Source organism: Lissotriton vulgaris, unplaced genomic scaffold (assembly GCF_964263255.1).
Source record: "Lissotriton vulgaris unplaced genomic scaffold, aLisVul1.2 SCAFFOLD_269, whole genome shotgun sequence".
Lineage (NCBI taxonomy): Eukaryota > Metazoa > Chordata > Amphibia > Caudata > Salamandridae > Lissotriton > Lissotriton vulgaris.
Window position 1 is genome coordinate 7,456 of NW_028241749.1, and position 1,153,433 is coordinate 1,160,888.

The 1,153,433-nt window shown below is 44.3% G+C and overlaps 4 protein-coding genes across 9 annotated transcripts in view; 1 reads left to right on the forward strand and 3 right to left on the reverse strand.

Moving 5' to 3' along the window:
• Positions 1 to 5,724: 5,724 nt before the first annotated feature.
• LOC147669890 (A-kinase anchor protein 17A-like) lies at positions 5,725 to 15,843 on the reverse strand (the record flags this gene model as incomplete). Its single annotated transcript, XM_086948171.1, has 2 exons — positions 15,716 to 15,843; positions 5,725 to 6,498 (listed from the first exon to the last, which is right to left on the reverse strand). A coding segment is annotated over exon 2 (762 nt), but the record flags the coding sequence as incomplete, so codon positions are not given.
• Positions 15,844 to 15,875: 32 nt separating this feature from the next.
• LOC147669891 (arylsulfatase D-like) lies at positions 15,876 to 583,436 on the forward strand. 6 transcript variants are annotated; one of them, XM_086948166.1, is made up of 11 exons: positions 15,876 to 16,886; positions 115,859 to 115,919; positions 176,307 to 176,456; positions 270,960 to 271,081; positions 323,007 to 323,129; positions 370,348 to 370,771; positions 374,596 to 374,732; positions 462,573 to 462,707; positions 541,676 to 541,838; positions 556,112 to 556,233; positions 582,167 to 583,436. In XM_086948166.1, exons 2-11 carry the CDS (start codon positions 115,906 to 115,908, stop codon positions 582,514 to 582,516), a joined length of 1,740 nt encoding a protein of 579 aa, XP_086804292.1. In that variant the 5' UTR covers positions 15,876 to 16,886; positions 115,859 to 115,905; the 3' UTR covers positions 582,517 to 583,436. The 6 variants fall into 6 exon arrangements, with proteins under 6 accessions (XP_086804292.1, XP_086804294.1, XP_086804291.1 ...); XM_086948168.1 differs by having other exon boundaries at positions 15,876 to 16,065; XM_086948165.1 differs by having other exon boundaries at positions 15,877 to 16,072.
• On the reverse strand, positions 225,689 to 231,275 carry LOC147669892 (uncharacterized). Its single transcript, XM_086948164.1, has 3 exons — positions 231,257 to 231,275; positions 227,006 to 227,362; positions 225,689 to 226,730 (listed from the first exon to the last, which is right to left on the reverse strand). The coding sequence occupies exons 1-3, from the start codon at positions 231,273 to 231,275 to the stop codon at positions 225,718 to 225,720; spliced, it is 1,389 nt and encodes a 462-aa protein (XP_086804290.1). The 3' UTR covers positions 225,689 to 225,717.
• Positions 583,437 to 715,635: 132,199 nt separating the features above from the next.
• The window catches only part of LOC147669893 (arylsulfatase H-like), a 528,148-nt gene continuing 90,350 nt past the window's right edge, over positions 715,636 to 1,153,433 (reverse strand). The window contains exons 3-10 of the mRNA XM_086948172.1: positions 1,145,413 to 1,145,534; positions 1,067,514 to 1,067,636; positions 978,285 to 978,708; positions 970,941 to 971,077; positions 908,271 to 908,405; positions 867,737 to 867,899; positions 848,690 to 848,811; positions 715,636 to 716,006 (exon numbers count right to left, since the gene is read on the reverse strand). Of these exons, the coding sequence (XP_086804298.1) occupies positions 715,636 to 716,006; positions 848,690 to 848,811; positions 867,737 to 867,899; positions 908,271 to 908,405; positions 970,941 to 971,077; positions 978,285 to 978,708; positions 1,067,514 to 1,067,636; positions 1,145,413 to 1,145,534 (1,597 nt within the window). The remainder of the gene's footprint in view (positions 716,007 to 848,689; positions 848,812 to 867,736; positions 867,900 to 908,270; positions 908,406 to 970,940; positions 971,078 to 978,284; positions 978,709 to 1,067,513; positions 1,067,637 to 1,145,412; positions 1,145,535 to 1,153,433) is intronic.

Sequence of the window (1,153,433 nt, forward strand, 5' to 3'; positions counted from 1 at the left end):
CAGAAGAAGGCACTCAACTATGCTCTACGGCCAAAGGTTACTTCAACATGATCAGCTATCTTACCAGGAAAAATGCTACCACCTTCAGCAGGTCTCCAGCTACATTACGAGACTACAAGTTACCTGGTCATCAGTTATATCATCAGACTATATGCTGCCTACATAAAGTAATCGGCTATGTCACCACTCTACAGGTTGTCTGACGAAGGTGCCAGCTACGTTACCAGGATGGAGTTTACATGATATACTTGGTCTGATAACTTAGACTACAGGTCACATGAACTAGGAAGCTAGCTGTGTTACCAGGCTACAGATTACATGAAGATGTTGCCAGGTTACAGGTTGCTCGAAAAGGTTTATTGCCTATGCGCCCAAGTTACCTCAATAAAGGTAACTAGGTTACCAGGTCATGCGTTACCTGAATGTACTCATCAGTTATGCTACAGATCAGCAATTAGTTTATCAGATTATAGGACCCGGGCTCCCCAGTTTGCTCTCACCCCCGTTCCCATCCAGACCCACAAATCAGTGATTCGACAACCAGTGTTGTGGGTGAAAAAAGGCCATGCGTATTACAATAAACATTCAAATAAGCATGAGAATTCATAACTAGCAATTCAATAAGTCAACGCTTATCAAACTTTATCAAAATTTCGTCACACGTGACAACGTTGGATGACCACCCCTCTACTTTCTAGGGCTATGGACTGGTTTGACGAACTGAATATGATTTTCCCGTGCGGGGTGTCAGCCAGCAGCGCAGCCTCCCTTTGTGCAGGAGTCGCGCTGGGCCCCGAGGAGTGCACTGAACCCTAATTGTTGGCATATTTTACAGTTCAAGCAGCATTTGCTTCCTTGCACCAGCCCACGTGACACGCTGTGCATTGGTGCGGATACACTATACATTTGTGAACATTGTTCACCCTCTTGCCTTTAAGAACACCGGAGGAGTGTTACCCACGTGTGTCTGGTGCGAGCGGTGTTATTACCTCTTCATTTGTTTTAGATAAAGGAAGTGAGGCACGGGGCTATAAAGCGATTTGTCAAGGACCATAGAGCTTTTAAGTGGGGGAAGCCGGGATCGGATCTTGTTATTTGCACACGCTGCAGTTTAACCATTAGCCCGCATCTCCTCTCGACATGCCAGAGGGTGAATCAATAGCCCGGCCGGACCGGTCCGCACCCTTTAGACCAGGATTCCGGGTGAATAAGAGCCGGTGACGGAGAATGGTCCCGAGTCAGGAAGCGCAAGGGCGAGAGTCCGACATTCCACCACGGCTAAACACCGTAAGTGCTGGGAATGCCCAAGTCCACCTTCAGATCACAAACACCCCGATAATTGACGTATTCACCTCGCAATGAAGCGGGCGCAACGGAAAGCAGACGCAGGTGCAGTAACACCACGAATTCCCAAGTATACGGAAAAATGTCGGGTCAGGGGCAGTCAGCTGGAGCCAGATTCAACAAACTTAGCATGGGGGGGTGACTATTACCCACCCATGCCACAAACTAAAGATCAGACTGCACCCGGGCCTTAGTCTCCCCCAATCCTCACATTGAAAGAATCCACCACCACGCGCAGAGCATAATGAAACAGTGAACCTCTGATCGACCCAGACACCTTGGGGCCGGGTGCTCTCACGGGCGGCGGCGGGGCTCCTCTTCGACCATGGAGCCCTGCCGGTGGGTGCAGCTGCTTCTCTTTGTCCGCGCTGGGGGGGCGGGACCTACGCAACACAGGGCGGCCAGGGGCTGGAGGACTCCCGCTCCTCCCTCGAGACTGGCAAGAACTCCGGGGCTCCCCCTTCACTTGGGAGCCCAGGAAAGGACACGGCAGGCGGCAGCTTCTCCTTGCGCTGGAGCTCTTCTTCTCCGGCACTTCCGCTTGTCCCGCCCCCGGCCTGCCTGACTTCCAGGTCGCGGCCAATCGCAGCGCGGCCCTGGGGTCGGGAGGCCGGACAGCGGCGGTGTAAACACGGGACAATGCCGGGTGGGCACCGGCTTCAATTAAATTAAAATATAAAGCGAGGTGGCACTCGCTCAAAGGCGGCAATGTCCCTGGCAGGGTGGGCACCTGCCAGGGGGCTAAAAAAAAAAAAAAATCGGCAAGGGACGGGGGGCGGGTGCCGTCAATGCCGGAACAGACTCGGGGGCGTTCCTGAGAACTGGCTTTCGGCTGACGTCGCCAAAAGCCAAAAATTCTCGGGAACGCCCCCGAATCTGGTCCTGCATTGACAGACAGACGTGTCTTCCAATGGCTAGCCTCCATTTATGGAGCTAGCCAATCGAAGACGGGGCGGATTCCAAGCTCCATATACTATTCTCATTAGGTTTTTTCTAGGGAATGCTTACTTCGTAAGCATTGGCTAGTCAAAACCTAAAAAGAAGTAACAATGCCGGATAATAAGACATGGAAAATAAAGGAACTGATAAACTGCCAAAGTACCCATGTAGTATACGTGATAGAATGTCCGTGTGCATTGAAATATATCGGAAGCACCAAAAATGAATTTAAAAAAAGAATTCTGGAACATGTAAGAGCAACAGTGAATAAAGACAGAAATAATGCTGTGGCTAAGCACATGGAGAACTTTCACAATGGAGACTGGACACTGTTAAAGTTCTATGCCTTGGAAACAATCCTCCCACATGACAGAGGGGGGGGGGGGAATAGAGAAAAAACTTTAAGATGTCGAGAATCACGTCAGATATTAAATTTCAGGACAATGACCCCGATGGTTCTTAACCAAAGTGAAGAACTTTATGTACATCTTTGAGGTGACCTTTTGGTACTAACTTGGTTTTCTTCTTCAGATCAGACAGAGTTTACAATAACAACCAGTAATACAATGCAAGGTTATGGGAAATGTAAAAATGCAAAAGAGAAATTTGGGATCATACATATATAATGAACAAGTATGTTTGGGAAACACCTGGTCTAAAAATAGTACAGAAGTGTACAAATATACATTATGTCGAAGCCAAAGAACAGCTTACCCCTTATTGGCCCTCCAGTGGGCTAAATTGTGGTAACAGAAGATAATATTAGCCCACTAGAGGGCACATATGTATCCTTGATAAATATGGGTCAAGTGATATCGACAGGATAAATGGTCATATGAGATAATAACTTGAACATATGACAACAAAATGCTTGAGAATAATAATCAGTTGAATGACCTCAACTTTAATGTGAAAATCGATGTTAAAATGTTTTTGTTTTGATCACACGTAAATAGTAGTTCAAATTTGTAAATAAATTACATTTCCCATGTCACTTCCGCTCTCTGTAAACAGGAAGTGACATAGTAAAAAGTAAAAATTTTTGGCGGTTCCCCTCTAGAAATAGGAGGGGCTCAGAAATATCTGCGTATTAACCGTGAGCAAACTGTGTGTGTACAGCGAAACGTGTTGGTGTTATGTGCTGAAATACTGGATGCTAAGATAAAATAAAACGAGGGAATACGCAAGGAACTTTGTGAGTGCGTATTTAATTCTTCTAGCTGGAAGAGATGTGTGCAATAAATTAAGGCTGGGCTCGGCCGAGGAATATCGCACCGGAGAAAGAAGCGCCAGGGGTCTCGCTAAACTTGGAGCCAGACTGGAATGTATATATATATATATATATATATATATATATATATATATATATATATATATATATATATATATATATATATATATGCCATAGCTCATGAAGTACTGTTTGAAAAACCTACACTCTCAATTGTGATCTTCCAGTAGTCTCTCCTTGTTAAAAATGCAGTGTGTCTAAAGAACGTTTCAGAAGCATGAGGCCATTTTCAATATAGCTAACACTGCCTATAGTCATTAGTTCAATGCCTTGCTTAAGTTATTGGCTACGGATTATGTTAGGGAGCGCCAACAGCAGGGGTGTGGAACTTCTGTAGCCTGACGCCCAGGACTTATTGTTTGGGGTCAAGGGCAGCAAGTTTTCATGTGTATTTTTTCCTTCGGACTAGCAGGCCCAACCCTCTGCTACACAAACCCTTTGGCTGCCAGTTTACAGTACCACATTATGGATCAGGGAAGGGCATTGTCTGAAGTCAAGTTAATTTTTGTATTTATACGATAATGCTGTTTGAACTTGTATTTATGGTTCTTTAATGCAAAACCTTTATTATTAGGGTGAGGGTTGTAAGGGAAATGTAAGATCGGACTGCACTACTGACAGCGGTTCCAGTATAAACCTGTATACACACGTTTTTAAAGTTTTGCAGTACGAAGCTATGTATAATGCTCGCAGAATGCTCTCGGATTAGATGCAAATATTTGCAAAAGCTTGTAAGCGAGATGGATGATTCTTTGCTATTAAATTAAAAAAAGAAAATGTTCACACAAAAATGCAATTAGGAAAAAAAACATTTTTCTAAACTACTGTAAAATTGTAGGTACTAATTCTTTGCAACATCATTTATAAAAAGTTTTAATGCATGCTAGTATTTCCCAAAAAAATTCCTAATGGAAAAAAATTGGTGTAACCAGTTTCAACAAGATTATGGGAAACATAAAAATGAACAAGCATTGGTCAAGTCAGTAGATCTAAAATTGGTGTCATCCTTTTGGTTTTGTCATTGCCTGTCTCGTTTTGGCATGTTATTGTAAAACCTTATTGGTGTGGGAGCTGCCGGGCCCTCCCCTTCATAACAAGCATTGGCGAAAAGCAAAAAAAATGTTGGTCTTAAAAACACAAATTGCCAAATGAGTTCCAGACACTGAACAAAATTACTTTGTGTGCCAATATGCTCCTTGTCAAAAAGAGTAGAATGCTGTCACTCACAGTGAATCCAATCATTAGCAGGAGAGAATTTTAATAAACACTAATCCTCTTGGTTAACACCAGACCTAATTAGAGGCACATGTATTAAAGAAATTTCAATAGTGTACCCTTGGTACATGTCCTTGCATTAGTGCAGATTCACGGCTTTCGGGAATTCACAAAAATTTACAGAATTAGGTCAAGAAATCAAAGTCCCAGCAAATATTTGCGTACTGCATTTTAACAAGAACAAACCCGCATGTGTAGATTTGCTCATGTGAAAATCTGTTGAGCGTCTGAAAGTTCACTTTCCCTCCAACCACTTTTTCCCCCAACCCTGGAAGAAGTTTTACATCTGCCATTGTCAGGAGTACATGTCCATCCTTTCACAGTATGGGAAAAGATTAGAGAAGAGCTGGTGAAAACCCTTAAAACATGAAAGTTAGAGGGTTTGCAAACACTCAAAAGGGCATTCCAATCCTGGAATTATTGCTTAGCACTACCTTCAGCCCCAGTATGTAGATCTTCGGAAAGGTGGCAACAAAAGGGGATTGCAATTATTCAAACAAGACCCTACTATGGTATGAGGCCTGGCATAATCAGAGAGGCTATATCAGAGCTCTTATATAATGAGATTGCTGCCATAATTTTTCACCACACCACGAGCCACAAAATGGAAGATTAGATTTTGTTACAGGGCCAGTAGATTTATAAAGCACCCTACCCCACAGACAAGTAGATATTTTGTTAGATTCCACACTTTTGCAACAGAGTATCAAAACACAAACTTTGTAGGACTTACTTGGAGACGCTTTTAAGATAGAAGATTTGCACTTTAACTAAATACCTTTAAAAACAGTAGATAAACTTAGTGGCTGTTTGGGCAACTTAAGAATAAAGATTGCAAGATGAAAATAACTATTCCTAGAGCAGGATAACCTTACCTTGATGTTGCATGCCACCGCCTTCCCATCATCGCCTTTATACATCAGCTTCATTCCTCGCAGAGCATTCATGGCTTTTATAAACCCAGCATATTGCTTGTACTGAACATATGCCTCGAAGTTCAAGTGTCCTCCAAAACTAAAGGTGTGGAAATTCCTACCAGTCATTTCTTCCCTGTAAGGATCTAGCATAGGTATATCCACATTACGTATTTCCCCAAAGGTTTGAAATACTTGAATAAGCACTTCTTCGCTTGGCTTTTCAGAAAGTGAATCTTTTGCGGCAAACCATTTACAAGGCAACCCTTCTAAGTGAATAGTGTCTGGCCTCTCTCCTGGAAGATTTTCATTCATGTCCTTTGCATCACGGAAAAAGGAGTCCCAGTCGTGACGGGTGGGGAAATCAACTTTATATTCAGCAGCGCGTACTTTCAAGATATCAGAGAAACCACTGAGTTTTATTGTTTTGCCATCGAGGGCAGTGAGGAAGGCCTTTACCAAGCTCTTCTTTTCAACTTCTCCTTCAAATCGGATGAAGTCCATGGTACTTTTAGAAATCCTCAAGGTGGAAAACTGATGGTTCTGCACCATGGCTTTTAGCCTTTCCATGACTTCCCAGTTTGAGATGGACTTTCCCGGTTGCTTCAGTTGGGGAAGCGAGACACTGATTGTCATTTTTGTGATGGGTTTTAGATGTAATCCCATTGCAGGACAGAGTTCAACTGCTTCGGATGTATCGTGGACTATAGTTGCAGCTGCCATTGCAAATTCAACCTACAAAACAAAGAGCAGACTATAGTTTTAAGTTGAGCTGCATACATCAGGAATACTCAAAATACCAACGTGGATTCAAATAATAGGAAGGAGCACAACCTGCCAGTCATCTCTTTACAAGGCAAGCCCTATAATCTCCCTATCAGCACCGGATCGGGGCTAACCAGTTCGACTGAGTACTGCACTAAACTGGTGTCAGCCACAACAAAGAGGCAAGTGAGACTGTTGTGGGATGCATCCAACTTGGTCTCAAAGCCAGAAGCTTTGCCAAAGGTAGGGATTATTACTGCACCGACCTAGAGATTCCTGTCACCACCACTCTCCTGCTACTCACCAAGTTGCTGTACATGGACTGGGTCACCTTTTGCCCATAGACCGTCATCTACTCACATTAATGCTTCACTGATATTGCTTCTCCCCACCACCTGTCCTCTATTCACACTACATAGTGTGTGGAGTGGAGTTTCCTCTTCTTACTGCTCCTATTATCTCCTCTCTCACCTCACATAGGCAAAAGTAGGGAACTCTTCTGCAATTAGTGGGACATGCTATTGTTTTTCTAATCCTGTCCAGAGACGCTGGGGCATCATCTCATTGTGCGTGCCATAAGCAAACAAAATATATAGGAAAACATGTGTACTGTTTTGTTTAATCCTGTGCTAAATTGATTGATTTACAAAGCAACCCACACGTGGAGTGAATTTCTATAGACATAAATGTGCTCTGGCAACAATTTATTGAAAATCATCATCAGTAGGGAGGGAGCTTGAGGCCAGTGATTCTTTAAGTTTCTGATAAATTGTTTACTTTTAACTTTTCCACAACTGATAGAGGACTGCCTGCTATCAGGTATGTGCTTTGCAAATTAAATGCCTATTGTATGGTCAATCTTTTTTTGCTACTCGCGACCGCCCTGACACCTTTACTACTCCCCCCTAAAATATTGCTCTCAGAGGTATCAAATTACCAGTTAATTAGAATACTTTATTGCAGTTTTTGGTGCAGACCTTATAAACTCATTGGTTGACGGATTAAACAGATTACACTCCTCAGTGAAAGACTAATTCAACAAAGTTTGGTCTTTAATTGTCCAATGGAATATATAGATCGTTAAAGCAATAATCAATCCATTTCACTCGGAACAATACTCCCAAAAGCTTTCTTATGGCTTAAACATGGAAGTCTCAACTGTAACAAGACATATATAGGGCTCACTTAAATCAATGCCCCATTTGCTGAGCTAAATTCAGGCATCATAATTTTAAATTTCACAGTTCAAATGTAACTTCATGACGTTCACATTGTCGTAGCAGCTGGGTGATAAAGGTGAAAGTGATCACCAGCCCCAGGAAATAGAGTTCAGAACGACTGTGCCTACATTTGAACGCTGCCAGGCACCTCAAGGATCAGAACTCGCCATCAATCTCAAAAGAATCAAGTTCAAGGCAGCTGCAGAAAACAACATGCAGGAAATTGAAAGACAACACTTTGACTTAAGGAGAGGACAAGGAGAAGTCGAGAAATGGGAATGCTTCACCACGAACATGGAAGCATATGCACCAAGATTAAACCACCGACCCAGCAGAGATTCAGCGTCACGAAGCCCACATCACAAACTGCGAAACAAGAAATCAGGATCATTAAAAATTCCATTTATCGTCTATTGAGACAACTCCGCCACCAGCCAAACGACAAAACAAAATTGCAATCACTAAAGAGGCAAAAATGCAACTAAAAAAAACTGAAAAGGGACGCAATTAGAGACACGGAGAATGGCCTTTGGGTAAAATTGCATGACGACACCTAGCACAACAATAGTGCTAGATTTTGGAGCACCATAAATAAATGCATCCACCCCAATCACGACTGAACCTCTTCAAACATCTCAGAGGATGTTTGGGCAAATTAGCTGAGGTCTCACTTCCATTAAGCCACGGAACATAGCGCTAACGTCCTTGAACAACAAAAAACGTTGGAATCCAAAACCACCACTACGGTCTGGGCTGTAAACAACCTTATGGCACCTTGGAAATCAGGAAGAGATATACTCAAAGAGGATCCGTACGTAAACCATACTAATTCCATCAAACGGCAAATAGGAAACGGAAGGAGAGAAGGCGCTCGCGGCCCAAATAGCATCCGTCCAGTCCCCTACAAACAAGAGCCAGCTCTTTGGGCAGAAGCGCTGGAACCCTTATTTGGAGAAATAAGGGAGCTTAACATCCTACCATCCTCTTGGAGGGGTTCAATCATCTCACCAATACACAAAACAACAAAATTACCGTCTAGTTTCCCTAATAGATAATGAGGCTAAATTCTTTGCTGGTAAAATGCTAGAGGAGCTCCGGGCATGGGCCAAAGAAAAATCTGCAAAACCATTACATCAGACTGGTTTAGCGAAATCAGTTAGGACAACTACAAACATACTCAGCAGGGCAATGCTTATGGATAAGGCAGAATCTGCAAGAAGGCCCCTCTACCTATGTTTCATCGATTATAAGGGTACCTTTGACCACGTCAACCGGAATAGACTGGTTTAAACTGCAAAGGTGGGGGCTGCCACAGTCCCTACTAAATCTTCTGATAAACCTGCATACTGACACATGGGTACAGATAAAGCTAGGCAACTGGTCCTTTCTGTCATTCTGTCAATGCGGATTCCAACAAAAAAGGGGCTGAAACAAGGATGCGTTCTGGCTCCCACACTTTTCAATCTGTTTATAGCGGATCTAGTCCCATAATTAATCAGCTGTTACTCACACGCCCCAAAAATAGAAGACATATTGCTACCCTGTCTACTATATGCGGACAACATTGTCCTGATCAGTCAAACAAAAGTAGGGCTTCAACACCTTTTAAATGCTACACACAATTTCTCCAAAGCCAACAACTTACTGATGAATCTGGACAAAACCAGAACCATGATGGTTGGGAAAAAAAAGAAGACAGCCACCTGTTTGGTTCTGGGGAGAGACCAGAATCGAGGACACAACAGAATATAAATACCTGGGAGTAAAGCTAGATAAAGGTGGCTAATTTGTGGCTCAGAAACATAGCATTAGGCATAAAGGCATAGCGCTAACCATCTTCTTAAAAACGTTAAACACAAAACTAAAAAGCCCTTTAATCCTGCCTTTGGCACAGGTGGTCCGCGGAAAGCTGCTACCAACAAATCACCTATGGCAGCAAGGCACAGAAAGGAAGAGATGCCAAAACACTTGATGCCACAGTAACAACTGCATACCGGATCATCTTCGGACTACCTAAATATACATCGTCTGCACAAATTAGACTCGAGTTTGGCCTGCAGAAACAATCAATTGCAAGGCAAGGGGCTTACATCATCAACTGGGAAAAAGTGCGGAAAGCCGAACAGGGAACTCTTAATGAACAGTTATGGAAGGAGATTCAATTACACACTGCAACCCCTGCTGCGGAGTATCTCAACAGCAGTATACAGAACATGGTGCTAAATCAGCTTTGGGAAACACCCACAACAGCCATCACCTTTAAAAAAACTGGTATGGAAGAAAGTGAAACATCTTTCATGGCTGGAGGACAAGGCTGCCTTATCAACAAGCATTTGCAATGCAATAGTTCTCGCATTTACCCAAGGTTGAGCTATTGACATTGCAAATGACAATGCTTTTTATTTTTGTTTTCCTTTTTAAAACATAAATAAAAGGTTGTGTCATTTACCATGCCAATACCTTAAACACACGTAAATGCAAGACCTATTGCATGCTTGTTTTTAATTTTGTTAGACAACTACAAGAAGTCTTAATACAGCTTTACATTATACATTGAAAATGCAAATGTTTGATGTATGTAATGTACTGCTGTATTACGATAGTTATTTTTACATTGTAGCTTTAAAGTACTATAATGAGAGCGGAATAAAACTAAGAGGGTTGGACAGTTTATGGATTTCCCTGTAACTAAGCTTGCGTTTGGTACGAAATTACGGGTGTTCCGCTCTCCGTGATAAAACTTCTCTCACTTCGCTCGCAACAATAAGGATTTCCCATAAAAGCCATCTCCAAATAACAGAAAAGGACCTGTGATTCCATTCAGTATCTCTTGCCGTGTAATCTGTAAGCTTTTCAATTGTGCAAATCCCAATTCTGCAGGCTTTTATTTGTACATCCAATCCTGAGCCTGTTTCTGCGCTTCATAAAAGTCGCATGTGGAAGGCCAGTACCAGCCTCACTGGTGACTTTAAACTCTTCTGTGGTAGACAGCACCCCCGTGATTACGTGGATGCACTCAGGGCTTTAAGTAGGTCGATTCCTGCCTATGCACAGCACCGTCAGTTCTAACTATCGCAGCCAAAGTGGACAAGGCTGAAAGCGGTGCAGTAAACAAACACGCTCAGCCAAAGCAAACGGCGCTGAAAGCGGCACCATAAACAAACAAGTGCAGCCAAAGAAGACTGTGCTGAAAACTGCACCGCAAACAAACAAGCGCAACCAAAAAGGATGGCGCTGAAAATGAAAAGAAAAGAGTGCTTACTGTCTTTTAATGGAGAGCATGTAAAGCCGCCAGTAAAAAATCCAGTCTGGGTGGGCGGGCCAAAAGAGGACAGGGTGGTAACTAGGAGGGACTAAACAAACTCAGTTACGATCATAAGACACTGTTTAGAATACCCAATGACGCAAAATGACGCACACCAATTGAAATTACGGGCGGAGCCGAAACTTAACTTCTAAAAGTATATTGATTCCAGGAAGCACTCGCAGAGCAAGCAGCACATGCATGCTGCAACGCCGGGTGAGACCTAATTAGCATGCTGCATAAATGTCACCAATCTGTGGTAATTAATGTACAGATTCGGCCAATGTATCCATTGCACATAGCACTCAGATACATATATATATATAAATATATAAACATGGTGCATGTGGCGTCCATAGGTAAGGGTACAAGCCTCTGGATGGATGGATGGAGGGATGACTGTAAACTCCTACGTGAAGCCTACATCACAAAATTATTTTAACCTGGGGTACACAAAAAACATAAATATCAGCTTCATGAAATATAGGCTTGGCTTGCTACCATGTATACAGCACTTACCACCTTGGCTAAGGGAGAAAGAAGGTTCCACATGCCGCTTATGTGGATCAGCAACAGAAGACCTGCTGCATATTCTATGCTCCTGCAAAGAACTTTTAAAGGAACGGAAATAACTGTTAAAACGACAATTTAACATACAAGGGGGACGCACAAGGAGGCAAGCAGTACTGCCCCGGTTACTTACCGGTAATCTTCATTACTCCGAGTCCATGTCTTCCTCGCCACAGTAATCACATATGAGCCTCTGGCTCCACACAGAACTCCAAGTAAAAACAAAACAGCGCTCTAGTCTCCCTCTCCCTCCTCCAATATGGCCCCCAGTGGCTCCAGCCAATCCCATAAAGGGACACAGAAGCACCAACACGACCTGAAGAACCAAGCCACAGACATGAAGCCACCACCAGGGCCGGGAGGGAAGGGAAACTATACTGTGGCGAGGAAGACATGGACTCGGAGTAATGAAGATTACCGGTAAGTAACCGGGGCATTACCTCCTCGTCCAGTCTTCCTCGCCACAGTAATCACATATGAGCCGATACCAAAGCAATCAGCTTCATGTAAGGAAATAGACCACACCAGCAGTGCAGTGAAAACATATTTTAATATACAGAGGTATAGCAACAAAAAGGAAACCTCCTAAGGAACCCCCGCCGATAAAACAGAAGAGGCAAAAGAAACAGAACCCCCACCCCCAACCTGGAGGCGGTAATGGGACATGAAGGTATGCGGGGAAGACCACGTAGCAGCCCTGCAAACATCCTCCATGGACACCCCTTTGAAAGAAGCCCAGGATACAGCAACAGATCTGGTGGAACGACCCTGAACAGGAAGGGAGGGGACCTCAGAAACCGAAGCATAGGCCAACATAATGGCCTCCTTAATCCAACGACTGATCGTGGAGAGGGAGGGTTTCAGGCCCTGACGCGACAAACCAAAATTGACAAACAAGTTGTCCACTTTACAAAAGGAAGACGTGCGTGACAAATAAATCAATAAGGCACGACGAACATCCAATAAGTGCAAAAGGGATTCCTCAGCCGAGGACGGATCAGGACAAAGAACCGGAAGAACCACCTCAGCAGACCGGTGAAAATAAGAATCCACTTTAGGAACAAAGGTAGGATGAGGGCGCAAGACCACACGGTCCGACAAAACCAACAAAAAAGGTGCAGAACGAAGGAAAGCACCCAACTCACCCATACGCCTGGCAGAAGCAATCGCCACAAGAAACACCACCTTGAGTGTCAAAAATTTCAAGTCCACCAACTCCAAAGGTTCGAAAGGAGCCAACTGCAAGGAACGTAAAACCAAAGGAAGGTCCCAAGGAGGTGGACACATGATAGGACGGGGGCGTTGGAAAGAAAGAGACTTAAACAGTCTAGCAACCAATAGAGAAACAGAAACCAAAGGGAGGACATGAAAAGCCCGAATGGCTTCCCATTGAGCATGCAGAGTTGAAATGGCCAAGCCCAACACAAACCCATCATTCAGAAAATCCAGAATGCGAGCCGGATCCAAAGACTCCAACGACAGCCCCCGACCAACACACCAAGAAGCAAAATTATCCCAGTGCTTGGCGTAGGACTTAAGCGTAGAAGGCCGTCGGGACTGTTGAATGACACCAGCCACAGTCACCGAACAACCCTCTCTAATCAGGGAATCCCTCTCAAGAGCCAGGCCCGCAGACCCAGGGAACGGAACACAGGCAGAGGAAGAAGAGGACCCAGCAGAGGATAAGGAACGAAGGGCAATGCCCACCCCGGAGACACAGCCAATTCCAATAGAAGGGGAAACTAAGGGCGACGGCTCCAACAAGGAGCAACCAGAAGCACAAAGGACCCCTCCCTCTTGATCTTCCGTAACACAGCAGGGATCAGGGGAACAGGGGGAAATGCATTCAACAGACCCTTCGGCCAAAGGAACGAAAGTGTGTCCACTTTCCAGGCATCCCGGTTACTTTCCCCCAACTAGATACCAACGGACTAAGGGAACCGCTAAAGCAGGAACCCAGCCCCACTCACCTGACCAGCAGGGAACACAGCACTCGGAGAAGTGCAGAAAAAAAGAACAGGTCGTGTTGGTGCTTCTGTGTCCCTTTATGGGATTTGCTGGAGCCACTGGGGGCCATATTGGAGTAGGGAGACTAGAGCGCTGTTTTGTTTTTACTTGGAGTTCTGTGTGGAGCCAGAGGCTCATATGTGATTACTGTGGCGAGGAAGACTGGACGAGGAGGTAATGGCATGCTTCGCATTCACTGATCCACAACTGAACTGTTGCTTAGTAAAATATCTGAGGTTATACGAACAGAAAATGCCGGAATTGCAGCTATAAAAAGCGACTAAATACCCTTTAGCTTCACCCGCCGGTGTAGAGCATCACTTTTAGCAATCATTTATAAATACTAGAAATTTGATGACAGTAGTTTCATGCATGTACTCTTGTTTTTAAATTGAAATTATTTTGTACTGCAATGGTTTTAATTAACTATGCAAATAAAATCCATCGATCTATCTATCTATATCACATTGTCGTACCAGTGACAGGAGTAGTAATTTGTTTATCAATCATTATCCATTTATAATGTTCAATCGCCACATCCAAACGCAAAGCCTGGTCACTATTATACAACAACATTATATGCCAACGTTCAGACTTCTTCTCCATGTGATAACCGACCATTACAAATGACTATGTACTTTTCATTGTTTTTATTTTTTGTAACAAGTTATATCCAGCTCTTTTTAGGCCCTGCCTACTACACAGCACATGTGCTTTCTGTTGCTAGAAATATTATTAGCTTAAATTGGGCTTAAAGCCCACAGATGGCTTACTAATGGGAAGCTTCATTGCAAAGGATTTGCTTGCTTCTTACTCCTTAACTTATGTGGGCCTGCCTTCATTTTCTTGTGTTTTTCCCCCCAGAGTGCTAACGTATTACTGTGTCCTTACAGTGCTTGGTTTTTCAGTTACTACTTTTTTCTTTTTGTTTAAGCACTCCTTGAGCTTGTGTGCGTTTTCTAGCGGTCTCTATAATATGCTTCTCGCTTTTCATTTTATTTGCTGATCCACATTGGACTAGCAAATTGATAAAATAAAAATATTTAGCTGCATCATTTTGGCGGTGCATGGGCCAATAAAATGACAAAACAGGTTCTTTCTTCTTATTTAGCCATGCTGCACAACATCTGTAATCCTACCTAGCTTGGCTAAGGGGCAATGGCAAAGCTTTTAGGCTTTGCCAATGCTGGCTACATTTTGCAGACTCCATTGGTTTTCACAGCTCTTGATCAGTTTTTAAATCAAAGCCAATATTGAAAGGAATACTTCACATTATGTCATAATTAGAAATATTTCGATATGTGGCTGCCAAACACAAATGTCTCCTAAACAGAATGCCGCAGTTATACATGTGTAGATGACTGGATACACAAACGTTATGAAAAGAGAAAATTATAGAGGATTGCATAGAGAACGCGGGGAAGGCTGGGTTTATTTGATTAAATTTCGGAAGAACATCAAAATGTTATAGATGGTAATCGACTGAGTGTTTTCAGAAATCTGGCAAGCGATGAAAATAAATGTGTTGCCATTAAACGGAAGAGAAGCCACAGGAAAGCGCTTAATACACACATTTTACAATGGATATACTCATGCCATATGACAATTATTTCATGAGGTTTTATTGCAAACGTCTGATGCTCGTGCACGAACATAGTTGAATAGGTTACCATACATTTGCTTATTAACTCGTTTTAATCAAATTGATAATACTCAGGTTTCCCTATTCTATTCCAATTTCTGAAATAATTCTGGTACTTATATGCCAGATAGAGTCATTATAATTTCAGGACTACAAATAGTAGATCAAGACTACAAATAGTGGAATGAAACACTCAAACCCGGACTTAACTACTTACGAGCATCAGTATATTGCAGCTGCTATGTATGCTCGGTTTCAATGTATTTCCCTTTTGAGCACACGCAGAATGGGTCGTTACAAATCATTTGCAACCCAATATGCCACATAGCCCGTTATCTCAACATACTTTTCCATGAGTTTAAACGCATTCATAGTGTGTTCTAGCAGACGCATTTGGTAGATTAACAATTACAATATATTACCAGACCATAGCTCACTACTTACATAGATCTTCGGTAAATTCAGGATGTCTGATGTCCGCACTCGGCAATCCGCTATAGATCTTTTAGACGGATGTCATTTGTGCGTAATTATATCACTTCCGGGTCGTATAACAACCAATCCCCCAGCAAAACTTTTACCGGAAGGCGTATGTGAGCTGGAGGTACTGCTAATGCGCAAGGCGACCAAGGGATAAAACCAAACAGGCACATTATCCAATCCTAGTGCCCTAACCAGAAGTCCGAAGAGCTTATTGGCTGTGGAGCCGGCACGTGCTTTTGTCCGAGCAATCCCCCTATAGTTGGAGATTGCATCCCAGTCCAGAACAGTTGGATGTGGTTGAGACGTGCGTTGTGCGTGGTGAGTTATTCACGGAAAGAAGCGTCGGACAGGCTAAGCCGGGCTCTTACCGTCTACCTGTGGATGGGTTGGACTGCATGGCGTTGTCGTTCCATTGGCGCTAAGAGTGAGCTGTGGTTTAGCTCGCACACTTTTTTATTGACATCTGGCTGCCGAGCATGCTGTTTTGGCTGGGCTGCTATCTACTTCCTACGGCTCTGCTCTGCTCATGAAATCTTATGGGGCGTGTCTGGAACCTAGAGGGGATAACGCATGATACGGGGTGGCCAGTAAACATCATGTGACATTTGTAGCATTATTGCCACTGGATATTCAGCGTGTGAAGAGACTGTTGCGTGATTCATATCCTGCTGCTACACTGATTTTTCCATAGCATCGAACTTCGGAGGCATGAGTTTACCGGGCAGGACCTTTTTCTTAACCACCCTGTATGAGACCTAGGCGCAACGCCCTTTGGGCCAAGAGGGCGGCAGCTTGAGCGGCTGAAGGCTCGGATGGGCAGTGTCTGCAGACTTATCACCGCTACACCCAAGTTTTTTTACAGTTCTTTAAAATAGTATTTACATCCCTTTCGAACTGGCTATCCGAGTCTATGTTTCGATAACTAGTTCCGGGTTGGGTCCCCAAGCTGCCTATTCGCTATTCCTTAAATTTGTATTTAATTTTTTCTGCCACAGCCGGAGAATGCATTTAGTTTAAAGGCATCCCACAAGAAGGTGAAGCCGCATTTCCAAAATAAAAATACCAGCCATTGGTTGTTTAAAGAGTCTGCAAAGGCCTCGCCTTGAAACTAAATAGGGCTGTAAATAAAATGGTATGTATTAATTTGTAACATGACTTTTCTGTTTTTGTGTCCTTTTCATTAAACTTAAACTGTAATTATTAGTCATGGATCGGATTATTAATGTAGCCCCAGAACACATTTAAAAGAGCTTTCTATTTGCTGTTTGAAGTATGAACAGATAAGTGCTAAAAATACCGGGTTTAGGTGATTTTGCTTATTTTTGTACTGACTGGGACATCAAAATACTGGTGGTGCCGTTAGAAATCCGATCAGCTGGCAACCCCAGTCAGGATAGTGAAAGTTTGTTGCAGGATCAGCCCATTATTTATTTTCTCCACCCTCCATCCCTGATTGATGCCATCATAGCAATAGTTGAACATATCTGATACCCAATGCCAACCGTCAATACAATACTGAGTTACTCCAGTTGTCTGGGTATACATCCTGAATTCAGACAGCTCGCTTCTCATTCCCATCACTCAACCTTTACCTGTACGCTCTCCCTGCACTCGCAGCGATCACATTGCTCACCATGAACTCACGCCATTGGCCCTCCTCCCCTCCACTTGCATGAGCACATCACTCACCTTGCACGCACATGACACTCCATACACTTGTCACTTTCCCCGCTCACCCTCCACTCACAGCGATCACACTACACTCACGCTGTTACCCTACACTCACACTGTTCATCCTCCTCTTACTCTGTGCTCACACAAACTGTTCACTCATGGTGACCACACTGCACTCATTCCCATCGCCATGAACTCGCACCATTCTCCCTCCACTTAACATGTGGTCACATGAGCACACTGCTCACCCTGCACTCAGTGATCACCCTGCACTCAGACCACTCACGCTTTTCACCATCCACTTACACAAGCACCATACTCACCCTGCAATAATGTGGCATTACACTCACCTGTCACTCTCACTGCTTACTTTGCAATCTTACTCAAGCAAGCACATCACACTCCATGGATTAATTCCTCTCACTCTGGACTGTCACCCGCACCCAAACTCGTATTTCACATCACTCACGTGCAGTCACTCCTCTCAACCTACTCGCACAGTCCCATCGCTCACTGTGCACTCACTTAGCACTCCTGTCTGTCACACAGCTTACCCTTCACTCCCATCTTCACGCAAATGGGCACAGCACTCGCATCACTCAAACAAGCACAGCACTCACCCTGCACTCCCCCTTTTCACCCTGCACTCCCACGGACAAACCTCTCATATTTCATTCATACAGGCACTCTTCATCCTGCTTGCCTTCAGGACAATAGTCTGCCGAAACTCATTGGGACTCACCACTCACTCTGCACTAATTCTTTTTACCATTCCCTCTCGGAGATCACCCTTCACTCTCGCTGCTCATCTGCAGCTCACATAGGCACACCACTCACACTGCTCACACCACCCTGCACTCGCTCCTCTCATTCTGTAAGCGCACTTCACCTGACTCTCACATGAGCCTGACTCTCACATTGCATTCATCCAGCTCAGCTGACACTCATATCTGCACATTTTTACCCTACACTTGCACCACTCAAGCTGCACTCACTCACACTACTCTCCATCATCCAGCACTTACATGAGCACACCTCTTTATCTGCACATATAAAAATTACACAACTCACATAAATATACACATTTCTACAAAAGCACCCACACAATACCTGCTCTTTTTCGTGGTACTAGATGCCTACTTAATTCCATCTTCAACAACAGTGCTGGTGCAAGAAGGGAGAGTGGACTGAGAATATGGAAAGGCACAAGGAGGGAGATTAGGGCTGAGGCTTTGGGGTATGGTGTTGGATTGCGGATCATGTGACCCCTTCATTCATTCCTGGCTTTCCATTCACCACAATGCTTTATTCCAGCACACATCGTTTTTTATACATTGTACGTTGGGTCTTAAAGTACTAAAATACAAAGAGTTATTGGATGAAAGGTTGCCGAAGAAGTCAAGCATTTCGTAAGCTCAGTTGGAATGCTGTGATAGTACATGTTAGAACGTGGGTTAGTTTATTTCCACGCTCTTTAACTGCTTGATCACATGTGAAACCAAATATAATCCCTTTACAGGTATTTTAGGGAAGTGCTCTTTTCATTCACATCATACTTGTAACAAACATTGACATGCCATTATATTATTACTAGCAGCCCGCCCCAGCGTTGCCTGGGGCAGAAAGAGGCTGGGGGCAGTACACCCGCTCCTGCCCCGACCCCCTCCCGCACCGACTCCCTCCCGCCCGACTCACTCGCGCCCCCCCTCCCGCCCAGACTCACTCGCGCCCCCCCTCCCGCCCAGACTCACTCGCGCCCCCCCTCCCGCCCAGACTCACTCGCGCCCCCCCTCCCGCCCAGACTCACTCGCGCCCCCCCCTCCCGCCCAGACTCACTCGCGCCCCCCCCCCTCCCGCCCAGACTCACTCGCGCCCCCCCCCTCCCGCCCAGACTCACTCGCGCCCCCCTCCCGCCCAGACTCACTCGCGCCCCCCTCCCGCCCAGACTCACTCGCGCCCCCCTCCCGCCCAAACTCACTCGCGCCCCCTCCCGCCCAGACATTTTCATTTACTGCTGCCTCCTTCTTTCCTCCCCCTGCATCACAGTCTCACTTTCCCTTTCCTTACCTGTGCCGCCGCTCCTCACTGCACAGCCCTCCTCCTTCGTCGTCATCACACACGTCGAGGCCAGCGCTAGGTCCCGGCCGGCGCTACTTTCAGGGGACTACTTTGTTTACAAACGTATTTTTTTAAAATTTACTTTTTAAAAAAAATTTATATAGCCTATGTCCATCTACACACCCTGACATTTTCATAGATTGTTTCGGGTGTGTAGATTGGCGCTGTGGTTCCCGAGTTTACCTGGCCAAAATGCGCAAGTTCTCTCTTTATAATAGTAGTATAGATTATTGAATAGCGTGCAGAGAATATTTTTTATTAAGCTTCACTAAAAGGCAAGTATAGCAGAAGCAACAGGGCAAGCTTTTCTAACACAATAAAAACAGATTGACAAATGGTAGTATGACTGGCAGTGTGTGTGAGTGTGACAGAGTGCAAAGGTATAAAAGAGTGCAAGAGATATAGTGAGAATGTGAGTGTGCTTGTGTGTTATGTGTGCAAATGTGCTGCTGGTCTGGCATACTTTAGGTTATTCTTGCCTTATGGACAAGGTCACTAATAGTATATGAATGAGAGGTGTTACCTATGGCAAACTGCATCCCCGAAATACTATGAAGACTCTGTCATTGGCTGTGGGGACTTGAACTGCTAACTGACAAAGCCACTAACCCAGTCATACCCAACGGCAGGCCCCTCAGAACATGCACCCCCAAACCTCGCCTAAGGTCGTGACATGATGCACGTAATTCTTTGCATATGGGATGTATCCATAGCAAAATGTTGAAACTGATATTTTAGGTAACTCTTGTCATATGATTTCCTGGACTCATTTTATAGTGGGTGTCAATGGCAAAATGCTCACTCTTGTTGAACAGAGAGAATTTTTAGAGGTATCCATGACTCGCTGAAGCATCCATGGTACATTTCTGGCACGGTCATATTGAATATACTTCTTGGCATAAGGGGCTCACCCATGACAAAATTATGACCTTGGTCTAGTGGCAATTTGTGTGAAGTAACAGGCCCAGGCAAGATAGAGAAAAGGCAATGTGAGTAAAAGAAACAATTTGTGCACTGAAAGTAGAAAAAGTATTCAATTTAATAAATTCAATATAAATGATAAAAGTACTTTATGATATGTATACTTAAAAGTACATAGAATAAAACGTTTAATATATCAATAGTTTAATACAGTTTAAAGCAATATGGATGCTAATAGCCCAATTCATATGGGAAGACAAGACGGTTTCTTCTACGCGTTTCGACACAGGCGTGTCTTCATCAGGAAAATACCATCTTTAATGGTGAATCTAAAAACAAGTGAACAGTTTTAAAAATAAAATAGTATACAAGTTGTAATATAAAGTGCATATACATAGAACAATTTGTTGTACAGTACATTGCCTTCAAATTGATGAGTGAAACATAATATACCGCTATTAGCATTTTCTTCTAACAAAATGTCTACTTCTAACATTTGGTGGACCAATTGGTTTACAAAATCATGATTAATTTCTTTAAGGATAGTAAAGGGTATGTAGAGAAAAATGAAAATGAGGAAAGGATAGAAATGAGGACTAGAAGATTAGCCACACTGACACATTATTATGAGAGTAAATCAAGAATGATGAACCACGAAAAAAGGGGTATCTATAGCATGTAGGGTTGCAACAATATATATATGTTTATACTGGGACTCTATACATGGAGAGGATTGTGCATTTAAGTTGGATTTTATTGATAACCCATAAAGAGGAGACTTAAGCTAAAGACTGACTTTGTTTTGTTATTAGATAAAAAGCGTCTAAGTCGTCTATTATTGTTGTTGTTTGCTTAGTCTATCTTACCTTATTATAAATCACAAAGAGGTGGTGAATATTGATCAAAGGTAACAATATGACGACCAGTTAACTTGGAGATGGCGTCGGTATAGAAACTGGAATGAAAGTAAGAACGCTAGATGAAACTGGGGAATATTAAAAGAGTACATTAAAGAAAGCTGTGATGAGAAATGTCCAGAATGTGTGAAAGAATAGGGGGTGTATAGATACCTGTAAGCTCAGTTGGACTAGAATACTGTATAAAGCTGTAGCTGCCGGTTTAAAGGTTGCTGGTTAGAGACTATCGGTAGGCTCTAGGGCACCTGAGTTTGTGGAGCATGGATGGTTTCAGCGAGAGGCGTTACAGGCATATGGTAACATCACTTTGTGCCCTATGATATTAAGATACATAGTAAATATTCTAGATTCAGGAGCATCAGCCATGCTGGTGCTCCTGGATCTATCAGCCGCATTTGATACGGTGGATCATGGCAGCTTGCTGTCACGGCTGAAGAATATAGGTCTGAAAGATAAAGCATTGAGCTGGTTACAATCTTATCTAACAGATCGCTCCCAGAAAGTAGCGCTGGGCACCTTCACCTCAAAACCAAAACACCTTACATGTGGCGTCCCTCAGGGGTCGGCGCTCAGCCCACTACTTTTTAATGTCTATTTAGCCCCTCTCTTTACCCTGATCTCAAAATGGGGAGTCAAGGCGATTTCGTATGCAGATGATACGCAATTAGTCTTCCCCTTCTCTGACGTATCTGAAGCAGTCTTCAGCAATTTGAGGGCCTGCCTTCGGGATATTGCTAGCTGGTTGAATTCCAACAAATTAAAGTTGAACGCTGGCAAAACGGAGGTTGTCTTTTTTGGCAAACACAATCGCCCCCCCCCCTCGGACCTGTGGTGGCCTCCTGAAATGGGTCCAGCCCCTTCACTCATGCGAAGAATTTAGGCGTGGGCTGGGACGAGGGTCTCTCATTTTCGTCACACATACAACAGGTCACAACTGGTTGTCTTTTCAAACTTAGGAACCTTCGAAAGTTCCTTGCACTTCTGCCAGCAGACTGCCGAAAAATGGTGGTCCATGCAACAGTTACATCCAGATTGGACTACGCAAATGGCCTATATCTCGGCCTACCCAAATACCTGGTACATCGCCTGCAGATCGTGCAGAATGCGGCTGCGAGACTGCTAAAACACATCCCTTTCAGACAGCATGTCTCTCCGCATCTACATGATCTGCACTGGCTCCCTGTGGCTTGTAGAATAAAGTTCAAAGCTCTAACCTTGTCGTTTAGAGCACTGAAGGGGTCCTGTACCAACTATTTAAAACTCAGACTCCCCAGATATCACCAGGAGAGGTGCCTGCGCTCCAATTCTCGACTTCAGCTCCTTGTTCCACGCGCCAAAAAAGCTAGACTTGGAGGCAGGTCTTTCTCTGTTGACACGGCCTTACTTTGGAATGCCCTGCCTACTACCATCCAAGCTGCCTCTACAGAATCTAGTTTCAAGAAACTACTAAAGACTTGGCTCTTTGCCCAGAATAGATAAGCACTCTCCCTCCTTTTTTGTGCTCTCCTCTTGAACAAGTTCTGCATTTTTAGCGCCTGGACACCTCCTAGTGAGGTAGCTGTTCGCGCTCTATAAATATCAGTATTACTTGCGAACAGTGATTATTGTACATTGTAGGACCATAAAATGATCCGACGGACATGACTGTCATTTAGGTTTCGTGCTCCAGTAGATTGACAGTATAACATGCATTAAATACCTGGATAGGAATAGCACATATGGTAAAGTGCGGTTGAGCAGCGTGTTATGTCGAATCTTCCCCTTTCCATTCGAGACAATTGTGAATAGGCGAAGATTCACTGTTGAAATAATAATATGCCCCGATAATTTTAAGGAAGGGGCCCGGGGGCATGTGTATCATTCAAATGACACGGGTTGGTAGTTCAAAATGCAATAGATATAGTGAATACCTTGATTAAAGTGACGCATATGGTAAGGTGCGGTCCATAGGGTGGCGCGTTGTGTCGAATATTCCTCTCTCAGTTCGGGACAATTATGAGTAGGAGGAATCTCGCTGTTAAAATAATGATACACGCCGGTAATTGTAAAGAATGAACCCGGGAACATGTATATCATTTAAGTGACACGCCCCTAATAATTAGCAGTTCAAAATGTAATTGTACATAATATCTGTGCTAAAATTGCGTGCATGATGAAATGCAGTTCATGAGGCGGCGCGTTTTGTCGAATGTTCCGCTCTCGATTCAAGGCGTATTATTAATGAGCAGGCTCTTTCTGTTAAAGTAATAGTACATAACCCGAGTCAATTAAAGTCAGGCAAATGGTCACATTTGACTCCGAATGGAGCGACGAAAGCTAGCGGTAAGGGTACATACCTGAATACAGGGCCGTTGGGTTCTCGCAAAGTAATCTGTAATTTCTCCAACCGGCAGCAACGGATGTAAGGTGGCTGTTGGTTGGTTTATATATGCAGCAAGGTAATAGGACGGGTTTGTATGTCCCGCCTATCCTTAAAGTGAGAGGTGCCTGAGCTTGAGGTTGAGCAGAAAGGGGCTACGATCAAAATCAACAGAATGGTATAACTGCAGAATCTCCTATATGTAGCATAATGTATGAAAACTGGAGCTGATGATTGACCTGGTGAATATGGGATAAATTGGATTATCTATCAACATAGTAACAAGTCTTAAACAAAATTGAGACGTACATCTAGAATAGAACCTAAACAGGCAGGAGTGGCAATCTTTCTTGTGAATGAGCAGTTATATGATGGCGTTCTCCCATGGCCGTTCGTTATTGAGACCGTGATGAAAGGTGTCAAGAGAAAATATCCAGAACACCTTCTTTTTTTTTTTTTTTTTTTTTTTTTTTTTTTACGAACTAGGTCCCCGCCATTGTCAGCGGAGTTGTGGATCTTTTCTAGAATGCGCCATTTGATGTCCATGGGTTAATGTTTAAACTCTAGGAAATGACTGACTAGAGGTGCTGAGTGTTTCCCTGTTTTAATAGCTGACCTGTGTTCTGTGAGTCGGGTTTTGATGGTGCGGGAGGTTTCTCCCACATATCCCAGGTTACATGGACATGTAATTAAGTAGATGACATTACGTGTATTACATGTCCATAGTTCTTGTGCACAGATTTTATAGCTGTTAAACAACTGAGTTTCTCCAGTGAGTATGCTGTTACAAGATAAACAGGCTGCGCAGCGAGTAGTACCTCTAACTGGATTAGTGCCATCAATGGATTTCTGGATGGATGGTTGGTTAGTAACTGTAGCAGTGTATCTGGATCGTACTATCATGTCTTTAAGATTCGTATTGAGACAGTGAGCAAAAAGGGGCTTAGGTATCTTTTTTTGGGTTTGATCTACATTTAGCAGATGCCAGGTGGAGTTGATTACTTGTTTAATAGAAGAATCTAGTGTGGAATGTTTGGTTATGCATACAAGTTGGGAGTCTTGCTTTGGTTTTATAGCATTGAACAAAGAATCTCTATCCTAGAACCGTGCCCTCTTGTAGGCTTCTCTAACTAGTCGATGAGGGTATCCACGGTCCAGAAATGTCTTCTTCATAGCTACTGCTTGGATGTCATAGTCTTTTAAGTTCGTACAATTGCGCCTGACTCTAAGGATTTGTGAAAAGGGAATTTTTTGGTTTCTCGGGTGGTAACTTTGGAAGTGGAGGAGGGTGTTTCTTGCTGTTGGTTTGGTATATAAATCTACCTCCAGTTTCCCATCTTTGTGTCTAATTTAAATATCTAAAAATTCTACTTGTTGACAGTCAGTGTGGGCTGAAAAGCGTAGATTGACATTGGTCAGATTTAACCAAGTCAAAAATTCCTTCAGAGTCTGTTCCACTTCGGTCCATATAAAAAAGATCTCATCAATATATCGATACCAATGGTCTAGTGGCAGTCATTTTTTTATTTTAACTCCTTGCGTGCTCACGACGATGTCAGCTCGTCATGAGGCACGGTGGACGTGTGCTGATGACGAGCTGAGCTCTTCATGACACTCGCGGCGCTCACACGTGGGGCTAATTCCCCGGCTGTGCAGAGCGCTCTGAAAAACGGGCGTGGTCATGCACAGCGCCACCGTGCAGCGTAACGAGCCGAGCTCGTCACAAGCACTGTGGCGTTGCGCGTGCCCCCCATTCTCCCCCCAGCGCCGCAGGGGTATTAGCCCAGCGGCGAAGGTGTTAAACATTTGAATAAAATGTGATCTACTCCTAGGAAAGACCAGGCTTCCCTGTTGTGCCACAAAAGTACTGGAATATTTCATTAATGCCCTACAAGGGTCTGGAAGGTTTTAGAAATTCCCAGGGGAGTCGTCTACTCTCCCTTGAAACATCTATAGAAATCTTTTACATTTTTTTGCTTGCTCGAATTTGGGGGAAGTATCACCCCCCCACCCCTTGCCTAGATTTTTTTCCTCATTAAGTAGCTATGTGGTTAGCTCTGACCCCCATTCCTGGAAATCTTTGTCCTGCCTGATTCCTGGCAGCAGGACTGGCTTTAGTTTGGTGTCACCGGTGCAGCTGCACCTGGTGTTGACTTTGATGGGGGGCGCTCTATTAAAAAAATCTTTGTGTTTAAAAGCACAAGAACTTCTTGTGCCTCAGGCAGTTTTCAGGCAAGTCTAGAGATTAATATTCCTACTAGTGAGGGTTCGGAATTTTGTATAGTGGTACTTTTGGCTCATCGTAGAGTAGCACACCGTGTTAATGTGCCTGCTGCAAAGAACATGTACCTTGCAGATCACATAACTGAGTGTGAGTAAACTATATATATATATTTTTTTAGAGTTTTATATAGCGCGAACTTGAACCGATTAGGTTATCAGAGCACTTTACATAGCACCAGTTCCGTTACATGTTATCAAAGCACTTTACATAGAATCAGTTATGTTACATAAGGAACACATTTCTTTTTGTTCTAGTGAATAGGGTTATCTCTTCACACGGGGGAAGGGATACACCTGGCTATACTCCAACAGTCACACAGGCGACTAGTCGTTAAAGCTATATCTCTAAACACAGGGAGGGGATACACATGGATATAATCTAAAAATCACATAGGATACTAGTCAATAGAGTTATCTTCTATCTACACAGGAGGGATATGACTGGAAATACTCTAAGGGTCACATAGGAGTGGTAGAGAGTACAAAGGTCCACTGCAAACACTAGTGATAAGAGTCAACTACCTACACATAGGAAGGGAAATGACTGGTTAAACTCTAAGAGACGCATAGGGGTGGTATATGGTGTAAGGACTTCAGCGAATACCAAAGCTTAGCATTTTTGCAATAGGTCAAAGATGCAGTCACAGCATAGAGGAAGGGTGGGTGGGATCCAAGGTATGGAGGGAAGGGCTAGAGTCCAGCGAAAACTGTCCGAAAACAGCAGCAAAGTGTCATTCAGGATAGCACGCATGTCGAGAAGTCCAGGAGAGAAGGTGGGAGCCCAGGAGGCGCATCGCCATCTTGGAGAGCTATGAGCTATGAGTAGCACAATTTAAAAAAAAATAAAAAATGAAATTTACATCATAGAGAGGCTGCGGAGAGATAAGGTGCACTGTTGGAGAGTGATAATGAGGGAATTCACGGAGAAGGAGTTTATGGGGAGGGGAGCGCCAAAAAGAGAATGTTATAAAGACAGCTGCCAGCGCTCAAGCTGACCCTGGCTGGTAGTCCTAGCCCCCCACCCCCGAAGTTCGGGTCTAGTTTTGCCCCTGATGACACAGTTGTACAGGTCGCATTCTGCATTGCACCCATGCTCTCAAGCATTTGAGACACTTTAATATGAGATCATTCCGTTATGATGTTCTTTTTGTAGGTTGATTGTCTCATCTGGTAAAAGAAATACCTTTTCCATGAATGTTGTTTTGGCATTTGAGCACAATAGCCTCTAGTCTTCATTTTGACTTGTGGTAAATCGCGACTTTTAATAAACAATTGTGAAGGCCACACATCATTAAGTAGACAGACACATTCCTTGTAGAACATATGAACAGGTGTGGGTTGCAGTAAATGGTTTTAACAAAAGAAAAATGTGGAGGTGAAAAAACAGACCAAGACTATCATGGGGACAACTTGTTAATACAATGCAACACAGAGCATTCCAGTGCTTTGTGCATATAACATATGTATTCATGTCCACAACCCGCTGACTTGACAGATATATCATATGGCTGCTCTGCGATTTCTTGTTAGATAGTACTGCAGCTGCAAAACTTCAGTTTTAACTTTCATAGAGTAGGTTTAATACAACTTGTTGATTTCTCTTAGGTATTAACTGAAGTGTTGAATCATATATGGTAGCCAACTTCACTAATGTTGACCGTAGACTACTAGTGTCCTACTCTGCAGTAAAGAACGTTGCTGCTGTCAGGATATTTTGTTTTATGGTACAGATTACCTCCAACAAAGGAGCAGGATTCTACAGTGACCATCATTATCATCTGCAAAATCTACGTGGCTGGTGACGACAAATGGTTTAACGCCACAATATATTACAAACCAATCACTCCTAACAAAAACACCTTACCATATCAACGAGTGAGCTTTTTGGCACTTTACTCTTATAGCTCTTTAATTTTAGAGCAAACGTTCGCAGTATATTTGCCTCCTGTCACATCACGTGCAGTTCTATTGACATGAATTTCCATAAGTGTTTTTCATTTTCTCACTTCTCTATAATTCCTGCATATACCTGTTGCCAATGCTACTCTCCTTTTTAGGTCTCGCTGTAGCCAATGCGCTTGCGCATTGCTTCTGCGAGAAATTATGTAGGGGCTCCAGGAAAGCCTAATAAGACGGCTTTGGAATGTGGATTATGGCCAGTTCATGTGAGGCATTCAAGGGCGAAGCTGGCATCTGGATTGCTTTCGCGCTTGGCCTCACTTCCTGCTCCCCCTCTTACTTTCGTTATCGCTCACACCCCATATGCTCGTTCCCTCCCACCCTTCCTTTGATGCCAAAGGGCTTTGGAATGCGGATTATGGCCAGTGCATGTGCCTCACCATTTGCTCCCCCGCCATTCCCCCTATCAGACTTCAAAGGCTGCCGCTCCCCCTACCCCGCCATCAGACTTGAAAGGAATGCACTCCCCGCTATCTTATTCTTTTAGCCCTACACTCGCCATGCATTAGCTAAAGCTCACCAGTGGGCCTTTTGCCCCTCACTAAAAGCTCCTCTCCTCATGTCTCTTTCTCGCACCCACGCTCTTTCTGTTACTCCTTGCTCTCTTTATCTCCATTCCTCCCCTGTAGTACTCTCTCATTCTCGCCCTCTCCCCGTAACATCCCTCTTGCTAACCTCCTTTCCCTTTCAATGCTGAATATGGAAAAATATAAGCAGTCGCCAGGTGTTTTTAACTCCAATTTTTTTCCCTTTCTACGTGCGCACCACTCGTGTTTTTTTTTTTCTCCTCCTACCCCTCTCTCTACGTCTTTCTCGCTCTCGCACCCATGCTCTTTCTGTTACTCCTTGCTCTCCCTCCAACTCCTCCCTCCAACTCCACCCTCCCACTCCACTCCACCCTCCCACTCCACTCCACCCTCCCACTCCACCCTCCCACTCCACCCTCCCACTCCACCATCCAACTCCACCCTCCATCACTCAGGAACACCACCACATCACTCAGGGACACCACTCGGGGGCACCACCACATTACTCGGGGGGGGGGGCACCACATTACTCGGGGGGGGCCACCACATTACTCGGGGGGGGGGGGCACCACATTACTCGGGGGGGCACCACATTACTCTGGGGCACCACCACATTACTTTGGGGCACCACCACATTACTTTGGGGCACCACCACATTACTCTGGGGGCACCACTACATTACTCTGGGGGCACCACCACATTACTCTGGGGCCACCACCACATTACTCTGGGGGCACCACCACATTACTCTGGGGGCACCACCACATTACTCTGGGGGCACCACCACATTACTCTGGGGGCACCACCACATTACTCTGGGGGCACCACCACATTACTCTGGGGGCACCACCACATTACTCTGGGGGCACCACCACATCACTCTGGGACATCACTCTAATACACCACCACATCACTCAGCCCAACCACATCATCACTCAGCACCAAAACAGCACTGTCCTTGCTTGCTACCAACAAGCATTGCCATAACCAATAGGACTCTCGTTAGGAAAGTGTAAGCTATTGGCTTGGTGAATAACAATGCTAATAATTTAAATATTTTTTAGGTTTCTCTTGTGAAATCTCTTGTACTTAAGAAAAGAAATATCTTAAAAGATGCTTGCAAACCACCCATTACCATCCGCAAGCTTTGCGGTCACTCAGTTTCTTGTTTCTCAGTGGTTGGCAGCATCCGGGTCACCTCATCAGATTTCACTTCCTCTTTCCTCAGTTGTTCCCTGGAACTTGGACCAAGTATAATTTCTGGCAGTCTCCTCCTACTGGCCGCTTTCTCCTTTAGTTTCTCTTCCTTTCTCCTTTTAGTTTCCTTTCCTTTTTCCTTTCTCCTTTATTTTCTCTTTTGCTTTCCTTTCTCCTTTATTTTCTCTTTTGCTTTCCTTTGCCCTTTTGCTTTCCCCTTTGTACTTTTCTTTTACGGTTGCCTTTCTCTTTTACTTTTACTTTGTCCTTTACTTTATCTTCCTTTACTTTTTTTCTTTGTGTGTTGGTTAATATTATTTAAACTGATTTTAACTACTCCATATTAATTTAGTCTTCTAATTGTTTGGCGCCAATATGTTGCATTTGGAGACACTTCAGTGCCACGTAAATCGTTAATTGGTCTCAGTTAAAACCTTACGTGCCTGCACAAAATATTTACAAGCAGTGACGGCTCCTCTATAGGAGCGCTTGGGCGCCGCCCCCCTGCTTTCTCGCAGTGCGAGAAGGCAGAAACATAAATGGTAATAATTACCTTTATTTCTGCCTTCTCGCATGGCGAGAAAGCTGAAGTTCCTGGTTGGGAGTGGGCGGTATTTCTCGAGTGCAGGGGGGAGTGGCTTGCCCACTGTTGTACATAATGACTGTTTGGGCAGCGTGAGGCTGTCCAAACAGGCAGTATCGTACAACAGTGGGCAAGCCACTCCCCCCTGCGCTCGAGAAACACCGACCACTCCCCCTGTTCTGTCTGTATGCTGCAGCATATAGTAAGAAAATGACGCGTGTGGGGCAGCGACCTGACCTATCACAGCGCTGCCATTGCAGCGTTGTGATTGGTGGAGGGGAGGGAGGCTGCCTGCAGCCTTCCTGGTGACGAGCTGCAGAATTCAACGAGCAGGACGTCGGGAGTTTCGGGAAAAGCGAGACGGGGACGGTAAGTTTAACTTGTCCAGTTCAGTCATGCAACCTTCACTGCAAAGAAAAAGCCCCTGAGGCACAGAGATCACTGCATACCTCCAAGGTAGACTGCACCATTGGCCCACGTGCAGCGCTCTCATTTTGTCTGTCTGCTGTGAATGGCTGCACACCCAACACTAGTATTACTATTTCTACTGGTACATTCGTTTTTTGCTCTGTAAAAGTAGGGCTACAAATAACAGAATACAAAGCAAAAACAAGTATTGCCAAAGCCAATAGGTCTAGTCTTGCATATCCTATTAGACATTTGATTCCCAAGCCCTCTAATAAATATCTAGAAAACATTTGAAAAAGTTAAATATATTAAAACAAAACATTTCATTGGGCGGATTGTACAAAGCATTTAAAAAGGAGCTCGCCGACAAGAGACCCAATTTTAAACATATATGTCTAAACCGCTTTCTATGTGATGTCCGCAAGGTTGGGCATATAAAGAGAACATGTACAATATCCTGGGTAAACATATTGCAAAGATGACAAATTGCAGGGGACCCATACCATCTAGATCAGAGGTCTTCAAACTTTTGGATGCCGAGACCCCCCTGTCAACATTTTCAAGCGTAAGGACCCCCTCCTGACAAAAATTTCAAAACCTCTAGGTTATGAGGAAGGTGAGGACCAAATTATGCGACAGGCTTGACTAAATTGTGTGAGTAGAAAATGTAAATAATGTTCTGTGATGCTGCATATTTTGGGGTAGCATTGCTTTATTATTTAGAATTTTTTTATACACAGTAATACTGAGGAAAGATTTCACCCCATCAGTACCAGTTTATAACCAAAATACAACAATTAATATCAGAAAGATGTCTAGTAAACCTCTGTGAAGGGCCTCCCAATCTGCAAGAATACGCGCTGCCACATTAGAAGCTCACCTGGCCATGGCCGGGAGCAGCAAGGGTGAGTGCATGGTGATTGGTGTGAGTGCCTGGTGATCAGTGTGAGTGCCTGGTGATCAGTGTGAGTGCCTGGTGATCAGTGTGAGTGCCTGGTGATCAGTGCGAGTGCCTGGTGATCAGTGCGAGTGCCTGGTGATCAGTGCGAGTGCCTGGTGATCAGTGCGAGTGCCTGGTGATCAGTGCGAGCGCCTGGTGATCAGTGCGAGCGCCTGGTGATCAGTGCGAGCGCCTGGTGATCAGTGCGAGCGCCTGGTGATCAGTGCGAGTGCCTGGTGATCAGTGTGAGTGCCTGGTGATCAGTGTGAGTGCCTGGTGATCAGTGTGAGTGCCTGGTGATCAGTGTGAGTGCCTGGGGATCAGTGTGAGTGCCTGGGGATCAGTGTGAGTGCGTTGTGATCAGTGCAAGTGCGTTGTGATCAGTGCGAGTGCATTGTGATCGCTGTGAGTGCAGGGTTAACGTGAAAGTTAAGGCGAGAATGAGAAGTGAGTAGTCTGAAAGCAGGGTGCATTCCCAAAAACTTGAAGCGTAGGGTTTCAGATATAAGTTAAATTATTGCTATAATGGCATTAATCGGGGTTCGAGGGTGGAGGAAATAAATAATGAGCTGATCCTGCTACAAACTTCCAGTCTAATGATTAGGGTTACCAGCTCATTATGTTGATGGCCCAAAAAGAAGCAGTCACCTACAGCTGTATTTTTTGCACTTATCTGTGAATACTTAGAACAGCAAATATAAATAGAAAGCACTTTTAATTGTGTTCTAGTGATGCCTTAATGACCCATGACTAATAATTAAAGAGAATAAAGACAGAAAAGTCACATACCTAATTAATACATACTTTTTGATTTATAACTCAATTTAGTGTCAGGATCTTTAAACAACACATAGCAGGCACGTTTCTTTTGGCAACCCAGCTTTATAATTTTTTTCATTAAATGCATTCTCACACTACAGCAGTAAGTGCAGAAATACAAATATAAGAAATAGGCAGAGTGGGGGCCCAGGGGGTCCTGGAACCATAAAAAAAGAATCTTTGGTAATCGGTTAACAAAGGCATGTAAATATGCTAATGGTCTTTAAAGACCTGTGAAAACTCGGCCGGAGATAAGACTCCAGACACTGCCCAGCCGAGGCCCCAGAAATGCGAGCTGCACTGCAGCAGCCCGGGCTGAGACAGGATGGGGGAGGAGGGGGGCTGAAGCCCTGGAGGCAGAAGTGACACTGTGAAGGCGCGACCCCCTTTGCATCATTCCACGGCCCCCCTGGGGGTCGCGCCCCACAGTTTGAAGATCCCTGATCTAGATGTTAAATTATTTAAAGGAAGGAGGTCCTACCTCAAGACGAACCAAAGACGCCGTATACTGTGGGGTATATTCCATGACACGTACGGTTGCATTTTCTTATATAGGCAGGAGTCAATAAATGGTGAGGTGCCTTTTTGTGCTAGAATTGCTTCCCTGTCTAGGCTAAAACTCAGTTTCCAAGTGGCCAGTTTTAAAACAGCCTTCAACTGGCCTGGGGACAATGTAAATAAAATTGATTCATCTAATTGAAGGTATTCAACCGCCTTTCTAAAATTCGTCACAATACTAGAGTGTTCTTTTAAGGATCCCAACAATTCTTTTTTCATTGGTGGAGGGGAGGGAGGCTGCCTGCAGCCTTCCTGGTGACGAGCTGCAGAATTCAACGAGCAGGACGTCGGGAGTTTCGGGAAAAGCGAGACGGGGACGGTAAGTTTAACTTGTATTTTATTATATATATGTTTTCCCTCCCGCACGCCCCCCCCCCATCCCCTCCGCGGCGCAACAATCCCATTTCCACCCCCCCTCCACCCGCCCATAATGCCAGCCGTGACTGAGAGGGCCCGTTTCCTCAAAGGCTTTTGCCGTGGCTCAAGAGCCTTTGCTAAATCATTAATACGCGTTCTCTGCTTTTACACGTATTGTTTGAAAAGCCACTGCGCGCATTACTGCTGAAGTGGCATTTGTTAGAAGTATTTGGATGTTTGCAGCTTCATTCTGGCGTGATGCACTTCCTCCCAGCAGCAGCCCTCATTCTTTTTGTTGTTCGTGCAACAACACACCTTTAGTCATCTCATTACATCACATCACATGCTGCGCTAGATTGCTCTCCTGATTGGAAAGAGGGAATCTGTGGGAATTTAAGCAATAGTACAGTGGAAACATAATTTCACCAAAATCACGTTGTAGGCCGGAAATGACATCCATCCTTTGTCCCTTCACCCTAGGATATAGGCCACCTTTCTTCTGTAAGCTGTTTTTTGAAGACTGTCGACTACAGAGTGTTAATACATATAGAGTGATAGCGTGTTCAACCAGACAGTTGCTAAATCCAGATAAATGGCATATTTGTTTTTTAAAGGGTGGGAATCAGATCGGTTAAATATTTAGTGTTGGAAAGCAGTCTAGAGGGGTTGCACGAGCCCACGTGGGGCAGTCATTTCTACTCCTATCTGCATTTAAAAGTCATATCTGAAAAGCTGCGAACCGATTGCGAGCAGAGCATACCGAACGCCTCAAAGTGTGTGTGTGGGTGCTTCTGAGGGATGGGAGGAAGGGAGTGTTCTTGTGCGTGCCCGCCCAACTACTCATCGACATTACGAGCCGCCACTGTTTACAAGCAGTGGGTCTTAAGTCTACCATATTAAAATATTGAATTATTTGAGTGCTTGAGTTCTTGACGTGTGCCATGGAAGCCCGGCCATGAATGCTTCGGTTCGACAACTATTTACACTTCGCTGGTAATGTTTGAAATGTATCCACACGTTATGCCCAAGTTACGGTTACACAGGCTGTGAACGGAGTGTGCTGTGCAAATCTTGTGTTAGTTATATACAGCAGGCAATTCTGGCATTTTAGCCTGCTTTTAATCACGCTCATCCACATCGGCGTACTCCAAGTGTTGCTTGATTGGGTTGAGACCAAGTGTTAGAAAGTCCAGTTCAGTCATGCAACCTTCACTGCAAAGAAAAAGCCCCTGAGGCACAGAGATCACTGCATACCTCCAAGGTAGACTGCTCCATTGGCCCACGTGCAGCGCTCTCATTTTGTCTGTCTGCTGTGAATGGCTGCACACCCAACACTAGTATTACTATTTCTACTGGTACATTCGTTTTTTGCTCTGTAAAAGTAGGGCTACAAATAACAGAATACAAAGCAAAAACAAGTATTGCCAAAGCCAATAGGTCTAGTCTTGGCCTACTAATGCAATGGTAATATTTCATTTATTTTAAGCACGTGGCACAAAAAGAAAAAGAAAATATGCCCCATCTAAACTTGGGCTGCCATATGCTTGCATTAAAAATTCTTAATGTAGAAAAGAATCCACGTGTGACTATTTTACTAGTGATGTTTTTTTTTAAGTAACGACCCGTTCAGTTGATGTATATTATTTGGGAGAAGAATACATCACCACATAACAGGCAGCTAAACTGTTAAAATTATCATAGTGACTACTTTAAAAAGGAGACTGAAAATAAATCCCCATGTACCTGGACACCATAAGTGCAGACAGAGTACCCAGTCTCGGGGAAGGAAAACATCTCAAAAGGGTCTCACAGCTGCTCATTACATTCCCTTCGTAAGCTTTGCTTTCGCTCTCATTTTCTTGCTGCTCATTGGTCAGCTACATGAGGGTCACGTCATCAGCTTTCACTTCCTCTATCCTCGGCTGTTCCCTGGAGCTTGGAGCAATTACAGATTTTGGCTGGCGGCCAGTGTCCTTCCGCTGGCCTCGCACTACAGAGGTACTTTTTTTACTTTCTTCACCGCAGTCAATAAAAGTACATGTGTTTGTACTCCGTTGTGTTCCTGCACCACAATGCCATTTACTTTATAGGCGCATTTATGTAGCACAAAGTCGACACAAAGGGATTGGAGTGGTTTAAATGAGCAGCACCACGTACATTACACAGGGACACTAGGCCAACCAGTCTATGAGAGCGCATCTTCAACCATCTCATCTCCCCCAATCCATGTTTACCCACCACTGCCATTGTTTTGAATAAACCTCCTTGTCTTTTAGCCCAACATGTCCTCCTACATGCTCTTTGTTTTACCCGCCCCCGCTTCAGCCACCTCCTGTGACCGCCCTAGTGTCCACCACCCTCCTCCCTCGTGTCCACCACCTTCCTTCTTCATGCCCTATTATTCTCCATCCAGGTCCATTTATTTATTTATTTATTTTAATTTGGGGGGGGGGGGGGGGGGCGGGGGCGCTACTATGTAGCGCAAACTCGGCCCCAGGGTATTGGATTGCTTTAAATGAGCACCACTTAATTAGACAATTACACTTTAATTTTTTAATATTTTATTGGGAGATTAAGTGATTTTCTCAGAATCACAGGATGTTGAGTAGACGGCAAGACTTGAACTGGTTCTCAAGTTGCAAGGCCCGCAGCTTTGACCCTAGTACCACATCCTCTCAATGTTTACTTGAAGCCATGTTGGACAGCAGCCTGCGCTTCTGTACAACATGTCAGAAAAACATTGACCAAGACAATAATCTCGCACAGATGAAAGCTTTTGGATTTGCTAATAATGCTTGTTTGTTACTTATTCAACAACTTTCCTTCCTCATCTTCTGTTTGTCTCCATAGGAGCCTAACTCATTTACTATATTTTTGATTGGCTGACCTGTATCCAATTTCAATTCAATTTCGTTATTTATGTTTTGGAACTCCTAAGAGATCCACATAAAAGAAAGACCACACATATTTGTAAATACACATACTTTACATGACAAAGTAAAAAAGCATATCCTATTAGACATTTGATTCCCAAGCCCTCTAATAAATATCTAGAAAACATTTGAAAAAGTTAAATATATTAAAACAAAACATTTCATTGGGCGGATTGTACAAAGCATTTAAAAAGGAGCTCGCCGACAAGAGACCCAATTTTAAACATATATGTCTAAACCGCTTTCTATGTGATGTCCGCAAGGTTGGGCATATAAAGAGAACATGTACAATATCCTGGGTAAACATATTGCAAAGATGACAAATTGCAGGGGACCCATACCATCTAGATGTTAAATTATTTAAAGGAAGGAGGTCCTGCCTCAAGAGGAACCAAAGACGCCGTATACTGTGGGGTATATTCCATGACACGTACGGTTGCATTTTCTTATATAGGCAGGAGTCAATAAATGGTGAGGTGCCTTTTTGTGCTAGAATTGCTTCCCTGTCTAGGCTAAAACTCAGTTTCCAAGTGGCCAGTTTTAAAACAGCCTTCAACTGGCCTGGGGACAATGTAAATAAAATTGATTCATCTAATTGAAGGTATTCAACCGCCTTTCTAAAATTCGTCACAATACTAGAGTGTTCTTTTAAGGATCCCAACAATTCTTTTTTCATGAGACTCCGCATGGTCCCGGGTTCCCCCCGAGCCATGCACAACACCCAGCCTACAATCCCTGCTAAAGCCTGCACCCAACTACTACGGATTCCAAACTCTAATCTAAGAGCGGCCGTTGTACAGGCAGTATTAACTGAGGCTAATTGTCAGAGGATTTTTCCCTCTACAGTATGCAGAAAACTCCATTGCCCCAGATCAATTAATTCAACACCATAGAGCAGGGATGCTGAAATCTTTGCGCGAAAGACCTCTAGTAAATAAGGGAAATGTCTTTTCCCAGTTGCGCAATATAAAGCACTCAGACTTTTACCCTGAGCCAGAGCCTTTCGAGAATTGTTAGCAACATGGTCCTTATCGCTCAAATTGGCAGATATTATCTTTCCTAAGAACACATAGGAATTCACCACCTCCAACCTGTCTCCTCCCACCATCCACCTAAAGTTCTCATATTTCGCCTTTCTCCTACCTGCAATACACATGATTTTACTTTTTGCTACGTTTATTTTCAGGGGATGATATTCTGCATATATGTGAAGTGCTTGTAGACGATTATTCAAACCTTTTGGTGTTAAATCCAATATCAGAATATCGTTCGCATATAGCATACAAACAATTGGAGAGCCCCCTAGTACTGGGGCGTTACCATCACTTGAAGACAAAAACGAAGGTACGTCCGAGATGTAGAGAGAAAATAATAATGGCGCTAGTAGACATCCTTGTTTCAATCCATTTGCAGTGGGTATCGCCTGGGATAGCCCTCTTTCGCCACCCAATAAAACCCTGCACCAGGTATCGGTATGGAGATCCCTAACTAAATCTAAGAGCAGTGAGGGCATTCCGAGAGAAGATAGCTTTCTCCACAGCAGGGGGCGATCAACTTTGTCGAATGCTGTGGAGAAATCTATAAACGCAGCATAAACTCTTCCGCCGCGAGCCCCTATATATTTATCCAAAATTATCTGCAAGGCGGATAAATTATCCATTGTGCTGTGACGCTTACGGAACCCCGTTTGCTCCAATGGCAGCAACTGACCCCCATCTACCCAGTCAGATATTAATGTTAAAAGACATTTCGCAAATACTTTCCCTATAGCATCAAGCAAAGCTATTTGTTGAAAATTTTGGGGCATATTCCTATCCCCCTTCTTAAACAGGGGTACCAGAATACTCCCCCTCCAAGAGGGAAGGACAGTTCTATGTTGGAAGCAAAATCTATATACTGGAAATAAGATTTTGCTCCATGATTCGGCATCCTGTTTTAACACCGAAATTGGGAGCTCATCGGGGCCCATGGCGCCGGACGAACGCAAGTCCTTTATGGCTAATTCGATGATCTTTTCAGAGGGCGGCTCAAACAACGGTCCGACATCGCCCACCCTTCTGTCATCCTCAACAGGCCCATTACCAGCATATAATTGCGTAACAAAACCCACCCAAACTTTCTCGGAAATGGGAGGGGGAAGGGACCTGATTCTTGTTCCACAACCCTCACCAATAAGAGACCAAAATAGTCGTGCATTCCCTCTGTTTACAGCCTCCCTTAACTTTATCCATAAGGAATCTTCCCTCTTTTAAAATTTTTAACCTTACTCTCCTTCTCCTTAGTAAGGTTATTTTGCGAGACCTTTCTATGGACCTATTCAAGTATTGCTCCCTAACCAGTGTGTTTATTTCTTTATTAAGCAGGCGTAAGGAACTGGGGACAGGACGCATATTTCTGTGCGAATTCGATTTACTTGCGACCAGAACTAACTCCTTCATAAACCCCACAAAATACAAAATTTCCGACCCTTTCCAACTAGGGAGTTCTTTTACAGTTTTATCAAGTAAAATGGACAAGCCCCTTAGGGCCCTTGTATTCCAGAAACATCTCCCTGTTTTACCATTAAAACTAACCAGATCACCATCAAGCGACCATGGATCCGTTTTAGGTGGATTTATATTAACAGTTAGGGATATCACATTGTGATCGCTGTTTAGGGTTTTAGTGACGATCAGATCTTTTAGGAGATAAAAGGAAAATAGACTCACCCCGATTGGTTTTGTGAGTAAAACTTGCTGCAGTGTCAGAGGGAAGCCTACCATTTACGATAATCCCCTCCAATTCAGCCAGTTCTTCCAGAAACAATTTCCCTCTCTTATCTGTTTTGATGTTACCAGGGAATAGAGCCTGTGGGATCTTTAATGATTCCTCTTTATATTTGTTTCTGAACAGAGCTAGACTCGTATTAGAGACCTTACAATTAAAGTCGCCCACTAAAATTATGTGGGTTGCAGGTGCTTTGGCCTTAATACTCTTTATGTAAGAAAAGACCTGTTTCACAATTACATTGTAGCAAGCATCTGGGGGGATGTAAACATTTATCAGCGTGATAGAGTTGGCCGCCTCAACCTCAGCATTACCAAACAATGTTACCGCCTGAAGGAGGTTACTGGAATCCAAATAATGGGTGAAGTTCCACTTGATCCGATTAGATAAGAGACAAGCAATGCCCCCTTTGGCATGACCTCTCCTGGACGGAATGGCTCCACCTTCCAAGGAAATATAGCCCCCTCCAGCAGGAGTTCTATCCACACACCAAGTCTCTTGGAGACAAATCACGCTAGCATCAAAAGAATGAAGGAACTGAAGTTTATCTGGACTGTTTTTTATACCTGCAGCATTCCACGATAATATCTTCAAGACACAACTAAAGATGAGAAAGGGAAATCATGTTATCTGTTGTCCTACTAGAAAGGACACCTGGTAACCAATTCCATTGGGCACTCTCCTCAACTATATCTCCGCGAGAGATAACAGGAGGTGAATTTACACTAGAGACAAAACGTGTATTTTTAGAGACACAGATGTTTAGGTCATCAAAGCCAGCCAGACCACCCAGTCGACTGAGGGGAGGAAAAATGCTTTCCCCTGCTAATAAACCATTCCTTGGGCCCCCCAGGATGGGAATAACATCGATCCCACGACTTTGAAAGAACTCAGACTGCTTCACAACGAGATTGGCAATGAGCTTGGAATAGAATTTCACCCTAGTCAATATTCCAATTTCCAATCTCCGGATTGATACCAGGTCAATGTCATTTGAATTAATCAATTTCAAGCATTCTAACTCTTCAAAGCTTTTAAGAAGACGGGCCCTATTTAAAATCAAATCAGTATCAAACAACGGGAGGAAATCCAAAATAACTGTGTCGACGCTTTTCTCTTCAATTGTAGCTTGGGAACTTTTAGAAGCCTCATCCCTTCCCGCCATACCGGGGCATTTTTTTATACAAGGGACAAAATCGGTAGGGACACCAGAGACCGGTTTAATTGATTCCAAGATAGGGGCCGACATACTAGGCTTCACCTCATCAGCATTAGGGACTCCCAAATTGGAAACCGCACATCTAGATGAAAGATCGCCATGCTCTACCGGTATCTCCCTATCCAACACCGAGGGAGTTTTTTCCTCAAGTGAAAAAATTTCTTCATGATTCCCTTCCGAATTGGACGAGGAGATTTCACCTCTAACATCCTGCTTCTCAAAGTGAATTCTTCTGTGCCTCTTTCTTCCAATTCTACGAGTAGGTTTCCTCTTTTCACCTTTGATCTTTTTTGGGACGCCCAATTTTCCATTTTTTTCCTTATCCTCCATCTCCAAGGTAAAAATACGAAAGAATTCTTTATCTACCCTTGATTGGGGCTGAATTACGATTTCCTTATCTGGGGCCGAAGGTACCAGAACAGAGGACCTGTATCCATCCACTGCTTAAATTTAGGGAGATAATTTTTCTTTCAGTAGCATTTCATGCAAGTGCATGTGTTTTCTTGCTGTCTCGTTTATGTGCTACTTTGCCAGTACCACATCCTAACTGTTGCTCCTTCACTTCATCTGTTGATTCTCCACGAACAAAACCTTCACATTTGCTCTCTGTGTGGCATCTCCTGTTTTTTTCTTTCTACCATCCCTGTTGGATTTCTTGATTTAAGTGTATTTATTTTTTAATTTCCCCCATCCAACACCTATATTCTCTGTAGCCCACTCCTTTACCCCAGTTTATTTAACACCTTTGATCAACCCACTCCACCTTTGCTCTTTTGCTGCATCTCAATTTCTTGATTACATTTTTTTTTTGTGTGGCAGCAATTTCCTATCTGACTGCTGCTTTCCAGAAGGAATGCTCTGTGAACTACTTTTTATTTACTGCTTCAGTAAGGGTGTCTGCCGTCTTGGAACAGGGAGTAAAAATAATTAAAATGGCCTCCGTGTCTTGATGCATGTGTGATGACACTAGGGCTAAGGTAGCATCATGACTCATGCGTAATAACGCATAAATAGGATTTTTTTTTTAGGTTTCGCCTACAGCGTGCATGCGCTATTAGCAAAAGCTATAGTAAATAAAAGAAAAAGCTTTACACCGGGCTTAGAGCCCACCTCGTACTCACTCTCCTGCTACTTCCACTTTCTCTACGCTTCTTGCTGACCTCCAGTCCTCCATGGAACTTGGACCAAGTATAATTTTTTTGTCTCTGCGGGCTGTGTGCCTCCACTGGCTGACGACACTTAAGAGTTCTTCTGTTTGCAGCCCCGTTCTACTCTTCCCCATTTTACATTGTCGTCAGGTTTTTTCCACTTACGTGACCGTTTCTCTGCTACAGAAAATTGCACTATTGCCCAGCCCATGTGCTATATCTTAAAGAGTCTGAAACTTTTGCTGCAACACTGATCTATTTTCCTTGGCTATGTTTATGCTATGCTTTGAGTCGTTTCTAAATCCTAAGCAACATTCATTTAATATGGCAAACTTTGCTACTCAATGTATCAAGCATAAGAGACCCTTTTTAAGTTTCGCCTGGGGCCGGAGCTCCTAGCTCCGCCCAGGAGAAATCTTATGTTCCTACAGTGTGAGGCTTAGTCCCGCCCTCTGTTCCATTGGCTAGCTCCATAAATGGAGGCTAGCCATTGGAACAGAGATCTGTCTGTCATGGCCGGACCAGATTCGTGGGCGTTCATGCAATTTTTTCCCTCTCCGCCCCTCTGTGCTCGTCATCTCGGCGGTGGGCGTGTTTTTTTTTAAATGTTTCTTTTCTTCATTCCAGGCCGAACGCCGCCGGAAGAAGTCCAGGTGAGTGCCCGTTCCTGCCCCCCCCCCTTCCCGCTGTCCGTGTGCCGTTCCCGCCCTCCCCCCCTTCCCCCCCCTTCCCGCTGTCCGGGTGCCGTTCCCGCCCCCCCCCTCCCGTTGACTGTGTGCCATTCCCGCCCCCTCCCTCCCGCTGTCCGTGCCTTTCCTGCCCCCCTGTAGTCTTTGCCTCTGCGACCCTTTGTTCCCCCTGGCACGCCTGGCATTCTCAGAGCCCAGCCTGACTACCCACACGTCGAGATGTTAAAGATGGGTTTTCGGGCATTATGCGCAGCATTGTGGGGGCCACAAAAAGCGCCGAGTGCACACACAGTTGAGCCGGCCCCTGCCCTGATGCCTTCACGTCGGCTGCAGCGCCTAAAAGTCAGTTTATTATACATAACATTTTGTAAATTAAAAAAAAATGTTTGGGCTAATACCTGACCGAAAAATTAAAAGGTATTATCTGACGCCAGACCTAAAAATCAAACGGCCTTGACAAAAGGCCAGACCTAAAAACGTATTCAAACCAATAGTTGTTTTAAAACATTTTTAAAATTGAATTCTGGGGAGTGTAGTTTCAATTTCCCTATAATGTAGCAGACTCGGAAAATCACGACACCCTGGGTGGAACTGGTCTTTGAATTCGACTGTGTCATTGTATGTGCTGAAAACTGCAAGTACTAGACTGCCTCACGATGTGACGTAAAGCCCAGAGTTATCTGACATGTAAATAACGCCAGGCTAGGCATCTAACGTGCACCGTCTGCAACGAGGATATGTGTCCCTTATCTGGAAAATGCTTCTTACATTCTGGATCGCGTCTAACAGCAAAATATCACAAATAGCAGCTCCCCGGTTCAAATCTCCGGAATTCGCTTTGCCAGATACACACCGACTGCCTCAAATGTCCGTCTTCAACTCAAGCAGGACTCGTTTACCAGCGCTATGGATGCGGTGGGACCCACCGCCACCACCAGACACCGTTACCCTCTTAAGGCGGAGTTCTTGTTTGGGTTTGAATGCAGGGGGTGGCAGGTACTTAGTGTGTGTCATGTGGGGGGTGTCAAGCATTCCTCAGCAAGCCTAGACTGAAGATTCCACAGTAAGGTTGGGCAGGGGTGTCCCCGAAATGGGTTGCTCGGTCCGGACCACACAAATGGAGTGTACATTAACGGGTAGGGGGGCTGCTCTCGATGACGATAAGGAGCACATTTATTATCGAGTATGACGGAAGCGGTGCAGTGTGCCATCATGCATATAGCGCTTAATGTACGGGTTCTAAACGCAGCACTAACAAGTGTATGTGTCACTGATCTCGATTGAGCACATGGTATCTACCTAAGAAGGGGAGGAGCATCGCCTTGGGGGGTCCTAGCCTTTGATCTGCAGTTTGTACACAGACATACTTTTAAGTAGAGAACTGCGCCTTCCACGGAGAATCGATATGTTTGCATACAGGAGCAGCTTGACACCACGGTAGGACAGAGGCAGAAAAATTGGACCGGGTCCTAGAATAAAAGTGGCCTCTATTCGCACGTAGTTTAAGAAATTGGCTCACATTTGAAAATTCGGGGCAGTTTTGAACTTGTAAATACACGCTGCCCAGGTGTTTTGCAAGGTGTGGAAGACTGCATGTGTCTGTGCTTGCTACAGGAAAGGTTGGTGGTAATAGGGAAACCCACATTAAAATTGAATCACAGACCATAAAACAAGCCCAAAAAGTGGCCCACACACTGTCATTTCAGATCAGCCCTCCGGCCGGATTCCCACACAGCCCTGCCCGACACTGTCTCACCTGAGTGCATTGTGTTCTAGGATGTGATAAGTATACCTCCCTTGAGGCTTCAGGGATGGCGTGTCTCCTCTCTAGCATAAGAGCATGGCAAATGTGAAGATGGCATTCCGTCACGAGGAACTAAACCCGGATGCACAAAGGCATAAAAGCAGCAGGGGTCTGATCGTGAACTACGTGTTATAAAGTCTCCGTGACCTCCCAGGAGGTGGGGGCTCCTGGGATATCGGCGCAGACAGACTCGTTAGCCCTGATTTCACCTGAGCCTCTCGGGTAGGCCGTTAGTCCAGAGCTCCGTCTTCCTGAACTCTCACGAGCCTCACTGCTTGGCAGAAAGATCCATGTCTCTTCCCTATTGGCACAGTCCGTCCAGATCGGTACACAGTCAGTCCTCCCTGATTAGTTACTATTGCCCAAACCTCAATGGATAGACGTCGGCAGGATGAAATGCTGAGTTGTGGTGCGGTTTGAGCCTGTCACTGCAGGTAGTTTACAGATTTCAACAGAGATCGTTCAGTTCACAATGTTTCTTCAAATACCATATTGACGTCTATTACTCGATTTTCTGCAGAGCAATTGAATGTTCTGCTGTTTTAATTGAATGTTCTGCTGTTTTTAAACAAAAAGCCTGGTCTACCATAAGAATTTCTGTATCTTTACCATAGCAAAAGTTATCCCGATAGAAGAACAAGCTACTATTAATATGTGTCTTTCCTGCGTGTCTTTTCAACCGGGTCGAATGTTTCTTTAATGCATTCTTATAATGTGCGGACTTTACCCGAAGGTGTCAGTCCGTGTGCAGTCCCCCCTCCTGCTGTCCGTGTGCCGTCCCCCCCTGCTGTCCGTGTGCCGCCCCCCCCCTGCTGTCCGTGTGCCGCCCCCCCGCTGTCCGTGTGCCGCCCCCCCCCCGCTGTCCGTGTGCCGCCCCCCCGCTGTCCGTGTGCCGCCCCCCCCGCTGTCCGTGTGCCGTTCCCCCCCTGTCCGTGTGCCGTTCCCCCCCTGTCCGTGTGCCGTCCCCCCCGCTGTCCATGTGCCGTCCCCCCCGCTGTCCGTGTGCCGTCCCCCCCGCTGTCCGTGTGCCGTCCCCCCCGCTGTCCGTGTGCCGTCCCCCCCGCTGTCCGTGTGCCGTCCCCCCCCGCTGTCCGTGTGCCGTCCCCCCCCCCGCTGTCCGTGTGCCGTCCCCCCCGCTGTCCGTGTGCTGTCCCCCCCCCACTGTCCGTGTGCTGTCCCCCCCGCTGTCCGTGTGCCGTCCCCCCCCGCTGTCCGTGTGCCGTCCCCCCCCGCTGTCCGTGTGCCGTCCCCCCCGCTGTCCGTGTGCCATCCCCCCCGCTGTCCGTGTGCCGTCCCCCCCGCTGTCCGTGTGCCGTCCCCCCCGCTGTCCGTGTGCCGTCCCCCCCGCTGTCCGTGTGCCGTCCCCCCCCGCTGTCCGTGTGCCGTCCCCCCCCCCGCTGTCCGTGTGCCGTCCCCCCCCCGCTGTCCGTGTGCCGTCCCCCCTCCCGCTGTCCGTGTGCCGTCCCCCCTCCCGCTGTCCGTGTGCCGTCCCCCCTCCCGCTGTCCGTGTGCCGTCCCCCCTCCCGCTGTCCGTGTGCCGTCCCCCCTCCCGCTGTCCGTGTGCCGTCCCCCCTCCCGCTGTCCGTGTGCCGTCCCCCCTCCCGCTGTCCGTGTGCCGTCCCCCCTCCCGCTGTCCGTGTGCCGTCCCCCCTCCCGCTGTCCGTGTGCCGTCCCCCCTCCCGCTGTCCGTGTGCCGTCCCCCTTCCCGCTGTCCGTGTGCCGTCCCCCTTCCCGCTGTCCGTGTGCCCGTTGCTGTGGTGAGCTGTGCGTTTCCTTCAGCTTCTGGGGCGACTGTGGTGTTCTGGCATAATCATTACTTGGAAGACGTGAGGAAAGTTTTTGTGAAATCTCTCTGCGTGGTTAGTGCACTAGTGTGAGCTTAGTAGCTGGAGGTACAAACCCACCCTGCTTGTAATCCAGGTTATTGTGCACACCTTGTGCCTGTGGGCGTCGATCAACATCTTGCTCTGTGTCTTTCTGGGAGTTTGCTTGGGCTGTGGTCTGTGATTGAGGTTATGTAGATAGATCGCTTTATTATTTTGTTAGGCAAAGGACTGCCCACAGTCTGTTCAGGATGGGCTGTGGTGGAATCCGGACTAGTCTGGGCTCTGCGCGGAGGTGGCAGGGTTTAGCTGGTTTCTGATGTTTGCATCTTGCCATGTCACCATAGCTGAACACCTTCCATATGAGATATCTTAAAAAAAGCCAATTTAGACGAACATATGGTTGTCACATTTTAGCTCTCTGAATTGACCTAGGTGATGTTTCGGTGATTTACAAAACTGTATGGGTAGCACATTGATAGAACATGTGGACAACTGAAGTGCGTCACTAGAGTGGAACCGGGTGTAAGTTGAGATCCCAGACACTTCGGACCCCCGGTCACATGGGCTGGAACGGAGTTAGTCAGTCACGTGTCATGCAGTGCTTGACATGAATCACTCAGCCTAAGCCCGACTTTATTCTGCGGCGCTGGCATGTCATGCGGCGTGGGAAGTGACGGGCCGGGTGGGGACATCGAGGGGGTCCGATTTGCTCTTCTATCCATTCTGCCGTTGCTTTTTTTTCTCAGCTCATTATCGCCTTGTCATTATCACCATGTGATGAACACTTGGTGTTTGGGGCCAGTTTTCATTTTTCGCTTGCAAAGCCACATAATTCGCCCGAGGCCACCACTACAAATGTCATCACTTATGAATGCGGCCAAAAATGTCAGCTCGGTCAAAAACAGCGTGTACCCTGCTGGTAGTTAATAGAATCGAGGTTCTTCCAGGAAATTGACTAATGCGTGCTGTGATTTCCAGTAACACTATATTTACTTCCAGCGTGTCCGTGTCTTTTCCAAACCACTGTTGTGACTGCAGCTGAGTGTCTCAGCTTGATGAGTGGCATTTGCCAGAGATTAAACTATTGGCATTGTAAATGACAATGCCATTTATTTATCTGTTTTCAAAAGCAACACATAAATACAAATGTTGTCATTCACAATGCCAATAGCTCTAACTTTTCAAAAGGTGAAACCATTGCATTGTAAATGCTTGTTGTATTCAAGTGGAGAACATTAAATCCCATTGTCTTGCCGGGGGGCAGGAACAGCGTTTGGCATATCCATTTCTCAATGCATTAAGTCTCCTATCTAATTTATTTTCTATGTGATCATTACTTTGTTAATAACTAGTTTCTGCTTCAGCGTCATCAGGAAATGAACCTTTGACTTGCTTTGTTACCGTGCACAAGGGCATGAACTCAGTGTTGGGTATCATGTGCCAAGCATGCACAGAGGGGATTCCTTGAAGCATGCTTTGTGACTGGCCCTCCCGGCAAAAGCGGGTGACCCATCAACGCTTTGCGCTGCAGGCCTCAGTGAGCTCAGTTAACAAAGCTCCCATTATACACTAGTAGCTGCTGCTCTTAAGCTCTACAGCACTGTAAGTTTACACATTAGTGTCCCTTTGCAGAAGGAAGAGGAAGGTGACCCGACGGTTGCTGTAAGTTCCCGTTTACTTTTTTCCTCTGGCTTTATTCTCCAGCTTCTGCCTTGTTTACTTTTTATCTGTAATCTTCATGTTTGCTGTCGAATAAGGGCGGCTGTTTGCTTGGTGCATTTCACTTTCTTTTTAGGTTTCACCAAGCGTGCTTAAGCTGTCAGCGAAAACTATTGCAAATAAAAGTAAGCACAGACAAAGCCAATAGCTTTCGACTCTGCAAAATCTAGTGGTTTTGTCAGGACTTTAAGTGGGATGAAAACTGAGGAGGTGGGGGGGGGGGTCTCATGGATGCGTGGTAGATGTAATTAAGGATGTGGCTTAAAAACCCTTAAGCTAAAATTCTGTGCTTAGCAATGTATGCCTCCTGACTGGCATTTTGTTGCTTCTTTCATTGCCTTCAGATATAAAATACAAGTAACATTACACCTACAACAAGCCAAGACTACTGGCTTTGTCAATGGTTGTTAGTTGCATATGATATATAAGCCCCAATTAGGACCTCGTTTTATATAACATTGAAAATGCTTCAGTTCGGACAAGAAACTATTGAAAGAATTATTCACCAGAGGCAGTGAAGGTGAGGGGGAATGCTGCAGAGTTAAGATTTTCTTTTTCACCCTGAGGGTGAGGGCAAAAATGGAGAGCTCGATAGGGACCCATCTTGACACGTGTTTTTTAGAACTGCTGGTGCTGAACACTGGCAGGACCCGTCCCACTAAAAGCCCTGGGTTTGTCAATGTGTTTTTGACGTGTTGCACAGCAGCACAAGCTGCTGTGCAACATGGCTTGAAGTTAAAAAGCAAAGCGCTATGAAGGGCCAGCTTTGACCACTTCACAGCACTTTTTTTTTCTTTTAAGGCAAACTGCACTGCTTTAATCTTTAACGTTAAGCCATGTTACACAGCAGCTCGTGCTGCAGTGGAACTTGTCTAAAAATGCAAAACATAGATTTCACAGAGGCGAAACTTTTTGCCTTTGCAACGGCTTGTTTTTAAATGTTATTCAGCATTGGCAATAACATTTTTTTGTTGTTTTTGCCAGTGCTGAAACGGTATCAGGAAAAAAAAGCATTGACCAAGGCAAAGCCTTTTGGTTTTGCCAGTACTTGTTTATTCTTCTTATTATCCAGATGTGACCTCCAAATTCTTCTGCAGCATACGGGCAGCTTGGAGGAATCCACAAATAATTCTGGGGCATGCTTAGGGACAGCCATGCTTCAATGGTAGTGTGAAACCTAGTTGTGAAGACTTGAGTGAATGTACAACTCGTTTGTGATGACGTGCTGTACCGACCAGATTTTTGGACCAGATGGAATCCGCTCCTAGGAGCCCCTCTAATCCAGCCGGAACGTAAACAACTCCCTCCTTAGAACGTATTTACAATGGGTATAGGCATATGTATAACATTTCGTACCTAAGGATGGGAAAAATAGCAATAAACAAGCATTGGTTCTACAACATCCTATTCACACCTATTAGTCTCGCGGCCACATAAGCCCAGACTAGTCTACCCTGGGGCAGGTCTGATAATGTACCATTTCGCACTTTATTCACTTGACACGCAATCCGGCGCGTCTACACACGTGGGCCTGCAGTCCCAGTGCTCTCCTTTATACCCGATCTGCAATCCAGCAGACCTACACACCCCTCAATCTTGGGTGCTCTCACTTACACACGACCTACAATCTGGCAGGCCTCTGCACCGTATCCCCCCGGTGCTCTCATTTACACACGGTCTACAATCCAGCAGACCTACACACCTATCCTTAGGTGCTCTCATTTACACACGGTCTACAATCCAGCAGACCTACACACCTATCCTTAGGTGCTCTCATTAACGCAGTGTACCAACGACGATCACTTTCCTATGAATCCTCAGGGATGAAATCTGCAATTATCTATTCAGGGTAAAACTACGGCAATGGAAATTAGTGTAGTGTTCGAATCACAAGGTGTGCCTTCTGCTCTTGACATCAACTGTTTTCTGACTCCCTACTTGTTCAGTCATTCCTTACCTGACCGGGATCCACATCCGTTCATGCAAACAACATCTGACTAGAAGAACTAGATCACAACGATTGAACAAGAATACAAGGCACATGTCGGTTCACCAAAAATGGGGGCATTTATTACAATATAAAGAATAAACACAATACTACACGATATATATATATATATGCTGCAAAGAAAAGATAGAGGTTAAGATGCGCGCTTCGCAAGGGAAGGGGCAGATATCACCTGGTTAATATGAAGTTTGGACTCGGCAGTCATCTAGGTTCTCGTCTCGTCTCTCTCTGTGTCTTGGCTCGTCTCGGGGGTCCACCTCAGCCGTCACAAATACACGTCTGCACCGCTAGGCTCAACCTTCTCTGCTTCCCTCCAAGGCACTGGAACCTTGTTCGTTATTAACTACCGTCTCTCTCTCTCTCTCTCTCTCTAGCTCTCAGAGAGTCTCGGCTTTTCTCAGACTTCAAAATGGCGATTGTCTGCCGCAGAAATAATTAATGGCAGAGATGCTAACGGCTAGCTGCCGCCTACGGACTGACTGACTCAGTGCCTAACACTTTCACTAATATGGAAGCTGTCCCTTCATGGAAAGTTACGGCCAGTAACCTGCCGCCCACCAAATTCTTGTACCTCCCCGTACCAAGGACACGTTCCCAGCCGGCCGGCCTGAAGTTGTGTCTTCGGAGTGGAGAAAAATACAGTCCTTCGATAAGGGCCAGCCTGAACCGGTTCTCTCCAAGCTAACAACACCTTGAAACTAAAACATTACATTTAACCTAGAAAGCCTCTCCAGCTACCGGGCAGAGGGCAAGATGGAGTCTGTCCCGTTTAAGGCCTGCAAGGCCCAAAATATGCGTGACTCCATAGAAAATGTACTAATACTCTTACAAAAGGACGGATCATCCCTAATACTTATATATCTATCCCCTAGCTTTAGCTTTTAAGCCCTGATCTAAAGAAAAGGGTACGAAAATGCACTACTGTGCCTTATGGATAGGTCCTACTTATAGTCCTAATCCCTATACCATAGGGGATAATAGGCTGGAGTCATCATTCATCATCCTCCTTCTAAAAAGGGACGGAAAAGTCGGTTATTACATTTCACCCTTGACTCCAGTCTATTAGCCAGATTCTATATCGAACTAACATCCGTGGAGGAATAATAAGAAACAAAATTAACTGATCTATGCTTTCTACCAAGTCTACAAAATTGCAATAAAGAGGGAATGCACTGGATAAAGCAGCAAATAGCTACTAAAATACAAATAAAAATTATAATACCCCCTAAAATCTGTCGTAAAGAATGTAAGTCTGGCAACCAATTAAAGAGCCAGTCGAACCAGCCCTGATCACGATGTTGTCTAACTTCCGTAGTCAAATCGTGGAGTTTGTCAATATGGGCCTGGATTGATTTAGAATGGTCAGACAAATTAAAACAGCAGAGGCCCTCAAAGTCAGAACAGTCATGTCCATGTTTCAGCAACAAATAATCAATCGCAGCGCGATTTTGTAAAATGGCTCGTCTTTCACCCTGGGCATCTAATAATAAATCAGATAATACAGTCGAGGTTTGATTAATGGATTTAACCATCCAGCATGCCATCTTGCCAATAGTTTTAGCATTGTAAACAGCCAATGCTGGGACACCAATAATAGAAAAAGCTAAACTAAGATACTCCGATTTAGAGTAAAGGTGAACGGAGGAATCACAGTCTTCTTGTAATGTCATAGAGTCTCGTACCACACGGGAATGGGAACCAGGGTGTGAGGAAAACATTAGTAAACTCAATCTAGTGATAGCACACGGACCTCCGGTAACATTAGCAGGAATATAGGGCCAAGAAGTATTCCCACATGAAAAGAGCCAGCCATTAGGCAACAACATAGGACGATAATAGCTAGGAACAACTAATAAACTTTTACATGTCATATTATTTTTAACAGAAGTACATGAATTCGGAAGTCTTCGTAAACAAAGCAATCGTTGGTGAGCAGAAAAAGTCGTGGCAGCTCGTAATTTTAAACGTAGGCATTCCGAAATCGCCTTAGGATCACAAGTGAAAATGAAACATAAATCGCCCTGTGTAATGTTATATGTAGTAATCTGGGAAGGAATCGGAAGGGCAGAATCAGAAAGGGTAGAACATAAAGGGCAAAATTTATGGGCGGGAAAATCGCCCAAAATAATATTAGGACGGCACTCGAAATATTGAAAATGTGCCGCAAAGTCTCAGTGGAAGCAGGGACAGCAACCAAGCAGGTCGCTAAAATATCAGTCACGGATCTCATAGGGGTAAGACAGAAATGTGGAGAGTTCGTAACCCTTTTCGCAAGGGTTATCCAGAAATTGGACGAGGTATCCCACGCAGCGAAGGAACGCGGAACTCGGGTTCTCCAATCAACCGAAGTCGGTGTGTTCTCTTCTCTCCCGGCGTAGCAGACCAAAAGGAGTCCAACGCCGGCACATCCTGCAGCAGCAGTCCAGAGAATGATCTGAAAGAATACAAACACAGGCCTTAATCACTCTCGCAAATAACATTTGTCAGCTGGGACAGCTTCCCAGCTATCTTTCCCTGGCTTCATCACCAAAATGGTGTTATCATGACCGGTCGCAATAATTTCAGCCTGTTCAGGACGATTTTTAGGCGATTGCACCCAAATTTTGGCACCAGGGTTGTCCGAAGAACCAAACCCTTTTTGACCTCGTATCGTTAGCAAAGTCGGGGCAGAGCCTTTCTTAATCTCACCACTGAAAACAGGCATAATCAGCAACTGAGCAACACGGTCAGATTTCTTGATCGATAAGTCAAGCTCACTGCTATTAAGCAGGAGAACCTTAATCTCTCCCTGATAATCGCTGTCAATTACTCCTCCAAGAACCTGAACACCTTTTAAGGCAAGGCCCGATCTAGGGGCAATCAGTCCAAAGCTACCGGCAGGTATACAGACACCAATGCCAGTTTCAACAATGATTCGGTCTCTACTTTTCAAAAGTGCATCATTCATAGCATGCAGGTCCAAGCCTGCGGAACCTGGGGTCGCTCTGCATGGAGCCAAAGCTCCGGGGGTAATTTCCCAATAGAGAACAGTATGAGACATCGAATTAGGTTTTGCATCAACAGCAGGAGGAAACAAACGCATTAAAGGAGATTCAGCATGCAACAAAGGACGATTATTTAAGATCAATAATGCCTGAAGTAAAAAAATCTTTCCAATTCGTATAATGGTCATTAGTCAATTTACGCAACTGTTCTTTCAACAAGCCATTCATGCTTTCAATGAGGCCTGAGGCCTGCGGATAATATGGAATATGAAAAATCCATTCAATGTTATTTTCCACACAGAATTCCTGCACCAATCTTCCACGGAAGTGGGATGCGTTATCAGATTGAATTTGGAATGGGGCACCATAGTACAGTATGAGTAATTCAAGAGTTTTAATGGTATTAACTTGGGTAGCTTGTTTACAAGGGAAAGCGACCAACAGGCCACTAAAAGTATCAACAGCTGTGCAAATATACTGGCAGCTTCTGCTCATAGGGAGTGGACCAATATAATCAATTTGCCAAATTTGAGCAGGCATTTTTCCTCGATGCAAATGGGCTTTAACAATATGGGGCACTGATCGTTAATTAGCATGTTGACAGATAGGACAATGCAGAATGACATCTTTAATCAAATTTAAGGGAATATGAATTCCTCGATCGGAAGCCCACCTGCTAGTGGCTCTCTCTCCAAAATGTCCTGCTTTTTGGTGGGCCCACTTCGCCAATCCTGCCAAATCAGAGTCTTGCATGTCCACCACTGCCTCAGAAATTTTAGACTTTTCATCTGCAATGTTATGAAAGAATTTGTCAAGGGAGTCGATCGGGGTATGAGCATCCACATGAAAGATTGTCACGGTACTCTGTGGGAGCAGTTCCCAAATTTCTTGCCATAATTCCTTTCCCCACAGTTCTTTTGAATGCAATTCCCAATTATGAGAATGCCAAGTTGGTAACCATATCGCCAGTCCATTAGCAGTGGACCAGGAATCAGTGAAAATGTGACATGTGCCAGGTAATTCTTGTTTCAAAACTTGGTAAACTGCGTATAACTCAGCATATTGACTGCTCTTTCCTTCACCAGTTGTACTCAATAACTTTTGTGTGATCGGATTGTAAGAAACTGATTTCCAGTGCCGTTTTTCACCAATGAATTTCGCTGAACCATCTGTAAACCACACATGTTTTCTGTCCTCCGCGGACAAATCATCAAACGGCTTACCCCACCTGACAGGAGATTCCTGAACCACAGGCACAGAACATTCATCAGCAGTGTCATTCGAGGGCGCCTGCGCCACTCGTTCATGCAATACAGCCACACCTTTCGGTCCCACACGCGCTCTGTCCTGGATGTACCATTTCCATTTGATCACACTAGCCTCTTGAGCATGTCCAATTCGATGGGATTTCGGCGAACTCAACACCCACTGCATGATAGGAATTTCAGGTCTCAAAATCACAGTATGACCCAGAGTCAATTGCTCGGTATCCACCAGAGCCCAGTAACATGCAAGCAACTGTTTCTCAAAGGGTGTATAACGCTCACCAGCCTCGGGTAACTTTTTAGTCCAAAAACCCAACGGCACTTTTTGTCTGCCTTGCTTTTGCCATAAACTCCAATTGGCATACAGACCATCCACAGAAACATTCAAATCAACATCACCCTCGCTCACAGGCCACAAATCCAAGGCATACTGAATTGCTTCTTTCGCCAAATTAAAAGCATTCTGTTGTGGTTCACCCCATTCAAACGCATTCTTTTTACGGGTGACTCGATACAATGGGGCCAAAATCTGGCTCAAATGGGGAATATGCTGACGCCAAAAACCAAATAGGCCAATGAAACATTGAGCCTCCTTTCTGTTCCTCGGAACAGCAAAATCCAAAATTTTACGCTTCACCTGCGGGATCACCTCTCTGTGACCTTCATGCCAATTAATTCCTAAAAATTTAACATTCTGGGAAGGGCCCTGCAATTTATCGGCATTAATCTCCCAACCTTTAGCACGTAAACAGTCGAGAATCTGGTCTAAATGGGATTGAACCTGGTCTTGCGTCTCACCTTGAATCAAAATGTCATCAATATAGTGACACACCTGGATTTGGGGATGAACAGGTACTTCAGATAAATGCTCCGCCACCAGCCGGTGACAGATCGTAGGACTATGTACATAACCTTGAGGAAGACTCCGGAACGTCATTTGACGTCCATTCCAGATAAAACTGAATTGTTCCTGACACTCGGGGGCAATCGGGATTGAAAAGAAAGCATTAGCAATATCAATGGACGCATACCATGTACCTGGATGCTTTTGAATTCTCTGAATCAAAGTAACCATGTCTGGCACTGCAACAGCCAAATGTGGAGTGTGTTTATTCAATTCTCGATAATCAACAGTCATGCGCCAAGAATTATCACTTTTGCGCACGGGCCAAACGGGATTATTCCAAGCCGAAGTAATTGGAGTTATAACCCCAGCATCAACCAAATCTTGAATAGTGGCAGTGATTTCCTCATGACCACCAGGAATACGGTATTGCTTTTGAGAAACCACTTTCGTAGCCAGGGGAATGTGAATGGGGGGCATTCGCAAACGACCAACCCGTACGGGTCTGGACGAGATGTAATGTTATGTTCCAAATTGATAACAACCATCATCTAAATGCAAGGTCATTCCTTTCAAAATGTCAATTCCAATTATGTATTCTAGAAGTGGCACAACTAGTACAGAATATTCTTTGCGGGGAAGTCTGCCAATTCTCATGTCGAGAGTAGTTTGCACCGCGGGGGTCTCTTTTCCACCTAAACCAGTAATCGTGAAAAATTGTCCTTTAAATTTCTTAGACTTACCATGAATTAAAGTGGCCTCCGCCCCAGTATCCACCAATGCTCGGGCCCTTTGGATATTACGATGTTTCCAAAAAATTTCGATATCTACATAGGGTCTATTGTCTCTGTGAGCCCACCTGCGTACTGGAGCTTGACCTATTTCCTAGTCATTTTTACTGTGGTCCGCCAACCACGATAAATCGGGATAAATGCTTTCAACTTTCTTCGGGATCAGAGCGTCCTGTTCATATCCATCTCTATTACGAAATGGATTATTGTCATGTTCAAAAAACTGAGAATTGCGGTCAGAAAGCCTGTGGCGATCATCCCGTCGTCTAACATCAGGGGAACAACTCCTGTCATCTCTGCGTCTACTAGAGACACGATCATCTCTCCCTCTGTCTCTCACCCTTGTATTACATTTACATTTACATTATTATCGCGGCGGGGAGAAGCATGACGTTCATAGCGCCGGTCATCACGGCGATCAGCATCCACACGACGTCTCTCATCACCACTGTCATCAGAACCACGATCACAATCATTCTTTCGTACTCGACGGGCACCCTCCTTCCGATCCAAACCACGCTTACGAAACATTTCCCACAAGCGATTATTAGGTTCACCATCGATGTCCTCTCTTTTCACACCATCATCCAAAAGTGCAAGAAACATGTCACGCCTAGAGAATTTATAATCCCCAGCGGTACGACCCTCGGGTCGAGATTGCCTTTCAGGTTTAAACCATTCACCCAACTCACCAAGCTGACGAACAGATTCAAGCACCATAGACAAAGGATTGCCAGTTTGATTGATTAACAAAGTCATCATAACCTGCTTATAAGCAACAGGCGAAGAACGGATAATGCGATTACGCACAGAAGATGTTAAAAGACCGTCCAACAATCTGTCAGAAGTACTGAGAAAAATCGCAGTTTTCATCACTTCCTCTTTCAAACGTTGCGACGCATCGCGCAAAGTGTACCATGGCTTGTCATTGACAGGCCAATCAGACTCAGTAGGGTATTTATGGTTACAGCCATCATTCGCAAGCTGGAGCAAAGTAATCTGGCCAGCACCATTATAATTCCGAAAATGATCTTGAACAGTAGAATCGGAACTCAGAGAGCAAAAACGTAAACAATCACCAGCATCAAGCATAATACCGACAGCACCTAGTTCATAAAGGCGCACCATCCATGTGAGCAAAGTTTCACCGGGCCGTTGACGAAATCGTTGTAAAATGTCACTAACCTCCTGTTGAGTAAAATCTTCAATACTATCCATTTGAATACCATTCGGCATACCAGGAGTCTGTTGTAATTTGCGTCGAAACACAGGGTGAGCAGAAACCTCCGGAAGAGCTTCCGAGGAAGCCCGGTCCTTAGATTTAGAAGCACAATCAGGGCGTGATACGTCATCAGAACGGGTAGAGCGACAACCATTGCCAGAAATGTCATCTTTGTCACAAGAAGCAGACTTACAATCCCGTCCGGAGCGAGAAGACTCGCGCTTGTCACCCTCCTCAGCCGAGGAGCCAGAATCATTCGAATCCCAGATATTACCATCCCACTCGTCGGGGTTCCAGTCCAGTCCAGCTTTCGCCACGACCAGACGCACTTTCCGCGTAGACACACGACCACGACGGTGTCTGTATTTATATTTCGCAATGCGTACTGCAGCCCTTTCAGCTATAGTTTGATAAGTTTCAAGTTTATCGGCAAGCAATTTATTTTGACATCGCAAGAGAGTGTGCACATTTTGCACTTCAATAAACTTTTCTGCCATGTCAACAAACCGCTTCTGCAATTTAGTAAACTTCTCATGCAGAATTCTGTACGCAGTCAACACAATCCAACCTCTGCGTCCTAAAATAGGAAGCTCATCACCCTTCACTACTGGCGCTTTTTGCAAGCAAGAAGCCACATCAGCGGGCTCCGCCTGCTCCAAACAAGAAGTCCAATTCTCACTCAAACCAGTAGAATCGGCCCACTCACGGGCCAGAGCCTCATAAGGCGTTGACTCCCAGCCGGGAATATCAACAGGCAACTTAAAAGTAGATTTTGATTTCTTTTTCGAAAACATTGTAACACACAAAAAATATATATACAAATATCAACAAATATACGTACGAGCCGAGCGCAAACCAACAAGATAAAAACAATACAGCGCACACAGGCTTCGTAAACAGTTCGTGACGCCAGATGTACCGACCAAATTTTTGGACCAGATGGAATCCGCTCCTAGGAGCCCCTCTAATCCAGCCGGAACGTAAACAACTCCCTCCTTAGAACGTATTTACAATGGGTATAGGCATATGTATAACATTTCGTACCTAAGGATGGGAAAAATAGCAATAAACAAGCATTGGTTCTACAACATCCTATTCACACCTATTAGTCTCGCGGCCACATAAGCCCAGACTAGTCTACCCTGGGGCAGGTCTGATAATGTACCATTTCGCACTTTATTCACTTGACACGCAATCCGGCGCGTCTACACACGTGGGCCTGCAGTCCCAGTGCTCTCCTTTATACCCTATCTGCAATCCAGCAGACCTACACACCCCTCAATCTTGGGTGCTCTCACTTACACACGACCTACAATCTGGCAGGCCTCTGCACCGTATCCCCCCGGTGCTCTCATTTACACACGGTCTACAATCCAGCAGACCTACACACCTATCCTTAGGTGCTCTCATTTACACACGGTCTACAATCCAGCAGACCTACACACCTATCCTTAGGTGCTCTCATTAACGCCGTGTACCAACGACGATCACTTTCCTATGAATCCTCAGGGATGAAATCTGCAATTATCTATTCAGGGTAAAACTACGGCAATGGAAATTAGTGTAGTGTTCGAATCACAAGGTGTGCCTTCTGCTCTTGACATCAACTGTTTTCTGCCTCCCTACTTGTTCAGTCATTCCTTACCTGACCGGGATCCACATCCGTTCATGCAAACAACATCTGACTAGAAGAACTAGATCACAACGATTGAACAAGAATACAAGGCACATGTCGGTTCACCAAAAATGGGGGCATTTATTACAATATAAAGAATAAACACAATACTACACGATATATATATATATATATGCTGCAAAGAAAAGATAGAGGTTAAGATGCGCGCTTCGCAAGGGAAGGGGCAGATATCACCTGGTTAATATGAAGTTTGGACTCGGCAGTCATCTAGGTTCTCGTCTCGTCTCTCTCTGTGTCTTGGCTCGTCTCGGGGGTCCACCTCAGCTGTCACAAGTACACGTCTGCACCGCTAGGCTCAACCTTCTCTGCTTCCCTCCAAGGCACTGGAACCTTGTTCGTTATTAACTACCGTCTCTCTCTCTCTCTCTCTCTCTCTCTCTCTCTAGCTCTCAGAGAGTCTCGGCTTTTCTCAGACTTCAAAATGGCGATTGTCTGCCGCAGAAATAATTAATGGCAGAGATGCTAACGGCTAGCTGCCACCTACGGACTGACTGACTCAGTGCCTAACACTTTCACTAATATGGAAGCTGTCCCTTCATGGAAAGTTACGGCCAGTAACCTGCCGCCCACCAAATTCTTGTACCTCCCCGTACCAAGGACACGTTCCCAGCCGGCCGGCCTGAAGTTGTGTCTTCGGAGTGGAGAAAAATACAGTCCTTCGATAAGGGCCAGCCTGAACCGGTTCTCTCCAAGCGAACAACACCTTGAAACTAAAACATTACATTTAACCTAGAAAGCCTCTCCAGCTACCGGGCAGAGGGCAAGATGGAGTCTGTCCCGTTTAAGGCCTGCAAGGCCCAAAATATGCGTGACTCCATAGAAAATGTACTAATACTCTTACAAAAGGACGGATCATCCCTAATACTTATATATCTATCCCCTAGCTTTAGCTTATAAGCCCTGATCTAAAGAAAAGGGTACGAAAATGCACTACTGTGCCTTATGGATAGGTCCTACTTATAGTCCTAATCCCTATACCATAGGGGATAATAGGCTGGAGTCATCATTCTTCATCCTCCTTCTAAAAAGGGTCGGAAAAGTCGGTTATTACACGTGCCTGCCAGTTTTCATGGTGCTGGCCATGCTCCTAGCCATGGGTTGAAGAATCTGTAAGTTCTCCTGGACTGTGAACAGAATTCATAACCATTAAGCAGGTAGCACCAAAATGCAGTTTGTTTTGGTCAACGATTGGTGGCGGAAATATCACACTCATAGTGTGCATCATTCCTATTGCATCCAGGATCTGCTACTCCATTCTTTGTTCTGTGTGCTCCAAAGGGTCCATGATAGTCTCATATTATTTGGCCATCCAACCAGGACCTCAGAAAGGTGAAACAAATATTCTGTTTGACTGTATGGGAAGGACGGTATTGGTTATTCGTAGACTGCACTACCGCCAAAGTTTCTTGTCACTAACGAAACCATTGTACAATACTTTGACCACACAGCTGCACTATAGGGAGAGGAGCCAGGTTTTTAGTTGATTCCTAAAAAAACAACAAAAAAACAAAAAGCAGCACTGACTAGGAGCGTGGTTGGAATTTAAGGGAATTTCAGAGTCTGGCTGCTGCTGTAGAAAAAGCCCGGTCTCTTGGTCTGTAAATGGCAAACCCAATTGTTGTGCATAAAGTCAACTCTGAAGTCGAGAGAGACTCGGGGAAATATGTTTCTACATTTATTATCCTTTGACTAGTCAGGTTGCTGTATTTAAAAAAGTTGAAGATGTGTTAGTATTGTTTCTGTTGCACATAGTTAGACACTATTGGTCTAATCCATTCTCCGTTGGATAGTTGCGTTGACCACTGGAATATGATATTTCGGATCGAGAAGTGGTGAAATGCTACGCAGAATCTTCTGATCAACAAAGCAAAAGCTCATAACGGACTACTTGGAGCTCTAAGGAATGAAGTTTGTCCATAACACCTATGTTTTGAACTGTTTTAGAAGGTAGTAGGCAAGTTCCTGTGGAGAGAGAAAATGCAGCATTTCTGGGTTAAGGGTGTGCTGAATGTCAATAGTGGTTGTCTTTGTGGGACCTTGCTCCGGAAAGTGTTGAGATCACCTCTGGGCCCTAAACGAGTTCTTCAATCCTCAGCTTTTCAGGATAAGAGCAAGTGAATTGAAAGTGTAGGATTATTCAGAGCTTTTGCAATTTTCCCTGGGGTGCTTAAAGTGTTTATGACCGCTTTCTTTAATTCTTGCATTGTTGCAGTTATTTCTTCTAGCAGTTGCATTCAGTAGCTTATGTAAGTATGTTTTTCGGATGAAAAATATGGTACTGATATTGCATGCTCCTGGAGTCTTCGCTTTCATTTGCCAGACCTATTATATCACCAAGCTGTGTTGCTTCCCTCTCCTACTTCTCACCTGCATTGCTTCCAGTACCTTCACTGCACAGGCTGGCATAACGCATGACTCGATCCTGGGAGCTCCATGGTTACCTCCATAATGGAGGAAAAGAGCATGTAGTTACTGAAACTATCATTGTTTTCAGAGGCACTGAAAGCACACCCGACGCCAGGGCAGGGCGTGCTTTTTAAATCCTTCTGTGTTTCCTTCCCTAAACTACAAGCTTGTGAGAGCAGATGTGGGATTTGGAAATTTTTGGGGGCATTCCTCTTTTCCCTGCTTAATTTGGGTTTTATCCTATGTATTGCTCAAACACGTGGTTGGAATTTAATTGTATTTGTGCAATATGCCTGCTGATATGGCTTGCTCCTCCTATTTGTAATCTCGTACGAGCATTGCCGGGGTCCTCTGGTGCTTATGTAGGACTTTTTTGTTTGCACTTTTATTGGCATTTAGTACAAACAAACAATACAACAATGTGCTTCAATATGCTGCTCATGTTACCTTGACCCACTTCCCATCCCACGTTGCTCTACCGTAGTAATCAGTGCACAGGGTGCAGATTAATTACAGATTCCATCCAGGGGAGTGTGGAAAAAGAGCAATCCCCCCTGCCCGACGACCTGGACCCCGTAGCAGGGACGTCACACCACCACCACTTGACCCATCCCGTTCTCATTCTCCCCAGTACCTCCTCCAAATAATCCTAATTCTATCCATTGAGCACCACTCTCTTACAGTCTTCAAAGTGGTCGACCATCTGGTGGCTCAAGTAGCTCAGTTAAGATTGCTGCCCACGCCCGCAGATCATCTGTCAGTTTGTTGTCCATTTGAGTCTATTGAATATGACTTTCTTCTTCCACCACCCATTCTGCCATATCCCTTAGCCATGCCTCCACCCACAGAGGGCTTAACAGAAATCCAATGGATAGCCACTCTTCGCTTGGCTAGCACCAACCCCAGCATTACAAATTTTCTGCTAAGGTATTTCTTCTTTTTAACCGGGACTATTCTCAGCAAGCTTTTCCTAACCTCCTTGAGGGAGGTGTACCCCGTAGCGACACTCTCGCAGTTACCGTCTCCAGAACACTTCTATGTCGGGGCAACCCTACAACATGTGCATAAAGTCAACCCCAACGTATGGAGCGCGGGCAGCAGGACGACCGCCCGAGTAGATTGCATTAAAGGTATTCGGTGTGGGGTAAACCTCGTGCTCTACATTATATACATTTCATTCTTGCATTGGTAGAGACCTTCCTAACCCCTTCATGTACACCTTCCCACTCTTTATCTATGAGAGGTTCACTCAGTATCTCATGCCATCTGCCTTGATCTGGAAGGATGCCCGCCGGGAGATCATCCCACAACACCCTATAGTAGAGGAAATCCGTCTTAGACCTCCCACCCTATCAAGTATTGTCACCAGGGTCTGCGATTCTCGGTGCACAACCGGTAAGGTTGTCCAGATCCCCCTCGCTGTAGCCATCATTTTGGAATAGTGGAGAAATTAACCCGGCCAAAGGCTGCCACAGCACCGGTCAGGGTACAGGTCCCGAAGAGTATCTCATCCCTTGGTCCCGCCACTTGTCAGAAGACATTGTCCGTGGAATCTGTGCGAACAGATGAAGTAACCAAATATTTAAGCTGCAGCACCTTCCGAACCACCCTCTGCCATGCTCGACACACCTACCCGACTACATAGGGAACTGTGTCCTGAGCTCTAGCATCTAGCATCAGGAGCTCCGTAAGGGGTCACCACCGCATGTGCCCCCCAGAAGCCTCTTCTCCCAGTTACCTTCCGCATCAAGCTAATGTATTGCATGCTGCAACTGGGTTGCCAGGTAGTAGAGCTCCAGGTTTGGGAGTCCAGCCATTTGTGAGGGCAGTCCCCGTAAGCATGGCTAGGCTCACTCTTTCTCCTCCATGCCCACAACAGTTCCACTACTCTCTTATCCAGTTCATGAAGTGCTTTCTGGGATATCAAACATGTCCCCCTGAAAACCATACAGACAGCGAAGTTCCTACGTGGGAACCTCCCCCAGTACACCCAGAGAGAACGTTTAGATTTGGCTTGGCTTATTTGGAGCCTGGATACCTCTGCACTCTGCCTAGGAGGCCACCAAAATGGAAACAGAGTATTCCAGTTGGCGCAAATATACCACGGCATCATCTGCATATAGGGAGACGACGTGTGTAAGATTCCAATGGTGATGCCCCACCCATGTAGGTCCGATCACAATCTACACACCTTCCTCATTGATTCACGCAACTGACCTCATTCATACACTTCATTATACACCTCTAGCAGGCGGTCTGCAAAGGTACCCACCCTTCGCTGGTTCTGTTCAGCTAGGATGCCTTCTCCTCCTTGGGTCTTTGCTGTCTTCAAAGCCCTAATCACTGCCAGAATCTCCACTTTAGCTATGGGCTTGTCTATCCTATCTCTGTCCTCGCCCAATAGGCAGGTCATTTTCAGACCGTTTAGATATGTCTTCCGAGCGCTCTGTGCAAAATCTGCAGGTGCTGCGTATTTTTCCTCAGGTGTGCCACAAAGACCTCTGTTATGTCCTGCTGCTCATGCACCTCTCGACCCTGTGCATCTCTCACCCCAACCACTGCAATTCTCCGGGCCTCCCCGTGGAGAAGGGGTTGCCAACATCCTACTCGCCTTTTCCCCCTTTGCGTAGAGCCGTTGCCTATAGATGGTGTACACAAATTTATCTAGCCTGTTCCAGGTCTCCATCAGCTCTCTCCTACTTTCCTTCCACTCTACCAATCGCTGTGGCTGCATAGCCAAACACCCTTCCAGTGCGCCTAAGCATTTCTTCTGTAAATCCAATGACCATGTTTGCTGCTTTCTTACCCATACTTCATTTTCATACATTACCAGCGAAGACTACCTTCCCATTCTTTGGCTTTAGTAGTCGTGTTGCTCCAGTTGTCCTTAAAATAATGATTATCTACTTCCGAAATCGAATGCGCAAAAACTGGGTCTGCCAGGGCCGCTACCCTCTGCCTCCTAAGTGGGACCAGAGGAGCCGGTCCACCAGCATTGTAGGTGACCAACAAGAGGGCGTGATCCGAGAGGTAGCATGCCAGATACGACGCATCCACTGCATTTTGAACCATACTGCTGGATTCCAAACAATAATCTAAACCACTATGTGTTCCTGTTGTGTAGCATGAATATACACAGTCTAGGGAATGTCTCATCCTCCACATGACATGCAGTCCTAGCCCTCCAATCACCTCCCGAAGTGACCCAGTCATGGCGGCTTAGTATCAAGTTTGGGGGGGTTGGGGGGAGGTCTGGTACAATGAGCCATCCAACACAGTTCAAATCCCAGGCTCCCACTACTTCTGGGCCTAGACACTCAACATCAGCCCCCAGCACCCTCCCATAGAAGTGTGGGGATGTGAAGGGTCGCAATTCCCAAACACATAGCATATGTGTATGTTGCCTAGTACATGTAATGCATCCAGGGTAGCATTCAACATCACAACGTAATGACAGCATCTAAAATACACTCAGCCGCCATTCTAACCTAGCACAGAATGTATACAAAATCCACATAGGAAGCAGCCAATGTTCTTAACTGCGGTGAGCGGCACCGGAAACCTTCTCAAGTGCAGGACCCTTAACAACTCTCAAAAGAATATGGCATGCCCAGTCAAATATATGTAATCAGTGCATAGCTTGACTTCCTGTCAAACCACCCCGCCGCAATGATATGCTGCTCCCACCACACAAATCTAACTTTCTTGCGAGAAGAAGAAATGCTGTAGATTTTTCACCCATGTCGTTTTGCCTCCGCTCTATTCATGGGCATCGATTCATTGGGAGTTTCCATACCCTATTCACACACACAGTACAGGGTTACCTTGAAAATGCTGCTCCACACTCGATGTGCCCATCGGCTGCTCACCAGAACAGCTTGAAGGTGCTGTCAATAAATAAAATAAGTTGACGATGAGGAGCGCTACAGCAGCATTCCAATAACAAGCATTTACAATGGTCTCGGCATTATTAAAGGTAGAGTTATTGGCATTGCTCATGACTTTTTTTTTAAAATCATAAATAAATGGCATTGTCATTTACATTGCCAATAGCTTAATTGCTCGCAAATGCATGACCTATTGCATTTACACCCACACAGAGCCACACACACAAAGCCACCCACACACACATACAGAGCCCCCACACAGAGCCACACACACAGAGCCCCCGCACACACACAGAGCCCCCCACACACACACAGCCCCCCACACACACACAGCCCCCCACACACACACAGACCCCCACACACAGAGCCCCACACACACTCACACACAGAGCCCCACACACACAGAGCCCCCCCACACACACACAGAGAGCCCCCCACACACACAAAGCTACACACACAGAGCTCCCCACACACACGCACAGAGCCCCCCCACACACACAGCCCCCCCACACACACAGCCCCCCACACACACACAGCCCCCCACACACACAGAGCAACAGACACAGAGCCACACACACACACACACCCAGAGCCACACACACACACCCAGAGCCACACACACACACACCCAGAGCCACACACACACACCCAGAGCACCACACACACACACACAGAGCCACACACACACACACCCAGAGCCACGCACACACCCCCAGAGCCACACACACCCCCAGAGCCACACACACCCAGAGCCACACACACACACCCAGAGCCACACACACACACACCCAGAGCCACACACACACACACACCCAGAGCCACGCACACACACACACCCAGAGCCACACACACAGCCAGAGCCACACACACACAGCCAGAGCCACACACAGCCAGAGCCACACACACACCCAGAGCCACACACACACCCAGAGCCACACACACACCCAGAGCCACACACACACCCACAGAGCCACACACACACCCACAGAGCCACACACACACACCCAGAGCCACACACACCCAGAGCCACACACACACACCCAGAGCCACACACACACACCCAGAGCCACGCACACACACACACCCAGAGCCACGCACACACACACACCCAGAGCCACGCACACACACACACCCCCAGAGCCACGCACACATACCCAGAGCCACACACACACCCAGAGCCACACACACACACACCCAGAGCCACACACACCCAGAGCCACAGACACACACACACACACAGCCCCCCACACACACACACACAGCCCCCCACACACACACAGCCCCCCCACACACACAGCCCCCCACACACACACAGCCCCCCACACACACAGAGCAACAGACACAGAGCCACACACACACCCAGAGCCACACACACACACACAGAGCCACACACACACACACAGAGCCACACACACACACCCAGAGCCACACACACACACACCCAGAGCCACACACACACACACCCAGAGCCACGCACGCACACACACCCAGAGCCACACACACACCCAGAGCCACACACACACCCAGAGCCACACACACAGCCAGAGCCACACACAGCCAGAGCCACACACACACCCAGAGCCACACACACACCCAGAGCCACACACACACCCAGAGCCACACACACACCCAGAGCCACACACACACCCAGAGCCACACACACACACCCAGAGCCACGCACACACACACACCCAGAGCCACGCACACACACACACCCCCAGAGCCACGCACACATACCCAGAGCCACACACACACCCAGAGCCACACACACATACCCAGAGCCACACACACACCCAGAGCCACACACACACACCCAGAGCCACACACACACACACACCCAGAGCCACACACACACACACACACACCCAGAGCCACACACACACACCCAGAGCCACACACACACCCACAGAGCCACACACACAGAGCCACACACACACCCAGAGCCACACACACACCCAGAGCCACACACACACACCCAGAGCCACGCACGCACACACACCCAGAGCCACGCACACACACACACCCCCAGAGCCACGCACACATACCCAGAGCCACACACACACCCAGAGCCACACACACATACCCAGAGCCACACACACACCCAGAGCCACACACACACACCCAGAGCCACACACACACACACACCCAGAGCCACACACACACACACACACACACCCAGAGCCACACACACACACCCAGAGCCACACACACACCCTAGCCACATAATTAATTAATTAATTAATTAATTGCAAGTTTATATAGCGCTAGGATCGACTCCCGGAGGAGCATCTCCGCGCTTCGACCGCTGCGAAACCCTTCCTAGCTTCCCTGAGAGATGGTCCCTTAATGGGTATCTCCAGGGTGAGACCAGGCATCCCCGGCGGTCTGGTGGGGCCGTTAGTGAAGATGAGGCAAGCTAGTGCCCAGAGTTGCCGAGTGCGATCGCTGATCAGAGTGGGCACCGAGGCGAGAGAATTATCGAGTCCGCTGACCCTGGTCCAGAAACCTGCCGCGTTGGGAATCGAACCCTGGTCCCGGGCCGTCCTCTGCTCTCGGGTCTGCCGCCTCTAACCAGTGAGCCACACTACTTCACATACACACACAGGAGAGCAAGCACAACGAGGGGGCAGAGGAGCAAGCACAGCGAGGGGGCAGGGGAGCAAGCACAGCGAGGGGGCAGGGGAGCAAGCACAGCGAGGGGGCAGGGGAGCAAGCACAGCGAGGGGGCAGGGGAGCAAGCACAGCGAGGGGGCAGGGGAGCAAGCACAGCGAGGGGGCAGGGGAGCAAGCACAGCGAGGGGTCAGGGGAGTAAGCACAGCGAGGGGGCATGGGAGCAAACACAGCGAGGGGGCACGGGAGCAAACACAGCGAGGGGGCAGGGGAGCAAGCACAGCCAGGGGGCAGGGAAGCAAGCACAGCCAGGGGGCAGGGAAGCAAGCACAGTGAGGGGGCAGAGGAGCAAGCACAGCAAGGGGGCAGGGGAGCAAGCACAGCCAGGGGGCAGGGAAGCAAGCACAGCCAGGGGGCAGGGAAGCAAGCACAGCCAGGGGGCAGGGGAGCAAGCACAGCCAGGAGGCAGGGGAGCAAGCACAGCCAGGGGGCAGGGGAGCAAGCACAGCCAGTGGGCAGGGGAGCAAGCACAGCCAGGGGGCAGGGGAGCAAGCACAGCCAGGGGGCAGGGGAGCAAGCACAGCCAGGGGGCAGGGGAGCAAGCACAGCCAGGGGGCAGGGGAGCAACCACAGCCAGGGGGCAGGGGAGCAAGCACACCCAGGGGGCAGGGGAGCAAGCACAGCCAGGGGAGCAAACACAGCCAGGGGGCAGGGAAGCAAGCACAGCCAGGGGGCAGGGAAGCAAGCACAGCCAGGGGGCAGGGAAGCAAGCACAGCGAGGGGGCAGGGAAGCAAGCACAGCGAGGGGGCAGGGGAACCAGGGGGCAGGGGAGCAAGCACAGCAAGGGGGCAGGGGAGCAAGCACAGCCAGGGGGCAGGGGAGCAAGCACAGCCAGGGGGCAGGGGAGCAAGCACAGCCAGGGGGCAGGGAAGCAAGCACAGCGAGGGGCAGGGGAGCAAGGGGTCAGGGGATCCACGGGGCAGGGGAGCAAGCACAACCAGGGGGCTGCTCAATTGCCAAGAAGAGGTGTATTTCACTCACCGTCAGGTGCTCCGGTGCGCATCGGGGGCTGTAAGAAGTTGCATGACTCTCAGTCAAATACACATCTAAAGTGGAATAACATCCAATTAGAAATGAAAATGTTTATTTTGAGTGCTTACTTATGCGGTACTCTTGATGAGTCCGGTCTGTGCTTCGCTGTCCGTGTGAGATGGGTTGGGGGGGCACTAGTGAGGGCTGATTTGTGGCGTTGCAGTGTTTAACACAGTTCCTATGTATTTAGCGCTCCCATCTGCCCAACACCATTTTGTTTTGAGTTCCCCAGTGCGGTTTCAGTTTCGCTTCCACCCGCTTTCCCAGCGGATAATGTGTTGCTTCTCTTCTTTACCCTGAGTGTCCGGGCGCCCCATCCGCAGCAGAATCACTCTTTCCCGCAACACATTATATGTTGTCGTGTCCCCTTGGCTTGCCTTTCCTTACAGGGCACTACTGGTGGAGGGAGCTGTATTGCGGTATTGCAGGCGTAACACTCTTCAAAGCCCCCCCTCAGCGCTGCATTACACGGGTCCCCCTCCCCACTGGGTTGAGCGCCGCTTAGCAGTGTACCTCGATGTCTGGGCACTTGTCTGTCGGGGGTATTTCTCTTTGTCTCCGGTCTCTCCAATACCTGCTCATCGCTGAGTTTCAGTTTCGAATCTTTGTGCTGCCATCTTCGACCCGGAATTAGTGCTATTGCGAACTACTGTCGACCTTAAAAGATCAATGACGGACAACGGAAGTTGGGCTGATTTTATGGATTGTCTCCGCTAGTAGCGGAAGGTGGAGTCTTTATGTATAAGTGAGTGCTTTTGTTTTGTGGTATCATTTTGTTTTGCGGTATCATACCGTTTTTCTTAGTGCACAGCTTTAGTATTCGAAATTTGATGTGTGCTTAACGTTGTGGCAGGATACATTGGAATTCTGAAAGAAAAAGCTAACAAAGATAGGAGGATGTGAATTGGGTCTTTGTTACTGATACGTATGACGGTACACCGCAAAGGTCCGAAATGTTCAAAGTCTGAGGGGCGTTTTTTTGCGTTCTGAGTGATGGATGGCATCACAGGGCGAAAGAACGCAGAAAACACGCCCCCGAATCCGAAAAAGACGGGGCTTCAACCGAGTGACGCCCCTCTCCTCCAATGGCTGGCCTCCATTTAGGAAGCCAGCCAATGGAGAAGAGGGGCGGGTTCAAGCCCCCCTAACTCAAAAACATAATATCTTCGGACTCCGCCCACTGCTTCGCAGTGCGACGGTCCCCGACCTAAAAAGGAATAAGCGGTGACTCATTTTAAGGTGGGGCCTATACTGCACATGATGATGCCTCAGTCGCTTGACAGAAGATGGCGTCAGAAGTCACTTCTTTCAGACTCTGGACACCGCCATGGAGGCACAGCAAGATCTGCACGCTCAACTGCACGGACTCAGGCCACACACTCTGGAACCTCCATGCTCATGCTTTACGGTCCAAGGAATCTCGATGCTTGAGGCAATGCACTCAAGCAGCGGTAATAATCATTGCAGGCAACATAAACTCAGGCAGACCCGGTAATGGTCTCGAAACAATGGCAAAGGTTATCTCTTAAAAGTTCTCTGAAATGGAATCATAGAAACACTATTCAGAAAATCACAATTTTTGCTGCTGGCTATGTGCCATAGTTTGATGTGTGAGCCAACTTCAATATTTTTAACTGATTCCCCCAATTACGCCGGCTCCCTCCAACTTAACACTGTCAAATCATTCCCCTCTGGCATGACTAGCCAAACGATGAACAACTGCTAGGGCTAAACGCAGTCCACTGGTCACTTTACAAAGGTTTGTATAAACTCTTGGACTGGATGCTGTTCAGTTGTAGAGGCATCCACAATCCAGTCGGAGGCACAGCAATCCGCTTGGCAATCACTTTAAATCCACACGGAGATCTTAGAAGCATTAATTGAGGCAGTCTTTCACTCCACATCAGTGTTTCTCATATATGTAAAATAGGTAGCCTTCTGCTTTCACGCTAGCCTGTGAAGGTTCCCTGGACGGTATACTGTCCGTTGTAATTGACACCCTCTTCACAGTCTTTAATGTCTTTTTCTCTGTAATCTTCTCTATTTCTTTCTGTGATACTTTACATCTTTTCTGTTCCAGTATTAAACTTCCCTTCACTCTTGGGTCTTCTCCACTCATTGCCAGTGTTAAAACGAAGTGTGTCACGTAGAAAGGTCATGTAGAATAAGGTTATATGTTTATTCTTCAAGTTGTATCTTCAGTTACAGGTTACAGGAAGATGGTAATTTCCATGTAATGCCCCACCAGGAGCAGCCTCCTTGCTGCTCATCCCATACACTCCAACTGATCCTTCTTCATGCACAGACACTCTCAGCATTCGAGTGACCTCACCACTGGCTGAGCAGCAAGCCAGAGAACAACAATGGGGAGAATGCATTATATTAGCAAACGGATTACTGCACTTAGCCACAACCTCCCCTTGGCAACTTGCAGAGGGCTCAGCACCCCACAGAGAATATCGAGACCAAAGGCACCCCAACCTTCCCTCCCCAGGGGAACGTAGCTATCCTAGGCTACTCCCTAGCCAGTACCCAAAGTTCCATAGACCAGTATAAGATACAAAAATATACTCCTTCTAATACTTAAATGAATAAATCCCACTGCAACCAGTTACCTTTGTATATTTAACCCCCCTCCCACACCCCCTGGAATGCAATATAATAATGTAAAATCATTGGTAACAAGAATCAAACTTGCCAGCGGATGTAGCATGCCTTCCCAACTGCAGTGCTCAACGGGTCAACTGCTTATGAAGCACCTTGTCACATCTAAACATAGCAATATTTTCTTTAAAGGCATGCACAACATTTTTATTATATTAAATTGCTGTAGTTTTCTCTAGATATGTTATTCTTCATTTTGTTTTGGCATCACATAGACAATGGGTTGCTTGTGTTTCTGTTTAAGTGAGGACCTGTCCTGCCAGCTCGGGCTGTTTTGTTCCTTTTGCTCTAGGTACTAGACTGATTCGCATATGGCTGTGTCCAAAGTGAGGTGTCTAAAATGTTGATTGAATGGGATGTGCCCCAAAAAAATACCAGTTGCTGAGTTTAATTCAAGCATCACATCATCACTTTTTTGCATTCTTCAGTGCTATGCCCTAAGTGCTACTGGTATACTCATATGTTGGTCCCGTGCTCACTGTGCCACTGAAACCAAGCCAAACCAGACGGATGAGCCCCAATCAGGACAAAACTGGTCTTGGGTTGCTTGTGTTGCAGTTAAGGGAGGACCTGGCTTGGAAGTTCTGGCTAGATTGTTCTACGATGTGCAAAATAACAATGGACTGGGCTGGGGCCCTAAGTAATTACGAGTGGCTGATAACAATTCATTGATTCCACCCATCACTTTTTTGTATATTTGAATAGTTGTTCTCTAGATAGGTCATTCATCACATGCTTTTTGGCATCACCCAGCTATATTCTGGTGCTGCTGTGGAGGTAAAATACTCACCACAGCAGAGGGGTTGAGGATGCTGGGATTATTTTTCTCCAATCATTTTTGACATAGTATGAGTGTATCACTTTGTTTTACTTCTTGTTTGTAGTAGCTGCTATTTAATTTCAGCTGCCAAATGCTATTGTGACAGTTCTGTCTCCATGTGCTTATTTCACTGTCTTCCTACATGCGCTACACTTTCTTTTCCCCAATCTACAAATGTGCTCCTAACATTCACTTTTAAGACACTTGGTAGTCAGATTTGTTTTATGTTCTTCTTTTTGGGTCGATGAACTGCTGAAAGGATTTTTTTTCCATATACAATAAGGAAGTGCTGTGCTTTCTCTAGAACAGTGTCAAATAGAAATAAGAATCTTTATTACATAGCGTATATATGTATATTTCTTTGATGGCCTGAAAATGCTTAAGTAATTTTTTCTCTAAGACAGTTGAACGTCCATTTGTTCATCTCTTGTCCTTCCCATTGTGTTGCATCCTAATTATAATTTCAGTGGTGTTACCAAATTTTGTTCTTATCATTTGATATCATAATAGATGTAGAACTTTAGTCTGTCCAAAATCGTTTTAGTGAAAGGATGCCTAGAAGTTTAAGGTTGTCAGCCCCATTTAACTATGGATATTATATTTCAATTTTATAGTAGTGTGTTTTAGTTGGAATTTGCTACAATTGTAATACTCCCATCACTTTTCCAAAATTACTTTCTGAAGGTGTTGTATTAAGCAGGCTGTGGCTTGCCTTTGTGTGCAGAAAGCGAGCTGAGCCGTGGGAAGGCACCATTTGAGAGTGAAACTGGTCAACACTGATTTGTTGAATATATCTGATCATCAACACTGCTCATGTAGGTAGGAGTCATGCCATGTCATTGCAAGGGAGAACTGCTGCACCAGGAGCCCTTTTGTTGTTGTTGTTGTTGTAAAGCTTTTATTCGACAATTTGTCATAAAGCCAAAACATAAAATACATTCATATACAAATTTTTTTAAAAACAAATACATCTTTACAAAAAAAGTGCAATATGTGCATAGTTTAAATCCCAAGACAATATCACAGGATATTTGCGATTTCTAGGGGGATACATTGCTTTTTCATTGCTTTTTCATTGTTTATAGTTTACCATGCAAAGAACAATATTCTTGCAGTTTGAAATTAATTACAAGACCGAGTAAATATAAAAAAAGACTATGTACATTGTATAAATAAATAAAATGCCAGTAGTTAAAAAGACTTGTTATCTTATGTTTTGAGTCAGAGTTTCTTTCTAATCAAGCAGACACTATGGAGGTACCTACTAACTCCAAAGGTTACCAACTGAGAGGACGAAGTATCCTTTCTGCCTCTTTGAACGATCTTATGCCCAGGTTTTTGCACAGAGGTTTAATCCATTTCATTCGTGGAAGTTTGTATAACGGACAAAAGAATAGGATATGGGCCTCGTCTTCCTTTTGGTTGAGTTCACACAATTTGCAATGTGAATCAATCCCCTTGTAGTTCCTCCACCGACTGGTGTTTGCGTTTATTTGTAACACCCCATATCTGTATTGTAAATATACAGTTTTGGCCATTGGTGGCTCAACTTCATCCATAAATTGTTCAAACATAGGAGTATCCTTAAATTGTAAAAACTTCTGGGCCAATGAGCCAGTACCACATACATAGGAATGTGCATTATTAATAACATAACACCAGAAAGCAGTTTTTACCTGATCTTTACAGTTAGTTTGCAAAGCAGCTGGATTAGTCCAAAAATGTGAAAGGCCTATTTTTGCGAACCAAATGGATATATGTCTCAGCCATTTAATTGAGTTGAATATGTCGAGTTCCCTAATTTCCATTAAACTAGTTCTGTAGTCAGCGAGTTCCGGGGTGACCATATCCTTACCCAATAAAGAAGTGGCCTCAACCAACACAGCCCTTTTGTAAACTGTAGCCTATTGTCAACTTGAGCTGTTCTCATATGAATAGAGAGCCACCCATCAAGGAGTCTTCTAACAGCCTTCACTCCTTCCCACAGAGTCACTGTAAGTGATGTTCTGCTGTATAGTAAATGTGTCTGAATGCCCCCTGTACAAGTGAATGGTGGGCCAGCTTGAGAAAGGTGAGTGATTTATTGGTATAAAAGGCGCAGCCTCTAGATTCTCCAATTTTTTGAGGAACACTTTGCACTAATGCAAAGCAAATAACTATTTCTAATGCACACATCCACATAACATGAATAGATTAAAACGAAGCCCTTTTGTATCAGCTCAAGACTATTCTGTACAAACGCAAAACATAATAAGCATGGATGTATGTATAAAAGTTGGAATAATTAAATAGTGAACATTTATGAAAATATAGCAACAGGAATAATATGTGTTAAACTCATTTCAACACTAAATCTAATACCCAGAATGTGTTTTCCACATTCATCCTCCATTTGTACTTGCTCGTGCCTCACCCTCCTGACTAGGACCAACATCACCAGTTAAGCCTGATGCTTCAGGCACTGGACATGATTCAAATTCTTTGTTCATTGGCACCACATTCCTCCTAACTTGCACAATCTTGCTTGTATAAGAGAACTGTACATTCCTTTCCTGCCCAACCAATTTGTCTTCATGCACATCCAATCTCCACACCCACTCGTTTTCCAGACACACCTCTTACCATCATACATGGTTTTATATTTTTGCTTTGTGTTAAATTCTTCTCACTCTTCTCCTGGTCTACTTTAAAGCCACCCTCCATCATCCCTTTCAACCTTGAAGCAGAACATTTTAACTTGCCACCCTTCTTGTTAAATAATCAAAAGGCCATTTGAAATAGGGCAATTCATGCAGAGCAGACCTCACTATTCTTCCTTGTATTTTTGCTGTTTGTACACAAGCCGTGATCATTAAATTGATTTTCTCTACTAGTCCATTGTCTTGTGGAGAATGTTGCACAGCTGTACTCTTTAAAACATTCACACGTCTTAAGAAACACACTGTACACATTTATCAGTGACAATAGTCTGGGAAAGCTCTCCCTTGCTTGCAAACTCCTCCTTCAGAAAGTCAATGACTTTTGCCATATTGACAATCCCAATATTTTTCATCTACATTCACTTAAAATAGTAATCCGCCAACAATAAATGATACTGTTTGCTATCTGGAAAAAAATCGATGGCAGGCCATTGATCTTCATCTTTGTTTTACTCTGAAGAATCTCTGACATTTCAACTGGTGACAAAAGCAATTCATGTGTTATCTCATATGTGGCACTAGCAGTGCTCTGATGGCAGTATTTCACAAACTGCTCCACCATGGCACCCATCTTGGGCCCCCAATACATTTCTTTCACCTTCATTTTGTTTTGATTCTTCACTAAATGTCCTTCATTGATAAGTTTTTCAAACCTTTCTCTTGTTAAAACCTGTGGATTAATTCTCTCTTCCCACTCTCTCGCTGTTCCCTGACTCCCCCTCGCAGTCGCATTCATTTCTTGTATCACTCTCCAAAATTCCTACCTCACACATCTACAAATTCTTCCAGGATGGCTAGCTTACTATCAAATCAAATTCTGGAATACAGCCCGAAGTAATATGGCCTGTTCTTGTGACTCTCTAGTCATAAGTAATGCTCTCTCTGAACCTTGTCTGTGTTACAGTACAGCTTCAATTGCATTCAGTACCACACTTTTGTTCAAGTAAACGCTGCCTAATTATGTAATATGGTCTGGTGGCACAGAACCAGGGACGGCTGTTTCTTGAATAGGCCTTCGCTTCTACACATACACCAGGTGTGCTTCTTGGGTCTGCATTTATTTCGCTTGATGGCTTTTAGCCCCCAACCTCCACAACAGTGCAATTCCGGATTCAACTCCACTGTCAGTTCTTTCTGTCAGAGAATATCTGTGTAAAATTCCAGCATACAATATTTTTTTTTTTACAGCCAACGGCAACGGGTCTCGCACATTGCAGTCCCCATTTTGAGATAGCAATGTCGCACTCTAAAACTGTTTTTACAGTGCCTGTGCCTCATTCTCTACGTTAATTCCAGTGGTCTCAGTCATGCAGCGGTACTCTTTCCCATGGATTTTGTTTCCCATGGATATTGTTACCAAAATCCACCTAATTTCTCCCACCAAAAACCCTTGAACCACATGCCCCAACTGCGCTTACAGAGCTGATGGACTATTTATTTACATTGCAAACATTTGCATTACATAATACCCCAATTTGTGACCCGCTGCGCCTGTGAGTGTACAGACAGTCAGACACCATGATGTAGCGCGATTAGGTCGGATTCGGAGACCGTCGGACTGTATTGCAAAGCAGCAAATGCAATTTCATGATATTAATTATTCAAAGCAACTGCAAGTCTAGAAGAGCCGCTGCGCTGCCAGTGACTGCCTACTATGTATGAAGAAGAAACAATCATGCTCCAGCGCCATGTTTGAAACAATAAAACAGAACTGAGACCTGACTGTGTACAGTACAGTTGACAATTAAAAAATAAAAACTTACGTAGTCACTAACTCCCTGACTCAACAGCACAGAGAGATTGAAGAAGACTCTGACACACACGACACCAGGTGGCACGAGGTCTCGAGACCTCGACTCTGACTGAGTGACTCTCACTACTCGTGTGGTTGGCACAGCGCGCCAGACGCGGTGACGTGCCGACAGTGCAGAGAAATGGCCAATCACCACTGCATGGCTCGTATAAGCCACCGTGTGATTGGCCATACAAGTGCGTTCACTGGGCAAATGCCACCACCAATGCGCGGCGCCATCCAGCAGGCTGCCTGGCTGAGCAGTGACTGCTCTCAGCCATTTCTGGTGCTGCATTAGCAGCGCCACGGCGCCAGGATTGGCTAAGAGCAGGGTTACTGCCTGCCCATATTCAGACCCGGAGGCCCGGGTAACTCGCACTCTGAGTCGCAATAGAGGAGGGAGTAGGGAAGGTACTGTACCGTGTTGGCATGCGCGGGCCAGTACTAAAAATACCTAGCCCAAAAATTGACATGCGCACACTGCAGCTAGCGCTGTTTGTGCTGCGCTGTTAATCACTGCCGCAGCCCCGCCCCACACCTTCCGCGATGTCGGGCTTGTCCCGAAGCTCTCTGAGTTGCCGCAGACAGTGCGCTCAGATTAGACTCGAGATTTTTATTATTTTGATGAATTCTATTCCTGCCTGAATGTTAGCGTGACTGTCGTCCATGGCTAGTGGGGCAACGCCCCCAATGGACGCACTGCCACTGCTACTTAAACCAGCTCTTTTCTTTATCAACCTTAATGGAAGACTAGATATTGACAAAATCTCTCTACAAGGCTCAAAATTGTTTGTGCCTGCTCTTCAGTTTAAGATATGAAACACAAAAGAGCAAACCAATATTTTCCTGTGGGCTTGGGTAATTGTAATGAAGTAGGTAACTGTGCCCACAGGTGATTCACTTGAAAACAATGTTACTACAAAAATTATCGTTACTTTATGATGTCTGTAAATGACATCTCACATAAATTGCGTCTTTAGCCACATGACTTACTTTTGCAAGAAAGAGAAATCAATCGTATATGCAGGTGTATTCGTTTCTCAACTTTGTATTCGATTCACACAAAAAAATAAAGTAAATACAGGGGTTCAAAACAAATAATGCTTCATGATACATTGCCAATGTCTGATATAATGTTATCCGAGTTTGTTTTATGACATATGACAATGTAACTTGTACCCTTGCTTTCTGACATATGACAACGTACTTTGTACCCAGGTTCTACAGACATCTATAGAATGTTTGTCTTCCGATTAAAATGACAAAATCTTGTAGGTGTTATAAATTGTCTAAATGAAAGCTGGGTTGAACATCGACGTTACGGTCTCACTGTGTAAAGTGTCAAAGATATAACTTTATTAAAGTCTTGTATTATATTTCTATGATGTTCTGTGTCAAAAATGAGTTTAGTGGGAAAAGATTGTGGTATATACACACAGATATAGCTACCCCAAAGTTGTAGTCACTTTCTTCACGTTACCGTATCCCTAATAGAACTACTTGATAGGAGTGCAGGGAATGTCAAAAATTGTGAAGGGCTGTCCTCACACACCACCAGGTGTCATGCTTCATCATAGGCAGCACTCGCTCTAAAACCCGGTTTGATAGAGAGCGGGCCTACACCTGAAGACAGGGAGGCACTTCTCTTCATTAAAGTGGGGCCCCCGAAAATTGTGAGTTAAAAACAAATGTAGTACCCCAAATTGCATTTAATCATAGGGTATATTACTTGGTATTAAAATTCTGGTATTGGGGGCTTAGGGAAGTTATTACCCCATCATCACTGTTTCAGTTGTCGACATGTTTCTGCCCATGGCTCTGAGTCTGACATTCTTCAGGACGAAAGACGGGTTTTGCAATAAGACACTAGATGTTGCCTCCTTGTTAGGGCGACTTATGTCTACTCTACTCATTTTCATTTCATGAAGCTTTATTCGATTCATATTATACAAATGACCATAAAAGCATACAGGCAAAAACATATAATTAGGTGGCGGTATACAGGTAAAAACGAGATACAAAATTTAAAATATCATACTTTTCCTGAAATGGATAGATTTACATAGAAAAGTAGCAGTTAAAAAACACTTATCAGGAGAATTCACATTACAAATCACCTTCATAGCCTCATCAACATTTTAGATACCATATTTTATAAACATTGGTTTCAGGTAGGCCACCCTAAAATTCATGAAAAGGGTACAGATTAACATAAATTGCAATGTGCTTTGTTTCGAATGTCAATCACATGGACAAGATTAACAGGGTGCTTCTTAAGATGGAGAAAATTCACCAAATGGTGAGCCAGTCCAAATCTAAGTCTCGTAAGAACAAACCTGTGGGCTGGTCTAGTTACCTGGCTCAAGTATAGTTGAAAGCCTTCACAATCAATGTATTTGTTATAGAGGTTAAGTGTAGTCAGGTGGCCATTAGTAACTAAACGCTTTTGGGCTCTATACAACATGAATTTGTTTTTAATCTCCTGCTTAGAGAGATCTCCTGCAGCGTAGGGGTCCACTGTTATATTAACACCATAAATTGCCTGAAAACTGTCTACAATGTACTTTAGCCAGGGGATCTTAGAATAATTAACCAGGTCAAGGCAATCCTTAATAGCGTGTTGGTTAAAAGCTGTCTCTTCCTTGTGCCAAATGGAGCGCCAAATCATTTATGGCCTTAAAGATTTGAGATCACATAAATAGGCGCCCCCACTTCCCTATGGATTAGATCGGTTGGAGCAGAGGTTAGTAGGCAGAGGAGTTTTTTAGCCCCTTTGAGCTCGTCATGAGGCACAGTGAAGCTGTGCTCATGACGAGCTGAGCTCGTCATGAACAATGGGAGTTCTTCACTAACAGCACAGTAGGAGAATACCATCAGCAGCGATGGTGTTAAGGAAGGTATTTTCTTCCGTTTGCAGACAGCCTACGTTAGAATATCCCCACAACCCAGCCCCATATAATGCAATCGAGACACTCCTTGCCTTATAAATCTGCATCATGTCAACGATTCGTCTAGCGCCAATTTTATAGGCGAATCTAAATATTCCATATTCCATCTACTCTACTCTAACGTTGTGGTTCTTAGATACCTCAACATAGGGTCTTTAATGCCCCATGGGAGGAGGGTTCAGGGACCCCTGTAGTGACATTGCCTCAAGGTGCATCCCTCGAGGTGCCCCTAAGTACGCCTGCTCCTTCTCTCCGACGATGAAAGGATTATGGTAGCCAGAGCTATATAGGACATGGGCAGTGCAGAGTTTAATCTTTGCCTTCCAGTCCATGATTGTGCAGGGTTTGAACTGGAAGAGGTATGAGCTGTGCAGGATGCAACTATGCAGGATTAGAGGTGTGCAATGGGAAATAAGCAGGAAAGGCTGTGACCTGCATGCTGCTGAACCAGTGTGGGACAGGAGCTGTGCAGAATATGAGCCACATAGTATATAGCCCACAATAGATATCCGGCTGTTGACTGGATGCAGGGCTTATACATCCTCTGTACTTACCTTCTGCATCTGCCAGTATAATTTCTCTTCTCTGAAAAAGTACTTTTGGGGGAGCCCCACTACACATTAGCTGATATCTAGCCTATCTTCTAGATTGATTCATTTTCATGTACTGTCACGTTTTTCCTTTAAACAACAAATTGTGGGATAAGCATGCTTTAAACCAGTCTAACTGTTTCAATTAACTAATTTATGTGTGTTTATACAGAATTGTTGTACATTACCTGCTTTTCAAGTGACTCTGACTGTACACGAGTTGAACATGTTTTTTAAAATATTATTTGTATGGGCAATTCAATGCAAATAGGTTCCTTAGCAACGCAATTTGTTGTTAATGTCCCATGCTTGACCTGTTCCAGGCTGTGTTCCTGTACCGTTGACCCTTTTATGTAGTATTAACATGGGACATTCTTTACTTGATTCCTGATCGTGACAATTGTTCTGTTTGTCTCCATATCTGCTTTTGCTATGAAGTGTACACAAAGCGTTGGGGCCTGTTGGGTTCACTATAGATTCCCTCATCCAAACCTCAAAAGTAAGGACCCTGCATCTATTTTTAGGGTAAATCCGTGTGTCCACTGGGATACTATTAAAGTTTTTATTCTTTTTAAATCTTCATTATCACAGGTAGACGGTACAAATAAGGAAGAATAAATATTTCCTCTGCATAATTACATCATTCTGTTAAAAGCTTGTATCATAGATATATTTCATAACATCAAAGCAACAACTTCCTTGTACCAAATTTCGAACTACGATCCTCCTACTCTATTTCACAGCCCAACAGATCATTAATATGATGCCTTTCGCCTTCTCCCCAAACTAATAGTCGTTCCTTTTGGTTGTTCGGGCTAATCCCCATTGTCTGTTTTAGTCACGGATGGTTTCTAGTCTACACCCAAAAGTTTATGGAATTTTTTTGCAGCACCGACTTTTAGAGAGAACTGTTTTTCTTTGTTTAACTTGATCCATGTGGCTATAAACTGGTGGTTCAGACATTTTCCACTTTTGTAAAATAAGGCATTTGGCCACTAGAGTAGCAAAAAATACAAACCTTTTTTGCCGAATTGTTAAATTGGAATTAGCAATTCCGAATAGGGCAACCAGTGGATCAGAAAGTATACCTGTTGACAGTTTTGTGTTTAACCACTGAAATATCTGGTTCCAATATTCTGTTAAGAAAGGACAAGTACAACAAACATGAATCCAGTCTCCAATCTCATAGTTGCATTTGGTACATTGTCCTGACTTCAATCAAAACATTTTTTGTAGGCGCATTGGAGTACAATGTCGCTGCTACTTTCAGAATAATCACACACCTTTGTAATTGGCCCCTCTTATGGCCTTAAATGACCATTCACTGTATGCTTTCATCAGAGGTGCTTCTATTCTGCATCCTGTGGATACCTGTCTCTTTTGAAGGGTACTAGGAATTATCTGTTTATAGAGTTGTCGCTGAAGAATTCGGTACCAGTTCCCTACCCCTATGTTTCCCTCACATAAAATGCTTTGCTGATTGCTTTTGGAAGCACACCGTCTGGGAGTTGTACATTTTTTACTAGATTTCGTAGCTGAATAAAAGTAGAAAAATAACTAGGGGTGGGGTGAGTTCTGATCTTCCCATTTTTAATTGGTCCCAGGTCTTCAGTGTCCCCTCAATAGGTAATATCCTATCCTTATATTCTGTGCACCCAACAGGAGACCTAACGCCTCACAATGTTTCTGGATATTAGGGGGTAATGGGGTAAATTGATATGTTTCCTTCATTTGTGTAAACCTGTGAAGAATCGTGTGCACGACCATTTATCATATATGGGTAATTTGGAAATTTTTATAAATGGTACTAGCTGGATATTATTTTCTAGTACCATTTGTCGAAGATAAACATTTCCCTAGGGAGCTACTGCCAGTCCACACCAAACCATAAATGTAGCTTAGAAATATTTCTTGATGTGGGGTAAACTACGACCATCATACTCAACTGAAAAGTTTCTAATTTGGTGCAAGGCTTCCTGCCTGACCATATGAATTTGCGCAACATCTGAACTATTTCTAAAAAAAATAGCTTTGAGAAACGTTAACACACTTATAAAAAGAAAACAAAATAACAGGAGTATCATTTTTATTAGTGCAGTTCCCCCAATTATGGAGAGCGGTTGCAACTGCAAGTTATTTAAAATATTCTTAGCTTTGGCTAGTGTCGATACATAATTGAGTAGAAAAGTTGTGAGAAATCATGCGGCATAAAAATGCCCAGATATTGAATTTTGGCAGATCTGGAAGCCTGCATTCGCAGGTAGATTGGCAAAACCTGATTGGAGCAGTTAAACAATAAGATTTCCGACTTTGCATGATTAATTTAATCGTTCCCTAAATCCGAAAAGCTTCTAATTTCATCGAAAGTTCGGGTGATATTTTAAGTCTGCCGCCAATACAAAATGGGATCATCTGCAAACAGCTTAAGCTTTGGAGCCCCCGAGAAGGGTGCCTTATATATCCTGTCCCATCTGAGAAGCTAATGGTTCGATAAATAATGCGATTAGCACTGAGGACATAGGGCACCCTTGACGAGTGCCAAGTTGAATTTTTACTGAGCCCGCCTATGAGTATTAATTATAATTTTTGCTCTTGTCTTTGTTATGTCATTTCTGTAGCATATTGATGAAGTGCAAATGAAACTAAAATTGCAATAAAATAGCAAACAAAATATCCCAGTGATCTAAATCAAAAGCTTTTGCAGCATCAATCTTAATAATTGACACTTTTATGTAATTATTTGAAAAATAATTGATGCCATGGATTAAGAAGTTTGTATTATTAGCAGTGGTCCTCCCTAGAAAACCACACTGGTCTTCTTTCACCAATTCTTGAGCCAACTGGGATATTTTGGCTGCCATCATTTTGGAGAATAATTTGTAATCTTTATTAAGCAGAGTATTTGGACGTTATGATCCTGGATTATCTGGTGCTTTTCCTTTTTTCAAAAAACGAATTATAATTGCTTCAAAGAAGGTTTTAGGGATCTGACTCCCCTTTAAGATTGCATTAAAAAATAATACCAACAGTATTGGTAGTCTATCGCTGCCACAGCTTTTCTGCTAGGGGTGATTTTAATATTGTGCTGGACTTCCTTTTCCTAAACGAATTCCTTCATCTGAATCTGCTGTACAAGGCTTAATGTGGGTAAATCAGTAGAGCTCTCATCGTTTTCGACAATCTCTACGACTATGGAGGATGGAGAGGTGGAAAGCTTACTATAATGTGCCAAAAAGGTCCTTTCAATTTCTGCCATTTGATCTACTATTTGGCCCCTATCCTCGTCAAAAATAGACTTAATGGCAGCTGCACGTTTGCGTCTTTTTTTCCCCCCAATCGGGCCAAGAATTTGCCTGCTTGTTCGCTTTCCTCATGGAGTTGTTGAAGGCAAGGCGAGTTGTTGGCTATTGACCAAGCCCTAATGGTTTTTGATAGCCTGTCTAGCTTTTCTTAGTCTAGATTCAGTGACCTGCGAATAGTGTTTTAGGTGTAGCTGGCTTGCCTGATTTAGATCCGGTTGTAATTCAGTAATTTCAGTAAGAAGAGTTTGCATGTTCGTGACCCAGCCATCATCCTTTAAAGTTTTATCTAGCGTTCACTGAGGACGCTCACCTGAGTTTGCCTTAATTTTAATTTCAGTCACTGGGACAGAATGATCAGAAAAGGGTTTTGGAAGAATTAATGACTAAAACTTCTTCCATTGGTGGGAAATTAAAAAGAAATCTATTCTTTGAAGTGGCATTATATCTTTTCGAAAAGCATGTGTATTCTCTGGATAACGGATGTTGAGTTCTCCAGGGGTCAAGATCTTGAGTAATTTGTACCATTCGTTTATGAGAATAAGGTTTTTTTGTGCCCTGTTTTTGCAAGTAGAATGTAGCCTTAAGCTCTGAATAATATTAAAATCCCCTGCTATGATTAGTAAACCAGGTAGTAGATACAGTGCACTTCCTAGTTCATCCAGAGCACCCATCTCGTCCTCTATGGATTCATTATAACTAACTATCTGAAAGATCTGATCACCAGTTTTCAGGATTACAATTACCCATCATGCTCCGGGATCCCTCTTAATTCATGAGGACTCCCCCCCCCCCCCCCCCCCCCCACCCTGGAAATGGTGTGCAGGTAAAACCACAACTCCTCTTAACTGCTGCACACGCCAATGCCAGAAAATCTTGAGAGATACAACTCTGCCATCTAGGTGGGGTGGAAGTGCTTTAAAATGGGTCTCCTGGAGCAAAATAAAGTGTCTGTTTTATCATGAGCCACTGGAGTGTAGATTTCAGTTTGGTTTGATTTTTTTTTTTCCTTTGATATTACACGAGGTTATTCGCATGATTGTCTACCATTTATGAATACTTTTTCTACTTGATTTCGCTTTTTTGCTTTCTCTCCCATTTTGTCCATCTGGTTCACTTAAAGTGCTTAATTTGGATGTGAATTAGCCTATACCATGAAATTCAAAAATTCTTCCCGTCCCATCTACCTGAGATTGTTTTCCTTTTTTTACCCCTCCACCTCTCAGTGCCCCTGTGACATCCCTCCTCCCCACACTCTGAGCTGCACCCTTCGTGGGCTCACTTCTGACCCGTGTGTTGTCCCACCATCCATGCCATCCCCCTTCACCCTAAGGAAGTACCTTGAATGGTACTCGAGAGCTCTTCTAGGGACGTAAGGCAAGCAGGCCTTAGACCTCATAGTGGCTTGTTCTCATGATATACATCATTATATTGCTACACTCAAGTTTAAATTAAACAGTTTCATTAACTATCTATATTCCTTACATACCTCGTAACATTTTATCTTTGATAATTGCTATCTCGTAGTCCCCCCCTTCCTCCTTGTTTGTATGTAAAAAGTCTTTAGCATGAACAACTGACTGGAATATGTGAGATCAACCCTTGAAAAAAGCTTTTCGTTTGCATTGTTGGATTATATCAGCTAGGGCACCATTTTGTTTAAATTCATCTATCAGTCCAACAAACTCTTGTGCCTTCGTGCTGCTAATATCGACATTTCCAAGTATATTCGAAATGAAAAGTTGTCCGGTGCAGAAAAATATTTCTTCTTGATCACATGAGTCAGAATTTGTTCTTTGTTTGGGACATCTCCGAAGTTAACCAGAATTGTTCATTGGCACTTTGCATTCATAGATCGGATCGCCGGTTCTCTGTGTGCTCTAACAATGGTAGATGCCTTCGTCCATTGTTTCAGGAAGAAAAACTTTGCAAATCAGATGTGCTATCAATTTTATGGGTGCATGCCTTGCTTTGAGATCCTCTGGTATACCCACGACCCTTAAGTTGGTACACCGAGTTTGATGTTCCACATCATCTCGTTTTAGCTGAAGGTCTTCGTATTCGGTATGTAGTTGTCAAGTTTTTCACTTGTATCCTCAAAAGAGGATACCCTCAATTCTACCTTAGTCATACGAGTGGCGAGCTGTTGAAGATTTTTATTAATCTGCCCAAGCTAGAGATGTGCGGATTCTTGTGAAAGCTTCATTTTGTGGAGTTTTCTTTGATTCAGCGACAGCATTGGGAGTAACTTTCGCTAAAAATCCCAACATGCAGAAACACATCAGCAGCGCAACAAACGGAGAAAACTTTCAAATGCACACCCTAAGAAGACTAAAACCCTTCCTACCTATAATTGACTTCAAACTTGCAGTTCAAGTTCCAGTACTCCCTAGAATTGAATATGGGAGTGCTGCCCTTTGCGGGCTTCGCAGAATGACGACTGCACCTCTAAGAGCCTTCATCAACTCAGCTCCTAGATTCATCACGGGCTCCAAAAGAAACTGCCACATCTCCCCCGACCTTAAGAGCCCTCAACTGGCTACCCTTCGAAGCCAGAGATCAACATAAAATCGCCTGCATGACGCACAAGGTCATACATCACAATACACCAACCTATCTGGCACCAAAATTGGTACTTTCGTGTGGCAACAGACCCTCCAGAAGCGCCAGTAACATACTGAAACCACAATGTTTCTCGAAGAAGAAAACATACAACCGAGCCTTCTCCAGGATTGCTCCCAGAATCTGGAACTTTCTACCTCCTGAAACCAGACTGATTCCCTCTATTATATTGTTAAAAAAAGAAGTGAAATCCTTTCTCTTATCCAAATTCACATGAACCACAGGTACGAATAGTAATAATTGTATGATATGCTCTGAACATAACTATTTCTTGTAATTCTGGTACTGTTTACTATATCTGCTTGTAAACCGCTCTGATACCCGCAAGGGTCTTGTACGTGCTATATAAAACCTTTAAAATAAAAATAAATAAATAGTATCTGATTTAATGTGGTCTATATCGGGGAGGGCTGTGCTGTTTGCATTGTTGCGAGAACCTGATCTCCCAGTTGGCTTGGGGCATTAACTGCCCTGTTTTTTTTCTCCAAAACAATAGCTGTAATGGAATCAGTTTGTGTGGCCATTCTAACATTGCCTGGGTCATATATATTTTCCTTTTGGCCTCTCCTTAGAGCCCCCCAACATGAATAGTGGATATGTCTGCTTCCCCTTTTTCTTACATTTCTTACCTAGGCGTGTGATCGCCTGGCTTGGGGGATCCATTTCTGTTTCTGCTACTGCGAATGGAGAAACAGTGTTGTTCTCAGGACTTTGAGTGGATTCCATCCTGTCAATTATTTCCAATGAGAGGTTGAGCCAACGTCTATCGGGAGATTGAGCCGATTGGTTCAGTGTCTAAGGTTGGCTCTGTCCAGTTTGTTTTTTTGCATGTAGATTTTTCATAGTCAGAAGCGTTTTCATCGGCCAATATCTTAATATAACTTTCATTAAGATTTTTTGATGTACAGCACTGTATATAGTGAAGTATTGTAGCTGTCTGGAATCAGCTGGTAGGCTGGGGGATGCCAGAGTTGTCACAAGTTAGCGGCATTCGTGCTTCACAGACCGCGTCTGCAACTTTCCCACCCTTCCTTTTGAGAGGGCGCCTAGAGCTCTACCCGAAGCTGCTTCTACCTCTCACATATCCTGTTTGCTGGGAATAGTGAAGATTATGTCTGAGTTCGATCTGATCCAAGTGAGTCTACTGAATTTGTCTTTGCAGGTCTCTCTCAGCCTTGGTTAGTTGCTTACTTATTGCTTTTTTGAACATGTCCTCCGTTTCATATATTTTAATTCATGTCTCACAGTCCAGTGAGGTCAAACACCACCACTATAAAGGAGGACCCCCACCCGCCTGGAGGCCTCAACTGCTGAAGACAGATGACCAATGTAGAGGGCCGTCGTGCTATTATTCATCTGGCATCAAGATCTGAGAGGCAGGGTTGTTGCACACATGATCTTGTGCACACTGGCTGTGGCACTGACTGTGCGACAATAAAGGGTGCACTACCTATCTCTACACCAGATTGCATCCAAGAGAACAGATAACTCAAAGCCTTAATCCAGAAACTGGAAGATTGTATGGGATTTGGGAAGATAATTCAGCACGTTAGATAGATTGATTGCCATTGGGAACTCGTTTTACTCAGTATACAATATAAAAAATGAACTAATGGTTACTGAACAGAGTAGTTGCGCTCAAAGTCCAATTATGAGCTCGTACCTGTGCCTGATTCTTCGTAATGATCTTTTTCATTATTTTTAGAACGCTAAAGTCTTGTTGAAGATTGCTATAGAATTTTGTCGCTAGTTGTTTTATAAATCCCTGTAACTGTAAAGTGTGTAGTATTTCATTTTGCTATGAGATTAAAGTACTTTTCTTTTTAATAAGACACACTGGACAGGACAGTGAATATTTGGTCGGTTGGACTGCTTTAGTTCCGAGTTTATTCCTCCGTGAGAAACCTTTGACTGCTTGCTGCGCTGCATCTAACCTGTGAGGAAAGTGCAGAAGGCATAATAGGACTGACCCACAAGAGGCAAATGAGCCCAACCACTATAGCTTTCGCCCAGTAGTCCCTGCTTTCCCTCTGGCCTTCCAAGCGGGTTCTGAAAAAGAGCAGTCTAGGCACCTGCCGACCTATTCTTTTGATGCCCTCAGGATATCCCTCACATTGACTCTCAAGCACAATGCAAAATCAAGTTTGTACATGATTGTAAATGCTCATTTTGTTAATCTTTTTTGTCTAGAAACTCAGTAGGTCATAGTAAATATTCTGTAAACAGAAAAGCATATGTATGCCATACCATAAAGAAAGTAGTTACTTACCGAGCAAAATTTCTAGATTGCAGACCATCAAGGTAGTTTAATTTTACTCTTAAAGTTACTGGAGAAGGGGCCCCAAGTCTACTAACTTGCATGCATTATGAGTTTCTCCAACTTGTCTCTAAAACTTTTCCCGTATATAGAAAGTTGAAAATTTACTCCGGATAAGTGCCGGAGTAAAACTTCTTCCAGGGTTTAGGGAAAAAAAGTGGCTGGTGGAAATGTGAACTTGTTGCCGCTCAACAGATTTTTGAATGAGTAAATTTACACATGCACATTTCTTCGTGCTGAAATGCAGTTTACTAATATTTTGTAGAAGAAAGATTTCCTGACCTTCTTTTGTGAATTCATGAAAGCCATAAATCTGCTCTAATGCATGGGTGCACTTTAGTGACTTTCTTTAAGAATTGGCCCCCTGTTTAGGTCTGGCCTTAACCAAGACCTTTTGTTCTTTTTAAAAGTCTATATCGCTCTCTTTAACTACAGGCTGGCTTCTCTGTGAGTGATAGCAGTCTGCTCTTTCACAAAAGCATCATATCAGCATGCAAAGTAGTTTTTTTCCAGTGCCAGGAACTACTGTTGCAATGTGTGGTTTTGGACTAGATATATTTTTTCTTTTGCCAAGGTTTGTTATAATGATTGGCTCAGCAGCTCACACCAGTTTCTTTACTGTCGCGTTTCCTATACTTTAGTTAAAAGTGGGTACACTGATTTACCATCATAAATATGTTTTGGAAATACTAGTATGCATCAACACATTTGACGAAATGATGATTCAAAGAAATGGTACCTAAAATTTCACCTTGGTTGAGGGGAAACATTTGTTTCCTAGTTGCTTTTTTTAAAATTAAATCAACATTTTATTTTGAAAGCAAAAAATACTCAAGCTTGAGTTCAGGCTTTTGCATATATTTGCAGCTAATCAAAGCACATTCTGGGAGCAATATTCATAGCCTCATATTGGTAATCTTTGCCAACGTCTGTGCACATTTCTATACTTGAACCACTGCCAGTAGTGCAGTCTGAATGTATATTTCGTTAGTGCTTACCCTAATAATGAAAGCGTTCTATGTATGAACCATGAATAAAAGTTCGAACAACTTTAGCATATGGACACAAATATTAAACTACAGACAATGCCCTTCCATGATCCATAATGTAGTACTGTAATTTGGCAGCCAAAGGGTTTGTGCTGCCAGGGGTTGGGCCTTCTTGTCCCAAGAACAAAAGAAACATGAAAGCTTGTTGTCCTTGACCCCAAACAATATGTACTGGAAGTCGGGCTATAGGAATTCCATACCCCTGCTGCCAGTGTGTGTAGTGACCAGAAGCAGGTTGACATTCACTCTCACTCACTCACTCTCTCTCACCCACTCTCTCTCCCACCGTTCACACATACTGCCAACCAGGCGCCAGTTCAGACACAGCAATCACACCAGCTGGCAAAATGTGTCTGTATTTGTCTGGTCACTTGCTGCTGGTCACTACACACACTGGCGGATAAATGTCCTTACACATCGCCAGCCACACACAATGCCAGCCAAATGCTATTCAGACGTCACCATAAAGCTCCACACATAAAGCATTCATTTCTAAAACTCTCCCACAATGAACCCATTACAAAGTCTAAGCACAGATAAGGAAAAAAATAAAACATTCACCTAAAAAGAGCAGGTTTTTAAACATTTAACCAACCTACTACACAACAGGTGTAACTAAGCACAGCAAACCACTGCCAGCCATCCATCTAAACAAAAATATATAGCAATGCAGACCACTACCTGTTCCCTTTTACTGTCATTGTTGCTCCCAATAATTGAGTTGTGTATGCCACCATTTAAAACATGTGGGCACATATAAGCCAGGATTAGAAGGCCACTCTGGGCAGTACATATAACACTCCTTTCGTTTGTCTCTTTGGACACAGGCTCTACATCTCTGAAAAGTCTATTGTGGGTGTTGGGGCAATGTTTTCAGGAAAGTAGTGATCTTTCAATCTAGCCACATCCTCTATCACTCCGACTCTGGAAACAATTGCCTGCTCAACTGCAACAAGGCGATCTATTACAGACTGCTGAAACTGCGCAAACATCATCTTGGATTCTGGAAAACGTTTTTTTTTAAAACCAGGCAAGCATTGAAGGATGCTAAATGAAATAGATGAACAGCCAATTTCTTCTACCAGATATAGGACTTAAGGCTCCAACCTTTGATCTACTCTAGCTACACCTCCCATGTGCTTGTTGTAGTCTAGAATGGACACTGGTTTGCGAAACCTGACCCCAAACACTTACAGGTGCAGTACTTCCATCATGAATAGTTATCAGCATGTGGACATCTCTTCTGTCTGACAATTTCACAGCAAGAAGTTAATTACTAGCCGGGTTTTAAAAAAAATTAAAAACATTTATACACCAGCTGTTTAGGGTAACTTTACGTTTAGAGTGAATTGTGCCACATTACCTACTCTAAACAATTTGAATAATTCAACACCTGTGTAGAAATTATCCACGTATAAATGGTGACCTTTGTGAAAAAAAGATCTGGCAATTTACCACTCAACTTTCTCACGGACTCCAAAAGTGGAAGGTCAACCAGGGGAGTCAATTGAAGAATCCCTACCACTATACACCCTGAAATTATAAACATATCCAGTTGCATTTTCATGCAGTATATACAGCTTAATACCATAATATGCTCTTTTGCTGGGAATGCATTGTCTGAAAACCAAGCGCCCCTTGAAGAAGTCCTGAGACTCCGCCACAGAAATATCTTTTCCATGAACCTAGATCTCTGAGAAACAATCTACTAAATGATCAAGCACAGGCCGAAACTTGAAGAGATGGTCACAGTCAGGGCAATCTTGTAGCAATGCTATAGCATTATCCACAAAATGCAGCATTCGCTGCAGAAGCAAATTTCGATCTCAACTCGGTTACCAGAAATATACCAGTTGCTATGATGGGACCAGTAGACCAATATAAAGACAGTGATGGCTTCCTTATGAATCACTTTAGGAAAGTTAAACCCCAGAACTGCTTAATCTCATGGAGATTTGTGGGAGTCCCCTAGGTAGCTCTGGAGTGGGTCTCAAGTGGGACCCATTTGTCCCTCAAAAACTGTTCTGCATATAAATTAGCCTGCTCAACGATGTCACCCAACACTCATCATTGATAAACAGTTGGAAGAACTGGTGGAACACCATGAAACCACACTAAAGGCAGGCAAAACAGGCTGCACAGGCCTTGAAAAAGCATAAAAATGTTACTAGACATGCAGGTCTAGTGACTTAAATAACCTACTTGACCTAATTGTAATGCTCTTGACCAATAAAATGGTTTCAAATGATATGATCCTGGGAAAATATTTTAATCGACTGAGCTTCCATCTCCATTATCACATATGAGAGCAACTTCAAATATATGAGTTCAGCATGTCTGCTGTATGAAAAACTATTTTCTTTGATTTAATAGACTAAACTTGTGCTCCTTATAGAATACAAATCTAGCCACATAAAGAATACATATGAACTCCTGCTTGCCTCTTTGTTCATTAACCGCATTGCCACTAGGGCAGGGGCAGGCATGTTTCTCAAATCATGTTTAGTACTTATCACTTTTAATAAATACATATATAAAGCATAAAGTGGTATCACACTGCCATTTGCAATCAGATTTTACAATGAAATGGCCCCAAAATTTCTCACTGGCATGTGGTCTTACTGATAAAACTTTATAGTGTGCAAACAATGTTTGGGAATGGGGTTTTAGTAAATATTTGTTATTTGCACATCAAGTAAAGTGTTCTGATTTGTTTTGCTTCAATTTAAATCTTTGTTTGCATCACACTACTCAGTTACAAAAAAGTGTTTGTGTGTAGTAAGAGAAAATAAACTCTGTTTTATAAGCAGCGATTATTAGGAAGACAAGGTGACATTTGCCCCCCTTTCTTGAACATATAGAAAATGTGTGAAGATAAAAATATAATTTAAAGGCATCTTTATTGCTCATTTGCTTTCTGAATGAACAGAAGACGTTCCTTTTCAGGTTATGTTCACTCACCAGCCAGAAAGGACCATTAGGTGCTAAAAATAGCTTGACCTAATAAAATCTGATTTGCCATTGTGAGTGAATTTTCTTTAGGCTTGCTACACCATGCTAGGGACAACCCAGGGTTCAGCACTTGCAATAGGAAGCCTTCCAGTCCCTGGTTGCAGTCCAGGTTGCTCTTGCTGCTCTACCGGCATATCAACTTTCCTCTAAAAGAGACAATTCATAAGCACTAATTCATCATCATAGGATTCCTTTTGAACAGAAAATTCGCTGCCAGAATCTTCAACTTGTTCCTCCGCTTCTTATGCAGAGTCCATCTCAGAGACAGGTTCAAAGGTAGATTCAAAAAGCAAACCTACAACCTGCTGGGTGGTTAGCTTGGGGGCAGCCGTAATGCTTACTTATGAAACAAACAAGACCCCACTAAAAACATTGTGCCAAATTAGAGGTTGACAAGCTCTGCTGTATCAAAGAGTTAATATAACTATTAACCTATAATGATCCTGAGGAAACAATAGATACAATCCACACAATGAACTTGATACTCTGAAATGATACCTCTCACTTGCCTTAGACAGCTAGGCTGAGGATCAACTGCACCTATTCTGCACAGACACAGGAAGGACCAACAATATCGCACTTGAAAGGAAAAACAAAAAGAAATCACAAGATAACCCAGTATAGATCTTGCATAAATTCAAATGTGAATTTGAAAAAATAAATAAGCTAAATGTGCTAGTGTTATTTGATCTGTTAAAAAACATTCAGGCTGGGCAATGATACCCATTTGAAGTAAATATTACAAAAATATTTCCCTACCAAACACATGCGACTGCACAATCTGAAGATCTATCAGTGCTGAAACTTCAAGCAGGAGTTACAACCAAGGAATCCAAAAGCTTTGCTCTAGAATAAAAAGGAGAAACAAAACATTAAGAACACAAATGCAAATGATAACCAGAAATAAAACAGTTAACATTATAAAATACTGAACTCTGCCCCTGGAGGTCGATAAGTATCACAACCGTCCAGTGTCAAATGCAAGAATTTGACACCGTAGAGAGGAGTGCCCCTTACCCCAACCAAACAGTTCAATCACACCGTCATCCAAACGCCAGCAACACACATTGCCATCCAGAAGCCAGTGCACACACACCCAAAGTAAAATCCCCATTTAAAACACACCATCAGCCAAACAGCCACATGCCAGCTCACACACGCCGCCAGCCGAATGCCAGTACATGCAGCCTGCTATCCAAGCTCTTGTTCATACACACAAATGTATTTGTTGGTGTCTAGTGGTTTTCCATTCCCCTTTGGGGGCAGATCAGCCACAAAATTGGCAGATCTGCTCCACAGGTGGGGCAGAAAGCAGCCAAAACATGTAGTGATGTATTTGGGCAGCAACCCATGCCGAAGGGGCCACTCCCAAAACATGTATTTATATAAGTACATGGTGTCCAGTGGTTTTCTGCCCCCCCCCCCCACCCCCCCAGTGCAGATTGGCCTAAACATATGGCTTCTCTGCTTCTCCGGGGGGAAGGGGGGCGGGGGGGGGAGAAAACTGCCACAACATTTGCCACGTAATTGTGTGCAACTTTTTACCAAGGGACTGCTCGCTGACATGAAAATAAATGAATCGCTGGTGTCTAGTGATTTTCTTCCCCCTTTGGGGCAGATCAGCCTAAATATATGGCTGTTGTGCCTCGGAAGTAGGGACTTTTGTTCAAAAAACTGCCAAAATATTTACCCAATAATGGGGCGTGACCCTTGCCCAAGAGGCCACTCACTACAGCAAATGAAAATCCATACTGCCTAGTGGGTGCATTCCTGCCTGCTGCATGATCACAATCCTGCAGCAGGAATGCACTGCAAAGAGACACAGGTGGGAAACTCTACTTTCTTTCAGTGCCTCTCTGGAGGAAAAAAACCTTGCCTCCTTCCTGATGTACTGAAAGCTAGTGGTTACCAGCTCGTCCCTGGCTTGTTTTGATGACGATGCACCATATAGTTAGATTCCTGTCCTAATTATTTTAGTCTCAACTGCTGAACCTGGGATTTTAATCGCCCATCGGCATTTGATTTTGTAGTTCTTTTGCATTCATTTTTTTCCCCTGATAATTGGAGACTTTCAGTGCTCAATTTCAATCTAGATGTATCAATTGCAAAGAAAGCCTTTTGAAGACATTTTGTCTCACCAGGAAAAATGGGCTTGATCCTCTTTTCTCGCCGCAAGCAGATTGTAATCTACAACATAGATATTTATCAGTAGTGATGATTCCAGCAAGGGGAACGTTAACTTTTGTCCACTTTTGTTGAGATGCTAACGTTTAATTTTTAGTGTGACCTGTGCTTTGATAATCGTTTGTAATGATTCTGCATAGACTTTTTCTGCAATAGAGAAGATTAGAATAAAGTTAATGAAACATGGCTTGAAAGTCAAGAATTTAGCCTGTGCTGAGGACACCATCATTCTGTTTTTCAGCTGCAGAAAAAAGTCAATGTAGGTATTCTTCCAGCAAACTGTATTCCCCATATCTTACATAATTGTGTTAAAAGAGTAGAGGTGTGGTGCAGCGGCCAGTGCAGCTGCCAGTGAAGCTGCCTATGGAGCACAGGGTTCACGGTTCGATCCCCGGCTCCAGCAGCAGCTCAGCACCATGTAAATCTGGCCAATACCTCACTTAATTGACGGCCCCCAGCCCCTTGAGACCCGTAAGGGTGAGTAGCTCGCGCTTTACAAATACAGATTTACATTTAAACTATGGATTCTCGCAAACATTTCCCATGGGCCATAAAATATGGTCTTTGGTGTGTCCCAGGGCCACGTTGATGCCAACTGGGAAGGAGTGAGAATTTGCTGTGGAGTTGTGTGTGTGTGTGGGGGGGGGGTAGAGTTAAGGTGGGTGGTGGGGAAGCAAAGCATGTACATAGTCTAGTCAGTGAGTCATTGGGCTATTTTGAGGGTTTCATTCCATCCTACCCTGTTAAATAATTCTCTAGTCTTTAGAAGAGTCATAGATTTCACAATTCTGTGTTATGCTCAATCTGAATTGCTATCCTTCTACCGCACCTAAGGGTAAGCCTTCTCTAGTTGCTATCACTACCTCAGGGGAGTCCAGTATAAAAAAGAAGTGACTTTGTTATTAATGGGAAGGAAGTAGAATTGCACAAGGACAAACCGGAAAATCTAGAACCAATCCCATTTTCCATACCTGTCCAAATTGTATGATCCTTAACCATTGTTTTATTTGACTTTGTTTCCTTTTTCTTCATTATCACATGTAGGAGCGCCTTGAAATACAGGCATTGAGGATATGCACTGTACAAAAACTTCTCTTGCGTTTGATTGAATAAACTTTAATGTTGTCCATGTATGCCAACATCCCAGGCCTCCCACAGGGTTCAGTGTGACAACTGACTTGCCTTTTAGATCACTATTGGCATTGTTGGGGTGAGAGGAGGCATGAATGTTTCTTCATTCATTTAGAAGGCTGTTACTTTTGAAAAATACTTCTCAAACCACCCATATAATCTGATTTACCAAGGTCAAACACTTCTGAATGTTAATGACAAACTTTTTTTAAATTTTGGTGGGAATTTGTCGTATTTTTAAACGTTTGTTGCAACAAGTCTTGAAAAATGAATGTGTTTCTAAAGGTATGTATTGCGGAATACCTTAATTGCTCATTTTCTTTAAATAAACAGGTCTTCCCCTAGCACTCGTACAATCATTAGTATAGTGTCAATCTGAAGTCACATTCAATCGAGTATTGTTCAGTTGGTACAGTTAGTCCAAAAAATCTGTATCCTGTATCCACATAAAAGTCAATTCATATAGTCTTCCAAAATAATGATTTTATTGTTCCAAGATCCAAAGAAAAAGCAGCCAACACGTGTTTCTTCGTGCCCAATCCTAGCACATCTGACTTCTTTAGGGCTGCAATCCAAAGTAACCATGCATAAGAATATTATTATATATGAATATTTATAAATCATCCCATACTGTATACCTATATAACACCTACTGATATAATAGGGAAAGTGCCAACGTAACTAATACCCAGTGTGATCAAAAAGAGAGAGGAAAGAGCCAAGTCCACACTCCAGTTACACTCAAAAAATATGACATTCTGTAGTTACTTTTAAACTAAGAAAGACAGCAATAACAAAAAAACTAAAAACCCACCTCAAATAAACTATAGCTATTTAGTATATGGTCTGCTCCACGTATCAAATCAACAATGGTCCACATATACTCCTTATAACCCAAAACATACTCAAGAAATATATAGAAATCTGTATATATCACAGCTTCTACAGTCATTATTACATCCACGGCCCCAACACCAGTACAATATCTACGTAAACATTAACCTCCTAAGGATTCACAATAAAGGCGTCTGAATACATTAATATCTATTATCTACACAAAAATAAATATCTCTTGATCAAACAAAATAGTCCCATTGCTCAAATATGCTGAGCCTCACTCAGTAAGGTATTGGGGCTACACCCAGAAACAGTCCAAGGACCTGGGTGTCAATGGGGTATAGAAAACAAGAGTGGTCCCAGACATAATTTAAACCAAACATTGAATGTGAATAATTTATGATTCATATGCGGTTCAATCCTGCAAGAGAAAAAAGAAGAGGAAGCAAGCCAAATGCATGTGTAATTACACAGTACACAAAAATGACTTTGTACACAATTAAGTCGGGACATATTTTGCAGTTTATTTACATCAATATTTAAAGTTAAGTAAAAACTGGGGGTTACTGCCAGGTGTAGTGAAGAATGGTGCATAGATAAGTGCTCATGTGAGAGGGGAAAGAAAGGATTTAGAAAAGTCAAAATACGAATTTGCTAGATTATAATATGCAAAGGTCCCAAACTTCTTAGCAAAATCAAAGGCCTGCCCCAAACATTATTTCCAAAATAAATTGCTGCAGTTGTTTGATACAGTGACACAGCATCTGTGCAGATGGTTAAAGGGTGGGGGTCAGAAGCAGGTGTGCAGGCCCCAGTTGGGGGGGCCTCGTCGACGTTTCGACCCTGGCGCCGTAGGGGTGAGTCAACACCTCAGCAATGGGTCTTCCTCAGGATGGGTTGTGGTGGGGACCTGGGGGGTAACCATATCAGTCAAAGTCCACTCTTAAATAGACTTAAAAGGCCAACTAAAAAACCTTGGGGTTTGGGTACATTACCTAGGTTGAAGGAACACACCCCCCCCCCAGCAGTAGGGTGAGCAACCTAGAATAGAAGAGCATAAGGCTTAGTGCCCGCATCACTCGGGGGTCAAGACAGAGAATACACCATCGCATGTGTACTGCACAAAAGGCACTGACCAGTGGATGTCGTGCCAAAATGCTCCAATGAGCCTATTTCTAATGGAACTTAATGAAGAAGCTCCTGATTGGAAAAGATTCCAAAGGTTTCTAAAAACAAGCATACAACAAACATAAGTGCAAGGTCCAACTAATAAACATTACATCAATTGTAACACAAGCAACATGGCGCAAGATAGTGAGAAATATCCACTCACCCGATCAATTTAGCGGGATGAGAGAGCCAAGCCAAAGCGGGATAATCTAAGCATGGGCGGAAAATCCGTTCCGCTCGCGGATTTTGCGGATTTTCGGGAAATTCGCAATCCGCGAGATTCGCGAATCTCCCGCAAAATCCGCAAATCCGCGAGCAGCGGATTTTGCTCGCACTGTTCGCGTGAGTTCGCGCCCCGCGAATAAGTGCAAAATTGCAGAAATACGATTTTAGCAAAACTGAAAGTAACTACTTACCAGGTTCAAAAGTTCAGGCTCATCATTAGTAGCCATTTCCTGTAGTGCTTCCTGAGGGGCCCCTCCAGAGTTCAGTTGCCAGTTGAAACTATTATGTGACCCTGCTCTGAACCTCAGAATAGTTACACATATGCCACAAAGGTCCTGAATTACAGCTAAGGGAGACAAGCAGGAGCCAGGCTGGAAGTTAAAATCCATTAATCAGCCCCTAATTCATTATTGTCAGTTGGGGCAGGGCAGGTGTTGTAACTAATTTTGCAACAATGAAAGCACTTAGCAAGTGCAAAAGATCACTAATCAGGGCGCACTAAGGAAGCAGGTGCCAGCTAAAAAAATATTCTGTGACACATTAATCAGCCCCAAATTAATTCAGGTCACTTGAGGCAGGGAAGGTGTGCTTTGCTTTGCCGAAAATAATGTACACTGGACAACCAGAGGGTGTGGTGATGAAACAGAGGGTGGCATGGGTGGGCCAGAGGGTGGCATGAGTAGTCAGAGAGTGGCAGTGGTGACAGAGAGTGGCAGTGATGAAGAAGAGTGTCCCAAACAGGCTGGACACGTAGAAACAACAAGTTCGCAAAACTTGCGACCCGACAGGTAAGTTCGCAAATTGCGAAATTGTAAAAACCCTCGCGAACTGGCAGAAACACGGGCGAACACAAAAAAAAAAAATCCGCAAATTCGCGGGAATTCGCGGATTTTGCGGATTGCGAATCCGCAAAATTCGCGAACGCGAGATCCGCAAAATTCGCCCATGCTTAGGATAATCTCAATTCACTGCCAGCCAGCCAAAAGCAGTTACCGATACTGCAGGGAGACAAATGGAGCCAAGAGCGCTATAAGTTAAAAGGCTTAAAATCATGTATGAGTGCCTGTATGATTTTAAGGGAAAGAAAACACGTGAATTGGGTAGAAACATATGGGCTCCTGTCAGAAAATGGAGGGAATCTAGGCACTGAAAAAACAAGCTGAACTGTGTATAAGATTGGATGTTTTTGATGTCTACCCAAGCCTATTCCAGTGTTTTTTAATCCTGCCTTTTACTTCTTGTATTTTCTATTTATTGTTGCCAATGTATTATTTATTCTGATTGTGTAATGAACTGTGTAATGAATTGATATATGTAATTAATTTTTTACCTCCATATACCGAAACATCTCGAAAAAATAAATGAAAAAAAAAAAAGTTAAAAGACTACGCTAAGGAGCGGACGTAATCTAATGTCTAACAAACTAAGTCCACACTAACCTGTCCAAGTACGCTGTGCCGGTCTCCATGAGTTCCGTCTGAATGACAACCTGATGTAGGACCCGCTTCAAAATTAAATAACCGACGCATAACGTGCATGCTTGTTAGAGAGCCCCGTTACCAACGTACCGCATTCTCCGCTCGTATGGAGAGTGAGGAGATACTACGGGCACTTCAAATTAATAGAAGAAAGTATAGCAACAAAGTAGACGGATACGAAGGGTGACATCATAAGTACATTAACATTATTTACAAAAATGAATGTCCAGCAGTACATGTAAGGCATACAATGTTAACAGCTGGACTCTCAAAGAATGCCAGTTATGGTCTCACCAAAGCATCGTATTGACAATGGCGAAACCTCACAATATTAAACTCCAAAAGGCAGAACTTATAGTTGGTTACATGTAAGAGTAACTTATACTAGGGATGTGTTGTAAATTAAGGGATACATGATCCATCGTATTGGAGAATATGTATACATTTCAGTGAGAATTGATGGTGTAATCCATACACATAAAGAAAGCAATATATTGGTCACAGTACAGCATGACTTCACCTGGCCAATCTCCAGGAGGCTATAGGAGGCTATAGAAGGTACAACACTTTCTCTAACTCATCTGTAAGTAGTGCATCTGACACCGAGACACAAGGCACTAGTGGCCCAATCCAGTCAGAATACCAGACTGATTTTCTAGAGCAAGATCCATGATTGGAACAACGAGGCAGGGGCCGTCCCTGGGGGAGATCCAGGGGTCGGGGCCAACCCAACTGGAATCAGGGCAGAGGGAGAGCGAGGAAGCAGGCCCAATTCCACCAGGAAGCACACGGGGACATCCAGACACGCAGACAGCACTACAGATGGTGAATCCACAACAAATTGTGAGATCAGGGAGCCCCTTGATCAACCTTTCTAGCCATAACCTTACATCTGATGAGGAAAAAATATTGGAAAAGGGACTCTCATTTGTACTTACCAACTTGCCTAACACATTCAACCTGAAGATTGAATTACACCAGTTTTTTCAAAAAGTTCGTTTGAAGCATTATTTCAACAAAATTCCTCATCAACCTGTTTTTAGTAGTACCGGACTCCGACAGCCCTCTACATATACACCTCCATCACACATGATGACAAATAGGGTGTTGGTCTTTGAACAAGTGGTGATAAGAGATGTGAACAAATAACTGGCCGAGAGAAAATATACCAAGTATAACATCACAAGACAAGAACGCCAGGCACTCAAATCATTGAGAACCAACAATGAAATAGTGATCAAACCCACCGACAAAGGGGGAGGGATCGTAATTCAAAACAGGTAAGATTATAAATCTGAGATCCCCTCTCAGTTAGCCATTGAAGGGAACTACAAAAAATGGCAAACTGACCCAACCAAAGAGATTTCAGCCTCAATTAAAAATGTTACTGATGCTGCTGCACTTGAGGGATACATAAGTAAACATGAATATGAGGACTTGAACAACAGTTACCCCATTCTACCGCCCATTTATACATTACCCAAAGTGCACAAGCTGCTCAACAATCCCCCGGGTAGACCAATTATATCTGGCTGTGGCTCTATACCTGAACCACTGTGTAAATTTATTGACATATTTATCAAACCTACTGCAGAGAGCACCATGAGCTACCTGAAGGACACAATGCAGGCAATACAATTAGTGGATGGACAACTATTTGACCATGAACAAGATCTTTTGGTCACAATGGATATAACATCCCTTTATACTAACATCCCCCAGGAGGCGCCCTTGGAGTAATAAGGAAAGTCCTGGAGGAAAGACCGAGGCCACACAGGGTGCCCACAAGCTTCATAATAGATCTCCTTGAAATCGCCATAAGGAAACACTTTTTCTATTTTAAGGGTGATTACTCTGTCCAAACCAATGGTGTAGCCATGGGGGCAAGTTTTTTTCCCTGATATGGCTATAATCTATATGGATGTATACGAGCAGGACTTTGTCCTTAGCCACTGCAACCCATACAGGGACTGTATCAATCTCTGGCCTCAATATATCGACGATGTGCTGCTAATATGGAATGCCACTGATCTAAATCTTAAGAATTTTCACATATGGTTGAACAATAGGAGTAAGAATATTCAATTTTCACTCGATTACAGTAACAATGCTGTTAACTTCCTAGATATCACCATCAAAGAGGGGGGAGGTAAACTACACACCACGCTGTTTAGAAAGCCTAGCGAAAGGAACACGCTACTGAGGTATTCAAGCCACCACCCTCGCATCCTCAGGGACAACCTTCCTTCAAGTCAATTCCTGAGGTTGCAGAGGAATTGTAGCTGCAAGATCGGTTACTTTTCTGTCAGCCATATTGATGGAACGATTGTTGGACAGGGGATACCCTAGGAGCCTCCTTAAGAAATCATGTAATAGAGCGTGGTTCTGTCATAGGGAACACCTGCTAGAACCCAAACCAGACAAACTTATTGAAATGGACAGGATGACCTGTGTCACAACTTATAACACTTGCAGCACAGAGATAAAGGAGGTTATCAATAACCACTTGCATTTAGTTGCAGATACGATTGGTATACCTCAACCTCCGATGCATGCCTTTCGAAAAGGAAGGAGTGTAAGGGACTTTGTGGTCCATTCACTTCTTCCAAAAAGGAATCTGGAGACCCAGACCACATTGTGGAATATCCCTCCGATAATGGGCCACATAAAGTGTTGCTCATGTAAGGCATGTACGATGACAGTTGAACTTAAACAATGCACATTCAATGACCGCACCCACATCTTACAACATCACACCAACTGCAACTCGATGGGAATAAAATACGCCATCATTTGCCCATGTGGATTCATGTATGTAGGCCAGACTGTACAAAAAGTTAAGGCCCGGATAATGCAGCACTGTAGCAGAATCCGCTGCAGAGTTCAAGGGGCACCACTTGTAGAACATTTTGACAGGTTTGGCCACCCACCAGAAAGCCTTAGATGGTGGGTGATCGAAAAGGTGATAAAAAACCCACGAGGGGGAACTTTGCGAGCACTCTAAACATTATGCACATTTTTGATACAGTCAATAGGCGCCGGAATGAGTGTGAGGAGGACACGAGACAAATGGCCTCTCTGTATAATGGCTAAATATAGGAGTCTGGTCTCGTTAGTTTAGTCTCTAGCCTACTACAGCCATGAGCTGTTCCACTGTCATATCTATACACATAGTTCTTTGTATGACAATCTGTGAGCTCTTTTTACGGGATTAACTGACATTGACCAACATACTGTATATATATTTATGTACACATGCAACTGTGCATATCACAGTCCCACATTGGTATATGTTTTCTGACACCAAGCCTATGTTGGTGCTTCAATCACGCTTTGATCCGCCCCTTGTAATTAGTTTGGCCAGGTGAGGTCATGTTGTATTGTGACCAATATATTGCATTCTTTATGTGTATGGATTAAACCATCAATGCTCACTGAAATTTATATATATTCTCCAATACGATGGATCATGTATCTCTTAATTCAAAACGCGTCCCTTGTATAAGTAACTCTTACATGTAACCAACTGTAGGTTCCGCCTTTTGGAGTTTAACATTGTTACATTTCGCCATTGTCAATACAATGCTTTGTTGAGACTATAACTGGCATTCTTTGTGAATCTAACTGTTAACGTTGTATGCCTTACATGTACTGCTGGACATTCATTTTTGTAAATAATGTTAATGTACTTATGATGACACCCTTCATATCTGTCTACTTTGTTGCTATACTTTCTTCTATTAATTTGAAGTGCCCGTAGTATTTGGCTTGCTTCCTCTTCTTTTTTCTCTTGCAGGATTGAACCGCATATAAATCGTAAATTATTCACATTCAATGTTTGGTTGAAATTATGTCTAGGACCACTATTGTTTTCTGAGCCTCACTCCGTATCTTAACCAAAATTAGCAAAGTGTACCGTTATACAGTGTCATCCGTCGTATAGTCCTTAGTTCTAATCCCAGTATCTCTTTTCCGTAGTTAATAAGTCTTGTCTCACTTGTTTTGTAATCAAAAATTATACCCACAGTCCAAATGTGTATAAACATCACAACTCGTAATTCGCAACCCATAAAACTAAAATTAGTACAACCTGAACTCACCAAATCAATACATAATCCGCATTCAAGATATACGTCCTCCCTTTCAATCGAGAGTATTCAAAAAGGCACCCCTCACGAGTATGTGATCTGTGAATATTATAACAAATGAAAAAAACGATTGAAAGAACCTACAGCATTCTGCTCAATCATACAATTATTTGAATGTTTCTCATCACACAACGTAGCTAGCCCTAGAGACTCACCGCATGTCCCGACAAAAGCGTCCTGTATTTAATCGGCAACCGGCATTCTACTCAAGCGCCATTATGGTCTACCTCTTTATACGTTCTCTACTCAGGCGCCATCTTGAAATAACCAAGTATTCACCACCTGCAGTTCCCAATCGTCCCCGTTTTTGCATACAGTCACGATTACTAGTTATAATCACTCGATATTCATCCCATACCTAAGAATATATTTGTACTCCACTTACATTATAGACGAAAGAGTATATATAAATATAAGTTTAATTATTTGACACCAGCCCCGTCATCTCGCAAACCTGGTACTAATTCTTCCTCGTCGTTATCAACAGTTCTCGTACATGTCAAATAAGTAGTGCCATGTAAAAGTATCCCACGCGTCCACCATCTTTAAATACATAGTAATGCCTGCATGATAATGTATGCATGGTACTATCAGATTATAGTACTGTGTTACATTCTATATCAACAAACAGAATCAACGCAATAACAAAAACGTTCACGCTTGTGCGATTACCGATCATAAAAACAAAAACGGGACCGAACATATCCTCAAAACAGTATTACAATAATGCCTATGTAAACAAAAATAAAATAAAAATTAACATGTTCTAATAGCTACCAGCACAAATAGTGATCATAAAAACAAGAACCAGACCGAACGTATACTCTAATCTGTAGTGCAATAGAGCCTATGTAAATGAAAAGAATATAGATACTAACGTGTTCTAATAGCTACCATCACACATTATAATATTACTGATGCAACCCTATCAAGTTAAGAGCTGACTATGTCATAAATGCTGCAATTTAGTGGTGTAGTATCACCCTTCCAATATACGAAAGCTTAATAGTAGATCTCACAGCCAGAAAAGAGAAGAATTGTCCCCAGTAGTTAACTAGTAACCTGTGTACATACTGAATCATTGTAGGACAAGTGGAGAAAGGAAAAGAGAGAATAGAGGAAACAAGAGCACTATAAGAGCACAAATATCTAATTACATTTAAAATCCTCGTACACTTCTGCATACTTATCAACTGTAAATTGTAAATACATATCGGTAATGCCCTAGTGTTAGACACGTAGTTTCCAAAGGTTACCCGTAGTCGAGGTACAATCGGATTCATAAAAAGTACATTCTCATCTCTCCATGTTGTACAAAATTTGGAGAAAATCCTACAGACAATATTATTCCAAAAACACAAGGGGGGTTATTGCTTATTCTTACAGATGTTAACATATACATCACATCCCCATATCGAATATTCTAACCCAGTAACATTCTCATACGGTAATGTACTGAATAACACTTCATGAGTAATCAACTACTCCTGCCCTAAAAAGTATTGAAATTCATTGTCAATATTCATGCCAAATTCAACCGCTTTGAGTTTCATCATCCAAAGCACCTCTCTCCATCTCAATTTCAGTTGTCTGTTGCCCCCTCGTATATCCTGCTTAACATGGTCTATGCCATGAAAACTAAAGACTTGTTTATCTATGCACTCAAATTTTCGTATTGCATGGACAGCAATTGGGTATTGTGCATCACCAGTCTTCCATGCTCTAAAGTGTTCCAACATCCTGTCGTAGTCTTGTAATTGTGCTACCCACATATATCATTTAACATGAACAAACTATTATATAAAATACATAAGTGGTATCACAATTTATGAACATATTAACCGTATGAGTCCCTGTATTATTGTAGTAAAAGGTTGTAACTTTGTTCTTAGCTCATCTACAGGAACTACATCTGCCACATTTATAAAAACCTTTCAACCGATTCTCCAACCAAGTCATTTGTTGACGTTTTCCTGGATAACTGGGGCTTACAGTATTCGCCAATGTCATTCCTCTTCTAAATGTCAAGCTGGGTTTATCACATACAAAGGCCAATATATCTTTATCAGCCTTAAGTAAGTGCCAGTGTTTATTAAGAATTGAGTAAAGTTTATGACTTTCTGTACTAAAATGTGTGATTAGTCGTACTTTGTCCCCCTCCCTGCTGTTTTCCCCAATCGTGCTGAGCGCCCGCTTTTATTACTTGTTACCAGCCATCAAGGGTTAGCTTCTTTTCTTTTACTTCAGTTAGCTTGTTAAAAACCACTTGCCAGTCTATTCAACACATTTCTGAACGTTAATGCAGGGCACCGCATGTGAAAGTCAGGAGGGCTGCACTTGTTAAAACATTTTCTTTGAACATATATAATCAATTGTCTCAAACACCTACAATTGACCTTTTTGTATACTTCAAATAACAACCTTTGTTCTGGCTTATACCAATTTATTAGCTGTCCTTTTGTTTCCTCCTCAGCTTTCTGCAATAGAAAACAAAGACTCTTTTTTTTTCTTCTATTTCATGGTGTCCTACGGCCAAATCTGCTATCTTTCCAACAATAACTAATGAAACAATGATTAAAAATGCAATAGGTCTTGCATTTGTTGGAGATGGACTTATTGGCATTATAAACTCCAATGCAATGGGACCTTTTTGGCCACATATGGTACTTCACCCTGCAAAGTTGGAGGCATTGAGATTATGAATTGCAGTGTTTTTTACCCATCCCTGTTGCAGGGTTTAGTACCATATGTGGACAAAAGAGATCCTTTGGGACCTCTTTTGGCCACATATGGTACTGCACCCTGCAACATGGCTAGGTAAAAACATTGGCATTTATAATCCCAATAACTCCAACAAATGTGAGACCTATTGCATTTGCAATGCTTGTTAATTCCTGTATTGAAGAACTGGAGTTTAGAGAAATGCAGACCAGCACTTTACTTTCTTTAAATGTTAAAAAGTGTAAAAGGTTTGCTAATCTGTGGGATGTTTTTCAAAATCTGCAGTTAGTTTGCATAAATCAACGTTTTTAATAATATGTATTGTATTTATTTAGCCACTTTATAAAATTAAATTGTGTATGTATTTTATACTGCTCTGTTATGATTATTTGTTTAATACACAAAGATTGACTTAATTAAATTGGCAACCCGGCGTAAACAATAGTTAATGTAAAGTTGTTCACACGCTTAGCTACAAAAAGTTATCTGCAGTTTTTTGAGCCTCTTGCGCTGCGTGGAACTACAACAGACCACCAACAGCATTGAGAGTGCCAGCGTTGTCACCTTACCTCAACTAACGATCAAGGATGATGGCAGCCAATGCCAAGTACATCTGCTAGCCGGTTGTGCAATGAAGGAGAGCATAAATGATATGCAAGCGCTTTGGAACCTTCTTCTTTGAGTGAAAGTTGTTAACCTGGACGCAAGCAGAGTCCAGCTGTGTGAAGAGAAGCCAAGTGACTTCAGTAGTCAGCATTGAACACAAAAGCAACGGCCTGTGCATCATCTGAAGTGACCGGGACAACAACTTTGTTTGGTTTTCAATTCAGGGCATAAAAATACAACCATACCTGGGGGTTCTCTCTAGCACTTCAGCTCTCACTGCTGCATTCTGGTGCTGGCCAGCTCGGTGTACACCGCAGCTATTGGTGCGGCATTATTATTTGTAACACCAATAGCTTACGTTTTTGGTAATGCAAGACCTATTGCATTGCAAATGGGCATGGTGGCTGCAATAGTTGAAGTTGTATGACAAAATAGAGTTTGGCAAGCAGCGCCCAAGAAAAGAAAGGCACGGCTAACCAAACTTAGGGGCCCATTAGTATGGTGGGCAGATCCCCCTCCCGTCGGGCCGGCAGTAGTCAATGCTGCCCCGGCAGGGGTGATCTGCCTGCCATCCACACTTCAAAGACCCCCCGCCATATTAGGATGGCTGGGGGGTCCCCGGCAGACGGAAAGACCGTTCACCGCTTTTCCGCCTGTCGAATCTTCGACCGGGCAGAAAACATGGTTAATATGGCTATCCATATTAGGATTACAGCGGAGATCAGCCTTTCCACGGTGGTGTTGCCACCATGGAATGGCATGCAGTCTTTGCCTTTGGGGGCCCGTAGTGGCCCCGAGGATGTTAGGGGGATGGGGAGTGCCCAAGGAGAGTACCTATGGTACCCCCCTGCATTGGTATGGACAAAGTGGCAGGCACCGCGCGGTGCCTGTCACCTTGTGCATGCCAATGCACAACGTGCATGCCCAGCATTGTGGTGGGCGGTGCTGTGAGCACTGCCCGCCACAATGCTCGGAATAGGGGATGCCGCCGCCACAGTGGCAGGGGCATCCTAATTGCAGGTGCGGGACCGTCACACCCCTTGCGGACAGTCCTGCATTCCATTACGGTGATGGGTGGACTTTGTCAGCCTGCTATCGTAATGATGCCCTTAATTCTTTCAATATTGTAAGTATTTTGTAAGCAGCGCAGCATGCTGCCTGTACAGTACTGAAGCATGAGCACAATGCCACTACTGCTGGTGCCATAATTTATTCATCATGTGAGGCTAGGGCCCACAATATAACAGCTATGCAGGAAAGTCAAGTCGAAAAACACTAAAATTCAGAGCCTACATGTCAAGCATACTTGAGTGCTGGGTGGAGACTGAGGCCTGAAATGTGTTACTAAGCAACAACGTAGGTCTTCGTACAATTTGAAACATTGAAAAGATCCAACTGTGCTCTGTGCTCAGCAACTGACCGGACCTGTTACTAAAACAGCGAGGAATAGACCATGCCTGTTCCTCTATTTCTGTTGCTTTATTTGCCACCTCTAAGGCCAGGGGGTCGCGAGGGGCAGCATGCAACCGTTGGACACCCCTTAATGACGTCCATTATTAAAGTACATTTTTAAACTATGTGTGGTCAGTATCCTTGCTATCTGGTGGACTCTAGACAGGTGTTTTAAATCATTGCTAGTAATGTAAATGTTGTCAATATAAGATTGTGCCTCTGAGTCTTCTTTTAAGATCTCCATAATGCACACTGAAAATAAACCAGGGCTATTCTTGTAGCCCATTGGCAAGCATTTAAAACAGAATTGAAATCTGTTAAAGGAAAAAGTAGTCAAGTACTCACTTTCCGGTGCTATCAATTTTTCCGCACCAGAATCGCCATCAGTCCAGTGCTATGCCATTTTTGAAAACATAAGCGTGGGTGTGAATTTGTTTCTGTAATTTAATGGTACTCTATATGAGCCATCAGGCTTTAAAACTGAGAAAAGAAGGGTACTCATACAAGAACTACAAGACACTATAATGTCTTGATATTGCAGCTGATCTAAGCTAGCTTTTATGTTACGTTTTGCTTCTGGCTTCACATGATTTTAACCCAGTATTTGGGGTCTGTAAAGGAATGACGCAGGATAGAATTTTTATCCCACCACGTATGGTTTCTATATGATGCTGGAGCCTGTTTTAAAGTCCACTCACATGCATATTTCCCCCCAAGGTCTTCAGGTACTAAGGAGGAAAACTCAAACATAACTTCCTCTCCTGAGCGTGCAACCCTGGTAAAGACTGGAGGCCAGTCATCCTCTGCAAGAATGATTTCGTGTGCATCTGATGAATATGGCCAGATTATTGCTTTAGTTTTGCATGGTATTTTCCCCTTAATCTGGATTTTAACATTATAAATGTTGGAGGGTTTACACGACCATCTGTAGTATCAACCTGTATAAATTCTTCAGTTGGATTCGCCACCAGAAGCTCTCAGAGAGTCTGGTGTACAAATGTCACTTCCGCTGCACTGTCATGCATGGCATGTGAGTGAACGTCAAACTCTGTTTCAACCTGGCAAGCTGGTTTTGCAGACACCATCTGTGAGAAGTTGGCCTGATATATGATGTTTCCAATTCTGGAACCACCTTGTATCAGTCCAAACAATCCCTTATGGCGTCTGGTTGTAAGTCAATCTTATTAGACAAGCTATCTTAAGGGTAGAATAGACTAAGCAGCCTTAAAGGCTTAACTCAAGAGGTCGTGTTAAGCGAGCTTTTTTACCAATCACAGTCCTGTAATATCAAATGAAAGGACACCACACAAGTATATATTATAAAAATATATGTATTTATTTCTAAATTAATCCCCAGTACTCTTTATGAGCAAAGGGGCACAAGCGTTAAATCAAAAGCACAGTATAACATACAAAGTTGCACAGTTATGGATGAGGGCGGGTGGCCACTCAAACCATATATTAAAATAGTGGTATAAGAGATACCAATTGAACAGTGGTTAGGCCTAGGGAATCGCTGGGAGCAGTCGGGACTAGCAATGCTGAAGTCAGGAAAAGCCCGCTGGATTCGGGTGCAGCACTTGAAGTGCGGCTTGCACCAATGCAAAGTCAATGGTGCGTAAAAGTTACACAAATAGAGTTTAAGGACACTTCCGCTGAACCTAGAGGAACCAAACTTTAGACACAGACCCTAGAGGTGTGTACCAGTGTGGGAACACCGGCGTTGCAATGTTACCTCACCCACAGGAAGCGGGTGCATAGGGTCGAAGTGGCGTCGGGTTTTGACACGCAGGCTCTTGGTGCTTGGAGCTGAAGATGCTGCAGACGATGTGAAGGAGAAGTGTCCGGTGCAATCCAAGGGTGGATCAGAGTAGAAAAGTACCTGAAAGCAGAGGGGACAGAGTCTGGGTCACTCAGCAGTGACCAGGGTGGAACCAGGACGGAACCAGGCAATGTCGGGCACAATCAGGTGGTTGTCGAGGAGCTTCTTTCCACTGTCACGTGGGCTCTGGGGCATCTGCGATGTCCAGGAGCGGGTCACTTTCTGTCCCACGCAGGCTCTCACCGTTGGCGCAGTCGGCTTCAAGATTGGAGCAAACAACACTTGGCAAGAGCAATCCAAGCAGGACCGGAAGATTGCTTCTCACTCGGACCAGGAGGGTCAGAGCAGGTGCTCCTCTTCAGAGGAGCTAGTGCAAGACTGGAGCAACCATAATCGCAAGTCGGTTTTAGGTTTTCGTTGGCACACTGGCCACAAGCCAGCTGGCAAGTGACCGGGCCAACTCGTCAAGCCAAAGCAAGCAGAAGGGCCCCACGCAGCACTCGTCGAGTGTAGAGGGGTGAGGTTCGGTGCAAGAGTGGCTCAGGGTTGGGGATTCTCAAACCCCGGTGTACAGCTTCGAAGGTCACTCGTGGGCTGCACGGTCAGCGTCTCGTGGTCTTTTCAAGATGGCATGCCCCACGCTTCCGATCGCCTCCATGGGTCTCAGCTCTGCAGGGACTGTGGATCGGGCTGTAAGAAGGCAGGCAAGCTTGATCTCGTTGATCTCTGTCGCTCGAGTTCCGGCGGGAACTGCAACAAAGCAGACGTCGAGGTGCTGGATGGTGCCTGTTTGCACAGGGTGGTCACTCCTTGACCACAAGGGAGATTCTTCAGTCTTCTACGTTGAGTAGGATGTCGAAGGGTCCAGAGTTTCGTTTCAAATGTTTCATCAGGATAATCTAAGTGCGTTGGCACTGCTCCCATTCTTATACCAATCTAGGGGGCTGGATTACCTGCTAGGTCCCCTCCTACGGGTGGGACCCAGGAAGGGGGTGGATACACCCCTTTCCTTTGATCCAGGCCGTGCTGGGACAGGGGCTGGTGTGCCGCAGAACCGGTTTGGCCGGATTATGCAAGGGGCAGCCTTGTGCTCCCCAGGTAGTGTCTGGTTTCTTTCAAACCTCCCTGCTACAATCCACTATCTCCTGTCTGGGGTGGTGTGACACCTCCCTGTGACAGGAAAGCCTTTGTCCAGGCCTCCTGTGCTGAGTTTCGGTCGGCAGCAGGAGGTCAGACTTGTGTCTGTGGCAGAAGCATCCATTTTGTGGATCTGAGGATCTTTTAAAATCAACCGCATTTTAGCAAAGTAACATGTCGTCTCCCTCTAGAGGGGTGGAATGCTACCCCCGTCACCAGGACTGGTGAGGGGGTAGTATTCCAAATCGTATGACACCTTACACGACATGTTTTGAGAAAGCCAAACCAAAGTTGACATATAACCGCGAGGATTATAATGCACTTAAGAGTATATGGTTTGGCATTATCCCGGAACAGCTTAGGGAATTAGTCCCGACAGCTGCAGACTGGCTCAGCTCATGCTAGAGCACTATCTCACATAAAACCAAGCACTCTGCCTCCAGGATTGTTAAGGCCTGCCATAGGAGTGACTGATAGGTATATATGTGTCCAGTTAGGTTTAGGTATAGGCATACTATATCTAAGCAAGGGGTGATTACACCACCTTGCCCCAGCTGAGTGATCAGCCAGTTGTGTCAATTTTAGATAGCCAGCCAGGGTTGGCAAAAGATATGCTGCAGCCCCTGGTAGGCCTTGGATGCACCTATGCCCTGGGCACCTATAGTGCTCTGTACAGGGGCTGATAAGGTAACCCAAGCCAATCTAGTTATGCACCTAGGGTACATGGAATCCATTTTACAGAGAGAGCAGATAGCCTGGGGCCCTGATTAATAGGGGACCAGGCCAACTAACAAGGCAAAAAAATCTGGGGTAACCATAGTCAGGTAGCCACCTTCCTACACCAGCATCTTTCTTGCCTAAAGCTGTGGCGCCATTCCACATTGGTCAAAATATCACCCTACCTACAAACTTTCTGTGCTCCTGCTCACCTGTCAAGGAGGAGTAGAAACACCACTGTTTGCACCCCAAGAGAGCGCTATGTTTTTGTATTGATCATACCAAATAACACTGAGTGGACAATAAGCTCTTTGTGGGGTTCTCATTAGCTAAAAAATGCAATGCTGTCTGGAAAAAAAAACTCCTGCTGGATCGTGCTCTGCATTAAGATCTGCTACTCATAGGCAAACAAGCAGCCCCAGAGGGATTGCATGCTCTTTCTACCAGTGCCAAATCTAGTACCACTGTGCTGGCATGTGGAGCCTCTGTCCTGTATATTTGCCAGACAGCTACATGGGCATCCCTCCATACGTTCACGAAGCATTATTGTCTGAACAGTCCGGTTCGTCGAAAGGGGATTTGACCTACCTGGTCCTTCACAACAATCTAGTTTGAGTCCTTCCACAGTTTCTCCTCCCAATGCGGACGATACACAATTGGTGTTCTCCTTGCAACAACTGAAAAAAATAACACCCCATCTCTACGTTCGGGGCTACATAACATGGCGAAGTGAATGCACTCCAGGAAATTAAAATTAAATGGCGATAAAACTGAACTATTGATTTTCGGAGAAGAAAAAGAGCTTTGGGGACCAACACTCTGGCCCACAGAAATGTGCCCTCCACCAGTAGCAGTCCCATCAGCCAGAAATCTAGGAATAATAATTGATAACAAATTGACTATGCGCGATCATGCGGCCAAAACAGCTTCAGTCTGCTTCGCTATTCTAAAATGGCTAAGAAAAATTCTGTGGCAACTTCCTGAAGGGGCGCAAAGAACTGTAGTGCAGGCCTTGATTGGCTCGAGGCTGGACTATGGGAACATTCTTCTCCTCGGTGCCAATAGAGAGATCTCGCGACGACTACAGGTCGTACAAAATGCGGCTGCGAGGGTGCTTTTACGGTTACCAAGGAGGGCACATATCTCCGAACATTTACGCAATTTACATTGGCTCAAAATGGCCAATAGAACCAAGTTTAAAGCATTATGTTATATGTTCAAAATAAATACAGGAGAAGAACCAAAGTACCTGCATAAATTGGTTCATAAATACATGCAAGTTCGCTATCTTAGATCAACACATCTGGCGAAATTTGTTGTTCCAAGATTTAAACGAGCACGAATGGGCGGCCGCTCCTTCGGATATATGGCGTCTGTTTTATGGAATTCTATTCCATTAAAACTACGCCTGGAAACAAACTATATAACATTCCGGAAAGGTATCAAGACATGGCTTTTCAACCAAAACTAAGAATTATGGATGACTCCCCCTGGTTCTGTTTCGATCCAAGGCGCCGGGAAACCCTCAGGGTAGCTGTTGCGCCATATAAATGGAATAAATGAATAAATAAACAATAGGTACTGCTTTGAGATGTATTCAAACGGCGAGAGCTCTGCAGCTAGATGTCTGCCAGAAGAACAAGTTACTTGCCTTCGGTAATCCTCTTTCTGGTAGAGACTCTTTCTGCCTGCAGACTTCTCCCCAACACTCCCATCCTTCCTGTTCTGTGGTTGACTCTCTCATAAGATCGCAGGTCTAGGAATCCACTCAGTGATCACACCAATTTGCTTTTAGGGCTCTGCGTCTGGGGGCGCAGACACTCAAAAGCAATTGACGTCAGCATATAGAGTGGTACCTAACTAGGCTTCGGGCATCATTTCTGGAGCGAGCCAGGGTCTGTGCCAAGCTGCACAGCGCCACCTACTGGCAATCAGGCAGAGGTACTGCTGAAAAGCTTCTGCATCCAGTCTGATGCCTGTGACCGCATTCAAAAGGTGAGGAACCTGCAGCTAAATTGAGTTTCTACTAGAAAGAGTGTTACAGAAGGTAAGTAACTTGTTCTTCAGTCCAATGCTCTGAATTTGTTCCTTTCATGGGCAGTGTGTTCGAATAACATTGAACCTATAAGATATGACAAGTTGTTCATGCATTAGGAGAATTTTGTATGGTGTCTGGTTGTGTTTACATTTGTTAGTGTTTCTTTTTATAGTTAACTTTTCTTATGTATGGTATTTGAAAGGTATCAGAGTAAATTAGTCTGGTTCATTTTGAAGCAAATTACATTGATTTACTTCTGATTGTAATTTATAAGTGTTTTCATAGTATTAAACATGTTTTGTATTGTGAGTCAAGCCATCTGTCTTCAATTGTTGTTAATTACCCTTTAACTTGTTGCCGTTGTTGGCCTGTCAAAAAGCACAGGGAACTCATGTTGCCATGCTTTAATGGAACACACCTGCCCATTCGAACTGTAGCTGGTGACCACAGTAAGTCCTTTGATTTGCTAGAGGAACCCAATAATAAGTGGACGTTAACGGGAAGCGTATTGTATGGTATTTAATCACATACCACCACGGCAAGGTGTTATGGATGTGGTATGATGTAATGCAAAAATTGTTGTCGGTGTTTGAAGATTATGTGCAGTGGAAGGAAATTTAACGTGTTTAGATGGGTTTATACATACGTTGAAAAACAAAGCGGCAGGACCATATAACCCTTCATGCCAAGTGATTTTATCCATGAACTTACTATGATGAATGAAGTGGGGCTTTGAAATTTTTGTCCAGGTCTTGGCTGATTTTGCTTGTAACTTTTGCTTGGCATTACGAGGGATAATGTGTTCACTAGTGCTGCTAGTTTTTTCATTTTCCATTTTTATGTTTTGTACTTGGTATGGTTGCTAATAAGATTTTAAGATTGTGTTTTTTATTGTAATGATTTTATTACAATAAACATTGAGTGATTGTGGTGGTAAGTGTTGGGGCATGCTGGGCATGGGTTTTTGTTCTTTAGTGTATAGTACTTATGAGCATTGTGTTCTTGATATTTTGTGGTATGGTGTGATATTTGTATGTTGTGTCCGTGTTGAACCATGTTCCGTTTGGTGTTGAATACATTGTCAGATAGGTAGTCATGTTTGGTGTTGAGTGGCGATGCACGATATAAGATGGTAGGTAGTGAGAAGTCTCCTTGATATTTTAGACCAGTGGAGTACAACGGGTGAGACATAGTGTGTCGGGGGGTGATATATTGCCATATGTTTTATTAAGGGTTATTAAAAAAAATTCAATATAACAAGCAAAAAGAAAATTAATCAAATAGACAACCTTTTTTTTCTGTTTGATGAATTTTCTGGGTTGAGTTATTGTAATAATGGAATGGTTTTGACTAACCATCAGTAAAGATTAGGCGTCTTTATAGTATGTGTGTTGTGTCTGTGACGATTTGGCCGGAAGTGCAATGGTGTTGGCTTGCAGTTTATCATGTAAGTGACAGAAATAATTTTAGCCATTACAATTAAGTACTCACAGTTTTTTTCAGTCTTTATAATTATGCAGTTGTGCAGTTCTTTAGTTCTAAACGTGTTCATAACTGTGTAGTTATAGACTGCTGTGGTGAATCATGCTATGTCTTTAGGGGTCACTCACTACTATTTAAAAGGCCGGATTAGGCCTGTTAAGGGTGATTTTAACAGGTTGAAATGACAGTTGTAATACTGCCCTTCAAGGCTGCAGTGGCAGGCCTAGCCTCACTCATGTTTTCACTTATCACTGTATTCATTGCACACTAAGTCCTACAGTCCACATTTAATTCCCAGGCCCTGTGTATTCAGGGTAACCTATACGACGGATTTACAGATAAATGAAACAGGCCAATCCGGGATTAACCAACTGCACGCATGTTTTAGGGGTCAGAACACATTCAGTTGGACCTGGTTTTCAGAGCTCCAGTTCAGCAAAGTCTAAAAAAACAGCAGTGTCACAAAAATTGGGTCATGATCATGCAAAAAGAGACATGTTCTTACAATTCCCTAAACAATGTACACCCCTACGATGTATTGACACAAACCGTTGAGCTCTCTGTACAAAGTCTGCCTTGAGAGAGTTTTATTTGCATTGTTAATGTTTTACAGCGAGGTGGCTGGAGGAAGCTGTACAAAAACACCACATTCGGAGGAAAATGCAAGGTTGCACGTAAGTTTTTCATATAGAAGCCTTTTATCGGGGATCTGTTGTAATTTTATAAATGCCTTGGCTCTCGTATTGTTTTTGTTTCCACAATTACTTTATTTTACAAACTGTAATATGCATGTGCTTGCAGAGAGAAAGACTAAGGCTCACATACGAATCCCGATTACCATCAAACGCGAATCTGAATAGAGATCATAACTGTTGGAAAATTCCCCCACCTGACTTTTTCTGTCCTTCACAATTTCAAGAGCTGAATTCTGCTTGTTTCCTTGAATCAATTTAGCCAAACATTCTTATTTCAAGACCTGCTAATTGTTTCTTTTAAATAAATCTAGGTCTTTCTTGAAGAGGGTGTCTGTTTCTGTGTAAAGTGTGTAATAGACGTGGCAATTGTGCCAGCAAATAAATAGGGTTGCCAAACCACAGGCTAGCCTAAGGATCTGGCTTCACTCGAAGAGCCTGCAGGATCCGAGCGACCAACATACTTGCCATGCAATTGTGTAAAAATGTCCTGTAAAATATGATAAGGAGTCTTCATTGTTCAAAAATGTGTTCTTCTTTATTACGTGGAAGGGTTTCACTTTAGTACATTAGATGATATCGCTCCATTGAGTTGCATTTGTTAGACGTTATCCTTTCGTATCACAAAATTAGAAGCATTCATGAGTCACTCAACCGCTCATTAGTGAACCAAAAGGCAAGTCTTCTGCCCACCGTATTTGGTCTATGTTGTTATTATAGATAACGCTATTGTGTAGCCAGTTACATGGACAGATACTGTCCTGTACTGACTACCTACATCAATGCAAATCATTTCATGGGAGAGTGCTGGCAATGCTCGGTAGGTACTATAAAGAGTGAATACCTGTACTTCAATATTTCCATCAAGTACTGGTTAAACAATGTACAAAGGAGATTTTTGCACAGCTCACATCCTAAGTCTTGTATTTCAAGGTGCCTCCAGAAGTGGTGATCAAGGAAAGAGAAAGTTAAGTAGTGTGGTGCCTAGGATCACACAGTTTGGTCAGGTGAGGAAGCTGGTAATTGGCTTTGTGTTAAATAACCTTTGGCACGCAAGTAGACGAACTGTAGCACTCTGGAACAGTGGGCGTGGCCAGACAACATGCTAAAAAGGAATGCTTGTAAGCCACAAACTGATGAAAATACAGTTTAGATGAAAGGTTGTGCACACAAGGTACAGTATTTTTTTATTTGAAGCTGGGATTGAGCCCATGTTTCGTGGCCACCTTCGTGCAATACGTCAATAGACGGGCATCTCATTCGCTCTCTCTCCTGCTTTATACCAAAGATCAATGTATTGTGTTAAATTCTTCAAGGAGCTAAATTAGTGCACTGTTAAATACATGGTTTACATTTTGCAGCGATGTCTGATGTTGTATCAAGCTGGCACACAAAGTCATTCGACAGAAAAGTACAATGTTAAGAGAAGTCATGGCACTAGTTTTGTGTACCTAATACTAATTTCTCCTGCCTGATGCTAAACATCTCATTAAAGGTAATTACACTTATTAGTAAAACAATGAAGTCTCAGAAGAGATACCTACAGTTGCGCCTCTCCTCTCAGACAACATTGAAGTGTAGAACTTGGTGCAGACTTTTTTACATCGAGCTCACAAGGTCGTAAATCTGAGTATGCTTTTTTGCTCGGGTCAGATGGGCTGATTGTGCAAATGATGTATGTATGATACTGTGAAAGGGCTCAGTGAGGAACACAATGCTGGTGATGTTTCAAAATGGACAATCACAACCGAGATTGTTCTAACACTTACTTAAACACCTCTCTGAGCATATTTACTGCTCTCCACACTCTTATCAATCTAAAAAATATTTTCCCAAAAAAGATACATCCATTCATCCAAAGAATTATATATCTATTGAACAAGGATTTATCGATATTTTCAAAAAGGTTAATTGGCCCCCAACCCGCCAAATGCACAAATAATAATAATAATAATAATAATCTAATCCCCGAACAAGAGGAGTGTAGCAGACAATCCCAATCCTACACCTTTTCCAACCAACTCATTTTTATGTTGGATTTGAACACAGGAAAAAGAATGTGGAAGGGAAAGGACGCCAGGGATATTGCTTCTAAAGGGCATCCACATCTACCAGGATCATGTCAGAAGCACTGGTCGGATATCTTGAACAAAAAAAAACACTGAGTACAATGTGAGCCTCATACAATACAAAACCTCAAGCCCCAAGATATGCAATTCGAATGGCATAATAGCACACCTCTTTTTCATTGACAAAAAAACTATCACAAGCATCTTGTCCTACCTGAAATCAGATATACAGCCAAACAGTTCAGGAGAGGCTCCTGGACCCTTCAGATGGTGGAAGGCCGCTCACCGGAGAAGCAAACCTATATGTGTTGTACTTGCTGAAAAATGTAGCACTCCAATGTAGATGCTTTCAAGATGGTGGGTGGTAGCACCTGTAGCAAAGCTGTAAGCACAAGAAGAGTGTAGCAAGCAAATGAAGGGGCATATTATCATGAATGGCGTTAATTCTATTGCCGCTTTAACGTCAGGAAACTGCAGCTAAAGCAGGGATAATGGGCTTGATAATATGCCCTTGAAAATTCCAATAGAAGCTCAGGTTCCCACCTGAACATGGACTTCTATGGGAATTCTCAAGGGCATATTATCAAGCCCATTATTGCCGCTAAAGCGGCAGTTTCCTACCGCTAATGCAGTGATAATTTTAAGTATTCAGAGGATAATCATGGATTATTGTGTGGAGAAAGGACAACGATGGGACAAAACAGAAAAGGTAAGGAAAGCCAATTAGCAAATTGCATGGAAGCGAAGGAGATGAAACAGCTGAAGATGTTGCCAGGCACTGAACTCATGGGCCCGATATGCAAACTACCCTTTTTTGTAGGTTTACCTGTACTGCAATATGCTACACGCAAACCTATGAGTGCAGGACCTTGCCTCTTCTCTCTAATATGTGGGTAGGTCTCTGCCTCAGTTATGGAGGTCCCCTGCACATGTAGGTCTACATTTTAGAAGTAAATGTGGGAGTAACGTGTGGAGTGGAAGGAAAATGAAGAATACCTCAAACTAAACTGGGAGGGTATTAGGGAGAGGTAAGGAGGGGCTTAGGAAAGCATAAGAAAGGGGTTATGGAAGGACATAAAGATACAAACACCAACCCACAAAAGTTAAGCCGATTGCTATTCTTAAACTGCAATTTTTAAGTTACTATAGCCAACAAGGTCACAAAACCGTTGTAAATGTACTCCAGCCCAGCCCTGAAATAAGTCCAGTACTACAGATGGCCACTCAAAGTACTGCAGCACACTTCCATAGGACACAATGAAGGCCTCAAAATAACTCGCGTAGTAAACATTGTTAAATAAAATAAGTTATCCTGAATTTGAATATTAAATGTTTTGAATTTTAAATCAAATATACTAATGTGTGTGCGTGTGTGTGTATATATATATATATATATATATATATATATATATATATATATATATATATATATATATATTCACTGAAAAAACCATAGGTTAGAGACCATATATAGTTAGCTGGACATTTTATTGATATAAAACCAATGAAATTCCATATATAGTTAGTTGCACTAACTATATATTTCGCGCATCAGCAATCCAATGCTGATGATGTCACATATTACATCATTCATGACATGGTCAGTGACATCACTGATGACATCACTGATGACATCTCAAATGACATCACTGATGACAACATCCAGTGACTGTATGTTTCTGTAAAGTTAAAATATGTCTTACATATTGAAGAATGAGTGGATGTATAAGTGTCTGGATGAAGGATTTAGTAGGTGCATGACTGACTGTATGAATGAGTGATTAAATGTGTCTCACTGAGTGCATGGGTTAGTGACTAAACTGTCTTAATTTGTGCATCATTATGTCTGTTGTTCTGTAAACTGCTGCATGTGTTGATCAGTAGCTATATGAGTAACTATATGGGTTATTGATTGGTTGCCAAAGTATTTGTATGGGAGACTGAGTGTGTGTGTGAGTGGCTGGGAGGTGTATGACTCTGTGAATAGATGTGTGAGCAGTTGATTCACTAGATGTATGGGTTCAAAAGTGCATGTGGAAACAGCTGTATGGGCGGTTGACGATGTGCATGAGTGTATTGGTGAGTGAATGGATATCTCAGTGCTACATGTCAAAGTAAGTACATATGTAAAACACAGTACATGTGAGAGTTGACATATATAAATAACTGTGCATAAGAGCCAGTGAATGTGTGAGTGGCTGTATGGATCATTGTGAACTTGTATCAGGGATTGTATAAGAGAGTAAATATGTGTTAGTATATGTTTGAATAAGTAAGGTGTGTATAACTGTATAGTTGAGGAAATGGAGGTGTGATTGATTCTTTGCATGACTGACTAGGTGTGGAAGTAACTCCACGGATGAGTGACAGTCTGTGAGTGTCTGTTTACACTGAGTGTATCTAAGGTTATATTAGAGTCTGAAGGGGTTCATTGTATAATCACATGAATGATGTCATCAGTGATGTGATCAGTAATGTCAAATGAGATGTCATCAGTGATGTCATCAGTGATGTCATTTGAGATGTCATCAGTGATGTCATCAGTGATGTCATTTGAGATGTCATCAGTGATGTCATCAGTGATGCCATTTGTGATGTCATCAGTGATGTCTTCAGTGATGTCACTGACCATGTCATGAATGATGTAATATGTGACATCATCAGCATTGGATTGCGGATGCTCAAAATATACAGTTAGTGCAACTAACTATATATGGAATTTCATTGGTTTTATATCAATAAAATGTCTAGCTAACTATATATGGTCTCTAACCTATGTTTTTTTCAGTGAATTTTCAAGGTTTTGTAAATGCTAATTCCTAACTATATATGGTCTATAACCTATGGTTTTTTCAGTGAATTTCATTGGTTTTTTAAAAGCTAATATCTATAGCTGTAAAATATATTCTTTATTACGTGACGTATCACGTAGCCACTTGAGACGCCTCATGACGCGTCGCATAACCGTGACGTATCGGCTCTGCAGCGCAAACAAAACCCGTAACGTAAGCGCGCCGGAGCACGCTTACAGATATATATATTTTTTTTAACCTTAATTAAACAAAATCCACACGTGCACATATCTTGAGGCCTTGCAAAGGCACATCATACAAACAGTCCCTACAATTTTGCCAAGTTTGTTGGAAATCTATTCCGTTAAATTTTATTTTACTGTTTCTCTTGGTTTTCCCCTTGTTACGCTTACCGGAACGCTACCCGGTACGCGAACCGGACGCTCCAAAAACACAAGATGGCGGACTCCTGTTACGCTGCCGGTTAGCTGCCCGGTTCGCGTACCGGGAAGCGCCTCTACCGGAAAAATCGCAAATTTTTAATTTTTTTTATTTTTTGCCCCGCGAGGCACTTTAATATCCCCCTCATCAATCCTAGGGGGTCAGGAGGGGTCTACCTTGCCCCCTTTCCTTCATTTCCCCCTTTGTTTTTCTCCACCTCTTGTCTCTCGATCCTACCGAGAGACAAGATGGCGGCCGTTCTGGACTGTTTAGAATGTTGACAGACACCGGAGAGCCAATCAGCTTCGCGAAGTTCCGTTACGCGTCCGGTACGCGAACCGGGGCGCTAACCGGAGCGCTGTCACAGATATATCTGTTTTTTAAAACGTTAATTTCTCAAAATCCACTGGAGCACATATATTGAGACATAGCAAAGGCACGTCGGGCAAACCATATCTACAATTTTGCCAAGTTTCGTGTAAATCCATTCAGCCGTTCGAGCTAAAAGTGATTCCAACCGCCCTATGGAAAAATGAATGGGAAAAACGCGTTTTGGGACCCCCCTTTTTTCTTGGCCCCCCCTTGACGAAACCCCCCCAAATTTTCAGGGGCTGCTCAGAAACAAAATGTGCCATTTTCCTGAAAATTTCATCCAATTCCGTCCACAAACGCCAAAGTTATTCGACATAGAATTTTCAGAAATCCCATAGGAAAAAAATCCTAACTATATATACCTACTGGCGACCGCCAGTAGGTAATATATATATATTGCCTACTGGCGGTCGCCAGTAGGTAGTTATAGTTAGGACCTAGTTTCCATAGGAAATCCGCAATATTCTATTTGGAATAACTTTGGCGCCGGTCAACTAATACACACGAAATTCTCCAAGAAAATGGCCTGCTCAGCTCCTTCTCTGAAAGTTTGGGGGTGATTCATGAAGTGGAGGCTGAGAAAAAAGGGGGGGTTGTTCCTAAAAGATGAAAGGGATGGTCACTAAGGTGCAAGGGGTAGTACTCAAGGGAGCTAACCCTGGGTATCCATTGTGTTGGATATAATGGCCTCACACACCCTTGCGAGTGTCATACTTCATCATAGGCAATGCTCCTCGTTGGGCAGGCGGTGCAATACCCAACGGGCACACCTCAAAGAGGGGCTCTTTATCGGAGATCTTTTATCCAACTGCCTATAGGTGAAGTGTGGGTGAGGGGCCAGAACAGAGTAGATGGTGTGGGTGAGAATAAAATGAGGCACAAGGTACCCAAATTTTTTTTATTCTGGTGGTCCTCTGCCGCAAATAAAATCAAGAATAGTCTGTATTCGCTGGAACTTACGTTTCCAGGAGCGATACAGTACTAAGAAGAGAAGGGTGTGGTCAACATGTTTCTCGCTTAAAGTTCATTGACTGCGATTCTTCAGGACCTAATAAATCAAAACTACTATCTACAGAAACATGACCTGCAACAGTGTCAGTTTACAAAAAGCACACAAGTTGTACTACCTGTTCAACACCTGCTCTTGCCTAAATTGGGAGACAAAAGAGACCGTTACCACAGGTAAGTGACAATCTGTGATCCCTGTAGGGACCGTGAGCATACAGTGACATTGTGACATACTAGTGAAAGGTGTAGCTAAAAACCAAAAGTGGCAAATCCAAACTTGGATGTGTAAAAAGCAATAAAAACAATTGATTACAGCAGCATTCAAATCTGGCAGAGTATCCAAAGGAGTAGGGGCAATTTACTCACCTAATAGTTAGAGTAAATAGGTGTCAACAGTACCTGGTAGGTCTGACATCAGGGGAGAAGCCATTGTGAATGAGGCTGGGAAGGGGTATAAAGGAATAAGGGTGTTAGGGTATGAGGTAGCCTCCCAGGTCGCGCCAAAAGCGTTAGTGTATATGGCTTTCATTGTGAATAGCAGGTAGTCAAATGGGTTGCCAGTCTTTAAAAACAATGTACCCGGTCTCTGAGAAAAACTGTATTTGTCTCCAATCTGAGGGCATCAATAAGTCTGGCAATTACCCTCAATATGATAACTATGCCGATGGGGGTCATCTCAAACCAGACGCTCGGTGTTTTGTGCCTGGATACTAGTCAACATAGTCCCAAATGCGGTAAGAACAAACTCTAAGGTCCAGACAAACCCCCCCCCCCCTGGCAGTATAGGGTCTACTCAACAGCAAGCCTAACCAGCTGTGTCGGGCTGAAGGTGGGTTGATGTTGTGCCCATTATTATGCACATGTCCCCATTGCTATGACTATATTTATAGATGAGGACGAAATCGTCCTAGGGGTGGACAGGAACTAGGTTAACATTGTGCTTGTTCCTATGTTAAGCACGTGCCTGATTTAGTATACATATTATTAACTGAAAAGTGGAAACTGCATGTGGATTATCGCTGGCAGCGGGGTCCGCCCGTATGACACCAGAAAGGCATGATCGTTACCTGAACCGGACTTAGTAAGTCCTAGATGTCGGGTTCTCACAACAATGGGTACACGGAATCCATACATTCAACTAAAGTTTCGAGGGTTTCAATGCCAGCCATACAATTGTAACAAACATCCAAGTGACTTACTTTCTACTGCCTAAGTCAGCGTGGATCCCGCCTACCCATCTCTACCGGGTCCGGATTGTGGAGAGCCGGTCTGGCGTTTGAGAATAAATAACAAGGTGGGCGTAGCTTGGTTCTCAAACCGGAAACGCCTAATGCTGGTAGGTCATGTGATTACAAAGGTAAATGGGGCGGCCATGATGGAGTGTAGGGGGTACAGTTTGAAGCGGGTACAAAAACAAAAAAGTTGGCCCCCATGTTGGATTTCTCGGGCAGCGTCATTACCGGAAACGATGTGTTGTTGTGAATAGTCATGAGTACCAGCCTATCGTCAACATAAATGGCGTGACATAGTAACTTAAGATCGCCAATATTGTGTTGTCACAAGGTATTACTATACCATGGTGTACAGGACAGTTTCATACCGTAATTAGATTGCATATATGGTACAGGCAATGATGGAGTGGGTACTGTTGTGCTCACATCCAAGTGTGCAGATCAAAGCGGAGTAAGTGTTCCTAGGGTGAGTTAATGCATGGTGTTAATAGGTGAAAGGATCATCCATAACGACCCGCAAATTCAAATCATGGGCAAAGGAGCATTTAATGTAACGACAAGGCGAATAAGCCTAGTGACTGACTTATTCAATTTAGTATCCGGTATAAGAAGAGAGAGTGTAAAAGACACAGACAGCTTGCACTAAGTGGTGGATTGGTACATTGTGTAATTACATGGAGTTAAAAGTCATAAGCAAGGTAGGTGGAACTGGGTTATTGTGATTCATCAACCATCCACACTATCTGCCTAAAACCCTTTTTGTGATACTTGGTTAGCAGCGTTCGGTACATAGAGGGAGCGTCTAGCATTATGGAAAAAGGACCAGTGTGGTGTGTTCACAGTGCACTCCATGGAATGTCCTCGTTGAGTCCGCGGCTGTCGGTGGCCAAACGGTGTATACACCTCTGTTCCTTCAGGAATAGATTGTGTTTAGATTTGTGTGAGGTGGCTTCAAGAATTAGCCACGAGAGTGAGTCAGCCGTGTGGTTCTGTTCCACATAGTGTCTGCACATCTTGGTATTTGCTTTCTTGCAACGGAAGTTGCTTCTGTGTTCAGAGATGCGGGTTTTTATGGGGCGAGAGGTCATGCCCACATATTGCAGTCCACATGGGCACCTCAGTAGATATATGCAGTATGAAGTATTGCAATTAGTGTGCCCTCGTAGTTCCCACGTAAAGGTATTTGTCAGGATGATCGTCTTATGTATGGACGTGAAAGGGCACGCGCTGCAGGAGACACATGGGCAGTGTCCCCGTACAGGTGGTAATTGCCATAGAGTGGTTTGTTTGCTTGTTTCCACCTTTTTAGGTCTCGTGTGGACCAAGATGTCTTTAATATTCCTTGACCTCTTAAAGGCAAATCTGGGTACTTCAAGGTTCATATTACCTGTGTTAAGGATCTGCCAGTGCCGTTTGATAATCTTCTTAATTTCACTGGGAGCTGGCGAGAATGTAGTAACACAGGTTATAAGGTCTGTGTCCTGCGTGGTAGGAGTTTTGTACTCAAGGAGGGCCCCCCTATGGTTGTTTTGTGCACGTTTGCGTGCCTTGTAGATCTCCCTGGTGGGATAGCCCCTATCTGTCAAATTTCTGGATAGTATGGTAGATTCTGTTTTGTAGTCTGTCAGGTTGGAGCAATGATGCCTGACCCTCAGGAATTGCCCAAAAGGAAGATTCAGTCTCAGCGCCTTTGGGTGGTGGCTCATGAAGTGGAGCAAACTATTCCGGTCAGTGGGTTTCCGATACATGGTGGTATCAATTTTACCTCCCACTAGCCTAATGGTAAGGTCCAAAAAGGCAATGTTAGTGGCAGAGGCCGTTATGGTGAAGTTGAGATATTCATTCAGCATGTTAAGCCAATTGAAGAACTCTTTGTATAAGTCTGCAGTCCCTGCCCAGAGTATCAGGATATCATCAATGAATCTCCTCCACAATTTGATGTTGAGATGGTAGGGATTCACTGGACCATTGATGTATCTTTCCTCAAAGTCAGCCATGTATAGACAGGGCACCGAAGGAGAAAACGTGCTTCCCATGGAGGTACCCTGAGTTTGGTGGTAATGTTGCCCTTTAAATTCAAAGTAATTTTTCTGTGAGGGCTTGAGTGGCACACTCCATAATGAACGAAGGTGGTGTAGGGGAGGTCCATTCCTCGGCACTAAGGATCCTCTCTATCACCCCTAGTGTGGCCCTCTGGGGGATGTTAGTGTAGAGGGCCTCCACATCTAGGGTGATGAGGAAATCTACCTGGATACCGTCCTGTAGATTGTCCAAGAGGCGTTGGACATCACTGGTGTGCTGGACATAGGAAGGGATTCGTTTGACCAATGGCTGTAGGAAGTGATCACAGAACTGTGACAGGGGCTCCAGTACAGAATCGATGCCTGATACTATTGGGCGTCCTGGTACAGCGGTAGTCTCTTTGTGGATTTTCGGGAGGATATAAAAGTAGGGGACCCTGGGTTCTTTTTTGATCAGGAATTCCGCCTCCTTTTTACTAATCCACTCCTGGCATTCAGCAGATTCGACCATACCAGTGATGGTTCTTTTCAGGCGCTCAGTGGGGTTGGATGAGATGGGGGTATAGTATCGCCTATCCCCTAATTGCCTGAGGCATTCAGTGTCATTATCAGTGGTATTCATGAGGACGGTTGCCCCGCCTTTGTCTGCCTGTTTAATCGTTATGGACTGATCATTCGCTAAGGAATCCAGCATCTGAATCTCAGAAATGGCGATATTTAGATGTTTCTTGCTCGGTCTCATGGCTCCAATGTCCTTAAGCACAGCCTGCTCATATGTTAAAATCTCATTGGGAACCATCCCACTATGTGGGGTAAAATTAGAGGGATTGTGGAGACCTGAGTCATCAGGAGTTTCTTGTAGTCTTCTGTCAAAGAAGGCCCTCAACCTGATCTTGCGGAAAAGTTTTTGAATTTCACAAGTCTGTTGGAAATGGTCAATCTTTGGTGTCGGAACAAAACCGAGCATTTCTGCAGAACTTTTTCTTCACCTTCCGTGAGTTGGCGTGAAGATAAGTTCACCACCAAACTCACTTGCGTGCTGTCTTGCTCCTGGTATCCATCCCTTGAGTTTGTGTGTCCTCCCACTGTACTCTCTTGTCCGGCCCGTTTCCTCACTTGCGCCCGCGCCCTCTGCCCCAACCTCTGTCTAAACAAGCATTTGCAATGCAATAGGTCTCGCAGCATTAAAGTTTGAGTTACTGGCATTGTAAATGACAATGCTTTGCATAAATTTTTTTTCTTTAATTTGCAATTGGTATATAAACATTGTTTGTGAATGGTTAGCTGTTGCTTTTGCTAAGCAAAGTTGCCAGTAATATAGAGTGCTAGTCTTGCTTGTTATAAGCGTGCTGATTTAAAGCGATCTGATACCCGCGGGTTAGAGGGATGCAAATACATTTCATACCTCTCTCAAAAATGAGCTTAAATTTTATGTGGCTTCGAGTAGCATCTAGGGGGTATTAATACATTTAAAACGCACATTAAAATGATGTTTCAGGTGTTTTCCAGAATCGCGGACCTGTGTGTCTGGGCTTGAGAGGGTGGGATGCAAAATATGTTCTTATAATTCTTACTCACCAGTAAGTATATTTTACAGACTACCTCTAGAGAGAGGGAAGTGTCAGACGTTACAACGAAGCTATAGTTGTTGCTTCTTTATCCTATGCATATAACAACCATTGGCAAAGCAAAAAATCCTGGATTGTTATAAGTGTACTGAAACTTATTGTATTATATATCTGGATGCAATAACGGAAGCAGCAAATTACCAGTCGGGCGAACACCCCCTCCCCCCTCCTCCTCCCCCCAGTTTTTTCATTCGACTTAAAGACCTATTGGCTTTGCCAATGCGTGTATATTTATATTTCGCTCAAAGTGGCATCTATCACCTTGAAATAGTAAATACTGTAGCACTAAAAGAGCACTATCTAAGGCAGTTCACCTGGCTGGGATCATGTAGCTGTGACATATCACTGCAGGAGGGGGCTACCCCTGCAGAATGACCGCAGCACTGGCAGCTACAATTGCAGAATTACCGCAGTATTGAAATAAATGTAGATCCTCATCAAAAATGGAAGATTCTTCTATATCATGTAGTCCTATATCTGTTTCATACAAGACAACAATAGCGTGGTACATGCTAATACATTGGTAATACTTCTTTTTTTGGTGCCTGTTTCAACAAATTGTGTTTACAATAACACATGCCCTTGCTCGTGGTCCTGCATAAGCGAAACCACTTTTTGGCAGCTATCGTCATCGCCTTATAAAACTAGCAATGCAGCATATTAGCCTGGGTGCTGGAACATGTACTGTTCTTTAATATGGAGGGAAATTAAGCACCAAACTGTGTGACACTTCAGGTATGGGAACACATGGAGAGAAATATTGCCTTTTAGCGGGAAATGCTATAGTCCAAAGCTGTGTTTTTAATATAGAATCAGGGCCTTCGTGGTCATATCACTCAAAATACAAGATTTGAAAAAAATAATATTATTTATGGGTGCGCATGTAAGACAATTTCTATGGACCAATCTCTGTGTGGGCAGAAGGACATGGAGGAGGTAGGTAGTATGGGTGGCAGGCAGTGTGTGGAAAGCTAGACACAGGAGACCTTAATAGCACTTAACATTAATTAATGTACCTTACAACAGGATCCTTCTAGTTGGGTACCAGCCATAGACAAAGCAAATAGTCCTGGCGTGTTGTAGGTGTAATGTTACTTGTTGTATGATATATATGGATGCTGACAGAAGCAGCAAAATAGCAGTAGTGTGGCACACTATGCTAAGCACAGGTTTTTAGCTTACGTGTTTAAAACCACGCCCTTTATTAGATTGGCCATGCCCCTTTGACAGGCCTCCCCCCAGTTTCATCATCTCACTAGTCAGAAGTGGGCAGAACATCTGAGCAGGAGGGAGCAGTGCCCAACACAAAAACACAGCACAGAAGTGGCCAGAACAGGGCAGCGCAAAACTGGACAGAACAGAACAGTGCCCAACAGAAAAAAACGGCACAGAAGTGGGCAGGGCAGCACAGAACAATGCATAATAGAGCAGGGCAGCAGATAATAGTGCACAACAGAACAGGGCAGCACATAACTGGACAGAACAGAACAAAGCAAAACAAAACAGGGCAGAACAGTGCACAGCTGAACAGAGTAGTGCAGCCACAGAAGAGGGCCAACAGAACAGACTCCAACAAAACAGAGCAGAAGGGAACAGGGCAGCACAGAACTGGTCAGAACAGGGAATAGCAGAACAGGGAAACACAATTATGAGCAGCAGAGAGCAGAGCGGAATCGAACAACCAACAAACGGCAGAGCTAACATTTGGAACAGAAAGTAGGAAATGTGCTGCATAAAGAAAAAGATAAAAAGCGCATTGGGAAAAGTGAAGGACAGAGACAGGAGAATAAAGAAGGGAGAGGAAGGGAAGGGGAATGGGTGAAGACAGGGTATGCAGTAGAAAGGCAGAAGAGACTGGGTGGTGAAAAGGAAGGGCGCATTTTAAAGAGAGGGGCACAAAGGGGGCTCTAGAAGAGAATGGAAGAGGAGGGAAGTGAGCAAGAGGAAAACAGAGAGAGGAAACGAAAACGTATATGACAAGGATTAAGGAGAAAGACATGAATTTGTGGGTGCAGAGGAGCCTGCAGGTGGGCGAGGGCTGGGACGGGACACTGCAGTACCTGACCGATTGTTGGGAAAGCAAAACTTCACTTCCTGCCCAGTCGAGCCTGTTGGACGAGTCCCGGGGGTTGATCCGCGCTGACATCCGTCCCGTCCAGCAGCAGCACCCGGCAACAGTAGAAGGATCGGCTGTCCCCGGCAGCCGGGATGTAGACGGTGGCACTACCGTTCACCACGGGCGACTGCAACAGTGAGGAAGCCGAAGCGGCTGGCACTGGCGACACCCCGCGGGCTGCGGCCGGGGCTGCACGAAGCCCATCCGGCCACCCCTGTCTGCAGGAGCCGGAGCATTACCTCCTCCTCCAGTCCGGATCCACCGCCACCCCGGGACCGCAGAAGGGTCGTAAACAGGGAGAAAAGTACCAGGAAACTGCGGCCACACAGAGCTCCAACCCTCACCGAGAAGGGATGATAAAATCAAAAGCACCCAGGAGGGCTCATCCCCTGTAGACAGAGCCCCCTGCAGAGGAAGGGCAGCGCATCACAGCGCCAACAAGCCACGCTTGGTGCAGGTCTGGATCCAAGGGGCTGTGTGAAGCCAGAGGGAGTCCGCTGGGCTCTCCCTTACGGCGCTGCGGGGGGAACTGCAATCTGTTGCAGAACAGGGAGGGTTGTGACTCGCGGTCACCAAATGCACCACCATTGCCCATGAGCTGGGAGACAACAGACAGTGGAAGGGGGCGGGAACAAAATGAACTTGGACATCAGAAGGGAGGCAGGAACAAGAAAGTAAACAGAGCAGCGCTAGCATGCTGCTTATGGAGAAATCGAGGATTCTTTACCATGTGCCAGTCAAAATGACTGCGCATTACTTGAAAACAAACATTTTCAATGCAATACGACTCACATTTACGCGAAATATATTGCATTAAAAATGTGAGTGCGGGTGTGAAAGAAGACAGAAACGGGAGTGGGGGGTAAGGGGTTGGCAAAAAATCACGGGCTGCATAAGGGGGCAGGGGGGACACAGGCAAACAAATAATTTTGAGTAAAGGGGTCAATAAACTCGGATGTATACGAATTACCCCATGGACGTTAGGAGGAGGGACTAACAAGGGAAAACAAATCAGAAAGTAGCATTTAGGATGGCAGCCAAACAAAAACCAGGAGTTTCTTCAAGTTCCCGCCGGGCCGCCGCGCTGCCTGCGACGACCCGGAAGCGGTTGGGCAGGCGGCCAATCGCAGCGCGGCCCCAATCTGAAGTCCCGCCCCCATCGCGGCGCGAGAGGGAAGCCACTGTCCGAGGAGCCCCGAGGGCTCCTGATCGAGTCCCGGTCCCGAGATGGGGGACCGGGTGAAGAGCGGCCGGGCGCATGGGGAAGGCGGGGCTCTCATGTGGGGAGAGAGCCCCGCAAAGCACTACCGCCGCCCGAGAGGCAGAACCGCCGCCGAGCACCGCCAGAACAGGTGAGTGTGTTGAGGGAGAGGAGGGGTGAGTGGGGGTGGGGTGTGCGCGTGTGTCTGTTGTAGTGTGTCTGTGCGTGCGTGTGTCTGTACATGCGTGTGTCTGTCTGTGCGTGTGTCTTGTTTAACAGGGGGTGCGTGTGTGTGTGTGTATGCAGTGTGTGTATGTGCGCATGCGTGCGTGAGCCTTTCTTTAAGGGGGGTGCGTGTGTGTGTGTGTGTATGCAGTGTTTGTATGTGCGCATGAGTGCGGGATCCGACGCGACGTGCACGCTCACGAGCTACAATCTCCAGGAGGACAAGCTCGTCACAGTCTGCAGTCCACATTCCCCGGAAAGCGGCAACATTAGTTGTCTCCCTAGACAGCAAAGCTTCGCTTTGCTTTCGTCTAGGCGAGACCTAAAAAGGCGGCTGATTGGTACCATGTGGGGCAAATTGAGGTGGGTATTGGGGTGCAAACGGTGGCATTGGATGCGGGAATTGGGGGTATTGCCAAAATAGTGGGCCCTGAAAGGGATCGTGTGGGTAGAATTGTTGGCCACGACTCCCCCTTCTCCTCCCCCGTCGGGGTTGTGAATGCCAATCATCACCACTCGAGTTGCTGTCACTGTTAGATCCTCTTCTAGAGGAAGTCGCACTAGAGTCTGAGAGGTAACCTGTCCCGGGTGGGACATAGTCGTCTTTTAAATATGGGTAGACCTTTTCCATAGAGAAGCGCTGAATGTCTTTCTGTAACTTAGTTACCTTCTGTTTCATCAGAAATTCTTTATGTTCTGAGATTTCCTTATTTAATTCAGTCAGCTTAGTTTTAAAGCCTGGGTTCTGCCCAGCACTTTTGAGAGCACTCTCTGCAATCTGGATTTTGCGAAGTAATTCGTCAGCCAGTCGTTTGGCTGTGTTGACCAGCAAGATTAGGAGGTCGTGGGTGCATTTCCATGAGATTAATGACCATTCGATCTTGAATTGGCCATCCTCCCAGAATAATCTAGGGAAGTTCTTTACAATGAGGCCGTTCGGTGCTATTTTAGCCTTAAAATACTCAGCCATGAGTGCTCCATGAAGGGTAATCCTAACCCATTCTCTCTTCATATTAGAGAGGGATTTCCAATCTGCTGAATTGCTCCCTGTGGCTGCTTCAGTATCAATGCCAAGGATTGATGGTATCCTGTGAATGGCGGCTACGTCATCGTCACCGAAACTCAACCCTTGTCCGTCGATCTTGTGGTGGTCGGGGAATGAGAGGTGTGATGATGGTGTCAAATTAAGTGAAGAAGGAGGTAGTTTGTACGAGCGCCCGTTTGAAGTAGAGGTGCCCGAGACTCTCTCAGTGTTTGACTGAGGGTAGAAAAGTTGGGGGAATGAACTAATCTTACCCACCAAACAGAGAAATCCCCACGGTGGTTAGCCGTGCAAGAGATATAACAAAAGGGAGGGGAGGAGGAGGATCAGTTGTGATCCAGTAGGGCTTAGATTACCACTCAAGGAGATTGAGTGGAAGGTCCAGCCACAGTTGCATCCCTGGACAATGTGGACAACAAAAGAAGGTTGGGCTGTTCCTAAAAGAAGAAAGGGATGGTCACTAAGGTGCAAGGGGTAGTACTCAAGGGAGCTAACCCTGGGTATCCATTGTGTTGGATATAATGGCCTCACACACCCTTGCGAGTGTCATGCTTCATCATAGGCAATGCTCCTCGTTGGGCAGGAGGTGCAATACCCAACGGGCACACCTCAAAGAGGGGCTCTTTATCGGAGATCTTGTATCCAACTGCCTATAGGTGAAGTGTGGGTGAGGGGACAGAACTGAGTAGATGGTGTGGGTGAGAATAAAATGAGGCACAAGGTACCGGAAAACAATTTTATTCTGGTGGTTCTCTGCCGCAAATAAAATCAAGAATAGTCTGTATTCGCTGGAACTTAAGTTTCCAGGAGCGATACAGTACTAAGAAGTGAAGGGTGTGGTCAACATGTTTCTCGCTTAAAAGTTCATTGACTGCGATTCTTCAGGACCTAATAAATCAAAACTACTATCTACAGAAACATGACCTGCAACAGTGTCAGTTTACAAAAAGCACACAAGTTGTACTACCTGTTCAACACCTACTCTTGCCTAAATTGGGAGACAAAAGAGACCGTTACCACAGGTAAGTGACAATCTGTGATCCCTGTAGGGACCAGGAGCACACAGTGACATTGTGACATACTAGTGAAAGGTGTAGCTAGTATGTGGCTAAAAACCAAAAGTGGCAAATCCAAACTTGGATGTGTTAAAAGCAATAAAAACAATTGATTATAGCAGTATTCAAATCTGGCAGAGTATCCAAAGCAGTAGGGGCAGTTTACTCACCTAATAGTTAGAGTAAATAGGTGTCAACAGTACCCGGTAGGTCTGACATCCGGGGAGAAGCCATTGTGAATGAGGCTGGGAAAGGGTCATTGTGAATAGCAGGTAGTCAAATGGGTTGCCAGTCGCTAAAAACAATGTACCCGATCTCTGAGAAAAACTGTATTTGGCTCCAATCTGAGGGCATCAATAAGTCTGGCAATTACCCTCTATAGCATAACTATGCCGATGGGGGTCATCTCAAACCAGACGCCCGGTGTTTTGTGCCTGGGTACTAGTCAACATAGTTCCAAATGCGGTAAGAACAAACTGTAAGGTCCATACAAAACCCTCCCTGGCAATATAGGGTCTACTCATCTCAAGGCTAACCAGCTGTGTCGGGCTGAAGGTGGGTTGATGTTGCGCCCATTATTATGTACATGTCCCCATTGCTATGACTATATTTATAGATAAGGACGAAATCGTCCTAGGGGTGGACAGGAACTAGGTTAACATTGTGCTCGTTCCTATGTTAAGCACGTGCCTGGTTTAGTATACATATTATTAACTGAAAAGTGGAAACGGCACGTGGATTATCGCTGGCAGCGGGGTCCACCCGTTTGACACCAGAAAGGCAGGATCGTAACCTGAACCGGACTTAGTAAGTCCTCGATGTCGGGTTCTCACAACAATGGGTACACGGAATCCATACATTCAACAAAAGTTTAGAGGGTTTCGACGCCAGCCATAGAATTGTAACAAACATCTAAGTGACTTACTTTCTACTGCCTAAGTCAGCGTGGATCACGCACAAGAAAGCAGTGAAACAAACATGCAAAACATGCAAAGGGGGCAGGGTAGAAACACCCTGACCCCTAGGCCTGCTCAGGGGGTCCCACAAGGACCCCCAAGGCCCCCAATATATATATATATATTTTTTTAAATCGGGGGGTACGAAGTACAGTACTCTGTACCTTTCCCAAGCGTATACTGGAGGTTCCTAGTGGGCTAGTTGGACCCCAGGGACCTCCAGTATGCAAGGGGAATTAGTTCCCCCTCTGCAAACGTGCCAGGGGGCTGCGTTGCAGAGAGGTGTAAAAAGGGGCGTGGCCTCATTACACCTCTCTGCAATACAGCCCCCTGGCGCATACTGGAGGTTCCTGGTGGGCTATTTGGCCCCCAGGGACCCCCAGTATGCAAGGGGAGTTAGTTCATCCTCTGCAAATGTGCCAGGGGGCTGCGTTGCAGGGAGGTGTAAAAAGGGGTGTGGCCTCATTACACCTCTCTGCAATGCAGCCCCCTGGCGCATACTGGAGGTTCCTGGTGGGCTAGTTGGCCCCCAGAGGCCCCCAGTATGCAAGGGGAATTAGTTCCCCCTGTGCAAATGCGCCAGGGGGCTGCATTGCAGAGAGGTGTAAAAAGGGGCGTGGCCTCATTACACTTCTCTGCAACACAGCCCCTGGCGCATACTGGAGGTTCCTGTTGGGCTAGTTGGGCTATGTGTGACACCTATTTTTTTTCAGTGAATTTCTAAGGTTTTTTATATGCTAACTCCTAACTATAACGTGACTGAAACCTATGGTGTTTTCAGTGAATATATATATATATATATATATGTGTGTGTGTGTGTGTGTGTATATATGGTATAGAGTTAGGACCTGTTTTCCATAGGAAATCCGCAACATTCTATTTGAAATAACTTTGGCGCCGGTTGACAAATCTTCTCAAAATTTTCAAAACTAATGGCCAGGTCCGCTCCGCTCATATCCTGAAAGTCTCAGGGTGATTTGTGAAGCGGGGGCGAGAAAAAAAGGGGGGTGCCAAAACATGTTTTCCTCATGCAATTTTCCATAGGGACCTTTAGCCGCAGCTACAGCCCGAACTGCTAAACTGAATTACACCAAATTACTCAAAGAGGTATTCCTCAGTTCAGACTCGTGCCTTTTGCTTAAATGGTGTCAATCTGTTCAGTAGTCTTTTAAAGGAAAAAAAGATATATATATTTGGGCGGAGTCTAATGACACATCTCATTGTGAGATCTGATTGGCTGTCAGCACTTTATCCAAGAAGTGTTGGCAGCCATCTTGGGATCAATATACATGGTAGCACCTCATTAAAAAGCATTGCAGTTAATAGAAGGTTTTAAGACTTTAGTTACATTATAAATCATTTGTTGATGGTACCCTACTCATTTTAGGAATTGTGGTGTGTTCTAAGGTGATTTTACCATGTGAAAAAGCCTTCTGCTGGGATATCATGAATCATGTTTGAGAGAAATCTAATTTCTCATGCTTGTCCCATAAAGTTTTGGAAGGTGCTCCAGAAGCTAAAATGAGAGCATATTTTCTGTAAATTCACATTATCTTTCTCAGTCATGTGATAATGAAGTCTGACATTCTCAGTAAAACATTTACATCCAACAAGGGCGGAGCCTGTAAGTTGATTGTTTTGTGTTCTACTGCAGCTTCCCAGAGTGTTCTAAAGAACAACTGGAGCGCTAACAGCCTTACTGATGACAAAAGTACGGCACACCTGAAGCCATCTTGATTGGAATACACTGGTAACACTTAAAACATTTAATTTAAAAAGGAATAAAATTAGGGGGTTCATTTTGTCCTAGAAATTATGATTAGTGCTGTAGGAAGAAAAATTAGGACATGTTTTAAGTGAGATCTCAAATATCTTCCTGTTAAATTTCAACAGAAGCAGTCTGGCAGTTGATTCCTTTGTGTCCTACTGCAGCTACCCAGAGTGTTCTAAAGAACAACTAGAGCGCTAGCAGTTTTATGACAACATTATGGCACATCGAAAGCCATCATGATTGGAATAAACTGGTAACACTTAAAACATTTAATTGAAAGAGGAACAAAATAAGGGGGTTCATTTTGTCATAGAAATTATGGTTAGTGCTGTTGAAAGAAAAATTAGGACATGTTTTAAGTGAGATCTCAAATATCTTCCCTCTTATATTTCAACAGGAGCAACCTGGCAGTTGATTCCTTTGTGTTCTACTGCACCTACCCAGAGCGTTCTAGAGAACAACTAGAGTGCGAACAGACTTACTTATGACAAAATTATGGCACACCTGAAGCCATCTTGATTGGAATAAACTGGTAACACTTAAAACATTTAATTTAAAAAGGAACAAAATGAGGGGGGTCATTTTGTCATAGAAATTATGATTAGTCTTCTAGAAAGAAAAATGAGGGCATGTTTTAAGAGAGATCTCTAATCCTCTTCTATTTAATTTGAAAATTCTGACATGCAGACTGAACAATCACTTTCAATACCAGCAGTAGACTTCCAGTTGACTCCCTGGTGAGCACTACCCCACACTACTCAAACACCACTCACTACCCTAAACCCTAAAACACTACCGCCTACAGGAGACGAACACCACTGTTCTTCCCTGAACTCAAAAACACTACCCCCAACAGGACCCCCTTTACTACCCAAACACCACTGCACTACCCTAAACCCTAAATCTGCCCCAGCACGACCCCCTACACTACCCAAAAACCACTGCAGTACACTAAACCCTAAAACACTACATCCAGCACAACCCCCTACACTACACATTTACCACTGCACTACCCTAAACCAAAAAATACTACCCCCTACACTACACAATTACCACTGCACTACCCTGAAACACTACCTCCAGCATGACCCCCCACACTACACAAACACCACTGCACTACCCTTAACCCTAAAACACTACATCCAGCACAACCCCCTACACTACACATTTACCACTGCACTACCCTAAACCAAAAAATACTACCCCCTACACTACACAATTACCACTGCACTACCCTGAAACACTACCTCCAGCATGACCCCCCACACTACACAAACACCACTGTACTACCCTAAACCCTAAAACACTACCCCAGCACAAACCCACAAACACAATACAATCACCACTGCACTACCCTGAAGCGTAAATCTACCCCCAGCACGACCCCCAACACTACCCAAACACCACTGCACTACCCTAACAACTGAATCTACCCCCACCACGACCCCTCCATTACACAAACACCACTGCACTACCCTAAACACTAAATCTACCCCTAGCATGACCCCCTACACTACACAAACACCGCTGCACTACCCTAAACCCTAAAACACAACCCCCAGCATGACCCCTACACTACACAAACACCACTGCATTACCCTAAAACACTATCCCAGCACAACCCCCTACAGTACCCAAACACCACTGCACCACCCTAAACCCTAAATCTACCCCATCATGAACCCCTACACTACCCAAACACCACTGCACTACCATAAACCCTAAAACACTACCCAATACACTACACAAACACCACGGCACTACCCTAAATCCTAAAACACTACCCCAGCACGACTCCCTACACTACACAAACACCACTGCACTACACTAAACTCTAATTCTACCCCCAGCACGGCCCCCCACACTACACAAACACCACTGCACTACCCTAAACCACTACCCCCAGCATGACCCCTACACTTCACAAACACCACTGCATGACCCTAAAAGACTACCCCCAGCACAACTCCCTACACTACCCAAACACCACTGTGCTACCCTAAACCCACCCCCAGCACGAACCCCTACACTACCCAAACACCACTGCATTACCATAAACCCTAAAACACTACCCCATACACTACACAAACACCACTGCACTACCCTAAACCCTAAATAAAACACCAGCATGAACCCTACACTACCCAAACACCGCTGCACTACCCTAAACCGCTACCCCATACACCACACAAACACCACTGCACTACCCTAAAACACTACCGCCAGCACGACCCCCTACACTACACAAACACCACTGCACTACCCTAAACCCTAAATCTACCCCCAGCACGACCCCCTACACTATCCATTCACCCCCTGCACTACCCTAAACCCTAACACACTACCCCAGCACGACTCCCTACACTACCCAAACACCATTGCACTACCCTAAATCTTAAATCTACCACAGCACGACCCCCTGCACTACCCTAAAACACTACCCAAGCACGACCCCCTACACTACCCAAACACCACTGCACTACCCTAAAACACTACCCCAGCACAACCACTACACCACCCCTACACCACTGCACTACCCGAAACTCTAAATCTACCCCCAGCACGACCTCCTACACTACATAAACACCACTTCTCTACCCTAAACCCTAAATCTACCCCTGCACGACCCCCTACACTACACAAACAACATTGCACTACCCTAAACCCTAAAGCACAACCCCCAGCACGACCCCTACATTACAAAAACAGCACTGCACTTCCCTAAACCCTAAAACACTACCCCCAGCACGACCCCTTACACTACCCAAACACCACTGCACTACCCTAACAACTGAATCTACCCCCACCACGACCCCTCCACTACACAAACACCACTGCACTACCCTAAACACTAAATCTACCCCTAGCATGACCCCCTACACTACACAAACACCGCTGCACTACCCTAAACCCTAAAACACAACCCCCAGCATGACCCCTACACTACACAAACACCACTGCATTACCCTAAAACACTATCCCAGCACAACCCCCTACAGTACCCAAACACCACTGCACCACCCTAAACCCTAAATCTACCCCATCATGAACCCCTACACTACCCAAACACCACTGCACTACCATAAACCCTAAAACACTACCCAATACACTACACAAACACCACTGCACTACCCTAAATCCTAAAACACTACCCCAGCACGACTCCCTACACTACACAAACACCACTGCACTACACTAAACTCTAATTCTACCCCCAGCACGGCCCCCCACACTACACAAACACCACTGCACTACCCTAAACCACTACCCCCAGCATGATCCCTACACTTCACAAACACCACTGCATGACCCTAAAAGACTACCCCCAGCACAACTCCCTACACTACCCAAACACCACTGCACTACCCTAAACCCTAATTCTACCCCCAGCACGGCCCCCCACACTACACAAACACCACTGCACTACCCTAAACCACTACCCCCAGCATGACCCCTACACTTCACAAACACCACTGCATGACCCTAAAAGACTGCCCCCAGCACAACTCCCTACACTACCCAAACACCACTGCACTACCCTAAACCACTACCCCCAGCACGAACCTGCAAACACTACATAAACACCACAGCACTACCCTAAACACTAAATCTACCCCCAGCATGACCCCTACCTTACCCAAACACCACTGCACTACCCTAAACCCTAAATCAACCCCCAGCACGAACCCCTACACTACCCAAACACCACTGCACTACCCTTAACCCTAAATCAACCCCCAGCACGAACCCCTACACTACCCAAACACCACTGCACTACCATAAACCCTAAAACACTACCCCATACACTACACAAACACCACAGCACTACCCTAAACCCTAAAACACTACCCCCAACACGACCCCCTACACTACACAACCACGGCACTACCCCAAACCCTAAATCTACCCCCAGCACGACCCCCTACACTACCCATTCACCACTGCACTACCCAAAACCCTAAAACACTACCCCAGCACGACCCCCTACACTACCCAAGCACCATTGCGCTACCCTAAACCTTGAATCTACCCCAACACGACCCCTTACACTACACAAACAGCACTGCACTACCCTAAACCACTACCCCCAGCACGAACCCGCCTACACTACACAAACACCAATACACTACCCTAAACTTGAAATCTACCACCAGCACGACCCCCTACACTACTTTAAAACTACTGCACTACCCTAAACACTAAATCTACCCCCAGCACGACCACCTACACTACAAAAACAACATTGCACTATCCTAAACCCTAAAACACAACCCCCAGCGCACCCCTACACTTCACAAACACCACTGCACTTCCCCAAACCCTAAAATACTACCCCAGCATGACCCTCTACACTACCCAAACACCCCTGCACTACCCTAAAACACTACCCCAAAACACTACCCCAGCACAACCCCTACACTACACAAACACCATTGCACTACCCTAAACTCTAAATCTACCCCCAGCATGACCCCCTACACTTCATAAACACCACTTCACTTCCCTAAACCCTAAAACACTACCCCCTGCACGACGCCCCACACTACCAAAACACCACTGCACTAACCTAAACCCTAAAACACTACCCCCAGCACGACCCCTTACACTACACAAACACTGTACTACCCTAAACCCTAAAACACTACCCCCAGCACGAACCCGCAAATACTACATAAACACCACAGCTCTACCCTGAACCCTAAATCTACCCCAGCACGACCCCCTACACTACCCAAACACCACTGTACTCGCCTAAAAGACTACCTCAGCACGACCCCCTACACTACACAAACACCACTGCACTACCCTAAACTCTAAATCTACCCCAGAACGACCTCCTACACTACATAAAAACCACTGCACTACCCTAAACACTAAATCTACCCCCAGCACAACCACCTACACTACACATACACCATTGCACTACCATAAACCCTAAAAAACAACCCCCATCGCACCCCTACATTACACAATCACCACTGCACTTCCCAAAACCCTAAAATACTACCCCCAGCATGACTCCCTACACTACCCAAACACCACTGCACTACCCTAAACCCTAAAACACTACCTGGCATGACCCCATACACTACACAAACACCACTGCCCTACCCTAAACCCAAAATCTACCCCCAGCACGACCACCTATACTACCCATTCACCACTGCGCTACCCTAAAACACTACCCCTGGCACAACCCCCTACACTACCCAAACACCACTGTGCTACCCTAAACCCTAAAACACTAACCCTGGCACAACCCCCTACACTACCCAAACACCACTGTGCTGCCCTAAAACACTACCCCCGGCACAAACCCCTACACTACCCAAACACCACTGCGCTACCCTAAAACACTACCCCCAGCACGACCCCCTACACTACACAACCACGGCACTACCCCAAACCCTAAATCTACCCCCAGCACGACCCCCTACACTACCCATTCACCACTGCACTACCCAAAACCCTAAAACACTACCCCAGCACGACCCCCTACACTACCCAAGCACCATTGCGCTACCCTAAACCTTGAATCTACCCCAACACGACCCCTTACACTACACAAACACCACTGCACTACCCTAAACCACTACCCCCAGCACGAACCCGCCTACACTACACAAACACCAATACACTACCCTAAACTTGAAATCTACCACCAGCACGACCCCCTACACTACTTTAAAACTACTGCACTACCCTAAACACTAAATCTACCCCCAGCACGACCACCTACACTACAAAAACAACATTGCACTATCCTAAACCCTAAAACACAACCCCCAGCGCACCCCTACACTTCACAAACACCACTGCACTTCCCCAAACCCTAAAATACTACCCCAGCATGACCCTCTACACTACCCAAACACCCCTGCACTACCCTAAAACACTACCCCAGCACAACCCCTACACTACACAAACACCATTGCACTACCCTAAACTCTAAATCTACCCCCAGCATGACCCCCTACACTTCATAAACACCACTTCACTTCCCTAAACCCTAAAACACTACCCCCTGCACGACGCCCCACAGTACCAAAACACCACTGCACTAACCTAAACCCTAAAACACTACCCCCAGCACGACCCCTTACACTACACAAACACTGTACTACCCTAAACCCTAAAACACTACCCCCAGCACGAACCCGCAAATACTACATAAACACCACAGCTCTACCCTGAACCCTAAATCTACCCCAGCACGACCCCCTACACTACCCAAACACCACTGTACTCGCCTAAAAGACTACCTCAGCACGACCCCCTACACTACACAAACACCACTGCACTACCCTAAACTCTAAATCTACCCCAGAACGACCTCCTACACTACATAAAAACCACTGCACTACCCTAAACACTAAATCTACCCCCAGCACAACCACCTACACTACACATACACCATTGCACTACCATAAACCCTAAAAAACAACCCCCATCGCACCCCTACATTACACAAACACCACTGCACTTCCCAAAACCCTAAAATACTACCCCCAGCATGACTCCCTACACTACCCAAACACCACTGCACTACCCTAAACCCTAAAACACTACCTGGCATGACCCCATACACTACACAAACACCACTGCCCTACCCTAAACCCAAAATCTACCCCCAGCACGACCACCTATACTACCCATTCACCACTGCGCTACCCTAAAACACTACCCCTGGCACAACCCCCTACACTACCCAAACACCACTGTGCTACCCTAAACCCTAAAACACTAACCCTGGCACAACCCCCTACACTACCCAAACACCACTGTGCTGCCCTAAAACACTACCCCCGGCACAAACCCCTACACTACCCAAACACCACTGCGCTACCCTAAAACACTACCCCCAGCACGACCCCCTACACTACCCAAACACCACTGCCCTGTGTTGCGTTTTAAGTTGAGGAATTAATTCCTCTTCAATCTTAAGGGTCCCTGGGGGCCAATGAGCCCACCAGGTACCTACAGTATGTGCCAGGGAGCTGCGTTGCAGAGAGGCGTTCTGAGGCCACGCCCCTTTTTACACCTCTCTGCAACGCAGCTCTGTGGCGCTTACTGGAGGTAGCTGGTTGGATAGTTGCACCCCAGGGACCCTCAGTACTCAACTTAAAACGCACCATGGGGCGCGTTTGCACAGTGGTGAAGGGGGGGGGCGGGGCCTGAGTTCACATGTGTGCAAACATCCTGTGGCTTGGTTTAAGTTGGGGAATTAATTTGTGGTCAATCCTGAGGGTCCCTGGGGGCCAACTAGCCCACAAGGTACCTCCAGGAAGCGCCACGGAGCTGCGTTGCAGAATGTTGTAAAAAGGGGTGTGGCCTCTGAACACCTCTGCAACGCAGTCTCCTGGTGCATACTGGAGGTACCTGGTGGGAATTAATTCTCTAACTTAAAACGCGCCACAGGGCGTGTTTGCAGAAATATCACCTCAGGCCACGCCCCCTTCCTTCACCACTGTGCAAACTTGCCGTGTGGCACGTTTTAAGTTGGGGAATTAATTCTCTTTCAATACTGAGGGTCCCTGAGGGCCAAATAGCCCAACAGGTATCTCCAGTGTGCGCCAGAGAGCTATGTTGCAGACAGGTGTTCAGAGGCCATGCCCCTTTTTACACTTCTCTGCAACGCAGCTCTGTGGCGCTTACTGGAGTTACCTAGTGGGCTAGTTTGACCGTAGGGACCCTTAGGATTGAAAGGGACTTAACCCCTCAGCTTAGAACGGTGACAGGGTTTGTTTACACAATGGTGAAGGGAGGTGACGGGGCCTGGCGTGATGTGTGCAAACACGCACTGCGGCGCGTTTTAAGTTGCGGAAAAAGATTCCACTTCATACCTGAGGGACCGTGGAGGCCAAGTAGCCCACCAGGTGCTTCCAGGAAGCGCCACTGCGCTGCATTGCAGAGAGGTGGTGCAGGACGTGTCCCTTTTTACATCTCTCTGCTACTCAGCTCTGTGGCGCTTACTGGATGTACTACAAATTCCGATTTTCTTACCTGTTATCAGGAGAGACCTCAGTGCTGCATCTTTGAGCCCAGTACTGATCCTGAAAAGTAATTCTAACCATACTTACCGGTAACTTGAATTTCCTTCCATAGGCTAACATTGACTTGTTTCACTTGGAAATTCTTGTAAGTGTGGAGTTTTCGAACTTTAAAATATTCACCTAAAATCATCCGAACAACGAATTCCGATGTACTCACCTGTTATCAGGAGAGAACCCAGTGCTGCATCTTTTAGCCCAGCACGGAACCTTGAAAGTAATTCTAACTGTACTTACCAGTAACTTGTATTTCATTCCATAGGAATCCATTGTCTGGTTTTCACCAGAAAAGTTTCTAAGTGTTGATCTTTACAAACTACAAATATTCCTTAAAATTCGCCTGTATGACTTAAATGCATTCTTTCAATTGTGTACAGGAGATGCATCAGTGCTGGATCTAGGATCCACCACTGATTAAGAAAAAGTAACTATAACACTACTTACCTGTTAAGTGAATTTCCTCCCATAGGATAACTTTGGTAATTCTATGTGAAAATGTTTCTAAGTGTCAACTTTTAAAATACAATCATATTCCTTCAAAATCACTACGGTAGCCAAAACACTTTTACTCAACTGTTTACAGGAGATTTCCAAGGACTGAATCTAGGATCCAGTCCTGTGGTTAGAAAAATAATCCATAAAGTAACTAACTGCATTTAACTAGAAGTTTTCATTGAGCTCAATGTTGCATTGTATTTGAAATTGTGTTGCCCATTGCAACAACTGTAAGTACTGTACTTTAAAGTCTATTGCCAATTTCCAAAGTATTTAAACTAAAGTAATTCATTCTGAGAAGGTATATTTTGTAATATAATGTATAGTGTAATTATAATGTCATTTAAAAAATAAAATATCTAAAAATAGATAGTGTAAAAAATGTAGTAAATCAGTATTAAAAAAATAAATATAACAATTAATACAGTTAAAATTAGTCATTTACAAAACCTTTGAAATTCACTGAAAAAAACATAGGTTTCAGACATGTTATAGTTAGGAATTAGCATTATAAAAACCTTCGAAATTCACTGAAAAAAACCATAGGTTTGAGGCCTGATGTAGTTTTGAATTAGCATTTAAAAACCTTTGAAATTCACTGAAAAAAACATGGGTTTTAGGGGTGTTATAGTTAGGAATTAGCATTTAAAAAACCTTTGAAATTCACTGAAAAAACTAAAGAGTTTAGGGGTGTTATAGTTAGCTGGACATTTCACTCGTACAAAACCATTGAAATTTCTCCGATATAGTTAGTTGTACTGACTATAACTCGCGTGCCCGCAATCCACTGCTGATGATGTCACATATTACATCATTCATGACATGGTCAGTGACATCACTGATTACATAATCCACGTGACAATCTGATACATCTCATCATACACAAGTATAACCTTTCAACACTCATTATAAAATATGGAGTACCATATTTGAAACCATTGTCACATCAATACAAGTTTCTAAAAACCCACTCAGTGATTACTATAGATACACACATCTAAACACTTTCCTACAGATTCACTCATACATGCTCAAAGATTAATAGAACACTATCAAATATACTTATACACCTACATTGACATCACACACCAGCACACATCATATTGACTTATGCAGTCATCCTTCTCACTTATGCAAATAATTGATCATACTTACATTTACTCAGCTACACACTTATACAAACACCACTTGAATTATTCATATAGTAACTCATACTTAGTGTGTTATAAAATCACTATTGTATGTATAAAGTTTTCGATACAGTCACTCATACAATCACAGAGTCTTATGTATACTTATTTATATACAACAACCTTCACATACACTTCCTTTTATATTTCTAGTTTGTTGGACATGTATCATTGAGAAATATATTTACTCATCACCACACCCATAAAGACATTCACTCATCCAAACAACTGTTTCCACATACAGTCATAACCTCATACTAAATCAACTATTTACACATCTTTGGACAGTCACAAACCTCCCACCCAACTACACACACATTCACTATCCCATACAAATACTCACTTACCAAATTAATAAGTAATATAGACTTTCAAATAGCTGGTAACCAACTAATGTACTAGTTTACGCAACAAGAGATAGAGTGATATAGATATTCACACTGTTTAATCACTCCCATATATTTAGAGAAACACTTTAAATTAGTCACTTAGACAGTCAATCACAGTGCTACTAAATACTCTATCCAGACACGTATACATCCATTCAGTCTTCAATACACATTTCTATATATATAATACTTATTTAGATATCAAACCAAACCACATTCACTGGACGATGTCATCAGTGATTTCATCAGTGATGTCATTTGAGATGTCATCAGTGATGTCACTGACCATGTCATGCATGATGTAATATGTGACATCATCAGCAGTGGATTGTGGAGGCGCGAGTTATAGTTAGTACAACTAACTATATCGGAGGAATTTCAATGGTTTTGTATGAGTGAAATGTCCAGCTAACTATAACACCACTAAAACCTATGTATATATATATATATATAACCGTCACACGGATTAGGGGTCTGCGGTGCTCCCGGGGACTGGACTCCGGTATCCGGCCCCCAGTCAATCCGAAAGGTGGACTGACACCGGGGGAACCGGCATCATAACATCGTCGCAGAGGTTTAAAAGTGGCTCGCCACAACGGGACAATTATCCACCACCCACTGAAGGGTTTTTTAAAAAACAGTTGCAAATTACGCTGACTACACTACAGGTACCAGAATCCTGTTAAACAACGGAAGTGATTCCTAATGGGTGGAGCTTGTTGGAGCTAAGTTAAAATTGAAAATCTCTACCTGTGGTAAATCAGCGAACTGAATTGATGGCAGGCGTAACGTCTTGAAAAAGTTTCCAGCAGAAACGAAACATGTCGACAAAAACGCATTGTCCTGTTACCCTGCACGAATAAATGGTTAAAGGCAAGGTTTGTGGCGACTCATCCTTCTCCCGTGGGAAATATCCGGTTGTAACAAATACCAGCGTGGTTCACCTGAAGAGGTACGCACACCGGAAAAAAGCGTAAGGCAAGGTTGCAGCGATTCATCTTTCCCTAGTTGGAGATACCTTGTTGAAATAGATATATATATATATATATAATATTCACAAAAAAAAACATAGGTTTCACATCAGTTATAGTTAGCTGGAAATTTTACTGTCATAAAACCATTGAAATTCCACGTTATAGTTAGTTGGACTCACTATGACTTGCGCGTGTAATGCACTGCTGATGACGTCACATATTACATCACTCATGACATGGTCAGTGACATCACTCATGACATCACTGATGACACCATCCAGTGAATGTGTGTCTTTCTGAAAAATAATTTTTTTTTTATATATGTATTTGTAAAGGACGATGGAAGAATAAATGGTTAAATAAGTGTGTAAATGGATGTTTTTTTTAAAAAGAATTCATTGGTTAACTGCCTTATTAAGTGTATTTTAGTGAATACATATATTAGCAAGTAACTTTTAAATATTGTAATATATGTATCAGGGTTTCACTTTGTGTATAAGTGGCTGCATGGGTTGGTGACTGACTCACTGTTTGTATGTGTTTTGAAGACAGCATATGTGTCGGAATGTATGGGTGGATGAGTGTGTATATGTATGTGTTAGTAAGTGAATGACTGTCTCACTAGTGTCTTTATCAGTAACTACATATGTTTTAATCTAGTATATGTGAGTATTGATGTATATAAGTGAGTATATGTGAGAGTGAGAGATTGAAAGAGTTCTTGTTTTAATAAGTATGTGTTTCTATAAGTGATTGTTTAAGAGAGTAAGTATGTGTAAGTTTCCTTAGAAGTAAGGTTGTAGTGTGTGTATACTTGTATATGCAAATAAATGGATGTTTATTAGTTTATTTGCATATGTGAGTATATGTGTGAGTAACGTTTTGATGACTGTCGGTGTGTAACAGGATGAATAGGTGTATCACTACATATGATGAGTGAGTATATGTATGAGTGACTATATGGAACTGTTGATGAATGTGTAAATGTGTATATAGATGGTGGAATTATTGAATTGGTTGTTGTAACTGGTATGGGTATCTCCATTTTTTAAAATGTTTTAATTGATATTTTTCAATATGTTTTTCATGGGTTACATTACAGTGAAAGGAGGTCTGTCACTCTGTCACAAGGATGATGTCATCAGTGATGTCACTGACCATGTCATGAGTGATGTAATATGTGACGTCATCAGCAGTGCATTACACGCGCAAGTTATAGTGAGTCCAACTAACTATAACGTGGAATTTCAATGGTTTTATGACAGTAACATTTCCAGCTAACTATAACTGATGTGAAACCTATGTTTTTTTTAGTGAATTTAATAGGTTTTTTAAATGCTAATCCCTAACTATAACTGGTGTGAAACCTATGGTTTTTTCAGTGAATTTCAAAGGTTTTGTAAATGTAATTCCTAAATTTAACTGGTGTGAAACATATGGTTTTTTCAGTGAATTTTATAGGTTTTTTTAATACTAATTCCTAACTATAAATCTCACTTTATAAGTAAGACTGTTAGTGCTCTAGTTGTTTAGAACACTCTGGTACATTCTGTCATTGGGCTACAGTTTGGCTACATCTGGCTGATATTTGGGATATATTTTTTTGTCTCTGGTGGCCATCTTTGGGCTACATTGGGCTGCATTGGGCTACATTTGGGCTACATTTTGGCTCTAACATATATTAAAGAATAAGAATAATAAAAGCTATCAATTAGCTCTTGGTCTTGAATGTGATTTCAAGTACTGTATTGAATATTATGCATATGACTTTTCTGTTATCAGTACTGGCAATCTTCTTTTGTTATTTCATATTACGGCTCAGCCATACTGATTAGAGCTAACCCTTAGTTGTTCCCTGGTTATTATAGCGGGCGCTGGCTCGCGAGGCTTTCGTTCTTGTCCATTAATTTTTGGACCAAAGGTTGACTAGGTGCCACCTTTCACATTTTTTCTTGTGATTCTTCACTTTGTTTCCTGTTTTGTCCAAGTTTTGTTATTACATGTTGTAAAATTCTTCCTCTTTTTTCCTTTTCTATTTCATTTCATAAGCCATATCGTTGTCTGCAAGAGTGATAAGCGCTAATGTCAAAAATTTCCATTGCTTGTCCCTAGTTTGTGTACATTACCTTTTTCCAAAGACATTTGATTTTGATGTTGGAATGTACCCCATGTTGGATTAATGATTAAGTGATAATATTGTTAAGTGCCCCGCAGACCTTGGCTTTTCTTATATACTTTTGCCCGGTATTACACTGTAAATATTGTAATTTCATGTAAGTTTTGTAAATACTTTCAGTTATTGCACCCCCTCACCCTCGTGAATGGCTGTCTTTTGTATGACTGTGATATGTTTGATATGGTGAATGAGTTCCAAATTTGACCTCCTGTCGAACATGTTTTTTATGTCTGTTTTTGGAATATGAATCTGCTAAAAAATATGATCTTTTTGTTGATAAAATCTTAAAGAATAATAAAAGCTATCAATTAGCTCTTGGTCTTGAATGTGATTTCAAGCACTGTATTGAATATTATGCATATGACTTTTCTGTTATCAGTACTGGCAATCTTCTTTTGTTATTTCATATTACGGCTCAGCCATACTGATTAGAGCTAACCCTTAGTTGTTCCCTGGTTATTATAGCGGGCGCTGGCTCGCGAGGCTTTCGTTCTTGTCCATTAATTTTTGGACCAAAGGTTGACTAGGTGCCACCTTTCACATTTTTTCTTGTGATTCTTCACTTTGTTTCCTGTTTTGTCCAAGTTTTGTTATTACATGTTGTAAAATTCTTCCTCTTTTTTCCTTTTCTATTTCATTTCATAAGCCATATCGTTGTCTGCAAGAGTGATAAGCGCTAATGTCAAAAATTTCCATTGCTTGTCCCTAGTTTGTGTACATTACCTTTTTCCAAAGACATTTGATTTTGATGTTGGAAGGTACCCCATGTTGGATTAATGATTAAGTGATAATATTGTTAAGTGCCCCGCAGACCTTGGCTTTTCTTATATACTTTTGCCCGGTATTACACTGTAAATATTGTAATTTCATGTAAGTTTTGTAAATACTTTCAGTTATTGCACCCCCTCCCCCTCTTGAATGGCTGTCTTTTGTATGACTGTGATATGTTTGATATGGTGAATGAGTTCCAAATTTGACCTCCTGTCGAACATGTTTTTTATGTCTGTTTTTGGAATATGAATCTGCTAAAAAATATGATCTTTTTGTTGATAAAATCTTAAAGAATAATAAAAGCTATCAATTAGCTCTTGGTCTTGAATGTGATTTCAAGTACTGTATTGAATATTATGCATATGACTTTTCTGTTATCAGTACAGGCAATCTTCTTTTGTTATTTCATATTACGGCTCAGCCATACTGATTAGAGCTAACCCTTAGTTGTTCCCTGGCTAACATATATTAAGCCCAATGTAGCACAATACATATTTTTCAAAAGTTAATTTTTTTAAAAACCACTTCAGAATAGGGCTACCTGTCCCTACAATTTTCCCTTTTTTTTTTTTGGAGCGCTCCCGGAGCGCGCCCCGGGGAGCGCCCCGGAGAGCGTACTTCTATAAAGCGCCCCGGGGCGCGCTCCGGGGAGCGTCCCGTGAGCGCCAATATCGCAAACGAAAACATGATCGTGACGTATCGCGTAGCCGCGTCCGCGTGATACGCACGGCGTAAGCGCACCCGGAAGTACTCGAGCGAATACGATCGCGCAACGTAAACATCCGTCACGCTACGCTACGCGACCCGGAGCGCGCCCGGGGCGCGTAGCGTAAGCGCGTTGGTCATCTGACCTGAAAATAACACTTTTCATTGGTTCATAACAGTTTTGGTTTCATAATGATGAAGCCCCTGGTCTTGTGACCTGAAAATAACACTTCTCATTGGTTCAGGACAGTTTTTTTTCCAAATGATGAAAGACCCCACCTTTTTTCCTTATTCTGACTTTGTCCTTTGACTGAGGAAGACCTGTTTGTACATCTCTGTACCTTTTTGATCTTAATAATGGCTTCAGTAGCAGCAGCAGCTGGTGCATCTGCCCCACCACCACCACCACCAACAGGACCAGCTCCAGTTTATATTGGTGGTCAAGAAGAGGAGGAGGAGGAAGAGGAAGAGGAGGAGGGGAGGAGAAGATGGCTTCCTGAAGAAAATACCCCATACAAGCCCAAGCCACACATTGTATGGGAGTTTTTTTCAATCCCAGAGGGGAAGAAAAAAGTCAATGCGGCCAAGGTAACTTGCCTAATCTGCAATGAAGAACTTTCAAGGGGCAACCCAAACAAAAAATATTCATTTGGTAACTATACCATGATTCGTCATATGACCAGAAAGCACCCTAACAACGATTCTCGTGCAGAGCTCAGGGAACTGGCCAGTAACCTTCCCCATTCTTCAAGGACCACCTCCCAAAGAAACAAACCCTCTTCATCAGGACCAGAAACATCAGAGATGATGCCTTGTATTCAGCCAAGATTTTCTGATTTTAAAATCACTTGTACTGCATGTGGCAAGCTTATCGCCTATGGTGAACAGAGCGTAAAGCTAATCGTCCTTGCAGGTGACAACCACAAGTGCCCCAAAAAGAACTAATTTTTGGGGTTTTTTGTTTTTTTGCTCCAGTTGAGCCAGTTTCAATTCCCTTTTTTTTGTTTCTCCCCCTAAAAAAATACAAAAAAAATATAAAACTGTTTTGAAAAGACAAAAAAAGTACAAAATGTTCAAAAAACACAAAAAAAATATAAAACAACAAAAAGAAGAAAAAAAAAGTTCTTTTTAGAACTACCTCCAATTTCTAAAATATGCCTTTCTTTTTTAAAAACTCTGTCATTCTTTTTTCCTCATAGTGCGCTCCCCGGTACGCGCACCGGGAAGCGCACCGAGCGCTTCCCCCGCGAAAAACAAAAAAAATATATATTTTAAATGCCCCGCTGGTCCCTTTTATTGCCCCCACATCAAACCTAGGGGGTCAGAGGGGGTCTATCCCTGACGCCTTATGGTCATTTCCCCCTTTGTTTTAGCCACCTCTTGTGTCTCGATTTTACCGAGACACAAGATGGCGGCCGCTCCGGACTGTTTCGAATGTTTACAGACACCCGAGAACCAATCAGCTTTCCGTGCGCACCTCACGTAGCGCGTCCGGAGCGCTCCCCGGGGCGCGTACCGGGGCGCGCCTATAGATATATATATATTTTTTTAACCTAAATTACTCAAAATCTACAGGAGCACATATCTCGAGACATAGCAAAGGCACATCGGGCTACCAGTCCCTACAATTTTGCCAAATTTGGTGAAAATCCATTCAGCCGTTCGGGCTAAAAGTGAAATCGACCGCCCTATGGAAATTAACATGGAGAAAACGCGTTTTGGGACCCCCCTTTTATCTCGGCCCCCGCTTGACGAATCCCCCCCAAACTTTCAGGGAAGGACCGGGGTGCCGCGAGGCCATTTTCAGGAAATTTTCTGGCAGATTCGTCAACCGGTGCTAAAGTTATTCCAAATAGAATTTTGAGAATTAACATTGAAAAAAATCCTAACTATAACTACCTACTGGCGACCGCCAGTAGGTAATATATAGGAAAAGCTCTTTTTTGACTTGCCTATAACTGTGGCGCCATTTGACGATTTATCACAAATTCTTCCAGAAGAAGTGTCCTCCTGATTTTGGTTGTGAATGTAGAGTTCCGAGGTGATCTGTCAAGCGGGGGCTAAGAAAAAGTGGGGGTTAAAAAATGTATGTTTCTCATGTTAATTGCCATAGGAATTTTAAACACAATTACAGCCTGAACTGCTGGACAGAATTACACAAAATTTGGCAGAAAAGTACCTCTTGGGCAAGAAAAAGCCTTTTTTTGTGATATTCAGTAGTCTTTGAGCCATTAATGGGAAAATAAATTTGTGTATCTAGAAGTGTGAAGCCTTATAAATAATTTACAACTTTTTCAAATACATGTGCCAACTGAAATGCTGTTAATGTCTGCTGCCGCCTGTATAGAACGTTGCAACTGCCATTTTATTCAATTGTACACGTTCCCGGGAGCTCAAAATAAGGATTGGAAGTTATATAAGGGTTCAGAGTAGAGGTACCTGAACTCATGGGTGTGATGAAAGGATCTTTGTAGGACCCCTTATGTGTACAACTCGTTCCCATGTCCGATATTCGCAAATATATTGTGACGCTCAGCGCGGCCCACGTGTAACATTGCGAATCATTTGCCAATATTGCTGATTTTTTTTTTAAACATAAATAAACTCAAATACTCATTCAGACAATAATGTACTCACTCAGAACCCGCTCTGTTGTACCTACTCTCACAGCCGCTCAGACTCATGCACTCACTAATAGATCCACTCAGACCCTCATGCACCCATTCACAGACATACTCAGACATTCATGTAGCCACTCACAGACACTCAGACAATCATGTGCCCACTCAGACCTACACAGAGACTCATGTACCCACTCACAGACACCCCTCAGACATTCACTTGCCCACTCACAGACCAACTCAGATTCACACACCCATTTGCAGTTTTACTCATGCACCTAATCACATCAATTCAGGCACTAATGCACCCACACACGCATTCACAGACCTACTCAGACACCCACCCACTCAGAGGCCCATCAGACACTCACTCACAGATCCACTCATGCCCACACCCACTCAAAGATCCCTGCAAACACTCATGCATCCACTCAAAGACCCACTGAGAGACTTGCACCTTCTCACTGACCTACTTAGATACTCATGCACCTACTCCTAGACCCTTTCAGTGACTCGTGCACTCACTCTCAGACCTACTCGATCCACTTGGGCATTAATGCAACCACTCACAGACCCACTCAGACTCACATACCCACAGACCCATTCAGACTCAGGTGTCCACTCACAGACCCACTTAGACTCACTCACCCACTCACATGCCCACTCAGACACTCACAGACCCACTCAAAGTCCCTCATGCATTTATTCTCTGACACACTAGGAGGCTCTTGCACCCACTCAGACACTTGTGCACCCATCCACGGACCCTTTCAGAGACTTATACCCACTCATAGACTAATTCAGACTCTCACACACTCACTCACAGACCCATTCAGGCACTTGTGCACCCACTACCAAATTCACTCAAAGACTCATGTAGCCACTCACAGACCCACTCAGACACATACCCACTCAGACATACTCGGAGACTCATGCACCCACCCACTCACTCAGACACACACCCACTGAGATAGCTATTCTGACACACATATCTACTCACAGACCCACTGAGTCTCATGTACCCACTCACAGACCCAAGCAGAGACTCACACAACCACTTATAGAGCCAGTCAGACACTAATGCACCCACTCAGATTCTTTCAGGTGCTCACAACCCACTCATAGACCCAGAGACTCACACCCACTTACAAACCTGCTTAAACTCTTATGCACTTATTCACAGACCTTTTTGCACCCACTAATAAACCCTCTCGCACTGCCACTCAGACTAACCCATCCACTGATAGACACACTCAGACACTAATGCACCCACTCACACTCTGGTACACCCACTCACAGACCCACTCAGATTCCCATAGCCACTCATAGACACACTCAGAGACTCTTCTACCCACTCACTGACCCACTCAAGACACTCCTGCACCCACTCAAGACACTCATGCACCTACTCATAGGCCCATTAAGTGACTCATTCAACAACTCACAGACCCACCCAGGTGCTCACAAACACTGACAGACCCACTAAGAGACTCACCCACTCACAGACCCGTTCAGACACTCCCACATTCTCTCACAGACCCACTTAGAGACTCGCTCAAAGACTTGCTCAGACACTCCCACATTATTTCACAGCCCTACTCATACATTCATGCAACCACTCACGGACCCATTCAGACACTCATGCATCCACTCACAGACCTACTGACAGACGCATGCACCCACTCACATACCCACACAGACTCACACACCCAATTACAGACCCATTCAGACACTCATGTACCCACTCACAAACCTACTTACTCACAGGTCAATTGAGGTACTTAGGCTCTCACTCACAGATCCACTCAGATTCACACACCCATTCATAGACCTATTCAGATACTCTCACAACCACTAGCAGACCCAGTCAAACACTCAGGCACCTACTCACAGACCCACTCGGAAATTCACATGCCCACTCAAAGAACCACTCAGAGACTCGTACCCCTCACAGACCACTCAGACACTCGCACTCACTCAAACACAAACACCTACTCACATACCCAGAGGCTTATGCACCCATTCACAGACCCACTCAGATACGCTTACACCCACTTACAAACCTAATCAGAGACTTAAACACCCACTCACAGATTGATTCAGGCACTCATGCACTGACTCAGACACACACACCTACTCACAGACCCAGAGGCTTATGCACCCATTCACAGACCCACTTAGATACTCTTACACCCACTCACAGATCTATTCAGGCACTCACGCACCCACTCAGACCAAGAGACTCATGCACACACTCACTAAGACACTCGTCTACCCACATAGATACTCACAGATTCACTCCGAGATTCGCACCAACTCAGATTTATACACCCACTCAGAAAACCACTCAGATACTCCCATACCCACTCACTGACCCAGTCAAGCACTCACCAACCCAGTCAGACACTAATACACCTATTCATGGACCCACTCGGAAACCCACACACCCAGATTTACACCCACTCAGACCCCCTCAGACACTCATGTACCAATTCACAGACCAATTCAGATTTACACATGCCCTCCCAGACTTTTTCACTTACTCACAGCCCCAATCAGACACTCACGCACCTACTCAGACCCACACCGCCATTCACAGACCCACTCAAGACATTCATGCATCTACTCACAGACACATTCAGAAACTTATACACCCACTCACAGATCCAATCAGGCACTCACAGACCCACTCAGAGATTCATACACCCTTTCACAGACCTACTCGAACACTCACACAACTATTCATGGACCCAGTCAGACACTCATGGACCTATTTTCAGATCTACTCAGAAATGCATGTACCCACTCAAAGACCGCTCAGAGACTCCTACCCACTCAGAGGCTGCTCAGGCACTCACACAGACTCACAGGCCCAATCAGACACTCCCACTCATACACCCAGTCAAGCACTCACTGACCCAGACAGACTCATGCACCCACTTGAAGATCCACTCAGAGATTGACGCACTCACCCAGAGACCCACTCAGACAGGCACCCACTCACAGGCCCACTCAGACACTTGTGCCTCCTTACAAAGCCACTCATACACTCACATACCCACTCACAGACCCAGAGGCTCACACTGCCATTCACAGACCCTCTTAGCCACTCACATACCCATTTACTGATTTACCTAGAGTCTCACACACCCATTCTCAGACCCACTCAGAGACACACACCCACTTACAGACCTACTCAGTCACTCATGCACCCAATCACTGACCCCTCAGATCTCATGTGCCCACTCACAGACCAACGCAGACTCACAAACCCACTCAAAGACTTGCACTCACTCACAGACCCACTTGCAGATCTACTTAGACAGTCACACACCCACTCACAGATCAATCCAGGCACTAATATTTCTACTTACATTCACATTCCCACTCAGCGACTCACACACCTACTCACAGATCTACTCAAACCCATGGACCCTCTCTAAGACTCAGTCAGATATACATACCTATTCACAGGCCCACTCACTCACACAGCTACTCACAGACCCTCAAATGGACTCATGCACCAACTCACTGACCCACTCAGACACTTAGCACCTACTCATAGACCCATTCAGTGATTCATGCATCCACTCGCAGATCCATTCTGGCACTTGTGTACCCATTCACAATCCCACTCATGCATTTATAAACCCAGTCAGAGGCTCACACACTCACTCATAGACCCACTCAGACTCATACAACCACTCGTAGAACTACTCATGCACCCACTCACAGACCAACTCAGATACTCATGCACCCACTCAGAGACCCAGTCAGACATTTACAAACCTACTCATACTCATGCTTCCACTCACAGACCCATTCAGAAACGCACGTACCTACTTTCAGACCCACTCACTCATGCACCCACTCAGAGACCCAATCATATACTCCTACACCCACTCACATATCCACTCAGATATTCTGGGACCCACTCAGAAACACATGCACCCACTCAAACTTATGTATACACTCTCACACTGACTTACAGACCTACTCAGATACTCATGCACCCACTCATATACCCACTCACTCAATATCCACTCAAAGACCCATTCAGACACTCACCTACCCACTCACAGACCTAGTCAGACACAGAGACCTACTCAAATACTCCTCTACCCAGTCACAGACCTACTCAGACTCTCACAGAACCAGAGGCTCAAGAGCCCACTCACAGACCTACTCAAAGACTCACACTCAGATACTCCCACACCCACTCACAGACCCAGTCAGACACCCAGACCCAGTCAGATTCTCATGCACCCACTCACAGATCCACTCAATTCTGTACCCACTCACTGAACCACTCAAATACTCACATGGCACACACAGACCCAGAGGCTCACACACAAACTCACAGACCCGCTCACACTCACATACCCACTCACAGACCCCCTCAGACTCATGCACCCACATACAGACCCATTCCGACACACCTACTCACAGATCCACTCAAACACATGCACCCACTCAGATATGTAAATCCACTCACAAACACACTCACATATACACTTTTACCCACATACACTTACACCCACTCGCAGGCCCACTCAGTCATGCACCCACAGACCACTCAAGTCTCATGCACCCACTCAAAGACCCTTTCCGACCCTCGCGTACCCATCCACTCACTCAGAGTCCCACTCAGACATTCCTGCATCTACTCACAGACCCAGTCAGATACACAAAGACCCACTCAGACTCATGCATCCACCCACAGACCCACTCAGAAACTCACACACATATTCCTAGACCCACACAGACACTCAAACATCCACTCATTCAGTCCCACTCACATACCCACTTAGAGACCTACTCAAACAGTCTTACACTTACAGACCCTTTGAGACACTAACACATCCAGTCAGATGCACAGTCACTTACATAATTGTAATTTTTTTTCAAATATATCTCAGCAACATGAATTGCAATTCAAGGTAAACACACTTTTTTGTTTCATACAAGTGGGCTTACCTGCTCCGGAATGCTATAGAAAAAGGACTTAGGGGAGGGAAAAGGGTAGGGGGTGAAGGAATGGGGAGAAATTGAGAGAAAACCAGGAGCAATACTGCTCAGTGCAGTGCACACTCTACATTATGCAAATAATCGACAGCGCCCCAAAAGTGGAGCAAACACAACATCAGCAAAGGTCAGTCTGGCTAATAGGTGAGGCATAATTGAGAAGGTGAGAGGGCAGACAAAAGGGTTGCCAATGAGGAGTCTTCAGGGTCGCACATGCTCTCGGTCAACTCTTCCTGTGTCGAAGATAATTAGTCAGGGGGCCTCAGATGCCTCTAGGATGGAGCGAGCAGGCATCAGTTCCCAGTATGCATCCAACTGCACCTGGCATACCGCTGTATCATGCAACCAGCTGCTCCTATTGGGAGACCGCTGCCTACACCAGTGCATTGCCACTCTACGCTTTACTAACAGTAGTAGTATTGCATTCAGTCGTCAGACCTCGAAGGGAATCCTCTTTACAAAGCCCATCAGGGTAACAAGGGTGTGGGGTTGGGAGAGTAGCCAGTAGTGTCAGCAATGCTACCAAGCACCTCAGCCCAGAAGTAGCAGATCTCAGAACAGTCCCACGCTAGGTGAAGAAAGGCAGCACGTGGTGCAGTGCACATCTTCTACAAGGCCCATTTGTTACAGTTGCATGGGCATGTGATAAATTCTTTGTAAAAACTAGAATGGATAACGTGCAGCCTGCATTGTGGAGATAAAGCCTTAGATTTTGTGCAGCAATATGTCCATTGCTCCGCCAGTGTCATCTCACCAAGTCTGTCAGGCCCAAGCAACGCAAATTCGCACTGTTCACTGCATGCTAGCATAGATGCGTGCAATCGGTCTACGGGGTGAGGAATTGGTTTGCTTCTCTTCAAGTACTAAAAGTTAAGAAGGTTCTATTGGAAATGTGGAAAGTAGCCCAAGCATGTACTCGGGGAGCTGATAATAGGTCAGTAGGAACAAAACTGGGTCTTGGCTCCTCAACAGTAAGGCTAAGCCTAATTAAACTCCCAAAACAACACAACTGCCAGTACTGGAAAAAGTTTATTTGTTGTTAACCTAACAAAGGCTGCTATGAATAAAACATGGCAGTCTAATATCACTTTTGTTGCTGATTTATTATAGCCATTTTATCAATCACAAAGCTTTTTCATTTTTTCAAAGGCATTTCTGTGCATATACGAATATAAATATACAAAATATACAAATTTATACAAAATTTACAAAGAACAGGTGAAAGACAAATTCTTATTCCATTGACAACACAACCACACTAAAACCTTTCTCACTACAGTCACTCTATTCACATTCACACACTTAAACAAAAACAAAAACAAAAAACAATGCCTCTGAGGTATAGGTCAATGTCAACGCAAAATATTTACAATACAAACGGTTAGCAAGATTGAATAAATCCTAGATTTACAAAGGTTCTAACAGTTAGAGTAATTATACTCAGTTTGAATCCAGTCCTTCTAATTTATTCATATTGTTGACAGTTGACCATAAAAGATCGACGCGTTTCAAACCCCCTGACAAACAAACTAACAAAATATATGCGATATATAGACGATGTTTTCTTTATATGGTCAGAATCACATGAAAAGTTAAATGAATTTATGACATGGCTCAATATGAGAACTGAAGATATCAAATTCAGCCATATTGCCAGCAATACATCAATCAACTTCTTAGATGTCCAAATATATGCAACTGAAGGCACTTTAGGTACAACCCTATTCCGAAAGCCTACGGATAGGAACAAAGCCCTGCACTACACAAGTCACCACCGAAGAAGCCTTAAACAGAACCTGCCATTCGGACAGTTTTTAAGAATAAGAAGGAAATGTTCGAACAAAGAGGAGTATTTTATACATGTCAATGCACTCATAGATCGGTTACTTGTTAGAGGCTACCCCAAGAAACTTCTCAAACATTCATTGAGAAGAGCTTGGTGGGTCCCAAGGGAAACATTGTTAAAAAAGAAAACACGTGAGGAACAAAAAAGGATTGGTTGCGTCACCACCTTCAGCCCCAATACACATCAACTACGCAAGATGGTAATGCAAAATTGGCATCTAGTAAAATATTTACATTTTGAATTTCATGAACCACCTCTGTTTGCATTCAAAAAAGAAAAAAGTGTGGCAAACCATATTGTCAGAGCAGCTTTACCCAGGGAACCAAAATCAACGCTAAGAGGGATGTTGGGACTACCCCCAGTAGTTGGACACCACAAATGCGGTAACTGTATCTGCTGCTCATCGACAGAGGAAGGGTCTGTATTCACTTTTGAGAGAAAACATTGGAAACATCTAACCTTCACAAACTGTTTGACAAAGAACATAATATACGGAATCTGGTGTCCATGCCCAAAACTGTACATTGGGAAAACTACACAGGAGGCACAGCAGCGAATAACTCAACAAAAATCAAGAATAAGACGCCAGTTCCTTAATGCACCATTAGTTCAACATTGGACCTCTCATGGACATAACGAAGACTATCTTCGGTGGACAATTATTTCGAAAATTGAGAATGATACACGAGGAGGAAATTTAGATTCAAGATTGGCACAACGGGAGGCTTTCCTCATAATGAAATTCAACACTGCCACCTCAGGGTTGCATGAAATTTCAGAAATCTTTAGAGGAAATCCCTGAATAGGAACTCTTTTGGTTTTCTCTTCCCTGTAAATGATGCGCCTCAGTGTATGCTTCAGTGTCTTCTTCTGAGCATCTTTGATTGCCAATCGCCACACCACAAAATGATTCTCCTGATGAGAATGAGATAGCCCCCAAATTTAGCTGTTGAATCTAGACAAACAACTGACCTGCAATAGCGCCTTCTGCTTAGTGAAATCCCAATGCATGCTGCAGTTCAAGTTCCTTCTAAAAGACAAACCCTAATATTTACATAGGTCAACTTCGTCCACCTCCTGTGTATCTAGGTGCCAGGTGAACTTTTTAACTTTTTTCCCAAAAACCAGAATCTTGGTCATCTTCAGATTATTCTGAAGCTGGTTCTACTTACTATATGTTGCTAGAACGCTTAATTTCCTCTGCAGACCAATTGGGGTACAGTCCGATAATACCAGATCATCTGCATTAAGCAGACAATCGATGTGCTGTTTCCCAACTTAGGGGGGGAAAGACTTTCATTGGGATATAAAGGTGGGAAGGTCGGCTAGAAATAGAATGGAGAGTAAGGGTGCTATAAGGGTGCTAGGATGCACCTCTGCCTAAGGCCATTCCCAATGGAAATTCTTTGAGATAGTGGGTCCGATTTATCAAACACCACCTGAGCCCAGTTGTCAGAGTGAAGGATTGGATTACACTAAGGAGGTTTGAAGGGAGCTCCCAGGCAGCAAGTTTTCCCAAATAATGTCTGATTTACTGCCAGGGCTTCTGGATAACGGCCCATAATGCAAAGCAGTGATCAGTGATGGAGTATCCCTCCGGAAAGCCCCCCTGCTGTAATGGGATTATCATGGATTCGGTAGCCAAGTCTTCGGCTTTCCTGTTTTCAGTTTCTGGTAAATTATGGTGGTGTTTTTTCAATGTTTTCCGGTGATGTCCATACCTCACAAAAACAGTGCTTTTCAGTGTTTACTCATTTTCGCGCCATAAAAAACAATTGAAACGGTGTTTTGCCTGTGTTTATCGAACGCTTTGCTATCAAAAGAAACCTTCTCCCTTATTTGCACAGCCTCCGAACCCAGAGCTGCAGCACCAGGACCCGGTCAAAGTGTGTGGTGAGAGGCAGCGCAACACCTTCATTACACCATCTACCACAATCCCATCAGACTTGGTGCTACAAAAAGAAACTTTACCCCTCATTTGCACAGCCTCCGAACACAGAGTTGCAGGGCTGTGTAGTGCGCCGCGCCCAACATGCAAGATTAAAAAAAATAAAAAGTGGTGAAATAACGTGCGGTGTCCCTGAAGTGGACGCCGCATTCTTCTAAAAAGATATATTTAAGCAAGCTTTGCCATAAAAAAAAAAGCTTTGCCATAGAGTGCTGTGGGCTCTATACTAAAAGTGGTGGGCACGCTGCAAATACAAACAATAAACTGCAACGATTGCAATTGTCAATACTTACACTGATGACACGCCTCTTGCACATGTTTTCAGCAGGTGCAGCCATGCGTGACCCCCACAATAAAATCAGACGAGGTGTTATTATTGAATCCCCCGTGAAAGAACAACAAAGCCTCGTTAAGTGTCAAAACAGGGGTGTAACGCACACCTCTGCACCTCCTGTGGCGTATGTAGCCAGTTCCTCCTCAGGGCACAGACACTGGCGGTGAGTCACTGCACTGAGATTAAAAGACTCTGACGCTCGGGGTTTAACTTAAGCCCCAGGGGAGACATAAACTACAGCGGGGAGGGACACAGAGCCATCGCCAAATGCAAAGCGCAGCGCCCGTTTCAAGAGAAAGTAAAAGTGTGTTTGAAGGCCATGAACAGTGAGAGGAGGGTGAAATGGTGCATCGAATTACAGATGCCTAGCTCGGATGTTAAGTTTGTACTGCTTTGGCTCCCTCAAGTGGCCAAAAGGTGCAAATGGCCAAGTGGTGAATCAAATGTGTAAAATTCTGCGATACTCGGTTTAAACCGGGTCAGCTGATTTGCAGTCGGTAGGGTAATATCAGGAAGATTCGGTTTTAACCGAATTCCGAATCTAAGGCTTAGATAACATTTTGGAGAATATCTTTAGCAAGATATCCAGAAGTCTAATACGCAGTCTGAGCTGTTCCCTTTTTAAAAAATGGGTTTTACTATGGACACTTTACGTGATGGGGGAGAAAGCTAGATCAGGCAATCCAACTGAACAAAGATGAATAAACAGTGGCCCACCAAACACCATTTGATTTAATTATAACTGTGGGAATGTGATCTGTGCCTGCAGCTTGGGAAAGCTTCATTCTCTGCTCTTATTTTCTTTATTGAAAACCAGAGGGGGGGGGGGGGGGGGAGTTTTTGCCCAAGAGTTCCCTGGGGTCTAGTTGGATCTAAAGTTCTCCTATATAAATATATCAAATAGGTACCAACTGATCTTCCGGAATCATACATACAAGGGTTCCCCTATTTAAATCACTGGGCTCATTGACCTTAGCACAGACCTTTTGTTGATCCTTGAAGAGGATAATTTCCTGCATCTCATCCCGCTTACTGTGGTACAATGAGGCTTTTTTGCCTTCACTAGAGATTTAAATTATAGCTTAAGCTTGGTCAGCTCTGGGGAGGCTACGATACCTAGGTGTCACCTGGTGCTCCTGGCTCTCTGTCTCTCCAATCACTTAAGCTCTTGACAAGCCAAATCAAACCAGCCACCCCCTTAGTACAAGGATCTACTCCAGGTCCCTTCTCACTAATGTTTACTGTTTTACAGCCTAGAACTTGATGTACAATTTTGTTGTACCACTTAATAGTACAAGAGGTCTAGCAAGAACAAAGTGACATCCCACAACTTTGACCTCGGCCTAATAGTAGCTAAGCGCCTGCTCACGAGGTGGTGGGAAACACAGGAGGTTCCCCCACTGAAATCCTGGTACCAATCGTTAATATGCTGTGCGCAGGCTGAAAGTATAGCGCTGGGGCGAGAGGACGCGATAGACATATGAAAGCAGCCGATGGCAGCAGAGTGGGATGTAATCCTGTTGGATTTCCATGCCCTATGGCAAAGTGCCTCTGAGGACTCCGACATCGCATCTGAATATAGAAAGATAATAGAAACCAGCATTTTAAATCCAAGAACCTGTGTCGCTGATATGAATTGCTCTAGAGTTAGACTAAATGCATTGGGTGGGCAGTTAGATCTGGCATGCCAAGACCATATGTAGTGCTCTGGTTAGTTGCCGATCAGCCGTGCCTGCCCCAACCAAATGTTTTCATGTCTGTGTTTGTACCACCTATTGCTGTTCAGGGCCCTCTTCTGGATCGGTCTTAAGTGTGCACATGAGATTCATCCCATGCTGCCGCTATGGGATCCTTATGTAGGCCACAGGCCAATTCCGACCACAATGCTGCTCATTTCACCCCTACCTACTTAATAAGTTCTGCTTGCCAAAGGGGGACCCCTGAGAGCATTGCTGCCTTCCACTTCAATGCAATCCCTGCACCTAGCCAGCAACAATGTCACATCAATGAAATGGATAATGGCTCCCTTGGCTCTTCCTCTTCCATAAAGACCCAGGACACAACTGCCCTATTATTAAAGTTCTGTAGCCTGTGACAAGCAGCAGTACCTTGCAAACCTCACCCCAGAAGTTGCGTGCCATTGGGCACACCAAGAGCACGTGTATTATCTCGGCTTGAGGAGCATGACAGCAAGGGAAGGCAGGCGAAGCCATAGAATTACGGGAGACTTTACATGGCTAGACAACCGTTATTTGTCATTCCTTGGGAGTCTGGGACCACCCCAAATCTCACTCCCACTGCTGGTGCAAGGCATCCAAAGTATCAACTGTTCTATCCGGAATGGTCAGGGAGATCCAGAAAATAAACTGCCTTCAATTGCCAAATGTGAATAGTATTTGTATTAGTGGGTTAGTGGGGGGGGGGGGTGGTTTTGTGGCCACAGTAGCCCAGAGGCGTTAGAGTTGAAAGACCATAAACCTTTGGGTGAGAAAGTGTACCACCAGGAGGCCTGTCTGGTCTGACTGGAGGTTGAAGGGAACCAAGTTGCCCTCCTGGAATAGATCCCCTGTTGTGGTTGACCACAGAGAGTCCCACAGTTCTGTGCTCTCTGTCCCTCACTGCCCAGAAAGCAGCCAGGGATGGTAGGGCACCATTCCAGGCAACACTTGTAGGGCTCGCGCATAGCTGGATATTGCTACACAAAGCCATGCCTCGGGGAGGCCAGTAGAGGTGCCTTTGGGAGAAACTGTTCCTCTACCTTCTGTAATGTGTCTCCATCACACACGGATGATATGTCGGCCAGGTTGCGCGCAGCTAGCCAACGGTTGCCCACTGCAACTCAGCTGCTAGATAGCAATGCTCTAAATTAGGCACCCCCAGTCTGCCACGCTCGTTGGGTAATTGGAGTTTTGAAAGAGTATTCTCTATCAACCGGTGGTCCAGACCTAATTGCCCAGTATTCCATCTAGTATATGGTACACTCTGCGAAGAACTGTAATGGGCAAGTTCGCAAAATAGTAAAGTAGCTTTGGGAGCATCACCATTTTGCACAGTCAAACCTGACCATATATGGTAAGGGGAAACTTAGGACAGGGGGATGGCGATTGCTCTCATTAAGTTGTCCTCCAGCAGGTCGGTGGCAGACTAATATATGTTAATACTCAATAGCAGAATGTGTGGGCTTCCCACCTAATCTGGTGTTCATCTACAGTGAGGGAGCATGGGGGGGCAGACCCATAGTAGCTGGATTGGGCAAGTCTTTGCCCTATTAGCCCCTAGGCCTGAGACTCTCTTGATTTCTTATAGCTCGCGACTACCATCCAGTATCCCCTTGCATATGTCCCAGACATAAACAAGGATGTCATCAGCAAACAGCGACATAACATTAATCTCTTTTCTAATGGGGATATCCCAGATCCTGCCAAAGGCTTTCAGACGCTTCGCAAATGGCTCCATAGCCAGAGCGAACAGCAGTGTGTACAGAGAGCAACCCTGATGCGTTCCAATGCCAACTGGGAATGGGGATGATATTAACAGACTCATTTTTACTTTGGCCAGGGGAACTGTTTATAACAATGTCTTTACCACTCTATTGCGAGTCCTGGAACCACCGGCGGACCTTTTGCTCCGGATTGAACTGTTGGGTATTATGGAGGTGTTTGGGGGGGTTGTGAAGAGCGTACCTGGTTGAGATCGAAGCCTTGATTACTAAGACCAATATTGTAATTTACTGGAGATTAAGCAGAATTAACCTATATACCTTGCAAGGGGACGGCCCCCAGAAGCATATGAACATTTGGGGGAAGTGGTGGGCTTACATTACCTTGGTCTATTGTGTCTGAAAAATTATATGGTGTGTGGTGCCAGGGGCACTGTGTATGTTAATATATTCATACAAATCTACTAAAAATGTGATTATAAAAAGAAAAATCAAAGTTTGCTGGAGTAAGTAGTGGTCTGAGAACACTGCCAAATCCCAAACAAAAGAAAGTAAACTTTTTAAACACAGACACATTCCGTTTTAGGAAAACTGGGTGAGTTTTTTAAGAACTTTATAGAAAGGCAATCACAGAAATGGTGGCCTGCTGACACCAGCTTTCCACTATCCCTGTGATGGCCTCCCATTAGGGGTTATCACAGTTTGTGAGAGAAGGGTGACATTCTACAGCACCAGACCCCTGCACTTTGGAGCAGAGTTATGGGGCCAATGCAGCATTTTATGCATAGCATAGCATATCTATGTTAAGTGGATTTCATAAACTGCTAGTTGAGCTAACCCTCCAGTCCCACAACAATACCTCTGTTTTGGATCTTGAGATGATGGGCATCTCCTCACTTGCTAAGTTAAGACTTCTCTGGTTTTAGATTGTGAGGGACACCCAAGCTAGGCTACTATAGGGAGTCTGATACCTGCTTTGTAGCCGTTTCTAGGTGGGTTCTGGCATGTTCATGCTATTAGGACAGATAGATCTGTTAGATTTGTTAGATCTTTGGTCTTTCCTCAAGTCTACTATCCTAGGGATGGCTCTGCAAGGCAAAATCTACATAGAAAGCATGGCTTCAGGGGCGATGCACTCAGATTCCCTCAAGGGCGCCTAACTAAAGTTTTGTAACCCGCAAATGTGTACCCACTTACATGGATGAGGTGGAGCTAGTGTTGTTTGTTTTACATTTTAAGCTTTTGATTGGTATCTTACCATTCAATCATTTTACTTGTCATTATGATGTTGCTCATGGCCAAACAAGATAATGTTGCAAGAGCCCAAGACATACTTTTCTCCTCAGTCCGATGTGTGGAAATATGGGAGCAAAATGCATTAAATAGTTGCTAAGAAACAAGAACATCCAGAGCATGAGGTCTGCAATGGACTTGATAAAAACCAATGCCTCAACCTGTGGTCACTCTCTCTCAATTTCTGTCTGCTACCTGGAAAACTAGGCAACATAAGTTTCTGAATAATTTAGATGTTCTTGTATAAATTGCCGGCAACAGCTTTTTCCAAAGAATCTGTTTTAGCGCTTTTAAACCTTAACGGGCCTATACTTTAATGTTTACTGTCGATGAATTAGTGTGATGTTTTATCTCATTGTATACAGTGTGTTTGAAAAAAAAATCTGTCTTCTAGTTGTTGAGGTGTTTGGGCTTTGGCCTAACATAAACTTGATAAACATAAATCTTGAAACACTCGTCCTGAAATATAATTATTCTAACCAAAAGATAATCAGTAAGTGCATTGAAGAAATAATACACCAATCCAAATAAACATTTTTTGGGGGGGAGGACACGTATGTATATGAATGATCCATCCCAAAAATCCATTTATCTACCTAAACAAATGATGCATTCATCTACCCTAAAATGAACCACACATCGAAAAAAGATTATCCAATCCGCTGAAAAGTATTACCTTTCTACCTTAAACATTAACCATCTATCCAGAAAATGAACTATCCATCCACACTTATCCGCGATTAAATTAACCTAAAAGCTATATATGTATCTGAACAATATTCACCTATCCATGGAATGATCCATCATTGCATTGTTTGCCTATATATATTTATATAATTTAAAAGATTCTAGGAAGTAATGTAGCTAAAACCGAAAAAAATAAGCTATCCATAAAAACAAACAAATAAATAATCCATTTATGTATCCATCTTTAATACATACATCTAAAAAAACGAGTGCCCATTTATGCGGAAGTTTTCTATGTATGCCAAACATGATCAATGTTAATTCCACCAATTTAAAACTGATCTATCATTCACTACAAAAATGGATCTACACATTGATCTAAAACAAAAAATGTTTGGTCTTCCATTGTCCGTGTAATGGTCCATCTTCAAAGTAATCATCCATCTCAAATACTCACCCATCATTTAAAAAAAGATCTGTCCATTTCCCAAACATGATACACCAACCCACAAAGTGATCCATACATCTAGCCCTCCAAAAAAATGTCACAAAATGAACACTCTTTCCATCAAAAGATAAATAAATACTTTCCCTATCTATAAAACTGATTCCTCAATCCATCAAAAAGTTTTCTCGGCCTTCCAAAGAATTTATACATAAAAAATAATAATAATAATTGACCCAAAGTTTATCCATCTCAAAAAAGGATTCATCATCCTTTAAATGTTCAACTACTTATCAATAAATGATCTCTCTATTTAAAAATTGATCTGTCATCATATGTTCCAAAAAGGATCATTCTGTTATCTAAAAATATTTCAGTTCATCCAAATAAGAAATCAAATAAAACAGTTATGTTTACCAATTAATAATTCAGCTGTTCAAACATTGATGGTCCCCTCTTCCAATTAAGGAAGGCCCTTCTGTTTATTCAGACATTGGTATTATTATTATTGAGTTGTTGTTCATCGCATGACTCCCCAGTGGGTTTCCCAGCACTTAAGGCAGGCTAGAAAGCATAGAGAGGGAGCTCAAAATAATAAGGTGTTCAACCTCTTGCGGAAGGTAAGTAAAGAGATACAGCATCTCAAAGACTCTGGAAGAGTGTTCCGCACCTTAGTTCTCACAAATGCAAAGGAGTGGCCGTCCGTCAGGGTGCGCCTAATTCTAGGAACGATATAGAGAGCTTTTAATGCTAGAACGCAGAGTGTGTGGGTGTAGGGAATGGTGGTAGGCAGAAGCTAGGTTTTGCAAGTACTGCGATCTGGAGCATGAGTAAATTTTATACATATAGAAGAGAGCCTTAAAAGAAATATGCTTCTCCACAGTGAGGCAGTGGAAATGGTGAAGGAGTCCAGACACAGAAGAATGTTTAGGAAGCCTGAACATGAGCCTGACAACAGAGTTCTGAATGACATGGAGGTGCCTGATCACAGACTTGTCTGTTCCAAGATATAAGATGGTACTGTAATCTAACCTGGAAAGAATCAGGGCCTGGATAACGGTTCTTTCAGCATACATACAGACATCTCCATACCAAGGAAATATTCTTCCACCCAAAGTGTTATTACTTCTTGCACTTGAAACCTGAGCCATTCAAAAAAGAGCTACCCACCCATCCAGCTGTAAAAATGATCCATCTATCCTACCACTTAGTTATCTGTCCCTGTGGCTGCATCTGACCATAGACAAAACGCAGAAAAGGGAGTAAAAAGAAAGTAAAGCATGACTTGGAGAACTATACAGCAAGCTGCACAGGAATAGGGCACAGTCTCTGGCTGAAGCAAAGAATGAAATGGTCAGGAAAACAAGCAACAAAATATTTGGTACACAGAGGAGCAAACTCCCATGCACAAACAAGGAGCTTGTGGCAATGGCAGTTTATAAGCAGTTCCAGGCAGCAGTAAGCCCAGGGTGGAGTCACAGGGCTGCACAAGACTAGCACAAGTATGTCCTATTCCCACCTCTCACATGTCCTGAAAGAAAGAATCCAGTGCAGCAGGAACAGCAGGACTACTTTCAGAGAAAGTATTGCATTTTGAATGTCTGGACTCTGAGTACTTGCTAGCGCATTTTGGGATCGGTAGTCCATGGCAGCAAAGATGGATTTTCCAATTATTTCAAGACTGAAATGGGAAGCAGACGGATATCATACAGGAACTTTGGAGGAGTCTTAGTGGTGATTTTCAGGCTGCAGTTGGTCCATGTACAGTGTCCCCCAGGGACGGAGCGAAGGGATCATAAAAGACAGTGCAGGAAACCTCAGGCCTGTGACCTTTGCCTGATCTCCCTTCCCCATCCAAGCACCAAAAGAGGGACAACTGATTTGGTGTCTACATGGAAGGAAAGAAGAGGCGATAGACAGCAGCACCACTGCCTCCAGATTCCTGTGAACACAGCGGAGCATTCCAATGGCAGACTACAGGGGAACAGGGGAAGAGACCGAGGGGAGGGGAATATAGGAAACACATATATGCATCTACCATAGCGTTAGCTAAATGAAGAGACTGAACGAGAGTATCGAATTACAATATTACAACATGCTATGTCTGCGTGGGTATAGAAACTCACAACAGAATGGTTAAGCTGGGCTTAGCCAGCAACTAAGGAAACCCTGGAGGCACTGGAAACAATATTAGACTCTGTACCGGGGGGGGGGGGGCAAAAAGCCCACTAGACGCCAGGGATTTTTTTGCGGGCAAATTTGAATTTAGATGGGCTGCCCAAAACGGGCATGCCTATGCCCCCACCCCCTCCCCCACAAAAATACCATCCTTCCTGCCCCCCTGGGGGCTGATGGTGCAGTAGCCTCCAATCTGCCCCCCCTGGGGGGGCAAAAGCCCACTAGACACCAGGGATTTTGTTAGGCACATTTTTATTTGGGTGGGGGCATTGGCATGCCCGTCTTGGGCAGACATCACCCTAATCAAAATTTTGCCCCAAAATCTCCCTGGAGTCTAGTGGACTTTCTGACCCCCTGGGGGTAGATGGGGCATTACCCCCCAATCTGCCCTGCCGGGGGGGGGGGGGGGCAAAAAGCCCACTAGACGCCAGGGATTTTTGTTGGGGGGCAAATTTGAAATAGGGTGGGGCGGCCCAAAACAGGCATGCCCATGCCCCACCCCCACTAAAATTACAGCCTTCCTGCCCCTCCCGGGGACAGATGGGGCAGAAAACCCACCAGACACACAGGATTTTTGGGCACATTTTTCTTAGGTTGGGGGCTGCCCAAAACGGGCATGCCAATGCCCCCACCCCCCACCCGCAACAATGACAGCCTTTCTGCCCCCCTGGAGGGAGGATGGGGGCAGTAGCCCCGAAACTGCTCCCGGATGGGCAAAAAGCCCACTTGACGCCAACGATTACGCGGGCCTTTTTATGTGTGGGGGTGGTGCTGCCCGGAATGGGCATACCAATGCCCCCACCCCCCAAAAAATATAGCCACAATGTTTCTACCCATCTTGGGGGCATATCGGGGAAACCCCAGCCCCAAAATCTTCCCCCAGGGCAGCAGAAAGCCGACTAGGCACAGGTTTGTTTTTAGCAATATGCCTACCTGTGGATTGTGGGCCCTAGCGCAGCTCCCACATAAGGAAACCTAGTAAACCTGTACATTTTTAAAGCTAGACACCCAGGGGAATTCAGGATGGGGTGACACAACTGTCTCCCACCAGGTTCTGTTACCCAGAATCCCTTGCAAACCTTAAAAATTGACATAAAAAACGAATTTTCCTCACATTTGTGTGGTGGCAAGTTCTGGAATCTGCGTGGATCAACAAATTTCCACCCACCCCGCGTTCCCCCAGGTCTCCTGGAAAAAATTGTACCTCACTTGCTTGGGTAGGCATAGTGGCTGCAACAGGAAAAGGTCCAAATCGTATGGTGAAGAATTTAAAATAACCTATAGCAAAACTACCTTCATTTTTGGTGGGGGCACCTGAGTTTTTGGCCCAGGGCTCGGCGGAAAACTTGTGAAACTACCAAACCCAAAAAGTTCTGAATACTAGACACCCGGGGGAGTCCAGGGAGGTATGGCATGCATGGGTCTCCCAATGTTTTCCTACCCAGAACACCTTGCAAACCTTAAATTTAGGTAAAAAATCACTTTTCCAAACTTTTTTGTGTGGGATCTCCGTGCCGGCACAAATGTCCTACCGCCCAGCGTTCCCCTTGTTCTCCCGAGTAAAATGATACCTCGTTTGTGTGGGTGGGCCAAAGGCCTGTGACTAAGGTGAGGTGCTTAATTTGTCAATCCCAAACAGTACAATTATTTTAAATTCATTTTTAGCCTGTTCTGCTTTGGGGCACCCACACAAGTGAGGTATCATTGTACTCGGGAGAACAAGGGGAACACTGGGCTGTAGGATATTTGTGCCGGCACGGAGATCCCATGCAAAAATTTATGAAAAAGTGTTTTCTTAACCTAATTTTAAGGTGTGTAAGGAATTCTGGGTAGGTATACTTTGGGGGACCCACGCATGCCATACCTCGCTGTATTCCCCCGGGTGTCTAGTTTCCAGAAATGTGTGGGTTAGGTAGGTTTTCCTAGATGGCCGCCGAGCCCCGGGCCAAAAACTCAGGTGACCCCCCCAAAAAAAAGGTAGTTTTGCTAAAGGTAATTTTTAAGTCTCCACCGTACGAATTGGGCCTTTTCCTGTCGCAGCCACTATGCCTACCCACGCAAGTGAGGTACCATTTTTATCGGGAGACCTTGGGGAACGCTGGGTGGGAGGAAATTTGTGTGAGCCCAGTGATGCCACGCTTTCCCACACAAAAAAGTGTGGGTGGGCCAAAGGCCTGTGACTAGGATGACCCTAAAACAGTAGAATTCTATGTGCTTAATTTGACAGCCCCAAAAACTACAATTTCTTAAAACTACATTTTTGGCCTGTTCCGCTTTGGCCCACCCACACAAGTGTGGTATCATTTTACTCTGGGGAACAAGGGGAACGCATGGTGGTAGGATATTTGTGTCGGCACGGAGATCCCACCAAAAAATATATGGAAAAGTGTTGTTTTTACCAAATTTTCAGGTTTGCAAGGAATTCTGGGTAGGAAAACTTTGGGGGAGCCACGCATGCCATACCTCCCTGGACTCCCCCGGGTGTCTAGTTTGCAAAACTGTTTGGGTTTGGCAGTTTCTAAAGATGGCCGCCGAGCCCCAGGCCAAAAACTCAGGTCCCCCCCCCCCCCCCCCCAAAAACAAGATAGTTTTGCTAAAGGTAATATTTAAGTCTCCACCATATGATTTGGGCCTTTTCCTCTTGAAGCCACTATGCCTACCTACGCAAGTAAGGTACCATTTTTATCGGGAGACCTGGGGGAACGCTGGATGGGTGGAAATTTGTTGATCCACGCAGATTCCAGAACTTTCCACCACAGAAATGTGAGGAAAATGCATTTTGTTTGTCAATTGTTTAGATTTGCAAGGGATTCTGGGTAACATAACCTGGTGGGAGGCAGTCGGTTAACCCCATCCTGAATTCCCCTGGGTGTGTAGTTTTCGAAAATATATAGGTTTGCTAGGTTTCCCTAGGTGCCGGCAGAGCTAGGGTTCAAAAACGAATATTTAAGTCTCCATCATATGCTTTGGGCCTTTTCCTGTCGCAGGCACTAGGCAGACCCAGGCAAGTGAGGTACCATTTTTTTCAGGAGACCTGGGGGGACGCAGGGTGGGTGGAAATCTGTTGATCCACGCAGATTCCAGAACTTTCCATCACAGAAATGTGAGGAAAATGCTTTTTTTTGTCAATTTTTTAGCTTTGCAAGGGATTCTGGGTAACAGAACCTGGTGGTAGGCAGTTGAATCACCCCATCCAGAATTCCCCTGGGTGTGTAGTTTTCAAAAATGTATAGGTTTCCTAGGTTTTCTTAGGTGCCGGCAGAGCTAGGTTCAAAAACGAAAAGGTAGGCTCTTTGCCAAAAAGGACATGTTTTCACTGCAAAATTGAGGTGCAACCATGTTGCGTTTTGCGCTGTATCCTGTCACAGACACTAGGCAGATCCAGGCAAGTAAGGTACCATTGTTTTCGGGAGACCTGGGGAAACGCTGGGTGGGTGGAAATTTGTTGATCCACGCAGATTCCAGAACTTTCCACCACAGAAATGTGAGGAAAATGCGTTTTTTTTGTCAATTTTTTAGCTTTGCAAGGGATTCTGGGTAACAGAACCAGGTGGGAGGCAGTCGAGTCACCCCATCCTGAATTTCCCTGGGTGTGTAGTTGTCAAAAATGTATAGGTTTGCTAGGTTTCCCTAGGTGCAGGCAGAGCTAGTGTGCAAAAACTACAGCTAGGCACTTTGCCATAAAAGGGTAAATTTTTAACTGCAAAATTGAGGTGTGACCACGTTGCATTTTGTGCCGTTTCCTGTCGCAGGCACAAGACCGACCCACACAAGTGAGGTACCGTTTTTATCGGGAGACTTAGGCTAATTCAGATTTGTAAATGAACTGTTATTACCTATTGAGTTTTCATGCATTTCTCCCTTCCCAATGAAAGACATTGTGTAAAAAAAATATATTTTTGAAAAATGACCAATAATTCTCATGCTAGTATGAGTATTCCCAATTTTGAAAATTTGCAAATATATACTGTTTCTAAACTCTAAACTCTATAATTTGTACCCAATTCAGAAATACATAGGTGTCTTTCATACCGATGTTTCCATGTATACATTTTCCAAGAATAAGTGCTCTATACCCAGTAAATAATAAAATACCATTGCAAGTTGCTGCTCAGTTTTTGGCTCTTGGTTCGTCGGGTTCTTGGTGAAACTACAAGTCCTATATATCCCCACAACCAGGAAGGTCAATCGGATGTAACGGTATATTGCTTTCCAAGAGCTGTCAAAATTACAAGAAGTTATAGGTGAAAACGTTGAGACAAAAGGCTGTTTTTTTCAACAAATTTTCAATTATTTAACTGTTCGTTTCTATAAAGAAACCTTCATGGATTTAGACAAATGACCCCTTTCTGAATTCAGAATTTTGTCTACTTTTCGAAAATGTATAGCTTTCCAGGATCCTTTAATGCCTTCAAACTCATTTCTACCATTAACTGGAAGGAGGTTTAAAGCTCTAAAAATAGCAAAAATAGGGTTTGTCCCAGAAAAATGCCAAAACTGTGTGAAAAATGTTGGTTCTCTGACAAAAGACTGTCATTCCCTAAAAGCTGAGAAAATTGAGATTTCAGCCCCACAAACCCTTTTTTGATAAAATTTGCAGGGAAAAAACAGAGGCTTTCATTTGCAGCCCGTTTTTCCCATTTTTCTGAAAAAAACTAAAATTATCCTGTATTTTGCTTAATTTCTGGGACCCCTCCAAGGGAATCCACAAACCCTGGGCACCTTTAGAATCCACATGATGTTGGAAGAAAAGGACGCAAATTTGGCGTGGATACCTTATGTGGTCAAAAAGTAAAGGGGCCTAAGCGCGCACTACCCCAAATCGCCAAAAAATGGCTTAACACAGGAGGGGAAAAGGCCTAGCAGCGAAGGGGTTAAATCACACAAACTAAAGCAAAATATCAAATCGATCGCAGCGGCGAAAAAGATAGCGGGTCGGAAATCTGATCACATTGACCTGTTGTGCCAGCGATGAGGCAATTGATTTACCTTAAACAGTGGCACGTGCTTAAAGAATCCCTCTCAATAAAGCATAAACAATTGAGAATTAACAATAGTAAGGTACTAGAAATCACACTTATTAAAAGGTTGATGGAGCAGCAAAGAAAGAGGAAGGACAAAGGGGACAGCCGGTTTTATAGCCCATCCCAGTCCCCGATTGGTGGATGGTAGATGGTGGATGATGCAATGGGGCTGTTCATGGTAAATTAGGTTTTTTGTAGTTTACTGAAATGTCTATTGTAATTTAATTGGCTGCTGTGTGTTGCAGTAAAGTGAGAGATGCATAATCTGAAGCCTCAGGGACTGACATAGAATTTCGTATGTGCTTTTGTAATCTGTGCCGTACTCTCTTCTCATCTTCGCATGTAACAGCAAACAAAATATTTAATTTGTTAAATAAAAATAGGGGCAGCGATAGCAAAGCCACCTCGCGTCATTCCAATGAAAAAGCACCATGGACAAACCAGTTAACATCCAGTGAACCCTCAAGGTTTAATGAATTATGGGTCTACCGGCATTGCAGAACCACACCATATGGATACTGAATTGAAGTACATTTTCTTTTGCTAGAAGAAAAATAATTTGAAGATGGCAGCTGTTTCTGTGTATGTTCGGACAGTGGCCATCTGGGTAAAATCATGCATTGGCAAAGTCAGTAGGTGGCTTTGCGGTACTTGTTTATATCATGTTCCCTTATTTAAAAATCGAGGTTTCACATTGTTGTCATCATTTATATATTGTTAATAATGAGGTTAGTTTATTGTGGCTATGAACGTCTTTTAATTTATAAGAGAAAGCTGTATTGTTTTGTTAGCTTTTATGCATCAAATTTGATCCTCAATGTAAACTATTTTCTCTCTTTCACATTTTAGGATTTTTAAGCGTTACTTAATAGTCACTTTCCTACTTCGACAGAATGATTGGTCATATGCAGTCTCCTCTATCAAACCCAATATTGTGATAATAATGGCAGATGATCTTGGCATTGGTGACGTAGGTTGCTATGGCAATGATACAATAAGGTAAGGAAATATGATGTTCATTATCCCACTTTGTTGCATAAAAATTGAAATAATGAGAACTAACCTAACGCCCAAATCTCAGAAACTTCACAATCTGTGTTAGTGTTTTAAGAAAAATAGTTGCACAGATATCTGAATGGCTAGGCCTCTTAGTTCAATTAGGATAATAAACAAAGAGAAAGCGAATTTCCTTTTTGATTTTGGAATGTTGGCAATGTGATGGTATACTTGAAATTTATGATGAGTTTGCTTCATCTAATAAAAGACAGCAGTCCCAAATAAGTTGGGTGAAGAGAGATCACCATACTAGTATTTTCTTATGCACCTGTCCTAGATGTGGACCTTTATGAATTTATAAGGGAATGAAGGAAGGAAAGCCTTAAAAGCAGAAGTTGCATCTGTTTGTTACTCTATTACACAGTGGCGGCTGCCTCTGAATGGGGATGGTGAGGCGCAGGCTAGCGGGTGGTGGGGTGGGATGAAAACAATAATAATTAAACTTACCTGCTTTGCCACAGCATCTGCTGCATGTCTCTCCTCATCTTATTTTCTTCTTCACGGGTGCTGCCTGCAGCCTCCACCGGAAGCAGCCAGGCTTTCGACTCTGCCAACCAATCACGACAATGCAGGCAGAGGTTGTCATTGGTCTGATTGGCCTGTTAGCCCGGTTACGCAGTTCCTTTGGAGGCTGGGCATTTTCTCCATGGGGCTGTGCAACACAGCCCCATGACGAACATGCCAACTTGGAATGACTGTTTGGCTGGCCCTGGAGGGCCAGTCAAAGCGTCATGTGCATGTAGGGAAGATGTGCAAGCCACACCTGTTCCCTCTGCTTCATCCAGCCCCACCCCGCACGGAGTCGAAAAGGAAAATAAAATGATAATAACTTCTTGTTATTATCATTTTATTTTTATTTTCTACTGCTCAACGAGCAGTGAGTTGATGCTCCTCCGCCTTAGCAAAGGAGCCGCCACTGCTATAAAAGCTCCAAGTTTATAAAAGCTTGGTACAGTATCAGGTGACTTTCTGCATTGATAAAAGTCATTTTGAGATAACATTGTTAGATTTGGGGGTCTCTAGTTGGCACAGGTAGGTACTTGTGACAAATAGGGACCCTCGCCTCTAGTCAGGATTAGGGGATTACACTCCTAAAATAACCCCTGCTCGCCCCCTTGGTAGCTTGGCACGAGCAGTCAAGGCTTATCTCAGAGGTGTTGTTTGTTAAGCATTTGTGACCACATACAGTGAAAATACTACAAATGGACACCACACAGGTTTTATATAAAAAAAAAGTATACTTTTATATAGAGTTACCACAAGACCATAAACAACCAAAATACACAATACTGTTAGTTTAAGATGGTAGATTAAGCTTAGTTAGGTTCAGTTCGTAGATGCAACACTTAGCGTCAATGTACCTTAGGTTGCATTGCCCTTCCACGACAAGCAAATTTCGCAGCGATGGAAATACGGCAAAGTTTAGGTGCAAAGAAATAAAGACGTGAAGATCTTCCAGATGCGGCATGCTTCTCGGGGATGCGAGAAGTTCTCAGTTTGATGCGTGGACTACAGCAGCAACATCCAAGATGCGACGGCAGCAGCTCCAGTGGCGACGCTCTTCTCCCACGATGTGTGAAGCTTCTGCACGATGCGAAAACTACAGTGGCGACATCCAAGATGCGATGGCAGCAGCTCCGACGGCGGCTCGCTTCTCGGGGATGCGAGGTGCTCTTCTTCTATGCAGTGCAGTGCGACAGTTCCAGTGGTGACACCCTCCTTTGGAGTTGCGACGGCAGGCACAGCGACGGCGACACGCTCCGACTTTGTTGCAAGATTCTTCTCCTGATGCAGTGCAGTGCGATAGCTCCAGCGGCAACACCCTCCTTCCAAGTTGCGATGGCAGCAGCAGCGATGGCGACACGCTTCCTCTTCGTTGCGGCACGCTTCTCTCCGATGCGGTGCAGTGCGACAGTTCCAGCGGCGACACCCTCCTTCGGATTTGCGCCGACAGACCCAGCGACGGCGACACGCTTCTTCTCGTTGAGTCGCGCTTCCAGCTCCTTGCGACACGCAGTTCCTCAGAAGGCCCAAAACAGCAGCAGGCGCTTCCAAAAGAACTCTGGGGAGCTGGGGGTTGAAGTCTGTTGTCCCTGAGACTTCAGCAGGAGGCCAGCTCTTTTCCAAGCCCTTGGAGATCCTTCACAAGTTGAAAGCAAAGTACACAAAGTTCCTTTCTCCTTCCTTTGGCAGTAAGGCAACCACTGCAGGTCAATCCCCCAAGTAGCACTTCAGCTTGGGAATAGTCTCTCCTCAGTTTCTTCAGGTTCCTCTCCTCAGTAAAGGTTTCTTCTTGTAGTCCAAAAGTGATGTAATTTAATTGGATCAGGGTCCCAATATTTATACCCCAAAATCCTTTGTTCTCTGAGGGGAGAGGGGCCTTTGCCAGTTCTAAAGCACTCTGTTTACCAGACTTCTCCTTTTCTTTCACAGTGCAGGGCAGGCACATCAGTCGCCCCACAGAAGGTGGAGCCAGCATTGTGGAAGGCAAGTACAGTCCTGGAGCACTTTGGTTACAGGACTTCTTCTCTTCTTTCATGTGCAGGGCAGAGACATCAGCTGCTCCCCAGGGGGTGGAGCAATCATTGTGGAAGACAGGCACAGCCCTATTCAAGGTTCAGGTGCAACTCCTCCCTCCCATCTAGATGTAGATCTCTCTATTCACCATTGGGTGACTCAGCCTGTCTCTTGGAATCCCCCTGCCCTGTCACTCACAAAACCAGACAAAGGAATACACAACCTAGCATAGGCAGGTTTGAATGGTTAGACAAGCAAATACCTACTTTCTAAAAGTGGTATTTGCAAACACAGAATGTTAAAACCAACTTCAATAAAACATGAATGTTATCATTCTGAGTACAGGCATACTACATTTGAATTCCTACAATGTTCTCTGAGACAGTTAGGATTATAAAATGTAATAACTCTAACAGCCCATTCTGGCCTATGGAGAACAGGTAGCCTTGCAATAGTGAAAAACGAAAATGGCTGTAATTTACTATTATGACATGCCACACACACCAGGGCTTGTCCTACCTTATACTTACAATGCACCCTGCCCTTGGGCCTACCAGAGGGGTGACTGATATGAAGAGAGGGAAAGGTTTAGGGACTGGCAAGTGGGTGCACTTCCCCAGTCAGCATGACAGTATCAGACTGCAAGCAGGCTCTGCAATGGCAGACTTTAGACACATGTTACAAGGCTGCTTCTGTGGGTGGCATAACCAGTGCTGCAGGCCCACCAGCAGCATTTGGATTACACACCTTGGGCACACTCAGTGCACTGTACTAGGGTCTGACAAGTAAACCAAACATCCAATCATGGAATCACTAATCCATACATCTATTTACAACAGGGAGCACTTGCACTGTGGCACTGGACAGCAGTGGCACAGTGCCCAAAGCATCTAACACCAGCACAAATACATGAGGCAACAGCAAAAAAATGGAAGGGAGACTCACCCCAATTGGGCCAGGTCTAACAAACATGAATCCCGAGTTGCCTGAAAAGATCATCATGAATTGCCACGCCCATTTACCAGCGCCTTGAGACCCTCTGGGTGAGTAGTGCGCTATATAAATGCGGTGATTGATTGATTGATTGATTGACTATACATTGAGAGTTTTCAGTACCACTTTCCAGTAGGATTTATATCGAAGTCCTCCATTTCTACGTTTTGGGCGAGTTCTGAGTAGTAGAAAGTGTAAACCAATTTGTCTTCCTCACCCATGCATGTTTCCAGGTCAGTCCTTTTATCACTATTAGGAAAGGTTTCATTTTTGTGGCTAAAGTAGGATGTTTGGACGTAAACAATGAAGTAGGGAATCTTGCATATGTAAAACTTAAGCACTTTTAGTTGTAGATTACGTACTAATTGTAGTCACCAAAGGTTTGTGTTATCAACTGTGGATAATGCAGTTTAGTTTGTTGTTGCCTTTCAACCCTATTGAAACAATATACTGAAATCGTACATAATGACACCCAGAATACCCCTCTCCAGTCCTCTCCCATATGCACGCCCACATGAATCCTCCCTTCACCATGCTCCTAAGATTAGTTGTAATATTGTGCTTGTAAACAACAAAATGTTGCTACACCACTGGAGTCAAGCTATCCAGGCTGATGAAGGCTGATAGCCAGAAACCGGTCCTTGGATGCTTGATTCCGGTCTGGGAAAGACATGGCTTGGTAGTTCGGACTGGACTATTCCCATGAGGCACAGGTTCAGAGCTGATTTGCATATAGCCATTGTCTAACCCAGGGTGGTATGGAGTGCAAAAAAACGATGGATTTAGGCCCAGATCCTTTTACTGAGGTGAATGTATGACATTGTTCTACATTCTGTCCATCAACTGTGTTTTTTGCAATTTTCACCCCAAGTGTGCTGGGTATACTCAGACGTGAGTCCCAGGCTCTCCACACCACTGGAGTAAAGCTATCCAGGCTGATGAAGGCTGATAGCCAGAAACCGGTCCTTGGATGCTTGATTCCGGTCTGGGAAAAACATGGCTTGGTAGTTCGGACTGGACTGTTCCCATGAGGCACAGGGTCAGAGCTGATTTGCATATAGCCAGTGTATAACCCAGAGTGGTGTGGAGTGCAAAAAACGATGGATTTAGGCCCAGATCCTTGTACTGGGGTGAATGTATGACATTGTTCTACATTCTGTCCATCAACTTTGTTTTTTGCTAAATTTTTTGCAACATAGCTTCTTTAGTTTATCCAGCACATAAAAGGTTAACCTTGGTGGTGCTTTATAAATGTACTAGCTACGCAAAAATTAAAAAGTGTTGATGTCACCACAATTTCTGACTGCGTATACACCCCACCTCCTTCGAGTGATGGATAGTGTGTATAGAGTCCACAGACCCCAGAGGTATAACAGAGGTTAAAGTCAGATCTGACCTTACTCTCTGAAGTGGTAGCTTGGTCGAGGAGTAAGGCAGTACAAGAGGACAGTGTAAAGCATTTGTTGTACACAATCAGTCAGCAAAAGGTTTCACACACTCAATAACTGAACTCTAGGCCAATTGTTTTTATATCCAAAGATATAGTTGTTTTAGTTTTAGAACCAGCAGGTATCAAAATATACTTTTTTCAATAAGAGTACTCTCAGGTAATGACTTTGCAAAGAAGCAATAAACTTTGTAAACACAATAGGTACAGGGGTTGCAATAGGCAACACAATTCTAAACACAATTTAGCATTGAGCTCAATGGGTTTTTCTACATAAATGCAGCTGATTACTTTATAGATTACTTGGGTATCTCAGGGACTGGATCCTAGATTCAGTCCTTAGGTCCAAGCTGAAAACAGTTTAGTAAAAACGTTTTAGTTACTGCAATGATTTTTAAAGAATAAAAAGGTATTTTAAAAGTTGACAGAAACTTCTCAGTGAAAAACTAGCAATGTTATCCAATTGACGGAAATTCAAGTCACAGGTAAAGTAGGTTCTCGTTACTTTTGTAATCCAGGACTGGACTCCTAGGTTCAGTACTGGGGTCTCTACCTAAGACAGGTAAGTATTTACGATTCAGTAGTTGGTACGATTTTTAAGCAATATTTGTAATTTTCAAAAGTAGACAAAAAAAAATTCAGAGTAAAACAGTCAATGGTTTCCTATGGGAGAAAATTCAGGTTATGGGTAAGTACGGTTAAAATTACTTTTGCGGTTTAGTCCTGGGCAAAAATGTACCGTACTGGCTCCACTCCTGATTCCAGGTGCGTAATTCGAAATTTGTTACTCAGCTTATTTTAAAGGAATATGTCAGAGTTTCAAAACTGGTCACTTACTCAGGGCAAGTGGGGAAGTAGAGTAGGGTAGTAGTTGCACTTCCAGCGGCACTCGGGCAGCTGGGTGCAGGGTGCTTTTAAACCTTCGGGCGCTCAATGTTATTCAATGGAAAAGGTAAAAAGGGAACAAAGGCTGCAGACTCGGGGACGGAGATTCTTAAGGTGTGACCACCACTTCGAGAGGTAAGTTGGGATCTTGGAGAAGAGGTGAGTACCCCAAAGGAGGGCACATGGGACCATGGGGCGCCGGGTGCAGGGGTGTCTTTGGGTGTCAGGAATTCTTACCCTCGGCTGGTCGCAGTTGGAGGGGTCCTGGGTTCTGAGGCGGCATGTGTCTCCTTGGTCGTCGAGGAGGGTCTTTGGGCACTCGACTTCGGGTCCCAGTCGCCGGGAGGACGTCCTCATGGTCTTGGATCACTCGGGCACAGGCCGGGCATGGCGGGAGCAGAGTGGGCTGGATTTGCGGTTCCTGGCTGGCACCAGGGGGTTGCGGTTTCTCATGGGAGTCCCAGTCTGTTTAGAGGGTTAAGGCAGGGAGGTCCTCCGGGTTGTCCAAGGTTGCTGTCCGCAGGAGTTGCTGGGATTTAGCAGGATCAGTTTCCAGGGTCAACAGGCTGGTAGGGCTGGGGCCAAGACAGTGGGTGTCGTCCAGTTGTTAGCAGCTGCACTGTGGGTCTTCTTCTTCTTGATCCTCTTTCTTCTTTTCATATCGGGATCTCAGGAAGGAAGGTTCAGGGAGCTCCTAAATACTGAATTTAGGGGCGTTACAGGTAGGGCAAAGGCAGGGACCAATAGGTCCCTGTCCTGGGGTGGGTACACCCCCTAGTCTGCTCCTCTCGGGTGGGAGGGGGCAGGAGCCTAGCTGTGATTGGGCAGGGCTCCCCATCTTCAAGATGGCCGGAGCCCGGGGTCATGCTTCACCTCACCTCTCCCACCAGAGGGGTGGGGTTGGCACAGGCTGGCACACACCCCTTCCTGACGTAGGGTTTCCCACCAGTCTTCCCGCCAGAGTGGGGGTCAGAACTGGTGGGGGCCAGTTGCTGGATACAGCAAATGGTCTGGAGAAGCTTACAGAGGCGACAGGCCTTTGAAGCTTCCCCCTGCCCATCCTGGGGGAGGAGACCTAGCGCCTCACCCAGGATGTGCAGGGGCCCAGCAACATGTCTGCTGTGTGGCAGCCATACAGCCTCTCAGTCCAGATGTGGATTGCAGGTTTAGGTTTCAGGGGCATCTCTAGGATGCCCTCTGGTGCATTTTCCATTAAATATCATACTGGCATCAGTGCAGGTTTAATGTGCTGAGAAGTTTGATAACAAACCTCTCAGTCTTCAGTGAAGCCATCATGGTGCTTTGGTGTTCATAATGACGACCTCCCAGCACCATATACTCTTAATGTCAGCACTGCACTTACAGTGCCCAGGAATGGCCATGGGTACTGTAGGGGCACAGGGCTCATGCACCTGTGCCCACACCACTTGCATAGAACACCCAGCTAGAGGGATGACTGATGTATGCCAGGGCAGTGGGTTTGTGGGCATGGCACACAGGGATGTGGGCCATGTCGACTCTCTGTTTAGTTCTGCACTTAGACACTCAGCCTGCAATGGCAGTGTGTGGGTCTCAGGGTACAGGGCCCCTAAGGATGACACAATAAGTGCTGCAGCCCTTAGGGGTCTTCTCTGGTCACCATGCCCTGGGTAACATTTACTTGGGGCTGACAGGTGGCCAGAGATGCCAATTGGGTTTTAGTTTCAACACAGTTTTAGGGAAGGAACACAGGCCCTGGGCACCTAGTTAGCAGGAGTCCAGGGCACACTCAGTCAAAGCACAGCAGCAGTTCAGATAAAAGTGGGGGCATACCAATGCAAGAAAGATGGCACTTTCTCACACATCGCCAATGGCAAAAAAAGAAAATCACCAATAGCCCCCCTTCCAGAGCGCCCTCTCCTTGTTTGATAAATATAACTGTCAGCCACCCAGGACACCCCACATTGACACTGATTGATAAAGATACACCTGATGTGTATGTACCGTCAGTATTGCCATTGGCCTTGTGCCTATGGTATTGCTCAGTGGACGGTTGCTATTTGTGAAATTCACAAAACTTAAGTTTAAAATCAGTACATTGATGAAATATGCCTGATATCCTTTTTTATTTATTTATAGGTTTTATCACAGGGGAAAAAAACAGAAAGCGTTTCGGTAACAATCCAATATGACACTTGCAGACAAAATCACATTAATAAACTATCTAAGAAACAAACTCAGTGGAGTCACTAAAACCTAGCCGTGAGGTATATCTCCAACCTAAAAATATGCCTGATATCATTTGGTGCAGCTCAACCAGTTGTTGAGATTGTCCAATTATGAAACTGTATTTACTTCAAAAACCCTATCTTCACGAAAGGCAACTTGCAGGATCCTAAATGTTACCGGCCCATCTCGCTCCTCGACTCCACTGCCAAGGTCATTGGAAGAATCACGTTGGACCAGTTATCATTGTGGTTATCTGAGAGTAATATTCTTTCTCCATCCCAATATGGCTTCCAGAAAGGAGTCTGCACAATTGAACAATGCCTGAACTTCCATCTTCTTGTGTTGAAGTATAAATTTGCAAAAGGCGCTTAACTGCAAATAGCCTTCATGGATTTATTGAGTGCTTTTGACTGCTTAATCAGATCTAAACTGTGGGTAATTTAACCTCTTTGGGTCTTGATGCTGACTTGGTTGCACTTTGAAGACATCTTCATTGGGACCTGTCAGCATCAGTAAGATTTGGGGATCAGGGAGAGGACACCTTCTCCTTTCTTGTTAAACGAGTTGTGCGCCAGGGTTATATATTAGCCCCAATTGTATTCTTGCTGTATGTCAATGACCTTGATGTTGATTTGGTGAATGCCAGAGCCGATGTACCTTATGTGAATTGAAAATCCCTGTCCGCACTCCTCTAGGCCGACGATGCCATGTTGCTTGCCAGGACTGCCAACGGGCTTAGATTATCAATCTCCCGTTTAGTCAATTTTATGAAAAAAGTTGGTCTGAAAACAAATTTTTCTGAAACGTCTTCCATGGTGTGTGGTCCTAAAAGCACTAAGACTCGTCATATAGCTTTCGAGGTAAGGATAGTAGAAAAGTTAACCAGTTTCCCAATTTAGGTATAATGTTTGACAATGCATGTAATTGGGCCCGTTGTGTTAGGAATTGAACTAAACTCTTTAAGCTGGCTGTAGGAACTATTTTCTCATTGGCACATTCCAAAGAGAAAAACCTATGTGTACCAAAGTAGGTCATAACGTGTAGTGAAGATCAGCAGGTAGATCTTTATTTCAAGTTAGAATCTACAAGGAGAAACGTCCTATCCACGCAGCAACTGATATGTAGGAGTTCTACAACAGCTCAAACCGTATGAAGACTCTCGAATAGAGAATCTTGGCACACACAATGTAATCGAGAACATGCTGGTCATGGTCACAAAGTGAAACTTAACAAGTTTGTTAGTACACAACTTTCCCCTTTACATAAAGCAAATAAAAGAAACATAAGAACAGGAACACTAGTGTAAAACATAGTCACAAAACAACACTGGAACCTTCTTAGTGTGAGGACTTCTGCGCAACACAGGTGCACTCTTGGATGAACCTTCTGGAACTGCTCTAGAAAGATCATTAGTATGCAAAGGACCAATCCTACTCAATCTAAATTCATCCATCATTTAATTTCACAGCATTTTGAAACAGTTTTTTAACCACAAACAGTGAGGAAAACTTAGAAAGACCCCCAGACTTCTGGGGCAAGCAAACTCTCACCTTGTCACCCACTCTTACCTGTGTGTGTGAAACAGCATGCCTGGCATCAAAGTAACTCTTCCTCTCCAAGGACTTCAACTTTAATGATTCTTTCCAGGCCACTGCACCAGAAATCATACCTAAATCTGCACATGAACACTTGTTCCTCATCCATGATTGGAACATGCGAGTGTTGGGACCACGTCCCCTAAACAGTTCAAAGGAACCTTATTCGTGGTGGAGTGGGGTGTGAGGCGGTAAACCATCACACGCTCCACAATATCTGACTTCCAATCCTTGACTTGGACTTTAGCTAGTCGGATGGATTCTTTCAGGACTCTATTGAACCTCTCTACCATCCTGTTTGTTTGGGGATGATAGAGAGAACAATGTGTGTGCCTAATACCCCTTTTCAACCAATACTCTTTCATCTCTCTCAAGACCAGCTGAACCCCATTGTCCGTCAAGAGGCAATCAGGGAGTCCCTCTCTGAAGAAGTCATCGTCCAGGAACTTGACAACATCTTTAGTTTCGTTGCTTCCTGTAATCTGGATCTCCGGCCATCCAGAAAACATGTTTCTCAGTACCAAGACTGACCAGAACTACATGTACTAGGTCCCAGGAGGTCTAAGGCTACCTCCTGCCAACAGCGGGTGGGAGCGCCAATTACAACCATGGTTTGGACTATAATCTTAAACGTTTTGTCACACATATTACATTCCGTGCAATGCCTCATCATATGCTCAACCAGAAGATCAATACCAGGCCACCAGAAGTGTAAGTGAATCCTCTCCTTGGATTTTGAAATGCCCTGATGTCCCTGATGAGCTTGTAGGACAATTCTCAACCTGACAGAAGACGGGAACTAATCTCGTACCCTTCCACAGTAAGCTAGAGCTAATGGACAATTAATCACGTACATTCCAGACCTTACAGGCTTCTCACTCAGGCCTTTTATCCCTTTACACCCAGGGCAGTATCACTTCCCATTGAAGTCTTCCATTCTTCCTCGCTCAAAACATCCATTATGACCTCACACACCTTGTAATCGCAATCTTCCCATAGGTCTTCCAAGCCATCAGGGGTAACCTTTGAATTAGCTTGAACTAGGCAAGAAAGACCATCTGAAACTTTGTTCTCAGCACCAGGAATAGAGTTTAAAACAAAGTCATAGTCTTGAAGTGCGACTATCCACTTACAAATTCTTGAGGAGACGGCATCTAAACTATTCATAGTGAACAAGTCTTTCAATGGTTTATGGTCAGAGCGCACTACAAACAAGCTTCCCCAAAGAAACTTTTGGAGCTTCCTAATAGCCCAGGATACACAAGGATTCTTTCTCTATGACCGGGTACTGTACTTCCGGTCCTACTGGTGCTCTTGAGAGAAACGTAATTGTCATGTCCTTCCTGTCACTTGTTTGAGGATGGCACCCAGACCTTTAGAACTTGCATCTGTAAGCAAAATGGAATGAGCCGTAGTGTCAAAACTTTGGAGAGATGGGACACAACTCAAGGCACTTTTTATATAATCAAATTCTACTTGGCACTGAGCCGACCATAAAAATGTAACACCTTTCTTTAAAAGTGACCTTAGGGTAAACGTGCGCGAGGCAAACTGAGACAAATTTATTATAGTATTCGGCCATGCCAAGAAAGGTGACCAAATCATCCCTAGATTGAGGCATAGGGAGACTCTCAATGGTTTTTACCAGATGATCTGTAGATTTAACCCCTTCCTTCATCAACTTATGTCCCAAGTAATCAATCTCCGAGAGGTTGAATCTGCACTTATTTTCAGGTAAGGTCAAGCTGCGAAACCTTAACCTCTCTAAAACTGCCCGAGCCTCTCATTATGAACTTTTTGTGAGGAACCATGTACCAGGACATCGTCTTCGTATATATCTTAACACCAGACAACCCATGTAAGACATTCTCCATAGCTCAGTGGAAGACAGAGGCTGTAGAATGAGACCAAAGGCAAGATGTGAAAATGTGTATGTATTAGACGGAGTGATGAAGGCTGTCAAATTCATTGAATCACTATCAATCCTAATCTGATGGTATGCGGCTCTTAGATCTAAGATAGAAAAAACCTCAGCCCTTTCTAATTGGGTCAGCTTTTCCTTAATATTAGGGAGAGTGTACGTGTCAGCAATAATAGCACGATTTAGACCGCAAAGTTCTACACACAGCCCACCTCACCAGAAGCCTGTGGGCGAGAACAACAGGAGCCAACCAATATCTAGCCTTCTTTCTTCAACTTCTCTAGCTCACTGCGCATAGGCTCCCTCAGCGCCAAAGGCACACTGCGCACTTTACAAGAGTAGCATCCGCCCTAAGAGTGATTCTGTGTGTATAGTCTGATAGATTACCCATTCTTTTCACTGAAGACCTTTTCGAACTCACTACGTAAGTCACCCACTTGAACAATTTTAATGGGCTCAGGGTTATTGCCACCACTAGGGGATGACAGAGGGAAACTGTCCTTTAGACCAATGCATGGATCGCTGCCAGGACTCAACATCACCCCGAGATCGGCTTGATGGAGCCAGCTCATGTTACTGTCGCCCCTGGACGAGATATAGATCTTTCCGGCAGTAAGTCTACCTTTGTACTCAATATCACCCACAAAATAACCAAACAATTTTATAGGTTGTCAACCATATGCAAGCAGTTTGATATCAGGTTTGAAAACCTTCCCCTTGTTGAATAAAGTAGTGTAATAAAAACTTTTCGGGATCAATGTAACTTTCGCCCCAGAGTCAAAGAGCATCTTGACAGTGTGACCATTCACTTGAACACTATCAACAGGACTCTTAGAACTCTTACCAATACACTGGACAACCTGAACCAAGACCTTACCACAGTGTAGTTTGTCGGTGTCTGAATCAGATTCATTCTGAATACAGACTTCTTTCACCTGCTTGTTTTTCTTGTATTTCTGTGCTCTACAAGCTTTCGCCACATGACCTACTTTCCCACAATTATGGCACTTAGAGGTTAAAGCAGGACAAGACTTATCATTAACCTAGTAGCCAATCATGTCATAGCGATAACACTTTAATTTACAGGTCAAAGCCAGTTTTCGTAGGTGTGTAACATATACTTCAACAGACTCTTGTGCCAATTGTATACGTTTTCCATAGTGATATCTCTCTAAAACGGTACTCCCTTTAGGAAGGTAATGTTTGTCTAGTTTCTTTAAACAGATCTCAAACTCATTGAGGTTATTTGATTCGTCATCAGTCAGTTCCGGTAAGTGTTCAAAAACTTCTTGGCCCTCGGAGCCCAGACAGTGTAAGAGCAAAGCGAACTTCCTCTCGGCACTCCATGAAACTCCACATACTCTTGCATAATTGAGAAAAACCTTCGTCCACTTTGACCAGCGAATGGAAGGTTCACCTGGATTGGAGAGAAAGAAAGTAGGCAAAGTGACATTCTGCATTGTAAGAGCAACCTTTGAAAGGGAGGATAATAGATCTGAAATTTAGAAAGTGTGTGAGAACACTGTGAAACAAGGTGTGCCAATCACTGTAGAACAGTAAAATAGTAAGACGGAGAAAGCAGTTTAAATAGTTGTGTGCGTATCATTGTAGTAGAAATCACTTGAAATGTAGTGTGCTCACCACTGTAGTAGAGTTGAAAGGTGAGCCTATCACCGTAGAATTGTAAAATAGTAAGGTTGTGAAAGCACTGTAAAAAAACAGTTGGTTTATCACTGTAGTAGGCAGCACTTGAAAAGAAGAGTGTTTATCACTGCAGTATTGTTGAAAAATGTGCCCATCACAGTATAAGAGTAAAATAGCCGGGTGGTGAAATCACTTTTAAAAAGCATTGTGCTTACCACTGTAGTAGAGTTGAAAGGTGAGCCTATCAGAGTAGAATTGTAAAATAGCAAGGTTGTGAAAGCACTTGCAATGTGCAAAGCAGGGGTGCTGTTCATCCCTGCACCCTGTGGCCGAACCCCAAGGTGCCTGCCACCGGGTGCAGGGATCCACAGAGGGGCACCCATGAGGGCCCTACTGGGGGCCCCCAAAGACAGTTTCCGACTGCCTTTTCGTGCCGGAAAAATCAGCACAAAAAGGCAGTGAAAAACTGCCATCGTACTCCCTCGGTTGCAAAAAGGCAGCAGGGGGAGTACTGAGGGATTTCGGGATGGTAGAAAGGCTCTCTGAGCCTGTCGTCCGCAATCTGGAATTCCGAGTCGGATTCCTTTCCGACCGAGCCCATCAGAATCGCTCGGTCGGGAATTAATCTATGCAACACGTTACGGTTCAGTCGGAAGGGCTCCCTCCAAACATCGTTCGGAGCCCTTCCGACCGAAATCGGAATAAGCCCCTTAGTCTGATATATGCATCTGCCCTTATGACGAGGGATTCCCCCAGACCCTCTTACATCCTAAGCTCTTTTGCAAACTTTATCTGCCTCTGAACAGGCGTTTTTCATTACATATTTTACACAAAATTGAATTCAGCAAATGTAGAGTGACTCTGCTTTTTCTAAAACAGCTGGCGACTGTGCCACATGCAAATGTGTTGCCAGTTTTTTTAAAAGTGACATTTTTTTGCATGAAGCCATGAACTTTTAATGAATCTATTTCTGAGATATTAATGCTCTATGCTTTTTATATAACTTATCCATTTCTTAAAATGATTGTTTCTTTTTTCTTTTTAGGATTCTAAATCATTTTTTTATTATTGTACCTTGTATTTTAATTTTGTCAAACTTTTTTTATGATCTTCCATTGCGAGATCGAATAAAGATTTCTTTGACTTCGACTTTACTTCAAAAACTCATAAAATAAAACAGTTGTGCTTTCAAGGAGCTTAGTAAGATTAATTACTTGGGAATAGGGTAGATGGAAAGGATAGTACCTGGTTCAAGTTTGAACTCTAAATTGTTTGCTGCGGATCTTTCAAGGGAAGTTAGATTGCTGACACAAAACTAAACCATTATGAAGTCTAGGGGGCCAATTCACAGAACTATCTTAAGACAAAATTCTAAACTTACTACTTTTGGTATTTACAGAAGTTAGAATTTGTCTTAAGTTTGTCTTAAGACAGACTTAAGACAGACTTAAGACAGACTTAAGACAGACTTAAGACAGACTTAAGACAGACTTAAGACAGACTTACGACAAAATCCTACCTTAAGTCTGTCTTAAGTTTGCCTTAAGACAAACTTAAGATAAAATCCTAACTTCTGTGAATACCAAAAGTAGTAAGTTTAGGATTTTGTCTTAATTTAGTTCTGTGAATCGGCACTAGGACAGCTGTAGACACACCTTTAAAACTAGACTTGGAATTATCTTTTAAGTACAAGTAGTATCAATGTTTATTAAATGTGACAGTCGTTCGCCCCACCATATTATTGTTGTGTCTGTTTATCACAACAAAGAGGGTGCCAGACCTAAGGTTATCACAAGCCCCAAAAAGCTAAAAGTACATGCTTAGCCCAAACAAAACCTCCGGGCAAGAAAAGAAAATCAGTGAACAGCCTCGGCCTCCCTAACAAAAAACAGACTATGGGTATGAATCATCTTATCCTTCATGAGCTGCTTTGACCTCTACCGGCCCCGGAGAAAGTGTTTGCCCAAGTCCTCCATCAGCACCAACCACTGCTCCGTTAGTCCCCTCAATTATTACCGACCAGTATAGAGTCCCTGGGCTTCCACAATGTATAGGTAATTCCCCTAATGCTATTGTTACCTTGGTTACTAGTGGAAAGCCTGTTGAAAATACACCTTTGCAGTTTCCTCCTGGTGGGTTGGCACCTCCAAATAGGAAGTGTAATAATGGCCAGCAACAGGAGCCTTCGATCCCTGAACATGTCACATCTAATTTTGATCGCCCAGCATTAAGTAAAGAGCTAGCTATTCAACCGAGAATGGCCCAAGTGCAACAGAGGGCAGATAGAGGGGGTCTTATCGTCCCAGGCACATTCCATTTGCTGTCAGAAGCTAATCCATTAACTGTAGTCCTAGTAAATGTTCCCATACTACGCCAAGGGGAATTTGAGAACTGGTCAACTTTGCATAATAGATCTCTTCATTTTCTATCTGGGAGGACGGGCCTGTCAAACAAGCTTTTTTCCCATTTTAAGATGGCCCGTAGGATAAACTGGGTGGGTGGCTCTGTAAAATCTTTGAAGGGGCCGCTGCTGGTTCGTACAATTCTCAGTAGGGTGGCTTTTCTTCCAATAAAGTAGCAGGGGGTCAACATAGTACCTCTGGGTTTTTTCTATAGACCTGATAGAGTTCCATAATCATGTGTGAGGGTGCCTGATCGTCTTTTGTCACATTCTGGATATTCTATACCAGTTAGAAACTTTTACGAGCCACTTTGTAATCTAGATGCGGTTGACTGACTGTCTACTCCCAATCCTACACATTGTGATATCATGGTTGTCACTAGAAATAACTTGTGTGTGGGACCCCGAGGGTCAAATTGACAGTTTGGAGCTTCATCCTGAAGCTTCTAATATAGTTTCTAATTGTCCCTCAGGTCCAACTCATGGTAGTCTAGATACTATTTTTAACTAAAGGGGGGGATTGTTACCATCAGATTGTTCAATTCTCAGTAACAAGCACAAAAAGAATCCTTATGGTGAACTTTTATAATAATGTTCCTGTGGAGAATCTAGGGGCTGAGTTCTCTCGTATTAATGAGACCCTGGATGCTATTTGTACCCTGACTACTGTGGACTCTACTATTTTATGGCATGGGGACTTTAATTGTGCATTATGTAGACCATTGAGTTAAAAAAAATTGTGGGAACCCGATGGATCAGAGAGTCTCTAATTGTCATTTTACACATTCTAAGCTGGTCGACCATCTTAATGATCTGATGTCTCATTATGATTTGGGTCTCGCCAATGACTTAGTTCCTTCTCCTGTTCCTATGTCTGCTACTTTTAATGGAAGAGGTTTATCCTCTATTATTGATTTCATTTTGGTTTCATTTACATTTGCCCCAAGTCTGCTATTTTTTGATATAGGGACTGTGGTTTTGAGTGATCATTACCTGCTTTGCCTTAAGTTCCTAATGCAAGCTTTTGGGCCCGTGAGGAATAAAACTGTTAAAAGTATGGCAGGCACACTGTAATTGAATAGAACTAATGGATACACTATTCGCTGGTCGAATGTTGAACCCGAGGTATTGACCAAATGGCTAATCTCTACCCATAAAACTGCTTTTGATATCTGCCTCAGTGAGTCCTCTTATCCGGAAGAAATCAACTCCTCTTTTAATGAGATAACTAATGAGGTCAAAAAGCTATTGTACGTCCATCGTGGTTCTGCCCCTATAACAACTGGTTTGTTTGATAGCGCTTGTTCTAAAGCATATTCCAGTCTTAAACTGGAACTTCATAAACAACCCAGATCACAACGGGAGGTAATGTGGGCAAGAGCCACTTACAAGAAGGCAATAGCAGATAGAAAGAGATCACTGAGGGAAGAAGCGTGGGGGGAGCTACATGAGGCCGCTCAAAAAAAGGATTATGCGGCCTTCTGGAAAATCCTAAGAACTCCAACCTTGATAGGGGATGGGAGACCTACCATTGAATTGGCCATTCCAGAAAAGGACTGGATAACCCATTACTCTGTTCTATATAATGGTCCATATTTTAATGAGTATCCACTTCCGCAGTTGCCGTCTACATACAAGGGCAACCTTCACGTTACTCTGGAGGAAACAATGTTAGTCCTTGAGCGCAGAAAGGGGGGTAAGGCCGCTGGTTCCGAAGGGGGTTCCAGTTGATCTGTTTAAGTCAAATGTAAAGTTATGGGCCCCTTTATTAACACAGCTGATTAATGCCAGTGACGGCTCCACTTTCTTTAAGACTTTGTCTCAATCAATCATCGTGCCAATCTTCAAAAAGGGAGATCGTCAAGATCCTGTTTGTTACAGACCGATCTCCCTTCTTGACTCTATGGTAAAGGTGATTGGTCGATTCATCCTTCAATGGTTACAGGACTGGGCAACTGAATCCAACGTTTTATCTGATCTGCAGTTTGGGTTCCGGGAGGGCCTGGGTACCCCTGAACAAAGTCTTAAATTGGCTATGATAGTCGGGAAATACACACAAGCGAAAAATGGGAAATTATACCTAGTTTTCGTTGACCTGACTGCAGCTTTCGATTCTGTTGTCCAAGCGAGGCTTTGGGAGATCCTTGTTGATCTTGGGGTGAATCATGGTCTAATCGCATTCCTGCACCGTTTTTATGAGAGAGCTTCAGCTAGCGTTAGAATTGGGACGAAGGGGCAATGCACTTCAGGATTTCCTGTTAGAAGAGGGGTGCGCCAGGGCTGCGTGCTGGCCCCCTTTCTTTTTAACCTATATATAAATGGTCTGGCCAACGCACTTCTTAAGGGGGGGCTCAGATTTTACGCAAGGGGGTGGGAGAGGAATTCCTGCTCTCCTCTACTCTGACGATGCGGTCCTCATAGGGCGCACAAGCAATGGCCTACAAAAAAGCCCAGACCAGTTTTAGTGCTTTTATGTGTGACCTGGGATTAAAAATAAATCTCTCTAAGATCTTTACAATGAATTGTGTATATGGGTCCCGGAGCACTACTGGTCGAGACATTTTTCTGGAGGGAAGCAAAATCGCTAATACAAGGACCTTCTCATATCTTGGTGTCCTCTTTAGCTACAACAATACTTGGACCCAAGCAATCGCCCAGAAAAAATTGTCTTTTAAAAGGTCCATTAGTGCCTTGACCACCTTTACCAAAAGATTAGGGAGGAAACCCCACCAGGGAGCTTATACACATATACAAGGCTCAGTGTGTATCGGCTGCGGTATATGGGGCTGGGGTTTGACCATTTCAAATCCCACTTCCCTGCAAACAGTAGAAAATCTCTATCTTCGATATATTCTTGGTGTTCCACCTGGTACGTCTTCTTTTGTTTGCCATGAGGAGTTGGGTCTTTCATACATTATGGACCTTATTAAACTTGAGCCCATACTCCTTTGGCACAGGATTTGGTCTAGCGAACAGACCCACTTAAATCGTGAGATCTTGTACGATTGCATGAAGCTAGATGGAGCATTGAAAATTCCTTGGCTCAAGTACATATTCCAGTTTGCCAAGGATCTTGGTCATCCTGAGTATTATTTAAAACCAAACTCAATCACCCAAATGTCAAGGAATTCCCTGAAGAAAGATTGTTTGAATATATTGGGATCTGCGAGATTAGCGGTTGAAGCGCCAAAACCCTCAGGCATTTACCATCAGCTAAGGCTTACATCCTTCGACATGGAACCATACTTAAATTTTGTTTCCAAAGACCATGATAGAATGTTATTAATGAGATTCCGATTAGGAATAGTCCACAGAATCTTGACTATCCCGCTAATGAATGAATGGTCAAGAGAACACCCTCGGTGTATGTGTGACTTTACATCAGAACAGTCTACCATTCACTTACTCTTCTTCTGTAACATTTTTAATGAATTAAGGAAATTCTGGATACTTCCTATTTTAAGTTCCTTCGACCTAAGACAATGTCTCCCAGGCCTCGTGCGATTGCAATATTTAGAGAATGAATTTGTGGCTTGGAGGGTTTCTAGCTTTTTGAAAAAGCTGTGTGGCTGAGGAAAGGTATGTTTTTTTATCCCTGACTGGCTTTTTCCCTTTTTAACCCTTGTACAAATATTTTAAAATGTACAGTTTTATCATTCTCTCGAGATCTGTATTTTTATATTGTGATTTATCTTTTCTATAGTCTTTGATGTTTGCTTTTATGATTATATGTATATGATCGAATAAAGCTTGATTTGATTGATTTGATTGATGATCAGCTGACTATGAAACAGCAAATAGCAAAGAACACTTCGATTTGCTTTACGATTCTTAAATGGCTCCGTAAGATACTATGGATGCTGCCTGAATCTACTCAAAGAATGGTTATCCAGGCCCTAATCATGTGTAGGTTTGATTATGACAACATCCTTTATCTAGGAGCAAATAGGGAGCTAGTGCGCAAGCTGCAGGTGGTGCAGAATTCTGTGGCCAGGTTACTTCGTCATGAACCGAAAACATCCTCCATCACAGGCACTTTTTGTGATCTCCACTGGCTCAGGATTAAGCACCGGACGAAATTTAAAGCCTTATGCTATATGCATAAGATTAAGCTAGGTACAGCACCCCATTACCTATGCTCCCTAGCCCAAACATATCTTCCGACCCGTTTACTTCGCTCCTCATCCCAAGCCAACTTCATAGTCCCTAGATTCAAACTTTCACATATGGGCGGTCGTTCATTCTCGTATCTGACCCCAGTCTTGTGGAACTCACTCACTTCTCTACTCCGCGTCGAGGTTTGTCATAAAAGCTTCTGCGAAGGCCTCAAGACCTGGCTATTCAACCAGTAAAAAGCTGTCTGCAATCTGTCCTCCGCACCGGGAAACCTCCGTGTAGCTGTGCTCCTTATAAATTTAATATAATAATAATAATGTCTAGTATGACAACAATATTCTTGTACAAGATGGTCAAAAATGTGTCCTGCAAAACATCCTTCTTCAAGTGAAAGTGAATGACAGTGACAGTACTTTCACATTCTGTGTATGAGAACTCCTTTATATCTAAAACATTGATGACGGTGGGTGGCTTAATCATCATAATAGTGTTCATTGAGCACCATATATGGGCATAGAAAATGGCCGCCCAGGAACAGTGGATGGCTTCCAGATTGTGTGTGTCCAGGTTTTTGGTGTATCACAAGAATAGAAAGTGGTTCACATCTTTTGATAATCTCCAGGTCTTAATAGAAAAACCGTAGCCCCTTCCTTTTGAACAGGCATTGCTGCCTGCTTCGTCATCATCTCACATAATGTTGGTTTACTGTGCCAACAATTGCATTATGGCAGCCAAGTTTAGGATCTTGTGGAGGAAGGTGGTTTGATAATATCAGCTCTTTTGGACGACAGCTGTGTTGGAAAACTAATATAATGTAGCATTGGGTGTTCTGTTGTTCAGAATTTACTTTGTTGAGCAAGATAAATAAGAGACCTATACTGTGAATTTTATTAGCTTTGCCTTTACTTTTGATTTTCTTGTTTGTAAGGGAGGTTTTGGGCTTACAGGGACCAGCTCATCAAAGATAGCTATATAGTTGTCTGCAAACCACAACTATATAAGACCTACCAGTTCAAGCATGTACTCTCCAATCATGACATGAACCAATCTGTTGCAGGGATTCTGCTCATGCACAAAACTAAGTACAGGAAACCAGTACCTCAGTGAATCGTAGTGTACCAAAAAACTCATCTCAGTACCCAGAACCCCTAACCAACTAGCATCAGTGTCTCATTAGCTCTCCGTCCTACAGCGAAGCTACCAATGATTAGACAACCCAGAACATGCGACTTAGGGTACTCTCAGGAATGGTGGGAATCAAGAACACTCTTTCATTTTTATTCTCATACCAGTCCACAACGTGAGTAATCAGAGACACAGAAAAGTTATTTTTAACGACGTGCTCTAAGATGCAGTATTTTGGCTAACATAACAAGGCATATGATAAGAAATAAAACAATTAGCATTGTTACAATTTCATAAAACACAAAGGGAGAAATCATGTTACAATGATAGTGGAAACAGGTTTTATAGCACCTTGTGAACCACCCTCCCCTAGTAGAAACTAGGTTTTATAATAATAATAGAAGGTCTCTTAGGCTGGAATGGGGAACCCCATACTTGCAAGATCAACAGAGGTGAATCACATCTCAGGATCAGCAAAGCTCTATTAAAGGCACCTGAATTTCACTTGGTTGCAACTGTGTGCGTGTTATGTCTAGAGCGTGGGTTGATCAACCTGAAAAACCACATACATTGTTATTATGACCTTGAATGCTTCTGCACGCAGTGTACAGACTAAGGTTGGGATGTGAAAAACATACCGTTCTCATGCAAAGAAAATAAAGCAGTTTAACTTACAACATCAGTTACATGTAGTGTTGTGTGCAAAAGCTGCAAAGTGGCAACATGGTGTTTAAACTTCTTCTAATACACTTATGCTAAGATAACAATGTGTGCAAGCAAAACCCTGACTTCACTACACCCTCCCTGATGGGACCACGTACAAGAAGGGAAGGAATTTAGAAACGCAGAGTTCAAGTTCGAGTGAGACAGAACCAAGTTAAAAATTTGCCAAACTGGATAATTGGAAGTGATAAGTTCAAAGTAGTAAGAAAAAAGTAAAAAACTGGGAAAGGGCAGTCTACTGCCCATCAAGTGGAGAAAAAAGAGTAAAACATTTTTTATTGAGTACTGTACGCTGAGATGATGGAAGTGTGCCAATTTAATCCATCAGCGTATAGGCACAGTATGTTGCAACAGCCTCTAAGAGGAAGTCTTTGTTATCATCAGAAAATAATTCAGCCATCAAATTTAATAAATTGAAGGAACATACATGTTCTTCGATAGCTGAGCCTCTAGCATCATCAGAGGACAACTTGCGTGTTCTTCGATGTAACTTTGTGCCAGGAAGTCATGTGCAGCCGCACATATATTCCAATTCCCCAGAACTCCATGCGCCGCTGCTCAGGCCATAATCCCAACACCAGAACAGTCCAACTCATGTGCCACTAAGGTTGAACGCAAATAAAGTATGAAAACCGGAAGGATAATCCATAGGCTACACTCAAAGTGGCTAGAGGTAGTGTTCCATAGTACTCAAGCATCAGGTTGCAAAGCTGGGACATACAGGGCAGGCTGTCTTGTAACACAGATTGTGCAGCCATTTCGTAGCACACAAATCAACAGCAGCACACCGGAAGCCAAGGCGAGAATTAATGGTAACCCGCCGAAGATGCTGGAAAAAATAGAATGAAAAAATGCCGGTATCACACCAAATACTGTTTGTAATAAGGTCACAAGGCCGGAGCTCACAACTCAAAAAAAATGTGCCAAGCCAGTTGTTGGCGAGGCATTGAATGTAGTGTGAATCAAAGCACCGAAATGTAGGAGGAGATCAGTATTTAAAAGTGCAGGCAACTTAGTGCGGGTGTTAGCCACGTGAAGGACAAATGTTTCATGGGAAGAAGTAAGGGCGACCTCTTTCTGGGACAATAGAGCCCTTATTCTGCTCATCTTGTTGAACTTTCAAGGTCGGAATGAAAGGCCAGATAGACACATCGAGCCTCCCATGCGGGGGCGGGAAAAGCACATTTTTACAGCAAACTACATGTTGGGAGACGGTTACAATGTGCGGAATCCCAGCCAACATACCCCAGCAATCTTCATTATTTAAAAGTAAATAGCTACCTTTAGCTAGTAGCATAAACGTTGGTAGTATTGCTGGCACTGGATTACCCGAAAAATTGCAAACTAAATTTGGTGCTTGAGTGTTACATGAGCCGTGCAACTGTATGTTCTTACACACTAGTGAGTGATCAGGTGGAGAAGTTCATTCCTCGCCCTTCAAATACACTTCTTTACTCTCTCTCAGGCACCTATATGTGAATGGCAGAGACCAAACTTCATGGAGATAGGCGCTTCCCAATGGTTCAAATCTACCTATGGCATAATGTTTCATACATGAACTAAATTTACAAAAGGGGAAGGGCAGTGTTATTAACCCATGAATGAGCCATACAACCGAGTTAATTTCAGCAACAGAAAATGGTAAAGGATCCAATTTTTCAATATGGTAAAGCAAATATGTTGCCTCCTTCATGGACATGAACTGTTGTTTTACAGTCCAATTAAACGGTAAAAACAGAGATGAGGTATTCATGTAGTCCCAAGGCACTTTCCCAGACTTTAAGGTTTGTAAAGTCCAAGCAAACAGCATTATAGATCGTAACTGATTTTGACCATGGTACAAAACAGACACTTCATCCTGAATAGCCACAACAGATGACACAATATTATCTAAATTGAAAATTCTGGAAGAAAGAGTAGTAATGCTATTATCAACGACAGCAAGCACCTTTTCTAAATTAGCTTGATCAATTGCTCTTAATCTAGAAGCAGCTTCAATTTGGGACAATTTCCAGACTTCGTTGTAAACAGCATATATCCATCTTTTGGACCTGCCTCCTATAGGGCCTTTAACAAAGTCATTCAAATCAACATCGCCAGTCAATTGGAACAAATAAAGTTTAACTGACGCCAAAGTGGAATGTTTAAGCCAGTTCTGAAATAATTTGCGTACTAAATAGGTAGTAAAAGAATGGGCATTTTTTTAAATGGGGGTCTACCCTAACCTGAGTATAGCCTGGGGCCAGACCCAGAAAAAAATGTTGGCATGAATCTGAACTTTTCTGCCATAATAACCAACCTTGAGGATCCAAGCTGGAAATATTAAAGGAGGGATTGGTTATTAGGGACTGAAATTCATCAAGGGACCTATCGCTAAGATTATACTATGTGGGATAAGCACCCAATTCTGGAATGAAGGGGCATTTAATTTTTGAGATGTAGACAATCCAAAGCAAGTAGCTTGTGAAATCATAGAGTTCAGAAACAACATGTGGTTCAGGATAAGACATGCGCGATGCAAAGCTTCAGTGCATCACACTTTCCAGCACCCCAAACAGATTTAGGATCAATTGTATCTTTACACAGTTCATAGCCCCCTATATCTAACTGATCGATAAAGGACTTTGAATACAGTAATTTAGTGTAGGTGAGTCTAACTTTGGAAGAGAACTTTGCAGTCATTTTAAAATAAAATGATTCGGGATTGGTTTGATTATAATCAGTAAAATAAGTAAACTTTTTCAAGAGAGTTTTCGAGCTGCCTTCAATGGGAACTGGGCAAGGTTCCCATTGTGTTTAATTAACCACATTTCTAAACGTGTTTGCTTTATGCAGGAAATGATTGCCATAGTGCTTGTAATAGAATAAGTCTGTATAATTTGCAGAGTCTAAGTACAAATCTTCAGCATAAAACGCAGCATAATATTTCAAATCAGAAAAAAAGCCTTTACGGCTTGGACATCCCAATCATCAGAGCGTATGATTTGTTTCACAGCATCCCCCATATAAACACGAAGTACTTTGGGAACATTAATATCCTCTCTAGGGCGATGAATTTGAAATCTTACAGCATCCCATACAATCCCGTCTAACACAGGCCAGGCCGTGATGTTGACAAGAGTCTGCTCCCTCTTCATGATGTGTGATGAGGAGGGGGGTTCCAAAGTTCCATCAATTAACCTAATTGTAGATCTTTCTTTAACATAATGTCCATTCACTAGACGAAAAAATACACCTACAAATCTAATTGACATGAATAAAAAAATGAGAAAAGTACCAGCCAAATGTAAGTCCAAGGGGGTATCAAAAAATGTCTTTTAAACCAAACAGCAAAAATGGAAATTTTCAATGGGAAACTCGATGTTTTAGAGTTAGTGTCAAATGAAAAACGTGACTGGTCAACTGCACTTGTTTGCACACCAGGCACACCAAGGGATTCATGACCCTGCTAGGTAGGTCCCCCCTTCCGCACAGCACGGCCTGTGTGTCTGCCCCAGCTGCCGCTGCTGAGGAAGTTCATGGTCCTCCTCCACCCGCAGGCTACCACCTGCGCCTCATCCCTGGTGGCCATTGGTAGGTCGTAGGTTTGTATAATCCTCTGTATCTTTATTGTATTGCCTTATTGTTATTTTAATGTCTGTAAGTGCTGTTGTCTGTTTTCCTCCAGTGACTGTATTTGGTCTGTTCCCCTCGCTGTCCCCGTGTTTCTCTGCCCTTTTTTGCCTTCTGTTCCCTTTGTTGCCCCAGGTTTCTCTGCCCGTTTTTGCCTTCTGTTCCCTTCGTTGCCCCGTGTTTCTCTTCCTGTTTTTGCCTTCTGTTCCCTTGTTGCCCTCATAATTCTGTGCAAATTTTTGCCTTCTGTTCCCTTGTTGCCCCCGTAATTCGGTGCCCTTCTGTCTCCTGCTCCCTTTGCCGCCCCTCACCGCTCCCGCTCCAGCCGCTGCATCCCCTGCCTCCCGCCCCCTGACCGCCCATTCGCTGCCCCTGCCCTGCGCCTCGCCTCCCAGCTGCTCCTCCCTCCCACCTCCCCATATATGGCGGCCGCTGTGCAGTGAGGAGAGCGACCCTTGACCCTGCTAGGTAGGTCACTCACCCCTCCGCACAGCACCGCCTGTGTGTCATTGCCCCAGCTACCGCTGCTGAGGAAGTTCAAGACCCTCTTCCACCCGCAGGCTACCACCTGCACCTCATCCCTGGTACCCAGTGGTAGTCCATAGGTTTGTATCATCATCTGTAACTTTATTGAATTGCCTTATTGTTATTTTGGTGTCTGAGACTGCTGTTCTCCGTTTTCCCCCAGTGCCTGCATTTGGTCTGTGCCCTCTCTTCCCCTCGCTATCTCCGTGTTTCGCTGCCCATTTTGCCTTCTGTTCCCTTCGTTGCCCCCGTGTTTCTCTGCCCGTTTTTGCCTTCTGCTCCTTTCATTGCCCCCGTGTTTCTCCGCCCGTTTTTGCCTTCTGTTCCCTTGTTGCCCCGTAATTCTGTGCCCATTTTTGCCTTCTGTTCCCTTGTTGCCCCTGTAATTCGGTGCCCTTCTGCCTTCTGCTCTCTTCGTGTCCCCTCACCACTCCCGCTCTAGCTGCTGCGGCCCGCACCCCTGAATGCCCATTCGCTGCCCCTGCCCTGCCTCCCATCTCCCAGCTGCTCCTCCCTCCCACCTCCTCTTATATGGCGGCCGCTGCGCTGCCGCACTGCTGGCGCACCAGAAGCTCACCTACGGCAAGCCCGTTTGCGCCCGTCCACACCAGGACTGCGCCCAGCACCAGAACGCCTGGTCCCCGCGCCCACCACAACGACCGCCGCCGCTACGATGCCAGTACTCTCCACGCTCTCAACTTTGGACAGACCCACACCTCTATCAAAGCCGCCCCGAAACGCACACAGGGCCCCTTCATCTGCCAGAACTCCAGCTACACCAGCCTCCGAGCCGCCGAACCACCCGCCAAGAAAGGCCACAATCACCTCCGATGTATCCTACTGAACAACCGCTCCGCACGCAAACATGCTATCGAGCTCTGGGACCTGCTAGACACTTCATCCCTGGACGTCGCCTTCCTGACAGAGACCTGGCCGAGCAACTCCTCCGCACCCGACATCGCCATTGCCATCCCAGACGGCTACAAGATCACCTGCAGAGACTGCACCAACGGAGTCAGAGGAGGAATCGCCATCGTCCACCAAAACAGCATCAGGGTCTCGGACAGCACTGAAGACACTCTCAGCACCGCCGAACACATGCATTTCAAGATCCACACTGACCATAACTCCACCCTCAGAAGCACCCTTGTCTACAGACCCCCCGGATCCCAACCCCAGTTCAGCGACTCCATCGCCGACTTCATCAGCACGCACGCCCTGGCCTCTACTAATTACATCCTCCTCGGAGACATGAACTTTCACCTTGAGAACAACAACAGCAACTCCAGCACCCTGATCCATAACCTCACCAACCTCAGACTGAGGCAACTCGTCACAACGCCTACCCACTCCGCCAGCCACACGCTCGACCCCGTCTTCTCCTCAAGCTCCCACGTCTCCTTTAATCACACCAAGAACTCCTCTGGACCGACCACCGCTGCATCCACTTCACCTTCCAGAAACCCACCACACAGCACTGCACCCAACAGATCCCCCACCGCTGCTGGAGCAAAATCACCGAAGACCAACTACATGCATACCTTGCTCTCAGCCCACCCACCGAACCCTCCAACACCGACAACTCTGCCCACAGCCTCAGACGCTGGATTGACGACTACGCCAACACCCTCGCCCCGCTGAAGAAACCCTCCTACAGACACACCAGCAAGAGGGCCAACTGGTTCACCCCAGAACTCCTAGCTTCCATGCGAGCCTGCCGGAAACTAAAGAAGAAATGGCACAGTGAACAGACTCCGGACAGCCATGCAGCCCACAAGGACGACATCCACAACCATCATCACCTCATCAGGACTGCCTCGACAAAAACGCACACAACAGCAAGGAGCTCTTCAACATGGTGAAGGAACTCTCCAACCCCAGCTCCAACACCAACGACATCCCGCTTTTGCAAGCCCTGTGCGACTCCCACACCACTTTTTTCCACCGCAAGATAGTAGACATCCACGACAGCTTCAACGCCCAGACAGCCCCAACAGACAGCAACACAACAGACTCTCCGCACACCATCGACCAATACCCCCTCCTAGCCTGGGCCAATGTGAGCATGGAGGACACCATCAAGACCATGATCACAATCCACTCCGGCTCCCAGTCAGACCCATTCCCGCACCACATCTTCAACAAAGCCAGCAGCTCCATCGCACCTAATCTGCGCAACGTCATCAATCTCTGCCTCGAGACTGTGACCTTTCCAGAGACCTGGAAACACTCCCAGATCAATGCCCTACTCAAAAAACCCAAGGCGGAACCAAGAGACCTAAAGAACTACCGGCCCATCTCTCTGCTTCCGTTCCCAGCCAAGGTCATCGAGAAGATCATCAACAGACAGCTAACCCGATACCTTGAAGAAAACAGAATCCTGGACCCTTCACAGTCAGGGTCCCGCAGCAACCAACTGCCCTCAACACCGCCAAAGATGACATCAGGACCCTGCTGGACAACAGTGAGACCATGGCCCTCATCCTCCTACACCTCTCCGCCACCTTCGACACCGTCTACGACTGCACACTACGCACACGCCTCCACACCGTAGGGATCCGAGACAAGGCTCTGGAATGGAACACCTCCTTCCTCTCTGGCAGAACCCAGTGCGTCCGCCTCCCCCCATTCCAATCCTAAGCCTACGAGATCATCTGCAGCGTGCCCCAGGGATCTTCCCTCAGCCCGACACTGTTCAAAACCTACATGGCCCCGCTTGCACATGTCGCCCGACAGCACGACCTCAACATAATCTCCTATGCCGACGACACTCAACTGATACTCTCCCTCACCAAGGACCCCATCACCGCCAAATCTAACCTCCATGAAGGAATGAAGGCTGTCACCGACTGGATGAAGATCAGCCGACTGAAGTTGAACACGGACAAGATGGAGGTCCTCATCCTCGGCTCCAACCCTTCAGCCTGGGACAACTCCTGGTGGCCGACAGCACAGGGGGCAGCCCCGACACCCACCGACCACGCACTCAACCTGGAAATCATCCTCGACTCAACACTCTCCATGACCAAGCAAGTCAACGCCGTCTCCTCCTCCTGCTTCAACACCCTCCGCATGCTCCACAAGATCTACCAGTGGATACCGACAGATACAAGAACAGTCACCCAGGCCCTCATCAGCAGCAGACTTGACTACGGAAAATTCCTCTACGCGGGAGCCCTGACCAAGCTCATCAAACGACTGCAACGCATCCAAAACACCTCTGCACGACTGATCCTCGACATACCACGCCACAGCCACATCACCCCCACCTGAAACACCTGCACTGTCTTCCCGTCAACAAGAGGATATCCTTCAAGCACCTCATCCACACACACAAGGCACTCCACAAGACCGGACCAGCCTACCTCAAGAGACGACTTTCCTTCTACATCCCCAACCGCCAGCTCCGCTCCGCCAACCCCGCACTCGCCACCATCCCTCACATCCGAAGAACAACCACCGGCAGGAGGTCCTTCTCCCACCTCGCCGCCAAGACCTGGAACACCCTCCCACTGAGCCTATGACAGACCCAAGACCTGTTCACCTTCAGGAGGCTACTCAAGACCTGGTTGTTTGACCAGTAGCGGCCCCCCCGTCCCAGCACCTTGAAACCCTCATGGGTATGTAGTGCGCTCTACAAATGACTAATTGATTGATTGATCTGTGGGATAAGTATACTCAGTATCTTCATTGGGATCACCAGCCAGTGGATTCAACAATGGATTACTAACTGTATGCATCTTGATAGCAATGTCAGGTCTGATGGTATTTGCAGAGGCCAAAACAGAATTTCTCAGCATCGCTGGACAAGAGACCATTGGAGTTATACTAAAAAGAATCTGTCACTCGTCGTAATTTTACATTGTCAATGGAGATGTACCTGTTATCCTTGCGACTAGGAATTGGAGGTAAAATTACTGTTCTTGTACCCTGCACGCCAAGCACTGGAACTGGTGCGTGATAAGAGGGGCCAACTCCTTCTTGTTCTCCACCTTCTCATGGACCAGGTCACCGACTGGAGGTAGCCAGCCAACTACCGGAATCTGAAGCACAGCATCAGTTGTGTAGGGTAAGTGTTCCTTTGCAAGACTGTCTCGAGTCTCTTGTAGGTTCTGTAATACGCAGAATGATCATCTGTGTCAAAGGGTGCGGGCGAAGGCTGCCATGTCTAGACCCTCAAGGTCCGGGACATACCTCTTTATGCCAAAGAGTATTTTGAATGGGGTCCGCCCACCCAGTGACCTTCTAGGGAGTTATTAAGTGCACGTCAAACGCTATACAGATGGGCCAGTCAGTTTTTGCACGTACCTAAAACCCTAGCTGTCAATGATTGCTTTAAGTTATGGTTCATCCGCTCCACAACCAAATTGCCCTCAGGCCTGTATGGAGATGAAAATTTGACCTGCACCCCCATAGACCTCATGGCTTCCTTGTATGCCTTAGAGGCGAACGCCGCACTTCCGAATGGAGGGTGTCACATGCAAAAATTCCCACAAAGACACGCAAATCCCTGATGACAGTTCGAGCAGCAGCGCTGCATTGTGGCCAGACCCATAAAAAGTGTGTGCACGGATCCACTGCAACTAAGATAAACTTATACGCAGTATCAGAAGAGAAAGGACCACAGTGATCTAGATAAACCCACCCAAGTGGTTTATTAGATATGTACAGCTGTGTTTGTGGTGGATGTGCAGCAGTCAAAGATTTAATCAGCTGGCAGTTCTCACAATTCAGGACATATTCACAAGTCTGTTTGTACAATCCGCGCCACCAGTAATGTTACTTTTGGAATGTGTAACTGCTGCTAATACATAAGTGTGCCACTGCTGTCTTTGCTGCTTCGTCAGCAAGACAGTTACCAACAGCATGTACTCCTACATGCTGTTGACCAAGAGTTTGAATTACATTCACGAGAGGCAGACGTTCTTTAAGTTGTGCGACTTGAACCCAAAGTATTTTGTGTTTGATTGTGCTACCTTTAGAATCACGATACTCATTCTGAGTCCAAAAGAATAAATTATCATTGAAAGACTGAACACAGTAGTAAGAGTCACAATAAGAGTAGTCACACGAGGATCAGCAAACTCTAGTGCAAGCACCAGAGCACGCAGCTCTGCCAACTGGGCGGTACAGTCCCCTAATGTCTGCGTGTGCACGACATCGGACATGAATTCGCCATTCACCATGGTACCAACCACTATTGCACTATGATGCAATGGTAATCCTCAAGCGGGAGCAAGGTCAAAGGAGCAGGATGAACAAATTCATATTGTAAATACTCCTGAGTTTGCAATGGGGAATCAAAGATAAACGTGACATCCGGAGACGTCAAGGAAGTGACCCATTGTATCCAACGTGGATGCAAAGCTTTAGGATTTGGTACACTGGCTCTCGTCACCGCCTCAAGGACAGGATACGGTGTAACAACAAACAATCCGTTTCCCCTGCGACAGTGCCCTTTCTTAAAGAATCGCCCTCTGTACTGCAGTCAAAACTTTTTCAACAGAAGAAAAACGCATTTCAGCCGAAGTGTACAAGTGTGTCTTGTAAGCAATTGGGACTGTGTTTCCTTCATTAAAGGTCAAGTATGTGAAACCCACCACGCCTGGCACAATTCTTATTACCAGGTTTGTGTGGTTATCACGTGTCAGTAAGTATTTAGATTCAAGAAGATCAAACTGCAAAGATTGCAGTATTGCTGAATCTTCTGGCAGCCAGCAAGATTTAGTACAAGTAGCTTGTATCAAGGCATATAGCCGCTTGATACGCTGGGCATAATCGGGAATGTAAGTATGCCCGAAATTTCAAAAGAACAATAAAGATTGTAGTTTTTTCAGAGTTGTCGGAGCACACAACAGTGCGCACTTCTCCAGGAAGTGATGAGCTAAACCTCGACCATCGTTGTTTAGCTCGTAGCCCAGAAACAACACTGTGTACTCTGCAATGTGTGATTTTGAAAAGATAAATTTGTAACCGAAGTCCGCAAACATGACAATGATGCGGTCAACACGACACAGATGCGGCCATAATTCGTCGTCTGTGAGATAAATATTGTCAACATACAAGTACGCATCAGGGTCGATGCTCTCCAACAGAGAGACAACACGTGCGGCAAAGACGCCTGGGCTGTTTTTATAGCCCATGGCTAATCTTTTGAACTGTCTTTGTTTGCCACCACAAGTAAACGCTGTCCATTGACTACTAATAGAGGACAGGTTATGACAGAAAAATCCATTGTAAATGTCAAGTGTGGTCTAAAACCTTTTTCTAACAAGACTATCAACCATGACTGAACTTTGGGTATTCTGCACCACGCACGTCCGACAATGAGAGTTCAAATGCCGATAATCCAAAACCAAAACTAGGCGGTATGTCCCATCAGGTTTGTTTACAGTGAAAAGAGGATTATTCATGGGTGACACACATGTTTCAATTCCACCTTGATATTCCAATTGTTCAAGAATTTCTGCAACGGGAGCTTTCGCTTCTCGACGCATGGGATATTGGGGTTCAGGCTGTGGCATAGACCGTAATGGAATCTCTTGTCAGGGCGAAAGTTTATCCCATCCGACTTGAGTACGGTACAAAGCTAGTGTAAGCACCTGAGCCCACTCTTCTGCTAAATTCTGCACCTGCTCCTTTGGCACAGTGTATGCGAAACTAGGGAGGATTACCTCCTCCCCTCTCGGAACTGCCAAAATGAAAGGTGGGGCCAGTCTGCCTCCACTAATAAAGTTTTATATGTAGAGGTCAGATTTTCTGAAAAAAGTCCCTTAAATTTTAAGTTGTATGTCACCCTCAATCAAAAGGACTATGTCATATAGTCAGTCAGGAGGAGACACTCTAGTGTAAGCAGTTTCCACTGTGTTTAACGTGTCAGTTGCTGTCGCCTTCAGATACGGGCACAGTGCTTGCCGCACTATTTTAACCTCCCCTGCGCTGTCTAGCAGCGCTAGTGCCTATGTCAGGTTCCGAAGCTGTGTTCTCACTATCTGTGGCATACCTTGCGGTTAAAGCGGCAACTTTCTTTTTCTGAAACTGAGGGCATTGACGTTGAAAGTCGTCCTGCTTGCCTTAACCTTCTGTTGAGCGGGGTTGCTCACGTCCTTGCGGGGTACCGCGGCCTCTGCAGCGTTCTCCTCCACCGGTTTGTGAGACCGATGTTTCCTGCAAAGAACGAGGAGACCGTTGATCAGGAACCTGAAATCTATCAGGAGACTTAATACTCGCGCAGTCGCACAAATCATATGTGCGCTCAGTAGTCACAGATATTGGTGATGCAGGACGTGACCCTTGTTTCTTTTGCTGCTTCCCCTGTTTTTTTATTTTTCCAATTCTGTTTATGAAAAACTGGACGGTAATCTTTATTAGACTTAGCCGTCTGAATTTGCGGTTGAGCTGCTGATTTAGCAAAATGCTTATCACCCAAACTAATGCGGCCAATGGTCTTATAAGCCTCCGCAATAATTTTGAGCAACTGCGTGGTTTATCAGCTTCAGGGACAGCTCGAAAGCATTAGACACCTGGAAATTAACCACATCTCCCTTGACATTAACAAGGATGAGATCTGAAAATACGTCAAACACTCCGACAAGTCTCATTCCCAATCGACAGCCGCCTCTGGACCGTGTTGATCCTGAAAACGCTTGATCACGGAGGGTAGGACTGTCATAGACGGTGTGCCGAAGCAGTTCGCCTCAAATTCTTTACCCCAGGTCTCACAATCGGTCGCCTCAGGCACCAAGTCTTTCTGCAAACTAATGGTTAGAATCCAGTGTTTCTCCACAGGAGTTGCATTAGGAAATACTGCTTCCAGTTGGTCATATTTCTCGGAAGGCCAAAAAGGCATTTCGTCTTATCTGGGGGGCGCTTGCCCATAACCGAATTAACCATGACAGTACTGATTTTTATCCCGACCGGTCCTACTGGTTGCACCCCAGCACCAGTTGCCGCCACCTGGATTTTGCGGGAAACGTATTGTACTAAAGCCCTATGTACCCCTTACGATGGAGGCATAGAGTAATCGTTACCCAGCTATAGGGACTGTTTGATAAAGTAGATGCGGTGTGAACCTGGCCAAGAGTGGCCAAGTGGCCCCAGGAATAGACAAGGGACCTAACCGAACCGTAGATACTGTGTGGTGAAGTGCGCCATTGAACCAAACTTGATGCTGCCAAGCAGAAATTGGAATCTCCTGTGTCCTGAATGGGGCATAGGCCGCAGGCACCACTGAGTGAGTGTACTTATGGAATGTACCATCATCCGCATTCACAGCAGGAAACATAACCCAAGAGAAGAAAAGCTCAAACGGGAACGCTGCATCGGCACTCACCACAAAGATCACCGCCATACCATCAGCGCTTACCCCGTACTGCGTCAAATGATTCCGGAGTGGTACGCGACTACGCTGAGCAGCATCAATATCACCTATAATGACACAATACAGAAAAAAAATCTAAAAGAATTGTAGAATAAAAAGGGTAATAATTCAAACATGAACCTTTTTTTAAATCTCAAGCTTGAATGAGCACATTCGTATAGGTAGGTTAATCAGTCACTTCAGTTATCCAGAAACAGTAGTGAGGATATTGTGGACTGATATAAGCACTATTCGAGCATCTCGAATATAAGACCAAATGTTATGTGTGCCATGTTGTGTGGATTCTGCCCTTGCACAGAACTATGCACAGGAAACCAGGACCTCAGTGAATTGTGGTGTACCAAAAAACTCACCTCAGTACCCAGAACCCCTAACCAACTAGGATCAGTGTCTCATTAGCTCTCCGTCCTACAGCGAAGCTACCAGTGATTATTCAACCCAGAACATGCGACTTAGGGTACTCTCAGGAATGGTAGGAATCAAGAACACTCTTTCGTTTTTATTCTCATACCAGTCCACAATGTGAGTAATCAGAGACACGGAAAAGTTTAAAATGTTTATTTTTAACGACGTGCTCTAAGATGCAGTATTTTGGCTAACATAAGCAGGCATATGTTTAGAAATAAAACAATCAGCATTGTTACAATTCCATAAAACACAAATGGAGAAATCATGTTACAATGATAGTGGAAACAGGTCTTATAGCACCTTGTGAACCACCCTCCCCTGCTAGGAAATAGGTTTTATAATAATAATAGAAGGCCTCTTAACCTTGAATGGGGAACCCCATACCTACAAGATCAGCAGAGGTGAATCACATCTCAGGATCAGCAAAGCTCTCTGCCTCTGGAAAGGTTTTTACACCAAGTGCCCAAATCATGCATGCAGTGTGATATTAAAGGCACCGGAATTTCAGTTCAAGTCAAGTCAAAAGAAACTTTATTTCGATTGAGTTTACAATCATAAAAAGTACATTAGAAACAAATATTTACAACAATTTATAAAAAGTTTTCGTTTACACATTATTGACTGAAGGAAACGTGACACTATGAATCAATGCATTAAGAGATCGTTAGAATTCGTCTAAACAGTATCGCTCTGTGCAGGGATGAGATAGCAAGTTATTCACATGAACAAAATAGAGTCTTATGGTGCAGTAACCAATAATTGGGAATGGATTTTCAAGCAAGCTTTGAGGTAGCAGGCTACAGATTTGGCAGCAAACGGGGTATCTAGGTACTGAAGTGCCAAAAGAGCAGGTCTGCATCTTCTCAGTCCTAATTGACGGAGAAGTGGGACCAACCAGCGTTTACGCGGGGTCTCATAAAAGCTGCAAAAAAAAGTTACATGCAAGGTAGACTGGCGAGTACATCCATCACAGGGACAACTAGCTAATTCACGTGACCAATCAGAGGGCACAGGAAGTGAAACAAGACGATAAAATAAATCAAACCGAAATCTAGTTAAAACATATCTATCATAATTTGACAGGAAAAAAGACAGATAAGGTTGGATGCCATAGGAGGATTGTATCGTCGTTAAATGAACGTTTAACTGTTTGCCAAGTTCTGAACACATACGTAAGTCTCTTAAATGGGCGACACACAGATTCTTCAAAGTTTTTCTTGGTATAGCCATTAATGAGAAAGGGTCAGTGAAAAATGCTGGACAATTCAAATCATTCAAGAATTTAAAAACATAAAAGCCAGCGAATCTTTTTCCAGTGGGTCAATGTAAGACAATCAGATATTAATGACCTAGTAAGGAGACATTGCTCCTGGGTCCATATACGATGCCAAAGGAGAATCGGTTGGTATCTGATGATGTCTGTTAGATACTCCCAACCGAGCTCCATATGGGTACCGTAAGTAGAAGCACTTCGGGGAAGGGCTAATATATATTTCAGAAAATCGTTTTCAATTATTTGAAGCTCGTTAGCGGGCGTGTAGCCCCATACACCTGCTCCATAGGTAGCCACACTCATACATTTAGCTTGGTAAATTTTCAAAATTACGGCAGGGGCAGGCTTGCCCAGCTTCCTTGAGAACGAAGTCAACGCCGATGTTGTGCGCTGAAACTGCAGTTTCTTACTGGAAGTGGCAGGTTTCCAGGACAGATGGTTATCAATAAGGATCCCTAGATATGGATATGTTTTAGCAGTTTCTAATCTAGTCTTCCCAATAAAAAGAGATTCGCATTTCTGGGCTTTCTTGCCAATATTCATAACAAAAGTCTTGGACTTATTTACTTTAAGTCCAAGAGAGAGCATGTATTGGCAGTACTTGTCCAGTTGAATCTGGAGCTGATTGGGTGTCCTTGCTAAAATAACAGAATCGTCTGCATATAGTAATGCAGGGATTGGCCGGGTGTTTATGCAGGGGAGATCTTTATTGTCAGCTAGCATCGCTTGCTCCAACCCGTTTGTATAGATGTTAAATAAGAATGGAGCAAGGACGCACCCCTGTCTAACGCCTTTTGCAATGTCAAATGATTCCGAAAGCTCTCCATTGATGCCATACCTCACACAAGCTTTTGCATCCGAGTATAGCTCTCGGAGAAATTTCAGGAGTGCAGGATCTACGCCCAGTTTACTCAGGATCTCCCACAGCTTGGAATGAATTACACAGTCAAATGCGGAACTCAAGTCCACATAGACTAAATAGAGATTACCGCCTTTGGCCCAGGCGTATTTGCCCATGAGCAAAGTCAGATTTAAGGCCTGTTCAACAGTGCCCAATCCCTCCTGGAAACCAAACTGTAAGTCCGTTATGATCTTATTCTCTGAGGCCCAGTCCCGGAGACGCTCCAGAATTAGTCTACCGGCGACCTTGCCCAGAGAATCCAAGAGGGAAATGGGCCTGTAGCAGGCTGGATTATCGCGTTCTCCCTTTTTAAATATGGGTAGAAGCACAGAAGTGGACCAAGAATCAATAAGGCCAATCTGAGTAGCTGCGGACATGACTTGCGTAACAATTGGGGACCATAGGTCTAAATTACTCACAAAGATGTCTAGTGGGACACCATCGGGGCCGGGGGCTTTACCGGTCTTTGAGGAGGTCAGCGCGGCAGTCACCTCCACTAGATCGAAGTGGAGGTCAATGGGATAGATATTATTGCTTGTAGAGGCTGCCTCCTCTAATCTAGAAGCCTCAGTTATTAAAGTGGGGTCCCCAAAATCTGTGAGTAGTGAGCTACCCCTTTTTCAGCGGGTACTGCCACATCTAGATGCCGTACAGCAGTCGCATCAGCTAAAAAGGGGGCCTTAACTGTACGCCAAAACAGGGTACTGTCCTTATTTAATGTGCTCTGATGTAGTTGGGCCCAAAGGTTGTTTTTTATTTCCCGTTTGCGGGATTTTTGTGCCAACTTGTAGTTTTTTCTTAGAGAGGCAATTAAGGGCACTTTTTAGTGCGCGTAGGGCTTTACGGCAGTGGGAATCAAACCACCCCCTGGAGTCCTTATCATGAATCTTATGTTGGCGTGTAAGCTCTAGTCGGATAGCTTCTAAGATTTTGACAAAACTAGAGAGGATCAGCTGAGGGGATGATGACTTCTCCAAACAGTGATAAATTAGGGGAAGGGTTTTTTGGATAATCTTGCTGGTGACCTCTGAGGGATTGATCTTTGACCATTTTACAGTACAGCCATTGATTTTACTCATCTCCAGGGAATACTGCGTTAAAAGGCTTGTTTTCAAACAAACTGGGGAGGGTATATTTAGTACTATAGTAATGCTATTGGAATAGTGGTCGCTGGAGGGATCAGTACCAGTTATAACATTTTTAGTCGATTATTTAAAGATTGAGAGCACAGAATAAAATCAATAATAGTAGAATAACCTCTACCATGAAAAGTCGGCTTAAACTCGACAGCAGGACTCACTAATTCATTCGCATATTCGAGTTCTAATGCAAAAAAACAGTTATTTAAGGCGGCCCCAATACTACAGTGAGCAAAGTGGGCCAAGGGGACATCGTGCTCATCTTGGAGCCCGCAGATACCTTTTTTGTAGTTGTTACATAAATAAACATTGAAATCCCCACCCCACACAACATGACATTGTAGCTGCAGGTTCTTAGCTTTCTGGTCTTGCAAATATGATGAGGTTTCTAACAGAGATTTTACACAGTCAACAGGCGTGGAATTATTATACATGTTGATGAAATAATAGCAGGAACTTTTGTCTGGAACTAGTTTGAGGATTTGGAAAATTGGAGATACTAGCGGGACTTCCACGATCGTGAATGGGATTTGGTTGGAAATGTAGATAGCTAAGACGCCCTTAGGTCTTCCATGAGCAGACTGTGTGGCCGGAAAATGAAATGTTTTAAAGCCCTGAATGTGGATAGGGTCTATTGCCCAGGTTTCCTGAAGGCAGATTAACTTGTACTTATTAATCAAATCGAGCCAAGACTGGAGGTGAGTTTTGGATCTAAGACCTGCTACATTCCAGTATAGGACTGGAAGATCCCAGGTTAATGGCAAAATAGAGTTTGAAATCTGCGATTCGTCAGAAGGACATGGGGGTTGAGACTGGGACTGGACAATTGGGACAGGAAGGGAGGAAGTACGTTTTGGGTCACAGAGTTGAGGGGTGATCTATTGTTGACTCGGGTTTGAGTACTAGGGGAGTTGGCTGGGTGTAAGAAGGATCATGATAGATAGGAAGTGACGGCTGTTGAGTCAAGGTTTGCTGGAGAGTACAAGACTCAGTATGGGTACCAGACAGGGATGGCAAAGTAGAACCAGCCATCCGAGTGTTCTTAAAGATAAGTTTGGGGTTAATCAATACATCGTTGGGACCATTGTCTAAAGTAGGTGGGATTGGTGGTCAGTCTACCATATCCAAGCAATCGTATCTATTGGATAATGGTGGGCCTCTCCAGTTGGTAAAGTGGCCGGGTGGTGGATTGCTAAAGCCGTAACCTGACCAATGGTCTCGATCTCTATTTCCACCCCAGTTCCCCGCCCTAGTCCAGGACCACGGAGTACAGGCGTTACGTCGTGTGGTTGGGGGGTAGAAATACGACAAATTATGAGTGGCTATCCCTTCAGTGGAGGTATGATCTCCCCAGGAGCAGAAATGCTCAACTGTGTTAGGATCTGCAAAATTTACTATAACGCAGTCGCCCTGGGTGTTTTTCGGTTCATTACCTAGCCAGGGCACTCTGCGCACAGTGGTGACTCTGTTGTCCATAAAGATTGGTAAAGGTCTATTGTTGGACAACCAGTATATTACTTTATTTTTTAGTGACCAAACTGGTTCATCCTGGTTTGGGGAGAGTTCCGGGACACCTGTCAATATTACTACGTATGGGGATGCCTCAGGTGGGAGATGGATAGGGTGGCCCCTTCTCTTTCGATTTTTCGGAATGGTGTTAAATCCAGTAGAGCTTTTGGGATGGGTAGGGGCAGGGGTAGGTCGGACAGAAAGTGGGTTTGATTGGGTAGATAATATTGGCTTAGGATTGGTTACAGGTTGGGGCGGTATGGGATTAGAGGATTTAGGAAGTGGTTGTGGCTTGGTTGTAAGTAGTAATGATTGTTTTTGAATAGGCTTCTCTGGGGCCTTTTGTTTGTTAGTATTGGGATTCTGTGCAGAAGTTCCAGGCTTTGATGTATTTGTGTTATGAATGGTGGGCCTACCTTGAGCCAAGTTGGGCTCCTTCTTATTACCCTTACTTGGGTTTAGGCCTAAAGACAGTTGGGTTAGTTGAGTCTGGACCGAGTGCAGAGCCTTTTCTATTGGTTCTAAATAGGATTTAAATAGGTCACCAATTCTGCTAAGCAGTAAACTGTCGTTACTACAAGTATTAGTTGTAAGGTTACCATTTTCCATATCTCCTCCACTGTCATAGCTACTAGAGCTGGTACAACTAACGTTCAGATTAACCGAGTTAAGATCCACTGTTTGTACGCATGACAGGGAAGGAGGTTGGTAAGGGGTTGTGGGAGGGTTAAAGGTTTGTGGGGGAAGATGAGAAACAGAAGGAGTTGCAGGGATAGTTGTAGGGGGAGAAATAGTAATGTGGTGAGACTTAGTAGTTGCCTTCTTCTTCAATTTTTTGGGAACTGCTCCTTCGCGTACACCCCTGGCTATAGAGGAGGAGGGGGTAACGTCTGTTTGGGTTGCAAAAATGACTGGAGATTTTTCAAGAGAAAGATGGGATTCGGAAAGATCTAGGGACGCAGATAGGTCCACTGTGCGGGGGACAGTGTGCATCTCTGCGTGTACTGTCAGGGGAGGGGGTAGCTCAACAGGACGCTGTTTTTTTTTTGCAGTGGCCAGTAAGCCCATTGAAGAGCGTCTGGCAATCATCAGGTCCTGTGAGACCCTCCGTTCCAGTAAGATGATACCTTGCTCAATTGCGTCATTGGCTTTAGTTATGAATTGGTCTATTGGCCCAATAACCTCAGTAGCAGTTTGGGCCTGCTTCTTAACGGTATTCCTAGTAGTTCTCGGAGACATAATGCAATAAAAGTCGTTGCAATGCAGAGGTACAGTGAGTCTAATAAGGCTAAAACGAACTACAAGGACCTGTTTAGGAGTATAATCAATATCAGTGAGGAAAATAAAGGCAAATTTAAATAGGGTGGCCCAGTCCAGTCCTGCCCGGTCTTGAACGGGCTTAAACGGGCCCGCCCTTGGCCCGGGCTTCGCCTCGCGCTTCGTCCCGCGCGCGTACCGCGTTGCGTGAGGGACTGTTCAGTTTATTGTGATCGTACTGGGGTTGTGGCCGCCGGGCGAAGAGGCACCAGCTGTAAGGTGTAGAGGCTGCTGGTCCTCGCAGTCCCCCGGTGAAGGCAACAGGTAGCTTGAAGGTCCAGTGCACGTTGGGAGCGTGCAGGCTGTCCGCCGAATGCGGAGAAGCTCCCACCAGCGGCGCGACCTTACCAGAACTGCTTGGATGTTACAATGCACCCTCCGTGTGCGGCGATAAGGTTTCCTCCTCAATGGCAAAAGGAGATTTGGTCAAAATGAGCGGCACCCGCGGAGCGGGTGTCACGAAAAGTAAATAGGGCGGATGGGAGGCGTGACCGCCGGGGGAAGAGGCACCAGCTGTAAGGTGTAGAGGCTGCTGGTCCTCGCAGTCCCCCGGTGAAGGCAACAGGTAGCTTGAAGGTCCAGTGCACGCTGGGAGCGTGAAGGCTGTCCGCCGAATGCGGAGAAGCTCCCACCAGCGGCGCGACCTTACCAGAACTGCTTGGATGTTACAATGCACCCTCCGTGTGCGGCGATAAGGTTTCCTCCTCAATGGCAAAAGCAGGTTTGGTCAAAATGAGCGGCAATTTCAGTTGGTTGAAGCTGTGTGTGTGTTGTGAGCATGGGTCGATCAACCTGAATAACAGCATACATTGTTATTATGAACTTGAAGGCTTCTGCACACAGTGTACAGACTAAGATTGCGGTGTAAGTCTAAGGATGTGAAAAACAGACCATTCTCATGTGAAGAAAGTTGCACAATGTGGATGAGCCTTAGGGGCCACCTAAACCATATACTAAGAAAGTGGTATAAGAGATACCAATAGGAAAGGGAACAGGCCTAGGGCCTTGGGAATCGCTGGAGCTATTCGAGACTAGCAGTGACTAAGTCGGGAAAGGCCCGCGGGACTCGGGTGCAGTGTTCAAAGTGCACGCACTTTCCAATGTAAAGTCCATGGTGCGTAAAAAGTACAAAGTTAGAGAGTTAGGAACCTTCCGAGTGACCTAGAACGCTGAAACGTAAGACACAGGCCCTTGAGATGTGTACCAGTGTAGGAACACCGGCGGAGCTGAGTTACCTCACCCACAGGAAGCGGGTGCACAGGGTCGAAGTAGTGTCGGGTTTCGTCACGCTGGTCGATGGTGCTTGGAGCTGAAGATGCTGCAGGCGGCTCGATGTGAAGAGTTCCGGTGGATCCAAGGGTGGATCTGATGATGTGAAGACCTGAAAGCAGAGGGGACAATGTTCAAAGTCACTAGCCAGTGACTACCGTGGAACCAGATTGGAACCAGGCGATGTCGGGTGCAAACAGGCATTGTCGGGTAGCTTCTCTCTGTAGCCACGTGGACACCGGGGGTCGAGGACGTCCAGGAGTCGGTCACGAGCTGTCCCACGCAGGCTTCTCGCTGTTGGCGGTGTCGGCGACCTGATCGGAGCAAACAGGCCTTGGCTAATGCAAGCCACACAGGAATCGAAAGATGCTTAACACTCGGACCAGCAAGGTCAGAGCGAGTGCTCCTTTTCACAATAGCTTGGGTGAGTCTGGAGCAACCAGACCCGCTGTGTAGTTCGTCATTTTTGTTGCCAAGATGGCCGCTGACCACGTGGCTAGTGGCCGGGATGGTGCGTCGAGTGGCACAATGCAAAAGGGCCCCACGCAGATCGTGGAGATGCTGGGGGGCTGAACTTCGGTGCAAGGGCTGCTCGATGGTGGGGGTTCTCAGTCCCCAAAGCACAACGTCGAGGATACCTCAGAAGCTGCGCAGTCAGCTTTTCGAGTGTCTTCCAAGAGGTCCGGTCCCACGTCACTCGGTGCCTCAACGGGTCCCTTCTTTGCAGGGACTGTGGATCGGGCTCTGAGAGGTCTGGGAGTCTGGTTCTTGTCGGGCTCTGGGCTCGGGCTCCGGCGGGAGGCGGCGGCAAAGCAGACGTCGAGTTGCTGGTTGGTACCTGTGTTCACAGGGTGGCCACTCCTAGGCCACAAGGGAGATTCTCTTCAGTCTTCTGAGCAGCAGAATGTCGAAGTCCAGTCTTCTTCTTTGTTTAAAGTTGATTCAGGATGATCTGCTGTGCAATGGCACTGCTCCCACTCTTATTCCCAATCTGAGGGGTGGATCACCTACTAGGTCCCTCCCCTGGGAGGAACCAGGAAGGGGGGCGGTTACACCCCCTTTCCTTTGTCCAGCTCCTCGCCAGGCCTGGGACTGGAAAGTCCCAGGAACGGTTTGGACTGGCTTATGCACGGGGACACCTTGTGTGCCCCGGGCATGTCTGATTCTATTCAGCCCTGTCCTACCCAATACACAAAACCCTGTCTGGGGTGGTGCTCGCACCTCCCAAGGCAGGAAACCCTTTGTCCAGGCCACCATCTGCCGAGTTTCGGTCAGCAGCAGGAGGCCAGACTTGTGTCTGTGGTGGAAGCATCCATTTTGTGATGCTGAGGCTCTGGTTAACTTTAACTGGGGTTAAGGCTACACACATGTCGTGTCCCTCTAGAAGGGTGGAATGCTATCCCCGTCGACAGAACTGTCAAGGGGATAGTATTCCAATTCGTATGACACCTTACTCGACATGTTTTGATAAAGCCAAACCAAAGATAGCATTTAACCGCGAGGATTATAATGCACTTTAGAGTATATGGTATGGCAATATCCTGGAACAGCTTAGGGAGTGGTTCCCGACAGCTGCAGACAGGCTCAGCTCATGCTAGAGCACCATCTCACATATTTTCAAGCACTCTGCCTCCAGGATTGATAAGGCCTTCCATAGGAGTGGCTGATAGGAACATATGTGTCCAGTTTAGGGTTAGGCACAGGCATACTGTACCTAAGTAAGAGGTGATTACACCAACTTACCCCAGCTGAGTGATCAGCCAGTTGTGTCAAATATGGAGGCCAGGCCAGGGGTGGCACAATACGTGCTGCAGCCCCTGGTAGGCCTTGGAAACACCTATGCCCTGGGTACCTAGGGTACACTGTTACAGGGGCCAATAAGGTGAACCAGTTCCAATTCGTAATGCACCTAAAGTGCATTGGCAGTAATTTAGAGAGAGAACAGCAGGCTGTGGGTCTGATTAGCAGGCCCACAGCCACATTAAGTCATAAACCAGTGAAGCAAAAAACAAAAATTTGGGGTGACCATAGGATAGCAGACCCTACTCTCCTACACAACCCCCCCCCCCCCCAACGCAGGAACATTAGACTAACCTTGACCAGTTGTGTCTTCATGTTCTAAGTGGAAGTACCTGGAGAGACCATCTGCGTTGCCATGGTCAGTCCCTGGGCGGTGCTCCACTGTAAAGTCCATCTCCTGTAGGGAAATGGACCACCTGAGTAGTTTGGGGTTTTCACCCTTCATCTGATTAAGCCATAAGAGGGGCTTATGGTCGGTCTGAATCTTGAAGTGAGTGCCAAATAAGTATGGTCTCAACTTCTTCAGGGCCCACACCACAGCAAAGGCCTCCCTCTCTATAGCTGACCAACGTTTCTCTCTGGGGGTCAGCCTTCTGCTAATAAAAGCAATGGGCTGGTCCTGGCCATCTACATTAAGCTGTGAAAGCACTGCTCCCACTCCCAACTCAGAAGCATCTGTTTGGACAATGAACTCTCTTGAGTAGTCAATACTCTTAAGGATAGGTGCAGAGCACATGGCCTTCTTCAGGTCATCAAATGCCTTTTGACAGATTTCTGTCCACTGAACCTTTTTGGGCATCTTCTTGGATGTCAGATCATTAAGAGGAGTCACAATGGACCCATAGTTCTTAACAAACTTCCTGTAGTACCCAGTCAGGCCCAAGAAAGCTCTGACCTGAGTCTGGGTAGTTGGAGGGGACCAGTCCTTTATGGTCTGGATCTTACTCTCCAGTGGTTGAACTTGGCCTCCACCTACAAGGTGGCCCAGGTATACAACCTTGCTCTGCCCTATCTGGCACTTTGTTGCCTTGATAGTGAGGCCTGCCTTTTTCAGAGCCTCAAGCACTTCCTTCAGGTGGACCAGGTGATCCTCCCAGGTGGAGCTAAAGACAGCAATATCATCTAGATAAGCTGCACAAAAGTCATCCAACCCAGTAAGGACTTGATTCACCAACCTTTGGAAGGTGGCAGGTGCATTTTTCAAACCAAAGGGCATCACCACAAATTGATAATGCCCACTAGGGGTAGAAAATGCTGTCTTGGCTTTAGACTCCTCAGCTAACCTGATTTGCCAGTAGCCAGCTGTCAAGTCAAATGTGCTCAAATATTTGGCAGAAGCCAACTTGTCAATGAGCTCATCTGCCCTTGGAATAGGGTGTGCATCTGTCCTGGTGACAGCATTGAGTCCTCTGTAATCCACACAGAACCTCATCTCTCTCTTGCCATCTTTGGTGTGAGGTTTGGAGACCAGAACCACTGGGCTAGCCCAGGGGCTCTCTGAAGGCTCAATGACACCTAATTCCAGCATCTTTTGCACCTCAGTCTTTATACAGTCCCTGATGTGGTCAGGTTGCCTGTAAATCTTGCTCTTTACAGGAAGACTGTCACCAGTGTCCACCACATGTGTACACCAGTTAGTCTGACCGGGTGTCAATGAGAACATATGCCTGTATGCCTGTAGAACTTGTCTGCAGTCATGTTGCTGATGTTCAGTGAGGCTGCCACCTAAGGCCACACCATCAACTGAGCCATCCTCAGGGTTCTGAGTGAGCAGGTCTGGGAGAGGGTCACTCTCTTCCTCCTGTCCCTCATCTGTAGCCATGAGCAAGCCCATGTCTTCCCTGCTGACATATGCCTTCAATCTGTTAACATGGAGCACCCTGTGGGGGCTCCTGGGAGTTCCTAGGTCCACCAAGTAGGTAACCTCTCCCTTCTTTTCCAGAATTGTATGGGGTCCAGATCATTTGTCTTGGAGTGCTGCTGGGGCCACTGGCTGCAACACCCATACCTTCTGTCCAGGCTGAAACTCAACAAGGACAGCCTTTTGGTCATGCCAAGCTTTCTGTAACTCTTGGCTAGCCTCAAGGTTTTTGGATGCCTTTTCCATGTACTCTGCCATCCTGGAGCGGAGACCAAGTACATAGTCCACTATGTCTTGCTTAGGCTTTTTGAGAGGTAACTCCCATCCTTCCTTCACCAGACATAGGGGTCCTCTTACAGGGTGCCCAAACAACAATTCAAAGGGGCTGAAGCCAACCCCCTTTTGAGGGACCTCTCTGTAAGCAAACAAAAGGCAGGGCAGTAGGATGGCCCATCTTCGCCTGAGCTTTTCAGGTAATCCTTTGATCATGCCCTTTAGGGTCTTGTTAAATCTCTCAACAAGCCCATTACATTGTGGATGATAAGGAGTGGTGAACTTGTAGTTAACACCACATTCCTTCCACATAGCTGTCAAATATCCTGACATGAAGTTGGCAACTCTATCACATATTACCTCCTTAGGAAACCCCACTCTGGAGAAAACTCCAAGTAAGGCCCTGACCACAACAGGAGCTGTTGTGGTCCTAAGTGGAATTGCCTCTGGGTACCTGGTGGCATGATCCACTACCACCAGTATGAATCTGTGCCCAGATGCTGTAGGGGGATCCATTGGACCTACAATATCAATCCCCACTCTTTCAAAGGGAACCCCCACCACAGGTAGTGGTATCAGGGGGGCCTTTGTTGTTCCACCTGCTTTACCACTGGCTTGGCAGGTTTCACAGGAGCGACAAAACTCCTTGGTGTCTTCAGACATGTGAGGCCAGTGAAAGTGAGGGACAAGCCTGTCCCAGGTCTTATTCTGGCCTAAGTGTCCTGCTAAAGGAATATCATGGGCTAAGGTAAGAAGGAAACCCCTAAATTGCAGAGGTATAACCAACCTCCTGGTTGCACCAGGCTTGGGGTCTCTACCCTCTGTGTAAAGGAGTCCTTCGTCCCAATAAACTTTATGGGTACCTTGAGCATTCCCAGCAGCCTCAGCAGCAGCCTGCTGTCTGAGGGGTTCAAGAGAAGGACAGGTTAACTGAGCCTGCCCCAAGTCTGCCCTAGAAGGTCCCCCTGTCCCCAGAAACTCAACCTGATCAGGTTCAAGTTCTTCAGAGACAGTTCCTTCAGGGGTCTCAAGACCAACTTCCTGTGAAGCTTGATCCTCACTTGCAGGCAGTTGGGAAGGCACAGCCTTAACCTTCCTGTTCTTCTTCTTGGAAGGTGCTTGGTCCATTGTTCCAGGATCCAAGACCTGAGGTTCAGAGAGGCACTTTTTGGCCTGTGACCTGGTCACAGCAAGGACATGTGATGATATCCCTAACATCTCTGCATGAGTCCTGTACTCAACTTCTGGCCATAGAGAGTTCTCCAGGTCATTGCCCAACAAACATTCTACTGGGAGATCAGCACTAACCACAACTCTTTTTAGGCCAGTTACCCCTCCCCAGGAAAAGTTAACAAGTGCCACACTATGGGCCCGATGTAGGTAGGGCTTTACCGATCGGTATCGGCCGAAAATACCGATTTTTGGCCCTTACCGATCGGTAAACAGCCATCGAGATGTAGGGACCCAAAAACAGAACGAATCGGATAGAAAACCGATTCGGAATGTGTACCGAATGTGAAAGAATCCGATACGTACATACCGAAAATCGGATATGTAACGAATCGGAAAAACACCGATTCGGTTACAAAGACCGAATCGGTCCATGTACCGATTCGTTAGTGACACCGAATCGGAAAATCACCGATTCGGTCCTACTACCGATTCGTTAGTGACACCGATTCGGAAAATCACCGATTCGGTCCTACTACCGATTCGTTAGTGACACCGATTCGGAAAATCACCGATTCGGTCCTACTACCGATTCGTTAGTGACACCGAATCGGAAAATCACCGATTCGGTCCATGTACCGAATCGGAAAAAATACCGATTCGGACATGATCCGAATCGGAAAACATGCCGATTCGTATGAATCTCCGATCGGGAAATTCCCCGATTCCGACAGTTGGGGAGATGTAGGGAGGCACAGAAACACCGAAATCGGCTCAAAATCGGTAGAATTCACTCGGTATTTACCATGGATTGCAATCAGGTGGTAACCAACTCCAACCCATATAAACAGTCCCAAAATGCATTGCAACTTGCAGGATGGCAGCTTTCTATGTCATTGCGAGGCGGCTACGGCTACAGCAGGAAGGACAGAGGGAATGGCTAAGAAATGAACAGGTCTACAGACAGAGGATAACCCTGTTCATGCTCACTGAGGCTGAGATCCTACAGAGATACAGGCTGGACTCTGACACCATACTTGAGCTCATCAGGGACCTTAAGCCATACTTGGACCACCACACCCCAAGGGCACACGCCATCCCTGCGCACGTCCAGGTGCTATGCAGCCTACACCTGGTAGCGTCTGGCAGCTATCAAAGTGGAGTAGCAGCAGCAGGAGGGGTGAGCCAGAGCAGCCTGTCAAGGTTCTTCCACATATTCCTTGACGCCATGATAGACAGGATGGACCAATACATCTCATTCCCTGCAACCCACGCAGAACTGCTACAAACCAAAGCGGACTTCTACCAGATGGCACACTTTCCCCAAGTCATCGGTTGCATAGATGGCATGCATATTCCGATTTGCCCACCAGCGGACACCGAATACATATACCGCAATCGGAAATCTACACACACCATCAACGTGCAGGTGATCTGCAATGCCAAGTGCACCATCACAGACCTGGTAGCAAAATTTCCAGGAAGTACCCATGACTCATATATATTCCAACAGAGCGGCATATATGCACGGCTGATGGCTGGCGATTTTGGAGAAGGATACCTCCTAGGTGAGCCACATCATCAGACCCCCATAACACATAGTAGGTAGGTGTAATACATGTATGCATGTGTCTAATGTGACCCCTTTCTCTTCCAGGCGACAGTGCATATGCCCTCCGCTCATTCATACTCACCCCCTACCTCAACCCCTCCACACCCAGCCAAAGGAGGTATAACCGGGCCCACATACGCACCAGGAATGTTGTTGAACGGACCTTTGGCATCTGGAAAAGTAGATTCAGATGCCTGCACAAGAGTGGAGGTGCAAGGCAGTATACCCCCATCACCTGCTGCAAGATCATAGCTGTATGTGCAATGTTACACAACCTTGCGGTCAAGAAGGGCACTGAGGTGGAGTTGTCTGACTACGAGGACTATGACGACGACGAAGCTGTGCCACTGACACAGCCAGCTGGGGTGTGTACGCCATGTGATGGCAGATACAGACGTGAGGAGATCACTGAGAACTATTTCTGACTGAGTACAGATGCAAAGACAGCTAAATGTTGCTTGGAAAAAAAAAGTTTTAATAATGATGCACCACAGTTACAGCACTTATGTGCATCAAATAATGGAGATTGTTAACGAAAATAAAGTCCAGGGTTCTGGTGTGCTCATCCCCCCTTGCCAGCCTATTTTTTGGCCCGCTTTCCAGACCCACTGGGGTGTCCCTCGGCCCCCTCCGAATGGCCAGCAGCATCAGCGGATCGCCTGGTGCTCCTCCTTGGCTCTGAAGCAGCGCTGGCCGGGCTGCTGCGGCTGCTGCTGTCTCCAGCATCACCCAGGTCCAGGGCAGGATTGGAGGCGGCGTTTGATATTAACATGGCCTCCATGGCCGTGGTGATCCTGGCCATCCCCCTAGTCAGCTCAGCTGTATGCTGACTGAGTGCCGATTCCTGATTTGAGCTGCGATGGCACAGCTGTGCGGTCGCCGCTGCAAGGCGGGCCATGGCCCGGTTGAGCACCCGGGCATCCCTCCTGCGCGCAACCTCATGCTCCTCCTGCCTGGCAGAGGAGTGGGTGATGGCAGTGGTCAGCCTGCCCAACCCTGCTGCCACCTCCTTGTTGCTGTCCACAACAGCCTGGAACCCCTTCACCAACTCCCCCATCTGCAGGTTGTGCTGCAGGAGCTGGCGTTGGCAGGCCATGGTGGATTTGGCCTGTTGGCGCTGGATTTTTACCATCTGGCCCTCCAGGCCCAGGAACACACTGCCCTCCCGTGCTGGTGCAGCAGTGGTGGTGGTGGTGGCACGGCGTCTGGCACTGCTGCCTCCGGCCTGCTGAGTGGGCTGGGGTGCCACTGGTGGTGGTGTGGTGCTGGCCGGTCCCGGAGCCCCTGCTCCCACGACAGGTTGGACGGGTGGCAAGGCCACGGTTGTGGCAGGAGCTGTTGTCGGCGGAATGGTCTGCCTTGTAGGGGAGTTGTATGGTGAAAATTGCAAGGGGGGTGAGCTGGGCAGTACTGGGGAGTGCACTGCCTGGAAATCAATCACCAGGACTCCCTCCATTCCAAGCCCTGGGGTGTCTCCTTCCTCATCCTCATCCTCCTCCTCCTGGCCAGGCTGGCTGGTGCTCGGCCCTGCCACTGCAGTATTTGAAGTCGAAGCTCCCTCTGCTGCCACAGTGGTGCTGCCTGATGGTGCCCCTAGGTACAAAGAAGCATTTGTAAACTGAGTGCCGATGTATTACAGTCAGTACAATTATGGCATTCCACATGTCCTTGCATCTCCTTACACCGTGTCACACTGTTTCCTGTCTTGTGATTCTGCACTGACATATTTGGCTAACTTCTGCTGACTACATGTACCATGATGCTTGTCTCTTGTATGTTGGTGACAGTACAGTGCTGGTGTTTGCCTATGCATTGTGTCTAATGGGGAGGTGTCTGGTAGGGTGTGTCATGATGCGCATGCTTCTTACCTGTAGCTGTGGCCATCGCAGTGCTGTCCAGGGTCCCGATCCCTACGATGCTCTCCCTCTCGATGGTGCTGGAGACAATTTCCTCCAGCTCGGTGAGGGGTGGCGCCGGGTTCTTGCCTCCTCCGGTGTGTCCAGCCTGCCTTTGGAGGTCGGCCAGCTTCCTCTTCGTGAGGCTGCGGAGGTCATAAAACCTTTTCTTAAGTTCCTCAATGGACCTGGGGGTGACTCCAGCAGCATTGACCTTCTGGGCGATGTCGGCCCACAATCTCCTCTTGGTGCTGTCTGGCACGTTGAGGGACAGCTTGCCAAAGAGCTGGCGGTGCACCCTCACCACCTCCTCAACCAGCACCCGAAGTTCTGTGGTGGTGAATTTGGGCTTCCTCTTTTGGGAGGACTTCTGGCTTCCTGCCTGATCTGCCATATTCTCCTGCTCCTGCTCAGTCTGCAACCTCCTTCTCCCACTGCTGCTAACTGTGTGTTGGGCTCAGGCAGGCTTTCCAGAAGCTTCTAGAAACTTCTTAATTGGCTGCACCTGCCAGGGTTGCCACTCCCTGTTTGGGTGGGGGAGGGGGAGCCACCTCATTGGCTGAATCGCCTATTGCCGATTCGGCTTTTACCGATTCGGTGAAATCCGAATCGGTAAAATCCGAATCGGTATTATCCGATTCGGTAAAAGCCGAATCGGTTCATGCAATGCATTCCTATGGGCTTTTTCGCCATGGGTCTATGATTGCCGATTCGGTTTTTACCGAATCGGCTTTTACCGAATCGGTATTCGCCGAATCGGAAATATCCGATTCGGTGGTAGCCGATTCGGTGTTTTCCGATTCGTTGTTGGCCGATTCTGTAATTTCCGATTCGGACCGAGCTGAATCGGAACGTACCGAATCTCATTACCGATGCCGACCGAATCGGTTTTAAATCGGTATTTTTTTCCTACATCTCGTTTTCCGATTTCAGAATACCGATTCGGCCCGCCTCGGTATTTTGAAATCGGAAAATCGCGTTTACCTACATCGGGCCCTATGTGTAGTAGTGACATTGCTGGCATTGGTCACCAGGTAATTATCACTTGGCATGTATTGTCCAGGGTCCACAAAGTTAGGTGTCACCATTGTGACACTGGCACATGTGTCCCTGTAAGCTTGAGCCACTTTGTTATTGATCAAAGGCGTATGTCTGTATTTGCCCAGGTTACTGGGACTTATGTCAGGGGTCAAATCTATGTCCCCTTCACAAATCAGAACAGCCTGTGTAAGGGTTCTGACTAGGTCAGAATCTCCTTCAGTTCCCAAGGTGATACCCCCTACCCCCTTGGTTTGTGGACCAGCACTGCTAGCTGTACTAGTGGGCGCAGTTGCCTTAGGGGCTGCAGTGCTGGGGGCTCCACCCTTTTTACACTCACTTGTCCAGTGAGAGGTGTTTTTACAAGTTTTACACCAGGGTTTCTTCTGACCTTCTTTCTTCTTCTTCTTGGAAGTTTGGGACCCACCCTCTGTATCATTTTGGGGCCCTGTTGAAGACTTCTGGTCTTTAGCTTTCTGCTCCCCACCCTTCTGGTCTGTTTTCTTCTGGTCACCACCCTGGTTCTGGTTCTGGTTCTTTTGCTTAACTCTGGTTCTTACCCATTTATCTGCCCTCTTTCCCAATTCTTGGGGAGAGGTCAAATCTGAGTCAACCAAATGTTGATGCAACTGCTGGTTCTGACAATTATTTAAAATTTGTTCTCTCATCAGCAAATTATACAATCCTTCATAGTCTGTAACCTTGCTTCCCAGCAACCATCCCTCCAGAGCCTTAGTGGCACACTCAACAAATTCAGACCAGTCCTGAGTCTGTGTCTTCTGGGTATCTCTGAACATTAACCTGTACTGTTCAGTGGTTAAGCCTAACCCATCAATCAGAGCACTCTTCAGGACCAGGTAGTTTCTAGAATCCCCATCACTAACTGTGAGGAGTCTGTCTCGGCCTCTACCTTCAAAGGAGAGCCACAAGATTGCTGCCCACTGCTCCTGAGGGATCTGCTGTACTCTGCAGGCTCTCTCCATTGCAGTGATCCATTTATGGATATCATCCCCAGCTTTGTAGGGGGGCACAATCTTACTCAGGTTTCTATTATCAAAAGACCTGTCTTTATCCTTGTGGATATTGCTGCCACCAGTGGGTTCTATTACCCCACTCTCTCTAGGCTGTCTTGCTCTAGCAAGTTTCTCTTGGGCCAGGGCAACTTCTAATTCTTGTCTCTGGATCCTAAGCTCAGCCTCTCTCATTTTGGCCTCATGTTCCCTTCTCTGAGGCCTAGTCATCTCCTTTCTGGAGTGACCATGAGAACCTCTAGAAGCATGGGAGTTGTTAGAGTCACCTGAGTGAGTCCTTCTAGTTAAGGCTTCTGGTTAAGTCCACCTGGGGGTCTGAATGGGTTGTTACCTGATTCAGTCCCAAATAGGCTTAAGTTAGCCTGGTTCAGTCTACTGACCAGCACCTGACTATTTCTGTCATCATCTGACTCACTGCCCCCCCCCCCTCTTCTGTCTCTTCTTCCTCCTCCTCATCTACCTGAGGAGCTCCAGTGATGGGGGCTTCCTCATCTACCAGGATGATAGGGACAGGGGTGTCTACAGTGTCATCCTCTGAAGGATGGCCTCCTTCAGCATCCCCTGTGGGGTTTTCCTTAGAGGGCTTTAGAGCCTCAGACTGGTCTAAGAGCTCTCTTAGGTGGTCTGTAGTAGGGGAAGGCCCTGTCTTCAGACCCCTTAAGACACAAAGCTGTCTTAATTCCTTAAAGGAAAAAATAGCAAATTTGGATGGTGCCCTTGGAGGGTCACTCTCAACAGAGACATTCCCAGTGGAACCCTCTGCTCCAGACATTGCTCTAGTGTGGGTGGATGTGTTGCAATCTACCTACACTGGTGTTTTCCTACTAAACCTATCTAGTAGTTGTAGTCAGGGTGTGCTACTCCCTTTGCTCTACAACAACTAAGTTCAGTAGAACTTAAGTATACTAGTCTTGTTTTTATATGTACCTAGCAGGTACCTGTATGATCTTTCAGATGATAATCTCAAAGATTGTAATGGTAAAACAACAGCAAGCTCAGATCCCAATCCGCTGCTCACCAATGTGAGAAGTTGGCCTGGTATATAATGCTCACTAATTCTAGTGATCACTTTGTACCATGCCAAGCAACCCTTATGATGATTGGTTGTAATTCAACCTTGTAGACCAGTTATCCTAGTGGTAACGTGGACAAAGCAGTCTTAGGCTAAACTCTGAAAGGCATGTGAAGCCAGCTGTATTACCATACACAACCCCCTTGAATACCAAATGAAAGGGACACCACACAGATATATATTGAAAATATATATTGATTTATTAACTATAAAATCCCCTGGACTCTTTATGAGCACAGAAGCACAAGCGTTAAATCACAAGACAGTTTAAAATACACAAAAGTTGCACAATGTGGATGAGCCCTAGGGGCCACCTAAACCATATACTAAGAAAGTGGTATAAGAGATACCAATAGGAAAGGGAACAGGCCTAGGGCCTTGGGAATGGCTGGAGCTATTCGAGACTAGCAGTGACTAAGTCGGGAAAGGCCCGCGGGACTCGGGTGCAGTGTTCAAAGTGCACGCACTTTCCAATGTAAAGTCTATGGTGCGTAAAAAGTACAAAGTTAGAGAGTTAGGAACCTTCCGAGTGACCTAGAACGCTGAAACTTAAGACACAGGCCCTTGAGATGTGTACCAGTGTAGGAACACCGGCGGAGCTGAGTTACCTCACCCACAGGAAGCGGGTGCACAGGGTCGAAGTAGTGTCGGGTTTCGTCACGCTGGTCGATGGTGCTTGGAGCTGAAGATGCTGCAGGCGGCTCGATGTGAAGAGTTCCGGTGGATCCAAGGGTGGATCTGATGATGTGAAGACCTGAAAGCAGAGGGGACAATGTTCAAAGTCACTAGCCAGTCACTACCGTGGAACCAGATTGGAACCAGGCGATGTCGGGTGCAAACAGGCGTTGTCGGGTAGCTTCTCTCTGCAGCCACGTAGACACCGGGGGTCGAGGACGTCCAGGAGTCGGTCACGAGCTGTCCCACGCAGGCTTCTCGCTGTTGGCGGTGTCGGCGACCTGATCGGAGCAAACAGGCCTTGGCTAATGCAAGCCACGCAGGAATCGAAAGATGCTTAACACTCGGACCAGCAAGGTGCGAGTGCTCCTTTTCACAGGAGCTTGGGAGAGTCTGGAGCAACCAGACCCGCTGTGTAGTCCGTCATTTTCGTCACCAAGATGGCCGCTGACCACATGGCTAGTGGCCGGGATGGCGCGTCGAGTGGCACAATGCAAAAGGGCCCCACGCAGATCGTGGAGATGCTGGGGGGCTGAACTTCGGTGCAAGGGCTGCTCGATGGTGGGGGTTCTCAGTCCCCAAAGCACAACGTCGAGGATACCTCAGAAGCTGCGCAGTCAGCTTTTCGAGTGTCTTCCAAGAGGTCCGGTCCCACGTCACTCGGTGCCTCCACGGGTCCCTTCTTTGCAGGGACTGTGGATCGGGCTCTGAGAGGTCTGGGAGTCTGGTTCTTGTCGGGCTCTGGGCTCGGGCTCCGGCGGGAGGCGGCGGCAAAGCAGACGTCGAGTTGCTGGTTGGTACCTGTGTTCACAGGGTGGTCACTCCTAGGCCACAAGGGAGATTCTCTTCAGTCTTCTGAGCAGCAGAATGTCGAAGTCCAGTCTTCTTCTTTGTTTAAAGTTGATTCAGGATGATCTGCTGTGCAATGGCACTGCTCCCACTCTTATTCCCAATCTGAGGAGTGGATCACCTACTAGGTCCCTCCTCTGGGAAAAACCAGGAAGGGGGGCGGTTACACCCCCTTTCCTTTGTCCAGCTCCTCGCCAGGCCTGGGACTGGAAAGTCCCAGGACCGGTTTGGACTGGCTTATGCACGGGGACACCTTGTGTGCCCCGGGCATGTCTGATTCTATTCAGCCCTGTCCTACCCAATACACAAAACCCTGTCTGGGGTGGTGCTCGCACCTCCCAAGGCAGGAAACCCTTTGTCCAGGCCACCATCTGCCAAGTTTCGGTCAGCAGCAGGAGGCCAGACTTGTGTCTGTGGTGGCAGCATCCATTTTGTGATGCTGAGGCTCTGGTTAACTTTAACCGGGGTTAAGGCTACACACATGTCGTGTCCCTCTAGAAGGGTGGAATGCTATCCCCGTCGACAGAACTGTCGAGACGATAGTATTCCAATTCGTATGACACCTTACTCGACATGTTTTGATAAAGCCAAACCAAAGATAGCATTTAACCGCGAGGATTATAATGCACTTAAGAGTATATGGTATGGCAATATCCTGGAACAGCTTAGGGAGTGGTTCCCGACAGCTGCAGACAGGCTCAGCTCATGCTAGAGCACCATCTCACATATTTCCAAGCACTCTGCCTCCAGGATTGATGAGGCCTTCCATAGGAGTGGCTGATAGGAACATATGTGTCCAGTTTAGGGTTAGGCACAGGCATACTGTACCTAAGTAAGAGGTGATTACACCAACTTACCCCAGCTGAGTGATCAGCCAGTTGTGTCAAATATGGAGGCCAGGCCAGGGGTGGCACAATACGTGCTGCAGCCCCTGGTAGGCCTTGGAAACACCTATGCCCTGGGTACCTAGGGTACACTGTTACAGGGGCCAATAAGGTGAACCAGTTCCAATTCGTAATGCACCTAAAGTGCATTGGCAGTAATTTAGAGAGAGAACAGCAGGCTGTGGGTCTGATTAGCAGGCCCACAGCCACATTAAGTCATAAACCAGTGAAGCAAAAAGCAAAAATTTGGGGTGACCATAGGATAGCAGACCCTACTCTCTTACAGCCCCCATTTTGAAGGTGCCCGCAGTGCCACTCAAAATACCTGTCCAACGACCTACACCTGGTCTGCAATTTTTGTCTCTCTCCAGAACACGACGACCAGGGCTCTGTGGCGTGTGAACTGTTTAAGTCTAAAAAGACTTCATGATTCCATTGGGCATGCCACTTTGCCCATAGCATGGAGAACACCACCAAACAGGAGGTGTTGGAGGGGGTCATTGGTGCAAAAGAAAGCGAGTATGAGGAAAATGACTTGGCAGTAGTCCGGCTCAATGTAGCAACTGGAGACTCCGACATCAGCACCGGAGCCATAGATGAAGAAGGGCAGCTATCTTTCTCCATTTGAGGGATCCATGATGTCGAGCTGGAGATATTCACAGACAGATGACTACGTCATGGGTTGTCAGTACTGATACCATTTCAGTCCGATTCATAAAGCATGGCAGCAAGAATTTTCAGTTCCATGCCCCAGATGGATCAGCCCAGCAGTCCATTCAAAGACACAAATCTTGGTGCTTCATGACCTAGTGGTTTCAGTTGACACCATGAGAAGGCTTCAGACCTGAGAAATGGCGAGAGGCCTCTCTATCCTCATCTAACCCCTAGCTATAAACTCAAAAATGGTGTAGAGGAACTGAAGCCTTTGATCTCCAGACCCCACGGTTTCGGCTGAAAGACATTGCAGCGCCGAAGTCAATGCCCTACCACGCAAGACTGTTTATTCGAGAAAGGGGAAGGCCCTATCCTCGAGAGACTTAAACAGGTCCCTGATTTGCACCAGTCAACAATATATCTACATACTTGCAAACTCACTGCCCAAAAAAAGAGGAGGCTAGAGTTTGTGGAACCTTTCATACATACACCATCAAAGTAACCCATAGACCACAAAGGCACTAGCTTAACACCACCACCAAGACAACACACCTCACCTGCATATTCTCTCCCATCACAGCCACTTACACATTCAGCCACTGGGAATGTAGAATGTTATTCTCCAGGGGATCACTTGAAAGGGCCTTCGTACTACCCACAGAGCCTTGACAACCCATGGGAACGTTAACCCACAGGATGATCCAGGCCTTGAGCCAATCTGTATTAAATCATTCCTCATAGACGACATGACCAGTTATTACACTGTTATACAGAGGACTGCAGCATACTACATAGTAGACACATATGTCACAATTGAGGAGGAGGACTTCCTGGTGGAGACTTGATCTAGAGCATAAAAGTCTGTCCAGTACCTACCAATGATAAAATCAATGCTTAAACATATGTAGATACTTTCAAGGACCCTGTAAAAAAAGTAGGATACCTTCACCTAGGGTAGGAAGAAAGTATAAGGCTTCCCCTTCAGACCCACTCTACATTGGGGGGCATTCATCCCTAGATTCTCTAGTAGTGGCTACCACACAGAAACACATGACAGCAGAAGTGACGGGAAATGCACCTTCTCATGACAAGTAGAGTAAACAGATCGAGGTTGCAGGGAAGAGGGTGGCTGTAGGTAACGCCAACCATTGGCGCATTACAAAATCCATAGGGCGGCTTTCCAGATAGTTCCAAGCCCAATGGGATGAGAAGGAAGATCTTCTCCTGCACCTCTAAGATGAAAATAAAAAGAAAAGGGGAAACTTAGTCGCAGAAGAGAAACATATCTTAAGCTACCTTTAGATGTGCACCAGATGCATCTGACACTTCAGCGAGGGGTAATAATTCTACTATCCTTTTAAGCAGACATGCATGGCTGGGTACATCAGGATTCAAACCTGAGGTGCAACAACACCTTCTAAATGTGCCCTATGATGGTGGACACCTCTTTGACCCAAAGCTTCATGAGGTGTTAGTGAAAATTAGAAAGGACACAGCCGACAAAAGCAATGGGTGCGCTATAAACACCCACCTCAAGTCAGTCCTTTCTGAAGTAACAGGGCAGGGGTGGACAGACAGCATCCACCAAAGATCAGGAACAATCCTACCAGAGACATCAGTAGGCCTACCACCAATAGGGTAAAAAAGGTTTTGGTAGGGGAATCATACAGAGGCAATGAAAACAGGGGAAAAGGTAAATGTGTGCCAACTAAAGCTGCAGACTCCACCACAAAGCATTGGCTCCATTCGCGTCCCCCACCAACCACACAATGCCTGCCGGGGGAAGACTTTTGGGGTTCCAGACACAGTGGGCACACATTATGTCTCAACAGTCGGTAATGTCATTAGTACAACATGTTATTGTCTAGAACTCCTAGCAACCCCAACAAACATTCCTCCATGTAGACATATCCTCAGCCCTCAACACTTACATCTTCTCAAGGAAGAAGTAAAGGTGCTCCTTGCCAAAGGAACCATCAAACCAATTCCAAAAGGAGTGTATTCACTACACTCCTTAATCCCCCCAAAAGACGGCACATTGCAGCCTATTCTAGATCTTGTGTGACTCAACCATACATCACATCGGAAAATTTTCAGATGATGACCTTTCAGGATATAATCCCACTTTTGAAGGAAGGCGAGTTCATGCCATCCCTCGAACTCAAAGATACATATTTCTACATTCCCATCCACCCAAATCACCACAAATTTCTGAGGTTTGTGGTCCAAATTATCAATGCAAAGTTCTCCATTTGGAGTAACAACAGTACCAAGGGTATTCACAAAATGTCTGGCAATAGTAGCTGAGTATCTGCAAACACAAGGTATATGTGTTTTCCCTTTTTCTAGACAATTGACTGATAAAGACTGCGGACAGAGTCAGATGTGGATAGAATACACAAGCTACTATCTCCCTGCTGCACAGATTGGGTTTCACCAGAAATGCGAGAGCCTCATTTAGAACCTCTTCAGATCCAGCTGTACTTGGGGGATATTATCAACACTGTTGCATACAAAGCTGTAAGATTTGGGGGTCTCTAGTTGGCATGGTAGGTACCTGTGACAAATAGGGACCCTTGAGTCTAGTCAGGGTAAGGGGCTACACTCCTAAAATAACCCCTGCTCACCCCCTTGGTAGCTTAGCACGAGCAGGCAGGCTTATCTCAGAGCCAGTGTGTAAAGCATTTGTGCACACATACAGTATTACAGTGACAACACTACAAATGGACAAATGGACAACACACAGGTTGTATTATAAAAATAGGTATTTTTATATAGACTTAACACAAGACCAAACGGCAAAAATCCACAATACTGTTCTCAAAAATAGTCTCTAAAAGGTGATAAAATAGCTCAGTTCTCTCAAAGTGCAAATGCAAAACTTTACTCCCAATGTACCTTAAATGCGCAACACAAGGAAAACAAAAGGGTTGCAGGGAAGTTAATGCGTCGGTTCCTTACATGCAGGGGAGTGGATGTGTCGGTCCTTACTGCTGCGTAGGTGAGTTGATGCTCGTTTCCTTACTGTGTGGGGAGTTGATGCATCGGATTCTTACTGCTCTCCGGTGCGATGCGACAAGATGGCATCTAGATGCGATACTCTCCTCTGGTGCGATGTGACATAATGGTGTCTTGGTTGCAATATGACAACGTTGGTGTGATGCGTGCATGCCCAACGGCCGTGCTGTGACTCAATGATCTCTGGAGCCACGACAGGCCCTGCGACACGCTTCTCCGGTGATGCAGCGATGTCCTCTTTGGCAGCGTCCCGCTTCTCCGGTGATGTGTCGCGCTTCGGCGATGCGATGATGACAGCGGCAGTGGCGGCAACACACTTCTTGTTGTTGCATCACGCTTCCAGCTTCCAGCTCCCAGCGACGTGCAGTCTCTCAGAAGGCCTAGCACCCAGCAGACCCTACAATTCCCAGCAAGGGAATTCAGGGGGGAGCTGGTTGGTGTAGTCTTGTATCCCTGAGACTTCAGGCAGGAGGCAAGCTCTAGTTCATACCCTTGGAGATTCTTCTTCAAGTTGATAGAAAACACACTCAGTCCTTTTCTCCTCTCTTTGGCAATGAAGCAACCACTGCAGGCCAACCCCCCCACACACACAGCACATGGGTAGTTTCCTCCTTCAGCTTCCTGGTTCTTCTCCTCAGCAAAGGTTCATCTTAATTCCCAGAAGAGATCTAAAGTTCTTGGGTCTGGGTCCCAATATTTATACTACGTTTCTCTTTGTTCTCTGCAGGCAGAGAGGCCTTTGCCTAGTCCAAATTAGTTCTTGTTAGTCCTGGAGCACTTTATTGACAAGACTCCTGCTTTCCTTTCAGTGTGTAGGCCAGGGACATCAGACACACCACAGGATGTGGAGCCAGCATTGTGGAGGAAAGGCATAGCCCTATTCAGGTCCCAGGTGCAACTCCTCCCTCCCATCTGCATGAAGATCTCTCTATTCAGCCCTGTGCTGACTCACCCTGTCTCCTGGAATACCCCAGCCCCTGTCACTCAAACTCCAGACAAGAAATACACAACCTAGCAGAGGCAGGCTTGGATAGTTAGATGAGAAAATACCTACTTTCTAAAAGTGGTATATTCAATCACAGAATGTTAAAACCAACTTCACTAAAAGATGTATTTCATCATTCTGAGTTCAGGCATACTAAACTCGAATTTCCACCTAGTTCCCTGAGTCAGTCAGGATTATAAGATGTAATAATCTAACTGTCCATTCTGGCCTATGGGGAATTAATAGCCTTGCAATAGTGTAAAACGAAAATGGCTGTAATTCACTATTAGGACATGCCACACACATCAGGGTATGTCCTACCTTTTTCCTACAATGCACCCTACCCTTGGGCCTACCATAGAGGTGACTGCTATGTATAAAAAGGAAGGTTTAGGGACTGGCAAGTGGGTGCCAGTCAACATGGCAGTACCAGACTGCACACAGGCTCTGCAGTGGTAGACCTGAAACAAACTTTACAAGCTGCTCTGGTGGGTGGCACAATCAGTGCTGCAAGCCCCCCGGCAGCATTGGTTACAAACCCTGGGACACGCAGTGCACTGTACTAGGGTCTGACAAGTAAGCCAATCATGGAGTCACTAATCTGTACATCAATTTGCCATAGGGAGCACTTGCACTGTGGCACTGAACAGCAGTGGCACAGTGCCCAAAAGCATCTAAAACCAGCAAAAATATAAGAGGCAACAGCAAAAAGTGGAAGGGAGACCCACGTAAATGGTGCCAGGACTAACAAAAGCTTATCGCAAACCTCAGAGAGTTTTTAATTTCCAGAACCAACTGACTCTAATTGAGCCACATTATCGCCTGCCAGTCAGGACGACAATGCGTCTCCTGGGTATGAAGGCTTATTGCATGGTTATTGTGCCCTATCCAAGACTGCACATGCACACCTTACAGGAGTGCTTAGCAATGGTCACAACTGGAAGGTAGCTTGGAGGATCTAGTGTTCATTCAGTTCACAGTTCAATCGTTCTCTGCAATGGAGGGAAGGTGACAATTTGCTGCAGGGAAGGGCCTTCAGGGACCTCCTTCCGCAAGTGGCCATTACCACAGATGCTTCACTCATGAGATGGGAGGCGCACTTGTTAGAAATGACATTACAAAGAGAATGGACTGCTGAACAAAGAACTCATCCAGAGCTCCTTGCAGTTCAGTTAACGCTGAAGACCTTCCTATCATATATTCTTCATAAGGTAGCCATTATAAAAATTGACACTATGACAGTGATGTATTACATAAAAAAACAAGGAGACCCTCACTCTCTACCCCTGTCTCAGCACAGAACATATGGAGATGAGCATTACATCACCACATTCTACTCCTGACAGAATATCTCCCAGCAGTAGACAACCAGTTTGCGTACCTTCTAAGCAGGACTCAGCAAGAAGTTGACAAGTAGACCCTCCATCCACAAGCCCTTCAACCATTCTTCTGAAAACTAGGGTATCCCAAACCTAGACTTGTTCGAAACAGTGGAAAATTGAAAATTCCAGTGCTTCGCCTCCAGGTATCATCTTCCACAGTCAGTCGACAAAACACTATGGAAGAACAGGTCATAGATATTTACCTACGATTTTCCCCTCTTCCCTGCTTCCATATGTAGTGAGGAAGCTCAGGCAAATCTCCCTCACTCTGATTCTAGAAGCTCTTACATTGGCACGGCAACCATGGTGCCCACCATAACTGGAATTGTCGATGAAGCCTCACAAGAAGTTCTCCAATTGGCAGGATCTTCTCACACAAAACAATGGGCTAGTCACACACCCCAGTGCCAAACAGCTCAATCTAGCCTTCTGGCTCCTGAAGTCGGAGAGTTTGGCCACCTAAGTATGCCATCAGAATCTATGGACATTCTTAAAGAAGTGAAATCCCTTATCACAGGAACTTGCTCTGCAGCTAGGTAGAAAAGATTTGAATGTCACTGCTTCGTTCAACACATTGACCCTATTAAGCATTAACCCTTTGACAGATCATGACTAGCCAGCAGACGTCAGTGACTAGACCTGCTCTTCCAGCACAGAAACATGCCGGCTTCCCCTGATGCCAGCAGCATGCAGTGAGAGTGCGTCATGTGTACTGCATTTTCTTTTCTCTGAGCTTAACGCTTCCCGCAAGCAATGCTCGGCCACACTGCGATACTTCTTGCTTGGTCCTTGCAATGTTTGGAGATGTGTGCGGCCCTTTTGTTTGAAGGTGGTTGTTCTGTCATATTTGCCACACTTGAGCTAGAGCTTTTGGCAAGTTAAAACGTGCATTTGTGCTGGGCTAGCAGGACTAGCTACCCGAGGCTGTGGAGTGGTCGTGGAAACCCTTGCCACCTAGTGTGACCCTACTGTGAAATTTGACGTTGGGACGGCTGCTGTAACCAGCAGTTGGTAGTAAGACTCGATCCTCCTCTGCAATGTATAATGTAAGAACCTGATACCTTAGACCTTAACACAGCTACATCCACTACCAGTGCAGTGCCAGGCAGGGCTGTGTAGGGGACTAGGTACCACAACTGTGTCTCTCTACCCTGTGGAGTTGGGGTGGGCTCAACGGGTGGCAGTAAGGTGATTGGGGTCACTTTCACCACAGGCCTGCTGTACGCAGTGAGTGGGAGGAATCCGGTGCTCTGTAAAAAAGGACTGTATGCTTGAGGTCTTGAAATGCAAAAAACACAGTTGATGGACAGAATGTAGAACAATGTCATACATTCACCCCAGTACAGAGAGAGCTTGATTCCGGTCCAGGGAAGACATGGCTTGGCAGTTCGGGCTGAACTGTTCCCATGAGTCACAGGGTCAGACTTATTTGCATATAGCCAGGCCTGAACTGGGATGGCAGAGTGGGCTAAAGAACGGTAATGGATTAAACCCAGATCTATTGACTGGGTGTGAGTGTTTGATTGATTCAGATGCTCCGTCCATCACCACCCCCTTGTACCGCTTGAGGTCTTGAAATGGGCAACTTTGACTGGGAACTTAATATCCTTTTGTGAAACTGGTGTCTTCTGCTTGGCAAGAATAGGTAAGAATTGTCAAAAAAATCCCTGGACCATTGCAATTACAATGTTTTAATGCTTGAAATACGCATGGACTGATATAAAGAGAATTAGCTGAGATCCTGTGGTGAATTTGGTGGCATTAGAAGAGAGTTGGCTATAATCAAAGGCCGTCCTGTGCATTTTGAGAACCACAAGAATTAAGAAGCTAACAAACCTCACCGAACTCTCTTTGGGACTTTCACATCACCCTTTAAGAGAATATGTAATGGATCTTCCTAATTAAGGTGGTTAAGTCCCATGATAAAAGGGCTCGTCTAGAGCTCATGTGAAGGTGGTGGTTTGGTGAGGTGGTGTTTTGTGGATAGAAAGAGGCTAAACGCCTCATCATGTAAATAGCTCTAAAAGGGAAAATGCCTTTGAGTAAGCCTGGAAGGCTGGGAAGGCCATCAACCCTATGTAATCGGAATGAAAAAGGGATGAACACTGATATTGGCCCACTGCCCCCCAGAAAATCCCTGTGTGAGTAATGCAGAGGGTGGAAAGTACGAGATATCCTGCAAGCCTAACCTAGGAGTCATTGACGAAGTCGGGGTAACTAAGGCCTCACCATTGGTAAAATCTATAAAGGACTTGCTGGAAAAGCATTTTACTAACAGAGTAGAGAGGAATGAAAGTTAAAGAATTTCAAGAACGTGCTGAGAACAGTTCAGGCCTGTCATAATAAGTCAGAACATGAGATACAAGATGCAGTGGGTTTGAGGATACAAAGATTGGAACCTAAACTGTCATCTTCCCCCTGTATATTTAGGGAAAGCTCTTAAGATAACACTTCCAGTAGCAATGCCAACAGGAAAGAAATGGATTTTTTACAGGAGAAATTCAAGCTGGACCTTGGTCAAGATGATAATCTTCTTAACAGCAGTCTTATGTCTCATACCCTTCCAGACTGCCAAAACTGTAATCGAGGAAGCCCAAGGAATATGACCAATGGGAATGAATTGTGTACAAGACTTTCCCTTATCCTGGGATATGGATATGTCCCCCACTTCATCTTCCTCCATTCTGGACATAAAGGTGTTGATGCAAAAGACTTTACAAGACGTTGTTGAGGCTACTTTTAAATCACATCAAATCTACCTCCATAATATAGCCATTTAATTGCAAGAAATCAATGCCTGTATGGTCTCTCTTGTAAAGCCAGTGGAAAGAGTTGAGGGTGCTGTTGGGCGGGAAGAAAGGGGTCACGAAGGTGGTAGTATCACCAGAATAATCAGCCCCTCTGTATATGTTTCAGAACATCCGATGTCAATAAAAGACAGAGATACTTCTCACCTTTCCAAAGTAGATCTCACAGAAACTGAGGCAGAGAAGTAGAATAACAGGAATGGAAAGAAAACGGGTAAAAAGAATAGGCTAGACTAAGGAAAGTAAGGAAAATTCTACATCCCTCAAGGCAAAAAAAAGAAGGATTAAAGATGACATTGTAAGAGGCCAGCTAGAGGATAACAAAGGTTTAACGAGTTGTGCACAAACAAGCACTAACGTATAGCAAATAAGTAAGTGTGCGGCCCTTGCAGAAAAATGATAAGAGAAACTGAAATTGATCAATCTGGGATTGGCCCAACTGTAGTAAAAATAATTGAGACACCCTGAAAAGTAAGGGTTGAGATGATAGAATTTGGACAAAGGGAGATCCTTGAAGTCCCCCCCCCCCCCCCCTCCCCAAATATAAAAGTCCAGAAGGGGAAGCAGGGCTAGCCATGATAGCAAAGTTTAATTCAGTAAAGGTGGAACCCCTAGCAAGGAATATGGGAGGTAATAAGGGAGATGTGATGTGTAGGGATAATGCAAAAACTATGAGTAAGGGGGTAAATGACATGTACATATTTATGGCATCAGGCCAAAAGGGAAAGCAGGGTAAACGGAAGAGGAAATGAAATACTTTATATAGGTGCACCCTTCACCAGGGCTTTTTAAAATGCCCAGGACTTTGCCTATTTACATCAAATGATTTACAGCAAGTGGGCCTTGTTTCAAGTAATTCAGGGAGTGAGGTGACACAGATCTTATTGTTCTCCCATCTAGTCAGATATACCTCACTAAAAGCAGAAAGTAAATTACATTGCCAAGGAATAAGGCTTATATATGAAGAAGAATTCTAAAGTAAGAAGGCCCCTGGAAAGTGATTTGGGCTTAGTACCAATCAAGTAAAACAGCACTTTCAAGGGGACTATCAAGGTACAAGACATACAAAAAATGGGAGGTAAAGTGCACTAAGGATTGCTTTACCTGATGAAGATAGAAGTATTAAAGAAAGGGCGGTTTTAGGTCCAAATCGCTATGCCCATCTGAGCTTCAGACAAGGAGATAAAGAGGGCCTGGACTTATTCAGTGATGTGTACTAGGGAAGAAAATCTGCACACAGAATTACATTACTCTCCTGGAATATACATGGAATAAAAAATCTGATGAAACAAGAGATTTACAAACACTTAACTGGTTCATATGAGATCTTGTGTTTCCAAGAGACATGGCTGTGCGCAGATCGCCATCAAATTGATGGCTTTCTACAGGTCTTTCAGAGACTGGTTCAGAATACCTCAGGATGCCGCTCCGGTGGCATCCTAACACTAATATCCACCTCAATGACCTCAAGGATATGATAAATGAGTACAAAGTCTGTATGGATTTTATTATTTGGTATTCTATTATGCAATGTACAGACAGCTTTTGATGGTATTGTTATGAATATCTATCTACAAACTGGGGATTATGCTGACCACAATGCCCAGTTGGTTTTTTTTAAGGATGATTTGATTGGGATTTTCTTGAGGTTTCAACTATATCTAATGGTTGTTCTGGGATATTTTAATCACAGACTAGTTTCTTTCACAACTGATCTATTGTATGAAGAAATGGTGTCTTCATATACTTTGCACTATACTGTGAGAAAGCCCTGTCACACGAGGGATTTATCATTGTTAACTCCTCTTTCAATGTTCTAATTAGGTTAAATGGTTGCACACCTATGGATATTCTGGAAAGGAAAACATTTATATATGGTACTCAAAACTGTCCAATTGATTATGCCTCATGTACTCCTGGGCCCAAAAGTACGTAGATCAAGTTGAAGTTCTTCAAACGAGGGTAGTGATCACCTTCTGCTACATCTAGCGTTAACACTGGGAACAGAGCAGCAAAAAGAGCAGGTTCTCCCACAAGAAATGGTTTATCCCAGATGCCTAACAACAAAAATAAATGGGAAGCATTTAACCTTGCTAAAAGATTATCAGCAACATTATACGGTAAGTGGTAACAGAAGATGAGGTACCTATAGATTTTTTATGCTGGTATGAGAAAATAATTAAGCAGGTGGTAGCATATTTGAGCGATTATCTAACCAGGGAAAATAATAAGGGAAAGATAATCATGCTTGAAAAAGGTATTGTAATTTGTGGTTTGATGAAGATGTAGGACCCTTAAAAGCTAGATAAGAAAAATAAAAAAATAAAACAAGACTCCCCTGGAACATTGAGACCAAAGCCCTAATTACTGACCTATAAGAAAATATAAAGGGTTAATTGGGTATAAGAAAAGGATCCACCAAGAAAAATGTTGAAAGGTCATAATAGCTTAAAATACTTATAGATTTGGGGATTTGGTCCAGATTGAGCTTGGTGAGACGTGCAAAGTAGAGGTGGTAGGTAGGAGAAGATGCTTTGATACAAATTCTGGAGGAATTTTACAAAAGGGAGACTTCAAACATTGCATGTCCTTGTAGAGTTAATGTAGAAAATGACACAAGGAAGCAGTTCTCGTTGAGGACAGCCAAAGCAACCATATCAGGACTAAAATTGACAATCTACCTGCAATAATTGTACAAATAAGTATTGATTAGTCAACCAGCTTGTTATATCAAATCAGGAAGGACGATGTGGGGAAGATCAGCAGCAGCATGCAATTAAAATTACGGAAGACAAAAGTAGTAATGACACCGAAGCGTTCAATCCGTTTTAACAGGTCCGAGCCCAGTCAGATAATAATGCTTACACTCTACCACAAACATCTCCCAGAACCCCAGTGATTGAACCATAACATTCTCCAGAACGTGATCTTCCATGAGCACAGTAATGCTCGTGGAAGACACAGTACAATGTAACATATATACAACACATCTTCCCCCTTTATTTTTATTTTTTTAACCCATGATGTAATCTTTGAATCTTTAAGGAACGTAATGCTCCCTCCTCTTCCTAGAAGTATCATCATTCCCATGGGAACACCCAGGGTTTTGTTCTAGAGAGACATCAATATGTGCATCATCTCTTAATTTATTCCCACTGGTATTCTTGGATGAATTGTCAATGTCTTTGTACAATGAAATCCTACTGAAATTCCAAACACTTCCCCCTTCAATTCTTACTGCATTGTTAAACACTTCAATGACCTTCTTAAGGTCTGACCAACATTGAAACCCTTTAGAAACATTTTCTCTTTTTTTTAAATGGACTAGATCATCAATAACAATGTTTTGTTTACTTCCACAACCTCTTTTCTTATCCATGACAAACTTCATTTTACCCTTGTACTTCTCAAACCTTTGTTTAACAATGTCATAGTCAATTGCAGACAACTTGTCATCATTTGAATTTTTTTTTTAACCACCATGGTACTAAGCTTGTGCTTGGCTTACGCCCCCTTAAAAGTTCAAATGGACTAGCCAAGGTGACAGAATTAGGAGACGTTCTGTAAGCTATTAACATAGACTGCATTGCGCCAATTCAACCCTCCTTTAATAGATAATTGGATAGCTTCCTTCACCACACCATTAAAGCGTTCCACCTGGCCATTGGCCTCAGGATGGAACACAGCTATTCTCCTATGGGTTATGCCACATTTACTAATAAAAACACTCCATATCCTTACTAATAAACTGGGGACCATTGTCCGTAACAATTTCCTGTGGAATCCCTTCTCTACAAAAAATATTGTCCAAAAACTCTATCACCTTTTGTTACGTAACTTCTTTAACCATTTTGACTTCCGGCCATTTCGAAAAGTAATCAATTAAAACAATACCAAAACATGCGTCTTTAGGTAGAATGTGAAATGGGCCAATTATGTCAAGACCTAATTTCCTCCATGGTCCAACTGGAAAACTAATAGGATGAGATTCAGCCTGTAAAGGAACTGCAGATTTGTCACTATTTGAACACTCGCTGCAACGCCGTACAAAATGCTCAATAGAAGAATCTATTCCAGGCCACCAAAAGGCTCCCTAATACGTCTTCGAGTGAAAGAGATCCCAAGATGTCCTTCATGACCAATTTCCATAATGGTATTTCTCAAACCAAAAGGGGGAGTTATTTTATCCTCTCTCATAAATAAATCATTTTCAATTGTGAATTCGCCATGAATCTTAGCAAAGCTCATCAAATCCCCAGACAGTTTCCTTGATTCTGGCCAACCTTCTACAATGTTTTTACAGTATTTAATTCAATGTCCTTTACGATTTCTGATACCCAAACATCTTCACGCAAAAATAATTTTTCACCATGTAGTAAATTCACATCACAAAAGGTGAACGCTACTTCGCAATCATCATCTTGAAAAATCCCATCATCAACAATAGGTAATCTAGACATGCAAACAGCGTGTATATTGGCCTTCCCCTAAAAATATTCAATACTGAACTAAAAATATTGCAATCTTGAAGATAGTCTTGCTAGGCATGCAGACATAGACCTACCTCCACCCGGAGACATTAAAACACAAGTGGCGTATGGTCTATTTTGATTACTAACTCAGTCCCTCATAGAACTCCTAAAATGTTCTGCACCCCATACACAAGCAAGCAATTCCCTTTCAATGACTGAATAATTTTTCTCAGCTTCCCTTAAGGTTCTCGAAGCATAAGCCACAACACATTTGTTACAATTGTCCCTTTGTAAAAGAACACCACCAAGACCCGGATTGCTGGCATCAACCATTACTATACATTTTTTTCCTGGAATAAATAGTTTCAAACAAGGTGCATTGACAATAAATTCCTTTAAGTTATTAAATGCTTCAGACATTTCATTGGTCCACGTAAACTTGGAATTTTTTCTTAAGTAAACATCTAAAAGGATCAACTTTGGCTGAATAATTTGGGATAAACTTTGAGTAGAATTCAGTCAGTTCCAAAAACGCAACCAACTGTTCTTTAGAGGAAGGTAAGGGCGCAATCACAATGCTTTGTATGGGTTTTTGTTTTTGTTTAATGCCATCCCCACTGATCATGTGCCCCAGATATTCAACCTCTTTAGCTTTTATGTTGCATTTATCCAACCTAAGGGTAAGGCCCTTCTTGGACAAAGCTGCTATGACATTGTGTAAATTACGATCATGCTCCTCATCGTTCTTTCCATATACTAGAATGTTGTCCTGGAAGGCAATGGCACCAGATAAACCTTCCAGAGTTTCCTTCATCAACCTCTGGAAAACTGATGCAGCACTGGCCAATCCGAACGGCATTCGGCAATATCGGAAAAGTCCCTCAGGAGTGATAAATGCAGTCAAATATTTAGAATCTTCGGACAGGGCAACTTGGTGATACGCACTTGCTAAGTCGATGCACGAAAAAACTTGCGCGTCTGCCAAAGTAGATACCATTTCATGCAAATTAGGAAGAGGGTGTGCATCAACCCAAATAGTGCGATTTAGGCTGCGTAGATCCACACATAACCTAAGTTCACCAGAAGATTTTACCGAAATCACAATGGGAGAAACCCATAGGGAGGACTTAATGGGTTCTATAATGCCCTCATTGCAATGGATTTTTAACATGTCTTTCAGCTTCCCCCGATAGGACAGAGGGACATTCCTTACCCTATGGCGAATAGGAGTAGTGTTCTCGTGTAATTTAATTACGTGTTCAAATCCTTGGTATTTACCCAGTTTCCCACTGAAAACTACTGGAAATTCCCTTTTTAATTTATCAACAGACATAGACCCATAATGAGGAAAGGAATCTATGGAGAAGACAGGTGGATTAGCTCTAGCGTCAAGTCTAATGCCTAAATCATGTTGATGTGGCCATCCAAGAAGAGACTTGCCTGGTTTTGCCATATAAACCTTACTAGAGACATGGTTGCCAGAAAATTCCAGCTCAGCTGAAATGTAACCTATTAAATCGATCTTATGTCCAGTGTATCCTCCAGGGGACACATCAGGAGCACATAGAAGCTTATTGGGACAATTCTTATTGAAGATCTTCGAAGAAATAATGGAATACCAAGCACATGAATCGACAAAAAATTTCAAACTAATTCCATCAACATAGATGAAACAGGAAGGAAACCTCGAAACACCATCTTCACTACACCATTAATAACAGTGTTGATTTCATTCTCATCATTATCATAAGGACAGTCATCATCACTTGGGTTATGTATGTAGTTGATCTTCCTTGGTATAGACTTACAAAACATAGCAAATACAGCTGATACCAAAGCTGGTTACTAATAATGCGTAGAAAAAAATTGCTAATGATGGGGACACACGGTGTGTGTATCACCAATGAATTTCTATAAAGTACCCTTATTTGATACACGGTGTGTGTATCACCGATGAATTCCTATTCGTGAAGGAAAAAAATAAAATAAATAAATGGCTCTCTTAATTGATTAAAGTGCCTTATGAACACACGGTGTGTGTGTCACCAATGTATTTCCTTGGGCAATACTGCATAAGCGAGTAACAGTTCCTCGATAGCAGCGGTCACCTGATGTAGAAACACGCAAGGTTAAAGGTGAACACAGCGTGATATTATCGCGATGCAATCACCCTTCCAAGTGCGCATGCGGGCTGTGATGCGAAATAGTGACTCAATACGCGTTGCTGTAGATGCGTGTTGCACGCATGCATGCAGTCACACGTAATGATGAATGGAGATGGGAAAGTTCTTGAGTTGGGCTCCTATGGTTCAAATGGATTCCTGTGGTTTGAATCTCCATGAAGGTAGGCGCACAACTTGAACACTTTAAAAACAAGCATTTACAATGCAATGGTTTCGCATTTGGAAAAGTTAGAGCTATTGGCAATGTAAATGACAAAATTTGTATTTATGTGTTGGTTTTGAAAATAGATAAATAAATGGCATTGTCATTTACATTGCCATTAGCTTAATCTCTCGCAAATGTGAGACCTATTGTACCCTACGGACGAGCTCAGCAGACAGCAATTACTACCACACACACACACAACCAGAGCCACACACACACAACCAGAGCCAGCCACACACACACACACCCAGAGCCAGCCAAACACACCCAGAGCCAGCCACACACACACACACCCAGAGCCAGCCACACACACACACACACAGAGCCACACACACCCAGAACCACACACACACACACACCCAGAGCCACACACACACCCAGAGCCACACACACCACCCCCAGAGCCACAGACGGCTTTTTTAGCGTCGGCACAACTGAAATCACAAGGGTGCACTGTATTCTTGCGAATATGATGTGTCCCTGCTTTTTTTAAATGATGCATCACAGCGCTGCTAAATTGCTTGCAGCGCCTAGCTGCGTCATTTCTTTGTGAATATGCCCCTATATTTTACATCACAAAAAAGCAGCACAAAAAACACAACAGCACACATTATCACAAGACGCCACACAACAAATATGCACAAACACTGTAAAACACAACACCTTCAGAATCCTATTTTCATAATATGGTGGTGAAAGATGTTTGGAACAAGCAATGTTTTAACTTATCAACAAGGACACGAAAAAGCGCCAGTCAACAATATTTTGGGATCATCTGACCCCTCGTCCTCCTAACCGTGCCATAGGCGGCCACTAACCCTAAAGTGCTCTCGTCACGACATGTGGCATTCTAACAAAATCCAAAATACAATTTTAAAAAACACACGAGTCCCAGAGAGAATTGCGAAAGGGTAGAGGAGTGAGTACTTACCGCCATTCGGACATCCCGTAGAATGGAGCCGAGGCTTTTAGAGGGTGCCAAAGGTTTTTACCGAACAGGAGTATGATGCGTGAATTCCCCTGCGATTGCGATGGGCAGCTCCATTCCAGCTCCCTAAAGCAGCCTCAAAAGGCGCGTGCTCCGACAGGACAATCAGTGACCTAGTAACACTGCACCTGTTCCTCTGCGCCCACCTCTCTTCAGAAAAGATATTTTCGTCTCTTTGTTCCTCCTGTAAGGAGTGAGTGTGAGTAGGGTCGAATAAATTACTGAAGTTTTGACCTGAGCAGAACACTGATGCCCAGGGGAACCGTTGTGCCCAGGGAGGGCCGCTTTGATGAATGAGGTAAAGGGTCGAGGCTCCGATGTCGAAAGTGTCCGGCTCCAGGACCCTGAAAGCACTGCGCAGGACTTTGAGAATATTGGTTCGCTTTAGAATTTGTAAAAACTATGCTTCCGCTAGGCACCGTTTTTACTGCGTACTAACACATAAAAAAAACACATTCTAATTCATTTTTGATATTAAAGTTTCATCTCAGAAGAAATGCGACAAAAAACCAATTTCCTAGCTTTGCTTTTTTCCAGTTTTATATAGCGCGAACTCGACCCGAAGGTATCAGAGCGCTTTACTTGAGCACACGTTGCATTGCAGACGGGCATATTCATTTCTAGGCGCTGGAAGATTAAATGATTTGGCCAGATCAAAGAATATTTGAGCGTCCCTGCCTCGGCTCGACCCCGGTGCCCAAGCTGCAAGGTCGGCCGCTCTAGTCGTTTTGCCACATCCTCTTACAAGACAGACCCTTTCAACTCACCTCCCATTTGGCAGGTGTCCAGTGTTGGTCTGGTCATTCGACCAGTCTATCACTGCCTGATGGGCCATTTTGAAAGAGCCAGTGTGTGAGCTGTGCACCACAGCTGAATAGGGAAATGGGAATCTCCTGCGGCTGGAGTGGTTTCATACTCACCCTCCAAGCAGGGCTCTAGTTTCCCATAACAATGCGTCATTCACCCAGTCCTCGGGTTGTACTTTGCATTCTGGGACCTGTAGTCCTGATTTTCTATTAAGATTAAACAAGTCTACATGTACCGAAGGTAAAGCAAAATTCTGGTGTGACATATTTACAGGTGGGAATGGGAAATGTGTGAGCTTGCTTTCAGGGGGCACCCAGATTAATTAATTCAGCGGATGTATCTTTGGCAACTTTGAGGGGCGGTGGGGGCTTTCCCTGAATTGTGCAAAACCAGTCACAACCCTAGCGCCCCCGCCGAGGAGCTGGGCATGCAGAGGCCGTGGAGAACCGGCTTGGGGCTGTCAGACAGACAGACAGATACCTTCAGTGTGCTACCGTAGATGAGGGAGGGAAGGAACGGCACGAGACAGGGACAGGAAGCCATGGAGGGAGGAGAGAGTGTGGGAGGAGGAGTCAAGGAGGGGGAGGGCTGTGGGAGACTGTCATGAATGGGTGGAGAGAGGGAGGGTCTGAGAGACCGGCTCAGGGACAAAGAGGAGAGGAAAAGACAGCCGCCGCCGCCGGGTGCACACGAGGCGGAGAGACATACAGGAGTGAAGCACGGAGAGCTATCAGCAGCAGAGATATACGAAGGCTGTGCAGGAGGGACGGCAAAAGACAACCCGTGCCAAAATTCAAGAGTGCAACACTGTCTGCAGGAAATACCCAGACACTACAATAGACAGCCAAAAGAAGATACTCTCCGAAAAGGCAAGAGACACAGGGAACTCACAGGGCACACAGCCCCAGCAAGATCCAACCAGCAGGAAAATAAGACGGCACTGCAGAGCTTCTCAAGTAAGCTACTGCCCGGCCGCCATCTTCGAAGAAATGACCAAAACAAACATTAAAAAAAATAAAATAAACCACCGCCCACCACCGCAATGACGATCGCAAGGAGGCAGAGAGGGAAAAAATGTACAAAACACCCACGAATCGCCTGGGACAATGACGGACGCCTCTCTCTTCCAATGGCTAGCCTCCATTTGTGGAGCTAGCCATTGGAAGAGAGAGGCGGGACAAAGCCACATACACTGTTCTCAAAAGATTTCGCCCGCGCGAATCCTGCTGCTCAGCGGATCGCCAGGCGAAACCTAAAAATGCACAAAAGGTAGAAGGTTTACTGCTCGATGTTTCGGAATAATATCTGTGCCGATTTTCACCTTTGTGTCAAGGTTAGGAATCACGCAAATTCCGGACCTCCTTTACTGAGACATCAATCGAGAACTTCCTTTACTGAAACAGCTGTAAATAAATGCTGAAAGACGCTCCTGAATCCATTAAAAGTTGAATGTAAAGAATTCCACACAAATTGATCTCCGTAAACTAAACTTGATTGACGGAACGGTTCCAAAGTCTTAGATAAAATTAAAAACGTCTTAAAAATGTAATGACGAAAATGTATAGAAATTATTCCTCACGGTTTTGTAATGAAAGGCAGAGTCCGTGCCCCCTCGTCGCCAGTGTGGGGAAGATCAGCAGCAGCATGCAATTCAAATTACGAAAAACAAAAGTAGTAGTAACAGAAGCGTTTAATCCGTCTTAACAGGTCCAAGTCCAGTCAGATAATAATGCTTACACTCTACCACAACGATCTCCCAGAACCCCAGTGAATGAACCATAACATTCTCCAGAACGTGATCTTCCACGAGCACAGTAATGCTCGTGGAAGACACGGTAAAATGTAACATATATACAACAGACGACATAAGAATGACAAGCAGCGATCTCAGAGAGGTGGAAGGGACACACAAGCGGTGTTGTGGGAGGATTGACGGGGTGGGCGTAGACTGCATAGGGCATTGCAGAAAGACGCATGCATCTTATTCTTTACCAATAAAGCAATGCCAGCAATGACGTGCTAGTGTGTGCAAGAAACATCAAGGAATATATTTGCTTATTTGTCTTTTGAAATATATTCTTTTAATGGAATGTAACCATGTCATTCCTTGCACCTGCAGTGCTACCACGTTTTTGCTTACACTGTTATGTTAACAAAGGAAGACTCGAATAAGGTTACCCAGAGGGAGAGGATGTGGCGCAGGGCTCAGAGGAGAGGACTCGGGAGCTGGGGATCTGTGTTTGAGTTTCAGCGTCAGCTCAACATCCTGTGTTTCTTTGCAAGACACTTAATCTCCCACAAGGACCGGATATCTACTAGTGAAATGTAAATAAAGCAAACGAAATAATAATCAAGCGTCTGAAGTTTATCTTGTGCCTGACGCTGCAAATATTAGATGTTATTATTTCACATGTGCTTATTTATTGCATTTATAATGTGCCTCATCACTCGTAAGATAGAGTCAATAGGAACATGTGAAAAATTCATACTTAATTTTTCTAGAGGGTGACCGAGTCAGTGTTATGTAGAGGTCTAGCCGCTACAAATACCATGACCACTCACTTCCTGGCCTGGAAGGGTCCCCACACTTTGTATCACTCTCTGGCAAGGCGTGGCCAGAGAGTTTAAATAAACGGGCGGAGGTCACTCGTGACTTCCGGCCCAGAGTGTCTAAGAGTGTGGCTCTATGATCATTTAGCTCCTGCAGTACTTAACTGTGCCTGTGGCGTGGATCCACTTTACACTGGCGACGAGGGTGCCTCACAGTTCTCAACCCACCTGACATTCCCTCTTCAACCCCCATCCGGCATATCCAGGGCAGGACAACACGGCAGTGAGAAACCAGCACCAGGTGCGCGTTCTGGTCCGATCAACATGGTGCAGCGTCTATCAAACATGCTACATCACCTCTACAGCAGACTCAAAAGGTACTGCATCACCACCGGGGCCCGCACCACTCCCGCAGCCATCGTCCATGCCGCTGAGTCTGCGAGAAGGCCCATGTGCACCAGAACTTGTGCGCGATCTGGGACAGCGCGCACATGCGCTCTGTGGGCCCACGTTATTAGCCCATCACTCACTCTGCAGACACAGCGCTGTGCACTCCGCTCTCTGCCATCAGCTTGTCTGCATGCCAACTGTGGGAAGCCAAGGCTACACTCCAGGCAATGAAGGACTCTGCATCTTTTGAGCCAGATAAAGCTGGCACCTGAAACCCAAAAAAGGAAATACAATTAGGAAGAAAATTATACAAATAACAAACCGTTATAAGGGACAATACGCACTCAAGGCACAAGCAAGGAAAAGCTTCAGCAGTAAAAAACTGTGTTCTATGAGTGGACTGCGAACCACCACAATGCCAAACAAACTCAGAACACAACCATGTCGGATCCATTAGCACAGGCGGCTCAACAAAATGCACCACCGATGCAACAAGCAGTTCAACCTGCGCCACAGCATTCCCAGATTAATGTGCTGCCTCCATTCAGCGAGTCAATAGGCCCTGCCACCGCATCCCCCAGATGGACTATTCTACTGCAACACGTGAAACGGATGGCGTAGTCAAGAGATCTCTACTGTTACACTTCGCAGGGGAGGAGATATACAAGTTGTTTGCTCATCTACCAGATACAGGGGCACCCAACGATTACGACGCGGCGGTCAGGGCTCTGAACACCCATTTTGATCCTCAACGAAACCCCGATCATGAATGGTTCAAGCTCCGACAAGCACGCCAGAGAGAGGGGGAATCAATGGATGCGCTCCACCCGCGACTATGAGAGCTGGCCAGCTCGTGCATGGATGACGTCCAGAACAAGGAGGGAAGAGCCCACGTCATCCAAGGCCGCCGAAACAAGATCCTTCGGACCCTCATTCTGCGACAACCAGGGATCACTCTCGAAAACATCCTCATCATGGCACGATCGCATGCCAGGGCAACAGCGATGGGCGTCGCAATGATCCAAAAAGCATCGAAGCCAGTGGTGATCAAGAATGAAAGAGCAAACATAGTGTGCACACAAAACAGAGGCGCCCGGGGGCGATGGCTAAACAGGAACACACGAGGGTCATGCTGCGGTTTCTGCAGAAAGAAAGAGCACTCCCAAAATGATTGCCCTGTACAAGGAAGGATGTGCTCCAAATGTGGCACCCCTAACCACTTTGCAAGCATGTGCAGAGGAGGACCACGGAACCGAGGAACCAGGGGAAGATGACCACCATCAAAAACAGTAAAACACCTGTCACTTAAAGATTCTGAACACTCGAAAGCGCTCAAACCACCAGTACGACATAGACAGTACCTAAAGGATTCTTCCACGGAAGAGAAAGGTGAATGCTACCTCATCTCCTTTGCCAGTGACCTAAAGCGAAGGCGGCACCACAACACACGTGCGCCCTCGAAATTGCCGGATCCCACATCATCCCTGCGAGTCTCCAGGAGTGAGCCACGATACTAGCCCACGTCGGATATCAAGGGACCATGAGGATGAAGTCAAGGATAAGAGAGAAAGTGTGGTTCCCTTGCCTTGAGGGAGCTGTGGACATACTAGTGAGGAGTTGCAGAGCCTGTCAACTCACTAGCAGCCAAGAAGCACCTGCGCCTGTGATCACTGAAGAGCCCGCACCATCCCCATGGTCGTGGGTAACACTGGACTTCTCCAATTTTTATGACGGGTGTGTGACTGCCATCCTGATCGACGGCTATACAAAATACCCAGTAGTTGAAGGGATATCGTCCACATCTTTCGCCCAACTACAACCAGACCTAGAAAAAACATTTGCACTGTTTGGGTTACCATACGTCATCAAAACTGACAACGAGCCACCGTTTAAAGGGAGAGAGTTCAAAAACCTGTTAGCACTACATGAAGTTCACCACCATTGCATCACTCCACAGTGGCCGTAGGCCAATGGTGATGCTGACTCTGAGCACTTCATGTGGACCCTGAACAAAATCCTCCGAACAGTAGTGGCAGAACAGTCCGATCCTGAAGTGATGCTTCAAAGGTTTTAACGAGAATATCGTAGCACCCCGCATTGCACGACTCTGAGGTCACCCATGTCCCTGATGCTAGCTGGATCCCTTTGAGATACTATCCCTGTGGTGGACAACTGGGACCCGGAACGGTACAATCCACACCCAAGCACGGCGAACATTGAGAGGGCCAGTGGGCAAAGAAGTGCAAAGGCTTGCGTTATTGCACTGGGATGCATGATGCTAGTACGGAATCTCTGCAGTGGGGGAAAATTCTGCACCACGTATGAACCTGGGCGGTGGAATGTGATGAAGCTCAATGGAACTGCCCTTACAGCCCGAGGAGTAAGTAAGTAACTTTATTGTACAGTTAGTTAAAACTCACAATTTTTTTAATTCAGAACTTAACAAGAAGTGAAGATCAAGAGATAAAAGTGATTATCAAAGATTAAAATTCATCGATCGCCATATTTTGCGATAGTAAATAAAATTCATGTTTCCAATTGCTTTTTAATGTTGTTTGAGTGAACTACAGACCCAGAATTGTGCTTTAGAGCGCTGTCTGCATGTTAGTCTGCTTCCTCATTTTGCTTATTCTTGAGTCTTTCCGTCACTGTATCAAAGAATGTTGAGAGACAGCAGTTTAATTGGGTCTCCTGCAGGTTAAAACATAATTTGACTGCCTGTCTGCAGGTTCTGATACCCATCTGGTTCCATATAGCGCGTAGTAAAGATCTCCTTTTATCCGTTAAGCCTGGGCAAATGCATATTATATGGGTTAAATCTTCAAGTCCAACTCCACAAAGATGACAAGTCTGATCATCTTGATTCCTTTTCCATGGAGCTAGATGAGGGAGGATTGGTAAGATACCGAGCCGCAGCTTTAGAAATTTTTCTTTTATCTTCTGTTCGAATCCATGGTCCAAATAAGCTTGAGGTTTGAGTGTTTTTTAGTCGTTTAGGACTGTCCATCCATGTGCCCTCTTTGCTAAAGCTTCTTTGTCTTCTGTTAACGATATTATTTTTGTTACTTTGGTTACTACCTTTTTGAAACTCTTATGATCTACTAGTGAGTCCCAGAGATCAGTCAGTTCAAGTATTTCTAATTATTCCATCAGATACTCTCTGGCAAGTGATCGTTCTCGTCGTTGCAGCTCAATCCAAAGGTGAGAACTTAAGGTACCTTGCTGAGCGTTTCTGATCTTGTGCCAGCATTTTATGTAGCTGCCCCTTCTTTCCACCGTTTGCTTTTGGAGACCGAATTCGAGGCGTATTTGGGCTGGAGATACATAGCTGGGTAGCTGAAAGATGGATCTGTAGGTTTTGCTGATCACTTTATCGAGGATCAGCGCATCTTTTCCAAGAATTGATTCGCTCCCATATGTCAGCATAGGTGGAAGACGAGCTCTTATTACTTGTAAGAGCGGGTCGAGAGTACAATCAGGCAGGACTTTCTTCAGGGGCTTCATCGTAAGATAACTCATGGTGCCTTTTCGATGCAGTGTCTCTAATTGAGATTTAAACGAGCCTCTGCTGTCTAATAGGACCCGAAGGTGCTTGTTGCATGGTCTAATTTCTGCCCATCCAAGTACCAACTGTTTTTCCTAGCCTTCTTGTAATTCACAGTCATAGTTCTTGTTTTTGTTAAATTAATGATTAGTCCATTACGCTGTGAGAATGAGCTGGTAGTATTTAGAAGGTGCTGGAGACCAATTGGAGTCCAGCTTATTAGGACCAGGTCGTCAGTGTATAGGAGATTGGACAGCGTGATTTCTCCTAATCGTGGGGCATGCGATTTGATGCTGTCCAATTCCCCTGGTAGGTCTGCTAGGAAAAGATTAAACAGTGTAGGTGCTAGGACGCACCCTTGTTTCAGGACTTTAAAGGTGTTGATCCGCCTAGAGAGGTGCGTCCCGTTTCCCAGCTTGATCTTGACCCAGGTATTGGTGTAGAGTAAAATCAGCTGCTTCAGAAGGGGCTGTGGTATCCCCCATTTTTCCAACTTTTGCCATAGTTTGCCCCAGTCCACGTGGTCAAATGCTGAGCTGTAATCTATAAAACATAGAAATAGTGAGTTCTTTCCTGCTTTAGCCGTGTCTGCCAGCAGAGTTAATGCAATGACATTGGTGGTGGTTCCCTGTCCTCTACAGAATCCTATTTGGTTTACCGGGATTATTTGCTTTGATGCTGCCCAGGATGTCAATTCCTCTAATAATATGCCAGCATAGTACTTTGCCTCTATGTCTGTTAGGGCAATCAACCGGTAGTTGCGAGGATTACTCCTATCGCCCTGCTTATAAATTGGGCTTATGCTCGATCCTTTCCAGGATTCCGGGCTGCTTTCTAGCTCTTGTATTCCCATGAAGACTGGTACTAGTGTGTTGCTCCAGAATTCTATGTCGTGTTTAAATGTTATTGGAGGTATACCATTTGGGCCTGGAGCTCCTTCCGATTTTCCATTTTGTATTTGTGTTTTTATCCGAGCAGCTGTTATGGTAATTTTATTTTCATTGCTGCTTGATATTGTACTAATGTTGCTTGTTCCTTCTTTTGATTGCATTTTCCCACTATGCTTTTGTTGTGATTTCTGGACCCTTTTTTGGTCTTTCCTCTATCGTTGTCCTCCTGATTACTCTCCATTTTCTGTAATTTCACTTCAGTGGAGTTGCCCTCTTTGATTTTATTAAAGTGATTATACAGATAGTTTGCCCAATCTGCCTCTGATATATATGAGCTTATTCCATGGTGCCCTGGCCGCTGCAGGCTATGAATTGTTTGCCAAAATTTGGTGCTGTTTTGTAGTTTCGAGTCGTGCTTTATTTTTGCCCAGAATTCATTTTTCGCCTGTCTTTTTTTCCCCCTGATTGCCCTTTTTAAACTTGCTTTTAAACCGCGTAGGGCTTCTTGCAGTGACTGTTTTTTAGGCTGTGCGCGCAGTTGTTTTAGAACTTGTTTTATTTTCCGTTTAAGTCTTTTTGTCTCCAGTGTACTTATCTTTCCAGGTGTAGGTTTCTGGGGTGTACCTTTAAGCGTCTTTGGTTTTGTTACGTGTTTGATCCCGAGGGCCTTCGTATACTCCTCCCAGGCTTCAATTGGGTTTGTGGCCAGCTTGCCCTGATGAAGTAGATCCTTCGCATTTGTAGATAGTTATTCAATCTTGTCTGGTTTATATATTGTTCGTTTGAAGTCTGATGTATATTCAGACTCAACGCTCACCCTGGCTTCCCTAGAAATCTCTCCGGTTATGCTTAGGTCAATTTCTTGCAGCAGATGGTCGCTTTGATTGTTGACACCCAGCTTAAATGTTTTGATGATATCAAACAGAGGGAGAGTTGCATGTGCATAGTCTAGGTGGGAGGAGATTGTTGCCGAATGATAGGTTGAAGCTGGAGGGGTATACTCTTTGAACCGGCCATTCAGCACCCTTAGGTTTAATGGCTCTAATTCCTTTAAAAATTGATTTGAGCACTTGGTTTGTTCAATTGGAAGTGCTTGTGCTTGATTTGGAATACCCCAGGCTCTGTTAAGCTCCTGTGCTAGTTCATCGTCTGGTCTGTTTCCAAAGAGAAAAAGATTAAAGTCTCCTGCCAGGATCAAGTTCTCAGCTTCCCCCTCTTCTATAATTCTTGCTGTTTCCTTGACCAGCTCTCTTGCGCCTTTCCATCTGTGCTTCGGATGTATATAGGAATTAATTATAACAAGAGGGTAGTCCGACTTTCTGGTGTTAATTGTTATGGCAATAGCCTGTATAGCATTTGGGGCTTTGGTTTTAATCTTTATCTCCTTCATTGCTCCTATTGTAAGGATTGAGGCAAAAATCATCAATCCACCTGAGCTGTGACCAAAGGATGAGGTCCTAGTAGCCGGGACAATTTGCGTCATGTATCCTTCCAGGACTATCTCGCGATCTTCGCAGGTTTCTTGTAGTAATATCAGGTCAAATGACCTTAAATATTTTAATGTTTCCCAGTCGTCCAGTTTGTCAGTCAAGCCATTGATGTTCCAGATACATACCCTAAGATTGTTCCGTGTAGTGTGTGATAAAGACTGGGCAGGAGTCCCTTGTCATTGCCCGCCCCTGTTTGTTATTGTTCGCTGTATTTTGTCTAGATTAGGCATTGATGATTTTGTTATCGTTTTAGTATATAGGAGCCTCCCTTGGGGGCCTGGTGACTGGCTAAGAGCTCCTTTTAGAATTGATGTTGCTTTATGAAAGTGTTCTTTTTTACTCTCCTCTAAGAACGGTGTTGGGTAGGCTGACCTCCTTCCTCGTTCCAGCTTTATTCCCCACTGAGAGAATTTGTTTATTTCTCCTAGGATTCGATCAACCAGATCATTAGATGACCATGTTGTCTTTGTCGTTTCTGGTTTATACGGGTCACGTGTGGGTTGGAATTCAATTTGAAGCAGATCAGTTGAAACAATGTCTTCCAGTCCCTTAATTGAGTTGACTAATTTTATTATGTTTCCTCTATTTTGGGTATCCATTCTGCCTCTAGATTTATACTCTGGAACAAATAGTAATACATCTGTCTCATTAGATGGTATGGCTCTGGTTTCTTGGGCTGAGGGTACTTCGAGGTGTGTGACCCAGTTGGGGAGTTGGTCATTGTTGTTTTTAAATATGGCAGCAGTTTCCCTTATTTTGAGTTGTTCCAATTCCTGCTCTAGGGCCGGCTGTTCCTTATTTTGTGGCCTATCCCTTAGCTGACTCTCTGTATAGCTCCTTACTGAGCTACGTCGGTCAATTTCTTGCTCAGATCTTTCCCATTGTTGTAAGTGTTGTGCCTTTCTGTCCTCCTATTACCTGGGCTGTTCAATTGCCGTCTCTAATAATTCTTTTGACGTTAGAGTTTTCAGTTTGTTAGGAATCCTTGCAGTTTCCTGTTTCTTGCCCAGAGACGGAGTCTGCTCAACCAGGGTACAAAGTACCGCTATCTCTTCTTCTTCAGCTTAGTCCTGGGATTCCGCCGACTGCCCCTCCTCTTTATGAACACCGGCTGTCATTTTCCTGTTCCTACCCTTCCTTTTTTGTTTCCGTCTGATTCGTGAGTTTGTAGGAGCCTCTGTACTAACTCTTTCATGTGATGAGGCATTTAAGATGGAGTTCTCCGGGGGTTTGCTGGATTTGGGAGAACAGTTCTTCTCATTTTGAGTCGACTTGTTTTTTCTGCTTCTTTTGTGATTCCATTTGTTTGGGTGTCCCAAGTTTCATTTCCCTTGTTGACTATGTCTATCGGGTCAGATGCTGCGCTTGGTTTCAGATTCTCTAGCATTGTTGGTAGCGTTGATAGCTTATTTATTATTGGGGAACAATCACATTCTGTTCTTGCTAGCGCAGAAAGTTCTGCTGCTTCCTGTCCCCTTTTTATGAGGCCATTTAAATCTCCTAGTTTCCTCTCAATCCCTGAAGTGAACTCCGCTAATGTTTGCAATACTGTTAGCTGCATGTTAAACTTATCAGATTGGTATTGTAATGCTGTTGCTGATAGTTGAATTGTGTTTAATAGATTTGTCCAGAAGCTTACACTCTCTTCTCTGCACGAGCTAGGGATTTTCCCATCTTAGGGGTTATGGTAGGTTTTAGGTTGTATGCGGCCACTAGATCTTGCCACTCTTGTGTTGCGAGGAAGGTCATATTGCTATCTATGGTATATGAGTTCTCCCGTTGCAGATTTTGAGGTGAATTTGGTCGGCCCGTTTCTCCCTGCTCTTTTGAGGACATTTGGGAGCCTTCTTGTGTGCTCGTCAGCTTTGGAGAGAAACTACTGTTTGACTGAAGTGTTACTGTCCTTTCATCCGGTACACTCTGGGTTTTTTGCCGTAGCAGTGGGGTTGATTGGTCGCCCCAATCTTGTGAATCCTAATGCTCTAAAACGATGGAAGCATCTAATGTTCTGTCTGATCTTAACCCACTGAGAGATGTTTCCTTGCCTTGGGGACATTCCGTTTTAGACCTGCTGGGAGGTGTCTTCTTGCCTTGAGGGCTTTTTTTGTTGGATGTCTAGTGGCCTACTGATCTCCACTGGCCATTCTGTTGTTTTACTTTCTACTCCATCTTCTTCAGTTTTGTTTTTTTGCCAGCTTTCGATTGGCGCCATGCGATTATTGACGGCATGAATTTCCGCTACTGTAACCTTTAAAGTTTTTTCAGTTTCAAGTGTTTTTTGTATTTGTAGTAGGGGATATTCTATTTACCCGGGCTCCAATGGGGTCGGTAAGCCTTTTATGTTCACGTTTTTTGTGAAAATTGCTGTTCCAAGTTCTTTTAGAAATGCAAATTTCGTGTAGATTTTTGGTTGATAGGAGTTTGAGATTTTTCTAGCCGGCTCTCCTTCTATAGTTATGAGCTCTTCGATTCTGTCTCTTTTCTCTCCTTTAGGTGGATTATTCGTTTGTTTTATGTTGTTTGGGCCCTTAGTGGTTACTAAATTGTTGTCTTTGCTGGCGTCCCTGCCTATGATCCAGAGGGAGCCCATATCTTTACTGCTTTTTTTGTTGATGTTGGTGTCTTTAATGTTATCCTTTTCCTTAATGATTATTATTTTGCTGGGATCTTTGTCTGAAGATGGTGAGGGAGCTCCGACATCTTTTACTGCCCCATTTTTGCGTTTTGATGTTGGTTTTGTGATGGACCTTCTCACTCTTCCTGACCTCATAGCTAACCAGGTAAAGAGTTAGAGTGATAACTAATAGTTGGTTGATAATTCTTGAAAATTGCTAGTGCTGTTTGTATCAAGATCGGGCAGTTTACAAGGTCCTGTGACTCACGGCAGATGTAGCTACTCCCACTGGTTGCTGTTCTTAGACACTGCTCCTAATCACTGCTCTTGTGCAGTCGCAGGGGACTCCGTCACAGACCACCTGGAAATGCATATAGAGTAAGAACTCTTTTGATAGGATGTTATTTGTTTAAGGTTTGGGCGTCTGGTTTGTACAAACTTAATCCAGGAGATTTCCTAGAAAATGGGAGGGCGGGTAGGGTCTGCCCTGATACAGTGCACAAAACCACTAGACCCCCACCGAATCAGCCAGCAGCACTCGGCACTCAGCCCTCCTTACGGGCTGCTCTTCACTCTTCTACCCCTTTTACTCTCTGTGCCTGCTCCACTAGGTTGCCCTCGGCTCTTTGCCCCTCCCCCCTCCAGAGGCTCTTCAGTGGTGACGGAGCAGGGCAAGGGGGGTCAGAGGGGGTCAGTAGGCACAACTCAACACAACTGAGAGGCTCACAGGACTTCGAGGCGGGGAATCGGCGGGGGATCGGCAGAAACCGAAAACGGAACTGAGGCGGAGAGACGCCCAAGGGAGCCTTGCCTGGGCGCCTGGACTATGGTCTCTCCTCTCACCTCTCTCCCCTCGGTCGCTTCACTCGCTCTGCTTGCTCTGCTTACTCGCTCCTCACCAGGACAGCGCTGGTCGGCCGCGGAAGCTGCAAATGCTCTCCCAACTCTCTACAGCCCGACGAGGAGAAGAAACTATCACCAGAAATATTTCTTGGTTCAAGAGAGTACGAGAGCCAGATGAAGAGAGGAGATCTCCTGGAACCGCAGGGATCTCACCCCACGCCCGGGGGAAGACCAAGCCAAAGACCACCTGCTTTCAATCCAATCCGCAGAGGTTGAACAAAGCACCATCTTGGAGACCTCGTCGTCTGGCAGTCCAACGAGAAGTCAGGGAGAACTGGTAATCATGTAAAGTGCTCCAATAACTTCAGTCCAGTTATGTAAAAATAAAAAAAGCAAATAACATTTATTTCCAGGATGAGAGGAAAAAATATTAAACTCCCACGTGGAAAAAAAGCCTGAAGGACGAAGAGAGTGTTCACAGCTGTTTAAAACTAACAGATTGACAACCAGACTGAACCCTGAGGCTGTGATGAACAGACTGAGGAAGGAGCCATCACGCGCTGTGCAGGAGGAAGCATTAACTTGTTGCAATGGCCATCAAAACAAGCATTTGCAATGCAATAGGTCTTGCATTATAAAAGTTTGAGCTATTGGCATTGCTCATAATAATGCAACACCAGTAGCTCAAACATTCAGTAATGCAAGACCTATTGCATTGCAAATGTTTTTTTTATATATATATAGCGCGAACATGACCCAAAGGCGTGCATTTATGTGGCATTGAGTTCAGTGCAATTATGTGGTATGTTAATATGTGGCACGGAGTGGTATTATGCGGAGTGTATTTATGTTGCATCAAGTAGAGAGTAATTATGTGGTGTGTAATTATGTAGTACTGAGTGGTATGTGCAGTGTATTTATGTTGCATTGAATACAGTGTAATTATGTGGTACTGGTATTATACGGTATGTAACTATGTCACACTGAGTGGTATTATCTGGAGTGCATGTATGTTGCATTGAGTAAAGTGTAATTATGTGGCATGTAATTATGTGGCACAGTGTTATGTAGAGTGTATTTACATGGCACTGTGTAGAGTGTAATTACGTGGTGTGTAAATATTTGGCACTGAGTGATATTATGTGGATTGTATTTATGTTGCATTGGATAGAATGTAATTATGTAGCATATAAGTATGTGGAACTGAGTGGTATTGTGTGGAGTGTATGTTGCATTGAGTAGAGTGTAATTATGTGGTGTAGTTATGTGGCACTGAGTGGTAATATGTGAAGTGTATTTATGTTGCATTGAGTAGAGTGTAAGTATATGGCGTGTAATTATGTGGCACAGTGGTATTTGGAGTGTATGTTGCATTGAGTGCAGTGTAAATATGTGGTGTGTAATTATGTGGCACTGAGTGGTGTTTGGAGTGTATGTTGCATTGTGTGCAGTGTAATTATGTGGCACTGAGTGGTATTTGGAGTAGTGTATGTTGCATTGAGTGCAGTGTAATTATGTCGCATATAAGTATGTGGCACTGAGTGGTATTGTGTGGAGTGTATGTTGCATTGAGTAGAGTGTAATTATGTGGTGTAGTTATGTGGCACTGAGTGGTATTATGTGAAGTGTATTTATGTTGCATTGAGTAGAGTGTAAGTATGTGGCATGCAATTATGTGGTACTGGGTGGTATTATGTGGAGTGTATTTTTGTTGCATTGAGTGCTGTGTAATTATGTGGTGTGTAATTATGCAGCACTGAGTGGTATTTGGAGTATATGTTGCATTGAGTGCAGTGTAAGTTTGTGGCACTGAGTGGTATTTGGAGTGTATGTTGCATTGAGTGCAGTGTAATTATGTGGCGTGTAATTATGTGGCACTGATTGGTATTTGGAGTGTATGTTGCATTGACTGCAGTGTAATTATGTTGCAAATAATGATGTGGCACTGAGTGGTATTTGGAGTGTATGTTGCATTGAGTGCAGTGTAATTATGTGGCGTGTAATTATGTGGCACTGAGTGGTATTTGGAGTGTATGTTGCATTAAGTGCAGTGTAATTATGTTGCAAATAATGATGTGGCACTGAGTGGTATTGTGTGAAGTGTATGTTGCATTGAGTAGAGTAATTATGTGGTGTAGTTATATGGCACTGAGTGGTAGTATCTGAAGTGTATTTATGTTGCATTGAGTAGAGTGTAAGTATATGGCGTGTAATTATGTGGTACTGAGTGGTATTATGTGGAGTGTATTTATGTTGCATTGAGAGAAGTGTAATTATGTGGCTTGTAATTATGTGGCACTGAGTGGTATTTGGAGTGTATGTTGCATTGAGTGCAGTGTAATTATGTGGCACTGAGTGGTTTTTGGAGTGTATGTTGCATTGAGTGCAGTGTAATTATGTGGCGTGTAATTATGTGGCACTGAGTGGTATTTGGAGTGTATGTTGCATTGAGTGCAGTGTAATTATGTGGCATGTAATTATGTGGCACTGAGTGGTATTTGGAGTGTATGTTGCATTGAGTGCAGTGTAATTATGTGGCATGTAATTATGTGGCACTGAGTGGTATTTGGAGTGTATGTTGCATTGAGTGCAGTGTAATTATGTTGCAAATAATGATGTGGCACTGCGGCAGAATGAGGCAGAGTGGGTAATGCTGTTACACAGCTGAGCCCATGTACAGAATCTGGGGCACAATAAGGTGGAATGAGGCAGCGTAAGGAACAGTGCGGTGGAGTGAGGCGGAATGAGGCAGAGTGGGGGATGCTGTTTCACAGCTGACCTGGGTCACTGGTCTCTGGGATGTCATTCATGCGTGGACGATTGCTCCATATGGACCTGGTCAAAGATGCAACATACCAAAATGTCTCTGGTTGGATACATATAAAAACGTATTGTTGATAAAACGTTCTAGAATGATGAACAGCACAGTTTCCCTGTGTTTTTTTGGGGGCATGGGAAGGAGACCGGAAATTGTGAGAAGTTTGCAAACTGTGTATGGACGCTTTTTAACAATATATGATATAGGAAAGTGAAAGAGCGATGTTTATTTTGACTCAGACCGCGGGCGAGTCTTCTCCAGTTACTGATGCAGTTAAAACTCGCAGAGCGGAGTGGTTGAACACGAGAAAGCTCCTCATTCTTTGGCGTCTCACCTTATACGCTGCAACCCAATCCCCGAGAAGAAAAACAACTAAAGTCTGGTTACTCTAGCCTTGGGTTCTCTAGTAGTGCAAAGCAGGCCTTCTAGCGCTTCAAAGTCTAGTCAACACTAGACATACAATTATAAAACAAGTAACAAAAATGCCCCCTTTTGGCAGTTGCTGGCGTAGCAATAAATGGCAATTTTCAGGATCCATTGAGCCCTTCAGCTCTCTGTGTCCTGGTGCCACTGTGCCTGCTGGACCATTGGGAGCTAAGCCCCTGAGTCTGAGGGATCCGACCACATGGGACGACTCTGACACTTGTGTGCAGCTGGCTGCCCTGCTCTCGCCTTTGTTAGGAAACACAACAGAGACTCGTTTTGTCAGCAGGCTAGGCTGGCAAACACCAAAGGGTGCCCGGGAGGCAGTGCTGCAGCGTGCCAATAGAGCTGCTTCGCGAAGCCTCTCTCAGGAGCAGGGCGAGTAAGAAGAAACGGCACCAGACACTGTAAAGCACATCATAGTTGTGAACTCTTCCTACAGTCACAATACCCCGAGCCACAAAGCAACACAAAAGAGGCATTAGGGCCATATATGAATACATGACTCAGTATGAAGAGGATGGAAACTAGAAAGACAGGACGCACAAGGTGCCTCGGCAGGACAAAGCCATTCGAACAGAAATATCAATGATCAAAGTAGTAATTCATGTTATCTTCTAAAATACTTTGATTTATGTAGTACAGAAATCCAGGATCCCCAATATATTCATTTGTTCACGTCTTCAGTAGTACCAAATGGATTAAAATACACTAAAATTAAGACTACATCATGTCGCCTGGGGTACAATGTTACTTTTTGGGGCTTTCATTTACCAGCACAGTGCATTGTGGTGCTTGTAGTGTTTATTCATTTCAGCTAAATCAATTGGACTAACCCAACAGAAAGCAATGAATAGTGAAAGGTGGATATAGGACAGTAACCCAGAGCACCTGATGACATAAAACCGTCTGAGAACATGAACTAAAATGGTGCCCAAACAATCAACATGCAATATGTGAGACTTTTGCTGTGGTTAACTTAATAGAAAAGCACGTGCAGTTGAGTTTTTAATCTGACAATACGTTTTCCAAACCCTGCCAGGTTAACACCATAACTGATAAAGTGACTTTTACACAGGATGCATATCGAATGCATGAGAGAATGCTTCAGAATGCTGCGCCTGTTCCTGAAAACTTGGAGCCCAGAAACTATTATTTAAGAGGTTTCTTTTTCTAACTATGAAGTAAGGAACGTGCTTGCAACACATTGTTACACTGAAGTCTTCCCTGTTATTCTGCACTCGTCCAATTTGAAGATGGCATGTCAGGTTTATAGAAATTAAGAAATTGCACGTCTAATTTTAGGGTAAAGATTCATACACTCAAATACGAGCCTTTGCAGAATGTTAACTCCGTCAATTGCAACAGTCTTTTCAGCTGATCGTTAATTTCCTCATTGCTGTTACCAAACGATGTCTGCAGGAATAAGACATAGAAAACAAGCGAAGGCCTAGAGCGAGAACACCATTTCATTGCGGCTTTTAAGTAAAATGACTTTTATGACCGCTCTAGGAAAGCAGGCGAGATAAGCCTGTTAATATGGGGAAAGAGAAGGATGTAAGCGCGAGCAGCATCCTTAGAAGTCTAATGCGATGATGAGAGGCACAGACAAATGGTGGTTGTGACATGGCTGGTATGGCGGGGGAGCGGGAGGCATTCCTTTGAAGTCTGATGTTGGGGAGCAAATGGCAAGGGCGCGCACAGCCACATGCACTGTCCATAGTCTGCCTGCCAAAACCCTCTTGGTAAGCGTTCCTGGTGCACCTCTATATCTCTCGCCATAGCGATTGCTTAACAGCAATAGCTAGGCGAGACCTAAAAAAGAACTACTCTGTGAAAATGCCTGGGAGGGAACCAAGCAGCCAAACGAGGAACAATTACAATGAATGCATCAATAAAAAGGCAGCATTTCTGAATGGCATAACAAATAACGAATGACAATGATAGGTGTGCCAAAAGCCCACAGAGGAGAAAAATGTCTTGCAGACAGCACTGTAGACTCGACCTAAAAAGATGATGCAAGTGCCCATAAAAATTATAGGCAAATACATCTGTTAGATGTGGGAGGGAAAACCTTCTTGAAAATACTCTTGGGGATGTTGAAAGAATGGCCCGAGACCAAATGTATAATCTCCATGGAGTAAGGTGGCTTCAAGGAGGGGAACTCGTGTATTGACCACTGCTTCAGCTTATAGGCTATATTGCAAAAAGCCATGCAACAAAGAGGAAGTTTGTACTGTTGAGTCAGGGATTTTTCACTCGGCGTTTGATATGGTTGACTGGCAATTACTATGAGAAATAATGAGAACGTATGAACAACCAAGTGTTTTGCTTTTAATCTTACAAGAAATTCATGCTATTTTCATTTTTTTTTGGCACAGATCTACCCAAAGTTCTAGAAATAATAAATATTTTCAGTCCAAAGATGCACGGTACCCAGTCTTCTTTATGCAGGTGATTTGGTCATTATGGACCTAACAGAAATTGGTTTACAGCAAAAACTCGATGTGTTCTTTAAATATTGCAAAAAGAAAGAATTGCTAATCAACCTGGATACAACTAAAGTGCCCCTGTTTGGAAAAAAAGATCTCTAAGTACAAATGGTTGCTCGATGGAACAGAAATAGAGGTGATAACTGATAAATTGACATAGGAAGACCACATTGAAGTATTACAGGTGAAAACACTTTCAAATGTAAGTAGCCTTAAGAACTTTAGTAAATCATATGGAGGGTCTTTCTTAAGAGCAGACCTGACTGCCTTTCAAGCTATGATTCAGCCCCAACTCCAGTACGGAGTGGAACGGCTTAGCTTGACTGGAAAAACTAATTGGGACTTGGAGGAAGGTAGGTGCTTGAAATGTCTTTTGACTCTGCCACCCTCCTCGAGGATTCGGGCTATTCGGATGGAGACTGACCTAACAGCTTGGAATTATTTAGTTTACGCAAGTGTTATTAGATTTTGGAACAGGAAGGCCCAGAGTAATTCATTCAAAATCTCAATTATACATCAAATTGAGATTAATAATAGTGAATTAATATGGGCAATCTCAGGCTCTATAATATAGGTAAAAGATTGGCAATAAAACTAAATGTACAGCAAGATTTAGGAATTAGCATAGGCGAGCTATGATGATTGACAATATATATGGCTAGATTACAAGATTCGAAATATTTTTATGGACACAACATCTGTACGCCACTTGAGAGCTTCTCGGATGCAAGAAACAACTTTTTCACACCTAAAACAGCTGCCCAATGAACATATAAGACAAGAATTGTTAAGGATTATGTGCAGGAGCAATCCAGTTTTAACCTTGCCTGCAAAGAAGTTTCTTATAGAAGATAACGACATTTGTAAGTGCAGGTTAAAAACTTAATGTGATCTGTCACACATTCTTTTAGATTGTTTCTTGTTTTTACATCAGAGGAAAATATTATTGAGACCTAGTCTAAGGAAATGCGATGTGAGGGAGAGGGGACAAGCAGTAACGTTCCTGATGGTCTTGAGGTACCTGGATATAACATGTGCATTACGGAGTGTTGTCACTTCTATAAAGAAAAGTGTGAGCGAGGTAAAATACAATTTATGAAATGTGCTAATTCCATAATGAATAAATTACATCATTGTTTTTATAGGTTAGTAGAATTTTATATTCATGGGGCACTTATTTCAAATTGTTTTTATGACATATTTCAGGAGACATAGAATACCTATAAAGGAAGTGTTAGTAAGGTTATATTTATGAAATAGGCTGATGCCATTATGAAGGTTCATGAATTTGTCCTAGGTTTTTTTATGTGACTTTTAAATTATGGAGTATTTATTGTATGTTTAGTGTTTTTATGATGTAATAATTTAAAGACTATAGTCTGTAAAAAACAGAATTTTGAGTGACTGAATCCTACAGTACAAAATGTATTATGCCACCTATTACACCTCCAAAGGTCAGATCTAGCTTACATATCCATACATATTCACCTTGCAGTTATTAATGCGTATTTACAAAAAAGAGAACAGTGTTTACTGTTTAAATTACCTTTTGTCAAAGGATTCAAGGAAGGTCGGAAAAGGATAATACTTCCAAGAACCACAGGCTCCAACTTGGAATCTCAATGTGGTACTAACTAGACTCCTGGGGCTTCCTTTTGAGTCCTTACATTCCTATCCATTTCAGTATATTTCTTGGAAAGTGGAATTTTTGGGGAAGAGTTAGTAAAATAAATGTTTTCACTTTAGAGGAGCTGTTCTTTCCATTGCATCAGGACTGAGTAGTCCTAACACCTAATCTAACATTTGTGCCTTAAAATTCTGTTGTCCTTTCATCTTCATCAAACTAATAAACTCCCAGTTTTCTTTCCCAGTCCACATTCGCTACCTGAAAGAGTGCTTAAGATGTTGAAAGAGCACTACTATACTACATTAACACTACAAAATAATTTAGGAAAACAGAACAGCTGTTTGTACCTTTCTCTAAGCCCAGGCAGGATTATACTATATCCAAAGCAGGTATTGCTAGACGGATAGTCAAATGCATTCAAACTTGTATATCAAGGCTATGAGCAACTTACTGGCCCCCCCACAGGCACATTCTACTAGAAAGAAGGAGCTTTCATAGGTAACATTTCAAAAGCTGCTACTTGGTCAACTCCACACACTTTTACCAAACAGTTCTGTGTGGATGTCCTTGAGTGCCAACAGGCATGTTTAGGACAAGCAGTACCGAGAACGTTCTTCCAAGCACCTACAACACCCAGTGGCTAGCCACTGCATGAGGAGAAGTGCTTAACAGTCCATGTGCAGCATGTGTATCTACAGTCACACATGCTATGAATGGATTATGTTACTTACATTGTAATATCTGTTTGTCGCATGTAGTGTCGTAGATTCACATGTGCCCTCCCACCTCTTCGGAAGTCATTGGTTGGTCCAGATAATGTACACATATTGTAGATATTCTCCTTCATGATTCATGGCCATCGCTATGAACATTATCTAGCTCCGCTACACCAACATCTGATGTCTAAAAACAATCTGAAGATGGAGCTGAAGGCCATGCGCATTGGTCTTGAAGAGGAGGAGTCACTGCATCCCATGACTCGAAAGGCTTGGAGGCAAAACAAGTTATAAAAGTCTGAGCTTACCGCTAGATGGCAGGTGTGTTCAGAACATGTGAATCTACAGCACTGCATGTGATTTAATAGATGCTTACAAGATAAGTAACATTATCCTTATTTCTCCGGTGCCCTCTTTTACCAGGGTTTTAGGGTGATAGTGGCAATGGTTTTGAAACTTAATGTTTATTTTGCATTCCAGGACCCCTAACATTGACCGACTAGCAAAGGAAGGAGTGAAACTAACACATCATATAGCCGCTGCACCACTTTGCACCCCGAGCAGAGCAGCCTTTATAACTGGCCGATATCCACTGAGATCAGGTTTGAGACACTACATGGTTCCACTTGAGATGTTCACAAACAATCAAAGATCGACTGTGCATGGAGTGTGATTTAACGGGAATAGCTTGCCCTTTTCTATATTGTGATGTTCTGATAGAATGTTTACATTGAATCATGTCATTCCTGTCTCTATTTCATTGGTATATGGTTATTTTTTAAGCAACTATTGATAAAACTAGAGTGGTAAATGTATGATTTTTAAAACTGTAAGCATGTCCATAGAGCTCTTTTCCCATAGATACAACTTGTGCTTCTCTTCAAGTTATTACCCAGGAAATCAGAAAACAAGCATTGGCATAGCCAATAGGGCTCGCCTCTGGGACCTTATAAGTGTTTAGCCATGCAACAGTTGATGTTGTTGCACCAAGGATATTGTGCTGCATAACTTAATACTTATACGGCCCCTAAAGCGAGACCCATTGGCTATGACAATGCTTGTTTCCATTTGTTACTGTTTTCACCTCCTTCTCTTCTTCCGTCTTTTCTCCTTTTCTGTCATTCTCTAGATTTCTCCAGGTCCTGGTCTAAAGTCACGGTCCCCAAAAAGAGTTTGGATGGCCGTTTCAAACTAGAAACCAAAACCAGCCGTAAGAAATGTTCAAACCAGACCCATACTTGTAAAAGGCCTGAGATGGAGCATGGGCCTGAAAGACCTGCCTTTCTTGGGGATAAGAAAGTACAGGGAGTATAACTCTGTGTTATGGTGGTGCGGCGGGAGAGGCTCTATAGCTCCTTTCAGCAGCAGTGCATTCACCTGCTACTGGAGGAGAAGGTAGTGAACACTCCGGAGGGAGTATTTGGAGGGGGGTGTTTGGTGGTAGGCACTGAGCTGCAGGCAATAGCCGTGTTGCATGATGGACAGAACCCATTGGTCAGAAGTGATCTGTTGCCATTGGGTGAGGAACCGCCTGCATGCGTCCCCAGACAGGTGCTCTGTGATCGGAGGGGAAGGAAGAGGGGAGTAACCGCTTGGCGGGAGCAGCTCCCTTAGCCGCACAACCTCTAACCCTATCCGGTGAGTTATCACCCCTGCAGGCACCCCTAAAATAACCACAGGAGACGCTGCTGGTGTTGCCTCTGCTAGAAGGGGGAGGCCTTAGGAGATATGTTCTTGGTGCCACCCCAAAATTGCATGGCAATGGGGTCTAGAGGGCCCTCATCACCTTGGCAGTATCCACATTTTTCTTGGTTTTCTCAAGCATCTGATCAACTTGAAGCCCAAACAGGTGGTCCCCTTCAAAGGGCATGTTGATCAGATGCTGTTGAACTTCTGGCTTAAAGCCAGAGACACAGAGTCATGCTGGGGGATTAGGATGCTGTAGTCAATACCCCTGGCGGGGATGTCCGCTGCATCTAGGGAACACCTGATGGTGGTGTTGGAGATGGTCTGGGTCTCGGCCCCAAGCTCCTGAGACCTTTGCTTATATTGGTCCTGGAGATGTTGGATGAGTTTTCCCATTTCATCTCACTGAGCTCTGACAGTGGAACTGAGGATCATATGCAATACAAGTCATAGGAGGAGTCACAATACCTTGCGACTAAAAAGACTTCTACGACGAAAAACAAGTTGTACACGTCCGAGCTCAACACTAGATGGCAGCAGTATGCAGAGCATACGTATCTACAGCTACACATGCGATAAGCATACAGTTACAGCAGAGTATAGTATTTAGTTGGTGTCAAATTTTCTGGCTCACAATGAGTCACAACATGCACCATCTGTGTTTGTACACCCACTTAGGGCATGCTTTGCCTCTTTTTAAGCAGTTTTCTTTCTCTTTCACATCGTATATGGTTTTCTGATGGACTGCAAAGGGGTAAGTTTCATAAAGGCGCTAACTGCATCCATCTCAGAATTGTGATCTAGGAGCCAACTCTAATTTGGGACCAAATGGGGATTTATGCGTATCCTAGAATGAGAGCCAAAGAATGAACTGAAATATAGAAACAGGAATTCCACGAGAGCGAGCACTGACATACATGCAGTAACACAACAGTGTTTGATGTTTAAAGCTCTTTTGCAGTCATATGCAATGCAGGTCTCAAAATCACACCCTTTACGGTTTGGAAATAGGAAGAGGTGTGAAAAAGACATCTTTCTCCTAGTTGCCAATTGGAAAGGGCTGCATTAATGCTTTCTGAATGCAACTATTCACATTCCACTGATCAGTTACCAACTCCCAATTTGGGGTGGTAATTGTTTGAAAGGTATAAGCAGCTCCAGGGAGCCACTTCCCTCTTTGGGAATCGTGTGGGTGGCAGCAGCGCCCACTGGACCATTGCCTGCTATACCAATTCCTTCCCAAACGAGAATTGTATTTTTATATTTAAGTAGCACATTTGGCCCAGAGTCTTGCCCTTAAGTTATAAGATATTTTAGAACCACATAAAAAAAAGAATGGCAAAATGTACCCTAGAGGAGAACCACATGTTAATCCGGAGATTTATTTGGCTGTTCTGCGCGTTTAATTAAATTATTTTGTACCTAGGTCTTTTGAACCTCAAAATAGCTCGGTGTCATTGTATTTTTCACACTGCCAAAGGGAAATTCATTAAAAGTGTATCTTACAAGAGTCCTGGGCAGCAATAGCGGAAGTGCATCGACCTCTCTTTGAACTAAACTTCGCTCTGAACTAGCTCTCCAGAAAATTACCTTGTCTGTCAGCAATCTGAAGTGACGCCAATGCGTCAGCGTAAAGCGAAATTATCCCGCTGTCTGCCTGGTCGTGACCCCGCAAAATTAGTAGAATGGTCGGGCCCAGTCATCTGGGCTCCATGTTTACAGACAGTGACTGATGCTAATGGGCCGCAGGCCGTTGTAATGAAGTGATTAAGCGATAACTTCTGACTCTTAAAAGCACACGTTTGACATTAAATGTGCACAAAAGCTTCCATTAGGTATGAAGAAGGCAACAAACGCTCGGGTGTCAGGGACTACCAGGTTGGCGGCAACAGGGATACATTTTTGCGGAGATGAATTTAGTATGCCAGAAAATGTCTACAAAGAACAAACCCGCTGGGCCACAGCAATCACGTTCATTGTGGCACCCATCCTACGAAGACAGCCAACTGTTCTTTCTGTAAGTTAAGATGGGGAGCCAGTTAATTATTTCCACCCTACGAAGACAGCCAACCGTTCTTTCTGTACGTTAGAAGGGGGAGCCAGTTAATTATTTCAATATGCGTAGCTTGATGTGTGATATTTTCATACACAAGACATTACAAACGATTCACTAACAAAAATCGATGAGAGAAAAAAAGAATCTACATTTCGCTTCTTCACACTGTATTTATGCCAGTTCCAAGCACTGTCAATAACGGGGCAATACAATAAAGAGAAACATGTGCTTTTCCTATGACCTGTGCATATAAACACAAGTAAAAAGCAGATTTCTAAAAGAACAAGCATTTACCGCACGGCTGTAAGTAACGCTGTGCGGCTGCGAAATGAAATTACAAACGATTCATCGATGAGAGATAAAAAAGAATCTACATTTCGCTTCTTCACACTGTATTTATGCCAGTTCCAAGCACTACAGGGCGGTACACCAAATAGAAACATGTGCTTTTCCTATGACCTGTGCATATAAACACAAGTAAAAAGCAGATTTCTAAAAGATCAAGTATTGGCCGCGCGGCGGTAAAAGTGACCCAGCGCGGCCGCGAAATGAAATAAAACATTTTTTAAAACGCGAGTGGTGATGCGAGTTGTGCTCACGCACGCGCGCGACGAGAAAAAGTGCTGTGCACGTCGCACGCGCGCTTGTTCGCATAATAGCAAGCTGGTGGCCGGCCTGGGTAGCACTTTTAAAACCCCTATTAAATTCCTCGCAAGACAGCGCATGCGCTGACTCTAGTGAGACCTAAAAAGAGTGAGCAAAGACAGCGCTTGCTGGGCATCTACAGTGGAGGTTGTACTAATTTTGATTTTGCAATCATAAAGGAACCTTCCGACATGGTATCTCTCCTTCTCATCTGTAAGCAGGGCTTTCAAACAAGCAAGTAGGGTCACAGCTGAAAGCAGAGTGTGATACAGGCCACTGGATCCACTGTTCTATCTCTGCTTAGCAGCAACCCAGGCCATACGGCATCCTCACCATCCAGTAGCAAGCAAGGGCACATCAGAACACACAGTATTCCACTCTCCTATTGGAAGTTTATAAAAAAACGGACTTACTCATTTCTGGTGGATTCGTTTGGTCCAGCAGGATCTCTGGGTACAAAGTAGAACCGCTCTTTTCAGCTTCGTCATCCAAGGAGGTAGGAAATATCTTTATTATTCAAAAAGCCTACTGCAAAGATTATGGCCCCAGTTGGCCATTTAACAAGCAAAAGAGTAAACTGTTTTGGAAAAATTGCCAAGTCCCTGAAACATCAATCATAATGCTTCCCCGTCATGGCCTCTGTTTGCTACAGAGTATTCTCTCTGTCTATTGCTTCCAGTTTCTTTTCACCACTACAAAGTAAGGGTCACGTCGAGGCAATTGAACTAACTTACTGTTCTGCTCCCTATAAAATAAAATTGCCTTACAATTTCGGCAAAACCGATTCTGTTTGATCGTCCTCTGCTGGTGCCAGTGTTGCTTTCCCACCCAAGCTGGCTCATCAACATATGTATGGATGTTCAGACATTTGTGTATTCAGCTGCAGCTACTTAACCACTGAATTAAAGGCAACTGTACATCAACTCAATAAAAAAACATTTATAATTGGGGTCCTTCCAAACAAATACCAGATTAATTAAATGCATCATCAGTTACATAAACCTTTACATTTATTTGGTAGCAAAAGCTTCTCCTGTGTAGGAGACTGGAATGTAGTTACTGGTATATAGTATATGGCTAATAATGCAATCAAAAATCAAACCCAACTAAAATGTTCTTCGTTTTACCTTATCTCTTAATCTCAGAGCTTTATTTCTCCATCTGGGTTCTTTTGCAAACTTCAAAGCTGAATCCTCTCTGTAGGAAAGTTCAAGATGGCTTTTCTTCATGCTCGTTTAAAAAAATTAATTGGCAACAGTTTATTTGACTTTAGATCTCTGTATCTGGCTCTTCTTCTTCAGACACAGACCCAAGATATGCCCATTCACGTGAAGTGTATTTCCAGTTTGGAATTCTCTGTCTTGCTGGTCTTTTCATCTCATTGTTTTCTGAATCGATTTCTTGTTCTTCCTTTAAAGATTCCACCCTTTCATTTTTACAGTCCTGTGTCTTGCAAGTTCTTTTCACTACCTTGGGTGTTACGAACCTTAATACTTCACTTGTGACTGCTGCTGTGTCGTCTTCACTCGCTGATGAACTTGTGCTTGGATCAGCCCCCACTGACTGTGAACTGCTTTCTACATTTTGGTGTTTTTGTGAGACACATTTTCAACTAGACCCTTTCACTTGGCAGGTCAGAGACAATTCTTCTTGCTGCTCATACCATTTTAACAGCTCTTCACTCTGACTCTTGAATTGAAACTGGCTGCTCGTACCTTCACCAGGAAGCAGCTTTTGTCACTAGTAACCTCACCAGTTTCAACTTTTTCTTCACCCCCTCTGTGGATCCACACAGTAAACTTGACTCTGTGAATCAGTGGTTGTTCTCTCTTCTTCCTCATTCGCCGTCTTCACTCTTCCTCTGTGAGCGGCTTGGATCCACTGCGAGATCTAACGCTGCTGTGAAGTGTACCAGTTACAAGCACAACTTGGTAAGGATCTTCCCAACGTTCTTCAATACAGGTTTTGCTAGCATACTTTTCCCCCAGAATCCAGTCACTTCATTGCAGGGGATGACACTGACTTTCTTTTGACGGTGCTGTTGCCAGAAACAGTTTTCACCGCATCAGCCAGATCTTGGCAGTAATCTAAAACGATGTAATCATTTATTGATTCAAGTGTTGCTGAGGGACTGTAGGCAAATCTCATGGCTCTGCTTAATATTACTTAAGGGGGCGAGAGGCCAGAGTTTTTGTGTGGGGTACTTTTAATGATGCTCATTAGAACAAGAGAAAGAGCATCAGGCCATTTCAGATGAGTGGAAATACATACTGTACCCAGCTTGATTTGGTTATGGTATTTTATGTTATATCCATTTATAACGCGCTCAAATACTTGTGAGAGTCCCGGCGCGATGCCAAAGTGGTGCTGAAAGAGGCTATCATGCAAAGAGATGTTAAGTATCCTTTTCAACACAGCTGGATCCTGGATAGCCAACAAGGCAAGAGGGAGGGGGTTCCAGGCCGCACTAGCCTTCACCGCAAAAGAACTTCCCCCAAGCCTCTGAAGCTTAAACCGCGGCTCCCGGACAAAGCGAAGGGACATGGATCGAAGAGCTCGTGAAGGAACATAGAAAGAAAAACGCCTCTGAAGATAAAGGGGGCAACACCCATGAAGAGCACGATGGGCCAGAACCAGAGATTTAAACTTGACCCTATCCACCACGGGGAGCCAATGAAGAGAGCGCAGTTGGTGAACCACACTAGTCCTTGACGAAATGCCCAATAGCAGTCTGGCCGCCGTATTCTGAACCATTTAAAGCCTTTTGAGCTGGTAGCCAGGGGCACCAACGAAAAGTGCATTGGCATAATCTAAACGAGACAGAATCAAAATGCACGTAACAGTTTCTTTAGATGCCTGTGGGAAAAAATTCATGAGAGTCTTGAGAAGGCCGAAGCAACAGCCGGCCAGTTTCTTAATGAGTGTTGAGAAGGAATGACTTCCATTGAACCAAACGCCCAGTTTTTTGCGGGCTGACCTGTAAGAGGGGCAGTGGAGAATCAGTCGGCCACAGTTGCTCTCTAAAGTCAGAGGGGAACTTGCCAAAAAGCAAGATTTCCGACTTCTGTTCATTGCACTTAAGCTGTGCATCCGCCAACCATTTAAAAATGGAGGCAAGGCAGTATTGTGCAGCTGAAACAGAGTCTTTAGTTTTATCCCAGGTAAATAACAACTGTGTATTGTCAGCATGGGCCATCACCTCAGCCCCAAGCTCCTCTGCCAGATAGATCAATGGCATAACATAAATGGTAAAGAGGAGAGGGCTAAGGGGGGAACCCTGCAGGACTCCAGTAGTGACCAATTGAGGGGAGGAGGAGAAAGGAGGGAGCCATATCTGATCAACACGACCCTCCAGAAAATGTAAATGTAAATGTAAATGTATTTGAGCTTGTAAAGCGCACTGCTACCGGTCCATAGGTCTCCTGGCGCTGTATTACTCTGGGGAACCCGTCCTGGCTTTCCCTGTGGGATGGTCCCTGCTGGGAGTCCCCAAGGTGGAGCCAGGCATCCCCGGAATTGATGGGGCCATTGTGGAGATTAGGCAAGCTAATGCCCAGAGTTGCCGAGTGGAACCCCTGATTAGAGTAAGCACCGAAGCGAGAATTATCGAGTCCACTGACACAGGTCCACAACCCTGCCGCATCGGGAATTGAACCCTGGTCCTGGGCCGACTTCGGCTCTCGGGTCTGCCGCCTCTAACCAGTGAGCCGCACCACTCCACTAAGAAAAGATTTAAGCCAGCCCCAAACAGCTCCCGACACACCAATCGCTGCTAGTCGGGCCAAGAGAAGAGCATGAGGTACCGATCGAATGCCGCTGAGAGATCCAGCCAAATGAATGCCGCTCTCCCGCCGGCATCGAGACACTCCTGAATGGCCTCAGACACCTCAACTGAAACAGTCTCAGTGCTGTGAGAGGCTCGAAACCCTGATTGAGCTGGGTGAAGAAGTGCCTTACTCTCCACATACTCTGTAAGCTGTTTATTGACCATCTTCTCACATACCTTGGCCATAGCCGAAGGAGGGAGATAGACCGATAATTCCCTGGATTATGGGGATCCAAAGAAGGTTTTTTAAGGAGCGGCAGGATCTTAGCTTGCTTCCACAACAGAGGAACGGCTGCCGTCTGAAGAGACAGATTTATGATAAAGTTCACTTCTATATTTACACTCTTAGCCCCCTCTGCCAGAAGCCTGGCCGAGCAGGAGTCAACCGCTCTAAATGCTGACAGAGAGCAGGTAGAGGCAGCAGGTTGCCCTGCCAAGAACCCCTCCCAACTGCCATTGTCAATAGGAAATGTAGCCTGGATGGCCTGAATTTTATCTCTAAAACAGCAGGAGAGCGTGTTACACCAGCCCAGGCAAGAAGGAATCACACTTGATTGGGCCAGCGGAGATGTGAAGCTCTGCACTATAGCGAAAATTTCTTTAGAGTTATTCCTAGCAGAGTCAATATGGGCTCCACATTATTGCCCTTTAGCCAAGGCAATAGCATCATAATAAACCTTTTGCATTGCTTTTGATGGTATTAATCATCTTCTCCACTATGCCGGATGATTGAGGAGGATAACTGTTAGATCTGGGGGTCTCTAGTTGGCAGAGGTAAGTACCTTTGTCCAAATAGGGACCCTTACTTGCAGTCAGGGTAAGGAAGATACACACTGTTGATAACCTCTGCTCACCCCCTTTGTAGTTTTGCAGGAGCAGATAGGTTTATCCCCAAGGCAATGTGTAAATTATTTGTACCAACCTTCACAGTAATATAGTGAAACACCACAAATGGACGTTACACAAGTTGTTAATAAAAATATAAATCACTTTATATAGATTAGGCAGATGAAAACGACATTAAAAAATTCACATACACTATTAATCTCTTAAAAATGTTCGCTTGTGAAAGAGTTCACTTAGTAATGTTCTCTTTGTCGATATGCTCCTTATAAAGCGTATTTCTCTCTGTGAGCTCTTCTTTCTAGTTTGTGGAAATTCACAAAAGGCAAGTAAGATGCTCCAAAATAATGACGCTCCTGGCGTAGGGAGTATCACTGTGAAAATGGTGTCCTTAGCGATATAACACCCCTGTTGTAGCAGGGACTGTGCTTGTTTGCTTGCTCAATTTCACTGTGAGAAATCACCCTTTGCACAAGCGCGGGCGTGCCAGTCATAAAAAGGACACTGCTTTTAAATATCTCTCTCGCCATCTTTCAAATTACCAGAAGGACGCTGTCCTTAATATTACCCCCGCTGTATGGACAATCACCAGAGCAACATTTGTCCTGAATATTGCCCCCGCTGTACTCTCAGCCAATGCTGCGCGCTAACTCAGTCCTTCTCAGCCCCCCGCTGGCTCTTCACCCTCTCTCGGCCTCTCACAGACAAAGCGCGGCTGGGAGCCTTTACCTGGGGAGTTCAGGGGGGTGACATTTCCTTCATTACTGGCCTCTGCCGAGACTAGAACCCTTCTTCTCCGGTACGGCCTTGGCGAAGACGGCCTCGTGCGGCGCGGTGTCAGTGGAGCCGAGACTTCCTTCCTATGCTCTGCGTCACGAAGACGAGGTGGTGGGAGTCCCGGTTGCCAGACAACCCTCCGGCTTTGTTCGGGCTGCAAAGCGGCTTTCTCAGATTACGGACCTGGCCTTGGGCAGGCCGCGGCGGTGATTTACCAAGTGCCACACAATAATCTTGGAGATCGTGGCCGGTGGTGACACAATACCGGCCCTCAGTACTGCACTTTTGATCATGGGCCGGCTGCAGTGATTTTGGCCTCTTTTTAGGTCTTGACTATTATATCCCGCAGAGATTATTAGGCGAGTGTATAGTAGTTGAAACAAACTCTTTGACCAAGTGGATTCCAAGCGGATTACGTGCAGTTCATGTGATCCAGTCGTGTGAGACGCGCATCCAGGTCAAGCCCATCAGCCTCGCAGCACCAGACTTCAATGGAATGCCTCCCAAGCTGCTCCCCCACCCGTGACGCTTCACCAGCGCGCGCTTGACCTCACTCACACCTCATATGCGCGTTCCCTCCCACTCGCTCGCTCCCCCGCCTCCATCTAAGCGCCCACCCCCATCCGACTTGTATTACAATGAGTTTCGCTCTGGGCAAGCTGCGGCAGTCAGCGGATTCTGACAGGATCCCCTCTCTCTTGTTCCCCAGCACATACATGCAATATTTCTGCTGCTCCCAGGCGGGATTTATAGAATAGCCTGTGGCTAGGTGCTACCAGAATACTTTAGGAAGTGACAAAACCTGCTCCATCGCCCCCCATCCCCATTCGCCTCGCACACCACCATGCCCCTTACCTCCCACTCGCTCGCTCCTCCGCCCCCCACCTCCCGCTCCCCCCTGTCTGTGCCTTGCATCATCTCATCAGGCCCCATTCATTGCAGTCAACACGTGATAACATAACATAGACATCTATGACTCATGGGATGTACTTCTCCCTTAACTTAGCTGTGATTTCCAATACTTGACGGCGGGCAGCGATGAAAGGGTAGTGATACGTTTCAGGGTGTAAAGTTCTTTGTCACATATCAAATGGTGCATCTTATTTGCTAATTTGTAGCACCCGGGCTGAATATTTCGCTCTGGAGTTTCGCAATAGTGGGAATCCTGTTAAAACCATCTTTAAGGCCCTTAAAGACCTTGTGGCAAGGAAGCCGGCCGGTAACTCCATCAGCTCCAATACTCATTGTGAAGCGCTGGCGGCTTTCTTCCTGGAGAAGGCCCAGACCATATATAGGGGCCTTCCCCTCCTCCACTGCACAAACCAGTATGGGGCCTCCCATCCGGTTGGATCAGGTGGTGCTAGACTCTCTCCCCTCTCTCTCTTTGGAGTCTTACACGGCCTTGGCTCTCCGAGTTAAGTCGGGGTCGCCGGACGACCCGCTCAAGCCACCTATGTTCAGAGACCAGGTTTTTGCTCGCCCGGTTTGCGACTTAATCAACACGTCGCTATCATCAGGCCAGGTGCCTTTGAAATGGAAGCATGCGGTAGTAATGCCCATTTTGAAAAAACCATCTCTGGACCCTACAAAATCGGAGAACTACCGCCCGATTTCGCTTCTCCCGTGGCCAGCCAAACTCGCGGAGGCGCATGTCAACACCGCCCTCACTGGTCATCTGTCGCGTGCCAACATTCTGGACGACACCCAGAATGGTTTTCGGGCTGGCCACAGTACGGAGACAGCACTGTTATCTATGGTCGAGCACCTTCGGGTAGTTCTGGATGCAGGTCAAACAGCGGCGCTTGTTTTGTTAGACCTAAGCGCCGCCTTTGACACGGTCTCCCATGACATTCTCCTGCAACGTCTTGAGGAGATAGGGGTGATCGGCACTGCACACCAGTGGTTCCGTTCGTTTCTCAGGGATCGTTCCTTTTGTGTGGCGTCCCCGCCCTACCAGTCCAAATGTCATCCTCTGTCTCTTGGGGTCCCACAGGGTTCCTCACTGAGCCCCACGTTGTTTAACATCTACGTGAGGCCGCTGGCTGAGGTTGTGAAGCTCTGTGGTATGACCATGGTGTCGTACGCAGATGACACCCAGCTAGCGGTCACGATCAGCGGGGACTCTGGGGTGGATGCCCTAAGATTCAGAGAAGGACTCAGGGCGGTGGCTGGTTGGATGACGTCCAACTGTCTCCAACTAAACGCCAAAAAAAAGGAGGTGATGATCTTCGGGAAGCGGACGGACCTATGGGGAGATACTTGGTGGCCCTCTGAGCTGGGGCCGACCCCCACTCCGGTTGCGGAGATCAAAAACCTTGGTGTTTGGCTGGACCCTTCCCTCAACTTTGTTGGCCACACCAAAAGGACGGCGGCTTGCTGCTTCGGCATCCTGCGCAATCTGCGCCCTGCCCTTAAATACTTCGATGCCGCAACTCGTCAATTGGTGGTGCAAGCAACGGTTTTGGCGCGGTTGGACTATGCCAGCTCCCTTTTTATAGGATTAAACCAGGCTGAGTTAACCCGTCTTCAAAGAGTGCAGAACGCTGCGGCCAGAGCGATCGTAGGTCTTCCTAGGTTTTGCTCGGCCGGTCCATCTTTGCGAGCCTTGCATTGGTTACCCGTTAGGCAGCGGATCCACTTTAAAGTTCTGTGCCTTTCCTTCAAAATTCTGAAAGGCCTATCACCTCCCTTACTGCACCAACTCTTGCGCCCTTACATCCCGGGCCGCACTCTGCGCTCGCTAGACCAAGAATTAGCGGTAGCCCCTCGGTTCAAACTCAGTCGGGTGGAGGGTCGCTCTTTTAAGGTGCGGGCAGCCGCACTCTGGAACGCTCTCCCTTTGAAACTCCGGACCTTTGGTGACCTGCTCTCCTTCCGCAAGGCCGCTAAAACTCATTTATTTTCTGAGCTTTGTGAAATCCTTCACTCCCCATTTTCTTAATAATTATTTCTGTTCCCCAGTTGTGTTGTGTTCGCCACCTTGTCAGTGCGCCGGGACGCTCCTTCGCTGGAGCAGCCGTGCGCAATACAAATAGCACTAACAATAACAATTTAGCCTGGTAAGTTAATGTGAGGATTCTTTAGTTCATAGCCACAGATAACTGAACTATTTTTACATTCTAACTGGGTCAGTTTAATCAAAGCTGCTCAACAACACGGACACGTTTATTTCAGTACCATGAAATTACTTAATAGTAATTATTCACACAGACAACCGATCAACATTTTGAAAATTACTTGCACCAGAACCAATATGAACTATTTCTTAAATATCCGTACATAAATAATTGACACTCCACTGACTTTGAAAGTCTTCGGTATTATACATTGAAACCACATAAATTGTATGATATTCATATTTGCAAGGAATATTTTGGCTTCCCAAAATGCAAAAATACATTAGTCGCCCAACGGCTGCTTTGCAAGGATGCCAAATACTAGAATCACCTGGTCATCAACAAAAGTTAAGACCGCGATTATCCTTATTAGGGGCTTGCTTGTAAACGTACATATAATTGTTTAAATGTTATGTTACAGACGTTATGAGCCTCCCAAGCTGCTCCCCCACCCCCGCCATCCCACAAAGCAAGCCAAGAACATCAAAGCGACCGGACGCTTTGAGTCCATTTGCCACCATCCACTTCACGCGCTCCACAGGTCACAAACAGGACCATCTGCTCGTGAATCGGGATGCTGGCATGGTTGCCCAGCCCCCATCCCAGCGCTGCCTTTCCTCTGCCGGCTTGTTTTACAGTGGCATTTTGTATGCTATGATATGTAGGTCCACAGTTTATAACGTGAAAATAGAACTTCAAATGCCAATATTCTGTGTTTGTTTGACTGTAAAGTTGAGGCTGCACCATTCGTTGCAGTAACATAGACATTTAGGACTCATGGCTCGCTCGCTCCCCTGCTCCTCCACCCACCATCCCCATCCGCCTTGCCCACCACCATGCTCCTTCCCTCCCACTCGCTCGCTCCCCCGCCTCCCACTCCCCCCAGTCTGTGCCTCGCATCATCGCATCAGGCCCCATTCATTGCAGTCAAGACATGAAAACATAACATAGACATCTATGACTCATGGGATGTACTTCTCCGTTAACTTAGCTGTGATTTCCAATACTTGACAGGGGGAAGCGATGAAAGTGTAGTGATACGTTTCAGGGTGTAGAGTTCTTTGTCACATATCAAATGGTGCATCTTATTTGCTAATTTAGCCTGGTAAGTTAATGTGAGGCTTCTTTAGTTCGTAGCCACAGATAACTGAACTATTTTTACATTCCAACTGGGTCAGATGTCTTTGGCCCGGAGCATCACTGTCTGTACCAGACATAGGTGCACATAACTATCCCCGATACGTGTTCCATTTCCCCTATATTTTAGTCCATTTGTTCGGACAACTCTTACTCTTATAGATTACCACGCCACAGAATCACTCAACACCACTGAATGCCACAGCACCCCTCAATGCCACAACACTACTCAATGCCACAGCACCATTCAATGCCACATCACATTCAACACCACAGCACCACTCAGCGCACAGCATCCCTCAACGCCACAGCATCACTCAACACAACAGCATCACTCAATGCCACAGCATCACTCAACGCAACAGCATTACTCAGCACCACTGAATGCTCAGCACCACTGAATGCCACAGCACCACTCAATGCCACAGAACCACTCAGCACCACTCAACACCACCGCACCACTCAGCACACAGCATTCCTCAATATACAGCATCACTCAACGCCACAGCATCACGCAATGCCACAGCATCACTCAGCACCACAGAATCACTCAGCACCACTGAATGCCACAGCACCCCTCAATGCCACAGCACCACTCAACGCCACAGCACCACTCAATGCCACAGCATCCCTCAATGCCACAGCATCCCTCAACGCCACAGCATCCTCAACACAACAGCATCCCTCAAAGCCACAGCATTACTCAATGCCACAGCATCACTCAATGCCACAGCATCACTCAATGTCACAGCACCACTCAACACCACAACATCACTCAGCACCACTCAACGCCACAGAACCACTCAATGCCACAGCACCACTCAATGCCACAGCATCACTCAACGCCACAGCATCACTCAACGCCACAGCATCACTCAGCACCACAGAATCACTCAACGCCACTGAATGCCACAGCACCCCTCAATGCCACAGCACCACTCAATGCCACAGCACCACTCAATGCCACAGCACCACTCAATGCCACAACACCACTCAACGCCACAGCACCACTCAGTGCACAGCATCACTCAATGCCACAGCACCACTCCACGCCACAGTACCACTCCACGCCACAGTACCACTCCACGCCACAGCACCACTCCACGCCACATCATCACTCCACACCACCGCATCACTCAGCGCCACAGCATCACTCAGCACCACTGAACGCCACAGCATCACTCAGCACCACTGAATGCCACAGCATTACACAGCACCACCGAACGCCACAGCATCACTCTGTGCAACCATTCAACAACTGGTTCTAATATGTTCTCTCAATGTTTCAAGCTTTATTACAAATGTCACAAAAAAATGTTAATATTTCACTTCTGTTCTTGGATTCTCATCACAATAAAATACACTGAACATAATCTTCTGAAAAGTTATTTACAAAAGTTTAAGCTATTGCCATTATAAATTACAATAACTTTTATTTAAGTATTAATTATTTTAAAAAATAAAAGCCATTGTTATTTTAAATATTAATACATCTAAGTCATGTAAATACAACACATATTGCATTACAAATGCTATAGGTGTCATGTTTGCGAAAGTTAAAACTATTGGCATTGTAAATGACAAAGCTATTAATTTCGCTATTTTCAAAACCAACACATGAATAAAAAATGTGTCATTTACAATACCAATAGCTCAAACTTTCCTAATGCAAGACCTATTGCATTGCAAATGCTTGTTAGGTTTGAGACAGTCCCTCTGAAGATTCGCACCTCACACAGAGCCCCCGCTGTGTGCCAATAGGCACACCGAGTCCAGAGCACACGGGCAGGTAGGGCAAAGTTCAGGAGGCCACAGTCAATGCGCAGAGACACACACTCAGCTTTAATAAAAATGGTTTCTTCTGTAAACCTTTGTGTCCCTGAGTTTACAACAGGAAGCCAGCTCTTCCCAGGCCCTCGGAGATAGCAGGGGCATCCGCAGAAATTTTTCCAGGTGGGGGGCAACATTTTGACTTCATCACAATCTTCCGACATGATTGAGCACAATTATTAAATAAATAAATACAAAATCTAATAAGCCAAAGAGCTTACATATACAAAGAAACCCATGGGTGGGGAGGGGAGAAAAATTGTGTGAGGCTCCACAGCAGATGACCTGGCAACTACAATGAATCAGAGAAAAAAAAAAAACGAGCACTGGCATAGCCAATAGGTCTCGCATTTGGGACCTTAAGTGTTTAGCCATGCAACACTTGATGTTGTTGCACCAAAGTTATTGTACTGGGCAACTAAAAAATTATAAGGTCCCAAAGGGGAGACCTATTGGCTATGTCAATGCTGTTTTTTATTTAAAGGACAAGCAGTGCTATAGGGCTCCCGCTGCCACTTAGTCCACCACATCCCACGTAGATGTGCAGCCATCTTTGAATGGTTTTAAAGCCAATTCAAAAGCTGTCACCAGTGTATGTGAATCCCTATCTTAAATGTGAGACTGTTCTCCCGCTTCCTAATTCTATTAAATACAAATTTTGTAAAATGAACATCCCTTTCTGAGCTGCATGGCTCATCCTACCCACGTTTCATGCGCAGATTTGAAATACTGATGGTTTGGGCTTCCCGGAATTCAACTGGTTGAGAGGTGGAGAGGTGTAGAGAGGTGGAGAGGTGTAGAGAGGGAGAGAGAGGTAAAGAGAGAGAGGTAGAGAGAGGTAGAGAGAGAGAGAGAGGTAGAGGTAGGTAGAGAGGGGTAGAGGTAGGTAGAGAGAGGTAGAGGTAGGTAGAGAGAGGTAGAGGTAGAGAGAGAGGTAGAGAGAGAGGTAGAGGTAGAGGTAGAGGGAGGTATAGAGGTAGAGAGAGGTAGAGAGGTAGAGATAGGTAGAGAGGTAGAGAGAGGTAGAGAGAGGTAGAGCGGTAGAGAGAGGTAGAGAGAGAGGTAGGTAGAGAGGTAGGTCGAGAGAGAGGTAGAGAGAGAGGTAGAGAGAGGGAGGTAGAGAGAGGGAGGTAGAGAGAGGGAGGTAGAGAAAGAGCCTCCTCCTTCCTGCCTCCGAACCAACACCGCACCCGCCAAGCCGAGCACCAGCAACAACCACCTCAAGTGCATCCTGCTCAACACCCGCTCCATCCACAGGCACGCCGTGGAACTCTGGAACCTCCTCGACACAACCTCACCAGACATCGCCTTCCTCACGGAAACCTGGATGAACGCCTCCTCAGCCCCCGACATCGCCATAGCCATCCCGGACGGCTACAAGATCACCCTGAGGGACCGCATCAACCAAACCGGAGGAAGCATCGCCATCGTCCACAGAAACACCATCCGCATCACGACCAACTCTCACGACACCCACACCGCTGCCGAACACCTTCACTTCCAGATCCACACGACCCCAAGACCACCCTCAGAGGCACTCTCATCTACAGACCCCCGGGACCACGAACACAATTCAGCGAAGCCATCGCAGGCTTTGTCAGCCTGCACGCCCTTCACCTCCTCTGACTACATCCTCCTAGGGGACCTCAACTTCCACCTGGAGAACAACAAGGACTGCAACACCGCTGCCCTGCTGGACAACCTCGCCAACCTCGGACTCAAGCAACTGGTGAACAACCCCACCCACTACGCCGGCCACACGCTTGACCCCATCTTCCCCTCCAGCAAGCACATCTCCTTCAGCCACTCCACCGGACAGACCACAGCTGCGTCCACTTCAACTTCAGGAGAACCACGACCCACCACCACCCACAATAGGCTCCCCGCAGAAGCTGATCCAAGATCACCGCCGACCAGCTCACCACCGCCCTCAGCCAGAACCCACCCACCAACACAACGGACCCCGATGAAGCAACCCGCAACCTCACACAGTAGCTCACCGACTGCGCCGACGAACTCGCACCACTGAAGAACCCTCCCAGCAGACCCGGCAGCAGGAAAGCCTCGTGGTTTACCACCGACCTCAAAAACTCCAAGAAAACCTGCCGCACCCTCGAGAAAGCCTGGCGCCATGACCAGACAACAGAAAACCTGACAGCCCTCAAGAACGCCACCCGCAAACACCATCAGCTGATCCGCACCACCAAGAAGACAGCGTTCACAGAAAGCCTGGACAACAACACCCACAACAGCAAGGAGCTCTTCAGCATCGTCAAAGAGCTCTCAAATCCCAGCGCCTGCAACACCAACATCACTCCCTCGGAAGACCTCTGCGACTCTCTCACCTTGTTCTTCCACCGCAAGATCGCCGACATTCACAACAGCTTTGGCGCACAAACTCCGCACCCAACCTCCGAACCAGCGCCCCCAACCGCTACCCTCTGCACCTGGACCCCTGTCAGCACCAAAGACACCACCCACATGATGAACACCATCCACTCTGGCTCCCCCACCGACCCCTGCCCACACAACATCTTCAACCAAGCCGACTCCATCATGGCACCCCAACTCTGGAACATCGTCAACAGCTCCTTCACAACTGTCACCTTCCCGGAGAGCTGGAAACATGCCGAGCTGAGCGCCCTCCTCAAGAAACCCACCGCGGACCCCACGGACCTGAAGAACTTCCGCCCCATCTAGTTTCTCCCCTTTCCAGCCAAAGTCATCGAAAAGACCGTCAACAGACAACTCTCCGCCTTCCTCGAGACCAACGGATCCATCGACCCCTCACAGTCCGGCTTCTGAGCAAACCACAGCACCGAGACCGCCCTCATCGAAGCCACTGACGATATCAGGTCCCTGCTCGACAACGGGGAATCGGCTGCCCTCCTCCTCCTGGACCTCTACGCAGCCTTCGATACCGTCTACCACCACACCCTGATACACCGCCTCAGCAACATCAGAATCCAAGAAGCGGCCCTGGAGTGGATCATCTCGTTCCACGCCGGAAGAACCCAGAGAGTCCGCCTTCCCCCGTTCCGTTCCGCGGCCACCGAAGTCATCTGCGGTGTTCGGCAAGGATCCTCACTCAGCCCCACCCTCTTCAACGTCTACATGAGCCCTCTCGCAGCCATCGCACGCCAACACAACCTCAACATCATCTCCTACGCCAACGACACCCAACTGATCCTCTCCCTCACCAACGACCCCGCCACCGCCAAAGCCAACCTCCAGGAAGGTATGAAAGACGTTGGAATGGATGAAGATCAGCCGTCTGAAACTGAACTCAGACAAGATGAAAGTCCTCATCCTCGGACCATCTCCCCCCGCGTGGGACGACTCCTGGTGGCCCCCTGCCCTGGGCAGCGTGCCCAAACCAACGGACCATGCATGCAACCTGGGCTTCATCCTGGACTCCTCCCTCACAATGACCAAGCAAGTGAACGCAGTCTTATCATCCTGCTTCAACACCCTGCGCATGCTCCGAAAGACCTTCTGATGGATCCCCACAGAAACCAGGAAGACGGTCACCCAGGCCCTCGTCACCAGCCGCCTGGACTACGGGAACACCCTCTATGCTGGAACCACAGCCAAACTCCAGAAAATACTCCAGCGAATTCAGAACGCCTCAGCACGACTCATCCTGGACATCCCTCGCCGCAGCCACATCTCTGCCCACCTGAAAGACTTGCACTGGCTCCCCGTTAACAAGAGGATCACGTTCAGACTCCTCACCCACGCACACAAGGCTCTCCACGACATGGGCCCAAAGTACCTCAACAGCCGCCTCACTTTCTACACACCCACCCGCCAGCTCCGATCCGCCAGCCTCGACCTCGCCTCCGTCCCACGAATTTGGAATTCCACCATCTGAGGAAGATCCTTCTCCTACCTGGCAGCCAAGACATGGAACTCCCTCCCCACTCACCTACGGCTGACCCTGGATCACCTCTCCTTCAGGAAACCACTCAAGACCTGGCTGTTCGAGCAGTAGCAAACACCCCCTTCAGCGCCTTGAGACCCTCACGGGTGAGTAGCACGCTATGCAAATTCTGTGATTGATTGATTGATTGATCTTCAAATTGCAATTTACAGTGACAAGTATCAATGGTTTTCAAACGCAATGGCAATTGCAAACCATGGATCTGATACCAACACTGAGCTGCAGTTGGTACATGATTCAGAAAAGAAAAATTGTCTCTGTGGGACAGCTTTCCCTTCGGGAATCATGTCAGGCGACAGTGAGTACAGACATTGGTCCAGGGGCTACACTTGATGCTGCAATGAATATGAGGGACTGCCCCTTTGGAGCTCAAGGCGTAAACTCTTTAATCAATTTCATTGCAGACCCTTCTGTAATACTAGTACTTATGGTGCAAAAAACACCCATTGCATCTCTGAGCGAATTGTGTAAATTGGTGCCGGGTCTTCTGCCTTCATTAGTATGGAATGGGGGATGGCTGCTCATAGGAAACAGCATTGCTATTGACATGAACAGTATTCTAAAACTAATTCAATAAAGAGTAGACGGTGCAACGAGTGTGGAGCTGTGGAAGAAGATTGTGGAGAAGTGAGAAAGGATTGTGAAGAAGTGGGAGAAACTCCTAACAGTACTAACAGAGATTCCATTGTATGTGGCAGCCCGGGATGAGACAGTTCCCTGGCACACACACAGCTGAGTACCGAGTACTTCACAGGTCTTCTAAAGACCTTTTGCTAATGAAGCTTTGATGATTTTCACCCCTTCCTAGGGCCCCTACAGCTCCACTCTGCCTTTAACTTGGTTCTGCAGGCAAACACCACTGTGGGGGCTGTCAATAGTGACGGACCGGTGATCCGGGGGGACAAGTGCGCCCCCTTGCCCTCCCCTGCGGACGCCCATGGGAGATAGGTAGGATTCAGAGGTGGGCAAAGCACACAGCACAGTTCCTCTTCAAGCAATGGGGACACAGCACACAACAGACAGTCCCTTGGTCCTCTTCCTCAGCAATCACAGCAACTGCAGGTCATCTCCCAGACACTCAGCAATGGCAGTACTTTTCCTTAGTCTTCCTGACTGTTCTTCTTTGGCAGGGATTCCTTCTTGATCAAAACGACTTTCCTAATCTAATTTTACAGGGTTCTCAGCTCTACATTTATACCCCAAAGGTCTTTGTTCTTCCTGTGTGAAGGGTCCTGGATCCAGTCCAAACCAGTTCTGGGTGCACTCTGCCAGTGCACATCTTCTTCCTTTGTGAGTGTGGGCCAGGGTCATCAGACACACCACAGGAGGTGGAGCAAGCATTGTGGAAGGCACGCACAGCCCTATTCCGTCCCAGATGCTACTCCTCCCACCACTTTACCTACAAGTAGGTCTATTTAGTCTAGTGCTGACTCGCACAGTCTCCTGGAGCCACCCCAGCCCCTGTCACTCACAAACCAGACAGTCAATCCACAAACAGGCAGAGGCACACAGAAAGCCTGAACAAGAAAATAGCCCCTTTCTAAAAGTGCCATTTCCAAACTTAGAATTTAAAAACCATCTTCCTTAAAAGATGTGTTAATAAATTCTGAGTTCAAGGATACCAGATTCCATATGTCTGTCTTGCCACTATGGGAAGATATGCAGGTAAACATGTTACACAGCATTCCACATGTTATCCTATGGGCAAGATAGGCTTTCAATAGTGAAAAACGAAATTAGCAGTATTTCACTATCAGGACATGTTAACCACACTAGAACATGTCCTACCTTTCACATACACTGCACCATGCCCAGGGGGATACCTTGGGCCTACCATAGAATGTCCAAGGTGTATGAAAAGGGAAGGGTCATGACAGGCAAGTGTATACACTCGCCAGGACAACATGGCAGTTAACAAACTGCGCACAGGCCCTGCGGAGGCAGGCCTGTGATCAGCGCTACTCATGTGGGTGGCACAATCGGTGCTGCAAGCCCACTAGTAGCATTTGAATTACCTGCCCTGTCACACTCCGTGCACTTAACTAGGGACCTACTGGCAAAACAAATATACCAATCATGGATAACCAATCACCATAACAATTTGCACAGAGAGCATATGCACTTTAGCACTGATCAGCAGTGGTAAAGTACTCAGAGTCTTATAGTCAACAACCACAGGTCAGGAAAAATAAAGGAGGAAGAAGCAAAAAGTTTTGGGATAACCCTGCAAAAAGGGCCATTTCCAACAATAACTACAATGGAATCTTTGGCCAATCTGAAAAACTGTACAAATTAATTGAATTTTCATTTTTAAAATGAATTTCACGCTTTCAGGATCCATTCAAATAGAAGTTGGCCTGACAAACCATGGTATCAATTATCTTAACAGCAAAATGGAAACTATCATGTTGTCTGATGTAAGGGTAGGGTAGGCCTTAACCCATTAAGAAAACAAGCAGTCAATCACGGGAATATTGAACAATCCAGAGCACCACAGAAAAAAAGTATTCGAGATCCTGCAATGTTGCGGATGCAATTTTAATTGCTTTGAACACTTCAAAGCAGCACAATTTTATACAAAGCCCATATTTATAAAGTATTGACAGCCAGAATACTGTTGACATGCAGATCAAAAGATGATGCACACAGCCACATGTGTTTCCTCTTGTTGATGACTTTTTCAAGGCTTGCAAATAGTAAAAATCGCCCCATATATTCTTCTGAGGGTTTCAGTTTGTCAGTACTTCCCTTGTAGTAAAAGGGTAAGTGGGAAATCCAATCCTTTGATATCTCGAGACCTAAATGGACTGGATATTACAACTACTCAGGATCTCCGGTACGGTAGCCAGTACTCGCATAACTCTTATAATTTCACTACTCAGTTGGAATGCAAATTTTAAACACCGGCATGGGCTTTTTTTTGGCCCATAACCAGTAGGGCAGCTGCTCTACTCTACACTGTGCAGAGATACTTCATGCTGTGTGCGTCATCTTCTGACCTGCATGTCAACAGTATTCTGGCTGTCAATACTTTATAAATATGGACTTTGTATAAAATTGTGCTGATTTGAAGCGTTCAAACTATTTAAGATTGGATCCGCAACATTGCAGGATCACGAATACTTTATTTCTGTAGTGCTCTGTATTGTTCAATATCTGTATAAATGTGAAAATCCTTTTTGCACATATGAACTTACACTACTAGGATGGCATAGTGTTTATTCAGTTGAGCATACTATATTTGAATTCTGTGTTCTTAACAAGAAATTTGACAGAGGTGCTGGCAGTCTGTAATCGCCATTGCCATCTTGTTCTTTCTTCAATCATGGGAATATATTTATGGCCATTGTAAATGGACATGTCATTGAAGTCTTTCTTGAGTCTCATAAATGGACCGTCCCATTTGCCAATGCGACTCCATCACAGTACTCTTTCCCTGATTATTCTCCTAACAAACATCTCTGACACAGATCTTCTGCCACATTTCTGATTTTGGGGTTGAACCAGTTCTTATTATAATCCTGGTCATAGCATCCCGTCCCTCATGAGTCTGGCCATGCAAATAGTGAGCCATGCTATGAAACATTGAATTCGGAAAAACATATTTGTATTCAGGAGTGATTCACACAGTTTGGAAACTCTTTTTTAAAACCTTATATTTTACATCTTCATCTCTCATCACCTGATACTTCTTTCCAGAGATGCCTCAATTCACTAAATCAAGTCTGCAATGAGTACAACAAGACACAATTTACATTGCTTACACTTCCAACAGAATTTTCACACAATTCATTTTGTTTAGTCTCTTTAACTGTGATTTGCTAATTTAATCCCACAGTTGCCTTCTCAAGTGTGCAGTATCTTGCCACCTGGTTAGCGTATTTGTTTCCCAGCATGACCAAATCATCTACAGCTGTATGAGCAGCACACACTTGGCCACAGCATTTCTTTTCCTTGTGATATCGCTTCCAACAAATCAAGAATATAGAAGCCATTTCTGATGGGAGTACCAGAGGATGTCATAAAACCCTTGAGTGTCCACAACTGCCTTAAATCATGTACCACTCCAAATCCCTACTGCCTGTCTGCATGAATCTAGATATTGAAATTATTGCCAATGCAATTAGTTTTGCCTCATATGCTGAAGTTACATTAGGCTTGTATTATGCTTCAATAATTTCAGAAATTAAACATATTTCATAGGCGACATTCATTGCTCTATGATGGTCTCTCTGTTTGGAACTATCCAATAACAAAATCAGATCAGCTGTTTCAACAGGAATTTCTTTGATGTCTTGTCCTGGTTTTGTACATAATTCTATGACATTTACGCAATCATGTTAGGGTTCTTCATCATAGTATTTGTCTTCATTGCTGTCTGAAGCAGGATGTAGTATTGCAGGATTCAGAAAATTAATCTTCTGATAGAGATATGTTTAGTTGCCAGTGTGACTTGCTCTTGCCTATGAAGGTCGCAGTTTATCATATACTGAGTCCTGGTACAGGTCAGTGGAATCTGATCTGATGGGGAACAAAAACAATGTTCATATATTTCCCTTCATAATCCTGCCACTTTCTCAACTTGCAATGCTAACAGTTGCAATTGCCTTCAGACAACTAGGAAGAGCTACAGCTACTGGATCCAACACCGCAGGAAGATAGGCCTTGGGCCTCATGATCCTTACCCCAGCTCGGCTAAAGTATCTTAGAACGACAACCATCATAATGCTAGCCCAAACTTATTTAAACAAAATTGCTAGGGCACATGCCACTTCTAAAAATTCTATATTCACAAAAAATACAAGTGTTTTGTTACAATGCTTTATATTATATTATATTTTACAAAAAGCGGTTTTGATGTCAGAATATGAATCCTGTAAAAACGACGACAGTCTATTAAAAAATGAACAATTAAAATTTGGTAACCTTAATGCACACATGCACACATGCACACATCCAAAAGTGCATCAAATTTCTCAGGCACCAAATATTCAAAACAACCCAGAATTGTAATGAAAATAGTCCTCCCTGAGCATCTGGGAGTGTAGATATGTATGGGAACACCTTCTGATTTCCCCAAGATTCCATCATACAATTTGCTGCGGGCTTCCTCCTTACATACTCTACATCACACAAACATGATGCTCTTCTTTTAACCACATCGATGCTAGCGTTATTTTCCTCCCTTGCTGGACATTTGATTTTCCCATTGTTCATGACGAGCTCAGCTCGTCATGAGTGTATGGTGGTGTACACCATGACGAGCTGAGCTCGTCATGAGTGTCCAAGGAGTTAATTCACTTTTCGAAAGGTGAGTGGCCTCAGTCAACTTAAATGTGATTTTCTCTAATCTGTTTCTTACCTACACTGCCCATTTGAGCTCGCTGTTATTTCATTAGCACAAAGGACTGATATCTTCTGAACCTCTGAGGACCAGAATTTTTCCCAGAACCACAGGGTTGATTTGTAGGCCTGGAAATTCCAGGCCCGCACAGCACCTTGGCCCATTGCACTTTTTTGGAAGCCTAACAGCTACTTCAAGCATTTACCCTTGTTTTTCTCCCAGCATGCCTCCATACTTAGAGACAATATCTCAGCCCCTTATTGGCATTGCATTATAAGCAGCTAAAAGGGGGCTCCAAGATGGACCGCCAAAGATGTTCTTAAAACGTACTTGGCCTCCTGTAGTTGAAACTGCCTGCGTTGTCACTAATTCTTTGTGTAGTACCAAGTTCAATTTTTTAGAGAACATCATTCCTAGATATTTGTTTGAGGATATCACCTCCGCCATCCTATTACCTAGATGCCATTTAAAAGCTTTCAAACTTTTTTCCAAAGGCAATTATTTTTGTTTTTTCCAGATTAACATTGAGTTAATTTTCCTCACAATAGCTATTAAATCTATTCTGGTTTCTCTGTAGGCCTGCTTGAGTCACATCTGAAATAGCCAGATCGTCTGCATGAAGGATTCATGATAAGTGTCTACTCCCAATTTTTGGAGAATAAGAATTGGTGGGGACAAGCACTACAGGGAGGTCTGAGCGGAACAAGGAAATTAAGGTGGGTGCCAGGGTGCAGCCCTGCCTTAACCCATTTTCTAAGGGTATTCTTTTTGATAAAGCCTCATTTAAATCAAGCTCAGCTTGGGTCCAATTCTGTGAGTATGATTCCCGCAAGATTGCGAAAAAGCTGAAAGGTATTGCCAGTAGACGTAACTTTGCCCATAAGATCCTTCAATCCACAAGATTGAAGACCGAGCTAAAGTCGACGAAACAACAGAACAAATTCCCTGTTGTTTCAATCGTCTTTTGCCCTAGGAACCACAGGCTGAGACAGCTGTTGAATGCCCTTGCTTGAAGCCTCCTTGTTCCATTAGGACCAAGTTATTGCACTCAGCCCATTCTTAAGAGAGATGCAAATTACCTTAGAGTACAGTTTTGCACCAGCGTCAAGCAGGCTTATCAAACGGAAATTACCTGGAACATCCATCTCCCTTTTTATGTGTATTGGTTTGATTATTGCACCCTTCCAACTTGTCAGGAATATAGCAGACTTAATTCTGGATACAAAGACTTTGGAAAAGAAGGTTGCCCACCACATAGGGGTTGACTTTATTACAAATACAGGATATTGTAATATTGCATCTTTGTGGGAGACACCATGTGATCATTGGTAGTTTAATGATTCGGAAGTGCAATAGTGCCCAGTTTACAACCATCTTTTGTCTGATGCAACAAGATATAAAGATTTTGCACCAGGACTGAATTGTAGGGCAACTTCAGATTTTCCAAATATTTCTTTATTATCTGACTAAAAGTCGAATGACTTTTAGTATACCCTTTTGAAATTCAACACCATACGAAGACTTTATTTTGGAGCTGGAATGTGAAAAGGAATTACCTTACCTCATGCAGAGGAATGTAGAAGAATGTTTGGCATAAGTTAATGCGTGTATACCATGGGTACTCACAAACATTTGCCCAGGGGCCGCAAAGTGCAGTTCATGGTGTGACCAAAGGCCGCACTGATGCCAGCAGGGTGGCGATAGGGGTCTCAGTGGGTCAGGATTTGTGTATGGAGGTGTAAAAATATGTTAAATAAGCAGGCAAGCAGGTTAATAAATGCTTGCCTGTTTATTAAAAAAAAAAATCGGAATATTATTGCTCAGCCACTAAACCGCAGCTTTTACTGCTGTTCACCACGGGGGCACATGTAAAGGTCAAGAGGGCCACTTGACTTTGAGTATCACTGGTGTATACTATTGTGCATCTTCAGGAATCTGGAACAATATTACTGCAGGGCTTGATAACACCCATCAACATGAGATCACACATTTATTAATTTTTCTTAAATCCTGCACTATTCCCATTTACCACTCGTTTAATGCCCATCACAGGAGAGTTGCAAGAACTACCAAGCACCTCCCAAAGAATACCTTGTTCTATAATTGTCTCTATGACAAACTTCAGTCCCTCTTCTTCTAGTCTGTATTGTCTATTTCTAGGAAAACCGCATTGGGTTTGGCATTCACTCTGACACTTTTTGCACTTTTTATCAATTTATTTATTTCAGAGTTTTTATAGAACATATCATTCATCCCCAGGGGGATATCGCATCTCTATAAAGCTCACTATTATTTGTCTAGGCGAGAACCCCATAGTAGCCTCTCTAAAAGCTGCAAGAACACTAGCCGTAAACAGTCAAGTTTTCAATTTCTTTCTTAAATGAAGATGGTTATCCATAAGGCGAATATCCAGGGGTAGGGAGTTTCACTGGACTGCTGCTAGATGCAAGAATGAGCGTCCTCTTGTTCTTGTTTTCCATATTCTTTTAGGATACGCTAGGGTCAAATTGCAAGAACTCAAATTCTGTGCCAGCTTATAAAATTCCATTCTGGTCTGTAGGATCTCGGGGCCAGTGATGTACAGAGCCTTGTGAGCATGGCACAAGACTTTAAAGCTGGCTCTTTTCTGAACTGGAAGCCATTGTAGGGCTGTTAGAAAAGCTGATGTCGAGCCAAAGCTATCCATTTTGCAAATTAGATTGGCCACTGCATTATTATTGCATATCTGAATTCTTGAAAAGAGGTAATCTGGCATGCCTATAAAGAGGGCATTACCACAATCCATCCGACTAGTAATCAAGGCCTGGACTATGGTTTTCCACCAATCAAACAGAATCCACCAGAACAGTCTTCTCAGTAATTTGAGAATGCCAATGCATTTGCCACAGGTGGCCTTAACATGATCTACAGTGAAAGAGAATCGTCCACAATCATCCAAGGTTTTTGGCAGACTTCTTAGGGGTGGGCATAGCCCCCAACCTAATAGATGGGCCCCCAAAATAGCTGAATTTCAGCCTTCTCTGTGTTTAACTTCAGACAATGGCTGGTCATCCATCCTGCTATTTTAGTGAGGCATTCCCGGAGCTTGCCACAAATATCCTCATGTTTCTCACCCAGCAATATAATTAGCTGGGTCGCATCGGCATAGAAGTAGCCATCAAAACCACAATTCTTCATGTTTTGTGCCAGTGGAGCAACGTAAATGTTAAATAAGGTCAGGCTCAAAGATGAGCCCTGTGGGACTCCACAGTTTTATGGATATTGGATCCCGAAGTGCCAAGCTGCACTATCCTATCTCTTTACCTATGAAATCCCATACCTCTTCTTTGACAGTATGTCTTCAATCCAAGGCAAATCATCTTTAGTAAGAACTGGGAACAACTAAACTTTTGAGCCTTGATTTTGAACACTGAGGGGTCTATTACGATGGCGGGAGGACAAAGTCAGCCTATCACCGCAACGGCAAAAGGGACCGCCTGCCATTGGTACGGCAGTCCAGCCATTCAAATTAGGATGCGCCTGCCACACTGGTGGGCGCAACTCACATTTTTTACATTGCGATGGGCATTGCTGTAAGCAACACCCGCCGCAATGTAAAAAATGCATGTTGTCCATTTGCATGCTCAATGTGACAGGCATCGTGTGGTGCCTGCCACCTTTTGCATGCAAATGCAGGAGGGTACTATAGGTACCCCCCCCCCCATGTACATCCCCCACCTTCCCAACATCCTTGGGGCCTGCAACAGGCCCCCAACAGCGAAAACCGCATGCCTTTCCATGGCTTGCCACCATGGAAAGGCTGCTCTCGGCCTGCATCGTGATATAGATGGCATATCATGCCCCTTTTCTGCCCGGTCGATGAGTCAACCGGCGGAAAAGAGGCAGACGGTCTTTCTGTCCACCGTGGACTGCCCAGCCATACTAATATGGCTGGCGGTCTTTAAGGTATGGATGGCGAGCGGATTGCCCCGCCGGGCCAGTGGTGGCTACCACAGGCCCGGCGGGGGTGTTCTACCCGCCATCGTAATAGGCCCCTGAGTCTTCATCTTATGTTTCAATTGCGACACCATCCAGTGTGCATTAATCACACCGTTCATTTTGCAAAGCAAGACTGTCAAGTAAATTAACAGGATTGGAATCACACAATATGGACTGATAATTATTCTCTGTGGATCCTATTTGAACAGGACAATACTAATGCTAACAGCATAGACTTCTCTTCTCGAGAGGGGTAGGTGTGGAACTTTCACAGAAATAATTGTAGAGTAGGTAGCTCCAGTATCTATTTGAAATGATATGTGGTGGCCCTTCACCTCACCATCTACATATGGGCCAATCTGATCTACCTCCAGGACTCGACTAAGCACTCAATCCATCCCCCTCCCATGCACCATCATTGGGAATTATGCTCTAGTGAAAACAGGAACATTCTTATTCAGGATTATTGGATTCTGTTGGTACCCTGACTTTCAAGGCATTTTATTTTGTCATGTTTTGTTGCATTACCAGAGCTACAGGCATATTTGTTTAGAGCTGCTCTTGATTTTGCACATTCTGCACAGAAGCTGGTTGTGCTGGGGTTACCAACTATAATAGTATTTGATTTGGATTTATCTGAATCTAAGGAACAAAATCATTCTGGATTTAGTCTTGATTCTACCTACACTGGCGCTTCCAGTGGCGGATTTTGCCATAAAAATTACATGCAGTGCACTTCCTCAGTAAATAAATAAATGCATCCACTCCAGTAATGTTGGCAGTTCGGGCTGGACAGTTCCTTGAGGAGCACGGTCAAGACTGATTTTAATATGGCTGGGTCCAAACTGAGGTGGCATAGTGAGCAAAAGAATGATGGATTCAAGCCAGATCTCTTGACTGGGCATGAGCTGTTGTAAAGTTTCAGCACGCAGTCCATCATCTTGTTGTATTTGCTATGTTCGCCTTAAGTGGCCAAGGATGCATTGCGTGGGGTAAGTTACAGTTAGCTCAGGTAAATATAACTACTCATTTTCACTGGTTTTGTTTGAGTGAAATCTAAGCCTAACTATAATGTCCCTGTAACCTTTGCTTTTTTCAATGAATTTATTTTTTTACTTTTGAATTTTATTTTCTAACTATAACGTCCTTGTAACCTTTGTTTTTTATCCAGTGAATGAAAGCATTTTTTAACATATTATTTGATAACTGTATCGTTTTTTTTTCTAGGCCTGGGCTCAAAATTTCACATTGCTTGCAAAGTTTGCAGAATTTGGCAACTCTGCATTCCATGGAGCATGCTGAGTTACCAATAAATTCCACACTCCAGAAGGGAGTGTTTTTTCTTTCCCTTGATGCACTCATCGCGTCATTCGCATGTACAGGGAGCACAATGAGACTTGTCGGGCGCTGACCTGCATCCGGGCAAGCCTCCGCAGAGAAGGGAAGTTTTTCCCCCAACCAGTAGTGCACCAGGAGGCCCCTCAGCAGAGTTGTTCAGAAAAGGGGTGGCCCTCCCCCAAGGTCTTAGCAGTCCCGCTGTGGGGGACTTACTTGTGACAATAACAGCGTTTTTTGGCTCCTAACTACCCTCAGCAGCCATGGGGAGTTCATCCCCAACCAGTAGTATGCCAGGAGGCCCTGTGCAGAGTGGGTGAGAAAGGGGGCTGGGCCTCCGATGCCGCCTCTGCAATCCAGATGTAGGGGAATTACTTATTGCAACAGTAGGGGGTTTGTCCCCTAAGGACCCTAAGCAGCCAAGGCTAGTTCATCCCCCAACCTGCAGTATGCCAGGACTCCTGTGCAGAGTGGTTGAGAATGGGGGCGAGGCTCCGATGATGTCCCAGCAATCCGCTATGGGGTACTTAGTTATCACAGCAATAGTTTTTTTTTACCTCCAACGACCCTCAGCAGCCTAGCGGAGTACATCATGTGAAAGGAGGAGGGGTCTCAGTGGAGGTCTCAGCAATTCTCAGAAAGTTTGTTTCTAACCTTTATTTTACTTCTTTCTGGTTGTTTCTGACCATCATCCTGCCTCTTGCTGCTCGTTTCTGATCTCAATTTTGCCACTTTCTGCTCATTTCTGGCCTTCATTCTGCCTCTTTCTGCTCGTGTTTGACCTTTATCCTGCCTCCTGATGCTTGTTTCTGATCTCTATTTTGCCTCTTTCTGTTAGTTTCTTATCTTTAGTCTGCCTCTTTATGCTAGTTTCTGACCTCTATTGTGCCTCTTTCTGCTGACCGTTATTCTGCTCTCTCTGCTAGTTTATGACCTCTATTCTGCCTCTTGCTGTTAGTTTCTGACCATTATTCTGTCTTTTTCTGCTTGTTTCTGACCTCTATTATGCCTCTTTCTTGTTTCCAACCTCTATTCTGCCTCTTGCAGCTAATTTCTGAATTTTATTCTGCCTTTTCCTTCTCCATTTTCACCTAATTTCTGCCTCTTGATGCTTTTTGTTAACTTTTGTCCCGCCATTTTGTGCTTGTTTCTTACTTCTATTTTACCTCTTGCTGCTCATTTGTCACTTTATTTAGCTTTTTTTCTGCTCATTGCTGAACTTTATTCTCCCTCTATCTGTTCATTTCTGTCCTTTTTTCTGCTTCTTTTTTTCTCTTTACTCACCTTTATTCTGCCTCTTGCTGCTCATTTTCCGAGCTTTATTCTGCCTCTAGCTGCTCATTTCTCAGCTCTATTTAGCCTCTTTCTGCTCATTTCTATCCTTTATTCTCCCTCTTTCTGCTAGTTTCTGACCTGTATTTCGCCTGTAGCTGCTCATTTCTGGCCTCTATTCTCTCTCTTATTGCTAGTTTCTATTTTTTATTCTGCCTTTTTCTGCTTGTCTCGGACATGTATTCTGCCTCTTGCTGCTCGTTTCTGACCTCTATTCTGCTTCTTTCCGTTCATTTCTGTCCTCTATTCTGCCCCTTCTGCTCATTTATCACCTTTATTTAGCCTCTATCTGCTCATTGCTGACCTTTCGTCTGCCTCTTTCTGCTCATATCTCACTTTAATCTTTCCTCATTCTGACCTTTATTCTGCCTTTTTTGCTCATTTCTGACCCTTATTTAGCCTCATTCTCTTTTACCCCATAAGTCTCAAGGCCCCACTGGTCCCAGCAGCTCCCCGCCCACTGCAGGAGCCAGAATTGCTGTGACAGACAGGTTGCAGCTGAATGGCAGCCCCCTGTCTGTCTGAGCAGGGTTTTCATCTGTTTCTCTGCATGCATATTTCTGTGCAGAGAAACAGATGAAAACTCTGCTTTCAGTATGCAGGAGATGTTTGGCAGCTCTGGCTTGCAGAAAGCAGAGTTATGTTTGCTTTAGCTGGTGGGAGCTGTTAGATCCCACCAAGCACAAGCAAACATCTATCTCTCGAGGGTGGGAACCTCAGGCAGAGCAGGAGCCAGGCCTGGTGGGAGGCGGGCCAGGGCCATAAATGGCTCCATGAGGCACCCCTCCATCTTGTATTTGGAGATGGTGGTCCCAGGGGCTGGGAGGGCTGCAACAGACTCCATACTTTTCATAGTGGCCCAGAGAGTTGATGGTCCCTGAGGTGGCGGGGGCCACGTAGGCCCCCGCACATTAACTTCACTATAGATCCCTCGGGAAGTGGCCCCCCACGGTCTGTGAGGAGGATGCGTGGCCCGCCATTAACATAACAATACTTGCCCCAGGAAAGGTGGCGGTCACCGGGGCTGCGGGGGTGTTGGGCAGGCCCCCTCACATTCAATTAACTAAATTGCCTTGGGGAGGTGTTGGTCCCTAAGGTTGCTGGTGGGCCACACTGGCCCCCTGGTATTAACTTTACAGCCGTTGTTTCGGGACGGTGGCGGACCTCGGAGCATGGGTGGGCCCAGTGGGGTCACCTCACACATTTATGAAAGTGTCCTGGGGAGGTGGCAGTCTCCAGGGCTTATGTAAGCCATAGGAGGAGGGCCCGTGCACCCAGGACCGGGCCCACCCGGGGGCCTATAAGAAACGAAGTGCAAGAGCCCACATTAAAAAAAAAATACATTTTGACAGGAGTTGCGGATCGAATGCTGCTCCTGCCGAATTATTTTTTTTTAATGTTTTTGTGGCCCTGCGGGGTCCATGTGGGAACCCCCCCCATCCCCTAAGAGGTCTAGGGAGTCAGGGTATTTCTACCCTGTCCCCTTTTCTTTTTTTAAAATGTTTTTCTTGGGGCTCTGCTCAAGCCAAGTCCTAAGATGTCTGCCACTACTTCCTGGTTTGAAGTCTAGCCAACCAACCAGATCTCAGTGCCAGATCGGCAGAGGTCGCGGAACCTCTGCGTCCATATACATACAGCATTACAATATTTTAATAACTACTCCACTGCTAAACGGATTTACACCAAATCACAAAAGGCACTACCCTGGACCAACACTTGAATTTCTGCCAAATTTGGTGTAACTCCATTCGGCAGTTCGGGCTGTAGCCGTATCTAAATTTCCTATGGCAATTAACATGGTGAATCCGCTTGATGGCTCACCCCGAAACTTTCGAAAGACTTTTCAAGAAGGCTACGTAACCCTTATACCAGTGCAATCTCAGTATGCCAGCACTGAAACACACAATTTTGTAACAATGGAAGCTCATGAAAGATTTTCACTTCTTCTTAGCAGAGCATTTAGGGCTCATTGTGCAATACAGAGCAATCAGTGCTGGCATAACCTGCAGTATAGAACTGCAAATAAACTTTCATCTCCACTATTAAGTATAAGGGAAAAACTTAAATATTGTATACTAGGGACATTTATAAAAAGACCCAGAAAAGAAAACTGGTTGTGCATTTAAACTAAAGGACGGTAAAGGATTTTGGCATATTGTTGCCAATGGAGAAAGCTACAATTATATTAAACCAGAGGGCCATATACATCTGCACAAATAGGTTACACATTCCATTGATCTCTATGGTCAAATATGGCTGAATTTGTCTGCTCTATCTTTTAATTTTTTTGAACTTAATGACCAAGACCCCTTTTTGTCAGTAAACTTTTCAATGACTAATACACTCAAGGCAAAAAATACCCAAAATACAGGGAAAGCACCTGGCTTGGACAGAATGCCTGGGAATGTATTCGATTCTGAGCCTATTGTATGGGGTCCTTACATAATCAACGTTTCTAACACTATAGCATCTGCATCCCTAATACCAGATACAAGGCAGGGTGCTGCAATTATCCCCATACACAAAAAGGCATCACATTCTATCCCAAGCAACTACCACTCCATTAGTTTGTTGATAATCTGCAAAAGATTTTGGAAAGCAGGTCTTAAACAAACTCAACACATGGAAAGAAAAGAACTAGATACTCTCCCTTTTTCAAGCAGGCTTTAGAGCAAGAGTAAGTAGAGTTTGTCAACTATTTCACTTCCTTCTGGTCAAATGGAAACTTTTGACTTCATGCTTGGCAACCGTTATGTTATTTTTGTTGACCTGAAAGCAGAGTTTGACCTTCTCACATAGATAAAACTGTGAAAAGTGTAGTGAAAGGAGGGAGTCCCCTTTGGCCTATTAACATTGTTAACTCATTTGCATACAAATAACTATGCCCAAGTTTGTTGGGGCCACATGGTGAATTAACTGAGAAAATTGATTTTAACAGAGAGGTATGGCCAGAACGTGTACTCTTCCCAAACCTATTTACTGCTGTATATTAATGAATGTATAAATCATCTGCTAGATTGTAAGAATGATTATTCGTGTCTTGCAGGCCTTAAAGTCTCTGGTCTTTTATGCGCAAAAAATACTTTATTGTTGTCTGAGACTCCACTGAGATCTACTCTGAAAAATTCAACTTCTTTTGTGTTGAACATGGTTGGAAATCAATGTTAACAAATCCAGTTAATTGTTATTAATCTTCATAAGTCTTTTAAAGACAAGATTTTAACTAATTTGATTACCTGGGACCAGCCTTTCATATTCAAATATTTGGAGCCCTCAACTACAAAAATCCAGCTCAATTTAAATCATAGATCAACAGCCCTGCTACAACTTGCTAAAAAGTCACCTCACTATATGGTTTCCCTGGAAGTAGAGACACGTAGAGCTAAGGTAATGAGTGCAGCACTGTAAGGGGCTGAATTATGTGCGTATTGAAAAGTTGATCTGTTATATTAAAGTGAAAATAAATGGATCACGTCATTATTGATTGCCCTAAAGAATCCTCCTACTTTATCAATTCAACTATATCTTACCTTAACACCAATTAGCTATTTAGTGAATTTAAAACCTTTAATTTATTGGTTGCATGTATGGGTTGTTGAAGAACTATAATCTTACATAACAGAGCAGCCTTGCAATATATAATCCATAGACATGGTGCTCTAAAACTGTCTTGTATCTTTTGCATTTAAATGTGGTGTGAAATGCTAGGTCTGAGCATTTTTTGGGAGAATCCAACTAGAATCCCTTGCAATGACCATCTTAAGGGTAAGATACTGGCAATGTGTCACAGTTATCCAACCTTTTAAGAATGGTGGGAGTTTAATAAATGATGTTTTATTATTCAAAATTTTAAGTTGGAGGACCTTCTAGATAATATCACACTGGTCACTACTGGAGCACTTTACATTAAATACAAGCTATGCTTCTTACCCGTGGCCGTTTTTTCAGAAAGATGGTCTGGCACGACATCCAAGTCTGCTAAGTGGCCAGTTTGCAACTTTTGGCCAGAAAATGAGGAACATCTGCTATTATTTGTAGTTTATATTGTAAATCAAGGTCTAAGCTCATTGATCCTCTATGTAAACTCCTAGGAATGAGTGATCTTAGAAGTGCTTTAAGAATCTGTAAAACAGATTCTAGCCATGTCTTATTTTTGTCTCAGTGACCAAATTATTTGAATCTGCAAGGTGAACTAGAAGAACGTTTATACTCTAGTGTTTTTATTCCTGATGATCTTAATTTTATTCTGTGTTTAATTGTCATATATGGAATGTATTGCATGCTTATTGTATTAAGTTGTATTTAATAGATGGATCATATGATCTGACTGAACAACAAAAAAAGAATAAAGAATGTATGTTTTACTATTTCTGTTTTAACAATTACTAATTGCTCTAAGACATGTCAATAACCAATGTTTGACAAAGTGTTATATCCACACGCCTGGCACCTAAAATAGAGATGCAATACGAAGAAATTTTGAACATCACAGATCAACGAGCGGAGACATTCGCCTTTTCAGCTGATGAGGCAACCCGAATTTATTCTTTGATTCATGAGGATACATCAGAGACTACATCGCATAGAAACAAGGAACAAAACGTTAGACTACTCCTTTACCTCTCGAAAAGGGCAATAAACCAGAGGCTGCATGCGAGCACATTGGTAAAATACCATCGAGCACTGCGAATCCCGAGGGGCTTAAAGATTGCCCTCAAGCCCTCACTTTGTAAAAATTTGTTGAAGTTCAAAGAGAAGTGGTTCGCTATCCTAAATAAATGTTCTTTGGACCTCATCCGTCTAATTATAGAGGAATTATCAGCCATTTTAGAAGAACTACAAAAAGAGATTGATACAGTAAGCGAAGAACTAACAAAAAGTACTCCACCTGAAGATTGGGCAAAGATCTTGGAAGATATTAATATCCAATTAGCCAAGCACACCCAGGAGGTCAATGAGAGAAAAATAAGGAAACTACGACGAGACACTGTTGACTACAAACTCGGGGAGGTATATACCTGGGCAGAGGTATATGCCCGCCGTAGACAAAATAAACCTTACACACAAAGTACGGATACCTCTTCAACAGACAGTGACCAAACTTCAAGACCGAAAACCATTGGAAGACCTCGACAACAATTACAGACAGGTGTTGAACAACATCTGGAAAGTTCTGGATCTCGTCAAAACCCAACTCTAAGAAGAGAGGAGCCTTTTTTAGAGGAGGGCCAACAAGAAAAAGAAGACCCAGGAGGGGCAAAGGGAAAAGAAAAAGATCCACCGATTACTCGGAGTACAGCAGCAGAAAAGAAGAAGGACAAACCGAAGAAAGGCACGACCTAAAAAACCTAGTCATTAACATCTCTGACATAACAATGGATCGTATTTCTATCGAGACATTACAGAATGGAATGTCTTTTGTCCCAACTACTGAAACAGATAGACTTGAACTGGAAGTTAGTTTTTACAAACTAATGAGGAAACTACGCCTCAGGCACTTCTTTGATAATATTGTGACTGACAAAAGTGATACCAAAGAGGACCAACTATTGGGATTATCACCACACAGCACCTATGTGGCACCAATATCACTTAAAACGTTGAATACGTTTGAAAATCTGGTGAAATTAGAGTTATCCAAATTGAGTTTCAAGAAAAAATCCCGACGACATAACCTCACACAAAAACAGATTGATGCTCTTCGAAAAATAGCCAACAACCCAAACATCATATGTCAGAAAGCCAATAAAGGAGGTGCTATGGTAATAATGAACACTTCACATTATGAACAAGAGGTGGAAAAACATCTAGGGGACAAACAAGTTTATCTACCCATGGATTATAATCCAACAGAACAATTTTCTAAAACTCTGGAGAACATTATCAACAAAGCATATAATGATGGAGTAATCAATGAAAGAACTAAGAAATTCTTGACTACAAACTATCCCAAAAGTCCCACAATACATATGCTACCTAAGATACATAAGGATTTGAACAATCCTCCCTTTCGACCCATAGTATCAACAATTGGAAGCATACACCAATCCATAGGTCAACTACTGGACAAGCATTTACAACCCAGCGTGATGAGGATGAAAACATTTGTGAAGGACACGACCCACTTTCTGGAGAAACTAAAAACAGTGGAAATAACAAAGGATGAACAGATACTATTATCCTGCATGGATGTTAAATCCTTATATACATCCATACCACATCAAGATGGAATTGAAGCTATTGAGCACGCACTATTAAACACAGAACTTGATTTAAACTTCAAAGTTTTTCTGATGGAATTATTATATTTCACCCTTTTCCATAGCTACTTCAAATGGAATGACCAATACTACTTACAACAAACCGGAACTGCCATGGGAAATTCGGCAGCTCCTGTCTATGCAAATTTGTATATGGAACAATTTGAAACAGAGCACATTCTAACTCAAGAACCATGGAAGACTGACACCAAGCTGATATTAAGATACATAGACGATATGTTCATTATATGGACTGGCACAGAAGCAAAACTCAAGGAGGCTATTATAGAGCCTAACACACGTGATGAACGCATCCAATTCACATCGGAGATTAATGACACTAAACTAACATTTTTAGATGTGCAAGTTCATAGGGAAGGTTCTCGGTTGGAGACTGATATCTATCGTAAACCAACTGACAGGAACAACCTGTTACATTACAACAGTTTCCATAACAATTCTTTGAAGAAACATTTACCGTACTCGCAAATGTTAAGAGTCAAAAGAATAGCATCAATACCAGAGACATCTGAAATCAGAATAAAAGAGATGGAATTGAGATTCAGGATAGAGGATATCCTCAAAATGTATTGGATGATGCAAAACAGAGATGTGCCCAAAAAGACAGAAAAGACTTAATAACAAAAACGACCAAAAAAGAGAACACAAGAGTGGTGATAGTATCAAAATATTCAACCAAAAGCAAAGCGTTCAAAAGCATCATCAAGAGAAACTGGAAAATACTATCCCAGGAGACCGAGTTCAATAACATTTTTTGTGAGTTACCTTTATTCGCCTATCAAAGGGCACAGAATTTGGGAAACATGATCAAACCCAAAAAGATGGAAATGAATGAAACCTTCCATAGCACACTACCATGTCATAACTGCAGTCACTGCAATAATATTATAAAAGGGAACATCATCACTCACCCCAGCAAGGGACATAATATCAAATTACGTGTGTCAGCCACTTGCGATTCAATGAATGTTATCTATTTGCTGAAATGCCCCTGCGGACGCGGGTACGTGGGGAAAACAGAGAGAAAAATGAAAACCAGACTGAATGAGCATAAATCGAACATTCGTAACAAACAAATGAAATCTACAGTAGCAGCTCACTTTTGTGAGGCGTCTCACAACATCAGTCAATTGAGATTTGCCATCTTAGAGATCGTGGTCAAACAGGAAGGGGTTGATAATAACAAGAACATGCTACAACGAGAGAACTTTTGGATTTTTAAATTGGAAACTTTGAAACCCTTTGGGATGAATGATCGCACAGAATTTAGTTGTTACCTATAATATTGCTATGATATATTTGATGTACATGTGATGCGCATGTTGTCTCTTACATTGCCTTGATATGTCTTTAACAGTTTGCTCCAATACTTTGCTCTAATATCAGATTGATCGTTTATATTTAGATTGTTTTTCATGTTCACTCCGATACTTGAATTAGTTTCATGTTACACCTATTCAAGATGGCGACCACGGATCCTCCAGGTTTTGCCTGGAGTCCGTCTTCTCTGTCCACTAACCCCACGGCGTTTTATGTATCCCAAGCACGCTAACCCTGTGAATAACATTTCCCCCGACCGGCGGTAACAAGCGTCCGTTATTCTTGGCTCCTAAAGTAAGTGCATGGGACTTTTTGGTTATAATTTGAGAATTGGGTACGCGTTAGTCAACGTGCACATGTTCACGATAACTACGATCCTTTAACTAATCACAACTGGAGATTGTTTGTTTGTTTTTTCACGATGCTTGATGCAACCACTTTTCGGCGTTCACACCAAATCTCCTTTGAATGTTGGGTTTCACTAGAACGGTTTTTACCAATGCACCCGGACTCTGTTGACTTTTATGACGATATATTTATTTTCGGTGTTCTCATTAACTTTGGGTTGCACTAGACTGATTTCCATCACTCTACTCGGATACGTGTATAATTACGTTAATCCACCCGATTATTCCTTTTCTCGCATCACCTGATATGACTAACAAAGATCACCTTACTTCTATGACATTAGTATGAATATACATACACATGCTCTGAGATATCCTCATACATGATCGTAATTTTTGATTTTTTAGAACCCTGTCCCTGATGAAGGCTATCTCATAGCCGAAATGCATTGGACAATGTAACATGGGATCTAAGGCTGGATGCCAATGATGTTTCTTTTCAAATTAATCTAAAGATCTGAATAAGAAAACAAAGATAAAGAATAAAGAAATCTTGAAATAGAAACTCTTTGAATGTGTTTTGAAAGACTAGCGATGTGAACTTTACAACCCGATGATTGGGACTCGGCTGTGACCAGGAGACGTCACCCAAATCAGGGTCACGCCAATTTTCTAATAACTAATGTTTCACAGCTTGGTACATTGGACAATATTGAACATCTATAATGTAATTGATATTTTAAATTGCTATATACGTTACTTATATAGATGCTATTCACCAATGACTCTAAAGATGTCCTATCCTTTTCAAGGTCGATTTGCTTACACTTTGATGTGTCGGGTCACTTTATGTTCTAAACACCTTTGCTTCGATTGTAGCTCTAGCTTCTGCATGATTTCCCACCTCTACCACTCATGTTCAGAGTTCTCAAGAACATCAAGAAGGGCTGGCCCCAAGTCATCCTATCCTAGTAACCCTGGACTGGATGAGGAGAGTGTGGTACTTTGAATTACTGGTCATAAGCATCTGTCCTCCACTCCACCTGCCCTTTCGAGAGGACCTCATGTGGCAGCAGCAGAGCTGGGCCCTGCATCTGAACCTGCACAAACTACACCTTTATGCATGGCGGTGGAGCAGCTACAATTAACTGCCTTTTGACCTTCTTCCTAGATAGGGAACGTAATTTTTTTAGCCTGGCATCCTCCCACCAAAATAATATTTGGAGTACGGTGGGAGAAGTTCAGTGTTTGGTTTTCTTCTAGGCATATTCAATACTTACAAGCCCAATTGTCTGATGCTCTTCTTTTTCTCTCTATCTTTAGCACAGAAATGTCTTGTTTAGGCTACTGTTAAAGGTTATCTGTCAACTTTTTCAGCTTTTTTATGATTGGCTGATCAGGTATCTCTGTTTAAATCGCCTGTTGTGATGCATTTAATAAAAGGGCTGACCCACATGTTTCCTCCAACGCCTTTTCTAATGCCTCAGTGAGACCTGAGTTTCTGATGTGCACCCCATTTGAGGTAGTGCATATCTGCTCTCTAAGGTTATTAATCCTGAAGGCAGGGTTCCTCTTAGCGATCACACAGCTCACATGAGTGATCTGCAAGCACTCTCGTACCAGCAACTGTATACCACCTTTTCCAGGAGAAACTGGTGCTAACGACTAAAGCAGCGTTCCTATCAGAAGTTGTGACGCTTTTTCACATTGAGCAGTCTGTTACCCTGCTGGCACTCTTTGCCCCACCACATCCATGCAAGCCACAATAAAGGCTCCATCTCTTTGACCCAAAGAGATCCCAGAGTTTCTAGATCAGTCGTATATGGGAACATCTGGTGGGCGATGAGCTCTTTGTGGCGTTCTCTGGGACAAAGAAGGGAAAAGGGGCGTGAAAAAGACCACGTCTTGATGGATTGTGCTTTGCATAGAGATCTGCTAAGGATTGGCCAAGAAACAGCCTCAAAAAGGCATGCAGTCTCGTTCAACTATAGCCAAGGCTGCTACCACGGCACTGGCACATGGAGTATCTGTTTTGGACATCTTCCAGGCTGCTACGTGGGTGTCCATTGACATGTTCACGAAGTACTACTGACTGGATAGCGAAGTCCGAATGGAGGGACATTATGCCGGTTTGGTCCTGGAGGATTCTTTGTTTTGAGCCATAACACCTCTTGGGGAGCTACTGCTTAAGTAGATATTCACAAGGTGAGTAATCTGTAGTTTGAAATATTCCTTCAGAAGATGTTACTCTTTCAGGTGCATACTCTATCCAACCCTAGTTTCCTCAACAGGCCCTCCCTCCTCCCCATTTCGTGGAATAGACTTATTTTTCTCCATCTTAAAAAGGTTCCAATTAGGGATCTGCACACAGTCAAATCTGACTAATATGGGCTTCAAGGCCGACAGTGTGCACAGATATCAGAAAGAGAATGACATTGACGCACGGAGTGGGTGGATTTTATGTATCTCCAATATTACTTCTGTGGTTATATGAATCTGACGCAATGCCACACATGGAAAATGCTAAGAAAGTCTCCTGATCCAGTCTGATGCCTGGGGGTATTCACAAGGTGAAGAATTGGCGGTTAGATAGGGTATCCACCAGAAAGCGTGCTACCGAAGGTAAGTATATTGTTCTTCTGATGAAGACTTCGAACTGCAGATTGTTCAACATGCTAAGTACCATCTATTGAAATCCTAGGCAGCCTACTGTGAAAATTGGTATTAGGGGACCTTAAATACAGCTTAGCTCACAAAGCTGCAATCAGTGATAAGCGCAACAATTGAACCCTATAACTGTATGCAGAGCTGCATAAAATAGTGAATATGCACTAAGGGAAAGACATTTCCATATAAGTCCTTGACATGTCTATTTGTGAGATATTTGTTGAGGATGCTGTGATTAATACAGCAAAAGGAAGAATCAATTTCTCATAAGAGGCTTCCTCAAGGCAAGAAGAATAGGCTTAATTGTAATGATGTGAGGTAGGGAAATCCTGCTAATAAACGTTCCATGGCCTTCTATGGTTAATTTGTTGTGCTTCTCGTTGATTCCAAATCGTCACTTGGCCATTATAAGACAAACATCATAGGAAGGATCATGGCCTGGTTTAACAGAAGTAATGTATGAAGGATAAGCACAAGAAAGTTCCAAGACCCAAAGGACCAACCCAGCGGAGGTGTGTGTTAATAATGCAACACTATTAAATACCTACTCCACTGCTATATAAACCAGCCTACATGCAGCCTAGATGTTCAAGAATATTACAGAATCACCTCTAATGTTCTCCCCACAATACCTAACACTTGCTTCATGGGTGGCACAACAAACCTACAAAATGATTTCAGTGAAGAAAATTTTAATACCCAGTTGTTTAGAATGTCCACAGTTTAAGACAGTTGATGAAATGGGTAGGTCACACTTTACCCATCAGTACTAGGAAATGCACTTTGTGTATTATATGCAGTAATTCTAGTTGTGTGTTATATGGTGCAATAAAGTACTTTTCTTTTGATAAGCCAAAGTATTAGCTGGACAATGATCTATTAAGCGTTGTTGAGTTCTTAGTCTGTAATGACATACCACTCGCTGGATGAACCTTGGACTATTCATCTATGCTCCACTAAGTCAAAGCTAACAGGATGTCCTTGGCACTCAGTTATGAGCCCAGTAGTGCAGCTAAGCCTCGGCACTCCAGTGGTAACCAGCCCTAAACCTGATGATTGGAGCCCAGTAACCTCTGGGACTCCTGAAAAATTTCCCACAAATTTGATACCAGGCATTTGGGAGTTTAGTATGTTTGTAATGGCTAATTGCTGAAGTCTTTCACATTCTCATGGGGCCTGAGTGGATGTCTGTTTGACATAATCTAGTGATTCCAACAGTGACAAGTGAGGGTGGCCTTTTCTAGCTGGATAATAGGGCCTGAATTTAGGAGCATTCCCTAATGAGGACCCAGTTTAATATTTCACTGAACTGCAAAATGTGGTTAGCCTTAGCGGAAGTCGTTCTTTAAATATGTACAATTGAGAAATTGGTTGCTCATCAATCTGGACTTACTGAGAGGCATATTGGGAGCAAGCGGACAAAGAAATGCCTGTTTAAATGGAAGCCAGCAAACAGCAGACTCATGAAACCAGGTTAAACTGCAGGCACATTAGCACCACCATTATCCAGTGCTATGCTCCAACAAATGATGCAGAGAAAACAATCATTTCATTTTAAATCTTTATTTCGACCAATAAGATCATAAAAGATATACAGACAATCAGTCATGTGAGATTTACACAATCCGGTAAAACAATGATTATAAAAGTTAATACATTAAATATGATTCAGATTGTCCTGAGTTTTGCTTAAGACCAGGTAACGAGCTAAAATTTGTTAAAAGAATTAAAGGACCAAATTCGCCTTCAATAAGCGAGAGCGTGCGTGCCACATTGCCGTTAGATACTTTGCCCCTGCAAACACTATCAGGGGGGACAGATCAGTTTTTATAATTCTGTACGCAGGAAGAAAGTGTCTAAAGCCCATGTTTTTGAGAAGTGGGATGAGCCAGTATTTCCTGATTTTTCGGTAGGGTTTGCAGAAAAATACCACATGTGAGTCATTTTCTTGGAAATGGTTGCATGCCGGGCAACGCTCAGTAGTTGGGGGCGAAGACCAGGAACTTGTAAATGACCCTGGAGGTAGTGTACCATACCGCCACTGCAGAAAAAGCTTCCTGGTTAACACAGGAGTCATACCCTCCAAAACAGATTCAAGGGGATAATAGTCTTTACTTTGGATGAATAGGTTTGTTAAAGAACCCACCACTTCACATCCAAGGCAACAGTGAGTTTTAGGTCGTGGTAAGCCTTTGACAATACTTTACGTGAGATCCTAGTGCTTGCATTTGCCGGTTCAGTCCAAAGTTCTGATAGGCCTAGGGTCTCAAGTGACCTTTTTATATAGCTTAGCCATGGGATATGGATAACATTTGGTGCATTCAAAAACTCTTGCAGCTCAGTCCTGTAGTTAATGAGTTCTTTGCTGCTTCACAGTCGTCGCCAAAAAGTTAATGGCTTAAGTCCCAATTCATCTGCGATTGGCCTGATACTCAAGTCCAGTCTCAGAGGAGACAGCGGCGTACTTGAGGGGAGGGCTACCAACTGCCTAATAAATTTATTTTTTGTGAGCGTCAGCTTTTGGGCAGAGGTGTGTCCCCACAGTTTACCCCCGTATGTAACTGCCCCCCGGGCCTGTGATTTATAGATTTGGATAACGGGACCAAGTGGATGGTATATAGAGTTCTTCAGCATCCTTGAAATACCACCCACTAACTGCACCAATTTCATGTTGGCTTTGGTCTTATGTGTTACCCAGGTCATTTCCTCGTTTAGAGTTACCCCCAGGTACTCGAACGTGGAGACCCTTTCTAATCGGACTGAACCAAGCAAGAGGTTAGGGCGTGTTGAGGGAGTGGGGTTTAAGATCATATATTTTGTTTTTGAGGCGTTGATCTCAAGTCCCCTTTCCATACAAAATTCCAAAAAAACATCCAATACCCTTTGGATTCCCATAAGGGATTTCGACAGCAGCAGGGTGTCATCCACAAACATAATAGTGAGCACCCTGCTGCCATCCAATTTAGGGGCGTCGATGTCACCAATCGTGATCAGGTGGGCGATTACCCCGTTCACAAAGAGGCAGAACAGGGTCGGTGCGAGCACACAGCCCTGTCTCATCCCTCTGTCAACGGTGAATCTATCTGTAAGATCCCCATTGCTGCCACACCTGACACGTGCAAAATTATTCTGATGTAATTTCATCAAGATGGATACAATATCTTCTGGGACACCCATATCTACCAGGATGCTCCATAGTTTTGATCTTGGCACCAAATCGAAGGCGGCTCACAAGTCCACAAACACAGTGTACAAGCTGCCCCCCTCGATTAGTGCGGTCCTCCAATATATGAGGTTTAGACAGAATATCTGGTCAATTGTAGATACCCCCCTTCTAAAACCCGCCTGGTATGGACTCAGAGTGGCACTTTCCTCAAGCCAATTCGGAAGCCGGTCTAATATAAGCCTCCCAAAAAGCTTCTGAGACACGTCTATGAGACTGATGGGCCTGTAGTTGGCTGGGAGCAGTGGCGAACCCTTCTTAAATATAGGAACAACCTCTGCTCCCAGCCAAGTGCAAGGCACATCCATGCCCTTCAGAACCGCGTTGAACAATACCAATAGATAGGGGGCCCATACATCAGGCTCCTGTTTTAAACAGGTCGCCTGGAAGGCCGTCCAACTCCAATCGCAACCCTGACCTCCTTTTCTGTAAAGAGGTTCCCCTCTAGATAGTTAGCTACACATGGGGATGAATGACATTTGGCCCCATTTTCCTCTGTATAGAGGGACTGAAAGTGAGCTTGCCATACGCTTGGTGCGATGTTGGGTTCTATTGCTATTGCTAAGTCCTCAGACCCCGTGTTGACAATACGCCAGAACTTGCGGGAGTCCCTGACGGCTAGAGAGCTAGAGAGTTCCTCCCATTTATTCTGATCCCATTCCATCTTAGCATTATGGACCACTTTCTTATACACCCGTCTTCTGGTCTGTATCTCTAGTCTGCTTTTGCCCTCCTTAATAGAAGAGAGGAGATCCCCCTTTGCCTTGCGACATGTGGCGTTATACCATGTGGAACGGTGAGAGCCAGCACCTTTACTATGAGTCTTGGAGAAAAAATCTGTCGCCAAGGTCCTAACGAGTTCCTCATGTGCCAACCACAATAATTTGTGGGTTTCCTGTGAGCTGGGTTCCTCGCTAAAGGAACCGACTTTTTCTAATATTGGAATGAGTCTCGTATAAAGGCTGGATAATTTTTCTCTACTGGTAGCCAATTTTTCCCACCTTACTCTCTTTCTATTATTTTCAAGGAGGAGGGCTGAATTTGCCTCCACCGTGGCATGGTCTTTACCCTCCTTACCAGGGAGAGCGTAATCCAGTTCCAGAGCGTTATGGTCACTATCTACTCTATCTAACACCCTAAAATCAATAATACACTGCCACGAGGACAGTTGGACTAGGACATAGTCTATTCTTGACTCCCTGCCCACTCTATTGAAGGTGTATTTGCTGGGATGATCCGATTTGGTGCGACCATTACACGCCCTGAGTCCATGTTTAAGGGTCAGAGTGGTAATCTGTAAAGCAAGTGGGGTCCATGCTCTAGGGGGGGGGTGCTACTGTTGAGGGAACAAGCCATCTAGCATCCACCTCTGAGGAGGACCCATCCAGGAGGCCTGCGAGAGGCTCAAAGTATGAGTTCAGATCCCCACCCACCACAATTGGGATCCCCGTTGGTAATTCATTGAGGAAAGTTGACAATTCCTCAATAGTAGGTGATTCTCGTGATATGTTTACTGGTCTGGAATATACATTTATCAAGGCAAGTCTATGGGAGTTTGTCCATTCAAGCAACACAGCTAGTATGTCTTCTGAAGCCAGGGGGAGTCGTGTGGCCTGGCAACCCAGATGGGTTGCCACCCATACTGCGAGTCCTCCAGACGGACGTCCCCTGCCACCCCATTTCGCAGGAATGGAAAATGTCGCAAAACCAAGGGGAGAGTGCTTGTCCCTCGCCCAGGTTTCTTGAAAAAGACATATGTCTTTAGAATCAATAAAAGAGGTCCGGTCCTGATGATCCAGCTTATTTCCCAGGCCTGCCACATTCCATGAAATTATTTTCAAGAATGGTGGCCTTGGATTTAAGGGTGGAATGGAAAAAGGGGCCTGATCATTTATATTACCCAGGGGCATAGTTGTTGTGGTCAAAACTCCTAGTGCTTCTCCTGCTTCCCTGCTGCTGTTGGATAGTCCAGTTGTGGTTTTGTAGGCCTCCCTATTGTGACTCAGTTCATCAGACTGCCCTGTCTCTATCAACGATTCGCTTGTGGATCTAGAGGGTGTGGTAATTATCTCGACACCCTCTCTGTGGCAATGGTAATACTCCTTGCCATTGCACCCACCTGAGCTGTCAATACACCCTCTCTAATTCGCTATACCTGTTGAATGTGGGAAAGTATGTGGGGTGGTGGACTCTGGGACGATAATCTCCACTATTTCTTCCCCCCCAAGCGCCTCCCCTCCCATGATAAGCTTCCCAGCCCTCATCCTCCAGATTTGTTGAAAAGGTCGCTTGGCATTGGGTTCTAGGATAATTAGAATTTCCTCTCCCTCTAAAATCCCACCCGCCCCCATTCTCTGGGAAACTGCCCCATCTCTCCACGTCCCTTTCACAGTTCAACGGGGATAAAAGAAGGAAAGGGGTAGGGACTTGATATTGCTCCCTCAGTCATCAGGCAGCCATCCACAGATGTAGGAGACAGTCCTGGGATCTCTAAAGTTAATCAGGACACAATCTCCGTAGATGGATTTCTTTGAGCTGCCTACCCATGGAACCCTTCTAACCATAAGATCTTCACTGGTTATACCTTGCGGAAGAGGTCTATAGATAGATAACCAGCTAACCACCTTATTCTTTAAAGAGGCAGTAGATTCCTTGAAGGTGGTTTTCAACTCAGGAACCCCTACTAGAATTATTGTGTAAGGACTCTCCTCCGGAGGCAAGTACACTGTTCTAAACTTCTTGGGATTCCCAGGTGCCTCATCTGTTGGTAATGTTAATTTCTGAGGCTCGTTGGAAGGATGAGTGTTATCCTTAGTCTGGCTGGGCTTAGACTGAGATGGGGGGTGCGATACTTGTTGATTTGCGGGTTGATTGGGATTAGCTACCTTGACCTTAGGTTGCTTGATCGTACTTTGGGGGGGGTTGGTTTAGCCCTTTGGGCCGCAGGGGCTGCCCTATTGTCCGTTCTGGTGGTAGGGAGATCCCTCTTATTCTTTGTTTATGCCCCCCCTCTGCCACCCTCACTGTCTGCTTTTAAGCTATCGGCTAGCAGTACGGTCGTTTTCTCTATGGACACTAGCCTGGCTTCCATCTTAATTAACCTTGCTTGTAAAGGACTTAGTAGGGACCTCATAAGAGCACCTATGCCTGCAAGCGTAATATCCTCACTGGTGATGTCGAGTGGGTTCATGTTATTATGTTCTATTGCCTCTGTGCGCATTACCTCGAAAGGTGTTATCTCAATTGTGTCAGTGGGCCTGTTCTTTGTGAAAGTTAGGCCAGATCTATTAACCTCAGGGATGGGATTTAACTTGGGGATTTTTGCCTTCCTTTTCCCTTTGTTTCGGACTTCTCTTTTCCTTTTGGGAATAGCTCCTTCCCTTGCCCCCTGCAATTGGTTATTATCTAAGCCTTTGTCGATATTTACGTCAGGAGCAAGGGCTACTGTGGGGGGTGGGATGGGGTGGGGTTGAATCGGTGGCAGGTTTAACATGCTCAAGTCAACATATTCACTAAGGTCCTTTGCAATGCTAAGTGAGGTCGAATTCAATGTGTCTATGTTCGCGGGGGAATGGCCAACACCAGATGTCTCATTGTTAGCCTCACTGTTTTCAATAATCAGTATATGGTAATCTCTTTTGGCAGGAAATTTAGCGTGTGCCAGAGGGCCCATGGAAGATCTCCTCGCCTAGTCTAATTCTTGTGAAATGTGCCTCTCTAGGACCGTAATTTTATCGATCAATTGTGACCCTGCTTTGGCGAAATAATTTTCCAGGGTACCTTTGGCAGCTCCTGCTGCTGCCAGGGTGCTTTTACTCCTTGTCTCCCTCGTGGTCATCTTCACCCAATATGATAGTTCCAATCTTTGCAAATCAAAAAAAAGGGGGGCCGATCCCGGTCTCGACCGTTCTCGACGGCCTCAAACGGCCCGCCCTTTACCCGGGCTTCGCCCCATGCCCAGTCCCGCGCGCGTCCCGCGTGCGCCTCTCTGGGCACTCCTATATGCAAAGGGGGGCGCGGGAAGAGTCGCAGGTGCGCCTGTTGGATTCGGCACGCCCGCTGGTCGGTGGTTAGCAGAGTCAGTCACTCCACAGTAAATATGCCCAATCGATATGAAGATCCTTGCTGGCTCAGAAGTAAGCGTTCTCCTCCTCGGTGTTAGGAAATTGTCTCACTACAGGACGGCTGCGAGCGGCTCCCGCAAAGCGGGGGCCGCGAGCCGTTATCAGCTGCAGAGGGGGGGGGGGGGCGGGAAGAGTTACAGGTGTGCCTGTTGGATTCGGTGCTCCGCCTGCTGGGACTCGCAGTCCCGCGCCCGCTGGTCGGTGGTTAGCAGAGTCAGTCACTCCACAGTAAATATGCACAATCGATATGAAGATCCTTGCTGGCTCAGGAGTAAGCGTTCTCCTCCTCGGTGTCAGGAAATTGTCTCACTACAGGACGGCTGCAAGCGGCACCCAAACAATCAAAGACATATTCTATAAACATTTGCATGCTGAGCTTGAAGCCATGCCGAACCATGACCTGAAGAATGTGATGGGAGTCTTTTTAAAACATTTTTTAAAGAGATTTATTTAGCGCAAACTAGACCCACAGATATCAGAGGGCTTTACATTAGCACCAGTTTTGTTACACAAGCACACATTCATTTTTCAGGCACGGGGATATAAAGTGATTTGCCCAGAATCACAGGATGTTGAGCGTCGTTGCCAAGACTCGAACCCAGGTCCCCAGCTTCGAGGTCAACCACTCTAGCCATAAGGCTACATCCTCTCCCTTGAATTCTGCAGGGAGATTTAAATGCTAAAGTGTGAAATGACAATATGAAACATGACAGAGCCTTGGGAAAGGAATGTTGTGGAACAATGAACAACAATGAAGAAAGACTGATTTTTTGCCACAAATGAACTGGTCATATTGTGATATTCATAAACTGACATAGTGCTTTCGCATGGCAGAGACAGCTTGATCACCTGTTGTTAAGTGGCATGTGGGGATGCCCACTGCAAGATGCAGAGGGTGGAGGTAAAAGTATGTCAGCCTTGATCACCTTCTAGTGGCCGCTCTTGTGAAGCTGAGGCTCAGAAAATTAGAATGAAAACTTCAAAACAACAGCATTTTGATGTGGCAAAATGATAGGACACCAAAGATCGAAAAGGTGTTACAAATCAAAATCCATGACCAAATCCTGGCAGACACGTACGATCTGTCTGAGCTAGCTGCAGATGCAGTCAACAAGAAACAGATAACTTCGATATATATGATGAGTAGTGAAACATGCCTGGGAACCAAGACAAGGAAGAGGAAAGAATTGATAAGGCAAGACACATGGTAAGCTATTGAAGACAGGAGGGCAGCAAAAAATACTCATGTAGGCCAAATTTGAGAGGTTGCAGAAGAAGTGAAAACAGCAGTACATAGAAGTAAACAGAGCAGTCAAATGATTGGCACTAGCGGACAAGAGGTTGTACATGCATAACTTGCCAGCCAAGCAGAGGAGACAGGCAGTGTAGGAGAAGGGGGAGGTCTTAAAGATCACAAAGGTAGTGGTAAATATTGTGCAACATATAATTGCCCCCATCATGGACAAACAATCCTCACACTTATACAACACACTCAAAATCCACTTTCAGCCTCCTCCTGGAGGAGAATACCCAGTGTGGTCAGCCTGGAGCCCCACTTACTAGTAGGTTCAGGCATCATCATACATATGCAACCCCATTTCGGCAGAAGAGTTATTCTGAGTTCACACTTAGAGATTGTGCTAGGGAATGCTGAAGGCAGAATATCAAAGCACCACAATATTGCGACTCCACATCTCCATACCTTGAAGATATATATCTCCAAGATACATATATTTTGAGTTTGGCTTAGAAAATGTATACATATCTATCTTTCATTATTTTGATCATCACTCTTCTGGTTGCATTATTGTGACCCTCCAATATTCTCGACCCACACTGCCAATAGATTATATTATTCAGGAAGGCTTTGTCAGAGTTCACATGGGTAGAGCTATAATACTTTTTCTGCAATACTCCACCCTGTGCCAGCTTGGGAAATCCACCACAAATGTGTGCACATCCTTGGCTTTCATCTTTGACTGGGTTTGCAATGGTCGTTTTTGAATGCATTTTGTTATGTTTCAACATACCCCATTCAAAGACGCCAACCGTAGATGCGCATACCTCCATAGCAGCAAGCTTTGACTCCTTTTTTCTTACTTTAACGCATCTCGTTCAAAGATGGTGGTAGTGGGTGTGCCCATATCCGCTGTGGCCATCTATGAACAGGATTTGTCAGAATGAAACAAAAGACATCCGCAGATGCCCACCACACATGTATCACCACGTAGCCATCTTAGAAAATCAGCAGAAAAAAATGAGCACGGAGGCAGGTGGTCTAAAACGATGCTAGGTGGGGGATTGTGGCAGTGGAGGTTAAGGAGATTTGGATGGCAGAGGAGAGGGAGAGGAAATACACCCTCACGGCAACTGCAAAGTAAGGTCTGACACCAGCAGGGGAAGAATACATTATCCAGTCAAAACACTGAGACCGAGATGTTCCTGCGGGGGGGGGGGGGAGGGGGGGGGGGAAAGCACAAGAATAAGGATGAAATGACCAAATCAATTCAGGAAGAGAAAATTAGATAGATTAGAAATAAATTGAATCTAGAGCATGGCGCTCTCCCTTGCCTACTCTAAGTCTAATATTAAACAGTTATCTGTCCAAAATTATTAACGATCAACTGTTTTCTTGAAGTTTTCCCATAGTGTTGCTGGTAACTCCGCTGGATACATGTCTTGTCTTTATTTATACCAGTATGATTAATTGTTTCTAGGCATGGATTGCGGCGACGGTTGCCGTGTACTCCGTTGGACTGGCTCATCCGGAGGACTGCCACCAAATGAAACCACTTTTGCCAAGATTCTACAAAAGCAGGGATACACAACAGGATTAATAGGTATACAAAATGTGTTATTACCATAATATCAACCGCACGAGAATAACAGGTATGCCTTGAGTAATTGAATTTCGCTGCATATAGTTCAAGGTTGTGTTGAATACAAATGCATTCTTTGTGTGTACATAGAAATATCTCCTTATATAACATTCCACTAGTATTAAAACGCTCCATGTATTGTATAATTTTTATGATGTTTGCTAACCCTACGTGTGGGGTGCTGAAATGCTTACCCATTGGGATAGCATGCTACAAAATATAGGGTTCATGGATTAGGAGATATGCCAACTTTAGTGGCTAAATTGCAATCAACGTATATTGAGGTATGTGTAATTAGAGTTTTCATACACCTAAACAAAAAGTTACACTTGTAGAACTCAAGCTGTTTATTTGTGGATTAAGGAGGATTTACGCTGCTGTTCAACTCAACCACATTGCTGATCTGGCGAACTTCGTCATAGATCACGGTCCATGAAACTTGCAGCTAGCAGTTGTTTTTTTTAGGGATGGGTGGAACTCCGCAGAGTACATGCCGATTTTTTGTGCCGTGAGCTTGTTCCACGTTGTAAAATAACCGCGAATGGCACCACACAGGGTGCCAGAGAGCGCTGCTTCTTTCTGCCACTAGAGTAGATTTTCTACTGAAGCTAGGGGAGGCAAATTCTCGCTTGCCAGCTTAAAATTGGCGAGCCGCGTGTGAGAAAAAATATCTGCCACGCAGTAGTTGGCGAAGTATTGCCAGAACTCTGCATTACAAGCGTAACACGGAGTGAGCAAAACTCTGCGAATTCCAACTGCGGAGCTGAGTTTATCGTCCGCCCCTATTTTTTTGTGTTTTTTTTTTTGATAATGGATATTCTAAGCTTCTCTGTGTCAACGAAACAATGTGCCGGTCAGTACAAAAATAAGCAAAATCACCCAGTATTTTTAGTCCCTACCTATACATACTTCAAAGATCAAATATATTTAGAAAACACTTTTAAATGTATTCTAGAGCTACATTAATGATCCCTGACTAATGAATAAAGTAAACACAAACAGAAAAGTCATATTACAAAATAAATACTTTCAAGTTTCTTTATTATCCTATTTAGTATCATGTCTGAGCCTTTGCATACTCTGAAAACTACAACAAATGGGCAGCATTTTTCTTTTGGTAAGGTGGCAACCTTAAGTGGATTGGACTTACGTCTGTATTTCTGAAGAAAGTGTTCCTCTTTCAATCCTTCCTAAAGTTGGGGACCATCTCTGAATAACTTTATCGAAGGCATGCAAAGTTACACAATGCATTTCTGTTTCCCAAACCAAAAATCAAATCAAAACAAAGATTTTAATGACATGAAAACAAACCAATACATTTACGTTTGTAATGTGCAAATGATAAATATGCCTAGAAATACAATGAAGCAAAAACAGGAGTAGACCAGTTAACCCAGGTGAGACCGGACAAAGGTTTGTAAGAAACAACAATGTCTCATCTGGAAATCATTAAAACAGTGATATAAATCACTTTGGGTGGAGGAAAAAGAAGGGAGACCACAATGGAAAGGGTAAGATGATTTTTTTTTATTTGTAATTAGTTATAACATCACTACAGTACAATTCAATATACAAGTGACCACACCACTCAAGTGAGCACTGGACGTGCTCATGATAGTGAACGTCGCAGTGACACAGGGGTGAAAAACAGCATGCATGAACAGTAGTATGAAAGGTGACAATGTGGTCAAAAATAAGAAACCAGTTATATACAATGTTGGTATTTTGAATTTAAAACAAATAAATTGACCACAACAGCGCCAAAGTTCTATGCTGGGGAGTCGACTACGTTTCAACCTGATTGATTTCAGGTCATTATCAGGACAATGGTCTCTAATTTAAAAAAAAGTGCTCTAAAGCAGAAGGGAGAAAAAGGTCGGGTAAGTGAACAAAGTGGCCCAAGACAAGACAAAAAGAAAGGGAGGGTCCAGGTAGTGGACAATTACCTGAATTTAGCACAAGACAGGTCAAGCGTCCAGGCAAGATAGATCAATCCGAAGGTTTTGTAAGGACAGATGAGGCTAAGTGTCAGGCAAGCGTGAAATTACTGCTAAGGGGACAAGGACTGTGTTAATCAGGTGCCATGATGAACATCAGTGGAAAGTAAGGCTTGCGCGCGGTGGTACCCCTGAGTATTTACCTATTTAGGTAGAAGAACCAGCGTGGGAAGATGGTGGGGTGCTGATTCGGGAGGGGTCCGTAAGGAACCATAATGAGTCCAAGTTGCGGGATAATTGAAAATATAAGTAAATGCGGAGCATCAGGGAAAAAGAGCTGATCTATAGGAAGTGTGTGGGCATCTAGAAGCTGGGACATACTTGATTTGGACGATCCAATTACCAAGGAAACCAGAATGGAGCTGGCAGTGGGGCGGATAGATCCGTGGTCGAGGGAATATGGGCGAGGAAGCAATCCTCTGGGTGGCAGGGAAAGCTCGGGACGAGTGAAGCGTCCGGGAGCTTGGGTGAATAATTGTAGCGGCAATAAGAAACGAAATGGGGGATCATGTGACTGGTCATTTGGAGCTCGAAGGGCTAGGCCGGGAACAGAGGAACCTAGTCAAGGGACCCTGGGGGTACTAGTGGGAGCAACAAATCAAAATGGTTGAGAAAGAGAACCACCAAGAGTGAAGGGTTCAAGGCTGTAGTCAGCAAAGTTTTTTCAGCATAGTTAAAAGAATTCATGAAAATGTAGTGATTACAATAATAAAACATTTACTGCATGGTATAGGCAAAAACCAAATTAAACAAGTCAAAAATAATATTCACATTTGTATTTCTCTTGGACAATGGCAAGAAAAAGACTAAGTGGTGTCTGAGGTTCCAACAGACCATAATTGGCAATGCAGTAACTACATTTTTTGGGTGGTTTGGTCAGGATGATCAAAAGTCAAATCATGATGTCGTTCAAGCATTGTGTTTTAAGTTCATCTTCGGCAGGATTCGACCGAGTGGGGTATCAGAGTGAAAAAACAATTGCACAACAGTGAATTCAACAATAAAACAAGTGGGAGACAAATTAATGACATAATTTAAGTCAACATTGTTGGTTCCACATGGTAACTTATCGGAAAAGGAGAACAACCATAGGTCAAGTACTCTGTGAAAGAAAAAAGCAGTGAATTGCTAATAATTGTCTAATCAGCAGGTACCCCAGGTGGTGTTCAGTTTATATAATTCTCGTAAACGAATAATATTGTACTCCGATATGTAAAATAAACATTTATTTATTTATTTATTTATTTCCACGGTTTTATATAGCGCTACTGGACCCTGGGGTATCAGAGCGCTTTACAAGATAGGTAAACAATTACAATAAAGTAAAACAATGTGGATTAAAACAGGATTTACATAAAATAGGGTAATAGAATGTGCTGGGTGTTTAACGGTGATGGAGATCAATAGAGGGTGGGGGTGTCGAAGTTCAGAGGGAGAAGGGAGAGAAGAAAAGGGGAGAGGCAGAATGAGAGCTGGGGAAGGGGTTGAGGAGGAGTCGAGAATCAGGGAGCAAGGAGTGTAGAGAGTCAGACATCAGTGCGGTTAGGTTCCCCAATATTTGTTGTGAAGGAGTATTTTCAGTCTTTTTTTGAAGAGAGGGTAGGAGGGGTTGCATCGAAGATCTTTGGGGACAGAGTTCCAAATCGTGGGGGCGTTCCCAGAAAAAGCACGAGATTGGGTTTTTTGCACTTGAGTCTGGGAGGGATTAGGACAAGGGAGTTGGTACTCCTCAGGGATCTGGAGCATCCAGCTTTTTGCAGTTTCTCAGCCAGGTAGGAGGCGGTGCTTAGATGAAGGGCTTTGTGCGTGATACATGCAATCTTGTAGGTGGATTTACCTTCTATTGGGAGCTAATTGAGGTTTTTAAGGACCGGAGAGATGTGGTCGAATATTTTACAATCGGAGATAAGTCTGGCGGCAAGGTTGAGGACAGATTTGACCGGTGCTAGGTGGGCTTTAGGGGTGCAAACGAGTGTGGCGTTACCATAGTCAATACGGGAAAGGACAAGCGATTGGATAACGGTTTTAAAATCGTCTGCTGGTATGAAAGGTTTGAGTTTTTTGAGGTGGTGGAGGGTGAAGAGGGCACCCTTGGCGGCATTTTTGATGTGTGATATGAGATTCATGTTATGGTCAATGCTGAAGCCTAGGGATTTGACAGTATTCGAGGGAGAGAGGGGGCAGTTGAGAGCTGTAATATCCTTGATCCAGAGGTGAATGGGTAGGGAGTTGTTTTTAGGAGTGAAAACGATGATTTCAGTTTTTTTGGGGTTTACTTTGAGATGATTAAGATGGAACCAGGCTTGGATTTTAATCAGGGTCTTGTTGCAGTGAAGGATGTAATTGTGAGATTTAATCCTGTAGTATAGCTGGGTGTCATCCACATAGAGCTGGTAGCATATTTCAGCTTGTTTAAGGATGAGGGTAAGAGGTTCCATGAATAGGTTAAATAAGGTAGGGAAGAGGATGGAGCCTTGCGGAACACCAAGTGAGACAGGTTGGGGCTTGGAGAGACAGTGGCTGAGCTTAATTTGTTGGGATCTATTTTGAAGGAATGAGGAGAACCATTTGAGTACGGTGCCCTCCAGACCGAAGCGAACTTCGAGGGTGTTAAGAAGGGTGGGATGATGGACAGTATCAAAGGCAGCCGAGAGGTCAAGGAGGATTAGTAGCGAGGATTCACCTTTGTCTAAGGAGCGATGGATGTCATCTGTAATATTGAGCATGGCTGTTTCAGTACTGCATCCATTTCTGAAACCAGATTGGAATATGTCTAGGAGATTGAATGAGGTGATATGGTTATCTAATTGGGTCAGGACACATGTTTCCAGGGCTTTTGAAAGAAAAGGTAGGTTAGAGATGGGACGTAGGTTGTTAAGGTCGTTAGGGTCAGCGGAAGTGTTTTTGACGATGGGTGAGATTTGGCCTAGCTGAAGGGAAGCGGGAACACAGCCCGAGGAGAGAGAGGAATTGATGATGTTGGTCCAGACTGGTGCAATGACATGTTTAAGTTCTTGGACCAGGTGTGCGGGAAGAGGATCTTTAGTGTGAGAGGAGGGTTTGAGCTTAGAGATGATATTGGTGACTGCGGGTTCAGAAACAGGGGCGAATTCGCTCCAGGAGGCATGGTTTTTAGCCTGGTGGTGCGTGACAGTGGAGACCATTTAGGGGGTGACCATTTAGGGAATTAGGGGGACTTTGCAGCAGGGAGGAAGAGGATGAACTAGTGTTGGTGATGTTGATGGGGGAATTGATTGAGGGGAGGTTGGGGAGGAAGAGCAGTGGAGGTGAAGGAGAGTTCAATTGAGCATTGTCTGAGTAGGGAAGGGTAGCCAAAAAGAACTGAGGGTATAAAGACAAAGAACGGTCAGATGGGTCAAGGTGCAGTGATGACTGTGTTCCACTCATCTAATGTATTTAACTCTTGGTTGACAGAGTCACATTGTGAAATCCATCTGCACTCGCACTTGTTCAGCAGGAGTTGTAAGTTCCCACCCCGGAGTGGAAATTCCTGGCGATCGATCACTTGCCAAGTTAAGTCTGTTTCTGATTTTTTTTTTTCTTTGAAATGTACGACAAGAGGCGCAGCCTCAACATTACATCTTATGCGAATTTGGAGCTGAAAAATCCGCTGCTTTGCCATCTGTGTGATTTGTCCAATATATAGAAGATTGCAGGGGCAACGTATAGCTCAAATTGCATTGGTTGTGCGGCAGTTGGAGAAGTTTTTGAATTGGTAAGTATGTCCTGTAGCTACAAATCCCTTGTTACTGTAGGTGAGGTTGCATGCTGAGCAGGTTTGGCATTTGTAATGGCCTATGATCTGTGGAAGACCCCACAGGGTGGTCACAGTTTGAGCTTTCTTTTCCTTTTTGGGTCAGGTGATGGCATGGACCAGTTTGTCAGATAGTTTGTTGCCCCTCTTATATGAAAAGAGGGGTTGTTCCTTGAAGAAGGCATGGGTGCGTAATATGGGCCAGTTTCATTTTATCACCCTACTAACTAAATTGCTTGAGGGACAGTAAGTACACACAAATGGGATTCGCAAGTTGGTCCTTTTAGGCGAGGGGGAGAGAAGTACATCCTTGTGGCAGTATCATGCCTGTTTGGAAGCACGGGAGACAATTCGTTTAGGGTAGCCCCTATTGATCAATTTTTTGGAGAGATTGGCTACTTCTCTAAAGTAGTCCTTGCGCCACTCGCAGTTTCTCCGGCTGCAAAGAAACTGACCGTAGTGTAGGCCATCCTTCAGGCCTCTGGGATGATATCTGGAGTACATTAAGGGGGTGTTATGTTCTGTAGGTTTGCGGTATAGGCTGGTGCCTATAGCTCCTTCCTCTGCATGAAGGGTGAGGTCGAGGAAGGGGAGGTTGTTGCTTCTAACATCAGCAGTGAATGTGAGATGATTTTGGCAGGTGTTCAGCCAAGATATAAATGATGCCAAATCTTTGTGTGTGCCATGCCACAGTAGGAGAATATCGTCGATGTAACAACGCCAGAGATTGATGTTGTTTAGAAAAGGGTTTTGTGGGGATCAGAAGTGAGTGGTTTCGAGATGGTGGCCATACAGGATGGCAAAGTTGGGAGCAAAGCAGGCACCCATGGAGACACCTTTGACCTGTTGCAAAAAGGTGTGTCTGTAGAGGAAATAGTTGTTCGTGAGAGCAATGCGTAGAAGGTCCATGAGAAAATCAGAGGGCATGCAGACTGGTCTGGGGTGTGTGTCCAGGAATTGTTTTATGATAGTGAGGCCATCTGAGTGGGGATGTTGGTGTACAGTGATTCGATGTCTCGGCCTAACATTAGCTTGTTATCACTGTCAAATTGTCTTTCTTCAGTGATGTTGATGAGGTGTGTGCTGTCCCTAACAAAGGCGTCAGCCAGAGGGACAAATTCCTTCTGAAAGGAATCAATGTATTTACCTAGTGGCTCCAGTATGGAACCACACCCAAATACTGTGGGTCGTCCCGGTGGGTTAATGGAGTCTTTGTGTATTTTAGGCAGTACATAAATGACTGGAGTTCGAGGGCGTGGGTTATTTAAGAAAGCGTGTTCTTTTTCTGAGACGATGTCCGAGTGCAAGGCTTGGGTGGTGACTGTTTGAGAATGTCCGGGAGAGGGTCTGTAGATAAAGGACGGTAGTAGGAAATGTTGTTGAGTAGGCGTAGGACTTCGGTGTCATATTTGTCCATGACCTCTATGCCACCACCCTTGTCTGCGGGTTTGATAACTATGTGTGGTTTATCACTCAGGTTATCTAGGGCTTTCTTCTCACTGATACCATTATGCACCCATGCTCTTGTATTCTTCAATCATCCCACATTTTTCCTGCCACCCAGAGGATTGGTTCCTTGCCCATTTTCCGCCGGATCTCTCGACCATGGATCTATCCACCCGCTGCAGGGTCCATTCCGGTTTCCTTGGTAATTGGATTGTCCAAACCAGGTATGTCCTGGCTTCTAGATGCCTACACACTTCCTATAGATCAGCTCCTTTTCCCTGATGCTCTTCGTTTACTTATATTTTCAATTATCCCAGCCACATAGAACTCTACTGATTGCCCGTCTCTTGGACTCTTTACGGTGTCATAAGGACCCCTCCCGAATCAGCATCCCTCCATCTTACCACACCGGTTCTTCTACTTAAATAGGTACTTACTCAGGGGTACCACTGCGCGCAAGCCCTTACGTACCACTGATGTTCTTCATGGCACCTGATTAACACGGTCCTTGTCCCCTGTTCCCTTGGCAGTGATTTCACACTTGCCTGATGCTTTGCCCCATCTGTCCTGACAAAACCTTCTGATTGATCTATCTTGCCTGGACGCTTGACCTATCCTGTGCTAAGTTCAGGTAATTGTCCACTACCTGGACCCACTCTTTTTGTCTTGTCTTGGGCCACTTTCTTCACTTACCCGATCATTTCCTCCCTTCCCCTTTACAGCACTTTTTTGAAATTAGTGACCATTGTGCTGATAATGACCTGAAATCAATCAGGTTGAAACGCCGTTGACTCCCAGCATAGAACTTTGGCACTGTTGTGGTAAATTTATTAGTTTCAAATTCAAAATACCAACATTGTATATAATCATACTACTTTCCCCTTCACACTGTTTTTCACCCCTGTGTCACTGCACTGTTCACTATCATGTGCACACCGAGGGCTCACTTGAGTGGTATGGTCGCTTGTATATTGAATTGTACTGTAGTGCTGTTATAACTACTTACGAATATATTCTTTCCATTTTACCCCTTCCATTGTGTTCTCCCTTCTTTTCCCCCCACCCCATGTGATTTATATCACTGTTTTAAATTGCTCCAGAAATAAAATATCAGCATTTTACTCTTTGCGTGCTACATAGTTTTAGCAGTGTAGCTGTACAACCTATGCACATTTAGTGGCCATTTGAAGAGGCCACTTCAGGCCATGGAAGATGTCCTCTATGTAAAAGGCAGTACCCTAACATACCATGCTTGATTAATTTATTTAGGAAAATGGGATCCAAAATACACCACTGGAAATCCACTTTGCCCACCAGCTCCTTTTGCTACTTTTAGTGTAGCACTTGGATTTTTCACAACCCCTATGACCTTCACTCTGAAAATTGTTCCAGCACCACTGCGTTTACCAAATCCGAGTGACCTTCCATCCGTACCAGCCTAGAAGAACAGATTGAGCAGAAGAAGGGGCTTGTCGTGTCCATCTTCGAGCACCAGTGAGGCACGCAATACATGCATGTTTTGGTTTAGCCACCCACCGTGCAATAAAGGCACTGGACGGAGTTGCACTGGCAGTCATTCACTAGCTGGCAAACTATTTGCGGTATGTCCGAGTCTCTTTTGATGCAGCATATGCAGCGTGCCCTACAAGGCCTGTGGACCACTCTTAGATCTGTTGGGATGAACTACAAAACATCTCTACATTGGCAAGGAGGTGTGTAACGGTGCTCACCTCTCTTCGACGTTGCCTGACTCCTCCCTGGTCAGCCTGCGTGGCAGCTGCCCAGCGCTCCATCGTCCGCGGTGCTCGTGTCAAATGGAGCGCGATGCTAGGCAGCGCCCCCTACAGTGCCCGCACCCCTACTGCCTCCTGTTAAGCAATAAAACAAAAAAATGAGGGGGGACTGCGCTTTGAGACTCTATCAGTGACACATGTGGATTTAGGGTGTATTCCCCACTTGAGTGACTGCCCCCAGTTTGCATCTCGACCGTGGGGTATCAAGTCTGCCCTGCAAGGTGGCCCTCCTGCTTTAACATCTCTGCAGGTGGTGCTCATGCCACAGGAGCCTAGCTAGCCAATGCCCCCCTCCTCTGTAGTGGAGGTGGTCCAATGCTACTCGCCGACCAGTGCCAACTTGGGTCACAGTGCTTCACCATTGGGTGCCATGGATCACAAGCCCTCACCTAAGCCCTTTGTCATTGAAGATGCCCCATCTTCACAGGCAACCAGATGGAGGGAAAGGGTGGAGTGCCTTGAGCTCTACTTCAAGGCCATGAATGTGCCTGATGAAAGATGACAAGACTAGCTGCTCCATTTAAGGGGCAAAAACCTTCCACAAAACATATAAAACTATTAGGGAAGGGGCACCCAGAACTTACGCCACACTCATGGCTGCCCTGAATGCACACTTCAAACCCATGCCTATCAGGAACTATGAGTGTTTCATATTTCACCTGGCTTGTCAGGAGCCTGAGGAGTCCATTGGTGAATTTTATGACAGGCTGAAGGAGCTCACCAGAACATATGGTTTCAACGACGAGCAGGAAGAGATCAGAGGACAGATAATTCAAGGTTGCGCCTCGCTGAAGCTGCACAAGAAAATCCTTCAGGAGTCTTGGGGCCCTACAAGACATTCTTACTCTTGGCAGGTCGAAGAAACTATCCAAAGCAAGGGCTTCACATATGGAGGTGGTGCTCCACAGGGCAGTTAAGGCACAGTCAGTAAATACAGTCCAGCCACAACAGACACAAGAAGAAAGTTGTTTGCATTCAAACGACAGTGCGGCTACTGCAGAGGTCCATCCCACAGACCAGCTGATTGCCCGGTTTAAGGTAGAAGATGTATCACCTGTAACAAATATAATCATTTAGCAAAAGTGTGCCAGTCTTCCACGTCACAGAAGCCCAAAGAGACAGTCAATGCCCTTTCCAACTTTGAACAGGCAGGTGAGGACATGGGCGATGATGTTCCCAAGTACTCTGTGCACTCAATGTTTTCCATAGGCAACACTGCAACCTCTTGCAGACTGCTACCCCATTGTCAGCTGCTCATTGGCCACCACCCGGTCAGAGCCACTATAGACACTGGAGCGTCTATCAACATCATATCAGTGGACATGTACAAGCACATTACAGAGCCTCCATGGCTAGTCAAGGTGAAGGTTAGGGTCTTCGCCAATGGCCAATCTCAACCCTTGCCCATGCCAGGAACCTTTGAGTAACAAATCTCACATGGAGACACGTGTAATAGCACAACCATATACGTGGTCAAGGAAGGTCAGGGCATGCTAATCATCTGCAGTATAACTGAAACTTTGGGGTTGATTACATTCTCCCTTGGAGGGCAAACTGAGACTATTTTCCACATCCTTGTAGAGTTTGACAGCCTATTCAAAGGCATAGGGTGCATGAAATACAAGGTGGTACGGCTGCACATTGATAAGTCTATACAGCCAGTAGCGCTGCAGCATTTAGAAATAACTTTCCACCTGTGACCCAAGGTCGAGAGGGAACTAAAGTAGCTTGCGAAGGCTGGAATAATCAAAAAGGTTACTGACCCCACCCAATGGGTGTCCCCTATTGTGGTGGCTAAGAAGCAGAAACGACCCGAAGAAGTTCAAACATGAGCCTGCCGAACATTGCAGTACGGCACGAGCGCCACATCGCCCCCACCTAAGACAACCTCATGGGAGACCTTAACTGATCCAAATGGTTCTCCAAGGCAGGCATGCAATCAGGTTATCTACAACTGCAGCTACACTGTGAATCGAGATACATTATGACGTTCTTGACACACGCCGGACTCAGGAGGTACTGCCATCTGAACTTGGAATATCAAGTGCAGCAGAGGCATTTCAAAACACAATCCAGTAACTCCTAATAGTACTGCAAACAATTTTCAATGTCAGTGACAACATTCTTATATTTGCAAACTTCATCGTGGAGCACCATACATGACTTCGGTAAGTGCTATCCAGGTAGCAGGGCTGACCTTCCACAGTGAGAAGTGTGACTTCCAGAAACAGCATATCAGCTTCTTTGGGTACACCTTCTCAGTGGCTGGCTGTTGGACCCGGCCCTTTTGGCAGGTTCACCCCCAGACTTTCTGCTTATTCCTAGCCTGTTTCTGTGACCTGGTGTTGGTGATTTTAGGCCTCTGCGCACGTTTTCACTGTGGTACAGTGTAAAGTGCGTGAGCTCTCTGTATGTGTGGTGAGTGACCTGCCATCCCATAGGAATGCATGGGGAATATGTACGACCATGATAGTTCCTGATGTGTGGGGAGTGCAGGGTCGAGTTTGGTATGTGCGAACTCGTGAGATTGAATGCTGCGCAATGATATATGCGGCATGATTGTGTCTAGTGTAGAAGTGCCACTTTTAGAAGTTGGCATATTTGTGTCTGGCATGTGATTGGCTAGTGAGCCTGGCTCCAAGAGTCTGGGAGGGTCTGCCCCGGTGGTGAGTGGAGAGATTAGCATGCTGATGTGTGGGGAGGGGTGCACCTGGGCCTGAATAGGGCTGGGTTTGCCCTTGACAATGCTGGCTCCACCCCCTGTGGTGCGTCTGATGTCCCTAGCCTGGCTAGTGAAAGGAGTTCCCTATAACCAGTTGTAGCTGGATCTCACATTACCTGCACCCTGCTAGACAAAGTATTTTGCTGTATAAAAAGGGGCTGTGTCCCCTTACAAAATGTTCTTGTTTCTGACTTGAATCCTGCCAGGGGCGTGCTGCTGCTTGGGCCCAGGGGAAGGCTTGCCTCCCTGGGCCCTGCCTAGCCCCTGGATACCTGATGGACCTGGATGCCTGGAGGATCTCTGTTTGCCTGGTGTCCTCTTTTGCTTCACTTTGCCCCCAGGACCTTTTTCTTTGAACCCTGTGCATTTGCTTAGGACTGCTGGGACCCTCCTTGCTAATGGGGTCATTTCTGAGGGGCCTGGCACTGTCTGAGCCCCCAGCGCCTTGAGAGCGCTTTATTTTACTTACTGGGCAGAGTGCTGTCGTTTTCCCTTGGAGGGAAGCGCTCCTGCCCCTTTTGATGCTTATTTGCATATTTTTATGGACGGGTGCCACCCCGTTTATTTAATTATCTAGCGCACGGGTACTCATAGTACGGCCCGCGGGCCAGGGGCGGCCCGGCAAGCCTTCCCTGGCGGCCCGCGGAACGTGCAGACATCGTACCCGTGTTTTTTTTTTTTTTTTAAAGAATCTCAGCAAACACCCCTGCGGCAGCGCGATGCAGAGACTCTCTGAGAGGGCGGGCGATTTCCGTCAGAGTGGGGCTGCAGGGGCCTAAGAGCTGAACAAAGCTCATTAGCATGCGAATGGTCTCTTAAAGAGGTGTGAAGTGCTCGGGTGCGGCTGGCTGGCTGAGTGTGTGTGTGCCCAGAAGCTGTGTCAGCCCGGGCACACACAGGCATGGTGAGATGAAGAGGGAGAGGGGGGGAGGAAGGAGACAGAGAAAGAGACAGACAGACAGAGGGTCACCCCTGCGCCGCACGGCCACCAGCTGTGTGTGTGCCCCTCGCTGCTGCTCGCAGCCTCGCTGTTCCATGTGCCCGCTGCCCTAGCTGCCTGCCTCGCTGTTCGTTGCCCCCGCAGCTCCGCCGGTTTTTCATAGTATTTTGTTGTTGTTTTGCCTTGTTAGATTGTATTGCCTCCTGTTCAATTTGTATTGTATTGCCCTCTGTTTAATTTGTATTTCATTGCCTTGTGTTAATCTTGGTCGTTTTCCCCCCTGTGCCTTCCCCGCCCCGCTCCCCGCTTCCTGCCGCCGTCCACGTGGCCACGCCCCCTTTGTGTTCTGTGTCCTCCCCGCTCCCGCCTCCCAGCTGCTCCTCCCTCCCACTTGTCCTTAAATGGCGACCGCGCAGCGCAGGTGAGTGTGACCTGTTCTCAGGACACCCCCGCGCCGCACGGCCACCAGCTGTGTGTGTGCCCCTCGCTGCTGCTCGCAGCCTCGCTGTTCCGTGTGCCCGCCGCCCTAGCTGCCTGCCTCGCTGTTCGTTGCCCCAGCAGCTCCGCCGGTTTTTCATAGTATTTTGTTGTTGTTTTGCCTTGTTAGATTGTATTGCCTCCTGTTCAATTTGTATTGTATTGCCCTCTGTTTAATTTGTATTTCATTGCCTTGTGTTAATCTTGGTCGCTTTCCCCCCTGTGCCTTCCCCGCCCCGCTCCCCGCCGCCGTCCACGCGTCCACGCCCCCTTTGTGTTCTGTGTCCTCCCCACTCCCGCCTCCCAGCTGCTCCTCCCTCCCACTTAGCCTTAAATGGCGGCCGCGCAGCGGTCACGCGCAGGGGGCGCGCCGATTGTGCGCCGAAGGTACGCCAAAGGCAAGCCCGTCTGCGCCTGGACCGCACCCAGCGCCAGGACCCCTGGCCCCCGCCGATGCAAGACGACCCGACGGACCTACGATGCCGCCACCCTCAACGCACTCAACACCGGCCGGAACCCTGCCTGCTACCGAGCCACCCCGAGACTCACCCACGGACCCTTCGCCTGCCAAGCCTGCCAATTCACCTGCCACCGGACCTGCACCACCCCCGCCAAGTCAAGCACCAGCAACAACTACCTGAAGTGCATCCTGCTGCACACCCGCTCCGCCCACAGGCACGCCGTAGAACTCTGGGACCTGCTCGACGCGACAGCACCGGACGTCGCCTTCCTCACCGAAACCTGGATGAACGCATCCTCAGCGCCCGACATCGCCATAGCCATCCGGGACGGATACAAGATCACCCGGAGGGATCGCGTCAACCTGACGGGAGGAGGCATCGCCATCATACACAAAAACACCATCCGCATCTCGACTAACTCCGACGATACCTTCACCGCCGCCGAACACCTTCACTTCCAGATACACACGGACCCCAAGACCACCCTCCGAGGCACCCTCATCTACAGACCACCGGGACCACGCACACAATTCAGCGAAGACATCGCAGACTTCATCAGCCCACACGCCCTGCCCTCCGCCGACTACATCCTCCTAGGGGACTTCAACTTCCACCTGGAAAACAACAACGACAGAAACACCACCACCCTGCTGGACAACCTCGCCAACCTTGGACTCAAGCAACGGGTGAACACTCCCACCCACTACGCCGGCCACACGCTTGACCCCGTGTTCTCATCCAGCAAGCACATCTCCTTCAGCCACGCCACCGGACTCCACTGGACCGACCACAGCTGCATCCACTTCAGCTTCAGGAAAACAGCGACCCACCACCACCCGCAACAGGTTCCCCGCCGATGCTGGAGCAAGATCACCGCCGAGCAGCTCTCCGCCTCCCTCAGCCAGAACACACCCACCAACACAGCGGACACAAACGAAGCAGCCAGCAACCTCGCCAAGTGGCTGACCGCCTGCGCCGACGACCTCGCACCACTAAAGAACCCTCCCAGCAGAACCGGTAGCAAGAAAACCCCCTGGTTCACCAACGAACTCAAGGAATCCAAGAAGAACTGCCGCACCCTTGAGAAAGCCTGCGGGCTCGACGGGACCACAGTCAACAGGACCGCCCTCAAGCACGCCACCCGCAAACACCACCAGCTGATCCGCGCCACCAAGAAGTCGGCACTCAAAGAACGACTGAACAACGCCCACGACAGCAAGGAACTCTTCAGCATCGTCAAAGAGTTCTCCAACCCCAGCGCCGGAAACAACGACATCACTCCCTCGCAAGACCTCTGCGACTCACTCGCCTCATTCTTCCACAGCAAGATCACAGACATACACAACAGCTTCGATGCACAGACCACGCACCCGACTGCCGAACCAACGCCTGCCACCTCCACCCTCTGCAACTGGACCCCGATCAACACCGAAGACACCACCCGCACGATGAACTCCATCCACTCCGGATCACCAACCGACCCCCTGCCCACACCACGTCTTCAACAAGGCCGACGCCATCATCGCACCCATCTCCGGGACATTATCAACTCCTCCTTCCACACCGCCACCTTCCCGGAGAGCTGGAAGCACGCTGAGCTTACCGCCCTCCTGAAGAAACCAACGGCGGACCCCACCGACCTCAAAAACTACCGTCCCATCTCGCTCCTTCCTTTTCCGGCCAAAGTCATCGAGAAGACCGTCAACAGACAGCTTGCCGCCTTCCTCGAGACGAACGGATCCTTCGACCGCTCGCAGTCCGGGTTTCGGGCCAACCACAGCACCGAGACCGCCCTAATCGCAGCCACCGACGACATCAGAACCCTGATCGACAACGGGGAAACAGCGGCCCTCATCCTCTTGGACCTCTCTGCGGCGTTCGACACAGTCTGCCACCGCACCCTAGTGAAGCGCCTCAGCAACATCGGAATCCGAGAGAAAGCACTGGAATGGATCATCTCGTTCCTCGCCGGAAGAACCCAGAGAGTCCGCCTCCCCCCGTTCAGATCCGAGGCCACCGAAGTCATCTGCTGCGTTCCACAAGGATCTTCACTTAGTCCAACCCTCTTCAACATCTACATGAGCCCCCTCGCAGCCATCGCACGCCAACACAACCTCAACATCATCTCCTACGCTGACGACACCCAGCTAATCCTCTCCCTCACCAACGACCCCACCACCGCCATGGCCAACCTACACGAAGGGATGAAAGACGTCGCCGACTGGATGAGAGCAGCTGCCTTAAACTGAACTCAGACAAGACGGAAGTCCTAATCTTGGGATCATCACCCTCCGCCTGGGACGACTCCTGGTGGCCCCCGGCCCTGGGCACCGCTCCCAAACCAACGGACCACGCACGCAACCTGGGCTTCATCCTGGACTCCTCCCTGTTGATGACCAGACAAGTCAACTCCGTCTCATGTTCGTGCTTCAACACCATGCGCATGCTCCGCAAGATCTTCAGATGGATCCCCACCGAAACCAGGAAGACCGTCACCCAGGCACTCGTCACCAGCCGACTTGACTACGGGAACACCCTCTACGCCGGAACCACAGCCAAACTTCAAAAAAGACTCCAGCGCATCCAGAACGCCTCCGCACGACTCATCCTGGACATCCCCCTACACAGCCACATCACCGGACACCTGAGAGACCTGCACTGGCTCCCCATCAGCAAGAGAATCACGTTCAGACTCCTGACCCACACACACAAGGCTCTCCACGACCTGGGCCCCAAGTACCTCAACGACCGCATGTCCTTCTACACGCCCACCCGCCAGCTTCGATCAACCAGCCACGCCCTCGCCACCGTACCTCGCATCCGCAAAGCCACCGCTGGAGGAAGATCCTTCTCCTACCTGGCAGCCAAGACCTGGAACTCCCTCCCCACCCACCTTCGGCGAACCCAGGACCATCTCTCCTTCAGGAAGCAGCTCAAGACCTGGCTGTTCGAGCAGTAACTTACCCCCCCCCCCCCAGCGCCTTGAGACCCTCCCGGGTGAGTAGCGCAATTTATAAATGCCGTGATTGATTGATTGATTGAGGGAGAGCGAGGGAGGGAGACAGGCAGACAGAGGGGGAGCGAGGGAGGGAGACAGAGGCAGACAGAGGGAGAGCGAGGGAGGCAGCGCGAGGGAGAGCGAGGGAGACTGCGGCAGACAGGGAGAGCTAGGGAGAGTGAGGGAGGGAGAGATGCAGACAGAGGGAGAGTGAGGGAGGCAGAGTGAGGGAGAGCGAGGGAGACAGAGGGAGAGCGAGGGAGGCAGAGTGAGAGAGAGTGAGGGAGACAGAGGAAGAGCGAGGGAGGTATAGCGAGGGAGACATAGGGAGAGCAAGGGAGACAGAGGCAGCTAGAAGGAGAGCGAGGGAGACAGGCAGACAGAGGGAGAGCGAGGGCGGGAGACAGGCAGACAGAGGGAGAGCGAGGGAGGGAGACAGAGGCAGACAGAGGGAGAGCGAGGGAGACAGAGGGAGAGCGAGGGAGACAGAGGGAGAGCGAGGGAGGCAGAGTGAGGGAGAGCGAGGGAGACAGAGGGATAGTGAGGGAGGCATAGCGAGGGAGAGCGAGGGAGACATAGGGAGAGCGAGGGAAACCGAGGCAGACAGAGGGAGAGCGAGGGAGGGAGTCAGGCAGACAGAGGGAGAGCAAGAGAGGGAGACAGGCAGACAGAGAGAGAGCGAGGGAGGGAGACGGAGGCAGACGGAGGGAGAGCGAGGGAGACAGAGCGAGGGAGACAGAGGCAGACAGAGGGAGAGCGAGGGAGGGAGACAGGCAGACAGAGGGAGAGCGAGGGAAAGAAAGAGCGAGGGAGGGAGACAGAGTGAGTGAGGGAGACCTCAGAGTGAGTGAGGGAGACCTCAGAGTGAGTGAGGGAGACCTCAGAGTGAGTGAGGGAGACCTCAGAGTGAGGGAGACCTCAGAGTGAGGGAGACCTCAGAGTGAGGGAGACATCAGAGTGAGGGAGACATCAGAGTGAGGGAGACATCAGAGTGAGGGAGACATCAGAGTGAGGGAGACATCAGAGTGAGGGAGACATCAGAGTAAGGGAGACATCAGAGTGAGGGAGACCTCGTTGTGAGGGAGGGGGAAGGAGAGAGAGGGAGACAGAGAGGGAAGGAGAGGGAGGGAGGGAGAGGGAAGGAGGGTGAGGGAAAGAGAGGGAAGGAGGAAGAGGTAAGGATAGAGAGGGAGAGAGAAATAGAGGAAGGTAGAGGGAAACAGAGAGAGGGAGAGGGAAACAGAGAGAGAGAAGGAGACAGAGAGAGAGAGTGAGACAGTCAGAGTGAGTGAGACAGAGGGACACAGAGAGACAGAGGTAGAGAGAGGTAGAGAGAGGGAGAGAGGGCGGGAGAGAGAGAGGGAGAGAGAGAGGGAGGGAGAGAGAGAGGGAGGGAGGGAGACAGAGAGGGAGAGAGTGACAGAGAAAGAATGAGAGAGAGAGAGAGAGAGAGAGAGAGATGTGTGTATGCCGGGTCTGGTGGCTCAGTGGACGAAGGCGTCCGCTGCAGGGACCTGTGATCAACCTCATGGTCGATTTTTTTTTTCCTCTAGCCCCGCCCCCTCCCCCACTGACCACGCTCCCACCAGTGCAGCCCTCGGACACAAACCACACTGTAAATTTGGCCCCCGAGAAAAAGTTTGTGAGTACCCATGATCTAGCGAGTGCCCACCTCGCTTTCTACTTTTATTTTTATTCTCGAGCGTGCCCACCTCTCATTTTGCCACTGTGAAATCAGCGCAGCGGCCCGGGTACCGGGATCGCGACAAAAACCGGAAGTCCGGCCCGCGCCCGCCTGACTGTGGGCGCGGCCGAGATGGGCTCACTTCCGCTTCCCCCTGCCTGGGGAAAGCCGTGGCGTGGTTGCCGGTCTCCCTTAGGGAGAGGGAGACCGGAGATGATGGCTGCCCCCCCCTCTCCGCGACGAGAAGAGGAGTGTTGCGGCCTGTTGCGGGGCTCCCCTGTGCCGAAAGAGCCCCGCGGTGTCCGGTGAAGTCGGGACCGACGCACACAAGCCGAGAGAGGAGGAGGCAGCGTGGAGCTGCTGCACCGCCGTACGTCAGAGAGCCCGCGAGGAGCCCCGCCAGAGCAGCCAGTGAGTGAGACAGGCTGGGGCGAGCTCCGTATGCTACTGCTGGTGCGGGAGGACGGAGTACCTTTAGGGCGTCCCCGGATGGCAGCGGGCCGCCCCACCGTTGCAGGGAAAATGTTCCCAGAGCCTTCGTGGCTCCCAGCCCGCATTAGTGTTTCTTGAGCCTGAGAGGCTCTTGGGGGCATAGGTTACTGAGTCCCCCGAGAGGAGCTCCAACGTTTGGGGCATCTGTGATTCTTGCAGGAGCCAAGTAAGAGATAATTCTGTACTCAGCTATGCAAATCGGATCAGCCCCACACAGAAACAGAAATTGAGAAAAAAACACTAAGCCCCGCAATTGGGGAGTTATGACCCTGGGTCGCAATGTGACTGCACCTGCTGCACTAATGGTAGCTGCAGCCCTAAGAAGCATACTGTCTTCTCTGCCTCTTTCACTCCTTCCCCTCATGCCTGGTCACTACTTCTTTATCAGACTCTCTGTCTCTGAGAAAAAAGAGCTACCATATGTTGCTCCCACTTTGCAACAAGGGTGCCCTAACACTAACAAGAAAAATGAACTGCATGCCCCTATTGTAAAGGTAGACTGTCATAAATGTGATGCAGTCAGACCCTCACAGTCCTGGGCCCCAGTACCACTGCTCCTGCTTCACTAATGATAGCTACTGCCTTGCAAAGCAGACAGTCTCCTCTTTCCTTTGCTAAAAATCTGTACCCCCATCTTGCCTACCTCCTTTCTGCCACATCTCAGGGAACCCAACTGAGATATCTCCTCAGCTTCACATCTCACCTCCGTTGAGCCATTGGTCCGAGGCCCAAAGCAACATTGAGATAGCAAACGTGTACTGGGCCCTAATGAAAGCAAACATAATACAATAGCTATAACATGGGTTTAGTTGGCCCATCACCCCCCTGAGTTTGGTGCCACAGCATCTGCCGCACCAATGATAAACCTAGCCTTACGAAGCAGGTTGTGTCCTTTGCCCACTCCGCTGGGCTATTACTCTCAGGCCTGAGGCCCAAAGCAGGCTGTCTGCCTCTTTCTATACAACAAATGAGGGGAAAATGTCCCATCCTTTCCCTGTTCTGCTTGGATCCTGTTTCCTGACCACATGGGTGACCTGGTGTCCTCCTTGTGACCCCCTCCACTCAACTTTAGGGATATCTGCATATTAACAGTGGTTAAAGTGGACTGAATCTATGGGGAGTCACATGCTCATGCTTTTAATTTTACAAAAGCAGTTCCCATACTTTTTGTTAAAAACAACATTCCCTCAATAGCTACTGTGGCCCTTGAGATGCCTCTGTGTGAAAGTGAAAGGAGGGCAGGGGTGAGGTTGTTGGGGGGGGGGGGGGGGCGTTCCTTTAATGTGAAGCCGGGTGCATAGAGAACTAAGGCAGAAACACAACAGTGCCTACAAAATTACACAATAGTTTTTTGCTGCGCAGCACGACTAAAGGGTATTGGCAAAGCCAAGAGGTCCTAAAGGTGAGGCCTATTGGCTTTTCCAGTCCTTGTATTGACAAGTTACAGGTATGAGAAAGCAGTTATCACTGTCAAATTGAAGAAAATCCATAAGCAATTTCTTTCAGGTGGTTGACACCCATCCTGCCATTTCAGACTCAGTCTGGAGCTCATACTCAAAACACTTTCCCTCAGGGAGCACTCATGCATATTCTTGCTAGTGTCTAAATGAACACTTGGTGTTGACTGCTTGACCAGGGTGATACCTTCTGCCCATATGCTACCATTTAGTCTGGCCTGCACCAACTAACTTCCACAGCTACCCTGTCTTGGTTCCTGTGACTTCCCTTGACTGGATCACCTTTAGGTCTAAGGGAAATGTAAGGCAGGAAATGTTTATGGATTGATAGATCAGTGCCCATCCAAGACTTAGGTAGGGAAACACAGATGCCCATAGCCACACTCAGGATTGGTGGCCCTATGTGATGACCCAGCATATTTGTCCATTAATTTTCTGATCTTGGATTTCAAGGCCCCATCTGTGCAGCACCACTACATGCATTTGAGTGATTTGCAGGAGTAGAGAGCCCCCAGAGAACATCATCCAACAGTTCAGAATGGGTCTAGGGCCCAAATGTCCTATTCTCTAACTACCCTTCGTTGATGTCCCTTCCACTGTTGGAGATTCTTCCATGCTAAACCATCAGAAGGAGTACACATCTGGGATGAATGCACAAACCTCATCAGAGGCTTTCTTGCCATCAGGCTTTCTCTGACTACTCCCAACTGCCTGACACATACTTCCAGAGCATTGTCTCAAAAGGAAGAATTCAGTCATACCGATCCATAGTTGTTGTAAATATAAGCCTGGAGCCGGGTATAATTTAGGTTGTTTTATTCAAGATAGATTTCAGGTCATGTCATCAACATGGTAATAATAAAAGACCCACCAGGAGTGACCTGCTTGCCACTCAGCCTGCCTGGTTCCAACTGCCAGTTGTCACCAGGCTAAGCCCCCAACACTCCATGATGTCACCATAGGTTCTAGTGGTGACATCATGTGAATGACAATGAAATCCCGCAGGCAGAAAAGAGACAGGCTAAATACAACACATCTCCTTTCTTTAGGGAAATCAAAAAGATAAAATTAGAATAGGTAAAATTAGCTTCGATGTACCCCTCCATATAAAAGTACACAGTACACTAAAAGTACACAGTACATTCTAAAAGATAGATCATTGAGACTAGAGTACACATGGATTGTAAAAGTACATAACACACATTCTAAAGATAGAGTTACTAACACATCCCAAACAGTTACTAACACATCCCAAACACAACTCGTCCCAAACACAACTAGTCCCAAGTCCCATCCCCTTTCCTTGGGAAACACAAACACAAATTGATTTTGTGGCAAAAATGGAGCCCACTTTGCTCCGTAATGGAGTACTTCTCTCCCCGTGAAACACACCTTGGAGTAGCCATTGCTCCGCTCCCAATTTTCTAATGGGCTATTCACCGGGGTACAACTCTTCCCGTGAACCACACCTTGGAGTAACCATTGCTCCGCCCCCAATTTTGTAATGGGGTACTCACCACCCTTAAATCTTAATAAAAAACATTCTACACCGTAACGGGGTACAACTCTCCCCGTGAATTCACCCTGGAGTAGCCATTGATCCGCCCCCAATTTCCTAATGGGGTACTCACCACCCTTAAATCTTAATAAAAAAACACTCTATACTGTAACGGGGTACAACTCTCCCCGCAAACCACACCTTGGAGTAGCCATTGCTCCGCCCCCAATTTTCTAATGGGGTACTCACCATCCTTAAATAAAAAAAAAACCACTTAACCAGGACACATATAGTCCCAAACACTAGGACACATATAGTCCCAAGGACCTCACCTTGTGAACTTCAAAAATAACCTCCATCTAGAAAAGAAAATCAAGTAAAAATGCAACAGGGTAACACACTGAATTATAGCCAACTATGCCTCCCCAAAAACACAATATTTTGTCACTCACCACACACTTGCCATTCACCACACGTAAAGAAAAAACCTGCAAGGGCACTCACCACCCCAAAATTAGATTCACCATTAACCCTACACGAACCACGGGACAAACATCACAATGACCAGCATAGTAATGCAAGAGAAAGTCTCGTGCTCCGGTGAGCGGTCTCTCACCCGAGGCTATCTTCTACTTTGAATGTAAAATTGTTCTCCAAATGCCAGCTGCATTATCCGATGTAGCATCAGCGTTGAGAAGTACCTCTTCAGTGTGCATTAACCCATGTTGCACTAGTATTGTAATGTACCTTTACTTTTCACGCCCCTACTATCTCCACTCTTCGCGACTTTTCACAGCAGACAATTTCTCCAACGGTCCCGTTCATCCCACGAAGTCACGTCTCAATGGTCTTTCTCCCTCCAAGGCTCCTCCGTAAAATGATATCAGCCCAAGATGGCGGCACGCATACCGCGTCCCACTGGGTGGCTCTGGGCACGCCTCTGCTGCCAAGCGTGCAAGCGCAGCCCAATAAGGAATCACAACGTCACAAGGAGCTGAAAAGGGAAGGTAGGCCTCTCATGTTCCTCGCGCAGCTCTCTTTCAAACATGAAGATGACAGTTAAATATTTGTGGCGCACTTGGCATTGCGCAGTGAAATTATGTTGGTTTCCTTAAAATAATCATGAGAGCAGTCACTTGCTCTCCGCATGTCTTTGCGCAGCTTTTGAAACACATCTGCTGCGTACTGTTCTTTTTCAACTCTCCAAGGCTCACGATCTTGACAGTTTTTAACAAATGCACTCGGATGCTTGTCTTCCAGCATACTCTGACGGTGCCTTGTTCTCTTCAAACTCTGTCTCAGCCACTCGATCACAGTCAGCGATCCCAGCCTTGAATAGCAGTCAAAAGCACAAGCTGAGTTAACAGCACCACATCCTCTCAATTACTTTTGCACACAGTATCGATGTGTTAATTCAGTAAATCTTTCCTCTACTGCTGCATATCTTCACACAATGTTAAACTCATGTACATCAACACCCTGGGTTTGCAGGCCGTCCTGATAACGAAGGACACTGGTGGGACTTACCAGGGTGCTTGTCTTGTCTTATTTTAAGTTTCAAACTTTCTCTAATTTTACTTAAAGTTCTTTTAACACACAGGCCCTTCTACTTTAATAAGTTCCTTAATACTTGCTTTTCCTTTACGCTGTAGGTTCTTTATTTCTTATTCCCGTCGTCTGCACACTGTAAATCCGCTCCAAATTGCTCCAAAGTCGCCAAAAATGTTGTAAATAGAAGCCTGGAGCCGGGTATAATTTAGGTTGTTTTATTCAAGATAGATTTCAGGTCATGTCATCAAGATGGTAATATTAAAAGACACACCAGGAGTGACCTGCTTGTCACTCAGCCTGCCTGGTTCCAACTGCCAGTTGTCACCAGGCTAAGCCCCCTACACTCCATGATGTCACCAAAGGTTCTAGTGGTGACATCATGTGAATGACAATGAAATCCCACAGGCAGAAAAGAAACAGGCTAAATACAAATATAGTACTGTTCAGTCACATACTACCCTGTGTTCAAGGGCAACCTGGTGTTGTCCACACATACCTTCAACCTGCCCTGATGTTATAAGAGGACAACTGATGTTTCCTGCCCCAACTAGGGGGTATCAGTATTATCTCACTAGCGAACTATGCAGGTGGAAACATCACACTCCTATCCCTAGAAATATCTTGCTAGTATTTCACAGAGCCTGCAATGCTTATTAACTTGTTGGAACCAAGTTCAATATCAGCTGACCGAAATCCTTGCATAGGAATCTTACGACCAGAATAGCTACCAGGATTAGCATCCAGTTCACATGGCATCCTGCCTGCCTACAATCTGTCAAACATATTTTCCCCCATGATGGTATACCATGCATGTGAATACACCACAGTTTCATCTCGTTCAACATCAATACATTTTGCACAACTAGGCAATCTCATAGCCTGCCGACTTCCGCATGCACACTCAATGCCAAACTCTGTAAAATCCCTTTCCCATCTGAAACATCCTCCACAATTTGGTTTACATTTTGCCCATATTCTTGCACACTCAACTGAAGTGACAAGTGCTGCATACCTTGTTCAATGCTGAGCACATTTTAAAATAAGCCAAATGGCTACTCGAAGTACATCTGAAACATAAAAAGCCCTTTGCTCGACGTACGTCCCCCTTCATTAGTCTTTGCTCCACCAGTTTTATTATTTAATGCCCCGTTTTTTATCTTCTCTCCAGTTTTATCCTTGTATCCAGCATCCTTCTCTAAGCTGACGGCACTTACTTGAGTATTTCTGCCACCCTCACTTCTTACTGTTTTAATGCATTTTTCTGATACTGCAATACTCCTGTCAGCATCAACAGCTGCTTTTAATGTTATCGAGCATCGAGACCATCACTTTTATTTAATTTTGTAGATTTGATCTTCATGGGAATTTGGTCCCATAGGACCTGGTCATACAACATGTCAGGCTCCTCCTTCCAGAATCCTCAGAGTGGTATAGATGCTCTATGGGGGCCCACCTCTCGATAATCCCAAGTCTGGAATGAGAAACTCACAGCCTGCTGGAATCATCAAACGGGTCAAGGAAAGGGAAGGAACAGCTGAGAGGGAGATCTCAGGATGACACAGGAAACACAATAAGGAATATAATTCAATAGTCCCAGACAGTATTACCAAGATACGTTTCCTTATTCCAATTCTCATATATATATCTCACACACCCTACCTAAAATAATAAGGAAGTGAGGGAATGATGCCAGGAGAGAGCAGGATGATTACATGTTCCTCAACCTGAAACTATTGAAAAGGAAAAAAAGGAGAGCAGACAATGTAAACACTTCTCTCTAATTGATACCAATTTTTTGTATGCAAAAAATAACAAACAAATCACCTACCCATAGATTCATGTAGTTTTGGCCATGAGTGAACAACAGTGAAAACCGCACCCCCTTCGTTGAACTCTCTCTCATGGACATAGAACCTCAGTTAACTTGTTTTCCTGATTGAAACCCGACTGGTTTCTGCACACAGAATTTAGAACTGGCCAAATTATGCCCCCAAAAGTCTGGAAGCAATCCTCAGTAAGGGACTGTATCTAGCCTGTCCCCGCCAACAAAGGAAAGCACTTTCCAACAGGTAAATCCCTGCGTCCGATAGCCTCCTCCGCAAGAGTCCAAACAGCCGGAGTCGTCCAACATAGGAGGAGATGCAGGGGAGAGTGACGAGGCACGTAACGCTCTGCCTCTCACTCAGGAGACATGCGGTACCACAATGTGTGCAAAATGCATTCTTACCGCCTTGATAGATGTTCGTAGAATTCTGTATTCACCGCAGGCTTCAGGATAATCTACAGCGTCTTCCTTCAGCCGCCCCCATTTACCCTGCCTCTGACCCTGCCTCTGACGTCATCCCGCGGTAACGTGGGGCGTGACCGCATGCCGGGGACTGTAGTCTCCCGACCCCTGCACTTCCTGGTTCGCGCTGGAGGTGCAGCCAGCGCGCAACCGGTTCACATTCTGACACAACATATGCTCAAAATCACAAGTTACTGCTAAGCCTCTAAGAGCAGCTACAAACTGGTCAATAGTCTCATCTTCTTTCTGTGCACTTGAATAGAATTTATACCGTTCCATGACCACATTAATCTTTATACCAAATCTTTACTGCATTTGTTTATTAGCACATTGGTAAACTCCTATGTCACCAGCATTCTCTATCATGAGTACTTTTTTATTCTATCAATCATGTAGCTATCTACGTTTCAATAATCATGAATGTCTTCGCTCTGAACACTCTTCCTTGTTATGCCGCGGGCCATGACCCGACCCGTGGCTCCTCCTGCCTCACTGCTGCGGGCGTGAATCGACCGCTGCTCTTCTCAGGTCACTGCCGCGGGCCATGAATCAACCCGCGGCTCCTTCCACCTCACTGCTGCGGGCCATGAATCGACCCACAACATCTCCCACCTCACTGCCGTGGGCTGTGAATCGACTCGCGGCACCTAGTCCCGGACACAGGGTACGCCGCAGCTCAGCTTTTTTGGGTACAAAGACGCACCTTGCAGCAGTTATCTCCTTTGGCACACAATGTCAATGTAGACGGCTACCTGCCAATGGCCAATCTACACTTACCTGAAATCCTTCATTAGTTGCCTGCATTCTTGTTCAAGGGCCATCTTGTTTTCATGTTCTTTTTTCCATGTTCCTCTGCCTGGTTCCTAGAATGCCTTAGGTGTGGTTTCTTCACCATTTCAAGATGGTGATTTTTCTACCTTTTTCCTTTTCCTATCCCAAAACCAAGATGGTAGTTCTCCTTTCTGTTACATTACTTCCTTTCCTAGTGTATTTAAGGGGCTGGAATCCTCATCCTTCTTGCGTAGCAACACTCTTCGATCCTGTTGGTGTCTCTTTGCTCCCGTTGGTGATTCTTCGCTCTTGCTTTTTATCTCTTCGCCCCTGTTTACTTCTATTTGGTTCTGTTGGTGATACTTGCTCCAGTTTGGTATTCATTCCAGTGGTCTCCTTCTTCCTCAGTTCTCTCTTTCTCAGGTCTGTGGCCGCCTTGTTGTCTACCATCGTTGATGTGTCCAGTTGTCTGGATTCTGGAGTCACCGCTTCCATCAGAGGTTTTTCTCTTTGGGTTTTTTCTTCCCGGAGACTCCTTTGGGAAAGCACTGTCTGCCCTGACGTTGAATTGTCAACAGCACTGTGGCTGCCAGAAGGGGTCGCCCCTACCTTGGACAGATCAGAACCCTCAAGACCCATAACCAAGAATTATTTTCACGTCTAAAGGTCAGAAGAAAAAGTTCTGAACCTGACATCCGTCCTCTAGAACGTCCTCTAGAACTTCCACATATGCTTCAAACATATCTAGCCATAAATCCCATGTTATAGGTGGCTCTCCGGGCTCAGGCCAAAAAAAATGGAGGGGTGAATACTCGCCATACTACACACATTCCAGTGATACTAAAAATTAGGTAGGACAATGATAAACGTAATGATACTCATAAATGTCCCCCTAATAACAATAGATTTTGCAAACAACAGCTGCCAGAATACTAGACGCATTCCACAGTAGAAGTTACTAGTAAAGTTGTGCCAATCACCAGAATAAAACAGCTATTGTAATTGTACTGTGATGTGCTAATTACTGGAGTAATAACAACAGATATAATTCTTAGTAAAATAATACTAGCAGATATCGTAATTGGCCGCATCATAATATGTCCTTGGTGGGAGAATCACCAGAGTAATGTTAAAAAATATCACACTCAGTCATAATAATAAATGTACCTGGTTCACTATGTGCCAGTCGCTGGGTAAAGTTGCATACTACCTCAAAACAGCTTGCATAACAAGCACACTGTGTGACAGTCACTGAAGGTTTCCTCACTGCCTCAGTAATGTTCCCAGGTGATGTCACACCACCACAGTATCACTGCTGTATGGAACTGCATAGACTATAATGGTGACGATTCTCCACTGTGATCACAATGAAGGAAATAGCAGCAATGAAGTAACTGGATGATGCGTCATGGTATCCACTAGGATGGTAACAATCACAAAGACATTCCACATAAAAAAAATGGCTGCCGGCATGTGCTTGTAACATCGCTAACGTTGACACACTACTAGTGCAAAAAAAGAAATGGCCGCCGGCGTAAACGTCACTACCCCGTAATGCCTATCTTCTTCCAGTGTACCCAATATGGCTGACACCTCCCAAAACAACTTGAACGACCAGCCGCGTGATGCACCATAGGCTACTCCTGAACGACCAGCCGCGTGATGCACCATAGGCTACTCCTTAAATATCCAATCATTTATAGACTCCTGGGATTTACACAGCCGACAGACCTTTCTGGAAATACTCATGGCTTATTGTGGCACATTCACAGCATGATGAACGCCAACACTTGATGTGTTTGACACTATTGATGGTACCAGCTTCAGAAGGCTGACAGTCAACACACATCCCAAAACCTCTCAGATACTCCAAACAGATTCCTCAGATGCTAATAGCGCTTCATCCCATCCTCGTCACTATTGTTGGAAAGCAAGAGGCTCTTCATCATATTAAGGATGATTGTAGTATATTTATTTATTTCAAACACAAAAAGAGTGACTATTTGTAGCCAAAGGGGCGGGGTAGGTTATACCATAAACAGGGGATTCCCTTTTGTTTGAACCTATTCAATGCATGAACCCAAATTTATATCCCAATAGTCCAGTAAGGATGCAATAAATACTATATTACATTAATGTTGATAACGCATAAACATATATAACACTTTGTCTCCTTGTTGAAATATTTATATGTATATTTTTCATTGTTGTCATAGAAAACAAATACAATCATCTTCTTTTGTTTACATTCAGTGTAATACACAATTTAAAACTTTAAAAACATCATACATATACATATATTGCGCATAGCTCTTAAAACCAACACCCACATGCATCAACCTATTTAGGAAGTGCAAACGGTGCGAATCGGTAAATTCGGCCGTTTGCACTTCCTAAATAAGTTTTTGGGATGCATCATGCATTTTTGTGAAATTCGCTATTTTTAGCGATTTCCAAAAATGTGATTGCTCTTAGGAATCGCAAATTTGCGATTCCTTAAAAGCAATGCATGATTGTTTTTCTAATTGCGAATGAGCAATTAGGAGGTGCAAATTACCACGAGGTTGAACCTTGTGGTAATTTGCGAAAAGTTTTGAAAATGCTCAAAAATGCGTTTTTTAAACTTTCATGTTTCAGACACACATGTCCTTAGGACATGTGTGTGTGAAACATGCACTACAAATTACATTTCTAGGGTGCAGGGGGGGGGGGGGGGGGTCCTTGGGACCCCCCTCTGCACCCTTGGAATGCATTAACAAATTGCGATTTTCAAAAAGAAAATCGCAATTTGTTAAAGCCTTCCCATTGATCCCTATGGGCCTCTTGGCCCATAGGAATCAATAGGAATTGCGAATTCGCACTTTGGAATTCGCATAATATTTGCGATTGGGTAAAAATTTCGATTTTTACCGAATCGCAAATATTTTGCGAAAATATACATGCGTCCCATTTTGCGAATTCCAAATTGCGATTCCCTATTTTTTGCAATTTGGAATTCGCAAAAGGCCGGGATGATGCATGTGGCCGCTAGTGTATACTATGTATGTCATATAACAATGATTCTCCAAAAACATTACATTAATGAGCACAATGCTTTTCATACACTCTTACAATTCAACAAAACCCACAACAATAAAAACTCATTACTTAAAATAAAATCACCCTCATAGTCATTCCTGAAGATATTTTTCTGCCAACGCAGCGTTTTGGCAGCTCTTATTATAGACTCTCTGCCTTCTTCAGGACTAATTTCTTTAAAGGCTTTTTTCATACAATAAAACAATTCTGTTCAAGGAGACTAGAAAACATAACAGCCCAATCAATATACAATCTATATTTTTTCACTAAAAACATTACTTAATACATCCATGTTCTAGTGCATACTACTGGCCAAGGATATAACCACCCCATTATTATTGGGAGTCTATTCAAAACCAATGGAGACCGAACCTATATGGCCCCTATTTACAGCCTTGCACACTTTTTAGTCTTCATATAGAGGCATCCTAAATACCCAATCAAATAAAAAAGATATATTTAGGGGGTCTTTCAGACCACCCCAATCAGACCTTCCATTTAATTCTACTGTATGTTAAACCCAGTACTCCTCCTTTCTTTATCTGGGGTACACAAAATATGCGTATTCCAGTAGATAGACCCAATACCTCCAGAGGTTTATTTAACCAATAACATATATAATTTCATTAAAAACCATTCTGAAGTATTGTCCCAGAGATTGAGTGACCCATTCCCAAATTACTCACTTAATGTTTTTGTATATGCCTCTGAAACTTTTTTATAGGTCCTAATCATTATTCCAACATGGGGGTCTATTATGATGCCATTGCCCCAGGAAATGGGACCGTCCGCTAAGGGTGTGGTGGTACCGCATGGACAATTAGGATGCGCCCGCCAAACTGGCGGGCGCATTCTGCATTTTTTGCATTGCGGCGAGGGTTGCTGTCAGCAGTACCCGCCGCAATACAAAAAAGGCATGTGTGCATTTGAATGCACAACGTGGCAGGCACCGTGCGGTGCCTGCCACGTCATCCATGCAAATGCAGAGGGGTACCATAGGTACCACCCATGTGCCTCCCCGCACTTTCCCAGCATCCTGGGGGCCCGCAACAGGCCCCCAACTTAGGAAACTGCAAGCCTTTCTGCCTCCATGGAAAGGCTACTTCCCGCTGCCATAATAATATGGATGGCGATGTCTAGCAGACACCTCCACCATATTCAACCCTTTTCCACCCGCTCGACTCGTTGACCAGGCGTAAAAGCAGCGGACGGTCTTCCCGTCTGCCGCGGTACCCCCCACCTTCATAATATGGCAGGGGGAAATGGGAGGTAGGCGGGGGATGATGTTGGGTGGATCGCCACCACCATGAGGGTGGTGGCGATCCGCCTGACATCATAATAGACCCCCTGGTGTCTGTACTAGTATAATACTTTAATATACATATATGCACTCTTATTACATATAATTTTATCTAATTGATAATGATGCTTCTAATTTGTATAGTTGTAACCAATTCTTACTTACCCAATTATTTCCAATAATGTTCCTCCCTTCTGTGAGCAAATTTACACAGGGGCATTCCAACTGGTAAGGAGTCTTTATCTTTTGTGACTTTTTACATTACGATCCCACTGGTCACTTATGATCCAATGTGTACTAAAAATAAATCAAAGCAAGGGTTGAAATATTCTAAGAGTATATTCATATCCCAATGCTTCTTTCTATCATCTTAGGCCTAATTTTTAGGCCATTACTCATGCTTGCTTGCCCTCTCCCTTCTTTAACTTCAGGGCTTAGTTAACCACATAAACAGGTCGTACAAAAAATGCCCAAGCTCAATTAAAAAAATGCTCACCATGTTCTAAATATATAAAGCACTGATCTCCTCCTGTATCCATTTAGAGATATTTCCCCTCATGCGGTCACTACTTCGTACACTGCATAACTTGTGCCTCTACTACAAAAATGTCTCATGCTTTCTATTATAAAACACTGGCTTTATTTCAAAGTTTAACACCGCAGCTAATTATTTCTTCAACACTGCGTGTCTTGCTGTTGCACGTGTTTACACAGGGCTACATTATATGTCAAAAGGTCCTGTGCATTTTCACAGCCTCCACCTGTCCCTCACAACTATTGCGGTACCTCTATATCTGCCACTGAAATGTGAACCGCATACCACATAATCCAACCTCGGCATATCTTACTGTCCACTAAATTTTACCCAGACCATGGTGTACACCACTAACCTAATATATTCCTATCTCCTCAACCTATATTGCTTCCCATTCCTGAATAGACCAAAATACCAGAGAAACTCAACGTGGCTGCTCGAAGTCCTGTCATCAGAATTTCGTAAAAGTTGACCATTTAGGATATTTGACCTCTAATTATATTCACTACCTGTACAGGTAATATTATCGCATGCGCACTGCAGTCACGTACTTGTGTGTCGGACATGTTAAGATCAGGTCCCATTTAAATATACCTCTATTTATATTCATTACCAGTGCAAGTTTTTATTACTGCATGCCCACTGAGGCGACATCCTTGTGTGTCGGACATGTTAAGATCAAGCCCCATTTAAACATAACTGTTTATATATTCACTACAAGTGCAAGTATTATTACCACATGGGCACTACAGTCACATCCTTGAGTGTCTGGCATATTAAGGTCAGGCCTCATTTAAATGTTAGTTAGTTTGCCAGATTATAGGCCAAAGACTTCTGAAGGAATGGGAAAGTGGGTGTTAGACCTGGCATGTTTAGCATATTTCCCCTGTTTTTTTGATTTCTTGCCTCCTGTTTTCAATGATATGGTGGACCTCATTTTGCTGGTTTAGTGCCTCTGCACACTTTCTCTCTACTGTTCAGTGTTGAAGTGCAAGTGCTCCTATGGTAAATGATGGTTATGAATTGGTGTTTGCATGTTTGGCTTATTTGATTTCCTTCTTATTCCCTAGTATAGTGCACTGTGTGTGCCCAGGGCCTGTAAATCAAATGCTGCTAGTGGGCCTGCAGCACTGGTTGTGCCACCCACACAAGCAGCCTTTCAAAGGTGTCTCAGACCTGCCACTGCAGAGTCTGCACGCAGTTTTTACTGCCATGTCGACCGACAAGTGCACCCACTTGCCAGGCCCTGAGCTTCCCTTTTCTTACATGTAAGGCACCCCTCAGATAGGCCCAAGGTACTTCAATGGGCAGGGTGCAGTGTATATGATAGGTAGGACATGTCCTGGTGTAAGTGTGGCTTGTCCTGATAGTGAAAAACTGCCAATTTAGTGTTCACTATTGAAAGGCTATCTGCCCGATAGGCTAACATGAGAGTTGCTCTGTAACATCCTACAAACCTAACTTTCCATTGGGAAAAGATGGAGAAATCGAGTTTAGTATCCCTGAGCTCAGGATTTAAAAAGCCATGTTTTAGTAAAGATGATTTTTATATTATGTTTTGAAAATACTACTTTTAGAAAGTGGGTATTTTCATGCCTAACCATTCTGGGTGTCTCTGCTGGTTTGTGTATTGACTGTCTAGTTTTGGAGTGACAGGGGCTGGGGATGTGCATTCACTGTAGAGAGCCACAAGGGAGGTTGAGGTGTTTCCTGCCTTTCCTGGGTGACTCATAGTGGAGCTGAATAGACCTGGGATTAGGCCCTGTCTCCTGTGCACAATGCTGTCTCCACCTCCTGCCAGGAAGCTGGACGAGAGAGGACAGAACTGGTTTTGATTAAGCTGAGAGACTTTTGCCACAAAAGAACAAAGGAGAATGTGGTATAAATATTGGGGCCCAGACTCCGGAACTTGAGAACTCTTTTGGACCAAGGAACCTGCCAAGAAGAAGAGCTGAAGAAGCTATGAGAAGGATCTACCACTTTGCTGTATGCTTTTCTGTTTTGGCCTGCAGTGGCTGATTCTGTCTTAGGCAGAGAAAAGACTGGACTGATTTTTCTGCAACTTATTTTGTTTGTATTTCTTCAAGGGCTTGAGGTAGAACTTTCCCCCTGTTCAAGGCGTCTCAGGAACAGCAAAGAACTTAAGTTCATCAGCTACCAGCAGTGAGAACTGTGTGTTTTAGGCTGCAACAGAAGAAAAAGCAACCCAACGCCGTCAACAATGCTGCTGCCTCTCGGTGTCATGAAGGCACTGCAGAGGGCACCGCCAATCTTCGCACCGCAACCCTGATGTCAACAACACAGAGCGACTGCTTGCACTGTGACCTGTCAGCATCCCACTTCGTACCGCCTTGCTTTACGCCGGTGCCCTTGTATCACTGAAGCCACCGTTCCACGCCGACATCAATGCCGCTGCTTGCACTGTGGTTTGAGGGCACTGCTGGCAAGTTACATGACTCACCTCCCCATCCTCCACCACAGCCTTGGCCTACTGACACCAGCGCCATCAACTCCAGTTCATCAGCAGACAGCAGCGATTCAGCACAGATAATGCTGCTGCTGCACCGTTACCTGCTAGCACTGCAACAAGCACCACCCCACTTCGCACCACAGCCCTAGTCTCACCGATGCCGCTGGAAGGCATCACTGAGCCTCTGCCTGCACCGCGACCTGAGGGTACCGCATGCCGCACCACTGCACTCCGCACCGCAGCCCCGACAACCACCAACGCCAGCGCTCCTAACTTTAACCGCACAGAGGGCGATCTGCAACGTGTGTGGCGTCAAGGGCCCTACGACTCCTGCACCGACCTCTGGAACTGACCTGTACAAACGCCGACTCTTTGGAGCTCACTGCGAGGTCCCCGACACGCTACATTTCTAAAGGTATTGTCTTGCAGGTCTTCCCGACACCGTAGCTGGCCTGCGACACCGCGTTTAGCCAGAACTGTTTAAATTTGCTGTTCACGATGCTGTGATAGCCCCAGATGGAGCTATTGACTTCAAGGAACTATATTTTAAGTCTATTTTTGCTTATTGATATTCCTAAGAAGTGTATGGCGGATTTGTTTGATAGTGTTGGTCTTGTTTTGCACAGATAAAATATTGGATATTCTTCTAAAACTAGTGTGGTGCCCTTTTGTAGTGTTGTCCCTGTATTACTGCTGGTTATGTGCAAATGCTTCACACTGCCTCTGAGATAAGACTGACTGCTCGTGCCTAGCTACAAAGGGGGTGAGCAGGGTTTATTTTAGAAGTGTATCCCTCTTATCCTGACTAGGAAGAAGGGTCCCTACAAGAACAGGGTAACAACCTGCCAACTAGGGACCCCCATTTCTAACAGTGGTCAGCGGTGAGGATAGGACTTGCATTTGCACTTGACTTACAGTGATTGGTGTACACTGCTACCATATTTCAGACCATTACGTACCACATACAGCTTTCTTTTTGGTCTATTTTAGTGTTCCCATCTTTTTTAAATTAAACTTCCTATTGCATCATGCCTGATTCAGCAGCAGCATCAGTTGCATCCTTGTAGAAGGCTGGAAGACATCTCACAGGAAAACTCCGCAGGTAGTATTTAGCTACATGCTGGCCTTCAGGAACCAAGCTACGCACTTCAGGAAATTAATTCAGGCGAACCTAGAAACCAGCCATGAGGAGATGAAATGCTGGTATGACCAGAATGCAACTCTGGTAGAAAGTGTGGGTCAAGGCCCCAGTCGAGCCTTGTGCTCTTCAGAACAAGTGGACGGAGCCTTTGAGGTGGTGGAGTACAAAAGTGATGTCACCTATATGGTGAATTTGAAGACTACCAGGAGCTCTTTGAGGGTCCTCCATGTGAACTGCCTGAAACCTCACTTTGAGAGGACTGAAGTAAGCATGCTCTTAGTGACAGATGATGGGGTGGAAGAGGAGAGTGAACCTCTTCCTGGCCTCCTGTCTACCAAGGAGCATGATGGGTCAGTGTAAGGTGTGAACCTCTCTCCTACACTGACCCTAGAGCAGCATAGTCACTATCGCCAGTTGTTGGGGCAGTTTGCCACCCAGTTCTTCCTGACCCCAGTGGTTGCCCATTGGTGTACCCAGGATATGGACACTGGGGACAGACCTCCCGTGAAAAATAAAAATTACAAGCTGACTGACAGGGTCAGAGCCAGGATCAAAGAAGAGGTTTCTTAGATGTTGGCTTTAGGGGTGATTGAGCACACCAATAGTCCTTGGCCAGCCCAGTGGTCTTGGTCCCAAATGCTGCTGCACCCAGTGCCACTCCTGAAATTCGGTTCTGAATGGACTACCATGGGCTCAATGCCATCACCAGGTCTGACGCACAAACCATCCCTAGAGCTGTTGAGCTTTTAGATCAGTTTGGAGTTCCTCAGTTCTTTGATTTAACGTCTAGGTACTGGCAGATTACCTTGACCGTGGGTGTCAAATTGAAGTCTGCATTCTCAACCCCAGAGGGTACTACCAGTTCCGGGTGATGCCCTTTGGGTTGCAGAATGCCCCTGCCACCTTTCAGAGGTTGGTCAACAAGGTGTGGGTTGGACTAGAGGATTTCAGTGCTGCCTACCTGGGCGACATCGCAGTGTTCAGTTCCAGCTGGGAAGGTCACTTGCATCACCTCTGGCAAGTGTTGAAGGCTCTACAGACGGCAGGCCTCACGATCAAGATCACTAAGTGCCAGATTGGGCAGGGCTCTGTGGTGTACTTAGGGCACCGGGTAGGAAGTGGCCAAGTGGCGCATCTACAAGCTAAGGTTGACACCATTCTAGCATGGGAGCCCCCAAGACCCAGAAAGAGGCAAGGGCCTTCTTATGTCTCACCAGGTATTATAGGAGGTTTGTCATGGGATATGGCACCATTGTTGACCCCTTGACCGAGCTGACTTCCAGGACGCATCCAGAAAGGTGATCTGGACTGATGCCTGCCAGACAGCTTTTGATGCCCGGAAGGCAACCATGTGCAAAGCGTCAGTTCTCAAGGCACCCAATGTCTCCAAGGGATTCATAGTGCACACTGACGCTTCTGAGCGTGATTTGAGAGCGGTGCCCTCACAAATTAATGAAGAGGGCCTAGACCAGCCTGTAGACTTACTTAACAGGAGACTACTACCCAGGGAACAGCGGTGGAGTGTGATAGAGCAAGATGCTTTCGCTCTGGTCTGAGCACCGAAGAAGCTAGAACCTTACCTGTTTGGGGCTGACTTTCGAGTTCAGACAGACCACAGGAGCCCGGATGGTTAATACAGATGAGGGGCGAGAACCCAAAACTGTTGAGGAGGTCTATCTCCCTACAGGGAATGGACTTTATCGTGGAACACTGCCCTGTCACAGGACCCGCCAACACTAATGGTCTGTCCAGGTTCTTTTGCCTTAGTGAAGAGAACTCCCAGGTGGTTAGGTAGTTCTCCCTATTTTTAGCTGGAGGGGACATGTGTTGTTAGACTTGTCATCTTTTGGTGTATTTCCCCTGTCTATTTACCTTCTGGTCTCCTGCTTTCAATGGTATGTTGGACCTCGTTTTGCTGGTTTAGTGCCTCTGCGCACTTTCTCACTGCTGTTCAGTGTTAAGTGCAAGTGCTCTTATGGTTACGAATTGGTGTTTCCATGTTTGTCTTATTTGATTTACTGCTAAGCCCCCGGTATAGTGCACTGTGGGTGCCCAGGGCCTGTAAATCAATTGCTGCTAGTGGGCCTGCAGCACTGGTTGTGCCACCCACACAAGCAGCCTTTCAAATGTGTCTCAGACCTGCCACTGCAGAGTCTGCACACAGTTTTTACTGCCATGTTGACCGGCAAGTGCACCCTCTCGCCCGGCCCTGAGCTTCCCTTTTCTTACATGTAAGGCACCCCTCAGATAGGCCCAAGGTACTCCAATGGGCGGGGTGCAGTGTATGTGACAGGTAGGACATGTCCTGGTGTGTGTGGCATGTCGTGATAGTGAAATACTGCCAATTTAGTGTTCACTATTGACAGGCTATCTGACCGATAGGCTAACATGGGAGTTGCTTTGTAACATCCTACAAACGTAACTTTCCATTTGGAAAAGATAGAAAAATCAGTTTAGTATGCCTGAACTCAGGATTTAAAAAGACAGCTTTTAGTAAAGATGATTTTTATTTTATGTGTTTGAAAATACCACTTTTAGAAATTGGGTAATTTCTTGCCTAATCATTCTGGGTGCCTCTGCTGGTTTGTGTATTGATTGTGTGGTTTTGGAGTGACAGGGGTAGGGGATGTGCATTCACTGTAGACAACTACAAGGGGGTTAAGGCGTGTCCTGCCTTTCCTGGGTTACTTATAGTAGAGCTGAATAGATCTGGGTTGTGTTTAGAAGATTTGGGAGGAGTTTTCCTTTCACCTTAATAGGCCCAGTCTCAGGTGCACCATGCTCTCTCCACCTCTTGCCAGGAAGCTGGAACGGAGAAGACCGAACTAGTTTGGACGAAGCTGAGAGACATTTGCAACAAAAGGAAAATGTGGTATACATATTGGGGCCCAGACTCCAGAACTTCAGAACTCTTTAGGACCAAGGAACCTGCCAAGTAGAAGAGCTTGAGAAGCTTTGAGAAGGAACTACCACTTTTCTGTGTGCTTTGCTGTGTTGGCCTGCAGTGGCGTCTTCTGTCTGGGGCAGAGAAAGGACAGGACTGAACTTTCTGCAACTTCGTTTGTTTGAGTTTCTCCAAGGGCTTGAGGTAGAGCTTGCCCCATGTTCAAGGAGTCTCAGGAACAGCAAAGACCTCAAGTTCATCTGCAACCAGCACTAGGAACTGGATGTTTTGTGCTGCAACAGAAGAAAAAGATACCTGATGCAGTCCACAGTACCGCTGCCGGCTCCGTGTCCTGAAGTCACAGCAAAGGAAACCGCCACACTTTGCACCGCAACTCTGGTCTCACCAACGCCACGTCTGATGCCGCCACCCAGACGCTGCTTGCACTGAGGCGTATGGGCACCGCACTTCACACCGCCTCGCATCACGCTGCTGCCCTGGTATCCACAACGACGACACTCCATGCCGACATTGAAGTGGCTGCTTCCACCTTGGTTTGAGGGCACCCCTCATAAGTTACACAACACACCACCCTGTCCCACACCGCAGCCTTGGCCTACTGATGCCAGCGAAATCAACTCTGGTTCATCTGCCGACTGTAGCGCTTCAGCAACTAGAATGCTGCTGCTTGCACTGTGACCCGCCAGTACAGTGACGAGTAACGCTCCACTTCGTACCTTAGCCCTGGTCTCACCGAAGCTGCTGGACACCATCACCAGGCCACTGCCTGCACCATGACCTGAGGATATCACATGCTGCAGCGCTGCACTTCACACCGTGGCCCCAACGCCTGCCTACGCCAGCACCAGCGCCCCTGACTTCAACCGCACAGAGTTCGATCTACAACGCCTGTGACTTCAAGGGCCCTACGACACCTGCATCAACCTCTGGAACTGACGCCTGCAGACACCGCCTCTGCGGATCTCATTGCGAGGTCCCCTGCACACCACATTTCTAAAGGTACTGTTTGCAGGACTTCCCGACATCCTAGCTGGCCCGCGGAGTCGTGGTCAGCCAGAACTGTTTGGATTTGTTGTTCACCACGCTATTGCCTTCAAGAAATTGTATTTTAAGTCTATTTTTGCCCATTGATATTCCTAAGAACTGTATAGTGGATTTTAATCATTCTTGGTCATGATTTGCACAGATAAAATATTGGATATATTTCTAAAATGGGTGTGGTTTTCTTTTGAAGTATTTTTACTGTATTACTACTGGTTATGTGGAAATGCTTTACACACTGCCTCTGAGATAAGCCTGACTGCTCGTGCCAAGCGACCAAGGGGTTGAGCAGGAGTTATTTTAGAAGTCTATCCCACTTAACCTGATTAGGAGTAAGTGTCCCTACTTGGACAGGGTAACAACCTGTCAACTAGAGATCCCCATTTCTAACAGTGGACAATTGCCTAGGGCCCCACCTTCCAATGGCCCCTTAGGAAAGTACACTTTTACTCTCTTTGACCTCTGTGTATTGTATTTCTCTACTTAAACCTCTCTCCCTCTCTGCTTACCTTTACTTCTCTGGCCAGTGGCGGGGGTTCTGTGCAAAGCATTTTTCAACTATTTTGTGTGACCCTGTTAAGGTTTAACATATAATTTACTATTGCTGGGCATCATGAAAGTTTGAATGAGCAGAGAAAGGGTAAACAAATTAAAATTTGTTCTGTTTAGGGGTCCCCATATTATGTCTTGCCCGGGCACCCAAAATCCGTTAGATGAGTTTAATATAGGCTTTCCTGTTAATATTCTTAGGCTAGCCTTCTAGTCACTGGGTATGGTGTACTTTATCACGTCCCTTGCAGAAATGTTCTTCGTGGTAGAGAGAGAAGTCTACTTTTTGAACCTTCCGATGTTAATTTCCTTTGACATGAGGGAAATATCACTTTTCAAACCTTTCAGTGTTAGGTCTACTTGAAAGATGGATGAATGTGTTTTAGAAATGTCCTTATTAGTTGTTCTTGAACGACTGCAAATTCTGAACCTTTAGCTGCTGTGAATGACACAGGAATCTACCTTTCTAGCAAAAATATGCCGCTCAATTCCTCTTCCTACTAGACCAGGTTTTCTGTCCCAGCACCATTCTTGCTGTCACTTTATTTCTGAAATGGTGCTGTGAATACCACAGCCACTTCATATCCAGTGCCAAGGTCCTACTCCTCTAAATGACCAAACGTTTTTCTGCCTTTACAATATTTTGCACCACTCCTCCCCTCGTTGTCTGTGCAGGCATTTTCCTTTCAGGTCCCTTCCCTTTTCCCTGTCCAAGCACACAATGTCCTGTGGTTCTTATTTTTTCCCCCTTCTGTTACCTGAGATGTCCTGGGCTGTGAATGGTGGATGGTGTAAACCCCCTAACACTTGTCAGTTCTACTTACTCGTCACCCTTTTTAGAGGGTATATCAAAACTCTCTCCAAGGGTCTCATAAATAACTTGAAGATGTCAATATTTTGCATAATTCACTACAGTCAGGATGTATGCACTTTAGGGTGCCTTGACTCAATTTATGCTGTCTTTAAAATTCCCTTTATATACCTGACTCTTTGGCAGCAAATTTCCTTGATGCAGAGAAGGTATTTCATTCTATCGAATTACTTTTTCTGGTTGACGTTCGTTAGAAGTTTTGGCCCCTTCTTCTGTCTTGGATTATCGCTTGTTACACCATGCCTACTGCGGCAATGTAGGTGAATGGAATAATATCTGACGTGTTTAAAGATTACAAGATAATGGTGCCCCTTTCCCAGTTTTGTTTGCTTTAACAAGGAAGAAGGGTTTGCAGGATTAGGCAAGACTAAATGATCCTGCTTAATCCTTTCTATTGTAAGGACAGTTGTGAGGCTAGTCCATCTATGTATCCTTACAACATAATTTTTTTACTGCTGACCAATGATTTACAGTTTTCAGACTCCTCTCGCCAGTCAAGGTCTTTGAATAGCACTTATGGAAATCTATAAACTTTACCAAATGCAACCTCATTCCAGTTTAAGAATATTCATTTGGATTCCTTGCGTGTATTTATCGTCTTTCTATTGATTACATGAAAGTTCTGACACATTCACCCCCAGATCTGTGACTGGGGTGGATGTTTTGCCAATGTGCAACATTCGGTTCATCATCTTGTATGTTTTGCTGTTCACCCTATGTGGGAAGGGAGTCGTGGGTCCCGTGCTCACTACACCACTGGAGTCAAGCTATCCTGGCTGAAGACGGCTGATTGTCAGAAACCGGTCCTAGGATGCTTGATTCCGGTCCAGGGGAGATATGGCTTGGCAGTTCGATCTGGATTGTGAATCAAGAGACAACCAAGTCGCACAAGCACCCTCTACAAAGTCAATTCTCAAAGGAGCGAGCTATTCCAGATATAGGTTCCACCTTTGTGCCTTCAGAATATTAGGCCCCACGTAGAGTATTATAAGACATAGGGACAGTTGTAGAGATATGCCTTGGTAGGGTAGTACGACTCGCTGCGTGGAGATGAATCTTATCTTACTGAGGTAAAGGTTCCTTGAAGACCTTGATAAGTCTTTACGTTCGTTCTCACCGGCGCCGAGTCTCCAGTGCCGGGCACTGGAGACTCGGCGCCGGTGAGAACGAACGTAAAGACTACGTGGGGCCTAATATTCTGAAGGCACAAAGGTGGAACCTATATCTGGAATAGCTCGCTGTGATCACCACACCTAATAGGATTTTTAATATCGACGCTTCATACTTGTATCCTTTTGAAACATAGACCTCTCCGACGCCAGACCAGTATAGACTAACAAAGATAGCCTTGAAAAAGCCCTGGTGAGGGCGAAACATGTGTCGGCAGTGTAAAGCTGGAAAACTTTTAATATGTTTGACTAATAAAGAACTTGAAGTACAACATTTGTTTTTGGATCCATATTTTGAAGCTCCTATTGAATCTACGGTTTAAGTCGGTGTAACAACCTTGAAAAAATACCATTATCCTACAGAAATGCTCCTTTGAGAATTGACTTTGTAGAGGGTGCTTGTGCGACTTGGTTGTCTCTTGATTCGTGGTACTTGCATTAAGTTGCATTGTTCAAACACCCCTGGTGGTGGTTGTTTTATCAAGTTCGCAGTGCACCTCTTTCTGATACTTCATGCATAATATGTTCAGTGAGAATAATCTTTACAGAAGGTGCAGACGTTCTCTCTGAGTGAGGAACACTACCACCAAGTTTGTTGTATCGATCTGGATTGTTTCCATGAGGCACAGGGTCTAGACTGATTTGCATATGGCCATGCCTGAACTGGGGTGGCGTGGTGAGCAAAATAACCATGGATTAAACCCAGATCTGTGAATGTTTTGCCAATGTGCAACATTCCTTCCATCACCTTGTGTGTTTTACAACGCTCTGTTAGCCAGAATAATGATTGCTTGCAATACTTTAGAACTTTTTGCACTTTTTTGTATGCTTAGTAATTTTTTAGAATGTTATTAAGGAAGTTTATCCTTTCAGCGAACTCTTGTTTGGTTTGGTCGAGATTTTAAACTCAAAAATGCATCTTTCTATTGCGATATCCCACCCTTAGTTTTGGCGCCTTAGGCCCCTCTTATGTAATGCTCAATTTTTCTATCAGTGCAATACTGGGTATAGTTTAGGCCGATGGTTTGTTGACCACTTGAACCAAAAAACAGTGTGCTAATGGCGTGAATGCCATCCTCGACCTGTCCGGCTGTCACCTGATTCAGTACTATAGACCTCAGCTAAGGATGCAATTGCTTACTCGAGGTAGCAGTTACATGAATTATGGTCTACGCTTTACGAGCTATGTTTGCTACATAAAATAGGATGGATCTTTACTCAGGCCTGAATTCATTCAGTAGTTGGATTTACCCTATGTTGGCAAGACAGATACCATTTAGTGGGCTCTTTTAAAGACTGATAAGTCGAATTTCATTAATTATTCAGCCACAGCTCTCTTTTATCAGTATAATCTCCAAAATTTCTTTATAACTGAAACTTGTTAAATCCATCATAGTACCTCGATCTTAGACGAACTGGTTCTGCAGGGCTGTAAAAACATACATGCAGATCAAGTGGGTAAAAGGTACTGAGTAATAGCATGTATACCTCAAGATACCCTATCGCTAATGCAGAGCATTTCTAGGAATATTCGACATGTGACAATCTTGTCCTAAAATTGATCACTAAATTCCTTCAAGTTAGGTTTATTTTAGTTTATCTTCCTCCTCATTCTCCATCCGCCACAGTGGATCTGTTATTTGAAGACATTAGCAATTTCTGCTTACGAAAAGAAAATCTTGTGTTTGTAGATCATGGTCTAGGATTGGAAATACCTACTGCTCACACCTTACGTTTTTTCAGAAAATCTGGGCATTTTTAAACCTCAACTTTTATCCAGTCAGCTAATCCATTCGAGTGGTCACACTCTTGACCTAATTTTAGCTGCATTTCAGGATCTAATCATTCATAAGCCAACCCTTCGATGAGGTCAGATCATTTTGACATTCACTTTATTCTCCCTCTTCTTGTGATAAAGACAATAACCCCTAGAAGGTTAGGAATGAAGTGCTTCCTTGGAAATTGTCTTTGTCTAAAGATAGTGAGGATATAAGCTCCTACTAACTGGATTTACATTTTCTACTTAATTTACAGACCATCTTACTACCTTATTAATACATTTAGTGAAAGGATACGTTTTATCTATAAGAAGACGTTCCCTTATCATTAAAAGTCTATCCCATTTAGAAGGAAAAATAATCCATGGTTACCCCGGATCTAACCAAATGTAAATTCGAGTTATGGCCGTTACAATGCCACAAGTGTAAAGACTACTTCTTGTATTCAAAACATATATATTCTACCAAGACAAAAATATATTCCTGAAAAATCAAAGGAGCAAATTAAAACCTCACAACTTGTCTAAGCTAATAACACTTTAACGGAATAATTTTTTCCCATTGTAAAGTAATTGGAACATTTTAATGTTGCTCAACACGATATACCATCTTTGGCTGAACTATGTGATAAATTATCCAGGCTCTTTATCGACAAAATGACCTCTATGAGGAAGCATATGAACGCATAGACTCATTCATAAACCACCACAAGTAACTCACTCTGCTCCCCAGATATTTTTGAGGCACCCTTAGAAGAATTGTAACTATTACAGAATCACACTTCATTGAGATGGCATCTAATGGTAGCCTTTCAGGGTCCCCATTAGCTATGGTTATTCTGAAATACATGCAGGACTTGACAGTTGTTAAGTCCAAAGATTGTTTAAATATTGAATTGCTCCGTAAAGTCTAATTCCATTCCTCAGGTTACCGGTACTGTTTTAGGTGTGCTGACGCTACAGATCGCATCAGGGTCATGAATTAAGTTTTTTTTATTTTCTTTTTATTTCCAAGTTTTACTGCTTCCCTTTATTGACTGGCTCGTGTAATGTGTCAATCCTGAGGAAAGCATCTGTCCTGCACTTGCTGGGAGTTGCACATGTCGGAACATGCACTTCAAGGTAACTGACATAAGAAGGGGGTGGCTTTGGTTTATCCATGCTGTAGGTCTCCATTTGTAGGTTCAATTTTTTTTGTACAATAAGCATGGGCGAAATTTTTGAATTCGCGGATTTCACCGCGAATTCGCAGATTTTTCCGCGAAATCGCAGATTTTTTTGCGGTTTGCCCTGCAGTACTTTCTACTGGCTAATCCAGTAAGTGCGCCCTCATTGGGTAAATGTATAGTGCTTTTACTACACTGCAGCTGCGTAAAGGGCCAGAAGATGTGTCTCCAGTGACCATGTGTGCCTGTAACACAGGCACACATGGTCACTGGAGACACATCTTCTGGCCCTTTATGCAGCTACAGTGTAGTAAAAGCACTATAGGGCAGATTTACAAGCCGGTTGCGCCTCTTTTGCGTCGCAGTTGTGTCACTTTTGTGACGCAGCGGCAGCACAAAAGATGTGCCATGGTGCTGGGTATTAACAATGTGACGCATCTGAGAGATGCGTCACGTTGTAAAGCCCTGCGCCATCAGGAGGCGTTCTGGCGCAGGGGAGGGTGTTCCTGCGCAGGAACGCCTCCTAAAAGTGGCTGAGTAAAATCTACAAGATTTCACTCAGTCACTTTTAGGCCAATGCTGCGTCAAAACCCTGCGCCTGCTTGAAGCAGGCGCAAGGCTTGCCGCAGCATTGGGGAGATAGGGCCCCCCAGAGCATTGCTGGAGCTGCGTCGCGCTTGCAAAGCAGCTCCGGCAAGGCGCTGCTTTTACGCCACAGACGCGTGACGCATCTGTGCCGTTTTTGCTACATGGTGCGCCGCATTGTAAATGCGGCGCACCATGGGTGGCGGAGCTGCGGCGCACTATAACTGGCGCATCCCTGGGGATGTGCCAGTTATTGTAAATCTGCCCCTATACATTTAGCCAACGAGGGAGCACTTACTGACAGTAGAAAGTACTCCAGTTGAGTAGAGGTATTGCACAAAAAGGTGGCATCTTGGTGGACAAACCAGGGCAGTGCGGGACTTATTATGCCCCCTGTTAGACTCGTTTTTTGTGCCCTTCTGCCCTCTGTTAGACTCGTTTTCCCTTGTTTTTTGTGCCCTTCTGCCCTCTGTTAGACGCGTTTTTCCCTTGTTTTTCTGCCCTTCTGCCCTCTCTTAAACTCGTTTTTTGTGCCCTTCTGCCCTCTGTTATTCCCTTGTTTTTGTGCCCTTCTGCCCTCTGTTATTCCCTTGTTTTGTGCCCTTCTGCCCTCTGTTAGACTCGTTTTGTGTGCCCTTCTGCCCTCTGTTAGACTTGTTTTTGTGCCTTTCTGCCCCCTGTTAGGTTCGTTTTTTGTGCCCTTCTGCCCTCTGTTAGACTCGTTTTTCCCTTGTTTTTCTGCCCTTCTGTCCTCTGTTAGACTGTTTATTTGTGCCCTTCTGCCCTCTGTTAGAGTCGTTTTTCCCTTGTTTTTCTGCCCTTCTGCCCTTTGTTAGACTGCTTTTTGTGCCTTTCTGCCCTCTGCATCACCACATCATCACTCAGCGCTACCCCAGCATCACTCAGCACCACCACATTATCACTCAGCGCCACCACGTTATCACTCAGCACCACCACAGCACCACTCAGCACCACCACAGCATCACTCAGCACCACCACAGCATCACTCAGCACCATCACAGCATCACTCAGCACCACCACAGCATCACTCAGCACCACCACAGCATCACTCAGCACCACTCAGCATCACTCAGCACCACCACATTATCACTCAGCACCACTCAGCACCACCACAGCACCACTCAGCACCACCACAGCACCACTCCACAGCACCACAGCATCACTCAGCGCCACCACAGCATCACTCAGCGCCACCACATTATCACTCAGCACCACCACAGCACCACTCTGCACCACCACAGCACCACTCAGCACCGCCACAGCACCACTCAGCACCACCACAGCACCACTCAGCGCCACCCCAGCATCAATCTGCGCAACCATTCAACAACAACTGGTTCAAATATGTTCTCTCAATGTTTCAAGCTTTATTACAAATGTCACAAAAAGATGTTAATATTTCACATCTGTTATTGGATTTTCGTCACAAAAAAATACACTGAACATAATCTTCACAAAAGTTATTTACAAAAGTTTAAGCTATTGCCATTATAAATTAAAATCACTTTTATTTAAGTATTAATTATTTAAAAAAATTAAAAGCCATTGTAATTTGTAATATCAATACATCTAAGTCACGTAAATACAAAACATGTTGCATTACAAATGCTATAGGTGTCACATTTGCGAAAGTTATAACTATTGGCATTGTAAATGACAAAGCTATTAATTTAGCTATTTTCAAAACCAACACATAAAGAAAAAAAAATTCATTTACAAGACCAATAGCTCAAACTTTCCTAATGCGAGACCTATTGCATGGCAAAAGCTTGTTTTTATATGGCAGTGCTTCCTGTTGAGGTTCAATTTTCGTGACAGGCGTAACTATTCTCTGACCCTGCTTCAAGGGTCAGAGCAGGGTCAGAGAATAGTTGCAAATAAGCAAGGAGGCTCCAGGAAGCACTTACAGGCTTACAGCAGCAGGTGCCCAATTTGAAGTTAATTTCTTTGTAACCCTTTTGTAAAAGGTTACAAAAAATTAGCTCCAACTTTTGCACCTGCTGCTGTAACCCTGTAAGTGCTTGGCTGATTTGCGGATTTTACCGCGATTTCGCAAGATTCGCGGATCGCGAAATCGCGGACAATCCGCAAATTCCACGAGCGGAGCGAATTTTCAGCTTTAGTGTACAACATGCGATTGCAAACTATAAAATCAATAAAGAGCAATTAAATTTTTTTTTAGCATGGTTGCTGTGTTTTTTAATTCTTACTTTTGTACGCAGGAAAATGGCACCTTGGTGTGAACTGTGAATCTGCAAGCGACCACTGTCATCACCCTCTTAACCACGGCTTTGATTATTTTTTTGGCATGCCTCTTACACTTCTGAACGATTGTAAAATCAAGATGCCTTCAGAACTACATTCCGCTTTTAAAGACAAACTCCGGTTTTACACTCAAGCCATCAGCCTTGCTGTCATTACCCTGGTAGTTGGAAGACTCACTGGTTTGTTGCCAGTTAGCTGGAAAGCGATCACCGGCTTTGCCTTTTGCGGCCTCCTCTTATTCATTTCTTGGTACTCCTCTTATGGATTCATCCGCTATTGGAACTGCTTGCTAATGAGGAACTACGAAATCACCGAACAGCCGATGGATCTAGAAAGGACAGCCTCTCTTGTGGTGAAGGAAGCTCGTGGGTTCATTAAAAGGTAAGTATAATGAGGCATGTACTCAATTCAGTTCAATAAATCTTTATTCTGTAATCCAAATCACCGTAAAAGAATAAAAGTGAAAAAAATAATAACAAATTCATACGTAATGAAAATAGACAATAAAATTACTCATAAAAACAAGAATATTAAGATAATTTCGACTCCATGGATACCCAAACACATTGTAAAAAAGATAAAACTGTAAAAATCACCCAGTCAGTGAGAAACACCTGAAGGTACATCAGGGCAGGCCTAACTTGATTAAAATTCAAAGATTTCAGCAAAACCCTTCCTCGGCCAGCTAAAGTATGGGCAAAACATTATAAAATGGAGCATATCCTGCGGAGACAGACCGTCGCTGCCTCAGGGTACCCTTTCCTCAACCCGCCTCACCCACATGGGGATGCCAGCATGTGATGCAATTAATTAAGTCCGACCCTGGTCAATAAGAACCTATCATGCTGTGAGGCATGTACTCAATCCAATTCAATATTTGCTTTATTCGATTCAAGTATTAAATCATCAAAGCACAAGAAGTATCTTTCAACATTTAAAAATAAGCATTCATAATTTAAAAGTTTATCAAACTGATTAAACTCCATTACAATTACCATAGATATGAAATAACAGACAGATTTCAAAGTGTGAGCCGCATGCTCAGGAGGTAACAAAATCATCATGTGAATCAATTAGTTTCAACAAAAGTTGGACCTTGCATCAATTACCTTGTTCTGACCACCCAGTCAGATATTTTGCAATATGACTAGTGACATTTTCATCAGCTAGAGATTGAAGCCTTATAAATGCGGGTCAACATTGCCTCAAGCCTAGCATCTTTAAATAAGGCACAATCCATCTTCTCCTAAGTACAGTATAAAATTTACAAAAAAACATAATGTGGATTGTCGACTGATTAGATACAGAGTCACAAGGACAGGGGCAGGTGGAACGTGACCAGTCGTTTATTTGGGGAAATGTAACCTGGTTGTGAAAGTTGCCTAAGCGTAGGCGCGTCAGTAAGAACCTATCATAATTACTTGGGGTATATAATAAATAAATTTTTATCCCTGTTTGAATCAAGAGTAATTGATTGTCTCTGACTGTCTGTTTCATAATGATAGAAGACAGCCTGATCGTCTCCAGATGATTTAAACATAAAGTTTTTAGGTCCTTCCTCGAGATATGAAGCATGGAATCAGGATTGTCAAACAACTCAATATGGTCAGGGTCACCCAAATTTTTTTAAATATATGCGAGCCAGTCGATGTAATTTACCTGCTGCAGTTTCAAAGAATCTAAAATCACTTCCCGATTTAGGCCTGTAGATATACCTGTCCAGACCTTATGCCATAATAAAATCGGCTGGGTTTTAATAAGGTCAGACAGGTATGGCAGGCCCAGTTCAGCATGGCAGATGTCAGTAGCTGTGCTATCATGGACAGCCAAGAGGTATCTTAGAAAACTATTTTCAACTTGTTGGAGTGGCTCCACATTTACTTGGCCCCAAATGCCAGCCCCATACAAGGCAACAGAGATACATTTGGCTTAATATATTACCAGGAGGTCATCAAATGGGCGCTTGCCCAACCTCCTTGCAAAATGAATCAGAGCACCTGTAGCTTCAGCAAAAAGTAATTTTCTGCAATTGACAGCTTTTGCCCACAAACCCCTATTGTCAACAAAAAAACCCGAGATATGAAAAATGATCTACAAAATCAAGTTTCCCGCTATGTATGAAAATATTGCGGCTCTTTACACTGGGCTTATTACATTTCATGACAAAGGTTTTTGAGGCATGTACTCATAAAACAATTATTCAGCATTAATGCATCTCCTGATGTTAGGCCCATGCCTTAAGTAGTGGAGCAGAAGAGTTTACTTTTATAATAGAAATACAGCCGATTTTTTGTATTTCAGAAATCAAAATGGAAAAATAAACACAGAGCTCCAATGTATAAGTACTGATACAGTACAAATATTCCATAAACATTTCAAAATATATAAAAATCAAGAGAACATAATCCTATTGATTGGTAATTTAAGTCAAGTGACGCATTCTTGTTTTCTAGGCCTCGTTTTCAGGTATGGCATAACATTTTCTTCCATTTTTATTCTCTATTTTTCAATATTTGGTCGTTGTATAGGCATAAAATTACAATACCTGGTACATTCAGGGAAAACTTGAATTAAGTTGATGTTACCTACCCACTCTGATAGACAAATAAATTGATCAGTGCATAAGACAACTTACGTTTGCAGGAAATAACAATTATGCAACCAACGAAAGTGCGAAAGCCTGATATTACAAAAGTAATAGTCCAATGGTTGAGCCAAGTGCTTTAAGTGGGCTGAAAAATATTTGTATTGGGAAGAGGGGAGATTGGTGGCCTCTACCTAGTGTCACACATTTTAGGTGTAACTAACGTAAATTAGTCATTGTCCCTGCATATTTGCATTGAGACCTTGTTGCCAATCAATTAGGAGCTCCTTTGAGCGCATCTGCAATCTCACACACCATGTGCTGGTCCATGTTGGCATGTGTTAAATGATTCTCAACCAAGGGTGCCTGCACAGCCAGCATTTAGGTGCTAGTGGTATATTCAGTCTCCAGTGTCGAGAAGAGTTCATTGTCAGAATAACGGGCAGTACCTCACCTGCCCTGCTGTATCATCAATTCTCAACCAAGCCCTCAGCCTACCTCTGTATGTATAATTGGGGATCTGGTTGCCGAGACATGATATAGGACTGTCCTCCATCTTGGGACTTGGAGCCAGTGCCAAAGAGATCTCTTCACACACTGACAGTGCACCTGTGGTGCACCGTGAACAAAAAGTAATTTTACAGGGCCACACAGCAAAAGCCAGCATGTGAACTTCAGCTTCCCACAGTCTAAATCCTCATGACTGGCTCACCTTCCAGCTGCCTTCCCCTGCAGGCTGAGACAATCCCGGAGATCCGTGATGATGCAGGGTCAGTAAGTCACTCAATCACTGTACCTCCAGGGTTGGGAGTTCAGAGGGTTAAAGAAGAGGATAGGAGTGGGAAATGAAAGGGGAGATGTGTTTCAGGCTAGATCAAGCTAGACTAGGTGTTCTGGGTTTGGTAACATCAGGTGGGCAAAGTGATGCGAGCTGGCCCGAGACCTCCTGCTCTGTCCTGGGCTGTGTTTACACAAAATACCCATAAGTATGAATGTCAATAGGCTGGGCAGAGGTGGAACAGAATTGAAGTGCAGTGATAGGATGTGGCCCAGCAAGCCTCATTTCTGTATCACTGATAAACAGCAAATTGTATAACAAAGAGTAGAAAGGACCCTACTGCAGGACATATGTGGTACACTGGGTCCCTATATTTCAGATAGGCCCAGGATCCACATGGCTCTCCTGGTGTTTGTAGACCCCAGGCCCATTTACTGTAGCCATTGCACATGGTCATTGAGAGGAAGTTGGGTTGTTCAGCAAAGTTGATGGTTGCAGGTCATTCTGAGTCATAAAAGTAGTGTGTCTCTGGTTTTCAGAAATGCCTAGGTCTGATAGAGCTCCCTAGGTGCAGGAGGACCAATGCCCCAAATACTACTTCCAACCCCTATGTCAATTGAGAGGAAATTCTGTGTTTTTATCCAGGAATTGACATTTGCAGGGCATTCTGGGCCAGAAAACCTTGTTAGAAGTTAAGAAAGTTTAAGAGCGAATTGCTCCAATTGTCCCAAAAAAGCATAGCGTTCTGGGGGACAAAAGGCTTAGCAGCAAAGCGGTTAATTGTGTTGTTGACAAACATATCTGTTTGTCCATTTCTAATGATGACTGTTATTCCTTTTTCAGAAACCAAATGGGGCCTTTCCTTCTCTTTGTTTCCTTCCTGCATGTGCACACTCCGCTCGTTACCACTGCAAGGTTTCTTGGCAAGAGCAAACATGGACTGTATGGAGACAATGTGGAGGAGATGGACTGGATGGTTGGTAAGTTTGATTTTATGAGTAGGCTTGCAGGTGCAGCTTTCACAGAGACTACTATTACATTCCTCACCCAATTAATAAAGGTTTTCACAAATAATATCTCGGTCTTCACTCACTTTCTTTGCAAGTGCTCTCAACCAGATGCAGACAAAGTAAAACTCGCTTGTCTCATCATTACATTAATTTATAACTCTAACCCTTCAGAGGAGCACCACCTTGTTATCCATGAAACAGGCAGTAGAAATGGAAGTCCGCCATTTGGAGACACCTTAACCAAATGTATTAATCAAACACTTATTTAAGAAATCACAGTTTGACACGCCAAGCCATAAAACCAAATTCACTGTACCTGCTAGTTTTTTTGACATTGACACACCTCTTCCCACACTGAATGGTACTCTCCACATCTTTGAGGATGCATATGCTCCTTGTGGTTTGAAAAGATCAAACCAAACCCCTATGCAAAATGGAATGCTGATTCTCCGGAACAACACCTCCTTGTGGAACGACTCCTGGTGGCCTTCGGAACTAGGACCAACGTCCACTCCGACAGACCATACATGCAACCTTGGCATTATCCTGGACAGCAGGCTCATCATGAAACACCAGATCAATACTTTCTCTTCCACCTGCTTCCTCACACTTCGCTTGTTGTGTAGGATTTCTAAATGGCTCCCTATTAACACCAGACGAACCATTACTCAAGCCCTAGTAATCTATGTAGGAATCACGATGCACCGCCTGAGGAGACTACGGACCATACAGAACTCAGCAGCCAGACTCATCCTCTACCTCCCCAGATGAACCTTCACTGCACCAGCTCATTATCCCGCTTACACTCGCCGCTGCCTCGAATACAGGGGCATGTGCATGGCCTCACCGAGACTGGGGGTGACTAGCTCTGTTTCCGGACGGCTCTGAGTCACTGGGGAGCTGTGCAGACCAAGTGAGGTGGATGCAGAGGAGCCGACCTGGAGTCCCCCAAGATGGCACCAATCGCTACTCCGGAGAGCTCGCAGCGGAGGGCGTGAGGTGGACCCAGCTGATACAGACGTCGGCAGGCTTGCACTTGATGTGCTGAGTCCTCAACCGCGGACTCGGCGCCAACACCGAGAGCGACACAGGCAGAGCACCAGTAACTTTCACTTTTCCCGACATGGGGAGCTGGGTGCTATGGCGGGGTCCGTTACCGCCGTGTTGGTTTAAGGGGTATGGAAGGGGGGCCCCCTCGAAATCACAGCCTGCAGGGCATCTGCTGCCAATCGGACCGACTGGGATCACCGCCATTTCCTTGACTACCGCAGCGAGTGCCGTCCGTCTAGTGGAGAGCTACTAGACTCCCTGATCCCGGCCCTGGAAGTGGCGAGGGCGCCTCCTGGTAACGGTGGCGAACTGGATCAGGGTTGAGACTGGGTGCCCTGTCTAGGGGTGTGCTACTGTGCCCACTGAAGGTGAGAGACTTGTGCTTGGGACTGCTTTCCCCTTGGGGCCCTCCGTCTTGCCCCGTGGTGGGGGACCTCATCTGTGGGGACCTCCGGACTGTGACCCCATACGATGTGGTGGAAAAAGGCTGGGCCCTGTGAGATACTTCTGAACTGATGGTCCTGTGCGAATGCTCGGGCCCCAAGACTCTTGGTGTGCAGCACTGCTCACTGAGCTAGCGTTGGGGTACGTGCCCTTGCAGGCCCTGGAAAAACTGCTATTGGGGTTGCAGGGGGTGGCGGAACGGGTAAGCTGGAACCCGCAGCACTGCAGGAACACTCAATATGAGCAAAGGCTGAACTTTATCCCCATCTCGGAGTCTGATAAGGTGACTCTCGTCTGACTCCGGAGCTGGTGACGCTGCGCCCCTGGTACTATGAGGAAACCGAGAGGGAAACAGATGGGGGCACCCCCAGACCCTGAAGACTCGGCGTCGGACCGCAGATGGCAGGATTCCCCTGAGCCCCCGGCTGAGAATCTGGTCCAGCAACAGTTAGCCCAGATTTGGCAGGTGATAGCGGACACTAAGGACACTCTCCACCAGGACATTGTGAATTTAGCGGTGGGGCTGGGGCTCCTCCGCGTGGAACTCACTAAACTCGCTGATCGGGTGAAGCAGACAGAGGTGTCCCTAGAGAGCATGGTGCTGGCTCAGCAGTTCATCACTGCTCAGATGGGGGACATCACCCACTGGGTTCAAGTTTCTGGCACAGCTGCACATAGTCTTAGATGGCAAGACTCACTTTTGCGAGGACCCCAAGGAAGCGTGGGACTAGATTGAATCCTACAAAACTGGCTGCGATCCAGCGGGGCAGCGAAATGAACCAGGCATGAAGAAACATCGCTTGCACCGATCGAGGTGCACAAGGCGTCAATGCACTGTCTTGCAGGCATCAACTGCATCCCAGACGGAAAAGGAGAGGTCGGCTGCATTGCAGGTGGTTTTACAACTGTTTCAAGATCGCCAACGAATGTCTGTAGTAGGCACTGGGTCAAAGAAGAGGTCAGATGGATCAGCGTCTGAAGAGTCTAATGCTGACAGTGTTACAATGCCGCATGTTACTCAGGGAACAGCCAATGAGTCAGAGTCAGAGTCAAAAACACTTTATTCGATTGTTTTAAAATCATAAAAGTATGCTACAGAACCACTTGCAATCATACAAACAAGTTATTAAAATCGGATGTATGACATTACAATGCATGCTTTTACCACGCATGCCTTTACATCGCAAGCTTTACAACGTATGCTTTTACAACGCATAGTTTCGAGGGGTGCTGGATAGTGAATAGTTTAATTTACTATTCCAACTCCAGTCCCCGTGGATAGTAGGGAAGGTGTTGGATAGTAAATTAAATCTATTCCCTATCCTAGAGCGCCCCCCAGTGCAATGCGTTGTAATGGCATGCGTTGTAATAGTTGCGTCGTAAAGGCTCTGCGAGGTAAAAGTTGCGTTGTAAAGGATGTTCCCCATTAAAATCATGCTGAAAGTTAATATTAAAAAGAAAAGAATATATATAAAAACATCATTACCTTCATATTAACAATAATATCAATCTTATAAGGCCTTAACTGTATACAAAGTTTAAGATATTAGCAAACAAGAATATCTATACAGTTCTATGTACAAAGTGCTAGCAGCCTGGGGAAAAAGTGCAAAACGTGCGGATCATGAGTTCATATTTAACACGGGTCAGAATTACAGAAGACATTGACCTATTATTTAGTTCCAGCAATCATTCAACTTTAATTATTCAAACGTAATCTTTTTTGTTTGATCGGATTGACAATGTCAGGAAGTTGGCTACCCCATACATTACTACTGTAGTTTCCATGAGCTGCAAATACAGTAAGGCTGGTTTAACTTGCATAAAATCTTGACCTCTCAGAATTGGTTTAATGTATCTTTCCCTCCCATCCTTATAAAAGGGGCAGAAGAATACAAAATGTAATAAATCCTGATCTGAGAAGTGATCACATTTGCAGGGGGCACATTCATCGGGCTTACACAATTTTTCATAATCTCCTAGCAGAAGGTGAGCTTGGTTAAATCGGAATTTTGTGAGGACCCACCTATGAAAAGGTTTGTTTACTATCGTCAGATAAGGTTGAGTTGTTAACGAAGTAATCATCATATAGTGGGCCCTGACAGTTGGTTTTAAAATTTCGCTAGCCTCTCTCTCTGCTTCCTTCTTCCCTATGAAGTTTTTCTTCACCCAGTCGGTGTCCTCTCTCATCAGACTCTCGGGGTTTGTATATAGCTCTGGTCGGCCTAAGTATACTGCTATGGTTTTAATGTAATGTAGCCAACCAATCTTAGCCACATTTTCCCTCCCCATACAATCCCTAATGATCACATGATTTAAAATTAAAGCTGGATTAAGCCATGTCCTAATCCATGACAGTAGTGGGGCCAAAGACAATGAGTCTTCAATGTACCCTATCCCCAATTCCATGTGTACGGAAAAAGCTGGGGTGGATTTAGGAAGGCCCAGTAGGGATCGCAAAAATAAGTTCTCCTCTCTTTGTATATGGGCCAGATTTTTATAACCCCATATCGCTGCCCCATACCTCGCAATGGACAGGGTTTTGGCTCTATAAATTGCTAATATTGCCTCAGCTGGTTTGCCTCCCAACCTTTTTGCAAAGCCTAGAATGGCGGCAGCCGATCTTTTTACTGCCGCTGCTTTGCTTGTAATTTGTGGTGCCCATGTCCCCTTCTCATCGAACACCACACCCAAGTAAGTAAAAACTTTGACTTTGGATAACACTGAGCCATTACAGGTAAGGGTTTTAATGCTGTTCTTACGTTTACCTACTGCCATAACATGGGATTTCTCAATGTTAACTAATAAATCCAAGCTTTGCATAAAAGCCCCAAAAGAATTTAAAAGACGTTGTAGACCATTAGGGGTTCTTTACAACAGTACCGTATCGTCGGCATATAATAAAACCGGCGTTAAAGAGCCACCCATACGTGGTACATCAATGGAGGCCGTCTCCAGAGTCTTTCCCAGTGAATTAATATAAAGCGAGAATAGCATTGGTGCCAGAATGCACCCTTGGCGCACCCCCCTTCCTGATTTGAAAAAGGCAGTACAATTTCCCTCTTGTGACATGCGTATAGTCGCCCTCAGATCGCTATGAATTCGAGCCAGAAAATTCACTAGTGCTTGGTCTAAACCCAGTTCCAAAAGTATTGTCCACAGCCTTGACCTATTAACTAGGTCAAAAGCTGTGGACAAATCCATAAAAGCCAAATATATCATCCCCTTTGATGCTACTGTGTATTTGCCCAGGATGAGATGTAAGTTTAGGCATTGATCCTCTGTGCCTCTCCCGGCTCGAAAGCCATACTGAGCTTCACACAGGATATGATTATTTGTTGCCCAAGTTGAGATTCTTTCCAGTATGACCTTACCCAGTATTTTGAAGGAAGAATCTAACAAGGATATGGGCCTGTAGCATCTAGGGTCTCCCCTTTGGCCCTTCTTAAAAATGGGGATTATAACGGACTGTGACCATGATGTTGGGGCTTTTGTCTTTTCCTGGCTAATCACATTAAAGACATTAGTGAGGACCACTGTCCACGTGCCCAGGTTTGATTTAAACATGTCGGCCGGTACGCCGTCTGGGCCAGGGGCCTTCTTTCCTGCTGTGTCCTCAATTGCCTTCTGCACCTCTTTAATAGTGAAGCTGGATAAAACCTCTTCTGTTTCAGTCATCGGTTGATCTAGGGGGTCTGCAATGAGATTGCTACCATAGATGTTTTGAAAATGATGCAGCCAGTCTCATTCTGGAATATTTACTTCTAGTGGTGCATTTTCAATCCCGTTAAATAACGGGATATTACCAATTTTCCCAAATTTAGCACTGTCCCTCAATGTGGCCTTCTCGTATAGGTCTTCCCATGCCTGTCTTTTTATTTCATTTTTCCGCCTTAGGGTATTTGCCTTGTACCTTTGCCTTAAGCTGGCCACTTCCTGTTTATCCCGTGGTATCTTTTTTAATGCTTTATATAGTTCACAATGGGATTTGGAGCATTCTTTGTCAAACCACCCCATAGCCCTTTTCTCTTTCTTTTTCGTATTACTTTTTAAATCGTCCGATACTTGGCTGCAAATCATTTCAAAGGACTGAACTATATTCCCTTCAAATCTAGTTGGGTCCATACAGATGTTGATTTCTTTGCCCATCTTTAAGTTTAGTGTATAGAGAAAGTCCTCAGGGATGATATTGCTCCATTTGATCCGCCTCCCCTGGTCCTTAACGGTCAATTCTTTATAACCTGCTATATTTGAATCTATGTTTGTTCCTTTTGTAAATAAACACAAATTGTTATCATCTACTTCTAGTATTACAGGATTGTGGTCGCTGAATGTCGTCTGTACAGCATTATAAAACAATACATTCTGTAACAGTCCCGGTGAGATAAATATATAGTCAATTATTGTATTGCTGTCCCTAGCACTATAAGTTGGCACCCGCTCTTTTCTATCGAAGAACTCTGGTTCATATAAGTCATTCTCTAAGAGGAGTTCTTCTAGGGCAGACCCCTTTTCTGAGTGCTCAAAGTGTGGTAACTGTAACATATCAGTGTTAATGGTATCTATGACGTGGCAGTTCTGCATACATAAATGAGTGTTAAAATCTCCCATCAGGAAAAAATATACAAAAGTGGTTTGACCCTCCCTATGTTTACATAAAAACTCCATCAATGAGTTAATGTTTGCATTTGGCACTATACTTTGTATGGTATTATAAAAGTTAATGTAAACACATTTATAACTATTAGGCATTGTAACCTCCAAAACTAAATAGTTTTGGGATGATGTGTTTAATACCTTCACAGTGCCCTTCACATTTACAGATATTAAAAACAACAAGCCCCCTTTATTTCGGCCTGAGCTTGATGTCTGAGCAGCTAAAAAATAAGAGGTATATCCATCTAGCCAAAAATCACAGTCCCTATCCCAGGTTTCCTGCAGGGCCACCACATCACATTTTTTTAGCAGGTCCAACCATCTTATATCGCCCCTTTTGGAGCGTAATCCTGCAATGTTCCAGCTCATCATTTTCACTCTACTACCCTTGTCGGTGATTTGCGGCTGAGTGTGTTGAGATGGAGGGAGGGCATTATCATGGATGGTCATCGGATTTACTGTGTGACCCTTTTCAATTACAGTTGGGGAGGGGGGTTGTGGCTGATTTGTGGTACTACCTGGGGAGGTTAGTCAATCATTTTCCTCTAGGTTGGAGAGGGCAGCAAACCTATTTGTTAGCACAAGACCATTTCTGGCTTCATCTCCCTGTATATGACTAGTTTTTGGTAACATGCCTGTTTTCTGTGTGGCCCAGGAACTTAGACAGGGAGTGTGTCTAGGTATTGCCCTAGTGAAGTAGTGTGGCTCACTGGTTGGAGGCGGCAGACCCGAGAGCAGAGGACGGCCTGGGACCAGGGTTCGATTCCCGACGCGGCAGGTTTCTGGACCAGGGTCAGCGGACTCGATAATTCTCTCGCCTCGGTGCCCACTCTGATCAGCGATCACACTCGGCAACTCTGGGCATTAGCTTGCCTCATCTTCACTAACGGCCCCACCAGACCGCCGGGAATGCCTGGTCTCACCCTGGAGATACCCACTAAGGGACCATCTCTCAGGGAAGCCAGGAAGGGTTTCGCAGCGGTCGAAGCGCGGAGATACTCCTCCGGGAGTCGATCCTAGCGCTATATAAACCTGCAATTAATTAATTAATTAATTTAATGACCCTCCCAGATTGGAACTTATGTATTGTAGGTCGAGGATAAAAGAAGCCTAGCGGTACCGCTCTAATCGCGTCTTCCCGTACTTCGGTAGCATCCCAGAATAACCGTTGGGCCTCATGGGGTCTATTAAAATTGACAATCATGCAATCACCTTCAAGTTTCTTGGGTGTATAACCCACCCAATCGACCCTTCTGCCTGTTTGAATGTACTCCAAGATATTGTTGGGGCCAGTACAGTTTGCGTCGCACCACATCTTAATATTGTTTAACTGTGCAATATCTGACTCACATTCCCCATTTTTCAGTACTGGTACATTCACCAGAATAGCAACAAAAGGTGTTGCTTCCGGAGGAAGGTGTACCGGTGGTCTTGTACGTCGGGTTCTAGGCCCTGGTAAGTTTGAATTTACCGTTACTGGTACTCTAGGTGTAATTTGAGCAGGGCAGGTTTTACTTGACAACTGCCCCCTAGCTATACTGGTGTCAGTTTGAGGCTTAGCATTACCCTCAGATACTTGGAGCGGGGCAGTCGGTATTGGGAGTTGTTGTACTTCATTTCCTAGTTCCATAGGGGATTGTGTTTGTATATTTGGTTTAGAAGATGCCGTGGTGCATTATTTGTAGTGCATGTACACGGTCTACTAAGATTAGAAGACAAAAATGTATTAATCCTTTCACATTTCCCAAGTATATCTGACACACAATCCTTTAAGGTTTCTATTATGTCATTAGAAATCTGCACAAGTGTCGCTTCAATTTTGTCCACAAGTACCTTCTCCACCATGTCTTGCAATGAGGATTCAATAACAGTTAACGGATGAGAGACCTTTTTCCGTGAATATAATCCTTGTTTGTTCGGTCTTTGAATTACCCGTTTAGTACGTTTAGCAACGTGGGGTGTTTGTACCTGAGTGCAGATAATTTCGGGTTGTTGGATGTCCGGGTTCGTGTTATTTGGACCCTCTTGTGCAGTGATATTTGTTGGACCTTGTAGACCATTTCCAGACCGATTTTCAACAACTATTACTGGCTCCAGTGGGACTGGAAGATTATTTAAACTATTTACTGTAGGGGATAATTGGCTGTCCAGAATTATCTGTTCTAGACCCAATTCACGTTCTTTCGCAGCGATTTCCTTGTTCAGTTTACCCACAGCGGTAGTTAAATAAGACATAATGCTGGCTGATGCAATGGTTTTGCGTGCTACTTTGGCTTTCACTGGTCCCCCGTTGGAAGAGGTTTGTAGTTTGTGCTTACCCATTTTGTGTACCGTTTCGAAAGGGGGGGGCCCGTCCCGTCCCTCGTTGTCACTAGACGGCCTAAGACGGCCCGCCCTCTGCCCGGGCTCCGCCCGGCGCCGCCCGCGCGTGTCCGCGGCGCGGAGGAAGCTGTCTCCTTATGTGCGCCTCCTGGCGCTGAGAGCAGGAAGTGGGCGTTGTTTCAACCAGGCAGGCTGGGAGTTGTGGTCCGCCACGCTCTGCGGTCGTGCGATGGTGCTGCACGGCGGCGGGGGCGACCACAACGTCAGGAACCCAGCGGCGCTGTGAGGCTTTAGCAGGTAAGTCCGGCGTGCTGCGGAGCGCTGCGACCCCTCCTGGAGCCGGTGTTAGCTTGTTATTGTCCCCCGCTCCACTGTGGGAGCTGTCTCCTTATGTGCGCCTCCTGGCGCTGAGAGCAGGAAGTGGGCGTTGTTTCAACCAGGCAGGCTTGGAGTTATGGTCCGCCCCGCTCTGCGGTCGTGCGATGGTGCTGCACGGGGGGGGGGGCGACCACAACATCAGGAACCCAGCGGCGCTGTGAGGCTTTAGCAGGTAAGTCCGGCGTGCTGCGGAGCGCTGCGACCCCTCCTGGAGCCGGTGTTAGCTTGTTATTGTCCCCCGCTCCACTGTGGGAGCTGTCTCCTTATGTGCGCCTCCTGGCGCTGAGAGCAGGAAGTGGGCGTTATTTCAACCAGGCAGGCTGGGAGTTGTGGTCCGCCCCGCTCTGCGGTCGTGCGATGGTGCTGCACGGAGGCGGGGGCGACCACAACGTCAGGAACCCAGCGGCGCTGTGAGGCTTTAGCAGGTAAGTCCGGCGTGCTGCGGAGCGCTGCGACCCCTCCTGGAGCCGGTGTTAGCTTGTTATTGTCCCCCCCCAATGAAATTGTCTGACTGTCTTGTGGCCTTGCGATGATTCTGTTTTGCTTCTTTTCTCCCTCCTTTTCTGCTAACTGCCCGAAACCTTAACATGCTGATGTTATATTGCCCTTATTGCAATACTGGGCTAGAGGAGGGGTGGGGCGTTTTTATCTCAGGTGTGGTTCGCCCTCGAATGTGGGGCATTGTCTTCTGTTTGGGGCATGGCACTGATCTGTTAACAGAAACTTAGCGAGCTACCGTCGGTTCACAACCGCTTCCCCTATTGGTCCTCTGTAGCTACTAGAGGGTTTGTGTGTTCAGTTAGTTTATTTTATTTTTATTTTGCGTGTTTATAGAGCGCTTGAATAGACTCCCAGGGGAGTATCTCCGCGCTTTATGACTGCCAAACCTACCGGAGAACAAGTTACATGACTGTAATCCAATTCTGAGACTTGTAAAGCTAGACCTGAAAATGAAACGTCTTCAGCTTTTTCCTGAAGGCCAGATGATTTTCAAGCTGCCTAAGCTGGAGGGGGAGGCCATTCCAAATCTTCGGTCCCCTTACCGACAGAGCTTTACCCCCTTGCCTTGCCCGCTTGATCCTAGGAATCATAAGAAGCAATTGATCACTGGACCGTAGAGCACGGGAAGGGACATACGGCACAAACTTGTCTGCGAGATAAGAGGGACCCAAACCATGAAGACCTTTATGTACCGTACAACAGATCTTAAAGGTGACTCTCTGCCGGATGGAGAGCCAATGAAGCCTGGCAAGAAGAGGTTTTGATGGTGTTCTGGGAGGAGCATTTACCACCAGCCTAGCTGCAGTGTTCTGCACAACCTGCAACCTGTCCAGATCCTCCTCATTAGCTGACAACAAGAGGCCATTACAATAGTCGAGACGACTGATAACAAGCGCCTGGACCAGGGTCTTTCTAATAGTGTCTGGAAGCAGTGGAAAAACTCGGCGTAGTAGTCCTATAGTTCGAAAACAGGACCCCACAATGTTGGTAACATGCTGCTTCAGGCTGAGTTCTTGTTCCAGACGGACCCCTAGGTTCTTGACTATCTGCTTAGGCTCAGGGACTGGGCCTAGGTCTGGAGGCCACCAGTCAGGAGCCCAGCAGATTTTAGCCTCACCAAAGAGCATAACCTCTGTCTTTGAAACGTTGCACTGCAACTTGTTCAAAGACATCCATTGGGAAACTGCTCTCATCCCCTCAGAGAAAGAGTGTAATACCTCTGGAGTTAGATGGTCAAAGGGAAAGAGCAGCTGAGTATCGTCAGCATATGACACTGGGCAAAAGCCAAAGGCTCTCAGGATATTCGCCAGGGGGGCCACATAGATGTTGAATAATGTAGGGCTCAAACAAGAGCCCTGTGGCACCCCCTTAGTAATCCTGGTCTCCTTGGATCGAAAGTCTCCCATGGTGACACATTGGGTTCGATCCAGAAGAAAGCTCTTTAGCCAAGCCAGTGCCATGCCCCCTAGTCCAGTCTCAGTCAGGCGCTCAACCAAAATTTCATAAGAGATGGTATCAAAAGCTGCCGATAGATCTAGCAGCACCAGGACAGCTGATGTTCCTTTGTCCTGGAGCATGCGTAGATCATCGGTAATTGACAGCAATGCTGTTTCCGTGCTGTATTTTGGTCTAAAGCCCGACTGAGATGGATCTAGTGCACCAGTGTGTTCCAGGTGATTAGACAAGTGCTTGTTGACATACTTTTCTATGAGCTTTCCCAAGAATGGTAAGAGGGAAATGGGTCTCAAATTGGTCATGTCAGCCCACGCAGTGGCGGTATTCTTGCGGATGGGTCGCACTTGGGCTCTCTTCCACTCTAAAGGGACACAGCCTGTGTCCAAAGAGAGGTTGACCAAACTTTGGATTTCTGGTGCCAATATGCTCCTCACTGAGATTATCACTCTCGGTGGAAGCTGATCCATGGGACTCCCACTTTTTATAGTTGTAATGAGTCCCTCCACTTCATCCACAGTGATGTTAGGAAAATTAGTGAAGGTGGGGGCGAGGACCTTTTTACTCGCTGGGACCACAGTGGGAAAGATAACATGTCCAATGGATGCTATGGAGACATGAATCTTTTCATAGATGGTATCAATCTTATTCGTGAGGAAGCTGGCAGTATCGTCACAAAGTTGTTGAGATGAAGTGTCAACACTCTCACATGCTGCCGGCTTCAGGAAGGAGTTCAGTATCTGGTAGAGTGTCCTTGGCGCATTTCCTACCGCCTCTAATTGTGAGGAGATATGTTGTTTACGGGCAGTTCGGATAGCTTTATGATATGATTTTAGCGCCGTCTGATACTCCCCTTTATCTGACTCCAAATGGGATGTACGCCAGATTTTCTCTAGTTTCCTAGTCCTCCGTTTCATGGACCTTAAATCCTCTGAGAACCACACCTCCTGATTTTTCGTCGGGCGGGTCTTAAAGGTTTTCATTGGAGCTATATGCTCAATGGCAATGGTTACTGCCTTTTCATAATTTTCTAGCGCCACATCGATATCGTTCGTTGTGACATGATCTTGAATAGAGAAGGCATCCCTCAGAGATTCGTTAGTTATCTTGTGCCATTGTCTCCGTTTAATAGGAATCTGAGTGGATCTTTTAGGAATAGGTCCTATCTCAGGAATAGAGAATTCTAACGTAAAATGGTCAGTCCATACATTTACGATAGGGGCAGAGCACTCAATTCCAGGAAACCTGGACAAGATGAGGTCCAGAGTATGTCCGGCCCTATGGGTAGGTCCTGTAGTTTGGATGGGGACTAGTGTTCTAGTACCTGTTCTGGGGGGCAGTTGGGCTTTTTCTGATGTTTGTTTTGGGGTGTTAAGGGGCCCCAGGGTGTCCCTTTTGAGAGTCCTATTTGGGAGTTGTCTTGTATTGTATAATGGGGTCATTACTTGAATTGAAATGTTTATCATGGAATGTCAGGGGCATACATACAATGGTATGTGGTGGTTGCGGGCCACCTGAATGGTAGAGATGTGGTCCTGAGTAGCATTTATGCGCCCAATATGGATCAATCAATCAATTGTCTTGAAAACTGGCATCTTATTTGACCGGCTCAGTTATTATGGGCTGGGATTTTAACTCTGTTCTTGATATTTCCTTGGACAGGTCACATCTGCCTCTCCCTGATGCGCCTATCCATAAAACCTCTAAAGCCAGACGGGACTGGCATCTTCGGTGGGGATTAGTTGACACCTAGCGGGCACTTCACCCGGGGGAGCGAGATTATTCTTTCCTCTCAGCACTAGACGAGCTCCATGTTAGATTAGATGCGATACTCTGTACCCCGACAAACATGCTGTAGTTAGAAATAGTGAATATCTCACTAGAACATTGTCAGATCATAATCCACTACTCCTAAGATTTCAATGGTCCCAGGCATGCCCCCTGATCCCAACTTGGTGCTTACAGTGTAGTGTAGTTCCTATTTTCCCAATAGGCTCTGCGCATTGGAATAACATAAACAGCAGTGTAGACGTAGGACTAGGTCTCTACTGACTATGTTAAACTTAATTTAGGTTTGCGCCAGCTAGCTCAGAGGTCAGTGGAAACTTTCTTGAATGAATAGGGAGGGATGAACTTCCCTGGCTGAGACAAGAAGGGATTCAGTTTCCGACAACTGCATAAACATGACAACTTTGCTCCCTCAGAATAAGAGTGTATCTCTAGAGTAGTGTGAAAACAATAGGCAGCTATTTCACTCAATCAACCGTGCATACTTAGTTTCACCAGAGTGCAGAGAAATAGAGAGACGGGCGTTTTCAATAAAAAGGTGTTATTTATTGAGCAGTCTTCTTTCTCATGCAAGAGAAATGAATTGCCACAATTACTTATCATAAAGTAAAGTGCGTACAGTAAAAGTAGTATTATGAAATAATACTGTAAAAGCATTGATATGGTTTCTTAGCCATATGATACTTTAAAATGGATAAAATATATACATACATAAATACATTGACTAACGTACTCAACTGGTGCTTCAAACTAAGCCTACCCCGGTGTACCTGACCTAAGCCTAATACTTGGGAAGGAGTGAGTAAGGAGCAGTTTAATTTAAGTTGGTTAAGATAGTTTTGCCAAGAATCTGCATCAAGAATGCTCTTAAGGATTTAGTCAGCTCCATACCTTGGTAATAGAATGTGGGAGGTCTTGTATCTCTTTCCTCAGGACTCGATCTCCCAGCAACCCGCAAGGGCAGGCTGGAAACACCGGAGCTGGATTTTCTCGGCTGGAGAAAAAGACAGAGTCTCTCTCAGTGCGTCAAACGGGAGGGGCGGCTTCCGTGGGCTCTCGCATCAGCTGGGCTCCCGGGCAAGTAGATGGCCGCTCTGCTCCAAACCACTGTGTGTTTGCTTAAGGCAACTGTTGGTATTTTATACCAGGAAGGTGCCGGGTTTGACGTAAGGTTGGACATAAGACGTCACTAAGAACTAACAGCTCTTTCTGGACTTCAGTAGTTCTTGTTTAAAGCAAAACAAAAGCAGGGGGGATTTCCCGGGCTGCTGGAGGCTTGGTTTGTTTAAAGAACGCGTTGCGCTTTCTAGGCGTCGATGGGAGTAGCCGTGCTGTGCTTTTGACTGCATGGGCTATTACTGAATATGGATCTAATTCTTATGCCTTTATCAGGATATTATTGATTATAACCTCACAAGGGCATAAATCGAGAATATCGAATTAGGGTCCTAGATAGAAACACAACAACAGCTGGATGTATGACGATACAACGAGGGCCATTTCAACGCGATCTGTTAGATCGCGGTTTTCACAACGCAAGTGGTTACTTCGACTTGCGCTGGAGGAGCGCTGGACTTAGGAATAGTGTGAATTACTATTCCAACTCCAGTCTACGTACAGTAGGGAAGGTGTTGGAAACAGTAATTTACACTATTCCTTAGTCAACAGCGCCCTCCAGTGCAAGTCGGTGTAACGACTTGCGTAGTGAAAACCACGTTTTAATAGTACCACGTTGAAATGGATGCGTGGTAAACGATGTCTCCCTTACAGCCAAAGCTCTAGAGGATCAGGTTTTTCGTAAGGTGGTGGGAGCTGGTATTACTCATTAGTTCCTCGAGAATGCGGGCAGGGCAGCCTGTAGTGCCCCCAGCACCCACCCGCCCCGCTTCCCGCCGCCGTGAGAGCGGACACGCCCTCTTTTCCTTCTGTGCCCTCTCCGCTCCCGCCTCCCAGCTGCTCCTCCCTCCCTCGCACTTCGCCATAAATGGCGACCGTGCGCAGGCTCAGCGTTGACGCGCAGCGGGCGCGCCGATTGTGCGCTGAAGACGCGCCAAAGGTAAGCCCGTCTGCGCCCTTCGGCCTCTGGACCGCGCCCAGTGCCAGACCCCTGGCCCCCGCAGACACCAGCCCACCCGCCGGACCTACGATGCCACCGAACTCTATGCACTCAACGCCGGTCAAATGCCCGGATGCTACCGAGCCACCCCGAGATGCACCCACGGACCCTTCAGCTGCCACTCCTGCAAGTTCTCCTGCATCCGGTCCTGCACTGCACCGCACCCACCAAGCCGAGCACCAGCAGCAACCACCTGAAGTCTATCCTGCTCAACACCCGCTCCGTCCACAGACACGCCGTAGAACTCTGGAACCTACTCGACACAACATCATCAGACGTCGCCTTCCTCACGGAAACATGGATGAACCGCGACAATCAGACCGGAGGAGGCATCGCCATCATCCACAGGAACACAATCCGCATCACAACCAACTCCGATGACACCCCCACCCTCCCAACCGCCGAACACCTGCACTTCCAGATCCACACCGACCCCAAGACCACCCTCAGAGGCACCCTCATCTACAGACCCCCGGGGACCACGCACACAACTCAGCGAAGACATTGCTGATTTCATCAGCCCGCACGCCCTCCCCTCCGCTGACTACATCCTCCTCGGGGACCTCAACTTCCACCTGGAGAACAACAACGACCGCAACACCACCACCCTGCTGGACAACCTCGCCAACCTCGGTCTCAAGCAGCTGGTGACCACCCCCACCCACTACGCCGGACGCACACTCGACCCCGTCTTCTCATCCAGCAAGGACATCGACTTCAACCACGCCACCGGACTCCACTGGACGGACCACAGCTGCATCCACTTCAGCTTCAAAAAGAACACGATCCACCACCACCAGCAACAGGTTGCACGCAGAAGCTGGAACAGGATCACAGCCAACCAGCTCGCTGCATCCCTGAGCCAGGACCCCGCCGCCAGCTCAGCGAACCCCAGCCAGGCCGCCAACAACCTCACGAAGTGGATCAGCAACTGTGCAGACGACCTCGCCCCCCTGAGGACCCTATCAGCAGACCCGGCAGTAAGAAAGCACCATGGTTCACCGACGAACTCAAGAGCTCCAAGAAGAACTGCCGAGCCCTCGAGAGAGCCTGGCGCAGAGACCCAACACCAGACAACATGACCACCCTCAAGCTCGCCACTCGAAAACACCACCAACTGATCCACACCACCAAGAAAACCGCATTCAAGGCACGACTGGACAACAACGCACACAACAGCAAGGAACTCTTCAACATCATCAAAGAGCTCTCCAACCCCAACGCTTGAAACAACGACATCACCCCATCACAAGACCTCTGCAACTCCCTTGCCTCCTAATTCCACAACAAGATCGCAGACAACAGCTTCATCACACAGCCAACGCACCCCACGACCCCACCTGCACCCCCCGCCACCACCCTCCGCGCCTGGACCCCGATCAACACCGAAGAAACCCGTCTCACGATGAACTCCATCCACTCCGGATCTCCAACCGACCCCTGCCCGCACCACGTCTTCAACAAGGCAGACGCTGTCATCGCACCCCACCTACGGCACATCATCAACACCTCCTTCGACACCGCCACCTTCCTGGAGAGCTGGAAGCACGCTGAACTCAGCGCTCTAGAAACCATCAGCCGACCCCACCGAACTCAAAAACTACCGCCCCATCTCGCTCTTCCCGTTTCCGGCCAAAGTCATCGAGAAGACCGTCAACAAGCAGCTGGCCGCCTTCCTCGAGACGAACGGATCCCTCGACCGCTCGCAGTCTGGCTTCCAGGCCAACCACAGCACCGAGACCGCCCTCATCGCCGCCACTGATGACTTCCGAACCCTGCTCAACAACGGGGAAACAGCGGCCCTCATCCTCTTGGACCTCTCCGCGGCATTCGACACTGTCTGCCACCGCACCCTAGTGCAGCGCCTCTGCAGTGTCGGAATCCAGGAGATGGCTCTAGAATGGATCATCTCCTTCCTCGCCGGAAGAACTCATAGAGTCCACCTCCCCCCGTTCAGATCAGAAGCCACCGAAGTCATCGGCGGCGTTCCTCAAGGCTCCTCGCTCATCCCCACCCTCTTCAATGTCTACATGAGCCCCCTTGCGGCCATCGCACACCAACACAACCTCAACATCATCTCTTATGCCGACAACACCCAGCTGATCCTCTCCCTCACCAACGACCCCGCCAGAGCCAACCTACACGAAGGGATGACAGACGTAGCCGAGTGGATGATGAACAGCCGCCTGAAGCTGAACCCGGACAAGACGGAGGTCCTCATCCTGGGCTCCTCGCCCTCCGCCTGGGACGACTCCTGGTGGCCCCCTGCCCTGGGCAGCGCACCCAAAACGACAGACCACGCACGCAACCTGGGCTTCATCCTGGACTCCTCCCTCTCCATGACCAGACAAGTCAAAACCGTCTCCTCGTCGTGCTTCAACATCCTGCGCATGCTACTTAAGATCTTCCGGTGGATCCCCACCGAGACCAGAAAGACGGTTACCCAGGCCCTCGTCACCAGCCGACTGGACTACGGCAGCTCCCTCTACGCCGGAACCACTGCCAAACTCCAGAAGAGACTCCAGCGGATCCAGAACGCCTCAGCGAGACTCATCCTCGACATCCCCCGACACAGCCACATCTCTGGACACCTGAGAGACCTGCACTGGCTCCCGGTCAACAAGAGAATCACCTTCTGTCTCCTCACCCACGCACACAAAGCCCTACACAACCAAGGCCCAAGATACCTCAACACCCACACGTCAGCTTCGATCGACGAGCCATGCCCTCGCCGCCGTCCCCCGCATCCGAAGAGTCAACACAGGAGGAAGGTCCTTCTCCTACCTGGCCGCCAAGACTTGGAACTCCCTACCGACCCACCTCCGCCTGACCCAAGACCACCTTGCCTTCAGGAAGCAACTCAAGACCTGGCTGTTCGAGCAGTAGCGGACCTCCCTCCCCAAGCGCTTTGAGACCCTCCGGGTGAGTAGTGCGCTATATAAAATGCTTGATTGATTGATTGAGTGGAGTGGGATGTTTTTAAGGGTGTACTGAGGGGTCGCTGTATTGCTAATATGATAGGGGTGCGTAAGACGCTTCTGCAGGATATAGAAACTGCAGATCAGCGCTTTCGCACAGCGGAATGGACCAGACCTGAACAACCTACCGGGCAGCAGGACTTTCTGGACACTAGGGAGGCAGGTTGAAAGATTGCGCTGCTTTGATTATAAAAAGTATTTAGAGCGTGCAAATACAGAACGTGACAAGGCTGGCCTGGTTGGCCAACCCTGCCCAACGGGGGACAGTTATTTTGGAATTGTGAAGCCCGATGGGGGAACCTTTTTATACCCAATAAGGGATTAATGATCAGTTTCTTGCCTATTATACGGAGCTCTACCAAAGTAAGATGGCGTCAAGAGACGTTGCTCTGGGGGGTTTTTAGTTCAGGCTGAACTTCCACACCTGGATAAACCGCAGGCCAATCGTCTGGGGCAGGATATAACATTGGAAGAAGTTATAGGAGTGATAAAACATATGGCGTGAAAAAAGACGCCTTGAGCCGATGGTTTGCCGATCGAGTTTTATCTGACCTATAATGATCTTTTGGCTCCTAAATTAGTGACTCTTTACAGTGAGACAAATGGTGTGGGAGTGTAGCGTACTTCTACCCGCGAGGCCATAATTATTCCGTTGCTGAAACCAGGAAAATCTCCGTCTGACAGGACTGAATATCGCCCACTGTCTATGCTTACAACTGATTATAAAATATTGAGCCGGATATTGGCGTCTCGATTGCTCCTGCATATGGTGCACTTAGTGCACAAAGATCAGGCGGGTTTCATACCGACATGGAACACTGCCATCAATGTGAGGTGAATACTTCACATTCTGGACGATGATTCCAACCCGTCAGAATCTGCTACCATTTTATCGGTTGTCATTGAAAAATCATTTGACAGTCTGTAGTGGCCGTACTTGTTCCAAGTCATGCACAGTTTTGGCCTAGGCGATACCTTTGTGACTTAGACAACGTTACTATACAACTCTTCCACAGATCGGGTTAAGACAGGTGGCTTGATTTCGGCCGCTTGTGCTGTGGGCCGCGAAACGCGACAAGGTTGTCCACTCTCCCCTCTGCTGTTTGCCTTGGCCATAGAGCCCTTAATGGTCCAGGCCCGGATGAGGCGGTGCTACTCTTAATGTGCGTTGCTCTATTCAATACATTGCGCTCTATGCTGATGATCTGCTTATGTTTCTATCAAATACGACTGACGCTCTGTCGGAGCGAAGCATTTACTTCGGGATCTTGAGGCGGTCTCCGGCCTCAAAGTGAATTGGGTGAAGACTTGCCTGTTCCCTGCTGCCCCATTGGATGGGGGCCCTTTGTTTTCTGATGGAATGCAGTGGGAGTATCGATGCTTGTCATATCTTGGGACCCACATTTAGCATCAGCCAGCTGACTTGCTCGACGGTAATATAGGGAGAGCTATTCGGAGTCTCAGGGGCAGCATGGAGTTCTGGGGGACCTTACCTCTTTCAGTAGCATGACGAGTGGCTCTTCTTAAAATGGTGGCTCTTCCTCAGTTAATGTACTTCTTTCGAACATTGCCAATCTCGATTCCTGCGTCGATCTTTAAACAAATTCAATCAATGGTCACTGGATTCATTTGGGCAGCTGGCAGGCGACAGGTAGCGCTGAAATCTTTAATGTGACGGAAAGCGGATGGAGGGCTGGCGGTCCCTGATTTTGAAACATATTATTTGGAAGCTCAATTACAGTGGCTTACTCAGGCAGTGGCGCTGGAATTTCGGGGTCTGGGTGAGCGAGATGGGGGTGCGGATATCGGGGCAGGTGTTGTTGTCTATTATTTTACAATTGGCTTTGCGGCTCTGGACGTTTCCTAATGACGTAGACGTTTCGGCTTTGTTGGTACCGGACTTAACGATGAGCCCTGATTGAGCGGCCTTATGCCCCGGAGATCCCATTAGCCATGTGTACTGCTTTCCCACACGGGGGCAATTGGACTGCATTGACTGACAGGGGAGAGAAGGGTTTGCATATGTTGGGTGATTTGTACCAAAATGGTACCCTCCTCACGTTTGATACACTACGGGACAGGTACGACCTCCCCCATGGAGACTTTCTGTTCCATTCAGCACTGATATCGATCAACCAAAAACACTGGCGGGAGGGATTATTAGAACCACGGACTTCCATGGCTTGTCAATACGTTGTAATGGCGGCGGGGACCTTTAAAGCTGTTCCTTCTTTATATTGACGTATGTCGTGTGAGGCACTGACCCCGCTTCGGGAACTGCAGTGGAAATGGGAAGAAGACCTAGGCACAGATATACCAGAGAAAGTTTGGGCTGAATTTGTTGAGAGGACATGGAAAAGTACTAGAAATGCTTATTTTCAATTAGTGCACTTCTTTATTCTGCATAGGGGGTACCTCACCCGGCTAAGATTAACACATATTTTGATACGGACACAGCAAAATGCCCAAGATGCTACACAGAGGGTGCGGATCTCTGACACATGTTGTGGGACTGCCCACAGCTGGGGACATACTGAGAGGAGGTGATTGGACTACTGAGTGGTATTACTGAAAGGGAGATAGGGTCCGATAGAGGCACATGCCTGCTCCACTGGTTTCCCCATACATCTTACACCAAAATCACTAGTAACTTTTTGAACATTGGGTCTACTCCTGGCCAAAAGGTATATTACGGCACATTGGAAGTCTAAGCGGGGTCCTCGCGTTTAGAGGTGGCGGGCTGAACTTCTTAAATGGGCGGAATGCGAGGGTACCGTTAGATTACAGCTGGCCAATCCGAGCGAACAATGACAAAGTGTTGGAGGTGTAGTGTAGTTCCTATTTTCCCAATAGGCCCTGCGCATTGGAATAACATAAACAGTAGTATCGACGTAGAAGTGCGGATCTTCCAGGCCTCCACTGACTATGCTAAACTTAATTGGGTTTGTTACCAACTAGCTCAGAGGTCACTGGAAACTTTCTTCTCTGAATAGGAAGTGATCAGCTTCCCTGGTACAGACAAGAAGGGATTCAGTTTTCCAACAACCGTGCAACATGACAACTTTGCTCCTCAGATAAGAGTCAATCTCTAGAGTCGTGTGAACAATAGACAGTTATTTTACTCAGTCAGTGGTTGTGCAGATTACTTTCACAATATGTAGAGAATAGAGAGACGGGCATTTTCAATAAAGGGTAACATTTATTGAACAGTCTTTCTTCTCGTACAAGAGAAATGAATTGCCACAATTGCAAGACTTGTTATTATAAAAAGTACGTACAGTAAGATGAGTATTGCGAAATAATACTGTAAAAGCATTGATATGGTTTCTTAGCCATACAATGGTTTAAAATGAATAAAACATATATACATTCATATATACATTAGGCTAAAATACTCAACTGGTGCTTCTAACTACGCCTACCCCAGTGTACCTGACCTAAGCCTAATACTTGGGAGGAGAGTAAGTAAGTAGCTTTAAGTTAAGTACGTTTTGCCAAGGTTTGCTTCAAGAATTCTCTCTAAGGGTTTAGTCAACACCATACCTCTGGAATAGAATGATGGAGGTCTGGTATCTCCTTCTGGGGCTCGATATCCCAGTCACCCGCAAGGGTAGGCTTGAAACGCCGGAGCTGGATTTCTCTGCAGGAGAAAAGACAGCGTCTCTCTCAGCGCGTCGAGGAGGAGGAGGGGCAGCGTCCGCGGGCAGCTTGCATCTGCTGGGCTCTTGCAGGGGACGGCTGTTCAGCTCCTAAGTTCACCACACCATCGTTCGCTCGTTAGCAGCGATAGCAGTAGTGATAGCAGCGATGCTATCATCAGCGTAACAGCAGCAATTTCAGCGAAAACAGCAGCGAGACAGCGTTTGCTTAAGGCAACGTTGGTAATATTTATACCTGAAAGGTGCCTTGTTTGACGTAAGTTTTTGGACATAAGACGTCAATAAAGATGTCACTAGGAAGTGATCGTCTATCAGTGCTCATTAGAGTTCTATTACTAATCAAAACATAGCAAGCGGGGCTTTCCCAGGTTGCTGAGTTTTTATCTTGTTGAAGAACTCGGAGTGTTAATCTAGAAATCTTAGATAGTAACTTCTGCTATGTCATTGCACTAATTAGCTGCAAAGGAAGTGGCAGAGGAAGCGATTCTGAAATGTGGCTCTGTTCGTGTGAGGCCAGAGACGAGTTTCTGAATATTGCATTTGATCGGTTATGCCAATATAGGGAATACATGGATTTATAGCCGTATAGGGGCATAAGGTCACAGTATCAATCAGGGTCTTAGATTAGAACGCTACACCCACTCCACAAATTCATTTCCATCAAATTACTAAAACTAGAGCAATAAGATGCATGTGTAACATTGCCCACCCCAAAATACATATATGCATTTGAAATAGGCGTATTTGAAATACGTGAAAATGTAGGTACTGTACGTTTTTGAAGCATAGAAATCATTCAAAATTATAGCATATGCAATCAATGAACGATTTTGCAAAAAGAATTACACATGAAATATCTCTGAATACAGAAAGGAAGGGCGAGATAATTTCATCACGTATAAATGCATTGCAGTAAAATGTGCTAGAGGCTGGTGTAAAATTATTATGTCTCTAGATGTATTTAAAAAATAGAAGTAGAAGCTTCTCTTCTCTATGAATAGTTCTACCTTAAGCAAAGAATTTTTCGTGCCAGAAAAAGGTGAATATTACAAAGTGTTCAATTCAAAAGAATTAGTGCTTGAACGGGGAAAATAGAGTTCCAACGCTTTTAGCAGTTTTTGTTGTTCAAAACTGAAGGCCGAATTCAGAGTTCATGGGAACGCTGTGTGTCGGAATGCTTCTCCAAAGTTATTGTTTCTGTTCGGGTGAGAACATCATATCAGACAGGCTCTCAAAGAATGGTTCTACAAAATCAGGTGACAGTTCAACCAAATTCGATAGTGCTGTAACTTGTAAGGTGTGAGAATGATTGCTGTCATCAAAGGCTGGATCAGCAATGCTCACAGAAGGTCGTACCTGGGTGATGTTGCTTTTGTCACTCGCTCCACAGTTACCACCTAGTCGTAGCACAGGAGTCTCAACGAATGCCGTCATCAGGATTGGTAGCCGCTGGGGACAACACAATGCGTGAGCCGTTATCGGACTTAGCAAAGTATCGATATCCATTGGTACTGCTGATGGAAGTGAAAGACAGGTGTCCAATACAAACTCATCTCCGCATAGCATACATTGAAGTACAGGTAAGATGCAGTTTTGCCATATCGGTCTGAATGAAAGGAACCAGGTCATGTTTAGATCTCTCAGCCTGGCCAATCCAAGGACTCTAGTTATTCTGTATCGGTAGCGGATTGCTAGGATTGTTTCTTCCATTCCCATAGGAGTCATGTCTGAGCTGTGGCTTGGCATATCGGAGCAGGAGGGTCAAAAATAAAATCCCTGCTACAAGTCCCAAAAATAGGGGTATGCCGCCAAAAACAGAGTGGACAAATTTTGGAACGATTCCCAGAATTGCTTTGAATGGTGTTAGCAGTTCTGTAAAAATCGTCTTAAATATGCCTGGGATGCCTGTGGCACTAGACATGTTAAGGAGTTGGCTCAACATTTCTACGAAATGCACGGGGCAATTTGTTGATAAAAGGTCATGAACCTCCGTAGCTGTCCTTGCAACTAGGAGATCATACGTCTCTTTTGATGACGTGATGGGCACTGTTGTCTGCAAAAGCACAAACTTCATTTTGCTTAAAGTATCAATTCGTATAGCAGAGAAATGCAGACGAGGCCAGATGGGAGTCTCTATGTCTCCGGGCCCGCTCGGGAACAATGCTTGCATACAGCATTTGACCATGGAAGTTACGCTTACGAGATACGCTTTTCCTGGCAAAAGGCCACAACATCTGTGATCCGTTCTTAGAATGTAACTCCCATTCACGAGTTGCATAAAGAAAGGCTCTATCTGCGTTGCAGGTGTGACAAGCTGGTGGCATGAAAGGTTGTTAGAATTACCTTCACAGGCTCTGTGTAAATTAATACCCTGGCACAAAAGTATACCGCTTAGTGAACGTTTACAGTTTTCACCACTAAGAAATACATTTTTGTCGCTGTCACTATAGCATGAATGTGTGTATGGTAATTTCCATGCTGACTTAACATATCCTTTACCCAATCGTTCATACTGGCCAGTAGGTATGTATTCAAGGCACTTTTTAAATCGGAAAGTTGTTATCGGAATAGTGATAATTCCGTGTATTATCCATTCAATGACAGGACTTTCTGACATTGTCAATCGTAATCTCTCAAGTGTTTCGATGCTCAGGATTGTATAGTCTGCTCCTTTCTGTGCCAAGCTGATTTGTTTATCAGTAAGGTTAAAGATGGAAAACAATGACGTTGTGTTGATTAAACACCAAGGCACATAGCCTGAACGAAGATTTTGCAGCGTCCAGCCTAATTGTACAATAGAACGTAATTGCGACTGGCCATGCTGTAACATTAGCAAGTCTCTGTCTATTATATCAAAGGCAGAGGATACACTATTGTCCAACGAATATATTCTGGAGGACAGAGTCATTAACCCATTGTCCACTACAGAAAGTGATTTTTCCAGATCAATTTCTCGTATTTTTTCTGCTGTTTCAATTTGTGTGACTTTCCAAGCCTCGTTGTATGCAGCATAGATGCTGGCCGCTATGAAACACTTTTGACGCTGTTTGCGTGGTCCCATAATAAAATCGTGCAAATCAGCACCATCTTTAAGTAAAGATAAGTGTTGCTTAATTTCAGCCAGTGTGGATGATCCTAGCCATTCGAGGCAGAGTTTCCCTACACTGTATGTTGTTACTATCCCTGGATGTTGTCTCTGGGAGTATCTAGGGTCTTGTCTGGTCATTTTTAACCCCTGTGTTTTGTTCAGGAATCTATCTTGACAGTTGTTTGTGTCAGTAGGCCAGATTAACCACTTTTTCCAATCAGGATGTGTTCTGTTAAAATGTAAAATTTTAGTTACGTCTATCTCAATATCTGTTGTTGCATTCTCAGGTATTGGCTTTGGAATAGACGGTTTGTTAAGGTCTTTGATCTTAGCTAGGCCAAGACAGGATGTTTGATGAATTGTGTCATTTAAAAACATCATTTGTTCTGGTATCATGCAGGTTCTGAATAATGCTTCTAAGCCTTGTACCTGCCAATCTTTCGTACCCCAAATGGTTTTTGTTTCAATGTTATTTTTCCAATAATCAAAACCAAATGTCATCATTTTTTCATAAAATGCTTCTGAATATATCAATTTAGTGTTTGTCAGCATTGTTTTCAATCCTGCTTTATCTAACAGTTTGTAATAAAACGTTTCTGCATCACTGGTGTTAAACCCTGAGAAGCACTGTTCCCACTAGGCCGCGGGCGCCCGCGCACCTTCCCTGACGTCAGAGCGCACCACCTAGCGTGGAGCGCGCACACAGGCCGTCGCAAGAGATTCGCGCCGCCCGCCGCTTTTACAAAGCGAGCGGCGCGAACATGACATGAGGCACTTTTTACAGTGGTGACGGCGGTGCGGGTGTGAGGAGTTGCAGGTAAGGAGCGGGAGGCGGGAGGCGGGAGGCGGGAGGCGGGAGGCGGGGGGCGGGAGGCGGGAGGCGGGGGGAACTGGTGGTTATTGGGAGGCTTCGAGGAAAATTCCCTACATCAACACACAGAGGAAAGGGTTCTGCCTAATGACAGCCTTTATCAAGTGGTACTCTTTTTCGGGCCCCTGCCAACTTGATGGCTCATACTGGCAAAATGTCCTAAAGCAGCATTTGACAGGGTGGAGCAGAGTAGAAAAATCCAGCCAGGCATAATTTTGAGTTCAGGCACTTCAAGGAAGTAATATGGGCAGTAAATCGGGCAGAGCTCTCTTGGAAGAGTGGGACTCTAAATGTTGCTTCATAATTCTGTACTGAGCATTTACGAACAACGTGTTTCTTGTTCAAACTTTGAACCTACTGCCTTTTTCACCATTACTGACTCAGCTTATTATCTTGTTGGCTCATAAACTGCACCTTTTTCCGGGGGATTCGCATCAGTTATACTCTACAGAAAAAACGTACAATAGGCATATTGCAATCAGTTGGAGGAAAGAAAACACTACTGTTCACAAAACCAATAGGCCTAGAGCTAACTGCCAGTCTTTTTGGTCCGTCAATGCTTGTTTTGTTTTACAATGGATTTACTAAAACTTTCGTGTTGAAGCAAATATATATTAGCAAGAATCAAAATTTGGTTTAGTCTCGAAAAGCACTTAGCTGTCGTAGCAGCTGGAAGTGAAGGCAGCTACTTTGTATTTAAATGTGCTCCTTGTGAGAGCAGCATACCATTGACTGAGGGTGAAGGTTTGAATCATTCAGCATTCCGTCCATCATTTGTTTTTAGAATTAATGTACAAATTCATTGTCGTGCAATCTAGGGTACCCTTATCATATTTGAATTTGAAACGTGTCCAATGAGATTGTATGAAGTTAAACATCATACAACTGTACAGACAACAAACAAGTCCGATGCTACTTCTTTAAAAATTCAATTAAATACTGCAACGATTGTCTAATCCTGCCTCTCTGCCCTGCCGTTTGCCTCGGTCTGCTACAGCTCCCCATCTGGGAGGCAAGATGGTGTACCACCTCAATTTCAGACCCACAATGTTGTCCTACCTTGTAGTTCGATCCTAGTCTTCGGTTCACTACAAATTCGGATTTGCATTATTTCGGATGGTTAAAAATCAGATAGATAAGTATATATGTATGGTATTAAGTTTAGAGTTTTAATAGTTAGGGGATAAGCTGTAGGTTCAATATTAGTCTCTCTGAATAACACGCTTGGCGTTGGCATTCTGAAATACAAATTAGTGAGAGCTAATGAATGCTGTTAAGATGAGAGATGCCATCAAGGCTTCGAGATGTTAGAACAACGATAAGTTGAGCATGAGCAGGACGCTGTTTGCAGGGCACAACGACTGAAATTCTAACCCCAGACTACTTGGGGGCCACAGGAGGAGATTACAGCACCTGGCATTTGTTAGGGCTTAAATCGCATTAGAAAAGTTGGAGCTATTGGTCTTGTAAATGACAAATATTTTATTTATGTGTTGGTTTTTAAAATAGCTAAATGGATAGCTTTGTCATTTACAATGCTAATAGTTATAACTTTCGCGAATGTGACACCTATAGCATTTGGAATGCAACATGTTTTGTATTTACGTGACTTAGATGGCAGTTCTGGTCGTTAGGCCACATCTCTAGAGAGCACAAGAGTGCAGCGGGGGAGAGAAGCACAGAGAGGGAGCAGAGAGTGCAGCAAGGAAGAAGCACGGAGAGGGAGCCCAAGAGTGAAGCAAGGGTGAGATGCCCGGACAGGGAGCCTGAGAGTGCAGCAGGGTACAGAAGCATGGAGAGGGAGACAGAGTGTATCAGGGGCGAGAAGTACGGACAGGGAGCCCAAGAGCGAAGCAAGAGAGAGAAGCAGGAGAGGGAGTCTGAGATTATAGAAAGGGAGAGAGTTGAGCATAGAAAGGGAGAAGATGAGTTTGGGAGAGAGGCATGAGAGGTGGAAGGCAGAGCAATGGAGATAAACCTGGGAAAGGAGTAACCATGGGGAGATGAAGATGAGAGCAACAGGGAAAAACTAGTGGTGTTGACTTATGCCGAAATGGAATAAATGATGCTGTGTTAGTGCTCATTGACAATCGCGTGTACCTTGAGGAGAGATGGGAGAGGGGAGGAGAAAGAAGGGAGATTGAGGAAAGAGGGGAGAAAGGGAGGAGAGTGTGGGGATAGAGGGTAGAGGAGAGAGAAGGAAGAGTGTGGTGGGAGATGGTAGAGGGGAGGGGAGAGTGCTTATCCAATTTTGCAAACTGCCCTTAAGACCCTTATTGTTGCGCTGTATGTATGAAAATGCACTTTTTAAAGTAAAATTTTGGAGTGCCATTTGGCGCCGCAGACACGCGTGGTTTGGTTCCTGGCGCACATAGCCATGGTTGCAGCGCACAGAGACCCTCCATTGCCGCACACAGAGGAAAAAAATTAGAGGAAACATTGCTGAGAAGTACTTGAATTTCTCAAAGAATGTTTTAGAACTGCTTTTAGGTGGTGTAGCACAATGTTCCCATTGATTATACTTAAAAACATTTCTAGGCTGTGCAGATTTATGCAAATAATGATCGCCATAATGTGTAAAACAGAACATCTGTTCATAACTAGACGAATCTTGTAAATAATCATGTTCTGTGAATCTAGCTGACATTACTAAATCAGACATCATATTATTAGTACTGTCAAAGTCCCAATCATCAGAGAATGTACTAGGTTTTACAAAGTCACTTAAGGAAACCTTCAGTTGATGAGTATACTTCAGGATCTCGACTGGACCATAGATCTCATAGTCAGTTTTCTCCCATACTACCCCACCGGGTATTGGAATGGCTGTGACATTTACTGTTGACAGTTCTCTTTTCTTCACGTGGGATGATCTGTGTGGTTTGAGGACTAAGTTGATGTTCTGACTTGCTGTGTCCATTGTACTATATTTTCCCTCAATTAATTTTCCCAAACAAAGTACCATGATGAGCCAAAGCAGGAGGAAAAATACACCTAGACCGAACCAGAACTCTAACCAAGGGGAAATAAGGTAGATTTCCTTCAGTTCATGAAAGAGTTCCGTTGCTTTTTCTTTAAAAGTCTTTTTTGTTTCTGTCATCACTTCGGGGTTGCTTTGATCCTCGGAAAAGTTGTCGAAGTCCATGAAATAACCAGAGGCAGTTCTGTCAATTGTTGGGATTGATCTTTCAATCTGTCTTTCGGTAGCACTTTCTGATGCCACATTATTGTAGACTGGTGTTTCCTGACGAACTGTTTCAATTTGTGTCTCAAGAGGCACAAGTTCCATGGCATTATTGCATAGTCCTTCTCTGTGCACTGCAGGCTGATCGAATGTGATTAGTCTTTCAGTTTGAACCTCTTGGATTGTTGCAAGTTTGGGTATTCTGTTGTTTCTTGGGAGTCCACTGGGCCTACTGTTGATTATAGGCCACATGCTTGTGGTTTTACCAGGTCGATAGATACAACTCTGTTCTCCTTTTTACCAGCAAGGGGCGGTAGTACTACTGATCTTGTTCCGGTGACTGCCAAGACAGGTACTGCTTTTCTGTAAGAAGGCCCAAATTCCTTCTTCACCGCTATTTTTTCTCTGACTAGATCCCCAATCTTTGGAATCCAGACAGGCCTTGCTGGGGCTGTTGCTTGTGGTGCCTCGTCAGTTGTAGGTGGCTGTTGCTTTAACTTTATGTTGCTTAAGGATTTTCGTGTTTCATTCAAGTCTTGTAAAACAGCCAAATGATCTTTGATGTCAAAGTCTGTTTTCTTATCTTGTACCACTGATACTTGACTATCTAAGTCCTGAACTCTCATTCTAGTTCCGAACAATAGTTCGTATGGGCTGAAACCTTTTAGAGAATTTCTTGGCAAATTATTAAGACTGATTTGAACACTTATTAGATGTTTGACCCACCCAGCACTTGAACATAATACCTTCGCTGTTATACATCGCTTTATTTCCCGGTTTTTTCTTTTTACCACACTATTCCCTTCGGGGTGTGACGGACAAGAATACCTCAACCCAACTCCCATGCTGGCCATGGCCTCCTTATAAGCTCGAGAGCTAAAAGCAGGACCCTGGTCAGAATGGAACATGGCAATTGCGTATGTGCCGATAAAGACTCGCAGATCTTTTATAACCGTTCTGGCGTCAGCCGAGCGCTGGAGGCCACATTTTTTAAGTGTGTTTATCCTTAATGATGTACAATGGGACACGTTTCTCTTTTTTGATAGCGCGAATAGATTGCCTAATGCTTTCTATTAGGGCTTTTGACACTACACTGGCCGGTTCTCCACTGCGATCTCTGTTGCAGTCTTCACAGTTTTTTGCAAACTCATGAATACCTTCACTCATTGCCGGCCACCAGTACTCTGATTCTAATTCTCTCAGAGAGTCCCTGATTGTTTGGTGTCTCAGACCCAACCCCATATGTGCTTCCTGTGTGAGGAAGCCCCTTCGGTCCCTGTTTGGATTTACCCTATCCCCCACTCCAGGAATTCGAGCAAAAGGAATGGAGTTTGCATTGATTACGTATGCATAATTGAGTGGATAGTTCACGGGTAGTGCTGCACAGTCGCCTTTTATGGTCGTTTTTACTGCCAGCATAGTTTCCCCGTCTATGTATTTTTCTGCACGCTTTTTTATGGCTACGGAAGCCGGTTTAGTTGCTTCCGCTGTGGTTGTGTTGGCCAATGAATTCCCTGCAACGTGAACACCATCACGTTGAAGACTCTGTGCGTGTATCACGTGAGTCTTTTGTAGTTCTTTCTGTAAAAGAGCTACCTGGTTCCAGAGCAATTTATGCTTTATTGTGGCACCTGTGTCATCTTTGTAATCGGTTTCAATCCACCTCTGCAACTTATTATTGTAAGAGTTGACGCAAAAATTAGAATCGCACACGATTAGTGTGGGGAATTCACGTTCTGCATTTTCGAGCGCCATCTTTAAAGATCTGATTTCAGCTCTCTGAGCAGAACAGTACTTCACTGATTCAGTTTTTGTTATTTTCGGTCCTAATTTACTGCAAAGCCAACAACCTTTAACTATCGCACAGGCTGCATCGTAGGATTTGTTCTCTACGTTGAAATGCTGTACAAATCTATCTGTATAGATTATACAGGCGTACTGTGGGAGAGGCAGAAGTTCGATTGGCAGAGGATATTCTTCTTCATATTCTAAATCATTCAGTTCTTCGAATTGTGGGGCGAAATAGTATTTCACATCCTCCGCTCCTAGAGAATCTACACACTGTATCCATTTCGGATCAAGTGACACTGTAAGCAGGTTTACTGGGCTGAATAGTGCCTCGAAGGCGGATTCCGCTGTGAGGATATTAATCCTTTTGCCGTGTGCTAGTTCTCGTTCATTGGCTAATGCAATTTGCACTGCTTTCACAGTATTTTCTGTGTGACTGAATGTTTTTTCTGCTTGTGTGTACAAGTGAGATTTAATTGAAATTGGTACCTTTTCTCCCTCATTAGAGGTCGGGTACGTGAATCTGCATCTTCCTGGGATGACTCGGATTACATGATTGCGTGTGTTGTCACGTGTATCTAATTTTGTTTTTGCTAACATGTCTGTTTGCAGTGATCTCAAAATTTCTGTGTGTTTTTGAGTCCAATTGATTTGTTTAAAATCAGGTTTTATTAGTTCGTAGAGAGGTTTAACCCTCTCTGCGTAATTTAGAATGCAAGTTCTTCCGAAATTCAGAAAACCTAGTATGGATTGTAAATTCTTCAGCGTTTTTGGAGCTTGGAGTACAGCGCACTTCTCTAAGAAGTTGTCCTCTAGGCTTTTCCCTTCACTTGATAATTCGTATCCTAAAAATAATACTGTCAGATGGGCAATTCGAGACTTTTTAAAGGTGAATTTGTAACCCTCTGCTGCGAACCCAAGTATAATGGTGTTCACTCTTTTCAAGTGAGTATCCAAGTCGTCGTCTGTGAGATAGATATCATCTACGTAAGATAATGCCTCATCATCATATATTTGTAGTAACTCTGTTACTCTAGCTGAGAATAGTCCTGGGCTGTTCTTGAACCCCTGTGGGAGCCTACAGAAATTTGCTGAGACCCCATTACGGAGAAAGCGGTCAAATACCTGCTTTCTGGTGCAATGTTTTGACAAAAGAAACCATTAGATATGTCTAATGTCGTTTTATATTTTTTCCTAACTATGTTGTTCATTAGTGCAGCACTATGCGAGTTTTGTACTGCAAATGTTTTGCAACATGCATTAAGGTGTCTGTAGTCCAAAACTAGACGATATGAATTGTCTGGCTTGGAGACAGGAAACAAAGGATTGTTCATTTGAGAGGTGCATGTTTCAATCACCCCCTGGTATTCAAGTTGATCTAAGATCTCCCTGACTTGTTTTTTAGCTTCTTGCTTAATGGGATACTGCCTTTGTGCAGTTGGTTCACTTTTTAATTGGATTTTGTGAGGAGGTGAGTCTTCATCCCATCCTACATGATTTTTATATAATGCCAGTGCCTGGGCTACTGCCCATTTCCTTGCATAAGTATATTTTTTGTGAATCGGAATGTGATTCGAGAAGGCAGGCATAATCATTTCTTTGCCACGAGGGCACTCCCTGACAAACTCTGGGGGCCAATCTTTTTCAGCTAACAGAATATCATAGCCTTTTGAGAGTTTATCCCAAAATAGACCCCTTATTTTCCTAGTCTTATCACCCTCTATACGCAATGTTATTTCGTATATCTTATGGGGTTCGCTAAGTCTGGTGTCGGCAGTTTCAACCTGAATGTATTCATTTGTGTCCACTGTCTCCAGATGACTCATCAAGATCTTGCGGGCTATAGTGATTTCTGCTGCACTGTCTAACATTGCCTGTGCCCACTCCCCGTTTTTCAACTGTGTCCTCAGTATTCTCGGCATGGTTGATTACTCTAATACTGGTTACCTTCTTTTTTGGAAATTGAGATTTTTTACTCTGAGCAGGTTCCTTGTCTTTGGACTTGTTGTGCTCTCCTGGGTCTGACCGTCCTCTTCTTTCCGATTTCTGCGAAAAAGATCGAGAGGGACGTGTATCAATACTTTGATATCTATCAGGTTTTTTCAAATTATCCCTATTTCTAAGGTTATATCTTTTCTCAGAGGGCTCCCTCTGGGGAGACTGGTGTTCTCGAGTCGGAGTTCTTTCCCTTCGTCGAGGAGACCTTCCTCTGGACTGGAAAACTTTTTCCTTGGGAGTGGATTGTTTATTTCCATCCCAGCTCTTTTTAGGAGTGTTTGAATAATTTTTAATAAATAATTTTACTAACTCTCTATATGCTCTTGTTAATTCTCTTATGTTAACTAAGAGTTCTTCTTTTGACATTTTTTCAATGTCCGGATGTGGTGTGTAGCTGGCTAGAACTGGCCACGTTGCTCCTGGTCTACCTAGTGGACCGAGCCTGGTAATATGATCATTATGTTTTAGGGCGCCTTTAAACCAAAGTAAGTGTTCTTGGTATTTTAGTGGTATTTCAGTCTCCTCGAAAGGAGCGTACTCATCCGGTGGTTTCTCTATTTTGTAATAGTGAAACTCTTTTGTTCTAGCGTTTGCCGCTGGAAAGTTTATCCATGAATAGAATACCTCTGTCTGCCGATATTCGTGTGCCTCTATCACGAAAATCACTGTACCACCTTGTGGTGTCAGTCCGTTTTCTATAAGTTTTAAAGTTATAGACTTCCTTAAATTGACCGGGATGATTATTGCATCCGGTCAATAGTCCCGTCGGGACCCTGCTGAGTCGCATCTGCTGCGGCATCAGTTCCGTTGTTTTCTACTGACATTTTATAAATGCAGGTTTTGCAGAGTAGGTCTCCAAGGAGACAAAGATTAGGTGCACAATATTTTGGAACACTGTATCCTTCAACGTTGAATAAACCAGAGCTTTACATAGGAATCTCTTCCTACTAAGGTCGGGCGGATTTTAACCTTTCACCCACTCCAGACGTCTATTGGAGTATTTACGGGAGAAAGGGGTCTGTGTGAAAAATGCACGACTGAGTTACTCTAACGTCTTGCGTTAGTTTATCGCCTTACCAAACGTTGGGCGCCATGTAGTGTAGTTCCTATTTTCCCAATAGGCCCTGCGCATTGGAATAACATAAACAGTAGTATCGATGTAGAAGTGCGGATCTTCCAGGCCTCCACTGACTATGCTAAACTTAATTGGGTTTGTTACCAACTAGCTCAGAGGTCACTGGAAACTTTCTTCTATGAATAGGAAGTGATCAGCTTCCCTGGTACAGACAAGAAGGGATTCAGTTTTCCAACAACCGTGCAACATGACAACTTTGCTCCTCAGATAAGAGTCAATCTCTAGAGTCGTGTGAACAATAGACAGTTATTTTACTCAGTCAGTGGTTGTGCAGATTACTTTCACAATATGTAGAGAATAGAGAAAGGCGTTTTCAATAAAGGGTAACATTTATTGAACAGTCTTTCTTCTCGTACAAGAGAAATGAATTGCCACAATTGCAAGACTTGTTATTATAAAAAGTACGTAGAGTAAGATGAGTATTGCGAAATAATACTGTAAAAGCATTGATATGGTTTCTTAGCCATACAATGGTTTAAAAGGAATAAAACATATATACATTCATATATACATTAGGCTAAAATACTCAACTGGTGCTTCTAACTACGCCTACCCCAGTGTACCTGACCTAAGCCTAATACTTGGGAGGGGAGTAAGTAAGTAGCTTTAAGTTAAATTGGTTTTACCAAGGTTTGCTTCAAGAATTCTCTCTAAGGGTTTAGTCAACACCATACCTCTGGAATAGAATGATGGAGGTCTGGTATCTCCTTCAGGGGCTCGATATCCCAGTCACCCGCAAGGGTAGGCTGGAAACGCCGGAGCTGGATTTCTCTGCAGGAGAAAAGACAGCGTCTCTCTCAGTGCGTCGAGGAGGAGGAGGAGGGGCAGCGTCCGCGGGCAGCTTGCATCTGCTGGGCTCTTGCAGGGGACGGCTGTTCAGCTCCTAAGTTCACCACACCATAGTTCGCTCGTTAGCAGCGATAGCAGTAGTGATAGCAGCGATGCTATCATCAGCATAACAGCAGCAACTTCAGCGAAAACAGCAGCGAGACAGCGTTTGCTTAAGGTAACGTTGGTAATATTTATACCTGAAAGGTGCCTTGTTTGACGTAAGTTTTTGGGCATAAGACGTCAATAAAGATGTCACTAGGAAGTGATCGTCTATCAGTGCTCATTAGAGTTCTATTACTAATCAAAACATTGCAAGCGGGGCTTTCCTAGGTTGCTGAGTTTTTTTCTTGTTGAAGAACTCGGAGTGTTAATCTAGGAATCTTAGATAGTAACTTCTGCTATGTCATTGCACTAATTAGCTGCAAAGGAAGTGGCAGAGGAAGCGATTCTGAAATGTGGCTCTGTTCGTGTGAGGCCAGAGACGAGTTTCTGAATATTGCATTTGATCGGTTATGCCAATATAGGGAATAAATGGATTTATAGCCGTATAGGAGCATAAGGTCACAGTATCGATCAGGGTCCTAGATTAGAACGCTACAGAGGCAGCAAGGGCCTGGGAGGCACTGGTGGTTTTATTGAAAACCCCAGATGCTGTATTGGAGGAGGGTTCTACAGCAAGCACCCCGGTCGTTTCACCCTGATTAATCTATATTTCATGCCTGGTTGCATATATTTGTCATATTTAGAATTATACCACTCACTGGGGGAGTAAAGCCCCTTTGATGTCCATATCATGATTTCGCTTTTGAGACGATTGTGCCCTATCTGATACTCTTGCAATGTTTGTCCTGTGTGACATGCCGGGGAGGGGGTGGGATAAGAGGGTGGGGGGATTAGCGTTAGTTTAGTTATTTTTTTGTTTTCCTTTGTTTGGTGGCTACGGAAATGTGTCCATGTCTCTTATTACTCATTGCTTATTATTGCAAAGTGTATTCCTTCTTTATTTGATTACGTATGGTGCTCTGTCCTTGGGATTGCGGCATACACCTTTTCTTTGTGTATATACAATTTGCGTTTGGTCATGCTAAGAGACTATTATCGCTCAGGGAACAACTGCTAGCCTTTGCATTCTGTGAATGTTTAGATGTCTTTGTTTGGAAAAAACGAATAAAATATATATATTAAAAAAAAAGAAGGTCCACTGGCTCCCCTTTCTGAAGAGGTGTCAATTCAAGGTTCTGATCCACACCAAGGAGGCCATGCACACCCAAAGACCAGCATACAGAAACCAACGCCATAACTTCCACCAACCCTCCAGGCACCTGAGTTCTACCTTCCTGAAACTTGCACATACTTCCTGCATCCGCCGAAGCAACAACAGAGGACGCTCCTTCTCCTACCTAGCGGCAACATTTTGAAATGACCTCAACCTTCATCCATGGACCTCATCTTATGGAATTCATGAAAGGACTCGAGACCTGGCTATTTAACCAAGACTCTTGGCAGCATGTTCTCAGCATCTGAATACCCTTTCGGTTGATTAGCCCCACACTATAAATCTGATTTATTGGATATGTCAACAAAGCTTTATTTTGATATTTGATATCATAAAAGCACAGATCAAGATTAAAAACACAATTCATAATAAATACATTAAAAAAGGAATTTCATCAAAAGGCTTTTTACAGCGGGTTAATAAAAGATATATTAAACATTAGCAGCTTTGCGAATGATTAAAAACAGTTAATTACACAAATTCTTTATAAAACCTTTCGTCTGATTAACCATGCCCAGCTTATGAATTTAGCCACCCCACAGGCTAGAGTTGTACTAGGATCAGCCTTAAGTATTCTTAGTGCAACAGAGTGGTCCCTAGTTTCTAGCTGCTGGCACACAGGTTTAAGCCATTTCAGTCTGGGTTTTGTATAGGCTGGGCAGACAAAGAAGAAGTGAGGGATATTTTCAGCGACTCCTGCACAATTTGAACAGTCTGCATGCGTTTGGTGCGGGGGCTTCCATTTTGTGGTACGATCACAAAGAGGAAGGGTACCCATTCCAAACTGAATAAAAAGAGTCCTATCTCTCGGCTTTGTAAGGAAGTCCAGATAGGGCTCCAGACGAGGTGTATGCTTGTGTTGACGAAATACCTCTGTCAGCCTGCCTTGGTTTGGGTCCCTCTGCTCTTGATCGTCAACCCATTCCCAGAAGGCTCTCTTGGTTTATACCTTTGATAATACTGCCCCAGACTCCCAAGCAGTTAAGAGGCCCGTGGCCAAGAGGAGCTTCCTAATGTTAGTTAACCATGTGATCTTGTATATGCACTTCATGCCCATGAACTGAATGCTAACGAAACAAATACCTGCAAACTTTAAAAGACACATTGTATACCCAAATGGCCATCTGACCTTGTCACTTTCTAAATTGCAGTAATCATATAAAACGTTCATGCAACCAAAGTTGATTACTATCTAGCACCTTTCTTCAGCACTGCTAACAAAGTGGTCAAACATAGGTCCAACACACTCCCAACCCAGTCCCAGCCACCGTTATGCCATATTGAAGCCCCTCATTGTAAGAAAGTGGTTTAATAGATAGGATGAAATGAAGTCCTCCACAAGTAATAAAGGCATTATATTGTTAGGTTGAGTAAAAGGTTTCAGTAATTTTACCCTGAGCTTAACTCTTGGTAGCTATGACACAGAGCAGCAATGCTTAACCTAGAGCAAATGTGTAAAGCATTGATGAATACCAAAACAATTAAAAAGTCAACAACACAACACAATAAATACCCCACTTCAATTTATAAAAATATAGAATAATTTAATGAGCAAAATGACAGCAATACAACAAAAATCCAATAAAGGAAATAAGAGATATGAATTTTTAAAAATGTAAGTAATAATAGCACCAAAAAGCGCAATGCACCAATGGTAGTCAATGGTCACAGTAGCCCAGAACCTAGACATAATTTCAGACCGACTGAGATGGAGCGTGGGTTGTATATACCAACAAGGTTCAACCTAGACAGAGGTTTTCCTTTGTGACTTAGCGGCTGATGTAGAAGTTGGCAGACAATTCTTACTCCATTAGGGCACAGAGTAAATTACTCCATGGCCCTGACGGAGTAACTTCCTGCCAGATTTCGAAATGTCCATCAGACCGACAGACATTTTAATCCATGACAGGAACCGCATTCCAGGCTGCACCTGCGTATGCATTGGGACTTTGCAGTTCAACTCCATCAAACCTGAAGGATCCGTACACCAGTTTCAAAAGTTTATTTTTATTTACAAAAAAAACCCTAAAAGTGGGTTTTTGATCTTGAAAATTTAAAAGAAAACAGCGCCCCCTCACTGTGGAAGTCGTCTCCCGTCTCCTATGACGAGGGGGCATTTTTAGTTTTTCACTGCCCCGTACCGGCAGGGTTTTCCTGGTAGTGACTGGCAGTAAAGAACAGCTATATATCTGCCCATCTCAATTGGGTGGGTGGACATATAGCAATTTCTCTGACAGCCTTTACTACATTAGGCTGTTGAAGAAGTATGACCACCACAGAGAAGGAGTGGACTTTGCTGTTGCAAAGTATGAAATCACTGAAATCTAAATTCGGCAGATGGACCATTATGTTGGTGGTATGCATACTCCTTTGCAATCTTAATCCATCAGTGGGGCAAGGAAATAAAGCCTGTTACTCTCTCAGGGGATCTTCATTGATAATGATAAGCACTGAATTGTCCCACTCATTTGCCGGACACCAGAGCAGTTTTTTCAAAGGCATTTTTTGCAGTATGTTTGCATTACTTTGGAAAGGCTAGGAGGTGCATGAGGCAAAAGTGTAACATTTGCAGCCTTAAGACAGGCTATATAGCCAGTTCTATTAATTAAGAAGAGGCATACAGCCTTTAAAAGATGCTAAAAATAAGTAATAGTGACCACTTCACCAACTATTTTTACTTTATTGTAAAGTGAATGAAAGGGTAGGATATGGCAATGTAACTGTGTATAGGCTGCTGCATTAAAAAACAACTAGAATAGAGTACTATGCCATTAAAGGCTTTCTGACCTCCAGTGTCCCATCATGCCCTGCAGGTGGCAGTTTAGCCAGGTCTTTTTTCTGGCTCCTGCTGACAGTGTCCTAGAGCCTAGCTCTACATTTTAAGGCTTTTTCATAGAGAGTATGCTAACTAAAACCTTTTTAAAACTGGTTCACTTTAAGGTGAAGTTTATTTTCTAGTTTATTTTCTAGTATTTTCTTGACAGTAAGAAAGGTTTTCAGCACTTCATGTGTCACTATGAAGGTTGTCAGAATGTCTGCCCTTCTTGGAAGATATTGACAGGTCACTTTGGGACTGTATTCCGCAATTCATAGAAGTCTTTTCCATACACAGACATCGAGACTTTCTAGAAATTGTCAACAAAGCCATGATGGTGTCTAATCACTTAACCAGTGTTGTAGCTAAAACCTCCACACTAGCAGCACATGAAATCTGTCATGGTCTAGCGCTACGTCGCTCATCCTGGCTCAGATTCACAGCCCAGCACTGTATTTTAAACCTCCTTTTTTCAGGGAACAATTTATTTGGTTGTCATTCTGATGATTAAATGTCTCACATGAAGACTGAATTAGTCACTCAAAGGGCATGTTGGACTGGAGAAGGAGAAAGAATACAGGGGACATTCCTATAGGCACTTTGATGGCCAATACATCTATCAGAGAATTCAAATCCCTTATTGGCTTCAAAGGGATAAACATTAACAGCCAAAGAGACATCAACATGCCGACGTCAGTCATTGGGCAAAGTAGGCCAGCAAACATCTGCCAAAGCCACTAAATGCACAATTGGTGGCAATCAATGAGTGCATTCTTCCCACTCCACTAGGGGGAAGTATAACATCCTGTCTGGTAGAGTGGAGAATTATGCCCATAACAAATGGGTCTTAAAATTGTAGAAAATTGATACTGTCTCAGATTCCAGTATTCTCTACCAGCCATCCCACTAAAGAAATCATCCAGGTCTTTTGGGAAGAACTACAACAAGAAGTCTCCACCCTCTTGCAAAACATGCAGTGGAAAAGGTCACTACTCCTCTCAAAGGAATGGGAATGTATTCCTCTTATGTCTTTCTGAAGAAAAAAGACGAAACATGAGTATAGACCCATTTTAGATTAAAAAAAAGCAAACAAGTAGGTTTGTAAGGAAAAGTTCAGTATGTTGGCTCTCCATCAAATGTACCTTAAACTCTATCAGGGGGACTGGTTTTGCCCAACTGATTTGCAAGATGTCTATTTTAACATCCCAATAGCCAAGAAATAATGGAAATCCCTGAGGTTCAAGGTAGGAAGAGACCAATAAAAAATTCTGCCTTTCAGTCTCAAATCTGCACCGCTGACTTTCTCCTAATGCATGGCAGTCATTGCAGCTCACCTCAGGAAAATTAGAATTTTCATCTGCCCATATCTAGAAGACTGGCTCATCAAGATGTCTTCTAGCCTACAAGTGTGCCAACATTATGAAATTACTGTTTTGACCCTCAATCGTCAGGGACTGTATGTAAATTATAAAAAAATATTTCCGTGCCAGTTCAATTCCTTCACTATCTGGGAGCAGTCCTAGTTATAGTGCACACAAGAGTGTTTCCTTTGGAGAATAGATGATTATCTATCTTTATAATTGTTGCAATCTGAAGAAAACAGCCTGTCCAACGGCAAGACAATATCCTCTCTGCTAGGATCAATGTCATCATTTATTTTTCTATTCCAGAAGGCATGTCTGTACATGAGGCCGCTGCAAAAGAATCTGGAGGACCAATGCAATCAACTCTTAGTAATATGGGAGGACAAAATGATCCTAACTAATGTAAAACAATCACCTTGACTGGTGTGTCACTCAGAGAACCTTTTTGAAATGCATGAATTTCAATTAAGACATCTCAACTCAAACCATAGTGACGGATGTTTCCCTCTTGGGTTGGGATGCTCACATGGACCACATTTAACTTCAAGGCATATGGTCCCCAGAAGAACTGCCCTACCTACTGGAGTTGAGAGCAGTATACTTAGCCTTGAAGGCTTTTCTCCCTTACTTCAGGATGATTTACCTCCTTGTTCAAACAGACAATACAAGGACTCTGCATTATCTGAACCAGCAGGACGAAACTAGATCCTGACCTCTGTCTCTGAAAGCACAAACAATGTGGAAATAGTTAAAATCCAGGATTCTTAGGATCACAGCTGTCCATCTTCCAGGAATCCAGAATGTTCAAGCGGATCTCACTAGAACCATTCAGGAGAATCACAACTTTGTATTAAACAACTTTGTCCCTCAAGACATCATTTGAGACAGGGATTTTCCTCAAATATAACTTTTCTCAGACAAAGAAAAAAAATTCAGGCTTTGGCTTGAGGTTTTCTAAGCTAGACATGTTGGGGAATGCCCTATGGATCGAGTGGTCATGAAAATCTCTATACTCCTTTCTCCAATTTCCTTGCTGCCAACTGTGGTCATCAAGCTGTCTCACTGAAAGGTCAGAATGATTCTCATTAGTCCGGAGTGGCCATGACTGTGGTGGTTCACAGATCTCGTTCATTTCTTAGAGCCTCCACACTGGTGGCTTTCTTGCAAGCTAGACCTTCTTCACAAGTTTAGAGGTCTGATAGAACACCCCAAACTTTAAACTTTGCACCTGGCATTTTGGTTTCTTAACCCATACAATATGGTCACCTGAGCCTCCATCAGGAGTGCATGAATGTTTTGAGTGATGCTAGAAGACTTTCTATCAGAACTTCCTATTCTTTTAAATGCAAAAGATTCTGCATCTGGTGTGCTCAGAGCAATTTGAATCTTCTCACTTGCCCAGAAGATGTGTATCTTACATACCTCCTTTATTTGGCCAGGGCACAGCTGCCATTTTTTCTATGAAAGTACATCTTGCAGCAGTCATGATCTATTGAAAATATCTTTAACAAATGTTCTTTTTCAAAATGATTGTGGTCAGGGATTTCCTGGAGGTCATTTCGAAGATCTATCTGCCCATCGAAAAACTTTCTCCCCTGTGAAAGTTAAATAATGTCCTTTCTCCCCTTATGGATCCTCCCTTTGAGCCTTTATATAAAACCTCCTTTCAACACCTATCCTGGAAGGCTTCCTTCTTGATCGCTATAACCTTGGCACATAGAGTTAGTGAGATACAGGCCCTATGTTGCCACAAAACTTGCACAGTATTTCATAGTAATAGGGTAGTGATGAGGATCCATCCTAAATTCCTCCCTAAATTTATGTCTGATTTTCTTGTCAACCAGACTATCTCCTTACCTAACTGTTTTTAAAAAAATCCCTAATTTCATCAATAGATCTCCATACTTAAATGTTCAGAAGTTGTTGAAATGTTATCTGGATAAGATTAAACCTTTGAGGAACTCGGGGTGCTTGGCCAAGATGGTGACCAAAACAGATGCATTTGTCTCTTCGCAAGGTCGCATGATAATGCCTGCACCATCCAGATAACTGCCACCAGTCACCCCGTACCACACATTCCGGGAGTGACCCCTGTGGAGTGTTCCCAGTAAACTGAAGTTGATGGTGTCCCTGGGTCTCAGCCAATCAATGTGCCAAAGAAGCAAGATGTCACTAGTTCAAGGGAATGTGCCACAGCCAAATGTTGAAGGTGGTGGTTGTTAGGGGCACAGTGGTGTTTGTGCAGTAACTGAGAAGCAGAAGAGTGGAGCCCTGAGGACCAAAAGGCAGGCAGTGCTTTAGCCTTGGAGGTGCCCCAGGGTCAAAAGGGGCCCCAGCAGCTGGGCCTCAGAAGACTGGAGAATGCACTAGTTGGGGACAGGGATGCACTTACCGTATCCTACCTGGGAGCTGAGTTAGGAACCCTGAGGCACAGGTATGTAACACCAGTGCTCACGGACTGGAGCCTGTAGATGCCTTGCAGGAAATACTTTGCAACAGTGCACCGGAGTGGCTCCTTGCCCGGCCCAAAGGCTGATCGCTCTTGACAGCGACACAACTGCTACTGAGAGGGCCTCCAGTGGGAGCGCACTGTCCTCTCCTGAACTGTATTACTGGGGCTGATACCCCGGCCAATTATATCAAAACCCAATAAAAGAAGAAGCTCAGGCATGGAGGGACTGCCTCTTGAGTAAGATAGGGCTCCTTTTCCCGGTGTTCCTTGTATATTTGACATTCTTGAAACCGCATTGGACTCAGACCACCATGCCCTCCTCCTCAAGTTCTTCTCAATCAAAAGGGTGCACCGAATCACATGTTGGCCCACACCACTGGGTTCGGCCCAACACCCGTTTATTACCACACTGATTAATTGCAGAGAATGGGACCTCTTCCTGCAACCTTTTTGAACCAAAGCCCCATTGGTCTATGAACGTGCGGTCATCACAGCTTATTCTGACTGCACTGTCATGAAAGAAAAGCAATGGAATCCTTATATGGCTGTCAAGCAACAATTGTTCCTCGTGAGCCTGAAATATGTCTTTTTATATATAGCTAAACTATGAGTGATGGAAGGTGATGTGGTACACTTCTTTCAATCTACGGAATAGAACTGGTCCTGGCTGCAATCATAAGGTGCGAAGGATCGAACGTGGATAGGAATGTCAGAGGAAGCGACTGGGACGGAAATCCCAAAGTTGCCCCACCGATTGTCAAACAGCCATTTAGAGGGCACAGGTTGTAGTGGACAGTCTGCAGCACAGCAAAAATCTTTTTGAAGCACTTCTGTCAGATCATGGATTGGACTCTGACACTGGAATCATCAGCTCCAGTGTCTCTGGAGATATGCTGCCCTGGGGACCACACTTGACCCACATGCTGTTGGATGATATAGGCTGATATACAGGAACTGTCTTTAACTATTTGAGGGATAACTGGTCTGCACCTACAGGATGGACACTCTTAACAGGCATGACACCAAATCAGTAGGTTTGTGAGTCATGAATGGGCCTTATGCACAGGTGCAATGATATTGCAACAACATGCTCCCAGTCTCCAAATTGGGAATGGGTAGGTTTCTCCTAGTTGTAACTCGATGTACATACTTATCATACTTGGTTGGCTGGGTGTACGAAACACACTGTGCCAGGGAAGGGGAAGTAGAAATGATTGCCGTTTACATTGTTTCTGTTTTAAATGTGGTACACCAGGAGTGACTGTCATATATCTACCTTCCTTAACAACAAGCCAAAATATTCAAGACCATAGAGGGGAGTGCATGGTGAACCTCGGATAGGCAGTGGACCATATCTGAAGAAGTCCGGCCCCCTTGGCTTCCTAGCAAATGCTTCATTGCTGACCTGGGATGTACAGAGTCACATGATGTCAGAGCTCACAATGGATATTTCCCCAAAATACAACTTTCTGACATTGAGCATATGGGGTGTGACCACAACCAGAAAACAACATATAATTTGCACATACCTCAAACAGTGACACACCCACATGACATATTTGCCGAAAGACACCTGACTGGATCAGAACTCTTGAAGGTGCAAAAACCTTGGAGGGGCCAGATCTATGGCACAGCTTTATTCAGCATTTTCTTATGGTGTGCTGCTTTGAGTTGCACCAAGGGTCCTGTTTGTGGCAGATGGAAGCAGTGTAGACCAAGAGGGCAGGTATATAGTGGTGGATGACCAATTAGACTGGACCATTAACCTTGATATCGATATACACACTGAAAAATGACCAATTAGGTTTCTTATATTGTTAATGTCAGCTCTTACACACAATCCTCTGGCACGGAGCATAAATGGAGGAGATTTTAATTAAGTCCCTGATGTTGACTTAGACAGATCTACCCCACCCATATTTGGCGCCGATTGCCACAGCTCAACATAACATTTCCAGTGCTGGATGGATGGATGGAGAGCAGGCGGGTGCATGAATGATGAGCCGCCGCCATAGTACTACTTCTACTCCCTGGTGCACTAACCCCACACTCGAGTAGACCTGGTTCTCTGTAACAAAACAATGTACGCACGGATCAAAGACTCAGTGTACCTGGCCTGTACTACATCAAATCAATGCTGGTTGAAAATGGTGCTTCAATTGGGTGCAGTCTTGGAGAGGATACCAACTTGAAGACTGTGCTTGGAGAGGCTATATGATCTGACATTCTGAGAGGCCAGCAGTACACACATCACACATTACTTTAACGAGAATGAGGGCTCGACCATTCTTCTGGGTTGGCAGAATGGTGGGCCTTGAAAGTGGTTGAAAAGGGTCTTTGTATTACCAGAAGGTGGGGAATCTAACAGGCCTTGCTCAATGATATCCTGGACACCAAAAGGGACATGCAAAACACTGAAGCTGCCACGCCCACACAGATCAAGGAAATTGCACAGCTCCATGCACATTGACAGAAATATGCAGAATTAACCAACAGGTTGGGGAAACTAGACTACAAGGTATATATAGCTCAACAGCATGAAGAACGGAGAGGGGGACAGAGCTGGCAGGTTGCTGGTATGACTACTAAAAGGTGAAGCAGTGCACATCCCCATAGGATTTGGTACACTCCCCCAGAGATTAAATGATTAGTTCACAAGAGGGCATAAATGCAGCCTTTGTTAACTACTACAGGGCTCCCTATGTAGAACGCCCCACAATGAACAATGATGAAATAGCCAAACATGTTAAAGGGATACTTATGCCTCAAGTCTCAGATTGATTCCATGAAAGACAGTGAGTTGGAGGAGCCACTGCAGGTGGAAAAGATATCCACAGCAATAGCTCAAATACCGGCTAATGAAAGAAAATCTGAGTTATAGACGATCTTTTCATTGAATTGTACTCCACATAAGTGTTAATAGAATGCAAAATTTGCATCAAGTGTACAAAGAATCAAGAGTGGCAGAAATGCTCCTGGAATCCCTTAGGAAAATGCTGATAGTGGTGCTACCCAAACCAGGGCATGACCCTGCAGACGTGCGATCCTACTGACCCCTGTCCCTACTTAACCTTGGCTATAAGATATTAGAGAAAATACTAGTGAATTAATTGTTACCAAGTATTGGTTCATTGGTCTACTCACATCAAAATTGTTTCATAACAGACAGGAATTTTTTTTAAAATATCTTCTGTCTATTAAGCCTGATGGCAGAAAATAAAGCAGCAAATGAAAAGTGCCTGGCAGCATCTCTAGATATTGAGAAGGCGTTTGATACTCTTAGCTGGTCTTACCTTCTGGTTGTTCTCAAGAGAATAGGCATAGGCCATATTTTTTCTTAGCTAGATACAACCATTGTATAGCTGCCCCATGGCAAGAGTCAAGATGGACCAAACCATCCCGGACCACATTGACATATGCATGGGTACTCTGCAGGGTTGTCCCCTCGCCCAAGTAATTTTTGAGTTAGCCATAGAGCTACTGGTATACATGCTATGCACAAAGTTCTTAGACTGGGGAATAGAGGCATGCAGAAGATTTCATTTGTTATGCTTGTATGCAGACGATGCCTTGATTTACCTACCGAATGCATGCGAGTCTCTCACAAGTCTCATGGAGCTCCTGGAGAAATTTGTCGAAACATCAGGTCTTAAAAACAACTTGACTAAATCCTGCCTGTTCCCTCTGGGATTAGTACCTGACAATTGCAGGGACAGAACCCTACAGACCAGGCTGGAATGGTGCTTGACATGATTCAGTACTTGGGAGTGTGTATATACCACTCAAATGAGGGCAATCTTTGCAGGGCTCTCGCATCAATCAGATGATTCCCTTTCATTCTGGACTGCCCTCCCACTCTCCCCAATGGGTCAAGTGGCAATCGCTAAAATGCCTATAGTGCTGTCACCATTATATTATTGTGCAGCCTTGCAGTATTCCTCCCCTGCTCCTTCCTTAAGGATCTTCATAGTTTACTATCAAACCTAATATGTTGTAAGGGTAGAAAAAGGTTTGCACTGCAAAAGCTACAGCGCCTGTTACTTGATGGGAAATAGGTGCCCCCAATTATGAATTATACTATGCAGTGGCAGAACTGCAATGACCAGCATGCTGGTTGGGGGTATGCACCTGCGTGGAGAGATCCGAGTTGACACTAGGCTTGTAATTGTAAGTAATGTGCCCATACTTACCTGGATCATGAACCCTTCCAGGACGAAGCCCAACAAAATCGACCTGATGATGGTGGTGAGAACATGCGAGCATAAATGCATACATAATTGCACCCTCCCACCATACCTCGCATAGTTACCAAAATGAGAGCTGTCTAAGATGCAGGATATCACACTTACACATGACGTTCAACTCTAGAGAGAAGCCGTTGTGATACTACTCAGCCATCTCTACACAGAAGGTGGTTTGCGCACATTCCAGCAGATGTGAGATTTATACTGTTAGAAATGTAGGTCTCTAGTTGGCAGTGGCCTACACCCTGTCCAAGTAGGGACCCTTATTCTAGTCAGGGCAAGGGAGTTACACACCCAAGATAACCCCTGCTCACCCCCTGGATAGCTTGGCTTATCTCAGAGGCAACGTGTAAAGCACTTGTACAAATGCACATGGTAGCACAGTGAAAACACTACAAATGGACTCAACAACAAAAACTATTACATTACAGCCAGGAAGAATTTGCCAGCATTGCAAGAACAAAAAAACTAGTAGACATTTTTTATGTTATTCTTTTTTTAATACAACACTTTTCTACCATAACTTTTCAACATGCTGCACAGCAGCCACATTGCTCTACACCATAGCTTAAAGACATTGGCAAAGCCAATAGCTCTGGCTTACAACACTTTTTTATTATAACTTTTCAACATGCTGCACAGCAGCCACACTGCTCTACATCATAGCTTAAAGACATTGGCAAAGCCAATAGCTCTGGCTAAACACTTATAAGGTCCCAAAGGCGAGAACTATTGGCTATGCCAATGCTAATTAACGTTGATTTTTCTGATATAACCACAAACATTGCCTGCAGCAAGCTTAAATCCATGCAGTTTTATTTCCCTTGCAAAGCACGTATACAGTATGTTTTTACAAGTTAAAAAATGTCCGATTTGGAAACATGGGTCACTTTTTAGGTTTGGGCAACGCATTCGCTGTCATTTGCAAGTCTATTGGTTCTTTAAGAAAAAGCCTAAAAGGGGCTTAGACCCCACTGTAGCGTCCTCTCAGCCTGGGTACTCGCCATCCAATTACTGCGCCACACAGGGAGCTTAGTATAACACACCGTTATTCTTCTGCGTGTATCTGCAAACTCAACATTCTAAACATGCTCCCCTTATATACACTGCTGGGTTATGACAGGGAGATTCCGAAGACCTGTAGGTGCCTTTTTGCCTTGGGTTTGGTGCTTGAAAGGTGCAGTATAGCGATGCCAAGGGCCTGTTTCTGACACTACAAGAATGGCATTTGGCTATGGCATTTTGTAACACTCAGTCTGACGCTTATCATGAACTCATGCCAATTTGCAACAGCCCTACAGATATTTGGGAACCCTACCAGGCCTTTTTTGCTAGATCTGGTGACGATGGAGTGATTGAAGAAGTGAGGCCTTAGGTAACGACATACACTTGACAACAAATGCTCCTCAAATGAATGGACACATACATTTTACGCCTTGTGTGGCAATCCCAAGCACTGTTGGTAGCATTGAGATGTCATAAAGTATTGAAATAACTGCTATGGGACCAGCTGCAGGGCCCTCTCGGGGGTGGAATTTGCGGATACCTGGTATTCAATGTTGGGACTGTTGAGTTTATTTTGGCAATGTGTAACATCCTGCACTCTTGGACCTTCCCTGACAACTGCCATGCTAACTGGGCACATGTATGGATTACACTTGTTAACTGTGTACCACACCAGAGACTACAGTGTCATCCTATGCTGTATGGTTGTTGAAAATGTAAATATTGTTTTAAAAAAAACATTCTAAACCTGATTTCAATTTACTATGCTCTAATGCTTACGTGACAGTTCTACTGCATTCGTCAGGAGCCACAAAGATCCCGTCATTACATACTCACACGACACTCCATCTCCTCCTTCGTAAAAAAAATCTATTTTTTACATATATATGTATACAATTTGATCTCTTCAATGAGTCTTCATAGTGCATGGATCACAAGACCTGACTATGTCTTCGGAAACTGGGGACAGGCAGTAAAAAAGTCCATGATAGGTGTTGGTGATGGAGAAACAGCAGCAGTTAGGGGTTCTTCTCTTATCCTTTTAGAGTCAGTCCCTACAATGACATCAGTGATTGAGGATCAATGAGCCACATATCATTAATGTGAGGAATCTCATGTAATGAACTTCCCAGGACGCAACGCAGTCACCATTTGTTGTTTGCTGGTCCCAACATGAAATGGTTCAGCATCGAAAGTAGCGTCAGACTTAGATTTGTATGCTAACGAACAAGAACTCGATCTCCTCTAATGAAGGTGAAACTTTTTGCATGTCAATGCTTTTCTGCTTAGGCTTTCAGTTTCCTCTTATGATCCAATCTTTCATATGTGTTTCTTTCTCAATATTTGCTCTTCTGTTGGTCCATTATGGTAACTTGATCGTCATGGCTCTCCCTACCATCAAGATTACAGGGCTTTGACCTGTGGCCTAATGATGGGTCAAACGGTAACCTTGAAAGGTGGAATTTAAGACAGCTTTAAGGTCAAGCTTTTCTAGTACAGCACGCTGGACAGCTTTCTTTAAAGTACGCATGGAACGTTTGACAAGGCCATTGGCCTGTGGTTAAAAGGGCTGCTCCTCTAATACTTCACATTAAGATGACTGAAAAAGTCTTTGAATCACCAGCCAGCTCTAGCCAATCACGTGCCAGCACACTCACTACACACCCATGTCTAGAAGTGGCACTTCCACACTAGACACATTCAGGCCGCACACATCATCGCGCAGCATTCAATTGTCGTGTTTATATCTAGGACCCTGATTCTATATTCCCGATTTATGCCCTTGTGCGGTTATAATCAATAATATCCTGATAAAGGCATAAGAATCAGATCCATATTCAGTAATAGCCCATGCAATCCAAAGCACAGCACTGCTACTCCCATCAACTCCTAGAAAGCACAACGCATTCTTTAAACAAACCAAGCCTCCAGCAGCCCGGGAAATCCCCCCTGCTTTTGTTTTGATTTGAACAAGAACTCCTGCCGTCCAGAAAGAACTGTTAGTTCTTAGTGACGTCTTATGTCCAACCTTACGTCAAACCCGGCAGCTTTCAGGTATAAATATACCAACAGTTGCCTTAGCAAGCACACGGTGGTTTGGAGCAGAGCGGCCATCTACTTGCCCGAGAGCCCAGCTGATGCGAGAGCCCACGGAAGCCGCCCCTCCTGTTTGACGCACTGAGAGAGACGCTGTCTTTTTCTCCAGCCGAGAAAATCCAGCTCTGGTATTTCCAGCCTACCCTTGCAGGTTGCTGGGATATCGAGTCCTGAGGAAAGAGATACAAGACCTCCCACATTCTATTACCAAGGTGCGGAGATGACTGAACCCTTAAGAGAATTCTTGATGCAGATTCTTGGCAAAATAATCTTAATCAACTTAAATTAAACTGCTCCTTACTCATCCCTTCCCACGTATTAGGCTTAGGTCAGGTACACCGGGGTAGGCTTAGTTAGAAGCACCAGTTGAGTACGTTAGTCAATGTATTTATGTATGTATATATTTTATCCATTTTAAAGTATCATATGGCTAAGAAACCATATCAATGCTTTTACAGTATTAGTTCATAATACTACTTTTACTGTACGCACTTTACTTTAAGTATTGCAATTGTGGCAATTCATTTCTCTTGCATGAGAAAGAAGACTGCTCAATAAATAACACCTTTTTATTGAAAACGCCCGTCTCTCTATTTCTCTGCACTCTGGTATGCACTGCTGACTGAGTGAAATAGCTGTCTATTGTTTTCACACGACTTTAGAGATATACTCTTATTCTGAGGGAGCAAAGTTGTCATGTTTATGCGATTGTCGGAAACTGAATCCCTTCTTGTCTGAGCCAGGGGAGCTTGTCCCTCCCTATTCATTCAAGAAAGTTTCCAGTGACCTCTGAGCTAGCTGGTGCAAACCTAAATTAAGTTAAACATAGTCAGTAGAAACCTAGATGACCTCAGTCCTACGTCTACACTGCTGTTTATGTTATTCCAATGCGCAGAGCCTATTGGGATAATAGGAACTACACTACACAATCTCACGAGTTCGCGCATACCAAACTCGACCTTGCACTCCCCACACATCAGGAACTACCATGGTCACACATATTCCCCATGCATTCCTATGGGGGGGCAGGTCAATCTCACCACACACACAGAGAGCGCACGCACTTTACACTGGACCACAGTGAAAAAGTGCGCAGAGACCTAAAATTACCAACACCAGGTTACAGAAACAGGCTAGGCAAAAGCAAAAAGTTTCGGGGTGAACCTGCCTAAAAGGGCCAGGTCCAACACCTCTAATTTTCTTTCAACCCTCTACAAGATGTGGAAACCAGACTTGGTCTCGGAGAGCTTGTTTGGTGGCAATAATGCCATGACGTCCTTCATGAGCCACTTCAATTATCTGTTGTTGCAGACTTTCCGGCGTGAGAATTCTCGGCCCTCTTAGAATAATACCTTCCTGTGTAATGGACAGTTCATCTTTAAAATTCTTAAACTTTTGATATACACTGGCAGTGGTAGTAGGTTGAGGATGCTGGTACCAAGACTGATGTGTAATAGTGTATTTCAGTGTCAGCATGTTTATGTCTTGACTTGTGGCAGTAACAATTTGTTCCAGGATTAAGCTATTATACCAGTCGCCGGTGGCAAAAGTGCTCATTAATGGCCATACATCCCAAACGTTCCAAATTACCAGGGGTACGCAGCATGGGTGCCCGCTCTCCCCGCTGCTTTTTGCCATTGCGGTAGAACAGCTGGCGGCGAAACTGCAGCAACATCATAATGACAAGGCCTTGTGTTGTAATATGCCACAAATACTTATATTGTTATATGCTGATGATATCACCTTATACGTCCCAGACCCGCAGCAAAATCTGAACCCGATCCTTAGGGAATTTATAGTTTTTGGGAAGCTGTCTGGGATTCAGATTAACTGGGGAAAATCTAGTATTTTTCCGTTGACAGATGCTACGAGTTGTTTCCCCCTGGACTTTCCCTTAGAGTGGTGCGCGGATGAATTGAGATACCTGGGAATACGGGTGACCAAGGATAGAGGGGAACTCATGCGATTAAACCCGCATAGAGGATTGAGTCAACCGTTGGATTGCATTGCCTTTGTCCATAGCTGGGCGAGCATCCTTAATACAGTGATAAATGGTGTTACTTCCCCAATTACTTTATCTCTTCTTAAATATTCCATATTCCATATTATTCCATATTATCCGGGGACGTTCTTCTTCAAAACACTTCGATCTGCACTAACGAGACTTGTATGTGGTGGGAAACAGCCGAGGCTGCAATGGAATGTCCTTATTAGGCCTTTTTCACAGGGAGGGTTCGGAATACCGAATTTCGAGTTGTACTATCTCAGTGCCCAGGCTCATTATGCCTGATTCTGGGTGTCGCAGCCACGTTATATGCCACAGGTTGCGGCTGAGCACTGGCTGGCACACCCAATCCCCATTGACGGCGCTCTATGTGAACCACCTGGAGTCAGGGAAAGGACGCCAAATAGCATCACATGCACAGCTATGGCTTGGCAACGCATAAGACACATGCTGAATGTAGATATACTATATTCACCGCTTCTGCCGCTCACGTATCACCCTAGCATGCCTCTTCTCCAAGAAACACTCTTTCATAAATTTCGGGAACGTACCCACCTGAGCACTTGGGGGACCTATATCATGAGGGCCGCTTCCACACTGCAGAACAACTGTTTCAGGGTATGCAGCTCACCCTGCTTGACACGTTTCTCTATGTCCGCCTTAGACAAGGGATTCGGTCTCTCACCCTGGCCTTCCCTGAGGAACCAGAAATTTTAGAACCATTACAATCAATGCTGAAATGCACGACTGCTCAACGCCTTGTCTCCCAAATATATAGAACCGTACATACACTGAGAGGGCTGCCGGACACACAGTCCCGCATACAATGGAGCGAGGAGCTGGGTTTTGAGCTAACTGATGACCATTGGGAGTTCAGCTGCCTTCAAATGGAGCGGGTATCGGCCAGCAGCAGTCTTCGTATAACACACTATAAATTCCTACACAAACTATATTATACTCCTGCCAGGCTGCACAGGTACCGGCTCAGAGAATCGGACAGGTGTGACAGGTGTCAATCTCCCGGTGCGGACTTCCTACATCTGGCGTGGGAATGCCCAGGAGTGAACGACTATTGGGTACAAATATTTGAAGCTCTGACACTAATGTTAAGCACGCACTTTGAACCCACCCCACTGATGGCCTACTCGGTTATGTTAAACCACTGCGGGCGAAACACCACAAATATGCTGCTTTAGCGTTGCTTATGGCCAAGAGGCGGGTGGCCTACTGATGGGGTAGAGGACGGGCATCCAAATTTAAGGTCTGGATTGCAGATGTAATACCTTGCCAAGAGCGACTTACCACATATGCCAAATTACTACCTGTTGCCTCCAGACCAAGGGATATCTGGGCCCCCTTGACATGCTATTTAATAGCACGCCCTTATGTTCCTCCGTGAGCCGCTGCAAAGTCCCCTAGGCAGTTTGCTTTCTGCACACTGCATGTTGCATGGAGGGCCATATAGTGGATGAGAGGTGTAGTTCAGATACAATGGGTGTGTGCTGGGTCCTGACTGAGAGGGGGTTTGTCACTTAAATGTGGCGTAACATGGTGCTGTTGCAATGCCTCATGGGGGTGTGTGGTGAGATGAAACTCCTAAACCAAGTTTTGGATACATTGCTAATGCCATTAAACATCTTCATGTATCATATGGAGATCCTTTTTTTGTAGTGACTACTATATGAATACGGAAATAATATGTCTGTACCTGCTGTTATCTGTGGAAAGATGCTGATGCTTAATGTATGTTTAAAAACCAAATAAAAAGAACTTTGTTCCAACGAAATGGCAGATGGAGTGCTCGATTTCATTATGACATTTATGTACGCTTCTGCCATCTTAGAATGGGGGCCAAGGCTTTGTAGAAGCTATTGTGAGAAGTAGTCAGCAGGGTTTTGATCTTGTTCTGGACAATGCACAATGGTGTAGTTGTAATCTTGTAATCGCAGATCCCAACGTTCAATGTAAAGAGGCATTTTTGCCTTTGGATTTCCACAGATAGTCAACAATCTAGATTCTAGATGATCGATCACAAGCTTGAAAGGCTTCTCATACCAGAATATGTGGAAATGTTCACAAGACCACACCACTGCTAAGCTTTCTTTCTCAGGTTGTGAAGAGGCACGTTCAGTTTGGGACAAACTTCGGCTGGCATATGCTACAATACGTCTTCGAGCATTTGCGAGTCCGTTGTGCTGTGTAAGGATGGCTCCCAACGTGACAGGGCTGGCATCAACAACAACCTCAGTATGAAGCTTTGGATCAAAATATGCCATTTCTGTAGCTTTCTCAATAGCTTATGTTGATTTTCTGGAAGCTTTGCTCGCATTCATGTGACCAAAAAAAGAAAAAATATTTTTTGTCAAGTCTCTTAATGGCGCTCTGACAGTGGCAAAGTCTTGTACGTGTCTAGAGCAATAGCTGGCCATTCCAAGGATGGAATATAACATGGAACCATCGTGTGGGGGGGTGGCAGTTGACAGTGCTTGCACTTTAGCAGTATCAGGAGTCACGCCCCATCAGAAAAGATATGGTCAAAGAATTTTAACTTTGTCTTATGGAACTCACAATTCTGGGCATGCAAAGTCAAAGCGGCATCAGTTAGCAACTGACAGACTTGCTTGAGACCTTTGCCATGTTCCTTCTGGGTAGCTCTGAAAACCAATCTATTATCAGTGTATATGAAAGCATTTGTGAAAGGCTGTATGATGCATCAAATTACATCTTGGCATAGCTTTGCAGCTGATGACAAACCAAAACGTAGTCTCTCGTAACGGAACAAATCAAGATGTGCAGAAAAGGTTGTACTGTACCTGCAATTCTATTTGAGTTCCAACTGATAATATCCTTCATTCAGATACAAGCAAGAGAATACCTTTACACCACGTAATTTTCTTATCATGTGAGCAATGTGCAAACCTAGATGTTGTTCTCTTTCAATTGTCTTGTTTGCTTGATGCATATCCATGCACATGTGTACAGCTCCTTCACTGTCCTTTTTGGGTGCTACCACTATGGGAGCAACCTGTGGAGCTGGGCCAGTGAAACGCTCAACGATATCATGTTTGAGTAAATATTTAAATTCTTTTTCAACAACTTCCTGTAAGTAAAAGACTATTTGTCTGTGTCTTTGAGCAATGGGACAGACATCCTCATTAATGTGTATTTGGACTTTCATAGTCTTTAGTTTTCCCAACTCATGAAACAACAAAGGGAATCGACTTAATATTTCATGATGAGTATTCATGTAGTAATTCACAGATATTAGTCCCATATCAGTGGCTGTGCTTAAGCTGATAAAACATCCATTCATGTACAACAGTACATGAATGGGTGCTTGTACTTTTGTTTTTCTCATGTTTCATCGTTGCTACAAATGAACTTTTACTTTTTAGTAGTGTTGATGCAGACCACATAAACACTTTAGTTTTTGATGGCGTAAATCGGGGCACTCAGTGCTGCCTTAACGCATGGGCACGCTGCACAGTTACCCGTGGGCCCCACAAGCATAGGGGCCCCATACAGACCAGAATTTAACACTAATAGTCTGTTAAACATTTTTATTCCTGAGAGAGGTTGTGTAGGTAGGGCCCACTGCACTGCTTTGGTCAGGGACCTATAATGCTGTTAAGACATCGAGTCTGAAACATTTGGGCGGCCATTTTGTCTTGACGTGACGCATCTACTTTTTCCTGCACCTCGCACACCATCATAAAATGTTTTGCCTTTGCACATCCTTTCCAGTTCTGTCCAATAGCGGAACATTTCCCTTTGTGTAGAAATGAAAATGCACACCTGGCGCACATCTTTTTTTTCTTTGAAGAATGCACTCTTTGTCCCTCAGCCATGTGCGTTGGCTCATTTCTCACACCATCGACCTCTATTCCAGCAGCTTCTCAATCAGCATGCTCTTTAGCTCTGGTAGCCATGAGAACTTGCTCCAGACTAGGAGTTTCTCTCAGCGTTCATCGTCTGTGCGAATCTGACAAGCATCATTCAATCATTGTGAAGCATATAGCTTCCTTATCATCAAATACATAGAACTTATAGTGTTAGATGAGTGTAGCCAGTCTCAACTAATTCATCGATGGCCTCACCAGCTTTCTGTCGTTCTTGACTGAAGATGTACCTTTCGTAGTCTCCATTTGGCAGTGGATTGAACTTGAGAACCAAGGCTGCTTTGATGTGACTGTATATAATTTCATCAGCTCACAGCATTTTCTTTATGACTATGTTTACACCTTCACCAGCAAGACTCTTAAGGTACTCGATAATCTCCTTGTTATTTGCTTTTTCAATTCCATCAATGAAATCATCAAATGGTTCTATCCAGGCAGTCCATCTGTTGCCAATATTCAACTTTTTGGCGGTATTGAATGGTGGTGGTGGTTTCAAGAAGGTGGCGGCATTGTAACCATTTGTATGATTTTCCCACACTGAGGGTGAGTGCTTTAACTCCGTCTGCTGGTCATTTGGACCTGCTTGATCTATACCATCTCTAAGGCCCTGTGCTGTTCTGGCCTCTGGATCATCTTGGATAGACCATGGAGTCTTAACCTCTCTCTTGGTCTCCATGGGAATCCTTTCCTTTTAGAAGACCTCTGGAGTTGTTCTGAGCTGCCACCTGGTTGCTTTGATGGTGTGCTGCTTCGGGTATTGATAGCTTCGTAAACACAACCCAGGGCACTTCTTCTGGGGCCATTCTACCAGGTTCTCTTTACTCAGTTCTGGTAAGCAGATTGCTGTTTCTGATATTTGGAGTGCTTATCTTGGAAGTGTATCTTTGCACTGCCTGACACCTGGTTGAACCCTCCTTGCAGCATTTCTGCTAGCAGTGTCATCTTGCACTTTGTTGATATTTTAAAACCTTTTTGCATCCGCCTATAGCGTTCGCATTCCATATGAATGTATGGCTTTGAATTGCGCAGTTCTTCCTTGTTAAGCCTTCCCTTCAGGTACTCGGCCACTGATGTGCAGACTTCTCAATGAAGCTTTTTATTAACTTTAAATGCTTCACAAAGAACTGGGGCTGTGATTTGACTCTACATATGCCAAATGTCAATCCCGCATTTCGACAAAGGCACACATGGCATCTACGAAGAGTTTGCTCGACCTCCGGAAACTCTCTGTGAGAGCACTGTTGACCTTCGGCCAGTTTATCTCCATCTCGTCACCAGTTGTAGTGTCCTCCCAAGCACAGGTACTCGCCAATGACTGTGCCACCCACAGAGCTTAGTATAACACATCTTTATTCCTTTGCATGTAACTGTGAACTCAACATTCTAAACATGTACTCAATTCACTACGCTCCAATGCTTACGTCACAGTTCTAAGGAGTCCATCAGAGCCACAAAGGTTCCGTCATTACATACACAACACTACACCCATCTGTTGGACTTGTCAGCCCTAGAGTGATCTTCCCACCAACTTTTTTTTGCCTTCCTCCTCCAGGTTTCCTGATTTTTTTTGCTGGCTTTAGGACTCTGAGCACTTTACCACTGCTAACCAGTGTTAAAGTGCATGTGCTCTCTCGTCTAAACATGCTAATATTGGCTTATACCAAATTAGTATATTTAATTTATGTATAAGTCCTTAGTAAAGTGGTACTATATGTACCCAGGGCCGGTACATGAAATGCTACTAGTGGGCCTGCAGCACTGATTGTGCCACCCACTTAAGAAGGCCTTTAAACATTTCTAAGGCCTGCCATTGCAGAGCCTGTGAGTGCAATTTTATGCTGCCCTGTCGATGTGGCAAGATAAACCCTTTGCCAGCCTTAAACCTTCCTTTTTAATACATTCAATTCCCCCCTATGGTAGGCCCTGTACAGCCCAGGGGGCAGGGTGAAATGTGTGTAAGTAGTTGGCTTTGTACATTTAAGTTTTGCATGTCCTGGTTGTGAAGTACTCTTACATTCATTTTTCACTACTTATCAGCCTATCTCTCCCATAGGATAACGTTGGAGTTCCCTTATTCCTTTTTGTAAGTGTAATTTCCAAATGGGATGAGATAACTGGTTCATGCTTGGTGTCTCTGGAATACCAATTTAAAATCTTAACTTATGGTGAAATCAGATTTTAAATTGCAATTCTGAAAATACCACTTTTAGAAAGTGGCAATTTCTTGCCTTAGCCATTTGGTCCCTGCAGCCAGGCTGTAGTCACACGGCTGTGTGTAGTTGGCAGATGGGCTTTGTATATTCCTCCCAGACAATTAAGCTTAATGGGAGCTTAAGTGTGACTGGATGAGACATCACTTGCAGGATGGGAGTGAGGAGCTGAACCCAGCCTCACTTACACCTGAAAGGGCAGTGTTCAGTCTTCACACAAAGGGCTGCATACCCCTTGTAGTTAGTCTGGAGCCCGGGCCAGTAAGGCAGGGCATCTGTGCCCATCAAAGGCATGCCTCTAGATGCTTCTTCCCACTAAAAAGACACAACTGTGTCTAAAAGAAGGATCTCAGACATCACCACTTCAGTACACTTCTGGACCTGTGGCTACTCTGCCTGGAAGAAGAACTGCCACTCTGCTGGACTGCTGCTGTAAAGGAACTGCTGCTCTCCTTTGCTGACATGCTCCACTCCTGCCAGGAGAAAAAGAAATGGAACTGGAACTTCATCTAGTACAGAGGACCCCAGAGTGTCTCCAAGGGCTAGCATGCTGGCCTCCTGATATGAGCCACTGGAACATAAAAGACTCCCCAAACAGCACCTCAACCTGTCTTCTGCAAATTCCTGACCCCTGAGTGGTATCTCTCAGGTCATGGAACCTTGGTGTGGCTCTCAAGCTCTTGAAATCGGGTGCTTTGGCGCTCGTGTCTACACTACCGAAATCACAGAAAAGCATAATCGAATAAACAACTTGAACATGGTTCCCCAGCTATGAGGTCAACCACTCTAACCATTAGGCTAGAGGTTGTATTGTGACCTTAAATGCAATAACATTTGTTTCCAAAGGAGAGCTCTAGCATGCTCCAATCTACTGCCATCCTAGGTGGCTTTACAAATCTTGCTCGTTCTTAATGGGAAGATCACTGACTTGTGCCAGTTAATGTTCAGTCCAGAAAAATGGCTAAATCTGAGTATTTCTCTGATAAGTGGTTCTAATTTTTCCTGAGGGTCTCGAACATAGAGGATAGTGTTGTCTGCATATAGTGAGACTAATAAGGGGCCAGTGTTTAATTGTAAGCCTCTGTGTAAATGATAATCTTGACAATGGTGAATCAAAGGATCCATGACCAAAATCAACAAAAGGGAGGACAGGGGGTAGCCCTGCCAGGTGCCACGAGACAATGAAAAGGATCAGGATAGAGTGCCGTTCAATCGGAGTCTTGCCAAGGGTCGACAGTATAGTGGTGCTGTGGTGGCTATAAAGCCCACAGGCATGCCCATGCAGTGCATGACCGAAAGAAAGATAGGCCATGCCAAGGAATCAAAAGCTTTTTCCGCATACAAAAGGATAGCAGCAGCTGGTACTTTTGGGTCAATTCTATGTATTACCGCAAATAATGTTTTGAGATTTAAGGAAGTGGATCAATGGAGGACGAATCCCGATTGGGCTGGGGATATGATAAATTCCATTAATTGGGATAGACGATTAGCGATAATTTTTCTGTACGGGGGATGGAGCATTTGTGCCAGCATCCTTCCGGGTCACTCAGCTTCTGCATACCATCTGGCAGACATGTATTTGCCCAAGTATAATAGCTCCCAGTCCACAGTCTCACGAAATTCAACAAGTAGAAACAACCGTTGGCCTAGGCATCTAGTTCGCCTTCGATGCGCGCAAGTGTGTTCCGCAGGTCTTTAAGTACTCCGGAATGTTTGGTGATTCAAACGCCCCTTATGTACGCCTTATGGCCACCCATAGGACCGCCCATGTGTCTACTGAGCCGGTGTTAATGGAGAAGTAGTCTTCAATGGCTTCGCGCACTCCTACATTAAAAAGATCATCATGGAGGGCGCGGACATCGCCACTGTCGCTCGAAACCTTCCGGACGGGGGACAGTTAGGTGAAGCTGCACCGGAGCGTGGTCAGAATACGTTTGTGGCAGTGTCACCAGTGATCGGAACGAGCTAGCAACTCCTGGGGATACTAGCCAAAAATTGATCCTGGTCCAAGTGTTATGCTGGCCTGGGTAGTGGGTATATTCCGTGAATGCAGGGTTACGTTTGTTCCAAATGTCTAGCAAGGAGAGTTGCTCACAGACATATAGCAGAGCACGACGTGCACGTGGCTTGTTGTCCGGGGAAGTGGAAGTGCTGTCCAGGCTTGGGTTCAGTAGTAAGTTGAAATCCCCCCAACCAGGATAAAGCTAGGTTCCAACCTCGCTAACTGTGAATGTAAGGAGTGAAAAAAATTAGGTGAGTCAGTATTAGGGCCACAAACACACACCAAAGCCGTATAATGTCCCATGAGTGTGCCTGTGATGATGATGAATCGCCCCTGACTATCCCCTATCATTGAGCTGAGGGAACTCTGTTGTGGATAATGATGGCCATGTCCCTGGCGTAATTACTGTAATTCGAAAAAGATCTGTTTGCTCCCCAACTGGCAGCAAAGCGGGCCGTGTTTGCTTTAGGCAAATGTGCTTCCTGCAAATAAGCAATGTCCACATTGTGTTGCATCAAATAGTTGATAACCTGTTGTTGTTTGCTGTTGTTGTTCAGTCTCCTGACATTCCAGGACATTAAGGACAAGCTAAAGGTACCTTCAGTGTTACCTAACTGTGCCAGAAGGAAGTACAAATCAAACATAGCATGGTGAAATAGCAGATAAAACAAAAAATTTGTTACAGTGACCATCGCTGTACACAACTAGAAACATTTAAGCAATGTGAAGTTGTCCCCCCTCCCACCACCCAGCCTCGCCTCCACCCAAGCGAGGCAGTACCATGACAAAGCGCAAACCTTGAAGTACCAATTAACTTTACATTTAAATGAAGAACCCGAGAAGGGCACTTTCGCAAAAACATGTACAAACCCAAGGTGTACACCTTGAGAGGTGGCGACACCACGTCAGTCGGCCAACTAACTGAAATAGTGCAGAAGTATAATGTACATTATCCCCAGTCCATTTAACAATCAGGATGAAGAGTCATTGCCGCTATGTTACCCAGTATCAGAACTGGAGAATAGCTCAACACTTGCGTCAGAGCTGCTGTGCAGAGGGGAGGGCCCCCCACTCCTCGACCTTGTCCTAGTGTTGTTTTTTTGTAGGTATGACAGAATTCCTGTGCCTTCGTAGGAGTGTCAAAGATGCGAGCACAGCCACCTATTTCTACCTTCAGTCAGGCAGGTACAACATACCATACTTTAAACCCAAATTTCCAAGGGTGGCCTTCACCCCCTTAAATTTCTGGCCAGCATATTGCACCATTACAGTGAGGTCTGGGTACAAGGATAGTTTAGAGCCCTGCCATGTGGTGTCTCCCCGTTCCTTGGAAAGGCGTAATATTGAATCCCAGTTTCGGAAGTCCATGACTCGCGCAATGATGGGTCTTGGGGGGCAGCCAGGATTAGGCCGGTCCCCTAGGGACCAATGTGCTCCCTCTATCACAAACCCCGGGGTGAAGGACTCCCTTCCAAAAATGTCCGGCAACAAGGTCTCTACAAATAAATCCATGGGACCCATAGTTGCAGTCTCAGGGACACCCAAAATGTGAATGTTATTGCGCCTGCTGCGCGCCTTGAGGTCTTTGTTCTTTATAGCCACCTCCTTAAGTATGCATCCGACATGCTTCAGACGCTTCGGAGACTACGCTGTGCCATCCTCGATGTGTGAGAAGCTAGCTTCATCAACATCCAGGCGTCGGTCATCTGCTTGGATTTTGGCCTCCATGTCCGCCAGGCTCTTGTCTAATGTATCAAACCGCCCGTCCAGGGCTCTGAAACCTGCCCTCATTTCCTGAAGCATCGATGCTGATAGCTCGGCTCTCTGCACACTCTCCACCATTGTAGGGGCCTCCTCAGCAGTCCTGTCAGTGAGCTTTTCAAAGGGCAGGGTCGTCTGTTTAGGGTCTTTGTGGCCCATGCCGCGGTGACGCGTCGTGGTGAAACCGCATATTAGCCAAGCAACACTCTACCTTATTCGCAGCCCAAGGCAGTTCCCTAAAGTTAAGCCAGCTACCCGCAGCATATCTTAAGAAGCAAGCATGTCAACGGCGTAAGCCACAGCTGGCCCAGTGTACTGGCAAGAGAATGATACCAGGTGTGAGGGTAACCTTAGTGCAGCAGGTGACTGGGGTAGGTCCTGTAGGCAGGTCCCAATGACCCCCCTGTGTCTACACGCCCCCGTCCCAGGTCAGAGGGCAGGTTGCTGTTGATGGGGCCTCAATCTGATGGTCTAGCAGCCAAGGAGCCAACAGATGGGCCATGCACCACAGCGCGCGCCAGAGAGCCAGACCAGACCCAACACCCTGGTTGGGGGATGATCATTTGCCTGATGAGGTCCAGTAGCCAGCTGCAATTGGAGGGGCAGGTGTGTCCATTGCAGCGGGTGCCAGGAGCAGGTATGGAGCGCCCTCAGCACCTCTTTGTGGTAGGGAACAGCAGCAGGTGAATTCAGGCCCCTCACTCTTCAGGGAACCATATGATGAGTCAGGTCACCAGCAGTTGGGTAGCTGGCTAGCGGGGGAGAAAGGACCACATCACCGGGTGGCCGGCCGCAACGTACCCATGGCTATCACAGAGACGCCCCTCCCCCCAACTGTCTTTTACACATTTACACCCTCAGATGGGTGTTATTGAGGATCACAGCGGGCCCTGTCCCCAACGTGGCCTTAAAAACATGGCGGTGCGTGCGCTTCTGAATGGGCACGGCAGTTGTCTCCTCATCCTAGCCCAGTTATCGGCGTACGCCCCCTTTTAAAAATGATTTTTAAGAGGTAGAAGCAGGAAGAAATCAACTGATTTGTCTGATCTTTAAAAGTTAATTTTGAATTGAAAAGCACTTTCGAATGTTTTACTTTGGTGGCTGGGTTTGGTGGCAAGTGTGGAAGGACACCAATAGGGATTCCAAAAAGACCAGTCTGACCCAAAGAGAAGCACCTCTGTGATGTCGTAGTTCATTTTTAGGCATCAGCTTTCCATCCAGTTGATAATATCTGACATACAGTTCTTGAATTTCATAGCTACCTCGTTTATGTTTATGTGAATGGAAACAACAATTTGCAAGTCATCCGCATATGATATTGTGTTGAATACAAAAGATCTAATCAAGTCGATAAGTGGATCAACAAAAATGTTGAATAATGCTGTGCTTAGTGAGGACCCATGCGGGACCCCACATGGCAGAGAGAAGGCGCTGAAAGTAAAGTCTCCAAATGAAACAGACTGAGTTCTGTTAGTGAGGAAGGAAGTCAAGAGATTAAGGGCATTATTCTGAATTCCGATCTCCATGAGTCGGTGTTTCAAAACTTGATGACTTCCACTGCTTTTGTGCTCTTATTGAGTTTGAACAGGCCCGATCACATCAGAACCGGGCCCCGAAAATCAAGTTGAGGCACCCCCAACCCGTCTCCTTGCACAGCAGCATCGCCAGCCTGTGAGAAACAGCCAGGGTGGTGCTTCAGTTGACTCATCCATGACACCCAGCCTTCTCTTTGCACCACGCTGACCACAGCTAGTGACTCTGACTCTAGTGCAAATAGCTCGAATAATAATGTTTGGTTCATTCTGAATACTAACAAAGTGCAAAATTCTAATTTCAATTAGTGATTTCCTTTAAAATCCAGCATAAGATTCATTGGGAGATTACCACCACAAGTTATTTTTAAAAAGAGGTTAGATACCATTTTAAAATTGTTTCCCAAAGTGCATCAGTAAGCATAGTTTACTTCGCAAGTAACTTTAGCAGCATCATTTAACAGTATTTTTTTTGTAAGATTGGGCTCAGGCTATAAGTTGGTTCGGTGCCTCACACAAGATTTTAAAAACCTTGCCACATTTATAACCATAACCTCTGATTCTAGCCTTTGGAGAACCAGAAGGGCTGGACAACCGTGGCGCAGACCCATGATTTTTAACACTGGGGTCAGCCAGTGTTTTCTGGGTTCAGCATAGAATTTACAAAATAGTGTCACATGGAGGAGGGATTGGGTAGAGGTACCATCACAGGGGCATTGAATTAGCTGCTTAGACCAATCGTTTATTGAGGGGAAAGTTACAAGGCGATGGAAGATGTTTAGTCTGAATCTGGTCATTAGAAAGGTATCAAAGGTAGATAACTTCAAGGTTAGATAGGGCTGGATTATGTCTGTCGTTTGAATTAACATTGAGTGCTGTGTGGATGATTTGTTGACTTCAATGGAGAGCTTGAGATCCGCTAGATGGTTTAAGTATTCATTCCTTAGCTCCTTTCTAGAGATCCCAGCCAGATCTAAAGGATTAGGATATTAATTCTGATGCCCAGATCATGTAGGAACTTATTTACATACTGTAACCATGAGATCTTATGAACATGTTCTAACTTTACACAATCTGACACTATTGCCTGGGTAAGTGTTAATTTGCTAGATGTCCAAATGCGGTGCCATAACAGGACTGGTTGCATCCGGATGATATCCGAGATATAGGGGATACCCAGTTCGATGTGGCAGCTGAATGTTGAGGCGCTTTGTGGTACCGCAAGTAGAAAACGTAGGAAACTGTTTTCGACCTTTTGGATAGTTTCGTGGTGCATGTGTCCCCAGCCCCGTAGATGGCGGTACTAACAATATTTAGCACAATAAATTTGGAGCATCTCTTTAGGTGATCTTTTTCCAAGCTTCTGCGTGAACCCAACTAGGGCCATTGTAGCTTTCATAAATTGAAGTTTTCTAACCTCTATTGCCCGTTTCCAGGTGCCCTTTTCCTCTATGACCACTCCCAGGTATGGGTAAGTTGGAGTGTGTTCAATTCTGCAGCTGGTTAGATAGATATAATTTCCCTTTCGGATCTTTTTTCCAGATGTCATTATAAAAGTCTTTTTTATGTTAATTTTTAAATCTAGGTGTGACATGAATAGGGTATAACGGTTTAGGGAGCGTTGTAATTCGCAGGCGATGATAACCGCGTCGTCCGCGTATAAAAGTGTGGGGATACGGCGGTTCTGAATTAGTGGAAGGTCCTGGCTCCCTTCAGCATGGCGGTTTCCAGGCCGTTTGTATATAGTGTAAAAAGGAAGGGAGCCAGGACGCAGCCCTGCCTTACTCCGTGCTCTACTTTAAAGGGTGAAGACAGCTGGCCCCCCTCACCGTATCTCACCTTTGCGGAAGCATTGGAATACATTTCTCACAAATAATTAACCAAAGACTTGTCAATCCCCATTTCTGTGAGAATGTCCCAAAGTTTCGCGTGACACACGCAGTCAAATGCTACGGACAGATCAACATATGCCATATACAGTCTGCCACCTTTTGCTTATACATATTTGTCTCTCATCAATATAAGGTTTAAAACTTGTTAGGTGGTACCGAGGCCTTCCCTGCAGCCGTACTGGAGGTCAGATATGATGTTGTTATCTTCCGTCCAGCACTGCAAACGGTCTAATAGGATTCGGCCCACCACCTTTCCCAGTGAATCGAGTAAAGAAATAGGGCGGTAACACGTTGGACTGTTACGACTGCCCTTTTTAAAAACTGGGACCATAATGGACTTCGACCAAGTGTCCAGAAGTCCAACTTTTCCTGTAGCTTGTAGAACTTTCAGTAATAAAGGGGCCCATAAGTCCATTTTAAATTTGTATATGCTACAATTTTTAAAGAACCTACAATTATTTCTGACCATAATGCACTAACCCTCACAGTCAATTTCACATCCACTAAGAGGGAACGCAGAAACTGGACATAGGATAGGAAGCTTCTAGCTAACAAGGAATAGATTACTCACATTACTAGGTGGGCTCAAGAGTTTTTTGATATGAATAGATATAGCGCCTCTAGGATTGTTGTGTGGGACTGCTTTAAAGCATCTCTAAGAGGTGAAACAACAAGCTACCAAGCTATAATATGGAAACAAAATAGTGTGGGGTATCATCGGAAAACTAGTTGATCTGGCCAGAGCCGAGGAAGAATACATTGCGCAAATTGCGTGTGGTGAAAATGGGAAGTTAGCTATGTACCACCTGCTGGTTTTAAAAACCAAACTTAATTCGGGCCTGACTAAGAAAGCTGCTGAGACGTATAAAACACATCGGAAAGAAGTGTACGAGAATGGGGAAAATGTTGGTAAACAACTTGCATTACATACACGCCAGCAATTCTCCCATAATGCCATTACAAATATACAATCAGGAGGGCAGACGCTTACACAAACATCTGATATAATTAGCGCTTTTCAACAATACTATTAGATCCTCTATCAGGTTGATAATATGACCAGTAGGGCAGATTCAGACCTGTTTTTGAATAATCTTCTTGAACATTCAGAGGACAATAAGACCTTAGACAAAAACATCAGAGAAGACCTTGAGAAAGAAATCACACTTATAGAAGTTCAGCTCAGCCTGTCCACACTGGCCTCTGGGAAAGCGGTGGACCCGGATAAAATTCCCCTTGAATTATATAAAATCCTTAGTCATATCCTAGCTCCACTTATGTATGATTTATTTTTAGGGATTCAATGGAGCGGTACTCCACCTACATCATGGAGAGAAACAAATATAATTATCTTTCCAAAAAAGGGCAAACCTCCGGATCAGCTATCATCCTATCGTCCAATTTCCTTCATCAATTCTGACTCCAAATTATTTGCCAAAATAATGGCCTTCCGGCTCGGTCGGGTCATCGAACATTTGGTCTCCCCATGGCAGCATGGGTTCATCCCCGGCAAAAGAAACGACCGACCACACTCGGAGAGTTATCTCCCTGTTTGATATAATGTCTGTAACGGGGGGCCAGATGTTGATAATTCTACTGGATGCCGAGAATGCCATCGACCGGGTGTCTTGGAATTTTTTATGGGCCGCATTGACCCGGTACAATTTCGGCCCAAAATTTGTCAAATCCATAATGGCTATGTATATCGAACCGAAAGCAAAATTACAAATAATGGTTTCTGAATCGAGTATAATTAAAGTATCCAGAGGTACACGAAAGGCTGTCCCTGTTCTCCAATAATATTTGCACTTTATATAAATCCTTTAATTTTGAAACTTTTAGAGAACCCACTAATCACACCTATAGTGGTTAACCAATTTGAAACTAAAGTATTGGCTTATGCCGATGACATTGCGGTATTAACACCCAATCCCTCTGAGGCAATGTCTGAAATAGAGGCAGTAACACAAGCTTTTGGCCTCTACTCCGGATATTCACTAAATAAGGAAAAAACTATTGTGCTGTGCACGGATAATGTCTTCTGCAACGACGTTAGGAAAACCGATAAAGCTACATACCTAGGTGTCAGCATAAGCCCCGATGTCACGCAAATCCCGAAATTCAACTACGAGCCCCTACTAGACACTATAAGGAGAGACTTAGACCGGGTAAATAGCTTACAGCTATCACTAATCGGCAGAGGCAACTTTTTAAAGATGAATATCCTCCCTAGGGTGCTTTATCTGATTCGAGCTATCCCTTTAATTCCTGATGAGAAGTTTCTCAAAATACTAGAATCTTTTATGTCTAAATTTATGTGGCAACAGGGCAAAATTAGAAGATCCCTGAAGCTTCTGTCACTACCTCAGAACAAAGGAGGATTAGCAGCACCAAACATTCTGTTTTACCTCTGGGCTTAATTTCTCCTACAGATGGCCCTGCTTCTTTATGCCAACTCTAGTCCAGAGATTCTCGAGACTGCACCGCTCCCATCTATTTACGAGCTGTCCCTAGGTGAAGAAGCTAAAGGTCTCTTTTTGAGGCAAGTGGAGAGAAGCTATTACAAAAAGAATAAATTCAAGGTCATTGCCAGCGCTTGGAAAATCTGGCTAACAACAACCAAATACATGCACATTCCAAAACTTAATAGATATTCTCCCCTATGGCACTCTAACCTATTCTCCGAGCTAGGAAATCATGCCATCTCAAAGAAATGGCAATCCGTAGGAATTACCTCAGTTGGCGACCTTTTGGGGGCGAACCAGGCTTCTACCTTTGCAGACTTACAACAAAAATGTCACCTTCAAAATGGTCTCTACCTCAAATTCATACAGATATACACTATTCTTAAACGTAAAGCCCCCAACATCAACTTGGAGAGAATTGAAATTATTGATACCATAGCCAAAAAGACTACAAGAATAGGTACAATCTATGATCAACTGCTGGATAAATTACAAGATGATCTAGAACATACAGAAACTGTTTGGGCAGACAAACTTGACAACCCAAACGTAGACATTGATATGAGCCTATGCCTATCATCACGATTACTTATGTCAGCTAGTTTAAAAGCCCAGACTTATAAAACTATATATAATTTATATTTTACCCCGGCTAAATGATATGCCTGGGGCAAAAGAGAGAATGATCACTGTCCCAGATGTCTTAAAGGCCCGCAACATTAATACACATGTTCAGTGACTGTGACCAACTAACACTAATTAAAGGAATGATTCGTGAATTTTGGGAAGAAGTGTTTGGCCATAAAATAGCCGATTCCTCCACCCTATATCTGCTAGGTACTGATAATACCCTTGGCCTGAATAGGGATGAAGAGGACATGCTCTTTACTGGCTCTGCCGTCCTCAGGGTAATACTAGCAGCATGGTGGAAAGATTCAGATCCACCGAGCTTTCCAATGTGGTTAGCCCGCCTTCTCTGTGTTTTCAATCAGGAAAGCGCCATTTATGCCACTAAAGGGCTCAAATCCGCAATGTGCGGCAAGGAAATTTGGCAACCTATCACCAATTGGAAGAGGGGGCTGCGCTTGGTGTAATGATGAATTATCGTAATCTGCTTATTTGTATAGGTCCATGGGGACCCCGTCCGGACCTGGGGCCTTCCCTCCTCTACTTAGCTTCAGAGCTTGAACAACTTCAGGCAGGGTGAAATCTATGGCCAGAATAGTAGGAGAAACACAAGGAATGACAGACCCTGTCCGAGAGTTCCCAGGTGTTTGCAAAATAGGGTCAGCGGATCTAAACATCTGGGAGAAGTAAACTGCCCATTCGGTTTCGGTAATGGTTACTTCTATTTTGTTGTTCTCTCTTGTTCCTGAGAGGAAAGGGGAATTGATAACCTCTTAGAATGCTATCATATCATTTGTTTTACAGCTTTTATGTAGGGCAGTCCAGTGTTCCTCTTTAAGTTGGTTCCTTCTCTGTCGGAGCGTATTATTATATAGTTTTCTTAGGTGGGTAACCTCAGCCCTCCCTATCTCTTGGGGATTTTTTGAGGGCTACTTTAAGCAGAGAGTGGGCTTTAGAGCAAGATGAATTAAACCAGGAGGACTTGGTTTGGGAAAGGCAGTTAGGGCTTCCTTTACTGATTTAGTAATCAGTTGGAAACTATCTATAATCTCCTGGGGAGATGAACTATCTGCCAGACATGAGGTAACTGCTTTATTGGCCCCCTAATGACCTTTTCGGTTACTGTTTCATGGTTAGTACGGTTCCTGTGTGTAACTGACAGAGATTGTGAATTCCTCTCAGACAGTCACACGATAGAGAGATTAATGGTGCTTTAATGGGCCATCTGATGGCAGGATGAGGGGTTGGAGCATAGCACAGCCCCACTTGCAACTGAATAGGGAGTGCTCTGCCCTCACACAAGGGACTAATACCTCTACAGGGGAGTCAGGAAGTTTAATGCACCTCAAATACACTGTCTAGAAGCTTCTTCCACCTTCCAGAAGGAGGGCACCAGAGTATAAAAAGGATGACCTCAGACACCAAATTTTTAGTACGCATCTGTACTTGTGTATATTTTGCCAAGAAGGACACTGTGCTGCTAAAAGGACTGCCGCAGTGCTGGACTGCTGACCTGCTGCTGCCTTGCTAAATTGCTGCCTTTTTTCCCTATTGCCCTATGCCCTCTTGCCCGGAGAAGAAGAACTGGACCTGCAGCTTCATCTTAAACTCTGGTTTACCTAACTGACTCCAAGGGCTAGTCTGCTGGCGTCCTGATCAGCCTCAGGAACATAAAAGGCTCTCCAATATCCTGCACCAACATGACCCGGCTGAAGAGTTACCTACCCCCAAGTGATGAGCTTAAGGTCCTGGACCCTTGGTGTGGCCTCACAGAGTTGTATTGTTGTTTTTGGGCTATTCCTGACCTCAAACAGGCCCATTCACACCAAGACCTTGTCGCACACACTGCGATTCAATGCAAAGCTCCTGCAGTTGCCTCTTCGTGCTACAGCATCACCCGCTCATGAAGACCGGTAACACGAAGCTCAAGCAATACCTGTCTGCAACACCTTGCCTGATCTTCTCGCTACTCAGCCAGCCTCCTGTGATGCTTTTTCTGCTGCTTTTGCCCCCCCACCACGAACGTAACTCTTGTCACTGATTGAAGAAGGTAAAATTCAGCAGGACTAATCAGATGATTGTAGCCCGACCAGCGCTCCATCGAAATCGACATGAACTTGGGACTTTATCCAAAGTTCAGTCCTGTGAATTGTGCCAAAGTTGGAGTTCCATGGTTTCCTCTGTAGATGTGAGTGGAACTATCTGGTCCCCAGTCCCTCACTCTGTTAAAATCGCCCGAACACCTAGAGCCCAAGCAGAACCTGTATCCCTAGCACACTCAGTGTATTGAGGAAGTCAAGTGTAAGTAGTGGGGGACATATACGCCAGCATATACACTGGCCACAGCAATTGGACAACTGTAGGGTAGACCCAAAGGTGCCACGCATCACCCCAGGGTGTCATGCCATAGTTTCTGGACTGTCACTGGCAATTAATTATGAATCTAGATGGCCACCCCTCAGGAGCCCCTGACACAGTGCATATGAAACACCTGTGAATAGCCCATAAGATAAAGGACCAGGCACATGGTACAGATCAAGTGCAGTTCCTGGCTAAGAAGTATGTCTGCTTTGTAGCGTTTGGCTGCCTTTAGCATTGTACTCGCTTTAACAGGGTCTAGAAGCCCATTAACAGTCCAGGTCAGGAGGTAAACTGTGCCTTTAGCATTACTGTGGATGGGTTGGTCATGAAACAGGTCTACATCTGAGTAGGGCATCAGTGAGGCAGACACACGGCACGTGCACATAGCCGCATTGGTGTGGAATGGCATTAAGCTGGTATAAGCATGAGTTATGAAGTGAAGTAGTGTGGCTCACTGGTTAGAGGCGGCAGACCCGAGAGCAGAGGACGGCCCGGGACCAGGGTTCGATTCCCGACGCGGCAGGTTTCTGGACCAGGGTCAGCGGACTCGATAATTCTCTCGCCTCGGTGCCCACTCTGATCAGCGATCACACTCGGCAACTCAGGGCATTAGCTTGCCTCATCTTCACTAACGGCCCCACCAGACCGCCGGGGATGCCTGGTCTCACCCTGGAGATACCCACTAAGGGACCATCTCTCAGGGAAGCCAGGAAGGGTTTCGCAGCGGTCGAAGCGCGGAGATACTCCTCCGGGAGTCGATCCTAGCGCTATATAAACCTGCAATTAATGAATTAATTAATTAATATGAGAGAGCAGCTGTTCCAATAGGTAGAAACCCGAAACTCCCCACCTTCTCTTGCCCCCTACTTCAAAAACGTGAAGTATCTGTCATGGAAAAAATTCGGAACTGTGGTCAAGTGGACAACCAAACCCCAACTGGGTCCCCATGTACCCTACCTAATACCCCTACCCAGAACATAATCCCAAAAAACGAAAGATTACATTTTCGGACGGTCTATGGAATTTCTCTCTGCTGCTTTTTCAAGACCAGTGTGTCCAGAGGTAAACTCTTAAGATCTGGAGTGAGATCTAATGCGGTCTACCGGAGTTCCGGATCCAGGGATGGCGAGAGTCTTGGTATGGGACTAGCAGCATAGCATTCTGCAGAGCGGCATCTCCGCCATGTGCGGCGCAACCATGTTGGCAGTTGCATCAATCCTCAGTGTTTCGTGGGGATGTCTCAGCACACAGGCGAGCACTTTGCTGGTTGTCGATGGTCATGTCTCTCCTTCAGACACTCCCAGACAACCTCCGGAGGGTCGAAGAAAAGCATATTGCTTTGGTGGAGGACTTTTTATCGTGATGGGAAGAGGAGTATCTCTCAGTTTCAATTTTTGTTTAACTTCTCAGTTTTTGTTTAACTTCTAAAAAGGTGCTTCGCTGCTGTTGTACCTTTACCAAATAGTATGGGAAGACCATCACTTTAGTTGCGTTACAAAGCAGAATGTCTTGTTTCCGGAAGGTTTACAGTCAGATTGTCACAGACTGTGTAGAAGTCCCCTCCACCCCTTCTAGGACTCCCATGATCCTGATGTTATTTCTGTGAGAGCAATCCTCCGCATAACCCGCTTGCATTTCGAGGTGATGGATCGATTTCTGGAGGCCAGTGATCATAGTTTGCAAGGTGTGTAGTGTGTCTTTGGCCTGGGAGATGTGGCTTTCATGTTCTGTGTTGTGCAAATCTTGGCGCAGAAGGGACATGCCCAACTTCAGGTCGTCTATCCTCCCTTCAAGGAAGGATGGGGATACTTGGATTGCGTGCATGATCAAGTTCGTCGTGTCTGGGGCCGATGGATTTTCTGGCTGCAGGGGGATCCACAGGTTGGTGTCATTGCGGGCCTTTTGTATTTGTCAATGCATCCCAGAGAGGCCTGTGGAATAGCTTGTTAATCTTTCCCATTATGTGGAACAAGGGGACACTAAGTAAAGAAAGCCGAGCCCCCAGGCATGGATAGATGGGATCTCAGGCAGGCCTTTAGCCTGCCTCCAGTAGCTAAAGGTGCTGGGCTGTGTGGAGGGAGTGAGCTACACTCATCTAGTTCATGCCAGCCTCCGATGTTCTCTGCTTGCAGGCCTTGCGGTCTCCAGTCTGAAGGGCCTGTGTCTTGTAGGCGGGCCCATATCTAGTCACCTCGTAGCTGCTCATGGGTCCCCGGCTGCAGTGGCTAAGTTAGAGCATGAGGGAGAAATTCATGTGCAGGAGTAAACTGTGAAGAAAACGAAGGCCCCTCCTGGCTGTGGCCTGTATCAAGGGGGGGGGGCAATCACAGGGGTGGTGGCATTGCAGAGAAGCAGCTGCATATTCTTTATGCTCGGAAGCAGGTTGGTTGCTGTTTGGCCCACTTTCTGCCCACCGACTGGCCAGAGCTGCAAGTCCAAGCCCTTATTGTGTGTCCAGGCATTGTTGTTGGTTTGCGCCTAGGCCCGTCGCTGTGTGGGTGAAGAAGTTCAGGGGCTCCTGTTGCTGCATATGCCGCTCCTATGGCATGTCCGTCCGCTGCTTCCTCCATGGCCTCTGGTTCTGGCCCTTTCCCCTGGCCCCAGACCTTGAGGGGGAGACCGGCATCCCCCCTATAACTATTCCACTCTACTATAACTAATTCTCCTAGAAAGGGAGAAAAGCCAGGCCTAAATATTGAGTAGTAGGCTTCCGGATTTAGGCGAGAAGTATGGTGCAAGACAAGCCCGATATGTACCAGTGAAGCATATTGAATGTTAATATCATAAGCCTTCAGCCATGATCAATATATTAAGTATACACAGTCATGGACTGATGATCAGTCACTTAGGTGATTACGTGCTGCAATTTATTTGCCAATTTTTAATTATTTCTATTCTGCTCCAGAATTCTCGCTGCATACCCCATAATTGTAAATTTGTTTCTGTATTCCCTCCAGGAATAGATGTTTTATGCAAATTTCTTGGACGCTCAGCTATTACTTTGTCCTGATGATGACCGTGTATTTTAACAATGGTCGAAACGTCGTTGATGCACAAATGTGTCCGCAATTGAAGGAGGACAGATTGTTTTGCTTTGTGTGGTTTCAGTTTTGTCCTGAACTCCCTGTGTTTGTATAATTCCTTCCATCATCCACCTGTCCGGTTACACATTGTATTGTTAATATATTCTTTGTTCCCAGTGTACTGTTTTGAGCGCCACTGTCTTATATGTTATATATTTAATGAATTGAATACATTTGTCAACATTTTATAATTATTTGTTCATAGGTTTCTGCCCTTTTTTCCCATCTTTCCTCTTTTTCTCTTATCCCTTTTCACTAACGTTTCAGTTGGTAAATGTGTGGTTTGCAATTATGTTTGTTGTACTTAGTTATGTCATGCACCCTTGTTAGGATTCAGTAAATATTGAGTAGGCCATGCCTTGACCCACTGGACTCCCCTACCGTGAGGAACATGCCTGGCCTGGCGGTGCACTGACACCATACACTGTTGCAAAAGCCCGGCCCGGGTCATTCACAGGTGTGTCTTTCCTCAGGCAGGTGTCCGTAGGACCCAAAGAGCCCTCTAGATTGGCCAGGATGCGAGACTTGGGCAGAGAGTCAGCGGAGCTCAGTAATGAGCAGCTGCTTTGCTTGGCATCATAGCCCCCCTATTTTTTGCCTTTTACAAATTCTCTTTTTGTTGTGCTTGCAGCATTTATTAAGAGTGTGTGTTTGTAGCTTGTCTTCCATTTGGTATTGTTTCATGTTTTTGCTTTATTCCACTGTACTTTGTCAATGTTTGCTTTTCTTAATGTGAATTTCATTTGTGTTTGCAGTATTTATTAACATTGTGTATGTTTCTTCCTTGCCTTCTTTTTGGTTGCGTTGTGTGTTTTTGCTTTTACCCGCTTCCCTACCTTGTTGTTTGCTTTGCTGGTTTTTTAAAAATACAACAATGCCTTTATTCTATAGATATTAATTGATCTCTTTTTATATCTTGCCTAAACAGCGTGCATGTGCTGTTGGTGCAAGGGGTATTGTATACAGTAAGGGGCTTGGAGCCCCATAATCATTTCCTATTTTTTAGGATTGCTTGTCAGTCATTGTAGCTGGCTTGTAATAGGGCACTATACCCATTACTAATAGAACAAGCATTTGCAATGTAGTAGGTCTCGCATTTATGCAAGTTTGATCTATTCACATTTCAAATAACAATGCCTTTTTTTTTTTTTCGTTTTTAAAACTTAAATAAAAGGCATACTCATTTACAATGCCAATAGCTTAAACTCACGTAAATGCGAGACCTATTGTGTAGCATGCGTGCGTGATTGTGATAAAATCAGATTGCACTGTCATCAACTCATAGATGAAATATCTGACCTTCTAGCCAGCAAGGTGCAGCATAGCTAGAGTGAGGCAAGGCCATTGCCATGCCCTAGAAACACGACTTACTAGAACTGCACTTTAACCACAGTCTCTTTATAACACTGCTTGTCCACTGATTAGAATAGTGGCCCATCCACCCACGAGGGTGCCCTAACAATAAAAGTAAACAACAAAACAGGGGTGCCAATACTGATACTCTATTTGATATCTTATTTTGTCAACCAAAAGAAGTTGCCTGATCAAAAATGGGAGATGCTATTCAATAGCTGTTTTATTATACAAAATGACATTTAGAAAGTAAATTTATTTTAACTTTAAATTTGTACTGTCAAAGGACAGAGCATTTTCTATACAAAATGAAGAGAGAAATGAAGAAATAGGACACAAAACAAGGCAATAAAGTCAACCATACATTCATAAGTCAATCATATCACAGTCACAGTATGGATGTAAAACCTGCCATATTTACCTGCTAGTGAGTAAAAGAAGAAGCTGTGAGAATAGACTCACCCCACTTATACCTATCTGAGTGCTCTATGGTGTTGGAAGTGGCACTCCCCCTGCTGCCATCCTCAGAGGGATAATGTGGGAGTGGTATTCACGCTACACTCTCAACTAGTGAGTGGAGATTAGTTTGTCAATGGCACCTGCCCGTCAGATGAGTGGGAAATTATGAGGAGGCGGCGGGCCTGAATTTGTTGAGACCGGCCCCACACAAACGTTAAGGTCACAAGAAAAATCTGAATTCTGTTGGGGTGGGGGAGGTGGTGGGTGTTGTTCATTCTTCCTGAAGAGCTACATTGAAAACACTGCAAGCTTCTCATGAAAAGGTGCACTTTCATGTGCATCACACACCGCAATTGCACAATATACAAGGTGCCATATGCTCACAGACAAATGCTATTGCTGTACATATTCCATGTACATGCATGTTGGGGTCCACAAGAAACGGATTAAGAAGAAGAAATATCCAAGCCTTGCCACCCTGAGGCAGGTGCACTAATGAATATCCACCCAAGCATATAGAAGTTTGACTGCAAATACCTTCTGCATTTTTCAATCAATCTGGTTCAAGAAATGTGACCTTTTAAGAAGTTGGTGAAGCAGTTCAGCCGCAACACACAGCAAAAATCCCCACGCTTGTTTAGGAATGTAATGATTAAAAACACAACAAATGTGCCAACTAACCCTGCAAACTGCTGGGTAAGAACGTAAGGCCACAAAATCGAAAAAAAGTCAAATCAGCACTTTGATGGATGTAACTGTAAACATGAAATACATTATAAGTACTGCGTTTAGGTCTCACCTTAGGAACCTCTCAGGTCGGGCACTGGCTACCTTAAGGCTCTATAGGCACTTCAGCAGCACGTTTTCGTTTTGCTGCACTGCCATCCTTAAGAAATAGAAACACACATGTGAAGCAATGGAGAGACTCTGGCGTGGAGTTGTGTATATCCAGTCCGGCCGGAAACACGGAACTCAGAATAGTTCCGCAACAAGCAGAAGTTGGTGGTGAACAGACAGCTCACTATTCCAATAAGGAAAAAGAGTATTGACAAATTTTCTGTACTACTTAAAAAAACTGAAAGCCGTCGAACACTATGCTACTAGATTGGCACAGCAGCAGTAAAAAGTATCGAGATTTCGCATGCAGCGGCTTGCTGAAAACATGTATATTATTTATCATAAATTCATTTAGGGGAACTTTCCATTCATTTACAAACAGATTCCAAAGAGAGACGTCTCCTGTAAATCAATTCAACGCCGCGTCAGGGGTAGTATGCGCTATATAATACACACATTAAGAGCCATTGCACTGATTGAAGAAAACTGGCAGCCGTCCTAAAATCAACAAATTCATTCTCCTTTCAACATTAGCTTACAAGCGAAATTTATGCTACGTTTGAAAATAAATGCTCTGATATGTCCCGCATCATTTCAAATATAAACGTGGCATAGCAAGGGAAAATACGAAGTCCATTCACAATTAAGACAACCTATATGAATTCTGCGCTAATTTAAAAGCATTGTTTGCAGTTCCTACCTCCGTTACAATTCTGCTAAAAATGTGTTCATTCGTAATATTTCTCTATATTATCCAGGCGGCTGTTTTATTTAACGACATTCACACCCTCCAGCCCGTGCTTCACCTTTAAATGGATAAAAAAAGAATGAGTGGTGTGCGCATGCCACAGGAGACGTGACTGCCTGAAGCCACGTGACGGCCTATTGATGTCTTTTACGTGCACCAAGTGCGTAATAGACACCAATAGGCCGTGGGCGGAGTAACGCGCCCGCCTTTGGCCAATTGCGTGCAGACTTTTATAAAAAGACGCACGCAAAGGCCAATGGGGTAGCACAAAAGGAATTGCACACGCACGAGCGTTTGCGATTCCTTGGTGAATGCTAAAACCCCATGTTTGATTACAAAATGCCTCGTGCTGCGAAGCACTGCTTCGCAGTGCAACACAGGTCGCGAGACCTAAGAACTCCCTCCCACTCATTCACTGACTCATACCGTACATTCAATATAACTTCTATTGTAAAGGTACAATAGTTGTTTTTATTTTATTATGTGAATTATTTACTGTTATTGCTTGTAAGAATAAGCAGAAGAAGTGATTTAGAAAAAAAAATTGAATTTATGTTTTCTGATATCCAGTACAATCCAATAGTGTATATATCATATTGTAACTCTAAAATAATAAATGTGTAATAAATTAGACGTGTCTACATAATGCAGTGTTTGGTGTTTAATGATAATATATGAATGCTAATTGGCAAGAAAGATCAAACCTTTACAATAGAAGTTATTTTGAATGGATGGGTTGAGTCAGTGAATGAGTGTTAAGAAAAGGGAGCTTTTCTATTAGTGAATTCACTTTGAGCCCCTGTCCCTTTTTCAATTACCAGGGCACCTCTCCCATTTGTGCAGAGACTATACATGTTACATCACTTCCTTTTAATGTTTTAGAGCATAGACAAAGTACTAATTAATTGTATTTTATTTGTGTCTTTCCGCTACTTTAGCTGTGCTTACGAGAACCTCTTTTTTCTGAAACATATTTTTTTGGTTTCGTATCGACAGTTGACATTTTTTCTTTTGTTTCTGATCGGCATGTGTTTTTGTTATGGTATTGGATCGATATTAACAATTTTTTTCCGTTTCATCCCTTGTTTCTGATCGGCAGGTTATTTTGTTTCGGCATTACATTGGCATTTTTGTATTTTGTTTCGATTGCCATGTATCTTTTAGTTAGCTGTGCGTATTAAAACAATAGGCCACTCTTATCAGACCGCTTTAGATATACAAGAAATAAAGCACAAAGAACACAGGTGTATATACCCACACCCAATATGGTGGATGAGCACCTGTCCAACATTTGTACAATGTCATGCTCTTAAAAATGTAATCGTAGAGGCTTCTGCAGTATTTCCCCTAACCCAATTACACAAATTCATTTCTGAGATTGATACCTTAGAGGGGATATTTGGAATGGAGCCAGGCGGCGGAGAATCCACATGACACGGTAGAGGTTATATGTAGGCTTTCCATGCATGCCTCATGAATCTCTTTCACTGATCACAAGTTATGCCTTCTATTGCAATGTGTTGATATTAAAGGCAAGCACTTTTGCTGCACACTGCGCATGGGGGCTGCAAGGACCACTGGAAAATGTGCTTTTGTCCATTATACTCACAAAGACTGGCAACGCGGACTGGCATGGGCACATGCGCTCTCTGAGCAGTGGCCATGTTTGGGCCAGGCCCATTAAATCAAGCAGAAAGTTTGCATCTTCAAGATAATTAGGATCAAGTGCAAGGCACAAGTCAGGGAGGTGTTCCAGGGTGTAGGAGTCCCAACCTCCGCTAATTTTAGAAAGAGGGTGCTGTCACCCTTTGCCTCAGGCCAAAGACGCTCAGCGGAGTTTCCGTTTGTTGTCGAACAGCACTCTCATATCTTTAGTGCCTTGATTTTCTTTTTTATTTCTTTACTTTTCTAGTGCCTCTTCTGATGGGGCTCCCCTACAGAATGTGAGGATGGTGACAGATTGACATTAGAGCCCTATTCGATGACTGAACAATTTAACTTCAAGCCAGTTTAAAATTAATAAAGGATTCAATGTCCTGATGAAGATCTCAATACAACAAACACCCTTCCACAGATTTTGAAACCCTACGTGTCACAAAAAGAGAGGAAAATTGAATATATGACGTTACATCGCGGTCTTCACACATCAATAAGTTTGCAACGCAGGCATTACAACGTAAGTCGTTGCACTTGAGGGCACTGGACTTAGGAATAGTATGATTTACTATTCCAACTTCAGCAGATGTAACAGTAGGGAAGGTGTTGGAATAGTAAATAATACTATTCCTTAGTGTATAGCCCCATCCAGGTTGTAATGCCTGCATTGTAAACATATCGCGGTGTGAAGACCACCATGTAACGGATGTCTCCCATGAAAATCATATTTTGAGAAGTTTTTTCTTGAATCAGGAGATAGTAAAATCTCATAGAATCACTTCAAATACACATAAAAAAGAAACAGACTGTTCTAAAGAGTGATACTTTCCTATATCCCCAGGGGGGTTGATTGACTGACAACACATCTGTAAATATTGTGTTATCTAAATATGTTGTCACTGGAACATCTCAGTAATATTTGCTGTAATCTTATTTGTTTGATATGTCCCCGATATACATAATGTAAGGCTTGTAAATGAGTGGTGTTCTTATGTACGGTTGATGAGTCCTGTGCTGGTAAAAAAGAAAGGATAAGAGTGTCAGGGGATTTTGTTTAAACTGAAACAATTGAGAATCCATAGTTAACCAGGGGAGTTTATTTTCTTTGTGGCCATAGCAGAGGGCCATCCCCCAAGATATCTTCTTTAAGACACAGATGTATGAACCCCAAATCAAACAAGATCACAGTGTTTGACTGTTCCATCGAGAAGAGGAACTCATAACAACACTAGAGGGGATTTTTGTCATGGAGGAATATTTTTTTTTGGCGGGGATGGTTGAGGGTGTGGGGGCCTGTTCACTTACCCTGCTGCTAATAGCTGTGAAGCTGTTATATATGCTATCAAGACGGGTCACTACTGCCACCCATTCCCCTGAAAGAGTTGTACGCCTTTTTGGGAGAATGTAGTCTCAGGACTAGGAGGGTATCCCTATGGTGCAAAGGAGGAGTTCTAGCTTTGTTGGGGTGGGGGGGGGGGGCTCGCTGGGGAATGCTTATAGAAACATTATAAGATGGGCTGGTGGGTTTAAGAGTTGTGGGCCGGTAACTTAAAGAAACCTGACCCGAGAGGGCAGTGTCTGGCATTTCCTTTATTGCCACTGTGAGTCAGAACTGCTTCTAAAGCAGTGGGACTTTCCATTTCCACTCAGACGTGAATTTATATATGTATGTATAAGTTAAAAAGAGGCCATGCGTAACATAAACACTTTCCCACATGCCTAAATCATTACGTCCGCTGCAACAGAATGTGCACACCTGCCCATACTCAGATCGGCCTATTTGGAGAGAAATCATTAGCAAGTCAATTATTTCAGTTCCAATTAACTATGACTCATAAGAATCACAGACTCCCAATTAGATGTAGTTCGTTTATTGTACAAAGCCAAGAATAACTGGACATACAGACACCTCAAGGTGAGGGTGTAGAAAAGCATCGGAACTAATACAAAACTAAATCTACAAATGAGGTTAAGGCAGTGCAACCTGCTCAACAAAATTAGTTCCAGAATCAGGATACAGAAGATTATCACACAGGCATCTAGATTCCCATTCACTGGAAGTTTGTGGGTACAGGGCATTAATCTATCCCTACACAAACACTAGCATGATATCACTACAACGCATTTCCCAAGGCAGGATCAGTTAAGGTGTCAGCGTGTGAAGTCTTCTTAAGAAGTCTCTTCACATCAGTTGGGTCGAGTAGCACAAAGCTACAGAGCTCATTCTAAGATGCTATCTCTCTCAAGGCAAGCAGAAGTCCCTGGACACTTTCCCTAGTTACGATACATCAATACCACAGGTAGTATCCCAAGATTCTTTGCAGATCAAGCCATCCAGTCAGGCCAACTCCTCATAGGTAACTTTCAATTAGGCAGCAATGCTCCCAAGCTTTGGCAAGATGACCTTGATTCCCAGCCTTGCTCTACAACAGTTCTCCATTATCAGTATCAACGCTAAATGCATCCTCTTCTCCCTAAGCCTAACTCCGAAAACAAATACATTATTTTAACTAACAAGGAAGAGTAATTCACATGCAACAGAAATGTGAGAAAGAACAAATCCAACATGCACATGAAATTGAGCTATTAAATCAAATGCGAGAGTTTCCAGGGAAAATGCACTTTCGGCCTACAGAAATCGGCCAACATAAGAGAATAGCACACAAGCCTTATGAAATTACCCATAAATTAACACTTTTACTAAACACTTCTAAATTAACACGATTCATAAGCATGTCAAATACTTAATTGTCAACAGCATGTACAAATTCTACACGTTAATGTCTTCAGCTAAACACGTGTGTTCAACGTCAATCTTTGTACGTTTACTTTAAAATATACCTAACACACCACATATCACATTATTACAATTTATGTTTTAATGTCACATGTTAATACTAAGAAGGAATATATGCGGGTGTGTACTATTTGTGATTATGATGCACACCTACAGTTAAAAGAGCGAAATTTGCGCTACATCACATCCTTTCATAGGACTATTTCCCTCACCCACCAGTTACGCGACCGGGTTCAAACTAGCGTGGCTGATACAGTATGATACCTCAAACCCGGTCACAGGATCTTGTTTTTCAGTCCAGCGAGAACCTGATCTGGCAGTTCAGGCAGGACTGTTCCATGGGGAGCAAGGTCAATACTGATTTGCATATGGCTGGGTCCAAACTGGAATGGCATGGCGAGCAGAAAAACAATAGGTGTAGGTCCAGATCTGTGACTTGGGGTGAATGTTTGACAGTGTTCAGCATTTCCATCATCTTTTGTGCAGTTTTATAAAGTACCAAAACCACCTGAAGGTATCGGAGCTATTTAAATTAGCACCAGTTATTTTTTTTTTGCAGTTTTATATAGTGCCAACACCAACCGAAGGTATTGGAACACTTTACATTTGCAATATTTACTTTACACAAGTACACATTCATTTTTGTAGTCATGGCGAGACTAAGTGATTTGGCCAAAATCAAGGACGTTAAGCTGGCGCCTAAACACAAACCGAATTTACCAGCTCCATAGTCGGCAGCTCTGGCCCTTACACCACATCCTCTCCTGAAAGGAGGCCATATCATCTCCCTGGCCTCTGCCTCAGTTCCACATTTTGTGGTTATGGATAATCACTTGATTTCCCAATTTCTAAACAAAACAAGCATTGGCAAAGGCAGTAGGTTTCGCCAGTGCAAAATGTATTGTTTTTAGGTCTTGGCTAGACAGCACATGTAATGTCTTGGAGAGACCTGTTGTGTTCCATCTGTGGGCTTACAGGCCGCCCATCTCCTACCATTGGTAACCTTCAGCTTTGCTCTAATTTTCATTGACACCATTCATCACAGCATGTGAGCATCATGCCCTCTCTTTGTGTTTGGTCCTTCCATAGTGCAGGGACAAAGTACATGTCTCCTCACACTGCTCCTGGTTTGTGCAGCAATTTTGTTTTTGTTTTCAGGCCATCTCCCTTGTGTACATACACGCATACCACTAAAATGTATGTGTATGTACAAAAACAAATGCATCGCCTAAAGAGTTTGTTAATACAGAAACCAAACTTTTTTTTGCACGATCTGATGGTATTGAAATGCTCACTCAGTCTTACCATAGTGCGAACACGAGCTGATGGTACTGTATCGCTTTAAGTGCTCACCAGTTACGTTCCACAATGATGCATTGATTTTTGTCACTGATCCCACTTCAAGTGAGGCATTTCTTTTACCCCTTCTTTGTTGCTTCCTCCCACCCTCTCCTGTTGTTTCGTGCCTACGTCCCCATCCCCTCCTGATTCCCTGATTGACCCATCACCCCACTGCCTCCATCATCGCTGCTGATTTTAACTAGAATTTTTTGTATGATCCAATGGTATTGGAGCACTTGTTCCGTCTCGGTCTTGCCATAGTCTCCCTTGTACACATATACACAAACCACTAAAATGCATGAGGGTGTACATAAACAAATACATTTCTTAAAAAGTTGTTAAAACATGAACAGCACTTGTTTGTTTTTTTTGCACGATCCAATGGTATTGGAGCGATTGCTCTGTCCTCCGTCTTGCCAGAATGCAAATATGAGCCAATGATATTGGATTGCCTTAAGTGCTCACCAGTTACATTCCATAATGACACACTAAGCTTTGTCGCTGATCTTGCTTCAGTTAAGGTATTTTACGCACTTTATTGTTACTTCCTCCCGCCCTCTCCTGTCATTGCTTGCCCATTTCCCCATCCACTCCTGCTTACCTCCTTGAACCATCCCCCCACTACCTTCCTCATCGCTGCTGCCTTTATTTTAATGTTATTTTCCCCAATCCTATGGTATTAGAGCACTTGCTCCATTCTCCAAATTGCCATATTGCAAACACCAGCCAATGGTATTGGATCATTTTAAGTGCTCCCCAGTTCCATCACAAAATGACACATTCATTCTCATATGTAGGGTAAAGTATAAGTGATTTGTCCAGAATCACAAACAACTCAGTCGAACCTGAGATTGGAACCTGGCTCCCCAGTTCCCCTGTGGCCAGCTCTGGCTGTTGCGCCACGTCCTCACTTCACTTCAAAAACTGTTTGTCGCTTCCACATTTGTTCAGCAAGACCCCGTCAAAACTGAACAAGCATTGGCGAAGCCAATAGGTCTCCGCATTTTCCGAGCTATTGACCATGTCAAGGTGCATGTGTTTTAGTCATGTTATCTAGCAGGCACATCTGCTGTACCATGGCTGAAAGTCACTGAAAAAGCGCTATGAGGCAGCCAGCGCAGGCCACATCATAGCAATTCTTTGTGTTAGGAGGGACAAGGCAATAAACTCAACTTGGGAGGAAGAGTAACGGCTCAACATCCTGTGATTTTGGGCTTTCAGCGTCTATCAGCCATGCTGAGCAGTGTATGTGCTGCTAGGCAACAAAGCTAAAAGACATTCACATTGACAAGACCAATAGCTCAGGCATTGCTGAGACCAGTTGGCTGTGCCAATGCTTTTTAACATGCTTTTGGCTGTTTCTAGGACCTTGCCCTTCTCAGAAGTTAGATTCAGTTTGGACTGTTTATTCTTCAAAACCTTAATACTAATACACTACTATGCCTTGGGAAATATCATTTTTACTTGAGAATTTTTTTTTTTTTACTAGGCCCTCAGGCTTGTTAATGTTCAAGCAACATGATAATATATTAAAATCAGAATGAGTAATAAAGCTCTTAGATGCAAAACAATATGTAAGAGCCTACATCTGTTTTTAATGTGGAATTTTGGAAACACCATATTAAATATTAGGGCCTGATCACAGCTTTGGGGGTCTGGGAGTGGTCGGCCACGCCAGTGCCCTGCTCTCAGGCCGCCAAAGTCGACCGCTGCACACCAGATTATGAGTTTCCTCATTGTCTGGCGTGCAGGCAGTGCACCTAAGGCCATTCTTTCACTGCACGAACTGTGCAGTCCATGCCGTGCAGGAAAGGGGGTGCATGCAGACAGGGGGGCACAACAAGTGCCCCCTTGCATGCATCCCTATGCACAGGGGCAAAAGGAGGCCCTATAGGACCCACTTTGTTTCCCCACCACCAGCCTTTTCAATGCGGGCGCACCGCCATGTAAATGCTGGGGCTGGGGAAACTTGTGATATGATGGGCAGTGCTGTAGCGGCAATGCCAACCATATTGCTTCCCAAAGCTTTGTCATAACTGTGAGATAAAAACAAAGTAGCTGTTGAATGCCATGCATGAATGGTTATATTCTCATATTAACATTAGATGCCCAAAGCCTACTTAACTCAATTCTCACTCATGCTAAAGTATCAAATATGCTGTTTCGTTTTGAGCAGGTAGAAGCGAAAGATATAATCCCTGCTTGTAAGAGTCATCAACAATTCTAAGCTGCTGCATATATGGGTATAAATGCGAGTCATTAACTCACATTTTATGCACACATCCAGCACTTTTAGTACAGAGAAGGAAGCTGTGCAACCCTGCTTTTGTACAACAGCAAGTGTGCACTAGCAGGCAAGCTGCAATTGGTTGGCTTAGCGAAGACTGTAATGCCCCTGCTGCCAGGTGACTAAATGCATGTGGCAGGTGCAAAAATGACTCCACAATCCCATGCAATCACAACTGTTCGAAAATGCTCTCATTAAGTCGGGCTCATCTCTTGATCCCTACCCTCCCTCAGTGTTTGGCAAATTTGAATCATCCTCAATGGACCTTCTAACACTGCTTCTTAATGCCTCACAATCAAGCGTATAGTCCTAGGGTATGTAAGGCAATGGTCAGGCCCTTACTCAGAAAAATAAATCTGGACTCCTGAATCTGGGCCAACTACAGACCGATTTTCCTCTTGCCCACACTGGCTAAAGTCCTAGAAAAACATGTGAACAAGCAACTAACGATATACCCAGATCTCAGTGGCTGGCTCCACCCCTTACAATCAGGCTTTAGAGCTGGCCATAGTACAGAGTCTGCCTTGCTGGTCATAACAGAATATCCAAGGCACCACCACACTAATTCTGCTGGATCACATTGTGGCTTTCGACAAAGTGAACCACAACATTCTTTTCCAAAGGCCAGAGGTTGTAGGGGTGCACGACATGGATCTGTGCTGGCTGAACTTATTCCTAAGGGATTGTGTCTTTCAACTTCACACCCACCAGCATCAATCTTTTCACACCATTTACCATCTGGGATCCATGAGGGTTTCACTCTAAGCCTAACTCACTTCAATTTGTACGTAAGGCCGCTAGCAGACATTGTAGAAACATGTAGCCTCACTCTCCAGCCTTACACCCACGATAGCCAGATCTTTATCTCCCTGTCTTCCCAGGAGAACCACAGTGCATATGCACTGAATAGCTACCTCAAGCAAGTCTGCACCTGGATGAACACAAACTCATTGAAGCAAAACGGAGAAAAAGGAGGTTCTATTGCTGGGTAACCTTCCCCATTTATGACATTTGCATCTGGCTCCAGTAGTCAAGAATCTTGTAGTCTGGTTGTACGATAATCTAAACATGAGCCTTCAAATCCCTACAGTGCCTGCCATCTGCTTTGGAATCTTGAGATGGCTTAGAAAAATTCTAGGATGTCTCCTGTCCTCAGCCCAGCGAACAGTCATCCAGGCCCTGGCCATCTCAAATCTTGAGTACAGAGACATTCTTTACCTAGGGTCTGAAAGTACCTTCTTATGTGACTCCAGGTAGTACAGAACACAGCAGCTAGACTCGTACTTTGCCCCCCACCCCCAATTTTCATCCTACTGCCATCTTGCTCCGTGAGCTGCACTGGCTCAAATTCAGGGCACTGTGCTACATATACAAATGTTTTCAAACTCTGGCCCCTCATACATCAAGATCATTGATGGTACCCTACACACTCAACCCATCCTTGTGTTTGAGTAACCTGGATCTAGCTGCAGGTTCCAGAGTTAGGAGATACAGACAAGGAGGCTGAGTCTTCTACTATCTAGGCCCAAAGCTGTGAAACTCTCTTCCTCACAATCTGAGAACCTGCAGCTCGCTTTCCATCTTCCGTTATTATATGGCTGTTAGGGTCATTCTCGACATTGCTAGGGTAGCATGAGCTCTGCGGTCATAATGCTGCTTTTGTGCACGTTACTACATAACTTTATTTTGCAAAACTGTTTTTGCCTTTCACACGAGAACTGTCTGCTGTCTGCATTCTCTGCTGCTCCTGGAGTTTAGTCTGAACACGATGTGCAAGGTCGATAAACATGCCCCTTGTTAATGTGTTCTGGTCAGTCACTAGCACCTAGACAAAACATGCTACACAGAGCTGCACTGCTGTAGAGCTCATGCTTTGATATTACGGGGATGCATGCTGTTCACACACACTTGGAGGGAAACCTTTCCTTGGAGAAGAGCTATGCTGTTCCTATGACGTAGGCTCTAAGGTTTGGGGTCTGCTAACAAAGCCCAGAGATCTTCCTTTATATAATAAACCTAAACTTACCAAGGGGAGGGTGGTTAGGCCTTATAGTCCTTTTCCACTGTCTGTATATGATGACATCCCCTTCGTATTCTATAGTATTGTAACAATGCTAACTGTTCTAGGTTTATGCATTTTGCTGCTGGTAGTGGCTCCTATACTGCATTATAGAGCATGATCGTTAAAATAAACATTTTGAACGATACAGTGGCTCTGACAAACCTTATTGTGGACAGGTAAGAGTGAGTGAGTGAAAGGGTATGTCTTGCTACCGCGATTCCTGAGACAGTCGGGAGTGTTGTGTTCTGGGTTGTCTAATCATTTTTTGCTTCGGGATTATGAAGGAGAAAGAATGAGACACTATTGCTAGTCGGTTTTGGGATTTTGAGTACTAAGGTGGTAGGAAGGTACAACCCCTATACACCAAGGACATTTTTTCCTAAACATAGTTTTGTGTGTGTGCAGAATCCCCACAACACCGTAAGAGGCTGTTTTAATTATTAACCTCAGGAGCAGCCCACAGGATGTCTCTGGGTACCTATCCCATGATGTAGCACTGGGAAACCTTGGTTAGGTAGCCATGACCTCTACAAATCTGATTAATAATAACAATAATAATAATCCAATAAGGGCCACGAGAAAATCTTTCCTTGATACCTAAACGCTAAAGACTGTTAGAGATCGTCTGAGTACTCTAGCACTTTAACAAACATCATCAGAAACTCAGTAATGCAGGATTTTATGCTCAACAGACATTAGGCCTGCACAATTTCAATGTGATATTGGTCCCATAAATTGATACAGTCAATGCACTTGTATATTGGCTTTCACATTCTTTTAATAGCTGTTGGCTTTTAGTTTTAGAAACTTTAAACCAATTTGTACACCAATTTTTTTAAATCATGTACTTTGATGACCTTGAAATTAAAATTATTTTATTTATTCAATCAATAAAGTATTACCTTCCTTGTACACACAACTGTTCCATTTCCTAATTTCAGGAGAAATTCTTGATGCATTGCATGAAGGAGAATTGAAGAACAACACGCTGATTCATTTCACATCTGACCACGGGGGCTTTCTGGAAGCCCGTTATGACAATATGCAAATGGGAGGCTGGAATGGAATATATAAAGGTAAAAAATAGATAGTCCATGTCTGAATACATTAATGATTGTTCTAGCTTGCGTACCATGATTAACTGATGTTCAATTCCAGTTCTCAGGAAGTCACCACAAAATGTATTTAAAATATTCAATGAACTTTTTTTTTGCAGTTCTTGTACAATTGTGAGCACTGTTACAGGAGAATTGTCTTCATTCCCCACTGGAGAGTGTCGACAAAAGGGCATGGCAGTAGCTGCAAGTTACCATTTCTGCCTCTAGAGCTGTATGTTTTAATTTGGTTTGTCAAAAAGCTAAATGTTTTATTTTAAGAAGCAACGGCTGAACAGTTATAAGAATCGGGCTGTTATTACTGGTCCTTCACTGCTGAGCAAGCAAAATACCAAATCCAGCCGTAGTGTCACTGCTGCATACCATAAACTGTAACAAGAGCCCAGAACTCCAGTTACCATTTCACCTGTGGCCAGGCACATCTACTTTAGTGTGAAGGCTGGTGGAAGCAGAAAAACGGCCATGGCTTTAGAGGTGGAAGTTTGGCATAATGCAAGAAAGGCCGGCCTCCGTCTCATTTTTTTTAATATCCCTGGCATCCAGTGGCTTTCTGCTCCATCTAGAGGTAAAGTGGGGGCAAACCCCTAATCTCCACCCCCTAGAGGACAGAGTGGGCCTTAGGATTAAGGAGTGAGGGGTTTCCTCAATGTAGGCTGGCCCCCACCACTTACAAAAAAAAATGCTAGGGTCTTTTGGGCTTTCTGCCCTCCAAGGATAGCAGAAATACTGGGGTTTTGGAGTTGGGGATAGGCCTGATGCCTTGGTTGAACACCACCCAATTTTCTTTTAACCACTTTATCACTGGTGTCTAATAGGCCTTCTCCCGCCCTCTCGCCCTCTCTCCTGCGGGGTCAGATTGGGGTGAATACTCCCAATCGGTCCCCAGGGGGGCGGAAATATTGTTGTACTGTTCTGATCTGGGGTAATGGCCTGATGTCTGGGTGAAAATTGCAAACAAAACAGGTGATGGACCGAATGTGGATCAATGTCACACATTCATCCCAGTCCTAAGATCTGGGCCCAAATCGATCGTTTTTTGCACTCCACACCACCCTGGGTTAGACAATGGCGATATGCAAATCAGCTCTGACCCTGTGCCCCATGGGAACAGTCCAGTCCGAACTACAAAAGCCATGTCCTTCCCAGAACGGAATCAAGCATCCGAGGACCGGACCGGTTTCGAGGTAACACCTCTCATCAGCCCGGCTAGCTTGACTCCAGTGGTGTGGAGTGCCTGGGACCCACGTCTGGGCATCCCCACCGCACTTAGGGCGGAATATGCAAAAACAACAGGTGATGGACCGAATGTGGATCAATGTCACACACTCACCCCAGTCCAAAGATCTGGGCCCAAATCCATCGTTTTTTTGCACTCCACACCACCCTGGGTTAGACAATGGCGATATGCAAATCAGCTCTGACCCTGTGCCCCATGGGAACAGTCCAGTCCGAACTACAAAAGCCATGTCCTTCCCAGAACGGAATCAAGCATCCGAGGACCGGACCGGTTTCGAGGTAACACCTCTCATCAGCCCGGCTAGCTTGACTCCAGTGGTGTGGAGTGCCTGGGACCCACGTCTGGGCATCCCCAGCGCACTTATGGCGGTAACTGCAAACAAAACAGGTGATGGACCGAATGTGGATCAATGTCACACATTCATCCCAGTCCAAAGATCTGGGCCCAAATCCATAGTTTTGATGTCTGGGTGAGCCAACCAAATCCTTCTTTTGCTGACAATATTTGCCTGCTGTCTAGTGGGATGTGTGTACCACCCCCATATGCCCCTGGAGGGGCAGAACGACTGGTGTGAGATAATGGCCCAATGCCTTGGTGGGGCAACCATATCCCTTCTTTGCATTTTTTTACCATTTTCCCTTGGTGTCTAGTGGACTTTCTGGTCCCTTGAAGGAGCAGATTGAGTGTAAACCTCATCCCCCAGCTGGGACAGTAAGACTGTTGTGCCTGGCTGGGTACCACTTACTCATGCTCATTGGTCTGCTCCCCCTTTAATCGTTTTCCTTGCTGTCTAGTAGGGTGGATCCCTCTTTGGGGATCACCCTTTGAGTGCAATCCTCAATCAGGTATCCACCAGGGAAAGAGAGAGTGCTGGAAAGGGGATATTGTACATCCTTCTTGTTGAATAAGCCTGACGCATCACTCTTACATTCTAATCTCTTACAAATCTTTTAGAGCTTTCAGGCCTCTCCCGTCTGCCCCCTCGGGCTAAACCACAGAATCTTGTCAACTGTGAATGAGAGTTGAAAGACCGGGAGGGGTGAGGTAATAGAAATTTTCAGGTAGCTAATGTGTCCCCCACTCGCACCCCATCCATACACACGTGTCCCATGTATGTCATGTAATTCCTTTTCCGTGCCTGTTAGACAGACGCAATATGCATTTGCGTCCAACGTTAACATGTCAGTTATACAGTCCTCCAAGAAAATCACGTTAATTAGGCTTCTAGGCCTATGGTGCCAACGTCTTTACATGGTGCACTTTTGAATAAAGCACACGTTTTCTCCATGTTTTCTGGCTCGGTCGAGCCAGGCCCTTAATCGAGGCTCCGAGTTCTTTTCTGTCTCTGAAAGCTACAGTTTAGGTATGCATCCCTGACCTCTACCTTACATCCTGCCCAGACGAGCGGTGCCCGGCTCGGCCTGGCCTGCCTGCCAAGACGATATTTTGCCTACAGTTATCTGCTCAGCCTCCACGAAAACACATTCCAGTCTAGTGAAATAGGTAAACATATTCCCGGCTGCAGAGCAAAGGGCCCTGCCTTTCTGTCTCCATGCAAGTAATTTACTGCACCCGTTACCATGGTAGGCCCATGGCCCCCGCACTTTACATTAAGATCCATATGCACGCACTAGCATTCAGTGATGAACGGCCTCTGCCCGAGAGACCTTTTACTTCAGACACTACATCCTCTAAACATAAGATACCAGATATGCTATAGGTGCAGGTCGTTCTGACATCCCAGACATTAGTCTCCTCTACTAGTGCAAAAGTCAAAGCCCCCAGCTCTCCCCAGTTACGCGTCATGCTCAGTTGCGCGCGCATGTAGGCCAAAGGTTTCTGCTGATCCTGCAAACTTTCTCTAAGCATCCACCCACTTGTGACGTTACTTGTGACCATTTTCTGACATGCCCAGTACACGCCTACGTGTACGCCTTCTTACACGCCTCCTGTTACGCACATGTGTTCTTATCTCTCTCTTTTCACCTGTTACGCCTACTGTATTCACTTGATTATATGCTTTTACTATATATAATGTGTGATGTTAATAAAATGTTGAATGTCCCTTCCTGAACCTTAGTGGTGATGGAACCCGATGTCCCATGCCTCGAGGCATTTCATTAAAGCCTGTATGACTCAGATACCACGGACTCTGCCTCTCATTTGATTGAGCTATCCTTATTGTCATTTAATGTATAGAAAAATAGTCCGGTAATATTATTTACCACATAATCTGGCGCCCGAATAGGGACCCCCCCCACCCTTCCCCACTCGCCGGCGATGTAACGCAGGCCCTTGACCCCTTCTACAGCCGTGACGGATCCAGTGCACACCTGCGGGTTTTCCTGCTATCTCCCTCAGGCCCACGGAGGAGACGGAGACTGCGACCCGGCATCCAGACGAGGCGGTGAGGAATGCGGAGGATCCCGACCAGAGCCCAAAGTCGAGAGAGCAAGGTCCGAGGTATCCGGAGGCCCACCTGTTCCGAAGCGCATGCGTAGGAGAAATCGTAGCCCGACGCAGTCCAGTCCAGTCCAGTTTCCGAGGCCTTCAGTTTCTGCTTCCCGGTGAGTACCGTTGTTGGGAACGCATATAGACGGGTTCATTAATTTGTGCCCGGTCAAGACAGGTCTGGGTACACAGACCTGGTCCAGACGTGTTCACTTAGGTGGATACGGTATGACGTGTCTCTTTATGGGACCTGTATGTCTGTACTGTTCTAGCAGTGCATCTAGTAATTCAGTATTCTAGAATCTCGAGAATTCTTCAGAATTGTGTTTTCATGTACTAGGTAGCATCTGTTCGAAAATGTTTTAATGTGTTTCATGTCGTGGTATGAATGATTGTTTCAATCCATTACTGTGTTTATTGTGTTCGCGTTCAAGTCAGTCCAAACATGCCGCTGTTCTCGAAATTACGTCAGATAGGAACCAGGAAAGGGATACTCGAAGAAGCAGTTCCCGTCCCACCTAGGGACACTCCCGGACATTTTATGTACCAAAAGCATGGCTTAGATGCCATACTGTACAGACTTATGGGTGGACTATACAAAAGATCTGGAAGAAAAGTTTAGGTGGCTTGTCTCAGGGACATGGGATGCTGATTGCATCATGAGAGTAGAAGAAGCATTATGGAAAAAGAAAGCCAGACAATCCCAGAAAGATGCCATAGAATTATGGCGTAAAGAAGCGCATAGAAGAACAGAGAAAGAAATTAGGAAAGCAGAAAGAAGTTGAGAAGAATCCGAAAAAGCTAGAGAAAAAGAGTTACTAGAAGAAGGAGAACGAGTCAGAATAGAACAACAAGACAGACAAAGAAATGCCCTTATTACAGGTCTGTATCCTGTTATTGCCGAGGGCCTGCCCAAGGCGACCCCGGAAGTACCCCGTAGCTTGCCACCACCATTGGTCCTGACTAAACTCCGTCATAAACAGACCGCAGTGGACATTTTCCTTTCTTCCTATTTAGATGATGTTGCTCCAGAATATACCAATGTACGCGTACCACCTGTGGCCAATAATATACATCAGCCTATTCAGTCTGTTCAAGACACGACACCCCCACCTCCCCAAGACTCGACTCCCGCACCCATTGTCACTTCCCCTACTGTCTCTGCTACTGTCCCTCCTGCTATTGGTCCTACCAACCCTTTTTCTACACTTACAACCCAGAGTCTGCCTACATTACCTACACCTACTTTACAAGCTATGACACCAGTAGTATCAACACAGCCAGTTGATGTTTACACTTCCGCTTCAGGAGGCGCAGTAGGAGGTCAACCTGTTACCCCGCCTCAAGTAAAACGAATGACGCTTAGAGAAGTAGCATTACAACGCACACCCAAAGCGGCGACATTCACAGCCCTTAGACAGTACCTTACAGATTGCAGATATGATCCAGTACCAGGTGAAGACGAGATGATGCTATACTCAATACGTTTACGACGAGTCACAAACTATTTGACTATTCTACCAAATATGAGACAACATTTAGATAACATATATAATTTTATTAGAACAGGGGAGAGACCAGAATGCATTCACGAGGCCATCGCACACAATAAGGTTGAGACACAAAGAATGATCTTACAGTTTTTGATAAATTGTTTGATAAGGGAACGAGATCGGCCAGGTACAAGCAAAGAAGAAATGGATATCCTGATAAATTGGAGTAACAATATAGCTGATGGTAAACATAATAAACAAGGTTGTATAGAATCCATGTACAGAAAGATCCGTAATGAAATTGTAGTAATACACGAAAGGGAAAAAGCAGCTAGGGAAGCCGAGAAAGAGGAGAATGAAACCACAGAGGATGAAGATATAGATGATACAGAAGACCCAGATAGAATAGCGTACGTAGGTAGAGCAAGACCTTTTGACAGACCCATACGCCTAGAAAGCAAGAAACGTTTTCTTTCTCCCATACCAGAACAATGTTCTCTTGAACATTTATTCCAAGCCACTGATAAAGTACTGAAACAACGAATAGGTTACAGTGAACTTAGTACCATGCGTGAACAAGAACTAGCACGATCAGCAGTACAGTGGGCTGGAAATAACAGCGTATATAAAGATGATTCAGTAGCGCAAACATTTTTGCATCTTTCCCCAACCGAACAGCGCTTAGCTGGTATGTACATGATCCAGCATCTCATTACACTATATGAGAGTCAGCATTCTGATCCAAGTCCCCTATATAATATTTTGGACGAGTTACTCCTAGGTAGATGGAGAGGCCTAGGTACCGATTTGATTAATACTATTCTAGAACAACGACACAAATACAGAACTTTCCTGACTCCACATTTCGTTCCTGTTCCACCCCCAGTAAGGAAAACATTTTACATTGACAGACAGAATCCCTTACGAGAAGTTCATCCCATCCAGACCGCAGGGGGTGAGCTTCAACGCGTATTCGTATACACACCCCTGACTAAAATGGAATTATTGGAAATGAAAAAGTTAGTGCCTTGTCATGATAAAGATCCAGCAGGGTTCCACCGTGAATTAAAAGACATGCTACTCATGGGGGATTATACATATCCCGATATTCTTAAAATGTTAAAGGTATTGTTGCCCGCCGGCATTTACGAAAAACTTAAAGAAAAAGAATGGGAGGTGGGAGATACAAAGATTATCTGGACTGAATTAGAAACAGAAGAAAATGGACGAGTCCCAGGTACCGGTCTTGGGGACAAAGCTAAAGCATTACCAGGATTATTAGTACAGGTCTTGCCGCGGTTATTGGCTATAAAAAAGGAAGACTGGGATGCAATCTCAGCCTGCAAACAGAAACAAGACAAAGACACTAGTGATTTTTATTCCAGATTCGAGAAATGTTTCATTATTATTAGCGGCCTGAAAACAAGTAGTGAATCGTACCCACATCTTTTTGTGACCAAATTAGTAGAGAATTCCTTACCACAAGTCAAAAACAGAGTTCTGAAAGTCGAGAGCACATGGCAAGCAAATTCCCCTTCTCAAATGTTACAAATGTTACAGTACCACCAGAACCGAATTAGAGAAGAACACGATCATGAACAGAGGCGTATGAAAGATACGAAAATGAAAGTACTGGTAGCTCAGTCTGTTCCAGCTGACGGTCAGAAAAAGGGTACAGCACCGCCAGGTCATTCTGCAGCTCCCGTTAAAGGGAATTGCAACTATTGTAAACAGCCAGGTCACTATATAAACGAATGTGCCGTTCTGAAATACAATATTGCTACAGGCAGGACGAAAGAAAGACCGCGTCTTCCTAGACAAGAACATGTTCCACAGCATATTACACAGAATACGCAACCTCCACAGAATACACAACAGACAGTAGCTGTACCCCAACCCCAACCCATTGCTGCCACACAACATGTCGCGCAACAAATGTACCAGTATGCACAGTCAGATTACCCCGATTACCAGCAGTACTCATGAAACAGCCTAGAGAGGGAGGTTGGCTTGCCTCTTATTGAGGTTCCTGTAAATCAAGAGGGTCCCTATGTACATAGTCAGGTATTAGGGAAAGACAGAAAAATTTTGATTGACACAGGGGCGAGCAGAACTACCATCAGTCATGACGAGGTTCCAGGGGCACCCCTCTCAGGCTCACAGAATGTTTCCCTGGGTTTTTCAGGAAAGCCTATTGTTAACGATGTGTCAAAGCCAGTTTCCCTAGAAGTTGGTCCATTGTCCCGTACTACAGACTTGTTACTTACGAAAGCATGTCCTGAAAATCTGCTTGGTATTAAAACGTTGAAAGGACTAGGAGCAGTAATATGTTGTTCTCCGGAAGGAGTGAGATTGTTTTTACGAGATTTTAAAGGTCATTATGTGTTGAGAGATTTTGATCCAAGATTGCAAAACGTACCACAGCATTTATGGGCACAAGGTCCAACTGATGTAGGTTGTATGCACATTACACCATACCGTGTTACTCTCAAGCAAGGAGTTGTACTACCCCGAATCCGACAATACAAATTGCCCCCCGAGGCCGTAGCAGCCTTACTGAAAATTATTGACGAACTGATTGCCCAAGGAGTAGTTATAGAAACTGACTCCAATGTATGTAATTCTCCAATCATTCCGATTCTTAAACGAACTGACCCAAATGCACCACCAGTCTACAGATTGGTGATCGACCTTCGAGAATTAAATAAATGCATCATTCCCCAGTACCCAGTAGTGCCAGACATTTCTTCCTTATTGACTGCTATTGATTCCGAAGCAGCGTTCTTTACTGTAATCGATCTCAAGAACGCCTTCTTTAGTGTCCCCATTCATCCGGAAAGCCAGTATCTCTTCGGATTCCGTTTAAATGGGCGAAGCTTCAAATTTGCACGTGCACCTCAAGGGTTCACGGAAAGTCCTAGTATTTACAGTCAAGCCCTGAAACGACAACTAGACAGTATTCACATGCCTACTGACACTGCCCTGCTCCAATATGTTGATGACTTGTTAATAACAGCACGAACCGAACGTGACTGCGAGCGCGCGTCACTGACTGTCTTGTATTTCTTGGCCGAAAACGGGCATAAAGTGTCCCCTTCGAAGCTACAATTCTGTGCCCAGCAAGTGGTATACCTTGGGCACTTGCTGTCCAAGTGGGGGAGACAGTTGACACCAGACCGCATCCAGTTAATTGCACATCTGCCACAACCCAAGACACAAAAGGAGGTACGGGCCTTCATTGGCCTCACTTCTTACTGCAGACAATGGATCCCTCAGTATGCATATCTAGCCAAACCACTCATACAGTTGACAACACAGGAGGCAGCGACTTCGACTGTCCTCCCTTGGACTCAGGAACATACACAAGCTTTTGACGAATTAAAGAAAGCCCTATGTCAAGCACCTGTTTTAGCGACACCATGTTACAGCAAACCTTTTACACTTTTTGTCACTGAACGCGATGGCACAGCATTATCTGTGCTCACACAAGATCAAGCAGGAAAACACAAGCCTTGCGCTTATTTTTCTTGTACATTAGATCCAGTGGCCCAGGCTCTGCCTGCGTGCCTCAAATCAGTTGCAGGGTAAAATTGCCTTCAAGGGACTTATTCAGTCTATATTTGTTAGTTGAAATTATTCTAGAAAGGATCAATGGATCATCCTTGGGGTGAATTAATCAAAACTGATCAATTTATATTATCAACATATAACATATAAACAAAGACACAAGGTGTATACGAAAAGGTTTTTATCAAATAGTTCATTAAATCAACTTCATATACAGATAAATAAACAAATAAGATTTTAGGACTGTGGGTACACATATAAATAAATTGCTAAGTGACTCAACAGAACCTAAAAAACACCTATCCCAAAACACATTGAGTAAAACAAAGAGGGGGATGAGATGTATTGTCGACGTTTCGGTTTCTTAATAATGATTTGATGAAACCATCCTCAGGACCATTATCAGTGCTGATCTGTATAGAAATATTGTAATCTAGTGGATGTGGAAAGCACTCATCAAGGCTGGATATGAAGTCAAATCTTCACTCCCATGCATGTATATTATAACGCAGAAATCGCCCGGTGTCACTCGTGCGGAGTCTTATCTGCTTTTTAGACACAGTCTGAAGTAATTGTGACCAGTATGAATTTTAAACAGGTCAGTAAACAGTCATTTGTCCTGCAGCGCCTAGGATTGGCGAATCCTAGGCGCTGCAGGACAAATGACTGTTTACTGACCTGTTTAAAATTCATACTGGTCACAATTACTTCAGACTGTGTCTAAAAAGCAGATAAGACTCCGCACGAGTGACACCGGGCGATTTCTGCGTTATAATATACATGCATGGGAGTGAAGATTTGACTTCATATCCAGCCTTGATGAGTGCTTTCCACATCCACTAGATTACAATATTTCTATACAGATCAGCACTGATAATGGTCCTGAGGATGGTTTCATCAAATCATTATTAAGAAACCGAAACGTCGACAATACATCTCATCCCCCTCTTTGTTTTACTCAATGTGTTTTGGGATAGGTGTTTTTTAGGTTCTGTTGAGTCACTTAGCAATTTATTTATATGTGTACCCACAGTCCTAAAATCTTATTTGTTTATTTATCTGTATATGAAGTTGATTTAATGAACTATTTGATAAAAACCTTTTCGTATACACCTTGTGTCTTTGTTTATATGTTATATGTTGATAATATAAATTGATCAGTTTTGATTAATTCACCCCAAGGATGATCCATTGATCCTTTCTAGAATATTTTCAACTAACAAATATAGACTGAATAAGTCCCTTGAAGGCAATTTTACCCTTCTACTTTCATTACCCAAGCCCTCAAGGGTATTCCGGGTTGCTCACTTCCTTGATTATCAAATCAGTTGCAGCAACAGCTCTAGCAATCAGACAAAGCGACTCAATAGTGTTAGGACATCCCCTGAAAGTACAAGTTCCACACTCCGTGGAAGTTCTTCTGAACCGAACCCAGACTCAACACTTGACCATAGCAAGACTGACAGGATATGAATTAACATTGTTTCAGCCACACATAGAGATCAGACGTTGCAATACCTTAAACCCTGCCACATTGTTACCCTCGAGCACAATTGACCCGACACGACATGACTGCGTAGAAGTCATCAATACTGTAACAAAACCCAGACAAGACTTGACAGACATTGCATTACCCGATCCAGACCTGACACTTTATGTGGATGGTTCATGTATGAGAACAAGCACAGGAGAGTTAGTGGCCGCATATGCAGTGACCACTGAAACTGAAGTCATAGAAACACATCGTATTGACACATTGTCTGCCCAAGCAGCAGAGCTCATCGCTCTGACCCAAGCCTGCATCCGAGCCAAGAACCTGAAAGTAAACATATACGCAGATTCACAGTACGCATTCGGAGTTGTTCACGACTTCGGTATCCTCTGGCAAGAAAGAGGTTTTTTAACTTCTCATGGCGCCAAGATACAGCATGGTCCTCTTATTCAAGCTCTGTTAGAAGCAATACACTTACCTACATCCATTGCTATCATCAAGTGCAAAGCACATACGAAAGTCACTGACACCATTTCCCAGGGTAACGACCTGGCAGACCGAACAGCTAAACTCACAGCTCAGACTCAAACAGACATACCGACAGATACAACAAAGACTGAAGTACCAACACAGACACATTGTATGACAGTGAAGGATCCCACTCTAGATGTACTCGACATACAGACACATGCCACTCCAGACGAAATCAAGAAATGGACAGCACAAGGAGGGATCCAGACAGATCAGGGATGGATGACGAAGGGAAGAGCTACATGGTTCCTCCCCGACTCTATGGTTCAAGTTATCATTAATACAGCACATAGTCCAGCACACTTAGGAGAAAAAGCCATGTTAGACAGCATTCAGAATCTATGGTTCAACAAGCATTTACGTGCAGCAGCAAAACAGAAAGTGCGTACCTGCATGATCTGTTGTCAGTTCAATCCAGGCAAAGGCATTCCCGTGGAACAAGGTGGATTCCATCCTCCTGACCATCCTTTTGAAGTCCTCCAGATGGATTATATCCAGATGGACAGATGTAGAGGATTCAAATATGTCCTCGTAGTTGTATGTGCCCTCTCCAGATGGACAGAAGCATATCCAGTCCCAGATTACACTGCCGCGACCACTGCCAAGCAGTTGGTTCGTGATTTTTTCCCGCGATACGGCTTGCCCCGTGTCGTGTACTCAGATAATGGACAGCCATTCTCGTCCGAACTTATGAAACAGGTATCACTCCTGTTAGGTTACCAATGGAAATTTCACTGTGTACGACACCCCGAAGCAGCTGGTTTAGTCGAGCGACATAATCAGACTCTGAAAACACTATTAGCGAAGGTCTGTGCAGAAAAAGGTGTAGATTGGATAGTAGCCCTGCCAGTTGCCCTCTTTTATATGCGCATGGTAGCTCATTCCAGAACCGGACTATCTCCCTATGAGGTAGTCTTCGGCAGACCTCCCAATATGTGGGGTACGCCTATGCCTCGTAAGATCACGGATGTCGACAGTAATATGCTGACAGATTACCTAGCTTCCTTGATGTCTGCACTACTATCTTGTCGTTCACAGGTCGCGGCTACTTCCCGGACAACACCCAAGTAAAACCGCATGAAATCGTTCCAGGGGATTATGTCTACGTCCGCAACTTCGACCGCACAAGCCCTCTGGAACCCAGATGGAAGCAGCCAAAGCTGGTGTTGATGACCACGAGGACCGCGGTGAAACTGGAAGGAAGAAAAGGGTGGCTCCATTCCAGCCACATAAAACGCTTTCATGGACTGTGTCCAGAGACTGTAATCAAAGACTGCCCCCTTTCAGACACTGACTCTAAACTCCCCCTGCTAGAAAAGACTCCGCAACAGGAGTACAGAGCTAAGCTGAGGTCTAGTAAGTCAGACAGCGTTTAATTGTTTAAGTCCCCCTCGGGTGAAGCGGTTAGACAGGTTTCTGACATGTATAAGATAGACCCAAGTAGTCAGAGAGATAGGCGAATCGAAAAGAGAGAAAAATATTGCAAAAACTTGCATATCAGATGCATCATAACGTTAATTTTCATGTTTATTCTGAGCATTTCGATTATATGTATAAGCTTCATGTTACATGTTTTCTTTCCTCCTTTTAATTCACATGTACATACTTTCTCTAATGACTCTGTAGAGCACACTTTCAGCGACCTGCCCCCTCATGAGCTGTCTTATCGATTAGCAATGCGCAACAATACATTCATTCGTATGTTACACCATACTCACCAGACCAGCAATGCCACCAATTGCTGGGTATGTGGCCGACTCCCACCTTATCAGAAATACAAGGGAGCTCTGCCTCTTTCCCTACCCGTTTACACATAATGGTTCATGTGGAGCATGGTTTGCTTTAATGTCTTCCTTAGACAGTAAGTCCCAGGTTTCCCAAGGCAATTGGATATGGGGGAACCTGAATACAGTCATGAACAAAGCATGTTACCCAGACGCAGACGGTCTTCCCCAAAGGAGAGGGACCGACCTAGAAAATGAAGTGTACGAATTAGGTAACTTTTCCCTCAATCTCATGATCCTGAACGTTCAGTCCGAGACTAATTCGAACTTGCCCTTTATAACAGTTTTACCAGTGAAAGGCGAATTATGCATTAGAAAGAATGGTTCAGTACATCTAGGACACAGTGATTGTAATACTCTGGTCGAATTCAGCGATAAAGGAAAGTCTACTTTCAAAGCCTCTCGCCATTCCTATTTTATTTGTGGTCAGACAGTTTATGTACATCTGCCCCTTGATTGGGATGGGACGTGTTATATTGCGTTCCTACTACCACCTGTTTTCCTAGCCCCACCTGATTATCATCGAAATTCACGCCTTGTACATGTAAGACATAGAAGGGAGATCAAGTCCCCAATTGTCGATCAGACTGAGACAACGTGGGAACAATATACAGATTTCAATAAAGGATTCTTTTTCTTTGTAGGTCCTGTCCAAAACAGTAAATTGATACGCAAATTAACTAGAACTTTGGAAGCAGTAGTGAACGAAACTACTTCTGCTTTAGGTAACCTGACCGAAGAGCAATCCGCTATGAGACTTGTTGTTCTTCAAAATCGCCTTGTCCTTGACGTCATCCTGGCCGATAGGGGCGGGGCTTGTAGAGTGATCGGATCCAGTTGTTGCGTGTTTATTCCTAATAACGCGCCATCCGTGTATAAGGCCATAACAAGGCTTCACGAAATTGCTCACCTGATACACCAGAATCCAGGCACCTGGACTTGGTCCGGTTGGCTCTGGAGTGTGATGTCCGCCTGGGGATGGAAATTGTTATCATTCCTAGGAATAATACTGCTTATTCTATTTAGTTGTTGTCTCTGTCTGCAATGTGGGCCAGCGATTTGCGGCTTGTGCGCCACAGCTTGTATTCCCCGTCCAAGTTCACGTTCCCGTTCCCGAATAAAGAAAGAAGAGCAAATGATGTTATATGAACAGATAGATGGTCTCATGAAAATAGACATATCCTAAAGGGTGAAGTAGGGGCCAAGGAGGGAATGAGGTAATAGAAATTTTCAGGTAGCTAATGTGTCCCCCACTCGCACCCCATCCATACACACGTGTCCCATGTATGTCATGTAATTCCTTTTCCGTGCCTGTTAGACAGACGCAATATGCATTTGCGTCCAACGTTAACATGTCAGTTATACAGTCCTCCAAGAAAATCACGTTAATTAGGCTTCTAGGCCTATGGTGCCAACGTCTTTACATGGTGCACTTTTGAATAAAGCACACGTTTTCTCCATGTTTTCTGGCTCGGTCGAGCCAGGCCCTTAATCGAGGCTCCGAGTTCTTTTCTGTCTCTGAAAGCTACAGTTTAGGTATGCATCCCTGACCTCTACCTTACATCCTGCCCAGACGAGCGGTGCCCGGCTCGGCCTGGCCTGCCTGCCAAGACGATATTTTGCCTACAGTTATCTGCTCAGCCTCCACGAAAACACATTCCAGTCTAGTGAAATAGGTAAACATATTCCCGGCTGCAGAGCAAAGGGCCCTGCCTTTCTGTCTCCATGCAAGTAATTTACTGCACCCGTTACCATGGTAGGCCCATGGCCCCCGCACTTTACATTAAGATCCATATGCACGCACTAGCATTCAGTGATGAACGGCCTCTGCCCGAGAGACCTTTTACTTCAGACACTACATCCTCTAAACATAAGATACCAGATATGCTATAGGTGCAGGTCGTTCTGACATCCCAGACATTAGTCTCCTCTACTAGTGCAAAAGTCAAAGCCCCCAGCTCTCCCCAGTTACGCGTCATGCTCAGTTGCGCGCGCATGTAGGCCAAAGGTTTCTGCTGATCCTGCAAACTTTCTCTAAGCATCCACCCACTTGTGACGTTACTTGTGACGATTTTCTGACATGCCCAGTACACGCCTACGTGTACGCCTTCTTACACGCCTCCTGTTACGCACATGTGTTCTTATCTCTCTCTTTTCACCTGTTACGCCTACTGTATTCACTTGATTATATGCTTTTACTATATATAATGTGTGATGTTAATAAAATGTTGAATGTCCCTTCCTGAACCTTAGTGGTGATGGAACCCGATGTCCCATGCCTCGAGGCATTTCATTAAAGCCCGTATGACTCAAATACCACAGACTCTGCCTCTCATTTGATTGAGCTATCCTTATTGTCATTTAATGTATAGAAAAATAGTCCGGTAATTTTATTTACCACAGGGGGGTCACCATTCTTTTCAAAGACAGCATTCAAGTTCCTGTCATAGACTCCTTGCATCAGCCACCTTGTTTTCAAAACCTGTAATATGCCTGCCTCTGAATTTTTTTTGTTCTCCTATCACATAGGAACAAGCTCTCTCAGCAGTCTCAGCACATACTCATTCTTGCTTGTCATTCTGTTCACCACATACACAACAACGTGGCTATTGATCATAAATGTCAATTTCTTGTTGCTCAATTATTGGCCTCCAGCAACTTCGATAACGCTCAAAGAAGTCAATGCTATGATGTTTCACCAACTACTCTTTGGGCCACCTTTTGGTGCCCCATTTTCCCTCCCAGTACACCCCACTGCTGCTGGCTGCTGATTTGTCTGAAATAATCCCCACCATCAATGTCAGTCTGTCATCATGAAATAATAATGAGAAACCAATGTAGTGATCCAAAAACTACAGCCACATCCTCAGATCCTGCTTTATTCTCTCCGTCATTCAAACTCTATGGTGCAATTATGTCACCCCTTTCATTACATATGTCATTTTCGTGGAAGGTCATTCATTCTTTCCATCGGCCAAAGGTAAGTCAGATGTCTCCGTAACCCTCCCCCAAGTCTATATCTGTTGTTTGCATTCACCTGCCACCCCTTTCCTGCCAACCATCAAAAAATCAACAAGATAGTGCAGTATCCACAGAGACCTTGCCATCCTTCATATCACCCAATCCATAAAGGTGCTGAACTTCTCAAACATAATAGAGCCCACCAAGCAACCCATGGCCATATCCAAATAATTTGCTGCATGGAACTGTATCCACCGGAGCTACAAATACTGTGGTTGTACCGGCAGTAGCCCAAATGCCAATTTGATGTCTGCCTTTTTATATCTACGTCCCCACCAGATCGCTTCAGCAAATGTATGACCATATTTATTACTGGTATAAGTCACTATATATTTTCTGGCGAGTCTGTAAAGTCATTCACTGAGGAACCATTGGACCATGAGAGGAGATGAATTAAGAATGGGGATTCTGCAAATGGCTCTGCTGTTCATCTAATTGCCACTTCCTTGCCCAATATTTCATTAACCACCAAGGGGTGTTCCCAGCATGATCTTAAATTCTCAGTCCATCTGCCTGAGCACGGTCCCCTGTAGGGTATCCAGAGGCCCTTTGTAGTCCCACCCACAGCCTAGCCACTGCCCCATCCAGGTACTTCAAAAGCCAAGGGAGCATGGCTCCTCATTTAACTGGCGTAATTGCTTTTTCCTACAGACCCTCTTTTGTCACACCTGCCCATAGCCCCCTTTGTATTGCAGAACAAAATGCCATCCCCCCAATGAAATTTGAAGCAATTATGCCTGAATCAGCAAGGAAGTCTATGGCAGACACCAGTGTTAAAGTTCCAGCAGGTGCCTCCTTGTTTTTTTGCACCTCCCTTCATCTCCCCCTTCCCGTGGTGGGATGCCTGTGAAACAGCACTTAATGCAAGGGCAACCCACGTGCTGTATGAGCCATTTGTAAAGGTTTAGCAGAGGTCATGTATTGTAAACACAATTCATTATCTATTGCACCCCAAGATTTGGTGGTACGCACACTTTTCCCTAATCCAAACTTTTCATCATTAACAAATACAGGCCAAAACCCTAGAGCTGATGATGACCTTCCTGATGACATCAATATACTTCCACAGGATCACACTGCACTCTGGAGCCCTTTCACATATGATGCTGCTGTATGTGTTAAAGGTCGCTTTTCATATATCATTATTAATCAAGACCAGCTACTGTTCTTCTGCTTTTGATCCCTCTTTGAATTTTGTCTCAATGCGGAGTAGCTTGAATACATTCAAATACTCATTCACCGTTATTTTCTCTTTGGTGGCTGACAATAGATGCCTTCCAAGCAGGTCAGCTATCTCAATGTTGGGCAGTTTAGCTGGATGATCCTTGTCACCCACCTTCTGCCCTGTGAAGTCCACCCTCTTTTCTACATTCCTTCTCCTCCTGTACCTTGGATTTCTGACATTGTCATGTCCCCCGACACCTCACTGACACCCTCCTTTGACTTGTTATTGGTCAGTTCAGCTCCTTGCCCCAACTCCCTGGATATATGTCCTTCCCTAGGACTTTCCACACCTTCCGTCTGTGGTGCAGAATACATTGTGCACCACCATGTCAACAAACTGTCCCACGATTCCGACCATAGCCTCTGCATGTGCACAAATTCTCCCTCCCCTTTGCATACCAGGCACTCCTTGCATCTCTCTTCACAATCTCTCTCATAACCCAAACCAACTTCTCTACCCCCTTTATCCAAAACCTTATGCCTTCTGAGGTGAGCTGTAATGATGAGAAATAACTATTTCTTCTAGTTTTGCAGCACCCATTAAAAGAGGAAAGCCCCTTTGTGGATTGTTTTTGTGCAGAAAGGTGCCACTCCTTCCGCAAAAACAATCCTGCTGACAACACAGGTATGCTTGTACCAAGGTGTAAGGGTGCCTGCATTGGCTCTAGATTGCCGAAACAGCACGAGCAATTGGGGACATGTCAGGAATACATTGTATTAGATAAATACTGTGCATTTATGCCCTTTCACTTTGGCGCAGGGCAGTGCAGCAAGGTAAGTTGCTGCACTGCCCTATGTCAAATCCCCATAAATGAGGCCCCTGGTGTACAGCACCCATTGTAATCAGTGGAATCAAAGAATTCCAGGTTTTCGGCTACAAAAACAAACACATATGACAGAGCCGCCGGTGGTTTCCCATATATATTTATCTACTGCTCTGCCGGGGAGAGCCTATTTAGCCCTATGCTCAACCGAACGCACAGCGGGCGCACCAAAGGCGCCCTAATGGCAAGCCAGTCTGCGCCCGTACGCGCCAGTCCCATGCCAAGTGCCACACCCCCTGGACTTGTTTCAAAAATTACCTTTTCCCATGACAAACTACTAGAACTAAACACTGGAACTTGTGTAAAACCCACAATTATGCTCGATCACTGTGCCATCAACCCCAGTGGCTGCCCTTCCTGTGGCTTCCTGCTGAAAACCCCAGCTGTTTCTCCGAGAGATGATATTCAGCATTTCAATATCAGGGGCTATAAGACTAACCACACCACCCAGAATTTAGCATACACTTGCTACAACACAAATGCAGCCAAGGGCCCGACTGTCGGCAATCATAAAACGATAAAAAGTATTCTGCTAAATGTCAGATCCATGTCCAAACACAAATATGAGCTGGAAACCTTAATAACAGGTAGCGCGGCGACCTTATTTTCCTTACGGAAACTTGGGCATCTGATTCGTCAGGACCAGACTGGAACGTAGCTGTCCCTACTGGCTACTCAGTAGCACAGGTTGACAGAACGGGAGCAATGGGGGGCGGAATTGCGCTAATTTACCGCTCCTATCTAAAAGTCAACGTCCTCCCACAATCAGGTCTGGAAGCTGAGGCGATGAAATTCAACATTAAGGACAAAAATCAAGAAATTCTATCAGGCTTACTGGTATATAGGCCCCCTGGACCCAGAGCCCCTTTCACAAGAGCGCTCCAAACCTTCCTAGAATCCTGCCTTGATACAGTCACGTTCACGGTTCTAGGAGATTTTAACTTTTACCTAGAGGCTAATAACGATACCGAGGCAGCTACCCTCACTGACAATTTTCAAGGGTTTGGGTTGGAACAGATAGTCTCACATTCCACCCACCGAGCGGGTCACACGCTCGATGGTATCTTTACTAACAACAACCATATTAGATTAATCTCGATCATGCCACTCCCTTAGTCGGACCATGCAGCCATATTTTTTTATCTAAAAACTAATTTCCCTATTACTCGTCAAAGGGACCACTTGCTTCCAGTCAAAACGCACTCCTGGAAGAGTATTCAAGCAAACCAACTTACTAAAACTCTATCAGGAAATGTCCCCTTGGTCAAAGAAATTAATACTGGCGCGATTAACCTCAATGCATGGATTAGCCAGGCAATAGATGAACTGGCTCCCGAAGAAATAAAGAAATCTAGAAGACGACAAGCTACCTCACTATGGTATACTGTGGACGTAAAACGAATAAAACTTAAATGCCGACACCACGAGCGGATCTGGAGATCCAATTACAGCATACCTCATAGGAAAGAATATACCAAGGTCCTGCTTGAACACAAAATAAAGATAAAACAGGCCAAGTCGGCCTTTTTTACTAAGAAAATCCAAGAGGCGTCAAACTCCTCCAAGGAGCTATTTAAATCTGTAAAAAATCTGGCAAAGTGTCCTCGAGACGTAGTCTTTGCCCCGACCAAACTTTCGTGGACAATATGGCTCTGTTCTTTCAAAATAAAGTACAAGCGGTCTATGACGATCTCCACAATATGTCAACTACAACAGCAACTGACCTTAAGGAACTGACGGAACCTACTGTACATTGCCTTCCCCATTTCACTCCCCCAAACGAAAACCAAGTCACTAATTTGCTAATTCACACCAAATCAGGCTCACCACAGGACCCCTGCCCTCGGCACATACTACACCTGGCCCCAGAGGTAATCAGTTCAGCCCTGACCCCGCAGCCCTGACCCCGCTACTGAATGTGATAATAAAGTCCTCAAAGCAGGAAAAAGGCCTGTATAAGGCCCATCCTGAAAAAGGAATCTCTAGATCCATTGGAACCCAAACACTATCGCCCAATATCGTGCCTCCCTCTACCGGCCAAGATACTTGAAAAAGCAATGAACCAGGAACTAATGGAATTTATAGACAAAAATAACATCTTAGACTCAACTCAGCATGGCTTTAGGTCCTGTCACTCCACCGAATCTGCGTTAATCATGGCCACTGAGGAAATTCGAAGAACTATGGACGAAGGGGGTAGAGCTGCTCTGATACTGTTGGACCTGACGGTGGCATTCAACACCATCAATCACGGGGTCCTATTGGATAGGCTCGGAACAGTAGGCATCACAGATATTGCCTTAGTCCTGCTCAGATCCTTCCTGGAAGCTCGAGTACAGCAAATCCACTGGGAGGGCCTACAATCAGGAGAGATTTCTCTTCCTTGTGGGGTCCCCCAAGGGTCAGCGCTCTTCCCCCACCCTGTTCAATGTGTATGTCATCCCCCTGGCAAACCTCATAAAGTCTGTGTCTAGTGTCTTACGCTGACGACGCACAGATAGTGGTGTCACTTCTCCAGGCGGTGGAGGACACTGCGGAGCGCTTTCGCAATTGTCTCCTAGACGTAAAGAGTTGGATGACTAGGAATTTTCTCAAACTCAACACAGAAAAAACAGAGGTGATCGAGTTTGGTCAAAAACCCTCCATCTGGAGTCACCTCTGGTGGCCTCCAGAAGCTGGAACATGCCATGTCCCAGCAAATAAGGTGAGAAACTTGGGTTTCGTGGTTGATAAAGAACTCACCTGTACTGCCCAAATCAGTCAAGTAAAATCGGCCTGCTTCTTTACAATCAAGGTGCTCCGAAAAATCCTGTCATATATTTCATTTACACTGAGGAAAACAGTGGTCAGAGCCCTGGTGCTGTCCCGTATAGATTATTGTAATGCCCTATACCTTGGCACAGGGGAGAAACAACTTGCAAAATTACAATCAATCCAAAATGCGGCAGCCAGAGTCCTGCTACGACATCCCACCTCGCACGCTATACGGCAGCTCCACTGGCTCCCTGTTAGGCGCAGAGTGCAATTCAAGGCACCACAAGTCCCTCAATGGAAGAGGTGCGAAGGATATAACAAAACTCTTCCCTCGCTATACGCCCTCCCAGACATTAAGATCTAGCAGTCTGGACTTGATTTGTATGCCTAGAATCAGTAGAGCCCGTTGGGGCGGAAAGTCCTTCTCCTACCAGGCAGCAAAGTTATGGAACACCATGCCGCTTGTACTACAATCTGATACAAATCGAACTAGCTTTAGGAAAGCCTTAAAAACCTGGCTTTTCTCAATGGTCTAACAGGCAGTTCCGTTCATCCTCCTTCTATAGCGCCAAGACGCCTCGGCATAAGTGCGTTTAATAAATAATTCAGTCAGTCAGTCAATGCAATCGTGAAACCCTTCCCCAAATTAATTCACACTTCCATGGTTTTTTAATGGATGAATATCTCAAATGTTTAAGGGGGTTATCAGTACTTTTGATAAATGTCTACCTAATTGTAAATGCTGTCCTTTCAAACTGATATAGAAAAGATTATATGGATATGGACTAGTAAGTCATTATGGTGTGTGATTTCAATTTTTATATGATGAGCACCTATATAGTTCATCTGTATTTAATAGACTCAATATGGGGAATACATGAAATGTGAGCTGTAGAGCCAGAAAGGGACACAGAAGGGGACTGAAATATTGGCACTTGACACACATTTAATGTGGGAGCTATTAATGGAAGAACGTTTTCCTATAACCTGTGTCATCATAAGTTTATCTCATGAGCTAGATACATGATAATGGATCTTGAAATAGCTGCTAGGCTGGACAGTGATCATGTTCCATTGGTTTCACAATTCAGGAGAGTTAGACCCGAGATTCATCGGGTGGTATTCCCCAGACTTTGTTTCCTTATTTTTTTGCCCAACTCGTTTTTGCTGGCTTTATGATTTTGCACATTTCCCGTGTTCACCAGGGGTAAAGTGTTTGTGCTATCTCTTAAACCTGGTAAAATTTGTATACTCCAATCGGAACATTACATTTACCTATAAGTCCCTAGTAAATGGTATTACATGTTCCAAGGCCTGCAAATTAAATGCTGCAAGTGGGCTTTACCAGTGCTTAATTTGTAAAATTTGAAGTGTAGGTGCTCAAATGTTTGTTGAAAGCCACACCTTCTGTTCTATGGCTCCACCCACTGCCTCCACTGGCTCCCCCCACTTACTCTATTAGCACCATCCACAATTGGCACTGCGAAAAGTCAGATGTTAAACCCAATCTGAATTTCAGCAAGGGAGCCTTAAAATAGTAAGGTTTTGATAGGTTCCCCGGCCCTGTGAACATTTTTAAAAAGATTAAATCAAACGTGCATTTAAAGCATAATTTTGGAATAAATGAGCTAAAATCACTAATGCATTAAAAAGGGACAATTCCAGTGCTATATGTGCTGATTTGGGGAAAGGACAATACAGGGGTAAGACATTTTTAACAAAGCCCGGCGTGCCACCCTCACAATTTTGTATATATCCCTAACCCCGTGAAGCATATTGAAAATATGAAATATTGTTACAAGGAGCTAATTAAAATGGTGAAGAGAAAAAGATGAATAACAAAGAGAAATGTATTTTCTGCTAGAGCAGCAAAGAAGCGAAGTTGTCTCTCGTATTCACAACTATTTATCCAAGGACAGTGATGCCATAGAACCCTCTGTGATATGTGATTTTGAACGCCTAAGGGCCGATTCACAAAGGGCCTCAGAATTCCCGGCAGTCTTGGTAGAGGGGCACACTCGTGGCGGGACCTCCCCACTGCAGTTACTCATTGAGGAAGTCTCACGACGTGTGCAGAGGCCCCCACCATGAGTGCAGGCACTGTTGACACAACTGCGGGGCCTCTGCCACGAGTGTGAAGGCCCTTTGTGAATCGGTCCTCTAGTAAGTTAACTTTACTGAGGTATTGACCTTCTCATGTTTTGATGAATTTCTTAGTTTAAATATGCTTGTGAAATGTTGCTGCTAGAATTTAATGAAATGAAGAACCAGAAGTAATTCAGCCTCCAGTCTTGTAATGAAATCATTTTGGACTGTAGGTCCACATATGAAACAAAAGATAATCATTATCACAGAACCTGGGCAAAGGACAGCCTTCACAATCAAACTAGGAAAGCTAGAGTGTAACACTTGAATTGTGGGGAAAAATCCACTCTGTTAGGATAACTGTGCTAGCTGAGTTCACATCAGCAATTGAAAGGAGCTTGTGAGAAACGACATTGAAAGCCCTGCACCAGCTTTTTTTAGGTCTACAGCCAATTTCCTACCGTCCATTCACCCACTCATCACCCAAGAAGAGGTATGGTATAACTGTTGTATTTGATTTTTAATTTATTCTGTCCTCTTCTGAAGGCACTATCCAAAGTGTTCATTTATTATACATATCAGGTTTTGAACTATGAACGTCTTGTGCAGATGCACTGTCACCTTCCTTCAAGGCACACATTTGGAGAATACTAAAAAAATTACTATTACCTTTAGCTTGGGCTGAGGTGCCTTATCTGTAAATTCCTCTTCTGTTTCCACTTTCCAAACGAGAGGTTAAGCTGAGTATAAAACCTCTGCTCCCTCTCTAGCGTTAGTTTTAAGAGTGCCCATTTAAGCCTGAGTTTTACTCAGTCATTTGAGCTGTTGGTTTCCAGTTGCTCAGCACCAGCACTTAGGGCCATGTGTATCAAGCAAAATTGCATTCGCAAATTTCGGCGTTTGCGAATGCAATTTTGCCAAATGGAATGTATTAAGGTAAAATAAGGAATCGCAAAATTTGCGATTCCTTATTTTGAGATTGCATTTAAGGAATCGCAAATTTTGTGATACCATAAATGCAATGTAAGAAGCATTAAAAAAATGCAAATTGGCCTTAAGGAATCGCAAATTACCACTAACTTCAAGTTGGTGGTAATTTGCATTTTTTTCAAAGTGCAGTGTGAAGCACATACATGCCCTTAGGGCATGTATGTTCGCCACATGTGCACCCATGCTAATTTCAGGGGTGCAACAGGGTGTCCTTTGGATACCCCTGCACCCTTGAAATTATTCTCAAATTGCGAATCGCAAATTGAGAATAACTTCCCATTTATTTCTATGGGCCTCCTGGCCCATAGAAATTAATGGGAAAGTATTCCCTAATTGCGATTCCCAATTTGCGAATCACAATTAAGGAATACTAAGAAATCGCAAAAAAATTGCGATTATGTACATACATCCCTATTTGTGATTCTCAAACAACGATTTCTTAAAAATCGCTATTTGAGAATCGCAAATCAGGTTGTTGATACATATGGCCCTTAATCACCAACATGCCACTTAATCATTAACATTGGAGCTTTTCATGAGCACCAGTTAAGGACACATTAATTTACGGGGAGATTAAGTGATTTGTCCAGAATCACATGATGTTGAGCTGACTGAGGAGACTTGAGCCTGGTTCCCCAGCTCCGAAGTCTGCAGCACTGGCCATTAAGCAACATTCTCTGCCCACTTTCATGGTTAGCAGTTGCTTCTGTTTTAGGTGGCGCTAGCAGGTGAAATTGGCTGGTGCAAGCTGCCTCCTGACAAGAGCCCTGGCTCTTCTTTTTTTTTACAAATTAACCACTGATTTTATTAGAGGTGGGCGAGCCAAAAATTAACAGGGAGAGCCGAGCCAGAGCCGAGCGACTGGTCTGGCTCAGATCTCAAAGCCTGCGCACGAACTGAGCCCTGGAAAACATTTGCTATGTAAATCATGAAACAAACATTATGTAAACTATTTTAAGGTCTCTTCAAAATTCAAAAAAGTGTATTTCTTTACCATGTGGAAGCTTTGCCATTGATAGTCAGATTATAGAACTGCACTGAGAAGTACTTATTAAAAGTGATAGTTTCTAAACACAAACCATTAGTGAACTAAGAGACAAGACAAATGACATGTAAACTCTGTACATAACCCAGATTATTTTAGAGCAGCATTAGAGTTTTATTAAATCAAACACAATAGGTTGTTGTAAAACTGGTATCCTGAACTCCACATTTGAAAGGGCTTTCATGCACGGTTATGAAGAAAAAAAGTGTTTTGGTAAAATAAAATATTTGCCTATGGTCACACAATTTAAGCTGGTAGCTTAAATTTACCAAGGTTTTCCGGTTTTATTTTGTACAAATCAGGCAGTAAATGGGTATCCATTTGTCTTTCCTATATTAAGGCTTTGTTTTCACCTTTCTACAGCTTTTATATTGCGCGAATTTGGCACACTTTACATGAGCCAGACTCCAACGTGGTTCTCCAGCTGAAAAGTTAGCACATCCTGGGTAGAGGAGGGTAAGCAGAAGCCACATGAAAAAGCTTGGCTCGAGGTTCCAACAGGACCTCGAGTTGAGACAGAGCCAGGCTTCAGGCTCGACCTTGGCTCGAGCTTAGAGTGGCTCGTCCACCTCTACATTATTTACTCATCACTTCAAAGGCAGACCTGTTCTAAGTCAACTAGCAGCATTCCCACGCTTGTGGGATATGTTCCCAAGGCACTGGTAAAACCTCTTATCTGAGGTATAATCAGTTCATTCGAAAGATGTGTAAATCAAATTCACAAGCACCATTCTTTGAAATGTTATTTTATCTTTTGAATTCTTCTCAGTTAGTTTCTGTGAGTAGTTCAAGCACTACATGTCCCAACAAACATTTTGTTAATCCCAAAAGCATTTCGGCTTACCTGGCCTTCGTCTGGGGACAGTTTGTGTTCGGTGAGGTAGTGATTTGAATCGCATCCGTTCGGGTGATGTTTGCAAACATGAATGGATTATACCTCACATTAGAGGTTTTACAGTGCCTTGTGGGCATATCTCACAAGCGTGGGAATGCTGCCAGTTGTCATTTAACCACTCTAATTCAGGGAGTGATACCCAGGGAGCACGGAACACTTTGACAACATTTCAATAAATATACAGTTAGTGCACGTACTAGCCCCATTAGACCTGTTCTAAGTGTCTGCATTAGGGCCCAAGGAACCCAACCCATGCTGCGTCACAGGGCCAAATTGTGAACACTACATTAGCTGCCATCCACGCAGCCGTAGAAGTAGAACCAAATAATCTATGACTGCATGGGTGGGTATTATGAATGCGCAAATAAATTCATCTGTTTTGTGAGTCCCCAGAGTTCTTCAATCTGTGGGGCGGGGGCGCAACACCATCTCAGGGGGCGGCGCACGCTCCACACTGGCAACTTCCCTTACAAAGTCTTTTTACTGTCCCGAGGCCTGCAAGTCTTCACCCCTTTGAAATGTTTATTTGTGAGCTCCAGTGACTGAGAGCTGCAGGAGGGGGGAGGGAGGGGAAATAGATAAGGCAAGACTTGCAGCTTTTGTTATGTACATAGCAAACAGTTAACCTTCCCAGGAGGGGGTTAATTGGTTGAGCTGGGCTGCTTCAGCTACAGTGGGAGGAAGGGTATCTGCTAAAAACGAAAGCAAATGAACAGAGAGTCCTGTTCCTTTGTGTTCGATTTCATAGCAGAGGAGACTCCTTGCCTCCCACTGCAGCTGAAAGGATGGTCTTTCCTTGCTTTCAGTTTTAGCAAAGGAGAAATCCTGCCTCCCAAAGCAGCTGAAGCATTTCAGCTCTACCAGTTTAACCCTGTCATATGAGGAAGCTATTAGCAGAAAGGAGACAAAGTTTCTTTTAAATTTACACAGGGCTTCAAGGTACCAAAAGAAAAATGCCAGCCAGCCATGTGTTTTTTTAAACAGCCTGCACACACACACTGATCACAATGCACACACACTGATCACAATGCACTCACACAGGTCAACCATGCACACACACTGATCACACTGCACACACACTGATCACAATGCACTCACACTGATCACAATGCACTCACACTGATCACAATGCACTCACACTGATCACAATGCACTCACACTGATCACAATGCACACACACTGGTCACAATGCACTCACAATGCACACACACTGATCACAATGCACACACACTGATCACCATGCACTCACACTGATCACCATGCACTCACTCTGATCACCAAGCACTCACTCTGATCACAATGCACTCACTCTGATCACCAAGCACTCACACTGATCACCAAGCACTCACACTGATCACCAAGCACTCACACTGATCACCAAGCCCTCACACTGATCAGCAAACACTCACACTAATCACCATGCACTCACACTAATCACCATGCACTCACACTAATCACAATGCACTCACACTAATCACAATGCACTCACACTAATCACCAAGCACTCACACTGATCACCAAGCACTCACACTGATCACAATGCACTCACACTGATCAGCAAGCACTCACACTGATCAGCAAGCACTCACACTGATCAGCAAGCACTCACACTGATCAGCAAGCACTCACACTGATAGCCATGCACTCACACTAATCACCATGCACTCACACAAATCACCATGCACTCACACAAATCACCATGCACTCACACAAATCACCATGCACTCACACTGATCACCATGCACTCACTCTGATCACCATGCACTCACTCTGATCACCATGCACTCACTCTGATCTGACGCTGATCACCATGCACTCACTCTGATCACCATGCACTCACTCTGATCACCATGCACTCACTCTGATTACCATGCACTCACTCTGATCACAATGCACTCACTCTGATCACAATGCACTCACTCTGATCACCATGCACTCACTCTGATCACCATGCACTCACTCTGATCACCATGCACTCACTCTGATTACCATGCACTCACTCTGATCACCATGCACTCACACAGTGCAGAGGTTTAATGTGCCTGCTACAAAGAATGTGTACCATGCAGATCAAAGAACTGAGTGTGGGTAATCTATGAGTAGCACTATAAAAAAATGAAATGTTTGCCAGAAAGGTGCTATAGAGAGATGGGGTGCATTGTTGGTGAGTGGTAGTGAGGAAATTCATGGAGAAGGAGGAAATGGGGGAGGGACGCCAAAACAGATTCTTGTAAATATTGTTTTGCAGAGAAATGTTTTAGTTTCATGCAATTTTAGATCAAAACGGGTCCACACATTGATGTTGGTGGTGTTATTACTAACCTAGGTCATGTCTAAAACAAAGCATCCTAGTAAAAAGAATTTGCGCACATTTTATCTTGGAAAATTGTGTTTTGAGCTGTGTAATAGGCCTCTGTCATTTCACCACACCCATTCACAAACCTGCAGTTTACTAAACACTCTTATTGTGTTAAACATTATTTGCCGAATATGGCCCGTGATATGCACATGGCAGACGATTATGTAGTGTACCAGATTCCAGAAATTTCTGTCAGGTGGTGGGGGGCCCAACATCTAAAAAAATACAACTGGGGGGGCTCAACCTACAAAAGTTTGAAGACCTCTGCTTTAACACTATCCCTCAACAACACTAATGTGAACGTTGTACACTGCAAAATATCGCTGCTTTCCAGTTATCAATTGTTACCCGTCAGTCTCATTGGGAATATTCCACCTTCTGTTTAGTGCTGATTGTATCCTGTACATTTTCCACTGGGGATAATGTGTAATTCCCAATAGTGCAGCAGCACACGCCCAAAGGTCGAATAGGACACACAAGTTCAAGGAGCTTGAAGAGTACTCCTGCTCCCAGTAATAGACAGCCGCGGCCCACGTTTGTTTCACGTACCTCAGCTTATCTCTGCCCAGATGTGAGCAACCGGTAAAGGTTCGGACTGTGGAGACAGGCGGTCTGAGTTTACACACCTCGGCTTTCATGCTGTGTGGGATGAAGGGCGCATCACTTGGCCCCGTATCTGCCAGCAGCAGAACAATGCTTAAACTAGGTTACATTCCCTACCTACCCTGTGTATGTACTGTATGATAACTGCACATGCACGTGTTTGTGTCTGGGCAGGGCGTCTTGAGCTCAATCCTGTTCACACATCCCAAGTGCTCAGAGACGAGTATGTTCAGGGGCTTATTTCTACCTTTTCTGTGAATCTTTTCAAACAGGCTCATTTCAAGCAAGTAAACAGGGAGTATATTTTAATTGTTCTTGCTGATCTCATAATACAAACACGGCAGTCGCTGAGTTCTCGCGCTGGGACTGCAAACTTGCGTACAAGAAGAGTTATGAAACGAATGTGCTGCAGCCCAAGTACCCTAGGGTCCTAGCCACGCTTCTTATAGTCAGGGACTCTAAGTACAACCCTCCCCTCTCTCCACTGTTTAACCTGAGGTTAGGTAGTAAAATACAACAATGTTGGAATTCAACGGGTTCTCGCCCCAGGGGCCTCTTAGCCCCGGTGCTACTGCACCTGCTGCACCACTGATCTCCACATCCCTTGATCATATGTACACTGTTCAGAATTAGGAAGGACGTACCCAGGGCCGGTCCTAGAAATTCTGGGGCCCCGGGCGAAATGGAAGATGTGAGGCCCCTCTAATTTGCATGTAACATCCAGTCGTGGCCGGCATGACTCGCGGGTGGGGGGTCTCGCTGGGTTCTTGCGGGAGGGTACGCGGGGGGGAGGGTTATTATAAAACTAAACTTCCCTTCCCGGGTCTGGCGCCGTCTCTGCGCCTGACCTGCTCTCCTGCAGCCTCCTTCCCCTTCCCTAAGCTAATTACAAAGCTGAAATGACAGCGTTGTTATTGGTCGGGACGGTGACCAGCCAGACGAGAAAGGCCAGAGTGCACATGACAGGCCTCAGTCAGAGCCCTTAGCAGTGTGCAAGCCACTCCTCCCTTGCCTAGAGCAGAACGCCCCCAACCAAACACTTCTGCTTTCTCGCAGTGCGAGAAGCAGAAACATAAAATTTTAGTTTTAGCATTTTATGTTTCTGCTTCTCGCTCTGTGAGAAAGCAGTGGGGTGATGCTCCTCCACCCTAGTGGAGGAGCCATCCTTGGTACCATCACAAGAAGTGACATCACTGAAAGTGACATCGCAGGACTATTGATCTTATTTGGTATTACTGAAGAGATCTAATGTGGATATCAGTAACATGGACAAAGAGATAGATATACAAATGAAATAAGTTCATATATTTTAATACTGTATTAAATGGATTCCATTTGTCGCATTGGATGGAAAAGCTAGGTGCAGGTCTCACAAAAATTGATATTTTTTTACTCATGTTAACTGATAGTTTCCAGATGAATGCATGATAAACATTCAAGTTCTGTCTCATAAAGGGGGGAGATCCTGTTGAGGTAATGAGGGGTGGGATCATTCAAAATATAAAATTACACAAGAGAAAAACCCTCACTTCATGGATATAATCGCAAATTTCAAAAGGCTCCCTTGTCTTCCTGTGCCATTATTGTGCTAACTTAGGATGACATTAATACTTAGTAATTTGTTTTTACGTAAATCCTCTCACCAGTATCCCAGAGTCATAGGACAATCTTTTTTGTGTGTGGGCTCTTTACTCGGCAGAATTATGTTAAGTGTAAAAACACAACACATATAATACAAATTACAAGACACATTGCAAACAAATAAAGACTGTACATAAATACAAAAAGACTTAAAACAACCGAGACCACTGCTAAATCATACATTGACTTCAAGGTATGCTTCAGATTGAAGGGGTTTTCAAATCAACGTTTTTGATTTGGTGTTAGAACTGTAGGAAGTAGAAGTGGTTGGCTTTAGCGCTGGTGGAGCCCTGTGAGACATAGTTTGTTGCCCCCCCCATGACTCGCTCTGCCACGGATTCCCTCACTACCACCCTTTAACAGTGTCCCTCAAGTCTCCGTAATCAAATTCTTGCTCAGATGCATTCAATTTGATTTACAGCGCCACTGACATCAGTGTAGGGTGTCAGAGAACTTTATATCACACGCACTACACAGAGACAATCAATCATACGTGTGTAAATCACAAAAGGTAATGTTACATAAGACAAAGAACTACAAGGTGTAGGAGTCACATGACAATCCTACTAGTAGGCAGTATAGTTTAATAGCGATTTATCTGGAGAAACACAAACCCTGAATTTAGAACGTAATACCATGTTTGGGGATTAATCCACTGGCCGATTTACATCATGTTGACTTTGTGATCTGCACGGTACATGTTCTTTGCAGCAGGCACATTAACCCTCTGCTCTACCGTTTCAAGAGTCAAAACTTCCACCTACGAAACTCTATCCCTCTCTAGGAAGAAACATTCATAACCGGAGATATCATGACATTTTTATTGTTGCCGAAAATTGCTGGAGGCCAGAAAGGAAAAACAACAGTTGATGGACAGGATGCAGAACAATGTCATACATTCACCCCAGTACAGAGATCTGGGCCTAAATCCATCGTTTTTTTTGCACTCCACACCACCCTGGGTTAGACACTGGCTATATGCAAATCAGCCTTGACCCTGTGCCTCATGGGAACAGTCCAGCCTGAACTGCCAAGCCATGTCTTCCCTGGACCGGAATCAAGCATCCTAGGACCGGTTTCTGGATATCAGCCGTCATCAGCCAGGATAGCTTGACTCCAGTGGTGTGGAGAGCAGGGGACTCACGTCTGAGCATACCTGTCCTGAGCAAAAAAACGATGGATTTAGGCCCAGATCTCTGTACTGGGGTGAATGTATGACATTGTTCTGCATTCTGTCCATCAACTGTTGTTTTTGAGGCCGGAAAGGAGGCAGCAAGTGCTTTTAAAAACAAAATATACTCAAAAACATGACGCCCCCACCTGCACTCACTGGTCGCACCACCCTAGAGCCTCCCTGTTCAAGGGTCCTGTGACCTCAGTGACAGTGTCACTGTTGCTCTAGGGTGTTCTGCTTCGTAGACCTGCCTGCAAAACTGGAAGTGGCTTCAATAGGGGTTGTAGTGGACAGGCCTTCAAGGTTAACCCACACTTGCCACCTCTATGGTCCACCTGCTGGTGCTCAGACACCATTCTTCTAAGGTCTTTTGGGGCCTTCTAAGGTCTAGCATGGAAATGTGCTCTCTCGGGAGAGTGGTCTGGTGCACTGGTCATGAAGGCTGAACCTGGATCCAAAGTTCCAAATTCGACAGCTCTGGCCATAGTGCCACATCCTCTCCCCCACTGTCCACCATACTGCCCCACTGAGAGAAACTCGCACTGCCTTCACCTAAAACGCAATTGCGCCCCCCAATAAACACCTCGATGCGACACAATTCAAATTACGCAGTAGACAAGAACAATATGCTGCCTAAAAAAAAGTAACATACTGGAAAAAGCAAACACACATAGGGAATGTAAGATCAAGTAAAGCATGTGAAATGTAAGCATGAACAACATGCTAACCTCAACGCTTTTACACTCACTGTTCAGAATCTGTGAGTGAGTGCTTTTGCATGAAAAGGTAAGGACATGACTACAGGACCAGAAGGGACCCTTTTCAATGTCCATTGCTTAGATCCTTACAAAATGTAAGCAGCATGGTTTAAAAAGACCACATTCGTAAATACAGAGCAGTGGTATGCATTTTGTTTTCCTATCCCCGTATCAAGCGGGAATTGCACAGTACCTCCAGGAATGGTATGCTTCCCCCCCAAAAATGCTGTTCAGAGAACTACAAGGAAACAAAAGTAGTGCTGCACTGGCAAACACTGAAAAGTGGCAATAAAGTGTTTTGGATGTGAATAAAATCAAGCTGGCTACTTTTCCGTCCCGAGGCTGCACTATGGAAGTGAAAAATCTTACAAAGAGACTACCTTCCCAGAAAGTGTTTCTTTTTTTGGATACCATTCACAGGTGTACAAATAACAGAAAGAGGGAGTAATGGCTACAAAGCCCAGGGAAGCGGGCCCCCACATCTGGACCTTGCAGCTTGCTCTAGCAGTCTAGTGCTTAGAGGCCCAGGGAAAGGGGCCCCCTCCCCTGCCCCTTCGAAGCAGTGACAAGACATTTCACAAAACACTGCTCTACCATAGCAGTCATACATGCATTTTAAATTCATATTCTAATCAAAAAAATGGGTGATGCAAAAGTTTTAAAAAGCCAGTGATCTGGCTGCTCCCACCTCCCCGCACCCACTTCTCCTTACCTGTGTCAGGCTGTTCCTGGAAACAAATGGGCATTCTGTAGCCTAGGAACAAAATGCAGAAAGGGAATGGGCGGTACTTAACAGAGGTGCTGCCCCGCCCCTGACACTGTGAGCCAACATAATTGCAGTCCTCACTCTGTTTGTCCTTCCCCCCACCCTTGTACCCCCAGGAATTTCACAGCGCCCGGACCAGCAAGGCCGAGACATCTCTGATGTGTATTGTGATTGTGTGGGAAGGGAGCACTGGAGGAGCAGGTGGACTAACTGTGAAAGCGTGGTCTTTCACAGTGAAGTGGCGGCCCCCTGTTTTCAAGCTGAGCGCGAGGCCCTGGGCAGCTGCACACACTGCCCATGCCTAGCGCCGACCCAGGACGTACCTGTTACTAGAGCACTCTGATTCTGGCCTTCTAGTGTGTGGGCAGGGGCCAGCTGTGCTAGAGGTCAAAGGTAAGCTCTTTGCTGCACTCACACCTTACCGTCAACCTCTTATACTCGGTGCACCAGCTGCGTTAAATAGAGGGTGGAGGGTGGGGATCATATCTGTGTCCTGTCTTCTTTTTTCCCTTTTCCGCTCTTGGATTTCACACCTGAGTTGTGAGAGAGGCAGCACAGTAGGAAAGAAAGTTTCATCTTACCTCGCCACCGAAGCCCATCGGCGTGCTCTGGCGCAGGCAGCGAGGTCAGAAGCCCTGTCAGGGGATAGCCGAGTGCTGGGGAAACTGTTGAAATATGCCTGTGGATAAATCAGTTGAAGGCAAGCAGGCAGCTGCCTGGATGAGACAATATTTATGATATCAGCTGCTATCCAGCCCCGGGCACATGTGCGTTTCCAGTGGCGCATTCAGCAGGTGCCCTCACTATACATGAGTGGTTCCATTCAGCGGGCCTGGTGCTGCTGCTAATAACTGTTGAACAGATGATTCGCGGTGGGGTGCGTGCTTGCGGGTATGCTGGGGCGTGGCAAATTGAAAAGAATCTGCGCACGCTGCCTGCTGCCACACAGCCCCTGCCCCAGGGCCCGGAAGAACCAAAATTCAGCACGATGAATCAGTGTGCTGCGGCCCGCCCACCAGGCACCGGCGGCAACACTCAACTAAAGGCCGCCATCAATAAACATTTAATGATTTTTCACTTGGGACTGGAGATGGTCATGAGAACAACACTCTGCTGCTGCTCTGAGGAAAACTTAATGAAACACATCAATGCAATATGCATTATGTCTCCACCAAGTGCAGCAGATGGGTGTAGAGTGTAAACCCGGCCCTGATAAGAAAGTCACAAATTAAGCACTGATTACGCCACCCACTAAAGTAGCACTGTCAAATATGCCTAAGCCCGCCATTGAAGCCTGTAGTACAGTTGTAAACTGGCAAAAAAAAAAGCTTTTATCTACAGAAAGGTACACAGGAACTGTGCACCCAAAACAATGCACACAACTCGGGGCCCTTGTGGTTCAAACAATCTTAAACACATTTTATCAAACTCAATAATTGAATCTAGCATTTATTTGTGCTTAATTTACAATAAAAATTACTCTTAACTTGCTTCTCAGTTACAGTTCAAAATAATCGACCTTCATTGAAGTCTTTTTTTCGTGACAATGCATACAAAAACAGTATTACAACATTATCATTGTTTCATGTAGTGACAAAATTTCTGTAGAATTCTTGTTTCATTTCCAATACATTTTGGGTATGTACCCTTCTACACTTATTTTAGAGTCAACCAGGAAAAAAATGCTTGCAAAATTGGCTTGAGAACATAACCAACTAGTGTTCAAAAGGAGCTAAAAGTAATAGTCATGCTGGTGCACCCAATGTAAAAATCAAACCTGACATTATCAGGAGTCCCGTGAATTACATCTTATCCCATGTGTGTGTTGCTCAATTAAAACCAAAATATCTCCAAACATGATAAATAACACAAAGTAACAAGAATCCGACAACAGAATCGTGCCAAAAAATGCATGCCATAACCATGCGTAACCATACTAAACCCCTGATCTTTAGACACTACATTCTGCCACCACGTGTGTTGTCAGTGCTTCTAAAGTTCTATGTCATACCGAGGCATAAGGAACAATTCATGAATTTCCAATCAAAAAATCAAAGTTCGCGAATTAGTGCTGTATGCGGTGACCCTATAACAAATGGAGAGTCCTTCTGTAAGTACACTGGCTCAAAATACCACCATTTGTGATTATTAGACCCAGGATCCCTGGTTGGCTGAGGTAGGTACCTTAGGCCACCTAGGGACCCACGTTTCCACATCAGGGAAAGGAAGAACACCTTCTGAGATAGCCCCGACTCACCCCCTTGGTAGCTTGGCATGAGCAGCCAGGCTTATCTTCAAGGCAAATGTGTAAAGTATCTGCAACCACGCTCACAGCACCCAATGATGACACCTAATGATGACACCACAAGTAGACTCCACACGAGTTTCATAAAAACAAGTATACATTTATGTAAAATATATAGCATAAGACCACACAATATAAATTCAACATATGCATATTTGTAATATTCCTCCTGGCCGGTTATTAGGTCAGCCAGCCCTTGTCAGTTCTGACGCTATTAAAGAGCACATCTAAACATTCCACCGCAGTCCTAATACAATGCTATGCAGTTCATAATGCTAGAGTCAGGCACTTTGCAAGGTAACAATAATGCAACTCGTAATGCTGGGGGAGGAGTTGGCCTAATGGCTAGGGAAGTCGCCCTCGAGTCTGGGGAACCCGGTTCGAGTCTGGGCAATGACGCTGAACATCCTGTGATTCTGGGCAAATCACTTAATCTCCCTGTGCCTAACAAAAAAAAAATGTGTTTTCATGTAATGCAACTGGTGCTATGTAAAGCGCTTTGATACCCGATTCGGGTCAAGTTCGCGCTATTTAAAAACTCTGTAAAATATATATATATTTTTTAAAATGCTTGAATCAGGCACTTTGCAATGTAAAAATAATGCAATGCAGGATACGCTAATCAGGTAGTTTGGTATGCAGAAACAATGCAATGCTTAATATGCTCCAGCACCGATCACAGTGACTCAGGCGGTCTCTCTGCCACTGGTACTACTCTCCTTCAGCCTATGCCAACAATTGCCCCCACATGGGTATGATGTGAACAAAGAGTACAGCTCCGCCCTCCAGCCCCGGTAGTGCCACACCTCTGGCAAGTATGGGCCATGATACGAGCCGAAGCAGAAGTTCACACTGCAGGAAGAATAGAGACCGAGAGTGCCTCCCTCCCAGTAAGCACCCCACCCAAGGTGTCCACACGTTGCCTGGGGGGTGCGACCTCGCTCTCCTCTCCTCTTCCCATGACTTGGGCCTCCAATGCAATCTTCGTAATCTCCGGGCAGTGGGACTAGGGCCCTTCCTCAACGAGGTTGGCTCGTGGTCCCTCTTTGACAACGGCAGGCTCGGGCTGGCGACTCAGCTCCTCCTGGGCTGCCGGTCCTGGCTACTGACACCACGAAGATCTCAGGCTGCAACAGGGCACACGCACACAGCATCGCTGAGACTCTCATTAACTTCGGGTGCACAATCACAGGGCACTCCTCACAACAGTCTCAGGCTGAACGAAGCACGCACCCACAGCGTCGCTGAGACTCACTTGGATTACGGTGCACGAAAACAAGGCAATCCTCACAAAGGTCTCACCCTGCACAAAACACACGCACACAGTGTCGTTGAGACTCACTTGGATTCCGGTGCACGATAACAAGGCAATCCTCACGAAGGTCTCACGCTGCACAAAGCACACGCACACAGCGTCATTGACACTCAGTCAGATTCAGGTACACACAATGACAGGACAATCCTCACGAAGGGCTCAGGCTGCAAAAAGCACACGCACGCAGCATCGCTGATCCTCGCTTGGACTCCAGGTACCCACGATCACAGGGCACTTCAGGCCAGCCCCAGAACACACAAAAAGGGTCAGTTCTTTCCTTAAGTCTCTTCAGTTGTTTCTTCCTTAGCAAAGGTTCTTCTTGACCACAAAGTAGCTTCAGTCTTGTTCACTCTTGTTCAAGCCATCATTCAAATGTTCAGTGGCTTCAGCTCTCATAGTTATACCCCTAAATGTCTTTGAAGTGTCCATGAAGGCACTGACCCATGTTCAAAGTAGTTCTGGATGCCTCCCTGCCAGTGACACCTTCTTCCTTTGATTAGTGGGGGTCTGGATTCTCGATCACAGCAGGAGATGGGACAATTGTTTAATGGCAACAACCCAGGTCTCCTCACCTCTAGGGTCTACTCCTCCCCCTACACCCCAGATGCAGGTCAGCCTGTTGCTGTCTCACCTCCTCCCTTGGGTCAAGACATTCCCCAGATCCTATTGCTTTCAAATCCAGACAGTCAATCCACAACCAGGCTGAAACACTCCGAACTGTTAGAGCACAAAGATCCAGACACTTCTTAAAGAGTGGCTTCTAAACACACAATGCAAAAAACACCTTCATAAAAAGATGTCTTATTACATTGTGAGTTCAGGCACACTAAACTTCACCTCTCCATCTTAAGCCTTTGGGAAGATAGGCTGGCAAACGTAGTACACAGCCTTCCCATTCTATCCTTTGGGCAAGATGGCCTTTCAACAGTGAAAAACCAAACTGACATTATTTCACTGTCAGGGCATGGTACACACATCAGCACATGTCCTACCTTTCACATGCACTGCACCCTGCCCAGGGGTACCTTGCACCTACCATAGGGGTGTCTGATGTGCATAGAAAGGGAAGGGTAAGGTCCGGCAAGGGGGTGCACTTGTAAGAACAACATGGCAGTTTAACAAACTGTGCACAGGCACTGCAAAGGCAGGCCTGAGTTCCCTTTTTAAGGCTACTGATGTGTGTGGCACAATTAGTGCTGCAGGCCCACCAGTAGCATTTGCATTAGCAGCCCTGGCACACGTAGTGCACTTTATTAGGGACTTTACTAGTAAGGCAAAAATACCAATCCTGGACAACCAATTACCATTATACTTTATACCGGGAGCACTTGCACTTTGACACTGTATAGCAGTGGTACAGTGCTCAAAGCATCTAAGTTGTCAACACCATGTCAGAAAGAGGTCTAGGGGGAAAGCAAAAGGTTTAGGGACCATTAGCCAAAAAGGGCCAAGTCCAACAGTGATCCACGTCGTAACCCTGTCTACTTACTACAAGATGGTGTGTGCAAGATACCTGCTCAAACGCATTTCCTCCATTAGCGTCCAATGATATAAGGTGCCTTACTCGGGGTCTGTAACAATGCACATATTGGACTTAGTAATCTATCCTCACAAACTCAAAAGTTTTAAAGTTTACTGCTTTGATAATCTGGCTAAACTTTACCTTTGAATTGAAGCTTTTCTGTCCAATGCGAACCGTAACCTGTTATGTAGCTTATTTACCAGCATGCAGAGTTGCGAATGTATGATGTGCCCTCATTCATAAAACTAAAGAACAGACTTGGAACGCAAATGGAAACACAAATAGAACGCTGTAGTGAAAATGAATACCCAACCCTTTCCTCGTGTAAAGAATATTGTGTTACAGATTGTGCCGAGTACCCACAGTGTCTACTCTTATTTCCTTAACTACGACTGAGAAGGGCCCTGCCTAACAAATATGCCTAAAGAACTACGTCTGCAAAACTGTGCTGTGAAAACTTTGACTGTGAGTTTGAAATGCCTTATATGAGATCAATAGGATGAGACTCAACAAAGTAATATGAGGCCCAATATCCCAACATTGTTACAGTTGAACGTGAACAATGCCCTTTCACGCAATACATACAATAAAGCTTTTGCCATGCCTAAACCTTGCTTTTAAACACCTATAAGTTACCCCTAAGGTAGGCCCTAAAGGCTCATATGCCAGAGTATCTGCTATTTAAAAAGTAGGACATGTGTGTTTACGTTTTTGCATGTTTTGACAGTATATACAACTCCTAAAGTTGTTTTTACCTGTAACAGGGCTGTCTCTCTCATAGACTAACACTGGGTAACCTTATTACTTCTAATAAATGATAACTTCAGTTGGGAAACAAATAGATAAATACTTCTTAAACTTAGTTGGAATTTATTATTATTATTATTTTTAATTCTTTATTTCATTTTATACCAGGACAATATACAAAATGTCCCACCCCCCACCAAACAGACATTTGCCCTTGAGTTAGCAAATTCATACAATATTTGATTAAAGGGAAAAGAACAAAGGAAAAGGACTAGAAGAAAGATAACAGGTATCTTTCACAGCAGACGACCCTGCCTACATCAACACATCTGAGTATGCTCACCAGTCCTAGTGGTGTTTTGTGATTCCCAGTTGCTAAAAGAAGCCAAGCTCTAGACATTTTTCCCAGACTTTCTTTTTCTTCCGGGAATACGCAGCCCTTTCAAGGTAATAAATCGAAATTAGACGTGCAAACCATTGATGGAACACAGGGGGAAAGGGTGGAGCCATACAGTAGTCCGACAGATCTGATAAAACCGCCATAGCTACAAACATGAAAGGTTCAACATTGAATAGAACTAGTTCATCATGGACCCCTACAAGGGTCCACCTAGGAAACATATTAATGTCTATCCCCATCAACCAGCTGTGAGACCTGGCTCTCCACTTGAGTCTGTAGCGTGTATGTAATCGGCTCGACGGCCAGTGTCTAACTTTCCAAAGTCGCCAGCCTCTCTGTCATTTCTGAGCAGCATTTATTAACCTTACGGACAGCCCCTGAATTTTTTTAGCAGCCAGATCAGCCTTACGAGTCTCCGCTCGAGCTGCACCCTGTAGCTGTTTTAGCATAGAATATATCAGACCCATAGTGGGAGCTTCTGGTGACGCCCGCGAGAGCAGCTTGGGCTACTGTATCTTTGTAGAACTTTTGGGTCGCGTAGTAATCCCATGTTAGTTGAGAGGGAGCAGCCATGGCTACATGATTGGTGTCAGTAAGTGAAGGGCTTTTACTGGGAAGGCTACTCCTGGTCTTCTTCCATTTTGTAAGGTGCTGTTGAGTAGTTAGAGCGAAAAGGCCATCGGGTGTGCTACTGTTAGAACCACCAAGACAGCCCCATCTTCAGAGAGATCCTCTGTGATGGCCGAACCATCCGAATCATCAGTAAGTGCGAAAAACATACCCCCTTGATCTGGGAAGGCCAGAGTCCTCAAGTTAAGGCTGTCTATTATGGCAAAAGCAATACTGAGGCAGATTTGTTTACCAGGGGTTCTGTACGGCAGAGCCGGGTCAGGGGGGTTGTAGAGGTGCTAATATTATCTATAGGCAAATGAGCCATAGCCAACAATCCCCCAGCAGCACCTAGGGCCCCATTTATCATTTGCCACCTGCATGTTCTCAAATCTTTACCACTGCGGTAGAATCGGAAATGCCTCCTCCTCAAGGCCAATAACAGCAGTAATGACACTTGCCCCAGTACTCACAGGCAGGCAATCAGCAGTGACCTGGTGACCTCCTCCCTCTCCTGCTCCTGCATTTTCTTCAACGTGAACTGAGCAATGAGTAGAGGAGCTGAAAATTGAGGGAATGACAAATTGTTTCCTTTCAGCCTGCATGAGTCTACCCTCTGTGACCAGGAAATCTTTTGCTGGCCTAGAGGTCTCTGCCACCCCCTTTTGTACCGCGTGGGCTAGCAGTATGGGCACCGGCTTTCGCTTTCACTCTGCTGTCTGCTTCAATCTCATCCCCCTTCTTCGTATCCGTAACACGGCTAGCTGTAGATGTGGGAGGCGGGGCACTTCCCTTCGTTCCTTCTCCTTAGCTGGCTTGGTACGTGGAGGCATCGTAGAATCCTGGGTTACAGCGATGTTCCGAGTCGGAAGCCCAGCCAGCCAAGCGAGTAGAAATGCAACCGCTCTCCTTGTATGCACAAGAAGCCCCAATGACAAGCACAAACTGCCTCTGGGGGACTGTGGCATATCCGATCACTCCTCTCCTGCCATCAACAGAAGAACCACATCACGGGAGCAAGACCCAGGTGAGTGCAGCGGCGTTATAAGTAGCTGCCATCTTGCTCCCTCCCATGTGTGATTTCCTTCCTCATATGTGTGATATTTAGTTGAAATTTAGATGCCTCTATCATAGGAAAGTCAGATTTTAAATTACTATTTGGAAAAGGCCACTTCTAGAAAGTTTAAATACAAAATGTGATGGATGGATGCTTGAATTAATCTCAGCCACTGATAATTACTTGGGCTGCATCCCAGTCCATAGTTATGTTGCACATCATGCCACCTCAGCTGGGGCCCAGCTATTTGCAAATCATTCTCTACCCTGCTCCAGTGAGAGCATCCCAGACAAAACTGCAAAGCCAGGACCTTGCCCGACTGGAACAGAAGCAACCCAGGACGGGTTTTCCCTTTGAAAGACTAAGATTAATTTAAGCATTCGTCCATCACTTTTTGTATACTTTAGTATGTCGCCCTAAATTAGAGGGTTTTGCCTAGACATAGGTCCTGTGCACACTGGATCACTGGAACTAAGCTATAGCTGGCTGATGAGCCCATAACAAAGGTGAAACTGGTCATGGGATGTTTGTGTTCCAGTTCAGGGAAGACCTGGCTTGGTAGTTTGGTCTGGACTGTTCCCATTGGAGCAGGTTCAAGACAGATTAGCATATAGCTGGGTCCAAACTGAGGAGGCATGGTGTACAAAATAACAATGGGCTGGTATGCGGTCCAAGTAATTACCAGTAGCTGGGATTAATTCAAACATTCCGTCCATCACTTTTAGTATACTTTAGTATTCTGCCTAAGTGGGACACGAATGCCCAGACGTGGGTACCTTGAACACTGTGTCACTGGAACTAAGTTATACCCTGCTGATGAAGCCATAACAAGGGTGACACTGGCCCTGGGTTGCTTGTGTTCCTGTTCCAGGAGAACCTGTCTTGGCAGTTTGGTCTTGATTGTACCCATTGGAGCAGGGTCAAGACTGATTTGCACTTAGGTGGGTCGAACCGGGGGTGGTATGGTGTGCCAGAATAACACTAGACTGGGATGCGGCCTGAATAATCACCAGTGGCTGAGATTAATTGAAGTAGTCCATCCATTACTTTTGGAATACTTTAGTACTTTTAGAAAGCTGCCATTTTTCTACCTAATATAAATGTGCCTTCCTGTCAGTGTCCAGGGTCACTTAACAATGAATACCTCTCCTGTAGTGTTTTGTGTATGCCTTCAAAACATGGGAACAAAAGGGCAGTGGATGTCGGACAGGATGGCCCTGTCCTGAGCTGGAAGTCCTGGGGGTTATACTCGGCCATTCTAGTCAAAGGGAAGCCTCTAGGTTATGCCTACTCCTTACTGGCATTTAAGGGCTGCCTGCTACTGAAAAATACCACTTACCCTAGGCTGGTCTGCCTGTGTCCCCCTAGACAGATTGGAGCCAGAGGCAGGAAAGGGGGAAGTTCGACAAAGGGGGTGTCCCCCACCCACAGGATATCCAACTGGACCTGCCTGAGCCCTGCTGCTGGAATGTGTCCTGATCCCCAAAGGGTGCCACATCCCCAGGTCATGGACTCTTGACTGACATCGGAGTATGATGCTCTTGCCTCAAAACAGAACTCATGGCAAAAATCCAGATATTTTGCCTCCTCGTGACTGCAAGATAATTCTTCGCACCAAGGAACCATTTGTAATACCAGCCAATGTGAAGCTCCAGTGATGACCTGCTCTTTGCGTCAGCTACAACCGTACACATCAGCAACAATCGCTCTGTCTCCCAATAATGCAAAGCCCCAGAAATAACCGACTCTTCCTGCTAAACAGTGATGCCTGTATCGACTGCCAAAGCGAAGCTCCACAGCGACCTGCACCTTGTGGCGACAACGGACTCTTCATGGGTCCCACTAATGCCAAGCTCCTACTGATATTTACAACAAGGGGTGGTGAGGGACAGAGTCTCTGAATTAAACAGAATACTCTCACCCAGTCAAGAGATCAGGGCTAGATCCAACACCGTTTTTTAGCTCACTGCACCATCCCAGTTTCAGAACCTGGCTGTATGCAAATTAGTCTGTTCCTGTCCCAGTGCATGATGGGAACAGGGCAAACCAAACTACAAAAGCCAATTCTTACACTGGGAAGGAAACAAGCTACCGGGGACCGGTTTCTGGCATTTCAGCCTCTTCGGCCCGGCTTGCTTGAATCCTGATGGTGCAATGAGCAAGGGACTCACATCTGAGCATACCCTTCCACGCTTAGGGTGGACAAAAATATTTACAACAAGGGGTGGTGAGGGACAGAGTCTCTGAATTAAACAGAATACTCTCACCCAGTCAAGAGATCAGGGCTAGATCCAACACCGTTTTTTAGCTCACTGCACCATCCCAGTTTCAGAACCTGGCTGTATGCAAATTAGTCTGTTCCTGTCCCAGTGCATGATGGGAACAGGGCAAACCAAACTACAAAAGCCAATTCTTACACTGGGAAGGAAACAAGCTACCGGGGACCGGTTTCTGGCATTTCAGCCTCTTCGGCCCGGCTTGCTTGAATCCTGATGGTGCAATGAGCAAGGGACTCACATCTGAGCATACCCTTCCACGCTTAGGGTGGACAAAAATATTTACAACAAGGGGTGGTGAGGGACAGAGTCTCTGAATTAAACAGAATACTCTCACCCAGTCAAGAGATCAGGGCTAGATCCAACACCGTTTTTTAGCTCACTGCACCATCCCAGTTTCAGAACCTGGCTGTATGCAAATTAGTCTGTTCCTGTCCCAGTGCATGATGGGAACAGGGCAAACCAAACTACAAAAGCCAATTCTTACACTGGGAAGGAAACAAGCTACCGGGGACCGGTTTCTGGCATTTCAGCCTCTTCGGCCCGGCTTGCTTGAATCCTGATGGTGCAATGAGCAAGGGACTCACATCTGAGCATACCCTTCCACGCTTAGGGTGGACAAAAATATTTACAACAAGGGGTGGTGAGGGACAGAGTCTCTGAATTAAACAGAATACTCTCACCCAGTCAAGAGATCAGGGCTAGATCCAACACCGTTTTTTAGCTCACTGCACCATCCCAGTTTTAGAACCTGGCTGTATGCAAATTAGTCTGTTCCTGTCCCAGTGCATGATGGGAACAGGGCAAACCAAACTACAAAAGCCAATTCTTACACTGGGAAGGAAACAAGCTACCGGGGACCGGTTTCTGGCATTTCAGCCTCTTCGGCCCGGCTTGCTTGAATCCTGATGGTGCAATGAGCAAGGGACTCACATCTGAGCATACCCTTCCACGCTTAGGGTGGACAAAAATATTTACAACAAGGGGTGGTGAGGGACAGAGTCTCTGAATTAAACAGAATACTCTCACCCAGTCAAGAGATCAGGGCTAGATCCAACACCGTTTTTTAGCTCACTGCACCATCCCAGTTTCAGAACCTGGCTGTATGCAAATTAGTCTGTTCCTGTCCCAGTGCATGATGGGAACAGGGCAAACCAAACTACAAAAGCCAATTCTTACACTGGGAAGGAAACAAGCTACCGGGGACCGGTTTCTGGCATTTCAGCCTCTTCGGCCCGGCTTGCTTGAATCCTGATGGTGCAATGAGCAAGGGACTCACATCTGAGCATACCCTTCCACGCTTAGGGTGGACAAAAATATTTACAACAAGGGGTGGTGAGGGACAGAGTCTCTGAATTAAACAGAATACTCTCACCCAGTCAAGAGATTAGGGCTAGATCCAACACCGTTTTTTAGCTCACTGCACCATCCCAGTTTCAGAACCTGGCTGTATGCAAATTAGTCTGTTCCTGTCCCAGTGCATGATGGGAACAGGGCAAACCAAACTACAAAAGCCAATTCTTACACTGGGAAGGAAACAAGCTACCGGGGACCGGTTTCTGGCATTTCAGCCTCTTCGGCCCGGCTTGCTTGAATCCTGATGGTGCAATGAGCAAGGGACTCACATCTGAGCATACCCTTCCACGCTTAGGGTGGACAAAAATATTTACAACAAGGGGTGGTGAGGGACAGAGTCTCTGAATTAAACAGAATACTCTCACCCAGTCAAGAGATCAGGGCTAGATCCAACACCGTTTTTTAGCTCACTGCACCATCCCAGTTTCAGAACCTGGCTGTATGCAAATTAGTCTGTTCCTTTCTGGTAAAGAATTGGCTTGGTAGTTTAGTCTGCCCTGTTCCCATGATGCACTGGGCCAGGGACAGACTGATTTGCATATAGCCAGGTTCTGAGCTGGGATGGGGCAGTGAGATAAATAACGGTGATGGATCAAGCCCTGATCTTTGGACTGGGTAAGAGTGGTCTGCTCAATTCAGACACTCTGTTCATCACCACCCCCTTTTGTAAAGCTCCTACTGAGGCTCTATGCTTGGAGATGTGATAAACAAAGCTCTTCACAAAGGCAAATTTGTTCCCTGTTCTCAACGTGCTCTCCATTGTGGTTGACCTGCAATTGTGACTTTATCCCGGTCCATGACAACCGTACACCCATGAATTACTGATTCGTTTATGTCAGTTTGTTGATATTTTATTCATTCACATTTACTCTATTTGTTTATGTTGGTTTTGGGTTTTTCTTGCGTTTTGTTTCAGCTTTATTACTGTTTGAGTTCTGTATAAATACTTTACACATTTGCTTCTAAGTTAAGCCTTACAGCTTTTGCGCAAAGCTACCATAGGGTTAAGCACAGGTTTATTTAGAGACTGGTTTATTTAGGTCCCCCCTCACAAGAGTTGTATTTATTTTGGAGTGGGGCTTCTATCCTTTTTGACTAAAACCCCAATTTCTTACAGTGGTGTTCAGAGGTGGGATCGCATACTTGTGACTATGCAGTGGTACTTTGTAGAAAATAAGAAGTATTGATGTACATAAGCAACGTTCATTTCCCTTTTCCCACTCCCCTCCCTGCACGCACCATGAATATTGTAAAGCATTGACTGCATCCCTCCGCCCGCAAAGGCCTGTACCCATGTGTACATGACAGCCATTTTAGGCACCTTGGCCTCTTGCCCACTCATTAGAATCACTGGCTTCCCTCCTGCGCGCATTTGAGCACCCCCCTCCCCCTCTCACATGCATAGACCATGAAACCCAGCACTCTGCGCGACCCTGCTATGAAAGGCAACCATCCTGCTTGACCCAGGCACCCCCCCCATTTCCCTCTTGAAGAAGCATCCTTCGCCTCAGCTGACATAGCCCCCCCCAGCTGTATCTGACTGCCCCTGTTCTCTCATGTACGGGTCATAAGACCTCTCTCTCTCTCTGTGCGACTCTGACCCTGCGCGCACCCTGACCCCCTCCTTCTCCCTCACATGGACAAGTCATAAACCTTCTCCTTCTGCAAAACCCTGTCCTTGGGAGTCACGGCCGCGCCTGACCAGCACCTCCTTTCCTTCCATGAATGCCCCTCTGTTGACAAGCCTTCCCTCCACGCTCGATTGTCCACACTGCATGAATACCACCTCTTTGATGACCCCTTCCCCCGAGTCCGACTGACCACACATGTCCGAGGCCATCGCCTAAGCCAGGAGATACCATTTACTGACCCTTATTGTATGAAGTCACTCCTTTTCAAAGAACCCACTATTGATCCTGGCCACCCCACCCCCTGGGCTATGATCAGGCGCACACATTCTAAACAGTTGACGGAACACACAGCTGCGTGATTGCCCTCCCCTCTTATCAGCAGGTCAAGGGTCCTTATTGTGAACACATGTGGGGTAGGATTTACACGAGGATTATGAGGATGTCTTTTCTTTGTTTTACAATGCTGTGACTGTAACGCCAAGTGTTCTGTAAAGTATAAAAGACAGAGACTCAGCTCACTTGTTAGAGCACCTCCCGATGGCACCTTGTTTCGTGTCTGACATGACAGGCTCTCCTCATGAGAATTAAACTCTGTTCTTGATTCCTGCTTCCAGCGCCCGTCTCTTTATTTGGTAATTATTCAACATGGGAACTAAGAGGCGGTTTGCGCCAGCGGCCTGGGCATCGATAGCAATGCGGGCTCATTTTCCACAATTGGCGTCCCAACGCGGGGTCCATCAGTGACATACGGTCCAGTAAGAGAGATCCAGACGATGAGGTGAACATCTAAAATGATCGGAGTATACCTGCCTTGAGAGGGCCCTCGTCCGGCTGCCGATTGAATGAACTTCACCTATTCTGAACGGACCTCTCTTGAGTGACCTACTGTCCTGACTGGAATCCCACAGGACTGCTGCGGTAAAATCATGGAGTAAGAGAACGATCGGGCGCTGGAAGGAGGAAGGCGAAGAACTGCCCACACGGTCCGGTCCGGGTAAGGTCGCGTAAATGCGACAAATTGTGAAATGATTGTTTGTTGGATAATACTAGTATTACGCTTTGTTGAAACCCTCTGGAGATTCACCGTCTGCAAACGGAGAAAACAACAGGCTCTCTCTTTGCAAGCAGTGAAGGATAGGTAACGCAGACTTTTGTCCCCATTGTAATCCGTCGTGCCTATCTTCCTCCCCCACTGTTTCCCGAACTGTCGTTCGTGGATTATTGTCTGGAGATTCTTTGTCTGCAAACAGGGAAGAACAAGGTCTCGCTTTGCAGGTAGAGAAAGAGTGGGTAGCGATAACTTTTCGTGCCCACTTATTCTCCCCACTGAATTGTTTGATTGGCCGATTATTCGGTATTGGTTCGTTTGAGGTATTCACCGCCGCCAAACAACGGAGAATAAAAATATTCTGCCTAGTCTTTGCCCGCTGTGATAAGATAGGTAATGCAGACTTTTGTCCCCGTTGTAATCCGTCATGCCTATCTTCTCCCCACTGGTTGGTAGCCTGTTTTAGCCCGGACCGCTTATTAGAGTTGAACTATCCAGCTCCACTGGAGGGCACACCTAATAAGGACCTGTTCATTAAGTGTGGACTAGTCGCTATGGCTCATAATAGGTTATGGCATAAAAATACAAGAAAAGGAGTTGGGCGAAATCAGTAGGCCACTGAGGAGTTATCAACTTCGTTAAAAATAAAATAAAAAACGTTAGAAATAACTAGCAATAAGAAACATAAAAATGGCGAGGGAAGACAAGCCTGACACCAAGGCAGCCACGAGGTAGCTAGGTTCCGTTGCCTATTTCTGCCCTAAACATGTCTGCCTCATTGCCCACCACGCCCAAATAACGGTCATATGAAATAGAAACAATTCAATAGGTACCTACCCCCATTCCGGAAGCTCCCGAAGTGCAACAGGTTCGCGGTTACGCCCATCCGGAAGGCGAGGCCTCGAGGCACGAGGGGCTCGCCTGGCCACGGTCAGGAGGAGATGATGTTGGGCAGGCGGTCCAAAGAATGACAGAGACCTCTCCTTCTCTCCTCTTCTGCTGCCCTGCAGGCCACAGGGGGGGGGCTGTCTTGCCTCAGCCACCGACCCCCCCCCCTTCTGTCTCTCGCCTGGTCCGACCCACGAAGAAGGCCGAAGCCAAAAGCGAGAATGGCGGCGCTTGCAAGTAGTCCCGCCACATGTCGACGCCTGGACAGTTCCAGGTAGTCCCGCCACACGTCAAGAGAAAAGGGGGGGGCTGTCTTGCCTCAGCCGCCGACCACCCCCCCCATCTTCAATGGCTGGCACGGCCAATATCGAAGCGACGGAGCCGAGGAACGGCGCAGGGTCGCTGGAAGGGGGAGGCGGCGCGAACGAGCCTCCCCCACCTCCCTCCAGGTGGAGGCTTCCAGCGACACCCCAATGCTCTTACTTAAAGAGGGTCAACATCAAAAAGCGGTCTTCTGCCCAGGACGGGCACACGCTCCATGCCTTCTCTCCTCAACCTTGAAGATTCTATGAGAGCCGGGGGGGCACCCCGATCCCTCCTCATGGGCGCCCCCGCCCCCTCACTGGGAACCACGACATCGGTGCAACTCCTGCCGGCGCCAGCCTCGGATTAGAAATGGCTAAAATGCAGCCACGGCACAGACTTGTTCAGTTCCGGAGGAACACCAGGGTGACCCGGCAGGAAAATTGTTGCCGCCCTCCCCACTCTTTGACTAATGGTCCATATTGTTAGACTGTTACCACATTGCACAAAAACTTTTTGAACTGCCAACGGAAGGTTCTGGTCCAACCATGAGTCATTGGAGACATTCTGACTATACCGGAACCTGCCTAACCTCGCCCAAAATGGCGCCGATACACAAACGAAACTTTCGAACTCCCTGTTCACCCGGATTGCTCGAATATTGATGCTCTGAGATGTGTATGCATTTTTGGACAATGAAAGTCGATAAGATGGATAGTGATTATGTGCTTAGAGAAGAAAAGCAATACCGATATTGATCATGTGTTTGGACAATGAACTGATTTAGGGTGGGTACCAATTATGAATGGGAACAATGAATTGGTGTAATTTAAACAGTGAACGAGCATCTGGATAATGAATTAATGAATTAATTGAAAAACTGAATTCTTGATATGCATCATGCCTGCTCTGTAGTAAAGTTCGACACGATTTTATTGCACTGCCGCACTTTATGCAATGAACTGCCATCAACTTCTTTTTCCTATGTACAGTTCCAATCTGCTCCGTGGCTGGTCCACTGGGTTGTAGGCCTGTATTTTATACATCAACACTTTTTATTAAAAGTATTTTGAAAAAGAAAGCATGGTTGTAGCAGTTGCATTAATGAGTTTTGGATGTTTTGCTACGATGAGCGAAGAATAAGTATGATGAAAGCTGAAGGTTAAAAAGGACCAGATATTTAGCAAACTGCATTATGTGTCACAGGCAGCTGGAAAAATGTTTTAGACGCACTTAAATCGACACCACAGAAATGCCACCTGACCGCCACCCTTGCACCCAACAAAAGGGGTTGCGACCAGGTAACTCATGTAGATACGCAGATCGTAAATGATTATATATCTGACATTACTGGTACCTCTGGGCTTAAACGCCGAGATGGTAAAGAAATGCACTACGTGGAGATAGGTCGAGTATGTGGTAGGTAAAAACATTTTCGGATTTATGCGCGCTGATGTGTTTTGAATGCTGCACCCCCCCCCCCCCCCTTTTTTCTTCTCCTCCCTTCTGCAGGTCCCGTCGGAACGTCGGCTGAAGTATGGAAAAGCGACGATCAAGCGACTGACAAAAGGAGAAAAAGGGGATCTGAGCATAGTACTTGTGCTAACAAACTTTGACAGACATAGACGTAGATATGACTGTTCCGCCGTTAGAGCCTGACGACTGGGAGGATGGACTGACATAGAAACTTGACGGGTACTGTATGACAGAAATTGACTCGAATTTAGCACGCTAGATAATGCGATTATGACGTTTTATTAGATAGGGAAGGACTAGGGAAAGTCCTGAGGTAAGGGTACCCAGGCACCACCCGTCTGGGAAGTTAAGAAATGTTGCTGATGTTCAAGATGCTCTGCCCCCCTTTCTCACACTCTCATAGATATAGCCAAGCTGTCCGACTGTTCTCCCGATCAATACTTGCCGTTGCCTCAGCCTGGAGAACTTCCCACCAAAGGAAGAAACTGAAAAATGATTTAAGATCCAACCATGGGTAAATAGCGCGACCAGGTTAATTTCTGATCAACTAATCGAGGTGTAAGTATTGGCAAATGAGAAGGCTCGAAGAAATAACAAACGAAAAGGAAAATGAGAGGAAAAGGAGGAAAAGGTAAAAAGAGCTCAGCACGTAGATAAATAGAATACTAAAGATGCGCAGCATGCAGAAGTTCTGTTTGGCCAATAACTGTTTTATGTTTTGTCGTGAACTCTTTTGTATGTAACACATGTACTGTCTTCCCTTGTCTGAGTTTGTGTGTATGTAATGTACGGGTTTATGTCTTCCCTCTGTCTGCGTTTGCGTGTTACCTGACCTCTGTCGTTCTGCGTTGTGAGCACACTAAATGACCTATTTTTGTACACGTCTCTCTCTCTCTCTCTCACTCTCTCTCTCTCTCTCTCTCTCCCTCTCTCTACATGTCATACGTGTACCGAATGGCTCGTTTAGGTTGCGGACGACTCTCACTCCCTACGAGAGTCCCCCTGTCCCATCCTTTTTGTATGGTAATATTGTGCCTCGTCGGCACCAGTTTGATTGGATAACTTATTGAACGCGAAGGTGTTCAGCGAAATTGACCGAAACAAAAATGATTGTATCTCGCCATATTACTACCTCTCCTTTCTACAAAATGAATGAACCTGAAATTGGCTGAGAAGGAAAGGACAGGTAAGACGACTAAGGTCCCCCAATTTGGCCTTTTATAGGGGAACTATATGTCAATGGCATCCTAATTTTTATTGTTAGAGACAAGCGCCAAGGTCCAGATTGACCCCCAATGCCCAGATTGCCCCACCCCCTTTGCACCCAAGCGCGAATGCCCGAAGCGTCCCCGCCCCACTTGATCGACCCCAGCTACTGTCCCCGATATATATATATGATGACCATGAGTAACTGCCGCCCCTCGAGAAAAACCTGTTTGACCCTGTCTTTCAATGATTGCACCCCCGCTCTGTTTGAAAGAGTTAGCCAGCTCTAAAGGGAAATGTAAGACTGTTAAGGCTCGAATTAGAAGGACGAGTCTCCCCTGAATGTTGTCAATCTTGGGGTTTTTGTTGAAATACGCAGGTGATAAGAGTCCGACCTCTGTCCATATATGTCATGAACGAACGCCGATTAGACTTGGTGCGAACGCAGTAGAAATACCCACCTACTTACTTCATGGTAATAGACTTCTGACTATGACCAATGAGCATAACGCCAGGTGCTAGGATTGCGAGTGGAATTCAAATGTAAAAATCTCTTCTCCTGCCAGTTCTCTAAAATTTGTTTTTACCCATTTAAAGATACTCAATCACCGGAGGAGAAGGGCCGGACGTGACGCACAGCGTGGCTGCAGATCATGAGACACATGCGACCTTAACCAAAGGTGGAGCCGCAGCACAACAAGAAACGGGACGAGGCAGCACTCTCAAAGGCGGTAAAGGAAAGAATGAAGGGCTGTCCTGAAGCTCTCTGTCCGCCAACCCACGTGTGCCTGGAGCCTCCGTCCCTCTTTTCAAGCCCGATTGATGGGCCTGCTTGCTTGTTATCCATTGCTCCCTTGGTCCCTTTGGTGTGTCCCGGGAAATCTGCCCCCACTCCGCCCTCTCACTCCCATCGACTAACGAAACCGCACACCCTCTTTTCCATGCGACTCTCTGCTGAAAGGAAGAACAGCATCTAGATGGAAATGGGGTTACGCCACGGAAATATAGGTGCCAAGCTTAAGGCGCCACTCAAAGGATTGGTTAGGGAACAGGACTGTGGTCTAACAGCAGAGGACTGACCGCACCCTGCAACGCGTAAGGATAGAACCGAGCTGGACCTATAGCTCCACCGCCGGTGCTCAACAGCGCCAACGAAAGGACACGGACTAGAGCCTACCAGTGATGGCTCACTGATAAAAAGACACTGTGACGAAGAGATCTTGCGTATTGAACTGAATTCCTCCCTTAACTACTTGGTCAAAATGTTCATTGGTCACATTTTTAAGTCAGAAACATTTATGCTATGTAGTGATTTGAAATGATAGGAACTCGACAAATGCCATCCCCTATGTGCTGCGTTCTGCCAAACACATCAACTGTCCATGATTATATGCCATATGTTAGTATTGACAAATGCAAATTCTTCGATCGCACCTGTTTATATGTACCTTCATCGACTGCAAAAATGAACTTTGCTATGTAAAAAGGGGCGACTGTAGAAAATAAGAAGTATTGATGTACATAAGCAACGTTCATTTCCCTTTTCCCACTCCCCTCCCTGCACGCACCATGAATATTGTAAAGCATTGACTGCATCCCTCCGCCCGCAAAGGCCTGTACCCATGTGTACATGACAGCCATTTTAGGCACCTTGGCCTCTTGCCCACTCATTAGAATCACTGGCTTCCCTCCTGCGCGCATTTGAGCACCCCCCCTCCCCCTCTCACATGCATAGACCATGAAACCCAGCACTCTGCGCGACCCTGCTATGAAAGGCAACCATCCTGCTTGACCCAGGCACCCCCCCCATTTCCCTCTTGAAGAAGCATCCTTCGCCTCAGCTGACATAGCCCCCCCCAGCTGTATCTGACTGCCCCTGTTCTCTCATGTACGGGTCATAAGACCTCTCTCTCTCTCTGTGCGACTCTGACCCTGCGCGCACCCTGACCCCCTCCTTCTCCCTCACATGGACAAGTCATAAACCTTCTCCTTCTGCAAAACCCTGTCCTTGGGAGTCACGGCCGCGCCTGACCAGCACCTCCTTTCCTTCCATGAATGCCCCTCTGTTGACAAGCCTTCCCTCCACGCTCGATTGTCCACACTGCATGAATACCACCTCTTTGATGACCCCTTCCCCCGAGTCCGACTGACCACACATGTCCGAGGCCATCGCCTAAGCCAGGAGATACCATTTACTGACCCTTATTGTATGAAGTCACTCCTTTTCAAAGAACCCACTATTGATCCTGGCCACCCCACCCCCTGGGCTATGATCAGGCGCACACATTCTAAACAGTTGACGGAACACACAGCTGCGTGATTGCCCTCCCCTCTTATCAGCAGGTCAAGGGTCCTTATTGTGAACACATGTGGGGTAGGATTTACACGAGGATTATGAGGATGGCTTTTCTTTGTTTTACAATGCTGTGACTGTAACGCCAAGTGTTCTGTAAAGTATAAAAGACAGAGACTCAGCTCACTTGTTAGAGCACCTCCCGATGGCACCTTGTTTCGTGTCTGACATGACAGGCTCTCCTCATGAGAATTAAACTCTGTTCTTGATTCCTGCTTCCAGCGCCCGTCTCTTTATTTGGTAATTATTCAACATGGGAACTAAGAGGCGGTTTGCGCCAGCGGCCTGGGCATCGATAGCAATGCGGGCTCATTTTCCACAACTTAGGGATTTGAGTAAAACCAAAAATCACTTGTTATAATCTGACATCAGAATCACTTTTATTCAAACGCTGGTCGATTTTCAATTGCCCTTTTTCTGATTTTTCATCCCTCTCTCATTTGTGTTGCACATGGGATTTTGCTAATATGGATTTGGAGCTCAGCATCATTGATAGCCTCAAGGTTGCAGAATTGAGGAAGCTTTTCGAGGAGCGAAGGCTAACCTTGGGACGGGGGACCTCAGAAGTGGACTTTCAAATAGCCCGCAGAACCTTTGAGTAGGTCCGCATGATTCAGGCTGCACTCATAGAACAGGAGAGTGATGCCTGAAGATAGAGAGGTGAATGAGGAAGATGAAAGAGACGGTTTTGCCACAGGCCCAGAGCTACAGCAAGAGGAGGAGGAAATGTCCACAGGAGCCAGGACCCTTGTCACAACCAGTGTGTCCTAGACCAACCTGTTCCCTTTAGAGTACAGGAGAGCAGAAAGAGAGCTGAAACTACATCTGGTCAAGCTGAATTGGCTGCAGAGGAAAGGAAAGGGCTGAGGCAGTGAGGCCCCTCCCAACAAAAGGCTAAGGCAGAAGGGCCCTGGTGAAAGAAAACTTTCTCTCAAGAGGAGAATAAAATCTTGCTGGCTCACAAATGATTCAGACAGAACTAGACTTGAAGGCTATAAGGCTCACAGAGTCCAATGAAGATGGTGGCAGTGACACAGAGATGCCTAGAGAAAGCCAAAGGGCTCCCATTCCCAAAGATCTGGTGTCTAGCTGTGTAGTGGGGGATGATATTGATAACTGGTTTGCAGTGTAGGAGGTAGTCCTGAATATACACAGGGTCCCAGAGGAGGATCGGGGGGGGGCTAGTTTGTGGAAGCACATGCTAGTTTTTAAGAGAGATACCCTGCTGGCTCTAAAGGTAGCATACCTAAAACCCAATTCAAGTTTCGTTCCACTTAGAGATGTTAGGATTGTTTAAGTGGGTGTGCCTCACCTTGCGGTCTATGATAGCATGCATGGGACAGTCCAAAGAACCTGGAGTCTGAAACAATGGCCCAGGTACCTGCCAAGTAGAAGAGGGGAAGGGAACATGGGAAACCCAATCCAGATGTTTTCACGGTCCAAGAGGAGGGCGATGCCGAGTGTGACGCCCAATAACCTACAGGGGAGGATATTGCTGCCCTGGGAGACCTATTGAACTAGTCAGATGGCAAGCTGAAGTAGGCCCCTCCCAGGCAGAGTTCTGTAAGGTGCAGAAAGAGTGCACAAGTCTTAAGGGCTTAAGATGGCAGACCAAGGCCCAGGTAAATGGAGATACCTCTGGTGATCAACTCATCTATTGGGAGAATGGTGCCCTATATATCGAGCTTAGCCTGGGGCAACTTGTGTGTTGGTAGTCCTCCAGTGATAGCAGACCTTCCTCCTCAAGCTCAGTCATGATGTACCCGTAGCAGGACAACTGGGGCAGCCCAATACATTTGGAAGGATGGTTACCCGCTTTTATTGTCCCTCAATTGAAGTGATCTCAGATGCACTCTATATTTAGGTTCTGCATTACCAAATGTGCCAGTGGGTAGCAAGGGGTAAAGCAGAAGACTGCCCTTCTTTGCCATGGAAAGCTCCTTTGAGGTAGTGAGAAGCAACATTGTGTGGCCTATGGCCCCCTAGACAGCCCTGGGCTATAGGTTTATCCCAGTTGTGGTGGACCATGCCACCTGGTATCCGGAGGCCATATATCTGAGGACAGTGACTGCACCCACAGTGGCCAGGGCTTTGAAGAGTATATTTAGCCTGATGGGTATCCCCAATGAGGTTGTGTCTGACCTGGGCACCAGTTTCACGCTGTTAGAGAGCATCTCAGTCTTGTGAAGAAGGGGTGGGAGCAAGCTCCTAAGAAACCTCCCCATAGTACGCTACAGGTTGGCTCTCCATGCTCAGTTGAAGTGCTTTTGAAATAAGGCTACTTAGAACCTAGAGGAAAGCCAGGAAGTCATGATGCTGTGGCATGACCAGAAGTCCAGTCTTTCAACCTGGCAAAAAAAGTGTGGGTGAAGGAGCCAGGGGAGTCCTGGGTCTTGAAGAACCGGTGGACAGGGCACCATGATGTCAAAGAACACAAGGGTGAGGTCACCTATTTGGTGGAATACGAGAATGCATATAGGTGATAATACGACTTGACAAAGCCAGATTCTCAGCTTTAGGTTTTTCACCCGCCTTCCTCTCCTTATCCCATGCCCTCATCTCGTTCCAAGTGCCACCCAAACTCCATTACATGGTCCTGCGTATGTACCTGCCGCCAAATATAAACAGGCACTAAGGGCCAGAAAAACATCTCAATATCGGCTAAAGTCATAACTGACGAGGAGGCGGCCTCTGTTATCTCATCATAATACACTGTAGGGTTCTTCCTAACATCCTGTAACAGATTCTTAAGAGCTAGCACCTCACTTCTCTTCCACAAGGTATAGACCCACTGTTCCGTAAAGTGAGCCTCTACCCGCTGTTGGACCAAATCACCTCTCTGGTTACGCTGCTCTGGGATCTCATGATGATAAATAGCATGCACCTCCCTCATCGGAAATTGGGACACACCAGGCGGAGTACGGTGATGTAATCTTTCTCGATAACCGAGAAGTGTCCCAACATTACTGAGAACTTCTGCAGGTGCCATACCAGCGGAATATACATGATCTTGAATGTCATAAATAATTTGAGGAGCTGTGCCACCAATACACTGTTCCCACAAGTCAATTAATGTAGTCAACATATGTTGAAGGGCATGCTGCTGCACAAATGGCTCGAAATCTCTCATCACACTCCATATATCCTCCACACTATAAATCAAACTCCGAGACCATTGCGCCGCCTAATTTGCAACCATCTTTTTCTCCTCTTCACCCACATCAGATCGAATCAATACCCGCTCCAGTCGCTCCTATGCTGCTGCCCAATTCCTTCCTTCTGACCCACACACCAGTGTCCTAACACTACACAACACTGGGGATGACATGTCCAGGGAAGGCACTAGAGATAAAGAGGCAGGTGACAATGTTAGCAAGGACTGCGTTGTAGGTGTAAGAGAATGAGGAGAATCATGAGCAGAAATAGCAGATACTGCTCGGGTGCCTGCCATCATAACACTCGCAGCTTGTGAAACCACAGGGGAGGAAAGCAGGGCTGGAGCCAAGGCAGGCTAGCCCACAGAGGAAGGCAACGATGTAATGGGGGACTGAGACTTCAGAACAATGGGATATATTCTCTGCAGTGCATAAGGAGGTGGGGGACGAGTGTCCGATAAATCCTCCACAAAGGGATCCTCATCCTCTCGAACAACATAGGACATTGTAATCAAAACTTCCTATCTGCACACTAAATACCTTTCTCGGTTTGTTCCCTATCATAAATAATCTACAGCTTTCTGAAGCACTGTCACATAATAGGGTGAATACCATGCTCCACATACATCACAAAATTTGGAGTGCCTTCTGGAGATGCAGGAGGCCTTTCCTCCAGCCCCTGCTCAGCAGAACAACAACACCCCAAGCACCATACTTTACTAAAACCAGGCATCCTAGCATCAGACACATTCACTTATTCACTAAATCAACACGCACGCACACACAATAAAGACACACCCAAATGAAGTGCTCTCAAAAACAGTCCTCAGACTGCACCAAGACAAGATAGGCTCTAGCCCAAGGCCTTTTCAAGAATAAGCCAAATTCAACAAGTGGCCTGGCAGAACGCTCAAAAACGCTCTGTATCACAAGGGTCAGCAGACCTACCAAGTTAATCAAGACAGCGCTGCATTTACCAAGAATCAAGACAAACTCACCTGGTGCACACAGGTCAAACGAGTATTCTCCACTGCCGACTCTTTGGACCAAACCATCAGATCCAAGGGTTTCGCCTTTTCAGGTCCCCAGCCGAGGTAACCTCTAGACGAGGAGCCGCCCGATTAGACTAGCGGGCAGCCATGAGAATCAAGCTCTATCATAATGTGTCCCCGATCCGCCCATCCGACCAGAAGCAACGCCGACCCCACAACCTGACTACGGGCGGAATGGGTCACCTGGTAGAGTTCCTGTTCGGACGCCAACTGAAGGAAGTGATCCACTAGGGTCACCAGGGTCACTCTCGACCTCCACTAGCCTTCCAAAAAAATGAAGAGTCGATGATGCAGTAGAGAATGCAATCTAACTAGTTTACTCACAAAGTACACTGCAGTGGAATCCAGTCTGACCAGCCTCCTATAATGGCTGACAAAGGACTGAAAATAACAAGCATACAGTTACATTATGTATATTGCAGAGCCCACGAAGACCCGCCTATCATGGAAAACTAGATGCCGTAATATAATAGGGGTAAAGAGCATAAGCTTCGATTCTGCAGCCTGGCACAAACTATCAACTTCCCAAGGCTTATCCTCCCTACTAGGCAGGTGGGAGAGGGCCTCTACGCAGAGAGATAGGCATACGTTAACCAGCAAGATTCAACATCTGGGAAACGAAACTCACCAAAGACCATTCCTAGTAAATAAAACAGTAATAGTTTCAATTATAATACAAGACGGTGTCTACTAGAGGAAAATGGTGGCACATATGTCAGCCTAACTTACATGACTGCCAATTGCATATGCATCCAGCAAGAATATATTATAAGATAGCTAAATAAGTGCTTACGTAATCATGTAAAATACGAGTACTATGACAGTAATACATTTCAATTCTAACACCGTAGCTACCCTAGTACCCACGTTACCTACTCCAGGGAAGCCAAGTGCATGCGTCTGAAGTAGTGTCAGAAACCGCTGTCAAACCTAATGGAGGACTTCAGGAAAGCGCTGCTGCTGGAAGAGGGTAAAGTGTCCGGGGGAATCCAAATGTGGATTTTTGAAGAGGAATACCTGAAAGCAGAGGGGATAGAGTCGATGTCACTCAGGGGTGACCAGGAGACTTTGAAGACGAATGCCCTCCTGTCGAGTGCTTCAGGATGGATGACGAGGACCTTGACTCAGCAGCTGTGAGGACAAGGCGATGCTGAGAAAGACCAGGACCTAGATACGAGCTGTCCCATGAAGGATGTCGAGTGCTGAGGGGTTGGTGTCCAGCAGGAGCAGCCTCACAGGAATCAAAGAAGGAGCAACGTTGGGACCACCAAGGTCCAGGGGACTCACCAAAGGCAGGGGAGTCAGGGTAGGCCCAGCGCAATCAGGTAGCCCAAAAGAAACAAGTTTGACCCTCAAATGGACCCACAGGCCGGAGGCACTGGAGTCGCGCAAGAACGTCAAGCAGCTCACCAAAAGATGCAGGCCACGATGCACAAAATGCGGTGTGGCTGAAGATTCTGGTCAAAGGGGATGCTTGAGGTTGGGGCTACTTGGAGCCTAAAGATATTCTTGCAAAGAAGCCAACAAGCCTTTGCAACTGCAAGTTGGACGTGGTACACAGGGGTTCGGTTATGTTGGCACAATTGCTTCTAAAACGAAAAATCTTTTTGATGTATATTTGATAAACTAATAAGAAGTTTTCGAGTACCCTGTGAATAAAACATGGTACCTTGATTTGTTCTTTGTCTGTTAATTTGTGTTTGTGTTTGGTTCTATGGTAAAAAAAAAATCCTCTCCTCAGTCTGGGACCCCTCTGTCCATATCATTAAGAAATGTCTGCAACTTCTCCCCCAGGACTCCAGGAAGACAGTGGTTCAGGTTCTGATCACATCCAGACTATGCTAATGCCCTCCATCTGGGTTTGCCGGACTACCTGCTACAGCGTCTCCAGGTAGCACAAAATGCAGCAGCAAGAGCAATTCTTAAGCTCAAACCAAGATCACATATTACCCCTCATCTGAAGTTCGTACATTGGCTCCCAGTTAGGGAATGAATACAATTTGAGGGTCTGGTTATTTTTTTCAAAGACTTCCATGGAACAGGGGCCGTCTATCTCAGAAAACGAGTCAGCTGATATGTGCCCACCAGGACACTTTGATCGTCCAATGCCGACCTTGCTTGCATCCCCAAAGCTGGTCTGGCACGCAGAGGCGCCAGATCTTTTGGATTTTTGGGAGCCCACATCTGGAATAAACTACCTGCAGCTCCCAGATCTTTAACAGTGATGCTCTCCCACTTAAAAAAACAGCTGAAGACTTGGCTATTTAAATACTAAGCTGCGTAAGGTATGCACTTGTTTATTTGCCAGCGCTGGAAAACTCCGGAAGGAGTAGCTGTGCGCTTTACAAATACGGGTCATTCATTCATTCATTCATGGAGTCCGGAGGAGCTCAGGATTTACAGACCAGTCGACTCAGTTGCGGTTCCTGGAAATGCAGGAGAGTGACTCCTTCACTCCAAGGGAGATTACCTCAGGTGTCTTTGATGCTTCACAGGCCTTGGAAGTTCCTGTATGATGCACAGGCACAAACGATGCAGCAGACTGGAAGGGAGACAGAGTCAAGCCCAAACTAAGTCCAGCAAAGTCCAGGGTGCCCAGACGATAGAAGTGCAGTGGTGTCTGATCTGGATCTTATCCTAGAACGAATCTAGGGACCTACACCCAGGTAATCCCTTAAGTACCCTAGGGAAAGGGTTGGGAAGATTCAGGGGACCCTCCCAGGGGAGGGTCTGGACAGGGGGGAGGTTAGTCCCATGTCCTTTGTCCAGTTTCCTGCCAGAGTGGGAGCCAACGGCTTCCAGAATGGGTTTGAACTGAACTATGCACAGGGACACCAAATGTGCCCCTCCTGCAGACTTTCAGATGCTGGCAAGTGCACCCAAAATGTCCCAATTCACTAAATCCTGTCTGGGAGGTGGTCACACCTACCTGTGACAGGATGCCTATTGTTCCACCTTCCTTCGCTTGAGCTTGGCTCAGCAGTAGCTGGGCAGGAATGTGTCTCTTGTTGGCAGCAACCATTAGGTGCTGTCCGGTACTAGAAGGTTGGCACCAGGAAGACTGAGAGCCCAACGGATGGCTCTTCCAGTGCTTGGAATCATACCTCCAACACTGTTCACGGTGTGTGGCTATGACTCAAACATGTTTGATACCAAACATGAAAGGATTAGTTGCAGCCATTTTCGAGATGGTCATTGCGTAATGACGCGGTGCCCCTCTATATAGTATATGGCTGTTTCACTGACAACCCAGAAGAATGGACTCCATAGGTTGCAGCGGTGTCCTGCTCATGCAGGAGCACTCCCTTCACTTAGAACCAAGCACTGGGGTTCTGATTAATAGGATCCCAGTCAGACTAGTCAAAACACAGCTTGGCACCAGTCAAAAAGTAGGGGTAACCATGCTGAAGGATCCTACTTTCCTACACCTCCCCACCCAGCAGTGGTGAAGGCCAAACAGCCTGGCAGCTTGTGCCCCTCAGTGGTCTGACCAAAGTGGATGGGGTTAGGTGGTGCTAGTCCTGGATTCTGCCTGGTTCTTCAGCCTCCATGCACTATGCCATTGCCTTTCTCCTCCCATCTCGTTTCCGCAAAGCTTGGAATGACCTTCCCAAGTGGAATCGTTGGAATCGTCACCGTAGAGGCCGGGGCCCTGCTTCTTGCTCAGACTGCACCTTGAACCGCCTCTCCCTTCTGTCTGTATTGGTATCCTTATGCTTTTTAAGCTTCAGCACCCAGCATGTCCATGTCCCCAGTGATAAACCTTTGAATGGACTGTTAATTGAACATGAAAGTCTCAATAGGCCCTTAACCAATGACGCACACAAAGTTACATGTATTGTTCTGGTAAAAAGTGCATCCACATTTACAATTCCATTTAAGGAACCCATTTCCTTCAGCTTCCAAAAAGTGCAAGTTATACAAGGTGGAAATGGTGAGTGAGTAGGACTGATGCACCACACTGCCTTGTTTGCGACATTTGGAGACCACTGAGCCTGATTTACTACTATTCCATTCATAAAAAATGGTTGTGAATTGTCTCCCAACTTTTTGCAAATGAGATCTGTTAGAAATTGAGGTTTCTAGTTGACAGAGTATAAACTCTGTCCAAGCAGGAGCTGCAATCCTAATCAGGGCACGTCAGATACGCCCCCCTATATTAACCTGTGTTCACCCTGTGGTAGTTTGGCTGCAGAACCCATGTAGTGTCCGCTGAAAAAGTACCTTGTATGGAGTAAAGCATTAACTTCGAGAGAATGATGCGTCTGTCTTTTTGACACAGTCGGTCCAAAGTGTTGCAGTCTGTTAGAAGCATTGGAGTTGAGCCTTGCAGACGGTGTTGAAGGATCGGAGCTGCAAAGTCATTGAGCCTTGTAGACTGTGTTGAAGGATAAGCGCCGTGCCATCGTCAAGCCTCACAGATGGTATTAAAGGATCAGCGCTGCATTGTCCTTGAACCTCACAGTCGGGACTTCCATCATCGTCATATCGACACTCCGTTGGTGAAGGAGAACACTGTGTCGGTTCCGATTGGCGCACAGGGGCCACTGCAACGATGTTTGAAGAAAACATACGCAGAACCCACTTCTGAGGCTCAGGACTGGAGGGGAAACCTCCGACAAGGGTAGAAATCACAGATGGCAGAGTCTAGCAGCACCGGCAGAGTTACAAGAGGTCTTTTGTGTCCCTAAGACTTGAGAAAACAGGAGGCAAGCAAGCCCTTGGAGAGTCTTAGATGCAAGAATGTAGAGAGCGGGTCCAGTCCTCCTCACTCCCAAGCAAAAAGCAGCAGGCCAACACAGCAGAGCAGGTAGCAAAGGGCCCATCCCTCCTACAGCATAGCAATCAGCAGGCAACTGTTCAACATAGTAATGCATTTAGCAAAGGGGCAGTCGCTCCTACAGCACAGCAGCTCTTCGTCCAGACAGAATGTCCTTGGTTCCAGCAGAATTCTGATCAGGGGGTGTCACTGGTCCAGTACGTATACCCAAATGTGCCTTTAAAGTGTGCAAGACATCAAAGAGGCCATTGAAAAGACATGAAAGAGGCTATTGAAGATCACAAGGTCCCTTCTTTTCCTGCCGTGGCACCGGACACACTACAGGGGGGTATGCAGCTCTTTGTGTGAGGACAGGCACAGCCCTAATTAGATGCAAGAGTCAGCTCCTCCCAACCAATCTACCTCAGGAAGACCCTTCAGCCAGGTGTGTGACTGTCTAGAGGGAATGCACAGAGCCTAGCTGTCACCCACCTCAGACGTGTATTCAGAGACAGGCACAGGCACAGAATGGTAAAAGTAAGAAAGTGCCAACTTACTTAAAAAGCGGCATTTTCAGACTTAGATTTTAAAATCCATATTCACCACAAGTTGTGATTTTAAATTGTGAGTCCATAAACACCAAACTCCAAATTTCTTTCTGCTACTAATTGTAAATTACACTTAAAAGATGTTTAAGGCAATCCCAATGTTAGCCTTAGAGCAGGGGTACCCAAAGTACGGCCCACGGGCCCCCAGCGACCAGGCAAGCCTTCCTTGGCGGCCCGCTAACCTTTCCAACATCTTACCTGTGTTTTTTTTTTTAATTGAAGAGTGTCCGCAAACACTGCGGTTGCAACAGCACTCTATGGGGGCCGGGCGATTCCAGCGAAGGTCAGAGTGATGCAGGGGCGCTAAGATGAGGCGAAATACAACAAAGCCTCATTAACAAGTAAGTGGTCTTATAAAGACCTGTGAAGTACTCAGGAGCGGCCGGCAAGCTGTCTCAGCCCCGGCTGACACACATGCATGCCGGGTGAGGTGACAGAGGGAGGGAGACAAAGTGGAAGGGAGGGGAGAGGAAGGGAGAGGGAGTCAGAGGGAGGGAGGGAGGGAGACAGAGTTACTAGTGAATGTGGGTCTTCAAAACTGCCCAGCAGCGCTGGCCGTGTTTGTGCGAAGTTTATTTAAAGCAAATTATTGCTCAATGTGATTAGGGGTCAAAAAGTAGTTTGTTGTGTCAGTGCTTAAGAGATTTCTTTTATTCTCTGCCATATGACTGCTGAGGAACGGCCCCGTCTGGCACTGAGTGAGGAAATACTCTTGGTGTATGTGTTAAATGCCTTACAGGTGACCAGGCGTGCTGAATGAATGAAAGAACACTAGGTCTTTCTAGATTCCAGTTGCTTCTAACCTCTGCTGTGCCAATGATTCCAGCAAGGAATTCATTTGAAAATGAGCATTTAGAGCCAATGCGATGCATGCCACCAGCATTACAATTAAGTTTCTTACTTTTCTCACTGTTAGAGGCTGTGACATGTAGTAAAGAAACAACCATAGTTGCTCGATTTAAGAGTAAACCTTTTCCATAATTAAATTGAGAGTTGCATCCAGAAAATTCTGTATTTGCTAGGAATGCAGATGTGACTTTTTGACCGTGGTATTAAAACGAAGATTGAGTAGCAAAGTTTTTGAGCCAGTAAATGGCATTTTTGAGCTGTGATCTCCTACACCAGCCATCTAATTATGGACTTATGATATCCATGAGCACTTTCATAGTGTAAATGTGCCGCAACCCCTGCCAAACAATTTGTACACATCCATGTAGTTGACATTATTGTGCAACGCAAGGCTAAATTGGGAACATGTTTGCTTGCCACAAAAGAAGATAAAACTGAGAAATGAATGCACTGCAATGTGAAAATATGCATCATTTAAATCAGTGGTGGTCGTGAAGTCCCTCTCCTTTCTCCTTCAATACAGGATCACTTCCTGAAGGGCTATCATTTAGAAGTGTACTGTCTTTACATAAAGGTTTACCAGACAGAAGTCTATAAATGGAGACAGAAATGGAGGGAGACAGAGCGGGAGGGAGACAGACAGAGGGAGACGGAGGGAGACAGACGGAGGGAGGGGGAGACAGAGGAAGGGAGGGGGAGACAGAGGGAGGGAACAGAGCGAGGGAGATGGGGGAGGGAAACAGAGGGAGGGAGACAAAGGGAAGGAGACAGAGGGAGGGAAACAGAAGGAGGGAAACAGAGGGAGGGAAACAGAGGGAGACAGAGGGAGAGGGAGACAGAGGGGGGGGGAGACAGAGGGAGAGGGAGACAGAGGGAGGGAGATAGAGGGAGGGAGACAGAGGGAGGGAGTCAGAGGGAAGGAGACAGAGAGAGGGAAGATGACAGAGAGGGAAGGAGACAGAGAGAGGGAAGGAAAAAGAGAGTGGGAGACAGGGAGGGAGACAGAGGGAGGTTGAAAGAGGGTGACAGTGGGAGACAGAGAGAGGGAGGGAAACAGAGAGAGGGAGGGAGACAGAGGGAGGGAGAGGGAGAGAGAGAGAGGGAGTGAGACAGGGAGAGAGAGACAGTCAGAGTGAGGGTTACAGCGGGTGAGAGAGAGAGAGAGAGAGAGAGAGAGAGAGAGAGAGTGAGAGAGTGAGAGAGTGAGAGAGAGAGGTGTGTGTGTGTGTGACCCGGCGGCAGGTGGCTCAGTGGACGAAGGTGTCCGCTGCAGAGACCTGTGTTCAACCTCATCGTCACAGTTTTTATTTTTCTCTACACCCGCCACCCTCCCCCATTGACACCGCCCCCACCAGTGCGGCCCTCGGCCAAAAACCACACTGTAAATGCCTTATAGAGATAGGCCTTGCAGTAGTAAAACACACATTTAGCATTTTCTCTTTACCAGGGCATGGAAAACTCAAAAGTACATGTCCTGCTTGTAAATACACTGCACCATGCCCATAGGGCTGCCCAAGACCTATTTTAGGGGTGATGTGTATGTAATAAAAAGGAAGGTTTGACCCTGGCAAGTAGGTTACCTTGCCGGGTCAAAATGGCAGTTTAAAACTGCACACACAGGATCAGCAGTGGCAGGCCAGATACATGTTTAAAGGCATACTGAGTTGGGTGGCACAATCAGTGCTGCAGGCCCGCTGGCAGCATTTACTTTACAGGCCCTGGGCACATATAGTGCACTCTACTAGGGTCTTATAAGTAATTAAATTTGCCAATTATGGATAAGCCAATGTTACCACATTTTAAGTACAGAGCATGTGCACTTCATCACTGGCTAGTAAGTGCCCAGAGTCCTAAAGTCAACAAAAATGAGGTCAGAAAAAAGGGAGGAGGAAGGCAAAAAGTTTGGGTGCAACCCCCCAGGTCTAACGGGATCGTATTTTGAGAAAATCGACCTAAGCATTAATAGGCCAGTTCATAAACTACCTGCATAAAAATACTCATTAGGTAGGTCATAATTTGTAACCCTGCTCAATTTGCTGCAATCACAGGGATGGTGGCCTGCAAGGGAAAGCAACACCATCCTTATAATGATATTCCAAATGAATATTTTTCTAAGCAGTCTCTGTTCCATAACCCCTTCGCTGCGGCGGCTATTCCGCCGCAGCGCTAAGGGGGTGGGGCGGCCGCGCGGCGGTTCAGTGCTTGTGACGGAGCCGCTCCGTCACGGCTCGGGGGTGAGCTGTGCTTGTGACGGAACGGTTCCGTCACGAATCCGCCCACCCATTAAATCGTCAGCGCAGGCGCGGAATTCGCACCGCGCAGGCGCGGCGAGCGGGCCGTGAGGGAACCGTTCCGTCACAAGCACAGCTCACCCGAGGCTTGTGACGGAACGGTTCCGTTACAAGCATGCAAGGGGTTAAAAGAACCATTGCTCCTGTAAAAATAAAAAAATATATATGTTTTTCGTTTTGGAAATCTTGAGATGGAAGCAGACAGTGATTCCATAGCCTGCTGCCTTTTTTCTGCTGAGTCTGCGAACATGATTCTCAAAGGGCAAATAAGTACTCCTTCCCCTTTGCGAATCAGTTATGACTGAACTCGGGTGTCGGTAACTCATCAGTAATATGGTACTGCAATTACTGTCGTAATCTATTCTTGCATTCCATCCTGAATGAGAGTAGTGTGGGAATGCTTCTTTCATGCTTCCCTCGTATTTGCAATTCAATAATGATTTCAAAGTCCTTTTATGAGTCGGAAATAATTTTCTGACTCATAAATGTGCTTTTGTACTTTTGCATCCGCTAACCCAGTGATTTTGCAAATCTCAGGGTTTGCAATCACAAAAGGGTTTCGTACATAAGGCCCCTGGTTTCTTCAGTGAAGTCACCTAGACATACTGTTGGCATTCTTGGCACCATTGGTATTCGCTTAGTTTCTTGGTGTAATAACTAGACCTATTTGCTTTACCAGTGCTTGTTTTATACTATATATCGTTGAGAGATTTGAAGGAGGTTGATTTTACATGCTTGGGCTGGATGTAATGCAAGAAACATTTGATTAAGGAGGTGAAGCTTCTGCCCTAATAGCATGAATGCCATTTAGGGCCAGCAAGAGGTAGCAGCCACTACCTGTACTTTGCTATTTGATCCCTAGCAGTGTTCCTGCTACAGCTAGTCTTTGGGGATCATGAAAGCAGAAATGTACTTTCGGTAGCAGGCTAAGTGAAGGACTTTGATGTCAACCATGCATTATGTGATTTCAACTCCCCCTGGCATTTTAGTGAATTAAAGATGATGCACAATAAGCATGGTGTACCAAACCCAGACCATTTGGAGTCAATGCAGAGAACATGTAGCCTGCGCTATAACCCTGGTGCATTTGGCCACAAAGGAGCCTTGCAACTACATTCTGCAGCCTATGCACAAGATGTTGACTTCATTCGAAGTGAAGCTATAAGTAAAAAAATTGCTGTCTTCATATAGGCAATCCAAAGACCAGCGTAATTTATTTTTTATTTAAATTAAAAGCTGCACAGACCTATCTTTAAGTTGTCATTCAGTCATTTTTGTATGTAAAGCTGAAAATCGGCGGTATTTTGGATTAATTTGGGTGGCAACAACCTTCACCCTTTCTGCCTTCTCGTAGTTTGGCATTAGCACAAAATTGGGAGCTTGGGTGCCGAGGGGTGTGCCTGTCAACGGCGCAGCGCCTGATCCCAGCGAACTTTGATTATTACTGCATTTACTAAATTACTATTTGTCAGGGGCCCTTTTTTTCTTGTACCATGACAGACTTACTATGCCATTTTGGGCCCCCACTATATGTGGGCAGTGAGAAAAAGAACTGTGAGGAAAGAGTGTAGAATGGCAAGCAAATATAGTGAAGTGAGGTAAGTGAAAAACCCTGAAAAGACACACTCGTTGGAGTCTCACGGAAAATGCATGTAAACACAGCCCTGCCCCCTTAGCACCCAGGTCCTGCAAGTTCCTGTAAGTTGTCATTTATTTCTCTGGCAATTTTTACTAATTTCACCTGCTTGAGGAAGTGTGCACACACTACCAAACTTCATTCAATAGTAGTGCATCCCTAAATTGCACCTTACGGTTGTTCTCATGCACATGTTGCATGGTTTATGAGGTGGAGAACTACCTTCCAATGTAATGATGACAGCTGGTAAGGCAGCAGTGCAGGATAGGCAGTGAGTGCAGGCAGGCAGGTGGAGGCAAAACTGGTGCTCAGCCTCCAGCAATATTATTGGAAAGTAGAAAAATAACATTGGCTACAGTGATGCCCCTAAACCGGCCTCAGGATGCTTGTTTCCGGTCCGGGGAGGACATGGCTTGGCAGTTCCGGCTTGACTGTTCCCATGAGGCACAGGGTCAAGACTGATTTGCAAATGGATTTAATCCAGATCTATTGACTGGCAGTGAATGTTTGATTTGCTCTGCATTCCGCGCATCATCTGTGTGTCTTTTACAGTCACGTATGCCCATTGTCAGCAGGGCACAAGTCCTAAAACAAGCATTTACAATGCAATGGTCTCGCCTTTGCAAAAGTTAGAGCTATTGGCATTGTAAATGACAACATTTTTGTTTGTGTTGGTTTTGAAAATAGATAAATAAATGGTATTGTCATTTACAATGCCAATAGAATAATCTCTCGCAAATGCAAATGAGTAGTAGAGAGGGAATAGAGAGTACTAGAGAGTAGTAGAGAGGAGTAGAGTGTGAGTATCAGAAAGTAGTAGTAATAGAGAGTGAGTAGTAAAGAGTTAGTTGAGTGTACTAGAGAGTAGTAGAGAGTGAGTAATAGAGAGTATTAGAGTGAGTAGTAATGAGTGAGTAGTAGAGAGCAGTACAGAGTGAGTAGAATAGAGTTGTATTAGAGTTAGTAGTAGAGAGTGAGTAGTATAGTGATTTGGGAGTAGAGAGTAGTAGAGAGAGAGTAGTAGAGAGTGAACATACAGCGTGATAGACTGGAGTCAAATACCAGTATTAAGCACTACGGGATTTAAAAATAAATAAAAACAATTAAAAAGCAGAAGTTGGTGTAAGAATATCAAAAGGTAATTGGTGCAAGGGCAGCCGCCCAACTTTCCGTTTACAATGCACTATAATAACGAAACCCACAAAGTGGAAAATGGCTGAACCAAATAATAAAATAGATGTTACTCAAGTTTTTGCTTTGAAGACAATAAAAACAAGACATTACAGGGACAAGCTAGTAAACTGCCTCGCTGGACATTTGTGGTATTTTTCAAATTACACTGATAGGGAAGACTTGTCTGCATCTCCTTAGAGTACCACCCTCCTTACTCAATGAATCGCCTTACCAAGTAAGGCGACACCTCCATGCCCCCCAGGTAGATACCCATATACACACACGCTTCCCTCAAACCTAAAGCACACAGCAACTAGAGATCAGCACAATCTACAGGTTTCAACAGTGGCCTATTGTACATAAAACGTTACCCACCATAAAATCTATTATGTCAACAGATACTCTCTCTTGTGTCACGTGGTAAAATTGACGGGCTCGTCCCTATAGAATTTACATATCCTGGGAAATAGAAAATGTTAATTTGAAAATGAATCCCTGTTAAAATCTTGCCCAGTTCACCATCGAATGAAATGAAGAAAGATGTCTCACTCTCAACACAAAGTCTAATAACTTGTCCACCTCTGCAACCTACATATTAATCTACACGAGTCCTGGTTCCCTTTTATACCCAACTAAACAGAACCTCAAAAACAAATGGTCCACACAGTACCACTTACAGCACACCTCTTAAGATCAATTTGTCCAATATATTGTGAATATTCAAGGCAGCTCGTGCCGTTCTTCCTCACAGCAATCTTAACGCCAGACAACCCTAAAGAGCCCATCCCATGATGCAAATGGGAGCAGGGTAGGTCAGTCCTGTGGCTACAGCTGCCGACAATGGGACACGAGGAAGGAACCAGGTTCGAATTTTGTCTCAAATTCCTTTTATTAGAGGAAAATTACTTAATCGCCGTGCACCCAAAAATGCCCTATGAACTTATTCCATTGTAAAGTGGTGTAATGCCCTGGGCCAGGTTCACACGATTGAAAAACCTGCAAAAACTACCCAAACAAATCCTATCAGTTAACCCCGGGGATTCTGCTGCCATGATAGCCATAGTACCAGCCTACAACATGCCTAGGTGTTCCATACAACATTTCTAAATATATACAGTAGGTCTCTGCTCCCATACTATCCCTGGTTGTCCAGTTTAATTTGTAGTCTCTGTGTACAGCGTACTATGGTTATACTTTGGGGTCTCTCTATTCACAGTACTTTGGTGTAACTCAATTGAATATCTGCCTTGAGATACATCCATTGACACAGCATTTCTAGAAGACATGACAATTTACTAGCCTTTTACCGGCATCCCCAGCATTTGAGAAAGACTGGAGTTTCTTGAGGGCTTGAATTCTTCTTAGCTGGGGGTAAGAGCACCGCTCCGGGTCGCTACCACCCAGCACCACCTCTTCTTCCATTGCATCGTGCTCTTCCAGCATGTCCTCCAGGGACAGAACTTCATCCTCTAGGTCCAGTGCCCGCTCCTGCCCAGCCTGCTCTGCCGCCATACTTTCCAAGGCACTGTGCGCACTAGGCAGACAGCAGGACCACAGAGCGGGAGAGTGAGCCCAATGCAAGCACAAAGCAGGGGGCACAGATTAGATTCAGGAGAATTAGCAACAGTCAAAGAAACTCTTGTCACCAACTGGAAGCCAGAGAAACGTTCTGATTATTAGTAGCAATTTTTTTTGCGGATGGTTTCGACTTACAGCACATAATTTATTAGGCAATAATATCTACACCCTCCTAAACGCAATGGTATGCGCCACATGCTTTATTCCCACGCTGAGCATTGTTAAGGACGTAAAAAAGCAGCAATTACATAAGGAGCAGATTGGCTAAAGCGTAGACACAGTAAACATACATAAGCGTAGGGCCGTGCTCCGTGAAGGCTAAAACTGTGAGAATCATTTATTCCGTTCTTTGGACAGTCTGGACGCCATGTTGGATTGTTAAAGTCACAATAAGATAGGGTGAGAATGTACTCGACACGGCTCGTAATTGTACGTAGAGCATAGAGTTTTCCCGAATTTAACAGGCAAAACATAACGTAATTCTTATCACTAAACCCAAGGTATAATTTTGCCTAGTTGCTTGGAAACCAAGTATAAGCATGATGATACTGGCCCTTAATGATTTAATGATTAGCTCTTTTGAACTTTTTAGATATGGCGTTCAATGACAGAAAAGAGAGGGTGTTGTCATTTTGGAATAAAGACGTTTGATAACAAGCAGTCGCCGTGCCTTTTGTCTGTAAGCCCCGTCCTTTTCAGACTGGGCGCCTGGACTTCCTGCTTACTTAAAAGGTTTCTTATCTTCTTTATGGGGCCATCTGGACCCATAAAGAAGATAAGGAACCTTTTACTTCAGCAGGAAAACACACCCCCCAGTCTGAAAAGGACGGGGCTTAGATAGAAAGAATTTGAAAGGAGAAGGTCACTAGGACCTCTTCTCCAATGGCTGGCCACCGTTTAGGAGGCCAGCCAATGGAGAAGAGGGGCGGCGCTTAAGCTCGCTAGTGATGTTCTCTCTATCCCATTATGTCTCGCCAGCGAGACTGCGTATGTGCGCAGTCTTTCGCAGGCCGAGACCTAAAAAGAAGTGGGGGGACTCTCCAATTTAGGTGGTGTCACGGGAAGTGACATCATGGCAGGAAGTGACATCATGGCAGGAAGTGACATCACGGCAGGAAGTGACATCACGGCAGGAAGTGACATCACATGTGAGGCAGATCTATCATTTGCACATATTGCAAGATTTAACAATTGAAGCTGCTCAGTACTTAAGCCTGTGACTTAAGGTCCCTGTGCATGGGAATTAACAGTCCAAATATGGATGAAGTTTGGCTTTCAACTACATGCATGGCGATGAGCACTTAATCACCTGGTGACATATGGCATTGGATTCCAAAGAGGCAGTGGAGGGCCCATGAGGTTTATGGACATTAATGAGGAAAGACGTCCGAAACCAATGAAGTTTTGTATGGGTGACATTATCAAGTTCATTATGCTGAAACCCCTTACGCAGTCACTTGAAGTCACAGGAAGTGTATTTACAGCCATCAAAACAGGTTGCAGTTGCTCCGGAATCTCATTACCACCATTATCAACATAGTCTCTGAAGCCTTCAGATATGCCTTTATAATTAAGAGTAAATCTCCTACACAGGTTTTGTAGTTTCTCCTCACCTTCATACCATGGGCTCTCAATGCCGTTTGGCCACTTCTGTGGGTTAATTACATCTATCTCTGATGTAAGAGCTAAAAATTCATCTGTCCGAGATGATGTGGCTGACCTATTGCTTGCAGACTGTGCATACAACCTGGAGCGCAAGTTATCTGCCAGATTTTGATAAAACTGGGGAAGGTTTATTTTTACCTGCCCACGTGAATCCTCCCAGCTGATTGGCACTCCTCTAAATAAGCCACTCTCAATAGCTTGTTCAGCCTCCTCCCTGTGTGTCCCTGGAAACTCCTTAAGCTTTTCAATTGCCCTTACTGTACGATTGATGAGCTGGTAAGCTCGTGGCGGAGTTACTTCATCCCTTTGAAGTGCTTCTGACTGTGTTCCAATTTTATGAACCGCATCCTAAACACCGGCGAGATTCAGCAAAAAATCAGAAGATGTCAGGATTTTATTCAGCCCGCGGAAAGTAGCCCGGTGTTTGGCATCATGAGAAGTACTCAAGCTGGACTGAACAAAATGCTGGTGAAGGGGGGTATGACTCCCACACTGCTCGTATTGCCTTTTTGCTAGAAGCAATTTCTAACTCTTTCGCACATGCAGAGAGTTCTCGCTGATTTTTGGGAGACTGGTGGTACACGGCATACAGTTTTTCGAAAAATTATGCATGGTGCTTAAGGCCAGCCACTGTATCAACCGTGTCTGCTACACTGAGCTCAAGCAGGTGGCATAGACAGTGCCATTTTACAAGGCGAGGGTATTTACAACATAGCCTCTCCAAACACCAGAGCTTCTCCCAAGCATTACACTGGCACCATCACTGCACACCCCTATCCAATTGTCTGCAAGGAACTTGTTGTAAAACCCATGTTTTTCAAGACTTTTCAACAGTGAGGACTCAATGCACTCTGCATCGTCCCTAGGCAACTTAAGCAAGTCAAGAAAGGGGCTCTTTCCCATTGATTGCAGCACGCATATAAATAATTAAAACAGTCATGGAAGAATGGGTTGTTGACTCATCAATATAAACAGATATTTTTGGAGCCTGTTCAACGATGCCGATGCAAAGCTTACTCCACATTTCCTTAGCAATGCAATCAGTTATCTGTGCTGCAGTGAAATCGCTGTGTAGAATCGAGCCCATATCTGACTCATTACAAACCTGCAAGGCTACTAGACCTGGAAAGTCTGAAAAGGGGCGATTATTTTTTGCACAAAAGTAAAGCGTGTGAAACACCTTTACCGTTGAAGCATGACAATGCCTCTGCTGCTCCAGGATCGTTGACGGCAGTACCTCCTTCTTGGATGCAGCTCGGATATCACATGCGTTACAAGGTGCTTCTGAAATTTTATGCTGATGTATTTTTTTTCCGCAGTGAGCCTAACTGGCTCGCTTTTGATGGGCCAGATGCAGCAATGCTCGGAGTGACACTTTCTCTAGCCATAGCCACACCCTGTGTTGCTCCAAGAAGCTTAACCTCACTGCATATGTTGCAGCCAAGGCAGCCATTTTCACTGGTTAGCCATGGATACTTTTCTTTAAATTGAGCCCACTGATTGTGGTTCCAACACTCTGGCAGGCTGGTATCCCTTTCAAAACTGGCGCCCGCATCCAGGATCTTTGTTGAAGAGTCTTCCAGTGGAGAAGGTTGAATCGATCCTTGGCTTGGCATCATACTCTCCGTATGTTGTGCAGGTACATCTTTCAAGCACGCACTGGGCTGTACTAGGCTACTTTCCAAATCGAACCAAGATCTCTTGTTCGCATTTGCAAAGAAATCCATGATGCTGGATTTGCGTTTGCTTATTTCTGTAGAAAGCAGAAAGCATTGTGTCAGCTATATTTTTTGCATTGGTCACTCTCATATTCACTGATGGTTGGTGAGGAGAAAAAATTGCAAAATTGCTTGGCAAAAACATTTTTCGTATTACTTTTGGCACTTAAGAAAATGCTTGTGTTCCAATGAGCCACCCATCCCAGTTTGTGGTGGTATTACAATAAAAAAAATGAGAAAGTCACACAATGCCCTTTTAAAAAAGAAAAATTCTCTCAATTAGCAAGTGATGATCTTCAATTTTACCTGTGTGCTATTGCTCATTTCGTTTCCATAAAAATTGTCAAAAAACACATTTTTCTCACATTTCTGTGGTGGAAAGTTCTGGAATCTGTATGAACATTAAATAAAATGATTTGTGGTCATAAAAGAACCAAACGTTATCCGGCAAGGAGTACCAGCGCTTTTTACCTCTGTTGGCTACCACTGTTGCAGCCTCCGTGCTAGGGGTAGAAGGTAAAGTTTCCGGTCTGGCAGCAGCTGGCTGTGCGACTTCCCGGTGATCTGTGTTGTATCTTGGGTGAGCATGGGACCCAACGTGGCCCTGCAGTGTTGCATGATGGACCATTGCAGGTGTGAGCAGGACAAATGCAAGGCAGGGAGATCTGTTGAATAGGATGGCTCCCAAGATACTGTAAGCTGTAGTGCAAATAAAATATTCCACATTAGGCAACTCTAAGCATTTTCATAGTTGAAGGAATGGTGGCATCCTGGTGCCATGGTCATTCATTCCTTGAAAAGGTTCTGAGGCATTCCATAGATTTCAATCAATCTTGAGCACCCAAATATTAATATTTGAAGAGGTTAAAGCGCTTTTGGATGTTGGCGGCACAGCAGGTTGCCTTTATTGACTGCATTGCGACCTTTCAAAAGAGATCATTGTTAACCCTAAACTTAGAAACCTCCATGCTTCCTTGCCCTAACAACAATTCCACTAGGGAACTAAGAGGAAAGTCAATTCGAAAGGTCATGCATGTTTTGTGGAGGAGAATTGGTCAAGAGCAAATCAAAAGATGCAGTCCCTCAAGCTATGTTACCGGCTTGTAAAGTGCAGCTGCACAAAATGGGTTGAAATGATTCCGATGCAAGGTAGGTATGGTGCACTTCAGTTAGGCTGGCCTTCCATGTCACAAAGTAATGGGATAATAGTGCATAACTCGAATTAATACAAATAGCTGCCAAGTTTTCAGGATGCTTATGTGTAAGGCTCCCCGTGTTCAGTTTAAGGATTTTTCACTGATAAATACAGACAGAAAACAATGTGATTTCTGCCTGCATTTATTTTTAAAAGTGGATAAATACAGAAAATTGCCCTACTTTAAGTGACTCTCTGTGCTGTCTTTCATGAATTATAGGCCAGCTGCTGGACAGCGTGGGAATTAAAAAACAGGATGACATTTCTTTGAACAATGGCATATGTCAACATACATTAATGGTATCATGCTGAATTACAGTGGATTGATTGTTATGTAATAATTGCCAGCTTAAATAGCTAAAACTCGACAGACAGAATTATATGAGTGCGCATCAATCAGTGAAATAAATATGGAAATGTACAGTTTGAAAACCTCATTCATGTGCAAAGCCCAAAATAATTATGAATAAATACAGATAAAATGGCCAAAAGATAAATATGGGTAAGTACAGAGGGAAAATGTTAAAAAAATAAATACCATAAAACGGGGAGCCCTACTTATGTGTGACATTTCCATGATTTCAGTGTGTATGTGTGACACTTAGAGTGACACTTTCCACTCAGTGAAATCCAAGCTACAAAGTGCAAAGTAATAGATATCCATTATTGCACCCTATTCAGCAATGAGAAGCAATAAAGAACCTGCCTCAAAGTGATACAATAGACCTATTCCATAGGATTACACAGAGTCCGAAAAAGAGGTGGAGAGTAGGCACTAATGTTCTGTTAGCCACAGCTACCTGAGAGTCACTGCCAAAAAAGCAACAGTCAAGGGAAATTAACAAAAAGACTTCTGTTGCAGAGAAGGGAGAACGGTGGGTCAAAGGAAAACAGAAGTTTAAAAGTTCTATGTGCAGTGTTTTATTGTTCTATCCAAGACATCATTAGAATGCTCTTTTCAAGTATTTTCAGGAAGGACTGAAAAATCCATGCAGCCAGCTCCCTCCTCAATTATCATTCTGTTCGTTATAACACATTTATTTCTAGAATAGCAACCCCCTAAATTCGATGTTGATGGTAGGAGGAAAGCCACCAGGCATCTTATGCTTTACAAAAGTCATTTTCAAAAAAGGTCATGTAGGGAGCTAAGCAGGTACCATAAATCTGTTCAACAGGCTGTAGGCCTCTGTTTTACTCAGAGGCTTAACTCGCTCATTCAGTAAGTGCAAATCTGCAAATTTAAGATGCGCTCAGTGAAGACAAAGGGTTGTAAAAAGTTCTTACGGCAGAGCGCCAAGGAATCTCCGTTGATAAGATTCGAACAATCCAAAAGCCAGTAACTGCTAACATGCCAAGAGCTACACACAAATAAACAATAAAAAACAAAGACCATGCTCAAAATAAATAACCTACGCTTATAGCAGTGAGAGCCTTGCAAGGCTTGTAAATAGTTGCTAAAACCCTGCTATCCAGTAGCATCTAGGCGCTAGCCAAACTGCTGTAATTAATTTATACTTTGTATGGCATTTTTTTGTCTTTACATAATTATATTTACATTTGGCATTAAATACGAAAATATTTGCGTTGTATAAAAATGTACACTCGAAAAACAGAGTTCTACAAACACTGGTAGAGCTAAAACTTGTTTTTATTTTGTTTTCAGTGCTCCAGTGAAGTGCATGTTACATTGCTCTCTCTCTCCTTGCTTATCCTCTACTTCCCCTTCTACTTTCATCCCCTCTACCATGCTCCATGATGTTCTCCAATCCAACATGTCTTGTTTCTACTCCTCATTTTAATTGTTTTACAGTTATTTGTTTAACAAGGACCTGGCACTTGCAAAGAGCTCGCTTCGTTTATGTGCTACGAAAACACGTATTTTTCACTTGAAAAATGTTTTAATTTACCTTTCTAACATATTGTTTGCAATGCTAGAGTAGTAATTTAAAAAGAACTACAACGCATCAGAATTTACGCAGACTCGTGTGAGTATCAGTGGCCATTTTGAAATGGGATTTCTTTAATAAAAAATCAGTTGAAAGATTGTCGACCATGCGTTCACATGTATTGTGACAAAAAAACACAGGCATGGCTGGTGGTCTTTTAGAGCTGACTTTTTTTTAGCTCTATCAGTGCTGGTTAAAGATCCAGGCAGTTTGGTATCTGAGATTCTGCGAGTGTGGGGTGGAGGGGACAAACACCCTTATATCCATACTACAGTTCATTTTATGCATGTTTAATGTGAAAACCATTGCTTGTCAATCATCATCTCCACTAGTACTAATTCAATTATATTCTCAATCATGTGTAAATATCATCTTGCCCTCACGCATGAACCACTCTTAACATTCAAATTCCCACCTGTTAAAAGTGGCAGACTAACCCTCCTAACATATGTTAATATTTTATTCGTGATAAACCAGTCTGAGAAATAAGGGCCTAAAAAACATTCATGACTCATTGCAAATTTCCTTATGCGTCCCATTAAGACCTAGGCATTCAGTGTTCATGGTAAGTCCTGTTTATATCATTGATTAGTTTGGTACTCACATGGCAATCCGAGAACATCGACATTTCATTTTCCATATGTAAGAGTCTTATTTCTATTTAATACGTACTTTCGATTCTTCTTCATACTCATAGTTTGTATTACATTCTACGAGTAAAGTTGATACATCGGCATCGTAGTCAAAATACAATTTCCATTACTCATTTATAAAGGTCTTGTAACGTGGTTTCCGTGTCAAACATTGTTTGCGCAGCCATTAAACTCTCTTCTTCACTCAAACCTGCCATGGTCAACATATGCAGAATAGTTGAAAGTTTCACGGGCAGTGTACTTCGTACAGGAATAATGACCGTTGGAAAATTGCTCTGCTGCTGTGCTCAAAGAGGTTCCAAACACGTCTATTCTTAAAGTTATGTGTTAAGAAGGGGTGGGGCAGGTTTAAAGAGCAAGAGCTGCTATAGGCTTAGTTAACCTAACCCTAGGTGCAGGGGCGTGGTGATCGGCAGTCTTAGGCTTCACCCGGAAATGCGTGGTTTGGTCGGTGCGCGTTGTGCGCGCTTTATCGCATTTCGAAGGAGCAGGCCAGCGCAGGGTGGACGGCGTTTTAATAAGCAGGGGGGACGGCGTCCACCCTGGAAAGTTAGTGGGCGGACGCGTGGTACCCCGACTCGAGCCCTGATTGTCAGGCATGAGTGTCTTAAATAATATGAAGTAGCAACTGGAGTCCATGATGCATGTTGATTTACAGGCAATTAAACGAAAAAAAAGAAAATGATGACTACGTTGTAGAGAACAAAATAGCCTACCCATCCCGAAGCCACTATATATTTCTCTGGAATGAAGTGAAGTGCCTCATGTAGCAACTGCATAGTGAGGCCCTTCCGTGCTCATTAGCATAAATGGCCAATCAATTCAGTTGAAGTTTACAAAACAGTTGCCAAATTGAATATTAGAGGATTAAAATGTTGGATCTCAAATTTTCTCCAGGAAATATTCTTAGCTGTGTTTTTAGTTTTCACACCAGATACTCAAGCTGCTTTCAGAGTGATCCATATTGATAAACCATAACACTGTACTTTGAATATGATTTCATGCTATGTGTTCATTATCTTTGGTATCATATGATTGTGTTACTTTAAACGTTCACGGTTTGCGTGTTATCGACCATGTATACAGCAGTGCTTATTTTGTAAATAAATAAGTGCCAGGGGCCTCATGAAGAGGCTATTACAGCATGAACCACCCACTGCCCCTGACAGTACCAACTCGACTACTAACCATTGCACTCTTACAAGGCTGACAAATCAGACTATTCCAGGCCCCCAAAGCTATAAGAATGGTTTGGGGGAAGGCATTAGTATTTTTTAATGTATATTAAAGTTGTTTCGCTCTTCTCTAAATTTGACAAACAGCCCCACCATGTGGCAGACTGTCATTAGTGCTGGTGTTGACAATTAACTGCTGGTGCCAAGAACCGGATACAACCGGCTCAAATTAAGCACTGGTGTACAAGCAATGTATCCATTCTAACAGAGTTATCGTTTATCGTCTTTAGGTGGCAAAGGCATGGCTGGCTGGGAAGGTGGTATCCGTGTACCAGGAATATTCACATGGCTGGGTGTGTTACCTGCTAACACAGAGATTGATGAACCTACAAGTCTTATGGATGTTTATCCTACAGTGGTGCATCTTGCAGGAGGAACATTGCCGCAAGACAGGTACACACACTTCTCAGCTAATTAGAGAGAGAGAGAGAGAGAATTCAGGATGGAATGTGGGAATTCTGGATGGTAAGACTTTCGAAATCGGGTGCATGTTAATGAGTTTTTTTGTCCCATGTGTGGATATTGACTTTTGTACTCCCATACTTTGACAATTTGAATTTGAGTGGTATAGGAAAATCAGATATGGATTCTGATAAGTCTTGCGCTGAAAACATTTTTTATGATTTACCCTTTCAGATGGAACATTTTCAAACCTAACATAGGCAAGTCATAAAACGGCCCATGAAATATATTTATCCATGCACATTCATTTGAAGTTGAATGCTAATTCTTTAACTGACTGTTCAGACTCCATTAAAAAAAAAAAAGTCCTGTGTACTCCGAAATGAAGGAAGTCAGAATGCACAAGCCTCACTGGGGACAGAAACACAAAGTCCCCCCACCCCCCTCCCCCCCCCCCTTGCCGACTACAAACCCTACATTTTCAATATCAATGACTTTTCCCTGTTTCAGGAATGCATCCAGCCACGTGTCAACCTTTCTGCCTTGCAACATCCGCCAAAATAGATGGAGTGGCGGTTGGTGCTTCTACAGCAGTGTGACAGATAATAATGAAAAACACAAAGCCAAGGAAGGGCATCAGTCTTTCAGTTGTAGTCTGATGATAGACACCATATGAATTTACACTTCCAAATGAATGAGGTGGACAGCCAACTTCTTGTATTAAATGCATGTTTTACATCGTATGGTTGAACAAACTGGCCAGTTATTTTAACTCCACCCCTGTTTTGGTATAATTAAGCAGACAGTTTGGTGTATGCACTTTCAAATTACCCAAACCATTACAGAAAAGTCCTCTCATCATGAATTGTAATGAGAACCTGTACTTACCGCCTCCGATGAGTTTCATAGCTAGCTGTACATTGCAACACAAGACACTGTGCTGGTCTTTTTAGTACTTTTTGTAAACAAGTTCCTGCAGGAATCCAATGTGGTCCCTTCAAATTGTCCACCGTGCCACAGTAATGGCATTGTACGGTTGGTTGAACAGTTGTGTTCTTGTAAATAAATTGTCTGTGTAAAGGTTATAACCTTTATGAAAGAGATTCAGCAAGATCCCACATAATCTTTTGTGTCCTCATATGACAACAGACTCAATGTGCCACAACCTAAGGGGTCAGTTGACCATCCTCCATTATGACTGTGAATCTCAGAAGTGGATGAGAACAAAGAATGGGAAGTGGGTGCCCTTGTACACCACCTCAAATCTGCATGTTGGGCTTAATCATAGGACCAGCGGAAAATCAGGGTTGTTCTTTCTCCATAAAATGTACGCCACCCAGATATCTTCCATCTTTCCACTACTGTTACAACCCAGATCCAATTTACAGACTCTGCCCACTGATTTCACCCAGCTCCCAAGAGCAGGCAGGGTGGGTTTCAGGCAGTTTATACAGATCTCCTTCATTGCCAAAAAAATGAGATAGAAAAGCAGGCATTATTGCCTGTCCGATGTGCACCAATACAGTTGAACATTCAGCCCAAACAGGATCAGGAGGGGGGCACACTGTGATCTGTTCTCCAAACATCACTCTCAACACACTGTCCCAAAAGATGCTCAAACTGGGGCAAGACACAAACATTTTCATATCATTTGTGTTCCCGCATCCATTACAATGGAAGGGGGTGGGGGAGGGGGCAGCATCTACAGCAAATTTTGCCCCAGTTATATGGCTTCTGTGCCAGGTAAAATGATGATTTTTCCTCAGCAGTGCTGATCTGACAGTAGAGAACATGAGGCGTAAAGAGTTTTGACAAATGTTGGGATGTTCGTCTACCGGTTGATATCCAACCCAAGGTTGGACAGGTATTTTGCATCTCTCTATATCTGCCTTAAGCAGCCTCCAATACCAGACAAAGATTTCCTTTTTTATCAGCTTGGGGTCCTGTAACCTGTCCTCCATTGCCCATCTCTCCCTGCCATCCAATTCATGCCCAAGCCCCCATGAAGCCAATTGAAAGCATTTATACTGTGACTGTGTGCCCTTAATTTATGCCCTTAGCGCCTCCCATAACGTTACCCCGATGCCTTCCCATAATTACCCCCATCGATTAATACCCACTTTAATCAACGGGATACTCGGCTTCTCCTGCAAAAAAGAAGGTGTTGTGTGGCGTTTTAGGCTCCGAGTGAATTTTCCCGATTCATGCCCTTATATAGGTACAATTTACATTGCCCTTATATAGGCATAGAAATCAAGCCCTTATTTAGGCATAGCCCATGCTAACCAAATACAGGCATGGCTACTTCTACCCGTACCAAACGTCACAACGATTTCTTGGAAAATCGGTTTAAGCAGTCAGGGAAGTTCCCCTTATGCCAGACTTAACGTCAAACTATGGCATTCCTAAACACCTTCAAGGTATAAATATACCTTCACTTGCTCTAGCAAGATACAGTGGTTCGGAGCAGTTCGACTATCTACTTGCCCGACGCAGCTCGCTACAGCAAGTACAGAAGGAAGCCAACTCTCCAGCTGACGCACTGATCAGGAAGCTGCCCTTCTCCTGCCGAGAATTCAGCACCAGTGTTTCCAGCTCCCCTTGCGGGGTGTTGGGAAATCGAGTCCCGAGACAGAGATATCAGACCTCCTTCATTCTAACTAAGGTATCGACCTGATTAGAACCCTAGAGAAACATTTGGCAGATTCTTGGCAAAAATAACTAAACCTTTGCTACACAATACTTACTTCTTCCCGCGTACTAGACTTAGGTTATGTACATTGGGGTAGGCGAATTTTAGAAGCACCAGTTGAGCATTTTAGTCTGTTATTTACGTATGTATTTTTATTGGGCTCAGAAACCATACAATGCTCTTACAGTATTATTTTATAATATTGTTCTCGCTGTACGCATTATACTTTGCAGTTTGCATAACGATTGTAGCAGTTCACTTCTCTTGCATGAGAAAGAAGACTGTTCAATAAACCCTTTTTATTAGGTCTCGCCTCTCAATGCACATGCGCATTGAGCAGAGCGAGACTAAAGCGACTTAAACAGACTTTACCCAACTAGTATCCCAACTGGCGATTTGGTGCTGTGCCCGTGCGCTTTTAGGTCAATGCGCAAGCGCATTGACCTAAAATGCGCGTGCACATCATCAAATCGCCATCTGTTCCCCAGCAGCACTCCTCCCACACCTTTGAAGTGAAGCAAGCGCGGAGATGCCCCAGGGTAAGTCATGCGCTATATAAGCTTCATACATTTACATTTACATTTACATTTACATTTACTTGTGTAACGCAGGAACATTTATTATTTCTATCCAACACAATTATTAATGCAAGTTGGTAGATTTATGTAATCTATAATTCCTGAATGTAAGAGGTTTATACTGTAGCATGGCCAGCGCATGTGAACGCTAAGCCTTTACTGTTATACTTAATAAGGCTCGCTGTTACTATTCTATTCTGTAGTTACTTAATACCAGCAATTAATGTTACCTAGGTTTGTCAAATGTTGTCCATCTGACTGAACAATAAATTATTCAGGTGATAGTACTTTGCTAAATCACAGACTCCAGTCTGCATTATGCGTGTTACTCAAACAACACTTACTTCCGCCATAATGTATCCAAAGAGTGCACCCTAATGTGGCAGGAATTAATTTGCCGACAATCCCTGTGAAAGCATGGCCCACGCATGTATAGCATTTACTGGATCAAGATTACATCCAGCTAGCAGGAATGGAGGCAATTTCTGAAATATAAATCACCTATGTTCAAACACTGATTATTTCATGCATTTGACTAGCCTCCATTGTGCCGTTTAAAACACAATATTTTTTCAAATCAAGGAATGATTTGGTTAGCTTCCTAGCATTAACTCACTCTATCTATCTATCTATCTATCTATCTATCTATCTATCTATCTATCTATCTATCTATCTATCTATCTATCTATCTATCTATCTATCTATCTATCTATCTATCTATCTATCGCCACTCACTCTATCTATCTATCACCCTCACAGCATCACTCTGTGCAACCATTCAACAACAACTGGTTTAAATATGTTCTCTCAATGTTTCAAGCTTTATTACAATTGTCACAAAAATATGTTAATATTTCAACTCTGTTCTTGGATTTTCGTCACAATAAAATACACTGAACATATTCTTCACAAAAGTTATTTACAATACTTTAAGCTATTGCTATTATAAATTACAAGAAATTTTATTTAAGTATTAATTCTTTAAAAAAATTTAAAGCCATTTGTATTTGTAATATGAATACATCTAAGTCACGTACATACAAAACATGTTGCATTACAAATGCTATAGGTGTCACATTTACAAAAGTTAAAAGTATTGGCATTGTAAATGACAAAGCTATTAATTTTGCTATTTTCAAGACCAACACATAAAAAAAATTACAAAACCAATAGATCCAACTTTTCTAATGCGAGACCTATTGCATTTCCAATGCTTGTTGAAAACACCTGTCTCTCTATTTCTCTGCAACTCTGTAGAAAACGAAGCATGCACGATTGACTGAGTGAAATACTTATCTATTGTTTCCGCGACTCTAGAGATACATTTCTTATTCTTGGGAAACAAAGTTGTCATGTTTATGTGGTTGTCAGAAACTAACAGAACAGTCAGTCCTGGAGAGAGGTCTGGGCTTTGTGCCAACAAATGAAGGAGATCCGTTCCTTTTGAGAACGGAACTTGAAAAGTTTTTCTGTAAAGTTCGTCTTCATTTTTTCTTTAAAGACAGAACTGAAGACTCACAATCAGGAGATGGTATAGGTAACAACACAGGACTACGTCCTCCCTCTACCTTCACCCCTTTGAGTCACCAAGTTCCTTCCCTTGTTACCACCTTCGAACAGGCAGTTAGACATGATATCTCACAGCTGCACAACACTGAACGGAGAACGTTCCACAATTTTTCCAAACTAGAACAACAGGCGGTTAAAAATCTCTCGCAAGATCCGTCCATTATCATAAAACCTGCGGATAAAGGGGGAGCCACTGTCATCATGGACTCGGAACAGTACCGTCAGGAATGTCTCAGACAGCTTGGTAATGACAAGTTTTACCAACGTCTAACTACAGATCCCACCCGGAGTTTACTTATTGAAATCAAAACTTTGTTGACCGAAGGTAACACCGAAGGGTGGATTACACCCCAGGAAGCAAGATTCCTTGTTACAGAGAAACCTATCATTCCAGGCTTTTATTGCCTTCCCAAGATCCACAAAGCCACTAGACCACCAACAGGCCGTCCCATCATTTCAGGGATTGGTTCTCTTCTGGAACCACTTTCCACTTTTGTGGATCATTTTCTCAGACCTTTAGTTAAGAAAATGCCTACGTACCTAGAGGACACAGCTGATGTCCTTAGACTACTACCAACTATACAATTCAATGTGGATACTGACCTCATGGTCAGTTTTGATGTAGAATCACTCTACACCTGCATTCCGCAACAGGATACGCTAGATGTAATTAGAGGTCTGTTATCAATGGAAGATCTTGACAGTATAACCCCAGTCAACTTTATTCTATCTCTTGCAGAACTGGCAATGAAGAAAAATTACTTTAAATTTGAAGAACAACTATTTCTACAGATCTCCGGGACCTCCATGGGGAGTGTCTTTGCCCCGAGCCTAGCCAACCTTTATGTACACCAACTGGAACAGAATCATATCCTCAACCATAGCAACCCATTCTTTGACCACCTGGTGCTATGGAAGAGGTATATAGATGATGTTCTGGTAGTGTGGAGAGGTTCTATACTTGAAGTACAGGCTTTTCACATATGGCTCAATGGATGCAATCCTTACCTCAAATTCACACTTGAGTACAGCCATGTAAAACTTCCCTTCCTAGACTTATCTATCTTTCCTGAAGATGGGAGTCTTCAGAGTGAGTTGTTCACCAAACCTATGGCGAGAAACTCACTCTTGTCATTCAACAGTCACCACCCACGTTCCCTTAGGGAGAACCTTCCTGTGGGCCAGTTCCTCCGAGTTAAGAGGAACTGTTCATCTAAAGAATTATTCAAAAAACATGCAACCGTACTAGCCACCCACTTAGAGGAACGCCACTACCCTAAGCACCTTGTGAACAAAGCATGGAAGCGTGCCTCGAATAATAACCGCGAGGCACTAATTGAAAGACGTCCACCTAAACCACCAACTGAACGTCTGACATTTGTCAGTACATTCAACACAATGTCCAACTCTGTACAAAAACGATTTTGAACAGCACTGATGCGAATCTTCCTTTACCATTGTTCGCATTTAAAAGGGCACCTAGCTTGCGTGATACCCTTGTCCACACAAGACCTAGGACAACCAGGACTGACAGTTCAACAACCTTGTGGAGCCTCCCTCCGGTCACTGGCCATCACCCCTGTGGGTCATGTAGTGTTTGCCCCCAGACTGAGAAAACGACTACAGTCGACATAGGGACAGGTAAGACATGGTTACTCAAGAAACACACAAATTGTAACACTGACAACGTCATTTACATGATAACCTGTCCCTGCTCCTTACGATATGTCGGCTACACCACCCGCAAGATCAAAATAAGAATAGGGGAACATAAAAGCACTATTAGATGTCGTAAACAGGCCACCAAATTAACAAATCATTTTTTAGATCACAGACATACTGCCGATGAGATGAAATGGGTTATACTCGAACGGCCATTTATTCCAGCACACATTAGTGACGTGTCCAAGTTCCTGTTCAAGAAGGAACAGAAGTGGGTCTTCCTTTTGAAGAGTCACATTGTAGGCTTGAACGATGATATACCCTGGACATCGCTATAAATCTATGATTTCGGGACCATCTCATCACATGAATTCAATTTAATTGGGATCCTGAACTGTACAAATCCCATACCACATTTTGGTGCCTCTCTATGAACCTGGTACACTATTCCGTATTCCGGCCCCTGGTGCTACACTGTACTAATATAGAATTAATAAACAAACATTCATGTATATTGAATGTTGTTCTAGTTCTTACATTATAGTACATAAGTGTGCAAGGGTCTGCATTATTGACAGCAACCCGACATCAACATATGTGCTGCTTTTTCATTTAAATTAGATCTCATACCACACGTGGAATGGGACATACTTCCACTTGATTATATCTTGGTTCATTTAACCTGACATTGTGCTGCAAATTACAGCCCTTTGGGTGGCGCTATATATACACGCTATATATACATATATATATATATGCTTTGGTCCTCTTTGTGGCGTTATACAAATAGGTGCTTTGCCCGCACACTGAGTCTCTTTCTTAGATATACAACATACAGTAGTGTACATCGATTAGCAACTGAGCATTAGCGCAAGCGCAGTTCAGCGAATCGGTTTATGTAGCACATGCGCGTTTCGACATTAAAGATCCTCAAGACGACGCATGCGCAATACACTTGAGATACCTAGCGCATGCCCAGATCTGTCGCAGTGCTTTATCCGGGCGGCGATCCAATCGAACGGCCCACACAACTACAACTTACTAGCGCTTTCGCGCAAGCCCATTCCTTTTGATTACAACAGCGCATGCGCGATTCGAAGCCATTTTTCTTCGACGCATGCGCAGTCTAACCAAGATACACAGCGCACGCGCATATCCACTGTAGTGCTTCATTAGCGCGGCGATTTGACAATCCCCTACACAGCTGGGGCTAATGAGCCTATTAACGCGGACATAAATAGACATGCGCGCCCACGACCCTGCTACCTCCACTCCCTCTCGGACGCTGGTGTAGAGGTACCGACGGAAAGGTAGGGCAATACATCCTGCTGCCCCTCATGTTAGTGGGAACCAACTTTTAGCCATCTTAACGCCATTTAAGAGCTCTTTGAGTTGGGGTTTTAATCTGAGACTCTTGTTAACTTCCTTCCTGCATAGTATTGGCCATGAGCTGTAAATGAGGTTGAGTCTTTTTTCTTGACAACTAGGTTTTGTTAGGAGACTACTGGGAATGCAAATAAAATTGAGTATAAGTCCCTCTGCTATTTTTCTGAGGTTCTGTTTCACATTTCCATCCTAACTAGAGCGGGGCCTCCTTCTTCCCGAGTGGGTGCCGGGTGAGGTGAGGCGTACTCCCACACAATGCTGGGTAAGTCATTACGCTTTTTACACATAGCCGTGATTGTTTACACGTATTAATATAGACAGGATTAGATTGTCTGTTCTGTTAGCGGTGAGTGATTCTCTCACCGCAGTGTTTGTGTGCTTAGTTACTTGTTCTAGTTTCCTTAATTCCGTTACACACTATATCTTCTGATGCACGCTTATCCTCCTCTTTTTATAGGAGATACTGAAAGATCTGGATTCCCTCCAGTACACATCTGGGCTCAGAGGAACTGGTAGGATCTATCCAGTGTATATAGCTTGCACAGTCACATAGTTTTGTTGTTTATAGTTGCAGTCGCAGTTTCCCAATGGTCCTGAAGAAAGCTTAGACCAATAGTCAATTTAGCTGAAACATGTCGACCTCCACTCACTTTGCCTATGTATAGTTATTTTTTCAAACTATTTGGGCATTTTTAATATTGACCCTAGTACCATACTGATTAAACTTAATTTTGGTCCTTTGAGTCAATTTTATTTTCACTGTTCACTTTAATTTTTCCACTTGCACTGCACCCCATTAGCATCACCAGTGAAGCCCAGTGGTCTGGATTTACATCATGATAATCCATCTCCGCACCATCACTAGGTGCACTGTCTGAGATTTGGATTGATGACATCTCCCACATGACGACACTCCACCAAATGGGTGGGCTGATGGGATTTTCTTTACCAGCCCAGGGTTATCACTTCTAGTGTTACTAATGGTTTGGGGACTCTAGTTCAGTTACGGCACACGTACAATTTTTCTGGACCAGACCACTTTCTTGGTTGTTGATGTCAGAAACTAATCCCTTCATGTGATTTCGAGAAAGTTTCTAGTGACCTCTGAGCTAGCTGGCACTCACAATTAAGTTTAGTATATTCGATAGAGACCTAGTCGACCTCAGTCCTACGTCTAATCTATACAATATATTATTCCAATGCGCGGAGCCTATTGGGAATATAGGAACTACACTACAAAGGTGTACCTGGGGAATTCCAAACTGTGGCAAACTCTGAGTAATATGAAATTCCAAAGATTTTCCTTGTGTGATACCAAACATCAAGAAAGCCCCGCAAATCTTTCAGCCAAACCTTCTTAAAGTCCTTCTGGTCCCCAAACTTATACAGGAAACCATCCTGCCCGATTAGATTCAACAATCCTGCATAGATTCTGCCCCAGCTAAAGTAATCTGCACTCCCCAGGAGCACTCTACAGTTCTTAAATTGAAAGGAAAGTTAATATGGGAAAACATCCGGCATTGCCCCTCCGCCCTTAGACATTTTATTCTGTAGTTTCTTCCAACTAAGTCTAGGACTTTTAGAGACCCTTATAAAACACACTATCATCCTTGAATCTTATCTAGACTGCTTTTGGAAAAGGAGAGTGTGATATTGTCAAGAGTCAACTTGGGGAGGATTGTCATCTTCACAAAATTTGCTCTACCATAAAGGTCAAATAGAAGATGACCCCAGCTAGATAGGAATGCTTCAATTTCCTTCCTCACCCTCCTCAAATTATACTCTGGTACTTCTTCCAATTTATACAAAACTGAGATATGCAAATACCTGATCAGCCTGGAATTGCCCGCCCCCCAGCAGTACTTGCTATATTCCATACAATCACTTCCCTCTTATTTAGGGAATAGCCCCAGAAGGCCCCAAATGCTTTTGTTATGACCTCCATACGCTCCACTGTTTCCTGTGGATTGCTCATATACAAAATGAGATAATCTGCCTAAAGGCCCAGTTTGAGCTTCTACTACTGTGATTCAAAAGGCACAATTTCCGCTTCTGCCCTAAAAACCTGCACCGACAACTCTATATACAATTCAAAAGTAGTGGAGGCAGTAGGCAGCCCTGACGTATCCCCCTCAAGATCTTAACCTTCCTTGTCAGTCTCCCAATAACCAAAATCTAAGCTGACAGAGCCTGGTAGAGGGTTTTAACAAGTCGTAGTATTAGGAAACTTTATTGTTTGGTCAATAAAAACTGTAATAACTGTGCAAGAAGCAGCTAAATATTCAATTAACAAGAATAGAGTTGTCTTTGTCCCATTTTCCTTTTGTGTATGACAGAGTCAATTTACTGATCTATTTCCTCACAACTTTAATGGGGGTGTTAATGCATTGTTCAACAAAAAGGGATGATTTGTTTTCTGAAAGGCAGATGGATTTACATATGCGCTCTCTGGTGAGACTTAATCTCAAAAGCATTAGTAAAATGCAAGGAATCAGTTTAAAATGTTAAAATAGCAGCCTACAACACCATTGTCCTTATTGACGGATTAGATCCCTAAGCAGATTTAATATGTGCAACCCACTTTTGATGTCCCAGACTTGGATTAAAAATACTGTGCACTGTCTCATTCCCTATTTAGATCTCTCTGTCAGCCCTGGGACTGCGGGCCAGTCTGGCACAGGTGAAATAGTGCTTTAACTACAGCTACAAAACCTAAGTCCAAATACCTCTACGATCTCACAAATAAGCCCAACACACCCTATTGAACTCCTTTGTGGCGTCAATGGTAACAATAGTCAATGGGTCTGAATTTGCTGTTGCCCTGGACACTGCATGGTAACATTGGATTTGCAGGATACACACTTCTGCATTCCCATCCTGCCTGCCCTGAAGTATTATCTGCGGTTCATGGTGGGCCAAGAGCGCTTTCCAGTTTGCTTTGCTCCCTTTCAGCCTCATCAGCGCCCAAGGGTGTTCATGAAAGTGATGGCGGTGCTTGCAGAACATCTGTGAAGTTCAGGGGTTCCTGTCTTCCTCCACTGTGATGATTGCCTGTTGAAGGCAGACTCAACCCTGGCAGTCGCCTCCCACCTCACAACTATGGTGGAGCTGCTGCATAACTGCACACTGTGGTTGATAACCATAAAAACAGCTTTACTAGAGGCCATAACATCGGCAAGGAGGGTCAGCGAACTGCAGCCACTGTGTGTGCACCTTTTGTTAATACCACCTCTTGGCAGTCCTTCAAACATGTGCCTTTTTCATTCCAAAGTAGTGACAACCTTTCATGTAGGTTAAACCATCTAAAGAAGAGGAGAGATTCCACTGCCTGGACCCAAAAAGAGCATTGTCATTCTACCTTGATCGTACCAATGAATTCCCTGTGGACGATCAACTTTTTATAGGATTTGGTTGGCGCTAAGAAGGTAAGGTCGTGCAGAAATGGACCATCTCATGAAGGATAGTGCACTTCATAAATATCTTTTACACACTTGCCAAAAAGCAACACATTCTCGGGGCTTGCATGCTCATTCTACTAGAGCCAAAGCTGCAACCACTCTGTTATCCCGTAGAGTCCCTGTTCTGGACATCTACCAGGCAGCCATGTAGGCATCTCTGCACGCATTTACTAAACACTACTGCATTGACAGCCATGTTTGTAGTGTTGGGCACGTTGCCAGTCGGTCCTGCAGGACTTTTTGGTCGGAATCGGTTTTGCAGACCTAGCTATGGGGAGACATTGCCTGGGTATCCATTCTAAGGTAAGTAATCTGCAGCTACAAGTCTCTATCAGATGAACAAGTTGCTTATCTTTGGTAGCACCTTATCTGATATAGACTTCATCTAGATGCAGATTCTTTACTGACCCTACCATCCTCCCTGCTCTGTGAACTGATTACAATGTGAGGGCCGCTCTTCTAAGGGCCTTCGAAATTCACACCAATTGTCAGTGTTCTTCGTGGCTCCACGCTCCTGGTGTGAAAAGTCATGAAAAGAAGCTGTCGTCAGCTCGCTGGGTGGTGCCTATATATGCACCCCACACATCATTTACGGCACAGACACTGCCATCAACAGGGAGTAAACAGCACCACCTACCCGCATGCATGGTTGCTGCTCAAACATTTCTGATTCAGTCTGTTGTTTGTGGAATTTCCTAAGGTAAGAAATCTGCGGCTAGATGAAGTCTTTACCAGAAAAGGTGTCACCTAAAGTAAATAACTTGTTCAATTATGTTATAGCATTGTCCTTTCAGAAAACAAAAACTAGTAACTAATTAATTGTGAAACTCAGTGTTTAGCTCCCTATGGGCCGGATTCACAGAACTAACTTAAGACAAAATCCTAAACTTACTACCATTTTGGTATTCACAGAAGGCACTTACTCATTTTGGTATTTACAGAAGGCACTTACTCATTTCGGTATTCACAGAAGTTATGAGTCCTAACTTTAGGACTCCTAAATGCCTTCTGTGAATACCGAAAGTCTTAAAGTTAGGATATTTCTCAATTTAGGAGAGGTAAAGTTAGGACTCCTAACTTTAGGACTCCTTTAGGATAATCATTGTTGCAATGCAGGTACCCTTGCACCATGGTACAAAGGTGCCTACAATGTCGCACAGCAGCCCATTGTGTGTCAGCGCAGGGGACAAAGACAGGAACCCCGTATCTGAAGGATATGACACATTCGTGCCCTTTTCTGTTGCCTTCGGGCAGCGCAGCAGGAAGGCCTGCTGTGCTGCCCTATGGAAAAACCTCATAAATGAGGCCGGAGGAGCACAGTGGTCACTCCTATTCTTTAGAAACACTCTCCCAGTCCAAACAACCCAAATAAATGTTGTCACATAATATCCTTTTCTGCAGCTTTCCAGATTCAGAAGAGCAGGATGATGGCTCAGCACAATGATATCTGGCGGACTCTTTGATTTAAATTGCAACCCTGTGTAGTCCCTGCGGAGGGAGATAAGCTGTGTGGATCTCTGTATCCCACGACTTTATGGATTATAGTTGATGCTGCTGATGCCTCTGCCCTTATATTCACTGAGGTTTAGAAACCCATTAACATGGTTGATCATAAAACTAGCTTAGCTGCCTTCTGGAAGGCGAAACAGTGGGACTGGCACAGCCTTGGATCAGATCCTCTTTAGCCAAATATCTCACTCAACCCCCCACACATCTCTGAATTTTGGTCTATTCCTAATGAGGTTCCATGCTCTGCCCTCCTCCCTTGCCTTTGTAAAAATCACCTCTATCTCTGTTACATTGCTCGTGCATGTAAAATCAGTTCAGCCAAAGGCATATACATGACTGCTAACTGAACTAGTAAGGAGTCTAGTCTGAGCAGTAAATCTGCTTGCTTAGCATCTAATCTGAGAGATAGCTATATTTTCCATGTCTTGTATTGTGAAATGGTGTACATTTTTGGTTACCCGTCCTGCAACTTCCAAGGTAGATTGTACGTAATGGGGTCAGAAACTTGTTAACTTAGGCTAGAAGGGGAAGTGAATGGAAGTGGTTGGTATATGTGAAGGAAGACACTATGAACATTTTGAAAAACGATAGTGTTAAATTGCATATCCAAGTTATTTTGACCGCATGTAAAACATACGTCTTTTGAGACATATTTCGAAATAGAGCAGTAAAGTGCAGCATATGGTGTGTAATCCTAAATTGGGACTTACTCTGGGGATTCTGACCGATCTAGAAACAAGAAAAAAATGCCTACATTTTTCAGCTCCTCAAACTGATCAGGTCTTCAGTTCATCTAACATCCCATTCCTACATTACATACATAACATTCTAGTATGGAATACCATCTTGCTAAGCAATACATGAGATAAGAACACAACAGTTGTACAACGATTTGTGAATCGCAGTTTGTTTACTGTAAATTTACATGGCTCTAAATTAACTTAGTATTTTTTATGTACGACCATTATCTGTGCTTCTGCAGGAAGCTTTGTCCGTGATGTTTGCTTGTTACTTGTACGTGCATTCCTAAAATCAGCCTATATCTGCTGTTAAGATTTCTTTGCATAGGTAGTGCTGTGAAAAATCTGTGCATCAGCTAGGTGTGATGATGTTCATTCTTTGATTTCTTGTGCAACTTTGTTTCACTTTAACTTGAACTGCAAATGTTTGCCCCTCCTTAATTTTTGTATATTTGTTACTTGAGTGCTAGTGTATATGACGTTTAGCATGTTACATACCCAACAGTTAAAGACATAACTGGAAATTTATATCACTTATCTGATTAAAAATACCCTATTTTTATAAAGTAAAGAGGTTTATAAAATGTTCTTGTGTACAGTAGCTGAAACATATACATTGTTTTTCCAACATATTTAAATTCAGTGATGCATATTATTTCTGTTAACTTAGAGTCATTGATGGACGGAACCTTATGGACTTACTCCAAGGAAACACTGTCCACTCAGGACATGAGTTTATGTTTCACTATTGTGGGGAACACCTTCATGCAGTACGCTGGCACCAACGGGAAAGTGAGTATCAAGGTGACATTACTCATATTTAGAAAGATATTGTTTAAAGTAAAAAAAAAATGTATAATTGTGCTCCTGTCAATATTTGATTTGTATATCAGTTTAATGTCACGGAGAGGCACGCAATCTTTGTTGAAGCCTTTTAAGCCAAAAATGTTTTATTGAGTGCTGATGCTAATTTACTCCCACTTCAGGCAGCAACAAAACAGTAATGGAAAACACACTTAGGCCAATGACTGAGCTGTCTAAGATCTGAGTCTATAAACTGTGTAACAGTCAGCTCTATTGGATCAATTATTCAATTATAGCAAAGGAGATGTTAGCCACTATTTAGAATTTGGTAATACATGATCCTGACTCCAGAAACTGAACCTTCCTTTTGCACACCATAAGAGCAATCAAAGGTCACTCCAAATTTAGAGTCCGAATGAAGTCTTGAAAAATAGAGTGACAAACTGAAGTAATGATGTGATTACCCTCCAATAATTGCATTACTCATAGTCCCTCGTCCTTACTTCTGTGTTCTGTCTCATTAGATGAGGTGGCTGTCCGAGACAGGCACATCGTTACTTAAATACTATTTCAAGACAGACTATCTCATACATCATTACATGAAAGTTCAAGGCTGTCCGAAGCACATCAGTCTTCTAGAAGAGAAAGTGGGCATCAGGTCTTAAATAGGGAAGAGGGAATTTGAGAAAGTAGTTAATAGTATCTAAACAGGGCATTACTTCTTCATCCTTTTCCTCATCCTTCCTTTTTGTGAATATATCACATAACAAGCTGGATGTTCTTGCTACAACCAAGCATAAAGAAGACACCCCAACACTTGAGATCATGAAACAATCATGCCCCAAAATGATTAGTCTATAAGGGAATCCTTAGTTCTGGCCCAGTAGGAAGTTGTGATGCCCTCCCTTGCTCTCACATGGGTCAAGTCTTTCCTGTGGGGACTAGAAGAAACCCTGATTTCAACATCTAAGTAAGGTCTCCAAAAAGAAGATCTAGTTTTGGGGGCACCACATCTCCACAGTACTGTCCCAAAGACAGCAGACCCTATATTGGTTAGTCCATTAATCCCTTGCAGATCCACATCAGAGCCGCCAGCAGTAAGACAAATTTGAGTGTTGACCAACTACAGAGACAAAGTGATCCAGTGCCTCCAAAGGAGGATGAGAAACAAGGGTGGTAGCACTATTTAAAATTATATTAAAACAAAAAACCTGCAATTCTAAAAAGGGACAATAGATTTGTCCCACCTTAGGTGGAGAGTGTTCAAAACAAAACACCTTAATAATTCGCCATCAGCGCTTTAAAGTACTTGCTCAAATGTTTGACATAGAATAAGATGTGGGGATCCTACATACTTATATGGAATGAGTGATGAATTACTATGAGAGTAAAACAATGTTTACCTTGCTGATTGGCAAGGCACCACCCAGTTCTCCTGTTGTGGAGTCAGTCCGAATGTGAAGGTTTGTGTGTGTCACAGAGCAGGTAGCCCAAAAGTAATACAGGCTTCCTAATACAAGACAAGTGATAGAAGTTAGAGTTATTTTAGGTTAACGAGGATTATCTGCCAACTCTGAGTATTAGCTCTCCATGAGAGGTTAAATGGCCACAAGATTTTAATGAGGGTAGAACCCTGTATGCTAGAACCATACATGGACAACCAACATTTGCAGCTCTCCACTCCAAAACCTGTGTCTGCAGGATGGACTCAAACAAAATGCTGAAAAGTCACGTAAATCCTTCACCAACAAAGAGGGGTAATGGGACCAGGGCTGACATAGCCAGCAACATACATGCATAGCCATGTCCCTCATTCTACCTCTAAAAATGAGGCAAACCACATAGGGAACAGCAAATATAGGAAAGGAGGAACTGTACTGTGGAAATGAAAGAACGCTTAGGCAGCACCTACACAAACAGAAGCGGGTAATAAACTAAGGCAAGAAAGGTTAGAAATTCACCAGATTCAATCATAATTTAGTTTCTCCTATTACAACAGATATTGGACTCCACTCTGTAAGATTAAGGGAGCAGAGTGGATCAGCATGTGTTTTAATGTAGGATCATGTCAGGAAACTACTCCAAGTAAAAGATGTCATTCCGAACAACTGTGTAAGGTAAAGTGTCAATGATGTGATAGCACTATGCCACCCTGCTCCTCATTTCTCAAGTTCTGACTTATAAAGCGTGTTTGCTGCACAGGAATTCTCACCCTAACTTCCCTATGAGCTGTTCCACAAAATATTTATAAATTGCTGTTCAGCACACTACCTGTCTCTTCTAGAGACAGTAGCCACCCAAAGCAGGTATTCCTTTTAACATGGTTGACTACCATGACAAGGCCATGGCATGACTGAGCTCCATACACAGTGAGTTCTGTCTGGCCAAAGATCACAGAATCCAGGCAACAAGTACAGGATTGGATAAAGAACGGAGTTAAATCCATATGCGTTGGTGCTTTGAGGGAATGCCCGCCATGGGACAAATCCCTGGACTCATGCATCTGCATTTATTTGCTCACTATTCGTTATCTCCATATCAGAGTAGATCTATCCTAGAGTCAATACAATTCTTCTCAGAATGGACATGTATTCAGTTTCTCACTTTATATACCCCTCGGTGCACATCTTACAATTTCAGAAGTCTGAGTGTCTGGCTTTTCCCTGCCTCTATATTTGATTTGTCCTGTCATAGTGTAAACATCTTGCTGTCTTCCTCTCTCACAAAAACTATCAAAAATATCCTGGGTCTGGGAAAGTTTTTCAAAAGGGGCTGGGACATGCACAAATTGTACCCAGTGCAGCAAACCTACTGTTTCGTTTTCTTTTCTCTGGTTTGGGAATAATCTCAAGCAGGTGTTTTGTAACTGTAAGTGTGGGTATTCCTCTCATAATAGCATGCAGTCTGGTCTATACCTCGGTCTAGAATGGTTCAATCATAGGTCATATGAATTATGAAGGAAGAAGCCCCTCGGATACATTGTGGTTCATGGGTAAATCCAACCTAAATTTAGAAAGGGTAGGTATGTCCCGTGAAGGCGATTAAACAACACATATTTTAATCTAGTGTTTGTTCAGATTTTCTCCTAAGGAGGTAATTTCTCATTTCTTTTCTGGAATGGGCATTGGGACAATCCTTATTCAACTGTTCCTCCTTCCTTTATCCATTAAAAATATTTGTATTGCCATTTTGATATTGAAATTGGTGTTGAACAGCCTACAAAGCATATTGTTCAGTATGAACATTACAGATGGCATAACGCATTACCGTACAATGCAGCAATATGAACGACTGATGGTTATAAACAAATGCACCACTAGAACCTAAGTGAGTGTGCCTAGCCATAGGCGATGTTAACATGTGCCAAGCATACAATAAAACAGAACTGTTTGCAACTAAGATGAACGTAACATGCCTCCATCCTACGTGTGACAGTTAACAATGTGACAACTGAGTGCAGTCAAGGATGTACCGTGAACTGCTTGTATGGAATATGAAGGTCAGACAGGAGTCCTGGTCAGTATCAGAGGTTGTAATGTATCTGGGGAACAGCAAGTAAGGTGCTCTAAGGGGGTTGTACCTCAGTTTGCAAACCCTTCTGTTTGCTCTCCAGTAGAGTGTCCCAGCTATTAGAGATGGGGTATTTGCATGGACCTTGTGTTTACTCTCTATGTGATGCTTTACTTTCTGCCAGTGCCCAGGCTACCATCGAGAGTGTCCCAGGACAAAGTTGTAGGAGGGGTTGCTAATTTCCATTTACGGGTGATCAGGCCCTTGGCTAGGATAAGGGCCAGGTCTATGAAACATGCCACAGCTTTATTTGACTTGGAGGACGTATTAGACCCAGCAGGCACACTTCCTAGGTGCATAATGTGGGAAGGCCCCTCCACTACACTAAGTGTGCCGTAATGTCCAGCCAGTACCAGGTAAGAGATGGACAGGTCCAAAACATGTACAAAAGATCTGCATCTGAGGCAACGCACCCTGGGCAGACAGAACCTGTGTGATGAAAGTATCGATTGATTTTGTGGTGGGTTAAATAATCTATATGCAGTATGTGAAATTGTATTCATTTGAAGCGGGCATTGTGGGCTATCAACGGAGGGTAAGCTAACATTCCCTGTCACTTTCTATCAGAGCAAGGATGCCCAAGTCCGTGTCCCAGTGTGGGTGCAGTGCAGTTAGGGGAATAACAGCGTGATTACACGTGTCAAGTGACAGTCCCTTCCTATTACGTGTAGGTATTGGATTGTGAGGTGTAGGGGTGGTTCCCTGCTGCATGTCTCCCCATTGCATCACCAGTGACTGTACAAAGGAAGGGTGTAATAGGCACTGCCCTGGTAGGAGATCAGTGTGTGTGACAAGCTCCTCCATAGGTATAAGGGCCCCATCATGGTATAAATCACCTACACTGTGGAGCCCCTCACGTGCCACGGACCCATTACCCTTTGGGAAGTTGCTACATCCCCCTTCTCCATGCCAAGTAGTGGTAAGTTGGGGGGGTGGGGCTGGGCAAGATGGCTGCCTAGACGGCCTTCCCCGGAGCCTCCGCCGGCACTGATAATATCCGACAAAATCCTGCATTTCTACTGGGCGCACTGTCACGTAAGGTGCCCAGTTTAACCCCTGGCGTACTCCTACTGACACTGGTATATTTAGAGGCCTCTGAATCCTTTCGCCGCATGAGCCAGCTGGAGAAGGATGAACGGGCGTGCCCTGCTGGGCTTTGCGGCCCGCCCTGAGTTCAAGGCAGCAATGGAGTAGTGCAGCGTGGTCATGGTGCCTTTGATGTGGTGCCCCTGCAGCGACACCCTACTCGGGCCTTAAGGAATCTGTAGCCCCAAAGAGCAGCCGCCCAAGTAAAAGCTGAGCTGTGTCAAATATGGAGAGGTGGATCCCACGTTGGCAAACGGCGGCAGCCGCTCTCTCTTATTGCCTCCCCATTACTGCCTGGCTGGCGGACCCTGGGGGACTCTGTATGGCCTGGTCAAAGGTGAGGTGGCATTTCATAACTATGAATAACTGTGTATAGCAATAGAACATCACATCAGAAAATAACAGCACTTAATCAAATCAAACAATCAAATTTGTATAGTGCAGCACTGTCACCCGTAGGGGTATCTGGGCGCTGTGGTTGCGACGTCTCTGCTGAAGAGCAAGATCTTGAGTTTCTTTCTGAAGCCTTTCAGGGAGGGTGCTGTCCAAAGATGGAGGGGCAGTTCGTTCCAGGTCTTGACAGTAATGTAGGAGAAGGAGCCTCTGCGACAGATGCGGGGCTGTGCACAACTGCTAGTGAGGAGTGCAGGTGTTGAGCAAATAGATGGAAGTTTAGTCGGTGGTTGATGTAGGCCGGTCCTTGATCATGTCCTTGTGGGCATGCATGAGGATCTTGAACTGACATCTTTTCTGGATGGGGAGCCAGTTGAGTTCCCTGAGGTGGGGGGTGATCTGAGCCTGTTTGCTGAGGTCCAGGATGAGTCTGGCTGCAGCATTCTGTATGGTCTGGAGTCTTCCGAGGGGCTGGGTGGAGATACCGGCATAGAAAGTTTTGCCGTAGTCGAGGCAATGGGTGACGAGTGCCTGGGTGACGGTCTTTCTGGTGTTTCCAGCAACCAGACAGTGAATACAAAAGGATTGTTTTAGCATCCTGAACGATGCTCTTCAATAAGTTATATGTAAACCCAGTTGACCTGTCAAGCAGGCTTTGACGTGGTAATGTTGAAAAGGATGCTCACAGGCCCCATCCTGTTTATTCTAGAAGGTTACGGGTTGTCATCTCTGCCACTTCAGGTCAGCCTTTTGTTTGCTCCTGGGAGACATTTTACACCTCTTAAAATGCTAATCCCTGGCTGTTAGAAGTAGGAGAGCAAATGCAAATTAGCCTCTAGGAACTTCAGGCAGGGAAAAGGTAAATAAAATCACATTTTCTAAATATTTGTGACAAATCAGACTTCACCATTGAATAGTTGATTCATTATTTTTTTAGATAGTCCCATTCCCAAGATACTGCACTAGGATTTTAACCTCTAATTGGTCTTCTACCTAGCACAGCTGGCCTGCCACAATGAAAAATAGTTTTTGGGTGCTAATCATTGTAAGGACATGCTAGCATTAAATTCCTACAGGACCTACTTTTTAAGACCATTCATCTGCTTTGTGGACTCCAAAGCCTATAGGGTAGCTTATTAATATTTACAAGGGAGATTTTGACCTTTCAAATTTGTTTATTGACAGGTTGAATTGCAGTCTTTAAATCGCCGCAGTCAGGCTGCAATGTTAGGCTTGAAGCCACGTTTAAAATTTCACTATACCGGACGGCACAACAGTCGCTGCAGTTCTTTAGTGTGATTTTACTGATCAGCCCTGCGTACAAATTTGAACCATTTACTAGGGACTGACATCTATGTTAAATATACCAATTAAGAATATGCCATTTTGACCATGACTAAGGGGGGAGCTAGGCACTTAACCACTGGTTAGCAGGGATAAATTGCACAGAATTCTAAAACCAGCATAAATATAGAGTCCAGTAAGAAGAGAAGAATCCAGGGTGACCAGGCAGAAAAGGCAGATTTCCTACACAACCCATGAATGAAGAAGTGAATGTAGCTTTACGGCTAGAGCGGTCGACCTCGAAGCTGGGAAACCGAGTTTGAGTCTCGGCAATGACGCTCAACGTCCTGTGATTCTTGGCAAATCACTCAATCTCCCTGTGCTTAACAAAAATGAATGTGTCCATCTGTAACGAAACTGGTGCTCATGTAAAGCGCTCTGACACCTGATTTCTCTGGTCTAGTTAGCGCTATATAAAACTCTGAAAAATAAAAGTAAAAAAAAGAAGAAACTACACTATCTTTAAAAGGCCCATCATCAACCTACTTCTGCTAGGCCAATGGAATCCAACATTTTCTGTAGCAGTATATCCCCCAAGCCTGTCTGAAGCTCCCGAAGGCAGACTAGCATCAGTCAGTCGAGCACTAGTTGTGTTGTGATTTACACCCTAACCAGACTGGCAACCTGCACATTTGAGGCTAAGAGACAAAGCACTTGGTTGGTTGATTCACTGACAGTGCAACAGCAGATCAATGTGCCTCACATCACTCCTCTGTCATCTGCCCTCCATACAAGCCTAATACTTTTCTTACATCCCAGAGAACCTTGCTGTTCATGTGTAATCAAGAAGGTAATCTAATCAAATTGTTGAATTTCCTCCCAAGCAAATTACACCTTCATTATTAGTAGGAAAAATACATTTCAGGCTAAAGAAGAGACAAGATGGTGAAAGGAGATTTTCTCTGCTTCCATTGATTCGGCTAGGACTGCTACATGGCACAGTTTTGGTAGTTCTCATTTTCTTTAGTCTTAGCCCAGCTCTTCTCTGACAAGTGAGTCTTGCAGATAACTTCTATGTATGTTTCCATAAGTTAACTTCCCTTCTGTACTCACTTCTCATTCTCTCCCTCCTCCATTATCAACCCTGCTCTCTTCTCTAGCAAAAGGCCTTTCATCTGAGAAAGTAGTAGCAAATATCAGCCAGTTCCTGTCCTAGACAACCCTAATTCTATTTTTCCGAATGCTGGTTCCAGCCAGCCGAGAGACTGCAGTTCAGGTCTGCCCTCGGAGAGCAGAGCCTATGCTTGCCTTGTCAATCCACAAACTCTGAGCCCTGTAAACACATTTTAGAGAAAACTGAAACTTTCCCTTACTATTTTAAAGCTAGTTGATATGTCTTAAGCTAGCCTTGCAAAATCCGGGACACCTGGTCTCAACCTCTAGACACTTTGCATTTCAAAGAGGCAATCTGCCTTTAGTGGCATTAGATGATTAAAGTACGCAGAACCCCACCAGACTGGAAAAAAACCTGCCAATTACCACTTCAAAGCTGGTTGCAATGTCTTTTTGCATCCTTCTGATCCTTCCTATTACAGAGATATGATTGCAATCTGCCTTTATTGGCATTAGAAGATGAATGTAGATCGATCCCTGCCAGCCCAGAAAAATCAGACCAACCCTGACCACTTTAAAGCTGGTCACAATTGCTGATTCGTGGGCACTTAGTCAATTCTCACTGACCCTCAGCATAGCAGAGAAGTCCAGCACTACCTGCATTTGAAGAAGAAATACATTGAGTCCTGCCTAGTAGTAACTTTACACACTCCTAATTTTGACCATATATGTCTCAGCAAAATGAGTGTTACTTGGTGCATTTGTGGGAGCTTTGCAGCCCTAATCTGTCCATTAAGAGAAGCCGCTCACTTCTAGTATTTTATTGTATTGTAGAATTTATGTAGTGCTCACTGCTGGAATTTGGGGCACTAAAGTGCTTACTCAAACAGATAGTATTCTACAACATGTATTGTTTGTGTTTAGAAATGTGCAGTTTTGGAGAAAATGTGGGAAATGTTTTCATGTTGTGCATGATGACCACCGAGGTGCAGTTATCATGTTATTGGACGCAGGGTTTGGCAGTGTGATGAATGAGGGTATGTAAGAGATATACAAGCAAAATATAATTCTAATAAGGACTAAATAATAAAGGCAACTACACAGAAACTGCCTAACCGTAGGGACAGCAAGGTGCTCAGTAGGCTAGAAACATTGTAGACCACATTGGGACTAGGAGCATTATGAACCATATATTGTGTTTAATAAAGCTCAGATTTAGAGGTTTAAGTGGCTCCAGCACATACAAGTAAGGTGTGTTCCTCCAACCCATTGTACTGCATTCTACATAACATTGCGTTAATAGGTTCTTAGACATGCCAAAAGGTTCACGAACACTGATGAGTAGGAAAATAGCAACAGGCAAGAGTAACATATATGGATGGGGATTTAGGATGTGTCCCAGAAGCAGAGGTCTTTGTCAATGTTTTACTTTGGACAGATTACATGAGAAGGCACATGCATGATCGGAAATATAGACTGTAAGCGGTGGGGGCTAAAAATAATGAAATTCCCAATTGCAGCCACTCTTACTCAGATAGTTGCAGGTATACATATCATGCCTCACAAATATATAGGTTTAATAATTTTCTCCATTTACAATGTATCTTCCAGTTTGTGTAATTCTGAAGATGGCCCAGGGCTCACATCCTTTCCTGTCTCTTTCCTGGAGAACAGTGTTCCCTAATGTAATACTTTAGAAGAACTAGAGCTGAACCACTACAAGGTATTATTAATGCCGTAACTACTCTTTCGATACCTCGCACATTATATCGTGAGTCAGGGACTCAGGTTATGGCCGCCATTGCAGAGTCCTCTTCCTGTAAGAGTGGGAACACAACTCAACATTATCAACCACGAAGTTGAGAAATAGAGTCTTGCCAGTTTGGACATGCAAAGCTGTTCTTTATATGACAAGCCACCATGGGCAGGAATGTTGACATTCAGGCAATCAGCCCACTTCACTCACTGTAAAGTATGCTCTCTCCTCTCCCAGAACAGGACATGAGCTTCAATGTCTCCACAGTAGAGGAATCCTACGTTTATTATTTAGGAGATTGTTTCTCTGCTTCATCCGTAGTGCTGCTGCTGCACGTTTTACCCTTGTGCTGGACAAGACCCATGGTAATGGCCTTAGGTAACGTAGAAAAGTGCTTTTTACACTACCTATTAGCTTTTCAGATCCTGGTGGAAAGACTCGCCGATATAAAGCAATCATTCTGATGGATACATGTACCTGCAGATTTCTCACCTTTTGAATATCCCAGGTACCAGTCTGAATCCATAATAATTTCTCCAATACTTCTCTTATGCCTGGAGGGCATGGCACTTAATGACTTTGTATGATAATTGCACTTTATTTTTAGTTGAAAATGTTTATTTGTAATAGGAGCCTTTTATTGGTCACTGCATTGCCAACCTTCCAGCCCTGCTATCAGAGGTCAATAAATGTAATGTAAGTGTAGAGCTTACATAGTACCTATTACTGGGAATGGCATTTTTGATATGTTTCTAATTTTGGCAGATAAGGAAAAGAGACACTGAGAGATAAATATATTGGCCCAGTACACCACCAAATGGCCAAGTTGTGAGCATGTCAACAACATTACAATTAAACCACTTCTCCTTCATGAGTTCAATCCAGACTGGACTAGTCCAAAAGACTTATTACCATAGAAGAGAGAGATATCATCAAGGGGAACCAATATACATCACAGCATGTCTCATGCGGAAGGCACCACATTTCTATGCTACATCGCTGATTCAATTGGCAGAAGAAATCAACTTGCTTTACTGAAACTTGAAAGCATGCCTTGAGGACAGTTGTGCTCTTGTTAAGTTGCTGTTCTGCATCCAACGTGAGTCAACATGACAAGCTTGCTTGCTGACTTCAATCACATCTGCCTCCTATAGAATGACGACCCCCTTGCTGGATTTTAGATGATTCCTTTTATCAAACTACTGGGTAGTGACATAGAAGAGACTCAGAGGTTCATGTTTCCTACCCCCTCCTTCTAATTCAGTTCTCTGTCTAACCTGTTCCTTAACAATGACAGAGATGATCTTATCACGTGTTCTTCTCTCATAATTTCTGTGCTCCTTGCCTCACACCCTCAACCCATGCTGTTGCACATTTCACCATCTACTCTCTTTTATCCATGATCATACTCCTCATGCCTATCCTTTTTCTGCCTAGAGGACCTTCATTAGCATTGGCTATTTGTTTGTAATTGATACTATTATTTGCCACACATAGGTAGAAATGTGCCTAGAGTAAACCAGAGCATTAAATGCAGAGGAAAGACAATGGCTCACTCCCTCAAGTTGACCTGCTGTGGGCTGGTGGTATGTGGTCTGTTTAATAGCTTAGTTTTAAGAACTTTGTAAACTTAAATTTACTTTTTTTTATCCAGAATGCCAATTTAGTACCATTCTTGAGCTTTCAGGAGCTACCAGTATATAACAACCCACTTTATATTTTTTCACTGTGGAATCCGGAGATTGCAGGAGCTATCAACATACAAAAACCTACTTTGGATTTCTTCACCCTAGGACCCAATTCCTGATTGGTTCTGTGGCACCTAGCTATATAAACAGGTGAAAACTAAACAAAAGGCTCTTCAGCTAGACTGCTTGTTTGTCTAAGAAACTTTATACGCCAGACTCAGCACCTTATACTTTTGTGCAATGATTTTCCTTAGTTTCAGCATGTTATGTTGCTGATATGGACCTTGCAAGTGTGATAGATGTGATTGAATAATGCAGCGCACAGGTGAGTACCTGTGGTGTAATGTTCAAACCAGCTGTAAACGATGATCAGTGGACTGTCCACCTTTAATGTCTGCTCCTTAAAGGACAATATGTTATTGAATCAACACCCACAGACTTAACTGCTGGTAGTATCCTGACCATCACCCTATGGTCATTAGTATATGGATGAAAGTCAAGATTCAATTCTCAGATTTACTCCAGAAAAAACTTTAGAGCATTTCACAGGTAGCAAAACATCTGAGTTTAAAGTGGGATAAATGCCTAGGTTACAACCACATGGCCCTGAAAAGGTCCTTCCTTTCCCTGCCAAGGCTCTAAAAAGTTGAAGTTTAGGGTGACAGAAGACTAGTGTTAGATTTCTTTGTATGTGCTAGAGATAATCCCTATTGAAGTTCAAGTGGGGCAAGGAACAGCTCCACACCCACTCATCTCGACAACACCTTAGCCCTTTTGCCTCACTGTCTGGGAGGAATACACAAAGCCCTACAGCAGGGTCTTGTTTCCCAAGCTACAGGCTGCAGGCACCAAAGGGATAGGACAAGAAAATGTTATTTTTCTAAATCTGGTATTTTCAGAATTGTGACTTGATATCTGACTTTACCATTAAAGAGCGTTTTAAATTACAATTCTGTAGAGACCACACTCGACATTACTCCCTACTCCCAATCAAAAGTTATTACTTATTAAATGTAATAAGGTTATCCTGTGGGAGAGGAGGCTTTGCAGTAGGGAAAACAAATATAAGAGTTTTCTACTACCAGGACATTTTAAATATAACAGTACATGTCCATCTTTTTAAAAATACTGAACCTTTCCCAATGGGCTGTTTAGGGCCTACCCCAGAGGTGACTTATCTGTATAAAAAAGGGAGGTTTTGTCCTAGCAAATGATTATTTTGCCAGGCCGAAATGGCCTTTTGAAAAATGCACACACAAGCTGCAATGGCAGGCCTGAGGCATGTTTAAAGGGCTACTTAAGTGGGTGGCTCAATGAGTACTGCAGGCTCACTAGTAGCTTTTAATTTACAGACCCTGGGTTCATGTAGTACCATCTGAATAGTGCCCTCCTACAGCTTTGTATTGTTCTTACCGCCCAGTTGCTGCGTTTGATCCTGCCCGTGGGAGACTCCTGCCTGCTTTGACTACACCAGCACCCTGCATTGCTCCCGCCAGAACCGCGGACCGCGCACTGCCCGGACTACATCACCCATAGCGCACTGCTCTCTCGCATGAGACGGGGAGCTTCCTGTTCCGACCTTGGGCCATTTGTTACATCGTGTGCTCTCGCGGCGCAGGACGCGCGCGTGCTCGCCCGAGCAAAGCCCGGGCCATGGGCGGGTCCGTCCGTGCCCGTCGGGGACCGGAGGAGGCTGGGCTGGGCCCCCCTCTGAGAACTGATCCCCGAAATACATCTTAAGAGAGTGGACCTTTTTGTGAGTACTTTGAGAGTGTGGTATAGTACATAACCCCATTATTGTATTTTAAAGATGTCTAAACGCAAATTGAGTAATGTAACATCCAAGCTGAATGAGGCAGGGCAGAAATCACTTTTGACCTACCTCACAGGGGCTAGGGGAGCTATCGAAGAACAAATCCACATGGTGGAAGAAACATTAACAAAGGGGGGGGGGGAGAGACACATGTAGTGGAGAAAGGGGATACTACTAGTCCTATAGTGAATCAAAAGGCTGGTAATCGTAGGAGCCCGCAGAATGGATGTATACAGATTGTGGATGATCAAACAATTTTAAGTGATCATAATGAGACGGGAGAGGACTCACACCCTCCCTCAAAACGTAGTAAGATATCTGCACGTTTGAAGGGATGCCAGGCAACTGAAGTATCTGACCCAGAATTGATCTCTGGCCACACTGAAAAGGGCGCCAAAAAGAGAAAAAGCACTAAGAAACAAACTGCTCGTAAAACCTATACGAAGAAAAATCAACATAGTGTGGGTGATAACTCTATTGCCGCAATACTGGAGGGCCAGAAAAGGATAATGGACGGCCTCCAGAATACCATGGACTCCTTAAAATCATACATTACACAGGCCCTGGGGTTACTATTAGACAAGGTGACTAATATAGAAACTATTATACGTGGTATTACAGGTAATCATAAAGAGGGGATGCATAGCAATACTGGGGGCTTGCAGGATCCCAGCATAAATACTCCTGTTATTATAATTAATACCACAGCTGTGGCTAGAGACCCTAATAATATTATCCCAGTGCAGAGATTGAGTAGAGTAGGTGAACAAGGGAAGAATGACAGGGAACAGAGGAAACCCACTGACAGCAATACAGGTACAGGTGTGATTGTACCTCGAGGGGACCAAAGACCAGACCAATTTATGAGAGGGCAAATCTGCCTTGATCTACCCCCAGCAGCTACCCCTTATGTGGTTATTTTAGCAAATTTCCCAGAACTGGAGCACTCGGTCCAAGAAATATGGAGGGAGCTGCGTAATAAATCATTACATTGGCTGGGAAAGCGGACCAGCCTTTGTGATCCTTTATTTAAGTATTTTAAAATGGCCAGACGAGTTCCATGGGTGGGGAAAGGGCGAAAAGAGCTTAAGGGGGACTGCATAGTCTTGACTTTTAGCGATCCCAGATAACCAGGGAGATCTTGAATAGGGCAGGGATCAATCGTTATGATTATTATGATATTAACATATTGCCTTTAGGATTTATTTACCCACCAGCCCAGACAAGCACAAACTTTGAATTGAGACGTCCTGTTAATGTATTTTCTGGTAGGAGATCAGCTAGGGATTTTCAAGATGCACAACTCACAAGCACAAACTGGTCACATCCAAATCGTTTTGAATCCTTGACACGGTTGGATGACCAGGATTGACAGTTTGATACACATGCTAGGAAGGAAACTCATGGGAACTCTGCTATGTCCTCAGGGACGGAGGATAGCACGGGAAATAGTGAGATGAATATTGGTAACAACTTATGTATCAAAGAGACTATTCCCATGTGGGTGAAAAATAGTAGCCAGCCTGATAATGTTTCCACCGATCGACCCCCAAGTACCATGGAAAAGATAAATATTATTGGTCAGATAAGTACCCCACAGGAAACATCTGAAAATGTAAAAGAGATAGGGGACGAAGTGAGCTCCTGTAAAATCCTGATCTGGAACATTGCAGGCCTAGCGGCCAAAGTACATGATCCTGAGTGGCTGTCATTTGTGGACAAGTACGATATACTATGTTTCTAAGAAACATGGTTAGAGAAGGAAACCCATATTCAGGGCTTTAGTACATTTCACACTCCAGCAATTGTCACCAATCACGGCTGCAACAAGGGGGGGTGTACTTATATCTCAGTAGAGGCTGGGGTATCAAATGCTAAGATCAAATACTGGTCTGAGTTCCTTCAAATCTTGAACCCGAAGTTAAGAGGGCATAAGGAAGTGGTTTTAGTGAATTTTTATAACAACGTCCCAACAGATCGAAAAGAGACTGTTTTGGGGGAATTAGGTAATGTCTTAAAAACCATAGAGGAAAATATGACAGGAGATATGCCTCTAATATGGGTAGGGGACTTTAATTGTTCACTCTGCGCGCACAGTGAACATAGTATTTGCGGCCTAGGCGAAGATAAAGAGGACATTTCTTCACACTTTACTCATAATAAAAGTGGGGAGTTGCTTAATGACATATTTCATCAATTTGACCTGGGTTTTGCAAATGAGTTGTGTTCTAATCCTATACCGTTCCATACAACTTTTAATGGGAGAGGCTGCAACTCTAATATTGACTTTGTTATAGTGCCCAAGAGATATATATGCCTCTAGCGTCTTGGAGTGTATAACAGAGGTAAACTCAATGAGTGATCACTACCCAATTAGCTTAAAGCTTCTCGCTTTGAAAAACTATAAAAATAGGAAGAGGCAGGATCCTTATGAGTATAGGGTGCAGCTCGCCACCGCTAATGGTTATTCCCTAAAATAGGATAGAGTTGACTCTGCGGCTTTTTTGCGTAATTTAATTAGTAAAACCCAGTCTGAAATAGAAATATGTCTTTCACAGGAGAGTGCTACTGAGGACATTTATTTTGCCTTTTTAAAGATATCGGAGGAGGCTTATAGACTCCTAAGGAGGGAAAATAGATGGGGAAGACCTAAAGTGAAGGGTTGGTTTGATAGAGATTGCTCCAGAGCCCACACCCACCTCAAAAGTATGCTGCATACTTTTCCAAAATCTAAGGAGGACATTAGACAGGCAAGGATTGCTTATCGCCTTACTCTGAAGAAGCGCAAAAGTCAGTTAAAGAAGGAAGCCTGGGAAGCCTTACATCAGGCATGTGTAATGAAGGACAACAGCGGTTTTTGGAAAGCCGTAAATGCCCCTTTTTACCAAGATAGAGAGGTAGATACCATAGATGTGGCTATCACGGGAGAAAGGTGGGTGGATTTCTTTGGGGATCTCTACAAATCCAAGGGAGCTGCCGCGGATAAGCAAGTAGCGAGTGGGCAGGGAGTTTTCCCCCTTGACTTGAACATCACCTTAGAGGAGGTGACAAGGGCCATTAGGGAGAGTGTGGCAGGAAAAGCACCAGGCCCGGACGGGGTTCCAGTGGACGTCTAAAAATCGAATATAGATCTATGGGCCCCACTGTTAATGATGGTACTAAATAGTAGCACCAATTCTGAAGCTATCCCTACCTGGTCAGATGCGATAGTGGTACCTATCTTTAAGAAGGGAAATAGGAACAACCCTAGTTGCTATCGGCCCATTTCCCTCTTGAACGCTTTAATGAAAATCGCTGGGAGAAAAATTTTAAACAGACTTCAAATTTGGGCGGCTGAGGTGGGTTTCTTAACAAAATTCCAATATGGTTTTCGTTCAGGCATGGGAACTATAAAGCAGGGAATGAATCTGGCTTTGATTATAGATAAATACACTAAGGCAAAGAGGGGGAAACTTTTTCTAACTTTTGTAGATTTGAGTTCAGCGTTTGATTGTGTTGATCATGGCATGCTATGGAACATTTTAGAAGATCTTAAGGTGGACCAGGTTTTAATATTGTTTATAAGGGAAATGTATAAGAATGCAGAGGCGAGGGTGCGTTACGGGAAGATGGGGAAGTGTTCTGCCAAATTCCCAATCGAAAAGGGCGTCAGACAGGGGTGTATATTGGCCCCATTTCTTTTTACACTTTACATTAATAGTTTGGGCCAACACCTCACTAGAGATCAAAATGACTACCCGACCATTAGGGGCGCCCCGTCCCTGTTCTACTTTACGCCGACGATGCAGTGATTATGTCAAGGACTCAACGAGGCCTTCTAAGGGCAGTTAGCAGTTTTGTTATTTATATGAAAGAGAGGGGCTTAAGAGTGAACATAACTAAGACATTTACCATGGGTTGTGACAAGAATAGAGGCATAACATGTAATGTTTTTATTGACAATAGAAAGGTTGAAAACACTGGTACCTTTTCTTATTTAGGTTTTACTTTTGATAAGAAAGGAACGTGGAAATCGGCAATTAAGGCCAGAAAACTGAATTTTAGCAGAGCTGTGGGGGCAGTCACAAATTTTGCTAAAAGGATAGGAGGGAGACCTGTAAAAAAGCTGCTGGAAGTTTATAAGTCAAAATGTATTTCCACTGGGCTATATGGGGCAGGTCTATGGGGCATCGAAGGATCGTATATAATACAAACTTGCGAAAATGTCTTTATTCGCTACCTCCTGGGTGTCCCTACCTCTTCTGCCATTTACAGTTGCCATCAGGAACTGGGACTTTCTTACATATCAGACACCATCAAGATAGCGCTGTTACTATTGTGGCATAAGGTCTGGGCAACAGACGAAACAGGCTTTAATAGGGATGTAATCCGGGACTGCCTTAAACTAGATGGTGTCAAAGATATGGTGTGGCTCAATTATATAAAAAAGACAACTAACGCCATTGGTCATCCCGAATATTTTATGGATCCCAGCACCTTGGAAGAAATCTCCAGAAAAGATCTGAAAGCTCGTTGCCTGAAATATTTTGAGGATCAAAGATGGTGCAAAGAGAGTGTAAAGCATACAGTAATGGCAAATCAATTGATTATGAGTGGCGAGGGCATTCAACAATATTTGTTGACAGTACAAAACAGCTTCAGCCGTATGCTCGTGGCCCGTTTTCGATTTGGTTCCTTCTTTAGAATGGTTTTATTCCCGGTGGCAAATGTTTGGGCAACTCATTCACTTGTATGCCCCTGTAATGATGTTTCATTACAATCAACCCTGCACTGCACTTTATTCTGTAATTATTTTTTGGTACCTAGAAAGATATACCTTAGACCGATTCTTAGAAGCTGGAATATTAGATATTGTAGGGTAGCATTTCTAAGATTACAGTTGTTAGAAACACCAGCGACTATTCTGGCTGTAATAACCTACTTAAAGGTGATTCTTAGGTCTCGGGCCACAATGTAATGTTCTTCACATAGGTTTATTTCTCCTGTTTTTACCATTTGATTATGGGGATTTATTAATACTTTTTGCCAAGATTGGTATTATTTCAATTTCAAATAAGCTTTATTCGATAGCAAGTATCATAAAAGCATTTCACAATCATTTAAAAGTTATACAATTAACAATCCATATATTATTACAAATTTTAAAACTTTGCTATACCATCCACCCTAAAATTAGGCTTCCTATCTTGAACGATATTCTACCATTAGATTTAAAATTAAAGATTAGCGAAGACAGATGACCCACACAAAACAGCAATTATTCTTCAGTGCTTCATAAATCATTCTTATATATAATTTAGCTTTCAGATCCCCAGATTAGATGGTATTTATTTGGACATTCTTCTTTATTTGTACTTTTGTACGGATAATCCACGCACATCCCAGGTACTTGGCAACCCCACATACTAGCGAGGACCTAGTGGAGCCCGTTCTCAGGATTCGTAGAGCATCAAGATGGTTTCTAGTGCCCAATAAAGTGCATATAGGCTTGAGCCATTTGGCCCTTGCTTGCTTATAGGCTGGGCAAGCAAAGAATAGATGGGCTACAGTTTCTTGTTGTGCATCACAGCAAGGGCAGTTGGCTGAGATGGAGGTTATTGGGTCCCGTTTTGCCAGTGTGGTATTTAGCAATAGGGATCCAAATCTAAACTGCATATATAGTGCCCTATCTCTAGGTGTCTTGATGAGATCTAGATAAGGTTCCAGAAATCCAACTGGTTTGTGCTGGAAAAACTCGTCAGATAGTCTGCCACACCTTGGGTTATGTAAGACCTGGTTGTTAACCCAATTCCAATAGATCTTTTTTATCTCACTCTTTGTCGGAGGGACCTGCTTGGCCCAAGCTTCGGCTAAGCCTAGCTTGCTCAGTAAGTCCCTCAGATCTCTGAGCTACTTAACCCTTTTGTTGGTATCCAGGGGAATGAGCTCAGAAAGACCCATCGCATAACTATGTAGTTCTGGGGTGCATCTTAGTCTTACCCAGTACAGAAGAGGGCGAAGTCTAGCCACCTCGCTAAAAGGACGTCTGCCCATGTCGGAGAATAGGGGCTTAAGTGGTGTATTGGTAGGGACAGATACCAGGTCTCTAAGATATTTACTCTCTGATCGTCCGATCTCATCTGTTTTTTCGAGACCCCAAAGTTCAGCGCCATACATAGCTGAGCTCACAGCTTTACCTTCATAGACTACTAGAGCTGGAGCTACCATTCTAGTTGACGTTGACCGTTGGTCCCTACCGATGGCACCCGCCACCCGCTTGTGGTTCAGTAACATTTTATTCAGGTGAATCCCCTAATGCATTTTATCAGATAGCCTAATACCCAGATAGTCAAAGGAATGGACTCTCTCTAAGGGGGAACCATTGAGAGTAAGATTGTTTCTGAAGTGTTTCCCCGAATTGAAAGCCATGAACTTTGTCTTTGTGATGTTTATCGTTAGGCCCCTTTGTGTACAGAACACTTGAAAACGGGTGAGGAGTTTCTGGAGGCCCATCAGGGTTTTTGAGATTAAAAGAGTATCATCGGCAAACAGGAGGGTAGGGATTTTTTCCCTTGCCAGGGTTGGGGCATCTGCTGGGAATTGGCTCAAAAAACTGATCACTCCATTCACATAAAGTGAAAAGAGGGTGGGAGCCATCACACAACCCTGGCAAACCCCCCTGTTGACCTGTATCTTGTCTGTGGTTTGCCCCTGATCCCCACATCCAACTCGGGCATAGGTTTTGTCGTGAAGACGTATTAAAAGATTTAAAAGGTAAGGAGGTAAGCCCATTTCCTGGAGCACTGTCCATAACTTCTCGCGTGGCACTAAATCAAATGCGGTTTTAAGATCATTAAATGCAAGGTAAAGACTTCCCTTACCAATTATGACTACTTTCCAATAGAGAAGAAGTAATCTAAACACTTGGTCCACTGTACTGGTAGCTTTCCTAAAACCTGCTTGATAGATGGAAAGAACATCTTCCTCCTCCATCCAATTTTGGATCCTTTTTAGAAGGGCTCTGCCAACCACTTTCTGCATGGTATCTAATAGGCTGATAGGCCTATAGTTGGCGGGGTCCTGATGGTCTCCCTTTTTATATATATGTATGACCTCTGCTTCTTTCCAAGATATAGGGACTGCTCCTTTCATTATGTTGTTGGTTAAAAGCAAAATACATTCAGCCCACTTCTGTGGTTCTGATAAGAGCAAATCGCCCGGGATGCCATCTGGGCCTGCCGCCTTTGCAGGGATAATACAATTAATTACAATCTCAATCTCTTTCATTTGGAAGAGATTGGTATCTTCAGGTGTGAGTGGAGCCTGAATTCTCTGCAAGTGAGAGGTGGATAGGGTCTCGGGTTCCTCCGCATACAATTGGGAAAAGTGATCCCACCAGGCCTGGTCACCAATATGTGTTTCGGGATAGGGATATTGTCCCTCCTATCTCTCATCTTGATTAGAGACCAAAAGGAGGCAGAATCCCTATTATTACTGAGGTAATATAAATTTTATGATCGATTGTGTCCCCTATCTTAGACCCCACCGACTCCATGTACTAGCTTGAAGTGCATGTAACTTCCCTCCTGTGCCAGCTATGAAGACGCAAATACATTTGCGTCCAACGTAAACATGTTCTCTTTCAGATCCGCCATGAACGGATTGAATATTCAGTTTCTAAATATGCTATGCCAACGTCTTTTTGTGGTATACTTCACATGTTTTTCAGCTCTGGCGAAGTAGGCCTGAATTCTGCCATCGAGCCTCTTTTTCCTGCCTTCTGACTTTGAAAGCCTCAGCCCAGACTGCCTTTGTACAAGTGACCCCTGCCTTACTTCTTGCGCGGCTAACGGTGCTCGGCTCAGCCCGTTGCCTGCCAAGACTGTATTCAACCTTCGAATTATCTGCTCCACTCCTTGAAAATACATTCCTGTCTGGTAGATTCATGTCAACATCCTTCCAGCTGCAGAGCAAAGGGTTAGGCCTCACTGTCTCTATGCAAGTAATTCATGGCTCTGTTTCCATGGTAGGCCCATGCCCTCCCTCGCACCCCTCGCGTCTCATGCAGACACATAGACGCTCATACACGCACTCATAGCCAGTATAGAATAGCCTCTTGTCCGAGAGACCTTTTCCCTCCAGATAATACAGTTCCTTAAACATGAGATATTAGATACGATTTGGGATTAGGTTGATCTGACATCCAGACATCCGTCTACACTTGTAGGGCTAAATGTCAAGTCCCCCTTCACCCCTCAAGTTACACGTACATTACACGTCATACTGCTGCGCGCGCATCTCTGCCATGTATTTTTGCTGACACTGCCGGATTCACTCATGGATCCGCCTATCTGTAACATCATGTTCAATGACGTTCTTGTTCACGCCTTCATGCACGCCTATTGTAACGCCTTTTGTATTACGTACACGCATTCTTATCTCTCTTCTCAGCTGTTACGCCTCCTGCATATGCCTTTACTGTAATGCATTGACTATATATATGAATGCCTGTCAATAATGTATTGTCGCATACTTGCATATTCGCATATTACCATTGACTCTGTCTGTCAGTCCCTTCCCGAACCTATGTGGTGACGGAATGGTATGCCACCTTGGCTCGAGCCAATATGCTAATCACCCAATTCCTTTTATAGGAATAAAACCCTTTTGAGAAACCTCAAATATCACGGATTTTGCCTCTTATTTATTATGAGTTATTCTTATTGATTTTACCGCATAGAAATTAAGCATCGGTAATTAGAATTTACCACATTACTAGCAACTTTCAAGTCCTCCCAATGGGCCTCTTCCCAATCACGTTTTGCTTTCTTTAGGGATAGGTTGTACTCCATCCTCGCTATTTTGACTATAGTGGGATTTTTCCCCTTTACCGCTGAGATTAGTACTTGCCTTTTCTCCCTGCAAGACTCAGTGTACCATGAATTGGAGGTTTTGGACTGTCTCCTAGTATGGCCACTGCGTCGTCTTTCAAGGAAGTGGGCACCAATCTGAGCAATTGTCTCGTGGTGTATTATGGGGATCATCGCTCGCCCCTGGACATTATCTAAAACTGCCCCAAGTTCGGCTGTCTTTGACACTAGTATTGAGGAGATGTCCATTCATTTTTGGTCCTCCCCTGCAACCTTGGACCATCTTAGATGCCTGCCACAATTAGAGAGAGTTAACTCCTTTGTGGAGACGAGGGAATTCCCAATGGTATTTGATTTTTTATTGAGAGGGGCCAATCGATTCTTTATTTTTAACAGTAGGGGATTGTGATCACTGTCAATGGTTTGGCCCACTTCCATATCAATGACATCTACCCAAAGGCGTAAGTCCACAAAGATATAATCAATACGGAGGGGCATGCAAGTTTGTTATAGGTATTTTGCCCCTTGATGTCCGATAGGGTTCTGCCATTTGTAGCTCTTAGGCCATAGTCTAGAGTTATAGCATTGACTTGGATTACAATTTCAGACCAACTTTTTACTGGTGGCAAATCTAGATGGGGCACTTCCCATTTGCTATCCTCTTCAGTTGTCCCTAGGAGATCTTCACTGCTTAGTGGCTCGAATGTGCAGTTGAAGTCGCCGGCCACAATGATTTTGGCAGAGGGAGGGCACATATTTATTTGATTTTCTAGCTGTGTTAGGATCGTCGAGGACTTGCCATTTACTGTCCCTCTTATATAAACGTTAAAGAGCTCCAATTGATCTCCTCCCTTCGGACCTTTTATTGTTAACCACATAATATTGGAACTTCTGGTGTCATTCAGGAGGGTCAAACAGCCCAGGTCTAGTCTGATCCAAGCTGTTAGTCCTCCTGAAGGCCTACCCTTTCCCGTAAACCCTGCCGGGATTTGTATTATGATTATACTGTGATATTTTTTTTATAAATTTTAGATTTTGTTTTTAAATAATAGAACTTGGCATTCTATTAATGAACTTTGGCCTTTTCTATGAAATGTTTTTTGCGTAATTCCATGAGCATTGTCCCTCCTCCCAGATACATACCGTGTATTTGTCTATTGGTTTTCTTCATGATTATATATTTGACTGTTTTTTATGTGTTTATATATCTTTTTCGTGTACTTTTATGATTTCTCATGCAATGACATCGAATAAAGTTTTTTTATTAATAATAATGACTTACAATTAAATGGGCTGTACTATGTAAGCCAATTTCACTATGTTTAAAGAAGGGAGAACAAGCACTTTACCACTAGTTATCAGTGGCAAAGTGCATAGAGTCCTAAAAGCCAACATAAACTGGTACAGAGAACAAGAGGCAAAACCTTTGGGGATAACCCGCCAGAGAGGGCCGAGTCCAACACCCTGACAAGGATTGCGGTTGTTTTCGGAGTAGGGTTTCCACCTTCTCCACCAATAACCTAAGTTATCTTCCGTATATCCATGAGGCACTGATAATATACAATATTAAAAGCAGGTGGCAGGTCCAATAAAATACTAACCTGCCAATTCATGGATTTATAAGAGTTTTTGAAGTCATAAATCAGTACTGTTTGAGTACTGTGAAATGTAAAGAAACCTGACTGTCTCCTGTCCCACAGCTCCCCTACCTCCATAAATGCTTGAAGTTGATTGAGGATCGTCACCTTTAATACATTGTAAATCTGAGTGATTTTACATTTTGGCTCAAAATTTGTTTGGTTTATACTCTGAAAAGGTGAGCTTTTTGAAGAGCTGTATGATATTCATGCTTTTACAATTAAGCAGGTAACACACATCCTGAACAGATTGATCAGAAAAAGCTGTCATAGTCCATACAATATTTGAAGTTCTTTGTTCCCTTATGAAAGTTGGGCACTTGTCCATAGGTGATGAGGGTTTCTCTTATTAAGTAAGGCTCTTGCATATTTCATGTACGATGACTTTCTTGAAGGAATTCACATTTAAGGGCCGATTACAATGTTGGTCGGAAAGCATTCCGACCCAATCGGTGTCGGAATTGTTTCCTCCTAAATCGGATTCGGGGAGTCCGGCCGACCGATTACGATGGTTCTGAACATCATTCGGTCAGACTCTTATTGACTTCAATGGGAGCCTGTGTTCCGACCGAATACACAGGCTCCCATTGAAGGAAAGGGTGGGTGGGGAAAATCGTGCACCCTGTGACAGGCACCCCATGGTGCCTGCCAAACTGTGCATGGTCTGAGAGAGGAGACCCATGGGTACCCCCACTGGCTTCTTTCAGAAATCCCCGGATGAAGGGGGCCTCCTAAGTCAGATTCCGACAGCCAATCAGTGTCGGAACAACCGATTAGGAAAGGCTGTCCGAATCTGACATTGTAATACGTCGGTCAGAAATGTGATTCGTAGACCTGTACGAGTCTACTCCGAAGGACTCAGTTTCACAGAATGCTGTTCCGAACCGAGTTGGATCTGAGATGGGAAGTTCAAATGCTTTCCGACTATCGTAATCGGTTGGTCAGAAGGTTTTCCAAATCGGTCGGAAAGACGGGTTCCGAATCGGATTAAGCCATCCCAAATGCCATTCTGAGCCTTTCTGACCAACATCGTAATTGGCTCCTAAGAGAGAACTCGATGAGCCTCTTTTACAGTGAGATCTCAGATCTGGGCTGAGTTAATTTTATCATCATAAGTAAATGACGTTGGTGTCATTTTGCAGGAAGGTCTCAAGAAATTCAAAATGTTTAAGCCTCTACACATTCTGCACAAAGAGCTGCAGATTTTATAAACAGAAGAAACCTTGTTTCTGATAAAAAGTAGTCCACATAAATATATGCTTCTTTTTAATACTGCTAGATTTGTCTGCAATAGACTATCAAAACGACCAAAGAAAGTTTCTCCTTTCTGGATCTCAAGCCAGTGCCTTCCTCAAATTGACACTTTTCATTGCCAAACACTTTTTTAGCTAAGAATTTCTTCTTCGCTGACCCAAAATTGTGGAACTGGTTTGGGATTCTGATTGAGTGAAATCTTTGATGATGCCTGCTGTTGAACCCCACTTTGTAGTCCCCACAAACTTGTATCAGCTTCTCCTGGTACTTTTATTCGCCTGGAGCTTTTTTCACATGGCCAAACCTTCTTTTTGGAGTGCTCCTAATAGCCCACGCTGAGTTGCAGAACCATTGTCCGACATCAAGCATGAGCAGATTGACCTCCTCACATAAGAGCTACCCTTTCATTACTTGAGTTCTGCATCAAACTGAAGACCTGGCTCTTCAACTAGACTCAGCCTGGACACAGCACATGTAGCATCTGCCTATTAGCCCTAGAATATCCCCTGGCCCCAACTCTCTGAGTGTCTGAAAAGTTTCAACGCTCCGTCCATCATCTCCATGTATTTGTGATGCCAATGATAGCCACATTTTTTTTCGCTACGTTTTACGTTTATAAGTATAGTATGTCCGATTCACTTATAACTTTGTTTGCTTTGTCTACTCTTGTTTTCTACATCTGACATGTAAAGCGCTCTGATACCGCAAGGGTCTTGTTCGCGCTATATAAAACGTCCAAATAAACAAATAAATAAACAGGTGCCAACCCTATCTTCAGGCAATTTAGGTGCACTTGCTCCTCGTCCTGTTTATTATTCCTGATTCCGCTCAAAAAGCACATTAAATGAATTAGAAATGTTTTTAAACATTTGACCACTCTCTGAAAGATATCCAAGAATTTCAATACAAAGCCTATATAACAGTTCCTAAAAAAAAACAAAGCCTTTTGGGAGCGTGAGGGGATTGGAATCCCCTCAGGTTCCCTGAAGCCTTTGTTCACAGCCAGAGCTGTGAACAAAGAAACATTGGAATGTTGGGGCTCCAAACTTATACCAGCCATTATAAGCCCAGAGCACTCCATTGTTTTCAATGGAGCTCCCAACATTCCAATGTTCTAATAAACAGTAAAGTATTTTAATGCAGTTCTGTTTATTGATACCTGTGTTTCTTAGAACCTAGCAGAGTTAAGCTTTGAATCTACCATGTGCTCCTACTGTTGAGCTAGGGGTCCTGTGATCTGTCTCTGTTTGCAGAGTACTTGATCTTGATTTGGGCATTTTAGTGGCTTTGCAAATGCTCGAGTAAACTTACAGCCACTCACACGCCCTCCCTCCCTAGCCAATTTCATGTAGGTTTTATCCTTGCTCAGAGTTCTCCATGTTGTTGGTGACCTTTTCCCACTATGGTGTTATTGTTATCTACTAGTCAAGTTTGAAATTTGGCATTTATATTTATTTTTATATATTTTTCTTTACTAGGTGGCACTGTGTGGAAGATTCACTATATGACTCCAAACTTCTCTCCAGAAGGCAGTATCGGCTGTTATGCAACAGGCCTGTGCCATTGCTCTGGACAAGATGTGATCCTTCATGATCCCCCATTGCTATTTGACCTTTCCAGAGATCCGTCTGAGGAACATCCATTGTTGCCTGATGCTATGTTTCTAAGTGTTATAGACTTAGCAGTGAGCCAACATAGGAGCACACTAACACCAGTTCCACAGCAGCTGTATGGTTTCAAGAATGTATGGAAACCATGGCTACAGCCATGCTGTGGGGTATTTCCTATGTGTTGGTGCGACAAAGAGTATCATAATTCAAACAACTAAATGAGCATTTGTAAATCTTATTTGTTTTCAACAAAAACTGTGCACTCCATGGTGTGTCATAAACAATCAGTATTCATTGTATTTACCCAGGCACATTATCATGTTTATGATTAACTTTTCGGTTTTTTTCCCTTCTTTCGCCCTTTCCAATCTGGCTGCATTTTTACAAACCATGAAATACGTGTCCGTTACTCTTCTTAACATAACTGCTTCCTCTGATTTCTCTCAATTATGTACATTCCATTATTCCATTATTTACCTTGCTATTTCAGACTCTCATGCCACCTTTAAAAATGCTTGTAATATTTAATGTACGTTTATCAATCTACTGAAATTATGTTGGCTTTGTCTCTCAAGCATTCATTTTTTCTACATATCCATTCATAGCCAGATCCACTCAAACGAATTACTTTAATTGAGCTGTTAGTGTGTATGACCAGTCACATCAAGGCAATCCAAGTTGTTTGCAAACGTAATTTCAGTATATTTGTTTTTCTTTTTTGGATATTGTTCCATGCTCTATTGGCTTTTTACATCTGATTTAGTCGAGTGCCTCAAATTCTTACCCAATTTATGAATTGGCAGAGGGTGGGGGAACATGCCTAATATCGTTCTACATCTATTCAAGTTTCTGTTACAAGCTAAATATGAATATTATACATTAAAAAAAAAGTAAAACAGCTTGGATCATGGACACTGGTTTAGAAAAAAATCCATTAGTAGCATAGGAGTACCATGTGGCGTTTGAGCCAGATCCCACCCCAGTAATTGATCCTGTTACTTTAGGTATTGATGACGTTCAATAAAGTGTTTATGTTGCCTTTTTCCATAGTGGCCTTACAGAATGTGATACAGTTGAAGAAAAAAACCTTAAGAAAAATATACAATATTTGCGTGATTAATAAAATATCAAAAGAAAAGCTACTGAAGTACGTAATATCTCAACTTATACATGTACTAATATGCTGACATGATATGGTATGAGTGCTGCAAGACATTGGATTATTGGTTGAGAGGGGCGGAAGCCCCACTGAGGTAACAATCACAAACCTTGTCAGGGTAAACCACAAAAGTCACTAAATTAACATGTGCTTAACTCCCTAGTAGCTTGACACAACAGCAGTCAGACCTAACTTGTAGGCAATGTGTAAAGTATTTATGCAGCACACAAACAATCAGAGCCGGCTTTAACACTGGTGTCCCCCTATGCGACAATGTCTGTTGGCGCTTCCCCAAAGACAACCTCTGCCCCGTATTCCCTCACTAACACCCTTTCACAGTGCCCCTCAAGTCTCCATAACCACTGTCTCTCAGATCCATTTAGTTTTATAACACCACTCATACCAGTGTAAGATGTCAAAGCACTTTACATCAAACACAAATTGCACAGAGACAATCATATGTGTGTAAATCAGTGTATTGGAAATGTTACATCAGACAGGACTACAAGGTGTAGTGTAGGAGTAAGATGTCATCGATACTAGTAGGCAATTTAGTTTAAGAATCCTTATTCTGGAAAAGCACAAATTCTGGATCTAAAATGTAACACCCTTGTTGGGGGTTCTCCTTAATAAGAAAAAAATGTTTCTATCCAAATGAACCCTTTTGGCAAGATTAGGATAATGAAAAACTCTGCAAAATACATATAGCTCCAACATATACCTTGCAGTTTACATGCAGCTCTTTGATGACAGTTAATAGCTGGATGTTCTATATTAGGATTTTGACTTCCAAACAACACATAACAAAAGGAGCTCTCTTACAGAAGCAGTAACTCACTGGCCTGTTTACATTATATGCACTTTGTTATCTTCATGGTACACATTCTTAGCAGCAGGCCTTTTAACCCTCCTCTTTACCTTTGGATGAGTCAAAACTACCACTAGACAAACCTCCTTCTCATTCTAGGCCAGACAGTTAATCACCAGAGTTATCTTGACATTTTAATTTATGCCTGAAAATTGCTGGAGGCCAGGAATGCAGCATCAGTTGCTTTTTAAATGATAATAAACTTGCAAAAAGGTCCCCCCACCCCAAGTCAGCGCCCGGTGTGGTGGCACTGATCGCACCGCCCTAGAGTCAGCCCTGCAAACAATGATAAAGTGAAAACAACGTGAGAAAACTATTAAACCAATTTAGACAGAGTACATTTTAATAAATACAATTATACTAGAACCTGAAATATTCAGTATTAAGGTTTTTAGAAAATATGACACCTAAAAGCACAAAGCCACACTTTCAGTCATGCTAGACCAGTGGAGAGTCACAAGTTCAGGCTGACCTTGGTGGAGCACGCGTCGGTTACAATGACCAGGTTAGCCTCATTGAAAAGTTGTCTCCTAAATCCGGCATGAAGCATTCCATTCACGTTGTAGGAGGCTATAAGGAGCAGGCTTAACGTCACAGGCTGTTGTTTCTGTGGCACAAACTTCAGATCTGGCATTGCCGTTCATCAGTGGTGTTCGCAGTTGATACGAACAGCAGGTCTTTGTATTGGTGGTTGTCACATGAGGCAGAGTCTTCGTAAGATCAGGCCCATGCATGGTTACAAAGAGCCGAAACTTCATGATTTTCACCTGGTTCAAGCCTGGTGTCAGATTCCTTTCTGTGTGTAGGAGGCAATAGCCCCCGAAGTGTAAGTGGGGCTTTGCACAGCCACCTCCTTAGCCATTGTGTTAGGATTGTCGATCTGTCCACACCTAAGCTCTCTTTGTGTTACTTTCTGGAAGTAATACACAAACCCCAACAGCAGAGCCTTTCACAGGTATGTGTCCAGGACACTGGCAGAAGCACAAATGGTTGAGACTGGAAAATGCCAACTTTCTTTATGCAGAATTTTCAGAATTGTATCTTAAAATCCGACTTCACCATTAAAGAGGTTTTTACATTACAATTAATTTGAGTGAAAACAGCATATCTCTTTCTGCTTCTGATATAAAGTCAACACTTACTAAATGTATTACAGTAACGCCGTGTTAGTCCATGGAATAACTAGGCCTTACAACAGTGAAAGACTTTGAGTCGCGCACTGTCAGGACATGTAAAACTTAGAAACCTATGTCTCACGTTTAACATACAATGCCCCCTGCCATGTGAGCCTTTAGGGCCTATCTTAGGGTTGACTTAAAGTATTACAAGTTAAGGTTTAGGTCTGGCAAAATGTTTATTTTGCCAGGCAGAAATGGCAGTTTAAAACAGCGCAACAGACTGCAATGGCAGGCCTGAGACATGTTTTAAAGGTCTACTTAGTGAGTGGCATAATGAGTGCTGCAGGCCCACTTGTAACATTTAATTTAAAGGCCCTGGATAATGTAGTGCCATCTACTTGGGACTTACAAATAAATTACATGTGACAATTAGCTGTAGGCCAATTTTCCCATGTTTGAAGGAGAGAGCACAAACACTTTAGCACTGGTTCGCAGTGGTAAGGTGCACAATGCCAACAAAAATGATTTCAGCAACAGAAGGTGAAAAGCTGAGGGTGACCCTGCAAAAAGAGTCAGATCCAACAGTTGCATACAGCATGGTATAAGCCATCGAATAAACAGATATACCCTCATATGTCCAACTGCGGTCCTAAATGCAAAGTCAGAACATGACATGCTGAAGGGTAACCCTCAAATTGCAATTCCTAACCATCATGTACCCAGACCCATCACTCTTGTGAAACACAAGCTGAAATAATCTCCCTTTTCTTGTGCTAACCTATAATGTTTAAAACGAATTTAGGGCCAGAGGTACAAAGGGTTTTAGTGTTCTCAAACCCTCTGATTTGATAAATCAGAGGATTTGCAAATGCTAAAACCCACCTCAAAGGATGTGGTAAACCATTTGCAAACGTGCCCTGTTTTCCTTTAAGGAGCTGCATTTTCAAAAAATGGTTGCCTTATTTTAAAGCAACCACAGACCTGTAGGTGTGCTGATCCCATTAGGCCAACATACGTGTGATGGCAACAAATCGTAATGGATTGCAGTTTGTGACCTTCCTCATTATTATTGATAAGGTAGGTCAAACTGCAAATCACTACAATTCGGTATTTTGTGAACCAACATTTAAGTACATAGGTCAGTTCAGAAAATACCAATGCATCAGCAAAAGCCATTACACAGCTTGTGACCCTTTTTACCAAATGCATTGTACGCACATCAGGCAAAAGTCTTCTGTGTTGACTTGTTTGTAATCAAGTAGTTACAGCCAAGTACCCATAATGGACATGTAGGTTTTCAGGTGCCCATTGCAACCTCTTTATATACATGTAATCCATCAAATGTCTGATGTAGTCTCTCTGTGCACATATATACATGCAGAGCTTCAAATGGCCATTGCCACCTATCCATGCACATGTAGGGTGTCACATACCTAGGGCATCCACCCCACCTGCTTGCTGGTGTGTGTTGTTTGGGGCTTTTGCTCCTTCCCCTCCTACTTGTTAGCCCTTGTCCCTGAAAATCTCGGGGCCAGGACAATGTTTTTCTTTACAGTTGGGGTCTGTTGTAGCCAAACATGACCCTCAACCTCTCCTTCTTGCGCATCTGCAGGGGCAGACAAGCCTTGCAATCCGCAAGTGACACACCCCTGCATAATATTGCACAGATTTAGTCAAACTTTCTATTCATGGGTTTCTTTTTTGTTGCACAATTTGTCATATGTAGCCATTTTTATTCTTCATACTTCATTAAAAAAGAGGCACTAACTGAAGAGGAGCACTTGATGACATTGTCAAAAGACAGTTCTATTGAAATGATCAATCTAATACTAGTAAATAATCTCATATTGCATTCATACAGAGGGTACCTGGATTTCTGCTGCTATAGTTCACTTAAAAATCACTTAAAATACGTGTATCTGTAGACCAGCCTCTGAGCCTCGTTGGTTGGTTAGTTAGAAGAGAATGCGAAATGTGAACATTATGTGCAACACATTTTACAGATCTTTACTTTGTGATTTCCCCTCACTGTAACATGCCAATTGGATACAGATTCTTATTACTCTTTATCATTTGAGTGTAGTATACCAAACCTGCATAGATGTGTTTAGTAGTAAGAGGCTCAGTTACTGGTGAAACAGACTTAACATATCTTATGCTCCTTTCCTAGTCAAGCTTAAAGACTGTACGTAGAAATGCAGCAGAACTCTAATATGTTGATTTTATATGTCCTCAAACATCCAGAAGTGGCTGCTGGACTTCCCTGCTCGAGAAAAGCGAGATAGAAGACTAATACAAAAATGGAATTATCTCCATTTATGTATAATTCTCATGGAGGAATTTGCCCCACGTTGGCTGTGGGAGAGATCACAGTCTTAATGCAAGCAATGACTCGGCTCCCGATTTGCCAAGAGGGGATTCCTCATAGGTAAAGGTGTTTCATAAAATGTACCCTTAGCCATCTTTGGTAAGAATGTGTGTGGTTTTTGTGCAATAAGCCACCATATAATTGTTTAACATACAACCCAAGAAACTTGCAGTGTTCACACCATATTAAGGTTCAATATTTAATAAGAAACATGACACACAAAGAAGGCAATTGGATAAAGCAATCAAAATGTATTTTAAAAATTCTAATTTAACTGTAAATAAAATATTGGGGTTTAAAATAGCCTTTGTTCACAGTAACACAGTCAAGAATTAGTCTTAATGAGTCCTCTGAAGTTGCAAACTATCAGTCTAAATGCAGTTAGGACGTTCAGAAGTTGTTGTGATGTATTGTAGTTGATTTTCTGCAGAACTGGTTCCACTACACCAGCTCAGTGACAATTGTTTTAATGTGTGTCCCTTCTTGGATCTTGTACTGTATATTATCTCAATAAGCCAGTTGACAGACTCATGAAGATGCCTACTGGAATCCCTGCGGCAATCTGTGTTTGACTTCAAGAGCAACTTCTGCTAAGGATCTTCTTGAGTCCCACCGATTTTGGCTCTTCCAAGGATACATTTCCCCCAACAACTGACAACGGTTATCTTCAGACTGTATATGTGCTTGTGAAATCAGTCTGGGATTTTATGCTTCCAATTCTGGAGACATCTATATATCAGGCAATCATCTGGAGCAGTGTTTTCCAAACTGGGTCAGTCGCAAAGTGTAAGCAATAAATAAAGATGCCTTAGATTCTGTATTTATCTTTAAACATATGCTGCATTCCAAAGACAAAGGCCGAATGTCAGCTATGTCTTCAGACAAATTGTTGAATGTATTTCAACATGAGTATTGGTTTTCACGAAGTCCACTCACTATACAGTCAGAGAAAGAAAAGCCAAGTATTTTGTTACAGTCTTGCTGGAGTATAAGGTGTGTGAAAGGAAAGGGTGAAGGATGTTATTTTGTGTGCCACACAACAAAATAAGCTGTACACATTCAGTAGTTAGGAAAGCAAAAATGATTGCCATTTTGTTGTAATTCTGAATTGTGATGTGAACAAATATTTGAATAGGATCAAAACAAATCAAGACACATTATTTGGTGATGCACAAATGATAATGATTTACTGAAACCCAGTTTCCACACATTATCATTTGTGTGCATTGTAGTTTTATTAGTAAAACTGCATGTCTGTAGAAATATAGTGGCCATTTCAACGGAAAATGTGCTGTCTTTAAATGAGTATGCTACCTCATGATGCTTTAGTTACATTAAAAAACTGCCTGTCTCATGTCCATTAAAGTTAGGTGGGCCACTAACGTTTGTCGTTATAAAGATTGGGTTGTGGTTCTAATACGCTTAGGAACCTCAGTGGTATACTCTCCCTCTGTGCCCCTACCCTTTTTGAGGGTTTACCCATATAGAAAACCCAAGTTTCCATATGCGTGGGTATTGCCATGACATCAGAGAATGGGAAAATGGAAGGACAGTTATGCATCATGGGATCTTTGTTGATTGCCCTGTGTGGGGGGGCTGTCACTAGGTCAATTTACCGTATTTCAAGTGTTTTCCGAGCTCCATTTAATTATTTAAAGCAATAGAACAAGGAAATAAAACGAATAGAAAAGAAAACCTCTTTACCACAATAAGTCTGCCTGCTGCATTGAAATAACAGTAAAAACATGAAGAAATACAGTGATACAGGCAGAAGACCAGGGGGCATATTACCAACAAGTAGCAATATTTATCGCTAAATAGGCTTAGCAATGATTTTTTTATCGCTGCCTATCGCTGGATATGTTAGCGAAGAAAACATGCTATTAGCAACGTTTTTCTCCATTGTTTTAAAATATCCAGCGATAGCGGCGAAATGCGTGAATATCGCTTAGAATACAGCGATATTCACACATTAGCGACAAAATGCTCTTAGCCATGTTATCCACCTCCCATTGGATAACATGGCTAAGAACTGGTCTGGGCAGGTGTTAGTATTTGGAGATATTCACACTTAGCGCGAATATTTCCAACGCTACGCCTGCCTTGCTAATAGGCGATAGCGATGTTAGCTACTGCTTTCAGTCACTAACTGGTTGGGTACACCCACTTTGCATGTCATTAGCGAAAAATATCACTGACAAGCAAAGCGGGCCCCAAACCGCTCACTATCGCCTACACTACAAGCTGTCGCTAACATCAGTTAGCGATAGCTTGCTAATAGGGCGATAAAAATATCGGCCGCTAAATCTGCGATAATTGCCTATCGCCCCCCTTGGTAATATGCCCCCAGAAGACTTAAGGAATAAGTAAACAGTCCCTTTAAAAATCTAACAACCTTTCCTATCCCATCTTCTGGTGGGGCTCTAAACATTTGTTTCTATTCCTGTGATGTTTTGTTCAATGTCTTCTGAGTGCATCCTGACAGAAATATTCCTTTTCCAGTCCTTTTTTGACAAGAAGATGCCATCTCTTTGGGTCAACGTGTCCAAGCCGTAGAACAATAAATGCAGCATATGACACACAAGGCTCCTGAGTTCCCCTACTGTGGTGGATGGCTCCGTCTGCCGGAAAATGTCCATTTGCACCCTGAAAGATTGTAAAATCTTTCACATCAGAGATAAGTTGGTGGATTACCTAAGAAGCAGAAGATTAGGGAAGCCAATGACTGCCACAAAGCAGCCAATGAATGGGCTCCTTCTATTGTGCCTTAATTCTCAGTTACAAAGGGCTCTCCAAGGGTGAATCCAGGAAAAGGAATAGGGATAGTAGACCCACATATCAACATCAAAAGGAATAGTCTCTAACAGGATTTACCATTCCACAGAATCTCCTCAGAGGTATCTGATTCTAGCTATCATTGTTCTGTTCTCTGAAAATCCCAATTCTACTAAAACCTTCACCTGTACTATACAAGTAAGGCGGTTTGTTTTCTTAAAAAGGTTATTGTACCTCCGGCTAGAGCTATAACACCATCTCTGCCTCCGTCATACTTGCCAATGTCACTGCATTAAGGAAATGACATCTCCAAGATATAAAGAATTTTTTTAGGCTCTTTTTCAGTCACAGACTCTGCATTGTACGTTCTGATATCACCACCTGCCTCCCCATATATAGTCTCTCCAGTGAATGTTGTTTCCAATTTCTAAGAAATATTGTTGAGGGGTGAAGTTGAATATTCCTGGGGAGGCACCTCAGATATCAGTCTTAATGTTCTTTGATATTCTGCAATGCAGGCCTGTATCGGGCCTTTACTTCTCTGGTGCCTGGGTTTGTCGAGCTTGCAAATGAAAAGTTATTGTGTCAGATGGCATCTAAATTGGCACAGTAATTAGTAAAGAAATGTAATCCTCCAGGACAAGATTAGGTGTTTTTAGGATCTGACTCCAAACCGGTCTCAGTTGCTGTGAGCAACAGTCATGTTTGACCCCTCGCAACACCTATGCCCCGGAGAGGAAGAGCAAAAAGCAAAATGTTTTGGGCAGAAAAATGTACACTCCAGTTGGCATGGTCTAAAAATCGGCTAATGCAACTGCCTTGCTATACAGCTATAAAATGGTCTTCTGTAAGTCCATGAAGGTGTATGTGGATGACTTGAATGACAAGAGGAAATGTTTTCTGGAATTCCTTCATGACTTAATGGTGTCAAACCAAGTGATGATAGCATCTTTTGACTCAGCAATTATTGCTTTTGTGGAATTTTGCCAAGGTGTTACATTAAGTAGGTCCTCCTGGCCCTATCTCACCTCATTACAAAATGATGCACAACAAAATATCTTATAAACCTTTCATTCTCAGACAAACAGATGAGAAGATGCAGAGGATGAAGGTGGATTCAGAGACCTTAAAGGGTTTGGTCTGAAAGATCAGAAGAAGTTTTTCAGATCTCAATACAAACACCCATATCCACTTCAGAGGACTGACACTCCTTTCTGGCACCCACAAGTCCAGCAGTAGCACCAACAGCCCCCACAGAGGTAGCAGTACCACAAAAGTAATCTACCTTTCTCCGGCCAAATGTAACAATTTGTTCCCAGGTGCTGGAGCCATGTTCCATTGCTGTCAGACAACAGGCACTGATTTTATACACAATTTATGAGCCTGCTTGTCCCTGTCACGGTACTGGTCATCCTTTACCACCCAGCTGAGCCAGACCACCGGTTTGGCCGCATTGTACTGGGAGTTTAGCTCATTAGGGTTTTACGCATGTATGACCAAGGGCTGAGCAAGGGTATACTTCCTCGACTTGCAATTTCTACTGGCTAAGCACATAGAGGCATATTTATGAGAGGCTTGCATCACGTTTGCACGCCGCAAAGTAGTACATGTGTGACACAAGCCTCTAAGTTAGATTTATTACAACCACGCAAAGTGTGGCTTTGAATGGCTTTAAAAATTTGGAGTAAGGCAACGCAGTACAAATCAGTGCTTTGCCTTACTCTGCGCAAAGGGGTTGTTCCATGGGCGTTGCGGTGGGTGTTCCCACGCAACTCTAATGGTTTTTGACACATTCCCAGATTTACAAGGACTTGCAAACCTGGGAATGCGCCAAAATCTTATGCCTGCCCAGGTGAGGCATAATGAGGAGAAATATCAATCTTCACAGAAAGAGGAAAAAGCCTCTCAGGGTTGTTTTTATGCAGGAACGTGCCCCAATCCTGAATGCAAAGAAGGCATGCTTGCACCATGGTGCAAGGGTGCCTGCATTGGTCCTGGGCTACCAAAACGGCACCAGCACAAGAGGAAAGGACAGGAATGTGTTGTATCGGATTAATAGGATGCATTCCTGCCCTTTTCCACTGATGCAGGGCAGTACAGCAAGGTGACTTGCTGTGCTTTCCTACACCACTAATACATATGCCCCAGAGTTACCTGCCAATGGAAGGACCCTCACCCTCCTCCAGTGAAGGCATGGCACGGTACACTTATGGTTTGGGCTAAGACGGAAACCACGGCTCTGAGGAAATTGAAGACTTATGAGGTTTTTGCAAGTATCCCATCTCCCAGAGCTGAGACAAGCGGTTGTTCACCTTCCAGTTGGTGTCTGTAAATGTGTCACACCCTCTCTCACCCAAGGGCTCCTCACGCATTGCGTCAACTGCTACTGAATAACCCCCCTCAAGACAGACAACACGAAGGATCACTCAAAACCGGCTGTATTCCCATCCCTGCTTATAAATAGGAACCACTGACAGATTTAAACCCTCTTCACCATGCGCAGCTCTCCTGCCCAACACCGTATCTGCATATATGCATGCTCCCTCTAGATCAAGACCTGGAGCTCCTAAGCCAACTGATGCATCACACATCTAATGCTAGGGACAATGTTCATCTCCCCATATCCAGCAGCACTTTATTTCTAACAACAACTGTCTGCTTAATAATTGTGATTTTCAATTGTTCCTTTTCTTCTTTTTTTCTTGATACACTTGATCGCTTTTATTTCTTCTGATGTAGCGGTGCCCCTCTAAATTGCCGTTGAACAAGCAATAAATATTGTTGAATATGACACTGGCAAGAGTGGACTATTCGCTGTGTAATGCTTTGTTTATAACAAAATCAATAAAGACATTAGAAATAAAACAACAACAAAGTAATCATGGAGTCAAGATTCACAGCATGAATTGGAGTCTGGCAGAGAATTACAAAATAGGAGACAATGACTAGCCCACTTGTCTTTCGCTGTACATAATTCAAGGGGTGGGGGGTCCCTGAGCTGCAGGAGGGCCCCCATAGCACAGTAGTCGGGCCAGAGTGCTTTTGATTCAATCCAGAGCAGGGCCCCTCCATGTAAAATGCAGGGGGGCCCTCTCAACTTTCGTTACACCAGTGGCTGCATTTTGTGCAACATGGTTATGCTCTTCTTTTCAAGGTACCTCCTTCTTTTGTAACACTGAAGAAGCCACCAGTTTTTCAATTACATTTTTGAAAAATGGAACATAGATTCTTCAGCAAAAGAGAGCCATACCACCACTGCCAACAACCCAAAAACTAAAAAACACCTACGTGTGTTTCCTCTTTCATAATACTGAATGGTTTCTGGATCAAAGAAGGCAAAAAAGTGAATTAGTAAAGAAAAATGTTGGATGCTGTCTTTCCTTCGAATCATTCCCCAGCTAAGGCTAGGAATAACATTGATGGACAATGTAGGAAGGTAGGATCCTTCTGCATGGTTACCCCCACTTTTTGCTTGGTGCTAAGCTATTTTTGACTAGTCTGATTGGGATCTTGCTAATCAGGACCCAAGTCTATCTGCTTTCTCCCTAAAGAGTTATGTTCAGTACTTAGGTACATCCCCGATTGGATACTGGATTTCACTTTTAAGTCCCTAGTATATGGTACTAAGGTACCCAGGGCATAGGTACCCTAGAGGTCCGCTATGGGCTGAAGCATGCATGATGCCACCCATAGGAGACCATGCAAAATGGAACCACAGGCCTGCCATTGCAGCCTGTATAAGCTGGTGCTAGCACCACTTACAAAAGATTAGATTTCCTATATCTAGGGCCACTGCTCTTAAAACCTATAATTCACCTTTATAGCAGGCCTTTGCAATGCAGACAATAGGGTGCTTGGTTCTGAGTGAGTGGGTGCCCCTGCATGAGCAGGACACTTCCGCAGCCTAGGGAGTCTATTTTCCTGGGTTGTCAGTGAAGCAACCATATAGAGGAGCACCCCGTAAATATGCGATGACCATCTCAAAACTGGCTGCAACGAATCCTATCATGTTTGGTATCAAACATGTTGGAATCATACCCTCACACGATAAATGGTGTGAGAGATATGATTCCAAGCACTGTAAGAGCCCTTCATTGTGCTCTCCATGTCCCCGGTACCAGTCTTCCAGACACGGACAGGACAAAACGGTTGCTGTCAACCAGAGACATGATTTTGTCCTCCTGTTGCTGAGCCAAGCTCGAACAGGGGAAGATAGAACAATAGGCATCTTGTCACAGGAAGGTGGGACTGTTGTAATTTGGCAGCAATTAGGTTAAGCATTAGCAGAAGACCTCCTGTATTTAGAGGCTATCTTGTCCATTTTGTGGAATCCATTTTGTATTTCTGTCAGCCATTTTGTTTGCCATGTGCTACCATGTGCTCTGTCCTACCTTCCTGTTAACTACTCTTGAAATCTACCTAGAGACGAGATATATTTAACCTTTTCTGCTTCGCACATGCTCAGTTGAGCTTGCAGCTGTCCCCAGTCTGTAACTGTCAGGATGTGTCCACCAACATTAGCAAACTGTTAGCTCCTCCGACTTGTTGCCTGTACACTTTCTGTATGACCTTATATGTACCTACAACCAGCATTTTGTACTTGTACCACCTTCATTTGAGCCCCTGTGTGGGTATAAAAGGACCAAGCTCCTTCCATTCAGTGTGCTACGTCATACATTACCGAATGGTGTTGTGTGAATGTAGTTCCACCTCATGAGGTTTAATAAACTCTGTATTTTCTATTCCAGTTTCTGTGCCAACTTCTTCCTATTGGTCTGAGGACTCTGTGCAGAGAAGGACGTATCCCTTGCACTGGTAGGCCTTGTTGAGGCTCACCACCACAAATTGGCGCATCCAACGCGGGGCTCATCGGCGACTTGGATGCCTGATGGAGTGGTTGAGACGAAGGATTGGAATCTCGTTTTGGACGCGATCGCTGCCTGAGGAGACCAGAGTCTTGGCAATCACTGCGTTTTTCCTTTCTTTCTGATCTGACCATCCAGGTGGCGCCGGTCCTGGACTGAGATCTCTTCTGTTGATTCGCCGTGCAGTGACCATTTGGTCGATTATAGAACTTGGCAGTTGGAACATGGACACCATTGGATTGATAAGAGCCGTTCTACGGCGCTTCCTGTTGGTTTTTTGATGCCTTTGATTGGTAAGGTAGTTTAGTAACACTTAATGAGGCTTTTGTTTGTAAGATTGGCCAATATTAGTATTTGTTTTATAATTATATATGCATTGCAATTCATATAGGCAGGTAATGAGGAGATTTTTCTCTATTTGAATTTGTTTGAACGACGCAATGTAAGAAGAGTACCTTAAGCGCTACTTTGATTATAATACTGCATATTCTGCACTATTTTTGGCATGCCTGTTTCCAGCACACTTCGTAGGATGTGTTGCTTTTATAGTGGTACCAGTTTGAAACTCAACGAAGCACAACGGCCCCCCCCCCGGAGTAAGTATGGGCGAATTTTGCAAATCAGCGGTTCGCAAATTCGCAAAAAAATTTCCCTGCGAAATTGCGGATTATTTTGCGATTTTGCACCACCCCTAGTGTGTGTGGGGGGGGGCAAACGGGGGGGCTTCTATGCGAGTTCACATGCCTCTTGTGTGTATAAAAGGACAGGCACCGATCAGAGCAGCAGATCCGATGAGAAAGAAGCTCGTGGTCACAGGAACTGCACGGGGATAAAGCTCGTGAAAGTCAAGGATGCAAAGGCATCCATCAAGCATCATAGCTAATTTTCGACGGTAGATACTGGGAGAACACACACCTGCCCAGCCTCGACAAAACGCACATTTTTTTGGGGCTGATTAAGGAGTTACTGAATTTGACCTTCAACTCAGGCACCTGCTTTATCTATATCTGTAAGTGCTTCCTGCAGGAGCCTCGTTGTCTACTTGTAACTATTCTCTGACCCTGCTTCGAGGGTCAGAGAATAGTTGCAAGTAGGCAAGGAGGCGCTGCTCAGGAAGCAGTTACAGGGTTACAGCAGGTGCCCAAGTTGAAGTTAATTTCTTTGTATCCATTTTGTAAATGGTTTCAAAGAAATTAGCTTCAACTTGGGTACCTGCTGTAACCCTGTAAGTGCTTCCTGAGCAAAATTCGTCCCGCTCGGAAAATCCGCAAGTTCACGAGCGGAACAAATTTTCCGCCCATACTTACCCCGGAGGGGACGCCTAATAGGGACATGTATATTAAGTATGGTATTTCTTTCATAATGTACAGCACGTTATGGAACAAATACACTCGTACGGATCCGGAGTTGCATTGGCCTATGCATGGGTCATTTGATTTGCGAAAGATTCAGTATGTGGGGCAACGAATGTTTACGCGAAAGACTAGGCAAGATATGTTTGACTGTGTGCGAATGTGGGAGAAAGAAGTGCGTGAGCGAATGAAGTGTGAACAAGCATTGATTGAAAAAGAACAACATAAGAGCATTCATGCGAAAGCATTGGAAATGAAAAATAGAGAAATTAAAGAAAGGGAAGATAGGGAGCGTCATTTACAGGTAAATGGCCAATACGCTGTTTGTAGACCTCTTTATCCTATTCTTAATAAACCCCAAGATGACTCTCTCCTATTAGATTGTTGTCCAACTCCGTATACTCTTCCTTCTGCTCCTTATGAGTCAGATCAGGACTCTTCTACAGACCAGGACAAAGCTCGAGAAACTCGCTCAATGTTATCTGCTGAACGTGCGTCTGAGATTAGATCTGCTGCGCATAAAGCCGTTCGTAGTACTGCCACTGCTTCTGAACTTTTAGATAGTATAAAAGGTTGGCAGGAAAGGGATCAAATATATTTTACCGATACATTTGCCGCAGAGGTTATTGAACGATTTAGGAAACATTCGGTAGAAATAGAGCCCGATGATGTAGCAGCTGATTGTAAAAAACTACGTGAAGGTCTTTTTGTCTTCTCCCAGGTGGCTGACACAATCAGACACTTGGTTAAACTGCGTGTTGAAGCAGCCCATTTGCGATAGGAGAAAAAGGCAGCAGATGCAGCTGCACAAACATCCAGAATCAACATGGCACGAACTTCTACTCCTGAAACAGATAAGAATGTTGTAATTAATGTGAAACCCATGCGGGAAGCTGCACCTTTGTATGTTCCTCCTAAAGGAACGGGTACAAATGATGATAAGACTTCCACAGATGCAAAAGGGTATTTTATTTATAAATGGGTTTACACTCCTTGGAATAGAGCAGATGTTATGACCCTTAACCCCTTAAGTGCTGCCTCGGTGCATTGGCCGACGGCAGCACTACCTCCCCAGTGCTGCGCACGACCATTGGACGTCCATTCAGCACTAGTTCCAATGGACAGTGCAGCACTGGGGAGGAATGTTTAATAGCATCTATGAGGTTAAAAATGCATAGCCTGATCTGCGAAAGAATCCAGCAGCCTTTTATGAGGAAGTTGAGGGTGCCATTAGCTCTTGTACTATGACTTGGCCTGATATTGATTTGTTTTTTGGACTAATATTACCGCCTGATATGTGGGAAACTTTGCGTAAAATTGATGATCGTGCGATATTTGGAGCATTGTGGAAAGATTTAGTGCAGTTAGATGAAGATCGAGAACCTGCACAGAAACCTTGTCAGTTAATTTTAAATCTTCCAGCAGCTATATTCGTTAAGTTAAGGACAATTATTCCCCCTAAAAAGATAGATTGGACATTGTTAGCGTCTTGTAAACAAAAGGTAGATGAATCAATTTCTGACTTCTTCACACGCTTTGAAGAAGCCTTTCACGATTGCAGTGGCCTGTAATTGACAGATGACACGGGTAGGCATCTGTTTGTCAATAAATATGTCGCAAACCTTTTGCCAGGAATAGCTAGTCGCCTGAAGGCCAGTGAGAGTTCATGGACTACCTCTTCTCCGGTTTCGGTCCTAACTATGGCTCAGTATTATGAGCAAGAAGAATTATAATCTAAAAGTAATGAGGATAAAAAGTCTAAAGAGTTGAAAACAAAGGTTATGTTAGCTCAAGCTTATGGCCCACCTTCTAGAGGTAATGATAGAGGCGGACATGGATCTTATGGTTTGTCCTTTCCTTCTTATACTTGTTCGAATTTGTCTGTTGACCAGTGTGCGTACTGCAAGAAATTTGGAAATTGGCTTTCTGATTGTCCAGTACTGCGTGCTCAGCAGTGTCCACGTGGTCGGGGACAAATGAGAAATCGCTCAGGATATTCAGGGCCTAGAGGAAGCACGAATGATCACGCTAGGTTTAATGCAAGTACACATGGGCAGGATGGGTTTAACACTTTTGATAGAAGGAATCAATATTAAATGTTCGACTATGTGCCGTCTGATTTTCAAGATTCTGCTTATGCATAGGATTGCCTAGGATAGGGTAAGGAATCAGTTGAAGTTCCAGTAGATCAGAGGGGTCCCTATGTTACAGCACATGTTTTGGGTTCTACTGATCAGTTTCTGGTTGATACAAGAGCTATTCGTAGCGCCTTATCTAAACAACTGGTTCCAAGGGCTTCCCTGTGTGGCTTAATGATTACATCGATAGGTTTCGATGGAACACCTTCCCTTAGCCCATTATCACAACCACTCGCATTCCATGTTGATAAGTTTACTGCTCCATGTCCGTTTTTGCTTTCTCTGAACACACTAGACAATATTGTGGGTCTTGATATGCTCAAATAATTCAGGGCTACGATACGATGTTCTCCGGAAGGAGTACGGGTTATTTTGAATGACAACTACCCTGTGATTGAAAGATCTTGTATTGTTGAAGAGGACATTGCATTAGCTTCACTCCCTAGTACTTTGTGGGCTACTTCAGACACCGATGTAGGGCAAATGGTTATTCCGCCAGTGCATATTAGTGTCAAGGAGGGTGCTGCATTACCAAGATTGCCTCAGTATAAGAATTCTTGAGAAGGAGAAGAAGCACTCACACGCATTGTACATGATTTTATCAAAGTAGGGGTTGTGGAAGAAGTTCCTTACAATGTTTGCAATAGTCCGATTCTTCCCATTTTGAAAAAGATACTGACACTAAGATTTACATTGACTTGAGAGAAGTAAACAAGATTGTAGTACCGCTGTACCCTGTGGTTTCTGACATAACGACACTACTTACTTTGGTTCCTCCGACAGCAACTACATTCTCTGTTATAGACTTGAAGAATGCTTTCTTTTCGATCCCTATTCATCCTGAAAGCCGATATTTGTTCGGTTTCACTTTGAATAATCGATCGTATAGATTTTGTGGAGTTCCTCAAGGCTATACTGAGAGTCCTAGTATTTACAGTCAAGCAATGAAGAGACAGCTTGATTCCTTTACTTTGCCTGAAGGTGTGGCTCTCATACAATATGTTGATGACATCTTGTTGGCAGCTGATACGCCTGAACTATGTAAAGAGTGTACTTTGTCTTTGCTTTCTTTTCTTGCTACACACCACCATAAAGTGTCACAAAAGAAATTGCAATATTGTAGACCGAAGGTAACCTACTTAGGTCACCTTCTGTCTAAGGAGGGCGGTGCACTGACACCAGATCTCATTCAAGCAATTTTAGACACCCCAGTACCTTCCACACAGAAATATGTCCTTGCATTTATTGGTTTGACTTTGTTTTGTAGGCAATGGATATTGGGATTTTCACACATTGTTAAACCCCTGCTAGCGCTTCTGACTAAAAACACTCCGATCCCCCTTCCATGGACAGAGGAATGTCAAAACGCTTTTCGTCAGTTAAGACAAGCTCTTTGCTCTGCTCCTGTGTTAGGCACACCAGATTACACGAAAGCTTTTACACTCTATGTACACGAGAAAGATGGGTGTGCATTGTCAGTTTTAGTACAAATACATTGTGATAAGCAGCGTCCCTGTGCATATGTTTCTGCAGTTCTTGATCCTGTTGCTTGTGCATTGCCTGGGTGTTTTCGTTCAGTTGCAGCGACAGCTGTGTCCATACGTCAGAGTGAAGGGATAGTGTTATCACGCAAACTGTTGCTGCTAGTACCCCATGCAGTAGATGACCTTTTGAATCAGACTAAGACACAACACTTAACTAGTGCTCATCTGACAGGATATGAATTGACACTGTTAGCACCTCATATCAGCTTGAAGAGGTGTGCGACACTGAACCCAGCCCCTTCCTGTGACTCAGTCCTAGTCAAAGGAACCTCACGATTGTATATTCCTTAATAAGGAACAGACAAAGGGTCACATCGATTGCAAGATATGCCCCTTCCAGATGTAGATGGGGAACTGTGGGTTGATGGGTCCTGTTTGAAGTTACCAGATGGCACAACTTCAGCTGCCTATGCAATTACCACGCTTGAGACAGTAGTGGAAACAGCACGCATACCTCAGAAGTCAGCTCAAGCAGCTGAACTAATAGCTTTGACACTAGCGTGTGAACTTAGCACTGACTTGTGTGTGAACATTTACACGGATAGCCGCTATGCTTTTGGAGTGTTTCATGATTTTGGCCTACTCTGGAAGGAAAGAGGCGTGCTTACATCACACAGGATGCAGATAATGCACAGAGAATTAGTACATAATCTCTTGACTGCACTTACATACCCAAAGAAAGTTGCCATTATGAAGTGTAGCGCACACAAGAAAATCATTGACAAAATAGGACAAGGCAATGCCTTTGTAGATCGCGTAGCTCGTGAGACTGTGAGGCAGCGAAGCACTACTTCCATGTTTGTAGTGAAGTCTCAAGCTGAGCGTTGGCATGACGCTAGAGAGGAAGTATTGGATATACAGAGATCTGCCTCTGTGGAAGAGCTTGAGCAATGGTCTAAAGAAGGAATGTTAGACGATGAGGGCTGTTGGGGTAACAAAGAAATTAATAAATGGAAATTGCCTGCAGCCTATTTACAACCTATGGTTCAAATGGCACATGGGCTGGCACATGTTGGAGCTCTAGCAATAACTAAATTGCTTTACCAAGTTTGGGAGCATCCTGAAATTGCCAGCACAGCTAAAAGAGTGGTACAGTCCTGTTTGATCTGTTGGCAGTATAATCCTGGAAAAGGGACACAGACTCCTACAGGAGGGTTTGCTACACCGACCGCACCTTTTGAAGTTTTGTAGAAGGATTACATCCAACTTCTACGCTGCAATAATCTGAAATATGTCCTAGTGGTGGTATGTGCCTTCAGTAAATGGATAGAGGCATACCGAACGAAGGATAATACTGCTCTCACCACAGCAAAGGTGCTTCTAAAGGAGTTTTTCCCTAGATATGGTGTTTGTAAATTTTTGTGGAGTGACAACGGACCTAATTTTATTGGGCACGTTGTTGAGTATGTTCTGAAAGAATTAGGGATCAAACTGAAGTTCCATACGGTCTTCCACCCGCAATCAGCATGATTAGTGGAAAGATACAATGCTACTTTAAAATTGAACTTGGCGAAAATACTGGCTTCCACGTCTTTAAAATGGCCAGATGCACTACCTTTGGCATTATTGTCCATAAGATCGGTGCCACACTTACGATCTGGGCTTACACCGTATGAGATAGTATTTGGGACACCCATGAACATTTGGGGAGTTCCTAAGCCATGCCCCATACATGATGTTCCTTTTGTTCTGATGAATGATTATTTGACACAGTTAACCGACAGTTTGATCTCTATTCATCAACAGGTTTGAGAAGCGCTTCCTGACAGATCTTCAGGTGAGGCCAACGAACTCCGTCCTGGCGACTATGTGATGGTCAAGGTCTTCAACAGATCGAACAGCCTGGAGCCGAGGTGGCGAGGACCAGAGCAAGTGCTCCTTGTGACAAGGACAGCCGTTTGAGTGACGAACAAGAAGAACTGGGTCCATAGCACACACTGCAAACGTGTGTCGCCTGCCTTGGTGGAACCTGCTGTGCTGACCGACCATCGAAAGATTCTGGAGACGGAGAAAGGTCAAGCTATCTCACCTGATGGATCTGCGGAAGTCTTCCCGGACCACATGATTCCTGGAGCATCGCGATACCACTTGAGACCGAGGAAAGAATCTGCAGTGCTGAAAAAGACTGGTTGAGCTACCGCCCTGGGTTAGTGAAACGGAGAGCGGATGTGGCAAGGGGGGCGATCAGCCCTGCGTAGTGTAGTGACACCCGTCTTGGCCCATGGTGAAGAAATCAACGGCTGCCCAGGGATAAGAGCTCCAACAATTGTTTTCAATGAGCGATAATCACATGGTTTGTTGGGAAAGTGGCTCCTGCTCGACAGCTTTTCGTTGCCACTACTCCAGCTCCAGTGGAACATCACTATTTTACGCTTCCCTACCATGAGCAGAAGCATCGACAATCTTACTTAAATAACACATTCATCCAGATGTTGCATCATACACACAATGCTACGAATGCTACCAACTGTTGGGTGTGTGGAATGATACCTGCACACCAAAAGAAAGGAGGAACACCTTTTATTCCTCTACCGTTTTCCCATAATGGATCATGTCAAGCTTGGTATGCTCTTTTGTTTGCTTTCGGAAAGCCCTCAGTAGGAGGAATTTTCTTTCGTCTGAATAAAGTATGCTATCAAGATAAAGATGGTTATCCTCAAGCTAAAGGGACTAAATGGGAATGGGAAGAGTACCAACCGGACAATATTTCGACACCATATGTCTTCACAAATATGAGGAACATCAAAGACAATGGACCTTTTGTAATTTCTGTGACCAGAGCTAAAGGAGAATTGTATATAGGTTGTGTTGGGAGAATTCCAGTAGGACGGAGTGAATGTATTTTGACATTGACTATTGAAGGAGCTAATAACAGTAGTTTCACATAGTCGCACAATACTTATTTTGTATGTGGTAATAAAGGATACTATCAATTACCTGTTGGGTGGTCCGGGGGATGTTACATATCATTTTTGTTACCACCTGTGTACTTGGCCCCTCCATCGTATCACCGAAATTTAAAGTTGTATAATGACATTTCCAAGAATAGATACAAACGAACAATAAGTACAGATGAGGTTGATCAGACTGATACCATTTCAATTTGGGCTTGTTCTTCTTTGTGGGTGCTGCATTGAATAGCAGAAAGATAAGGCGATTGACTCGTGTTTTGGAAGCTGTCACCAATCAAACAGCCATTGCACTTGGGAACATTAAAGAGGAACTGCAAATTGCAAGGATTGTAGCACTCCTGAACAGAATGGTGCTTGATGTGATTTTGGCTGATCGAGGTGGTGCATGTCGCATCATCGGTAGCAGTTGCTGTGTGTTTATACCAGATCACTCACCTTCAGTATGTGATGCAATCTCAAAACTGCATAAGATTGCTGCAGAAATTCACACAGAGACTGGCACATGGACATTTTCGAACTGGATATGGACACTCTTTATTACTTGGGGCTGAAAGCTACTGACTATTCTATGTATACTACTGGTGATACTATTTATATGCTGTACTTGTATACAATGTGGTCCTATGCTTTGCTCCAGGTATATTACTGCTTGTACACCTGCCAAAAGAAATATTGCAGAAATAAGAGCACAACAAATGTTAAATAAAGAAATCACTGAGATGATGAGCATCAATGTACAGGATGCGTATCTAGATTACCCCAGATAAACGAATGTCTTCAGCTAATGCTGAAAGGGTTGTCTGTTGTGATTTGGCAGCAATTAGGTTAAGCATTAGCAGAAGACATCCTGTATTTAGAGACTATCTTGTCCGTTTTGTGGAATCCATTTTGTATTTCTGTCAGCCATTTTGTTTGCCATGTGCTCGCCATGCGCTCTGTCCTACCTTCCTGTTAACTGCTCTTGAAATCTGCTTAGAGACAAGATATATTTAGCCTTTTCTGCTTCGCACATGCTCAGTTGAGCTTGCAGCTGTCCCCAGTCTGTAACTGTCAGGATGTGTCCACCAGAATTAGCAAACTGTTAGCTCCTCCCACTTGTTGCCTGTACACTTTCTGTATGACCTTATATGTACCTACAACCAGCATTTTGTACTTGTACCGCCTTCATTTGAGCCCCTGTGTGGGTATAAAAGGACCAAGCTGCTTCCATTCAGTGTGCTACGTCATGCATTACCGAAGGGTGTTGTGTGAATGTAGTTCCACCTCATGAGGTTTAATAAACTCCGTATTTTCTATTCCAGTTTCTGTGCCAACTTCTTCCTATTGGTCTGAGGACTCTGCGCAGAGAAGGGCAAATCCCTTGCACTGGTAGGCCTTGCTGAGGCTTACCACCACAGGACCACCTCTCAGACAGGATTTAGTGTATTGGGGCAGGGTGGGTGCGCTTGCCAGCACCACTCAGTCTGTATGAGGGTCTCATATGGTGTCCCCATCCATAGTCCAGTTCAAACCAGTCCTGGGAGACGTTGGCTCCTGCTCTGGCGCAAAACTGGGCAAAAACATGGGAGTAACCTCCCCACTGATTTGTAAAGAATGGGCCCCTGAATCTTGGTTAAGTTGCCATGACAGGGAAATACAATTTGTTTGAAAAAATCACTTGGCAAAGTGGATCACAACATAACATAGGCACATTCTGTAACAGTTCAACTTTTCTTAAACATGTCCTTTATTATAAATTTTACTATTGGCGATCATATAAGTATATTGTTTCCACCATAAGACAACCTTATATCAAAAATATATTTATTTTTCTTTTTTTTTTAAATTCATATTCAGAACACTTTTTCACTGTATATACTTTAGTTCATAATTTCCATTCATAAAAATGATACACAATTTTCATACAGACAGATATCTGTTCTGCTCAGCAAAATTTTTTCTTTGTATATAAAAAAGAACCGGTTGTCTTCATACACATACTTTTGGGACATACAGTGGTCAATACATTTCCATGTGTATTTTGTCCTAGCAAAATCTCTCTTAATACATATTCGTTTTCTTCTCTGAAACTGCTGAAATCTGGCGGTTTGTGTTCTGGCTACGCATGTTTTGGCTTGCGCCTTCCTCAGGACTCCGTCACAAAGTCTGTTCGCTGTGGCTCGTGATTGCCCAGTCTTATTATTCTTATATTTTTGCAATCTATTTGTCTTGTCTTCTATTTTTACTTTTACAAGGATCTGTTCTTATTATCTTTCTGTACTCTGTGGGGATAGGGTTTCCTTTCCCAAGAAACTGCTTCTTTTTTTTAGTTCTGTGGTGTGGTTATATTCTCTTGCCAATAGATTGGCCTAATGACCAGCTGGTGTGACAGACAAGAGACGAGGATGCTAATAACATGACAGATTGAAATAAATAATTACGAAGCAAACATCTGGTATAAATTGTTCTTTCATTTGAAAAACAAGCACTCCATCTGTCACCGTTTTTTCATACGAAGCTAGGCACTTCCCAAGCTGATGAAAAGGCAATCTTTGCATAACAAAAAGAACATGCCATTAAGCCGATCTATTGGCAAGAGAATATAACCACACCACAGAACTAAAAAAAGAAGCAGTTCCATGGGAAAGGAAACCCTGTCCCCACTGAGTACAGAAAGATAATAAGAAAAACAGATATTTATAGAAGTAAAAATAGAAGACAAGACAAATAGATTGCAAAAATATAAGAAAAATAAGACTGGGCAATCACGAGCCACAACAAACAGACTTTGTGACGGAGTCCTGAGGAAGGCACAAGCCGAAATGCACATAGCCAGAACACAAACCGCTAGATTTCAGTAGTTTAAGGGAACAAAATGAATATGTATTAAGATAGATTTTGCTAGGACAAAATACATATGGAAATGTATTGACCAATGTATGTCCCAAAAGTATGTGTATGAAGACAACCGGTTCTTTTTTATATACAAAGAAATAATGTTGTTGAGCAGAACAGATATCTGTCTGTATGAAAATCATGTATCATTTTTATGAATGAAAATTATGAACTAAGTATATACAGTGAAAAAAAATTCTGATAAGAATAAAAAAGAAAAATAAATATATTTTTGATATAAGGTTGTCTTGTGGTAGAAACAATATACTTATATGATCGCCGATAGTAAATGTATAATATAGAACATGTTTAAGAAAAGTTGAACTATTATAGAATGTATCTATGTTATCTTGTGATCCACTTTGCCAAGTGATTTTTTCAAACAAATTGTAACCTCCCCACTGTCCAGACCCTCCCCTGGGTGGGTACCCTGAATCATCCCAATCCTTTCCCTAAGGTACTTAAGGGCTTACCTGGGTGTAGGTCCCTAGATTCCTCATGAAATAAGATTCAGATCAGATACCACTTCTTCTGTCTGGGCACTCTGGACTTCGTTTGGGCTCACCTACGTCTCCCTTCCAGTCTGCTGCATCATCTGTGCCTGTGCACCATACAATAACCTTCCAAGGCCTGTGGGCATCCAAGACACCTGAAGGAGTCACTCCCCTGCATTTGATGGCACCGCAACTAAGCCAACTGGTCTGCTGAACCTGAGCTCCTCCGGACTCCGAAAGGTTCTGCATCACAGGTGGCCTTCCCTGCCCTCAAACCAAGTTTGAGGCCAGTATCCCTTGTAGGGATTGCAATAACCGAACCCCTGTGCACCGCGTCAACTTGCAGTTACAAATGGTTGTTGGGTTCCTTCCAAGAAGATCTTCGGGCTCCAAGTAGCCCCAACCTCGAGCTGCTTATGTGACCAGAATCTTCAGCAACACCACATTGTGTGCCTCATGGCCTGCATCTTTTGGTGAGCTGCTTGAGGTCCTCTTGCGACTCCAGTGCCTCTGGCCTGTGCATCCATTTGAGGATCACCTTTGCTTCTCTTGGGCTCCCCTGATTGCTCGGGCCTGCTCTGACTCCCCTGCTTGTGGTGAGTCCCCTGAACCTACTTGGTCCCGACATTGCTCCTTCTTCAGCTCCTGCATTTGTTGCATTTGCCAAGGCGTTTTGGTGCTCCCGCCAGACACAAACCCCTCAGCATTTGATATCCTTTGTGGGACATCTCATGCTTGGCTCCTGGATGTCCTCAGTGTTGCCTGGTCCTCACAGCTGCAGAGTCAAGGTCCTCGTCATCTCTCCTGCAACACCCGACATCGGAGGGCATTCGTCGCCCAAGTCTCCTGGTCACTTCTGAGTGACAATGACTCTGTCCCCTCTGCTTGCAGGTACCTCTCAACTTGAATCCACCTTTGGATTCCACTGCACACCTTCTCCTTCTTTAGCAGCAGCACTTTCCTGAAGTCCTCCATTGGGTCGAACGGCGGTTTCCGACACGACTTCACATGGATGCACCCGGCTTCCCTGTTGTATGTAACATGGGTACAAGGGTATCCACAGGTGGGGTGGCTATCCAACGATCTATCTTCTACGAGGTTTCTTCAGGGTCCACTGGGAAGGGTCTTTAATCTTTAAAAATCAAACCACTACTTACACGTAGACTTGTACGTAGCACCTAGTCGTGTTTCCACACTGCACACACTCTCCGTGGGGTTCCTAATCACTCATCTTTGGTGGTTGCTTGGGTCCCCAGCACTTCTAACCAGAGTCGTGGTTCTTATACCACTTTCTTAGTATTTGGTTTGTTCCCCCCTGGGGTCCACCGTGTATTACCTGCTATCTACTGTGTTTTTATGCAAAGTATTGTGTGCATTGTGCATATCTCCAGGTAGGAGATATGTGTATGTGTTAGAGAGGATTATATAATGAATACATATTTTTCAAAATAGCTTGTGTGGTTGTTTTTCACTTAATCAATACTATAAGATTGCATTCTGGTAAAACAAGCTGCTTTACATTTCTTCTGGAAGAAGCCTGTAGGCTGCTCTCCACTGCTACCAATTAGCGAGCTTTTTAAGGTGGTCTAAGACCTCCTAAATCATAATAAAGGTTGTGTGGACTGGTGCAAGGTGTCCACTTACATAAGTGTACATCATATACCAGGCCAGCTTCTCACAGACAAGCTATATCATATCAGTAAGCTAGAGGTCAGAGCTATCCATCTGAACAAACACAGGTGCAACATATCAGACACTACCTCGAAAGAGAATAAAAAAAGATCTGGAAATGGCTGAATCCTAGTGAATCGTCACTAATTATGGTCCAGCACCCCGGAGAACAAAATACCTAAGCGAATGAACTGAGCAGAATCTGTGAAGAAAATCATGAATATGTCCTGCACAACACAGTGCTCAGAGATATATTTGAAGAAAAGGGGATGGGGATGTTTAATTAGATATTTTTGCCAAAGCGCAACATGTGAATTGCTAAAACTAAGCCTATGGATACCCGGAACAGCACACTCTGAAGATTGCCTTTTGATCAACTGATAAAAATATTCTATGTAAATTTTTCCATGAAACTGCTCCTGACGACTTTGATTTTCAAACTTAAGAAACTGAGCTTGAGCCTCATTGCCCCAAACTGTCCAGGGCAGTGATGGTACACTTTGGTAATTCACCTCTCTGAAGTACCTCACAAGAGCCTTTAAAGTAAGCCCAATCTGCTGCCCAGATTCCAAAAATGAGTATTCCATTCTAGTCTTACATCCGTGAACCTGGCTGTCTGGCTCCTGAATTGAAATTTTAACTTGTCAAAATACTGCATGGGCATTCTTGAAGAATCTAAGATCCATAACTTAAAGGTGTCACATGCTGTCATATAGAACGTTTTCTTTCTAAGGTGTCAATAGAAGAGCGTAGACTTTACCTCATATGAAGAAAAGGTCATTCTTCCACACCCCCTGTATTTACTAAATAGGCCTACAGCATTAATCAGTTAAAGTGCATTTAGCCACCATCAATGCCCTATAGAAAGTGCTGTTCTCAGATTTGGTTTTACCATTCCTGTTATTTAGGATTTCTTAGAGTGGTTAAAAAACCATTTTCTTTCTATTCAATAACACCTTCTCCTTGGGAGCTTAAAGTAGTTTTATCATGATTTCTGGCTCCTCTATTCGAGTTGTTGTGCAAATCCTGTTTACAAAATGTTTGTGGAAAATAGATTTTCTGATTGCTATCACTTCAGTTCTTGGGGTGAATGAAATCCAAGCTCTTCCAATTCAATACGTTTACATGGTTTTCCACTCAGAGAGATTTTAAGGACTACTCCATCTTTTCTTCCTGCAATGTATGTGAAAGATCGTTTAAGTCACTGTCCCTGCTTGCTACTATCTGCTTGCTCTCTTTTCTTTTTCTTGACACACAACCAATGAAGTAGACTGCCCCCTTAGTATTGTTTTGTATGCTTCCTGGATTTTTAAACTAGAATCTACTGTGCCAATACTTTCCTTAAACAAGCATTTGCAATGCAATCAGTCTCGCCTTTGGGACGGTATATGTATTTAGCAATGTAGCACATTAGGGTGCTGAAACATCTACTGTTCTTTAACACTGAGGAAAGTAAGCACAAAACTGCTTGACAAGCCAGGTATGGGAAATCATAGATAGAAATCTTGCTTTTCAGCAGGAAATGGTATAGTCCAAAGCTGTGTTTTTATGGTAAAATCAGGGCCTTCTGTGGTCATATCACTGAAAATACAAGATTTGAAAAAAATATTATTGTCTACGGGTGCTTGTGGAAGACAGTTTCTATGGGCTGGAATCTAGAGAATGCTAAAGTGATTCTGGTATTTTACTGACCTCTGCTCTTCGTTTTCTATCAAGAAAGATAAACAGAGGCAGTTGCCAGAAAAATAAAAAATAGAAAGTCTCTAAGAAGAATGCAATAACAGAATTTTACTGACATCTACTGGGCGTTTTCTATCAAGACAGTTAAATAGAGACAGTTGAACAAGCAGAAAGCAATTCTGGTATTTCACTGACCTCTACTGGTCGTTTTCTATCATGACAGTTAAATAGAGGCAGTTGATCAGAAAGAAAAGTCCCTAAGTGGAAGCAGACAAGTCCTAGGGTTGATCTCCGGAGCCAATAAAACACATATAAGTATGTAATAAAGTATATACAAGGGATCTCGAATGCTCGACCTAAAAACGGAGCCATGGCCTTTTTAATCTTAGTCGGTAGGTATTTGTTCTTAAAGTACCATGGATCCAATGACCAGCCTTTCTTAGTCCTTCCATCCAGCCCTAGAAACACCTCCCACATTGGAGAATGGTCTGAAATTTCTCTACCAAGTATTCTGGCCCTGCAGAAGTGATCCACATGTACATGGTGCATGAGAAAGCGTCTGTATGTGAAAAGTTGTTGTGTGCACCAGAATAGAAGGTGCAATGTCTGTCTGATGGGTTTTGTGTTCTCCTTCCATCGGAATCCAGCAAGGGGTACAGTCACCGTACTAACTCTCTGTGGAGTTCTCCTATCCATTCCCTCAATCAAGATTAATTTAATAATACCACCCAGTACAAACACTTCCATCTGTAGTTGCAACAACAAAGAACCATGGGGCAGATTACAAGAAACTAACGCAGCGTGGTGCCGCAAGTAATTTTGCTGCCATGCTTTGCATTAGTTTCAAAGCAGAGGGATTGCGACATCTTTTCAACAATATGTCGCATCTCTGTGCTTCCCTCTAATCTGGCACACAGACTGCTGCCATGCGCCAGTGCAGACACCCTTGCACTATGGTGCAAGGATGCTTGCGTCATGGGTTGATTGTTTTGTGCAGGACGGGGCCCCTTCCTGCACAAAAACAATCAATTGAGGTGATTTCTTCTTCCAATGAGTTCCGTAAATGCAGCACGCATTGAAAGAGGGGAAAAAAAGGAGAAATTAAAACATTTCTCCTTGTTGGACCTCGCCACACCACCCCTAGGATGGCGTAGCATTCTGACGGATTTCCAGATTTACGATTGCTGGTAAATCTGGAAATGCATCAATGGACATGGGTGTTGTGTGGGAACACAGTAACACCCATGTCACGCTCATAAGACGCAAAGTGTTGCTTCAAAGGGGTGATATTGACAAGCACAGGTAAAACCACGCGGGGTGGCTTTATATGTGCTTGTTAATATCACGCGGTACAAAAGGGGGTGGTGATGGACGAAGCATCTGAATCAATCAAACACTCACACCCAGTCAAAAGATCTGGGTTTAATCCATCACCGTTCTTTAGCCCACTCTGCCACCCCAGTTCAGACATGGCTATATGCAAATCAGTCTGACCCTGTGCCTCATGGGAACAGTCCAGCCCGAACTGCCAAGCCATGTCTTCCCTGGACCGGAAACAAGCTTCCGAGGACCGGTTTCTGTCATTCCAGCAGTCTTCAGTCCGGCTTGTTGAATCCAGTGGCAAAGTGAGCAAGGGACTCACGTCTGAGCATACCCTGCCACACTTATGGCGGCCAAAAGCGGTACAAAAGGGGGTGGTGATGGACGGAGCATCTGAATCAATCAAACACTCACACTAAGTCAAATGATCTGGGTTTAATCCATCACTGTTCTTTAGCCCACTCTGCCACCCCAGTTCAGACATGACTATATGCAAATCAGTCTGACCCTGTGCCTCATGGGAACAGTCCAGCCCGAACTGCCAAGCCATGTCTTCCCTGGACCGGAAACAAGCTTCCGAGGACCGGTTTCTAGCATTCCAGCCGTTTGTCAGCCCGGCTTGCTTGAATCCAGTGGCAAAGTTAGCAAGGGACTCACGTCTGAGCATACCCTGCCACACTTATGGCGGCCAAAAGCGGTACAAAAGGGGGTGGTGATGGACGGAGCATCTGAATCAATCAAAATTCTCACACCCAGTCAAAAGATCTGGGTTTAATCCATCACCGTTCTTTAGCCCACTCTGCCACCCCAGTTCAGACATGGCTATATGCAAATCTGTCTGACCCTGTGCCTCATGGGAACAGTCGAGCCCGAACTGCCAAGCCATGTCTTCCCTGGACCGGAAACAAGCTTCCGAGGACCGGTTTCTGGCATTCCAGCCATCTTGAGCCCGGCTTGCTTGAATCCCGTGGCAAAGTGAGCAAGGGACTCATGTCTGAGCATACCCTGCCACACTTATGGCGGCCAAAAGCGGTACAAAAGGGGGTGGTGATGGACGGAGCATCTGAATCAATCAAACACTCACACCCAGTCAAAAGATCTGGGTTTAATCCATCACAGTTCTTTAGCCCACTCTGCCACCCCAATTCAGATATGGCTTTATGCAAATCAGTCTGACCCTGTGCCTCATGGGAACAGTCCAGCCCGAACTGCCAAGCCATGTCTTCCCTGGACCGGAAACAAGCTTCCGAGGACCGGTTTCTGGCATTCCAGCCGTCTTCAGCCCGGCTTGCTTGAATCCAGTGGCAAAGTGAGCAAGGGACTCACGTCTGAGCATACCCTGCCACACTTATGGCGGCCAAAAGCGGTACAAAAGGGGGTGGTGATTGACGGAGCATCTGAATCAATCAAACACTCACACCCAGTCAAAAGATCTGGGTTTAATCCATCACCGTTCTTTAGCCCACTCTGCCACCCGAGTTCAGACATGGCTATATGCAAATCAGTCTGACCCTGTGCCTCATGGGAACAGTCCAGCCCGAACTGCCAAGCCATGTCTTCCCTGGACCGGAAACAAGCTTCCGAGGACCGGTTTCTGGCATTCCAGCCGCCTTCAGCCCGGCTTGCTTGAATCCAGTGGCAAAGTGAGCAAGGGACTCACGTCTGAGCATACCCTGCAACAGTTATGGCGGCCAAAAGCGGTACAAAAGGGGGTGGTGATGGACGGAGCATCTGAATCAATCAAACACTCACACCCAGTCAAAAGATCTGGGTTTAATCCATCACCGTTCTTTAGCCCACTCTGCCACCCCAGTTCAGACATGGCTATATGCAAATCAGTCTGACCCTGTGCCTCATGGGAACAGTCCAGCCCGAACTGCCAAGCCATCTCTTCCCTGGACCGGAAATAAGCTTCCGAGGACCGGTTTCTGGCATTCCAGCCGTCTTCAGCCCGGCTTGCTTGAATCCAGTGGCAAAGTGAGCAAGGGACTCACGTCTGAGCATACCCTGCCAAACTTATGGCGGCCAAAAGCGATACAAAATGGGGTGGTGATGGACGGAGCATCTGAATCAATCAAAATTCTCACACCCAGTCAAAAGATCTGGGTTTAATCCATCACGTTCTTTAGCCCACTCTGCCACCCAAGTTCAGACATGACTATATGCAAATCAGTCTGACCCTGTGCCTCATGGGAACAGTCCAGCCCGAACTGCCAAGCCATGTCTTCCCTGGACCGGAAACAAGCTTCCGAGGACCGGTTTCTAGCATTCCAGCCGTTTGTCAGCCCGGCTTGCTTGAATCCAGTGGCAAAGTTAGCAAGGGACTCACGTCTGAGCATACCCTGCCACACTTATGGCGGCCAAAAGCGGTACAAAAAGGGGTGGTGATGGACGGAGCATCTGAATCAATCAAAATTCTCACACCCAGTCAAAAGATCTGGGTTTAATCCATCACGTTCTTTAGCCCACTCTGCCACCCAAGTTCAGACATGGCTATATGCAAATCAGTCTGACCCTGTGCCTCATGGGAACAGTCCAGCCTGAAATGCCAAGCTATGTCTTCCCTGGACCGGAAACAAGCTTCTGAGGACCGGTTTCTGGCATTCCAGCCCTCTTCAGCCCGGCTTGCTTGAATCCAGTGGCAAAGTGAGCAAGAGACTCACGTCTGAGCATACCCTGCCACACTTTTGGTGGCCAAAAACGGTACAAAAGGGGGTGGTGATGGATGGAGCATCTGAATCAATCAAACACTCACACCCAGTCAAAAGATCTGGGTTTAATCCATCACCGTTCTTTAGCCAACTCTGCCACCCCAGTTCAGACATGGCTATATGCAAATCAGTCTGACCCTGTGCCTCATGGGAACAGTCCAGCCCGAACTGCCAAGCCATGTCTTCCCTGGACCGGAAACAAGCTTCAGAGGACCGGTTTCTGGCATTCCAGCCGTCTTCAGCCCGGCTTGCTTGAATCCAGTGGCAAAGTGAGCAAGGGACTCACGTCTGACCATACCCTGCCACACTTATGGCGGCCAAAAGCGGTACAAAAGGGGGTGGTGATGGACGGAGCATCTGAATCATTCAAACACTTGCACCCAGTCAAAAGATCTGGGTTTAATCCATCACCGTTCTTTAGCCCACTCTGCCACCCCAGTTCAGACATGGCTATATGCAAATCAGTCTGACTCTGTGCCTCATGGGAACAGTCCAGCCCGAACTGCCAAGCCATGTCTTCCCTGGACCGGAAACAAGCTTCCGAGGACCGGATTCTGGCATTCCAGCCGTCTTCAGCTCGGCTTGCTTGAATCCAGTGGCAAAGTGAGCAAGGGACTCACGTCTGAGCATACCCTGCCACACTTATGGCGGCCAAAAGCGGTACAAAAGGGGGTGGTGATGGACGGAGTATCTGAATCAATCAAACACTCACACCCAGTCAAAAGATCTGGGTTTAATCCATCACCGTTCTTTAGCCCACTCTGCCACCCCAGTTCAGACATGGCTATATGCAAATCAGTCTGACCCTGTGCCTCATGGGAACAGTCCAGCCCGAACTGCCAAGCCATGTCTTCCCTGGACCGGAAACAAGCTTCTGAGGACCGGTTTCTGGCATTCCAGCCGTCTTCAGCCCGGCTTGCTTGAATCCAGTGGCAAAGTGAGCAAGGGACTCACGTCTGAGCATACCCTGCCACACTTATGGCAGCCAAAAGCGGTACAAAAGGGGGTGGTGATGGACGGAGCATCTGAATCAATCAAACACTCACACCCGGTCAAAAGATCTGGGTTTAATTCATCACCGTTCTTTAGCCCACTCTGCCACCCGAGTTCAGACATGGCTAAATGCAAATCAGTCTGACCCTGTGCCTCATGGGAACAGTTCAGCCCGAACTGCCAAGCCATGTCTTCCCTGGACCGGAAACAAGCTTCCGAGGACCGGTTTCTGGCATTCCAGCCGCCTTCAGCCTGGCTTGCTTGAATCCAGTGGCAAAGTGAGCAAGGGACTCACGTCTGAGCATACCCTGCAACAGTTATGGCGGCCAAAAGCGGTACAAAAGGGGGTGGTGATGGACGGAGCATCTGAATCAATCAAACACTCACACCCAGTCAAAAGATCTGGGTTTAATCCATCACCGTTCTTTAGCCCACTCTGCCACCCCAGTTCAGACATGGCTATATGCAAATCAGTCTGACCCTGTGCCTCATGGGAACAGTCCAGCCCGAACTGCCAAGCCATGTCTTCCCTGGACCGGAAACAAGCTTCCGAGGACCGGTTTCTGGCATTCCAGCCGTCTTCAGCCGGCTTGCTTGAATCCAGTGTCAAAGTGAGCAAGGGACTCACATCTGAGCATACCCTGCCACACGAATGGCGGCCAAAAGCGGTACAAAAGGGTAATATCACGCAGCAGGTTGCTGTTGGAAGCCGGAGTCCCCGTCCCGCACTACTGTCACCAAGTGCCTGACTTGGGGCTGCCCACTCAACGTTATGTCAAGTAAGGACACCATTTGAGATAGCCCTGCTCACTCCCTTAGTAGCTTGACACGAGCAGCCAGGCCCATCTCCAAGGCACGAGTGTTCTGTATGTGCAACCACGCCCACAGCAACCCCCTGGTGACACCACAAGTGGACTCCACACGAGTTTGATCAAAACAAGTATAAACTTTATACAAAAAGATATACACTCACACCATACAATACATAACCAACATAGAATAAAGGGTAATATGCGTTCCGGCTGGCTGGTAGGTTCAAATCCCAACCACCTCTTTCAAAATGCTATGCTGGTCGCAATGCTAGAATCACATATGTTGCAAAAGACAAACGATAGTGCTCTGCGTAACGATATAATCCTGTGCTATGCAAAGGAGATATAATACAATGCGCAATGATACACCCAGGTACCTGCAATGGGAGAAACAATGCAATGCGTACCGCTACTTGTATGTACTGCGCAATGAAGGAATAATGCAATGCGTCACACCCCAATCATGTATGCTGCAATAAAGAAACAATGCAATGCGGGCCGCTACAATCATGTACTTTGCAATTAAGTAATAATCCAATGCGTAGCGACAATCATGTACTTTGCAATTACGAAATAATGCAATGTGGGCCGCTACACAATCATGTACTTGGCAAGGGAGAATTAATGCAATGCGTAGCGCTAAAATCGTGTACTTCGTTAGGCAATAAAATAAAATTGGCAGTGTGTTTTGCGACAATCAGCCTCTTCGATAACAGTTGCACCCCACACGGTTCAACGATGACACAGAGTACAGCTTATTACTCTGGCCCCTGTACTGCCTCTCCTTTTGCTAGTACAGGCCTCACTCTGAGCCGAAGCAAAAGGCTCACGTCGTTAGAAGGACTGAGAGGCTGAGAGAATGTCCCTCCGAACGCGCACCCTGCCCAGGTAGTAATCCACATTCCCTGGGGGCGCGACCCCACTCACCTCTCCTCCTTCCTTGAACTAGGCCTGCCCTGCAGAGCTCTGTCGATGGGTCTCCGCGGCTCGACCTGGCAGCTCAGCTCTTCCGTGGCTGCCGGTCTGGGCTGCGACTGTTAGGAAGGTCTCAGGCGGCTGTAGGGCACACATACCCACCTCTGATGCACACACCGACCAGGCGCTCTTCACTAACGTAAGGAGAGTTCCTTGCGGTCTCACTAGGCACCAAGACACCCTCATCGTGCTGCAGAGACTCACTTTCTTCCGGTGAACACAATGATCAGCCAATCACCTCCACAGTCCCAGGTTGCACCAAAGCACACAAGCTGCTTCACTGAGGCTTACTCCAACTCCGGTGCCCCGATATCCAGGCGCTCTTCACCAACACCTTCAACTGCACCTCAACACGCTCACCGTGTCCGAGCCTCACTTCTCCTCCAGTGCACTCGATCACCAGGCGCTCTTCACCAACACCTTCGATGCACCCTGACAAGCACCCTGAGCATCTGAGGCTCACTCCACTTCCAATGCACATGTTGGTCAGGCGCTCCTCACCAACGTCTCCTATGCACCACGACATGCACCCTGCACATCTGAGACTCACTCCACCTCCGATGCACAAGCCGACCAGATGCTCCTCACCAGCACCTGCTGTGCACCATGACACTCACCCTGCGCATCCAAGACTCACTCCAGCTTCGGTGCACATGCTGACCAGCGCTCTTCACTAACGCCAGGGGTGCACCACGACACAACACACACCAAGCACATCAGAGACTCACTTCAGCTTCAGTGCACACATTGACCAGGCACTCTTCACTAATTCCTCCTGTGCACCACAACATACACCAGGCATGTCTAAGTCTCCCTTCTCCTCTGTGTGTCCAAGATCACAGGGCACACCTTCCGAGGGTCTCAAGCTGCCACAACACGTGCCCACCGCATCGCTAGAAACTTCTCCGGAAACTTTTATGTTCCTGTGTTTCCAAACAGGGAGCCAGCTCACCTTGCGCCCTTGGGGTTACAAGACACAACACAAAGCACAGTCTTTGTCAAGCAAGGGGACCCAGCGCCTCCAAGCACTGTCCCAACAGCCTCTTTCTTAGTTAGAGCAGCAACCTGCAGACCCGCCCCAGATCACGAAGCAAGGATTGGTCTTACCCCAACAGTCTCTTCAGTTACTCCTTCTTTAGCAGAGGTTCCTCTTGACCACATAAACGGGTCCAAGCCTTTTCATTATCAATCAATTTCTGTTTCATTCCAACGTTCAGGGGTTTCAGCTCCCCTAGTGATACTCCTCAATGTCTTTGAAGTTTGTTGAGCTCAGGGGACCCTGACCCCCTCCCTAAATCAGTTCTGGGTGTCTCCCTCCTAGTGTCATCTTTCTACCTTTGATACTTGTTCTAGAAGGTTTACATAAAGTTGACTGTTTAATAGTAAATGGGAGGCTTCCATCCGACACCCCGGCAGCCTTTACGCATAGATCAAATAAGGGAAAATCTATTATTGACTTTGTTATGGTAGATTATGCTTTTTTTTCTCAATTGAAAGATATGAAAGTCATTGAGTCTAACCTTAGTGACCATAATGCGTTGATGCTGTCAGTTTCCGTCAGTCTCCCGAAAGTGGATTCCTGGAGTTTGGATACAGATTTGGTGAATTTTGATTTCAACTCAGGGAAATGTTTTTGGAATTCTCGTTCCTTCGAAAGTTTGGTGCCCCTTTTGTATCTAACTGTTGAGAATTTACCATTCTGGGTAGGGAGAGAGCTGTTGGGATTTGCTAATTTCTTAGAATCTGTATCTTCCATAGCGAAAAAGAAATCATGTGTGAAACAATCTTTTGCAGTCCCTCATCCCCTACGGGCTATAAATATAGAAATAAATAAAGTTATAAGGGGGCAATTTTTATGTTTTACCCAAGAAGCCAAACATAAGTTGTCAATTTTAAAAAGAAGGAGAGTTAGGCTTAAGGCCCGTTTAAAACGCACCAAGGAAGATGTTCTTTGGGTACAACTGAGGGAAGCTTCTTACAACGGCCAAGCCAAGACTTTCTGGTCTTTAATCGGCAAGGGTTGTGGTACCAGAGCCAGTCCCACTCCTATTGCCATTGAGGAACAGGTGTGGGTTCAATACATTGAAAATTTGTACAGTAACAATAAGTCACAAGTATACAAAGTGGAATTTAATAACGTCTCATGTGTATTTGATTGTCCAACGGAAAAGGAAATTGAATTTGCTATTAAGAATATGCGTTCCTCTGGTGCGATGGGTCCAGATAAAGTCCCAATTTCGGTATTAAAACAACAGAGTGAATTCTGGAGCAAAATTCTCTTTCCAGTGTTTAAATTTTGCTTTTCCAGTGGAACAGTCCCCCCCTCCTGGAAAGGAAGTATCATTGTTCCTTTATATAAAAAAGGGGCAAGAGATCTTCCACAAAATTATCGTCAAATCGCTTTACTTGATGCCATAGGTAAGGTCTTCGCAAAATGTATTCTTATTTTAATGAATCAATGGGTAACAGAATCTAAAATCCTCCCCATTGAACAAACAGGTTTCAGACAAAATCACGGAACCCTTGATAACTTGACGGCACTGCAAGTTATCACGGAAAAATATGTGAAAGTCCGTGGTGGGCAGGTATATGGCGCTTTTATTGACTTCTCCACCGCATTTGACAAAGTGGATAGAATATTGCTGTGGAGAAAGTTATTTGGTTTAGGTATGCCCCCCTTTCTTATTAAGTTAATCCGCGCCCTATACTCAGATACCTGGTGTAGAGTTTTACTGGGCGGTGAACGTGGTTTATCTAAAATAATTTCTACTTCTAATGGGTTGAAGCAGGGTTGCCTTCTGGCTCCCTTGCTATTTTCCCTGTATACAGTTGATTTACCCGTTGCCCTCTCAGCCTGCTCCGGTATTGCCCCGTCTTTGGGTGGAGTTCCAATTGCATGCCTTATGTATGCAGATGACATCTTGATTTTGGATCTCACCCCGAAGAGCTTGAACAATCGGTTGCAAGCGCTTTCTGAATACGCTGAAGACCATTACCTATTGATAAATACGGCAAAAAGTAAAGTGATGTGCTTCTCTGGTAGAAAGAAACCCAAATTTCCTAATTATCCTTGGGCTGTGGGGGGTCAAAAATTGGAAATTGTGAAATCCTACACCTTCCTTGGCAAAATTGTCACAAATAACCTAAGTGACAAAGCACATATAGACAATAACTCTCGAAAGGCTATTTCACAGGGAAAGAGCCTAGTTTCCTTGTATAAAACCACAGGTAGAAGACATTTTTCTATTCTTTTAGATGTTTTTAGAGCGAAAGTTCCTGCCTCCCTGTTATACGGAATAGAGTTAATTGGTCGAAAAAAGTGGAGTTTTTTAAACTCAGCGGAAGGGAAAATTTTGCGTAGTTTAATGTCTGTTGGTACAGCAAATTCGATTGCTTCCCTGAGACAGGAACTTGGTATACGCAGTAGCTGGGTTCAAGGTTTGGCCAGTATTATACGTTGGGTAGTAGGTTTATCTAAAAGTGAGTCTAATACCTTAAGACATCTTATAAAAAATGAATTACTGGGAACCTTTAATGACTTTTCCTTGATTGTAAAAATTTTTAGATTTGCCGTGGCACAATTGAAATTGGATGAAGAAATTTTATTTTCTTTATCCTCTTATCAATTAAAAACCATCTTGAAGTCTGCCACATGGGAACTGGGGTTTAGTCAGGATAAAGATTCCCGAATGTTGAAAAAAGGTTGTACTCCAGTTATTGAGTCTTGTATTTTGCGGAAAGCTCAGCCTTATATGTACTGGAACATCTCTCATGGCGTTAGACGCTTAGTGTACTTAATAAGACAAAATTTGCTTCCGTTGAAAGTTCTTTGTGCCAGATGGTATGGCCATTCGGCACTCTGTGATCTTTGTCAATTGTATGACCAGGACTTAGATCATGTTATTTTTGTTTGCCCTGCCCTGATGCCTTTCAGGCGTAGATGGTTAAGACCAATTTGCCTACAACTCAACATTTTATCAGCTTCTTCATTTAAGGCGGCCATGATTAACCCACCTAATGAAATGTTTTGTTTTAAACTGTACAATTTTTTTAAATGTTTCTTGGAACTGTATTAAGATGTTCTCTTTCATTGTTGTTAAATGATATCCTATGTGCTTCTTGTTTTGTATGCATATCCTTGTTTTTATGTGGACCTCATGAAGAGTTCCTTTATCATAATAAAATAAACTTGAAACTTGAAAACTACTGGGGGTCCGGATCCTTACTCAATCAGCAGGAGATGGGTCAATTGGTTTATAGCACCAGCCCAGGCCTTTTCACCTCCCAGGCTTCTCTTCCCCCTACTCTCCAGATGCAGGGTAGCCTTTCGCCATCTCAACCCCTCCCTGGGTCAAGACCTCTACCAGCTCCTCACACCTCTCAGATCCAGACAGCCAATCCACATTCAACAGAGACACACAGAAATGCTTAAAGCACAAAACTCAGCCACTTTCTAAAAGAGTGGTTTCTGAAAACACTGTGACAAAATCACCTTCATAAAAAGATGTGTTATGCATTGTGGGTTCATACATACTAAACTTGACCTCTCCAATATAAACTTACGGGAAACTAGGCTAACAAAATGCAATACCCAGCCGCCCCCATTCTGTCCTGTGGGCAGAACAAACTTTCACCAGTGAAAACAAAATGGAGTGTTTTTCACTATTAGGACATAACACACACCTCAGTATATGTCCTGTCTTTTACTTACATTGCACCCTGCCCAGGGGTTACTTGGGACCTACCACAGGGGTGCCCAGGGTGAATGCAAAAGGGAAAGTAAGGCCTGACAAGTGCATAAACTTGTCAGGACATCCTGCTAACTTAGCACTCTGCGCACAGGCCCTAGACTGAAGGCCTGAGTTCCCTTCTCTGCACACCTCTGATTTCTAGCCCTTGCACCCACTATGCACAACACTAGGGACTTTACTAGTAAGGCAAACAAACGAAACATGACCAGCCAATTACCTTTACACTTTACATAGGGAACACGTGTACTTTGACACTGATCATCAGTGGCAAAGTACCCAAAGCATCTAAATTAGCAACTCTATAACAGGAGAACGGTCTAGAGAGAAAGCAAAAAGTTTAGGGAACTTTAGCCAAAATGGCCAAGTCCTACAGTTGCGCCGCAGGTGCGTTACGCAACATGATGCACCGGCAGAGCAAGGGGCTTGTAAATGTGCCCCCCAGTGCTTCGGGTCTTGGGGAATGTAATTTAGGAGTGATATACACAGAACAGAGATTCAACCTCATTTCATCCCAAAGTTCTGCCAGTAACATGTATCTTCCATTGGTGTCTATCCATGTCTGCTGTGGAAAATCAGATGTTATCTTCCTTATCAATAGGCTGACACATTGTGAATCTGAGGTATAACCTAAGTCGGTCAGACCCTTGTATCCTTCCCTCTCGAGTGCCTCACAACTATTTCTTCGAAATGTCCTGGAGCATTATCATATCCAGTCCATGCCTCTTAAGATATTTTGTGACAATCCCTTTCTATATGTTACTACCCCATCCATTGACATTCCAGCATATTACTTTCAGGTTAGAGCTACTAAATATCTCTGACTGTATTGGGTTATCTGGAGGATCCAATTATCCTTCTCCCTCCCCCGAGTCCCGCCATTTCTCGTAATGGTCATTTAGGTCTATGTCAGAGTTTCAGAGATGTGATTCCCAGTTGTAACCCTGAATGTCCTCCTCCCTGCTGCCCTTATTTGCAAATTTAGAACTACCTGTCCCCCCCCAATGTTCTGAGTGCCTATTGCCCCAGGTAAAACATAGAAACCAGTTCTATCTCCTGTGATCTTGCTACCTTTCCAGTGCCTCCCCCACCACAGTGTATGCATAGTATGTGCACTTCCACTAATCAGTTACCGATTATATTGATATATTTATTTATCAGTTTTCGGCCGTTAGCTACAATTGCCCAAGATTCTTGTTTGCACTCATATTAGGCGTTGACAGCAGAGACGGCTGTCCACATCCCCCAATCAGAGAGTGAGACCTTATTGCCAATCATCTATCTCTCTTTTTCCCCCAGATTTCAGGCCCTACCCGGGCCATTTCTACCATTAGGCAAGACTAGGCGGCCGCCTAAGGCGGCAAAAGGGGCAATTTTTTCTTTATTTGATCCTACGAACGTAAAGCTAGGCGGCCGTCTAGTCTTGCCTAATGGTAAAAAAGGCCCTGCTTCTGAGGACCCTTCTGGGGGGCACACTGTCTCTCGCCGGATCCAGCCAGAGAGGGCGACGTGTGCCAAATCCCCACCCCGGGGCCTTTGTCTCTTTCCAATGCGTACAAAAAGTGCTGGAATCCCCAGGGCTTTAAGTGGGCCGGGTCTCAAGGGGACTGAGCACTGGCAGTTGTTTAAAGGGGAACATCCAAACGGGTCTCTAACAGGCTCTGTTTTGAGCCGTGGCACAGGCGGTCCGTTTTTTTCCAGACTGCAGTGACAGCAGTTTTCTGTCACTGCAGTCCGGAAAAGGTGCCAGGGCGCAAAACAGCCTGATTGAGACCCTTTTTGAGATAGCAAGCACATCGATGTGTGCTGCCCACACTGCTCACTTTTCACTAGTGGAGAAGTTACGGCATGACGTCATGCCAGGTGAGCTTTGTGGGGGAATGAAAATCCTTTGAAGAGTAATTTTCTTTCTGGATTTCCCTTCTCTTTCTGAAATGCAAGAGCAGCAACATTGTGATAGGGTCACCAGGGCTTTAATTGGAAGCTTTTTCAATATTATATGTAACACGCCATAGTTGCAGCTTATTTATCTCATGCAACTAATAACCATTGACAAAGACAATAGTCCTTACTTGTTGTAGGTATGTTGTTACTTGTTGTATCACATATGTGGATGCAATGACAGAAACAGCAAAATACAAGTCGGGCGGCACACTATGCTAAACACAGATTTTTAGCATACGTATTTAAAAGCCACGCCTCTAACTACACTGGTTACACCCCTTTGAGAGACCCGCCCCCCGTTTTTTCATCCCACTTAAAGCCCTGGGAATCCCAAACAAGCAGCGTCTCAGCCAGTAATAGAGAAAGGTCTGGCAGTGCAGGGAATGTAGACTGTTTTAAACTGCTCGCCACAGCTTTTCTAAACACCGAGGGGCAGATTTATGAGGCCCTTGCGCCACGTTTACGCCGCTGTTGCGTCACGCAAGGTGGCGTAAACGTGGCGCATCCTTACGAACGATTTACAACGTGACGCATCTTGGCAGATGCGTCACGTTGTAAAGCCCTGCGCCGCTTGTGGGCGTTCCGGCGCAGGGTGGGCGTTCCGGGGCAGGTGCGCCTCGCAAAAGTGGCTCAGTGAAATCTATGAGATTTCACTCAGTCACTTTTAAGCCAATGCTGCGTCAAAAGCCTGCGCCTGCTTGAAGCAGGCGTAGGTCTTGACGCAGCATTGTTAAAATGGGGCACCCCCGAGCCTTGCTGGAGCTGCGTCGCGCTTGCGACGCAACTCCAGCAATGGGACACATTTCCGGCACAGATGCGTCACGCATCTGTGCCATTTTTGCACCATGGTGCGCCGCATTATAAATGCGGCGCACCATGGCTGGCGGAGCTGTGGCGCACTGTGGCGCATGCTAACTGGCGCATCCCTGGGGATGCGCCAGTTAACATAAATCTGCCCCGAGAGTTCAAAGAGAGAGGTGTAGTGAGAACTGATTTTAGTGCTTTGAGGCGTCCTTATGACATCACAGGCGCTGTACAAATAATATGCAACGTAATGCAATATGTAAGCGGATAGCCCTCTACTTGAAAGGGGGCCATCCTCTGCAACTTCAAGGCACCCCCACTCTGGGGCTGTGCGTCTTCAGCACCAGCTGCAGAACACCTGTGCGCAGTCTGCACACCGTGCACAGAGCTGCACAGACCCTGCAGACCGTGTTTACTCATTTCTCATCACAGAATCAAATACCCTTCATATGATTCCTGTTGGCATAATGCACACCCGAGGACGCACAATTGTCTAAGGCTGCAATAGCAGTGTAGGTGCTCACTCCCTGGCAATTGTCAACACAGGACATGTGACGCACCACGAGGTTGGATGTCAACAGACTTACAAATGGAGGTCTAGACCCCAATGTCTCTCATTTTTTTTCAATAAAAATGTAAATTTTGTCTCATTTGACCGTCATAAAAAATTCTTTTTTTTTTAACTGCTCAGTATCGTTTTGAAGACATTGATGGAATGTTGAGCAGAGTCACTGCGTGGCGATTGCCTCTTATCCTGTAAGTATCACATATATCCTTTACGGATTTCATTACTGGTAACTGGTTAATAACTTAACTCCTGAATGATTAGAGATGTGCACTCAAATTTGCTACATCTTCAACATGCCTTGAACTATTAAAAATGGTTATTGTTCTCTTTCGGAATTCTGGGCTGAAATATTGGCTGCTCAGTGAACTTTGCGCCTGTTGTTATAATGATAGGCTGTTCGTGCCTAATAAAAATGAATGTGTCCTCATGATGTAACATAACTTGTGCTCATGTAAAGCGCTCTGATACCCGATACGCTCTATATAAAACTCAGTTAAAAAAAAGAACTGACCACTAGCCAAGCGTAATGTCCGATACGTCATCCGGTAGAGACTGTTTAGGCCAATGTCAATGTCCACGCTGGGATTTTTGAGCCAGTGCTTACCCTGTTAAAAGTAAGACTACAAATCCCAGAATGCAACGCACAGGTGGCTGCAAACTCAGGACTGGTTGAAGGTGTTCCACAACATGGAACCACTTGTCAACTATGGTGAAGTATGCATTCTGCCTTGCCCCGGCTGAAATTCTGGTCAGGATTACTCTTATAGCTGTAACATGCATGCGCTTGTAAATAACGTCTATTCACAGCGCCAAGAAGCAGTTCATTCTGTGTTGTATGCCAAACTTTATTGACGTCTTGCCATAGTCTCTGATTAGTGCAGATTTGAGCATCATGAACTATAATCTCCCTGACGTGGAAATCTTTTAATTGTTGTGATCAGCCTCTATTAAATGGATACAATGGAGATGATAACAATTTCAGGTGCCTCAGTGAAAAAAAACAAGCGCTGACAAAACCACTAGGTCCGGCCTTTGAAGATGGTGCAAATTACTATTTTTGTTGTTTCTGGTTTTGAAAACGAGGTGTGCGGACGACTCGGTGGTATTTAAACACAAGGCACTAATGGGTATCCGTGTACATAGTTCTGCGAGTGTATGGCTACTGTAACGGTCTGGCCTGGGCCTTTCATTGAGGCCGTTTGAAGGACTGACTGTTGTGATCGTGTTTCCTGATAGTAAATGAAAGTAACATAGAAGGGTTCGGCAGTAGAGAGTGTGCCTTTCTAGCCTGGATGACAGGGGGAGAGAGTGATGGTAGTAAAAGGGAGGGGGCGGAATTTTTCAATTCTCGCCTAAGGCGGCAAAACACCTAGAACGGTCCTGGGCCCTACTGCCCTCTTGCTGATTCTGTCCACTGGGTTCTTATTCCCATGGAGTTTTCCCCCCTCCCCCAATAATATCAAGGTTTTTCTGGAGCACCATCGACCTGATCGGTGATTGGTCTCCTTGAATCACTCTCTTTTTTTCTTGCCACTGCACACCTCCTTCCATCTCATCTCCATCCATCCATACTTTCCCAGGCTTCTTCTGGCATCAAAAGTTCCATCTTTTACCCTTAGCTAAAATCTGCAGCTTAGTTGGAAATAGCATTATGTATTTGATGTCTCTTTCTCTCAGTATGTGTTTGACTTTGTCGTTGTCTCGAAATGTTTAGGGTAAAGTTTGTGAAGATCCTTTTTTCTGGATTTTGATATTGTAGATGTCATGCAGTTTGATTGCATGGAGGATGGCTTTGCTATCTCGATTATTCAACATCCACACTATTATTTTTTGCGGGTGAGGGCTGGTCTCCCTGGTTGCAACGGGGCTCTGTGGGCCTATTCAATTGCAAAAATGTATGAGAGGCTCTTTGGTTTGAGTGTTTGTATGATGAAGTCCTCTAAATATAGTTCAAAGTTGGGTCCTTACACAAGATAGTATAATTATATTATATCTTGTGAACATCCTTCAGAGTCCTCCAGTCTTGCCTGAGCAATGTCAGTCAGTCAGTTGATCATGACCCAGAGGCCCTTTGCTTCTTTTATGAAGGCAATATATTTTTCTACCTGTGAGACTGTATCACTCTTCTTTCTGATATCTCCTCTCAGAGGAGGTTAACTTAATAGCCACTGAGTCTATTTTAGGCTGCAGTTATTGCTTAAATGTGTGTATTACTGACTTAATATCCTTTAGGGAGGATTCCATTTCTTCTGCACCCTCCTCTGCATCTCCTTGAGGCGAGGCCACTGCCATCAATGGGGCACTACGACTGCCAGTTTGCAGCAGAGCAGATCTGTCCATCTTATTCTGTTGGCCATTCTTACTTCCCCAGTGGTAGCCCATTTTGCTTCCCGACAACTGCAGGCAGGCTGTACAGCAGTTTAATTAAAAACAAACCCATTCAGTTTTAGTGGAGGGGGAACTAACTCAAGAAAAAGCGGAGCTCACCTTTGCCTACCTGGGATGGGTGGGAGAATGGGTGATGCACTTTCTCCATGTTAAAGTGGTGGCGCTCATTCTGGGACCCACCCAATCACTGCCTTTATTAGAACAGCACAACCAGGCTGCTGCACTATGCGCCCTCCAATAGACAAGTGCCCATAGGTTTGCTGGCTGCAAAAGGTGGACAGATGGCTATGTGGGAAGATCCATGTGAAAATATGGACAGCAGGCTGGTGGCTACACTGGTAGTAAGTATGCTGTTTTTGACAAAAGATGCTTTTTCTTCTCATTTTAGCACCCTTTCTGTTTCAGGACTTAAAGTCCCAGGAGCGGCAGCCATCTTAGGTGAGGTCTGGGCTTATAAGAAGTAGCCCCGTCCAGGCTCACGTGATCACTATTGATGAACTTCCTGACAACCATTTTCTCTTTGTCTACGGCAGTGTCCTAGGCAATGCTGTCGCATTGCAAACTCTGGATGTAGTCCTCCCCATTTCGGGATTCTTTAGCCTCACAGCCTTAACAAAACCAGTCTTGTAAGTAAAAACTACATTTTGAGCTATTGTGTCAAGAACTTTCAAATCTATTAACACCTTCGCTGCTAAGGCAATTCCCCTCCTGTGCTGGAAATTGCTATTTTCCTTATTTTATGACGAGCTGGGCTCGTCATCAGCACACGACCACTGTGCACCATGACGAGCCCAGCTCGTCATCAGCATCGAAAGGGTTAAAGACATGGAGGAGAGGATTAGGCTTCTCTTTCTTTACTTAAGCATTACAGCGGCCATTGAAAACTTTAAACTACAAAACCCAATAGTCTTTTCCACTTCTTCTCCCCACCAATCACAGGTCACCCCATAGGGTATACATATAACAGTGTCACCATAGTCCCTGTTCTTTCTTTGCCACCCAACAATTCAAGTCCATGAACATCGAACCCATAGAAACAGAACTCTGCCAGCCATCGGACATTGTTCACAAACCAGCTGCCATGAACGAAGATGAAACTCCTGCATTATAATCAGGTACAGCAGCAGCCGCACTTTAAGACCCTCCAGGTCACTTTGGTCTCAGAGCCTGAAAAGAGAACAAAAGCCATAATATCCCACATCCAGGAACTATATTACAAACACTGGGGGGGGGAAGCATATCAAATCACAACAATCATATTGTTAATATAACAAAACATGTATCCAATGTACACACATGAACAACAGTCAAAATTATGACAAATCATATCCTAGGGTGGGATAATCCCCGCTTCCATGTCCTTACTAGAATTGAAAATTCTTGACACAAAAGCTAGACATTTGTTTATTCCATGTCAGGAACAGAGGCTTCAAGTTATGCGAGTTTTAAGTTAAACCACCACATCAGAATCAACATCACCAGTTGGCTTATGATTAAATACTTTAAATGTTGAATCAGAGAACCAATCCGCTGCAGCCATAATGTCCTCCAAGCGAGAACCAGTAACACAACCTTTTGAGGCCTTAGGTTCCCTCACTGAATGAGTCCCAATGATGGAGATATCAATACCAGCTTCAGACAATAACTACTTAACCCATCGGGCCAAGTTCGCTGAAGAGACTGGGCGAAAAGGTTTCTGCAAAGAAATCAACAAATAACCTGCCACATCATTTTTTAATTCATGAGTACAATCCTCATAACATTTTCAACATTTTACAACACAGTTTCTCATGATGTTGAAAAGCAGGATAACTCTGGAAATTTTCTTAGTGCGCTTAGAGATTGCAAAAGAGAACCCCGAAAGGGTAAATACTCAACCTGCCAAATCCAAGACCTTACATCAGAGACCCGTCTGCAAGGAAATTCTGCTCAACCGCAAAGTGAGTTTCAACAAAAATTGTTTGTGCGAAAGACCTTAATTTCCAGGCCAATCCCTGAGAAAACAGAGTGTGATATCAACAACCCGCACTATGGAATACCTTGGTTTTGGTGGACAAACCAACCTAATCCCCTCAAGAGTTTACAAACAAGAGGGTGCTCTCCCACAGGCTTACCAACCAGATGAGGACGACCAGCCCATACAGCTAAACCGAAGTGATTAACCATCCTATATGCCTGCCCCTGACTTGCCAAATAAGTTAGAAAATTAGCAATCATATGGATGCCTGATCCCAGGGGATCTACCTCTCATTCACCACATCAACAAGCCCACCTATGCCAAGCTGATTTGTAACGCTTGTGTGTAGAGGGAGCCCAAGATTGGGACATGAAAAACATTGCATCCTGAGAAACTCCCGGCACTTGCCAGCATCGCCGGAAAGACTCCAGGCCATGAGGGACAACTGCCTCTGCCTCACTAGTGGGTGTGGTAATCCAATTGGATCCCAAAGAAGTTCCAGGAATGAGAAAAGTCACACCAGAGATGTACATGACAGGGTTAACGTCACTAGAAACCATACATGCCTTCCAATAGGGGGAGATCAACATAATCTCTGGTCATTGATGGCGAATTTGTGCCAGCACTCGATAAATCATGGCTAATGGGGGAAACACATAAAGTTTGCCCATTGACCAGGATTGGGATTCAACCTCTAGCTGTAAAATAGGGGTTGTTGCACATTCAATTGGGACACAAAGAGATCCATTATGCACTGACCAAATTTCAAGTCCAGTTGTTGAAACACCCTGGGGTGAAGTCCCCAGTCGCTGTAAGCCCAAAGAAAATGAGAGTTCCAGTTTGCCACCACATTGGAACTGCCCAGAATGTATTCCACTGTCACCGATATGTGATGTTGCAGACAATAATGCCAGAAGTCTTTGGCTATCTCTGCCAGGAGACAGGACTTTGTGACCCAAAAATGATTAATGTACTTTAAAACCAACACACTGTCCATACGCAATAGGATGCAACAACTTGTTTTCCTCAGGGACAGAGTCCGAAAAGCAAAGGAACCTGCTTGGAGTTTCAGGCAATGAAGGTAATGTTTTTCTGGGGACCCACTGCTCCCTGTCTCCGCTAAGCCACAACCGGCTCCCCAGCCCCATCGACTGGCATCCAATTCCATCCCTACCTACAGGACTGATGCAAAAATGGCTTTGCCGTTCCATGCATTCATGTGATCTAGCCACCAGGACATTTCCATCCTGGCTTTCATGGACAATACAGTCTGTTCTGTGTAAGCTAAACCCTGCGAAGATGTAATATCTTAAACAGCTGCAACCCCCAATAATGCAGCGGGCCCGGAAATATCGCCTGAATCGAAGAGGCCAAAAGACACACCGTGTGAGCCAGAATCCTCAAGGAGATAGTTAGAAAGGCAAGTGCTCTCCTCAACTCCTCCTTGATCAAAATCCATTTTTTTAACAGAAGCAACAGTTGTGTCAAAATTGAGTCCACTCGGAACCCCAAAAACTCCATAGTTTGGGATGGTATGATGACAGACTTGTGTGAAATGATGACGAGCGCCAGATCCTGAAGGGGCTGAGTCATCCAAAACAGGTGGAGTAAGACCAAGTCCACACTCTCTGGCATGACTAGGATTCATCTAAGTAAAACATTCAGACAAACACACCTTTCCTGGAGATACTCTACCACCAGTCTGAGCAACTTGGTGAAGCACCAAGGAACGGAGGAAAGGCCGAAGAGCCTAGTAATAAACTCGAACCATCGATAGTGCCATTGAAATTGCAGACACCTCATATGAGGCGGAAAAATAAGAACCACTACATAAGTGTCCTTGAGGTCGAGACGTACCATCAAGTCTCCCTCCAATAACAGATCTCTCAACAAGGGTATGTCCTCCATATTGTAATGTAGATACATAAACCAGGAGTTGAATTCCAGAGATTTAAAACAAGACTGAACCCTTGCTCCTTTTTAAAAACCAGAAAAATTGTGTTGATAAACCCATGAGGGTGTGGACTTGATTTGGTTATCGCGCCTTTCTGCAACAACAATGAAACCTCGTCATCTATAAAAGTGATCTCTGTTAGGGAAAAATGGAGAGGGCTCTGCCTCAGTCTTTGAGACGGGGAGGAGCAGAATTCCAGGTAAAATGCCTGAACAGTCTGAAGTACCATGGATCTTGAGTAAGCACCTCCCAATTGTGGTAAAATATGCTTTCCGAAGACGGATCTTTATCTGAATGAGGTGCCACCAGAGTTGTTTCCTCCCTTGTATCGTCCACGGTTTTGTCTACCTCTACCACCTCAATTGCGGGTGGGGTAGAAACTGGCCCAGGGGCTCCACCATGTCCTTTGGGCGTATATCCTCTTGAGGCCTGATTGAATCCTCGGCTAGGCACCCGACCCCTAACGTGTCTGGCCATGATAAAAAGGGCACTATAAAAAACCTTTTTGAGTTAAGTTTGGGCTTTGTCTAGGGCAGAAAAATTGGACATATATTTTCCCAGGTCTTTAACAAATCTATTGCCAAACAAAAGACCATAGGCCAGAGTGCCCACCTCCGTGGAGGCCAAATCCAGCAACTGAGGATTCATCCACAGAAGAAAAGATTTTTATCACTCTGTGGACAAGGCACAGTTAGCATTCCCTAAAAAGCACTGTGCTCTTTGTACCCATTCAAGGACTTCCGTTGGGTCAAGATGGGTGTTTGGAATCTTTAGCCTGGACAGCCAGGTCTAAGATCTTGGTGAAGGGTCCAGACACATCTAGAAGCTTGTCTTGACATCCTCTCCAAGCTCTGTCAAGCAGCTTCTTCGGGTCCTGAGCAATCTTCCTAAAAAATGTGGACATGTTGGGATCTAAGTTTGGGGTCTCGGTTACTTTGCCCAGAAGGGTAGGTCGAAGGCACTCTGATTTGAAGGTATTGCGCACCTCACACTCAAAACCCTGCCTCGTTCTCCTGCACATGGTGTGTGATCTCTATGTAGGGCACCCATTCTGTAGATCTCGGGTGTACAATATTTTTGGGGTCATGTAAAAGGTGTTTGTTGGCCCGAATCTCTGATCCCATACAATGCGTCTTTCATTTACGCTTAAATGCTGGGCGCAGTGAGTCCTGCACCTCCTTGGAATCTGAAGTATCAGGTGAGGAAGGAGAGGACACATCAGCCACCTATGCGTTGGAAATCGAGTAGGTACACAAATTACCCTGAACAAATGATTTTCCATTTCCACCGTCTTTAAGGACCGAAAATGCCATCTGTGACAGCACTTCTGCGCAGGAATAATTTATTGAAGGCACTTCCCAGGCAAAGCCCTGATCACCCAACTTCACTTCTTCGACTGAGGATTCTCCTATAGGACCTCCCAACACACATCTACCTATAGTTCTATAAATCCAAGCCTTGAATCAATGCTCTACTCACTGAGTGTTGTACGTGTGAATCCAGAGTTCCCAAAAGCTTTTCCTCCATATGGTGCTCGTAAGGCACCTCTTCAAATTCAGCATATTCAGTATAGTCATCTCCCTCCTCTGCTTACTATGCCATTGTTGTAATGGAGGGGTGGGAGAAGTTCAGGGGGAGAATATGCCCAGGTCTGATCAAATTCTGGACTGTCACAGGCTTAGAGCCTCAAGCCAGCAAGTCTGGAAACATAATATTGAGAAACTGCACCCAGACTGGTAACTATTTTTATTGAGTGCGCAGTACCCTTGACCACCCGTTTACTTGCCCCTTTGGGTGTTCCAGGGACTGGAGAGTAGTCCGTTCAGTGTAGCACAGGGCGAGGAACCGATCGGACTGTAATTATCTACGATTGGCTGCTCGCGAATGCGCAAACCAGGTACCACGAAAAATAGGGCTTCCCTTGTATAACATGCAATGCGAATCTGTCCTGCTCCCACTCCACAGATATGTATGGGTGTCAACAAGCCTAATTCATGCGTGTAAGCGCAGTACCCTTATGGAAAATGTTGATAAGCAAAGCGCTTAAGCGAATACAAGTAACACATGTACAGTAAATTAATCTTAAGAAATAAATGTACTTAACTGGCTGCTGCAGCAACAAAAAAAGAGGACGGAGTTTGGTGCCACTGTTATATATACACCCTATGGGTTGACTTGTGATTGGTGGAGAGAAGGAGTGGCAAAGCTTACTGGGTTATGTAGTTTAAAGTTTTTATTGGCTGTTGCTTAAGTAAAGAAAGAGAAGCATAAGCTGAAGCCTCTGTTCCTGACCTAGAATTTGAAGACAGGTCTAGTCTTCGGTGGTAAGCTTGTTTTTGCCAGTGGTAATGGTCTCAGGCTGAAATTCAGGTTGGGCAGGCATTCTCATTTTCTCCCTGTTTGTTGTAAGGTACTATGCCAATTCTCTGTCTGGAGTCAAGCTAATTAGGCGACTCGCAGTGGTTAACGCGCATTGGTCAAAGTATATGAGATTTTATGCATACTGAAAAGATTTCATTGTGCGCTATATGTGATTAGTCTATGGTGCTTTTAACAAGGAGAGTGCCTTTAGAGATTGTGCAACAGTCAAAGAAAGTGTAGTTAACTCTGAGGTTATCCCTCATTCATATAGTGACACAAGAGAGTAAAACTGGGCTGATGCAATGTGCAACTGTCAATCGAAACCAGATGTGGATTCCCCAGGCAGACAGAGGCACAGGATGGTAAAGCAAAAAAATGCCCACTTTCTAAAAGTGATAAGTTATCCACGCCAGGTGCAGCCCCACTCCCCAGAACCTGGGGCAAATAAATATAACAGCTACACTGGTTCAGGGGGAAACGTATATGAGAAATGTGTAACTAACCACCCCAGAAGAGTTTGTCAGAAAATATCACAATGAAGAATACAAACAATATATAGAAAAGTATAAATTAAAAAGGACAGACAGACCAAATAGTTTTTTGGAAAAAAGCTTTCTGTTACTGAGATAACTTTTTATAAAGCATAAACTATATAAAAAAAGTAATACAAATTTACAAATGGTGCTCATAAAGTTGCTCATAACAATATAATACAAATTACAGTCTAAAAAGAAAACAAACACAATGGAAGGTGAAAAATATAACAAAAAGTATTTGATACATCTAGCTGGTTGACTAATGCAATAAATACGTCCTCATAGTTGCCAGAGAAAATGTCAACAACGTTTTAACCTTATCAATTTAATAGGTCATAATCAGGACACAAGGGGAAGATTTTGAAAGCAACCATCAGAAAACTTTAGTGATACAATAAATGTTTACATCAAAAATCCAAGTTCATTTAGATGCCTCAACTTGATTGTAGGACTCTAGAAACCGTAGCCTAAAGTTATATCATAAATAAGGAATTTGGGGGTATATTAGCTAGAACCTCGTTAAAACTATAGCTGTTAAAACGGCGATAATGGGCTTGCTAATATGCGTTATAGAATTCCAATAGAAGCCCAGGTTAGATGTGCAGGACATCTAACCTTGGCTTCTATTGGAATTCTGTAACGCATATTAGCAAGCCCATTATCGCCGTTTTAGCGGCAGTGTCCTGCCTCTAAAACGGCGATAATTTTAACTAGGTTCTTGCTAATATGCCCCTCAGTTCCAAGCTCAAATTAACGATATTCGCAGGACCACATCCAAAAACAGCAGTGATTCACCGTGGACGGAGAGCACAGCAAACTAACTAGCAAGTTGAATTATCGCTTGGTGAGTTTTCAAAGTCCCCAACATTGAAACGCATTGGCACATTATAAATTTTGAGAAGCTGATCACAATCAATGTGTTTGTATTGATAAAATCGATGTCAATATGCACAAGATACACTTGCATACACAAACAAAATCTCATCACTTTAGCAAATTTGCTAGACGTAAACTCTCTATCAACACAGACTCAGAAGTACGTGGTCAGGCAGGCTCCGACATCTAGGCCTTGGGTTACTGATTTACAGGTGACAGGTGGGGTGGTACGTAGCCAGCAGACAAACACACAAACAGGAAACTCTACTCAATCCCAGAGGCAAGCACAGTGACACCACAATGTTCTAGGTAGATTGGTCACGATAAAGCACACATAGCTAGAGGGGTGCACGAGTTTTCAAAACACCATAAAGTCAGATACCACATGAAGTTAGGAGCACAGAGACAATCAGGAAACAGCATACAAAGTACACGCAGTGATCATGAGCATCTCATGCCGGACATTTGATCATGTTACCCACTGGCCTCAATTGTATCCACGCAAGGTCAAGGCCCACCTGCATTTGTTATCAGGGGCCTAATTTACAACTCCACAGACAATGCTCGCAGTCTTTTACCAAATAAGGTTCATTGGAAGCACTTTACGATACCCAGAGTAGTATATAAAAATACATTCAAATTGATTGTACTTTGAGACAGTCCTCAGACCCACTTCTGTAACTGTGCTATCGGCCAAAGGGTTTAATTAAACCAACTGTTCCAATCTTGCCAAACACCTCTTGGGCCCGATGTAGGTGGCCAATACCGGTCGGAAACGGCCGAATTCGGCCGTTTCCGACCGGTATTTGGCCTTTTGAGATGTAGGGGACCTTTTTTTGTACGATTCGGTATTTTACCAATTCGGTAAAATTACCGAATTTGAAAAATACCGAATCGGTAAGTTTACCAAATTTTAAAATTCGGGATGTAGGTGGGACTCTTCTGAGTCCCACAGGCCATTCAGATTCGGTATTTTAACACCCAATCCAATTGGGTGTTAAAATACCGAATCCAGGTGTGCATGCACACCTATGCCATGTGACAGACAGACATGCCCTTAGGGCATGTCTGTGTGCCACATGGCACACAAGCCAGTATTGGGGGTGCTAGAGGGTGTCAAAGTGACACCCCCTGCACCCTTGCAGAAATCGGTAATTACCGAATCGGTAAATACCGATTCGGTAATGCACATTGATTCCTATGGGCTTCAAGGCCCATAGGAATCAATGGGGGATACCGATTCGGTATTTACAGAATCGGTAAATACCGAAACTTACAGATTCGGTATTTACCGGTTCTGAAATACCCACATCTCCCCCCCTCCAATTTACCACTTCTTAAATACCGAATCGGTATGATTCGGTATTTAAGAAGTGGTAAATTGGAGTTTACCTACATCGGGCCCTTAGGGCCGGATGTAGGTGGCCTTTCCCGGTCGGTAACGGCCGATTTCGGCCGTTACCGACCGGTAAATGGGTCAATGAGATGTAGGGGGACCTTGTTTACCGATTCGGTATATTTACCGAATCCGTAAAGTTACCGAATCTGTAAAATACCGAATCGGTATTCATACCGATTCGGTATTTTACATATGTAGGTGGGACTCTTCTGAGTCCCAGAGGCCTTACAGAATCGGTATTTTACCATGAAATAAAACCTCATGGTAAAATACCGATCCGGTGTGCATGCACATGTGTGCATGCACACCTATGCCATGTGACAGGCAGACATGCCCTTAGGGCATGTATGCCTGCCACATGGCACCCACGCCTGTATTGGGGGTGCCAGAGGGTGTCAAAGTGACACCCCCTGCACCCTTGATGGATTCGGTATTTACCGATTCGGAAAATACCGAATCGGTAATGCCCATTGATTCCTATCAGCTTCAAAGCCCATAGGAAGCAATGGGCATTACCGATTCGGTAATTACCGAATCGGTAAATACCGATTTTTACCGAATCGGTAATCAAAACATCTGGATTACCTACATTTCCCCCCCTCCAATTTACCACTTCTTAAATACCGAATCGGTATGATTCGGTATTTAAGAAGTGGTAAAGTGGAGTTTACCTACATCGGGCCCTTAGTCTTTTATTTTTTTCAAGGTAAATTCATATTCAAGCAACATATGGACTTTAACCTAATATAAATTCAGCAGGAAATAAGACAAAGAAGTACATTGTCCTCATTACGGACCACATGAACTATATTTTTATATTCTTATATTGTAAAAGAAGCAATTCTCTGCATTACTAATAACGAGGAGCATGAACATATTGGATGAACTCTAAACCTGTTGCAAATTTAGCAGGGAATGGCGTTTATGACAAGGAAGTACATTTCCTTTATTAGGGACCACAAGAACTTTATTTCTATGTTCTCATACTAGGAATGAAGCAATTCTCAGTATTTTTATTCACAAGATTTCTGTGGATGAACTCAGTAAGAGTCAATATTTGTGACTGTTGTATGTTATGTTCGTATATATTTTAAAGAGATGATAGATCAAAAATCTATCATCTCTATGAAATTGTTTTTCAGTCACATATTAGCTAACATAGGATGAATGCATAAAAATAGGACAGTATAAAAAAGCTTCGGAGTTAATGCATAGAATAAAGTCCATGTGTTACAACAACCAAATTGTTAAAGAGGTTATGACCTGGTAAGGTTACTGTTTGTGTATGCATTTATACTTCCCTGTCAAAGCCCAGCACACCGGATGCGTGTGGATCAACAGATTGTCATGGATTTGGAGAGGTGGGTGGTTAAGGAGAGGAGCAGTACACTCAAGCTTCTAGCAAGCCGCCATCCTGAATGGAAGTCGATACTCTATTTTTATCTAGTTCACACCAAACTTGGATCTGTTACTAATAGCATATAGTAGGCGCTTTCTCATCGTGTCTTCAAACTTAAAAGTATTGTGTTAACATAATTATATGCCTTATGGGTATGTTCCCTCTTGGGGAAGGAGAGAGATGACAGTCTCTTGGGAGCAGGAAAAAAGTGCCAAGGTCTATGCATGGAATGAGAGTGGATTTGGAGTTGTGTGGGGGGTATTAGAGTAAAGCTTCAGGTATGTGCAGGTCAGTGTATGGAACTGGGGGCTGTGAGGTGTATGAGGCTGGAGCCTAAGGTCTGTGCATGACTGGGGAGTAGTTTGGTATGTGTATAGAGCAGGAACGTTGAGTGGGTTCTGCAAGTGTTAGGCTAGCAGGCACATGGTACAGTGGAATCTTGGTAGGGTAGGAGCTGGGCTGTTACTTGGTAGGAGAGCTGAGCAGGGACTCTGTGCGAGGTGGATAGACAGGGCTAGGGCCCAGTGAAGTCTGAGCAAGGCAGATGAGTGGGTCCGGGGATCAAAGCTCATGCAGGCTGACCCCATCCAATGGCAGAACCGGACGTCCAGAGGTGAATTCATAGCAACATTGACAACTGTTTAGCCTTTTGTTTAGTTGTAAGCAATACCTTCTCTTAGGCCCAGAGAGGCTTTGGCCACTGACAGTGTTAGATGCCCCTAGCCATGCCAAGTATCTTAGCCAGGAGAAGAACTTTCACAGCCAATGGCTGCACCTGAAACTGCTGTCCATGTGTGGGGCAGAGCATGCCCAGGGACCTGGGCTCACTGTGCAACTGGATTCAAGCTAGCCTGGCTGATGAAGGATGATATCCCAAAACAGGCCCTGGTATGCTTGTTTCTGGTCCAGGGAGAACCTGGCTTGGCAGTTCAGGCTAGACTGTTCTCATGAGGAGGGTCAAGACTGCTTTGCATATCACTATCTCTAAACTGAGGTGGCATGGTGAGCAAAAGAATGATGGAATTAACACAGAACTCTTGACTGGGTGTGAATGTTTGATTTGTTCCACATTCACTCTATCATTGTATGTCTCACTTTCTAAAAGTGGCATTTTTAAATTAGTAATGTTAAATCCAACTTTACCATTAAAGATGATTTATCATTACAATTCTAAAGATATAAAACATGATGAGGCTCCTCCTTTCTGACCAGAAATTACGGTTTAAAAGTTTTTTAAGCAATTCCCAACGAGAGGAGTAGGCCTCACATTAGTGAAAACAAATGTAGATGTTTATCACTACTAGGACATGCAAAACCTATTAGTACATGTCTTTTACTTACAGAGCACCCTGCCCTTAGGGCTACCTAGCACCTACCTCAGAAGTTATATTAGTGTAATAAATAGGGTGTTTAAGTCTTGGCAAGTAGTTTTAAAGGCCAAGCTGAAGTAACATCAAGCCACATGCACAGGCCATGCAATGGCGGGCCTTAGACAGGTTTTAAAGGCTACTTGTTTGGGTTTCTCCCCCTGAGAATGCAGATCCGCAGACCCTTAGTAAAAGGCCCCTTACTTTCACACAGGCGTCCACGGAGGAGACCGCTGACATCACTAGAAAATATCACGCTCCCCATTACCCCCCCCTATACCTCGGCCCCCTTTCTGCAGCCTACAACCATTTTTTGACAACAATGCACCCTCCCATCAATGATAGCGTACATGGCCATAAAATGCTGTACGCCTGTCCTACCTACACATCATCACACACCGACCACATGTCCCCACACTCATGTGAACAAACATGGCTCCAAATAAGCCTACCATCATCACTATCGCTCCCATCACATGTTATATATTCCAAGTGGTAGCCTAGTTGTCACTGAGGTCAATGGTAATGCTGTGCATTTATTTGTCCCAGTTAATTCAATATCCAGAAAAAACAGGGAATTCTGAAAATAGATTAAAAAGGGGCTTCAATAGGTGCTTTGATCCAGAGAGTGTTACCAGGATGCCATCTGCATAAAACGGGATTTAGGCTTACCTCCCAGGTTCGATATTCCTTAATCATATGATGATACTGTATTGCTGTGGCTAAGGGCTGCAGTGCAATACTAAAAAGCAGAGGAGAAAGAGGGTAACCCTGAATAGTTTTTCTAATAATATTGAACATCGGAGATGTAAAAACCATTACATGCCACTACAGCTGCAGGATTAGAGTACAGCCATTTGAACTTGCTGATAAATCCATCCCCCAGTCCTACACTTGCTAGCTCCTGGAACAACTATTCCCACTTAACCCAACGGAATGGTTTTTCAGTATCCAAGGATAAGGCTACCTTTTCATCTCAATAAACCAGAGGTCTATGAGTGGTGGGGGACAAAGCCTACCTGGGTGGGGTGTATCAATAGTGAATCTTATTGCCCGCATTAATTAATAAGATCATCCTGTTGCTCCCACACTGCACAGGGTCTTTATCTGACGGTGGAGAAGAGAAATGCATGCAGTATTTAATTCTGGGAGGCAGTTACATTTTACCAAATAGGCAAAGTTGGCCCGGCCTATGGGCCCCACTCCTTTTAGGGACCCATTGAAAAGGGATCAAAATCATTTTGATTTGATCTTGAAAGAAAATTACAATCAAGCTTTCCTAAATTGTTTCCAATTAGTTTTTGTTTAATAACATTAATAATAGTTAATGTTTCGTTTTGTGTAATAAAATTGGTTTATTAAAATTGTTGATTGGTAAAATTAAAAATGTATTAGGAAATAATTTGTGGGAGAGGGGGAGGAGATGAAATTTCAACTGCCAAGGGGCCTCCCTGGTGTTTAATCCGGTATGGCTGGGAGGGGTTGGGGAGCTAGGGGTGATTTCTGAAGAGTTTTGGTAAAGGGGGCACAACTCTGATTTTGCACATTTCATAAAATTCCATAAGATACCTGTATGGGCCCGGGGGTTGACCTGATGGCATTGCGTCAGTAGTATTTGCTATTTCTTCTTCTGATATTTAGTCTTGTAGTTGTAGGGGGTCAGGCCTCCTTTTGTGGCCTGTCCCTTGTATGCAGGAAGGCCTAGCAGAAGCAGTGTACAAAATACACATCACACAGATGTACTGCGTGCGGGCGATGATCCAGAGCGGTCTCCAGACCCATTATTTAACAAGCCAGAGGAGTGTTGAAGGGTGCAAGAGTGTCGTGAAGAGGCCGATTGTCTTTCCTCATGCCACCTTTCCTTGAGTGGCTACATCCCACTCAGCTGCCGCTCTGGAAGCAGGAAACACACAAAGTCTCGCTCACTGACTGTGGGCAGGATTCAGCCGCAGACCACATGTCTGGCTCCAGGAGCTGGGGTTGCATCCTGCTCCTGCCGGGCACTGGAGAGGGTACCACTTCCAGGGGCTTCGTACAATGGGGTTTCAACTGGAGTCGCTCCATCGACCCTCACTGGCATAAGGCACTCTCCAGCAAGGGAGGGCGCTAGATCAGGGGCTTTGTCTACTTCTACCTCAGGATTAAGGTTCCACTCACTTCCTGGCCGAGATCAGATCACTTATTTGAATCAGGACACGTTACTGATCACCACTTGTGCCCCCCTCCATGGAGAGACCATAGTCCCATTGGTAGTGATGATCTTCCAGACCTCGGGCTCGTTTAGCATCTGGAAATTCCACCCTGGGTACCGGACATTGATGACAACGTAGTCACCCACCTTTTGATTGGTAGCTTCTTTGCTGGCCTGGGTTGCTTAGCTGTCAAACTCTGCAGGGTGCTAGGCAGGGTCTGCAGGGATGTTGTCATGCAGGGTCTGTCGGAACAGCAGATGAGATAGGCCACAGCCAGTGGTGCTAGGCGCGGTTTGCCACTAGCCGTTTAGAAATTGGTGGAGACAGCTTTCAGCATCTGCTCCTTTTTTAACTTCAATCCGCAGCGCCCGTTTGAGGGTCAGCATAAAGAACTCCACCTCACCATTTGCCTGTGGCCATCGCAGTGTGATCTTCCTGTGCTGTACGGCAAGAACCTCCCTCTCAATTTGGGTGTACCTCCTCTCGGTCTCTGAAACCGCTCTGCTAGCATACACCATGGGTAACCAGTCCTTGCTTGCGTTTTCCTGTAGGAGGACAGCTCAAAGGCCTACTGGGCTTGCATACACGACCAAATATATGCTCTTCCCTGGGTTAAAGTAGGCCATGACTGTCTTGTCCATCAGAGCATTCTTGATATCATAGAAAGCTGCGTTTGCTTGTGCGGTCCAATCCAAGGCCTCTATGTGTGAGGGCTCTCAGAGGTCCAGACAGAGAGGCAACTTTTGGTATGAAGTGACCACAGTAGGTAGCTATCCACAGAAAGCTGTGGACTTCAGTCGGGGTGGTGGGTATCTGCACAGTCTGGATGGAGACAGCTTTCTTCAAATCTACTTGGAGCCCATCGCGCGAGAAGATATGTCCGAAGAAGTACACTGACTGTTGGTAAAACAAGCATTTTGTTTTGTTCAGGGAGTGTCTCTCGCAGATGCACATGATGTTCCTCTAGGCTGCAGGAGAATATTAGAATGTCATTGCTGAGGTGCAGGATGCCCTGCAGGCCTTACAGGGGCTCCCGGATGGCATTTTGAAACACTTTAGCAGCCAACAACAACCCAAAGCTCAGCCATTTGTATTGTCTCAAGCCCACGTCAGTAGAGAAGGTGGTAATGTACTGGCTCTCAGGGGCAAGTTTGAGCTGGTGGTACCCTGAGTTAAGGTTGAGCTTGGAGAACCCTTTCATCCTGTTAAGATCAGCTAAGATATCGTCCATGGTGGGTGTCAGGTGGCGTTCCCTCTTCACAGCCTGGTTAGGAAGGTGCATGTCACAGCAGAACGCAGATCCTGATAGCTCCTGGCTGCTTGGGCTTTGGGGAGATGACCAGGGGTGACACTCATGGGATCGGAGCTGTGACCTTCTCAATAATGCACAAACCCTCCAGTTTCCAAAGCTCTTCCTATACCTGTGGACGAGGATGGACGGGAACCCTTCGGTGTCTCAGCACTGTCGGCTGTATCCAGGTGTTAATGTGCAGCTTGAATTGTTTGTCTTTGAGCTTGCAGAGACCCTCAACAGCTGCAGAAATTTGTGCAGGATGGAGTCTGCATGCGAGTCGTAAATTAGGTAGGCAAAAGATACCAGCCCCAGGTCTTCCGCATTTTGGCAGCTGAGAGGAGTGCCTTTCTGTCCGTTCGTCATGTGAAATCTGGCCCGGTGATATGTTTCTCACTTGCCACCTCCTCTTCTAGCACCCCTTGCAGAGGGAGGGGCGCTATCCCACCATAGGTGTAGATCTTCACCATGGTGGGGGCGAGAGGGGGCAGGGTGGGAGGTGCTCACACTGCTTTGATGGTCCTAGGATGCTTGATTGCGTTCCAGGGAAGACATGGCTTGGCAGTTCGGGATGGACTGTTCCCATGAGGCACAGGGTCAGACTGATTTGCATATGGCCATGTCTGAACAGGGGTGGCAGAGTGGGCTAAAGAACGGTGATGGATTAAACCCAGATCTGTTGACTGGGTGTGAGTGTTTGATTGGTTCAGATGCTCCGGCCATCACCACCCCCTTTTGTACTGCTTTGTTTGCCATAAGTTGGTAGGGTATGCTCAGACGCGAGTCCCTTGCTCACTTTGCCACTGGATTCAAGCAAGCGGGCTGAAGACGGCTGAAATGCCAGAAACCGGTCTGCGGAAGGTTGTTTCCGTTCCAGGGAAGGCATGGCTTGGCAGTTCGGGCAGGACTGTTCACATGAGGCACAGGGTCAGACTGATTTGCATATGGCCATGTCTGAACTGGGGTGGCAGAGTGAGCTAAAGAACGGTGATGGATTAAACCCAGATCTGTTGACTGGGTGTGAGTGTTTGATTGGTTCAGATGCTCCGTCCATCACCACCCCCTTTTGTACCGCTTAGTTTGCCATAAGTTGGCAGGGTATGCTCAGACGTGAGTCCCTTGCTCACTTTGCAAATGGATTCAAGCAAGCCGGGCTGAAGACGGCTGAAATGCCAGAAAACGGTCCTCGGAAGCTTGTTTCCGGTGCAGGGAAGGCATGGCGTGGCAGTTCGGGCTGGACTGTTCCCATGAGGCACAGGGTCAGACTGATTTGCATATGGCCATGTCTGAACTGGGGTGGCAGAGTTGGCTAAAGAACGGTGATGAATTAAACCCAGATCTGTTGACTGGGTGTGAGTGTTTGATTGGTTCAGATGCTCCGTCCATCACCACCCCCTTTTGTACAGCTTTGTTCGCCATAAGTTGGCAGGGTATGCTCAGACGTGAGTCCCTTGCTCACTTTGCCACTGGATTCAAGCAAGCCTGGCTGAAGACAGCTGAAATGCCAGAAACCAGTCCTCAGAAGCTTGTTTCCGGTCCAGGGAAGGCATGGCTTGGCAGTTCAGCTGGACTGTTCCCATGAGGCACAGGGTCAGACTGATTTGCATATGGCCATGTCTGAACTGGGGTGGCAGAGTGGGCTAAAGAACGGTGATGGATTAAACCCAGATCTGTTGACTGGGTGTGAGTGTTTGATTGGTTCAGATGCTCCGTCCATCACCACCCCCTTTTGTACCGCTTTGTTCGCCATAAGTTGGCAGGGTATGCTCAGACGTGAGTCCCTTGCTCACTTTTCCACTGGATTTAAGCAAGCCTGGCTGAAGACAGCTGAAATGCCAGAAACCGGTCCTCGGAAGCTTGTTTCCGGTCCAGGGAAGGCATGGCTTGGCAGTTCCGGCTGGACTGTTCCCATGAGGCACAGGGTCAGACTGATTTGCATATGGCCATGTCTGAACTGGGGTGGCAGAGTGGGCTAAAGAACGGTGATGGATTAAACCCAGATCTGTTGACTGGGTGTGAGTGTTTGATTGGTTCAGATGCTCCGTCCATCACCACCCCCTTTTGTACCGCTTTGTTCGCCATAAGTTGTCAGGGTATGCTCAGACATGAGTCCCTTGCTCACTTTGCCACTGGATTCAAGCAAGCCGGGCTGAAGACGGCTGAAAGGCCAGAAACCGGTCCTCGGAAGCTTGTTTCCGGTCCAGGGAAGGCACGGCTTGGCAGTTCGGGCTGGACTGTTCCCATGAGGCACACGGTCAGACTGATTTGCATATGGCCATGTCTGAACTGGGGTGGCAGAGTGGGCTAAAGAACGGTGATGGATTAAACCCAGATCTGTTGACTGGGTGTGAGTGTTTGATTGGTTCAGATGCTCCGTCCATCACCACCCCTTTTGTACCTCTTTGAGTCCATGACATTCACGGATGCTCCGGTGTCAATGAGGGCTTTTACCGTGGAGCCTGAAACTTCGAGGCGTACATGGGAGGCTGCCGCTGAAGCCGGTTGGTGCGGCTGGCAAAAGACACCATGAACACGTTGTCTACGTCCCCTTCCACTTTGGACCCACCTCATGGGGTGACGTCTTCCTGCCCGATTGAGTCTTTGAGCAAAAGTTGCTTTAGATTGGCTGGCATTCCACGCAACCTGCCAAAGATGGCTTTGGATCTTCCACTCTGGCAGACCCTTGCAAAGTGGTTTGCCGCACCTGGAGCAGACCTTCCCTCTTAAGTTACATTGACCGTACGAGAAGTGCTCAGCACCACATTTTCTGCAGAGCTCACCCGTAGGCAACTGTGGGGCAGCGCAGGCAGGGCCTGGGCACTTCTGGATGGCACCCACCCTTTCTTCCTCGAATGTGGGCCAGTATGGAGGCGCTGGTTGTGGCCTGGTGCCTGTTGAGGGCCATTTTCATCTCTTCGGCTTGAGAATTCGATACCTAATGGATTGAGCTAATATAGGGATGTCATCAAGTGATATTCCTGGCTGTCTGAGGATTAGCCATCATAGAATCACTGACTAGCACCCTTGTATGAGTTGGGCCCGTATTGCCTCCTGCTGGTCATGGAAGGTGCAAATGCTTGCAAGTTTTCTCAGGCATTCGTAGAAGACGTCAACAGATTCTGTATCTGACTGTTTTGCTTGGTGTGGTTTGAAATGCTAGACACCTGCGTTGGTCTGGGGGTCAAAATGCCTGTTTAGCGCATTCACTGTGGCTTCAAAATTGTCATCACCTGTGTCTTGGAGAGTCTCAAACAGATCATACAGGTCCCTGATGCCATAGTGCATGAGCAGTGACCTCTTGACGGCTCCATCCGACTCTCTTGTGCCTCTGAAGTAGTGATTGAGGCATGCAATTCATTATCTCCAGCAGGGGGCACTGTTGTGGGTCGGAAAGCTCACTGAATGGCTGGAGGGGGGTCACTGCCAAGTGGCTGTGGTGTTTCGGTGGCGGCAGCATCCTTCGGCGGTCTGGCTTTGCTGGCTTGTGCTCGTGTGCTCATGGTGCAAGAGCTGGTCCTGTGAGCATTTGAGGCTGTGGTGAAAGATTACTGGGGATGGGCCTGACCCAAGGCTGGCAAACCATTGTTTGTGTCTCTGGCCACTCTCCCCTGGTGTGTTGCCTGGCACCTCCTGTGGTCTTGAGTGTTGTGGCCTTTGCGCCAGGATATCCCTTGAATTAGTAATCCCTTTTCATTTTTCATGCAGTGTCGGTGCCTGATGTGATTTCCTGTATGTACGTATTTTTTTCATTTTTTGGTTCGTTTTTTTTTCTTTAATGTCCTGGCGTGCTGCCATACTCTCAACCGGATGCTGGACCGTCCTCACGCTCTCGCCGGTTTTCAATGTGCCACATGGCTGCTGGGGGCCTATGCTGCAGGTGCGTGGTCTTCAGGAGGGTGGGGCTGGGCCTGCAGAGACAGTATCAGCATTGGTACGCTGGGCAGAGTGAGTCATGGTGGGCCACAATCACCACGGTTCAGCAGCACACTAGGGCGAGAGTTAGACCGGCAGCTTAGCTCTCACTTGGTGGAAGAAATGACCGGGCATCAGTGTTCTGTAAAGGGGCCTCCGGTGGTCAACACAGGCACAGAAGGGGCCAGACGTGGAGCAGTGGATGGGCTGCCGCTGGCTTGGTGCAACAGGATCGCTGCACAGCGACTATGGCCAGTAATACCAGGAACGATAACCGCGTGTAGAGTGCTAAGTGTTGTGCGTTCTGCTCACATGCACGCGAGTTTAGTTCTTGTAGTCGCGCATCTCTTGAGGAAAGTTTATCTTCAAGAGATGCATTTCTCGAGGCGTCTTCATCCAGTAGCTTCCAACTGTGGCTTTAGGCATTCATACAGTTGGAGGTTGCTGTGTGCAGACGAGCTCCTGTAGATACGCTGTCTTAATTGGAATAAATCTTCTTTTACAACAAGTTCGACTTCAGAGTGTTCCTGCTTGCGTACTAACTACTCTACTTCACATTTTGGCGACGAAGGACTATTTTTAACAAAAAACAGCGTATCACCTACTTTGCACGATATTGAATTAACTTCATTCTTCGCTTCAAGGCTTCTATGATTCTTCACTTCCCGAAAATCTGTATTCAATTGGCTTCTTCGGTGAGAAAGCGGATATTTTAAACCTTTTTGAGGATTAACGAGCTCATTGGTGGTTCCTCTGTGACGTGAGCGAGATCGTAGTCTTGTCTCGAACATACGTCATCATGCGCATGCGTGCAGGAACGTCATTACTCATCGGAGGCCATCTTGCTTTGTCCAAAGGAGTTACCATGGTAACGATTTACCGATCGGAAAGAAAATAACCAATCGTGAAGAGAAAGAGCCTTACTGGTGAGCGTTTTAAAAAGGATTTAATTAAATCAAAGCGGATTACTCACAATTTTATTCCGTTTTGAGAGACTTAAGAGATTTAAGTATTTTGAAGTGTTTAAATTTAAAAAGTTTCAAAATATTTTACGTGTTTTGCTGTCCTAAGTTTAAAAGGACTTTAACTGCTTCTTAAAAAAAAAAGGAGAATGGCTACAAATCAGCAGATTGTGAATTTGAATTACTTTTTACCAGTTCCTGGGAAACCAAAAGAACCTTGGAGACTCTGGTTTAAAAATTTTGAAAGCTATTTGGTTGCCATAGGAGCAGATGAATACTCTGCAAAGAGAAAAATGGCAATTCTTTACAGTAATTTGGGCAAAGAAGGAAGGCAATTTTTTGACAATTTACCTAATCCACTGTCAGCTTCTGGTAGTGGTGATGAAATGAATGAATATGCTGCTGCAATATTGAAATTGAATAGGAAGTTCCTTGAACAGCCCAGTGTAATACTTGAAAGGTATAATTTTATGAAAAGACGTCAGGAGCAGGATGAGACTGTAGAGGAGTTCATTTCTGCACTAAGGAATCTTGCGGCAGAGTGCAATTTTGGCGCATACTTGGACACGGTTTTAAGAGACCAATTTGTGTACAAATGCTGCCACAAAAAAATACAAGAAAGAATATTGAGCTGCAGAGACCCTTCCTTGTCTGAGGTTTTAGAAATAGCTAAAGGGATTGAGAGGTCAATTGTATCTTCAAAGTGCATTACTGAAAACATTTCACCTTTTCATCAAACTGACTTGAGTGTGAATGCGGTATATTCCAAAAATAGGTAATTTCAGAGACCATTTCAGAGAAGGTCAAGTGCATTTTGTTTTCGGTGTGGATCCAAGACACACCTTGGTAATAGTCCTGTATGTCCAGCTCAAGGAAAAAAATGTACCTTTTGTCAAAGAAATGGGCACTTTCAATCTGTTTGTCGAAACGGTTTTCAAATCAATAATATTTCTTCCTTTACAGGTGAAGATTCGGATATTCAGATTATTGACTCTGAAAGGAAAAATACAACTATTAGTTCTGTTGACATTGATGCTTCTCAAGGGGGTCAACAGAGAAGTTTAGTAAAAAAGGAAATTCTTTCTATTCACTTAGTTTCCATTTTAATGCTTGATTCCATTGGTATGGAACGAGTGAAGGATCCTACTTGTGAGGTAATTGTTGATCACATAGTAATTGATATGATGGCAGATTCAGGCGCACCCATGACAATTATATCAGATGTCTTATTTAATACACACTGGTCTTGCAAGGTTACATTTGAACCTTTGGATGTCATACCAAAGGGATATGGGGGAAAAGTGATTGATATGTGGGGTTTCTTCATAAAAAGTGTGACTTGTTTGGGCAGGAGTATTTATACAAAAGTTTATGTGGCTACTGATGGGAAATGCATCGTGGGTTGGCAGGATCTTGCCAAGATGGGCCTCAAGCTGGTTCCTGGATCCGAATTTCCTGTACAGATAAACGAAGAAAGTAACTTTTGCTCTGTTAATTCTATTGATGTAGGAATTGTAAACAAAATTGTTTCTGAGTTTCCAGAAGTTTTTAATGATTCTGTGGGCATGATCAAAAATTATGAACATCGCATTCGCCTTAAACCCAATGCGGTCCCTGTTATACATAAGTTGAGGAATGTACCTCTTAGTGTGAGAGATGATTTGAAGAAAGTTTTAAAGAAGATGGTAGAAGAAGGAATAATTGAAGCTGTGGACTCATCTTTGTGGGTCAGTCCGATTGTGGTCGTTAAAAAAAGGACTCTACCATTCGTTTGTGTGCTGACCTTAGGTCGTTAAACCAAAACATCTTAATTGACTGCCATCCTTTGCCAAGGATACAGGAGCTTCTCACTGGAATTGCGGAGTCTAAATTGTTTTCTCTTTTGGATTTGAGGAGTGCATAACACCAAATCCCTTTGACAAAGTGCTCAACGGAGCTCACCACATTTATAACCCCTTTTGGGGCCTTCAAATACTTGAGGCTTCCTTTAGGATTGGCGAGCGCTGCGAGTGTATTTCAAAAATTTATGGACAGTGTTTTGTGTGATGTTAAGGGTGTCCAGGCGTATCAGGACGATGTCTTGATACATTCAAAGAGTGTGGATGAGCATATAAGGGATCTGCGAGTTGTTTTGACACGTTTCAGAGATGTTGGTATTACTCTTGGTGAAAAGAAATGTAAATTTTTTGTAGAGGAATTGGACTATTTGGGTCATTCGATTTCTACCATGGGTATTAAACCTAAACTTTCACTTACCCAAGCTATCTCAAATGTGCCTGTACCAAGTAATAAGGATGCTTTGAGGTCCTTTCTCGGTCTCACTGAGTATTATTCTAGGTTCGTCATGAACTATTCCCAATTGGTTCAACCCCTTAGAATGTTAATTAAAAAGGATATTGCATTTTTGTGGAATGCAGAAGCAGAGATAGCCTTCAATAACATCAAGAAGGTAATTGTGAATTAGCCTGCGTTATCATCTTTTACTCCAGGTTTGAAATGTGGCATTTATGTGGATGCAAGTCAGAAGGGTCTTGGTGCTATTCTCTGTCAGTGGAATGGTTCTGTGGAACATATTATTGGGTTTGCATCTAGGTCACTTAACAGTGCTGAGTGCAACTATAGCACCATTGAAAAAGAGGCTCTTGGTTGTGCGTGGGCGGTTGAAAAGTTTAAGGTCTACATTGGGGGTTCTCACTTTTTGCTTTATACTGATCATACGCCCTTGTTACATCTTTTGAACGGAAATGGCACTGGAAAAGCCTCTTCGAGGTTAGTGAGAATCCTTTCCAAGTTACATGAATTTAACTTTAGTATTCACCACATTGCTGGAGGTAAGAACATGAGAGCTGATGCTCTTTCAAGGCTGCCTTTAGATAATAATGATGATGTGCTGGAGGATGATGTTGAGTGTGTTGTGGCCACCTTAGAAGACTTAGTGTTTTCTCCACTGTCTATTTCAGAGGAGGATTGGTTTAAATGCTATTCGGATGATGATGTTCTTTTGGCCGTCAAGAATTTGATAGTATCAGGTTGGCCCAGAATACGTTCCCTTCCTGCCTCTTTGAAGTCTTTTGCGCAGGTATCTGGGGATTTAACAATAATTAATGGAGTTATTTTTAGGGGAGATCGATGTGTTCCTCCTTTAGCCTTGCGTAAGAAGTTATTTTTAGCAGCTCACCAAGGTCATTTAGGTGTTGGTGGGACTTCACGTAAGTTGAAGGAACATTTCTGGTGGCCTGCCATGGAGAGAAATGTAAATGAATGGATTGACGCTTGTAGTACTTGTTTGGTCTCAGATAAACACTGGAAGTTACAGAATTTACCACTGCACAATGTTCCAGTTCCTGAAGAGGCCTGGGACAAGCTGGCCATTGATTTTTCTGGTCCGTTTGAGATTCTTTCGCAATCTCAGCGTTACATAGTTTCAATTGTGGATTATCATTCAAAGTGGTTTGATTTTGATTTTTGTGCAAATCCAGATTCAGTTTCAGCAATACGTTTCTTGAAACGAGTTTTTAGGTCAGAGGGTCCTCCAAGGGAAATTGTTAGTGACAATGGTTCTCACTTCTGTTCTGGTGTCATGGAGGAGCTTTTAAAGGGGTTTGACGTGAAACACTTAAGAGTTGCTCTTTATTCTCCCTCGTCAAATGGTTTGATTGAGCGTTTGAACAGGTTTTTGAAAGAGGGTATTCAGACTGCAACTTCATGTAGTATGGATGTTGAGAATTTTTTAAGGGAAAAAGTTTGGGCATACTTAGTTACTCCTCATTCTACTACAGGCATATCCCCTTTCAGGCTGTTAAAAAAGAGGAATCCACATGGTATTGTCTGTCCCTCCTGGATTAAGGATTTAGCTTCAGGAAAGACTAAATGTATAGCCTGTTCAGACAAATTAGTTGTTAAAAGTAATGTTGCAAGACAACAGGAAGTGCAGAAGCGGAACTTTGATTCTAAAGTAATTTCAATTCCAGAGTCATTTGTAGTAGGTGATTGGGTTATAGTGAAGACTGTTGATAGAGTGAAGAAGGGTTTGTCAAAGTTTTTACTTCCAACTCAGGTCCTCAAAGTATCTAAAGGATCACTGTTTTTGGATAAAAGAGGGTGGCGTAACAAACGTGCTGTTGTAAAGTTAACATCTGAACAGGCTAGGAAGGTTCTTAGAACAAAGCATGGTAATGAGAGTCCCTCCTGTTCCTTTTATGATTTTACAACTCAGCTTGAAGCTCCAGTTTTAAATGATGTTCCTTTACCTACTCAAGATATCTTGAGTGATGTTACCTTTCCTTCTCAAGATATTTTAGGAAATGCTGAAGCTTCTTGTTCTTCCTCCCCCTCTTCCTCTTCTGATTTACCATCTAGGTCTCATAGAAATTGTTCTTTTCCTTCACGCTTTAGAGATTTCTATTTAAGTTAAGTTTTCTTGTAATTTCTTTATTTCTTTATTTTGTGGGGAGGGAGGAGATGTAGAGTGCTAAGTGTTAAGCGTTCTGCTCACTTGCACGTGAGTTTAGTTCTTGTGGTCGCGCATCTCTTGAGGAAAGTTTATCTTCAAGAGATGCATTTCTCGAGGCGTCTTCATCCAGTAGCTTCCAACTGTGGCTTTAGGCATTCATACAGTTGGAGGTTGCTGTGTGCAGACGTGCTCCTGTGGATACGCTGTCTTAATTGGAATAAATCTTCTTTTACAACAAGTTCGACTTCAGAGTGTTCCTGCTTGCGTACTAACTACTCTACTTCACACCGCGGCCAGGTGAGTCCCATCAGGGATGAAGCTCATGCGGTCTGCTGTACAGGGCAGCCGACACATGACCTGGAGAGTGCTGGTGAGTACCGGCCTCGTAGCTAGTGTATAGGGCCAGGCCTTCTTCCGTGGACGGTCTCTTGTGTGCAGGAAGGCCTAGCTGAAGCAGAGTACAAAAGACACCACACAGATCTATTGGGTGCAGGCGAAGACACCGAGCAATCTCCAGCCCCTTTATTCATCACCTCTCGGCAAGCCTGTTCCGAGGAGTGTTACAGGGTGCAACATTGTCATGCAGAGGCCGGGTGGCTCTCTACAGTATTGACTGTGCTAAGTCAGAAGATATTGTCTTTCAGGCGAAGACGTGAAAAGTGTCTTCCTGTGATTGAGAGCCATTAGTGTCAATTGTATACAGTGATTGATATTAGTCTTTCAAAGTTAGCATAACAAAAGTGTGTCATTAATTTACCTCGTCTGTTAAGGATTGCTACAATAGCATATTGAACTTCTTCTTGATTGAAATGGAAAGCTAAGAGGCATCCTGCCTTTTCCCTCCTTCAATATTAAGAGTGACTTCTCTGCTTATGACATCAATCAGTAAGGAATTTAGTTCATGTTTTGCACTAAAAGAAGTTTGAGCATTGTCATACAACAGTCAAATATGTACCCATCTGATAGTTCAATAACCTTTTTTTTATAGAGCATGTGTTGGGTAGGCATTTTTTTCTTTCTTAATGGTGACTCATAAGATCTCTGATGTGGGCTTTCCCTGCTGCCCAGAGCAATGGAGAGGAGGTGACTGTACCCTTATTATCTGATAGGTATGTTGTCAGTAGTCTTGAATGCATGACGTATCTTTTAACTTGTAGTAGAACATGTTTAATGTCTATTGCCTATGTGCTGGTTTCTGTAGTCCTAGATCTAAATGAATTTGTAATATCAGAGGACCAGATCCTTGGTAGTATGGCAACGTATGTTAGAAAAAAGTCAATTTGAATGCGAGTGCAACTGTTACAAGATATAAATGTATAGTTACTTCCCATGGGATGAGAAATACACCAGGGGTCTGTTAGTGAAAAGTTCTGGCTCAGGTATTTAGAAAGATGCAACAATCTAGGGTGTGCTATTTTACAGTGATCGGTTTTATCTAAATATGGGTCCAGTAAGTAGTTCCAGTCATGGCATACCAGTTTTTTTACTTCAGGACATGAACAATGATAGTCTTGAGAGCTCTCTAAAAAAGGCACTATTTTCCCCACTGGGGTTTATATGGATCCCGGAATCTTTGTCTGTTGATGTATGGGTAATTTGATGAAAATAATGTGGCCAGCAGGGTCATACATGACTTGCATGTGGAGCCTCTTCTGCACTAGAATTGCTACCTCTCTTTCCTGTATGCTTTGGAGGAAACACCTGTTGGGTCCAACTCTGGGGGTTTGCATGAAAGAACACCCTTGCACACCCATTTTCTCTTTGATTTATTGCTTTCCTGTGGGGAAAGGTGTGCCTGTTGTAGGAGAACTATATCAGGTGATAGTGACTTCAGGTACGTGAATGTTTTTTCCTTTTAATGTAGTGTATTAAAAAGTTAATGCTCAATAGCAATCAACAGAACATGTTTATCAGTCATAGATATTTAGGGTTTGCAGATAATACAGTTTACAGGACTCAGCAACTTACCACTCCTTTTGAGGAGACAAATGTATGATAAGCACTAAATATAGGAAGCTGGCTCGGTAAATACTATACCAAAGTAAAGTATAGTGTTCACAGAGTCCAGTGGCTCCCCAAAGGCTTACAGAGGTACTAGTAGATAATACCATACTCTATTTGTGGTAGTGTGGGCGAGCGGTAGGCTTACCAGACTGTAGTGTTAAGCATTTATTGTACACACTCAGACAAGAAATGATGTCACACATTCAAAGACTGAACTGAGACCAATTGTTCCTATCAAAAATATTTCTTTAGTTGTATTTTTTTTAAATGTTTATTTATAACATTTTGTCATACAAAATAAATGGGCACTAAGCAAGGCATTTCATCGTTACAGCATGTGCTAGGAAAATCAATACAGTGGGGTGGCGTTTGGAGGGACAATCCCATACATGTAGAGTCAGGAAGTAGGGTATTATTAAACCAGTGAATTATGTAGTCTTCATATATAACACCAGCATACATTTAACAGGGTGACAATCCAGCAGTATCATGAAACATTTGGTACAACATGGCGAGACGGTAGTCTTCCTCCACAGTTTAAGATGACAATGTTATCCAACAACAGATTCAGGTCTATCGTGCATCATCTCCTTCCCCATGCCCCTCCTGTGTTCCTACATCGTGTTGATCCCCGCCGCCCTCCCTGTCTGCCTCTTGTTGTAATGTGCATGCCTGAAGCGGTCCCCAGATATCTGTTGGTCTACATTTTATAGGTTGCATTTCAGCATATATTGCGTGTTGGTCCTGACTATGCAACATGTCCTGGAGCCACTCCTTGAATTTTGGGGCTCTTCCCCTCCCCCATCTACACGCCAATCTCCATTTAGCCAATAGAAGGGCTGTATCAATAAAATTCTTGTGTGGTCTGGGTATGTGGGAAGTGTGTCCCAATAGAAACAGCAGTGGGTCTCTGGTCACCTTGATAGGTACCATATTTTCCAAAGCCTCGTGTATCTGTTCCCAGTAAGCTGCAACCTGTGGGCATAGCCAAGCGAGGTGGAAGAAATCGGCCCCTGGTTGCCCGCATCTCTCACATCTATCAGATTCTGTCAGGCGAAACCGATATTTCCTGGCAGGTGTATAGTAAATGCGTTGGAGAAATTTTTAATGGATGATTTTAAATCTGCAGCTAGAGGTGATGCGGCCTGTCAGTGTACAACAGTACTCCCATGTATCATCGGGTATAGCCTCCCCAAGGTCTTGTTCCCAGTAGCTGCGTGCCCTCCCACCATCCGCCTAGGAGTGTGTCCGTAGACTGCCATATAAGCCAGAGACCATATGTGCGCCCTCTGAGCTATTAAGCAGTATGAGCAGCGGAGGAACAGCCTCAGTTTCATTTGGGTATTCTGTTAATAGCTTTCTCATCCCTTCTCGAAGCCGTACATACTAGAAAACCTCCAAGGGGGTTGGGTCATTGTCACCGAAAAACTGTTCCTTAGTGTTTGGTTCTCTTTTATTTCTTGCTCTAGAGTAGAAATCTCAGTTAGTTTTTGTTGTGAAAGTCGTTGTGCTGTCTCAATGATCAAGACCATTAATAGTAATACATACTTTTCTTATAAATACTCTCTAACCCGTCTGTTCTGGTCTTTTTCTTCTTTCTTTGTCCCCTTCCCCAGTTTTTGTTCCATTGATGTAATATCCCTATGTTGTATGTGAACTTTGTTTGGAACCTCAGCTTGCCCTATTGTTGTTTATTTAGTATACATTTTTTGTCTTTTCAGTGTCTAGTGCTGTCTAAAACATTTGTATAAATACTATATGGAATATATGTTATGTATGTGATGTCATTTATTTGTATGTGATGTAATTTTCTGTGGTCTATGAAAAATTGATTAATAGAATATTGTGCAAACAAACAAGATTGCTTGAAAAAACTGGATCGCAAAATAAAATAAATAAATCAGTTTGCTTTCCAATCACGATGAGTTTCATGTGTGATATGAGGAAGTAGATTTTTGATCTTCTATCAGTATTGGCATGAGTGTTATTAGCTATATAAATTGGCCTAACCTTACTGAATATGGTCCAGAACCCTCGATTGTTAATCATAGTGTAGCTGGGGCCAGCTTGCGAGGTTCTTCTACTCTATTTTGAATTTTGGAGGTCAAACTAAATAGTCTTTCTTCTCTAAATCATTTTCTTTGTGGTACACTTTTGCACCGCTTCGGTCTGCACCTAACCATGACATAACAAGACACTTTTGCTTACACTGAAGACCACATACAAAAATGTTTAACCACACCATCCCTATTTGCTTCCATTGCCTTTAGCACTACGGCTAAACAATAAAACAAATCTAAAAAACTCATCAGACTCAAGAAGAAGCAAATTAGGATGGATTTACATGGTTATTTTGTACTTGAACATTTGAAAGCAGGCACAATCTCGGCAGCATTGCAAATACTGATCATTCCGGTACTTTTACTGAAGATCCCATGTACAAAAAAGGCTACAGCTTCATTGAGACTAAATGCAACAGGGACCTAATGGTCTTGACCATTGAGACAGCACAACGACTTTCACAACAACTATCTGAAATTTCTACTCTAGAGCAAGAGATAAAGGACAACCAAACAATTACAGATGCAAAGACTCTGTTGGCTAAAGTGGAAAAAGAGATTGCTGAATTCAAGGATTTCACAATAAACCAAAAAAGATATAAATAAAAAAAAACAAAAAAAAACTTCACTGGAAACAACATATCCTTATCTGCACCCAGATTTTTACTCTCGTCATTATTCGAGAAGATACCTCTCTGATTTCCAAGGAGGTCAAGGAATAAGTTAATTTCATTTTTCAGATACATCATCCTCCTTTGGTGGTATAACGGACACCACAGAAGGAAATTAACAGGGAATCTGTTGTACTAATAACCAACAACAGCAATCAGGGTCATTTTTAGGAAGAGGCCAAAAGAGGCCACAGGGATGAAACAGGTACCAAAACCAACCACGAGAAATGACAACCAGATGGCAATACTACAAGACATAGTTCCTTCTCCCATTTTGAATTTACCTAATCGCCCTCTCACAGAGGCTGAAGAAACCGTTTTGCGAAAAGGTCTTTCATTTGTTCCCACAAAAACAACCAATTTCTCAAAATGAATACAGAGGTAATTGAGTTCTGTAGAAAATTAGATAGAAGTCCTTCTTTTCAGAAAATGACACTCCAATTACCATGGAACCCACTGAGCTGAGAAATAAATCGACTCTCTGTCCTTCATCCAACAAAGTTCTGAAGGAGATATTAACCTTTGAACGTTTTTTCTGCAATAACTCAAACGAAAGGTAAAAAAAACGTTGTTAAACATAATATCTTAAAAGTAGAAAAAGATGCTATATCTACATTGAAGACTGATCCAGCCATAACAATCAAGCTGGCAGACAAGGGGGGCTCTATAGTAATTATGGAAACCTCAGAATATTGGGCAGAAGTTGTCAAACAGATGCAGGACATACAATGTTACCGCAAAATCAAAAAAGATCCCAAACCTGCAATTCAGGGAGAACTATTGATATTTCTCAAGGATGGTTTAGACCAAGGAATAATTGGACAAAAAGAATGGGCTTTTAAACAAAAAACCTCAACGGATTCCTATGATGTATATTCTGCCGAAAATACACCAAAGTGAAACCCATCCCCCAGGTCAACACATTATTTCTTGTTGTGGGTCAGCCTTAGAGCCCATATGAAAATACGTTGATTTCTTTTTAAAGCCATTCCTACAAAAGGTACAATCTTACCTCCAGGACAACACAGATTTTACAAATAGTTGGTTGGTTGATATGCTTTATTTCGATACATAAAAATATCTTAAAAGCAATACATACAATAAGTATTAAAAAGGATATACAGCAAATGTACATGAGAATACATCCAAGAGATTAAAAAGACAATAAAACATTAAGATATATACAGTTAAAAAAGAGTTGAATTGGTATGTGCAATTAAAAAAAAGGATTAAATTGATACAGAAAGCCTATTCGATCAGATCAACCAAGACCATTTTAAAAATTTTGAGACGCCACAAACTACAAGGGGGGAAGTGTCTGTTAGTAAAATGCGTAGGGCCACTGAATATTGGCGAGTGCCAAATGATCTACACACAGGTTTGAGCCAGCGTTTTTTTGGATTACAATAGTCTGGACATTCAAAAAGGATGTGGGCAACCGTCTCCACCCTCGAAGAACATAAGGCACAATAGGGGGAGTGCTGGGAGGTCAATTTCCATCTCGATATCAAATGTCCTACTGGTAGGGTACCCACCCTAAACCTAAAGTACAAAGCCCTATCAAATGCGATGGAAACCAAATCAAGATAGGGTTCGTAAGCCACCACATCTTTGATTCGTAAGAAAGCTGCAGTGGAATTACAGTGTCGTGGGTTACTAATGAGTTTAGAAGAGACCCAGTCCCAGTACAGTTTCTTCAGGGTGGCTTTGGGTGGGGCGGAGTGAGTAACCCATGCTTCGCCCAATCCCAACTCCCCCAAAAGGCTTTTGACATTCCTCAGCCACTTTATCCTGTGCCAACCCCCCATGGCCATCACCTCGGACAGGCCCTCAGCGTATGAGGCGAGTTCTGGGACCCTCCACAAACGAGCCCACAGCAACAGGGGCCGTAATCGTGCCTGATCCGCGATCGATCTGCATCCCAGGTCCAGTAGTACAGGGACTGTGGGTGTGCTCAAAGGGAGAGCCATTAGGTCTTTCAAAAATTTGCTCTCCACTTTGGCTAATACCTCCAAATTACAAGTACCCCACAGCTCAGCCCCATATAGTGCAGCGGTGACCCCTCTAGCTTTTAAATGTCAATAACAGGGGCCATACAATGTTTGGGGGAAGAACAGTGTTCCCTAAGTAACGCACAACCCACCCTTTTGTGGCTGAGCAACATTTTGTTAATATGTGGGGACCAGCTCATGGAGTCACTAAGCCGGATTCCGAGGAAGTCAAACTCTGCTACCTTCTCCAATGGACAGTTATTCAGGACCGGTGGACGCCCTAATTTCCTGGGGGGATTCATGACCAGATATTTGGTCTTATCAATATTGATCACCAATCCCCTCAGGGAGCGGAATTCCTGGAAACGGTTGAGAAGCTTTTGCAGACCTTGGGGGGTCTTTGAGATGAGGAGGGTATCATCCGCAAAGAGCAGAGTAGGGATCCGGATGCCCGCCAGGGAGGGTGCATCAGCTGGTTCTTGTTGCAAGTGCTCCACCACCCCATTCACACACAAGGAGAATAGGGTGGGGGCTAGCACACATCCCTGGCGGACTCCCCTACACACCGGGATCCTATCAGTCTTTTCCCCCCCTTATGCCCCACCGCACCTGTGCATAGTTCCCTGAATGTAGTTTAGTTAGGAGCGACAAAAGGTAGGGGGGCAACCCCATATTCTGCAGGACCCTCCACAATTCCTCCCTAGGTACCAGGTCAAAGGCAGTCTTCAGGTCTAAAAAAGGCCAAATAAAGACTGCCCTTGCCCAGCACCACCACCTTCCAGTGCAGGAGCATTAATCTGAAGGCCTGCTTGATGGTTCCAGTTCCCGACCGGAAACCCGCCTGAAGGTCTGACAGGATCTTATTATCATCTACCCAGTGGAGAAGCCTCCCAGAATCGCCTTCCCTGCCACCTTCTGGGAGGAGTCTATGAGGCTTATGGGCCTATAGTTGGCAGGGCTGTCCCGACACCCCTTTTTGAATATCGGGACAACCTCCGCCCCTTTCCAGGAATCAGGTACTGACCTCCCCCCAGAATTGCGTTCAGTAGGGAGGCAACCAACTTGCCCCATTCTTTGGGGAAGGCTCGTAGCAGGTCACCAGGAATCCCATCTGGTCCTGCAGCTTTTAGTGGGACCAGAGTCTTTATTACATCTTCAACCTCATTAGCGGTGAAGGCATCGGGGAGACCAACCACTGCCTCGGCCACCGGGGATAGAGTATCGCTATTGGCCCCGCCAGGTGTGGAATAGAGGGCCTCAAAGTGGCTGAACCAACTCTAAGCTGGAATATTACATGTGACCAACGTGGCTACCGGCCTATCCCTATTCCTGACCAGGCTCCAAAAACCCCTGGCATCCCTTCCTATACTAGCTGCCAAAAGGTCCGCCCAAAACTTTTCCTCCCACTCCTTTTTCACTACCTTCAGTGTTCGATAATAATCCTTTCTAGCAAGCCTGGTAGCTACTTGGGATTTAGATTTAACTGCTCCCACCAAGGCTTTTTTCATGGCCCTACATTTTTTAGTATACCAACCCTGTTTAGTAGGTGGTCTCTCCCTAGTATGAGCTCCCAGACTCCTACCAGGAAGAATAAATAAATTGCTTAATTCCCTAGTTAGGTTGCAGAAGGTCAACGAGACCTCTTCAAACACTTGGGAAGACAGATCTAGTTTGTTAGAAGCTGCAAGCAGGAGACTCCCTACGGCTGCCACTTTCTCTGGGGATAAGGTAAATTTAGCCCACTTCAACCGACGACCACAGTTAGAAATAGTGACTGCCTGGGGGTTGAGGGCCATATGGGGGAGGGGATTCTCCCTTCCCTTGAGCCACTAGGGAGAGAGAACAAGAGAGAAGAGATTGTGATCACTCTCAATGGTCGAAATGATCTGCATATCCCTTAAATCACACCATAAGCGAACATCAAGAAGGATATAATCAATTCTTGATGTATGATTTGGCCTATTATAAGTATGGGCCCCTTTCAGGTCTGATTTGGACCTCCCATTGACTGCCCTCAAGTCAAATTCCATGTTAAGGGAGTTAATCTGTAGAGCCACTTGAGTCCACCTCTTGATGGGGGGCAAGGTCAGAGCGGGGATCCCCCACTTTGAATCCTCCTCGTCTATGCCTAATACATCATCCATATCAAGGGGCTCGAACGTGCAATTGAGGTCACCCGCCACCAAGATGTGGGATTTAGGGGCGCGCTGCCTAAGCAGGTCTCCCAGAAGAGCAATGGTGGCCGATTGTGTACCACCCTTCGTTCCTCTAGCGTAGATGTTAAAAATGTCCAAAAGCAGGACACCCCTAGAGTCCTTTAGGGTGATATTAAGGAGATCTGGAGAGTTAGTACGATGCTCCTTCACCTTACACTCTAGAGAAGTCTCAACCCAGATAAGGAGACCGCCCGAAGGGCGTCCCTTCCCTGCCACCGGGGGAACAGCTGGAACAAAGTGGGTTGAGTATCCCACCTTGTGACAAGGCTCCCTGCACCAGGTTTCCTGAAAAATACAGATGGAATAACCCTCCACGAGGGTATTCCAATCCGGCAAACCCAACTTCCTATCAATACCCGCGACGTTCCAGCTGCAAATCCTAAGGACTGGGTCCACCACAGCTCTCTCGCCGCGGAATACGGGACCTTCTCCACCCTCCATCTGATCCAGGGTTCCTAATCCGCTGCCCCTACTTGATATCCCACTGGACGCGTTATCTCCAAGTACAATAATAGGTGACATTGGGCTGTCGACCAGGATGTTGCCCACTATTGATGCATTAAGGGCTGTGCCAACTATACCCATACTCTGTGCCCAGGTAGCCTCCCCGTTGTAGACATCGGTTCAGTATCCTGGAGGGCTCCAGTCAAACCCAGGCCATGTAACACATGGGTGGAACTGGGGGCCAACTGGATTATCAAGATATGATGGACCACTACTTCAGCCCCTACCAGGATATGGGCAAATGGAGATTACAGCAGGCCTTGGGTAAAAAAAGGTCAAATCTACTACACCAATGCTGGGACCCCCATTTGTGTCCCTGTGATTACAAATAACTTGAGCTACTCTACTGTCTTTGAAGTTGACTATCACACAGTCTCCTTCAAATTGCTTTTTGCCATAACCCACCCACCCTACTCTTCTTACTCCCAGGATCTGCCCATCAACACCCCTGGGAAGTGGTCTATTGGTTTTTAACCAGTGTAAGGTTTTATTTTTTAGTGTTTGGTGAGATTCGTATTGTCCCTCCTTCAAGATTGGTACATTTGTAAGGATGGCGACATAGGGATGGCAATCAGGGGGCAGATTTACCGGGGGCACTTTGGGACAGTTTTTAGCACAGGAACTTCCAATTGAGTGGTCCCGGATATACTGGTGGAGATTGGGACAGGTCGTGCCCGATCTGGACCCTTGCTAGAACCCTTCCCCTTCGATGTGCTCGTGACGTTGCCAGAGCCCTTCCCTCCCGGTGGCTTGGCTATACTAGACTTCGTCGCCTGAGCTTCAGGGGGTTTGGGGATAGTCATGGGTGCATTGGCAATCAGGGTAGTGCTCACTGGGGTATCCACAACGCATGCTGCAGGAGCATTTTCAGACGCCTATAAAGTTACTGTATTTGCTGTGGATGCTTTGGATGTTGTTGTGAGAATTGGCTGCGGAGAATCCTGGGTCACCCAGTTTCCAGCTACCCCTCCCTGACCGTCCTCCCTCATCCTAGAGTGCAATTTGATGAGGGATTTCAAGGAAAAGAAGTTATCCAGGGTTGTCTGTTCGAACCTGTCCACCCTTTCCCCTAGCCCCCTTATACTATCAGCTATCGGGGACAGTAGTGTTTTCATCATATTTTCAATTTGTGCCAGTGTTATCGGATCATGGCTGGCAGCCAGTTGACAATTTGGAGGGGGGGCTACACATGCTTCCTTAGCTTTGGTACCGGGATGGTGGCCCCTGTTTTCACTAACATTATTATCCGTAGCTAAAGCCTCCACCATTATGTTTCCTGTACCCCTACTTCCAAGCTTCTTCGGTCTCTTATATAATTTAAAGAAGCTACCTTTACGCGGGCTAGCAATCCTTTTCCTTTTGGCGCGAGAAAAATTCTTAGTTTCCAACACTGAGGATTCTTAGTTTCCAACACTGGTAAAGCCAGTGGAGAACCAGAGCCACTAGGAGAGGATGCCGGGCATGGTGAGGGGGCAGGAACATCCTGGGAACACAAGCCCAGTCCACTACCAACTACTGGAGTGGGGATGGGTTGCGCTACCAGGTTCTCCAGCCTATCAATACTATCCCTCAGAGAAGCATTTCGTAGCTGGTCAGATGTGGGCGGGGTGGGGTTGGGGGGACCAGAGCTGCATACTGGTGACTTGACCTGGGATAATGAGCCCAGAGAAGAGCGCTTTGGTGGAAGCTGTTCTAGGGAAAGGCGCCGCTCTGTCTTTCCAATCTCTTTCTCGATGACTGCAGCTACCCGTGTAATGAACTGGTCCATAGTTCCTATAATAGTACTAGGCCCCACCTCTCCCCCTCCCCTCAGGATTTTCCCCGAGCGTGTGGACATTGGTAGTAGCAATGGGGGTATAGCAACACACTATACCTGCCAAAGTCGAACACTTACAGCCGGGAGTAGCAGATGTCAGGGCGGTGTACCAACCCAGCCTTGGCCAGCCCCGGACTGCCACAGACTGCCCGCCCTTTGCTCGGGCTTCGCTCGGCGTCCCGCTCGCGTCCCACGAGGCGTTAGACGAGCTGTTGAAGTAAGGGGCATTGCAGGCAGGGGGCGTGGCTACCAGGGGGCGCAGCCGCAATGTTCCTGGTTGTGCAGGGACTCCTGGGAAACAGAGTCCCTGCCGCGCACCACCCCTGAGGCTACTGCTGTGCTCCCCCTCTCCACAAAGTCCGCTGCCACAAGTTCTCAGTTCCGCCCTCTGACCTCAGCGCGAAGCGGCACCCGCAAAGCGGGTGCGGCGAGCAGCAGCGCCGACTTCAGAGACCCACACAGAAAGACAACCAGAAGGGTCCAAAGTCAATATCCCAGCTGTGTCGTTAAGTTAAGTTAGAGAAAAGGTATAAAACTTGGCCCCTTGGGAGGAGCTAAGTTGGCTCGTTCCTGTGACCTGATGAGCGTAAGATGCTGACGGACTTTTGACTCACGTAAGATTATATTGAACTAATGTCTTTTTCTTTAGGTTTCTACTAAGTTAGTTAGGGAAATAGAATTTAGGGAATGAGGCACATTCTGCTTAAAAACTTATAATACTGATGCTGATTTTAAGTGACAGTCTAATGTGCCTTTACTTAATTAATAAAGATGCTTTTGAAATTTTAATAAAGATTTTTTGCTTAAAATGCTCCTATTCTGAAAATAAAGTTAATAAAATAGATTTTGAAATGACAAGCTGGTCTTGTTTGTTTTAAGTCTGGTTACCATCAGTTAATCCGTCGCCCAGGTGACTTAATTTAATGTTTCCGTTATATTTTTAATAAATATGTTAGTGTTTTACTGCAGTTGTATATAATATGTGAATTGTTTCTGAATAGTTCTGATTAATTAGGTCGCACGATTCAATTGACCAATATTTGTCTCAGTAAATGATGGGCCATGTGAGAGACTTATGATTAATGGCGAGGATTATGGTATTGGGTAGTGAGGTTGAGACAGATTTTCCATAGGGCCGCTGGATCAATTCTCTGGTAGCAGAGTTATGGTTACTATGGTAACCGACATGCTTCATGGTAGTTACATAGGATCCATGTCTAAAACATATTAAGTTTGTTCACTTGTTACATGTAGTCGAAAGGTCTTTTCCAGTAGTGAGAACATTCTTAGTGTAGTGTACCGGTACAGAGTAGTGTGACAAGAGAAGTTACACAGTACATTTGTTCTGTTTCAAATTAGTGATATTAATATATCACTAGTGTTGTGGACGTACAGCACAAGTTTAGGGACCTTAGGTATGTTTGGTTGAATGTGTAGTGAGGATTGCCTATGAAATCGTAGCTTTCGAGTATAGGGACTACTGTCCTGTTTTAAAACTTATTGTGAAGAGAGTAATAGGATTTATCTAAGCTTGTGTGAAGGGTAAGGAAGCGTCGTCTATTCTTACTGGCGAGTGAGGATTTCTATTGGTTGGTTAAAGTCCTGCCGAGATTTCACGTGTACATGGTTAGGGTTTTCTGTTTCAGTGTGTATAAATGATTTTGTGAATATAGCGTCGTCTATTTCACATGAAAGAAATTCTCGAATGATTGTAAAACCTATCTCTTTATTTAGCGAAACAGACAAATGGTTTGTTTTTCTGTAGTTACTAATTGAATTAATTGAAAAGAATTGTTTCTATAATTGCGCTGTGAAAATATTTTGTAAAGGAGGGGTGAGTTTTACGGAGGGGAGACAGCGGAGCTGCAGCGGCAGTATACGTCACAGGGTTCGCGCTGTGATTGGTTAACATACGTCACAGCAAACGTACTGATTGGTTCACGTGACTAAAACGAGCTGTTTGCTGATTGGTCCTTTCTGAAAACAGTACTTTCATTGGTTGAGCAAGGTGGTGACGAGGCTTAACCTGATTGGCTTGTTGGTGAGTTTCGCGCACGGATTGGCTAGAATAGCGGAACAACAGGAAATACTTACGATCTTTTCTGAACTAAGCGGAATAGTTTTAAAACATGAGTAATTGGTACGGAAAGGAGAAAAAGAAGCTTTCATGGTTTCAGAAATTAAAAAATGTATTCAGCCCTGACAAGAAAATTGAAACGCATGGTGGAAAATTACTTCATAATTATAAAACACCTGCAGCATATATGGAAGGTGAATATGGTTACCATACAGTTCTTTAGTTTGACAATTGGATGCAATATACCAAAGATGATGGTGTATTAGCGTGGCCGGAAGATGGGTCATTTAATATGAAAGTTTTGAAAAACAAGAGAGAAAAAATGATGGCTCTTGTGCCAAAGCCTAGACCTACTCAATTTGAAGCTTTAGTTGAATGGGAAGTTGAAATGATGGAACTTGATCGAGAAACTAGAGGTTTAACAAGAGGCCCTAGATCAAACGTAAATAGGGATACTCACGAAGATAAAGTTCGTCGTTGGAGAAAAGTAGATATGTATGATGGTTTATACCCAGTAACAGTAATGATTACAGAAACACCAGGTCAAAAGAATACCCGAAAGAAAGGTCATCGGTTTTAGAAGAAATTTATACTACAAATCGCAACCCGCCACCCTATCATGCAGATTCACAGTCTACCCCGAGAGTTTCTTCAGGAACCTCTCCAAGTGCACCTCCTAGAGAATCTAATGAAAATTCACCTAGATTTTTAAGATTACCTGAAAGAGTAGGGACAAGAAGTAATTCTATCACTCCAAAAGGAAATAGAAATTATCCTGAGATTCCAGAACTGAGAAATGAATTCCCAGCGAATGTTAAAAGAACAGAGAAACCTGGGGATATACCAGAAATTTCAAAATATTTAAAAGCAAAAGAAGAATGAATACACAAGAGATGGAAGCAGTTACAGTACCAGTAACAATTCGTCCTGTCGTACCGGTTTTTGACCAAGGTGGAAATAGACATTCAGATCTGACTGTTCCATTAAATGCGGTAAAAATTCAGAAAGTGGCTGAAAATTTTTATTCAGAATTATCAGAAATACATCGAGAGAAAACAATGCCAGATATAACTTTTAATCAAAGTTTGTCAAGTATTCAGACACCACCATCTGTTGCAGGTTCTGATTCTGGTTCTCCAGAAAAGAGCATAAATAAAACAGTTTTAACTCAGACTCCACAAATTTCACAAGTTCCTGAATTTAAACAACTTGATGTTGCAAAATTAAAAGCAGATTTAGAAGAATTGATTATTGGCACAATTGGAACTGACAGTTTAAAGCAGTATCAGGATGATGAATTACTATTCATATGTAAAAGCATTCAATGGAAAACGAAAAATAAATATGATCAATTAGAAGAAATGGCTGCTGAACTGGAAATAGATTTATCTAGACCGAAACAATTGCAAAAACATTATAGAGTAGATTTTTCTGAAAAAGATATTGAAAATATGAATACTACAGGTAGGATAACACATGTAAAAGATGTAATCGTGTTCCTGAAAAGATTAGATGAATTAAGTAAATGGAGAGTGAAATGGACTAAAAGAAAGGAAGAAGAAAAAAGAGAAAAAGGGGAAGTTGCTAGTGAATTTCCAATGAGGGAAATAGCTGGTGGAGGTTATGTCCATGTCCCTTGGACAAGGCAGGACATTTTACTGTTTACAAATTATTTTCCTCGGCTGAGAGAAAAGCCAGTAGAATGGTAGCGTCAGGTAGACAGATTCATTAAGGTTTCAAAAGTTCTGTGGATTGATCTTGATGGATTCTTTGACATTGTTGTCCCGTCAGATCTTTGGACAGAATGTAAAATTTCTATAAGTTGGCCAAAAGAAGAACCAGCTCGAGATAAAATAACAGGTGCCCCTTCGGCAGATGTCATTGATTTTTATGACAAGGTAATTGTTTGGTTGAAAAACAAAATTGCCCCGAAAGAAGTAGATTGGGTTAAAATTGATAGAACAAATCAAGAACCAAAAGAGTCAGTACATTAATTTTATGAAAGATTACTGCTGGTTTTCAAGCAATACAGTGGCTATGAAAAATTAAGTGAAAAGGATATGAGCCACTTTATATACAGGTGTGTTTATGGCTTGAGACCTGAAATTGGTGAAATGATTAGAAACGGAATTGTGGGCTGGCAATCACTTACCGTCGATGACATTCTGAGAAAAGCAAAATACTGCAGTGATGAGATAGATGCTAAGCAGAAAAAGCTTAAGGAAAAAGCAATGTGGGCACAAGTGAAGGTAGCTGAACAGCAAATAGCGACCTTAGAAAATAAAAATGTTTTCCAGAATCAAGGCAAATTTAAAGGGAACATGAACAAGCCAAAATGAAATGTTAATATTGAAGAGTTAAAGCCAAAAGCTCCCATGTTTTAATTGCGGCGAAATTGGACACTGGAAGCGTGAATGTAAGAATCCACCCAGAAATTTAAAAAATCAATCATTAAATCCACAGATGCAGAGTGAGATAAATCAGCAACAACAGCTACAGCGACAGTCAAATGAAATAAGTCAGCAGCGACAGCTACAGCGACAGGTAGTGAATCAGCAGAGCCAATTGAATCAGCAGAGCCAAATTCCACAACCGCCTATCCCAAATTGTATGAATGCACAGAGATTCAGTCCTGAAACAGGATTCTGCGGTGATCAGGTAAATCGATCGCAAAGAGTGAATGTGTCAAATGCTTCTCAACAATTTTTGTTAAAAGAAAATGAGGGGAGTGATTATGATGATTACTCATGACGGTGCCTGAGAGAGGAGGAAGAGTGCGTACTTGGAGCCAATCTTGAGGTAGATCAGTCAGGTCCATTTGTTAATGGTAAAGTGAATGATGTAGAAATCACTTTTCTTGTGGACACTGGTGCTACCTGTTCTACTGTTAGATCAGTGGAAATAGAAAACCTACCTCTCTCTAGTGAGACTATCCAAGTAGTTGGTGTAACAAATCAGCAGATTAAAACATACTTAACAGAACCAGTCAAAATTGAGATTGGAAATTTTAAAGATAAACACAGATTTGTAGTCTGTAACAGCAGTCCTGTAAACCTGTTAGGGAGGGACATTTTGTGTAAAATGAACTGCAAAATATATTGCTCACCGGATGGTATTGAGCTGCAAACTTTAGAAGAAGATGGTCTGTATAAATTAACAATGCTGATGGTTGAAGAGGAAAATAAATTGTTTCCTGCTTTTGATAAAAATAATTTACCTGAAGAATTGAAAGAAACAGTTAATGCAAAAATTTGGGATTTAACAGGAGACGAAATGGGTTTGATGAAACATGTAGACCCAGTGCAAATCACTGTAAAGCAAGGAATAGATTTCCCAAACATTCCTCAGTATAAAATGAAAGCTGAAACTATTGAGGGTGTCATTCCTGTGATTGAGAAATTCATAAAACAAGGTGTTTTAAAAGAAATTGAGAGCAGCCCATGTAATTCACCGATTATGGGAATTAAAAAGCCAAACGGAACTTACAGAATAGTTCCGGACCTGAGAAAGGTTAATCAGATAGTTGTTCCATGTTGCCCAGTTGTACCAAACCCAGCGGTAATTCTATATCAGATTCCGCACGATGCAGAATGGTACACTGTCATAGACCTGTGTAATGCTTTCTTTACAGTTCCCCTGCATCCAGAGAGCCAACTAATTTTTGCGTTCAGATTCCAAGACCGTATTTTAGCATGGTGTCGTATTTCTCAAGGGTATACTGAGAGTCCATCTACCTTTAATCAGTTGCTTAAAAAATCTTTGGAAGATTTAGTTTTACCTGGTAAGTCAACATTGGTGCAGTACATTGATGACCTTCTGGTGGCTGCAAAAACACAAGAAAATTGTGTAACAGACACCATTACCCTTTTGAATCGTCTGGCAGATGAGGGACATAAAGTTTCACCTGCAAAATTACAGTTTTGCAAACAAGAAGTAAAATATCTTGGTCACAGAATTGCAATAGGAATCAGACAAGTGACAGTTGAGAGAATAAAAATGATTCGAGCGATACAACCTCCAACAACACAGAGACAGGTCATAATGTTTCTAGAAATGGTAGGTTATTGTCGTCAATGGATTAGTGGGTTTTCAGTAATTGCGAAACCACTAAGGAGACTGACAAAAGCAGACATAAAAGACCCGATTACCCTGACAGAAAGTGAATTAGATGCTTTTGAGCAGTTAAAAAAGAGTTTGTGTGAAGCTCCAGCATTGGGAATGCCGGATTATGAAAAGGAATTTGAGCTGTACTGCAGTGAAAGGGAAGGTTGTGCATTATCAGTTCTGATTCAGAGACATGGAAAACTGAGAAAGCCAATTGCTTACTTCTCAGCTGTTCTTGATCCTGTTGCAAAAGCATTGCCAGGTTGCTTAAAAGCAGTGGCTGCAACAAGCGTAAGCCTTGAGCAGAGTGAAGGAATCATAATGGGGTTCCCTGTAAAAGTATATGTACCTCATTCAGTTGAAACTCTTCTTACCAGAAGCAAGACACTGCACCTATCAAGTAGCAGACTAACAAAATATGAAAAGGTTATTCTGGGATCAGATAACGTTTCAATTGCAAGATGTGTGAACCTTAATCCTTCCACATTATTGCCTGATGGTGCTATTACTGAAATCATAAATGAAACTGACATTGACCATGAGTGTTTGGATGTTTTGGATTATTGCACCAAACCTAGGAAAGACATAAAAGATGTGCCTCTTCCTGAATCTGATTTTGTGTATTTCGTTGATGGCTCTTGTTTAAGAACAGATGAGGGCATTCTGAGAGCAGCATATTCAGTCTGCACAGTTTCTGGAGTAGTTGAGGGTTCCTCTCTTGAAGGAATTCGTTCAGCTCAAGTGGCAGAATTAATTGCTCTAAGTCGTGCATGTGAAAGAGCAAAAGGGAAAAAGATTACCATAGTGACTGATAGTCAGTATGGATATGGCGTAGTCCATGACTATGGCCAGATTTGGTCTCAAAGAGGTTATTTAACTTCTGAGGGAACACCAATCAGGAATGCAAAATTGATCAAGAGATTGATTGATGGCATTCAGTTACCAGAGAAAATTGCTGTTGTAAAATGCAAAAACAACAAGTGATGGACTGAATGTGGATCAATGTCACACACTCCCCCAGTCAAAAGATCTGGGCCCAAATCCATCGTTTTTTTGCACTCTACACCACCCTGGGTTAGACAATGGCGATATGCAAATCAGCTCTGACCCTGTTGCCCCATGGGAACAGTCCAGTCCGAACTACAAAAGCCATGTCCTTCCCAGAACGGAATCAAGCATCCGAGGACCGGACCGGTTTCGAGGTAACACCTCTCATCAGCCCGGCTAGCTTGACTCCAAGTGGTGTGGAGTGCCTGGGACCCACGTCTGGGCATCCCCAGCGCACTTAGGCCGGCAATTGCAAGAACAACAAGTGATGGACTGAATGTGGATCAATGTCACACACTGCCCTAATCAAAAGATCTGGGCCCAAATCCATCGTTTTTTTGCACTCCACACCACCCTGGGTTAGACAATGGCGATATGCAAATCAGCTCTGACCCTGTTGCCCCATGGGAACAGTCCAGTCCGAACTACAAAAGCCATGTCCTTCCCAGAACGGAATCAAGCATCCGAGGACCGGACCTGTTTCGAGGTAACACCTCTCATCAGCCCGGCTAGCTTGACTCCAAGTGGTGTGGAGTGCCTGGGACCCACGTCTGGGCATCCCCAGCGCACTTAGGGCGGCAATTGTAAAAACAACAAGTGATGGACTGAATGTGGATCAATGTCACACACTCCCCCAGTCAAAAGATCTGGGCCCAAATCCATCGTTTTTTTGCACTCCACACCACCCTGGGTTAGACAATGGCGATATGCAAATCAGCTCTGACCCTGTTGCCCCATGGGAACAGTCCAGTCCGAACTACAAAAGCCATGTCCTTCCCAGAACGGAATCAAGCATCCGAGGACCGGACCGGTTTCGAGGTAACACCTCTCATCAGCCCGGCTAGCTTGACTCCAAGTGGTGACACCACTTGGAGTCAAGCTAACCGGGCTGATGAGAGGTGTTACCTCGAAACCGGTCCGGTCTTCGGATGCTTGATTCCGTTCTGGGAAGGACATGGCTTTTGTAGTTCGGACTGGACTGTTCCCATGGGGCAACAGGGTCAGAGCTGATTTGCATATCGCCATTGTCTAACCCAGGGTGGTGTGGAGTGCAAAAAAACGATGGATTTGGGCCCAGATCTTTTGACTGGGGGAATGTGTGATATTGATCCACATTCGGTCCATCACTTGTTGTTTTTGCAATTGCCGGCCTAAGTGTGCTGGGGATGCCCAGACGTGGGTCCCAGGCACTCCACAACACTTGGAGTCAAGCTAGCCGGGCTGATGAGAGGTGTTACCTCGAAACCGGTCCGGTCCTCGGATGCTTGATTCCGTTCTGGGAAGGACATGGCTTTTGTAGTTCGGACTGGACTGTTCCCATGGGGCAACAGGGTCAGAGCTGATTTGCATATCGCCATTGTCTAACCCATGGTGGTGTGGAGTGCAAAAAAAAGGATGGATTTGGGCCCAGATCTTTTGACTGGGGGAGTGTGTGACATTGATCCACATTCGGTCCATCACTTGTTGTTTTTGCAATTGCCGGCCTAAGTGCGCTGGGGATGCCCAGATGTGGGTCCCAGGCACTCCACACCACTTGGAGTCAAGCTAGCCGGGCTGATGAGAGGTGTTACCTCGAAACCGGTCCGGTCCTCGGATGCTTGATTCCGTTCTGGGAAGGACATGGCTTTTGTAGTTCGGACTGGACTGTTCCCATGGGGCAACAGGGTCAGAGCTGATTTGCATATCGCCATTGTCTAACCCAGGGTGGTGTGGAGTGCAAAAAAACGATGGATTTGGGCCCAGATCTTTTGACTGGGGGAATATGTGACATTGATCCACATTCGGTCCATCACTTGTTGTTTTTGCAATTGCCGGCCTAAGTGCGCTGGGGATGCCCAGACGTGGGTCCCAGGCACTCCACACCACTTGGAGTCAAGCTAGCCGGGCTGATGAGAGGTGTTACCTCGAAACCGGTCCGGTCCTCGGATGCTTGATTCCGTTCTGGGAAGGACATGGCTTTTGTAGTTCGGACTGGACTGTTCCCATGGGGCAACAGGGTCAGAGCTGATTTGCATATCGCCATTGTCTAACCCAGGGTGGTGTGGAGTGCAAAAAAACGATGGATTTGGGCCCAGATCTTTTGACTGGGGGAATGTGTGACATTGATCCACATTCGGTCCATCACTTGTTGTTTTTGCAATTGACGGCCTAAGTGCGCTGGGGATGCCCAGACGTGGGTCCCAGGCACTCCACACCACTTGGAGTCAAGCTAGCCGGGCTGATGAGAGGTGTTACCTCGAAACCGGTCCGGTCCTCGGATGCTTGATTCCGGTCTGGGAAGGACATGGCTTTTGTAGTTCGGACTGGACTGTTCCCATGGGGCAACAGGGTCAGAGCTGATTTGCATATCGCCATTGTCTAACCCAGGGTGGTGTGGAGTGCAAAAAAACGATGGATTTGGGCCCAGATCTTTTGACTGGGGGAATGTGTGACATTGATCCACATTCGGTCCATCACTTGTTGTTTTTGCAATTGCCAGCCTAAGTGCGCTGGGGATGCCCAGACGTGGGTCCCAGGCACTCCACACCACTTGGAGTCAAGCTAGCCGGGCTGATGAGAGGTGTTACCTCGAAACCGGTCCGGTCCTCGGATGCTTGATTCCGTTCTGGGAAGGACATGGCTTTTGTAGTTCGGACTGGACTGTTCCCATGGGGCAACAGGGTCAGAGCTGATTTGCATATCGCCATTGTCTAACCCAGGGTGGTGTGGAGTGCAAAAAAACGATGGATTTGGGCCCAGATCTTTTGACTGGGGGAATGTGTGACATTGATCCACATTCGGTCCATCACTTGTTGTTTTTGCAATTGCCAGCCTAAGTGCGCTGGGGATGCCCAGACGTGGGTCCCAGGCACTCCACACCACTTGGAGTCAAGCTAGCCGGGCTGATGAGAGGTGTTACCTCGAAACCGGTCCGGTCCTCGGATGCTTGATTCCGTTCTGGGAAGGACATGGCTTTTGTAGTTCGGACTGGACTGTTCCCATGGGGCAACAGGGTCAGAGCTGATTTGCATATCGCCATTGTCTAACCCAGGGTGGTGTGGAGTGCAAAAAAACGATGGATTTGGGCCCAGATCTTTTGACTGGGGGAATGTGTGACATTGATCCACATTCGGTCCATCACTTGTTGTTTTTGCAATTGCCAGCCTAAGTGCGCTGGGGATGCCCAGACGTGGGTCCCAGGCACTCCACACCACTTGGAGTCAAGCTAGCCGGGCTGATGAAAGGTGTTACCTCGAAACCGGTCCGGTCCTCGGATGCTTGATTCCGTTCTGGGAAGGACATGGCTTTTGTAGTTCGGACTGGACTGTTCCCATGGGGCAACAGGGTCAGAGCTGATTTGCATATCGCCATTGTCTAACCCAGGGTGGTGTGGAGTGCAAAAAAACGATGGATTTGGGCCCAGATCTTTTGACTGGGGGAATGTGTGACATTGATCCACATTCGGTCCATCACTTGTTGTTTTTGCAGTTGTAAAATGTGCAGCACATTAAAAGGGCGAGGACTATATTACTAAAGGTAATTCCTTTGCTGATGAGATTGCACAATACTGTGCGAAAAACAATTTTTCAATTAATCGTGAAAAAGACAATGATCATGTTTTAAACTCTCTCATGCTTATATCTGTAGTGGAAACATGGCAAGGAGTAAAAGACCTACAAGATGAGGCAGATGATGAGGAAAAAGACACAAGGTTAAAAGCAGGTTGCGGACAGTGAGAAGAAGATGAAGTTTGGGTTTACAAAGATGACAGACCTGTATTACCAAATATCATGATTGCTGACATGGCACGGATGTACCATGGTCCAGGACATTTAGGAAGAGACTCCATGATCAGGTTGTTTAGCCAAACCTGGTTTAATCCAAAATTTAGGATTATTGCAGAATCACTTTGCCAAAGATGTTTGACCTGCCAGCAAATCAATCCAAACAGAAAAACTGTTGTGAGCATGGGAACCATAGGACAGGAGGGTGGTCCTTTTACAAGGTTGCAAATGGATTTCATTGACATGCCACCACACAATAAATTAAGGTACGTTCCTGTGATTGTCTGTCTGTTTTCAAGGTGGGTTGAAGCGTTCTCAACACGTCACATTGACTCAGTTACTGTGGCAAAATTGCTTTTAAGGGAGATCATACCGAGGTATGGATTTCCAGTTTCGGTTGAAAGTGATCGTGGAACACATTTTGAAAACAGATTGATACAATTGATTTGTGAAGCCTTAAACATTAAGCAAAAGCTACACTGTGCATACAGGCCAGAAGCATCAGGAGTTGTCGAGCAAATTAATGGCACAATAAAAAACAGAATAGCCAAACTGTGTCTGGCTACAGGAATAAAGTGGACAGATGCACTCCCACTTGTTCTAATGTCTTTGAGAAGTACACCAGATAAGAAAACTGGTTTAAGTCCTCATGATATACTTATGGGTAGAGTAATGAGACAGGCATTTATTCCAGTTGGAAAGATACTTAGCATAAATGATAGTGCTATTATGGAATACTGTGAGAACCTTTCTGATGTGGTGACTTCTGAATTCCATCAGGTGGGAACTGATGTGATTTCAAAAGAAAAGGAACAAGCTCATGATCTGTTACCAGGAGACTGGGTGAGAACAAAAGTTCATCGAAGAAGAAACTGTTTAGTACCCAGATGGCAAAAAGCAAGACAGGTGATATTCGTTACAACAAATGCAGTTAAATGCAAAGGTTTGAAAAGGTGGGTGCATGCGAGTCATACCATTCGTGTACCACCTCCTGATAATCCTGATGAGGATAGTGACACAACAACTGATTCAGATTCTGAAGTAGAACCTGAAGAGAATCCAGATTCTGAAGATCGACCCTCTAGTCGACATGTGGAAGATTCAGATGAGAATCAGCCATCGAATAAAAAGATCTAAGGATTGTGATTCTAGATTCAGAAAATGATGAAGATCTGCTAGAAAAAGAAGCAGATATAGAGTCTGAAAAAGAAAAGAATCAAGATCAGAAGAGTATTGAAAACAGATTGGAGGCTCTGAAAGCAGGAACAAGAATTCTGAAACTGGGAAGTTAGAAGTGATTACAGAAGAAGAAGAATTACCGAGTACCAGCTATAAGGATGATGTTCCTAACGGAGTGAAGCTGCCGAGTAAAGAAGATTCTTGTCGTAAATTCGAAATCTCTGAGACAGATTCGGATGAAAGTGATGAAGATTCCCAAGTGAGAAAATTCAGAAAAAGAACTTGGAAAACTGAATGTAACCAAACTGAACCAAAGAAGAAATTCATAAGAAAAGGAGATAATTGGCCAAAAGATAATTTAAAATTCTAATTGGTGAAAAAGTCAAAAGAGCAGGTGAATGAGATATCAAGTCAAAAAGGTATCACTGAGAAAAATCAAGCAGGAAAGAAAATTGAAGTGATTAGCAGAAGGGGAAAAAGACCATTAAAGCCAAATCAAAAGTACAAGTCTCCTGAGTGAACCTACATTATTATTCCACCAGTAGTGGAAATCAGTAGCAGTAGTCAGGAAGATTTAGAAGAGACAAACAGTGACAATGATTGAGATTGTTCACTTTTCTTGTTGAGGTTTATTTTTGGCATAAGGCTGAAGAAATTGTGTTAGGTGACACAAGGTCGACGAAATTGTGTTAGCTGGAAAAACACATTGATGTAAGACGCAAGGTCAAAGAAAAGTGTTAGAGGGTTTCTAATCTAAAAAAAAAAAATTAAAAAGGGAGGGTGTATATAGAAAGATTTTCAAATTTTTGTTTTTGATTTAAGTAAAAACTCTTGTAAAAAAAAAAGATGCCTAATACTGACAATTCAAGGTGTGCTATTATTAGAAGATGCTGTAAAATGTCTTCTATTTGTGTGATTCTAATAATTTTGGTTTGGTTAATTTTAGCAGTTATCTTTCCTTTTGGCATAGACAAAGAGGATTACAAAGCTAACATGACAAGCAAAGTTGAAACTAAACAAGCGGTTCATGATGTAGCAGGCAAAACTAATAGAGTTATTGAGAACAAACCAGAGATACATCAAGATAGATCTGTTGGTGATTTTTCTACTAATTCCTTTTCTAGATTATTGTCAGAATATGTTAAAGTTATGGATGTGAAAGACTGCTATGTTTGTGTGAAGCTACCTGCTTCAGTTTCAGAGGGGGTTAAATATAATATGTTACCCCTTACTTATGGCATTACATGCAGTGTTATAGCTAGTCTGCTTTATCAAACAGGTCGTCTAGAGTTTTATTACTCAGACCATGATGAGATTTTTGCTAACCTAAAAGTTGTAAATAGCTTGAACAAAGTAAGACCTGCTAAACAAATGAGGGAATTCTTTTTAGTAACTAATGAGCTGACATATGAGTATGCTTACAAAAACAATTTAACCTGTAAAGTGAGCGGAAGAGTAATCTTTTCTAAATTTGGTTGAGGAGAGAAGGGCGATTTATAAAAGAAATGAGATGCTGAAGCAGACTAAATCCAAATTTTGGCAGATAGAGGATGAGAAGCTTAATGGTAGAAATATTTATGCTGCTATTCACATAGATGAACCTGTTAGTGGAAAATTCTGTATTAGGAGAGACAACACATTATACGACAATTATTTTGTGGGTGCAAGTCAATGTGAAGATACCTATCGTATTGTAGGGGGATGGGGATTTAAAGGTGGCAAAGACCCAATTTTCCCTGGAATTTATTTTGTTTGTGGGAACAAAGCCTATTTTAGTCTCCCAGACCATTGGTATGGGACATGCTATCTTGGTTTAGTTTCTCCAAAAATCTTTCATGTGGACAGAAATACAGAAGGTTCGTTCGAAATTGGCAAAAACCTGAATAGGTTCAGGAGGGAAAGTTTTTCAGAAATCATGGGTGACATTTTTGGTGCAATAATTCCTATGGTGGGAATTACCCTGAATGCAGTTAAAATCAGAAAGGTTTCCACAATTGTAGATAGATTGTCCACAGATACTGCAAGTGGGTTCCAATTAGTAAACACAGAACTTGTTGCCACAAGAAGCATGGTTATGCAGAACCGTCTTGCTTTAGACAGACTGCTAGCAAAAGAAGGAGGAGTGTGTGGGATCTTGCATGTTCAGCATTGCTGTACATACATCCCAGATAAGAGCCAGAATATAGAGATGCTTATCAAGAATATTACTGAATTTCACTCTGAAATAGAACCCCTGGAAGATGATAATTTTTCGGAACGTTTAAGCAAAAGATTTGCAGCAATTGGAGAGTGGTTTCAGAAAATTGGCAGTTCAGTCATTGGCAAAGTACTTTATCCTGTAATAATCATAGTCATAGTGATTCTTATGTTAAAAATTAGTTGCATGATTCACAAGAGGAAGAAGCATGTGAGGGAAAAGAAAAGGATTTACAAACTCAGAAAGGAACAGGAGAAGGAGATAGAGTTGGAAGAGTTTCGTAGAGCACAATATGAGAGTTCCAGACAAACTGCTGAGACAGGAGTTTAGATATACTAACACAGTAAGTGTTTAAGACATGATCTCGTCACAAATTAAAATTTGGTAAAATTTTTGGTATATTTTGGTGATTTTTAAATCACCAGATGAGGGAGTTGATGAAGCGAGCTTCAGAAATATATTTAGTTAATGTCTCGCAGAGTTAATCTCCCATAATAATTTAATTGTATTAATGAGTGTATGCACGATTTTACTAATCAACCTAGAATAAACTGCACACATGACATAAGGGTCTAATATTATGTGCTCTTAGTTGCACTTGCAAGTTTGTTAATTAATAAATTAACTTTATCTTTACGTTTTGTCATCATTAATTGCGGCTGTTTAAATAATGGCATGTGCTTATTGTTGTATGTGCTTTTGTCTATGTCGTGTCTTTTATGTGGCAAAGGCTTGTGGAGAATCCTGAGGCTCGTGTGAAGAAGGTCTTTATAAATGCGCTACCTGTGCTTAAAAGCTAGATAACATAAACTAATGGGTTAACATTAGTAAAGGGGGTGGGTAACAGAATATTCTTCATTACTCAAATTAATTAATGTTTTGTGTTTTCTTGCATACTAGTTTTCGTAAAGAGGCTTGAGGCCTAGCTTTTGAAAGGATGTTTTGGAATCCTGTTCTGTTGAGCCGCGCACAGCTGAATGACGTGGAAGTTTGCCACAAAGTTGATGTCCGACAGAAAAATAAATTAATGGAACTGTGCAAGATGTGCTACGTGTTATTTCCAAGGACAGGAAGCGGCAGAAATGCCAAGCTGAGGAAGCGAATGAACTGTTGTCTAATATATATTGCAACATCTTCGGAAGCTTATGTCGCTCGAGGACAATAGTGTATTTGAAAGGCACAAGTTTGGATCGAAAGGAGCTATGAGCTAATGTGGCCTGACGGCTGTCAGCCAATCGTCATGTTGAATGTCACTAAAAAAGTATTCTTTTAGTTAGATTAAGTTAGAGAAACGGTATAAAACTTGGCCCCTTGGGAGGAGCTAAGTTGGCTTGTTCCTGTGACCTGATGAGCGTGAGATGCTGACGGACTTTTGACTCACGTAAGATTATATTGAACTAATGTCTTTTTCTTTAGGTTTCTACTAAGTTAGTTAGGTAAATAGAATTTAGGGAATGAGGCCCATTCTGCTTAAAAACTTATAATACTGATGCTGATTTGAAGTGACAGTCTAATGTGCCTTTACTTAATTAATAAAGATGCTTTTGAAATTTTAATAAAGATTTCTTGCTTAAAATGCTCCTATTCTGAAAATAAAGTTAATAAAATAGATTTTGAAATGACAAGCTGGTCTTGTTTGTTTTAAGTCTGGTTACCATCAGTTAATCCGTCGCCCAGGTGACTTAATTTAATGTTTCTGTTATATTTTTAATAAATATGTTAGTGATTTACTGCAGTTGTATATAATATGTAAATTGTTTCTGAATAGTTCTGATTAATTAGGTCACACGATTTAGTTGCCCAATATTTGTATCGGTAAATTATGGGCCTTGTGAAAGACTTATGATTAATGGTGAGTATTATGGTATTGGGTAGTGAGGTTGAGACAGATTTTCCATAGGGCCGCTGGATCAGTCGGTAGATTGAAGCTAAACTTTAAAGCAAACCGCAAATTGAAAAACTCTGCTTTGCACTGCAAGCTTTGGGAGGACATTCAAATAATGCACTTGGGCATGGGTTTGAGTCTACATTAATGTGGCTTTAAATCCTATGAGCATAGATCACGTGGCAAGCTCCTTCCTGCATGCTTTTCACACTGTTATCACTTAGCCAAAAGCGTGCCAAATTGAACAACTACAATACACAAATCTTCACAACTTAACATGCAGTGCTCCTTTAAGAACTGGTCCTTTCACATCAAACGTATTGAACTTGTTTCACACACGAACATCTTGACAAAAAATTGGATCACAAATTTCCTTTGGAAACTCAAGAATAAATAAATCAGTTTTCTTTCGAATCACAATGAGTGTCAAGTATGATATGAGGAAGTAGATTGTTGATCTTCTATCCGTATTGGCATGTGTGTTGTTGTAAGCTATATAAATTGGGCTAGCCTTACTGAATATGGAGCAGAAGCCTCTGTTGTTGATCATAGATATCACACTGGGACATTTCCTAGATAAAGGGAAGGAAACCAGTTTTTCAATAAAACACAGTTGCTTAGGTTTCCATAAAAACACAACTCAAGACTTTTTCAGAGGAAAACATTCAATGCAATACTATGGAGAAAAATTACATTGGTTTACAGGTAAGCAATTCGTCTTTGGGGTTGAGATTCTTGGGTTAGATGAGTTCCCCTAGGGTCAAGTAAGCGGTCAAAAAGCACATTCAGCAGCACTAGGTCGGCGGGGTGCAGAGTGCTGTTGTCCAATGTTAGCCTTTGGGCTGGAGGGCCGTCGGTTGGTGGCTGCTCTCGAGCCAGGCACTGGGTTGAGGGAGCTAAACTTCTAGGGTTAAGCTTAGGGCAAAGAGGGATCCGAGTTAGCACACAGGGTGTGCCCACAGTGGTGGTGGCGTGCAGGGTGCTGATTTGGCGTCAGGTGCCCCGTTGTTTTCAGTGGGAGTTGCCAGTTTGGGGTTTTGGCTGCAGGCTCAATCCAGGAAGTCTTCCGGGAGGAACCAATAGCAGGGCTGGTAAGTTGGATGGCTTGGGGATATAGGTGCGCCTCAGGTCCTTTTTTCCAGGTCGCAGGGCAGCTGGATGCAGGGGTGCCTTTTGAGGTCGGATTTCACCATACCGCACCATCGCAGTTGAGAGGGGAGTCTCCATGCAGAGGCTGCAGGTGACGGGGTCATCGCTGGGAGTGGTAGGCCACTCTGACTTGGGCCATAGGCTACTGGTGCAGTGGTGGCTGCAGGCCTCTGGTTTCTTTGTCTTCAGCAGATTCGCAGTCCTTCTTTAGAGATTCCTTTGAACAGAGCTGGTGTTCACAGAGGATCCGGTCTTACTTGAAGGCAGTCAGTCCTCCCAGAGGTTCTGGAGGTTGCTGGCTGCAGAACAAGGTGACGTTTGGTGCAGGATCTCTGGAAACTGCAGTTGGGCCGTTTGGGTCAGTTCTTCTCTGCAATCGGATGTATGACGTTACAACGCATACTTTTACCAGGCATGCCTTTACAACGCGGTTTTTACATCGCAAACCTTTACAACGCATAGCGCTTTGGGGTGCTGGATAGTGAATAGTTTAATTTACTATTCCAACTCCAGTCCCCGTGGACACTAGGGAAGGTGTTGGATAGTAAATTAAACTTATTCCCTATCCTAGAGCGCCCCCAGCGCAATGCGTTGTAATGGTTTTTGTTGTAAATACCGTGTTGTAAAGGCACTGCGTTGTAAAAGTTTCGTTGTAAAGGTTGTTCACCCTGCAATCTCCTCTGCGTTGTGTCTTCTTTTGTCCTTCGTAAGGAGCGGGAATCTGCCTTCTTGTTTCAGGGCTGCCCCCTAAATACTACATTTAAGGGCGTTTTAGGGGTCTCAAGGTAGTAGCCAATGGGCTACTGACCTTAGAGCATAGGTCTTCAAACTGTGGGATGCGCCCCCCCGGGGGGGGCAGCATCCCTCCAGGGGGAAAATTACAAAAAACAATTGGATGGAAAGAATGTAGATCAATGTCTTACATTCACCCCAGTACAAGGATCTTGGCCTAAATCCATCGTTTTTTGCACTCCACACCACCCTGGGTCAGATAATGGCTTTATGCAAATCAGCTCTGACCCTGTGCCCCATGGGAACAGTCCAGTCCGAACTACAACAGCCATATCTTTCCCAGACCGGAATCAAGCATCCGAGGACTGGACCGGTTTCGAGATAACACCTCTCATCAGCCCGGCTAGCTTGACTCCAGTGATGTGGAGGCTCTGGGACCCACGTCTGAGCTACCCCAGTACACTCAGGGAGAAAATTACAAAAAACTATTTGATGGACAGAATGTAGATCAATGTCTTACATTCACCCCAGTACAAAGATCTGGGCCTAAATCCATCGTTTTTTGCACTCCACACCACCCTGGGTCAGATAATGGCTTTATGCAAATCAGCTCTGACCCTGTGCCCCATGGGAACAGTCCAGTCCGAACTACAACAGCCATATCTTTCCCAGACCGGAATCAAGCATCCGAGGACCGGACCGGTTTCGAGGTAACACCTCTCATCAGCCCAGCTAGCTTGACTCCAGTGGTGTGGAGGCTCTGGGACCCACGTCTGAGCTACCCCAGTACACTCAGGGAGAAAATTACAAAAAACAATTTGATGGACAGAATGTAGATCAATGTCTTACATTCACCCCAGTACAAGGATCTGGGCCTAAATCCATCGTTTTTTGCACTCCACACCACCCTGGGTCAGATAATGGCTTTATGCAAATCAGCTCTGACCCTGTGCCCCATGGGAACAGTCCAGTCCGAACTACAACAGCCATATCTTTCCCAGACCGGAATCAAGCATCCGAGGACCGGACCGGTTTCGAGGTAACACCTCTCATCAGCCCGGCTAGCTTGACTCCAGTGGTGTGGAGGCTCTGGGACCCACGTCTGAGCTATCCCAGTACACTCAGGGAGAAAATTACAAAAAACAATTTGATGGACAGAATGTAGATCAATGTCTTACATTCACCCCAGTACAAGGATCTGGGCCTAAATCCATCGTTTTTGCACTCCACACCACCCTGGGTCAGATATTGGCTTTATGCAAATCAGCTCTGACCCTGTGCCCCATGGGAACAGTCCAGTCCGAACTACAACAGCCATATCTTTCCCAGACCGGAATCAAGCATCCGAGGACCGGACCGGTTTCGAGGTAACACCTCTCATCAGCTCGGCTAGCTTGACTCCAGTGGTGTGGAGGCTCTGGCACCCACGTCTGAGCTACCCCAGTACACTCAGGGAGAAAATTACAAAAAACAATTTGATGGACAGAATGTAGATCAATGTCTTACATTCACCCCAGTACAAGGATTTGGGCCTAAATCCATAGTTTTTTGCACTCCACACCACCCTGGGTCAGATAATGGCTTTATGCAAATCACCTCTGACCCTGTGCCCCATGGGAACAGTCCAGTCCGAACTACAACAGCCATATCTTTCCCAGACCGGAATCAAGCATCCGAGGACCGGACCGGTTTCGAGGTAACACCTCTCATCAGCCCGGCTAGCTTGACTCCAGTGGTGTGGAGGCTCTGGGACCCACGTCTGAGCTACCCCAGTACACTCAGGGAGAAAATTACAAAAAACAATTTGATGGACAGAATGTAGATCAATGTCTTACATTCACCCCAGTACAAGGATCTGGGCCTAAATCCATCGTTTTTTGTTTGCACTCCACACCACCCTGGGTCAGATAATGGCTTTATGCAAATCAGCTCTGACCCTGTGCCCCATGGGAACAGTCCAGTCCAAACTACAACAGCCATATCTTTCCCAGACCGGAATCAAGCATCCGAGGACCGGACCGGTTTCGAGGTAACACCTCTCATCAGCCCGGCTAGCTTGACTCCAGTGGTGTGGAGGCTCTGGGACCCACGTCTGAGCTACCCCAGTACACTCAGGGAGAAAATTACAAAAAACAATTTGATGGACAGAATGTAGATCAATGTCTTACATTCACCCCAGTACAAGGATTTGGGCCTAAATCCATCGTTTTTTGCACTCCACACCACCCTGGGTCAGATAATGGCTTTATGCAAATCACCTTTGACCCTGTGCCCCATGGGAACAGTCCAGTCCGAACTACAACAGCCATATCTTTCCCAGACCGGAATCAAGCATCCGAGGACCGGACCGGTTTCGAGGTAACACCTCTCATCAGCCCGGCTAGCTTGACTCCAGTGGTGTGGAGGCTCTGGGACCCACGTCTGAGCTATCCCAGTACACTCAGGGAGAAAATTACAAAAAACAATTTGATGGACAGAATGTAGATCAATGTCTTACATTCACCCCAGTACAAGGATCTGGGCCTAAATCCATCGTTTTTTGCACTCCACACCACCCTGGGTCAGATATTGGCTTTATGCAAATCAGCTCTGACCCTGTGCCCCATGGGAACAGTCCAGTCCGAACTACAACAGCCATATCTTTCCCAGACCGGAATCAAGCATCCGAGGACCGGACCGGTTTCGAGGTAACACCTCTCATCAGCTCGGCTAGCTTGACTCCAGTGGTGTGGAGGCTCTGGGACCCACGTCTGAGCTACCCCAGTACACTCAGGGAGAAAATTACAAAAAACAATTTGATGGACAGAATGTAGATCAATGTCTTACATTCACCCCAGTACAAGGATTTGGGCCTAAATCCATCGTTTTTTGCACTCCACACCACCCTGGGTCAGATATTGGCTTTATGCAAATCAGCTCTGACCCTGTGCCCCATGGGAACAGTCCAGTCCGAACTACAACAGCCATATCTTTCCCAGACCGGAATCAAGCATCCGAGGACCGGACCGGTTTCGAGGTAACACCTCTCATCAGCCCGGCTAGCTTGACTCCAGTGGTGTGGAGGCTCTGGGACCCACGTCTGAGCTATCCCAGTACACTCAGGGAGAAAATTACAAAAAACAATTTGATGGACAGAATGTAGATCAATGTCTTACATTCACCCCAGTACAAGGATTTGGGCCTAAATCCATCGTTTTTTGCACTCCACACCACCCTGGGTCAGATAATGGCTTTATGCAAATCACCTCTGACCCTGTGCCCCATGGGAACAGTCCAGTCCGAACTACAACAGCCATATCTTTCCCAGACCGGAATCAAGCATCCGAGGACCGGACCGGTTTCGAGGTAACACCTCTCATCAGCCCGGCTAGCTTGACTCCAGTGGTGTGGAGGCTCTGGGACCCACGTCTGAGCTACCCCAGTACACTCAGGGAGAAAATTACAAAAAACTATTTGATGGACAGAATGTAGATCAATGTCTTACATTCACCCCAGTACAAGGATCTGGGCCTAAATCCATCGTTTTTTGTTTGCACTCCACACCACCCTGGGTCAGATAATGGCTTTATGCAAATCAGCTCTGACCCTGTGCCCCATGGGAACAGTCCAGTCCAAACTACAACAGCCATATCTTTCCCAGACCGGAATCAAGCATCCGAGGACCGGACCGGTTTCGAGGTAACACCTCTCATCAGCCCGGCTAGCTTGACTCCAGTGGTGTGGAGGCTCTGGGACCCACGTCTGAGCTACCCCAGTACACTCAGGGAGAAAATTACAAAAAACAATTTGATGGACAGAATGTAGATCAATGTCTTACATTCACCCCAGTACAAGGATTTGGGCCTAAATCCATCGTTTTTTGCACTCCACACCACCCTGGGTCAGATAATGGCTTTATGCAAATCACCTTTGACCCTGTGCCCCATGGGAACAGTCCAGTCCGAACTACAACAGCCATATCTTTCCCAGACCGGAATCAAGCATCCGAGGACCGGACCGGTTTCGAGGTAACACCTCTCATCAGCCCGGCTAGCTTGACTCCAGTGGTGTGGAGGCTCTGGGACCCACGTCTGAGCTATCCCAGTACACTCAGGGAGAAAATTACAAAAAACAATTTGATGGACAGAATGTAGATCAATGTCTTACATTCACCCCAGTACAAGGATCTGGGCCTAAATCCATCGTTTTTTGCACTCCACACCACCCTGGGTCAGATATTGGCTTTATGCAAATCAGCTCTGACCCTGTGCCCCATGGGAACAGTCCAGTCCGAACTACAACAGCCATATCTTTCCCAGACCGGAATCAAGCATCCGAGGACCGGACCGGTTTCGAGGTAACACCTCTCATCAGCTCGGCTAGCTTGACTCCAGTGGTGTGGAGGCTCTGGGACCCACGTCTGAGCTACCCCAGTACACTCAGGGAGAAAATTACAAAAAACAATTTGATGGACAGAATGTAGATCAATGTCTTACATTCACCCCAGTACAAGGATTTGGGCCTAAATCCATCGTTTTTTGCACTCCACACCACCCTGGGTCAGATATTGGCTTTATGCAAATCAGCTCTGACCCTGTGCCCCATGGGAACAGTCCAGTCCGAACTACAACAGCCATATCTTTCCCAGACCGGAATCAAGCATCCGAGGACCGGACCGGTTTCGAGGTAACACCTCTCATCAGCCCGGCTAGCTTGACTCCAGTGGTGTGGAGGCTCTGGGACCCACGTCTGAGCTATCCCAGTACACTCAGGGAGAAAATTACAAAAAACAATTTGATGGACAGAATGTAGATCAATGTCTTACATTCACCCCAGTACAAGGATCTGGGCCTAAATCCATCGTTTTTTGCACTCCACACCACCCTGGGTCAGATAATGGCTTTATGCAAATCAGCTCTGACCCTGTGCCCCATGGGAACAGTCCAGTCCGAACTACAACAGCCATATCTTTCCCAGACCGGAATCAAGCATCCGAGGACCGGACCGGTTTCGAGGTAACACCTCTCATCAGCCCGGCTAGCTTGACTCCAGTGGTGTGGAGGCTCTGGGACCCACGTCTGAGCTACCCCAGTACACTCAGTGAGAAAATTACAAAAAACAATTTGATGGACAGAATGTAGATCAATGTCTTACATTCACCCCAGTACAAGGATTTGGGCCTAAATCCATCGTTTTTTGCACTCCACACCACCCTGGGTCAGATAATGGCTTTATGCAAATCACCTCTGACCCTGTGCCCCATGGGAACAGTCCAGTCCGAACTACAACAGCCATATCTTTCCCAGACCGGAATCAAGCATCCGAGGACCGGACCGGTTTCGAGGTAACACCTCTCATCAGCCCGGCTAGCTTGACTCCAGTGGTGTGGAGGCTCTGGGACCCACGTCTGAGCTACCCCAGTACACTCAGGGAGAAAATTACAAAAAACAATTTGATGGACAGAACGTAGATCAATGTCTTACATTCACCCCAGTACAAGGATCTGGGCCTAAATCCATCGTTTTTTGTTTGCACTCCACACCACCCTGGGTCAGATAATGGCTTTATGCAAATCAGCTCTGAACCTGTGCCCCATGGGAACAGTCCAGTCCAAACTACAACAGCCATATCTTTCCCAGACCGGAATCAAGCATCCGAGGACCGGACCGGTTTCGAGGTAACACCTCTCATCAGCCCGGCTAGCTTGACTCCAGTGGTGTGGAGGCTCTGGGACCCACGTCTGAGCTACCCCAGTACACTCAGGGAGAAAATTACAAAAAACAATTTGATGGACAGAATGTAGATCAATGTCTTACATTCACCCCAGTACAAGGATTTGGGCCTAAATCCATCGTTTTTTGCACTCCACACCACCCTGGGTCAGATAATGGCTTTATGCAATTCACCTTTGTCCCTGTGACCCATGGGAACAGTCCAGTCCGAACTACAACAGCCATATCTTTCCCAGACCGGAATCAAGCATCCGAGGACCGGACCGGTTTCGAGGTAACACCTCTCATCAGCCCGGCTAGCTTGACTCCAGTGGTGTGGAGGCTCTGGGACCCACGTCTGAGCTACCCCAGTACACTCAGGGAGAAAATTACAAAAAACAATTTGATGGACAGAATGTAGATCAATGTCTTACATTCACCCTAGTACAAGGATCTGGGCCTAAATCCATCGTTTTTTGCACTCCACACCACCCTGGGTCAGATAAAGGCTTTATGCAAATCAGCTCTGACCCTGTGCCCCATGGGAACAGTCCAGTCCGAACTACAACAGCCATATCTTTCCCAGACCGGAATCAAGCATCCGAGGACCGGACCGGTTTTGAGGTAACACCTCTCATCAGCCTGGCTAGCTTGACTCCAGTGGTGTGGAGGCTTTGGGACCCACGTCTGAGCTACCCCAGTACACTCAGGGAGAAAATTACAAAAAACAATTTGATGGACAGAATGTAGATCAATGTCTTACATTCACCCCAGTACAAGGATCTGGGCCTAAATCCATCGTTTTTTGCACTCCACACCACCCTGGGTCAGATAATGGCTTTATGCAAATCAGCTCTGACCCTGTGCCCCATGGGAACAGTCCAGTCCGAACTACAACAGCCATATCTTTCCCAGACCGGAATCAAGCATCCGAGGACAGGACCGGACCGGTTTCGAGGTAACACCTCTCATCAGCCCGGCTAGCTTGACTCCAGTGGTGTGGAGGCTCTGGGACCCACGTCTGAGCTACCCCAGTACACTCAGGGAGAAAATTACAAAAAACAATTTGATGGACAGAATGTAGATCAATGTCTTACATTCACCCCAGTACAAGGATCTGGGCCTAAATCCATCGTTTTTTGCACTCCACACCACCCTGGGTCAGATAATGGCTTTATGCAAATCAGCTCTGACCCTGTGCCCCATGGGAACAGTCCAGTCCGAACTACAACAGCCATATCTTTCCCAGACCGGAATCAAGCATCCGAGGACCGGACCGGTTTCGAGGTAACACCTCTCATCAGCCCGGCTAGCTTGACTCCAGTGGTGTGGAGGCTCTGGGACCCACGTCTGAGCTACTCCAGTACACTCAGGGAGAAAATTACAAAAAACAATTTGATGGACAGAATGTAGATCAATGTCTTACATTCACCCCAGTACAAGGATCTGGGCCTAAATCCATCGTTTTTTGCACTCCACACCACCCTGGGTCAGATAATGGCTTTATGCAAATCACCTCTGACCCTGTGCCCCATGGGAACAGTCCAGTCCGAACTACAACAGCCATATCTTACCCAGACCGGAATCAAGCATCCGAGGACCGGACCGGTTTCGAGGTAACACCTCTCATCAGCCCGGCTAGCTTGACTCCAGTGGTGTGGAGGCTCTGGGACCCACGTCTGAGCTACCCCAGTACACTCAGGGAGAAAATTACAAAAAACAATTTGATGGACAGAATGTAGATCAATGTCTTACATTCACCCCAGTACAAGGATCTGGGCCTAAATCCATCGTTTTTTGCACTCCACACCACCCTGGGTCAGATAATGGCTTTATGCAAATCAGCTCTGACCCTGTGCCCCATGGGAACAGTCCAGTCCGAACTACAACAGCCATATCTTTCCCAGACCGGAATCAAGCATCCGAGGACCGGACCGGTTTCGAGGTAACACCTCTCATTAGCCCGGCTAGCTTGACTCCAGTGGTGTGGAGGCTCTGGGACCCACGTCTGAGCTACCCCAGTACACTCAGGGAGAAAATTACAAAAAACAATTTGATGGACAGAATGTAGATCAATTTCTTACATTCACCCCAGTACAAGGATCTGGGCCTAAATCCATCGTTTTTTGCACTCCACACCACCCTGGGTCAGATAAAGGCTTTATGCAAATCAGCTCTGACCCTGTGCCCCATGGGAACAGTCCAGTCCGAACTACAACAGCCATATCTTTCCCAGACCGGAATCAAGCATCCGAGGACCGGACCGGTTTCGAGGTAACACCTCTCATCAGCCTGGCTAGCTTGACTCCAGTGGTGTGGAGGCTTTGGGACCCACGTCTGAGCTACCCCAGTACACTCAGGGAGAAAATTACAAAAAACAATTTGATGGACAGAATGTAGATCAATGTCTTACATTCACCCCAGTACAAGGATCTGGGCCTAAATCCATCGTTTTTTGCACTCCACACCACCCTGGGTCAGATAATGGCTTTATGCAAATCAGCTCTGACCCTGTGCCCCATGGGAACAGTCCAGTCCGAACTACAACAGCCATATCTTTCCCAGACCGGAATCAAGCATCCGAGGACAGGACCGGACCGGTTTCGAGGTAACACCTCTCATCAGCCCGGCTAGCTTGACTCCAGTGGTGTGGAGGCTCTGGGACCCACGTCTGAGCTACCCCAGTACACTCAGGGAGAAAATTACAAAAAACAATTTGATGGACAGAATGTAGATCAATGTCTTACATTCACCCCAGTACAAGGATCTGGGCCTAAATCCATCGTTTTTTGCACTCCACACCACCCTGGGTCAGATAATGGCTTTATGCAAATCAGCTCTGACCCTGTGCCCCATGGGAACAGTCCAGTCCGAACTACAACAGCCATATCTTTTCCAGACCGGAATCAAGCATCCGAGGACCGGACCGGTTTCGAGGTAACACCTCTCATCAGCCCGACTAGCTTGACTCCAGTGGTGTGGAGGCTCTGGGACCCACGTCTGAGCTACTCCAGTACACTCAGGGAGAAAATTACAAAAAACAATTTGATGGACAGAATGTAGATCAATGTCTTACATTCACCCCAGTACAAGGATCTGGGCCTAAATCCATCGTTTTTTGCACTCCACACCACCCTGGGTCAGATAATGGCTTTATGCAAATCACCTCTGACCCTGTGCCCCATGGGAACAGTCCAGTCCGAACTACAACAGCCATATCTTTCCCAGACCGGAATCAAGCATCCGAGGACCGGACCGGTTTCGAGGTAACACCTCTCATCAGCCCGGCTAGCTTGACTCCAGTGGTGTGGAGGCTCTGGGACCCACGTCTGAGCTACCCCAGTACACTCAGGGAGAAAATTACAAAAAACAATTTGATGGACAGAATGTAGATCAATTTCTTACATTCACCCCAGTACAAGGATCTGGGCCTAAATCCATCGTTTTTTGCACTCCACACCACCCTGGGTCAGATAATGGCTTTATGCAAATCAGCTCTGACCCTGTGCCCCATGGGAACAGTCCAGTCCGAACTACAACAGCCATATCTTACCCAGACCGGAATCAAGCATCCGAGGACCGGACCGGTTTCGAGGTAACACCTCTCATCAGCCCGGCTAGCTTGACTCCAGTGGTGTGGAGGCTCTGGGACCCACGTCCGAGCTATCCCAGTACACTCAGGGAGAAAATTACAAAAAACAATTTGATGGACAGAATGTAGATCAATGTCTTACATTCACCCCAGTACAAGGATCTGGGCCTAAATCCATCGTTTTTTGAACTCCACACCACCCTGGGTCAGATAATGGCTTTATGCAAATCAGCTCTGACCCTGTGCCCCATGGGAACAGTCCAGTCCGAGCTACAACAGCCATATCTTTCCCAGACTGGAATCAAGCATCCGAGGACCGGACCGGTTTCGAGGTAACACCTCTCATCAGCCCGGCTAGCTTGACTCCAGTGGTGTGGAGGCTCTGGGACCCACGTCTGAGCTACCCCAGTACACTCAGGGAGAAAATTACAAAAAACAATTTGATGGACAGAATGTAGATCAATGTCTTACATTCACCCCAGTACAAGGATTTGGGCCTAAATCCATCGTTTTTTGCACTCCACACCACCCTGGGTCAGATAATGGCTTTATGCAAATCACCTCTGACCCTGTGCCCCATGGGAACAGTCCAGTCCGAACTACAACAGCCATATCTTTCCCAGACCGGAATCAAGCATCCGAGGACCGGACCGGTTTCGAGGTAACACCTCTCATCAGCCCGGCTAGCTTGACTCCAGTGGTGTGGAGGCTCTGGGACCCACGTCTGAGCTACCCCAGTACACTCAGGGAGAAAATTACAAAAAACAATTTGATGGACAGAATGTAGATCAATGTCTTACATTCACCCCAGTACAAGGATCTGGGCCTAAATCCATCGTTTTTTGTTTGCACTCCACACCACCCTGGGTCAGATAATGGCTTTATGCAAATCAGCTCTGACCCTGTGCCCCATGGGAACAGTCCAGTCCAAACTACAACAGCCATATCTTTCCCAGACCGGAATCAAGCATCCGAGGACCGGACCGGTTTCGAGGTAACACCTCTCATCAGCCCGGCTAGCTTGACTCCAGTGGTGTGGAGGCTCTGGGACCCACGTCTGAGCTACCCCAGTACACTCAGGGAGAAAATTACAAAAAACAATTTGATGGACAGAATGTAGATCAATGTCTTACATTCACCCCAGTACAAGGATTTGGGCCTAAATCCATCGTTTTTGCACTCCACACCACCCTGGGTCAGATAATGGCTTTATGCAAATCACCTTTGACCCTGTGCCCCATGGGAACAGTCCAGTCCGAACTACAACAGCCATATCTTTCCCAGACAGGAATCAAGCATCCGAGGACCGGACCGGTTTCGAGGTAACACCTCTCATCAGCCCGGCTAGCTTGACTCCAGTGGTGTGGAGGCTCTGGGACCCACGTCTGAGCTACCCCAGTACACTCAGGGAGAAAATTACAAAAAACAATTTGATGGAGAGAATGTAGATCAATTTCTTACATTCACCCCAGTACAAGGATCTGGGCCTAAATCCATCATTTTTTGCACTCCACACCACCCTGGGTTAGATAAAGGCTTTATGCAAATCAGCTCTGACCCTGTGCCCCATGGGAACAGTCCAGTCCGAACTACAACAGCCATATCTTTCCCAGACCGGAATCAAGCATCCGTGGACCGGACCGGTTTCGAGGTAACACCTCTCATCAGCCTGGCTAGCTTGACTCCAGTGGTGTGGAGGCTCTGGGACCCACGTCTGAGCTACCCCAGTACACTCAGGGAGAAAATTACAAAAAACAATTTGATGGACAGAATGTAGATCAATGTCTTACATTCACCCCAGTACAAGGATCTGGGCCTAAATCCATCGTTTTTTGCACTCCACACCACCCTGGGTCAGATAATGGCTTTATGCAAATCAGCTCTGACCCTGTGCCCCATGGGAACAGTCCAGTCCGAACTACAACAGCCATATCTTTTCCAGACCGGAATCAAGCATCCGAGGACCGGACCGGTTTCGAGGTAACACCTCTCATCAGCCCGACTAGCTTGACTCCAGTGGTGTGGAGGCTCTGGGACCCACGTCTGAGCTACTCCAGTACACTCAGGGAGAAAATTACAAAAAACAATTTGATGGACAGAATGTAGATCAATGTCTTACATTCACCCCAGTACAAGGATCTGGGCCTAAATCCATCGTTTTTTGCACTCCACACCACCCTGGGTCAGATAATGGCTTTATGCAAATCACCTCTGACCCTGTGCCCCATGGGAACAGTCCAGTCCGAACTACAACAGCCATATCTTTCCCAGACCGGAATCAAGCATCCGAGGACCGGACCGGTTTCGAGGTAACACCTCTCATCAGCCCGGCTAGCTTGACTCCAGTGGTGTGGAGGCTCTGGGACCCACGTCTGAGCTACCCCAGTACACTCAGGGAGAAAATTACAAAAAACAATTTGATGGACAGAATGTAGATCAATTTCTTACATTCACCCCAGTACAAGGATCTGGGCCTAAATCCATCGTTTTTTGCACTCCACACCACCCTGGGTCAGATAATGGCTTTATGCAAATCAGCTCTGACCCTGTGCCCCATGGGAACAGTCCAGTCCGAACTACAACAGCCATATCTTACCCAGACCGGAATCAAGCATCCGAGGACCGGACCGGTTTCGAGGTAACACCTCTCATCAGCCCGGCTAGCTTGACTCCAGTGGTGTGGAGGCTCTGGGACCCACGTCCGAGCTATCCCAGTACACTCAGGGAGAAAATTACAAAAAACAATTTGATGGACAGAATGTAGATCAATGTCTTACATTCACCCCAGTACAAGGATCTGGGCCTAAATCCATCGTTTTTTGAACTCCACACCACCCTGGGTCAGATAATGGCTTTATGCAAATCAGCTCTGACCCTGTGCCCCATGGGAACAGTCCAGTCCGAGCTACAACAGCCATATCTTTCCCAGACTGGAATCAAGCATCCGAGGACCGGACCGGTTTCGAGGTAACACCTCTCATCAGCCCGGCTAGCTTGACTCCAGTGGTGTGGAGGCTCTGGGACCCACGTCTGAGCTACCCCAGTACACTCAGGGAGAAAATTACAAAAAACAATTTGATGGACAGAATGTAGATCAATGTCTTACATTCACCCCAGTACAAGGATTTGGGCCTAAATCCATCGTTTTTTGCACTCCACACCACCCTGGGTCAGATAATGGCTTTATGCAAATCACCTCTGACCCTGTGCCCCATGGGAACAGTCCAGTCCGAACTACAACAGCCATATCTTTCCCAGACCGGAATCAAGCATCCGAGGACCGGACCGGTTTCGAGGTAACACCTCTCATCAGCCCGGCTAGCTTGACTCCAGTGGTGTGGAGGCTCTGGGACCCACGTCTGAGCTACCCCAGTACACTCAGGGAGAAAATTACAAAAAACAATTTGATGGACAGAATGTAGATCAATGTCTTACATTCACCCCAGTACAAGGATCTGGGCCTAAATCCATCGTTTTTTGTTTGCACTCCACACCACCCTGGGTCAGATAATGGCTTTATGCAAATCAGCTCTGACCCTGTGCCCCATGGGAACAGTCCAGTCCAAACTACAACAGCCATATCTTTCCCAGACCGGAATCAAGCATCCGAGGACCGGACCGGTTTCGAGGTAACACCTCTCATCAGCCCGGCTAGCTTGACTCCAGTGGTGTGGAGGCTCTGGGACCCACGTCTGAGCTACCCCAGTACACTCAGGGAGAAAATTACAAAAAACAATTTGATGGACAGAATGTAGATCAATGTCTTACATTCACCCCAGTACAAGGATTTGGGCCTAAATCCATCGTTTTTGCACTCCACACCACCCTGGGTCAGATAATGGCTTTATGCAAATCACCTTTGACCCTGTGCCCCATGGGAACAGTCCAGTCCGAACTACAACAGCCATATCTTTCCCAGACAGGAATCAAGCATCCGAGGACCGGACCGGTTTCGAGGTAACACCTCTCATCAGCCCGGCTAGCTTGACTCCAGTGGTGTGGAGGCTCTGGGACCCACGTCTGAGCTACCCCAGTACACTCAGGGAGAAAATTACAAAAAACAATTTGATGGAGAGAATGTAGATCAATTTCTTACATTCACCCCAGTACAAGGATCTGGGCCTAAATCCATCATTTTTTGCACTCCACACCACCCTGGGTTAGATAAAGGCTTTATGCAAATCAGCTCTGACCCTGTGCCCCATGGGAACAGTCCAGTCCGAACTACAACAGCCATATCTTTCCCAGACCGGAATCAAGCATCCGTGGACCGGACCGGTTTCGAGGTAACACCTCTCATCAGCCTGGCTAGCTTGACTCCAGTGGTGTGGAGGCTTTGGGACCCACGTCTGAGCTACCCCAGTACACTCAGGGAGAAAATTACAAAAAACAATTTGATGGACAGAATGTAGATCAATGTCTTACATTCACCCCAGTACAGGGATCTGGGCCTAAATCCATCGTTTTTTGCACTCCACACCACCCTGGGTCAGATAATGGCTTTATGCAAATCAGCTCTGACCCTGTGCCCCATGGGAACAGTCCAGTCCGAACTACAACAGCCATATCTTTCCCAGACCGGAATCAAGCATCCGAGGACCGGACCGGTTTCGAGGTAACACCTCTCATCAGCCCGGCTAGCTTGACTCCAGTGGTGTGGAGGCTCTGGGACCCACGTCTGAGCTACTCCAGTACACTCAGGGAGAAAATTACAAAAAACAATTTGATGGACAGAATGTAGATCAATGTCTTACATTCACCCCAGTACAAGGATCTGGGCCTAAATCCATCGTTTTTTGCACTCCACACCACCCTGGGTCAGATAATGGCTTTATGCAAATCACCTCTGACCCTGTGCCCCATGGGAACAGTCCAGTCCGAACTACAACAGCCATATCTTTCCCAGACCGGAATCAAGCATCCGAGGACCGGACCGGTTTTGAGGTAACACCTCTCATCAGCCTGGCTAGCTTGACTCCAGTGGTGTGGAGGCTTTGGGACCCACGTCTGAGCTACCCCAGTACACTCAGGGAGAAAATTACAAAAAACAATTTGATGGACAGAATGTAGATCAATGTCTTACATTCACCCCAGTACAAGGATCTGGGCCTAAATCCATCGTTTTTTGCACTCCACACCACCCTGGGTCAGATAATGGCTTTATGCAAATCAGCTCTGACCCTGTGCCCCATGGGAACAGTCCAGTCCGAACTACAACAGCCATATCTTTCCCAGACCGGAATCAAGCATCCGAGGACCGGACGGGTTTCGAGGTAACACCTCTCATCAGCCCGGCTAGCTTGACTCCAGTGGTGTGGAGGCTCTGGGACCCACGTCTGAGCTACCCCAGTACACTCAGGGAGAAAATTACAAAAAACAATTTGATGGACAGAATGTAGATCAATGTCTTACATTCACCCCAGTACAAGGATCTGGGCCTAAATCCATCGTTTTTTGCACTCCACACCACCCTGGGTCAGATAATGGCTTTATGCAAATCAGCTCTGACCCTGTGCCCCATGGGAACAGTCCAGTCCGAACTACAACAGCCATATCTTTCCCAGACCGGAATCAAGCATCCGAGGACCGGACCGGTTTCGAGGTAACACCTCTCATCAGCCCGGCTAGCTTGACTCCAGTGGTGTGGAGGCTCTGGGACCCACGTCTGAGCTACCCCAGTACACTCAGGGAGAAAATTACAAAAAACAATTTGATGGACAGAATGTAGATCAATGTCTTACATTCACCCCAATCCAAGAATCTGGGCCTAAATCCATCGTTTTTTGCACTCCACACCACCCTGGGTCAGACAATGGCTTTATGCAAATCAGCTCTGACCCTGTGCCCCATGGGAACAGTCCAGTCCGAACTACAACAGCCATATCTTTCCCAGACCGGAATCAAGCATCCGAGGACCGGACCGGTTTCGAGGTAACACCTCTCATCAGCCCGGCTAGCTTGACTCCAGTGGTGTGGAGGCTCTGGGACCCACGTCTGAGCTACCCCAGTACATTCAGGGAGAAAATTACAAAAAACAATTTGATGGATAGAATGTAGATCAATGTCTTACATTCACCCCAGTACAAGGATCTGGGCCTAAATCCATTGTTTTTTGCACTCCACACCACCCTGGGTCAGATAATGACTTTATGCAAATCAGGTCTGACCCTGTGCCCCATGGGAACAGTCCAGTCCGAACTACAACAGCCATATCTTTCCCAGACCGGAATCAAGCATCCGAGGACCGGACCGGTTTCGAGGTAACACCTCTCATCAGCCCGGCTAGCTTGACTCCAGTGGTGTGGAGGCTCTGGGACCCACGTCTGAGCTACCCCAGTACACTCAGGGAGAAAATTACAAAAAACAATTTGATGGACAGAATGTAGATCAATGTCTTACATTCACCCCAGTACAAGGATCTGGGCCTAAATCCATCGTTTTTTGCACTCCACACCACCCTGGGTCAGATAATGGCTTTATGCAAATCAGCTCTGACCCTGTGCCCCATGGGAACAGTCCAGTCCGAACTACAACAGCCATATCTTTCCCAGACCGGAATCAAGCATCCGAGGACCGGACCGGTTTCGAGGTAACACCTCTCATCAGCCCGGCTAGCTTGACTCCAGTGGTGTGGAGGCTCTGGGACCCACGTCTGAGCTACCCCAGTACACTCAGGGAGAAAATTACAAAAAACAATTTGATGGACAGAATGTAGATCAATGTCTTACATTCACCCCAATCCAAGAATCTGGGCCTAAATCCATCGTTTTTTGCACTCCACACCACCCTGGGTCAGATAATGGCTTTATGCAAATCAGCTCTGACCCTGTGCCCCATGGGAACAGTCCAGTCCGAACTACAACAGCCATATCTTTCCCAGACCGGAATCAAGCATCCGAGGACCGGACCGGTTTCGAGGTAAAACCTCTCATCAGCCCGGCTAGCTTGACTCCAGTGGTGTGGAGGCTCTGGGACCCACGTCTGAGCTACCCCAGTACACTCAGGGAGAAAATTACAAAAAACAATTTGATGGATAGAATGTAGATCAATGTCTTACATTCACCCCAGTACAAGGATCTGGGCCTAAATCCATCGTTTTTTGCCCTCCACACCACCCTGGGTCAGATAATGGCTTTATGCAAATCAGCTCTGACCCTGTGCCCCATGGGAACAGTCCAGTCCGAACTACAACAGCCATATCTTTCCCAGACCGGAATCAAGCATCCGAGGACCGGACCGGTTTTGAGGTAACACCTCTCATCAGCCCGGCTAGCTTGACTCCAGTGGTGTGGAGGCTCTGGGACCCAAGTCTGAGCTATCCCAGTACACTCAGTGAGAAAATTACAAAAAACAATTTGATGGACAGAATGTAGATCAATGTCTTACATTCACCCCAGTACAAGGATCTGGGCCTAAATCCATCGTTTTTTGCACTCCACACCACCCTGGGTCAGATAATGACTGTATGCAAATCAGCTCTGACCCTGTGCCCCATGGGAACAGTCCAGTCCGAACTACAACAGCCATATCTTTCCCAGACCGGAATCAAGCATCCGAGGACCGGACCGGTTTCGAGGTAACAACTCTCATCAGCCCGGCTAGCTTGACTCCAGTGGTGTGGAGGCTCTGGGACCCACGTCTGAGCTACCCCAGTACACTCAGGGAGAAAATTACAAAAAACAATTTGATGGACAGAATGTAGATCAATGTCTTACATCCACCCCAGTACAAGGATCTGGGCCTAAATCCATCGTTTTTTGCACTCCACACCACCCTGGGTCAGATAATGGATTTATGCAAATCAGCTCTGACCCTGTGCCCCATGGGAACAGTCCAGTCCGAACTACAACAGCCATATCTTTCCCAGACCGGAATCAAGCATCCGAGGACCGGACCGGTTTCGAGGTAACACCTCTCATCAGCCCGGCTAGCTTGACTCCAGTGGTGTGGAGGCTCTGGGACCCACGTCTGAGCTACCCCAGTACACTCCATTTGTTTGCAATTGCCGCCCTAAGTGCGCTGGGGATGCCCAGACGTGGGTCCCAGGCACTCCACACCACTGGAGTCAAGCTAGCCGGGCTGATGAGAGGTGTTACCTCGAAACCGGTCCGGTCCTCGGATGCTTAATTCCGTTCTGGGAAGGACATGGCTTTTGTAGTTTGGACTGGACTGTTCCCATGGGGCACAGGGTCAGAGCTGATTTGCATATCGCCATTGTCTAACCCAGGGTGGTGTGGAGTGCAAAAAAACGATGGATTTGGGCCCAGATCTTTGGACTGGGGTGAATGTGTGACATTGATCCACATTCGGTCCATCACCTGTTTTGTTTGCAAGCATCCCTCCAGGGGGGGCGCGCACTTCACCTTTTATTGTTGCTTTCAGGCGCCAGTCGTGTATCTCAGCCCCAGCAGCTGGGGGCTGGGCTGAGAGTGCCTGGAGTCACAGGTTTTTAGAGGCCAGAGGCACAACGATTTCAAAGGTGGTGGGGAGTGGGAGGGGGGCTAATTCTTCCAGCAATAGGAAGAGTGGAGATTCAGGGGCTCTAAGAACGGGTGAAAAACAAAGCCTCATTAATGAGTACATGGTCTTTTAAATACCTGTAAAGTGCTTGTCAGTATACAAAGTGGAAAAGAAATGCTCACATTCTTTGGCTATCTGATCATCCTAATACCCTCGGGCCCCCAGCAAACCCACAATCTCGGAAACCCGTTGCTGATTGTCTGAGCTGGGAGCCACTGAGCAAGGAGCCGGCCTGATTTATTTCCCCAGCATAACATTTCTGTCCAGTGTGTAGGAGTGATATTCGGCTGCATCCATATCATATGCTCTATGTAATTTATGAGATGCTGTACGTTGGAGTCTTGCTTTGTGAGAGCCAGTGCATAAATGAACTCCTTCCAGTTCCCTAATTTCCCTTTACAATTACTCGCATTTGTCCCACCTGTCTTTATTAAGCCCAGACGACATGTCACTAACCAATGTCGGAATAAGCTTAATCCTCCATTGAAATCAAAACTTGCAACTGGAAAGCTAGAAAACAATAGCCACTATACGACAGGTATGAGGTAGTTCAAAATAATGGGGCCAATAAACTTGCTAGGGTGTACGCAATGCTCAGTGTCCTAAGGGAAGCCAAGGAGTCCTGATAGCAACAGAACAGGTATGTGCATAAGTATAAAATGAAAAAAGAGGGGGAAGAAAAAACAAGAAGAAGCTGCCCAGTTCTCTGAAGCTCTGAAAGCCTACTCTTGCACAATGTATTGTGGTACAGTCCAGGGTAATAATGAGAGAAAGCTGTAACTCCCAGGAGGCTTGCTGCACTGCCTCTGCTAGAATGCTCACAACACCAGCTCCTCCTGTCTAATATGCACCTCCAAAGGAATGTGGCCTAATGCCTGGGCCCAAAAAACGTCTGTATCTTGGCTTGTAAAAACCAGTCCAGGTGAGGCTGTTATTGCCTATGCCCTGGCAAGAGCCAATCATCCAGTGGCCATGCAACATTTGGTTGGAGGTTTTCCATTCTGCAAGAAAGCTGATTGGTCACGAATACTGATAAAGCCTAACCAGCCTTACAAGTACAATATTCAGGATTCCCTTTGGAGCAAGGGCTGAGCTGTGTGCCAGTAAAATTGGGAGGGACTACATTCCAGGACACAGCATGCTGCAAATGCTGCATGCATATGGACCAGGCCTGAGTCAGGGCCATGAATTCTTGTCCACTACTTCTTGCAGTACTGCTGGATGGTTTTACAAGGAGAAAGGCATTGCCTTAATGAAACTGAACAGTGTACACACCCCACAGAAGAGTGCATAATGTAAAATATGCTCCTGTAAAGCGCTCCAATACCTTTGGTTCATGTTTGCGCTATATAAAACTGAAAAAAATATATTACAAAATGTTGTGAGCACTCTCAGGCACTGCTCAAGACTGGAAGTGGAGCACAACCTAAGGATGGCAGAAGCAAGAATCCATCCATACATTGTCTCTGTGGAGAAAAACATGCACTACCACACCTGTGTTTTGGGAGTGTTTTTGCTAATCTATCCTAAATGTTGTGTTTTATGAGAAAAATAAAGCACCAATTACATTTTTTGCGCTAATTGTTTTCTTTTCATTGGAACTTTAGAATAAGCACATGCACTACAGAAACGTCAGGTTACTAAACACTCTTACTTTATTTAATACATAATTTGCTCTATAAAACATGGGCTCTGCAGGAGGAAATGGCCATCAATGATACAGAGTACCAGCTTCCAGAACTTTTTTATCAGGTGGTGGTGGCGGTGGGGGGCTCTACGTGTAAAAAGGTTTAGATGGGAGGGCTCAGCCAACAAAAGTTTGAAGACCTCTGCCTTAGAGTGACTACACCCTTGGTGTGCTCACCCCACGTGGGGGAATGTGCACAATCCTTTATCCTGATTTGAGAGTGCCTGCCTTCTGCAAAATGGCGGGCACTGAAGAGTGGGCTTCACCTTGCCTCCCCTACCTGAGGGGTGGGGTTGGCAGAGGTGGGCACACCTACTGGGTTACTATAATTTTTTCCCACCTAAAAGGGGGTGAGACAGGAAGGGGGGCTGCTCCTGATAGCAAGAGAAGCTGGTGGTCGCGTTACAAAGGTGCAAGGCCTTTCAAGTTGGCCTGACACAGATGGCTCTTCCAGACCTGGGGAAGGTGTGAACACCTCCACCCAGGAAAAGCTTTGTGTATGGGCCCAGGGACCGATGGCTCCCACCCCAGGGATCCAGAAACTTGTCTCATGGTGGCAGGCTGGTGTCTACCAGTCAGGGAACCCACCAGAGGCTGGTTGTTTTTTAGGGGGCATCTCTGAGATGTCCTCAGAGTGCATTGTATAATAAATCCCACACTGGCATCATTGTGGGTTTATTACGCTGAGAAGTTTGCTACCAAACTTCCCAGGACTCAGTAAAGCCATTAAGGTGCTGTGGAGTTCATAATGGCAAACTCTCAGACATATACTCTTTATGGCTTTACTGCACTTACAATGTCTAAGAATGGACTAAGACACTGTAGGGGTACAGTGCTAATGCAACTGTACCCTCACCAGTGGTATAGTGCACCCAGCTAGAGGGATGTCTTGCCTATACCATAGGCAGTGGGTTGCACACATGTGTGTGTGCCATGTCAACTCTTCACTTTTCTCTGCACCAACGCACACAGCCTGCAATGGCAGTGTGTGTGTCTGTTAAGTTACAGGACTTCTAAGGGTGGCACAATATTTGCTGCAGCCTTTAGAGGCCTTGCCTGTTCACAGCGTCCTTAGTGCCCATGGTACCTTTCACAAGGGACTTACATGTGTCCAGAGAGGTGCCAATTGAGGGTACAAAGGTGCAGAACCTGATTGACAGGGACCCAGGGCACATCAAGTTAAAGTGCATCAGAAATCTGGCAAAAAAGTGTGTGTGTGGGGGGTGTTATTGCAAAAGAAACCCACTTTCCTATGCAAAATATATGCAGAGGAGGACTCCTACTTTTATTAAAAAATGGTGTATGGTTCTGCTAACCCCATGATTTTAGGGAAGAGGAAGGTGTGGACTTCCCTATGTATGCAGTGATATTTGGAGAGAGATATATGAACCTGAGGATAATTCTTAAAGAGCATCTTACCTAGACAGAGCCCCTTAAGTGTATGTATTTTGGACAAACAGCTTGAAAATAATACAGTGTTTTACAGGAGTACCAAGCGAAGGGACTGGCCCTGGCATGTGGATTCAAACTATATTGTCATGAGGATGGAGCTTGCTTTCTATTTTGGCGGTCATCGTGAGGATGACTGATGGAGGCAGTAAGATGACCGAGGTCGAATCAGTGGCTTCCAATATTACAGGCCAACCAATGTATTTGAGGGTTCTATTCAATGAAGTTATATAATCTTTACCAACATAAACAAAAAGGGGGCACCGTATGTCTTATATACCACTAAGGAGAATTGCACCGGTTAAGAACTATAACAATCATACTTCCCCCTCACAGTATTGTCCCCTGTACCATATTGCCCAGAAATCTGGTCAATCAGTGAGTCCCTCCTGACATCAGTGGTGCATATCCCGTTTGTATAGTTTGTGCGATGCATACATGAGGGAGTCAACGATAATCCGGTATCAATATGTCAGCACTGCTTTGTAAAGTCTACCCAGTTCCACTAACTTGTATCAATCTTCGTGTATGGGAATGCTGATGAAAATGTTCATATGTTTCCCCTGTTGCCCACTGCGTTGTGTGCATGCGGTCTGTCGAGCCCACTGGGGAAGTACATTAAGTTGGCGCCTGACTGTTGTATCCATATCTGTTGGCGTCCCTGAATCCAAGAAGCGTTCAAGCTTGTCTTTGTCATGGGATTCCATTGTCTAAACATCGCAAGTGATCAGCATATTAGCCAGCTCCAAGAGGCCAAAACGCATCTCCATCTTCTTCAGCCTTACTCATTGCACCTTTACGCCTCCGTTCTTGAAGTATCTGGCACCCTTGTTGATATTGGACGAAGCACAGTATCATTTGTCTCAGGCTAGTAGGTTTACAAGTGGCTCGAGTGTGGATTATATGAGCATGCTGCAACTTGAGCAAGGAATCAAACATTTTTTAAGTAGAATGCATTAGAGGAAGGCGATCATGTCACCCTTTTTCTGGTACCCCAAACCACAGAAATACATATTTAGAAGAAGTGAGGTTCTAATTACAGCACACCAATTGATTTAAATTCTTTCAGTCTTTGTTTGCGTATTGCACAAATGAAAACTCTAGCTGTTGTAACCAGTAGAGTTTACAGAAAAACACAACATTCAAGCAGAATAAGGGTTTAGTTAGTAATCCAATGTAGAGTCAAAAAGAGTCCTCTTCAGATATCGCTATTTATGTTTTCTCCTTCATTCAAATTTCATAAAAAGCAGGTTCTCCCAGCATAAACATCGCCAACACGTGTTTCGTCTCCCACAGAGACTTCATCAAGGCTGGAATAATTAAATAATACATATATATTACAATCCATACATAAATAAACATTAAATATTAACATAACAAAACATTTTATACAAAACACATAGAAAAGCAGAATTACATTCCATAAAATACAATATACGTGCGATAACACAACCTGTTGCACTTATAATAAACAGAAAGTTATATATGCAAAGTCCTAGTACAAAGAAGTATCTATTAATGGGAGTCTAAACTTCTATGAGAATACATTGGAACTGAGTAAATCAGAAACCCGTTGTAGGGTCCTGTAAAAAGCAACAGGACTGAAAGTCAATACATTATTACTACAGTTAAAAAGGAACACCCACCATGAAAAATAATAGGAGGATGTCTAGTATTCCGCCCAGGAAGTGAGGACACAACGTGATGTATTATTAGCGGGATACCTAGAGGGATAGAAGAGATAGTAAATATGTACAATTGAAATCCTATGTACAGAGAAGAGATCCAAGAGGTATCAGGAATCAGATACAAATATACAGGAGACCCAAGCTCTGTATTTCACATAAAAACCAGGAAGTCCTACACACAACTAATGCAATTAATTGGTGGCACTACCGACTTTACTGAATCCTGATGTGCCTCCTTTTCATACATCTTCTTTCTCTAGACTGCAACTTATTATGGATGCGAACGCGGACCTCTGCTAAACTGCCGGGAGTTTGTTTGATTTACTCTTGAACTTTTTATACATTGGATACATACTCTATGGGACTTTTTATAAACTTTGGATATTGATTGCAGGAGTCTGCATCTGTTCTGGCCTAGGTGAGCCCTTATGTTATCTACATATTATGTTGTGTTCGGTGGGTATTAGTCAACCATGCCTGTCTTTTTTGTACTGAGAATAAGCTGCTTTTCTCATAATCGACATTCTAATATTTATATATACCCCTGCATTATAATAAATGAGATGGGGTATACTATATCCTCAAGTGCATTAGTTGTGTGCAGGACTTCCTGGTTTTTATGTGAAATACAGAGCGTGGGTCTCCTGTATATTTATATCTACACCTATTTACTTCAATATACTTGGTTGCTTACTAGAGGAATACACTTTTATTTTGTATAGTTTTGCCTGAGATTATGAATTCCATGTGGGTTTTCACGTATTTTACAATATCGTATTATGTTACCCACTAGAAAATTAATGTAATATTATAGGCATGAGACTGTTATTTAGACAATAACAGAAAATAGATTGCTTATATTTCTTCTTCTTTGTGTCTAATTACATCTTTTTATCAATGATAGAAGATACGACTACATTATTAATCATGCTGACCTACATGTTGAAGTGATCACAGCTTTGTGCCTTACCCATTTTTTCAATCTTTGGGGTGAGTTATATTTTCTCCCACCACCAGTTTGTTGCAACTATTTGCTCTGCTCATATAATCCTGTGTCTGCAGCAATTATTCTCTAATATTTGTATATAATAGTCAGCACCCCTGTCATATGATCTGTCCAGTCTATAATTGGATCCAGCTATTCCCTCTATTATGGGAATATCTTTTACATGTACCTTAACTTGTCGTGAACGGCTCCATATTGATGAAATATCTCCTCTGAAATATCTCCTCTCAAATTAAATTTTGTCTCAGGTTTTACTCATTGTGTGTGAGACTAATTTTTGAATTCCTGATACCTCTTGGATCTCTTCTCTGTACATAGGATTTCAATTGTATATATTTACTATCTCTTCTATCCCTCTAGGTATCCCGCTAATAATACATCACGTTGTGTTCTCACTTCCTGGGCGGAATACTAGACATCCTTCTATATATTTTTCATGGTGGGTGTTTCTTTTTAACTGTAGTAATAATGTATTGACTTTCAGTCCTTTTGTTTTTACAGGACCCTACAACGAGTTTCTGATTTACTCAGTTCCAATGTATTCTCATAGAAGTTTAGACTCCAATTAATAGATACTTTTTTGTACTAGGACTTTGCATATATAACTTTCTGTTTATTATAATTGCAACAGGTTGTGTTATCGCACGTATACTGTATTTTATGGAATGCAATTCTGCTTTTCTATGTGTTTTGTATAAAATGTTTTGTATTGTTAATGTTTATTTATGTATGGATTGTAATATATATGTATTATTTAATTATTCCAGCCTTGATGAAGTCTCTGTGGGAGACGAAACACGTGTTGGAGATGTTTATGCTGGGAGAACCTGCTTTTTATGAAATTTGAATAAAGGAGAAAACATAAATAACGATATCTGAAGAAGACTCTTTTTGACTCTACATTGGATTACTAACTAAACCCTTATTCTGCTTGAATGTTGTGTTTTTCTGTAAACTCTACTGGTTACAACAGCTAGAGTTTTCATTTGTGCAATACGCAAACAAAGACTGAAAGAATTTAAATCAATTGGTGTGCTGTAATTAGAACCTCACTTCCTCTAAGTATCATTTCCGGTTGTACATTCTGTGCACCGATATAGCACCTTGAGGTAGTAGGTGCCTTGAGTTTCTGGAGCACCCATTATACACAAATCTACAACTGAATTGTTTCTATCTATAACGCATATTACTTGTTTGTACTATAAAAAATATTTTTCTTGATGAAAGTTGCGGACTTTTCCATTTTGGACACTACTACCTTCTCTAGTTGAATCACAGAAATACATATATTGTTTCTGAGATCCCTCCCCTCCAGCTCAATAAGCTTTGTTTGTATGCCAGTGATCTTGCTCCGAAGCAATTGCTTTAGTAATCGTTTGCTCCACCTTCATCGCCCTCTCCCATGTCGCCATCAGGCAGGTGTTGAGCACTGCGATGTCTGTTCTAAGTGGCGTTATTTCTTAACGGGTCCTTGCTGTGTTTCCACCAATAGGGAATACCGACATTTTGAGTGCAGCGACCTCCTTAAAATGCTTCTAGGGCAGTGTCTTTTGAAATGCTGTCCAGTGTTGTCGTTGTTTTGGCAGTGGTTTTGCCCACAAACTGTCTCAGCAAACATCAACTGCCATTCATGTTTCAATATGAGGGGGGGGGGGTTGTATTGACAACAGTAATGTCTTTCTGTGCTTCCCTCCGGCTATTGGCTTCATTTGCCTAAGTTTTAGAGGTTGTTTTGCAGTATTCAGTTGGGCTTCATAAAACAGTCGCCTTCAAATGAGAAGCACTATAAGACGCAGCCTTAATAAAAGCAGATAGGCTTATGGTGCGTCCATGGGGACTTACACTAGTTCTCTACTGTAATAAATAGCGTTTAACACTATAATATCTTTGTATACCAATTGTAAGGATGCCGGAATTATGGTTTCCTATTTCTTAGGGCTGGGCAATGTGTCTGCCTGTAAATTTGCATTGACAATATTCAGCATTGAAGATGATGCCCGGGTACTGAGATTCAGAGACTGTGTATTCATTGCAGGTTGGTCTTTTCAAATGGCCATTACATCATGAGCCGGTCGTCTACAATATGGAGTGTGGTGACCTTTCAGAAAATGCACCATGTTGATAACACCAGTGAAACTCTGTTCCCAATATGGTTGCTGCCTGTACCTGGCCCCTTTCTGCCCCTAAAGCTGCCTACCAACACCCCTGCTTTCCTGCTAGTGGTTGCAATTCACCTCTGTCAGCTGGTAGGTCAAATAGCTGGCCCCCTCAAGGTCACTCTGAAGTTTGGTCGAGGCCCAAGTCATGCTCCTTACTGCTCACAAGGGTTTAAGGGATTCTCTATGTCATAGCCAGTCAGGGTTTCAAGGCATTAAACCTCAGGCAGACGTCTGTTTCTGCCTTCTAAATATGCCTCACAAGCACGGGTCCCTTGTAAATGTTATGTGATGTTAAAATGATTTCTAAAGCGCACGGCTGCCCCAGAAGGGGCCTTCCTATGCTAGTCAATGGAGAGATCATCAACCTAACTGGAAAACAGCCAGATTTTCATCTGGTTCCAGAAATGTAGGTGTCTTGAATCTGCCTAAAGTTGGGTGGCATGGAAGTCCATAGGGTTGGAGCTAAGACACGAAAGGAGCAGCCTCCCATTCTGGCACTGATGTGGGACAGTTGTATATCGGCTTTCACAGCATCTAAATGTGCATCATGAGAGCTAGGCTAGGTGCACCTTGCTTATAACGGATTTTGTGGGAGATGCATATGGCCTTGAACTCAGTGCATTTGCTGATGGGAACTCAATGAACCTTGGACAAAAGATGGGAAGTGGAGCTGAATTTAAGAAGGGATAAAAGTAGTTTAGCGGTGGCGACCGGCAATTGGTTCAGATCACACTGTATTGTGCCCAGATGCAGGATGTTGCAGTAGTCAAGATGTGAGATGACCAGGAATTGTATAATAAATTGGTATACTTGCTAGGAGATGAGTCCGAAAATTGGCTCAAGGTTCCTAAGGATGCCAAAACAATGACCTGGTAACATCTTAACTTGGGGTTCAAAGGATAAAGAATTAGCCATCCATACCCCAAGATTTTTCACCCATGCCTTTGGTTTGGGTGGAGGGGCATAGTATTTCTTACCACCATTGATCACTCCAGAGATGGGTGTGCCTGCCCAACAGGAGGATCACCGTTTTATTGGCATTGAGTTTTAAGCAATTTTCATGCATCCATCCCACGACCGCTGTTAAGCAGTTTTGAAAGTTGACGCAGCTGCTGGTTGATTCTGCTGACAAGGAGATAATCAGTTGAGTGTCGTCAACATGACATTCAAAGGACTTCACTAGTGCAGCCAGGGGTCTGATATAAATGTTAAAAAGGGTGGGGCAAAGAGCTAATCCCTGGGGACGCCATTTGTCAGCTCTCTTTGGAATGAAGCTAACGAGGGGATACAACTTGAAAAGACCACTCTTTTAAAAAGGAGGTAAACCAAGTCAGCACTTGTGCCCTGTACTTCCAGTTAAGTGAGTCGAGATAGTAGAATCACATGAGAGACAGTGACAAAGGCCACACTTAAATCTAAGAATATCAGAGCCTGGGTTATGCAATCATCTGTCGACCTGCAAAGGGCTTCAGTGAATGTTAGAAGAGCGGTTTCAGTGCTGGTGATGGTCAAACCCAGTTCTAATATTTGATTTTGATTTAGAATTTTTTTTATGATGTTGCTTACATGCATCTCCATAACCTTGAATAAAAATTGCAGGAGGGAGATTGAACAATACTTTACTGAGTGTGTGGCATTTAGCAAAGGATTTTTTAAAAGAGGGATAACCTTGGCATTTTTCCATTATATTGGTACTATTGTAATACTCAGCTAGATATTGGGTACTTCCAGAAAGATAGGTGTAATACAATCTTGAAATTTTAAAATGCAGTCAGGTTTCGATAGCTCTCTGGATATCCAGATTGTACTTGATGCATTAAGGTCAAAATAGTGTCCACGTCAAGCAGGACCAGTAGATCCAAGGGTGGCCATTGCATGTGGGTGGGCCTTGTGTCAGGGGAGGGAGGCAAAACTGCTTCCTCTTCCTTGTTGAAATGAAGAAAGATATAGTTGACCTTATTGATAAAGTAATCAGCAAGTTCTTCACAGTGACTCTTTGAAGCTGCCGCTAATTCGGGGGTGGTTGCAAGTTTAGTCAGGCTATTAACAATAGAAAAGATTTCCCAGGAGGGATTACAGCTTTTTTTAAAAAAAATTCTGTCTGCAAAATAGTCAGCAGGCACTCTTTTAATCAATTTCTGGTAGCATTTGATTGCTCTCATATATTGAGTTTATGAGACTGTATCATAAGATGTGCGCCACTCACGCTCTAGTTTTTGCAGTGCTTCTTTCCCATGAGCAGTATTTTGTTGAACCAGGCAACTGAGGGCTGTTTCCTAATTTTGTAGGACTTGGCCGGGATAAAATGATCTAAGAGAGTGATGAGTCATGCTTTGGTGCAAGACTCTGACCGATCTAGTCTAGTTATGGGACCTACTATCAATGAAACTTGAAAAGGTAGATGGGTCCAATTTATGCCATTGCAACGCAGAAGTGCTAGTATTGATATTCATAGTGCTAGGAAGGTCTAGGGTCATAAGCACTATGTAGTGGTCTGACAAGGTCACCGGGATAGGGACATTTGGTAGAAGGAAAGACATATTACAAAAAACAGGGTCCAACAGACGGCCGGCCAAATGAGTGGCCTCTTTTACTAACTGGGCTACCTGCTGGGTAGCAAGGTCATTGGTAATATTTTGGATTTCTTTGTCATTGATTAAATCAAGGTGCAAATGTAAGTCTCTGATGATGTTTACGTTAGACAGTGGGAGGGAGAATGAGAAATTCCCTGAACTGTTTAGAAGGGCCAGGAGGTCTCAAAATCAGAAGGCCTGAGAAGGTGATATTTTTATTATCGGATAGTTTAAATAGCATAATTCACAGTTCTCGATAAGTCCAGGTGACAGAGTGCACTCAATATTGGTTCTATGAATAATAGCAATGCCACACCCACTGCTTATAGGCCTGTCGCATCTTTGAATGTGGTAGGCCACAGCAGGTTCAGCATATGTGGAGTGGGTGAGCCATGTTTCCGTGAGAAATAGAACACCAAGCTTTTGACCCAAAACTAGGTCAAATATAGCAGCATAGTGCCCGACCAGCGAGCAACAGTTTTTGCTGTGCATTTTTTAAGTTAGTGACATAGATTTAGATATAGTTATTTACTCATGCCTCGGCTAAGCTAATGCAGAGCGCAAAAAGGGTCCATCTGCCACCTTCCTTTGGCACCAGGTTTCTCCCCCTTTTGTTTTTCAACTTTGGCTGGAAAGGCCAGGTCAGCCTTTTAGTCCTTAGGTTCTTTCAGGTTCTGTACTCTTTGTATGAGGTCAGTTAATTATAGTAATGACTATTTTTAGTCATATGTAGCTTTCTGACATGTTTTCCTGACAATGTAATTTGTACACCTTAACCTAGAAATCTGGAAGTTTCCTGGAAATCTGGAACTGTTTTCTCTCTTCCTATCTTCAGTGGATCACCTTCTTCTGGACCTGCTCTGGGAGAGAATAGTTGTTCAAGGATCTGGCGGTATGGCCGTCTTGAATGTTTTTTTCTATGATCCAGTTGGTTCTGTTCGGTTGTAGAGTGTTTGGATCACCTTGATGTTTGATTTCTTGCTCTGGGTCTCTTATTGGGCCACCTCCTGCTCATATAGGGTAGAGCTACACAGCTCCCTCGAAGGGGGGAGGAGGTTCTCTCTTGCTACTTAATCCCTCTGTTTTTTTATTTCACTGACCATGCTTATTCACTTTTTGTCCAGATGTTTGGCATTACTTTTTTCTTCCCCTGCTGTTTCTGGGATCCTGCTACTGTCTGATTACGTACTGAGGTGGCCATGAAATCATGTAGCTCCTTGTGTGGACCAGAGTGGATATTTTTCCAAGAGGAACTGCATGAACTTGTTTGCCTTCAGTGTCTTTTGGATTTTAGTACACATTCAGTTGGACATCTAATGTCTAATCCCCTCCTTTCATTTCAAGGCAGGTTTTTCCCACCAGTTCTACAACTTGGTGTCTCTGAATTTGCTCCATCTGCTCGTGAGAGTTGCCTATGGTTTTGTATACTTCTGATCCTTGGTAGTAACAGAATCTTTGGTTTGCTTGGAGAAATGGGGTCTTTCTCAGGATGATGCTTTTAAATGCAGGTCCTCCTCAGGGAGACCTGTAGGGTTTGGCATGTTTGAGAATGGTTCTTTACACTCATCAAGAATTTGATTCACCCCTGTTTCATCAGTGGTCTGGTATGGATGGTGCACTCAGTACCGTTGGTTGTGCTTTGTCCAAAGGAACAGGAGGCTGTGGGATCCTGAACTTTGGGTGTATTTTGTGTCACATATTTCTGCACAGTGTTCTTTTATCTACCTGTGTCTCTGCTCAATGTAGTTTTCCATCATCAGTGCTGGTGAGTAACTACTCTAGCTGTTGGGGCTCTACTGCTCAGATGTCTAGGGGATACATTTCCCATCTTCTCTCCTGCTAACAGGCTAATGTAAGAGGATGTTCCAGTTCAACAGCAGAATACAGTTGTCATCACAACAGGTGATAAAGGGCACAGTTGGGTGGCCACCTGCAGGTCCTTTTGAGCTTCATTCGCCTGGCTCAAGATGGAGTGTCATTACTCTTTTTTGGAGTTGTAGTTTTAGCTGCCTTTTGATCGGTGGTAGTTGCAGCCTCATCTCATACATTGTTGGTCACTGCTACTTCCCAGCTTCCTTTCCCCTCTCTAAAGTGGTTTAAGCTTATAAGAATTTCATTGTGTATGTCTTATGCTGAACTGGCAGAATTCCCCTTCTCTCTCGACAACACAATTGCATGTGCTAGCCATCAAGCAGCCAGTTGCCCTCTGCTGAGTTTTTCTCCCATCTCTCTGCCCATCTGTTTTTTTAGTCTTTCTTCAAATGTTCTGTGTGACATGAGTGCAGGTTAGTGCTGGCTGTATTGAACCTTTGGCACTTTGTACATCATTTGTTTTGCATATAAAGGTTGAAAAGATTCTTGCTATTCTACCTTGAGATTTTAGTGGTAGGCAATCGGAGAGGTCTGAGGTTGATTTGAAGGGACTGGCACTTTGTGCTCTGTAGCTTCTCTGTGGTTGATCTGTGACATGGCTCCTGCCCAGAGCTCATGTTCTTCACTGGGATATATTTCTGATTGAGAGTGCTCCGCATTTCTCTTCTTTGGAACTTTGAGATTTTCCTTGAAAAGGATACTCTAATGGGTCAATTTGTCTCAGCCATCATGGCTGCTGTGCTGGAGTATTTTGCAGACACGTTAGCTAAGTTAGTCTGTTCTTCCCATCAGTTCCCTTGGGCAAGTTGTGAGCTAGGTTTTTGCTCTTCCTTCTTTCTGTCACAACCAATTAGGGTTGTTTTTCCCTATCTATGTACAGGGTGATTGGCGTCTCTCTGTTGGAGTGACAGGGTATAATCCTGGTATTTGTCAAGTATGGGTGTGCTTCAAAGCATTTAAGCAGATGGTATGTTCTGTCATCTGATGGTTCAAGTCTGTGAATTTTTCAGCCTACTGTCTGTGTTTTTGTTTAGCCTCTTAGGGGAGATGGTGCATAAACTGGAGTTGAAATTTGGTTCCTAGGTGTTCTCCTCTGTATCTTTAGGTTGATTCTTTGTTGTGTTCCGCTGCAGTGCAAATTTCACACATACTTGTAATTATTTGGTATTTCAAGGAAAGTCTCCATGTCCAGTGTGTGGCATTGGCTTGGGACATCCTCGCACTGTAAAGGAGGAGACACCGCATTAGCCCCAGGATGTAATTTTCTATTTACTGCTAATCTTAAATACTACTGGAACTATCTTTCTTGGCCTATTCCTTAAATACCCTTCCCTCTTCCTTAATGAGTCTTGCCTTTCATCCAGAACTTTTGGCTTTGACCTGGTTTCAACGCCTAGTGTTGCAGTGGCTGTTTGTTCTCCACCCATCAATGGACTCGGTTTCTTCTCGTTATTATCCACATTGTAATGTCCTGATTACTTAGCAATAATTTCACTGCTATGAGTCTAAGCTCTTCTGGGTGGCAGAAATCATGTTCAGTCCCACCATGGCAGGCGACCTACTACCTATGTAGAGATCTTCGGCTCTCGGATTGAACTCTTTTTGCCAAGAAGGGAGCTATTTCCACAGTGGATTTGTTTAAAGCGCTGCTGCGTAGGTACAAGGAGTTTTCTCCCTGCTAATGGGAGTTTTTCTGCATTTTCTCTGCCTGTGTCTGCCATGCTAGACATTGGCAAGGAAAAAGAGTGACAGTAGTACCACCCTCAGTGAGGTGATACAACCTTCACTGTGATCTGGTGGTCCCTTGATGGTTGGGTCACCAGTACAGAGGTTTACACCGGCAGAGGCTCCGCTGATATAAACCTTGTGCGTACCACAACTCTTACTGAGTATTAGGTGCAACATTCCTAAACTAGGAAGGGAGAATATTGTTTTGGGAATAAATAAATAAAACATTTCGGATTTTTTTTATAAAAAACATGCAAGGCTGTGCGGCAAAAACACTTCTCAAAGAATTGAGGCTGTGACAAGAAAAGTGTGGTCTTCAAGTAATGAAGATTACCTTTTAGTATTCTAGATTTTTTTCTTATGTCAAACATCAACATGCAAAGTTCTGTTGCTCTTGTGCTTAGATTAGACAAGGAAGAGGATTTGTGAATTGGGTTACTAATGGGGAACCCCTGAAGATAGCAAAGGATTTCACTACACCAGTGAAACTCAAAGTGAAACTCAAAGTACCGCCCTTTACAATACGGGCTCCTGTTCATTAACAGCATTGTGATGCTGTTTATTTGACTGTTCCATAAGCTATTCACATGAAGCTTAGGTTAACTGGCTTCATTAAGCTTAATTCAAATTATTTGAATATACAACACAAGTAATCTTCTTTATAAATGTCTTGAGAAAAGAATCACATGTGTAACAAAACAACAGTATCAGGCATTGAACACTATGTCATACAAAACTCATAATGACATGAAACATAACAAATTGGTAAGGAAGATCTACTACACAAATCATTACATGAACACAACATATACACATATGTATCAACTAAACCAGTCCTAGATTACCGTTATACACTAGGAGGACAATATCTTGTTGCAAGCTAAGCCTGCCGTCCTGCCTGTGAAAATGAGCCAGGGGTTAAAATTCATTGGAGTTCGAGTCTGCTAAGGGGGACTATATTGGCATATCTCGTCATGCATGACAGAGCTGCACTGACGATTTTCATTGGAGTGTGAGCCTGCTAAGAATTTAAAGCAACGGAGGGTTGGCAGTCATTCAAACAGATTCTGCACTCACAAGCTTTCGACAGCACATCACATACGGAGGATTGCGCACCATCTCTTCACAGATAACGGACGTGTTTCACGCCGTCTGTGAAGAACTAAAGACCATGTCCAAGTCCTGAGGAGAACCCTCAAACAATTAGGGTTTGAAACGCGTTGACTACCAAGCAAAGGGGATTATCCAGGTGTTGTGCCGCAAGGAATTGGACAAATGTAGTTTCCTACTTTCAGGCAACACCCATAGAAGTTTAACCCCTGGCTCATTACCACAGGTAGGACGGTAGGCACAATGCACATCCTCAACTCATGTATTTCAAGGGCCACTTATATGTGATCATGAAGAAAAAATAGACAGTTGAAAAAGCAGTTGCCTAGGATCAGACAATTTGGTAAAGTGAGAAAGCCAGGATTGATCCCAGTTTTTTGGGGTTTCACATTATGGAATTCAGCCACTAGATATACGTGCTTTGCTTCCTTTACGCCCATCTTACACCCCCCCTAAACATCCTGGCCCGACCACCAACCTGCTGACAGACAGACCAAAGGCCATGATTTGTGGCCCCTGGAAAAATGTTTGCTTGTGCCCATGCCCTAAACTCAAGTGATGATAATAATAAAGAGACTTTGACGAGGAATTTCCCAGACAATTTGCAACAAAATGGGACAGTTTTATTGGATGATTATTAGGGGACGACAAAAATGAGTGTTGCCTACTGTGGATTCAGGAGAGCTGTTTTCCAATCTCGGTTTACAAACAAAAATTATGGTTTGCACTTTTGCTCCCCTCACCCCCTGGAAAATCATCTCAAATAAGGAATATGTTCCAATTTATTGTAAACTTTGCAATGTATGAGAATTGTACAGTCAACACCAGCTCTATCCGAGTTTAAAAAAAAAAATTCATACTAGCCACCTGAACTATTTGGATTTCCTGAACATTTGCTATAGTGTTCTAACTACCAATGAAACTGGTTGAGGTCTCTTATTTTTCTGTGAATATTAGCAGAGGGCAATACATAGCCTAGTTTAAAAACTCAACCATAGCGTTTATTGTAAACAGTTTCTGGATTCAGGCTCAGCTGGAGCATGTGTAACTTAACATAGAATTTGACAAATGCAATTATGTAAATTCACATACTTTATGTGGACACTAGAAAAAGACAGTTTCCTTCATTAAGCAATAGTCTGATCAAGGTCACCTTCAGCATCACACCAACAAAATGGAAATATACCACAGCATGGCTGCAACCAGGGCTTCCACATAGCATTATACATAGAGAGCTGCTGAGGAATGGGCGTTATGGTCTTCTGATGGTCTGCTACGGCCTGGTCAATTCTTGTTATCAGCTCGAGGAAACGGGGCTCAGTATCTTCAGAAATGGGTTTAGCCTCAGAGGGATCTTTGGACAGGTCATAGAGCAATGGAGGGTAGTGATGGGCTACAAAGGGACCATCACATTGGCAAAACATTACATTAAAACAGCCAACGCCCCCTTCTGGGTGAAATTTTGGAGTGATATAATGAGCCTTCCATATTGCACCACCTGTGAAAAAAAATAGAACTATTGAATCTTTTAAAAATGGTGTTCATCTCTATCTCACAAGATAACCATTACAAAGCAAGATAGTGAACACATTGGCTCCAGTCTATTCATCATCATGATAATACTTTCATTCGGTTTATTAGAAAATGAACCATACAGAAGCAATAAATATACATCACAGCAATACATATCATATAATAGTGCCAAATACACTGATTAGAACCACTAGAAGAATACATACAAAATAATTAATACAGAACTCCAAATTAGGAGTGGTAACAATTCATTAATAATCTCAATTTAATGGGCTCTTTCAGAAAAGCCATCCCCAGAACAGCAAATATGCTCTGTAGATAATTGTCAAAGTAAAAAGGTGTAAAGTATAACATGAACCCCTTAAATGTGGAACTATAAATTTGGCCCCCTAAAAGCTTAACATCTACAAAAAATGTACAAAGTTCATAGTGTCCAATGCTACGTTGAATCACTCCCACACAATGGCAGTCTGTCAACCTTATGCCATCGTCCAAGTAGCAAGCAAGCCGTATACCATGCCTAACCTAAATCTAGTCAAGAGATATTTAGCGTTTATACTGTTCACCGTGGCCAGATATGGCTCCTTCTATGGGGTGGATTTCACCAGAGCATGCGCAGGAACTGTAGGTTTAACTAATTGCTTCAGCTCCCTCATGTCTTTACTGTAAGCATAGAAACTAAATTAAGTTAATGTCATATGTGCTCTAGTAATGCTATAAGGGTCATTATATAGATTTGGTCTCTCAAGAGCACAGAACATCGATTTGACATCTATTTAATCCTGTGAGCCGCATCCAACTGAAAGCAATCTCTTATAATAAACTTATTGATGGATGATCCACTCGTGACCCAACATATAACCACCTAGAAGGGGGCCATGACATTGGAAATACATCCCACACAGAGTTCCTGGTGAGCTATATATGTCAGAGTGTCTGGGTAGGAACAGGCGTCGCCTAAAAAAGGAGTTCTCCACTATTTGTAAATAGATGGATCCTCATATTTCCAAATATCGCTCTCATCAGAGGCAGAAAGACACTTTACTTGATAAATTGTAATCTTGGTGGGAAGTGGCTATTGCCCTGCCTGGAGGTGAAGTCGCAGATTGCTGAGATGGTCCTAATCAGTGAGAATTTAATGGGCCATGATCCGTCTATTGCTTTTAAACGGACAAATGTTTATAGGCCTCAATTCTAATGCAAAATGGATGATTATTAAATCCTCTTTTGAGAATAATCCTGCACTCGATATGTGTAACCTACTAGTACTTTGGGTGTTAGTAGTCTAAGTAACTAAAGAAGGTGATTCTTTCATGTATGCATTGGGCGTGAATAGAATGTCTTTGAATTGAGCCTGGTAGTAGGTACCGCTCTTTTTTTGCCTGTTTGCACACCTGTGTGGCAGATCTTTTTTTTTGTTAAACAGCGATAGGTTATTCAAGCACATGTGCTTCTTTGGTATCTTTGCACACCTATACAAGCTATAAGTTTCCCCCACCACATTCTGGTTATGTATTGGCGCAAACCCACACCATTATCCTATTAAAACATGAACAACTAACACAAAAGTGGAGATATTTTATTTTAATTTTCAATGTACTTTTTCTCAATAATTTATCGCATATGAAACCCTGCTTAGGGTACCTGTCTTTTTTGTAGTTATGGCCCTTGCTATGTCTGGAATCATACCACACCCATATATCATCTAAGCATCCTAAGGTTTGTAGAACCTGGGGCCATAACTTTCTCACTGATTTGTTGGCAAGGAGATTGCTTTGAAAAGGACATGATTTGTAGCATTTGTTTTTAAATTGATTGCTTTCCCAGCCAGTTTTCCTTCCACTGGAACACAACTTGCCAAGGCTTGACCCATATCTGTGTTCCCCTGATTTTCCATGGGTGGAGGTATTAGAAAGTAACTTTGAATCAATATCCCAACACTGGACATCAGGTAATGTTTTAGAAGGAAAGGCTTTCATAGGTGTTTCTGCAGTATTTGAGCCCATGTTGACTACCAACCCTAGATATTTGTCATAAAGTAGCTACAGAGGGAAATCTGGGATGATGCAGCTTGTATGATCCCCAGCTCGTTTGATTAACAGGAATGCACTGAAAATGTCAAAGTGTAGGTACAAAGGGGCACATGCATCATTGCACCCGTTTGGGATTCCTAAATTGCGAAAATTAAGGAATCGCAATTTAGAAATCGCAAACGGCAATGCATGATTAAATCGCAAATATTTTTGCGAATTCTTAATTTTCCTTAATTTCGATTCACATTTTGCGAATCGCAATTAAGGAAAACTTTCCCATTGATTCCTACGGGCCAAAAGGCATTAACATTTTGCGATTTTCATTTTGCGAATCGCAATTTGTTAATGCTTTTCAAGGGTGCTGAGGGGGGTCCAAAGGATCTCCCCTGCACCCTTGAAATACTATTTTAAGTGCAAGTTTCACACACACATGTCCAAAGGACATGTGTGTGTGTAACATGACACTTTCAAAAATGCTTTTTTGAGCATATTTGAAAGATTTCGCAAATTAACACGAGGTTCACCCTCGTGTTAATTTGCTCCCCCTATTTGCGAATTCGCATTTTTTAAAACATTCATGCATTGCATTTAAGGAATCGCAAAAATGCGATTCCTTAAATGCAATCGCATTTTTAGAAATCGCTAAAAATTGCGATTTCTAAAAAATTGTTTAATGCAAAAAGTGATTTTGGAATCGCAAACGGCCGAATTTTGCGATTTGCACCGTTTGCGACTCCAAAATCACTTGATGCATGTGCCCCTTAAATCTTAATTTCTTCACGTTCCCCTGACAGAAAACTGCAGAAATTCCAGTGAAAGCCCCACCATTCAATATTTCCACGCTTCTCCTGATAGAAAAAGTACCCTTCCTGTCAGTAGACCCACTGCATTGGATAGGAATAGGCCAAAACTTTAACAATATGAAAATACCATTGACAATACACGGATTTCACTCAGTGAAAGTTTTTGCCAGTATCTTTTCATTATGGAATGCCCACCCATGCACGTGAGATTTAAAAAAAAATCGTTTTATTGATTTTAATCACAGGTAGAGTGCATTGATCTAACAGCAAATTTGCATTCAACAATACATCAAACAGGGATATTCCCCAATTTAGGGGGTCGGCCAAGTAGTTGTAGACATCAAAGACTTTTAAACAATCACATACATGGGGAAGCATTATGCGAGCAGTTCCACCACTTACTTACATTCCACTATGTAAGACTGCACAAATGACCTTCAGGCATTCCACTATGCAAGATCCAGCAGTTTCTTCAATAGTTTTCACTACCACCTTCGAAAATGACCACACCAGGCTAGGCCTTAACATTTGTGCAGGTGTCCATAGCTCTACACATTTTCTCCAAACCAAGATGCCTGCCCGGGTGTCCCCAGTTTTGCCTGTGTATAGTGCCAGATCTTAAAAAGAGCCTCTTTTCCCTCATATTTCCTGTGAAGGGGTTGACTTTTGTAAGAATGTCATCTCACTGTTCTCGGTCAAGGATTTTCCACAATTCCCTCTACAGGCCCTCTGGAACCAAAATATTTCTCCTGATTTCAGGGTATTCAGTAAACAAATGCAGGAAATTCAATATCCCTCATCATTGTAGTCAACAAAGAGTTTCTCAAAACGGTGGAGAGCGGTTTGTGATCTGTTTTTTTTTCTTTTTTAAATGTATTTATTTGTTTTTGTCATAATGTCAAAATACATAAATAAACATATTTACATTTTGCACTCATGACCCCCCCCCCTTCCCCTTGGTCAGGCAGAATTTACAAAAAAAGAAAAAAAGAAGGAATTATTTCCTACAGAATCAAATTATACAATGACCTAATTCATCCATTAAATCGATATTCCAACCAATTCTAGATTACCAAACGACAAACGTCACATAACATAGATTTCTGTATTTCATAGATTGTTACCTTGAAATTGACACCATTCCAGCAGCGGGCCCATATTTTCAACCCTTGGTTACGTTTCCTTCTACCCTTCCCTTTATAGATTGCAATTTCAAGTCCATAGGTCGCTAATAACCTTGCAAGCCATTGTTGAAATGATGGTGCTAGCTCTTCTAGCCATGCGGATGCAATACAAATCCTTAGGACAGCCATCGTTATAAACAAAAATTCAGCCCCTTGCTCTCTCAGATTGGGATCTGTGGCCCCTAAAAGGATCATTTCCTCTGTCAGCTCGATAGGTTTTTTCAACACACAGGAAACAAAACTCTCAATCTCTTGTTTCAATTGCATTAGACCGTCACAGGTGGCGAATATATGTGCACAGTCCGCATTGAAGATCTGGCATCTAGGGCAGCATGTTCCTTTGCCCGAACCCCACTTAGCAATTTTATCAGGAGTATAATATAGCATGAAACAAGTTTTGTAAAATTGCGCCTGCAATTTAGTAGACATAAGACATGCTTGAGACATGTCATAGGTTCTGGTAAAGTCTTCGGGGGATATACCAATTTTATCATGCCACTTAAGGGCAATTTTTCCTAAATCATCAGAGAAAATAGTGTTTAAAAGAGTATAGATTTCACTAATAGAATTTAGCTTTAGGGAGGACAGTTTCTCAAATAGATCAAACTTTTGAGCAGTGATTCCTCCCAAGTTTCTTCTATTGATATTGTCTCGAATTTGTAGATATTTAAAGAAATCCCGACAGTCAATTTGGAATTTCTCTCCAAGTTCTTTGAATGAGAGAAGCCCAGTGGAAGATCCCAAGTAGCCAAAGTGTGTTATTCCAGCTGGTTCCCATTTCTTCATACAAGTGTCCCGAAATATTTCCGGTAGATCGAGGTTATCTTTAAAGAGTGTGTAATATGAGACGCGCCCAATGCCCTGCATTTTCCTAATCATTTTAGCAATCTTATATTCATTTAGTAGAGTCTTAAATTTCACTTTTTTGTGATAACTATCATACAGATGGCGCCAAAGGTACCCTGTGCTTTTGTCTCCTATCATTAGATCGTAAATAGTTGGCTGGCCTTCCCGAGGTCTCTCCTCGTCCCCATCAATTTGAAGCAATTCCTGGCTTTTGAGTAATACAACAGCCCAGTAATAAGCTCTCAAATTTGGAAGAGCGAGTCCACCCCGTTCTTTTGGAAGGGTGAGGAATTTATAAGCACGTCGGGGTTGGGAGTAAGCCCAGATGAATCTAGAGAAAGTGCTTTCCATGGATTTTAGACAGTGATCGGGAAATTCTAAGCAAATGGCTCTAAATAAATAGAGGAGTTTTGGGAAAAAGACCATCTTTATGGCATTAACTCTACCTATCAACGATAGATGTAAATTATCTAGTTTGTGAAGATCATTCTGCATAGTCTTCAATATCGGGTTTACGTTAATTTCCACCAAGTCTTCTAGTTTAGCTGTGATTGAAATCCCTAGGTAGGTTGTATTATTTTTAACTCTAGAGTCTGTAAATTTGGTTCTTTCATTAATCACAATTTGCGTTTTTCCCTGATTAAGAGCATATCCCGAGATTATACCAAATTCTATTGCCTCGCTTGTAATAGCAGCCATAGTTGTTTCTGGATTGGTGGTAACAATGGCAATATTATCTGCGTAGGCAAGTGCTTTAGTAGAAAGATCTCGTGATATAATAGGTTCTATCTCCCTGTTTTTTTCCAGCCTCTGTATAAAAGAGTCGAGATACTGAGCAAAAAGCAGGGGAGAGTATGGGCAGCCCTGTCTGGTTGCCCTGGTTATAATGAATTCCTTAGTGAGGCTGCCGTTGACCAGTACCATAGCCACCGCGTTGACATATAGTTGTTGTATGGCTTTGGTATAGCTCATGGGAATATCAACCTGAGTCATGGCCGACCACAAGAACTGCCAGGAGACCCTATCAAAGGCTTTCTCGGCGTCTAGGAGCACCAAAGCCATAGGGTCTTCTGAAACCCTTGACTGATCAAATAACGTGATCACTCTATGCGCATGATCAGCCGTTGATCTTCTTGGCACAAAGCCATGTTGATAATTAGCAATGACTTTATGGATGATTGGAGCTATACGATTTGCGAGCAATTTCGAGTATATTTTCGAGTCTGCATTGATAAGGGTAATCGGTCTGTAAGACCCTAATTGCTCCGGAGGTTTGTCTTTTTTGGGAAATATTATTATTTTTGTACTAGACCAAGACATACGTGGGTGTCCCCCTTTAAAGATATGTCTAAATAGCTTCAGTAACATTTCTTTTAGTTCATCTAGAAAGGTTAAAAAAAATTCTGAAGGTAAGCTGTCCAACCCTGTTGCTTTGCCCTTTGGTAGGTTTTTAATTATAGTAACTATCTCTTCTATGTTGGGGTCTTCTTCCAGCATGGCTTGATCCAATTCACAAAACCTAGATGAACTGACATTGTCTAGATACTCCTTTGTTTTTTTTTACTTGTCTCACCCATCATCTTTATAGAGAGTGCTATAAAATTGAAAAAAGGCGTCTCTAATTGATTCTAGGTCAGTAACTGAGCCTTTTGTTGGGTCTATTATCTCTTGAATTAAATTGACGGACACCTGTTGGCGCATACGAACGGCCAATTGATGGCCAACTAGTTCATTCACCTCATAGACCATCTCTTGATTTGCTGTGGCTTTCTTTACTGCTTTAGCGGTTATGATATCCATAATAGCTGCCCTAGCGATCGCAACTTGATTTTGTTTTCTCTCGATCGCTTCTGTCCCACAGTGCCCCTTGGTAGCCATTATTAATCCTTCTTCCGCCTGTCTAAGGTCTTCTTGTAGGTTCTTCATTTTTTTTAGCTATGCTGGTTGCCTTCAATGAGTAATGCAGTGTTTCCCCCCCGGATCCCAGGCTTTAGTGCATCCCATACCACATTGATTCTGGCACTACCAAGATTATCTTGTAAAAAATTAGGGATCCATTCCCGCATGTGTGTACAATACCTCGGGTCAAGTAGTAGGGATTTCTCAAAGGTCCATATTCTAGGCGCAGCCGGGCTTTGACCCATATCCACTGTGCATAGTAAGGGGTTATGGTCTGAAAAGACTCTAGGCAATTTATTGATTTTGCTTTGGGAATTTAGAGAGTTGGACAGAAAAAATAAATCTATTCTGGCGTGTGTGCGATGTGGGTTAGAAAAAAAGGTATAGCCCAGATCATTAGGATGAGAATTTTGCCATCCGTCTATAAGCCTGTGCATGCTATATAGTTCTTTTATTGCCTTAAACACCTTGGGTTTACGACCTTTATAGATCCAGCTATCTTTCATGGACCAGTCGCAGGGGAGATTAATATTGAAATATACACAGATCACCACTGGTAGTGGCCAATGTGCAAGTTCATTAGAGATTTCATTAAAGATGGAGGGGTCATCATCATTGCTACCATATATGGCGCAGATCGTCATTTTCCTCCCCTCCATATCCTGGTGCTCTGTAATTGCCCATCGCCCGTTTTTATCTGTTTTATTTCTAGTGAATATATGTCCTTGACCCTTGGCCAGGATAGCCACCCCCCTTATCCGAGCCCCTTGGGTCGTTGCGCATACCAGCTTAAAACCCAAAGATTTTAACATATGTGTGTGTGAGGCCTCAATATTGGTTTCCAGCAGACATTATATTCGCCCCCATTGAATGTAACCATATAGATACATTTTGCCGCTTTCTTATATCATTTAATCCACATATATTTATTGATGCAATTTTTAATGGCGTCATAGTTTAGTTTTTAGGTGGTCTTTCCTGTCATCTTTGAGTATTTCTATGGCCAATTTACTTATCATCTGTTTGTGACATTTCCGTTGGCATGGGTGTTCCTGCGTAAGCTGAGCTACCTTCATGTCTGGATTAGTATTGGACGCATGCCTGACCGTCCCCCCTTCCCCGCCCTTCCCCACCTCCCCCCCCACCATCCCCCACCTGAGTCTTCCCTCCCCCCTCTTACCACCCATTGAGGCGTCCCCGGTCCAGTGGGATCCAGGTGTGGGCATCCGTGTGGTCAGTGCGCCTCGGTGCACTCCCCTTCCCTGGCCCTGCGTGACTTCAAGTGATAAAATATAAAATATAGGGAGAGAGTCCTCTATATAAGTAAATGTTTCTCTGTAGTTACAAACATAATCATATATTACATCATATTTGATTAGAATTCCTTAATATTCCCCTCCCCTTTCCCATTTTTTAGCCTGTAGCCCCATACTGTTCATGTATGACACTTATAGTCGGGTCCCCATCGTAGTGGTGAATTTCACTGTTATTGATGTTTATCGGTTTTTCCTTTTTGCAGTCTCTGTGATATCTTTCAAATAAGTTTCAGCCTGAATTTCACTTGTGAAGCTGCGTGTTATTCCCCTAAAAACTATTTTCAGTCGAGCTGGGTTTTGTAAAAAATCTGTTGCGCCAATTTGCTCGAAGGGAGTAAATAGCTGCCGCATTCTCCACCTTCGTTCAACAGTAGCATGGGCAAAGCCTGGTCTAACAAAGAATAAGAAGCCATTATGTTCCCTCTTGCTTGTAGGCCGGGCAAGGTCATAGATAGTTTCCCGTAGAAGAAAGTTCCCAAAGTACACCAGCATTGCCCTAGGGTATTTAGGTGAATTCTGAGTTCGTTTGGGCTGGGTTAGGGGAAAGCGGTGGGCGCGCTGTATTTCTCTATCTATTTCCCAGGATTGCAGTTCAGGGAGGGCTGATTTAAGGAGATTAGTCATGTAACCCCTTGTGTCGTTACCCTCTGCGCCTTCCGGAATGCCCAGAAAGCGCAGGTTATTTCTTCTTGCTCTGTTCTCTTGGTCTTCGACCTTCATCATTAAATCCTTTATGATTCCTGCTTGTGCTTTGTCCTTGCTTTGAAGAGAGGCGGCGTCCTTCTCTAGATGGTCAGTGAGCGTTTTTACTGACACCATCCTTTCCGATATCTCTAGGCAAGTACTCACCACTTTTTTAACAGCTCCTTGTAGCTTTTGGATGGCGGCATGGTTCCTTTGGCTGTCCATTTTGACATCTTTGTGGAATTTTCTTATGGAGCTTAGTACATCTTTCAAAGATGGCTCTGCAGCCTTACTGTTCCGTTTGAATTTCCATGTTGCTGCGAGCCGCTCCCATTCGATTCCTCCCCATATACTGATCAAGTTCTGCTTCATTTAGCCTTTTTGGAGTTGAGCTTTTTCTTGTATTTCTAATTAGTTCCGAATTACTTCCTTGATCTGTGGTTTCTTCATAAGTCGATTTGTTTAGTCTTTTATTCCTTATCCTCCTTTTCTCAAGTTTTTTCCTTGGGGTGATGCCTTGCCCAGGATCGCTCAGTTTCCTTACATCTGTGGAGTCTGATACTTCCGGGGTTGATGCAACTTGGTCTTGGCAAATACTAGCGTTGCTTGCCCCACTCGAAGTGGAGATGCCAGTTTCGTAAATATCTGCATCTGAGTCCTCTGAGTGCAATTCAATTTCTGATTGTAGCATTTTTTAAAGGGAGGCGTTTTGTGTTTTAGGAACGTTCGGATCCATGTTTTTGAGCTGAAGCATTTGGGTGGTCACTATTTGCCGTTGTGGTTTTAGCTACGCTAGCCCTTATTTTCCCCAGTTTGACGTGTGCAGCCTGACTTCCGAGATCCGGGGTTCGAGCAGAACTTTCTCCCATAACTGGCTCAGCCTCTACTACAGCATCTTGTTCAGCGCGTCTAGTTCCACTGTCTTCCCCACCCTGTGCCAATTGGTCCTGCATAGGTTCCCGTCGGTATGTAGCTTTATTCACACCTTCCTTGGGTAATGGACTAAAAATATTAGAAATACTAGGCTGGGTTGCTGCTATCTGACCAGTGGTTTTAGCATTTGCTTTCAGATTTTTAATGGTTTGTAATCGCTTTGCTTTTTTTGCCATTAGTTTCACCTCATCGGTGTCTTCAATATCCTTCTCCTTACCCTTCCCTTTCACTTTCTCCTTTTCCATGCCTTTATCTTTGTCTTTGCTCTTATCTTTCTTAGATTTTTCATTATCTTCATTTTTCTCATAATTACTCATGCTTTTGTCTTTGTTTTTATCTTTATCTTTGTCTTTCTCTTTATCTAGACCCTTTTTCCCTTCTCCTTATCTTTCTCTTTCTCCTTCTCTTTTTCTCTGTCTTGCTCTTGATCTTTGTTTTTGATTTCCTTAGCTTTAGCTCCCCTGGTCTCAGGTTGTCGCTGTGATGTCTTTATACTCTGTGCACTGTGCAAATCTTGTGGGCCTTGTGCACTCTCGTTGAGTTCAGTGTCTTGAAAACATTGGGTGCCTTGCGTGTCTAGGGGGGGTAGGGACTGAGGTAAGCTCTGCTCATTCAGCTCATTCAGCCCATTTTGTGCTCCCCCTCCTGTTCCCACGTCCTCCATTTCTTGTCCCTTCTCTCGTTCTTCACTCCGTCCTTCACTCTGCCAAGTTGGAGCTGTTGGGGTTAGTGATACTGATACTGCAATCGTTCCTGTATTGGCCACTCTTATTGTTTTCAGCGCTGTCTGCTGTTCGCGCGCTGGTACATATGTATGTGGCTTAAGTCCGAGGTTACCGTCTTTGGTAGCACTTTTGATAGTACTTCTGGTCACCCCCTCTTCCTGCTGTCCGCCAGAGATGTTAGTTGATACGTTTGATATGTTAGTCCTATCAGCGGCGTTCGACACAGTCTCCCACCGCACCCTAATACGCAGACTCTACGATGCAGGAATCCAGGACAAGGCCCTCGACTGGATCTGCTCCTTCCTCTCCGGCAGGACGCAGCGGGTCAGACTCCCCCCTTTCCTCTCAAACCCCACACCTACCACCTGCGGAGTCCCCCAGGGCTCCTCCCTCAGCCCGACGCTCTTCAACGTCTACATGGCTCCACTTGCCCCCATCGTCAGAAACTACGGACTCAACATCGTGTCATACGCAGACGACACCCAGCTCATCCTCTCCCTATCCAACGAGCCCAACACCGCCAGACGCAACTTTCGAGAAGGCATGGAAGCCGTCGCCAAATGGATGAAAAACAGCTGCCTACAACTAAACACCAACAAAACAGAAGTTCTCATCATGGGCCCAAACCCCGACGCCTGGAGCGACACCTGGTGGCCCACCGCCCTCGGAAACCCGCCAACCCCCACAGACCACGCACGCAACCTGGGAATCATCCTGGACTCCGAGCTCAAAATGGACCGCCAGATCAACTCTGTCTCATCTTCCTGCTTCCACACCCTCCGCCTCCTTCGTAAGACCTTCAAATGGATCCCCCTCGAACACCGAAAGACAGTCACTCACGCCCTGGTCACCAGCAGACTCGACTACGGCAACGCACTCTACGCCGACTCAAATTCCACGCATCCCAAAGGACCCTACGATCAGCCCAGCTTTCCTACGCCGTGGTCCCTCGCACCAGAAAGACCAGATCGGGAGGCCGTTCCTTCTCCTTCCTCGCTGCCAAAGCATGGAACGCCCTTCCGCTCCACCTCAGACAGACAACATCGCTCCCCATCTTCGCAAGAAACCTCAAAACCTGGCTCTTCGACAGACCCCCTCCTTGATGGAATGGAACCTGCACCCCCCCTCCCCCCCCACCCCTAGCGCCTTGAGACCCTCACGGGTGAGTAGTCGCGCTTTAAAAAACTCCTGATTGATTGATTGATTAGTTGTATATGCAGTGCAAGAGAGATAGATCTCGATCGTGGCCCCCACCAACAGTCTCTTTTTAAACGTGCTTAGACTCCGCATAAAATTTTCTCCGGTTGTCCACTGAGACCCTGCTCTCATTGCAGACCATTCTTTTGGACAAGAAAATCTCGGGGTTTTCTTTTTTCCCCCCTTTAGGGATGTATAAGGCCTCCAGAACCCCGCTGGCCGCGCTTCTTAGCTAGGAACCTGGGAAGCCTTTCCCAGCTGGTGGACCTCCAATCTTTCAGTCTCCCACCGAAAATTGTGGCGGGCCGTGACAGGCCGTGACAGGCCGTGGCAGGCCATGATTTAAGTGTCTGACTAAATATCAGGCTAGGTATCCAGGTATCCAGGTATACAGGTATCCAGGAGAAGGCCAACCAACCGAGCAGCCGAGTATCAGGCTAGGTGCCCAGAAGGCGGCCAACCGAGCAGCCGAGCGGCAGGGTGTTTAAGGATCTGCCGCGTTTTCAGAGCGAGTGATGATGGAGATCCAGGCTTTTGGCAGACCTGACAGCAGGAGAAGAGCAGGGAAAGAGCAGTAAAGGAGCCGTGGTGTTCGGTGCCAGAACAGAGCAGAGTAGAGCTGCGTAATTAGTAGTAAGTAAATATATCACCGGGTTTACTGACAACAGAGGCACTTGAAGTAGCGTACCCCCCAATGACACTTGCACACGCTTTAAAACTGTAAAAATTGTAAAGCTGTAAGGCCGTAAAGCTGATCCGGGCCGGATCGTCTATCCCGCGCCGAGGGAGAGCTTGAACCTGAAGCCAGTGGCATCGGGTGGCCGATCCTCTCGGCTCTCCTTACTGCTTTCTACAGATCTTAGAGTTCTTTTGCCACACCCGCACTCCACGAGCTAGCGTCAGGCGTCAGCTTTATTCCATCACACCATTGCGCCACTCCACTATTGTAGCTCCACTATCACAGTGATGACACGCCGGAGACACGGTGATTCTGTGTGAATCTTGCCGCAGGATTATCAGTTACCGCGGCGACGGCTGTGACAGTGATGTGGCAGTGAAGAAGGACGGAGGAGGGTAGAGGAGAGTTGCGGGTGGCAGTTGGCGGGTGGTAGTTTTTCGTGGTATTACAAACGGCAGCAATAAGCAATAAGCGTAGAAAAGAAAAGAGCTAAGACTGAAGCCCCTTAGTGCTCGCTGAGCACCTCGCCCCCACCACGCCTCACCTCTCCTCCTAGTTGATCACAGATCATGGGTTACAGACGCAGGTTACAGATGCAGGTTGCGGGTAGTAGTAGGCAGGCGGCAGATCGCAGATCGATGGACGACGGATCAAGTTTTCAGAGTCTTTGAGTTATAGTTATAGTCTATAGTCTATAGGTCGTCTGTAGACTGTAGACTGCAGGCACTGCTTCACCACAGCTTCTCCATAGGGTCTCCTTTTTGCAAGCAGGATCGGCCGGGCTAGGCTAGGCTAGGCATGGTTCTCGTCATGCAAGGCTCAGGGATCAACGGAGCGAACCTTCAGCGACCGCTCAGCCCGACGCCATCTTGCCTCTGATTGTGCTAAAAATCTCTGATTGTGCTAAAAATCTTGTAATCTGTTTTTAACCAGAAGCTGTTCAAACTAGTGCAGGACTTGAAAATATCTTAATTGCTCAGGTTTTGACAGGTTAAAGTCCCCTTTGGCGATATTAGAAGGGTTTAGCCTTCTCTCACAAAGCCTGCCCACAATGGTGTATAGCCCCCCCCCATCTTTCCATGTTTGAATGTTTGCCTATCAACACCAGGTGTTAATTTCCCATTTCCCCACAGTGGTGTGAAAGGAAACGCATATGTTTGTAAGCCTCTTCCTAGACATACACCACCAACAATCTCTGGGTGGCTCCTGCAAAGGAGGTGATGCATAGTTTGGGGCTCTGTGTGCTTTCATGATCCATTAGACCTCATAAAGTGACTGCTTGGTGTGTGACCAATCATACACCGTCCATTATCTGTTTCCATTCTAGTCTACTCAATTAAGTAGCAAAGGTGTAATATTTATCAAACTTGGCACACCTAGTCCATCCTGTCTTGTCCCCATTTTGGTTTGTTCAGTCTAGCTAATTCTCGCTCTTTTTTTCCTGCCATATAGACAAACATACTTTGCAGATTAGGTATGTATTTCCTGTTTATGCACTGCACTACTATTTAAAAGATAAACAAGATTTTAGGAATGATAGTCATTTTAAGGACTGCAATTTGCCCGGTCCGGAGACAGGTTTGTTCCTCTATCTCCGATTTCAGTGATTTTTGCGTACTCCATAAATTCTAAGTTTCTGTCCCTAGATTTTGCTAGGGATTTGATCACCAAACAGGAAACAATCCCACTAAGGTCTTGAATGTTGTGTTTGGAGATTGAGAAATTTGTCCCATCTGATTAGCATTAGCGGAAGCAGCGAGCTAACAGGGTCAGTTAAAGAAAGCAGTATGTCATCCGCAAGCACAGTTAGTTTAAACTTGTAGCCCCCCAGCTTGACACACTTTGTTTGACCGGCCCCTAATCCACTGTGCTTTTGGTTCAAAGTTGAGTGTAAATATGAGTGAGTAAAGTGTGAACCTCTGTCCTCTTACTTTTTCTAGCCATTGGGATAGCATGTTATTCAGTGTAATTAAAGCCCTGGAGGAACGGTAATCTATCAACACCTGGTTCACAAATCTTACCCTACAGTCTATCTTGCCAAGTGTATTCTACAAAAAGTCCCTATCTACCCAGTCAAGGGCTTTTTCAGCAGTCAGGAAGACCAGCATACGTTTCCTATTCTTAATATCCTTGAGATTCAACATAATATGCCTTCCAGGGGTAATACCTTCCCTGTCTGGGTGCACTAAGTTCCTTATAATGGCTTGCATGCGGAGTCATTATATTGGTTAGGATTTTTGCATCTATATCAAGTAAAATATTTTGTCTATATGAAGCACTGTTAGTGGTCAGTTTGTTTAGGTATAAGAGAGATGATGGACTGTTAGGTTTACCTTTCAAGCGCTTACTGCCACTGAAAAAAAACTTCCCCATCTCTAAATTTTTTAATATAGCAATAAGCTTGTTTTGTCATAAATAAATTCATTAGAGGTAGACCTGGCTTATTTTCTGATTCAAAGTACAACATATCTAGCTTGGCTAAGAGGCAATCCACTATTTACAACACGCTTATCTACCCCCTTATCCCAATCATCTTCCTGTATATTTTTGGGATTGTGTTCATTTGTGGATCACCTCCTCTTCTCTCAATTTGCTCCTCTATTTTACTAAGAAGGCTCACCTAATGTTTTCAGCTGTGCTGCCTTCACTTTGAAGTTGCCCCTCAGTACTGCCTTCATAGTATCTCATAGGTTTGGTGCACTAAGTTCTCTATTGTTGCTAAGTCTAATATACTCCTTCATGCTTTGGCTAATGTTATTCACAAGCACTGGGTCACTAAACAGGGCGTAGATAAGGAATTATATATCTTCTGCCTCTTTCTGGGGGGGGGCATGGGTCTTTCAAATTACACTAAAGTGGTCCATGATCCAACAAAGTTATGGGTCTCTCTGGGTGCCTCCTCTAACTCACACAGCAACATTTTACCTAGGGGTATATGCTCTATACAGCCAACTCAACTCAACAATGAGATGCTGGTAATGAGTAAAATCAATCACCTGCATGTGTCTGAACGACCATATGTCCTCTAAACCAAATTTCTATAATAAATTACTTGGTGGCTGAAATTACCACAGTTTCCCCACACTGGTTAAGTGTCTTATTAACCTTCCCATTCATTATTATGTTTAGATAACACCTGATTGCAATGGGTCTAACTTCCTACCTCCACTAAGAAATGGGGTCTCTACCTGATTAGGGCTGTAGATTGCTGTGAGGGTCAGCGGTCTGCCACAATGTGTGCCTCTAACTGCCAACCATCTCTGTACCCAATCTTTCAATTGCACTATTACTTAGAAGGTGGATGTGCAGTACATCAGTATGCCTACTCCTATTGCTTTCATAGCAGATGAGAAGGACTGGTGTGGAAATTCTTTGGATCTAAGGCGGCTCTGATCGGTTGCCAGGAGATGGGTCTCCAGAAGGAACCCAATATCCATAACTAATAGAGAGTTCATGCAGTATTCTACCTGTTCTAGCATCTGACAATATATGTTGTAATAGTAGGTCTAAGCCTATGCTTTACCTATACAAGAATGTTCTATGATATGATGCTTTATGTTCCATCGTGTCATTTACTGTATCAATAGCCCCAGCGGTATAGTAGAGTAGTCTGACTTTCCCCTAAAGTATAGTAGCCTCTCCTTAATCAAGTCATGACTCAGAATTTTAACAGTTCGCAATTCTCTAATGTCATTTGTGCTAAAGATGATGACTGTCTCAAAGTTATGCACTATAATAAAAGAGTGGATATACTTGTGTTGGCCCCAGTTGGCCTGTCCTGCTACAGGGTTTATTCTTAGCAATGTAAGATTCGCTCACCTCTTAACCTCCCTTTATTTAATTATTTTTATATACCAGCTCAAGCATCTAAATGTTCCTGTTCTGGTAGGCCTTGTCTCTGTCCACCTTCAGAGTCTGGCGCATATACCGAGGCCCTGGGCAGTTCTGAGTTGACTTTCTTAGGCTGTTTTATTGCTGGTTAATAAAATTGCCATGTCTGTCTCATCCTGGGGCCCGGCTGTGTTGATCCTAACATCTTTACTCGATTCTGGTTTCTGACCGGTCTCGCCACTAGTTTCACTCATATCCCTCTTTCATTGGGCTTATTTTCTAGATGGTGCAGGATTCTGTGAGAAATGTTCTTGCCCATTGCCTTCCCTTGCTAGCCAAAGATGATGCTGAAAGGGTTCCCCTATGTTTATCTGACTAAATCATGGCTTTTCAGGAATTATTTCACAGGTCTAAAGCGCTCAGGTTTTGTAGTGTGACTACCAGGCTGTCATTCTGAACTATATTTTGCTCCTTTGTAGGATATTGAACTCTTTCACAGCTCCCTGCAAAAACATACTCTATGTCATTGAAATGGTGTGCCCATGCTAGGAGGTCCAGCAGTCTCACTATCCAGAGCTTTTCTATACCATCCTGTGAACTCTGAATTTGGATGAGCAATCCCTTGACGTCTCCAAGAAGGTCTCAAGAAAGCTCTGCAACTTCTTTGTGTATTTGCCCTCCATCCTTTTGGAAACTCCTCTGATGCAAAGATTGATTGGTCTGGAGCAGTTTTCTAAGTCTACTTGTAACTCTTTTAAGAGGATGACATGAGCATCCAGCATCATTATATGTGCTTTCTAATCTCCAAGTTCATAAGTTCTTTCGTCCATCATGATCTCCACTATGTTGACCTGTTTATTAGTTCCTCTGTAAACCTCCTCACCTACTTCAGGGCTTCTTTCAAAAGGATTTTTACTGCCAAATGTAGCTCTTGAAAGAACTCTTTTATGAAGCTTTTGGTTATAGTTTCATCCTCTTTATGGTTTAGATCTTTCAAATCATTTGTCTCTCTGTCCGTCTGCTTGAAGAGGCAGGATCGTCCTTCAAATATTTTAGGTGTTCCTTGTTGGAGCAGGATTTTGATATTTTGATATCAACTTCCACTCGATTCTGCATGTAGAGAGGCAAGGGCCCATGATGCACGAGGCTATCTGACTAAGTCACTGCAACTGGGGGCCACATCTATACCTGACAATGGTCTGTCCGTGACAGATCAGAATTCTGGCATGTGCCTTTCTTTCTGTGGCAGTCTTAAGTCACTTATAAGTGCAGGCTGCCCCCCACCACATCAAAAGGCTCTTGCAATGTTCACTTCTGCTCCTTCAATCTGGATGCAAGAACAGTTCTCTGTCCTTGTCCTTTCAACCTTAAACATAGTCAATTTCCATACTATCCTTTGCTGGATATCATGGGATTCCAATCCAGGACTATGGGGTTCATTTATGAAGGACTATCCCTCACCTCTGCACCCCGCTCCCTTTTATCTGTCCTTGCTTATATTTAGGGAGACAGTCCTTTATAATGTGGTCGACCTGTTACAATGCATACTGTTCTGCTCATTATTACTTGTTATTTTCAATTAAGGGCCCAGCTCCCTGTGCACACAGATCTCCAATCATTTAAATCTGAGTGCCCTTTACCTGCCCTTTTATTTTGTCAACAGAGTGTCTGGCCCAGGTTTTGGCTCATCGAGACCGGTCTATAGTTTTTGGTAGTGACAGGGGCTCCATCTAAGTTTGTGGGAGCTGCCGTCCTGTGCCTCCACTACGGGCTGCTCTCAGTCTCTCCTCAGAGATTTATTTTTGCGTGCACTTCTTAGGAGGATGTCCAATCCCCAATTTCAGCCAGTCTCTAATAATTATTTCAGGATGGGCTGTAAATGCTAGCCAAGTCAGCTAGTTATTTGCTTCTCAACCCTACTGGTGATGTCTTTGTCCTAGCTTTTGCCCCCACATGCATGCTGGTTCACCACTCTGCTGCCTAATCCCTTTCACAGGTGCCAGTGAATCCCACTAGCCTGCATCCTTAAGGGGTAGCACTCCTGCATGTCTGCCGGGGGCCTCTCTCACATGCATTCCAGAAGGTTATGCATTTCACTGAGGGCCGCAACGCTCTTTCATGCTGTCTGCCTAGCTCCTCCGTATGCAACATACACAAAGTTGAGCTGTATCTGGTGCTCTTTTCTCCTGTGTCACTTCACCTGAGTCCCAACTCTGAATCCACCCATGGGAGTCCCTTCTAGGGCCTTAATCAGGTTCAGCTAACCTAAGGGAATCATTATCAGGTGGGAAGTTGCTTCATAAATAATAATAAATGAGTTTCTAAAGCACATGGTATTCTATTCAGTATGTCCCCATGCTGCAACTAATTACCCGTCCCATATCAGATCACGCAGGCTTAAAACCGAATCTTACAGAGGACTTATATGTCGAAGAGCCATGTTTTTAATTCTTTTCGGAAGATCCCTTCCGATGGTTCAGTCCTGAGTGACTGTGGAAGGCTTGGAGGGCATGGAGTACTTGGGCCATGCAGTCATCAATCACACTAGACTGAATCCCAAAGACTGAATTAAGGTTTTGAACCACATTTGAATTCTGCAGGACTTTATGGTTAAGAAAGAATGGTGGCATCCTCACAAGCCTCCCAGGACTCCCCAGATGTGCAGTTCTTATACCCGTTATGCATATTATGACTTTGAAGACAACAATTGAGTATTACTGATCATTACAAGTGTGTAGAAATAAGCTGCTTGCAGGATTCCAAAATACAATCGAAGGGTACATTGAAAATGCTTTTTGGCAAAAATCTGTTGACAGAGGAAGAATAAGAATGTTCGTACTTCACGAACACCACTTATTTTATTTTCTCCAAAGATACACATCGTCGGTAAATCCCACCTGAAGACCTACTATTTTTGGGTTGGGGTCACATACAAAAAGAGTTTCAGAATATGTTGACATCTTTTTGAGTCCCATGGTTTCCACTTTACCTTATTTTATTAGAGATACTAAGGACTTACTGAATCAGATCTTGGGTGTATCTTTGGAAAAGGTCTTTTTCCTTCAAACAATGTATGTATCTAATTTATATACCATAATAGATCATTGTAAAGGACTAGAAGCTCTTAGAATTTTTCTGTTTATGAAATCCTCTAGCAATATTCAGCATTCAAGAACGATATTGGATTTGATGAAATTTGAGATTGAGAATAACCTTTTCCTATATCAGGATGAACTGTACCACTGGGAATGTAGAACAGCAATAATGATTAGGTTTACTCTCTTATGCAAATCTATACATGGGTTTGTATGAAAGGAAGCATGCCTGGAGTAGCAATGTATACTGCCCCAACAAAGTGATAATTTGGGGCAGATACAATGATATTTAAAATACAAAGGGAAGTTACAACAGGATGTTATTGACACTTACGCGTAGGTAACTTTCACAACACGGTTAGATTTCTAAACATAAACGATTGGTCACGCCCCGTAGACCCTTGCCCATGTATCGATATATCCTCACAGACCACGATTCACATTGTTTTTCTGCAATGTTTATACATTGTTAAGGAAAAGAGGGATTTTGCCAATTTTAAAAGAGCTAGGACTGAGAAAATGCCGTCCCGCATTTATTAAATTGCAACTCTTAGAAAATGAAATTTTGAATGATTGTAAAGCTAAATAAATGAAAGGGGTTGTTAGATTTAGAAAAACAATGTAATATCTCATCCTCTCATTGCGATCAACCAGATGCCATTTCTAACCCATGCACATGTTGGACGATGAAGTACGAGGCTGAATCTTTAAAATAACGTTTTTTAAAGGCTTTTAAATCATTTTGTAGAAGTGATGTATGTTCTTCTTGTACCATGCTTTTATGGTTTAATACTTGAATCGAATAAAGTGAATTTTGATTTGATTTGATACGGAAGATGGGCAGAGGATGAACATAAATATCATAATATCTTTAATGTGACTAAGTTTGGAATATCGTAAAATTAATTTACTCTTTTTGGATGTAGAACTCTATATAGGAAATCATCAGTTACTAACATGAATGTTCCACAAACCAACATCTGTGAAAACATTGTTGTATGCTAGGTCAGCCAATCCTGTAGAATAGAAAGATAATATACCCACGACGAGTTCCTGTGCTCACTAAACGCATTTAACATCACCGCACACAACTTCAGTTTTATGAACAAGCACTGGCTCTAGTGGTTTATTGGATTAATGCATTCCCTCCAGGGATCTGCATTTAAATGTATTAGAGCACTTTGAATCTGGGAAGGTCCACTCCGCCTTTCATCATTCTGAGGTTAACAAAATGATTAATGTAGAGCTGGGTAACAACACATATCCAAGAAACTCCTCAGGCTGAATTTGCACTTTATATGTACACATTATGTTATCTATAAATCATTGGAACGTACTGTCCCACAATGTGCAGCCAGGCCATCACAAAGTGTTCTGCAGCTAACACTATACATCAACTTCCGTGACTGAAAAATGAATACCAATAAGGTAATGTTGACAAATGTAGAATGTCGTAGCTTTCCTCAGCGCAGCAAGTGTAGTGGCATCAGGGCCCAGGCATGAGAGGGATCCACTGCACCAAAATATACCTATCTTTTAATGCCCAGCAAGGAATTTGGAGGCTAATTTCCATTGCTTCTACTATGCCCATGACACCCTTGCTACGCTAAAGGTGAACTTGAACAGGAAATTACCTGATCATGCCCCCTAACTATTCCAAACATCTGCCACTAACCAACTAAAAATATCAAGAATCAAAAAACAATTCTAAGAGAAGAGGGGAAGCCCCTAACTGCCAAATTTAAAGTATCTTGCAGCTTTAAGTGAAAAGTCTTGCTACCCTATCGAGTGAAAGGGATGCCTTTTTGGGAAACAGTTTGGCCTGTCAATACTAATGTTTCAAGCAGGGATTAATGCACAATATTTCACATAATAGGACACCATAGCAAATGTCATGTTTTCCACTGGAGGAGCACTTGAACGATCTATCAGTCGGGGCTCTTCGGGGTCATCATAAAAGTATTTTGAAATAGCTTAGCTGGAAAATGACAACGTTTAAACACTGTTAAATTCAGAACTAAAACCTTAAGGTGGATTATGGTTTCACAACACATTATGTTCGCTAAGGAGGATCATCCTTTCTTATGCATTATATTATCATTTTTCATTTTGTAGCCATCTCATTAAGACCGTGCTTGACTCTAGCACGTCTAGACAATGGATTATACCACTGTAAGGACTTTTTAAATTGCTTTCACAAAACCTTTTAAACCAGTTTACAAACATCTGATGCAGCCATAAAAAAACCTTATGACTGACCCTTCCCAACAATGTATCTGACTAGTCCTTGGGTAAAAACGTGCACATTCAATTTCCCAGAGAAACATGTCTGCATTTCCTAGTTTCTCGCACAATTTACAAATGACATGTCACACATCTGCCCTCATGTTTACTACAGACATTAAAACAATTATGTTGATGCTTCATATAGTGCAATGCAACGTCTTGTAGTTAGTTCAGAAACATACCGCACATTGTTGCTAATTTAGAGTCCTATAGCAAGTTGTAAATAAGTGGTCATAAGTTGTGCAATCAGTCTTTAATTTTGCAATATGATCTGTTTATTAAATTAATTTCCAATTAAGTTTGTGACAGTAAAATGGCTTTGCACATCTTGTCCATAGTTCCGTCGTATCTAAGATAGAGTTCTGTCATGCCTGAAAGCTTATTAAACACACATATATAACAATGAACTGTTACATGTTTTGGTTCAACCTCTAAGTGGAACTCTTTAAGGCGCCATTCGCCAATCATACTCAAATTTACTTGACAGCCTCCTCCGCTCCTCTGCCTGCACTTCATTCATATGTAGATGTCCAGAACCTACCTGAAGCTTGATCCCACCAAGACAGATTTTATATTATTTTCCAGCAACAACAAGCAAGAAATAATATGAACTTTCCTCAATGACATGAACCCTGGCCACTTCAAACCCAATCTTCCACCCAATGATAAATCACTTGGATTCACCATGGATACCAACCTCACCACCAAGGAATAGATTGCTGAGAAAACGAAGACAACCTGGTACAGGCTCGCACTTCTGTAAAAACGGAGACTATTTCTCCTAGGAAGCAGCTTCACGACTGCTGTTCAAACCATTATACTCACATGTATGTACGATAAAAAAAACTCCTTTCTCACTGTCTACCCAAGCTCCACACTGGTCCCCCTCAAAGGAATCCTACAAGCACGGCATGCCCGATTGACGGCCTATAAAACATTGGATCACATCGCCATCATCCTGATGGAACTCCACTGACTTCCAGCCCCCACCATCTTCAGAACCAGGTAAATCATTTACAAATCCATCACAATCTGCACTCCTACCTATCTGGCGACAACCCCACCTTCTTTAGAGCCTCTCCTGCAGGAAAGAGACCATTAGATTAGAGACAAAGAAGTGTAAATAAATTGACTGGCGCTTTCCATCTACACATCCATGATCAGTATCACCACAACCATTAGGACCACCCTAATCCTGCTACAAGTCAGGGAAACATTCAAGATGCAGTCTCTTTAGAAACAGTACATCATGATGTAGTACTATTCCACAAGCCAGCTCCTCTCAAACTACTTTTTTAATGTGTACTTACCTTTGACTCTGCGCAATGCTTAACTGCCTTAGGCTAGATTTGGGCTAAATGAATATGACACACGTACAAGTATGCATACAAAAGTTATCATCATTTTTAAAGAGATTTGTTAAAACTGAGAGAAATAGTGTTGGTGCAAAGCTATTTGTAAGACAGAACTGGTCTGGGACACTGCTGTAGTGTGATAAAAATAGTATTTAGCAGATGTCTTTTCTCTGTTTTATTACATGTTGTACAATATGTTGTAAACTTACTTAGGGCTTTCACCTGAGATTGCTCATTACTTATATTTTGGATTTGTCTACATTCCTGCAAATATATAAGAAGATCTAGCTTGAAGAGCAGCTGGTGTGCATGGTGATTTTGAGCCCCGATGTGTACACACTCTTTCCCTTAGCAACAAGTTCATTTTGGAGGCCATTTGATCTATTCTGGTTACCGATTGTCCCCATCTGTGATAGCTATGTAAGGCAGCTGACTACGGTGGTCTTTCTTTAGCACTGGTCCTGCCTAGAAGATGAGGATACTAAAACTGTTACAGAAGAAGCTAAAAAGAAAAAAACTATTTTTTTTCATCATTCCTCTTCAAAATTTGGAAATATAGATCGAAACGGCTATTCACACAGAAATATCCAATTGTCGAACCTTAGATACTGTATGCAAGAACCTTCTGTTAAGTAATTTGGCCCATATTTGTGACTGGTTTGTGTTCCTATTGATATTTATGTCCAAAGGCAAATCAGGATTGGCATGGAAAAGTTGGCCGAAGCAAATCAAAGTAACACTACGCCGTAAAAAACTTGCTACTTTGTGACAAGGAGGCATTCTAAAGGTGGCACATAGGAGTTCCCATGCAGCCACTAATGTGTTTTGCTGCAAATCCCTATCTACTAACATTGATAGACCTGTTTATGCACCAAAACCTTAAGCCTTCTCAAGGCAGGTGTAACAGAGACATTTTTTTTTATTTCTCAACTGTTTTCAAACTTTACAATGCAGCACAAATACAAAGTATGTTAAGTATAAAACAAGCACAGTTTTTGTACGCTAATGCTCTCCTTCCAATACAAGCCTGTGCTTGACAGAACATATACACCCTTACACTATGGTGCCAGGATGCACACATTGGAGCATGCAAGCCGAAAGTGTGCCAGCACTGCAGATAGACAAATAGTGCCATACCCGATTAGATATGGCACTGTTTTTCGCTCTCCCTTTCACACAACGCAGCACAGCAACTTTTCGCTGCATCACATTTTAGTACATTTCCGCCGAAAGAACACTGCTTATTATCTTCTGATATGGGCAAATAAGAGGTATTTTTTTCAGAAATTCTCCAGTCATCTAATTTTTTTACCTATTTGACTAGAGCCATGTTCATTGTTTACCACTTTCACCAGATGAATGGCTACCAGACATGACAAAAATCAAGCAATCTTTGACTTTTCTCACATCATTTACAAAAAAGTTGATGTCTTTTCGCACTGGGTATTTTTCTGATATTTCATTAGTTGCCAAAGTTAAAACTAGCTCAAGCTATACTAAGCTTCTGCCATAAGTGTTGATTCAACTAAATGCCAAGAGAAGTGGAAGTGCCATCACATGCCCTTTGGCTCTGATGACAGCACAGAATATGGCATCACACATTCTTTTACACTGATGACATTACATGTCATTTGTTCAAGTACAATAAATGCTAGATCACTACCTCTGAGACATCAAAAGGATTCTTATAATGCATCTCATTCCTGACATGCATGACGCACTAGTTCAACAGTGCCAAGACATCCGCAGAACTCTTGCAATGCATCCATCTGGGTTTGGACTGTCCTTTGGTTTCAAACTGGTTAATGTAATCGCGGCATTACAAAGTTTATGCATTTGTGTGCTATGAACATGCCAATTTCAGCAGTAGACACATAAAAGGACGCAACAATGGTATATATTGGTAAGGTTTATTCACACTAACAGCACCGGCCTCCTGGTTACCGCAAACCGCATCCCTCATATCCCGCTTCCAACCACACCCCAATGCCGGTAACCAAGGAATCGGAAAGTGATTCAAAGACCCAACATATCTCCCTTTCTTACAAAAATCAATGACTAAACAAAAGTAATGTGGATACAGCTGCCAGGAAAAAATTAATAATCACAATTACAAAATAGGCATGAAACGGACCTTGGAATCTGTACAGAAAATGCAAGAGCGCAAGTAAACACACTGTTAAACCATGTAACAATGAACAATAGACCAAACACAAATGCCAAAGATTATGAAATGGAGACTAAAAATGAGCTCAATGCCATGGTGAAAACATTAACAACAACCATCACATCATGTAATCGTCATACTTGTGTGGAACACGCTTTATCTGCCCTGAAGTTGGGCGACCTTCAGGAGCACACGCAGACTCCACGGAATCTTAACACCTTGAAGTAGGGCAACCTTCAGGAGCACACTGAGACACCACAGAACCTTGAGGCAACCCCATACCCATTCTTTCACACACAAACTTAGCCTTGGATTTGGACACCACCACCAATTTGCTCTTGATCTACACTTTTTCGTTTTCCAAAACCACAACCTGTTCTCTCGCTTCCTTTACCCAAAATGGTGAGGAAAACCTTCACTGTCCCTTATGAACACGCCTGGGATTTACTATCCCCACAAAATCACCCAGTTGAACTTTGCATTTCCTACACTTGTTCCCTTTGGAAGCATACTTCTCCTAAGCGCATTTCCGCACATCCAGAACTCCACACATCTTCTCGACGTCTAATTCTTTTCTATTCATCCACTCCCTGTTCATCCGTGAACCCGCCACTCTGCCTCTCAGAGAAAAAGGAGTTATACCAGTACTAACATGTGGGGTGGTTCTAATAGCCCATAGCATATCCCTCACGGCATCTTTCCAATTTATGCCAATAACTAAGGCTAACTGAAGCTGATCTTTCACCACGCGATTCACCCTCTCCAAAGAGGGGATGGTACAGTGCTGTTCGTATATGTTTGATACCACAGCACTGCAGAAAACTACACATTTGTCTTGACACTAAGTGACTGTCATTGCGTCGGTCACTAATTCTTCCAGAAAACCCTCTCTCAAGAACGTGTTCCAAAAGATTTGAATGACTACTCTAGAACTGACACTATTGACGAATTTAAATTCAGTTCACTTAGACGTATAGTCAATCAATAACAACGCATATTTGGGCGAACTGCCTAAAACCCCAAAAGGACTAGACGGAGGTACGTCGTTACAATGCATGCTTTTACAACGCATGCCTTTATTACGTAACTTTTACAACGCAAGTCGTTAAAACGACTTGCGTTGGGGGCGCTGGATAGTGAATAGTTTAATTTACTATTCCAACTCCAGTCCCCGTGGATAGTAGGGAAGGTGTTGGATAGTAAATTAAAACTATTCCCTATCCTAGAGCGCCCCCCAGCGCTAGTCGTGGTAATGACTTGCGCTGTAAGGGTTGCGCCGAAAAAGCTACTGCGTTGTAAAAGTTGCGTTGTAAACGCTGTTCCCCGGACTAGACACATCAAAAACCACCTTGTGCCAAGGTATTCAACTACTGACAATAGGAACAAAAGGAGATGGCAAAGTAACTTGTGTCTTATCACTCAAAACACATACTCCACACTCCCTCACACAATGTTCCACAGGCCTGTCCATTCCTGGCCACCAGAAACCATGTCTCACGTGGCATTTCATGGCACGCATCCCCATATGACCTTCATGTGTTAATTCCGGCACTCTCAACCTCATTGCCCTCAAAACCACCAATCTGTCACATCTCAATCAGACCCTACCAACAATGGACAATTCATATGCATTACTCCAATACGGAATCAAATCCTCCCTCATATCTCGTGCCCTATGCCAACTGTTCATAACACACTTAATTACCTCTTGTAAGTCTTCATCTTCTGAGGCTGCAGCTTGCCATTCTTTTTCACTCAGCACACCCGGGGTAACTATACTCACTGCACACACAAATTTCACATCCTCATCATCACCCTTGTAGCTGTCCTCATCCTAAACCACAGGTAACCTTGAAAGACAATCTGCTGCAAAATTCCGTACACCAGGCACATACTGCAATTTCTGCTGGTACTTTTGCATTCTGTACTGCCATTTGGCAATACATGGCGTAGCTCTACCACCATTGACAGTACAAAACATATCAATGAGAGGCTTATGGTCAGTGTGCAGCACAAACTGGCTTCCTCAAACAAAGTTTCTGAAATACTGCACACCCCACCATAAACCAAGAGCCTCTTTCTCTATCATAGAATAAGTTAGCTCCACACTCACATGTGCTCTCGATGCAAACCCCACAACTTCTTCTTTGCAACACTCCCTTTTTCGCATCAGGACCACACTCAAACTGTGATTGCTGGCATCAGTAGTGATAATGCACTGATCACAAATGTTAAATGGTTTAAAGGGTTGGGCAGACACAATGTCCTTCTTTCTTTTTTTTTTTTAAAGACCTTTATTGTATTGTTTCACATTACACAGCTTCCGGCCTACAACCCTTCGTACCGGCCGCAACGTTACTTCAAGTTATGCATTATTTCCTAGAGTACACAGCCCCCTTACCGTCAACCCGGGGGTACGGCGGCGTTATAAATAGCGTATGCATGTGGTTCACATTTAGAAGGCAAATTAGTGAAGGTCTGGTTTTGTATTTTATATCTGTAAACATAATTCCCGTTGCAAAGTCTTTTTAGTTTAAAAATAAACAGAACAAAGGAAACAAACCCCTCCTAACACGGTCATCAAGTTAGAACAAAATCGAGTCTACTGCGGTCCCGATGATACTTTGACAGCACAGCGTGTTCCAAGTGTATAGAGTCGTTGAGAAGTTAAAGTTATTCTATATCTTCTGAGCTAGTCTGGGTGGTATGCGGAGGTTCGCAGATGTTTCCCCTATAGTCATTCCATCTTGTCCATATTTCTACCCATTTCCGAGGGCACCCTCTTGCTACATACACGGTCTTTTCTTGCAGCATACACCAGTCCATGTCGCTTTGCCAGTCTATCAGTTTTGGTGGATTAGGGTTACCCCACAGTCTAGCAATGTTCCTTTTTGCCACCATCTGTCCAAGCGTCACCCACATTTTCCCCTTTGGTGACAGGTCTGTAGGCTCCCAAATATTCAGGAGACACCTCTTGGCCTCTGGACGAACCTCCACCTCCCACACCTCTTGCATACACTGCACCACCCCTCTCCAGTACCTTTGCACCTTTGGGCAACCCCATAGTATATGAAAAAAGCTACCTGTTCCACCACACCCCCTCCTGCAGAGTCCCTCACCACCCCTCCCCATCATTTGCAATCTCGTACATGAAATATATATTCTATGTAATATCATCAGTTGGATTAGTCGTAATCGGGCTGATATCGCCACCTCCCGTGCGGAGGCAAGAGCATATAACCATTCTTCTTCTATTTCCAACCCGTCAGCGACCCATTTCTATTTTAGGGGAAGGAGCATGTCTGGGGGGTTATTGATTAATTTTTTATATGTGAGAGAGATGGCGTGTTCTGTCATGTGTCCATCAAGTAATCTGTCCTCGAGCGGAGAGATTTGTGGTAATTTAGTCTCTGGTGGAATATTCGCCTGCAGGGAGTGTCGCACCTGCATGTATCTAAAGTATTCGGTTTGTGCCAGTTCGTACGTGTCTTGTAAGTGGGCGAATGTGTGGATCCCCTTAGGGCCACAAATATCTTTGATTTGGCAGATTCCGATGAGGTCCCAGTTCCGGAACCCCTTAGTGTGCCCCAAGTTACCCAGTTTTTCAGAGGCCCAAAGTGGTGTGGCCATTGTGAGGACGTCCGACCATCCGAGTTTCCTCTGCGCAATATGCCATATCTGTACAGAGTGTTGTGTAGGCCCAGTGAGTCGGTGTGTGCCCGGTTTAGAGTAGAGTGCAACCTCATAATTCCCCCCAGGGAGCAGCCATCTGTCCATCCCGTAGGTGGGATCATTGCCGTCACCATACGTCCCCTGGTTAATCACTGAGAGGTGGGCTGCCCAGTAATATTTACGGATGTCCGGGAGGGCTATTCCACCGTCATACCACCCAAGTGTGAGTTTTCTCAGTGCGATTCGCGGCGTTCCGGCCCATAGGAGGTCGCGCTGCACCGCCTCAATTGCTGTAAAGTAAGTGTTAGACACCAGGTCTGGGTAATTCTGTAAGGCATAGAGAAACCGTGGTAGCGCCATCATTTTAAATAAGGCTGCTCGGCCCAGCAGTGATAATGGAAGGTGCTGCCAGGATTTGTCCTCGCTTTGAAGCCGGCTTAATGGTGGTTTAAGGTTTCGTTCATACATCAGGGCCTTATCTGTGGTAATGAATACTCCCAGGTATTTGAACCCGTCCTCTGCCACTGTTATGCGGCACGTGGCGGGGAGCCTAGGGGGGTCGCCACGGAGGACGTAGAGGTATGATTTACTCCGATTGACACGAAAGCCGGAGTTACGTCTGAAGCTTGCGAAAATGTCAAGTGCCGCCAGTATCGACCTTCGCGGCTTGGAGAGGTACAGAAGGATGTCGTCGGCGTAGAGGGATATTTTTTCTTCCCATCCTTCCGCCCATGCTATACCTTTCAAGTAAACATCCTGCCTGATCCAGGCGGCGAGCGGTTAAAGGGAAAGCGTGAATAGAAGGGGAGAGAGGGGGCAGCCTTGTCTGGTCCCTCTCTCTAAGGTGAAAACCTCAGATACCTTGTTGTTCACCAGTACCTGTGACAGCGGTTACGCATATAGAAGACGGACCCAAGTTATAAAATGAGGTCCAAAGCCCAACTTACGTAGGATTGCGATCATGTAGGGCCACTCTAAGGTGTCGAACGCCATGGTGGCGTCTAGGGAGACCACCACCGCGTCTTCCTGCAGCCTATGGCGTTGCCCCAGTACCACATTTAATCGTCGAATGTTAAGCGCTGTGTTGCGATGGGGCATGAACCCTGATTGGTCAGGGTGGACCAGTGTAGTCAGTACCGATTGGAGCCTATTGGCGAGTGTTTTTGCTAGTATTTTTGGCTCCGCATTGAGTAGCGAAATTGGTCTATATGAGGCGCAGGATTCTTTGGGTTTCCCCTCTTTAGGTATCGTCACTATGGTCGCTATGCGTTGATCTCGCGGCAGCAATCCCGCCTCCCTGCTCCTTTCGAACATGAGTTTAAGGTGTTTACTGATGACGTCTGGTTTTAGCTTGTAGAGCTCTATTGGGAGGCCGTTGGGCCCTAGGGCTTTGCCCGGGCGAAGTTCTGCTATAGCGTGCTGTATTTCGGCATCAGTAAGCGGGCTATCAAGGGCTTCCCGGTCGTCATCCGATAGGCAAGGCATTCGGATATCCGTAAGGAGGGCTATCGAGTCCTCCTCTGGACGGTCCGACTCTCGACTGTAAACCTGTTTGTAGTGTCTTGCAAACTCCTCCACTATCTCTCGGGGCTCAGTAACTACAGTCCCAGATGCCGTGTGTATTTCCCGCACTACCTTCCTGGCCCGCTGCTTTTTATCGAGCCATGCTATGAGTTTTCCGGCTTTGTCGCCCTGATCGTATAGCCTACCCATCTTGTGCCTAGCCACCGTTTGGGCTTCCTGAGTAACCAGCTCTTTATACTCTGCTATCTTAATCTGCAGTTTGTGTCGCACCTCCTTGGCCCCGTTGTCTCGCGCCTCCCTCTCAAGTTCCTCAAGATCTGCCTCAACTTATGCGACCTGGCTTTGTTTTTCTTTCCGCTTGCCCGAGATGGCTGATAGCGCCTCCCCTCTAACCACTGTTTTAAAGGCCTCCCATAGGGTGACAGGGGAGTCCACTGATCCAACATTGTTGTCGAAGTATTGGGTAATTGATTGGGATACCTTCCTCCTAGTGTCTTCGTTTTTTAAATGCCAGGCGTTTATTGCCGCTACGCAGCCCTCACGTCTGGTTCCGAATGTTATGTGCGTAAAGACTGGTGAGTGATCCGATATGCCACGAGTTAGGTGTGTTGCTTCTTGTACGGTAGTGTCGTGTTGCAGCAAGGTAAGGATGTAGTCAAGGCGTGAGAATGAATGATGTGGCCCAGAGAAGAAGGTGAAGTGGCTATCTGTGGGATGGAGCAGGCGCCATACGTCTGTGAGCCCGAAGGCCTCAAGAAAGTCCGCAGCCATTTCTGCCCTTGAGGTAGTTCTCTGGGGGGCCGTCTGTCAAGGGTCCCCGATACCACTGCGTTATAGTCTCCTCCAAGAACCAACTGACCGTCGGGAAGGGAGAGTAACAATTTGCCCAGGTCTGTGTAGGCCCGAGTTTGGAGGCCAGGCGGAACATAGACAGAGAGTAGGTTCAGTGTGTAGCCCTCCCATCTTCCAGATATTACAGCAAAGCGGCCCTGCGGATCAGTTTCAGTGCGATCTATATGAAGGGGCAGTGAGCGACGCAGCAGGATCCCCACCCCCTCGAGCCGGAGGTGAAGCCGGAGTGAGCTGCAAGAGTGTAGCCCCATCTATTGAGGGCCTGACATGCATTTCCCATAAGGTGCGTTTCTTGCAGCAGTACTGCGTCCGGCTGGTGCCGTTTAATGAATCGTAGGACTATGGTGCGTTTCAGTCTGTCACCCAACCCGTTAACATTCCAGCACAGAATTTTCAGACTCTTCTCCCATCTCCTAGCCATATCCGTTACTTTGCGAGGTGTCCTGTCTCTGCACCCCGGGATCATCATCGACTCTATGAACACGTGCTCTACATGACCGTAAAACCTTCCCAACTCCCCGTCCCTCCCTGGTTCCCACCCAGCAATTGTATGCAGTGCAAGCTTTCCTCGTTATCTCAAACAAGTGGCTCCCCCCTCCCCCCCTCAACTGTGCACCACATCCCTTCCCTCCTCTGCAAAAACAAGCCCCCCCTCCCTGCTCCCTGCTCTGTGGGTTCCAAACTACCCACCACCCCAATTAGCAGAGCGCCTGTCGCCCAACCCTACCCCGGGGAGTGAGACCCCCACTGAGGAAACTTACTTGGGAACAATGTGGGCCAGCCCCGTCCCTGGCCGCCCCGTCCGTAGTGCCCCAATAAATTAGACCCCTCAGGTCAACAGTGCAATTGAAAAACAGTTAGCAAGTTCTCAGAGACCCTGGGCCGACATGTATGCCACCCCTCTGAAGCGGCTCAGTCTTATATTAAGCTCTATGTATACATTACTGTTCGCTGGCTTCTGATGCGAATGTTCATGCCCTTATCTTGCGGTGTTGTCTCTGGCTGAGTCCCAGTGGGGACTATTCAACTTCGAACGCCAGGATCGTTGGCTTTGCTCATCTCCTTCCGATCTTCCCATGGCAGACCCTGGGGAGGGGCCCTCGGTTTCCTACCATTGTCCGCCATCTTGCATCGCTTGGGCCTCCAGCTCCGTTGTGTCCAGCCATTCCTCTATGGCTGCTGGCGAAGTGAAGAAGTGGGATTTACCTCCAGAGATAATTTTCAGCTTTGCTGGGAAAAACATCATGTACCGAAGTCCGCGTTCTCTGAGCGTCGCCTTAACCCCTTGGAATGAGCGTCTCTCCTGTTGGACCTGCAGCGTGAAGTCCGGGAAGAAGCGAACTGTATTCCCCTCGTATTGTAGATCACCTTGTTGCCTAGCGGCCTGGAGGATTGCATCACGATCCCGATAGTTAAGTATTTTCGCAATAATTGTTCTCGGTGAGGCCCCGGGTTTGGGTTTCGGGATCGGAGCTCCGTGTGCCCGTTCAATGGTGAAGATCTTTGATAGTGTCTTGGGCTTTAGGTGGCGGAGGATCAGATCTTCAAGGAAGAGCTCCATACAATCCCCCTCAAGTCCTTCCGATACACCTACCACGCGTATGTTGCTCCTCTGGGTCCTTCCTTCCTGGTCCTCGAGCCGCAAGGCCATCTGCCTGTGTTGGTGGACGAGCTTGTTCACCCTGCCCTCGAGGCGTTTTTCAGATGCCTGCAGTGCTTTAATGTCCACTTCGTTGGATTTGGATCTGTCTGTGGTTTTTCCCAGGTCAGCGCGTAGTAGATTCACCTGGATCGTGATTTTGTCCATTTTCGTCTCAAGGCTGGTGCCAAGGGTCTGGATTGCAGCCATTATGGAGGTCAGGGAGGGTTCCGCCTGGTCTTTGCCATTCTTTGCCGCTCCACCGGGCTGCGGCTGCGTTCTGGGCACTGCGTAGTTGTCCAGTTTATTGGTTTGGGTCACTAGTCCCCCTTTGGGCCGCATGGTGGATCGGGTGCTCCTGAGTCCGGATATAGCTCCGCCCGCACTTATCTGTGAAAGTCCGCGGGTCCGCGTCGACTTGGGCCTCCCCCCGTAGTCCGGCCCGCAGCGGCCAGCGTCAGCTGTCTCTCCCAGGATCGCACTTGGGGCTGAGGTCCGCCAGAGGAGTTCCTGCGGTGTTCGCCGTAATGTACCAGCCGTATGTAGCGACGTATTTGGGCCTGTGATCGCCACTCACTACTGTTGTTTTTCCCCTGCTGCACCAGCGAGTCCTCTGATTCCCAAACGGCCGCTGTTGCTGTGCTCAGGTGTCGTCCAACGGGCCGGGCGTCCAGGCCTCGCTGTCAAGGCCGCAGCAGCCAGCCCACCCCAGGGGGATGCCGCAGCGCACCACGTCCCTTCTTCGCGCTTACGCGACGGTTGCCCGGGGAGATGGTCACTCACTCCTGCGCTCCCGCTGGGATGTCGTCGGATCACGCCCATTCAGGTGGGTTTGCAGGCCCTCCGCATCTGTCCGCGCCTGTGGCCAGCACTGCTACACCAGCGTCGTCCAGGCCCCGGTCCTTTTCAGCGTTGTGGGTGTGGCCACGCCCTCCGTCGACTTCGCGCCACACAGGCCGCGTTAGCGTTGTAGGCCCTAGACCGGGGCCTCGAGTTGAGCGGCCGGCGGCTCCGGGGCCCCAGGCAGCAGCTGCCGGTCAGCCGCCGAGAACTGCGATCTCGGTGTGGCGCTTCCCGTGGGTCTCCCGACTCCGCTCCAACGCGCCGATTTAGCACTGTGCCTGAGGGAGCTGGGGCATCTAGGGCAAAGCCTCCCAGCTAGGATATTTGGCCGGATTTGCAGGGAACAACAGCGGTCCCGGCGGAGCTCGGGCTCTAGGCGGCCATTTTCGACGGCGCCTGGCCACGCCCCTCCCACAATGTCCTTCTTAATAGACTTAAAAACAGTGTCATGCACCTCATCCCATATGTACTTTGTAGTTTTTTTTAACAGATCCGGTAAATTGGCCATTTTAGATGCTAAATTCTTATCAAATTTTGAATAATACTCAATCAATCCTAAAAAAGACCTGAGCTGATCTTTGCTGCTGGGTGCAGGTGCTTGCTCAATTGCTCTCAAAATCTTCATCTTGGGTTCAGCACGTTTGCTAGACACATAGTGATCTAAATAATCCAAACCATTAAGTGAAAACCTGCACTTGTCTTTCTTTAAGGTTGAGCCTGACCACTTGAAAATGTCCAACACCTTCTTGCATCAGTGCTCATCCATAGTTTTCCCCTAATTCAACACATCGTCCTGGAAAAATGCTACACCAGATACATCTACAGACAAATTGTTCATCAACCTTTGAAAAACTGAAGATGCCAAGGCAAGTCCAAATGGAATGCGCTTCTATTGGTATGATCCCTCAGGGGATCACAAATTAAGTTAAATGTCTTGACTCATCACACAACTCTATCTGATGATTTGCTGCCGACATGTCAAGCGTTGTAAACATTACAGCGCCATTTAAAGTGGATAACAGCTCATTGATGTTGGAGAGTGGTTGCCAGTCTACCCAGATATTCCAATTCAGATCGCGGATATCCACACATAAACGCAATGACTTATCTGATTTGCACGCCAATACAACTGGGGCCAACTACTCTGAACTCTCAATGGGTAGAATAACGTCCAAATCACACAGTTTCTTTAACTCCACCTTAAGTTCCTCCTCAAATTTTTGGGAGTGTGCCCAACCTTGGGCACTCTTGGCTTTGCCTTATCATTCAAAATTATGCGGTATTTGAAACCTTTCAAACAACCAAGTAATTCTGTAAACACCTCAGGATAGGCAGTAGTCCACTTATTCTCAACCAAATTGCACACGTCACCACTGCATACTGCTTCCAGCCATTGTCTCAATAATACTAACTCCGGATGAATGGGATTGAGAATTATATCCAGATCCCCTTGCTCATTCCAGTTTAAAAGATTGAACCATTATTTGGCCACATACACAGTGCCGCCTGCAACATTGTTCTCAAAACCTAAGCTTGCATCAAATTTTTAAATTCCTCCACCCTTTTCCCTCCATAAGCAAAACTCCTAGAGATGAGCAATATTCAAATTTGTCAAACTCTGATTTGCCAATCAAAGTAAAAGGTGAGCCCGAATCTGCCATTACTCTTATTTTAGATCCATTAATAGTAATATCGCACAAGGGCAGTTTTCTCCTCTGGCTCTCACACACAAACTCCATGTGATTAGCAACTACATCCACAATTTGGTCAGACAATATTAATATTACATTTTCATCTTCTTCAGACGTGTCTACTTCGATAGACTTCACCACTGGGGCATGAAAATTCTCCCTAAATGATCTGCAATTTCTAGAAAAATTACCCTTTTTTCCACACCTGAAACACTTCTGACTGGCAGCTGGGCAGTTTTTGTACGAGCTTACATGCAACCTATTCACACACCTAAAACATGACTCCTCGGTTTTGCCACTTTGGTGACTGCCACCACTGCGATACCCACTTTAAAAAGTTTTTGTCCATTGGGGGTTTGCTGGCCTTCTTGACAACTTCTTTACTTGTTGCTTTGACTTCCTGCTCTGAAACACCTTTGCTCATCTCCTTCTTGCAGTGCTCAGACTGCTCAATGCTTCTAGCAATAGTTAACGCGGCTTCCAAACTAGGATCTTCAGTGGACAGCAGTCTTTCCCGGATCTTGCGATTATTTGTTTTCTTGATTAACTGGTCCCTAATTATCTCATCTTTGAGATCTCGATAATTGCACATCACTGCCAACTTGCGTTAAGCTGGCACAAAATCATCTATGGGTTCATCTGGTGCTTGCGCACATTGTAGAAACTTATGAATATCCATAACCAGATTTTTCCTCTTTTTTAACGTATATAACAGAAGCATATTCATCCATCACTCCATTATGACCATCTTCCCCAGATCCTACTTGCACCATAACAACTTCCAACAGAAGATTCTTAAGAACGTTCCTACCTTCGGTTCCGAAATTGTAAAGTAAAAGAGCCTTCCTTTTCTTTGACATGAGCGATTTGTCATCTATTACTTCTAGATAGGATTCAAAAGTCTCATGCCACTGCTCCCAACAAATTGGAGGTGTACCTGGGGATACCAAAAATAGTGGAGATGCAACCACTCTATCCATGACTGCTGTAGTAGTCTGGCCCAAATTCAAAGTAAACACTTGCTATTTGTTCCTTCCGTAAAATTAAGTATCTTTTGATCCTTCAAATATATTAGATGACTTCCACTTACAAAACCTGTGCTTGTACTTCACACTGCCTTTGCCACTCAAACATGGCTGCTGTGGACGATTCCCCCGTTACAATTAGAGGGTGTACCTGTCTCAGATTGGTCTACAGGCAAATGCGCAACTCTCAAAATGGCCTCCGCTACCACATTAGGAAAAATGCTTAGTGTTATAGCTTACACGGCCACTAGAGTTAACGTTGGCTCTGCGATACACACATCAGACACTGCTGCTCAACAGACGGCACACCGCCCCCAAACCTAATGATGCACTCACTTGCTGCCTACCCCCTGCAGCTTTGATCGTTGATCAGCTGAGACTCACACTGCTCGAAGCCTGCTAAGCTGCCAGCACTTTCCTACAAAGCACAGCTCATGGCAGGCTCAGAGTAAACCTCTGCATGCTGGATCCTCCTGGTGCTAATAGTTGCTCGTCGCCAGTAAAAGGATGTGTGCGGGCGGGATTTTGATCACTATCTTATTACTCTAGATCTAAAACCCCGTTCTGGTCGACTGAACCTTTATTGCCTGTCATTGAGGGAAGAAAGTGCATCTCTTACCAGGTTAGTTCAATCAAAATGGACTCGGCTCGGAAAAACCACAGACTACTTCTAAGTTTAAAGATTTATTACAAAGTCAGGGTCAACTGCAAGTACAGGCATCTCAAAATGAGATTCAAAAGGTATACGGGCACCACTACATACATGTGCTCCCTAAAAGCCCTCAGGCGAGCAAAGAACACTACAAGGACTAATTCCAAAATCAAAAGGGCTGCAAGCATAGACACGTATTGTGATCTCTCCGTCATTTACAGCAGGAGGGAAAGGTTCAGGTTAGGCTGTCCCTACCCTGCTCTGGATGGTATCCCTACTTAACAGAAACCCAACCTATCAAAAGGTGTCAGCTGTGAATGACTTCCTAGGAAGATCACCCACTCTTAGTCTCTAGGTGAAAACCTATGATCTCCAGTCATGACCCCTCTCTGCCTACCCATCCGCTCTCTAAAGGGTCCTCAGGCATCTGCTCTAACTCCACCCAGGGGTGCTGTCCCTAATACAAAACCCCAATTACAGTTGGAACGCCCCTCTCGAGACGCCCCTCACGTGGTGTCGATTCTGGCTTTTTCCATGATGATCTTCCTTTGGGCCTCGTGCGTTAGATGACCTTGCTTCTCAGACTCTTCTCCGGCCCGCCGATACCCTTTAAACATTCCTGAACCCTCCTCCATGTCTGTACCAGTCTCTTGAACAGAACTCTATTCATCCAATTCTTAATTGGATCCCCCTCGCACCCGCAGACAGACATCCGCAGCTTGGATCCCAATTCTCATAGACTTCTAACAGAAGTTTGCAACTTATTTCTCGGTACAGCTCGACTTGTACCAGGCACGTGCAATTCAGAAACCCTTTGATCATTTCAGGCCTACAACAATTCTAGCAAAGGTTAAACTAAAATAACATGTTAGCATCTTATTCTTGGATATAATAAGAAAACACATCTATGGAATATAAATCTAACTAATAAACGAAATCATTATAACATTTAGTGCAATCCATGTATATGCAAATGAATACCTTTCCCAAACCCTTTCAGCTCTGACCATGGGCCTATTCCGTTTTGTGCCTTGCAGCATGACATTCTTCCATTAGCAGCTACATAACATGGATCAGGATTAATCACGTCTAATAAGGTTATACATTTCCACACATTTCCGCATTAGTTCCACTTCTATATGAAATCTCTAGCTTAACTACACATTTCCAAGTATAGATGAATATATTTTCAGCACTTATAGCATCTCTCTTATGAATTGTGCGTACTACTTGTAATTTTGGTGCACTCATGCATTTTGTTCAGTTTGCGCTCTCTCAGTTCCCCCCTTTGATGACCTCTCGGGGTCATCACCAAAATTTAAACTGAACTAATTGCGATCGCCCCACGTTTCTGCGTTTCTAGGGCCCTCAGACTCCTGTACTGATTGTCTTGTATTGCAGCTAATCTCTGTAGCTGTTCTCTCCTGGATCTCTCCAATCTCCTTGATCTATACCATTGGTATGACCTCACCAATCCCGACAACATGATCACACAGATCACTATTATGATGATAGGTTTCAGCACATACCACACAAAGCTCTTCCCTAGGTTGGCGAACCAACCTCCAACTTCGCCCATTCCATGGCCCACCTTTTCCCAAACATTTTCTTTAGTCAGGTCTTCGATCTCTTTGTGAATGTTAGTTATGTTCATGATAACTTTCTCAAGAGGTTTTGAATTGTCTGGAATGTAAGTGCAACATTCCTGGACCTTCAAAGCCTTACAGACTCTGCCCTCTTTTGCTAGCAGGACGTCTAACGCAAGACGGTTCTGAAGCACCATGGCCCTTATGGATTGCATCTCTCCTTCCACCAGCATTAGGGATCTAGCAGTGCTGGCAGACAATCTGTCTACGACTGTTGCCAGTCTCCTAATTTTAACATCGTTGAGGATCAGTCCTAAAAGAGGAAATGCAGCTCCAAATACATCTCCAACCATTTCTGCATCTCCCAAGTCTCTTCTCCCCCTTGCTGAGGCCTTGCCCTCTATAATCTCTAAGTCTTGGGCATGGTATATTTTGGGGAAGACAATTGCCAAGTAACATGATCCATACCAGTTATCAGGTAGTCTCACGTAGGCATTTCTTCCGCACACAAAATATACATTTGGAATCACTTGCATTCCTTTCAAGAAATCCTTAGTGTAATATTCTAATCTAAAAGCATGTTCACAACTGACTTCCCCTACGAATACATTTTCGTAGTACGTTTTGCTTCTGTGAAGGCATAACTTCCCTCTCTGTGTGTGATCCAAAGCTATAGGACCACTACTACCCTTCCTCTTGTGTGCCTTCTCCTCCTCGGTCCAATCTGTTTTCCACTGTCCTGATTTTTTCAAAATCTTTTGTCTTCTGTATCGATCATCTACTTGCCCTATAAACTTCTTCTCGACTTCTGACACTTTGCATGTCAGGTTATTTCTGCGGGCATGTGACGTATCTAAAGTATCCCAAGGAATGAAGAACTTTGCCAATCTGTCTTCACTCTTCCAGTAGTCCCATTTGTTCATTTGCTTGTAATTTGGGACTTCTGGTAACACTGAGTCATAATTAGAGAAATAGTATTCAAAACTATCTCTCCCATAAAATATGCTAAGCAATAAGCTACATGTAATGCCATAAGTCAGCAGGAGGTGATGATATCTAATGCCTTCATCTACAGACGCAGGTAGTTGCATGCAGACGTAACAGTCCTTAACCTCCATGGCAACCACGTATTCATACAAAAGTTTGGCATAAGCATTTGACCTATAGTCGCCTTGGGACTCATCCATGTGTAACCTACGGGCTTCTGCTGCTAATAACGCCTTTTCCTGTGTGGTTTCCCCCTCCTTACCAGCAACAGTGGGTTTTGGTGTCACTACAGATTTTTCGTCTGTTACCCTTGCCTCACTCTCATGTCCCATTACATATGATACAGTAACAACTAAAGCTATAAGAAGTATTACTCCTACTATTAGTGTGCCTATTATACATTTGGCTCTACGATTCGGACTACCGGCCTCCATTTCTTCAGACAGTATGATTCTTTCCTTTAATTTCAACACAAAGTTCTTTTCTCTTCGTTCCTTTACAGTCTCTCTTAATCTTTCAGTCTTTAGAACCACACATTTGGAAGCTGGCCATCTCCTTTGCAAAGTCTTTTTGAGCTTTAACACAGACAACCCTAGCCCTTCTCCGTCAACTTATAGGAAAGGTCCCTAAGTTTCTCTGCTTCCTAGGCGCTAGGTAATCTTCTTTTTCTCGTGTATTTACAAAGTCTTTAAGCATCTACGATGAGGCTTGGGCCTGCGGCTTGAACAGCATAATTCAATATTTCCAAATGAAGAATGTGCTCTTCATGGCCTGTTATCTTTGTTCCAAAATCAGGGAATTGCAATTCAGTGAAAAACATGTGCTTTAACTTACTTAGGCGGGGAGGGTTGGGGAGTGTGAACGTTAGTGACCCTTCTGCTTCGACCCCGGGCACTAACAGCTGTACTTCCACCGTGATGATGGGTTCAGAGCTGGACACCAGCACCGCTCTGATCCTCCCTGTCGCTCGTTCCCAAGACATCTGTCGCTAGATATGTCCACTCAGGAGTGGCGTATCTTCTGTTAGGCACACATACTCTTCTTGACCTTCTTAGATCTGGTGCTTCAGAGCCCTGAGCACCGTCTTCCGGGTCTGAGTCTTCAGATATCGGAGCAAGGGTTCTCTCTGGAGTTGACCTCAGGCTTGAACTCCTTCTTTGCGGCCAGCTGGCTTCTCCACGCCTTACCCTTCTGCTCCTCGACCTTCTGCTTTGCTCTCGCTCTCTTTCAGCTTGGTCAGGGTCTGATTCGTACTCCCAGCTACTTTCTCCTTCTGTAGCGTCGTCTGTTTCGCTGTTGTACTAACCGTCCTCAGCCTGGTCAGACACGTTCCCAGCTTCTTCTGGCACCTCTACAGCTTGGCTGGCCCCCTCTATGGCTTCTCCGTCCGCAGCTGGACTTACATCCGAGAGAGGAGCTGTTTCTTCCAGAGGCGCTGGAACCCTCCGCGTATGAGACGCGTGGATCCAGTTGGGCAGGCCTCCCACCTTCACAGCAGTGTTCGTGATCAGGATGATCTGGTAGGGCCCACGCCAACGAACATCTAGGCAGCTTCTTCTTACGTGCTTCTTCACAAGCACCCAATCTCCAGGACACAGGTCATGACACAAGTCCTGGCACGGCGGGACCTCGGCAGCCTGCACCTGAAGGGACACAGAATGAATGGCGTCAGACAGACCCTTACAATAGTCCAGGATCATATCATCTGTGATATTTAATAGTGCAGCAGTTGGTACTGATGGCAATCTCATTGCCCTCCCCATTAACACCTCGTGCGGTGACAGTCTAGTTCTTCTGTCTGGTGTACTACGGATGCTCATAAGGACCAATGGCAGAGCGTCAGGCCAACTCAGAGACGTTGATGAACACATTTTGGCAATTCGCATTTGATGGTGCTGTTTATCTGCTCTACAATTCCTGAGGCTTCTGGTCGGTAACTACAATGCAACTTCTGGTCTATGTTCAGGGCCGCACAAATCATCTTTACAAGCTCGCTGTTGAAATGCGTTCCCCTATCCGATTCCAAAGAGGCCGGTACCCCGAACCGCGGAATGAGCTCCCTAAGCAATAACTTGGCTACTGTGAGGGTGTCACACCTGCGTGTAGGGTATGCCTCGACCCATCTGGAAAATATGCAAACAACCACCAGGACATAACGAAGGCGGTTGCACCTTGGCATTTCAATGAAGTCGATTTGTATCCTATTAAATGGACCTCCTGACCTCCCTATGTGACTCAATGCAACTGGTGTTCTTTTTCCTACGTTCAGCTGCTGACAGGTCACACAACGCTGGCACACTGCTTCTGCTGCTACTCTGAACTTAGGGTTGTACCAGGTTTGTCTGAATACTCTCAACATAGCGTCTCTCCCTAGATGTACTGGACCATGGATTTGTCTAGCCATTGGGCTCACTATCTCATTTGGTAACACTGCCCTTCCGTCTGCTGAAACCCAAAAATGCGCCTCGCCTATCACACATCCTGCAGTTTCCCATGTCTGTTTTTCAAAATCGGGTGCATTCTCTTGCATGCATTTCAATTCGTCCCAACTGTCTACAGTTTCTAATATCATAGCTAATTCCGTTCTGACATTTATTCCGCCCACCTCCACCTCCGTGAAAGAGTACCCTTGTTCTGCGCAATATCTTGCGACTTCGTCGGCATATCTATTGCCTTGTGACACGAAGTCCATGTTCCTAGTGTGGGCGGTACATTTTACAACTGCAATACCTGCTGGACATTGCAAAGCTTCTAACAGTAGACGCACAAACTCTCCATTACGAATGGGTGAACCTGAAGAAGTCATATAACCTCTCTGAGACCATAATTGCCCGTAATCATGAACTACCCCGTAACCGTATTGGCTGTCGGTGTATATGGTGACTCGAATTTGGTTGCTTGCCAGGCAGGCACGCGTCAATGCAATAATCTCGGCTACCTGAGCGGAGTGTACTCCTTCCAGGCATCCAGCTTCCACAACTCCAGTAATTGTACAAACAGCATAAGCTGCTCTCAACTGCCCAACTTCGTCTCTTACACATGAGCCATCAACAAAGAAAACTTCATCGGGGTCAGTCAGTGGCTCATCAACAATGTCAGGTCTCGGTTTGGTGCATAGTTCAGTCACATCAAGGCAATCGTGGTCTGTACATACATTATCATCAATATCCCCTGGGAGTGGCATCAAGGTAGCAGGGTTCAAAACAGAGCATCTCTTGAGGGTCACGTTCTCTGCAGCAAGAATGACTTGCTCATAGCGCGTGAGCCTGCTATTGGTCAGATGCTGTGTTTTGGTCCTGGTCATTAACAGTTCAACAGAATGTGGCACGTACACCTCTAACTGGTGTCCCATAACGATATTCTCGCAACGCTCGATGCTGACAGCCGTTGCGGCAACGGATTTGAGACATCCGGGCAACGCTGCGGCTACTGGATCTAAGGTAGCCGAAAAGTAGGCAACTGGTCTACGGGCATTCCCGTGGATTTGGACCAAGACAGACAAAGCACAACCCTCTCTTTCACAACAGTAAAGCAAGAATATTTTATCGTAATCTGGCATTCCCAGAGCAGGAGCACGACACAGGTCCTCTCTCAGCTGCAGGAACGCCATCAAACAGTCTTTGTCCCATGGTACCGGATCACTCACCTCCTTGTGCGTCAGTTTTTGCAAGGGTTTTGCTTTCAGTGAGAAGTTTGCTATCCACTGTCGGCAATACCCCACCATCCCTAGGAACATCCTGACCTCTCTCTGTGTTTTGGGCGCATTCATCTTCATGATCGCCTCTATTCTGTCTGGTGACACCTTCCGCTTTCCTTTTTCAATTCTGTGTCCCAAGTACTGCACTTCTGTCAGGCAGTACTGCAATTTGCCCGGGGACACTTTGTGCCCATTTGCAGCTAAGTGATTTAGCAAAGCAATGGAGTCCTCCCTGCAAGCTTCTTCAGTTTCTGACGCCACAAGTAGGTCGTCTATGTACTGGACCAGAACTGACTTCTGGGGCAGCACTAGACTTTCAAGATTTTTCTTCAAAAGCTGGTTAAAGATCGATGGGCTCTCTGTATACCCCTGTGGGATACGACACCATGTTAATACGCGACCTTCCAGCTTAAAAGCGAAAAGGAAATGGCTATCCTCGTCCAATGGGATCGAAAAGAAGGCCTGGCACAGGTCTATCACCGTGAACCATTCAGCTTGGAACGGTATCTGAAACAATATCACTGAAGGATTCGGTACCACTGGACAACATGAAACGACTATGTTATTAATTTTCCGAAGGTCCTGCACTATTCTGAATTTCCCAACCGGTTTCTGTAAACCCATAATCGGGGAGTTACATGGACTACCCACGATTTCTTTCAGTATTCCCTGCTTAATCATGGACTCTATCACGGGTTTGATACCTGCAATCGTTTCTGGAGTCAATTTATATTGGGGTGTTCTTGGAAACTCAGCATGCGGTTTCACTATGATTTTCACTGGGTCCACTCCCTTGACTAGTCCAATCTCTTCCCCAGTGAAATCCCACACTTCTGGGGCCACTGTCTCTCTTAGGTCCCATGGGAGCTCATCCACTGTCAAAGTGGGATACAGCTCCACACATATTCTCGAGTTTGCGACTTTGAAGTCTGCGTCATCATCATTTGTCAATACCTCCACTCCCTGCGGGGTGCAGTATATTGTACAATTTAACTTGCACAAAAGGTCTCTTCCCAACAGACATACAGGGCTAGAATCGCAAACCACAAACTGATGTTCATCGCTGTATTTCCCTATTTTCACTTGCACTGGCTCTGTCAATGGGCTGGTCATTCTCCTGTTTGCGACCCCCACTACTTGGATTGTCTCCCCCGACATTGGCAGACCTGGAACTGCAGCTGATCTTATTGTGGATCGAGTGGCTCCTGTGTCTACTAGGAATGTCGTGGGGCACCCTGCTACTTCGGCCTCAACGTAGGGTCCCCTTTGATCCACATCTAAGGCTGCCCTGAGGGTACAGTCTTCTCTCTCCACTCTCTGTCCTGTTAGGGGATCAACATAGTAACACTCCTCTCCTCCTACAAAAAGAGGCATTTGTCTATAGGTCTTTCCCGTTGTCCCTATTCTGGGTGGCTGAGGGAACTGGGCTCGTGGAGCTGGGGTCCCCCCTTTGACCACCCTTCCTTGGTATGGCGTTACCCCTCTTCCTGGAGTGCTTTGTACTTCTTCCTCCTCTACTTCCTGCTCTCCTATTTCAACATTGTAGGGACACTCGCGTTTCCAATGCCCCACCTCGTTACACTGGTGGCACCGAGTCGTCTTTTTCAATGCTGCTATGTCTATCCTAGGTCTAAAGTTGGAGTTCTCCTCGTTGCCCTTATTCTGGTTATTCTGTTTCCTGCCCCCGGTCCCTGTTCCCTGTTGCTGTTGTTGCTGTCCACCCTTACCGGCTGACTGCATCTGCACCACCATCAGCTTTTCTTTTAGCTTCTTTGCCTTTGAGTCTATCTCATCACAGCAGTACCTAGCATATCTCAGAATTTCATCCAAAGGTTTATTTTGCCAACAAATCAAGTGTTGCTGAATCATTAAACTAATATCCGGTCTTAAGCCCAAAACAAATTTAGACACAAACTGCCCTATGTCTTTAGGATCCATTACGTCCAACCCGCTATATTGTTTAAACGCCTTCAGCAATCTCTCGTAATATTCATGAACTGTCTCTTCGGGTTCTTGTCTAGTTCGATCTATTTTGACCCAGTCTATGTCCTGCATTGGCACCTTATCTTTTAGCCAGGTCATCACTCTCTCATATTTTGCCATTACTGTCTCGGACGGTCCATTGGTCCGCGCATCTCTCTCTGGTTCTGATGTGGGCCACTCAGCACTAACCTTACATGCTGTCCACAAGTCTCCTGGTACCACAATGTCAAACAGAGTGTTCAGGTCTATCCATAGTACCTTGGATATTTTTACAAACCTCTCCACCTGCTTATACCATTCGACTGGATTCTCCCTCAATTTAGGGAAGGAGTTGGTAAAGGCTGCTAAATCCCCCCTACTCCATGGCACATGTACATAGTTTCCGTTTGCAACCTCACGCAAAGGGTATGCCTCTATTCTCTGCAGTCCTCCCTCTGGGGACATCCCAAGCATGCTTCTCCAAACGGTCCCTTTCTTGGACCACCTTTCTTCCCATTTATCCAGCGCCCTCCACGTCCTTATTCCAGTGATCAGCTCCCTTATGTGTGTTTTCAATCCTATTGTTCTCCTCTCATCTAGGTCCTGGTCTGAATAATGTAGCCTATGGTTACCCTGTAATGCTTTGGTCCTTGACAGGTCTACCATATATTTGTCTGCTAGTTCAACTAACTTCTCATGTACTGCTCGCGCTTTTCGAGTGATGTCCTTTGCCATGAACAGTATTTCATCCTGCTCGTACATCTCCATTCTTTCTAGAGGCAAGGTACCATCCACCATGTCATCCAGATCTGACTTTAAGCTGGCGACATCGAGTCTCTTAGCTTTTATCTCGGCTCTCAGTATGTCTTTCTTAGGGGGTTCACTGGTCTCTCTTCCGTCCCAGCTCCGAGTCCTACGCTTGGGCTCAGGGGAGTTAAGGAGAGTCCTCCCTTGCTCCCATCTCTCTAAGTCCCATGCTCGACCATCCTGTCTTGGAAGATGATGAAACACGGGCCTGTTTCCCCCAATCTCATTTTGTCCATTCTCTCTGTCCTCCCTCGCTCCATGGTAGGATTCCCTGTTGTTCTCCCTCCTGTCGCTACTCTCTCGTTGTCTAGTGTCACTCAGTATTCTGTAAGTTCCCTCTCGGCTCCCCATCTCCCCAGAACTGCGTTCTTGTCCGTAGTCACTGGGGTTATGGCGAGACCTCTCGCAACTCTCTTTCTGTCCACTATTGCCAGACTCATGGTGGGTGCACTTAAAACTGTTTCTGTACTCTTGCGTTCTCCTATCTCCTTCACTGTGTATTGGGCGGGACACCCCCCCACACTCAGGGCTCCTGTTTTCTAGGTCTGCTCTACCTCCACTCCTGGTATGGCGAGTGTCTCCGCTGTTGTCCTGACCCTTCCCGTCCCACTCCGGACTGCTTTCATCAGCCCCGCAGTGAGTCCGGGTCCTGCTATCCTGGCTTTCCCTTCCAGCTTCTGCTGCTATGATGCTCTTGTGAGCCTCCACTGCCTCATCCCATTTCTTCATGTACTCGCTTAACTCCTGGAAGGATTTCCGTCCTGATCCCCTCAGATCCATTGGCCATCTAGGGCCTCCCGGATCTCCTGTTGGATCTGCTGCTGTATGTACTGGGGTGCTCCAATCTCTTGGTCCTGGCAACTGACTTGGGGAATTGATTGTATCATTCCTCCTTGCCATTTCTGTTCTCTCTCTGTCTATCCGTACCTGTTACTCCCCTCGAGCTCTCTCCGGGTCATAAATCGATACTATAGGGCCTATAGTAACAGGTACTTGCAGGGCATCTGGTAGTGCGTAGGATGTGGCACGCTCCGTTTCTGGCACCCTTTGTACCACAAACCTTCCGACTACCTGCTGTACCGGACTAGGTTGGGACAGTTCCTTCTTTGCAGTGGGATCCCAATCTGTAATGGGAAGCGGTCCATACTCCCCTATGCTAGGCCCCCCTTCTCTGTTGGGCTCATCTTTTCCCGTCTCTTTGTTGTACGGGGGTGGCCTATCTGTCAGTAACCTATTTATCAGGCTGTCCTCTGTCTCGCTCTCCTCATCTTCTTCAAATGGGTTTTTGTTTGCTGCTACCTCTAATACTGGGTACAGTTTATTTACTTCAAGGTTATGCACTCTCCATCTTTTAGCATCCGCATCCCATTTGGCATCCTGCACTGCTCTTACCGATCGTTTCACCCTTTCTTGGTGTCTATTCAGGTTCCTCTCGTGCGCTGCCCTAATCCATGCATTGAGAGCTTCAAACTGGGTCGGTCTAGGCATAGGTCTCATTGAGGTCATGACTGCTTTTAATCGGTGTAGCACCTCTAATCTGAATGTCCCATACTTTGGAAACGTCAGTTCCTCATTCCCTTCTGTAATCTTACTCCACTCTGAAATCCACAATATAGTGTGCAACCCAACATTTGTCCCCATATAATTAGCCGGCGTACCCTCCGGCGGGGCTTCTTCCCCATCATATGATCTCCGCCTCTCTCTCTTAAACGCCGCTCTTAACCATTTAAAGCATTTCATGATTAAACGTACAATTTCCAGCCTCGCTATTCTGTTTACTTCCTGATGACAATCCACCAATCCTAGCGCGGCTTTGCTAGCTGGCCTATCACAGCGCGGTCTTGCTCTGGCCGGCCAATCCCAGCGCGGCACTCTCTGACGTCACTCGTCTCCCCTTCGCAGCAGCTCCCCTCCTTTTTCAGCTCGTCTCCCGGTCATGCATGCGTCCCATTCATACACCGAAAAATGACTACTTCCGACCAAGCGGTCACTTCCCTCGACTGTACGTCCACAGTCTATCTGTAATTGTCACCACAACTGACGAAATGTCTATCGTCTCTCTGATAGGTTGCTTACACCCCGTAACTTCTGACCAGCGTCCGTTACTCACGCACTCACTCTTACGTTCCCCCTATCTCGGTCCTGCGGGCGATCAATGGTACCTCATGACCCCCTTCACACTGGTTGACAATTACTCTGGATGTCCGATACACCCGAACCACTTAAGCTTCTCTTTGAACTTAAGATTTGCACCGGTTGCGCGCGCTCACAACCTGTTCCACAGTCACTCTACAGGCATTCAACTCCGCTGGACATTACAACATATATACAACACAAAAACACCGCAATCTAACACGCATGACCCTTTATACTCAGTCTCGACCGCTACTGCTGCTTTTCTTTCTCACGTCATCCGGGCCCTCTTCGGTGGGCGGTTCTTCCGATCATCGATCTCTAGGGGCCTTGGGGTAATCTAACCTGGCCTAAATCACCTTCCTCAAGAAGGCAACCATCCTCTATAGCTACCAACTGCGGGGGCGGGATTTTGATCACTATCTTATCACTCTAGATCTAAAACCCCGGTCTGGTCGACTGAACCTTTATTGCCTGTCATTGAGGGAAGAAAGTGCATCTCTTACCAGGTTAGTTCAATCAAAATGGACTCGGCTTGGAAAAACCACAGACTACTTCTAAGTTTAAAGATTTATTACAAAGTCAGGGTCAACTGCAAGTACAGGCATCTCAAAATGAGATTCAAAAGGTATACGGGCACCACTACATACATGTGCTCCCTAAAAGCCCTCAGGTGAGCAAAGAACACTACAAGGACTAATTCCAAAATCAAAAGGGCTGCAAGCATAGACACGTATTGTGATCTCTCCGTCATTTACAGCAGGAGGGAAAGGTTCAGGTTAGGCTGTCCCTACCCTGCTCTGGATGGTATCCCTACTTAACGGAATCCCAACCTATCAAAAGGTGTCAGCTGTGAATGACTTCCTAGGAAGATCACCCACTCTTAGTCTCTAGGTTAAAACCTATGATCTCCAGTCATGACCCCTCTCTGCCTACCCATCCGCTCTCTAAAGGGTCCTCAGGCATCTGCTCTAACTCCACCCAGGGGTGCTGTCCCTAATACAAAACCCCAATTACAGTTGGAACGCCCCTCTCGAGACGCCCCTCACGTGGTGTCGATTCTGGCTTTTTCCATAATGATCTTCCTTTGGGCCTCGTGCGTTAGAGATGACCTTGCTTCTCAGACTCTTCTCCGGCCCGCCGATACCCCTTAAACATTCCTGAACCCTCCTCCATGTCTGTACCAGTCTCTTGAACAGAACTCTATTCAACCAATTCTTAATTGGATCCCCCTCGCACCCGCAGACAGACATCCGCAGCTTGGATCCCAATTCTCATAGACTTCTAACAGAAGTTTGCAACTTATTTCTCGGTACAGCTCGACTTGTACCAGGCACGTGCAATTCAGAAACCCTTTGATCATTTCAGGCCTACAACAATTCTAGCAAAGGTTAAACTAAAATAACATGTTAGCATCTTATTCTTGGATATAATAAGAAAACACATCTATGGAATATAAATCTAACTAATAAACGAAATCATTATAACATTTAGTGCAATCCATGTATATGCAAATGAATACCTTTCCCAAACACTTTCAGCTCTGGCCAAGGGCCTATTCCGTTTTGTGCCTTGCAGCATGACATTCTTCCATTAGCAGCTACATAACATGGATCAGGATTAATCACGTCTAATAAGGTTATACATTTCCACACATTTCCGCATTAGTTCCACTTCTATATGAAATCTCTAGCTTAACTACACATTTCCAAGTATAGATGAATATATTTTCAGCACTTATAGCATCTCTCTTATGAATTGTGCGTACTACTTGTAATTTTGGTGCACTCATGCATTTTGTTCAGTTTGCGCTCTCTCAGACGCAACACTGGTATATATTGGTAAGGGTTATTCACACTAACAGCACCGGCCTCTTGGTCACTGCAACCCGCCATCCCTCGAATCAAGCTTCCCAAATGCTGGTAACCGAGGCATCGGAACGTGACACAAACACCAAACTACACATTAACCACACAAGCTGATCCACTCTTATTGCATCCTCTCACATGCAGATTTCACACAGTTCCGTTTTTCAATCATTTTTTTGTTCTTTTTGCTTCTATTTCTACATTTTTTGTATTTACCCCTTTCTCTCTCTTATTAGTTTCTTTCCCCTATTTTCTTTCTAATCTGCTTTACATCATCTTTATGTTTCAACTCCTGCGTTTTCTGTTTTTCTCCAGTAGTTCTCCCCCGCTTTTCTTTATTTCATTCTACTCTTCCTTTCCCAGTCTCTGTAATTCTTTTCCCTTTCATTCTTTCCCACTCCCTTTCATTCTTTCCCTATCTTCTGTTGTTGCTTTTTTTGTCAGCCTCTTTCTTGCATTGCCGCGTTCTTCCTTCTTTCAGTACTTTTAACCAGAGTTCTTTCACTCCCATCTTGGTGAGTTCTTTGCTGATCTTTATTCCCTGGTCTCTAAGCATTGCCTGTTCAGTCTCTCTAGCAAGTTGTAAGCATGTAACTGTTGAAGATGGCCCATGTCAATCAATTGTCCACTTGCAACAGAATGCAAAAGCAAAGGCAACAAAAGAGCAGGTTTCCTCTTTAGGAAATACATTAACACAGCAAACAGAAGCTCAAGTTTCACTCTTGGGCACAAAAGGTTCTGCGCAGGCAGCAACATGGCAAATTTCACGTAAGTACAAAACGGTTGCAACAAGGGCAGGTCCAGTATTGCCTCACATAAATGCATCAGTACTGCAAGCTTTTATTACAAAGGACAGATCCAGCTGGTACAGCAAGGCTCTAGCAGTACACGAGTTACGACAAAGAGCAGTTACAGGAGCAGCAGTGCAGGTTTCCATCAAATGGAACACAAACCAGCATTGCAACTTTTCCATACACCAGAAGGCACAGCGGAGGCTGCAACTGCACATTTCCTCCATAAAGAGAAATGGCACAGCACAGGAAACACCAATGTCATCTTTTCTGAGGAACAGAAGATATAGCTTGGGCAGAAACTGTGAAAGCCATTTTTACATATGACTGGTTTAGACTCAAAAGTAATGTCTTTCTCTGAAAACAGAGCTACAACATGGGAAACAGTAGTAACGGCCCCCCTCAAATAATACAGGTAGAATATGAACAGCAGCAGAGCAGATATAATTCACAAAACAGGCACTGCATAAGGAGAAGGAGTGCAAGCCTCAGTCACAAAAGCACTATCATTAGGGTTCACTGACAACTTTGTAAAAATATTGTTGAAAAAACATATTGTGTCAAAAATATCATTTACCACAATATTGGGCTCCTATACTTATAATGGTAAGTACCAAAATATCAGAAAAAACTGTAATATCATCAAAAGATATACAAAAATATTGATTTTGTAATATAGAGTTGAAAGTAGCAAATGTTTAAATCGGATAATATATAAAGTTATGATAATGTAAGTTGAATTAATTCCACTATTTAATACTATATATGAATGTATGCTTATATATACACACAAACATTATATATATATATATATATATATATATATATATATATATATATATATATATATATATATATATATATATATATATATATATATATATATATATAAGAATCCACAATCCTGCAGTGCAAGCCACCAGAGAACAGCTCCAACACAAAATCAGGTACAGACCACAACCAGGGTTCGTAGTGAAAATAAAGTGCTTTTATTCCATCGATGGGAACGGCAACATGACGCGTTTCGTCTGGGGAACCCCGACTTGATCACATGACAATCCCAGAGACACATGTGGTTAAATACTAACAGTCACTACATTTGACTCCTCCCATAAAAACAAGGACATAGAAAAAATACTATTCACAGCACAATCGGCTGGTAAAAATATAAGGATAAAATCCCATACTTATGTGTTTATAACATCACTATGTTAGAGAAATTAATAGTCAAGGAACAAAGTTTAAAAACCATAATAATTTCCAAGACTATCTCCATAAATACAATGATGAAACAATGATAGAATTTAGGCTGAAAATATATGGCAAGTGCCCAAAATCATAGCCCCAAAAACATTAGAAAAAATATTCATAGATGCATCTTGTCCCAGGAGGTCAAACGGACATAATCCAGTAAAACCGATTAAAAACCACATAATATAATGAAAGTGCAAAAACTAGTGCAACAATTTAAGCCCATAAAATGGACCAGAGCAAGATAATTTCCAAAATTAAAAATTATCCACAGCCAAGACAAAAAATTCATTAGTGTAAAAGTGCAAAGTGCAATAAAGTGCAAATAACCGGCTAATGTAACAAATTCAGCAGAAAATACATACACTGTAAAAACATGTGCAAAATGTCATCAATTTTTTAAGGAAAGACAAACCATTGATTTTAGAAAACATCAAATATGTTGAACAAGAAAAGGTAACACTGCATCAAAAAATTCAAGGAAAATTTCATGGAATATATACAACAAGTCACTAGAATATTGCATAGGAAAGCCCAATAAATTAGCAATAAGTCATCCAATATATAAATAGGTAAAACCATAAATATGGGTAAAACCATTAAAATACTGTGCACATAATGAAATGAGCTAAAATATTTACAGAAAATTATGAAGATCTTCGCCCATATTCAAGCCATTAGGAATCTTACTGTTAAGGAGGACTATATAATGGCTTTCCAATTGTCTTAATTTCTTCTCTCTGTCACCCCCTCTCTTGATTAAAGGGACAGCGTCAATCACAAAATATTGTAGTTCATTCAGATTGTTATTATGAACTAATTTAAAATGACGTGCCACAGGGTAATTGAGGTCAGAATTAACTATGGCCCGAAGATGCTGTAAAATGCGGTTATATACTTGTAATTTGGTGCTACCAATATAAAGTAGCTCGCAAGTACACTTTAAAACATAAACCGCATAATCAGTTTTGCAGGTGTAAAGACTATTAATCTTGATAATAGTGTTGGTAACTCCTTCAGAATATTCAGTAGTGTTAACTCCAAATTTACATGCCCTGCATGAGCTACATTTACGGAACCCAGTTCTATTGGAAAGCCAGTTGGATTTAATGTTAACCTCCGGACTAGTTTTTACCAGAGCATCCCTCATAGAGGGTGCTCTACGAAAAGTAATGCCTGGCCAAGAGGGGGGCTAATGGGATATCTGGTTTTAAAATAGGCCAATTGGATTTTAGTATCTGTTTGATTTTCCTCTCTTGGTTGTTAAAAGTAGTGATTAAACGAATAGTAGATTTATCAGTTTGAATGGGCACTGACTCAGGTGTATCAGTAACAGTAACCCCAGTATCAGGAATGGAATCCGTTTGATTAGATATCACTTTCTTTAGGGAACTAGTAAGTGCATCTTTATCATATCCCCTACATAAAAACCTCTGAAAGGAACCATCAAGACATCTAGCCAGATCAATTTCATTATTAAAAATGCACTTGATCCTTAAAAATTCCACATACAGAATACTCTTAATAAGATGGCGAGGATGATTACTTTGGGCATGTAAAATAGAATTTCCAGCCGTGGATTTTCTATGCATCCTAGTCATGATCTTATTTCCCATAATGTAAACCTCTGCATCTAAGAAGTCTACACTCACATTATTCATGTTAGCTGTGAATTCCAGGTTTAACGAGTTAATATTGATATTACTTACAAATTCTTCCGCAGAAGATTTACAACCTTGCCAGATTATAAATACGTCGTCAATAAAATGCCACATTTTAACAATGCCAGTCTCAGAGTCCCCCAAACAATCACGGAGCCCACCAAGAATATTTATACATATATTTCGCAATTCTCTGCTCGTTCTGTTTTCTTGTTGAAAGTGAAAGTATGTTTATGTATACACACAAACATTATATATATATATATTCACTGAAATAACCATAGGTTTCACACCAGTTATAGTTAGCTGGAAATTTTACTGACATAAAACCAATGAAATTCCACGTTATAGTTAGTTGGACTCACTATAACTTGCGCGCCTGCAATGCACTGCTGATGACGTCACATATTACATCACTCATGACATGGTCAGTGACATCACTCATGACATCACTGATGACACCATCCAGTGAATGTTTGTCTTTCTGAAAAATAAATATGTTTTATATATGTATATGTAAAGGTCAATGGAAAAAATAAATGTTTAAATAAGTGTCTTAATGTATGTTTTTTTTTTTTAAAGTTGATTGGTAAACTGGCTTTTTAAGTGTATCTTAGTGAATACATATATTGGCGACTAATTTTTAAATATTTAAATATATGTATCAGTGTTTCACTTTGTGTATAAGTGGCTGCATGGGTTGGTGACTGACTCACTGTTTGTATGTGTTTTGAAGACAGCATATGTGCAGGACTGTATGGGTGGATGAGTGTGTATATGTGTGTGTTAGTGAGTAAACAACTGTCTCACTATTGTCTTTATCAGTAACGACATATGTTTTAATCTAGTATATGTGAGTATTGATATATATAAGTGAGTATATGTGAGAGTGAGAGATTGTAAGAGTTCCTGTTTAAATAAGTATGTGTTTCTATAAGTGATTGTTTAAGAGAGTAAGTATGTGTAAGTTTCCTTAGAAGTAAGGTGGTAGTGTGTGTATATCTGTATATGTAAATAAATGAATGTTTATTAGTTTATTTGCATGTGTGAGTATGTGTGTGAGTAACTTTTTGATGACTGTCGGTGTGTAACAGGATGTATAGGTGTATCACTACATATGATGAGTGAGTATATGTATGAGTGACTATATAGAACTGTTGGTGAATGAGTGAATGTGTATATAGATGGTGGAATTACTGAATTGGTTGTTGTAACTGTTATGGGTATATCCACTTTTTTGAAAATGTTAGTTTCTATTTTTGAATATGTGTTTCAAGGGTTACATTACACTGAAAGGAGGTCTGTCATTCTATCACAAGGATGGTGTCATCAGTGATGTCATGAGTGATGTCACTGACCATGTCATGAGTGATGTAATATGTGACGTCATCAGCAGTACATTGCAGGCGCGCAAGTTATAGTGAGTCCAACTAACTATACCGTGGAATTTCATTGGTTTTATGTCAGTAAAATTTCCAGCTAACTATAACTGGTGTGAAACCTATGGTTTTTTCAGTGAATTTAATAGGTTTTTTAAATGCTAATTCCTAACTATAACTGGTGTGAAACCTATGTTTTTTTCAGTGAATTTCAAAGGTTTTTTAAATGCTAATTCCTAACTATAACTGGTGTGAAACCTATGGTTTTTTCAGTGAATTTCAAAGGTTTTTTAAATGCTAATTCCTAACTATAAGTCTCACTTTATAAGTAAGACTGTTAGCGCTCTAGTTGTTCTTTAGAACACTCTGGTTCATTCTGTCATTGGGCTACAGTTGGGCTACATCTGGCTGATATTTGGGCTACATTTGTTTTTTTTTATCTCTGGTGGCCATCTTTGGGCTACATTGGGCTACATTGGGCTACATTGGCTACATTTGGGCTACATTTGGGCTCTAACATATATATAGCCCAATGTAGCCCAATATATATTTTTTCAAAGTTAATTTTCGTAAAAACCACTTGAGCATATATCTTGAGACATAGCAAAGGCACATCGGGCTACCAGTCCCTACAATTTTGCCCAATTTTTTTTTTGAATATTTAAAAAAAAAAAAACATTTTTGCCTTGGAGCGCTCCCGGTGCGCGCCCCGGTGAGCGCCCCGGAAAGCGTAGTTTTATGAAGCGCCCCGGGGCGCGCACCGGGAAGCGTCCCGTAAGCGCCAATATCGCGAATGAAAACATGATTGTGACGTATCGCGTAGCCGCGTCCGCGTGATACGGATGGCGTAAGCGCACCCGGAAGCACTCGAGCGAATACGATCGCGCAACGTAGGCGTCCGACGCGCTTACGCGACGCGCCCCTAGGCGCGCCCCGGGACGCGCCCCGGGGCGCGTAGCGTAAGCGCGTCGGGTCATGTGACCTGAAAATAACACTTTTCATTGGTTCATAACAGTTTTGGTTTCATAATGATGAAGCCCCTGGTCATGTGACCTAAAAATAATACTTTTCATTGGTTCAATAAATTTTTTTTTCAAAAGGATGAAAGACCCCACCTTTTTTCCTTATTCTGACTTTGTCCTTTGACTTAGGAAGACCTGTGTGTACCTCTCTGTACCTTTTTGATCAATATAATGGCTTCAGTAGTAGCAGCAGCTGGTGCATCTGCACCACCACCACGACCACCAAGAGGACCACCTCAAGATATCATTGGTGGTCAACAAGAAGAGGAAGAGGAGGAGGAGGAGGAGGGGAGTTCAAGATGGCTTCAAGAACAAAATACCCCATACCAGCCAAGACCACACATTATTTGGGAGTTTTTTTCTATCCCAGAGGGGAAGAAAAAAGTAAATGCAGCCAAGGTGACTTGCAGAATCTGTGGCGTGGAACTTTCCAGGGGAAACCCGAATAAGAAATATTCATTTGGGAACAACACGATGATACGCCACATGCAGCGCAAGCATCCAATATATTATTCTGCTGCAGAGATGAGGGAACTGGCCAGTAACCCTCCCCAATCCACAAGCACCACCTCAAAAAGGAAGCAACCCACTCCGTCGGCACCAGAGGAAAGTGAGACGATGCCTTGCATTCAGCCACGATTTGCAGATTTCAGAATTATCTGTAAATATTGTGGGAAGACCATCTCCTACGGAGAACAGAGCGTAAAGCTCATCGTCCTTGCTGGGGACAACCACAAATGCCCCAATCAACCCTAATTATTTCTTTCTTTTTTTTTTGCTCCAGTTGAGCCATTTTCAATTCCCTGTTTTTTCGTTTCTCCCCATGAAAAATATAAAAAAATATAAAACTGTTCAGAAAACCCCAAAAAACTACAAAATGTTCAAAAAAACAATAAAAAAAATATAAAACAACAAAAAGAAGAAAAAAAACAGTTCTTTTTAGAACTACCTCCAATTTATAAAAAAAGGCTTCATTTTTGGAAAAGTCTGTCATTCTTTTTTCCCCATGGTACGCCCCCCGGTCCGCTCCCCGGTGCGCGTACCGGGCGCTTCCCACGCGCAAATCAATAGGACCTTTAAGACGGGCTACAGCCCGAACTGCTGAACGGAATTACACCAAATTTGGCAAAAAGGTAGAGTTCGGTTCGCAGATTACGCTTTTTGTTAAATGGTGTAAATCCGTTCAGTAGTTCCTGAGAAAATCATAGATATATCTATAGACGAAGTACCGTACGCATACGGTAAGTGTACCATAAAACGTACGATTACGAGCACGAGCTGCATGCTGATTGGCTGTCAACTGTCTGTCAACACTCCAAACCAGGAAGTGTTGGCAGCCATCTTCTGTGTCGGTAGAACCGAGGCACAAGAAAGCAGCAGACTTTGCACCGTACGTCGTACGTACGTGCATGGTACGCGTACTCTAAATCTACCGTAAAAAAAAATAGCATTTATCACACATTTTTTATACTCCCCGGGGACCCCATCCCCCAGGGCTAGTTTTTTATTTTATTTTGTTTTCTATTTATTGGGGGGGGGGCTTAAGCCCCCCCACATGCCCCGGGGACCGCACCTCCCCGGGGCTCTAATACAGAAAATAGGGGGGGTCCATGATGGACCCCCCAGCCCCGGGGACCACCATCCCCGGGGCTTTTGAATGTTGGGAGGGGGGCCGCGCGGCCCCCCTCCTGGATCCTTTGATGGCCCTGGGGACCACCACCGCCCAGGGCCAGCTCCTGCAGCATCCCGGGCTCCCCCGCGGTCCCCAATGTTATATTTCAGCCCCGGGGGATGGGGTCCCGGGATTATAAAAAATTAGTGATAGAGGCTATTTTTTTTTACGGTAGATTTAGCGTACGTGTACCATGCACGTACGTACGACGTTCGGTGCGAAGTCTGTAAGTCGTCCCGTAAGCGTACCTAAGCAATAAAAATCTATTAAAAATATATATTTTATAGATATCTATCAAGTTTATGTGTTTATATATTGGTTGGTTCTAATGAGACCTTTTCTCTTTATTGGTACTTATAAGTATGTACCTACGCAGAGTCTAAAGTTGTTGAGGAGGAGTGTTTTACAGTGTGCTGAACTTTTGACCTCTGTTGACAGTTGACTATTGCATGATCTGTTGGGGTAGAGTGGAAAGTTATGTCAGTTGGAAAGGGTTGAAATATTGAACCTATAGCAATGTGTGTGTGGTTTTGAATTAATGTGTGAAGGAGTTTGATTTGTTATTAATGTGTATATATGTGTAAATTGAGTGGGAAAATGTGCCATTCTTTGGTTCTGCTGCAAGCACTGAAGTGGAGAGATTATATATAAGACTATCTGCTGTGTGAGTGGCATTCTTCTTAATCTACCAATCTGTTTGAGAGCGGAGTTGATAACTTGTAAGGGAATGTATGTGGTGCATTTTATTTTTAGTAAGAGTAATATGTTTATCCTTCCAAAGTTTGTAGAATCATATTCTGAGTTTGTCTGCATTTGGATAACTATTGTGATAAAATCATGTGGTAAGTTAATATGTTTAGTGAGTCACTTTGTGCAATAAAGTGCAGTACTAAAAATGTAGAATGTGTGCAGTCACTTTTTTAGTTGTAGAGTAGTTAATAGTGAAGGAGTTCACGACCCCTAGTTCCCAATCGCCCCCTCTAGTTTCTTCAGATACGTGGGCAGGTGATCTGGCCGGCTTCTTCACTAATAAGATCAAGGCGATTCAGGCCTCCTTTGTGGAAGAACCGGAGGATGGAAGCGGCGTCACCGGGGCTGGGTGCGGATTTCCGCACACACCGACGGCGGTGCTGTCTGATTTTCCTGCTGTTTCCAGCGATGTGTCCAGGCAGCTGTTGGCCAATTTGAAATCTGGCTCGCCACTTGACCCCTGCCCCGCCAAATTTTTGGCTGGGATGGCGGAGGTGGTGAATCCGCTGGTTAATCCCATCCTCAACGCCTCGCTGAGGGAGGGGAGGGTCCCCAGCTCTTGGAAGAGAGCAATGGTGATCCCCCTCCTAAAGAAACCGGGTCTCGACGTCGAGGTTCTGGCCAATTATAGGCCAATTTCACTTCTTCCGGCCCTCACGAAGATCACGGAAAAACACGTCCACGGTGTCCTGTCGCGCTTTCTGGAAGCTAACAATCTGCTCCATCCATCTCAATCCGGTTTCCGTCCTAATTTTAGTACGGAAACGGCATTGCTAGAGGTCACTGAGATCATCAGGGAGACTCTTGATGTCGGCGGGAGGGTGATGCTGGTCATGTTAGATCTATCGGCGGCCTTCGACACCGTCCCCCACAGGGCGCTCTTAGCGAGGCTTTATGACATCGGCCTTAGGGGGACGGCGCTCAGGTGGTTTACATCCTTCCTTGAAGGCCGCCGCCAGACGGTCTGGGTTTCCCAGAGCTCTGCCGAGATGCCGCCATTGGGAGTTGGGGTTCCACAGGGATCTGTGTTGAGCCCCACGTTGTTTAACATCTTTATGTCCCCTTTGGCGGCCTTGGTGGAAGCATATGGGGCCCAGATCATCTCTTACGCCGACGACACGCAACTCCTCTTCACATGCGGGAAAGACCAGGAGTTTGATGAAGGGAGAATTCGGGACTGTCTTACATTGGTCTTTGACTGTTTCCAACGGAACAGTCTAAGGGCCAACTCGAGCAAGTCCGAGGTTCTGTTTTTTGGTTGCGGTGTCGATCCGGAGTGGCAGCATTGGTGGCCGTCCGACATGAGCCCTCCTGCACAGTCTTCCTTGGTGGCTAAAAACCTGGGTGTCAAGCTGGACAACCAGCTATCGCTGCGAACACACATTCTGGGTCTGGCTGGCACCTGTTATGGAATTTTGAAAATGCTCCGTAAATTCCTGCCCCTGCTGTCTGAGGAGCACAGGCGTATTACTGTGCAGGCTCTCGTCGGTTCGAGGCTTGATTATGCTAATGCCCTCTTCCTTGGCCTCCCTGATTACCTAGTTCAGCGCCTACAGGTGGCACAGAACTCTGCCGCCCGGGCTATCTTTGGCCTGCGTAGACGAGCCCGAGCTTCCGGGCTGCTTCAGGCGCTACATTGGCTGCCTGTCCGGAAGCGGATCCAGTTTAAATCCCTGACTCTGATGCACAAAGCTCTATTTGGATCAGGGGCTGGATACCTGCGGCGGAGACTAGCCTTCTATCGACCAGTCCGCTCCTTGCGCTCGGAATCCCTTTACAAAGCGGTGGTCCCTCGGGTGAGGAAGGCCCGCACGGGAGGGCGCTCTTTCAGCTGCAAAGCCCCACAGCTGTGGAACTCGCTTCCTCTTTCGCTGCGCAGCACTGTCAATTTGTTCCAATTCAGGAAGAGCCTGAAGACCTGGCTTTTTAATCTTTAGGCTGTTCTTATTGCTTCAGTTTCAGTTCTTTTTCTCATTCTTTTACTGTGTTGTGTTATTTTTATTCTGAGATGCAGGTGGAAAGCGCCGGGACACTCTTTTCGAGTAGCCGTGCGCTATAAAAGAACGCTGTAACATAACATAACATAGTGTTGCTTGCTTAGAATTAGACTTGTGTTCTAAATCTACAATGTTGTAGTCAGTATACATACACTGCTGAATACACTCTTGGGCAGATTTACAAGCTCCTTGCGCCTCTTCGTTGTTCTATTGTGTCACATTTTTGATGTAATGTTTGCAAAAATAATGCAGCAAATTGGAAATGTATTTGCAAAATGAGTCAGGGTTGTCCACTGAAATGTAGTAGTTCTCATGTTTTTTGTCTAGAATCACACTGAGCGTTTGTGTACATTAAGGAATTATACTTGCCCCTTTTTCCATAATCTCCCCCTCTCTCCTCACACTCAACCTCTCTCTGCTTATACTGTCTCCTCTCTTTTGATATTCCCCCTCTTTCCTTATTCTCACTTCTCTCTCCTCATAGTGCCCCTTGTCCTCATAGTCCCCCTGTCCTCATATTCCCCCTCTGTCCTCATTGTCTCCTCTGTCTCCTAATACTCTCCCTTCTTTTTATACTCCCTCCTCTGTCCTCTTACTCCTCCCTCTGTCATCATCCCTCCCTCTTAACAATTCCCCAGTCAGTATACATACACTGCTGAATACACTCTTGGGCAGATTTATAAGCCCCTTGCGCCTCTTTGTTGTTCTATTGTGTCACATTTTTGGATGTAATGTTGGCAACAATAATGCAGCAAATTGGAAATGTATTTGCAAAATGAGTCAGGGTTGTCCACTGAAATGTAGTAGTTATATACTTGGAATGTGTGCAGTCACTTAAACATTTTAGTGTAGTAAATGTGTTTTGGAAAAATGCATGGTCTCATTTATTTTGCCTAGAATCACACTAAGCATCACAGTCTCCCTCTCCCTACTTATACTGTCCATTCTCTCCAGATATTTCCCCTCTTTCCTTATTCTCACTTTTCTCTCCTCATAGTACTCCTTGTTCTCATACTCCCTCCTGTCCTCATATTCCCCTCTCTGTCCTGTTACTCCTCGCTTTGTGCTCATATTCCCCCTTCTACTCATATTCTCCACTGTTCTCATAGTCTCCCTCTCTGTGCTAATACTCTATCCTCTCTCCTTATATTCCTCCTCTCTCTTCATTCTTCCCTCTCTCCCCTTATACTCCTCCCTGTCTTATACTGTCCTCTCTCTCCTCTTACTTCCATCTCTCTCCTTATAATCCCTTTTGTCCTCATATTTCCTCTGTCTTCATACTCCTCCTCTCTGTGTTCATACTTCTCTATTTTTTTTCATATTCCTCCTCTTTCCTTATTGTGTCCCGTCTCGTAATACTCCCCCTTATTTTTATACTTTCTCCTGTCTCCTTTTACTCCTCCCTCTCTCCTCATACCTCCCTATTAGAAATTTCCCAGTCAGTATACATACACTGCTGCATAAACTGTTGTGTAGATTTACAAGCCCCTTGTGCCTCTTTGTTGTTCTATTGTGTCACTTTTTGGATGTAATGTTCACAAAAATAATGTAGCAAATTGCATATATATTTGCAAAATGAGTCAGGGTTGTGCGCTGAAATGTAGAAGTTATATTAATGGAATGTGTGCAATCACTTTACCGTTTTAGAGTAGTAAATGTGTTTTGGTAAAATGCATGGTCTCATATTTTTTGTCTAGAATCCCACTGAGCGTCTGTGTACATTAAGGAATTATACTCGCTTTTTTTGCATATTTTCCCCCCTCTCTACTCAGTCTACCTCTCTCTCCTTATACTGTCCCGTCTCTTCTGATATTACCCCTCTTTCCTTATTCTCACTTCTCTCTCCTCATAGTGCTCCTTGTCTTCATAGTCCCCCTTGTCCTCATATGTTCCTCTCTGTCCTGTTACTCCTCCCTTTCTACTCATATTCCCCATTGTCCTTATAGTCCCCCTGTCTGTGCTCATACCTGCCTCTTTTTGCATATTATCCCCTATCTCTCTTCACACTCTCTCACTCTCTCCTCATACCCCCCTTTATTTCCTGTTACTCCACCCTCTCTGCTCATTTGTCCCCCTTTCCTCATACTCCTTCCTCTCATTATACTCTCCTGTATTTTCTGATACTTCTCCCTCTTTCCTCATACACATCCCTGTCTACTTATACACATCTGTGTGTTTTTTATACTCCTCTCTATTTCTTCATTCTCACTTTTCTCTCTTCATATTCTTCCCTGTTTCCTCATACTGTTTGTGTGTTGTCATACGCTGAAGCACTTATAAATTCAGTCAGGCACTCTCCTTACAGAAGTGTAATCTTTTAGTCAGTACTCAAGTATTGATGCAGTGAAATAGGGCTTAGCAGATGAACTGCTTAATTTATTTTTATAATGTTGTATATATTTTTTATAACAGATTTTATTTATCAACAGTAAAAGAAATTCATCATGCCTTCAAAAAGTGAAAAGAGGAAACAACGTAATAAAGGTTATTATTTAAAGAGAAGTCATCCACAATATTTATCTGAACAGCAATGTGTGAACAAAAAGAAAGAAAGTTCTGGTAAGAGAACGAAGATTTTCTTGAAGAACTTATCAAATACAAGGAGTAGTGTGCACATGGTTAAAAATACAAATTGTGTATCTGCAACTAAAAATAAAAGCAAGAGAAAAGAGAACAACCATGGGAATTCATCATGTAAAAAAGCAGTGTATAGTAAAAGGAGGAAGAATCAGCTTCCGGAAATTAGAATAATAATGTTTTATAATAGAGTTTTGTCGAATTTCATCAAGGAAGTTAAGAAATGTAAAAAAAAACAGCATTTTATAAGAAGAAGAAACGTATAGAAAATGTAGTTGAGAAAGCTTTGGAATTGAAAAAAAAATTGTTTGTTTTAGTAATAAATAAAATTCGATCACTTGATAAGCCAATCCATTTAATGAAGGCCAAAAGTAAGTGGAGAACAGTCAGTAACAGAAGTAAATTTTTTGAGTTTTTTTTGGGTGAATTGAAACATAGTTCAAGTTCCGAGCCTTTTTTAATGAGGAGAGTTATCTTCAGAGTAATGATTTGTTGCATGCAGTTGACACCAGTGGTCGTGCTTATGAGGTTACAAATGGTTGTCCTATTGAGAAAGAGAAATTTGTTCCTAGAAAGGCATTAGAGGTGTTAGCTGATGAAGTTTTAGGGAGATGTCCTAAAGCTCCCGTGTACACTTGGAATTGCAGTAGTATTTGTAGTGTACGGCAGAAATCTATTGATTTTTTTACGCAATTTCTTACGTAACTATACTAAGAAAAGTGTTAAACAAAAGATTAAGATGTTGCAAGGACTAGACCCTTGCAGAGTGAGACAAAATACTGGTTTGCAAGGTCATTCTCTGGCTTGTCTTTCTAAAAAAGTATGTCGAAGTGTTTTTCACCATTTCAGGATGTTAGCAGTACATCATACTGAAATGAGGAATTTAGTCAGAAGATTGTATTATGCAAAAAGTCCAGCACTAATGCTAAAAAAGTTAAACAGTGCTCTTTTGCGTGGATCTGTATCAGATGTAATTAACGTTTGTGATGAAATTCAGGTTAGTTACCTTGGTCCTGAGGAAGAGAGTGCAGACATTGATACATTAATAGAAGGAAATGTAGAAGAGAATGTACAACATTGTAGTACAGAAAGTTTTGAGCAAGAAATTACAAAGTTTAAGGTGATTTCAGGTAAAAGCTAAATTATTCTTGTATTTTTTGTCGACGAACTTATTATAAAAATCCGACCAGGACTGTTGATCTGTATTTAAAAAGTGAAAAGGAAAATAATAATGAGTGGATGGAATTTGCAACTTATTTGTTGGTAGAGAATTGTATTGATTTGAGTTCTGATCAGCGTATTTGTAAATATTGTTATAACAAATTAGATGAGAACAAAATCCCTGCTAGAGCTGTGCATAATAATCTTGAGTTGGCAAATATTCCTTCTGAACTGATGGATTTAAATACTTATGAGTCTATTCTTATTCAATGTGTGCATCCATTTCAGGCTATTGTTCGTATGGAGCCTAAGACAGGAAAATTGCCTCCTTCAGATTTACAGAGAGGATTAAAGGGAAGAGTTGTATATTTGCCTCTAGATTTAAAGAAAAATATTGAAACAATTGGTGTAGAAAATGTAGAAGATGAACCTTTAGTTATTCTTGTTAATGGCGTTCCTACTAAGAGTAAGAAAAACGGGCAAGAATTAGTGGATGTTAGGAAAGTGAAAAAGGCAACATTGTTTCTGGTAAAAAATAATCAATATTATAAAAATGTGTATGTGAGAGAAGAAGAAAAAACTGTAGAAGACGATAGTGACTTGCCATCTGGACAAATTGAAAAAGTGGATGTGTCTAGAACTGAAGAAATCTACTAACATTACAGTGTTCATCCACTTCATTCTAAAGAAGTGATGGGGAATACTATGGAGTTATTCCAAATGAAAGAAGCAAAGGGAAGTCCCATTAGTGTATGGGAAAAAAGCTTGGAAACTCATTGTTTCCCTCAGTTGTTTCCCACAGGAAAAGGAGGACGATATGATGACCGACCTGTGCAGATTCCTGCATCTGAATACCGGACATCAAGATTGTATGCAGAAGATTCAAGATTTCGACAATGTATTCCGTATTTGTTTCATCTTTTGTTTGAGAGTGATTTGTCTGGACTTTTTTATGCAGTAAACCATATATTGAAAACAGGTGTACATCTGCAAAATGTGTCGGCAAAGGAATTTATGGCTAAAGTACTACAGAAAAATAATGTTTTGGAATCTCAGCTAATTAATCTCATGGCATGTCAGCGTGGTACTAATGAGTACTGGTACCGTCGTCATGGAGAACTTAAATGTATGCTAAGGAACTTAGGAACTCCTACATGTTTCCTTACTCTAAGCTGTGCTGAATTTGCTTGGGATGATTTACTTAAATTTCAAAGAGAGGCAAATCCAAATATACTAAATATTGAATACAAGATACCTGGAGAATTGTGCTCTTTGGATCCAGTTCATGTATGCAGGTAATTCAATCATAGATTTGAAGCTATGATGTCTTTTATCACCAATAAAAAAATCCTCCTCTTGGAGAGGTTCTGGATTTCTTTTGGAGAAAGGAGTATCAAGCAAGAGGTGCTCCTCACATACATATGCTAATATGGATCAAAGATTCTCCCAAATTTGGAACAGACTCAGATGATACTGTGTTGTCTTTTATTGAAGAATATGCTACATATGATATATCCAAAAGTACACTAGATAAGGACTTAAGACAACAAGTCTTACGATTCCAAAGCCATCGTTGTGGGAAATACTGTTGTCGAAAGTACAAATCTAAGGACAAATTCTACACCAAATGTCGTTTTGGATTTCCAGGTCCTGTAATATCGAAAGGAAGAGTGAACAGTTTGATGTCATCTTTGCGACATACTATCACAAGAAAGTCTCCAAAAAATACTACAACTGAAGAAGAAATGATTCAAAATACATAAAGGACTACAACCCAGTCATTTTGTCCATGTGGAATGCTAACATGGATATTCAATACGTTGCGGACAATTCCATTGCTGTTGCTCGTTATGTAACATCCTACATAACCAAATCAGAAAAGACAGAATTGAAGGAAATGTGGGAAGAGATTTCCCACGAGAAGAGTCTAAGTTGGAAATTATATAGTTACAGTTTGAAGATGTTATCTCATCGAGAAATTGGAGCGTATGAATGTTCGTATTGCTTATCATCTGCAAGTCTATACTCCAAATCTAGAAGAATCATTTCGGTGAGTCTAGGTCTTGCTGCAACACGAAATAGAGTACTTAAATCTGTACAAGAAATTGAATATTTAGCAGAAAAAGATCCAGAAAGTACAGATATTGTGAAAACAAATATGTTGGATACATATTATCCAAATAGAAGTCATCATCTTGAGAACAAGCGTCTCTATGAAGTGCTGCAAAACTATATATTTTAAACGGAATATTACCGAAAACATCAAAAATGGTATAAATGCCGTGATTAGTTCTGAAGGATGTTTGGTGAAACAAAGAAAAGGACATTTGATAGACTCCGCAGTTAAAATCATGGGACGTGTTATCCTGCACAGACTGACTGAGTGGTTGGAAGATAGAGGGATCTTGTCAAATGTCCAATATGGTTTTAGAGCAAAAAGGAGTACACTTGACCAATGTCTCAATTTACAAATTTTAATCAGTAAATACACCATAGCCAAGGAGGGGTCGTTGTATATGGGGTTTATGGACCTCTCCTCTGCATTTGACCTGGTGAACAGGTCAAAGCTGTGGCAAACTTTATTAGACATGGGTATTGACCCGTCCCTAGTTAATGTTTTTGCTGACCTTCATTGTGGGCTCTTAGATTCTGTTAGGGTTACCTCCGAAGGGCGTTGCACGAGTCACTTCAGGTCAGAGAGGGGGTCATACAGGGGTGAATTATGGCCCCTCTTCTCGTTACGCTATAATTAACGCTCTAGAGCCAGCCCTAAGGTAGTCGCCCCTGGACGTACCGCGTATAAGAGATATGGTTATTCTAGTTCTCCTCTATGCGGACGACGCGGTCCTTATCGCTCGCTCGGGGGTAGGTCTACAAAGGCTGCTAGATTCTTTTGGCAGCTTTATGGAGACCCTGGACCTGAAAATAAACACAAAAATATCCCAAGTCATTATTGTAGGGGAATGTAGCAGAAAGAAAAAAGTGAAAACTTTCTTCTGTGGAGCTGAAGAAGTCAGAAGGATCCCTATTTTTACTTTTTTAGAGGTCCTTTTCGAAGATAGAGGGAACTGGGGCCAGCAAAAAAATAATAGAAGTAATGCGTTTGCTAGATCCATCGCTGCACTCCTGGGATTTATAAAAAAACTGGGGGCTAGACCAGTTTAGGCAATATTGAAGGTGTATAAAGCTAAATGTCTAGCAGTGGCCACTTATGGCTCCTCGATATGGGGCTATTCCCCCAAGACAGAATTCAGGTTATTGAAAATAAATTTCTAAGGTCAGTCTTAACAGTGCCACAATCTACTCCCACTTATACCATTCACACAGAGTTGGGGGTGGAGTATGTTACAGACTTAATAAAAATTGCCCCCCTGACCTGTTGGCTGAAGACCTGGCTTAACCATGACATTTCCCTGAATCATATGATCCTTAAAGATTGCCTTTCATTGGATAAAGCCAGTAGGATACCATGGCTGGCGTACATTAAATCAAGCTGTCTTAAAATAGGGCTACCTGAGCTTTTTTCTTCTCCAGAGACTATTACAAGAGAGGATATTTTACAGACAAAAAATGCTTTGTTGAATTTGTTGTCGCTGGAGAGGGAGGAGGTGGAAATGAGGAAACCTACTGTTAGAGCGAATTATGTTTTAGCTAGCTCCCCTGGACTTGAGCCCTATCTTACTATTGTGAATCGGCCCTTTCATCGGTATCTGTTAACTAGATTTAGTTTTAACCTGATTCATTTGACACTAGGCTGTTTTCCCTCGTGGGGCTCTCCAGAAAATTCTAGCCCTTGTAAATGTGATAACTTCTCGGCACAGGACACTTTGCACTTTATTATGTTTTGCGAATATTACTTGGACATCAGGAAGAAGTTCTTGCTTCCCATTTTGCGGGAGGCGGTGTTCTTAGGCCAGCCCTCCTGTATTTACAATTGTTAAATAGTCCTCGTATTATATTCCATGTTGCAAGTTTTTTAGTACCTGGCGTCCGGATTAAGAACAAGAGCATCTGTGCCCCATCTATTTGAGATGGAATTTGATTGGAATGAATACATTTTAGACTTACAGCACTAATGTAGTATTATATTGTAATTGAGATGTTTTGTACTTTACTAGTGATGAATTTTTATCAAATTTTATCGGATCTTTTTAATTAATTTATAATTATTATTGTTGTATATGTCAGCTGAATATAAATAGTCCTCTGTCTTTTTATGATATTAATTTATTGAATAAAAGTAATTTGACTGACTGACTGACTGATTAATCACTGTAAACTGAGTTGCGAAACTCCTGACAAAAGGGAATTTTACTATTTAGCTCTTTTGCAACTTTTCAAGCCGTGGCGTTCAGAATTGGAATTACTTGGAGATTTTGAGAGCTATGAAGATTCATTCAACGCAAGTAAAGATACTATGAAATGTCCTGTTTTTGCTAATTATGTGAAAATGTTGAACGATGAAATTGAGCAAGAAGCTACAATTGCAGCTGAGATTGCTAGAGACAGTTCTCAAGACAGTCAAACTTCTGCTCCGTTGAGTCAGGATCCACTAGGAGGACCAATTGTTCAAAATGAAGCAGCAACTGCTATGGAAGAGCTGGAAACAGAAATGTATCAAGCTCAAAAAGATGTAATAAACTTAGGAAACTTGGAACAACAACTAAATGTTGAGCAGAAACAAATATATGAGCAAGTGAGAGAACAGATTGACCATGGATTACTTCATGAGAAGAAAGAGTGCTCTTGCTCATCATTTCAACCTATCCGAATGTACGTGAGTGTACAAACTGGAACATGCAAAAGTTTTTTAATTAAAGTAATCACAACTTTTCTACAGAAAACAACTGAGTCGAATTTGTCTTGTGTTGTCACTGCTCCAACTGGATTGGCAGCACACAATATTAAAGGAATTACTTTACATCTTTATTAATGCTACCAGTAAAGCATGAAAACAAATTGGAATACCACAAGCTATCTGGAGAAGCATGTTGTGAAGTTTCAACAGTCTTGAAGAAAATGAAACTTCTCATTATTGATGAGGTAAGCATGGTATCAAACTTAATGCTTGCATTTGTGCATTTAAGAATGCAGCAAATTTTAAAACAGAGTATGACATATTATTTGGAGGAATACACGTCATCGTTTTTGGAGATCTACTACAACTTACTCCTGTAAAAGGACAACCACTGTTTAAAACAATGGCGCATGAAGATACCAGAAAGTCTTTGGGGAGCATTAGAAATGTTAAGATTTGGTCATATTTTGAGTATAAGGAACTTATTACAAACAGGCGACAGGCAAATGATGCTGATTATGGAACTATTCTTCAAGATATAAGAATTGGAAAAGTGACTAAACATGGCAAAGAAGCTATACAGAGACGATTACTTTCCAATTTGTTTCCAAATGAAAATATTGTTCCGGAGAAAATATATATGAGAATTGCAGAAAACAAATCTGTAATCTGCTTAATGCCAACACTGCGTGAATTTTCTATAATAGAAATTATAAAATTGAAAGCTATTGATGAACAGAACATGAAGGAATTGCTAATATTTTGACTGAAAAGTTGAAGAGGAAATTGGATTCTTTAGAGAAATCGATAAGTAAAACTGCTGCTTTAGAAAATAATGTATATGCATGTGTAAACTGTAGGGTAATTTTACGATATAATTTGAATGTGGAAAAAGATTTAGTAAATGGAGCAATGGGTAAAATTGTTGATTTCGTTAATTATGTAAATAGAGATGGTATTGAATTTTTGAAAATCAAATTTGATGAAATTGCAGAAGTACAGCAATTTAGTCATTGTTCAGCTCGGTTTTTGCTTGTAAAAGATTTCTATGTATGCAGAAAACAGTTTCCTATTTCTTTGGTGTATGCGGTGAACATTCATAAATCTCAAGGTTTAAGTGTAGATAGTGCTTTAGTGAATATTGGAAGTACCGTGTTTAAAGAGTGTATGGCATATGTTGCTTTGTCTCGAGTGAGAACTTTATCTGGATTGTACTTGATTGATTTTGATGAGACAAAAGTTAGTGCAGATGCAAATTGTGTGAAAGAGTATAATAGGTTAAGAAGAGAATATGCACCCAATTTAGGTCAATATCCAGTATTTGCAAGGTGTGTGGTAGGTAGAAAAAGAAGATTTGTGAATATCTGTAGTGAAACTGTAGAGAAAGAAAAAAAACAAGATGAAGTTGTGATTGCAAGCAAAAAGAAAAAGGACAGTGTTGAAGAGAATGTTGGTTATCAGTTTGAAAATAGTTCTGGTGTCAACTGCTATGCTAATGTAGTTGTTAATGGTGTTTTTTTTTCTTGAAAGTTTGCAACAGTAAATTGTTGAAAATCGGGAACAAAGATTCTGTTTGTTGTTGTATTCTGTTTATGAGAAATGTAGTAGTGATAAAAGTAAAATACAAAGTGTTTCTGATATTCGAAATGTTTTGGACATATGTTCTGGTTCTACTCAATTTACGCAGAATATTCAGCAAGATTGTCAGGAATTTTAAATGTTTATGCTTGTTGTATTGGAAGATGAAGGTATAGATATTGAAAACCTTTTTGGCCTTTCTTATAAATGGCAACATGACTGTGAAAATTGTTTGTTTACATGTAGCACTAACATAGACACTGAAAGATTCATATATTTGACTTTACCTGACTGTGAATCAGTGTCTTTTAACAATCTAGTTAGAGGAGCAAGTCAAAACATGGAGTGCAGCCAATGTAAATCAGAAATGTCATCAACATTATTTATACAAAGATGTGGACAGTATGTAAAATTTAATGCTGCAAAATTGTAGAGCTGATGGAAGAAAATTGGAAACTTTAATTAAAAATGTTGTAGCTACTCAAGTATCAATATCAGGAAGATTTTTTGTAGCTGTTGCAATTATTTTTCATGATTAACCTTCTACAACAACTCGACATTACACTGTTTATTTAAAATGTCTGAAAGGTTGGATACATTGTAATGATAGTCAATTGGTTTTTAAACAACGTTTGCCTAAAGCGTTACCAAATTCTTACCTAATATTTTTAAAGCCAAAATTTTAGGAACAAAATTTTGCCTTTCAGGATTACTGCTGTTAAGGTAGGTTGGTCTGGTGTTGTAGCATACTTTGTAAGTGAGGGTGAGGAGCTTGAAGGTAATCCTCTTGTTAACGTGAAGCCAGTGTAGATCTCTCAGGTGGTGGGTGATGTGGCTGCGGCAGGGGATATTGATGATCAGTCGGGCGGAAGTGTTTTGGACTCGTTGTAGTCGTTGTTGGTGTTTGTCCGAGTTGAGATTTAGAGAGTTGATCCTTATACAGTTGGTGACATCTTTTGGTGGTATGTGGCTCCTTGGTGGGGGAGAAGATGAGTTGGGTGTCGTTGTCTTAGCAGATAATGTTCAGGTTGTGATGGTGGTCCACTTGTGTGAGGGTGCCATGTAGATGTTGAATAACGTCAAGTTGAGGGATGAGCCCTGTGGGACGTTCCAAATGATATCGCTGTTTTTTTATCAGGACTGCATCTTGCCTTTATTAAAAGCCTCATTGGAGGCAAGAGTAGTACCTAATTCCTTCAAGGAGGCTGTCCTTGTGCCCTTACTGAAGAAGCCTGGAGCTGACCCGGACGACCTTGCCAACTATCGGCCTATCTCTCTCTTGCCCTACCTATCCAAACTCCTGGAGGCACATGTTACTAGCTGCCTATCTGAATTCATTGAGCGTTCCAACTTTCTCGAACCTAATCAGGCTGGGTTCAGACCAGCCCATTCCACGGATGCTGTGATCCTAACAGTTATGGATACGCTTAGGGCTAATGCCGATAAAGGGGCATCACAGGCGCTTGTCTTATTGGATCTGTCGGCTGCGTTTGACACGGTGGACCACAACATTCTTATCCACCGTGCCGAGCAGGCCGGCATCCGAGGCCTGGCTTCTGCCTGGCTCAAATCTTTCTTGTCGGGCAGAATGCAGGCGGTCCGGCTTGGTCCCTTCACAGCCGCACAGGTCCCATCCATCTGCGGAGTGCCTCATGGATCGTCCCTGTCCCCTCTGCTTTTTAATCTTTATCTTCAGCCGCTTATTTTCTCTTTGAAGAGGTGAAATATCACCGTATTCAACTATGCAGATGATCTGCAAATCATTTTTCCGCTTAACACCCCCAATGCAGCCCTCGATTGTCAAGCAGTGATGCTACACATCCAACATTGGATGAACTCCCACCAGCTTAAATTGAACCCGGGGAAGACCGAGTTAATCCTTCCAGGAAACAGTCTCACTCACTGGGGCCCACAGTTCTGGCCAACTGAGCTTGGCTCTCCGCCCGTCCCGGCTAAGTCAGCAAAGAGCCTCGGGGTCATAATTGACTCGGAGCTCTCTCTTAAGCCTCAGGTTGGTGCGGTTGTGTCCTCATGTATGTTCCAGCTCAGAAAAATCAGGAAAGTTTCCCATCTCCTGACACCAGAGGCCCTGATACAAGTCCTGATCGCCCTGGTGCTCTCCCGCCTGGATTTTTCAAACTCCCTGTACCACGGCCTACCTAAATTCCTCCTTAATAGGCTCCAGATTGTACTGAACCAAGCGGCAAGGCTGGCCTTTAAAACCCCGAAGTGGCAATCCGTGAGATCACTGCGTTACAGACTCCACTGGTTGCCGGTGGAGCAGAGGATTGCATTCAAGATCGGCTGTTTGACCTTCAAAGCTGTGTTCGGGACCTCCCCTGCCTTCCTCAAATCACTGGTCTTTCCTTACCCTCCGGTACGTAATCTTTGTTCCTCCCATCGCCTTTTGCTAGCTGTCCCTGCTACCTTACTAAAAAAAAACGGCAGTCGTAGATTTGCCTACCTTGCCCCCGCCTTCTGGAACCAGTTACCTCTCCCTCTTTAATCTGCCAATTCCCTTCTGGCGTTTAGAAAACTCCTGAAAACTCACCTCTTCACAGAGACTGGCTAGACCCCTGTCTCTCCATCTCATTGGCACTCAGCCAGCACCAGGAAACCTCTCGGTGTCAGTGCGCTATACAAGAATCCCCTAAGATAAGATAAGATAAGAAGGTGGGAGACGGATGCTGAGGATTAGTATTGAAGAACTTCCAAGCAAGGAAAATTTAGATATACTATTTGGCCATGAGGAAAAGTATATAAAACCATTAAGGACTATCTGTTGTATATTTTGTCAGCATATATTTGCCGTGTATGAAAATTATTGCTAGTGTTTTGTTATTTTAAGATTGTTTGACATATCTCATAGTTACGTAAGAAATTGCTGTTAGAAAAAAACATTTAACATATGTTTTATTTCTATTTTTTAGATTGTTATTGAGAATGTTGAATGTTTTTTTTTAAGATAATCTTGTTGATTGTCTTTTTCTTTGCCCGCTGTTATGTGATGAGTACTATTGAACTCACTGTTTCTAGTGAAATTCAATATAGTCTGAGAACAGCAATAAAGGCAAATGAAATGCTTTACAAATTATTTTGTGTTGTAAAAGATATATTGTAAATGTATTTTTTTTTGTCTTCCACAGATGCTAATTGTATAATATTTTTTTTATTATTTATTATGTTTAAGGTAAGTATAAGTAACTGTTAAAAATGGTCGATGGAAGGTGCTTCTACAGAGCTGAAGTAACAAAACATGGATGGAGTACATAAGTGTGTAAAGATGGTTTATATCTTTTAAAGACATTTCAAAAAATATACATATATATATACTGAGTGTACCAGTATTCTTTACAGTTTACTACTAGTTTAGAACAGGTAAGATGATTAGACATATTGTACTTTTTTTAGTACTGCATGTTATTATAGCAACCTGAGTTTTTTCCTATAGTGATAAGGAGTGAGTGGTTTGAAAATATAAGAAAATTTTAAAACTGAACATTCATATAAATAATTATATTTATATAATCTTATTAAGTAGTTGAGAATGGTATTTGTATAATATTTTTTAAAGGGCAAAATAGTTGATAAAGCTAGTTTTGTGTTATGTATTAGGAAAAATGATAAAATGAAGTGTTTATGTTTTTGTACAAGGATCTACAACATAAGAAATTCACTATATAAAAACAACAGAACAATATGGAAGAAGATTTCGAAATTAGTAGGAGTCTCATAGAAGAGCTAAACAAACCTTTCACGGGCAGCAAGAATGAAGAGGAAGAAATTAGTGCTGCAGATATCAGCTGTGATTTCCTAGACGAAACCTTGGATGCTGATTTTGTGGAAGCATTAGATGACATTGAGTTTGATCATATAACTTTTGAAATTGATAACCAGCAAAATGAAATACCTGATGAAAATATTTTATAAGCTTTATTAAATTATGAGATGTTACAAGAATACATTTATTATTATATAATAATAATGGTTTGAGTATTATGAATTAAAACATTCACTGTAATAAAAGTGTAGCACTAATAGATTCTCTTATGCATTTTTTAAATTCTTTGCCCAGTCTGTATCCTCTACACTTCCTTCGAACACTCTGTTACTGTTGTTTTAGTATTGTAGTGAGCCATTTAGCAGAATGTCCTTATCTATGCACTGTGCTAAAAATGAAGCTCTTTTAAATTCAGTCAGACACTCTCCTTGCAGAACTGTAATTATCCAGTCAGTACCCAAGTAATCATGGAGCAAAGTAGACCTTAGGCCATGGACTGCTTTAAACCCCTAACATACTTGTTTTTTATACCTTCAATTTCTTAGTCTGTATCGTTAGACTTTCACCAAACACTGTCACACTACTGTTTCAATATTGTAGTGAGCCATTTAGCAGTATTTGCTTATCTATGTACTGTGGTAACACTGAAGCTGTTATAAATTCAGTCAGGCACTTTCCTTACAGAAGTGTAATCATCCACTCAGTACCTAAGTACTCATGCTTTAAAATAGGCCTTAGGCCATAGAGTGCTTCAAACTCCTATAGACTATGCATGCAGTCTTTTATGCACCTGCAAACTTTGTTTTATACCTTCTATTCCCCAGTCTGTATACTTACACTTTCATGAAACACTCTGTCATTGCTGATTCAGTATTGTACTGAGCTATTCAGCAGAATGTCCTTATCAATGCACTGTGCTAAAAATGAAGCTCTTTTAAATTCAGTTAGTCACTCTCCTTGTAGAATTGTAATCATCCAGTCAGTACCCAAGTAATTATGGAGCGAAGTAGACCTTAGGACATGGACTGCTTCAAACCCCTATAGACTATGCATGTAGTCTTCTATGCACCTGCAAACTTGTCTTTTATACCTTCAATTCCACAGTCTGCATTCTTACACTTCCAGCAAACACTATCATACTACTGTTTCAGTATTATAGTGAGCCATACAGCACTATATGCTTATCTATACACTGTTCTAAAAGTGAAGCTGCTATACATTCAGCCCGACAGTCTCCTTGCAGAATTGCCAGTACCCAAGTACTCATGGGGCAAAGTGGCCCTTAGGGCATGGACTGCTTCAAATCCCTATAGACTATGCATGCACTGTTCTATGCACCGACAAACTTGTCTTTTATACCTTCAATTCCCCAGTCTCTAGCCTTACACTTTCACCAAACACTCTGTCACTCCTGTTATAGTTTTGTAGTGACTCATTGATCAGTGTGTATTAATCCATTCACTACATTCAAACACTAATCAGCAGATGTACAATAAGTGGTACATCCCCAGAGATATGCCAGTTATTGTGCACTGTGACATCACCACCATGGATGCACCGTATTTACAATGTGGTGTATTATGGGGCAAAAACGGCACAGATATGTGATGTATTTGTGTTGTGAAGGCGGCACATTGCTTGACTTGCATTGCAAGCGCAACGCAGCTCCAGCAATGCTCTTGGGGCCCTATGCTCACCATGCTGTGTCAATCCTTACACCTGTTTCAAGCAGGTGCAGGGTTTTGACACAGCATAAGCCCAAAAGTGACTGAATGAAATCTTATAGATTTCACTCAGTCTCTTTTAGGAGGCGTTCCTGCACCAGAACACCCCCCGCCTGCGCAGGAAATTGTCCTTCTGGTGCAGGGCTTTACCATGTGAAGCACCTTCCATATGCGTCACATTGGAAATACCACACACCATGGCACATCTTTTACACCACCGCTGCGTCACAAAAGTGACGCAACAGCTGTGTAAAAGAGGCACAAGGGGGTTGTAAATCCACCCCTAACACATACAAATTCACCCAGGCAGTTTCACGCAGCAGTGCAAATTGAAGCATAGACTTGTAACATATTTATGTGCATATGTTACATTCAAGTGCTTCGGAGGTACTATAGTACACTATAGGTAAACACCTTATAGATTTATGCTGTAGCACTTCCTTATAGTTCTGCACTTTCACATTCACCATACACTACTAATGTATTCATTCATTTATTTATGCACTACACATTCATTCTGACAAACATTTATACACTAATATAGAAATATAGTTCTTTCTTTGACCAGTGAAGGTAGTTCTAAAAATAACTGGGTTTTATTGTCTTTTTAGTTTTCTATTTGTTTTGTATTTTTTCAACAAGTTTTTAGTTTTTTTTTTAAAACCAAAAAAATGGAACTGGAAACAATAAAACTGTGGAACAGGAACAAAAAAGAAAAACAATTATTGTCTTGGACAACTGTGCTCTTCTTTAATCTTCACAATGAGGTCAATAGACTGCTCACCGTAACAAAGGAGTTCTCTGCAAAATTTGCAATGAATTGTAAGATCCGCAAACTATGGCACAATATTAGGATGTGGACTGCTCGGAGGAGGTGGTGGTGCAGTTGAGTTAGAAGGAACTGCAGGTTGAGGATTCTCCTGCAACCTTTGTGTTGCCACCCTTGCATAATTATTTGGATGCAAATTTTTGACATGGAGAACCATGGTGGCTGTCCCGAAAGAGTACTTTTTAGTGGGGTCACCTCTGGAAAGAGTAACCTCGCAGATTTTGCACGTTACTTTCGGCGTATTCAACTTTTTCTGTCCCTCCGGATATAAAAAAAAAACTTCCAAATCAAAGCTTCTTTTCTCTTTTTCTCAGGTGGCTCAGCAACAAACTCTTCCTCAGAGGAATGTTCTGATGAAGTCTGAACAAGAGCAGCCATTGTAGAGTTTGGTTCTAAAGGACTACTGTTCCACAGAATAGATGTTTCTCCTGGGAAAGTTCAAGTAGAATGATCAAAATGGGAGGGGTTTTTTAACAGTTGGAATAGGAAGTATTATGAACCAATCAAAACTCTCCTTTTATGGTCACATGGCTTTGCGTACACGTACAGTGCTCTTACGGTGCTCTTACTGTGCGAGTACAGTGCGAGTACGTACGACGTACCGTTGCGATTTTCGTAATTGCTTTCCGAAGTAATATACACTTATTAAAAGTAAAAAAAAACTATTTTCATGATTGTACCAGATAATGTCTACCCTTAAAATTGACATAAAATACATAGATATATTGTTTTAAACATTATAAAACCTTTGTGGGGTATGCGTACAGGGCGCCGTACAAGCGTACATGACGTCACGCGGAAGCGCTGATGCGCAGCGTAATGTCAAAACATATTTGTGACGTACGATTAACCGTACAAAGGACGGTGCGATCACCGTACGCGTATGGTACGATTATCCCCCAAAAAACAATGAAAAAGGAATTATATAGAATTTAATTTTAATATAATGAAAAAAAATAAAAATTTTGGAAATTAGTATAAAAAGAAAGAAATATAATAATTAATACATTTAAAAATTATCATTTACAAAACCTTTGAAATTCACTGAAAAAAACATAGGTTTTACACATGTTATAGGTAGCTGAACATTCACTCATACAAAACCATTGAAATTCCCCCGTTATAGTTAGTTCAGCTAATTATAACTCGCGCGCCCGCAATGCACTGCTGATGACGTCACATACTACATCACTCATGACATGGTCAGTGACGTCACTCATGACATCACTGATGACATCTCAAATGACATCACTGATGACATCACTGATGACATCATCCTTGTGAAAGAGTGGCCCACCTCCTCTCACCCTAATATAACCTTTGATACACACATTGAAAAATAAAAACTAACATTTTCAAAACAATGGAGATACCAATACTAGTTAGAACAACCTATTCAGTAATTCCAAAATCTACATACACATCCACTCATTCAACAACAGTTCTATGTAGTCACTCATACATGTACTCACTCATCTTATGTACTCATACACCTATACATCCTGTTACACACCCACACTCCTACATAGTTACTCACACACATACTCACACATGCAAATAAACTTTCAAAAATCCATTTGCTTGCATATATAGCTATTGTTGGAACCTAATGTTGTCAGGTCACCTAGGGTAGCCTGGCCTAGGGTAAGACAATATCAACAGAGGCACATGTGTGAAGGTTGCAAGTCACCCAGCAGTAATTAAATGCACATCCACACAAAAATGACGCTACACCAATCCTTTGTGGAAAACTACTAATTGTTTTATAAAAATAGTTTGGTTCTTCTCTATATCACTTTTCTTTCTACATCAATATTTCTCCTTATTTCTTTCTCACTTTACTTATCAGATTACACTTACAATTTTCATTTCACATTTCTTTTGCCAAATTTTCATCAGACTTCGGCCTCCTACACATCTATTAACAGAACTACACAGTTGATGAGAGATGGGAAGGGTTAAAAGAGACCAATATTCATAGTATTTTCAGAAGCACAATAATATACCAATGAGTGGTAAGCTTCCACTCCTTAACACTGCTCCTAGCAATTACAATCAATGCTAGCGTTTTAAAGGTAACACCCTGTAGGTTTCTTCAACCTCCTCCCACTTATAATGCCCAGTAGAAAATTGGGCCCGATCTCACTCCCTTCACACACCCACCCTCCGTGTTAACTGGGGGTTCAGGCAGGTTTACTGACTGGGAGGGCTCCAGGGGCTATTAGAGGAATCAGAGGTTAATCATTCCCAATCCACTGGTAGACTCTCCCTTCTCACCAGGGAGGTTTCAGCGATCTTGGTGGTCACCTTACTCTTGTGGCGTCCCTCCCGAGTCCCCACTTCCCCAGCTTACGTGAGATGAATGTCTTGTGGCCACCGGGTGGTTTACCGTCCTTTTTCCCCCCCTTTCGTGTGGCAGGCGCAGACTGTAAACCAGCTCCCGGCGCGAAGAGCCTTTCCTTCCGCCTCCGCTGGCGATACAATGTACTTCACTATAGGAGAACCAGCCTGTAAGCTGGTCGGCGGTCCTCAGGCCCGAGAGAGGCTTCCACCGGACGCAGTCGAACCTCTGCTCCCTTCCGATGCCGCGCTGATGAGGAGACACTACTCCCCAGCCCCTGCTTCACGGAGGATGCGCGGCAGCCCGTCCACTGCAGCGCGACGCCGCCCTCTTCCACAAGGAGGCTTCACCTGCTTCCTGACATGCGCGGCCAGAGGAACACTTCCCTCAGGCGGCGGTCACGTTACCAAACTCCTCATGCGGCCGGCACAGCGTTGGACTAACCCACTGGTCTCCGCCTGCGTCTCCCTGACTTCGGTCAGCTCCGCCGGGAACCTCCTCACCAGCTGCCCTGGCACCACGCAGGAGACGTCAGGTTTAGGGGATGCTCAATGCCCAAAGACTCCGCTACAATCTCACGGTAAGGCTGGAACCCCGATTGGGTCCGCTTCTCCGTTACCTTCCTCAGAACCACCAAACTAGTTCACCACACTGCAGGTCGTCTGTGGGACTTCCCTCACGACGAGTCTCCCTCGTCAGTGCCACAGCGCTCAGGAATTACTTGGGGGTAATTTCTCAGGAGTCGCCAGTCATTAACTCCTCACGAGCCCAAATGGGTGGTTCAAGTTGGAATACAGCTCACAGGTAGGGCTTGGTCAGAAGTTGGAGGGTCACATCAGACAAGGATCGCCGCTGGCCCGCAAGTCAATCAGGCTCCCTACAGTGTCTACCTCCCCACACTAGCGCCTCACTCCTCCTGTTCTCTGGTCACTTAATTACAAAATGGCTCCCAGGCCTCTGTCCTATTTATAGGCTGGCCACACAGGGTCCAGCAGGATCCAGAAGATTCTAGAAGGCCTCAATGCTATCCTATGGGAGTTCCCTCAGGGGTTGGCAGTTGTGGCAGTTGGTAGCCACCATTTTGTAGACCTCTGGGAATTCCTGTCAGGAAAGGCACCTAGGACTGAGGTGAAGGATTATGAAGGTAAAAGAGCACCTATCCCCTAGACCAACACCTTGAAAATCTAGTGGACACAAAAAGAAAAAATAAAGGCATGAGGGGCAAAAAGGGGACAAAATAAATAATAAATTGGAGGGACTACGCATAAGGCCAGACAGGTCTAACACGCGCCCCCCCCCCCAGCTGAAAGTGGGGAGAACTACCCAACCCCTTGGGAGTCCTCATCACTAAGGCGGAAATACCTAGAGAGACCGTCTGCATTGGCGTGGTCTACTCCGGGCCGATGTTCCACCCGGAAGTCCATTCCCTGTAGGGAGATGGACCATCTCAACAGCTTGGGATTCTCCCCCTTCATCTGCATCAGCCAACGAAGGGGTCGGTGGTCAGTCTGAACCAGGAAGTGCGAGCCAAACAGGTATGGCCGCAGCTTCTTCAGAGCCCTCACCACCGCGAAAGCTTCCCTCTCAATTGCACTCCACCTCTGTTCCCGGGGAAGCAGTCTCCTGGATAGGAAAACCACAGGCTGATCCAGGCCCTCTTCATTCAGTTGCGATAACACTGCCCCAATGCCATGTTCTGATGCATCTGTCTGGACAATTAACTCCTTGGAGAAGTCTGGGGCCCTCAGGACCGGTGCTGCACACATTGCCTGCTTCAGTTTTTCAAAAGCTTGCTGACAAGCCTCCGTCCAAACTACCCGTCGAGGTTGTTTCTTTGAGGTGAGCTCTGTGAGGGGCGCTACAATAGTGCCATACCCCTTCACAAAGCGACGGTAGTAGCCTGTGAGGCCCAGGAAAGCTCGGACCTCAGTCTGTGTCTTGTGGGGTTCTCAGGCCATGATTGCCTCAATCTTTGCCTGCAGGGGCTGCACTGTCCCCCTACCCACCAAGTGTCCAAGGTACACAACCGACCCCTGCCCAATCTGACATTTGGTGGCCTTGATTGTCAATCCAGCTTGTTTCAGGGCCTGGAGAACTGCTTGCAAATGTTGCAAATGGTCCTCCCAACTGCTACTGAAGACAGCAATGTCATCCAGATAAGCAGCGGAGAAACCCTCCATTCCGGAGAGGACCTGATTCACCAGCCGCTGAAAAGTGGCAGGGGCATTTTTGAGCCCGAAGGGCATCACGCAAAATTGGAAGTGTCCCTCAGGCGTGGAGAAGGCTGACCTTTCCTTTGCTCCATCTGTCAAGGAGATCTGCCAGTACCCTGAAGTGAGGTCAAAGGTACTTAGGTATTGGGCAGCTCCTAGCCGGCCAATTAACTCATCCGCCCTAGGGATCGGATGGGCATCAGTTTTTGTTACTGAGTTCAGTCCCCGGTAATCCACACAGAACCTCAGTTCTGGAGTGGTGCCCGGTGGAGCGGCTTTTGGCACTAGAACCACCGGACTGGACCAGGGGCTGTTGGAAGGTTCTATAACTCCCAGCTCTAGCATCTTGGCAACCTCTCCATGGATGCTAGCCTTCACCTTGTCAGACAGTCGGTAGGTCTGTGACTTCACTGGTGGGCTGTCCCCCGTGTCCACATCATGGGTGCACAGGTGAGTCCTTCCCGGGACAAGGGAGAACAACGTAGAGTACTGCTCCAGTATCTGGCAACAGTCTTCCCGCTGTTCAGGAGTTAGGGTGGGAGAGAGAATCACTCCCGCTACTGACCCATCCTTTTCTTGAGACGAGAACAAGTCTGGAAGAGGTTCGCTTTCCGCTTCCTCTCCCCCATCAGTCACCATCATTAAGATGACCTCAGGCCTCTCATGGTGGGGTTTGAGTCGGTTGGCATGAAGCACCCGCAGGGGCTGTCGTGGGGTCTTAAGGTCCACCAGGTATGTGGCCTTACCCTTCTTCTCCAACACTTCAAAGGGGCCTGTCCAGCGATCCTGGAGGGCACTAAGCTCTCCAGGCTCCATCACCCACACTTTCTGGCCAGGCTCCAACTCCACCTGGTGAGCGTTGTGGTCATACCACTCCTTCATGACTGCCTGGCTGGCCTCCAAGTTGTCAGAAGCTTGCTTCCACAACTTCGCCATTTGGCTCCTGAAGGCCAGCATGTAGCTCACCACATCCTGGGGGGGGGTTTCCTGGGAGACTTTTCCCATCCATCCTTCACCAGGCTGAGAGGACCGCGTACAGGGTGCCCATACAGAAGCTCGAAGGGGCTGAAGCCCACTCCCTTCTGTGGCACTTCCCTGTAGGAAAATAGCAAACAGGGTAGGAGGACGTCCCATTTCCTCCGCAGGCTTTCAGGCAGACTTCTGATCATGCCCTTCAAGGTCTTGTTGAACCTTTCCACCAGTCCATTTGACTGGGGGTGATAAGGAGTGGTGAACCGGTAGGTCACTCCACACTCCTTCTACATTGCCCGCATGTAGGCTGACATAAAGTTGGCCCTCCTGTCAGACACAACTTCCTTGGGGAAACCCACTCGGGTAAAGATCCCCATTAGGGCCTTAGCCACCACAGGTGCAGTGACAGTCCTCAGAGGAATTGCCTCTGGGTACCGTGTGGCATGATCCACCAGAACCAGGATGAACCTGTGACGAGCTGTTGTTGGTGGATCCAAGGGCCCTACAATGTCGATGCCCACCCTTTCAAAGGGGGTGCTAACGACTGGAAGTGGTTCCAGGGGAGCTTTCAGCTTCACCCCTGTTTTCCCACTGGCCTGGCAGGATACACATGTCCGACAGTAAGTGTTGGACGTCACTTTCATCTGAGGCCAGTAAAAGTGGGGGACAAGCCGAGCAAAGGTCTTGTCCTGACCTAAGTGTCCTGCCAAGGGTATTGCATGAGCCAATTCCAGCAGAAAAGCTCGGTATCGTTGCGGGACTACCAAGGCCCTTGATGAACCAGGTAAGGGTACCTTGGGTTCACTGTAGAGGAGTCCATCCTCCCAGTAAATATGGTAGTGTCTCGCAACGTCCCCTGCTGCCTGGGCTTCAGCCTGTCGCCTCAGTCCCTCAAGGGTAGGGCACTCCTTCTGGCCCTTACAGAACTCCTCTCTGGTAGGCCCTCCCTCCACATGCCACTCAGCAGGGATGGGTAGGTCCTCCAGAGAGACTACTTCCCCCTCCACGGACTCCTGGTCCACCACCGCAGGTGGCCGATCTGTCACATGGGATGTGGAAGCCGAAGCAGGCTCTTCCTGACTTCGGATCTGTCCCTTTTTGGCAGCGGGTTGGGCCATTGTTCCAGTCTCCAACCCAGGTGAACTCCCTCTCCGGGCAGTCGCAGACCTTGTGCTTACACAGGCCCAGTCAGGTGTACCCAGCATCGCAGAGTGCGTCCGGTATTCCACCTCTCTCCAAGCGTTGTGCTCCATATCATTCCCCAGCAGACAATCAACTGGCACGGCAGGGCTTACGGCAACTCGAAGTGAACCTGCAACCCCTTCCCACTCAAAGGGAACCTCAGCCACGGGATAGTGGCCCATTCTGCCGTCAGCCATCGCGGCGGGGTGGAGTACATTGGGAACCACCTGCTCTGGAGACACCAGTTGACTTCTCACCATAGTCATACTGGCTCCTGTATCTCTCAGAGCCTCCCCTCTCTGGCCATTGATGGTGATCCATTGCCCATACTTCGCGGTATTTGGGGGCACCTGGATCTTAGGAACCATCTCCCGTTCTCCCAGGGACACTAAGGTGACACCCGCCCACTCACCCCCCTTATCTAAGGGCAACTCCTCCACGAGCGCTACACTAGCTACTCCCGGGGGTTTTCCTCCGGTGGGAGGGGGTGGTCTCTTTGTGCATCTGACATCTCCCTTATAATGTCCAACACCACCACACTCAAAACAGTAGAGAACCCTTGGCTGCTGGCTTTGGCCAGGATTAGGGTTTCTGGGCGGGTTAGCCTTAGGGGTGGAACCTGTTCCCTTTCCCTAGAAATTGTTTTGGGGACCTTTAGAGAACTCCCGCTTTTTATCTCCCCCCCTCCTTCTTCTGCGGGGCGCCCTGTCCGGCCTTTTGGGAATCCCCTCCAGTCCCCTTTGAGGACACCCGGGTACTTGCCCAGATGTCCGCCTCCTCTGCAAGCTTCCGGGGATTGGTCAGCTTGCTGTCCACCAGGTGTTGGCGCAGCTCGGGAAAGCATTTCTCGAGTAGATGCTCTTTCAAAAATAGATCATACAACCCCTCATAATCCTTCACCTCACTGCCCTTTACCCAGCCCTCCAATGCCTTCCGTGCATAATCTAGGAAGTCTACCCAGTTCTGGGTGCTTAACTTGTGGCTCCCCCTGAACTTCTGGCGATATTTCTCTGGGGTTAACCCAAACTTCCTGATTAATGCTAGCTTCATGGTGGGGTAGTTGGTCTGCTCCTCTGGTTCCAAGGCTAGCAAGGTGTCCCGACCAGTAGGAGGCATGTACTTGTACAACCCACCCCCCCAGTGCTTCTCCTGCACCCCATGGGCTCTTAAGGAGACCTCATAGGCAGCCAACCATTTGGCTATGTCATACCCTTGACTATAGCTAGCAATTAGGTCTTTGGGCAAGTAGGGTCTGGGCTCCCTGGCTGGTTCTCTAAATTCGCTGCCACCATTTAGTGTAGGAGAGGGTCCCCGTTGCAGGGCCTGGAGTTCTAACTCTTTCAACTTGAATTCATGAGCCATCCTCCGCTCTTCCCTCTCCTGTTCTAGCCTGGCCAGCTCCCATTTTAGTTGCCTCTTTTCCCTCCTGTCAGTGAGTTCCGCTTCGGTCAAGCTTCCCCCGGAGACACTACTACCCCTCCTGGAGTAGGTCCTTGGTCCTGGGAGTAGGTTTCCCATTTCTGGTTGGAACAACCCCTCCACCCCTATGACTGTGTCCCGGTCTGTCCCTTCCTCCTCTTCCTTCCCTTCTCTGTGTGCTTTCACCCAGGCCCTTAAACTGGTCTGAAGTTCCCCCTTCCTAGCACCATGCTTAAAAAACACCCCCATTTGTTGGCAGAAATCTTTTAGCTGGGCCACAGAATAAGTGTCCAGTTCTTCCAGCGCAAATTCCATTTTGCAAAAGGCAATACAAGGTTAAACACACAAAAAGAATAGAGTCACAAGGACAACCTGAAGCTACCTCCACCCCACCACCAGGAACAAATTTGGAAAAAGTAAAAATTATGAGGGCCGCAGGGAGAAAACTCCAGGTGTAGGTTAGTGGATTACACTCAATTACTGCAGAGTAGTTGCAACCACAGTCAAGATCCCACCGCTAGACACCAATTGTTGGAACCTAATGTTGTCAGGTCACCTAGGGTAGCCTGGCCTAGGGTAAGACAATATCAACAGAGGCACATGTGTGAAGGTTGCAAGTCACCCAGCAGTAATTAAATGCATATCCACACAAAAATGACGCTACACCAATCCTTTGTGGAAAACTACGAATTGTTTTATAAAAATAGTTTGGTTCTTCTCTATATCACTTTTCTTTCTACATCAATATTTCTCCTTATTTCTTTCTCACTTTACTTATCAGATTACACTTACAATTTTCATTTCACATTTCTTTTGCCAAATTTTCAACAGACTTCGGCCTCCTACACATCTATTAACAGAACTACACAGTTGATGAGAGATGGGAAGGGTTAAAAGAGACCAATATTCATAGTATTGTCAGAAGCAAATTAATATACCAATGAGTGGTAAGCTTCCACTCCTTAACACTGCTCCTAGCAATTACAATCAATGCTAGCGTTTTAAAGGTAACACCCTGTAGGTTTCTTCAACCTCCTCCCACTTATAATGCCCAGTAGAAAATTGGGCCCGATCTCACTCCCTTCACACACCCACCCTCCGTGTTAACTGGGGGTTCAGGCAGGTTTACTGACTGGGAGAGCTCCAGGGGCTATTAGAGGACTCAGAGGTTAATCATTCCCAATCCACTGGTAGACTCTCCCTTCTCACCAGGGAGGTTTCAGCGATCTCGGTGGTCACCTTACTCTTGTGGCGTCCCTCCCGAGTCCCCACTTCCCCAGCTTACGTGAGATGAATGTCTTGTGGCCACCGGGTGGTTTACCGTCCTTTTTCCCCCCCTTTCGTGTGGCAGGCGCAGACTGTAAACCAGCTCCCGGCGCGAAGAGCCTTTCCTTCCGCCTCCGCTGGCGATACAATGTACTTCACTATAGGAGAACCAGCCTGTAAGCTGGTCGGCGGTCCTCAGGCCCGAGAGAGGCTTCCGCCGGACGCAGTCGAACCTCTGCTCCCTTCCGATGCCGCGCTGATGAGGAGACACTACTCCCCAGCCCCTGCTTCACGGAGGATGCGCGGCAGCCCGTCCACTGCAGCGCGACGCCGCCCTCTTCCACAAGGAGGCTTCACCTGCTTCCGGACATGCGCGGCCAGAGGAACACTTCCCTCAGGCGGCGGTCACGTTACCAAACTCCTCATGCGGCCGGCACAGCGTTGGACTAACCCACTGGTCTCCGCCTGCGTCTCCCTGACTTCGGTCAGCTCCGCCGGGAACCTCCTCACCAGCTGCCCTGGCACCACGCAGGAGACGTCAGGTTTAGGGGATGCTCAATGCCCAAAGACTCCGCTACAATCTCACGGTAAGGCTGGAACCCCGATTGGGTCCGCTTCTCCGTTACCTTCCTCAGAACCACCAAACTAGTTCACCACACTGCAGGTCGTCTGTGGGACTTCCCTCACGACGAGTCTCCCTCGTCAGTGCCACAGCGCTCAGGAATTACTTGGGGGTAATTTCTCAGGAGTCGCCAGTCATTAACTCCTCACGAGCCCAAGTGGGTGGTTCAAGTTGGAATACAGCTCACAGGTAGGGCTTGGTCAGAAGTTGGAGGGTCACATCAGACAAGGATCGCCGCTGGCCCGCAAGTCAATCAGGCTCCCTACAGTGTCTACCTCCCCACACTAGCACCTCACTCCTCCTGTTCTCTGGTCACTTAATTACAAAATGGCTCCCAGGCCCCTGTCCTATTTATAGGCTGGCCACACAGGGTCCAGCAGGATTCAGAAGATTCTAGAAGGCCTCAATGCTATCCTATGAGAGTTCCCTCAGGGGTTGGCAGTTGTGGCAGTTGGTAGCCACCATTTTGTAGACCTCTGGGAATTCCTGTCAGGAAAGGCACCTAGGACTGAGGTGAAGGATTATGAAGGTAAAAGAGCACCTATCCCGTAGACCAACACCTTGAAAAATCTAGTGGACACAAAAAAAAATAAAGGCATGAGGGGCAAAAAGGGGACAAAATAAATAATAAATTGGAGGGACTACGCATAAGGCCAGACAGGTCTAACAGCTATACACACACCACTACACTTATTTCTACAGAAACATACACATACTTACTCTCTTAAACAATCACTTATAGAAACACATACTTATTTATACAGGACATTTTCCAATATCTCACTCTCATATATACTCACTTATATACATCAATACTCACATATACTAGTTTAAAACATATGTACTTACTCATGAAGACACTATTGAGACAGTCATTCACTCACTAACACACTTATACACACACACTAATCCACCCATACAGTCCTGCACACATGCTGTCTTCAAAACACATACAAACAGTGAATCTCTCATTCATGCATCTATGCGCTAAGTAATATCCCCCACCAAACCATATAGACACTCAGACACTCATACTGATACTCAAAAAACAACTAATAACCTATATAGACACTCATGTAGCTACTCAACAACCCATGCAGCCACTTATTCAAAAAATGTGTGAGACTGATACAGATATTTACATATTTCAACATTACTTACTAACCCATGTATTCACTAAGATACAATTAATCAGTCAGTTATACAATCAATTTTACAAAAAAATCATCCATTTAGACACTTATATACCCATTTATTCTTCTATCGACCTTGAGATATACATATATAAAACATATTTAAATTTCAGAAAAACACACATTCACTGGATGATGTCAGGAGTGATGTCATTTGAGATGTCATCAGTGATGTCATGAGTGATGTCACTGACCATGCCATGAGTGATGTAGTATGTGACCTCATCATCAGTGCATTGCGGGCGCCGAGTTATAGTTAGCTGAACTAACTATAACGGGGGAATTTCAATGGTTTTGTATGAGTGAACTGTCCAACTATAACATGTGTGAAACCTATGGTTTTCTCAGTGAATATATATTACCTACTGGCGGTCGCCCGTAGGTATATATAGTTAGGATTTTTTTGAATAGGGATTTCTGCAAATTCTATGTTGAATAACTTTGGCGTTGATGGACGGAATTGGCTGAAATTTTCAGGAAAATGGCACATTTTGTTTCTGAGCGTCCCCTGAAAGTTTGGGGGGATTTCGTGAAGTGGGGGCAGAGAAAAGAGGAGGGTCCCAAAACGTGTTTTTAACATTGAGTTTTCCATAGGGCGGTTGGAGTCACTTTTAGCTCGAACGGCTGAATGGATTTCTATGAAACTTGGCAAAATTGTAGAGACTGTTTGCCCGATGTGCCTTTGCTAGGTCTCAAGATATGTGCTCTAGTGGATTTTGAGTAATTTAGGTTAAAAAAAATATATATATCTGTAAGCGCGCCCCGGTACGCGCACGGGGGAGCGCACCGGGCGTGCCACGCGACTTGCGCACGGAAAGCTGATTGGCTCTCGGGTGTCTGTAAACATTTTAAACAGTCCGGAGCGGCCGCCATCTTGTGTCTCGGTAGGATCGAGACACAAGAGGTGGCTAAAACAAAGGGGGAAATGACTATAAGGGGGCGTAGATCCTCCCTGACCCCCTAGGTTTGATGTGGGGGCTTTAAAAGGGCCCCGCGGGGCAAAAAAAAATATATATTTTTTTCGGTTTTTTTTGTGGGGGGAGCGCCCGGTACGCGCATCGGGAAGCGGACCGGGGAGCGTACTATGGGGAAAAAAGAATGATAGACATTTCAAATATTGTATGTTTATTGATTGTTCTTTTTGTTGTTTTTTTTGTTTTTTTTAATTTAAGTAGCAACATGTAGGTACCAATGCAGAATCTAAAATTTAATATAAACCGTCTCCTTTGTAGATATCTTGCATGTTGTTTCAGAAGTTATTGTGGTATATGGAATTCATACCATAGTCTGTCAGGAAAGCAGAAACAATATGGAGGCAGGAGATGATAAAGAGATATTAAGTACACATTGGAGATAATATAGTTGGAGAAAGGAAGTAACTATGAGCAAACTTACTATGTAACACAAAAAAGTTGCACAGTATATTTTAAGTCTCACTTTATATTATATATTTTTGGGTACTATTTCATAATTTTCATATAAAAAAGAATAATGTCTCAAAGAATTTTAACTTATTAAATTTAAATTTATTGTTCCGATTTTTCAAAATCTAAAAGAATTTGCAACATTAGTTCATCTGGTATGTCCTCCTTTTCATTCCATTCTTCAATTTCATCAACACATTTAATTAATTCTTGGTCTACAGTGTCATCCAAAAAGTCTATTTCTTCTTTGACTTCATTAGGATTGTTATCCATATTTATTTCAAATGAAATATTATTTTCCTTTTGTTGTGCTTCCATTTTCTTGCTGTAAATTGCATAAAAAATAAATATATCAGTAGAGATAGGGCACTGTTGGGTTTAAGTTCCGACAGGTACTTGTGAGTTTTTAATAGTGAAGTTATCTTTGGGCAGTGTATGGTTTCAGGCAGGAAGTAGAACTATTAAAAAGTGCCTGTGATGAAGCCTAAGTAAATTCATAATTATTCCACAGAAGCCTAACTCAATCAATAATTTAAATAAATAAGCCTTTCTCAATGTCTAACTCTTATAGAGGGACAGTATATAACTATCTGAAAACGTTTTCCCAAATTAACTTAAAGTGCATAACATAGTTCTCCTTTCAAATTAACAACTTACCTTCTTTAAAGTAGTTGAAGTTTTCTGTCAAATTCTTTTACAGATGTACCTTAGGTAGTGTTAGTCAAAATGGCTGTGTTTCTCTGTCATTTTTTTTTATATATTCATGTACTTAACCAATCAAATGTCAGCACATAAAAGTACAAAATGTAAGTAACATTTTAATTGGTTAAAAATTCAAACAGTTTCCTATGTGTTTTTGTCATGTAATTTACCTCAGGATATTTAGACAGGTCTACAGCCCAAATGGCTCAATGGAAAACCACCAAATTTGGGTAAATGGAAGGGACTGCTATGTAGTAGGGCCTATTCTATATTTGATGAAAGTGTCTCCAGTGGTTTTTCTGTAAATTACTTTCCCACCTTTTTTTAGCGAGCGCTTACCGGTGCGCGCCCCGGTACGCGTACCGGCAGAGTTATGGGAGTCCTCCATTTTGTGTTTCGGTAGAGTCGAGACACAAGATGGAGGGCAAACAATGTTGGGAATGGGTAGAAGGGGGCACGGAAGACACTTCCTGACCCTCTAGGTTTTCTGAGGGGGGCTTAGGACGCTCATATAGGCAAAAAATAAAAAATAAAAAAAATAAAAAAATCGCGCGGGGGGGGGGGAGCGCCCGGTACGCTCACCGGTAAGCGTACCGGGGAGCGTACTTTGGTGAAAAATAGTGAAAAAAGATAGAAAAAGATAAACGTTTTGAATGATCAGAGGTAGGGTAGCTCTGAAAAGAGCTTTTGGGTTCTGTGGCTGATTTAGGTACCTACAAGTAGGTTCCAATGCACAGTCTGAAATTCAGGAGGAATATTCTATTCCCCTCATCTGAGAAGTGCACACCATCTCCTCTGTAGATGTCTTGCATGTTGTAACGCATGTTGGAAACAATTGGTGACATCCAATCTTCTCTGGCCAATCCAGTTCATTTCCACATTTTGTAAATTGAGATTGTGTACATTTCTGTTATCAGCATACCTGTGAGCCCAGTGGATATAAGTATAAAAAACTGTATACATAAAAAAATTATATTAAATACATATAAAATATATTTTTCCTTTAAAAGAAGAATACATTTTACAGTTTTTGATATTTGCTATTAAAAAACCATTGAAATTCACTGAAAAAACCATAGGTTATATACCATATATAGTTAGGAATTAGCATTTACAAAACCTTGAAAATTCACTGAAAAAACCATAGGTAATAGACCATATATAGTTGGGAATTAGCATTTACAAAACCTTGAAAATTCACTGAAAAAACCATAGGTTATAGACCATATATAGTTAGGAATTAGCATTTACAAAACCTTATTTTACTCACACAAAACCATTGAAATTCGCAGATATAGTTAGTTGCACTAACTATATATCGCGCACCCGCAATCCACTGCTGATGAGGTCACATATTACATCATTCATGACATGGTCAGTGATATCACTGATGACATCACTGATGATAACTCAAATGACATCACTGATGACAACATCCAGTTACTGTATGTTTCTGTAAAGTTAAAATATGTCTTACATATTGAAGAATGAGTGGATGTATAAGTGTCTGGATGAAGGATTTAGTAGGTGCATGACTGACTGTATGAGAGAGTGATTAAATGTGTCTCACTGAGTGCATGGGTTAGTGACTAAACTGTCTTAATTTGTGCATCATTATATCTGTTGTTCTGTAAACTGCTGCATGTGTTGATCAGTAGCTATATGATTAACTATATGGGTTATTGATTGGTTGCTCCAGTATTTGTATGGGAGAGTGACTGTGTGTGTGGGTGGCTGGGAGGTGTGTGACTATGTGCATAGATGTGTGAGCAGTTGATTCACTAGATGTATGGGTTCAAAACTGCATGTGGAAACAGCTGTATGGGTGGTTGACTGTGTGCATGTGTGTATTGGTGAGTGAATGGATATCTCAGTGCTACATGTCAAAGTAAGTACAAATGTAAAACACAGTACATGTGAGAGTTGACATATATAAATAACTGTGTATAAGAGCCAGTGAATGTGTGAGTGGCTGTATGGTTCATTGTAAACTTGTATCAGTGATTGTTTAAGAGAGTAAATATATGTTAGACTATGTTTGAATAAGTAAGGTGTGTATAACTGTATAGTTGAGGAAATGGAGGTGTGATTGATTCTTTGCATGACTGACTAGGTGTATGAGTAACTCCATGGATGAGTGACAGTCTGTGAGTGTCTGTTTACACTGAGTGTATCTAAGGTTATATTAGAGTCTAAAGATGTTCATCGTATTATCACACGAATGATGTCATCAGTGATAGTATGGGATATGTAATATGCCCCGAATTTGTGACCCTACTTTACATGCTGTTTGGAGAATTTTCAGTCTCACCTTTTAAAAATATTTCGGGTCTCCGAATTTAAAGAGAAAAAAATTGGATTGATTGGAAGGGCCGAAAGTAAGGGCTTGAAATAATGGTGAAAGATTAGCGGTATCCTTTAACAATTGGCTGAAATTTTTTAGATGGAAGGCTCTCTGATATTGGAGAAGATCTAAACTTGCGATACCTCCATTTTCCTTTTTTTCCCTGAGCTTCCGCAAAGCTATTTTAGGTCTTTTTTCCCCAGGGCTTGAACTTTCTTTATCCATTCCTTCTTAAGCTCCAGTGGAATCACATTGAATAAGAAGGTATATTTGGGTAAAATTGGACTTGCCTAGGAAGGATAAAGGGAGAGATTCCCTATGTTGCAGTTGTTTTTTGACCTTATAGGTAACCTTGTCAAAATTTGTTTTGGCTAAGGATTCGAGATTCTGGACCACCTCAATCCCTAGATATCTGATGTTTTGTCAAACTGAATCACTATAGTTTGTGTTCCATTGCATAATCTCTGTCATTGCTGGGTTGATGGCATATCCAGATAGTTCACCAAACCTTTCCAGCAATTCTCATATGACTGCAATTGACTCGTATAGCTGACCAGTAAATATCATCAGGTCGTCTGCATGAAGCCCAATTTTCTTTTCCCACCAGTTACAGGAAAATTGTATAATGTCCCTGCATGCCCTTAATTTAATGGCGAGTGGTTCAATATAGAAGTTGAATAATATGGGGGAAAGAGGGTAACACTGCCTTGGCCCCTACCTATTTTAACCTGCTTCGATAAATGGCCATTTCCTAAAATTCGGGCGGATGGGTTTTCATATAAAGCCTTAATTGCTGAGACAAAGGTATGACACAAATTGAACGTTGAATTACCTCTTGAAAAAAAGGCCAACTGACTCTGTCAAAAGCTTTGGCAGCGTTGCATGTCATCATGGTCAGGGGGCTGGCACTTTCCATTGCTAAATCTATTGCGCAAATTAATTCATGAGTCAAATCATGTAAATGCCTGCCCTTCATAAAACCTTTTTGGTCACTGTGAATCAAGAGGCCAACCATTCGATCCAACCTTATCATTTTATCTGTGTGTACAATTTATAATCACTATTAAGAAGAGAGATCGGCCTGTATGATTCACATACCCTTGGATTTTTATTGGGTTTTAGCTAGATGACTATCGTGGGTAATTCCCAGGATGAGGGAAGATCATGGTTTATAATATAGGCCGAATTAAACAGGTTAAGCAAGATCGGGGCCAACTCTTCTTTTAGGTGGGAGTAGATTTCATTAGGAAGGGCATCAGGCCCTGCAGCCTTGCCCTTTTTTTTTAATTTTTTATTGAATTGAACATAAGGGGAAACAATACATTGACAAACATAATCACGCTTGGCTGCAAACAGTGCTTTAGATAGTACAACGCTAATCCTACCCACTTCCTCATAGAAAATACATGTTACTCGTGACTCGTGCCCGAACCCCTGGGGAAAACAATCAAATCAAGGGGACACATCATCCCTTTCAACTTCAGGTGGGTCACAGATATAACCTCGGAACTTATTCCATGCTCCCCACACCCTCTCCCATTTACGGGGACATCCACGGTGTACAAAGACCGACTTCTCAGCTACCATCGCCCCGTCCATATCTGTACACCATTTCTGGAGTGTAGGCGTATCACCTGAACCCCACAGCATAGCAATATTGAGTTTAGCAAAGGTCATACCAAGCATGGCCCAATCCTGTTCCTGATGAGTGAGATCATTGGGCTCCCACACGTTTAGCAAACAGCGTCTTGGTTCAGGCAATAGGGAGACCTCCACAGCTTGAGAGATAGTGTGCATCACCTTGACCCAGTATGCAGCCACAAGGGGACACTCCCACAGTGTATGATAGAATGTACCCTCCTCCCCACAATTCCGTAAGCAGTATTTATGCTGGGCTTTCCCTATGGCACATAGTGTCGTTCTGTTGTAGTAGGTGCAGTGTAACACTTTAAGTTGGACCAATCTGAGCCGCGCAGGTATGGCCGTCTCCCGCGGGAATGACAGTGCCTCCTGCCATTCTGAATCGTCGAAATCACCTACATCCAGGGCCCATTTTTGTCGGAGCTTAAGTGTCGGGTCTGGCAGGTTATTAATTAACTTACGATATGTACAGGACGTCGCCCTTTCAACCATATGTTCCGTAAGGAGTCTTTCCTCTAGTGGGTTGGCCTTTGGTATGTCCGTGCCCAGTGCAAGTATTGCCTGTAGTGTGTGTCTGATTTGCATGTACCTGAACTGTTCCATCTGCACCATGTCGTAGTGTGTCTCCAGATGGGAGAAGTCCACCACGGCACCCTTTCTCCACAGATCCCCAACCGTGGAAATACCAATGTTGTCCCAATTGGTGAATCCCTTGCTAGTACGTAGTCGCCCCAGTCTGTGGGAGTCTCAGAGTGGTGTCATTTGCGTGATGTTCCCCAAACACTGCAAGCGCACCTGTGCCCGGTATCATATGTGGATCGTGTGTGCAGTAGGGCCGATCAAGGAGGGAGGCCTACGTTTGCTATAAAGTGCTGTCATTAATCCATTCTCCCTGAGCTCGTGCCTGTCCGCCCGATATGCTGGTTGATCCTGCGGTGTGTGTAGCCAATAGTTAATTATTTTAAGGTGGGCCGCCCAGTAGTACATCTGCACATTCGGAAGAGCTATCCCCCCATCGTACCAGCTACGCACCAGCTTGTCTTGGTTTGTTCCCCCATAGCAAGCCAGAGGCTTCAGCCGCTATAGCCTTAAAATAGGCCTGTGGAATGGGAATGGGGTGTTCTCAAGGACATATAGGAACCGGGAGAGTGTCATAATTTTGTAAAGTGCCGCCCTACCCAGCAGTGTGAGGGGGAGGCCACGCCAAACCAGTGCATCACGTTTGAAACATTCTAGTGGGGGTCTCAAGTTCTTCACATAGAAGTCCCCGGGGTCAGGTGTTGCGTCGATGCCGAGGTATTTGAAGCCTTCATCTGTAATTCACAATGGGCATTCCGGGGGTAGTAGTGGTGGTGGTGGGCCTTTCAACACGTATAGCACAGATTTTGACCAATTAATAGTGTATCCAGACACCCGACCGAATTTTTTGCATATGTTCAGGAGTTCTAAAATTGATTTTCTAGGGGTGGCAAAATATAAGAGCACATCATATGCGTAAAGCGATATGCGATCCTCCCAAGTATCATTCCAGCGCACTCCACAAATGGAGGGTTCCTACCTTATCCATCCTGCCAATGGTTCCAAGGCCAACGCAAATAATAGGGAGGATAATGGACATCCCTGTCGCGTTCTGCGGGACAATGGAAAATTTCGCGAAATGTGTCCGTTGGCCACCACTTGCGCCATCAGTTTAGTATATAGCAGACGGACCCAAGCACAATTTCGGTCCGAAGCCCAAATGGCGCAGAGCAGCAAATAAATATGGCCACTCTACCACGTCAAACGCCATACTTGCGTCTAATGAGAGGATCACCGCAGGTTCTTGAATAGAGGATCTCCGGGCCAGAACCACCTGCAACCGCCTGAGGTTAAAGGCTGTGCTCCTCTGGGGCATGAACCCAGACTGGTCAGGGTGTATCAATGACGATAGATGGGGGGTTAGGCGTAGCGCCAAAAGTTTGGCAAGAATTTTAGCTTCAGCGTTGATTAGTGAGATCGGGCGATAGGAACTACAATTCTCAGGAGGTTTTCCGGGCTTAAGGATCGCTATTATGGTGGCCAACCGTTGATCTTGTGGTAGTTCTCCAGTCTCAAGACTGTCCCGAAACATACTCAAAAGATAGGGGGCCGTCAAATCTATTGTTTTTTTATAGAATTCTATAAACTTTTTATTGCACTATAAACTTCTTCGATTGAAAAGGGGGCAGATAGTTCTTCTGAGTTCCTCACTAAGGAGAGGGAGATTCGGGTCCTGAAAGAAGGCCGCCGATTGATCCTTATCTGGATTTAGATCCTCTGTGTGAAGTTCTTGAAAAAATTGAGCAAATGCCTGTTCAATCTCTCCATCGTCAGTGATACTGTTGCCGGTAGATTGACATTTTAGTTCTTTAATGGCATTTCAGTCTGGTCAGCTTTAACCTTCCAGGCCAAAAGTTTACCGCAGCCTTCCCCAGATGTGTCGGGGAACATGGCGGCCGCTATGCAGTAATGGTCACAGGCTCTCCTACACCGATGGCGGCCCTGAGAGTCTAGAGGCGTTTTTTTTGTGCTTACCGAAAGGATCCGGCAATGCAGCCCTTTAGTGAAAGTAGAGAAGGGGTGATTTTTCTCTTTTCGAGGTTTCAGACGGCATTTGTTTCTCTGCCATCTTGGCAGTGCAGCGACATGGTGAAGCAGTGGAGGTATCACCGGTGAGACGCTGGGAGGCGAGTGGGCGGAGGCAAGCACAGAGAGCAGTTCAGGATCAGAAAAACGGCACTGGGAAGCACATGAATAAGGCTGCACCTTCAATTCTAAAGCAGAAGGACCAGGAAAATGCGGATAGTGCAACAGCGATGACACCACTAAGGAGGTTGGAGCAGATTTCACCAGAGGAGGGTGAATCTGGGCGAGGGACTGGAAAAGGGATAAAAAAGTCTGGAGGTTCCGAAAGCGCTGGGCAAACCACAGATACTGCAGAGAGTAAGGAGAAAAAAGATAAGAGAAAGGAGGGTAAGGCCGCAGCAAGCAATAGCAGCAACATAAATCGATACACATTAAGGAGCAGAGGGGTTTGGGGAAAAGAGGATCTCACCCTAAGTACAGATGGGGTTAAACCTAAAATCCAAGTGATTTTCCTGACATTGAAGCACAAGTTGCTTGCCGAGACCTTAACTCCATTGGGTTCAAGTAGAAGGCCTGAAAGGAAAAAAGGACATAGTCAACTGAAACAACCTAATCAATTAAGTAAGGGAAAGCCTAGAAAGGTCAAATTTATCCACTCTTTGCGCTTCTATTTTAAGGTACAGACGGAAATCCTCCATACCAAAACAAAAGAGACCCTCAGTCCACAGCAACCCCTAAAGGCTATATTAACTAGCCAAAGGAAAGAAAATATGGCTACGGGTAATAAGTGATCAACCATAATTGAAATATCGACAAAGGGTCAGCTGTTTGTTGACGGTTTTTTCAATGACCTTCGCCGGGAACGGGAGCAGGGAGATGGGTCGGAAGTTCTTGAGGTCCCTTGGGACTGCCTTGGGTTTCTTGAGCAAGGCGTTGATCTCGGCGTGCTTCCAGCTCTCCGGGAATGTTGCGGTCTCGAAGGAGATGTTGATGGCCTTGCGGAGATGGGGTGAGATGGTGGTGCTGGCTTTTTTGAAGATGTGGTGTGGGCACGGGTCTGACGGCGAGCCAGAGTGGATGGTGTTCATGATTTTGATGGTGTTGTCTATGATGTTAGTCCAGGTGAGCAGGTGGTCGTTGTGGGTAGTCGTTGTGGCGTTTGAGGTGTCGTAGGGTGACATGGTGGTCTGGTTGTTGAAGCTGTTGTGGATGTCTGCGATCTTGCGATGGAAGAAGGAGGCAAGGGGGTTGCACAGGTCTTGCGATGGTGGGATGTCATTGGTGTTGGAGCTGGTATTGGAGAGTTCCTTCACAATGTTGAAGAGCTCTTTGCTGTTGTGCACGTTGTTGTCGAGGCGGTCCTTAAGGAGGTCTTTTTGGTGGATCTGATGAGGTTATGGTATTGGCGCATGCCGTTCTTGTGGGCTGCGTGGTTCTCCTGTGTCTGTTCGTGGCACCATTTCTTCTCTAGTTTTCGGCAGGTTTGTTTAGAGGTCTGGAGGTCTGCAGAGAACCAGCTGGCATTCTTGTTGGTGGGTCTGTTGGAGGATTTCTTGATCAGGGCGAGGGTGTTGGGGCAGTCATCGATCCAACGCCTGAGGTTGCTGGCGGCGGCGTCCGGGTCGTTGGGGTCTGTGGGTGGGCTTCAGGTGGTGTTTAACTGGTCTTCTGTGATTTTGTTCCAGCTGCGGTGGGTGATCTGTTGGGTGCGGTGGTCAGTCAGGGGAGTTCGGTGGTGTGGCTGAAGAAGACGCTGGAGCTTGCAAAGAAGATGAGGTCAAGTATGTGGCTGGCGGAGTGGGTGGGTGTTGTGACAAGCTGTCTGAGTCCGAGGTTGGGGAGGTTGTCGATCAGGATGGTGGAATTGGTGTTGTTGTTCTCGAGGTGGAAGTTCAGGTCTCCGAGAAGGATGTAGTCTGTGGAGGCGAGTGCGTCTGTGCTGATGAAGTCGGCGATGGAGTTGTTGAACTGAGGCCGGGGTCCGGGGGGACTGTAGATCAGAGTTCCTCTGAGGGTGGTGTTGGGATCAGTGTGGATCTGGAAGTGCAGGTGTTTGGCGGAGCTTAGGGTGTCGTCGAAGCTGGTCGAGACCTTGAGGATGGACTTGTGAATGATGGCGATTCCACCTCCTACTCCGTTGGTGAGGTCTCTGTGGGTGATCTTGTAGCCATCCGGGATGGCTACGGCGATGTAAGGTGGCGAGGAGTCGTTCATCCAGGTCTCTGTCAGGGTAGGATGTGTCGAGTAGGTTCCAGAGTTCGATGGCATGTTTGAGTGTGGAGCGGGTGTTCAGGAGTATGCACCTGAGGTGGTTGCGTCCTTTCCTGGTGGGTGGGGTGCCGGGTTGGATGCTGGTGAAACTGTAGTTCCGGCAGGAGAAGGGTCCTTGTGTGCGCTTCGGGCGGCCAGGAAGCAGGTGTGAGATCGTCCGGCGCTGAGTGCGTCGAGGGTGTTGGCATCGTAGCAGAGATGGGTGTCGTGTCATTTGTGGGGGCCAGGGCATCTGGCGCTGGGCGTGGTCCTGGCGCAAACTGGCGCAGATGGGCTTGCCTTAGGTGCGCCTTCGGCATGCCAGCACTGCGGCCACGCATCGGCCGCCATATAAGGGGATGTGGGAAGGAGGAGCAGCTGGGAGGCGGGGCAGCAAATAGGCGAGCAGGGGGGCGTGGCAGGGACGCAGCGGCAGGAAAAACGGGTGAGGAACGGCAGAGGGAATAGAAGGCAAACAGGGCAAAGACAATCACAGGAGGGAGAAAGGGAATACGAGCAAATACCAGATAACAAAACAGCCAAAAGAATACAGATACGAAAACAAACAAACAAGGGAATAAAAGTAAATACCAGATAAGAAAACAGCCAAAGACAATCCAGATACCAAAGCAGAGGGCAACCTCGAACTCGTGTCAGGCAGCAGCAGCGAGCTGGGGGCGGTCACAGCAGGTGGAGCTGTTGCGGCGGTGTGGGGAGCGACCTGCCTGAGAGCAGGGTCAAGGGTCGCTCCTATCACCGCGCATCGGCCGCCGTGTAAGGGGATGTGGGAGGGAGGAGCAGCTGGGAGGTGGGAGCGGGGCGGTGAATGGCAAGCCGGGTGGGTGGGTGGGCCACAGAGACGCAGTGGCAGGAAAAATGGGCGAGGAACGGCGGAGGGAACAGAAGGCAAACAGGGCACAGACAATCACAGGAGGAAAAAAGGGAATAAGAGCAAATACCAGATAACAAAACAGTCAAATTCAATCCAGATACCAAATCAGAGGGCAACCTCAAACACGCGTCAGGCAGCAGCAGCGAGCTGGGGGGGCGGTCACAGCAGGTGGAGCTGTTGTGGCGGTGTTGGGAGTGGCCTGTGTGAGAGCAGGGTCAAGGGTCGGTACTAATGGCCAATTTCTCCCAACTATATTTTTCAATAGTTTCTCTTGTTTGTTGTATGTGACAATTAGCCCGGTTTGCTGATCTTCTTTTTGTGCCCGTGTAGAGTTCAAGGTTGCATCACTGTTGGCCCTTGTAAGCAGGATCTTGGATCTCTCATATGATTGTGTTTTGGTGACTGCTGCATTAATCTTTTGTTACAGTATCCCTGTGCCGAAAATCTTAATCTGCTATCCTGCTGAGCCTCCTTTAGATCAGTGTCATTGCTGCATATTCTTTTGATCCAAAGCATTCTGACTTAGTGAATGCTCTGAATCAAATGCTTAGGATGGAAACTGGTGCATTAAGTATAAAGTTACCAGCAGTTTCTTTATGATGCAATTTTGTCTCAATCTTTTTATTGACTATACTGACCTATACATTGGAAAAATTAACTGTTCTAGTGCTCAACATTGCTGTTAAATTAAGGTTGACATTGTTGTTGTTGATTGTTGATACAAACTCAAGTGCACTTTCCTCTGTACCCCTTCACACCCCAAAAAGGTTGTCTATGAACCTCAATCACAACATTACATGTGCATCCAATATGTCTCCATGGTTTGCCCTGAGGACCAGCTCCTCCCACCAGCCCATGTGTAAACATGCATAGTTGGGAGAGAAGCTTGCCCCCATAGCAACACCTCAAACGTGTTGAAAAATGTGATTATGAAACATGAAAAAATTGTTTTCTAGACAAAATAAAGTCATATTTATCAACATTTTGCTATGTTAATAGAACCATATTGCTCTATTGCCCAAAAAGTAGTCTAGTGCTCTAATGCCATCTCTGTGTTTTAAACTTGTGTAACATCCAAAGTCATTAAAAGATAGTTTATCTTGCCATTCAAATGATTAATTTACTGCAAAAAGTCACTGGTGTCCTGAATATAAGAAGGCAGTCCCTGAACATGCTCTTGTAGGAAGTAGTCTATACAGCGTGAAGTATTCTCCAACAGGCTGTGGTGGGCGGAAATGATTGGCCTTCCAGGGGGTTTAGATGTATTTTTATGAATCTTCGGTGTAAAATAAATTACCGGCATAACGGAATATTAATTTTTTAGGTATTTATATTCTTTTTTTTATTTCAATAAGTTTTTATTGTTTTTACACACACATAAAACATACAGTCATCGTGGACATCTGGTTTTAGGGTTTCAGCCCAGGATCGCCGTTATTTGTGGTGCCCTTTGTCGATTTTCCCTCCTAGGCTGACCTCCCTATCCAATTGTCCCCCTTAGAGGGTAGGTGGGGGGTGTGAGAAGGAGAAAAGAAAGAAATAAAGAAAAGAAAGGAGAAGAAAAACTACAAGGAGTTTGCTATTCTTGCTGCTGGCTCGGCCTCTGGGTGGGGTTATGTCGTGCTCAGGCTGGTACTGCTTAGGGCGGGTCTAATGCATTCAGATAGGTTACCTTAGAGGTGTATTTCCATTTGGTGAGGACTATTTTTACCACCGCTGTCAATAGCAGGTCCAATAGGTCTCTTTCTTGTTGTGAGACTAGCTCTGTAGTTAGGAATGCAGTTGTGAGGGAGGCAAATACTGGTTTGAGTGTACATCCTAGTGTTTTGTTTATAAACGTGAAGATCATATCCCAGAATTTTCTGACCTTGGGGCATTTGTCTTAAGATGTTCGAGGTCCCCCCTTCCATTGTCGCAATTCCAGCAAAGGTAATTTTCTGAGCCCTAAAGTTGCCAGACGAGCTGATGTCCAATAGGTCTTGTGCAGTAGCCAGAATGTTGCCTGTGTTGGTACTGGGGAGATTTTGTTCTGTGTAGAAGCTCAAAAGTCGTCCACTCTTCCATGCTAACAAGTTAGAATAACATTCATTTCTTACTGTACATATTGTCTGGGCATTACTTTTTTTGTAAAAGTCACGGCCGTTTAGTTGGTTAAAAGCTTCCTCCAAGCAATGTGCTTTGGGCCAGATAACAATGCTGCCTCCTTTATTTGTGTTTCGTATAACGATTTGGATATTTATTTGTAGTTTGATAATCAACTGACCATGATTGCTTATTTATGAATTGGATCTTTGAATGAAGTGGTTCAATTTTCTTGACATGTTCTATCACTTGCTTGTTAAATACATCGATGGGGTCATGTAGCATATTTGGGGGGAATGTCGACTTAGGTCGAAATGGTGTACAGACATTCATAGATGTTTTTAACTGACTGTGTGATGTCACTGTCGGCTGATTAAGGACCTCACCTGAAGAGATGTGTTTGCCACTTTCCTCCTGTAGGTATTGTAGATCCCTTAGTATTTGCATTTCACCAATTACCATATTAGTAGGGTTTGGAGAAGACATTTCCACTGGCAGAGCATTTGTATTTTCTTTCGCTTTCCTTAAAAGATGGTATTTTTTAAGATTAAGTTTGCGTAGAAATTTGTAGACATCCATCCTAGCTATTGCGTAATCAAAGTTGCTTTCAGGACAGAAGGATAAGCCCAATGATAACAGCTGTATTTCTGCCTAATCCAAACCAATTTGAGCCAGATTAATTGTAGTTTTGGCGTCCGATGATGTTTGATTCATTTGCGTCTCCATCTGCCTGTCATTTGCTTTTTTTATTGGCATATTTTTCTCAGTTCACGCCGCTTTTCGTTTCTACCCTGCCTGTTGTTTGGTGTTCTTGGGCGTAATGTCTGCCTTCTGTCCTGACGTAAAAAATCAAGTTCCTCTACCAAAGAGAGTTTTTGTGTCTGTTGGATCGTTTTAGGTCTAGTTGTTTCTGATTCTGACTCGTTTCAATGGCAGCACTTAAATCCGATGATGACGTGGTACCTTGCAGCTCAATGTTTGAACTTGATGGTTGCATGCTGTTATATCTTGCACCTGCAACAGGAGTAGAATCATACTTCCTGGAAAATTTGAATATTTGACCATTCTTTTAGTCAGCGATGCCACGTTGGAATTTATTGGCTTTTCTGTTTTACATTTTTTCCTCTTCTTTGCGCAATCTTATCATTTCTTCACACATTTTAGTTGAGATATCTGTTAGTTCCATTTTGTTAATTTTCTCTTCTTTAAAGCATCTATTTGTTTCTGGAGCTCAATTCTGTTCGACTCCGCATATTTCACTAGGATTTGTAGCAGATTTTTAGACGATTCAAGGTTGAATTTAACCCATTCCTTCGAATATTGGAATTAGGGTTCTCATAACTTGGAGCAATCATTATCCTTAGGCCTCGGGGGACTCTTTTTTTTTAAATGCTCAGTATTCCGAACTCTTGGTGGTCGATTGCTATTGACTGCAGAGTTGTTTTAAACCTTTTTTGGACACTTGTTTAAACAACATGGATTGAAATATTTTCCATTGCGCTCCTTTATTCTTGAAAAGTTGATTGCGCTTAAAGGTTTTTGGGTGCTTCTCCACAAACCACTTGGCTCTCTTTATAATTCTTCTTAAATCAATTAGAAAGGCCTGTAAGGAATTTGAGTAAAATATGCATAGAATTCCGTGATTATCAAACAGGCTACACAGTGAGAGCTATTAGACATAATGATGTTACTGTAATTTAATGTCCATACAGTGGGTTATGGTGTCTACACCTTAAAAGTAATGGTTTTTATATCATGCAATAAGTACAAAACTTTAAAACAGAGTGCTTTTCTATGTATACATATATCCTGTGTTTTTTGTTCTGTTTATCTTTCCTTACAGACTTAAATCCCTCACATAAAGGAGGAGAAACACTTGGACGTTCCAGTGTCTCGATTACACATAAGGTCCTAATCTTTTTTAGATATTTTGTCTACCTCAGGTGGCAGTGAAGCCTTAGCGTGCTTTACCCACGTGAAGTAGTTATGTATGGTCCTGATGAAGCCCTGCGCATGGAGGAAAGCTGTGTGAGCGCTATTCCAGTGCGCGCCCACACAAACACAGTTTGCAACTACAAAGCTGCGTGCCAGAGGAGCTGGAGGCCCCCTCAACCCACTGGGGCATGAACAGTGCTTACTGGCAACAGAACTCGCTTACCCACTTGGGAATTACTAAATGGACTACAACGCCCAAAAGGCCGTAGTTACGGCCACGCCCCCGCATAGGGGCAGGCGTTTTTCCGAATTCTTTAAACTTAGCGAGATCGCTTGCTTTCACTGAACACCACCGAAGAAGGGAGATGGTGATTCCGAAACGCGTTTGGCTACAAACACATTTTGAGGCTGCAACCAGTTGTGATGTCACGAGCAAGTTGTGAATAAACCCAGTGTTTCCTCAAAGAAGCTTCTTTGTGGTCCACTTCACTGTTTGGGAATCTGGTAATTGACAGATGTTAGCGGCCGTTTCGGTCGCGAAGAGGACCCTCGCATTCACTCGCGGCCTGCAGCTCCACCTGGAGCCCTGCGCATGGAGGAAAGCTGTGTGAGCGATATTCCAGTGCGCGCCCACACAAACACAGTTTGCAACTACAAAGCTGCGTGCCAGAGGAGCTGGAGGCCCCCTCCACCCACTGGGGCATGAACAGTGCTTACTGGCAACAGAACTCGCTTACCCACTTGGGAATTACGGTCTGGACTACAACGCCCAAAAGGCCGTAGTTACGGCCACGCCCCCGCATAGGGGCAGGCGTTTTTCCAAATTATATAAACTTAGCGAGCTCGCTTGCTTTCACTGAACACCACGGAAGAAGGGAGATGGTGATCCCGAAACGCGTTTGGCTTCGAACACATTTTGAGGCTGCAACCAGTTGTGATGTCACAAGCAAGTTGTAAATAAACCCAGTGTTTTCTCAAAGAAGCTTCTTTGTGGTCCACTTCTCTGTTTGGGAATCTGGTAATTGACTGATGTAAGCGGCCGTTCCGGTCGCGAAGAGGACCCCCGCATTCACTTGCGGCCTGCTGCTCCACCTGGAGCCCTGCGCATGGAGGAAAGCTGTGTGAGCGCTATTCCAGTGCGCGCCCACAGAAACACAGTTTGCAACTACAAAGCTGCGTGCCAGAGGAGCTGGAGGCCCCCTCAACCCACTGGGGCATGAACAGTGCTTACTGGCAACAGAACTGGCTTACCCACTTGGGAATTACTGAATGGACTACAACGCCCAAAAGGCCGTAGTTACGGCCACGCCCCCGCATAGGGGCAGGCGTTTTTCCGAATTATATAAACTTAGCGAGATCGCTTGCTTTCACTGAACACCACGGAAGAAGGGAGATGGTGATCCCGAAACGCGTTTGGCTTCGAACACATTTTGAGGCTGCAACCAGTTGTGATGTCACGAGCAAGTTGTAAATAAACCCAGTGTTTTCTCAAAGAAGCTTCTTTGTGGTCCACTTCACTGTTTGGGAATCTGGTAATTGACTGATGTTAGCGGCCGTTCCGGTCGCGAAGAGGACCCCCGCATTCACTTGCGGCCTGCAGCTCCACCTGGAGCCCTGCGCATGGAGGAAAGCTTTGTGAGTGCTATTCCAGTGCGCGCCCTCACAAACACAGTTTGCAACTACAAAGCTGCGTACCAGAGGAGCTGGAGGCCCCCTCAACCCACTGGGGCATGAACAGTGCTTACTGGCAACAGAACTCGCTTACCCACTTGGGAATTACTGAATGGACTACAACGCCCAAAAGGCCGTAGTTACGGCCACGCCCCCGCATAGGGGCTGGCATTTTTCCGAATTATATAAACTTAGCGAGATCGCTTGCTTTCACTGAACGCCACCGAAGAAGGGAGATGGTGATCCTGAAACGCGTTTGGCTACGAACACATTCAGAGGCTGCAACCAGTTGTGATGTCACGAGCAAGTTGTGAATAAACCCAGTGTTTTCTCAAAGAAGCTTCTTTGTGGTCCACTTCACTGTTTGGGAATTTGGTAATTGACTGATGTTAGCGGCCGTTCCGGTCGCAAAGTGGACCCCCGCATTCACTTGCAGCCTGCAGCTCCACCTGGAGCCCTGCGCATGGAGGAAAGCTGTGTGAGCGCTATTCCAGTGCGTGCCCACACAAACACAGTTTGCAACTACAAAGCTGCGTGCCAGAGGAGCTGGAGGCCCCCTCAACCCACTGGGGCATAAACAGTGCTTACTGGCAACAGAACTGGCTTACCCACTTGGGAATTACTGAATGGACTACAACGCCCAAAAGGCCGTAGTTACGGCCACGCCCCCGCATAGGGGCAGGCGTTTTTCCGAATTATATAAACTTAGCCAGATCGCTTGCTTTCACTGAACGCCACCGAAGAAGGGAGATGGAGATCCTGAAACGCGTTTGGCTACGAACACATTCTGAGGCTGCAACCAGTTGTGAAATCACAAGCAAGTTGTGAATAAACCCAGTGTTTTCTCAAAGAAGCTTCTTTGTGGTCCACTTCACTGTTTGGGAATCTGGTAATTGACTGATGTTAGTGGCCGTTCCGGTCGCGAAGAGGACCCCGCATTTACTTGCGGCCTGCAGCTCCACCTGGAGCCCTGTGCATGGAGGAAAGCTGTGTGAGCGCTATTCCAGTGCGCGCCCACACAAACACAGTTTGCAACTACAAAGCTGCGTGCCAGAGGAGCTGGAGGCCCCCTCAACCCACTGGGGCATGAACAGTGCTTACTGGCAACAGAACTGGCTTACCCACTTGGGAATTACTGAATGGACTACAACGCCCAAAAGGCCGTAGTTTCAGCCACGCCCCGCATAGGGGCAGGCGTTTTTCCGAATTATATAAACTTAGCGAGATCGCTTGCTTTCACTGAACGCCACCGAAGAAGGGAGATGGTGATTCCGAAACGCGTTTGGCTACGAACACATTTTGGGGCTGCAACCAGTTGTGATGTCACGAGCAAGTTGTGAATAAACCCAGTGTTTTCTCAAAGAAGCTTCTTTGTGGTCCACTTTACTGTTTGGGAATCCGTTAATTGACTGATGTTAGCGGCCGTTTCGGTCGCGAAGAGGACTCCCGCATTCACTTGCGGCCTGCAGCTCCACCTGGAGCCCTGCGCATGGAGGAAAGCTGTGTGAGCGCTATTCCAGTGCCTGCCCACACAAACACAGTTTGCAACTACAAAGCTGCGTGCCAGAGGAGCTGGCGGCCCCCTCAACCCACTGGGGCATGAACAGTGCTTACTGGCAACAGAACTCGCTTACCCACTTGGGAATTACTGAATGGACTACAACGCCCAAAAGGCCGTAGTTACGGCCACGCCCCTACATAGGGGGGGGGGCAGGCGTTTTTCCGAATTATATAAACTTGGCGAGATCGCTTGCTTTCACTGAACGCCACAGGAGCTGGAGGGCCCCTCAACCCACTGGGGCATGAACAGTGCTTACTGGCAACAGAACTGGCTTACCCACTTGGGAATTACTGAATGGACTACAACGCCCAAAAGGCCGTAGTTGCGGCACCGCCCCCCCCATAGGGGCAGGCGTTTTTCCGAATTTTATAAACTTGGCGAGATCGCTTGCTTTCCCTGAACGCCACCGAAGAAGGGAGATGGAGATCCTGAAACGCGTTTGGCTACGAACACATTCTGAGACTGCAACCAGTTGTGATGTCACGAGCAAGTTGTGAATAAACCCAGTGTTTTCTCAAAGAAGCTTCTTTGTGGTCCACTTCACTGTTTGGGAATCTGGTAATTGACTGATGTTAGCGGCCGTTCCGGTCGCGAAGAGGACCCCCGAACTTACTTGCGGCCTGCAGCTCCACCTGGAGCCCTGCGCATGGAGGAGAGCTGTGTGAGCGCTATTCCAGTGCGCGCCCACACAAACACAGTTTGCAACTACAAAGCTGCGTGCCAGAGGAGCTGGAGGCCCCCTCAACCCACTGGGGCATGAACAGTGCTTACTGGCAACAGAACTCGCTTACCCACTTGGGAACTACTGAATGGACTACAACGCCCAAAAGGCCGTAGTTACTGCCACGCCCCCGCATAGGGGCAGGCGTTTTTCCAAATTATATAAACTTAGCGAGATCGCTTGCTTTCACTGACCGCCACCGAAGAAGGGAGATGGAGATCCCGATACACGTTTGGCTACGAACACATTCTGAGGCTGCAACCAGTTGTGATGTCACGAGCAAGTTGTGAATAAACCCAGTGTTTTCTCAAAGAAGCTTCTTTGTGGTCCACTTCACTGTTTGGGAATCTGGTAATTGACTGATATATATATATAAATAAGCAGAGAACTCTGGGTTGTTCTCAAGTTTAGGTGGAAAGCAGCTCCAATATACAGCAATCTCAACACCAGTGACACTCTAAATTTGCTCACCTCAAATGTCTGCTTATCTATCAAAGCCTTTAAGCATAGGATTAGCACAATCCACGCCGAGACAGAAAGGGACAAAGTCTTTTGCCATTTCTACAGAAAAGTCTTTAAGCATAGGACTAGCACAGTGCTATCCATGCTGAGCTGTAAAATGCCTAAAGCCTGAAAGGGTATTGATTTGACTTATACTGGATGCTCCCTTGTGTCTGGACAACGCTATACCTCTCTGAAGAGATCTAATGAGAGCAAAATACGTGTCAGGGGTTGCTTTTATTCATTTCAGGTTGGCTTGGATGGTATTTTACCAGTCCAAAGCTGGAATACTATACCTGGAGTGGTAAAAGGCTTTGAAACAATTTTTGGTTTCACATTATCCTTCGATTTTATCAAATTTTTTAATGGTGTTCCCAATGCATTTTGTGCCACCCTGGGCACTTCATCGGGGGAATCTAAATGAAAGCAAGGTTAACTAAATGAGGGTCCACACCCTAAAAATGCATATATGTTAACATATTCACTAATAATGTGCTGCGGTGACAATAAATCAAGCTCTGTGCTATTGTGTTCTAAATACAAGTATTCATGTTTCAGAAGTCAGAGATCAGTGTTCTATGTGCAATTATAGTCTCATGCTTTGTAACGTGCTATTCGTTTAAAATAAACAAAAAGGTGTAGATCGAAAAAGTGAACTCACGAGTTGAGCATAGAAAATAATATTGTGTAAGGCGCAGTTGTCATTTGTCTTATTGACTACTCTTGAAACAGTGCTATTAAAAACATGAGTGTCAGACGTGACGGGAAGTCTTCCGCTAAATACTTAGCAGTGATTGGCTGTAAACCGGCAAAACAAGGTAACCATGTGTACTGGGCTGCTCGTGAGGTTAAGTAAAGCATTGTGATAGTCAGGTGCTCAAAATTACGTGCCAGCGTACAATAACCAGTTTGGTGCTGGCTCGGAAAGCAAGGAGATTAAACATGGCGAATTAAAAATGTATCTTGCATGCAACGTAAGACATAAAAATGTCGCGCTACGGCTGGTAACTCGGTAAATCATACTGTTCATCGTTGTTACAGATCGGGGTCTTAACTCCCAATAGACGTAAACACGCAGTGGCAGTGTGTTACAGGATTCAAGTAATACGCCATTCAAATAATACGCCATTCAAATCTGGCGTCTTTTAAGGAAATAGACGACGGATTACTGACCACGTGATCTATTACCCAGGCATACGTTTGAGCGCCATCTTTTAGTGGGTAGCTGATTATAGCATCGATTGAGAGTTCTCAGTGTGTCTGATTCAAATCGTTCATGCACATAAACATAAACTGTGCAAAAGAATGAAAAAAGCGGCTGTGGCAACATAAATCTTATCCAAAAGAGTTAAAACGTCGAAGTGTAATATTGTGAACTTAGGTGATGAATGATGTGCGTTGTAAGCGCCATTGAGGAACATGGTGCTTTCAATAGTACATATCTGTGTAAAAAAAGGGGGCAATGTGTCAACTTCAAGAGGTTATAGATATCATACATTTCCAAAACATAAATAGCACGTTTCTGAAATAAGAATATGAAGTCAATTGCAGGAGACTAACAGGCGTCTATAAAACGTGATTATCAATCTGTGAGTGACAGATTCTTAGTTCATAATAACTTTATCACAGATAACACGCAAATTCCAAACGGTCATTGAGTTCCTTGGGCTTCATTGAATCTAGCCTGTAGATCCAATTGTTCTCCCTCTGTAAGAGAACTTTGTTGTTATCTTTACCTTCAGTTTTCATCACAACTTCCAAGATGGTAAATTTTAGTAGTGCGATGTTGTGTTTTCTCTCATTGAAGTGAGTCGCAACTGTTGATTTGGTGTTTTTTGTCCTGATGTAACTTTTATGTTCTAGTATGCAAGTCTTTATTTTTCTGTTAGTTTTCCCAACATAAACTAGGCCACACGGGCATTTTAACAGATAAATGACATTTGAAGTGTCACAAGTGGCTGTGACATTCAATTTGATTGGTATGCCTTTCAACGGGTGCGTGATGGTATTGCCTTTAATTATACTGTGGCAGTTGCTGCAGTTATGACAGGGAGTGGTCCCTTTGTAAGAGTCTGAATCTGATTTGGCTGTGGGTTTCAAAAGTTTTTGGATGTTTCCTAGTATAAGCGAACATTGGTTTATTCTCGATAGTACTGTGCTAATCCTATGCTTAAAGACTTCGCTGAAGAAATACCAAAAGACTTTGTCCCTTTCTATCGCAGCATGGATGGGACTGTGCTAATCCTACGTTTAAAGACTTTAATAGAAAAGCAGACATTTATGGTGAGCAAATTTAGAGTGTTGCCGGTGTTGAGATTGCTCTATACTGGAGCTGCTTACCAGCTATACTTGAGAACTACCCAGAGTTCTCTGCTTTTTGGCTTAATTTATGTGTCACTCTATGCCTGAAAGGGTATTATGTTGACGTATACTGGGTGCTCCCTTGTGTCTGGACAAAGCTTAACCTCTCTGAAGAGCTCTAACAAGAGCAAAACACGTGTCAGGGGGTACTTTTATTCATTTCAAGTTGGCTTGTATGGTATTTTACCAGTCCTAAGCTGTAAAACTGAACCTGGAGTGGTAAAAGGCTTTGACCGACATTGTAATGAGGCCATAAATGCTTTGACTATTTAGTTACGGCTATCAGGAAATTTTGGAGGCAATACAGCACAAGATCAATTAATCAGCCATGTACAATGTTGTAATCGATGAACCAAATAATTTCAGATGTCAGTCATGTCATCAATGTCATAGAACATATTGTGAGTAATGTAATATGTTAGCTCGTATGCAGTGCATGGCAAGGGGGGAGGTATAGTTACTTCAGTTAACCATAACTTATTGAATTTCAGTGGTTTGTTGGAGTTTAAAATGTGATGCTTCAACTGACATTTTCACCTAATTATAACTTCACATTTTTTAAATGTAAAGTAATATTTTATTACCATGTGTAACTATGCCAACCTCTGCTGAGAACGGTCTTTGGTTGTGAGTGGCATGAAGTTGGCTGCAGGCCCTAGCCTGTGGCTAGGTCCTGTGGCTAATACTTAGTGGGTGGAAAACGTTCAAGGAAGGAGCTGAGGCGGTGAGGTTTGTTAGGGAGAGTTTCATGAAAATTTGTCAAACGGGGCCATAGCTCACTGATTCCTGACACACCAGGAGGGCAACGGCTCTTACCTCGTTGACACCGCCATGAGGGAAACGGCATTCTCCATCAGCACGCTCCGCCTAGCTCCGTGAGAGCTACAGCCGGGATAAACCACATCTCCCAGCTGCCCCAGGTACCGCCGCTGCAGTGACATCATCGGCGTGCCCGGAGGCTCCTTAAGGGAAGGGAGTGCAAACCTCCTGGGGACCGTAGCTCACTGATTCCTGACACGCCGTGAGGGCAACGGCTCTTACCTCGTTGACACCGCCGTGAGGGAAACGGCATTCTCCATCAGCACACTCCGCCTAGCGCTGTGAGGGCAACGGCCAGGATAAACCACATCTCCCATCTGCCCCAGGTACTGGCTCTGCAGTGACATTATCGGCGCCTTAAGGGAAGGGTGCGTCAAATGCTCCTGGGGGCCATAGCTCACTGATTCCTGACACGCCATGAGGGCAACGGCTCTTACCTCATTAACACCGCCGTGAGGGAAACGGCAGTCTCCATCAGCACGCTCCGCCTAGCGCCATGAGGGCAACGGCCGGGATAAACCACATCTCCCAGCTGCCCCAGGTACCGGCGCTGCAGTGACATCATCGGCTCGCCCGGAGGCGCCTTAAGGGATGCGCGCGGGAGAAGCCCCGGACAAGGGCGGGAACGTCTGTGGCCGTCCGGGGCTGCAGGAGGCCGGGCCTGGCCCAGTCCCTTAACAACTGTGGACTTGGAAGTGACTGGTGAATATTTCTGGACATCCTTTCTGGTTAGTACAAGGAGGGATCTTGTTTATTGTATTGATGGGCGATTCTGTGACTTTCCACTGGGACTAGAGGCGCTTGGGAGTGGCAGTGGGCGGTTGCGATTGTTGGACCCCTATTGGGCACAGTGTTTTGGTATCCGGGCCCCCTCCTGTTTTTCCACCTGTTAAATCTGATTAGTAAGTGAGATATACAGACCTGCTGTCTGTAACAGTAATGGCTAGTGCGGTTCAAACTAGGGCCTCCAAGCACCCCAAGTGCACCCCCCCCCGGATCCATCAAGAAGTAGCAAACCTAAAGGAATCATGCCCTCTACTCGGGATAAACCAACTGCTATTGATAGAATGTTGCGCAAAGCTCTAGGGGAGGTAGCAAACGAGATCGAGCGTACAGAGAGACGTTACTCATTAACCCCCCAGCTTGATTTAACACCTCAGCAACAGGATTTAGAAGCTCAAGCATCCCCATTACTCACCCACTAGATCTCGGGATATTTGACATCCCCTGTGCCCAAGAGGGGACCTCACTTGTACAGGAGACAATAATTAGGGGGGAAACACCACAAACGGGTAAGACTAGGAAAACTAATGGTAAAAAAACCAGGCGAAAGCGGGTTACCCCAAATAAGGTCCTGTTTGACAACTCTCTCACAGAAGTAACGGTTCATGGAGGGGACGGATTAAACATACAAGTACCCCCAATGTGGGTAGCCCAAATAATATCTGACTTACAGAACCACCTAGAGCAACTTATCGCCAACCAAACCAAATTAATCCTTAGTAGGCTGGATAAAGTAGTAACTCTGGTGAAAACAAAGGGGCCGGTTGGTGGTGCCAATCCCCCTCCCCGTGTAACATCTTAGTGGGGGAGTGCACTAGCATCAGCCCAGACACGCTACCTATAAGCCTTCAATGAAACGAACAAAGCACCACTACCATACACCCCCTGATCCTTTTGAGCACACAATCATCAGGCTCAATACAGCCCCCCCCCCGAGTCTCCTCGCCACTATTAGGGAAGTTACCCGGGAAGCGCCAAAAGTCATCCATAAAGCTATGGTCCACAGACAAGCTGCACCTCCACCTGTGACTCGGTGTCAATCAGAAAAATCTACCATCAGGGCGCATTCCATCACATCAGTAACCCTTAATTTACCCCCTGATGCAGCCCCTTATGTAATCATCCTCACAGGCGTTCCGGAGCTGAGACCAGATCAGATAGAGCCCTATGGTGAGCTAAAAAATAAAACCATGTTCTGGTTACATAAGTGTAGGCCCCTAGTAGGCAATGAACAGGGGGAAATACTAATGGTACGAAGGGTGAACATGGTGGGAAGTAGGCCTAAGGACCACACCGGGGTTTGTTTGGTGGTGAATTTTCGAAATAAGCAGGTTGTTGACCAGATACTAAGGTGGGGCCCAACCACAGACTCAAGCAACATCAGATCTATGCCCCTGAGCTTCTTCTATCCCAGGGGGATTTATAACTGGGGGTGGGCCCTGGATGGTCAAAGCTGCAGGGAGTGGAACCTGGTTGGCTACAGTCGTAGACCCCAACACGTAGCCATGAGGAACCGGGGAGTGATTGATCTCCAGAGCAGATTTGACCCCTTGTCGCCCTTAGAAGAACTGGACTGACTATGGATAGATACAACCCCCCCCAGCAGAGTCAAGACTGGACAAGAGCTCTGAACAAGATAAGGCACCTCTGACTCACCCACCCTGGTGCGAGTCATCGCAGAGAGTGGACGACCAGCGGGTAACTATAGTAGAGAGCCCACAAGCTAGGTCCAGAGTAGAAATAGAAATAACGGGGCCGGACAGTAGTGCTGTATGTACCCAATTAACAAAATCACTTAGCCTAGCGGACCTAAATGAAACCCTGGTAACTGATGGGAATGTAAGTAATAATCCCATCATAACCAGTGTAAGGAGACCCGACTGATATCCTGGAACATAGCAGGACTCGCAGCAAAATACGAGGAGCAGGAATGGAGGCAATATATTACCAGGTTTCATGTTATATGTCTCCAGGAGACCTGGGCGATTGACTGAAACCCTTTTTTTCTGGAGGGGTTTAAGTGCTTCTCAGTCCCTGCCCAAAAGTCAGTATCAGGGAGAGCTATGGGAGGGCTGACCATATATGTGGATCTTCAGATAAAAGAGGTGTGGTCCAACCTCAATTGACCATCACACAATATGCAGGCTTTGGGCTTCCACTCAAAAGGTTTAAACATCACCCTGATTAATTGGTATAATGCGGTGGGAGTCAATGGGAAGGGCAATACAATAATGGAATTAGACTCTCGCCTAAATGCCCAGCTGGCGGTTGCGAAGTCAGCAGCAGCACCGTCCTTAGTCCTAGTAGGTGATTTTAACTGTCACTTGTGCGCGAACCTAAGACCTCTTAATAAGGATTGGTCCCGCTGCACAGTGGAGAAAGGGCCGTACTTTCTACATTCACCGGAAGGGATAGACTTAGACAGGGTGTTGAAAGGTCACAATTTGGTCCACACCATGGATCTGGTAGAACTGGGTAGCGGTGGGGAGCTTAATCCCACCTTCAAGGGTAGAGGTTGTCGCTCTTATATTGATTATATTATGGTCTCTTGTATACTTAAAGTTTGGGTCAAAAGGGCAGATGTAGAGTGGAGCATATATAGCGACCATAATCCCCTTGTGTTAGATCTAAAAGGCCCGACCATTAAAAATGTGTCACGAGGGGTAGGTTCTGAAGAGAACGTAACAGACCAGGGGAGGAGACTTAGATGGTCCAAAATAGATGGGGACACCTTTTATAAAACTCTAATAACTACAGGGGCAGACGCATTTAATGTATGCCTCGACCCCACTATTGAGGGGGCTGCTGTTGTAAATGCATTTGAAGAGATGGCGCACCTCATTGAAGGACTACTAAAGACCACTAAGAACGGGAGATTAACTACAACCCCCAGATGGTTTGATAAAGACTGTTCACAGGAACATAAAGAGCTGAAAGCTAGCCTAAAATCACTACCTAGGGATAAGTTATACATTGCCCAATGCAGGCTGGCATATAAGAACGCATTAAAAAAACGTAAATCTAGCCTCCAAACGCAAGCCTGGGAGGACCTAAGGGAGGCGGCGGACAGAAGAGACTCGACTGAGTTCTGGAAAATCATAAATAAACCGTGTTTCCAGGACACAAATGCCCCACAGATTTCAAGCACCATTTTGCCAGAGCAATGGTATTCCCATTTTAAAAATGTATATAACCACACGGGCAAAACCAACAATGACGAGGGGCATGGGCTAAGGTGGACCGCAAGGTTAGAGATCACCCTGGCAGAAGTAGAAGGGGCCATCCTGGGACTAACCAAAAATATACCTCCCGATCTCTACCTTAGCAAGGTGGAGTTGTGGGCCCCCATTCTCATGAGGGTCCTAAACGCGGCAGTGGAAACTGGTCTGCCGCGTTCTTGGTCCTCTGCAACAATAGTTCTGATATATAAAAAAGGGAATAGGGATGACCCCCAATGCTATCGCCCAATATCCTTGATTGATGTCACGGCGAAGGTGTTGGGTCGTGTTGTCCTAAATCGCCTTACAGAATGGGCGGACACCCACCAGATAATAACGGACACACAATATGGGTTCAGGGAGGGAAGGTCAACTACGGACCAATGCTTGAACCTCTACTTGTTGGTCGCTAAGTACACCATAGCGAGCAAGGAGGCGGTTTACTTGGGGTTTATGGATCTCTCTGTGGCTTTCGATCATGTGAACAGAGAGAAGCTATGGGCCCTGATGATAGGCCTAGGGGTGGACCAGGACTTAGTCAACATCCTCAAAGCCTTGCACTGGAATACCACTGCCTCTGTCCGTTTTAACCCAGACGGATGCAAGACTTCACCATTCCCATGCAACAGTGGTGTGCGGCAGGGCTGCATTTTAGCCCCTTTTTTATTTTCACTTTACATTAATAATTTAGATAGTGAATTAAGTAAACTAGGAGTAGACTCTCCTCAAGTAGGCACCCGCCCGGCCCCCGTCCTGCTTTACGCGGACGACGCAGTGCTGTTAGCTCGGACCCCTAGAGGGCTACAGAGGCTGATCGATGGATTTGTAAGCTTTATGAACATACTTGACTTATCAGCAAATTTGGACAAATCCTATGTCATGCTGGCGGGGGCCAGACCAGACAAGAAGTTTTCCTATAAGATAGGCACCCATAAAATAGGACACGTTCAGTCCTATTTAGGTTTATTATTTGATGGGTTGTTAAAGTTTAGACTTCTTGTGGATAAACACCGTTCAAAACTGGTGGCCTCAACCGGGGAAATAATGAATTATGGTCGTAGGCTGGGAAGATGGTCCCCTGAGCAAGTCATGAATTTGTACAGATCAATTTGCTGCGCCAAAGTAGCCCACGGGGCAGAAGTTTGGGGCTTCGTAAACACTCACCAGGTACAGGCAGAGGAAAATAAATTCTTTAGAAGGACACTTAAAATCCCACAGAGTATCCCTGCCTACATCACACATGAAGAACTGGGAGAAGCCTACATTGAAGACCAAATCAAGGTCAGGCCACTTTTGGCCTGGGTGAAGATCTGGTCTAACCCGGAGGCAGTCCTACGTAGACAAATTATTACAGACTGTCTGAAAAGAGATAAAGGGAGATTTATCCCCTGGCTAAAATATGTAAAGTGTACTTTAGAGGACATTGGCTGCAAGAATCTTTTTACTAATCCTGAAGCCATTACTCCCCAGGATAAAATGAGAGTCAAGAAAATGTTTGGGGAATGGATAATTGCAAGCAGGGTGGCCACTGAAGAACGCAAACCCACAGTTGTTGCTTATAGACTATTGAAAATTGAGAGTGGAATGGAACCCTATCTCTCACTGACCCACAATGCACAGGACAGATTTTTTTATGACCCATTTTAGGTTCAACCTTTTGCATCACTTACTGGCCGACTCCCTAGGTTTTACTTCAACGGTTGAGCAGAAGGGTACCTGCGGCTGCGACAATAGGTCTCCGCAGGATACCCTTCATTTTCTTTTACTATGCTCATTTTATACACTACCTAGGCGCAAGTTCCTTGTGGGAATCCTGAAAAGAGCCAAGTTTAAACATGCCAAGGTAGCTTTATCTTTCTTGCAAAAGGCTAATGACGCAAATACTCTGTTTTGTATTACGAATTTTATTAAGATGGCGGTGAGGATAAGGAACTCGAGAGGGAGGAGCTGATTGTAATGTCCGTTAACCGAGAGACCCTTGACAAATGAAACGCTATGAATTGAATTGTTTTTTTTAATGTTTTTAATTGTTTTTATGCACTTTTATGGTATTTTTTAAATGCCGAATAAAGAAATATTTGATTTAATTTGATTTGAATTCAATGGGTTTTCAACATATCAATACAGTTGATTACTTTGTCAATTACTTTGGTAGTTCTAGGACTGGATTCTAGATTCAGTTCTGGGGTCTAAGCTGAAACCAATTTAGTAAAAATGTTTTAGTTATTACAGTGATTTTTCAGAAATATAAAGCTGTTTTAAAAGTTCACACTTAAAAACTTTTCAATGAAAATCTGGCAATGTTATCTATTGGGAGAAAATTCAGGTTGCAGGTAAAGTACGATCTGTTACTTTTGTAATCAAGTACTGGGTTTCTAGGCCTAGCACTGGGGTCTCAACTTAAAACAGGTAGGTAATTGCGTTTCAGTATTTCGTATGATTTTTAAAGAATATTTCAAGTTTAGAAAAGTAGACAGAAGAAATTTCATAGAAAAACAGACAATGGATTCCTATGGAGAAAATACAAATTGCTAGTAAACCCGTCAAGGATTACTTTTACGGTTCAGTACTGGGCTACAAGGTACAGTACCGGCTTCTCGCCTGATCACAGGTGAGACTTCGGAATTCAGGTGATTTTATATGAATATTGTTAGTTTCCAAAACGTCACACTTTGAAATTTTTTCGAGTGAAGCCAGTCAATGTTATGGCAGGTAAGTGAGTTACCGGTTTCCAGCTGAGTTCTCGACTGGTGAAGTTATGGTTCTAGGCATAGACTCCGGGGTCTCCTAGGGTCAGGTAGGTACAGTTGGTTCACCCACAGCGGCACAGGGGCGGCCGGGTGCAGAGGGAGTTAGGCCCAATGTTATCCAATGCGGGTCAGGGGGCCTCCAGTTTATGGCTGCTGGTTAGCAGGCCACGTGGCTGTGGGAGCTGGGCTCCTGGTCACTTGCTCAGGGCAAAGGGGGAAGTAGTATAGGGCAAAGGTGGCACAGTCAGCGACACTCGGGTGGCTGGGTGCAGGGTGCTTTTGAGCTGTCGGGTGCTCAATGTTATCCAAAGGGAAAGGTCAAAAAGGAACAAAGGCTGCAGGCTCAGGGATGGAGACTCTCCAGGGGCGACCAGCACTTCGAGAGGTAAGTTGGGATCTTGTAGCGCAGGTAGGTACCCCAAAGGAAGGCACAGGGACATGTAGGGCGCCGGGTGCAGGGGTGTCTTTGGGTGTCGGAAAAGCTTACCCTCAGCTGGTCGTTGTTGGGGGGACCCTGGTTCTGAGTCTGCAGGTGTCGTCTGGTTCATCGAGGAGGGTCTTTGGGCACTAAGCTTCGGGTCCCAGTTGCCGGGGGGATGTCCTCGTGGTCTTGGTTCACTCTGACACGGGCCAGGCTCGGCGGGTGCAGTGTGGACTGGTTCGGAGCTTCCTGGCTGGCACCAGGGGGTTTGTTGCAGCAGAGCCTGTGCTGATGGGATTCCCAATCTTGAGGAGGGTCAAGGCAGGCAGGTCCTCTGGGTGTCCCAAGGTTGCCGTCCGCAGGAGTCGCCGGGGATAGGCAGGAGCAGGTTCCAGGGTCGACAGGCCGGTAGGGCTGGGCCCAAGTCAGTTGTTGTCCTCCTGTTGTTAGCTGCTGCACGGTGGGTCCTCTTCCTCTTGATCTTCTTTCTTCTATTCTTATCGGGATCTGAGGAAGGAGGGTTCAGGGAGCCCCTAAATACTGAATTTAGGGGCGTTACAGGTAGGGCAAGGGCAGGGACCAATAGGTCCCTGTCCTTGGGTGGGTACACGCCCTAGCCTGCTCCTCTCCTGTGGGAGGGGGGCAGGAGCCTAGCTGTGATTGGGCAGGGCTCCCCATCTTCAAGATGTTCAGAGCCCGGGGCGTGCTTCACCTCGTCTCCCCCACCTGAGGGGTGGGGTTGGCACAGGCTGGCACACCCCCCTTCCTGACGTAGTTTGTCCCGCCAGTCTTCCCCACAGAGTGGGGTTCAGAACTGGTGGGGGCCAGTTGCTGGGTACAGCAAATGGTCTGGAGAAGCTCACAGAGGCAGCATGCCTTTTAAGCTTCCCCCTGCCCATCCTGGGGGAGGAGACCTAGCACATCGCCCAGGATGTGCATTGTTGCAGGTCCAGGAGAGCGAGGGCTCTCCACTCAGGGTCCAGCAACATGTCTGCTGTGTGGCAGCCTCTGCAGCCACTCAGCCCAGATGTGGATTGTAGGTTAGGTTTTCTGGTGCATTTTACATTAAATCCCACACTGGCATCAGTGCGGGTTTAATGTGCTGAGAAGTTTGGTACCAAACTTGTCAGTCTTCAGTGTAGCCATTATGGTGCTGTCGAGTTCGTAATGACAACCTCCTGGCACCATATCCTTTTAATGGCATCACTGCACTTACAGTGCCCCGGAATGGCCCTGGGTACTGTAGGGGCACAGGGCTCATGGACCTGTGCCCACACCTCTGGCATAGGGCACCCAGCTAGAGGGGTGACTGAAGTATGCCAGGGCAGTGGGTACTCTGGGCATGGCACACAGGGATGTGTGCCATGTCGACTCCTTGTTTAGTTCTGTACCTAGACACTCAGCCTGCAAAGGCGGTGTGTGGGTGTCAGTACAGGGCCTCTGAGGGTGGCACAATCTGTGCTGCAGTCCTCAGGGGTCTTCTCTGGTCACCATGCCCTGGGTACCATTTACTAGGGGCTGATAGGTGGCCAGAGATGCCAATTGGGTTTTAGTTTCGACACAGTTTTAGGGAAGGAACACAGTCCCTGGGTACCTGGTTGGCAGGAACCCAGGGCACACACAGTCAAAGCACATCAGCAGTTCAGAAAAAAGTGGGGGCATACCAATGCAACAAAGATGGCACTTTTTCACACTTACCGCCTATACTTGAGAACTACCCTGAGTTTGCTGCTTTTTGGCATAATTTATGTGTCACTCTATGCCTGAAAGGGTATTATGTTGACTTTTACTGGGTGCTCCCTTGTGTCTGGACAAAGCTTAACCTCTCTGAAGAGCTCTAACAAGAGCAAAACACGTGTCAGGGGGTACTTTTATTCATTTCAAGTTGGCTTGTATGGTATTTTACCAGTCCTAAGCTGTAAAACTGAGCCTGGAGTGGTAAAATGCTTTGACCGACATTGTAATGAGGCCATAAATGCTTTAACTATTTAGTTAAGGCTATCAGGATATTTTGGAGGCAATACAGCACAAGATCAATTAATCAGCCATGTACAATGTTGTAATCGATGAACCAAATAATTTCAGATGTAAGTCATGTCATCAATGTCATAGAACATATCTCGAGTAATGTAATATGTTAGCTCGTACGCAGTGCATGGCAAGGGCGGAGGTATATTTACTTCAGTTAACCATAACTTATTGAATTTCAGTGGTCTGTTGGAGTTTAAAATGTGATGCTTCAACTGACATTTTCACCTAATTATAACTTCATGTTTTTTAAATGTAAAGTAATATTTTATTACCATTTGTAACTATGCCAACCTCAGCTGAGAACGGCCTTTGGTTGTGAGTGGCATGAAGTTGGCTGCAGGCCCTAGCCTGTGGCCAGGTCCTGCTGCTAATACTTAGTGGGTGGAAAACGTTCAAGGAAGGAGCTGAGGTGGATGAGGTTTGTTAAGGAGAGTTTCATGAAAATTTGTCAAACCGTGCAATGTTATTAGCAAACAAAAAAATACATTTCTTATGATAACTAGGTCCTAATTGTAAATATACAATGGTGACCACCCCTGTGAAATATATATACAATAGATGGGATTTCACAATGCTGTTGTTAGAACCAGCATGCCAGAGGAAAGGAAGGTCAAGTCACGGAAAATAATTAAAACAGAGGTTTAAGGAACAAATGTAACATTGCTTTTTTTTCTTCAGCTCAGTTTTCTAGCCGAACAGAGACTAGCAGAAAGAAGACATTTACTGCAACATTTTTATGTTTTTGCTCTCCTTAGGTAATTATAGAAAATTTAGAAAGGTTACAATATTGTATATTTCTACACATTCTGAGATCCTGCACCTTTTGTTTCTTAAACTGACTTGTATTAAACAGATTCTAATATCTTTTTGCAACAAATATCTAAAAGCTTTTTTGATGAGGTTTATTTTCCACTAAAATTCCTCCCCCTAAAGTAACTATAACTTGTGCCTCCACCATGCACAGTGTTGTCATCAATGAGGTCATTTCAGATGTTGCCGTGAAATTATCAATCTTGTCCTTGTACAAGCCATGACTGATGTAATATTGGAAGTAATTAGCAGTGCATGGGGGGGTGAGTTATAGAAACTTTAGTGCACAAGTTATTGTTACTTGAGATAACTAAAACTAATTTCACTGATTTTATTAGTTTAAAATGATGTGTCTTCCTTTACATTTTCACCTAACTATAGCGTCCCATTATTCTTTATTTTTTCAAATTTTTTTTTTTAATGGAGAGCAATATTTTACCGTACGTATGCCAACCCCTCAAAGTGCACTTCCATTGCAGCCAGGCCCTGTGTCCAGCCACCGGGAGCAGTCAACCCCCATACCAAGCATGGCCCGCTCAGTGTAGAGATTGCCCCAGGGCCACATGAGCACCAAGTCTGGCATGTCTATATGTTTCTTCATTTGAAAATAAACACATCTTCAATGAATTAGCCCCTTTTCACAAGAATGTATCCAAATGATCCCGCTATATAGATGACATTTTCCTTTCATGGCAGGGACCGCGAGAATTCTTGGAAGCATTTATTCAGTGGCTCAATTTGGGTGATGAAAATCTCAAGTTCACTTCATCAAAAGTTAACAACAGCTGTGATTTCATGAACATTAGAATTAAAAATAACAGTAGCACCTTGAAAGTTGAGCTTTACACTAAACCAAGGTATAGGACTAGAATGCTTCACTATGACAGCAATCACCCTATAAGTCAAAAAGACAACATCCCGTTCGGCCAATTTTTAAGGGTCCGCCGGAATTGTATCAACTTGGGAGATTATGAGTTCTATACCAAAAAGGTAATACAAAAATTTACTGATAGGAGTTACCCTAAGAAATTGGTAAAAAGAGAGTATAAGTGAGCCAAATACTATAATAGAGACTCTTTTTTTGAACCCAAAATAAGAAATACGGAAACTAAGAAACAACAAATTAATTTGCTACTAATTTCAGCAATATATGTAATAAAATAAAAAATCTAATTACCAGAAACTGGCAAATTTTAAATGGCAGAAATATAGCTACTTTAAATAAACCGATCTTTTCATACAGAATAAACCGAACCATCAGAAATTGCTTAGTGCACACCTACAGAACAAATACAAAGAGCAGACAACTTACTATAACAGATGGTATGGTACTTAAGGGCAACTTCCCATGTAGTACCTGTAACAACTGCCTAAGTCTTCCTTTCTACTCAATCTGATTAGAACTAGTATATTAATCATAGCAGCTGTTTAATCTATTTTTATATCCGGAGTATTGACATCAACGCAAAAAATGTTTTTAATTGAGTGATAACGATCTCTGTATCCCTAGCCAGATTTCATGTAATATAATGGCTGGGTGATAGTTTTAGATACGATGTATTAGTCATTGTAGACCGTGTGAAGACAACTATAGTCATCAAAATTAAACACGGTATTCTTTCCCTCTAGGCATTATGTTGAATGACTATTATAAAATGGCCGCCATCTTTTGCAGGATATATACTAATACATCATAGTCAGTACTTTTAGTTGCAAAAAGGTTAGAAAAACACTTCTCCATAGGTTTTGGCATAGCCCCCCAATATATAGCTGATATAACTAGTTCAGTAGAACAAGTGGTTTTGATGTGTCTAATATCGTTCATTGAGAAACTAGGTCTGGCCAGTGATAACAATAAATACCATTTTAAGATGGGTGACATCAGTCCGGTAATACCTCCAATATGGCAGCCGAGTAACTCCACAGCATCTCTTACCCAATGCAGTATAGTGGATCGGTTCATTTACAGTCAACCTGCCGGTTTCCTGTTGTAAAAGGAAGCAGCTCCGGGCAGAGTGGTTTGGAACATCGGGAATTTGAGAATAGAGATGTAGGGCCGGTGTAGCTGTGATATGGTGAGTCTTGGCGAATCCAAAATATTAGTATGTAGTTCATTTTTTCGTTAGTTTTATGTTTGGTAAACGGCAATTAGAGGAATGGTCATTGCTGTTTTAAAATAGTTAATCTCAAACCTTGAATTCAAGTTTTCCATCCTTCCTCTTTTTTCTCATAAACGACAAAGTCACACACCTTTGGATGGGTACTACGAAATTCGGGGTAATATTCTATATAGGAATACAGAGAATGTAATGTCTTATGGCCACTTTCAATAGAAACATAAGCAACTCAATGCTATCACTATATCTGTTTGCACTTGCATGACCTCTCTTATACACGAAATCAGAGCATGATCACTCTAACTTTACTATTCGTTTTTCTGTTGTGAACGATGCAGGACTACTGATATATTTCACCGTAGTCGAAGTTTTAATGGATATCAATGCGAGATTTTCAGATGAATGATTCAGAGTTATTTTATTCATTCAGCATATATTTTAACCTTACGATATTCATCTACTACACGCTCATAATGTGAACTCAATGTCAAGATTTTATATTTAGATTAGGCACAGACCACGACATATAGTGTTTCTTCTTTTCGCACAATCTAGTGGCCGATAATATTTGAGTCAGCAGTCTAGCGGTACGAGACTTAGTTGCTGAGCAACCTGTGATCACTATTTAACCCACGTCACTCCCGGGTCACATGTCCGATATCAGGAACACTGTGACCCGGGAGTTTTGTACTTTGTCGCGCACTTCGCGTCCTTCGGTAAGTTTTTATTTCCAGATGAGGAACAACTACCTTTACGGCCACGCCGATAGCAATTCTAAACTTAAAATCTAGACGTAGGACCATCTATCTTTGAGTTCGTGCGTCTCATTTTGATACGCTCTCCTCCTCATTTCTTTTAGTTTTTACCGCGTCTTCTACACGAGAATTGGGGATTCTCCCATATAAAGTAAGAAGACGGACGGACATGACTCACAATATTTGGTGAGCTTTAGACCGTGTGAATATGCATAAAATGATCGTGGTTTATGTCGTGGAATTGATTGCTAATACCCATATATTTCATTACAGACAGTGGGTTCACGTTTCCGTATTTGACATCCCTATCGTCACCACCTTTAAGCTCTTATTAGTCCTGTCCAATTCTACTCAGTCGGCAGGTAAGAGTCTTGTTTATTATATGTCTAAATACGCAGTGAATTATTAAGTGTCTTCAATAGTAAGATTAATGATTTTTTAGTCTTGTTTCGGTGGAGATGATTAGGATTCGAGACAAGACTGGTGCGTACTGGTTCCGTAGTTATGTACCGCTCACGACATCTTGATATTTCGTCAGCTGATGAAATAGATAATTGACACCTTCTATCCACCGTTTTAACTCTAACTATGACGTTTTCAGCAGATTGGACAGTCTGTAATAGTATCTGTTCCAATCCTAATAGACATTTGGAGCACAGATTTTCTTTGTTCCATAGAGTACATTCCCATTGTGAATAAAATGCTTTAAACGAGATCTTTGAAATTGTCCTATCTGATGTGTATTTCCACTTTGTTCTGATAGAAGTTAGGATGTTTTTTATTCATTTCTTCCTTTTCTTTTATTGGAATTTTAGAGACCTTCCTCATAATTTTGCTATCACTCATATTTGTCAAGGGCCCCACTGGGTCGGAAGTATCACCGGCAGAGCAGTGAGCATTGCTTAGTCCATATACCCGAAATACAAGTATATGGATTTGTGATTTGCAATCTAACAAATATCTAATCTACGTCACTCTCGATTCTCTTCACTTTTTTTGCTTCCTTTGTCCTTCTTCCTTTTCCCAACTCCATGATTTTGTACCCTCAGACCTCCTTGCATATACAGTAGCGTCCGAGGTATGTGTCAGACAATTTCACAGGCCTGAGGTGGCACTCATTCTGAATGTACCATTCTCTTTTTTATCACGTGAATGTTCCTATTTAAACACCATGCCTCTCATTTAAACCCACTCATTCGGCGGGTCATTTATTAGATCCGATTTTTACAAATTTTGATTGTATAGTCTGTAAATCCGCCTACCCCATTTTATGGTCCGATCACTTTCTTACACATTTTAAAATGTGGGTTCCTAGTACCAAAGACCTGGTTAGATCAGAAGTATGGTACAGGACATGGCAAAAACTTAGTATAGATGATCTTAACGCACAACTAATCTATTCTAGCCCTGATATTGTTCCTAATGAGCTTAAAATTAGTGACCACAAATCCATTAATACCTGGCTAGCTACTGCTGTGCAGACTATAGCCCTGCTTACTTTGAGTAAACGTACATCTTGTAATTCCCCTGCCCCATGGTTTACCGAAAAATTAAGAGAAGAAAAAAGTGACTGTAAAAAATTAGAGAGGCTATGGAGAAGAGATTATAACCTTGCCAATAAGGAAACTTATAAACTAGTGCTTAATGCCTATCATTTGTCCTGCAAAATAGCTAAGGGAAATCATACTAAAGATTCCATTTTAGCTACACAGAGCAACCCTGGCACCCTTTTTAAAGTTTTAAAAAATTTGGCAGGAGCCGCTCATCAACCTGAACCCCCGACTCTTTCTGTTACACAATGCAATCACATAGCTAACTTTTTTAATGAGAAACTAACTAAGATTTATTCCCATTTTAGCAAAAATGATGAGGACACAGTTTCTGAAGCTACCACATCTCTCCTGAGGGAGAAAGTGGATTGGGCTAATTCCCCAGAGAATGTACTAACTAGTTGGCAATCTATGGACAATGCGACTTTTATAGAAATACTCAACAGCATTAGGTCAGGCTCATCTCAGGATCCAATTCCTGCGTCCATTTTAAAGCAGCTGGATTCTACTATTCTGGGTGTAATTAGATCTTTACTCAACGCTTCGTTAGAGGAAGCTGTGGTACCTGATGACTGGAAGCGTGCGATTGTAGTCCCTTTGCTGAAAAAGGTTGATGGCGACCCAGAGATTTTTTCTAATTTTCGCCCAATATCATTACTACCAATCTTTTGGAAAATCCTGGAAAAGCACGTAAATAAACAACTATCTGATTTTATTAATGATAACAATCTGTTGCTCTACTCACAGTCGGGGTTTTGAAAGGGCCACTCCACAGAGTCGACCCTGTTAGGGGTCACTGAAGCGATCCGAAAGGAAATGGATGGAGGGGGCACGGCAGCACTCATTCTTTTAGATTTGAGTGCCGCTTTTGACACCATCTCCCACAATACCTTGATTCAGACGTTGCAGGACATAGGAGTAAGAGGGAAAGCACTAAGATGGTTGGAACAATTACTTTTACACCGGACCTTTCAGGTCTTTTCTAAAAATAACTCCTCTGACATTCTGAACTCTCTTTATGGGGTACCTCAGGGCTCTATTTCGAGTCCATTATTATTTAATATTTATGTTACCCCCCTTACTAAAATTGCTGAAGAAATGGGTCTTACTATTTATTCCTATGCGGACGATACTCAAGTAGTGTTCTCTCTAGCAACGACAGACAAGACCAATATCTCCCCTCTCCGCTCTGGACTCCTGAGAATGGCCGATTGGCTTCACTCTAAAAAATTAAAACTGAACGGGGAAAAAACAGAGCTACTTATTTTTGGTGACCATAAGGATCTCTGGGGCTCCGCTCATTGGCCGGCTGAAATGGGCCCGATCCCGGTTGCGGTACAATCTGCTCGCAACCTTGGAATAATAATTGACGATAAGTTGTCCATGCGTGCACATACCGCGAAAACGGCCTCAACTTGCTTTGCAATCCTTAAATGGTTAAGGAAAATATTGTGGCAACTCCCGGAACGGGCGCAGAGGACAGTATTACAGGCCTTAATAGGATCTCAATTAGATTATGGTAACATCCTCTATTTAGGATCTAATAAAGATACTATTAACCGTCTTCAAGTTATACAAAACGCTGCAGCTAGGTTGCTCCTTCATCTCCCAGGGCGCACTAGCATGTCAGACCATCTCAAGAAATTGCATTGGCTGAAAATCGCCAATAGAGTGAAATTCAAAGCACTCTGCTACATGTTTAGGATTAATGTGAAGGAGGCACCTATCTATTTGTATAGCTTGGCTCAGAAATACTTGCCCTCTCGCGCTCTTCAGTCCATGTCAGAAGCGAAATTTGTTGTCCCCAGATTTAAGCGCGTACGTTTGGGTGGACACCCTTTCTCCCATTTGGCCTCAGTCCTGTGGAATTCTCTTCCACTCAAACTGCGTCTGGAACCAAACTACCTCCAATTCCGGAGGGGAGTCAAGGCTTGGCTTTTTAATCAGTAGCATCCACAATATTTTAAATCTTTCTAGTTCAGTCAAATAGATCCAAGGCGCCGGGAAACCCTCAGGGTAGCTGTTGCGCTATATAAATGTAATAAATAAATAAATAAATAAATAAATAGGGCAATCCTTAACTTGGCTCTTTACAATCACCTCTGTCACTCTTGCTGTATTTCATCTATCATAGGAGCACATATACCTACTAGTGTGGTATGTAGTAACTGTTATTCCCACTCTCTATTCTTTATTAAACTAACACCACACGGCTGCTATTTTTAGGCATTTAATTTCAGATCAATCATGGTGACCTATGGCACACTGGCTAATCACGATAATTCACCGCCTATCTGTGAGAATCACCATAAAAATGAACTTGTCAATAATTTGGTGACTTTGCTACTGGCTGCACGACCAATGTGTATGTTATGTAGACACTCCATATTGTAAGTGATTTTTTTGTAAGTGATTTTTCTGTTATTCCCAGCCCTGAAGATTCGCGCGAGCGATGAAACACGTGTCGGCTGGCTGCTGTTTTTCTGTCATGGAAATAAAGAACTGAAGATTTCTGTCCACATAAGATTCAGTCGACTCTGTGCCACCTTACCTTTTGTGATTTTTTATTCATCTAATGATATGACTACTGCTTGTATTCTCTATTGTGTGTGCATAGGGTAATTGTTTTATTTAGTTTGGGTCTCACCGGCTCGCTGGTCTGACCACAAAGTGGTTTCAAAGGTTTTCCATTCACCCAGTTGCACCACTAATCTATTGTTGCTAGTTTACATACTCATGCGCTTTTGATCTCTAGCTGTGCGCCCATTTTTTACTGACACCAAAACCTTTTCTTGCATTAGCACCTTTGGATGTGTGATACGCAATATAACTGGTGATTTGCTCCTTATGAATAGTGAAAATTCACCTTTGCATTTCGGTTTAGTAATTGTACTAACCGGATTGTAGATAAAACTCTGATATAAAATGAGATCTTTAATAGCAAATATATTGCTTTATGCTTCTGCTGGATTACCATACACTCATAGAAATTTCTATTTTTAAATAACAGTGATTTCTCAACCTCTATAACCAAGCCATATAGCAATATACAAAAGCAAGGTGGCAGTTTGGCCATACCGATTGGGTTGCCAGGTAAGAAGTTGCTCCAGCAGATAATAATGCATATTTAATGATTTGAGTTTTTGTATTGTAAAAATGTTATCTTTATTTAGGGAGGGCCAATTTTGAGGAATACTCCTGCAACTCCAACGCAGGCAACACTATAATAAATAAGTTGTCTTTGTGACTCCTTTTATCATAGGTGAGTCCTTGTTTTTATGAGAGGAGCATGTGTGAACAGCATGTTCATTGTGTTTGGGCAAATATTTAAAATTTGTGCCTTTGCCTTGTAGATACTCTCTACTTCATACATTTGGTTGACTGTATATTGTGAGAAATTAATCAATGACGTTAAAGTGTGTGTCATGTATCATTTATAGATTACCACATAGATTGGTGTATTCTTAAATTTTACATTTTGTGAAAGTGTGCTAATATTTAGGCAATAACTCAATTTCTCTCTATCTTCCGATAGATTCCCATGACATAGTTCTCTTCCATTGCTATTATTGCTATTTCAAACAAGAGACAACTTCTTTTGGGTCTCACTATAATTTGATTTGGTAAGGTTTTTTCAGTTAGTCCTCTTATTTAGAGGTTACTATTGGGTAAACAAGTAAATAGACAACCATAAGGATCATGTGATATATGCACATAAAAAAATTCTGAAAATGATATTCAATAAATTTGGGTTAGGAAGTATTATGTATAGCTGCTGTTATAGGTTGATTAATTCAGTAGCAGGGGATTGACATAAAAGTGACCTCAAAAGAACAGTTAATGTTGCTTTTCTAGAGAATGTTTTATGTACTCATAGTTTTGATCATTAATGTTTCTTATTGTTATTTAAATAAATTGAAATAATTTCTATCATGAAGAAGGCGAAGAACGATTAAACTTTTTGCCAAAATGCTGCATCGACAAGCTCTCTGTTTTTAATGTGACATTTTTAAAATCTGTGATCATCTATCTGTTTTTAATGTGAAATTTTTAAAAACTGATTTGTTTTTGTTTTTTGAAATAATGAAATGATACCAATGTGCTTAGGAAATCACTGTTTTGAAATATACTGGTGACCATATGAATTTGTACTTTATGAATTTGCACTTAAAGAATTTCAAAACAATTTGTTTATGTTTTCAGAATGAATTTAAATAAATAATTACAATTTGAATATATTATTGATTCTTGAGCAATGATTGTTACACAACTCAGCAACTTGTAAATTAATTTGTTTTTTTCTGTATGTTATAAGATTAGGAAGTTCTGTTTGTGATACAACCAGTACCTATACCACATGAACCAAATTGTAGGTGGGTTTTAATATCTACTCGTATATCCATCTTGTTTATGTTCGAACAAATGTTTCCTTTGTGTTTCGCAGATTGGTCCCTTTTCCAAGCATCAGGGTACCTCCCTTATGTCGTTGAAAATTCCCAGGGCAAATCCTACACCCAACCCACCACTGGCAGCTAACCCAGTCAACCCATCACTGTGTGTGGCCTTTGGCTGCACCCTGTGTGGGGTTGGCTGCAGGGCTTAGCCTGGGGCCAAGCCTTGTACCCCACCTGCCGCTGGTGAGGGTTGGGAGGTTGGGCAGAGGGGCTTGCACCGGGCGCATACAGCTAACACAGATGTTACAATATAAAATATACAATCTACAAGGTGCTATTTTAAGTAAGGTAGACCTACAGACTTTCTCATAGGGTCAGAACACTACATTTAAAAAATGCACCTATTGGTTTTCTGAAGGGGTCAACATATTAAAAAACAAAGCACACCTACTGTCTTTGTCCAATAATTACCAAACATTATAATCAAATGTATATTTCAATATTGCACACACTGCAATGTTCAATAAAAGTGAGAGTTAAATATAGCTCCCCATCTCAGAAGCATAGAGCCCCAGTTAGGAGTGCTTTAAAAAAAATATGGTAAGCTCTCCCGGGGTCATGGATTTAACGACCCAGGAGACATTTTTTCTGGGCTCTGAAAGGGGGCCAATGCACCCCCTCACTTGTAAATTACTATCCTAGGGATGAGGTCACCAGGTCTTCTGGAAGGCCCACAGAGAGAGGGCACTCGCTCCCCTCCCCTTTTTCAAATTACCAGCCAAGGGGAATGTGGCACACCAGGTCTGTTTAAGGCTCAAGAGGCGGGTTGCACGCTCTTTTGCTTTAAAAATAAATCCGGGCTGTGGCATGGGGTCCCCATGTAAAAGGTTAAATGATGACTGCACATCCCACTCTTCTCCATAATATTAGCTAGGGCTCCCTGGTGGATCACATACCCAAGCCCTATTGAAGACTCAATTAGGCTATCCACATGTCCCCCTCCCCATCTTTCATTCATATAGGCCAACCTCGGGCTCTGACCCACCCCAGGCGAGTTGTTTTTTTAGCACAGGATCCCATGTTTTTTTTCTAAGTTTGCTGCGTATCCACTGCAAATTTGTGTCAAATTTAAACAAAATATGTTTTTGGCTTGGGTGGGTCCTTCTGGGACCCAATCACCAGGCCTAATGGGGTATGGTATACTTACCCTTTCCTCATATCTTTTTTGAGGTTTTTTCAAGGCCAGGGACTAAGTACTGATTCCTAAGATGGCTGCTGCCATATTGTTTTTTATAGTCTTGAAGTCTGCCAAACCCCCGGATCCCTCACAGTGTAAACTATACCAAGTTTTTGAGGCTTAATATCTCAAAAACTGCTGAACGAATTTATACCAAATAACAAAAACCAGACTTTCTGGGCCCTTTTTCTCGGCCCAGCTTGATGGCTCACCCCAAAACTTTTCAAGACGGAGCTCAACTGGATTAGTATTTTTTTCAAGTTTTGTGAAGAATCATCAATAGGCACCAAAGTTATTAGCAAACCAAACAATGCATTTTTTTATGGAAACGTGGTTCTAAATATAACTACCCATGTGAATGCACCCTTATTGTTGACAATTTGATGGAATTATAATGTCCATGGTCATTCATTAACCTACCGTAATGGTTACTCAATTGATGATAAATGAAGGCACCCCTTGATTGTTATAGTATTTAAGTACCACTCAAGCATTTGCTCCTCACATACATAGGATAATTTAAGTCTAACTAAGGCCATTCAAATCATTTACTGTCTCACGTTGGTTATTTTTTTAATGTTGTGATGATGATATGTGTTGCATTTCATCCAACAAAATCAATATTTCATGTTATTTAAGATGAATTGGCAATAGCTGATCCATAGAAGAGTCGCAGATTGATTTTGGTGCAGGAATTAGATTTTCTGCAAACAAAACTCATTATTGCTATTAACCTATTTACATCTGATACATTATGCAAGATAGGATGATTGAAGAGTGTATTCAGGCATGATATTTTCACAATTAAATACTATTTATTAAAGTACTTTTCAGTTCTTCGTTTGAAATACTAATACTTTCATGACCACATTCCTTATCTAACTAGTATATAAAAAGAATGAAAAAACATGCTGGATTACTTACTGTCCTTTTGATGCCAACGCACTGCATGCAAATGTATCCCACAGAAGTGAAACAGGAACTCATGCTCTGAATGAGGAACATGACCTTGAAGTAAAGGCATGAGGTTTTTTCCATCAATTATCCTGGTTCAACAGAAGTAGACAATGGTTATGGTGGAGTCATTGTTATAGATACACTTTACAAATGATCACTACTGCAGTTTAAAATAAGCTTTGCTATTTAGAACATGCATTCTTCAAAGTTCACTCCAGGAACCAGGCTTTTCAAAATGTATTAAAGCCTTGTACCCAATTCCATGTATTCAGTCTCCTTAGTGTAATGGAATATCAATATACAAACATTATTAAAATTGTATGTAGGAAAGTAGGATCTGCTTTCATGGTTACCCCCAGTTTTTGCGGGTGTTATTCTGTTTTATGACTAATATGGCGGGGATAGTGCTAATCAGTACCCCTGTCACAGTACTATCTCCCTAAATTTGACTATGGTAATTACTTTGGTACCTTCCCAATTGGCTATTGGTGTACCCTTCCAAGTCCCTAGTATGTGGTACTAAGGTACCCAGGGCGTAGGTACACCAGGGGTCTCCTATGAGCTGCAGCGTGTATTATGCCACACATGAGAGACCACTCAAACTGTAACTACAGGCCTGCAATTGCTGATATACAGATATAAGTTTTCTTTTATCTGAAGTCACTGCCCTTAAAACCGTTAAGTCACCTCTAAGGCAGGCCTTCCAATCCTGAAAGCAGGGTGCTAGGTTATAAGTGTAAGGGTACCCAGCATGAGCAGGACACCCCCCCTACAACAAACCCCGGGGTTGATTCTCCAGGCTTTTAAGTGCAGGCAGCCTTTTTATGCATGTAGTGGACATCAGGCCAATTATGAGCTGTCTAACTATATATTGGCTGCACTGTGTTGACTTGCCAATGCCAAGGCTTGTTGACTCTCTTCACCAGAGATCTTCAGGCTACAAGAAGCTCCAGTCTCCAGCATTTCTTTCTGCCAAGATCTTCGTCCTCACTGCATCCTCTGCACTGTGGGCCTGCAGCTTTAGTGAGCTGGTCAAGGTCCTTCTAGGACTCCTGTGTCTTTGGCCTGTGAGTCCTCTTGAGCGTCTTCTTTAGCTTCAGTGGGATCCCCTGCTTGCTCGGGCCTGCTCTGACTCTCCTGCATTTGTGGAGTCCCCTGGACCTTTCTGGTCCAGACACTGCACCTTCTTCTTTCACCAGGTATGTTGCTGCTGCCAAGGCTTGTTGATGCTGGTGCTGGACACCGACCCCCTGGTTCTCAACTCCCGACATCTCATGAACATCTCGTGGTCTTAAAAAGTATCACCTGGTCCTCAAAGCTGCAGCAACAAGGTCACCATCAACTCTCTTGCATCTTCCGTCATCAGTGGTCATTCAACTTCCATGCCTCCTGGTCACTCCACAGTGGCACAGGCGCTGTACTCTCTGCTTGCAGGTACTTCTTTTCAAGAATCCATCCTTGGATTCCACTGAACTTTTTCACCTTCTCCAGCGGCATCTTCACTGAAGTCCTCCATTGTGGTGTACAGCAGTTTCAGACATCACTTCGCACCAATGCACCCGGCTTTTCTGGTGTAGGTATCCTAGTTCCTAGAGTAGGCACGGGTGGGGTGACTCTAACCTTCCATCTTTTACAGGGTTTTTTCAGGGTCCTCCGGGAAAGGTCCTTGTTCAAACCGGCAACAACCATTTCCTCATTTACTTGCATTGAGAATGCAGCTGTATTACCACTCTGCACACAGCCTCCGTAGGTTGCTGGGTACATACCTAGGGTCCCCAGCTCTTCTGACTTTTCTGGGTCAAGTCTCAACTTCTGTCGCAGTTTGAATTCCTCTTCGTTAGTATATGGTTTGGTCTCCCCTTGGAGACCGGTGTGTATTTGTGCTTACTTCTTTCCTTTTGGAATATTGTGTGTATTGTGTTCATACTCTGGGTATCAAAACTACAAATTTGTCAGTGAGCGTGTTTAATAAATATAACTATTTTTATAACTAGACTGTGTGGTTCTTTTTCGTTTAACCTACACTATGATTAGTTCTGGTAAAACAAGCTGCTTAACACTTCTTTTGGACTAAGACTGAAGGCTGCTCTTCACAATAACCACTTAGAGATTAGTGGAGGGCGTTTCCCTTAAATATGTAAGAACCATATACTAAGCCAGCCTCCTACATTGGTGTGCAGACGTTTGGATTTAAACCTCCACTGTTTTACCAGCTAATCAAGGTATGGGTTAAATGAAAAACCATCACTAGCATTAGGCACATATACAAATATTTTTTTAGGCAAGTAACTTCTACTGCACTTTTAGATTGATTGTTAAGGGCCTAGCACACCCCTTTCTCCAATCTTTGATGGTTAGTTTTCACTAGGGTAGGTAGGAGCAACATCAGACTACACCGAGTCACCATGTTCTTAATTATGGAACCCAGTGGGTCCCAACCCTATAGATACAGTGGTCCTAAGTTCAAGGAACTGAGAACCCTGTGTACCTCTAGAAAGTTAAAGACAGGAAGTAACCCACCACTTAGCTCCTCTTATAGATGCTTATCCTAGATGGCCTCCAGAACCCTGATCGGTCAGAAGAGCAGGACAAAGTGGGTGGGGATGCTCCAGAAGATGGGTCAAGAGGGGTGGCCCTTAGTTACCTTAATTCTGAGCATGATCAGGAGGAGTCTGATGACTCCACCCTGGTAAACTTTGATCCCCAGGGAATAATATGGATAGTACAGAGGGTGTCCCTAGAGGTAGGTCCACCTTTGTTCTTCCTATGAGGGTACAGAGGATGCAGGGGTGGTCTAGGCCCTCCTTTACTCATTTGTCATTTCACTGCTTCTGGTATTTCCATTTGGTCCTCCATCTTCAGCAGGAGGATGGTGGACTCTTTAGAAGGGGAATACCACCTGACCAAACTTGGGGGAGTTAGACTCCAGCTCAAGCTAGAATAGTTGGCCCTTGGTAAAGAGACCCTGGAGGTTCAGAGGGCTAGAATGAATTTGGGACTAGAGTCCCATGGTGGCAACACTAGTGTACCTAGAGTCAGGGAATCATCCTTAGATACTAGGAACCTGAGCAGGATAGTCCCAACTTACCAGGAGGGGGGTGATATCCATAAATGGATCACTGCTTTAGAGAGGGCCTGTAAAGTACAGAAGGTCCCTCAAGGGCAGTGGGCAGCTATCCTGTGGCTCTCCTTTTCTGACAAAGGTAGAGACAAGCTCCTCACTGTTAGAGAAGAGGATGCTGATAATTACTCAGTCTTAAAGAGTGCCGTCATAGATGGGTTTAGTTTAACTACTGCACAGAACCGAGTTAAATTTAGGGACACACAGAAGGCACACACTCAAGACTGGGTGGGTTTATAGACAATGCTATTAAGGCCATGAAAGCAAGGTACAGGACTATGCGGAATTGTGCAATTTGTTGATGAAATAGCACATCCTTAATAATTGATCCGAATCAACAACTGCACCAGTACCTGGTGAGCTCTGATGTTACCTCTCCCAAAGAATTGGGAAGGAAGGTAGACAAATGGGTCCGCACCAGAGTTAAGCAGAAAAACCATGGTGGTGGAGGTGACTAGAAGAAGCAAGATGCTTCTAATGCCCCAGAGAAGGATGGGTAGAAGGGTAAAGATAACAAGGAGTCTTCCCAAGGTCTGCAAAAACCTGCCTCTGGGGGTGATTCCCTAAACTCCACAAAAAAAAAAGAAACCTTAGTGCTACCTGTGTAAGGAGAAAGGCCATAGGCCAAGGGATGCTTATTGTCCTAAGGCTAGTACCAAGGAAGCTACTACCACTGCCCCTAAGGCAACAAGTCCCCTGGCACCAGTACAAGAGTAGTACGACTCCTAAGGGATTGGTAGGGTTATCCTAGTACGACTCCTAAGGGATTGGTAGGGTTAACCTTGGGTTTTGAAGTAGGTTCTGGCGTAGTCAGAACACCCACTCAGGCGATTCTTGCCTGTGACAGTGGCATGGATCTTGCCACTATACTTGTAAGTCCCACTAACTTTGGCAAGTAAACGCAAGAGGCTTTAATTAATGGAAAAGAAGCAAGGCTTACAGGGACACTGGTAAGTGTCACAATGATGACAGAAACACTTGTGGCCCCTGAACAGATCACACTTAGTCAGCTGTACCAAGTGATCAGCACCAGCAATGTCAGGACTTATCACTCCTTGGCAGTTGTGAATCTCGGTTGGGGGAGGGGTAACTGGCCCTGAAAGAGTTGCGGTTTCTCCAGACCTACCAGTAGATTGCCAGTTGGGCAATGATTTAAAAACGCCAGCCTGGTCTGAAGTAGAGTTCAGAACACATGCACAGATTATGGGAATCTCTGCCTCTGCAATTGCTGTCAGCAGGTCTCAGGCCAAACAGCTAAGCATTGAGGGAGCACCGGATCCTGAAGAAATGGACCAGCTGGCTCCTAAGAGAAGGTGCAGGAAGGGTAAAGTTGTATCCTCCTCCCAAACTCCCAGTGAGAGTCAGTATTGTGAGGGAGCTGATCTCTGTCCCTGTGAAGGAAATGCCACAGAGGAACTTGACTTTACCAGGCAGAGTTCTTGGGGGCAGTGGGCCCTTCCAGGGCTGATTCGACTTTGGAGCAGAAATCCTGCCCCTCTCTTGAACAGCTCAGACAGCAAGCTGCTGCTGAGGAAGCAGGGGATGTCAGTGGGTCCCAGATAATTTATTGGGAAGATGGGCTCCTGTTCATTGAGTGTAGAGACCCAAAACCTGATGCCACAAGAAGTTTGGTAATACCTCAGAGGTTCAGGGGTTTTCTTCTATCCCTTGCACATGACATTCCCTTGTAGGACATCTTGGGCAAAGCAATACTTGGGACAGCTCGTCCCTCATTTTCACCTGCCCCATATGTCTGAAGACACCAAGGAGTTTTGCCATTCCTGTGTCACTTGCCATGCTAATGGTAAGTCAAATGGAACTACAAAGGCCCCCTTAATTCCACTTCCAGTGGTTGGAGTTCTCTTTGAGAGGGTAGGAATAGACATTGTTGGTCCCTTAAATCCTTCAACAGCATCTGGACACAGTTACATCCTAGTGGGGGTGGACCATGCCACTGGGTATCCAGAGGCTATTCTCCTTAGGACCACTGCCACTTCTGTAGTAACTGGGGCCCTTCTGGGAGTCTTTTCCAGAGTGGGTTTCCCTAAGGAGGTCTTAACAGACAGAGGTACAAACTTCATGGCTAGTTATATTACTGCAATGTGTAAAGTATGTGGAGTAAACTACATGTTTACCACACTCTACCAATCACAGTGCAATGGGCTTGTCAAAAGGTTCAACAAGTCCCTCAAGGGTATGATCATGGGGCTCCCAGAAAAGCCCTGGCGAAAATCGGATGTCTAACTACCCTGCCTTCTCTTTGCTTACAGAGAGGCTCCACAGAAGGGGTTTGGCTACAGCCCATTAGAACTTTTGTTTGGACATTGAGTTAGGGGTCCATTGTGTCTGGTTACAGAGGGCTGAGAGCAGCCTCTCAAACCTCCTAAACAGGATATTGTGGACTATGTCCTTGGCCTGCGTTCACGTATGGCTAAGTACATGAAGAAGGCCAGCAAAGTTCAGCCAGGAGCTTCAGAAAGCGTGGCATGACCAAAAGACTGCACTGACTGTTTACCAGCAAGGAAATAAAGTATAGGTGTTGGAGCCTGTGGCCCCGGCATCTCTTTAGGACAAGTGGAGTAGCCCCCACACCATTCTTGAGAAAAATGGTGAGGTCACCTATTTGGTTTACCTAGGTACTCTTAGAAGTCCCCACAGGGTACTTTGTGTACTGCCTAAAGCATTTTTGTTTTTCCTGACATGAGCTTCCTCATGTCCACTGTTGAGGCACAGGAGCAAGAGAGTGACCCTTTCCCTGATCCCCTGTCTCATGACCCTGTTGATGGGTCAGCCGATGGAGTAGCCTTAGCAGACAGCCTCCCTGACCAGCAGTAACCTCATTGCAGGAAAGTCCTCAATCAGTTTACCACATATTTTCTCTGACTCTTAGTCAAACCACCTTGTGTACCCATCAAGTGGACAGATGTGACAGTGTGCCCGTGAAGAATAACATTTCCAGACAGCCTGACCATGTCAGAGATTGCATCAGGACTGAGGTCCAAAAGATGTGGAGTTGGGGGTCATTGAGCCTTCAGATAGCCCTTGGGCTAGTCCAGTAGTCCTTGTGCCAAAACTTCACATTAAAGATGATAAGAGAGATACAAGGTTTTGTGTAGACTACAGAGGCATCAATGCAGTCACATGGACTGATGCCCATCCAATTCCAAGGGCAGACAAGCGTATTGATACTTTGGCCTCACCAAGTATCTTAGTACATTTGACCTGACAGCTGGCTACTGGCAAATCAGACTCTGAGGATGCCTAGCCAAAAACAGCATTTCAACCCCAGTGGGTATTATCAATTTATTGTAATACCTTTTGGTCTGAAAAATGTACCTGCTTCATTTTAGAGGTTGGTGAACAAAGTTCTCACCGGTCCGGAAGCCTGTAGTGCAGCATGATTAGATGATATTGCTGTCTTTAGTTCCACCTTGAAGGATCACCTGGTCCACCTCAGAAAAGGTCTGGAGGGCTTGCAAAAGGCAAGCCTTACTATCAAGGCCACAAAGTGGAAGATAGGGCAGAGCAAGGTTGTATACTTGGGTTACCGGATAGGTCGATGCCCTGTTCAACCATTGGAGAGCAAAATCCAGACCATAATGGACTGGGTTGCTCTCCCACTACTTAGACTCGGGTCATGGCTTTCTTGGGCCTGACTGGGTACTACAGGAAGTTTGTTAAGGGATATGGGTACATTGTGACTTCCCTTAATGATCTCACCTCCAAAAGAATGCCTAAGAAAGTTCAGTGAACAGTGAGCTGTCAGGAGGCATTTGATGACTTGAAGCAGCCATGTGGACAGATCCCATTCTGCATATATCTGATTACTTCAAAACCTTCATTCTCCAGGCAGATGCTTCTGAGATAGGGGTAGAAGCTGTTTTGTCAAAACTTAATGCACTGGGCCAGGATCATGCAGTAGCTTTTATAAGCAGAAGGTTGACCTCCAGGCAGAAATGTTGGTCAGCTATTGAGAGGGAGGACTTTGCTGTGGTCTGGGCCTTGAAGACGTTTTGGCCACACATGTTCAGACAGACCATAAGCCCCTCTTTTGGATTAAACAAATCAAGGGTGAAAATCCCAAACATTTGAGGTGGTCAATTTCCCTACAGGAGATGGACTTTTCTGTGGACACAGACCTGGGAGTAACCATGCCAACGCAGATGGACTCTCTAGATATTTCCACTTACAAAATGGAGATTCAATTTTGCAAGGTCAGTCTTATCTCCTTTCTTTTGGAAGGTGTGGGTTGTGTAGGAATCTTGGATTTGCTTTCATGGGAACCCCCACTTTTTACTGGCGTTATTCTGTTTTTTTACTAGTGTGACAGGGATCCTGCTAATCAGGACCCGTCACTGTGCTCTCTCCCTAAATGTGGTTATGGTAAGCACTTTGGAACCTTCCCAATTGGTTTCTGGTGTACCCTTCTAAGTTCCCAGTGTATGGTACAAAGGTACCCAGGGCATAGGTAAACCAGGGGTCTCCTGTGGGCTGCAACATGTATTATGCCACCTATGAGAGACCACTCAAACTGTGACTACAGGCCGGCCCTTGCAGCCTGTATGAGCTGGTGCTAGCGCCACTCACAACAGATATAGGTTTTCTTACATCTGAGGTCACTGCACTTAAAACCTATGAGTCACCCCTAAGACAGAACTTTCAATCCTGAATGCAGGATGCTAGGTTCTAAGTGTGAGGGTGCCCTGCATGAGCAGGGCACCCCCTACAAACCCCAGAGTCAATTCTCCAGGCATGTAAGTGCGGTCATCCTATCCCAACACTGATTCCAGTTTTGGATTTAGGTCCCATGTACTGGGGGCTACCCTAGGGACCCCCCTGGTATTCCAGTACCAGCATTTCAGGGTCTAACAGCAAGCTAATGCTGCTGCTGACCACAGATGTGTTTCTGCCCTCCTTCTGCTGAGCTGAGCTCGGGGAGGAGAAGGTAGAACAATACATTTCCTGTCACAGGGAGGTGTGACCACCTCTCAGACTGGACTTAGTGTATTGGGCTGGGGGTGGGGGCACTCACCAGCACCATCAGACTGCTTTGAAGGGCACATTTGGTGCCCTCCCTGCATACCTCAGTTTAGAAACAGTTTAGGGAGCTGTTGGCTCCCACTCTGGTGCAATACTGGACAAAGGGCATGGGAGTATCCTCCCCTCTTTCCAGCCCCTCCTCTGGGAGAGATCCCTGAATCATCCCAACCCTTACCCTACGGTACTCAAGGGCTTACATGTGTGTGGCTCTTCAGATTCGTAGTAGGACAGGATTCAGGACAGAAACCACTTCTACTTCTACCATCTGGGCCCTTTAGACTTCACTTTCGGAACCAAGACTCCATCAAGGAAGAATCCTGGTCTTGCCATCCTGCCAGTCTTCTGCGTCGTCTGTGCCTGTACTTTATCCAGGTTCTTCTCCAGGCCTGTGGGCTTCAAGGGCACTCAGAGTATTCTCCCTTGGAGTGAAGGAGTCACTTTCCTGCATCTGCTGCTCCTGACGTCCCACAGACTTTGAACGGCAATACAGGTGATAGTTCTGCAACTCCCTCGAGACCTACACTGTCTTCTCAGAAAGTTTGAAGCTGGTATCCCTCGTTGGAACAGCTGGAACAGCATCCCTGTGCACCAGGTTGACTTGCCATTGCTATGGCTTGTTGACTCTGTCCTTTATGAATCTTTGGGCTACAAGAAGCTCCAGCCTTCAACATCTCTTCCTACCAAGATGTTTGCCCTCACAACATCCTCTGCACTATGGGACTGCATCATTGGTGAGCTGCTCGAGGTCTTTGTGTGACTCCTGTGCCTTGGGCATATGGGTTGTTTTGAGTGTCTTCTTTGGCTTTAGTGGGCTCCCCTGCTTGGGGGCTGCTCTGACTCTCCTGCATTTGTGGAGTCCCCTGGACCTTGCTGGTCCCGACACAGCACCTTCTTTGTGTTACCACATCTATTGCTGCTGTAAAGGCTTGCTGATGCTCCTGCCAGACACAACCCCCAGGTTCTCGACTTCTGATGTGGCAAAGCTCCTGGTCTTCCATAGCATCACCTGGTCCACATTTACACTTTTACAGCTATAGCGATAAGGGCACCGTTAACTCTCCTGCATCTTCTGTCATGATGGTCATTGGTCTGCTGTGCCTCCTGTTTACTCCCAAGTGACATAGACTCTGTCCTCTCTGCTTGCAGGTACTTCTCTTGAAGAATCCATCCTTGGATTTCACCACACTCTTTCACCTTTTTTTTCTGTTTTATATAGTGCGAACTAGACCCGAAGAGATTGGGTATCAGAACGCTTTACATAGCAGCAGTTTCGTTACACAAGGACACATTAATTTTTTGTTAGGAACAGGGAGATTAAGTGATTTGCCTAGAATCACAGGATATTGAGTGTTGTTGCAGAGATGCACCTGGTTCCCCAGCTTCGACGTCATCCGCTCTAGCCCTCAGGCTACATGCTCTCCACCTTCTTCACCGGTCGCATCAACACTGAAGTCCTCCATTGTGGTGTACTGCGGTTTTCAATTTCACTTTGAACCTATTGACATGGCTTCCCTGTTGTAAGTATCCTGGTTCCTGGGGTATCCACGGGTGGGATGACTCGGCAACCTTCTATTTACCACGGGGTTCCTTCAGGGTACCCTGGGAAGTGCCCTTCTTCAAAACTGCAACTGCGACTTCCCCAGTGACTTGCTTTGAGCACGCAGCTGTGTTTCCACTCTGCACATAGCCTCCGTTGGGATCCTGGGTACTTACCTTGAATGATTCCTTGGGTCCCCAGCTCTTCTGAATCAAGTCTCAACGTCTGTCGCAGTTTGTATTCCCCTTCTTTAGTATATGGTTTGGTCTTCTCCGGAGACCACTGTGTTCTTTTGCTTACTTATGCGTTTCCTTTTGAAATATTGTGTGTATCATGTTCATATCGCCGGGTAAACCAATATGTTAGTGAGTGTGTAATGAAGATAACTATTTTTATACCTGGACTATGTGTTTCTTTTTTATTTAACCTACATCAAATTTTTTCTGGTAAAACAAGCTACTTAGCACTGAACTAAGCCTGAAGGCTGCTCTCCACAGCTACCACATAGAGAGCTTTCTATGGTTGTGTAAGACCACAAGTGTTGTCTGGATTAGTGCAGAATGCTTCACTTAAAAATGTTTGCCCCACATACTAAGCCAGCCTCCTGCATTGTAGAGCAGCTTAAACATGATTTTAAAACTAATTATATTTTTCTGAGGAAAAAAAGAGATGTAGAGGTACTTTGCCCTCAATGGAAGGTTGCCATTTATCAATATTTAGGTTCTGGTTCTGGAATACCACCCTAGGTATCCTGAGTCAGAAACTTAACATGCTCTTTTTTGGTTACATCTTAAAACATATCTCTTCTTAATACCCACGAAAATAGTACACCATTTAACTAAATACAAAAAATGATGTGAATAAAAAGTAGGAATTCAATTAAAACATAAAAATAAGTCCACGTGTTTAGAATGAGATCCATAAGTAAGAGGGGAATTAATTAATAAAAATGCAAGTCCATGTGGAAAGTAAAAATTCAAAATGTCCTATTGTTGCACATTTAGCTTAATTAAAGCCCCTTTTAGGGTAAACAACAAGTGAACAAAATCAGCCTAAGCAAGGAATGGGATGGATGAAGTATTCTACCTTTGGGTTTAACCTTTAACAAAAGGAGTCCAGTGGGATAAGGTTGAAAGTGATGTCCAAACAAGATTCCAAAGCTTCAAATAGCCTTAGATGGAGTGGGTGGTGAAGAAGATTACATTTTATGCAGAAGAAATTATCCTTTGGCTCTCAGTTGTAGAAGTCAGGATTACAGATTCAGTTTGAGCTTTTTTGCTACTGGGTCTTCTTCAGATTCTCTGGATCTCAATTTTACCCAGCAGGCAGTGCTGATGGGTAAAAGCTGAACAGTGGTCAACAAGTGAGACTGTAGTTGCTGAAGCTTGCATTGGATGGCACTTCAATTTCCTTTGAACTGGTCATGTTTATGTTACGTTGGTGCATTTTATCTTTGCAACACTTTTTCTCTGGATCAGTTCTCTACTCAGTAGTTTTTAAGCAATAACAGAAGTACGTCCTAAATGAGCTTTTGAGGTTGTTCAGACAAATGGAACAAAATTAAACATTAGTAACCATAGGCTAGCAAAACCCTCCTCTCAACAAAGCCTAAGGTGAATGCTGAGAGGACATAGCTCTTGGTATCAAGGAGTTACTTTGTGTATGTTACTGACCCCAATGTTTTCGAAGACCTTGCAACAGCCAGGCAGGTACACAAACTAAAAGAACGTAGGTGCCAAACAACCAGGCAAGCAGAGAAACTGAATAAATTATCAAAGGGGCTGATGTAGCTCTGGTAATAATTTCTCTGTAGATGGAAAGGCACAAGGTATAGGAAACAGCTAACTATCATCTTAACCAGAAATCCAGTATCATCTTTCTCCAAAGCTTTCAGAAAATGTTGACACTCACTTTTCATTTTTGTTGCAAGTCTCAAGTCCTAATAGACTGAGTCTAATGTAGCCATGGCGTAGTAGGGCACTAGTACTGCACAGCACCAAACTCATCCCTCATGAAACGACCTTCCTGCTGCCACTGGGTCAGCTCAAGCAGGTTCCCCAGTTCGGCCACTTCTTGCCCTGTAGGTTCCGCAGCGCCCTCTCAGGTTCATCCTCCACTGGAACGTGGGATATTTAGGAACAGGTTTCCAGCACTCCTTAACTCTCCTATTTTTGACAGACATCTGAGCCAATGTTTCAGGCTCCAGATCCTTCTGATCACATTGGGCTGCCATGGACCGTGTGGTAAAGCATGCCCACTCAGGCACCCACAACATCTCCAAGTGAGACCTGTATTTCATCTCCCTTCAGTTACTGTATTCCAGGTTGTTACCTGGCAGACAATCCACAGTCATGGACAGGCTCACAGCTATTTTCAAAGGATGTGAGGACCCCCCCCCCCCCCACTCAAAGGGAACCTGAGCCACTTTGAACAAGCGCTCACTGTTGTCTACTGACACAACTTGGTGAAGTACATTAGGGACTACTTCCTCTTCAGACACCAGGTGACACCTGATAGTAGTCTCACTGGCTCCTGTGTCTCTCATTGAGGGTCACCGACTTCCTGTATTTCTTAGTTTTATCATGCAGGAAGGTTCTCTGGACCATCTCACTGTCTCCTAGAGAGACCCGAATCATCTCAGCTGGGTCCCAACACCCATATGGGATCAACTTCTCCTCAAGTGCTATACTGGCCATCTCTAGTGTCTACCCATCAGCGGGGGTCTGTGCCCACCTGATCACAAGCAAAACATTTCTGGGATACCTTCTCTGCAGGTTTATTGGAAGAGAAACATGGTTTCCTATTGCATGGGTGGTGGGAATACTTATCGTGGGAACTAAATCTGGGCCCTTTAGAGACCTCATTCTTACTTCCTACACTTCTCACCTCCCCTCTGCTGTTTGGGATCCTGCCCACCTTTGGAGAGGTCTCCTCCATTCACTTTCCTGTAGACCCTGGTACTCACCCAGCAGTGTACCTCTAGAGCAAGCTTCCTGGGGTCAGTCAGCTTGCTGTGCATCAGGTTCTTGCACAGCTCTGCAAAACGGAGTCCAGACAAATGCTCCCACACAATCAAATTGTACAGCCCCTGGTAATCTGTAACATTAGTGCCCTTCAACCACCCATCCAATGCTGTACAAAAGGAATTCACACACTCCAGTCATGTCTGGGTATCAACTTTCGTACTAGGTCTAAACAAATCCCTGCATTTCTCAGGGTAATATTATATCAGGTAAGGAGGGTTGTCTTCATCTCTTGGTAGGAGAGTGCATGTGCATCCACTAAGGCTAGCAATGTATCCCTCCCCTCCACTGTGGAATGATTCCATATGCCTGCCCCCCAGCATCTCTCAGGCACCACATTCATGTGAAGTGCTGCCTCATAGCCCTGAAACCATCTCTGGATGTCATCCCCTTTGGCATACTCTTTTCCTACATGCTTTGGCAAGTGCAGTACTTTCTCAGTTTGCATGGATAAAATGCTGCCACCATCTGTGTTGGGAATTAGCTTTCAAGTCCAACTCATTTAACCTCATTTCTTGGGCTAACATTATTTTTTTCTTCTCTACTGCCAATTGAACCTTTTGGAGATCCCTCGCATGCTATCTCGGAGCCTTTCCAGCTCAAATAATGTCTCCTGGTATCCCACCTGTCCGCCAGCTAAATGTGGGAAAAGTGTGTGTTTTTAGCCAAAGTTTGCAGTTTACAAAAGCTTCTGTGTAAGAAACCGTTGTAGGAACCACACTAGTCACACCACCGCGAATACTGCCAGGTGCCTAGTTGTCAGAAGTGCCTGGGAATGATAGATTTCCCTGGGTGATGGCTAAGCTAAGGCCCAAAATCCACAGTTGGATAAATTGTAAAAAATGCTGTATGAAATATCTCTCCAGGTTGAGCTTTATGTAGCAGGTGCTAGGCCCAGCCACACAAGTGGGCGCCATTGCACAACATCGTTCATGTGTTTCCAGCTTCAGGATGTCACCTATTGATGTGCTGCTGGTTGGATATCTTTGATCAAGGAGTACTCCATCCCTAATGATTACTGAGTTTTTTCTGTGTTCCAATCTTTTGTGATGCATCAGTAACAAATGTGGCCAGGCTTTTTTGCGTACTCCAAACATCTATAGCTGTATAGTAAATGATACGTACTTTTCTGGATGTTAACCCAAGTATTACCTTTCCATGGGTTTCTGCTCCCTCTTGTTGGGTTCCAGACGTAAAATGATTTTATAACCATGTTTGTTATCCTTAGGTACTTCTGGTATGTTTTTTTTATCCCATGTGCTACATAAGTTTTGGAAGTACCACTCGGACACTCCTGTGAGCTTGTTTTCCAGGTTTTGATGCCGGAGAACCTTAGGTGCTTCCATTCTTTCTGCCAATAATTGTACTGATTAATCTGTGCTTATCATTATTCCTGAATTTTTCTGAAATGGTCTTGGATATGTTGGCTTAGTTCCCATTGTGAACTTCACACAAATACCACTTGACAGGAGTACAGCACATGTATGTAAACTCCTCCAATCAACAATAATTACACCAAAGAGAAAGAGTTCTTCGAATTTTAGTCTACACATCTGTGGAGTCCCTGATGTGTAAGAGTAGGTCCTGCAGAATGAGACTGATGTGTGTCTACGTGCTCCAATGTCTTGAGGGGTGAGGCATACTGTTGGTGGGGTACTTGTGTATGTTGGGAAGAGTATAGAAGTCTGGTATCCTAAGATGTGACTCTCTGTTAAGTAAAACTAGAATGCATGAGGGCAGAAGATGCTTCTCATTTTACTACTTATTAAATTGCCAGGATCACTCTTAGGTCATTTGTTGTATACCACTACATTGCCACTTTTGTCTCAAATTGTTTGGTAAGTACTTTTCCTTGAACTTTACAGGGCCGATGAATCGGCCCCAAAGTGTTTAGGGCTCGCCCCTACCGATGCAGTTCGCAGCACTGCTCGCGCAGGCGAGAGCCCCTTTGTGGAGGGTTCCAAATCGGACCCTGGAATCGCACACGCTTGTGCGTGTGCGATTCCTTTCTGTCCACGGTATTGGCGTTTGTGGTCGTCTTTTTTAGAAAGACAGCACGCAATAGGCCATGGCGGTCGTATTGCTCCACCCATGGCCTATTGGTGTCTTTTACCCGCATGCCGACATCTCTTTTCAATTATCGTGCCCAGACACGATAATTGAAAACAGATCGCTCGATGTGGCGCGCGCGCACCACTCGCAGGATTGGTATTCTTTTGAAGCATGCGTGCGGGGGGCGCGGGGGCAACTTTGGGAATGTAGAGCTTATGTCCAACTCCGTATCTCACTATTCCAATGAATTATCTTTGCAGGATCCGCAAAAACTTCCCAATATGCCAGTCCTGCTTATGAAATACGGGTTGCCAGTGTGTGTGTTTCAAGGCTTCGGCCTTGACTCGTGTCCTAATCCCACTGTCCAATATGACTAAAATGTGTCCCCCCCTGCCTCCAAATCTGCAGGAGTGTGAATAATTTAGAGATCGGCCAAGCACCAGTGGGGAAAAGCATAAGCAGCAAAATATGTCTGGGCGACAGTCGGCATATTGCCCAGCTCGGTGCAAAACTGTGTAGCGCACAGAAACACGCCACTGACCCCCCTTCGCTGCGCTGCCTCTACCTGCCCCTGCTTCATTCACTGCAGAGCTCTTGTTTACTGACCTCTGCTTCTTTCAAATGCGGACTGCCGCTTGCACCCGTCGCATCTTGTAAACAATGCAGGGAGGAGCCTAGAAGGGGCTATGGGGCTGAATTTCTGCTGATTCGGCAGATCTGGTGGGACAGCGGGGGTGATGTCCTAACGTTTGCGTAACTCTTCACTTTCGTAACAGATGTCGCAGGATGTATTGAGGGGTCTGAGACCAGCGCGTCACCTCAAATCTGGTACGATAGTACAAAGTGTTAAAATACCCGGAGCTGGCTTCCTTTGCAATTTGCCGAATTCAGTCACATGGGGAGACTCAATTTTTGTCCACTCGAGATTGACAAAGCGAGCAAACATCCCAGTCTTGACTCTGGGACGGAGCCAGCGTTTCACTTTGTCTTTCTGTGTGCCCTCCTGCCGGCACACGATCTTGGATGGCAAAAGTGCAGTCCAAACCCTGGGCCAGTCTCATCGCAGGACTGGCCAGATGGTCAAAGGTCTTCTGTGCCCATGTCTGTTAGGGAATACAACCCGAAGGCATGCAGTGCTGTGTAACTCAGCTCTTTTTTACGTAGTTTTACATGACACGAACTCTCACTCTCTTTTCACAAGTACCACTACCATTGGGCAGTGCCCTTGTAATGTGCAAACCCTACGCCATGCACTGTGCCCGTTGTTAAGCATTCTGTAAACTCCACTCACTGCTGCCAGCTTACAGTGCAGCTTGGAGGCCGCCCAGTCTTTCGTGATGAAATGGGAAATTGTGTGAAGTGTGAGCCACACTTATGACTTACATCATAGGACGTGACAATTATAGCAGGCAGCGGCCGGTGAGATTAAACTGTACTTTGCAGATATATGACAGCAGGACTCTTGTACCCCCTGTGCTCAACGGGTCTTTCATCAAAGAACACGACAATTATAGCAGGTGGCAGACACCCTGCCATTAAACCCTATTTTGCAGTGATGTGCGGGTAGGGAATATTGTGTGCAGTTCTGCATGTCTTCCATTGCCTTGCGAGGGCATGGGATGCGTTGCGCCGCAGAGCCCACTCTGTGCAGCCTAAGTGTGGTGGCTTACAATCAGTCCATCAGTTGGTTTGTGGAGCGCTTCTTGTCGCCCGTGAGGGTATCGAGGCGCAGGCAGGGTCAAGTTGGTTAGCCAAATGGCCAGGTCTGCAGGTCTTACCTCTGTGGGATGGAGTTTAAGCTGATGTCGAGGTGCTCGGGGAATACGTCAGGGAGAAAGGTGGCCTCTTCTGCCACTTTGGAGCCACCCCTCTGTCCGGCAAGCTTTCAAGGAGCCCCCTTTCAACGCGAGGCCAATGTATATCTGTGTAATTGTGCAGACTCCGGGGCCCCTCGTCATTGCTGCTTGGGGTTGGGGTTTTTTCATTTTGTGTTACGTCTTTTCTATACATGTGTAGTAAGTCTTGCACTCCACTTTTTAAGTGTTTAGACATGAATGCAAGTACTGGGCTTTGCCCTTTAAGGTCCTGAATTTCCAAGCGAGTGGACAGGCCTTATAATATTCAAATGTGTACAATGTCTGAGGTAGCGTTAACTAACCAACTGGGGGTGACCTGCAGTTTACGTTGTTCGAATCCCGGCAGGGCAAGCTCAGCCTTTCAAACCAAGGTTGATAAGCTGAATGCCTTTGAATGGGTCAATAGTTATATCTGCTATTGATCGTTCTTGGAAGTGATTCGCGGTAAGGGTGGCGGTGTAGTGTGTTTTATTTTTCAAAGTAGAGTGGTTTTCTTCATTTCACCTCAAACAGTTTAGCACTGTCCAGAGGTGTTTACAACTAGAAGCTATATATGTGTAAATTAATAAACCTGCTGACAAATGGCGTGATATGAAATGCTATATAAAAAGCTCGTCCTTGTTGTTGTTCTTTTTCTCCCCTCATGACGTACTCCTGTTACATTCTGTCATTGACCTGATGATTGGTGGTCGGTTGCCTCAACGTGCATTTTGCGCTCTAGATACCTGCGCTGGGGTCGCTGTGCTTCATTCACCTCCTTCACAGCTAAGGTCACAGACCTGCCCTGGCCCCTGTAAGGTCACTACCCTCACCCACCCTGTCCCCAACACTGCTCCGAAGTAACAGAAATGTATTGGACTTTTTTTCTCAAAATTTGGCAGATAATCTGTTGTGTTTTACCACAGAAGAGTATCACGTTGCATAGAAAACAAGTACCTACATCCCGCCGGAAATACATTGTAAAAATATCATTCAGAATGTGATTTGTTCATTGACACATGCTGTTAAGTTTTCCGTTTAAGCGCTATAATGCCCATGACATGTACTTAACATGTCTACTCTTCTAAAAGGAGCACACTGGCCGCGTGCTTTCCAGGACGACTGCTGGCACTCGCACGGGCTGCGTTACTGTCCGCTTCAGTGAACATGTAAGGCTACATCAAGACAAACAAGCAATTGCAATACAATAGGTCTCGCATTATTAAAGTTTGAGTCATTGGTGTTGCATTATTTAGCAATGCCAATTGCTCAAACTTTAATAATGCAAGACCTATTGCATTGCAAATGCTTGTTTTCTAGGTAACAGGTATCATGTTGAAGGTCACACTTAAAAAATGCCATCTAAGGAGCATCAAAAAACCTAAGGAGATTGAAATCCGATGTAGGGTAGCGATGCTGGGCCTACTGCTGGTGAAGCAATTTAAAGCCATACAGATTTTGACCTTGGGGTTCTAAAGAACTTGACTGCCAAATGGATGTAATTGAATAGGCATGGGCTGAAGAATTACGGCTTAAGGTGACCAGACGCTATGAAAAAGTGAGCATTTGGCAGTGTGGGGGAATATGTCACATATAATGGTGAGCGAGAACGAAAATGATTAACGGGAAGCAGTTCATTGAATACAGCCTGTGGAAGATGCACAGGCACGAAGTACCTAGGGAGCAACATATGTGAGTATGAACCATCTCACAGTAAACTGAAAAGCAAATACTTGATATAAGGACTGGGTAGTATTTTATTGGCATATACATGTATTTGTTTACAAATCTATTATAATGGAGTTGTGTTTATTAGCTGTGTGGCTCAAGATGTTGAAATACTGTATGTTCGTAAGAGTGATAAATACAATAACAAAAAAGTAAAATTATGATACCTTGCATACAACACGAAGTGAAGGATTTAATGCGTAGAGAGCAGAGTGTTTCAACTTCCAGTTTGTTGGTACCAAAATTAAACTGACATTAATTAAGACTGATCTGTGTATCAACAGGCATCTTACTGACAGAGGAAGCTGAACATTCCCAAGAGCACATATTTCGCAGTATATTAGATAAGTAATCAGGATTTGGTCCAAACATCGACGCATAGCATCATTTAAACACAGTTAAGAAATTAAGGAATATATATTGATTGAACTCAAAGTAAATCCTGCATTTACTTTAGCAACAACATTTGTCGTTGATGCCTTGGTATTCATATGTAATTCACTTTCCATATGGATGATGACATCTTTTTTATGCAACTCATCTGAGCCCTTCCTTCACTCCAGGCTGTGTGTTGTTGCTTCACTGAGGTCCACGATGTGAGTAGCTACCACGCATTGTAGTCTGCTTTTATAAAAATGTACTAGGGACAGAATAATGGGATGGCGTTGAATATCGTACCTGTCGTCTGGTAGTTCACCACCTCCTAGATGAATTACTGTAGGAAAGATGTCCATTAGGCTTGTAGGTTCATCAATCTCAGTCCCAGCAGGTAAGACGCCTGGCCATCGCAAAATGCCTGGTACACGGATGCCACCTTCCCAACCTGCCATCGCCTTTCCACCTGCAGACAATCATTAAGACAACACATTTATATAAAGTTGTCCGGGGCACCAGTAAATGCGTTTCCACAGAAAACATAGTACCACGGGAGCTAATTTTGAATATTTTATTGTATATTTTTATGTAGTTCAGTACGAACAATATGGTATCAGTGTGCTTTACTATTAACCAAACAGATGAAAGCAAAAGAATCTCACTTACTTAGTCATGATAACAACCGGAAGGCTAAACAGGGAATAAATAAAATGCCACTGGGAATCCATATAGCTGTGTGTATTACTTTGCCTTCATTTTATGCATGGGAGGCAAGCTCAGTGCGGTTTACTATGAATGAACCAAACAAATGAGAGCACTAGAACTATTGTGAACCATATGAACAGCAACAAATCCAAACAAGGAGGGAATCAAATATATCAATTTCAATTAGAGATCATAAGCAATTTGTAAATTGGTACTCTGTAACAAGGGCTTGTTGGAATTCTTCTAATGAACAAGAGAAAAGCTTGGAAGTGCAAGGGAATTGGAAGGTAAGTCTGGGCGGTGAACCCTGCTCTCTTCACGGAGTTTGCGTAGATTTCCACACTTCGCGTTACGCGGAGGTCGCAGAGGTTTTTTTCCTCGCCCGCGTTGGTCAATGTCAATTTGGCAAGTGCAAGCAAGGAAAATCCACCTCCTGCAAGCTTTTCCCTCATTCGCGATCGTCAGCATCAAGTTGGCGAGCGTGGAAAATCAACCTCTCGGTGAGATTTCTCAATGCAGGTGGTCAGATTTCTCATTGCGAGTGGTCGCACATGCTTGCGACTGCTTGCTTTGACAAACTGTCCGTTCGGTTTGAGAAAGCTGCCACTGGAGTAAAAATCTACTCGAGTGGCAGAAAGGAAGAAGGGCCTGCTTGCGCTGTGCATGGTGCCATTCTCGATGATTGCACAGTGTAGACAAGCACCTGGCACAGAAAATCACCGCAAACAGAATTTATCCATAGCACTATGTAACATGGTGGATTTTTTTTTGCACTTCGCAGAGTTCTGCGTAGTAGAAATCCGCAAACTATGCCAAGGCTTATTGGAAGGGTAACATTAGAGCATTAAAAGAGCAACGTGTGAAGAACAAAGGAGAAAAGAAAGGAGAAAATTGTGTGTGGTAGAGTGAATTTACATTATTTCACAACTACAAAGGAAAAGCGATTCAATAAAATGCAATGGTGAACTACACTTACATTCGTGGTGAAGAAAGTACAAAAATCAATATTGGAAGACACAGAGAGAACAGAGGACAAATGAATGCTTGTCTGTTTCATGAGTGGAAATATTAGCACTTTCAGACTGACTAGTCTTAAAAAGGTACCATAGGGAAAAAGGAAGAGAGTATTTTTATGCTGAATACATGACAACCGCAATATGGAAATCAAATAAGGTTTGTGTGATTGCCGCTGTGGGAGTGTTTGTATAATTAGAATTGAGGACTGAAACAGACCTGTGATGTCAATACAGCCAGAGCCGCTAAATATTTCACAACTTGGCCGGAGCCGCTAAAACATTTAACACCGCGGCCGGAGCCGCTAAACATTTTCCTCGCGGCGTAGCCGCCAAAGTAGTTCTCAACACGGCCAAAGCCTCCAATCATTTATTCTCGCGGCCGGAGCCGCCAAATATTTCTCAAACGCGGCCGGAACCGCCAAACATCTCTTCTAGCGGCTGAAGCCGCGCGCTGACATACAACGTGGCCAGAGGCGTTAAAACATTTCTTCTTGCGGCTGGAGCCACGCGCTGCCACTCAACGCGGACGGAGCACCTGAGCAGTCATGAGTTTTTTTTTGGGTTTTTTTTTTGGTTACTCACCTCACCCTTCTATTGATAACCTTACACCCTGGTGGGAACTCCATGTACCAGGGTGCAACTGGAACATTCCCAAGTGTTACGAGGGGGTGGCATTGATCCAACTCTGCGCATAACGCGCGCGCAGCCTTTTCCTCCACCGCGTGGGCCCAGACCACGGCAAGTCTGTCTGAGCCCGTCAGTGTGGTTGGGCTTCTCCCCTGAGAATCAATTCCCCACGAGGCGCAACTGGAACACTCACATCGAGTGGAAAGGCATTAAACTGCAGACAGGGTATCAAGTTGGAAATTGGGAATCTTTTAAGATTCTGTTGTGTGTGTTTTTTTTTCTTTTTTCTTTTTCCTTTTTTGTGTCTTTTTGGACTTTTTGAAATTGTAATATGAGATTTGGACGTGTGAGAGGTCAAGTGTAATCGTCCTTTTAAGAACAGCTCAAAAAAGGCGAACAGCAGCTAGGAAAAAACGAACCCATTCTAAAAAAAGTAATCCCCAAGAGATGATTGATATAGGAGATGAGAGTGTACCAGAAAGAACTGTGCTGAGCTCAAACTTAAGCCCGGGGGCCCCTGTGAAGGGTCTGGGGCTAAACAGTACCCCATCCTCTATTGGAGGAGGGCCTAACTATTCTCAGCTTAGCATTAAGGATTTCTTTAGGCAGAAAGGTGTTGCCAAGCATGAGAATAATGGTGATCTCAACTTATCCCTCAATCTACCCCACGTACTGGAAACTGTGAATAAAGCCCAAGCAGAATTCAAGGGCTGAGTGTTAGTGGGCATAAAGAACTTAGCCCTATTCAATCAACACTACAAGTTCAAGTATGCCAAGGTGCATCTGAGGCAACAAAAATCAACGCATAAAATGGGAGTTACTGCCCAAGTCCATGCTGTTCCAACCAAATGTTCATAAAGGAGGGGTTTCATTTGAAGATGTGGCTTGGTGAAAAGGCTGATCAATCAGTGGTTACTTCTTTGGACGTATTAAGCTGTACTATGCCCCTGAATGCCAGTGATGCATCTGTTATCTGTATGGGGGATGTGCAGGTTAACAAAGAGTGCCAAGACCTTTTGACAACTGGGATGCCCATGTCTGGGGCTGATAATAAGGGTGAGTTCTTAGGAATGCCGATTTTAGAGATAACAAATGATAAGAATATGTTACGTTTATTTGGTGTAGAGAAATGTGGCGATGATCCGGTACTGGTCCAGTTATTGGATGACCGGGCAATTTTAACTTCGGTAAAAATGGATAATAAATTCAACCCTCAGAGCGTTCAGATTCAAGATCAAGCATATTTTTTTTTTATTGAATACTGTAAATCCAAATACTAGTCAGCTTGATAACTCACTGAGCCCTGCTGATCTTTCGTTTTTGGATAAATATGAAGTCTCAACTAATGCAGATGGTCATGTTACAAATAACAAAAATACTGCTGACATGGGTGTATGGAAAAATTTGCTCAATACCGTGAATGTTATAATGGGTGCACTTGACTTTCATTCAAATAAATTTGAAATTCAGGTTGATCTATTAAACACTTTAGCGGTTTATGAGGCCGGTATTGACTCGAAATTACAAAACCTGATAGGTTTGGTGGTTAAAGCCCAGGCTGAGGTTAATGATCAACTGATAAGATGTACATGTTCTCACATGTTGGCCAAAATGGCTGAGCTCCCAGAAATCTTAGGCACTCTAATGAAAGAAGTTAAAAAAAACAGCAGGGAAATCAGTTCTGGATAAAAATCTGGTCTGTACAAAGGAAGGGGATGATAGCTTATATTTTAAAAGCAAGAAGTCTCAAGATGTTGAAGTGAATGTGGAGTGTGACAATTGGAGTAAGCAGAAGGAGGCTGACGGGGAGGCCGTGGTCAGAAAGTGTGTAGATGTAAATGTACAGGATGGTGAGATCTCTAATGGACCTAAGAAAGGCAAGCCAATATCCATAGCTAAACCCCGAGTATAAGCCCAGGAGATGGTTTAAATAATTGTCCTCAGCTATCTAAACCTAAACGGTCAATGAAAAGGCTGCGGAAAGAGCGAAACAAGGCCAGAAGTGCAGTTGCGCTAGCACCTATTGCAGTAAAGTGCAGGGATTATTATCCCATATTTAAACCGGCTGTTAAGAAATGCCCACTACAGGTCACAGTAGTAGTTGGTGGAGATCCTTCTGTTGCTCTGCCATTTCCTATAAGGGTCTGCGACCAGGGACCAATGAATGGTAAAAACATTGATGTTCTTAAACCAAATTATATAATAAAAACGGATTTGGAAAATAGAGAATGTGTGACGAAACTGGTTAATGAACCCCAGGGGTTAAGTCCTTAGCTTAAAGATGATGCTGTGGATATTCGGAATCGGTTAAGTAAGGTAGAAACGCTAGAACCTATCATTGGCCAATGTCAACCCCCAGCACAATTGTTTCCTGAATCTATTGTATCTAAAGAAATTAACTCAGGTTTACTAAGCCCCTTATGTGGCAGACAGGAGCATTGTAATAATAATGGGGACACCAAACTAGTAATGCACCCGCTGTATGGAATCTCAGGGAACCAATGACAGCCTTAACCAAGGTTTACTATTGAAAATTATTTCAACCATGCCTGACTTAGCATTTATTAAATCTTCTGATTTGGTGTCAATCCAATTTAGACAGGTTCAGCCCAATACTCCTCGTGAGTCTACTATTACCACTTGGTCATCAAATGATATTGTTACTAAGATTCTGGGATCCAGGTTGAATTTTATGGACTGAGGAATCAAGGTCGAGATTTGGAACTGTGTACAATATCCCCCGCTCTTGAAGGTATTGGCCCTTAAGATGGATATGGGTTGTAAAATTAATGAAGGTACCAGATCAAATTAGGTTCAACAAATATTCAATCTTCCAGTTCTGGTTTGTTGATTACCAATCCTCAGTCAGGGGGTCGTCTTTGCGAGTGGTTACCCAAAAACAATATGGGAATGGAAGATTGGTCTTGGTTGCCAGCATCACTGGCAAAGGTGCCCCGAATAGATTGGAATTGAGCAACCGGTGTTATTGAAGATAAAATAAATGAAATTGGTCTATGCTCCTGGAATGTTCACGGTTTGCATCATTTATTGTCTGATCCAGATACAATATCTTTTTTAAACTCATTTCAATTTTTATTATTCCAAGAAACATGGTGTGAACAAATGAGCGCTTTGTCCCGATTTCATGAATATAGTATTCCGGCAGTAAAATCCAATAAATTTGGCCGAGCAAAATGTGGATTGTTGTGTTATAACGTGGCTAATTTAAACCTTACTGTGGAAGCAGTAGACTTTAATATGGGTTGGTTGCAATGCCTTGTGTTAAATACCTTGGATTTCATGTTAGTTTTTCTTAACATATATCTGAGTGCAAGTAAAGATAAGGCTGCTCAGCTGCACATCCTCCGGAATATACTGAGTGTTTTAATACTTCAATACCTGGATGCTGGTCTAATAGTATCGGGTGATTTTTATTTGCAACTATTTCGGTACTCAGAATATAACTTTAATTCTGAAGGTTTAGCTAAGGATTGTTCTGATATTATGTCAGAGGCTGGAACCAGCCAGTTAAAAGTAAAATCTGGACCAATTTCCACTTTTAAGAACTCTAAAAAAGGTTCAATCATCGATTATACATTTATTTTGAACAATATGAGACTTTATCTGTCTGAATATAAGGCAATCGGCAGGCCAGAAAGTGACCATAACCCCCAGGTGGTAAAATTTAATTTTGTGGTAGAAAGTCTTTTAAAATCTACGGATCTTCCCAATTAGGCGTGTTCGGCATACAACCTGAGGAGGCTGGTTTGGAATCTAGCCAAAAAGGATGATATTATGCAAACGGCTGAGGCATTAATCAAGGTAAGTGATCAGGGCTCCCAGGGTGATATGAATATGATTATTGAATGGAATTTTATCACAGAGTCTATCGTGTGGAAATTTTCTACTGGTAAGATCAGGAAAATTAATACCAATCTAAATATACATAAAAAATGGTTTTCCCCAAAAATATTAACGTTAAAGAAAGTACCCAATAGAGCTGTTCATGAGGCATATGCCCGTAGACTTTGTCAGACCTACACAGTGTATAAAGAAAACCTGAAGGACCTTAAGAAGACCTCTAAACAAGAAATATGGAAAGCAAAACTTAAATATCAAACGGGGACCTGGAATAGCTTATTATCTGTCACTAAGCAAAATAACGCAAAAAAAAATTTGGGGGGTTATTAATAACCTCGAAAGGGGTGGCAGTAGGGCTTTTTCTGTAAATATACCCAAACCGAGTTGGGTAATGTTTATATCCAATTTGTATGGTGTATCGGCTGGAGTGGGAAAACATTCAGATAGGTTGGCTTCAGGTGACGTAAATAATATATCATCAATTTATGCGGGCAATGAAGAGTGACCCGATCTGAACCCTAATGATCATGCTATTGATTCTAGTCCTGATCTAAAACTTGATTTAGAAATTCCGAGCTATAATCAAGTACATACCGTGTTATGAGGGCTGCGAGCAAATGGTGCCCCAGGACCTAATGGGTTACCGAATGCCCTGTTTCGTGTTAATAGTAATCTGTGGGCAGGCTTTTTGCATAATCTATTTAGGGATGTTCTGAAATTGGGGGTTTGTCAGGGTTCCGTGCTTCACAGTCACAGGAGCAGAATGTCGCAAGTTCCCAATGTCCCTCAGCGACTTCCAGCACCATGCACTTTAAAATACACAAGCGCTGAGAAATCTCATGGGGTAAAAGGGGATGAGACAGAGAAGAGACTGCAGGCTACGTCTGACTCTTTCTTCAGCTTCAGACGTCTTTCAATTCTTGTCTTGCTGCAATACTGGTGAACTGCAAAATAATTAACAATATTAAATATCTACTCTATTCTGAAGCTATATCTTTTCTATTCTCTTTTCCCTTGACTACACCTACCCAGTATTGATGTGCTACCCTTGCCTCTCTTCTGTCAGCTGTATACTTGATTGTCTTAGATTTCCTGTAATTGCAAGCATATACTTTTAGTCTCTTTTACTTCTCTAATGTTTCTAAACTCTTTTTATCTTTCTATTTATTATAGGTGCCTCACCAAGTATATGCAGCTGTTGTTTTTAAACTGGATTCCTTTTTAGGTAAGTCTTTTCCTCATGGACTTTGTTTTTCTCCTTTTAAAACGAATTATTTTCTGCCATGTTGTTTACTGATTCTGAACGGTAAGTATATATTGCCTTATAGCCTGTGTATCTCTCCAAGCTATTCTTCTTATAGTTTTGTGGAAAACTGTCTCAAAACGTGAACGAAACTAGAAGTTCTGTCACTTCATTAACGCAACTGAAAAAGGGCTCTTATTTCTGCCTTGCCCTCTTCATAACTTGAAAAAATGACTGTAACACAGTTTACGCTAGTTTTCTCATCTACTGGCTCCTCAAGGAATGCGAACTAAAGACTAACACCTCAGAAACTACGTGGCTTAATCTTCAAAACGGAACAGTCTTACTTTCACGAAACTTCCACCTCCTCAACGATTCTCTGAATGTATTCTCCAAGTGCAAATTGGAGCTCAGCGAAGGTCCGAGAACACGACCTACGCCTCGCTCGATTCAGGCAGCCATTCTCCGTCGTGATTCAGGTGAAGTGCGTCGTTGCGCGGGCTTCAACACCTGAACTCTCCTGATTGGGTTATAACCTAGAGCGCTAACCTTCTGCTTGAAGTAACGCTTTCCGGCAGCCATTTTATACATACACCTCCCTCGTCTTTTGGTGTACAATTGGTTTCCTCTCCTCTCGTACCCTGAACCTTGAGTCACTGCACCTTGTGACTGTCCTTTTCTTTGGGGAGGACTAGAGATCCTGACAGTGTTGTTCCAGAGTCGTGGCAAGGTACCATAGTGCAACCAATTTATAAAAGTGGTACGGTTTCAAACCCCGCTAATTATCGTTTAATCTCATTGACTGATGTCGATGCAAAAGTGTTTGCTTCCTGTGTTCTAATAGACCTGGAAGACTGGCTACGATGGGGAGTATTATTCCATTCAATCAGACTGGTTTTCAGAAAGGTCAATCCACTATCACCAATTTGTTGGCCCTAACATTGCTTGCAGAGAAGGCTGTCTTGAATAAGCAAAATCGATATATTGCTTTTATTGATCTTAAGGCAGCCTTCGATTCTGTGCATCGAAACTTGTTATGGAAAAAACGGTCAGATCTGGGAATTCCAATGAAATTGTTGAAAGCTATTATGCTTCTGTATGCTAACACTTGGGTTCAAGTTAAGATTGCGGAGGGTAACTGCTTATCAAGGAGGATCAGAACATATAATGGCCTAAAGAGGGCTGTGTTCTTGTAAAGTTTAAAAGTTTGTTTCTAGTGCTACGTATGGGTATAAACCCAACAAAGGAGGGCACTCGTTCTTGGATTAAACAGTGGCCGGACTCTAATTGTAGATTCTGCGGTTGGCCACAGGAAACTCTTGTACGTATAGTATGTGTATGCCCGAGGTTGACTAATCTTAGACGTTTTTTTCTGAGACCTTATTTTCTGATGAGTGGTGTGGGATCTGCTCGACAGGCATTAATCATGTCATTGTCTGAAGAATAGGTTCCACTCTTATGTCAATTGGTAAACTTTGTAATGGCAGTAGATAAATGTTTAATTAGGGTAGATCCCCTCTAATTTTATGACCTTGGTGCTATTGATTCTAATGATTTATAATCTTGATTAAATTCATATTTTTTGTAACAATGGTATTAGTTTGAAATGTAATATCAGTGGGGTTACCATTGCAGCAAACTGATGCACTTTTTGCACATTAGATCATTCGAAAGGATGTGAATGTTTATTGGTCGATAATATTTCCTTGTGATATCTATGGAAAAGTATGTAAAGCACACCGTCACTTCAATCTGTATTATATAATTTAAGATGTAAGGTGGCTAGATTTGAGCTTATTAACAAGGTTTTAAACTGTATATATGGAATTGTTTTTTGTATCATGTGAAGAGAAGATCTCTTGTTTTAAAATGTAATTGTGTTTTTCTTGGTGAATTATGATGCTGTGATTGCAATGATTTTAAGTTATCAAGCAATAAAGATTACATATATATAAAAAAAAACAGCAATCAGATTCATATCAATATAGCCAAAATGAGCACGACCAATTCCCACAAACAACATGGAACTATATTGGGGAAACTGTTACTGTAAAGATGGTTGCAAGTGTCAGTTCTGCAGCCTCAGCCATGGTATACTTAGTCATACAGACAGGTGACCTATCACTAGTAGTGTCAACAACTGAGATATCTGAAGTTACCCTTCTAACTAACCAAGCCATTGCAATATTTGAAGGGCGATCTCGCCCCAAGTTAAATCCGAGCACATAAATGATCAAGTATGCCCCCATACTTGATTGCATGTCCCCCACAGGGGGTCGGCCACTGATCAGAAGGACCAACCCCCTGTCAATATCAGTACCATTTTTCAACTTAAAAAAAAAATTGAGAATCGGGAAGTCACTTCCGCCTCAGCTCCAGACCACCACCTCCTCCCAGGCACTCAAATCTGACCTCAAAATTCTCCTCCTTCGAAGACACTTCCAAATTCAATTCACGCCCTCTCTTTTATCTGAAAATTCTATTCTCCATGACTATGTAAGTGCCTCCTGTGTATTCTTGTGGTTTGAGTGTCTGCCATTTATTGCAGAATTATCCTTCTACTTGTGTTTGGTACTCTTTTGTAACATGCACACATCACTTTTCTGTTGTTACACAGTTTTCTACTCTTACATTTTGTTTGCTTTAGATAATTGCACAAGTGCCACCATGTCCTACGTAACGTTTGATCTTGTGTTTGAGAATCTCCCATTTATTGCAGTATTATACCTCTACTTGTACTTTGTATGCTTCTGTAACCTGCTCACATATCACCTTTTCCATCCTGTAATAAACTGTTTGCTACCTCTTGCATGTGTTTGCTCACAATTGTCACTTATGCCTCATGTACCCTATTGTTTGCTTTTGTAAATTGATCAGTTACAATTTTCACATCATGTATCAGTACTGATCCGGTTGTGAAGCTCTCTGACTTTTGTAACATGCACATGTCACTTTTTTCAAATCTAACATTTTGTTTGCTTTTGATACTTGCTCAAGTGCCACCATTGCCTATGTAACGTTTGATCTTGAGTTAGAGGTATAAAAAACTCAGCAGCTGCTCAACAAGCCATTTGCTCAAGGTTATTGCAGCAAAATTCTTGCCATCCATATCGTACGGATCTGAAATGATAAATGCAAAGGACTCTAACGTTGTAAACGTAGCACAATCTTGTGTCTTCAAGAAATTGTTTTTAATTCCACACCACAATTCACAAGCACAGATAAGACTAGAATATTGTTTAAAAAAACAGATACCTGCAAGACAAGGAGCCTTAGTTAAATACTATTGGAGGATGAGGGCAGCTGAAGCTAACACCCTAGCACATTACTGTTGCCGGAGCTCGAAAAACTATCCAGGTTAAGCAAATCTATATTCACAGTCCTAAAGGAATCGCTTCTGCATTACAGTTAGACATGGTTTGGTACACATTATTGACATACTCTGAGCTTAAAAATGCAGCGAACAAAGCAATCAAGCATCACTCATTGCTAATAGACAAAGCCGCCTTGGCCCAGAAACACCAGGCATGGGCCATGACGCAATCTTACAAAATGCTGAAACCCCAACCGTACCTGGCAGAACACTTTTCATATAAAAAAAAGCAGAACCTACCCCTACTAAGGCTGAGATAATTTCCTTCAAAAGTTCTCAATCCAAAATGGAAACAGACGTGGATGACAAAAGCATGCCGCCTTTGCATACATGGAGACGAGCCACTTTTACACTTTTTATGTATTTGTCCTGTGCTACTAGACATTCGGAAAACACTGCTTCAAGAAATACTGAGGAGAGAACAAATAAGGATCTGCAGAGCAGCGGCAATAAAATATCTTGGAGGCTTGTCAGTTCAAAAGTCCTGCAAAGGACTTGACAAGAAGGAAGGCTGAACCTAACTGTATAAGTGGGGACTACTTTGCATGTTCACTATTTTTATCTTGTCGTTTATACTTTCTTAGCGCTTGCAGCACATTACATCCTGTCGAAGCAAGCAAGTCAGTTCTTAACTTACCTATTTAGAATGTTTGTCCTCCTCCACACACATGAAGCGTTTATACCTTTTAATGCCTTTTTATTGGACCAATCGCTTTGACATCTTATGTATGCTGGTGGCTGTTTCCACTCTTATGATTTAAAAAATTTCTAATAAAAGTATTTTCTACAACTGAGAACAATTCCCCAATATATGATTCAGTGTGTTATTCGAAATAATTTTCTCATTAAGTTGAGTCAAATCCAGCTACATTCAAAATAATGTCTTCCCTCAAAGAGCACAACAACCAGCACAAAGAAGACAACTGTGCAAACCAGTTTAGTATTATATACTCCACAACGCAACTATTTTAATACTGCAGGTCTAAAAGCCATCCGATGAATGGTTGAAAGTGGTGAATCTGAAGTTGAGCAGGAAATCAGGGACACAGCAAGGATTTTGTTTTAGAGTTTTATATAGCGGGAACTCAACCCGAAGTTCTCAAGTATCAGAGCGCTTTACATGAGCACCAGTTTCGTTACAGACGGACACATTCATCTTTGTTAGGCACAGGGAGATCTAGGGCCAGATGTAGGTAAATCATATTTACCGACTCTGAAATACCGAATTTTACCGATTCGGTATTTCATAGTCGGTAAATATGAAGGGGGGAGATGTAGGTATTTCCAGATGTGGAAAAACCGAATCGTTTGAATTCGGTATTTACCGATTCGGTAATTACCGAATCGGTATTCCCTATTGATTCCTATGGGCTGTGACATGCCCTAAGGGCATGTCTGTCTGTCACATGGCTAGGTCTGCATGCACACAAGTGCATGCACACCTGAATTCGGTATTTTAACACCCAATTGGATTGGGTGTTAAAATACCGAATTTGTAGGGCCTTTGGGACTCAGAAGAGTCCCACCTACATCTGAGATTTACCGAATCGGTAAAAATACCGATTCGGTATTTTACAGAATCGGTAAATTTACCGATTCTGTAAAATAATGCCCCTACATACCATTTCTGATATACCGGCCGGTAACGGCCGAAAATACCGATTTTCGGCCGTTACCGACCGACCTACATCTAGCCCTTGGTGATTTGCCCAGAATCACAGGATGTTGAGCGTCCCTGCCGAGACTCGAACCCGGTTCCCCAGCTTCGAGATAGACCCTGCCAAGACTTGAACCTGGTTCCCCAGCTTCAAGATCGATGCTCTAGCCCTAAGGCTACATCCTCTCCCCTACGTTAAAACATGATCAGTCCTGCTTTTAAACCAACATTTGCATCTGTTCACCCCACCTCAGTCTCAATAGAGAAGATCCCAAAGAGGACCAGTAACAGCGGATTGCAAATAGTAAAACTTTCACAAAGGAGGAAACTAAATTTAAGAGAGTAAAGTCTTTCAGTACACTCCCGTCGCACTGCCGAGTAAACTTCGATGTGCTCAAGCCATGAAGACCTAGGTTGCATCTACTGTTGCGACATTTGAATTCTCCTGATGGAGCATCTAATTGACCGCTCTTGTGCTGAGTGAGCTAACAGCGCAGGGCACCAGAATAATCAGTACACCTATCAACTTGTTGACTGGATCACCAAGGGATACCAATAGAGTCACCACAGCGCATCTGCACCATTTGGATGAGTATTTTGTAAGCGCCTCTGGTGGTGTAAGACACATTGATGCTGGCAGACTTTGGAGTTCATGATAGCACCCTTCCAATTCAGAAGTGCACACAAGTAACATTCAGGACTATGGCGTGGAGCAGATTGAAAATGTAAACAAAACATCATGGAGACAAGCATTATGTTTTATTTATTTACTGATTTCTACCGTTCTGCAGCACCAAGACTCAGAGGGCATATATCAATGCATTGAAAAATAGAATTTTTGACAATGGTTTGAGATAAAATCATAAAAGCATATCAACAACGTTGTAATTATTACAAGATGAAACTAAGAAGACGGCAGCATCACCGCCAATTTAACTGGCTGTAAAAGATATGCGTTTTTAACAGTTTTTTGTTAGTTGGAAATGCAGATTGACAAATAGTGAACTTTTTTCCTGCACCTGTGAAACCATGATTTCATGCTTGTAAGAGTTGAAATCTTACAGTTTATGAGAGAGACATTTCTTGCTCAAGATGTCAAGAAGTCCGCTAGGCATACTTACCAGGATGAAGAGTGATATTGGTTTGTTCAGTGGAATTGCTTTGCAAGCAGTACACATATTTTTAATATAATCCTTGACTCAAAACCAGAGTAATTGTATTCATATTGGGGAAGTATGAACAAAATGTTCCTGTTGAAGAGATAAGTCTAGGTAGGCTGTGAATAGAGAACTGCTTTGAGTGGAAGAAGACATTATTGAATGGCACCCACCATACTGGTTTTTCTATATTCCTTACAAGATAAAACCAAAACAGGAGCAGAAGGTTTTACTTGGGTAGGCACCAGGACAAAAGTCCTAAAAAAAGAAGTGGGGGGACTGACCTAGTTTAGCAGTATGTAAGTGACATCACGGTGTGCGACAACACAGCGTGTGACATCATGGTGCATGACAACACAGCACGTGACAACACGGTGTGCAACATCACGGCGCATGACATCACGGCGCACGACATCACGGCGCACAACATCACACATGGCATCACAGACATTGACATCATAGAAAGTGGCATCACAAGCCACGACTTTACAGCAAGTGGCATCACAAGAAGTGACATCAGATCTGAAACCCTCACATATATGTTTAGCAGGTCTATCAAGTGTACGATTGAGCACATTGCGGGGGTAATAGCAGCGAATTGCGAGGGTAATAGCACAGTGAGCTATGAAGATGATATGCAGGTTCTACACCTTGCAAATCCTCAGTTATATATACACACCCTGTACATTCATTTATGAAAATTATATATTTTATTGTACATGTAATATGTACATGTTGATGTAAAGCGCTCTGACACCCTGCATTGGAATGAGTAAAGCTATAGAAGAAAAACGAGTGGTACTTAAATAATTTCAACACCTCCTCATGGGCAGTAAGCTCTAGATAAATGCAAATTGCTATGTGTAAATACTCGGAAAGAACAACACATCTGATATTCTTACAGTGCATGCATATCTCCTAAATAGGGACTGAACAAAGTGAAAAGCTGCCTCTCTTAAGTATGTGTGAAGTGCTAACAAGGTGTGAGATTTTGTTTCACCTCCTCTTCATTTGCATCAGGTGTGAGGCTCCTGACTGCTCCCAACCAAGACTGGAACAAAAGGAGGCTTGATGACCCCTCAAATTCAACCTTTGTTATGGACCCAGCAGGAGTCTTAAATAAGAAAGCCCCATCCCCACTTTGTTGCTTGTTTCAGATGGAAAGTAGACAATTTGTGGGTGCTGCTGAAAGTGTCCAAGGGTCTGGAAATTACACCGGGACAAGTTCAGTACATTATTCAGTGGGGCTTAAGTTCTTGGCAGGGTTGATAGTGTTTAACCTGTGAAAAAAGTGGGTGGACACCGTCCACCCAGGTGTGCCCCCGACTCGTGCCCTGGTGGGCGCTAAAGGGTGGTTGATTTGCTTTCGAATTAATATGGAAAAAGGGAGAGCGGTCTAGTTTGTTGATGTGGGGATCGAGAGAGGTAAGAAAAAAACATGTTGGTGTTTGGAAATGACAAGGCAAAATCATTTTGGGAGAATTTAGCTTTAACGTGTAATCTTTGTAGGCATGAGCAAAGAGTACATTAACAACGATGTTTCAGGTCAGAATATTGATTAATGGATTTTTCCTAACCAGTCTAAAATTAAAGGGGGTGGTTCGAGAGTTGGGTAGACAGTGCAACCGCAGACTACCTGAGCCCACTGCAAACAAGAGAAAGCACACATTTAACAATAAAAAAATGTGTGAACCATAACAACCTCAGTCAAAATGAATGCTTCAATTTTAGGAGTGGGCAGCAACAGCCTAGTGAGTAGTAACAACGGCAGGACTCAGCTGCACAGCTTTCTACAATAAGTCAGCATTGAAATAAGAGCTGATGGTCATCAAGGTAGGTTTCCACCAGAGTTGATGGAACATAAATTACCTTAGAAATCTGGCATTGCAAGTAATCCTTGAACAGACACACCCATCACATGGTTTGAGATTCTACACTGCAAGACACTGCAAGACAAATGAAGTTGAAGAGAAAAACCGGCAGAGGTAGATTTTAGGATCTTACTTTTGAGGATTTGCTGAGCATAGGGCTGCCAAACTACGCATCTGCTTGCGCCACATTGAAAAGCTTGGGGTCTCATAGATTGTTGGCATCCGCTTGTCAAAAGGCAGAGAACAAAGTTAAGGTGGGGAGTTTAAAAACAACAGGAAAAAGTGTTTTCCTTTTTAGCTCCTCTCGGAAATTGTGCTCATGCCTACAGCCTTAAACCACTGAAAATACTAACACAAACATTTTTTTTAGGTTTGGTGTAAATTTAATCAGCAACTTTTTATAATATTAGCATTTACAAAAGGTGAGTAGTGGTATTTAAAGGGTTAACACTTAAGCACATCTCTGCCACTTTAATTCTGAGTCATTAATTGTAATTTCTTTTGAGCACCTGAAGTTTTGAAGAAAAATGATGGCTGGATAAGGGCCCTGAAATACTTTTTCTTTTGATCTTGAAACTCTCAAGCAAGTTGTGACTTTAGAGTTTGCTAATGTGCAAAAAATGCATTTGCGCAGCCATGGGGCCAAATCTAAGTGAGGCCTACCACCAATGGATACAAAGGGTATCTGAGGGTGAGTAAAACTCAAGTCTCAAAACAAAATTTGTGCGTGACTCTAGAGTCATAAAAGATTTGAAAGTCATATGACCGGCCATCCTAGGTATTGAACCAACTGCTATTTTGCGGTTGACTTCCAAATCACTTCTCACTCAAGAAATTCATGACCAAAGGCAAACGTGCGCCTACAGTCAGAGTCCACGCACTGGAGCTCAATCCCTCCTACAAGCAGGGGAGAGGGCATATGGCTTATTTTTAGGTCCTTGCACTCAACACCTGCAGTGCATGACCGGGGCTGTGCACAGCTGGAGTTAACTGACCGAGGATGTGGGGCACAAAGCCTGGCCACACTCAGTACCAAACTCCAACTGCACCCGGCCAAAGGACATGTGCAGTGGTAGCTGGCTGACAGCAGCGGGTTGGGAGGAGGTCTGGCTACAAGCCAGGCCCTCCTCCTAGCTCCTAACCTTGCACCCAATCCCTGCTATAAGTGGGCATGCACTGTGAGGGTTACAGTCAGTGGTGGGTTAGTCCAGTGACAAAACCCCAATGTACATGAATGAAGGCCTTGCTCAGCAAGGGTTGGCTTACAGAAAAAAGGTGAGCAGTTTCACTTGCCACAGGCCAGGCTCTCTGGCTGCAGGCTGCTGAAGGTCGTGCATCATTGCTGTTGTGTGGCGGCAATGTTTTATGTGATGGGAGTGATCACAGTCCTCGTACTATAACTAGTTCCTGCAGTGCACTGCTGATGGGAGTTTTCAGCAGGGGCTGGAAATTATTTCATTGTAGTTCACTGAAAAAAGCAAACTGTTCAGCTTCAAAATGGCAAGTCACTTAAATTCGCCCTTTACTGCTACTAACCCAAAGAACACATGCCATAAATTGTGCTGATCGCCATATTCAAATCACCAATTTACAAATAATCCAGAAACAAAGGGAAGAGCAAAAAAAGAGAACAACAAGGTGGGTGATGCAAGTCATGGCGTATGTTGTGTGTGGGTTTGGTAACCGTAACTGGAGATTTATATTTATTTGTTGCATTTGAGCCAGAAATACGACTCTGTTTTTAACGGTTTGTTACAGTGAATCAATATAGGATAGCCAAAAGCCTTGATCCCTGTTGGTCTGGCAGCAACAAACAATATGATGGTGTCAAGAGTCTATCAAGAAGTTTTAGAAAACTTCCCAGGAGCAGAATAAATCATTTTCCCAATTTCTCTCCAAGATCCTCTCCACACCCTTTAATAGAAATAAGAGGGGGTGAAGGATTTCCCTGGGGAAACGGGATGGGGAAAGAGAAGAGCCTGCCTCCTCTTCTTCTTAAGGAGTCCTCCAGTTCTACCGCTACTTCTAGAGCTTCATAGCGTTAATATTTTTATGAACACTGTAAAACAAATTCACATACTCAATTTGGCTCTTGTTTTATTCGGAGAGAACGGTATAGTTAGTAAGTGGCTGAAGAGCCCGCATAGAGGGCTGTTATTCTATCTGATCCTGATTACCCCAAGGGAAATTTGTATAAAATGGAGGGTCCCCCTGTCCCTGAAGGTGGAAGATTGGGCTAAGGCAGCCATTAAAATAACTGGTTTAGACCAGGCAGAGGTGAAGGAGACTAACCCCGACATTTGACCTAACTTTTTGACATGGAGCAGATCCTTGGGTCTTGAATATCATTCTTTAGTCCAATGATTATACCATAACACCAACAAAGGTGTTGGTCTGGTAAGGTTTGCAGACCGAAGCGAATGCAGTGGCCGCAGAGCGTACAGTTTATTGGGTGACTTCATAAGTATTGAAGACGCTTTTTCTGGTGATATGAGGATTAAAACATTTTTTTTTTTAAGAACTGTGTACCACGATCAGAAATGAGAACCTTCGGAATCCCATGTATCTTTCCTGAATGCCAGTTAAACTTTTTAGCCAGTTCTTTTGTACTAGGAATGTTCTTTAATGGGACAAAGTGAGGCATTTTTGTGAAGGCATCTACCATAAGTAATATTGTGTGGAAACCCTGTCTAGATGGCAGGTCTACATTCAAGTCTATTGTCACAGTGTGCCAAGGATGAGGGGAAATTGGCAATGGCTGTAGCAAACCCTGAGGGGACTGCCAAATTGATTTTCACTGAGCACAGATCCCACAGTCCAATACATATTGTTCAACATCATTGGTCATTTTGGGCCACCAAAATTGTCTCTTGATCAGCTCTTCAGTCTTATTGATTCCTTTGTGTCCGGCCAATGAATGATCATGACAATCTTACAAGACTCTCTCCTGTAGCTCAGAAGTGAGTATGAACAAGCCCCCACCGCAGCATGGTAGACCATTTCAGATTTCCCTAGAAGGTACTTCCTTGACCCTTAGTTGCATTTCTCCTTGTGGCAAGGCCTATTTGATCTTCTCAACCAAAATGTTGCTGGCTATAACCCCCACTGTTTTGGATTTATGATTATTTTTTTTAATTCAATAACACCCTTATGCCCTCCAGTATCAATTCTGGACAAGGCATCTGCTTTTCCACTTTTGTTTTCTGGTCAGTAAGTAATTACAAAATTGTAATCTGCAAAGTAGAGGGACCACCTGAATTGTCGAGGTGTAAGAGTTCTCACCGACTTAAGAAACTGCAGATTTTTATGGTCTATAAATACTGGTCTAGCTCCCATCAGATAGTATCTCCACTCTTTGAAGGCACCGTTTATGGCTAGTAACTCCTTTTCAGTGATGGTATAGTTGGATTCTGCTGGAAGCAATTTCCGGGACCAGTAGGCAACTGGATACAATTGGCCAGTTACCTTGTGTCTTTGGAACAGAACCCCACCAATAGCCTAATAATAAGCATCCGTTTCCAAATAAACGGGCTCTGCCGGATCTGCATGAAGCAGAATTGGTACTGAAGTAAAACTCTCTTTTAGGGACTAGAAGGCTGCTTCAGCTTCTATTGACCAAACAAATGGAACTCCTTTCTTTAACAAATGAGTTATTGGGATCACTTTTTGAGAGAATTCTTTTATAAATCTCCTATAGAACTTAGGAATCTAATGAAACTTTGTATTTCTTTGATGGTTGTAGGAGAAGGCCATTCCAGAACTGCCTTTATATTTCTTTCATCCATGGTTATTCCTTCCGGAGATAGGATGAAACCAAGGAAATCCACTGTGTGAACATGAAAGCACACTTCTCAAGTCTCATGTATTAGCTGTTTTCCCGCAGCATTTCCAAGACTCCTTTTACATGTTCTTGGTGTTCCTCTTTTGACGCTGAGTAAATTAGTATATCATCAATATGACTGATGGCACATCTCTCTATATATTGGCTCAGGACATCGTTTATGAAGTGCTGAAAGGTATCTGTATCTGGGGTGTTGCACAGACCATAAGGCATGACCTGATATTCTTATAGACCAAACTTAGTTCTAAAACTGGTCTTCCATTAATCTCCTTCTCTGATTCGGACAAGATGATATGCCCCTCTGATATCCAGCTTTGTGTAAATCCGTGCTCCTTTGAATTGATCCACTAGCACGGAGATCAGCGGTAAAGGGTACGTGTTCCTAATGGTTCTTCTAAGAAAATTGAAGTTGTATTTGTGTGCTTTAAATATTATGATGTGTACGAAATGATGTTTTATTTGTATTTTATGTGGAATTCCTTGGAATTCCAAATCATAATAAAATAATTGAATAATGGTTCTTCGAATCAGAGCTCGGTAATCTTTACAAAGCCTTAATTCTCCCTCTACCTTCTTGGGTACGAAAAACAATGGAGAAGAAACTGGGGACTGGGATGGTCTGATAAACCCTTTCTTTTAATATTTTAGAATGTATTCCTTCAGGAATCAAACTTACTTTTCTGTTAGGGCATACATTCTGCTGCAAGGTAGATTCGCCCCAGGTTGCAACTTTATATTACAATCGTAGGATCAATGAGGGGGAAGCTTCCCAGCCTCAACTTCACTGAAGACATCCTGGTAATCCTGGTACATCTCTAGAATCTCTTTGTTTGTATAACACACACTGAAACCCTGGTCTCACACAAGCAGGTGGCCAAACTAGATTCTTTCAATTGATTCTCAGTGTGATAATAGAACTTCTTACAATATTAAGAATTAATCTTGTTTTACCTTTTTTCCCAATAAATCCGAGGTTATGTTGTGTCAGCCACGGGAGACCTAGAATTAACTTAAACTGTGGTGCATTGATTAGATTAAACTGCAAGAATTCTTCATAACCATCTGGTAAAATAAGTTCTACCTTTTCAGTGTGACTCACGATAGGACCTCAAGAAAGGTTTGTGCCATCTATATCTCCAACCGCCTCACTTTTGTACTGCGGAATAGCTTTTAATCAAATTTTTGTAGTGAACTTCAGAACACAAAATGTTTCCTGTGGCTCCCGAATCAATCATCACTGGTATGTCTGGTTGTACAGAGGTTCTGAATTTTAATTTAACTGGTACGGTTAAGTGTGGAGCCAAAGATTGTAGAGTATGTGCCAATAAATGCGAATCTGGAGTTGATGCTTCCTTAGCACTCACCAATGTAACCCCTCCTACTGGTGGTGCCACAGGTTTTCCTTTGACAAGGTCTTTGGTTTCTTGGGACAGATTTTAACAAAATGGCCACTGACTCAACAATATAAACCGGGATTATTTAGCCTCCTCTTCTCTTTTTCTTTGTTTAAAAGAGAACCTCGCACTACTCCGATTTGCATTGGTTCCATAGATTGATTATTTTCCACTGTTCTTATACCTTCTGGTCTCATCCAGTTATAACTGGGCACGCTTGAGAGAAATTCCCACCTTTTTTCTCTTTCCGTCTGTCGATAATCTAATTGCAGGACTAAATCAATAAGAGCTGAAACTTCGGATTGTCTATTTGGTATCTGCAACAAGGCATCTTTCAGTCCATCTTTTAGACCTCTGTAAAATAATGATGTCCTCTTATTTTCTGGCCAATAAATGTCTACGATCAAATTGTTGAATTGAGCAAGGTACACAACTAGCTCCTTGTTTCCCTGTCTTAACTCCAACAACTCATTGTCTGTGGCCTGTGGCTTGTGTAACCCTTCTCCTATCAAATATTCTCAAAAACTCCTTCTTGAATTCATCCAAGTCATACAGGATAGCTGAGACCTTGGAAACCAGTGTTAAAGACCAGGCGGCATCCTCCCGACTTAGATAGGACAAGATAAAGGCTGCCGGGTCTGTGCATCAGGGAAAGTTGCTGGCTGGCACATGAAATGAAGAGATCACTGAATTAGAAAATGTTGGACTTTTTGAGGGTCCACACTAAAACGTTCCGGAGGAGCTAACGGAATAACTGGTGACAAGGAGTGAACAACCTGAGTGGTGCTTCTAGGGTGGAGAAATGGGGTGGAACTGGAAGCCTGAGACTGAGGAGATAATGCTGCAAAACTGGTTCTGGAGAAATAACCGTCCATTTTACTAGCTAAATGTGTAGTTTCTCTTTTAGAAGCCAACAAGTCTTGCATCATACTACTGTTCTCTTCCCTAATGGCTAACAACTCTTTTTGAATGGCTTCTAAAATCCCGCCTACATTTTTTAGATTACATGCTTCTGCCATTCTGGTCAGGAGAGTAATTAAATCATGGGCACTTCACTCTGTCGAAAGTCTATCAAGAAGTTTCCCAACAATTCACAGGAGCAAAATAAAGCCTTTTCCCAATGCCTCTCAGTGATCCTCTCCACACCCCTTAATAGAACTAAAAGGGGGTGAAGGATTTCCATGGGGGGAAGGGGATGGGAATAAATAAGAGACTGCCTCGCCTTCTTCTTAAGGTGTACTCAACTTCTACCACTACTTCTAGAGCTTTTTAGTGTTAATATGTTTTTGAACACAGTAAAAACAAATGAACAGATTACTTCATGCTAGAATATGCTCTAAATACACTATGCTTTTGAATTTGTTTCTCTTAAAGAAGATACCCTTAATAAGACTGGCTATTGCTCCTCTTCTGATTATATTTCTTTTGTTTTGGATTGACTATTCTTTTCTCATATGTCATTTAGTTAAGTTCAATAAAAACCCTAATTGCTAATGTGAGAAAATACTTTTCTGAAAATAGTTATTCTGCAACACACAGAACTTGTACAAATTACACTTTTCAATCAGTTCTAGTTAATATTCCTTTTTCTTGGCTTGAACTGAAGTTATGTTCTGAAAACATATTCTATTAATTCCTTTTCTATATATTTCTCATATAGGTACTTGCGTGAACCGGTACTGGGTGATGCTGATGAAATAAGGTAAGTGACAGCCTTCAGCCTTGGACTCTCTGGGGAAAAGCAATACGCTATTGAAAGCCTCTTCTGTCATTTTCTTTTTTTCTTTTTAGACTCCTACTTGAACCTGGAACAAAACCTGATGAGAGACGCAACACTATCTCTAACAACGAGTTTAGGCAATGCAGAACTAAACTACACTATACTATTCTCTAATACGCAGGAAAATAAACTCCACTACTCTCCTGATTAAACTCGATGGAGTGCGCCTTTGGGAGAGTGGGCCTGTGCTTTACAGTTATCTGTGATCCTAGTGCTCCCAGCTGGGAGCGCTAGGATCAGTTGTTTGCTCCGAAACACTTCCCCCACCATTACTAGGTCTTGTTTAGCATTTGTCCGGGATTCCTGACAGATGGGCCATAACACTCTTCTAGACCACCTTGAAGATGGGCCAGAGTCTTGGGCTCAGGTGTAAAGTTGTTTGATGTTGCATCATACTAAAGCCAACAAATCGGAATTGATCTTACAATATTACCATTCAAACAGGTCAACTATGGTGCCCCCCCAATGACTCTTGTTATCACCTTTAATGTTTACATGCAACCCATGACTAAAGTCATCGCATCTCCAAGTAAAATTCCAGAAGTGTGAAAATGACACACGTCACATTCGATTTGGGAACAATCTAGCACATTGGAGAAATTTCACTAACTGTCTTTAACACTTACTGTTGAATGAAATACAATCACTTAAATGATGGCAGAACCAAGCTCAAACTGGCCATGATCCTTACAGAACGCCCTCCCATTCCAAAAGCACCAAGAAATAGGTGCACAACCAGCCCCAACAATGAAGATTAATACAATGTGAACCTAGTTTGACCCAGACTTCTCTTTCTCACAGAAGGTCACAAATGTGAAACAGAAGATAAGTTGATCACAATGATGAAGGGTCAGCCAAAGTTAACTTCATATCACACCAGTGGTGGAGCTTGTAGGGGACATATGCCCCCCCCCCCGGCTTCCTTCTAAAGTCTTAGTGCTCCCCTAAGACTGCCTCGTAAAAAGATACAAAAATATGTGTTTTTTTACCACAATTATTGGAGCAACTGTGGTGTCTTCTGCATAGCCTCTAGGTTTCAATGTGTTTACCTGTGTGGCAGGCCCCAAACAAAGGTTTTTTTATTATTACTTTTAAAGTAAAGGTACAAAAAGAAATATATAAGCAGGCAGAGTGACATTAATGGCAGGGTATTCAAGGGTGCAACCAGCAACAATCATCAGGGGTAAAATATAGTTGAACAATCATACCAAATCTCAATGTATAATATAGAGGTCTTCAGGGTTAGGTACATCATGTGGAGTCAGAGTCCGGGCGAGGTCCCCTGCATGTGTGGTGCAGTTTAGCACAGCTGGAATTGTAATGGGGTCAGTGAGGGAGAAGAGATAGTGGACTGAGGGTGTCATATGTCAGTTGGGCACGTGCATAATGGCATTAGCTCCCAAGAGAGGGTTAGTTGTTTGTGCACTATCCCAGATGGCGCAGGCAAATATTAGGCTTAGTGGACTGGTGGTGTTACCAATGCATCGCAACTTTGCACTTAGCTAAAAGCAGCAGCATTGCAGTAAGATGCCTTACATCATTAGGAACCTCCTTCACATAGCCAAATAGGGTCACCAGGGAAGTCCTACAGGGGCTAATGGTGATGGCATTGTAGAAAGTGGTCCAAAAATGGTCTACCAACGAGCAGTACCATGCTAAGTTAAGAATGGAGTCATTGTGTGCTCCACATCTACATCCCCACACATATTCAGAGAGGCCCATGTGGTATAGATGGGCAGGGGTTCAGTGCATCTGGTGTAGAAAGCAAATATGCAGCAAGCACAGTCTATTATGGGAGAGAGGACAATACCTGGGAAAGTCAAGACAAGAAGTATTGTCTTCTTCTCCACTATATTAACCCCTTCAGTGCTGATGACAAAGCCAGCTCGTCATGGGTGTTACCTGCCCTGTGCTTATGACGAGCTGGCTTTGTCATGAACAATGGGATCTCAAAGAGTTCAGCACCCAGCGGGAAAACCCATAGCAGCCAAGGTGTTAAATAAACAAATAAAATATCAACCCAGCCTTTCAGTGTTTCCTTTATGGGACCTTGAATCGTTCTCTTCATGGAAAAATTGATTTGTTGGCTTACAGAAACCACCAATATAATACCTTCATACGTTAACACTATTAATGTTAGTATGGAAATCTTTAGCAAATGGAGTGGCTTCAGCTTTCAATTGTCTTCATTTGACTTGGTCAGCAATGCAGGTCCCAATACTGCATAGCCGGGGCAAGCAAGTATCCAGCTCTGCAGATGATAAAACCACTTTGTGGAGTAATAATAGAAAGTCAGAACGTATCATTCTCGTCATATATTAACAAAGGGCATCTGGGCTCTACAAATAAGCCTGTTGGTTGCATAGAGGTGAACATTAAAAGGAACTGTGTGATGCATTTCAGAAGAACCCAAATATGCAGCAGTGTTACATTTCATAATGTAGTCCCATGGGCAGTAAATGATAGGCCTACTCTGCACAATAATTCAAACCAGGGTATGGACTGCTGGACATTGCTTTCCAAGAGGAGAGGCCTGGGACAGCTCAGGGGGATCTTGTTGATTGCTGAAAAATATTCTTATCTAGCTCATCAACCATTGAAGTGGACATTTACTCTCTAAGTCATGGCTGTGCATACTTACCTATGTGACAGCAGCCATTAACTCTGTTTTCTTCGTGAGGAGTTGCAGTCCAACACCTATGGGTGATGATGTCTATTCAAGCACACATATTTCAATAGGAGGATTCTACTAGGAAAAATCAAAACCCACTAGTTTATTGTTTTCTTAGAATGCAGAGGGATTAACTTGACTGCATTGGTAAATATGAAACATTGATGGAACAGTGGAGTACACTGGTATGGGTAACAAAGTTTGATCGAAACATTGCCAAAAAACAGGTTATTAGGAATTCTTGAATTTCTTGCAGAAGTGGAAAGAAATTTTCACATGTAGAACTGGATTTCGTATAAAAGTTACAAAGAGATCTGCAGTCAGGAGTAAAGGCACATGTAAAGAAGATGGTATAATGGAGAAATATAGCAGCATATTGCTGTTGCTTACAGATATCAGCAGTAAAATATGATATTTGGTTTTCAAAATAATAGTCAGTCAGTCAAAATACTTTATTTCGAAAAATCAATATCAAAAAAGGCGCGGTACAATAAATATACAATATCAATAATTCATACAAAACACACATCATTCACGATTTAAAATATACTTCAGTGTTTTTTTTTAAAAAAGACAATCATATTAAAAACAAGAGAAGGAATAAACTTTAAAAATACATCACTAGATTCATAAAATCAACATTTATCACAATATAAAATTAATCTCTCCTCCATTGTCTTTACTCCCAATACACGGTATCCTTTGTAAAACAAGATGCAAACTTCATGAGGATATGGTCAATCTCGCGTTTCTCATAAGCCTGTTCTTTGAACGCACAGCACCCACCAAATAACTGGCTACGTGGAAGATGACACTAGGGTTATTTAGTAGCTGCAGTTAGAGGAGTGCTGGCCTAACTTGCAAAAACCCTGCCTTTTTGAGGACAGGCACAAGAAACTTTCTCCTCTCCTCTATAAAATGACCACAAAACATCATGAAATGCATAGTATCCTGCGAAGAAAAATTATCGCAGGAACAAGGTAATGATTGTTCAGGCTTACACCATGTTGGATATTGACCTAATATCAGATGTATCATGTTTAGACGGAAGCGAGTTAAAAGGAACCTATGAAAGGGGCGGTTAACCAAGGTAAGATAAAATTCAGGACCAGGGAGATTGGCAACCAAAAGGTTAGCTCTTACAGTTGGTTTTATGAGCTCCTTTTCCTCTCTTACTGAGGCCAACCTCGTATGCATATCCCTTTTTGGTTATGGCAATGTCTTTATGTGTAATTATTTCCGGTGAGGAAAAGAGCTCAGATCTCCCCAGTACGTTGAACCCATTTTTTACATAAGTCAGCCACTTAATTTTATGTACATTATCAAGTGAAAGACAATCTTTGAAGATAGACCGATTAAGGGACAGTTCATCGTTCAGCCAAGTCTTAAGCCACATAATTAAAGGAGCCACTCTGATTGTGTCTGTTATAAAACCTGCCCCCAACTCCGAATGGATAGAGTAAGATGGCGTAGAATGGGGTACAGACAAGACTGATCTAAAAAATGTATTCTCTGTCACTTGAAGAGAGTCTGTTGGACCATAGCCCCATAGTGAACAGCCATAGGTGGCAACAGACAGGCACTTAGATTTATAAATATTCATGAGGGCTGAGATTGGCCTTGCCCCCAATCTTCTGCTAAAGCCCATAATGGCCGACGATGTTCTTACAAGGGCGCTGTTTCTACTTTTCATTTGTGGACCCCAGCTTCCTTTATCCTCAAAAATTATCCCCAAGTATGGAAATGTGGACACTCTGCATAGTTCTTCCTTACAACAATAAAAAGTTTTCACTCTCTTACACCGTGAGCCACCTCCCGAGATCATTATTTGTGATTTTTTAGCGTTTATTTTAAGGTCTAGAGAATTCATGAATAGACCAAAGGTGTCTAATAACCGTTGGAGCCCGACCCCTGTACGTGACAAAAGCAGAGCGTCATCCGCGTACATGAGGACCGGTACACAGGTCTCCCCTATGCGCGGTATATCAGGGGTCGCTTCCTTAAGCACTGGTTCAAGGGCATTAATGTAAACTGTGAATAGCATAGGGGCCAAAATGCACCCCTGCCTCACCCCTCTTTTAGATTTAAAATGGCTGGTGCGTCGGCCGTCTGAACTAACCCTGACTGAAGCCAAAAGGCCTGAGTGAAGGTCCGCCAACAGTTTCACAAGAGCACGGTCAAGCCCTAGATCAACCAGGATGTGCCAAAGTTTAGTACGGTTCACGAGGTCGAAGGCCAAAGATAGGTCCATAAACCCCAAGTACATCGAACCATCTTTGGCCCTGGTGTATTTGTTCACTAGTAACTGCAGGTTTAGGCACTGGTCCAAGGTACACGCTTAGATCTGAAGCCGTATTGCATATTGGATAGAACCCCTCTATCATCAAGCCACGTCTGTAATCTATAGAGAATGACCCGCCCCAGGATTTTCACTGATGAATCAATAAGGGATATCGGGCGATAACAGGCTGGGTCAACCCTACTACCCTTCTTAAAGACTGGGATGAATACAGACTCCTTCCAGGAGGCAGGGATGCTGTTCTGGCTTAGAACATTGAAGACCCTGCACAGAACCCTAGACCACAGTTTTGGATCACTTTTAAAGAAGTCCGCTGGGACTCCATCTGGGCCAGGGGCCTTGTTTTTTAGTGTCTGTTCAATTGCCCTCTCAACTTCAGAGACCTCAAAAACTACACCGGGGACCTCCAGAGTGTAAAGGGATGAACTTTGCATGTCCTCAATGAGTGCGCTAGAGTATATCTTTTCAAAATGATGAATCCAATCATCATCCGGGATGTTGGATTCGAGGGAAGAAATATCCTCGTTTGAAAAGAATGGCTGATTAACTACCTTCCAAAACTCAGCGCTATTTTTAATAACCTCAGGGTCAAGTAGTTGCAACCAAGCATTGTCTTTTATCTCCTTTTTCCTGGTTAGTATGGCTGTCTTATAAATAGATCTTAGTATGGATATTAGTGGGCGATCTTTTGGGGTGGCTTTAAGGGCCTTAAGCAGATCAGCATGTGCCCTAGAACATGCACGATCAAACCATTTTCTCCCTGTAGTCCTAGACAATTTTTTGCTAGATGTAAGGCTACTGTTAATATGTTTACAAATATTGTCAAAGGCAGTTACTACTTGGAGGTTTGATGCCCTTAATTCTAAACAGGTAATCACATTGCTTTCTGCTCTATCCATGACAGACTGTGAAACATCCTCTGGGACAACACTTGACAATTTCAATCTACGGCCCTGATCCTTTACGACCACATCTTGACCTCCAATCACCCTTATCTCTCTGCGAGTTAAAATAACCGTAGACAGCACCTCTGCTACTACTGGATTGTGGTCACTAAATACTGAGACCACAGTGCTGTAGCTAACCACCTTAGCTAAAATTTGACATGTCATAAAAATATAGTCAATTACAGTACCGTCGCCATTTCCCTTAAAAGTAGAAGTTCTACTTCCAACCTCCCCACAACTTGAATCATATAAGTTCCATGCTTCCAAGTAATTTTCAAGTGCCTCCCCCCTATCAGAATGCTCAAAGTGCATTGCTGTCGAGTGAGGTGGCCCCTCTTCTAAGAAACTGGTGCATGGCTCGTTGCAGGGATGGATATTGAAATCGCCTAAAATAATTATTTCTAAATTATTTGCTTTAGTTCTATAGTCTGACAAAAAAGATTCAATCATATCCAAATTATGCCTAGTACATTCATTAGGACTAGAATTATAAAAATGTATAAATAAATTTTTTGAAAAAGAAAGAGGATTCAATTCAACGATCATACAGTTTGGGGACCCTACATTATACTGTGTTAGCACACCTTTTAGGTCAGTTTTAAACAAAGTTAATAAGCCCCCCTTTGGTCTTCCTGCCCCACCGCTAGTAGCAGGGATAAAAAAATGTCTGTACCCATCCAAGGAAAAACTGTTCGATAAGTCCCACATTTCCTGGAATGCGAGAATGTCAAAGGTTTTCAGCAATTTAATCCATTTGTCATTCCCAGCCTTAGCCCTAATGCCTGCAATATTCAAAGTCACGATGCGGCATGGGTGGCCTGTTGTCCCTGGGTTTTTAGACAGTCAATCATTTTCTCCTAATGATGATAACGAGAAAACCGAATAAACAGTGGCAAGATAGGTTCAGGTTGTGGATTAGGCCTACACAAATTATAACAATATGCATCCGTAGGCATAGGAAGTTGGAGATCGTGTTGTGCCCTAGGGAAAAAAACCTGCCTGTGTATGGGATATGAAGGAGTCTGATGACCAGCATGGGGACTAGGAGTCATACTAAGATGGTTGTAAAAGAATCCTAACGGGCGCACACATATATTGTCTTCTGTAGCAGGTAAGGAGGCGGCCCTTAACAATACAGTGGCGACGTGCTGAGGGTGCTTAAAGTTCACAATAACGCAGTCTCCTCTGCATGCTTTTCTCGATGTACCAATCCAGTCAACTCTACGCACTGACAATATGTCATTACAAAAAGCAGTGGGGAAGCCGCAATATTTATTTAGCCATGCTAATACTTTGTTGCTTAAAGAATTTGACACTTCCTCCCGTGCTTCAAATGAGTTTGGGTCGACTATTGAGACATTAGTCAAAACCACTGTATACGGTGCACAATCAGGGGGTAAATGAACTATTAGTCTTTTTTTCCCAGGGAACCGCCCGAGTTATTTTCAACTGCCCTGCTGGCTGAGCTATTGTTCCTCAAAGTCGAAGCAGTAGTATCAGACTTTGACACAGACTGAGCTGATCTTACAGATGACACCAATTGTGTCACTTTTTCCCCCCTACCATTAGAGCTTGGGGCTATTATAGATGCAGATATTCCAGCGCTAGCGTTCTCAGGAAGCTTAGCCTGGGACAGGTGTGAGGATAGAAGACCCCCAAGTCTAGGTACCTCCTTAGAGACCTGGTCTAGTTTGTCCCTGACCCCCTTGCTATCAACAGCAGCACCTTTATGAATTGCATCACTCGTGTTAACGTTAGTGCTCTTCTTTCCAATTACAGCAGCTGGGGGGGATAGGAGGGTACTTAATCTAGCTACCTCTTTGGATACTAAGTCAATGTGAAAGGTCCGCGGTCCCTACCTCGTTGGAAGCGCAGAGTAGGTGGGGAAGCCACACCCCCACCCCGGGAGGAACATCGTCCCATTGTCACCGGGCTCCCTCTCTTCACCCACAGGATCCGCAAACCTCCGAAGACCCGGAACCAGAACAGGATACCGGAAACAGAACTCCCGACGACGACCCGGAAACCAACCAGACCGGAACCGGAAGTACAACCACGGCAGTCAGCCGGGACACTAGAAAAGACGGCAGGAGCGAGGAGACAGTGTTCAGCCCAGCGGACTCGTGGCAGGAGACAGCGAACGGCGCGGAACCCCCGACGGAGAGAGGAAGGAAGGAGGAGAGCGGAGAGGAGGCGGAGATCGGAGAAGAGAACGAGGAAGAAGACCTGTGGACGGAGGATTGGTGGCGACCTCCGGAGGTGGCGGGAGAGCGGCCGTAACTCGGATGAGAGTTACGGCGGGGCACGTGAGTACACTCTATCCTTCTCCGTGTTTCCCTAGTATAAATATTGTACCTAACTGTAAGATATTGTATATAGAGCCCCCACGAGCACTCCGCACCAGTCTTAGTACTTAGAAGTAACATCACGAGCACTGTATTCATAGTCCCCACACTTATCCCGAACACTCCCAGCACAAACCCCTCCTGCTTGCCGAGTGATCTTATCCTTACCTACCCTTCCCTCCTTCCCCCATGTTCATAACCTGGCCATTCACTTACCGGTGACGGTGGTAGTACTCAGCAGTCCTTACTGGACGGGACTAACCCCTATACTCTCTCTTACTTATCTCCGAGGAGACCCATCGACCGGCCACAACCTGACGACAACAGCCCAGCAGCGGACCACATCCAGGATATCCACATACCATCGAGATTCCCTCCCGGCTGGGAGCTTCTTGGCAGAACTATTCTTCCCTACGAACTCTTTATTCCGGACTTTGTATTCAGTTTCCATCAATAAATCCGTGACCATAGCACACTACATCCGGCCTCCCCGCTTGTTATTCCGGCCCGCCCAGCCCACAGTCTCACAGGTGGTGTCAGAAGTGGGATCAGCCGGAAGCATGGAGGCCGCCGTCAAGCAGCTAGCTGAGAGCCAAGAGCAGCTTGGCAAGATGATGGAACGCTTCCTGAAAACTGCCGAAGATGATCGTGGACAACTCCATGACGTCCTTAAGGGACAGGGGACCGCTCAGGATCAAGCCCTTGAAAAACTAACTACTGTCATGGGGCAACCAAGACCCACAACCTCCTTGCCCTCCGTAGTTCTCCAGAAATATGTCTCGGGTGAAGACCCCGATTATTTCTTTACCAACTTTGAGCGTCTGGCTCAAGCAGCAGCATGGCCTGAAGATCGCTGGGGCCACTATCTAGGTCCCCTCTTGACTGGTGAACTGCAGGCAGCATATCAGCAGGCCAATATCCAGGGTCAGACTCCCTACCAGGACATAAAAACATGTATTCTCGAGAGGCTGGGAATAGACGACGAAACCTACAGGGTACGTCTGAGACAGGCAAAAGAGGGGCCCCAAGAAACGCCCCGGGCTCTCGCATTCCGAATACAGGACTTGGCAAACAGGTGGTTGAAACCCGCCACAGCCACCAAAGACCAGATTCTCGCAAAAATATATCTGGAACAGTATCTGGCCTCCCTACACCCGGCCACACAAAAATGGGTGAGACAACACGCCCGCCTGACTTTGGACAGTGCAGTGGAGATAGCCAGTGCTTATAGCAGAGCCCAAGAGTCGCAACGGGTCCGAGAGGAACCACATCCACGAATTCCTCATGGAAGCCACACTCGTCCCCAAAGACCCCCACCGACGGCCAGAAAACCAGATCCTACTCCCTTGATGCCCTACCCCGTCATGCCTCGTCCTACCCCACCTGGTCCTCAGTGCTATCACTGCGGAGGGTATGGCCACATAGCTCGGGTGTGTCCCCAAAAAGAGGAACCAATGGACATTGGAATGGCCCGAAATTACGTTTGCCTGACTAACGAAGTAACCCCTCCGCCGTTCCGATGTCCCGTGAGAGTCGAGGGACACCGGAGGATGGCATTGGCCGACACGGGGTGTAGACATAGCGTTCTCCGACCCCAGGAACTACCCCACCCCATTGGGCCCCTGACCGGAACAGTAGCAATCAAGTGTGTCCACGGAGACACTCGGAGTTACCCGACAGCTCAAGTGCGGGTACAACAACAGGCAGATGGAGGCAGAATGTTAACCGTCGGGTTGGTCCCTAACCTTCCTGAACAAGTCATACTAGGAAGCGACTACAGTGGTCTTCCCCACCTCCTGAAAGACACTACGGACTCCCTAAAGAGGTGGTGGGCAGAGGCCCCGTTTCCCCAGGATTCCCCCGCAGCCGAATCACCCTCAAAACCAGAGAAGTCCAAGAAACAAAAGAAGAGGGAGAAAAGGACCTTTACTGGCGCTTATCCGGCTCAGGTCGAGGCCCATCCCTGGGAAACCGACCGCGAATTCAGAGCCACCCAGCAAGAAGACCCCGTATTGCAGGAAGCCTGGAATCGTGCCCTGGACAATGAGGATCCACTACACGTAGGTCCTTACTTTTTCCGAAAAAATGGTCTCCTCTATAGAAAAGGTGGACCACAGCTACCGGCCCAGTTGGTTATCCCAGGATTGTTTCGGGACAAAGTCCTATATCTGGCCCACAGTCACTTGCTAGGTGGCCACTTCAGTGACGAAAAGACTGGCCACACCATCTTAGAAAAATTCTACTGGCCGGGCGTACACGGTCAAATAAAGCAGTACTGTAGGGAGTGCCCAGTCTGCCAAAAAAACAGTAGTTACCGGCCCCCTCGAGTCCCGCTCCAGCCCCTTCCCCTTATTGAAGTGCCTTTTTCCCGAGTTGGGATGGACCTGATAGGACCCATGTTGCCCTCTAGAACGGGGTGTAGATACGCCCTAGTATTGGTAGATTATGCCACCCGGTTCCCAGAGGCCGTCCCGTTGAAACAACCCACTACCCAAAATATTGCCAAGGCTCTAATCTCCATTTTTAGTAGAGTAGGGTTTCCTAGGGAGATCTTAACAGATCAAGGCACGCCTTTTGTGTCCTCCCTCATGCGGCAAGTCTGTGCCCATCTAGGTGTTAAACAGATACGAACCTCGGCGTATCACCCACAGACCGATGGGTTGGTAGAACGCTATAACGCCACCCTAAAGACCACGCTAAAAAAACTGTTAGGCCTTGAGAGTAAAAGGTGGGAGGAGATGCTTCCTCTAGCTCTTTTCGCGATCCGGTGTAAGGTGCAAAGTAGCACCGGGTATTCCCCCTATGAGTTATTGTATGGCCGAGCCCCCAGGACACTACTGGACATGGCCCGCGAGGCCTGGGAAGCTGAACCCGACCGAACCCGGCCCCTCCCGGAATATGTGGATAATCTTCGAACCCATTTAACACAAATCCGAGAAATAGTGAGACAAAACATGGTAGCCGCACAGGTCTCTCAGACACAACAGTACAACAAGGGAACCAAGGCCCGTACATTTAACGCTGGAGACCTGGTATTGTTGCTTCTACCCTCCTCCGACCATAAACTATTGGGACAATGGCAGGGCCCCTTCCCTATCCTAAGGCAGGTGACCCCTGTTACCTACGAGCTTGATATTGATGCCACCAGAGGGGTCACCCAAATATATCATGTTAACCTATTGAAGAAATGGGTGGGACCCCTCCCTGTAATGACAACCAATCCCTCTCTACCCTTTGAGAGCTGTATCGATCCTGACCTCCCGGAAAAGAACAAACAGAACCTGAGACAGGTCTTGTCCTCTGTACAAACAGTTTTTTCCCCCATGCCCGGGCACTCCACCATTGTGGAACACGCCATTCACACTGAAGCAGGGAAAACAGTGCGACAGAGACCCTATCGGATCCCTGAAGCGCGAAGGGCGGTCATAAAGGACGAAACGACCCAGATGTTAAGGATGGGTATAATCGAACCCTCCTGCAGCAGTTGGAATTCCCCAATCGTTCTCGTTCCTAAACCTGATGGTTCTACTCGTTTCTGTATAGACTTCCGGGAGGTGAATAAAATCTCTGCCTTTGATTCATACCCCCTACCTCGAGTGGACGAGATGGTGGAGCGTATCGGCAAAGCCAAGTACATCAGTACCCTAGACTTGTGCAAAGGGTACTGGCAGATCCCTTTAAAAGCGGAGGACAGACCGAAAACGGCCTTCTCAACCCCTGAGGGTCTGTTCCAGTTCAGGGTAATGCCCTTCGGGCTCCACGGGGCCCCGGCTACCTTCCAAAGGGCCATGAACCTGGTCTTACGACCCCATACCAGCTATGCCGGGGCCTACCTCGATGACATAGTCATTCATAGTGACAGCTGGGAACAACACCTTCAACACTTGCAAGCGGTAGTACAATCCCTGGGTAAACACGGTTTTACCATCAACCCGGCCAAAACCACCTTGGCGGCCCAAAGTGTGAAGTATCTGGGGTATCTATTGGGCGAGGGGGTCATTCGCCCTCAACACAATAAAATACAGGCCATTCACTCCATACCCTTCCCTCATACCAAGAAGGAACTCCGAGCATTCCTCGGGTTGCTGGGGTATTACCGGAGGTTTATCCCCAACTTTTCCCAAATGGCCGCCCCCTTGACCGACCTATTGAGAAAAGCCTCCAGAACCGAAGAGAAGTTGCAGCAACCCTCTCCCCAATTGCTGAAAGCCTTCGACCTCCTTAAACAGTCCCTGTTGTCTGAACCCGTGTTAGTCAGTCCTGACTATTCCCGTCCCTTTATCCTGCAAACAGACGCCTCCGATCAGGGTTTGGGGGCTGTCCTGTCCCAACAAGATGAAAGAGGGGTCGAAAGACCGATACTGTACCTCAGCCGAAAACTCTTTCCGCGAGAACAAAATTATGCTGTGGTAGAAAAAGAGGCTCTAGCGATTAAATGGGCAGTAGACAGTCTCCGGTACTATCTGGAGGGTCGGGAGTTCCTCCTGTATACGGACCATGCCCCACTGGAATGGATGTCCCGGAACCGCGGCCACAACGACAGGGTACTCAGGTGGTTCCTGTCCCTACAACCCTTTCGGTTCAAGACACTACACCGAAAGGGACTAGATCAAGGCAATGCAGATTACCTCTCACGTTATCCCACTACTGATACCCCTACTAGTAGGACAGCTAGGGAAAGGGGATGTGAAAGGTCCGCGGTCCCTACCTCGTTGGAAGCGCAGAGTAGGTGGGGAAGCCACACCCCCACCCCGGGAGGAACATCGTCCCATTGTCACCGGGCTCCCTCTCTTCACCCACAGGATCCGCAAACCTCCGAAGACCCGGAACCAGAACAGGATACCGGAAACAGAACTCCCGCCGACGACCCGGAAACCAACCAGACCGGAACCGGAAGTACAACCACGGCAGTCAGCCGGGACACTAGAAAAGACGGCAGGAGCGAGGAGACAGTGTTCAGCCCAGCGGACTCGTGGCAGGAGACAGCGAACGGCGCGGAACCCCCGACGGAGAGAGGAAGGAAGGAGGAGAGCGGAGAGGAGGCGGAGATCGGAGAAGAGAACGAGGAAGAAGACCTGTGGACGGAGGATTGGTGGCGACCTCCGGAGGTGGCGGGAGAGCGGCCGTAACTCGGATGAGAGTTACGGCGGGGCACGTGAGTACACTCTATCCTTCTCCGTGTTTCCCTAGTATAAATATTGTACCTAACTGTAAGATATTGTATATAGAGCCCCCACGAGCACTCCGCACCAGTCTTAGTACTTAGAAGTAACATCACAAGCACTGTATTCATAGTCCCCACACTTATCCCGAACACTCCCAGCACAAACCCCTCCTGCTTGCCGAGTGATCTTATCCTTACCTACCCTTCCCTCCTTCCCCCACGTTCATAACCTGGCCATTCACTTACCGGTGACGGTGGTAGTACTCAGCAGTCCTTACTGGACGGGACTAACCCCTATACTCTCTCTTACTTATCTCCGAGGAGACCCATCGACCGGCCACAACCTGACGACAACAGCCCAGCAGCGGACCACATCCAGGATATCCACATACCATCGAGATTCCCTCCCGGCTGGGAGCTTCTTGGCAGAACTATTCTTCCCTACGAACTCTTTATTCCGGACTTTGTATTCAGTTTCCATCAATAAATCCGTGACCATAGCACACTACATCCGGCCTCCCCGCTTGTTATTCCGGCCCGCCCAGCCCACAGTCTCACAGTCAACTTTTACCATTAAGGGTTTAATCAAAAGTTCCATTTTGGTGGTCAACATATTAACAAGGAGCTGGATGTGGTCGCCATTTAAGGTGTTCATATCTGCCTCATTTATAGTAGCATTAGTAAGCTCTTTAGTGAGCTCAGGTTGTTTAGGTGGAGAAATAACTTTCTTAGTTCTTCTATGCTCTCCCCGCTTGTTTATCAGCCTTCTGCATGCCCTCACTGGTCTGTGGGGCGGTGATGGCACCGCCGTAGGAGTCAAGGGGATGTGAGATGTTGATGGCAGCGGACTGTCCAATAAAACCATATTGGCTGGGAGGTTAGCAGAAATTGAAACAGTATCTAAGTCCATCTCCACTGAAGTCAAAGCAACCTGAATAGCCCCAATAGTGTCATCAAGGTTATCGGAGGTATAAGGTACATTAGTAGGTGAAACAGGGGGGCTGATCCTACTAAGTGAAAGGCGTCAATCAGAGTTGATGTTACTGACCACCTTGACCATATAGTTATCCATGGTGCGGGATATCGTTTTTACAGAGTGCAATTTAGCCATTTATGCTGATTTAAACACAGTATATTAAACACTCACAATGAGGAGCGGAGTCCTAGATCTCAGCAGGAAGGATAAGGGTCCGTGTCCCAGCCCAGCCTCTTCCTGCCCCGGACGGCCACAGACGGCCCGCCCTCTGCCCGGGCTCAGCCCAGTACTGCCCGTGTGCATCTCGCGACGCGGGAGGTGTTCCGCGCTGTTAAGCTCTTGCGGGCGCTGCAGGAGCGTCACAGGAGCGCCGGGGTGCCGGGGCTGCTGGGGAGTGTAGTTCTGCTGTGGCCGTTCCCCTCACGGCAATGGAGTGCTGTATGCTGGCCGTTCCCCTCACGGCTGATGGTCCTGGGCGTCGGCCGTTCCCCTCACAGCAAGACAGGTAAGGCTGAATGAGGTCCCCGCACCCCGCTCGGTGCTCCGCGCTGTTAGGCGCTTGCGGGCGCTGCAGGAGCGTCACAGGAGCGCCGGGGTGCCGGGGCTGCTGGGGAGTGTAGTTCTGCTGTGGTAACTTAGAGTATCTGCCGGGTATATTAAGGTTTTTGCCTGATACTCTATATTTTCTGAGGTAAAACTTAGTTTACTTTATATTCCAGTGCTCCCCTTTCCTGCCTCGCAAAATCAATGTTTCCATTTATTGAAAAAGGGACCATGGCAGACTGCAGCTGTTTTCGAAAATGTAAAAGTCCTCTTAAGTTCAGTAACATTCATTACCATCTTCTTAAAGACGTGTAAATGACATGATACCACTGGACTATCAAGTTAAAAATATTATGTACTAAAACACCATGGCCTACATTTTTACATCGAAAATATTGTGAAGGTAGGTATATGGCTACGTGCAGATGCACTATTCTTAACTGCAGATGTATCTCGCTTAACACTATATATATCTGGAAGGTACATAAACGTGGATCTAAGAATACTACATCTATCCGTGGGTGTATGCACTTATCTTCAAGATAATTTGCTTCTTGATATTTAGGGCACAATATTCTGCCACCTCAAAATTTTTGTACTCAGTATTCTGACATCCAACTGTAAATCAGAAAAGCTGTCTCTTGATCCCCATGAGCAACCAGTAACTGAATGAATGAATGAATGAATGACTGAATGAATGAATGAAAAATGTATTGTTCAGTTACTAAAAACTTACTATTAATACAACATTATACAATTCTTATTACATTTCATACATTATTAAGATCACATAATTAAAAGAAACTTTTCCTCAATATATAAAACCAAACATGAATACAACCATCCTCATTTTCCACAGTTAAGCAATTTCTTCTCCACTATTTCCATAAACTTCAAAAGTCGACCCGTAAATTGCAAACTTTCTCCTTGTAAACTGGCTATGACTGCTTGTTGGCATGTTCGTATAATTTTACTATTAAAGTCCGACCTTAACAGCCTCCTACGTTCATCTATTAGTGCAGGGCAGCTACAGATTATATGACAAATATCTTCCCTCTTGTAGTAACAGAGGCGACACACCCTCTCACTACTCATCAATTTCCATGTAGGGGCGTCTCCAAGAAATTGGCTATTTCCAAATCGGAGATTCATCAGCTTCAGCTTTGCCCTTTGGCTATTTAGGTCTCCTAAATATCTTTGGGGTTTTAGCATACCATACGAAGCAATAACTGACCATGCATGGGTTCTTTTTGCCAGAACTGCTTTATCCCATAAAGACGACAATTTTTTGCTGCACCAATTTATAACTTTATTAAAAGCGCCCTGTAAGAGAGGCAATGCTCATAGTTGTTCCGCCTTGAACGTATCTATCGCCAGTTTAAAATATTCATGAGCCTACTTATGTTTATTGTCGCATATTGCCTCCCAAACCACTGTCATAAGTGTGGAATTATTATCCCTTCTAAATTTGTTGCAGAATTTAAATAAGATCCTAAGCTACTTAGGTTCTGTCTTTTAAGTCCAAACTCAAGTTGGATTTGTGCTGGTGAAGAATGTCGCGGAAGATTAAAGAGGCGTCGGTAGGTCCCTGTCACTAGCTTATCGATGGTGTTGTCAGCACACCTCTTAAGGTCTCTACTCCATATGCAAGAGTTGGCACATGTTTAACTGACATAATTTGTAATAGTTGGTTAAGGGGAAGCCCTTTTAAGTTATTATGAAGTATGGAAAATGCAGCAATTAATGAGTTTTTTTCTTCTCTGTAGTGCAGCACACTGGTTTTTACCCGTGCCCCTAGCATCTATTATAACACCAGGATATCTATATTCAGTGACCGATTCTAATACAGTACCTTCCATTCTCAATTTTGATCTTACAGCCAACCCTCTAGTCACCAGCATTGTTTTTGTCTTTTTCAAGTTAATCTTTAGGCCATGTTTGGAGGCATACTGTGCACTTTCATTAATTAATCTCAGCAGACCCACCTTGGTATAGCTTATTAAAACAATATCATCGGCATAAAGTAAATGTGAAACTTTAAAACCTGCAACAGTCGGAGAGTGAGAAATAATTTCACTAAGCCTTGATGAAATCCCAGCTAAATACAAGTTAAATAAGGTTGGAGCCAAAATACACCCCTGCTTCACCCCGTCCCTTATAACCATTTTTTTGGACAAAACTGTGCCTTGGCCCAACCTTACTCTCGTCCAAGTGTTAGTATATAGCAATTGTATCGCTCTCAACAAACTCGGAGAGATTCCCATTTTTGTTAACTTATTCCAAAGAATATATCTGTGTCGAAAGCTGAGCTAAAATCAATAAAACATAAATGATGGTTCATCTTACGGCTTCTGGCCATTTCCATTATAAGAACTAGCATTTGAATATTAATAATCGTCCCCATGCCTTTAATAAACCCTGTTTGGTTTTTTGGGAGTAAATTACTGGCAGCAACCCAATCCGTCAGTTCTGTTAGCAGACACTTAGCAGAAAACTTTGCTTCACAATCCATTAAAGCTATTAGTCTATAATTAGCAGGATCCGAGACTTGACCAGCTTTGTAAATCGGAGCCAAAATTGAGACCCTCCACTTGTCTGGGACTTCTTCCTTCCATAAAACATTATTGAACAAGTTTGACAAGGTCTTTGCCCAACCAACCAGTAACTGCAATATGTATTGAACAGCCATAGTTCTTTGTCAGCCTCCTTATTTCTTAGCATGGTCAATAAAACATTTGCTGAGGTTTCTAGTATTCCTCAAGGGTTGAATACCATGGCAGCGGGAGACCTTGGAGGCCAGTTGGAAGTGAGCAAACCAAAGAGGAAAAAACAAAAATAAAACATATGTTTTTTTTTGTAACATTTGTAAATTATACCCGAGTGAAAAGTTATTTTTTTTGAACTGTGCCCCACAAAGATACTTTCAAAAAATACACATTAGTATTTTCTTGTGTGGTTGTATGTTTATTCTATCACATTTGTGCAGAGATTGATTTTCCTATGAGTGTGTCCTTTGAGCTTCTGAGAGGGAGTTTCAGTCGTCTCCCATGCTAAACCAATCACTTACACTATATTGGTGTGTGGTCAGAGCAATTACCCCCTTTTTCTCTCACTAGACATGCTCAGTGACGTTCCCTTTTTTCAGTAAGATAATCTACATATCCTTGACACGTACTGCAGTAATGACACATTTCAATCGCATTTTAGCATTTTGCAGTTTAGAAATGACAAATGAGAGAGAAGATTTTTTATGTTTTCGTGGTTATCTCCATCACTAATAAGTGTGCTTAATGGCTTTGCGCTATTGTTTTGTTTTCTTTTGTTCAAAAAATGTTTCACCAGACTACTTGTTAAAGTCACCTCTCACCTTTGTATATTCCATTCCAGCCACCAACTTGAACAATTCCTTTTCTGTCCTCTAAATGCGCTCCATGGTCAGAGGCAAAGTAGACCAGCGTATTGTTCTTCAGTCCTTTTTCGTCTAGAGAATTGAGAATTTTCCCTGTTTGAAAAAATGCAATTTACATGTTAGATTGAAGGTGCAGCCAAAATAAGCATCTGAATTTTGCATGAAATGCAAAAAATACCCTCGAACAATTCTTCATGATAACCAATGGAATGAATCATCTTATGTAACTTGCCCTCTAAAAAGACATCTGTACCAAGCTTGTACTAAACCACAATCATTCTTTCAAGAGGTGTTATAGATCAAGTGCTCTGTCTACAAAGTGATTAAAACTGCGCACCATCGTTTTGTGACCAGTAAATTATTCTCAGCCCACCTATGCGTCAATAGGCCAGTTCATAAAATAAGGGCATCGTAGTGGGTTGCAGACCAATCTGCATAATGAATATGAATTACAGAAATGTATGACCCAGTACGATTGGCTGCAATCACAGGGATGATGATCTGCAATGGTGAGCAAAGCACCATGCCTGTGATTAATTTAAAAAAACAAAAAAACTGTTTTTTGTTTTTAATGCAGCTCGATTTCTATAAAGGAAACAGGGCCTCATTTAAAAAATGAAGTTTTGTTTTCCTAGAAGTTTCAAAGAGAGTTGATACTGATCCCCTGACCCGCTTCCTATTTCCCCAAAACATTGACACTGCAAAAGCCATTATTAATGTTCTTAAAAAGAACAGGGAACCCTGCAGTCTTTGCCAGAATTCTGCTCTCTGCTCCCTAGTAGAAGATCTGCACTGGAGAGTTGGGGATGAGAACTACTTCCCCGCAGCTCATAATGTAGGCTGGTGCAAGGGCATTTACAAGGCCCATGGCAGCGGATCGCCATCACATTTAGACCCCAGAGGGTGTGGCTTGGCCTGCTATTAAGATCAAGGCCTTTATTGTGGCAGTCCTGCCTATGCCAGATTCTGAACCAGGGAGCCTTGATACTGTGCTATCTGTAGTGCCGTGGTCTACCTGGGCTGCTGATGTCCATCTGATTTTGATGTAGCTCTGGATCACATTATTGGAGGCATGTGGCCAGCCCAGCGGCCAGTCAGCTGCTTGCCCGCACCTCCAGGTACCATAGGGGAGTTTGAACGCATAGGGAAAAAAAAGAGACACGAAATGGCTGACCATGTTCTCCGAGGCCCATCACACAACCAGTCTACTTCATGTTACTGTCTACGAAATGTCATTGAGACAATAAATCACTCTTGTTGTCCTCTGTTTATTCCCTGCTGGGATTAGAGGCAAGACATTGGCAGATGGGGTGTGGGAAACTGGGACAGCCTCTTGACTCACTGGCTCTTACCATCCTAGTCAACTAGAGATCACCCATGAAACAGATTACAGAGAGAAGGACTATACTGGCTTCCATTTACATTTCTTAATGATCTCCTTCCATTTATGAGGCGAAGAACCGGTGCACCAATGACCTGACAGAACACCACTGGCCCCTTTGACTGACCTTGATCGGAGTGTAGATCCACCACCTTGTGTTCTTAAGATAAAGAGCTGAGCAATTTCACTCACTGCAAGCACAGGAACATTGGGGAAAGACAAATCAGATGACCAAGCACAGCAGGCCAAGACTGATATATATGTCAAGTCATCCCAGGGAACCACTCAGCAGAAGGTCACACTTAGTTGAAATGGTTGTGGATGGCTCAAGCTACACTGCCTCAGCAAATGCAATCCTGAATGTGTCCTAATACCTGTGCCTCTCTGTAGGGGAACTGGTCAAGGGGACTTGATAGCTCTCTCCTTTGTAAGGATCTTTGTAATGTGGATGATTGTGTCACAGAATCAGGAGCCTGCATTCCACTAACAGAAGACACTGTCACTACATTACGGTATAAAGTGACTCGCCATCAGTCTCATCTTCTACAACACCATGTGCCTTGAAGAGAGAACTGAAGATTCAGAGGGGGAGAGAGCACAAGTAACAGCCTCAGAATTGCTGGTATGTCACGGGAGTGGAAGGATCCGGCCTGAACAATCTCGCCTCTCGTAGCTCAGAACTGGGGTCCCACCAGAAACCCCAACCCCATTCTTTATTATAAAAAATGCATGAGGCACTACTCCGGAGCCCTTCCATCCATCTAGAATGCCACCTAGATGAAGAATAGTGAGAATTCTCAACTTTATGGAATATAATGCTATCTTACGGTATTCCTGCCACAAAGGAGAGATATTTTCCAAATCTACCCATGTCATACTATTCCCAGACTATGAAAGACTAGTCCAGCCCCAATGTAGAGCTGAGAAAAGATCTCCAGGGAGTGGCCAGCAAACTCAAGGCATAGACACAATAGGGAAGCACTCTGGAACCCCAATGCCTTGATAGGGCATCGTCAGGAAAAAAGTGTTGTCAACATACCAGAGGAGTTTAGTTTAATCAATTGGAATATGAGCATCTTATATATAGAGAAAGGCCAAGATGAAGGATGTAATTCAAAACTGGTGAGCCTCCCCATCGTTAATGCAAAGAACACTCTTAAAACATGACAGTTAATTGTCTGTTTATAACACCTTTTTCTTGATGAACCTTCATGCTGCCACTACCCAGTCTGCTCTCTGACCAGTAAATATTAATTTCTGCTCATGTCATATTTGCTACCTACTCTCTTTCTGTTGTTGTTCAACAAGATCACTGATTAACAATAGTCAATTTACAGCTATTCCATGTCTTAATAGTAGGCCTGGGAGAAATGTAAATGATGCTGGTGCAATTTACGTATATTCAGGAATCATGTGACACACATATTATCCACAATTCCTGAAGAAATGCCTCGTCATGTAATTACGTTGCATGTGTGGAAAACCATAGCCCTGGAATGCAGGAAAATGAACGGACCAAGTGTTGTTCGCAGCACACGTTATGTTCATGCTGATTTTAAAGTAAAATGCATCCTTGTGTTCATAACAGATACAAGGACACATTCAAGCTAAAATATAGCACTAAATGCCAGATTTGCATTTTGCATAATTATATGCAATTTTGCGTAATTTTCCTGATATCACATCATTATGTGAAAGACAATTATATGAATATTGTACTGATTAATAGGGGTCTCTCCTCAATGTCAACTGTACGTAGGCTTAGAATATAAGTTACATGAGAAGCATGTCACTTTCCACCTGCCATACCATTGCTGGGATGGACTTGGTTTAGTAATACACTTAGTAATACACTTTAGTATATGTACAACAGTGGTCTATCCTTGCTTTTTTGATGCACAGCACTGATGCCTCCTTGAAAGTAAATGATAGCTATTAAACCACTGGACACTTGGATAATATTGGGAAGTCTGATACAGGGTCTAGACTGGGAGATAAGGTACAAGTCGGATCTCGAGGAACATGGCGGCAATAAGGTAAACGGGCGTGGACTACCGGAGTGAGGTGAAAGTGTTTTGACCAAGGAAACTCCGTACTGAGTGCTAATCCCCCCCCCCCCCATACACACACTGCTGCTAGAACGTGCCTTATACCTCGCTGGAGGAAATCCCGGTTCAGAGGTATGAAGCTTACTGAGTTGTGGAGCCTTTTGAGGGTCTCGTCTATGCTGTTGTTTCCATTCTCCCTGGCACGGCATGGAGGCCCTCAGGATGTCGGTTGCCTGGGGGCGCCGCTTCAACGTGGAGCAGAGCAGCAGCTGACCTGAGGCGTGCGTGGGCGGTTCGTGTATTCGCACGCAGAGGCAGAGGCAGAGGCAGCACAAGTTGGTCAGTGAATGCGGAGAATAGCAACTCTGACTTGCAAGACGGCTGGATTTTGGAGGTACAGAGGGTGAAGAGTTTATCGGATGGGAGAGGGGGCACTTATCCGAACGCAGTATTGAAAGAGAAGCCAAAGGTCAGTGATTTAAAGGGCCGGGGTTACGTTAGGGTGACCAACTGGCATGGGTGCAAATTCAGGACAGTGAGTCTAAAAATTCAGGACAAAGGGTCAAAATTCAGGACAAAAATTCAGGACAGAAGGTCAGAATTCAGGACAAAAATTTGGGACAAAAGGTAAATTTTACCGACACATCAGAGTAGGTCGCGCAATATTACATAAGTAAACAGACGACCAACACAAGTACAAATCCAAATACATTTATATTAGATTGAGAGAACCCAGTGGTGTAACGAAACTTGAGGGGGCCCCCCTGCAAAACACATGGAGGGGGCTCCTCCTGCCCGGCCCACCACCTACCACTTTGCCCTACCTCCCAGAAATCTAGTACATTTTGATTTGAAACCTCCAACATTTATATGAAATGCCTCTATATTGTCTTTCTCAAAGTTCTAATGAGAAAGTGGGAAACCCTCTTAACACACAATCTACGCCATTTGTAACAAAACCGTCAAAAGCAGATTATTTAACTGAGGCAGCAATCAGAACACTGCCAAGAAGCGATCCTAATGTCTCAGGAACTGCCTATGCCTGAAGAATAAAGAACAACTATGAAGGGTCTGAAATAGAATTGACATTAATGGACAATAACTTGAAACTTTGAAAGACAAACCCAAACCTGCAATTCCATAAAAACTCGACTGACAATATACATGAGAAGTAAACAAGATATAACTCAGTATGCTATGAAAGGCAAGAGATATAGACTGGTGAATTATAGGCATGCCACACACTAGCGACTGTCAAAGGTTGTGTATGATAATAACGTGAACTGAGGAAGCAATTTCAATTTCTACCATCATGTCTTTATTAGTAAGCATTACAAAACGGGCAGGCAGGCAAACAAGGCTGAGGAAGAAAACTGTTTCGATGCTTCAGAACATTGATGCAGATGTTTGTCTGATTTAATTTATCATTTCTGTAGAGAAAACAATGCTAAATACAAGACTTAAGGCACACATATTACAGACCAGTGCAGGCAACATCATAAACAACTCCACATAAACTCACAGCGAATCATACATTTTGTCATGTTTTGGGCCTAGAGTGTTGCTGATTATTCAGGGTGCATTACATTTTTGAAGAGCACTCCAATGTAATTTTACTAAAAAAACACCTAAAAAGGTTCCTTTTAGCATTTTTGAGACTCTGGGCCTCTTTCCGAATGCCCATGGTATTCTGAATGTTTATTAACCCCACCAGGTAAACACCAATTCTTACCCGTATTACCCTTCCCTCCTGAGTACTGCAAGTCAGAATAAGGAATAACATGCGTATATGTGTTTATCTACCAACATACTGCATGTTTTTTCTGTTTCCAACCATATTTCTTGAGCTAAATCTCGTGAAGTTTTATCTGATCTAGTGTGTTTATGAAAAAAAATGCACGTGCAGTAATTGATACAAAACTCTGAATCTTGCTTCTAGCACAAACTTCTGTTTGTGCCTGAATTTCTGCGGAATGATGCGTGACCTCCATCATGAATATCGCTGAAGAGGATGTGGCATAACAGTCAAAGCTGCCGACTTTGGAACTGGGGAACCATGTTTGGGCGTCAGCTCAACATCCTGTGATTCTGGGCAAATCATTAAATCTCCCCTTCCCTACCAAAAAGTTAATGTATCCTTGTGTAGCGTAGCTGGTTTTCATGCAAAACGCTCCAATACCTTCGACGAGTTTGCGTTACATAAAAAAAAATTGCAACCACTCCAAGTCGTAATTTTGGGAGCTGACCTTATACTGCATAAGTTGGTTCACAAAATTCCTTGTCATTTGCAAAAACTTGGTGTGCAATTTGCAACCACTTTTTACGTATGGTAATTTCATGTATCAGTCCCTCAGATTGTAATTCCACCCCTCATTAACCTAAAATCTACCAATCGGAATCTTCTATGCACACTATACAGCATCGTGCTTCGAGTTCCTTTACCATCTTGGACCCTTCTGCTGGAACTCACTTCGACCAGCTTAACAAGCAAGCCCCATTTTAGAGGATATGAAGCATGCCACTGACAAGAGTGGGTGAGGGTTTTCAAAAGAGAACATAGTAGTTCTTCCACAGGCCATACCACCAGCATTCGGATTTAAAAACCACAGTTGTTGATGCGTATAGGATAGCTTGGTGTGTTGATGTGAAGAAGTGAGGAGATAACATCCTTATATCCACAGAAAATGTATCTCTCTCTCTCTTTCGATCATATTTTATCAGTCTGGGGAAATATGGTGTGCAGGAGAGGATTTTAAAGACAGTTCTAAAGAATCATCTACTTCATGAAAGCAGAAACTGAACCTGATCTCACACAACTCACAAATTTGTAAATGTGTGAATATATCAGCATGTTTCCAATATTTTATAGAAATATAGTAAGCTATACATCTGTCATTACTGTTCAATTTCCTACATAACTGTGCTGTTCATCCATATCACAATCACTCACTTAGGATTATTTTAACCATCTCATCTGTCTATTATTATGCTAGGTACCAATTATATTCTAATACACATTAATTCTCAGTATGGGATTGCCAGCATCAATTAATGAAGACAAATATTTATTTATGAAGCTCTATATAGTTGTTGAAAAGCAGCATCAATGAGAATAAACCGAGGGGCCCTCTGCAGTGCATGGAAAGAGGAGTACATTTTGAGGGTTCAATGAGATGAATTGAGTGCACTTTAATAGCACTGCACAAAAAAGCGACTTCATATGCAGGTCATCTTATTACTGGTAAATCCAGCTGGCGAGGGAGTAGACATTTTTGATTTGTCACAAGATGGATCTGGCCTGAGGCTCTGTAATGAGTTCAAGATGCCTAAAATCATAAATGCAGACATTTGCTTAATGAACTGTAAACACCCAAAGAGAGATGGAAGGGGTTGTGGCATCCATGCATACATATGAAAGAGCGTGGCCATTTATCTGTAGGTGTTAGATTTACAGGCTTGTGTGCTTGATTGGTTTTCAATACAGACTCAGTATAGGTTTTTATTGCTCTAGCAGTATAGCTACATTTTCTCAATCCTTTGACAGGACTGATTCTGCATTTTGGGGAGACTTTCAGATTGTCCTCTAACTAGATGTATGTATTTTGGAAGACAGCACTCAGCACTGAAAACAACATTAAAAGAGAGGTTGGAGAAGGGATTCCACTCTGGAAAAGTGGTGTAAAATTGTATAATTTAGTGAGATTGTAATGTATAAACAACATTTTTAGTGATTTTTGGTTGTATTAGTTTACGCTCAAGTATTTTTGGGGGAAAATGCATTATTTAAAGCACAACCAGCTAGTAAAAGTAGTTGAAATCTGATTGGATTTTCCAGGGTGGTTGTTTCAATGGCATTCTGGGAAATGTGTCTGAAGCGGTACATTTGCAAGCACACTTGACTAGCTATTTCCGGTCAAACTCAGGACATTTTGGGAAAATTAGGGAACTGGTATGACCAAAAATACATTAACCCCCAGATGCATCAACAAACCAAATTGCGATTCCTTAAAAGTGAAAAATACCGATTCGCTAGTAAGGAATTGCAAAATTGAATGCATCAAGAAATCTCTTAAAAAATAGCGATTTCTTAGAACTCCTTAATTGCGCCTTGCAAATTGCGAGTCGCAGTTAAGGAATACCTCCCCATTCATTCCTATGGGCCTAGAGGCCCATAGGAAAGAATGGGAAGACAATCTCAATTTGTGAATCGCAATTAGCGATTCGCAAATTGAGATTGCGATTTCAAGGGTGCAGGGGTGTCCAAAGGACACCCTGTTGCACCCCTGAAATTGATATGTGCACATATGTTGCGCACACACATGCCCTTAGGGCATGTGTGTGCGCAAAATGGAACTGTGAAAAATGCACTTTATTGCATTTTTCAAAGTTTTTGCAAATTACCACAAAGTTGTACTTCATGATAATTTGCGTGCCCTATTTGCGAATTTGCTATTTTAAACACTTTCATGAATTGCATTTAAGAATTCTAAAATTGAGATTCCTTAAATGCAAATAATCGCAATTTAGCAATTTCTAAAATTGCGATTTTTGCATTTGGGATGATGCATCCCAAATGCAAAAATACCGCTCATAAAGGGCCAGATTCTCAGATTCTGGCCCTTTGCGAGTGGATTTTTGTTTGATGAATCTGGCCCCTAGTTTGCTACCTTTGTGAAAACTGAACAGAACTTAGCTGCACTTTTACAGCAGGGTGTAAGAGCTTTCTATGAGAACATTTTAGGGAATGAAAGTGTCAGATAGTACATTTTACAGGACATAGGGACAACAACATTTGTCAAAGCTGAGAATCACGTAGCGTAAATACAATTTCACAGGAGCTTGATGGGTGTCCCTCGGAAATTTCAAAGAAAATATGTGGCAAAAGGTGAAATTCTAACCTCACTTTGCCAAAATTAACCGTGGATAATACCATCTGCAGAAGATGGCTCTACCACCAATGAAAGGAAAAATCCATACTCTTCTCCACATGCTGTAGGCCCAGCGTGCGATCCTTTTCTAGTGAAGACCTCTAGGCAGGTTTATCTACTTTCTATGAAACACACTAAATGCAATGGAGTTATGCATACTTTTCCTACACCCTTTTTGCTGCCAGTGCCAAAACTGTTCATGGTAAGTGTCAATAACATCTAATAGGATAGCACCAACATCTCTCAGCATTGATGACAAAAGTTTAAACGGACACAAGCTGCACTAATTAGCAGGGCTGCCACGCCTTAAACAGGGTGGTATCAACACTTTTTAGGATAGCTACTAGACTTTTATGGATAGAGCACAAGACCTACTAACTTTTCACAGTAGGAATTTGGTGTCCTAATTGGGATGCACCAAAATTTCACATCAAGGATGATAGCTGGGTTAAAGTTTCAAGATTTTCAAGCAAATAATGGGGGAGAAGGAAAACTGGACAAAATAGATTTAAAAAATCGATGTAAAGGGGGATTTCGTAGTTCTCTTCCAAAGAAGGTTTTATCCCGCCACCAAGGAGCAAACAGCCTCTGCTCCTGTGTCTTTTAACTCTCAGCTCTAAGATATTCATCCTTCTACTGCCATTAACCCTTTAACCTATGGCCTGGAAGTAGACACTAACCTGCCTATGAGCCTCACATTATTTACACCTCTGGACCGCTTCCAGCCCCTTCACATAAAATTTCTAGCACTTTGTTAGAGTGCCTAGCAAAGAGGGGCACATTTCATCAGCACCTCTATAGTGCCCGAAGGCTCTGGACTTCACAACGCCTGCAAAGTCAACAAGGTTTTCAGCAATATTTACTCTATCCAATTAATAAGGTAAATACATACATATGCACCATGTAGATTCCTCTAAAAACTAATTCAAACCAACATGACTCACTAACATCACTTCTCACCATTTTTAAAGGGATTACCGAACTGAAGTCCATAATGTTTATTTCTTCAAATAATTATGATATTCATGTATACATTCGCCACAGAAAGTCCAAAGGCCTTCGCTTTACCACTGCTTGTTACATTCCTTAAAATGCTGCAAAATCTCCTAATATACTTGGTTGTACCCTCCTCTAATACTTGGGTCATGGTCCCTCTAATGCAAGATTTCTTCTGGTTTTAGGTATGTTGGAAAATGTAGGAATCTTAGACGTTTTTGTGAATTTGGGAGCCACAAACAGTTGATGGGCCTCTCTGCTCCAAGGAGCAGCTCATAATGTAAACTTTGTCACCACATACAGGCGTTGCACATTAGCTGCACCAAAAAGGAATGGGACAGGCCTTCTGTTTTATTATTTAAAAATAAGTTGTAACAGATCAGCTGGGTCCCAAAATGGACAGGGCCGGAGGTAAAAAGACCTAGGTCCCTTATGACAACACTGAGTAATGTGGAATCCATGGAGCTATTGAAAAGAATCACACACAATACATAAACAGAGACACACACAAACATATGCACACATATAACCACTGCATGTATGCGTACACACATGCACAGCATTCAGGCACAAAGGAACATAAACCCCCAAACAAAACATACACACACACATTTATAGAATCATGTATATTATGGAGATTAAAGGTTATTTTGCTACTCAGACTTTATTTTTTGTTTACAATAGGCTCTTGATTACTCCTGCCCGATTACACACTATTGATTCATCTATCCCTTCTACATGTTGGTCCTGCTCCAACCCATGTGCAGATCTCAAACATATGCTTTTCACTTGTCCACTCATTCATTTATTTTGGTCTAAAGTATGGCAGCAAATTAATTCAATTTTTTTCACACATTTCCCTTATTCTATAACTCATATTTTCCTAGGTAGCTTGTCGGACGTATGGTCTTCTCTGACCATAAATACCTCTATTATCAACCTGCTCTTAGCGGTGGCTTTTCAGCAGATCACTAAATCTTGGAAGGATACATCAAACGTCTCTTTTCAAGCTTGGTGGTATGGTGTCTGCTATAATCACAGATTGGAAAGAGCTTATGTCTCCCCCCTATCTCTTGCTATTAAATGTGACCTTTTATGGTTACCAATTACTAATTTTCTGGATGTTTCTGCTTCTTCCCGTTCCTTACATACTCCTGCTATTGAGGAAGTCCCCAAACCTCCATGATGTTGATATTGTTTTCATAGAAATGCATGTTTTGTATTATATAAGCATGTTTCTCGTTATTTACAGTGAAGAATTTTACTTAACAACGTTTATCTCTTTAGATATATCTTAAGCAGTTTGCATAATGATCCGTTTTTGTTTTCCTGCCCCTTCCCATTTCTTTCTTTTTCTCTTTCTTTCTTTCTTACTTTTATTTTTTCTTTCTTTCTTACCTCCCTTCCCTTTCCCCTCCTTAATATTGAAATCTATTACTTTATATTTGATTGCTGTTTACTTTGTACTATGATTATGTTGTCTATTTTCTGCTTGCAATCTTTTATTGAAATAAACTTCCTTTAAACTTAAAGGTTATTTTGCTCAGTAAAACCATAACATGCCTAGTGATAGCCAGCTGGTTTGACTCAATGAAGCTGCAAATAGGGGTCGCAAGGGTTCTAGAGCACCAAGTCACAAAATGCGGTGGGGGTTCCATGAAGAAATCCATCCAGCAATTAGCCAGCCCCCAAGCTCCCAGATCCAGGCTTCGTGGATTGAACTAAAAGTTATTTCTATAAATCTTTGGCCCGTCTATAGCTGGATTGAAAATTGTCAGTATAGACACTAGAAAGACTCCCAAACTCCTTACGTTCTCCTTTTCCTATCACACATGGCACCAGAGCGTAAAATACCCCTTTGTATCGGATGCTCCAGAAATTAACAGGGAAAACGCATGAATTTTGTAGCAGGGAGAACAAGAACCAATCAGCAAACCACACATATCGGACCAAAAAACATGCCCTTATGGGAAAGGCCTGTCACCCAAGAATAGAGGGGCGAGGGCAGGAAGGAATGTCCAGAGGACAGGGCAGACAGAAAGAGCAGGCATGAGTTAAACACATTTATTGAAAGTTCCGACAGAGTAACCTGCGGCAGAAGACTGGGAAAGAAGACTGCAAGGCACTGTCGTCTCTGGCCTCTATGATGCCTCGCCTCACCTCAACGGTCACGTGGCACGAGCGTTTTCACCGGACCAGCCCCACCCTAGGGGTAAAGACCGCGCAGAAGTGGACGAGGGGACATCTGCGCGACTGCACCAATATGAAGATGCTACAGTGAGGTGCTGGTGCAAGGAATGACGAAAATGTGCGTAACATTTTAATTACCAAATTCCTAAGATCTGTGGTGCTTGCAGAGGGGGCCCTGGAGTGCGAGAGGCCCCCCGCAATGCGGGGGCCTGTGTTACACCCCTGAGAGAACCTTGCACTGCATCTGTTGTGTGCCGGAGTGAAACTTAAATACCTGCGTTTGCATATTGGATGCACGTGGGTAATATTAGCCAAAATGAAACCATCACCCTCCAGAGCTTGGCCCCAGGTGAGGTGACAGGAGTCCATAAACAAAAACAGTTTGCCATGCCCTAGGCTAACGTCATTAGGAGCTGTGGTGGTGATCCGGGGGGGGGGGGGGGAGGGAGGTTGGGGCAGGGGGGTTCTTACCTAAGAAAAGTTTGCAAAAAGAATGGGCGAATGGTGCCTTTCTAAGATTATTTGAGAAAGCAAGAAGGTTAATAAAGCAATTGTGAAAGTGTAGGTATTACATCAATAAGGAGATTTCACGTAGCGAACCGCTTATTTAGTATAACCACATAGCTGTTAGCTTGTCTGACATGGCTGCCCATCTCTCTCTGCCCTGGCTCCTCTCGAGCCCCAGCCTCTATCTTCCCTCCTGCCAGGCCCTACTGTTTTTGTGCTCTTCCTTATCTCTACCTAGTTCCTAGACAGTCAACCCCTTGTGTTACCAGTGTTCCCTCGGTTCCAGCACATTGTTTGTTTGCTAGTAGTCTCTTGTGCTATCGTTTGACACCTTTACAATGCTCGTATGCTCCCTTTCCACCTGATGCTCTTTCTGGGCCATCAGCCTCCTGTGACTACACATAGGCATGCATCCACCTATCCCGGCCATGGGCCCACCATTCGCCGTCTCTCCGGGTCATATCCACCACCAACATCCATGCATTCACCTGTACACCCACACCAAATCTGCATGTATCAGTCCAACAATACAACTGCTTCAATCTCCCCACAACACTGTAGACACCCACAGCTTTGAACTGCCTACTCACCCTTCTTTACACAGTAATCAATCCACACATTCATCCAGCTGTCGTATAAATAGGACTGTATGGGCACTTATATGTGTTGTTTGACTGAATGCATATCTAAATACATTTCTCTGTGTGTTTCTGAGTGTATATGTGCATCTTGGTATTGTCTGTTGCATATGGGGAGCTTAGATGTGTTTTTTCTGTTCATGCAGTATACAACCATGTTACTGAAGAACATTCAACACATAAACCTAAACAAGCCGTACCTATTGGCTTTGCCAGTTTTTATTGGTAGTGTGGCATAAGCAGTAACCCACCCTCTCTTGTGATGTGTGGTGTTTTGTAAGAAAGCAACCAAACAACAATGCTGTTAAAAATAAAAAGAATTAAAGGAATACATTCATTTTAATAAAATGGGGAAGGAATGGAAAGTGACAAAAATCACAGGGATAATGCTAAAATATAGCTACCTACACAAAAAGCAAACATGTTGCAGGTTACCAGTATGTTTTCTAGTAGATTCATGAGAAGAGTTGGATATTGCTCCCTGCAGTTGGTACGGGAATTATTCCAAGAAGCACACACACTGGTTTAAGATGTCTCCTGTTCTGGCAGAGTGCCAACCTTACATCTGAGGAAATCTCCCAGAAGTCATTGTAAGCAAAATATAACGTGGCCAAAGTCATCATTATCGAGACAGAGCACTTCACAATGTTGCCGTCTCCCAAGTACAAAGGAATTCCAGTGCCTTCTATAACTGATCCAAACAGGGCATACCACAGACAAAAAGCATGTGCAATGCAATAGGTTTCGCATTTACGCCTATTTGAACTATTCACATTGTAAATAACAATGCCTTTTCTTTTTGTTTTCATTTTAAAACATAAATATAAGGCATTGTCATTTACAATGCCAATAGCTTAAACTCGCGTAAATGCGAGACCTATTGCATTGCAAATGCTTGTTATTCATACCTCTGCTCTTCCAGTTGGCCACTGAGTAGTAGTTCCACTACACCCTAACAAAGCTGAGCGAGTAGCTGGCACAGCATAAACAGGACTATATAAAGCTTCACTGGCCCCTGATTAACTGAAGCCAGTAATGGAACCCCTTAACCTTAAAGATGAAAGTGGCGTTGCTGTGGCAGCTGGTAACACTCACTGAGCAATGCACACACAATCGATCCTTGAGAAAAGCAGTCAGTGAAAGAGGAGGCCCAGCAAATGCTGTCACTGGCCCATTATCACTCTGTATGTGATAATTAGGCCAACATACAGAATGATAATGGGCCAGATAGCAGCCAGCAGAAGGCCACTGTTCACAGCAGGAGCATGAGCTGGCCCCTGCTGTGACATGCACAGGACTCTCAGACTGCTTGCAGGGGGCGGCTGAAATTACGGACAAAAGGCGTCTGTGAAAGAATCCTTCACGGACAACGGACAAGAGGCCCAAATTACGGGAAGTCCATGAAATGTACGGACGGTTCGTCACTCTAGGTTACATTGGTGTGCAGGGGGAGGTCTGTATGGAGGAGTGCCCGGGCCACTGGATAAAACAAACACCCTACCTGAGAGAGTTTCTAGATACACGTTGTGCCCGTGGACTGTGGGAAAACCCAGAGTGAGTTCGGAACTGTTTACTCCTGCAGTAACAGAGACCCAAATTACTAAAAAAGTAGTGCAGCACACAACTCTAAAATCTGGAAAGTTGGTCAAACAGTCAGGGAAGACCCGCCGAGGCAGGGGGGAGAAAATATCACCCCCCCTCCCCCCCCCCCCCCCCCCCCCCGGTCAGAGTTACTCCCTCCCTTAAAACCTTGTATAAGGTCATGTCCCACTCAACCTCGCTTCTTACCACAATGGGGTGGGAAAAGAGACCCTTGGGAGTAAGACTCAGGAGAGACCAGAAGGGCAGGGAAACGCGAGCAATCCCCTCGAGAAGTCTACTTCAATATCAGCAATACCAGTAAGCGTTGGAGAGAGGGAAGTAGGTAATTCCTCAGAAGAGACCATTGGAAGTAACTTCCAGTTGTTGACACAGAATAGGTACGCCGCTCTTGAGATAGGAGGGGAAGCCGAAGATGTAAAAGTGGATGTGGATACAGACGGGAGCTCTGCACAAGAGGGTTATCCTCAGGTAACACCAGCTCCAGTCACATTAGCCACATCGACTACACAAGTTGAACCAGACGCTTTAGCTACATCAAGCACCAGTCTTGAGTCCGAAGTCGGGCCCAGACATGGGTCCGGGAATTTAAGTACTTGTAATGAAACTGACCTGGCTTCCATATTAATAGGATTGAAGGAAGAGATCAGCTCCAGATTTAAAAAGTCGGAAGCAAATCAAGCTGATATACAAGCCTCCTGTACCTTTTTAGCAGAAAAACTGGATGAAGATGCAGTACGTACTAAAGTGTTGGCGGACGAGATAGAGGTATTGAGACATGATATTTCTAAAAACTCTGAGGGAGTGGAAAAGCTAACTAATGAAAATATAGGACTCAGGGCGGACCTGGAGAGAATCGAGAACCATACTCGAAGAAACAACCTGAGACTTATAAATATCCCCGAGGCATAAGAAGGAGGGTCGGATATCAAGGCCTTTATAATTAAAATGCTCTGCGAAATGGCACTAAAAGATAGGCCAGATATTATTTCAGATTGTGAAATACAGCGTGTCCACCGCGATCCCTTCAGATGGAACCCTCAGAGGCAGAAGCCAAGGAAAATTCTTATAAACTTCCTAACATATTCTGTTAAAGAGCTAATATTATCAGCAGTCCTCAGAAGTGGCACGTACTCATTCCAAAAATTTTCTTTTAGCATTAGGTTGGATGTTTGCCACGCCACAGACTTGAAACAACGGGAACTTGGCAAAAGAATGGATTAACTCAATAAACTTGGGGCCAAGGCCCAACTAAAGTTCCCGGCAATGCTCAGAGTAATGTGGGAAAATCAAATGCGGAACTTTAGGTCAGTTGAAGAGGCAGACGATCTAATAGCCACCATAAAAAGGAAGGGCAAACTTTGAAACAAAAAAAACTTGATAGGAAGGTGCGTATAATGGTTTAAAATATCACAAACTATATGAATAGATTATAGGATAGTATCGATAGAGAAACACTTTAGTTATGGGGGGGAGGGGGAAGCACTTTCTATATTTTTACTTCTTTTTTGTTTCTTCCTTAATTTTCTCAGTCCCTTTTCCCACATCGTTTGGGGAAAATCCTCACTCCTGAGGCCCAAATAGGCATTTGTATGCCTGAAGAGCAAGGGAGGGTTCCCAAGGGTAGCGGGGGGGGGGAGGAGAGGAGTGGTGGTGGTGGCGGGCACAGGGTGGGGAGCATTTGGTAAAAAAATATAAAAATAGATCCTCATGGAAGATTGTTTGGTCTGTTAGGTTTAAACAAGGACATATCCATAAATCCATGTAAAGATGAGTGGGTATGAGACCACCTTACAGGTGTTAACCTGGAATGTAAATGGTATCAGATCCAAGGCTAGACAGAGATTAGTCTTGAATTACCTGCAGGAGTCTAAAGCACAAGTTATTATGCTGCAAGAAACCCATATAACGGCAAGGGAAAGTAGAGAGCTATGTGCTAAGATAAAATGGATTGAGGACTATACAGTCTCAGATCAAGCTGAGTACTGTAAGGGGGTAGCTATATTGATTAGGGGGGGTTCTGGTATCAGCTTAATAGCCCATAAAACGGACAGTACTGGAAGGTGGGTTGTAGCAACTTTAAGATGTGCCAGCACGGTATTTACTTGGGTAGCTCATTATGGGCCAAATGTAGACGACCCCCAGTACATAATTTGCATTTGCTATTAGCTGGAGTCGCAACTCCCACTATCATTGGTGGAGAATTCAACACTCCATCATTAGATAGATCCAATTATAGGGCCAGCGGACACACTCAGGCAACTAAAACAAGGCAAGCCCTGAAGCATATGATTTATGAGATCGGGCTTGTGGATGTATAGAGACAGGTAAAAGGGCAAAAACAAGGGTATAACCTTCACAGCAAAAAGTATTCCCATTTTTCTAGATTAGATTACTTATTAGTAGATCGAGTATGGGTGGGGAAAGTAAAAGATAGAAGTGTTCTACCAATCCACATCTCCGACCATGCCCGGGTTAGCTCTACATTAGCGGGGGTGAGAACAGCCTTAACTACAAGATGGACTTTAAAAAGATCAATTCTACTAAAGGCTGAGGTCTCCAGTATTGTGAGGGAAAAGACTAAGGAGTTTTTTAGGAAGAATGCCCGTTCCGCCTCTTTAAGCATAATATGGGACGCCTTCAAGTCATATATGCGAGGGTTACTACAAAATCAAGTATCATACCTAAATAAATGCGATAAAGTCAAATTGAAACATCTGGAAGGAGGAGTTGGGGAATTGGAATTAATGGTGCAATCCCCTAAGCCCTCTCAGCATGTTGAGTCCCTAATTAAACAACTGGAAGAGGCAAGATTGGATTATAGGATGGCTTTAGAGGCCAAGTGCCGGGAGAAATGGGTGATCGATAATATGGATCTATTTGAGTATGGGGAGAAAGCAGGTGCATTTCTAGCCTGGAAGGCTAGGGCCTATAGGTCCCGGAACTATATCCGAGAACTAGTTATCAACGTCCAGGGGTACACTTCAAACAATGAGGATGGAATCAAGACCTGTCTGGTCTCCCTCTTTTCGGAACTATATACTGAAGAAATTTGACCAGAAGAAGCTATAGTAAAGAACTGGTTGGATAAACTAGATCTACCGGTCCTCTCAAGAGACGGTAGAGAGATAATGGAAGCAGAAATAACTGAAGGTGAAATTAGAGAACAAATTAAACATTTAAAAAAAAGGAAAGTAGCAGGCCTGGACTTCTTGCCAGGAGAAGTATATAAACGAATTGCGGAGGAAATAACCCCAGAAATGGTAGTATTGTTTACCTCAATCTATAGGGGGGAGGAAGAAGTCCCAGTTTCATGGAAAGATACCATAGTTACGTTTATCCTTAAACCCACAAAAGATCCAAAGAGTGCGGATTCGTACCGGCCCATCTCCCTGCTAAATGTTGCCTATAAAATCTATGCAGCGTTTTGGTAGGGAGATTGGCCAAGGTAGCTCCTCAGCTAATTCATATAGATCAAAAGGGATTCGTTCCTAGGAGACAGATCCAAGAATTGACTCTGTCTGTGATAGCGATCATCGATTTAGCAACTGTACGATCATTTCCCTTGGCCAAGGCATTCGATCATGTATGTTGGACATTCCTATGGGAGGTGTTGGAATCGATGGGCATCAGTATGGGATTTATTAAGGCCATAAAAATGTATACCAAAGCCCTCCAGCCAAGATACTGGTAAATGGAATGTTGACTGCACTTGTCAAGATTACTAGAGGCACGAGGCAGGGCTACCCATTGTCCCATTGTCCCACTTCTTTTTTGATTTTTACATTGAACCGCTAGCTCAGCAACTGCGGAAGGATGATCAGATAGACCCCATTTATTCACTAGGTTTTTGTAGCAAAATAGCCCTATTTGCAGATGATCTTATAATATATACCTCTGACCCAGATAAAACAATACCAAGGATGGAACAGCTAACTAAAGAATTTGGGGGAATGTTAGGGTATTTAGTAAATACCACTAAAACGGAGGTGATGGTGTGGAACTTGGATGGATGGGAAGATAGAAGTTGTATGGAGATTAAATATCTGGGGATCAATATAATGAAACATGTCAAGGATATTCCGGTCAGGAACCTAATTATAGTGGGAAAAGAGATACATGGAACTTTGGCTAGATGGAAAAACCTCCCTCTTACTATTTATGGTAGGGTGAATCTAATAAAAATTTAAATTCTCCCCAAATTAACGTATATATTCAACTGTATCCCGAAAAAATTCCCCAAGGAAATGATAAGCAAAATTCAGGAGAAGTTAACTAGTATTATCTGGGCCTCTCAGGGAGTACGCCTTACATGGAAGAAACTAAGAAGGCGAATGCATGGGGTGGCTTAGCGTTACCAGACCTTAAGATCTACTGCATGGCATTCCAATTTAAAAACTTTCGAATGCTTATAGAGGAACCCGATTCAACTACATGGTGGCTAATACTGTAGGAAATGACAAAGGAGTACGGAGTAGCCTTTCTGTATACATTTGGGGCCCAGAAGTTTTTCAAAAAGGTGAGATTAAAAGTTTTGATGGCATTTCTAAATCTTTGGCTCACAATGAGAAGGATGCTAAACATAGGATACTTCTCGGAGTTTGCCCCTATTTGGGACTCGCCCGGTATTCCGGAATGCTTAAAAGATGGTTTGGCATTACCACTGAAGCATGCTGGGTTAATGAAGTGGGGCGTACTAGTATTTGAAGGTAAACTGGTTTCTTGGGTAGTATTAAAAATCCGAACCGAAAATAAATTATCAAAATTGAAATGTATGCAGCTGAGCTCATGGCTTTCCACAAATTCCCAAGAGATAGCATCATTCTGTGACTTTGAGAATGATATCCAAGACATAAGGGCAAAAAATAAAGAAGTCTCCAAGTGTTATAAGCATTTGGGGGAAGAAGAAGATGGGAAACTAGACCCCCATATACTATATATACTGAAGACTTACTTCAGGAAGAAGATATCTTGATAACCTGGAAGAGCTCTTTAAAAATGCTATATTCTCTGGTCACACCAGCAAATTTTAAAAGGCATCATTTCTTTACAATAAATAGATTGCATTGGACACGTATAAATTAGCCAAGTTTGTACTGCACCCAATTCCCAGCTGCAATAGATGCAAATCACCAAAAGCCAATGATATACATATTTTCTTTACATGCCCTGAAATAGAACGGTATTGGAAAGTGGTAGAATCTACCCTCTGTGACATCTTGAGGACACCACTAACACTGTAAGCAATGCTTGTGCTTTTTGGGGTACACTGTGATTTGGGCACAACGCTTGATAAGACTTCAAGAGAATTGCTTTTTTATTTGATATTGTTGGCTCGACGAGAGATATGCAAACTTTGGAAAGATATTGTACCTCCTCACCCTAGTGGTTGGCTGGCAGCGGCCAGGTGGATATGTAAAACATCAATAAGTGTCCATCTACCGCGAATAAGGGAATTGTGGAAAACCTTTGCTGAATGGTCGAGCTAGATGGATGTCTCTTTGTCTCTTTTCTTCTTGCCTTTTTTTCTGGTGTCCTATGATCACAGCACTAAAGTTGGAAGGTGTGTATCCTCTGAGATAAAAGAACCTTCATCAAGGGTCTGGCTGAGAAGAGGCAAGGGTCCATATGATAAAAAGGGCACCAGGATATGGTCCTTGACTTGTAAGATGCCATGCTGACATAAGGAAAAAAATAAAAAACAGGGTCTAGACTGGGGTGGAGGGAAAGACAACATTATGTCATTATGAGCAGACAACCTGCTCCTATATGCCATATTCCTCAGATGGACATGCCAGATGCTTAATAAAAACCTTTGAATTTTGGTATGGCCTAGAGCCTACAAGTGGGAGAAGTTGGTTATCTACCCATTACAGGGAAGAGACCTAGAAGTAAATTGACAACCCAGAATAGAAATAGCCCAAGAAAGCTTTCAGTACTCTTGAATGAACCACATCAATGACCCACAATGAGTGTTGGACTTAAACCTAATACCCCTACAGAGGTCTACCTGAGATGACCTAATCAATGGAAACTCCCTTCCTATTTCAATTGTGGGAAGAGTAGCCCAACTTAAATTGGACTCCCTCCCAAACTGTTATACGTCCAGTGGAATTAGCCCTTTGTAAATCCACAGAGTTTTTTCCACAAGGTGCATGAATACTCCCCAAGCTTCCTATGGGCCCATTGACACACAGACTGATATTTGAAAAATTTGAACAATCATGCTACGGTGGAGCATTGGTGATGGCAGACATGCAGTTGAACTACTGGGTGGCTTCGTTGATGGTGCTCAATGAGTGGGTATTTGGTCAACAAGATGACCCGGCCGCATGGGTGGGGTTGGTGGGATGGATGGATCAAGTCATACTTTCTGCCATCTATAGAGGGCAGGTGCCACTGACTCTCCCCAAACCACACAGGTGGCCTTTGATTGCTAGGCTACTTTGATTACTTGGGACAGTCGAGTGAACATGAACAAGAGATGCCACAGGACATTGAGATGTATAAGAATACTTAGTGTAGGTGATGTTTGGGACCATGATCACATGATGCCCATCCTAGAAATATCCAAAGAATTTGAGATGAATGAGTCGCACTTTTAGAAACAGCTCCAATTATGACATGCACTAGTGTGTATCAAAGGGTGCCGATTGATCCCCTAGAGTGCAACCCAGTCAAAGAAAAATTAACACTTGGACTACTGGATGGAAGAAAATCTCTTAGATGCATGACAGTCTGGCATGTAATCCTCTTGACAAGATACTTGAAGTGAAACAAAAAGGGAGACAGATGTAGGTCGATTAAACAGTAGTGATTGGCAAGAAACTTATATGGCAACCCCAGATAATGATTTCAGCAAAGCTCTGATTTAATTTCTATACATGCAAAGAGTATATATTTTTTCAGAGCACATTTGGAAGAGAAGTAGAATTCGCTTGCCATAACGTTTAGATGCCATACTGTGGAAGGGGATTTTTTTCCATGTGACCTTGATATGCAAATTGATGAAAAAATACTAGACTTCTATATGCTAAATACTGACATGAGTCCTCCAACTACCTATAGCTTTGTCCTCCAAATCAGCACCATAGACAATCAATAGGAAAGGAAGGTTTCCAACTGTGTGCCAGGACTCTCATTGGTCTTGGGTTTCTTTTAGCCATATGGGTAATTGCTAAATATTGGATATGCTACACTGTCCCCCCTATTTATGAGTGGTTCCATGAAAAGGGCAAGGATAGAATAATGGAAAACCTATACAGCAAGCAAAAGTCCACCCCTTCAAACATGCCAATATTTGGGGCCCCTGGATGACTCTCTTTAGCATTGCGCCGAGATGCCCATGGGCCATTGTTCGCGCTCTAGAAATATCACTGATAATAATAATAATAATCATCAATGTTTTAAGCTGAGAATGTAACCTTTGTGAGTTTTGTGCGGAGTGGTTTGTTTGGCATTTGTGCCAGCCGCCATGTCAAACAAGCAGTGGGTGTTGTTATACCACAGCACATTTACACTAGCTTTCATGAAAATATCAATAGTAAGAGTTATAAAATGAAGAGGGCATTATTGGATAAATCAGTTAGAAACACTACTTCTGTGTGGACTGAATGAATTGTGGGACTTGGAGTTTTACTTATAAATCAAAAACTCTTTAGTAAGTAGATAAGAGATACTGTTGGAGGTCCAATAGAGAGCATAAAGAGACTTTGCAGAAAATTACACGTGGTAGGTCAGATCCTGGTTACAAAAAAGAACCGTATGAAGAAGAAAGGAACTAATTTGATCAATAGAGTGCATGGCATTGGAGAATATATTGGTTGAACCAACAAGTTTGATTTACTGTTTTGTTGGCATAGCCAAGATGAGGAATTTCAGGACTTGTTACAACGGAATCACTGATTTGTTATTTTATTTTACTTACAAGCATCTTCTGATGAGAATTGTTTAGGAGAACTGAAAAGTGAAATGTTGTCCCTGATCTATATTGAGATTGTACCCATCACAAATAATGATGGAGTAACATAGTTTAATTCATAATTGATTAAAAGTTTGCAAAAATTCCATTTTATAAACTCAAATGGAACAATAAAAAATCCAATACTTGATCAGCAATGATGGAATAAAATCCTATACTAAATATTTCCAAATCGTTATAGTCTTTTTTGTGGAATAGAAAATATGCATGCCTTACACCCATCAAACTGATGGGTGTTTGACATGTTTGAGAAGACTCATGGACCGGTCACCTTCAGAGCATAACAATATAGTACAAATAATTGTGCGCATTTTAAAAATAGATAGAATGAAGGTGCGGTGTACAGAAAAGTTTCTCTGACCATTGCTTTTTGGCATCTGGTCCAGCTGTCCCCTTTCCCTCTTTAAAAAAAATAATTTTATAAAATTGTTCATTTAAATATCAGAATTTAGACATCAGAAATTATCAGATAACAAACAACTTCCACTTTGGAATTCACAGAAGAAGCACTTGAGATAGGTACTTCAATTTAACAAACAGTAACCAATTCCAAAGAAAACTAGGAGACCAGAAAAGCATGAAAAAGGTGAAAAAATTTTTGGCAAAGAAATACTATTGCCTACACTCTAATACATTATTCAAATACTACATAGTAAAATGAATACTGGTTTCCTTTAGAATAGGTCTGAAACTGACTTGGTGTCAATATCACAACACATTTTTAGACAAGCGGTACACAACACTAAACAAATGTAGCTTAGATATGATGTCACTTACTATTGAACAGCTTTCAAGCATTTGGAAGAACATTGAAGTGACCATTTTACAACTGAAAACCACATTACAAACCCAAATTCATGACAGCCATTAGTACAAAAGTTTGTAAGAAATCAATATTAAAACGTATTCCTGCAAGAATGTAATCAATGAAATAAGACATTATGTATTGAAGGAACACTTACAATCACTTAAAAGAAGAAGTTAATAGCGGGGTAGAAGTATTAATGAATAAACAACAAATGTCATCAGAATCAAGCAACGCATATAACGTTCAAAGTTCAACGCCAGATATATATATGTAGGAAGCACTTAAAATGTTGAAACAAATATAAAACCAGATAGGTGTACAGGTAGCAAACTACTCAAATATTCAAAAGTCCTTTTTCAGAGGTATGTTACACAAACATGGGAACACCGAGGGGACACCATAAATAGACTATTTTGTATTCCAACAAAAACATTAATATTTTAAAGCATAACTGCTCACCAAAGAGACAATAGTGCTTTGTAGGGGAACTTTATTTGTTTTGATTCATTCCAGCACAATATTAGAAATAGAAGCCTAAGCATTACTTTCTGCTCTCGCAAGACAACACCCAAAACTGGGTCTAAATATAAGGAGTTTGACTCTAGTAGTAAATGTATGCCTCCAATGAATCAAAATTGTTGACGTATTTATAACTGCAGTGTTGAATGAGCTAAGGATTGAAAATTTTGGTAAAGGTAAATATTCCAACTTGAGTAATAAAGAAAAAGCTGCCATTGAGAGGCTCAGTAAGAATCCAAAAATGGTCTAAAAAATAGCAGACAACAGCAGTGTAATTGTACTTATACACAGTGTTGTTTAAATGCCCCTCACACACCAACAGGCCCCTTGGTGTCATGCTTCATCATCGGGGCCTTCGCACCCCTCTACGGGATGCGGCGTGCTGCGACTCACGACTACGTAGGAGCACTAAGCAGTGAACCACCTTACTCACATGTAAATGTAAAAGTGTTAAAGGAAATTACAAAAATGTGTAATGTACCTAACAATGTTTTGTATAGGTGAGTTCAGTTGCACCCAATAGGCGTTGGAGAGAACTTATTGTTCTCAGTCTGATAACCTCATGAGCCTATGCGTGGTATTGGGGGCATCCTTCCATACTGCTCAGTAAAGCAACGATTCATCGGAGCGGCGTTGAGGGGAAGGCAGCTCATGAGGGATGGTGGGGATACGTGCTTATCCTTGTCCTGAAGAAGGAGCCCCTGCGCTCCGAAACATGTTGACACTCTAAGTGGTTGTAATACCTTAATACGTATACCTACAACCCCACTCTGCACCTTTTTAATAATACCAGCCGAGGACTTAATAAATTATTATGTTTTTCCCTACGAGCCAGGTATTTTTTAAGTAACTCACTTTTTTCACCTCACTTCACTCACACTTTCCTTTAGAAACACACTCCCTCACATAGTTCACTGCTTAGTGCTCCTACGTAGTCGTGAGTCGCAGCACGCCGCATCCCGTAGAGGGGTGCGAAGGCCCCGATGATGAAGCATGACACCAAGGGGCCTGTTGGTGTGTGAGGGGCATTTAAACAACACTGTGTGTTCCCCATCACTTTAGGGACCACCACCACTCTCTGAGTGGATTCCACTTTGCTTAATCGCATTGCCAAGGGAGACTGAATCCACTGACTCTCTCTCTCCCCCCTCTGGTTATATCTTAATTGTACTTATAGACAGGGATTTTTATTAGAGAAAAATTGAAGAACACTTTTATGATGACAGTAAAGAAGACGTTTCTCTGAACAACTGATACAACTTCAACAGAGCAATTCAAATAATTGTTAGACACAATCTTGAAAAATGCAGTGGTTTTGATTTCGATTACTGTTATGACAAAATGCCTGATATACATTTTGGGGCATAGGGCATTCACTCCACCATGGCAAGGGCACTCCACACACCAAATTTAGGGAAAACTGTCCACTTTGTGGCTGTATCTGTACACTGAAAGTAACTGCAGTTACAGTGGGCTGCTTTCAATGTACCAAAAGTTTGCTGTATGGCTGCCATCAGCTTTGACAGGCATTCTGAAACTATTAAAATGTTTTGTCTTTGAAAAACAGACTCCCAAAGTGTGAGTTTTAACAGATGATGTTGGATACCCACTCGCTAGAGACTATAGGTACCTTCAGCTAATGCTACTTTGTTGAAAATAGCTATGCTGCCTTGAGTAAAGCTCTTGCAATGGATGCCTTCAAGGTAAGTTGTATGTCACCTCTGTATAGACAATACTTGGGGCACCCGACTAGCATTGATCAGGAGCATTATGGAGACGAAAAGGAAGATTTGTGAAGCTGGAAAGCTGTTGGGTTTGTCACAAGGAGCTTAAAGAGATGCAGAAACTGCACTGGGAATAATGCAAAGTCTGGGGCGTGTGGACTATAGGGTATATATGAACCAGTGACATGGAGAGGGAGATAGACCGAGGCATATATTGTTGTGGTTGGAGATGCCTAGGTCTGTGATGGGAGCCAAGAAGACACAAGGTGGATTGATGCTTAGCACTCAGGTTTAGATCAATGGTGCCTTTACAGATTACTATCGCTCATTGTACTCTGCTCCGCTGGAGCCAGACCATGCTCGGTTAAGGGCTTAAGTACGTTTAAATCCTCTTCCTCACATAGACTGGCTGCAATTCCAGGAACTAGAAGTACTCTTGCGGCTAGAAGAAATTCAGGCTTCTATGTTCTACATGGCATGGAATACAACACTGGGGCTTCATGGGTTTTACACCGTGCAGAAAGTGTTAGATATGTACCATGCTTCTAGACACATGGACCGTCCACCGGAGCCTCTGCAAAGCAGGGACGGCTTCCCATGGAGGTGCACTCTTACTGCCTTCTGTCTGCATTAAACACAGATTATATAATCCTTGACACAATACTTGTGAATCGTTTGATACCGATTGTCAAGAAATTGATCCAGCCAGATCAAAATGAGTTTATAATGGGAAGGCGCACATTTTACAACATTTGGTGTCATTTCTGTCTGATGGGCGCAGCTGCAATGTAGCAGGGTCCCATGACATAGAAAAAGCATTTGATACCCTTGGTTGGTCTTTCCTTATGTCAAGGCTAGAGACCACGGGGCTGGGACCTGCAATACCCCGCTGGATTTAACTACTGTTTTCTGATAGGCTGGCTAGAGTTAAAACCGGTAAAGGGATCTCAGCATGTCTTTTACTGAGAATAGGAGCACAAGGCAGCCTGTTCCCCTGTCCATCCTTATCTTTGAGCTTACCATGGAAACTTTGGTGTACTTGCTGTATTCCAGGTTCCCGGCAAGCGGTATTCTTTTGCACAAAGTCTGGTATATCATTTTGCTTTATGCCGATTATTCGCATATCTTCATTTGGAAACATTATAGGGTACTCCTGTTTGCTTCCCTTCAGTTACTGGGCTACTGACATCCAAAGTGGGTTAACATCACAAGGAGGGACAGGGGCTTGGGAGGTCCAGCACACTGGCCCCATGCAACTGTGGAAAAACAGAAAGAGTATGCTTTTCCTATGAGGGAGATAAGGGAGAAGGAGAAAGTGGAGAGGTGGGGATGGGGGGGGGGGGGTTTACAAACAGGTGTTGGAAGAAGAGAATGCGTAGTTGCACTAGGATAGCTCCAATAAGGAGCAAGGGCCCTCACACACCCGAAGGGTGTCATGCTTTATCATAGGGCAGCTCCCCACAAGGGGGCTCTTTGTCGGATGTTTTCTCTGGTTGCCGCCGTGAAGCTAAGAGTATTGGGAGAACCCTTGTGTAATGAGTAGAGGTGGGATGAAGTGAGTGTCATTTTAAAAATAGCTACAAGGATCTCCAAGTGTAGTTTATTCACTGGGATCTTGTGTTATGAGTTAAAACACTGATTGGTAAGTCTTGGACTGACTGAGGAAAACTATACCCACTTCTGTTCAAAGGATTGTGTAAGGTGTGCAGGGGGTTGACATATTTCATGCCCTATACTGTCCAAACTGATCTAGGCATTTCATCAGGACCTAAATATCATCTCCTAATCAGAAGGGATGGCTTTGACCAAGTAAAACTCTAAAAGAAAGTCACGTCCCCTAAAGTCTGGACTCTGAAGTCGTCCTGTTAAGTGGTGAAAGAAAGAGGTGAATTGTATACCTTCTGGGAAAAAGGCACCTCTTTAGTGGAATTGATTTCCCCCAACCGTGTCTGGCCAGGGTAATCGCTAATTTAGCGATTGAGGGAAACTCGAGTTGAGTTACTCATCTGAGGGGGACCTACCTGCATCTGGCCTTCACAGGACTACTATTTTTACAAACGATATTAAACACTTCCATATTTTTTACATCAATATTACTTACCTAAAATCAATATTCTTGACCACAATATTTTGTCTGATGATATTTCTGACCCACGATTTTTTTACCTCGATATTTGTGTAAGTCGATATTTTTACATCAATATTCTTACTCTGCACCTTTGGAAGGGGCTCGTTAAGGGCCTCCTTTCCAAATACTGATGCCTTAACGTATGTATTCATGTTTTGCGACTGAAATCTGGTCGCAAAATACTATTTTGCCACATCTTCAAATGAAGTGATAAGACATTCACTATCTAGAAGGGGTCCTCTTATGCCTGTCATGCTTAAAGCGGTCTTCTCCTAAACAGCTTGCCTGATTGCCTCCAATTTTGCCTAATTCTTTTTGTTGGTCCTAGGACTCTGAGCCCTTTATCACTGACAACCAGCGGTAAAGTGCAAGTGCTCTCTCCTCTAAACATGGTTTAATCAGCTTATCCACAATTGGCATATTTAATTTACTTACATGCCTCTAGTAGAGTACACTTCACCTGCACAGGGCCTGTAAATGAAATGCTACTAGTGGGCCTACAACACTGATTGTGCTGCCCACACAAGTAGCCCATTAAACATGTCCCAGGCATCCCACTGCAGAGCCGGTGTGTGCAGGTTACACTGTCATGCCGACTTGGCTTTTAAAACACCTTGCAAAGCTTTAAACAGCCCTACAGTAGACTCTTGGTAGCACATAGGGCAGGGTGCTGTGTAATCAAAAAGTAGGACATGAATTTTTAGGTTTTGTATGTCCGGGTAGCGATAAACACACAAATTCATTTTCACTACTGTGAGGCCTAACCCCTCTGGTAGGTTACATTGGAAATTCCTTATTACACTTTATAAGCTGTAATTCCTGATTGAGAAGGAGTGGATCTGTCATGTTTCATATCATTGGAATGGTAATGGTAAATCATATTTACTGGTAAAGTCAAATTTATCATTACCTTTTTAAAAATGTCACTTTTAGAAAGATGGCATTTTTCTGCTCTTAGCCCTGTGTGCCTGAAACCTGTCTGCAAAACATATCTGGGGAGGGTGACAGCTGGAGTTTGTGTATTCCCTCTAAACAGCCTCACACAAAAGGTGCTTAGGCGTGACAGAGTGGCCATCCACACCCAGATGGGCAATCTTGAGCAGGATGGGAGGGAAGAGCTGACACAGCTGAATAGGCGGTGTCCTGTCCCCACCCAAAGGTCTCCACTGTAGTGAGTCTGGAGCCAGAGATGGGAGAGAGTATCTCTGTGCACTTGAAAGCCCTTCTTTGAAGTCACTCTCACTTCAAATGCAGCACTGGGTATAACAACTGGACATCTGATGTACCACTTCAGTGCACAAATGGACCTGTGAAGAACTCTGCCCGGTGGAAGAGCTACTGTGCTTCTACAAGGACTGACACTCTTCTGGGGTGCAACTTCAGAAGAACTCTTTTCTGCTGTGCTGCCCTGATGACTGTCACCCTCTGCTGGAGCCATCTCACTTGAACCCAGAGTGCCTCCAAGGGCATGCTGGCTTACATCCTGTTTCAAGTCTTAGGGACATCAAAGACATCAACTCATCCGGCAACAGCAACTGGACTTTGCTTACGGCAAGTCTTGCCGTACCAAGTGCTGCCAATCCAGTCCCGGGCCCTTGGATGTGGGTATAAAGTGCTGCTACAACCAGAACTCACGCATCAATGCCACTGCGCTAATTGAAAACTGCACATCTCTCTCAATGCATCAATGCTGCTGCGAGGACCATGGACACCACAATGCCAACAGCGCAGCACATCTTCTCAAGTCTCTGATGCATCTCTGTCTTTGTGCGTCTGGGTGCCGACGCATCGACTAATATATATATATATTTTTCTTTTTCACTCGCACCGCTATCTTGGTGGGTCCCGAGAGTTCCCTTCCCGCTGCTTTAAAATAAAGGGCCCTGTTATAGTCCCCACCCGGTAACAAGTACCAGGGACAACATCAAACGTATTCTGGAGCGCGTATAGAAATCGCGGTAAGGAAATCATTTTAAAAAGAGCTCCGCGCCCAAGTGGTGAAAGCGGTAGCCTGAGAAAGCCCACAACATCAGATTTTAACCTCTGAAGTGGAGGGAGCAGATTAAGATCGTAACAAGCCACAGGATCTAAAGTTATGAATATCCCGAAGTACTTAAATCCCGTCTGCGACACCTGGATGGGACACCGGCGCGGTAGAGGGGGAGTATCAACCGAAAGCACATACACACAGGATTTGGTCCAATTGATTACAAGGCCAGAATTCCTTCCAAACGAGGTGAGCACATCAAACAGTACATTCAACGACTTTTGAGGGGACGTGAGGTACAACAAAATGTCGTCTGCATAGAGCGATATGCAATCCTCGAATTCCGGAGTCCTCTGAAAACCCTTCATCGAAGGCTCCCATCGTAGCCAGGCAGCCAAAGGCTCCAGGGCAAGGGTGAAAAGGAGTGGGGAAAACGGACAGCCCTGCCGCGTACCCCTCCCAAGAGTGAAAGGCATAGACACTCGACCATTCACTACCACCTGCGCCAATCGCTCCTCATACAAAAGTTTCACCCAACCAATGAACCCAGGACCAAAACCAAATTTCGCAAGAGCGGCCCAGAGGTACGGCCACTCCACCATATCAAAAGCCATCGTAGCGTGCAAGGAAGTCAAAATGGCCGGCTCACTCAGCAACGACACACTCGCGAGAACACCGTGCAGGCGCCTCAGGTTAAGTGCTGTATTGCGGTGTGGGATGAAACCGGACTGGTCTGGGTGAATCAAGTCACTAATTACTTTTATCAAGCGGTTTGCCAGCAACTTAGCGAGAATCTTTGGTTCGGCGTTTAAAAGCAAAATGAGCCTGTAGGATGCACAGCGATCCTGCGGCTTCCCCTCCTTGTGAATCACCATGATGGTTGCAAGACGCTGATCACGAGGAAGGGAGACGATGTCTCGCGACTCAAGGAACATATCACGGAGATACGGTGCCATCTTGTCAGGACGCAACTTGTAAAGTTCGATGCGAAGTCCATTAGGGCCCATGGCTTTGCCCGAACGCACAGAGCGAATAGCGAGGGCTACCTCGTCAGCTGAGAATGCAGCGTACATTAGGTCCCTATCTGAATCCGACAGGCGAGGCAAAGCAATGTCCCGCAGCAACAGGTGGAAGTCTTCCTCCGGTCTATTGGAGACTGAGGAATACACATTTCGGAAATGTTCCGCGAAACACTCGACAATCTCATTCGGGTCAGTCGCACACATTCCATGAAGTTTCTCAATCACAGGAACCACACGACTCGCCCTCTCCTTTTTATCAAGCCAAGCAATCAGTTTCCCTGCCTTATCTCCCACATCATACAGTCTGCCCTGCTGCTCTCTACTCAAGACTTTAGCGGCGTCTGTCACTAGGGCCCTATAATCCAGTTGTTTGAGGCTAAGGGCATGAAGCTTGTTACGAGTCACACCTAGTTCCAAGTCCCTTTCTAGCTCAGTTATTTCAGTCTCTAAACAGACCCCCTCCTCATTCTTACTTTTCTTAGTGCCAGCAATTAACAATAACGCCTGTCCTCGGATGACCGTTTTAGATGCCTCCCTCAGTGACACAGAAGAGTGCACAGATCCCTCGTTCTCAGCAAACTACAGATCCAGGGACTTAATCAACTCAGCACAAGTTTTGGGGTTGCGAAGATACCAGGGATTAATCCTGGCAACCCGTCCCTCGGTACCCATACTAGTGTCGATCTGGAGCCACAGTGGGGAGTGATCCGATATACCTCGGGCCAGATGCCTAATCTCCCTGACAGAGGAGGCCTGCGCCGCCGGCATCAAAACATAGTCAAGTCTAGAGAGACTACCGTGGGCCCCAGAGTGAAAGGTGAATTGTACCTGCCCCGGATACATCAACCTCCAACAATCTACCAAACCCAGTGTCTCCAAAAACTCACTTAACCAAGACTGTGACCTAGTGAGTTCTCTGGGGGGTAGCGATCTACATTACCGGAGACAACCGAGTTGAAATCTCCGCCCATCACCAGGAGACCATCCGGAAGCCCCAGTACCACATGTAAAAGGTCAGCAAAAGTCGAGGTCTGTAGACCAGGTGGGACATATACCGAATTCAGCGAAACAATCCTCCCCTCCCACCTCCCTGTGAGAGCAGCGTAGCGCCCCCTATCATCAAGGATCATGTTGTCTATTTCCAAGGGGAGAGAGTTCTTGACTAGGATACCGGCACCCCTAGAACCAGTAGTGAGCCCAGAGTGTACCGCAAGACTATATCTTCGCCGATTCATGGCGTGACAAGTGTTTCCAATCAAGTGTGTCTCCTGCAACAACACAACATCAGGGGAGAGGCGTCTCAGCAGTTGCAACACTACACCCCGCTTTATCCTATCCCCCAACCCATTGACATTCCAACACAGTAGTTTCAAAACACTACCCCCCATCCCGGAAATGAATGCAGACTCCACCCCATAGCGAACACAGTACCCAAATCCAGGGATCACTAAATATGTTGCCTTGAGAAAAAATAAAACATTCCCGAACTCCTCCCTCCACCCCCAACATAGACCTGTTACAATTCCCCCCACCTTGCACCCCTGCGTTAGACTCAAAAGCCACCCCAACTTGCAGTGTGCCTGTCGCCCTAACATTAAACTAGTCTACAAAAAGAAACCCAGAGGAGGAAAGAGTCCCACTCCCCCCGTCACCCCCGGGTGAGCCACCATAAATCACGTAAGTATAAAATACATCAAACCGAGCTGTATGGTATGTTAATTGTTCGGAAATCGGGAACCACAATGTCATTGTCATTATTGCTCTGGCACACCACCCTCCGCTCCACCCGAGTGTTCCGTTCGATTGCTCCGCATTGGTAATGTATCCAGCCAGTCGCTCACTCTTTCGGGACGATCAAAGAAAAACGTCCGGTCCTCATATTCGACGCAGAGCCTGGTTGGAAATAGCATCACAATTTCAAATGCATGTCTCTCAACCGTCGCTTCACCCCCTGAAACCCCATCCTCTGCCTCTGGACGAACTGAGTAAAATCCGGGTAGAAGCTCACCCTTGTGTTTTCAAACTTCACGGGGCCGCCCACCCTCGATGCCTGCAGGATAGCGTCTCTGTCTCTAAAATTGAAAATCCTGGCAATAATGACCTCGGAGGGGCACCCAGCTTCGGCTTCCCACCCGGCACTCGGTGCGCACGTTCCACAGCGAAGAATTTACTTAGGACTTTGGGGGCGAGGTGATTTAAGATGAGATCCTCTACAAGGAGATCTGCAGCGGAATTATACGATTTTTCAGGGACCCCAATAATACGTACGTTGTTGCGTCTGGCCCTAATTTCATAATCCTCCAGTTGACGAGCCATGAGATCATTGGAGGATTGCAGATTGCCAATCTCCGTCTGTAAGTCGGACACGTCGGTCGTGAGGCTGGAGGTCTTCAGATCTAAGGATTTGACCTTCTCATTAGTCTTTGATAAGTCCGCTCTAATCAAGTTGACGTCAATGGCTACAGTGTCGAGCTTAAGGGCGAGAGCCTCATATTGCTGGCCTATGGAAGTCTTAATACCGGCGATGGTGCCCATGACATCCTGTAGAGTCAACTCGAGTGACGCAGCAGGGTCTTCCTTTGCCTCTTCCGTGGTTCTACTCGGACCACCTGGGGACCCCTTGGGCTGGGTATAACGATCCATGACATTTGTTTGAATAGTTCCCCCCAGAAGAGGCATCTTGGTTTTTCGCTTCTCGTTCTCGGGCCTGCCCACCATGTTGGGCAGTGTGCACCCGAGGGGCCCTTCAGACCTGGTGAAAATGGCCCTTCGCGGTCAACCCACCGAAGCCTTCAGAAGCAGGCGCCAGCAGCAAGCACACAGACGCTCGCGACCGCTGGCACACAGTGGATTCACAGAGTTCGGCTAGACCTCGGGCAACCAGATCGATCTTGAGATAGATAAAGCCAAAGACCCAAAAGCGAAACTGAAAGTTAACTCCAAGGCAATGAGCAGAGCCCCGAGGGCCATTGTTGTTCAACTACTGCCTGGGCGTCTGAACGACTCAAGCCCCGGGTGTCGCCTTGGGGTGGGCCGCAAAAGTTCAAGTCGTCGTAGTAGCGGTTCCCGAAGTCCGAATCAGTTTTTGAAAGCAGGCAATTTATCAGCTGAGCTTCATCTCCAATCACCCGTCTTCGTAATCAGGATACCATTCAGGATATATGCAGGAGGCGGCAAGTGTCTCGGGAGCCCTGTGCTCACGCGGCCATCACGGATGCGCGCAAAGCTCCTCCTCCCGCATCGACTAATAATGTGCTTTGATAACAACACATTGCCTATTGCTTCTGCATCTCAGCTCCGTTGATGGCACATCTAAGGTACTTTTCAATGGGCCAACACTGGTGTCTATATCTGACCCATGCTCCATGATGGTCAGCCTGAAAATTTTGATCTACCCTGATCTAACTCAACCAGATAGCCCTGGTTGACGATTTAAGTCTCTAAGCTCTACCATTTCATTTAATCTTTAAAAAAATTCATCCTTCCGGCTATACTGAATTTGTAATTTTGGTCTTATTTTGTTCATAAAAATATACATTTTCTAAACTGGTGTGGAGTCTTTTTCTGGTGTTTTCATTGCGTTACTGTTTGAAGTGTTGCACAAAGACTTTACACATTGCCTCTCACGTTAAGCCTGACTGCTCTGTGCCGAACTACCAGAGGGTGAGCACAGGCTAATTTATGGTGTGTATCTGACTTACCATGACTGGGATTATGGTTTCTGCAGGGATAGGGTGCATTGCTACGGCAACCTAAAACCCAATTTCTAAAAAGTCCACAAAGGACCACTTACCTTTTGTGAATGTTTCTATTGACCACTGCCTGCTCCTAATCAATATATGTATATTTTTTTAACACATCGCGTTCTCCATTAGGGATAAATAGATTGCTTTATTTACAAGCAATCATAGACTTGGCGGTCTTTTGACATCAGCAGGCCACCATGGCAGTATATTTAGCCAATCATATTTGGTCATTATTTGCCACCTACCTTATGCATAATAATGAGGTAGGCTGAATTGTGAAACACTGCAAATCAGTATTTTGTGAACCTACCTCTTAAAACCTATGTCGGTTCATAAAATGCCAATGGATTCGGTAGAAGCTGGTGCGCAAATTGCGTCCACCATTATCAAATCCATTTTTGTACATTCCGTTAAAGAAATTGCAAATTGCCAATCGCTATTTGTTGCGATTTAGGATTTTTGGGTTGGAATCTTTGTACATGAGGGCCTTAGTGTCAAAATTAACGCCTAGCTGTAGTTTTCAGAAACCGGGGGGGGGGGAGGGGCGATGTCCCAGAGAAACCAAGGCATTGCAAATGAGTTGCAAAGATTTAGAAAAGGGGGTGGTGATGAACAGAGTGTCTGAGTTAAACAGACCACTCTTACCCAGTCCAAAGATCAGGGCTTGATCCATCACCGTTATTTATCTCACTGCCCCATCCCAGCTCAGAACCTGGCTATATGCAAATCAGTCTGTCCCTGGCCCAGTGCATCATGGGAACAGGGCAGACTAAACTACCAAGCCAATTCTTCACCAGAAAGGAGACAAGCTACCGGGGACCGGTTTCTGGCATTTCAGCCTTCTTCGGCCCGGCTTGCTTGAATCCTGATGGAGCAGTGAGAAAGGGACTCATGTCTGAGTATACCCTGCCACACCTATAGTGGCCAAAAACGATTTAGAAAAGGGGGTGGTGATGAACAGAGTGTCTGAGTTAAACAGACCACTCTTACCCAGTCCAAAGATCAGGGCTTGATCCATCACCGTTATTTATCTCACTGCCCCATCCCAGCTCAGAACCTGGCTATATGCAAATCAGTCTGTCCCTGGCCCAGTGCATCATGGGAACAGGGCAGACTAAACTACCAAGCCAATTCTTCACCAGAAAGGAGACAAGCTACCGGGGACCGGTTTCTGGCATTTCAGCCTTCTTCGGCCCGGCTTGCTTGAATCCTGATGGAGCAGTGAGAAAGGGACTCATGTCTGAGTATACCCTGCCACACCTATAGTGGCCAAAAACGATTTAGAAAAGGGGGTGGTGATGAACAGAGTGTCTGAGTTAAACAGACCACTCTTACCCAGTCCAAAGATCAGGGCTTGATCCATCACCGTTATTTATCTCACTGCCCCATCCCAGCTCAGAACCTGGCTATATGCAAATCAGTCTGTCCCTGGCCCAGTGCATCATGGGAACAGGGCAGACTAAACTACCAAGCCAATTCTTCACCAGAAAGGAGACAAGCTACCGGGGACCGGTTTCTGGCATTTCAGCCTTCTTCGGCCCGGCTTGCTTGAATCCTGATGGAGCAGTGAGAAAGGGACTCATGTCTGAGTATACCCTGCCACACCTATAGTGGCCAAAAACGATTTAGAAAAGGGGGTGGTGATGAACAGAGTGTCTGAGTTAAACAGACCACTCTTACCCAGTCCAAAGATCGGGGCTTGATCCATCACCGTTATTTATCTCACTGCCCCATCCCAGCTCAGAACCTGGCTATATGCAAATCAGTCTGTCTCTGGCCCAGTGCATCATGGGAACAGGGCAGACTAAACTACCAAGCCAATTCTTCACCAGAAAGGAGACAAGCTACCGGGGAGCACAGCACACATTCCAATGGATACAATTCTTCTGTGATTGTGTATGCATAGGAATTGCACCGGGGTATGCTGCCACTACAAATCCAATGTTGGACAGCACAGCACACATTGACCTGGGCGCAATTTGTTTTTAAGAACACTTTATTAGTATTCTTCAATTTTTATAATACTACATTTAGTATTACTTTATGACCTATAATTGCCATGCCTACTCCTTCCTGTACCCCACATTATTTATCTTGAGTTACATTTGTGGAATTTATATAGTTGTGTATTTTTCGTATTTTGGTCAACATTTCTTGTTGCATTCAAGCATGTTGATGCATTCTCCAAACCCCAGTAGGAAAACATTTTGTTTTTGTTTCCCCTGGAGAGTAGCCCGCATTCATTCGTTAAAACTAACAGCCCTAATGATTGTAGAGTCGTATGAGTCTCTAATACCCCCTTCTAATTCTGGCTGCATTCTTTTATGTATTTATCACACATATACTGGATGGAACTTTTGGGTGCCATTCATTGCTACTTGTTTCTGTCTCCCATGGGCCAAGAGTGATATTCTTTCCTTGTGTGTGACATATGGGTCTACAGATCTATTGTGATTTTTGTCTGGCTATTTTCTTGTGCACTACATTTATATGAGTTGGTATTCCTATGACCTAGGGTGGTCTATCGTTATTTCGTACACTTTATGTAATTGAACAACTCAATTTGAGTTTCCGGCGATAGGATCTTTGTTCATCCCTCTTCTTCCCTTTATGAAGCGTTCTACTTTCTATTTGGCCTAGGCTCCATTGTGCGAGGCTGTGTCTGGTGCAAGGCTCGCTGTTTGTGCAGGAGCACAGGTGAGGACACCAGCAGTAGTCCAATTATAGGTGCTATTGCTCTGCACTGTGTTTTCTTTCCCCTTGCAGCAACACATGCAGCATGTCATTTTTGCTATGCTGTGGTTTATGAAAATTAAATACATGAGGGCCTTTTTTTCCCCGATTATGGATTCCATATCTGCCTCCTGCTGGCTTACGCTCTTAAACGTAGCAACATGCACTGGTTGAGGGGTAACAGCAGATATCAAAGCCTTAGTCCCGGTCAGACTGGGCCAAACGGCAATGAGGGAGTGCCCGCTGGGCTGGTCTGACAGATCAGTGTGTGGGCAATTTTAAGCAGTTTGTTGGCCTGCTTTATGGCCAGGTGGGCCAGTTATTTTCTGTGTATTTCCTTGATAATACAACAAACATTGCCTGCAGCAAACACAAATGTAGTAAGTGTACCATACTTTGGAAAATATCCATACAGCGTTTCTTTACACGTTCAAAACTGGCCTGAGTTGCTAATGATGGTCACTTTTATTTTGGTGCCCTTGCCGATTTTTTTGTCCCAGTCTGACCCTGGCATTCGTACGCGTGCTTTGCAAATTCAATTATCATGGTTAGGGAACCATTGCACTCCACAGTTCTGTGTGGCACTGTGGGTCTGATTCACAATGGGCCTCTGCACACGTGGAGCAGTTGTGGGGGGCTTGCACTTGTGGCAGGATCCCTACATGCATGGCGGGACTTCTTCAGTGTAGTTTCTTATTACCTAGGTCCCGCCACCATTCCAGGGCCCCCGCCCTTGACTGCTGGGCCTCTTCCACAGTTCACAGTGGGGCATGGGTAGGCCCAATTGCAGAGGAGCCTCTTCATCCTTGAAGTTTGATTTGGTCATGTGACCCAGGTCTCTGCCTTCCTCTTCACAGGTGTACAGAGATATTCCAAGTCAAAAGGTGAGATTCCTGTCCTTTTCCCTGTGCCAGCGCACAATGGGCTGCCTGCGCCAACGCAGGCACCTTTGCACCACGGTTCAAGGATGCCTGCGATGCGGGGACGATTATTTTGGTACAGGAAGGGAAACCTTTTGTAGTATTCTGAGTATTGTGCCTCTCAGGCACTTGTAGTAGGAATCCTGTGTTGTGGGCATTCCATGCTCTGTGTTGGGATGTAGGCATTCTGGCAGTTGATGCTGGTTCTGCCTGATGTCGTTGTTATTCTCTTGAGCAGAATAAATCTAATTTCAAGCATTAAGACTGAGCGTTTTAATGAGAAATTCACTACATTATTTTGGCGACGATGCTCAAGAGACAATAAAAAACCCATCTTACCTCGACCAACCTCGTAAATCAACATCGAAATCGGCATCGAAGTGTGAGCGCTGTGGGGCGAACTAAGAAACGCTGTTATCTACGCAACAGGAAAAAGCAGATAAGTCACACTTGATTCTGGTAGCGTTTCGCTAGAGCTGTATGCTTGCTGGAAAAACGGAAGCTGAAATTTATCAAAATTAATGAGCAGCGCGAGTCGTGGTTGGCAAAAGGAGTCGCGTGTGGTTGGCAGCGCAGTACATCGAACGAGCGCGTTGAAGTCGGCCATTTTAGAAAATGTATGCGCATTGAGAAGTTGCCATAGTAACGTTGTCTAGGCAACATGAAGGCGCTCGTACGAGACGCGGTGCAGAGCGCAAGAAGCTGAGCTGGCTGACTAAGCCGCGTGAACTAAGGCGAGAAAGAATTTAAAGCTGATAAATATGTGCAGTTTCTGAGTTTTTAATCCAACCAGCGCATATTAATGTATACGCAGAAGCTAACCTGGCTTGACAAAGTAATGCGAAGGATTTTGAAAGTAAAGAAGAAAAGTCAATAATAAAAGTAAACACGCAGAACTAAGCTGGCACTAAATTTAATAACCAAGTAAAATTATTATCTAAAATAAAAGACTGGTTCATTACGTATGAGACAACTAATGTGTAGTGCTTAACATTTGAAACAACTGTTTCCCAGTTTTAACAGCCTTATTTGCATATTCTTAGTGTTGCTTATCCTATTTTTCTATCTTATGAGAACAGCGACAAGTCTAAGAGCATTAGGAAAGTTATATGAAATAAATACTTGAGGAAGTAAAGTCCTGCGGAAAAGTATTTACTTTCAAGCAAGATGCGATCAGTTTCACCGCCACCACCCTTTATGGAAACGCCAGGAAATCCACCAATAGTTTGGAAGAAATGGTTCAATGCGTTTGAAACCTATTTGGGTGCAATAGGTGCGTCAAGATATCGCGCAGAAAGGACGAAATGTTTATTATTGCTCTCATTAGGGTTTGAAGGCAGGGAAATCTTTAAACATTTACCTCCTTTAGTAAGAGACAACGCAGAAGAAGATATAGATGAATATACAGAGACAAGAAGGAAATTGGAGTTGAGGTTTGATATTAAACCTAGCCTTGTTGTGATGAGACATACATTTTTCAAAAGAGAACAGTTACCGGGAGAAGATGTCGAGACATATGTGTCAAGTCTAAGGCAGTTAAGTGCAGAATGTGAATTTGAGGGCTTCAGAGAACAATTGATTAGAGATCAGTATAAATGTAAATGTACTGACAAGTCAATTCAACAAAAACTGCTTACTTTGGGTAATCCAACACTTGAAGAGACTATTCGTACGGCTAAAAGCATTGAATTGTCAAAGAAAGAAGTCAAGCAACTCGAAAAGAAGAATGAAGATTCAGTTTCTGTGGTTAGGCCTAAGGAAAATAAGGCAGCGTCAGGACAACAACGTTTTGAAAAGAACAACTTTCCTAGTTCACAACGTTATGACAGAAATACCTATTCTAGTCAGAGTGACATTTGTTATAGATGTGGTAATCTTTCACACAATAAGGGTAACAAGTTCTGTCCTGCAAGGAACTCTACATGCCGACATTTTGGGAAATATGGTCATTTTGCAAAGATATGCCAAAATAATAGACAGGGAAATTCAGTTTTCATGAACAAATCTCAAGGTCAGGGTAATGTAAGTGGGGTAGGAAATGTTTCAGAGTTTAATGAAAATGCAGGTAAGGAATCTGATTCTATTAACAGTATCCAAGACGACCTTAGGGAGATGGTTGTGGTGGTACGGGAAGATGGAGTCATCATTGGAGACCCTTCAGAATGTGTCGATCCTTATGAAGAATTTGGTGTGGGTGATAAAGTGCTTACCTTGTTAGTCGATTCAGGCGCAAGGATAATGATGATTACTCAAGAGTTGTTTGATGAAACTTGGCCTGAAAGAAAGTTCGAGCCACCTGATAGGGCCCCTGTTTCTTATGAGGGGCGCAAAATAGTTTTGGCTGGATTTTTTGAAGATGTCCTGCAGTTCAAAGGTAGAAAGATACTTGGGAAGATCTATGTTGCGATAAAGGGGTTAAATATTTTGGGATGGTTCCACCACGGTCTGTTTCAGTTGGTTCTCAGACCAGGTACAAAGGAACAAGTAAGTGTGATAGAATCAAACGACTACACAGAAAAATTGGTCTTCACATATCCTACAGTTTTTGGAAAGGGTCTTGGAATGGTTAAAGGCTTTACCCACGAGATAAGAGTGAAAGATGGAGCTATACCCGTAAAGCATAAGGTGAGTAGTGTCCCTTTTAGCGTAAGAGATAGTCTAGAAAAAGAGTTGAATGAGTTGTGCAAGAAAGGGATCATAGAACCAATAGAGTTATCCTTGTGGTTGTCCCCACTTGTTGTCGCCAGGAAAAGGAATGGAGATTTGCGCGGTTGTGTTGATTTGCGCAGTCTCAACAAAAACATCTGGATTGACTCACACCCTTTGCCAAAAATTACAGATTTGTTGTCACTCACAAAAGGTGCAAGATGGTTTACTAAGTTGGATTTAGCCTCCGCTTACCATCAGGTGGTGTTGAGTCAATCCTCTAGGCATTTGACGGTGTTTGTCTCTCCTTTCGGTAGTTTTCAGTACTGCAGGATGCCGTTCGGCCTCGCGTCGGCGGCAGCAGTTTTCCAGAGACTAATGAGTCAAATGTTTAAAGACACTCCTGGAGTCATTGTCTTCCAGGATGATGTTTTGATTTTTGGCGAGAACAAAGGTGATCATGACAAATCATTGAATCAAGTTTTGGAGATTATGCAGGACAAGGGAATTGCGCTTAAGAGTGAGAAATTTGTTTTTCTCAAAGAAAAAATGGAATTTCTTGGACATGTTGTTTCGCAGGATGGTGTGGAACCTCATCCTGGGTTGGTAAAAGCCAATGTAGATGCATGTCCTCCTGTTGATAAATCTGGATTGAAGTCATTCATTGGTCTCAGTGAATTTTATTCAAGATTTATCAAAGATTATGCATCAAGAGTTCAACCATTAACAAACATGTTAAAGAAAAATGTGCCATTTATATGGGATAAGAATTGTCAAGAAATTTTCAAATGGATTAAGTTACAATTAGTAAGTGACAGAATCCTTAAGCTTTTTGATCCAAATAAGAAATGTATTGTGACTGTGGATGCAAGTGGTTTTGGTCTTGGAGCTGTGCTTACTCAAGAAAATGGCCAAGTTGATAACACCATAGCATATGCTTCAAGGGTATTACGAGGTGCTGAAATGAATTTCTCTGTCATAGAGAAAGAGATATTAGCTTGTTGGTGGGCGGTCAGGAAGTTCAATCCTTTTCTCTGGGGAAGTCATTTTGTGATACGAACAGGTCATAGTCCCTTAGTCTCTATTTTAACAGGTGAGAAGATTAAAGAGCACACACCAAGGATTGCTAGGTTGTCAACTAAATTACTTCAGTATAATTTTGACATTGTCTACTTACCTGGAATGAAGAATGTAAGGGCAGATTATCTATCGCGTTTTCCAATTACTGGTAATTGTTCGGATTTTGAGAAGGAAGATGATCAGGAGGATTGCTTTGTTGCTGCTTTGGATGTTGAGGGAATGTGTGCTATAAATGAGGCTGAGTGGAAAAGGGAATTGATGAAAGATGAGGTACTTGTTCAAGTCATTAAATATTTGAAATCAGGTTGGCTAAGAGAGAAGAATGTACCTTGCCAGTTTCAGACTTTTGTAAAAATTGCAGATGAGCTTACTGTAGAGGACGGTATCCTTTTGAGGTGTGGAAGACTTATACCCCCAGAGAGTTTGAGGAAACATCTAATTGATGGTGCACATGAAGGACATTTAGGGAAAACTTTCACGAAGCGTAGGTTGAGAGATGTGTTCTGGTGGCCGCAAATGGATGTTTGTGTTGACACGTTGGTTGATAACTGTGTAATTTGTAAATCCTCTGACAAAGGTCACAAGGTAAGGACACCCCCTTTGGTGCCAATTGAATTTCCGGAGTGAGCGTGGGAGAGAATTGGAGTTGATTTGGTTGGTCCATTTAATCTTTTACCATCTTCGCCACGTTTTGCTATTGTTGCCATAGATTATTATTCCAAATGGCCGGAGGTTCGTTTAATCAATGAGCCAACCTCAGCTAATGTGATTCTCTTTTTAAAAAAAAAAAAATTCTGAGGGAAGGTTTTCCTTCTAATGTTATGACGGACAATGGTGTACAGTTCGTGAGTTCAGAATTTGACGTTTTTTTAAAACAAGGTGGTGTTACACATAAGAGGAGTTCTTTCTATCATCCTCAGGCAAATGGCCTTGTTGAAAGGATGAATCGGGTACTCAATAATTGTGTGCAGTGGACTATTGCTAGCAAGTGTGTGGTGGAGAATGCGGTGCGTTCCATGCTATGGTTTTATCGCACTACATCGCATTCGTCGACTGGAGTGTCTCCTTTTGAACTTCTGAGAGGTAGGAAACCTTATACGAAAATATGTCCTGGTTGGATGTCAAAATGGGTGAAAATGGATGTTATGGATGGTATTGATGGATTTGTGAGGGACAGCTCAAGTAAGACAGAAGGTTTATTTTGATGAAAGAGAGAAGGTTTTAACACAAAACATTTGTGTTGGAGATGTTGTTCGTATCAAAAATCCTGTTCATGTTACCAAGGGAAGGAGTAAATTCTCTGAACCTTTAGTTGTGGATAAAGTATGTGGTAATGCTGTGCGGGTCAATAATAAGAATTGGTTGAACATTTGTAATGATTCTAGTTCTAATGCCAAGAATGTAAATGAAAAGTGTAATGATGTAAACTTTGTGCCAGAACCTCGCAGGAGTTTGTAAAATTCCAGTCAGGTTCAGGTAATCTTCTCTGTTTTTTTTCCGCAGTTTTTCCTTGTAGTTTTCTTTGTTCTTTTATTTGCAGTTTTCCTTTTGAACATTCTTTCTTTGTTCTTTCTTTCTTTCTTTCTTTCTTATTTTTTCTCTTCTTGTTTTCCTTTCTTTGTTTTGGGAGTAAAGGGGATAGTGTAGTATTCTGAGTATTATGCCTCTCAGGCACTTGTAGTAGGAATCCTGTTGTGTGGGCATTCCATGCTCTGTGTTGAAATGTAGGCATTCTGGCAGTTGATGCTGGTTCTGCCTGATGTCGCTGTTATTCTCTTGAGCAGAATAAATCTACTTTCAAGCGTTAAGACTGAGCGTTTTAATGAGAAATTCACTACACCTTTCTGTACAAAAATAATCACAAGAGGCTTTTCCTCTTTCTATGTGTGCTGCAGAATGCAGCACACATGGAAAAAGGAAAAACGAGGAGAAATAAAGATATTTCTCCAAGTTGCTCCTCGCTTATGCCTCCCCTTGGCAGGCGTAAGCTTTTGGCACTGCCTCAGATTTATGATTTCTCGTAAATCTGGAGCAGTGTCACGCCCCACTGTACGCCCCTTTAATGCAGAACACTGCGTTAAAGGGACTGACATTTATCTGGCAGCATTAATCCAAAAAAGTGGCTTAGTGCTGCACTGATAAATATTGCGCAGGCTTCTGCGCCACGGAACGTCACAAAAAATGACGTTGTGATGGGGCAAGAGGCCTCATAGTCCTTCGCAGGGATGGACAGAACAGAAAGGGGTAGTAGCCCTATACATAAAGACTCCTTGGGCATCAAAATCCTAAATGAGCTCAACTCCTAACAGTCAGTGCCTCAAAACTGAATTTAAAAACTAAATGAAACATCAATTTTATGCAATAATGTTTACCAAAGTCACAAGAAGAACTTCCTTGGAGGTAGACGCTCTCAAAGAAGTTAGCAGACTCCAAAATCATGTTTTTAGCAGAATTTAACGTTTGCTTCGGTAACAGAACCAACTCTGGGGCATTTTACCAATGGCCATTATTGCCGCTTTAGCAGGACTTTTTCCCGCTAATGCGGCGATAATTTTATCGCCCTATTACCAAGCTGTCGCTAACACCAGTTAGCGACAGCTTGTAGGCGATAGCGGGCATTTAGGGTCCCATTTTGCATGTCAGCGATAATTATCGCTAATGACATGCAAAGTGGGCGTGCCAAAATGTCAGCGATTGAAAACAGTCGCTGCAATCGCTATTGCCTATGATCAACACAGGCGTAATTTTGGAAATAGTCGCGCTAAGCGCGAATATCTCCAAAAGCTAATGCCTGCCCTGACCAGTTCTTAGCCATGTTATCCAATGAGAGGTGGATAACATGGCTAAGAGCATTGTCACGGTAATGCCTGAATATCGCTGTATTGACAGCGATAATAACGCATTTCGCCTGTTTTTTATCGCTCCTGAGATAAACCTTGCTAATAGCAAGGTATCTCAGCGATAAAAACAGGTGAAGGGCGGCGATAATAATATTCACGCTAAGGCAACACAGCGATAATTATCGCTAGTTGTTGGTAATATGCCTCTCTGTCCCTTAAAATGTTGCTTTCGTCTTTTAAGAAAGTAATTTAATAAAATCATCATCATTGTTAGTTTATTTCGGCAAAAAAAATCCATAAAACCACAATAAAACAGTCAGGATATTTCTACCATATGTAGTCGCAGCAGTAAAATCACACAAAAAGAGAAAAAGAAAAGTAATATTGTATAAAATGCAAGCATAAAAACATAAACCATATTCAAAGTGTATACAGTATTGAAGACTAAGTAGCAGTCTTGGTAAACAAGTATCAATTCCATTTCAAGAAAATATCACATTGAGGTCTTTGATTATCAAAAAGTGCCAATCCCGAGTGCATATTAAATAATAACCTTTTGCAAAAACTTCTAAATATACTTTGGTGGTCACCAACCCCTGGGATGACAGCATCCGAGTGCTCACCTCTACCACATTCCCTTCAAAACCATAGGAGCCTTGCTGCATGAATGTATTTAGATGCTGCAATGACAACTATTTCACTGGTGTCTGTGTGCAGAATTTGAGTACAGTGGTATACTGTCTAAAGGGCAGGAGCTTACATAATGGCTTAAGACATTTGCCACAATGGCGGGCATATGCACTAGAGAAAAAGGCAAAGTGGTGAAGAGTTACCTCTTCCTGATTGCACGAGGGGCACTTATCAAGGGACCAGTTCGCGGTGAAGCTTTTAACAGGGAGTATACCATATCTCCACTTCAAAAATAGATGATTAGCATGGCACTCCAGGTTGACGACAATTAATTATTCTTATGCAGGAGCAGGTTTAAAATCTAAAATTACATAAGTCAGGCTACCGGGGTTGATTTCCATCATCTCTCACTCCCAGAGATTTTCCTTATAGTGATCCTTCATTAATGTGTGGCAGACTAACTTAGATTCATCTGGATTCTCCCACAATTCTGCTAAGCCTATCTCCTGGAACACAGACCTCATAAAAACAGACCATGGTATCTTCTCCCATACCTTTTTGCTAAGAAGCAGTTTGATCAACTATCTACAGGATTCAAACATCTTGGACAGTCTATGCCAAAATAGCAGGGAACTGAGCAAAAAGGTAAAATTGATTGGAAAAATGCAAATATCAAGCCAAGGAGCTGGGGATGGAGAGGGGTGCTCTGTGGGATATTTAGAAGGTTCCTAATAAAATTATTTTCAGCTTTGAAAGAGCCTCAGTTCTCTCGTGCCACCATAACTCTGATCCATACATAGCTGCACTTTTAACTTTTGTATTTGGTACTAGAGGACTAGCTTGGGTTTTCTTCTGCATCTTCATGACAGCACCAGGCTCTGGCTGAAATTTCAGGGTACTCCTATTAATCTGCATTGCCCAGCTAAGTTTGTTTGATAAACAGATCCCCAAATAAACAAATTCCTGGACTTGCTCAAGCAGAGACTCTCTAACCAGAATGTTTACCCTCACCTTTTTATATGGGTTAAAAATCATAAATTTAGTCGGATCAACACTCAGCTCCAATCCCCTATCACTGCAGAATTGCAAAAACCTATCCATTATGGCCTGCAGACTACACACAGTTTTTGATATTAAGAGAGTGTTGTCTGCGAATAGCAGGATGGAAATCTTATGGCTACGCAATTTAGGGGCATAATTCCCAGGGATGTCCAGTGCTTTAACCAAATCATTAAAATAAAGCGTGAACAGGGTTGGATCCAAAACACACCCCTGCCTCACACCGGTCTAAATCACAAAAGGGTCTTTCAATTCACCTTTATTTCCAAATCTAACTTGTGCCTAATTTGCAGCATGTAGTTTTGTAAGAATCACCAGAAAATCCTCAGGGACAACAATCTGCTTCAGCACCTCCCAAAGTTTCGCCCCAGGAATAGAGTTCAATGCTGATCTAAGATCAACAAATTCCACATACATATGGCCCTGGTCCAACAATACAGTTTTCCAATAGAGACAGGAGAAATCTAAAATGTGTTCTTTTGTACTTATATTTTTCCTATGGCCTGCCTGATAATCGAAGTATATAATTTACTTGTGCCTACTTTAACAGTTCGGCAAGTATAAGGCCGCAAAAAACATTTTGTGACATCAATTAGGCTGATCAGTCTATAATTACTATGGTCATCTCTTAAGCCTGTTTTAAAATTGGGACTAATTTGGCATTCTGCCATGACCTAGGCATAGGGCCACCTCCCAAAATAGATTTAAAAAGTGCATGGAAATTGGGCCCCCAAACAAAACCGGACACCTAATCGGGACCTGGCGCTTTATTAGGGCAGATGGTCTTGACTGCCTCCACAACATCGATGAGTGTAAAATAAAGCTAATGTTAAATGTCGTCGTATACTTGTAAAGCGCACAGCTGCCCCAGCAAAGGGGCGTCCCGGTGCTGTATACCGCTGGGGAACCCATCCTGGCTTTCCCTGTGAGATGGTCCCTCCTGGGCATCTCCAAGGTGAAGACAAGCATATCCGGCGCTGATGGGGCCGTTAGTAGAGATTAAGCAAGCTATTGCCCAGAATTGCTGAGTGGGACCCATGGTTGGAGTAGGTACCGAGGCGAGAAATATCGAGTCCGCTGACCATGGCCCAAGACCCTGCCGCGTCGGGAATCGAACCCTGGTCCCGGGCCGACCTCTGCTTCGGGTTTGCCGCCTCTAACCAGTGAGCCACACCACTCCACTCCACTAATCAGCAGTCTTAATCAAAGGTACAAGCCCAACTGGGGAAATGTTTGGGGCAGTAGCACCCCTGGCTGCATAATCTTCTCTAAACTGGTGCACCCAAGTCTGTGGCTGCAGTTAAAAATCAGTGCAGGCTGCATCACGTTGACAACCATGTGCCAATGTGCCCCAGAAAAGTTTTTCTCCCACCATGACTGCTTCAACCAGAGCCTCACACACTCCCAGTTCACACTGTGTTTCCACTGTGGACAGAGTAGATTTATAATCCTTGCTATCGGTGGAAGTTTGCAATCTATTATCAGCCTTCAATGCCCTATTCAAGTTGAGCCTATTTGCCCTACACTGGCTATTAAACCAGGCACCCTGGGGTTGCAGCTTACTTGTTTTACCTAGATCTTTAGTTAGTAGCACCTGGAGATCTTTATAAAACTGATCTTAAATGTTATTTACAAAACGATCAAGAAAATCAGGGGAAGTGGAAGGTTGTATATCCAGCTCTATACACCAGGTTCTTACACCAGGTTTCTTGGAGACAAATGTCAAAATTGTCCTTAATTGTCCCCCAATCAGGATCAGCTACATTCGTTTTCAGGCCAGCAACATTACATGAGATAAAATGCAAGTTTGTAGATTGCAGCTTGGAAGATATAAACCGCAAGGAAGGATTCCCTACTGATTGGACAAGTCATTCTTTTAGGGCTAACATTACCTCCTGTGGCTCCAGGGTAGATTCTGGCCCCTCGTTAGCCTGGGGTGGTTTGGACTTTAGGAGGATTAAGGTTTCTGATGAACATGAAAAATGTAGTTGCAAGCCTATAATGTTACTTACTGGCTAATTTATGGGAAACTAGTTTGACCTCCAGACAGTCAAAATCATCCTCCAAGTAGGTGAAATACTTCACCCCCTGACGTCTTCTCAAATTAATATGGGGCACTTCCTGATGTTAGGCATCCAGTAAGTCACTTTATTGACAGTGACTCATTGCCTTTATTTGCTCTTGGTGGGAGTCTTGGGACCTTATGCACGTAGATTGTATCTCTTCTACTGCCGCCCACCAACCTTTGCTCCCAAAAAGGCTGGGATGTTGGAATACCGGAACCTAGGCCATGGTAGAACAACCCCCTTGTGGTTGGAGAAGCAATAATACCCTGGATGCTACTCACAGGCCCCAGGCCCCCTGGATCAGATCTCATTGATGTAGAAGGGTAAAGACTGGAAGAAAGTGCTGCTGATCCTCAAGAACGGATTCTTCCCGCCCGCGCCGACGCAGATGCAAATTAGTCAGGAGAATTTGTTTCAATGTTTTTGTGATAATGGGCAAGGGTAACTTCAAGTTCATCTGAATGGAGGGAGCCTCTGGGATGAGGAGCACACGTGGCAACCCCACGGGATGCACAATGCTCAGTAACATTTGCCACAGAGTTACTTGACTCTGAAAGTTGGTCAGAAGTGCAAGTTGGGCTCTCCATTTTACTACCAAGTCTGTAACAGCTTTAAGGAGAGCTCATGTCAAATCGGAGGGGTGGGGAGGATTGGCTCATCAGCTTTTCAGCCCCCCCCATGGTATTGGCACAGTCTCTTTAGCACTGTCCAAAGTGGCAAGAGGGGCTAAGTGGTTGCTACATGACCATTAGGCATGATAGTAACCACACTTAATACTGTGTCCAAAAGGGCTTCTGGTGCTGGCATAGTGTCTAGAGGAGCACTCACAACATAGCCATTGTTTGATCTCAAGAGTTTTCCAGTGCTTGGCCGCATAAGTGGGACCATTTGCCACCATTTGTTTTGTAAAGATTTCCACCAGAGATCTCCTAAGCTCCCCTGCACTATGAGACTGAGCCAGTTAAGTGGCCAACTTAGGTTTATGACACCTCAATATCAATTCTACTTCTTCTATTAGCGTGTCTATTTAGGCTAACGTATTTTTACTTTATGCCGCACTCGACTTTTTCTTTTTGCTGAATGCCTCCATGGATTTCTCCAATAATCTCCTCTTCTTCCCCATGCTTGTCTGCCAGGTACCACGCAGAAGGACTACCTAAAACCTCTGGCCAATCTACAAGTAAGTTAATGGGGATTTAAATTCCTACCTTCCTGAAGTTGAAGATGTCAGTGGGGTGACCCTGCCCTGCCCTGCCTCTTCCCCACTGCAGGAGTTGATGGCATGCTTTAAGCACAAGCAATGGTGGTGGCACCACCTGGTGAGGTGATGTCTGGGGCCTGAAGTCCTCCCAAATGGTCCCTGCAGCAGTTCAGCAGCGTCCCGCACTGTCGGAGTTGATGGCATACTTTAAACGGAAGGAATGTGGGTAGCGCCTCCAGATGCAATGATGTCTGGGGTCTGAAGTCCCCCCAAAGAGCACCCAACAGCAGTTCAGCAACATCCTACACTGCAGGAGTTGGTGTGCTTTAAGCACAAGGGATGTGGGTGGTGCAATGTCGTCTGCAGCCTGAATCCCCTCAAATGGCCCCCAGGAGCTGTTCAGCAGTGTCCCAGGCTGCAGGAGTCGATTGTGCTCTTTAAGCGTGAGGAATGCGGGTGGCTCTTCCTTGCACAATGATGTCTGGGGCCTGAAGTCCCCCCAGAAATGACCCCCAGCAGCAATCAGAACCATCTCATAAAATAATAAGACAAATCACGCTTAGCAAACGGTCTACTCTTGATTTGTTATACGTTAAAAAAAGACCAAATAATAATTAAAACCCTATTTCGATTGAGTAGACAAACTATTTGAAAATTCTGATCAACACGCCTTTCTCCAGGACAAGTATAAAAGAACAAGCCAAATTTCCCTTGAATTTGAATTTGAATTTTAAGGGGATTTATAGAGCGCATGGCTGCCCGAGAGCGTCCCAGCGCTAACTGAATCCAGGGGTATGGTCAGGCGGGGTGAGGAAGAGGTCAGGGGAACAGCCATGTCTTCAAGGATTTGCGGAATGAAAGGAGATTAGGTTGGGCCCGAAGGTCCGGTGGGAGAGTGTTCCACATCTTGGACGCCTGAAATGAGAACTGTCGACCTCCAAAGCGTGTTCTCTTGATCCTGGGTATTTGAGTCAGATGAGCATTAGTAGAGCGTAAGGTTCTATTTGTCGTATATGGTGTCACGAGATCTTTCAGGACCGGCGGGGCTCTTCCATGCAGGATTTTGTGAGTTAGGCACATGGCCTTGAATTGCACCCTTTGCTCCACCGGGAGCCAGTGGAGTTCTTTAAGTGCAGGTTTAGCAGAGCAGCGTTTTTTAGTGCCTGTGAGGATTCGGGCGGCCGCATTTTGCACCACCTGCAGCCTAGAGATGACTTTTTTTGGTGAACCGAGGTATAAGGCGTTGCCATAGTCAAGTCTAGACAATATTAGACCCTGTACTAGTAGTTTCCTTGACTGAAATGGGAGCAATGGGAGGATCTTACGGATGGAACGTAGTAGGCCAAAGCAAGTGCCAGCGGTTTTCCTGGCCTGCGTGTTAAGGGTTAGTTTGTCATCCAGCCAAATCCCCAAGCTTTTAATATCAGTTTTGGGGATTGGGGGTGGGCCCATGCTGGGAGGCCATAGAGACTCCGGGCGGAAGTGGGACTGGTTGCCCAGTACCATTAGCTCGGTTTTGTCCCCGTTGAGCTTTAAGTGGGACTTGCTCATCCAGCTGACTATATCCTCCAGGCAGGAGTACAGATTGATGGTGGGGGGTTCTGCCTGGCTGAGGGAGACGACCAGCTGGGTGTCGTCTGCATAGGTCAGGAGTTTGATGCCATAGGGGACGATAATTTGATCAAGTGGTGCCATGTATACGTTGAAGAGTGTAGGGCTCAAAGATGAGCCCTGGGGCACTCCGCAACGTATCGCGGTTTCCCTGGAAATACAGTCTCCCTCCGTCACCTGAAAGGAGCGGTTGTGGAGGAAGGATTTTAGCCAGTCGAGGGCCGTCCCAGTGATGCCCAGGTTTTCCAGGCACTGGGCCAGGATGCTATGGTTGACGGTGTCGAATGCTGCGCTGAGGTCCAGGAGGATCACTGCCACTGATCCTCCTACATCGATGATTTTCCTAGCTTCTTCGACAACCGCTACCATCGCTGTTTCTGTCCCTTGGCCCGGGCGGAAACCGGTTTGGGAGGTTTTTAGCAGCTCGTTGAACTCCAAATAATGAGAAAGCTGGGAGTTGATGTATTTTTCCGCCAGTTTGCTAATGCCGGGGAGGAGTGATATCGGCCTGAAGTTAGCCAGGTTGTCCGGGTCAAGGTTAGGTTTTTTTATAAGTGCCTTCACTACCGCTTTTTTCCAACTTGTGGGAACAGTTCCGGATTGACTAAAGAGTTATGGGCAAGAACACTGCAAAATAATTACTCACAACCAGATGGAAAGAAGTAAATCGCAAAGCAATACGCTATAACAACATTGCAGTATCAACTAACTACACGGTGCCTCTAACCACCTTAAAAGCGAAATGGAGACATGAAATCAATTAGTTAAATGGACGAGATATAGAAAAACATTTTACATCCAATTTTAAAAGCCCTAACATCAGCCAAGAAACCTTACAGAAAACATTATACTTTGAACCAACTTGTCAATTTTCCACAAACTATGTCAAATAGAGAAAACAGACCCAAATAACTACTTGAAATTATTTTAAAAAAATCAGTGAAGCCCCTTCCACTCCTTATGCTAGACTCTTCTAAATTTAAATACAGTTCACAAAGTTCTTAAAAGATGCAGAAGGTGAGGGACATATTTTTGTTGACACGAGATTTCACTCCTTCAAAATAGATGTGCAATTATATAGCTGAATAAGACTCAGTTGAATCCTTCTTAAACTATACCCTTGAAAATAACATAAAACTCCATGACCACCCTCTTACAACGAAGACCTGATTTCCTCCTCTTTAAGCTAAAAATGGCATCTCACATCTTTCCATGTTGAGTCAAAATCAATAAATACTCCTTGGATGATAAAAGATTTTGCAGCTGCCTAAAATGGTAACATCAACCCCCTAAAAAAATGCCCTCAACAGAGATAGAAGAACTCACCAGTTTCACACTGATTAAAAGCCATCAAGCACAGTCAGCTAACAGTTGAAAGAACACATTAATAAAAACAAGACGTTTATTGGCAGTTGATGACACACTAAAGATCTCAGAAAGAGCAGAATCTTACACATAGTCTCTCTCAACTTCACAGCAGATGTTGAACTTGTTGACAAGTAGACCCTCCTTGGAACCCAGAATAAGGATGGCAATTGGAGGCATTTGCATCCTACTCAGTAAAAAAGACATCTGATCATCAGAACTTTCTATGTTACTATGTGGAATGCCACATTAATCCTTTCCAGTTTATCACTTTTTAATTTGTGTGAACAACTAGCTAATGCAATGATCAGGGGAACACGCCTAAATATGCATCAATATGTTGATAGCACAGAGTTGCTCTACTTAAACATGAACTCTGAACTGTTCACAGTAGATCTACATAAAGACCTAGATCTATCTCAGTAGGATCAATCCAAACACTTCCTAAAACTGACTAGATTTTTTTGATCAAACTGAGTGACAACCTAACATATTAGGATTAATACAACCAGCAATCTCTAGCAAAGCAAAGACTCCTGTTTTTATAGTGGACAGCAAACTAGCTGTAAAAAACACTCACAATATAACATAACATGCTCATTGGCAACGGAATATCATTCACAATCTCAAATAAGTGTTCTCTGGACTGAACAAAGGAACGCCCTGAGCAGCATTCCTTCGTAAAGCTAGTGTGGCTCCTGTAAAGCTTTCCTATTCTCAGCAGCAAAGGCAAAATATTAGCACAAAAAGACATACAAAAGCATACTTAGGACAGCCTACATATGTTATAAACACCTTACATCATAACAGTATTACTTACTTAGCCATGAAGCTCAAAATCCTACGAGAAAACAGAAAATCCAGATGGACAGATTGGCTAATGCTAGAAATACAAAAATCTAATAAGCACACTATATTCAACTAATCTTTTCTGGGGCAGCACCTAATATTTACATGAAAATTGCTCCAGAACATACTGATGCTCCCTGATACATTTTTTCTAAGAGGAGGGTGAAATAACTAATAAGGAAGCAACATTATAACCTAACATACAATATAACACAGCATCACAATTTCAGAGTTCTTCGGACTTACATTACAATGCGACTAGAATGATTTTCTTCTGAACTATGAACCTGATTTAGAATTTGGCAGACAAAGTGCTCCATCACTAATGAATGCTTTTGTTTTTGTCTCACGAAGTCCCCCGGAATCATCAATAGACTGAGCAGTGGGGGGGCAATGCACTTTTGATGTCCTTTGGTTCAGCAGCTCCAGTGTCATCAGGAAAGTCAATCTACATGAGGAAGGGGATACTTCTTCTATTTATTTATTTATACAATTTCTAAAGCGCACTACCACCTAACAGGCATCTTGGCGATAGTAACTCAGAGACCATTTCAACACAAAAGGGGGCTAAAGCACAGGCCTAGTTCTTAGGGAATAACCAAGTTGTAAGGTTCTTTCTGAACACAAGAAGATCCTTGTGTTGTCTCAGTTCAGTAGGTAAAGTGTTCCACAGCCTGGCCGCAGCCACCCCAAATGATCTGCCACCAGCTCTAACTTTTTTAAAACTAAAACGTGGGACTTTAATTAACTTGCCTCCCGAGAAGCGGAGCGTATCTGCCCGGAACGTACCATTCAAATTTTTTCTGAAAAGAGACAGGTCCTTTACCATGTAGGGCTTTAAATACTAGACACAGGGATTTAAATGTAATTCTCTGTGTCACGGGGAGCCAGTGCAGCTCCGCCAGTGCTCCAGAGGCGGAGGACCTCCTTGACCATCCTAGTCCCTATTTAGCAGTGGCAGATTGCATCCGCTGTAGCCTGTCTAGCAGGAATTTGGGGGACTCAAGGAGCAGGGCTTTACAATAGTCCGCCCGACTAAGAATCGTGCTCCGTGCTATTAGGACGCGGGCTTGATGGGGTAAAAGAGGAAAAATCTTCCTCAAAGAGTGAATAATCACCAGGCAGCAACTCACCACCTTCCCCACGTGCGCCTCCAGGGAGAGGTTATGTCAAATGTTACCCCCAAATTGCGGACTGTTTTGACCGGCTGACCAGGGTTGGGAAACTCTGGGGGCCACAAGTTCATGGGCAGCCCTCCTGTGTTCCTGCGCATCTCAAATTGCATCAGCTCAGTTTTGGCTATATTAAACTGTGGAGAATTCCCCCCCAGCCACTGTAACATATCTTCTAGACATCTATGGAACCCCTCTACTGAGATGGACTGCTCCCCCTCCAGGGAGAGGATACGATGCGTATCATCAGCGTAGTTGATGACCTTGATGTTATAGCGCTTGATGATCGTTAGCAAGGGTCTCAAATAGACATTAAAAAGAATGGGCTGATGGCCGAGCCCTGAAGCACCCCATGTGAGACATGAGTAAAAACAGATTGGTAAGGAGGGAGGGACACCGCTTGCTGCCTCCCTGAAAGAAAGGAGTGAAACCATCTATGGGCCACTTCCGTGACTCCCACCTCACTCAGCCGGTTCAGAAGGATGTTGTGGTTGACCGTATCGAAGGCGGCAGACAGGTCCAGCAGAATCAACACTGCTGCCTGGCCCCTGTCTGCCCGCCTCCGAAGCTCATCCATTATGGTCACCAAAGCCGTCTCATTACCGGTCGAAACCCGAACTGCTCCTCCTCCAGATGATTAGCCTGTTCTAAGTGCGCGGATAGTGTGCCACTCACTACCCGTTCCACTACCTTGGCTGGGAAAGGGAGAAGAGATGCCTCAAAAGATTAAGTGCAGGGAAGACAAGTCATCAGGGTTTTTTTCAGACTGAGGTTTTTAATAGATAGTTTCATGTTCTCTCAAGTTTCCCCTGTCTTCTTTGTCTGAGTGGTGGGGGAGCAGAGACTACTTTTTTCTAATTCGATGTAATATGCATTTCTTAAATAAGCTATTCTTTTCTTGTTGCGAATAGGTTATGATTATTTAGGGAGTCATTTATGACCTAGAGGTTAAGGTCTATGACTCGCAGTCTGAACAATTTCTTTCTTAGCACCAGTTTATCTACACCTCTGTTCCTTGAAGGATTTAAACAATGGACATTTTTAGACAGCTTTTAGGCCAACCTTGGGGTCTTCTTAAGGGCTGATAAGGAGAGGTTACTTTCCTTCATTGTACTTTATGACAGGAGCACACTAAACCAAGCAGATGATATTAACTACAGCAACATACCAATGGAGAGTTAACACTCTGTCTTCTATCATACCTGGGAAGAAGAAGTCATTGGTACATGGATTTTAGAGGTAATTTGCTATGGTTACTCTCTGGAATTCAAGATGATCTGTCTAGTTTCAAAACCAGTCTCCACAACTTACACCCAGAATTCCTTCAAAGAAGGAGCACTGGAGCAATAAGCTGTAGAAATACTTTTAAAGAAAATAATCAGCTCAGTCAAATTCTTTTTGTGACTCCTTTTAAGGTATAGTCTGTTTTTGTGGTGCCTTAGGCTCAACTGCAATGGAGATCGTCAGCTTGACATCTTCTCCTACATTGAGCACCATCATCCCAAGAGATGGGATGTCTATTTCCACCACTAATCAAAAGGGTTGCAAAGGTTTTATAAGGGCAGATTCTTAATTCAAAGTGAAGCAGGGGAATCATTCTCTTCCCCCACACCTCATTAATCCTGGCTAAAGATAAATTCCAGATTGGTTGAAGAGCAACTAGTCATCAAATAATTCAAGTAAAAGGTTTTCCAAAAGAGATGCTACATTCATTTAACTATAGAGAGATGATAGTGGAGAACACTCACCAAAGCGTACCCCAACATACAGTAAGGGACAGGATCTCTTTCTCTGCCTGTCTTTGTGTATCAAATAATCACATGGGCAAACAATGATTTGGCCACTCTCCAAGCACCTATATCCAATGGAATGAGAATGTAGTAGCATACAGACTAAGCAGAGTCTTTCCTCTTTGCCACAATTTAGTCAGGCTCAGCATGTCTTTGGTGGAATATGTCAAATGTTTGGGATCCATCAGGTAGACTTTTTCCATTCCTGAAAATGCTCTTCCCCCAAAATTCCTATCCAGATACCCAGAAGAATGGTGTTGAGAAGACTGCTCTAAGATTTCCTTGGCCTTACCTCCTCATTTGTACATTCCTCCCATTTCCACTGATAGCCAATTTAATGGCTCATCTTCATAAGGAAAAGTTGAATCTGATTTTTGTAACTCACTTTAGCAAAGAATGAGGTGGTTTTCTTTACTCTGAATAATGTCCCAGGTTGGATTTTTCCAATAGAGCCATGTCCTCTGTAAAGGCATATTCTTCCACCCATGCCTTGTCAGTGGATGTGTCAATCAATTTGGCTGTTAACAATAAGGGTTTGAATTGCTATTCTACACTTGTTGCACTTTCAGTACAGGAATAGCATCATCAATCTACTGGACAATCTTATGATCTTCTATGAAGATGTTTCTTCTCAGTGTTCTGATCCTGGTCCTTTAATCCCTCAAATTGAAAACCTAACTGGTTTCTTCAACTCCTGCAATATCAAACCAAGACTGAACTCGGAATCAAGTTCAGAACAGAGGGTAAGGTTGGAGATAGCAAGCGCAAAAAAGCCTGGTGAGAACGGGGTATACAGTATATGATAGTCACAGAAATAATACCACAAGCACACATGTGTCAATGAAAATAACTATGACATAAATAACTGAACATTATATACACTTAGAGTTATAAAATAAGGTTATTTGGACTATCCTGTTAGAATCTGCTCTTCCTATTCAAGTTATATTCTTTTCTTTCAGAAATAATCAAAAATAAACAAAATAAATGCTTCTAGAAGCAGTTATCCCACTTAAGTTTTCTTTATAACAAAATAGACATATAGTAACAAAATATACAGAAAGATATTGTGATACAGAAATATTGCATTTAAAGCACTGACTACACAAATATAATAAGTAATAGATAGGATTTGGTTTACCATAGCTATCTCCACATTTATGTACTTTGATTACAAAATATACATATATATATATTTCTACACACACACACACACACATATATATATATATATATATATATATATATATATATATATATATATCCCAAGCGGACCGGGGCTGGATCTCGAAGTGTGTCAGACACTTCAGTTGTATGCAAAAACACGTGCACATAAAATCACGTAGGCCAGACCACACCAGCGTTACTGCAAAGAAATTGCTTCTTTATTTAAAAGGATTTTCAGGGCATGACGCGTTTCGAGTGCAAGACTCTTCCTCAAATGCCGGTTTCTGCTCACAGGTGGGTTCGTTAGATTTATAAAACGGAACTCTGTAGACATTGAAGAAGGACTCAGTCCATTACATCCAGATTATGAAGGAGACAGTTGTGCATTTCCTTAAGTTCAATTCATTAAAGGTAATAATTTCAGCACAATGGCAAGGTCTTTTCAACATCATTCTTTTTTTTGGGAATTCGTGGACCCAAAAAGAAATAAATTACGTTCACATCTCTGTGCTGGGACTTCAATACCCACAATGCAACACAACTGCTCCATTCCTTTATTACTGGTTTTCAATGCTGATATCGGCGAAGTCTCACCTTCTGCATCAAGCGCTGGGAGCAAATCATGCTATCAAAAGGAAAGTTCCGTTTCCCAGGTCTGATGCGCAGGTAAGTAGATCACGACCACCTTGGCAGAAAAAGTCTTCAGTACGCCGTGTTTCAGTAAAATACTTCCACAAATCCTAGCTGCTAAACAGTTCAGTCACTTTGTTTCGAGGCGGGCCGTCATCAGAGGCCCTTCCATCAATCACATCGTTTCCATGCCTTTCACAGCCGGGGGGCTCCCAATAAGCTTCTCGCTTCCTTCCAGGTGTCTGACAAAGGGGATGCCTCTCCCAAGCGGACCGGGGCTGGATCTCGAAGTGTGTCAGACACTTCAGTTGTATGCAAAAACACGTGCAACGTAGGCCAGACCACACCAGCGTTACTGCAAAGAAATTGCTTCTTTATTTAAAAGGATTTTCAGGGCATGACGCGTTTCGAGTGCAAGACTCTTCCTCAAATGCCGGTTTCTGCTCACAGGTGGGTTCGTTAGATTTATAAAACGGAACTCTGTAGACATTGAAGAAGGACTCAGTCCATTACATCCAGATTATGAAGGAGACAGTAGTGCATTTCCTTAAGTTCAATTCATTAAAGGTAATAATTTCAGCACAATGGCAAGGTCTTTTCAACATCATTCTTTTTTTTGGGAATTCGTGGACCCAAAAAGAAATAAATTACGTTCACATCTCTGTGCTGGGACTTCAATACCCACAATGCAACACAACTGCTCCATTCCTTTATTACTGGTTTTCAATGCTGATATCGGCGAAGTCTCACCTTCTGCATCAAGCGCTGGGAGCAAATCATGCTATCAAAAGGAAAGTTCCGTTTCCCAAGTCTGATGCGCAGGTAAGTAGATCATGACACACTTCGAGATCCAGCCCCGGTCCGCTTGGGAGAGGCATCCCCTTTGTCAGACACCTGGAAGGAAGCGAGAAGCTTATTGGGAGCCCCCCGGCTGTGAAAGGCATGGAAACGATGTGATTGATGGAAGGGCCTCTGATGACGGCCCGCCTCGAAACAAAGTGACTGAACTGTTTAGCAGCTAGGATTTGTGGAAGTATTTTACTGAAACACGGCGTACTGAAGACTTTTTCTGCCAAGGTGGTCGTGATCTACTTACCTGCGCATCAGACCTGGGAAACGGAACTTTCCTTTTGATAGCATGATTTGCTCCCAGCGCTTGATGCAGAAGGTGAGACTTCGCCGATATCAGCATTGAAAACCAGTAATAAAGGAATGGAGCAGTTGTGTTGCATTGTGGGTATTGAAGTCCCAGCACAGAGATGTGAACGTAATTTATTTCTTTTTGGGTCCACGAATTCCCAAAAAAAAGAATGATGTTGAAAAGACCTTGCCATTGTGCTGAAATTATTACCTTTAATGAATTGAACTTAAGGAAATGCACAACTGTCTCCTTCATAATCTGGATGTAATGGACTGAGTCCTTCTTCAATGTCTACAGAGTTCCGTTTTATAAATCTAACGAACCCACCTGTGAGCAGAAACCGGCATTTGAGGAAGAGTCTTGCACTCGAAACGCGTCATGCCCTGAAAATCCTTTTAAATAAAGAAGCAATTTCTTTGCAGTAACGCTGGTGTGGTCTGGCCTACGTGATTTTATGTGCACGTGTTTTTGCATACAACTGAAGTGTCTGACACACTTCGAGATCCAGCCCCGGTCCGCTTGGGAGAGGCATCCCCTTTGTCAGACACCTGGAAGGAAGCGAGAAGCTTATTGGGAGCCCCCCGGCTGTGAAAGGCATGGAAACGATGTGATTGATGGAAGGGCCTCTGATGACGGCCCGCCTCGAAACAAAGTGACTGAACTGTTTAGCAGCTAGGATTTGTGGAAGTATTTTACTGAAACACGGCGTACTGAAGACTTTTTCTGCCAAGGTGGTCGTGATCTACTTACCTGCGCATCAGACCTGGGAAACGCTGGGAAACGGAACTTTCCTTTTGATAGCATGATTTGCTCCCAGCGCTTGATGCAGAAGGTGAGACTTCGCCGATATCAGCATTGAAAACCAGTAATAAAGGAATGGAGCAGTTGTGTTGCATTGTGGGTATTGAAGTCCCAGCACAGAGATGTGAACGTAATTTATTTCTTTTTGGGTCCACGAATTCCCAAAAAAAAGAATGATGTTGAAAAGACCTTGCCATTGTGCTGAAATTATTACCTTTAATGAATTGAACTTAAGGAAATGCACAACTGTCTCCTTCATAATCTGGATGTAATGGACTGAGTCCTTCTTCAATGTCTACAGAGTTCCGTTTTATAAATCTAACGAACCCACCTGTGAGCAGAAACCGGCATTTGAGGAAGAGTCTTGCACTCGAAACGCGTCATGCCCTGAAAATCCTTTTAAATAAAGAAGCAATTTCTTTGCAGTAACGCTGGTGTGGTCTGGCCTACGTGATTTTATGTGCACGTGTTTTTGCATACAACTGAAGTGTCTGACACACTTCGAGATCCAGCCCCGGTCCGCTTGGGAGAGGCATCCCCTTTGTCAGACACCTGGAAGGAAGCGAGAAGCTTATTGGGAGCCCCCCGGCTGTGAAAGGCATGGAAACGATGTGATTGATGGAAGGGCCTCTGATGACGGCCCGCCTCGAAACAAAGTGACTGAACTGTTTAGCAGCTAGGATTTGTGGAAGTATTTTACTGAAACACGGCGTACTGAAGACTTTTTCTGCCAAGGTGGTCGTGATCTACTTACCAGCGCATCAGACCTGGGAAACGGAACTTTCCTTTTGATAGCATGATTTGCTCCCAGCGCTTGATGCAGAAGGTGAGACTTCGCCGATATCAGCATTGAAAACCAGTAATAAAGGAATGGAGCAGTTGTGTTGCATTGTGGGTATTGAAGTCCCAGCACAGAGATGTGAACGTAATTTATTTCTTTTTGGGTCCACGAATTCCCAAAAAAAAGAATGATGTTGAAAAGACCTTGCCATTGTGCTGAAATTATTACCTTTAATGAATTGAACTTAAGGAAATGCACAACTGTCTCCTTCATAATCTGGATGTAATGGACTGAGTCCTTCTTCAATGTCTACAGAGTTCCGTTTTATAAATCTAACGAACCCACCTGTGAGCAGAAACCGGCATTTGAGGAAGAGTCTTGCACTCGAAACGCGTCATGCCCTGAAAATCCTTTTAAATAAAGAAGCAATTTCTTTGCAGTAACGCTGGTGTGGTCTGGCCTACGTGATTTTATGTGCACGTGTTTTTGCATATATATATATATATATATATAATGTTAACAAGGGCTCATAGGGCCCGAAATGCGTCATGGCGGTCATTGTGTTGCATGCAAAATAAAGAAAATTGCAAATCACCTGTCTGGGTCCGTTTTCGTTTCTCTGGAGAATTCAGGATAAAGAAATGGAGTTCCGTGAACATATATATATATAGGGATCTGCCGAAACGCGTCGTGGCTGACATGGTTGCACTCTTAAGCTAAATAAAAGAAAAAAGCACGAAAACTGGGTCTACCTCGTCTTTGCTGGTGTGTGGCTGCTGTTCTCATGTAGAGACGGAGGCGAGCTCTTGCAGAATATATATATATATATATATATATATATAATATATATATATATATATATATATTATATATATATATGTATGTGTATATATATATATATATATATATATATATATATATATATATATATATATATATATATATATATAACTGACACCGTGGGAATCAGTTTTTCATTCCAGAACGAAGTGGCTTGACGCGTTTCGGCAGGGAACCCACCTTGTTCACAACATCTTAACACTTGGTGCGGCGTGCAATATATACAACGTTTTGGGAGCTTGTTCGTGTCATGGGTTGGTTGCCATGGTGAGTCCCCTCCCACTGACAGTCATAGAAAAGGTATGTCTTTTACAGCAGGTGATGTACCACGTTACATTCAGTCTTTCTTTCAATTTGGAACCAATGTTCACCCGAAATGTAGAACATATGTATGCAGTTCATTGTATAATTATAAACATTGCAAGAAAGATCTTCAAACAATGACAGCTGCAATAATGGTATTTCTGTGTCCGTGCAATTATATTCATTGCAGGTCTGACTGTCCGCATTGAGGGAGGCGGGGATCATGGAAATAGTGGTTTGTTTACATGCGAAGTGAATACACTTGTGTATAATTACAAACAGTAAAAAACAGTGAATGTGATTACTAGAGCAGTACTAGACTAAACTGTGCAACTTATACGACAATGATGATTCACCACCACAAGATGGAATTAAATAACAATGGTTCATGTATGTAGCCCCAGTATATATATATATATATATATATATATATATATATATATATATATATATATATATATATATATATATATATATATATATATATATATATATATATATATATATATATATATATATATATATATATATATATATATATATATATATATATATATATATATATATATATATGTATATATATATATATATACGTTTAGATGTGGAGTTTAGAACAGCATACCTATACTTACCAGTATATACTAACCTTCACAATGTTTTGATAGCCAATATTCTTTTCACAATATGTTGCAGCACAATATTTTTGTGCTTGATACTCCGATATACAACTCAATGTCCTCCAAAGACGAGTGCCACCCCACCACATACTTTAGGTGAGCCACATCTATAAGGGTAACTTACCAACCATATAGTCCATCTCTTCAACATAGTCTCCATATGGCCCATGTTTACTCTTTCCATTAAACATTTTAGTGACAATGAGTGGGCTGTGAACATGGAGGAGCGAGAACATGAGGAGGAAAGGTCTTTGTCGGTTTCTTGAAAACAAAACAGAACACCTCCATATTACTGAATGCTCTTATTCCACAAGGGACTTAAATAATGACCCATTATCTGCTGATGTTCAGTAATTATTTATGCTTCAAAATTATTTTGCTTTATAATATTGAACTGCTAGGTGGCATACCAGAGTGCTGCAGAGTACTGCAATTGCTCACACTCTATTGAAGACCTTAATCATTACAAACAATTTTTAGATATTACTTCATACCATAGTTTTTGTTGCTTGCTAATTGTGGTAGAGAAGGGATGCTACTGTTCCCCAATTTGATGGAGCTCAATGTGTTCAAGAATGGATGAAACTCTAGCCTGGATATATACGCGCACATACAGAATAGAACCTAAGATGGTGCTGGTGACATGAGTAACTGTCACTATCACAATTATAAATTGTGAAGGACACACACTCACACACACACTTTTCAACAGCTGCAAGTAGGCAACGTTTCCAAATGACTGATTACCCTCTGAACGTCCTGGAACTTTCATTTTATTAATCATGGTTACCTGATTTTAGTCACCAGGCTGTTTTAGAAGGGGCATTAGACATATTTTTAAAATGATACTGTTAGCACTTATCTGCGAGCGCGGTATTACTATTGACTCCGCTTTTTGAATATTCATTGTAGTAGTTTCAAGAAGTGATTTTAGGACCTAACCGCATATGCTGCACCTGCACATGTCACTTTAGAGCCAGCAAGTTGCACTGTGTTGATTGCTAGCACTACCTAGGTGTGCTGGTGTTCTCCATCTGTAAGAGCGGGTCACAGGAAGTCACGCCATCTTGGTTAGCGCTCTAGTGGCCAGGCGCCCTCCTCACTACTTAAGGAGACGCGATGCAAGCAAGCAGCGCACGCACAGTGGGAGCACAGACGGCGAGCCAAAGGCAAGCCCATCTGCATGGCCTGTGCACAGGTCGCATTGAGCGCCGGCCACGATGCATCTCTCCCCCGTCTTACCTATACCAGGGATTACCTTATTACCATTGGCACTGAGACACTTACAATCACTGACAGCAGGGGACAGACCTGGGGTAAGGATACTCTCGTAGACACTAGGTGAAAAGCGTTTAATTGTGGTATGATTAACGCAAGATCCCCTGTTAAACACCACTCAGAAATCTACTCATTGGTAGAACATCAAAGTGTGGTTATTCTGTTTCTTACAGAAACCTGGACACGACCGGACAGGGAATTCGAACTAGGTCTAGCCTGCCCTCCAGGCTTCAAAATATTTCATAAACGAAGGGCAGCTGGGAGAGGGGGAGGGGTAGGAATTATATACAAAGAAACTTGGAACTTGGCTCCTTTGACTATAGAGGAGTTACAGGGCTTGAGATACTTGGGTTCTCAATCACAGAATGCAGCAGCAACTTGTATTCTGGTATTCATGTTATAGACATCCTGGAGGAGTTGCCCCTCATTATCAAGAACTGATCGACGTGGTATATAACCTCTCACACACTCATGCTAAATAATGATTCTAGGTGACTTTAATCTTATGATACTGCGATTAGAGAACTGCGCCAAGCCTGTGAGAATATTCACTTACAGCAGTTGGTATTAAACCCCACCCATCTGGGAGGTCATGCGCTGGACCTAATTTTTGCTAATTACACAGATGTTGTTGTAGGGGAGATACTCCCATTATGCTGGACAGACCACTTCTTGGTTCTTTTTTCATTAAAGTTAGCTACTATAAACAAAAAGACTCTTAACCCGACCCTTACTCGTATGGGTATGAAATGGTATACATTATTAAAACTGAAAGAGCTCCCATGACTTATTGATGATAGTAGCTTTGATATTAATAAAATGGTAGATGTGAATTATGAGAATCTGAGCAGTCAGATCATCAATACATAGATAAAATGGCCCCGTTAAAAAGATTTAAATGCAAAAAGAAGCTGTCTGCTCTCTGGTACAATGAGGAGCTGAGGCTGATGAAAACTGAATGCAAAGAGGCAGAAAGGAAATGGAGAAGGAACTATGAGGACTCAGGTAAAATTACATTGAAAAAAACTGCTTCATATCAATAAAAAAGTGGTGGGTAATACAAAAGCTAAATATCTTGAGGAAACTATCCTGAATGCATCCAATAAGTCAAAAACCTTATTCAACATAGTAAATGACATGTCTAACCCTGGCTGCGCAAAGAATACGATTCTGGCCTCACAAGAGCTATGTGATAGTTTGGCAGTGTTTTTTGAAGATAACATCAATAAAATGTTAACTGGGCTAAATACTCCTAGTGAAGGAGAGAAGGATAGTAAAGCAGATACTCAGGTTTTGCCTAGTCACAGTACCCCCCATGAAGGAACCAACAGAGAACTTATGCCGACTCTGGAGATCTTTCAGATCCCTTCACAAGAGGAGTTTAACATAATTGCAGCTGGTATCTCCTCAGGCTCTCCTCTGAAGCCTTTTCCACATAGGCTGTGGAAAGTGTTCTGGATGGAGCTTTTCCCTCTTTTACCCCAATTATGCTCCCACCTCTAACCAACGGCACAGTCCCAAAGTCCTGGAAAAAGGCAGTTATGTCCCCTCTTCTAAAGAAAGCTTCATTGGACCCTCCATGCCCATCCAATTACAGACCTATCTCCTTGTTACCATATCCGATAAACATCTGGGAAAGAATAGTGAGTAAGGCCATTTCGAAATTTGCAGAAGAAAATAAACTTCTAGGTGAAGTTCAAATTGGGTTCTGACCGGGACACAGCACCAAAACTGCACTTGTGACAGTCCTTGATGACCTTCGACTGCGGGCCGACAATGGCCAAACTGCCATCTTAGTGATTTTGGACATGTTGGCCGCATTCGACACAGTCAATCATAAGATCCTGATTAAAAGACTCGAGGCGAATGGTATCAGAGACAAGGCACTGGACTGGTTGCAGTCCTATCTCTCAGGTAGACAGTAGGCAGTAAACCTGACACCATTTCTCTCTAAGAATAGTAAAACATGGTGTTCCACAGGGTTCGGCTATTAGCCCAATCCTTTTTAACTTTTATCTGTGCCCACTTATCTCTCTTATAAAATTCTTCGGCATTGAAGTTATTAGCTGACGACACCCAACTTGTCTTTTCCTTTGAGGGTAATAAGGCATTTCCCCTGGAAAAATTTCATAGCTGTATGCAGGAGACAGCAGACTGGCTCAGAGGTAATTCCCTGCAATTTAATGACAATAAGACAGAAATACTCTACTGTTCTACGAGTAATATTTCTCATCCTCTACCGTCGGATTTCTGGCCAGCCTCTGTAAACAATCCTCTGATTCCTGCTAAGACAGCTTGTAACTTGGGAGTACTATTAGATAGTAACCTACAGCTGAACCCTCAAGTGAACAAAACAGTGAGCACCTGTCTATCTCTGCTCCGAGCTCTGCAAAAAATTCTTCCTTTTCTACTGACTTCAGGTAGGCCTCAAGTGGTAAGGAACGTCTGCCTCACTTGCCTTGAAGGATCTCCGTTGGTTACCTATGGAACAGAGGGTACAGTTCAAGGCACTCTGCATTGTCTACAGGGCAGCTCACAAAATGGGGCCTATGCCTCTGCAGAGGAAATTCCTCTTGTATTCTCCTATTCAAAACCTCCACTCTTCCTCAGCTAATCTGATGTATATACCACACTTCAACAAGGCTCGATTAGGAGGCAGATCATTTAGTCTGGTAGCATCTAGACTCTGGAAATCATTGCCTATCAAGATTAGACAAAGTAATTATTGGCTGAGGTTTAGGAAGGATTTGAAAACCAGGCTTTTTCCAAGAACCTAACTCTTAGCCCCTCCGTTTAGACCTTCAGTTACACACAGTGTTTTTTAATGGTAATCTCAGCGCTAGGATACCCGTGGGGTGGGAGCCGCGGTATATAAGTGTTTCTTACATAACATTCCAGTTGAAATGCCTGACAAAAACATGCTAAAGTATACAAAAAAGTGATTGATGGAATTCTTGAAATAATCTCAGCCACTAGTAATTACTCAGACCGCGTCCAAACCCTTCGTTCTTTTTCACACCATGTCACCTCAATTTAGACCCATCTATATACAAATCAGTCTTGACCCTGCTCCAATCGGAGCAGTCCAGCCTGAGCTGCTAAGCCAGGTCCTCCCTGAACTGGAACACAAGCAACCTAGGGCCGTTTCGACCTAGCTATACCTGGCTGAAGAGCCCATATTAAGGACAAAACGGCTGGGCTGCATGCTCCCAGTCACAGAGAAATTGCCTCTCTTGATCTCATGTGATTTGTTTCAGAATTCCCACGTTTGGTGCTCCTAAATGTATATGCCAGGACTGTATCTCCTAATAACATCTCTGCAACAGTGTTTTTATTAGATGAAGTAATTGAGATGGTCCAACATGAGGCTAAAATCATGATTGGAGGCGATTTTAATGTAAATTGTGAGCATTCTCCTGTTATTAACGACCTGGTAGAGGTGGAGGATGAGCAATGGGGAATTCCTTGTCTTATTGATAAATCTTGACAGTACTCCTTTTCCAATTCTGCTCTCCATCTGGCATCTCCTGTGGTTAGGCGGGAAGTCAAAGCTTGTAAAGGGCGCACTCGCTCTGACTGTAAAAGATCACCCACGTTTCACATAGGAATTATACTAATGTCATGGATTGTGTTCTTTTGGACACTAGGCTTTGGCTGCTATTGATTGATGTAGCAGTGGTGACCCGAATTGATCGTGACCATAACCCTCTTACTACTTTTTAAAAAGGGGATGCCATGAGAAGAGCTAGGATTGCTTGCGACATGGCAGTCAAAATTTCGGTCACTGATAATAATCGTAGAAGGGTTCATGGCCCTGCGTTGTCGCCAACCCCAAACTGTAGGCACCCCCTCTGATGCCAACAATAGCCTTTTTTCCCTATGCAGACTCCTTGTTGGCCCCCTCTTCAGGAGAGTAGAGTCCTTTTTCTAGTTTGGAAGATACCCATGCTGCAATTCGTCAGTTAAAAATGGCCAAGGCCCCCAGACCTGACCGAATTCTGGGTGACTTGTATATGACTGAATCTTCTGTGTGGGCCCCCTACATACATTTTCTATCAATACAATTGTGGCTGGTGTGGATATTCCAGACACTTGGAAGGGGATGGAGATCTTCTCAATATTTAAGGAGGGTGATGCAGGCAGTCCCTTGAACTATAGGCCTATAAACCTAATTGACAACTTACAATTATTTTTTCTGAAGGCAGATACTTGCTAAGTTACTTAGCTGGGTTGAACAGAATGACATTCTATTCCCCTGCAGGCTGACTTTCGTGCAAAAACAAGCACTTTTGGCCAGGTTTTTAGGTTTGCACTCCTTCAATGGAAGTATGCTCCGACATGTAGGCAAAGATTATATGTTGCATTTGTAGACCACTGAGCAGCATTCGACTTGATACCGCGTGAGAGGCTCTGGGAGGTGCTAGCTAAAAGTAGGGCACCTGTCACTCTTCTAAATCTTCTCATGAGGCTGCATGAGGGGACTTATGGCCAGGTCCGCTGGATCAATAGAGTAAACTATCTGTATTTATATTGCGCGTGGTGTTTAACAAGGTTGTGTCCTTGCTCCTTAGCTATTCACGTTATATAGAAATGGAGTGGTTGAGGAGCTTCAGACCTGCAAAAATGATTTCCCGCCATTGAATGGCAAGAAGGTACCCATTTTATTATTTACAGACGACTCTCTGCTCATTTCAAAGACCCCTATGGGATTACAGTTGCTTCTGAATACATGTCTGGCATTTTGTAACCATCGAAGTTTTGAGCCGAATGCCAATAAAACCAAATGTATGACTTTTGGATCTGGGAAAACCTGTAACTCTTTTAAAGGTAGACGATGTGCCTCTCGAGTGAGTCTGTAGCTTTGATTACTTGGCTGTCGGAGTGACTGATAATTTGAGAACTCCAGGTTAAATTATCAAAAGCTCTTTGCTAGTGACCCACAGATCCAGTGCTATTTATCACTTCCATAAGCCCTCCTATTCATGACCTATCTGCCCTGCTTTTGTGGCCTATAAGGCAAAGGCTCAGAGGGCAGCATTTTTTGGTGTCGAATGATGGGCATATGTCGAACTTAGAGACTGATCATGGCTGAGAACTCATTTATTAGGTCGCTTATTCCATTCCCAGTAACTACGCCTCTTTTACCACTTTTCATAGATTGAGGTCTAAAGCGAACCGCAGATTTAGTACAACTGAAGCCTTTTACCTACTGGGTATGCATCTGGACTACACCTGAGCTCACAGCATATCTGGAGGGTCTTTGAACACCATGGCTTCCACATGTAATGATGCACCGAATAAGGAGATTCTCCTTTATAGAAGCTTTTCTATTTACCCATGGTACACCAAGTTGGTATGTGAGTGTACTGACTGAGGCACTCCACTCCCTTTCGTCAAAATGTGTTATCAACCTCCTTTATTACTGCTCTGAGGTGCTGGTGCATTTAATGTTCCCTAAATGGCAAGGTTTGAAATGAGTGACGAATCTGTTTGATTATCCTTCTAAACAAATCTTCACCCAGGACATACTGAAGTATTTTGTGGAGATAACTCCTAACAGGATCATCTACATCTTACCAAGTAGTCACTGCTTAGTTTCTGTTATTTGGGTCCTGAGTCTCATGAAGAGTTGATGTATCTAAGTCAATAAACTAAAATAGTAGATTGTAGGTGCTCTGTGCGACAGTTTCTTTTTTTCTTTGCAGCAGCAGCAGCAATTATTGTCTACTTCTAAAGCCTGTTCATCATTTATTATTTCTGCACTATACATCCTTGCGTTGATTTTGGAAACTCACATTTCGTTCTTCAGAACAAAAAACGTGCCACTGGAACCATGATACACATGGCTGACGAGTCCCAAGCAGGACGACACTTGCATTGGGTTGCTCGTGTTCAGGTTCAGGGATGGCCTGGCAGTTCTGGCTAGACAGTTCGTAATAGAGCAGGGTCAAGACTGATTTGTATAAGGCTTGGTCTAAATTGAGGTGGCATGGTGGGCAAAAGAACGATGGATTGGAATGCTACTCAGATTGCCAGTGGTTAGACATCTTGCAATCATTTCTCCCATCACATTTTGTTTATCTAATAATAACAATAATAATGTGTATGCCTAATAATAACAGCAATAACAATAATAATAATAATAATAATCTTGCACCTATTTTCAATCAGCGATGTTGTCAGTACCTACCTTGCAATGTATGCCTGTGCCTCCTTCACCATCAGAGAGGCAGACCTTTCCAACCTCATGGGCTGCTCAATGATTTCATGGTTTCTCATTATTATACAATTCCAATACCGAGTAAATCCATACCATGAATACCAAGAGATAAAAAACAGGAGGCCACAAAAAGTAAAACAGGTATAGACTTTCCAGCTAATTGACAAAAGACCAGTGAGTTTTCCTATAAGTAGTGTGAAGACTGCAAGGGCGACAAGTTGACTGCACAACATCAGCTTGGACTGAAGATGGGGATTAAACATAGTACCACCCATAACATCACAGTCTTCAAAAAGGGAAAAGGGCATGCCGTAGAAATAATCAAACCCATTCTTCAAGGGATGGTGACAGTGGTCATTTCGAGATTCACAGGCCAGTCCAAGGTGCCATTTACCTGCAAAATAAGACAACACAGGCTTTACTGAAATGTCTTGCTCAACCAAAATATACAGTGTAAACATGCATTTCAAATTAAAGCTGTTGTTTGAAGAATCACATAGAAATAAATATTCTCAGCTGGAAACCGTGCATCTTTCTATAACTAGTGAAGGTTCAGTAAGGGGAAAACTCACCAGTAGCTGAATCCTATCGTAGCACAGACACTCAACTAAGCCAATACACATAGTATTAGGCCTAGTAGGAGAGACTGGGAGTAATTCAAAAGTAGGAGTCCTTTACCATGCTCATGGTCACATTTTGTACTTAAAATACATAAATAAAACACGCCATGTCCATCACGTGGCTCAGTGTTAAAAATTCCAAAGTACCCTGGAAGTTTCAATGAAGCTTGAAGCCTAGGTAGGGCTTCAGGAGGCCATATACATTCTCTCAAATGTTGCACTATGTCACACAGTGTGCACAGACTACAAGAATTGGTAGTGGCCAAGGAAGGACCACAAAGACCTGGTTTCTAGGTGCCAGGGATGGGGACCCGCAAGCCTTCCCTGCTCGCCCAAGATAAGAAGCTCTGTCTGAGCCCTGGGTCAGAGCCACGGCTGGCCCAGGAGTGTAAACCTCCGGCCCTGAAAACATGGAGGTCTTTCCTGGTTGCCAAGGTTTAGAAGCTCTAACTGGGCCCCAGGTCAAAGCTCTGGTGGGACCTGGAATGGAAGCCTCCAGCCCTGAATTCCCTTCTCCAGCAACCAGTGTTGCAAAGTGACTCTGACAGGGTCTGCAAGCCCATGGTAGTCTTGCCTGCTTGTCTGGGTTCAGAAGCTCTAACTGGGCCCCAGGTCAGAGCTACAACTTGCCCATAGGTGAAAGTCTCCAGCCCTGTGCACCGTTGCCTGACCTGCCATGTCTACAAGGGCCCCATGTGGGGACCTGCAGACTCAGGGAGACTTCTGTAGCATGAACAGAATCAGAAGCTTGCACCAGGTCCTGGGTCAGAGCCACAGTGGGCCCTGTAGTGGAAGACCCCAACCCTGGGCTCTGTTCCCTTGTCCGCAATGTCTCAAAGTGCCCTGGACAGAGAGCAGCCGGACCGCAGAGGCCTTTCCTGATTACCGGGGATAATAATCTCTGACCAGGCCCCAGGTCAGAGCCCCAGGATGGAAACCTTTGGCCCTTACCTACTTTCTCCAGCCTACCCTGTTGTAAAGTGTGGACAATGAGGTCCTGCAGGACCGGGGAGGTTGCCCCTGCTTGTCTGGGTGTAGGAGTGCTGATTAACCCTTGGCTCAGAGCTCCGCATGCCCTCTACAAACTCTTGCCTGATAATCAGCTCTGGCCCTAAGAACCTGGGCCTCAGACCCCCAGTCCCCTCCAAGTGTGAGCGGAATCTGTTTTCAGAAATGACAGCGCAATCAGATGGATATCCTTTAAGTCCAGGCATCTGGTTGCTCCGAGCCCTTAACATCTGCCTTGTGATCCTTTGGCACAGTGAGATGGCTGGGATACCCTGGAAGCCCTAGTGATGGGCTCATTTGACAGACCCCAGCCAGGTGCTCCAGATGGTTGGGTGCATTTTCTCAGACATCGCCATCTGTCACTCAGTCTGCAGGTATTCCAAGAACAGGGTTTAACCTTGCTCCAGGATGGTGGGGATAGGGTACCTGGGACCTGAAATTCTCTGTTCATACCCACTCAGGTGCCATCAGGGCCTAGGTTGGGCTCCCTGGGAGCCTGAGTCTGTAGCTGCTTTCCAGCCTTGTCCGAAAGGCCTTTCCTCCAGCCTTGTTTTTATGAAAGCAGACAGGGATAGGAAGCTGACATCCCCATGCAGGGCAGACTGTTTAGGGGTGTTCTAGCGAGCACTATACTGTGATTCCAAAGGTTGGGCAGTGAACCTGCAGAAGGATAATTAACGATGGAGAGGCTTGAGCGACTGACAGTAATGGCCTGAACCCTCTGGCATCTTTCAGAGGTAACCAAAGGCAAAGGTCCGAAACCTCCCCTTGTGTGTTTTGGCCAGCAGAGCTGTCTCTGGATGCAGTGCACTTAGGTGAAGACGGGGCATGGGGTGTAGGTTGGGACGACCCAACTGACATGTGTGGGACAGGGCTAGTAAAGTCCTGGGCCCTCTGTGAGGGGCACGATGGGAGAGATGCCTCTCCTGAGAGGAGCCCATGCTCACTTAGCAGGCACCTGGGGGGTCAGTCAATCAATCATTCAATCAATCAATCAATCAATCAACTGCTTGTAGTGAGTGACTACTCACCCATAAATGTCTCAAGGTGCTGGGAGTGGCACTGCTGGCCCATTGAAGACACTGAGGTTCAGCCGCAGAGCCAGGGCTTGAGTCCTTCATGAATTGAGGCAGAGATGGTGATTGCCTGAGGTGTAGAGGCAGGGTGTTCCAGGTCTTTGCTGTGAGTAAGAGCAGGATCTTCCTCCAGCTGTGTCCATGTGGAAATATGGTACAGTGGCCAGGGCCAGTTGTGCGGAGCGGAGGACTCTGGTAGATACTTGAAACGTGAGGCATTGGTTGAGATACTCAGATCCAGGGTTGTGTAGTGCTTTGTTGGCATGAGTGAGGAACTTTAAGGTGATTCTTTTGTTGACTGGGAGCCAGTGGAAGTTTCTTAGATAGCCGGTGATGTGGCTGCGGAGGGGGATGTTGAGGATGAGTCTGGTGGAGATGAATGTTCTGCAGTTTGTTGAGGAGTTTCTGAGTGATGCCAGCATAAACAGCACTGCTGTAATTGATTCTGCTACTGATGAGTGGATGGGTGACCATCTTTCTAGACTCTGTGGGGAACCACTTGAAGAGCTTTCGGAGCAGGCATAGCTTGTGGAAGCAGGATGATGAGACAGCGTTGATCTGGTGATGCCAGGATGATACAGAGGTTTCACACATGGTCTGTGGGTGGGGGGGGTTCAAGTTCTGCGGGCCACCAGGAGGAATCCCAGGTGGAGGGGGTGGAACCCATGATGAGGACTTTGGTCTAATCCGATTTGAGCTTGAGGTAGCTGCTCTTTATCCAGGCAGCAACAGACTTCATCCAATTGTGAAAGTTGCTCATGGGGACCGTGGCTTTGTTGGTGAGGGAGAGAATCAGCTGGGTGTCGTCAGCATAGCAAACTATGTTGAGTCAGTGGATAATGACGTGACTACGTGCAGGGCCATGTAGATGTTGAAGAAATCGGGGCTCGGGGAGGAGCCCTGAGGCACTCCGCAGCTGATCTCTATGGGTTCCGAGAGGAACGGAGGTATTCTGAGTCTGTGTTCAGCCGGAAGGAGCAGATCCATTCCAAGGTATTGTCACGGATGCCAGTGTGGTGGAGTCTTGTGCATATGGTGCAGTGAGAGGCGGTATCGAAGGCGGCCGAGAGGTCCAAGAGGATGGGGCAGCAGTTTAGCCTTGGTCGAGAAGGGCATAAACATAGTCTTTGGTGATGATGAGAGTGGTCTCATACTGTGGTTGCTTCAGAAGCTGGATTGGGAGATGTCCAGGGTGTGGTTGGCTTCGATGAACTCTGAAAGTTGGGCCTTGATGACCTTCTTGATGACTTTGGCTGGGAAGGGAAGAAGAGAGCTGGGTCTGATGTTTTGAGATCGGTCGGGTCGGCAGAGGGTTTCTTCAGCAAGGGTTTAAACTCTGCTTTTATCCAGGGAGGTAGTGGAGTTGATGGAGCAGTTGATGATGTGGCAGAGTTCGGGGGCGATGGTGGAGCCAGCTCTCTTCAAGATGTGATCCGGGTACTCCAGAGTGGATGCTGTTCATGATCTTGAGGGTGTTATCTGTGGTGAGGGGGGTCAAGCTGAGTAGGGTTTGTTTGGGTCCAGAGGTGTAGGGTGCAGTGGTTGCAGAGGGGAGGGTCTTGGGCACCGAGGCTATCGAAGCTGTCATATATCTCCTTGATCTTGTGATGGAAGTAAGTGCAGAGGTTGTTGCAGAAGACCTGGGGGGATGTCAGCAGTCCATGCTGGGTCTGGCAAATAATTTGACCACAGTGAAATTTTCTTTTCCATTGAGTGCATTGGTGTTGATCCTTTCTTGTGGGGCCTCTTTATTTGTTGTTCTGATCAGGTGGTGGAGTTCAGAGACTGTGGTCTTGAATGCTTAGTGGTCTTCCGGAGTCTTTCTGCTCCTCCATCTCTTCTCAAGTCGTCTGCAGGTGCATATGGACTCATGAAGGGCAGGAGAGTACCAGATGGCTTTCTTGGAGTGTTGCTTGCTTGAGGCTTTTCCACATTGCCAAACTGCTTGGGGAAAGCGCTCTAACTCTTGAGCCATACATTAGGCACCTTCTAAATGTCTCATTTAACACGCACACAGTGCTGGCTAGCTGGAAAAAGGCGGAGGTTTTGCCACTCCAGAAGAAGCCCAACATCAGCTCTGAGAAATTGGACAATCTCCGTCCTATCTCACTGCTACCATATATGGCGAAGGTGGCAGAAAAGGTTGCCAATTCCCAGCTTATGGCCTTTATGGAAGAAGCCAACCTCCTGCATTACACTCAGTTTGGCTTTCGGTCCTTACATTCCACAGAGTCAGTCTTGCTTATGGCCATGGAGACTATTAGGCAGGGAGCAGAAGAGGGTCAGACAATGGCGATCATTCTCTTAGATTTGAGTGCCGCCTTTGACACTGTGGCACATTACACCTTGCTACAGAGTCTTAACAGAGGTGGTGTCTCAGGTTCTGCTCTCAAATGGATACAATAATTTTTGATGGGACGCAGCTTCCAGGTCAGGCAAGGTTCATATTACTCTGATTATGTTAATCTGGACCAGGGAGTGACACAGGGAAATGCCCTTAGCCCTACCCTATTTAATTTATATGTATCCCCGGTGGCTGGGTTAGTGGAGGGTTTTGGAGTCCGGATTGTGTCATATGCAGATGACACCCAGCTGGTCATCTTGCTATCACGGACGCCGGGTGTTGATGCATCCAACTTCAGAGCATGTATGCAGGAGCTTGCCACTTGGATGGCGGACAACTGCCTGAAGTTGAATGGTAGCAAGACGGAGGTGATTGTGGTGGGTGGGAGCCCATCTATTTGGTCATGGGTATGGTGGCCATCGGATTTGGGTCCTGCTCCAACACCTAGCCCCCTGGCAAAGAACTTGGGTGTATGGGTAGACTCCGACCTAACTTTTGAATCCCAGATCAGACGCGTGGTGGGGACGTGTTTTGGTGTCCTGAAAAGCCTGCAAAAAACCATGGATCTCCTCCCGATTGAGGCCAGGAAGATGCTAGTGCACGCACTTGTTATGTCACGCCTGGACTATGGCAACATTTTATATCTGGGTGCCACGGTTAAAAGTCTGAATGGGCTCCAGGTTATGTAAAATGCTGCTGCACGGTTTGTGCTGAGACGATTGAGGCGGGCTGATTCTAAAAGAGCATTGGATACTCTTCACTGGCTTCCGGTCAGGAAGAGAAATATGTTTAAACCGCTCTGTATGTGCCACCCCATTGTCCAAGGTAGGGGGGCCAGAGATCTCCTAAGTCTCATTACCCTATACAAGCCCGCACGGTCCCCTAGATCTAGTGGAACAGATCTAGTGGAACGGGTCTGGTACTCGTCCCAAGAGTGAAGAGGGATCGGATGGGTGGAAGGTCCTTTGGGCTCCTGGCGGCCAGAAAGTGGAATGAACTTCCCATTGAGCTCCGGCTGTAGCCATCGGAGAGCAGTTGTAGATCAGAGCTCAAAACGTACCTGTTCCGACAATAGGGGAGCATGCTGCAAACTGCAGGGATGGGGGGGTTTTGCTCAGCTACTCACTTTTGCCCGGGGACATGCCATCTGGCGTAACCAGGCGCTTTACAAGCTCCCTTATTATTATTATTATTATTATTATTATTATTATTATTAATTGCACTTCTCATATATATCTACATTTGTGTGGTTTGACTAATATTGCATAATTTCTGAATAATCATGTATTCATTTAACTGCTAATCAGCATTTGTATTATCACTGTATATGTATCCATAACCATGCAATTAAACGTGTACTGAATGATTGTTACATTAACTTGACCAAAGGCCTTAATCACTTAGATTTAATGTTTATCCTTCAACAAAAACGCTTTCTTGGGTTGCAATGTTTCTCTCTTCTGCAGGTGCATTCATATAATCTCACAGTTAGTGAAAGGACATTGTGTGTGGGAGATAGTGAGGCTCAAGAAGTGTATTATTGGCAAGGATGAGAGGCGGTAATGAACACAGGAGGACAACGGTCCGTGCTGTTTCTGAAGACGAAAGGAATCCAAGAACATTGTAATGTGCGGATCAGAACAAGGATGTTTGAAGTGTACTTGCCGAAGTTTTACCATGTGAAGGTGGATGAGACAAGGGATATGAGATTCTTAAATTGATTATCACATCTTAGCTTCATGCAGATTCCTTTAAGACTTCAAGGGACACAGACCACTCTGCTTTTCTCTATTGTGTGGCTTTATTCTACAAAACCTTTCATGTGAGAGAACTTCTACAGTAGCTCTCCATAAAGACAACTTATTGGATTAAATAATTAAAGTTTCCCTAGTCATACTAATTAGGTTAGGCTTAGTTATGGAATCTGACTTTACTCATGCGGAGGCAAGGAGAACATAAATCATATTTTGATAATCAAATTCTCTTTTTAATCTTCTGCATTGCCATTACTAAATGTGTTTGTTTCATGTTGTTAAGGTTCAATTTTGTTAGACTGTTTGGTCTGCCAGTATTGATTCTGTAGTTTTATGTTTTCTTAAGCTTAGTGTACATCAGCTTAGCTCTGAATTTGTAATAAACCTATACTTAATCAATTCAATCTTTTATTGAAGATTTGGAACTTGTAGGAGGTCCACATAAAAGTACATACAAATAATTGCATAAGCAAATCTCATTCCACAAACCATCATAAGTTATCAGAGGCCTGCATTAGCATGTCTAAAAAAATCTTTGGATAACATTAATCAATATTGTCAATTATCCTTATAGGTAAAAAAAATAACATTTTCACCAATGGTATCATTTTAGCTCATGGACTAAAACAGAGGCGCAATGACCTCAAGCATTTGGGCAACAACAAGAAAAAACGCTCCGACAGAAAAACATTTGGAATTAGCAGCAGACGGATTGAAGTGGCATGGCGTACCCTAAAAAGTGCAAAAAATGTACAAAGGGCAGTAAATAGCAGCTAGTTCGAATAAAAAATAAAGTCCAGAATTCATCCTCAGCAGAACGTTCAATTTGGTATTAGCTGCAAGGAAAAGGAATGACAGGACATGTCCTAACCTGTGCAAAAAGCTTAATCCTATTTACCGACTTTGGCTCCTCCCTGTGTGGCCAAATGGCCCACACTGTATATCGAATTTGTGGAAGGAGCTAACTCTTCTTTATTGTTCAGGCACCTAGAAAGTTCTTTTGCAGGGAGATTTGGACAAAGGGCCCAAGTGCTCCAGCAGATGGTGCCAGAGGATGGTTAGGTCCTGAGATAGGGGTGTTAGAATACTTTATATTAAATTATTTCAGATCTCAGCCCAAGCCCTTGCCCTAGACTACATGTTTTTGTTAGTATCGACGGAGTTAAAATTCTTTTTACTGGGTTGTAAAGGTGGAGGTGTGAGTACCAATGGATTTGCGAATTTGAAAAGCTTATGCTTAGCTTGTGGTGTTTATGACAATTCGGTGATGTTTGTTGGAGATCATTTGAATGTAGTGTAAATGTGGAGCTTAATGTGGGAAAGTTAGAGTTATCAGGTCTGACGTGGCCTAAGATTCTGGGACGATATTAAAAAAGTGTAGAAGACACTGTATTGCAATTGTCTGCTAAGCTTTTGTGGTGCTTGTCGTGAAACGTCGTTGACAGCCCAATCGAGATAGGGAAATTCATCTTGTGTGTGAAAATGAGGTGTTTTTAGTGTGGTGAACCCTTTTGCGCATGGGAAACCATACTAATCAGGGTATTTCCCCGTAGGTCGAGGTTTCATTTGAGTGTGTGTTGGAGTAGATCAAAAAGTGTTATTCCAAATAACTTTTTGTATGATTGAATATTGTTGATTTCTTAAGCGGAGCAGAAAAAGTAATTTGTTGCAATTGCTTTACATTTGCTTGCATGCGTATTGCTGAGAAAATGCATTCATAAAAATTGTAAGTGAGAGTAAACTGCTGCGAGGAGTGAGGCTGACGTCAAGGTGTGTTGCGCTGATCTTGGTCATTGGGAGTAAAGCCATGCGGTTATTGGTTGTCTATGTCACAGAGTGCGTCTCTGGTATTGGTTGTTAATTCTACACAAGGATTGTGAGTGAACTATTAGTTTTTGTTCTGAAATGAAATTCTATTAGTGATTATCGGCATTGTTATCTGAAAATTAATTTATTTAAGCTGTACGAGATTTGATTAGTGCAGATGTGACAATAACCTTGAAGAAGAGGCATCACCCGAGGATACTGCAAGTCTTTATAGGGCAATAAATGTATGTCTCCACACTTGCATTTGACTTAAACAATGGCTTAAGATCACTGAGAAAGAAGGTGCACTGCCATTTCCATACTATGGACATTTAATGTGAGAAATATTGAAAAATTTAGGATAGTCACAACCTAGACCTACACAGTTTGATGCACTCAATACTTGGGAGTGTGTAGTTCATGCCACAGAGAGGGAACGGTATCAGTGAAGATTAAGAAAAGCAGTGCATACATACGTTTATGCAAGGTGGGATGCAGAACAGAGGAAATGAAAAATTGGCATGATAGAGGGGGCTAAGCTATATCCTGCATTCAAGGGTGATAAACTAGAGAAGGAAAGGAAAGAGAAGAGAAAGAGGGGATGAGTCAAAGTAACAAGATGAGAGAGACGAAAATAATGACAGTGACTCTAGCGACAGTCTTCTAAATGTGTTGCTTTTCACAATGCCCACCTCTGTATAATGAAATAATGGAAGGTGGAAGTGCTAATGCAAATGGAAATTCAAGAGTGGCTACCGCACCAATAACTGTGAACCCTAGTATGAAGGGAGCCACCCCTATAAATGTGAATCAAAACCTGATCGGAGAAATTCCAGGATTTGTGTCTCTGGTACCTCCATAGGTCCTAACATTCCAGATGAGCTCATTGTTCTGGTTACCATTGGTCCTGTGGTTTCTATATGTATTCCCAGTTTCACAGGAAATGTAAGACATAATTTTGCTGTCCCAGCCAAGCCAAAAGCCACAGAGAAGGCTCCCGCAAGCTGAAATGTAGGAAGATTTTTTTCTTAGTTCCAATGAATGAGAGTTTCCCCATGGGCACTTCTATGCTGTGCCAGGAGAGACAGAGTGTGTTTGGCCATAGCTACCCTTGATGAAAGTGTGACTATAGAGAGGTGTCCTCACTACACCACCAGTTCAAGTCTAGATTTTAATTGAACTCGGTTTCTCTCGGAGATCAAGGGGCTCTACCACATTTAAGCTGAGCAGTGTCTCAGTAGGGTGACTTGCCCATACTCCCGGATCTTAAGGAGGTAGGGTCAGTACCTAAGGGGTCATATTGTTGAGAGCCCTGATGAAAGCTGGGGTAGTACATTTTGCAGGCTGAAACATGTCGACGGTTTTGCAGAGTGGAGGGGTAGGTGTCTCAATATAAGCTCTCCAAACCAGCATCCACTAGTCCATTCTAATCTGGACAGGGTACCCAGTATTAAAATTGTAATAGGGACTCCCTGGTACCAGTTTTAAACCAATATATCTGCACATTTTTTAACGTATGATCCCGTTTTTCTCAATTTATGTTGTATTGTCTTCCCTCTCCCTATTTTAGTTGGTCTGCGTGTAGGTGTGTTTGCAGCCCTATGATGAAGCATGACACAGCTTGTTGTTTGTGAGGGCAGTTTTAATCACTCTTGTGTATTTCCCCCACACAAACCTTATATTATCAAGATTTCTTGACCCTCTTCTAGGTTGTGATCAAAACAATAAAAAAAAGCTTCCATTGTGGGGAAGCACAGATTCAAAAATGAACCAGACAGGGTTTGGACCTTTAAGGCTATTTCTGGGATTTGTTAGATTTAGGTACACTTAATAAGGAGCCGCCCTTAAACACACACAGTGACAACCCTAGAGAGGGGGCAGCACCGAAAGCCCCTGAGTGTTAACAGTTTTAACACTCAGGGACTCAGTTTTAACACTCAGGAGTTAGAGGAGAGGTTGAAAGGTCTAAATACAACTTCGAACAAGAGTGGAAGCACATAATTAAGTCAGGAAATGATTAAGTCATCATTAAGGATACACTCAGTGGATGTAAGTAAATTAAAACTTGAAGTGGATAAAATGATAAGTGGAAGTCTTGACTTGGCTCAACTGGATACGTTCCAAGAAGGTAAACTTTGGTTTAGGAGTAAGGATGTTACCAGACGAGCAAGGCAAGTCTGTGACAGACCGTACAGAAAAGCCACAGCTCTGTTTTAGTGATAAGGATATAGTTTATGAGAATACCAGGAATTAAATTGCAGATTCAAGAGTTGATTCATAACATTCAGATCTGGAGTGCATTAGTTAAAAGGGAAGGTAAATGGGTGAAGAAGCGGGGTACCAAGAGATCCATGGGAGAAATGTCTCATCCTGCGGATGGGGGAGCACATGCTACAAGCTTCCCTTTTTTGGGAAGTACCCAGTGGAGGTTATGCTCATGTACATTGGAGTAAGAGATCCTACTTCATTCACAAATGACTTTTTGAGATAAAGAGGGAAGCCTGTAGAATGGTACAAAGTTGAGCGGTTTGTGAAAATCTTGAAGGTTTTCTGGGCTGATTTGTATACTCTGTTTGATATTGTGGTCCCAAGTGACTTGTGGACAGCAAGTAAAATATCCACAGAGCTGCCTGAGAGAGAGAGGACAGGAGACTCATTGACTAATGGTCTGTCACTGACAGTATGGAGAAGTATAATCATGTGATGACATAGTTGAAGTATAAAAGTATCGCCCCAATATCTTGAAGACGACCCCGGAACCCAAAGAGGCAATTCATGCATATCATGTGAGATTGTTGCAGGCATTTACACAGTACAGTGGAATGGAAACGTCGGAGCTCAATATTGTGTCCAGGTTTGTAACGGGACTAAGGCCTGAGATTAGATGATGATTCAACAGCATTTGATTTTGGCAGAATAAGTCAGTTGATGAGATTTAAAGATATGCCAAGTACTGCAAGATGAAAGACATGAGGCATAATAAATTGAAGGAGAAATTGATGGTGGCACAATTGAAGGCTACTCAGAGGGGTAATCAAAGTCAGCATTTTTTAGGGAATTTTCCCACCATGCAGGGAGTGTATCACCTGGGAGCTCCTGCAATGCAAGGTGGAAGTGGATTTCAGAAACAAGGTAGAGGTTGTGGCTTTCCAATAGAACCGGGTACTGGAATTTATGTAGCCACTCTGAAAAAGTCCAATCTGTCATTATTGTAATAGGTTGGGGCATTGAAAGCAGAATGTCATCTTAATCCTGCAAATCAATGTCAAAGTCAAGAGTTGTGCAGCTCAAAAAGTGCTGAGACCAAGGTCTCAAAATTTGAATATGCCACAAGCCCCAGTGATAAAAGTTCCATTACCGCCGATTACGCAGCAAGCTGCTAATGGTTCTAGATTTTCTTTCCAGAATAACAATGCTTTCTAGCAGTATCCCATGTTTGACACATTTGACAACTATGGTTCCGATCAGTCTGCCTGACTGTGCCTGAGAGGGGAGGAGGATTGCATGCTTGGCGCAGTCTTGAAGGTAGACCAGAGGAGTCCATTTATTGATGGTATGGTAAATAAGCACCACATATCATTTTTGGTCAATACTGGTGCTACCCGTTCTACTGTGAAGTTCCAAACCTACCCCTCTTGTGAAAAAGAATCCAAGTTGTAGGCGTTGCAAATAAACAAATGACCAGTCCAGTAACTGAGGATGTGCCTGTAAAAATAGCGAATTTTGAGAATAATCACCATTTTGTGGTATGTGATTCTTGACCTGTGAATTTGTTGGGGCATGATTTGTTGTGCATGCTGAACTGCACTGTTTTCTGCACAACAATGATGTGGAATTTCACACTCACGATGAAGATGTTGCCTTTAAAATGTTTAATCTAATTAAAGCAATTGAACTGTTCCCTATGATGACAAGTGAAGAGATAGTCCTGGATCTCAAATACAGTGAGGTCAGAAGTGTGATATTTTTCAAGGAAGGACATTGGATTCAAAGGAGTTGAGCCTTTGCCTATACAGATAAAGCCAAATTCTGAATGCCCAAGAACCTCCCAATTTAGGGGCTTATTATGATTGCGGTTTTCCCGCATCCTCCGGGCCGGCGGAAGCCACTGCAGGCCCAGAGGATGCGGGAAAACCGCTGCGGAGCCTCTACAGACCCACCGCCAAATTAGGATGGCTGGTGGGTCTGGTATTATGTCCGCAGCTTTTCCGCCGCAGTCACCTTCCGACCGCGGCGGAAAAGCACTAACATATCTGGCGGTGTCTATCAGACACCGGCAGGCATATTAGGATGTCTGCACTTCTATGCTTTTCCATGGCGGCTTTTCCGCTGTGGAAAAGCATATGGAACTTCACTTCGGGGGCCTGTTGCGGGCCCCCTGGGTGAAGGGGTGGTGGGGGGTGCACATGGGGGGTACCTATGGTACCCCCCTGCATTTGCGTGCACAAAGCAGCAGGCACCGCGCGGTGCCTGCCGCTTTGTGCACGCAAATGCCGTGCATGCATTTTTAACATTGCGGCGGGTGCAGCTTGAAGCTGCACCCGCAGCAATGTTAAAGATAGAGGATGTGACCGCCACCCTGGCGGTCACATCCTAATCTGCACAGAGGGAACGCCGCAGCCCATGCAAACGTTCCCTCCTACTCTGGGGTCGCGGACGGACTCAAGTCCGTCCGCGATCCTAATGACCCCCATAATTTGACTCGAACGGTTGCTGGGATAGCTCCAGTATTCGCGGCAATGATTCAACAAGGTATTCTGAAGGAGATTATGGGAGTCCATGTAACTCCCCCATTATGGGTTTACAGAAGCCTAGTGGTAAGTACTGCATAGTGCAGGGCTTCCAAAGAGAAACAATTTTGTGTTTTCCTGTTGTCCTGTGGTACTGAATCCTGTCGTTATTTTGTTTCAGATTCCATGTGAGGCTGAGGGTTTTTCTGTCATCAATTTATGTCAGGCCTTTTACTCCATACCCTAGCAAGATGACAATCCATTTCTCTTCAGGATACAGTAATCGTGTTTTGGCATGGTGCTGAGTCTCACAAGGGTACTCTGAGAGCCCATTCATTTTTAATCAGATCCTTAAAAAGAGTCAGAAGTCCTTGGTTTTGCCCTGTAACTGTCTTGGTGCAGTATATTGACGTCCTGCTGATTGCGTCAAAAACTCAGGAAGCTTGCAAGATGGATAATATAGCCTAGTTGAACCACTTGGCTGAGAATGGACATAAGGTGTCCCTGATAAGTTGCAGTACTGTTTGAGGGAAGTATTGTATCTTGGTCATCACATTGACAAAGGAGTCAGAAAGGTGTCGCATGAAAGAATCTTTATGATTCTGCAAATGAAACTGCTAACAACCCCGAAAGAAGTAAGAATGTTCCTGGGAATGGAGGGCTACTGTTGCCAGTGGGGACCCAACTTTTCCCTAGTGGCCAAGCCTTTACAAAGGTGGACACAAAAAGATGTGCTGGATCCGGTATCCTGGGATAATGATAGATTGTTTGCCTTCCTAGAGCCAACAGAAAGTCTCTACCGTGCTTCGGGACTGAGAATGCCTGATTACAACAAAGCGCTTTTGCTTTTCTTGAGTGAGAGGGAGGGCACACTCTCTCAGTGCTTACACAGACTCACAGAAGTGCCTGAGTCCTATTGCTTACTTCTCTGCTACCCTCAATTCAGTAGTTGCGGTGTTGCACCGATGTCTTAAATCTGTGGCCTTGTCAGCACAGAGAGATATGAAAGCCTTGTTATGGGTCATCCTTTAATGGTGTACGTGCCTCACTCTGTAGATACTATTGACACATGCTCACACTCCACACTTGACCAGGTATAAACACATCATAGTGGCAGCAGAACATTTTACCTTAAGAAGATGTGCTGTTTTGAACCCTGCCACCTTGTTTCTCCTTCCTGAGAATGACAACGATGACAGTGAAGTTGAGCATGACTGTCAATGTTACTGAACTGTGTTCCAAGCCAAGACCAGATATACAAGATGAGAAACTGCCTGAATCTGATTTTGTATTGTTTGTGGATGACTCATGTTTGCGAGACCATGAGGGAAATTTGTGAGCTGCCTACGCAGGTTGTACTGTTTTGAGAGTAGTCGAAGCTTTGTGGCACCAAGGAAGAGTATGCTATGTCTCTGATCAGCAGAGAGTGACCATTTTCACCAATAATCAGGGTGGCTTTTGTGTTGTTAATTACTTCGGACAGTTATGGCCCCAGAGGGGCTTTATGACCTCCTCTGGGTCACTTATCTGAAATGGCGAGCAAGTTAAAAATCTCCTTGAAGCATTGCAGATGCCTACTCAGATTGCAATTGTCAAGAGTGCTGCTTATTGTAAGGGTGAAGAATATGTAACTTTTGGCAACAGATATGCAGACGTTGCAAAGTGTTGTGCTCACAATGCTTGCACCTTCAATGGTGAATACACTAATGAGGGGACAGACAAGACAAACTACCACCTTTTATTAACAACAGCTGATACCTGGGAGGTAGTCAAGAGGCTGTAGGAAGAAGTATCAGAGGCAGTGCAGCAAATGAGATTTGAGTTTCAGGAGATGGAAGACATGTGTTGCCTAATTGTCTTTTACCACCGATAGCCATGGTCCTACACATGTGGGGGAATGCCATGATCAGGTTGTTCAGTCAGACGTGGTTCAATACAAGGTTTAGATTGATGGCTGAATTATTATACCACATATGTGATCTGTGTCAACAGAACAATGTAGGACAGGAACTGCAATGACATCAAGCAGCATAGGGAGATCAGGTGGTCCTTTTAACAGGATGCAGTTGGATTTCATTGAGATGTCCATGTGCAATAGGTTGAGGTAAGTACTGGTTGTTCTGTGCATCTTTTCACAATAGGTTGATGAATACCCAACTAGGAGAAATGACAATTTCACATTAGCAAAGTTGCTTGTGAGAAAATTAATACCTAGGTTTGGCTTTCCGATTTCTCTGGAATTGGACAGAGGCACACACTTCAACAATAAAATCTTGAGAATGTGTGCAGCTTTACAAGTTGAACAGACTGCACTGTAGCATCAGACCTGAGACTTCAGGTCTGTTGGGGCAGGTCAATGGGACTTTGAAATCCAGACTGCTGCTTCTGTTGATGAGTTTACGCAGCATACCTGATTGTAGGACAGGGTTGTTCCCCCTCCAACCCCCATTAAATCATGATGGCAGAACAATGAGAATACAAAACCTTTCATGTGAGAGAACTTCTACAGTTGTTCTCCACTTTCTGGTCTGTTGGATCGCAGTAAGGTTTCCCTAGTTGTACTAAGCAGGTTCGGCTTAGTGAGGGAATCTGACTTTACTCATGCAGAGGCAAGGGGAACGTAAATCATATTCTGAGTATCAAATTCTGATTTTAATCTTCTGCATTGCCATTACTGAATTTCTTGCTTGTTTTGTTACGGCTTAATTTAGTTAGATGGTTTGGTCTGCCAGTACTGATTCTGTATTTTACAACATATTCTTAAGACTAGTGTATATCAGCTTGGCTCTGAATTTTTAATACATCTAAACTTAATCCCATCTACCGACTTTAGGTCCTCACTGTGTGGCCAAATGAGTAACACTGTAAATTGATTTTGTGAGTGAGGCACCTATAAAGTTCAGTTACAGGGAGATTTGGACAAAGGGCCCAAGTGCTCTAGCAGGTGTGAGTCCCTGTGCAAAAGCGGATACCCCGCGGAATTTGTCCAACTCCCCCATTCTTTGGCATCCGACTATGACCTCAGCACAATCGTGGTGACCTGCTGGATTTAAGCATAGTACTAATTGAAGCTCCTATTGCGAATGTTCACGAGACAGACTGTGCTCAGTGTGCCGTAACAGCATCACGCTGTAGGGCAGGGAGTCCCACTCCAGGTGCGAGGGGTCTGTAAAGATGTTTGTAACCCACCTGATCCCTCTTCAAACATAGACCAAGCAGTATAACATGTGCGGGAGTCCTGAAAAATTAACAGAAGAAACATACCAAACCAATTTTGAAAAATAGAGTACATTTTATTGAATAAAATGACCTCAAAATTAATTAAAGCTAATCGCTGTAACCAGAGTTATGAATATTTCAAGGTTTTAGTCCAAAATTGTGGCTAAGGGATCAAAGCATCTACCATGGGTATTTGGTCACACAAGACCGAAACAAAGTCAAAAGTTAAGTTCGACCGCGATGGCGATGAATACAAGGAGTGGATTTGGCATAGTCTTAGCTTACTTTCAGAATTAGAAGAAATTTAGAAGTAAAGTTCCTGAAAAGGTAGAGGTTAGCGGGTAAGGAAGCAGGTGGTGTCTGACGGGAATTCATCGTTGTTGGGGAGCCACTTGATTACGTTGCAGTGAAGATTTTTACCTTTGGTCTTTGTCACTGTTTTGTAAGTCGAAAATCTCCAGCGGGCCAAAGCTACAGGCTGTAGCAGACGAGGACTCCATGAGCCAAGATAACTTCAGCGAGAGTTTTCAATAAACAGGATTTGCTGCTGCAAAGAACATCATGTCAAAACTATACAATTGCCAGTACTGAGCAAAGATCATAATCAACATTTTTTTTTCATCTGCATGTATGGAGAAAACATATCAACGCACTTGGAAATTAATCCATCAATTATTGTTTTTATTTTGAATCCAGTTAAACTATGTATCAAAAAGCACTGATAGAAACAAGGCATTGCACTACACAAGCAATCATCCTAGAAATTTACGCCAAAATTTGCCCTTTGGACAATTCTTGAGGATACATCGTAATTGTACCTTTAAAGATGAGTATTTCCATCATGCACAAAATTTATTGCATCGTTTATCAGATCGAGGATATCCTAAAAAATGTCTGAAGCACGCTCTCCGTCGTGCATGGTGGGTGCCACTTGAAACATTGCTTGAAAAGAGACCCAAACTGGATATGAAAAGAATGGTCTGTGTGACTACATTTTGTCCAAATGCAAATCGGCTAAAAAAGATTATAAATCAAAATTGGCATCTAGTAAAGAACTTGGATGAAGGGTTACGCCAGCCACCTCTTTTTGCTTTAAAAAAAGAAAAAAGCATTGCTAATTTTGTGGTACGTGCAGCCTTGCCAAAACTGGAAGGACCAACATTACGCAGTATGATGGGGCATGAACCAATCAAAGGCCACCATGAATGCGGCACGTGTGTCTGTGTGAACAAAATATCGAAGGGGAAATGTTCACACATGAAGGCATCTACTGGAAGCATGATATATTTTCAAATTGCAAAACAAGATTTGTGATCTATGGGATTTTATGCCCATGTCCTAAATTGTATATAGGTAAGACCAGTCAGGAGGTGCGGCAACGCATCACTCAACATAAATCAAGATTACGAAGAAAGGTTGTGAATGCCCCCTTAGTGAACCATTGGCAGACAAAAGAACACGCCGAGAAGGACTTGAGATGGACAGTGTTGTCCAAAGTCGAAGCTGACTCTAGAGGTGGAGACATGGAGGCTAAATTGAGCCAATGTGAAGCATTACTTATTATGAAATTTAATACTGCGACACACGGCCTCAATGAAGTTTCAGAAATCTTCCGCACAAGTACTCAGGAATTCAAATATCGCCGGCCGTCGCCGGGATGAGCTCAATCTAAAGAAACCTAGCGGTAAAGAGGACACCTCCTTGGCTATTGTCCTCGAGATTCAGACTCCTTTGCGGGCGGCTGCCACTTTAAGAAGCGCCACCCCATCAGCAATCTTTTGGGCCATTCGATAATCCTATTATCAGACTGGTATCTGTGGTCATGAGTGACCAGAGCGGAATAAAAGTTGTCAGGTGAGCAATGGACAATAACTAACACGTGTCCGCCGGGTCGGTTCGACCGGGCAAAAATCCGTGCCCCCGATGAGCGAACGGTTTCGGTAAGAGGTTTTCCCTAGGCCATCGCTTGGATTCGTCAGAGGGCATCCTCCAACAAAGTTTCTGTCATAACCATGGTAACAATAATGACGAGTCGTCGGACCACGTGACCCGCATTCGACGCTACGTAAAAACTACAGCTCCCATCAGCCCGGCTACGTCCCTGACTCTTCCAGACACGTACGCCACACGCCAGAGTCGAAGGCGGAGGAGGCGGCTTCCGCAAAACTAATGGAACTTGTCTAGGTAATTGCTGTTCCAAGGGCATTCATTCATTTATTGAGGTTGCTTTTACAAATGGAAGTTTTGAAAGGGCATTTTTCTTTTTTGTGCTTTAGGTTCGGTTAAGACTGAACCGAGTGGTTGCCGTGCACGCAATAGTCCCGTAGCTGACTGGTCGCTGCTGCCGTAGGACTCCATGCATTAAGAAGTAAATTGGATGATACTCCTTTCAGAGGTAAGCACCAGTTCCGCATATCGCTGTAGGAGACAGAGCCTGAAACGACATAGGCTGACTGGTTATGTGATGTCTGGTTGTGTCTCCCCTCAGATTAAACACACTCTCATGGTGGAATTCGCCTTAAGCACTCTGCTTCATCCACAAGGTAGGTGACGGACTCCGGTGGTGTTTGGGTGGTTAAAAAACAAAGTCAGGAGTTGTACATTGACAAAGGTTTCTTTTCATTTTGTATTTTCAGAATACTTGTGGTCCTGAAGAGAACCGGACAAAGGGTCTGGTTCGAAACGCGTCGACCCCGTTTTTTATAATAAATATATTGTTCAACTTCATGTATATAACATTGATGTTGGGATAACTGTCCATTTATTAACTATTCCTACATTTGTTTATAGTGTGTTAGAATTATCATTTGACGTGGAGATTAGTTTGTGTTCATTACCAGTTCAACTAGGACTGGGTCGTGATATGGATAAGAGTAAGAATGTGGTGTGTTAGAGGAAGATTGTTGGAATGCTTGTGTGAATGACAGTTCTGCGAGTGGTTGGGGATGTTACTTTGAAGGATAGCTAGTTGTAGATAAGATGTTTTCTTTGTTGTTGTATTTATTGTCTTTTTACCTATGTCTATAAAGTGCTTTTTGATACATAGTTTAACTGGATTCAAAATAAAAAACAATAATTGATGGATTAATTTCCATGCGCATTGAAATGTTTTCTTCATACATGCAGATGAAAAAAAGTTTTTGATTATGATCTTTGCTCAGTACTGGCAATTGTATAGTTTTGACGTTATATGGACTCAGCATTACTGAGGTGAGTTAAGGCCCTTGTTCGTTTCCTATGCAAAGAACGTCATAGCGGGATACACCACAAAGTCAGGCCAACTGGCAATGCCCCTTGGATGGGTCTGCTGGCAGGTAGGTCCCAGTCTTCTGTCGGTTTTTAGGGCACTTTTTGGTGAAAAATATTCTAAGTCCCAGGTGTTTGGAGAAGTACTACCAAAACAAAGGGTCTAAGACTTGTGGGGGGGACACCACTTGGGGGTTAGGACTCATTTCAGCAGGGTCCGGGTGCAGGGCCTCAAAAGCTTGTTATGTTCCTTCAACTCACATAGGAAGCCAGTCAACTAGCCTTGGAGTCACTTCTGATGGTCCTGGGTTCAATGAGATGGTCTAGTTTTTCTTCTCACAGAGCAGGGCAGTCTTTAGGCAGAAGGACAGCCCTCTGGGGGTCACGGCAATCCCCAAGTAGCAAGACTGTCCTCTGGTACTAGCAGTGTAGAACCTCTGGGGTGGGGCAAGGCAGCCCTCTGGGGTCAATGGAGTCGTCTTTCTGCAATGTCCACAGGTCCAAGAGTATACTGAAGAGTTGTTCAGCAGGTCTAATACTTATACCTGGTGCTACCTATTGAAGTAGGGGAGGCATCCCTGGCTGCCTCATCTGGTTCTGGAATGTTCTTCCCTGTCAGTCTGGGGTGACAAAAGACTAGTCTCCTGTTCCTTTCGGTGTTCTGGAGGCAAGTCTCTTTGAAATATAAGTGGTGTAGAGAACAGTGCCACCCTATCCATCCTCTCCATGCTATTCCTTTTCTGTCAAAATCTGGGAGATATACACAAAGCCAACAGCAGAGCCATTTATAGTCATGTGACTCAGGACACAGACTCGGTCACCAAATGGTTAGGAAAAAAAAACTACTTTCTAACAGCAGAATTTTAAGAACTGTGTAACTTAAAATCCGACTTTACTGTTAAAGGGATTCTAAATTACAATTATTGAGAGACCAAACATGCCATTTCTACCTGTTAACCAAGCAGAAGTTATGGTTTATTAAATGTAATAAGTTAACCCAATGGTATCATATGGGAGGCCTTACACTAGTGAAAAAGAAATATAGTCGTTTTTCACTACCGGGACATGTAAAACATAGAAGTACATGTCCAGCTTCTAAAATACAATACACCCTATCCTTTGGACTGTTTCGGCCCACCCTAGAGGTGACATATGTATTAACAAGCATTTGCAATGCAATAGGTCTCGCATTATGAAAGTTTGAGCTATTGGTCTTGTAAATGACAAATTATTTATTTATGTGTTGGTTTTGAAAATAGCGAAATTAATAGCTTTGTCATTTACAATGCCAATACTTTTATCTTTTGCAAATGTGACACCTATAGCATTTGTAATGCAACATGTTTTGTATTTACGTGACTTAGATGTATTGATATTACAAATAACAATGGCTTTTAATTTTTTTAAATACATAATACTTAAATAAAAGTTATTGTAATTTATAATGGCAATAGCTTAAACTTTTGTAAATAACTTTTGTGCGGATTATGTTCAGTGTATTTTATTGTGACGAAAATCCAAGAACAGAAGTGAAATATTAACAACTTTGTGACATTTGTAATAAAGCTTGAAACATTGAGAGAACATATTTGAACCAGTTGATGTTAAATGGTTGCACAGATTGATACTGTGGTGGCGATGAGTGATGCTGTGGCGTTCAGTGATGCTGTGGTAGCGCATATTGATGTTGTGGTGCCCCTGAGTGATGCTGTGGTGCCCCTGAGTGATGCTGTGGTGGTGCTGAGTGATGCTGTGGTACCCCTGAAAGATGCAGTGGTGGTGCGCTAGATAGAGTGAGTGAGGGCGATAGATAGAGGGAGTGAGGGCTATCGATATAGAGGGAGGGCGATAGATGGATCGAGTGAGGGAGGGCGATAGATAGATCGAGTGAGGGAGGGCGATAGATAGATATATAGATAGATAGATAGATAGATAGATAGATAGATAGATAGATAGATAGATAGATAGATAGATAGATAGATAGATAGATAGATAGATAGATAGATAGAGCGAGGGAGGGCGATAGATAGATAGAGCGAGGGAGGGCGATAGATAGATAGAGCGAGGGAGGGCGATAGATAGATAGAGCGAGGGAGGGCGATAGATTGATAGATCGAGTGAGGGAGGGCGATAGATAGGTAGTGAGTGAGGGCAGTAGAGTGAGTGAGGGCGGTAGAGTGAGTGAGGGCGGTAGAGTGAGTGAGGGCGGTAGAGTGTGTGAGGGCAGTAGAGTGAGTGAGAGCGGTAGAGTGAGGGCTGTAGAATGGTAGAGTGAGGGCGGTAGAGTGGTAGAGTGAGGGCGGTAGAGTTGTAGAGTGAGGGCGGTAGAGTGGTAGAGTGAGGGCGGCAGAGTGGTAGAGTGAGGGCGATAGAGTGGTAGACTGAGGGCGGTAGAGGTATGTGAGAGGGTGAGGGTGTGTGAGGGGGTGAGGGTGTGTGAGAGTGAGGGTGTGTGAGAGTGAGGGTGTGTGAGGGTGTGTGAGAGTGAGGGTGTGTGAGAGTGAGGGTGTGTGAGAGCGAGGGTGTGTGAGAGCGAGATGGAGGGTGTGTGAGAGCGAGGGTGTATGAGAGCGAGGGTGTGTGAGAGCGAGGGTGTGTGAGAGCAAGGGTGTGTGAGAGTGAGGGTGTGTGAGAGTGCGAGTGTGTGAGTGAGGGCGTGCAAGGGTGAGGGTGAGGGGGTATGAGAGGGTGAGGGTAAGGGGGTGTGAGAGGGTGAGGGTGAGGGGGTGTGAGAGGATGAGGGTGAGGGGGTGTGAGAGGGTGAGGGTGAGGGGGTGTGAGAGGGTGAGGGTGTGTGAGGGTAAGGGTGTGTGTGAGAGTGAGGGTGTGTGTAAGAGTGAGGGTGTGTGTGAGGGTGAAGGGGTGGGTGAGACGTTGTGTGAGGGTGAGTGAGGGTGAGGGTGGGTGAGGGTGAAAGGGTGGGTGAGCATGGGTGAGAGGGTGAGTGAGGGTGAGGGGGTGTGTGAGGGTGAGGGGGGTGAGGGGGTCTGAGGGTGTGAGGGAGGATGAGGGGTGTGAGGATGAGGGTGTGTGAGAGTGAGGGGGTGTGAGGATGAGGGTGTGTGAGAGCGAGGGTGTGTGAGAGCGAGGGTGTGTGAGAGCGAGAGTGAAGGTGTGTGAGAGCGAGGGTGTGTGAGAGCGAGGGTGTGTGAGAGCGAGGGTGTGTGAGAGCAAGGGTGTGTGAGAGTGAGGGTGTGTGAGTGCGAGTGTGTGAGTGAGGGCGTGCAAGGGTGAGGGGGTGTGAGTGGGTGAGGGTGAGGGGGTGTGAGAGGGTGAGAGTGAGGGGGTGTGAGAGGGTGAGGGTGAAGGGGTGTGAGAGAGTGAGGGTGTGTGAGAGTAAGGGTGTGTGTGAGAGTGAGGGTGTGTGTAAGAGTGAGGGTGTGTGTGAGGGTGAAGGGGTGGGTGAGACGTGTGAGGGTGAGTGAGGTTGAGGGTGAGTGAGGGTGAGAGGGTGAGTGAGGGTGAGGGGGTGTGTGAGGGAGAGGGGGTCTGAGGGTGTTAGGGAGGATGAGGGTGTGTGAGGATGAGGGGGTGTGAGGGTGAGGGGGCATTAGGGTGAGGGGGTGTGAGGGTGAGGGGGGTGGGGGTGTGTGAGGGTGAGGGGGCGTGAGGGTGAGGGGGTGTGGGTTGTGGGGATGAGTGAGGGTGAGGGAGGTGAGGGTGTGTGAGGGTGTGTGAGGGTGAGGGGGCATGAGGGTGTGAGGGGTGCAAGGGGGTGTGGGGCTGTGTGAGGGTGTGGGGGTGAGAGGGTGTGAGGGTGAGGGGTTGTGAGGGTGAGGGGGTGTGAGGGTGGGTGAGGGGATGTGAGGCTGAGGGTGTGTGAGGGTGAGGATGAGGGGGTGTGTGAGGGTGAGGGGGTTTGTGACGGTGAGGGGGTGTGTGTGGGTGAGAGGGTGTGTGAGGGTAAGAGGTTGTGTGAGGGTGAGGGGGTGTGTGAGGGTGAAAGGGTCTGTGAGGGTGAGGTGGGTGTGTGAGGGTGAATGGGTGTGTGAGGGTGAGGTGGGTGTGTGAGGGTGAGGGGGTGTGTGAGGGTGAGGGTGTGTGTGAGGGTGAGAGGGTGTGTGTGGGTTAGAGGGTGTGTGACGGTGAGAGGGTGTGTGAGGGTGAGAGGGTGTGTGAGGGTGAGAGGGTAAGTGAGGGTGAGAGGGTAAGTGAGGGTGAGAGGGTAAGTGAGGGTGAGGGGGTGAGAGGGTGTATGAGGGGGTGTGTGAGGGTGAGGGGGTTGCGAGGGTGATAGGGGGAGAGGGGGTGTGAGGGTGAGAGGGGGTGAAAGTGTGTGTGAGGGTTCGAGAGGGTGAGTTTGTCAGGGTGAGGGTAAGGGTGAGGGGGTGTGAGGGTGTGTGTGAGGGGGTGTGAGGGGGTTTGAGGATGAGGGTATGTGAGGGTGAGGGGGTGTGAGGTTGAGGGGTGTGAGGTTGAGGGGATGTGATGTTGAGGGGGTGTGAGGTTGAGGGGGTGTGGGGGTGAGCGGGATGAGGGGATGTGAGGGCGAGGGTGGGTGAGGATGAGGGGGTGTGAGGGTGAGGATGAGAGGGTGTGAGGGTGAGGCTGTGAGATGGTGTGTGAGGGTGACCCAGATTGAAGAGTCAAAGATGAAGTTGTGGGTGCTTAAATTTGGCAATAAAGCAAAATTCGTGTTCATATGTGGTAATCTGCATACTAACACTGTATGCGTCACCTTGATTCTGAGGTCAACACAGCTGCAATGTTGCCCAATATCACATATGAGGTCTCAACCAGGTCTAGCTTTACAGCCTAAAGCACACTGCATGCTGGGACTTGTAGTTTCACTGTTAACAGCGTAAGTATAGGTTAATAAATCGCAGCATGCAAAGAGCTGTTGTATAAAAAAAGGGCTGAACTGGCAGAACTTATCACACTTCACGTGGTCCTTCTTGGCAGCAGTAAAATGAATAATTGGCAAGTGCAATATGTTTACCCAAAGGCACAACTCCATCTCTAGCTATGTCAATTGTTTTGCCTATGTTGTTGTGAATGAGCAAAAATATAAAAAGTGCTTTTTTCCAATGACGAGAGGCATTTCCCAAAAATGCCCAAAAAACAAAGAAAATAAGCACATCCCCATCTTGCATGTGCATGTATCTGGCATCACCATCTCACATGTGCATGTATCTGTCAAGACGCTCCAGTGACACCAGTGTGATGACGTGTACGTCATGATGCAGTAGCCATTTAAAAAACAAGATGTTGAGCTGACCCCGAAATGCGGACTTTGTTCCCCAGCACTAAAGTCAGCAGCTTTGGCTATTATGCCACATCCTCTACTTCAATTTCCATAAAAGCAAATTGTACACATATTTTTAAAGTAAATAAATTAAATACATTTATTAAATGCACCAAAGCAAGCAAAAAAAAAACAAAGCAACTCCATTTTGTCGAAAGATGTTTTAGATTATCACAAAGGGTAAAATTGCCTAAAAGCTAATTGTAATGTATTCACGCTTTTTTTTATCATAAAAAGAAGGGAGCCAAGCAGTCTGGGCGAGTATGATAAGTTTGAATAGTTTCTGGAAGTGTTGGAAGTGTTGGGAAAGGAGACAGCGACGGGATAATAAAGTGCAAATTAGGCTTGTAGCAAACATTGTTATCTTTACTGCAGTGGCATATGTGGAACACACTTCTGCACCTATGCATCTAGCGCCGGAAAAGCAGAGTACAGCCCGCAGCGCTAGGAAGGCCTGTGCGGTACGCATGCAAAGCAGCAGCACCGGGAACTTCAAGGTCGACAAGCCGCCCTGCTGCTATCTGCGAGCCAGAGTCACCCTGTATCACACCTGCTGCCAGCACGATTAGGGGTAGTCTGGGCGGAAGACAACCGGACAAAGATTTTAACGTCCAGCGGTAAGGCCCAGCGGCTGTCCCTCTGCACATGCCCCCACAGCAACCTACCCGTGACACCCCACGCGCTGCCGAAAAATTGCTAACTGCAAACCCCGCCACTTGTGCACCTTCTCTCGGTGCCTTGCGAGGGGAGTCCTGCCAGCAGTGGCCTGAAGAAGCTAAATAAGACACTGCATGCCCCTCTCTCCCTTCAGCGGGGAAAAGCGAGCCCGCAACGCCTCCTGGAGCAGCCCCCAGGACAAAGGCCATGCCCCGACCACCTGTTTGCACCACCAGCATTATTAGACACAGCCCGCTGTACTGAAAAAGCAGCTGTGGCCTGTGTGTGCTCATGGAACGCTTACCGGAGTGCATTGTCCCGAATGAGGTCTAGAAGGGAGCCTCCCGGCACTGCGCATCTCCGTTTTCCCAAAGAAACTTCCAGGAACAGAGTGTGGCCTGCTGTTTTCGGCAGAGAGAATCACGATATTCTCAGAGAGTATCGCAGCGCCCTAGCGGTGGTATCACGACACTGCATCCTCGCCAGCAACTGAAGAAAAGTGCTGGGTACTAACTATGTGCCCGGTCGCGTCGCGTTGTGCAGATGGTCAAAACAAAACTGAAACCTACGGAGCATGGCAGAGTCGGATTCTGACGCGCGCGACCCAAATCCAAGGCGCGTGTCAGAATCCGACATTCACAGCAAACAGCCAGTAGCAAAAGCGCGCTCACAAGGAGAAATCTGACACTGAAAAAGCGCGCGTCCGACTCGTGTCCACATATTCAAGTAAGCAAATAGGTATACTAAAGTATACAAGAGGTCTCGAATGCTCGACCTAAAAAGGGAAGTAGGCCCAGCAAAAGGTTTTTTTGACAGGTCAAATTGGCAGTTTAAAACTGCATATTCAGGCTACTATGGCAGTCCTCTGCATGCTGTAAAGGGGTTCTTAAGTGGGTGGTACAGTATTTGAGAAGTTGGCCTGATATGTGATGTCCACTATTCTAGTGGGCACCCTGTATCAGTCCCAACAACCTGGTGATGAATGTAAAGTCAACCTTATAAACCAGCTATCCTAGAGGTAGCATGGACAAAGCAGTCTTAGGCTAAAACTTCAGAGGGCATGTAAAGACAGCTGTTTTACCATATGTAACCCCTTTAATACCAAATGAAAGGACACCACACAGGTTATATATAAAATATATATGTATTTATTTCTAACACAACCCCTCTGAACTCTTTATGAGGTCAGAGGCACAAGCACATAACAAGATACTTAATTATCATACAATAAGTTGCACAATATACAGTAGAGCCCTAGGGGCACTTCAAACCATATACTAACATAGTGGTATAAGAAGCACGTCATGAACAAAGGATAGGCCTAGGGCCTAGGGAATCGCTGGGGCTACACTGTACTAACAAAGGATAGGAAGTAGGAGGCCCACGGGAGGCGTGTGCAGTGTCTTTACACACACGCGAAATACCATAGAGTTAGAATGGGAACGAAAGAAATGGAAACTAGTTCTTTTAGGTCACTTCCGGATGGACTAGGAGAAAGCTACTGAAAACTAGGACAATAGGATAGTTAATACCCACAGGAGCACCGGAGTACTCGCGTTACCTCACCCACCGGAAGCAGGTGCATAGGTGTCAAAGTATGTCGGGTTTTGTCGCTGAATCCTATGGAGCCTTGAAGAAAGATGCTGCAGGCGACCAGGAGAGAAGTGTCTGGTTTGATCCAAGGGTGGATTGAGGATGAAGAGTACCTGAAAGCAGAGGGGACAAAGAGCCTGGGTCACTAGCCAGTGACCAGGAAGGAACCAGGCGATGTCGCGAAGCAATCAGGTGATGTTGTGAAGCTTTTCTCTGCAGCCACGTGGACCAGGAGGTGTCGATGATGACCAGGAGCTGGGCACGGACTGTCCCCCAAAGGATCTCGCTGTCAGCGGTGTCGGCTTCCAGATTGGAGTCAACAAGCCTTGGCTAAGGCAACCCATGCAGGAATCAAAGATGGCTTCTGGATCAGACCAGCAAGGTTTGATGGGCTTCTCCTTTGCAGGGAAGCAAGGGCCAGCCTGGAACAACCAGACCAAAGGTGAAGATTCAAGGGTTCATCATTACAGAGGCCACTAGCCAACGGGCAAGTGACCGGACAGATGCATCAAGCAGGTAAATGCAGAAGGGCCCCACGCGGCACTCGTGGAATGTGGAGGGCGGATCTTCGGTGCGGATGATGCTCGGGGCTGGGGCTTCTCAGTCCCCAATGCACAACTTCGAGGGTGCCTCAGAAGTTGCACGGAAAGCAATTCGCAGGCTTTCCAAGATGGCCAGTCCCACGTCTCTCATCACCTCCACGGGTCTCAGCTTTGCTGTGGCTGTGGATCGGGCTGAAGGAAGTCTAGCAGTCTGGGTCTTGTCAGGCTCTGTCTTCGGGCTCTGGCGGGAGCATCGACAAAGCAAACCGTTGATTGCTTGATGGTGCCTGCTTGCACAGGGTGGTCACTCCTTGAGCACAAGGGAGATTCTTCAGTCTTCTATCGTCAAGTAGAATGTCGAAGGTCCAGAGTTTCGTTTCAAGTTTCAGTCAGGATAAGTCTAAAGTCTCTTGACTCAGCTCTTACCTATATACTAATCTGAGGGGCTGGATTACCTGCTAGGTCCCTCCTATGGGTGGGACCAGGGAAGGGGTTGGTTACACCCCTTTCACCTTTGTCCAGTTTCGCGCCATAGCTGGGACTGGAGTGCCCCAGCAACTGGTTTGTACCGGGCTATGCATGGGACACCTTGTGTGCCCCAGGCAGTGTCTCATTTCATTCAGTCCTCCCTGCCCCAATACACTATGGCCTGTCTGGGGTGGTGCTAGCACCTCCCAAGACAGGAAACCTATTGTCCAAGCCTCCCTCGCTAAAAGGACTCCCAGCAGCAGGAGGTCAGACTTGTGTCTGTGGCAGCAGCATCCATTTTGTGATGCTGAGGCTCTGGTTAACTTTAACCAGGTTTAGTGGGAACAACAGGTCTTCTCCCTCTAGAAGGGTGGAATGCTACCCCCGTCAATGGAACTGGTGAGGGGGTAGTATTCCAAAGCGTATGACACCTTACACGACATGTTTTGATAAAGCCAAACCAAAGTTAGCATTCAACCGCAAGAATTATAATGCACTTAAGAGCATATGGTATGGCTATATCATAGAAGAGCTATAAGGACATGGTTCCGAAAACTGCAGACAGGCTCAGCTCATGCTAGAGCACCATCTCACATACAACCAAGCACTCTGCCTCCAGGATTGTTAAGGCCTGCCATAGGAGGGACTTATAGGTATATATGTGTCTATATGTAAAGGTAGGTATAGGGATAATACACCTAAGCAAGGGGTGATTACACGACCTTGCCCCAGTTGAGTGATCAGCCAGTTGTGTCAATGTGAGTGGCCAGCCATGGGTGGCATAATACATGCTGCAGCCCTGGTAGCCCTTGGATGCACCTATGCCCTGGGTACCTAAGGTACCCAGGGCATAGGTATACTGGATACTGTGAACCAGGAACCCCCTCGGGAGCTACGCCCGTGAGGCACTCTCTCTGTTTTCACACATTTTTTCCTGGTGGGTGTGGGAACCTGTATCTACTTTTTCTTTAAAGCCACATCCTTGACCTATGAGATTAGTGTTATTTAACACACTTAGGATGATCTAGATGATTCATCAGATTATCCCTGTTGGTCTATAAAGTTGGTTGTACTGAATATAGGTAAGGCGTATTTTGTTTACAGTGGTTCGAGTGGGGGGGCGGCCTTACCTTTTTCTCTTTCTCCCTATACTCCTATTGAATAATTTAGCAGGATACCAGGCCAATTAAGTCGAAAACCAGCTAAACACTAGGCAAAAAATCTGGGGTAACCATAGTCAGGTATCCACCTTCCTACGCAGTAGGTGCTGCAGGCCCACTAGTATCATATTATGTGTGGGCCCTGTGTATAAATTGTATCACTTTACTAGGGACTACTAAATAAATTACATGTGTCAATTGGGTGTAAGCCAATTTGATCGTATTTTAGGAAGAAAAGCACAAGCCCATTATCACTAGTTAGCAGCAGTAAAGTGCACAGAGTCCTGAGGCCAACAAAAACACATTCGGAAATCAGGAGGGGTGAAGGCAACATTTTGGGGGTGACCCCGTAGAGAGGGCCAAGTCCAACAGTAAACAATTCCCCTTCCAAGTGAGAGCAATTGCAGTGGATGCCTGTTGCAAATTTGACATTAAAATCTTTAGCGATTAACATTTTTGTGCACAGGACCTTCATTTTGAATGCATCAAATGCTCTTTAAGAATGTATGGTGGAAATGTATTTAAGGGAGTTGTGGTAACATAGACAGTTACCTGGCATTGGCCAGCCAGAAAAATCATTGCAGAAAACTGGTAAATCTGGTTATAGTTCTCTCCTTCTGTTTGTCAAACATTGTTTGAAAAAAAACTAAGATGATGAGGTTATATTTGCTTTTGAGTTTGTTTGTACCTCCCTGAGATTTTGGCCAAATGATTTTAAGATTACAATTCTTTTGTTCTTTATTCTCAAATTTAGTTCTTGAAAATAATTTAAGAATCTTTATAGTTATATGCATGCATCTGTTTATTATTATACTCCTGATGGGATGTATTAACTCCGGGGAGAGTAGAGTTTGGCAGATGTTTTTGAGGATGTTCTATGTTGACGACCTAAGGCTTAAGTGGGGCTACTCTCCTCTTCCTTCAGTCAGTGGAGTTCTTTCTTCGTGTTACGATGGGCAAGCAAAAACATTCCCTCCCCTCTTCTCCAAGAGAGGATCTCCTGCATGGAGTTAAACGAGGTGCTAAAGGAAAATCACATGTATCCCTTATGGCTGAACAGTGACTGCAGTAAATAGTGAAATCCCTGTCAGGGGCCTGTGACAGGCAGAGAGAGTTGTGCTCATCTCCTTAGCGAACTCTCGATGAGAAATATAACTCTCAGTCACTTCTCCCTCTTTATGTTCCTTATGGGCCTCACCAGAATATGAAAAGGAAGAAGGACATTTTCCTGGTGAGTCTGCTGTTCCCATATGGAAATATATGCAGAGATTTGAAACCTGGGCTCTCCTACCTTTCCTCCAATCTTCAGTTTCCTATAGACAAAGTACTAGAGGGGAATACATTTGTCTGTTTCAGAGAGCTTCCTTTCTGATCGTTTCCATCATCCAACCATACCAGGACTTTAAAAGATAGAATGGAAGTCTTGGATAGAGTATCTGTCCCAAGATTTATGGGTAGCCTGTTCCCTTTGGCTAAGCGTGAACGTGAGCTCCCCCAATCTTTGGCCATAGATTCTCTTTTTGTGTCAATGTGAGTGGCCAGCCATGGGTGGCATAATACATGCTGCAGCCCTGGTAGCCCTTGGATGCACCTATGCCCTGGGTACCTAAGGTACCCAGGGCATAGGTATACTGGATACTGTCAACCAGGAACCCCCTCGGGAGCTACGCCCGTGAGGCACTCTCTCTGTTTTCACACATTTTTTCCTGGTGGGTGTGGGAACCTGTATCTACTTTTTCTTTAAAGCCACATCCTTGACCTATGATATTAGTGTTATTTAACACACTTAGGATGATCTAGATGATTCATCAGATTATCCCTGTTGGTCTATAAAGTTGGTTGTACTGAATATAGGTAAGGCGTATTTTGTTTACAGTGGTTCGAGTGGGGGGGCGGCCTTACCTTTTTCTCTTTCTCCCTATACTCCTATTGATTAATTTAGCAGGATACCAGGCCAATTAAGTCGAAAACCAGCTAAACACTAGGCAAAAAATCTGGGGTAACCATAGTCAGGTATCCACCTTCCTACGCAGTAGGTGCTGCAGGCCCACTAGTATCATATTATGTGTGGGCCCTGTGTATAAATTGTATCACTTTACTAGGGACTACTAAATAAATTACATGTGTCAATTGGGTGTAAGCCAATTTGATCGTATTTTAGGAAGAAAAGCACAAGCCCATTATCACTAGTTAGCAGCAGTAAAGTGCACAGAGTCCTGAGGCCAACAAAAACACATTCGGAAATCAGGAGGGGTGAAGGCAACATTTTGGGGGTGACCCCGTAGAGAGGGCCAAGTCCAACAGTAAACAATTCCCCTTCCAAGTGAGAGCCATTGCAGTGGATGCCTGTTGCAAATTTGACATTAAAATCTTTAGCGATTAACATTTTTGTGCACAGGACCTTCATTTTGAATGCATCAAATGCTCTTTAAGAATGTATGGTGGAAATGTATTTAAGGGAGCTGTGGTAACATAGACAGTTACCTGGCATTGGCCAGCCAGAAAAATCATTGCAGAAAACTGGTAAATCTGGTTATAGATCTCCTTCTGTTTGTCAAACATTGTTTGAAAAAAAACAAAGATGATGAGGTTATATTTGCTTTTGAGTTTGTTTGTACCTCCCTGAGATTTTGGCCAAATGATTTCAAGATTACAATTCTTTTGTTCTTTATTCTCAAATTTAGTTCTTGAAAATAATTTAAGAATCTATATAGTTATATGCATGCATCTGTTTATTATTATACTCCTGATGGGATGTATTAACTCCGGGGAGAGTAGAGTTTGGCAGATGTTTTTGAGGATGTTCTATGTTGACGACCTAAGGCTTAAGTGGGGCTACTCTCCTCTTCCTTCAGTCAGTGGAGTTCTTTCTTCGTGTTACGATGGGCAAGCAAAAACATTCCCTCCCCTCTTCTCCAAGAGAGGATCTCCTGCATGGAGTTAAACGAGGTGCTAAAGGAAAATCACATGTATCCCTTATGGCTGAACAGTGACTGCAGTAAATAGTGAAATCCCTGTCAGGGGCCTGTGACAGGCAGAGAGGTTTGTGCTCATCTCCTTAGCGAACTCTCGATGAGAAAGATAACTCTCAGTCACTTCTCCCTCTTTATGTTCCTTATGGGCCTCACCAGAATATGAAAAGGAAGAAGGACATTTTCCTGGTGAGTCTGCTGTTCCCAGATGGAAATATATGCAGAGATTTGAAACCTGGGCTCTCCTACCTTTCCTCCAATCTTCAGTTTCCTGTAGACAAAGTACTAGAGGGGAATACATTTGTCTGTTTCAGAGAGCTTCCTTTCTGATCGTTTCCATCATCCAACCATACCAGGACTTTAAAAGATAGAATGGAAGTCTTGGATAGAGTATCTGTCCCAAGATTTATGGGTAGCCTGTTCCCTTTGGCTAAGCGTGAACGTGAGCTCCCCCAATCTTTGGCCATAGATTCTCTTTTTGCTAATCTGGTAAGGCACCTTCCCCTTTTGATATATCATTATGATATGTGACCTAGTGGACAAACAAAGCAGAGGGTGCCTTGAAAATAGCCAATGCTTGCTTGAGCCTGTCAATGAGGTGGGAGATTTATGAAGTTTATGTTTTCCAAGACTTGATTAATGATTTCCAGCCTTTTTTCAAGAACTCAAGAGGGTAAAGACTTTCCACAGCTTTTGGATGTCATGGGAATTTAGATACATTGTTCTCAGATGTTGTGTTTGATGATCTAAGAGTATCTGCAATGGCGTCTGGTGGAGTAATAGGTGGTAGGTGTCATCAATATTTAAGGTAATGGAAGGCAGATGTAGCCTAGAATAACTATTTAAAGAGAATACCCTTTAGTGGGAGAACACTGTTTGGGGAGAAAAAGGAAGAGTCGAGAAGCATGGACAAACCATTAGTCATAAACACAAGTATTGTGGGTAAAATAAGCATTTTGACAGAACAAGCATTGAAAGCAATCCCTTTCCTTAAACATAGCTTACTTTCAGACTAAGAATGCTCAGAGCAGTTGTTCTTTTCAGCAGTCTTCTGTGGGAGAAAGGGGGGAGAAATCAGAGACCACAGCCTTGAATATGCCGAGCACAAAGTAGTCTGGAACCCTATGGAAGGTTGTCTACTTTTGTTTGTAGAACAATGGAAGCCTTCAGTAACTGCCAAGTTTGGATTGAACATTGAGTCACAGATGTATATAATGGATTTTCATTCAACTCTTTCAGGTCCTGATTTAATTCAAACCCTCCGATACAAGGATCCAATCTGAACATAAATTTTAACAGGACAGTGTTCTTTCTCTGGTCATCAAAAAAGTTATCCTGACAGTTCAGATGAAACTGCCATGGTGGTACAGGATGATTATAGATGTGAAGCTTCACAATTTTTTTTCCCAGACTATCCATTTTAATATGAACTTATTTCTGAAGGTGTTCCCTCTGGTTACCAAATGGGATTTCTTTACAAAGGTAATTCTGCAGGAGGCATATCTGCATGTCCCACTGGTGGATTCCCTTCAGAAATTCCTCAGACTCACAGTGGGGGAGCAGCACTGGTAGTTTTGTGTCCTTAATTTTGGGTAAAAGACTTCACAAAGTGTATTTACAAACATTCTGGCTCCCGTGATGTCCTAGCTTCTCAATCAGGAACTCAGTTTATATCACTACCTAGATAACCTCCCGATTCAGTCCCCATTGGATGCACAATGAGTCTGGTTCTTTAGAGCTTTGGTTTCCTAAAAACATGGAGAAATTCCATATGCATCCTACACAGAGCCTGGAGTACATCGGATCAAGATTCAGGACAGATCTGGTGAAGTTTTTCTTCCTGAAGAAAGATGTTAGGAATCGCCAGAGTCTGTTGATGTCGAAGAACTCTAGTAAGAGAATAGCTTTGTGTCCAGGGAGATATTGTAATTATGGGGATTGTAATCCCTTCTCTATAGATTTCTTAGAGACAGAAATGAGTTGGTATATTATGTCTCTGGTTATCTTCTGTTTGTCCTTTTTAGGCAGCCATTCATTATACCTTGAGCAAGGATTCATCTGAGCAAGGTGGTTAGTCACATCCTTCAGCACTGGGCTTGGAGCTGAAAGAAGCACAAGACCCCCATTCCAGTAACTAATTGTATTCAAGGGCACTTGGCTTGGTGGTTGACTGCCTCAACTCTGGAACATGGGACTTTACACTCCAGGACTCCAGCATTGTAGCCACGGGTGGCAGTAGCGTGGGCTAGTGACAGTTTTGGAGGGTCCAAAAGTCCAAGGTCTCTCATCTCTGTTTCAGCTTGCAACCCCTTTAGACACACCTGAAGGCTAGAGGAGTCTTCTCTTATTCTATCCTTAACCCAAGTTTGATTGTTTGCAAAATGTAACTTAGTTTAACCCCTGTTACTCTATGATTTCTGGAAATACTTATTTGTCCACTGAGACTCTGATATTTGATATTGGACATTTATTTTTATAAAGTGCTATTTCTGCCCGAAGGCATCTTAGTGCTAGTGACTAACCAGGGAAGATCAACTGCATATAATGAACTGCAACTGCATGGAGAGTAGAAAAAGCCATGTTTTGAGCGGTTTCTGAATTATCATGTAGTTCTGCTGGTTTCTCAGGTGCCCAGGGAGCAGGTTCCAAAGCTTGCAGGTTGAATGTACAAAACTTCTACCATCCCACAAAGCTATACTCATTTTTTCCAACCTTACATTTTTAATGGTCTCTGAATAAAGAATTCTACCGAGAACATACCATAAAAATGTGCTTTCCAGGTATTCTAGCCCAATGCAATGAAGTATTTTATGTACTATGCACAGTGTCTTAATACTCTGATCTAGTTAGTTCTACGTCCTATTGTTGTTTAAGGAGAAAAGTGTTTTTGCTTGCTGAAGTTTGTAAAAACCCCTTCCTTTCTCTCTTTGCAGCCATTGTTTTCCACTCTTTATCCCTCACTCTACATCCCTTTTACCTCTCTAATCCTGCACTGACCCTCTGAGCCCCCTTCCATTTACAGCTCAGCTCCCCTTTCTTTGCTTTCTCTCTTTGCAGCATCTGTTTCACTCATTTTATCATCTGCTCTTCCTTTTCCTCTTTAATCCCATACTACCACCCTCCCTCAGCTTTACTCCATTTACTACCATTCCTCTTCTTTCTTTGCTCTGCTTTCCCTCTTTGCGAGCTCTGTTTTCCTCTGCAAGCCCCTGCTCTCTGCCCTCTTGGCTCTCTAATTGCAGGTCCATGCTGGCTGCCTGAGCCCACTTGTAAGCCTAATAGATGTGCACTCCTTTGACTATAATCAAAGTCGAAGAAGCCAAGTAAGAGAACTAATTTCCATCCTCCATCTGCACAGGAAGCAACATGGCTGGATTTCACATCATCTATCTGCATAGGAAGCAACATGACTGGATTTCCCATTATCTATCTGCATGGGAAGTGACATCACTCAACTACCCACCTGCACACAAGTGACATCACTGCAGCAGGGTCAAGACTTATTTGCATGTGGCTGTGTTCAAACTGGAATGGCATTGGGAGAAAAAGACGCTGGATTTAGGCCCAGATCTCTGTACCGGGGTGAATGTTTGATATTGTTCAGCATTCTGTCCATCAATTGTTCTTTTTGCATTTATCAGTGGATTTACCATCATTTATACAGGAAGTAACATCACCCTCCCCCTACTAGGACCTACTTAAGGGTGGCCAGAGCAAGGACGTGCACAGTGGGAGCATCACCAGCATGTCAAAGGCAAGACCATCTGTGCCCGTCCAAAGCCCGGTTGTACCTGGACCTTGCCCAATGCTTGGAACCCTGCCCCCCCCCCTTGCTGCTAAAGCACTGTTACCATCTGAGCCCTTAAACCTAACCAATGCTCCATATATTTCTGCCCCTCCGCACAACTCCACACCAATGGAGCATTCTCCTGTACTTCCTGCAAGTTCTCATGCTCCTATCCACCCAACACTCACCACACATATACCTACAGCACCCTGCTCCTTTACACTTGCATAATCCTGTAACCAACGACACAACAAATGTCCTGCACTCACATGCATGCTCCTAAATACCTGCTCACTCACCAGACATGCCACAGAGATCTGGGATCTGATACGCAACAATGCACTGCACCTACTTTTCCTCACAGAAACCTGGCTGAACCCTACATCTGAATTGGATATCACGGCAGCCATCCCTCATGGCTACAAGATCACCAGAAAAGACTAACTTTAAAATCTCAAGGGTGGAGTCATCATCATCCACAAGAACACCATTTACACCATCCACGTCCTCCAACAAGAAACACCTGTCATTCAAGCTCCATGTCTCGGCTAACTTCACTCTCAGTAGCACTCTCATCTACAGACCATTGGGACCACGCAGCTACTTCACCGACATGATCACGGACTTTGCAGTACCTCACACCCTCAATGTAAGCAGCTATATCCTACTCATAGACCTAAACTTCCACCATGAAGACCACGCCAACCCAAACTCAAAATAACTCATCATAGACCTAGGAAGCATGTGTCTCACCAAACTGAAAAAGGGACATACCCAGATCGCCAGACAACTTCTGTACACTATTTTCTTCAACTTCGACAAGATCCGAGTTGACAGGCCTTTACCACTCTCCTGAACAAACCACTCCCATTTCAAGGTATGCATCTCCATCTTGGTCCAATACACACACACCACCATCACCAGACCAGCCTGACGAAACTGGAACAGGACCACTGACTATGATTGGATCACTGCTCTAAACACCCACAAGCCCGAACACAGTAACAGCCTCCCTAAAGCCGTCAATAATTTTAATTAGATCACCCTTCCACCAACTCCCTGACCCCCCTCAAATAGAGGGGGGTCAGGGAGCCACTCTGAGCCACTACCACCAAATAATTCAGATGATCAGATGCATATCTCTGGAGGGCCACATTGATGCTAGGACAAACAGAAGCAAATACATCTGCCCCATTGTGAAGGATTTCACCTCACCAACAGCCACCTCCAACTCAGTTACACCATTCCAGGACCTCCACATCAATCCATATCAGTTCCTCAGCAACATAATCATAGCCATTTACAGCAACTTAAACCAGCAACCAGACCTGACAGACCTTGTTAAATGATTCCTGATCGTATCCAAATAATCAATGCAAACCATATGGTCCATAATCAAAACAGAAGAGACCACCATGAAATCAATTCACTCAAGGGTCCCATCTACCCTCTGTCCCCACCATGACTACTCCATAGGACTGCAACCCATCAGCACAATTCTCACACCCCATCTGAATGCCTCCACCTCTTTGGTGACCTTACTAGATGCTTGGTTACATACAATTGCCCTCCCATTGCTGAAGAGACCCTCTGCGGACTTTTCAATGCCCACCAATTAAAATACGATTTCCCTGCTACCATTCCCAGACAAGGTTTTAGAGAAAATCAACAGGCACCTCACCGAATATCATGACTCTGGAAACAGCAGGCAAGGAGATCCTAATCCTCCTGAACCTCTCCAGAGCATTGGAAATGGTCTCTCACCACATGCTTATCCAATGCCTCTGATGGATCTGCTCCTTTCTGACTGGAAGAACCCAGTCAGTCAGCCTGGCACTGTATACTTCAGATGCCTGAAATCTAATTTGTGGACTTTCACTGGCTCCCCATACACAAAATGAGCACAAATCAAACTCCTCAACTACATTTTCAAGACACTACATAACACTGGCACAACATACCTCAACAATCACTTCTGCTTAAACAAACTTTCCAGACACCTTGGCTCATAGGGACTCCTACTAGCTCACATCAGATTCATTAGGAAAACCAGATGCAGCAGCCAAGCCTTTTCTTACATCACTCCTAAAGTAAGGAACAACCTGCAGCAACACATACGAGCCTTCTCCTGGTCCACCACAACCCCACACTAATACACCTCCAATCTTCAACATATGCAAAAGAAAGCAATTCTATACAACTCTTCATAACTTTGCCTCCCCTTGTCTATCACACAACAATGAATTTTAAAAACATCTCCACAGCACATCGCCTCAATCTCAACCTGCCTCTACACCAGTCAAACAGACGGACCCAACCAATTTTTTTCTAAGCCTGCTGGACAAGGAAAACATCCAAAAACAACATTTTTGGTTGTTTTACAGTTAACGCACAACTAATTGCACACCTCGCACACATTCAAAGGACAATATTCACTCTCCTGCAGCCCAAAATCACACCACATGCAAAACATATTATTTACATCACCTATCAATCAGTGCTCAAACCCTTTCCAAAAACAAGTACTATGTCTTCCAGATATTACTCCAAAGTATCAAACTAATCATTACATTAAACTCAATTCATTACGGAGATTATATGTATGGTAACTTTTAGTAGAAAGGTGACTTTAGAAAGTCACCACTTGCTCATACCTCTTTCCGGCCTATCTGCAGCAGTTGCCACCGGAGACAACATGCTGCCTGCATTATATTAAAGTGTGCAGTGCTTTCATGAACAGGGAACAAATAATTGGTAGAGGGAGTTGCTGTAACCTCCCCCAGGATGACCACAGGGCCGTGTCCACAAATGGCCAGCTACAACCTCAGAGAAGAAAATGGTGATCAAAAAAATCACCTGCCCACTTCTTTGTGTAGGTACACAGTCTGGTCTCGCATCTCCTCCAGTGGGGGTAAAACCTGTTGCTGAACTGATTTTTCTAGGAGGAGTGGCTCCTTATGATTGGTACTCCCCAGGGGTGTGCCCAGGGCTCCTTACATGGGTAAAAGGCTTTCACCATCTTGTAATTGAGTAGAGAAAGATTTCTTGGGATTGTTTTCTGGCCAACTCCCCAAGAAGTGATGTAAAGTGGGAACTAATCATTATTTGCTACTGAGTCCTCTCCTCTCACAAATGAATAGCTGGCATAAAGGTGGCACCCCAGCCCTTAGATCACTACTAGACTGGACTTTAAAGAAGACATAAGGACTGACAGAGTGTGCCCTGGCCCAAACTGAGGCTGCACTAAAGACTGTACTGACCTGCTGTATCTAGGAAACTTCAAAGAGGAAAGTGCCTAGTTGGGGAAAAGAGCTACACCCATGCCAGTGTGGAAGAAGTGACTCCAAGGGATAGGTGGCTATCCACCTAATAACCTTCAGGATAAGCAAAAGATTAAAAAAAAGCCTGCACTCCTCAAGAGCTCAGCTGCCGAGGAACATCTGACCGTCATTCAATGCTGAAGTGCCTGCTGTGTGACAGAGTTCTGACCTTACAAAGTTGTCCCCAAATCTGTGGGACCCAAAGTCGAAGAGAACCCTTTTCATCAGAAATAAAAAACAACTGCTTACTTCTAAGTACCACTGGACCTTCTGCAACTGGGAGACCAGTTGAACAGTGGTTACTGGACCTGTAATGGACACCCTCCTGCACCTTGCGATATGGAGTCTTGAGGCCAGAGATGACCCCTGATGTTGGTGGCCCCAGTAAAACCTCCACATATCTTCTGTGCCTTCAGCAGTTCAACATTCTTTGCACCCTGCATCCCCAGCCTCAGGATCAATTCTTCACTGAACTGCTTTAAATGAGAAAAAGACAGTGAGGACTCTAAGTATGCTGGAAGCTACAGGTAATTGTCTCGCTTGACCTAAGTGGTTCTTCCGGCGACAGGCCTCTATCTCATTGTTTCCTGTCCAAGCTATGAGAAGTTGCTTTTCTAGCCAGTTGGCTAAGAACTGCTCAACTGATTTACAACTGAATATTGAATCTTTAACAAAGAATTTACTTACTTTTGAAAAATCATATCTACTGTTTCCTGCAATATATTGTTGTCCTTTTGGTGTCTTTTTAAAGAGAAAAATACACTATTTTTGTTGTATTGTGTTTCTTACTTTTAAAAATATATATGTTTACTGGCAAACTGTTAGGTGATACAAAAAACAACCATCATTGAGGTACATTTCAGTATGGCATACAGCACAGGGTAACATACTCAGTCACCAAGCTTTTCAAAGTTCCAGGAAGTACTTCCCCATCTTTCCCCCAAAATAAACTAGCCATTGTACCCAATTCTCACCCTCCCTCCTTAACTGGTTCCTTTCTAGGACAAATGTTAATATGGGCTAACCGTGTGGCAAATATAAAGCTATGGACTGCCTTTTTGCAAACTAAGCAGTGTGACAAACTCGGAGCTTCTCTAGAGTTGAACTAATCATAAGTCTTAGGATAGGATATTGCCCAACAGAGGAAAAATCCAGTGGAGTGCTATTACTGTGATAGACCGTGTAGGAGAGATGCGCATAGTCTAATCAATTGTGAAACATTGTGGCTAATAAAGTCCAGACTTGGGCTATAGGATATTTTTGAAAGACAGCTCTCTCCTCCCTATGTAAATCAAAACATTTGGATATTAGCCAGTGGGTAGTTGCCACTTCCCAGAACTGAACAGTCAGTGATATAGGGGCCTTTCACCATATTGTAATATGTTGTCTCGGCAACAGAAGAGCCAAGTCAACAATTTTTGTTCAAGCTCTGTCTGAATCAGAGCAGGAGATAAGGCCTAATATATGCGTCTCAAAAGAAGTAGTCAGACAAAGTCCTGTGGCTTCGTACAGTACTGAAACCACTTTATCCCAGTAATCCCTCAGCAGTTCTCGCAACCATACGTCAACTTGCGTCAACAAGCAATTAAGGTTGCGTCAATATGCTTTACCATCTTAAAATGGTTAAAAAAGATCTTATGGATGCTGCCTTCTACAACACAGAAAACGGTTGTCAAGGCCTTGATCATCTCAAGATTAGACTACGGAAATATCCTATACTTAGGGGCAAACAAGGTTATAATCCGTAGGCTACAAGTGGTCCAAAATTCGGCAGCTAGACTCATATGCCAGTTACCTCGAACAGCCTCCATTTCTAAATCACTCCGGGACCTACCCTGGCTAAGAATTGATAATTGATCTAAATTTAAAGCCCTATGCTACATGTACAAAATTAATGCAGGCATGGCCCCTCATTATCTGAGTACCCTGGTTCTCGAATACAAGCCAACTCGTGCCCTTAGATCCTCGAAGCAAGCCAAATTTGTGACCCCTAGATTCAAACTGACCCGTATAGGTGGCCGCTCTTTCGCTCTGCTCGCTCCCGCTCTGTGGAATTCAATGCTTCTTGCACTTCGCTTGGAACAAAACTATATCAAATTTAGGAAAGGCATAAAAACCTGGTTATTTAATATATAGCGTTGTCTCTCTTGTTGCTCTGTTGTTTAGCTTGTGTCTGTAAGGCGCCGGGAAACCTCTAGGTAGCTGTTGCGCCATATACATTTAAATATAATAATAATAATAATAATTATAACCATATCATGTGCGGGAGGTCAGCATCAGAGGAACAACAGGGACAAACTGAGGTGGACACTGGATATAGCTTAGAAAGGAGACGGGCTGAGGTAGACCCTGTTGAGGATATTGAATCTAATATGTATTCAAAGAGTGAGTTGTGATAGACTGTGTGAGGGTAGGATAAGACTCCGTGCCATCCTGAATCATGTAGTGGCCGGCCTATATCGTGTTCCCATTTCTCTTGAAGGAGATTTCTGGTAAGAGCCACCTGCTGGAGGTGAGCGTGGTACAGCCAGTGGACCAAAAGTGTACTATATTCTAATATATAAAGTGCTTGCATAACCACATTTGTAGGGGGTTTCATGTCTGAACACAAATATCCTTCTCAACACTTGAGTTGAGCTTAAGTGAGAAACTGGCCGGGGGAGTGTAGAGCCTGTTCAGAGTGCATCAAATGATAGAAATTCCTCATTAGAAAATAATTCAGAAAGGGTGGTAATTCTCTGTGCAGCCCATTCTACCAAATCAGTTATGGGTATGGAGTTAATGAAGGTTGTTACCTCCGACAAGGGGATCTCCGAGGCATATAGAGATCTACATTTGTGGAGGGTCCGTACGTTTCGGAGACAATATAGGGCTATGGAAAGCTGACAAGGAGCCCCAGGGATGGGCCACTTTAGTGAGAAGGTAATGGTATGTATGGAGGTCGAGATTTGTCTGTCATTAGGAAGGTCAACCTCGATGATAGAATGGTCTGCTATCTAGCTAGTTGGCCACCGAAGTTGGGCTACAAGATAATATTGTTTGAAATTTGGTCGTGCCAAGCCAACAATATCTGTTGCAAGTTTAGGAGTGGCCATTGCCACTCGTCTAAGGCCTTTGTGCCAATGTATCTCACTGAGCATGGCATCCATGTTGCAAAAAAACCATGGGAAAGCGATAAGGGGAAAAAATTTAAAAATAATAAAGAGGTGGGGAAGAGCTTTAATTTTGATAAAAGCTATCTGGCCAATAAAGGACAGTGGTAATGTTGCCCAGAATGTGACTTGTGTCGTCAGCGATCTAATGGCCCTGCACGGTTCTGTTCCATAGATCAAATAGTGAACGAAATACATTGATTCCAAAGTATTTAAATGTGGCAGGGTGCCATGTAAGCCAGAAGTCTACGGGGAGAAAAGGAGGGAGGACATAATCAGCGATAAGAGGGAAAATGCACAACTTGTACCAAATAACTTTGAGTCCAGAAATCCCTTTGAACTCCAAGAAGACCCAGGCTACATCAGATAGGTCTAATCGAGCATCACAGATATAAAGAAATATATTGTCTGCATAGAGTGATATTGCATGTAGACTAGTCCCCAGTGGGATACCCCCAGTATGCACCTTGTGTTCTCTACCAAAGTGCCAGATGTTCCACTGCTATTCTCAAGAGCAGTGGTGAGAAGGAACCCCTGGTGCCTACATCTGCCTATAAAAAAGGAGTGAGATATTTATTGCCCCGTCTTGACCCAGCGGTAGGAGCTGCATATAGGAGTGAATCCATTTACATCAGTCAGGGCACACACCCATCCTTTGCAGAGCATCCAGCATGTAATCCAATAAAAGTGAATCAAAGGTCTTTTCTAAATGTAGTGCCACACACAGTGCTCTTGGAAAGTGATCTGCGGAGCCAGCCATAACATCCCGCAGTCCATTTAAGTTATTCAAGGTGCTACAACCAAGACTGGACCCCGTTTGGTTTGGGTGAATCAAGGGGGTGAGGTGTGGAAGTAGTAAATTGGCCAGTAGTTTGGTAATAATCTGAAAGTCAACATTAAATATCAATAATAGATGGTAGGAGGCCAATTCTGTCACAACTTTGTGGAGTTTGGGCATTGTGGAAATGTTGACTTTGTTCAAGGAGTCAGAGAAGCAACCCTTATCCAGGAAGGTAGTACAGAGCTAGAGGAATTTAGGCATTAACCGAGGAGCAAAAAGGGCATAGAATTTGGGAGGAATACCATCGGAGCTGGCAGATTTGCCTCAAGGAAGATCATGTAAAACTGCTTTAAGCCCCGGTAGTAAGAGTGGGAGGTAAAGTCTTTCGCTGGCTATGGGAGACAGTCAGGGTAGTAGGATTTGATGAAGTAAAGAAACACTTGGTTTGGAAGAAGTACCTGTGGGAGGTGCACATGGCTTTTCGTAATAAACACAAAATGCTTCATTAATGGTTGACTGAGATGTCAGTAGTTCACCGGACGGGAGAGACAGTTGGAGTGGAGTTCTGTGGACTCGTATTAACTAAGTAAGCCAAATTCCTACTTGCTCTGTCTCCCTCGTTATGGGTCTTAGAACATTAAGCATTGAAATCGAAGCTGTGGACCCTTTCCATAGCATCCAAAAGGAAGCATCTAAGGTGTGTGATGTGCCGGCTCACGGTGGGGTGGGAGTAGTTGTTTAGGAGAGCGTAGTGAGGTTTCTAGATGTGTCAGCTCGTCAGTGAGCACTCTACGCACTATGACCTCTGATTTGATGCAGTCTCAATGCACAACCACCTTTAAAAGCCTCCCATTCCACCAATGGAGATGAGACAGTGCCCTCTTTGTTGGAGAAAATCATTGAACTTGGTCACACATGGATTAAAAAAACACCCAGTCATCTAACAATGACGGTTGTAAATGCCAGATTGGGATAGGCGTTAATTGCCTTCCCTAGTTTAATCCACACAATTAAGGCTTATAGTTCCGATTGTGACCTGACCAAATAATTGATAGACGTCACCCTTGGGTGACTGTCAGTGGTGCCTATGAACCAAATCTATCCTGTAGTGACTGCAATGGACTGGGAAATTGGAGGAGTAGTTTCTTTGGGACAGAAACTTTGTTTGCCAAATATAACTAAAGTGCCGCCCATCGGGCCATGCACTGAGAATTTTGACACTGGAATGGGCGGGGATTATGGTAGCAGGGTATGGATCGCTCTAGGAAAGTGTCTAGTTTGTAATTTAAATCTTCTCCAACACCCAGGGGATCTCAGCCTAATCAAATGAGATTAGATAAAGACACTCAGAAACTGGGTTGAGCAATGTGCGGCGTGTAAATGCCTTCAAGTACCAGGGTGGGGCATCTAAACAACCTCGTAATAGCACATAATGGCCATCCACATCTATTCTGGCGGCCTCAACTTCAAAAGGGCTCCAGCTTTAATCGAGAGCAACTCCTCTGGTGAACACAGAAAAGCTAGTTCAGAAGACTTTAACTCACCATATGGTGCAGAGTTTGGCGGGTCCAGTGGCAAGCAGATGGGTTACTTGTAAAGTAGCAATATGTATGTTCCACCTGAGCAAGGAAGAGCAGATTTTCTGTTTCCTGTGAGGTGAGGTCATCCCCCTGACGCTCCATGTAAGTAAGGTGTAGTGAATGGCAAGTGACATATGTGAAGGGTTCTAAATGCCCTATAGAGAGTTCAGTGCCAACTGTAGCAAGGTCGGTAGGGTCGAGATCGCCGGTGTTGAGAGGGTAGAACTGCTACCCATGGTAAGTGGAATAATAGTAGAATGGAAACCCTTAAAAGAAACCCCTCAACCAAAACTCAGGGCAGAGGCCCAACAAAGACCCCCACAAAGGTAAGACCATTAGCTTGGCCCTTGGAGGGTGGCATGTTTATAGGAGCGAGGGTCATCAAGCAAGATGTCTGCAGACCCGCTGAATGAACAAAGTAAAACCAAGAGAGCAAGAATGCTTTATTGTAAAGGAAGTAGCTTTTGCCACAGGGTAAAAATGAAGAGCAAAAGGTGGTGAGTGAATGTTTGCTACAGAACTCATGGTTACAGGCCAAGGCAGCTTCAAGTTCGTCCCCACTGGGAGTGGGGGAGCTAGACCTCTCCTGATCCAGGAATGCACTATTACAGCAAGGGTAGCAACGGGGGGATGGTACAGGAGTTAATAAACTTTTGTGACCTTAACCACTGGTGCATCTAGTGAATCCAGATCAAGAGCTCGCAAATAAGTATCATCACAGGTTATACTAGAGCATGAGATAGATAAGGTAGTGTATAAGATGCTAGCACCTCAACAACTTGACTTTGTTCATGCCGGGCCTAAGGGGTGTAAAGTCCTCTATGAAGCTGCAGAGATCACTGATGGAAGAGGGGAGTGGAGGACCCTCCTGGTCCTTCAGCTAATCCCACGCTGATTCCAGGCCTTTGAAAAAATATGATCTTTGACCAACAGTGATCTGCAATTTGGTGGATAAAAGCAGGGCATATTTGTACTCCAGGGAGCATAGTCTCTTTTTAAATCGCAGAAAAGAATGGTATTGCATTGCGTTGGACAGAGGGAGCATAGATTGGAGAGGCATCCTTCTCAACACTTGAGTTGAGCTTAAGTGAGAAACTGGCCGGGGGAGTGTAGAGCCTGTTCAGAGTGCATCAAATGATAGAAATTCCTCATTAGAAAATAATTCAGAAAGGGTGGTAATTCTCTGTGCAGCCCATTCTACCAAATCAGTTAGGGGTATAGAGTTAATGAAGGTTGTTACCTCCGACAAGGGGATCTCCGAGGCATATAGAGATCTACATTTGTGGAGGGTCCGTACGTTTCGGAGACAATATAGGGCTATGGAAAGCTGACAAGGAGCCCCAGGGATGGGCCACTTTAGTGAGAAGGTAATGGTATGTATGGAGGTCGAGATTTGTCTGTCATTAGGAAGGTCAACCTCGATGATAGAATGGTCTGCTATCTAGCTAGTTGGCCACCGAAGTTGGGCTACAAGATAATATTGTTTGAAATTTGGTCGTGCCAAGCCAACAATATCTGTTGCAAGTTTAGGAGTGGCCATTGCCACTCGTCTACGGCCTTTGTGCCAATGTATCTCACTGAGCATGGCATCCATGTTGCAAAAAAACCATGGGAAAGCGATAAGGGGAAAATAATTAAAAATAATAAAGAGGTGGGGAAGAGCTTTAATTTTGATAAAAGCTATCTGGCCAATAAAGGACAGTGGTAATGTTGCCCAGAATGTGACTTGTGTCGTCAGCGATCTAATGGCCCTGCACGGTTCTGTTCCATAGATCAAATAGTGAACGATATACATTGATTCCAAAGTATTTAAATGTGGCAGGGTGCCATGTAAGCCAGAAGTCTACGGGGAGAACAGGAGGGAGGACATAATCAGCGATAAGAGGGAAAATGCACAACTTGTACCAAATAACTTTGAGTCCAGAAATCCCTATGAACTCCAAGAAGACACAGGCTACATCAGATAGGTCTGATCGAGCATCACAGATATAAAGAAATATATTGTCTGCATAGAGTGATATTGCATGTAGACTAGTCCCCAGTGGGATACCCCCAGTATGCACCTTGTGTTCTCTACCAAAGTGCCAGATGTTCCATTGCTATTCTCAGGAGCAGTGGTGAGAAGGAACCCCTGGTGCCTACATCTGCCTATAAAAAAGGAGTGAGATATTCATTGCCCCGTCTTGACCCTAGCGGTAGGAGCTGCATATAGGAGTGAATTCATTTACATCAGTCAGGGCACACACCCATCCTTTGCAGAGCATCCAGCATGTAATCCAATAAAAGTGAATCAAAGGTCTTTTCTAAATGTAGTGCCACACACAGTGCTCTTGGAAAGTGATCTGCAGAGCCAGCCATAACATCCCGGAGTCCATTTAAGTTATTCAAGGTGCTACAACCAAGACTGGACCCCGTTTGGTTGGGGTGAATCAAGGGGGTGAGGTGTGGAAGTAGTAAATTGGCCAGTAGTTTGGTAATAATCTGAAAGTCAACATTAAATATCAATAATAGATGGTAGGAGGCCAATTCTGTCACAACTTTGTGGAGTTTGGGCATTGTGGAAATGTTGACTTTGTTCAAGGAGTCAGAGAAGCAACCCTTATCCAGGAAGGTAGTACAGAGCTGGAGGATTTTAGGCATTAACTGAGGAGCAAAAAGGGCATAGAATTTGGGAGGAATACCATCGGAGCTGGGAGATTTGCCTCAAGGAAGATCATGTAAAACTGCTTTAAGCCCCGGTAGAAAGAGTGGGAGGTAAAGTCTTTCGCTGGCTATGGGAGACAGTCAGGGTAGTAGGATTTGATGAAGTAAAGAAACACTTGGTTTGGAAGAAGTACCTGTGGGAGGTGCACATAGCTTTTCGTAATAAACACAAAATGCTTCATTAATGGTTGACTGAGATGTCAGTAGTTCACAGGGTAAAAATGAAGAGCAAAAGGTGGTGAGTGAATGTTTGCTACAGAACTCATGGTTACAGGCCAAGGCAGCTTCAAGTTCGTCCCCACTGGTAGTGGGGGAGCTAGACCTCTCCTGATCCAGGAATGCACTATTACAGCAAGGGTAGCAACGGGGGGATGGTACAGGAGTTAATCAACTTTTGTGACCTTAACCACTGGTGCATCTAGTGAATCCAGATCAAGAGCTCGCAAATAAGTATCATCACAGGTTATACTAGAGCATGAGATAGATAAGGTAGTGTATAAGATGCTAGCACCTCAACAACTTGACTTTGTTCATGCCGGGCCTAAGGGGTGTAAAGTCCTCTATGAAGCTGCAGAGATCACTGATGGAAGAGGGGAGTGGAGGACCCTCCTGGTCCTTCAGCTAATCCCACGCTGATTCCAGGCCTTTGAAAAAATATGATCTTTGACCAACAGTGATCTGCAATTTGGTGGATAAAAGCAGTGCATATTTGTACTCCAGGGAGCATAGTCTCTTTTTAAATCGCAGAAAAGAATGGTATTGCATTGCGTTGGACAGAGGGAGCATAGAATGGAGAGGCATAGAGTCGAGTGGCATGTCGTACAGGCGAGTGGAGTATTGCAAAGTGGAGCAAATTACAGGTGAGTGGCATATCGTAGAGTGGAGTGGCTTGTGTTAGAGTGGAGTGGCATGTCGTACATAGAGAAGAGTGGAGGAGCATACAGTGGAGCAGACTGTGGTACAGTGGAGTGGAATGTCAGTGCAATGGAGGGGCATACAGTAGAGTGGAGTGTTGTTGAGTGAAGTAGATTGGAGTGGCATAAAGTAGAATAGAGTAGAGTGGAGAAGAGTGCTGTTGAGTAGAGTGTCGTCAAGTGTAGTGCCTTCAAGTGGAATATCTTCAAGTAGAGTGATGGAAAGTGCAATGGAATATAATGTTGTAGAATGTAGTGTCGTACAGTGGTGTGTTGTAAAGTGAACTGTCATGGAGCATGGTAGAGTGAGGTACAGTGGAGAGGCATACAGTGTTGTAATGTGGAGTTGCATGGAGTGGCATATAGTCTAGTGGCATAGAAAGGAGTTGAGTGTAGTACAATGTAGTAGTGTGTCATACAGTAGAATGTCTTAAAGTATACTCTAGGTAGATCAGCCTTATGAGACAAGATTTTAGTAATCATATTTTTACATAGCTTTTTTAAAATGTAAGTTTAGGATAATTATCTAAATATTTTGAAATACCAGGTTATCAGGTATTTCAAAGACTTTCAAACGAGCAATGGTAAAAACTGAGTATGACAGTGTTTGATAAAATACCACATAATATAAGAATTGGCAACAGAGTTCTCATGTTGAGCTGCTTTGAGTCTTGTTACATAAGTGAGTTTAATATAATGAGCCCTAAAGGATTTAATTTCAATGAGGAATTGGTGGTACAGTTATGCTGAATTAATTGGTTTATACTGATTTGCCCCAACCCCTGAAGCAAGGCATAAGATCAATTCTCTCATTTTAGCAATTGTATATAATGGAAACTTCCTTGAGAACTTTGAAGTGGCAGTCACTTCATTTTTTTATTTAACACTTTTATGTTTTTATATAGTTGCACAAGATTGTCCCAGTGCAACCTGAACTCCTGAAAGTTTCGTATATATTTTGGTTTATTTATGGTGCATGTGAAATGAGCAAGTACAAAGTATGTTTAGTATATATTTTTTCTGTATAATCTAAACATTATGCATTGAAGTATCATTATTTATGAAGCGATATGCGTGCTAATGGTTTTGTGGTGACGAGCACGCGTGCTTATGAACCGGGTCTGGGCCTGGGGGAGTCTAGGGCAGCAGGCGGAGGGCCACGCAGCTCCACTCATACAATATAGAAGTAATATAGGATTTTTAAAAGTTTTAAAAAAATGATTTCGTAATTATCCTAGATTAAGTCTTTTGTTAGTATGTTCATTAAATACATGAATATATGTTTTTAAACAATTAAAAACATTCGCGTGTTTTGCCTACGGGGTGCTGTACATGACATCACACGGAAGCTTTGATGCAACGCGTAACGTCAAAGGGTATTCGTAGCGTATGCTGAGAATGATTAGCAGTATAAACTATGTATGTATGTATGTATGTTAGTATGTATGTGTGTTCTTATGTAGCACTCGACTTACCCTAGGGCATCTCGGCGCTTGCCTTGGGAACCCGTCCTGGCTTTTTCCCTGTGAGATAACCCGTACTGGGCATCCCCAAGGTGAAAGCCAGGCATCCCGCCGCGGGGGGGCCGTTGTGGAGATTAAGCAAGCTAATGCCCAGAGTTGCAGAGTGTGAACCCGTGATTAGAGTGGGCACCGAAGCGAGAATTATCGAGTCCGTGGACAATTGGGCTCAAGACCCTGCTGCGTCGGGAATTGAACCCTGGTCCCGGGTCTGACCTCTGCTTCAGGGTATGCCTCCTCTAACCAGTGAGCCACACTTCTATGGTGCGATCACTCTCTCACTGTCAAATCAGAGCACAGGGCGCGCTATGAGAATGGTTAGAAGTGGTCACTCATTGGAGATCCAATTCAGGTGTGTGGCTCATCCACAGTATCATAACGTTATTTTTTAACCTGTTTAAGTTTGAGGTTTGCATGAAATACTATGCCATAGGCAGATATGTATGTTTAGGCAGCGCTTATGTCCATGAAGCTTGGTTATTACCATTTACATATAGGTGCCTGAGGGAGGGAAAAGAAGTCTATCTGAATGCGAGGATTGCACAATAGCAGCAGATCACTCCTTAATTTGTAGACACATACAGTTGCATGGCTCTTGTAAACAAGATGCGCCTCATTTGGACTGAGTTTGGAAAGGTAGTCTGACACCAGCTATCATAACAACGTTCAGTTTACTGGAAACAGGAGTTATTTACTTTGAAATAATGGAGATTGTTGTGAAATGTTAGCAGGCATTGCTTACATGATTACGGTAACTGAGCGTGTTGTTTGATGAAAAAAAAGTTGTGTTAACTCTTCTGCATGGGAAGCTGGATGTTTCCATCTGGCTGTCGATTTCGACCTTGAAAGCAGAGTCAACCAAATGAGTCGTATAAGAGTGATATTGTCTCAAAAAGAGGTCGCTGTTATATCTGCTACAGAAACATTTGTCCTTCATGTAGCAAACACCCGCACAGAAGTGCATGATTTATTAAATACATATGTGCTCTTGAATTTTGGGGATTTAATTTAGAGTATCTTTAATGTGTCCTTGACTACGGGGTTACCTTACTTTTTTTAAGTTAGAATCAGTGGCCCTGTGACTTCTGTAGAAAGTATATTTGGTGTCTTGTCAGTGTTTTTTCATTCGATTTTTTCCAGCATCTTTGGTGGATTCTCCTTAATGCTCACATTAGTTGCTGGTGTGCTTGCATTAATTTGTTTACTTAAATATGGATGCACATCTTGCAGCAGGCGAGAATATGTCCCTGTTGTTGCTGGTCCGCAACGGAATGCTTAGTTATTACGTAGCGCTGCCTCTGGCTACATTGAGTGCAGCTTATGGTTTATCGTTTCGATTTTCCTTTTTCACATGCGTTCAACCTGTCTTCTATTGCCTGAGCTGCGATTTCGACTGGGCCCTGGATTTGTGTCTCTGCAGTACGGTGTCTCCCAACGCGGATTATGATCAGCTGATGAGCCCCTTAGTTGCTCAAGAATTGCTCTGTTCTGGCGGCAGGATTATGGCTTTAGCAGCGATACATGGAATAATGGTACGTTGGAATGTTTTTGCAGCGGCACATGACTTCTTGGCACGCAGTTACATTGAAGATGACCCGAGTTTTCCTCTGATGGTGATAGAGGCTCCGGTTGTTGAGGAACATGTATGTTCATTCCCACTATTGAATTGGATGGCTGAAATGTTTTCAGATGAGAACAATGACTTCCTCTTGGAGGCTGTTGCTACAAACTGTGCTTACAGGCTGTTGGATTAAGACTCTTTGATTTTTCTACGTATTCTTTATTAAATTATTATTTAGTTACTGCTTTCTATCAAAGAGCGAATAACTTTTTTTTGGAAATGTGAACTTGACTCTGATTTTTAGGCTTGGACTCTGCGTTTCTAATTCGCCCACATTTATATCACGTGCTTCGATCAAGGAAGGGTGACGTGGGGCTGAGCCTTGCACTCACACCCTGTTAAGTTAGGATGGGTTTATTAGAAGCTTACACTCTATTTTTGCTTTACTGCTCTGCTTTGCACACGACACATACTTGTGATATTGTTTAAAGAACGCTGAGTATTTTGGTTTATATGAGAATAATTTGGTATGCTAGATTTGTAAACTGCCTCGCTAGTTTTGAGTGTATAGTAAGAGCATGGAACATCAAGGTTATCTTGAATACTGTGTCTTTTATTCAGAATGATCCTCGCACGTTCGAGCCATAGCACATATGCAGCTGTGGCCACCTCTGGTGCTTGCGCGTTTCATAATGCATTGTGGAGGCAAAGTTACACACAGTTGGAGAACATTTGTATCTTGACAGTTTGTGGAGCACTGAATGTGATGCACTACTGCTGACTACCAGAGGTATGGGTCTGCCCATGTAATCCTAAGAGACTTTCTGTAGTTATAAACTAATCTGTTAGGTAGGGAGGGTGAAATGTAGGTATATTTTAAATGTGTTTACCTTTAACATTATAGGACGCTTTTTCCGTTTGTATTTGATAGAATAGTAGCAATGCTGACAACCTTGTATCTGATACTATGTTTAGTTGTATTATCTAAGGTACTGTGCATGAGATTATGGCGTTAGAAATAAACATTTCAAAGTGGCACGTGTCTTTATTTATATCTTGTTTTGGACTGGTGTAAGACTATAATGAAAGAGTGCTCTTGTTATCCAGTTTACTTCATGTAATTTAATTTGCATGTTCTGGGTTGACTAGCTATTGGTGTTTTTGCTCTAGGGCGAAGAACCAATGAGTGACTGATTGCTAGTCTGGTAGGGGGTTTGTGTAGTAAGGTGGGTTTTGGTACACCGTAATTCACTGAGGTCCTAAGTCTTTATGCATAGTTCTGTGTATGAGCAGAATTCCTGGAACAGTAGTTACAACAAAAAGGCTCGATCTCCACCCCCTCATGGAGCACTCTCAGGCGGGTGCCGTTAGCGGTCGTGGATAACCGCAATATATAATGCTCAAATTCCTCGTATTTACCGCACTCATGGGGGGCATTTGCAAACTTCTTTATTTTCTTGCTGCTAGTACAAACGCGTTTCGGTGTCAAGCCTTCGTCGGTGTTCATGACCCCGCAAGTGTGGCATGCTAATAAAGTTTTTTACATGCATGCCAATCATGAAGGGACAAAAATCCCTGTGCAAATCGTGAGCGCCACATTGAATCGGCAAAACAATTAATCCATATTTACACAATACAAAGGGGTATAAGAACACACTCACGCCGTGGATCGGCTTGTGTCCCTTACTAGAAGACTACTAACATGTAATTTCAGCAAAAACCTACATCAATCAAAATCAATCCAAAATAGTCCACAGCATATATACAGTTGATCAGATACATCTTAAAATACTTATTCAAATCATAAGCATTAGATTAATGATATATAAATTTATTCAGTACCGTACTTCTTCTTAAAGGACAGAGAAAATAAGGCAAATCTAAGATAAGACAGGAGGAACCGCTCTCCTACTTCCCCAGATGAACAGCTAACTCCTCTCCACTGTTTAGGCCCTTCTGGAATTTCGTTAGTAAATCGATAATATATCTAGATTCTAGACGGCGTAGCTTGCGCAGCCTGTCGCCACCCCTGATATTAGCCGGGATGAAATTCAAACCAAAATACTCTAGCTTACTCCTGTCCCTGTGATGGAACTCAGCAAAATGTTGCGTGGATGGATAAGCAGCATCTGCTTTATCAATCGCTCTCAGATGTTCCAAAATTCTGATTTTAAGCTGATGTATAGTGTTGCCTATGTAGCATAAGCCACATGGGCAGACCAGGCAGTAAACTGCGTACGCTGTACTGCATGTAATGAACTTCGAAATTTCCTTAGATCTTCCTGCATCTGGTAAGGTGTATGTAAGGACCCTCTTACTAGCTTCACAAGCCTTGCATCTAATACAAGGGAAGAAGCCCTTCATCTCTTTCAATGTGTTAGTTCTCTGTATCACTTTTTCTAAATGGCTCTTTACCAGCATATCCTGTAAGGACCTGGCTTTCCTAAATGTAACCAATGGATATTCAGGTATATCCTCCTTGATTACACTATCAGTTTTAAGAATGTGCCAGTTCTTTTGTAGCATCTTCTTAGGTGGTTGGCCTCAGAGGAATAGGGAGTAATCATGCGGAATTTACCTTCCTTCTTGATATTCTTCTCCATGGGTTTGTCTATGAGAAGTGTTTCCCTAGGTATCTTTCTGATCCTCTTAAGTGTCTTCTCAAGTGAGCCCCTGTCATAGGCTCTCAGTTTAAATCTAGTGATACAATCCAAAGTAGCCACCTCAAAATCCTGTTTCTCTAGAGATGTTTCTTCGTAATCTAAGGAGTTCACCATACAGTATACTCTGGATCAACTTAGGCGGATGGTTACTGCTGGCAAAAAGGGTTGAATTGTCGGCAGTCGGTTTGCGAAAAAGTGCTGTGTGTAATCTGCCATTGTCCACAAACACCCTCAGGTCCAAATAGTCCACAGCCACCGGACTAATGGTGCCCGAGAGGTGCAAGTTGTAATCATTCTCATTAAGAACATCGATATACCTCTGAGCCGTGTCCATCGTCCCCTGCCACACAATGAACAGGTCATCGATATATAGATGCCATTCTACAACCTTTCCACTGTTCTGTCCCTCGTAGTGTCTGGGCACCTGCTCTTCCCACCAGCCAATGAACAAGTTTGCATAACTGGGGGCAAAGCAGGTGCCCATCGCTGTTCCTGACACTTGCCTGAAAAACTGATCCTCAAACAAAAAATATTGTTCGTGAGACAGAACTCAACAACTCAAGTAACATCAAATCATGCTGCGCATAACACAGCTGCTGTTGATCTAGATAGTGTTGGACCGCATGAAAGTTGTCAATAAACATAGACAAATGCTCCATCAGACCATTAACTGAAGACACAATAGGTCTGCCTGGTGGATGTTGTCAGTCTTTGTGCTTTTTAGGAAGGTGGGAGAATGTGGGAACCGTAGGATTGCTACTGCGCAGAAATCGATGTTCATCGCTCCCTAGCTTAGATTGGTCATACCACTTCCGTATTAATCAGTAATAAAGTTTCACACTTTGCTTGTATACCTCATTGTTGGTTCTCTCATATTACTTCGCAACCAATAGTTGCAGAATTGCCTCATTCCGATATTGCTCCCTAGTCAGCAGGACCACATTTCCACCTTTATTCGATGGCTTTACAATGATACTTGCGTCATTCATGAGGCCCTGTAATGCTGTTCTTTCGGCTGGGGTGATGCTTCCCGCTTGCACATGATAGTTGTTCTTTCAAAAGATCATTGGTCATTGCCTCTGAGAAAACATCAATAGCGTCCCATGGCATCTGGGGATTGAACACAGAAGTTGCTTTAAAGGGACTTTCCTCCCTTTCTTGTTCAATACCTTGCTTTGACGCTCTTTCAGCCATGTTCATTGTCATTACTGAGTGTTTATCTTTTTCTGATCTCAGATCTTCAAGGAGTTCCATCACGGGTAAATCCTTACTACTCAGTATATCTGTGGCTGTCAATCTCAGTTGCACGACCTTAGAATCTTTGGTGTGAGGTCTTAATTTGAAGTACTTACTCAGGCAGAAGGTTAAGCCAAGGCTCAAGAGTTGTCCATGAGACACCTTTTTGGTCAGATTGACTATGGTTACATTTGTTGTTTCTACTAACGCTTGTTTGTTCTCTTCTTGCTTCGATTCCCCAGGTCTGTGTTCTTCCTCTTCCTGCCCGGGTCTTTTGTGGGTCCCTCCAGGGGTTTGTTTTTGCCTCCTCACAGCCAGGACTGGCGGACGATTTTGAACTTGTCGTGAAAAGGGACAGTGCTCCCTCTCCTTTCCACTCTCGGGTGCAACTGGTCATCACTTGAGTCATTCTCCGTGACTTCGGACTCAGAGGTTTCCACATTAAGCTCTGGTGTTAGTTGCGTTCTTTGATGCAACTCCTTTCTTGGGGCGTCAAATTTCTTGTCAAATGTCAGAACCCACCCCTGCAAGTAGTGTATTTCTCTTGTTTTCTTGCTTTTATCTTTTCTTCATACTTGGTTAATCGTAATTTCATCTGCCCTTTGAGTTCCTCTACTTTGCTCGTGTCCTCCTCTTTGCTCAGGTCCTCTTCTAAAATCCTAATTTCGGCTAATGCCTTCTCCCGGTCACTCCAGGCATATTTGGCAAGGATTTTCAGAGTCCCTTCACAGTAATGGGCCGTGTGTTCCGCCCAATCGGTAAGGAGTTGAGGGTCGGGATTCTCATAAGAGGGCACCGTATATACCCTTAACCCTCTTGGAGCACGTTGTTCTTCTATATAGCTCTGCAAGCTGGCGGACTCCCACCACTTGCGAATTTCACACTCGTAGAGTCTTTCCATCTTAGTTAGTCTGTCATTTAATCTATTGCCTTGTGGTTGTATTGCTGGTGCTGTGGACGCTACTGTTGCACCATGTCATTTAAACATTCCTTTTGCCGATTCGCGGCGAGTGGTTTCGCAGAACATGCCTATCACAGTTGGCGTCTGGAGGCTTTAAGCAGAAGAAGTTCGCTACACGCTCCCCCCTGCGCCTTGCCGCTCATACTTGCTGCTCTTCATATGAAAGGGGCTCACCGTTAGAAATTGATTGGCGGACTCTCGCCACTCTCTGCTGCTTCGGTGGTCCTCTCGTACAATCCCCACGGTGCAGAATCCTTGCCCAACAGCTGCCGCAGGGCTTCGTTCTTTGTTACAAATTACGCTCCATCTCCACCTCCTCACGGAGAACTCTCAGGCGGGTGCCGGTAGCGGTCGTGGATAACCGCAATATATAATGCTCAAATTCCTCGTATTTTGGAAGAATTACCGCACTCATGGGGGGCGTTTGCAAACTTCTTTATTTTCTTGCTGCTAGAACAAATGTATTACGGCTTCAAGACTTCGTTGGTGTTCATGACACCGCAAGTGTGGCATGCTAATAAAGTTTTTACATGCATAGCAATCAAGAAGGGACAAAAACCCCAGTGCAAATCGTGAGCACCATATTGGGGTTCGCGTAAACAAAGCATATCCTGTAAAGATCCTTAGGGAAAAACTTCTCATAGACAAACCCAAGGAGAAGAATATCAATAAGGAAGGTAAATTCCGCATGATTACACCCTATTCCTCTGAGGCCAACCACCTAAAGAAGATGCTACAAAAGAACTGGCACATTCTTAAAACTGATAGTGTAATCAAGGAGGATATACCTGAATATCCATTGGTTACATTTAGGAAAGCCAGGTCCTTACAGGATATGCTGGTGAAGAGCCATTTAGAAAAAGTGACACAGAGAACTAACACATTGAAAGAGATGAAGGGCTTCTTCCCGTGTAGTAGATGCAAGGCTTGTGCAGCTAGTAAGAGGGTCCTTACATACACCTTACCAGATGCAGGAAGATCTAAGGAAATTTCGAAATTCATTACGTGCAGTACAGCGTACGCAGTTTACTGCCTGGTCTGCCCATGTGGCTTACGCTACATAGGCAGCACTATACATGAGCCTAAAATCAGAGTTTTGGAACATCTGAGAGCGATTGATAAAGCAGATCCTGCGGATCCAGTCGTGCAACATTTTGCTGAGTTCCATCAAAGTGACAGGACTAAACTACAGTATTTTGGTTTGGATTTCATCCCGGCTAATATCAGGGGTAGCAGCAGGCTGCGCAAGCTACGCCGTCTAGAATCTAGATATATTATCAACTTACTAACAAAATTCCTGAAGGGCCTAAACAGTGGAGAGGAGTTAGCTGTTCACTTGGGGAAGTAAGAGAGCGGTTCCTCCTGTCTTGTCCTAGATTTGCCTTATTTTCTCTGTCCTTCTAGAAGAAGTACTAATGGAATTTATATCTCATTAATCTAATGCTTATGATTTGAATAAGTATTTTAAAGATGTATGTGATCAACTGTATATATGCTATGGACTATTTTGGATTAATTTTGATTGATTTTGGTTTTTGCAGAAATTACGTTTTAGTAGTCTTCTAGTAAGGGACACAAGCCGATCCACGGAGTGAGTGTGTTCTTATACCCCTTTGTATTGTGTAAATAGGGATTAATTGTTTTGACGATTCACGGTTATAACAGGATGCCATTAGCGCGATCATTTAAATAATATTTAATGCTGATGTGCTTTGTTTACGCGTTGTCGAGCACCCCAATATGGCGCTCACGATTTGCACAGGGGTTTTTGTCCCTTCTTGATTGCTATGCATGTAAAAAACTGTATTAGCATGCCACACTTGCGGTGTCATGAACACCGACGAAGATTGGACTCACAATATGGTATAATAAGGAAGGTGTTGCCGCACATGCTCTTTTGACTGCACCAACCCTTTGAAAAAGATTATTCGAAACGCGTCAGGGCTGCGGTCGGTAGTCCTGTCGCGGGGAGCAGCACCGTCCTTGGTAATGAAAGGAGGCCGGCGGTCGGAACTGGATCCGGATCCGTTTTGCGGCACGGCGAACTGTGGCGAAAATCAATTGCACCTTGTTCTGGGGCCCACTGAGGGTGGAAAAAACATGTTTGGAAAGTGATGACTTCATAGCAGGACTACTGAATGTGCTAATTGTTCTGGAGGGAACTACGGGACCCAGCATGCACCGAAAGAGTCAAACCCAGTTAGGGCGGGGCATGCTATAAATAAAGTATACCAGAACTGCCTGTTTTAGTCATTCCAAGAGCGACCTCTGATGAAAGGCAGCAGCCTAGAAAAGCTTCAGGTCTATGACAAGTTACCAGCGAACAACAGTGCAAGTTTATGCCTGAAAGTGAAAGCCAGAAGGTACAGTTTGCCGAATGTGCGCTCTGAAATGTTTTCGGACATTTGGTGAAAAATATATATATATATACAGCTCCAAGAACACCAGCCTGCTGCACTCAAGAACGGGTGCTCGTCTGACGGGGGTGTTCCCGTCCACGTATTCCTGCTCCAGCTCCTCCAGGTAATCGTACCCGATAAAGAAGACAGCACTCACAGGGGGGTTTCCAATCAGATTTATTCAAAAAGACGGAAACCTGGGCACACCAGACGTGTTTCGGCACTCAGCCTTTGTCAATTGTCAAAGGCTGAGTGCCGAAACGCGTCTGTTGTGCCCAGGTTTCCATCCTTTTGAATAAATCTGATTGGAAACCCCCCTGTGAGTGCGGTCTTCTTTATCGGGTACGATTACCTGGAGGAGCGGGAGCAGGAATATATATATATATAACCATCAATATGGTTCAACACCCCTATGGAACTATGCATTACAGTTAGAAGCATGTCATTATTTAGTGATGACATGTATAGATGAGTATGTATAAGGGTATGTAATTATGATTATAGGGAAGGTAAACGTAAAGGTATAACAATTAACCATGGGCGGAAAATCCGTTTCGCTCGCGGATTTTGCGGATTTTCGGTAAATTCGCAATCCGCAAGATTCGCGAATCTCCCGCAAAATCCGCAAATCCGCGAGCAGCGGATTTTGCTCGCACTGTTCGCACTGTTCACGTGAGTTCGCGCCCCGCGAATAAGTGCAAAATTGCAGAAATACGATCTTAGCAAAACTGAAAGTAACTACTTACCAGGTTCAAAAGTTCAGGCTCATCATTAGTAGCCATTTCCTATAGTGCTTCCTGAGGGGCCCCTCCAGAGTTCAGTTGCCAGTTGAAACTATTATGTGACCCTGCTCTGAACCTCAGAATAGTTACACATATGCCACAAAGGTCCTGAATTACAGCTAAGGGAGACAAGCAGGAGCCAGGCTGGAAGTTCAAATCCATTAATCAGCCCCTAATGCATTATTGTCAGTTGGGGCAGGGCAGGTGTTGTAACTAATTTTGCAACAATGAAAGCACTTAGCAAGTGCAAAAGATCACTAATCAGGAAGCACTAAGGAAGCAGGTGCCAGCTAAAAAAATATTCTGTGACACATTAATCAGCCCCAAATTAATTCAGGTCACTTGAGGCAGGGAAGGTGTGCTTGCGTTGCCACAATAATGTACACTGACTGGACAACCAGAGGGTGCTGTGATGAAACAGAGGGTGGCATGGGTGGGCCAGAGGGTGGCATGAGTAGTCAGAGAGTGGCATTGGTGACAGAGAGTGGCAGTGATGAAGAAGAGTGTCCCAAACAGGCTGGACACGTAGAAACAACAAGTTCGCGAAACTTGCGACCCGACAGGTAAGTTCGCAATTTGCGACATTGTAAAAAACCCTCGCGAACTGGCAGAAACCCGCGCAAACACAAAAAAAAAATCCGCAAATTCGCGAGAATTCGCGGATTTTGCGGATTGCGAGTTCGCAAATCCGTAAAATTCGCGAACGCGAGATTCGCAAAATTCGCCCATGCTTAATAACAATATATTTTGGATATTAAAAAATAACTAAAAACTAATTAAATAAAGGAAAAACCTTCCAATGTATAATTATACACAACATACATTTGTATGTTTTACCAGGTAAATATTATTAAAAGTATGTGCATATGTGTGCATACATTTAGGGATTTTGTGGCCGAATTTCTGGCAGTCATTTACAAAGTCATTGGCAGTTATTGCTGTCACTGCATTTCCTGGCAATGCATTTTACTCTTTGCTACAGGGCGCAGGCGAAAGGACGCAGCTCTGTAGCAAACAGTATTCTGTTCTTTATGAAAAGAAAAAAGTAATGCTCTCCTCACCATGGGATGAAATATAATTTCATTTATTTATATTTTGTTTCTTATACATTTATTTATTAGTATTATGTTACTAAAAATATTACATTATTTTTTATAACTATATTTGTATATAATTTTTTTAAAGATATCTTTTTAAATAGTATTTAAAATACATACACATACCTATAGAATATAGATCTTTAGAGTCATGATATTTTCACCACAATATTTTTGTATAGTGATATTTTGTATCTCGATATTATATCATAGAAGCTACTAAAAAAACACTAATCACTATGACTTGGTCCCTACAGAAGGAGTGTGCTGCCTGTCTGCAAAATGCTTCGTTACGTCTTCTGTGGTAGTCAGCACTCTATAACTACCCATACCATACCAAATGTCTGCACTGGTAGATCATTCTATGCAGTAGTGGGTATACATTTCATAAGGCTGCACTGGCAGAAAACTTTGTGTACTATGATCCAACACAGAACAGCACTGATGCATTGTGAATTGTGGCCAGTATCAGTCCTCCTTTCTGCTTATGCTGGGTAGCCCAAGTGCATTGGCAATGCTCCTAAAGCGTTTATGGTAGGCGTTTGTTTAAATGCTCTCAAAGGGTACAGCAGCACTCCTGACCCTAATGTTTCTGAATATTTAATTTACTAAAATAAAAAAATTATGAAAACACAGTGGCCTCAATTAGCCACAAGCTTCTGGGCTTAAATTTGGTAACTGTTCTGGGAGCAGCGGTGCTCACCAATGCAATAAAGAGCTGCCAGGAGCCTGAGCCTGGACAGAGAGGGTCTAAAGGTCTACCTCCTTCAGATGGTAGGCAGGGTAGAGCATATGTGCCCTCCCCTTTGAGGGGGTCTCCCAGGCCTAGCCCCCCCTTAACTCTTACCAAAAAGCAGTGGCAGCTGGCATGGTTTGCGGGTGGCGGGGTGGGTGCGGGCGCGTGGGCGTCTCAAGGGAGGGTTGGAGGAAACTGAAAAAATTAATAATACAAGAAACACTTACCTTGCCATGCGGATCCCACGTCTCTGCTCCTGCTCTCCTCTTCTGATCGAGGCACAGGAAGCACAGGAAAGGTTCCCCCGACCAATTGCAACACTGCAATGCAGCATTGTGATTGGTTTTGAGCATCCTGGTTTGACGCTCAACCAGGGAATAGGGGCCTGCGCTTGTTCTCCATGCAGTCTGTAATGCAGCCTGCACGCAGAAGGAGGAATGTGAGCATGAGTAGTTTGGGCAGCTCAGGGAGGCCGACCAAACAGTCATCATGCACTTAGGAGTGGTCAATCCACTGCTCCCCTACCCTGCTCAGAGAACAGAGCAGCCCGCCCACCCACCTGTCCGCAAAGCAGCAGGAAACATAAAATGATAATAACTCAAAGGTATTATTATGTTATGTTGCCTTTACTTCGCAGTGCAGTTCTTAAAAGCAGTGGGGCGACGCTCCTCTGCCGTAGCGGGAGAGATACAGTTGCCAAAAAGTAAAAGGACAGGTGAACCTCTGGGACAAAGGATAAAACTGCAGGAATTGCACAGTTGCAAAGTGTTTTGACTTTTGTTTTCAGTGCTGTAGACAGGTCCAACCTGGAAGCAATTGATGTAATTTCTATAAAATTACAATCACAATATCGGAGAAAGGAGAATGCAGGATTTTTTTCAGTGGAAATATTTGGAGAGAAAATATCCTGAGCCCAAGTACTGATCCATTATTCACAGCAGAATTTTTACCCAACACTTCATTATCTTCACTTCAGGGCCCTGGTGCACCCAATACCATGCACTGTAACTAAGAGTCATAGTCATGGTCAGAGTCAAATATTTGTTCGGGGAATCATTTGTACGTTGTTCCATTTTCAGTTAATTTAGCCTAATAAGATGCTTTTCTCCCATATTGGAAAGTAATGAATGGACACAGAATTATTGCCTCCATTCTATGCTTTATCACAGAGAATACGAAGGCAAGGCTCCTTCCTACTCAGGCCACTGTTATCTACCTTCTTCATATCTTCACCCAGGGGCCCTCTTCTAAATCGTCCTGAAAATGTAGGATATTTGTAGTCATCTTAGTTCCCATGTTTTAGCGCAGTAACCTTTTTTTGACGCATTACAGCATCATGAAAATAGAGGAGTATTACAGTATGTTGTTTTTATCATATGCAGAAGTAAATGTTGCTATAGTAATGTATCATCACCACTGGGCAGCTGCCACGTAACCCGCAACCTCAGCTGGCTGGCTAGAACTAAGTATGGGCGAAATTTGCGAATTTGCAGATTTTTTTTGCGTGTTCGTGGGGTTTTTTGCGTGTTCGCGGGCCACTTGCAGCGCAACAACCGCGAAGTTACCCATGCGGACGTACATGGGCGCGGCCATCTTGTGCGCGTTGCGTATTTCCGTTTCCGGGCGCTATTGGCAATCTCGCGTTGTTTTTGCGTGCTCGCGGGGGAAATATCGCGCGAACTTACCCACGCGGTCCCCAACGGGTGCGGCCATCTTGTTTTTCATTCATTGCCATTGTTCTGGGCATGCTTTCTCTATCCAGCTTCAATCTTTTCCATCCTTTGCTTGTTCGAAGTTCTTTTTGATATATTTTACTTATTATCTATCCCTCTATTTTTCTAGCTCTATATTTTGAGTTTTCTTCTACTTTTGGTTCATTTAAACCTACTTTTTTAAACTCTTTTCTTTTCTTTACTTTTTTCCCTATTCTCTTTCCTATTTATTATTTACCTTCCTGTCCAGACCATGGCAAAGGGAGCCGGGAAGCAGCCTGACAAGGGAAAGGGTCCCGCACCCCGTTCCCGGCTCCCATGCGGGCGATTGAGCGGGGAGCAAGTCACAGCCCGGGAGATCTTCAGCGCGGAGGAGGTGGCTGCACTGGTTTATTATGTGCAACACCGCCTCCCCAAGACCATCACGGCAGGCGGCAGGATCGCTAGCGGATACAGGCTCCGGGAGCATCGGAAGCTGTGGGAGAAGGTGTGCCGGGCCATGTGTAAACACTCTCGGGTCCGACGCACCTACAGCCAGGCCACGCACTGGTGGTCCGGCCTCCTGGACCGTGAACACGACCTGCTCGACCTGCTAGGCGTCGAGAACCCCGGGCTTGGTGAGTAGTAGCAGCTATTTAATCACTACTCTGTTTTCTCCTGCTCTATGTGTTATCATATTGCACATTTTTGTTTTTTCCGAAGAGCAATAATGCTGCCGATTACATTGTAGGTAAATTATGTTTCAAAATCTTCTGTGATTGCATTTCAGGTGCACTGCTCCCCTGCTCAGTGGCGGTGCTACTATGCTTATTTGTTTTCGATTTTGTGCTCATTTCATTTGCCTGAGTAATTATGTATGAGTGTACTTTACAGAACTGCGTAATGCTAGACACTAAGGGGCAGATTTACAATTACTGGTGCATCCCTGCAAATTAGCAGGGATGCTCCAGTAATTGTGCGCCACGCCTCCACCACCCATGGTGCGCCGCATTTACAATGTGGCGCACCATGGGGCAAAAACGACACAGAAGCGTCACGCATCTGTGCCCTAAAGGCGGCGCATTGCTGGAGTTGCGTCGCAACCACGACGCAGCTCCAGCAATGCTCTGGGGTGCGCTGGGGTGCCCTATCTCCCCAATGCTGCGTCAAGCCGTACGTCTGCTTCAAGCAGGCGCAGGGTTTTGAGTGACACAGCATTGGCCTAAAAGTGACCGAGTGAAATCTTGTAGATTTCACTCAGCCACTTTTAGGATGCGTTCCTGCACAGGAACGCCCTCCCTTGCGCCGGAACGCCCCCTGATGGCGCAGGGCTTTACAACGTGATGCATCTCCCAGATGCCTCACTTTGTTCATATACCCCGCACCATGGCGCCTCTTTTGCGCTGCCGCTGCGTCACAAAAGTCACACAACGACGGAGCAAAAGAGCCGCAAGGGACTTGTAAATCTGCCCCTAGAGACTCAAGTCCAGTCCTTCCTTTGTACACCTGCCACTAAGAAGAGATAGTGGTGGTGGATTGATAGTTTGAGTATTTTAATGACTGGTTATGTAGTAGGAAACTTACTTTTTAGTGTTCTTACTGGTCTGCAATCATGATGGACTTTGTCTGTCACTTCGCGTGCTGCGGAGTGCTGCCTGCCAGTCCTAGTTGAACCTTTTTGTAGTTGGTTTAGTGAGTTACATAACTTTCCAAGTCGACGGTCCGCGAATCCAGTAATACTAATATCCTAGTAGACCACATCAGATAGGTCAATAAATGTAGTGCAATTGTTGTCTATTTGCTATTTCCCCGAAATAATTTGTTATTGCTCTTTTGAAATGTTTGATTTGGTTAACAACAATCATCCATGTTTGGGTCTTTCTTTCATGTTGTACATCAGCTGCCCCCGGGGGCAAGAGGACAGAGGAAGAGGTAGCGGCGCCGGCGGAGCAGGAACAGGAAGGCCAGGATCGGTCCAGCGAGGGCTCCTCTGCTGGCCCCAGTAAGTTTTCATGTTAATATTAATAATTATACTTCCCTATCTTTTAGAGTACCTATTTTTTACTAACGTTCCTCATTCGATTTTTTTCTAAATCGTCTTTGATCTTCTTGTAGACTGTTTCTAAATTCTTATTGCCAATCTATTGGCATTCAGGAAGGATTTGAAAACCTGGTTGTTTCAGCAATAAGTCCATCTACCTTGGTCTCTTTTCACGCTGCTTGCGCCGCCTGTCTATTTTCACCCGCTAGACCTGTGAGGCTCTGACAGCGCCGGGACACTCCTCGGAGTAGCCGTGCGCTATAGAAGCACCCCAATTAACATAACATTAACATAACAATTATCCTGCCTCTACTATGACTCCCTGTGGTACTACTAGATTATTATTATTAGTCTGTCTGTGTAGCTAACTAAGCTTGCACAGTTGGCAAAAGGTGTTAAACGAAACTCCCATTCTATTCAGCAATAGCTCTATGCACTGAGTGCAGTCCTCTGGGTTGTCCATAATGTCTTTTGAAGTCTTCTAAATGTTTATGCTTTGACAATTCCCAACAATAAAATGTCAATGACCACCAAGAAAGAATAAGATACTAGTTTGCTATTTGATTGGATAGGAGGACAATCCATACTACTATTGTTGCAGGGACAATTCTGCACAAACACTAAATAGAGCATAGTTTATCAATTATAATAGGCGCAGTTAGACTTTCCACATACCTCAGTCATAACAGAATTTGAACCCCCAATCTCCTTATTGACTAGCTAGTGTGGCAGAGTCATTTAGCTCCCTAATTGATCGATGATTGATCCCTAATGATGATTATCCAACGCAGGACATAAGACCACGGAGTAGGAGTCCAGAACTGTCAGAGCCACGGACTCATGCTTGCAAATTGCAAACCCTTTCGCTCACTCACTCATGACCAAAAACCACAGAGTCTATGTAAGTTTTAAAGCTTTATTAAAAGTAAAAACATTTATTAAAATCAAGTTCATCATACAACATAAACGGTGGATTGAAAATGGAAAAGTGCTTAGTGATTTCACACATTAATTGTGGGCGAGCCCTCACCTGGTTAGAACTTCAAATCTTCTTTGTGGTGCTGAATCGTTGCTGCCTCCGTCCTAGTGATGATGATCTGATCTTGCTCTTGTTCTTAGAAGGGAAGCTTCTGTCTGTTATGAGAAAAATGGTGCGTGTTAAAAAGCAAGCATTCATCAGTTGTGCCAAAAAGTGTAGCAAGACAACACCCTTCCCTGAAAAAAGGGCAATTTTTAGTTTTGACTAGACAGTCACAAATTATTAAATTTGTTTGTGTAGTCGTAGTGAAATTTTTTCATTCCTAGACAAAATACCAGGGAGTGGTGTATATGGCATCTAAGAATCTGAAATGTATTTTCTAGGCGGAACATTGGCACAACCATCCACCGGTGCCGGGGCCAGCGCGGATGTGGGTACTCCTGGGTCGGAGGCGGTGCAACAGCCAGCGGAAACTGCTGTGGGGGATGCCACGGTAGTGGCGGACAGTGGTAAGCTATTATATTCCATACTTATTGAGATTGCAGACTGCAGAGTGTGCTCTCTGCATGGGTGTATATGTTGTACAGTACAAGTATACTATACTGTTAAGAAGACTTACAAATTTAGAACTATGTTTTTATCAACCAGGTAGTAGCCTCCTCTAAATTGACTTCAACTCAGCTTTGAAAGTTTTTTCGAGAATCCAAGTCAGATCAGAGATGAACTTGATGGATGAGATGAACGAAAAGGGAAAGAAGGGTGTAAGTAAGTGTTGAAGGACAAGCGAATTAAAAGTAATGATGATTGGCAAAGAATGATACGGGTTTGATTGCTGCCCGAGATGGCTGGGAATATGATGCATGGCCGGTTGAAGGATGAAGCAAGGATGGATGGAAGGAGAAAGGGAAGAGGACTGCCTGGGTGGGTGAAACAGAAACTGTATGTGTGCACAATATATCCTTTGGTTGAAATTCAAATGCAAGTCAAGCACGGATGCATGGCTTGCGGTTTCCAAAATAAAATAAAAATGTTGTTTTCCCGTGAGAAAAAGTAAGGTTTGTCCAGTTGAGACATTAAGAAGAATGATTGACATTTACTTTGAATGGATGGATGCCTGGATCATGGTACTATCTGACTCATAGATAGCATATGTGTATGTAGAGAGAGTAGACGGTCACTGGTTGAACTAAGTGTTACTTTGAAGAGCATGTAACACCGCACCCGCACGAACGTTCCAGTGTAGGAAAGGCAAGGAAAAGAAGCTGTAATTTTTCCGAATACTACCATGAATAGTAGCAGTAGTTTGTATTGCAAGCACAGCATATATCCGGCGATTACGGGGGCCACTCACTACCTCTGTTAATAATTTTAGTACAACTCTGTCATTCATGTGTGGCCTATCAGTGTTCACTCAATAAAAAACAAAGCACCTAAAGTCATCCCATATGTAAGCAAATACATATCCTGTGAAGGGATAGATAATCATATTATTTATCTTCTTCATTTTCCTTTTCTAGTAGTCATTGGCACTGTAGGGTGAAACTTAAATTAATTAAGCAGTAGCCCTTGTAACAGAGTATTCTCAGTGCCACCCATAATAGAAAAGTAAGAGCTTCACCACCTGCATGTACTGGACTGGTACAGTAACGCAAGCCTGTGTCATCATGGCGTGCGTCAGTTTTTCTCGGGTGCAAGTTGACTGCGCTGGCATTATGCCGGCTTTCAGAAGTTTACGTACCAATTTCGCTAAACAAAAGAGAAGAAGAAGAATAAGACTGGTGTACTGTCATAGTCGACTCTAATGTAGTGAGTCCATAGTGCTCGTAGAATTGATTCCTGAAACTCCCACTAATGTTAAAGCAAGGCTGAAGAAGTGGGAGTTTAGATAGATACAGGCCACACATTTTATGTACTGTGCTTGCAAGTTGCTAGTTCTACTGTGATACAACTTTCTGCTGAATTATTTTGAGTTAATCTTAAAGAGCATTGGTTATAGACTATGTCTTTCTTTCTTCATATAGATGCTCCTTCAAAACTGTCATGGAAGGAGCTGGCAAGACGGGCCCGGCAACTGAAGCTGGAGGCGACTGTCGCCGAATATCGGCGGCTGGTGGCTCAGGAGGAGGTGGACACGCAGTCCACCTCCACAACTTCCACAGCGACAGCTGCATCCTCCTCGCTCCCTGGGTCAGCCAGTCAGCGCAAGCCTCCAGCGGTACGGAGCCGTGGTACCGCAGCCACCCGCCTCCGCCAAGCAGCCAAAAAATCAGCTGCCCCCCACAGCACTTCAAAGGCACGCGTGCACCACCTAACCCTCAGGGTGTCCTACCTTGAGCAGGAGCAGAAGAAAATGAAAATCCTGCTCAAGAACCTCCACAAGGAGTATAACCACCTGGCCAAAAAAGTACACCGCTGGCGGCATTAGAGGAGGAGAGACTGTCCCTTGCCCCTTTTTTAAAGACTTTTGGCGGGTGGGAATTGGGAGTTGGTGGGTCGTGTCTTGCGGGATAGTTTATTTTTGTTAGGGATATAAATAATTATTACTTTCAACTTAACCATAGCAAACATAGCATACGTGTTTTTACTGCAGTTGAGGCTGGGGGGGGGGGGTGTTTAACTATAAGTTTTGTTTTCCTGAAACTTAAGTGGCTTCTTGATTCAAATTGTGTAAGTAATTGCCCAAATGTTTACAAAACTAAGTGCCTCTCACAGAGTTAGTGAATTCAATTGTCCTAGGACTTTTCTAGTACTACCGTCAGTCTCTCGTCTCTCCTACTACTCCATTATTCTTCCTCCCCCCAAATGCTTATCTTACCTGTAATTCGTGTTTGAAAATAGGGCTAGGCACAGGGCTGGCTGCATGACAAATGGCGATTAAGGTTGGCAATCCTTGGCAGATGAAATTGCATCATTGCGGTGGTACTACTGGTGGTACACAGTGGCAGTTGCAGCATTTGAAAAAAAAGAAATTGAAACCTTGATTGGCCTGAGCGGAGCATTAGAACGGTACAATAGATACTATAGCACATGACAGTACACTAGAACAGTGCCATAATGTAGCCTTACAAATGCTAAAGTATTGAAAGTATAACTACTACTTGCGTGGAATTTGACATTGGCTACTACTATAAGAAATAGTACTGAAGGTAAAAGACACAGCAGCGTAATCCTTTGCCACGTGTAGGAGGAGGATGTTCTTGATGATCAATCCAGTTGATGGCGCCCATGAAAATCTGCTTTGATTTGCCAATAGTCATGGGTCTGTGTCAAGCTGAGTAAGAATATATCCTCAGATTCCTTCACCAGCCTTGAAATGTGATTCATTTTCTGTTGCTATGACCTTATCCTCCCCAGCAAGTGTGTGGAATTATTGCTGACATTTACTCACACATCAATGAAAACCACACAGCCCGGGGGCAGAGGGTTAGGGTTTGGAAATTGAATGGGATTGGGGTTTTTTGGGAGAGTTTTGTTGAGAGAAGAAAAATAAAGCACAGCATGGACAAACAACAAATGAAGATAAACAAATCTTTGGATACGAAGCTATCTATAAATCTTTTAAGTGATATAAAGGAAGTGCATGCACTACTGCATGCATCAAGTTGTTTGCTACATGGATAGGTTACTGAAAAGTAATTAGTACTTTCTACAAGGTACTAACTATGAATGAAAGAATGCGACAGTACAGGGCTGCAGTAATTATGAGTTTTCACTTGCCTATCTGCACTCAGAGAAACACTTTGTACATTATATTAGTTTGAAAAATAGCAAAGTAAAACCTATACAATGGCTGGAGGGATGAATTTAGAATCCGAGAGCAAAGAAATGCAGAGTCACACTCATAGAAGTTCACAGCAATAACATTACTTAAAAGATAAGTAGAAATAAATGGATACTGTTACTGTATGTTGTTGTAGTTGTCCTGTTGAATTTGGGAAGTTGCATGCATCCAGCCATTCCTCTTATTTGCGGTACTCCTCCATTCCATCTGACGCTCCGTCGATCAATGTTGGTGACCAGAAGACACCCTGCCCACTGCCTGCCTGGCGGATGCTGAATTGTGTTTCGCTAATGTGAAGCTTGACTTCATCCTTTTTCCCATTGCACAGGGTGAAAGCCGCCCTGTAAATGTTGATGGAAATACAGGAAGTGATATTAAAACACCACTGAGAAAAAAATATAAGGTATGTACACTGTGTAGTGCAAAAAGTCACACTTTCAGTTTCAGAATCGACAGTACAATAGTTTCGAATTAGACCTTCCTAGCAGTGCTTCCAGACCCTTAAACCCAGCCGCAAAAATGTAGAAGACCCCCAATCAGACCCCAAAAAACGTGCGATACTGCTACCTGTCTGAGGCCTCGTGGAAAATGGTGACAAAACGTACTTTGAAAGTAAAGTATGCCCAATTCCCCCCTTTTCCTCCATGGATTTTTTTCAAACCACTTGCAACCAAAATTAGAAATTTCTCGACAAAAGCTCCAAGAGTAGACCCCAGAACCCGGTTGCCAAAATCTCTAACACCCCCAAACACATGCAATACTGCTAACCCTAACGAGCCCTAAGTTAAAAATAGTGTCAAACGCTTTCTTCAACTAGGCCAAATGGCCACTTTCCCACCATGGATTTACTTCAAACCACTTGCAATCAAACCTATCCATACCAAGCATTGCTCCAAGACCCCCCAACCCCCCAAACACCAGGAACCCCCAAGCAGGCCCCCGAAAACACGAAAGCGAGCGAAAACTCTGAAAAGTGAAAAACTTTTTCACCATGCATTTTCTCCAAACCACTATCCGGTATTAGACCATCCCAGCAATGCCCCCAGACCCGTCAACCCAGGTGAAAACAAGTTTAACACCCCCAAACAGCCAAAAAGCAAAACCGGAAAAACTCACACAGAAAAATGTAGGCCTCATTCCAAAATCACTCCAAGCGCGCTCTGCAACTAGGCCCTAACTCCCCTTTCCCACCATGAATTTTCTCCAAACAACTTGCAACCAAAATTAGGCATGCCCAGCATTGCTCCAAGACCCCCCAACCCCCCAAACACCAGGAACCCCCCAAACAGCCCCCGAAAACACGAAAGTGAGCGAAAAGTCAGAAAACGGAAAAACTTTTTCACCATGGATTTTGTCCAAAATACTTGATTCTGATATTAGACCTTCCCAGCTATGCCCCCAGACCCCTACAGCCACCCGCAAAAAAGCAGAACACCCCCAAACAAGCAAAAAGCAAAAATGGGCCTACCTTCAATTCAGTCCAAATGCGCTCTGCAGCTAAGCCCTAACTCCCCTTTTCCACCATGGATTTTCTGAAAAACAAAATGTAATCAAAATTAGACTGTGCCAGCAGTGCTCCCAGACCCCAAAGCCCACCCCCAATAAACTAGAAACCCCTCAAACAGCCCCCCAAAAACAGGCAAGTGAGCAAAAACGGAAAAACATTTTCACCATGGATTTTGTCCAAACCACTTGATTCCGATATTAGACCTTCCCAGCTATGCCCCCAGACCCCTGCAGCCACCCACAAAAAGCAGAACACCCCAAACAGGAAAAAAACAAAAATGCAAAAACTCATACTTAGAACATTTTCAGCCAACCAGTCAACATCGGTCCAAACACGCTCTGCAGCTAGGCCCTAACTCCCCTTTCCCACCATGGATTTTCTTCAAATCACTTGCAATCAAAATTATGCTATCCCAGAAGTGCTCCCAGACCCCCAGACCCTCCCCCACAAATCTATAACCCCCCCAAACAGCCCCCCAAAAACACGCAATACTGCTAGGCCTCAGTTTAAATTGTGCCAAAACGCTGTCTGCAACTAGGCCCAAACCCCCCTTTTCCACCATGGATTTTCTTCAAACCACTCGCAATCAAAATTAGATTATCCGAGCAGTGCTGCCAGCCCCGCCGACCCACACCCACAAATCTAGAACACCCCCAAACAGCCCCCCAAAAACATGCAATACTGGTATGTTCAAAACATGGCAAATTGCTCTGTTTACAAAACATTGCTGTTTTCAGCACTTCCACTACTTCGATCCTCTTGAAACTTACCTGGACAGTCACTAGTTCCAACGATTCCCAAGAATCTCAGCAAGGCAGAACAAAATCGAACCACTGTGCTCTTTGAAGAAGAAGAAGAAGAAGGTCTACAACTAGTTTTCACCCAAACACACGGGCCCGCAAAACACCCAAAAAGGCCAAAATTCTGCCAATTCTGGACCAAAGAACACCAAACCCCCCTAAAACCTTGCCAACATCATTATGAACGAGCCTGCATTGGGCCCGAGCCCTAGACTCAGCGTGAACCATACCAACTTAAACCCAAAAACCCTAGTAAATCGCACTGAACCCTTAACCCTAGATATGCTTTGTCTGTCTGTGTCAAAGAGCCTAGGTATGCTACATCAGGAGGATGCTTCACTCAGTGGTTCCTGCCTTGACCGTCTGCATGGCTCTGCCGCAAGCATGGGCCAAAAATCTCTTCCGCTCAAGAATTTGCGATTTTTCGGTAATTTCGGGAGATTTGCGAAATACCAAAAAACAGAAAATTTTCCAAACATAACAGATGTTTGGCCCAAGCTTGAGGCAGTGCCATGCAGACGGTCAAGGCAGGCACCACTGAGTGAAGCAACCTAATGTAGCATACCTAGGCTCTTTGTCAGACAGACAAAGCATATCTAATTGTATGCAGCAAGCCACATAGCCCCAATTTGACATGAACTGCTGTCTGGAGTGGACTCTGCCTGGCATAACAACAACAGTACACTGCCTCGCCCTCAACCACTACATACCACGAATAGACAGACATGTAGTTCTGCTGTAGTAGTTGTTGTAGACTGGTTCACCTGTTTGCCACTCACAAATTGGCCAAAGTTGTTCCGTAAACCGAAGCTGATGATCCATCCATCCCAGTGAGTGACTGTAAACAAAAAAGATATATTATGTAATCAATCATCATGGTATATTGGCAAGTGAGTCCGCTCCAAGGACATTTTGCATATTGTGAAATGCAACATGGCCCCTGAATTTGAAGTACAATTTGAATTAAACAAGCTAAAAAAAACAGAGTAGTTGACATGAGTTACAATTACTGTGTAAAAGATTAAATAATAATTAAGACAAGACATATGATTTATCATTTCATGCACAAAAAACAAACAGCAATTGGTTTCATCAGAGCCAGACAGCCATTGCTGTCCACTGCATGTCATCTTCTCAATTATTCATTACCTGTTCTACTTTTTGTCCGCATCTTCTTCGGAAAGTGAGGGCCCACAGGGCAGCCTCCCCTGTCAATATCAGAAGTAACTCTGTCAGCAATCAGCAAGCATGTAGTCAGTCAGTAATTTCAGTCCCACTTGAGGGGACTCGTCGTGATCCATTCATCTGCCTTGAGGGAAATGGGTAGGGGGAGTCTGGAGGAGGAGTATAGAGGAGCATGATTGAGTTGTGAGCTTGTGAACCTCAGGAATGCAGACTGCGGCACCTTCAAATCAATAAGGAATATAAGATGAAGACAGTGCTGCTGATGGACTTGTTGTGATTAGGTGATTAGAATTTTGTTGCGGTAAAAGTTGCAAAACAAAGAAAGACACACAGGAATAAAAGTGAATAAGGACGAAAAAAAGGAAGTCATTTTCAAGCCTCGGTGTCAGGGAAGTAGAGCTCGTCCTCAAACTCCATGAATTGAGACGGGAGTAGGTCTGGTAACAGAGAAGAACATCCGTCACCTAAGTCAGTGTCCTCTTCTTCCTGCGTGCATTCACGTACTTTGTAATCTGGTGGTATGAGGTGCTGATTCATCTTGATCAGTGTTAACCTCTCCACATTTATGGCCGAGAGGCGGGTCCTTTTTGAAGTTACAATGGCACCAGCAGCACTGAAAACACGCTCAGAAGACACGCTTGCGAGTGGGCAAGACAAATAATTTAGAGCCAGGTTGGTGATCAGTGGCCATAGAGGCATTTTCCTGTACCAATACAGCAATGGGTTCTTATTAACAAAGACCTCTGTTGGGTCATCCAGATAGGCCTGCACCATTGACTCAAGGTTCTCCAAGGTTGCTCCACTTTGCCTACCATCTGTGGCCTTTGCAGCACTGGAACGAGCAAACCCTTGATGAGTTACCCAATCCGCTTCCGACAATAATATGGCTGGGCCTGGTGCAGGTGAGGATGATGATACGGTTGCTGCTGGTGTCGTTAACGGCTGTGAGGGAAAGTGACTCCCTTCGCCCACAGATTCAGAAGTGGAACTTGACGCCGGATAGCCTGCTGATTCAGTTGGACTTCTGCCGGCTCCTTGAATTTTCTGCCGATCTTTTTCGAACTGAGTGGCTGACACAGCTAGCCAATGTTTGTACTATGAAACATCTGCTTCATCAAAAGGAATGAATGCTTTGCTGACCACTGCCTTTTTGTACCGTGGATCCAGAATAGTGGCACAAATGTATTGTTGTTCTGTATGAATGTTTTTTAGCCTTTCATTGTCAACTAGGCGGCTTAATAACCTCTCCGCCAACTGATATGCGTCTTGCTTTTCACTATCATCTCTGAACGTGGAAGACACCGCCTTCAGTTGGTGCTCTAGCATGACCAACAATGGGATAGCTTTGCCCAAAGAACAGCCCTCCCTGCTGACTTCACGCGTGAAGACCTCAAAAGGACAAAGCATGTCTGTCAGGCTTTTAACTAGCTTCCATTCCTCCAACTCTAGCCTCATGTCTTTCATAGTAGAACCCTGTCGAAAGACATACTCATTGATTACCATGCACTGCTCAGACAGACGCTCAAAAGGAGGTGGTGATGGACAGAGCATCTGAATCAATCAAACACTCACACCCAGTCAAAAGATCTGGGTTTAATCCATCACCGTTCTTTAGCCCACTCTGCCACCCCAGTTCAGACATGGCTATATGCAAATCAGTCTGACCCTGTGCCTCATGGGAACAGTCCAGCCCGAACTGCCAAGCCATGTCTTCCCTGGACCGGAAACAAGCTTCCGAGGACCGGTTTCTGGCATTCCAGCCGTCTTCAGCCCGGCTTGCTTGAATCCAGTGGCAAAGTGAGCAATGTATGACATTGTTCTGCATTCTGTCCATCACCTATGGTTTTTGCATTTGTCACCCCAAGTGGGATGGGTATGCTCAGACGTGAGTCCCATGCACTCCACACCACTGGATTCAAGCAAGCCGGGTTGAAGATGGCTGGAATGCCAGAAACTGGTCCTCAGAAGCTTGTTTCCGGTCCAGGGAAGGCTTGGCTTGGCAGTTCGGGCTGGACTGTTCCCATGAGGCACAGGGTCAGACTGATTTGCATATGGCCATGTCTGGACTGGGGTGGTGTGGAGTGGAAAAAAACGATGGATTTGGGCCCAGATCTCTGTACTGGGGTGAATGTATGACAGTGTTCTGCATTCTGTCCATCACCTGTGGTTTTTGCATTTGTCACCCCGAGTGGGATGGGTTTGCTCAGACGTGAGTCCCATGCACTCCACACCACTGGATTCAAGCAAGCCGGGCTGAAGATGGCTGGAATGCCAGAAACCGGTTCTCGGAAGCTTGTTTCCGGTCCAGGGAAGGCTTGGCTTGACAGTTCGGGCTGGACTGTTCCCATGAGGCACAGGGTCAGACTGATTTGCATATCGCCATGTCTGAACTGGGGTGGTCTGGAGTGGGAAAAAACAATGCATTTGGGCCCAGATCTCTGTACTGGGGTGAATGTATAACATTGTTCTGCATTCTGTCCATCACCTGTGGATTTTGCATTTGTCACCCCGAGTGGGATGGGTATGCTCAGACGTGAGTCCCATGCACTCCACACCACTGGATTCAAGCAAGCCGGGCTGAATATGGCTGGAATGCCAGAAACCGGTCCTCGGAAGCTTGTTTCCGGTCCAGGGAAGGCTTGGCTTGGCAGTTCGGGCTGGACTGTTCCCATGAGGCACAGGGTCAGACTGATTTGCATATGGCCATGTCTGAACTGGGGTGGTGTGGAGTGGAAAAAAACGATGGATTTGGGCCCAGATCTCTGTACTGGGGTGAATGTATGACATTGTTCTGCATTCTGTCCATCACCTGTGGTTTTTGCATCAGACAGACGCTCAAGCATGTAAAAGGTTGAGTTCCAACGTGTTGCCACCTCTTGGATGAGTCCTTTGACTGGCAGCCTACGTTCATGTTGAATGCCCCTCAGCTGCTTCCGGGCCTTAAAAGAATGGCTGAAATGTGTGCAGATTCTTCGGCAGGTGGTCAGTAACTTCCTGACTGTGTTTTCATTTTTCAAGAAATCTTCAACCACAATGTTAATACTGTGTGCCATGACACGGCACTCTGAAATAGTCACCTTGCTGCATGGCCTTAACTATATTACTGCCATTATCAGTGGAAACATAACCAACTATGCGATTTCTTGGATGCAGCCATTCAGAGACCTTACTGTTAAACTCCTCCAAAATGTTTTTTGCAATATGAGATTTCTCCATGGCAAACATGGCTAATGTTGCATGTTTCCGAGTAGCTTGAAAAAGTGTGTCCGGGTCAACACCTGCACTTGACTTGTCTCTACCCCTGCAAAAGAGACCCAGTGTGCAGTGATGCCCATGTAATCAAGGGCTTGGCAACTGGTCCACATGTCTGATGTTAAGTGGATAGTGTGAACAGCACTCTCTGCAAAGCTGCCCCAATCACCTCCAGCACATCTTGATGTAGTGCTGGAACCGAAACTCTGGCAAAATAGGACCAGCTAGGAACCTTCCATTTAGGGCAGACTGTTGCCACTAATTCTAGAAACTCCACCCCTTCCACTGAAGAAAAAGGGAGAAGGTCCAGCGCTAGCATTTTAGCCAGCTTTGCGTTATACATACGTACCGTTGGGTGGTTGCGTTCAAATGGCGCCTCCGACCACAACATTCCGCAAATGGTGGGCTGGTTTATTTTACGTGATGATGACTTCTTCAAACCAGTTAGGCCCAGTGATGTAGTTTTTCACATTGGTGTCTCTCCCAGACTCTTAGTGTGCCTCATACATGTTGCAGGGGTAGAGGGTGTGGGCGATACCACTGCAGTGCTGCTGCCAGCGGTACTAGGTGTACCAGAAAAAATGTTTGTCGCTTCTTCACTTCCCCCCTGCACTATCAGCCTCTCGTCATCATCAGATACAATATCAAGGGATACATTTGGATTTGTTTTTCTTTTGCATTCCTCGATCTTCCTTATGTGTGCTTCCCAAATGATAGTGTGGTGTATCTTGAGATGACCTCTCTGGCCTCCGGTACCATAGTTGGTACCAAGCTTACCCCGACTAACTAATGTTTTACATATCGAACAAACGACCATGTTTTCCGCACTTTGGCTAACAGTAAAGAAGTCCCAAATTGGGGACTGGAAATGTCTGCTGGTGGTGGAGGTGCTACTTTGAGTTTCAATGCCGGATGAAGTGGAGGATGGGCGTGGCTGAATTTGTTTCTGTTGTTCACTTACAGCACCACTACTTGAGGTCAAGCTGGATGGAGGTCCCTGCAGGCCCTTCTGGCTAAAAAATATGGAAGCTGTAGGTCGTGTTGGTGTTGTAGTTAACTGCGTTGGTGGTGGTACCAGTGCCACTCCGCCCACATCCCGCTCAGCAGCCATTCGGGATAGGGTGAAAATGTTTGTCTGCTGCATGCCCGCTGGGGCTGGAGTGACGACTGTGATGACTGGGTCATCGTCAGACTGTTCATCAGTAGCAGAAGACACCACTTCTTGTTCGTCGTCATCACCCAAAAGTCGAAGCCTTGCGGGAGCATTCCTTTTAGGCTTTGCTACCTTTGTCGGCTCATGGCGTGCCTCACTCTCAGACTGCATTTGTGGTTTCCAATCAACATCAAGGTCATCAGAATGAAGAGGGCTTGAAGAAGAACTTGTAGTAGTAGTAGCCCTCCTTGACCTTTTTCTTGCTGGGGATCTGGAAGACAATGGATCATCATCAGGAGGAGTGGCTTCCTCGGATGATACCTCCTCTTGAATATCAATTTCCTGATGTGCCCCTACTTCTGGAGGAACAAACGTTGTAGGCAGTTGTGCCGCTCCATGAACCTCTAGTTGCACCTCTCAATGCACCTGTCCATGCGCCTCTCCTTGCGCCTCTACTTGCGCCTCTTTTTGCGCCTCTCCTTGCGCCTCTACTTGCGCCTCTCCTTGCGCCTCTTCTGGCCCATGTACTTGCGCTTGTACTAGTTGCACCTGTGGTTGTCGTTGCGGCTGTGGTTGTTGAACACTCGTCAGCTGAGTTACACCCCGCGTTGATTGGATGGTACTTTCTTGTGATGAGCCAAGATCACTGGTCAATGGTGATTGAACAACCAAAGTGGCTGCCGCAGCAGCACTCATGGTCTTGGACCTAACTTGGCGTGGTGGCACTGAGCCCATTGAAGCGCAGTTGCTGCTTCCAGCTTGGTCCCCGGCGGACACCGCTGCTGCTGCAGGCGTAGTTTTTTTTCTCCCAAAAACGGTGTCGGTGGGCACACCAGTCTCCTTGGTAGGTGGTGGCACTTGCTTTTTCTGCTCCTTCTTACTGGCAGTGACACTGGCAACTTTTTTCGCTGAGGGGCTACGGCCACCTTTCATTGGGGCCATCTTCTCCAGATGTCAGAACAGCAGGCCGCAGTTGCACGAGTTGCAGAGTTGCAGAGTTGTCTTGTCTGTGACCACACGTGACGTCACGTGACGTTGTGCTGCACACAGCACACACAACACACAGTGCTGCAGGACTTCTTCCTAAAACAACAACACAAATGTCAATACTGGAGCTATTTAGACTAGCTTTTGAAGTAACCCCTTTGGATAAGACATAAGGATCCGATTTTTTATTTGCGTCACTAGTTTATTTATTTATTTAGGACTAGTAGATCAACAATAATTTTCATAAGTAAATTATTTTCATGTGTATATAAAAAGAATGAGAAAACACATTACAAATGATAGCATATAATACAATGAAATTTGTACAATATTTACAACATATCCGCACATTCACTTTGGCCAAACACATTCATCCATCTCCATTCATACCAAAAAGCAAAAAAAATAATAATACTGCTGGGGGCCTAGTGTCAAAGAAATATTTTTTCCTGTAAATTTGTAAACAATGAATACAAGTAGTAATCAATGTACTAAACACCTATACATCAGTAAACTCCTATTTAATAAAGCCTATTTATATACTAATTTTAATTTTGACAACAGGACCCAATCAAACAGGTCGACGCGTTTCGAAATCCTCAATGCGGATTTCTCCTCAGGACCAAAAATCTATAGGAATAAACAACAAAAGAATCAGTGAGAAATTCTATCCCAAGCACTCTTGCTAACAGTGACATTCCAGTTAAACACCTCTGACCATACCTTGTCATTAGACAGAAACCAATCTTGCTAGTAGATGGCGTGCAGCCAAACAGCCACTATAAATAATGAAGGGGTGACAAGCAATGTGAAGTTAGTCCACCACAAACACATACTACACAAACACTAGGATTTGGACAGAAGATACGGGAGAACGCTTACCTCTTTTGAGGCTCATATGTTATTTTATCTGGGGGGGAAAGAAGGGTTTATAATCAGACATGAAGGCAAAACAAGTGAACTGGCATAATGAGCATTGTGTCACATATATGTACTGGACCAAGACTTTCAGTCATCTTACCGGTGTTTTGGGTAGAGGTAGATTAAAACTCTGCCACACTTAACTGCTCTGCAAATTATATATAGGGAAAACCACCCAAGAGATCCGTCATCGGATTACACAACACAAGTCCAGGATCAGGAAAGAAACAGCGAATGCGCCCCTGGTTCACCATTGGATTTTAAATCAGCATAAGGAAGAAGATCTAAGATGGACCATTATCTCAAAATTGAGAATGACATTCGCGGAGGGGATGTTGAAGGCAGACTAGATCAACATGAGGCTCTCCTCATTATGAAATTTAACACTGCCAGTACAGGGCTCAATGAAATCTCGGAGATTGTGAGGATGGTGTGTTAAACCTTCCGTGTTTCTCCAGACAATTTGCAGAGCAGTTAAGTGTGGCAGAGTTTTAATCTACCTCTATCTGACACGATCTTATGTATATCAGCATGAGTTACTTTTTGTATTAGTAGACTAAGGTTAGGCCACCTGCCACATTCTGCCTCTTTGATTATCTGAGTCCTGGGACCTTTCCCGACCATGTTATAACAACTTTTCAAGCATCGGCATCTGAGTACTGACTCATGGATATTGAAAATAGGCGTAACCACCCCAGTCTGAATAAAGTACATCGTATGTTATTGGCCATTTTGTAGGCTTGGCTTTTTGGATTCGCGGTATACTTATACATCATTTAGACCACCGGGGAGCTTTTATAGATATTTCAACGTACTTGCACCGAGCGCCGAAGTACAAAATCTGTCCATAAAATATCCATTATACAGGACTCTGGCGCTGTCCCTTTAAAAGCTTAACAACAACGGACACGCCGGGATCATGTGACAAGCATGATCACCAATTAAATCACTTGTCTCTTCGGCGGGACTCTGAACGCGACATCCGATTTAGAAACTCTGGACGAGTACAGACGCCGCTGCTGGTGAGACTCGCGCCCGTTTTCCGCGCTTCTTTTTACAATAACCGGCATGTTATAAACTAACTTGGCCACCCCGTGGTTTCCATTGCAGATTTTTAGCAACAAGCCATCGCTAAACAAGCGCCTGATACTCCATTTTTCAGCCATAGAAAACCCAAAACACCGGTAAGATGACTGAAAGTCTTGATCCAGTACATATATGTGACACAACGCTCATTATGCCAGTTCACTTGTTTTGCCTTCATGTCTGATTATAAACCCTCCTTTCCCCCCCAGATAAAATAACATATGAGCCTCAAAAGAGGTAAGCGTCCTCCTGTACCTTCTGTCCAAATCCTAGTGTTTGTGTAGTATGTGTTTGTGGTGGACAAACTTCACATTGCTTGTCACCCCTTCATTATTTATAGTGGCTGTTTGGCTGCACGCCATCTACTAGCAAGATTGGTTTCTGTCTAATGACAAGGTATGGTCAGAGGTGTTTAACTGGAATGTCACTGTTAGCAAGAGTGCTTGGGATAGAATTTCTCACTGATTCTTTTGTTGTTTATTCTTATAGATTTTTGGTCCTGAGGAGAAATCCGCATTGAGGATTTCGAAACGCGTCGACCTGTTTGATTGGGTCCTGTTGTCAAAATTATAATTAGTATATAAATAGGCTTTATTAAATAGGAGTTTACTGATGTATAGGTGTTTAGTACATTGATTACTAGTTGTATTCATTGTTTACAAATTTACACGAAAAAATATTAATTTGACACTAGGCCCCCAGCAGTATTATTTTTTTTTTGCTTTTTGGTAAGAATGGAGATGGATGAATGTGTTTGGCCAAAGTGAATGTGCGGATATGTTGTGAATATTGTACACATTTCATTGTATTATATGCTGTCATTTGTAATGTTTTTTCTCATTCTTTGTATATACACATGAAAATAATTTACTTATGAAAATTATTGTTGATCCACTAGTGCTAAATAAATAAATAAACTAGTGACGCAAATAAAAAATCGGATCCTTATGTCTTATCCATAGGGGTTACTTCAAAAGCTAGTCTAAATAGCTCCAGTATTGGCATTTGTGTTGTTGTTTTAGGTATTTCAGGCTCAGCCTTACTGGTCCAGAGTCACGACCCTGTGTTGTTTGCAGGACTTCTTCCTGGCACTGGTGGTTCTCTTGTGCACCTAAAAGCAATGGAAGCCAGAGGAACATCAGTTAAACACCCCAGAAAGTAAAAAAACACACAAAAATCACCACAATACAATGCCATCTATGCCCTCCAGGATGTTTAAATTCAAGACACCCCACAGAAAGACTAGGCCCATGCACCACTCACTACACCTGGGCATAATGGTTGAAAGCAAGGCAAACTGGGTGCAGGCCTGAGCACACTGCCTGGCTTCAAAATGGCCCCTTGACCCCCACCACATGGCCAGGCACTGCCTGTACCAGGCCTCAAAATGGCCCCCAACCACATGGCCAGGCCCCAACAGCACCCCAAAAAGTCGAAAAACACTCAGAAAATCGCCACAATCTAATGCCATACATGCCCTCAATGGTGTTTAAATTCAAGACACCCCACAGAAAGACTAGGTCCATCACCACTCACTACACCTGGGCATAATGGTTGAAAGCAAGGCAAACTGGGTGCAGGCCTGAGCACACTGCCTGGCTTCAAAATGGCCCCTTGACCACCACCACATGGCCACGCCCTAACTGTACCAGGACTCAAAATGGCCCCCACCCACATTGCCCGGTCCCAACAACACCCCAAAAAGTAAAAAAACACACAAAAATCACCACAATACAATGCCATCCATGCCCTCAAGGATGTTTAAATTCAAGACACCCCACAGAAACACTAGGTCCATGCACTTCTGAGTACCCCTGGGCATAATGGTTTAAAGCAAGGCAAACTGGGTGCAGGCCTAAGCAAACTGCCTGGCTTCAAAATGGCCCCTTGACCCCCACCACATGGCCAGGCCCTGCCTGTACCAGGCCTCAAAATGGCCCCCACCGACATGGCCAGGCCCCAACAACACCCCAAAAAGTCGAAAAAACCACAAAAATCACCACAATCCAATGCCGTCCATGCCCTCAATGTTGTTTAAATTCAAGACACCCCACAGAAAGACTAGGCCCATGCACCACTCACTACACCTGGGCATAATGATTGAAAGCAAGGCAAACTGGGTGCAGGTCTGAGCACACTGCCTGGCTTCAAAATGGCCCCTTGACCCCCACCACATGGCCAGGCCATGCCTGTACAAGGCCTCAAAATGGCCCCCACCCACATGGCCAGGCCCCAACAACAACCCAAAAAGTTAAAAAAACACACAAAAATCACCACAATCCAATGCCATCCATGCCCTCAAGGATGTTTAAATTCAAGACACCCCACAGAAAGACTAGGTTCATGCACCACTGAGTACCCCTGAGCATAATGGTTGAAAGCAAGGCAAACTGGGTGCAGGCCTGAGCACACTGCCTGGCTTCAAAATGGCCCCTTGACCCACCAAATGGCCAGGCCCTGCCAGTACCAGGCCTCAAAATGGCCCCCACCCACATGGTCAGGCCCCAACCACACCCCAAAAAGTCGGAAAAACACACAAAAACCACCACAATCCAATGCCGTCCATTCCCTCAATGATGTTTAAATCCAAGACACCCCACAGAAAGACTATGCCCATGCACCACTCACTACACCTGGGCATAATGGTTGAAAGCAAGGCAAACTGGGTGCAGGCCTGAGCACACTGCCTGGCTTCAAAATGGCCCCTTGACCCCACCACATTGCCAGGCCCTGCCTGTACCAGGACGCAAAATGGCCCCCACCCACATGGCCAGGCCCCAACAACACCCCAAAAAGTCGACAAACACACATGAATCACCACAATCCAATGCCATCCATGCCCTCAATGATGTTTACATTCTAGACACCCCACAGAAAGACTAGGCCCATGCACCACTCACTACACCTGGGCATAATGGTTGAAAGCAAGGCAAACTGGGTGCAGGCCTGAGCACACTGCCTGGCTTCGAAATGGCCCCTTGACCCCCACCACATGGCCAGGCCCTGCCTGTACCAGTCCTCAAAATAGCCCCCACCCACATGGCCAGGCCTCAACAACACCCCAAAAAGTCGAAAACACACAAAAATCACCACAATCCAATGCCATCCATGCCCTCAAGGATGTTTAAATTCAAGACACCCCACAGAAAGACTAGGTCCATGCACCACTGAGTACCCCTGGGCATAATGGTTGAAATTAAGGCAAACTGGGTGCAGGACTGAGCACACTGCCTGGCTTCAAAATGGCCCCTTGACCCCCACCGCATGGCCAGGCCCTGGCTGTACCAGGCCTCAAAATGGCCCCCACCCACATGGCCAGGCCCCAACAACACCCCAAAAAGTAAAAAAACACACAGAAATCACCACAATCCAATGGCCCCTTGACCCCCACCACATGGCCAGGCCCTGCCTGCACCAGGCCTCAAAATGGCCCCCACCCACATGGCCAGGCCCCAACAACACCCCAAAAAGTCAAAAAACACACAAAAATCACCACAATCCAATGCCATCCATGCCCTCAAGGATGTTTAAATTCAAGACATCCCACAGAAAGACTAGGTCCATGCACCACTGAGTACCCCTGGGCATATTGGTTGAAAGCAAGGCAAACTGGGTGCAAGCCTGAGCACACTGCCTGGCTTCAAAATGGCCCCTTGACCCCACCACATGGCTAGGCCCTGCCTGTACCAGGCCTCAAAATGGTCCCCACCCACATGGCCAGGCCCCAACAACACCCCAAAAAGTCGGAAAAACACACAAAAATCACCACAATCCAATGCCGTCCATTCCTTCAATGATGTTTAAATTCAAGACACCCCACAGAAAGACTAGGCCCATGCACCACTCACTACACCTGGGCATAATGGTTGAAAGCAAGGCAAACTGGGTGCATTCCTGAGCACACTGCCTGGCTTCAAAATGGCCCCTTGACCCCACCACATTGCCAGGCCCTGCCTGTACCAGGCCGCAAAATGGCACCCACCCACATGGCCAGGCCCCAACAACACCCCAAAAAGTCGAAAAACACACAAAAATCACCACAATCCAATGCCATCCATGCTCTCAATGATGTTTAAATTCAAGACACCCCACAGAAAGACTATGCCCATGCACCACTCACTACACCTGGGCATAATGGTTGAAAGCAAGGCAAACTGGGTGCAGGCCTGAGCACACTGCCTGGCTTCAAAATTGCCCCTTGACCCCACTACATGGCCAGGCCCTGCCTGTACCAGTCCTCAAAATGGCCCCCACCCACATGGCCAGGCCTCAACAACACCCCAAAAAGTCGAAAACACACAAAAATCACCACAATCCAATGCCATCCATGCCCTCAAGGATGTTTAAATTCAAGACACCCCACAGAAAGACTAGGTCCATGCACCACTGAGTGCCCCTGGGCATAATGGTTGAAAGCAAGGCAAAGTGGGTGCAGGCCTGAGCACACTGCCTGGCTTCAAAATGGCCCCTTGACCCCCACCACATGGCCAGGCCCTGCCTGTACCAGGCCTCAAAATGGCCCCCACCCACATGGCCAGGCCCCAACAACACCCCAAAAAGTCGAAAAACACACAAAAATCACCACAATCCATGCCATCCATGCCCTCAATTATGTTTAAATTCAAGACACCCCACAGAAAGACTAGGTCCATGCACCACTCACTTCAGCTGGGCATAATGGTTGAAAGCAAGGCAAACTGGGTGCAGGCCTGAGCACACTGCTTGGCTGCAAAATGGCCCCTTGACCCCCACCACATGGCCAGGCCTTGCCTGTACCAGGCCTCAATATGGCCCCCACCCACATGGCCAGGCCCCAGCAACACGTCAAAAAGTCGAAAAACAAACAAAAATCACCACAATCCAATTTCATCCATGCCCTCAAGGATGTTTAAATTCAAGACACCCCACAGAAAGACTAGGCCCATGCACCACTCACTACACCTGGGCATAATGGTTGAAAGCAAGGCAAACTGGGTGCAGGCCTGAGCACACTGCCTGGCTTCAAAAGTGCCCCTTGACCCCACTACATGGCCAGGCCCTGCCTGTACCAGTCCTCAAAATGGCCCCCACCCACATGGCCAGGCCTCAACAACACCCCAAAAAGTCGAAAACCCACAAAAATCACCACAATCCAATGCCGTCCATGCCCTCAAGGATGTTTAAATTCAAGACACCCAACAGAAAGACTAGGTCCATGCACCACTGAGTGCCCCTGGGCATAATGGTTGAAAGCAAGGCAAAGTGGGTGCAGGCCTGAGCACACTGCCTGGCTTCAAAATGGCCCCTTGACCCCCACCACATGGCCAGGCCCTGCCTGTACCAGGCATCAAAATGGCCCCCACCCACATGGCCAGGCCCCAACAACACCCCAAAAAGTCGGAAAACACACAAAAATCACCACACTCCATGCCATCCATGCCCTCAATGATGTTTAAATTCAAGACACCCCACAGAAAGACTAGGTCCATGCACCACTCACTTCAGCTGGGCATAATGGTTGAAAGCAAGGCAAACTGGGTGCAGGCCTGAGCACACTGCTTGGCTGCAAAATGGCCCTTTGACCCCCACCAGATGGCCAGGCCTTGCCTGTACCAGGCCTCAATATGGCCCCCACCCACATGGCCAGGCCCGAGCAACACGTCAAAAAGTCGAAAAACAAACAAAAATCACCACAATCCAATTTCATCCATGCCCTCAAGGATGTTTAAATTCAAGACACCCCACAGAAAGACTAGGTCCATGCACCACTCACTACACCTGGGCATAATTGTTGAAAGCAAGGCAAACTTGGTGCAGGCTAGAGCACACTGCCTGGCTTCAAAATGGCCCCTTGACCCCCACCACATGGCCAGGCCCCAACAACACCCCAAAAAGTCACAAAACACACAAAAATCACCACAATCCAATGCCATCCATGCCCTCAAGGATGTTTAAATTCAAGACACCCCACAGAAAGACTAGGTCCATGCACGACTGAGTACCCCTGGGCATAATGGTTGAAAGCAAGGCAAACTGGGTGAAGGCCTGAGCACAATGCCTGGCTTCAAAATGGCCCCTTGACCCCCACAGCATGGCCAGGCCCTGCCTGTACCAGGCCTCAAAATGGCCCCCACCCACATGGCCAGGCCCCAACAACACCCCAAAAAGTCAAAAAACACACACAAATCACCACAATCCAAGCCATCCATGCCCTCAATTATGTTTAAATTCAAGACACCCCACAGAATGACTAGGCCCATGCTCCACTCACTACACCTGGGCATTATGGTTGAAAGCAAGTCACACTGGGTGCAGGCCTGAGCACACTGCCTGACTTCAAAATGGCCCCTTGACCCCCACCACATGGCCAGGCCCTGCCTGTACCAGGCCTCAAAATGGCCCCCACCCATATGGCCAGGCCCTAACAACACCCCAAAAAGTCGTAAAACACACAAAAATCACCACAATGCAATGTCATTCATGCCCTCAATGATGTTTAAATTCAAGACACCCCACATAAAGACTAGGGCCATGCACCACTCACTACACCTGGTCATAATGGTTGAAAGCAAGGCAAACTTGGTGCAGGCCTGAGCACACTGCCTGGCTTCAAAATGGACCCTTGACCCCCATGGCCCCCACCCACATGGCCAGGCACCAACACCACCCCGAAAAGTCAAAAAACACACAAGAATCACCACAGTCCAATGCCATCCATGTCCTCAATGATGTTTATATTCAAGACACCCCACAGAAAGACTAGGTCCATGCACCACTCACTACACCTGGGCCTACTGGGTAGTGAGGCTTTACAGGCACCCCAATTTTTTTTTAAAAAAATCAACATATAACAGTGAGCTAAAATTCCATGACATAAACGAGAATTAAGTTAAAAAAATCACAGAAACAGTTGTGAAAAAAAGTGTTAAAACTGTAGTTGCCTCAACTGCAATGCCCCAAACAAACAACACCAACTTACTTGTAAAATCTCAAATCCAAAAGTGATCCAAACTCCAAAGTCCAAAAAGTCCTCAAATACAAATATCCAGCAGCAGCCACAAAAAGTAATCCTTCCAGCTCCAGATCCAAATCAAAAGTGACCAGGACATGGTCAAAGCACTGCGAGGAGCCTGCTGGACAGGAACAGGAAGTTGGAGACTCTGGGGCACTTCCCCAAAAAATGGACTCCTTGCACCAAAAAGTGCAGCCAAATGTCAATCTGAGGAGTTATTCTGATCAAAATCATCATTTTCACAAGCTTCCTGCGGTGGATTTCTTGTGCAGAATTGCAATTTTTGCAATTTCGGGAACGCGAGCTGTTCAAATCTCCCGCCGGAAGTCAGCAGCGCGCCGCATCTACGTGTTCGGCATTGTTTACTCCCGCAATGCGTGATCGCGGGCCTTTATGACGTACTCGCGTTGTCAAACTCTCGCTGTGCAAGATGGCGAGCCGCGATAACGTAGTTGCGTTCGAAAAACTCTCACGCGATCACGCAGCAAGATCGAAAATGGCGCAGCACATGCAAACCGGAAGAAAAACAACTCAGCGGACTCAGAATCACGGTAAGTCAACGCCGCACGCGCGATATTGTATTTTTCAAGCGTTTGGGAATTTGCGGATTTTTGGGCAAATTCGTGCTATTCGCGGATCGCAAAATTGCCAAAAATCTGCAAATTCGACCGCGAAACGGATTTTACGCCCATGCTTAGCTATAACCTTGGCAGCATTATAAAGAGAGACTGGAACAAAAAGGTGCCATGGTGGCAGGAATGGTTGCGAGGTAAGCAAAGCCCACCATTCTAACAAAATAGTTCACTAGCCACATGAAAGAAAAGAAAACTCATAATTATCATCGGTAAAGAGCTGGCAGTACCCACTCCGCTCATATTTGTAGAAAAACTGGGGCACTTAATGCACAGTATTCTCTTAGCTGAAGTGCATGGAGGAAACGGGTATTCACCTGATTCTGAAAGAGGAGCACAATAATAAGGGACAGACTTTCCTTGGATGAGCATGTAAGCAACGTCATGTCACAAAAGAAAAATATATATTTTTTCACATTTAAATATGTCCCATATTATGTGGCCACCAAATCTGAAAAGTGGATCTCATAGAATCCAGAACATATTTTTTAGCTACAGATTGCTTCCATGGTTGCACGCAACAAAGGTGCATTTCAGGGTGATATTTAAGATATACTGTACCTATGAGCCCAGTACTATAACCCTGCTGCTGCATTATTTCTGCGAAGGTCGTCTCATTTGAAGGAATCCCACCAGATGCTGCTAACCAAAAGAAAACACGGTGCCAACTACTGTAGTCCATTCCTATAATCAAAAATACAAGGAGAAACATATTTTGGCTTAGTATACCACAAACATACCTGGGCATCAACATTTAACAGTTTATGGTTGGCAGATACTCAATTATTTTGCACAATAAGCTGCTCGTGCCCAGTCTGAAAATATACAAGCATCAAGGGGTGAAGGAAGTTATGCTATGTTATGTTATCATTATTTATAAAGCGCGACAATTACCTGAAGGTGTCCTGGCGCTAAATCACTAATTCTCTGAGATTCAGGCGAGCTATCTGGGATCAGTGAGTGAACAGCCAGGTTTTAGGGCCTCTCTGAAAAGTGAGTAGGTCTGTGGCATTTCTTAAAAATGGGGGAAGCTCGTTCCAGGTTTTGGCTGCACATAAAAGGAAACTTTTTCCTCCCCACGTAGATTTTTTAATAAATGGCACAGTAACTAGCTTGGCTCCTCCAGAGCGCAGGGTTCTGCCCGGTGTATACCATTTTAATTTTTGTTTTAGGAAATCAGGCCCTGCCCCATGTAGTACCTTAAACACCATACTCAGAGATTTAAAACGTACTCGATGCTTGACTGGCAGCCAGTGAAGTTTCTTTAAATCCTTAGAAATAGATGCGAATTTGGGCGTGCCTGTGATCAGCCTTGCGGCTGCGTTCTTTAGCATCTGAAGTTTGTTTGCAAAGCATTCCTGAATATTTAAATACAAGCCATTGCAGTAGTCAAGTCTGGACAAGACAAGGGCCTAGACTACCGTTCGCTGACAGGATGTAGACAAAAAGAGCAGTATTTTCTTAGTCATTTTGATTAAAAATGGATGGAAGAAGCCATAGCATTGATTCGGTCCCCAAAACTAAGTTTCTCGTTGATAATGAATCCTAAATTCTTCACTTTCCTTACAGGAACAGGAGGCGATCCCATATCTTTAGGCCACCATCTAGAGGTCCAAAAAATAGGGTCATTGCCGAACAGGATGACCTCAGTCTTCTCAGAGTTCAATTTTAGACAGTTCTGTGACATCCATTTTCCAATTGCTCCCATGCAATCGTGGAACCTGTCTTTAATTCCTGAAGTCTGGCCAGGCCGCAGAGCCACCACTATTTGTGTGTCATCTTCGTATGAAGTCAAACTGAAGCCAAATGATCTGATCAGGATAGCTAATGAACTAACATAAACATTAAAAAGAGCGGGACTAAGGGAGAACCCCTGGGGTACTCCACACAGCAGTGAAAAGGGTTTAGAACTAAAATTACCCAATGCCACCGTCTGAGATCTGTTTGACAAAAAAGATCTAAGGGGGTCATGGGCTTTACCTTGGATACCACCTTCAACCAAACGGTCCATCAGAACATCATGATGGACCGTGTCAAAGGCTGCGGACAGGTCCAGCAGAATCAAGGCAGCTTTGCCTTCCCTGTCCACAGCTTCCCTGATCTCCTCTGTAGATTTTATCAATGCAGATTCAGTACTATGCCCTTTTCTGTACCCAAACTGAGTTGTATCCAGAGCGTTTTTCCCAATTAGAAAAGTGCTGAGCTGTGAATTTATATTTTTCTCAACCAATTTTGCTGGTAACGGAAGACGGGATATGGGTCGGAAATGATTTGGCTCCTTTGGGTCCATTTTGGGTTTTTTCAGTAGTGGCAGTATCAAAGCCGATTTCCAGGGCCTAGGGAAGAGTCCGACTTCAAACATTGCATTAAACAATGGCATGAGGACTAGCGCTACAGGCACATGTGCCTGTGTAATTATTGAGACTGGGCAGGGATCATAGGGGGAACCTGATCGGGCGGAGAGAAGAAGCTTTTCAGTATCTGTTCTGAACAGATCCTCAAATGTATTAAAAATCATCGGGGAGTCAGTAATTGGTAGCCTTCCCTCTGTCCGTGTAATTATTTCCTCAGAATTGGGGCGACTAAAGTTTAAAAAGATAGCTTCTACTTTATTCAGAAAGAACTTGGCAATGTCGTCGCAAAGTTTCTGACTTGCTTCGACTTTTGTCATAGTGGGGGAGACCAGACTAGAGACAGTTTTAAAAAGCTCTTTCGTAGAGTTATTTGCCAAAATAATTTATTTAGTGTAGAAGTTTTTCTTTGCTTCAAATAAGAGATGTTTGTAGATAGACACTTAGTCTATATTTTTGTTTGTCCTCTTCTAAATAGTATTTTCTCCAGATTCGCTCAAAGAGCTTACAGGAAGGTTTTTGTCTCGTCAGGTCTTCTGACTACCAGGGGTCTGTGGGATTTGTTCTTTTCAGGTGTATCATTCTAGCTGGGGCTAGCTTATTACAGGCTGAGTCTACCCAAGCTGTGTAATGAGTGACTGCTTCTTCTGGATCTGTAGATAACTGACCAATAGAGGCCAAAAGTACTGCCTGTAGGTCTGTGCTATCAATGGTGTTCCAGGATCTGCTTAGAATCTGGATCTTAGGGCCTTTCTCTACCGTAGGACAGACGTCGAGGAGAATTTCAAATTGAACTCCCATATGGTCAGTCCAAGTCAAAGGTAGTATGCCCATGAACTGTAGATTAGGATGGTTAGAGAAAATACCATCTAAAGTGTGTCCTGCCAAGGACGTGACCTGATTGGGGCCACCCGGGTCTCCTCAGACCACCTCTCAGCCTTCCATACAAAATGAAGTGTCGGAAGAACAATGGAGAATATACCAATAATTGTTTTATTCAGATGCACTCAGAGTGGAGCCCCATCTGCACAGTCTCGAAGAGTGTTACAGAGGGAACTGAAATCAACAAGCATAGAGATACATTATGTACATTTCATAGCTGGGCAAAGACAAGCCCACAATGGAATTTTCCAGGCTGATGCAGCTGGACAATAAAATACAAAAAATAGGTTTCGGTTCTTGTATCTCTCACAACCTAGCACAGTCCAAGGTTGTGGCGCCCACCACCAGAAAAGTGGGAGAGGGCCTTTTTCTAGAGGGAAAGTTATGCACTAATATGAACAGTCTATTTATTAGCGAAGCAAGATCTAACATTTCAGAAACTAAACTTAACAGAGGCTTTTTCTCAGAAACGGCAAAGGATTCGTTTTGATCATGATTCAAATGGTGCCTGAATAGAAAATGGTGCCACGAATGCTAACTTATAAAGGGCTCTGCATAAGCAACTCAGGTCCATTCTAACAGGGGTGCACAAGGAGGAGTAGCCGCAAAACCATCAAGCTGGTTTTTGGGGGGTTGGGCAGATACCAGATTGACACACCCTGCAGACTAAGGGCCCCATTAGGATGGCAGGCGGAAGGCACCCGCCAGGCCGCGGTAGTCACCGCCGGCCCGGCGAGGGTGATCTGCCCGCCATCCTCTCAGCAAAGACCCCCAGCCATATTACAATGGCTGGGGGGGTCCGCGGCGGACGGAAAGACCGTCCGCCGCTTTTTCGCCCGGTCGACAAATCGACCGGGCGGAAAAGGGTTCAATATGGTGGTGGTGTCCGTTAGACACTGCCAGCCACATTAGGATGTGTACTGGGACATGCCTTTCTGTGGCGGCATTGCCACCACAGAAAGGCATGCAGAGTCTGCCTGCGGGGGCCCGTTGTGGGCCCCCAGGGACTCCAGGGGGTGGGGGGTGCACATGATGGGTACCTATGGTACCCCCCTGCAGTTCCACGCACAACATGGCAGGCACTGCGCAGTGCCTGCCATTTTGTGCATGGAAGTGCCTGACATGCCTTCCTGGCATTGTGGCACGCGATGCTGAGTGCACCACACGCCGCAATGTCAGAAATGCAGGATGCGCCCACCAGTGTGGCAGGTGCATTCTAATCTCTGTAACGGGACCCCCGCACCTATGGCGGGCGGTCCCATTCCACGGCAGGATGGAGGGCGGACAAAGTCCACCCCCCCATCCTAATGGACCCCTAAGTGTTTATAAATTGTATCTTTAAATCACTTAAAAAAACGTGATGTTACAGTTAAGGATTGTAATTACATCTTACTTTTAATTAAAAAAAATCTTAAAAATTCACTGAAAAAAGGAGGGTTACAAAAAACTGTTAAAGTTAGGTCAAAAATATCCGTGACAATGTAACATTTGAAAAAAATAGAATTCACCAGTTATAGTTATTTCAAGTAACGTTGATTGGTGCAACTACAGTAACTAAGATGTGAGCTAACGCAATGCACCGTCTTTTCATATGCTGTAATCATGGAATCAAGGATGTCATAGATAATATGATGAGTGATGTAATATGTGGAGTAATTAGCAATGCATGGCAAGGGCACGAGTAAGAATTACAATTCTTAACTATAAAGTCGATTAATTTTTTTTAACGTGAGGTCATATTTTTTTACCATATAATATGCCAACCCCATGCCACAATGGCCTTTGACAGAACATGCAGTGGGGTTGGCCACAGGGCCTGGCCTGCGGCCAAGCCCTTCATCAAACCCCACCACAGCCCTACATAAGCCGGTGTCAAGACCAGCCTCTTCAGGTAGTGCTGCTTGTCTGGGGTCATGAGGTGCTGCATACACATGTTTACATTGGGCAATGCAACACCTCCACGCGGTTCAGTGACTAAATGTTGAGGTACAAAATATAGACTACCCAAAATATCGACTCTAAAATATCGAGCAACAGAATATAGAATGCCTATCTACAAACAGATAAGTACTAAAATATCGAGTACAACATATAGAATGTTAAAATATAGTTAACTAACATATCGAATTTTTTAAATGTATTAAAAATAATATAAAAGTAATTAAATAAACACTGTTAAATAAAACATAGTTAAAATAATGTAAAAAAGCTTAAAATGTAAAAATAATAAATGTAATGTAAAACATTTTTTTAACATATATATTTACTTATTATAACATAATTATTAATCTTTATTATAAAATATTTAAAACATTATTACAAATATATTTACATATATATAAATAGACCTAGTATCTAAATATAAAAACAAATAATAGATAATAATTTAAATAATTAAAGTAATACTCTTTATGTTAATTAATAATTTACAATAAATATATAAATATAACAAAATTAAAAACATTACATAGCTAAGGGAATAAAATTAATATTCACACTCCAACAATTGCAAAAGTAAAGAATTTGTTGGATAGTGGGAGGGTAAAAGTTACTATCCCCACTCCAGTTAGTGCAACAGTAGGGAAAGCGTTGGATAGCTTAGGGGTAAAAATTACTATTCCCACTCTAGTGAGTGCAACAGTAGGGAAAGCATTGGATAGCGTAGGGATAAAAATTACTATTCCGACTCCAGAGAGTGTAACAGTAGGGAAAACGTTGGATAGCGGGAGGGTAAAAATTACTATTCCCACTTCAGAGAATGCAATGGTAGGGAAAGCGTTGGATAGCGTTGGGGTACAAATTACTATTCCCCCTCCAATGAGTGCAACAGTAGGGAAAGCGTTGGATAGCGTAGGGGTAAAAATTACTATTGCCACTCCAGAGAGTGCAACAGTATGGAAAGCGTTGGATAGCGTTGTGGTAAAAATTACTATTCCTACTCCAGTGAGTACAATAGGGAAAGCGTTGGATAGCGTAGGGGCAAAAATTACTATTCTCACTCCAATGAGTGCAACAGTAGGGACAGCGTAGGGTTTCAGCAGGATTTTGGGCTCCCAAATATCTTTATTCTTTAAACTTAAATATCTCTGAAACTGCTGAATGGATTTATACTAAATCACAAAAAGCGCACTTTCTGGACCAACATCTAACTTTTTGGCAAATTAGGTATACTTCTGTTGAGTGGTTTGGGCTGTAATCGTGTTAAAAACATTTTTTAAATCCACAAAGACATAATATGGGGAAAACGCATTTTGAGTCCCCCCTTTTTTCTCTCCCCCGCTTGACAGATTAACCTAAAACTTTCAACACCGAAGCTGACCCAAAAATGGGAAGATTTTTGGAAGTTTTGGGAGGATTCGTCAAGCGGGGTCAAAATTATTTGCAAAACAATAAACACTTTTCCTCGGTAAACTTTGTTCCTACCTACTGGGTATCACAAGTGTATATATAAATATAGATTGTAGATATATATACTCACATACCCACACAGCACTCTCACACACCCACTCACAGACCCATACAACTTCTCATACATACACTCAGACTCATATAGCTACTTACACAATCATTTACAGACCCATACCACCACTCGCAGACTCACCCACACAACTAATCATACACCTTGCCACACACCCATAAAGCCACACACACATACACTATACAGTTATTCATGTACCCACTTAGAGACCCATACAACCATTGATACGCCAACTTGCTGACCCATACAGCTGCTGAGACACCCATTCACACCTGTACAGGCACTGACACCTCGTCACCCACACACAGACCCATAAACAACGTAATGCATCCCCTCACGACTCAGGGCCATGCACATGTCCACTTTATTAAAAGTGTTGTTCTGTTAAATTAATGTTTTTGGTTGCGAATGGAGCCGTGGATAAATCTCAAATTCTAAATGTACTGCTTTGTATTGGATGTGTTCTTTTGGTTTGTGGATTTACGACTGAGCAGAGTAAGAAATAATAAAAATTATTCAAACAGAAAATGACTCAATGTTTGGGAAAAGGGTTGGCTCTGATAGAGCCTTTGTGTGTATGGGGTGTAGAAGATAACTACACATAAAACTGGATGCAGTCTTTCAAGTTATTGAGTAACATCCGGTTTCCTTCTCTGAAGTGAACTCTATTTCTATATATACTGTACGTATCAAAGTGTGAATGCATATAGAGCACATGTTGTGGTCTCCGAGGAATGAAGAAACAGTCTGTGTTTCCTGGATTTACCGATCTGTGGACAGAATTAATTTGACCACTTCCACTTCTTCCTTTGGCAAATGTTGGTGAACACCAAGGCAGTGTGTAGGAAAAGTGCCATTAATTTACCGAAGGTAACCTTCATTAGGATTTCCAGTCCAACACCAGTAAATGTGCTGAGGTCATTGCCACTACAGTGCACAATCATAAGATCTGGATGTTATTAATCCACAATGCTTTCAACTAAAGGCAGCAATTGAGGCTACTTTAATCCTCTCTGGCCAACCAAGTAAGGACTATATTATATAACCCAAGTCCCTGTCAATGCCACTCTTGTAAGCACTTTCTCTGGCCCAAAACACAAAGCCAAACTCTGGCTATTTTGGAAGCAAACAGGAGTAGTACAAAGGAGAAGGCTGCAGCTGAATGAGACAGTTTTCAAAATGAAAACACACTTAAAATGGAGGAAAGCACCTACATTAAAAATTAACTTATTTGATTGGATGGTATTAAAATGTAGGTAGCTAAATGAGGTGGTAATTTTACGAAATAAGTAACTGCATCTCTAATTGGCCTTCAAAATCATGTCAAATAAAGTTGTGCTGGTTTGGATATGCTTATAATTCTAAACAGCCAACCACACCTGCTACAGTCACATTTTAAGTTAGTATGCTGCTCACAGAAAGTGTTATGAACTTTTGGCCTAGTGCTAACAGTCAGTGTTCCAAACATGGTTGGTATGGAAATGGAGCTAAAAATGCTCGCAGGGGAATAAAAAAATATATATATACTCGTAATCTGAACTGCAGAGTAGTACGGAAATATTCTTCCTTAGGGAGTGTTTGTGTTATAATATATTACTTTTTTGCAAAGTAAACTATACATTTCTTGGTTTAACAGCAGATGTTTACGTGGATTTATGGGCTGTGTGGATTCAAGAATACGCAGCGATGTTACAAGGGTCATTGCAATGAGCGCCTCTGTGGATTTGCGAAACCAGTCCAAACCACTACAAAATTGGGCTTCTTAACCGGAGTCTTAGAAAGGGTTAAAAAACAATGACCATTCAGAACTAGTATTACAAATGTAAAAAATTAAAGGAAGGGTATGATTTTCTTACTACATCAGTATCACTGAAAGCAGAGTGGGAAGGGTTACCATTAATGGTTTGTTTGTTCTGAGAGTGGTATACTATTCCTGTACTTTTGACTTCCGGTTTTCACTGACAATAGATTCTAACTGATACTGAGATAAAACTTGAAGAAAAGCAAAGCATTTCACAGGTATGTCAATTGTGGTGTACTTTGAAAAAGTATATGCTTATAAAAAGTTATGAGTGTATATAAGGTGCAATAAATTATGTAGGTTTTACACAATAGTAAAAGGGAAAAGAAAAGGGAGGGTAGATGACGATATTAAGATAATCCATAGGGTGCAGTAAAGGAGAAATAAAGATGTCTGAAGACAAAATATAGTTAATTTATTAAGCTGCAATGAATGAATGTGTTTGGAAGTAGATGTAGGTGATTGATTACACTATATAATTTGATATTATTTTATTTGCACCCACACACACAATGAGGCAAGCACTCATACAACCAGTTACAGTGCAGAAAGCACATATCTATGCATCACTTATATAGCTAGATAGAGATTGACACACAGAGGCCGATCAATTAAATAATTTACACATTTTTCGACATGCGTCACCCCTAAGGTAGGCCGTAGGAAGGCCATGATGTAGGGTGCTATTTAGTTAAAAGGTAAGATGTGATTTTAACTTTCACTGAGTTACACATGCACTTACAGTCCCATATGCCCAGTTAGAAAAACCAAAGGGGATGATGGACGGAGCGTTGACAATACAAACACTCACCCCCCAGTCAACTGATCTGGGTTTAATCCATCACCGTTCTTTAGCTCACTCCGCCACCCCAGTTCAGACATGGCCATATGCAAATCAGTCTGACCTTGTGCCTCGTGGGAACAGTCCAGCCCGAACTGCCAAGCCATGTCTTCCCTGGACCAGAATCAAGCTTCCCAGGACCGGTTTCTGGCATTACAGCCGTCTTCAGCCGGGCTTGCTTGAATACAGTGGCAAAGTGAGCAAGGGACTCACGTCTGAGCATACCCTGCCAACTTAGGGCGAACAAAGAAAAAACAAAAAAAAAAATGATGGATTTAGGCCCAGATCTCTGTACTTGGGTGAATGTATGACATTGTTCTGCATTCTGTCCATCACCTGTTGTTGTTTGCATTTGTCACCCCGAGTGAGACGGGTATGCTCAGACGTGAGCCTCGTGCTCTCCATGCCACTGGAATCAAGCTATCCAGGCAGATGAGGGCTGAAAGCCCGAAACCGGTCCTTAGATGCTTGTTTCCAGTCCAGGGAGGACCTGGCTTGGCAGTTCGGGCTGGACTGCTCCCATGGGGCACAGGGTCAAGACTGATTTGCATATGGCTGGGTTCAAACTGGAATGGCATGGTGAGCATAAAAACGATTGATTTAGGCCCAGATCTCTGTACTGGGGTGAATGTATGACATTGTTCTGCATTCTGTCCATCACCTGTTGTTTTTTGCATTTGTCACCCCGAGTGAGACGGGCATGTTCAGACATGAGTCCTGTGCTCTCCATCCCACTGGAATCAAGCTATCCAGGCTGATGAAGGCTGAAAGCCCGAAACCAGTCCTTGGATACTTGTTTCCAGTCCAGGGAGGACCTGGCTTGGCAGTTCGGGCTGGACTGTTCCCATGGGGCACAGGGTCAAGACTGATTTGCATATGGCTGGGTTCAAACTGGAATGGCATGGTGAGCCTAAAAACGATGGATTTAGGCCCAGATCTCTGTACTGGGGTGAATGTATGACATTGTTATGCATTCTGTCCATAACCTGTTGTTTTTTTCATATGCCCAGTTATACTTTCAGTCTCTCACCCACACTGCGACTCACACAACTTTTTACAAAAACAAAGAGCCACTCATACACCCAAACACACAGCGACCAAGGCACTTACACATTCAATCACATACCCACACAGCACTTATGTCTCCAGCAGTAACAGAGCCAGTTGCACACACTTTTTTTACCACAATACTCACTAACACAGCCAGTAAGCAATCCATACATTCACTTACACACAGATTTAATGACCCAGAGAGTTGTTAAGTGAGCAAGTCATATGCGGACATAGTGTTACACATCCAGTGTACACACCCAGAAAGGCACCGATTGACTCAGTCAGATATGTATTCAAGTACTGACACAACCAAGTTACTCATCCATACAATAATAAACACATGAATACATGCACAAGAAAAGAAAGATGCACTCTGATTGAAGTCAGTCAGGAAACATATGTAGTCCAAAATTCTTCTCTTTATTAAAGTTGTTTGTCTTTTTAAAACCGGCACACAGCCATCGTGTTTTGTTCCCTAGTGCCACTGGAACTTCCTCAGGGCGTGCGAAAGAGTCAGAAAAATTAATATAACCGAAATATTCCCAAAAAGTCCATTGAGGTGTATCGTCACCTACTTATGTTGCCCAATTAGGTTCAGTCCAAATATCTCTTGAACATAGACAGTTCTTCCAGAAGGATATATTATGTGTTATGTAGCACAAATGTAAAAAAACAGCCGCTCCCCTTTGCTCTAAGAGGACAAGTATGACTAGTACCAAAACAATAATATCTTTGAACGGATCATAAGGGCATCCGAAATGTAATGCTCCAGAGCACACAGTCGTCCTCAGATTTAGAGCAAGCAGCTGTAGAAAATGCCCAAATTTGTGTTCTTCCAAGGCAAGCAGAGAACGAGCCATTCCAGTTTGCGGTTTGATGTTCAATTTATTAGGGCAAAAAGACAACGTGTTTTGGCCTCTGAAGGCCGATACGTGTTGTCTTTTTGCCTTAATAAATGTCTTTGTTTTAATGTAAAGCTAAATTTATTGTTTATTTGCTTTTCAGACATCCACTTGTATTTTCAAAGGAAGATTCCCAATGTCAAAAACAAACAAGAAGAAAAATAGAAGAAACAGTACTATCTGCTTAAAACTGACAGTGAAAAGGGACATAATGCAGAGAATGTGCTTATTGAGAAAAGAGATGCTAGTAGGTGAACTAAGACGTTTCTTAAAATATCATGAGAACAAATGCAAAATATTAAAAAATGTGCAAATAAAAAGTGAGGATTGAAAACAAGTCAGAAAGGAGAAGGAATAAGTGGCATTGAAAGTAAAAATGTTCTCAGCAAACAGCTAGTTTGACAAGGAGACAAACAATTTGACGACATTCAAGTGAGAATGTTTTGTAGTAGCATTAAACTGAATTTGATTTGAAACATGAGGGAAAGCAAAAGAAGGACAACATTGAAGCAAAAACAGCATATTGAGACTGTAGTTGATAAAACATTTGCTCTGAAGCAAAACGTATTCATCTTGATACTTAACAGAATGAGAACACTGGATAAAACAGTGTTGTCTATGAAGAAATGTACTAATGCCTTATTAATTAAAGTAATTTTTGTAAACGTTTCAAAGGAGAATAGAAGCATACATCTAGTACTGAGGTTTTCGTTAATGTAGAAAACACATTACTGCCTGTAGTTGAAACAACTGTTCAATGCTATGATGTAAATGTAGGATTCCTATAGAAAATGAGGAGATGGTCGCTAGAAGTGTAGATGGAGAGATAGCTGAAGAGGTACAAGGAAGGCATAGGTATGCCTTTGTGTATAAAGTACTTGATTCTAATATCAAGTATTTGTAGAGTTTGGCAGGAATCAATTGATGTTTTAACACATTTTCTATGTCAATTTCCAGATAGAAGTGTGAAGCAGAAAATTGCAAGCTTGCAAGGTTTAGTTCCAAGCAAAGTTAGGAAATACACTTATTTACAAGGACACTCACATGGGTGTCTACCCAGGAAAGTGTGCACAAGTCCCTTTCATCATTTTAGAATGTTAGCTGTAAATCATTCAAAAATGCTTAAATAATTTAGAAGTCTTTACTGTGTAAATAGTCCTGCATTGTCTTTAGTACTGTTATTTGGTACAGTATCAGAGGTTAGAAATGTTTGTGAAGATATTCATGTATGTTTCATTGGTGCTAAGGAGGATTCTAGGCAAAATGAGAGATTGGTATGGTCACGTTTAGAGGAAGAGAACACAGGATGTTAATACTGATAACTGCATGATAAAATAGCAACATTTAATGCAGTTTCTACATAGAAACCAAACTATGATGCCTATTAGGATGGCGGACGGACCTGCGTCCGTCCGCCACCCGAGGTGGTGGGACTGTCCCCAGCGGCGGTCCCTCCGGTGCAATTAGGATGTGACCGCCACCCTGGCGGTCACATCCTGTATCTTTAACCTTGCGGTGGGTGCTGCTTGAAGCAGCACCCGCCGCAAGGTTAAAAATGCATGTTTTACATTTACATGCACAAAGCGGCAGGCACCGCTTTGTGCATGTAAATGCTGGGGGGTACCGTAGGTACCCCCCCATGTGCACCCCCACCCCGACGCCCTGGGGGCCTGCAACGGGCCCCCAAAGACCACATGCTTTTCCACGGCAGAAAAGCTGCCGTGGAAAAGCATGTTTAAATGCACATCGTAATTTGGCTGACGGTGTCTTGCAGACACCGCCACCAAATAGCCCTTCACACCCCGTGGATCAGCGGCGGACAGACCTGCCGTCCGCCGCAGGTCCCACCGCATTCCCACCACCATCCTAATCTGGCGGTGGGTGTTTTCTGTGGCCGCAGCAGTGAATCTGCATCCTCCAGGCCGGCGGTGGCTTCCGCCCGCCCAGAGGATGCGGATTCACCGCCATCCTAATCGGCCCCTATGTTTGTATATGTTTTGACGCACTCACACAAAAGCCAAATTCTAAATGTAGATTTATTCTCAAAATATGAGCAAGAAAACAGATAAGTGGCTAAAATGTATTTGTGGAAAACAGTTTGATTTGTCAACATGTCAGATTGTATGCAAGTATTGCTATGACAAATTAGAGGACAACAAAATCCTTGCAAGAGCAGTACATAATAAGTTACAGTTGGTTCAAATTCCAGAGAAACTTCAACATCTACATGTTTATGAAACAATACTGATACAATCTATACACCCTTTTCAAGCAATAGTTCATTTGGAATCAAAGACTGGGAAACTACCACCAACTGAGCTACAGAGAGGTAAAGCTGTGTACTTCCCTGTAGATTTTAAATGTAATATTGAAACTGTAGGTGCAGAGAGAGAGATATAGATTAACCGCTTATTATTCTAGTGAATAGTGTGCACACAAAAAACAAACAAATCTAGAAAGAACTAGTGGATATGAATAAGGTAACAAAAGCTATATTCTACTTCAAATCAAATAATGTGTATTATAAAGATGTAAATGTTCTTACAGATGAAAGTTGTATGAAGGAAGAAATGTTACCTTCAAGTGAACAGTTTTAAAAAGTGCATAGAACTAAATCTGAAGAAATATGAGCACTACAGTATCCATCCACTGCCTTAAAAAATGCTATGGAGGATGTCATTGAACTAAACCTGATGAAACAAGCTAAAGGAGCTCCGAATAAGTGTGTGGGAGAAAGGTTTACAGGCTCGCTGTTTTCCACAACTATTTCTAACTAGAGTAGGTGGATGGTATGATGACCTCGCAGTGAAAATACCAGCAGCTGAGTATAGGTTAACCAGATTATATTCTGTGGACCCTAGATGTTGTCAAAGTATTCCATATATATTCCATCTGGTATTTGAAAGTGATTTGTAGGGACTATCATACACTGTTAACCATATTCAAGTCAAGTCAACCATATTCTTAAGGCAGGAGTTAATATACAAAATATATCGACAAAAGGCTTTGTGAGCAAAATTTATGGAAAGGATGAGAAGTTTGAATACACATTGATAAATGTGATGGTATGCTAATGTGGTACCAATGAATATTGGTATCACCATCATGGTGAACTAAAATGTATGTTAAGAAATTTAGGTGCACCAACTTGATTTGAGACCCTCAGTTATGCAGACTACACATGGAATGACTTACATGACTTTTTGGTGGAAGCAAACTAACATTAAGGACATCAATTTCAAGACAGCAGGAGAACTTTGCGCTTTATATTCTGCAAATGTTTGAAGGTATGTTAACCATAGATTTCAAGCCATGTTCTCCTTCAGCTGCAAAAGAAAATACACCTCTTTAAGAAGTTAATGATTTATTTTGGCGTAGAGAGTACCAAGCAAGAAGTGCCCCTCCTATTTATATGTTTTTCTGGCTATAAGATACACCAAAATTTGGACGAGGCACAGATGAGTCTGCACTTTCCTTCATAGAACAGTATGTTTACATGTACCATCCCAAAAGACAGTGACGAAAAATGCCTAAAACAGCAAGTTCTGCATGTTCAATCATATGGATGTGGGAAGGACTGTCAGTGGAAATACAGAGCAAAAGGAAACTTACACTAAGGGGCCGATTCCAATCCGGTAAAATAACTGTCCGTACGATTCGCATCCGGAGCCGTCTCCGTACGACTCGTACACACGCCGTATGATACGACGAGTACCATCCGGACCGGGGAATCAGGACGCGATTTGTGCGGTCCACGTCAGGTAAGGGGGATTCGTACGGAAAAGCGCACAATCACATACACACCGTACGGCGCGTACACCCCATGATCGCAGGGGTACGCGCCGTACCCCTGAGATCATGGGGGGTACGCACCATACACCCAGCGTACATGGGGTACGCACCGTACACCCAGCGTACATGGGGTATGGTGCCGTACCCCTACGAGCATGCGGGGTACGCGCCGTACCCGGGGGGGCCGTTCCGTACCTGTTTCGGCGCGAACTCTTTTACGGCTCTTTTCAGCTCCCGTAGAAACAGGGTAGTACGGTGCGTACCCGACACGTATTGTACTTGCTGGGTCATATAAACCAGCCATCAACCGTACATATGTCGTGTACAGTGGGTTCAGAGTGAGAATCATACGGAGATTAGAGTCGTACGGTCTCTGTACGATTCGTATGGAGTCCAGCTGCTGGTACGAATCGTACTTCGTCGTACGTATGGGGGACGTTGCAGGGTACGAATCGTACGAGAAAAACGCTCTGAACGGCTATTCGGAGCGGTTTTTATCGGATCGGAATCGACCTCTAAATGTATTCTTGGATTACCAAGACCTGTTATTTTAAAAACCAGAGTCAACAGGTTTTTTTATCTGTATTGAGACATACACTTACTCGAAAATCACAGAAAAACATACACAACCTGAGAAGAACAGAGGCTTAGAAATATATAAATGACTACAATCCTGTACTACTGAAAATGTGGAATGCCAATATGGGTACTCAATTGGTAGCAGGCAACTCCAGTCCATAGCTGTTGCTCGTTATGTAACTTCATACATAAAATCTGGGAAGACTGAGATGAAGGATATCTGGGAAAAGATTTCTGATGAAAAGTCTTTAACCTCATAGCTGCTATTACACATTCCTCCCCAGTGCTGCGCTGTCCATTAGAACTAGTGCTGAATGGACGTTCAATGGTCGTGCGCAGCACTGGGGAGGTAGCGCTGCTGACGACCATTGGCCGTCAGCAGCACTTAAGGGGTTAACAAAGAAACTGTACAGCTTCAATTTGAAGATGCTTTCACACAGGGAAATTGTATCCTATGAATGCTATTACCGGTTGAGTTCAGCTAGTCTCCATTCTAAGTTGAGAGGAATTGTTTTGGTGAGTCTAGGCGTAGTATTTATGCAAATGAAAGTGGGTTAAAGTCCTTTCCTGGAATTCAGTACCTTGCAAAATGTGACCCAGAAAGCGCAGACATTGTCAAAACAAAAATATTGGAAACTTACTATCCAAAAAGGAGTCTACATCTTGAAAATGTATGTCTTTATGAAATACTTCAGAACTAGAGATTATGAAACAATGTCACAGAAAATGTAGATGAGTTGGCTGTGATGGTTGTTTGGTCAGACACAGCAAAGTCAGTCTAATTCACCTTAGAAAACTGAGTTGCCCGACTGCTGAAAAAAGAGAGTCTACCTATTTTGCACTTTTGCACCAATTCACATCTTGGTGTTCTGAATCAGAATTACTAGGAGAATTTGACTGCTATGAAGGCTCTTTCAATGCTGCAAAGGATACTATTGAGTGTTCAGTATTCCCAAACTATGTGAACAGGTTAAATGATGAACCTGAACCTCAATAAAACAAATGCTGCTGAGGTAGCCAAGGAGAGTTTGGAGAGCAGCCAAAGTTCAGGTTTTCAAAGTAAAGATCCACCTAGACAGCCAGTGATTGAAAATGAAGCTGCTACTGCAATGAATAGGGTGGACACTGCAATGGAACAAGCAAGACAGGAAACAAATCATTTGGAAGACTTAGTTGAACAACTAATGATGAGCAAAAGCAAATATATGGAGATAAAAGCCAAAAGTTCAGCATGGATTGCCCCATGACAGGAAAGAGTGTGCATGCACATCATTTAAGTCTATACTGTTGTATTTCAGTTGGCAAGCTGGTACAGGTATAAGCTTTTTAAAACAAGTTCTCACTGCTCTCCTACAGAAGACCACAGACTAAATTATCATTTGTAGTTACAGCACCCACTGGATCAGCTGCATACAATATCAAAGGAATTACATTACATCGACTTTTGATGCTGCTTGTGGAACATGACAACAAACTGTAATACAAAAATATATCCAATGAAGCTTGCCATGAAGTGTTGAGAGTGCTTAACAAGTTAAAGTTATTAATCATCAATGAGGTAAGCATGGTCTCAAACTTGATGCCTGCCTTTGTACATCTGAGAATGCAGCAGATTCTACGAACATACTACAATGTCTTATTTAGAGAAAAACACTTATTTTCTAAGATCTACTGCAACTTACGGCTGGAGGATGGTATCTGAGATGGGGATGGATCCCAACATAGTTAAAGTTTTGTATAAATTGCATTTGGATCTTGTGGCTTCAGTTAGATATAACCAAGAGGGGAGGTTGTCTGAACATATAATGTTACACGGGGGCACATCATGATTGCATCTTGGCCCCTTATATATGTATCTTGTATATTAACAATTTGGGGCTGAAGTTGTGTAGGGCTTATAAGGATGTACCAAGGGTAGGTTCTCCGCTTATACTGGCTCTTCTTTATGTAGATGATGCTGTCCTAATTTCGAGGACAGTGGTAGGGCTCCAACATCTGGCAAAGTATTTTTTATCTCTTACGAGCTCTTTGGATTTATGCACTTCCTTTTCACAATTTCATACTATGGTAGTCGGGAAAAGGAAAAAACATAACAAATGTTCTGGGAAAGGAGCCAAACTCGTGAAGGTATCAATTTTTCTATATTTGGGGATCCTTTTTGATGATCAAGGTTCATGGATTCCTCAAAGGAAAGCAAAAAAGAAATGCCTTCACAGGTCGCTGCAGCTATTTTAAAATGTTCTCACAGAGTAGGGGCAAAGCCGGTTCAAGCACTTATTAAAGTATTCTGGCAAAGTGCATCTTGGCAGCCAGTTACTGTAGTACTATTTGGAGGTTCACAGATTAAAAGGATCTGCAAATTGCAGAGAATAAATGTCAAAATCAGTTATTATCTGTCCCCAGTCTGTACCTTTCTTTATCTTGCATGAAGAGCTGGGAATGGGGTATATTGCCAACCACTTAGCACTTGCACCTCTGCGGATTAGGAGTTGGTACAGTAAGGATTTAGTGCTTAACCGAGCAGTGGCAAAGAACTACCTTTCTATGGATAGGGCTTTAGATGTCCCTTGGCTCAAATATTTAAAGAGTGTTATGGGTGAATTAGGACATCTCGCACTCTGAGAGCCTAACCAATATAACCCAAAAAAGATATGATTTGGATGAAAAAGCATTTTCTTCAGCTTAGGTGCAAAGAAAGAGAGGCACATCAACTCACCAAACCTACTGGGCTGATCATATATTTTATTAAAAACCTGTTCACACACGGAGCCCATTTTGATTTTAGTCACATCTCCCCATCAGTGTTTATTGAGTAGATTTAGGTTAGGTCTTTTACATTGGTCCCTGGTGGTCCCACAGGGGAAACATAAGGCGGCTGAAATTGGACCCTGTTCATGTGACAACTTTTTCCCTAAAGATACTATGGGTTTCATTATGTTTTGTTACAATTTTACAATTATTTTGTCCTTGTTTAACGAGAAGCGTTTTAATTCTTTCAGACCAGCTATGGTGTACCTGCAAATATTGCCTAGTCCTGTTGTCTGTTTTAGTGTTGTTAGTTTCTGATTGGTAGAGGGGTGCACAGAATCAGAAGATAGTGCCAAGTTAAATTATTTCTTTTCATTATTAACTTTTTGGAAGCACAGCTGTCTCTGTTTTTATTTAAGCTCCATTTTTATGGTATTATGCATTTTTTATGTTTTTTTATTTGCTTTTATGGTTTTATATTAACCAAATAAAGCTTTTTTGATAGTGAGGATGACAGCCTGTGTTCAAAACACTGCTTCACAATGAAACTTTGAATTCTTTGGGAAGCATTGGAAATGTTGATATTTGGTTAAACTTCCAATACAAATAATATCTTGGGAATATGCGACAAGCATATGACATTGAATATGGTAATATTCTGAAGGATATTAGAGTAGGTGTTCATTCAAAAGAGGGAAATCATTTGTTAGAAAGTCATCTTTTTAAAAAACTGGTTCCAATGAAGAAGACAACAGCAGAGCTAATGTTCACTTTAATTCAAGTAGGAGAACCAACTGTGTACCTAATGCTTACACTAGCAGGCGTGAGCCTCTCTCAAAACAGAATAGGTGGAATTGACGAAAGAAGGAATTTTGGAACTGACAGCCAAGAGACAAAATGGAACACCAGGGAGTCACAGTATTCCTAAATAAAAATTGCAAAGAAAAGTGGATTAATTGGAAAAATCTGTTTCACAAACTGCAGGACTAGAGGAATGTTTACTTGTTTGCAAAACTGTAGAGTAAATTTGTGTCAAAATGCAAATGTTGAGGAAGGACTAGTTAATGATGCTATGGGTAAAGTTATTGATTTCATTTACTTTCCTGAAAGGAGTGAGGTGGAATACCTAGCGATAAAATGTTATCAGATTGCTGGCGTAAAGCAGATTGGAAGGTCCGCTGCTTGTGAAAGACTTATTTGTTCACAGAAAAGGTTTCACTTTCTCTGGCATACACTGTTACTATTCATAAATCTCAAGGTTTGTGTGTAGATGCAGCATTTGTTAATATTGGCAGTACAGTGTTTAGGGAAGGTATGTCATATGTAGCCTTATTTCGAGTTAGGACATTGACCGGTTTGTATTGAGTTGTATTTGATGATAGCAAAGTAAATGCATATCCAAGTTGTGTGAAAGAATACAACCAATTAGGAAGTCTTTATGCTCCTTATTCGGGACAGTAACTAGTTTATAAAAAATGTTCCATCTGTCCAAAGCAAAAACTTATAAAGGAGTGTAGTAATGTTGAAAAGAAGGAAAAGAAGAACACTGAAGTTCTTAAAAAAAAATTGACAATGAGGAAGATATTGTTGGTTACCAATTGTCAAATACTTCTGGCATTAATTGCTATGCTAATGTTGGTCTAAACGTACTCTACATTACCTCATGTTGCTTATGCAATTTAACAGAAACAGAAGATGTTTTGTTCTGCAATATGTATTTTGTTACAATGTCTGCATAGTGACAGAACTAAAATACATTGTGTGCCACACATTGGAGACCTTGCTGATATAAGTAGTGGATCTGTACAGTTTACACCAAACACTCAACAGGATGCACAAGAGCTTTTAGTGGTGATGGTTGCAGTTATAGAAGAAGAGGAGATACCTATAAATGAATTATTTGGACTTACTAACTCATGATACCATGAATATGAAGATTGCTCATTCAAATCAAGTACAGAAATATTTATTTAACACTACCAGATTGCAAAACTGTGACTTTTGACAGATTGTTCAAACAAGCTACACAAAACAATACCTTCCCACATTGTTGATCAGATCGTATGTCAACACTACGAGTACAAAGAAGTGGTAAGTATCTTATTGTAATGCTACAACGATGCAGCACAGACAGCAGTAAATTGGAAACAGAGATTACAAACTTCAAAGCAGGACACATATCTATTTGTGGAAAAATGTATACTACAAGGGCCATCATATTTCATGAAGAAGAATTACATCTGGTCACTATACTATTTTAAAAGTAAAAGTAGATGGACAGAATGTTATGATAGAAACCTCTAAATCAAAGACAGACTAATTTTTAATCTACAAAATTCTTATCTTTTGTTTCAGGAATCATACTTTTAAGGAGGATTAATGTTGGAAAAGTGGTATAATGTATTTCTACTAGATCCATTATCAGTATTTATGATATCATTCGGGTGATGTATTTATAAGGCTTACCATAAGGTGGTGTGCCTTAAATATCTATTAGTAGTTTGTCTAAAGAGGGTCTCATTTTCAGCATACAGTGTCTTAATTTACTAGTGCTCATTTGTTCATATTAAGAAGGTATGCATTGTTGAAATTAGAAGTTTATTTTTAATTTTTTTAAATTGTAATACTAATTCATATTTTTATTGAGCTTTTAATACAGATCAATGACACCATTTATTGGAGTAATGTAGTTTGCCAATTAGTTTCTTCCATAACATTACACATTCAGGATGATCCAAAGTACAATTCAATTTAGACTCACGTATACTACTATATAGACACTCAAACACTGATAGAGATATTCACAAACCCAAATCACACACTGATACACACATCAATACAGCCACTCTCATACCCAGCTACACACCAATACAGCCACTCAGATACTCACACACAGATACAGACACTCTCATACCCACATACACTGACACAACTACTCACATAGACACATACATACCCATATAGCCACTCACACACCCAGTCAATCACCCATACAGCCAGTTACTCACCCATGCAGTCACTCATGTAGCAATTCACTCTCCCATACAGCCATTCACACTGATATTCACTCACCCTTACACTCACTCACAGACCCACTCTCACCCATGCAGCCACTCACATACCCACTCACTTACCAATACAACCACTCACAGATACTCAATCACCCATTCAGCCATCCCCAGGCTACTCACTCAACCATACAGGAAATCACACAACCACTCACTCACCCATATAGCCAATCACACAGCCACTCACTCACCCATATAGCTGCTCACTCTTCCCATATAGCCTCTTACACACCCATTCACTCACCCATACAGCCACTCACACACCCATACAGCCAATCCCTCACCCATACAGCCACTCATTCACCCATACAACCACTCACACAGTCACTCACTCACTCATACAGGCAATGATAAAGCCATTCATCCATAAAGTCATTTACTCACCCAGATGACCATTCACTGCCAGTAGGAAAGTGCCCTTTTGTATGGTTACCCCCAACTTTTTTCTCTGTTTGCTGTGGTTTTCGAACTGGAAAGGCAAATGGGACCTGCAAACCAACCCCAAGTACCAGTGCTCTTTCCCTCAAAAGGTAAAGGTGAATTGGTACACCCAATTGTCAAAATGCTTTAACCCCCCCTTAAAATTCCCTAGCATATGGCACCAGTGGCACCCATGGCAAGGATTTTTGAGCCGTCACAAGGGCTGCAGTACTATTTGTACCACCCTGAGTGACCCAAGTAAAAGTAAAGTCTGCAGGGCTTCTACCGCAGCCTACTGAGCGACTTTTCTGCTTGTGTCCGACTCTGCACACATCATGTGTGTGGCAAGGTCACTTCACTGCCTTAAGGTATCTAAGACACCCCTAGAGTAGGCCTCCTAAAGCCCAGAAGGCAGGGTGCATCATCTTAATGGTGAAGGAATATATGTACAGACATATATACCTCTTTAGTAACCTTGCCCCTCGAGTTTACTGTAAGTCACAGGCAGTCAGTCAGTCAGTAAAACTTTATTCAATCTAACTAAATGACATAGATCATAAAAGTATACCATTTTAAAAAGAAGCAGCTTAAACATCCTCTTAAAGAGTCAATACAAACTAATGATAAAAGGGAGCCTTTATGACTCTACCAAAATAGACTTCAAGTAACTCTGGGCACATTATTTAATCATACAGCAAATCTTACCCTTCCTTCTTCCATTTAATTAATAAGAACTTAAAACACATTTAAAAAGGCTGACCTATTTAGGATTATACAAACATATATCAAAAAATAGCAATAGTTTTATCTATATTGTTAAAAACTCAAACCTAAGAAACATGATTACACTTCCTATTTACAATGAGACTTTATGGGAGACAATTGATTAAAACTGACAACATTTTCCTTTATAAATTGCGTCTGATACGCAGGCAGGGACACAAAAAAGATGCCACAAAGAAACAGAGATAGGGATCACAAGCTTCTTCATAAAAAGAAGAGCAATTCGACATTGGCTAAAGTTGTACTGCCTTAGGAATGGTACAATACATCAGGGTCTCTGTAATATTAAAAAAAAATGAAAAAATTAAAGTCAGATTGCATTGATAAATTATCACAGGGACATTAGTCCAAATCACTATGATGGTATTACCTACTGGAAAGGCCAGCATCAAAGGAATCAAAATGGTGCGAAATCCTAAAAGAATAAACCTGTGTTGGGGGTTATTTGCTTTCTCTGGTTAAGAGTATTCCCCTTTATTTATACAAGGAATCTGGTGATAGGAATTAGCTACTGTTTTTTCTCAACATCTCTCCTTCCTAGCATAGTCTGCCTTAGTCAAGAACAAGGACTTAAGTTTCTTTTTTGGGAATTTGGAGAAAGAACCTGGGTTTGTATACAGTTCCGGGATATATAATGTGGTGTATAATGTGGTCTTAACATAGTCTAGCAATTTTATGTACATTGCCTAATGACAAGCAATTCCGTAACATGGTCTTGTTTACATCCACATTATTTATTCTCCAAATTGAATACCACAACATAATTGGTGCAGGTCTTATTGTGTATAATGCAAGGGAAACCCAATTCTAAATGGCAAACAGAATTAAAAAATGATGCCGGAAGAGATGCAAACCTTTTTTTAAAAAATGTTCTCTATCTTTTGAATCGGGTCTGTTGGAGAGCCATGCCCCAACAATCCAGCCCCGTATGTTGCTACTGAAATTTCTTTTCCATTGTAAATCTTCCTTATCATCCGACTGATCTTCAATGTCCCCCGCCGCAGCCACATCACCCCCCACCTGAGATACCTGCACTGGCTCCCCATTGACAAGAGGATCACCTTCAAGCTCCTCACCCACGCACACAAAGCACTCCGCAATGCCGAACCAGCCTACCTGAACAGCAGACTCAGCTTCCACACCCCCACCCGCCAGCTCCGCTCCGCCAGCCTCACCCTCGCCGCTGTCCCCTGCATCCAACGAACGACCTCCGGTGGCAGATCCTTCTCCTACCTCGCCACCAAGACCTGGAACACCCGCCCTACCCACATACGGCAGACCCAAGACCTACTCGCCTTCAGAAGATTCCTCAAGACCTGGCTCTTCGAGTAGTAGCAGTACCTTCCACCCCCTCCCCTCAGCACCTTGGGACCCTCACGGGTAAGTAGTGCGCTTTACAAGTACTCTGATTGATATAGGTTTGGATCCCAGTTTTTTCCAAAAATTGGAATTGCAACCCAAGTTCTCTCCATTGTTGTGGCCCTGAACTTCACCATTTGCACCCAGGATTGTTTATTGTCAAATAAAACTCCCAAATAGGAGAAAGTCTCCAATATTTCTAATTTTCTAGTCTCTATATAAAAAGATGGTAGCCTATTGGGAAGTAAAGTACCTGACACCATAAGGAAAGATTTGGGCTCATTAACTTTTAGGTCTAGTGATGACATAAACCCTACATAGGCATTTATTAAGTGTTGGAGCGCAACACCCATTCTGGCTATTAGGACCGCATCATTCGCATATGCCAGGATTGGTATTGAGGCTGTCCATAGGTTAATGCGGACAGGCTGCCGGACAAAACCAAGAGATACCAAAGGGGATTATGCCATTGTGCAACATTCCATTCATCATCTTGTGTGTTTTGCTGTTGACCCTATGTGGGAAGGGTATGCCCAGACGTGGGTCCCGTGCTCACTACGCCACTGGAATCAAGCTATCCTGGCTGATGACGGCTGATAGCCAGGAACCGGTCCTAGGATGCTTGATTCCGGTCCAGGGAAGACATGGCTTGGCAGTTTGGGCTGGACTGTTCCCATGAGGCACATGGTCAAGATTGTTTTGCATATGGCTGTGCCTGAACTGGGGCGGCTTGGTGAGCAAAATAACGATGGATTAAACCCAGATCTGTGACTGGGGGTGAATGATTTGCCATTGTGCAACATTCCGTCCATCATCTTGTGTGTTTTGCTGGACAAAACCAAGAGTCAGCGTCACGATGGTACCACCAAATATGGTTGTGTTTGGTATCAAACATGATTGTTCACCCCTGACACAATTCTTGTGTCAAGAGTGAGGAGGCATGCACCCAGGTGGCATCCTTAGTGGTGGTGCACTGGGATATAGAGTTCCCTTGTGCCTTGGAGGACTTTCTGAGTAGTTTGTCACCAAGATGGAAGTTTGACCTCCTGCTGGTGGGTGCTATCACTCCCAAATGACGTGAGACAAAGGCCTGGGCAGGAAAGAGGTCATATCTCCACCCTCCCAGGATAGCTAGCGAAAGACCCATCAGGGCGGTGAACCTCAAAGGCTTCACCACCTCCGATATGTAAGTGACTTGTCTTCCAGTGGAGATAAAGACAACCCTGCCCACAGGCACTTGTGTTTGTGCGCAGGTGGGATATTAGGTATGGAGGAGACGTACTGTCCCCAAAAGCTAGCCACTCCTCAAGGGTGGGATAGTGAGTCTGTACAGCTGAAAAGGGCTCATGCCATCTTGAAAGTCCCACAAATAGTGGTTTCTGGGTAGTTTGGTGACATACACCCTCCGAATGTATTCAACTCAGGGACGGATTGGCATCAGGACACATAACCCATTGGCTAATAGCCCTAACACCCCTAAACACCCCAAAAACCCAGGATTTAGGGGGCACCCCTGACACCAGAAGTAGAGATCTGCTCTGAAGAAGAGGAAAAAGAAGAGACTCGTGTCAGCGGAAAGCAGAACCCCACAAAGCAGAAGTACGAAGTACTGTACCTATGGCAATCCCTCCTGCACCCACTGGACTGCGACATGTCCACGACCAGAGATTTGCCCCAAAAGGAAGGCAAACCCCTCTGCAACCCAAAGACTTCCCCAGAACTTCCTATTACTAGAGGTACTATTCCCCTGCAACTGGCAGGCACAAACCACACTTCCACGATCTGAAGAACTGTCCACTGGGCTTGGTTGAGGGCCAGCCCTAGAGTAACCAGTCAGATGCCTTCTGGGAAGTAAAGTCCTGAACCTCAGCAAGTCTCAGCCTCCCAAAACTCATGGAAGATTTGCTTTATCACTGCTCTTGCTGTGGCCAAGGATTGTTGGTGGTCTCGCTGACTATTGACTACTTTACTCGACAATCCAAGAAGAGGGAATTTCTTGCTCTGTCATTCTTCTCCTTCTGTGGCACAGGTGTGAGTACTTGCATCCCAAACCTTTCTGTATTGGCACGCCTGGTAAAGCCAGCTCCTGCAATCACGTTCAGCACCACGGGTAACCAGATACACATCTGCACACAAGATGCTCAAGCTAGTCAGAGCTGTTCCGCCTGGTGCTTCCTGGTCCAGGGGTCCCTTCAAGCTTCACCTCCAAGGGGCTACCATGCATTCAACCTTCAAGTACTGCATTTCAGCAGCCAATTCACCTCTGCACCCAGACTCCCTGAGCAAGGTAAAAGTATTTGACAATCTGTGGACCCATAAAACCTTAACTCTGAGTGGGCTCCATGGAGCCACCTTGTACTTTTCCCATTGACCGCACTGATAAAGTTTGACAGCTCTGAAAAGTATTAATTTTATTATCATTACAAACTTTATAACTCAGGTTATGTACTGTATATCCTTTATTCTGGTGTCTAACCTTATATAAAAATAAGCTACATTTTTATAAATTGATGTCTGATTTTTTTTGAGTCATGTCAATTACTTATCGACAATGTTGATACTGTAAAATGCTATACACAAGTTTTTCTAAGTAAGCCTGGCTGCTCTTTCCCATTTATCCAGGACTGAGAGAAGGATTGCTAGTGTGAATCTGATGTCCACTTTTGGGTATATTGTTAATATTACATGGTGAAGCCTCCCAGCCATGCCACATAATATTGCCACCTTGCTACACAGTCCCACTCACTCATCCATACAGCCACTCACACACCAATCAACTGTCCCGTACAGCTACACAGACACACACTCACTCACCCATATAGCCACTCACAGTCCTCACTCATCCATACAACCACTCACAAAGCCACTCACCCTTACAGCCACTCATGTACCCATGCACATCCATATAACCACACACACACCTACTAACTCACCTATGCAGCCAGTCCTACAGCCACTCTCACCCATACAGTCACTGTCACAACCACTCACTCATACATGCAGTCACTCACACACAGATGTTGAGGATTGGTCAGCATCATAAGCTTTTTGAGCCCTTGCCAGGTGCTGAGATGTATTGTTTTCAAGTGTTTCAACATGGAACTAGTGCCATGTGAATATTTCTTGCTGGTACCCCTCTATACAATCCTGTTGCAAATGTTGCATTGGACCTCCTTTGCTACTACTTTCTTTTCACCAAATGGAATGCTAAAAACTTTCCAAGAAATGTTTTTTTTCTTCGTTGCCGGAACATCTTCATCTGAAGAACTATCCAAATACTACTGTTCTGGTAGCTTGAACATAATGAAACAGTAGAAAAAACGCCAACTCAAAAAACATTTTAGAGGGGGCGTGGTCTGGCCACGAGGGAGAATGGCCGCCTGAGAGAAGAGCTCCGCTCCGGGACGGCACACATCCAGAGTCTCATTTACATTGAGCTTGGGGCTAATAATTAGACATTTTCCAGAAGGTGAAATTATCTGGTCATGAACAGCGTGTTTTGTTCTGACTGGTGACCTTTTTTTGGAGGGCTTTTCTCAAGCTGAAGAATGCCTGAGGAGAAGAGCGCAGCCGGGCCTTTGACCTCATGACCTATTTGGAATCCCCGGATTTGCGTAATGAGGAAGGCCTGAGGAGAGGAGCACTTGCCGGGCCTTGCCTAATGCACAGGCCTGCCTTCCTGTGAACACTTGAACTTGACAGCAGAGATATGGGAGCAGACAATTCTCTGGTTTTCAACTTTGAAATGTGAAGTGGGTCTTCACAGATAAAGGTCAGTGTCAAAGTTGTTATTCACAGAGTAAATGAAAGACTTTCCAGTCACGGGAGCTGTTCTTGAATTGAGGCGCTTCTGAATTTAAAAAGAAGATAAATAAGCTCAGACATCATTGCAGCCACACTTGTGGCTGAATTTCAGACTCGAATAACCCTTTTTAGGGTTAACTCTGACTGGAAAACATTCGCATATAACGGAAACAGGTCTGCACTCTTCTGGGCTCTAATAATTTAATGCCGGTGGGGGGACCCAGGGAGAGCCAGGCGCGAGCTGGTCTTTCCCTGGGTGCGTTCGCGCGAGAATCAGGTAAGCAGGTGGGGTTGATTGGGGGGAGGTAATAAAGGGAAGTCAGGCTGGCGGTTGGGCACGGCGTTAGCGGGAGGCAAGGGAAGGGAGGTTCTTTTTGCCCTGCTAGCTTACTGGTAATCTGTCAGGGGGCCATGGAGGAGGCGGCGGAGGTCAGGCGGGCTGTCCAGACGCTTTGCGCCGCTGGGCGCGAGGACCTCAGGCGGCCTGGAGTGCCGGCGGTAGGCGTAGGTTGGTTGGCCCGCCCCCCCCCCCGCAAGGCTGCTGAGGGCGGGCCGCGGGCGGTGTCTGCTTGTGTGTCACCTGACCCGGACGACGATGACGACGGAGAGGTCGCCATGCCGGCGGCTTTGCAGATGCCGGCCCAGGTTCCCGCAGACTCGGGGCCCCCGCCGGTTGACCCAGGTGCCCACCAGCAGGTATGCCTTTGCCTTTGGGAGGTGCTGTATTGCGTGGGGCGCCCGGGGGGAGGCGGGGGCGCTCTGTGGGCCGGCAGGCCCCGCATTTGGTTGGGCCACCTCCTGGCAAGACCAGGAAGTCTTCTGTTGTTTATGGGGCTCAGCGAGGGCGGAGCCTCGACCCTAAGTGCCTCAGCCGGGCCCATGTTCCTGCTCCTTTTACCGGGGGCCCCTTACCCTTCAGTGCCTGGTTTGGCAGGCGGGGCTTCGCCCTATTTGCGGGTGAATGGGCAGCGCTACCTGCTGTCTCCTGCACCCCTGTGCTGGGGTCAAGCTCTCCAACATTTACCCAGTAACTTGGCTCAGGGCTGCCCAGAATTGCCCCCGCCCCCCCCTGCTGCACTGCCCATTTTTCCCTCCCGGCCCCCCCCCCCCGGCCACTGACTTTGCCCACCTTGGTGATGTGCCCCCCCCCTCACCCCCCCTGGCCCCCAGTCCCATGGTTTCTGGTTCTGCTGCCCCCCCCCTCCCCTTTGCTCCCCACCAGCCTCAGGCCCATGGTGGGCGCCCCCTGTTACCAGCCAGGTGCTGTCCCCGGCTCCTTGGGTGAAGCCCGCTCCTTCGCAGGGTGGTATGACGACCGGGTTGGGTGGTGTCTCTGGGTTGGCGCCGGTTGCTGGGTCCTCGAGGGGTGTTTCCCTTGCCTTTGTGGGGGGGGAGGTAGTTTTGCGGATTCTTCACAGTCTGGTTTGAGCGGCCGCAGTTTTCGAGTTGTTCCTCCGGCTGAGCGGCTGTTGACTGGTTCTTCGGGCTTGGGAGCTGTCCCTACGGCTGTTTCTAGTGGTGGGATCCCGGGAGAGTTATCTGGAGCGGATCTCTCTTCTGGAAATTTTTGCGCGCGCGGAGCTTTCATGATGTTGACTGGCAGTTTTCTGATGGGGGAATTGGTGATGGGGCGATGCCAAGTGGCAGTGCAAAAGTTTAATTTTCTGGGGAAGCTTTCTAGTTGGATGTACAAGATGATGACTTGGAAGGAGGGGAGTTGAGGGATAAGGGGGTTGGGCTTTTGGCAGCACGGGCCCAGAGGGGTGGGCTGGGGCAACCCCCTGTTTCTCGTATTTTGCAGGAGTCATGTGCGGAGCACGCAGCGGTACGTGAGACAGGGGGAGTAGGCTAGCTAAAATGGATCAGGTGGATGTTCAGCAGAAGTCGGCACAGTTGCCGAGAGGTAGAGATGGTTGGTGGGCCGTGTGGAAACCAAGGGAGAGTCTCCCTGTTAAGAGTACCAGATCAGTCGGTACAGGGGATGGGGTTATTGGTGAGCGAGTCGCTCTGGCACCGAGGCTTGAGCGGCCTGTGAGTTTGAATGTTTCTGATGTGCAACCTACAAGGGATGTTTCTACAGTTGGGGATGGGGTGGCTGTTGAAAAACCTGTCCCGCAGCGGTACTCGCGAGGACTAGACCTTCTACAGGGGATCATGTTGATTTTCGGGAGCAGTCGGCACAGTTGCCAAGAGATAAGGATGGATGGTGGGCTGTGTGGAAACCAAGGGAGAGTCTCCCTGTTAAGAGTATAAGATTAATTGGTGCGGGGGATGGGATTGTTGGTGAGCGAGTCGCTCTGACACCGAGGCTTGAGCGGCCAGTGGTTTTGAATGTTTCTACTATGCAACCTACGGGGGGAAGTTTTCTACAGTTGGGGATGGTGTGGCTGTTCCAAACATGGTTACGGAGGATAGTATCCTGCCAAAACGATTGCCATGAGTGTGCGCAGTGTGGGGGGGGCGGCATGCTCTCACACAGTGTTTTCACGGACAGCGGGTTGGTGGCCAGGGGAGGGGTTCAGGGGGTAGAGGACAACCTCCGCACTTTGTACATGAGGGCTCCTACTCCTATTAAGCAGCACATTCTGATTTTGTGGTTGGTGGACTATCCTGACTTTGAGGCTGCTGCGACTTTGTTCTGGGGTTTTCAGGGTTGGGTTCCGGTTTGGATATCAGGGTCCCCGGGTGGGTTGGTGGTCTGACAATCTGAGGTCTGCGAGGGAGTGCCCTCAGGTTTGTGCAGAAGAAGTTGGATGCTGAGGGATCGGATTGCTGGTCCTTTTCTGAGTTGTCCTCTCCCTGATTGGATCGTCTCTCCACTGGGGGTGGTCCCAAAAAGGCGGTGGGGGAGTTTTTCGCCTCATCCATCATCGGTCCTGGCCTGAGGGTGCATCCGTCAACGATTTCATTGACCCAGCTGCCTCAACCGTGCCATATGCTTCAGTGGATGACGCCTTACGGCTCGTTCGCAGGGCAGGCGTTGGGGGTTTTTTGCTGGCAAAGAGTGACATTCAGTCGGCTTTACGGCTCCTTCCTATCCATCAGTGGGTTTTTGGTCTCTTGGGCATGCATTTTGGGGGATGTTTTTTATGTTAATAAAGTATTACCCATGGGCTGCTCGGTGTCATGTTCCCTCTTTGAGACCCTCAGTACCTTTCTGCAGTGGCGCTTCCTTTTTGTCAGCGGCCACGTCCTGGTCTGCCATTACCTTGATGACTTTCTTTTCAGGGGTGGGGGTCAGTCCGGGCAGTATCAGGCAGCTTTGGCAATCTTTCAGGCTATGACCAGGGATTTAGGCTTTCCTCTGGCGCCTGCTGCTACCGTGCGGGAGATGACTGATTTAATACGCTTGGTGTTGGGAGTCCACAAAGTGGGGCTGCGGAAAGTCCAGAAACTTTTGGGGTGCCTCAATTTTGCTTGTCGGGTTGTTCGGGCGGGTAGGTCGTTTTTTGTCGACGTCTGGGCCTCTCGATGTCCGGCGCCGGCATTCCTCATCATTCGTGTGCGCCTTACAACTGCTTGTCCGTGCTAATTTGAATATCTGGTTGCGTTTCCTGCAAGAATCCAATGGCGTGTCCTTGTTTTTTGCGGATGAGGACATGGTGTGGCAGGTGCAGCTTTTCACAGATGCATCAGGAGCTCACGGCTTCGGCATCTTGGGAAGGTCGTTGGTGCGCGGCTGGCTGGCCAGTGCGCTGGAAAGAACAGGGTCACAGCATTGCGTTTTTGGAACTCTTCCCGTTGTTGGTTGCTCTGTGTATCTGGGGGGAGGAATTTCAGATTCGCTCCGTATTGTTTCACGTGGCCGCTATGGCAGTAGTTGACCTTGTTAATAAACAAAGGGCCCGCGATTTGCGGGTACTAGAGCTCCTGCGCGCCTTCATGTTGCGGTTTACAAACTGAATATTGTCTTTAAAGCTCGGCATGCTCCTGGAGCCATTATTTGTATCACTGATTCTTTATCTCGCTTTCAAGGGTCCATATTCCGCAAATGGGCTCCCGGGGCGGACCTGGAACCAACGGCAATCCCACGGTACGTATGGGACTTGGGGGATTGAGGGTCCACCATTTGGTCGCACATTCAGTAGCTGCCTCTGCATGGCGGAGTTCTTTGAAGGCCTGGCATGAGTTTTTTTTTGCAGTTTGGTGAGGAGATGGCAGGTCCGGTCAGGGCTGGGTTATCTGATGAACACTTTTTATTGCAGTTTGTTTTACATTTAGCAGACAAAGGCCTCTCCCTCATGATCATTTCGGGCAAGTTGGCCGGGGTGTCTTTCTACGGTCAGCTTTGGTGGGGGAGGGATCCGGTTGGGGGGGGTGTTGTTTCGTAAAGTTCTGAAAGGGTGGGTAGGTTTCGGGCTGGTGGTTAGAAGCTACGGCAGACGGTGACCTTTGATTTGCTTCACTTGCTGTTATCGCACTTGGAGGTGTGCTGCTATGATGCTTTGGAGTGCCACAAATTTCGTTTGTGCTTTGTGTGGTTATTCTTTGGGGCATTTCGGGCCTCTGAACTGCTGGGTTTGAGGGGATGAGTGGGAATGACCAGCAGCGAGGTGGTGGTGGAACATGACAGGGTACGCCTGTGGCTGAGGTTGTCCAACACTGATTAGATGGGGAGGGGTAGGTGGGTGTTTCTGGGTAGCAGCGGTGTGTATGCATGCTGCCCTGTGGGGGACTGGGAGGTTTTTTGTGTCTTCTCCTCATTGTATCCCGGGGGACAATTTTATTTTTTTTTGTCATGCTGATGGCAGTCCCATCCTTGTTTCTCAGTCATTAGCTGTCCTCCGCAAGGTTTTGTTGGGCCTGGGAAGGGATCCTTCTCAGTTTCGGCACCCATTCCTTCAGGATTGGCGCGGCGACCAAGGCCGCCAGGTTGGGGTGGGATTGGTCTCAAATTCGTCGTATTGGGCGTTGGCGTTCTAGATGTTGTAGAAGTATGTGAGAAAGTAGTCCGCCTTTGCTTTGCCTGACATCTCTTTTTCTCCTAGGTCTTTGGCCCCCAGTTGCTGGATACAAAAGGAGGGTGTGGATCCTGGGGCACTCTTTTGTTAAACGGGCTGCTGTAGTCGCTACGCGTCAGCTTTCTGGGAGATCTCTTGGTTTCAGCAGTCTGACACATGAAGTCTCCTGGCATGGCGCAGGGGGCATGCGCTGGGGCGGTCTTTTTCCCGCCTTGGCTTCTATGGTTTCAAAGGGTTGGGGGGCCCTTCGGATCTCTGTTGCTGCATCTTGGAGAACACGACTTAGTTTCTCTATCAGGTTTGACTTTGCTAAAGTTAATGAAACATGATTTCGAAGTCGTCAAGACCACATGGGTGATCATCATGGTGATATGGACTGAGTTCGTGCCTCGATTGCAATGGACTGGGGCAAGGAGCTATTCCGCCATGGAGAAGGCAGGACGCAAAGTGAAGAGAACAATGCGACGTTTTGTAATCATTTATGTATATACAGTTTGGCTCATCATAATTTGAAAGTTTCAGAGAAGCATTTATTCTGTGAGGACGGGGTCCATCTATCTACATTAGGCATTTCTTTTTTCCTTCTGGAGCTCAGAGATTTAATTGCCACAGTTCTTCAGGTGCAGTTGTGGGGTGCTCCTTCCCTTCCTTCTTTGGGTGGGGCAGGAAAACGCTAAAGGTTTTCCTGGGTGGCGGTTTTTGCTAGTGGGGTGGGCAGCCTGGAGCGGGTTGGCCATCCTGAAGGGTAGCTCGTTGGGTAATCCTGGGGGTATTAGTCAAGAGTTAGTTTTGGGTTCTGTTAGGTAGGGAGTTTTAGGCATAATGTGTAGATTGGAATTTTATGATATAAATAAATAATGAATGTGTTCAAGAAATGTATTATGCACCTGTCTTAAAATAAAGTGGCCTTTCTTGCTCCTTGAAGAAGTGTGGACAGTGATTTCTTGTGCGAGGGGGGACCCAGGGAGAGCCAGGCGCGAGCTGGTCTTTCCCTGGGTGCGTTCGCGCGAGAATCAGGTAAGCAGGTGGGGTTGATTGGGGGGAGGTAATAAAGGGAAGTCAGGCTGGCGGTTGGGCACGGCGTTAGCGGGAGGCAAGGGAAGGGAGGTTCTTTTTGCCCCACCCACCCTCCCTTTATTCCTTAGTTAGGTTTTACTTGGCGGTGCTCTAGGCGCTGCTCTGGTCTTCGGGCCTTGCCACTTTTAGGACAGGTGTCTTTGTTCTTTTAGGAGGCGGTTTTTGCTAGTGGGGTGGGCAGCCTGGAGCGGGTTGGCCATCCTGAAGGGTAGCTCGTTGGGTAATCCTGGGGGTATTAGTCAAGAGTTAGTTTCGGGTTCTGTTAGGTAGGGAGTTTTAGGCATAATGTGTAGATTGGAATTTTATGATATAAATAAATAATGAATGTGTTCAAGAAATGTATTATGCACCTGTCTTAAAATAAAGTGGCCTTTCTTGCTCCTTGAAGAAGTGTGGACAGTGATTTCTTGCGCGAAAGAACTGTCTTTGCCTTTCTACACTGTGGCTGAATCCTGTGAGTGAATAACCCTTTCTGGGGTTAATTATGACAAATTATTATTTCATGGCATTTTGAAAACCGAAGCACAGCTGAGTAGCTGAAGCACCTCACACACTGCCTTTCTGCTACCATTAACATATGAATTGCCAGCACTTTAAACTCTGATTTACAACCTCTCTAATAGCCATCTGGAAACCTTTACAAAACAGTAAAGAGCAGCTTTCCACGTGAACCAATACTTCCTGTATTTGTGGGGAATAATTATTTTCAGAATGTCACCAGCTAGATCAACAGCTTTCTAAAATAATTTACCACAGAATCTCTTCAATTGTCATTTGGAAACCTCGTTAAGGGAAAGTCAGAGAACAGCGCTTCCAAATGTATTATTGCTACCAGTATCCCAGGAAGTCCTTTATTTTTCAAAATGTAATAAGTAGGACTAGCGCAGTGGTTTGAAGTTTTTATACATATTATCTCAACAATATGAAGTTTACAGTTGCAATCATAAGTCATTGTTCGCTTATAATGTTTTCCTGAAATTTTATGAGGAGCTTCATTTGGCTGTGACTATTTTGATGTTGATATGAGGTGAATTTCTACATGTTTCTTCTCATTCCATGGCAATTCTGTTATTACTGACTTTTGCTATATAATGTGAGAGGGAATTTTTGGGGATGCACCACACGACTCATTATTTCAAGAGGCTTTTCATACATCTGAAAACAATGTAGTAAACAAACAAAACTATTTCTCATAGCTATGATTTGTTAATCATATGTGTTGATATTGTTTTACTAGAGTTTGACATGTGATGTGAGGGAGAAATTTCTACATTCAGTTACTCAAGAGGACTTTTCATGATATTGTATGTAATTTTATGTGTCATCTTTGAGGAATGGTACATGGTCTTTTATTGTTATTCTGCAGAAAATAGCGTCAGCTAAGACAGTGGCTTTATATCCCTTGCAAACTATTGTTCTGCGTGGTTTTTTAAAATAGCAGTCCCGCTCTTGTTCGCCGATGGTAGGAGATTAATCAGCTTGCTCCTAGCGACAGCAGCACAGCGCACTGTAATTTTTACCACTCTGTTTGACTCTGTTTGTTTTTAAATATTGGCACAAAGTAAACTTCGCTCACTATGTCACTGGATTAATCGGTGTACCGCTTACCTATTCTGCCCAGGCGTGTTCTACTACTCCACCACCAAAAGTTTGGCTGTGTGGAGGGAACGAGCGCCACAACCGGAAGGCTCCCCCCTCCACTTCCGGTGTGCCACCACCAGCAAGGTTAGCTCTGTAGCTTTCCGCCTCCCCCCGGTACATAAGACGATGCACTCAGTCAAGCGCAGCGGACGTGCGCAGCGGACGCGCCATCAGCGCGCCGGAGTCGCGCCAGAGTCATGCCCGTCTGCGCCCGTCCGCGCCTGGCTCTGGCCACGGGCAAGTTCCCCTGCTCAATCCACTCAACTCCTGACATACAGCTCTACTCAACTGCTAGCCCTCAGACCTTCCCCGCACCTCTCGCACAACCCACCCCACTTCATCCTCTCAGAGCAGACCTGTGGCCCTTTTACTTGTAAATTATGCACTCGTCCCCTCCCAAAAGGAGACCGGCCTAAACCATTGCAGGCAGCGCTTTCGAAACGCCCCCCCCCCCCCCAAAACACAAACTTGACATCCTTGAACTCATTACTGCACACTCCCTCGACTTACTTTTCATAACGGAAACATGGGGAGACGCGGCAGCAGACCCGGATTTCACAGCTGCTCTGCCACCCGGTTTCTGTGTAAACCGACTAGACAGACCGATAAAAAAAGGAGGTGGCCTGGCCATCATTTATAGAGAACACCTCCGCACAAAAAACACCCCCTTTCTCAATATGAGCTGCGAGGCACTCTCATTTATTATCACTCTCACTGGCAATCAGTCACTCACAGGGAATCTAGTATACCGTCCCCCAGGCCCTCACACTAAATTCCTCGCCAGCATTAACAGCCTTCTAGAAAGTGTAGCAGGAACGCCTCATTTTACCATTCTCTGGGATTTTAATTTTCATCTAGAGGCCGACACTGACAACGATACTGTATCACTCCTTGAAGACATGACAGCTGCAGGACTTAACCAACTAGTCTCGGCCCCCACACATATTGCAGGGCACACCCTTGATGTGATATTCGCAAACAATTTAGGCATTTTCTACTCCTCACAACTGCCTCTCACTTGGACAGAACATTCAGCGGTCTTTTTTGCTATCAGGCTTAATAATCCCACAGTCCCCCCGTCACAATCCGCGTTCCCAGTCATTTCCAGGAACTGGAAAAACATTATTATCCCTCACCTATCCGCCACTCTGGCCTCATCACTAGATATCATTGACTCAGATACAGAAATAGCTTCTAACAATTACCTTTTACACCTCAATAGCGACCTAGACGCCCTCGCACCACCAAAACTCATTTCCCGAAATTGCACCTCGCCCTCAGCCCCTTGGTTTCCCGAAAATCTGCGCTTACAGAGACAATTCTGTAGGAACTTAGAAGGACACTGGCGCAAACACTACAGCCTCACTGACAAACTTACATACAAAAGCGCTCTCATTAAATACAAGCAGCAGTTAGTTATAGAAATAAGCAGTTACTACGTCACCCAGATCAAATCAGCAGAAAATTCCACCAAAAAGCTCTTTCATGTAGTTAACCACCTGACTAATCCTCCCATTCCACCAAAAAACACCTCTCAAGAGCTGTGCAACTCGCTGGCGGACTTCTTCACTGACAAAGTCACCTCCATATGCTTTTACTCCTCAAGCTGCTCCCACTGTCAAATCCCCTGTTCTCAACCACTCCCCCAATCCCCCGTCCTTTTCTTTCTTCCACCCAGTCACACTTGAACAAACCTCACACCTTATCACTACTATCAAATCAGGCTCACCACTAGACCCCCCTTCCATCCTCAACCTCATTCCTGAGGCCAACTCACCTGCAATAGCCACTATATGCAACAATATGTTCCAAGCAGGTACCTACCCGTCGGTGTGGAAAAAGGCGATCATCAGGCCTCTTCTAAAAAAAACCTCCCTTGACCCCACTGATCCTGCTAGTTACAGACCAATTGCATGCCTACCCTTTCCATCCAAAATTTTCGAAAGCCTCATGAACCAACAATTATCAGACTTCATTGACACCCATAACTTACTGGACGACACACAATTTGGCTTTAGGAAAGCACACGGAACGGAAACAGCGCTCATCAAAGCAGCGGATGAGATCAGACACACGTTAGACAAAGGAGGAGCGGCAGTCCTGATACTGTTGGACTTGTCAGCGGCTTTCGAAACGGTCGATCACAACATCTTGATCGACCGGTCGCAGCCATGGGGGTGGAAGACAAAGCCAAGGACCTGATCGCATCTTTCTTACACAACCGGTCCCAAACTGTCAAACTGGGTTCCTTCTACTCATCTCCCCTTTCCCTTCCCTGCGGTGTCCCACAGGGTTCCTTGCTAAGTCCGACTCTTTTCAACATCTACGTATCGGACTTAGCGAGGGTGATAAAGGAACACAACATCAGCCTCACCACCTATGCTGATGACACTCAGTTAGTCCTTTCAATACACCGGGAATGAGACAGGGTGGCCGTCAACTTCCAGGAGGGAATGTTGGCCATCAGCTCCTGGATGGCGGCCAACTGTCTCAAATTGAATTCCAACAAGACTGAGATTATGCTTTTTGGCAAACTAGAGCCCTGTTGGTCCCCTCAGTGGTGGCCAAGCAAAGTAGGGCCCCCGCCCAAACCTGTCACAAAAGTAAGAAACCTCGGAGTCATCTTCGATGATCGGCTTCTCTTCAATTATCATGTAAACAATGTTGTTTCCTTATCCTTTCTCACCTTGAGGAAAATTAAAAAAATCCTACCTTACATTCCCACCTCAGCTGCAAAGACCCTGATCACCTCCCTCGTATTTTCACGAGCGGACTATTGCAACTCCCTCCTCCTCAATGCTCAGGCAAAGGTGCTTAATAAGCTCCAGTTGGTGCAAAACGCTGCAGCCAGGGTTCTGCTCAACATTCCAAAACACAACTCCAATTCCCCCTTCATTCGTAAACTGCACTGGCTTCCAGTGAGAAGTCGCACAAAGTTTAAGGCTCTATGCATAGCATATAAGGCCATTAACAATACTGGTCGTCAGTTCCTCAAATTAGCCTTCAGACCTTTAGAGGTACCAACAACTCTTCGCTCATCCTCAGCCCACCTCCTGAACGTCCCGCGTACAAAAAAGGTCAACTGGGGTGACAGACGCTTCATAGTGGCCACAGCCAGACTGTGGAACTCACTCCCCTTGGGCATTAAGACTTGCCCCACGCTACTCAGCTTCAGGAAACAGCTTAAGACGTAGCTGTTTGCACAATAGATACCCTTGTTCGTGTAGTTTTTGATCTTTAAAGCGCCGAGACACCTCCGGGTAGTTGTGCGCTGTACAAATCGCAAAAATAAATAAATAAAATGAATAATTAAATTGTTCTGCTTACACCTCTTTAAGTAGATAACGCCTTTCTACCTGATCCTAGCCTTTCACCATATCAGCTTGTACGGACAATCTATTGGATTGCTTCATCACCTCATCAGCCAAAAAGAGTTTATATGTTTGTCACTCTGTCAAGGCAACATAATATTAAGTAAATACAAACGGCTTCATCTTTTTTGACAACTTTGCCCGCTATTGTTCTTTACATCTTTAAATATTTGAGGCGACTCCCGATTTTCCTCAGCATGTATTTTTTTATGAAATGTTATTATTGCCTTCACCTATGATATATATAACTTGCTCAGTTTGAGATATTGCATTATATGTTGTATTGCTATTTTCTGCTTATTGTTGTCAATTGTGAATTTGTTTTCATAATTGCTTCTCACCACGTAACCACATCAATACATTACTGTAGAGCGTCTATGAAGCACAATATACAAATGTCTACTAATAGGAATGGGAGTAAAATACCTAAACAACCACTCTTTACAGAAGTTTTGAAACAGTCTACTGCTATGCCAACGAAAGGGAACTCGTCCTCTTCAACGAATATGCCCCAAGCTGCGCCCTCTCATGGTGACCAGAATTTAACGGACACCATGCAACGTATATTGCAGGAGCTTTCTGCGGTCAATCGTCGATTGGAAGGGATGGATATCACAATTACATCTCTGGCTGAAGAAACTAAATCGATTAGAGCAGACCTTACAACTTTTCATACTAGAATTGAAAGTCTTGACTCTAAAATAATGGCCATGGAGAGTCACCTTGATACAGTCCAAAGCTCAGACCAAGATCTTAGAAGATCGCAGTAGAAGAGACAATCTCCGCGTCTTTGGCTTTCTGGAAAATATTGAAGGACACAACACGAAAATATTCCTCTGTGATACCCTTCCAATAATGACTGGAATTTCCTTTACTCCACCTCTTGAAATTTAACGAGCTCACAGAATTGGCCCTCTACGCACAGACCCTGCTGCACGCTCGAGGCCAATTATTGCTTGTTTTCTTCGTCATGAGCAAACCTGACAAATATTGACTGCAGCTCGCTCAGGAGGCTCTTTTCTTTTTAAGGGTCATATTTATTCAGGTAGCAGCAGATTTTTCTAAAGAGACGAATGAAAGACGGAAGCCGTTTCTCTCCAAGCGGCCTCAACTACGTCAGTTAGACATTAAATATGGGTTGTTTGAGCGTGCACGCTTCCGTATTACCAAAAATGGAGAAACCAAGGACTTCTATGACCCTGAACTTCTACAAAAAGTCTTAGATGACATCAAATCTCAGGACATGGATACGCAGTCCTCCCATTGTGAATAGTTCCAACTGTCTTCTTCCTTTTCCCCACAACTGCCGGTGCAAAGCCCACGAGCATCTAGTAACTCCAGACAACGGGGTAGAGACTTGAATAGAGTCAATCGTTCCCAGGAAGATAAAGCCTCAGCTTTCCATTCTGTCTCTACACTTACAAAGGAGCTGCAGAGAGAAAAATCTAGATCACCTCTTAAAACTCCTTCAGATGCTGACTGAATAGTTTACTATTATTTAACTGTCTGTTTTTGTGCTTTGTTGTACTTTTGCCATATCTTGTATTCAATTCTGATTTTTCTTCATCAATATTACTATTAGATAACTTATATTCAATATTATTATCCTGCTTTGAGATGTTTATCTACCTATTATTAAATTGCCTGTCATATGCTTAGACATAGTTCTTAGTAAATTGCATGTTTTTTCTTCATCCTCAATCCCTCTTCGGGGTATTGGAATTACTTTATCTATTTCTGTATGTTTTATCATTCCTATGTTCCTCAATGGATTAAGGTAGGTATTGGTATTCCCTTTCTTTATACGTCCAAATTCTATGATTATGCATATTCCCCCTCCTTATTTTATTCTTTAGTACAACACGTTACCCTTCATTATTGTATACCATTTTAATATGTATTTCTCTAGCTTTAGCTTGGATATTAAGTGTTAATATGCTATGTGCCTTTTGAGTTCTTTTAATTATGAGTGCTCATTTTATCGGTCATTCATATTTTGTTAAAAGCTGCTGTTATTTGAATTCCTCATAATTTTGCCATCATTTATTGCACTCTTCCCATACTGTATTCTTACTGTTTTACCATGTTAAGGTTCAGTTTGTTGATATTTTGTTAATAAGCTGTAACAAGATACTGCAGGGCATAATCTAAGATAGTCATTATAGTATTTGGCTGATTAATTACTACCTAAGGCATTCTTAAATTGTTTTCATCACTCCTCTATCATATTCTACTGTATCTATATCTCTTTGTTAATTCATTCCCCAGGGCTCCTTACCTTACACTATCATCTACTCCGCTGATCCATACTTTTTCTTTTCCTGGATGGGGTCCTGTCCCGCGGCGGTGCTCTAGTGTGCCCAGGCCCGCGGTTCACAGTCTAGGTTTCCTAACTTTTCTTCATATCTTATTCTCACACCCACTTCTTCTAATCTCCCTTTCCCCTACTTTTTTCTATTTCTAATTATTCTTTCAAATACATAACATCTGCCTCATTTCTACTTGACTACTCACATACCTCTAGCCTGTTTGATTCCCACCTTTCTCTGCACTATTATCTTATACGTTTCTGATACTATCACGTCTTTTCTTACTTAATAACCAGAGTAACTCCCTCTCCTATTCTGCCCTACCCCCTCTATCTTCTTCTTTATTATGTCTTTGAATATTTTCCACTATGACTCATGCTCATCCTTTATCTGTTGTTACATGGAATGTACATGGTCTCACCCATTACATTAAAAGAAAGAAAGTTCTTTCATATTTGCAGTCCAAACATGTGGACATAGCTTTATTGCAGGAAACGCACCTGGATGAAATTGAATCTAACAAACTCAATAGAGACTGGGTTGGGAAGGTCATTCATAGCAGCATACGTAGGAATGACCCCACCAACCCTAACCCTGTCCGTAAATGGGGTGTGGCTATTAATATCCTGAGATCGCTTCCAATCACAATTTCCAAGACATGGTCAGATCCTGATGGTCGCTATGTCTTCGCTAAATTACGAATTGGGAATTCTTCAATTTGTCTTGGATCCATTTATGCTCCGATTGGTACTAAAAAACTATTTTTCCTCCAATTGAATCGTCTTCTTACTGAGATCAATGCTTCCCAATATCTCATCGGAGGGGACTGGAATTTGGTTCAAGATCCTATCCTCGACAAAACGGGTCAGTTTGAAGGGGTTAATGCAGCAGATAGGGCCATCTTACAAGACATACTTTCTGATAATGGTTTGGTTGACCATTGCGTCTCAGTCATCCACATGATAAGGAATATACATTCTTTTCTTCCTTGCATGGCACATTTTCCCGTTTGGATTATTTTCTGTTATCTCATAAAGCAGTTCAATTGGTCACAGATTCTAACATTTTGGAAGCTGCTTTATCTGATCACTCTCCTGTTCTTATATCTCTTGATTTAGGTTTATCTAAACCAGGACGCAAACCATGGCGAATGAGTTTACAGAAATATAGGATACCAGGGGGTAAGCTTCTTTTGCAATCTCATTTCTAAGATTATCTCACTATTAATGAGGACTCCGTCTCTTCTAAGAGAACAATTTGGGCAGCAGCAAAAGCCACTATTAGAGGGCAGTTAATGCGGGATGCTGCTCTTATCAACAAGAATAATATTGCAAAACAAACAGAACTAGAACGCGACATTCAACATTACTCTCAATTATATATATTGAACCCTACTTTATAGAATCGCAAATTGTTGGAACAAGCATGCATGTCTTCTAATGGTCTCTTTACATCTAAGGCTGAGTATGCATTGCAGAAGATGAAAGGGAGACATTACGAACAAGGAGAAAAGGCTTGCCGATTATTGGCTGCACAATTGCGTCAGAGAGAAGCTGCTATGGCTATTCCAGCTATTAAGTCAACCCAGGGTGAAATACTCACCAGACCTCAGGAAATAGTTAATGAATTCGCCTCCTTTTATAGATCTCTATATACCCCAAGTAATCAGCTTGATTTGGATAAAATGTCAACTTTTCTAGAGAAGGTGAATCTTCCACAGCTTTCGGATGATGGCAGAGCCTTACTTGAAGGTAATATCACGAGAGACGAGATTTCTTCGGCTATCACTGCTCTGCCATATCATAAAGCCCCTGGAGAGGACGGTTTCCCGCCGAATTTTATAGATGAACTGGTCAGAATATGATAGCTACTTTGCATGGTGCGTTTCTAGAGGCTGACAAAGAATTCTCCTTGGGCCCCCTTTCTAATAAAGCAATTATAGCTGTTCTACCCAAGCCAGGCATAGACCCTCTTTTATGCGGAAGTTATTGCCCTATATCCCTCTTAAATTTGGATATTAAGATTCTAGCTAGTATTCTTGCGTCCCGTCTTCGCAAAGTCTTACCCTCCTTGATACATAATTCCCAAGTAGTGGGTTTTGTCCCAGGCTGTTCTTCCCGAAATCATCTTCGTACATTGGCTCACACGTTATGGACTGCTAAACATCTTGCAGAAGATGCCTTGGCTCTCTCACTTGATGCTGAGAAAGCATTTGATCGCATTGAATGGGAATATCTCTTTACAATAATGCATAGATTTGGTTTGGGTGACCAATTTATTAGTAAAGTACGTTTATTATACGATAGCCCATTAGCTCAAGTCAACTGTGGAGGTTTCTTATCTTCCACATTTCCAATTCGCAGAGGTACACGCCAGGGTTGCCGATTGTCCCCTCTTCTTTTTCTCTTAGCGATGGAACCTCTTGCTGCTGCAATTCGCCAATCTGATGATATTACAGGTATCCCACTTCCAATTGGCCATTCTAAAATGTATTTACCTGCAGATGACATTCTTCTTACTCTTACTAACCTCCCCTGATCTCTCCCAGCCCTTCTTCAAATTATTAATGATTTTTCCTCCTTTTCTGGTTATAAAATAAGTTGGGACAAAAGTGAAGCGTTACCTATTTCAGTTGGCACTACGAAATCAGCAATTTCTGGATTCCCTTTTCACTGGCAATCTTCACACCTTAAGTATCTCGGGATTCTGATTAATAGAGGTTTGGAAAATATGGTTGCGGATAATTTAGCTCCTTTATTTTTTCAAATGCAGAGGGATTTTGATAAGTGGAAAGCTCTAGGATTATCTTTATGGGGTAGAGTTCAAGCTATTAAGATGGTTACTTTACCAAGATTCATTTATGTTTTGAGTATGCTCCCCCTCCAAATTCCTTTAGTTACTCTTAGATCAATCGACTCCAAGATAAAGCTCTTTATTTGGGGCACAGCTAAACCGCGCCTTGCTGCTGCTAAATTAAAGGTCCATCAGTTATATGGAGGCATGGGTCTTCCATCCATTGAACATTATTCACTTGCCCTACACATTTCTCAACTCTCATATTTTCTACCCAAATTTAAAGACATTCCACAATGGGTATCAATTGAACGTCATCTTCTATCTCAGGATTCAGGACTATCCCTTTTATACGGTACTGGTACTAGTTCTTTGCATCCTAAAAATCCTATCTTATCAGCCATGTATAGATCTTGGCAGGGGGGTCATTGCGTATTAAGTTTGAATCCGCGAATTCACATTAAAGCTCCCTTGTGGAATAATTCAGCTATTTGTATCAATGGTCGTACTTTATCCTGGCCTTTGTGGAGAGAAGCCAGCATTTCTTTTCTGGATCAACTATACATGATGGAGATTTTAAAACTTTTCCCCAACTTTGTGAGGAATATATTCTTCCACTCCTACATTCCTCTAAATACGTTCATCTTAAACAATGTCTTAAAAAACAATTAGGCTCTCCACCTTGGTTGCTTCAGGTTTCTCCAATATTATCTTATCTGCAACTATGGGGGAAGTTTAAGGGGGTGACCTCTGGTCTTCATAAAACCTTTTTGCTCCCTCTTTTTTCACAACCTCTCTCACATACTCTTCGGACTAAATGGCAATCTCACTTATCTATTATGTACTCCAATGCTCAATGGGATCACATTCTGGAGGGGTTGCACAAAGGCGTTCGAGAAGTGCGTCTCAAATTCGGTATCTTTAAAATTCTTCATGATTGGCACTGGTCACCGGTTAAATTACATCAAGCTGGGTTATTATCGCATACTTTTTGCTGGTGATGTTCTAATCCTGGTTGTGACATAACACATATCATTTGCGAATATCCATGCACCAGACCCTTCTGGATCTTTGTTGGCAAAACTTTGAACTCTACAATGGCATTAACTTTACCACTTACATCTGCCACCATTATTTTACATGACTTCCGTTGTTTTCCAAAACTTTCTAAGCCACAGACTCATCTTCTACACACTGCATTTTACGCCATTGGAAGTATTCATCTGCTCCTTCTCAGGAAGAATGGTTGGTGGCAATGATGCAGACAGGCTTACATGAACGCACAATTTACAATCTTAGGTAGGGTACTATAATATCTTAAAGTAAGAGTTATATATACTAACATTTTGTATTTGGTTTGCATCACAAAAGTGTTGCAAATAGGTGCAATATGTTTATTTAAAATTTCCCTTCCAGTGCAAAGCTGGTTTTGCAGTGGAAACTCACAGAAGGTAAAGCAGAGCCTATAGCTACTATGCATTGCTTAATATTATTATTATGTTTATTACACTTATAAAGCGCACAGCTACCCAACAGGGTCTCCCGGCACTAGACAGTGCTTAGGGTCACAAGGGTTTTGTATGGGTGGTAAATAGGCATGCACATTTTTTCAACAAAATCCTATCTAAAACAGAAGTGCACTGGGTTTTACACAGAAAAGAACCTGCTGTTTGACACTGGCATTTGAGGAGAGATGCTTTTATTTCTCCAAACTTTTCTGGTTTTGCATGTGTGCTGCACTATACAGCACACATACAAAGTAGGAAAAGATTACATGTTAGTCTAAGCATAGTATTCTGTACTGGAGAGGTACCTTTCAGGTACTAAACCTATGCTAGTCTCACGCAGATATCCTAGCACTAGAATGAGGTGGTGTATGAATGGAGCTTGGCAGCCTGACTGAACACCAGTCCTTGAGAGAGAGCAGAACAGTGCCATATCTCTGTAGATCTGACGCTTTACTGCTCTCTATCTCACTTGCATAACGAAGCGCAACACCAACTTTGGTGGCTGCATTGCATTGCAATGCATTACAGTAAATATATCTTTGAGTTGGGTAACAATAAACATCTGTTATTCAGCGCCAGGACACCGTCGGGCAATCGTGGGCTTTACAAATACACATGTTATGTTACCTTGAATATTGTGCCCTAAAAATTGTTTAAAGGCATTCCACAAAAGGAGTTAATAATAGAAAATCAACACAGCTGGACAATGTGTTTGTTAACAATATTAAGGATACCATAATTATGTTAGACTATTTTATTAACGTATGCCGACATACAACCACTTCTAGTTGCAGGAGTAGTTCTTTTTGGATGCTCCCTTCCTATTATAAATAAAAAGAAAGGGAGGTCTCCTTATGAGTCCAGTTAGGGACAAGGAGAAAGGTTATCAACAGAAGTCAAAGACGTCCCTATAATTCCCCAGAGGGAAGAGAGGCATAGATGTCCACTAACCACTCATAAAAACACTTTTTGCCACTGCAGAACATTACATGCTATATAGTCAAAACAGAATCAAAAAATATTATAGTATTTAAAAAATTACACAGTTTATTCAATATAATACAATACAATATTGTGCACATCAGTGCCATACACGAGATTAAAAAAAATGTATCAATACACATAAGCATAATAAAACATAAGTAGGAACACAAGTTGTAGACGCAGCGTTTCGGTATTGGTTTTACGCCTTCATCAGGACACTTCTCTAGTTAGTAAAAGAAACATACAATTAGTATACTTAATCTTAGACTTCTTTTTTACATTGTGTTATGTTTAACAGTTCTATCGTTCACAGATTGTTTTCAAAACAGTATGGCACTATGCAGGGAAAACAAGTGTATTTTAATTATAAGATGTGGTTCGGAATTGCATTGTAACATTCCTTGGACAAAAACAATTTCTTGGGGATTTCTACAACAGAACTCAACATGTGATTAGGCAATAAGCTACTTCCATACCTTATATGTACGGGTTCCTATTCCCGGCCTTTTCTTTACATTTAGGCTGTCTTCTTGTTGTTATCGGGACCTTTTACTTGATAAAATTCGTGTTCTTAGAGTCATCAATTTAAGGGTCACTATTTCCGCTTTGTCTTTTGGGTTTCTACAAATAAAATTAAGAAGGCATTTTTGTCTATACTCCCTCGTGTCTTACTCTGGGTACTATGTTAAGCAATTGAATTTACCTTAAAATTAGGTGTATTCGTTGTCTGTGGGAACTTCATATAGTTCCTCCCCTTTGTATCATCAATTATACATTCTCACTCTTTGCTTTGTCTCATGGACTTCTACGAATGAAATTTGAGAAGACTATTGATATCCATTCCTTTTATAGGGTTGGTTACTCAATAGCTCATATCGTTTCGGATGCTTTACCTTAAAATTGGGTGTATTCGTGGTCTATGCGTACAAGGGAGCCACCGAGGTTTGTGTTAAATTCATCTGTAGCTAAATGAAACACGTAAAAACTAATTATTATAACCATCTTGGCAGTCTTGGTGACTTCATTTTACCCAAGGTTCACAAGAGTCCACTTACCCCTTTGGACTTCTAGGCCAAGTATGCGCGCATGACTGGTTGTCGTAATTTTCACGCTCTTAATGTTTTGGAGCCTTTCTTCAGTGGTTTTTCAATTGACCATCTAAAGGAAATGAGAAAAATTCATTCATTTCTCCTTCTAATTTTTATGATGCGCAGTGTTAAACTGTCTAGTTCTCGTTTTTACTGTTTTTTGTATTGTCAAGCGACCTACTTCTTCCTGTTGTGAACATTATGCGTCTTTCATTGGAACATTACGCGTAGTGTTGGTTACAAACACAGAATCATGCTTCCCTAATTATGTTCATCGTATCGGTTAACAATCATCTTACTTTCATCCTTTCCTCCGCGTATTGTTAATCCTTCTAATTATGGACGATAGCTGCCCAAATGTTATTTATAACTTTTCATGTAACCATGCTTAACGCGGCATGATCGAATTATAGATATTGTGTCTCGCTAAAAATAAGTCTTAGCAAATAACTTCTGAAACTTAGACGTAGCAGTGTGGCATGAAACTGAAGAATCACCGATAGCATGCTTGTTAATATTAGAAGCTATCAGCATGAGAGGATAAACTAGAGCGTATACGCGATTAGCGTAGATAGAGAATAAGTGCGGGCGAGTAGATTAATGGATAATACTGATCTCCTTTTAGCGAGACACAATATCTATAATTCGATAATGTTGCATTAAGCATGGTTACATGAAAAGTTATAAATAACATTTGGGCAGCTATCGTCCATAATTAGAAGGATTAACAATATGCTGAGGAAAGGATGAAAGTAAGATGATGGTTAACCGATACGATGAACATAATTAGGGAAGCATGATTCTGTGTTTGTAACCAACACTACGCGTAATGTTCCAACGAAAGACGCATAGTGTTCACAACAGGAAGAAGTAGGTCGATTGACAATTCAAAAAACAGTAAAAATGAGAACTAGACAGTTTAACACTGCGCATCATAAAAATTAGATGGAGAAATGAATGAATTTTTCTCATTACCTTTAGATGGTCAATTGAAAAACCACTGAAGAAAGGCCCCAAAACAATAAGAGCGTGAAAATTACGACAACCAGTCATGCGCGCATATTTGGCCTGGAAGTCCAAAGGGGTAAGTGGAGGCTCTTGTGAACCTTGGGTAAAATGAAGTCACCAAGACTGCCAAGATGGTTATAATAATTAGTTTTTATGTGTTTCATTTAGCTACAGGTGAATTTAACACAAACCTAGGTGGCTTCCTTGTACGCATAGACCACGAATACACCCAATTTTAAGGTAAAGCATCCGAAACAATATGAGCAATTTAGTAAGAAACCCTATAAAAGGCATGGATATCAATAGTCTTCTCAAATTTCATACGTAGAAGTCCATGAGACAAAGCAAAGAGTGAGAACGTATAATTGATGATACAAAGGGGAGGAACTATATGAAGTACCCACAGACAACGAATACACCTAATTTTAAGGTAAATTCAACTGCTTAGCATAGTCCCCAGAGTAAAACACAAGGGAGTATAGACAAAAATGCCTTCTTAATTTTATTTGTAGAAACCCAAAAGACAAAGCGGAAATAGTGACCCTTAAATTGATGACTCTAAGGACACAAATTTTATCAAGTAAAAGGTCCCGATAACAACAAGAAGACAGCCTAAATGTAAAGAAAAGGCCGGGAATAGGAACCCGTACATATAAGGTATGGAAGTAGCTTGTAGCCTACTCACATGTTGAGGTCTGTTGTAGAAATCCCCAAGAAATTGTTTGTGCCCAAGGAATGTTCCAATGCAATTCCGAACCACATCTTGTAATTAAAATCCACTTGTTTGCCCTGCATAGTGCCATACTGTTTTGAAAACAATCTGTAAACAATCTGTGAACGATAGAACTGTTAAATATAACACAATGTAAAAAAGAAGTCTAAGATTAAGTACACTAATTGTATGTTTCTTTTACTAACTAGAGAACTGTCCTGATGAAGGTGTAAAACCAATACCGAAACGCTGCGTCAACAACTTGTGTTCTTACTTATGTTTTATTATGCTTATGTGTATTGATACATTTTTTTTAATCTTATGTATGACACTGATGTGCACAATATTGTACGTTATTATATTGAATAAACTGTGTAATTCTTTTAAATACTATAATATTTTTTGCATTTTGTTTTGACTACATAGCATGTAATGTTCTGCAGTGGCAAAAAAGTGTTTTTTTGAGTGGTTAGTGGACATCTATGCCTCTCTTCCCTTCCTATTCTTCCCTGTCAACTCTGAGCATGACGCATTTAAAGCTAGTACAATCAGGACATAGGCTCAAGAGATTGTATTTAATCTCCGGCACTACTTCCCCCCTAACATAGCCCTTCCTCTATTTGTTTACTCTTCTATGCTCATTCTGCTATGTTCATCACTGGTTTTTTTAACTGGAGCATCACCATGGTGTTATTTCTGTGAAGCTATGTGAGCCACAAGTAAACATTTTGCTTGCTTCAATTCTCTTAGCTTAGTGTGGTCTCACAAGAAAGGCCCAGAGACTTCACAGGGTGTACTTTAGCTCATGTTCTCCCTCTCCATGTACTTTTCTTGTTCAGATATGTATCTATCATGGACTGAAAGGAGCGAATAACTTGGGTGAGGCAGAGGAATAAAGTCAACCCTGGTGGTCATCCTTGTTTGGCTGGTGACTTTCTCTGCTGGAAGCGTTCTTAATGGCCCTGTTGTAGTACCTATACTCTAGGATAACAACCTCCACCAAGGAGGATGGAGTAGGTTTAAGATGTGGAGAAACATGAGGTGTGTGTCCTGACTTCTTTCAGGAGCATGTACAATATTTGGCTTCAGCTCAGGTAACAGGAACCGTGGATGACTGACATCAAAACTGTTGCTTGCACCTGAGACATGCTAGATTTGGGCATTTCTGATGTTTGTCAAATCGCTGTTGGAGCTGTTCTTGAAAAGTGTAAGAGACTACCTGGAATATGTCTTATTCCAGCAGTAGTTTGATTTTTAACATTTTAAACATGTCCATCAAGATTTGTAATATCAAAGAGTTAATGGTGATTGTAGTAGTAGTAAAACAGGTGTACCATCATTGTTTTTGTTTTATATTCAAATGCTGACTGTATTAACATGTATTTAATGTTTCCAAATATTATGTAAGTATTGCATAGTTGGGGTGTATTGATGTTTATGGATATTAATAGTATTGGGATTGTTTCTTCAATATTGCATGTTTTTTCAAATCGTTGTATTAATTTTCAAACTCATATTTTGCAGAGTATATCACATGGGGGTAAGTAACCAAGTGGAGGATAGTGTTCAAGAATGAAAATGCTTGGAAAACAAAACAAATGCTCTTCATTGCCAGCCTACACTTCATTAGGTGTCATATCTTTGGAGGAGTGCAGTTTGTTAAATTATTGGCGATGGGGGACTCTATTGGGCCAAGCAATATGCTGTGAAAGTGGATTTGAAAAAAAGTCCTCCGACAGAATGGGCTGGTTGTGAAATGTCTAGAATGAAGCAGAATGTGCTAGTTCCATAATTTGACTACGTATCTGATGAGATGCATCCAAACATATTTGTACAAACTATTGCCAAGGATCGTGGATATGCTTTAAGCAGTCATCTTTTGTTTTCCAAATGAAGAGATACTTGTCATTTTGTGCAGCCAGTTTCTAAATATACTATTTCTTTGGCCTTGCACTTTTGTTTTGCTGTTCAATGTAGTGGATTTTCAATACATCGAATAGTTAGAAAAATCGACCATGCTTGCCATAATGTTAGCCAAATAGTGCATATGCATTTCTTTTTCAAACCATCGTCCATGAGTCTAAATTTCAATGCACATCAATTCTTCTGAAAGACAGTGTGCATCTGTCAGAGGTACTAGAAGAGGTAAAAACAACAAGATTAACACAACTGAACACAGAGTGATGAGGCAGTACCTTCTAATTGCTGCTCAGTGAATCAATTTGTCTGCCACATCTGCCGGGATAAAGATGATAGTACGCAATAATGGAATGTGGTCTTAAAGAAATGACTGCATTTTCCTCATCACAGTAGTTTCTCCAGATTGTAGAATCTGTGGCTTGTCCTACGTTGTCACACAGCATTTTACAGAGTACATCCTTTGCAGATTTCTGATCTGATCCATCTGTAGCGTCCAAAAAATTGCCACACCCATATATCAGATGGCCCTCTTCTGCTATTTACCAGTGGTGGTTTAGGAAAAATGTTAGACTGTTCTACTTCATAAACTCAAGTGACCGCATCCACATGTGATGTTAGTGCTTGAAACAGAAGTGCAACCGTTTCATCCTTGTTTTATTCATCCAGTCTAATTTTTTTTGTTTTTTATTTATTTATTTTTATTGAAAAAGAGGCATGTAAGCAATCAAAGCACAACATTGCTCAGATGATCCGTAGAGCACATTGATACGGCATTAGTAGCTCATTGCACAGTACATTATAAATGTCATCAGGAGTCACATGCTATACAACTTCAGCAGCTCCCTCATCTCCACTCCCAGGTGGTTCACATATATCCCCTCAAAAAGTGTTCCAAGACCCCGGTATTTGTGACCATTTCGTCAGACACCCCCTGGAGGCATAAATAGGAACTTCCGTCACCATACACCAGTCCATGTCCTTGGCCCAATCGGCAATGCTGGATGAGTTTGGGGCCCTCCATAGACGTGCAATATTTTGCTTGGCCACCATGAAGTCAAAAGCCACCCAAATCCTCTCCTTAGCTCTGAGGTTCGTGGGGTCCCAAATATTCAATAAAATCAATTTGATGTTACATTGTATCTGTTGTCCCATCGCCTCCTCCATCAGATGTGCCAGCCCTTCCCAATATTTCTGTATTATAGCACATTCCTACAGAGTATGAATAAAGGTGCCCTCAATGCCCACAGTATTGTGTACAACTACTGTCTTGGGCATAGCCCATATGAACCAATGAGGGTCCAAACAAATATGTTCTGTGAAGGATTTTCAGTTGGACCAATCGGAGTCTGGAGGAAATGGCGACCTCACGTGGAGATGCCACCGCAGCCCGCCACTCCTCGTCATCCAGCCCAGCCACGTTGTGGTCCAATTTATTTCTAAGGTAGATCAGGGGATCGGGCATGTTATTAATGAGCTTCCTATATATGAGAGATATAGCCTTCTCAGGCAAATCGCCATCCATTATCCTGTACTCCAGCGGAGAGGACTCAGGGAGGTCAGCCCTTTAAGGGAGAGCTGCAAGCAGAGTGTGCCTGATTTGGCCATTTTGTATTCTTGCAGCAATCGGGAGAATGGTATGACCTCGCCCGATTTAAAAAGGTCCCCAATTCTGGAGATACCGATGACCTCCCATTTATCGAACCCCTGGGAACGCGACAATCAACCCAATTGGTCACAGTGCCAGAGCGGCATGGCCCTGACGAGCTTACCCTCCTAACCCAGGCTTCGAGTAGCGTCTTTCCATACTTGCACGGCATGTTTAGTCAAACCGGACAGGGCGGATGTCGGAGTTGGTCTATACAACGCCCCCTCAAAACCGCCTCCTGGGAGGAGCCATTGGTCTATCTGAAAGGCCAAGTCATCGTGCCGTCTATATCTGTATTGATTGATAGCAACGAGCTGCGAGGCTCAATAATACCTTTTCATATCCGGAAGCCCAATGCCACTGTCAAACCATCCCAACGTGAGTTTTTGCGTGGTGATGTGGGGGGGCTTACCCTCCCATAGCAATTCCCGCACTATAGACTCTAGTTCCTTGAAGTACGATGCCGCAAATGAAAGAAGCGTGTTCTGCAGCGCATACAGAAGTCGAGGGAGGGACATTATCTTAACTAATGCCGCACGCCCCAGGATAGTTAGGGGAAGTGACTTCCAGTGCTGTACATCAGATTTAAGATGTGCTAGCGGAGGCTGAAGGTTAGTCTCATAGAATCGAGGCTGGTCTTAGGATACCCAGATTCCCAGATAATTAAACCCTTCCACAGCTTCTGTTAATTGGCAACCCCGGATGAGTCGGGGCTTCTTTTCACTAAGGACGTAGAGCACAGATTTGGACCAGTTGATCCTGTATACTGCGAATCTACCGAAGATGTGAAGTATATCTATTACCACGTTAAGCGACTTTGCTGGGGAGGCTAGATAAAGCGGGATGTCATCCACATACAATGATAGGCGGTCCTCCCAGCCATGAGCCCATCTCAGGCCCCTGATAGCAGGGTCCCAACGGATCCACACCGCCAGGGCTCCAAGGCCAAGGCTATGAGGAGCGGTGACAGAGGACAACCCTGCCTGATGCTCCTACCCAAAGAAAAAAAAGGGAATTTCCGATTATTGATGACCACCTGCGCCAATGGTTGGCAATATAAAAGGAGCACCCATTTAATAAACTCCAGGCCAAATCCTAGCTTGTGGAGCTCCGCAAACATGTATGGCCATTCAATGATATTGAAGGCCGATGCAGCGTCTAGGGACACCACCACAGCATCCTCTCTAATAGTATCTGTCCTGCAGAGTACACCGTGTAGTTGGCAGGGATTAAGAGATGTGTTTCTTGCCAGCATAAACCCGGACTGGTTCGGGTGGATCAGGGTGGAAAGAACCTGCAAAAGACTAGTGGCAAGGACCTTCGCGAGGATCTTAGCCTAGCAATTGAGCAGCAAAATAGGCCTATATTAAGAACCCTGATCTGCCGGCTTGCCCAGTTTATGGATGACAATGACGGTAGCCAGTCTGTGGTCCTCGGGAAGAATTCCAATCTCTTTACTCTCCTGGTACATGTCCGTGAGATAAGGGGCAGTCCTGTTCGCCGTCAGCTTAAATAATTCTTTGGGGATCCCATTGGGACCCAATGCTTTCCCCCACGCAGGTCATGGATGGCTTTCTCCACTTCAGTTACGGTGAGGTCACGCTCCAGATCAGAGCTGTCCTCTGCAGTAAAAGCCGGTACATAAATATTGCGGAGTAGAAATGAAGCCTCGTCCTCTGAAAGGTTGTGCGGGAAGTATATAGGGAGTAGTAGTGTTCTCCAAAAGCATTCACAATGTGATGAGGTACAGTAACAAACTACGTGCCTCGCCCCATCTCTGCGGTCTAGCCATGCCAGCAGCTTGCCTACATTATCGCCTATGTCATAGATCCTGCTAAGAGTCGCCCTGTAATGTGCTTTAGCAGAGTCAGTGGCCAAGTCAGAGAATTCTTTCATCTTAATTAGGAGCTTGTGACGCGACTCGTCTGAGTCCTGTGTACGGACTGCGTGTTCTAAGACCAGAACATCCCCCTCTAAGCGCACCAGATCTGCAGTTTTTTCCTTGCGTTGTCCAGCAATTTGCCCCAACACTACCCCCGAATGAGAGCTTTATAGGCTTCCCAAAGGGAGACAGATGAACTGACCGAACCCTGGTCCACCTGAAAATAAAGGTCAGATTCGCTCCGTCCTTTATCCCTAACGGAGGGAATAGTAAGATACCAGGAGTTAAGTGGTGCCACCCGGCCAACCATGGGTTCCCCCACTTCCACCCTGCACAGCACGAAATCCCTCTATCCAAATGTTGAATATCTTTGACATTGTGGATCTGCTTTGTGAGTGTAAGTATATAGTCTATGTGCGACATGCAGCAATGGGGCCCTGAGAGATGCGTATATTGGAGCTCGCTGGGGTATAGACACCCCCAGACATCCACTAGGCCCATAGCCCTCATAAAACTATGTATGCATTTGCGTGATGTTTGCAGGTCCTTTTGGGGCCATCGATCCAGGGAATCAGAAACAATGGAAATAAAATCCCCCCCCAATCAACAATCTCCCGTCCGGCAGGTTCAGGAGAAGATCACCAAGGTCAATAAATGCCTGTTTGTGTAAACCTGGTGAAATATACACTGATACCAGGTTAAGGGCAGCCCCCTCCCACACCTCGGACACCACCACGAACCTGCCTAGGGTGTCCGTACCAACCATATTGACAGTCAAGGGGAAGGACTTATGAACCAGAGCCAAATGCGGAGTGAGCAACCATCATCTGGAATTCACACGAGACAGGGCCTCACAACCGTTACCCAACTGGTGGGTCTCCAGCAAAAGAACAACATCAGGTGAGTGCCGTTTCAGGAATTGGAGAACCACCCCTCTTTTTATTTTATCTCCCAGCCCATTTACATTCCAGGATAACAAGTTGAGTTTCTGTCTATGCATGGTACCCATCACTCGGTGTCAAAGGTGCAAGGTACCCCAGAGAAGAGCACATCAAAGGGGAAAAAGGGAAGAATGTCATTGCTTTCTTAAGCACTGTAGCCAATAAGAACATTACAAACACCTCATCTGTTGCATCATGCTCAAGACCAATCGGATATTACATGCCTGAACAAAATTAACACTGAAATCAACACACAACTACAATCCCCTCCCATCCGCCCCACAACCCCAACATAGCTTCCCCCAGGCCCCTCACCCTGCCTCCCTGCTCGGCGGTAACACAACCTCCCACCCACCAAACTAGCAGAGTGCCTATTGCCCACCCTTCCAAGAACTTAGGCGTTTGTGCAGCTGCACCAAGCACCCGTCCCTGAGTAATTTTGTCATACCAATATTTACTTTAAGGCATAACATGCTTATGCTAAGAGCATTGGCAAGGTCCCAATAAACACTCCTCACTGCCCACGGAGTGAGCAGGGGAACAAGCAAAGTTTAAGGGGATAGTTTTGTCAAAGTAATCTACGACATTCAAACTCCAGGCCACAAAAGTCCAACGCAGTTCTCGGGGCAGCTGAATCCCTAAAGCCCTCTGTCCACCCAAATACCTTCCACCTCCTAAAGGGAAAACATACAGACGAGTTATTTGGCACTGCCCGTCGCCTCGTTCAGATCTCGATGCGGCGAGCCACCCCCAGAAGCTCAGGCATCACCATCTCTCCTCACATCCCGAGCAGGGGTTTTGAGGCGGCCTGCCATGTGCTATCCCTCCAGACAGTCTCATGTCTCTTCCGGGGGTGAAGAACCAGGATTTCCCCTCCGATCCTACCCTCAACTTGGCCAGGAACATCATAGCATACTTCAAGTCTTTGTCGCGGAGCACCTTCTTCACTTCCAGGAAACTTTGTTGTTGTCGTTGCACCTTGAGGGTGAAGTCCGGGAAGAAAGTGATGTGACTGTTTTGGAATTCCACCGGCAGGGTGGAGTAGGCACACTGAAGGATGACATCCCTGTTGCGGAAGTTGAAGATCCTGGCAAGAAGTGGTCCGGGGGATCTCCAGGCTTCAGTCGGCCTCCTGGCACCCAGTGCGCTCGCTCCACTAAGAAGAAGTTGGAGAGGCCTCATGGCTTGAGGTAAGTAGTGATCAAATCTTCTACGAAAAGGTCAGCACCCCATTTATGCGGACGTTGTTGCGCCTGGAGCGCCCTTCATAGTCATCCAACTGCGCTTCCAGTTTCATAGTATGCTTTTGCAGATCATCTACCTTTCTCTGCAACTCTGACATGTCTTCAACCAGGGAGGTCACCTTGATTTCAACATCCTTTAATCGCGAGTTCATTGAACGCATATCTTCCCTGATAAGAGAGACTTCAGTGGACACTGTGTCAATACGCGACTCAAAGGACGTGCAGATGGTGGTTATGGCTTCAAGAATGTCCTGCAACATTGGTTCCTTTGTCTTCCCTCCAGGCTCTGATTTGTCTGTTGCAGTTAATCCTCCTTTGGGGCTCCCGCTGGGACCCCCCTCCCATGCATATTTTGTCAGTTTGGCCTGGAGGGCTGCTTTTGTACTGCGGCCCTCCGCCATGGTGTATGCAAGTCTCTCCGATCAGGCTTACTTGCTACTGCTACTGAGAGCAATGAGTAGCGGGCAGCAGTGGGCCACCAATATTCGCCTTCCTGTACGACACAGTCGGTCAATGCCGAAGTGTGGACTCTGAATCAGCCCGTCTTGGGCCCCCAGCTCCAGGGTGTGATTAACTGCGCACCAAAGCCGGCCCAAGTATGCACCTCAGCTGTACACCAGAGGTAGCGTCGGGGGAGGGAGGGCCTATACCGCAGGATCCCCTTAACAGTAGTCTGTGCCCACTCATGCGATGGCTGCTGTGGCCAGCCAGGCAGAGCGGTGCGCAGTGTCCCCAGGCAGCCACGGGGGGTCCCCACCTCCTCCCGGTCACTGAATCTTTTGCTTGAACTGCTACAAGTCACTAAGCAGGCCAGCACCATACCCGACTGTAGTTGTGGAGATCGGGGTATAGCTTGCAAATGTGCCGCTGTGTGCCATTCCTGCAGTATAGCGGTGTGGCGGTTCTAGCCTGCGCGGTCCATAGTGCGAGGAGCCGCGTGGAGCTTCTCAAATAGTTCAATGGGGAGCCCCGCTCTGCACCACTCTCCCAACTAGCGCGGGCTTCCCCTTTACCTCAGCCACCCCGGGAGGTCTGCCTGCTGCTACGGTGAGGGCCAATCGTGGCATCAGTGCCAATGCTGCAGGGATGTGTCAGCCAGCCCCTCGGCTCCTCTCTATGGTTTCTCAGCCCTCCTCCCTGCTCTGCCTCCGATTGCTGATCATCTGCGGCCCGCTCGCAGCACTTGAGGCCCACCGATGGTGGCGGCCATGGTTCGAGTCCCTCCACCCGGCTCGCTGGGGTGCCGCCCGCAATCTCCCAACAGTCAGCCGCTCAAGGAAGCACTTCCGGAGGTAATTTACTGCAAGTGATACACCCGACCAGTCTGGCCCGGTGACGCAGAACGCTCTACTTGGGTTCTGTATCACCTTTCTGGCCTCAGGAGATATCGATCCAGTCCGCAGCCCTTCTGATTGATGATTCTGATGTTAAAGCCCCAGGTTAGGCATTTTTTAATCGGATAATGGACGGATTTTTATGCTCGGTCAGCTCAGCCGACAGATAAGGCGGCCATCTTGCGGCTCGGCTTGGCGCGCCTCATCCAGTCCCTTTTTTACTGCCATGCTCTCCTAAAAAAGTAGAAACAAAGTAGAACCAAAAAAGATGTGAAAAAAACGTTGCTTACTGAAAAAATAGAAAAAAGTTGTGGGAGCAAAATAAAACCCCTCCAAAAACATGTGCCTGATGCGGCAAAGATAAGTGTACTAGGAGCAGAGGCAAGGATTTAGAGAAGTGTAACAAGAAGGGGAAGAAAGGGGTTGGTAGGATTCAAGGATTGGCAGCATTAAGGGGTAGACAGGGCATTTTAGGGTTCAGTGAAGGGTTGCATTAAGGATGGCTCAGGGTTTTTAAGGTTCAGGACTGTGCAGCGTAAAGTGATAATAAATTGTTTTTAGCTTTCAGTAAAGGATAGAGTGAAGGGGAAGGAAGGTTTCAGTAGGGTTCAGGGAATGGTAGCATTCTGGGGTAAGTAGGGGTTTTTAAAGATCAGGAGAGTGTAGCATTAACAAGTAGTAGGGGAGTTTTAAGGACTAGGGAGAGTAGCCTTAAGTGATGCTTTGGGGGTTTTAGGGTCCAGGAAAGGCTAGCGTTAAGGGACAGTAACATACCTTTAGGGTTCAGGGAACAATAGTGTTAACAGGTGCTAAGGGGGTTTTAGGATTCAAGGGGGCCTTAAGGGTGGAAGTATAGGAAGATTCAATCGGTACCATGGGTTATTATGGTACATATAAATAAATTACAAAATACATGTAATAAAAACAACAAACATGTGCAATTTAAAACAAATTGTCATAGGTAATAATGAAGGACACAAAATTATTACTGCAACAAAAAATCAACTCGACTTTAATGTAGTGTACACGCTAAAAGTCAACTTTATTACATACAATTGTCTCCACAGCATAGACCAGCTCATCCACAAATGTTTAAAAATTAACTAATTTCGCAGTGTAAGCAGTGCCTTAAATAGCAACATTATGTGTGACTTGCTCCATACAATTTCAAACTGCTAATCCATAGGCCTTTGAGTTAAAATGATATTTAATTTGTATTTGTTGTAGAGGTTAACATAAAAGCTGATTTCAGATGTTGCATTTTTAGGATCATTGTTCTTCTCCATGTATTTGTAAGCAAACATTACACACTACATCTACAATGCATTATTAGATATAAACCCCGATTTACAAGGCTTTGCGTTACTTTTCTAACACAGACCCATGTATCCACCCGTGGACTTTGAAGCAAACCCATCCCTACAAAGACTTGTAGAGATTGATTTGCATCAAAAATTCTGTGCGTCTCTGAGGCTGGTGTAACAAGGAGAAATATATGTATTTCTCCTAATTATTTCCTTTTTGCATGTGTGTTGAATCTTTAAGCATACTTACAAAGAAGATTTACAAAAGTGGTAGCCCTAGGAATGTGCTAAAAAGATACTCCTTCCCAGGGGAGGCATAATGAGGAGAAATATCTTTATATCTTCTTGTTACTTCCTCTTTCTATGTGTGGTGCATTCTGCAGAAAGAGGAATATGTCTCTCAGGATTGATTCCTGCAGAAAAACAATCCTGCAGGCAACACATTGGTGCAAGGGTGCCTGTGTTGATGCTACAATGGCACCATTGCAGGGACAAAGGCAGGAATGTGTCATATTCTTTTAAATACAGTGCATTCATGCCCTGTCCCAGTCACGCAGAGCAGCAACATGATTTGCTGCACTGCATGCCTTTCCCATAAAAATGCCTTCAAATGAGTGCAGCCTTTTTTTATTATTCAGAACATAAAACAATAAACCCGGCTCCGTACTACCGTACACTCCTACTACTCATGGAGTAATGAACAGTCAACTCTTATCTGCCTGAATGGAATTTTTATTAGACCATTCCTGTTTCTTTAAAAGTTAATCAAAACTATATTTTGGGACTGAAAAAGAAACATAGACTTATCAAATTCACACATGAACCTACAACTATAAACAATTCACGATAACATAGACTTAAAGAAAAAAATGGACTTAGAAACTGTGACAAAATTATTAGCAACAGCTTGCAACATGATAAAATCAGCAAAGAATTCATACATTAATCTGATGCAAAACACATTTTTAGAAAAATGTATATCATATACAAAATTTAAAAATGAACATGAACATATCCAATGTTATGAACCACATATGTTATTCCAGCTCCAGTGTCAAAAGAGTATCTGAATAATGTATCAATATTATATCCAATAGTTTCCTTCAACACTCGCCGCATTCAGAATTAACTAAATTCCTCCCAAAATGCCAACGTGTTTCAAGACCCAGGCGCATAGTACTGGGACTATCATCAGGGCTTCATATAAATGGACCGGATATTCTACGAAAAACAAAATAAATAAATGATGCAAAAACAGTGTCAACCTGAACTAACTCTCTCTTTTGTACATTTAACTAACTTAGTGTGTACCTGTTTTCTAGAGTTGGAGCAGCCGCTCCAGCTCGTTTACTTCAAGAGTTTTGGGCATTTCTGCCACTGGACTCTTTTATGTTACTGCCTTCGAGGCTCCCTTAACTTTGCCAGTATACATTTCTGAAAAGAAAGAACCAAAGTATTGAATATATCTACTTCTACTCTCGACTTACAACCCCAGAGGGAAGCACCAAAAAGATATGTACCTTTACTGCAGAGTATGGGCAGGACTGAGTTCCTTGAAGACTCTTTATTCTACAAATGAAAAAACTATATTGTCCTCATTTAACAATGTGTCCAAACAAGCAAAATACATGAAGCACTTTAAAACACTACTAACAAGCGGACTTACTTTACCGCATCTTCACCAATTCAAAACCCTGGATGCAATGGACTATCCTATTGCTCAAATACAGGCGTGCTTTCCCTCACTGGTATTATCTATAAGAAGTAAAAACGTAAGCGCATTTAAGCATACGGTCGTATGTTTTTTAGTATTGTAATTTTTAACCAAACAAACACAGGGGCAAAACAGTAACTTACTTTTTACTCAAAAACATGAAGGAATATTCAACTCGTGCACCATGCTGGTGGTGACTCAACTCGGCATCTCAAACCGGAGCACTTCCTGTTTGGAGAGCTATTGTTCATGGGAAAAGGGATTTTGCCCATTCAAAGCGCTCTAAAGTCCCTCTTTTTGCAAATGCTCAAGAATTGCATTATGGGATTTGTAGTATACACACTACACTCTGGATAATTTAGTCATACCATTCAATCCCGTGGCACTATCAAATTTTAAAATGAGATAAGCTTCCTTTCTCAATAATGCAGCATCAATGTCAAAATAGTGTTTACTTGTTTCAAAGCTAGACAAAACCGTCCATTTAAAATCTTTCTTAGTGTGGGAATTGTCAATAAAAACACTTTCTTTTTAATCCTAGAGCGGTGCTGCATGATTATTTGATTTATTTGTTGATTTGTTTTGCCAATATATAATAAGGCACACGGGCAGACAAATGCATGCACTATGTTTTTTGATTTGCAATTAGTGAATTCTGAATGGCGCCATTTGGTACCATTATGGGAGAATTCAACACCTTCGATGGTTGAATCGCAAGCTGCACACGTTCCACATTTATGATGGCCCTCAACAAGTTTTAATTGCCATTGCAATCTTAAAGACTGTTTATTTTGGAAGGGAAAGATGTCTGATCGTACCAGTTGTTGACCAATACTCTTGTTTTTTCTCATTGGGAGCAGGGGTTTTGGAAAGCTGCATTCTAATTTTTCAAGCAAGTGCCAATTTTTTGCTATAACTTGCCTGAATCTGTTTGTATCCAGACCAAACGTGGTTGCACAAATCATACGTTCCAATGGTGGTCTCTCCTTCTTTTGTAAAAGATCTTCCCGAGGCGTGTACCAGGCTCTCTTTATTGAGTGCTTCAAGAGCTTTTTTGGGTACCCACGAAGGATCATCTGTTCTTTAAATAGCGCTGCATGGTGTTCAAAATCTGATTTTGATGAACAGTTGTGGCGTATTCTTAATAGTTGTCCATACAGAAGATTTTCTTTCAAGCTCTTGGGATGAGCACTTGTATGGTGAAGGATGGTATTTTTATCAGTTGCTTTTCTATGCAAAGTAGTTGTTAACTTTTTATTATTAGGCGCCACTTCAACGTCCAAAAACGTCAGCTCTGTCCTACTCATGGTCGATGTAAATTTAATATCCTGATGGCAGGTATTTAGACAGCCATAGAAGCTTTCCAACTCTTCCTTAGACCCATTCCACAAGCACCAGATGTCATCTATATAGTGCAACCATTGCGCTATATGTTCTTTAAATGGATTGTTGTTAAAAATAAATCTATCCTCATATTTGGCCATAAAGAGATTCGCCATTTCTGGTGCAAACGGACAGCCCATAGCTGATTTTTTGATCTGAAATAAAAAGGAATCATCAAATCTGAAGTAATTGGCGGATGAGGCAAGCAGAAGATAACACATTAGCCCACTCCTGCTGGGAAGAAATCGAAAAGCAAGCGATGTTAAATAATTCCATCGTCACGGTCCTAAAAGGTTCACTCAAGGACTTACACCTCGAAGGGGCATGGCATACAAACACCCCTTTTTCTGGCTTCAAAAATGCAGTAAACAGCGCAACCAAATAAATTTCACAGCTAATGGATAAAACTGCATTCTCAAAGAAAAAACACGCTTGGGCAGTGATTAGTTCTTACCAGTCGCTCAAACCACAACCATACTTGTTAGACCATTTTTCACAACATAAAAAGCATTATCTGACCATGCTACGGCTGGGGTCATTCCCTACGAAGGACCTAACCCCAAAATGGAAACAAGTATGGTCAACAAAAGAATGCCGGCTATGTGGACAAGGAGAAGAGAGCCTCTTACATCTACTATGCATCTGCCCTACACTACTAGAAATTCGGAAAAGGGTCCTCCGCAAGTTGCTGATAAAAAATCAGCTACGGACATGCAGAGCGGCAGTCATACATTGTCTTGGAGGCCACTCCATTGAACTTTCTTGCAAAGCCATTATGCTTTGGAAAATGGCAGCCAAAGAATTAGACAACAAACAAGAATGAACTGGAGTGGTTCAGTTAAGACCACTTGGACCCTTGTTCTTCTCCTGCATTAACATAAATTCTGGGCCCCTGGTGTACAGCACCGCCTCTCTCTGTTCAAAACTTCTTTTAACATGAAAGTTTTACTTAATGTATTTTCTATGGACGATTATTCAGGTCATGACAGCATTGTGTTTTCATTTCTTTTCTGTTAGCTCCTTTTTAACCCTCAACATTTTATCCAATTAAGTAACTGTTTTTTTTTCTTTAACATGTTTGTATCATTGAATTTTCACCACTCTTTTATGATTTTTAACGAGATCAAATAAAAGTATTTTTGACTGACTGACTGACTGAAGTAATTTTTCTTTAAGGCGACCTCTGCAAGTTGAAGAATAAACTGTAAGGGTACCCTATGGGGGCGAGGTCTTTCTTCCAAGTAGGCCTCAATCACTTGAAGTGCCTCATCTTGGGGTATCTGCGTGTATAATGAGGTGACGTCAAACAACACCTTCCATTGGGTCAACTCATCAAATTCATGGCCTTCAATCTTATTGATAAAATCAGCTGTGTCATGCACATAAGAAGGTACCTGGGTCAAGAAGGGTTTGAGGAAAAAGACCACGTATTTGGAAATGGGCTCTAATAGAGAATCACTCCCGGCCACTATTGGCCTGCAAGGGGGATTATCCAATCTCTTATGTACTTTGGGTAAAAAATATAAGACTGGGATCCTTGGGAACTTTTTAGACAAATATTCAAACTCTTTCGGACCCAAGAATCCCCCGTCGAACCCTGTTCTAAATATTCCAAAAACACCCTCTTTAGTAGACTTAGTTGTATCAACCTTAACCTTGTGGTACCATTCCTGGTTTTCCACCTGCTGCCTTCCTTCAGGCACATACATTTCCCTAGGCCAGATGAATACGGCATAGCCTTTATTGGCTTGTTTTATCACCATCGATGTGTCCTGTTTCAAACTCCCAATGGCCAATTGCTGCTGTCTCATGATATTGCGTTTATTTTATTTTTTAAATTTTTTTTTATTTGCATCATAGGATCACATAGGCAATAAACAATTCATTTTTTTTCAGGAAAGAAAAAAGAAACAAAAATGTGACAGTATTCCATAATTGCATTTAGATAAATATATAGCATTATTTAGACAGTGCGAAACATAAAGTTAAGAATCGATAAGCATATATTTTAAGAAATATTACTAAGACATGAATAACCCCCATATTCTGTCAATTTTTCGTCGGGCCTGCAATCCCCTTGAATCTGCAATAGCGGCTTCCATACTATGGATCTCCTTTACTAAACTCCACCATTCTAAAACTATTGGTGGGTTCTTTTGAATCCATGCTCTGGCAATAATTAACCTTCCACAAGTGATTAGGATATTCAACAGATCTTTAAACCTTTCACCCCCATTGACGCCTACGCAAACATCAATATTTGAGAATAAGAAGGGTTGCTCCAGCCTCTCAGTGATAACCTTAGTTATTCCTTCCCAGTATTCTTTAAGGTGAGGGCAGGTAAAAAACATGTGGACAATATCCGCACCACTCAAATCACATTTAGGGCATTTCGTTTTATCTGAATGATTGTTGTTCTTTGCCCATTTAAGTATCCTTTCAGGCGTGTAATATAATTGACAGATTGTTTTAAACATCTGCAATTTTAGGCTGGAAGATTGAACTGATGTATTTAGGCTTTTAAATGATGTGACAATTAGTTCTGTAGGGATGCTCATTGCCAGTTTCCTATTCCATTTCTCTGTTAAAATAATAGCATCACCGGTTTTAAGATCACAAAAGAGCTTATAACCCAGGGTTATGATAGATTTATCAACATCCCTATAGATACAGTCCCATATCTCAGATTCTGAGACTGCAATGAGTTCTATTTTTTTCACTAAGTAATCTCTAATCTGATAGTATTTAAACCTAGCCATTTCTGGTAGGTTATAGCAAGCTTTCATTTTATCAAATGCCATAAAGCCAAGATGATCATATAAATCCCCCAGAAATCTAATACCAGAGTTTAGAAACATTTGACAGGCTGTGTCATGAAAAATAGCAGGAAAGCCGGGATTGCCCCATAAAGGTGTTTGACTGTGAAAAAGAGATGTATTGCATTTAGCCATAATAGATCGCCAGATACTCACAGTGTCCCTTATGGTCTTAAATTTAACCCTTTTAAAATAGTTGGGGTCATTTATCCTATACAGAAACATATTGACATCTAATCCTAGTAGAAACTTGTGAAAGTATAAACATTTATCCAGAAATGCCAAACTGCAGATCCTAGTCATAAATGCTGACCAGTAGTAATATTTAAAGTCCGGAAAAAGCAGTCCTCCTTGACTAAAGGAGAGTTTAAGCAGTGATACAGCACGCTGGGCTTTTTTATATCCCCATACAAAACTGCCAATGATACCTTCTAGTCTGGTGAAGAAGGAATTATTGACCCGCAGAGGTATTGTTCGAAACAAATACAAGAATTTAGGCAGAATTTTCATTTTTATTAAATTTATTCGACCAATCATATTGATTGGAAGTTTATGCCATTTCTTAAGTTGCATGGCAGTTTCTTTTAATAAAGGTTCGTAATTTAGTCCTATGATGGAATCAATATCTGAGCATATTTTAACACCTAAATAGGTGGCTACATTTCTAATTCCAGGAACAGGAGTAGTAGGTTGGTAATTCATGATGACTTGAGTTTTGGTGGTATTAAGTCTGTAACCAGAAACTGAGCCATAAATGCCAGCTTCTATTGAAATACCTTTCATAGTTTTAGCAACATCTGGGGAAAAAACTGCAATATCGTCAGCATATACAGTTATATCTAATTTATCTGATCCATTGAAAAAAGGGCGGATTAGTGTTTGACGTTGTAGAGCAATTAAAAAAGGTTCTATTGCAAGAGCAAAAAGTAATGGTGATAAAGGGCACTCTTGCCTTGTCCCTCTTTTAATGGAAAACAAAGAAGAGCACTTTCCCATATATGAAATCTTACCCATAGGATTATCATATAAAGATTGGATCCATCGTAGATGTTTTCCTTTAATACCAAATGCTTGTAGTGCGGCCCACAGAAAACCCCACCCCACCCGGTCAAATGCTTTTTCAGCGTCTAATAAAATCATACCGAGTGGGGTGTGTTTAAACCGTGCTGCATCGAAAGCTGATATAGCCATGTTAATATGTGCTGTGGTGTCACGCTCAGGGATGAATCCATGTTGTTGGGGAGAGACAAGTTGGGACATATACGGAGCTAATCTAGTAGCCAGTATTTTGGCAAAGATTTTTGCATCACTATTAATAAGTGAGATAGGCCTGTAAGATCCCCTCTCTTGTGGTGCTTTACCTTTTTTAAAAAAAATAATAATTTGAGTTAGATTCCATGATCTGGGTGCTTGTTGCCCTTTACCAATAGCACTAATCACCTCAACAAATAGTGGTAGTAATTCTTCAGTGCAATATTTATACAGTTCCAAAGGAATAAGATCTTCCCCTACAGCTTTACCCATTGCAAGAGATTTAATTGCGCCCCTAATTTCTAAAGGCGTAATCTCGGCCTCTAATTGAGCCGATTGTTCTGGATCTAAGTTATTGACTTTGTTAACATTAATATAGTTATTAATAGAGTCATCTAAGATAGCAGCTTCCGGTGTATAAAGGGTTTGATAGAAAGAAGCAAACTGTTGTAGAATCGATTTTGGATCACTAAATAATTGATTATTGTCCCCTTTAATTTCCTTAACCATATTAATGGAACGATCTTCCGCAACTTTGTAAGCCAATAATTTCCCACTTTTATCTCCATTTTCATACTGTTCTAGATGATATTTTTTAAGTTTATTAATGCTTTTGTCCCTCAAAAGGTTTTTAATTGCTGCTTTAAGCTCAATTAATTTGAAATTTAATTCTTCTAAGTTTAAAGCATTAGTACAAATAGCATCAGATATCTGGAGTTCGATATCTCTGATTTCGTTTAACCTTTGCTGATCTATAGTTCGAAGTTCTTTGTTTTGTCGCCAGATATATTGTTGGGTAAATCCCCGTACGCTAGCCTTACACGAATCCCAAACTATCCATGGTAAGCTGGATTGTCTGTTAATATCAATGAATTCTTTTATATGCTCTTTGAGCTGATTTATAAACATTGCTGCTTTAAGCTCAATTAATTTGAAATTTAATTCTTCTAAGTTTAAAGCATTAGTACAAATAGCATCAGATATCTGGAGTTCGATATCTCTGATTTCGTTTAACCTTTGCTGATCTATAGTTCGAAGTTCTTTGTTTTGTCGCCAGATATATTGTTGGGTAAATCCCCGTACGCTAGCCTTACACGAATCCCAAACTATCCATGGTAAGCTGGATTGTCTGTTAATATCAATGAATTCTTTTATATGCTCTTTGAGCTGATTTATAAACATTGCGTCAGAAAATAAGTAACGAGGAAAAGAGAAGGAGCGAGTAGATTTTTCCTCAGTTGTAAGTGTAAATGTTATAGAGATCGGGTTATGATCAGACGTCACCCTTGGATGTATATCCATAAAACATTTGCATTTATCAAGAATCAAGCCTGAGGCCCATATCATGTCAATGCGTGAGCATACCTTATGTGCAGCAAACAAAAAGTATAACCAGCAATACCAGGATTTAAAGATCTCCATACATCTTTTAAAAGATGAATTGCTGCCAGATCCACAATTGCAGCTCTAGTTTTCCTCATCCTTTGAAAAGCATTTTTTCTTGTGATATCCAAGTTATAATTCATTATGCAATTAAAATCTCCTAACACAATAATCTCTCCACCCCATCCAAGTAGTTCCATATTAATTTGATCAAAGATTATAGGTTCATCTTGATTAGAATCATAAACTCCACATATTGTAAGTTTGAAATTTCCTAACTTTATCTGCGCTATCGCCCATCTGCCAGCTTTATCGGTTAGAGTCTTAATTATTTCACATTTCAGTCCTTTATGTTTTAAGATCGCTACTCCCCTAATTGAAGCATTAAATTCCGTGCAAACTATTGGATCAAATCCTAAATGTTTGATCAGTTGTTTGTCTTTATAGGCAATATGTGTTTCAGTTAGAACTACTATTTGCGGACTATACATCCTGAGTTCCTCATAGACAAGACGGCGTTTGATTTTGTTGTTTAATCCTGAAACATTCCAGGTTAAGCACTTTATTAAATGCATTCTAAATTATATATTTCCTTACCCATGTAACCAAAAATAATCACAATCAGTGCCTTGTAAAACGTCTTAATTTTTTCTTTGTCATTTTTGTGTCCTTTGATGCAATTTTTACCCCAAACCATTACTTCCCTTAACCCACCCCACACTCTAATACTACCTCCCCCCACCCCGTGTTTACCTATGGATCCCCCCTTCCTGTTGACTGCCGTTCACCTGGCAGTTGGTGGGTGGATAGGACGCTAATCAGGTCCAGGTATTTATAGTTAGTCTATACGACACAATACTACACAATACTACACATTTTCTCATTATTTCAATTTTAACCTCTTCACTATCATATAAGCAATCAATTAATATCCCGTGAAAATTTTGTGGGTGGCAAGAAACTAAAAAAGATATTAACTTCAATATGTCTAATAAGGCCAATAAGACCAGAAAGAAAGAGACATAACACCCTTGTTACGCCAGTATCGACTTGACATTAGTCCTTAGCTCAGTCATTTCCCAGTTTTCCAGGAGGTAATTGCTTTTTCGACCTCATCTACATCCAAAAAAAAATATGAACGGCCGTTTTTTATCACTTTCAGCTTTGCAGGTTCTTGCAGATAAGCTTGAAACCCGAGTTCTTTGATCGGATCTATAAATTGTTTTAGCTTCCATCTTTTTTCTAGCGATAGTTTACTTAAATCCGATCTCACAAAGAAGGTGACTGACTCAATAGTAACTGGGGTATTAGGGCGTGCTTTTAAGGAGATGGCTTGTCGAAGCAGATAGTTGCCAATGTAAATCAGAATAGGTCTTGGAAATTTGCCGCTCTTATCTCTCTGGAATAAGGGTAATCGATGCGCGCGCTGGATCTGTGAATCCCAGTCCCAGTCTGAGAGATCAGGAAAAGCCTTTTGAAACAAATGAGTAATGTATGCCCTCGGATCTGCCCCCTCCGCTCCTTCCGCAATACCAAAGACACGAAGATTCTGCCTTCTATTCCTATTCTCCAAATCTTCCAGTTTGGCCTGCATCTGGGATATTTGTGAAGCATGCCTATTCAATTCTGCTTCAGAACTCTGCGATTTCTCTTCTGAAACAGCCACTCTCTGCTGCAACTCCTCAATGTCCTGTGACACTGCTCCTAATTTACATGCCATCTCTTGTAAAGAAATTTGAGTTCTATTGTTGTCTTCTCTCATTTGCTGATAATGAGTTTTGGCCTCTTGTTTCTGTTCATTTAAGAGGTGCAAGATTGTCTGAAAAGAAGCAGTCACTTCCCCCTGCGGTATCCACTCAGTTGCCCCAGTTGATGAGGATGAAGTATTGTCTCCCAAGTGCGTTACTTGTATAGATTCACCTAATGGGGTCCTTAATACATCCGGAGCGGTAGCCTTAGGCATATCACGCATATCTTCAATTATGCTGTCACTACCATTATTGCCACTATTCCCACTATTACAGCTGGTATTGCTACAGTCAATTAACACAGAAGTTGAAGCAGGATTGTCTCTGATAAATATCGGGGTATATGCAGAAGAATGAGGTTGTAGCTGATCCATTGTACTAACTCCAGTAGCCTTTAATTTCTCAGCGAGAATAGGTTGATTAGGGCTGAATGGAACATCAGCTTTTGTTTTGTCTGTGGGTACAGTGGATACATCACTGGGGCTATTACCAGATAGTCGCAAAGCCATAGTTTTTACACCACCCTTAGCCTGTACCCATTGTCTGATAGGGCTATTTTCAGCGATAGCCTTCAAGGCGTTTGTCTTAGTTTTGCCCGTCATTTTAACCATCTTATTCTTGCTTTTCCCCTTCGACTTTTTAGGTACAGTTTTATTTTTGTCTTTGATCAAACATAAGGGCGTGATACCCCCCTGTTCACTGACATCCACATATTCTTCATCTGTTTCACCTATGTCTGCGTTATCATCATTTTCAATTCCTTCAGTTTCTGTCACCTCCACAGCACAGCCTTTATCGAGGGAGAAACTAGTACCATTAGTAGCATTAGTGGCGCTAGAAGAAGTCATAGCGTTGGTATCAGTATTGGATGAGCTCAGTATTGAGGGTTGAAGTGCTAGAGGATCGGTATGATGGGCCAAAGTGCTACTAGTATTGTTAATAGTGGTAGTGCAAATGGTAGGAGTTAGATCATTTGCTCCGTTCCCCAGCTGAGTTGTTTCTAAAGCCAGTACCTCAATATTAGCCTGAGCTGTGGAAGCTGTGGCAACTGTAATAATGTCATTTTGGGATTGTTTCACAGGGTCTTTAAGGTTATTCTGCTCTCCTTCCTCTATATTTGCAGCATTGCCTCCCATTTGACCCCTATCGACTATGTTACCTTGATTGTTTTTTAAAGCCGTTTCTGCAATGTTCTCCGCTGCCGCTGCCGTCGGGGTTCCCGCTCCTGTTCCCCCGCTTGCTCCAAGCTGTATCTGCTGCTCTGTGCTCTGAGCCGTGCTCTGAGCCGTGTCCACGATGGATTTCTTGCTTGCCAGAATCTCGTTGATTGCAGTAACCGACAGTGAAACTGCCGAGGCTCCTGCTCTCCCGCTCGCTGTTGTGTTACGCGTTGTCCGCGTGGGAGGTTTCGGCGCCATCCTGCTGACGCTCGCGCTCTCCGGCTGGGCTGCTGCCGGTGCTATGGTGGAACGCAGACCTGGCCAGCGGATTGCTGCTGATGCTGATGCCGATCCCAGCCTGATCCACTCTAACAGGCTTTCCCAGCCCCACCGTGTACTGGCAGTTACTCGCGGCAGTTGCGGTGTTTCAGCTCTTTTAACACCGGCAAAATAAAATAAGCTTTGGATACGGCTCCTGACCTGCCGTAATTTCCACATCAACCTCCGTCTCCGTGTTCATCAATGTTACTCAATAATGAAATATTAAAAGATCGAGGTGAGTCCTCTCGAGTCCTCCAGGTTGCTCCGCAGGTTGCTCCGTAATGTAGTTTAAATTGTATAACAGCAGTTCACGGGTCAGCGCTGTATACTGTGTCGGGTCATAGCGTTACTGTGTTTTCAGACCTGGACCCGGCTCAGCGACCTCCACTCCTGGCGGTGTCAATCCGCCATCTTGGATCTGTATATGGGAAATATCATGATATTGCGTTTAATGAAGACTTCTGGTCTTTAGCTTTCTCTCCAACCTTTTGGTCTTGCTTCTTCTGGTCACCACCTTGGTTCTGTACCTTCTGCTTCACCCTGGTTCTGTAGCCATACCATTTAAAACATTTATAAAGTCAGAGAAAAGGTTTTTAAGTGTTCAGGAATATGGCGCTCAGCTTCTCACGGTAAGTATTAAAGTCTCGTGGTATAGAATTAGGTGCTTCTTGGCAGAGGAAAACCTTAACCTCTGTGAGAGAAGAGGTTCTGAAACCCCTCTCTAATGTAATTGGACAAGAATCCAGAGCACACTTTGTGTATCAAATTGAATTTCAAACTTTAAACGGTCAAATGGTTAAAGCGATGGGATAGATCATACACGCATAAGTATTTCAAAAACGAATTTTATTGTTCAACAGTGTTCTTTCCTCAGAATCACTGTGTGTATCACTCTAGCCTACACGTGTTTCATCACAGCATGTGGCTGTGAATCTTCAGGGCTGATCTGAATGATCAAGGCGCGTTATTGGGAGACCGGTGATAATTCCGTCCCGGTCCTAATCGGGATGTTTACGTGTAGTGGGAGAACGGTACCGAGGGTAATCGGTTGCCGTTTCGTCAAACAATAAGGATCGTGTGTACCAGTTCACACAGCGTCGGTGCTATTCGAGCTGTTAGCCCGTGGGTTGAGCCGAATGCAGCTCCTGTTTCCGAATGCGGGAACGGGAGCTGCATCGGGCTAACAGCTCGAATAGCACCGACGCTGTGTGAACTGGTACACACGATCCTTATTGTTTGACGAAACGGCAACCGATTACCCTCGGTACCGTTCTCCCACTACACGTAAACATCCCGATTAGGACCGGGACGGAATTATCACCGGTCTCCCGATAACGCGCCTTGATCATTCAGATCAGCCCTGAAGATTCACAGCCACATGCTGTGATGAAACACGTGTAGGCTAGAGTGATACACACAGTGATTCTGAGGAAAGAACACTGTTGAACAATAAAATTCGTTTTTGAAATACTTATGCGTGTATGATCTATCCCATCGCTTTAACCATTTGACCGTTTAAAGTTTGAAATTCAATTTGATACACAAAGTGTGCTCTGGATTCTTGTCCAATACCATTTAAAACAGACACATATTAACCTATAAGTCACTCCTATGGCAGGCCTTGACAATCCTGAAGGCAGAGTGCTTGGTTTTGTGTGAGAGGGTGCCCTAGCATGAGCTGAGCCCCACTGCAGCTTTCGGAATACCTTCCTTATAGCTGTTCCGTGATATGGCCATACCATATACCCTTAAGTGCATTATAATCCTCGCGTTTAATGCTAACTTTGGTTTGGCTTTATCAAAACATGTCGTGTAAGGTCTCAAACACTTTGGAATACTACCCCCCGCCAGTTTTGGCGGGGGGGGGGTAGCATTCCACCCTTCAAGAGGGAGAAGACATGTAGTTACTGGTAAACCCGGTTAAAGTTAATCAGAGCCCCAGCATCACAAAATGGATGCTGCTGCCACAGACACAAGTCTGCCCTCCTGCTGCTGGATGAAACTTCAGCAGGGGAGGCCTGGACAATAGGTTTCCTGTCCAGGGAGGCGCTAGCACCTCCCCAGACAGGCTTTAGTGTATTGGGGCAGGGTGGGTTGCATTCAGTGAATGCTTTTCAGACACTGCCTGGGGTACACAAGGTGCTCCATGCATTTCCCAGTTCAAACCGGTTGCTGGGGTGCTCAGCTTCCGCTCTGGTGTGAAACTGGACAAAGGGGAAGGGTGTAACCACCCCTTCCCAAGGTCCACCCAGAGGAGAGACCCTAGAGTTAGTCCAACCCCTAAACTTACTTTAAGTATAGAACCGCAGTCCGTAGGACTTTAGATTACCCTGCACAAAACTCTGCAACATATATCTTGGACCTTCGACATTCCATTTCGATTGGAAGACAGAAGAAATCTCCCTTGTGGTCAAGGAGTGTTCACCCTGTTCAAACAGGCACCAACTGCATCTTTGCCAGTCTGCATTTTCAAGGCTCCTGCCGGATTCCGAAGAATCTGCAACACAGGACATAGACTTTCAAACATCTTGGTTGCTGACCTGCGCTCACAGCAAAGCTGAGACCTGTAGCGAACACGAGAGATGTAGGACTGGAACTCCTGGACATCCTGCAACATTGCAACTGCACCTACTTCCCGAGGTATCCTGAAGTTGTGCATTGGAGTATTTGAAGCCCGTGCCCCGAGCACCTTTTGCACCGAAGCTCTGAGGCTTACACTCCTCGAGTGTCCAGTGAGCCCGATTTGTGAAATTCCGCTTGAGGCCCCTTTGCAGTTCCTAGTCTGTTGGCTAGCGAGCCCCCACAAAGGGTCATCTTTGATTTAGTGAGATATCCTGGTTGCTCCAGATGTGCTCCCACTCCTCTCCAAAGGAGGAGTCCCTCAGACCTTGCTGGTCTGAACTGAAACCAATCTTGTCATCTTGTGTGGGTTGCTGTTGCCAAGGCCTGTTGGGCCCCATCCAATTTCTGACACTGCAGTCAACTAGATTCTTTGTGGTAGAGCTCGAATTCAGCTCCTGGTTGTCGTCGACGTCTCCTGGTCCTCGTGGCTGAAGATTCAAGCTTTACCTCTTTCACCTGAAATCACCCGACATCCGCTGGCATCTTCTCCTCGCCATCCTGGTCACTGGCTAGTGACCCAGACTCTGTCTCCTCTGCTTTCAGGTTCTTCACATCTCTGATCCACCCTTGGATCCACCCGGACACTTTTCCTCTGGTCGCCTGCAGCATTTCTTCGCAGCTCTCCATAGGAATCGACGACAAAACCAGACACCAAAAGACGCCTATGCACCCGGCTTCCCTGGGGGAGGTAACACGAGTACTCTGGTGCTCCCATGGGTCTTGACTCTTGAAGTGTCCTAGTCTAAAAGGGTTCCATGGTAGTTCACCTAGAAGTGCCCTTAATCTTTAAAATTATAACTTGTTCGTTCTCCATAGAAAGTCAATGATGATCCACAGCTGTGTTTAGACATTGCAAGCGTCCCCCGTGGGGCTCATGCATCCTGACCTTGGGTGGTCATAGATAGCCCCAGCGGTTCTACAGGCCCTAGGCCTGCTTTCTAACTCTCACGTGGTTCTTATAGCACTATTTTAGTATATGGTTTGTGAGGCCCCTAGGGCATAACGTATACTGTGCAACTTATCGTATGCTAATTAAGTTCCTTGTATTGTACTTTTACCTCTGACCTCAAAGAGTCCAGAGGGGCTGTGTTTAGAATAAATACATATATATTTGATATATACCTTGTGTGGTGTGCTTTCATTTGATCATTCAAGAGATTATAATTGGTAAAACAACAAGCTTAACTCGCCTCTAAGTCTTAGCCTGAAGGCTGCTCTCCACAGCTACCAGTAGGATAGCTTTCTATAGGGTTGACTTTACAACCTACCATCAATAAGGGCCATTTGGACTTGTGCAAGGTGCCAACTAGAATAGTGGACATCATATACCAGGCCAACTTCTCACACGGATACAAACAGATTCAGGCAGGTTATAATTAAAAATTGGCACTTGCTTGAATAATTAGAATTTGGCTTTCCAAAACCCCTGTTCGCAATGAGAAAAATCAAGATTATTGGTCAACAACTAGTACAAGCAGACATCTTTCCCATCCAAAATAAACAGTCTTTAAGATTTCAATGGCAATTAAAACCTGTTGAGGGCCATCATAAAGGTGGAACGTGTGCAGCTTGCGATTCAACCATTGAAGGTGTTGAACTTTCCCATAATGGTACCAAATGGCGCCATTCAGAATTTACTAATTGCAAATCAAAAAACATAGTGTATGCAATTGTCTGCCTGTGTGCCTTATTATATGTTAGCAAAACAAATCAACAAATAATCACACAGCACCTCTCTAGGATTAAAAAGAAAGTGTTGACTGCCCCTATGGTGCAACACTTTATTGACAATTCTCACACTGAGAAGGATTTTAAATAGACGTTTTTTTCTAGCTTCGAAACAAGTAAACGCTATTTTGATACTGCATTATTGAGAAAGGAAGCTTATCTCATTTTAAAATTTGATAGTGCCTCCACTGGATTTAATGGTATGGCTGAATTATCCAGAGTGTAGTATGTATACTACAAATCCTATAATCCTATAATGCAATTCTTGACCATTTGCAAAAAGAGGGACTTTGGAGAGTTTTGATTGGCAAAATCCCTTTTCCCATGAACAATAGCTCTCCAAAGAGGAATTGCTCTGGTTTAAGATGCCAAGTTGAGTCACAACCAGCATGGTGCACGAGTTGAATATTCCTTCTCGTTTTCGAGTGAAAAGTAAGTCACTGTTTTGCCCCTGTGTTTGTTTGGTTAAAAATTACAATACTAAAAAACATACCACCGTATGCTTAAATGTGCTTACGTTTGTACTTATATATAATACCAGTGAGGGAAAGCATACCTGTATTTGAGCAAAAGGATAGTCCATTGCATCCAGAGTTTTGAATTGGTGATTAAAGTAAGTCCGCTTGTTAATAGTGTTTTAAAGTGCTTCATGCATTTTGCCTGTTTGGATACATTGTTAAATGAAGACAATATTGTTTTTTCATTTGTAGAATAAAGAGTCTTCAAGGAACTCAGTCCTGCCCATACTCTGCAGTAAAGGTACATATCTTTTTGGTGCTTCCCTCTGGGGTTGTAAGTCTAGAGTAGAAGTAGATATGTTCAATATTTTGGTTCTTTCTTTTTAGAAATTTATGCTGGCAAAGTTAAGGGAACCTCGTAGGCCGTAACATAAATGAGTCCAGTGGCAGAAAAGCCAAAAACTCTTGGAGTAAACGAGCTGGAGAGGCTGCTCCGACTCTAGAAAACGGGTACACACTGAGTTAGTTGCATGTGCAAGAGAGCGAGTCAGTCCGGGTTGACGCTGTTTTTGCATCATTTATTTATTTTGTTTTTTGTAGAATATCCGGTCCATTTATATGAAGCCCTAATGATAGTCCTAGTACTATTTGCCTGGGTCTTGAAACGTGTTGGCATTTTGGGAGGCATTTACTTAATTCTGAATGCGGCGAGTGTTGAAGGAAACTATTGGATAAAGGATTGATACATTATTCAGATACTCTTTTGACGCTGTAGCTGGAATAACATAAGTGGTTCATAACATTGGATATGTTCATGTTCATTACTAAATTTTGTATATGATGTAAATTTTTCTAAAAATGTGTTTTGCATCAGAATTGATATGAATTAATTTGCTGATTTTGTCATGTAGCAAGCTGTTGCTAATCATTTTTTCACATTTTCTAAGTCCATTTTTTTCTTTAAGTGTATGTTATTTTGAATTGTATATACATGTGAGTTCATGTGTGAATTTGATAAGTCTATGTTTTTTTTTCAGTCCCCCCAAATTTTTTTGATTAACCTTTAAAGAAACAGGAATGGTCGAATAAAAATTCAATTCGGACAGATAAAAGAGTTGACTATTCGTTACTCCATGAGTAGTAGGAGTGTACCGTAGTACGGAGCCGGTTTTATTGTATTGTGCTCTGAATTTCGATTAGCCCTACCTGGCCTGGGTCCTTTGGGCTTAACCCCTATAGGTTTTTGTTTTTTATTATTAACATAATTTTCCATAAGTAAATAGTGATGTTGACAGAGCTCCCTGTTGTAAAGCCCGGTTAGGAATCCAAGCCGCACCATTAATACAATCCCTGCTTTATCAGCCCATTCTTGCAGTCTCGCAAGGTGAATTCTCCCCAAGCTCTTTGCTGAAGAATCAATTTCGCAGCTCGGTCAGTAATAATTTTGATTTTTACGATTTCTTTTTTTAAAGTGGAATTCTATAAGATAATTTCAGGACTAAGGAAGTGTTTGATTTATACACATACATTAAAACAGTCAACAGTTGAATCCATGCTGAGAAATTATGTTCATAAAGGTCAAATGGTACTCTATCTGATCTGAAGCTTTGATGAAATATGTTAACTTTCAGGCTCTTCTGAACGTCCTATACACAGAATGTTATATGTTTTAAAGTAATGCTGTGCAAAGCTCTCAACATGCTTTTCCGTTAACTCTAGTTGCAGTACTATGCACATGGTACAAATAAAATATTGTGTAACTATGTGTGTTTATTTTGAAAACTAGTTGCAAAGTGTATAGTACAGGCCAGATTTACTAAGGATTTCAGGCCACTGAAAGGAATGCAGTGCGTTGCAAAGCATTGCAAAGAAGCAACCAGCAGCTACGATTCATATTTCACACACACATGCACTTTGTTGCTGAAAGTGAACCCTCACGCACATTTGCACTCTACCCCAGCTGATATATGCAAGGAGCAGCGCAATGCTGCTTGATAAACATCTTTGCAGCTTAGAAATGGATGAACACGTCACACCAAAGTCCTCACAGTAAATTATTTGCGAATCAGGCTTGCATAATCAGGTGTAATAACCACCTAAGACAGGAGTAAGACGCAGATTCTTATGGAAAATACACTGAATATTCCCTAACGGAAATGCTAGAGTATTCACAAAGGTTCCTTGCATAGATCTCACATAATCAGGAAAAATAGGGCCAATGTAATTTAAATTCCTTCTCTTTCTCTTTTGCAAGGTGACTATTCAGTAAGTGTGTGCATGTGCTGTGATATACCTGATCTGGATGGGTAGCGCCCAGTCATGAAAGCTGCTCTGCTTGGTGTGCACATTGGAGAAGCAGAAATGTGATGAGTAAGCTTCACTCCTTCTTTTGCCAATCCATCAATATTAGGGGTTCTGAAAAGGAATGCCAAACAATCAGGTTACAAGGCGTTTCACTGCAGCGGTAAAACATGTTCACAAGCAAGGAAGAATCGGGTATAAAACACAAACACTTCTACAATCAACACAGCCTTCCAAAGGACATGTTGTAGGAGTATAGTCAGATTGGTGTCTAAACTACAGAAAAGGGGGAGTACAACTTTAGGGCACAAGTTTCAACAGCATACTTAACTATTCAAAATGTTTGACTGACTTGATTTTAGGCATTGCCTGTGAACCTTGCATCTGAATTAAAGGTAAATCAACCCTAAAAAACCTGTATCCTATTTCCTAAGTACAAAGCAGTATCAACATCCAGCATGCATAACAAGTAGTGGATATGTCACTGAGTTCCCACCTATATATTTGCAGGTGCTACTGCTGCAGAGAAGATCACGTTCAGTTTTTACAATATCATTAATACAGATTAATTTACAAGTCTTACATTTATTAAAATCACATTTTTTAAAACAAGACAACTACAGATAAAAAAATACCTTCATGTAAGAAAATATTGGAAATGTTATAAATGAGTCAAAATGCTACAGTAATGACTAGATGTGACTTTTATTCACAACTTGGATAAAATTTGGACTTTTACAAATCTTGATGGACACTCACTTAACGCTCCAGGGAACCCTTCTCCTGGTTACTTGGTCTTATGTATGCCCGCTCAAATCGTTAAACCGCATGAAGAAAGTTCAAAGACCGTGTACCACAAAACATATTTTTACAACCATAACTTTGCCATACCAGTCTCAATATTAATCTAACTTATTTTCAGCTATGTATTATGTTATTACAGTTGTAGCACCTTATACTAAGTGGCATAACTAGACCTTTTGCTGCCCACTGCTTACATCTGTCCCATTTCAGTGTTCTTAAGCAAGAATTTAAATGCTCCATTTCACAGTTCTAGCACTAATGTGTTTTCATTACAATTTTATTCAAGGCTTCTGAGGATTTCTGCATCTATGGAAGACACTCCACCATGTGTACTAAATCCTGCAGCATGTTTTGTATTCCGCCAAAACATTGTTTCAAAAATATTGTGAGACAAATATTGTGTCAAAAATATTGTGATGCCAAAAATGTAAATGGACAGAATAGGTGTATAGCTTAAGGGTTATTTTTTTACTTTCTGTAAATATTTTGTGGGCTGTTGAGTTTGTAGGGGAATAAAGGGAGACATTTTCAAATACTTTTTGAATTAAATATACATTTGTTAAAAGTGTTAATTTGTTAATAATCCAATTTTATTTAGGTATTTAATAATGCTTAAAATTTGGTAATACTTTATGTATTTGTTAATTAGATAATGGTGTTACTTTTTGATTATTTTAATAATATGGATTCTGAAGAATGATATTATGTTTAGGGTTTTGTGTGCAGTATTTAAATATATAGCGTTAATTTTTTTAAATATTGTGAATTTTAGTATAATTGGGTGGGATGTGTTTTAAATCTACTTTAAGTTTTGGAATTGATATGAGTTAATATTTCATGCATACATTTATTTTAATTTTCCACTACTTTTAGGTTTCAGTAATAAATATAAACAATATTTTTATATGTTTATGGAAATATAGTTTTATGCTATCTCTCTTTCTCTCTCTCTGGACATATATATATATATATTCAATGAAAAAACCATTGGTTATAGAACATATATAGTTAGGAATTTGCATTTACAAAACCTTATTTTACTCGCATAAAACCATTGAAATTCCATATATAGTTAGATGCGCTAACTATATATCGCGCACCCGCAATCCACTGCTGATGATGTCACATATTACATCATTCATGACATGGTCAGTGACATCACTGATGACATCACTGATGACATCTCAAATGACATCACTGATGACAACATCCAGTGACTGTATGTTTCTGTAAAGTTAAAATATGTCTTACATATTGAAGAATGAGTGGATGTATAAATGTCTGAATGAAGGATTTAGTAGGTGCATGACTGATTGTATGAGGGAGTGATTAAATGTGTCTCACTGAGTGCATGGGTTAGTGATTAAACTGTATTAATTTGTGCATCATTATATCTGTTGTTCTGTAAACTGCTGCATGTGTTGATAAGTAGCTATATGAGTAACTATATGGGTTATTGATTGGTTGCCCAAGTATTTGTATGGGAGACTGAGTATGTGTGTGAGTGGCTGGGAGGTGTGTGACTCTGTGCATAGATGTGTGAACAGCTGATTCACTAGATGTATGGGTTCAAAATTGCATGTGGAAACAGCTGTACGGGTGGTTGACTGTGTGCATGAGTGTATTGGTGAGTGAATGGATATCTCAGTGCTACATGTCAAAGTAAGTACATATGTAATACACAGTACATGTGAGAGTTGACATATATAAATAACTGTATAAGAGCTATTGAATGTGTCAGTGGTTGCATGGATCATTGACAACTTGTATCAGTGATTGTATAAGAGAGAAAATATGTGTTAGTATATGTTTGAATAAGTAAAGTTTGTATAACTGTATAGTTGAGGAAATGGAGGTGTGATTGATTGTTTGCATGACTGACTAGTTGTGTGAGTAACTCCATGAATGAGTGACAGTCTGTGAGTGTCTGTTTACACTGATTGTATCTAAGGTTATATTAGAGTCTGAAGAGGTTCATCGTATTATCACATGAATGATATCATCAGTGATGTCATTTGATATGTCATCAGTGATGTCATCAGTGATGTCATTTGAGATGTCATCAGTGATGTCATCAGTGATGTCACTGACCATGTCATGAATGATGTAATATGTGACATCATCAGCAGTGGATTGCGGGTGCGCGATATATAGTTAGCGCATCTAACTATATATGGAATTTCAATGGTTTTATGCGAGTAAAATAAGGTTTTGTAAATGCAAATTCCTAACTATATATGTTCTATAACCAATGGTTTTTTCATTGAATTTTCAAGGTTTTGTAAATGCAAATTCCTAACTATATATGGCCTATAACCTATGGTTTTTTCAGTGAATTTCATTGGTTTTTTAATAGCAAATATCAAAAGCTGTAAAATGTCAAGTACGTGATAGGTAAAAACGTTTTCGTGTTTATGCACGCTGATGTGCTTTGAACGCTGCCCCCCTCCCCTCTTTTCTCTTAGTAGTACTCTCTCTTTGCAGATAGTGAAGAGTAGTTAACGCAGGCCTTTACCCCCGTTGTAATCCATCGTGCCTGCTTGTCTCTCCATTTGATTGATTGTTATCCAAGCATTTACTGTTTTACAATTGATTCTCTTTGGTTCATTCTCTATTCACAAACAAGCACAAAGTCGCAATACTCTGTTTAGTCTTTGCAGATAGGGAAAAATCGTGAAAAATCGTGTAAAAAAATAAAAGTAATCGAGCAAAATCAGTAGGCCACTAATTGGATCTCTTTTTGACCTCGCTAAAATAGAAATATTAGGAACAACCCTTCATGAGAAATACGAAAATAGTGAGATGAACTGAGCTCCACACCATAAGGGCTGCAAGACAGCTCGGCTCCGCCACCCACCCCGCCCAAAATAACGACAAACCCTATGCAAATATTAAAAATATAGACAACACACCAGCAAAGAAACAGGGTAAAACATTTTATTAAATAACTATTTACATAACTATTTTATACTTTTTATTGCCCGATCCGGCTAGCTCAATCGATCGAGCATGAAACTCATGCACTCTGATAGCAAGCGTTGCTACTGATGCTATGCAGACCAAAACTGGTTTTGAGTTTGTACATTTTTCTAGATTTTTCCATCCAAGGTTGGTTGACTTTGTAGAACGATGGCTTCAGATTTTCAACATACGGTGTGGTGGCGCGGACTGGGAGGGGGCGCTTCGCTCCTGCCCCCTCCCCAAGTAAGATTTTCATACGTGAAAGTACGTTAATGGTTTTGGTCCCTGAGTTGCTTCAATGTCACTGCCATTCTCAAATGGCATAAGTTCTGGATGTTGGGTGCCATAGTTCAGAGTTCTGAGCAGCGCTTGTAACACTGTCTGAAGCTTATTTCCACCTACTGCAGCTTCACTATTCTCAAAGTAAGTGAGTGTCATTTGTGGACCTGACTGCATTTGAAAACAATGTGATATGTTACCTTCCTAAACCGCTTGACGGAGGCCCCCGAGGGGCGGTGTGATGGCCATGGACTCGGAGAAGACGCTTGGCTCCGACCCCCTCCCCAAGTCTTATAGCACCGGTGTAGCCTGAGATCGCCCCCGACATAGGCGGCCGGCTCCCGGGGTCCGGCGGAACTTTTTGCCTTTTGATGACTCTTCTATTCTGGACCTTGTCCCACAATCCGTTTGACCTGAAGACACACTGTAGTGGGGCGCCCCTTTACCGTTTTAGTTGCCATTCCGCCCGCTTTTGCTACACTGTGCCTCTTCCGCCATTCAGCTGTTTACCGCCCGCTCTTGCAACTACAGCGTCTCGCTCACCATGTAGTTGAGTTGCTCCCGCTCTTGCGATGCAACGATAAGCGACTGCCACAGGACTCTCAAAATGGCGGCCGGCTCTTCAGATTTGGGCGTGGTCCACTAAAATGGCCCTGGGACACCTTGGAACTCGGACACTTCCCTGATAGGGCTTGGGTCCCATTCTCGAAAGCGTCCCCTCAGCCGTGAAGATTCTACAAAAGTCTTGGGGGCCCCTGACTCCCGCAGGCTTCTGGTGGGGAGCGGCTGCCATGTTTGCTCGTGGAAAGGCCACGATGGACCTACGAGATGGTAGTGCTCTCATGCTGACGCCAGCTTTAGTCTGAAACATCCAGAAACACTGTAGACTACCAATTCGATCAGTTCCGGTAGCGCCCCAACATGACCCGGTAGAGAAGAACTTGCCCTCCCCTCTTTGACTGATGGTTCTTGTTGCCTGTCCCCTCTGTTGTCATTTTACAGAACTTTTTGGACTGCTGAAAGGGGTTGTGTTCCGAACGCTGGTTGGTGGAGACATTTTGACTATATTCTTGACCTACGTTGTCGCGTAATGCGTTATATGACACGCCGCGTTAGCGCACACGGAAGTAATCCGGGGCGCGGCGCGCAGCGCGTAACGTAAGCATAACAGGTCATGTGACTTGTTAATAAAACTTTTTATTGGTTCATTTTACTTTTGTTATTTTAATAATGAAAAGCTTGGTCATATGACCTAAAAAATACGCTTTTTATTGATTTCGAACTTTTTTTTTTAAAACATATATGTTATAATATTCCAGGCTAATGTACTTTCCCCGAAAATTTACAACTGTCCTGCAAGTAAAATATATTCCTTTTTCGAGAAAAAGGGCGTTTCTTCGTTCCATGACGGAGCCGTTGAGTAAAAGAGACTCAGCCTGCTGTCTTAGTCGCCAATACGCCTGATTATCAGATTCTTATCAATCACTTTATGTTGCAGGAGAGGAAAACACAACTGCCCTTGACCATTTATCTTTACTGCGTTCCTACATATTATACCTTTTATCCGTCATGTAATTGGACTGCTTTATTTCACTTGCCTTTTACTGATTCGAAAACAGTGACTAAAAGTAAAAACTTTACCAATGTAAATACTACTACCATGTTTTGTTTTAAAAACCTTTATTGTGAAAATGTCAGCATACAAATACGGGCCTATAACCACGTGGGCCGGCCACGGAGCAAACTGAAATTCGAACTTTCAATAGTACAGTAATCAATAACACATCAGAACTTAATATCAATAGGGATGTCGAAATATTCAATCAATTCTCGTCCCCGCCCGCCATGAGCATCAAAACTGCATTCATATCTCGTGATATCAAGGTTGTTCAACCAGTACACAACAAAAAGTTACGAGTCCCATTTATACCGGCGCCATTTTGGGGGAGGCCGGGCAGGTCCAAGATATAGTCAAAATGTCTCCACCAACAATCGGCCAGACCAGAACTTCTTTCAGCCCTTTATGCCACAAGATGGTGTCTTCCATTCAGCTTTAGTCTGAAACATCCAGAAACACTGTAGACTACCAATTCGATCAGTTCCGGTAGCGCCCCAACATGACCCGGTAGAGAAGAACTTGCCCTCCCCTCTTTGACGGATGGTTCTTGTTGCCTGTCCCCTCTGTTGTCATTTTACAGAACTTTTTGGACTGCTGAAAGGGGTTGTGTTCCGAACGCTGGTTGGTGGAGACATTTTGACTATATTCTTGACCTACGTTGTCGCGTAATGCGTTATATGACACGCCGCGTTAGCGCACACGGAAGTAATCCGGGGCGCGGCGCGCAGCGCGTAACGTAAGCATAACAGGTCATGTGACTTGTTAATAAAACTTTTTATTGGTTCATTTTACTTTTGTTATTTTAATAATGAAAAGCTTGGTCATATGACCTAAAAAATACGCTTTTTATTGATTTCGAACTTTTTTTTTTAAAACATATATGTTATAATATTCCAGGCTAATGTACTTTCCCCGAAAATTTACAACTGTCCTGCAAGTAAAATATATTCCTTTTTCGAGAAAAAGGGCGTTTCTTCGTTCCATGATGGAGCCGTTGAGTAAAAGAGACTCAGACTGCTGTCTTAGTCGCCGATACGCCTGATTATCAGATTCTTATCAATCACTTTATGTTGCAGGAGAGGAAAACACAACTGCCCTTGACCATTTATCTTTACTGCGTTCCTACATATTATACCTTTTATCCGTCATGTAATTGGACTGCTTTATTTCACTTGCCTTTTACTGATTCGAAAACATTGACTAAAAGTAAAAACTTTACCAATGTAAATACTACTACCATGTTTTGTTTTAAAAACCTTTATTGTGAAAATGTCAGCATACAAATACGGGCCTATAACCACGTGGGCCGGCCACGGAGCAAACTGAAATTCGAACTTTCAATAGTACAGTAATCAATAACACATCAGAACTTAATATCAATAGGGATGTCGAAATATTCAATCAATTCTCGTCCCCGCCCGCCATGAGCATCAAAACTGCATTCATATCTCGTGATATCAAGGTTGTTCAACCAGTACACAACAAAAAGTTACGAGTCCCATTTATACCGGCGCCATTTTGGGGGAGGCCGGGCAGGTCCAAGATATAGTCAAAATGTCTCCACCAACAATCGGCCAGACCAGAACTTCTTTCAGCCCTTTATGCTACAAGATGGTGTCTTCCATTCAGAAAATATTGTTGGCAGCATTTTGAAAGGAAACATAAACAGCCGTTCTCCTAGTGAGTCTCACATTGTTACATTTAGGAAGAATGTTGAAGAGTAGTATGTGGAAAATCTGAAGCCATTTTTCTACAAACTCTCAATCAGCCTTGGATGGAGAAAAAAAATCCTGAAGAATGTACAAACTGAAAACCAATTTTTGTCTGTATAGCATCAACAGCAACGCTTGAGTCAGCTTTGTGTCAAGCCGCCATTTTGATTCAATCAATAACGTCCCCCTGCACACATTCAGGGACCTGGTCATGTCTTCAGATGAAACAGATTGTGGGACAAGAAGCAAAAAGGAAAAGGAAAAAAGTTCCGTCGGACCTCGGGAGCCGGCCGCCTATGTCATGTGCGACCTTTGGCCACACCAGGGCAATAGTGAAGCTGCAGCAGGTGCAAATAAGGTTCAGACAGTCTTCAACTTAGTCTGATTCTTATAATAAGTGCGTCTACAACACACACAAGTGAAATTAGGCCTCTCACTTGAATTCATTTGACTTTCGGCGCAGCATTGTAGGATGGCCACACCAGTGCGGCAACTTGCTGGACACCACCTCGGTGCCATCCGGATCTCGGCGCGTTCGAGTCACTGTACCGCAAGAGTGACCGGAACTCAGCTGGACACGCCGTCTTTTGGCGCAGCATTGTAGGATGGCCACACCAGTGCGGCAACTTGCTGGACACC

Bases quoted from the DNA above. Each gene is read 5' to 3' on its own strand.
- LOC147669891 (XM_086948166.1), top strand. The intron at 541,839-556,111 runs GTACACACACTT...CTGTTAACTTAG, and splicing joins GGAACATTGCCGCAAGACAG to AGTCATTGATGGACGGAACC. The intron at 556,234-582,166 runs GTGAGTATCAAG...TTTCTTTACTAG, and splicing joins ACGCTGGCACCAACGGGAAA to GTGGCACTGTGTGGAAGATT.
- LOC147669892 (XM_086948164.1), bottom strand. The intron at 226,731-227,005 runs GTAAGAAGCATG...CTTTGTACCTAG, and splicing joins TGCGATGGCCACAGCTACAG to GGGCACCATCAGGCAGCACC.